Source organism: Spermophilus citellus (assembly GCF_964194105.1).
Source record: "Spermophilus citellus genome assembly, chromosome: 2".
Lineage (NCBI taxonomy): Eukaryota > Metazoa > Chordata > Mammalia > Rodentia > Sciuridae > Spermophilus > Spermophilus citellus.
This window is the reverse complement of record NC_138183.1, coordinates 7719492-8820245: the sequence shown is the minus strand read 5'-3', so window position 1 is coordinate 8820245 and position 1100754 is coordinate 7719492. Positions and strand designations below refer to the sequence as shown.

The 1100754-nt window shown below is 49.0% G+C and overlaps 24 protein-coding genes, 5 long non-coding RNA genes and 2 pseudogenes across 88 annotated transcripts; 13 read left to right on the top strand and 18 right to left on the bottom strand.

The window, feature by feature from the left end:
* The first annotated feature begins 89145 nt into the window (after nucleotides 1–89145).
* On the top strand, nucleotides 89146–110450 carry ZBTB43 (zinc finger and BTB domain containing 43). Of its 2 annotated transcripts, XM_081281026.1 has the most exons (3): nucleotides 89146–89286; nucleotides 93071–93193; nucleotides 105212–110450. In XM_081281026.1, exon 3 carries the CDS (start codon nucleotides 105235–105237, stop codon nucleotides 106636–106638), a length of 1404 nt encoding a protein of 467 aa, XP_081137152.1. In that variant the 5' UTR covers nucleotides 89146–89286; nucleotides 93071–93193; nucleotides 105212–105234; the 3' UTR covers nucleotides 106639–110450. The 2 variants fall into 2 exon arrangements, with proteins under 2 accessions (XP_081137152.1, XP_081137153.1); XM_081281027.1 differs by lacking the exon at nucleotides 93071–93193 and having other exon boundaries at nucleotides 89163–89286.
* An 18391-nt stretch (nucleotides 110451–128841) lies between these two features.
* ZBTB34 (zinc finger and BTB domain containing 34) lies at nucleotides 128842–206228 on the top strand. Of its 12 annotated transcripts, XM_081281968.1 has the most exons (5): nucleotides 129047–129063; nucleotides 131858–131978; nucleotides 146586–146707; nucleotides 147277–147344; nucleotides 147446–152672. In XM_081281968.1, the coding sequence occupies exon 5, from the start codon at nucleotides 147456–147458 to the stop codon at nucleotides 148968–148970; it is 1515 nt and encodes a 504-aa protein (XP_081138094.1). In that variant the 5' UTR covers nucleotides 129047–129063; nucleotides 131858–131978; nucleotides 146586–146707; nucleotides 147277–147344; nucleotides 147446–147455; the 3' UTR covers nucleotides 148971–152672. The 12 variants fall into 12 exon arrangements, with proteins under 12 accessions (XP_081138090.1, XP_081138092.1, XP_081138095.1 ...); XM_081281969.1 differs by lacking the exon at nucleotides 131858–131978 and having other exon boundaries at nucleotides 128953–129063; XM_081281971.1 differs by lacking the exon at nucleotides 147277–147344.
* RALGPS1 (Ral GEF with PH domain and SH3 binding motif 1) lies at nucleotides 148848–420729 on the top strand. Of its 6 annotated transcripts, none has more exons than XM_081281957.1 (21): nucleotides 170279–170381; nucleotides 183111–183241; nucleotides 206210–206331; nucleotides 208879–208986; nucleotides 221051–221101; nucleotides 260191–260274; nucleotides 271248–271337; nucleotides 273926–274018; nucleotides 288617–288743; nucleotides 377224–377361; nucleotides 378816–378909; nucleotides 382482–382549; nucleotides 392349–392475; nucleotides 393603–393757; nucleotides 395985–396036; nucleotides 405838–405921; nucleotides 407147–407252; nucleotides 409056–409148; nucleotides 409292–409397; nucleotides 410286–410377; nucleotides 415004–420729. In XM_081281957.1, exons 3-21 carry the CDS (start codon nucleotides 206275–206277, stop codon nucleotides 415031–415033), a joined length of 1755 nt encoding a protein of 584 aa, XP_081138083.1. In that variant the 5' UTR covers nucleotides 170279–170381; nucleotides 183111–183241; nucleotides 206210–206274; the 3' UTR covers nucleotides 415034–420729. The 6 variants fall into 6 exon arrangements, with proteins under 6 accessions (XP_081138084.1, XP_081138085.1, XP_081138081.1 ...); XM_081281956.1 differs by having other exon boundaries at nucleotides 170304–170409; XM_081281958.1 differs by lacking the exons at nucleotides 170279–170381; nucleotides 183111–183241 and adding an exon at nucleotides 148848–148974.
* On the bottom strand, nucleotides 304366–338597 carry ANGPTL2 (angiopoietin like 2). Of its 2 annotated transcripts, none has more exons than XM_081281974.1 (5): nucleotides 338348–338597; nucleotides 324080–324945; nucleotides 310919–311112; nucleotides 308300–308570; nucleotides 304366–306036 (listed from the first exon to the last, which is right to left on the bottom strand). In XM_081281974.1, exons 2-5 carry the CDS (start codon nucleotides 324894–324896, stop codon nucleotides 305837–305839), a joined length of 1482 nt encoding a protein of 493 aa, XP_081138100.1. In that variant the 5' UTR covers nucleotides 324897–324945; nucleotides 338348–338597; the 3' UTR covers nucleotides 304366–305836. The 2 variants fall into 2 exon arrangements, with proteins under 2 accessions (XP_081138100.1, XP_081138099.1); XM_081281973.1 differs by having other exon boundaries at nucleotides 338119–338596.
* Nucleotides 308578–309938, bottom strand: LOC308634362 (transmembrane protein 126A-like; annotated as a pseudogene). Its single transcript has 2 exons — nucleotides 309858–309938; nucleotides 308578–309738 (listed from the first exon to the last, which is right to left on the bottom strand). The product of its transcript is annotated as a transmembrane protein 126A-like (transcript).
* LOC308642734 lies at nucleotides 360171–364456 on the bottom strand. The gene is made up of 3 exons (XR_014020627.1): nucleotides 364141–364456; nucleotides 363062–363145; nucleotides 360171–360929 (listed from the first exon to the last, which is right to left on the bottom strand). It is a non-coding gene; the product is annotated as an uncharacterized lncRNA (long non-coding RNA).
* An 84-nt stretch (nucleotides 420730–420813) lies between the features above and the next one.
* GARNL3 (GTPase activating Rap/RanGAP domain like 3) lies at nucleotides 420814–568998 on the top strand. 4 transcript variants are annotated; one of them, XM_081281951.1, is made up of 30 exons: nucleotides 420814–420961; nucleotides 434218–434388; nucleotides 453335–453404; nucleotides 480486–480560; nucleotides 493399–493498; nucleotides 495159–495277; nucleotides 498008–498072; nucleotides 501101–501164; nucleotides 505100–505126; nucleotides 510012–510087; nucleotides 510739–510837; nucleotides 513083–513186; nucleotides 518974–519082; nucleotides 521269–521314; nucleotides 521914–522020; nucleotides 528136–528251; nucleotides 529987–530091; nucleotides 531243–531317; nucleotides 534252–534363; nucleotides 538900–538998; nucleotides 539327–539443; nucleotides 540034–540209; nucleotides 542002–542160; nucleotides 547677–547743; nucleotides 558646–558753; nucleotides 560058–560176; nucleotides 561975–562113; nucleotides 563030–563245; nucleotides 564789–564915; nucleotides 567329–568997. In XM_081281951.1, exons 2-30 carry the CDS (start codon nucleotides 434246–434248, stop codon nucleotides 567510–567512), a joined length of 3123 nt encoding a protein of 1040 aa, XP_081138077.1. In that variant the 5' UTR covers nucleotides 420814–420961; nucleotides 434218–434245; the 3' UTR covers nucleotides 567513–568997. The 4 variants fall into 4 exon arrangements, with proteins under 4 accessions (XP_081138077.1, XP_081138079.1, XP_081138076.1 ...); XM_081281953.1 differs by lacking the exon at nucleotides 420814–420961 and adding an exon at nucleotides 421502–421803 and having other exon boundaries at nucleotides 434191–434388; nucleotides 567329–568998; XM_081281952.1 differs by lacking the exon at nucleotides 420814–420961 and adding an exon at nucleotides 421670–421803 and having other exon boundaries at nucleotides 567329–568998.
* On the bottom strand, nucleotides 434265–436481 carry LOC308642733. Its single transcript, XR_014020626.1, has 3 exons — nucleotides 436048–436481; nucleotides 435438–435690; nucleotides 434265–434386 (listed from the first exon to the last, which is right to left on the bottom strand). It is a non-coding gene; the product is annotated as an uncharacterized lncRNA (long non-coding RNA).
* Nucleotides 568999–570830: 1832 nt separating the features above from the next.
* SLC2A8 (solute carrier family 2 member 8) lies at nucleotides 570831–581742 on the top strand. Of its 21 annotated transcripts, none has more exons than XR_014020493.1 (11): nucleotides 570831–570995; nucleotides 571068–571230; nucleotides 571456–571662; nucleotides 572855–572954; nucleotides 575666–575865; nucleotides 576675–576821; nucleotides 576976–577084; nucleotides 577755–577928; nucleotides 578689–578766; nucleotides 580003–580152; nucleotides 580264–581113. XR_014020493.1 is itself a non-coding variant. In XM_081280839.1 (11 exons), the coding sequence occupies exons 1-10, from the start codon at nucleotides 570940–570942 to the stop codon at nucleotides 580138–580140; spliced, it is 1440 nt and encodes a 479-aa protein (XP_081136965.1). In that variant the 5' UTR covers nucleotides 570832–570939; the 3' UTR covers nucleotides 580141–580152; nucleotides 580264–581110. The 21 variants fall into 21 exon arrangements, 17 of the variants coding, with proteins under 17 accessions (XP_081136973.1, XP_081136972.1, XP_081136969.1 ...); XM_081280839.1 differs by having other exon boundaries at nucleotides 570832–570995; nucleotides 578621–578766; nucleotides 580264–581110; XM_081280847.1 differs by lacking the exons at nucleotides 580003–580152; nucleotides 580264–581113 and adding an exon at nucleotides 581159–581742.
* A 2570-nt stretch (nucleotides 581743–584312) lies between these two features.
* Nucleotides 584313–591475, top strand: LOC308642180. The gene is made up of 4 exons (XR_014020497.1): nucleotides 584313–584657; nucleotides 586879–586967; nucleotides 590109–590206; nucleotides 591177–591475. It is a non-coding gene; the product is annotated as an uncharacterized lncRNA (long non-coding RNA).
* Nucleotides 591476–593384: 1909 nt separating this feature from the next.
* Nucleotides 593385–597072, bottom strand: RPL12 (ribosomal protein L12). Its single transcript, XM_081280853.1, has 7 exons — nucleotides 596924–597072; nucleotides 596456–596529; nucleotides 595406–595504; nucleotides 594950–595031; nucleotides 594359–594445; nucleotides 593625–593737; nucleotides 593385–593466 (listed from the first exon to the last, which is right to left on the bottom strand). Exons 1-7 carry the CDS (start codon nucleotides 596958–596960, stop codon nucleotides 593461–593463), a joined length of 498 nt encoding a protein of 165 aa, XP_081136979.1. The 5' UTR covers nucleotides 596961–597072; the 3' UTR covers nucleotides 593385–593460.
* A 19-nt stretch (nucleotides 597073–597091) lies between these two features.
* LRSAM1 (leucine rich repeat and sterile alpha motif containing 1) lies at nucleotides 597092–649893 on the top strand. 5 transcript variants are annotated; one of them, XM_081280830.1, is made up of 26 exons: nucleotides 597113–597194; nucleotides 597571–597709; nucleotides 599277–599405; nucleotides 599746–599802; nucleotides 600330–600374; nucleotides 601348–601425; nucleotides 603497–603565; nucleotides 605663–605747; nucleotides 606596–606717; nucleotides 609719–609809; nucleotides 611573–611703; nucleotides 613022–613051; nucleotides 613412–613534; nucleotides 613851–613990; nucleotides 614847–614891; nucleotides 617815–617885; nucleotides 621345–621444; nucleotides 622752–622839; nucleotides 623691–623765; nucleotides 625155–625235; nucleotides 626601–626696; nucleotides 645275–645373; nucleotides 646084–646215; nucleotides 647217–647298; nucleotides 647945–648090; nucleotides 648210–648287. In XM_081280830.1, the coding sequence occupies exons 3-26, from the start codon at nucleotides 599334–599336 to the stop codon at nucleotides 648243–648245; spliced, it is 2094 nt and encodes a 697-aa protein (XP_081136956.1). In that variant the 5' UTR covers nucleotides 597113–597194; nucleotides 597571–597709; nucleotides 599277–599333; the 3' UTR covers nucleotides 648246–648287. The 5 variants fall into 5 exon arrangements, with proteins under 5 accessions (XP_081136954.1, XP_081136956.1, XP_081136953.1 ...); XM_081280827.1 differs by lacking the exon at nucleotides 648210–648287 and adding an exon at nucleotides 649220–649893 and having other exon boundaries at nucleotides 597115–597194; nucleotides 599302–599405; XM_081280826.1 differs by lacking the exon at nucleotides 648210–648287 and adding an exon at nucleotides 649220–649893 and having other exon boundaries at nucleotides 597115–597194.
* Nucleotides 607724–608340, bottom strand: LOC308631430 (large ribosomal subunit protein eL18-like; annotated as a pseudogene). Its single transcript has one exon. The product of its transcript is annotated as a large ribosomal subunit protein eL18-like (transcript).
* A 3225-nt stretch (nucleotides 649894–653118) lies between the features above and the next one.
* On the bottom strand, nucleotides 653119–701531 carry NIBAN2 (niban apoptosis regulator 2). The gene is made up of 14 exons (XM_081280825.1): nucleotides 701341–701531; nucleotides 670578–670708; nucleotides 666998–667126; nucleotides 665247–665352; nucleotides 663925–664092; nucleotides 659406–659521; nucleotides 658656–658760; nucleotides 658423–658585; nucleotides 657084–657271; nucleotides 656244–656399; nucleotides 655774–655890; nucleotides 655557–655664; nucleotides 655372–655483; nucleotides 653119–655047 (listed from the first exon to the last, which is right to left on the bottom strand). Exons 1-14 carry the CDS (start codon nucleotides 701393–701395, stop codon nucleotides 654452–654454), a joined length of 2250 nt encoding a protein of 749 aa, XP_081136951.1. The 5' UTR covers nucleotides 701396–701531; the 3' UTR covers nucleotides 653119–654451.
* A 31705-nt stretch (nucleotides 701532–733236) lies between these two features.
* STXBP1 (syntaxin binding protein 1) lies at nucleotides 733237–800523 on the top strand. 2 transcript variants are annotated; one of them, XM_081260902.1, is made up of 19 exons: nucleotides 733237–733442; nucleotides 762522–762571; nucleotides 765651–765732; nucleotides 770951–771027; nucleotides 771817–771895; nucleotides 773197–773300; nucleotides 775203–775351; nucleotides 777232–777316; nucleotides 778387–778517; nucleotides 779993–780100; nucleotides 781599–781659; nucleotides 783657–783722; nucleotides 784404–784484; nucleotides 786896–787034; nucleotides 787627–787736; nucleotides 788239–788340; nucleotides 790145–790230; nucleotides 791689–791843; nucleotides 793535–793785. In XM_081260902.1, the coding sequence occupies exons 1-19, from the start codon at nucleotides 733406–733408 to the stop codon at nucleotides 793642–793644; spliced, it is 1812 nt and encodes a 603-aa protein (XP_081117028.1). In that variant the 5' UTR covers nucleotides 733237–733405; the 3' UTR covers nucleotides 793645–793785. The 2 variants fall into 2 exon arrangements, with proteins under 2 accessions (XP_081117028.1, XP_081117027.1); XM_081260901.1 differs by lacking the exon at nucleotides 793535–793785 and adding an exon at nucleotides 799136–800523 and having other exon boundaries at nucleotides 733243–733442.
* On the bottom strand, nucleotides 800208–807294 carry LOC308630638. The gene is made up of 3 exons (XR_014017978.1): nucleotides 807257–807294; nucleotides 803482–803690; nucleotides 800208–802922 (listed from the first exon to the last, which is right to left on the bottom strand). It is a non-coding gene; the product is annotated as an uncharacterized lncRNA (long non-coding RNA).
* A 6290-nt stretch (nucleotides 807295–813584) lies between these two features.
* CFAP157 (cilia and flagella associated protein 157) lies at nucleotides 813585–822987 on the top strand (the record flags this gene model as incomplete). The annotated part of the gene is made up of 9 exons (XM_081279259.1): nucleotides 813585–816906; nucleotides 818785–819056; nucleotides 819689–819842; nucleotides 820256–820523; nucleotides 820780–820910; nucleotides 821141–821291; nucleotides 821873–822039; nucleotides 822416–822602; nucleotides 822901–822987. The coding sequence occupies exons 1-9, from the start codon at nucleotides 816737–816739 to the stop codon at nucleotides 822985–822987; spliced, it is 1587 nt and encodes a 528-aa protein (XP_081135385.1). The 5' UTR covers nucleotides 813585–816736.
* PTRH1 (peptidyl-tRNA hydrolase 1 homolog) lies at nucleotides 822868–824707 on the bottom strand. Its single transcript, XM_081279257.1, has 5 exons — nucleotides 824534–824707; nucleotides 823991–824210; nucleotides 823675–823774; nucleotides 823456–823501; nucleotides 822868–823354 (listed from the first exon to the last, which is right to left on the bottom strand). Exons 1-5 carry the CDS (start codon nucleotides 824690–824692, stop codon nucleotides 823172–823174), a joined length of 708 nt encoding a protein of 235 aa, XP_081135383.1. The 5' UTR covers nucleotides 824693–824707; the 3' UTR covers nucleotides 822868–823171.
* A 151-nt stretch (nucleotides 824708–824858) lies between these two features.
* Nucleotides 824859–838365, top strand: TTC16 (tetratricopeptide repeat domain 16). The gene is made up of 14 exons (XM_081279252.1): nucleotides 824859–825108; nucleotides 825763–825935; nucleotides 826228–826318; nucleotides 826520–826663; nucleotides 827509–827609; nucleotides 827699–827828; nucleotides 830187–830401; nucleotides 830960–831204; nucleotides 831498–831639; nucleotides 834024–834189; nucleotides 834716–834858; nucleotides 835017–835197; nucleotides 836532–836616; nucleotides 837505–838365. Exons 1-14 carry the CDS (start codon nucleotides 825091–825093, stop codon nucleotides 838281–838283), a joined length of 2613 nt encoding a protein of 870 aa, XP_081135378.1. The 5' UTR covers nucleotides 824859–825090; the 3' UTR covers nucleotides 838284–838365.
* A 45-nt stretch (nucleotides 838366–838410) lies between these two features.
* TOR2A (torsin family 2 member A) lies at nucleotides 838411–842462 on the bottom strand. Of its 4 annotated transcripts, none has more exons than XM_081279256.1 (5): nucleotides 842219–842462; nucleotides 841392–841657; nucleotides 840125–840300; nucleotides 839357–839488; nucleotides 838411–839115 (listed from the first exon to the last, which is right to left on the bottom strand). In XM_081279256.1, exons 1-5 carry the CDS (start codon nucleotides 842367–842369, stop codon nucleotides 838860–838862), a joined length of 981 nt encoding a protein of 326 aa, XP_081135382.1. In that variant the 5' UTR covers nucleotides 842370–842462; the 3' UTR covers nucleotides 838411–838859. The 4 variants fall into 4 exon arrangements, with proteins under 4 accessions (XP_081135382.1, XP_081135379.1, XP_081135381.1 ...); XM_081279253.1 differs by having other exon boundaries at nucleotides 838418–839115; nucleotides 839361–839488; nucleotides 842219–842461; XM_081279255.1 differs by lacking the exon at nucleotides 841392–841657 and having other exon boundaries at nucleotides 838418–839115; nucleotides 839361–839488; nucleotides 842219–842345.
* Nucleotides 842463–844208: 1746 nt separating this feature from the next.
* Nucleotides 844209–873312, bottom strand: SH2D3C (SH2 domain containing 3C). 3 transcript variants are annotated; one of them, XM_081280070.1, is made up of 12 exons: nucleotides 873208–873312; nucleotides 871091–871568; nucleotides 861226–861265; nucleotides 854188–854316; nucleotides 852749–853197; nucleotides 851092–851216; nucleotides 849266–849801; nucleotides 848370–848485; nucleotides 847670–847841; nucleotides 846585–846696; nucleotides 846031–846237; nucleotides 844209–844807 (listed from the first exon to the last, which is right to left on the bottom strand). In XM_081280070.1, exons 1-12 carry the CDS (start codon nucleotides 873242–873244, stop codon nucleotides 844632–844634), a joined length of 2577 nt encoding a protein of 858 aa, XP_081136196.1. In that variant the 5' UTR covers nucleotides 873245–873312; the 3' UTR covers nucleotides 844209–844631. The 3 variants fall into 3 exon arrangements, with proteins under 3 accessions (XP_081136196.1, XP_081136197.1, XP_081136198.1); XM_081280071.1 differs by lacking the exons at nucleotides 871091–871568; nucleotides 873208–873312 and adding an exon at nucleotides 869358–869482; XM_081280072.1 differs by lacking the exons at nucleotides 861226–861265; nucleotides 871091–871568; nucleotides 873208–873312 and adding an exon at nucleotides 858172–858977.
* A 5816-nt stretch (nucleotides 873313–879128) lies between these two features.
* Nucleotides 879129–883829, top strand: CDK9 (cyclin dependent kinase 9). Its single transcript, XM_081278562.1, has 7 exons — nucleotides 879129–880197; nucleotides 880660–880741; nucleotides 881362–881452; nucleotides 881760–881926; nucleotides 882023–882194; nucleotides 882349–882497; nucleotides 882924–883829. Exons 1-7 carry the CDS (start codon nucleotides 879764–879766, stop codon nucleotides 883287–883289), a joined length of 1461 nt encoding a protein of 486 aa, XP_081134688.1. The 5' UTR covers nucleotides 879129–879763; the 3' UTR covers nucleotides 883290–883829.
* A 2954-nt stretch (nucleotides 883830–886783) lies between these two features.
* FPGS (folylpolyglutamate synthase) lies at nucleotides 886784–903240 on the top strand. Of its 4 annotated transcripts, none has more exons than XM_081278960.1 (15): nucleotides 886784–887086; nucleotides 896227–896325; nucleotides 896424–896477; nucleotides 896561–896625; nucleotides 898027–898141; nucleotides 898247–898324; nucleotides 898453–898514; nucleotides 898614–898716; nucleotides 899023–899100; nucleotides 899354–899501; nucleotides 899593–899682; nucleotides 900377–900527; nucleotides 900634–900709; nucleotides 901424–901490; nucleotides 901969–903240. In XM_081278960.1, the coding sequence occupies exons 1-15, from the start codon at nucleotides 886964–886966 to the stop codon at nucleotides 902376–902378; spliced, it is 1719 nt and encodes a 572-aa protein (XP_081135086.1). In that variant the 5' UTR covers nucleotides 886784–886963; the 3' UTR covers nucleotides 902379–903240. The 4 variants fall into 4 exon arrangements, with proteins under 4 accessions (XP_081135086.1, XP_081135084.1, XP_081135085.1 ...); XM_081278958.1 differs by having other exon boundaries at nucleotides 886785–887086; nucleotides 896197–896325; XM_081278959.1 differs by lacking the exon at nucleotides 886784–887086 and adding an exon at nucleotides 894216–895054.
* Nucleotides 903241–903387: 147 nt separating this feature from the next.
* On the bottom strand, nucleotides 903388–935047 carry ENG (endoglin). Of its 2 annotated transcripts, XM_081278955.1 has the most exons (16): nucleotides 934648–935047; nucleotides 925922–926073; nucleotides 916641–916781; nucleotides 914244–914409; nucleotides 913713–913757; nucleotides 913400–913565; nucleotides 913055–913181; nucleotides 912504–912678; nucleotides 911611–911753; nucleotides 907650–907787; nucleotides 907420–907458; nucleotides 906901–907017; nucleotides 906304–906555; nucleotides 905371–905425; nucleotides 904324–904425; nucleotides 903388–904194 (listed from the first exon to the last, which is right to left on the bottom strand). In XM_081278955.1, exons 1-16 carry the CDS (start codon nucleotides 934712–934714, stop codon nucleotides 904070–904072), a joined length of 2010 nt encoding a protein of 669 aa, XP_081135081.1. In that variant the 5' UTR covers nucleotides 934715–935047; the 3' UTR covers nucleotides 903388–904069. The 2 variants fall into 2 exon arrangements, with proteins under 2 accessions (XP_081135081.1, XP_081135082.1); XM_081278956.1 differs by lacking the exon at nucleotides 913713–913757 and having other exon boundaries at nucleotides 934648–935009.
* Nucleotides 935048–935206: 159 nt separating this feature from the next.
* LOC308640933 lies at nucleotides 935207–941308 on the top strand. Of its 2 annotated transcripts, none has more exons than XR_014020386.1 (4): nucleotides 935207–936915; nucleotides 937020–938429; nucleotides 938676–938996; nucleotides 940511–941308. It is a non-coding gene; the product is annotated as an uncharacterized lncRNA (long non-coding RNA). The 2 variants fall into 2 exon arrangements; XR_014020387.1 differs by having other exon boundaries at nucleotides 938637–938996.
* Nucleotides 941309–942669: 1361 nt separating this feature from the next.
* On the bottom strand, nucleotides 942670–952441 carry AK1 (adenylate kinase 1). The gene is made up of 7 exons (XM_081279258.1): nucleotides 952364–952441; nucleotides 949910–949948; nucleotides 948543–948578; nucleotides 948190–948353; nucleotides 947483–947599; nucleotides 943869–944060; nucleotides 942670–943759 (listed from the first exon to the last, which is right to left on the bottom strand). The coding sequence occupies exons 2-7, from the start codon at nucleotides 949914–949916 to the stop codon at nucleotides 943691–943693; spliced, it is 585 nt and encodes a 194-aa protein (XP_081135384.1). The 5' UTR covers nucleotides 949917–949948; nucleotides 952364–952441; the 3' UTR covers nucleotides 942670–943690.
* A 13425-nt stretch (nucleotides 952442–965866) lies between these two features.
* Nucleotides 965867–977290, bottom strand: ST6GALNAC6 (ST6 N-acetylgalactosaminide alpha-2,6-sialyltransferase 6). Its single transcript, XM_081281519.1, is given in 7 exon segments — nucleotides 965867–966072; nucleotides 966656–966763; nucleotides 970545–970951; nucleotides 973133–973312; nucleotides 975731–975821; nucleotides 977198–977209; nucleotides 977211–977290. Coding segments are annotated over 7 exon segments (1053 nt in total). The 5' UTR covers nucleotides 977276–977290; the 3' UTR covers nucleotides 965867–965882.
* A 7222-nt stretch (nucleotides 977291–984512) lies between these two features.
* ST6GALNAC4 (ST6 N-acetylgalactosaminide alpha-2,6-sialyltransferase 4) lies at nucleotides 984513–993915 on the bottom strand. Its single transcript, XM_081281520.1, has 6 exons — nucleotides 993757–993915; nucleotides 993256–993342; nucleotides 991623–991811; nucleotides 987218–987630; nucleotides 986179–986286; nucleotides 984513–985196 (listed from the first exon to the last, which is right to left on the bottom strand). The coding sequence occupies exons 2-6, from the start codon at nucleotides 993265–993267 to the stop codon at nucleotides 985007–985009; spliced, it is 912 nt and encodes a 303-aa protein (XP_081137646.1). The 5' UTR covers nucleotides 993268–993342; nucleotides 993757–993915; the 3' UTR covers nucleotides 984513–985006.
* A 2866-nt stretch (nucleotides 993916–996781) lies between these two features.
* Nucleotides 996782–1005369, bottom strand: PIP5KL1 (phosphatidylinositol-4-phosphate 5-kinase like 1; the record flags this gene model as incomplete). The annotated part of the gene is given in 11 exon segments (XM_081281250.1): nucleotides 996782–997767; nucleotides 1000421–1000574; nucleotides 1000840–1000952; nucleotides 1001686–1001741; nucleotides 1001829–1001863; nucleotides 1002197–1002321; nucleotides 1002578–1002732; nucleotides 1002950–1003000; nucleotides 1004182–1004385; nucleotides 1005165–1005228; nucleotides 1005230–1005369. Coding segments are annotated over 11 exon segments (1365 nt in total). The 3' UTR covers nucleotides 996782–997499.
* Nucleotides 1005370–1008267: 2898 nt separating this feature from the next.
* Nucleotides 1008268–1010985, bottom strand: DPM2 (dolichyl-phosphate mannosyltransferase subunit 2, regulatory). 2 transcript variants are annotated; one of them, XM_081278591.1, is made up of 4 exons: nucleotides 1010908–1010985; nucleotides 1010456–1010617; nucleotides 1009638–1009740; nucleotides 1008268–1008928 (listed from the first exon to the last, which is right to left on the bottom strand). In XM_081278591.1, exons 1-4 carry the CDS (start codon nucleotides 1010908–1010910, stop codon nucleotides 1008870–1008872), a joined length of 327 nt encoding a protein of 108 aa, XP_081134717.1. In that variant the 5' UTR covers nucleotides 1010911–1010985; the 3' UTR covers nucleotides 1008268–1008869. The 2 variants fall into 2 exon arrangements, with proteins under 2 accessions (XP_081134717.1, XP_081134718.1); XM_081278592.1 differs by having other exon boundaries at nucleotides 1010528–1010617.
* Nucleotides 1010986–1012869: 1884 nt separating this feature from the next.
* Nucleotides 1012870–1045801, bottom strand: EEIG1 (estrogen-induced osteoclastogenesis regulator 1). Its single transcript, XM_081280874.1, has 11 exons — nucleotides 1044780–1045801; nucleotides 1024566–1024686; nucleotides 1024311–1024340; nucleotides 1022071–1022187; nucleotides 1020220–1020266; nucleotides 1019919–1020076; nucleotides 1017908–1018012; nucleotides 1017621–1017816; nucleotides 1017062–1017183; nucleotides 1016899–1016968; nucleotides 1012870–1015489 (listed from the first exon to the last, which is right to left on the bottom strand). The coding sequence occupies exons 1-11, from the start codon at nucleotides 1044923–1044925 to the stop codon at nucleotides 1015444–1015446; spliced, it is 1158 nt and encodes a 385-aa protein (XP_081137000.1). The 5' UTR covers nucleotides 1044926–1045801; the 3' UTR covers nucleotides 1012870–1015443.
* Nucleotides 1045802–1100754: the final 54953 nt, after the last annotated feature.

Genomic DNA, 1100754 nt, shown 5'->3' with positions numbered 1-1100754 from the left:
TGAGAACTAACCAGGGTCATTCCAGGATTATATCAATGCCTTCCAAGGATAGTGCCCTCCATGACCTAAATCATTCCTATTAGGCCCCTCCTCTTAAAGGTGCCATCACCTTCCAACAGTGTCACCTTAAGGACCAAACATAAACCTTTGGGGGACATGCTCAAACCATATCCAAAGATTAGCAAACCCCCACCATTTTTCAACAACACCCCACTTTTTAGGGGTTGTGGAAATTTTACCTGTCACCCAAATTTTGAGTTGGTACGGAAGAGTCAGCATGGTTTGGGGCATTTTCTCTGTGGACTGTGCCCAAGCAGACGTCGTCAGGGGTTTCCTAAGAACAAAGGAAAAGATGCTTGATGATGGAAAATACATTGTCAATACAGCACACAATGCATATCATCACTGCAAAAAAATCTCTGCCATCTCAGCTCTGGTGGCCATGAACACCTGCCGGGTGGGGTCCCTCTGGTCCCACACACACGGAGGAGAAACCCCTCTGCCTACCCACAGCTGGAACTGGGTGGCCGTGCCACAGGACAGATAGGCAAGAGGGTTTTCACATGCAACGGAGTTTAATTGGAAAGGGGAATCACTGGTGCTCAATTACTCACAAGCAAATAATCTGGTTCTGCCCATCCCAAAAGTAGCAAAAACCTGGGATCATGGCTCTGCAAAAACTTAGCAAGTCTCAAGTGTACCAGAAGGCAGCTCACCGCATCCATCTTTTTGCTGATTTAAAATTCCAGCACCTAGTAATAATAATAGCGACGACCACACACTAATAGTTGCTATGTGTTGAGTACTTATTTGGGCTGGTGATTTCAGGCATGGTCTCATTTAATTTTTACTCAAGGCAGTAGTAGCATTGTCCCCGTCACATAGACGAAGACACGGACGTTCTGACGGGTGAAGGAGCTTGTTCAAGGCCACAGAACTAGTGAGTGGCAGTTCCCGAGAGCAGGTTAACATGTGAACAAGCAACTCTGCCTAGAAGGAAAGCCGGGAAAAGACCCAAATTTTCTTCAACTCTGCCCTTCTGAGAGGCGGAGCAGGCTTCAACACCCAGGCTCCAAGCCAAGGAGTGCCTTGGAGGGGCCTTAGGGACAGGGGAGGAGATTTCTTCCTGGAGGAACCAGCGCAAGCACTCAGCACAGGGCTGAGAAGTGTGGCCCGACCTAAGCTGCTCCCTGGCACAGGCCAGTGATTTGGTTCAGACATGACAAGAGAAGCCAGGAGAAGGAGGTGGATGGCCAGAGAGACGCCCTCCTTGTCCTGGCCCAGCCCAGCCTCCCATAGGCACAATCCATACCCCCTTGCTGTGCTGTTCAGAGGGGAGAGGCAGCACTCAGAGAGGTGGGGACTTGCTGGGGTCACACTGCCAGCAGCCCAAGATGGAGAGATGCTTTTTATGGTTGGAAGGAAAAGGGACACTGTCACAGATGAAAGCCCCCTTCTCCAGGAAAGGGCATTGGGTACATCCAATCCTAGAAAGCTGGGTGACATCAGGCAGGTGGGAGAGGAGGCAGGATGCAGTGGGCCTTACCCATGAGAAGCAGGATCAGCCACAGGCAGAACTGGGGCTGGGGGTGGGACAGGGCCAGACTGGGACCCCTGGGAGCCTGGCCACATTCCATGGCCCTTTCCATATTACTGAAGAAGGAGGGAGCTCCTCACAGTCGGGGGGTGGGGGTGCTGCTCAGGCAGGGGCTTGGCCAGCACCACCCCCTCCAGCAGGGCTGTCTGTGCTGAGCAGGAAAAACAGCAAGACAAAATATGTTTTTTTTTAAATATATTTTTTAGTTGTAGATGGACACAATACCTTTATTTTACTTATCTATTTTTATGTGGTTTGACCCAGTGCCTCACACATCATAGGCAGGCACTCTACCACTGAGCCACTACCCCAGCCCAACAAGACAAAATATCGAGAGTTGCTTTTCCTGGGTGTTTGCTTTACAGAGCTGGCTGCTGTGTCGTTTGGTACAACAAGGTTTTTTATTGCTTTCTCCTTCTCAGGGAATGCATAGTTCTTTATTAAATGACATCCCTTTTCTGCTGTTTGGCCTTGAATTCCACTTTGACCATAATTTGGGTGCTCCCACATCTTTTTTTTTTTCACTTTAATCAACTAATCTTCATCTTTGTCCAGATTTTTATTTCACAATCTTCTTTGTCCTCTTTAGCTGTTTCTTTTTTGTTGTTGTTTTTAGGCATATATAAATGGAGTCCATTTATAATTTTTATCATATTTGGTACATACTTAAAATGCACAACTGGTGTGAATTATGAAGCATAATAAAATAAACATCTAGGAACTCACCAACCTTACACACTAGAATATTGCCAAAACCATTGAGCCTTCTTGTGGAATCCACCCCTCACATCTCCTTGCCCTGTCCCCTAAGATAATCACTATCTTTTTTTGTTGTTGTTGATGTTGTTTGTGGTACTAGAGATTAAATCCAGGAATGCTCTACCACTGAGTGCACCCCCAGTATTTTTTGTTTGTTTGTTTTGTAATTCAAGACAGGACCTCACTAAGTTGCTGAGGTTGCCCTCAAATTTGTGATCCTCTTGCCTCAGCCTCCCAAGTTGCTGGGATTACAAGGCATGTGCCACTGCACCTGGTGATAATCAATATCTTTATCATCATCTTGATTTTAAAAAATGAACTCCTGATTCCCTAAAACTCTATACTGTTCAGTTTTGCTTGTTTTTGAGTTTTATACAAGTGAGGTCATACTATGTGCAGTCTTCTGCCAGTTCTTTTTCTTTTTCTTTTTTTTAAACTCAAGATTACTTCCAACGTACACCCACATAGTTGCATTAGTCATTATTCACTAGGTTGTATAATATTCCACTAATTTACGTATTTTGCCAATGCAGCTCTCTGGTTCTTTCTGGCTCTCCACTAGAGTGGACTGGCTACTGTGCACACATGCCAGAATATTTCCAACACCTAACCTGATTCAGTGGCCAGGGTGTACACAGGGTCAACACTGTACTTACAGAAACCAGTGTTTTCCAAAGTGTTTTTCCTAATTTATGTTCTACCAGCAATTAGTAAGCATTCTCATCTTCACCCAGCCTTGATGACCCTTCTCAATTTTGATCTTCCTGATGTCATCCTCATCTGCTGCTCCCTCACGGACTTTGAGCAGCTCTTCATTTGCATATTCTCTATGTTGTGTTTTTTTTTTCAATGAAAAACCTATTTATGTCTTTTATTCAATTTTCCTTGAGTTATCTCTTTTTCTCATTTACTACTAGGAGGTTTTGGGGTTTTTTATTATTCTGAATACAAACCCTTTGCACTTTATATACGTTACAAATAGTTCCAGCTGCAGTGTGGGGGACGTCCCCTCCCCCCTCTTTTTGTGGCCTCTGGAGGAATACAAGTTTTCTATTTTAATGGAGCCTAAGTTAGCAGTACTTTTCTTTTTTTTTTTTTTTAAGTTGTCAATGGACCTTCATTTTATTTATTTATATGTGGTGCTGAGAACCAAACCTAGTGCCTTACACATGCTAGACATGTGCTTTGCCACTGAGCCCCAGCCCAGCCCCTAGCATTATTTTTTATGGCTGGTGCTTTTAATTTTTGTCTTATTTTTTTTTCTAAAAGAGAGAGAGAGAGAGAGAGAGAGAGAGAGAGAGAGAATTTTTTAATATTTACTTTTTAGTTTTCAGTGGACACAACATCTTTGTTTGTATGTGGTGCTGAGGATCCAACCTGGGCCACACGCATGCCAGGCGAGCGCATTACCGCTTGAGCCACATCCCCAGCCCCCTAATTTTTGTCTTATTTACAGAAATCTTCCCTGAGTCAGTAAGACAGTCTGTTATATTTTCTTCTTAAATTCTAAGTTTTTGACTTTCACTTTACATGTTTATTCTTTTTAATATTTATTTTTTAGTTGTAGTTGAACACAATACCTTATTTTACTTATTTCTACGTGGTGCTGAGGATCCAACCCAGGGCCTCGCACATGCAAGGCCAGCGCTCTACCACTGGGCCACAACCGCAGCCCTCACTTTACATGTTTAATCCATCAAGAATTGATTTCTGAGGGACAGGGAAAGTAAGGACCCGATTTCACATTTTTCCAAGTGTGTAATTAATCACCCCTGCACTCACAGTGAATTTTAAGATCATCTTCAGTTATCTGAAGTGCCAATTCCATCCTATGTCAGGACGCTTCCATGCCTGTGTTTATTACTGTCATGTGGGTCTATTGCCAACCCTGAGCCAACACCACAACTTTTTATATACTAACACTTTATAATGTCCTGACTGCATTTGGGGCAGTTTCTTCCATCTTTCAAGATATGTTATTTCATATAACTACAAATATATATATATATAACTATATATAACTATGTAAACATGTATATGTGTGTGTGTGTGTGTGTGTTTTACACACACACATATATTTCCATGCAGGTTTTTTAGTCAGTTTTAAAGTACCTTTAAAAATTCTGTTGGAGGGCTGGGGATGTGGCTCAAGCGGTAGCCCACTCGCCTGGCATGTGTGCGGCGCTGGGTTCAATCCTTAACACCACATAAAAATAAAATAAAGATGTTGTGTCCACTGAAAACTCGAAGTAAATAAATAAATAAATATTTTAAAAACTCTCTCTCTCTTTAAAAAAAAAGAAAAAGAAAAATTCTGTTGGGGTTTTGGTTAGAATTACAATCACTCTTTAGATAATTTAGGGAGAGCTGATAAGATTGCAGTTAATGACTCTTTCCTTGCTTGAGTAGTTTCCTTGCTGTGTAGTTAAGTCTTTCTTCACATTTTTCAATATAGTTGTACCATTTTCCATATCAGGTCTTGCGCCTCTTTTATTAGACTTGTTTTTAGACTGCTTTCTTTCTGTAGCTGTTCTAAATATTGTCTTTTTCTGAGTTGTTTACTTTTATAAGTGAATGTGGAGAAAAGCAATTTAATTTTGAATATTGATCTTATATCCTGCCGCCTTGTAAACTAATTCTAATCATCTATATTATTTGATTAGATTGTTTTGAATTTGTATATGTGTATAAATGTAATAACTATATCATCTGGAAGCAGTGATAGTTTTGTTTCTTTCTAATCATTTTACTTTTTTTTTTTTTTTTTTTTTTTGTCTTAAACATCCTAGCTAGAACTTTCAATAAAATGTTGATTAGGAGGCTGAAACTGGAGATCTTCATCTTGTTCTGTTAAGGAAAATGCTTTTTTTTTTTTTTTTTTTTAACCCTTTACTACTAAGTATGATTTTGCTAAATTTTGCAAGTTAAGAAAATTTCCTTATATTTCTAGTAAGATAAGATTTTTTTTTTCCTGGTACTGGATTGGATCCAGAGGCACTTTACCACTGAGCCACACCCCAAGCCCTTTTTATATTTTTTATTTTGAGACAGAGTCTAGCTAAGTTGCCTAGGCTAACCTCGAAATTGTGATCCTCCTGTCTCAGGAATCCAAGCAGCTGAGATTACAAGTGTGTGCCACCACACACATTAAGAATTTTAATTTTGAAAGGATATTGATTTTTTTTTCTTTTTGGTACTGGGAATTGAACCTAAGGTTGCTCTACTGCTGAGCTACATCTCTAGTCCTTTTGTAAATTTTATTTTGACTCAGGAGCTCCTAAATTCCTTAGGCAGGGCTTGAACTTGAAAACTTCATGCTACAGCCTCCCACAGGGGCAAATGATATTGATTTTTAGCAAATGCTTTTTTCTGCATAGATTTTTCTCCTTTAATCTGTTAATGTTACTGTGTGTGTGTGTGTGTGTGTGTGTGTGTGTGTGTGTGTGTGTGTGTATATATATATATATATATATATATAGGCACTTTACATTTATTTTTTACATGATTATAATTATCTATTATAACATTATTTATTATTATTAACAACCTTTATTGACATATGTCAAATGCTAAACACTCATGTATAAACATATTTTTAAAAATACTTTTTCAGTTTTCCACTTTTATTTTTTTCCTGCTTTGCTGGGGATAGAGCCTCACATATGCTAAGCAAGCACTCTACCACTGAGCGACACCCCTAACCCTACTATTTGTTCTTGATTTTTTTTCTAAGCACATGACTGAGGTTGTCCTGGTGTGAATAATAAGGTTACGTGGTTCTCAAAATGAGCTGTAGAGTGTCCCCTCTTTCCTATTCCCTGGATGGGTTGGAATAAATTTTAATATCTGTTCTCTGAAAGTTTGAACTAATCTGGGCTTGGTGTTTTTTTATGAGGAAATATTTTAATAACCACTTCAGTTATGTTTAGCAGTTAAGAGACAACTCAGGATTTTTATTTTTTCTTGAGTCAGATTTTCCCCCTTTTGCATTTTTTATTTATTTTTATTTTTTCTTTTGAGTCAGCTTTAAAGAGTTATATGTTTCAAGGAATGTGTCCATTTTGCCTGTTTTTAAATATGTTAATGCAAATCTATAGAGGATATTCTCTTTTTTATCTTTATACTCTTCTATAGCAATTTTATTTTCCCATTCCTTTTTTCTTTAAATATTTTTTGTTATAGATGGACCCAATACCCTATTTATTTATTTGTTTGTTTGTTTGTTTTAACATGGTGCTGAGGATCAAACCTAGGCAAGGGCTCTACCACCGAACCACAACCCCAGCCCCTTTCCCATTCTTAATATCAATCATTTATGCCTTGTATCTGTTGAGTCTTTATAAGTTTAGCCATATATTAATCTATTTTATTTTATCTTCATTACTGTATATTGAACTCAGGGGCGCTCTACCACTGAGCTACATCCTCAGTCCTTTTTATTAATCTCTAAAATTGTGAGGCTTTTATATGCCACCTAACTTTGTGCTTTTTTATTTTTCATTGATCTTTCATTCATCTTTATCATGGTTCTTGTTTCTTCTTTTACATTTTTTTGAAGTTGAAGGTTTTCCCTTTTCATCCCTTTTCTGTTCCTCTACAGAATCATCAGTGGCACACTCCTTTGCTGTTCTTCTAACAATTACTCTGGAAACCTTACCTTGGGAATTTTAAGGAGTCTAAAATTCCTGAAGAGCGCAAAGACCTTCAGCCACATTAACTACAATCACCCTTCCGACTTGCATATAATTGACATCCAGTATTTGAATTCTTCCCTTTTGCCAACATTATTATTATTATAGTACAAACATTACTATTACTATTGATATAATTTTACTTTTTTTTTTAACCTGCACACCAACTCCTTTCATCACCGTTTCTTCTTACATATCAGCATTATCTTGGGGGCATTTTCCTTTACTTTTACAGTGATATATTCCCTCAGATTGGATCCCTGCAAAGATGACTTTATTTTATTTTCATTCTTAAATGATAGCTATACTGAGTATACAAATCTAGGTTGATAATTATCTTGTCTCATTATTTGATATTGATCATTATTGTATATAATTTAGTCATTTAAAATAATTAAATTATTTATTTTAATAACTTAAAATGATATTTTCCCATTTCTTAGGGATTTCTATTGTAGCTATTGGTAAGTCTGTAGTCACTCTCAATGGCTACAAAAGAATTTGTTTCTTTTCTCTGTTGCTGTTAAGTGCTCTTGATTTTTGGTCTTCTGTAAATCTATTACAATGTATCTATGTGTGAATTCAAGTCTCTTCTAAGCTGTGAAAAGTTCTCAGCCAAACTCCCTTCAAATATCAGCTCCCCCTTGCTGTCTCTGTTCTTTATGGGTCTGGGTATATAATTAACTTTCTCAAGGCTTCCGCTTTCTTAATCTCCACCCATGTATTACATCTCCTTTCCTTGTTTTGTACCTTGGGTACCTTCTGCAGATCTGTTTTCTAATTCATGAATGTCTCTTCAGTTGCATACATTCTGCTATTTAATCCATCTGATGAGATTCTTATGCTGTCAGTTATAATGTTCATTTGCATGAGTTCTTCTTGGTTTATTTTCAAATCTTCCTGGTCATTCTTGAATGTTCTTATTCTACATTCATTCATTTATGAGTATGATTCCAATTTGCATTTCTTCAAATCTTTTCTACATGATTATTTTTATATTTTGTATTTGGAAATTCCAGTTGCTGAAGTAGTGTTTTTTGCTGACTCTCATTCATCTTGATTTGTTTCCCTGTAGTCTGGTGATCACTGATTGTGAGCTCATATTTTGTTAAAGTTAATCCACGAGAATCCTGGAGACCTAAATTGGAGGTACCTTCCTGAGTGCATTTGCATTTGCTCCTGCCAGGATTCAGGGTCTGCTATTAGCTGGGACTACTTTAACCATCTTCAAGAGACTGGCTCAATGTGAGAGACTCCAGTTCAATACTCTTTTCTTGCCTCTGGCTTAGACTCACCTTGCCTTTCACAGTGTTTCTTGCAACATTTAGCCAGACTTTCCTGTTTACCTGTTAGTCACCACTCCATGCTTAAGCTATCTTGCCATGGTTTTTTTTTTTTTTGGCAGAAGGCATTTAGTCCTTCGAGTTTTTCCTTACTTTCTAGCAAGCCCAACAACACGTGAAGAATAATGGTTTGTTTTGCTTTGCTTTTATAATTCATGCAGCATCTAGTTGACTTTTTTTTTTTTAATCAGTTGTAGATGGACACAAGACCTTTGCTTATTTATTTTTATGTGGTACTGAGGATTGAACCGAGTGCCTCACATGTACTAAGCAAGCGCTTCACCACTGAGCTACAACCCCAGCTCCATTTAGTTGATTTTAATGAGATCACTTTCCCTAATCTTGCCAAAAGTGGGAAATCCCATAGTGCTTTTATTATCCCCACTCCACAGAAGAGTAAACTGAGGCTGGGGAATTAAATGTCTTGCTTGAGACTACACAGCCAACCAGTGGCAGAGTCAGGACTAGAACCCATGCTCTCTGACTTCAGAGCCCAAGTATTTAACCAGAGGTTTGCTGCACACAAAGGAGAAGTGTGTTTGGGGGTGTTATGGTTTGGATATGAGCTGTCTCCTGAAAAGTTTAAGGATAATGCAGGAATGTTCAGAGGTGAAATGATTCGTCTATGAGAGCTGTAACCTAATCAGTGGATTATCCATCTGATGGATTAATAATCTGAATGGGTTACTGGGTGGCAGCTATAGGCAGGTGGCGCATGACTGGAGGAAGAAGGTCATGAGGGGCCTTGCTTTGGGAATTACATGCTGTCCCTGGCTGCCGGGAACTGAGCAGTTTCCCCCTGTCATTCCTTCAGCCATGATGTTCTGCCTCAACTCGGGTCCACAGCAAGGAATCGGCTGATCCTGGACTGAACCTCTGAAACCCTGAGCCCAGAATAAACTTTCCAAGTTGTTCTTGTCAGGTATCTTGGTTGCAGTAACAAAGAGCTGACTAACACAGGAGGGTTGCACTCTTAGCCAGTGCTCTAGGACACAAGCTCCTGCTGGGGAAGGAAGGAGGTGACAGTCTGACCCAGAGCAATGCATTCAGCACTAGCTCAGCAGACTGACTGCAGCACACAGCCCACTCCTCCCATCCTGGGAAGGAGCCAGCAGGCGCTTCTTGCACTCTGGTTTCCATGACAACCAGGCGCCCTGGGCCAGGAGATGCAAAAGCCACAAGCAGTGAGTGGAACATTCCTGAATTCTGATCCGCATTACAGGTGGGTCTTCTGCAGCCTTAGGACAGTGCAAGGGGGGCTCAGAGGAAAGAGAATGTCTGTGCGAGAATAACATTCAAGCTGGCCACAATGCCACCATTGGCCCCTTTCTCCTCATCCACACCTCAGTTATGATGGCTGCAGGTCCCAGGTCCAGGCAAGTCCAGAACTAGGCTGGGTGGGCCTGATGCTGGGTCCGACACAAAACTACATTTCTCTGTTTCATTCAACAACAGTTCCTTCACATCTCCTCCAGCCAGGTCCCAAGGACCCTGTGCATAATGAGTAGATAAGGCCCCCACCCTCAGGAACCTCTCTCTCTGGTGCTGGTCTATAACTAAGCCACATCCCTAACCCTTTTATTATTATTATTATTACTACTACTACTACTACTACTACTACTACTTTAACCTTGAGACAGGGTCTCCCTAAGTTGCCCAGGCTAGCCTTGAACTTGTGATCCTCCTGCCTCAGCCTCCAGAATAGATGGGATGAGCAAGATTATCTTTAACAGCCAATTTCACCAAGGGACAAAGAGGGTACAGAGGCCATGAGAGCACAGTTGAGTGAATGCCCCCAACAAGACTTGCAGCAGAGGGATATTTGAGCTGGGCCTGGAAGGGCAATGAGGACTTAGCCTAGAGAAGGGAGGGAAGAGCTTTCCAGACAGGGGAACCACAGTGTGGTAGGCTCAGAGGCATGAAAGCTCATTCCCTGTAGAAAAATGAGGTGAGGAAAGCAGGAAAGGTGGCCAAAGAAGGAAGGCTCCTCAGAGGTCAAAGGGCCTTTGAACAAGCAGCTGTGAATTTGGGCTTTATCCTGCAAATGGTGGGCTCTGGTGACTGCATGAAGGTACAACAAGGCCCTGTTGTCCTCAGCAAGGAGCCTGTTTTAATAATACAGAGGAGAGACCATAGGAACCAGAAGACAATGACTATGGTGGCAGGGAACAGAGAGAAGGGGACAGATTTAAGGGGTGTTTAGAAGGGCAGATGGACAGGACTTGGGGAGAAACTGCCTATGAGAAGCATGTGAGCATGGACCAGGGCGGGAACCAAGGAGCAGGGCAGTCAGAACAGCCCTCACCAGGCCAAGTGGATGTGACCAGTTTTCCTCATAAGACATCAGTGGTTGAGCTCCCCCAAGTGTGATATCCAGGACATTTCTTTTCCTGGTCAATAGAGAAAAAGAATGCTCCAGAGCCTTCTTCAGCCCTGAGGCTTCTAGCAGTCTGCAAGGCTTGGCCTCTGCCCCACACCCTGAACTGCACCCACCCCAGAGTCCCACAGCTTCTGCAGGGAGCATCCGAGGTGGCTAGTGTCTCCCACTGCTGAGTCGCTGAGTCACTGCCCCTTGTCCCCCAGGCCAGTGGAGCCACACTTCTGTCCTTCCTTGTTCAGGTTTCATGCACGTCACAAAGTCATGTGTGTGGCTCTGGGGTTCTGCAGATTGGGGCTGCATTAATGGGAAGGGAATTGTAGTGGAATTGAGTTGGTGACTGGAAATCTAAGAATGGTGGCTCTGGAGTCAGAGGTGTGTTCAAATCCTGACCCTACCCTGACTGGCTGCAGGCCTTGGGCTGTATGAGAGGTACTCAAGCGGGTACTCCGAGTCCTCTGCTCACACCGCCTCCCCCCACCCCTCCCTCGAGCCCTCGGTTCACACACCTTTCTCCCTCAGCCCTCTCCTTCCCCCCTCCAGGCCACACTCCTTTCCTGCCCACACCCAAGTCAGGTTCCCCAGATCTGCAGATTGATACTGCGAAGGAGTCACTGCAGGCTCCTGAGGAAATAGAGGCCTCCCCACTCCCTTCCCTTCTTCTCCAGCCCCCAACCTGGTCTCCAGGCAGGTGCCAGTTTGAGCAGCGGCAACCGGAGACGATGCCTGGCCGGCTGAGTACACTTGACCCTGACTCTGGGGAAGCCTGGGGAGTGTCACCTGGGGATCCGAGGCCGGTCTCCATTTCTGTCCCTCTTACTCCCTCTTCCACAACCCCTCTCCCACCCCACTCCCCAAACTCCCTGGGGGGGGGGGCAGGAGGAGGGAGGTGTGGCCGGGGGAGGAGGGTAAGGGGCGGGGCCCAGACCCCGGGACCCCTCCAGCAAGGGCCAGGAACCCGCAGGTCAGAGGCTTGGCGCCCCGCGGAGTCCGGGCGCCCCGGGCCTGACCCACGCCCTGCCTGGCGGGGCCACCCTCGACCCGGGAGGCTCCCAGACCCCGCACCCGCTTCCTCCCCGGGGCGGGGCCGGCGGCCACGGGCCAAGCGCCGTAAAATTTAAAGAGGTGAGAGAGACACTTCGCAGAAACCTCAGCAGCGCGGGGAAATGAAATAAGGCCTCCCCCCGGGGCGCTCCCCCGCCCGCGCCGCCCGGCCCCGGGGCGCCCGGAGGGTCCAGGTGCCGGCCCCGCGCTCCACACCCTCCCTGGGCGGGGGAAACACGCTGCCCTCGCGCTGTCCCCAGCCCGGGAGAGCGAGGTCCACGCGGGGACGAGGACCCCGGCCAGCCGCCAGGGCCCCCGCGGGCAGAAGCTGGGCCTCTCCCCCTCCAGGGCCGGGAGTGTCCCCTCCCCCACGTGGAAAACGGGCCCAGAAATCGCCCCCAACTTGTCCCCATGCCTTTCTCGAGTGTCCGCTGGTGGGTCTGGTTCCTGCCGCCCCGCCCTCCTCGCGCCGTCTGTGAGCCCCCCTCCCCGCCCCGTCTGTCCCCCCGTGATGGATGGAGCCTTCAGGGAACCGGCGCGGGCGGGCTCGGCTCGGGCGGAAATGAAGAGGATAAGATCTGCGAGCCGAGCCGCCGCGACACCGTGATATCCGCCGGCTCGCCGCGCTCCGGGTGATGGATGGGGCGGAGCTCCCCCCGCGGGCACCGACGGGCGGACGGAGGGGGCTCCGCCCCCACCCCGGACCCGCCCCCGCGCGCGTACAGACACATACACACACACAGTCACACACACACTCACACACACACACACACACACACACACACACTCACACACACTCACACGTCCTGCGGCGCCCCTCCCAGAAACTCCGCACTGCGGCCACACGCGAGGCATTCTGACTCTCTCTCTCTCTCTCTCTCTCTCTCTCTCTCTCTCTCTCTCTCTCTCATACACACACACACACACACACACACACACACACACAGAGTTCCCTGGCTGTGCCCCTCACGCACTTACGAAACTGAAACTGTCCCTCTTCCCTAATACAGCGGCTTCACACCTCCTAGCACCCTAGCACTTGCAGGACCGAGGCTCTGTTCTTAGGCAAATCACCTTTACCCATTTGCCCAAAACACTGCCTCCTCCCTGCCATGGACACACATCCAGGCAGGCTGGTCACTTTCCCCCAAAAAAGTGCTCTTGAACCTTCTGGATCATGCAAGAGGAGACTGTGACCCCTGTGAAGCTCAGTCCCGGGCAGGGGTCTTGGTACAGGGGTTGGACAATAGCTGCCAGATGTGTTCATCATCTTATTGGTCCATTAAACAGGTCTGTCTTGGCATGGACTGGGGCAGCTGCGAGGCCAGTAAGGTCTAAACAGTCCTTACCATCAGTGTTACCATGGTTACCATCTGAGCACTATCACTCAGCAACATCACTGTTACTATGGTTACAGGCACCACATCCCTCTTTACTGCACTGCTACCATTTGATTCCCATCACCGTTACCATTCATTCATTCACTCTGGGTGTGCACTCATCCCCTCAATTTATTCATCAGCTAGGGATTCAGAGAGGAGTGAGTTGGGAACCTGTGGGAACACATAGCTGATGGGGGGAACCAGAGAGGTAAGCAACCAACAGTACCATACATTTTGCAGAGCCGCATGGATTTGGTAGAAAGCAGGGCAGGGAGGGCAACAGTAAGAAAAAAGGCAGGAAGCCATCACCAGCATCTTCATCACCATGCAGAGCTCTGGGTGCTTGGAGAAATGTACAATCTCCCTGTGTCACAGGCAGGCAGGAAGGGGGACCAGTTGGGGCTATACCCTAAGGAGGTATTTAATGACCCAAGCAAGGTTTGCCCGTGGCATATGATTAAGAGCAGTGCTCTGGGAATCTGACAGACCTGGGTTTGAATCCTGACTCTGCCACCCCTGCCCCCAGTTTAGGACTTTGAGCACACCATTTCTTCACAGTTGTCCTTAGAAATGAAATTGACCAAATTATATTGTCCTATTATGTTCACCTACAAATGTGTGACAACAAATGCCACTATTGTGTATAATTACAATGCACCAATAAAAAAGACTTTAAGAAAAAGTGCTCTGGAAGTCATTGTTTTTCTTTTTGTTATTTTGCTCCCACGGGAAAGAACTTTGGAGACTCACCAACCTTAATTCTTTTGGCCTCTAGGGGAGCTCACATTCCTCTCTTCCCTAACCTACCTCCTAACACACCCCCAGGAGGAACCAAGATTGATTAGAATACTTTTGATCCTCCCTAGGCTGAATCCTTGGGTGTGGAACCCGCGGTCACTGAGGGCCAACGGTACTCTTGTGTGTGCATATTTATATGAATGAATCATTATCAACTTGTTTTCACTCCATGTTATTTTCTCAGATTTGTCCATGTTGATACATGTAGCTCTGTTTCACTGATTTTATAATAAATAGCCCTCTGTATGAAAATACCACAATCTCTTCACGTACTCCACTACTGAAGGCATACAGACTATTCTGATTTTGTTTCAATTACAAACGATTCTGCAATGAACACCCTTGTACATGTCTCTTTGTAATAGTAAAATATTTCTGGTGCATATATTAAAAAGAGAAATCGCTGTGTCCAGGAATGTGTACACTGCCAAATTTTAGTACTTCTAAACTGCTCTCCAGAGATTTTTAAGCTAATCTAGCAGCAGTGTTCCAGAATCTTCCTTCTCACATCTTGCTACGACTTGATACTGCTGGACTTTAAAATTTCTGCACATTCAAAGGATGTGACAGGGTATGGTTTGTTAATCTTTTTTTTTTCTTTTTTCAATTATTAGTGAAATAGAGTATCTTTTTATGGGAAATTTCCCATTTCCTCCTTTGTATGTTAACTATTTGTATCCTTTGTCCATGTTTCTACCTGTTTGTCTTTATCTTAATGGATTGAAAAAGTTCCTTGTGTAATCTGAATATTAACCTTTTATAGTTTTTAGTTTGGAAATATTTTTTCCCACTTTGTGAACAGTAATTTCACAGTTTAAAATTTGAAACAGTGTTATTTTCAAATTTTAGTTTACTTTCAATTGACAAATAATAATTGTATATGTTATGAATTTATGAGCTACAGCGTGATGTTTTATTGTAGGTTTACATTGTGGAATGATTAAATCAAGCTAATTAACACATCTATCACCTTGCATACCTTTTTTTTTGTAGTGAGAGAACTTACACAATTTCTTTTTCAATAATTTGGATAAAAACTTTTTAAATTAAGCACAGGGATAGAAAAAACAACAGAGCAGAGAGGAAAGTCAGATTGATCTGTCTTCACGGTTGGGTTGGTGCTTTCCTTCCTCTTTCTTTCTGTCTGTCTTCTCCCCTGCTTTTCCTTCTTTTACTTTTTAGTTTCTTTTTTCTTCTTTCCTTTCTCTCTCCCCCTCCCTCCCTCTCACTCCCTCTGCACTCCCCACCCTCTCCCATGCTTAAGGAATCTTTCCCTAGACTAGGTGTGGAGGCTCACACCTGTAATCCCAGCAATTTGGGAGGCTGAGCCAGGAGGATAAAAAGTTCAAAGTCAGCCTAAGCAATGTGGCAAGCCCTAAGCAACATCGAGACCCTATTTCAAAATAAAAAATAAAAAGGGGCTGGGATGTGACTGTGTGGTTAAGTGCCTCTGAGTTCAATCCCTGGTCCAAGAAAGAGAGAGGGAAAATAAAGGAAGGAAGGAAGGACTCTTTCCCTATCCAAGAACATGAGATAGTCCTTTAATACCCTCTTCTAATTATTTTAAAGTTTTGTTTTGTTTTGTTTTTTGTTTTTTACATTTGGGCTTTGAATCACCTAGAATTTATTTTTGCCTATGGCCTTCCATACATTATTTATTATTTTATATTGGTTTTCATATTGGTAGCCCATGGTCCCAGCTCCACTGATTATGAAGTCAACGTGTCATATACAGACTTTCCATAATGGGTATCTCGGTTTCTGGGCTCTGCTTTGTGTTCTGTGGATCTGAGACCTGTTTGTTTATCCCTGTTCTGATGATCATATCTGTAAAAGAGATCTTGACCCATGGCCGGCCCGGCACGTGACAGAGACCAGCTTGCTCTTCACCACAGTTGTTTCCTCCTGCTTCTGGAACACAGCTAGGCTCTGACTCCCCTGTGAGTTGGTGTGGCCACATAAGTGAGTTCTGGCCAAGGATGGCAATGAAGCCAAGTGTTTCTTCTAGGCACTGCTTACAAAACCTCCCACCATGACCCTTCATTCTCTTTGCCCTCTCATCATCTTGCTAAAAACCAGCATGGTGACCTGGAAAGGTAGGAACCCAAACTGTAAGAAACTTGGGTCTCTGAATTGTTCCTTAAAGGACAGCTGACCACTATCAGAGAAATCCATTTTTTTTTTTTTTAGATTTTACACCAGCCAGAAATAAACTTTTATCCTATTTGACCCTTAAACATTTGGGGTTGGTTTGTTTCAGTAACTAGTGTTATCCTCATACCCTCGTGATATTGTTGATCAGATGTTATTAGATATTATTTGATCAGATTTTATTAAACCAACAAAACTTTCTAATTTATCTTACACATAGCTCTTATGTCTCTTCTGTTACATTGGTTTTACTGTCACAGTGAATTAAATAGTTTCCTTTTTGAATTCTATGTTCTAATTAGTTGCTGCTATTGTATAGGGATCTCACTGGTTTTATAATATTTATCTTGTATCTGGTGACCTCGCTAAATTCCCCTCTTAGTCCTACCAATGTATATTTTGGGGGGGTTTTCAATGTAGAAAATCGTGTCAAAGACGCCTCCATTGTTAATCCATCTGCCTGGAACTCGTTTACCCAAGACACGTGTGGCTCCCTCCTCCATGACCTTAGGCCCAGGTCTTCCCTGGCCTCCTCTGTAAGGATGCCCACGCCCAGGGCTCTTCTCCCCTTGCCCTTCACCATTCTTCTTCTAAGAACTGACGTAAGTTATAGGTCGGTTTTCCTCTGCCTCCTCTGCTAGAATGTAAGCTCCAGAAAAAAAAAAAAAAATCCCTTTGACTTTGTGCTGAAAAGAACTAGGCAGAAGGAGATGGGAAAGAATAACTTTGACATTATTTGTTTTTTAAAAAAATTGTATATTGATTTAAGCATCATGAGAAACAGAAATAAGTGAAACAACAGATAATGTCCATGTTGTTTCTTTCCTGTCCCTTTCCACTTATTTCTTTTCAGCACAAAATCAAAGGGAGTGCTTCTAATATTTTACCATCATAACCCTTAAAGTAGGTTTTGGGGTGTTCACTGTATCAGGTAAAAAAGTTTCCTTAAATGTAAGTTTTTTCCATGAATATAATTTTTCCACAGGCATGGGGTTTTCTGAGAGTTTAAATATTTTATTATCATTTCAAGCAGTTTTTCTCCATTTTTTGAGATTAAGAACTATTTTTTTGTTTTCATCTGTTAAATATGGTGAATTGTTCAATGGATTTACTAATATTAAAGCAGCATTATGTTCCTGGGATAAACTTAATTTAATCTCAGTGTATTTTTAGCATAAAGTTTAAGATTCCTTTTGCCAAAATTTTAAAAGGAATTTTTTCATCTATGTTGTGAGACTGGCTATCATTTTTTGCTTTTCACACTGTTTTTTTTTTTTTTTTTTTTTTTTTTTCAAATCTGGTTGCAGTGTTATCTTGGCCACAGAAAAGATGATAGAGGTGGGGATTCATTCCAGTTCTACTCATGAAACAGTTCTCAATAAGACAGGAGTTATCTATTTCCTGGAATTTTAGAATCACACATATAAAAAAAAATCCAAGTTCTGATGTTTAATTGTGGCTAAATTCTTAAGTGGTTATAGGTCTATTTAAATTTTCTAATTTTTTTCTGAAGCTAATATTGATCATTCTTTAGATTTCTAGAAGAGGTGTCTTCTTCATGAGACTTTATAAATGTATGGGCACAGTAGCAAAGTGTCCCCAAATGACTCTTTTCATCTCTATTATCTCTGAATTTTTTGTCCTCCTTTAAAATTTTCTTCTTTCCTTCATTGCTCTTGCTTGAGTTTGTCTCTTTTATTAGTCTTTCCAAATAATTGAATTTTGATGTTGTTGATAATTTCTGTTCTTTGTTTTTCTGATTTTTCTGTCCTCTTGATTGAAAATTTGGTTCAATTATTTTTATCATTTGTGGTTTTTTGTTTTGTTTTGTTTTTGGTACCAGGGATTGAACCCAGAGGCACTCAACCACTGAGTCACATCCCCAGCTCTTTTTAAAAAATATTTTATTTAGAGACAGGGTCTCACTAAGTTGCTTAGGGCCTCGATAAATTGCTGAGGCTGGCTTTGAACTTGTGATCCTCCTACCTCAGCCTCCCAAACTGTTGGGATTATAGGCATGCATCACAGCACCTGGCTCATTTAGTTTTTTTTTTTTTTAATAAAGGTATTTTAAGGCTATAATATTATAAAGTACATTTTGGTGGAAACACACAAATTTTGGTATGTAGAACTTAAATTGTTCTTTGTGGTGAATATTCCTCATTGCTATTATAATCATTTCCTTAACCCATTAGTTATTTACAGATGTTTCCCCACTCTGTCTTTTATTATTAAATCTTAATTTCATGAAGTCTTCATGATAGTGCATCTTGTTTATTTGTGGGTTTTTTTTTTGTTGTGTTGTTGTTGTTTTGTTTTGTTTTGTTTTGTTTTTTGGTACTGGGAATTAAACACAGGGGCAGTCAACCACTGAGTCACATTCCCAGCCCTTTTTATTTTTATTTTTGAGACAAGGTCTTGCTTAGTTGGTCAGGACCCCAATAAGTTGCTGAGGCTGGCCTTGAACTTGTAATCCTCCTGCCTCAGCCTCCCAAGTTGCTGTATAATAGACATGTGCCACTATACCTAGCTTGTTTACTTTTTGAGTCTTCTTTCGTGTGTTAGAATGGGTTGATGTTTAGACATTCCACACCTGCACGAAGAGAATGTATATTATCTTTTGGTTTCATTCAGAATTTTACATGAGTTCTTTATATTAGCTTGTTTGTTTGTTTAAGACAGGGTCTTGCTAAATTGCTGAGGATGGCCTTGAACTTGTGGTACTCCTGTCTCAGCCTCCTGAGTTGGATTAAGGCGGGCACTACTAAGCCTAGCTGTAATTAGCTTGTTAATTCTGTTGTTTAGACTCCCATCTTCTTTATTCTTACTGGTTTATTTATTTTTTATTCCATTGCTTCTGAATGTGTTAAAGTCTTCCAGTTGAATCAAAGATTTGTTAATTTTTGCTTAATTCATGCTAGGCTACCCCGTGTAGGATTGAATGTTCCTAGGAAGTTCTTTTCATGGTTCCTTGTCACACACTTTTCTTACTGTTGCTCTTTCCCCTGCAGTTAGTTTAGCTAACATTGCTGCCCGGGTTCTCTTTAGGTTAATATCTCTTTATTACTGAATGTCTCTTCCCATCCATTTGCCATGGCCCATGTCATTTTTTAAATTGTGTCTTTGAAAAGAGCATTTATAGCTAAATTTTAAAACCAATCTGAACATCTTTTAATAAGTGAATTTAGTTTGTTTACATTTAGTGTAACTATTATTTTATTTGTAACTAACTTTTTATTTTGTGTTTATGTGGGTGTTTAACTTTTTCTTTGTTACTTCTTTCTTTCTTTTTTACCTTCCATAAAATCAATCATTTTTCCTTTTTTCTCATATCATATATACCTATTTATATTATTTGGGTAGTTATTCTTAAAGTTTAACATAATCAATGCAACAAAGTTGAGTTAATGCCTCTAACATTTTTCATAATAACATTAATCAAAGATATATAGCTCACACGTCATCCTCATCACCCCCATTTTTATTGTCTAACACTTAGTGTCACCTTACTTTTGACTCTTCCATTAGTTAGCCAGTTATGTTTTTTGTAGCTAAGGCTTACAATATTTCATCACATCTAAGATGTCGTCAATGGTAAGGAACACTATTATCTTATGCCCCTCTAAGAAATAAAAAGGGTGACGTCAGCAAAAATGACAGCGTAAGGACGTTGGGAATATTCCTTCCTCCATAAAAGCAATGAAAACAACTAGCAAAAAATTGTCAGAAACAACTTTTTCAGAACTCTGGAAATTAACCAAGGGCTTGCAGCGACCTGGACAGTGTTTATTATAAAAGATTTTTTTAAAAAAAAGATTTCTCTAGCTGAATCTCAGTAAGAACAGCAAGCTTTATTGCCTTTTAACCTTCCCCGTTCCCATCTGCCCCTCCCAGCTCTGCAGTAGCATTTTACTGCGATTACAGTGAAAAACAGCAGCCTGGTAGCCATTAGAAGGGGCAGAATGGGTTGGAGCATCTTCAAAGCCTCCTTCCCAGAAAATAGTCATTATTTGACCTATTAGGTGGTTCCATAGAAGCTCCCATTTATTTGACCCAACTCAGCTCACCCCGTTCAAATAATCTTTCTCCAGGGACTCATGCCAAAAAAAAAAAAAAAAAAAAAAATAGAGGCAATTGTTGAACACTAAGTGCCCGAGGCTGCAATAACAGGACAAAAAGTAGCTGACCAAAAAGCTTAAAAGGAAAATATGGGGGAATGGAATGACTATAGGGGGTTTTGGAAAAGCTCTGACATATCCCAGGAAATCAAGAAGGCCACACACGTTTATAGGACTGTGCACATGCTCAGGAAAGATGTGAGGACTTAAGCTCTCGCCTCTGACTGAAGGTAAGGGGGAGTTGTATACTGCCCATTGGATATGAAGGCATGCCCCAGCACAAGCTTGCACATACACACACACACTCTCTCTCTCTGAAAAGGACTTACAGACTTAATGGTTCCAGGCATCTAGGGGAATATTTGTCCAATTATTAGCTGACCACTAACCAGAGACGTCAGTGGCCACACATGAGAAAGAATATAGACTTTTCAGAAGTAGTTCAAAAACGCACTAAGTAAACAGCAAAAAAATAATTGTGACAACAAACTCAGGAGAAAGAGGAATTGGATTTCCTGAGCTGCCACATTAAATTATTCAAATTGTCCGATTCTCAACCCAAAAATGAGACATGCAAAGAAACAAGAAAATATGGCCCACAAACAGGAAAAAAGCAGTCGATTGAAACTGTTCTTATGAAAATCCAGATGTTGTACTTATGAGAAAAAGACTCTGCATCAGCTATTTCAAGTATGTTCAAAGAACTGAAAGAAACCACATCTAAAAAAACTAAAGGGCAGTATGAGAATAATCTCAAATACAAAGTATCAATAAAGAGATAGAAGTTATAGAAAATAGCCAAATGGAAGTTTTGGAGTCCAAAAATTAAAATAACTGAAGTGAAACATTCACTATGGGGACTCAACAGCGGATCTGAACAAGTGGAAGAAGAAATAAGCAAACCTGAGGATAGACCAGCTGAGACTCTCCAGTGTGGGAAATCAAATGCAAAGAGAATGAAGAAATATAGATAGAAATATAGAGAGCTCTGAGACATCACAAATATACGAATGTGTGAAGTGAGTGTTCTAGGAGAGAGAAAGAGGAAAGAAGAATATTTGAAGAGGGAATGGCCTGAAACTACCCAAATTTTATAACACTAATGTACACCTCTCAGAAATTCAAGGATCTCCAAGTCAGGTAAAATCAAAGAGATCCACACCCAGACACAGCATAAACTGCTGAAAGACAAAGACCAGGAAAGGGCCGTGGAAACACCAGAAGTAAAAGTAAAATGGCTCATCACACACAAGGGATCCTCAATCAGATCAATAGCTGATTTCTTACCAGAATCCAAGGAGGCCAGATAACAGTGAGATGGCATACCCAAGTACTGAACGGAAAAAAAAAGAACCCAAGTCAAACAAGACCTATGTATCTAGCAAACCTGTCCTTCAAAAATGAAGGAGAAATCAAGACATTCCCACATAAGGAAACTGAAAAAATTCATCAGTATCAGATCCGCCCTTCCCTACAAGAAGCGATTAAAAGGGTTTTCCAATGTAAGGACTTGGACAAGATGATGCCAAACAGTATACAACGTATACAAAGAAATAATGATCAGTGGTAAAGGTAACAATATAGACAACTATAAAAAGGAGTATAAACATATTTTTGTCTGTACCTTTTTCTCCTATATGATTTATAGGAAAAAATACACCCGAACAGATCAGTAATTATAAGGTTATGTATTTATACGTTCAGTGAGTGTATAAAGATGCAATTTCTATGATAATAATCTGAAAGAAGGGAGTGGGAACAGAACTATGTAGGATGAAAATGTTCTACTACTATAGTTAAATTGTTATTGAAATAAACTAGATTATTATAAATCATTAACTGTAATCCTTCATGCAACCACTAAGAAAATAACTCAAATAAGTAAATAAAAGACATGACAAAGGAATGAAAATAGTACACAAAAGTAGACAATAATACATGAAGAAATGGGTCATAGGACATATAGAAAACAAGCAGCAAAATTGTAGACGAAAATACTACCTTATTGGTAACTACATTAAATGTAAGTGGATAGAACACTTCAATAAAAATACAGAGATTGGGAGAATGGGTTAAAAAAAGCAATCTAGGGCTGGGGATGTGGCTCAAGCTGTAGTGTGCTCGCCTTGCATGCATGCCGCCCAGGTTCAATCCTCAGCACCACATACAAAGATGTTGTGTCCGCCAAAAAAACTAAAAAAGAAATAAATATTTAAAAATTCTCTCTCTCTCTCTCTCTCTCTCTCTCTCTTTAAAAAAAAAAAAAAGCAATCTAACCAACGTACTATCTCTTATACTTCAGATTTAAACATACAAGTAGGTTGAAAGTAAAAGAATAGAAACAGATACACTATATTAACAGTCAACAAAAGAGATCTGAGTAGTTATCCAATTGGACAAAAGAGACTTTTAGATAAAAAGTGTTATTAGAGACAAAGAAGGCCATTTTATAATAATAAAAGGAGCAATTCTTAAAGGAAAATGACAATTATAAATATATATGAACTTAATAACAGAATCCCAAAATAACGAAACAAAAACTGACAGAATTGAAAGGAGAAATAGACAATCTAATATTCATGCTTGAAGACTTTAAGTCCCCAAATTTAATAATGATTAGAGCATACACACAGAACATTACAAAGAAATATAAGACTTGAAAAATTCATTTAGTAAATAGACCTAACAGACACCAATAGAATGCTTTTGTTCAACAATAGCAGAATACACACTCTTGCCAAGTGCACATGAAATATTCTCCAGGGTAGACCATTTGTTAGGCCACCAAACAAGTCCCAACAAATTAAAAATATTGGAATCAAAGTGTCTTTTCTAACCACAATGGAATGAAATTCAAAGGGGCTAAGGATATTGCTTAGTGGTAGAGCACCTGCCTAGCATGTGTTAGACCCCGGGCAAAATTCACAAATATGTGGAGATTTGACAAATGATCCTATGGGTCAAAGAAGAAATCACAAGGAAAATTAGAAAATACTTTGAGATGGATTAAAATGAAAATACAGCATACTAAACGTACCTAAAACATTGCTAAGAAGGAAATGCATTATTGTCAATGCCCATATTAAAATAGAAAGATATCAGATCAGTAACCTAAACTTTGATCTTAAGAAACTAGAAAAAGGAGAAAAATTAAAAGAAAGCAGAAAGAAAAAATAATAAATATTAAAATGAAAATAAATGTACTAGAGAATAAAAACAGTAGATAAAATGCAAACGAAAATTGATTCTTTGAAAAGATTGATAACATTGACAAGCCTTTAGCATTGTTCAAAAAAAAAAAAAAGAGAGAGAGAGAAAAGACTCAAATTACTAAAAATCAGAAATGAAAGAGAATACTACCAACATTCCAGAAATGAAAAGGTTTATAGGGGAATACTATGAACAAATTAAATAAGCTATATAAAATGGATAAATTCCTAGAAAGACACAAACCACCGAAAGCAATTAAAGATTGAATTAGCCGAGGCTGGTGGCACACGCCTATAATTCCTGCAGCTCAGGAGGCTGAGGCAGGAAGACAGCAACTTCAAAGTCAGCCTCAGCAACTTATGGAGGCCCTAAACAACTTATTGAGAATTTGTCTCAAAATTAAAAAATATATTTACAACGGGCTAGGGATGTGGCTTAGCAATAAAGAGCCTCTGGATTCAGTTCCTGGCACAAAAAAAAAAAAAAATTGAATTAACTGAATAGACTTATAATAATGAAAGAAGTCAAATCAGTAATTTAAAAATTTCCACAAAGAAAATGCTAGGACCAGATGGCTTTACTGCTGAATCCTACCAGATGTTTAAAGAAGAATTCACACAAATCCTTCCAAGAAATAGAAGAGAAAAATCCAGGCATTCTATAAAGCCAGCAATGAATGTCCTGATATCAAGTAATTTGTTAGTAAGAAAACTACTCATAGAAGTTCTTACAAAATACTAGCAAATCAACAACATTTAAAAAGAATACCATACCAGGACTGGGGATGTGGCTCAAGCGGTAGCGCGCTCGCCTGGCATGTGTGTGGCCAGGGTTCGATCCTCAGCACCACATACAAACAAAGAAGTTGTGTCCGCCGAGAACTAAAAAATAAATATTAAAAATTCTCTCTCTCTCTCTCTCTCTCTCTCTCTCTCTCTCTCTCTCTCTCTTTAAAAAAAAAAAAGCATACTATACCATGACCAAATGGGATTTATCAGGAATACAAGATTGGTTTAATCTATCTACATAATATATCGTATTCATAGAATAAAGGACAAAAGCCACATGATCTGTAAGTACATAAAAGCATTTGCCAAGAAAGAATAAGGTTGAGAGATTCTGATGCAATGCTTTTATTTAAAATAGATTTTTATAGTTTTTTTTTTTAACCAGTGTGTTGTGACTGTACATAATGGTGAGATTCACTGTGGTAGTTCACATATGCACCTAGTAAGATTAGGTCAGATTAATTCCACTGTTCTTCCCTTACTGGGTCCCTTCTCTCTCTCCCTCAGTCCCCTTCATATTCACATACATATTCCACTGATAGTACTGAAAGTTTTTTAAAAACACCTATCAAAGGACTTTTTTTTCTGATATAGATGTATATCCTATATTACTCTTAGAAAAATATAAAAGGAAAATACAAGCAAAATTAATTAATTAATGTGCTTCTAAAACTTCTTCATATTCAGTAGAACTCTTCTAAAGAATTGGTCAAAATATTCATATCAAAGTATGAAAGAAACTCAAAATCACCACAGCTCTCATTTCTGCCGTGGGTATCATTGGTTGTGGTCAGTAAGTTTATTCTTCCACCACATATGAAATATTCCTTTGTTCTCAGCAAGGACTCAAATGGTCGTGTGTCTCCTTGCTTGGTGGGATGACCCAAGCCTTCATTTCTCAAGCGTCTGTCTATGCCATGAGCAGGATTGCCTATTGCATTAGTCTGTTTTTCACCACCATAACAAAATACCTAACATGGGCTACTTAGGAAGAAGAGGTTTATTTAACGCACATTCAGAGGTTCAAGGGCATGGTGCTGGCATTGGCTTGCTTCTGGTGAGGACCCTCTCTCTCAACTGTGACATATTATGGCAGAGACATAACATGCACCGCACACAAAACTTACATAGCCAAACAGGAGTCCAGAGAGGGGCCATGGTCCCACCATCCCTTCTGAGGGCACATCCCCATAGATTTAAGGACCTGCTGCTAGACTTCACAAAGGTTTCACCCACTATCATTACCCCTCCAATCATGGTGGACCCTCGGGGAACACAACTCAACCACATTCAAATCATAGAACCTGCATCGGGTTATTGTAATTCTTCATTAACCTTTATTTCAGGACATGAAAAATCCCCCAGAAAACTTCATGTGTTTCAGATTATTCCTCCCTGCCCCCATTATATAAGTCCACATTCCGATCAATCCCAGGATCAGTCCATCAACCACTATGGTAAATCCTTCATTGCCTCTTGGCTCATTGGCATGAGGACCTCAGTGTGGCCAGGTGGCTGACTCAGCTTCCAGCTTAATGGGAACACAAGTGTGCCCACAAGAGGGAGCATTCCTCCCTTTGGAACCAAGGTCTCTATACCAGTATAGTCCAAAGCGTCAGGGGTAGAAGCAAAAATTCTGTTAGTGAACCATTGATGTAATAGTGATCCCCACCTTTTGATTCCAGGACCTCAAATCCTGCTTATGGAATAAATCACACTACACATTGGCCACAGTGATTCAGAACACATACTGTATCCTGGAGGACCTCTGCCTTAGCCCCACCTCCAGCATCATAATCAAGTCTTCAAAAGGCCTTTTCATTGTTTTATCAGGCCAGTGGCTACAAGGTAATGGGGAAATAAGGAGTGGATTCCATGAGCCATAATCCTTTTCCCACACTTATTCTCTTGCTGCAAAATGAGTTCTCTGGCCAGAAATGACGCTGTATGGAATATCACGGCTGCGGATGAGGCTGTGGATGGTGACTGTGAAGGGGCACAATACTCAGAGAAAGCCACTCCACAACAGAGTATGAGCCTGTTCAGTGAGAACAGAGTACGCCCCATCTGTGTTGGAGGTGGTCCAGTCTAACCACACGCCACCCCATGGCTGGCTCTTCCCGGAAGAATGGTTCCCCCCAGGGCTCCGTGTTGCTCTCTGCTGTTGGCAGGTTGGACACTCAGCAGTAATCACAGCCAAATCAGTTTTCCTGAGTGGAAGGAAGTCCACGAGGCTGAGAGTGCCCATGCATAACCTCCAGTTTCGCCTGCAGGGCCTCTTCATTCATGATCCCATTGAGGAAGGACCACCAGTGATCCCATTAGTTGGCTGGCATCCAGAGAACTGGTCACCTTGTCACCTGAATATTAAAACCCTTCTCTGCTAAGATTGCCCTTTGAAGAGCTTTTTCATGGGACACAAATATCTTCATACTATGTTACAATTTGAAATGTATTCACATAACTTTTCCCCAGATCTCTTTGTCACCCGTTTCTCAATCTTGTTCTTTGCAGGCCCCTAACCATCCAACCAAACCATCAGTTACTTCCTGCAACTAATTTTTACTAGACCTGTGGTAGTGACCAGTCAATCAACCACTATGAGTGGCTGATCGTCATCTTTCTTTCCAGGCAAAGTGAACGATGAGGTGCATGGCTCGGTTGCCCACTGGGAGGATCCCCTCCCCCACTGCTTTTCAGAACCACCCCAAAGTGAGGCTTCAGTACTACAGCAGGCCACCTACAGGCGGTTCCAGAATGCAGAACCGTTTATTTTCCAATCTAAATAGTTCCGTTCTTAGTTAACTGGTCACTGGACCAACTGTAACTGGTCCTTATGGTTGAAGATTGAAAGCAAGAGGCAAAGCCGCCCAAGTAGGAGCCACTTGCTCATCCAACTTACATGTCCTTCTAGACCCACTCAATAATCACTTCCATTTGATGACGGAGCCACGTGATATGACGATGTGAATAACCACAGAGTTGTTTGGGGGCCCGTGGAGCCCAGAGTAAGACTGACACATGTCAAAACCCAATTAATTACCTAGTTACCCACAATCCTTTTCTCTAATTGGTGGATCACAGTGTCATTTTGGGTCCCTAAGCCCCCTCACCCCCCCCCAATCTATCTATTTTCTTTCCCAAATGCACAGTCACCCTGGTAAATGGCTGTAGGTCCCTTTAGGAGAGATCAGGACAAAGGTTAGACAATACCTTTGTTGGCAGTGTAGCATTCCTTTCTCAAGAGCCTTCCCATCATTCAAAAGGTTCTGGGTCTCTGAATTGACCCAGGTTGAAACTAGTTTGGAGCATATGGCTCTCTGTTGTGTTGGTTCAGGTCTGACTTTGGTTCGACAGGCCCAGCTTTTTTCCTTAAATAAATCAAGGAAGCCCTTAGCAGACTGCCCATCTGTTTCAGTCCTAAGAACACCACAGTCAACGAGCCCATGCTAAAGCATTCTCCAGGGCAGACCATTCTGCATGCTGCTTTGGCTTCCATTATGTAAGCATACCTACCTTGCTTCTTTCTGCTAATTACTATTATTTGGTCCCTGTTACCCCCAGGATCCTATTATCCCCACCAAATTCAGAAAGTGCGACTTTATGACATAATTTCCCACTGTAGTTCCTCTTTTGCAACAAATGGACACTATGAAGTTCTTCAGAGTTTCTGGGACTCCCTTCATCAGCGTAGTCTTTGTTCTCTTTCTTATTTATTTATTTATTTTTATTTATTATTTTTTATGTTTTGGTACTAGGGATTGAACTCCGGGGCACTCAACCACTGGGCCACATTCCCACCCCTATTTTGTATTTGATTAAAGACAGGCTGTCACTGAGTTGCTTAGTGCTGTGCTGCGGCTGAGGCTGGCTTTAAACTTGCAATCCTCCCATCTCAGCCTCCCAAGCAACTGGGTTATTTATTTAGTTTTAGATGGGATCTTGCTATGTTGCCCAAGCTGGCCTCAAATTCCTGTGTGCAAGCCATCTTCCTGCCCCAGGCTTCTGAGTATCTGGGATAACAAGTGCATGTTACCAGACCTGGTTTACCAATGTATTTCTTAAAGCCTTGGTGAGCATGTCCTCTAGGCCCTCCTTGAGGACACAGAGAGAAGGTGGGTAAGCAGGTCTTAAAATAATAATCCATTCCAGCATTCTGATTTCCCTAAGTACTTGGATACCTCTCTCTATCATATACTGAGAAAGTTATGAAACTTCAACCTTACTCAATAAGGGCCATACTGAATATTGAGTGGGCCAGCCACTCAAACAATTGCAGTAACCCTAGAATCTTTATCTATACATGCCTGTCAACAAATTCAGCCAGCTTCAACATCATATCCATTCCATCATGATCTGACACCATTAAGGTCCATTCCTATGTTGATATAAGTTGGAGATGCCTTGCCTTTCTCTCTCTCTCCCTCTCTCTCTTTCTCCCTCTCTCTTTACAATCAAAATAAGGCATACTTTGAACAAGATCACCAAAGCTTGCTGGTTCTTGGATCTGGTTATAAATCTAGAAGCAACAAGAGGTATGAGGGTTAAGTCTGAAGAAGACCACCATTCCCTGGAAGGATATTGCCTCAGTAGAGGCCCCCACAAACTCTCCAGGCAAGAAGTGAGTAATCCCAGAATGAGAGGAAGGAATGCATCTCTAGGCACAAATGTTGATGGAATTGGAGATTCAAGGTTCTCATCTTAATGAAAATCTGCCCAGATGTACCTGTTCCAAGTTTTAGAGTCCCACTCCTTCTCAATAAATGCCATTTGACTTTAACATAAGACCCTCCAGGGTTGTGAATTCAGTTGGCATTGTAATTTAGCTGCCTGCAAGATCCGATTTTGGTTTGGTTTTCAGAACTCTCAACTGGCAGCTCCAGGAGTTGAGGTTTTTTTCCAGAGCATTCATAAATACTTCCAGGTTCTTTACCCGTTTCTTGAGCTGAGAATTTAATGCCTTGAACTTGTTATATTCTTCTCCAAAATTTCCAGCACACTAAAGAGCAACCAACCAACTAAGGAGCAACCAACCAACTCTATGGCACTAGCTAACTGTTCAACCAAACTCTTGCCATCTATGGCCTTGACCATGGGGATTTAAAGGTTATCATTTAAGTAGCTCTTCACCAGCACAGGTCAGGCACCAGCAGTGTCCCCTTTATTACTGAAAACAGCATCCTTAATGCCTGTAAGTCTACTAAGGTAGGAGAACTATGCCAAATTCTCATCCTTAAGACTCTTTTCCCCTGGAAGCAGCACCAGGACCAGTACCTGTATCCTTTAGTGTTCTGTCAGGAAAGCAAAGCCACTGCATGTGCTATAGGTTATGGGTTTATTACAGGAAGTAGGCCTGACACATGGTGGGTGAAGGTAGGGGAGAAAAGATCTGGAGGGGAATTGGAGGGTCTGAGGTAAAGTCACTAAGCAATCCTCCTGAGGCTCTATGACTTGAGTAGAGCCAAGCACTTGGAGCCACTGAAGTGGGACTGCAAAGGGGGGCTTGTAGAATAGTTCACGGGACGCTGCTGCCTCTTGGTAGTTATCTCCTCTGTGACTCCATGGCTAAGCATCTCATGCTGGGCCTGGGCTGCTCCTGGTGAACAGGAAGATGAGCAGGTCGTGGAGCAGAGAAGAAGGCAGACAGACTGGAACCCACTCAGCCCCTCAGCATCATGACCATACGTGACCAGAAAGACCATCAGAGAATAATCTCAACTCTACTCTTCTACCTCCCATCTCCTGGTTCCTGATTCCTTTTTGGATCAAGTCCGCCCTGGAAGGAATCCTGGGAGTGGCAGCATACAGATTAACAAGCTAACAATAGAATTTAGCAGCCTGGAATATAATGGCTCTACAGCTCATAAATTTACAAGTTATAATTTCAGATATGGATTGAGATCAATCTGCTCCCTGAAGGCTCCAAACAGCTTGGAGAGAATCTGATCAGCTCAATTTGAGTCCTGTGTTCAGACATGGTTCAATCATCGATGCTCAAGGGACTCGAGTCAGGTAGTAAAATGTGCCCCCAGGAGCCCTCTCCTGGGAATCAGAGACAATTCTCAGAGAAGGGAGCTGGCTCTGAGCCCTCAGTTGGTGCTGTGTGAAATTGAGAACCTTGGAGAACTGCTTGTCACTAATGAGAAGTAGCCTGTTCGTAAGGGAGTAGAGGCAGGGTCCACACAAGGAGCTCACACTCATTCTTCGGTGCCAGAATAGCAGGAAGCAAGGGAAAATGGAAACCCTCGTCATTTAATCCATGGATTTTTACCCATGTGCCAGCCACTGCATTAGATTTTGGAACTAATACAACGTTAGCTGTTGTAGAATTTGCAAATGAGAAGGCTTTAAATAGTTGGAGCCTGGCACCCAAAGAAAGAAGGGATCCAAAAAAAACATGGAGCCTGATAGTGCCTGGGAGATAGGTCCCCTCCACATACTTGTCACTGAAACCACCCTGTCCATTCAGATTTCTTAAACAATGTTCACCGCACACTAGGAGATTCTTCTGTGTCCTTTCAGTTGATGTTGGTTAAGTGTGGTCACCAAAAGGGACAGAAGGGAGAGGCTCACGCAAGCAAAGTTTATTTTTCTCCTGTGGAAGACAGAGTCACTGTACCCCAAGATGGCACCAAGAGGCCCCTGGGAAAGGGCCAGAGTATAAAGAGCCCAAGAAAAAGCACTGGGGATTGTCACTAGGTCATGGTGACAGGGCAGGAAGGGGAACTTGTGGCAGGGCCCCACCTTAACACATGGGCATACCTGGTCACCTGGCAGGATGCTCACAATCTGTTTGTGGGGACATGGAAACAATCAGGTGGAAAAAATAAGAAGTTTAAGAAATTCATGATACAGAGATGGAGAAAGAGCTAGGGGACATGCAGGAGAGGGGGACACATGGAGCGCACACCAGGGGTCCAGCTCAGCAGAACACTCCAGGGTCTCTCTCCCTGTCTCTCCCTCCTCTCCTTTCTTTCTGCCTTCTCTTCCTTCCCACTCCCTGCTCCCTTCTCCTGGGGAGATGAGGAAGCTGGAGCAGTCTGAGGCTCAGTGGTTAGCTGTTATATATTACTGGTCACATATTTTACACTCGGCAGCATGAAAAAAGGGCATAAAATTGCAATTAAATGTCTGAACTGTTGCTATTTTGGAAATTAAAACAGCCTACATTATCCTCCGTGCAACTCCGCTTACTGACTCAGGGCTGAGAAGCAGTTATTCCCACCACTTTAACCGACTTCTTTCCCATAAAAACCCGTTGTTAATGGGTCCCCAGGGACCTCTGAAAATAACAAGATCTGTAATAAAGAAATTAATAACATGCAGAGCAGGCCACAGCTAAAAAGCTTTTTAGAATACATTAATGGTTCTGTTCTGAATGAGGGATATTTGCACCCACATCCCTCCCTCCTGTGCTTGATGGCTGCTTGGTGCCAGGGTGGGAGAGGATGAGTGGGCTTCTTGGCTGCAGTAGCAGCAGGGGGTCTTCCCTGTGATGGGGCTGTCAGCCACCCCCTGGGTGTCGCCCCCCAGGAGGTGTCAGGCTCCCTGCGGACCACCGAGCCCAGCAGCCCCAGCCCTGCCCCTCTCTGCTTCCTGTGTCTCCCTCTTGCCTCTTCCCTGTTCTCTGCTGTCCCCCCTCCTGTCTCAGGCCACTCTCTGTTCCATTCTGGTTCCATTCCTCTGCGGTCTCTGTGCCTTTCTCCTTTGCTTGCTCTGGGCCTCTATACCGCTCTCTGCAGCTGCCTCCGTGTTTCTGGGCCGCCCTGGTTCATCTTTCTCTTTCATCAGTTCTCTGTGTTCCGTCTCTCCATTCCACACTCTGCCCCTTCCTCTGTTTCTCTTTATCTCCACCTAAGGGCTTTCCTGTGGCTCTCTACATTTCTGCTCTCCGTCCATATCTGCACATGCATGTCAGTCATGGCTGCTTAACCTTCTGAGAAAGGCCTTGACATTGTGTGGACTTCCCCAGACCCAGGCCCCTGTGACTTCACTGGGAGATATAATCTTACGGGGCCACTGTTTTATATGTGGTCTATTGTTGGATCAAAATATCAGTATATGTTACATGCCTGTGTACGTGTACGTATGCATGTGTATATAAGTTTACACATGTGTATATCACATACATAAGTGTGTATATATATTATACATATAATCTACACATTATACATATATATGGTCTTTTATCTAACTCTTTCTCTGTCACCCCCCTACATCTTGGTTTCCACTCCTACTTTCTCTGTCCCTGTCTGTCCCTGGTCTTTCTGCCTCCCTCTCCCATGCCCCCAGACCTCTATCTCACAATCCCCCCCCCACACATTCTCTGTATGGATTCAAAGTTCCTTGTCCTTTTATGCCTCCAAGTCAAAGTTGGGATTTTTCTGCACTTGATTTGGAAAATAAGTGGCCACTAAGAAAAGTAGCTGCCTAGAAAGCGTCAAGAGTTCCCCCTGAAGTCCTGTGTTCCCTCTCCACATGGGGCCAGGAAGGCCTCTGGGGACACATGATGAGCGGTGGCGGGGAGTGAGGGTCATTCTCCACATCTTGCCCTCCACTAGTGTTGAGGACAGGCTTTGGAATTAGACCACCTTCCAATTCCATGCCCTTACCCATTTCTGCAATCTACACATTATGGCTGTGGAACTTGGAGTAGATCATTAAAACTCTCCAGGTGCCAGTTTTCCTATAAGTAAAACGGGGGAGGTAATTAATTTTTGCACATTTTAGCAATCGAACACGGATACAATGAATGAAAAACAGAAATAAGATGGCAGATGGGCTGGGGATGTGGCTCAAGCGGTAGCGCGCTCGCCTGGCATGCGTGCGGCCCAGGTTTGATCCTCAGCACCACATACAAACAAAGATGTTGTGTCCGCCGAAAACTAAAAATAATATTAAAAAAAAAAAAAGATGGCAGAGACATTTTACAAGTAATGTTTCAACTCTTCCCATCCAGAGATGGAGCCTATTTCTCCACCCTTTTAATCTGGCCTGGCCTGAGACAGGCTGTGACCAATGGGACACAGCAGGGTGTCACTTCTGAGCTTGACCTTCCCCCCAGGGACTCCTGCCATAGCCATAAAAACAAGCCTGCCTGACCTGCTGGAGGATGAGAGGCTAGTGAGCAGAGACCCCCTGTCCCAGCTGAACCACACCAGGCCAGCCGGCCCCCAGCCAGGGAGGCAGCAACCGCAAACAGTAACCCAGGCCAACCCGGGTCAGCAGAACCACCCCACTGGGCCCAGTCTAAATTGACCTGTGGAATCATGAGCCAAAAACAACTGCTGTTTTCAATTTTTTTCTTTTTTTTTTTTTTTTTTTAAGAAAATAAACTTGCTTTTTAATGGAGATCGGGAGGGAGAGTGTCTGGGTAGGAATGGGATGAGGGTGTCAGAAGTGCAGGCCCTTGTGGACTAATTCCATGTGGGCCTGCTGAACCTGGCTCTGTGGCACCTTCGCAGTGGTGAAAAGTTCCCATGCCATAACCACAGTCCCCAGAACATAGCAGTCAGTGGACACCAGCAAGTAGATGGGCAGTGACCACAGGACCCCCTGGCATGTCAAGGACAGCTCCAGGCCCAGAGCTCCCACAGTCAGGACCACCCAGATGGAGCCCAGGAGAGCCAGTGCCCTGAGTCTCTGCACTAATTTTACCATGTTCACTTTCCGCAGCATCTTGTTCTCCCATTTTAATTTTTTTTTAAATTTGTTGATGGACCTTTATTTTATTTATTTGTATGTGGTGCTGAGAATTGAACCCAGTACCTCACACATGCAAGGCAAATGCTCTACCACTGAGCCACAACTCCAGCCCCCATTTTAATTTTTTAAAACTATCTTAAGCCATTTTTAAGTGTCCAGTTCAATAGTGTGACGTGGATTTACATTGTTGTTGTGCCCCAAATCTCCAGAACCTTTTCATCTTGCAAATGTAAAATTCTGTACCCATTAAGCAAGTCCCCATGTCTCCTCTCCAGCTCCCAGAAACCACCATTCTACTTTCTCTGTATAAACTAGACTCCTGTAGATCCCTCACAGTATTTGTCTTTTGTGATGGCTGATTGCACTTAGCACGTCCTCAAGGCTCAACCATGGTTTTTAATTTTTGTTTGGCAAGCATTCTACACTGAGCTACACCCCAGCTCTTTTTATTAACTTGGCATCCTCCTGCCTCAGTCTCCAAAGTAGCTGGAATTACAGGCCTGCACCTACCCCTGTGGTTCCTCTGCATATTGATGTTGTTTTGAGTCACTAAATTCAGGGGTACTTTGTTACTCAGCAAAAGATGACTGCTAAATGTGTCTTCCTCATTATTCTCCCGCAGACACATTTATTTTCTTTTTTTTCTGATGATGACTGATCAATTTTTTTTCTCTGTCCTCTAGAAGTTTGAAAGTCATACATTCTATATATGCTCTTTTAATGGTTATCATTAAGGGTATTTTTTGCCCTTAGATTTTTGGTATCCATTATTAAATGAAGCTTAAATAAAAAGGTAATAAGAATTTATGTGATCCACCTAAAAAAATAATTTGACATTTTTTGTTTCTTTTTTGCAGACATACACACACACACACACACACACACACACACACACTTTCAGGTTCAAACTGTGGTTTTAGCTTATTTAAATACTTTTAAAAAACTACCACTAGTTGTTAAGTGTTACCACTATGCATTACCCTTTCCTTGCTTATGTAGCCCACTACTTCCTAGTGGCTTCATTATTCTTCGTTCTAGAATTCATCTTTTATCAGCTCTGAGCCACCTTGTGAGCGGCACACTTTCTACTTTCTTGGATGTCAGCTATGCCTTCAGATGACCTTGAAGTTTGAAGGATGCTATAGAAGCCCAGATTCAAAGTTGTTTCCCATCAGCACATAAAGAAATGATCCTACTTTTTTCTTGCATCCAATGCAGATGATGAGAAGTCCGAAGCCCACTAGAGTCTCCTTTCTTTGTAGGGATTTTCTTTCTTTGGGTGGAGGGGTCACTTTTATGGTTTCTACTTACTCCAGTAGATAGAAGTTTGCATTGTTAAATCTAGCCTCTTAATATCTGCACTTTGCTCTCATACTTTTCCTCTCTTTTTCTTTTTGTGCTATGTTCTGGAAAACTCCTGCAGCTGGATTTCCAGCTCCTTCATTTATGCGTTAGCAAAGGAATGCTCAGGACACACTTTCTCCTGCCCTTCCAGGTCTGCATTTTTTCCTGATTAATTTACGTGTAACTGTGGTACAATAATATACCATTTTAGCCATGTAACCATCTTAACCATGTTCGAGTGTACATGCCAGTGGCATTCAGGACATTCACAATGTCATGCTGTCATCATCACCATCTGCTTCCAAGACTCCTTTTATCTTGCAAAACTGAAACTTGGTCCCCATCAAACACAAACTCCCCATTGCCCCTGCAGGCAGCCCCCATTCTACGTTCTCCGCGAATCAGACTCATCTAAGTACCTACGGATGGCATGTAAGGGTCACCGTATAGGTTTTCTCCTTTTGTGTCTGGCTTATTTCGCTCACATGTCCTCAGAGTTCATGTGTGCTGTAGCTTGTGCCAGAATTTCCTTTCTTCTTGAGACGAAGATTCCACTGCAGGTGCACACCACGATGTGTCCATCCATTCATCTGTTGATGGACTCTGGTGACCTCCACCTTTTGGCTCCTGTGAAGATGCTGCCTGAGGGTGGGTGTACTGATATCTGTCTTGAGTCCTGTTTTCAACTCATTTAGTCTACACTTGGGAGTGGAGTTGCAGAATTGTATAGTAATTCCATTCTTATTTTTCTTCTGAATATCTACGCCATTTTCCACAGCAGCCATACCATTTTACAGTCCCATGAACCATAACCTGGTGCACTGTCAACGGACTCAACACACTTACAAATGCTTACCAGGAAAGAGTGTATGTGTATTTTACCATAATTTATCCACGTACTGATCAACACTTGTTATGTTCTGTGTATACACACATACGAACATGCTGATTAAGTATGTGGACATACGTGTGTGTGTGTGCATAATTTTTTGTGAACTGGGGATTGAATCCAGAGTTGCTCCTTCATTGAGCTATATCCCCCCTTTATTGTGTGTGACAGTCTGCTAAGTTGTCCAGGCTGGCTTTAAACTTGCAATCCTCTTGCCTCAGTTTCTCAAGGAGCTGGGATTACAGACATGCGGCACCACACCCTATTTATTTTATTAATATATATTTATATACATATATATATATATATATATTAGTTATAGATGGACACAATACCTTTATTTTATTTATTTAGTTTTATGTGGTGCTGAGGACCAAACCCAGTGCCTCACACATGCTAGGCAAGCGCTCTACCACTGAGCCACAACCCTAACCCGCCCCCTACTATTTATTTTTGATAGTGGCCACCCTAATGGGTGTGAGGTGGCAGGTCTGGATTTTTATTGGGATGGGCACCCAGCCATCCCCACTGAGGGGTGAGGCTGGGTGTCGACAGAGCTGTGATGAGCTTCCAAGATCCTCCCCGGGACCAACGAACTCATTTGGCCGCCAGCAGTGTAGCCTGTTGGCAGCTCACATCTAAACCCCTCCCTCCCCAGGAATTGTCCTTGGCCAAAGGGTCTGGCTTCCTTGTGATGCTCCTTCCCTGCACTGGCACACCTCCAATGTCTGAGCCTCCTTGTCTCAACTCAGAAGCACAGGAGGGGCCGTCCCAGCCCCACAGCCACGTGGCAGCTCACCTTCACCCTCCCCATTGGCTCCCTCACTGCAGTTCTTGGGACCAGGAAGGACTGGATACAGGCTTGTATCTCTGTCCCCTGGGAAAGAAGTTTGAGAACCACCCCACTGAACACTGGGGCAGTTATCAGGAGACCGCCAGGGGGTGGTCAGGTGCAGAAGCATCTGGTTGCCCAGCCTCATGCCCTGGGCTGGAGGCTCTGTGTTGAGATCAGCCCAGCCTCAACCAGCACCCATCCCACCATGTCCCCAGGATACAGATGGCTCTGGCACTGGAAGGAGCTGACTCCTGTCAACACTTCACTGAGGACTTTCACCTTGACCACCAGGAGCCTCAAGGGATGAAGGGTTCTCACACAGACACTGACCGCAGGTGTCTGTGGATGGCCCGTTTCACACCGCATCCCTTGGAGCTTCTGGTTCCCACCTGGGCAACTCCTACTGGTCCTTCTTGGTCTAGCCCAAGTGACTCCCTTCAGGAAGCCTTTCCTGACAACCCTCACCACTCCACACAGGTGGAAGGACAGTCAGCAGCCCCTAAATTCCCTCCAGGCGGGTATGTGTCACCTCAACTAGACTAGGTGCCTCTTGAGGGCAGAGTTTGGGTTAGATTCTCCTTGGTGCCCCTCGAGCACCTGGCCCAGAGCAGGCATCATGATTGTGACTACAAGGGACGGGCTGGCTGGGCCCTGGGAACACCAGGGGACCTGTCTGCTCTTGTTCCAGTTATGCCAAGACTTCTCAGAAGCGTTGGTTCTGTCGCAGGTGGGACTGTTCCACTGCCCGAGCCCTGGGGGCCTGCGTCTGTCTGGGCATGTAGATCCCCAGCCAAGAAGGAAGTATCCCGGAGAGCTGGGATGAGGGGGAGGCAAGCGAGCTTGCAGGGTACGCGGTGCACGGAGGGGCCCATGCAGGCACCCACCTGCCTTGCTCACCCCCCAGAGCGGCCCTCTTGCATTCCCCCACCCCAAGAACCTCACTTGCCTCTCCCTGGTCCCAGCTTTCCCTGGAATAATAGCAGTGTTGCAGCCACCCCTGACATATGGGAAGCAGGCACAGTGTGCAGGTGTCTGAGCCAGTCACTTGACAGACATTAAGTCACTTAATGTGCTCAACACCCTTAGAGATGGGAACCTCAACATCTTTATTTTATAAATGAGAACACAGGTGAGTGACTACCACACCACACACAGCTTTGCCCACAGCCGGGCTTGGCACTGTGCTATCCTGACACTTCCCTCCACAGAGCTGTGTCAGTTTCCCCCAACACCCCAGACTCTTCCCACCTCGGGGCCTTTGCACATGCTGTGCCAGGCACCAAGTAAACGTCCAGTGTCATATTTCCCAGAATCTTCCCAGGAGCCTGGGTTCTCCCTATTTTACAGGTGAAGAAACTGAACCAGGGAAAGGGATGGAGGCTGACCTGTGGCCACCCAGTGTGCCAGCAGCAGAACTGGCAAAGGTTCTCCTCTCCTGCCTCCCCCCTGCACTCCTCTAGGAGACCTTCCACCAACCCTCACCTCATCAGGTATTTATGGTTTTGCCCATAAAAGGACAAGCCATCCCGATAAGATAGAAACATTTTATGGGGCAACAAAAATATAGATAAAATTTTATAGTGCAAATCAGGGGGAGGAAAGTATTAAGTTCCACAAACACCTTTAAATTTTAAACAGCCCCCATTGCAGGGTCCCTGGAGCCAAACTTAAATAATGGATCAGAAAAGGGATAAATCTCCTCAGTCCCCTGTGTGATGGTGGGAGAGACCTGATCGACAAGCAGACAGGGAGGGGGAGGGCCGTGGCGGCCGGTGCAGCACTGGGCCCTGGCGGCCGCAGTGCGGGCACACAGCCTCATCTTTATTGTACTTATAAAATATACATGGCCCTTTATTGAATTGCCTGCTGTCGAAATCTGCAAGAACGTTATTGCCTTTTACTGTCCTGGAGAGAAGCAGAGCAGCAACATCTGTGTAATTTCATAAGATGCAGGAGCCATAAATCTGATTGTGCCGGATATAAGATCGATCGTAAAAAGTCACGCATTGAACAGAGATCGGGGATGCCGGGAAGCGGCAGAGGCAGGAGCAGCTTGGGGGGTGCTGCTCTGCACCCCGCAGGAGTGGTGATAGCTGGGGCCCTGGCCAGCAGGTGCTGTGGACCAGCAGGGTCCTCCCTGAGGTCAGAGCCTCAGACAGGCCCTGGTGCTAAGGGGAGGTCAAAACCTTCTCCCTGTGCATGGGAGACCCACCTACCCAGGAGAAGTAAGAGCTGGAAGGGACCCATGTTTCACTGTCCTTGGTTCATAGAAGGGACAGAAGACCTAGACACACAGGGGCATATTCACTCCCTCACTATGAGGGACGCACCCAGGGACGCCAAGTTACAGTAGACAGACGTTTCCACCACCCACGATGACCCAGGTGCCTGATTCTTCCCTCCTATCAAAACCTGCCTTGTGTTTTCATAAAAGCTCAGCTATCTTGGATAGAGAGACAGACATAGATACAGAGATACAGAGACTGATAGAGGGGATGGAGAGAATAAAACTTTCCCTCCCCACTTAGAACTAATGAGGAACAAAGCAGAGACAGACAGGGCACAGGATCTGTGCGAGGAGCCATCAAGGGGAATTGGAGGGCGCGGCACAGTGGCTTCCTCGGATTCCTCCTGAACTGAATTTGTCCCTTCCACTTGCAGGCTGTCCCCTGCAGGGCAAGAGCCTCCCAGGGAAGCCTCAGATCCCCTGTCAGGAGCAGGCCAGCAGGCACCATCCCTGGAGCCGTCCCGGGGTCAGGACAGCCCAAAAGGGTCTGGGAATAGAAGGCTGGGTTCCCCCCAAGTGCACCAAGCTGAGCCTCACCTCATAATCCATGTATAATCTGATCACATAACCCATGAGGGGCAGAGACAGGCAGAACTATTCCTCATGGAAATACACATCCACATAATAACAAAGGTATGTCCACCCCTGGCATCTCCCCTGAGGTGAAGTCCCAAGAAACTCATCAGGAAAGTGTCACTAGATGGGAAAAGGTCATACAGGACTGCCATGCTCTCTGAATGCCTGTGAGTTACTCTGAGCCATAGCTGCTCTTGCCCCTCTAGTTGTGTGAGAAGAGGCAAATTTTTAAAGGGCAAGAAAATGATGCAGAGATAGAAATGGATTGATCCCAAAGAGATGATCATGCAACGGCACTGAATTAGTTACTGCTGCTGTGTAACAAATTGTCCCAAAACAGAGAGGTTTGAGATAAGAACATTTGCTATCCCACATTTTCTTGGAGGTTTGGGTCTTACAAGTTGTGGTTTAGCTGGGTCCTCAGCTTCAGGTTCTCTCAGAGGCTGCAGTCAAGGTCTAAACTGAGGCTGGAATCATCTCAGAGGTCAACTGGGAGAGGATCTGCTTCCAAGCTCCTGCATGTGGCTGCTGGCAGGATTCTGTTGCTGCAGTGTCTGCTGGGGACACTTTGGTTCCACCTCATAGGACCCTCTCTGACATGGCAGCTTGCTTCATCAAAGTGTGCAAGCTGAGAAGACAGAGAGAGAATGCTAGCAGTTCAAATATGGAAGACTTTTGCCACCTAATCCCAGAAGTAACACCTCATAACTTTGCCATATTTTATTCCTTAGAAGCAAGTCAAACCCAGGGGGAGGCAAATACACAGGCCATGAATAACAGGGGGCTGAGAACATTGGGCACTATGTGAGAAATTACCTAGCACAAGCACTCTTTCTGGAAGGTTCTCTTCCCCAGCCACAAATTGAACCCAGAAGGATCTCTGAGGTTTGTGGTACAAGGGAGATCACAGTCAGAAGGCAAGACTAGTTAGTACAACTACAGCCACTATGACCAGGAACAAAAGGAGGTGGCCCTGGATTCAAGAGTGGAATTCATTACACTGAAGCCTGAGACTTACTCCTCAGAGTACATGGTGTAGTAGGATGGTTCTGCTACTAAACCATGGCCAATCTCACCTTCCCTTGCCACCTTCCACTATAGGCCAGAAAGTGCTTACCCTTTTCCCCAGCCTCTTTGCAACTGAGATAGTCACATGACCCACTTCTGACAATGTAATGTAAGAAATAGCTGGTGCCATCTATCTCCCCTCCTTCCTGCCTGGGACCCAGACACGTTAACCAGAGTGGTGGCAGCCACCTTGTGACCATCAGTTGACAGCCACAAAGACCAGGACTGCCTGCTAAGAATTAGAAAGAACTTGAAGACATCAAGGAGTGGTCAGCCACCATAAGCAGATACCTTCCTCCAGGCTTTTTACATGAAAAAATCAACTCCTACTTGTCTCAGTCAATTTTGCTGTTTTTTTGTTACCAACACAACCAAACACATGGTCTAACTGGCTGCTAGTGGTAACCAATAGGAAGAAGTGCAACTTTGAAAATGGATCTCCCCCTCTGCAATGCATTAATTGGTATACAGATTTCATAGGGCAGAGAGAGATGAAAAAGGATTGAACAGGAATGCTGTCTAATTTGGCAAGAGTGTGGGCAAATGATCAGTCTTATATACTACTGACAGAAGTATAAATTGGTTAGTCTTATTAGAGAATAATTTGGTTACACTTTTTTTTTTCAGGGCTGGGGTTATACCCAGGGCCTCATACTTGCCAGGCCAGTTCTCTACAACTGAGCTACACCCTGGCCTTTAGCTATATTCGTTATACTATAAAATACATAGTCTTTGGCTTAGAAACCTTGTTCCTATAAATCTATTTCAAAGTAATAGTCATGTACCTGTGTAACATGATAAGCATAAGAATTTTCATTATATCATCACTTCTAATAGCAAGTATTGGAAGTAACCTATATTTCCACGGACAGGCACACTTTTATAAGTTATGGTTGAATCCTATGTCACCCACTAAGGATGGTAGCATTGGCTACATGTGGCTACAGAGTACTGGACATGTGACTAGTCCAACTCAAGATCTGGTACAAGTGGGGCTGGGGATGTGGCTCAAGCGGTAGCACGCTTGCCTGGCATGCGTGCGGCCCAGGTTCGATCCTCAGCACCACATACAAACAAAGATGTTGTGTCCGCCGAAAACTAAAAAATATTTTTAAAAAATTCTCTTTCTCTATTTAAAAAAAAAAAAGATCTGGTATAAGTGTAAAATACACACTGGATTTGAAAGATTTACTATTTAAAAAGAAATATCTCAATAATTTTATATTATTTGTGTGTTGACATTATAACATATTAGACATATTGGGTGAAGTAATACATTAGTAAAATGAATTCCACTTGTTTGATTATATTTGTTTTTCATTGGGGCTACTAGAAAATTAAAATTAAAGTATGGTTCACACTCTAATTCCTGTTGGACAATGCTGTTTAAACAAAGAGAATCCTACACAACCTTTTAAGTAGTGAGGTAGATATGAGTGCACATTTGGAAATGTGCCCGCCATATGTTATTAAATTAATAAAGATTTTTGTAGAAGTAGAAAATTAGGATGATCCTAATTTTGTAAAAGAAAAAAAGCATTGCGTGTGTGGACAGACATACTAAGCCACTAACTTGTAGCGAGCTTTGGGAATCGCTTTTCATTTCTTATGCTTCTTTATTATTTAATTTCGCTGCACCAAGCACAAATTCCTTCTGCAACTTAAATATTTCTTAATGGGAAAGAGAGAGGTCAAGCAGCAGCAAGACAGCAGCTGTCACACTGTCACACGTTGGCCATGGAAACTTACACTTCAGAAGTGTAAATACAAGTGCAAATACAGAGAGGCCATTCAGAGAGGAAAAGCCAAGTGAGGCAGCCAGCCAGGGTCCCACGCCACCGCATTGCATCCTGGATGCACCTGCCCACTGTTTGTCACGCCTGCACTAATCCCTGACCCCTAGGCACCAAGGCCACTATGGAGTCCTCTGGAGCAAGGGGCCCAAGAGGCGAGTCCTATGTGCTGCAGTTTGGTCACTTTGTATGAAGGAAAGACTCATTTACAAAAAAGGGAAGCTCACATCCAACCAGCTTGAGAGAGAAGGGGGTCGGCATTGTCATGGGGTCTTCACTGTCTGGCAGTCTCTAGAGTTTCAAGATTAGGCAAGGGGGCTCCGGTCGTAGCTCAGTGGTAGAGCACTTGCCTATGTGCAAGTGTAGGCACTGGGTTCGATCCTCAGAACCACATAAAAATAAAGATGTTGTGTCCACCGAAAACTAAAAACTAAGTATCAAAAAATTCTCTCCCTCTCTTTAAATAAATAAATAAATAAATAAATAAACAAAGTTATTGTGTCCATCTACAACTAAAAAAAAAAAAAAGAAAGAAAATAGGCAAGGGCTTAACAAGAGCCGAATAGTGGGTTTATATCTTCCTGGTCTCTTGCACAGCCACAGGCCCTTGGTCAAATTGCTCAACCTGCATGTGCCTCAGTTTTATCTATAATATGGGGATAATATGAGCTTCTACCTCATAGATTTCCTGTGAAGAGGAATAAACTAAAATATTTAATATGCCTAGAATAATGTCTGGTGCACAGTGAGCAGCCCACAAGTGCATTTTTGTTCTTCACATATTTAGTGATTGCTATAGTTTGGGTCTTAAATGTCCCCATGTGTTAAAGGTTTGGTGCCCAGCGTGGTGCTACTGAAAGGTTGTTGACACCTGAAAAGGTGGGCTCTAGTGAGAGGACTTTAGGTCACTGGGAGCATGTCCCAGAAGGGGATGGGGAAAACCTGGCTCCCTCCTTACTCTCTTTTTGCTTCCTGGTGATGGGGCCAGTAGTTTTGCTCCGCCACGTGCTCCTGCCATGCTGCCTCACCACAGGCCCCAAACAATAGGGCCAACTGATCATGAACTGGAACCTCCAAAACTGTGAGCCAAAATAAACCTTTTCTCTTTATAAGTTGATTATCTTAGGTATTCGTTATAGGAATGGAAAGCTGACTAACAGAGACTAACATATCAATCTTAAAAGAACAAAAAGTTCCCCAGACATTTGATATCTTTATGCAACTATTTGATCAAAAATTTGTAGATGTAATCAAGTTCTTTTAAACACCGATTATATCATTAATTATATATTTTCACAGACTAAAACCACTTAAACACTGGTGACACATTTTTCCCAACCCCCTTCACATCTAGATTAATTCATTCACCTGATATTCAATTAATAGCTTCAAACATCTTCAAAATCGATGGATTCATCAGAGTGATCACCTGCTGCACCTGCAGCTAGGGAGGCTTCCACAGAAGTTCCTTATCAGAAGGTAGATCTGGTAAGTTCCTCTGGGTAAGGTGGATCTGTATGCATTTCTCCATTATTTCTGTCTTAGTTACCCCTTGCATCATCATGACCACAAGACCTGACGAGAACAATTTAGAGGAGGAGAGGTGTATTTGGTGCTCATAATTTCAGAGTTCTTAGCCCCATGCTCTGGGCCCAGGTTGAGGCAGTCCATGATGAGGGAAAAGCGCTGCAGAGAGAAACTGCTGTCTTCATGGCAGCAAGGAAGGAAGGAGAGAGAGAAGAAGAAGAAGAAGAGAGAAGAGGAAGGGGGAGCAGGAAGAACAACCCCTCCAGGACAGGCCCCCTGGTGACCCACCTCCTCTAACCACATCCCACCTTTCTACATTCCCACCCAATCAGTCATTCTAACTAGGGTGGACGGATCAGGTTACAGCTTCTATAACCCAGTGATTTCACCTCTGAATAGTCCTGCATGAACAACTGCTGGGGGCCACCAGACAGCCAAACTGTAACAATTTCCATACTTGTGTTTTAGCTTCCTGAGGTTACAGTGACCCTGCCAGATCTAAAAGAGAAAGTACATAGCCAAAGTTGTGGTGGCAGGGTGCGGGAGCGGTCATGCCTCCTAAACTGACACCTGACCAAGCATTGTGATGGGGACGGCCCCTCGTCAGGTGAGAGTTCCCGAGGGGCTCACCGAGACTTCCCAAGCCCATCTAGTCTTGCAACCTGGCACCTCCTCACCTTCTCATGATCCACCGTCACCGTGGTGTGGCCCAGGTAACCGCCACCTGAGAGTTCTTTAGTAAGCACGGCTTCCTGGAGCCTCCCTCGTCAGGTACAGGGCAGCAAGGTCTCAGGTAAGTGAGACCACTGGGCTGGGCAGGGATGCAACATGCTTTGTCTCAGTGTCGTTGTTCTCGCTCCCGTCCGTTCATTCTTGAATTTTCACAGGGTCAAGTTCAAGAACCCCACTCATGCATTAAGGTGGAATTGCCAGAGCAGAGGAAAACTTGCTGGACCACACGCCCCCAGGACCTTGTCAAGAAGTCTGTGACACATTTGCCATGTTCCTAGATATGCAGCAAGACCCATCATGACACCTCGCAGGCCTCTCCCTGACCCCACCAGGGGAAGCAAGGCGATGTCGACTGGCTGTCTGCCTGGTCTCCCCATCCACCTTGTCCAGAAGCTGCCTGGCACTCCTCCCGCTGCATTCCAGACCTTCAGGAGTCCTCCATTCGCACTCCAGGCCCAGGGTGGCGGTGAGAGAGAGAGGGAAGGGGAGCAAGTAAGTTTTTATTCCTGTCCTGCCATGGAGGGACATGGTGCTCTCCAGGCTTGACAGCAGGGTGAAGTTAAGTTTCCTTCTTGGGTCTTGCACAGACGTTTAGTCACAGTGTCCTCTCCCCCTCGCTCCCCTTGACCCTGGCAAATGCCCCTTGTGCCAGGTGCTAGCACACTCCCTCCTCAGCTCTGGGCAACTGCATTTGGCTTGACTCCGCTGGGGTGTCAGGCCCCACCCACTGAGAGCTGAAGACAAGCCCACATTGGTCCACAGGAAGCACCTATGTAGCCTCAGCCAGGACACAGCTCGGAGTGGAAGCCACTGTCACATGGACACCTCTCCTTTGATTCCAGCAGCCAGACTTCCGGGGTAGGGATCAGATCCAACTCCCTCCTTTGGGGGCCACATGGCCAGCTCTCCAATTGGTTCCACTGAGGCTCCTCTGACTAGGCTTAAGGGCTGGGGCAGGCACCTTCTGCCTATCCCCTGGGGACTGGGAGTACCCAGCACACCAACAGCTCTCTCCAAAAGACAGGCCACAGATCCTTTAGCAGCCGCCATCCCGCCCCCCTCATAGCCTGGGTGTGGAGAGGGTGGGAGGGGCGTCTGATCAGCTTTCCAGAACCAGCTTTCTTCAGGGTATAGTTGGTCTCCCGATTCCCACGGAGAAAAAGTTGTTATTCAAAGAAGAATCAAGTCAAGATAAAGACTTTTGTAAAGTGTGATCTTCAAGAAACATGGGTAAGAAATCGAACCCCTTAAGCTTATAGCTCATTCTAACCAAAGGCTGACAATGTGGGTTGTAACATTTTAAGTGATCTTTCAAAAAGAATCCTTGAAATATGAGGCATACAGTAAAAATAAAATTATTAATAATGCATAATTTACCTTATACGCTCATTTAATGTTTTTGAGGTGTACATGTAAGGAAAGAAACACTAACATGTTCTAATGGTCAAAACCTGTTTGGAGAGCAGGATGGAGGTGATAGACGCCATTTAATTTTTGATGTTGTTAGAAACATAATTTTAAATATGTTTGTTGGATTTTTATATTAAACATATGACTAGAAAAGCATATATAATTATACAAAAAAAGGAAAAGGAAAAAGATTAAGGCAGGAGAGCAGAAAAGGAAATGATAGGAAAATGAAAGAAACAGAAAACATCACACAAGATGCTAAAAGTGAGACCAAGATGCTCAGACTGAATAAAAAAGAAAAACCTAGTCCTAGCTCTCTCTTCCAATTTCAGTCGTCTACTGTTGAGTAGCAAACCAACCCAACACTCAGTGACTTAAAACGACAATGAGTTGTTATTTCTCACACTACTGTGGGCCTGGGATAGTAGCAGGGCCTGGCTGGGGTGTTCTGCTTCATGGGCAGAGGCTGGGTCACTCAGGTGCGTTGTGAGGAGGCTGGGCTGGGCACAATTCTGTCTCAACTGTGCCCCATTACTTAATATTCAAGCATGAGCTTCCTTCAAGTACAGCAGCTGGTGTTTCCAAATGCAAGCGGAAGTCACCTTGCCTCTTGGAGTCTAGGTCTGGATCGGATATAACGTCCCTTCCTCTGCTTTCTATTGGTCAAAGCAAGACACAAGGCCATCTCTATTGGAGGACAGAATAGACCTGACCTCCTGATAGGTGGAGCCAAAGCAGGAAAATGATTTATGGCAGTCAGCTTAGGCCATCTTTTTGGAGACTACCTCAATTATGCTTTACAAGAGATTCAGCTAAAGTTGGATAATTATGAAAGATCTAAAATAGACCTTTATATTCCTGGAAATTGCAAAGAGAAGAAGGATATGTCAAGAGAAAAAGAATAAATAGAATTTTAAAAAAGAACAAACAGAACTGCGGGCTATTTTTTTTTTAATGATTATGTACTGTTAAAGATGTACTTTCATTACGAAAATGTGGTAATATCCATTTGTTCAACATTTACCTGGATAATTTTGTTTGATATCATAGCAATTATGTGAAGTAAGTGCTATTCTATGTCCCATTTCACAGTTGAAGAAGCTGAGACTTAGAAATATTAAGTAATTAGTTGGTTTGGTAAGGGGAAGAACTAAGATTTGAACCCTGGTATGGTAACACCAGAGTTAGTGTTCTCAGTCACCAAGTGAGGGGTTCATCATGAATCTGACTCAGACACACAGACAGATACACTGAAAAAAATATATAAAGCAAAAGCCTTAATGCAAGAATTTTATGAAACCACAACTAAAATGGGAGATTTTAAAACACATGTCTCAGAATGTAACAGATCAAATATTTTAAAAATCAAATAGACTATCTAAATAACAAAATCAACAAGATTGTTGTAATATATCTAGGTGGAATTTGAACAGGGAATACTCTTGTTTTCCTCAAATGCTCACTGAACAAATAGACGAATTGATTAAGTAATGAGTCTCAAAATAAACCTCAATAAATTCCAAACACTAGAAACTACAGAGGCAATTTCAACAAATCAATAAGAAAAAGACAAATGACCAGATAGAAAAATGGGCAAAGGATAGAAAGGGACTATTTACAAATGAGGATATATAAATGGCCAAAAGTATATAAAAAGATGCTCCAACCTCACTAGCCAACATGGAACCTGAAATCAAATCAATAAGATAGTATTTCTTTTCACCTAACAGATTGTAAGAAAACAAAAAGTTGGATATCAGTTGTTGGTAAAGGTAGAGAGAAGGTTTTTTATTTTTAATAGTGCTTGTGTAATATAGATTGGCATGGCCATCTTAAAGAACAATTTGGCAGTATCAATTAACAGCATAAACATACGTGACTATGTCAAACAGCAATTCCATTGGCAAAATTCAGCCTGAGCTTCCAGTGTTAGCCAAGAAAAGAACCAGTATAGATTCTCTCTCACTGACTACAACTTCAAGGTCTGGACAAAATGCAAACTGTAACTGCTTGAGGAACCCAGAAAATGGGAGTGGGGGGAGGGGTCGGGCTGTGGGGATGTGAAGGACAGCAGAATGAGACAGACATTATTACCCTATATACATATGTGTCTGATGACACTACTGGAGTGACTCTGCACCATGTACAGCCAGAGAAAGGAGAAGTTGTGCTCCATTTGTATACCATGTCAAAATGCATTCTACTGTAAAAGAAAGAAAGAAAATAAATAGTAGGTGGATTGGTGAAGGGGCCAAAACTTGAAGAAAGGCCCTTATGGGATGAGATTGCCAAGTTCATATCACCCAGCGATGACCTGTGTAGCAGGTGCAGAAAGCAAAACCTCCAAGAAAAACCCAGTTTTCTGGACAAAGCCTGGAAGGGGTCTCTGTGAGTCAGAGACAATGGGGTCTCTTTTTCTTTATTGATCTGTCCTGTGAGTGATCCTGTCAAAAAGCTTCACTGTGGAAATAGGATAGTGGCATAGATACCTAAAATACAAGAGGAAAACCCATCTTTCTTGCCAGATGAATTAAGAAAAAGGGATATGGAGAAGAAATTCCCTATTCTGTCTCTTAGCATTGCTCTGAGAGTGGCCCAAGTCATGTGAAGCTGATCAACAGCACAGGTGTTAAAATCCTACAGGAAACTCCACCTAGTAGCCAGCCGACTGGTCTAAACACACCAATAGGAAGACAATGTTGTCAGATTGAGCTGAACACACACACACGTATGTGCACAAGGGTGTGTCTACACACACACACACACACACACACACACAAGATCTGACTTGCTGTCTACTTGAAAGTCACCATAATATAATTACAAAGTTAAAATGATAGGAAAGCATATATCTGTAAATATTGAACAAAAGATAGCCAGAATAGTTATATTAATATCAGACAGAGTCGACTTCAGAACAAGAAACATTTCCATAGACAAAGAGAGATTATGTAATAATAAATAATTCACCAAGAAGATATAAAAACCCTAAATGTGTATGTATTTAACAATGAGCTTCAAGATGCATGAAGCAAACACTGATAGAACCAAAATGAAAAAGAGAGAAATTCACTGCTATAATTGGTGAGTCAAACACTCTTCTTTCAGTAAGCAATTGAAAAATAAACAAAAATTAGCAAAGGTAAAGAAGATTCAAGCATCACTATCAACCATGGGACCAGCCTGACAGTCCCTGTAACAAGATCAGATACACTTCTTTCAAGTGTGCACGGAACCCTCACCAAGATAAACCATATTTTGGATCATAGAACAAACCTTCAAATTTTTAGAGGAAGAGAGATATTCAATGTTCTCTACTCATAACATAATTAAGGCAAAACCCAATAAGAAGAAGATATTATTATTTTTTTTTTAGAAGATATTATTTATTTAAGCAATTCATTTATTTTTTGGTGGTACTGGGGATTTAACACGGGGGTGCTCCACCACTGAGCCCCATCCCTAGTCCTTTTTTTTTTTTTAATTGTAGATGGACACAATACTTTTGTTCATTTAGTTTTATGTGGTGCTGAGGATGGAACACAGTGCCTCACACGTGCAAGGCAAGCGCTCTACCGCTGAGCCCCAGCCCCAGCCCCTCCCTAGTCCTTTTATGTTTTATCTTAAGTCTCTCTAAATTGCTGAGTCTGGCTTCAAACTTGCAATCCTTTTTTCTCTGTCTCTTGAGCAGCAGGGATTACAGGCATGCACCATCACACCCAGCTGGAAGATACCTTTTAAAACCACCCAACGTTTTGAAATTAAGCAGTACAATTCTAAATAACCCATGGCTCAAAGAGGATGTCTCAAGAGAAACTTAGAGAATATTTTGAGCTTAATGAAAATACTACATAGAACATTTTGTGGGAGAAAGGGGCTGAGGGACAGGAAAGGGGAGTTGCTGTGCAATGAGAGTTTCGATCCTGCAAGATGATAAAGTTCTAGCCGGTTGTGGTGGCGCAGGCCTGTAATCCCAGCAGCTCAGAAGGCTAGGGCAGGAGGATCAAAAGTTCAAAGCCAGAATCAGCAAAAGAGAGTTGCTGAGCAATCAATGAGACCCTGTCTCTAAATGAAATACCAAAAGGGGTGAGAATGTCACTCAGTGGTTGAGCACCGCTGAGTTTAATCCCCAGTACCAAAATATGATAAAGTTCTGGAGAGATGCTATGTAACAGTGGTTAACAAGACTGTGTTTACACTTGCACACGTTAATAGCATAGATTTCATATTGTGTTTTATGATAATAGAAAATTATGGAATGCAGCTAACACATTGCCAAGAGGGAAATTCATAGTATAAGAGTTTATATTTTAAAAAAAGAAGGAGGTTATCAAATGAGATACATAAGCTTCCAGTTTAAGAAATTAAATAAAACAAAACCCAAAACAACAGAAGGAACACATAATTAATATAAGTATTAATTAATAAAAGAAAGAACAGAAAAATATTAGAGATGAGCAAATCAAAATCTTGTTCTTTGAAAAGATTAATAATTGCTAGTCATCTCACTTTATAACCTTAAATGCTTTTACTAATAAACAAGAAAATTTACAAATAAATGAGCCAAACAATTATCTCAAAGAGTTAGAAAAAGACAAAGTAGAAAGAAAGAATTAATAAATAAAAAAGCAGATACTGCCTAGGCTTCAAGGCCAACTCCACCACTTAGCTTTTCTGCAAGGAATTTACTAATTTTGTGATTTAGCTTCTGCAAGGAATTTACTAATTTTGTGATTTAGCTTCTGTATCTGTAACATGAAATATTAATAGTCCCTAATTCATAAAGTTGTTAAAAAATGAAATGAGGGGCTGGGGATGTGGCTCAAGCGGTAGCGCGCTCACCTGGCATGCGTGCGGCCCGGGTTCGATCCTCAGCACCACATACCAACAAAGATGTTGTGTCCGCCGAGAACTAAAAAATAAATATTAAAAATTCTCTCTCTCTCTCTCACTCTCTCTCCTCTATCACTCTCTCTTTAAAAAAAAAATGAAATGAGTTAATATAGCTTAGAACAGTGCTTGTCTTAGAGTAAGCACTTATAAATGTTTGTTATTATATTTCCCTACCACAGCTACTACTATTACATTTCTGGCAAGTCTGATGAAGAAAACAAAAAACTAATAATAATAAATATACAAATACATCAGATCCAGAAAGAGAGAGAGAAAGAGAGAGAGAAATATCATATACAGAGGTTTGGGTTATAATCCTGAAAGACACAGTCCCAAACTCCATAATTCCAAATGTTGAATCATCAAAGATCAAGATTCCTAAATCAAAAAATCCCAAAAGATAAAAGACTCCAAAATATAATCCTTCAAAAATAATTTTTAAATTGTTCAGAAGATATTTATTTAAAAATTTAAAAGAGGATTTATTTGATAACAGAACAAAACACTTCATAGGCCACTTTGTACAATAAAGTAGGTAATAATAACACACAGTTTTGCAAGCATAAACCCTCAGGTAGACTAACAGCAGTTACATTATACAGCAGTTATAACAAAGACAACACATTCATAATAAATGGATCAAAAAGTGAAATGCAGGGGCTGGGGTCATGGCTCAGCGGTAGAGCACTCACCTAGCATGGTGAGGCCCTGGGTTTGACCCTCAGCACCACATAAAAATAAATAAATAAAATAAAGGTATGGTGTCCATCTGCAACTAAAAAAAAAGTGAAATGCATAAATTCATTTCACTGTAGTTGATAATGTGTCCTCCTGGGCATCTGAAATGCCATGATGGACAACCTAAGTCTTTTCTTTTTAATGTATATAAATATATATATATATATTATATACACACACACACACACATACAGAGCGTGTGGTGTGTGTGTGTGTGTGTGTGTGTGTTTAGTTGCAGATGGACACGATGCCTTCATTTTATTTATTTATTTATTTTTATGTGGTGCTGGGGATTGAACCCAGTGCCTCACATGTGTTAGGCAAATGCTCTACCATTGAGCTACAACCCCAGCCCCAACCTAAATCTTTTGACAAGATGGATCAAAAAAAAAAAAAAAAAAAACCACGAGAGGTCTCCACTGCAAATGTAATTGTCCAAAGAACTGAGATCTTGAGAAATCTTATCTTTTACAAATGCAGTTCTACAAACAGGACATCTCTTCATAATGAGGGGATTTCAACATTTCTTGTTTCGGTTTTGTGGTGTTAGAGATAGAACCCAGGCCCTCAGAATGCTAGGCAAGCACTCTACCACACAGTCAGAGGAGGTTTCAATGCTGTACACACACACACACACACACTCACACACACACACACACACACACACACACACACACACACACTGTACAATGTCAATGTTGTAATAATGCACTTCCACGGAGTTGAATTTGCAAAAAAACTGAATAACGAGAATTAGAACTCTCTGAAAGTTTTTACATAGTTTAGATCTCCATTATTAAGAATGAAGTGAAGATAAATACATAGCACAGTGGATTGTAAAAATTAATGCTCACAAGTTATAATAGAGAGGGAAAATAAAGACAACAACTGAAAAGCCAGAGGACCTGAAGCCCGGAGGCTGACAACCTGGAGTTCTGATGTCCAAGGCAACAGAAGAAAACTGTACAGTTCCCAGAGACCAAATCAGCTTCTCTGTTTGTTCCCTTGGGTCCCCAGCTGATGCACACTTGATCTCTGGAAACACTCCCACAGATGCATTCAAAACCATGCTTGACCAGGTTTCTGGGTATCTTTTCCACCCACCACAAGGCAACTATCCTGCAAACAATCAAAGAGCTTTAATTCCCTCCACAGAATTTGGCACCTACCTTAGTTCTGTAGACTTCCTCTTTCAATGGGTATTGTGGTTTTCAGGATTTTGACTTCCAGATTTTCAGCCCTCAGGGTTTCAACATTCTGCATTTTAATCTTGGGATTTTAAATTGGAAAGACAGGGATCTTAGACCACAGTTATGATTATTTGGATTTCAGCATAGAGAATTATGGTATTCATGATTGCATCTTTCAGGATTATAATTGGTACCAGAAATATGGAGAAGATTTTTAAAATACATTATGAATATTATGTATCACTTAATGCTAATAAATCTGAACTTCTCTAAGTAACAATGATAATTATTTTAGGAAAACCTAAATTAGTGAAGAAGCAGAAAAGATGAATAATGTAACAAATAAGTTTATGATACTTGTCAAAGGCTCGGGGACCTGATGGTTTTACAGATGAAATAGTGAATGGTGTCAGAACAGATATTGCCTAAATTCTTTAAAAATTGTCAAAGCACTAAAATTTACAGAAAACCTCCAATTCATTTTATGAATCTTGTGTGGTCCCAAAGCAAATAAAACATAAGAAAAAGGAAACTGTTGAAAAATCTCATTTATACTCAAAAATTCTAAATGATATATTAGAAAAAAGAGCAACACACCATTGCTGGATCTATTTCTGGAAGCAAAGAGCAAAGTAGGTTAAACTCAGGACTATAGATTTTAGAGGCAAACTGCCAGGTGTCGAATCTGGCTTCATCACATACTAGGTACTGGCTGGGTCCCCTGGGTAAGTGATGTAAGCTCTCTGTGGTTATTTTCCAGTTGAAGAAATGGAAATAATATCTGATTCAGAGGGATGGAAGAATTAGATGAAAATAATTCATTTAAAGGATGTAGCCAAGTATTCAGTACATAGTAAGCACTCGATAATGGTTAGGTATCAATATTTAATATGAAAATAATTTAAAAACCGCTAGGTAATATGGTTGGAAACCGTCTTGAGTTCTGCACAGCCAAGTTCTCAAAACACAGCCCGATCGGTGCCTTAATTTCTGAGTGGCAGATGGAGAGAACGTGAGAGGAGGTCAAGGCAGGGAAGACTCAGACTCAGTGAGCAGGAGGGAGAGCTGACTCCCTGTGTTTCTAGGGTCCTTCCAATCTAACCTTCTGAGCTTTGTTTGACAAAACAAGCACGAGATAACCTAGGGCATCCCTGGAATTGCTGCTCCTCTCCTGGAAGTCTTAGCCAGCCAAGGCCCAAAATTGTCTCCATGGATATTTATGTTATAGCAGCAAACACACATCAGGGGACAGAAAACTGCAGCCAAAGCAGTTAAATGTCACAGCCAGACACTAGGAGCACCTGGCCTGCTAGCTGCTCAGTCTTAGGCAATTGGTCCATGAACATCATGGGCATGCAGTCTTGTAGGGTGTTTTGAACCATATTTAATGCACTGTGGCAGAGTTTCACCCATTAAAGAGGAAAATGACCATTTGATCAAATTCACTTCCATTTCTAATTTTAAAAAGACAAACACGCGCGCGCGCGCACACACACACACACACACACACACACACACAAAATCAGGCATGCCATGCCTTTAGTCCCAGCTACCTGGGAGGCTGAGACAGGAGGATCTCTTGAGCCCAGGAGGTCAGGGCTGTCCTGCACTATGCAGACCAGGTGTCTACTCTAAGTTCCATGAGTGTGATTTTACTTATGAATAGTCACTGTACTCCAGCTGGGGTAATATAGGTGACCCTGTATCTTAAAAGAGAGAGAGAGAGAAAGAGAGAGAGAGAGAGAGAGAAATATAATTTCAAGGGCTGTAGATATAGCTCAGTGGGTAGAGTGCTTGCCTCACATGCACAAGGCCCTGGGTTCAATCCCCAGCACAAAAAAAAAAAAAAAAAAAAAAACTTTCCTAAGGGCTGAGATTGTGGCTCAGTAGAGCACTCGCCTAGCACGGGCAGGACCCAGGTTCGATTCTCAGCACTACATAAAAATAAAGGCATTGTGTTGTGTCCTTCTACACCTTAAAAAAAATTAAAAAAATAAATATAATTTCAAAAGTTACAAAGAAACTCTCAGTAAACTAGGAATTGCAGAAAACAGTCTTACCGTGATGAAAATATTTGTTCATTTGTGCAACAATTCTGTATCTAGAATTATAGCCAATGTCATACAGTGCAAATTCTTAGTGCAGTAATTTATTACTACACTGTGGACCACACCTCCATTCAGGGGACGTTAAATAGTAAGGCATGAAACAAATAGGTCAGTGGTCAAGTAAGCTTAAGACACATTACGTAGTATCCCTCCCTCTTGGACATCCACCGGGCAAATTAACCTCAGATTTTCTGATTACAGCTGAGGTCAAGAAACAAGTTTGAAAACTGGGTTGTGGCTCAGTGGTAGGGCACTTGTCTGGCATGTGTGAGGCACTGGGTTTGATTCTCAGCACCACATATAAATAAATAAATAAAATAGAGGTCCAGCGACAACTAATATATATATATATATATATATATATATATATATATATATATATATATATATATATATATATATGTTTGTCTTTGTGACCCAGCATATCCTAAAATTATTTGGATCCAGACTTTTTTTTATCAATAAAAAAATTATTAACAGTATCTGTGAAGACTTCACAGATGTTATTCTGGAAATACCATTATAGTATTTTTATTCAAGGTAGAAACATTTCAGGGGTCGCTGCTATCACAACAATTAGTTGCCTTAACATCAGTCAAGAAGATAACAAAAAAGAAAAGAAGGTATATGGATCATTGAGGCAAGAATAAAAATACATTATTTGCTGATAATAAGTGTGTTCACCCTGCAAAATCAAGAGAATAAACTGAAAAACTACAAGAACTCATCAGAGCATTGACTAAAGAGTCTGGTGCGAGGTGATAAATAGATCCCGATCAATGCCTGTCCTGCACAACCAGCAGAAACTAGTTGGAAAGCATCAGGGGACCAAAAAATGTGCTTAGCAGAATATGTGCAAAGATATATGTTGAAAGTGGAGGAAGGACATTAAAAAGGGATTTGAATCAATGGAGGAATGGGTCCTGTTCTTGGACAGTATTGTAAAAATGTCAATTCTTCCTCAAGTAATCTATAAATTTAAAGTGTAATTTCAATGAAAATCGTCACAGGAATTTTTTATCTTCAGAAATTGATTCTATCGTTCATCTGGTAGAGAAACTGCATAGAATGGTCAAGAAATTTGGGAAATAAAAGGAAATAATTGGGGGTGGGGGCGGGGGCTCAGTGGTAGCACACTTGCCCGGCATGTGTGAAGCACTGGGTTTGATTCTCAGCACCCCATAGAAATACATACATAAAATAAAGGTCTATCAACAACTAAAAAAATATTTAAAAAGGAAACAATTGGTCATTTGCCTTACACAGATTATATATTACAAAGCTAAGATGTTGATAGACAATTTGGAAAATAGAGCTTTTTAAAAAAGACACAGAGATAAAATAGCACGTTTTATTGTTTTTGGTCTTTGTAGAGGCTTTAGAAGCTGCAGAGAGCAGAAACTTATTCATATTAGTGTAAATCAAAATAGGGAATTATTGGAAGAATGCTAGATTCTCATACAGATCCAGATAAGGGGAGCAAACAGAGCTTATACGGCAGGAGTAGGACTCTGCCAGGGGTCAGCCACAAGAGGTGTGTGCTCTATGTGATCCACCTCCTTCGGTGCAGCCCCTGCACCCACAAACTCTCCTCCCATCTTCCTTTCACTTCAGATCTCAAGCTGCTGACTTAGTTGTCTCCAGACCAGATGGCTCACCCCTGAGCCCACCTGAGATGGCCTGGAGTTCAGGAACTTTCTCCTGGTGGGGAAGGAAGGTTCCGGAGGAGCGGCCTGAAGGTGCCCCAGCACTGCAGAAGGTGCCTCCTGGGCACCTCCTGTTTGCTTCCAAGACTCTTCCAACTCCACTTGAAAAAACTGAACACAGGGTCTCTGCCACTAACCCAGTCCTTCTCCAGGGGTTTTCTATTTCAGAAAATACCACCATATACTAGGGTCAAGCCAAGTGGGAATCCAGAGGTCCCCAGGTCCCCTGGCTCTCCCCTATCCCATTGTCCCCCTGGCACAATGTCCCGTTGATTTATCTCCTGAAGATTTCTAGAATCTGCCAGTTTTGTCCATCTCTACAGCCATCACCCTGGTGTAAGGAACTGTCCTACTTCACATGGACCCCTCGGCAGACACTCGTGCCTCTTGCCAACATTCACCCCATTACAGCAGTGAGCTGAACTCACCCTTCAGAGCTCAACCTGCTTCCCCAGGGAGTCTCCCCCGATGGGACCTGGTCCACCACCTGCCGCTGGCTTAGACTATTACCTCTCTGTCCTGTGCAGCACTTATCACAAGGCTAAATGCATCACTGATTACATAGCCACTTTAAGGCAAGTTGATTGAGATAACATTTGCATAAATTAACATTCACTGGAGCTGGGGATGTGGTAGCCCAGGCCACAGGAAGGGATGACCTTCAAGTGGTAGCGTGCTCGCCTGGCATGGGTGAGGCACTGGTTCAATTCTCAGCACCACATAGAAACAAAATAAAGATATTGTGTTCACCTAAAACTAAAAAATAAATATAAAAAATTAATATTCTTTCAGAGTAGATGTGTGAGGTTTGGCAGAGTTGGAGAACCACCACGACAATCAGGATATAGAATATCTGCCCCCTTAGAGGTCTTGGTGATTCCGAGAGTTCCTCTTCTCTGGCTCGCCCCTGGGAACAACTAGCTGATTGCTGGAATCATAGTTTGCCTTTCACAGGATGTTGCAGAAATGGGATCTATGGTATGCAGCCTTTTGGGTCTGGCTTTGGTCACTTAGTCATTGTGTAATAATTTAATGTATATCTTCCTTGTAAGAAGAAAGCTCTACAAGCTAAGGGGCTATGTCCCCTATTGTCACCCTACTGTCCTAATATGGAGTTTCTCAACCTTCTTTTTCACTATTGATCCATTGAGGAGAGCATTTTTGTTAATTTTTTTTCAGTTGTAGATGGACATGATATCTTTTTATTTATTTATTTATTTATTTTTAATGCGGTGCTGAGGATCGAACCCAGGGCCTCATGCATACGAGGCAAGTGCTCTACCACTGAGCCACAACCTCAGCTCCGAGGAGAACATTTTAATTGAATTGAAATTCTCCCTGATGAGAGAAATTAAATACTAAGTAATACATTTTTGTATAGAAGAGTTGAGCTTTGGAGGGTGTCTCAGGCTGCTGTAACAAATTACCATAGATGAAAACAATAAGCGATTGTATGTCAGAGTTATGGAGGCTGGGAAGCCTAAGACCACGGTGAGAGCGTGACTCCTGGTATACAGATGGCCCTGTTAGTACTGGGTCCACACATGGCAGAGAGAGAGATCCAATGTCTCCTCCTCTTTTAATCCCATCCCAAGGACGCCACCTTCTTGACCTAGTCTATTCCTAAGTACCTTCCCCAAGCCCCACTCCAAACACCACCACCCTGGAGCTGGAATTTCAACATGTGGGCTTTAGGGGATACCACCATTCAGTCCATAACAAAGGGCCACAAGACACTTTAATAATCATTTTCTCCCTGCCAAGAATGAAGTTTTACTTCTTGGGGGTGAGATGACTCCCCCTGAGCTTGCATGACTTAGAACATACTAGTTGTCGCGAGCAGCTCCCGAAGCTGGAGCGGGCCTTGGTCTCGGAGGTCAACCGCGGGCGGGTCCCCGGCCGTGTCCTACCCGGACCAGAATCCCCGGCGACATGAACACACCACACCGACTCACGGAGATGTCTTTCCAATGCTTCGTTTATTCTCACAGCAGTCCTCACACAGCAGCAGCGGAGCAGAGACCGGACGGACCAATCAGGCGGCTGGTGTCAGTGCCTGACCTGAGAGGTGCTGCCTGTCCTCCGTGCCTTATATTTATACTAAGCCTAACTTATTTACGTCTTATTGGGGTTTTTCCCTTACATCATTTGTTTTTCACTACCTTATCCATACCTAACACACTTCGCACTCATCACTATCTTATCTATACCTAACACACTGCACACTTGTAGCACAACATCAAAACATGTTTACCTAAAGTTAATATTCACTCCATACAATACCTAATACTTATTTAACTACTATTCACTCCATACACTAGTCATTCAAGAAACATTTGCAAATTAATAAGAATACTTACAGATATCATCACGGGGTGGCACTTCCCAAGACAGCCAGCTCATCACATGAGAAGACACTGCTGGGTTTCAAACAGGGCTAAGAGTGACGGCAACCCCCTTGTGAACACACTTCCCACTTCTCTTAAAACCCCACCAGTGAGGGGCTTCAGAAGTACACCACACATCCACATCCTCAGGACAGAGCCGAACTTGTGCTTTTGAAAGTCCACTCTGGCTTCAGGGAAGGAGATGGGCAGAAGAAGCCAGGTGAAAGGAGAGGGAGCAGATGGAACGTGCCATTGTAGGCGCCGGTGGAAATGACCGTGGTTTGCATTCAGTGGCAGTGGGGGTGGAGGCCAATAGAAGTTCTTGAGAATTACTTAGAAAATAGAAATAGCTTGGTGGTGAGTTAGCTGTGGGCTGTGGACTGGCATTGGACCGTTGAGGCTGATGTGGCTTTGGGTCATTCAGGGCAGTGTCTAGATGGCTACTGGATTTACAGGTGAGATGTTCAAGAAGTCTGGGGGGTTAGAAGGAAGGATCTGGGAAGAGCTGGGGAAGAGGGTAGCCCAGGCCACAGGAAGGGGTGACCTCATCAGAGGGTGGAGCTTGAGAAGATGCTGCAGGGAAGACCCCCGGAGGGCAGCCTCCCCCGGGGTGAGGCCCAGCGGGAGGAAGATGCACCGCAGGGAAATTAGCCATCACCCAGCACTAACTCTTAGTCGGTGGCCAGCTGTTTATTATAATGGTTGGCACTTTGTTTCTTTGGTTTTTGTGCTAATCTAAACAATGCTGTCATTTCTTCATGCAGAAACCTTTTTCTGTGGGTAGGATTATTTTCTCAGGATAGATTCTTAGAGGTAGAATAACTAGGTCAAAGGATAACGTTTTTTGATTTTTTATGGCTTTTGCCACATTGCCTTCCAAAAGGTTATCAATGTGCCCTCCTGTCACCAAAGTTTGAGGGCCGGCAGTGTTTAGCTATTTTTTTCTCCCTGGCTAATTTGATAGAGAGGAAATGAAAGGAGGAAGGGAGAGAGGCAGAGAGGGCTGAAGGAGGAGAAGAAAAAGGCAGATGGAATCCACGAGATTTGGTGTCTGATCACATATGGAGAGTGACAGAGATGAAGAAGTCAAGGATGAGCCTTAGGTTGTCCACTTGGGCCTCCAGGTGGATGCTGGGTGAAGGAGAAGCCCTGGCCCGGAGGCCATGAGTGTGGCTCTGTTCTCTACGTTTGAGGAGCCCGAGGCACCCAGGACATCAGCTACCAGGGGGTTAACTGCATTTACAGTCTGAAGCTCTGGGTCCTGGGTGCCAAAGGGAAGACTGCAGCAGTTCCTGACCCTGCAGCACAGCCACAGCGCAGCTCAAAGGACACATTTCTGGGGACCCAGGATCCTGCACCCCACTCTCTTAGCTCACCCAGGCTTTTGGCTGTAGCCGAGGTGCTCAGTTCTATAAAAGCACTGACAGCATCCCTCCAGTGCCCTCCACAGGTCTTTCCCTTCTCCAACGCCACAGCCTTAGCCACGTGCTCAGCTAAACTCAGGTGCTATCTGGAAGTGCAGGGAGCCCCTCACCGTCATTCTCCACACAGTGGAGATAGGCGCCTCTAGACCAGTGCTGCCCCCATCCTGATTTTTTTTTTCTTTTTTTGGTACCAGGGATTGAACTCAGGGGCACTCGACCACTGAGCCACATCCCCAGTCCTATTTTGTATTTTATTTATAGACAGGATCTCACTGAGTTGCTTAGCCCCTCACCTTTGTTGAGGCTGGCTTTGAACTCAAAATCCTCCTGTCTCAGCCTCCCACGCCACTGGGATTACAGGCCTGCGCCACTGCACCTGGCACTGCCCCTATCGTGACAAGACAGCTCCCTGCAGAATTCTGTACCTTCAGAGGCCCAGAGGACCATGTATCCTTACACCAACTTTTCCTCAGTCCCTTCCTCATCCTCTTGGCCCCCTCACTTGGCTTCCTGGAATCATATTCCTTAAAAAAAAAAAAAAAACTACCTACACCCAAGTCCTTGCTTCAGGCCATGGGGCAGGATGCTAGAGGACCAGCTTGACTAACCCTTCTCCCTGTCCCATTGCAGAAAACTGGATGCAACCTATGGCCCGTGTATCCCCACCCCCAACAGCCCCTCCTTTCCATACCTGGAAACAGATGTGATCCTGGGCTGGGCAGCTCTTCCTTCCTCTGGCAGGACCAGCTCTTTTGGAGGGATGAACAGCTGGAAAACCACTCAGCTTGCTAGTAAGGAGAACCACTCCAGATGCCCTTGCACCCTGATATGATCATGAATGAGGTGCCTACCTCTATGTCTTTCCTGTGTGGACACAGAGGGCCATCAGAGAGTTCAGTGGAGCAGCCGTGGTTCTCCTGTCTCGGATGATGGCACCTTATGAGGTCAAGGAGATTCATATCGTTCATTTACTCATCCCTCCATCCAATCATTCACTCAACTGCTATTTAACAAGCATGGACTGTGCCAGGTCACGTGCAAGGCTCCATCCCAGTAGCCAGCATATATGCTGTCTTGCCCAAACTCATGACCTGATCAAGTCCAAGAGCACTCACCCCCACTCTGCGCTTGGCCTCCATGCTGTCTTTGGACTTCCACGATTAGATATATATTGGGGTGTCTTCTTCCAAATTCTCATAATCCTTTCTTGGACACCAACAAAGGGGACCATGCTTATGGCAATAGGCCTCCTTCCTGGGGAGAGGTGAACTGGGATTACAAAACTGGACACCGGGACACTGGTTAGTGGAGTGGGGTGCTGGGTGGCAGGGAGCATCACTCCAGGTGGGGTGATCATTTCCCACCACATGCAGAATGTGGCAAAGAAAGCCAGTTTCAGAGGGAGAAGAGAGGAGACCACTTTTCCGCCCTGGCTCCAGACCTTTCCAAGTCCTCCCAGTCCATGTGCCTGTATCCTCCTAGGGATGTCCCCATTGTCCCCAGCAGGTTTGTGTTGATTTCACTTTACTTATAAGCTACCTTCTCTCCCTCGTCTTCTTGATGGCCCCCATAATGGATCCCTGATCACCTGGGGGTCAGTGATCAGAAAGCAGAGACCGGAGGGCAGAGGACTGATTGCCCACTGTCCTTGGTGCTAGGAGGAACACCCCATGGTTGGGCTCTCAGGGCTCTCGCCCTCTGACCTTGATGCCAAGGCCCGCCTCCCCCAACTCTTGTAAGGAGGCTGCATCAGGCCTGAAGCCCCACAGCTCACCAAAAAGAAAAGAAGGCAGGAAGTGAGGGTGGGAAGCAGGAGGATCCCCTTAACAGGCTGGCCAAGGTTGACAGGCACCCAGTGGATCTGGACCCTAAGCCATCTCCTCAGACTCCAGGTTTGCTCGAAATGGTCTCCTGGAGTGTGTTTGGTCTCCCTCCTCGAGGTCTTCACTGGTGTCCCTGCCAGTGATGGTGGTCCCTGCCTTCTTCCGTAAGCTCTCTATTGCCCCAGAGCTGGTGAGCTTGCCTACCCCTGGAGGGCACTCCATCCTCCTCCCACGTCCTCCTCCCACCCCCACCTCACAGGCTGAGGCCTCTGGACCTGGACCAACTGCAACAGCGCCACCTCCAGACCACCTCAGAGAAGCATATTTTCTGAACCTTGCGAGCACCTGATTACCTTGTGGGGGGGCTGGTGGGGTTGGGCAACTGGCCTCCCCTCTCCCAGCCCCTCTGTAAAATGGGGTTGGTAAAACCTCCAGGGGCAGCTGTGAGATCACACATACACCTGGAACGCGTCTGGCACCAAGCAATAACCCAATCTGTTTGAGTCTGGATGACGTACTTGTTGGCCTGGCTTGGAAAATTCCCGAACATCCAACCATTTCTGTGTTTTATGAAAATCTCACAGAAGTCTCGGCCTCTTTCTTTCCCTTTTTGCTTTGGATCTCGGATGCACAGCATTAAATAGACGGCCACCTTCCGTTGAGCTCACTGTTGTTCTGGGGGCACGCGGGGCCTCTGGCCTCCCCCTTTTCTTTGTCGATTTCATCCCCTTCTCCAGTCTCCCCCTCCCTTCCCCTTTCCCCACAAGCCAACAATCTTCCACAAGTGAACAATCCTATGATGTCAGTGTGTGTGAGTGTGTGTGTGTGTCCATGAAAACACACACTGCAGCATATATAAGTAGCATTTCCAGACATCTTATTTGTCAATAGGTTTTGCTGTCTTTTTTTTTTTTTTTTTTTTTTTTTTGGTACTAGGGATTGAACCCAGGGGTCCTTAATCACTGAGCCACATCCCCAGCCCTTTTTTATTTTTATTTTTTTTCGGGGGGGGGGGGAGGTACCGGGGATTGAACTCAGGGGCACTCATCTACTGAGCCACATCCCTAGCCCTTTCATTTATTTTATTTAGAGACAGAGTCTGAGTTGCTTAGTGCCTCACTGCTGCTGAGGCTGGCTTTGAATTCCCAATCCTCCTGCTTCAGCCTCCAGAGCCGCTGGGATTACAGGCATGCGCCATCACGCCCGGCTCCATTTTTATTTTTTATTTATTTAATTTGCTTAGGATCTCACTAAGTTGCTGAGGCTGGCAATCCTCCTGCCTCAGCCTCTCAAGCCCCTGGGATTACAGGCGTGGGCCACCATGCCCAGCTTACTATCTTTTTTCATTCCATTGAACTGCTGCATGGTGATTCATTCTTTGAATATGCCACAAATGACTTACCCGTTCCTTCATGAGGGCATTTTGTTATTTCCCTCAGCTAGTGCATACTTGAAGAAACCTCCTTGAGCCTGTCCATCTGCACACCTGTGGGAGAGATGCTCCAGGGTATGTCCCCAGAATTGCTGCAGTGTGGGGTACACGCTCTCAAATGTGGCTCAGTTCATTTTTCTGCTAAGACCAGGGTTCCTGTGTCCCTGAGTCCTCACGAGCACACACCCATCTGATGGCTATAAAATGGAGCTCATTGTCCCCTCTCTCTCCTTTCTATCTTAGCTGTCCCTCCTGGATGTGCTGCAGAAGGAATTGATGGAGCCTCTCACATGCCAGGTGCGGTTTGTCATCTTTTAAGACAAGTGGCTTTAGCTGCCCCACACCCCATGGCTCGCCACCACCCTTCTCTATGCTTTGTTAGGGAGGCCATACAAGACACTGACCCAGCCACCGGGGCAAGGGCTGGGACATGAGCCTGCAGACAAGCCAGATCCAAGATGCTCCAAGAATTCTAACCATTTTAAGATGCCAATCAGAAATGTGGGGCAGATGACAGTGGTGCAGGTGACTTAGTCCAAGCTGCTGTGTTGAGCCCCCATTAGTCATTCATTTTCTCCGTTGTCTCTGAGGCAGGAGGGTTCCTGCAGTAGGGTCTGGACTGGGTGGCAACATTCCCTTCAAGTTCACATTTTTGCAAATCCATGAAGTGGTTTTGTATTCAGGCTTTCAGAGTCTTGAGCTCTGGAATCAGAATGTGCTGGGTCCACGTTCCAACTTAGCCACTTCAAAGGGCTATTGTAAACGACAAAGACACAGTACATGTGAAGGGCTTAGTAGGGTTCCAGACACATGCTAAACCTCAAAAATGGTGATATATTATTATTAACAACCCATAACCACAGGAAATACATTCTCCATTTTATGAATAATAAAAATGACGCCCAGAGAGGCTGAGGAACTTGTAGGAACGCAGAATTCAAACTCAGCGCCATCTGTCTGGTGTGTCATGGTCCCTCCCCCATTTCCATCTTCTTGGGCTGCCTGACTTCATTGACTCCCGTCCTCTGCCAGGACCTGAGCTGGTTCAACACTAGATATCTGATGGGGTCACCAGGTCCTGAAGTCCTCCCCAAGTTGGGAGAACAGGTGCCACTGGACTGTCCTGGCAGGAGTCCCTCAGGGGGTGGGAGACCCAGGGCAGGCCCAGGCCAGGCTACAGGAGGCTCCCAGGTGTTGGGGAAGGCGGCTGCCTGGCCATTCTCCAAGCACATTCAGAGCCAACCCAAGGGAAACCCCAATTCTGTCAGTGCCGGCCTGCCTGGGGCACAAGCAATGGAGACATTAAATATTAAACATGTCGGCTGCCTTCCAAGCCTGGTAATTAAAACTCTTATTTCATATTTTACACAGGATGGACGGGGAGGTCACAGGCTGCTCTAGGAGGTTTCACGGTTCCTTGTTCACAGATGAAGTGGCTCTTCTGAGGAAAGCCTCCCTCTCACTTGGGACTCTCTTGCCCTACTTATAAAGTGATTTCCTGGGAGGGAGGGCAGGGAGTGGAGGTCGGGAGGTCTCCAGGGAGCAGAGCCACATTCTGGGATCCCAGCAGGCTCTTGGGCTTTCTTTCTTCTTCTCCAAAATGGCTCAGTGTCCCCAGGAGGCTGCGGAGGGCCCAGCCTTAGCCTCCGCCCCGCGGCAACAGCATCCCCGGAGCTGGAGTCAGCCCTGCAAAGCCAGACAGCGAAGGAGCGCCAAGACCCCGCGCGGGAAGGGCCGGAGGGAGGGGCCTCTTCCCTTAGCCTCCGGCGCCATCTGCTGGCAGAATGCTGAACTGCAGCTCGCCCAAAGGCCAGCAAGAGACAAAATTTGCGTTCAGGGTAAGAGTGGAGAGGAGGAGGATCAGGGAAAAACAGGGCTGATGCTTCCAGAGGCATTTTTAAAACACGATATTTGGGTGTTTAACTGATCCCTTAGTCCTTTCGTGGTGTCAAGGGAGAAATTCATCCTGGGTTTCTTAGGGACCCAAACCAGAGTGGTAATGAGTGGTGATCGCAGCAGGCTGGCTGGCCTTGAGGGTGGGCTGTCCATGGTGATGGACTAATGCTCCAGTGAGTGTTCACTGCATGGAGCCCTGGCCTACATGACTGACATTCATTATCTTGCCAAGCATGCCCTCACGATGGTGGTCATGCCTATTTTACAGATGAAAACACTCAAGCTAAGAGAAAACCTTAACCAGGTAACTTCCTTGATCCCCACCCCCCACAGTCAGCCCTCTGTAGGGCCTCTCCATTCCTCCTGGGATGCACCCAGACACCCTTGTCCTTGTCCCATGGTTGTACCCCTCAGCCCTCGGCACACTCACCTTTGCCAGGACTTTGGTGCACCCTGCTTGTCCTTCACACTATTCCTCGTAGCTAATCTGGTTTTAAGACATGAAACAGATCCCCCCACCCAGCTGTAAACCTTTGATGGCACCCAGTGTTCTTTAAATGAACCCCAAGCTCCTTGCCATGTTCCAGAAGGCCCTGTGTGGTCACGTGAGGCTGGGTCTCACCAGGGTTGCCTGGTGTCCTTCCCCCTCTCTCCCTCCTTGTGCTTGAGCCCACACGGGCCTCACTGTTCTTCAAATACACCAAGTTTTTTCTGACCTCAGCCTCTTTGCCGGGGCTGTTCACTTCTCTAGTAGAGGATTGCGTGCCATGGAAACAGGCTCTCCTTGACACCCTCTCTAAAGGCCACCTGCCCTGTCATTTTCTACCCCAGCCTCTGGTTTTGCTTTCTTCACAGAACACATTGCCACTTGCCACAGCTATTTTTATTTTCCCATCAACTTGTTTGCGTTGTCTCCCCAACTAGAGCGTAAATTCTGAGGAGCAGCAAACACGTCCCTTTAGTTGGCCAGCACACAGGGCCTGGCGCGTAGTAGGTACAAAAGTGTCTGTGGAATGAATGAAAAGTCACTGTGCTAGGGCAAGGGCAAGGTGCCCCAGAAACATAGGAGGGCCACCAACCCCAGACAGAGGGGGACAGAGCTGTGTTCCCAAGGAGACCTAGAAGATAAACAGAAGCAGCCCAGATGAGAAAGAGGTGGTGGGAGGAGCAGGCTAGGAAAGGGGGCTTCAGGAGAATCGGGCAGGAGATTGTGGCCACCTTCCAGAAACTGAAATTGGAAATAAAACCCGTTCAAGGGGGAGAGGAGGGAGAACGTGGAGGACCTACGTCAAGGCTGGGGCAGAGGGTCCAGAGCTACTGGATTTGGACCTTTGGCATTGAGAGGTGAGAGGTACGGAGGAAGGTGCAGATTTGTGTTGCATGCACAAGGCCCTGGGTTCCATCCCCATCACTGCGAATAAGAATAAGAATAAATAAAGCCAAATATTCCTCAATTGTACTGTGAAGCATGCCGGGAAGGCTGAAGGCAGGGAGACCAGTTAGACCATCTCATCAGGTGAGATGGAGGCAGGTACGTTGCACTCGAGGCCAGAGGAGGCAGGAGTGGAGACAGGGGAAGGCCTTGGGAGATAGAAACTGGGCGGAGAGTCTAGCAGCCTTGGGAGCAGATTAGATAGGGAGTCTCGAAGGACAGAGTATTCAGTGACACATTTCTGCCAAACTGGGGAGACATATGGATTCGACATTTGTTGATGTGCGGGGAGAGAAAATAAATGTCTCAGCTATAACCTTTATGTTGCAAATCACAGAAAACTCAACTCAAATTGGCCATTAATGGCAAGTTCTGAGGTAGAGTGTTTGGGGAATCTGTTTTTCTTAGAAGTCAATCATATCATCAGGGACCCTGCTTCGTTTTGATGTTTTGTTATTGTTCTTTTGATTCTTCCTTCCACCATGTTAGTGTCTTCCTGAAGCAGCTCGCTTTGTTATGTCAAAATGGCTGCAGCAGCTCCGGCTTTACCTCTGCACCTACCCAACCCACAAGAAAAAGAGCAACAGAGGTCCCCCCAGAAGAATAGTCTTTCTCTAAAATCCTAGCAGATTCCTCTTGTCTCATTGGTCTAAATCAAACAGACCTTTTGTGCCTGTGTCTGTACCAGGAACTGCAGCCCGGGGATGGCATGGCTTCAGTGCTGGAGATTGCTTACTTGAGCTAATCACTGTGGCTGTGTTTTCTCTGAGTGGGTCAGACCAGCTTTTCCACCTTGGCTGCACATGAGTCTTTGGGGTGAGGCCCAGGCCTGGTCATTTGAAGGGTGATCCTAATGCGACAGACGAGGTTGAAACCCACTGAGTTCTCAAACCAGGACCTGTTCCTCAAGCTCAGAGAGGTGTCAACCCCAGCCTCTCCAAATGCATGCAATGGGGTGGGGGGTGCAGGGAGGTTGAAAAGGAACCACTGCGTCCAGCCCACCTTGACCACGTTGGATTTGAGCTGCCTGTGGGCACAGACTCAGGGCTGGTTTGCTTAGCTCCTCAACCAGCAGAGGAGCAGTGTGACTCATTAGCACTTTGCATATTCTTCTCTGGCTGCAATCTTATAACTTAATTGATGCTGTCTTTATGCCCCACCCACCTGCCATCACAGTGAATTTTTCCATGTGACTGCTGGTAGCAGAGAACAATTTTGGGTGAATGGCTGTTTGGGGATCAAGGCGTCACTGAGCCCTGAGCACTGAATTCCCCTGGGGCCCGTTAGTCTCACAGCCAGTCAGGGTGCACACTCCCAAGATAGACACCCCTGGGGTGACATCCTCCCACATCCACCACAAGTTCTTCCATTTTATCCTGTATCCCTTTGTTCCTTTATGAACGAACATCCCTAAAATCCCGGAGCAGAACACAGCAGTTGATTGTACCACTCACCTGTCCCCAGGGCAGCTGGGTGGACTGATGGGGGCTGGGCTCAGTGGGGCCGCTCTGCTCCATGTGTCCGCCACCCTCCCTGGGACAGCATGCACGGTGGCCAAGCACAGGCTGAGGGAAACACGGGCCCCTTCTACCCTTCCTGACTGGCCAGGCCACCAGGAGGACGCATGGCAGACGGCACAGATAGGAGGGAAGCAGAGAACTGGAGCAAGGAAAGCACAGTTTTGTTCATTGTGAAGAATGGAGTGTGACCCAGAAAGAGACCTGTGAGGAGCCGCGTCCTGTCCCCCGAAAGCCTCCCCTGAGGGGCTGCACTTTCCTTGTGGGGATGCTGGCTAAATGGCAGACCTCATGGAAAAGAAACAGGAGGGCAGAGCGCTCGCCTAGCACATGGGAGGCACCGGGTTCGAACCTCAGCACCACATGAAAATAAATCAATAAAACATTCAAAGTACGGGTGTGAATATACTGTACTGGTGTGAATATACTTTGTATACAACCAGAGGAATGAATATTGTGTTCTATATGGGTAATAAGAATTGTAATGCATTCTGCTCTCATGCATAAATAAAAAATAAAATAAATAAATAAAACAAAGGTCTTATGTCCACCCACAACCAAAAAAGGAAAGAAACAGGAGAGGATGAGTAGAGCTAAACAACAGGCAAGAGAGGGGAGGGAGGAGGGGAGGGGAGGGGAGGGGGGAGAGGAAGGGAGGAGAGGGGAGGGGAGGGGAGGGGAGGGGAGGGGAGGGGGAAGGGGAGGGGGGAGAGGAGGGGAGGGGAGGGGGAGGGAAGGGGAGGGGAGGGGAGGGGGAGGGGAGGGGAGGGGAGGGGGAGGGGAGGGGAGGGGAGGGGGAGGGGAGGGGAGGGGAGGGGGAGGGGAGGGGAGGGGAGGGGGAGGGGAGGGGAGGGGGGAGAGGAGGGGAGGGGAGGGGAGGGGGGAGAGGAGGGGAGGGGAGGGGAGGGGGGAGAGGAGGGGAGGGGAGGGGGGAGGGGAGGGGAGGGGAGGGGGAGAGGAGGGGGAGGGGAGGGGAGGGGGAGGGGAGGGGGAGAGGAGGGGGAGGGGAGGGGAGGGGGAGAGGAGGGGAGGGGAGGGGGAGGGGAGGGGAGGGGAGGGGAGGGGGAGAGGAGGGGAGGGGAGGGGAGGGGAGGGGAGGGGAGGGGGAGAGGAGGGGAGGGGAGGGGAGGGGAGGGGAGGGGGGAGAGGAGGGGGGAGGGGAGGGGGGAGAAATGAAGGGCTGGGCAAGGAGAAAGAGAGCCCCCGGACTCCAGGCATCCAGGCAGCACCGTGGCCCTATCCCAGCCCTTCTGAAGCCCAGCCAGGTTCCTGGCCTGGGTTCCTTTAATACGCCCTTGGAGGAGTCAGGGCTGGGAGATTTGACACAGACTGTTAATATATTTTGTATTTTATTTTTAACTTCAAGCACTTGCTTTAATACCAACATACTTTTTTTTTTAACTACTTTGGCCAACAAAAGCTGAGACACTCAAGAACAGGTAGCAGGTGTCAAGACCTACTTATTGCCAAGCAATGGGATTCCTGATAGTATGGTATCAGCCCAAGAATAGGCACAGAGACCAATGGAAGGGAACAGAGATGAGAAATAGCCCCTCACATGTGCAGACCCTTGACAGAGGTGGCCACAGAGAGTAGGGAAAGGAGAGTCCTTGTGTGAGCTCACCAAACAAGCACCTCACTAAACAAGCACCTCACCAAACAAGTACCTCACCAAACAAGCACCTCACCAAACAAGTACCTCACTAAACAAGTACCTCACTAAACAAGTACCTCACTAAACAAGCACCTCACTAAACAAGTACCTCACTAAACAAGCACCTCACTAAACAAGTACCTCACTGAACAAGCACCTCACTGAACAAGCACCTCACTAAACAAGCACCTCACTAAACAAGTACCTCACTAAACAAGTACCTCACTAAACAAGCACCTCACTAAACAAGTACCTCACTAAACAAGCACCTCACTAAACAAGTTCCTGAGACAACCAACTGATAAGGGGATGGTTTTGGTACTTGGTCCTGAAGGTTCCAGTCCATGACCGCATGGCCTGTTGCTCTGGGCCTGTGTAGAGGCAGCACATCATGGCAGGAGCCCCAGCAGAGCAAACTGCTCCCCATGCCAGGGAGCGGAACAGGAACGGGGGTTGGGACCACAGTCCCCTCAGGGCACACACCCAGATGACCTAAGACTTCTACTAGCCCCTCCTCTCCCCACTGCCTTGCACAGTGGACCAAACCTGTAACACGTGGGCCCTTGGGGGACATTCAAGATCCAAATATATGTCCTTAATAAGTAATTTGGGAACAATTGATTATCCATAGGGAAGAAATCAAATAGATCTGTACTTTCATCACACGCAACAATACAATTTGCGTGCAGGTCTCAAGGAGGGTCTGGAGTAGGAACCCAAGGGCTATGATGGACCAGGCGGGCTGCTCTGCCCACGCCCTCTCCTCCTCCTCCTGTTCACAGTGTGTTTCAGGCACTGGATTAGGACTTCCGTGCATTCTCATTGAGTCTCTACAGCATCTCTCCTGGGCTGCTGTGATCATCCCATTTTAGAGCTGAGGAAACTAAGAGTAAGTCATTGGCATAAGAATATCTAAATCACAGGGGCAGGATTGGGATTCCAACCCAAGTGGAGCAGTTCCTGAGCCCTCTTCGTTACAGCACCCCTGCTGGTAACAAGGAGAAGTTCAAAAAGAAGGGAGCCTGGTGTGGGGGAAGGACTGGGCATGAATGGAGAGGTGTGGTGTGTGTATGGGGATAGGTAGATAGAACCAGACCTTTGAGGGTCTAGGATGCCAATCAAGGAGTTTGCCCCTCCTCCTCCAGGTAAGAGAGCGTGGGCGGGTTGGGAAACCAGAGTCATGCTTGCTTCTGTATGGCACGTCCCCCTGTCCCCACCCAGGCTTGCTGCAGAGGCACACCACCAAGACCCCAGGTCAGGGGACTGTTCAGATGCAAGCCGCTCCCTTCCGGCCTTGCTCTTTACCTGTGAGGCCTCAGGGGCGGCCCTGGTGCTCCTTCCCTGTCCAGGCCTTGTCAGACTCTGGCTTCACTGGATGCCACGTCAGGGTGAAGAAGCAGCAGGCTGGCTAGCCACGCCGATTGGAATGTTCTGGTGACATAAACACAGAAATATACCTGAACTGGCTCAAAACCTAGAGTGGAAATCGTACGTTTCAAAAACACAGAATCAGAAATGCCACCAGGGCCCAGCAAAAAAATAGAATCAGGAAAGAAAGTCAAGTGGAACAGCGGGGTGGGGGACTCCTCTTCTTCCTGCACCCCCCCACTTCTTAGTCTGAGTCCATCTTCATGCTTCTCTATCATTCCCACAGCCTCTGCCTCTCCAGCCACTCCTGTGCCATGATTCCCACATCTCTGGCTCCAGCTCTGTCTGCTCCCTGAACCCAGGATCTCATTCCCAACCAACTCCCAGACACTGCCATTTGGATATCCCACAAACATCTCAAACTCAGCATGTCCCAAATTAAATCCATCACCTGCCCTGAACCTGGTTTCCTCACCCTGTGTTCCCACACCATGAATGTCACCATCACCCAGTTCACCCAGTTGCCAATGCCCAAAATCAGAGTCACCCTAGACTCCTCCGGCTCCCTCACTGCCACATTTGAGTCACCAGGTCTTGGTAATTCTTTCTCTTAAGGAGCCCTCAGATCTGTTCCCTTTCTGGAAATCTCCATGGCTACTACCTTAACATCTCTCACATGGAGAGCGGTTGTAGCCTCCTTAGAGGACTCTCCCCCTTCAGTCTAAAAACAAAATAGGTGAGTCACTCCTCTGTTTAAAATCTTCATTTACTGGCAAAAGGATGGACATATAATTCGATGGAACAAATTGAGAGTCCAGAAATAAACCCATACATTATGGTCAAATGATTCGGTGGGAGAAACTTCAGCCTTCTCAACAAATGATTCTAAATCAACTGGATATCCAAATGCAAAAACTGGATCCCTACCTCTTACCACATGCAAATATTAACTCAAATGGATCTTTGATGTAAGAGCTCAAACTATAAAACTCTTAGAAGAAAACATAGGTGTAAATGTTTGCAACCTTGGCTTGCCATAGTTTCTTAAGTATGACACCAAAGCACAAGCAACCAAAGGGGGAAAAAAAAGAATTTCATCAAAGTTTTAAAATTTTCTGCTTCAGCCAGGGGCAGTGGTGCACATGGGTAGTTCCAGCTCCTTGGGAGGCTAAGGCAGGAGGATCTCTTGAGCCCAGGAGTTTGGGGCCAACCTGGGCAACATAGATTCCATCTCTTTTTAAAAAATTGTGTTCCCTGGGGCTGGAGATGTGGCTCAGCGGTAGCGCGCTCACCTGGCATGCGTGCGGCCCGGGTTCGATCCTCAGCACCACATACAAACAAAGATGTTGTGTCCACCGATGACTAAAAAATAAAGTATTTTTTAAAAAAATTGTGTTCCCCATCAATGTGTACAACTATAATGCATCAATAAAAAATAAGTGGAAGAAAAAATAATTGTGTTTCAAAGGACACTACCAAGAAAATGAAAATATTTACAATTCATACTTATAATAAGGATCTGTTTTCCAGAATATATGAAGAATTATTACAACTCACCAATAAAAAGGCAAATAAACCAATTTAAAAACAGCCAAAGGATTAGGCTGGGGTGATGTTCACTGATAGAGAATTAGCATTCTTTAGACCCCAGGTGAGATCCACAGCACCACCACCAAAAAAAAAAAAAAAAAAAGAGAGAGAGAGAGAGAGAGAATCTGAATAGATATTTCTTCAAGGAAGATAAACAAGTGGCCAATACACACATGAAAAGATGCTCAGTATCATTAGTCACAGGGAAAAGCAAATCAAAACCACAATGAAACTTTAATTGGGCAAAGGGGAGGGATGGGTGGGGAGGTTGTATGGGGGCAGGAAAGATGGTGGAATGAGATGGACATCATTACCCTATGATGACACTACATCGTGTACAACCATAGAAATGAAAAGTTGTGCTGTAGTTGTGTACAGTGAATCAAAATGCATTCTGCTGTGGCTTGGGGTGGCGCGCTTGCCTGGCATGCGTAGGGTGCTGGGTTTGATCCTCAGCACCACATAAAAAAATAAAATAAAGATGTTGTGTCCACCAAAAACTAAAAAATAAATATTTAAAAAATGCATTCTGCTGTCATATATACCTAATTTAAATAAATTAATAAATAAAAACCACAATGAGACACTTTATACCTACGAGGGTGGCTACAATAAAAGAGACAGCAGCAGAGCTCGGGAGGATGTGGAGAAGTTGGAATCCCCACACATTGCTGGTAGAAATGTGAAGTGGTGGGACCACTGTGGAAAACAGTGTGGCAGTTTCTCAAAAAGTCAAGCACAGGGCTGGGGCTGGGGCTCAGAGTAGAGTGCTTGCCCGGCATGCATGATTCCCTGGGGTCAATCCCTAGCATCAACATTTAAAACAATAAAAAAAATTAAAGGTTGTTTAAATATGTTAAAAAATATGTTCTTAGGGCTGGGTTTGTGGCTCAGCAGTAGAGCACTCGCTTAGCATGTGCAAGGCCCTGGGTTTCATCCTCAGCACCACGTAAAAATAAATAAATAAAATAAAGGTATAAAAAATGTTATTTTTTTTTAAAGTCAAACATAGAGTTGCCTATGGTCTAGCAATTTCACATCCAAGAGATTTGAAGATATATGATGTCCACCCAAAGGTGTGCACGTGGATATTCATTATCAGCATTAGCCATAGTAACTCAAAAGGGAAAGCACCCCAAATGTCCAGAATATTATTCAGCCCTAAAAAGTAAGTACTGCCACATTTCCCTAGGAAAAGAGTCACACAGCGGCCACTTGTGTTTGATTCCATTTACATGAAGTTCCAGAATAGCTAAGTGCTAAGAGACACAAGGCAGATCAGTGGTTTCCAGGGCCATGGGGGAGGGAGGAACGGGGAGTGACTGCTAATGAATGCAGGATTTCTTGGGACTGACTATAAAAGTGTCCTGGAATTAGATAGTAGTGATAGTCGCGCAACTTTATGAATAGGTTGAATTGTAAATTTTAAAAGGGTGATGCTTATGGTGTGAAGTTATAGCTGTCTTAAAAAACAATAATAAAAACAAACCTTGGCAGCTCCACATGGCCCCAAGGACCTTTCATGATCTAGCCCCTGCCTGGCCTTCCAGCCCTGTCTCTTTCCATTGATCACTTTGCCGAGAGCAGCAGGGCCACAATAAATAAATAAATATATAAATATATATATATATATATATATATATATATATATATATATATATATATATATATTTTTTTTTTTTTTTTTTTTTTTTAAGGATTTAACATTGGAATTTGACTTTAGTTCCTGGGAGCTGAATAAGCGGTTTTTCTGGTGGTTGTCCTGGTGTCAAATGCATGGCCTGCAACAGCGTCTGCTGCTTCATCTCGCCTTCCTACCTTCATGCAAATTTCCCTTGAAGCCAACCCAGCCCCAGAACTGCACAGGGAAGGGCATTCTGGGAAATGTAGTTCTAGCTTAGTTAAAGTGCACAGTACAAAGACTCCATCAGCTCTTCTCACCCCTGTCTGGAACATAGGCCCTATTATCATCCAATCATACCTACTCATCTTTCGAATTTAGCCACCTGCAGGAAACCTCTCTGATCCTTCCTCCAGACTTGGACAGGCCTCCTCTGACCTCCCACTGCCCTACTTTATACAGTCTGCCACCTACAGTTGGGGAGATTGTACACAACTCTGAGGGCACAGTTCACTTAGCCATCATGGACCTGTATCTTTGCATGACTTTTCCCATGATGGCCGTAAAGAGACTGGAGCCATGAGGCATCTTTTTCTAACACAGGTGTTCATAGGCTGTTGTGGGCAGACTGTACTTACCTCAGGGGATGGAAGCTATTTCACTTCCTAGACTGTGAGCCCCACCTGCAAGGGATCACAGCAGAACAACTCGACTGGGATTTCCGGCATTTAAAACAGGGCCTGGCACCCAGCAGACACTCAATGTTTGTAAAAATGAGAATAAACAAATATCTGGGGGGCTGAAATGAGAGCGGCAGAAGAGAGTGCAAAAGGATGGGTAGGCTCAGGAACTGGGCTAGAGGCAAACAGCAGATAGAGCACAGCAGGGTGGATCAGAATATGGATTCAGGAGCCAGGCTCCCATCTCCATCACTTACTAGCTGTGTGACCTACACTAAGTTATGCACCTCTCTGTGCCTCAATTTGCTCACCTGAAACTGAGCACCTCCCTCAAGGGGTTGTAGGATAATTCATTGGGCTAATGTTTGTAGAACACTTGGATAAAAGTATACAAATGTTTGTTAAGCAAATAAATATATACATATATATACACACACAATAAATAAATGAAATTAACGAAAGATGAAGCATTTTGTTTCTCTCTCAAAGCCAGGGTAAAAGGCAGCTCCCCTCTAAGGAAGTTGCTGCTGGAGCTCCCCATTTCAGCAGCTGGAAGGCAGTGTAGTGCTTCTGCTCTGAGAATACATAGGTTTAAGAGCATGAAGACAAATGCCCTGGCGGTAAGAACATTTAGACTAGAGGGTATTGCATTAGCATACTGTTAGTTAAGGAATTATAGCTCTTAGGATACCAGCTTCGGCACAATAAAATGATTTTTAAAACAACATTTTAAGAACCTGATTAAAACATAATGCTCTGTTTAGTTACTGCCACAAAATGTTTCGTTTGCAAATTACAGCCCAGCGGATTTAATTTACTTTCTGCTGACACCCATATTAGACGTGATGGACCAGGCCGGCGCAGCAGGCTGCAGGCTCCAGAGCAGTGGAGTGGGACGTGAGCTCATGGGCTCCACCATTGGACTGTTTGGGAGGCAGTGTGATGACCCCAACTGTGTGCTACCCCTGCAGGGCACACCCCGAGGGTCTCATGAATGGCCTACACACATGGTCCTTCTTGCCCCCTAGGGTTTGGGGCTGGCAGGACATTGGGCTGAGAGCAGAGACTGAAAATTGGTGACCAGTGGCTGTCGTGAGCGGTGCTTTAATAATTACTCGGAGGAGGATTGTCTTTGAATGCAAACATATATTCATTCAATCATATCAATCGTCAAAGTTAACTCAGCTCACACTAATTAAACACATCACAACAATCCCCGGACAACCACGAGTTCCAAGTACCTCCGATGCTACGCAACTTCTCTTAGCTGAAGATCGAACGTTGTTGTCATTGTTATTGTTGTTGTTGTGCAGTGGTTCTCCCCAGCCGATGATTGGACACCAGGGAATGGTGGAATCGATCCAGTGATGGCGAGCAAGGCGGCCAGTCTCACTGACGTCCTAGGAGCGAAGCTCTCTGATGTGGCAGGACAGTGGTTTAAATACAGTTCCAGGTTGGTGCCCATTGGTCCCGTCCTTGGGTGCTGTTCTGTTGCCCTCAGGCGTTGTTCCATCTGTCTCTAAATCATGGTCCTTGTCAGTCACATCCAGCTATTGCTAAGCATACCTGTGGCCAAGTTCAGCTCTCATTGTTGGCCTGGCTCTCACCCTGACTTCTGAAACTGATCTGAGCTAACCTTGGACAACTGGAGCTCTCGCTTGAAAATCTGATGTTTTGTCACTCTGGAAAAAATGGGAAGAACTGGCAATGTTGGACAGTCATTGTCATGGCAACAAAAGGCTAGGATTTGAGAGGCTATGTGCCTTCTGTTTGTCACAGTCCCTACTATTCCCTACTGTGCACCTCACATGAAGGAGCATGAGATGACTGGGATCCTGTTTTTTCTCGTGTGAGCTATTTTTTCTTGGGTAGAGAAGCATTCTCCCACTCATTCTGGGTTCCAGCAGGAACAGATGGCTTTTATGCTGGGCAACTGAGGAGAATTTACTGGGATTATCTATACGGTACGGCCAGGATCTAGGGAATGAAAGATACAGTCCCCTGGGCTACTGAGGGGGAGCTATTGCCACTGTGAATCTGAAGGGATATGGGCAGGAGGCCTGCAGAGAGGGGGCTGCTGACCTGGCTGAGGCTGGGTCACTCCATGGGAAGGAAGCCCTCAAAATAGTTATTCAAAAGCATTCTCCCCCACTCCCTCCAGTCTTCTCTGTGGCTCCCAGGAGCTACACCGTTGGAAGCCGGCAGACAAGGGAGTCCATGCAGATCAGCCTCTACCCGGCACTGTCAGGAATGGGGAGGCAGGAAGAATCTGAAGGAAGGGCCAGTGGAAGAGAGCCAGCATGTCCCATGTCCTTCAAAATTGTCAAGACTACCCCCCCACACACACACACATGCACACACGCAGAAGCAAATGTTTAAGGACAAACAGGGGGCAGTTCTGTGTGGAAGTGAAGGCCACGCTTTCTTGTACACTAAATGTGCAAAGGTGCGCTCCTCCCTTCTCATCCATCACCTTCCAGGCCCCCCAGATATCTGACTTTGCCTCCAGGACTCTGGGAGTGCCATCCTCTTCTCCCTCCACCTCCAACCTTCACACCCTACCTCAATCTTGGCTTTATGTCCATGTGAGAAAGGAGATTCCCACGGGTTCTACAAGGAGGAAATGGCATCAGAGAACCCTTTGGTCCTCTCCACCCCTGGTCTGTATGGGGAGGCAGAGGACAGGTCATGCTCAGTTGCTGGCCTTCCCCTGGATCTGCCTTTGGAATCTCATCACTGTGCTGCTCCTGCTGCCCTGCCGCGGCTCAGCAAGGCAGAACAGCCCTGGAAAATTGGGTTCCAGGAGGGAGGTTCAAGCTGCTTTCTTCAATTCAGACTTATCATGTCTTAAACTGAAGCTAGTGTCCCTTTATGATCTCAGTCCCTTCTGCCTCATGTTGAATGTGTGGTTTTGTTTTTTAAAGCCCACCATGGAGACCCAGCCTGGATTTAAAGAGTCCCTCACTTTATGAGATTTGTAGGGAGGCAGGTCCCACCTCCCACTCTAGAAACCCAAAGGGCTAGTTAGTTGCTTTCCCAGCCTCCCTCACAGCTGGGAAGCAGGCACTGGCCCCAGCATCACCAGCCAGGGGACTCTGACTTGACCACTGGCCCAGGGAGGCAGTGTGGCAGCGGCAGCAAGATCTGCCTCCAAAGTAGCAGGGCAGCAACAGTACAGGCAGGGGAGTCCAGTCAGCAGTGACAACGATGGTGGCTATGGTTGTGACTATGGTGGTGGTGGCAGCAACCTGGCCACTCTAGTTCAATGGCCCAATCACAGTGTGGTTTGGCTACATAGTCAAGGAGCTTAATTTTCCAGCGCTCCCAGGGACAATGTGAGCCTTTCAGTGCATTCTTTCTCTGTTTAAATCCATTCCTGTTCCATGCGACTTAGAACTTCTACGATACCTGTGCACAGCCATTGCAACAGCCGGGACCCTGGAGGAAAGAGTGGGTTAGTGGCAGCCACCTGCAGCCTGTGTACCCATTAAAACTATCCTGAGTGCTGGCTGGGGGTGGGGCACCTTCTTGTAATCCCAGTGACTTGGGAGGCTGAGGGAGGAGGATCACAAGGTCAAGGCCAGCCTCTGCAACTGAGCCAGACCCTGTCTCAAAAAATACAAAGAGCTGGGTGTCCAGATGGCGTTGCACATCTGTCCCAGAACACACCATAGTGGCAGGAAAATGGGAAATGTGGATCAGTTTTATCTAACCAAGGCCCTCCCCAGAGCTGAACCCCTCTCACCTCACAGAGAGAAGGGAGCAGGTGGCAAAATCACCCCTAAAAATAAGCTCCCTCTGAGTGGGAAGAGGGGGACGATGCTGGGCACTCAGGAGACTCCCATTATCTGGGTGTGTCTCAGCTCTGCTCCTGCCCAGCTGGGTGAAGCTGGGCCAGTCCCTGTCCTCCTGGTGCACAGTGCCCACATCAGGACAAGGGTGGAGAGGGCCCGTGCTGGAGCCCTTCTATCCCGGCCACTCTACAGGTTGTGGGTCTCTGAGGCATTTCAGCACCACCTGGAGACAGTGAGTGTGGTGTGACCGATTCACGTGTTGGAGTCCTGACCCGCTGTGCCTCAGAAAGTATTGGGAATAGGGCCTTGAAGAGGTGGTTAGGTTAAAATGAGGCCACTTGTGTGGGCCCCAATCCAATCTGACTGATGTCGTTATAAGGAGACAAAAACATCCAGAGAGATACTGGGGGTGTCCGTAGTAGGACATCTGCAAACCCAGGAAAGAGACCTTGGGAGAAATCAAAGCTACCACATCCCGATTTTAGGCTTTCAATTTTCAAAACTGTGAGAGAATGAATGTCTGTTGTTTCCTTTTATTTACTCCTTCCTTCCCTCTTCTCTCCTTCCCTCTCTCTCCTCCTCTCTCCAGGCTCTGGCTCCATGGCCCAGGCTGGCCTGAACTTGAGATCCTCCTGCCAGTCTCCTGGTAGATGCTATTACAGTTGTGTGCCACAGCCCCAGGCAAATGTCTGTTCAAGCCACCAGTCTCTGGTATTTTTGTGATGGCAGCCCTAGAAAATTGGCACAGTGGCTATGAACTTGGAAGTAGCAAGTCACTCCATGAAGTGGGAGGGTGAATCAGTCAGAGGGTGAATCAGTCAGAGTTCCGATCCCTGCCTGGCACTCACCAGGTCCATGACCCTGGGCAACTCACTTCAGTTCTCTGAGCCCAGTAGCAAAGTGGGAGGAGCACCTTTTACAAAAGCAGTTGAACTTACAACAGTCTCAGTTCTCCATTTGCAGACAGGGTGACCATGGGGAGTGTGATGAAGAGGTGTCAGAGAGAACAGGGCGCAGCAGGGTTAGGCCTTGGGCTCCAGGTGAGTAGTCAGAGGGTGGTGGCTCCTCACTGGCCAGAGGCAGTCACCTCCTCTCAGCCCACACATCCGGCTCCAGACTCTGCCCTCTATACCTAGGCTCAGAAAGTTTTATGAACTCCCTCTCCCAGATGACCAGATCTGGTTTATGCATCTTCTGGGACCCCCAACACCTCACCTGTGATGAGCATACAGAAGGACCTTCTGCATGGACTTGTAAATTCCAAGCACTTAGCTGGATGTGTCCACACAGTAAGTGCTCAGAGTAGTGTGAAGATTACCGTGATAGGGTAGGCTCAGACCCTGCAGGGTGAAGATGACGCTGAGCTTGTCTGAGTTACAGCCATACTGTTTCCTAAACGCACCCCACACACCCACCCACACAAACCCCCCTCCAGCTCACTCCTGATAGCTGGACCAGCCACCTCACTGGTCTCTGGGCACCCAGGTTCACTTCCCTCCATCCCAAACTCCACGGGGCAGCCAGCAAGGTCTTTCCAAACAGTCCTGAACATAATCCCAGCAGAAACTCCCTCCCTCACTACAGGTTCTCCTGTCCTCAGAGTCAATGCAAGCTCCTCCCATGGCTTAGCAAGCAGGCCTGCAAGAGTCAGACCCCTGCTGCCCCTGCAGCCTCTTGGCTGCCCCTCCTGACTTCAAGTACCGCAGTCCCACCACACTGAACTATTTTCAGTTCCTTAAACATATGGAACTGCATGTTTTATTCTCTCTACCAGGAAAGTGCTTGTCCCTCCTCTTCACTTGGATAGCTCAGCCTTTAGACTTCCGGTTGGATGTTACTTATTCTGGAAAGCCTCTGAGTCCATGGTGGGCTCACAGCTCCAGCACTGGATTGGAATTGCCCTTGTCCTCACCTGTCTCCCTGCTGCATCCAGAATTCTGGTGAGGAAAGGAATTGTGACAGAATTCTTGGGCCTGGCACAGAGTGCAGGATACCAGGGCGGGGCCTGGCTGAACATTTACTAATTGTATTAGTTTTCTATTGCTGCTGTAACAACCTACCACACATTAACAGCTTAAACCACACAACCTGGTTAATTTACAGTTCTGTAGAGCCATCCTGTAGAGGGGGTAGGAGTCAGAAGTCTGACATGAATCCCACCCATTCTGGAGGCTCGAGTGGAGGCTGTTTCCTTGCCTATTCAGATCACTGGCAGAATTCAATTCCTCAACACTTGTGGGACTGACAGTTTTCTTTTGGGAAGTCAGCTGAGGGCTATTCCTGCAAGAAATAGCCCCTGTGACTGACTTCCTCCATCTTCAAAGCCAGCAATAAGAGGTCAAGTCCCCTTAACACTTCAAATTTCTCCTCCTCCTACCATCTCATCTCTCAGAGTCAGGCAGGAAAGTTTTGTTTTTGTTTTCCTTTTAAGGACTCATGTGATTAAACTGGGTCCACCTAGATAATCCAGGATAAACTCCCATCTCCAGGTCCGTGAACTTAATCACATCTACACAAATCTCTCTCTCTCTCTCTCTCTCTCTCTCTGTAAGATAACATTTGTAGAGGTTCCAGAGATTAGCTCTTTAAGGATCTATTATTCTGCTTACCATACTGAATGAAAACTATTGAAAAATCAGCAGGATGGAGAAAAGGCCTGGATGAGGGCAGGACACCACAGCTGGAGTCTTGGGGCCTGGTTCAGTGTCTGCTGCCCAGTTAACAGGAACAGGGATGAGCTGAGGTAGTGGTCAACAGGGAGGTGTGGAATCCAGGGGAGTAGGAGGGAGCTGGAAAGGAGAGACTTCTCCACAAAGGGTTAGGGTCAGATTAGAAGTCTTTGGGGCTAGTGACGATGCGGGGTTATAACCCAGATGTCAGACAGAGTCCTGGTCCCTTCTAATACAAATATGATCAGCCCAAACCACCATCCCTTTTCCTATGGAGAGCTCCATGTTTTTCCAAGGTGCCTGCAAGTATAGCCAGGGTAGACTTGTCACTAGCCACTCCTGAATCTGAATGACAGCTTGTGCTAAACTTTTTCAATTTCTGTCCCTTGAACCTCATTGTCCCCAAAGGAACTTGACTCTTGCTTTGATGTACACACACACACACACACACACACACACACACACACACACACACCATTCCTGCAGGGCCTTTGTGGGTCAGAAAGCCTTTACTGAAAGTCTGAGATGACAAAGGGGGTCTCATGTGAAACACCTTTTTTCTTAAATGACCATTCATGAGCAGGCTTCCCTCCCTCACCAGGTTTTTCCCTCTGATTGCACTTGAGGTTCCCTCATCTCCCCACCTAGCTGCTGGCACTCTTTCACCCTTCCTCTCCCCCACCCCCTTTCTAGATGCCTCTCCCAATTCTCATCCCAATATTCAGAGTAAAGGTGATAGACTGAATTTTTGACCCTAATTCTCCACCCTCCTCTGTGTCCTTTCCCATGTGATTTTGTAGTTCCCCTCCCAAGTGGAGGACTGTGCTTTCCTGCCCATCAGCCTGGGTTCAGCCACAGGACTCATTATGGTCACTGGGATGTTAACTGAAATGACATAAGCCAAAACACAAGATATGCTTGCATAGTGGGGCTTGATCTCTTACCTCTGTACTCCCTGAAATAAAATTCTCCTGGGTAGTTGTTGTTCCATTAACCGAGGCCCCAGAATGAAGACACATGGGGCAGATCTGAGCCCCACCTGCACAGCGGAGCCCACCCCCTGGACCCACAGCTGGAAGCAGAGCAGTCAAATTGAGCTCAGGTTAAATCAGCAAATCCTTGCTGACCTGCAGGCACACGAGTAAGAATGAATAAATTTCTTAAGCCACTGAGTTTTAGGGATTTTTTTTTTTTTTTTTTTTTTTTTTTTTTGCAGGCTATTAGAGTAGTTGATGCTGGAAAGGGTGCGGCTGCCATAACAAAACCTTAAATATGGTTTTGGGACCAGGTTTGGTCCCACTGGGTCTGGGACCAGGCAATCAGGAGCAAGGAAATATTTACAGGAAGGAGGCTGGAGAACAGTGAGGAAAACACGGGAAAGGCAGCCTGTGTTAAGTAGTGTAAAACATTTAATAAAACTGCTGAGGGCGAAGATCCAAATGGCAGAAATTTTAATGAACTTTTGTTAGAGTTGAGAGAAGACATCTAGAAGCAGAATGTCAAAAGTAGGACTTTTGGATACTCTCACCCGCAGCCGGCGTGTGTAGTGAGCTGGCTGCGAGATACGACGAAAATCACACGAAACAAATAATTTTGAAAAGCGAAAGCGGGACGGCTCAGGGACCTTAAGGGTCGCTGCTTCCACACTGGAAGGATCGAGAGTGAGCCAGCGTTTTTTACTTATATATGGGGGATACACAAAGGCTTTTCCATAGAATATTCTTCACCAAATAAGGCGGGGGGGGGGGGCTGTCCAGCACAACTCCAGAGCTACAGAGCAGCCTCTATAGCCAAGCGAAGACTGAGGTCATGTGCTTTGCATAATAAGCCACAAAATGACTTGCAATGCCGGACCAAAATCTCCTTGGCTTCAAGGCCAAGTAGAAGCTATGCAAATAGCTCAGAGGAGGCACCCCACAGGATACTAGATAAATTTTTAAAGTTATTACTACAAGAAAGACATGCTCTGAAAAAACCTGAGCAGTTTTGCAAGCAATAGCTAGAAAGAATAGTCTAGAAATTGCTAGGTTGAAAAATAGAAGTTTAGGGCTGGGGATGTGGCTCAAGCCTTAGCGCGCTCGCCTGGGATGCGTGCGGCCCGGGTTCGATCCTCAGCACCACATACCAACAAAGATGTTGTGTTCGCCGAGAACTAAAAAATAAATATTAAAAAAAAATTTCTCTCTCTCTCTCTCTCTCTCTCTCTCCTCTCTCACTCTCTCTTTAAAAAAAAAAGTATTTAAAAAAAAAAGAAAAATAGAAGTTTATAATCTTCAGCCTCCCTAATCAGTAAAATGCTTAAATTAAAATATGATTTGCAAGCAAAAACCTAATTAAGGGTATAGGTCCTTTGAACTGACAAAAGGGTTTCTAGAAAGATTAGGGTGTGTTCCTACACAATCCTGTTGAATCTGTACACAGACGTGTCAAAAGGAATTATGAGTGCGGCTTTTGTCATATGGCATTGACTGGAATAAAATACACAGAAAATTCACAATGTTTTCAAAAGCTATTTATTAGCAAAAGTACCTCCAGCCTGCATTAAAAGAAGCAGAGATTTCCCCAACTTTCTGTGGGAATGTATGAAGCTGAGAAAGCTTATCAGCCAGCCACTAATATGTGTATACTCTTCAAATGCTTTTAAGGCACTCTTCAGAATTAACCAAGGGAGTTGTTGGAAAGGAAGAATTTCCAAAGGGCAGAACCAAGACCTGTAGAGAATGAACTGAGAAAACCATTCCCAGAAGAAATCAAGGGCCTGATCTAGAAACATAACTAAATCCCAGGGGAGGGAGATCTTACAATGTTTGCCCAATGGGGCTTCAGAATTGCTATGGGCCAGTGACATCCTCCTTCTCAAATGACAGTGCTTATTGCAGTTACCTTATTCCTGTTCCAAAATAGTATGCTGGGTGTGGGGGTGAGGAGGCAGATAACTGTGTCTTTTTAATTCATAGGTCTTGGAATCCAGAGGAACCACATCCAGGCCTGATGTAGATCATGAGACCTTGGACTTTGAGCCTTATAAGGCTTTGAGTCTGGATGAGACTTTGGAGGATTTGGGGATTGGGGGTGAATGTGCTTTGCATGTGGGAGGAAACCACATAGCTGTTAAGAAGGCAGACTTTGGTCAATTCACTTATTGTTTTCAACCCTTCACTCCTCCCTGTGTCCCAAGCCTATTGGCATGACTTGTAGTTTATTCCTCCAGAAGCAGAATACACTTCCCTGCCCCTTGACTTAGGCCTTATTGCATTAGCTAACAGAACATTAACAAATAAGACTCGAGAGAAGGCTTAAGATGCTGGACCCCTGACATCATCACAAGATGAGCTCCTCCTGGGTAGCTGCTGTCCCTTTAACTTCAGCCTGTCTGAGTAAATATCTGTGGAGCAGATCCATTCCCCAAAAGAAAGAAACCAAGCTGGGATAGAGACACAGTTCAAAACACAAAAGAATTAATGATGATGTTTTAATCCACCAGGCTGGGTGTTTATTATTCACAGTAGCTAACTAATACACTTACCATTTGCCTCTGTGGTCCCTACCCTCCAAAGACTCTAGGCTAATACTTGCACATTAAAAGCACATTGAGGGATGGGTTGTGGCTCAATGGTAGAGCGCTTGCCTAGCATGTGTGAGGCACTGGGTTTGACCCTCAGCACTGCATAAAAATAAACAAACAAATAAAGGTATTGTGTCCATCTAAAAAAAAAAGAACCTTAAAAAAAAAAAAAACCCACATTGAGATTTTTAGCTAAACAGAATTGTCTTCCTAAGACTACTTCCTCCCACAATTCTATGTTCCTAACAAGATGGTTGGGTTTTAAATGACAATTTTTAATTTTCTGTTTGATTGGTTTATCAGTTGGAAATATGTTTGGCTATAAGAGAAAATCCCCAAAACAGTGACTTAGGTGAATAATGGGTTTGTTCCTTTTACAGATGAGTGGATAGATGAAAGATAGTTTTAGATAGATATAATAACTTAAATGAATAAAGGATTTATTTGATGGGTGAATAAATGCATATACAGAGAAAGATAGAAAATGTTTTATGTGGCTATATACATATATGTGTATATATATATATATATATGTATGTATGTTTATATACATATGAATATATTATATATATATGAATATACATACATGTATTTTCAATCTTGCCAGAGGTCTCAGTTTGCTTAGTGTTTTCAAAAAACTTTTGGGTGGGGTTGTAGCTCAGTGGCAGAGCACTTGCCTAGCACATATGAGGCAATGGGTTCAATCCTCAGCAGCACATACAAATAAATAAATAAAATAAAGACACTGCGTCCATCTACAGCTAAAAATATTTTTTAAAAAAACTCTGAGCTTTATTGATCTTTCTTATTGCATCTCTGTTTTCTAATATATGATCTTAGCTTTTTCTATGTCCTTCTTTCTACCTTCCTTAATTTTCTTTCCTTTTTTTTTTTTTAACTTTTAGGTAATGAACACATTAATGGTATCCTCTACTACTGAGCCACAGCCCTATCCTCTCCCTCTTTGTTTTTTTTTTTTTTTTTATTGTTGGTTGTTCAAAACATTACATAGTTCTTAATATACCATATTTCACAGATTGATTCAAGTGGGTTATGAACTCCCATTTTTACCCCGTATACAGATTGCTGTGTCACATCAGTTACATTTCCATTGATTTACAAATTGCCTTTCTAGTGACTGATGTATTCTGCTGTCTATCCCATTCTCCACTATCCCCCCTCCCCTCCCCTCCCCTCCCCACCCCTTCTCTCTCTCCACCCCCTCCTCTTTGTTTTTTAAAACATGCTTTTTCTATGTTCTGGTTATAAAACATCCAAGGTAGTTGTGGATTTGCTTCTGCTGCTTCTCTTCTTATTTCCTAATGGATTTTGTGGTGAAGTACCATAGACACTATCTACTCAGGTCAATTTTAAATAAGAATGTTTAGCTTGTAAGGTTTGGGACCATGAAAACTGCCTGTATGAAAGCTGGACTTTGGCCATGAATTCTCTTGAGAAATGTTGTTTCCAGTGCCAAAGCACAGAAAGACAACCATTCTTACTGTCCACCTCTGCATGGCATATTTTTACATTCTAGTTTCCCCTTTTCCTGAGGTAAATATCTTCTCGGGTCCCAATGTGAAGCTATAATTTGGTTCTTACCCTGCTTGGACCCAGGTAAATACCTTATAGTTGGTAGAAGCATTAGCGTTTACTTATCTTCAGAGATGATTTTCAAAATATTTGTCAGATAGCATAAACACAAACCAATCAGAACAGATGCAGACTGTATCCTTGTATAACTTCTGAACATTGATTCGAACTTAGTAGGTTTGTGTTACTGTTTTTTTCCTGATTTTCTTGATGATTTTCCTGAAAGGTTATCTTCTTTTAACTTTAAATAATTTGCTGCAATAATATTAGGAGACAGAGTTCACAACATTTCTTGGAATAAGTCTAAGCAAGTTTGTTTGGCTGACGAAACAAAGCATCTGATAGTGAGCATAATGTTAAGCATAGTAGCTTAATGTCATATGAATCCTAGTCTCTCTCAATCTTCTTGCTTTGCTAGCCTTACTATTTGCCACTTCACAGACACATGATGGTGGCTGAACTTCCAAATTTCAGGCCTGCCTAGAGGCAGAAAGAAAACTGGCAAAGCACTTTAAAAATGACACTCAACTATGGGCTGGGGGTGTGGCTCAAGCGGTAGCGCGCTCGCCTGGCATGCGTGTGGCCCAGGTTCGATCCTCAGCACCACATACCAACAAAGATGTTGTGTCCGCCGAGAACTAAAAAATAAATATTAAAAAATTCTTTAAAAAAATGACACTCAACTAGAAGTCTTAGTGGACTCTGTAAATAGTACTGTTCCAGAATTCCCACTGGATGACTTCTTGATCACTTATTATTGGGAAGAAGTTGGTCACAAGACCATGCCTAGCTTAATTACTGGCTGAGAGTAAGATTACCAGGATGGTGGTGGGAGTGTGCCTCAGTTGGGTAAAAAAAGGGGTTGGAACATACAACCTTGAACCAGAATCCTTTTAAACAAGTCCTTCTGCACCCATCCCCATTTCTGTACTTCAATATATTTTTTTCTTTGGCTGTTTTCTAGAATTTCCGTGTAGACTTTAGAAAGTCCCAATCTCCTCTCTGAACACCCTTCAGTTCTAGAGTCCAAGAAGCAGCAAGACAGGAACACACCTGGGTAACTGGACACTTTAAGCTAAGACAGAAACAATATCAAACAAGTACGTCTGATCCAACAAGAGAATTCATCCTAAATTCAGAAGCCACCGAATTCATGCAGCTGCCTGGATTTCAGGTTAGAATGAATTAACACTTATACGAAGTGGGGCCTGGGTCTCTAAACAGACCAAAAGGTATGTGGCGGCTCGGGTTTGTTGAGGGTGGCAGAACTAGAAGCCACAGGAAAGGTTCTGCGACGCCGCTGCCCAGCACAGTACCAGCCACAGAGGGGGAACACTGGTCCCTTCAATGAGTATTTACTGAGCATCTACGATATACCAAACAGCGGATCGGGCGTTGTTGGAGGCTGACACGGATTTTGACATGTCTGCTGGATGACCTGAAATAGGTCAAGGTTTTAAAAGGGTTTGGAACCCAGAATCGTTGCTCCAGTTTCCACCAGTAGACTCACTCCCTAAATCCTACTGAGCACCGCACAGGCGCAGACACCTCGGCGTGCGCTCCTGACGCCCCGCCCCGAGCGGGATGCCGCATGCGCCCACGCTCTCTCGCTGACGCACCCCAGGAAGCACTGGCGGTTTCGGGGGCGGGGCCGAGAAGCGTTTCCGGGGGCGGGAGGAGCAGGCTGAGGCTGTCGCGGAGGGCGACAGCTTGAAGAGGCCTGGCGCTGGCGGTTGAGAGGGTGCCTCGGGCGGGGGACGTGAGGCGCGGAGCCCGTGGCAGGTATGGCGGCGTCGGAACTACCGAAGGCGAGGACGAGAGGAGGAAGAGCCGGGGGAGGGTTGAGGACTTCGCAGGCCCTGGCGCGCGCGCCGCCGTCCCCTTCGGGCCCATGCCGTCGACCGGAATGCTGAAGCCGCGCGGGCGGTTGGAGTCCCAGCGCCCCACGTCCGACTCCCGGGGTCTCTGGCCCTCCTGGCGCGCAGACAGCGACACCGAGATCCCCCCAACCCCGGGCAGCTTCTCTCCAAGGTCACCCCGCGGCAGCGGAGCTCGGCGGGCCCGGGCGCTTAGAGATCCCGCCCCCGTCCGTCCGTTGGCCTCTCGGGGCGCGGGTGGGCGCGGCTTGGCGGCCTGGGGTTCAAGCCACCCAGGCCAGGCCTGGCGAGTCGAGGCTAGAGAAGGGGCTGTGCCAGGACTTCTCTGATCTCCGTTTCCCTCTGTTTCACCCCTGTGGCTGTCTCTATCACCTGTTGTCACCTGGCCTTTTTGTGTCTTGTCGTGGCCCCTGTCAACCTGGTGTTTCTCCCCACCTTGTCTCTTTGAGCTGTCTCTGTGTGTCCGGACCCTGTCTTTATTTTTGTCTTCTTGCTTCTCTGTTTCTTGACCCTGTCTCTGCCACTCAGCTCTTCCTCTCATTCTCGGCTTGGATGTCATTCTGACCTTTTTGGCCATCTGTTTGTTTCTAACTTTCTGCTGATTTTGTGTCTTTCTCTCTCGTTTCTGATTCTCCCTACTGGGTTTGTCCAGGCGGGGCGGGGCAGGCCTGCCCAGATCTCTGAGCCATGAAGGTGACTCATGACCCCGTGAAACTCCCTGCACTGGTGACATTCTCAGTGACTCGACCGCAGTCTGGTCTTAGCTCTGACAGGTGCCACCCACCCTAAACAAGTGTCAGGGTGCGGGAGCACCTGGTGGACAGACAGGAGACCCAACTCAGGACCAAAGCAGCTTGATGAATCTTTTTGCCTTTTATTGCCTACGGTTTTTCCAGGCGTGCACAGCGCCCTACATCCCTTTGCTTTATCCACCTACCCCCATGCCCTCGAGGGCTCTTTGGAGCCTACTCCTTGAGTTAGAACTGGTCAACAAGTCCGTTCTACAAGCTGAGGAAGGGTCAGGTTGAGATCTTCTGCCTTTGGGGATCTCTGAAGGGTAGAAAGATTTCTAGGAGAGCTATGTGCGTAGCTCAGAGATTGTGCCACTGCCCAGTTAAATAAGGAGAAACCTGTTAATTAGGGATCATTCGCTGTTTTACCAAAGTACCATTGGAGGAATGCACCAGATACAAGGACAAATATTGTTTGAGACTTCTGAAATGATCTAAAATAGGCAAATTCATAAAGATAGGAAGTAGGCTGTGCTGTAGTCAAAGTATTGTTCAATGGATACAAAGTTTTTGGGATGATAAAAAAGTTCTGGAAATGAATTGTGCTCATGGTTGAGCAGCATTGTGAAGATTCTTAATGCCACTGAACTGTACACTTACAGGTTTAAATGGTTTTATGTTATTTATATTTTACACAATAAACACACAAAAAGTACTCACTGGAGTCTCCTGAAACCAGTATGCTCTTTTTAAATATATTTTAAAAATTTGTTGGGAACATTAGTGGAACCTGTTTATTGAGGCCTACTCTTCACAGCAGTGGGTTAACCTGAGGGCCTTTGAAAAAGAGTTTGGTTTAAATCTTCAAGATTTCTGTTTGCAGCAGATTCCTATCCTGGCTCTGCTCCTTCCACCTTCTTCAGAATCAGTGCAGAAATCTGCCTAAGGAGGAAACTTTTAAGAAAAGATTTTACTTTTTATATGAAGAAAACTTGTAAGGTTGGAAAAAATAGCCCTTTTGTTACCATAATACAAAATTATGTGCTATTTCTTATGGGAGATGCCTTTGTTTTTGTGTTTTGTTCTTTAAGCTTTCAGTTTGACTTTAGGGTAGTTTATCAAACTTTCTAATAAGATAACAGCTGAATTAGTATCATATTTCATTGAATCTTAAATGCCATCAATTGTTTTATGTATCACCAAGGAGAGAAAAATACTACCAGTTAAATTACAGTTAAGCTGTAACAAAACTCTTTGCTATCTTTTTGGACTATTTTATTCTTATTGGAAACATTTTGACTTTTTTAGACTTTAAAAAAGCTATGTCAATACATTTTTCTAATGCATGTATTAAAGGGGAAAATATGTAAAAATAAGTTGCTCATTAAATAAATAAGTGCTCATTAAACTTAACATTCTAACCCCAGCTTTTCTGAATGCTTTTCAGTCTAGAGGTATATCCATAGTTTTTCCACATGGTATCATCCTTTGTGCCATCAGAAACACTCTAGCATTATCTAAAGCAGTGACAACTATTAAAACTGCCATTTGGTGATCACATCCTGATTTCAAACATTTTAAAATATGAAAAAGGGTGTTTCTTAAAATCAGTTGACTCAGTGCTCTATATTCATTTTTCATGAACTTTTCTTTTTCACCTTATTTGCAAATAGAATTTTGTCTTATTCATAATTACTGAGAAAAAACTTTTATATCTTGATATGTAGTTAATAATTTTATTGAAATGAGTACTTCTATTGAATATCTTACCCTGAATTCTCTTGCATATGAAGGTATTGTTAAAAATATCTCCTTGTAGGGTGGTACAGGCCTGTAATCCCAGCTATTCTGAAGGCAGATGCAGGAGACAGGAGGATCACAAGTTCCAGGCCAGCCTGGGTACCTTAGTAAGACCTTGTCTCAAAATAAAACATAGAATGGGTTGGGGATGTAGCTTAGTGGTAGAGCATCCTCTGGGTTTTATCCCCAGTATCACCAAAAATAAAAAACAAAACATAAAAACCCTTGATTTGATTGAAGTATAATGGAAAAATGACATAACTGGAGGTTTAGCCTGTAGAACAATATCTTCTCTTTTGAATTTCAAAGTTTACCTTAAGGGAATGTTTTGCCTTAGAAGTTTTAAGACATTCAGCTGTGATTTAAAATTGAAGGGAGTCATAAATCAAATTTCATATAAAGTAGGTGGCTTGTTCTTTTAAGAATCAAAATTGAGGGACTGGGGTTATGGCTCAGCCATAGAGCACTCGCCTAGCATGTGCGAGGCCCTGGGTTCGATCCTCAGCACCATATAAAAATAAAAAATAAAGATACTGTGTCCAACTACAATTAAAAATATATTTTAAAAAAGAACTATTGTAAAAAAATCAAAATTGAGTTTATTAAGTTCTTTCAAGTTTTCCAATTAGAAAAAGATACAAGAATGCTTATTGACAATGGTCAGGAGACCAAAAGTACTCCTCTAAAGGATACTTATTATTTTAGAATATTTTCTTGAACCCAGAGCCTGGTATATGCCACTAAGCTGCATCACTTCCCCCAAAAAATATTTTAATTCTGCAAAACTATAGGCATTGACCATTGCTGGTGTCCTACTTTTAACAAAGATGCCATAGTAATGTAAAATATTAACATTAAAGGAAATTAGGCAAGGAATAGATAGAAACTCTGCATTATTTTTGCAAGACAATATCTCAAATCAAAGACTGTAATGTGAGACTATAGCAAGACTCTCTCAAAGAAGGTAAATAAAATCAAATAAAAAATACAAATGAAGAAGCTAAGAAGTTTCAGAATGAAAGTTCATCCAACCAAAAACACCAGTCTTTATTAGTTTTCTTTCTGCTACTCACAGAAGTAGTGTTTACTAGGGAGGCACATGTACAGAGTTGGTGGCACCAACATCTCTTACATTTTCAACATAATTTTTCCTTTCAGAAGTCGATGTGATTTAATTTGAAGCAAAACCGAGAAATGAATGTTTCTTCCTCATTCATTCATACTGTTTTTTGATGGCCATGGCATAAGGAACTTTATCCCAGGAATACAGCTTTACATTAGGTAAGCTATAAAGTTGCCTTTGATACAAATTTTAAAACCATTTACTGTAATTGTTTCTCTTTTCAGCAAAAATAATGATGTAGTTTGTCAAGATTCTTAATGACTTTAGACCAGATGATTCTTCTCTTCTGAAGAGGAGATGTTGCACACTTAAAAGGCCAATCACTGCCATACTTTGCACTGATAGAGCATTTAATTTTGGGGAAATTTTTTAAATTTTAATCGGAGATTATTAGATTTGGTTACACTTCTGTTTGAATCTTCACGTGCCTCTTATAAGAAGGGTAACCAGGGACAGTCTTTTAATCTGAACTCTGTTTACTTCTCTTTAAATTGAGTATGATGGTAGAACAGAGGTGTTCAAGACCCAAGTTTACATAGTGTGCTTCGTAGATTGTAAAGCATTTGGCTAATGTAAAGAATTTTGGTAGGCATGGGGTGTTGGTATTTTTGTACATTTGTGCCAGACTTTAAATTTACTAAAGCAACATTTACTGTGTTTAAATGTGCTTTCTATAGCAAGCATGCAAATTACCATATGCTCTGATTAAAGAAATCTCTGAAGGGCTTCAAGACAAGTAGCTGGTGGGCCTGGCTTTCCTGTTATATTGCCATATCTGTGCTTTTCGAATGTTTAGTTCTTTTTTAAATGGTGCATAAAACTCGATATACACCTCCTCAGCCGAATAATAAATAGTGACTACTATTAAATTCATAGGAGTTGGAATGGATCTTGAAGGTCTTCTAGTTCAGGGATTCTTCAGTATTATTGCCCTTTATCTTCTGCTTTTAAAAAGCCAGATGGCTATCATGAAGGGTGGAGAGAATGAACTGAGACTGGTATATTTGTTTTAGAAAAACTTGCTGTTGGATTTTTTTTTTAATTATGCGCAAGGTAAAATAAATTGCTAATATCTAATTAAGTCTGAGGCTAATGAAGTCTCTGGAATGTATGAATATATTATTTATAACCTAAATTATAGATTGTTTAGGCTATACATGAAAATGGTATTCACTGTTACCTTCCGTACCATTCCACCTCTCAGACTATACTGGGTCTGAACAAGTACTGTAAATTTACTAGATATGTGACTGTGTTAGTCAGCTTTGCATCGCTGTGAATAAAATACCTGACAAGAACAACTTAAAAGAATAAAAGTTTATTTTAGGCTCACTCTTTCACTGGCTAACTCCATTGCTTTATGTCTGAGGTGAGGCAGAACATCATGGAAGAAGGGCATGGGGTGGGGGAGCTGCTTAGCTCATAGCAACCAGGACTGGGAAGTGGGGTTCAGGGACAGATACAGTCCAAGGCGGGTCACCAGTGACCTACCTCCTCCAGCCATACCTCACCTGTCTATAGTTACCACCCAGTAATCCATTTATATTATTAATCCATTAAGTGGATTAATTCACTGATAAGGCTATGACTCTTTACCTTCGAACATTCCTGCATTGCCTAACACTTGAGCTTTCTAGGGACATTGAAGATCCAAACCATACAATGACCTTAGGCAAATAAAATGGGCCTCTTGGTCTCTATTCCCTATTCTGTATAATAAATATTAAAAGGACCTAACAAATGGACAAGTGCTTTGCCTAGACATTGTCCTATATACAGTCAGCCTTCTGTATCTGTGAGTTTTACATCCATGGTTTCAATTCACCACAGATTGAAAATATTCAGAAAAAAATTGCAGCCATACTAAACAAGCATAGACTTTTCTTCCTTGTTATTTCCTAAACAATGCAGTTTAAAAACCATTGAGCTAACATTTACATTGTATTCAGTATTATAAATAATCTAAAGATGATCCAAAGTATTCTTGAGGACATGTATAAGTTACATGCAAATATTATGATGCCATTTTATATGAGGAACTGAAGCATCCACAGATTTTGAATTTTGAGGGGGTTCTGGAACAATCCCTTTCAGATAATGGGGGCAACTGTGTGTGTGTGTGTGTGTGTGTGTGTGTGCATATGCACTTTAATTAGCCTCTCCATCAGACTTCCTTTTGCTTTAGTCCATCATCTGATTAACCTTCTTGAACCATGTTTTATAGCATGTCACTCTGAACTTCTCAGTGCTCCCCCAGTGCCCACATTTAATGCTCAAACTCAGCCTTCAACAGGGTAATCCCATTCATCTTTTCTTCCAACCACTCACTACCACTTGTAAAAGAAAGTACAGGTAATGATCTGTTCGTTGCCAGGGTTGGTCTTAACCGGAAGAAAGCCAAGGAGATCTCTTGAAATTGCTTTATTTTTCTTTTTTAATATATTTTAGTTGTCAGTGGATCTTTTTATTTATTTATATGTGGTGCTTCCCCGGCAAGCGCTGTACCACTGAGCCACAACTCCAGGCCTCTTGAAATTACCTTTAAAAAATATATATATATATATTTTTTAGTTAAAAAAAATATATATATATATATTTAGTTGTAGTTGGACACAATACCTTTATTTCACTTTTTTTTTTTTTTTTAATATGGTGCTAAGGATCGAACCCAGGGTCTCGCACGTGTGAGGCGAGCACTCTACCGCTGAGCCACAACCCCAGCCCCTGAAATTACTTTTTGATGGCAATTTTACCATAATGTAAGATCTTACACTCCATGTAATGGGACCAGTAGCTCAGTTTCTTCAGTGTACCATACTCAGTGCACTATAGCCATGAGGATTAAAGCAAATAAATCAGAATGCCATATAACTTACCATTTACTTTCTATGTTAATAAATGGGACTAGCTTGTAGTTTTTTTAATATTTATTTTTTAGATGTAGATGGGCACAACACAATGCCTTTATTTATTTATTTTTTTTATGTGGTGCTGAGGATGGAACCTGGGTCCTGCCCGTGGGAGGGGAGCGCTCTACCGCTGAGCCACAATCCCAGCCCTGGCTTGTAGTTTTTTCCTCTGTTGTCTAGTTTTGATACTAGGATTTCATATAACATTTATTAGCAGATTTTCTCCTGCCTTTATTTTCTTGCCTCTTTCCTCCCCACTACTTTTAACATTTCTAGTTTTATTACATTGTGTAATCACATGTAATCAAATGTGCCCTGTGTATTTTTGTTTGGGGCAGAAATTTATTGACGTTCTCTGTGACCTGTATAAATTTCTTCTTTATCCTCTTTTTTCATATCATTCCACTATTTTGTTTCATCTTCCTTATACTTCAAAGAGACTGTGTTTTCTTAAAGCTGATGGAAAACATCAATTTAAGAAGTGTATTTTTGCCTATTCCTTGTCGTTTTCTTTTTTGATATTGTAGAATCTATTTGCAGACCCTTGTTGGTTGTATTCTTTTTATTCTTGAGGGAAGCATTCTGTTCAGGACTGAAATTTTACTCCTCTGTGAATTGTTTTGTGTCCCTCATTGCACACTAAATGTTGTTAGAACCAACTTTTAATTAGTTCATAAGCTGGATGTAGGGCTGAGCCATGTTGACAGCAGGGTTTAGTTTGAGTGGAATAGCTGGGGATGGGGGTTAGGCTTCAGGCACTCTCCAGAGGGCTTGGGTTCTGTGTACTTTCTTTTGAACTGGTGAAATTGTGATACTAGGATAGGAGCCTCAGTTGTCTCTTAGGCCCTGCTGATAAATGATGGATGGTCATTTGAATGACTAAGCCCCAACCCTCTGATTAAGATATTTTCTTGCTGAGGCAATGTGCAACCTATGAGATCCTAATATCACCACTTTTGAATGTTGTCAATCTGTAGCACCTGCCTATCCCATGGCCCACCCTACCCTGGCTTAAAAGCTCTGGGCTCTCCAAATAAAGGGGTGTTCTAATCCTCCCTGAGAATTACTGTTACTATACCAGGATTGCCTGGAGCAGGAAGTGAAGTTGCAATGTCTCCCTTCAATCTGGATCCATATCCACTGTATCTTTAATTTCTTAAAGATTGTGCCATGTAGATAACACTGTTCCCTAAGTTTTAGAAATCAGTTGAATTTTTCCATATTTCTGTAAGGTTGTGGTAGATGAGAAGAATTATATGCCTGTCTTCAAGTTGTCTTTTTACTCTGATGACACCAAAATGTATAATAATGGGACATATGCCAGGTACCCTCTGAATTCCTTGTGGATTTGTGATTCTCTCTCTTTTTTTTTTTTTAATTATTTTTATTTATTTTTTTATTATTTATTTTTTTTTAGTTTTCGGCGGACACAACATCTTTGTTGGTATGTGGTGCTGAGGATCGAACCCGGGCCGCACGCATGCCAGGCAAGCGCGCTACCGCTTGAGCCACATCCCCAGCCCCTGTGATTCTCTTATGGTACTTTCATCAGGCTTTGCCTTGCATAAAATGTTGTATAAATGTGTTTTATCTGCTCTACCAGATTTAAACTCTCCAAGGACAACAGTATTTCCCCATAATTCCTTGTGTGTTTTACGGGGTATTTTTAGTGAGTTAATCTTCTAACCAATTGAAACAGCAACTGTACTCAATATAGTTACAGTTGCTTGTGAGTGTGTAAATATTACTAGACAGCAGGAAAACCTATAAGAGAATTTTAGATTTTTATATGTTACTAATGTCAGAGAATGTGGAGAAATGTTACATTTACCCAAATTTAAGGGCAAAGTTCAGATACTTAGTAAACTTCAAGGATCATTACCACCTTGACACAGTTAAAAAATATGTTTTAACCTTTTTTTTTTTTTTTTTTTTTTTGTTAATGCTATGGATTAAACCCAGGACTTTGTGCATGCTGGGTAAGCACTCTACCACTGAGCTACATCCTCAACCCCATGTTAACCATTTTTTAGTGTACAATTCAGTGGTGCTAATTACAATCAGTGTTGTGCAACCAACCCTACTATTTTGAAAATTATTTTATCACCCATTAGAAATAACTCCTCATTTCCTAGTCCCCCTTGTAATCTTATCTTTTTTTATTTTGAAGTTGTAGATGGACCTTTATTTATTTATTTATTAGTTTTAGGTAGGCACAATATCTTTATTTTATTTTTACGTGGTGCTGAGAATCGAACCAGTGCCTCACACATGCCAGGCAAGTGCTCTGCCACTGAGCCACAACCCAACCCACCATATTTATCTTTATTAATCTGCCTATTTTAAATATTTCACATTTGGGGCTGGGGATGTGGCTCAAGTGGTAGCGCGCTCGCCTGGCATGCGTGCGGCCCGGGTTCAATCCTCAGCACCACATACAAAGATGTTGTGTCCGCCGAGAACTAAAAAATAAATGTTAAAAATTCTCTCTCTCTCTCTCTCTCTCCTCTCTCACTCTCTCTTTAAAAAAAAAAAAAATATTTCACATTTGTCCTTTTGTGTCTGGCTTTCAGTGAGCATGTTTTCAGTGTTCATGTTGTAGAACATCAGAATTTCATTTCTCTCTGGGACTGAATAATATTTCATTATTTAGAGATACCACATTTTGCTTATCCATTCATCTGTTGGTGAATACTTGGGTTTTTTCCACCTTTTGGCAATGTAGTGAATAGTGCTGCTGTGAACATTTGCATATGAGTATCTGAATCCCTGTAGTTTGGGGTATATACCTAGCTGTAGACTTGTGAAGCATATGGTAATTCTATGTATAACTTTTTGAGAAACTGCCAAACTTTTCCAAAGTGGCTGTACTGTTTTACATTTCCATCAGCAGTATGTGGACATTTGTCAGCACCTTTGTGCTTGTCAGCACAAAGGACTTGTCAGGACCTTTTCTTTTTTGTTTGTTTTTTATTATAGCTATCCTAGTAGGAGTGAAGTGGTTTCTCATTCTGGTTTTGCCTAATGGCTAATGTGACATCTTAAGCTTATTGACCATTTGTCTGTATTCTTTAGATAATATCCATTCATGTTCTTGAAACACTTTTTAATTGGTTTGTCATTTAATTATTGAGTTGTAGGATGAATTCCTTATATGTTCTGGGTGCTAGGTTAGACTCTTGTCATATATATGATTGTAAATGTTTTCTCCCATCCCATGGTTGTCTTCATTCTTGATGCATCTTTTTTTTTTTTTAACTTTTGGGGACCAAACTGAGGGACTCATGATGAGCTGTACCCCATCCCTTGATAGTATCATTTGATGCCCCCAAATTTTTAATTTTGATGAAGTCTACTTTATTTAAATTTTGCCCATATTAAGAGTTAATAGTGGGCTGGGGATGTGGCTCAAGTGGTAGCGCGCTCAGGCTGGGGATGTGGCTCAAGCGGGAGCGCGCTCGCCTGGCATGCGTGCGGCCCGGGTTCGATCCTCAGCACCACATACCAACAAAGATGTTGTGTCTGCCGAGAACTAAGAAATAAATATTAAAAATTCTCTCTCTCTCTCCCCTCTCTCACTCTCTCTAAAAAAAAAAAAAAAAAGTGGTAGCGCGCTTGCCTGGCATGCGTGCGGCCCGGGTTCGGTCCTCAGCACCACATACAAAAAAACGAAGATGTTGTGTCTGTCAAGAACTAAAAAATAAATATTAAAAAAAAATTCTCTTTCTCTCTCTCTTTCTCTAAAAAAAAAAGAAAGAAAGAAAAAGAGTTAATAGTTCACCTCTTAAATATATATATAAGCCTTTGATCCTTTATTTTTATAAATGGCATAATGTAAGGGTCCAGCCTTTGAGGTCCTTTTGCATGTGGGTATATAGAGTCCTCAGCACTGTTTGTTCAAAAAATTGCTCTTTCCCCTTTGAATGTCCTTAGCACCCTTATCACAGTTCAAATTGGCCATAGATGTGAAGGTTTATTTCTGGGTTTCGATTCTATTCCATTGTTCTCTATGCTCATCTTTTGCCCATACCACACTATTTTGATTACTATAGCTTTGTAGTAAATTCTGAAATTGGACTTCCAACTTTGTTCTCCTGGTCCCCCTCTCCACACATCGTTTTGCTATTCTGAATTTCTTGAAATTCTATATGAGTTTTAGGATAAAATTTTTCCATTTCTGCCAGAAATACCTCTGGGTTTTTAATAGGACTTGCATGGAATCTTGTGTTAGTCAGCTTTTTATCACTGTGACCAAAATACCTGACAAGAACAACTTAGAGGAGGAAAGATTTATTTTGGTTCACAGTTTCAGAGTTTTCAGCTCATTGTCAGCTGGCTGTAAGGCAGAAGCATCCTGATAGAAGGGCATGGTGGAGGAAGCCTGGTCAGCTCATGGCAGCAGGGAAGTGGGGATGGAGATAAATCCTTCTAGGGCACACTTCCTCTAGCTAGTTTCCCCCTTCTCAGTAGTTCATTCTGCTATCAATAAATTAATCCATTAAATGAGCCCTCATGATCCAGTCATTGCCTAAAAGCACCATTTCTGAATCTTGATGCTTTGGGGACCATGGTTCCAATACATAAGCTTTTGAGGGATATTCCAGATCCAAACAGTAACAAATCCATGTATCATTTTGGATAATACTATTATCTTAACAATATTAAATCTTCTAGCCCACAAACAGGAGATGTCTTTTTATTTATTTTCTGATTCTTTAATTCTTACACAAGATTTGGTAGTTTTTAGTATAAAAGTTTTGTTTTTATCTTCTTGGTAAATTCCCAAGTATTTTATTCTTTTTGATATTATTGTAAATGGAATTATTTTTCTTAGTTGTCTTTTTGGGTCCTTCATTGTTAGTGTATAGAAACTCTACTGATTTTTCTGTGTTGATGGTGTATTCTGCTATTTTGCTGAGTTCATTCTAACAATTATATGTGAAATCTTAAGGGTTTCTATAAACAATGTGAGCTTTGAACATAGATAATTTTTGCTTCTTCCTTTCCAATTTAAATGTCTTTATTCCTTGCTTAATTGCTTTGGCTAGAACTTCCAATACTGTGTTGAATAGAAGTGGTAAAAGCAGGCATTTTTGTCTTATTCCTGATTTTGGAGGAAAAGCTTTTTTCTCTCACTGTTGAATATGTTGTTATCTGTGGGATTTTCATATTGAGACAGTTTTTGTTATATTGAGACAGTTTTCTTCTATAGGGCTGTCAGTTTCTTGACTGTTTTTATCATGACAGGGTGTTAAATTTTGTCAAATATTCTGTATCAATTGAGATGATCATGTGGAACTTCCCCCCCCCTTTTTTTCTGTTAATGTGATATATTAATTAGTTTCCTATGTTGAACCATCCTCATATTCCAAGAATGTTTTAGTCAGCTTTTTCACTGCTGTGAGTGAAAGACCTGACCAGCGCATTTGTAGAGGAGGAAAAGTTTATTTGGTTTTAGAGACTAGTCCATAGAAAGCTGGTTCCATCTCTTAAGGGTCGAGGTGAGGCAGAACATAAGTCATGGTAGAAGAGAGTGGCAGAGGGAAGCAGCTCACATGATGATCTGGAAACAGAAAGAGAGATCTCCACTTGCCAGATACAAATATACACCCCAATGCCCATCTGCCTTTATAGTTACCACTCAGTTAATCCCATCAGATGATTATTTTACTGATTGGGTTAAGGCTGTCACAACGATCATTTCCCCTCTGAACCCTTTCACATTGTCTCACTTGTGAGCTTTTTGGGAGACACCTCACATGCAAACCATAGCAAAGAATAAAACCCACTTGATCATGGTGATTGATCCTTATAATATGGTTCAGATTTTGATTGGCAGTATCTGGATAGGATTCAAAAATGGATAAAATTGAAGGGAGAATTATAGTTTTACAATAATAAGTGGAAACATCAATATCTAACTTTTAACAATGAGTAGAAAAAATACCAATATCCCTTACGAACATTGTTAAAAGTGGGCGCTGGGGCTGGGGCTGGGGCTCAGTAGTAGTGCAGTTGCCTGGCATTTGTGAGGTACTGGGTTCGATTCTCAGCACTGCATGTAAATAAATAAAATAAAGGTCTGTCAACACTAAAAAAAAATCTTTTTTTTTTTTAAGTGGGCATTAAAGTCTCCACTTATAAAATTATGTTTCTCCCTTCAATTCTATCCATTTCTGCCTTTTATGATTTTGGAGTCCTGTATATATGATTATAATTGTAGAATACCTTCTTGATGGATGACATCTTTTTAATGTATGAGGTCCTTTTGTCTTTTGTAACCTTTTGACTTAAAAACCTGATGATTCTGATAATACAGCCATCCTAAGTCTCCTTTTGCTACTCTTTACATGGAATTTCTTTGTTTATCCTTTTACTTTCAACTTTTTGTATTTTCATATCTAAAATGAGTCTAAAGTGTCATGTAAAAAAGTCATATGTTTAAATTTATTCTTCCACTCTCTTGAGATTAACCCATTTACATTTAAAGTGATTGCTGATAAGGATTTATTTCTATCTTTTAGCTGCCTCATTTCCTCTATTACTGTCTCTCCCCCACTTTAATATTTATGGTTTTTTTCCTTTTTTTTGTAATATACCATATTATTTTTATTTTGTGACATGCTTTTTCAATTAGTTAGTTTCTTAGTTACTTTGAGGTTTACAATGACCATTTTAAACTTATAACAACCTAACTCAAGTAATATCAAATATTTTCAACATATGTACTCTGCTCCTGTTTATCTCCTATCCTCTGCCTACATTTTGTTATTGTCACATATTGCATTTTTATATATTATGTGCCTGTTAACATAGTTTTATAATTATTGGTTTGTGCATTTTTCTTTTAAATCATGTTTAAAGAGAAATTATGAACCAAAAGTACAATAATAGTGGCTTTTATATTTACTTAAGTAGTTACTTGTCTTTGCCAGTATTGTTGTTTCATGTGGCTTCAATTTTCAGTCTAGGAGTCTTATGTTTCAGCCTAAAGGACCCCTGTTAGCATTTCTCATAAGGCAGGTCTACTGGTAATGAATTCCCTTAGTTTCTATTTACCTGGAAATGCCTTTCTCCTTTTTTTTTTGGTACCAGGGATTGAACCTAGGGGCACTTAACCACTAAGCCACATCCCCAGTCCTTTTTATGTTTTTATTTTGAGACGGTCTCACTAAATTGCCTAAGGCCTCGCTAAGTTGCTGAGGCTGGCTTTGAACTCACAGTCCTCCTGTCTGAGTCTCCATAGTCGCTCCCCATTACAGGTATGTGCCACTGTGCCTGTTCTAGTATTTTAAAGATGTCATCCCACTACCTTCTGACTTCCTAGCAGTCCAAGATCAAGGTGCTGATTTGTTTGGTTTCCCCTGCAGCCTCTTCCTTGCCTTGTAGATGGCCACCTTCTCACCTGGGCCTCACATGGTCTTTTCTTTAAATGTGTACATCCATGATGGCTCTTTTTGTGTCCAAATCTCGTCTTCTTAAAAGGACACTAGTCATGTTGTGGTAGAGCCACCAAAATGGCCTTATTTTAACTTAATCACTTTTTTAAAGGTATTTCCAATTAGAGTCACTCTGAAGTACTGGGTAGTAGGGGTTCAACATATGAATTGGCGGGGGAGGATACAATTCAGCTCACAACACAGCTATTGTACTTTCCTGCTCCACAATTGATATGTGGTTCCTTTTTATAATTTTTATTGCCTTATTGATGTTTTTCTCCTGATTTCCTTTAGTTCTTTATTCATAGATTTATTTAGTCCTTTGGGCATATTTAAAACAATTGATTGAACATCTGTGACTAGTAATTATGTCTTGGTTTATTTTCTGTTACTATAGCAAAATACCCAAGACCAGGTAATTTATAAAGAGTAGAAATTTATTTGGCCCATAGTTCTGGAGGCTGGGAAGTCCAAGAGCATGATGCTGGCATCTGTTTGGCATCCGGTGAGGGCCTTCCTTCTGCGTCATAACATGAGATGGGAAACCACATGGCAAGACAGAGACCGCAAATATGCTAGCTCAGATCTTTCTTAATCTTCTTATGAAGCATTAACACCGTGCTAATTACCTCCCAAAGGCCCCACCTCCAGATACCTTTCGCATATTAATTTGGGGATGAAGTTTACAGCACATGAACTCTTGGGGGACACTAGAAACCATAGTAAAAGTCAGTGTCTCAGTTTCCTCAGCATGGTTTATTTTTTCCTGTGAATGTGCCATATATTCCTTTTACTATGCATGCTTTGTGACTTTTTGTGGCGATCTGGCATTTTGAGTATTGTTGTAGCTCGAAATCAGATTCTCCTCCTCCTTAGGGACTTTTTTTGTTATTGTTGCTACTTGTTGAATCTGCAGTTGTCTGGAACTTTCCCAAGTATTTTGCAAAGTCTGTATTCCTTGTTGCATGCAGTCACTGAAGCTTCCATTCTGCTATATATGCAATCAGCCTGTGACCTGCTAGAGATTTCCTGAAGTGTGTGTGTGTGTGTGTGTCTGTCTGTCTGTCTCTCTCTCTCTCTCTCTCTCTCTCTGGGTCCAGGTCCATCTGTTCTTAAATCTTATGATAGATGCCAGTGGGAAGTCACTCTGAGGTACTGGGTAATAGGGCTAGGTCACTGTATCATGAGGAGGTCAAAACAATCCTGTGCAGGTCTGCCGGGCTAGCCAGAGTACCCAGCCCCACTTGGTTGGAGGACAGGCTCCATACTGTGCAACCTGGCATCAGCCCACTGCTCTAGGAATGCAGGTCTCTTTGCCACCAGGTGTGGCAGGGCTGAGGAATGGTGGGTGCACACACTGCTTTCTTCTGAGTTCAGCAGTCTTTCTCTTTGTCCAGCATTCTCTTCATTGCTGTGTCTGATCACTTTCAGAGTTCTGAAATAGTGATCCCAATCATCATTTTCCAGCTTCTCTATTATGTTGGTGGAAGAGCTTCCTACTCAATTTTCCATAACCTCATTTATGGCATTTATTTCTGTAGAACTCTCTTTAAAGTCTTGTTGTTTAGAATTCCACAATAGATACTTGAACTTTTTGAGGAAAAGATGAATTATTCAATAAATGGTGTTAGGAAAATAGGCTAGTTATTTGGAAGGAAAAGGGCTAGGTTCCAGCTTTACTTTTCATAACAAAGTAAACTATGTATTAAAGGTTTAAATGCCTTTTTAAATGTTTGGAACTTTGTTTAGTTTTCTTAGGTACGGAGAAGGGTATAGAATAAGTGTCTCTTTTGGCTGGAATTAGTACTAACTTTTCTTTCTCTTATAGTACTAAACAAGATTTGTGATGAAATGGAGCCTGGAACAAACTCTTTTCGAGTCGAGTTTCCTGATTTTTCTAGCACCATTCTGCAGAAACTGAACCAGCAGCGCCAGCAAGGACAATTATGTGACGTCTCCATTGTTGTTCAAGGCCACATTTTCCGGGCACACAAAGCTGTTCTTGCTGCCAGTTCACCCTACTTTTGTGACCAAGTACTTCTGAAAAACAGCAGGAGAATTGTTTTGCCTGATGTGATGAACCCAAGAGTGTTTGAGAACATTCTCCTCTCTAGTTATACAGGACGCCTAGTAATGCCTGCTCCAGAAATCGTTAGTTACTTAACAGCAGCCAGCTTCCTCCAGATGTGGCATGTGGTGGACAAATGCACTGAGGTTTTAGAGGGAAACCCTACAGTCCTTTGTCAGAAGCTAAATCATGGCAGTGACCACCAGTCTCCAAGCAGCAGTAGTTACAATGGCCTGGTAGAGAGCTTTGAGTTGGGTTCTGGGAGCCACACTGATTTCCCCAAAGCCCAAGAACTGAGAGATGGTGAGAATGAAGAGGAGAGCACCAAAGATGAGCTGTCGTCTCAGCTCACGGAACATGAATACCTGCCCAGCAACTCGTCGACGGAGCATGACCGGCTGAGTACTGAAATGGCAAGCCAGGATGGGGAGGAGGGAGCCAGTGACAGTGCTGAGTTCCACTACACCCGGCCCATGTATAGCAAGCCTAGCATAATGGCTCACAAACGCTGGATCCACGTGAAGCCTGAGCGCTTGGAGCAGGCTTGCGAGGGCATGGATGTGCACGCAGCCTACGATGAGCACCAGGTCACCGAGTCCATCAACACCATGCAGACAGAGCACTCGGTGCAGCCTTCGGGTGTGGAGGAGGACTTTCCCATTGGGGAGAAGAAGGTGGAAGCAGAGTTTGACGAACAGGCTGATGAAAGTAACTACGATGAGCAGGTGGATTTCTATGGCTCTTCCATGGAAGAATTTTCTGGAGAGAGGTCAGATGGGAATCTCATTGGGCACAGACAGGAGGCTGCCCTTGCAGCAGGCTATAGTGAGAATATTGAAATGGTGACAGGGATTAAAGAAGAAGCTTCCCACTTAGGATTTTCAGCCACTGACAAGCTGTATCCTTGTCAGTGTGGGAAAAGTTTCACTCACAAGAGTCAGAGAGATCGACACATGAGCATGCACCTCGGTCTTCGGCCTTATGGTTGTGGTGTCTGTGGTAAGAAATTCAAAATGAAGCACCATCTCGTGGGCCACATGAAAATTCATACAGGCATTAAGCCGTATGAGTGTAATATCTGTGCAAAGAGATTTATGTGGAGGGACAGTTTCCACAGGCATGTGACTTCTTGTACCAAGTCCTACGAAGCTGCAAAGGCTGAGCAGAATACAACTGAGGCTAACTAAAAATAGGATCTGGCCCTTGAGTGGCATGCACAAAAATAAACTATGGTAATTAATGCAAATCTGGGCACAGATGATGCGTGCTACTTGCTATTATGAGAGAGGCTTAAAAAAAAAAAAGGAAGATATTTCTGAAAGACCAGCTCTAAGTAGGCCAATTAAAAAATCTAATTCTTCAACTTTGTATGTTTCAGTCTTGGCCTGAAATGGGCGATGGGGATAAGTTAACCCACTGCCCAGCTGGCAAGGGAAACCTTCAAGCCAGTTGTGTTTGAAGCAGGTGGACTTGGTAATAGAGACACCTGTACTTGGAACTGGACTCCAGCCTACCAGTTCCATTGCAGTGGCAGCAGTTTTTGATCATTCATTATTACAAGGTCATGTTGAAATTTTATTTTGCTTTAACTATAGATACTTAGGAAATGTTTGTTTTGGTAGCTGCTTCACTGAATGAAATGCTACTTATGTAAAAGCTACAAATAATGTGATTCCTAGTATGAGAAACTGATTAACAGAGCTCTCTTTGGTTTCATTCTTTCTAAAGAGTATTTTAACTAAAACTATGGAGATCCTGAGAGGATAACACTCTAAAACAAACATTCTGAAACAACTTATGGTACAAGCTTCAGTTTCTGTAAGATGCGACTGTCACAATGTTTCAAACTCTTAATAAGGCACAGTTTTGTATTTTAATACTAATTTTGAGTTTGAATTGTTCTAATTGTAATTCTTTTGGGTGCCAGAGATAGGTGTTTCTAATTGGTTTGCTGCCCCAAATCCTGTTTTTTAAATGTAGCATCCAGGCAGTGAAATCTACTCCGGTTAAGTGACATCTAGCCTGCTGTGACTCTGACCTCTGTGCCAGGTAGTACCCCAGTTGTTGCTCCATCTTAGATTATGGTGCTTCCCAGCAAGAGCAGCCGGTGACCGTAGGTCACAGGAAGGAGGAACAGAAGTCTTGGCTGAGTTACCTGTGAGCTCTAGGAGTTAACAGTGCTGCATGGCACTCCTATTGTCAGAGCGACAGTAGAGGAGAAGCAGAATCTTACGAGTGAAAGGTTAAACATGAGGGAAAAACACTGCACATGAGGAGTCTTGAATATACACTGGTGGAAGAGGGGGATACTCTCTTAGAAGGCTACCCAGAGCTAATGCTGCCAGTTTCTTTTGAGTGCAGCAATGTGTGTCAAGAGAGGGAAGGAGTCCTAATTTTAGCCAAATATTCTACAGGTTCATTCTTCCAGGTTGCAGATGAGTGCATAAATTGACAAGTCCACACAGCTATATCCAGCAACAAACAAGCAGCTATTCTGAGACCTTTTCTGCCAGCTGGTCAGATGTTTTAGGTTCAAAAGAAGGTGTATACTCAGAATGCTCCTAAGCTGTGTAATGTACCTGAGGTTATTATCAGGGTAGGACAGGGTGCTACTATTATGTCATCTTTCCATAAACTTAACTGGTCTCTTATTTCTAAGTAGAATTTTTCTTTCTTAAAATAAAAATAATTTTTCTTGGATTTGGGTGAATTTTGTTTAAAAAGTTTGGTTTTGATCTAACATGGTAGACATCGCTGGCAATGGCCTCTGATCCTCAAGCTCCTAACACAAAGATGTTTACTTGTTGAGCATTGTCTAGAAAGGTTACAAAACAGGGATCTATTCACTAACACTGTATCATTCTCGATATATAAAAAGCACTTTGTATTTAAAATTTTATTATAAATATAAATATATATTGTTTTTTAACCTAGAAACTAGATATTACCTCTTGGTTGTTTGCCACCTTAATATCATCTTCTCTTAGTGTTGAAACTGCCAGTTAGCAGGCCTTTTTCTGTGTACTGATGGAATTGTGAGGATGTGACTGAACAATCAAGTTCAGTTGCTCCTTCTCTTTTTCTCATGTTAGAGGCCAGTGAGTTTTATATGATCCTAGCCTTTATGTGTGAGGAGAAATTGTTTTATTGCTCCTACTAATATCCATACTGAGTCAGTGAAGCCATTCCGTTCTGCCGAAAGCTTGATCACCACTCCTGTGGTATTAGCAAGACATTTTCTCCCCTTTGAGAAAGTTTGGTGTGCATTTCCCATTAAACATTATATTGAACTGAGTATTAGCACATTTGGAGAGAAGGGTCTGAGATGTAAAACTGAAATATTCTGGGAAAATAATGACCCTTCAGTTCTGCTGAATCAGCACCCTCATCTTGAGTTGTGACAAAGAGCTTTTGTTCAGCCAGGAGTGTGGCCAGTCCCTGGGTGGCAGTTTGGAAGCAGACAATTGTGCTGTGACTTAATGTGTTTGAAGAGAGGAGTATCTTACTGAAATCCTTATATGTACATCAGCTGCTAAATGTAGAACTTAAATAAGGTCCTCACATCTGCTATTTAAAGTTTCTTGTGGTAGTTCAGGTTTTGGTAAAAATGGGGGTTGCTTATGGGTCAGCCAGGCCCTGTGAGTTGCTGGGTGTCAGCCTTAGCCTGGATATGGAATTGCAGTATTGGTGGACTCTGCTTTGCAGGATTAGGAGGTCATCCTGCACTCCTGCCTCCCCACCCTCAGTTTCTCCTTCAGCCCAGACACAGCTTTAGGAAATCCTTATCCTTCCAAATGTGTTTGGATAGTAACATTTTCCAAACAGTCTTTCAGGGATCATTCAATGGCCTATAACCAAGGTATTTGTCCCCTATTTTGAGTCTTAACTGTGGTTTTTCTCTCATCCCAGTGGGAAAGGGCTTCAAGGCACCACCAGTGGCATTTAATATTCTGCAAAGACTAGGCCTTTCGCTCTAGACAAGACACATCATAGTAATCTACTTGGTAAAGCAGATATCTAGCTATGGAAGGACTGCAGTGACTCAGATGCCAGGGCTTGCCCCCAGCCTCTCCTGAGCCTCATACCATTGAGTCCCATTTCTAGATCTTGCCTTCCCCAGTCTCTTTCGGCCCTTGTTTTAAAAGTCTACCCCAAAGGGTCCCCTTTATTCTACTGGGCATTTGTTGAACTACACTGACCTAGGCAGGCTGCTAACTATTGGGAAAGCCTTGTGGCTCCTTCCCACAGAGACTGGCACACCCTGAGCTGCTGCAGAAGGGAAGTTGGGGCAAGGTTATGCTTTCCTGAGAAGGGTGTGCTGCAGCCTCAGGTAGGGGTGGGGAAGGCAACTTCAGTAAATCCACTCATTTTTGTTCCTGTAAACTCTCTGATACTTTAGGAGTGCCAGAAACCAAGGGATGTGTTACGCCAGCCCCCTTCTGTGCCACTGACTTTTGTGATTTAGGTTGCTTTCATGAGTAACTAACTTTGTTCAGTGAAACCAGGGTTTGTTGTTTTTGTTTTTTTCCTTTGCTACTTACATATTTAAAGGTACAAGTTTCTTATTTCAGATCTCTACTGATTGTGCCCTATGGGAAGATGCTGGAACACATTTTGGAAATGTGACTTTTTTTTTTTTTTTTTTTTTTTTTTTTGCTTGAAGCCTGTGTCATGTCAGTTGCTGCTGCCTTTTTTCCTTTTATGAGGTTCCCAATGTTTCTTCCAGAAAATTTATTTATGCAAGTCAGGTGACTCGTAGGCCACAAAACCATTTAATGATAAGCAGATTATCATTAGGTGCATATCTTATTGGTATTTGTGAAATGTTATGCCTGTGTTGCAAAAGTTGAATAGTTTTGTCTTTATATAATTGCTGTCTTTGGTGCACAGCATGGTTTTTCTTAATTGAATGTTACTGTTTAATATTTCTTCTTATAGAAGAGACCATGCCCTTTTGTATGACATGTTTTAATAAATGTTATCTGTCAATTTTGTAAAAGCTTTGTTTTTCACTCTGAGTGGATGACCATATCTTGTTTTCATTCTGGCTTTGACCACCTAAGAATAAAGTTGTATTATGGCTTTTTGATAAGTAAATACCATAATGTCTGTCACTTGGGCAGTGAGTAACTGCTTACTGTGCCAGGCATTTATGATGATCATCTCACTTTAAGGCTTCTCACTTTAAGGCTTGGCTCCCTGCCAGCCTTATCACGCATTTAGGCATGCAGGATAGTCTCTGAGTACTCCCTGGGCCCTCTCCTCACCCTGTACCTGCCCTGAAAGTCAGCCTCTATGGACCTGTCCTGGCTGCTGATCAGGATCACCACAGATGCTGGGAGGAACTCGGAGGATAAGGGAAATCTCTAGGGCCTCCTCCTGCCAGGTGTGGGTTGGCTGTGGCTGGGCTTCTCTGCCAAGGGCTACCCAGCTCCAGTCAGGTGACTTCTGAGACTTGGTAATCACACCCTCCTCTTTGCCTCCCAGCCCAGGATTAGTCTTAGCTCCCTGCTTTTTTCAGCCTCAGGTGCTTCACTGTCCTTGAGTGGTTTTGGCCAGAACTCCAGCTGATAGCTTAGGTGTCCTCATTCACAGATAGCCAGCTTTGATGCAGAGAAGGTAGGTATTAACTAAAAGTCACAGAATGATATGAATAGGGCCAGGATTCAAGAGCAGGCCCTTGTGGCTGCCACACATGCGGTGGTTTTTTTCCACTGTTCTGTAGTGTCCCTGTACATTTCACTTGAATCCCTGTGTCATCTCACTTTGCCCTTCTCCATCCTTTCCCCTCAAAAACCCCAGCCCTCTAGAGGCAGCAACAGTGCTCTTAGAGGCTGCGAGCACCGAGGGCCCCACGTATTTCCTAACAACAGCTCATTACCAGAGACACTGCTTGTTTTAGACCAAACTTAACCATCCTCCCACACAAACCTTCTGTTACCACTGTTTGTTGTGAGGTTCCCCCTCCCTGTTGCTGATTTTTAAGCCAACTCCAGATTGCCTCAGCTAGCCGTCCTCTATATGGGGGAGAAGTCACCCCAAAGGACCATGCTAGCCTTTATTTGAGGCGAGTCCTGTTTATCCTGACCAAGAGCAAGCAGCTCAGCCCCTGCAGAATGGTGACCTTTCTCTGACACTCTTTCCCACCCCCTGGTTGCCACTAGTCTGGGGAATCCCACCTAGGGATCAGGAATCCCAGAACACTCACCTCCCTTGGGGTGGAGGCCATTGGGGCTAGAGATGAGCAGCATGTGAGGAGAAAGGAGAAGATGGAGTGGCTCATTTGTATTTGGGAACAGAAGGCGGTGGGATGTGAGGGGTGTTACCCATATGGAGCTTATAGCACCTGTGCAGTTAATTTAGATTTCCTCCTAGTCAGCTCAGGGACCACTTCTTCCCAGCAAACCACTGAGGATTCCTTGACAGTCCTCATTCCTGGGAATCCAGGGGGCACTGCCCTAGAATTTGCCTACAATCAGTGGACCTGGGAGCAAATCAGCAGCTGGAAATGAGGTAAGCTCACACTTGCTGTAATAGGCAATTATTATTTGGTGGATGATCTAAATATGTTTTTTCTCAGTGTAGATAAGGGAAAGATAAGAACTCTGCTCTTTTATCTTTCTGTGGTGGAAGGTTTGCCTAGCATGTGGGAGGTCCTCAGTTCAGTCAGTGCAAAAAGAAAGAAAATGCTCTGTTTAAAGTTCAGTGAATGAAGATGGGCACTTAAGGAGAAACCACAAAGGCAGGTGGGGGTGGGGAAAGAAGTCTCTTGGTCTTTTTCTGAACTGGTTTGACTAGTATGAATCAAAACTGAACAGTTTGATTTTAAAATCTTGTACCAATTTTGATTTCTCTTGAGCAGATAAACCAGTTCATCCTTGCAAGTAGCTGGGTGATCAGTTATAGGGGAGTTACAGTTGTCCTTTAAGGAGGCATGTGGGCTCCATAAAAAAAGATAATTCATAAGCAATGTTGTAGGTAAATACATGTTATTAAAAAAACAGTGGATTTTTACTTAGACTCTTGTGATTATGAGTTCTATTTTTTTCTTTCTCATATTCCAAAATAAGAAACCAGTACTAAAGCCATTAAATGTATTTATAACTTAATTAAGATACTAGTTACTCCCCAGAGTATACTGGTCTGCCTAATATAACAGCTAACCTTGATGAATGGAAGCTAAAGGTTGCCTCTAGAACTGCTCTTGTTAATTTGGGACAGTAATGCTGTGATAAAATCTCTCATATTAGGGGTCTCTGAAAAGATTCTCAACTCCAGTCATGATGGATGGGTGCCAACACTATAAGCACTGCTGCAATTCCTATAGGATTTGGCTTAGTTAGAAATTGTAGGCTTTAAAATGACAGCAAAGTGACCTTGAGTCAGACTAGAAAGAATTAATTTTTGCCTCATTTATATAGCATGTCAAAATGTGAAGTATCTTTTTGTCTAGTCACACTATGAAAACTGCAAAAGAATTTTTCTTAGAATTTTTTAGACTGTAGCTCTGGATGTTCACTGGGCCTGGAATACCCACTCAACCTGCTGAACACTGTACATACTTCTGTAGGTATAAGAAGAATGGGTTGCAGGTAAGTGGGCTCCGGAGGAAGGCCCTTGCCTGCTTAACTGTGTTAAACACTCACCTGAAATGAGCTCATTTATAGTAACCATGAGGTAGAACTTCCTTCGAGGACACTTTATGTAGCAGAAAATGATGACAACTTCTATTCTGTTGGGGAGGGCTTTTCTCCCTTAAAAAGCCCCCCTCTAAGCCCTCCTCATGGGCCAGCAGGGGTGTCTGTATCTGGGGTGAGCTTTGACAACTGTCCTGTACCTGCAGAGCACTGGGCCCAGCTCCTGACTCTGGGCATTGTGGGCCTAGGCTGGATTATCCTGGTGCCTGTAGGTATGGGGGACCACTGGTTCTCCTCAGGTTGTTGAATGAACTCTGCTGCCTGAGGAGAAAGAGTTCAGGCATCAGCAGCTTACCCTACTTGAATTCCTTGAATTCTCTGAGTTCAGGAAACATAGAAATTAACTCCAGAAGTGGAGAGCCTTGTGATTTTCAGACAGGTGGAGAGGTTTTATCAAGGCCTGCTCCATGGAATGGGCAAGGACAAAGAGTTGGACTGCAGCCCCTTTCCACCACAGCAGCTTTAATTTCATAGCCTTCAGTCCACCAGCAGCTTGCTAGAGATAACCCTTACCCAGGGCCTGCTATTTTCCACACTGTTCTTAACACCTTCCGTGGATTGGCCACCCTCATATTAACCCTGCCAGTATAGGGGCCAGTGCCATCCCTGAAAGCAGGACACTGACTTGCAGAAATGGTAAGAAACTCGCTCCAGAGTGGCAGAGCCAGATTCAAAACCAGGCAGACCAAGTCCTGGGCTCCACTGGGTTCCATGTGCTCTGCTGTCATCCTATGACAGCCATCCAAGGGCTCAGAATGTCCATGGTAAACCCCACTACCCTTTGCTGCCTCAGAGAAATAAGAGTTACAAATGTCACAGGCTTACCTGCCCACTGCCCTCTAGGAGATTGTGAATATTGGCACTGGCCGGACCTGCTTATCTTTGGGTCCCACACACCACACAGGCCCACCTTGTTCCCATCAGCTTCTGGGGCAGCCACTCCTTCATAGCAGCCTCCATTCCACACCAAACTAGTTGCCCAAGGTGTCTTCCTTCTAAGCAGATGTGACTGTAACTTCCCCTGCAAGGTCCACCTGACTGAACTCCTCAACTTAGTGTCCAAGGCCCTTCCAGATCTAATGATGGCCTACTTTCTGTCCTCATATGTTGCTTCCCAGTGGGGCCTGGCTGGTTCCTTAGGATTCTCTGGTCCTTGCATGGATGATTTTCACTACCTTGAGTATTCATCCTGCTCTTTTCCAACCACCTCTCCCTAATCTTTTTCTTCCTGAAAGGCAGACTCCTTTCCGTTAAGGCTCTGCAAAAATAATATTAGCAACTCCTTTCCCTGAGTGTCCCCCAAATTCACACTGCATTTTATTTTGAACTTAGCTCTGTAAAATTGTAATTTTATGTATCCCATCTATTCTTTACCCTCCCACACCCAAGTCTCCTGCTGGACAGCAAGATACTCAGGCAGGAACTGTGTCTCGATCACCTCTAAATGGCTGCCCTGGCACAGTCCTGATCCATCGAATTTTTTATGATAAAATAAAGCAAATGCACTGTTGAGTAGTTATCCACCAGTTACCACTGTGGAGCTTTTGCTTCACAAACCTTTTTTAGGGGTGGGCACACTGGCTCATAGCTATAATCCCAGTAGCTCCTGAGGCCGAAGCAGGAGAATTGCAAGTTCAAAGCCAGCCTCAGCAACTTTGTGAGGCCCTAAGAAACTTAGTGAAACCCTGTCTCAATATAAAAAATAAAGAAGGGGGCTGTAGCTGTAGCTCAGTGGTAGAGTGCTTGCCTAGCGTGTGTGAGGCATTGGGTTCGATTTTTAGCACTACATATAAATAAAGATCCATCAACAACTAAAAAAAATATTTAAAAATAAAAGTAAGGGCTAGGGATGTACCTCAGTGGTCAAGCAACCATGGGTTCAATCCCTAGTACAAAACAGTTTTCATAGGGGCGGGGGATGTGGCTCAGTGGCAGAGCACTTGCCAAGCACACAAGGCCTTGGGTTCCATCCCAGCACTACAAAACAAAAAGCTTTCTTAAGGAAGTGTAAGCATTCAACAATCTTATGAAGTTGCCAAAATTTCCTGTTAGCTAAGAATCCTGAGATAAGTATGGGTTCTCTTTTCAACCCAAATGAAAGATTTTATATCTGAGCAGGTACTTAGCTAAAATACCAGGCACTAATTATTTAAGCAAAGCCAGGCAGAAGAGGGCAGTCGGAGTTATCAAGGGTTTCTGGTACAGAGCAGTCAGCATGAGAAGTCAGTGGGTGTTAGTGGAATAACTCAGAGTTGACCACTTGTTTTGGAATTAAAACAAACAGAATCACCACACTCCTTATTAAATATACCAGCCCGATAATTACAAAAAGTGACTAATTTTGTTGTTAATTTCTGCCGAGAAGCTGGTTCTAGAAGGGCATACTTTCAGTGTAATGTTAGCATTATCTAAAGCAGGTGGCTACATGTTATTTGGTGCTTCATCTAATACTAAAATAAGTGGCAATTGAATAAGAACTAAAAGTTGCTTTTGAACAACTTTCAAATTGTGATTGTGCCAATCTAAGCTTTAAGTAATGGTAGAGTATTACAATCAGAAAACAGAATCTGAGCCAGACAACATGGGGGATTATATGAAATAAAAACTGTTTTGTGGGACTGGGCTCTGAAGAGGCGTGGCATGAGACTCTCTTGACTGCAGCAGTGAGGTGTATAACTCACACAAAGAGCTCTGCCCTGAAGGTAGTGTGTAGGACCTCAGAAGCACCTCCGGGCCATTGTTTCCAAGTTCTTTAAGTAAAAGGATCCTTTTTATTATTATTATTATTACTATTTTTAGTTGTAGATGGACACATAGATTGTTTTATTTATTTATTTTTAATGTGGTGTTGAGGAGCAAACCCAGTGCCTCACACATATGAGGCAAGCACTGAACCACTGAGCTACAGTCCCAGGATCATTTTTAATATTAGAATATTTTGCAGAGCCTCCTACTTTCACATAATAGGTTGCTCAATAAAACTTTGAAATCATAAAAACACTCATGAGGGCTAGGGCTGTAACTCAGAGGCAGAGCACTTGCCTAGTGTGCATGAGGCACGGGGTTTGACCTTCAGCACCACATAAAAATAAACAAAATAAAGGCATTCAGTCCATCTACAATTATAAAAATTTTTTTAAAAACACTCATGAATCCAGTAATGCTAAAATGCATTTATATTTGTTCTTCAAAAAGTATACAAAAGTATACAATTAAGGAGCTGGGGCTGTAGCTCAGTGACAGAGCATGAGACACTGGGTTCGATCCTTAGCACCACATAAAAATAAAACAAATAAAATAAAGGCATTCTGACCATCTATAATTTTTTTTTTTAATTTTAAGTATACAATTGAGTCTAAGGCAGAAAATTTGAGGCCAACCTTAGCAGCTTAGTGAGACCCTGTCTCAAAAATAAAACAGGTTAGGAATATAACTCAGTGGTAGAATTCCCCTGTGTTCAATCCCAAGTACTGAGAGAAGAAAAAAACAACAACATATAATTCATGTTTTTCAATCAACTAGGTAAATTAGCACAAATATAGGAGCCCTCAAAGTAGTTTTATATTCTTTAGTTCATTCATTCATTCCTTTATTTACCTATATATATTTATTTGATTGAGATGGGGGTCTCACTATGTTGCTTAGGCTGGCCCTGAGCTCCTGACTCAAGTGCTCCTCCTACCTCAGCCTCCCAAGTAACTGAGACTACAAGCATGTGCCACCATGCCCTGCCCACCAAATACTTATTAACCACCAGCTTTGGCCCTGGGCTGGGCCTGTGGATGGTGATTCCCTGTCTTCAGGGGTTGTGAAAATCCCTCCAATGGACAAAGAAACAGATATTTTCTCATAGGTTCTTTGCTGCTACATCACATAGTTAGCTAAACCTATGAATCCAGACCCATAAATTAGATTTAACCATCAACTTCAAGAGAACAATTTTCAAACAGAGCTAATCTTGGACGCTAGCTGGGACATCAGAGCTGTGGGTGAGACCTGAGTCACTGAGCTTAACAGACCTAGATAGACCCTAGTTATGGCTTCTTCCTGGAATAGCTGTGGAGCTGCCCTCAATTTTCTGTTAACTCATCCCTTACTTCCTCATTATCTTCCCTGTCCTTAAAGATTCCTGTTTCTGCCTCCCAGGATTTTCCCATTTCTCTATTTGAGCAGAACCATTTTCTTAGATTCCATCTACCATAGTTCATCATGTTGATTCACAGAATACAGAAGCTACAGAATAAATCAGTACTAGCTTCCCACAGAGTGCTCTGTCCAGGAAGCAGAGGCATGCTCCCCCATCTTCACCCCCCCCCCAAAAAAAAAAAACACAAAAGAGCCTAATACTATGTCCTATTCCAGGCACTGAGGATATATCAGTAAATAAAATGGATTTTTAAAATTCCTACCCTCCTGGAGTTCACATTCTAGAGACATATAAGACTGATAGCTCTCTAATGCTAAGAAGAAAGGGCCACAGACACGCAGGAGCAGGATGATTAGGAGCATTCAGGAGGAGTGAGTGGATTCTGACCAGTGGAAAAGTGGACTGGAGTGAAGAAGAGGCCACCCTGCCCAGAGGGGAAAGTGTAAAGAGAGCCACAGAGGAGCAGGAGCCTGCTATAGTAGGTATGGGAATCCAGGAGGAGGGGGAGCCGGTGGTTACCATGGTAATGGATATCAACTACTGAGCATTCACTTGTGCCGGGCTCTGTGCTCTGCTCTTTATGTGTGATATCTCATTAGATCTTCCCTACAACCCAGCTTGAAAGGTAAAGGGAAGCTGAGGCTCAGAGAGTTTAAATAAGTGGAGGGCTAGAATTCTAACTAACTAGGTCATCTGACTCTGGTGCCCAAGCTCACAGTGATTGCACCATGTTGCTGCACGAGGTCATGGCATTCTGCAGATCTCAGGCTGAGGAGCGTGGATTTGATTTAGTAGGTGATGATCAGAGCTGTCAGGAAGATGAATCCAACGGGATGACGTGACGTAGGACATGGTGTTTGTGCTGCATTCCCTGCATGGGTTGAGTGACTAATAATAGGCTTGCCACTGTGGTCTCCTGGGTGTGGAGCAGTGCCTGGAGGGTGGAGCCACCAGGAGCCCAGGTAGGTCAAGTTTGAAGTCAGTGATGAAACGGGGCAAGCCCAACTCCTGCGGCCTAATGGGGGCCTGTTAACCTAGAGCTGTCTGAGAACAGAGGCGCCTTTAAACTTGACTTATTTCCATGGGATTTTTGCCTCTGACACTGGACATAACCCTCCAATTAGGAATTCCTTTAATACAATTTAAAAATTTCCAGTGTCCCCAGAATGGGCAACACTCACCCCCTTCTCTCTGTGGTGGTCTTGAGGGGAAGGGTGGATAGCAGAGAATCTTATGACCCCTTCGCCTCCCACACACTGCTTTAAGCCTGATGCTAGCCTTGAGGGTGGCCGTCGGCAGCCTGGCCTGCTCTCCCTGCTCTCCTCCACCCTACATTTGCCCGTCTGCCTCACTTTCCCCTCTAGTCTCCTGGAGAAACCTCCAAGGAATTACCAGTTCCTACCAAAGATCCAAGCTCTCCAGACTGTGTTCCTAGACTTCTTTTCTGGATGATTCCTCCCCTGTTTCTCCATCCTACCTACTAAACTCTTCTGCCAAATCCCATCTTCCTTGGACTTTCCCTTAACTTCCTGGTATCCATAGCATTGCTAATGCTCTTCCCTCTGCTGGGGACGCCCACTTCATCCTCTCCTCCTGCCAGAATCCTACCCACTAGTCAAGGCTATTTCTAAGGCCACCTCCTCTAAGAAACAGTCACTCTTTTCCAGCCCAGTAGCATCTGTCCCTCCTTAGAATCCTCATGAAGTTCAGGGTGGGTCCTCATGCAGGCCTCATTTATATGCACATTTCTAGCTTTGTGAGGACCAGTAGGGTGCAAAGACCTGCTTATTTCTGTGTTCCCAGAGCCTGCTCCCACCTGGCACCTAATAAACATTTGTTCAGTTGAAGTCAGAACAGTCTCCTACTGTCTGGAGGCAGACATGGGTGTGGCACCTGCAAGGTGAAAGACTAGGAAGACCAAAATACTTACCCAGATATGAACATCAAATGTTTCTGGTAAGAGTTAGAAATGTATGAAACTGTACTGTTGCCGGTTGTGTTCCCTCTTACAGAGTCAATCAATCATCTCTCAAATACAGATTTTTCATTGCCAGCCTCTCCCAAGCCAGGAACTGCTTAAGAAATGGCAGAGTAATGAAGGTTGGCTTTGTCACATTCCAGTTTCTCCCCTCATTAGAACTGAAATGTGCTGACCCACTGAGGAGCCCCTGCCACTCCTCCACACCCGTGAGCAGCTGTCACAGCTAGTGAGCAGTGCCCGGGATCAGGAATTGAGCTCTGGTGTCAAACCAGAGTGGTCGCCCCCACAGTCAAGCTACTCCTGCAGGCCCCTCCACCCTCTGTGAACAGAGGAATTCAGGTTGTCTTTTCTTTTTAGACTTAGAGAAATGACTAGCTTGTCTGACTTTAAAAACACAGGCTTTGGGCTGGGGATGTGGCTCAGGTGGTGGCGCGCTTGCCTGGCATGCGTGCGGCCCGGGTTTGATCCTCGGCACCACATACAAACAGAGATGTTGTGTCCGCCAAAAACTGAAAAATAAATATTAAAAAATTCTCTCTCTCTCTCTCTCTTTAAAAAAAAAAAAAACACAGGCTTTTCCTTGTTCTTTGAATAATCTTATCAGAGTTGCAAACCACCCCTTTCAAAGTCTGGGCCCCAAAGAACCCCCCTGCCTTTTTTTTTTTTCATGGTACTGTGGATGAAACTTAGGCCCTAAAGTGCTAAGCAGGCACTTTACCACTGAGCTACATCCTCAGCCTTCATTTGTCTTTAGATGGTTCCCAAAATTGCAATTCAATCTCTATTAGAACAGAAAAGAAAGTTGACTTGTCATTTTACAGAAAGCCTGGAGGACAGCTTGTCCTGTGATCAGAATGGCACTTGTTGGGTGGAAGGGCAGCCTCCAAATGTGAGGTTGGGAGCCCCTCCCCAAATATGGCCTCAATCTGCTCCAGGCAAAGTGGCTACATGCTAGTAAAGACTTTGGCCAGAAACAGCTGCACTGTCTAGCAGCTACTGACCCTTGGCCTCCCTCTGAGGGGATGACATAGGACTTGTACAGACAGGGGTCCAAGGAAGAGATTCTGGGTAAGAGTCCCTCCCTCCATTTGCTAGGGAAGTTAAGTTTTCTCATGGGAGAATTTATGGCCCTGTGGACACAGGAAAGCTGGATTGGAGTGCTCCTCTTTTCATTACTCTGAGTTCGTTTAAACATAAAGAAGCTTACACCAAAGCTTGCTTTATCATTGTGTGGTTCACTCCTGGACCTCAGGATTTCCTGCCAGCACACATACCATAGAGTCCAAATCATACATGTACAGCTCAATGAATTTTCACAAAATGAACATGTCACCATACCCAGATCAAAAACACATGGTTTTCTCCGGGCTGGGATGATGGCTCAGCAGTAGAGCACTTGCCTAGCACATGTGAGGCCCTGGGTTTGATCCTCAGCACCCCATAAAAATAAATAAATAAAGATATTGTGTCCAACTGCAACTTTTTAGTTTAATAAAAATATTTTTTAAAAAAACATGGTTCTCGCAGGGCATGATGCTGTACACTTGTAATCCCAGCAGCTTGGGAGGCTGAGAGAGGAGAATCACGAGTTCAAAGCCAGACTCAGCAATGGCGAGATGCTAAGCAACTCAGTGAGACCCTGTCTCTAAATAAAATACAAAATAGGGCTGGGGATGTGGCTCAGTGGTCAAGTGCTCCTGAGTTTAATCCCTGATGCCAAAAATAAAACAAAACAAAACATGGTTCTCTGAGTTCCCCTCATTCCTCTTGCCAAGGGAAACCTACCCTGACCAGTGGGATCATAGGTTAGTTTTGCTATCTTGAAACTCCACATCGTGGAATTGCATAGCAAATACTCTTTTGCCTCTGACTTCTTTCGCTCAATGTTGTTTCTGAGATTCAGCCTCATCGCTCGTGGTGGTAGTCCCAACCTTTGTTTTAATTCATTGCTCTTTGTTTTTTGTTGCTTTTTTTTCTTTTCATGGTACTGTGGATGAAACTTAGGCCCTAAAGTGCTAAGCAGGCACTTTACCACTGAGCTACATCCCCAGCCTTCATTTGTCTTTAGATGGTTCCCAAAATTGCAATTCAAGCTCTATTAGAGTACCATACCCCACAGGGGACAGTGTTAACTGTGATTGAGATTGTCATACCCAATCCTCATCCTGCTAAAAACAGCATTCCCATCTATAGGAGGTGACACCAGCAAGCTAAAATTTTGGAAAAATTCAGGGGCCAAACAATGTAGCTTCACTCTGTTGAGCAAAGAAAGGGCCACACTCACACTTTGGCCTCCAAGTCTTTCTTCTGAGTTTCCTGATTGAGAGGAGTTAGGTTAGGCCCTTTAGAAGGTGCTTTAGAATTCAAAAAGGACTTTCTGCTGAGGAAATTTAACAGACCAAGAGACCCACAGGCTGAAAGGGATAGCTGTCCAATGGGTATGTCCAATGTCCTGGAGCATATTATTAGTACAACATTGCTAGGGTTGTGGTATGGTGGTGGAGCACTTGCCTAGCACACATGAGGCACTGGATTCTATCCCCGGCGCCACATAAAAAAATAATCAAAGTTATTGTGTCCATTTACAACTAAAACATTAAAAAAAAGAAAAAAAAGATTGTTGGAGAAGAGGCAACTGCAGGTGACTGTGGTGACTTTGAGAAGGTGTTGGAGTGAGGACCAAGGAGGGCAGACATGGAGGGCTGATCTGCCTTTAGCAGGATGCTGGAGTGCTGCCCACTCAGGAGGGCTCTGAATTGGTGTCCTCCTGTTTTAAGCCATCTCATCTCAGGGGGAGGGGAACCTGACCTCTTTTTGTCCCTCCATTGTTCCTTGGTTTAAAACATTTATTGAGCATTTGCCTTATGCCTGGCCTGGTACTGGATATAGGGACCTTAGTGGGAAACAATCCACAGTCCCTGTCTTCAAGTCACAGGAAGCTTCTGACAACAGGAAATGCTGGTGTCTTTTAAGAACTGAGAGAACAAGACAAGGTCCCATTTTTCAGCTACTTATGCCTAACGGATGAGTCAGCAGATGTCCCCATTTGGTGTGAGAGTTTCCAGGTAAGTTGGACATGATAAAGAGACTTATCTTAGCAAACCCCAACGTGGACATAGGAACTACTGTCCATTGCATGTTGATCATACACCAGGCACTTTGTGAAGCACTGTAGAGTCACCATCTCATTGTACTACCCCCAGCAACTCTGTGATCAGAGTAATTGTTACCTCTGATTACACATGAGGAAACAGATATTCAGAGAAGCCAAGCATCTTATCTTTGTTCACTGAGTTTTGACCATGGAAACTGGGTTCTTAACTGCATGCTTAACCAGAAGTTGAGCCAACCCTAATAAGACTTCCACCCAAAAGGATGGGCATGTTACCCACTTATCCAAATCTGTGGGTACTGGAGGTGAGTATTAAGGAGAGTCTTTCATTATACATTGTCAGCAAAGCCAGGTTTCCATGCTGCGGAAAAAAAAAGTTACTTCGATTCTAGCCAAGAGAAGAGCTGGAGGCAGAGACACTGAGATTCTCTGTACAAGGCATCCCCAAGATGAATTGCATGAACTGACTCACTGGGCTTTGAGCACCAAGGTTTCTGGAAGTTCCAAAAGGCTACTTAGTCTGGTGTGTGTGGGGGGGGTGTCTTTCAAACCAGGGCATTAAAAATAAAGAAAAAGCCAAGGTAACCCAGCCTTCTCTAGTCTTGACTGACAAGGCAGCCCTCTCTTTGAACAGAGACTGTTCTTCAGGCGACAAGGTGGGAGGGAGAAAAGGAGGGGGCAGATCAGTTGAAGAGTTTTCTCATTAAGTGGCCAGAGGCAAAGATTCCACAGAGCTAAGCTCCATGATGAAAGGGGAGCAGAGACTGACAGCCTGTCAGGGATGGAGGAGGGGAGGCCTGGAGGAGGACTGGGGGGGGGGATAAACCAGAGCACACCCCACACTGTGCTGCCCCTGCATCTCTGCCATCCGTTCAGTCCCACATAAGCTAACAGTTCCTATCAACTCAGAACCACCTCTGTTTTCTCATGGATCCTCACAATAACCATCTGGGCCGGTACCATTACCATGCCCACTTAATAGATGAGAAAATGGCGGTTCAGAGAGTGAACAACTTGCCCAGGGTCCCAAGGTTTTTATGATGTTCACCCAGTCTTGGGAATACCATAAAGACCAGTGCCCAGCAATTGTGGAAGCACTGAATTGGAAAACAAAGTGCTGGGCCAGGGATAGTGGACAGGACGACAGAGCTGAGACCAGGAGACAGAAGAAACATAGGAGGTGGTGAGGGGCAGATCCCCAAGAAGCCCTGGAGAAGAGAACCCCTTAGAGCAGGGCAGGTACTCAGGGCTCCCTAGCTCAATATCTGGAGAGGAAGATTGTCAGAAGCCCTGCTCGCCGGCATCCATGAGCATCCTCTCATTTGACATAGAGGGGGAAGATTAGAACTACAGTAGGTATTCAGAGTAGTCATTGGGGATGCATTTTCTTCTTCCTTTCCCTTCTTCCTGTTTATTTTTCCATAGCCCTTCTCACCATCTACTATGTCACAATGTTGACAGTTTATTTTTCTCTTTTCCATGAAAGCACAGTGACATATATACTCCTTAAGAGCATGACTTTTGTTTTTATTGTCCACTTCTAAATCCTCAACACCCAGAGCAATGTTTGTTACTTACTACACATTTAATAAATATCTGTCAAATGAATAAATATGCAATAGTAGTTTTCACGACTCCCGGGCACTACATAGCTCCTGTGCCAACTGATTCTGCTTGCAGCGTGCTGACCTCGTCTCTCCTGTTAGGACTCCCCCAGTTACTATTTCTGCTATTAAAGTGAGGATGAGCGGGGACCCTAGGAGGCAGGATCAATATCAGATGCAGAATGCCCTGTTCATGCTCAGCCATGAAGAAAGGCAAGACTCAAAAAAGCAGAGGTCTTGGTGGCAGTGAACAAATATAGATATTGGTAAAGACTCATTTTACCTTATTAAAGTTGATTAAAAGAAAAACAAAAAATATGGACCCTCCCCCCTCCTCTCCAATTCCTGGGATTCTATTCCTGAAGGGCTCTTCTCCATTCTGATTCTGCTGTAAGCAGAAAAGGAATTAAAAAAACTAGCAGAAAGGGCGGGGCGGGGTGGGGGGGGGAAGAGGGAGAAAAATTAAAGAGAGGCCAGCTCTCCAGATCCTCATATTTGAAATTGTCAGTGAGGCCTTTAAGCAATCAGATGCCATGACTTTTAACTGGCTTTCAACTCTGAAGAAAGCCCTGAAGTCGCCTCTAAGGTCAATGGAACTATTTGCTCTAGGGGAATTTACTTGGGGTGGGGGGGTGGGGAGGTTCCATCTTCCTGGGAATCTTTCAAAAAGCCTTGGTCATCAAAGTCATCCTGCAAAGCCCTCTGACTTCTGAGCGAAGGCAAGCAGTGTTTCTGGTCTGAAGTTTGATGGACAGGATGTTGGCTTTACATTAAACACATGTGGCGGCACGAATGCTCTTCACGTGCAGCTTGCTCACTTCATTGAAATCCAGGGTGTGCCCAGCGGGTTTCTGCCTGCTTGTAACATTCAGAGCACAGCCACCTTTTTTAAACAGGCTAGATCTGGGCAGATGTCTTTGCTTTCCTGACTGCCGGTGAGAAAACACAATGTGACTACAGCAGCCCACCTTAAGATACTGCAGAAGAGAAGGCCATTGATTCTGAGACAGACTTGATTTTATGACCATGTTCAGGGCAAAAAAAAAGACCAAATTTAATTTGTTTTTTTAAAAATTTTTTTAGTCGTAGATGGACACAATACCTTTATTTTATTTATTTTTATGTGGTGCTGAGAATTGAGCCTCGTGCCTCACTCATGCTTAGCAAGTGCTTTACCACTGAACCACAACCCCAGCCCCTTAATATATGCTTTGATGGTGAAATGTCCCTGGGTTCCAGAAATATTTAAATTTTAATAAAGAATGGTTTCTTTATTGAAGAAATTCAGTGACACTAGTCCCCATTTTAAGAAAAAGTTAAAAAGATGAAGTAATTCACCCAAAGTAACTCCAAAGACTTTTAAAGACTCCTCCTTCATCCTTCACACTATTACTCCCACCATTTTAAATTTTTATTATTTATTTAAATTAGATATATATGACAGCAGAATGCATTTTGATTCATTGGCAGCACAACTTTTCCTCTCTCTGGTTGTACATGATGTAGTGTCACACCATATGTGCAGTCATACATGTACCTAGGGTAACAATGTCCATCTCATTCCACATGCACACTCACTACCTCCTTTTTTTTTTTTTTTTTTTTAACAATGCTGAGGCTTGAACCCAGCACCTCACACATGCTAAGCAAGTGCTCTGAGTTTCATCCCTGGTCCTTTTTTTTTTTCATTTTAAGACAGGGTTTCCCCAAGTTTGCTAGACTGGTTTTGAACTTGGGATCCTCCTGCCTCATCGTCCTAAATCACTGGGATTACAGGCATTGCCACTGTGCCCAGCATCTCAGTTCTCTTAATCAGCACACAGCACTACAACCACCATAGGTACCTACCAGAGTATGTGTGAGTGCCAATGTCTTCGCTGGGCACAAGATCACGAGCCACCACACACCTTGTAGATTCAAACAGCAATTCTTTACTCCTGAACTCACACCGGCCTCTACACACACGTTCTGGGGAAAATCCCAGTTCTTCACCTATTCCACGAGGCTTTTTTCCAAAATCCCATTTGAATCTCATGAGAACTCAACGGGAACAAGCAGCAGGAACACCCTAATCCCAGCAGCAACAATCTTCAACCTCCAACTTCCCTAAAACCCCTATTGTCTTAAACGGGGAACGCCTTAAAACCAAATTATCTTAAACCCGGATACTTCCTAAAACCTGGATCCACCCTGGTCATTGAGCAGGGTCACCTTTCTCAAACACACATGCAAGCAAGGTCACAGCAAATTTCCAAGGCAAGTCCATTTAACATGGGGTACGCTGGCAAGGAAATATCGATGCGTCATTCCTACTTGGCAATGGCCCTCAGCATGTGAGTGTGGCTTTAGAATTTGCAGTCAATGACTCTTGAGGAAAAGTCAAGGCCAGTCCTGCATAAATTTGTGTGCCCAACCTCCAGAAGCAAAGTCACCCTTTTAGACCAGGGAGGTGTGTCCTCTGCAGGAACTGAATAGAGAGACCCATGAGATTTTCTGAAAAACCTTATTTTTCAGGTGAATATGCCCTATAAAAATGGAAAGGATTTCTCTTCTTGCCTATCATCCTTAGGAATCTGGTAAAGATAGAGGCTGCTGGTACCAAGAAACCATTTACACTGATGGAGAGACCCATCTAAGGCATGATGCAGCTAAATGGGGCTTTTCAATCTTGTCATTCATTCATTCATTTATTATTTCATTCAGCAAATGGATAGTGCTGCCCATTTAGTACCAGGTTCTCTGCAGGATACAGAGAAAATGGATCAATAAAACAGTCTATTCCCTCAGGAACATAGACTCAGAAGCAAAAACAGGTAGTTCTTCATTGTTTATTCAACAAATATTGAAGTACTAAGTGCTGGAGAAATAGCAGGGAAAAAGTCAAATTCTTACCCTTACAGAATTTACAGACTAGTGATGAGGGATACAAATGCTAAGCACACAACTGTACAAATAATTAATCAATTACCACTGTGATTACCACAAAGGAGAAGTTCAGAGTTAACAGGAGAGCCAATTACAAGGGGCAGTGTCAGAGAACCAGCAGGAAAACAGGAGAGAGCAGACCAGGAAGAAATTTACAGTGGGGAAGGACATCTGGGACCAGTAGGTGTCAGCAGGGATCAGGTCAGAGGGAGGAGGGACCCATCTGGAAGCCAAAGGGATCTCCAAGAGGGCTCTTCCTGGACCAGGAAAATGTTCCCCCATCTTGTACAGAGGAGGCTGGTGGAAGGAACCCTCACCCACTGGGATATTATAGAGGCCAGTGGAAGGCTTGGATGGTTTAGAGAGGCAGGCTCCCCCTGCTGGCCCAGTACTACTCAGGTAGGAGGCAGGTGGAGGGAGCACACCAGTATGTCTTGGTGAAGGGCAAGAATGAAGAGACCCCTACCATTTTATGCAATTTTTGTTTAAGGGATACTCATGAGTTATGTGTGTCCTGTAAAGACTCCAATACAGACAGTAGGTTTAGCCAAACCCTCAGGTTTGTAAGGTGAGCCAAAGCCAAGCAGTAGCTGTAGTGGTAAATGGCCAACAACTTTTAGGTGCCTGGCAGAACAGTCAAATACTTAGGAACACTCTGGTCTTTATGGTCCTTGACGACATGCAAATACTGAATCATGGCCAAGAGTACCCCATCTCTTACCAACACATTTAGCAAAAATGAGTTAAAGTGATGAGGCCAGGACTGGTCTGTAGGGAAACAGGAACTCACTCAGTGATGTGGGTATGTGAATCAGCCCAATGGGTCCTGGAAACCTGGTCAGACCAGATGATGCATGTCCTGTGCCCCATGTCCACTGATCTCACACATGGGGCCAGATCTCAAGATTCTCAGGAATAGCAATTAGTGAGCAAGTCTGTCTGTCTGTCTGCCCCAGGTGCCTACCTCAAAATCTGTTTGAAATGTTCTGTTGCCATAAGAAAGTCTGGAGCTAGAGAAAAAGGAGCTGAATACATGTCTGCCATTACTAATTGTATGACTTCAGATAAGTCACTCAATCTCTGTGCCTCAGTTCCCTCCTGAATAAAGCAGACACGATAGATTGCTACCTCCTGGGGTTGTGCATTAAAGAAGGCTGTATCTTGAGTGTCTATACACGGTGTCCGGTACAGTGTTTGACCAAGGGTGGCTGTCGTTTTGGGGAGATGACCCCCTACTCACCCTGGAGAGAGTTGCTTGTAAAGCATTAGGTAGCATCAGAAAGTCTCACTTTTTGATCTTGCAGAGAAGCTGGTATCTCTGACTCTTAGAGTTTATTTTTATTACAAAGTCAGAAAAAAGAAGATCTCTGCCACAAACGCTGAGGAGTCCACCCAAACGCAAAAGGAAGCTCTTCAAAGGGTGCTAAATTCGTCTGAAACTGAGAGAAAAATGCCAGGTGAGGTTCCCACTCCCGCTCCGGAAGTGTGAAGACTGGGGTGTCTTTAAGGTCTGGAAATGGACATTCTTTGGGGCTTGTTTGGTGACCGGCGTTTTATAACCCCCAGTTGCGAGCTGTCTGTTTTGAGAGACAGAAAACCTGCCCGGGGTGACAAGTGACCACTGCACCTTACTGCCTTCAGCTGCCGGTCCCGCGCGGCTCGGGCAGCGGGCAGGTGCCCGAGGCGCTACAGTGGGAGGGGCAGCCCCAGCGCTGGCGGGCCAAGGGTCTGGGAGCCCCAGGAGCGCCCCGCGGCTGAGCCCTCCTCTCGCCGGCAGAGGGCGCCGAAGAGAGGGCGGGCGGAAGGCCACAGTCCGCGGAGCCGGTGCCCCTCCCGAAGCCGGGACTCCGAGGTCGAGGCCAGGGCTGCCTCCTCTTGTCCGCCCGCCAGCCGGCGGCGACAGCTAGGGGCAAGGGCCTGGCGAGATCCCGGACCCCGGCGGTACCGAGAGGCCCAGCCGCCGCACCGCTAGCCCAGGGCACGCCAGCCCGGAAGCGCGGGCGCTGAGTGGGCGGGGCCGGGAAGCGCTTCCGGGGGCGGGGGGCGCGGGCAGGGGCGGCAGCCGGAGCGGCGGGGACGGGCCTGGCGCCGGCGGCGGCGGAGGGGGCGCCGCGGGCGGGCGATGTGAGCGCGGCGCTCAGGGCAGGTGAGGCGCTCCGGCCGGGGGCGGCGGGCGGTGGGCGAGGCGCGGGCGGGGCCGGCAGGACGGGGGTCAGCCCCTGGGCCGCTGTCCGGCTCCCCCTGGGCGCGGCGGGGCGGGCGTCTCCGCGCCTGGTCAGTCCCGCGGGTGGGCGGGCGGCGCTGGCGGGAGCCGAGGCCGGGCGGGGTCGGAGGCCCGGGCACCTGCTTGGGCCAGGCGCGCGCCCCAAGGGGCAGCCATGCTCGGCCCCGGAGCCCGGGCGCCGCTGACCGGGCGGAGGGTCGCGAAGGAGGCTCTCCTGGGCTGCTCAGCCTCCGCCCCAGGCGTCTCGGGATCCCCGCTTCCGGGCACGTCGCCCCCGGGTTTGCTCCCTGTTGTGCCGGGGGCGGGGGTCTGGGTGTTTGAGGCCCCTGGAGAGCCTGGCCGGCCGGGGGTCGCCCCGGGAGGGGCTGCCAAGAGGCGGCTGCCTCACGCCACTGCTTTTCTCCAGGTAAACAGGCGGCGGCGGGTTGTGCTTGGCCCCGGAGGTCTCCGTGGTCACTCTCGGCGCTCAGTTGGTCTTGCCATTCCGAGGGCGGACCGGCCCGGGGGCTGTAAACAGTGTCCTTCGAGGCCAAGTGGCCATGCTGTAGGGCGGCACTAGTCAGGGAGTCTTGTGTTAAGGCTTTCAGGAAGCCTTTTCCACGCTGGGCCTCAGTTTCCCCACGTGAGAACGGAGGGTTCGGATTATAAAGACCGTTCCAGCGCTGCTACGCTGTGTAAGCCTGGAATTGGAAGGGCTGTCCCTGGTTGAAGACACTGGGCAGCTTCACTGAAGACTTTTTTCCCCTCAAATGTGCACTTTTAGCCACTTAATTCACTTTTGTTTCACACAGGTTTAAAATGACTACAAGCAGCGTTTTCCAACCTCACTTTATCATCTTTCATCCCTTGCTATTCACCCTAGTTTTAGTGAATCGCATTCCTCAGAGCTTTTGCATGCAAACATTTTGTTTATATTTGCCCATTTTTCTTTGTTCCCTAGTCCAGGCCCTCTTTGCTTCACATCTGGATTATTGCAACAGTTTCTTAGCTGGTCGCTGACTCCAGAGGTTTCCCCTCCCCCATCCTTCCTTTATGCTAACGCCGAACTTACTATAGGAAGTCAAAAAATAGTTGAGCGCCTTCTTGCTTATTAAATGCCAAGATGCTGTTCCATGTGGTGGGGGAAAGTAATTGAAGGCACACTTAGTCTCCAAATAGCTTTACATTAGGTGCCAAGACATTACCTGTGAAAAGGTAATTTTGATTAGACAACGCTGTGTACAGTAGAATTAAGAAGGCAAGATGGAGGTCACTGTAGGCACAGTGGTCAGGGAGGGCTTAGTGAGGGGGCGGGATTTGAGCTGGGTGTTAAAGGATGAGTAGGCTTCAGATAGGAAAAGAGGAGTCAGGCCCAGTGATCCTGTGGAGTTAGTGACTAGACCAGTCTCCTGGCAGAAAAGGGCTCATGTAGGAGAGGGGTAGGAGGAAAGATTGGTTGGGGCTGGTTCCAGAAAGAACTTGAACAGTAGGCCAAAGTTGAAACTATTCTAAAGACACTGTTGCGCGACAGGAGACAAGGGGTGGTTCGTGAGCTAGAACCGGAAGGGAGAGGCTGGAGGCCAGGGGATCAGCTAGGAGGCATTGGTAGTTATACCACTATTCAAAGCTGATTGGTGTCCAGCCATTGCGTGCCCTATCTGCCCAGGGCTATCCTTGATTTAGTCCCACCTCATCCACCTGAACCTTATTCCCTGCTTCTTCTCCAAGTCTGGCCCCAGCAGAAGCCAAGTCATGACTGCCTCTTGGGCTTTGCCCCTGTTGTTCCCCTCCTCTGTGCACATTCTCCATTTCACTTCCTTCAAGTCCCTGCTGAAGACATACTTCCTTCAGAGCATGTTCCCTGACTGCCCTACCCCCATGCCTTTGTGGCACTCAGATCCAGCACTTGTTCCTTAGTTATTGAACTTGTTCTTGTCCCAAATGGAGTGGGAGATTTTTTAAGGGCACTGAGTTTTTACTACTTCTCTCAGAGCCCTTCTAGTACCTGATGTTGGAGCTGTATTTTTTTTTTTAATAGGTATTCAGATACTTTCTGATTTTTGTTGGTAAACAATTTTTTAACATATATTTTAGGGAGAAGCTCTTTTAGTTATTAGTGTTATCTATCATGTTTAACTGATGTTTAATGCCAGTCAAGGTGGATGTTTTCAGCTTTCATTCTTGGGGTACAGAAATCTTACAAACATTAAAATGTTTATTCCTGATCACAGGAAAAGAAAGATGTCATAATTCTTCAGTCAGAAGATGTGGGGAAAGATTATCAGCTTTGGAATCACACCTTGGTTTGAATCCCAGCAAGGCTACTTACTAGCTATGTGAACTTGAGCAATTTATCAGATGTCTCTGAGCTTTCATTTTTTATTTGTAGTATGTAGGATGATAAAGACCCTTTCATAGGATTTCATATGAATTTTTAAATGAAATGAAATACAAACAAGGTAGTAAAATTTGTATTATCTAGTAACTGCTTAATACATTGTCATTGGGTATGGTTTTATCGGGGGGGGGGGGTGATCATAGGCTGTATCCCCTGAGTTACAGATTTCAGCATGGCTCTGTATCTGCCTTGCAGTTGAAGCGCTTGTCAAAAATGTCAGTATCATAAATCTAGAAGCCATAGTTATATTTTATTCTCATTAATTTTCATGTTGCTTTACTTTAAACTCTGCTTAATGTTTTTCAAACTTCTTAATCCTGTCCATTTAATGTTTTGTAGCTGACAAACTGCTGAATTTAGCTTAGTGAAGGTCATCAACTGAACGCAGTTAAGTTTCTAATGGTTATTTTCTGGTTGATGTTGATGGCATGGAAAACCTCATGGAAGAATGCAATTCCAGGTGAGCTTTTCTAATCCTTTTGTCATAAGAGGCAGAGCATAATGTATTTTCCAGGTCCAGTGCCCCGATAATGCACCCTTAATATTTTTATGTTGAGTTCCTTTTACCTGAAACAAAGCTGTTCAATTTGTGATTAGAATTTGAAACATCTAGCAGGGCATGGTGGCACACACCTGCGGTCCCAGATACTTGGGAGGCTAAGGTAGGAGGATTGCTTGAACCCAGGAGTTCAAGGCCAGCCTGGGCAACCTTGTGAGACCCCATAACAAAAAGAAAAATAATTTGGAATATCTTTTTGCCTTCTTCACTGACAGTAAAAAGAATGAACATTTCATAGAGAAATGGCAGCAAACCATTTGAAGTATAATATATTGTGACCTTGTAATTATTACCGTGTCAGACTTAGCCTGACTTTATCCATGTAGTACATCCTTAAATGAGAATTCTCTTTCTGCTTGAAGTTGATCATTAAGAATTCTGCATCAGTAAAAACCCTGCTTTTTTGTGTTTGTGTGATGCTGGGGATTGAACCCAGGGCCAGTTTACCACTGAGCTATCTCCAGCCCTTTTTATTTTTTATAACCCTTTTGTTTATTTTTTTGAGACAGAGTCTTGTGAAGTCACCCAGGCTATCCTCAAGTTTTCAATCCTACTGTCTTAGCCTCTGGAGCTGCTGAGATTACAGGCTTTCATCAACACGCCCAGCTTAAAGTCTTAGAGGAGGTAGGAGTTCTGACTCTTGAGAATGACAAATCTAGGTTCAAGTCCTGGCTGAGCCAGTAATTAGCTGAGTGAACTAGGGAAAGTTTCTTCATCTCTCAGTTTGTTTCTTCATCTGTAAAAGGGGAATACTTATAACAATTGTCTCATTGTTGTCAGGAAGATTTAGTGATCAAGTAAAGAGCTTACTTAGAGCACTGTACACAGTAGGAGCTGAATAACTCAGTCCTTACCATTGCAAGTAAAGAGGTCATTCCTCTCCTGCTTGGAAAGCTCTGAAGCAGCTTCTGATGTTTTGCATTGACTAAGACAAATCGCACCCTCTCAGAATTAGTGTATCTGAGCAGACCTGGAGAATGTTAACGCCTTTGTAGGAAATGTAACAGTTTGGATAAAAATGTTCTTTCAGGCTTACATGAATTAATGCAGTAAGAACTCTAAACTTGTTTTCCTTTAAATTAGGATGAGTGCTTCATGAATATCCATCACAGAATGCCATTTTCTTTATTTTTTATTTTTTCTTGCGTTGAGTTTCAGTAGCACCAGAATGTTTCGTGCAGCCCTGGTGCTATTCGGCTGTTGCTGCTTTCCAAAGGATTAGATTGTAGCTCATGACAGCTCAATTTTAGTTTTGATCTAGACCCGGGCAGAAATATCTAGAAAAGTTATTTTTATATAGTTGTTACTGCTGTTACCATGCCTTTCATCTCCCTGCTTCAATCTGTGGTCTTTTTTAAAGACTTTGTATGAGTGAAAATTAGGGATCTTCAGTGTCTGATGGAGAAAGCTTAGTTTGAGCTGTGTCTCAGGTGTCAGCAAGTGACTGACTGAAGCCAGCAGGTGCATCTGGGTTTGAAATCATGAGCATCTTGACTGAGAATAATGGGTACCTCCTGGCGCCTTAAACAACTTCCAAATTTGTAACCGTACTTTCCTTTCTTGAAAGTGTAACTGGATATTTTTAAAAGAAGTGTAGCATCTTGTGAAACAAATTATAGCGTTTTCAGGTTAGGTGGGAATAAACCACCTTGCTAGATTTTGCCTTTTCTTAGACATGGTCCTATACCTCAGGGTCTTCAGCAGGAAAGGCTGAGAGCCAATAATACAGCTAAGATGGTACTACGTGGATCCTGAGTCTCTAGCTTGGTTTAGGTTACATCAGCTGACCCATGATAAAAACCCCTCTGTCTCTGTTCTCAGAGCTGTCAGAGTGGGAAAGCTCTGTGGCTTTTGAAACTCACAACACCAGCACACATCCAGTCCCTTAGTCTGTACTCTTTTGCTTTAATTCTGGTTGTCATGGGGAAATGATTCCAAGGATTTACCCAAGAATTTCATGAGGGTGTCATGCCCAGGTGACATTTAAGAGTCCTGTCTTGTCTGTAAGTTTTCTGTAGCATGGGTAAGCAGTGTGACAAGATGTTCCTAGTTTTTATTGTCTAGTTTCCTCACTAGCAGAATATATGATGCAGAGTTACCACCACCACCAGGATTGAACCCAGGGGTGCTTGACCACTGAGCTACATCCCTAGCCCTTTTTTTTTTTTTTTGGAGATAGGTTCTTGCTAATTGCTTAGGGCCTCACTAAGTTGCTGGGGCTGGCTTTGAACTTGTGATCCTACTGCCTTAGCCTTCCAGGCTGCTGGGATTACAAGCCTGTGCATTCACGTCCAGCTGATAGTTTTACTTTTGATACTAGTCAGTGGAAATGCTGTTTCAGGAGAGAGCTAAGTATGAATGGTACATTTTTTCATCAGATACTGTGTTAGAATACCACACCTTTTTCTGTTCCCAGTTCTCTTCTATGTTCCCTCCCTGAGGAACATCATCTTTCACCACCATTCTCAGTACAGTTTTTGGTCACTTCCCAATCAGTATCTGTTTCTCTCCTGCCCCACCTTTCCTACTCCTTAGTAGGCAGCCTCAACTCAGCTTGTCCTGGCTGAGCTCCTTGCCTCCGCAAAGTGGATGTCATACCTGTCTCCAAAGTCCTGTTAAATCCTCTGGACTCTCGTTCACAGTGGCTGCCTTGAGAATCCCACCTGCATTCTCTATCCAGGTGCTCAAGGGCCTCCACCCTATGGCAGTCCTTTGTCACATCCCTTCTTGTACCACTCATGCAGCTCATTGCACCTCAGACCCCATCCGCTTGCATTCTGCTCCTGCCACTTCTGTCTGGAGTGTTGGATCTGTTCCTTTTGAAATGCAAGGCCCTGTTTTAAAATATCTTGCCTAAGAAGATTTCTATTGATTTTTAAAAAATCTTTTTGGTCAGAAGTAATCAGTCCTATCATTGTTCCTCATAGTTCTTTATTTCTGTCTCTATAATTGTTAGTTTTATATAAAAATTATCCATTTGTAGCCCATCTTTCTTTAGATTTTTTAGTTTAAAAAACTATTTTTAGGCGAAAAGCCTATGTCTTTTATAAAATTTAATGAGACTAATACAACTATGTGATTTAAAAAATCAGAAGTTTTAAAATGAAGTATGTTTCCCTTCCTAAGGTAACCAGTGTTAATATATTATGTGATTCCTTCTAGAACAGATTCAGTAGCACATACATTTGACCCTTGAGTAACACCTTTTTGAACTGCATGGGTTCACTCATTCATGGAACGTTTTTAATTTTTTTTTTTATATTTTAATAATTTGAAAAACCTCACAAAGCATGTAGCCTAGAAATGAGAAAAAGATGTCATGAATGTGTAAATATGTAGATACTAGTCTTTATTTTATTGTTCTCTGCCATAAAATACCCACAAATGTATTACAAAAAGTTAATATGGGGCTGGGGTTGTGGCTCAGCAGTAGAGCGCTCACGTAGCATGAGGAGGGCCTTGGGTTTGATCCTCAGCACCACATAAAAATAAAATAAATAAAAGAAGATTGTGTCCAACCACAACTAAAAAATATTAAAAAAATTAATGTATAAAAACTTAAAACAGCTGGTTGTGGTGGTGCAGCCCTGTAATACCAGCAGCTCCAGAGGATGAGGCAGGAAGATCTTGAATTCAAAGTCAGCCTCCGCAAAAGCAAGGCACTAAGCAATTCAGTGAGACCCTATCTCTAAATAAAATACAAAATAGGAATGGGGATATGACTCAGTGGTTGAGTGCCCCTGAGTTTGATCCCTGGTACCCCACCCCCCAAAAAAAAACCCTTAAAACAAACACAGACCACATGGTACCATTTGCATTTGAGATAAATCTAAACAAACATAAAGATGCAATACTAAGTCATAACTGCATAAAATTAATAGTAGTATGTACTGTACAGCTACCTCCTGTTGCTATTGCAGTGAGCTCAAGTGTTAGGAGTATTCACCTAAAATAATTGTGTAATACTAATCCTTCCACATCACTCCAGTAAGTTGCATGTAGTGATAAAAAGTGTTCTCTTGAGGTTCTTGTGTGCTTTTTACTATATATAATGCATATAGCATACAAAACATGTTAATCTACTTGTTTGTTATGGGTAAGCTTCCTATCAATAACAGGCTATTAATTGTAAAGCTTTGGGGAAGTCAAAAGTTATATATATACAAAACACTGCACCTGGCTATCTGTTCTTTTTAATGAACATTGTAGTTTTGTTTTTGAGACAGGGCCCACTGTGTTGGCCAGCCAGTCGTCAAACTCCTGGGTTCGTGTTCCTCCTGCAGGAATGTATGACCCCATCCAATTTGCTTTTTTCTTTCTTTCTTTCTTTTTTTTTTTTTTTATTGGTTCAAAACATTACAAAGCTCTTGACATATCATATTTCATACATTAGATTCAAGTGGGTTATGAACTCCCATTTTTACCCCAAATACAGATTGCAGAATCACATCAGTTACACATCCACATTTTTACATAATGCCATATTAGTAACTGTTGTATTCTGCTACCTTTCCTATCCTCAACTATCCCCCCCTCCCCTCCCCTCCCATCTTCTCTCTCTACCCCATCTACTGTAATTCATTTATTTTCTTTCTTTTAAAAAGCTAGTCTCCTTTTGATGGTGGTCCTTTTTTTTTCTTCCTATAACAAAGAAAAATCCTTAGTTGGACATCCTTGTTATAAATCCACATTATATATATACATTTATATATATAATGTGGATTTATATATATAAATGAATATTTACGGGTTTTATATGTAAGTAAATCTATCTATCTATTGATGGTACTGAGTGGCGCACACAGGTACTTTCATTGAGCTACATCCCCAGTCCCTTTTGTGTTTTATTTTGAGATAGGGTCTCCCTAAATTGCCCAGGTTGGCTTCAAACTCCTGGGCTCAAGCAATACTCTGCTTCTGTCTCCTTAATAACTGGGATTATAGGTGTGCACCACCCACCTAGTTTGTGAGTATGATGTATTTAAAGGCTCAATTCTTAGCTGTCATTTGGGGACCAACAGGTAAATGCCCTTTATGTGTTGAGAGATATTACCCAGTTATCTCTCAGGATTACATTTGCCAGCTCTTTTAAAATGTCCACAAGTCTGATGAGTTAAAAGTTGTATTTCATGGGCTGGAGTATAGGTCAGTGGTAGAGCGCTTGACTAGAGGCTCTGGGTTTAATCTCCAGAACTTTAAAAAAGAAAAAAAAAAAGGTCTTTTTTCTTTTTGGAATTCAAATATCTTTAATCATGAGTAAAGTTAAAACATCTCTTCATGGTCTTTTTTTGTTTTTTCTGGTTTTTGTTTGTTTTGTTGAACTGTGTATCCTTTCTTCAGTAGGTTTTCTGTGTTCACCCAGTTTGATTTATAAATTAAAGAATTTGGGCAGTAGCCCTCTGTTAAACATGCATGCATTTTTCCTCTAGTATGTCGTTCATCTTGTGGTGTTTTTGGAAAGGGAGGTATGTTTTTGTCATGCTTTTATGTTGTCTTTGCCTTTGTGGCTTCTGGAACTTATGTTATGCTTAGAAAGGCCTTTATGTCAAGATAAACAAATTAACCCATGTTTTATTTATTTTTTGGTGATATGCAAATATTTTCAAAATAGTGGTATAAGAATATAATGAATAATATAATTGTATTAATAGGACCCTCCATACATTCCCTGGTACTATTTAGGGCCTTGGTAAACTAATGCAACAGCTCTGAAAACTCAGGGTGCTGTGTTTCTGTTAATTGGACTTTTTAGTTTATGTTACCCTATGGAGTCATCATATATAAGGGCGGTTGTTGCCTTTTTTTGCTCAAACTCAGTGGGAGGAACTGGGTGATGGAAGAGCAGGGGCTCTCATCACTGATGTCCAGACTTGAGCAGTTTCTGTTAGATTATGGTTGACTAGATTATAGTTTGCAAAATGCCTTTCTGTTCCAGAACTCCTTTAGGCAAAATGTACTTTCTTCCTAGAGAGCTTTGGAGCCTGCATTAGAGGTGTCATTTCCTTGTTTGTCCTGTTTCAGAACAGCGTCTTGTCCTCATTCATGGGCATGGTGAAGTCGTTTGTAGTTAATTTTTGAGTGGGATCTTGCAAAGATCTCAAGCAGCTTTACTTACTAAGCCTGTTGCCATATGGTCTTGCATCAGCCCTTGTTCTCTTTTCCTTCACCTTTTTCAGGTCTGTGGGAGGAATGTCTGGCCTGGCTCAGGTGGTTATTGACAGACCAGTCCCACTCTCCCTGTGGCTGTGCCCACAGTGCCTCAGTATATGAGTGGCCTCTCTCTTGCTGGAGCCCATTCTGTCTTAACTCCACCCAGTGTGTGTCACTTTACTTCTAAAGCTGTCCACCTTCCCCTGGACTCACCTTGGTGATTTAGCTTCCCCACCTGCTGTCCTCTGGTGCCATCAGACTTGGCTTCCTTACTACTTGCTCACTCGTGGGTAGTCCCCTCAGTTTGCTCTTGTTTTTGGAACACAGGCCCATTGCTTCTTTGAATTCTTTTGAACTTGGACTGAATGAACCCTGTGTCTTCTTGGAAGCATCTGCTCTTTGGGACTTCCACCTTTAAACACCAAAGGACCAGTCACTTGAGCCTAGTTCTGTGATTTCTAATTAATTGAGACTTTAACATGTGAAGATGGTTTTTGTTTAAAGCAGGTAAAATGAGCCAGGATTAAGGGGCTCTGAGGGAGAAATAGGGATCAAAGCTGTGAATATGGATGGCATAATGCACTTTTAGCTGGAGGAGGACTAGAGTTTTCTGCTCACAGTCCTTACTTCTACAGGTGATTTTGATCTAAAAAGAGGATGCTGAAATTGCTTTTTCATAGAGATGTGCATTTGTAATTTTGGTGGATATTACTAAAATGCCTTCATTTGCTGTTCTTCCTTCTGGGCAGCAGTCGGAACAGTCATGGGAAAATTGGCCTTAGAGTCTGTTTCCTCATCTTTAAAATGGTTTAATAGGGCTGCTTCATGGGGGATGGTAAAGGTTCAGTGAGCATGGTAAGTCTTTCAGTCATGCCTATATGCATCAAGCATTTGGTACCTGGTGGTTACTGGTGGTTACTGACATGTCAAGATGTTCATTTAGGAGTCTTGACATGGACATCTGTCCAAAGAGTTGGGCTCTGTAGCCCAAGGCTGGCCACTTGTTTACGGGCCCTTGCAGCCAAAGATCTTCTAGTGTTGGAAGCTGGAAAAGGACTTTTCCAGGAAAAGGAGGAAGGTTAAGGTATGTGATTGGAGGTAGCAGTCATCTCCTTTTTTTTAGTTTCTGAGACTGGTATAGGGGTTTGATATGTGTGGAAGCAGAATATTGGACTGCCCATGTTAGAGGATCCTTCCCAAAACCCACCCACAAGACCAGGGAGAGCCTCAAATGGCCACGGCAGTAGCTGTGTGAGAGGTGGAAGCTGTTTCCACAGTTTGACTTCATACTCTTTCTTTATAAGACAGTAAGAATTCTGGCTGGAGGTGTGACTCAATGGTAGAATCCTGGGTTTGATTCTGAGCACTACCAAAAGAAAAAAAAAAAGGAAGGAAGGAAAAGAAAAATAAATAATTCTAAAGTAAAAATTTGAAAAAGCAGAAAGATGGTCTCTTCATTGGTTGTATGAGCAGAAGAGACCTCTGAAGCTGAGGAGCCAGTAGACCCCTTCAACTAAGTCCTCTCCATGTGGTGTTTTTTGAAAGAAGTGTTTCTGGTTTTTATCAAAAGTATAGTTTTTACAAACAAAACCAAAATAAATATTGTTAAAATAAGTATTAATAGTACTACAGAAAAATGTTCATTTTATATGTGCCTGTTTTTTAAATTAAAGTGCAAAAATGTTTTTACCTAATATGAGGGAAAGCCCTATGATTAATATGCTAAATTAAAGAAGACTGATTCTGATGTTTTTAGTGAGCAGAATAATCAAATTCATTATTGTTTTCTGAAGAAGCTGCAAACTTAATCTAAATGAAAAACTCATATAAATCACTACTCTGCATTATCAAAAATGAATTCCATTCCCATATCTCTTTGAGTTGGGAGAAACCTGCATTAAGCCTGGATCAAACTACAAGACTGGGACTCATTCATCTTTGAATTCCCTGTGGTTTTGTATAAGTAGGAGATTGATATTGAATGAATATTTCCTATAAAAGGAAGAAAAAATAATTTAAATCCCCAGTTATTATGCCATTTAGTGACTACAATTAAATCTCATATTTGCAGCACATATGACAAAAGGCTAATTTCCTTAATTTGCAAAGAACTCTGACAGTTCAATAAAAAAGGCAAATATGGGGCAGGGGCTGTAGCTCAGTTGTAGAGTGCCTGCCTCGTATATGTGAGGAACTGGGTTCGATCCTAAGCACCACATAAAAATAAATAAAGATATTATGTATATCTACAACTAAAAAAAAAAATTAAAAAGAAAAAGGCAGATGTGGGCAAAGATAAGAATAGGCAATTCAAAGACAGAAGTTAGGTTGCCATTAAACATGAGAAAAGATATCATATGCACATCAAAATGATGAGGTACCATTTTTCTCCTGTCAGTTCAGCAAAAGTTAAAATTTAATACCAATTGCTGGCACTTGTAGGGGGGTAAGACTCTTCCCCATGTTTTTGGTGAAAGGCTAGTTGCTTCCACCTTATATAGAGGATAATTTGGCACTATTGAAATGAAAACCTCATGATTCCTCTGAGAAGTTAGAAAAGAAAGCCACAATGTATGTGGCATGTATGTTGCTGTTCTGGCTTTGAATTGGCTATTTAAGTTGCTTCCTGTTTTGATATAAGATGGTTAAAAACACTGATACAACCATCCATGGAATGCTGTGAAGTTGGAAAAAGTGGGGTCATTGGGTATATGCTGCTAAGGAAAGACTTTAAGGTATATTAAATATGTTTCTTAAGATCAGGGTACAAAACAGTTTAGGCCAATACAATACCTGTTTAAATTTCTCTGAAAGAGCACCCCAAAACTACCAGTGATTGTCTGTGGGAAAAGGGGTTGAGATTGAGGAAAGTTTGGCAGTTTTTGTACTTTTTTCCACTATAATCTGAAATTCTACTATGTGCATATTTTAAAAAGATAATTAAAAATTGAGCTAACATAGGTATAGGCCCTCTGGCATTCTATGTAGGGAAGAAATCAAGAACTGCCAGAAGCCATTGAGTAACCTCTTGGAGGATCATATTTGAACTTGAAGTCCCTTTTACAAAAGGTCTGACCTCTTCTATCTCAGGACTACCAACCAGGCCTAATAAGTCCAGTCATGGGGTATAGAACTTGTGATGAATTATGCTATTTGCTCTCTGTAGCCTGGTAATGTGCCTAGAACTCAGATTAACTATAAATTCACTTTTTTCCAGTCTTTTAGAAGCTGCTTACTCATGAGTGTTGCTTGTTAGCAGCTCCAGGGAGGAACTTTGAATCTCATTGTCACTGCCGAAGGAAGCATTGGTATAAGGGAGAGGAGAGCAAAGTGCTTCGTTTCTCATTTCGCAGAAAAATGGAATCCCTCTTGGGTGTTAATCAGGGTGTTTCATTTTTCCCCTTAGTGATTTTATCATTCTCTACTTCTGAGAAGATAAAAAGCTCACACAGGAGAGGAGGCCTCATTGTGAACGTGTTCTTGGTTTTTCATTCTGCTTCAGAAATGCTTTTTTATTGTCCTTTTCCCCTGGTTTTCGTCTGCCCCCCACCCCCTTTTGCCCCTTCATTCCACAAGTTGCTATTTACACACTTGGTATCATGAAAATGCTATAAGGTTAAGTAATATTTGACCTCTCGTCAGGTGCCAGCTGGGTTGCATTTTTGTAAGTTGTGCCAATTTGAGAAAGTATTGTCTCATCTTAATTTTTTTGTTTACAAATGAAATGATTAAGCATTTTTTCTCTGTTTAAAAGGCAAGGATATTTTCATTTCTTTTTTAAAGCATCTGTTAATACTCTTTGCTGATTTTTCAATTATTATATATGACTTTCATTGATTTATGAATCTTGTATTCTCTGCCATATATGTTGGAAAATATTTTTCATAATTTTTTTTTCTTTTGGTCAAAAGGTATTTTTTTTAGGTATATAAAAAACTTACTTCCATAGTTAAACCTACATATCTATCTTCCAGTGCTTAGAACTGTCTTTTCCTAGAGATTATTTCAGGGTATGCTATAAGAAATCTGATTCTGTTATTGTTTGTTCATATTCCCTAAGCAGCATCTATTTTAATCATTATTCTTTTTTTTTTCACTGATTTGAAATGGCTCATGAGGCTGATTTCTACCTGCCTGCCCTGACAGCATGATGTGGGCTCTGCCCTTCCCTTCAGCCCTGTCCTGCTCTGGTATGAGGCTCCCAGCGATCCTTCCTTCCCAGCCCAGGCTCTTTATCTCTTTATACATGTGATTTCTTCTGCCTAGACAGTTTCCTTGCAGCACCCCCACACCCTCACAGAGCTCACTAACCTTTGCTCATCCTTTTGGTCTCATTTAAAATAGTATTTGTGGGCTGAGTTTGTGGTTCAGTGGAAGAGCACTCACCTGGCACATGTGGGCACTGGGTTCAATCCTCAGCACCACATAAAAATAAATAAATAAAAATAAAGGTATTGTGTCTCTCTGCAACTAAAAAATATATTAAAGAATAAAATAAAATAGCATTTGTTCAAGTGGCCTTCTCTGACCAGTCCCCCATTATAAAAGATCTCATAGTTTGTATCACAGTTTATGATGAGAGGATTATAACGCACCTGGTGGTTAGTGCCTGGCACATAAAAGGTACTTAATATCTATTTTATTTACCAAATTAACTTGAATCTAATTTTACATTGGCTATATTTTTCTTTTCTAAAATTTCTTTAGCATTTATTCTAGATCTGTGCTGTCCAATTTGGTAGCCACTAGCCACACATGCACTTGAAATGCAACTATTAGGGCTAGGGATGTAGTACAGTGGTAGAATACTTACCATGTGTAAGGCCCTGGGTTCAATCCCCAGTCCTGCCAGAACAAAAAACAAAGCAATAACAAAACCAACCCCTGAAATGCAACTAGTCCACACATGTTGTATATAAAATACACATCAGATTTCAAAGACTTAATATGGAAAAAGGAATTTAATTCCTTTTAAAAACGTCTCATAGCTTTCTAAACTGTTGTTGATTATGTGGTGCCATGTTTTAGATACATTGGGTTAAATATATTGTGAAAATTTGTTTTAGTTTTTTATTTTAAAGAATATAATTTACTAACACCAGGCACTATGCTACATGTCTGTAATCACAGCAACTTGGGTGGCTGAGGCAGGAGGATTGCAAGTCTGAGGCCAGCCTAGGCAGTGTAGTAAGGCGCTCAGTAACTTAATGAGACTCTCTCAAAATAAAAAAGGCTGGGGATGTAGCTCAGTGGTAAAGCATTCCTGCGTTCAACCCCCAGTACCAAAAAAAAAAAAAAAAAAAAGTACTGGATGGCTTGGGTTGCAATACAGTGATAAGGCACTTGTCCAGCATGCATAAGACCCTGGGTTTCGTCCTTGGAGCTGCAAAGAAAAAGAAAAGCAACTAGAAAACACTAAGTTACACATGTGTTTTATTTTTCATTGTTCTAGCATGTTTGAGATCCTGGGTTTAATTCCCAGCATGGGGTCGGGGGATGAACTGAAATCATTTTGTCAAATTTCTAAGAAAATATTCCATTGAGTCGCATTACATTTACAAATTAATTTTAGATAAAGGTGTCCACCTCTATAATATTGAATCTTCCTTCAGAAGCATCTCTTCATTTATGCATTTGTATTTTGTCCTTGTATTAAGGTAGTATTGTATTTTCTTTTTGTTGGCCCTACTGAAACCAGAATTTTGAGTGAGACTAGATTCCCTGTTTGGTCAATTTCCTCTGGGTTTTTGTCCTACAAATTTTGAAGAAGGGAAAAGCAGGCAGAGCAGGATTTATTTAAGGGAGAAGAGATAGAACCCCTGCCATGCGGGAGGGGGCCTCATAGCAGGAAAAAAAAAAATTGGTGTGCCAGCTTAGGAGTTTATATATGGTTCTGGGATGAGCATGGAACAAAATCTATATAAAACAGGCGTTGAAAAAGTATCAAGGGGCTAGGACTGTAGCTTAGTGGCAGAACGCTTGCCTAGCATGTGTGAGGCACTGAGTTCTATCCTTAGCACCACATAAATATAAACAAAATAAAGGCCTGCTGTTCATCTACAAATACAATAAAAATTTTTTTAAAAAGTATCAGGACTGGGGCTGGGGATGTGGCTCAAGCGGTAGCGCGCTCGCCTGGTATGCGTGCGGCCCAGGTTCGATCCTCAGCACCACATACAAACAAAGATGTTGTGTCTGCCAAAAAATAAATAAATATTTAAAAAAAAAAAAAGTATCAGGACTGTCATTTGGACTATCATCACCCCCACCTACCTTTCTATAACTTAAGTCTGAGTTTACCCCCCATTTTTCATTTTCCACCTCAGGCCCAAAGGAATTGGCTGGAGGTGTGCCCACAGGTTGTGTCTTTAACATTTGAAATAGGCCTTGGTGGTGCTCATTAACATGTCTATTGGTTAGCCTATGTGGTTGAATGGGACCAATTATCCTGACTGCCTGGTCATTTTACTATCTATTTTATTTATCCTCATTCACTATTTATTTATCCTCATCCTCACCCAAGTATTGTATAGTTTCTGTTGCTATGTTGCTGTCTGTAACTTGTTATCTTACACGGTTTTTTTTTAAATGTGCAGTTATTTTTGAGACCCTCCACTTCTTAAATCCTAACTCTAATATATATTGCAGATGATTTGTTTGTATTTCCTATGTAAATAGTCATAACTGTGTGTAACAGTAATTTGTCTCTTTCTCTCTTTTTTTTTAATGGCTATATGCCTTAATTTCCCCTTGTTGTGTTGCTTTGACTGGAAGTTCCAGAACAATCTAAGAGTAGTGATGGTAAAAATGTTGTCTGTCTTCCAGTTCCTGATGGGAGTGCCTTACTAAAGTGTTTACCAGAATATGCTCCAGGGAGCATTAATTCTTTGGAATATTAATGTGTGTACCTTGAGAAAAGAGTTCCAATTAAATGAGTTTGCAAACTGCTGAGTTAAACAGAATGCTCCTCTGCAGGACTTTTCAGATGGGTTATTATGCTAATGTGTTTTTGATCCCTAGGAGATAAGGAAGGATCTGGGGCTGGCTAATTCATGGGCTTGTGTTCTACCAAGCTTGTTTTGGGACATGCAGACATAATGTTTCCTTTTTAAGGATGCTGCTGTCATTGACATGCAGTAGATACTGTTTATTATATCAAGAAAGTATTGTTTGCTGACTAGTTTATTGAATATTCCTTCCTTACTCTGAGGTGTTCAACTTCCTCAACTGCATTTTTGGTATAGTATTGATTTAGTCATATGTATTTTTTCCCCTTTGACCTTCTTATTTTATAGATTATATTTGTATATTTCCTAATATGTGGCTACTCCTACTTTTGGGAAGCAGCTGTTCTTGGTTATAATATATTCTTTTAATGCTTTGTATTTCCATTAGAACTTTAAAATCTCTACTTAGACAAAGTAGACAGTGTTCTTTGTGCTATTTGTCATCTTCTGGTATCAGATTTGTGCCAGATGAACTGAAATGCTTTAAATGTTTCTACATGTGTCTGGAACAGTGAGAACGGCCTGAAGATCATTTGTGCCTTGGCACTTCTGTTTCTTTTTTATTTAGTTCTGCCAATTTATGTTATCCTAAAAATATGTCCATTCCATACAGATTTCAAATTGATTTCAGTCGTAAGTCTAGGATAAATAAAGGCACAGTATTCCTGTTTGACTAAAATGTTTTAACTCAGATTTTGACATGATTTTTTAAAAAAATTCTAAAGTGATACAGTTCTACTAACTGATCCTTTCCTGCAAGTCTTGCATTTGGTTGCACATTGTCTTGTCTTGAAATTGTTAAATTTTTTTTCTGTGATTATGTTATTATTCTGTATTTTCTTGCTTTCTTTGAGCTTAATTTGTTATTTATTTACTAACCTCCTGAGTTGAGTAGTTTCACTTATTTTTAATACTCATTCTTTAATGGTAAAAAGTTTGAAGGCTTTGACTTCTCTTATTGCCTTTCTTGTTGTTGGTTATATTTTCTAAGCCTCCAGCATTTCATTATGAAAAATTTCAAATATTCATAAAAGTTGAGAGAATTCTATAGCAAACACCTGGATACCTGCCATCCGGACCTTGCCATTGTTAGCATTTTATCATGTTTGCTTTATTACATACCTGTCCATCTAATTTTTTGGAGAAACATTCCCAAGTAAGTTGAAGACCTATGTAAATGTCACTCAGACCCTTCTTTACTGCTGATTTTGTTTGTATTCTCATTTTATAAATACTTGTATTCCATTCTGATTTTTCACTGATTCAATACCTATTAAGGAGGGCTTTAAATTTTTATTGATTGGATCTTAAAAACTAAAATATAATTGTTAGATCTCATCTTGTGTTTTAGTCAGAAAATGTAGCCTGGCCTCTCTGTACTTCATCAGTTTTGAGCAAGCTGGTACTGCAGATTCCAGACAAGAGGGAAGCAGAACTGTCCCAGGTGCGCCAGCACTGTGAGCTCTAGTGGAGGTGAGGCACTTTTGATGTGTCCATCACTCTTCTTGCTCCTACTCCTAAAAATAACTTTACTGGAAGGGACTGAGCTTTGCTGTGTCACAGAAAAGTGTGCAGAGCAGAAGGTGGAAAAGTGCAAATCATGACAGTACTGACAAGGGACCTGCTTCACTCATGATGCCCAGTGTGCTGTTAACTTGAAAAATACCAGTTAGAAATACACAGATAAGGGCTGGGGATGTGGCTCAAGTGGTAGCGTGCTCGCCTAGCATGCGTGAGGCACTGGATTCAATTCTCAGCACCACATGAAAATAAAATAAGGATATTGTGTCCACTAAAAAAAAAAAAAAAAAAAAAAAACACACAGATGAGTCAGGTCATCCTTTAGGTGAATTTCAGTAATTTTTAGAGTCTTTCAAATCCTCAAAAGTAAGTGAAACAGGAAAATATTTTTTCTGAAAGTATACTAGTTTCTCAGTTGGAGCAGAAATAGCCCTATTATGTCTAGTGTTTTATTTTTGATCAAGGGAATGTTGGATGGTAATGATACTGAGCTAATTAATCCTGTGGTTATTTGGCTTTAGGTAAATTAACTGAAACCTGAAAGACTAAAAAAAAGCAAGAGGAAGAATGTTGAGGCAGACCTTAGGAGGTACGATAGCTGCAGTGTTTAGATGTTGTCAGCTTGTGTTTATTTCACTTGTGCTTGGTGAGCAGCCATTGGTGAATTATGAAATCTCTCTTTTTCCACAGATTGCGCTTCATGTCGGTAGAAATGGACAGCAGCAGTTTTATTCAGTTTGATGTGCCCGAGTACAGCAGCACCGTTCTGAGCCAGCTAAATGAACTCCGCCTGCAAGGGAAACTATGTGACATCATTGTCCATATTCAGGGTCAGCCATTCCGAGCCCATAAAGCAGTTCTTGCTGCCAGTTCTCCATATTTCCGGGACCATTCAGCATTAAGTACCATGAGTGGCTTGTCAATATCAGTGATTAAAAACCCCAACGTGTTTGAACAGTTGCTTTCCTTTTGTTACACTGGAAGAATGTCCTTGCAGCTGAAGGATGTTGTCAGTTTTCTGACAGCAGCTAGCTTTCTTCAGATGCAGTGTGTCATTGACAAGTGCACGCAGATCCTAGAGAGCATCCATTCAAAAATAAGTGTTGGAGATGTCGACTCTGTCACTGTTGGTGCTGAGGAAAATCCCGAGAGCCGTAATGGAGTGAAAGACGGCAGCTTCTTCACCAACCCTGTTGAGATCTCCCCTCCATACTGCCCTCAGGTACGGCAGCCCGCTGTGAGCAGTGATCTCCGGATGGAGACGACTCCCAGCAAAGCTTTGCGCAGCCGCTTACAGGAGGAGGGGCATTCAGACAGGGGGAGCAGTGGGAGTGTGTCTGAGTATGAGATTCAGATCGAGGGGGACCACGAGCAAGGGGACCTCTTGGTGAGGGAAAGCCAGATCACTGAGGTTAAAGTGAAGATGGAAAAGTCCGACCGACCCAGCTGTTCTGACAGCTCCTCCCTAGGTGATGACGGGTACCACACCGAAATGGTTGATGGGGAACAAGTTGTGGCAGTGAATGTGGGCTCCTATGGCTCTGTGCTCCAGCATGCGTATTCCTATTCCCAAGCAGCCTCACAGCCAACCAGTGTTTCAGAAGCTTTTGGAAGTTTGAGTAATTCTAGCCCATCCAGGTCCATGCTGAGCTGTTTCCGAGGAGGGCGTGCTCGCCAGAAGCGGGCTCTGTCCGTCCACCTGCACAGTGACCTGCAGGGCATGGTACAGGGATCTGACAGTGAAGCTGTGATGAGCAACCCTGGGTATGAGAGCAGTCCCCGGGAGAGGAGTGCAAGAGGTCACTGGTACCCATATAATGAGAGGTTGATCTGTATTTACTGTGGGAAGTCCTTCAACCAGAAAGGAAGCCTTGACAGGCACATGCGCCTCCATATGGGAATCACCCCATTTGTATGCAAGTTCTGTGGGAAGAAGTACACACGGAAGGACCAACTGGAGTACCACATCCGGGGCCACACTGATGATAAACCATTCCGCTGTGAGATCTGTGGGAAGTGCTTTCCATTCCAAGGTACCCTCAACCAGCACCTAAGGAAAAACCACCCAGGCGTTGCTGAAGTCAGGAGTCGTCTAGAGTCCCCTGAGAGAACAGATGTGTATGTAGAACAGAAACTAGAAAATGATGCATCAGCCTCAGAGATGGCCCTAGATTCCCGGATGGAAATTCATACAGTGTCAGATGCTCCTGATTAAGATGGTAAAGAAGTACACCCAAACAAAGCACATTAATCAATGCATATTTGTGATTTGCTTTGTTGTAATCTTTGGTTTTCCCAACCATCTGGAAATCTCTTGGTCTCTTGGCAGTTTTTCTAAAGTTTCTGGATGGAACACTTCATTGTGTTTATCCTTTCCCGCCCTCTCTCCCCCAAGGAGCTCAAAGCATGAAGGGCAACATATCCAGGGAAAACATGGGCTGACAGTATTCCTCTTTGGCTGAACTCTTAATCCAAAATCCTCCAGTGAGTTAGCTATGCCAACTAGTTGACCTGCCATTCTCTGCCAAGAGGCATACTCTCTCTCTCATTGTGGGCACTGGCACCAGTGCATTTCCACGGAGGGACTAGGATGCCGTCAGCTGATACAAATGGGTAACCTTTTCTAATTTAAACTTACTTTAGGGGGTAGTTAGACAATTTATATATATATATAATAAAATGATTATTATATATATAGTATATATACATTCTCAAATTTGAGTTTATTCTGGTTGAGGTGAATGTAAGAGGAATATATAATTTAATACAATGTGAACAGAGCTTTTGACTCTGTCTCATCCCTACCTAATATGTTACTTTTGCCCCTTTGTTTTCCTTACAGAAGAATGTTAATAGGTTTTCATATATATTAATCATTGTGTCCAAAAGCAAGCAAAGCAAATCACAGTGTTCACAGCTCTGCTTCATAACAAGTACATAAACCAAATGCCATAAAATTTCTTCAACTCTAGTTGGGAACCCTTTGGAATTTTTGTTCGTTGTCTGGCAGGAAAGCTGGACGACCTGTGGTGCTGACCTTTTTACATAGTATAGTGTTATATTAGCCAACCCCAAAGGAGCAGTGGTTTTCAAGGTTTTTACCGGCCTACAAATCTACCTTCATTCCGTACTGTAGATACATACATACCAGGTAACTAAATCGAATCACTCTCTACCATGAGTTAGTCCTCGCACTAAAGGAAAGGGATTTGTAGTTTTGTCTACAAAATTCTCCAAGCAGTGTTGTGGTGTTTTTGTTTTCTTCCTCCTTTTTCTTTCCCTTTTCAAACAGCCAGTTCAGGTGCACAGCAACTTTTTCTACGTGCAGTTCCCTGGGAAACTGCAGAACTTGGAATTTGTACTTTTTGTAAAGCTATACTCTATGGGAATTGCAAGCAATATATCTATCTTAGTATTGTGTGTGCTAACGAGAGCCTCGGTGGCTCCCCCACTCTCAGTGTTTCCTGCTTAAAGAAACCAACAGTTAAAAGCCCTCTGAGATACTCAGTGTGTCACCAAATTTGTGTGTGTATCACCATATTTTTGGTCACGTGGTGCTATTTTTGTTAAGTATCTTTTAGGTCAGTATAGTTGTAGAAAATGTGAAATTTAATGGTAGTTGTGAATTACAATTATTTTCCTCTCTTTGGTTCATAGCTTGAAGAGAGACCTCAAAAGCATGTACGTGCTGGCAAACACATTACTGTATACCTGATCCTGTTTGAATAATGTTCTATTGGTAGGAAAAGTCTTCACTATTGTGTTCACATATACAAACAGGCTTTACAAGATCGCTTTGGTGCTGTAGACTCCAGCAGCGGGCAATCCTGGAAGCAGCTTGGTGGTGAGTCTTGCTGCAGGCTGCCCTTGGGATGTCAGCACTGCAGCCTCTGTCTGTGGACCTGGACTCTTGAGTCCACACTCAGCGCATCTCCACAGGGGAACAGTGCTGCCATCTAAGAGAAGAATAGAAACAAAAGACAGCCTCTGAGGCTGTGCATTAAGGAATGCAGAAATGGACGTTTGCTGGTGTTCCATGCTTTTTTGGCTCTTAAAATACCAACGTAGATTTGGGGAATTATTTTGGTTTGGGTTTTTTGTTTTTAAGAAAAAAAAGTCATTCAAACCCTTTGTGTGTAATAGCCCGTGGGTGGTGGCTGTGCAGTAGCACCTCTTTAGCACACAGGACCTGTTCACGTGTGAACTGCTACGCTACACATCAGTGTTAACTCCGAGTAGATTACACTCTAATTCTGCTGCTCCTGAGGAGCAGCTCTTGCTAAATCGGGTATATAGTATGCCTTTTTCCTCGTCAAACTGCCTAAGTGGGGGTTTGTTCTCTCCTTGAAGCACTTGTACAACTCCTGATAAAGCCGCGTGCCTCACGGGGAGGCTGGACCCCAAGTGTTTACCCACTTAAATGTGTTCTGGGGTTTCAGGTAAATGTTTGTTGATTTTTTTTTTCTTTAACATGAATAAGTTTGATTTTGATTTTTTTTTTTTTAAAGAATTGAATGCAAAAAAATTGTTGTATTACAAATTAAGTTTGTGACAAGAAAGACCCAAATCCAAGGACATGAGAGGTCAAGCTCAGGGAAGGAACCTCCTTTTCACTCAGGCTTGGGGCCTTCTGCAAGGCCTCTAGAGCTTTCTGCAGCATATGAGACAAGTTGGGAGGGAGAACACTTGGGGCAAACACCTTTAGTGTCCTGGTTCTTGTCATCATGTCCGTCTTAACCTTATTTACATGAAGTTCTTGTAATTGTAAATTTGTTTAACTGGTTTGAGTTTACCAAAGAGTGACTTATCCAAAATTGTCTTTGACAAAAATATACATTGCTTTGATTGTACAGTTCAGGTTCAAACATTGTCACGGGACTGTTAAGGGGCAGAAAATTGATTGAGTTTCTCTCTAATAATCATGATTCCATATTTTGCAAGTTCCACTTGCTCCCATTCCTGTTGCTAACACTTTACTCTTTCCACTGCTAGCAGTGTTAAGAATGAATTCTCAAGCCATAACACAGTACTGTAAAGTTCCGCAGGGCTTCGAGGGAGGCAGCACGTAGGCCAGCACACAGCTGAGTAGCCTTCCTGAGCATTCGCACTGTCATGCCTTCCAGTGTGCATGACTGGTGAGAGGGTCACTCCACTCAGATGGGGGCAGCAGCAGTTAATTGTGCCTTGCCATATGAGGATGTGCCAGGAGGATTAACATGACCCCAGAACAGAAACATTCCCTCCCTGAAGTTCACGTCTCCACAGACGAAGTACGCTGTGTAACTCCTTAGAGCAACTCTTTTTGGAAAGCAAAGTCCCTATTTCTGTACAGTTTTAGGTTAGGTGTTTTCATTTATATCAAATGCAGAAATCAATTAAGATAAAGTGATATGTGAAAAAAATCTTTTGCAGTAAAGTATATCCTGAATCCATAAGGCTTGTTCATAATTGAGTCTCTTCCTGAGCTACCTTCTCAGCAGTAGACAATGTGAAGACAGTGACAGCGTCCTTTCTATCAATGTTTAACCTGTTACTACAAACTGTGAAGACAAAGAATTTTATACTTGTACTAATGTTTGTGGTTTTAAACAGTTTTTTCATTCTAATCAGTTCTCTACCCTCTAATTTCTACTAAAGCTGTAAATACATTTAGAAATTATATTTGTAAATACAGTATATGAAGACAAGTTAACTTTTTGGTTAGTGGAAAGCCTCCCACCCAGTTGGCACTGCCTTAGCAGTTGTCTGATTTTTTTGTGTGTTGTTTTTAGGTTTGTTCCCCCCCCCCTTTTTTTCTTTTTTTAAACAGCAGAAAGGATACTGTCAGTTCACTGTTAAGCAGAATATACTGTAGAACTAAATTGATAATTTTTAAATCTTTCAGAGCATATATCTCTTCTGATGAAAGCAGTTATAACCAACTCTGTTTTTCCCTTAGCCCAGACCATAGCCTGCATGTTTTTATGTGTGGTTTTGTTTTTATTTTTTGTTTTTACAGCCTAGACTCTAGGAAGAATTTGCAGGAACACAAAACAAGGGCTGGGGGGAATCATCTATGTGAATGAGCTTTACTTTAAAGAGATTGATGTGTTTTATTTTAACAACTTTTCTGTTTGTTACTGTGATTTTTTTGTTGTTGTCGTCGTCATCGTCGTTATTGTTAAATTCTATAATGGTTTCCTGTGAAGCCTCCACTGAAAGGGACTCAAATATGCAACACCTAAACTATTTTCCAAGGGCACATGCCCCTTGAATGGTGCTTCTAGACTGGTCAGGGTTATTTATTAAATTTTATATATGAAAGTATTGGGGAATTATGTAAATTCTTTATATGAAACTATCTAGTTCATAAATCATAGATTTCATATTACTCAGTGCAACTGAACTGAACGTTCAGAAGAGTCATTCACATTGTTCCAAATTTGTAACGGTTATCATGTCACATGCATCTTTTTCAGTAAGTGCCAGAGTGTGTCCGCTGTTTCTGCCTTGACTTCTCAGCCCAGAAGAGAACCTGTTTTCTCTGGTTCCCTCTCTGGATGTGGCACAGACAGGGCTATTGTAAATCTTGATCAAGTCCCGGAGTCAGCCTTGCTTGGCACTCCGAGTAGCCGATTCAGTAAACAGACCTCTTGCTGCCCCTCAGTGACAAGTATGCTGTGAATTCAACCTTTGGACTTGTGGCCTAAGCCTCTGGTTGCTGCCCTGACTAGAGTAAGAGGTAAACTTACCTGGTTTGTTTGAGAATGACCATTTTCCTAATGTGAAAACCATCTCTCTCACCACTTTTATTAGTAGGGCTAACATTGTTTTCCGTTATAAATGGTTGAGCAATTTGAATGACTTAACACAGTGTCATTATCTTGCAATATAAACTGGTAACCTCACAACTCCACACTTCATCACCATATGAAGTAAATGAAGCTAGCTAAGCGGATGCTGTATCAACTAGTAACTTGCCATTAAGGATTATTTTATAGCATGGATTTAAGACTATTTATTCAAATGATATTTTACTCTGTATTCATTTTGTTTTAGATTTGTGACATGAATATTTCAGTGCTGCTTAATTTTGTTCTGAATTCTCGTTTCTTGCTTGTAAATGGCTTTTTTATGGTATAAAGTCAATGGAAATTGCTGTTTGTAAATAAAAATGCTGCTAGAGCAACTGTGCTGTGTTTGCCCTCTGTTTTCGCCTGCCCTGGCCTCAGAGTTTCCCTGGCCCTGACAAACATCTGCTGTCTCATAGTTTCTGTAACCACTGTTTTCAAAAGGCAAAGGTTTCATAAGAAGCTCTTGTGCCACAATTGTGCAGAGAAGAGATAGGAGCAGGTGTGTTTCTGACCTTTCTTTTGTGTGGCTAAGACTGGATTAGCAGGGGTGAACCCTGCTGTCCCCACCTGCCTGCAGAAGTACCCATTTGGTTTCTTGAAAGTGCCTCACCTGGTCCTGCACAGAGCTCGAAGCTGTACGGGCTGTCTCTTCTGCCTCCTCTGTCTTCTCCCACTTGGCCAAGTCAACTCCTCCGGGTTCCAGTTCTGCTTCCCTACAAGGGCCCTTTACAAAGGTCTTGTTGAGCTGGGTTCCTGCCCATGGAGCACTTAGTACCATTTGTAATTGGATGTTCATTAGTGGGATTATTCAGCTCATCTTTACCCCACCAGTCTGGCAGCCCTCTGCTGCAGGGATCCTAAACTCATTCTCACTTGTGTGCCCTTGGCACAGGCCCTGACACCACTGCAGGTGCTTGGCAAGTGTTCTTTGAGTGAATGGGCAGTTGCACATCTTCAGGAGGGTCAAGCAGGGCAGCAGGGCTGGTACAGGGTGGGATTCGGTTTGGCTTCTGTGGAGCTGGCTTGCTCCTTATACTCATGAGTAAGGGCTGCTGTATAGCAAGTTCTCTGCCTTCTCTCCCGGGTTTTTCTATGGTTAGGTGATGGCGAGATAATATGAAAGGTCCATGCTGAAGCCAGCTTCACTTGCTATTGGGGGCCTAGGACTCCTGAGGAACAAAAGGGGAGGATGAAGAAAGTGCATCCACAGGCCCGACGGGAGGCCTGCCTTCTAGCCCTGCTTTTGCCTTACCAGGACCTCAAGCAACCTCTTTGACCCCAGTTTGACTCTTAGGGCTCAGACATGTTGTGAGGCAGTGGCTCCTGATAGTGTGCCTATTCCCATGGGGCTAGAAAAGTAGCCCAACCTTCCCTCCACAGGATTAGAGGAATATCCAAGAGGATGTGGTCCTGGTGGTGGGAGCACCCATGGGAGCAGATAGACCAAGTCAGAGCACATATATAGATCTTCCTGGGCTGCATTCCTGGCAAAGGCCATTGGCCTTTCATTTTTCCTGAAGTCAGACTTATCCTCACTTTCGTTTCATCCAGTTGCAATTCAGGTGTTGACTGTGCCCTGCAGGCTTCGGGGATGTTCATGATGCCCTTTCAAATGTTAAAGTACCAGCCCCAATTTTGCCTGCTGGTCTTCATCTATTTCCTGGACCATTTCCTTGAATGCTTCTCAGACCTCAGGGACATATTTGAACATCTGTTGTGATGTTTGGGTTTTTGCAGTAGGTCTAGTTTGCATGCCTTTTGTCAGCAGAGAGGGCTCAAAACATCAGAACACACACATGCACACATGCAGTGGCAGAAGAGGCCACTGTGAGGGAAGAGATTAGACAGCTAGTTGACCTGGGGTGTATGTGGAAGCCCCGTGGTGTGCTTGCTCTGCCGTGCTTATCAAGGTGTATGATAAAGCTCTTCCTCCCCCTTGCTTGGTTCAGAATACCGATGATGTAAAGGGAGGAGATCTGTGTGTGTCACAAGGGGTTGTAATGTGGACTCCCCCGGGACCACCTTCCAGAGTCTGAGAGAACAGTGCCTGCTGTCCACTCAGGGCAGGTGAATTGGTTCCCAGACCCTTGTCTCTGAAACAGCTTGCTCACTGGGGCTCCTTTTATTCTGCCTCAACCCTAAGGATAGCCTAACTTGGCTATTGTGGTGATGTCTGGGGTGGGGTCTGGAAGGCTGCAGAGTCACTATAGTGACATTACCCCAGAAGCAGCTGTCCAGATAGTGTCATTGGATGTGCTGCTGTGACAGCCTTGCTTTGCAGGACAGATGAGCCCACCTCAGCCTTGCTGTGAGGCAGTGAGGACCTAGCACTTCTCCCTTGTGGGTTCTGCCCTGGGGACATTTGTCCTTGATGGGCTCTCCTGGGCCCCACTGTGACCGCATGGCCAAAGCTTCCCTTGAATCCTGTGGGCATATTCAGATACTATGTGCACAGGCACACACGCACAATTCTTTTAAATGAACAGATAAAAAGGTCATTTTGAACTGTCCCCTTCCCCCAGAGTGTCAGATATGGAACGGAGAGATCTGCGCCCTTCCATAATGGTGGGAAGAGACCTCACAGGGACCTGCCAATGCTGGGACTCATACACTGGTCTACATCCATCTTCTGCAGTTTCTGCTTATGGAAACTGCTGCCTCCCAAGGGACTTGGAAATTTGACAGCTTTTGATGATACAAAGTCCTTGTCCTGAGTCCCAAATCTGCTTCTCTGGTGCTTCCGCCCTTAGCCACATTATGTTTAAACATTCTGTGACAACATTCCCATCTCTGTCTAACCCTCTCTCTGGGTTGCTCCAGGCTACATGTGACTCTGGGCTATTGTCTTTTCTTTATAGAGTCTAGGGCCAAAAGGACATATTTCTCCTTTACATCACCCACACCTTCTCCATTTTGGGGTTTTAATCAATATGATTCTGGGACTTGTTTCTGATAGTTTTGTTGGAACTGAAGTGGTAGAGCCCAATACTTGGAGGAACACTTCTTTGGCAACCTGATCTTTTCTGTGACTGTTTAACCAGCCTGTCACTGCCAGACAGTCTATTCACCACACACCTGGGTCCCTTGAGCTATCTTTGGGGATTTTCTAAATGATTTTTCTTTTTTTCATCTTCAGCCCCTTCTCTCTTTCCCCTTACTTCTCTAAATATCTGTGTGAAAATTGAAAGCCAGCCATTGCCTTGACTTTGGGAGATCTGGGCTCTGAGCCTGGACTCCGAGCCTGGACTCCAGCATCTGACTTTCTAGAGCCTCCTCCTTCCCCTTTGATGGCTGATTCTTCTTGCTCTCCGTGGTGCCTTGGCTGGCCCTGTCTTGCCTGTGCTGTCTCTGCACAGGAAGGCTCTTGCCAGTGGCTGGTTTTATTCACTTTCTCTTTGCCCTTTCATCACACGGCCTCTCCATTCCTCCTTGCCTGCTGCACCCCCTGACCACGCAGGTGGTGAAATAGGAATGCTGTTAAGTTTCAGTAACTGAACTATCTCCACTGCATTTCCCCCTGTCCCCAGAATGGGCTTCCTGCTACCAAGTTCTGTTGAAAGGCCCCACTTCCGACTGTGGTCAGGGGTGCCCAGCTGCAGGCCCTGTGACACTGGGAACTTCCACATTGGAGGTAAGGCCTGTGCCTCTTGCCCACGATTGCACTTAAAAACAGTTCCCAGTGATGTGCCAGGGACTATCTGGATGCATTTGTCCAACCTGCATGGAAAGGGTTGGTGGTCCCCTTGCAGGAGGCTCTATGTGGATTGGTCAGCCACATGGAGCTTGCTATATTCTTACCGGGGGTCCTAAGATGGCTGGCTACACCCTCAGGTCCTGGAGGGCAGAATCCCGGTCCTGGAGGGCAGAATCCCGGTGAAGCCTGGGACACATCCTGTAAGTAGAGGCTCAGTCTTACTGCTAAAATTATCTGGGGCTACTTTTGAGGTCCCTTGAGAACCTGTATCCTGCTGGAGGGAGGAGGGACCAGAAGTGACCTAGTCTAAGAAGCCCAGCTAGGTGAAGAGGGAGCAGGACCATGAAGCAAAATTCAGGTGACTTACTTAAGTAGTAAATTATAGAAAAATGAAACAATGAGCATACTAGTTTTAAAAAAATGGACATGAAGACTTAATTGACATTTTTGTTTATAGCAAAGATTTTTGATGAGACTAAAACTCTAAGGGAAAAAATAGATTTCACTATATACAATGTAAAATGTTTAGTAAAAGAAGACAACAAAGCCATAAAAAATGGAAAACTGCAAGTTGAGAAATAAAAACACTGTAATAAGTAGAACAAGAATTTTTAACATTAATAAGAAAAAATGAATAATCCAATTTAAGAAGGGGAGAGAACATAAACAATCCACAAAAGAAATACTTAGGGCTAATAAATACATAGTTAAGATATTTTACCTCACTAAAAAGCAATTGAAGTGATAATGAGAGACCATTTTTCTACAGTGCCAGTGTTGTTGATGTTGGGGGGAAGTGGGACATTCTTACCCTACTGTTGGAAACAGAGCCAGATGTTGAGGTATGCTGTATTTTAGTGTAGGCTAAGAAATTTGGGTTTCACTTTGTGGCCATGGGGAGGCAGCAGAACTCAAATCACATTTAAAAGGCTTTTCCTAGAGAACATTGTTGCAGAGAGGGAGGTTTATATCAAGGAAGGTCAGCAAGCTGGGAATCCAGGGTGCATTGCCTTGGGACTTTGCTAGATCTGGGGCCAGCCCTCAGGCTCGTAGACTTGGAAAGCCATTTGTGGCACCCAGGGAAAGTAAACTCCCAGTCACCAAGTGTAAAGTCACCAAGACGTAACATTAGTATGTTATCATGCTAAATTTTATTATGAAATATAAGCGGTTGCTAAAATGTAACATGTTTAACTCATTAATTTTAAGCTAGTAGTACTACCAGTGATGATTGACTCTTATTAAACATCTAATAGGTGCTAGACAATATCCTAAGTACTTTTCATTCATTACTTCCTGGAATCCTCAAAAGGATTCTGTGAGGTGTTGCTGTGGTTTACATGTTGAATGTTCCCCAAGCCCGTGTGAAAGCCTTGGTGCCAGGGTGGTGGGATGGGGAGATGGAGCCTACCCGGAGGTCCTTAGAACATTGGGGTGTGCCCTCAAAAGGGACTGGAGATATGACTGTTTTGCTCCTACATGTGGTGTATCTACCTCACCAGAGGTCAAACCACTTGGACTTGTACCTCCAAAACTGTGAGCTAAATAAACTTCTCTTTATAAAGTTAACAGCCTAAATATTTTTTTTCCTTCTTTTTTTTTTTTTTCTGAGCTATATCCCCAGCCCTCAAATAGTTTTTTTGTAGCTACACAAAGCTGAGCAATAATGAGGTACTACTATTACCTCCCTCTGTTTTACAGGAAACAGATTTCAGAGATGAAATAAATTGATCAAAGTCATACCACTTCAGAGTGATGTGAGATGGAGTGTGACTTCAGAGCTTGCCATACTTTAGATAGTGAATGTCAATTATGCAAATTTGTGCACGGGGGACACAGTGGTGAGCAAAGGTGACACAGCCCAGGCCGGCGGGAAGCTTAGAGTTCAGCAGTGGAGAAACGGCCATCACATGGTGACATAGTCTATAATCCTAACACAGTGAAGGAAAGGTAAAAGGGAGCTATGAGAACTTATGGCAGTGAAACCTGACCTCAGGGTGGGGGGAAGCGCTGGAGGAAGTGACACTTGAGAGAAGCCTGTGTTAACTAGGTAAGCAGGGAGTAGGGATGAATAGCAATTCAGGCAGAAGCATGGGCGTGTGCAAAGGTCCCAAGGCTGGAGGATTCTCAGCATGTATGGACAGCTGAAAAAGGCCAAGGTGTCTGAAGCACTGGCCTAAGATGGGGCATGTAGAAGGCACAGTCCTGCTCTTAAGCTCTGCATTTCCAGTAAGGTCCTCAGTGACCAAGCAACCCGCCTTCAAGTGAATGTAATAGATCTATCTCTTCTTTAGACTGTTAACCTTTTCTTTTTCAGTCAAGTTTTCTTGGGCTGAGAGTCAACCTGTCTTTAAGGTATCATTACATGTCTTAGTTCTGATTTCCTCCACTTGGATTTAAAGTTGAAGTTTCAGAGGATCGTCTCATCTCCCTTGGAGTCAGTGTTTCCAGAAGGTGCCTCATTGATAATACGGGGCTTTGTGCCGTGCAGGCACTGAGACACAGAAAGGAGATCTTTATTGTCTCTGACCCTGCACAGCTCACAGACTTATGTGTAACTGAGATAAAATAATAACTGCTAGGTGCTTACCTGGATGTATGGCTTTGTCAGAACTCATCAAACTGAATATTTAAAATGGGCACGTTTTCTTTTATGTGAAATATACCCTAATATGTTTGATCTCAGGAGAAAAACAGGCCAATATGCAAAACACAGAGATAGGTGTTTAATACATTTTTCCCAATATTAACCTGGGTCCTCCTCCAAACTTCCAGATTCTGATTATTCCAAAGACTACCTTTTTTTTTCTCCCCATCCCAAGGGACAGTTATTTACACTCATAGTTTAGTGGTTCTTTCTTCTCTAACCTCCAATACATATTTAACTCATTTCCTAAGTTAAATTCTCTCTGCCTAAACAAGTAGTGTGGTTTCTGTCTTCTGGCCTGGACTCTGACTGGTTTCTCAAAGCTGGGATTCTGGAGGATCTGATCATGTTCCTGATCCTGAGTACAGTGCTGACCCACTTCCAATGGGAAATGGTAGATTGGGAACCCCCAGCCTCCAGCTGCATTGCTATTGATTAAATGCTCATTCCAAGTTAGTTTTGATGAAATATCTATTAAAGCACCGTCTTAAGAGACCACATGGCCACTGGCTTGACTATTGAGGTAGGAATAATCACTTCAGGGACTGAGACGGCGATGGCTTTTCCTGATTGTGTGAAGCACTTACAAAAAGAAACTGCTGACCCCTCAAGCCATGGTCAGAGAATAAAGAGCTTTTATGAATCCCTTCTTTCTTGAGGTGTAGAGTGTTCAAAGCAATTTCCAAGTTTTATTTGGGAATTGCTTAGCATTGCCAGGGGAATACCTGTGCCATAATCAACCATGGGCTTATCGAAGAGGTGAGGCAAGGGGCTGGGGTTATAGCTCAGTGGCAGAGCACTTGCCTTGCACTTATGAGGTACTGGGTTCGATCCTTAGCACTACATAAAAATAAATAAGTGAAATAAATACAGATTAAAAAAAAAAAGAGGTGAGGCGAGGGCAGGTTTATAAAGGCAAAAATGGGGATGGTAACAATCTCTGGCCACAGTGGTTAACAACAAGGGTGACGTCAAGGGTCGTACAGTTGCTGGGCTGATGTCCTTGCAGAGTACTTTTTGTATACGGTTGTGGTGGCCTCTGTGCCAAGCTTGTGGTTCTGGCAGAGCCTTTGTGAGTTACTCACAAATGATCATGCACAAGAACCCCTCTTTCCTAGCCTCCTGGCTTTATTTATTAAATTTTTGTTAAGGTCAACATAAGTGACTCCATTTTGATTTTGACCACTTTCACAGGGGTTAACCTCAGTGAAAATCAGACCCAAATTTAATTTTGGGTTTGCAGAATTGTTAGTTGAGTTCCAAGACTTGCTATGTTTCTCATGAAAACAGGGCACTGATTCAGAAAAAAATGGAACCGAGAATCCTTGAGGGAGCATCAAAGTAGATTCAGAAATCTGAGAATCTTGAGCCCTGAAGAGCCTCTGATCCTTACTTCCCTTCCATGGAAGGAAGAAGCTTGTCCTTCCATATCTAAAGGAAAAAGCATTTCCTTGTTGAAGACTAGCAATAATATCACCTGGGACAGTTCCCTTTTAAGAGGATGACTATTCTCTTCGAGACCCACTCCAACCACCACTTAATCATTCCCCAAATTAATCATCTCTAGAATTACATCTAGAGTCAGGCTTCAGCATACTTCAGAATACAAAGCATGGTCTGGAGGGAAGTGGTTTATACTGTAAGACGATTCCCAGATTTTGTAATTTGTATCAAAAAGCCTGGGGAATGTGTTTGGCAATGGTGAGACCCAGGAGGACAGAATGCCACACTGGACAGGACTGAATCTACTGATTTACCAGTAAGTCTGGATGTATTGAGTTGGTTCATGAAGCTAGAAGGGGCACTGTGTACTTGGTGGTTTGACTAAAACATGGGTTTAGTGAAGATAATGGGATGTCAGAATGGCCACCGTGGGCAGGCAGCAAGGACAGAGTGGTAATCAGAATGTTGTGACTGATATGGAACTTGGAAGTAGTTAATTGATCATGGTATTCCTCGGCATGAAATAAGCAGGCTGCTAAAAAACATTGCCTGACTCACTATAATAGGAACTATTTCTGGTGCCCAGAAACTCAACTTGAGTCTCCACAATGGAAAGTCACAGCTTTTGGGGGGCATGCTGGGGGTGGAACTCAGGGCTTTGCACATGCTAAACAGTGCTCTGCCTATCATAGATATACCCCCCCAAAGCTATAACTTTTCACCCAGTTCCAGACCCAAGCCAGTTCATAGCCCTTAACCTCCACGGTGGAGGAGAGGTCAGGTTTCCTCAAGAAAGGGTTCTGCTGCATTGGCACAAGACATTACTGTGAGTCTCCTCTGCCAGCCTTCTTCAAGGGACTTGCTCCAGAATTTGCTGAAGTAAGTGGCTGTGCATTTTGAGAACTCTTAGATACTGGCTCCATCTTCCTATGTTTGTGCTGCTATAATGAAATGGTATATACCTGGTTGGTTTATAAACAACCAAAATTTATTTATTACAGTTCTGGAGGTTAGGAAGGCCGAGGTGCTGGCACTGGTGCTGGTGAAGTCCCGGCTTCCTCATTCAGCCATCTTTTCACTGTAGCCCCACAAATGGAAGGAGCAAGGAATCTCTCAGGGGTCTCTCATATAAGGGTGCTGATCCCTTTTATGTGTGATCTGCCCTTATGACTTGATTACCTTCCACAGGTGGCCCAATCCTCAAATGCCATCACCTTGGGGGTTAGGATTTCCACGTATGAATTGGGGCGACAAGAACATTTGGTCCATTGAAGACTCTAAATAGATGCTGGTTCCTGGAGACATAAAATACCACTGTGGCCCACCAAGGGCCTAGGGTGAGCAGGTGGGGGGAAAAATGGAATTTTGGCCAAAGTCTTTGTCACTGTGGGCCCAGTAGCTTCATAGACCTACTTTATTGCCATTTCCCTAACTTTCCTCAAATGGGCTCTCTAACTTGTGGGGAGAAGATTTTATGATAGGCAGAGCCAAGGGGAAGCCCCTGGAATTCCTCTCCCTTACGAGGTTACTCAACCAAAAGAAATACTTTGTCCTGGGGGAAATGCAGAAGAGAGTGCCAAGAAAGATTTGAAGTTTACCAGGGTGGTGATTCCCATCTCATCCCTCCTTAATTTTCCTGCTGGCCTGTGCAGACGGCACAGTCTTGAAGAATATCTGTGGTTTGGATATACTGTGGTCTATTTCTACTCACAAGGCTGCTGACACCATATGTGGGATTTATTATTGATGGTTATTAACAATTCTTCAACTCTGGGTATACCAATGAGGTATCCAACAGTTTGGTTCAGTTCTGATACTACCTACCTGGAGTTAGACTAGACCCTGCAGGTCAAGGGCTCAGTCCCACAAGACTACACCCCTTCAGATGCCTCTTGTACTTTTTGTCAACCAGCTATAAACCAGGTGTTCCCAAGACCCTCTTCTCATATTTGATAATTTTCTGGAATACAAGGTGGCACTTTGCTTACTATCACTGTTTTTTTTTTAAATATTTATTTTTTTTAGTTGGACACAATACCTTTATTCCATTCATTTATTTTTATGTGGTGCTGAGGATCAAACCCAGGGCCCTGCGCATGCTAGGTGAGCGCTCTACCTACTGAGCCACAATCCCAGCCCCATTTTTTTTTTTAATTTAATTAATGCTATAACTCAAGAACAGCCACATGTGAAAGATGCATAGGGGAAGGGGTAAAGAGTTGCCCTGCGGCCTCTGGGCTTGGCACTCTTCTAACACTACAATGTATTCGGCCTGGACACTTTTTGAACCCCATAGTTTATGGGATTTTTCTTGAGGTGTCCTTATGTAAGAACATTGCCCATGGGTGACCGAACTCAATCTCTAGCCTCTCTCCCCTCCCTGGAGGTTTGGTGTTGGCTTAGAGTTCCAAGTCTCTAAACAACACATGGTTGTTTCCTCGGTAAACATCCCCCTTGCTGAAGCTATCTAGGGGCCTATCAAGATCCAACTCCATGGCTTAAACCCAGGCCTGGCTTAAAGGGGTATAATCTGAACAATAAATGGCGTTCCTCTCACCCCTGTCACTTGGGAAATGACAAGAATTTTAAGAGCTCTGTACCAGGATTCAGGGATGAAGATCATATATATGTACTTATAAAAATTTTATCACAGAATGGTTACTCCAATTGCAACTACTGTTCCAGGTCTGGAATCTCTACTGAGGAAAATCAACACAGTCCTTGACATCTGGTATGAAGACACGGATTTAGAAAAACAATCTTTTTTTCCTCTGCAAAATTGGAGGGGCCACCAGAAGTAATTTGCTTTAACCTAACACAGTGGTGGACCATATATCTTTTTGGTATTGTCTCGGGCTTTCTCAGATCCTTTTGCCTGTCTAATAATCTAATCCCTAGAGATCTTGACTGTCTTGAAATTGCATATAGCATCACACTGGCCCACTCTGTTGACAAATCATGTGCACTGGTGTTAGGCATACTAGATAAAATAAGGCCAAGGCCAATGCCTAGCTGATGATTAGTAAGGTTATAATGAGCCATTTTAATTAATCAATTTATTTATTTATGTTGCGCTGGGGATTGAACCCAGGGCCTTGTGCATATGAGACAAGCACTCTACCAACTGAGCTGTATCTCCAGCCATATAATGAGTCATTTTTAGATTACTACTTAGCCAAAGAAGAGTAGCCAAAGATGCTTCCCCAACCCCATGATCCTTCTCTCACATATCAGTAACAACCATATCAAAACAAAAGAGGCCGAAGATTGCTGTGAGACTCCCTGTTTCTAAGAAGGTGATGTTAGATTGCAGCTAAGCAGTTTGTACGACAGATTTGGTAGTTCTGTTCTGGGGGGTTGACCTAGAAATACTCATACCTCATCAGAGCCTGGTAGGTGATCAGTTGTCTTGTGACAACTCTCAGGGGAGAGAGAGAGAGGTGAGTGGGAGATGGTTTCAAGGCAGCTCCACAAACTTCTCATCGTCTTGTGCTCCAGGAGGATTACAAGGCATTCTTCCAAGCCTCAGAGAAGCTGCCACTCAAGTGCTTGCTTCACGGACTGTGTGGATGCATGCAGGTCACCAGGGTGCCCTGGAGGAGCCATTCCTCTACAGACTGTTTAGCAGGAAGTAGCCCTGGGCATTGTGGTGCACACCTGTAACCCCAGCTGCTTGGGAGGCTGAAGCAGGAGGATCACAAGTTGAAGCTAGCCTCATCAATTTAGCAAGATCTTGCCTCTAGGGAAAAAAAATGGTCTGGGGACATGGCTCAGTGGGTAAGTACCCCTGGGTTCAATCCCCTGTACCAACACCCACCCCCTGCAAAAACAGGAAGTAGCAAGTACTTCACATGCCTTATAAATATGCACCAGTTAGGGAGTTGCAGTCCCCGTGATTCAGGACCCACCACCTCATTGAAGTTTCTGAGGGTCTAGAGGTCTTGGAGAATGTTGGGATTTCCTTCCAATGTGAAATAGAAATGTTTCAACTTACACAGCTTATCATTAAAAAGGGATACAATGCTTGGTGAGCCCTTATAAATTTGGGAGGCATTGTATATTATATTCAAGAAGGCCCCCTGACCCACTGACCAGGGAACCTGTGGAATGGTGGTTTTGAATAGGACCTAAAGCAAGAGGGTCTGAAGGTACTCTGCCACTTGGGCCTTTTGACCTAGCAGATTCTATGACATTCTGAATGCATGTGGCTAATGGAGACTTTGTGCTCTATGGAGACTTTGCTGAGCCCCAGTAAAAGAATCATAATACAGACCTTTGCAAAGCCATACCTTCTGTAGATGTTTCTCCTTTGGGGAGACAGCTCGTATCTTACTGCTGAGCCCTTGTTGAAACTGAATATTTAGGTCTGGGGTTGTGGCTCAGCGGTAGAGTGCTTGCCTAGCACACGCAAGGCGCTGGGTTCGATCCTCAGCATCACATAAAAAAATAAATAAAATAAAGGCATGTGTCCAACAACAACTAAAGAAATATTAAAAAAAGAAACTGAATTTTAACACTGAACCCATTGAATGACCATGTGACTGAGTTGCTCATCACAAACTGAGTATTATTTGATCCATGAAGCCATAAGGCTGGGCATGGGCAGTAGCGATCCATCATCAAGTGGAAATGGTATAATATGAAGAATGAGCTCAAGAATGTCCAGAGGTTCAGATGCTTGAATAATTGACTCAAATGCCCATAACACTCCTGTTGTATTGCCTCCTCTACTATAATCCAAATTTAGGTCCAGAATTGAACTGCTAAAAAGTTATAGCTCCATTCAAGAGTGTCTCTGAAAGACGATATAAAGAGAAATCTTCCCAGTGGGCTAAACATATGATTGTCCACTTTGTGTAGACTAAGAGATGGTCAGAGTGCAGATACACATAGATTCATTGGCAGTGGTTAGTGATTTGGCTGGATGTCATGGGTTTGGGAAGAAAAGAATTAGAAGATGGTTGGTCATAGGTGGGCTTTGGGAAGAGATATGTAAATGTACTTCTCATTATGCTCACAGGATGTGAAGATACTATAAGTTATCTATTGCTATGTTCCAAACTCCCCCAAACTTACTGGTTTAAAACAATAGCTGTTTCATTTTCTTATGACTCTGTGGATCAGCAATTTGGGTTTGTCTCAGCTGATTGGTCCTTTTTTGGGCTTTCCTGGAGTCAGTCACCTAGATGCAGTCATCCAGTGGTTAATCATCTAGTCCTAGATGGTGGTCTCATGTCTGGCAGCTGATGCCATGTGTCTCTCGCAGGCTGGTTTGGGCTTCTTCACAAGGAATTAGAAGAATTCCATGAGGGCAAATGCAGAGCTGTAGGGCTTCTTAAGGACTGGGCTCAGACATCCCATACTGTTACCTCCACTGCATTGTGCTCATCAAGTAAGACACAAGGCCAGCCTGAACTGCATGGCTGTGAGACAGATTCCACCTATTGGTGGGAGGAGCAGTTATTCCTAGTTTCCTATTTTTCTTTCTTCCTTTTTTTTTTTTTTCTTGGAGGCAGGGTGGGGGACTAGGGATTTAACCCAGGGGTGCTTAACCACTGAGCTACATCCCCCGTCTTTTTTTATTTTATTTTTATTTTTGAGATAGGGTCTCACAAAGTTGCTTAGGGCCTTGCTAAGTTGCTGAGGCTGGCTTTGAACTTGTGATTCTCCTGGTTCAGCCTCTCACCCCACAAGGATTACAGGCATGTACCATCACACCTGGCAAGTTTCCCATTTCTTTTGGTGCTCCCAGAACCAGCCAGACTCAGCATCTCCTCTCAGAGGTACCAGCACTAGCCAGGAAGTGCCCCTTCTCAAAGGCCTGAGTCCTACTTGACTGGAAACTTAAACTTCTAAGTTCTCACAGCCTAGCATCTTTCCTTTATGCCTTTGGCCCTAGGAAAATGTTTCCTTCAGTTATTGCACATTTTCACAGGTAATAAGGTCCCTATGACACATGTGAAATCGAATCATAGCATTTGGTGGTAGATTCTGTGACAAGGATCCTCTGTTACCTCCTGTAACAAGGATCATCTTTATGTCCATCTCTGATTGACTAAAGATGGATATTGTAGAGGCTGGGGTATGATCCACTGATACGGTGTGTGCTTAGCATGTGTGAGGCCCCAGGTTAAATCCTTAGCACCAACAAAGAAACAAAAAGCATATGTACATTGCCAAGCTTAGGGCATAATTAGCATTTTCTTTTAAAGCCATCAAATGATTTTACCTGTTGCACTGTATTATCTGGAACAGTTAATATTATTTCCCCTTTCTACTTTCCCATATATTGTGTGATTCAGAAGCTTGGGAACTACATTTCCCAGCAACCCTTTGCTGGAAGGGTTACTAGTGAAAAATACAGTTGTTTATCACTATTTGTAGTAATTTTGTCATATAAAATTTGTGAATGCTAATTGGGAAAATACTAAACTATTGCTCTTAGAGGAAATATAGAAGTTGAGTTCCTGGGAGCCTCTGATCATAACATTTTTATCAACCAGTCAACATTACTGTATGATCTTATTTTATCTAAGTTTTAGTAAGATAACTTACTAAATACATGTTGTTGATTTACTAACATCAAACTTAACTGATAGCACTGTGTGTAATATGCACCCAAATGGAGTTTTATCTAACATGTATTTTCTCAGTAAGGCACATCACAGCTTGCTTGTGCCTAGGAACCCTAAACAGCATTTCAGCACTATGCCTGGGGACTACTTTACACAGTGAAATCACCAAAAAAAAAAAAAAAAAAAAAAAAAAAAAGCAACACAAAAATCAGTACTGAATTAGAAAAATGTACTTGTTTATAGTATGAGAGCTGAAACAAAAGGCAGAATGTCACTTTATTCGATCTCAGCTGGAAATCTGCACTTTGACTCAAATTTTTCATCTTCTATACATGACCATGGAACATGGAAGAGTTGTAATTATTTATTTTGGGGTTACAAATGAATTCTTCTAAGTAGGCTAATTCACAGATATGGATTTGGAATCTGTGATTAGTGAGAATCACCTGTATGTCCATTTCAGGGTGTTTACTTCTACCATCTGCCAGGTAGAGGAAGGATTTATGATACAGAATTTCTAGTTCACTGAGAATTGGGCACTCTTTTTGCCACCCCAGTCCCCGAGGCCCTGACTACCGTGTTAAATCTCAAATCTCAAGATTTCTTACTTACTTAGTCTTATATTCCAGCTTCCTTGATCCAACATGCTGAAAATCCAATCCCAGCGTATTCTCTTGTGTTGAGCTGGTACACATTGGGTAATTCTCACATTTTGGGTATACATGTTTTCCCCTCATTGGCCCAGGATATCCTCCATCAGGTTATTCTGGAATTTAGCCCTGGCTACCACCTACGCTGCTAGGAGAACAGGTGAGGGCAGCAATGGTGGAGGCCTCTGTTTCCTGAGGGAAGGAGCTTCTGTAGCACCTTCCAGCACATTGATAGCTCATAATAGATGCCATTTAGTGAGCATGTATTGCAGACTTTGTGCTAAACATCTTTGCTTCCCCAAAGTCACACAGGTAAATACAATAGCTAATGTTTTCTGAGTTCCTGTTAGGTGCCAGGCCTTCTTCCATATATCATTTAGTTTCATCCTCTCAACAACTTGTCTGAAAAGGGTGCTATCTTCATTACATTCATAAAGAAATGGAGACACAGAAAGGTTGAGTACCTTGCCCACTGATGGCAGAACCAGGGTTTGATCCCTGGCAATGTGTCTCTCCAACTTTTGCACTGAACTCCCACCTTGTATATTTCTGAATACAAAGGCTCTGAGCAGAACCTTTGCCTGTTTAGCCTCTAGTTCTCTTTGAGTAAAAGACTTAAGAATATTCTTTGATGATCACTGTTAATACAATAGCAGAAATTTCCCTCAAAGACACTTCCAAGACTTAGAAATGGTTTAATTTCTATTGACTCTATTTTTCTTGCTTTTTTCCCCCTTCTATAAGCTTTGGGAAACACAGTAACCAAATCTTTCTATATGCTTTCTATTTGTTATTGCAAAATTAATTTGAAAATCGTGAAAATGATGTTCTATTTGTCTACGCACCCAAGAAGCATTCGGAGTAGGAAAGAGTATTCTATGTCCTTTCTGTGGGGGCACAGAACGATTTTGCTGTGGTTCTAGACTCCCAGGTCTTCACAGACCTGGCTTTGACTGTCTTTGTAACTTATTATTACTGTAACTTTAAGCAAATGACAACCTCTGGGCTCACCTATCTTATCGTACCTGGCACAGACTAAAGACCTGGAGGCAGGATCCAGGCTCATTCCCCAGGTGTGCCCTTGAGTGGTCTTGGGCAATACCCTTCACCAGGTTGGGTCTAACTTCGTCCAATTGTGAAATAATTGGTCTGGACCTGAGAATCTCCGAGGTGTCTTGTGGCTCAGACGTTCTGTGCTCGGTGCCTACCTCAGTCTTAAAGAATGGGCACTAAGGTGGTGCTCCACTCACGAATTATGTTTTTGTCCAAAATGATAAATCTTAGGTAGGGATTTAAGGGGGGAATTGGTGAGGCCCGGAAGGATGTGTGGGACATGAGATGCACGGCTATTTCTAGGGAGAGAATGGGCGTGGCGGGGCACCGAGCCCGTGACGAGGGCAGCGGAGCATCCCTGCAGGCTGAGCCGGCGTCTACCAGCGCGCAAAGGCCCAGGCAGGAGAGGATCGCAGCTGCAGCGGCTGCGCACTGAAGCGACCAGCCGGTCAATTTGCGTGTCTCCGCCCCTGCGACGAGCTGGTTGGGGGTGCTGGTCTGGCGCTGCGTGCCGATTGGCTGTGTTGCCCGCCGCTCAAGCCCGGGAGCGGACGGTTCCTACTGCGGCTGGGCACCGGCTTGGCTCTCGCGTCGGCCCGCGCTCCAGCTGCGCCCGGCCCGGCCCCGGCCCGGCTCAGCCCGGCCCCAGCCTCCGAGCGAAGGCGCTGCTGCCGCTGGGCCGCTCCCAGGGCCATGAGGAGGCGGCGGCAGCCACTGCGGCCCGAGTCAAGGTGACCGGCCGGGACTGCGGCGGCGGGGGTGAGAGGAGCGGGGCGGGGCGGGGCCCTGAGGGCCGGGCGCAAGGGAGCTGCAGGTGCGGGGGGCGGGACCCGAGGGCCGGTGTCCGGGAGGGAGGAGCCTGGGCCCGGGAGGCGGGGCCGGGGACCCGGCTTTGTTGGCGGGTTTTGGGTGTAGGCACCCGGTCAGGGGCCTTAGGTGCCTTGGTCCCTGGGAGCATGAAGGATTGGGGGTGTGGGGGTGGCGGTGAGGCAAGGGCTCAGGTGTGGAGAGCGGGGCTGGAGAAGGCAGTCGTGTGGGGCGAGGGTCCGCAGGTGCGGGGGGCGGGGCCAGGAGCATCGCTGTGTTTGATAGCGGGAAGGGTCTGCGAGGTGAGGCCAAAACGGCGGGCGAGCCGGGGCCAGGGGAAATCATGGGTGCAAGGGGTGGGACTAGGGACACCTGCAGAGGCGGGGGGGGGCGGGGCCCCGAGTGGTTGCAGGTCCGGAAGCAGGTCCACAGGTGAGGAACGGGCCAAGGGTGAGTGGTCCTCTTCATTGCCCGGGGTTTGGGTGCCAGCAGGAGCTCGGCGGATTTTAGAGGCATCCAGGGTTGCCGCTGGAACGGGCGTTTAGGCCTGCCTGTGCCTCTGCTGAGCCTGACTTGGATCCCAGCTGCCCTGGTTACTAGGCCGGCTGCTTCCCGAGTGCCACGCCACGTCCTAAGTGGGGCGCGCTGTTTTTCACCCCTGGGGGTTTTCCCTATTGCTTTTGAGCGGACAGAATTAGATTGGAGGGTGGTTGGCTTTCAATGGATGATTGGTTGTTGGAAAATGTGTGCTTGAAGTGTATAGTTAGTGTGAAGCTTGGGAGCCTCCTGGATTGTTGGCTCCTTGGACCAGATGCTGCTGCAAATCTTCACAGTACTAGTCTCAAAAAGATTTTTGAAATGGCAGCCTGGTGAGGGGAAAGAGCAGGTATGACAATTCGGAAACTTTTCTGGGAGTCTTTTACCTTTTTAAGCTTTGTTTCCTTCCTTACAAAATGAGCATCTTTATACCTGCCTGTCAGCCTCCTAAGAGCTTTGTGAGCAAATCCTTGGGTAAAGTTGAGTCAAATCCTTGGGTATAGTTGGGCAGTTTGGTTTGGGAACTGATGAGTCTCAAGAAGAGGGGATAACTTTTCAAGAGGCCATATCAGGCCGCTTTCTTGTTAAAATTTGGAATGAGGTTTGTGCTGGGGAGTTCCCCAAAGACTAGTGGTGTCTTGGATCAAGACTGCTTCTTTCTGTGGGCCTTTGTGGGAGCTGCTGCAACACAGTGAGCAATGGCAAATGGAAAGCAGAGGAACATTTTGTTGTTTGCTGACCTTTAGACCCCAGTCCCAGTGAGGACTCTGAGCTGGTACAGGTGGTTTATGTTGAAGCCCTGAGGAATTATCCTTCCTGCATCTAAGTAAGAGCCTTGAATTTCCTATTCAAGAAGGCAGACATCAAAAAGAAGGGCATGGCAGTTTCCTGTTCCCAGGTGTAACCTTTCAATGCCTGTGTCTCTATTCATTAGCAGTTGGTCAATCTGACCTGCATAGCCTCTGCCCTATTCTGTGTAGTCAGAAGTGAAGGTGGCAGAATCTTCTTTGCTGGCCTATACTTTTCCTTACTGCAGAAGCTATGAGACTTTTGGGATCAAACACCATGATGCGGGACTCCCTCAGTACCACTGGTGTGGTAGTGACCTAGTAGCATCTTAGGAAGGGCATCTCAGGGACAGGCCTTCACTGGGGCCAGTGCTTGTGTGGTATGCTAGAGGGTCTAGAAGCAGCATGTGTGAGTTGTCCCACTTTGTCCTGGCAGAAACTGTGTTAATGTCTCTCAAGACTGCTGTCCCCTGGTGACTACCATGCCCTCTGAGTTAAAAAGAAAGCCCAAATTTGGTGACAGACAAGAACTAGAACACATGTTGGATTATGATTGGCTTTTAAAAAATATATTTATTTTTTAGTTGTAGGTAGACACAATAACCTTTATTTTTACGTGGTGCTGAGGATCGAACCCAGTGCCTTACGCATGCTAGGCGAGCGCTCTACAGCTGAGCCCCAGCCCCAATGATTGGCTTTTTTATTTGTTATTATATGAGTGACAGTATTCAAAGTCAAGAGGAAAAACTTCATTATTGGAAAAGTGTTGCACCCAAGGCTCTCTGTGATATATACCCAGTCTTCCTTATAAATGGGATTTCCTTTACAGTATGGAAGGAGAGAACTCCTACTTGGTAGTCAGACAGGCCTGGTTTGAAGTCTCCTATTGCTGCCTCCTGCTATGTGACCCTAGACTAGCTTCTTAGCTTCTCAGAACTTTGGTTTTCTTCTTTCTAAAACAAGGATTACCATGGCCACCTTGAGAGGTTGTTGTGAAGAATAAATAAGACACGATATTTGAAAGCACATTCTGTATTTGGCACTCAATGTTAGGGCTCTTTTCTTTCCCTGCCTTTGTCCCTAACTTGCCCATCTTTCAAAACAAGCTGCTTAGAACAGCAAGTAGCATGTAAGAAGAGCAGGGATTCTGAGGCCTTTGCTTTGTGTGCAGTCTCAAGTAAGTCTCTTTCCCACTGCAGACCTCAGTTTTCTTTTTCTTTTCTTTTTTCCTTTTTTGGCACCAAGGATTGAGCCCCAGGGTGCTTAAGCACTGAGTCACACTCCCAGGCCCCTCTTTAAAATAATATTTTATTTAGAGACAGGGTCTCACTGAGTTGCTTAGGGCCTTGCTAAGGTTGTTGAGGCTGGTTTTGAACTTGTAATCATCCTGCTGGGATATAAGCGTGCACCACTGTGCCTAGCATACCTGTTTTCTTAACTGGGTAAAAGTGGTCAACTGTGTGATCCCCTGGAGTCCTAACTCTGGATTCTGATTAACATGCTGTTATATGTTCCTGAAAAGTAGGAGGGTGAAAGCTAATGACCTGTTATTTAGTTCTTTTAAAAATGCTTGTCTAGGATCTTGTCTGTCACATAGTAGCTGCTCATTAAATACTTGTCAAAGGAACAAATGAAGGGCTTTACCTCGGAAGAAGACCTGGCAAATTGTCCCTGTTGCTGTGTGTCCTTTGTATCTGTATCTTTAATGTGCATTTTACTTACTGGACAAAAATATTGTCACAACATTAGTGGAATTAGTGAGCCTCGATATGAAATACAAAAATTGTTTCACAGCCTTATTTCATTACACATTTAACTCATCCAGGTTTGTTCACAAACATGAATTTTCTTTCTTTTTTTTTTTTAAAGAGAGCGTGAGAGAGGAGAGAGAGGAGAGAGAGAGAGAATTTTTAATATTTATTTTTTAGTTCTCGGCGGACACAACATCTTTGTTGGTATGTGGTGCTGAGGATCGAACCCGGGCTGCACGCATGCCAGGCGAGCGCGCTACCGCTTGAGCCACATCCCCAGCCCCACAAACATGAATTTTCATGGTTGCAGTTGTGTGTATGAGTATTGGGGGAAAGTCTGGCAATAAACGATTTCTTTAAATAATGTTTTTATTTTTTTTAAGAAGTAGAAAAATTCCACATGGATTAAAAAAAAAAAGACAAGTAGGGGAATCATTTGTAAAATAAGACTCTTTCTTGCCTCAAACTATCATTTTCAAGTCTTTCCCCTTAGAGGCCACTATTATCACCAGTTTCTTGTTTGTTTATATGTTTTTTCCTCTTACACAAAGAGTAGCATTCTACACATACTCTTTGCTCCTTCAGTTATGTACTTGATTTATTTTGGAAAATGTTCTAGTATTGAAAGATGCCTTATTGGTACATTTAGTTCATCTTTAATAAATGCTTTTGACTGATATTGTAAACATAATTTTATATATCCACTTCCCCCTCCACTCATATATCTTCTCAGTATTGGTTAGAAGTCATTGTTTAGAAGATTTAACAAGAGCCATTCCTTGCTCTTCTCTGGTAAAGAAATGACTTTGGTTCCAGTGAACAGTAGGTTAAAGGGCAGTCCATGTATCTGGATGCAAGGCAGAGAACTGAAAGAGAAAGAAAAGGAAAGGGGATGTTTGCTGGACATTGAACATTGATTTTTCCATTCAGCTCATGATTTACAGTCCAACTCTGTTGCTTATTGGCTATATGACTTGGGACAATTTATCTAATCTCTTGGCATCTCAGTTTCCTTTTCTGTAAAATGGATACTGATGATGGGATCTGTCTTTGTGGGTTTCTGTGGAGGAGAAGGGATAGTGCATGCAAGGCACATGTCACAGGTGTTCAGGAAGGGCGAGCTACTGTGTTATTAATAATCTACAGTGGCTGTGGAGAATGTCTGTAGTTTCTGCCTTTAAGATGCTACTTGCTGTGAGTGGAGACAGATACTCAAGAGTTGCAGAATAGTGTGCTGGCCGGATGGTGGGAGGTGAGTAGGGTGTGAGGTCACAGAGGCAGGGACAGTTACTTCTCCCTGTATCATGGAAATGCCTCCACAGCTCCAATTTCCCCTCCTTTGTGAAATCTACCCAGTTCTTCCAGATATTTGTTACCCCTCCCCGCTGCCCTGTGCTCCTTCCACTGTCACTATGAGCACACCTGGATCTGGCTATGTACCGTGTTATTGCATGTGGAGCTTTATGCCTTTGTCTCCTCCAGCTTTCTTTGCAGCTGGGCCTCGAGGGATGTGCACAGGGTAAGCTCCTGGAGGACACTGATGGACATCTGCTCACATGAGTCATGCTATACACATTGCACACTCTTATTTATAAGCCAGCAGGACTTTGGTGAAACCCAGTCTCTGGATTCTGTTCCTTCCCTCCCCAGATATCTGAGTGCTGACTCTGAGACAGAATGTGCTGTGCTTTCTGGAGCTGTAGGCTTTGAGCAAGGCTGGTGACACTTGTGGAGTCTTGAGCATGGGAGAGGAAAGGAACATTTCTTCCAGATGCTGTAGGTCAGGATAGGGATGGAGGAGAATAACAGGTCTAATGGTGGGCTGCTTTTGCTTGTTGAGTTCACCTTTCTTCCTCAGCCCTCCCTTGGGCTGGGGTCTGGATGTGTTACTGCAGGTGCCAAGTAGGTGGTCTGTGCATTTTGACCAGGAAAGGGTTGGTTGAATTGGCTGCTGTGAGGGGCATTGCTCATGAACACACTCTCTTGACTGTCATTGTTTCTGTACCTCAAGTTAGAGGTACACTAACTTCACTTTCTGCAGGTGGGTGTTCACCTATCAGCCCTGCTGGGGTTCAGCTTTGAGCTATCCTTGTCCTAGATGTTGGACATATGGAGATGAAGGAGCTTTGCCCTGCCTTTTGGGAGCTCATGTCACAGAAGAGTCACACATGAAAGGTGACCAGGGGTACCTCAAATGAAGTTGCCAAGCAGATTTAGGCTCTAGAGCAGGCAGATCTGAGTTCAAATTTCAGTTCTTCCACAACCTGTGTGACTTTGGGCAGGTGTATTTCCTGCTTTGTAAAATGAGGGTAGCAGTATTCCCTACCTTGGGGTTGGTGAAGAATTGGTCAAATAATGTAGTGGGATATTTGGCTGGTGCCTGACAGGAACCTCATGCTTAGAGTACTCACTGGGAGCATCAAGAAATCTCTCTCAGGTTGTTCCTCTGGATGCTAGTGTCGTGGTTATGGTACTAGTTAGATGGACATGGCATCTGAGAAGCCATCTGGAAGTTATAATGCCCTGGGATGCTCCTTCCAGGATGCTTGGGATGCTCCTCCCAGGCTTGCGATTGTCTATGGGTATTTTCACCCTCTTTTTGCTCCAACTCCTCTCAAAGGAGGGGTCAGCACACCATCACTGTGGGTACCTTCTCTTGTCTGAGCTCTGTACTAGTCTATTCCTTGACCTTTCCCCAGGGTTGGCACACATGGGCTTGTCTCACCTGTCCTTCCCCAGGAGGGCAGAGACTGTGAAGACTCATAGCAGCAAATCGCTCCACTGCTTTTCCTCAGAGCTTTTGAATGTACTGTGCTCCCAGTGGGGGATTTAGCTCCTGAGTATCTGAGAGGAGGATGGCACTGCCTAAAGCTAGAATGCAACACTCACAAGCCTTGTGGCCTTGAGCAAGTAACCCCATCTGCATTTCCTCATCCATACAAAAGCTATGATAGCATCTGCCTCTGGATGATTCTTTTTTTTTTTTTTTTTTTTCCTTTGGCACTGGGGATTGAACTCAGGGGCACTCAACCACTGAGCCACATCCCTAGCCTTTTTTGTATTGTATTTAGAGACAGGGTCTTGCTGAGTTGCTTAGGGCCTCCCTAAGTTGCCAAGGCTGGCTTTGAACACATGATCCTCCTGCCTCAGCTTCCTGAGTCTCTGGGATTACAGGCAAGCACCACCGCACCTGGCTTTGGCATGTTTCTTAAGGGGTACAGGCAGATGTTGTGGAACAGCACATGGCAGAGGGCGTGCACATTGCAAGCACCAGTGAATACAAGATAGAATGATATGATGTTCTCTCTTCACCCAGGATCACAGGCGTTTCAAGATGCTTTTTTTGGGATATTGATTTATTGCTAATGGAAGTTATATGAGTGATTGCACAAGGAATGTGTTAAAACTCAGATGAGCTTGGTGATGGGGTCAGCTGGTGGAGCTCATTCTGTGGCTGGCATTGCAGGAGCAAGCCTCGACTTCCAGCAGGGCATTAACTCCAGTGAGGGAGCACATGGAGTCACCTAGGACTAGGCCTCTGTCTCGGACCTGCCAGGGTTCTGGACTGGCCTCCTAGGTTCTTCCATTTTTTTGTGAATCCATATACATAAAGGTCTTTCATAGGAACGAATGCAAACACAGTTCTTTTTTTTTTTTTTTTTAAAGAGAGAGTGAGAGAGGAGAGAGAGAGAGAGAGAGAGAGAGAATTTTTTTTTAATATTTATTTTTTAGTTCTCGGCGGACACAACATCTTTGTTGGTATGTGGTGCTGAGGATCGAACCCGGGCCGCACGCGTGCCAGGCGAGCGCGCTACCTCTTGAGCCACATCCCCAGCCCGCAAACACAGTTCTTTTCTTCTTTAGGATTTAAATATTTTTATTGTAATGTTTAAGATTAGGACAATTGAGTAATAAGAAAATTTAAATGTTTGGCCTTGATTTTCTTTGAAAATTATCTTACTGGAGAAACAGGAAATAATATTGAGAGTCTTTAAGTCCATGTTTTTTTTTGTTTTTTTTTTTTAAGAGAGAGAGAGAGAATCTTTTTCAATATTTAGTTTTTAGTTTTCGGTGGACACAACATCTTTATTTTATTTTTATGTGGTGCTGAGGATCCAACCCAGCGCCCCGCGCATGCCAGGCGAGCGCGCTACCGCTTGGGCCATGTCCCTAGCCCCAGTCCATGTTTATTGAACACAATAATTCTCATGTCTTGTACAAGTCTGGTAACTAGGGCAAGGGAAATCTGTGCTCTCAGTACTCCTGGTAATGAAGTATTTATGGAAAAAAAGTTTTTTTGTGGCAATAAAATCTCTTATGTGGAATTAGTGACTCTCACTGGTTTTAAATATTTCTTACTTTGTGTCCTAACTCTGTAGTGGCTTTTTCTTCTCTAGGCCCCTACACTTGGTTGTGAACCAAGTGTATTTATAGGTTGTTCCTACCACCACCTTTGGGGTCCCACTGTGCTCTGTCCTGCCATGGTATGTCGTGGTTACACTGTGTGATCACTGATGACTTTCTTGTGATACTTCTCCCTCCAGCAAGAATGATGATTATGTCATTCCCCTTATTTAAAACCCTTAGTGGCATCTTCTTTTAGAGAAAAGACCAAATAAGCATGCCTGTAAGGTATTTAAGATACCCTCTTTTTTTTTTTTTGTTTGTTTGTACTGGGGATTGAACCCAAGGGCACTTTACTACTGAGATATATCCAAATTCTTTTTATTATTTAATTTTTAATTTTGAGGCAGGGTGTTACTAAGTTTCTGAGGCTGGCCTCAAACTTTGAATCCTCCTGCCTCAGCTTCTTGAGTCACTGGGATTACAGGTGTGTGCCACCACACCTAGCTTGTTGGGAAACTTTTTGATGATAAGGTTAGAGTTTATTTGCTAATTGATGTGCAGCATTCTGCTGCAGGGTGTTTTACGGAGCTTATTTCTGTAATTTATCTCTGGGCACCTTTGCATTGGGGACCTGTGGCCTTTGTGCTTATCAGATATAGTGTCAGTCTGAAGGTTAGAGATCTTTGAGTCCAGACTTTCCAGGTGAGGGTGGAGACCTTACCAGTTTTTCATGCCCAGCTGTACTGCTTCACCAACCTGCAGGCCTGTGGACTTGCACATATCCATTTGCATAAGGTAGTCTTAACAGCTGGCTGTGGGTCATGTACTGTTTCTAACAAACTGTGTCTATGGTGAAGCATTTATCTCAAATGAAAACTCTGCTTCAAGGTGGTCAACTGCACGGGAGCAGGGACTAATCCCTGACTTAGTGTTCAGCTCCACTGTCCAATCTGATGATGGTGGCTATCTAAGAAAAGACAGTGTCTCAGTGGTCTCTTAGCATCACCATGTTCTTAGGGAGCTTCTTAGGACTGGAAAATTCTTGGAACCTAGTTTTATCACCATGGCCAGTAAGACCTATGGAATGGAGAAGAGCAAATCTGGTATCGCAGACCAATGGATGATCAATGGAGCCAGAATGCCAGGGATATGAATTTGCTGGGTGACATCTGCTTTCTAAGTGAACAGGAATAGCCCCAGTGTGTTTGCAACCTTTTTTCAGTAGAAAAGCCTTGGATTTAAGATGCGAGATTGAGTTGTGAGGGTTAAGTCAGAGTAAAGGGAAATGATACAGCAACTGAAGGCAGACTCATTCCTCATTCCTCCCTGTCCTGCTAACCTGCTTGCCTGCCTGTCCATCCATCCATCCATCCATCCATCCATCCAACTATCCACCTATCCAGTTCTTGTTCTGGCCTGTGGGGTGGCAGAGAGTCCCCTGATGAATGTGGGGCCACAGTGTGAAAAACAAAGCCTGGCTATCTCTTGGCTTGAAGTATAGTAGCAAAGGAATCACATTACTGCTAATGGCTACAGGAGGAGTACAAGACACCAGGAAACCAAACATTGAATGGTTTTTCCTGTGAGGAGGTCAGAGGCAGCTTCTCAGAGGAAGGAGGCTTCAAGCTGCCACCTGAAGGCCAGCCTGGAGCTAGTCAGGTGCAGAGATGCCAGCTACACCTGCATGGTCCCATTGAAGGACAGGGCATGGTGAATCTAGGAAGTACCATGACACCTGTGTAGCTACAGCCCTGAGGGCAAGGAGGGATGAGTGTTCCTGGTCCAGACATGGCGTTGCTTTTGTGAACTATGTTGATCCCTGACTAAGCTGTGTTGTAGTTGCTGGCTCTTCTTTTTTAGGATCTCCCAGCTGTCACCTAAAGCACCTATTGCTGAGACATTACCTGCCATGTTTTCCAGATAGCAGCTGGCCTTATTTCTGTTGCTCTGAGGATTGGTTGGCTTCTTTGCTTCTTGAGGGGATGGAAGAATACCTTGATCTCATTAGCAGTTTTAAATAATTAAGTAGGTATGTATTGCACATGTAATTGGGCTTGATACTGCAGCCCTGCCTTAGGCATCCCACAGACTTGACAGACAGGAGAAAATAAGTGAGGGCCATGTGGTGTTGGGCTGGTGGTGGTGTTGAAATGGGAGCCCATGGAACTTTATAAGACTCTGGATCTTAAAGGAAATTTTCAGCTTTCCAGGTGCATTAGGGACAGGCAGGGGAAGTATCATGTAGTGGCAGAGAAGGCAGAGCAAGCGTGGTGCATAGGCTGTGGCGGGGTGTGTTGCTGGAGTGTGAGGTTTTGAGTGGAGAAGGTGGGAGGAGAGGCTGGAGGAGGTGTGGTTGGTAGGGTGCTTTAGGTCTGTTTGCAGGGGCCTCACAGGCAGTCCTTAGGAGTTTGGATGTCATCCTGTGGTCAGTGAATAATTGGTCAAGAGAAACACCATCACTAATCCTGGTGGCAAAATTTTTCCTGGTGGGGAAAAATTCGTGGGAGGAGGCTGGAGATAGGAGTCTGGGTGGGAGATGGTAGGTCCTGAATCTGGCCATCGTGGGCAGTAGAGGTCAGAAAGACTGGTTCCAAGGAAGAACGGTAGCAGTCTCTGGTTTGATGTAGTACATGGTAAGGAAAGTGAATTTGGTTTGGCCATTTAGTTTAGGATACCTTGAGACAGCTCAGTAGGGCTGTCCATTGGTGAGTGGCCTGTCATCTGGCACTCAGAGAAAAGGTCTCAGCTGGAACAGTGGCTTTCACTGGAGCATCCGCATCCTTTGTGGGTTGGCCATCTGCTTGATTGATATTCTTCACAGGTGATTCAGATACTTACTGGGCTGGGGAGGAGACTTGGGTTGTCCTTGCTTAGGAATGTTGTGTGGTGGCAGAGGGTCCTATGTGTACTGCTGCAGAATGCCAGTAGGAGGGACACTGTGGACATGGAGGAAGGGCCAAGGGAAGTGGCGTAGGCACCAGTTTCCACCTCCCTCCCTGCATGGCCCTGCCTGTCCCGGTCCCTATTGCTGGACACTCTTGTTTTTGCCAGTGTCAGAACCAGTTTTATGCACTGTCTCATCAGTCAGTCAGTCAGTCAGTTAGTTTCTGGCTTTTTCCAGAGAAGTTACCTTCACTACCGTGTGCAAAAGACTCAGAGAGATTCTTTGCTGTGTCCAGTTTCTCAGCAAATTTTCTCAAGCAATTTACTGGTACCTGCTACTGCTGCTCCTTTGGCATGAAATCTGTGGCTCCTGAGGAGGAAAGTTGCCCCACCACCAGCGGTCTAACATCCAGGTTCAGGATGGATCTGCAGTCCCATGGGAGGGGTGCATGTCCAGACCCTAGGAAAGGCAGCTGGTCAGAACAGTTGAAGGAAGTCCTGGGAAATTGGACTAATGTGGCCCAGGGTAAGGAGCCCTGTGACTTGAGGTGCATCCTTAGCCCCTTCTGTATTCCTAGCTTGGTAGCAAAGAGAAGCCTGCTGTAGAACTGTAGAATTTCCAGAACTTATGAGTGGGGTCTCAGGGTTATAGTACATGAGAGCTACCCAGACGGCTGGTGGGGGCTGAGGGTAAATCTAGGTATCAGACTGAGATCAGGACACAGAATCTGGTGAAGGATCTAATCTGGGACAGCCAGTGGGAAACTGATCTGTGATGATGTGTCTTTTGTTGCTCTGACCCAGAGACCCCAGCATTGGCAGAGGCACTGACCCTGGTGCTGAAAGCCACAGCTGGGGAGTAGTGAGACAGGATCAAGGACAGCCCAGGGAAGTGGCTGTGTTGGTACCAGAGCCAACCACACTTGCATGAAGACTTTTGCCTCTCAGGAAAGGAAAAAGAAGAGTGTAATGTTGGTTGAAAAACCCAAGCGCTTCTGCAAAGAGAAGGCAAGAGCCGGGTAGGAAGTGTAGAGGTGCCAGAGACCTGGGCAGGAGCGAGTCTTCCACCTGGAGGTTGGCAGGGTTAAATAGACAATACGAACGGAGGGCTTGCCACAGCATGTGGCCTGCAGCAGGCACTTAACCAGTTTTATTTCTGGAGCTGTGGAGAGACAGGCCTACAGACAGCATGGTCAGTTGTCAGTTTTTCTGCTTGGTTTTCAGTGTTTTGATGGAAGGTCCTGGAGTGGATAAGGCTCTGGGGAGGCTGAAAGGGAGTAAGGGCTCATGGTTGCTTGTGTGTAGCTTTTGTCTTCTCATACACATCTTACATCCAAGACGTCTCTGCTAGCTGTTGTTAAGTTATTTATAATTCTTATCTCTTCCTGTGTATAATCAAATGAAGGCTATTTCTTGAGCTTCATATTTATGAGTGACTCACTTTGGAATAAAGGGCAGAGAATCTTTCTTAAGAAAGAGGGGGGCTGGGGATGTGGCTCAAGCGGTAGCGTGCTCACCTGGCATGCGTGCGGCCCGGGTTCGATCCTCAGCACCACATACCAACAAAGATGTTGTGTCCGCCAAAAAATAAAAATAAAAATAAATATATTTAAAAAAAAAAAAAGAAAGAGGGTATTGGGGCTGGGGATGTGGCTCAAGCGGTAGCAGGCTCGCCTGGCATGCTTGCGGCCCCAGTTCGATCCTCAGCACCACATACAAAGAAAGATGTTGTGTACACCAAAAACTAAAATAAATAAATAAATATAATTAAAAAAAAAAGAAAGGGGGTATTAAAAAAAAAAAAACCCAAACCAAACCAAACCAAAGCAAAACAAAACAAAAAAAACCAGGGTATTGGGTTGGGGATGTGGCTCAAGTGGTAGCGCGCTCGCCTGGCATGCGTGAGGCACTGGGTTTGATCCTCAGCACCACATAAAAATAAAATAAAGATATTGTGTCCACCTAAAGCTAAAAAATAAATATTTAAAAAAAGAAACAGGGTATTAATTGTTTATACATGACTTTACTCAAGTCCTGCTAATTGTTTGCAAACTAATGAAAGTTTATATGATGTGTAAAATTATCATAATAATGTAGAGCTAAAGAACATTTAAAGGTTAGCTTAACTTCTGGTTTTGTAGAAGAGGCAACTGAGGCAAGAGAAGTCAAGAACTTTGCTCAAGAGTGGTCACAGGTGAGTGGTGGACATGGTGCTAGACCTTAGCCCCCAGCACTATCCAGGAACCTTTGAATCCATTAGGGCAGATAGAGAGGGGAGCAGAGAGAATCCACCTGCCCTGTTTTGGAACATATCAGGCTGGAACATAATCATCTGTCCTCATTCCAGAAGGAACAAAGAGAAAGACCAGCGCCAAAGGGGAGACTGCAAAGATCCAGCCTAGAGAGGAAGATAAACAGGCAGGCGAGGAATAGAGGAGGAGCGTGCTTTTGGAAGAACGTTTGTCTAGGTTAACTGAGGTGGGTTTCAAATGTCTTCTACTTTCTCCTCTCAGAGGAGTTACAGATACTATGAAAGATGAAACAATAAACTGGGATGAGAAAGGGGATGGGCAACCCAAAGAACATTAGACAGTAAGTCATGTAATGCCAACACTGAAAGTGGGCAGTGGTGTGGAAAATCACCGGACCAGGAGGAGGGCAAATTGTCCCATCTGGGCAGGTGCAGGAGAGAAGCAGAGGAGGTGCTAGAGTGGCCCGTGGGGGGGACTCTAGAGCTCTTGAGGTAGAGACCAGGATAATGGAATAGAAGGGAATCCTTTGTCTTCCTGAACTGGAGAAGGATCCGAACCTGAGAATTATGAGGGCTTCTCATGAACCAGGCAAAATTACCAAAATAGCCAACACTTAACATGTTAAGATACCATTAACATCCAGGCAGAAGAATCCTTTCAAATAAAGAAAACTGGGCTGGGCTCAGATTTATCCACAGACTAGGTGCCAGAGGGCATGGAGCAATGCCCATGGAGTTCTGAGGGAAAAGGGTTTTGACTCAGGAATTTTATGCCCAGCATATATAAGGTGATGGGGCCTTACTGCTAGGTCTTAGTTCACATTAATGGTAACAAATTCACCTCAGTTATGCAAGGACATATTGTATGAGACGCTTTTGCTATACCCACGCACCATCTAAGGGGAGAACTGCTTGAAGATATGCTCTAGCCACTGAGCTGTCACTCACAGTGAAGGGCTTGTGGCTGGATAAGTCAGAGTGTGAAATGATTGGCAGTGAGAGTGGAACCATTCCAGTGTGAACTTATTTCTAAACAATTGTGAATATGATTATAAAATGAAACATATAATAAATGATTATCAAATGAAAATATAGCATCACATCATATTTCATAGTAAAACCAAGAATAAAATTTCAAGGGTTCATGTGTATGAACATGCTGTGCACCCCAAAGAGCTGTACAAATGTGAGGATGAAGTTGAAAGCTATCTTCGGACCCTCCTGTGTGTCCAGATGTGTGTCTTGTAGGTAACACAATGCTGTGCAGGTATGTAGTTGACTTGGGCCTTTCGTGGATGTTCCTCAGGGTACTACCTTTTCAGACTTTCCTGAAAAGGTTTTCTCAGCATCTGCATTCTTAGAGGTCACACATTGCTGGTAGAAATGTAAAATGGTGCAGAGTTCTTTGGCAAACAATTCAGCAATTCCTCAAAAAGTGAAACGTCTAGTTACCACATGACTTTGCCATTGTGCTCCCAGATGTCTACTCAAAAGACATATGGCCATATGAAGACCTATGCATGCTTGTTCCCAACAACATGACTCAAAATAGAAAACAACTAAGTGTCTACCATTTGATGAATGGATAAATAACATGTCCAGTGTATGAGCCCCTAGAGCTCTGTATTACTATTCAGCTAGAAAGTTGTCATGAGGGATGTATTAGATGAACTTGAAACATTCCAAGTGAAAGAAGCCATACATAAAAGTCCACATGCTGCATGAGCCCATTTGTATGAAATATCTAGAAGAGGCCAATCCAGAGAGACGAGAAATAGACCAGAGGCTGCCAGGTTTGGGGAGGGGAGCTGGGGAGTGTCTGCTCATGGGTTGGGTGTAGGATTCTTCTGGGGGTGGTGAAAATGTTATGGAATTAGATAATGGTGATGGTTGCACAACTTGGTGGGTATGCTAAAAAACACTGAGTTCTATAGTTTAAAAGGGTGACAATTAGGGAAAATAAATTATATCTCAATTTTTAAAAATAGCCTTTTCTTATTATTAAGTGTTAATTGTGGAAAAATAACAATAAAGATAAGCAGAAAACAAAGGGACAGTTATCACTCCATTGTTAATACTTGGGGAATATGTGGCCTGATGTTTGTCTGGGTGTGTCTCAAAGTTGGATTGATGGACTAATTTTATTTTGTCTTTTCTATCGTGATTGGTGTATTGGGATTAGCACAGTCCACAGCCTGTTCTTTTTCTTAGTTCTTTCATGTTCCTCTTTGTTAGGGTGTTAATGCTGGGAACTATATTTGGGCACAAGAGGGAATAGTACCAGATTTTGAGTCCGAAGACCTGGGTTTCTGCTGTGCCTTACCTCAGGTCTGGGAGCTTGAGAGGAGTGCTCAGTCTCTCATAATTCTCAGTCTCTCTCACCTCATGTGTGAAAGGGGCTCATGCTTACACTATGATGGCTTTCATTCCAGAGTGGGTACAAGGGTGGGAAAGAGAGACGTTATCATCTGATGGTGAGGTGTAGAGCAAACAGAACTTCCACACCCTGCTGGTGGGAATGTAATTTGGCTCATCCACTTTGGAAGACAGTTTGGCATCGTCTGGCCAAGTGTCAGTCCAGCTGTGGGACTGACATGGAAGCGCACAAGGATTTGTGCATTTGTAATATCCAACCTGGAAGCAATCCCAGTGTCTGTCAGTAGTAAGATGGAAAGGCATGAGGTAACTCCCAGTGGAATAATGTGGACTAACTTCCCAATGTTCATTCAGACACAAGGGTATAGATATACAAGTCCATTTATATAAAGTCTAAAACCTGATGAAACTAATGTGTATTGGTAGTATGGGTGACCCTTGGGGCCCTAGTGGACTTGTGGCTAGTGACCTTGCTCCACCCGGGTGCTGGTTACAGGGTGTGCTCACTGCGAGAGCATGTGTTCCATATTGCTAATCCTTATCTGTATGTGCGTTGTACAAGTTTATATGAACACTAGAAAGAGAAGAGTATAAATTCTCCTGCTTTCACTAAAAATTTCAATGAGAATCAAATATTTTTATTTTTCTGATGAATAAAATGATTGCTCTAACATAATTTGTTTTGTCTCTTTGCTTGAAGTTTGTATTTTACAGTGTATGCATGTTGGTACCTTACAGCATGTGTTTAATCTGCAATAAAACATAACATGTGCAGTTGCTCTATCCTTTTTTAAACTTCTGCTGAAGAAGGATTGTGAAGTTGAGTGGGCCATGGCTAGAGGTCTTTGCAGAGTGGGCAGAGGCCTGGCTGTGGGGCATGGCCAGCTGATAGGCTGCATGTGGTTCAGCTGAGTCCACATCAGGAGTGGTTTCCTTGCTGCCGGAGTGCAAGTGTGGGATCAGGGATGGTGGAGGGTGAGCTGGAGGGGGCCCTGGGGCCAGGCCTCAGAGTGTCTTGGAGCCTGGGGTGGGGTTCTGGGGGGAGGTGTCAGAGGAATGGAGAAGAGGAAGCTTGGCGAGAGGTGGAAGAGCAGGGACAGCTGGCAGGGCATCTGGGCAGAAGAAAGGAGCCGGCAGTGGAAAGCCATGGAGCTGTGTAGGAGGACAGGAATGATGAGGTCAGTCTCAGGGTAGAGAGATGAGTCTCCAGGACCAGGGGCTGGTGAACTGTGTTGAGAGCTGCCTCAGAGTAGGAAAGTCCTAGGCCACCAGCCTCAGCAAGGAGTCCTGGGGACAGGGGTGGGGGGGGATCAGTGGTAACCCAGGAGTCAGATGGGGGTTGCTGAAGGCAGGTGGGAGGAAGTTAGTGTTGTGCCTACCAGCAGAAAGCAACTGGAGCCCAGGGGCCTCAGCCGTTGAGAAGGTTGGGGAGAACTGGAGATGCATTAGGCAGAGCGAAGGAGCAGGGCAGTGGAGGAGCTAGAGAGTGTAGAGAAGGAGTTGGCTGGCTGGCTGGCAACTGGGAATGGGCCCCGGACCCTGGCCCTGGGTCACAGGCAGATTTCTTTCTCAGAGATGAGAGGGGAGGACAAGGTTAAAGGAGGAAGCTGAAGTTGGCTCTCTGCAGTGAAGGAGGTCATGAGGCTGCGCAGCTGGGAGTGGGCAGGTGCAGAGTGAGTGTGGCTATGTGGGCAGAGGGGTGCTTTGTGTGGCCACCATGGAGGACAGAAAGTGAACCAATGGCAAGCTGAGCCTGCGGTGCTTGTGCACCAGTGCTTGGCTGCAGTGTGGCAGGGCTGCTGACTGCTGCCTGTACCTGGAACACACCAGGCACTGCCCCCTTTTTAGACGGCAATGTGCTGCAAGGGCAGGACGTGACTGGGCACTCATGAGTCTTTTTCATGCTGGGTAGTGCCCAGAGCCTTAGCTCTGTTTTTGGCCTACTAGAAAGCATTTTCACATGGAGATGGTGTTTTTCTTTGGGGTTGATTCCCCATGCAAACCATCTATCCAGAGCATGGTAGGAAAGAACACCAGTGGCCAGTGAGGAGGAATTCCTGTAATTTTAGGGCATGCTTTGCTATCTGATAGGCTAATGATAATATCAGAGATGAACCTAGAAAAAGCATTTGACATTTCGAAGAGCAGGTGGAAATCAGAGCCTGTAGACTGTAGTTGGTCTGACCTGGCTGAAGTTTGAAGAGCAAATCTTAGCCATGTGGAACATCAATGTAAGTTGGATTATCTCCCCTGCTTTTATGACTGCCACTCTTTGGAAAGAAACGTGTTGGGATGGTAGATGCTGGTGGGTTGATTATAAAGCCCAGCAGGTGAAGTTCTGGTGAGTCTTGTCACTGGCTGCGCTGACATGTGCCCTTTTGAGTAGGTGTCCATGCTGTGTGGGCAGCCGCAGGTGCACCCTGGGTACAGGTGAGTTGAAGTAGCTACAGTCAGAGGAAATCTCCTGCAGATGAAACTGAGGGGCTGAGGGGCTGCATAGGGATTTGGGACACCGGGCATCCTCAGGGAGCACCTGTGGGGGTGGGAGTTGCTGTGGTTTGTGGTTTGGGCGAGTGTCCAAAGGTCCATGTGTTAAAGGCTTGGTCTCCATGGTGGGGCTGTTGGGATATAGTGGAACCTTTACAGGCAGGATCTAGTGGAAGGTCATTGGGTGCTGCCCTTGAAGGGAATAGTGGGACCCTGGTCTTTCTCTTCTCTTTTGTTCTGCTTCCTGGCTCATGAGATGAGCAATTTGTTCTGCTGTGTGGTCCCACTATGATGTGTCACCCTTGCCAGAGGCTCAAAGTGATGGGCTACCTGATCTTGGACTGGAAGCCCTGGAACCATAAGCCCCAAATAAACTTTTCCTCTTTCTAAGTTCATTGCCTCAGGTATTTCTTTGAGGTGAGGGAGATCCTGTTCTTGCCTCGCTGGGCTCGCCAGATGGATGGGCTTTTTCTCTTGGTTCTCATACTAGTTCTTCCCTTTCTTCCCTTCTGCCTCCCTGTGCATACCACTTGTGACCACCCTGTTGTGCTGTCCCCTTTTGCTCCTGATCCCCCAGCAGCTGGGGTTACTTGTATAACCTCCTCTCTCCCCACTTCAGTTGGGCGCCTGTACCAACCCACAAGGCCCCTCCTGTCTTTCCAATTGTGCTGCTTTCCTTCCTGTGAGCTGTGCTGGCCCTCGATTGGAAAGGGCCAGCTCACTGTGTGGGTTATGCGTGGCCCTGGGATGATGGGGCAGAGACTTGCAAAGATGAATAAGATGAGTCACTGTCTTCAAGGGACTATAGTCTACTGGTCACCTCCTCAGCCCCTGCCATTCTCTCTCCCTGGGATTCTGCCCACCCCAGCTCATTGGAGTTCTCCTTTCCTAAACCCTGTAAAGCTTATTTTATCTCCTTTATGGCCCTGGCCATGTTCTGCCTTGCATTGTGCTTTTTATTTATTTATTTTTATCTGTCCTGTACCCCTTGCCTTATCTCCTATATTTTAAGCTCTTCTAAGGCAGGGCTGTGTCATGCCCAATGTTGTACAAATAGTAGGTGCTTAATAAAGTTATGAGACTAAAACTAACATGGAATCTGTTATCACTCCCAGAATGCACCCCCTTTTCAGCCATGGCCCTCAGGACTTAACATCACAAAGGAATGTGGGAAGAGGCAATGTTCGCCAAGAAGAATCCTAGGAGATTCTGTTCAGGTAAAAGTAGTCACCAAAAATGTAAAAAGCTGGAATATTAGAATATTTTCCAGATTCTTCTGGTATCCTCATTCTGCTGTCAATTCATATCACAAAAGAGGCAGAAGGCAGAAGTTTCTGGTGCATGATTAACTACAAGTAATTCCTATAGCGCTTGAAGAAGTTAGTTTCCTAGAATTTGCTCTCAGTGGGGTTGGTTCTCCTAAGGAGGATGCTGGAAAGAATATATGAGAAAACAGACTCAGATGAGCCATTTCTCTGGTTACACTGCAGGTAAGTGGCAGAGTGGGATTTGATCCCAGGTTAGTCTGATTTTAGCAGCATGTGGGCCCCAGGCTTGCTGCTGCCACACAGCCTCAGCAGGCAACCTGTGATGAACATGTTGTGACACCCTGCACCTAGAAACAGACAGAAAAGCCACCACATACTTAAGGGGCTTGGCTGGGGTAGAGGGATGGAGGACTGCTTTATTCTTGGAGCAGAGGATCCTTTCAGTAGAAGGAGTGGAGAGGATGTGCTCAAATTTTAAAAGAGATAGGATCCAAATGTCCTGGAGGCCTTCTGGAACTAAAATATGCCTTTTGAAATAAAAAAAATCAATGTGAGGACTGATCCTAGTAGTTTGGAAGACTAAAGGAAGAAATATATCACTATCTAGAGCAATAATAGAAAGAACTACAGGCAGTGAACTAAAATGTGAGGGGCGGGCTGTGGTTGTGTGCTCGCCTAGCATGTGTGAGGCACTGGGTTCATTCTCAACACCACATATAAATAAACAAAGGTCCATCAACATCTAAAAAAAATTATATGTTTGTGTATGTGTGTGTGTGTATACTTTTAAAATGTGAGAGGTTTGGAGGCCTTGTCCGAAGAGGCATATGAGTGGCAGGAGTTGCAGAAGGAAGAGGAAGAGGATAGGGAAGGAGTAGAAAAAACATGAAGAGAAGTTGGTCTGTGCTGAAGACAGACTTGCTCTTTAGATGAGGTGGATCCATTTAGCACACATTAAGACTCACATGTACATGTTTTCTTTGACAAATTCCTAAACTCCAAAGAAAAAAAGAGAAAAAAATAAAAAAAAAATTATAGGAGGAAAGAATAGTTTTTATTTTTTCTTCGTTTGTTTTTTTAGCAAAGGAAAGAGGATTAGGTTCTCATTGGGCTCCCATGTGCAGCCCTGGAACTGGGAAGATGGGGAATTGGTACTACTAGATTATGAAAGTGAAGGGGCCCAGAGTCCTCTATATGCACAGCACAGATGTCACATAGATGTCCTTGTGAAATGAAACCATTTTAAAACACATGAGGACATGAGGACACAAAATGAACCTGAGGAAAATACCCAAAGAAGTTCTCCAACTAAGATACAGTTGAGGCAGAGCAGAGGCACTGGGATGGGATGGGGAGAGTGTAGGAAGGGAGGAGCACAGGCCTCAGTGTAGGCAATTTGATCTCAGCACAGATTGCAGCACCATCTGGAATTTTTATTTGTGTAATTATTAAGAATTTCACACAGCTGTAATCCCAGTGACTTGGAGGCTGAGACAGGAGAATTCCAAGTTCGAGGCTAGCCTCAGCAACTTAGGCCCTGTCTCACTAAAATATAAAAAGGGCTGGGGATGGAGCTCAGTGCTAAAGCATCCCTGGTTACTTAGGTATATTAAAAAAAAAAAAAAAAAAAGACCTACCACGAAGGAATCACAATAGTAGGCTGAAGTAAAAATTCTAAACCACCTCTGCAAAATTTAAGGCTTTGGGAGGAAGGATGGGAGAGTGGGCAAATAGAACATGGAGATATAATTATTTATTGTTACAGAAAGAGGGATAGAGTTTGACTGGAGAATTTTGGGATTGGAAGTAGTATTAGGACTAGATTTGATTGCATATAAGATATTACCCTGTATATCAGTGACTTAAACATTAAATTTTCATCAGCTGCTGCCCTGCACAGAGAGCTGTCTCATTGCCCTCTCAGCTGCTCTGTGGGGCCGGCTTGGTGCTGTGCAGAAGTTCCATGCTCTGCCCCTGAGGACATGGCCCTGGCATCTGGTTACATGTATTTTGTTAGGCAGAGAGGCTTGGGGATTGTTTTGGCTGCACAGAGTGCTTCTCTGGGGTGGGTGGAAGGGGAGGCCCTGGAAAAGTTTGGTTTATGCTTTTATTTGCACACCCCTATTGGGTTTGGCTAAAGCAACAAGGATATGTTGCTTTTGTAATTTAACAAGAAATCGAATAAAGCATCATTTAAAATAATTAAAAATCAAGAAATAGCCTAGATGAGTCAGGGCACCTTCCTTTCTCTATTTCTTTTAAGATTGTGTTTATGAATATCACTATTTAAACTTGAGTTTCACTTTTTGTAAGATGAAGGCTTGGGCCATCATTAGACACCTCTCATTTTTGAACACCCCATTTTTGCACCCAGGCCTGGGCTCTGGTCCTGCTTACCAAGAGGGAGGTTCTGGCCCCATGGGAGGCTTAGTGGCAGGTGTAGGAATTGGGCAGTGGGCTTGATCAGAACAGGGGTTGGGTGCTGTGGAAGCCACGAGCATCTGATGCTGCCTGAGTGACCCTCTTTCTGGACATCTTGGAGCATGTGGCCATGCTTTGATGTGGTTTAGGGGGGAGTATAACAGATCACAACACACCCTATTGTGCTGTGAAGAAGTCTGGATAATCTGACAGACTGGAGGAGAATACACACAGGGTGTCATGGAAGGTTCCCACAGGAAGGGACATTTAAAATGAGCCAGGAGTAGAAGAGAGTGGTGAGGGGGAACAAGCCCCTGTTTTCCTGGTGGTGGGAGAAGCAAGCTGGGTGTGGCATAGAGGGTACCTGTGGGCCCTTACCTGCCAGAGTCTGTACGTGTTTCCTTCTTGACTGGGCTATGTGATAGTGGAGCCACTTGTAAGGGCTGGACAGGGGACACAGTCCCAGCACAGAAGAACCTCATAGACTCTGTGATTCTCAGTGGGTGAGTGCTCTAAGCCCCCTGCTTCCTCAGTGACCTTGTCTGCTGGCTCTCCTATGAGGGCCACAACCCTGACTTCTTAGAATCTGAGGATAGGACATGATATTCATTCATCTGGGCCCATTGCTCCTGGAAGTGTTGCCAGAAGCCTCTGGCTGGGTGTGTTTGAGGTTGATCTCTAGGGAGCCTGGGGAGGCTCCCAAGCTGGAAAGATTGTTGACAAGTGTTGCCCACTTTAGCTGAGGCCCCTCTTAGTGGCAGCTTCCACCTGGGCCCCACCCTGACCATTCCAGAGTGTTGCTGCCTCCCCAGGTGTCAGCTCCATGTTGTGCGATGCTTCTCTGACTCTCCTTTTGGTCTTTTGGTACTGTCATTGTGCCTTTGTTGGCAAGAGAACCAGGTGGGTGGGTTGCTGTTGGGGCGGCGTAGGCATCCTAGTATCACTTTGACCTTCTGTTTTTCTTTCCAACTTGAGGAGTAGTTCTTTTATTTTAATCAAGAATAACTGATTATGCTGTGTACCTGTGATCCCCTATAGAGCTCATGGCCAAGCAGGAGGCACCCAGAGCAGGGGCACCCAGCCAGACTGGACCTGAAGGACAGAGGGGAGGGGACCGTATTCCAGGTAGAGGCCTTGGATTGATCAGGGTCATTTGCTGCTCACTCATGCAGTCACCTCTGGGCTTTGGCCCTGGTTCAGTGGTTGGTCCAGGAACTGAGTGATTAGCCACGAAGAGAAAGGAGGTGACCACCCATTCCAGCCAGTCTCCTGGGGTCTCTCCCGTAGGCACTCCCAATGGGGCTGACCCCTCCTTCCAAGCACCCAGTATGCTGAGGTCTGTCACCCTTCTTCATGAATCTCCCAAGAAGCCTGAGACATGTGTGCAAATGACCTGGGTTATGGATCTGTGCTACCCAGCCCAGTTCTCACTCCATGCTCTCCAGTAACAGGGCATGCTCAGCTATCCCGCCTTTCCACTGCACAGTTAAAATAAAGGAACGAAACATTATAACCTGTGATTGAAAACTCAAGCCAACTGAGTCAACTCCACCAACTGAATCAAATCCCTGCTATCCGGCACATCAAATTGTGCTTGTGGTTCCCCACTTCCTTTTCTGTTCCTGACAATACAGGCAGAAGTGTTTTTGTACTGTTGTATGCACTCTTGTCTCTGCTTCCTTGTGGTTGTGAGAGCGATCAGGTAAGCAATTGACCACCAGGTGGCGCTGCAGCATCAGACACAAGACCTGGCTGCCAGGCCTGGGAGCAGTCAAATCCTTAATCCCTACCGGGAGCCATCCTTGAAGTTCCCGTCTGTGGAAGCCTATTTTTGGTCTCCCTAAATGCTGTGTTCCTCATTAACATTTTCCATACTTATTTTTTTAAAAGTCAGAAAATATATCTAAGTGTAGCAAAGGTAGAAAGTAAAAGTGCTGTTATAAGTGAAGCCTTTAAGAGACAATGATATTAACAATTTATCTTTTAATTAAAGTGTATTTTTTTATATTTTTATGTCCTGTGTTCATGTGTGTGTAACTATCCTAAAACGTGTTCAAGTGTTGCTTACTCACTGAGGACTTCTCATACCGCTTTGTCCCAGGACCCTCTCCTGCCAGACTCTGCCCATCAGCTTTCTCTGCCTTTAATTTTTCTTTATCAAATATTGCCCGCTGGCATGCCATGTGTTTTACAAAATGATTGATTTATTGTCTATTTCCCTCAGTAGAATGTGCTAGTGGGGTTTCTGGCTTTTTCTGTACTGTTCTGTCCCTAGCACCCAGGACAGAGCCTAATATATACTGGATTCCGGTAAGTATTTGTTAGGGGTGGCGCCTGAGCTTGCGGACCTCTTTCTGCCCATAGGTACAGGGCATATATATATATATATACTCAGGACTCTGCCCAAGTCCCCACTAAACCTCAGCCCCAATCTGCTGCCTTTATCTTTTGCCCTCCCCTTTCCTGCTGTGGAAGACATCAGGTCTTGTTTCCCAGCTAGTGGCTGCAGGTAAGGATGCTTCTCCTCGTCTTCCTCTCTCCTGCATCCTTCAACCCATGCTCAGTGTCCCAGTGCGGGAGTGCACTCTGGCAGCCTGCAGGGAACACATTCAGGGTCCCTTTGCTTTCTTGCCTTTCTATAGGCAACAGAACCTTCCTGGAACTCGCCCATGTTCCCTGTATGCTGGTTCCTTGCAGTGCGGAGGCTCCAGCCTGGCACTTAACAGCCTTTCCTGTCGAGCTTCATAGCACTCTGAGCAGGTGCTGCCTTGGCTTCTCTCTCACTGAGGAGAGGGCACAGACTTAGGGAGGATGACTCTCTGCCCCAGCAATAAGCATCACTGTGCCAGAGCTCCTGGGGAATTGTACATTAGGATGTTAATTTGTCATCTGTCATGTGACACCACAAACACCCTTTACCAAGTTTGTTGATTTTATTTCATCTCTTTCATATTTTTTCTTATGCAGAAATTTTAATTTTCCACACATTTCAATTTGGCAATAGGACTGGGGTGCGACTCAGTGGCAGAGCACTCACCTAGCTAGCTCAGTGAGGCCCTGTCTGTCCCAGCCTGCAAAACAAAAAACAAACAAGACCAAATCAGTGTCCTGGTAGTTTCCTTGGCTTTCTGTCTTTTGTATCCTCTCAGAGAGGACATCTTCACTCCCAGATTATAAAAACATGTTGATCTGTTTCTCCTGTAGTGTTTTTTCTTTCGTCTGTTTAAATCTTTAATCCACCAAAAGTTTATTCTTAGCATATGATATTGGATAGGATTTTAAACAAAATTCCTCCTCTCCCCAAGTGAATGTGGTATTATTCCATCAGCGTTCATCCAGTGATCTATCCCCATGCACATCGGAAGTGCATGTCCCTCATACATGGGTGAACGTTTTCTGCTCTGGGTTCTGTCCTGCTGACCTGCTCATTGTTTTTGTGCCATTTATTGACTGTGGCTTCCTGAAAGGATGAGGCCCTTCTCATTAAACTTTTTTTCTTTCCCCTGAAAATTTTAAGCTATTTTAAAATTATTTTTCCAGGTGAAAATTTGAATCAATCTGTTGAGTTTCAAAATGAATCCCCTAAGATTTGGAGAAAACCTGCATTTATTTTACTTATAGATTAATTGAGGAGATTTGATGGATTTACAATATTGTATCCTTATTCAGGAAAAGGAAAGGTCTTTCCTTTAAGTCTTTTTGTTTTTAAAGTAAGATTTTAGAATTTCTTTCAAATGATTTTTATACATTTCTTTAAAAATTTTCCTTAGGCATTTTCTCTTGTGAGCTGGCTCTTGTGCCACTCTGTTTTCTAGTCAATTATTATCCACCCAGAGGAAATTATTGCTTTTATGACCTGATAGCCAACACTCAGTCTTCCTCTCAGTTACATTTGCTTTAAATCTAGAAATTCTGCATTTTTCCTGGTTTGACTCATGCTTTCCCATATTTCAATGTTAAAACAGATTTTTTTCCTGTTATTTTTTGATCATCTTGAACTGTGATCATTTCAACAAGTTTTGGAGGGGGAAGGCAGTGTGGACATACTGCATTATCTTGAAGCCAGAGTCTTTCTGGAGTTTGATATGAAAGAGTCATCAGCCCCCACATACTTTTGGCACTTCCACCCTACCCCTCACCCCTGTGGTGCCCCCTGTGGAATGTGGGTGATGCTTGAAGACACCCTGGATCCAGGTGGGCCCCCGGTCCATCCTCTGTCCTCTGGGTGTGCTTTCTCCTGCTGCTGCCAGACTGTCTGCAGTCCCCCTGCTCCTGGAGACCTCACCTGCCTTACCACCCATGCCAGAGTTCCCCTGTGTGTGGGGCTTGGGTTGGTTAGGGCTGGGCTCCCTGTGGAAACAAAGGTCTCCACCCCCGGGCAGCCTGTGGGCTTCCCCTCTGCAGGCCTCTCCGCTGCCATCCCCCTCGACCCAGAGGGGAGCAGCTAGCACAGCCCCTCCTCGCCACTTTCCTTGCCCAGGCGTGCCCTTTTTCTTTTGCATTTCTAGTATTTTGCCCTCTGTTCACTTCTTGTTTTGATTCTGAACATATACTCAGGACTCTGCCCAAGTCCCCGCTAAAACCTCAGCCCCAATCTGCTGCCTTTATCTTTTGCCCTCCCCTTTCCTGCTGTGGAAGACATCAGGTCTTGTTTCCCAGCTAGTGGCTGCAGGTAAGGATGCTTCTCCTCGTCTTCCTCTCTCCTGCATCCTTGTTTTGGAAGGGAGGGACCTTTGGTTTCCAGAGAGGTTTGTAGGACCATGCTGGGGGGATGAGGAAGCACTGGTTGGCCTTTCCCAGAGGGCCTAAAATAAAATTCTACTCCAAAGTCAGGACCTCCTCCTGCTCTTTGGGGAAGTACATATTCCTCATTCACATTCATCCCATCATCTCAACTTCATATCAATTTCCTGTGGCCTTATGCCAGGAGAGCATTGTCCTGGCCCACCCTTGCCCCCAGGAGGGTGACGGTGCTAGTGGAGGCTATTAACAGAGATACTCTGGAGTTTGCATCTTGAACGTCTCCCAAAGGCCCATATTTTAAGGGCTCCGTCCCCAGGATGGTGCTCTGGGGAGGTGGTAGAACCTTTGAGAGGTGGGGCTCGAGGGCTTTCGGTCATTGGAGATGTACCCTGGAAGTGTGTGTGGAAGTCAGCCTTCTTCTCTTCCTCTCTTTGCTTCCTGGCTATGAGGTGAGTGGTTTTGTTCCACCATGTGCTCCTGCCATGACATTCTGCCTCACCACAGGTCCCAAGCAGTGGGGCCAGCCAGTCATGGACTAGAACCTCCGTGAGCCAAACAGAACTTTTGTCTTTGTAAAGCTCATTGTCTCAGTATTTGCTACAGTGTCAGAAAGCTGACACAATACCTTAATTGAATGCTTGCTATGTGTCAGGTGCTGTGCCAGCTACTTCTGTATACATAATCCAAGAATCTTTCCAAGAAGGTTAGCCAGGTCCAACAGCTTGCTAAGGGCACAGAGTAATGACAGGTGAGCATTCCATCCTGATTTATCTGTTCCCTAAGTCTCAGAGAGGTTCCTGGCTCCTTTCACTGCTCTAGAGATTGCTCTGTAGCTGTTTTGGGACTAGTGTCTACCAAGCCTGTGACTGCTGGTTGTAAACTCCTGGGGATGGAGGGTGTTAAGCTACAAGTTATAAGTCCTCTCAAATTCAGGTGTGCTTGGAGCAGTGTTTGTAGACTGAAGAGCAGGTGCTGTAAAATGCCCCGCTGTGTTTGATATGGATGTAGGTACTGCTCTGATTGTTAAACCACTGACTCATTTAAAAGTATTGTGATATTTTATTTTTATTATTATTTTTGTCATACTGGGGATTGAACACAGGTTCTCACATATGCTAGGCAAGTGCTCTGCCACTGACCTACATCCCTACCCTTTTAATTTTGTTTGAAAACAAGGTCTTGCTAAGTTGCCAGGCTGGTGTAGAACTTGGAATCCTCCTGCCTCAGCCTTCCAAGCAGCTGGGATTACAGGTGTATAACAGCTTGCCAGACTTGTTGGTGATTTTATAATAGTTTCTATTATCATGGGTATTTTCTTAACAGATGTCAAGAAGAGAACTAAAGGTTTTTAGTATTGAAAAAGAAAGGTTTCTGTGATGCATTTATATCTGTATGAATCTATGTCTCCATGTAGCTACAGGTCTGTGTAGCTATGTGCATTATGATGCTGCCCTATTCTCTGTGCACTGTGTGACCTCAGGGACAGGAACTACAGACTGTGAAGAGAGGGACTTTCCTTTTTTCTTTTATAACTTTCAGTTCAGTTTATATACTTCTACTAAGCACATGTATTTTATTTTAAAGCTTCAGAAAATCCCCCTACTTTGAAAGATTGGGCAGCTTGGGATGGACTTCGGGTTCCCTGCGGGAGAGGATGGGCCTTCTCCACTGGTGCCTCCCTGACTCAGCACAGGAGCTCCTTCGCCCTGGGGAGCGCCTGCCGTGGGAGACACGGATTGGTGCCTGCCTGTGCTGTGCCTACTGCAGCTACCTAGGCACGGGTGCTTCCTTCCCCACGAAGCTGCTGGCCCTGGCTTCCCTCTGCACCCAGGCTCTCGGGTTTATCCCACTTTCACCATTTCTGCTGTTGGCCCAGGTGCTGTTGGCTCCTCTCCTGGTGGAGGCTCAGCTACAGGCGACATTTTGGTCACAGCAGTAGCTCCTCAGCCCATTGTCTGTCCCCCAGGAGGAGCCAGAGGTGGAGTGCTGCACATCTGGAGGGGGTTAGAAAGGAGCCTGTGAGTGCCAACTGAGTGACGGCATTTCAAGCCCAGTGTGTGTCTGCATGGCCAGGGTCTGCCTTCGAGAGCCGCCAGCTGCTGCTGCTTGCCAGGAAGAGTTCTGTTGAGCCTGGAGAGGGTCCGAGGAGGGAGATGACAGCGCTTCTAGCCCCACAGGAGCGCCTTTCCTCACTCTTGGCAGGTGGTCACTGGTGGGAGAGTGCCTGGGCTCTGTTCAGGAGCATGTGCACACGCAGGCCCACAAGGTGGATGAACCATTGTGCGGGTCAGGTCGTGAGCAGAAGCCTGCTTAGCTTCCTTCCCATTTGTCCTTGTCACAGCGCCTGTGCATGACAGGAGGGAGGAGTGTGCAGCCGCCTCTGGGCAGCACCACCCACCTGTGGAAGCGGCTCTAGACCATGTTTGGGATCCATTTTCATACTTGTCTGAGGCATTTGGAAGAAATCACTCTTTTGTAATTGGACAGGCCTGGAAGTGTGTATTTTCTTTGAAATAACCTCCCCGGGCTTAGGAAAAAGTGATCCTTCTGCCCTCTCAGCAGGGTCTGCCCTGACTGTCTCAGGCCATTTCCTTAGTTTCTCGAACCTGAAAGGTTGAAGGGGCTCTCAGAAAGCTTGGAAGGAGACCAGAGGTGCATCTGGGATTTTCCTCTCCCTCGCCGGGAGCCCACACACACAAGGCCAGATTCTGTCATGAATAGAAAAGAGACGTGGGATTGTTCTGTGGTTCTGATGCAGCTGCCACGTTCTTAAGAAGTTACATCATGAGAACGGCGTTTTCTCCTGCCGTGTTTTGTTTTCCAGGGAGGCATTGGCAGAGAGAGAGAGAGAGAGAGAGAGAGAGAGAGAGAGAGAGAGTGTGTGTGTGTGTGTGTGTGTGTGTGTTGAGAGGCAGATGGAGGTGGAGGAATGGGATTTTGGTATGGTGCAGACTCATTTGCCCAAACCCAGAACACTGGCGCACTCCCTGTGGCGCCCACCTTCCTGACTAGCAGGGGCACAGGGGTGCAGTTGCAGAAGGATGGGTGGCCATGCTACAGTTATCACTCCCTGAGCCTTGGTTTCCTCATCTGTAACATGGATTTTAATAAACAAATAGATCCTTAATAAAACACATAAATCCTCTAGCCACAGCCTGGCACAAAGCTAGTTTCCAATACATTGTGGTGGTGACAGTGGGTGACCAGGCAGCTCTGAGCTCCTTGAGGCCCAGGGCTGGTCTGACTCCCTTGCAAAGAGCAGGGATTGGGAGAAACTTGGCAGAGTTTGCTGAAGGGATGAGGGAGTGAGCGGGAGCCGGTGCTGCTGTTGAGTGCTAGGGCTCCCATGTGGCCTCCTGGGGCCCTCCCTGCCTCCGTTGTTGTGTGTATCTGCAGCGTCTGTGCTGTTCTGTGATGACATGGGCCAGGGGGAAGGGGTGAAGGGCTGCTACTGCTTGTGCTGTGGGCACCCTGGCACCCCATGTGTCCCCCAGGTCCTGTGCCTCCACATGCTCGGTGCTCACCCTGCCCCCGACTTGAAACATTCCCACTCATGCTTAAGACCCAAGGCAGCTACTTTGACCCCTGAAGGCCATAGTCACCCCCTTAAGGTTTGTGCTCCAGTAAACCTGCCCTGGGGGTGTCTCCTTATTTCCTTCCACGCCCCCAGGGCTCTGAGGACAAGGCTTTGTCCTTGACCAGTGTCTTAGTGGATGGTTGCTGCAAGAGCAAGGGAATGAGCCTCTGAGCAGCCACCTGCCCATTCCTGACAGCCCCAGACTGAGATGCCATCCTTGGCTCCTTTCCTCTCCTCTGTGCATCCGTCCGCAGGCCTATGTGTTTACCTCCCAAACACCTCACACACCCATCCCTCCTCCCTGCAGCTGGCAGCCCAAACCACTGCCATCTCTTACCTCCTAAATGGCTCTACTATTTCCATTTTTGGCCTCTCAGGGGTATTCTCCACACAGCAGCCACAGTGATCTTCAAACTCAGTGCAGGTCGGATCATGCCACTCCCTGATCCAAACCCTTGTATGCACAAGGGTTCCTAGTGCTCTCCTCACGTGGCTGACAAGGCTCTTCTTGTTGTGCCTTAGCCTGACTGTCCACTCTTTTAGCCAAAAGTCATGGCCTTTGGCCTTCATCATAGATCTGCCAAGCTCAAGTTTACCTCAGGGCCTTTGCACTTGCTGTGCTCTCTACAGCAAATATTCCTGCGGATTTCCATGGCTGCCTCTTCCAACTATCACAGCTGGGGTTGGAGCTCAGTGGTGGGGCACTTGCCTAGTTTATGTGAAGCTCTGGGTTCTATCCCCAGTCCTCAAAACAACAATAATAAAACCAAACCCCAAACATCACATTCTCAGAGTCCTTCCTTGACCATCCTGGAAAATGTCTTCCTCCCTACTTTACTTCATGGCATTTGTCAGTATCTGAAGCTTCCTTCTCTGTGGTGTGAGCATTCTAGTGAAGTGCTGTGGGGACGGGGGCCTTATGTGCCTGCTCACTTCGGGTCTCTAGTACCTGAAACAGGGTTGATTGGTTTGTTTTTGACTGGGGCATCTATGAATTTGGATGGGAAAAATGACATCTTTATTTTTACTAACTTCTAACTGAAATTTAGCATTTCTTTCATTTATTAATACAGACAGACAACAATACTAACAACTGGCACTTTGTTACCAATAGATATCACAGATGCCCACTTTATAATTGTGGGCATCTTAGAGTATCTATGCTCCTAACTATTTTTAAATTAATGTAGCTATTAGATTCACTGATAGATCTTATTACTTAACACAATAATAAAGAAATACATACACATATAATCTCTTACATAAAAATACATATTACTACATTATGAATTGTTTTAAAAATAATAACTGCATCTTAATTGGTTTCCTGTGTAATTTTATTTATGTATTAAAAATCATTTCTGTGACAAGAGGCCCCAAAGGATCCATGGCACAAAACAGTTACAAGCTGTTGAGTGTAGTGGTGCATGCCTGTAATCTCAGCTACTTGGGAGGCTAAGGTAATAGAATCACAAGTTCAAGGCCAACCCCAGGCCAAAAAGCGGGATCTTGTCTTAAAAAAAAAAAAAAAAAGCTCAATGAATGAATGGTGTGTCTCTTTCCCATTTGCATTTTCAGTGTTAGGTTTCTGGTGGATTGATGTTTAGGAACTAGCCTTCAACAAGGTCTTTTGGAAACTACTTTGACCATGTGGCCGTGAAAGCAGCTTTATGACAGAGTCCTGGCCATTCTCTCCCCCTCTTCTTTGTGCATCTGCTTCCTCCCTGCATACACACCACTGACCAGACTGTCCCTTCACAGGGCCACCCTCTGCTCCTGAGGGCACAGTGCCCCCACCTGGTTGACGAGCAGAGACTGGTGTCTCGGGGTCCTGAGTTCCCGGGAGAGTAGGTGGCCACCTGGGTACAGTTGCTGTGGCCTGGGCGGCACAGTCTTCAGGGCCCTCTCCTGGGGTGGAGGAGCAATTCTCAGGGTAGTTTCTGGCCAGGCTGAGCCCCGATGGGAGTCTACTCCCTGATATAGGAGTCGTGGCTTAGCAGGCTCCAGGATGGAAGTTGGATGGTTGGGGGTTCTCTGGCCTGGCAGGGATGCTCTGCTCTGCTTGGTCCTGTTATTTCTTAGCATGTGAAATATCGCTTGTCTGAGAGTTACTGCCCATAAATTTGGCTGTTTTTGTCAGTGGCGAGACATGCAGGAGTCAGATCGGAAACAAGCGCTCTGTCTTTCCAGCTCAGGCCTTCCATAGAAAGCATAACGGGTCACATACTGCTGCTGCCACACTTCATCTCGAGGTGGATGGGGGCCACAGGGTCGGGGAGCCCTGAACTCCAACTCTAGGGCTTGGCTTTCTGAACTTGGAGCCCAGAGCCCTCTATTGGGAATCCGCCTTCTAGCAATGAGAGCTAGAAGTGCTGTTGTTCTTTCTTGAACATTTATAGCTTATTTTTTTTTTTTTTGTTTTAGGAAAAGAGAAAGGAATAAGTGAATAGAAGCTTTTAGGGTAAGGCTAATGTGGACAGTAACTAGCAGCCTAAACGAGTGCTTGTCCCTCGCTGGCCTGGCAGAGCCTTCCTTGTGCTGCCATGGCTAGTCCCCACCTGGGCTTTGCAGAAGGCGGTGTCAGGGATGGTCAGAGCCCAGGCCCCGGTGTTCACTGATGAGGGTTTGAACTCCTTGGTCCGGTCCCTAACTAGCAGTAGGTCACGCTTCTTCTCTGTGCCTGTTTCTCATTGGGATTCAAGAAGTCTGGGACTGTTGTGAAGATTAAATAAGCTAAAAATGTGATATCCAGCCACTGCCTCTCCCACACCATGCGCTCTCAGTGCTATGCTGGCCCCTAACTGGAGAAGTGGCTGGGGCTGTTGGCATCCTTCAGATGGGACGCAGGGAGCCTATGGCCAGTGCAGGCAGAAGGCCTGAATAGCCGTGGCATCTGTGTGGAAGACTGTGTGACACAGGACAAGTAGGGAGAGGAGGCCTTTGGTTTGACCAGGCTGAGCAGTCGGAGATCCTCTTGGGGAGACCCGCAGAGTGCCAGGCACATCCGACAAGAGCAAAGCCCACTTCAGCCTTGAAATGAGCAGGGGGGATCCACTCAGAGGATGGGCCAGTTGGCCGTCCCCCACTCGGCCTCCCATGGTTACTTACTGTGATCCTGTCTGAACCAAGCTGGGCAGGTTCCATCCCCACAGGCTTGTCTGTTTTGGCCTTGAATGGTCTGCTGGGGTTGTTGCCAGACCCCCAGCCAGATGTCCACCTGTTCCAGTCGGTTAGTCTTGTTGAGATAGCCCAAGGGCCTGGTCCAGCCTGGCACCCCTGAGCTGGCATTTCTTTTCATCGTGGTTTTTGGATTTTGCATTCCGATGCCTGACTTTCTCAAGGGTTTCTAGTGGACTGTCTTATCTACCCAGGTCCAGGAGGCCTTTCCCTGGCTCTGGGGCTGCTCCTCTCAGTTCCATCTCCTTGGCAAGGAAATTCCTCAAAGTTTAATATTTCCCTTTTTGTTATCATGTACTAATACAACATATTTTTAGTGCTTTAGTATTTATTTGCTCATTTCAAGAAATGTTACGTGTGCGGGTTGGAATCACCATTATGAAACAGTTCAGCGTGATTCTTTATTGTGCTGCTATTTATATGTTATAGAACCGCATTTCTGGAGCTGTGTACCTGTCACCACCATCTGGTTTTAGAACATTTCCATCACCTCCAAAAATGCTCTTGTGTCCCTGTGTAGCACCCCCACCTCAGCCCCACCGATGGCATGTTGGCTCTATAAACTTGCCTTTTTTAGACATTTCCTAAGATGGAATCATACAATGCATTCTTTTGCATCTGACTTCTTTTACTTAGTGTAGTGCTTCTGAGGTTTAATCGTGTTATAGCTTGTATTAGTATTTCATTTCTTTTTATAGCTAGTAGTACTACATCGGGTGGATGTCTTACCATGCTTATGCATTTGCCAGCTGATGGACATCTGAATTGCTTCCAGCTTTTGAATGCTCCTATAAACATTCACATACGTGCCTTTGTGTGGATGTCTTCATCTTTTTTTAGATAGATCCTTAGGAATACAATGGTTGGGTTGTGTGATAAGTTTTGGTTTAACTTTAAGGAGCTGCTAATTTTCCCAAGTGGTTATACCATTTTGCTGTCCCACCAGCTATGCACAGGGGTTCCACTGCTCCACACCATGGAGCACTTGCTATGGGCCATTCGTGTTCCTCCTTTGAATTCTAGCTACCCTAGGGCATGAGGTGGGGTGTTAGTGTTCTGATTTGCACTTCCCTGAGAGCATTTCCCTTGTATGCTGGTGACATATTTTCTTTTGAGAAATTTCAACTTGAATATTTTATGCACCGCTTTCTAAGCCTATACCAGCTGTGGGATTTGTGGTCCTTGATGACAGGGAACACGCTTTTCCTGGGACAAAAATGATTAAGAAATGAGCCTTCTCAGCTCATCTTCTTTCCTTGGTCACGAAAACGGAATTTGGTCTCTCTGGCTCAGTGTTTCCTCTTTACCTGTCTGGTTCTTTTTGTCTGTATTTCCTTTTTTAAAAATTCTGCCTACTTTTTAAGCTGTCTTTATTTGTTGATGGACCTTTGTTTATTTAATGTATGTGGTGCTGGAAATTGAATCCTGTGCCTCACACATGCTAGGCAAGTGCTCTACCACTGAGCCTCAACCCCAGTCCCTGTTTTTCCTTTTTTTAAATGAAAATTATCAGGCACTAGGAAAGATTGAGAGACCAGGACAGTGGACTCCCGTGTGCCCTCTGCTCTGGATCCTGCATCTGTAAACATGCTACCTTTTTTTGCTTCATCTCTGCTCATGTGAGTTTTGCCCATTTGAAAGCAAGTCACAAACTCACTTTGCCTCTAAATTCTGCCTGGGCAATGTCTGCAGATCAGGACCTCTTCCCACTTAGTCAGTGCACACCTTCTCCTGCCTAGGACATTGGGGTACTCAGTGATGTCATCCAGGACCACATTCAGTGGTGTTTATAGGGCAGACTAGGGAAGTCAGAGAAGGTAGAGGGCTCACAGGATGGAGCTGAGCAGCTAGCTAGCAGGATGAGAGATGTGTCACTGGCATGTTGAGGACGTGCAAAGAGGAGCTTAGTCGTCTGATGTCCCTTCTGTTCACTGGACTCTGTGACAGATTTCTGCTCTGTGATGGGGCCCATGACAGAGCCACGGGGGAACAGTTGAGTCAAGGGTGGACTGGCACTTTTCATCTTTCCTGGTGTCCTTTGGGTTAGGTCTTGCCTTCTAGGACTAAGTTCTTCATGGCACCGTAGATGCTACATGTCCCAGGTCAAGTTCATCTCCTTCCCCCAAGTCCATCACGTCACCTCTGTTCTTCCATGATGAGGGACACAGCATCCTTCTGGCATCTCAAGCCAGAAGCCATCCATTTGGTGTCCAGCTCTCCCTCACCTCAGTTTCTGTGGAATCTCTGTCCTCCGTTTTTCTCTCCTGTCTTCATTGCTGCCACCTTAGCTCAGAGGACTCCCCTCATCTCTTACCTGGATAGTTGCAGGTGGCTTTTGACTGGTGTTCCCCTACCTATCCACCCTACACTCTTGGCCACTTTCCTGCTAAGAAAAGTGTTGGCAGCTACTCTATGCTCTGGGATGTGGTGGATGCTTCCGAAGGTGTGCAAACATGGTGTGGGAGCAGCCCATTCTGTTGGGTGGTCTCTGCATGATAATCAGAGGTGACCTAGGAGCAGGTCATGAGTGATGACATGATGGTGGGATGGCATGAGCAAAGAACATGAGTGTGACGAGTGGAGCCACCTCAGGATTGGGGGAGGGATGAGATGGTGGATGTCAAGTGCTTGGCGCATGATGAATCCCGCTGTCTCCCAGGGAGTTATTGAGGAAGTGGTGTGGTGCCTGGGGTGCATAGTAGGATCAGTTTGTCTTCACTCCATCTTTGTCTTAAGACAAAGTCCACAAACTCCATCTACCTGCAAGGGTCACATATACACTGAAATGATTGCACAGGTCAGGTGGGACCAAAAGCTCTGATGCATGGGGCAGCCTCTGCTCAGCTCAGCTGATGGTCACTGTGCAGAGACGTGGGCCCAGTGCTGTCAGGAAAGTCAGAGATCCAGAATTCTATGTGAAATCTTCCAGTTTTTAGATGTTGGTAATTAATTTAAAGACTAATAAAACTCTGCATAAGCCAGCCCAACCGACGACCTTTGTGGGCCATATTTGGTGCCAAGGCCACCAGCTGACCTTTCTTTAAGGTATCCTCCTAGGGGTTCTGCTGAAGTCTGGCACAGCTCTTCCCTGGGGGAGGTTCAGTTGGTTTCAAAACCTGATTTTCATGAGCCCCTCTGCCTTGCAGGACTCCTCCAGGCAGGTTATGTCACCGGCAGAGGCTGCCCTGAAGCTCCCTGCGGCCTGGAGACTATGTACAAGAAGAATGGTCTGATGGCTAGCGTGTTGGTCACCTCCGCCACTCCACAGGTATAGAAGCTGCAACGATTTGGGACAGTGGGTGGGAGGGGCCTTCCAGCTGACCCAGGCCCCAGCTGAGCCAGGGCAGCAAGGCCACAGACCCCCATGAATGCTACCATTCTTAGCACTCGCAAGGCCCCTGGCCATGCCAGGCGTGAGATTTGGGAGGCAGTCAGCTCTGAGGATCAATGTGTTTCTGAAGTCGTTCTCTTCAAAGGAAAACAAATACCTGCCCAGTCCAGCCATAGCAAGTGCCACATTCCATTTTGGTGGCAAAAAGGGATCAGACCTTTCCCAGGAAAAGCCGCTGCTGATTATAAATAAGTCGCACATTCCGGAATGAAGTCAGACAGAAATAATTCCAACTGGCCCGTGTTCTTGTTTGCCTTGCTCTGTAGGAAATGGCTCTAAGGGTTGGTGGTCTGAGAGTGGCCTGGGCCAGGCCCCTGCATGGGGTGTGGGAGTTTGCTTTCCATGCTCAGTAATGGAACAGACTTGCAGGAGAAGTGGGTGTCACCTGAGGCCCTCTTTGCTGACTGCATAATGCCTGGTCCCTCTGATATACTGGCAAGGCAGTATTGGGGTCCTGAGCTCACCACAAGTGGGGCTTTTGAAGTGATCCTGGTGACCAGCCAGAAAGTCATGGGAACTAGTTCATTTCTTATAAATCTTTCAAAAAATTCCTTATTTTGATTTCTAATCTTGAAATCAAGCTTCAGATTCCTCACAAGGGCCTGTATAGTTTAAATTAAGTTGCCATAGCTTCACCATCATCATCATCACCAAGGAAAATGTTTGGGGCAACTTTTGATTAAACAAGTCCCCGTGAATGCGTGTGTGTGTTTGGAGCAGGTACGGTGGAGTATTATAGGAAGGTTATAAAAACTGAAATCCCAGGAAAGGACTCTGATAACTGGAGGAATTAGACTTCTGTTTCCAACTGTAATAATAGAGTAAAACTTCTCTGATCTGTGTGTATACTTGTGGGCATATACATGATATGTGTATGTACTATATTTTGTTGGCCCCCGTGTATCCATGAGATCAACCAACTATAGATTGAAAATGTTCTAGAAAAATTGTTCTGAACATAACTTTTTTCTTGTCATTATTCCCTAACAATACAGTGTAACAACTATTTACATTGTATTAGGTATTGTATCTAGAAATGATTCAGAGTATACAAGAGCATATACATATGTTATTGGCAAATTCTAAGCCATTTATGTAAGGGACTTGAGCAACTGCAGATTTGGGCATCCTTGAGAGGTCCTGAACCAATCCCCCATGGATACAGAGGGAAGGCTGCATGTGTGTAGGTGTGTAACCAGCACTTGGTAAGTATTTGGTAATGTTCCTTGAATGAATTAGCATGTATAATTGAAGTGCTCAATAAATCTTGGTGACGGGATGGCACAGTTATACCCATACACACCCATAATTTAGCTTTTACTCTATTCCAGGCAGTTTTTTAAATGTGGTACACAGGGGTTCTCTCACTTAACCCTCACAGTGACCCCCACAGGTATGTATTGATATTCCAGTTTATAGATGAGGAACTAAAGGCACAGAGAGGTGAACATGCTGGCTTTGGATCTCATAGCTGGCCAGCTGGGTGGGGTCTAAGCCAGCCTATTGTGTCTCTTGAGTTTGTCCCCCTAACCATGACACTGTACTGTCCCAGAGGAAATCAGCCCTGTCAAGCCTGATGGAGGTGGGTACTCAGTACCTCCCTGGAAGGTGGGTACTGAGTGCAGAATGACTCATAGAGACGAAGCTCTGTAGGTTGATTTTGATGTGGTTGATTTTCTTACAGGGATCATATAGCCAGGTGCCGACAGGTCCAGCTCTGAAACTCGTATACACCCAATACTGGGAGGTAATAAGAACAGCTTCCATTTTTGGAAACCTCCTATGTCTAGGTCTTTTGCTAAATGTTTTACATGTCTTATTTAATTCCCTTCTCCTTACGAATTAGGCATAATTATTATTCTTAGATAACAGATAAGCAAATCAGTGCTTAGAGAAGAATGTCACCTCACACAGACAGAAACTGGGATGGCTGGGGTAGAGATGAAGTTCTATCAGCCATTCTGCACTCGGGAACCCAGGATCTGACCTGCTAGGCAAGCCCTCTGTCTCTGAGCCCGCCCCCAGCCCTGTGCCGTAGCTTTTTACTTACTTACTTTTTTTTTTTAACACTGGACAGAGCAGTTGAGGGTGGCCATTGAAAGCGCGTGTTTTGGTGTCATGGAAAACTAGGTTCACATTCTGACTTCCAGTTTCACAGCTGAGGTACCCTGGAGAAGTAACTCTGCCTCTGCTTCCTTATCTGTAAAATGGGAATAATAATGGTGTGTATGCATGGGGGCTCATGAGAATTAAATAAGATCCTGTGTGTGAAGTGCTTATCACAGTGCCTGGACAAGAGTGACGTGCTGGCCACAGAAGCCTTTTCATTGTGTGATCTGTCCTCCTCTGACCTCCCTGTGGGGCAGTTGGGGCAGTGATTCCAGGGCAGACCCTCAGCCTGTGCGCTCTCCACTTTCTTCACAGGGCAGCAGCAGCTCAGACTCTCTGGAGGGCCAGAGCTGCGACTATGCCAGCAAGAGCTATGACGCCGTTGTCTTCGATGTCTTGAAAGTGACTCCTGAGGAGTTTGCCGTAAGTGATACAGTGACACAGTGATAGGGTGCTAGAGGGCATCATGGCTCTGGGCTTCCTTCCCAGGTTGGGGCACCCTGTACATCTACCAGGAGGGGAGTGTTGGATAAAGGACGCTATGTCCTTTATGAAATGCCCATTGGAAAGGAGGCGGTGGGTCTGGCTGTTACCATCATGGAAGGCGCACACGGTATACACAACGAGGAGGCAAAGGACGCAGGTCCAGCACAGTCCTGGAGAATGGGCTGCTTCTAGACAGCATTCTCAGCACACGTGCACACGCACACACAAGCATACATATGTAGTGTGTGTGTACACACACCCATAATGGGATAAGTTCTAAATTTGATATATACTCGTAAATAATCAGATCTACAGAGCCAAACATATTTACTATACTGTTTGGCTGTACATTCCAATATTTGGAATTTAATTTTTCTTCTTTTATCTGTTTGCACATGCTACATTTTTATAATAGTCATTTTCTGCAATGATAGACAACATTATTTGTGTAATTTTTAAAAATTATAAATTTAAGAAGGGGGATTTCACAAAAATAAAAGGAAGATCAATAGAGTAGAGGAAGAAAATCAAGAGAAAGGAGGAGGGGGCCATGAGAAAGTACCAGGAATGAAATGTACCAGATTATGCTGTGTCCAGGTACAGATATACCACAAATAACCCCCCACATATATGTAATTCTAATGGGCTAATTAATAATAATAGGAGGAAGATCAGTAGATTAGAGCAAGTGATAAAGAGAAGAAGGAGTGGAGGGAAAGGGGTGGGCTGGGCAATGAGATTGGTTAAGCTGTGTGCATATGCAAATATGGCATAAAGAATTCACTATTATGTATAATATAATACACCAATAAAATTTAAAAATAAAATAAAAATCATAAATTCAAAAAATTGTTCTTTCTCCAGCTACTGCTGATCTGACAGAGAGACTTCCCCTTGGGTGGAGCAGAGGTGGCTCCATGTTTTGCTGTGACTTGGTTTCCTCCTTTGACTTTGTGGATAGAGGGGGAATATTGCCTCTGGGATGGCCTCAAGCCTGATTCTGAGCTCTTTCCAAGGGCTGTATTTCTCTTTAGATCCATGGAAGGCTGTGCTGGGCCTTGTGCACACTTGCTCTCCAGTGTGTCTAGGGATCCATTGAAAACCCGCTTCGATTTCTACAGTGGCTCCTCCCTCCCACTCCAGTGAGGGTGCCTCCTGAGGCCACTGCCTGGGGGTCTGGCCATGGTCCCTCCTGCATACTGACTGCCTTCTCTAGCCTCCCCAGAGCCTCTGCCTGGCTCTTCCTTCAGTCCAGCAGCCTACTCAGTCTCCATTCAAACGTCAGTCCTCCCTTTCCCTGGTATAGGCAGTGTCCTCCACCATTCTCCCCTTAGCGGCCAGCTCTGTTTTTCTTCAGCATTCCTATTACACATTAATGTTGGAACCTAACATTACATTATAGAACACTATTTTTTTTTATTGCATGTCTTCTCCACTGGAATATAAGCTCCCTAAGGTCAAGAACTGACTTGTTCATTGATTTTTCCCAGTGCCCAAAATGTACTTAGCTCATAGTAGGTGCTCAGTATTTGTTAATTCTCACAACAGCCTATTGGGGCATATCCTCAGTTCCTGATTGTCTGAAAGAGAAACTGAGGACCATATGGTTGATTTTCTTACATGGATCATATAGCCAGGTGCCGACAGATCCAGCTCTGAAACCAATACTAGGAGGTAATAAGAACAACTTCCATTTTTAGATACGTCCTATGTCTAGATCTTATGCTTAATGTTTTACATGTCTTATTTAATCCCCTTCTCCTTATTTTTTTTTAAGAGAGAGAGAGAGAGAGAGAGAATTTTTTTAATATTTATTTTTTAGTTTTCGGCGGACACAACATCTTTGTTTGTATGTGGTGCTGAGGATCGAACCCGGGCCGCACGCATGCCAGGCGAGCGCGCTACCGCTTGAGCCACATCCCCAGCCCTCCCTTCTCCTTATGAATTAGGCATAATTATTATTCTTAGATAACAGATAAGCAAATCAGTGCTTAGAAAAGAGCGTCACCTCACACAGACAGAAAGTGGCATGGCTGGGATTTGAAACTGGAGCTGACACACTGCTCAAGAGACATGTAGTCCATGTCTCAGATGCAAGCTTATATTTTCTAGTAGCCTCTTTAAAAAAAAGTTGAAGTTACAAAAATAAAAGTGCATTTGTGTCTAAGAAACCTCAAAAAGTAACTGCCACATTTTTGAATATCACGTGACACTAACCTAAAAGAACTATGAGAAGTTAGAAAAGGTACCCTGAACATGTTTCTCTCCAAAGGTTCAAAAAACTTATTTTACATAAAAATATTCAAAAGAAATTTATTGTTGTCAAATCTCACTAAAAATTATAATGAGAAAGAAAGAGAATACCCGCAGGCAATGAAAGTTTGGCGGAGATGTGCACCATAAAACAAATAAAACCTGAAGCTGACTATTTCAAAATGACCTAAGAGCTGGGCATAGTGGCAAAGGCTTATAATGCCAGCAGTTCAGTAGGCTGAGGCAGGAGGAAATTGAGTTCAAAGATAGCCTCAGCGAAAGCAAGGTGCTAAGCAACTCATGAGACCCTGTCTCTAAGTAAAACATAAAATAGGGCTGGGGATGCGGCTCGGTTCTCCAGTGTCCCTGAGTTCTATCCCCAGTACCAAAAAAAAAAAAAAAAAAAAAGTGATCAACATACTTTGAAAATAGAAGAATCTTAGAAATGAAGTAATGGAACTTAGGGAAAAAAGAGAAAATAAAAGAAAAATTCCTTTGGAAACAAAAAATTGAGCTGGAAGGAACACAGGAATAGATAAACATAGCAGAAGATGCTGTAAGAGAGAGAACTTTCATATAAAAATAAATGAAAGAGTTCTTAAGACTTGGAGGCAAAGTGACAGTGTATTAGTCAAAAATCTCCAACATATAGATAGTGGAATCCTCGAAAGGGAATAAAAAGGCAAGGGAACTGAACAATATTTATATTTATGAAAAGTTTATGAAAAATAAAATTCAAGGCTACATATTGAAAGAACTCAGTGTGAAACCATGAACCCTGAATGACCATGACTACAGACATTCTTGATAAACTACTGGATTAAAAAAAAAACACAACTTTTTTCTGTAGTTGTACACGGATAGCATGTCTTTATTTTATTTATTTCTTTTTATGTGGTGCTAAGGATCAAAGCCAGTGCCTCATACATGCCAGACAAGCACTCAGCCACTGAGCTACAGCCCCAGCCCAAACTACTGGATTTTTAAAGGGAAAGGAAAAATCCTTTGCATATCTTGGAAAAAATGGCAAATAACTTATTAGGGAAAGATTAGATCACCACCAACCAGTCTTTTAGAAAGAAGCATCTTTTTTTTTTTCCTAATGCCAGAGAAAAATGGAATAGGATAATTGAGTAAGTCAAGGAAAGAAGGAAAAAGTAAGTTGAAAAATTTTATCAAAAAAATTTTATCAAACTGACTGTAGAGTGTCAAGGACACAGATACCCTGTTATGAACCAGCAGGTCCTCAGAGGATATTGCCCCCGGGCTCTTCCTGAGGAATCTGCTGGACAAGCTCAGAGAATGAGAACAATTAGAAGCATCATGAGAGGGACTGGTGGAGTACAGTGAGCATGCCTGTTACTCATAGAACTGAGATTAGGTGCGGATTCAAACACAGAAGGAGGAGCTTACAATGGCTATGCCCTGACAGTACACAGACTGCTGTTCTTATAGTGTTTATAGTGTATGGGGAGAGAATGGAGAGAATATATGCAAAAAATGTCATAAGTATTCTCAGCTTGTATGTAGGTGGTGGTAGCATTAGTATTGTTATTCTGAGAATAGACTGCTGTATATATAACATAGGATAAAGTAAATTAGTAATTATGGGATACTGTAATCCTAGTCTACTTGTGGTACTTGAGACATGGATTTTTGGTATAGAAGAAGGAAGATATGAATGCAATACACAATAGGCTAAGTAAGTTTTTTTTAAAAGGTATCCTGAACTTGAATTGGAAATATTAGGTATGAATTCCAGACTGTGGACTTAAAATATCATTTTTCACTAAAAGATCCCTGGACTTCTGGAGGGCTAGCTAATTCCAAGTCTGGGATAAGAGAAGATGATCTGGGTACATCTTCCAGTTCTAAAGAGGAAGCTGTCAAGGACAGCCAGCTAGAAGCTCCTACTGTCCAGTGAGGGGACAATTTGACCTTCAAAAGAATAATAATCTCAATTGATTGAAATCCATCAAACAATGGGTCACCACTATGTGATGATAGGAGACCAATTTATTACCTTAAACCCTGATACATGTGAGAAAACAATCACGCATTTGAGTTTCCTTTTGCTTTTGAGCGATGCTGGATAACCTAATAATAGATGAGGGAAAGTGTGTCTTCATTAGATTAGTTCAGTTAATGAATGGAAAAGACATGATAGAATTGGAATGCCATCATTTTGTAAACCCAGTGAATGAATAGATTCAAGCAGTGAGCATCAACAACCATTGACATCACAACATTATGTGCCTGCTGAAAAGCAAAGCACCCACCTCTAGTCTTGCCAGAGGGACAGAATCTGTGTCTGAAGGAGCCTGTGGGTCCAGCTGTTGATTGAAAATACCAAGGATGGAAAAACATGGCGACCAGCCCTGTGAGTATGGGGAGGAATATAGAGGAATGGAGAAGGTACTTGTAGATTAAAGGAGATGTAAAAACACACACCCCAAAGTTTTTAAAGAGTAAAGTAGAGTGCACTGTGATACTAGGTGTACAAGCTTTGGGGATGAAATTATGAAGAGACTTGAGGAGTGTCAGGAGAGTGGGGAGGAGGGAACCTGTGACTGGGACAAAGCTTATGGGGAGCTTCCAGGATGGTAAAATGTAGATACTATAAAAGTTACCATCTTAACAGTTGTCACCTGTGCATTTCATCCAGTACATTCACATTGTTGTGCAGCCAAACTCCAGAACTGTTTTCATCTTGCAGAACTGCAACTCTGTATCCCCAATTCCTCCTCCCACAGCCTGTGGCAGCCACCATTCTTTTTGTCTGTATGAATTTTGACTACTTGAGGTCCCTCAGATAAGTGAAATCATAGCATTTGTCCTTTTGCGCCTGGCTTATTTAACTCAGCATAATGTCTTCAAGGTTCATCCATGTGTCAGAGTGTCCTTCCTTTTTAAGGCTGCATAGTATTCCATTGTTTGTATTCCATTGTGTTTCTCCTTTCATCATTAATTTTGTGAGGTTATTTCTTGACCTGGGTTGTGGCTAAAAGGTATTCCTTTTTTTTTTCTTTTGGTACTGGGGAACTGGGGGACACTCCAGCACTGAGCCACATCCCCAGCCTATTTTGTATTTTATTTAGAGACAGGGTTTCACTGAGTTGCTTAGTGCCTCACAGTAGCTGAGGCTGGCTTTGAACTTGTGATCCTCGTCCTGTCTCAGCTCCCTGAGCCACTGGGATTACAGGCGTGAGCATTTTTAAAATATTCTTTTAGTCATTGGTAGACCTTTATTTCATTTATTTATTTAGATGTGGTGCTGAGAATTGAACTCAGTGCCTCACACATGCCAGGCAAGTGCTCTACCATTGAGCCTCAGCCCCGTACCTGGCTAAGGTATTCTAATAAGTCGTAAAACTTTGTGTTTGTTGATGTGATTGTCTATAAATGTGTATTGTTTTATAATAAAAGGGTTAAAATAATTTCAAAGTCCTCATTTTTTTTTTTTTTACCCAGGGTTGCTCTGCTGCTTACCTCAGTCCTCCTACTTCCCCATTGGCTGAAGTCAGAGCAGAAAGCTGCATTGGACTTATCTTTTTCATTAATAAATTGGGGACATACTTCCAGATCAATATGTGCAGATTTCTTTACTATATTTTTATTTTAAATTTATTTTATTTTTTTGGTACTGGGATTGAACCGAGGAACACTTCCCACTAAGCCACATTCCCAGCTGTTTTTATTTTTATTTTTTAACACTTAGTGAGTTTCTTAGGGCCTCACTAAGTTGCTGAGGCTGGCTTTGAACTTGCAGTCCTCCTCCCTCAGCCTCTGGAGTCACTGGGATTACAGGCCTGCACCTCCAGGCTTGGCATCACTTTTCTAAAAGCTGCATAATAATAGTTCAGTGTCTGATGCACCATACTTTTTAAAAAAATTTTTTTAATTTTTAATTTTTTTTTTAACCACTAAATCCCTTTTGATGGCCTTTCAGGTTGTTTCCAGATTTTTGGTATTATAGCTAATTGTACAGTAAGCATCTGTGTTTCTGTCTGTGTCTGTCTTGTATCATATCAGCTAGCTGTACACATGAAGTCTCCTTATATGCCAGTGTTTCTCTATGTATCAGTAAGTTTAATCAATAGTTTGCTAATTTTACTCTTTGAGATAATACCTAAATACACTGTATGCCCCAGGATTGAGGGAAAAAATTGTTATAAAATAGAATTGGGATAATTAGCAACTTTGGTTGTAAACTGTGCATTAGACAATATTGTTGTATCAGTGATAGGTTTCCTAAAGGTAATAATTTTGCTCTACATCTAACAATAAGAAAGAGAATGATCTTGTTATTAGGAAATATACGTTGGAATACTCAGGGGTAAAGAATCACAACTCTGCATTGTACTCTCAAATAATTCATGAAAATATGGATATAGGGGCTGGGGCTGGGGCTCAGTGGTAGAGCACTTGCCTGGCATGTGTAAGGCACTGGGTTCAATTCTCAGCACAACATCTAAATAAATAAATGAAATAAAGGTCTATCAATGACTAAAAAAATTTTTAAAAATGCATTTATCTGATTATGAATAGAATGATAAAGCAAATGGGATGCAATGTTAATGATCTGGTGACTTAATGATTAGTAAAGCTAGGTGAAGTATTTTGAGAATTCATCCTACTTATTTGCAGATTTGACATTTTAAAAAATAAGATGTTATGGTGCTGGAGTCATAGAGCACTTGCCTAGCATGTGTAAGGCACTGGGTTCGATTCTTTTTTTTTTTTTAATTTTTTTTTTAAAGAGAGAGGGAGAGAGAGAGAGAGAGAGAGAGAGAGAGAGAGAGAGAGAGAGAGAGAGAGAGAAAATTTTTTAATATTTATTTTTTAGTTCTCGGCGGACACAACATCTTTGTTTTTTTTTGTATGTGGTGCTGAGGATCGAACCCGGGCCGCACGCATGCCAGGCGAGCGCGCTACCGCTTGAGCCACATCCCCAGCCCTGGGTTCGATTCTTAGCACCACATATAAATAAATAAAGATTCATTGAAAACTAAAAAAAAAAAATTAAAAAACATTTTAGTGAGTTACTGCTGGATTATTTTTCAAAAAGAAATAAAACAGTTCAGAGACACCCATGGTGTCTTCCTGTGTAATCTGCATTTCAATTCTAAAATTCTGACTACCATTCTAGGCTCATTAGACATGTGCTTCCCAAGGCTCTGGGAGTGTGTGTATCTAGAATACTTCTTCTGGGCTGATCCCGGTTTGCTGTGTGAACTGTCTTGGTCATGTTTTGGTGGAATGAACCAAAGGCAAATGTTAGGGCATCTTCCACTATGAAATACACCACTGATTTGTCAGCAGCTGTCTCTGTTGAATTGGGGTCTTGGGAGACCCTTACGCTAAGGCTGTGGTAGGGAGAGGATGTAGTCATCCTGTCAGAAGAAGAAACATTGCATTTAACTTAGGCAAGAAGGGCTTTTCTTTTTGGCTGCTCAAAAAGATCCCAGTTTTCATTAGGAGGCCACATTGCCAGTGCTCCAGTAGTCTCTCAGACCGTAGGATTCATCTATACAGAAAGGTTTTATAATGTGTGGAGATGGGCCATGTCTCTTGAAAGCCTGGGTTCTTAGGGTGGTGGCCCAGGAGAAGGGACTAGGATGGAGAAGGCATTGCCATGTGACCCATTGGCCTGGACACCTGTATTAAGGCTTTTTGTTCCTCAAATAAGGAGCAGCCTCGAAGAGCCCTGTTGATGAGTCTCCCCCTGTGGGACACTTGCTGTGTGGAAATGCATGCAGGAGTCTCCTTGTCTGAGGTTCTGCTGACGCTGGGACACCCTCTGGGGATGCCCTTTGTTTCCTGGAATCCAGGCATCTCTCCTGGGCACCAGGGCTGGGGAGAGGGTCCCAGTGGCCCCAAGAGTCGCCGTGGAGTATGACAGGCCCTTCTTCAGTGCTCAGGCCCTCCATGCTCACCCTTTCTTTTGGCAGCTGGCTTTCTTGGCCCATCCAGGCCTCTGGGGAAGATGCTCCTCAGGAGCCTTTCCCACATGACCTTGGCCTGGTAGGAGGGTGGCATGAAGCTTGTGATCTGGTGACTTACCTGAATCTTTTGTGTTGATACACTCTCAGCCTGGTACTATATCAGCTTTGGTCAGGGTTGAGAGGATAGAAATGGGAGAGACTCTCCCCCAAATCCTCACTGTGTGGCTGGGATCAGCCAGTCTATTTTTAGTCTGCTGACCTCTGTCATTGTGAGTTTTTAATAGAACACCTGAACATTTCTGACTTATGGTCTGAGTAGACATCAGAATATTTGAAACCATCCAAAAAATATGAAACATCAGATCGCTATTTTAATAAATCATTTAGAAATTGAGTAGCAAATTCTAGAACTGATGGAAGGATGGAAAGGAAGTTTTCTCATTTTCACATTAGCAGACTTTTGGTTCTTTTCCTAAATAACATTGCAAACATCCTGCTGGCTCTCCTGGAGAGGGAGTTAACTTGAACTGCAGGAGAGAGTTCCAAGGCCCTCCGAGCTTTCAGCTCAAATCTCCTGTTTTCACAAGCCCTTTCTGTTCCCCAGTGTGGCAGAATTAATTCAAATATGAGGAGCACTTGGCTAACAATCCCGATGGGTCTGGCAGAAGCAATGCTAGTCTGTTTATGCTGCCCAGGACATAGCTTTGGGCCCCAGAGCTCTGGGCCAGGCATGGGCTTATGGGCCTTCAGAGTGCACTTGCCACTCAACACCAGATCATGAGGCCTGGAGCCCTGGTGTGTGGTGTCAGATGCCCCCTTGCCATGGAGGGGACCCAGAGGTGGAAGAGCTTGGTTCCCCCAAGTACTTCCTTATCCCTGGTGTCACCTACTGTCTGTCTGCCAAGCTTCCCTTGGTGGCAGCATTTCACCCCCGTGCCCTTGAGGAGCACTGTCCCCTGGGAGGGGGCAAAGAGGCTCTTCACTGATGCCACCTGCTCCTTTCCCCTCCCTCTCAGCTCTGAGAATGGAATGCTTTGGCCTGTATCTTGGGATTCACAAGAACCCAGTCACCTTGGCCCACCTTTGAGTTGTGCCAAGAGCTGGCTGCAGTTCTGCACTAAGCCCTGGATTATGGTCACAGGTGACACACTGTATATATTGCCATTTTCCTCCAATGTATTCTTGACATGAGGCTTTTTGCTGGCTCATCATAACAGCCTCTTTTAATTTTCTCTAAAGCAACCTCAGTGCCCGGATATTCAGCCCATTCAATGGTCCCTTGTTTCCTAGATCCTGCACTGGTCAGGAACCATAAATCCATGGTCAATACACAGGCCCATCTATGTGACTACCCTTTTGCTAATCTCTCTCTCACACACATATTTTTATTGACCATCTGCCAGGAGCTAGGCTCTCTACACCTCTTATCTTGAATTTTTACCAAGATCTCAAAGATAGAGACTATTGTTACCATTTTCTAGATGTGGCACTTGAGACTGGGAGAAGTTAAGACATGTCAGAATATTGCTGTTAAACAACGCATACGGAGCCCTATAGGTTCCAGATCCTGAGTGTGTTCCACAGCACCATCATCCCAGAGGGCCTTGTATCCAGTGGACAGTGCATCGTCTTGCATTCATAGGCATCCAAAGGCCCTTGGCTCTCATTTTTCTGGCCTTTCACAGAGGCTTCTGCCAAATGACACCTGCCATCCCATGTGACGTGTGGAGGTAGGTTATGTGATGAAGACTCAGTCCATGTCTCAGCCTGAAGAATCGTCAGCAGAGGTGCCTTCCCCCTCTGACCCCAGAAGAACATCTAATTTTGGGCCTAGCCTTTCAACCTCAGGGGTGTGTGTTTCTGTATTGATGGCCTCAGTGCCCTTGAGGTGGCTGTGGTGAAGCACCAACTCTTTCTTTTCCAATCTGTTGAGGACTGTTACTTAACAAAACAAAACAAAACAAAAAATAGAAATGTCGCCACCATGCCAAATTGCTATAAAAGTTTCCCTGCTTGCTCTCAGCTACTGTACTGATCTCACTGTAGGTTGGTGCAATAAATGGTTGTGGCCCCAGACTGGCCTCTGGATGCATCTTGAATAGTACTCTACCATGTAATTTAGGGGAGGCATAGGCTTCAGAAGAGAAATGTCATTTCTATAAGCCACAATTTTAAAGTAAACTTAAATTTAGAGTAATAGATAGTGTCTCTGTTCAACATTATAATTTTTAATATTATATCTACTTTTTAAAATTACAAGAGCAACTCATGCTGAGAGCAAAAATCTACATGGTACAAAAATTTTCAAGCTAAAAATATTATCCTTACTCTCAGCTCCACCCTCCAAATAACTATTATCAATTCTTAAGTTTGAATGCTCATCTCATATTCAAGGAAGAAGGGTGTGGATCAAGATTTATGAAGAGGGAAAAGGGTGGGAGAGGCATTTCAGAAATTCACCCCTATCTCTCACCAGTTATAAAAATCAAACTCAAAATGGATTAAAGACTTAAGTGTAAGACCTGATACTGAAACCATGAGAAGAAAACTCAGGGGAAATGTTTCAGGACATTGGAATGGGCAAGGATTCTTTTGGACAAGACCCCCAAAAGCACAGAAATGAAAGCAAAAATAGACAAATGGGACTATATCAAACTAAAAGTTTCTACACAGCAAGAATGATCATAAGAATGAAGAGACAACCATAGAATGAGAGAAAATATTTGTAAACTGCATCTGACAATGGGCTAATATCCAGAATATATAATGCACTTATTAGTACAGCTATCATGGAAAACAGCATGGAGAGTCCTCAAAAATGAGATACAGAACTGCCCTAGGATCCGGCAGTCCCCACTACTGGGTATAGATCCGGAGGACATAAAGTCAGCCTGTGGAAGAGACATTCACATGCCCAAGTTCACTATATCTCTGGTCACAACAGCCAGGAAGGGGAAATACCTAGGTACCCATCAACTGATGAACAGATGAGGAAAATGTGATACCTACACACAATTACTACACAACCGTAAAAAAGAAGGAACTCCTATCATTTGCCACAACACAGATGGAACTGGAGATTACTATGTTAGGAGAAATAAGCCAGAGCCAGGTGTGGATGCACGCCTGGAATCCCAGTGACTCAGAAGGCTGAGTCAGGAGGATCACAAGTTCAAGAACAGCCTCAGCAACTTAGTGAGATCCTGTCTCAAAATAAAAAGTTAAAAAGTGGGCAGGGGATGTAGCTCAGTAGTAGAGTACCCCTAGATTCAATCGACAGACTGGGCAAAAAGAAAAAAAAAACAAACCCAGAAACACAAATACCACCGAGGCCCTGTGAGTGGGCAGAGGGATGGGGAAAAGCTGATCAGGGGCTACTAAGTCACTGTTAGAATGAAGATGTTCTGGCCTGCTATTGCACAGTGGGGTGACTATGTAATAACTGTGTACTGTATATATCAGCTAAAAAAAGGGGTTTCAATTTTTTTTCCACCATAAAGTAATGACAAATGAGAAGATAAGTGTGTTTAACCTGGATTAAACATTACACAGTGTATAGATGTATTGAATTTTTGTATGGTGCCCCATCAATATGTAAAATTTTAATGTTTTATGTGTTAGTTAAAATTAATTTAAAAAAGAAAATCATCCTTCTTTTTTTACTTTCTTTCTTTCACAGGGAAAGTACAACTTTAATGAATGTGTGTGTCTCTGTAGATCTAAAGCAACATGACAGCCAGGAAGGGGAAATACCAGTATTTTGACATCCAGTATTTTCTAACATGGATTCTCTTTTCTTGCAGAGCCAGATCACACTAATGGACATCCCTGTGTTTAAAGCCATCCAGCCGGAGGTCTGTACTGCATCCTATGTTCTCTCCCAGTGCTGTGGCTGGGAAGGGAGGGTCTGGTTAGCTTAGGATACTCAGTCCCCGGCTTCACTCTTGAAGTCTCTGGATACATGTTATCTATTTAAACTGCTTCCTGTTCTTGCTGGTGCTGTTCTCTGAGCCAGGTGTTTGGGTTCTACAGAGAATGCCACCTGTCTGGCCTGTTCTGGGCCTGCATGGATACACCCCTTCTTTCCCAGGCTGCTGCTGCTAAAGATGTCCACTGTCAATAAGGGCCTGGAAAGAATGTTTTCTAGAAAACTTTCATTTACTGATCCTAGATGCTAGTGATTGCTTTGTTTCTAAAACCAGTTGCCACAGCAGAGCAAATACATATTTACATTAAAAGCAAATGTCTAGTTTTAGAAACAATAAAAGGAAAAGAGTTGATTTTGATCTTTAAGAACAAACATACTTGGAAATGTCTGGCTATTGGTAATGAGGCTCTAGTTATTTCATTTAGGTTTGTTTTTTTTTTTTTTTTTTTTTTGGTGTGTGTGTGTGTGTGGCAAGTAATAGGTATCCATTTCCAAGTAGTTACGTAGACAAAAGAGAAATTTATTCCAACAATACCGTGGCACTTCACAGAATCATCTGTGGTCACAGAGTTCAGGTAGCAGACCACAGACCACAGCTCTTCCCCAGTTCAGGCAGCCTGGCGAGTCCCCATGACATGGACAGTCCCTGCTTCCCTTGTCTTCTCTCTTGCCCTCTCCTCTCTGTACACAAGGCCCAACTTGACCTCTCCAAAGTGCCCATGTTTACATAATCCCTATTTAAGCTGACGTCTGAGACTGAGGCCAGCAACTCTATTCAGCCCTGTTTCATCATGTGTCTAGTGCTGGTATAGTCACCTGATGACAGCAGGACATGATCAAGACCAGCAAACATGCTGATGAACCCAGGTCCAGGAGTGAGGTGCAGATTCAGAGAAGGGGGTGTGGTGGGGAGATAGGTCAATAGTTGCTGTGGCTATGGTGTGCATCCCAGAGCACTCTTACCACTGCAGTCCAGTGACTGCTAAGACTTCTAGAAGGACTCTATACCCCAATACCAAGCCAGAGCACCCAGGCCCTCCAAGAGCTGGCACCACTCACTGCAAATCAGGAGGCACCAGCCCTGCTGGCTGCACTTGTCTTGGACGTGAAGATGTGGCACTGACGTTGTGTGCCATGTTCTTGGGGTTTGGGGAGCAGAGCTATGTGTGCTGAACTGGCTGCTTTGGTTGTTTCCTGCTTTTGCAACATGGAGTGATTCATTCTTTCTACAGCAGCTCACTACCTCTTGGAGCCTTTGGATGAAGTAGTTGTGTGGTAGTTACCTTACTCTCAGTGGAAGTTATTTCTGATCACATTCTCTACTGAGCTTCAGTCTGTAACAGTTTAGGCATTTGGGGCTTTGTTCTTTGTCCTGAATGTCAAGGGCAGCATCCAGCCTCCTGGGAGACTGACTCCTCTGTCCAGACTGACTGTAAGGGGGAAGCAGGCGGCTGGGGTAAGGGATTCTTCCTCTTCAGAGGCACAGCCAGGGACAGACCATAGCTCTTCCCCAGTGTGGCACGTCTTGTTTAAAGTTATGAAAAGATATTAAACTGGAGTTGTTTTGCCTTCAAGAGTTTAGTTTGGAAGGGGTTCTCAGTCAGGACTGCTCCTCAGAATCACCTGGGCAGCACTTGAAATGTAAGGTACCCAGATCTCATCCCAGACATGGAATCTGGATCTATGAATTGGGGTCTGGAACCCAGTCAGCCCTACTTTATAAAGATTTTCCAGGTGATTCTGATGCAGAGTAAGGATTCAGAACTAATTACTTTGAGGTATCTGGAGAAACTCCAGATTTGAATACCTTAAAACAGGTTAGCTAAAATGAAAGAATTTGTTCCATTGTTAAAAGAATGACCCTTGGAGCTTCCCCAGCTGTTCTTTTTTTTTTTTTTTTTTTTGCTGCTGTTATTATTATTAGCAGACTGAAAACTAGAATTTTTCCTCTTGGGGATATTGCCATATTGTGGCTGGACCACCCCAGAGTGGGAAGGACATGAATAAGGGGCAGTTGTAAGTTTGATGTAGGCAAGACTTCCCAGGAGGTAGAGGCCAGCATCTGAGGGTGTATATTTGGAGTGACCTGGGCTCTCAAGAGATCAAGAGACCTGTAGACAGGGGCCTTTTAACCCCGGTTATGCCTCAGAATCAGGGTATATCTGTAAAAGCACACGTGCCTGCGCACATACACACACCCACCCACACACCCCTCTCAGATGCCTTTACCATAAATAAATAAATAAATAAATAAATAAATAAATCTGGCTTTATAGATTTAGATTTGGGGCTGGGTATCTGTTTTTGAACAACTCACCAGTGATGCACAAAAATGAGAATCAGGCATGTAGGTGATTTTAAGATTGATAGCTATTTGCTTTGTGAAATCCTGACTTCTTAAAGATTTATCCTGCCTATTTGTTGGCTAAGACTTCTCTCAGATCAACCCCACATAGATTATAAGAGTAATATGGGCCATGGACTGTATTGCCAGGACTTGACCTAATCTTGTCTGAGCCCAGAACCTAATAGTACAGGGCTGTGACTCTCACCTCTTGGTTTGAATTCAGCCATCATACCAGGACTCCTTTGTCCAGGAAATATAGTTTATGAGCCCTTCCTAGGTCTATAAGATCCTTCCTAAATGGGGGTATTAATGCTGGCTGTGTTTAGAGGTGGTGATGTGGATGTTTGGGGTTCCCTGGAAGGCTTCAGCCCCTCCTCCTAGTGGGTCATTTTGCTGGCCAACTTCAGGCCTCTGCTTCCTCCATCCTCCCCCTTGGGGAGTTGTTGTCATGAGGGATATGATTACTGCTTCTGGAGATGTGAGAGGCTTTGAGCAGACTGTGCAGAGCTACAGTGACACCTGGATTTTTGGGGAAGGCACTGGGGATGGACCTGGAGCAAAGGTGTTTTGTGTTGTGGGTTAGCATGCACAGAGCTGTGTCAAGGAGACCTGCAGTGAAGGGGGAGGTGGGAGAACCTTGAGTGTGACAAGAAATCCCCCAGCCCTGGGAGGCCTTGAATCTTGGTGCTTCCAGGAAAGTGTCTCCCTGTGGTGGAGTGCTGGGCAGAGTCCTTGCCCACTCACCATCCCTTTCTGTCTCAGGTTGATCGGCCAGTCCTCCGTATCTGAATACCCCATGGCTCATTGCCTGAGCACAGGTTTGGAAATGGGTGGGTGCTGATGTGGAGTCTGTTCTTGGGAGGCCTGGGCTGTGTGCAGGCTCTAGACCAGGCACCTTGGATGCAGGGTTGCTTTTGATCCTCACAACCACTTTACGATGCCCATGCTATTGCAGTCTTCATCTTTTACATGAGAGAATGGAAGTATGTACTAGAACCTGCTCCGTGCTTATCATATGAACCTCCCATCGCTGTGTAACAAATCACCCCCAAGCTGAGCACCTTAAAACAATATGTATTTATCATGTCTCAGTTCTGTGTGTGAAGAACCCAGGAGTGGCCTGGCTGGGTAGTCCTGGCTCAGGGCCCCCAGGAGTTGTAGTCAAGATGTCTCCTGGGACTGTAGTCAGCCAAGGGATCAGCTGGGGCTGGTGATCTGCTTCTGTGGTGGTGACCACACAATGCCTGGCAATCTAGTCCTGGCTGTTGGAAGGAGGCCTCAGTTCTTTGCCATGTAGGTCTTCCATAGAGCCTCTTGAGTGTCCTCCTGGCATACCAACTGACTTTCCCTAGAGTATGAGATCTAAGACAGCAAGGCAGAAGCCACCCTGTCATTCCCATAGCACCCTGTTGGTTTCACAGAGCATCCCTATCCAGTGAGGGAAGGGATACTCAAGGGCAGAACACTGGGGAGTGGGATTCACTGTGTGTGGAGGGGGCATCATGGAGATGCCCAACACAGGCACCCAGGTCAAAGGGTCAAATTCAGGTGGTCAGTCTTATTCTAGAACTTCAGTAATGAGCTATGGGACCACTGGTAAATATGTCACCTTTCTGAGTTTCAGTCCTCACCCATAGAATGGAGATGGCAAATGTCTCCCTTGTATAGTTATTTGGAGAATTAAATGAGAAATGCATGTAAAGCACATAGCCCAGAGCCCAGGGCCCAGTAAACTTTAACCATGGCCACTTCTGGATGTGTGGTGAGTGCCAGTTGTGCTAACTGCAGACTTCACCAGTGTCGCCTTATCCACTCCTGAACTTACCCTAGAATTTGCATGGTAAGTTCATTTACAGATGGAGCAGGTTAGGCACAGGGAGAGGATGTAAGTGTTGAGAGGCTTATCCCGTGAGGAAGTGAGTGCAGTGAGGCTTAAATCCTGGCAGCAGGACACAGCACTTAAGCTATTGTTATTGCTTATTGCTATTTCTGTTGTTGCTGCTGTGACTACTACTGTCACCCACCAGAACACCTTTGTGTCAGTCTCTGGCTTTCTCTAGGACAAATGCCTCCTTACTTCAGCCCCGACCCTGCCACTGTTCCATCTTTTTGCCTCTTCAGTGGTGATGGTGTCTGTTTGGGGTAAGCGGTCTCTCAATCATCATGAACTTGTGGATTCTTACCCATCCTGTATATTTAAATCTTTTTAGTTACCCCCATTTTTTTAATGAATAAGTTGCCCTGTCTTTGACCAAAGGGATCCTTTTGATGTTGGCTCCTGAATCCTTTTAAATCTTGTTGGTTTGTGATAGCTTCATTGCTTTCTGGCTCAATAAGACTCCCAGGGTCATGTTGTGTATTTCCTGCTGTGGATCTGGGGTCAGGCCTTCCTTTGGGGGTGTGGGTTTCTTTTGTTTTGAGTAATTCATAGAAACTACAATCTGGGTGAGCTGCTAAGGCTACTGAGTTGCCATTACTTTTGGGTATTTTTGGTGGGCAGAACTAGGAAATAATTATTTTTTAAAAGGAAAAAAGCCATGACTCCATAGTTAGCGTAGATGGTAATAATTCTCTAGAATTCTTCCCTCCCTCCTCGTCCTTGTCACTGCTTCACTGAGGATGGCATATATTTCCTCACCCTATTGACTTTGGGCTTGGCTCTGTTGCCTGGTTTTGCAGTGGTGACAGTGTGCAGAGGCTGAGCTGAGGTGGTAAGAGGCGTGGCAAGCCTTTGCTAGGCCTCTCAGAACACCCACTCTCCACAATGTGCCAGGAGCTATTGCTTGCAAGGCCACTACAGATGACCTGAACTGAACCCAAAGCCTGTATTCCACACTACCCCAGCCAAGCCCAAGCGAACTCCACAGAGATCAACAGAGCTGCGTCACTCTACAGACCTGAGAACATGAATAATGTTGCTTTTGTAGGCTTCTGGGATCTGAGGATTGTTACACCACATTATCTTATAGAAAGCCGACTAATACAATATGGATCTTTCCAATTATGATCTAACCTTACAGCATTGTTACCTTAATTCTCTTGACTTTTATATATTTTATTTTACAGTGACAATTTTTGTTTCTAATAATATTAAATAGTTACTTTTTTGCATTATCCCATTATATATGTATATATCCATAGACATACAGAGGTATATATTTTATATGTATTTAAATGTATACATACAGATATATGTATCTCTCTCTCTCTATATATCTATCTCTATAAAACAATAATATCAGTATTACTACTAACTGGTAGGCTTGTGGTTAAAGGTGATCATTTCTCTGTAGTTCCCTCTATAGTTAGTTCCTTTCTTTCTGTCTTTTCTCCCTCCCACCACTTACATACCCAGGTGGGTCTTTCTCTTTGACTTCCCTGCAAAGGTCTCTGGAGGCCCCAGGTAGAGAAGGAAGGTCATGCTCACCCTCTGCATCTCCAGAGGTCCCCATGCTGTAATGAAGAAAATACTCAGTGACTATCTGTTGAATGAGTAGAAAAGAAAGGAATGGCTGAAGAGAGGAGAAGTGCCATAACACTCTGTGGCTGGGTTGAGACCCATTGCCAAGGGTATGCCAGCCAAGAGAGCATCATCACAGGATGCTGTTTCCCCCAAACAGGGCTCTTCCTGGTGAGCTCAGTCTTTTAAAGACAGATTTTCAAATGTTGTTGATCAAATGTTGTGGCTTGTTGTGACTTGCGCTCATTTCTTTGAGGGAGGGACCACAGGAGCCTCATCCCAGGGCTCAGAGGAAACCATACAGACAGTGAGTTACAGACTGGCAGAGTGTAAGGAAAATGGAAGTCACAAATATGGAATCATCATGGCCCTGTTCCCCAATGACTCCAACAAGTGACCAATTCTATCAAGAGTTGGCAAGTTGAATGCAGGTCTAGCTGTGTAGCATAATAGCTCGCAGCTGTGTTTAGCTCACATGTGGTGGCCTTGGACCCCACTGCCACTGTAGCAGACTGGGTTGCAGGGCCTGGACCGATCCATGGCTACCAGGGCTCAGAGCAGGGCTGTTCTATAATGCAGGTTCTGCCTGAGGGGTCCTGGGGGCAGCAGCCTCCTAAGAGGGTATATTTTCAGGGTGTTTTTTTATCCCCATCACCATCCTCACTAAACCTGACTGTCATTATACCCACTTTTCAGCCTGTTGAAGGCCCAACAGTTTCTCAGAGGCCAGTCTAAATGTCATTAGTTTCAACCATATGTCATTTGTTTTGTCCTTAGTTTCGATATGGAGCAGCATCAAGGGGAAACTGCTGTTCTTAGAACATGCTAGAAATGGACAAGGTCTATGCTCTTCTTATCCCAGAGTCCCATCAAAACTGAGCTTCTGCTCACTAATCCTGAACAGTGTACTGAAGTGTAAGGGTTCTGGTCTGCTGGGTCTGAATACCAGTGTTGCCCACCCTGCTTCAGAGACTTTGGGCAAGTTATTTATTCTCTTTATGTTTCAATTTTCTTATGTGTAAAATGAGAAAATCATAGTTTTTAACCTTACAACAGGTATGCAAGAATGTAGAACAATACCTGTATGCAAATTCCTGATAAGTCATGGCTGCTGTTTTTACCTGCTCAGAGTTTGAGTACTGTGCATCTTGGACGTGAAGTCTCTGTACCATAGGACATTCAGCTAGATCTGTGCAGCAGCTAATGCCCTGGGGAGGTGATACTCGAGAAGCAAAGTGGTTGTGAGCTCTGCATTTGGAATCCTTCAGACCCAGGTGCACATTGGGTCCCCCAGATGGCCATCAGGCTGAGGCCTAGAGCAGACTGGTACCATAGTCCCAGATGACCCTTGCCCATTGACCAGGGGCTTGCTGTGCCTTGGAGTTGGGATGCTGTCCCTGGCCTTGAAGTTGAAAGGGATCATATCTCACTGGTGATTTAGGGAAAGTGTGGGAATTGGGAAGGGAATTTCAGGCAGAAAGAACAGCTCATCAAAGAGGCAGATCATATATTCAGCAAAATTGAATACTACTTTTGTTGTCTGGAGTTCTGGGGTGAAGAAAATGGAAATGGGCTTTTCCCCGTTCTGTGCTCTTCCAGGGCTTTGCTGTCAGGCTACTAGCTTGTGCCAAGAGCTTACCAGAAGTTAGTGTGCCATTCCCTTGCTTACAGCTAGGGCATGCAGTGTCCAGTGGGCCCAGGTGTGATGGAAATGAGCTGCCTGGGTACCTGATTCAGCGAGGTGGAAAGCTTCTCTGAGTGCCTGTGTTTTTCCAGTCTTCTTGCCTCCCCTGCCAGCACTGCTCCATCTGCACCTCCGATTTCCCAGTAGTCAGACATACCTTTACATTAGTCTATTGCACCAAGACTGGAGACAAGGACGAAGGGGATCTTGGCACCATCCAGAGAGAGTGAGGCAGACATGCAAATGAACAGTAGACAAGAAGCAGACAGGGCCACAGAGCACCAAAGCGGAGGTGCAGGAGGCAACACATGTGTCCCAGAGGAGGGGAGGTGGGAACCAGGGAACCAGGAGAACATGGCCGCTAAGCATTGTGAAGCAGAAAGGTTCAGGTGCACATGGTGTCTGAAGGGCAGTGAAGCTGGTTATGATTGGGGGAGTGTATCTAGTGTCCCCTGCAAGGCCAGGGCCTTGACTCAGGGGATGGGTGCCCAGGACACAGAAGGACAGATGGCAAGGGCAGCAGCAAAGGAGGTGGCAAGAGAAGAGCATTGAGGCAGAGCTGCAGACCCAGCAGCTCATGTGGGACTTGGTATCTTCCAGGGGCAGGGACAGCCATGAGGGCCAGGCTGGGCAAGGAGAGCATGAGGCTGGGGGATTTTTTTTTTTTTTTTTTTTTTTTACCAGGAATTGAATCCAGGGCACTTAACCACAGAGCCACATCCCCAGCCATAGATATATTATTTTGAGACAGGGTCTTGCTAAGTTGCTAAGGCTGGCTTTGAACTTTATCCTCCTGCCTCATCCTCCAGAACTGTTGGGATTACAGGCATGATCACCACACCTGGCTGTCACTGAGGGATTTTGGAAGAAGAATGACATGGAGAGATTTGTATTTTAGAACATTCCCTTGGAGACAGAATTAACCACTGCAGTCAGGGAAGCTGGTTGGGGCTTTTGCAGGGGCCTAGATGAGTTAGGTGGAGGAGGCTGCAGGGTGGCAGTGGGCAGAGGGGGAAGGGCTAATGTTGGACTGGTTATGAGACTGCTCACAGGGCCAAGAAGAGATGAAAGGCTGTGGATGTAGAGGAAGAGAAGTGGGTTGTGCATCTGAGGAGCAGAAGAAAGAACAGGGTAGAAGGAGGCTGTGCATGAGGACCTAGACGGAGGAGGAGGCCGAGGAGCACAGTTCGCAGAAGTTTATGGAAGCTGGTCAGAATTTGCAGCCTGGAAGACTCAGGAAGGACTGAGGGCCAGTCCAAAAGAGTGTGAGCCCAGGTTTGGGTGGAACTGGGGTGCGGGCAGCTAGGAAGTCATGGAGAAGGATTTCAGAGTTCAGGGTCTTCAAGGTAGGAGAGCTTTGGTGATTGCTTCTGGGGGCAACGGCCTTTGGAGAGCTCATGAAGGGAAGAGATGAGGCCTGACAGGATCAGGGGTGAGAGGGTACACCACCCCTGTACTGAAGCTCCTGAGATGAGGGGAGGGTGAGGGCTGTGAGCCAGTACTAAGGGAGAGAGCCGCAGTGGTGTGAAGGAAGTCAGAGTCAGGAAGTAGCTTGGCTGCCCAGAAGAGAGGCTGGGGCTGGCCTCTGAGCTTTGTGAGATGGGAATCACAGTGTCACTGGTGCCTGCCACTGGCTCCAGGCACTGGCTAGGTGCTCAGCATTAGGCCACATAAGGCACTGTGGCCCTGAAGGGAACCTGCTCAGAGGGCTTTTAAGGAAGAGTCAGATCCAGCTCGAGTAGGAGCTAAGGGCAGCATAAGCAGAAATGTCTGGGGCAAAGGGGTGTTGTATGGATGGAGGCGTATCCATGCTAGCACTTATCTGGATTACTTGGTATCTGCTTCCCTGCTTTGGCCTGGAGATGCAGAGCGAGACCTGACCAGCATGTCGGGCACTTTCTGATGTGTAGATGGGCTGGCAGAAGGGGAGGAGGGCTCCCTGCACAGGCCAGGCTTTCCTCTGGGCCCGTGGCGGCTGTGGTTCAGGGAAACACTGCTGTGAGCTCAGGAAACTGACCCTCTGGCCTTTTGTCTGGATGCACTGGCTGCTGTGAAGAAGCGGGCATTCCAGAAAGCCGAGGTCAGTGTTGGATGTCGGACAGACTCTGTGAGTCCTTACTGCTCCTTGGAAGCACAGTGCTTGGCCCTAGGAGGGAGCACGGCCAATAGCAGTCTTTGTGGGAGGAGATCGCTTTCACTGACATCATTAAACCCCTCTCTCAGGTCACACTCTGGACAGTTTTCTGAGTGTTTCCCTCCACTGCCCCCCATCTGAGCCACTGCCATCTCTCCTCTAATGATGACAGTGACCTGTTCACATCTCCCCAGGGTCGACACTTTCCCCCAGCCTCTTCTTTGGAGCCAGACACATTTTTCTGAAGCTGACATCTGACCAGTCCCTGCTCTGCTCAGAGCCCTCCATGGCTTCCTGCTGCCCCTAGGAGGCAACCTGCCTCTTCACCAGCCTGTGGGGCTCTGAGGTGGGCCAGTGAGACTGGACACCCGCTGTCCAGTCCACTGCCTGTATATGACCTGGTGCTTCCCACCATCCTGGCTCCCCACAGGCCATGTTCTCTGCCTGGAGTGTCCTGTTCTGTGTCAGCAGGTGGTGTTCAGGTAGAACCCAAGGGTGGTACAGCCTCCCCTCGTCCATTAGAGGTAGCATTTCTCACCTTTGACTGGAAATATTGCTTTGGAGCTGTTAGCTGTTTAGTCTGTCTTCCTCCTAGACTATAAACTCCAGGGGCACAGGACACACCAGTGATCCCATCTCCTGGGACCCAGCATAGTGCTGATGTTGTTTTTTATCTGTCATACATTTAGGATTAGTAGTAATGGTAGTAATAATGAAGCCCCCATGAACTATCTAGTCTTCTGTGCTGTACTGCCTTCCTTTGCTAAAAGAAACAAACAAAAAACCCAGAATTAAGTAATAGGGCAGTCCAGGTGTCCTCCATTTGGGGCTAAGGCATGGAATGGCCCCCAGCACAAGACTCCTCAGTGCTGACGTCAGCCCCGGAAGCCTGAGCAGCTGTCTCTCTCATCTGTTGTTGGTCTGAGTACACATTTGTTATTGCTCTTTGTTTCCTAGTAATTGCTGTCTCTGTTGTAATGATTTCTTGTCATACTAGAAACATAGTGGAAGAGGGCTTCTCCCCAACTCCATGAATGCTGGAGGTGGGGCAAAGGTTGAGTCTCTCTGTGGGCCCTAGAAGACCTGTCTACAGGATGAGGAGAGTCTACAGGGTCAGGAGTTGGGTTTGGCTTCCGTTGCAGGCCAGCATCATGTTGGATCCAGTGAAGCCAACACTTTGCAACTTTAAGACTCATTTTTTTCTCCCTTCTTGAACATGGATATGACATTAGTGCTGGTTAGGAACCAAATTTCCTTTTAAGTGAATTAATAACACAAAACAGCTTTGGTGAACAGCTGTTTTCATCCATGGGGACTTGGCGCCAGATTGTGATTTTGTCTGCAAGGGAAAGAGGGTTTGTTTGGACTTTGGTGGCAGGAGCAACAGCATGATTTCAGGAAGTTTGGTATGTGGGGGAGGATCCCAAGCTCTGGAGCAGGATCTGCACTGGAAACCTGACTCTGCTGCTTGCTAGCTATGGTTCAAAGGCATTTCCTTCACCTTTCAGTGTCTCTATTATCTGTAAGACAGAAGTGAGACCTCTCTTATACTGTCATAGGATAGTTAAAGGAGATTGCACAGGTGGAGGGCCAGTATGGTTCTGGCACAAGGCAGACACCCACAAATATTTCTTCATTTTTAAAAGAAGATAGGGATATAACAAGGAGAAGATCAGTAAGGACTGCTAATAAGTCAAGCTTAGAAGCCTGAGCTTCTAAGCTTCGAAATGGCCAGAGCCCATTAGTATGTGCAACTCCCATGTGTTGGACCTTTTCTGTCACTGCTGTGTCCCCTACTCCAAGCACGGTGTCTGGTATATTATGTGATCAATACTTGTCAACACTTGCTGGATGGATGAGAAGCAGGTAAAAAAGATTTTCTACTTTTGTGACCTAAAGCTTAAGAGCCTGGGCTCTGGATGAGATGGTCACACCATCTCATGTCTGCAAAGCAGAGATGATGAGAGTCATGACGACAACGTGAGTTTGTTTTCAGCTTTATTGAGCTAATAATTGACATATAATAAGCCATGAATACTAAAGTCAACAATTGATGAATTTTGGTATATGTATATATTTGGGAAATCATCACCACACTGATGATAAACATTCCCATCATCCCCAAAGTTTCCTCATGCCCTTTTGCAATCTTTTCCTCCTCTTCCTCTCCCCCCATTTTCTTCTTGAAATCAGGTAGAGTATATCCTTAAAATTTTCTCCATTTTAAAAATTTGGCTATACTAATCCTTTTCATTTCTGTGTGAAGTTTAGAATAGCCTATTAAGTTTTAGAGGAAAAGTCTGCTGAGATTTTAATTGTGACTGTATTGAACTGATAGATCAATCTGAACATCTAAGCAATATGGAATCAACTGAACTTTACACATACTATGTATCTGCATGTATTTTGGACTCATGAACACAATATATCTATATTAGATCTTCTCTAATTTATTTCAGTAATGTTATATAGTTTTCAGTATATAGGTCTTAACACCTTTTTTTTTTGTAGTTGTAGATGGACAGAATATCTTTATTTTATTTGTTTATTTTTATGTGGTGCTGAGGATCGAACCCAGTGCCTCACGCATGCTAGGCAAACAAACGCTCTGCTACTGAGCTACAGCCCCAGCCTTTTTTTGTCAGATTTATTCCTAAGTATTCTATTTTCTATGCTATTGTGTTGTCTTATTTTAAATAAATTTTAAAGTTATCTCAAATTTTATTTTAAATTTAAGTCCTAATTGCTCATTTCTAGTTTGTAGAAATATGATTGATTTTTGTAACCTGCCCTTATATCCTGCAGCTTTGCTAAACTCACTTATTAGTTCAATAGTTTTTTTTTTTTTTTTTGGGAGGGGAGAGGGGGAATAGATTACCTAAGATTTTTCTTAACAGATGATATCTCTATGAATAGTAACTATCATTTCTTTCTTTCTGAAATGAATGTTTTTATCTCTTTTTTTGTCGTATTACACTGACTATAGCCTCTAGTACAAAGTTGAGTAGAAGTGACATGAGAGCAGATGTCTTTGTTTTTGATTTTAAAGGAAGAATCTTTCACCATTAAGCATTATGGTAGCTGTTAGCTGTAGGCATTTCATAGATGCCTTTTATTAAGTTGAGGATATTTCCTTGTATTTCTAATTTTCTGGGATTTTTATCTGGGGTGGATATTGGGTTTTATCAAATGTATTTATACATCTATTGAGATGATCAGGTTGTTTTCTTTAGTCTCTTACTATGGAAGATTACATTGATGGATTTAAAAAAATATATTAAACCAACCTTGCATTTCTATGTACATCTCATTTTGTTATGATATAGACTCCTTTTTGTATATTGTTGAATTTGATTTGCTAAAATTTTGGTTAGAATTTTTGTATTTATGTTCATGATAAGGAATATTGGTCTTTTTTTCTTTTATTACATTTTTATTTGTTCTTTTTTGATATACATGACAGCAGAGTATATTTTGACATATTAACATACACAGAGTGCATTTTCTTTTCTTTTAATATCTTTATCTGGTTTTAGTATCAATGTAAAGTGGAATTCATAAAATGAGTTGAGAAGCAGTCTTTCTTTTTTAGTTTTCCATATAGAATTTTAGTTTTTTATGTAGAATTAGTGTGATTTCTTTCTTAAATATTTTCTGGATTTCACAAGTTAGAACTACCAGAACATGGATTTTTCTTTGTGGAAAGTTTATTATTATTTTTTCTTTTAAGTAGGCTTTATATTTAAGAATAATTTTGGGTTCATAGCAAAATTGAGTGCAAAGAGTTCCCCTATATTCCTTGCAACCTCCCCCAGAGCATTTCCTCCTATCAACTTCCTCACCCTAGCATTATGTTTGCTACAATCAATTAATTGATACTTACATGAGGGTTTACTCTTGGTGCTGTACTTTCTATTGATTTCGACAAGAGTGTGTCATGTATGGACCATTATAGTGTCCTACAGAATAGTTTGACTTTCTTAAAATTCCTCGGCTCCACCTTTCCTTTCCTCTCCCCAAATCCCTGGCAACCACTGATTATTTTATTGTCTCATAGTTTTGCCTGTTCCCAGGATATCATAAGGTTTGGAATCATACCTTTTGTGGCCTTTTTATACTGGTTTCTTTTTTTAATAATATGCATTTAAGTTTCCTCTGTGTCTTTTTGTGGTATGATACTTACTTCCTTTTAGTGCTGAATAATAATATTCCATTGTCAAGATATACCGTGGTTTATGTGTTCATTCACCAAGGGACATCTTGGATGCTGTCAAGTTTGGGTAATTATGAATAAGAATTTTAGAAATCTCCATGTGCAGGTTTTTATGTACACATAAGTTTTGGGGTGAATCCCAAGGAGGATAATAGCTGTCCCACTGTGGAAAGTCAACTTCTCTGGATTATCTTTTTTTTTTTTTTTAGTGATATAAAAAGGTTATTATATATTTCAATTATTTCTCTAAAAGAGAAATCGCTGTTCAGGTCATCTGGTTTTTAGGGAGCTTTTGTTGTGTTTTTCAGCTTTAATAGATGATGCCAAACTGTTTCCAAAGTGGTCATACCATTCACATCCCCTTCAGCAGAGCGCGAGTGCTGGTTGCTCCTAGTCTTTGCCATCCCTTGAGAGTGGAGGGCTCACCCACTGAGCTCTCCTATCCTCAGCGCCTGGGGTGCTCAAATCCTGGCTGCTTTGGTTGCTGTCTGCTATCTTTAAATGGCTACATTTTTGTTGCTATTGAAGTTACTTTCTCCAAATTTTATAGTTATTCTAATCCCAGTTACTTTGTCCTAGAATTAAAAGCTTCTTTCTTTATTTTGAAATTTATCTTCTGGTAAAGAAATTATTTTCCTCAAGTTACATTGAAGTATCATTCTACTCCAGAAGAGTACAGGATGGTCTGAGGTTCACACATGTCTGGGTGGTGACATTTTCATTGTCCTCTCCTGTGATGTCAGCCATGATAGTGGCTAGAACAGTTCCTTTTGGGAGGGTTTGTGAAAGGACATCTTACTATGACAATGCTCATGTGTTGTGCTTACATCCCTGCCGGCTGTAAGTCAGCTTCTGTAACCAGACATTGAGGCTGCAATGATGGAATTTCTATCAATGACTGTATGGCACTTGCAAAGAGGAGAGAGCACCTACGTCTCAAAGATTCATAGAGGAAAGGAGGCCTGATTCATGAGAAGAAGGCTTGACTTGGAAAGGCTGGGAATTTTCTAAAACTGATCTACCTCAAGCTAGAAGCCTGCTTTAGAAAACCCTTCAAAAGTGCTTATTGTATTTCCAAGGGAAGAAGTCGCTCTGATAGGTGAGAGCTTGGAGAAGCCGCAAAACTGGACTGACTGGGCTGAGTGGTGTCTTGGCACAGAAAAAGGAGCTGGAAGCAGTCCCTGTATCAAATGAAGTCATTTCTAGAATAGCTTGCCTATCTCTGGTATTCTGAGGCAGGTCATGGGAAGAATTGGCAACAGTGCCATTTCCCTGGAAGCTCATTACACGAACTGCTAATTGATAGTCTTGGTGCATACAGCTTCTGCTGGTATCTACTGCCTGCATTTTGTCAATGTCTAGGAAGAATTGTTATGTTGCAGACCCCTTTGCAAAATTTCAAAGTCTTCAAAATGGCCAACAGTTTCTGTGCCAAATGAAATTTCTACTGAAAGAAATGTTGAGGCTCTTGGTAGAGAGGAAGCATCGCTTTGTCTGGAAACACATCTGGAACTGCAGCTTTGGTGAACAAGAAGGCCCACCTGCCACCATGGCTGGGCCTCAGGTGCCAGCATGCACTGATGGCAGGACTTCGGACTCTAGACGGCCTGCTTAGAAGTCCACAGCCTCGCCAGAGCTGGGCCCTGACTGCCACCTCCCAGGCTTTGTTAGGAAATGGAGCAGAACAGAGAACTGCCTCAGCTGCTTTAGAGAGGGCTTCACTGGCTCTCCAAAGAACAAGCCTTGAAGTACTTGACTGAACTTCAGACTGAAGTCCTACTTTTTTTTCTTTGAAAGGAAAGGAAAACCCACAAAATAGAGAAAGAGGAATTCATTCATGGCTTGGCTTACCTACCAGCTATTTTTGGCCAAGTGAGTGAGGTAAACCTTTCAATTCACTATTATAGACATTGCTGGAAAATGGGCACTTGGGGCCATGCTGTCCTCTGGAAGAGGAGACTGGGTGGGGGGGACAAGTCTGCTGACTTTCTCTTTCTGGAAGGTTTGTGCTGCTTGGGAGTGGCAGAGTCCTGCTTCTGTGGCCACAGAAATCTGCCAAGATCCAGAAGCACATTCCTCTTTTGAAGGCTGCTTCTGCTGCATGAGATGTGCAGAGGGAGCAGATCCCCAGCCCTTCCTTGGGGACAGGCCACTGGGAAGGAGACCTTGATGCTGCTCTCCTCAGGGACTTGAGAATAAAGAAAATGATGTGGTACTGCTTTAGCCTGACACTCTCAGGGCAGGATGCTCTTCCCTGGCCTCCACCCTCACTGGCTCTGGCCATGGGTTCAGGAGTATTGGCTTGGTAGGCCACTGCCTTCCTTTGGACTCAGGGTTTCAACCATTTGTTGGGATCTAAAGAAAAACATCAGGTTAACTGAATGTCAGGGTGTTGGTGTCAAATGTGTTGTGTCAAGGAGTGTCTCACCCTTCCAACTTTATATTCAATAATAAAAATCACTGTCACTGTGTTGAGTGTTCACTCGATGACAGGCCCTATTCTAATAACTTCACATGATTCAGTCTGTTGAATATTTATAACATCCATAGAAGGTAGGCAATTTTGTTACACTCATTTTGAATGAGAAGACTGAGGCCCAAAGAAGTTAACCATACTACCTGTGGTCATCGGGCTGGTCAGTGGGGGTCAGATACAAAGCTAGATGGCCTAGCTCCAGAGTCCACATTTCACCCCTGCAATTTTCTGTCACACCAGATTGCATTATGCTCCACATTATAGTTCTCATGTTGATCTTATTGTTACAGATGTCTTTTGATTCTTTTTAGGAAATTTATACTAATATTTGTGCATGGAAGAAAAAGGGAGGGGGGCAAAATAATTTCTGAAAAGGGTTTTCATTTATTTTTCACAGTATACATATATTTTTATTTGTTCTTTTTAAATATATATGACAGTAGACTGTATTTTGACATATACACACTTGGAATATAACTAATTCTAATTAGGATACTATTCTTGTGGTGGAGTTTCACTGGTGATGAGGGTTTCTGTTTAAATTTAACATTAAGATAAATTATGGGGCTGGGGATGTGGCTCAAGCGGTAGCGCGCTCCCCTGGCATGCGTGCGGCCCGGGTTTGATCCTCAGCACCACATACAAAAAAGATGTTGTGTCCGCCGAAAAAACTAAAAAATAAATAGTAAAAAAAGATAAATTACGTACAAAATTTTATGTGCCTTTGTTAGTCATATTTTATACATAGTTCTCATTAGATCCTGTTATGGTTGGATGTGGGGTGCCCCCCAAAAGCTCATGTGTGAAACAATGCAAGATTTTGAGGAGAAATTATTGGGTTATGAGAGTCTTAACACAATCAGTGAATTAATCCCCTGATGGTATTATTGAATGATAACTGAAGGCATCAAGGGTGTGGCTGGAGGAGGGGGGTCCCTGGGGGTGTGCCTCTGGGGAATATATTTCGTATCTGGCAGGTAGAGTCTCTCTCTGCTTTCTGATCATCTTGTGAGCTGCTCTCCTCTAAGATACTCTTCCACCATGTTGTTCTGCCTCACCTCAAGTCCCAAGGAATGGATCTGGCTGTCTAGGGACTCAGACCTCTGAAACTGTGAGCCCTCAAATAAACTTTCCTCCTCTATAATTGTTCTGGTCAAGTCTTTTAGTCACAGCAGTGAAAAAGCTGACGGAAACAGATCCCAAAGACTCCTGAGACCACATCCAGTGTGTCTGTGGCATGATGCCAGACACATAGTATTTGTTCTGTAAATTTTCTTTTTTTTTTTAAAAAAAATATTTATTTAGTTGTAGATGAACACATAGTATCTTTATTTATTTTCACGTGGTGCTGAGGGTTGAACCCAGTGCCTCACACATACGAGGCAAGCACTTTACCACTGAGCTACAGCCTCAGCCCCTGTTCTGTAAATTTTCATTGACTCACTGAATAAAAAGCTGGTGTACTTAAAGAGTTAAACCTCTACTATCTGGAAAACTTCCTTTTTCAAAACATTTTGACTCCTGCCAGTTGATACAGGATGACACTCAGCAGTTGGTTATTCTGCGGCCTCTATGGCCCGTGCTTATTTGGAAGCTGGGCAGCAGAGGTGGACAAGTAGACTGTGAAGTCCTGTCCCTGCACATTGCTCATGGTCTCTGGGTGAGGACACAGGATTCAACAGCAGTCCCAAGAAGGAAGGTGAGGGTGGTGATGAGAATTCCACCTGCTGTGGAATAACGTAAAGGGAGCATCCCACCTCTCCTGGGGTGGTGGTGGGGGTTCAGGAGTGCTTGTCTGAACAGTGGGGGCCAAGACTTGACGACGGGGTGGTACTGACAGGTGAATGGGAAGAGGTGGGTGTTTCAGGCAGAGGGGCAGCATGTACCAAGGCCTGAGGTGAGAGTGAGCAAAACTAGGAGGAGGATGAGCCTAGAGAAAGCATCTCAGTGTGGCTGGATCATATCTCACTGAGCTGGAAGCCAGTCAGGAGTGGAGCTGAGACTTGTGTGCCAGGTGGTTTGGTCCTGAACCTGACAGTGTGCAGAGACTGAAGGGTTTTAGATGTTGGGGGTAAGAGACAGAGAGGAGGTTGTCCTTGCTTACAAGGCTTGCTCAGGCTTGTCTGTGCAGACTGGCCCATGGGCTTGGCAAGTCAGAGGCAGCCTGATCTAGGTCAAAGATGATGTGGTGATCTATGCAAGGACAAGACTGTGGGACAGGGTGACCCACATAGGTGCAGGGCACCCTGGGTGCTAGGTTGATTCTGGGAGAGACTGAAGAGTCAAGAATATCCCAAAGTTTCTGGCCTGGGCAGTGGGGTGACTGGTCAAGAAAAGCTGCTGCTGATGTGAGGGCAGGGCAGGGTGCATGCAGAGCTGGGTTTTGCACTCGCTGACCTTGAGTTACCTGTTGGACACGTGCACAAGATATCCAGCATCAGGAGCATGGCTCTCCATATAGAGTAGAATGGATTGGACTGTTCTGTGGGACTACTCTGCATGCTTTCCTACAGAACTCTGGGGTTTTAGAAGTGGCCGTCCCTGGCCCTGAGAAGGGACCTTGGGAGCCAACTTACCACTGAAGCCTTGGAAGTGGCCCAGGTATCTCTGAGAATTGGGACCTAGTGAGACCTGGGAAGGAAAAACCTGGGCAGGAGCAGCCTGAGGAGGTGCTGGAGATAACCAGCTGGCATGGAGTGAAGGTGCATGTCTTGGCTAGGTCCCCCGATTCCCAGAACTTCTAGAAATGAAGGAGGCGAACCAGGGCACTACTGTTTTCTCTTTGGGGACACTGTGTGACACCTTGGTTAATAGCATGCATTATGATTCAGACAGAGCTGGGTTTGAAATTCTGCTCCACCACAAACTCGGGGTCTCAATCTGGGTAGGCTGTGTGACACCTGTAATCTTTGTTAGCTCATCTATAAGATGGTGATGATAAGAGTGACTACTTCTTAGGAATGTGAGAGGATTCCTGTGACAATGAATTTAAATTCTTACCTCACACTCCAGCCCAGACCTAATCACTCATGTTCCTTCCTTTCTCCTCTCTTCTTCCCTTAAGTGTTATGGTTACTGTCACCCAGATATCTCTCTGAGATGTATGGAGACAGCTGTAAATCCCAAGCCTACTGAGTTGGAAGGCTAGAGCTTGCTGTCTAGGTCCCAGCAAGTTCCTGGAGACTTGCTACTATCACATAGACCATTTCTGCACAGTGATGCAGAGACACCTGGAAGCTCATCCCCAGGAAATCTGCCATGAAAGCACTGGGGAGCCCCACAGACATCATGAAAGGGAAATGTGGAGCCATAATAATAGCTTCAGTAGACACCGTAGGCATCACTGTTTCTGAAACACCCACCACATGCCATATCATTGTGGCCCCTTAGCCTGTCCCAGCTTCTTCCAGCTTCCCCTCTTCTCCTTCATCCTGGATTTCCCTGAGACCACCCATTTCCTTCACCATGCACAGCAGCACAGGTTCCCCAGCACCCACTGCCCAACCTGCAACCTCAAATCCCTCAGGGGAGACAGTAGGACAGAGCACCTCCCAGCTAACAGGACTACCCTTCATTGAAGATTGTGGGTATAAATAGCCCCCTTCTAGAGGATGAGTTTATTATTTTTATTATTAATGGTCATAAATGCTTTGGATTGTTTCTTTGATCTAGGTCCTTGGAAAAGACCTCAGCTGGTGAGACCTACTGAAGGGGTTGTGAACACAGATTTTGGGTTATGACATAGAAATCTGGGCCTTGCCACCTGCTACTCTATGGCCTTGGGCAGTTTGCTTCACTTCTCTGAGTCCCTGAGCCTAAGCATCCAGATCTGTTTTCCTCTTTTTTAAAGCTACTGTCATCCACTTTACAACCTGGAAAAAAAGTCCCTTGTGTAGCTGTGGGATGGGATACTGGTTTCCTCTGCCCTTTCTACCTCCCTGGAGGTTGTCTCGCAGCCCTGGGTTTGTTGAATCCCTCTGCAGGGAAGCAGGAAGCAAAGCTGCACACCAGGAATATTGATGGATTCTAGAATCCCTCAGAGGCAGAAGCCATGTCCCTGGGCTATGGTCCTGGTTTCCGCTCTCCGTCTTCCAAGGAGAGATTCCTGGACCCCATTTGCTTTGTTTCCCTGAGAGAGGAGTTTCCCAAGGCCTGCCCTTCCCTCACCCTTTCCTCCACTGAGGCCTCTCAGGCTGAAGGCCTGAATATAGAGCAGCTGGAGTCGGTGAGGCAGGATGGTTTTAGTTTCAAGGAATGCAAACAGCCCAAGCCAGCTTGGCCCAAAGGGGAGTCTGCTGTTGGCCTCGTGGGGTGTCTCGTGGAAGCTGGAGGTGGGCAGATGCTGGAAGCAGGGCTTGGGTGCCTGGCCAGACTCTGGTCCTTCATCTCCCTCTGCTCTCTCCTTCCTCATCCCTTTTTCTCCTGCATTTCCTGGCTTCCTCTGACCCGCTGGTTTGCAAGGGGGCAGAAGAGAGCTGCCCTAGAGTCCCCTCATCTCCCCTCTACCTGGACTTCAAATTCTCATACACAGAACAGTTGACCCCTGGTGGGGGTCAGGCTTGTGTCATTCAGAATGGCTTCCTGTATACCACCTTGGGAGAGTGTCAAAGTGAGTCTCATGTCCCAGAGGAGGAAAGGCTCAAGAGCCTGGCCACACTGCACTCCCCAGGGCCAGTACTAGGAGCTAGCATTCTTCAACATGGCACTTACCTGATGGGGACCTCTGGCTTTGAGAGCCCCATCTACTCTCGTCAGTCCTTTCACATTCCTGTTGTGCAGGCTGCTGCGTGGAGGCTGGGAAGGTGGCAGCTGGGCTGGTGGCCAGGAGCCTGCAGAGTTGTGGGTTCAAGAGTGAGGGCCCCGGGCTGGGGATGTGGCTCAAGCGGTAGCGCGCTCTTTCGATCCTCAGCACCACATACTAACAAAGAAGTTGTGTCTGCTGAGAACTAAAAAATAAATATTAAAAAAAATTCTCTCTCTCTCTCTCTCTCTCTCTCTCTCTCTCTCTCTCTCTCTCTCTTTCTCTCTCTCTCTCTCCCCTCTCTCACTCTCTCTTTAAAAAAAAAAAAAAGAGTGAGGGCCCCCCAGGTTAACTGGGATGACTAAAGCTATTAACCTTGGTTTTACATGTCTTGGTCAGCCTTGGGGACACGTGGCTGTTAGGAGGTGAGCTTTTCCTAGCTCCTCTGTAGAGGCCCATTCTGCGTTTCTGTAGCTCTTCCTGGGGCTCCGACATACTGGCTCCTGTGGGATGAAAGTCGGCCTTTGGTGGGTCCCAGGGAGCCTGTGGCCAGTCTGGCTCATCTGGGTTCTGCGGAGGCTCCCAGACCTCCTCAGAGGTGGAAGGAGGCCCAGAGCCACCATGGTCACTTCCTCCTAGGTGGTCATGGCAGCAGGGCCAGGACAGGGTGCTGCCTTGGCTTGTCAGTGAGGGGTCTGCCTTGGTGGCTCAGGATGTGTCTCAGTGTAGACTGGGGGTACCCTTCCTCTGGGTGAATTAAACAAATTGTATGTCTAATTAGAAAAATTGCATTTTAAGCCCTTTGTTTATATCTGGCTGATATGTAAAAGACCATTTGGGTACCTTCTGTCAGTTTGTAATTGTGCTCAGTTGAGAGAGTTAAGTTCACTCTCTCTTTCACCCCAAGGTGTTTAAAAAATAAATACTTTGAACAGGCTTTTGCAATGCCAAGATCTAGGCTGAATGTCAGAGGATACAAATGGGTTTGTATGTAATGGGAAGGTTAACAGGCTGCCCCTGTCCCCTAGCCTCCCTCTTGCAGAGTGGTCCTGGCAAAGCCCGCCTGCCTATAAATACTTGGGGTGGCCTCATTGGCATGTCAGCATGGGGCATGAAGAAGCCAGGTGATTTTATGATCCATAAAAGCAAGCACCAGACATGCTCCCAAATTCATTAGTGTTTACCTGTCATTACAAATAGCCTGTGTTGTTTACTTTCTGACTAGACAGGCTGCCGGCAGGGCCCAACTGCAAGGTGGGGAGGGTGCCGAAGTCCTGACCCTCCTGGGACGTGAAAGTTTAAAGCAAAGCTTCCGTTTACGGCTGGAGTAGAGATATTGAAGGTTTGAATCTTTAAACTCAGACTGGTTTTTTCTTCAGTGGAAAATATGGGTTCCTGGATAAATCTCACCATAAAATGAGCTGTGATCTCTTATTTGTTTTTTCCCTTCTGCATTATAGATAAACTTTTTGGAGGGGGAATCTCAGGACGTCATGCCCAGATTCTTCCCTGTACAGTAGAGTTTGCCCCGTCTGTCCCTGAGCCTGTCCTGCTTACGAGAGCAGCCCCATTTCTCTACCCTCTCTCTCCTCTGAGGCCCAGGGCACGCAGGCCCAGGCTCTCGCCGCCACCCCGCACCCCCCATTTTCCATTTCAGGCCCCCCCCCCCCCCCCCCCCCCCCCCGGTGTCCTGTCAGGTGACCGAGGCAGTGAGAACCTCCATGCTAGTTGCTCCTCTGAAATGGAGGTGGTCAGAGCAGGGCGGAGCAATTTTGGCTACAAACATGCTGAAGTCGGGATTCAAAACAGCCAAGTCTGAGTGGCGTCTGGAGGAAGCCATCAAGCTTAGGGCTAGATGTCTGAGGTCTCAGATCAGAGTTAGAGATCTGAGTGTAATTAGAGGAGAAGTCCTCTGCACAATCTTCGCATGGTTTCTTGGGCACCACTGGGGCCTGCTTGGGGTGGTGGGTCCCACGCCTGTAACACAGTCAACACATATTGGTCAGCCACACACCATATGCAAGGCTCACTGCCTGGTGTTTCAGGGAACTCAAGAATAAATGAGGAACCCCTGTTCTAGTAGGAAAGGTAAGATGTTTACCTAACTGATTACAAGGGGATGTGTGGGCAGAGAGGCCATAGTTCTAGTAGGGGCAACAGACAGAGCATCCTGGTGGGGGTCCCATTTGTTCACGGCCTAGAGCACTGGTGTAATTTGGACCAGATGGAAAGGAAGAGCATTCCAGGTAGAGGGAGTAGCTTGAACACAGGTGAGGCCACGTGGAAGGAAGTGGCCTTGTTGGAGGACCAGTGAGCAGGCGAGTGCGGCCAGAGCAAAGGGTAGGTGAAGGCACATGGACAATAAGACTGGGGCTAGGGTGGGCCACAGTGGAGCCTGGGATGCTGTGTTGAGTGAGCCATTGGGTCCTTGGGAGCTGTGCTTCCTTCAAGGAGCTGGGCAGGCAGCAAAGACCTGCAGGCCCCACTACCCCAGCGTGCCCCAGAGCAAACCTGTGGTGCTTCCTAAGAATTCTGCCAGCTCTGTCCCTGCCATGGCAGTCTGTCCACCCTGTCAGGTCAGAATCATGGCGTCTGTCTTCTCCCACACTGTCTGCACCCAGGCTGTCCCCAGCCCATGTCCAGTGCTGCTTCCCAGTGCAGACTGCCCTCCTTCCTCCCTCCAGCTTTGGCACTTCCCTCTCAGTGGGTGTTTCCTCACACGTCTGTTCCCTAACACCCCCCACTCCCATCCTGTGGTTTAAAAGTGTCTGTCCACATCACTGAGCCTGCTCAAAATTTCCAGTTGCTTCCCTTTGGGATCAGCCCCAAGTCTCTAAGATGTGCAGGTCTCCGAGAGCTGGTCCTGTCCTCCTGACCCTCCTCTGTGCCCTCCCCATGCACTTGTCTGCATCTCCTCCACTGGTCTCCTTCCAGCTTGATCCCTTCAGGCCTGCACACTTGCTGTCCTCTGCCTGACATGCTTGCCTCCTCCCACCCCACCCTTTCAGTTTCTGATCATGCTCTCAACTTATCCCATGTTTAGGAACGTACTCATAGCCATTGGCCTGGTCTCCCCACTGGAAGGGAAGACTCACTCCTTCATTGCCCCACCCCTCTTGCCACGCAGACGGGTTGGGGGTAGAGCAGAGAGCAGGCTGGGCCTGAGGCTGGGAAGGAAGCCATGGGTTCCCTGCTTACAGTGGTCTCACAGCATGGGAGGCTGGCAGCTCTAGTGTCTGACAGGTTTCTACACACTTTTAAATACGTGTCCCTTTAGAGATGAGGCATCTGAAAGGCTGGCTTTCCCTTTTAGCCTTTCAGGAGAGGAGTGTGGCTCTTTTCCCAAGAGCCATCTTCATAGTCCACTCACACACCAGCCTCAGTGGCCCCCACCGGGGCATGTCAGAGCAGCCCAGTGTTCCCGTGAGACTGGGATTCGTCAGTCCCCATCATTTCTGGGATTCGTCAAGTTTTCCATTGTTTCCAGAAGTCCTTTTCCGTCCAGGGACTTCAAGCTGTTTGTGATCAAAAAGCAGGTTACTTGGGGCTGGGAATGTGGCTCAAGCGGTAGCACGCTCACCTGGCATGCATGGGGCGCTGGGTTCGATCCTCAGCACCACATAAAAATAAAATAAAGATGTTGTATCCACTGAAAACTTAAAAATAAATATTAAAAAAAATTCTTTCTCTCTTAAAAAAAAAGCAGATTACTGCATGGGGCAGAGGTTCTGTGGATGTGACGTGCTGAGTGAAGTTGTGACCTTGATGAATGAGGTCTCATCCTGTGGCCCCTCCTGCCTATGCCACTTGTAGGAATGTTGATTTCTACAGCCCCTCTTCCCTTCCACTCCCCGGTCCTCTTGTCTAGTTACTGTACTGCACCCCTCAGTCTCCCTCAGGAACCCTTTGTACTCAAAGGTCAGGCTCTGGTGTTTGCCATTGACTACCTTGACGACCAACACCAGTTAGCTCATCTCTATGAACCTTGATCCTGTCACCTGTGAAATGGAATAGTAAAATCTACATCCTCCTTTTCCTTCTCCTCATGCCTGTCTCCTCTGGCTTCTCTCTTTGGAATCTGAGTTTGCCCTGGTCATCTGTCTCAATGCCCTGACTGCTGCTTCTGGTCTTCAGCCTCCTCAGATGTCTTCTCCAGGTCCCCCTATGCCCAGGAGCCCCAGGCCTATTTGAATCTCTGACCAGGCCTCTCCATGCTCCACAGAACACTTGAGAGGAGCTGCCGCTGTGGCTCAGGCCCCTTTCTGTTCTCTGCGCTCAGAGAAGGCAGTTGCTTTGCGAAAGGCTGGGCCACCTGTCATCTCTGACATAATTCAGGGCCCACAGAGCTGAGTTGTTGGCTGTAGTGATGTGGAGTGGTAGCTGTTGGCTTGAGATAAACATCATTAAGCTTCTAAGAAATTCTTTTTTACTTCTTAAAATTGCACATGAACATTGCATTTTGCTAATTAACTTTGCAATGTTTATTGAGAGAATCAGATCACTTTTTCTTTAAATTATCCATGTGTTTCTTTGATTGTTAACATTAGCTGGATCCTGTATTTCTTAGATAAAATCGGTAGGCTTGGAGATTCTCCCTATTGATTTTCATGCTCTGGTATAAATTTTTGGCATAAGGGTTTTGCATTCATTAAATGACTCAGATAACTCCCTGGTAAAATTCTGTGGCTCTGAAAACTTTGGGTTCATTCTTTCTTTCTTTCTTTTTCAAATATACTTTTAGTTGTAGGTGGACACAATACCTTTATTTTATTTTTATGTGGTGCTGAGGATCGAACCCAGTGCCTCACGCATGCCAGGCGAGTGCTCTACCCCTTGAGCCACAATCCCAACCCCTGGTTCATTCTTTCTATTGCTTTTTAACATTTTCGTCAGTGCAGAAAAGTTTCAGTTGGTCCAGTGCAGAATTGATCTGAGCCTACATCTTTCTTAGAAGCATGTGCTTCCAGAAATTTCATTTCGTACTTCCATGATATTCAGGGTGTCCCTGTAGTATGTGAAGATCAAGATTAAGAAGAGTCGTCTGAACCATGATTACCAGACTTAAATTACAGTGAAAACAGAAGCAAATAAAATTTTGCAAAACTCCAAAGTAGCAAATTAAGAGACAAGCTAAAATGTTCTCCTAAAACTCGAGAGTAAAGACAAAAGGAGATGAATAGGAGGAATTGTTTCTAGGTGTCCTGCAGGTATCAGGAATTTTGAAAAGGAAGGATGGACAGATGTGAGAAAAAATGTTTGTACTATATTAAGGACAAAAGTAGATTATAAAATCCCAGATGTGGTGTGAATTCAATTTAGAGAGAGCTGGTAAACACACACGATGGCACATGAATGCACACTCCAGCCTGGAGGTGGAGGTGCTGTGGCCGAGGATCCTGGCTTTACCCACCCACAGACTTGGTTCAATCCTGGCTCTTGCATTGGCCGCAATCTGCTTTCCTGGAGGTAAGCTTCTGGGGCAGCAGTGGTACCTGTCTCATAGGGCTGTTTTGAGAATCCAGTGAGTGTGGATAACTGGGAATGAAATGGTCAGTGCTGTGCCTAGCACTTAGGGAGCACTCAATGTGTTAGTCACTCTTGTTATTGTCATTAGTTTAAATCAAAATGCAGATTACGGAGGGATTGCTCTCTTGGGCTGGGGGTGTTGAGGCCCAGGTTCATCTCCCTGGGGTTAAGCTATCAGGTGATTTAATTTCCTTCATTGAGCATTCTATATTTTTCTGGTTTTCTATATAAACAAGTACTAGGTCCCTAATTAAAAACAAACAAAATAAAGTTTTTCCTCCCTCCCTTTCCTTCCTCCCTTCTTCCCTCCCTCTCTTTCTTCCTTCTTTCAAGAGAATGTCTAAATGATTGGGGGGAATTTCCCAATACTTCGAAGGAGCAAGGGAGTTGAGTGCAGTCCCAGGTAGAAAGTAGCAGTGGATGTGTGGCCCCACACTTCGGCTTGTTAATCTAGTGGGGCTGAGCTGCTGGCCTTGGCTCTCTGCTGCTAATTGGGGCCTTTTCCCTCTCACATGGATGGAGACTGTTCGCAGGGTCGCAGTTGGCTGCTGCCCTGTGTCGACAGCTGGTTCTGATTGTGCAGAGTTGCACAGGACGAGGGCTGGAACGGGAATGTTTTGGGAAATTTGCATCATCTTCATAACCCTAAATCTAGTACATGTTTTCTAAGCAGATGGAGGTTTGAGGACTTGATGAAACAGTAGTGGCTGTAAATGAGTTGCTATTCTATAGAAAGGAACAAGACTGAAAACCAGAAAGAGGAATTGCTTCTGCTCATTCACTGATCCTCCAGCTTGTGCATACATCCTGACTTTGCCCCCACTAGATCTCCCCGCCCTTGTGGTTTGTCTGGCCAGGGGTCCTGAGGCCATTTCTCCCTGGGACCTGCCTCCTCCCTTTCTCCACACTCACAGCCTCCTGCAGGTATTTGTTTCAGAGTTACTAAGGGATTGCTCTCTTGGGCTGGGGGTGTTGAGGCCCAGGATCATCCCCTGCACTGCAGGGAGCAGTCAAGCAAGCAAGCAAGCTGGCTGTCACATGAGAACATGGGAGCACCCCACACAGTTATCAAAGTGGCTGCTGGGACAGTGGAAGAGTACTTGTGGTTTGGGGCCACTGCTGCTCTTGCTCGTGTCATGAGCACTGTGTGCCTGGGGAGCTCCTTCTGCTATTCCTCCACTGCTTTCCCTTGGGCCTCAAAACAAAACAACAAACCCCATGCTTACCTGCTCCTGTCCTGCCCAGCACCCCTTCTCCCACTCTCTCCAGCCTGTGTGCTTTTTCCCCATTGGCTACCTGACTTTTCTCAGCTTCAAGGGGGCACGCTGACCTGGGCCTCACACATGTACTTTCTGTTGCCTGGGAGTCTCTTCCTCCACACAGCTGCAGAGAGTGCCCCTCACCTCTTCACCCCAGGTCAGTTTGCCAGACAGACCCTTGAGACAACCTCTGAATGTCCCCTGCCTTCACCCTGATCAAGTCTGTTTGAATAATTTATCATTATTTGACAAACTCCTCTCCCCAGCCTGTAGAAGGTGAGTGTATGAATGTGAGAGCATCTTTGTTGTGCTCATTGCTGTTATTTCCTAAGATCCACTTGAACTTGGGAAACCAGGTGAATGCAGAAGTGCTCCGCAAGCCATCAGTCACTGCTGCTCCTTCTTCCCCTCTTCCCTCCTCCCTCCTCCCTCATCCTTCCTTCTCACCCTTTCTTTTCCACCACCACCACTACCATCATCATCGCCCAGGAAAGAGCCAGAGACACAGCCCACTGATGGCCACGCAGGAGGTGTAGAGCTAGAACAGTCTTGGGATGTCAGCCTTAGGGAACAGGCAGGAAAGTGCATTTGTCCTTCTCTGCCTTCCTGTCTGCTGCCCCCTGAGCAGACTCCAAGCTCCTCAAGGTCTGGGACCTCGCCGGTGCAGGGCCTGGCACGTGGCTGGCCCCCTTCTTCCTCCCTTTCATTCTTCCTCCCTCCTTGCCTCCTTCCCCTTCTCTTCAGTCCTCTTCCCTTTCCTTCTGTGTTTCACAGCAGTTACTTTTGTTCCAGGAAGGGTTAGTGCCGCTCCCGGCAGTCACCCACCTCCAGGGAGCCTTCCTGAACCCTCAGCCAGCCCTGCCTTCTGTGCACACCATGGGTCCTGAGTGCCCTTGTCCCATCCTAGTGACTCTCTCTGGAGGACTCATGATTCCTCCACTGAAAGGTATAGAGCATCTAGTGGTCATGTGAGAATGGACTATATTTATAACCGTTGACAATGACAGATCATAAGCAGGTTATGATTTTATAAAAATTTTGTATATTTGGAATATTTACTAACTGTTAAAACTTAATTTGGAAGGCTTATTATGTGTAATATGTTATCTACTAAAAGTTTTTTCAAAGCAGTCCTGCACATGATAATCAAATAGTAGAGTGTGTAGATTTTTTTTTAAAGCCTCCATCCCTCGCCCTGGCCCTTCCCAGAGGCAACCTCTTTAAAGGGTTTTCCTCCAGGTTATTTGGGATTCTGTTTGGTGCTCTGAAACCTCTCTTCCTGCAGTCTCTAGGCTGCTTGCTCCCTGTGTTTCCCTCCCCTCTTTAAGTCCCTTGCCTTAGCTGCACGTCCCCATTGTCAAGCTAGTGAACTGCACATTCTGACATTCCCCAGAGCAACCACAGATTCCTTAGGTGGACCTAAAAGTGGAAAGCCAACCAACAGCACTCGTTGTCTTTATGGCTGTGTAGGTCCTACTCAGTGACAAGCCAAGTTGTGTGCCAGGGCTGTATTTCATTCTCTAAGGACCCTGGGCCATGCTAGGGACCAGGCCTCCCGTTCAGCACTGTACTGTATTCTCTTTGATCCATCAGTTGCTTGAAACAGAGTATATTACACACATATATGTATGTAATATGTAAATGTAGATGAGTATTAAAATACATAATATTTAGCATATTATGCTACTTGGATTTATATAAAGTATGTGTTTAAATAAATATGTAGTATTTAAATACATTCAAAATTTAAATAGACACAAGCAGAAATTCTTGTTTTTTGGCATTCTTGGAGATTATTATCACCTTTTCTCTCTCGCCTTTCCTCTTCACTGAGTCCTCAAGCTTTCCCAAGCTTTCTATCGTAATTTCATTTCCGACATATCTTTAATGGCTGCTGCTTTCTCCAGAGTCTTACTCCAGGAACCTTGTCCTTCCCCAGGTTGACTAGTAGTTCTTAGGTCTTTTTGCATAGTTGTCAGCATGGGACTCACCTTGCAAATTCCTTTTCTTTTAAAGTCATGTTTATTGAGGTTTAATTATATCAGGTAGGAATCAGACTTTTTAGTGAACAGTTTGGTGGGTTTTGAAGAACGTGTGCTCTCCCGCAGTCACCACTGTCCAGATGAGAGCTTGTTGTTACTCCCACAGTTTTCTCTTGCCCTTTGAGATTGGTTTACCTCTGACCCTGTCTTTGGCAGCCATTAATCTAATTTTTGTTCCTGTAGTTTTTACCTTTTTGAGAATGTTGTGTAAATGAAATCATACAACACTTCAGTGTCTGGTTTCTTTCCTTTGGCAGAAAGTGAAGCATCTTTTTTAGCACGTGCAATACTAATTCCATTTTTCATGGCCGAGTAGTACTCAGCTGTGTGGGTGTGCCGTAGTTCCCCTATTCCCTCACCAACTGATGGACATCTGGGTTGTTTCCAATTTGGGAAATAGAAATAAAGCTGCCATAAACAAGCACACACAGTTTTATATGGACATAGGTTTGCATTGTGTGAACATCTACCAGTGGGATCGCTAGGTCCCAGGGTAGGTGTGTGCTTAACTTATAAGAGACAGCCACACTGCTTTTCCAGATGGCAGTGCCAGTTTGCATGCCCAGGGTGACAGATGAGAGGTCAGCTGTGCTGCATCCTTTGCAGCCTTGGCAGGTCAGCTGGTGTCTTTTCTAGGTTGTGGCAATAGGTGTGGGTGGCATCTTGCAGCTTTGACTTGCTTTTTCCTGGGGCTAATGCTGCTAACATCATTCCATGGCTTACTCGCCCTCTGCATTCTCTTTCATAAAGGATCTGAACAAAGCTTTTGTCCACGTTTTCAAAAAAAAACAAAACCCCCGAAACTGGGCTGTTTGTTTTCCTATCATTGAGTTATAGCTGTTCTTTATATATTTTATATATATATATATATATATATCTTTTTTTTGCATTACAATTCTTAATACACTTTTATACCACAATTTATCATATCTCTGTTTGTATATAAGATACTTTGACACCAAATTCACATCTTCATACATGTATTTCATATCTTTTTATTAGATATGTGCTTTGCAAAATTTTTTTTTAGTCCATCACTTCTCATTTTCTCATAGTAACAAAGTGCAATAGAAATTGTGTGTGTGTGTCAGATGCCATAGTGCATGCCTGTAACCCCAGCAGCTCAGGAGGCTGAGCAGGAGTATCACAAGTTCAAAACCAACCTCAGCAATTTAGCAAGGCCCTAAGCAACTTAGTGAGACCCCCATCTCAAGATAAAAACTCAGCTGGGGGGCTGGGATTAGTGGCTCAGCAGTAGAGCGCTCGCCTAGCACGGGTAGGACCCGGGTTCGATCCTCAGCACCACATAAAAATAAAGGCATTATGTTGTGTCCATCTACACCTAAAAAATAAATATTAAAAATAAAATTAAAAAAATATCAGCTGGGGATGTGGCTCAGTGGTTGAACACCTCTGTGTTTAAATACCTGATACCAAAAAAAGAAGAGTATGTATGTGTTTTAGTGTTTTCATTTTTTAATTATTTTTTCTTTCTAAGCTTAATTTTTCTGTTATCTGGGTCTTTCCTCTCATTGTGCTGTTAAACTCATTCCCGGCAGCTTGTCATTGTTCGTGATCTGACCCTCCTGGCCTTCCTCTTGAGTGACTGAGGTAGGACACAGCAATATGCCCACACTGTGGGACAGGCTTACAGGGTACAGCCCTTCTAATGCCAATAGGAGGGGAGCCTGCAGTTCCCTCACCTTGGTTTCTCCTGGGGGTGGGCAGGCTGACCTCGCTGGCTTTTGGCCCCTGCCCTCTGCTTCTCTGAGTGCCCTGGGCAGCTGACTTCACCACCTCTATATCTCCCTCATGACTTTTTCCAGCTTGAGACTTTCTGCTTCCAGTTAGTCAGAAACCAGGCTGATCCCCAGAACAGTATTGAAATCTCATTGGAGGGTAACATCCCTCTGCTGCTATTCTCATTGCTATTTTGGATTTGTTTTCATTTGTGGACTTTGTCAGAGGGCTCTCAGGAGTGACCTTAGGAAATGTGTAGATCATGTGTCATTTGAACTTGTCACCTATTTTGAACTTAATACAGCAGTGGTTTGGGTTTATCACAGGATAGATGATGGGCAGAAGCCATTTCTCCCTCTTGAAACCTGTTTTTATTCACAGGCTAACTACATTTGCTCTCTCACATTTTTGATTTATGTTCTCATTGAGGGTGGATAGCATAACAGGATATTTAATTGTGCTGACAGTGAAATACATACTAATAAAAGCACTCATGTTTTGTTAATAATTATTAGGATCTGCTAGAACTTCAGATTTTACCCACAGGACAGCCAGTGGCCTTGGATGTCCCCCAGTGGATGGGGCTGCTGAAAAGGGCCAGACAAGTGTTCCTCCCAAGTAGCGCATCCATAAACTGGCACATTTATTGTCTGAAAGGACCCAGGAAGCCCCTTTATTTCCTGTAGCTGTTTGGCGGCCAAGCTTGGATTCTGGAATCAGACCAGGGTTTGGATCTCAGTTCCAGCAGCTCTAGCTGTGTGTCCTTAGAAACAAGTGACAAGTCTCTCTGAGCTCAGAGCCTCATCCATCAGATGGCAGTAGTACTGGTGTGTTGTTGTTTGTGTGTAGACTCAGTGGTAATGGCTCCGTACTTACCTGGAGTCCGTGGGCTGCTTGGCATTGCTGTGTATCGACTGTGTTTTCCCCGAGTCTCTGCTCTGGGGAGGCTCCCGGGAGCTTGGTGGGCATCTTTTCTCTGAATCCTACCATCCTTTTGTCTTCTGTTCCTGCCTGTGCAGCCAGAGGCATCATACCCTTTTCTGACCTGGTGGGACCCCTCAGAAGCCCTTGTCTGGCCCTTGTGCCACCCAGCTCTCCTCTGGGGTGGCACTGGTTAGAGCCCAAATGGCGACCACAGCTTTGTCCTGGCTTGGGTGAAGATGGCTCCCACCATCCCTACTGTCAGTGGCCTCTGTGGCCTGGAAAAATCGAATCATTTGCTTGTTCCTTATTATTTTGTTTGGAAATGGGAGAACTACCACCAGGGTTTGTGAGGATGAACCTACATGATGTGTGAGAAGTGTCTCCTGCAGTTCCTGGCATATAGTAGGTGCTCATATCTCACACGTGCGGCCACTGGCTGGCTTGGGCCCTCACCCCAGGCTTTGGAGCCTGGTGCCTTCTCCTACCTCCAGGCTCTCCTGGCCTGGATTTTTGGCCCTGCTCCCACCTGCTAAGTGATGCCTTTTCCCGTGAGCACTATTTTATTAACAAGCACATTAAAAGTGCTTATGAGGTGTCAGCCATTGTTGTGGGCACTTTACAAATGTCAGCTCATCTAACCCTTTTGAATCCCTAGGCGGCAGCACTGCTATCAGTGCCACTTTTTCACAGGAGCAAACTCATGGCCCCAGGTCACCCAGCCATGGTATTATGGTTTAGCTATGAGGTGTCCCCCAAAAGCTCACATGGGGGACAGTGCAAGAGCTTTCAGAGGTGAGTGATTAGATTATGAGAGTCGTAACCTGATCCGTGCATTAATCTACCAATATGTGTTAACTGATGGTAACTATAGGCAGTTGGGTCGCGACTGGAGGAGGTGGTCACTGGGGGCGTGCCTTTGGGTTTATATTTTATCCCTGGTGAGCAGAGCTCTCTGTTTCCTGACTGCCGTGTCCTGAGCTGCTTTCCTCTGCCACACCCTTCTGTCATGATGTTCTGCCTCACCTTGGGCACAGAGCAATGGAGTCCCCATCTCTGGACCGAGACCTCTGAAACCATGAGCATCAAATAAACTTTTACTTGTCTAAAATTGTTCTTGTCAGATCTTTTGGTCACAGCAGCAAAAAAACTGACTGAACCCAGGAGTTTGTCCCAGGTCTGACTGACTCCTCAGCCATGCTCGCCGGGTTCTTTCTGTGACCTTGGTGCCCTTAGTGCTCCCTCCTGAGCCCAGAGCCAGCCTCTGCCAGGGCCCAGCGGGAGGCTTCCTCAGCAGCTCATGCTCCTCCCTCTCTTCCACAGCAGGGGGTGTGGGCAACAGGTCGCTGTGCTATGATGACTGCCTTGGGATAAGGCCTGCACATCCCTGAGGGACACATCAGCCCCTGAAGCTTTCCTGACCTGAGCCTGTTGTGAGCCCTGTCCCCAGAGGCTGGCCTGCTTCTCGGTCAGACACCCCCGGTTGGCTCTGTCCCCCACTGCCTCAGTGGCCACCTTGTCCTGGGTGTTTTTAGAGCTCCTTTGACTGTCATCGTCCCACCAGTTCTTCTGAAGATTGTTCATAAGTTGATCTTACGTTTTTGTTTTTCCCCTGCCAGAGGGTGGGAAGGAAGAGGAAGGGAAAAGTTGCTGTGAGGCACAATGGTGACGTGGTGTCATTGGCTGGTGCCAGCTGGTGGTGGTCAGAGGTCTGATTTAGAGACTCTTCTTGAATGTGATGCGGTTTCCGTGTGGACACGGTCAACGAATGTGCTTTGGAGAAGCTGTGGTCAGAATTAAGCCCACATTGGAGGGACCCTGGGCTGGTGCCAGCTTCCTATGGATGTGCCACCACTCCCCAGGCCACCTCTTCCAGGGATGACCTCACTGGCTTCAGACACCGTCAGGGTCAGGCCCTCCTCAGCCACATCAAGGCTTCTGACTCCCTGACCACTAAGCAGAGAGGTGACACTCCTTCTTGGAGGGAGCTGACTGCTGGTGGGCAAGCCTCCTGTCCCATGGCTGGAGAAGCTTTGCAGGATCAGCAGAGACCAGTGTTGATGCCTGTTGTCACCTAGGAATGAGCACGGGTGGGGCTATTAAGATGGGGCTATTTTTGTGCCAGTTAGGGATTTTTCCTTCTTGACTTCTGATATGCGTTTGCCTTTGAATGTTTATATGAATCTCATGTTTGAGTTTTTATTTAAGGCAACTGCATTGATAACCTTTTGTTCTGAGCCTGCTAGTTTTGCAGTGTGGGGTGCTGCAGTGTGGGGTGCTGCGGTGTGGCCAGCAGGTAGCTGGGTAGCCTAGCCTGGCACTCAGGGTGGCAACCTGGGGTACAGAGACACATGGCTGAAGCCAGGGTATTTCTGTGACCTTCAGGGTGAAATGTAGACAGTGAGCCTGGACAGACCCAGGTGGGGGCTTGAAGTAGGAAGATGAGCAGAAGAACATGGGGTGCAAGGGCAGGGCCAGCACCCGGCAGAGGGCACAGAGGGGCTAGAGGGGCCTGAGTAGGGGCTGTGGTTTTCCAGTCAGGAAGTTGTCCTCGGTTAAGAGCACATTCAGATGAGCAGGGGTAGAGAGGTGGGTGGGAGAGGGAAGAGGGTGTGAGGAATTTTCCCCTGGAGGAGAAGAGCGAGCAGGAGCTGGAGGAGAGAGGCGCCTGGGAGGCTGTTTTCCTGTGGCTTCTGGGAGAAGCTGATGATCACTAAGATGCCCGTGGGAAGGGGGCGCTGGAGAGGAGGAGGTCAAAGACATGGACAGGGCCTCTGGGATGGGGGAGGGGTGGGTCCTAGGAGGGAAGCCAGAGTGAGGCTGGGAAAATCGTTAAGTTTAGTAGCAGGAAATTTTCTTCTCATAGATTCTGTTTTCCCTGGTGAACCTGGGGAACATTGTGTGATGGAGGAGAGATCTCAGAAGCCTGGCAGCCAGGGCCCAGAACTCTGAGGCAGGGCAGCCCAGGTGGGTGGGACTGTGCCCCCAGGAAGGAAAGTGCTTGGGCCTGGGGCAGCTCCTGCTCACCAGGATGCAGAGCCCAGGGCCTTCCCAGCCTCAGCTCACCATAGGTACCATTAGTTCCATAGCATGAACCTTTTTTAGGCATTAGTGACTGGAAGAGTTTTGTTCTATTACTTCACATTTTCCAGACCCACTTCACACAGATGGAATCTCTTGTAATCCTATAAGGCCAAACACAGAGAGGAATAGTGCCAACAAGTTTGGGCCAGAACTTGTGTTAGTGCAGATAGAATGGTCTCATTTCTTCGGACATCTTGATCAGTCTTTCTGCACTGCGTTTGGGAGGTTTCAACATGGAGGACCACTCAGACCTCATTCATTCAACCAACACTGTGTGAGCGTCCATGGCCAGCCTGGCTCTATGCCCACCTGCCACCACCTTCCTCAGCCACTACAGTCCTGGGGTTAAGCATCCTCATTTCATCAATGATGAAAGTGAAGCCCAGGAAACAAGCAGCGGGGCTGGGATCCAGAACAGGGCCTTTGAGCCCCGAGACCTTTGCCCCAGTACCTCTCAGCACAATGCTTCATGCTGCTGAGGTTTTAATTGTAGATGTCTCCAGTCTTTAGAGCACCAGGCTCCTCAGGGAATCCTTGGAAAATGGCCATGTTTGAATCAGGGTCTTAGAAATTCCAAATCATTAAACTCCGGTGGATAAAGTTCCTGCTTGGCTCCTGCCTGTGTGACAAAGGCAGAGAAATAATAATAGATCTTGTTAATAAAGACAGTGGTGCTTGTGGGCTGGGCGAAGGCTGAACGCTGCCCTTGCTGTTTTGTGGCAGTGTGCCCTGCGAAGGGGAGGCGACCTTTATATTTAGTTAGCATAGTTCATCCTTTCCAGCATTGGCTTTGGAATCCATAGGTGAGAACATGAAAGTTCTAAGAAAATAAGCATCATGCTCCTGGGGTATGCACAGCAAGAATCTGACTTGGGTCTAACTGGTCGACAGGTGTCTTTCTAAGTTGTCATGGTACAGAAATAAGTTCACAGACTCTGAATTAAGTGTGTACACACACACACACGCACGCACACACATGCACGCACAACTTCTGCTGTTTATTAAAATTTTCGGGAAAATATGGAGGGCCACTCTCAGTCAGAAATTGGGCAACAACCACACCACAGACTTGAACCCCGTGTAGGGAGCTGGGTTTTATATTTGATGAGCATGACCCATACTTTCCAGCACTGGCTTTGGAATCCACAGGAGAGAGAGGCCTGTGTCCTGATAAACTAAATGAGTGTGAACATGTACCTGAAAACAATTCAGGTGTGTTTAATGGTGTGGGTAAATGCAACAGAGGCAGGTCAAATACACAGTTCAGAACAAGGAAATAACAGAGGTAAATCGTACATCTCCAAGAGACAGACATCTGATTTTGAGAAGTGGACTCACGGTGTACATGAAGTCTGAGCCCTTTTCCCCCATTTGTTAAAATGAATGTGGTAAGAATCACGTGGAAAACATAGGTGATGTGCCTGGTCCAGCACCTGCCACATAGGGGATTCTTGCTAAGCGGTAGCATAGTTAATATCATTGTCATTACTCTTACCTGGGGTCTAGCCTGGGAGGGGGCAGTGTGAGGACTTGACAGGGTCTGGGTTGGTCGTGTTCTCTTGTGGGGGTTTCTGTGAAGGCCATGATACATGCGAGGCAGCCGTGAGGAGGTGTGTGATAGCTCCTCCTGGTTGGTTCCCATGTGTTCCCGTGCCTGGCTTGTCCATCTTGTTGCCAGAGCTGCCCAGTGACTCTGGCCAGTTTCCACAGGCTCCTATCTGTGGCTTACCTGTGGGCCCTGAGATATGTTTGATGAGCACCACACCTCAGGCATAATTGCCCAGCCGATGGTTTTCTTTATGGCCATTCCCATTACTGCCCTGACTTCCTGATCTGCCTCTGTCCCAGCTGGTGGATAACTGACTCTCACTAAAAATCTTTAGAAAGTTCCAGCTGTGCAGCTGGAAAAAACAAGATACTAATAATATTGAGCCTATTATGAATTAACAGGAAGTCTTAGAACTCAGGATAGAGAATTCTAGCATCTACATTTCTTCTGTTTTCTGGCAGGCACAAGTTGGGAATGGTCTTTGGATAGTGGCTTTACCTTGGTGCTTTTTAAAGCCCCCATTAGATTACTTCTTTTATCTCCAGGTAGGAACCAGCCTTACTGATAGATAAAATGTAGCTAATCTATTTCTTCAAATCATGTGCCAAACCTGCTGGAAAAGCAGAAACAAGGCCCCTGAACAAGACACTAAAGGGAACCTTCCCCTCTGTCCCTTTGGTCATATACAATGGGAGGGGCCAACTTCAGGAAGGAAGCCCCTATAGTCCTGGAAGCTCTTCTGGTGGTGCTGGGCCTGGACTAGGATTTCTCCTGACTCAGGATTGGAGGCTGTCATGTGGTCAATGAAATCTGTGAGCCCTCAGCTGGATTTCAGTTTTAAGTCACCTGGGGCTCTGGGTTCACTCTACATCAGGAGGAGTCCTGCTAGTTAAAATGTTTGTGTCCCCACTAAAAAAGGACTTTTGGCCCCAGAGAAGCCACATATGAGAGAAAACATTCAACTCTTGGCTTCTTCATCTGGCGTGTTTCACTTAGCCTGATGCTCTGCAGTTCCATCCATTTACCAGCAAATGACATAATTTTATCCTTCTTTATGGCTGAGTAATACTCCACTGTGTATATATACCACATTTTCTTTATCCATTCATCCTTTGAGGGGCATCTAGGCTGGTTCCATACCTTGGCTATTGTGAACTGTGTTGCTATAAATTTTAGAATGCAAGTATCAGAGGAACTGCAAAATGAAATTGACTAAATTATGTTCTATGCATGTATGAATACATCACAATGAATCCTACTTTTTAAAATATTTGTTTTTTAGTTATAGATGGACACAATATTTTATTTTTATGTGGTGTTGAGGATCGAACCCAGTGCCTCATGCGTGCTAGGTGAACACTCTACATCTGAGCCACAACCTGAGCCCTCCTACTTTTTATATATAACATACCAATTTTTAAAAAGTAAATAAATATAAGGAAGACCAGTAGTCTAGAGGAAGGAGACCACATGAGGAGAGGGAAAGGTGGGTACTAGGGAATGAAATGAAGCAACTATGTTATTTGCATGTATGAATATGTCACAGTGAACCCCACTATTATGCATAACTACAATGCACTACTAAAAACATAAAAAGAGAATATTTTGATGTAGAAATCTTGGGAAATGTGGCCAAAGTTATGGGAGGAAAGTATTCTGCATCTCCTCCTCACCTTTGGCAGCACCTGCAGACACCTTCTCCCACAGATCCCGCCTTCCTCCCCGACCTGGTGAAGGTGAGAGTAGCCAGGTCTTCAGCTCCCCGCTCCGTCTCACTTGATGTGGTGGGTTTTGCATCCCAAGTAGAATCCCTGTTGAAATGGACTCTCTGCTTTCTAGGAACTAGCCAGCTGTGGATGGAGTAAGAAGGAGAAACACAGTCTGGCCCCCAACGTCGTGGCCTTCACCCGGAGGTTTAACCAGGTAAGCAACCGCCCTTGTGTGTGCCTGTCCAGAGGCAGTCTGTTGTCCCTAAATGCTGCAGCCCCACCAGAGTTCACTTTGAGGCACCTTGCCCCAGGTCCAAACCCTTCCTCCAGGCCCCTGTGTTCACCCACTCTCGCGCCATTACAACCCAGTTCATAATGTGGATAGAACTGAACATGTCTTTCCTGTGTCTGTGTCATGCCAGGGGCTTCAATTCCATATAAGCTAAGGTTCTAGCACCCTGTTGTGCTCTGAGAGGTCAGGTATCGGGATCCAGCCTCTGCCACCCTCCAGCCTTGCTTCCTATTCCTCCCTCTTCAGGCTTCACCATGCTGGCCTGTGTCTCTTGCTCGATGCATCGTGTCTCTGTCCTGTAGGGGCCCTATGTGTTCTGCTGTCAGCCCAGAGCTCCTCCTTCATGTTTAACTCTCAGATCTTAGCCTGTCCCCTGGGTCCCCAGCCTGTCAGAGGTCTCCCGATCATCCATTCCCTCATGGCACCATGTCCTTCTCTGTGTGGTGCTTTACCCATCTGTCTCTGCTTCCTTGCCAGTCTGTGAGTTTCATAGGACAGGTACCATGCACGTCTTACTCATCACTATGCCCACCTGCCGCCTGCTACCTTGCCCAGTGTCGGGCAGAAAGGTACTAGACCTTCAGTAGGACCAGTGAATGAGGTGCTCAGGAAACAGTTTGGAGTTGGACTTCTTTGAATCCAGATTAACTGGCCCCATACTATTCCAAACTGACATGATGGAGCACAATTTTTGCTCTGGTTGTGATGACTCCAGTTGCATAAACCAAACCCCCAAATGATGCTGTTGGCAATTTTTTCTTCTTCTGTTTTGTTTTTCTGGTTTCAAATGAGGACAGTGGCCCAGAGGTTGCATAATGTGCATGATTGGTCCTCTGGGTGCTGGGGCCTATGTTCCCTTGAGGCCATGGCTCCAGCTGGGCCTTCCCTCTTGGAAATGCCTGGTCCTGTGCATCACTGCTATTCAGCTTTTCCATCCCTCTCCAGCCTCAGCACCCATGTGAGCATAGTGGGAGCCTCACAGAGACACCAGCTTATTGGCTGAAGATCAGGTCTAGAGTGGACCGAGGTATTCCTTGGTGAGATATGATTAAGAGCTAAGAAAGGCCTAGATGCGGCTGGGCTAGAAGCTGCACATCATTTGTTTTGAAAAATCAAGTTCCAAACCTTTTGCTTCTTTTCTCTTTCATTTGAAAATCTTTTTCTTTTCAACTGAGCTTAGTCTTAAGAAAACAGATGTGCATAAACTATCAGTGGATTCATAGTTTTCCCAACAAAACAACTTGACTGGGAGCCAACTCAGTCCCCTCCTCTGACCAGCCATGGAGCTCCTGTAGGAGAGGCTGTTGGGGCTCTGATGCAATCTGCTTTGCAGGCAGATGCCAGGCCAGCTTGGCAAAGGCCATGCAGCTTGTTCTGTGAACAAATTGCATTATGTCCAGCTCAGGCTGAGTGGTGAAATGAGCCAGAAGTGAAGTTGCATTTTCTCAAGCAGAATGCTCCAGGAAATGGACTTCCTGATGGCCCTTTGGCCGTTCCTGGACATAGCCCTGGTAGTTCTAGTTTGAACATTGCCCAGAGGCCAGGACGGTCAGCCACTGGGGTGGCTTTCTTCGAGATGAACTCATTGGTGTCCCTTCCTGGTGGGCCTTTCCATGTGAGGACAGGACTCCAGTAAAAGGAAGCAGGTCACTGCCCCTGCAGAGCCTCAGTTTCCAAATCTGTAACTGAGAATGACATCCTCTGCTTGCATAGTTGTTATCAAGATGAAATGAAATGGTGGATGAAGAGCTTTTAGCATAGTGTGTGGCACCAAGAGGATGTCCATATGTTTAGGAGGGAAGACAAGGAAAATGTGCAGATCAGCTGATGGGAAGGAGGTTGCCAGGGATTGAGGCTCCTTGTGGCCAGGCCAGAAACCCAGTGGCCAGTGTCCTGATCTGCTTGCCAGCAGGGCCCGAGTCCCTAGGGATTTCTTCATAGAACAGCTGCATGGAAGAGCTCAGCCAGGTTCTTTGGGGTCTTGACCTCAAGGAGTTCTCCTTATAGCAGAGACATTCTCCATCTTTTTTGGGTCATGGATTCTTGTGAGAATCTGATGATATCACATAAGAACTTTTCCCCAGAAACTGTGGACACATACATTTGCATGTAATTTTAGGGAGTTGATTGCTGCACTAAAATGAATGCAGGGTCACTTTAGGGTCTCAGAGAATGAAACAGATCTGACCTGGGTTGGCGTCTTAGCCCCACAACTCATTAGTTGTACAGTGTGGGCTAGCTTTTGGCCTCTGTGAGCTCATCTTCCTCAGGAAGCATTTTGACTGTTTTTTGAAGATTAAATGAGAATCATGGGAGTAAAGGGTCTAGCCCCATGCTTGTCACACAGGAAACAATTAACATGAAGGGTTGTGGGAGCTCTGAGCCAAAAGAAAGGTTAAGGCCAGACTAGAGGCTGGGGCATAGGTGTAGGCGTGAGGGCAGGGACGGTGTCTAGGGGATGCTGAAAGTTTTGGAAATGATGAAGAGGAAATTGGGAGTAACAGAGGCCCAAGTGTGAATGTGAGGACTGCTGGTGTTTGTGGATGGGCAGAGGACAGGGGGCAGCACAGGCAGCTGAGAAAGGGTGGCCAAGAGCAGGAGGAACACCCAGGAAAGGTAGTGGAATCATTTTGAGAGAGAGAGAGAGTGCTGCAGCATGGGCCACGTAAGTCAGCTGGAGAAGAGGCCTTGAAACCTGGCATCGAGACCCTGCTGGTGACATCAGGCAGACAGTTTTGTCAGAATCGTAGCAGGCTGAGTAGGAGGAGATGGCGACAGCGGAGAGAGAGCAGGTGCGGGTGATCCCAGCAACTGTGACTCCAAAGACGGAGATGAGGAGGAGATGGCAGGAGGGGTCAAACAGGCCCAGGGAGATGGTCCTCTGTTTCTTCTTCTAAGTGGGCAGTCTTGAGGAGGTTCCTGTTTTGAATGGAAGAATCCAGGAAACAAGGAAAAGTTAAAGATGAGAAGGAATCCTTGATGAAGTATTTCCCAGAGAGGGTGGGAGAGGCTGAGGCTGGGGCTCTTGGGATGAGAGGTGCCCCCAAAAGGCAAGATACAGTTGTCAGCCCACCTGTAGATGTGACACAAGGAGGCCCTGTGGCCTCTTTTCTTCAGGAAAACAGGAGGCAAAGGGGGAAGCAGAGGGTGGGAAAGTGGAAAACCCACTCCATGGTGAAGGAGGAAGAGCTGATATGGAAAGGCTCTAGGGCACCGATGGTGGCACAGTAAAAATTTTGACTTTTACAGTGTCCCTGGGGCAGTAGGCAGGTAGTCATATCTAGTTAACCTGCACAGCCTGAGAGTGGGAGCACAGGAGGCATGCTGGGATCCATGGTGGGATTCGTGGTGGGATCCATCTGTGCATGCACACACAGGCCAGCAGCCTGAGTTTCTGGAAGGACCAAGGCAAAAGAGAACTTCAAGTACTGGCAAAGGAGGGAGTGGAGTAACAACTGATAGGGGATGGGTCTGCCTAGAGGAAAAGGATGCCAAGAAAGAGGGCTGCCAGGGATTCCAGGGGATGCTGAGAGGGAGGGTCTGGCACAGTGGGGTCAAGGAGAAGGGTTGTGGCCAAGACTGGAGTGTAGTTTTCTGCTGTCGAGCCATCCCTGGTAATCAGGAAGGAGGTGGTGATGGAAGTGGTGGGAGCGATGGATGCTGCAGTTGAAGTGGTCAAGAGGCATGAGGCTGTAGTTCATGGTGATGTACAAGTTGCCTGAGGAAGAAGGTGGGATTTGTGGTGGAGAGAAAGAAGTGACCCAGATCCTGATCTGCTTGTTTATCTCTATTGGTTTATCTTTTCCAGACAGTCTAAAAAGGAAGACAGAAAGAAAAAGGAAGAATACATATGTAGCCTGTTTAGACAGCTTTTTTCACTCTGTAATAGACTCATCTCTATATATGACTTGATAACTCATTTCAGTTTTTTACATGAACACTATGTCACTGTATGGATTCCCCATGATCAGCTTACCCATTGATCAACATTGAAGGACATCTCAGTTTCTTCCAGTTTTTGACAATTTGAATAAGTTGCTGTGAACATTTTCATGCTTGTATGTGTGCTATGTAAGTTTTAAAATCGTCTGGGTAAATACTTAGGGGTGCAATCTGGACCAAATCTGCCCCCTCACAACAACATGTGAGAGTTTGCCTTGCTCCAGATCCCTGCCAACCGTTGCATTGTCAGCTCTTTTGCATTGAGAAGTTCTCATAGGTGTAAGTAATCCTGTTCTGGTCTGCTTTATGTCCAGTTTGGGGTGCTTCACATGGGGTGCCGATGTCACACAGGAGCTTGTAAGTATCACAGTGACCAGAAGGGTGAGGGGATCAGGAGAAGGTCTAAGGAGTGAGAAAGCTCAGGGAGGAGTCAGCGAGGTTTGTAAGTAACTATGAGGTTCTTACTGGGTGGCTGGATCAGCCCAGAGGGCCTGATGGTTAAATACAGGGGCCAGAAGTAGGAGGCAGTTTGGCTCTTTCCTAACTGTGGAGGCTCAAGCAGAAGCCAGCAAGGGCTTTATCATGGTTAGTGTAGAACTGCATCCAGTGGTGTGGCAGAGAAAAGACAGAACTTCTAAGATCCCTTCTAACTCTTGGTTTCTTTAAAAAAAAAAAAAATCATGAATGGACTTATGAGAAATTTGTGGCAAAAGTAGATTTCTCATAAGAAAAGATAATATTTTTTTTCTTAAACCTAGATATTTTTTTTTCCTTTTGCCACATGGTTTGATTGTTTTTATTTGTGGTTGATTAACTAAATCAAGTTCTTTGTGTTCCTATGTATTTGGTTTGTTCATCTATAATACCTCTTTGGGTCTCCCAAGGGATGTCTAAGTCCCAAGCAGTTGAACTCTATAGCAATATCACCGAAGCAACTGTCATTATAGTAATAATTTGTGTGTATTGAAAGGTTATTCACACTATGACAAAATGGGATATATTCCATGTATACACAACTGGTTCAAATATTTGAAAATCAATTAATGTAATGTATTATTGATCTAAAAAAGAAAAATAATTGACCTGAAAAAAACATTTGACAAAGTCCAACTTTTGTTCACGATTTAAAAAAATCAGCATATTAGGAGTAGAAGGCTATTTCATTAACTTGATAAAGAACATTTATATAAATCTTTTAGTCAAAATTATTTTTAAAGGTCACTTTCCTCCAAGGATTGGGAACAAGACAAGGGTGTGCTTTCTTGCCATTCTATTCAACATTGTATTAGAGGTCCTGGTTAGTGCAATTAGACAAGAAAAATATATAAATAACAGACAAAAATTGGAAAGAAGGAAACCAAACTATCTTTATTCATAGCTGACATGACTGTCTATATGAAAAATTCCAAATAAGTCTATTTAATGCCCTCCACCCCAGAATTAAAAAGCAAGTACAACAAGGTTGCAAGACACAAGGTCAGTATGCTTTCCTATATACCAGTAATGAAGAATTGGAATTTGAAATTTAAAAAAAAAATACCATTTGTAATAGCACCAAAAACAAAACAAAACTTAGGTATTTATGTAACAAAATATGTACAGGTTTATATGTGGAAAACTATAAAACACTGATGAAAGAAGTCAAATTAGATTTAAATAAATGGAAAAATATTCTATCATCATGGGTCAAAAGACATTATTGTTAAGATGTCACTTCTTTCCTACTTGATATGTAGATTCAATGTAATTCCAATAAGAATCCTACAAAACTATTTTTAAAATAGTAACAAACTTATTCTAAAGATGGTATGGAAAAGCTAAAGACCTAGAATACACAACATAGTGCTAAAAACGAACAAAGTTAGGGGACTCAGTATTGGCAAAAGAACAGGCATCTAGGTCAGTGGAACAGAATATCGACTCTAGAAGGAGCCCCTCACAAATAGAGTCAGCTCATTTTTCATAAAGGTATAAAGGCATCCACTAGAGAAAGGATAATTTTTCAATAAATAGTGCTGGAACAGCAGACATGTGTATGTGTGTAAATGCATCTAGACACAGACCTAAGCCCTTTCATAAAAACTCAAAAGCAACCTTAGGACTAAATGTGAAACTCAAAACTCTAAAACTTACAGGGGAAAACAGAAGAAAAAAATCTGAATGACCTTGGGTTTGATGATGAAACCAAAAGCACAATCCATGAAATAAAAAATTGATTGGAACTTTATTAAGTTAATAAGATTTTTCATTCTTCAAAAGACATGGTTAAGAGAATTAAGAGACAAACCAGGCACTGAGAGAAAATGTTTTTCAAATATATATCTGATAAAGGACTTGTGTACAAATCATATTCTGAAAGCTCAACAGTAAAAAAAAAAAAAATGGCCCAATTAAAAACAGGCAAAAGAACTCAACAGATACCTCACCAAAGGAGATATCCAGATGCTAAATAAACTTATGAAAAGATGCTCAGTATTATTTATCATTAGAGAAAAGCAAAATCCTACACACCTATTAGAATGCCTCAAACACAGAAAAGCTGACAGTGCCAACTGTTGGCCAGGATCTGGAGCAGCACGAACTCCTGTGTGTGGGCGGTGGGAATGCAATGAGGCAGATGTGTCCAACAATTGCACTCCTGGGTATTTACCCAGATGATTTGAAAGCTTACACACACATACGTACACATATGCACATGGATGCACATAAGCACAGAAACATTTACAGCAGTTTCATTCAAGTTTTTAAAAACTGGAAGCAATGGAGATGTCCTTCAGTAGATGAATGGGTAAGATAAACTGGAATAAGTTATCAAGTCATGTAAAAATACATATGGAATCCCAGCGACTCAGGAGGCTGAGGCAGGAGGATTGAGAGTTCAAAGCCTACCTCAGCAACTTAGCAAAATCCTATGCAACTTAGTAAGACCCTGTCTCAAAATAAAAGATAAAAAGGGCTGGGGATGTTGCTCAGTGGTTAAGTGCCTGTGGGTTCAATTCTGGCACCAAATAAATAAATAGATAACTAAAAAAAGAGAGATGAGGGGCTGGAGTTGTGTCTCAGTGGTAGAGCACATGCCTTGCACTTGTGAGGCACTAGGTTCGATCCTCAGCACCACGTAAAAATAAATCAAGGTATTGTGTCCATCTACAACCAAAAAATATTTTAAAAATTAAAATAAAAAATAGAGATGAATCTTAAATGAAAAAAGCCAATCTGGAAATGTTTCACATCAGAAACCTACATTCTCTTCTAGACTCGTGGATTCTGGAGCCTGCACCCACTGGGGCTTCAGGCAGCTCTGTTGAATCAAACTGTTGACCTGGATCTTCCCCTGCAAACTATGTGCTGCAGATCCAAAGTTAGCTGTGCCACCTCCCATAATTAGGCTAGAAAAATGTGTGGGGTTTTGGCATATAGGAATCTATTAAATTATACATATAAAGTATCGTACTTGAGATTATGTGGCATAGAAGAGCATACATAGTCACATACAAGGTTATGGGCTGAGTGCTTGCTATCCAGAAACACTTTCTTCCATAACTGGCTAGTAAACATTTGAATCTGAACTTAATTTTGACAAATCCATGGAAAAAATGATTCTATGGAAACCCAGGCGTGTCCTGGAGGCAACCACAGATCGTTATACCAAGAAAACATTTCTATAATACTCCTGCTTAATATAAAAGGCAAGTTGGTGATTCTGGGTTTTTCTTTCCTTGTTTTCTTTTGGAAAAGTAACAGTATTTCTGTTACAAGACTGTACTGTACAGTAGTGGGCTTACTTTGTTAACTCTGGGTCATCCTTCATTTTTTTTTTTTTCCTTATAAAATGGAGGGTTTCAGGGCTGGGTTTGTAGCCCAGTGGTGGAATGCTTGCCTACATGTGTGAGGCAATGGGTTCGATTCTTAGCACCGCATATAAATAAATAAAGGTCTATCGACAACTAAAAAATATTTTTTTAAAATGGAGGGTTTCAGACTCCTTGCCTTCCTTCTCATGCCACTCGATCCCCATCCTTTGGCCCACCTTTCTTTTCTTTTTATTGGTTGTTCACAACATTACAAAGCTCTTGACATATCATATTTCAAACATTAGAATCAAGTGGGTTATGAACTCCCATTTTTACCCCAAATACAGATTGCAGAATCACATCGGTTACACATCCACATTTTTACATACTGCCATATTAGTGACTGTTGTATTCTGCTACCTTTCCTATCCTCTACTATCCCCCCTCCCCTCCCCTCCCATCTTTTCTCTCTACCCCATCTACTGTAATTCATTTCCCTCCATGTTTGTTATCCCATTCCCCTCACAACCTCTTATATGTAATTTTGTATAACAATGAGGGTCTCCCTCCATTTCCATGCAATTTCCCTTTTTTTCTCCCTTTCCCTCCCACCTCATGTCTCTGTTTAATGTTAATCTTTTCTTCCTGCTCTTCCTCCCTGCTCTGTTCTTAGTTGCTCTCATTATATCAAAGAAGACATTTGGTATTTGTTTTTTTTTTTTTATAATATTTTATTGTTGGTTGTTCAAAACATTACATAGTTCTTAATATACCATATTTCACAGATTGATTCAAGTGGGTTATGAACTCCCATTTTTACCCCGTATACAGATTGCTGTGTCACATCAGTTACATTTCCATTGATTTATAAATTGCCTTTCTAGTGACTGATGTATTCTGCTGTCTATCCCATTCTCCACTATCCCCCCTCCCCTCCCCTCCCCTCCCCTCCCCTTCTCTCTCTCTGGTATTTGTTTTTTAGGGATTGGCTAGCTTCACTGAGCATAATCTGCTCTAGTGCCATCCATTTCCCTGCAAATTCCGTGATTTTGTCATTTTTTAGTGCTGCGTAATACTCCATGGTGTATAGATGCCACATTTTTTTTTATCCATTCATCTATTGAAGGGCATCTGGGTTGATTCCACAGTCTAGCAATTGTGAATTGTGCTGCTATGAACATCGATGTGGCAGTATCCCTGTAGTGTGCTCTTTTAAGGTCTTCAGGGAATAGTCCGAGAAGGGCAATAGCTGGGTCAAATGGTGGTTCCATTCCCAGCTTTCCCAGGAATCTCCATACTGCTTTCCAAATTGGCCGCACCAATTTGCAGTCCCACCAGCAGTGTACAAGAGTACCCTTTTCCCCACATCCTCGCCAGCACTCATTGTTGTTTGACTTCATCATGGCTGCCAATCTTACTGGGGTGAGGTGGTATCTTAGGGTGGTTTTGATTTGCATTTCCTTGACTGCTAGAGATGGTGAGCATTTTTTCATGTACTTGTTGATTGATTGTATGTCCTCCTCTGTGAAGTGTTTGTTCATGTCCTTGGCCCATTTGTTGATTGGGTTATTTGTTATCTTATTGTCTAATTTTTTGAGTTCTTTGTATACTCTGGATATTAGAGCTCTATCTGAAGTGTGAGGAGTAAAAATTTGTTCCCAGGATGTAGGCTCCCTATTTACCTCTCTTATTGTTTCTCTTGCTGAGAAAAAACTTTTCAGTTTAAGAAAGTCCCATTTGTTGATTCTTGTTATTAACTCTTGTGCTATGGGTGTCCTATTAAGGAATTTTGAGCCCGACCCCACAATATGTAGATCGGAGCCAACTTTTTCTTCTATCAGACGGAGAGTCTCTGATTTGGTATCTAGCTCCTTGATCCACTTTGAGTTGACTTTTGTGCATGGCGAGAGGAGGGGATTCAGTTTCATTTTGTTGCATATGGATTTCCAGTTTTCCCAACACCATTTGTTGAAGATGCTATCCTTCCTCCATTGCATGTTTTTAGCTCCTTTATCAAATATAAGATAGTTGTAGCTTTGTGGATTAGTCTCTGTGTCCTCTATTCTGTACCATTGGTCCACCCGCCTGTTGTGGTACCAGTACCATGCTGTTTTTATTACTATTGCTCTGTAATATAGTTTGAAATCTGGTATCGCTATACCGCCTGATTCACACTTCCTGCTTAGAATTGTTTTTGCTATTCTGGGTCTTTTATTTTTCCATATGAATTTCATGATTGCTTTATCTATTTCTACAAGAAATGCCATTGTGGCCCACCTTTCTTAGCACTCTGGGTGTTCATGTTTGCATCACACGTTGTGCGATAGTGAAACACCCTGAAACACAAGCCAGAAGGCCAGCCAGTTCCCAGCATTCCTTGGCTGACCCTTTCCTCTGTTTCCTTGAGGTGCTGTGAGTCAGCCCTACACTGATAGATGACTTTCTTGTTCCCACCAGACCCAGGGATTTGGGGCTGTGGCTGGATGTGAGAGGTCAAGCATGAATGAGGTTCTGAACCACAGCTTCTGACATGCCCTTTAGGCACAGGCTGTCTCCAGGAAGCCATAGCTGCAACCTGCACTGCTCAGAATTTGGAAAGACTTTTTGTATCATTTATTCTTGGACAACCTTTCTTAGAAAATTAAGTTTGTGGCAGTTGCACACATTTTCAGTGAATCCTCCTTGTCTTGGGCCTACTTAGTGGATGTACTGTCAGTGCACACAGGCTGACCATGTGTCTGTCTGTCCAACTGTCCTCCCATCATCCACGGTCATCCTGCATCTAGATCCTTCTAAGCAGGTGTCCAGGCCAATTCATTTCTCAGTTCCCTGCAGCACCTGCAGAGACACTGGTATGTCATGGAGGCCAGTACTCCCCTGGGTGTACACAGACACGCCTGCTTCTCCCAGCACTGCTGTATGTGCGGAGAGTGGGTGCTGAGAACATGGGTCCCATCCAGGATCGGGTGCCACAAGGGGCCCTTCACCTCATATGACCCTGGGCCATGCTCTCCCAGCTTCCCAGTCTCATGGATATCTCACAGCAGTAGTGGGCAAGGGTGATGGGTGTCTGGCATTTAACAACTTCTCTGGTTGTGTGTGTGTGTGTGTGTGTGTGTGTGTGTATGTATGTATGTATGTATGTATTTGATTCTACAGGTCAGTTTTTGGGTTGTTCGAGAAATTCTAACAGCACAGACTTTAAAAATAAGGGCAGAAATCCTCAGCCATTTTGTGAAAATAGCCAAGGTAAGCTGTTTTATTATTATTTTCTCCCTCCCCTCTCCTTGTTTTTGTCTCAAAAATGTGCACACAGGCTGACCATGTGTCTGTCTGTCCAACTGTATTTGGGAAGTGCTTTTCTGTGGGCCTGCAGGACAGGGTTGAAATGGTGGGTGGGGACTGTGGCCTGAGTTCCCCAGGTAGGGCCACCTCTGAGATCCACCCTGCTGCCTATGCCCTGGTACCTGCATGTGCATCAGCAGCATGCTTCTCCATCTCATGATGTTGGCAGCCAGCCATTCTCCTTACTGGGCTTGCACTCTTTTCCCAAGGTCCTGTGGTGCCCCCTGGACTCTGTTCATTCTTCCATCGGATTTGGAATTGCTGGGTCTGAATGATTTTAGGTAGCATCAGTGCCGGTGATCTACTCACATCCTGCACAGTTATGTCACTAGTCAGCAGAGTCTGCTCCACCCCATCCTGAACTCAGGCCTGGGCCAGATGACCCTGTGCCCTTCATTTCCACCTCCAGTGCCCCGCTTGGTATAGTCCACCCTGCCTGCTCATCTGGCCCCAACTTCCCCTCTTCTTCCTCCATCTGTTCCAGCCCCAGCTGGGCCATCCTGGTGCTTTCCCAGGCTGCTCTCAGGCCAGGAGTGTCTCCGCACGCCCAGCTCCCTGTCCTGTGCCTGCTGCAGTGGGCTCACCCCTTGCTCTGTGCATGCGTGTGTCCTCTTCCCACCCAGGCCCTCCTGAGCAGGCCGCAAAGCAACTGCATTCAGCTGATTGCATTCAGGGCTCACATTAGTACCACCCAATTTGCAGAGGAAGAAGACTTGGAGAGCAATGTCCATGCCCAGGCCCCACAGAGAGTCAGCAGCAGAGTAGGAATAAAAGCCACATCTCTGCCTTCGGGGGAGCTGCATTGCTGCCCTTCAGGGGAAGGTTAAGTGCATCAGTCTATAAAGATGTTGGGAGCAATGGTCACCAAATGTCCCATTCATTCTCCTGAAGTACTTGGGACTGTCACTGGGTTTAATAATACTTATTGCTGTCAGTCAGTGCTATGATGGGCAGAAGAAAAGATATCTGGCTGTAGTTCTAATCCCTCCTGGGGCTTACAGTTTGGAAATGAGTTTATGGCCCCCATCTAAGGAGTCCCAAATGATCTGTCATTAACCTCCACCCTTTTCCTTACTGTAGATTGTCATACTGGCCCCACATGCTGGGTATGTCCTTGGGCAAGCCCCTTCCCTTCTTTGGGCCTTGGTTTTCTCATCTATAAATTAGAAGAGGTAGGTTAGATAAACTCCCAGATGCCTTTGGCACTGAGAGGAAATTCAGTGATAGGCACGGCAATTCAGATACTAGAATGCAGTTCAGTTCACTCGGGGAATCTGTTCTCACACAGGAAACAACTAGAAATTGTTACAAGATGTGTGAACTGAAGTATTAATCTGTGTGGTCAGACAAAACTTTCCAAGTAAGAATAGAGCTATGAGGCCCAGACACAAGGGCTTTTCGTTTATTTATTCATTTTACCTGTTATGTGCTGGGTGCTGAACTAGGTACAGGGACATGATATCTCAGGGAGCACACTGTTCAGGGTGAGAGAGAGGCAAATAAAAAGCAAGTACAATCTAGAATATGAAGAATACAAAGAGTGTGGGAACACAGATGGAGTTCCCACCACCATAAATTTGGGAATGTGGTCTGGAAAACCATATTAGAGGAAGTGGTATCTGAGCCAGGAATTACCCAAGATGAGGAATGAGCAAAGGGAAGATGCGTCTTCCAGATAGAAAAGACTGAGACCATCTCACACCACCCAGCCAAGGCTGCACCGTCTCATGCAGAGGATTGGGTAACTTGTCGAAGGAAATGCAGAGTGGGAGCTGGGATTGGAACCAGGCCTGCAGGTCCCGTAGAACCTACTCGCTAGCCCAAGCTTCACTGTCTCCCAAGAATGAAAAGTGGAACCTTGTCCTGTGAGCCCGTATCCCTCAGCATAAAACCAAGAACAGAGCCATTACATTTTTCTGCATTTACTCTCTATTCTGTCTCCTTCTGTTGCCCTTCCTGGTAAGGAACTTGTCTGAGTCTGAATTGACTCCAAATGTTCTCACTAATTTGGGGTCTGGTTCAAGGGAGCATGGTGAATAGCCTGCCTTCCCAGCTGAGAGGGATTACGCAGATGGCTAACATCTTCCCTCAGCCATTTCTCATCTGGGCGTTAAGGTAATGGCAGAAGAACCGCTGATACTGTTGGCACGGCCAGGATTTTAGCTTACAGAAGCCTGTTGGGACAGATTCATCTAAAAATAGACCATAAAGAGATTATCAAATCTTATCCTGAGCCACATTTCTGTCCAGCAACCAGACGAGTCAGCTTATGAAATTTTGCAAGCCTTTTAGATGCAGACTCACCTTTTGACAATTTGAGAGCAAAAGCATATGGTTCCTATGAACTTCCTAGAACTATATTTTCTACATGAGATATTTTTAAGTGTAATTGAATTTCATGAATATGACAACATTTGGTAACACTTGGCATGTTCCTGTTCTGTTGTTTATAGCAGCAAAATAATGTATTCCATATCTTTTTTCCCCCCCAGAAACTTCTAGAACTCAACAACCTTCATTCTCTCATGTCTGTGGTGTCAGCATTACAAAGCGCTCCCATCTTCAGGCTGACAAAAACCTGGGCTGTAAGTTAATCTCCCTAAGTCTATCCCTTTGATTTCAGCTGTCGTTTTGTTGGTGAAGATTTGTGTTGCTTAAGCCCCTGGCTTTCTCTGTCCATCTGCACTTTGCCAAGGACAGAGTTATTGTGAATGCATGGAACATCCTCTGGGCATCCTCGTGGCTCAGTGACCCCAGCCCCATTTTGGTCCAAGGGAGTAGTGGTGACCATGCTGATGTGGTTGGGGCTGGCAACCCCTAAAGTGGCTCTTCCTGGGCGCTGTTCTGTGATGGCTGGGTCAGCATGTGACTCTTGCCCTCCACTTGGCCAGTATTTGTCTCTGGCAGACTCCACACTGCCCTTGGGAAGCTCTTTGGACTGATGGTTTGCAGCTGCCCTGGGTCACTGGCCATATAGCTCAGAGTTTCTCGGGAGAAACCTGTGACCCTCATGTAGGAAAAAATAACTTTTTGCTTGCCGTTTTTTTTCATCTCTGAGGCCATGGATAATTTCAGCTCAGAGGTGGAGTCTGATAGTTATATAATTGAGTCTGTAGGAAAGTTTTTCTGCCGTAAAAATACTTTAAAAATATCTCAGTCCTCTTTATTCTCCTTTGCTTGGCACAGCGCCTGACATGGGGAAAGTAATTGCTATTTCCATAGCTCATTAGCATTCACCTCCTGGCCCGCCTGGTCCAGGTCTCTCGCAGCCACAAAGCCCAAGCCTTTCAAGACCTGTTTATGTCCCACAGAACTGATGGAAACTGTATGGAATTGTCAGATGTGCTTCTACAACTCATTTCCGACCTTCCTTCTGCCAATCTATGGGGCTAGGCTCTGTTTCCTACTTGGCTGGTTTAGGGGCCTTTAAAATACTTAAGGATTATGTTGGAGGTGACCAGAAATAAGCCTTGTTTCTTTAAATTTCAGCTTTCCATAGATCTAGTCCTAGCAGAGTAGGGCAAAAAGCATTAGCCTCGAGTCTAAAAACGAGGTCTGTGTTCAGGCACCATTCGAGGCCTGGCTCCTGTGGGCTCTTTTTCCCATCTCTACTTGGGAAACTTGGTTTAGGTTAGTGGTTTTCTGTCAGTGCTTTGTGGAGCCCTAGGGGTCCTCAGAATTGCCATGAGTGCCATCAGGGGCTCAGGGGGAGGAGAAAGGGTGCCAAGCAGGCAGCTCGGGTGCTGTTTCCACTAGAGCCCTGTTTGTGTTTTTTATATATTGGGCTCCTGGATGAATTGCAACTGAGCAATGGCTTTGGAGGTCAAAAGCAAGTTTGGAAGCCACTGTTCTCTGCAGCAGCTGCCAACCCTGTGACTCCAAGTCCATCTGAGCAGTGAGGCTTTTTTTTTTTTTTTTAAAGTTGCTTCAAGATTCTTCTTCAAAGTATGTCATCTTCTACACTTACTGTTATTGTTTCTTGGACTCCTAAGGGCTATGCAAGGACCCAGAGGGCTGAGTTTTGAATCTTCTCATGTGTAGAGTCCCAACTGTCAGCAATACTGTAAATGGGACCCCTACAAACTAGTCAGCGAGGGCAGAGTGAGTGAATCAGCACCAGTGACCAGGGCTGGCTAAAGTCCCTGCACAAAGATGTGACCTACTCAGGGACAGGCAGGACCCATCAATGAAGCTGTGGATCATATTCTCCAAAGGGTGTCTACTGCCAGGACTGTGGGGCAGCATCAGGTCAGAAGGACGCCTAGGGCTGCTCTGTTTAGCCTCACGAGCACTGCTCAGGGTGCCTGTGTCTTCACAGCTGTTGATGGGTCTTTGAGGCAATGAAAATAGACCTCCCATTGTTCCTTCAGAGTCCTAGAATGCAATACCCACCCAGGACCCCCTGAAGCAGGGCCCTTCACCTGGCTCCCCTCCAGGCCTCATGGGCCAGCCACTCTTCCTCACAGATTTGGCAGAATAAAAACACGTGGCAGCCACTGCCCTACATGCTCTAACTTATTTTAACTCCTTTATTCTCAACAGCTACCCGTGGAGACAGGTACAGCTTTATTCTCATTCACAAGGAGGAAATAGAAGCACAGTGAGGTGGAGCAATTTCTTCAGAGCCCCACAACCAAGTGGCAGAGCTGGGATCAAAGCTTTGCAGTCTGGTTCCAGAGTCCTTGCACACAACCACCAAAATCCACTGATCTGAGCAAGCACAATTCCAACCTATCACTCTAAATAAAAGCAGGAATTTTATTTATATATATATATATTTATTTATATATGTTTATAAATATATATATATATATATATATATATATATATATATATATATATATAAACTTTTATTTTATTTACTTATATGTGGTACTGAGAATCGAACCCATGCCTCACACGTGCCGGCAAGTGCCATAGCCTCAGCCCCCAAGAGTAGGAACTTTTTAAATTTTTAAAAAAATATTTATTTTTTAGCTGTAGTTGGACACAATATCTTTATTTTATTTATTTATTTTTATATGATGCTGAGGATCTAACCCAGAGCTTCACACATGCTAGGTGAGTGCTCTACCGCCCAGCCACAATTCCAGCCCTTTAAATTTTTAATTTAAAAAATTTTCTCCTCTGTCAGAAATCCTGTATTAGGAACTTTGGAGATGAGTAGACTGTCAGCACTCCCCAGGCCATCAGGCTTCTGTCTTTGCTGTGGCTGCTGCTTGCTGGTATCTGGCCACTGCATTGCAGCAGAAAGGGAAGTCAGAAGAGGGCTTGTGGGGTCAGGGGGGACATGCAGCTGGAGAGCTGCAGGCAGACCTTGAAGGCTTCCTTATCAAGGGCTTTTTTGGTTTATCAAGTTACTCCTTGGTTTATCCAAGCTATGGCTTCTGTTGCTGTTTACTCCTTACTCCCCTGGGATTGACTGTTGATGCTGTCACCTCTGGATTTAGCTGGCAGAACCAGGGAGATGCCTGGGATCTGAGGTCACCTTCACCAAGGAACAGGGAAGTCAGGACAACACATCCTGACTTTTTCTGAGAAATCTTCCCATTGTTTCCCAAGGACAGGGAGCTGGGCTGCTTCCCTAGTTACAGAGGCCGCTTAACCAGGGCAGAAGGTGGGAGAATGCAGCATTCTAGGAAATAAGAGTGGTAACTGGAAAGCCTGGGGTCAGGGAGAGGGGAGAGGCAAGGCAGACTGTATAGATTACAGCCTGAGGGTTTTTATGTCATTCACTGTAGCCTTTTTTTAGGTTGACTCCCCTCTTCCATCCACCTGTCCTGTTAATCCAGGGATAGCATTTGACACAGAACATTTGGGAAACAAGAGACCAAACTCATCTTACCACTCTCAAATTGTCCCCAGCCCAGTGAAGTGGACAGCTCCCTGGTCTGTATTCTGGTGTACTGCCACGTGGCAGCATCCAGGTGGAGCATGTGTCTGTCTGCTCCATGGTTCTGTCTAAAGCCTGCCTCCTCCCTTGACTGCAGTCTTCTGTGATGATGTCTGATTTTTCTCTGTATTTCTGCCTGCCTACATGTGTTGTTTTAACTGTATGTCCCCCCACCTTCTCCAAAGAGCTGTTTCCTTTCTTACCTTGTCCCTTGAACTGGGACTGGTAAGACCTCAGGGGCCTGCAGATCAGGGAGGAGCAGGAAGCTCTGGAGGGATGAGCTATAACAACCCAAAAGCCAGTGCTTTTATAGTCCTCATTTTACCAAGGAGGAAAACGAGTTCCCAGAGATGGAGTGATCTGTCTATGATCCCAGAGCTAATGAATGCCAACGCTATGGGATATAGCCCTGCTAGACCCCACAGCCTGCATGTCCCCTGTGGGGGTGGCTTGTGATGGTGGGAAGTGTAAGGCAGTCAGGTTGGGCACTGGTAGGGATAAGCAGTCCCACACACTGCTTGGGAAGTAGCACTGGAGAAAAGAGCCTGGCACCTTGAGCTTTCTTAGCTGTCCCTGGGAGTTGCATTGAAATCCTAAGCATCTGGGGGACCTGGATGGAAGGTGGTTACAGGTGTGAGAGTTGGCCTGGCACTTTGCTGCTTCTTGAATGGCCTCTAGTGAGGAGTCAGTTGGTCATCATCTAAGACAAGGCAGCCTATTGGCCTGTGCATGGCTGGCCTCTGAGTGCCAACAGCTGGGCGAGCTAGACAGGACAGAGACTGACACTGAGCATAGATCTGTAAGCAATAGGACCTAATAAATGCATGACGGATATACAAACAGGAAGGGAGTCATAGCTAGCCTGGAAAAATGCAGGCAGGGAATGGTATATCCAAGCACTGGGGCTGCTTTGGAATATTGGCCGCCTCAAAGCCATGAAGTCTAAGCAAGAAGTTGCATCAGCCAGTTCTGATTTCCTGAGTACACATCACCTTGTGGCTGTTATTCATTCTGCAAATTAAATATTTATCAAATGCTGCCTCCATGCCAGGCCCTGAGCCTATGGCCAAGGCCTTACCCTCATGGGCTTTTACATAATTCAGGGAGAATAAACACATGTCTAGTCCAGCTGGCACAAGAAGTGATCAATAGGTGTTGGTTGAATCTGTGAAGGTAGCGAACAAGGAACGATGAAACAGGAATAAAAGCAATGCAGAGACTAAATGGGGAGGGGGTGTAGCTCAGTGGTTGGGCCCTTGCCTAACATGCATGGGGCCCTGGGTTCCATCCCCAGCACTGGAGGAGAAAAAAAGGTAAGTGTTGGTATGAGACTAAACAGGATGGCATGATGGAGAAGGACTAGATGTCAGCTTTAGCATGGGCATTCAGGGGAGGCCTCTCTGAGGTGAGATCCCATACCTCAAGGCCCGAAGGGCAAAAAGGAAGCAACCATAACAGGATGAGGGAGTGAGCCTTCCAGGCAGAGGGGCAGCCGGTGCAGAGGCCCACCATGGGAATGAGCTTGGAGTGATGGAGGAACCTGCAGGCCAGTGTTCCTGGGTCTCACTGTGCCAGGAGGAGGCTGACGTGTGGGGCTGGTAGCCCTGGAGGAGTCAGATTCTGTTTCAAGGGCACCAAGGGCTTTAAGCACACAGACATGAGCTAGTTTTACAGTGGCTCTAGGTTTTTGTTTTTAATCACTGTTGCTACTTCGTGGAAGATAGATTGGGAGATAGGGGACTAGGAGTGAAAACCAGAGGCCTTGTCTGGAGGTAAGGGCTTAGTCCAGGAACCAGGTAACCTTGACCGGGACAGGAGCAGTAGTAGGTGCAGAGAGAAATAGACTGGTACAGGATGCGTTCTAAGGAGAAGGTTCCAGGAGGTGCCATGGTGGAGACATTGAGATGAGGAGACGAAAGGAAGGAGGGGCAGTTCCTATACCTGGATGAGCAGCTGGCCAGTGACCACTTATTTCTGAGTGACCACTGGGCAGAGAATTCCTGGCATGTGGGAAGTCTTAGCCACGTGTTTCATGGGCCACACACACTGTGCACACATGTAAACACCTGCTTTGGCTGCTTGTGCTTGTGTGCAGAGTGATTCACTGTTTCCTACTGAGTTGCCCCAGAGAGTTCAACTCATTTGCAGCAGCAAAGTGAAAATTGAAAAAAAAGTCCTTGACATGGAAGAAATCAGCACTGATGGTCAAGAGGCCTGGTCTTGGGTGGTGGCCTAGGAGGGGAACATCTTGGGAGCAAGGCTCACTCTCAGCATCCTGGAGCACTACAGGTCAGAGGGTAGTTCCTTCCACCAATAGAATGCAGGGCACATGAAATTATCCTGGGCAGGCATTCACACTTTTTTGGATCTCAGCATCTTTCATTCAGGAGGTGCCTCTGCTCCCTGTGTGGGTGGCAGCACCTGGCAGCTGCTCTCTGACACAGCTGAAGTGGGAAGACTGAGTCATGGGCATCTCTGAGCATTGACCCAGGGTGCGGGCAGAGCCAGGTGTGGAGATGAGGAGACAGCAGGCAGAGGAAGCCATTGTTAGCAGCCTGCAGGTATTCCTCAGGACCTCCCTGGGGACTGCTTCTCAGAGGTTCCGCATCATTACTCTGCTGACGATTGACTCTCATCTGCCTTGACATTGCCACAGGGCTGGACAGTGGTCTTTTCCTTCTTCCTGGGAAGTCCCTCTGCCTCAGCTTAATTGTCTTCTGCTGTTCTGATAGCTGCTCCTCCTGTGCTCATGGATGTGAAAGTTCAGCAAGGCCCTGACCTCAGTCTCCCTTCCCCACTCCATTTCCCTTCCCATGGTGAGCTCACCATTGTGGGGATAGATGGCAGTCTATGCTGGGTTCACAAAATCTGACTATTCCAATAACTTAAGAAAACAACAAAGAAAGCTCACAAACACAGAGAAGTACCTTTTCAATAATCCGTGACTGCTCTCTAACATTCAGGATCTGTGGAAAGAGAGAGCGCCGCTGGAATTCTTTATTCTTATATAGGGGACATACAAGGGGAGGTTCCATGAAACATTCTATCCCAAAAAGGGCAAAGGGGTAGGATTACAAGAGAACAGGTGAATGTAACTCAACCCCTGTGGGTGATGTCTACACCTGGAGCCACGCCTCATTATCCAAGCTGGGGTAGCAGCCAAGTGACTATGACCTGGCACTGCTGTGCCAGACTGAAGGCAATAATTGGTCAGAACCCTGTACATCAGGACTTAAAGGTGTCTGCATCCAGGGCAGCTCCCGACAGGGAGCTTCAGATGCCACCTGTCTGCCCTCATGGTGGCTGGCTCTGTGGTCCTAGCTCCAGCCTCTCTCCTGAGCCCAAGATCCACACTCCAGCTCCTGCTCCCCCACACCCTCTGCTTGCATGTTTCTTTGACACCTCACACTTGGCATGTCTGAAATCGAACTCTGGCTTCCGGGAACATGATAGAGTGCCAGAACACACTCTTCTCAGACTATATTTTGAACTTTCAGGCAATACGGTAGACAGAGCTGATAAGGAACAAGCCCTTCATTCCCTATCTTGTGTCCCAGCACATGGACACTATAAACACTGAAAAAAATATAACCAAGTTTAAAAACCAACAAGCAAAGCTACAGTAAAAGCCATTAAAAACCAACAAGCAAAGCTACAGTAAAAGCTAAGAAAGAAAAGTCACCATGTGCTAAAAATAAAGAATGCTCTCAGAGTTGGAACAGTGAGCAGAGCTAAGAGGAACCACTGTGGACAGGCCTTTGCAGCTAGGGCCTGGGATTTAATGCCTACTCAATGGGGAGAGTTGGTTTCAGGCCCCTCACATACAGTAGGGTTGAAATGAAGCTGCCCACAGCAATCAGAGAACCTTCAGATGCCACCCATTAGACACGAGGTACAGCCCAGGGGAGTGCTAAGGAGAATCAGTGGGAAGAGTGACTTAGGAGAAATTGTCACCCCAGCTTGTACCTCATGAGGCTGTGGGGTCTGAACACACAGGATCTGCACTGGTGTAGCCATGAGGAAGCAAAGAAGGGCCTAGAATTTGAGCATGTGAGCTCTTACATCAGACGCCTGGGTCCAGCCCTGGTCCTGCCTCTTATGATATATAAAAAACCATTTGGAACCATGCCTGGTACATAGAAAGGGCGAGATGAGTATTAGCTGATGTTATTATTGCTCCTATAATTTTCAGCTCTTCTTGACTTTTCTCAAATGGACTGTGAGACAGGCCCTTTTATCTGTGACCTGAACTATCATCTTCAGCTCTGGGCCGTTTGTTTCTGGTCTTACTCTCTAATTCACCCTCACAACTCTATTTGAGTGATCACCCTTAAAGAGCACTGGAGCTTTCACATCATGGTTAAAGAGAGGTGTTAGTGTTCTCCTCTCCTGCCCTGCTACTCCCATCTTGCTAATCAGAGGTGCCCCATGCCTCCTGATCCCCCATAGCAGGGTGCTCTAGTACGACCACCTGACACCAATCTCTCTCTTCAGTCTTCCATTTCAGATTTCATTTTCCCACCTCCAGCATTTTGATGATGATTTTATTAGCCAGTTTTTAACCATATAATTTGTACTGTAACCCCATATTTTAGTGAGCAAAGGGAAGATATTGAATTTGAACAGGAGACCGTTGGTTATGTCCTGATGGGTGATCTGTGCATGTGGCACTTGGTGAAAGTTCATGAGTACTGAGTGTCTTACTGAGCTCCAAGCATAAGAGAGGCATTTTGGGAAAGGCAGAAAATGCCAAAAAGGTTTCATACCTACTTCACACCTACTTCCTGATCCTAAAAAACAAACCATAAACCTTTCAGTTGTGGCCAACTGAGCATCTGCTCCCACCAGCAACAGCATTCAGAGCCCCCAGTCATGTGCGCAAGAGTTGGCCAGAGGAATTTCCTGTTAAAACATGGCCACAATCAACTCATTCTTCCCCTTTGATTAGTATTCACTGTTCATGCTTCTCAGCTTGTGATTGGCATGCTGTTTGCAAGTTGAGCTGAAGTATCTGGAAAAGTAGAATAAGCAGTCAACATAGTGGTCACATGACTGGGCACTACATGGCTGGGTCAATGCCAGATTTTGCCAAAAGGCAAGTTTCCATCCCTCCCCTACCTTTCCATTCTCATGCACAGCAACATAGCAACACAGCAACACTCGGCTACATTTTAGTCAAACTGCTGTTTCCCTTCCTGCATGGAGGGCTCTTACCCCCAGGGTTCTTCTCCGGCCTTCTCTAGCCTCTAGCCCTTCTTCAGTCCTATTCATGCTTATCAAAATCCTTCAAGACTCATTTTCAGCACTCCCTCTTCCTAGAGTCCCCTTTTCCCATGACAGAGTTAGTTCCCAATCTCTAGAGCCCTCTGCTAGTGTTCTGGCCCTTCCTTGCCTTAGCTTGCCCTTTTCATCATCCAGCCAGATTGAACAAATGTAATGCAGATTTGGTGCCCAACTCTCCACCCACCAGCTCTAGACCCCCAATGGGACCTTGACAAATATATACTAGGGGATCAGTCTCACCCTCCCAGCTGTACTCTCAGGTCTTATTGGAATATCTCCTGGGATTGCTATGTGGAATTTTTAACAATTAACAAAAATTATTGGGAATATATGATGAAAATTGTCCCATGAGATTATACATTATGTATGTGGGTATATGTGTATGTAATTGGTACATGTGTATATCAGTGTACATCTGTTCAAGGATAAGTTTTTAAAAGGTAAAATCATGATTCATACAATACAAAATGAATATCTGTCAAAGATTTTATTTATGTTATTAGTTAGAGAATTAGTAAGATATTTGCAAATATATCAAAAGAGAACCCAGACTATCATACTTTTATATTCAAGTAAGAAATGCTACAATAATGGGTTGGGGCTGTAGCTCAGTAGTACATCACTTGCCTCGCATGTGTGAGGCACTGGGTTTGATCCTCAACACCCCCCAAAAATAAATAAAGATACTGTATGTTCATCTACAACTAAAAAAAAAAATTAAAAACAAGAACTGCTACAATAATTTTAAAAATGGAACCATTTACATTATTGTATTTTATGCAAGTTAATATATGTCTATACAGGGTTTAAAATTGTCTAGGCAAAGACAAATATAAGCAGCCAGGATAACACCAAATTCTAAAGTTATAATTTTCTCTTATGTATAATAGTCTACTGTTGCATCTGATAGTTTAATCAGATATGGGACTTTGTAGCTTTTTATTTTTGCTTTTTTGTGGGGAATACCAGGGATCGAACTCACCCCAGCCCTATTTTGTATTTTATTTAGAGACAGGGTTTCACAGAGTTGCTTAGTGCCTCACTTTTGCTGAGGCTGGCTTTGAACTCATGAGCTGCTGAGATTACAGGCATGTGCCATCATGCCCAGTTTGTACCTTTTTTTTTTCTTCCCTAAAATTCCTTTATTTGAAGAGGTTTTTTTTAAAAAAAGGTCTTTAAAAAATGTTCCAGTTTCATCCCCTGTAGATTCCATACTTAGTCTGCTGAGTCCATCGGTCCATAGATTATCGACAGCACTAAAAATTCTTTCCATCCTCACAGTAGACGCTGGAATTAAAAAAGAATTCTGAGCCCATTTTAACATATTTGGGGCAATAGGCTCTTTGCTGAAAAATATTTCTGTGTGTCAAGAAATGTTATTCTCTCAAGGCAAAGGAACAAGATACTGTGTTCTCATAAAGCAAATTTGGAGGAACATCTTCCCCTTCTATGGACAACTTCCAGATTTGAGCTACTTTACCAGAAAGGGCTGTGGGGTGTGTTTCCTGAATAGTCAGATGACAAGCACCACACACAACGAGCGTGTTTCTAAAAGCAAGTATTTCACCAAGATTTGTGATCTTCTGGCTTTTGACCTTGTGGTTTATGAGTCCCATTTATCCCTTGGAATGCCTACTTGGAACCATGAAAATGATTTACAATCCATATGCAGGGGCTTCATTTTTACCCTGTAATTTTTACTTCATATATATAGTTAGAGCCCCTTTTCAGTCCTCATGTATGTTTTTGCTTTCTGCCTTTTTTGTAGATGTGTTACCTGTTTCATTAATATTTGATGAAATAAGCTCTTAGGTTTTAGGTATCATTTCTCTAGGTTCAATGTTTAGCTTTGACAAATGTATACTAGGGGATCAGTTTTCTGATTTTCTCAATCTGATTCTCCTATCTTCCTCCTCTTTTCCTAGGCTCTTGAGCTGAACGTTTAGTTCATCTTACTTGCTTAATTATAAAAGAGTTTAAAACTCAGAAATTTTCCTCTTGATACAATTTTGGCCTTATCACATAGCTCCACATAGTGTTTTCATTGTAGTTTCTAAATAGTCCATAATCTTGGCTCTTATTACCTCTTTTACCTAAGAAATTTCCAAGAACTAGACTTCTAAGTTATCATTATTATCTTCCTCATTGATTTTTTCATTCAAAAAATATTTTAGCAGTGCTTCCTCCTTATCAGGAGCCACACCAAATGCAGAGGATAGTGGAGCAAGTGTAACCAGCACACTCACTGGCCTCATGGGACTTGTCACTTGCTGAGGAAATCATAAATGTAACCACACAATTAATTAAAACTGCAATAAACATGGACAAAGATCTCAGGGTGTCCAAGACTCCTAACTCTACTAGGAGGAAAGTTGCCTATTACATCCAGTGAACTTTTTCTTCATTTTACTTCCCTGCCTCTCTTCCTGAACATGAATGGTTTTAGTATCCGTTTGACTCTAGGCAAGCAAGTAATTTATTTTCTTGTATGTAGTTCTGATGGTTCTTTCCTGAGGCTTCCCATAAACTCTAAAATGTAAAGGACTCTCAATTCATATGAGGTTGTAGTTTGTGGTTCTACTTGCAATAAAAGTTTAAAACACGTGTAAGTAAATGCTGTTTTCTTCTGAATCAACAAATCCTGTATTTAAGAAAAACCTAAATCTTAAGCGAGTTTTTATCAACATAATATACATGCATTAATTTTAAACATCAGTACTGAAAGGCTCAGTGAAACAGCCAGCCAGCCCCCTCCCTGCTCTCTGCACACCCGCTCGGCTCCCCGGAGGCAGCCACTTCCAGTTATTTAGCGGTTTCTTCTGGTAGTTTGTGCCACAAAAATGTACATCCTTCCCATGTGCATTTGCTACAAATTCTTGAGCCATGCGCTCTGGACAGTATCTGGTGACTTCTTCATAGGATTTATAGATGCTGGTTTAGTTCTCCAAACCACCTTCCTTCATTCTTTAAAAACAATCTCCATCATTGTGGTTAAAACTCTAGTTAACTCATTTTGTTAAAGGAATATTCAGTGTCTTAATGATTAGGAATGAGTGAGTATGTTTCACTGTGTACTCAAGTAATAAATTATGAATAACATGTCCTTTCTTAAATATTTTCATTTCCCTGGATATTCTAATTTCCTTTTAAAAAATCATCTTACCATATCTCCCATCTACTTACTAAAGATATACACAAACACGCAATCTTAAAAATATTTTACTTATTTTTATTTTATTTGTTATTTATCTTCCCCTCCCCCCACATGTGCTCTCATATCAGGTTTTCCAGAGAAAACCTGAGGGTGTCTTCTCCAGGGCTGCTGCAATGGGGACCAGTTGCTCCTAAGGCCTGCTGCTCATCCAGCATCCCAGAACCTCTTCACCACTCTTGGACTGAGTCCTGTGTCTCCTGTATCCCATGTCTTCCTTTTCCTGGTTTACGCCTTCATCTCACTAGAGGACATTCTTGGGCAGCTTTCATACACTTCATGGCAAATACTCAAGTCTGAGTTTTTTGGTGGGTATTCTAGCAACCTATATAGTGCTCCTTGAGAAATCATTGCTGCCCTGAATCTCATTGGTAGGCACTGACTGGAGCAGATAAGTGAGGCTAACCAGATCTAGGCCTTCTGAATGCATCTGTGGGATGATGGGAGGAGGACACACAGAAGACAGGCCTGCTTCCTCTGAGGTGCTATGGGTATGGGTACTGGGGAGGCTGGTAGGTAGCTGAATATGACAGTCATCCAGCTGGGACCAGAGAACCAGCGGTGTGGATGCTGGAAGCCTGTGTATCTCACCTGCATTTGTGTGAGCACAGAATCAGGGTTTGTCTGACTATGGATGAATACGGATGATGCCAAATAAGTCAGTGGGGTTCTAGATTCCATTAATAAAATAAATAAATAAGTAAAAGACCTCCTGAACAAGGGAGGTGAGAGGCCTCCTGAACTTCACCGGGAGCAGTTCACACTAGGTTTGTGGTTTTGCTTTGGATATATGTTGTTCATTTGGCAAACTTTTTATCCAGATTGTTCATGTTAAATGCTGCCTCCTTTCACAGTTCTCTTTGACACTTCCCTTGCCCAAATTCATTTATTATTTGCTGAGTCTTTAGTCTCTATTTACTCACTTCCATGTTGTTGTTGTTGTTGTTTAAAATGTCTCACTTCTCTGTTGAGTCAAGTTTCCTAACAATTCTTGGACAAGCCACTTAATCCTTGTGATAATGAACCTGAACCAGAAGCGATTGTCTTGGCTCCCTCTTTGTCTCTGAGCTGTGTAAAGCTCAGATGAGTTGTATATTATATGCTTTAGAAACAGCAAATGGGGTGGTGTTATTTCCTGTCCATTTTTTTTTTTTTTTTTTAAAGAGAGAGTGAGAGAGTGAGAGAGGAGAGAGAGAGAGAGAGAATTTTTAATATTTTATTTTTTAGTTCTCGGCGGACACAACATCTTTGTTGGTATGTGGTGCTGAGGATCGAACCCGGGCCGCACGCATGCCAGGCGAGCGCGCTACCGCTTGAGCCACATCCCCAGCCCTCCTGTCCATTTTTTACTATAATAAATAACAGCCTAAAATTAACAAGCCAGTTAGGCAGCCGTTTTTCCTAGCATCTGTGCCGTGTCCCCACCCTGATGTGTCCTGAATTTCTCAGTGGGAGGAAAAAAGCTTGCTTCTCAATCTCTAATTTCTTTAGTACTTGAAAGGCAGCTTATTCTGCCTTTCCTCTGTGAAGTCCATAGGCTTTCTGCATCATGTGCAGTGGGCTATCCCATGGCTACACTCTCTGTGGCTCCAGCTGCTGAGGATGGAGGAATTGGGCAGGGCCTGCTCAGAACAGCCTTGGGCTCCCTGATGCACCAGTCCTAGCCTAGGAGCTGCACTGCTTCCCCTGGTGCTGGGCAGTCACAGTTCTACTTCTCTCTGCTGCATTGTGAGGCTTTTGAACACTGGCCTACTTCAGTCTGATGGTCATGGTGGGTGTATTGGTTCAGGTCGTTGTACCAAGTTTGGCCAAGGATGCACCAAGCCTGGGGTCTGCTTCATTTACACTCCTGTGTTTATCAATTGACCTCCAATTCCAGAAGCTCTGGGTCCTGGCAGATAGACTTGAGGGATCTCCCAGGATCAGCTATGCTTTGCCAAAGCCAGCCCTCCCTAAGTAGCCCTGCCCCAGCACTAGACTCTCAGCATAGGCTGCTTTCCTCAAAGCCTTTGTATTTGAAGAGGCTTGTTGCCATTTCCTGGCACTGGCCCTTGACTTGGGCCACTCAGGAACCACAACGGGAGACCTTAGCACCAAATCTTGAATACCAGGAGTTTATGTCTCTACTCCTTTCCAAAAAGCACTAGCTTTACAGAGCAGAGGTCTTAGTCACCAAGGAGATTGCTTCCCTAATCTTTGGCTGTGGGTAACTGCTCATCTTGTGTTGCATAATGAGGTCACCCCTTAGATGACTGCTTATAGAAAAGAAGTTTGTCTTCTTTTGATCAAATCACCATGCCCAGTGTAAATATGACAGAGGCAGATGCTGGGGACTGTGGAGGAGACAGCCTGAGTTGGAGCACTGCCCTGGCTGTGTTCTTGTGGCTTGTGCATGGAATCATGTGCAAGTTCAGTTCATGGGGCTTTGTGCTGTTTGAGATGTGGAGGGAGAGTACATAGCTGTGAAATAACTCTTCTGGTAAACTTGAGCAGTTTGCTTCACTCTCTGAGCCCCTTTCTGGTGCAGGGTCTATCATGTAGAGCAGTGGACTAGGTGGATTTAGAAGGTATCTTTCAAGTGTGAGATTCTGGGAAGACAGGAAGACTGTGGCTGTGAGAGTTTCTACCTCTGTGTGAAATGTCATTTTAATCTTTAGCTGTGCCCAGGTTTGGCACCTGACAGCCATACTCTTTAGGATGTGTCCTTTTTGTTCTTTGTGACAGCTGTCCTCTCCCTTCAGTTTCTTCTGGCTTCTTTTCTCTCTCTCATCCTCTATAATTTCTTCTCATTTCCAGCTTTTGAATCGAAAAGACAAGACTACCTTTGAGAAATTGGACTATCTGATGTCTAAAGAAGATAATTACAAGCGGACACGGGAATATATCCGAAGCCTAAAGATGGTGCCCAGTATTCCCTATCTAGGTAGGAGTCTGAATTGGCTTATTATTATTTTTTTAAGAAACATGCTCAGTGCCAAATAAGATATTTTTATAGTTTCTAGTTGAAAAATTTCCAGGAAATAGCAGGGAGCATGGATAAAGAGGCAATTGGTTGGCTCCTTGGGTTGGAACAGGCTGTTGATACTTCCAGGGATGGGAACCTTGATGAGGGGAGAAAAGAGGGAATTTCTGCTTTTTATATGTGTGATCTTTGAACCCCAGGCTCCTAGGCTGCAGCCCAGACATCTATAGTGATGGTAGTAGAACTCTTACTGGTTCATCTACGTTGCTCCCAGACTTGAGAGCAAACCCTCTGTTCCGGTTCTCTGTTCTTAATTCTCTATTTCTTAAGAGTTGTACAAACAAATTTATAGCAACAATTATTTATTTTTCTGGTTAGAAAATAATACGTGTTTACTATAAGGAATTAGGAAGAGAAGAAAGTTAATATTCTTTAACTCACCTAGAGAGACTTTGCTCCTTTTCTAATCATTCCTTTGGGCATTTACAAAATCAGTAGGGTTATTATCTACATTTCAATACTTTGGCTTAGCCTCATCAGATGGATTTGTCAAACTTGAATATACTGCTGGTATTAACCATGTAAGTTATTTCTACATTTTCCATGAATACCTTATTGCAAAAACTTGCTATATATAGTTATGATTATTACTTTGTGATAAATTCCCAGAAGTGTGATTACTAGGTCAAAACTTATGCAAAAATTTATGCCTTTGGGGGCTGGGGCTATAGTTCAGCGGTATAGTGCTTGCTTAGCGCTTATGAGGCCCTGGGTTTGATCCTCAGCACCACATACAAATGAATAAATAGAATACAGGTATTTAAAAAAAGGCATGCCTTTTCAAAATGCTCTCCAGACAGCTTGTATCAGTTTAAACTTTTTTTTTTTTTTTTTTGAACTGGGGATTAAACTCAGGGGCACGCAACCACTGAACCACATCCCCAATCCTATTTTGTATTTTGTTTAGAGCCAGAGTCTCACTGAGTTGCTCAGTACCTTATTGTTGCTGAGGCTGGCTTTGAACTCCTGATCCTCCTGCCTCATCCTCCCTAGCTACTGGGATTATAGGCGTGCGCCACCACGCCCAGCTACACTTTTATTAGAAGAGGGTGAAATTGCTTTTCTCCCACATGTACAAATACTGTATGCTTTCTTTTAGTTATAAATGGACACAATGTCTTTACTTTATTTACTTATTTTTATGAGGTGCTAAGGATTGAACCTAGTGCCTTACACATGCTAGGCAAGCACTCTACCACTGAGCCACAACCTTAGCCTCTCCTTCCTTTTTTTTTTTTTTTTTTTTTAATCTTTGCCAATTTGATAGGCAAAAAAAAAAATGCTTCTGCTAGTTTGGGCTTCAGTTTTGTGCTAATTTTTTAATTTTTTTGGTTTTATGATGTAAAATAGTTTTTAATAATAAGGAAAAACTAAGATTTCATAGAAGTGACTCCTAATATTTGTAGGGATCTAGTACAATTTTTCTTTAATCTTTGGCATGATATATCTCTTCCATAAGCATTTTTTATTTACATTTTCTAATTCTTTTAAATCCAACTTGGAAATTTTGTTTTTTAATAAGAGATTGTCTATTTGATTCCAGCTTTCAAAATTATTAGCATAGGGTTTTTACCCATTTAATTATTTTACCATAATGCACTATATAGTATATTTTTTATAAATTTGAACTTCTTGGCATTTTATATGATTTTATATATATATATGTGTGTGTGTGTGTTCCTAATAGTTTAGATTTTTGTTTTCTCTTTCTTTTTAAAAATTTGTCTTGCCAAAGGTTTATCCATTGTTCTTTCCAAAGAATTAGATTTTGGATGTGTTTATCAGTCACACTGCCTTTCTGCTTTTTAGTTTACCATATTTTTTTCTATGAAGTGTTTTTTCTCTCCACATTTTAGCACCTTTGAAATTAGGATGTACCTTTCAATTAATGATAAAGCATTTTAACATTGTCTAATTGGCAGCAATTTTTTGAGTGATACATAAAAAAGAATCACACATAATTCTTGAGTAATGGAAACAGTTAAGGTTATAAATTATCCTCCAAGTGCTGTTTTTGCTACATAGTACATGTTTTGATACAAATGTTCTATAATTGTAGTTTAAATTTATGTTCTAGTATTACTTGGTGATTTTTAAAAATTTTCAAGGGCTTGTATTTTTCCCTAATAGACTTATTAAAATATAATTAATATATAATCCATTTAAAGAGTGCAATTTAGCAGTTTTTAGTATATCCACAGAGTTGTACAACCATTACCACCACCAGTTTTGAAGCATTTTTATGAACCCCAAAAGAAATTTTTTATCATTGTAGACACTGATTTTCCCTCTCTCTAGCCACACCCCCAAACTTAGCCCTAAGTTACCACTAATCTACTTTCTGTCTTCATAGATTTTCCTGTTATAAAAATTTTATATAAACTATATCATAGAAATTATCTGAAATAAATGAATTTCTTTTCTTATCATCATGTTTTAAAAATTCATCCATGTTGGAGTATGAAGTATGATCAGTACTTCATTCCTTCTTATTGCCAAATAATATTACATTGTATAGATACACTACATTTTGTTTACTCATTCATTCAATTCATTGCGAGTTGTTTTAACTTTTGGGGTATTATGATAACATTTCTTTGAATGACTGGGTTTTTTAAAAAATTGGTCTTTCATCTTTTTAGAATATGACCTATGTGATTTCTAGGTTTTTAAAAAATTTTTGAGATTTTTCTTGTGGGTTAATACATGATCAGTATTCATGGGTTCTGGGAAAGAAGGTATAATCTTTCAAAATTCTCTTAAGTTGCCTTATAATATTCAAATTATAAATTTTTGAAAAGTTGGTCTATCAAGAACAGAAATATAAGTTAGAGTCCCCTTGTGTTTCTAGTAGTTTCTGCCATATATGTTTATTATATAAACATTTATAATAGTTGTAAGTTCATTGCAAAGTGTCCTATACAAAATAATCTTGGTTCCATTTTTTTACTTGCTTTTGCTTCTTTGATATTAGTTGGGTCACACTTAATTTATATCTTATTTTTATTGCATTTATGTTATAAATCTTTGTCTATATTTTAGATTTTAATTTTAAGCTGCCCTGTTCTAGATGTGATCAAATAACATTTAGTTGGACCCAATATGAGAGACCTTGTTTATTGGTAGGGCCATGTAAGTCTTTCACATTTGTTTAGTCTTATGTCATGTAATTGAAATGAATTTCATTTTGTGTTTCCTTCCTCTTTTCACGTTTTCTCACTCTCTTGTTGTACCCTTCTCCCAGTTTGCAGTAAACTGTAGTTGTCTTTCTACTTGATGGCTGGCAAATCCCCTCTTGGGTTCACAATGGAGGGCATGTTAATGTGCATAGTTCCAAGTCCATTTCCACTTTGCCCGAGGCTCTCAGTTGAGGGATGGGATTGATGGAACAAGGGTGAGGGCAGCCTAGTACCATGTGTGGCACAACTAGTGGATGAAGTCCAGCATGGTTAGGATGGCCTCTGTAACAGGGGTGATCAGGAGATCTGCTGTTTATTGCCTACCTTTCTGTGTGCATCACCTCCCTGAATGCTCACAATAGCCCAGGCCTAGGGTCACATTACTGGAAAGTTCAAAGCCAGGAAGGGGCCTAGCAGTGCTGGCTATGAGCCTGGGCACTCGACACTGCCCTTTCCCGACTTCTCACCTCCACTGTTCAGGTCAGTATTTTCCTACCCCTCCCTTGCAGTTGTCACCTACATGTCCTCTGTCATATGTGACTATAATGACACTGGCACTATAGGAAATGGATGAATTGCCGCCATTCTTTCTTGTTGTTGCATCACCAGTCAGGCTGTCTTAGGCTTTCAGTGTCATTGGCTAGCCTAAGCTGGCCTTTGGGCCCCTTGCCACTTAGAGCGTCTGGACGAGGCAGCATCCTTGCCCTCCATCACCTCATTTCAGCTGCCTTGTTCCTGGCAGGCGCTTCCTATTGGCTCCTGGAGGCCTCCTTTCTCCTGCACGGCCTTCCTGCTCTGGCATTGATAGTGCAGTGAACTGCCCTGCTCCTGTCCCCGGTCTTGTGATGATCATTCCTCACAGTGCAGCAGAATGACCCTGATATATATAGGTCAGAGGGAGGAACAGGAGGCACCTGGACTCCAGTGGCTTTCTATTCTCAGGACAGCGCATGAGGGTTTACCTTGGGAGCTCCACAATTTGAAAAGTAAACATGAAGAAAGGTCTCATTCTGAGGCTCAGTGGGGCCACTGTCCTGAGGGCAGCTGGGGTCTCCACTTGCTCATCTGAATGCCATGGACAGACCCTGCCCAAACCTAGGTTGTGGTTTCTTTCAATACTGGATTCCTCTTGAAAACCCAACCTTCATGGGGATGGATTTGTTTATCTAAAAAGTGATGGTTACATAATTCCTGGAAAGTACAAAATAGGAAAAAATGTCTGCAACCATTTGTTTTTCCCTGGCAAATCCTCCCTGTAGGTCTTTCCTGGGGAGGGAGGGAGCTGCTCTGGGAGGAGCGTAGGCTCCTCTCTGATGTTTCCAGCTGCTCTGTTGCTTCCCCTGCCTGAGACCTTGCTCCCGCCTCAGTGGCTATTTGCCTCTAATAGCAAATGTGGGTTTTATTTTTGTGATGATTCTCTTAACTCTCTGTGGAAGGTTCTGTGCTAACTGGGTTTCTGTGACTCTTTACTCTTGTGTCATCCACGAGAGATGCCCTCACGTAATATCAGCCACTGTTGCCAATCTGCGTGGGCATGTAGTCCAACCTTTAGTGAACTTTAGAGCCAGTTGGCTGCACTTTGGTGTCCTGGGTTCCTTGTGAAACATAATTTAAAAAACACAGAGGGGAAAATTTATTACATTTAAGAAATAAGACTGTCTTTGAATCATCTAGTTTCTTCCAACTTACTTCAGAGTGTGAAAATAGTATTGGGAGATACAGTCAACATTTTGCAGCTAATTTTGTGTGATAGCAACTCCCATAAACACCCAATTCCGATGAAATGATAACAAAAGCAGACAGAGGTTTGAAGAATGATTACACCACCTATTTCTAAATAGCTGCATTGATTTAGGGGGTGTTTGGTTTTCACTACTTATTACTCCTTCCAGGAAATAACTAAATAAAATTAGGAATGTGATGGATTTGAAATGCTTTAGAGCTGATTTAAAAGTATTGTAGCAGTGTGGAAAATTGTGATCTCTCAAGAAACAAAAAATCAGGCATCATGACAATTTTGAATAATAAGAGAAAACTTAGACATTCTTGGTAAACCTATCCAGACCTCTAATATGTGAAGGAAATTTTGAGATCCTAAGTTATTTCTTCAAATAAACAAACCCTTCATTTTTTTTTAAAGTAAGCCTCTATTTTCAAATATAAATTCTGAAGTTTAAAACAAAGGCAAGTTGTTGGTGAGTGTAAAACACTCTGGGCTAATCAGCCAGACACCTCAAATAGTTTTCAAAAAGAAGAAACAGGAAGGATGTGACTGTACTTTGTGTACAACCAGAGATATGTGCTCTATATGTATAATATGAGTAATGCATCCTGTTGTCATATATTACAAATTAAAATTTAAAAAAAGAAAGAATAGTGAATTCAGGATATTTCATGCTGATAATGCATTTTTGGTCAGACCTGTGGACTCTGAAAGCAGCACGACAAGTCCATCATTGAGATCCTACTGGGTAGAGTTGGGATATTACAGAGGACCTAATCCCATCAAACCACCCGTATTAAACAGCGTTTGCATATTATACAGTAAATTTCCATTTGATTGAAATCATTCATAATTAGGAACTATTTATTCTAGATATAGAACCTTCAAATAATTGGGAACAGATAATAACTGAGCTATTTCACCAGCCTGTTTGTGCCCCGTACTCTAATTATATTTGTACTATATTATAATGAAGTGATCTAATTAAATAATCTATAAACTGACAAAAAATAAAGTGCTACACTGGATGGCAGAAAAAAAAAAAGAAGTGGTGTTTGATCAAAAGAAAGTATATGCTCTGATGCCCCAGAGACCCCCAGAATAACAGGCAGCATGTGGTAGGTCCCACCACAAGGTGGGTGTGCCCTGCCACTGGGGTTCAGCAGGGACTTGTGTGGATCAACCACATGCCACCTCTGCCCTTGCAAAGCTCCCCATCCAGCCTTGAGCACTAGCCATGAGGAAGAAACTGGAAATGAGTTGAACACTCTAAAGGGAATGGCAAAGGAGCAAAGAAAAGGGCACCCTTCCTGGTCTGGGTTACCAGGAAGGGGTTTCTGGAGGGAAGGGGAGCTCTAAAGGTTGTACACCCTGGGTTCAGAGGTGAGGAGCTAAAATCCCCCTCAAAGACAACAACTTGCCCTGAAGTAGGAAAAACATATTAAAAAAACTGTCTGGAGAGCCAAGAATGAGGAGGAGGGGGAGGGGGAGGAGGGTGTCACAAGAAGTGGCCAGAGTGGAAGGGAGGGGCCAGATTGCTGGAGGGCCTGGACACTGGGAGTGGGCAGCTCTGGCTCTGACCTGACCCACCAACCGAGAGCAGTAGGGAACTGTGAAAGAATTTTACATAAGGGTACAGCTGGGCTGGATTTGCGTTTAGCATGCATCGTCTTGGCTGCAGTGCAGAAAGTGGTTTCTAGGAGGGGTGGCTAGAGGAGGGATAGTTAGGGGATCATGGATAGGCCTGTGATGAATCACTGTAGTTCAGAAAAAGTGAAGGCCCAGGGAAAGGCCTTTACAAATAGTTCATTTTAGAGCAAAGCTTTGGAAAGACCTAAGACAGTTTTTGGTGAGCACAGCCCTTATACCTGATGGAGACACTGAGCACGTCCCGGCCCATGGGCTTTGAGGATCACCATGTGCATTGAGCCTTGGACACCCTTAAAGTAGAGGGGAGAGAGCAAGCGCCGGAGGGATGGAGCAGTCAGGCCCAGTCTGCAGAGTTGCTGATGACTGAGACATGCTGTTGCCTCTTTGCTGTGGCAACCACCCCCAGACCAAATCCAACAGCGCCCACATCAGGGTTAGCAATAGTGTCATCTGGCTGGCCCCAAGTGGGCCAGCATTTAGGGTAGTCCTTTCCTTTTTCCAAAACTAAAATACTTCCACGTGCAGGAAATCTGGCCTTTTCTCAGTTCCCCACCCCAAGCGTTTCCAAGGACTCCCAGGAGCACTCATTTGTTCCTCAGCACCTTTTGGTTGTGGCTCCTTGCCTCTGCTCACTGCCTGGCCTCACTCCTCTGACCCCTCCCACTGGTCGGCTCTCCCTTCCAAGCCAGGCTCTCTGGCTGACCTGGTAAAGAGCCAGGTTTCTTCCTCAGCTGGGGCAGCAAGGTGGAGGGCTGGATATGGAGACCGCAGTGCCACAAAGAAAAATCTAAACTTGGACTCTGATATGTCTGTCTGCAGAGCAATGGCCAGGCCCTTTTCTCCTCTCTTCCTGATGGCCATGTGCTGCAAATAGCTGAAATCCTACCCTCCCTCCCTGGCCCAGGACAGTCTTTGATCAGGGTTTCCCTTCCCTCAGTCACGATATTCAACCTTTTCTCACGCCTAGTGAGCAGAGAAGAGTCCCAGGCTCAAACTTGTTTCTTAGTCAATAGAATGATCTCAAAAATGTCCTATCCCCAATCAAAATGCAGGAAACATTTCCATTATTTTATAGAGTGGTTAATTGCATATTGTTCCAAATCTCTCCCTTCCCTAAGGGAAAAGATCATTTTTACTTTTGCAATCTCAAGATTTGTTACCTTAAAATCCACATTTCTCTGGGGCTTCATAATCTTCCTCAGTCCTTTCAGAAGCTAGCTAGATTATTTAAAATCCTCATTTTATGAATAAAAAACCTTAACCTATGACTTACCCAACATCATAGGCCAGGCAGATACCAGTTAACTTGAGACTTCATGCCCATGGCTGGATTCCACCCAGCCTTAACTAGTGCATCCTCCAGTCAACATCTGATTCCATAGAGATGTTGGAGGAAAACAGGAAGGTCAGGAAAGGAGCCCTGGGGCCGGCTGGCTTCCTGCATGCCTTGCTGGCCAAAGCTGGAATGTCTTGTCCATTTCTGTCTTCTGGGGCCAGGGGAAGACCTACTTCACCCTTTTTCTGGTTTGGGTTTTGTCTGACACCCCAATAGGAGGTAAGAGTATAAACCCATTGTGTGCAAGAGAAAAGTGTGGCTCTGTAGCAAGAGCCTGTGTTCTCACCAGGACACCTGTTCTTCTCTGGCTTCCTTAACTCTTTGGATCTCTGGTTAGAAACTAACTACTAGTAATTACAACAACTCATGTTTATTCTTTCACACTTTATGTGTGTTGTCTCATGTAATCCTCCCCACACTCCTTCCTCTGAAGGAAGCACTATTTTTAACTTATGTCATAGCAGTGAAGTATAAATAAGAGTCAGATTAAAGTGACTCATTTTGGAGATGGAATTATAAAAGAAATGTCCTTTTTATGTTGAGTACTTGCTCTTTCTTACTGTCTTGGGTCATTCATCCTGGGGGAATCCAGCTATGATGTGCTTGGCAATGCCATGGAGAGACCCATGTGGCAGGGATCGAGGGCTGCCAACAACCATGGAGGGAGTTTGGAAGACGGTCCTACCTTAAAGTTGAGCCTTCAGATAAAACCAAGGCCCCAGGTAGCAGCTTGACTGAGCCTCATGGGCAGCCTTGAGCTAGAGACACTACCTAAAATATGCCCAAGTTCCTGATCCATAGAACCTACAAGATAATGAATACTCATTGCAACCTGCCAAGGTTTGGGGCATTTGTTGCATAGCAACACATACATAACTAGGATGTTACATGACCTTATCACTACCCCACATTGGCTATTCCTTGTTGCCCAGTCTGTTGCCCAATCTTGTACTACACTCCACATGCAGGAGACTGACCCTAGGGGAGCAGGAAGTTCTAGGCCCCTCCCAAAAGTTAATTTTGAGGGAGGAAAATGCAATAGGTGGAGAAGGTGGCTGCCAGTTTGGGAAATGACAAGTTCTCACAGCTTTGTAAGGAAGAAGGTGCCTGGGGAGACTAGTCGGGGACTGGAAGTTTCCCCACAGAAAGGATGTGGTTGCAGACGAAGTGTACGCTGGACTCTGGACTGCCGTGTGTGCAGGCCAGCGGAGGCCCTGGATGCCTGTCTGGGGGAAATTAAGGCGTTTTCGTTCCTTACAGTCACCCAGAAGAAATGTGCCCGTGAATGGCATTGGTCTCCCATACATTCTTTTCAAGACTTTTAAAAATTACAAAAGTAACACATTGCTCGCTGTAAAGATCATTCACACTAAAAAGAAGTCTATAAAGTGAAAAGTGAAAATCACATTCTTCCTCTTCTCCTGCCCAGAGGCACCACTGCTAGCAGCTGGTGCGTGGGCCCTTCCAGACGTGCCAGTTCACAGCCACGAGCAGCTGTGCCGTGGAGGGTGCATAAGGTACTGTACTTTCTACCCAGAGTTGGAATGAATGTTTGATATATAGTGTTTTGTTCCTTACTTTTTTTCCCACTTAAAATGTCAGATCCTGCTCAGTGGCAGCCAGTATAGAGCCTCCTCTCGTTCTTTTCAGTGGCTCCTTGGCACCTGTAGATGTGTGGGTGTGTCCTGGTCTGGCGAGCCATACCCCTCTGATGATCATTGAGGTGGTTTCTGCTTTTTCCCACTTATAGATAGCACAGTGGGGAATATCCTTCTACCTGTCTGTATATTTACTGGTCTGAAACATGGAATGCTAGATGTGGAACCACTAGGGCAAATACTGTCACAGCCTTTTGGTAGCCACCGCTGGGATGAACTCTAAAAAGGCTGCCGTTGTTCTTCCACCCGTTCCATGGGCATGCCTGCTTTCTGACTCTTCCTAAGCTGAAATGACAGGTGAAGATGGCATCTTTTTAAATACACACTTCTCTGTCAATTCTCTTGGGTTAGGCAGCCAGGCTTCAGGTCTTCTACACTAATCAGCTGTCCTCTGCTTCCTCAATATCTGGCCCTGATTCTGGTTCCCTACATAGCCCTGCACTGCCCTGACCCATGAGGAAGTGCTGCCTGGCTTTGGGTTCCTGTGGAGAGGAGGCCGACCTAAATCTAGGCCCAACACACTTGCCTAGGTCTGGTCAGTAATTCCTGGCTTCAAAGTGACTGTGAGCTTCTTCTAATCCTCTCCCCTCATTGAAATAGCCAGGGGATAGGCCTCTGCCATCACATGGTTTCAAAAGGGAATTCTAATTCCATTTCCTCCACAGGAGCTGCCTTTTCAGGCTCTGGGCCACTCCCATATCTGCTAAGGCTCAGGACAGCTATAGGCAAGGATCCCTCTCCTCAGATGTCTCTGAGCTTCAGGATGCACTTCAGCAAGGGAAAGGGAGAACCCTCTAACCCTCCCATGGAGTCGTACTCATCATGACCATCAGCCAGCAGGGCATGGGACAGCCAGATGGCCACCCACCCAGGAGGGGCCACATGTGGAAGTGCTTTGGGAGGCTGTGCAGACAGGAAAATAATCTGTGTCTGGTTCCCACATGTGTGTTGAGCTGGCCCACGATGCCCCAAGTAGGGAGAGACAAGATGCTTGAATGTCGGGATGGTTGGCATCAAGGCTTGTGTCCATAAGGGGTAGAATCCCAGGTCAGTACTGGTACCAGCCTGACTCTGGAATCTGAGAAAGACCAAGGTTAGCAAGCCACATACCTGAGGGTACACAGATAGGAGATAAGCCACCATACCCAGGATCCAGCTACCAGACAACATAGACCAAGGCTCAGGCCAGGAAGAACTGGTATATGAGGTGATACCAGACTAGCCACAGAGAAACACTTTGAGCATTAAAGGCTGGGGTTGTTGAATCTGCAGGTTGTAGGACAAGTGGCTTTCTGTCCCATAGGAGGGAGAGGAGAAAGGCAGGTCCAGTGGCTTTAGCTGTTGGAAGGCCCAAGAAGCTATGAGATATTCTTCATCACTGCCTCTATTATTCTGTGCCCATTGCTCTGAAGTAAATTGGGCAAATAGCCATGGACTGGCTTCCTGACATCTAGGGACCTGCTGTCCCCTAGCTGCTTTTGCATAGGCAGGCAGGCTGGCCACTCTTGTGGGAAGGAGCTCAGGACCACCATGATTCTCAGATGCATTCCTGAGCCATGGCTAGTAGAAATGGAGCAGTGGTATCACTTCCTCCTAGAGTGCAGTGGTAGATGCCATGAAGGCAGCTCAGGAACCAGACCCATGGTGCTGACGTTCCCAGGTTCTCAGGCTGCACCTTCTTGGGCAGGTTGTTTACATCACAGAGCTTCAGTTTTCTATGTTGAAGAGAGGGTAATTATAAAACCCATCTTAAAGGGCTGTAAGAATTTAGAAACCTGCATGCTCCCTGGAACATGGAAAGTAGCCCATAATGATAGATGGTATCAGTGTTGCCCAGAGCAAAATGTGGCCAGGAAGGCCCCAGCAGTGGGGAGCTTATTGCTTCTCTTATCCAGAGATTGTTGAGAAATCCAGTGTCCCCAGGAAGGGCAGGAGGAGCCCCATCAGGGCATAGCCAGGGATCATGTTTAGTGACCCAGCTGGGCCTGGAAGGGTTAGGTGTGCTTTTTAGGAAAGGACAGTGGGCAGGTAGGGAGAGCCTGGGAAACAGGACCCCTTCACATGAGTAATGGGATGGAATCCATCTAGTTGGCAAAGTATGCATGGTCTCTAGAGAGGATAGGAGCCAATGACAGTTGGAGTATAGTCTAAACCCCTTTTTGAATAGAGATCCATCCCATGACCCCCACCCTTGGGAACCTGGGACTTCCTTGTCTCCTGCACAGCATTGTGCCCCAGCAGCAGCTTTCATTCCACCCAGCCCAGCTCTGAGCCAGGGCCCTGGCTGGCCAATCAGATTCTTCATCCAGGAGTTGGCATGGGAATGTAGAGATGCTGGCACTCAGACTTGGGGGACGTGTGAACTCAGGAAAGCCAGGTGGGGCTGTTGCTGGGACAGAGAGTGAGGGTACTCTGGACGGGTGCACAGTGAGAAACCAAGAAAGAAATCCTGCAGGAAGGGGAGAGGAGCGGGGCGGGGAAGGGTGCCGCCTTCTTTCCTGAAGGGTTTCCAGGCAGTTTCTGGTCCTGGCCCTCGGGAGGCCCAGCTGCATCCCGGCCCGTGGACTCAGGGAGATACCTCGTGTCCTTATATAACCAGCTTATTAAATGAGCTGGACTCAGTCAGGTGGAAGAAGAAACCAACCTTATTTTTTCTGCTGTGTCCTTTCAAGCGTCTCAGTAAACTAATTCTTTTCCCAGCAAAGCTGAGAACTCAGCAGGCCCCTTGGTCTTCTTGGTGTCAGGCTTGACAAAGCCCAGTTCCTTCTGACAATGCTGTCATTCCAGATAGTCCTGTGTAGCACTTATGAGTCTGGACTCCTAAAGCCAACCAGTTGGAGCTGGGGAGAGCACAGGTCAGCTTCTTCGCTGAATTCTGGCCAGCCCCGCTGCCTCCTCCACTTGCCCACAGAGATTTCTGGCCCTTGGAATTGGAGCAGGGGCCAGAAGAGGCGACAGGAAAGAGCCCATGTTCCGTGGCTGCTCGGTTCTCCTCCAGAGTTGTACCTGCCTGTCCCTGGCACGCAGCCTGAACTCCGTCTCTTCTTTTCTGCTACCTAGCCTCTCTCTGGGCACCTCACCTGCTCCTGGTAGGGTAATGCTGCTCCTCCAGCTCAGCTGATGCTCACTGCTGCTTCCCTTGTTCAGTACTTGCTGCCCTGCCCCCACCCCTGTCATCCAGGTAGCCTGCTGTCTGGGAGCTTCCAGAATCTTACACTCCTCACTGCTCTGCTGGCTTGCGCCTCACCAGCTCTGGGAGTGGTTCCTTGTCATCCCTCTCACATGGTTTGGGGTAAGGAAGACATCTCCTCTTCCTGTGTGGCAGAGGACATATCATAGGGACACATCATTCTCCCCCACCCCGTGATCTTTTCCTTGCACTTCTTAGAATTCAGGTGGGCAACACTAAGCTGCAGCCTGAGGTTGTTCCTTTGTGGTGATGATCTTGCACCTTGCAAGCTCTGGAATATGAGATCCTGGCAACTATTATTTTGTCCTTAGTCTTGGGACTGCCAGGTAAAACTGAGGCAGAGGGAGTGCCTTTTTACATCTTTGTACTCAAAATGTGCCCTTTTTATTTAATCTAGTTGCCTGGGTTTCTTTAACAGATTTCAATAAGACTGAAGCAGGTGAGGTGGTCCTGGAATTCAGGGAGGACCCCTTGGACTCCTGAGTGTCTGGGCTCTAGGCATGGAGGACTCCCATTGTCATTGCTTCCAGTCCTTTGAAGGTTTCTCTTCCAATCTTGCTCACACTGGTAAAATTTGGAGAAGGGGGTTCTGTTCAGTGGCACCTGCTTGGGGACCATTACTGGTCAAAGTATTGGCCAAGACTGGGATGTGGGGGTTTGGCTGGCACTGGAGGAAGTCTGGGTTTTATTGATATCCATCTAGGTCTACAGAGGTGCCAACCATGGAGTACTTCTGTGATTATAGGCCTGACAAGTTTGCTGGCTGGAAGGCAGAGGAGCACTGCTGATCTGACTTGGGCAGACCTCCAGATGCTAACTGGCTGTCTGCTAGTGAGAATAGCTCAAGGTCCCCAACCTCCGGGTCCCTGAGCCCAACTCCCTTTCCCGTGATCTTTCTCCAGGTGCTACCCAGTGAACTGACCTCCTCCCTTTCATTTTTACTCTGGGGAAAGCAGGCTGTACATCTTTGAGGACCTTACTCCTCTGCTCCATATAGCCAGGGTATGGTTTGGATAATACCCAGATTTGGGTGCCAGGATAGGGCTTGGTGGGGAGTAGGAGTTGGTATTATGGTCTGCTTTTATTTGGATCCCAGGTAGCTCGGATAAAGGACTTCTTCATATTGACTAGCTTGACTTTCTAGAACTTTCTGCTTTGGGGTTTGGATATGATGCCAGTGAGCAGTAAGGGTGTACCTCATTTTCCTTTGCCTAAGTTTCCTATATCTCCCAACTCTGCTCCAGATGTTGAGGAGGTGTGGCTGTGATCTGGGCCAAGGTAGCATTCCCCTGTGACCAAGCAACTGACTGAGAGGTAGGAGGAGGGCTAAGAACTTGTCCTCAGTGCCAACACCTAGTCCTTTCTGGATTAACTCCTGGTGGCACATTCTTGATTTCAAGCCTCAGCTTCAAGCCTCCTGCTCTTCAGTGAGATGGGAATAATAATCCTTCCTTCACAGAGTTGTATGAAGGTGAAATAAAAAATAGAAGTCCATTTTTAAGCATGTAATAAGCTTTACAAACATCAAGTCTTGGGACTGGGGGTATAGCTCAGTGGCAGAGCACCTACCTAGCATTGCAAGGCCCTGGGTTCCATCCTTAGCACCAAACACACAAAGTCTCCTTAACTACACCCAACTCCAGAAGGCTTTCCCACAGTTGTATTCTTGATGATTTAGAAGAACTGCTGGGGCTGGGGATGTGGCTCAAGCGGTAGCGCGCTCGCCTGGCATGCGTGCGGCCCGGGTTCGATCCTCAGCACCACATACAAACAAAGATGTTGTGTCCGCCAAAAACTAAAAAATAAATATTAAAATTCTCTCTCTCTCTCTCTCTCTCTCTCTCTCTCTCTCTCTCTCCCTCTCACTCTATCTTAAAAAAAAAAGAAGAACTGCTGGGTCTAAGGACCTAAATGCATTTTAAACTTTGATATCACCAGCTTACTCTTGAAAAAATAGTCAGTTTATACTTCAGTCCTGTCTTTGCCAGTCTGAGAGGCAACACATGATGGCTAACCCTTCCCTCAGTGCAACCCCTTAGTTCTCCCTGCAGTTGACATCTTCTCGTGTTTACTGGCCATTTGCAACTTCTAAGGTTGTTCACATACTTGGCCAAGTTTTCTATCACAGTATTTGTATCTTTCTTAATTTGAAAGCTTGGAATATGTCATAGTATTAATTCTGGATTTGCTATTTACATGCAAATATTTTTTTTCTTATGATATTTGCATCCCAATCTTGGTAGTGTTTTATTTTGCTTTGCTTTTTTGGAAGACAGAAAAAAAATTTCAAGTCATATCCCTTGGTCTCTTCCTTTATAGCTTCAAGGTTTCCTATCATGTATAGACCTGCCTTCCCAAGTCACAGATCTGTTGTAGTAGGAGACAGTTCTGGTGCCTAGTGGGGGGTGTGGCTTGGGAGGAGGGAGATAGAGGCTCCTGGTGGGGCACCCACTGCAGTGGTGGGGGGAGAGGAGGCCAGAGGATGTGGTGGGGAGGAAGGCTTGGCCTGGGGGAGCATGTCTCAGAGATTGCCTGCCCGGCTGTGAGGTGCTCTTAGGACACCCACTGGAAGTATTCAGAATGTAACTAGAAGCGCAGAGCTGGGCTCCAGAGAGCCACCCTGGCTGAGGTGCTGGCACAGGGATCAGGAGGGGGCAGGCAGGAACCAGATAGGGAGAGTGCCATAGGCATGGATTGGGCATGTGCCCTAGATGCCAAATCTTAAAGGGCCCAATGTGAGAGGCCCCGGGAAAGCAGTCTAAAACAGTAACACACAGGGTAGATGCATCATGTAGCACTGATGGCTTTTATTGCAGATTTGTGTCATTACAAGGATAATCTGGGAATATATTAAAAAACCCTCCCTTTTATATACACAAAACATGCTACATGGTACACTTGTGAGAACTGCTGAGGTAATAGGCACGCACTCAGACGTGGACAGTACCAAAAGCCCCACATCTCGCATGCCTGACCCATGTGCCCACCGGGGAGGGTCTCACCTTCCTGACTCATCTCTTGCCCCTGGCTTGGCAGTCGTCCCGGTAGTACTGAGACTGGCAGGATTCAGGAAGCCGCCATGCTGCAGCGCACCAACCAAGGAATCTGGTGGCCCCTGTCCTCCAGAGAAGCGTAGTTGGGGGATGAGGTGCAGACTCTGGTCCACCTGAGCATGGGATCTCCAGTCTGTAGCCATCTGGGGGCCCCAGCACATTAGTGATGACGTCTCTTCAGCTGAGTGTCTCTGGCAAGGTAGGCTACTATTGGGTGAAGGTGAAAATGACATGGAGGCTAAAGTATGAGCGGAAGATACAGAACTGAATACACAATCTACATGGCCGCCAGTGCAGCTTTGGGCCTGGCCTTCCCTTCCCTGGCCAGAACCTGTGCCCAGACTGTTCCTACTCAGAGGTGGCGGACTCTTGCCTGGAAGGATAGGTCTTGTGGTAGAAAAGGATGGGCAATGGGTAAAGAGAAAGGGCGCCTTGAATGTGTAGGTAGCAGGGGACTGACACAGAGGGCGCTGGGTGAGTGAATAACTGGGTGGAAGGTGGTAACAATCCTGAGAACAGAGAAAACATTAAAAACAGAAATGATTTTTGAAATTTGAGTGGGTGCCCAAGGGGGTTCTTAAGAGAGGGAGCCAGGAACCCCTATGTGAGAGATGAGCCTTGTGGACATTCTTGGAAGAATCCAGGTGCGCCAACACCGAGGATTAGTCTTTGAATCGGGGCTACACAGCCTGTGATCTGCCCTTAGGCTCCAGAAACACAGCATCAAGGAAATGTTTTCCTTCAAAGAGCAAAGTTGGGGATGACTTTAATGTCTGAGAGTTGGAGTGCATTTCGGTGTATATATAGCAAACCCATATGTATATCTAGACATATCACATGTGATAGTATGTAATGCATATACATGTGGCATACACTTAAGTGCATGGAGAGGCTCATGCACATGTATATCATGAAGGTATTTTGCAATGGTGTTTTATTGTAGGGATAATTTATTTAAAGAAAGAGTTGTCTGCAGTCCTGTCCTAGAAACATGAGGGGCTGTCTGATTTGAAGGAAAGTAGAGGAGGGACAGAGAACACAGTACCAGTTCAGTTTCATTATCTGACACAGTGACTTCAAAAAACAGAATCCAGCTCTCAGTCCTTGCAGCCCAGGATGAGCTGGTGAGTAGTTGCTCATTGTGCTGGGGCTGCATGCTGGGCAGGCTCCTGCTGATGGCCACGGGAGATCCAGAGGGGAGTGGCTTAGTGGAAGGTGTTGGGGTTGGGCCGGATCATCATCACCACTTTCTTGAGTGAGTAGGAGCCTCCTCGGAACTCAGCCCAGTAGACTCCATCCTGGTAGCGGCTCCGGTAATGGCCCCCACGGTACCAGACCCCGTTGAGGTTGGAGTGGGCACAGGCATTATACCACCAGCCTCCCTTTTGGTAGTGGGCACAGTTTCCTGCAGGAGAGAAGGGTGCAAGGAGGTCCCTGGAAGCAAGCTTTGTGCCCTGTCCCTGGTGTGCTCAGGTCTCCCGCAAGATCCTCTCTAGGAGGCCTTCAGAGTAAGACTGCTGGAGAGATGAGCCTTCTGTGGCAGAGGTCAAAGGCCAGATTTGGAGCCAGTTGGACTTTATAACTCATGGGCTGTGAGATCACAGACCAATGGCTTCCCTCCCTTCCTGCATCATCCTCATCTCCTAGAGGATGGTAAAAATTCCACTACCCCCACCTCAGGTCTGGAGAAAGTGAAAGTGACCTGGGGGATGAGCAGGGAGCTTCTTAGGATTTTAAGAGTGGAAAGTGTTGTATTAAGTCTTTATAGAATGACAAAGTAAGTGTTAAAGATGAAATGCCCCTTTTTTCTTCCCTAGCCTGTATTCCATCCAAATAACTTCTTGTGTTATTTCATAAAAGAAGGATATTCCATAAAACTCTTGGCATATCACATCATGCTGAATTTTGCTGCCAAGGACAAGCAGTTCAGAACAATAAGAAGCGTGGGCAAAGTGTGAGTGGGTACGCAGGGGCACAGTGCCCACAGGGCGGGAAGGACCAGAGGAGCCACTGTCACTGGGGCTGCTCAATTGGGGGGACTGGACCTGGGAAGGGACTCCTTCCTCTAAGAGGAGCTTTCCTGCCAGGCTTGGGGTTGGAGGGCCTGATGGAGGGGCAGCCCTGCTCCAGTGGAAATGTTGGGACAGAATGAGACGGTCACAGCAGCCTGAGGCAGAAAGCTGGAGGAGAGCATCAGCCCCAGGCACCCCAGATTTCCCAGAGCTGTTCTGGGGCCTCAGCTCAAGGCTACACGGACCAAATGGCAGTGCTACATTTGGGGAGTAAGGAGACCCGTGGCATACCATGGTCTGCTTCCCATTCACCAGGGTGCCCCTTCTGCTCTGGCCTTACATATTCCAAGGGTAAGGAGCCCTCACATAGTTCTCACTGCTCCCCAATGTCACCCCAAAGAAGTCTACAGCAGACCCTATCCTGGTGCTGAGGGTCATCCTCCTGCCCTGCTCTTTCAGAAGCCTTGGCACAGCAAGGGCCTGCTTCTCTACCAGGGTCAGTACAGTACCAGTGTAGTGCGAGGACAGGTGGGTCGCGTCTCTCCTGTTCCCCAATGTCAGGACACCTGTCTGCTAGAGCGTGGCTGCCTGGGGTCCTGGAGTGAAGCTCCTTCACCACAGTGCATAGGTATTAGGGCATGCCTAAAGCACAGGCCATTCCTGGGACAGTCCCCAGAGGCTGCTGAGTACAAAGGTGGGAAGACTTGCTTTCAGACCAGGACTGAAAGGAAGACCAGGCAGGAGGAGCCAGGCTCACCCAGGAAAGCAGACTCAGCCTCAGCCCAGAGGTGGTGCTAGCTACAGGGGTCACCAACCTACAGATTGATTTTGGGGCCTTGGGAGGCATCAACTGTGGGGAAGTGTGATGTCAGCACTCATGGCAGGACTGTATCTGCGTATCTTATTATTTCCTGTGTTCTCCCTTGTTTTGTTTTGTTTTTATAACATTTTTTCAGTTGTAGATGGACACAGTACCTTGATTTATTTATATGTGGTGCTGAGGATCGAACCCAGTGCCTCCTTCACATGTACAAGGCAACGCTTTACCACTGAGCCACAACCCCAGCCCCCTCCCTTGTTTTTTTTATCTAATTAAAACTTAATATAAGTCCTGGGTTTGAGGTACATGACCTTGAACAAATCACTTCATGTATCCTATCTGGTTTCCTCTCCACATTGCATTAACATTACATGTTAGACACAGTAATGGCCAAGAGCCCGCTAGCATCAATGCTAACTCAAGCCCCTGCTGTGTGCTGAGTCCTATCAGGTACCTTCTCTCTAACCTTCTCCCTGCCCTGCAAGGTAGGTATTGTCCTTACTTATAGATGTGGAAACCAAGGCCCAGGGAGATTGTGCAGTGTGCTGAGGAGGTAGGGACAGCATTGGAACCCAGGGCGTGTCTGCCTCAGACAGGTGAGGAGGGCACAGCCTGGCATGGGAGAGTGTCCATCTCTTCGCCTTTCCCTTTTGGTAAGTGCCACTGTAACCCAGCTTTGCAGAGAGAATCTGAGGGCAGTTGGTAAAGGAAGGGATATTCAAGAGGTGGGAACAGGGTGAGAGACTCCTTGTTCCCAAGCCCTCGGGTTGTGGCCTCTGGCTTTGGTTGACCTCTTTTCCCTGCCCTGCTCCTGGGTTTGACTCCACTTTTCCTACCTGTGTAGACGTCATGATCTCTGTCCAGGGTGGTAAACTGCTTGCCATTGTGCCAGGTGAAGGAGTCACCCGCATTGCCATGGTAGCGCCCCAGCCGCAGCTTATAATACTCGCTCTCTGGCTCCAGGCGGAAGCTGGCATATTCTGCAAAGACCTTGCGGCCGGACCAGTCCTCCATGGTCACCAGCAGTTTGTAGTTGCCTTGGTTTGTCAGCCAGTAAATGTTCTCCAGGCCCAGCCAGTACTCTCCATCAATGTTCCCAAACCCTTGCTGGGGAAGATAAGGGAGAGCATGAGTTTGGAGCTTGTAGTGTCCTTACCAGCGGCCAGACCCTCAGCCTGGGTAGAGCAGCCCAGGAAACAAATGGAGCCAGAGACAGGCCTGGGCTCCAATCCCGGCTCCTCTACATGGTGGCTGTGTGACTTGAGAGTCACTTCACCTTTCTGAACCTCAGTTGTGCATCAAACATGTGGAGAGGGGTCATGTGGAGAGCAGACCATGCCCCCTCTGGGCCAGGTATCATGGGAGTCCTGGGTTCCTCACCTTCACTTGAGGATGCTATTGCCTTCCCCACATGCTGCTGCAGGATCACAGACAATGTGGTCAATTGAGAACCTGGCACACAGTAGGCATGTGGCCGGCATTCGTGGACAGAGTCCTCACCTCCCTGCTGTGGGTGCGTGTAACACATAAGCCCTAGCACACCAGACAGGTGTGAGTTGTGAGGGACATGTCACATCCACCCGGGATCCCTTCGAGATTGAAAACCTACTAGGTTTTAGCAATTTTTTTTTAATCTTTAAAATTTTATTTTTGTTTATACATTTGCTTCAAATCAGTGAATTTCTAGGCCAGGCTCAGGTAACTGAAGGGCTTTTATAAGTACTTTATATTGTCTAGACCCAAAGTATGCTATAAACATAGTCTGAAGTAAAATGGGAAATAACATTTTTGAAAAGATAAGCTTAGAAATTCTAGTCCAGTAAGTGAAGGTGTTTCCTTTCTCTGGCAGCAGGGCTGATTGTACCTGGCTGCTAGGCCACCAGTTACAGGTATATCTAAGAAAACAGGGTATAGACCTCCTAAAACAAAATCAACCGGTCCACCCTGTATCACAGTACAGGTTTCACAGTTCAAATCACCTGTACTCAGAGGTATGCTTACAAAACCTTTGAAAGATACATTCACTGTCAAAATGGGAGCACTGCCATTGGTAAGCCAGCAGCTATTTGGACCTGTGTTACATGCAAGATGCACCGAAAAAGATTGCCGTTAGGCCCCAGAGAGCAGCATTAAGTTCAATATTTGTAGATGCTTGTTCAAGTAGATTCCTTTCTGCTTCTGGTAGTTGTTCAATTTTTCTGGCTCTGACATCAAAAATTGAGTTTTTCTTGATAATATCATGTGGTTTATGGTTTTCTGTCTTGACCCTGTTGCTCTCCTCCCAACAGCCAATGCCTCACCTGTTCTTCCTTTAACACGGGGGGGGGGGGGGGGGGGGGGGCTTAAGCTACAAACTTTACTTGGCTCATCCCGCCACCGCCATCTTTAGCTGACCTTACTGTTGTTTTTGACAGGTAGTTTTAAGGTCATCAGCTGCATGTTGGCCACCAAAGTCTTGTAAGCAGATGGGTTCATTGGCAGTAACCATTTCTAGGGTTTGGTGAGCACTTACAGCACGTGTGCGCTGTCACAAGAACTTCACCAGGTTACTTTATTAACCCCCGTGCCGACCCTAAGAACAAGGCGCTATCATTATCCTCCCTAGATGGTCCAGCCAGGACGAGCAGGAAGGACACAGTCCTTCCACAGGAGAGGAGGAAGTGTGGAGGAGAGACTCCAGGAGCCTCGAAGCTGGGATATGGAGGAGAAGCAGAAATACAGGCTGGCCAGGAGGTGGTCCAGGGAGCCAAGACAGAGAGAGACCCAAGAAGGGGGTGTGGCAGAGCCACATGTAGAGGCATTATGGCCAAGGGAGTCATGGCTTTGGTTTCAGAGGGCTAAGCTGCAGTCACTGCTTTGCATGTCACAGCTATGTAGCTGTGAGCAAGGAACTCTCCCTTGTCACCTATGACCGGGTCAACAGCAGTGTCCTCCTCAAGTGCTGGAGGTTAAACCAGGTCACGTACAAGATCCCTGTGGGTACTCCCATGGCCCGAGCCATTTAGGCTGTCCTCAGTACCAGAAGAAGGAGAGTGGGGTGCAGCCTTGCTTTCTACAATGATGAGCACTGCAGTGCCCTACAAATTGAGATGGGCCCTGCAGTTAGGACTCCAGTAGTAGCAGAATTCTCTCCAGGAGCCCTTTGGGATCTCCCAGGGCTGAAAGCCTCAGGCCTTACCCCTTCTGGGCACCAAGAATAAGTCATACCCATGGAAACCCAAGCTGGAAGCAAGAGTCTGCCACACCCAGGCTGGAGCAAGCAGTCCCTCTGCCCTGTGGTGTTTTGGTGGTCCAAACTCTAAACTGCTGTCCTGTGACAGGTGCTAGCAGTAGGCAGAGTAGGAGCCTATCCTTACCGCCCTGGTGTTTGCAAAAATGGCCCTGTCCTCATTCTGATTGCCTTGGGGTGGGCCAGTCACCTGTGGGCAGTGCAAACAGGCCCCACTGGGTCTCACCTTATATGTATCCCAGTTCCTGAAGAAGTTGACGGAGCCATCCAGGCGCCTCTGGATGACAGTCCAGCCCCCGGGGTCATGTCTCTGGTCACACCACACCTGCATGAGGCGGTTGGTGTTCTCAGGCTTTACCAGGTAGATGGAGCTGGTGTCATGGCCATCCTCCAGGGCCTGCAGGCAGTCTCTCCATGGGCCTAGGGACACAGATGTGCACATGTCACATGCTGCCTGCCACAAGGCCACAGCCCCAGATGTACCCTAGATAGGCACATCCTCTGGCAGGGCTCCAACAGGAAGCCACAGGCGTGTAGTTTGAGGGAACTGGTTTTTGTCTTGCACGTTTGAGTAATAATGTGGTATAAAAGTAAGGACTTCAAGCCCATCTTCTGCCCTCACTGGCTCCTACTGTGACCTCCCAGCACGCTTCCTCACGTCTCCCCACCCTTGATTTCCTTTATTTGTAGAATGGACATCATATTTACATCCTTCAGGGTTGTCAGGATTTCAGAGATTATTTGTTTCCTTTGTTCTAAGGTTGGTCACTTCAGCAACAAGAAGGTACTAACTTGAGTCACTAAGGTCCAGACAAGCTGGGGTCCTCCTTATTCATCTCATGGAACATTAGGAGGTCTTCCAGGTCTTTCAGCCACATAGTTCAAAATACATAAAATCACCACACATTGGTTCAGGCTCTTTAAAATACTTCTCAGACTGAGAATGGTTAAGATCAAAAGGGCTTAGAAATTTTCATCTTGCTCTATTAGTGTGTATGTTTATTCAACAGCTATTAACTGTGGCCCAGCCCCCACAGGGCTGCAGAAGCCCAGGAGAGCATGGCTGCTTTGGCAGACGTGAGGAGGAACTGGCCTTGCCTGCCTCCTCTCACTCCACTTCCTGAGGAATCCTGTCTTTCCCCCTCCTTGGGGTCGGGGCACACTCAGCTTTGCCTGTGAAGCCCCAACTTCTCAGCTTTAGTCCTGGCTGATGCTTGGCTTAGCTAGCCCACACATGATGGATGGTCAGATGGGTGAGGTTTGGGTTTGTCCTTGTTGGACATCTCAGCGGGCTCTTCCAGAGAATCCATCTTAGAGCCGCCTTGCTCTGGGCACCTAGGGCGGCCTGGGTGCTGACAATCATTGCAGGCCTCCTCCTTGAGAGTGCTTCTCACCCTTTTACCCAGCCTTCTCCCATATGAGGCCCGGGACCGGCCCCCATGCATCCCACCCCAGCACAAGGCATGGCACCAGTGGCTGTGTCCTCCCTTCCTGCCCTTGGCCCTCTTCAATATCCATCCTGGGGAAGGGAGGCCAGACCTCCAGGAAGAACATTCAGGAAGGAGAAAAAGGTTTTGGTTGTGTTTGGTCCATGCTCCAGAGACCAAGGCAGAGAATAGGAGTCTGTCCCTAACAGCTAGAGCAGAGCGCCAGTGGGCGTGGGAGGCCACCCAGCTCCTCGCCAGGTCAGCCATGCTGGAGGGGCGGTTGATGCTCATGCTGGAGATGGAAGATCCCCAGGGCCTGCAAAATAACATCACTTAACCAAGCCACGGGCCTCTCCTGCAGAGCCACTGGGCTCGTGGGCTCTCATGCAGTAGAGAGGCTGTCCTTGAAGGGGTTACCACGTAGGGAGCCTTTGGAGGCCAGTGAGAGGTAGCAGGTGAGTCCTGTGGCCCAAGCCTATGTTCCTTCATGGCTTCAGCTTTACCTTTGGCATTCCTACAAAGGGTTCCTTTTAAAAAGAAAGTATTTTTAAATGTTTTGGGGTCTCCAATCCCTTTAGGAATTTGGGGAAAGTTCTAGACTCTAGAAAAATGCACAGACTCACATAATTTTGTATAGTTTCCAGAACAGAAGGTAAATGGACCCTCAAGCCCTAGGTTATGACCGAGAGCTCTAAAAGAGTCTTGTCTGGAATAGTAATAATAGCAATGAATAATAACAGTAGATAACACATGTGCTGGGCTCAGGGCAAGCCCTGTCTGGATGTTCCCTCTACCCACACTCCAGTGAGGTGGCAGCAGGCTCCTCATTTTACAGATGAAGAAAGCAGAGCCCCTGAGACATTAAGGGACCCCCAGGTGACAAAGCCAGTAAGGTGCAGGGTGAGTCTTTGTCTTCAGATGGTCTGGGTGGTCCAGAGTCCTGACTCCAAAGCAATCTTGTTTTCCCCCAACCAGAGTGAATTTGAGGGTTGGGGGCCCAGGCTACATTCTCTGTCCTAAGGACTACTTTTTAAAAATTTTTATTTTTTTAACCTGGTAGTCATCCAGGTCAAAAAAAATAATAATAAAAACAGTTCTTCTTTAGTAAGGTGTTAAACCCCTTTTTAAAAAGTCTGCTTTGGGTTTTTTTTTTTTTTCCTATTGACTTCTTAATATCCTTTACACACTTTTCAACTATTTTAAGTATCTTATGATGGAGAAGTTTCATCTTTTGTTTTTCTTTTTTTAGGCAAATCTAGTAATTTTCTAATTTATGTCCTTCTAGAGTCATGGGGCAGGTATAAATCAGGAAGCATTTTGCATTTCATGCTGTTAGATAAGACTCTCTTATATCCCTGCAGCCTGTTCTTTGATACTCAGGCCTGTTGGCTTTCAGCAAGAACTGTGCCCCCTGTGCACATGCATGAATATACCACTGTAGTTCTCACCATCACATACATCCACAAGATGCTAATTAAAAAAATACACACACTCTATAATATAGCAGAAAGATCAGTAGAGCAAAGGCAAGGGAACAGCGGCCAGAGGTGGGGGGAGTACCAGGAACTGAAATAAAGCAAATTATATTCCATGCTTTTATAATTATGTTAAAATGAATCCTAATGTTATAAATAACTGAAAAGAAGCAATAAAATAAAAAACTGAAGCCCCAAACAGTTCTTCGAAAACCTCCACCAAATCTCACACATCCATATGCATTCCTTTCCTTACATTGGAGACACTGTGGCAAATGTAAAAAATGCAAACAATGAGGGAAAATTTGTTCAAAAAATAGGTTGCATTGAAAAACTGGCAGCAATGAAATAATGGCCAAGCCCAAGCCTCCTGATTTGATGGGCAACCTACAGCTGCAGCAGGGGAGTGATGCAATGGCACACCTGTCATGTGCAGTGTGTCCAGAATTCTGCAACTGTAACATAAATAACACAAGGCCAATATGCAGGTTGTTACACATAATGCCTCCAGGAGCTAGGGGAGGCCCATGGTTGAGCAAGTGTGGCGCTGAAGAAGGGACTCCCAACTTGGAGTCACGAGCCACTGGCTCAGATCTTGGTGGCTTCACCTACTCACAATATGACTTGGGCAGTTTCCTCACTGAGCTTCAAGTTCTCTTGTATAATGGGGAAGGAGCACTGGCTATCCTAAGGGTCTCACCAACGTGGAGCAGCCAAGAGGCCAGCCTGAGCCAGTGCTCAGCACAGTCTCTTTCCTCCTGTTATAGGTGAAAGCTGACATGGTGGAAGTTGTTCATACCCTTTCCTCTGTCTCTGTTGTCTCTTCCTCTCCCTCCCCACCCACTTCACACACACATACACACAAACATAAACATCACTGTATATTTTGAATTTCCAAGTCTAAATATAAAGCTATTTGCTAATAGATATTTTTCACAGGCATAGTTTAAAAGTCAGAGTTTCAGCGGAAAAGGCCACAAAGATGTATTGAAATAAAGAATGGAAATCTTTTTTGTCAAGGAAGCTAAATTTTTGACGTGCAGTGGGCGAAACCCTCCCTCCAGAACAGTTCGAGCGCCAGGCACTATTTGACTTGGCTCCCCTTCTGAGAGGGCGGCTCTGTCCAGAGAACCAGGCCAATACTAACTCGGCAGCACCTAGGCCCAGAGCAGTGTACGTGCCCCAACCTCACCTCTATAAAGACCACATTTACACCACAGCTGGAATGTTCCACGTGAAGGGCCATGCGGCTGCCATGGCTGAGCCGAGCCAGTGTGGTTCCCTAGAGGGGTGGCAAGGGCACAGGAAGGACACAGGACCTGGGGCCAGGAAGAGAAGGAATGCTGGCACATCCCTCCTGCAGAGATATAGGTGTTGGGCTCTCGAACCCCAGTGTCAGCCCTGGTAACTGCCAAGCCCCTCTTTGCTTCCCCTCCTCTGGTGTTCTGGATAGAGGCATCAAGACACCAGCCGCCCAGGAAACCAGACTTCACTGATGGCCAATGCAGTGTTCACCACCTCCAGTCAGGGCCTTTCTGGTAAAGGCAAGTTAGAGCCAGAAGCCAGGCCAGGCCATCGTGTAACTTCCTCTTCTCTTTGCTTTCTGTGGTCTGGGCTGGACCTGTGTCAGGCCAGCTCACCCACCTAGGCCCCAGCATTGAAATGGGTTCACGAACTGCAGCAGCTTTCAATGAGGGCTCCCCACACCATGAATATATGAGCAGAGCTACTGCAGTTCCCCCTGAGGAGCAGCAAGAGGGGCAGAGGCCCTCTGGGTCATGAGCTGGGCTGGCCAGCAGTTGACCGACTTTTCATTTCCTAAGCCCAGCCCCAAACCTAAGAACCCAACCACCTTTGGCCATGTAGAGGACCCTGGAGCCTGTGCTGACATCATGGGGAGCTGCTCCCATGAATGCGTTAGTCCCTAAACCCCTGGGGAGAGGCTTCTGTGATATCACCAAGTCACCTGCTTTTGCATGAGAACTGTATGTGGGTTTTCAATCATTCTTACTGATGGCCTTTCTCCAAAAAGTCATTTTTCTGTTCCCGGAAACATATTCCTAATCGAAGTGACTAGTTGTTAAAACTGGATCTAGAGTTTCCTGTTCACATTTATCCATCCTGAGTGCCAGGGCACATGGGCTGTTAGGTGTGAGTCCCACCCTAGCCAGGAGCAGAATTCCTGAGAGTCCCACCAGGGCAGGACAGGCACTGGGCAGGGTCTGTGATGACCAGTCTATCTGTCGTTGCTCAAGACTCATTTATCCAGAAGCTTGGTGGAATAATAGTTTGATGATGACCATATATGTTCTACGTCAGCCACTAATTTTTACTGAACCAGAGTCCAAAACAATTACCTGAATACAGGAATAGCTTATGCCAAAGGCCTCTGGTTCTTATAGAGCCTCAGCATTTACATCATGAATGCCATTTCCAGTCATTCCAGGGAAAGGGTCCAAGTGCTCTGCCCGCTCTTGAGGCTGCTTTAGTCCTCAGGTGGTGGGCACAGTGCCTTTCCAGGAGTTTATGAAAATGTTTGAGGCCTTAAAACATACTTATTGGCTGTCAAATATGAAAAGAAAACTACAAAATTGAAATTTATTGGTATATAATTAAATTTCTACGAAGTGTAACATCTTGTCAAGTTCATTAATTGTTAAATTTAACTTTCATAAAAATGTTATTACTTTTGAAAACAATTTGTAGGTTAATTTTTTTCTCATTTCCCATGAATTTCTGAACATGCCTGCTGTTTGCTGAGAAATCAGAGTTAACCATAAATTAATTGAGTTACTCTTAGCCAAATAATTTCAAAAGCAAAATTATTCAAATACTTTCAAGATTGTTACAGTAAAAATTATATTAGATACGTGAGATGGCCAGGTGGGTGTGGCTTCAATGCACTTGATATAGTCTGGGGCCTTCCAAGAGCTCTTAGGGCCCATGAAGGGTTTAAGGGGGTTCTGTTTGTATTGGTTTGACCTCAAGATAAACAGGCGTCACAATATTGCTTTCCAAAGTACACTAAGAAGCATGTGCCCACTCTTAGGTTTCTGGTGGTACAGGTGGGCAGGAAGAGAAACAGGGACTTAAAACAAAGAAGAAAAGAGGTTAGACCGGGAGGGGCTATGGAGGTCTCACTGGGGGTAGAGGTGCACAGCTTGCTGGGGACTGGTGAGAGGGGAGCCCTGGGGCTCCCTAAGGGATGCCGTTACAGGTGCCCGAGACTGGATGTGGCTATGGGTGATGCACAGAGCCCCCTGCCCCACCCCTAGGACACTTTGAGGATGACCAGGGCTCTCAGTTCAAAGCGGGAACATCTTGGGAGGACTTATCAGACCCAGAATTGCAACCAACCCACAGATGCTAGACAGTGCTCCTCAGTCCTGTGGTTGGCCAACCTGTTAACCTTTTCCAAGGAAGGCGACCAGCTTCCTTGACTTCTTAAAGAACCAAGATTGACTTTATCCATCACCTTTTCATCTTCCAGACACTTAAAACCCCTCTTCATACTCTGTTCTGTCATTTTACTGGGGCTCAACCACAAGCCACTTGGTATATAATTAGGCAGTACGTCCTTTTTCTCTTTCACAAAATAGGGCACTTGCCCAGCACCAAGCCTGGTCTCCATAAACTCCTGACAGTTGCTGGCAGAGACTCTGTGAGCATATCTGCAAGGCCCTGCTACCCTCATTGCCTCCTCCAGGAATCCTTTCCCATCCCCACAGGAGGTACTGAATCCTGCTTGGATGCCCAAAATGCCTTATGTTTATCTCTAGGAATTTAGTAGAGATGATGACTACCATATGTGGCGAGCCTTCACCTGCTAGGCACCCATGTTTTGTTCTATCCTCCTGAGGCCCTGCAGTGAGGAGGTCACATGCTTGGGCCCGAGAAGTGCAGGGACTGGAATTGGAGCTCAGGTCTGCCTTCCAGGCCCAGATTACTCCTGTGTACTGTGCTGCAATTACCACACTGTGTTAGCCTTGGGTGAAGGGGGCTCCTGTCTCCCCATTAGGCTGTGGGCTTTTCTGGGGTGGACACTTGGTCAGGTCAGGGAGCCCTCATCCATCTTTCCGGGCTGCATCTTCTCACCAGTCCAATCCACAGTCTCTTTCTCACCCTCCTTCTGTCCTTTCCAGCTTGAGAACCATCTGGAAGTGGGCCCCACAGCAGCTGATCATCAGCATCCCAACCAAACCCTGGCAAAGGACTTCTGTTCTGTGGGGGAGACTGGACTGTCTGTAGCAGGAAGTTGGTACATGGTATCTGGGGCCAGATGGTCACCCTTTCTGTTCTTTTAGAAATTACTCTAGAAATACCATACTAAGATACTTAATTTTAACATTTAGGGGAAAATAATTTAAATATATTTGTCATTTAAACTAAAATTCTCTTCTTACAAACTTGTTCTCTGCATGTATAGTAATTTTAACTTAAATTATTGTATTTTTTTTAAAAAATCTATTAAGTGAAATTCGTTTATTCACTTAAAAAGAGAGGGGTGGAGGCTGGGGATATAGCTCAGTTGGTAGAGTGCCTGCCTCACTTGCACAAGACCCTGGGTTCTAATCCCCAGCACCAAACACACACAAAAAGGGTAACCTACAACTACTTCATCAGCTGATCTTGAGATACTAAGCAAAGTATCTTCAGCTTAGTGTCAACTACTCTTCTCCAGATTCATCCCAGGGAAGGCTGAGGCTGAGGCTGAGGCAGGGGACTGGGGAGAGACCATCTCCAGCATCCCACAAGTAGGTTCCTGTGACTGCAGACCTCGTTGATGTGTGTAGAAGTCACTGAAGGTGCACATCATTACTTTCACAATAGTAAATTCAACCAGTGATATTTTAGACACTCAGAAATGTGATGCTAACTTAATTCTGCTTTCTTTGTCTTTAAAAAAAAATGTTGGCGGCCTCTCAGGGTTATGATACAGTCTGCTATGTAAGCTTGCCATGACAACCCATCAGTGTGAGTAGCAAGCTGGCCACAGATGCCCGATCTCCAGGATTTTCTAGATTACTTCCATTTTGCCAAATGCCAAACTGTTAGGATTTCCAAGTCATGAGATGCCAAATCCCCATGCTTCTAACAGTAACAAGTTGATAGTTTATCTCCTGTGGCTGCAAATACCACAGCGTTTAGCCCAATGTCATCCTTGGAAAACAGCCTGAGGCCTGGAGGAATAGCTTTCCATCACACTCAAAAGCTCTTTGTGATCAGTTCCCCCAAGCCACCAGAGGAGTGGGGAGGGAAGAGGAGGATGGCTCTGGAACCCTCTTCCTCCTGTGGTTTTTGTTGAGCAAGAAGCTAGCAAAGAATGAACGCACTTTGAAGCATCACTGCATTATGTAGTTTGCAATGAACTGGGAATCTTATTATGTTTAATAAAACACTTTAGAAAAAGCATCATCTTAAAACCCTTCTTCTTTAGGTTTCTGGTGGTACAGGTGGGCAGGAAGAGAAATAAAGATTTAAAACAAAGAAGAAAAGAGGTTAGACAGGGAGGGGCTATGGAGGTCTCACTGGGGGTAGAGGTGCACAGCTTACTAGGGGCTGGTGAGAGGGGAGTACAGTGGGAACAGCACAGGCTCAAGATAGGAGACCTGTGTGGCTTTCCCCTCGGCCTCTGCAACCTTGAAGGCTAAATTGAAATCAAGTATAGCCACAGTCACCCCTACTTGACATCAGCACTGCACCTCAGGCCTCTCCAGCTCACTGTGGTACTCAGGCCAGGGAGCTCAGGCTGCGAAGCTGACCTGTCTGCCTACAGGGCCAGCACCTCTTCCCTCTGGACTGATGCTTGCTTGACTTCCAGAAAGAATGGAAGCCACTGTGCCGTATACCTCCTTCTCTGTTACAAAACATTCCAACATGCTAAGGAACCATGATGTAATGGGCATATTTCCTACCATAAAGGGTGAGTGGAGATAAAATACAGGGAAGAAATCTGCCTAGCTTTGAGCCTTGGTAGCGCCACTTGCTAGCTATGTCATCTTAGCTAAGTTGCTTGAACTCTCTAAACACTCTTGTTCAAGTTGTCCATGTCCCCCCAGCCCTAGATGCCTGTGATGAGAGAGGGATGATCTCCACATGTGCCCTGTGCTGTCTGTGAAGCAGTGTGATCTGCAGGAAAGACTACAGTGACTGATTCTATTCTTGAGAACTAAGATTTAAAGATGCCAGGACTTCAAGCTTGGCTCTACATTGAAAGACAGATATCCACTGAAATGTGGAGTAGAATGAACCCCTCAGGTGTGTCCAGATTTGATAGTTAAATGAGATTGGTCTGCAGCCTCCACTGGCTCATTTCCCAGGAGCCAGGGCTGTGTGGCTCTTTCCATGGCTGCACTCCCCTGTTTCTGTGGACTGGGGGAGGGGTGGTCCTAGTGGTCTCACTGGGCAGCTTCTGGGCTGTCAGCACCGTGAGTGTTCCAACAACACATCTACTAGCTCTTTTGAGAGCTGTTTTTCAAGGGGCTGCCCTGGAACCCAGTACCATGAAACAGTGACAGAGGTCAGGTAGGTCCCCAGTGGCTGGGCCATGGCAAGTGTTGTAGAGCAATTATTCACACTGGTGCCCCTCCAGCTTCTCAGAGTCCCAGAGTCATTAGGACAGACCTGATTTGAGCTTTGCTGAGCTACTTACTATCTGTGTCATCTTGACTAAGTTTCTTGACTTCTCTGAACCTCAGTGTCCTGGAAGTTACAAGTCCAGGGACCAATCTCAGCTCTACATGGACAAGTTTTGTGATAGGAAGGTGGTGCTGGGGAATCCGAGGGACCCTGATGGTTCTGCTACTTTATAATTTTATGGCTCCTCCTTTATCCACTGAGAAACCAACTGAGCTGCTGTGTCCTCTGTCTCAGGAGAGAAAAATGGCAAAAGTGCCCACTCCTGCTAGTTTTTAAAAATTCATTTCCAACAGGGACTCACTGTGCTGTGGCAGCACTAACTGTCCTTCCCTGTCAGCCTCTGGGGTAAGTCCAGAGTCCACCCTCCCCTTTCTTTTGCTTGTTAGGGAATGATCCCTGCAGCTGTCCCCTTTAACAGCAGCAGCAGGAGCATAGGGAGAGGTCTCCAGGCCTCATCACAAGTTTCATCCCAACCAAATGCCCCAGGTAGGTCTGGCCAGCCCTGAGGGAGACAGGACAGAGTCCAGGTTAGGAGCCAGGGAAGCCAGAAACTGCTTGGGCTTTTCACCCTGGCTCTCAGCAGGCCCCCTGGCCTGGTGCCAGCCTGCTACTATCTCAGTGTGGCCAGGAACAGGCCAGTGAATGCAGCTTCAGATAAGGAGCCAGGGCTGCCTCAGTCCCCTAGAGAAGGGCGTGTTGTGGGCTCAGTGCCCCAAACAATGGGGTAAAGAGCAGTGGCTCTGGGGTTGCTGGGTGAAAGCTCTGGAGGCTGCAGAGGCCTGGGTACAAAGGTATCTAATTGCAAAGGTGTTTCTGGCTGAGTTATGTCGCTGGGAATAAAGGCTCTGTTGGGAGAGAGCACAGAGAGGGTTTTGTCTTCAGGGACTAGAACCTGCCCAAGCTCAGATAAGAACCCTCTGCCGATTGGCTAGGCAGATGCGCGGTAGAAGGAAACCATCTGCTTCCCCCTCGCAGTTTGGTGTCTGCTTGTGTGGGAGCTCAGTGGTAAGATGGGCCACAAGAAATTTGCTACTAAGGATCATGCACCAACATTTGGGGAGGCTTTGCTTAAATAAATAAATAAGTAATAAATGTGCCCTCAGCCATCTCCATAATGGGATGAGATCACACTGCCATGCCATCCCACACCAGGTGCTTCTTCAAGTGGGACAGAAAGGGTGCAGTGAGGGTAGGAGCCTTGGATCCACAGCAGCCCACATCCTCCCTTACCTGTGCTTCAGATCATGCTGGAATATGAAGCAGCAGGAGGTTGGGATCCTTTGGGAGGCCAGGAGCAGGGCCGTGTCCCTGGGTCTTTGCACCCCATCTCTCTCTCAGGGACCCACCAGTAACTAGGTTTCCCAACTCCCAGGTCTGCCTCTTGAACTCTTACAAATCCTTCAAAATGCAGCACAGAGGTCCCATCTCTGTGCAGTCTTCCCCTCTCCTCAGGGCACACTCAGTCATGCTACCTTTGTGTCCCTAGTGCCTCGTACTCCCCCTTTGAGGGGCTCTTAGCACTCCGGGGTCAGTTCCCCCAGCTGGAGTTGGCTCACTGCATCACTGCTTTTAAGTTCTCTGTTATGCTGGCCCCATAAATTCTCACAATGATCTGGAAATTTTTGCCTCACCAGATGCTCCCCCCCGCAGAGAAATCCTTTGTTATAACTGAAGTGCTGCTTTTAGGGAATAGAAATGATGAGCACTGGATAGATCCAAGATGCAGTCATGCACTGCCACCTCCCCAGACTGAGTTCCTGTGAGCAGGGACATTTCTCACTGGTTCCCCGAGCCTCGTGCCATGAAGAGCAGGAAGCCAGACTCAGCACTGTGGCAGCACCGAAGAAGCACAGCATTCCCTGCTGGCTGTGCTGAGTGTCCACCACGTGACCCAGTGGTTATGGCACCTGTCACATTTTACAGAGAGAAATCTGAGGCTCGGAAGAGTTAAATAATTTTCTCATGAGCAGACAGCTAACAAGGGGTGGAGCCTGGGTGCAAACTCAGATCTTTATTCTTTCACTCTGAATCTACCAGCTTAGTTCAAGCCTAGGAATGTCCAAAATTGTTGAACTAGAAACTAGAGATGTTTAGGCAAGTGGAGACCTTCTGGATAGTCACTGAGGCCAGCCTGACTCATGTCAGGTTTATGATCACATTCAGCTGAGCTTCATTTGGTGCCCAAATGGCACATTTCACCTTCTAGGTATTCTAGTAAAGACCTATTAACACACCCTACCCTCTCTTTTGGAGCTTCTGATGTAAAACAGGCATGTGTACAGATAGATCAGTCATCAGCCTTGGAATGCCAGAGTTCAAGAGGGATTGTTTGTTTTAGTCTCCTGGTTTTAAGATGAAGACACTCAGCAGTTTTTGGCTGGAGGTGCAGATCAGTGGTAGAGCACTTGCCTAGCATGCACAAGGCCTTGGGATCAATCCCCAGCACCACAGAGAACAAACAGAAAAATAAGCACAGGTTTTATAGTGTTTGATTTTATAGAACTGTCATTTGAGGATAGATTAAAATAGAATCTATCAGAAGCTTTAGGTGAGGCAGCTGAGGTTGAGAGGGACAAAGTGACTTGTCCTAGAACTAGTCAGTAGAGGAAGCAGGATTCTAAACCAGGTCAGTTCTCTCCAAGGCACCTGTTCTTAACCCCCATGCCCAGTCCAGTCTGTCCTACGAGATGTTATGACAGATCCTCTGCCCTGTGCCTAGCTGCCCTCTATCCCTACTGACCTGCAAACAGCAAGCTCTGTCCTGCCCACTGGCCATCCTCGGGCATGCAGGTTCAGCTCCTCAGATATATGAAGAGAATGCTTTCCCAGTTCTGATGATTACTTTTAAAAATATGAAATAGGGTATTTTCAGTAAAAATACTTCCCTGCTTATACAACAAAGCAGTACCCAAAGTACTGCCATGGAGCAGTATGTGGTTTGCTCTTGTGGAGATGACTCTGCCTCTCACGGCAGCCCACTGGGAGTGCTGCTGCCTCCTGGGTAAATGGGAGGCCAAGCTCTGGCAGGAGGGGTTTCTGGCCCACTCCACCCAGACTGAGGATTCTCAGAGTCCTTTCACACAGAAGAGTCAGCTTAAGAGTTAAAGTGAAGAGGCCTGAACTCAAATGCAGCCTGCCCTCCTCAGCCTGTGGGCAAGGTACTTAACAGGAGTGCTCCCAAGGACCTGCAAGACATATCAGATAATGCGCTTGAAGGCATCCAGCGCCCATGTCTTGGTTAAATTTCCCAAACCCACCAGAGACCCCATTTCCTCTCCATCACAGTGTTCTGAGAATTACCGTATTTTGGGGTAAAATGTATATTTAAAAGTATATGGAAGCCTCATTGAAAATTCCAGGCCCAGCAGACTGTAGGAAACTCAGGGATTTGAGAAGCGCACTTTCCCAATCCCCAGCCTTGCAGGGTGTTAACCTACCTTTACTGTAATGATGCTCTTTCCCTTGGCCTGCTGTTCTGGGATGACATTTAGAAAGTGCCAGCTCTGGGCCCCGCCTATCCCTAAGCCTGCAGGAGAGACATCCCAGCTGCCAACACAGAGCATCTCCTACAGAGCCTGGGGAGTATAAGCCTCCCTTCTCTTCTCTCAGAAGCCAGGGGGTGTCTGCCCCATTTCCTGGTTCTACCTTTAGACATCCATCAAAGCAATGTAGTTCCCCTTACCCCGCTGGCTCCAGTGGCCTGCCCAAGGGATTGCCAGAGAATTGTGCAAGTCTTTGGCCTGATCTCAACTGGCTGTGCCTCTTCCCCCACTTGTGGTCACAGCCAAGGGAAGCCTGGTACCGGGCTCTGAGGCCCACGTGGGATGGGATCCCAGAAAGACTTACCTGACGGCTTGTCAGTGGAGGATGGAAGGCTGGTGAGGGCAGGCATGGTGGGCAGAGGTGGTGGCAGCACCTTCAGGTTCTGGTCACTCTGGATCTCGTTGGTAGAGATCTGGTTGATGATACGGTTGTAGGTGGGTGGCTGGTAGACCCGGGGTGGGGTGGCAGGGGGTGGCTGGGGTACAGGCCTGGCTGCGGGCACCCTCTGGCAATGCTCCTCAAGCTGAGCAATGACCTCTGACTGGTTGTGGGCCAGTGTGGCCAGGTGCTGGTACTTGTGCTCCAGGTCCTTATACTTGCTGGCCAGCTGCAGCATGTCAGCCGTCTGGTTCAGGATCCTGTTCTCCAGCTGGGAGAGCTCCAGTGCGTTGTCCCGCTTGCGGATGATCTCATGCAGGAGCTGCATGTAGAGCTGCGTGACACGTGAGTTCATGTTGCGGCTTTCCTTGCGCAGCAGCTTCACCTCGCTCACGATGCCGCCGTCTACCTCCACCAGCTGCTGCAGGGTCTCAATCTGCCGCTTCTGCTTGAGCAACTCGCTGTTGAGCAGCTCCAGCTCCTGCTTGTGCACACGGTTCTCCAGGAGCACCTCTGGCTCCTTGGAGTTGACGCAGATGGCACCTGTGACCCGCTGCTGGGGAACGATGAAGGTGTAGGTGCACTTGTCCTGGGATTCACCCGCCCGCTTGTACCTGTTGAGGTAAATGAACTCTCTCTGTGAGCCCTCCTCTGTGCCCTCGAAACCATCCTCGGGGCCTGCAGCAACTCCCAGGGTGGCCAGCAGTCCCAGCCACCAGCACGTGATGCACAGTGGCCTCATGGTCCTTGCAATGTGGTGGTTATTCTTTGTGAATGGATTCTATGAAACCCTGAAAGTAAACAGAGGGGAGAATCAGTGACAGTTCGATTCCTGCCAGTAACCAGTGCCATCAGGGTCCTAGCCTTCTTGCCAGGTGGAGCATTTCCCAAATACAGTTTTGGAAGGCCACATTCTATTCTCATGGAGTCGGGGGGAGGGGGGGCAGGGGAGCCATTCTGGAAGTGATAAGAGACAGCAGGCCCAGGAAGGTAGAGAGGAAAAGGAGGACCTGGACATTTGGATGTCAGGGTCCTGATCCTGCCACTCCTGGAGCGTGAGAGCCACCTCCAGGGAAGCTTGAAGTGGGAAAGAGGAGGCACAGTCTGTCTTGCAATCCTCTGACTGTCATATCGCCTCATCCTGAGCCTTCCGCTGAAGCTCCTGTTACAGGTGTGATCTGTCACACTGCTAAATAGTCTCCTCTTCTGCACCTGAGGTCCATGAGGGCAGATACTATGTCTGACTCAACTTTGTTTCCCTAGACCATGGCACTGAGCAGGCTTTCAGCCTGTTAAATGAATGAATTACTAGACATAGTATGGAATGTGTTGGGCTTGTAGTGGACAGTGTCAGTAGAAGGATGTGTCCGGTCACATGGCTCTGGTCTGTGCGTTAGCTAGGCTACAGAGTCCCAAACAGGAACAAACAACTGAGCTCTTCTAAATCCAAATATTTGTAACAGCCAGTGACTGCACAGTCCCGATCATTGTAACATGATTATATCAAATGGGAGCACAGAACAGACACATGTCTCCAGATTTGCTTCAGTTCTGTTCTTGGACCATTCATCCTGACATCCACTGAACATTACAGTATACTGAGCAGCGTGCCAGCCAGCCCCTGCCCTCACGGGGGCCTCCACAACATCAGAGTTTTCAGGCACTGGGAGCAGAAGCATCATGTGCTGTGAAAGGCCACAAGGGGTACTGACCTCGTTGGAGGGGTCAGGAACACTTCCCTGAGAAAGTGACCTTCACAATGACCCTCTAGGGATGAGCAGCAGTTGGCAGGCCAAGGAGAGGGGAGGATGTGCACTGGTCCCTCCTCTGGCCCCTGGGGGCATTGCTCCAGCTGCCTCCCCTGTCATCTCATTCTTCCTTCACTCCTGCTGCTGCTGCTTCAACTTGCAGAAGATCCTCTCCTGACCTCCCAGCCCCTCTACAGATACTGTTTTATTCTTCTGCTCCCCTTTTTTTTGGCAAAGCTCTCCAAAGACCTTCCTGTACTCAGGGTTCTTGAAAGCTCTCCCTGTTCCCTCTTGAACCCACCCGTCAGCCCTGCCCCTCTCCAGCACCCCGGGTACTCTAGCAGGTCACCAGTGCCCCAACCTGCTGGGTGGAGTGGCCCATTCTGGTTCTCACTGGTATTTGCTGCCAGCCCTGTGGGCAGAATTGGCAGCTCCCCTTTTGGGTTTCCTTTTGGAGCCGCCTATCTTTCTGGCTCCCCAACTGCCCTTGTTTGGCTTCTTCAGGCCTGTCCTCTTCATGTCAGGGGCCAGGAGCTCTGTCCCAGACTCTTTTTACCTTGGAAATCTCCTCTAGGTGCGGTTACCTTCCAGCGTGCTCACACCTGTGTGTGTGTCTCCAGCTGGGCTCTGCCCTGGGCTCCAGACCTTGCCCTGCTGCCCTTTGATAGTTTTCTCTGACTGTCTACTCAGCATCTCAAGACTCCGCATATCCTCTTTCTTCCCGTCTCTCCCCCCAGCTACTTCTTCCTGTTGTTCCTCTGTGAGTAAATGGTAACTGCATTCTAGTGCTCAGGCCAAAAACCCGACGTTGTCCTCGAGTCCCTTCTATCTTTTATTCCCCGCATCTACTTTACCACCAAATGCTGATGGCAATATCCTAGGAACACTCCAGAATGCTACTGCTTCTCCCCACTCCTGTCCCTGCCCTGCTGCAGCCTCCTCCACCTGGATTATTGCAGTGGTCCAAGAGCTCCTCTAAATCCAAGTGTTCGCAACAGCCAGTGACTGTTCCCCTGCCCCTGCCCACCCTAAAGTCTGTCCTCAACCCAGCAGCCAGAGGCTCCTTTCACAAAAGTCAGATCAGCTCGCTCTTCTACTCCGACCCCTGGGATGGCTCCCCATGTTGAAGTGAAGCTGACGACTCTGAGGTCCTCCCTGACCTGGCCCCAGGTCTCGTCTCTGACCCTGGTGCTCCTTATCACCTGCTCCAGCCCCTGGCCCATCCTGCAGCTCACCAAGCACACCTCTGACTGGGGCCTGTATCTGCCATTTCCTCCCCAGAGCACCTCTGCCCCCTTCTTCACTACTCCACCTCACAGCCTGCAGATCTTCGCTGAAATACCACTTTTCTCAGGAGACCCTGCCTACTTATTTAAGATGGTGACCTCTCCACCCTCCCCCTCCACAGTCCTTATCTTAACAGACATATGCTGCCCCCACCTCGACCCCTTGAACGTGAGCCCCATGAAGGCAGGACAGGTTAGTTTTGTTCACTGCTCTGTTAGCACGTGGCCTGGAATATAAATATTTGTTGACAGAGTGAAAAAAAAATACACACCCCAAACAGGTGCTGTGTGGTAGGAGTGCTGTGGAGAGGGATCTGAGGAGGTGAGGCACCCTGACAAGGGACTGCCTGAGGGAGCCAGAGCTGCCCAGGGGAGGTATCTGGGCACCCAGAACATCCGTTTACTGAGTGCGCCTGGTATGACCCCGGGCTACTTTTTTGATTCACCCAGTGTCCTTCAATGGTAAACTTGCTATTTCCATTTTACAGAGGAGGAAACTGAGAGGAGACCCAGAGGCTAAGTGACTTGTCCAAGATCACAAAACTGGAAGTTGGCACAACCAGGACTCAGTCCTGGTCTGATGGACACAAACCTACAAACTCTTATAACTGTGCGGAAATGGGCTTAACCTGATGGTTAGTAGTAAAACAGACATTAGCGTGACCACTTTCCAGTTTCACATTCTTCTGTGCTAAAATACTAGCCATGCCACAGGACCAAAAATTGTGTCCCACCTAGGACTCCCTGGGGTTTCTCGATCTTGTGCCAGCCAGCAGGCAGGTACAGAGCAGACCCTGTGCCTGAGGGCCATGCCAAGCAATATCCCACTGAACGCCAAAGCCCATTCATGGTCCCTACCAACAGGCGGGCTCAGGCCTCTCTGGCCAGATGGAAAGAGGTGTCTGAGAGCTTCTGGTTTGGGTTCTGCTGGGAGGTGGGACTGCAGTGACGTCAGTGGAAACGGCTGGTTTGCAAGTGTTTGCCTGGTTTCCATGTGCCTTGGCCACTCCCTCCCATACTGGTGGCCATGCCTGCCCAGAACAATGGGGAAGAGCCACCCCCAGGCTAGGGCAGGCCTGCTGTACCTTGTAGGCTGCTCACCTGCTGTGGCTGGTGACAAACACCTCTGTGCTGCTTTGCCAGGGCCAAGATACTGCTAAAGGCCCAGGGAGGCAACCTGGCTCCAGGAAAGGCTTGAATTCCAAACTTTCCCAAGGCCTCAGACCCAGAGGGCTGCACTGTCTGAGTTCAGTGCCTTCCCAAGTGTGGACTCTTGTATCCCTCCTGGGAAAGATCTTGCACTTGGGCCTGAAATCTGAAGGCTGAGCCTCTTCTCTGAAATGCAGCAATCCCACCCATGTTGCACACCGGGTGAGAAAAGTGGAAGCACTTCAGAAACTAGAGATTGGAACAACATGATAGCAACACTGTGACTAGAATTAGAATGACAGTAACAATATTAACAGCAAAATGTGCCACTGTCTTGGACCCTTACAGTCACCCCCTGAGGAGATTCTGACAGGGAACAGCGAGACATGAGCAGGGGGAACTCAAAGTTAAGGAAACAGTTTTATTAACTGAGTCCACTGTGCTGACCCCCACATGCTTTGTTTTTTTTTTTTTTTTTTTTAAAAAAAAAACAACAATGTACCTGCAGCCTCGATTAAATAGAGCATATATTACATTGCTCAGCAAACAATCTGTTATCTGCAGGAGAAAGGCAGGCCAAAAAGCTGATAAGAACAAAGTTACCCTGAGGTGTGTGGGGGGGTGGGGTGGAGAGGGTGGACTTCTGTGACCCTTACACAGACCAGATCATGGAAATCAGGGAGATAAGTATAATTCCCCAGGTTCCAATTAGAACCAGTCAGCATGAGCCAAAGTGACCTAGAGTTGTCATGGCAGTGGTGACTTGAAAGTCTGATTTCATCCTGCTGTTGGTCAAAAGTTAAGAGATGGATCTGGGTGGGACTTTCTGGAAACTTCCGGGGACTCCCAATAAAACTGGAGTGCATTAGGAGCTCACTGTCCTTCTGAGAGGACCCACTCTCTCCTGTGAGAGTGTTGCTTTTTCCCTTTTCCTATCCCTTCAGTAACCTCATGCCTGTTATTCTGAGTGACATGTCTGAAATCTTTCTGGCATGATTGCAAGAATTGGGGTTTGAAGCAGAGATCTCAGTTACTGCCTCAGTTTTGTGGCAGGTCTCTGCCCTGTAACAGTACCACTGTTACCACACTTCACAGAGGAGGTTCTCAATCCCGGTCCAAGCCACCTTGCCCAGAAGCAGTCCACTACCTGAAAGTGCCTTAGCTGCCTGCTCCACTGTAGGGTGGCAAGGCCAGGGCCAGGGTGCCCTCGTAGACTGTGATGTCTCAAAAGAGCCTTTCTTGCAATGATCAGGTTAAAAGTCAACCAAACTTGACAGCCCACACTTGCACATGGCTTCGGGTCTTCAAGGCCCTTTGTGGAAACATTGTCCCCTTCAATCATTCCAACATTCAGATCTAGTTATTAGCATTATGTCCATTTTAAGGTGAGGAAACAAAAGCTCACAAAAGTGCCAGGTGACTGGCTTGAGAACACATTGCTGGTAGTGGGACCAGTCTTGAAGCTGTTCGATAGATTTGGGGTCTTACTGTCTCATCTCTTTGGGGCCTGGACTTAATGGGGTGACTTGGAGCAGATTGACTTACAGAAAGGTCGGGAAGGGACTGGGCACTGTGCCCGGGGCCTGACATATGTTGTCCCGAGTAACCCAGTGGGGTTGTTATTTTGTTATTCCCCACATTTGATCAATGGAGATGCTGAAGCCCAGACAGGCAAAGGGACTTGCCCTACAACACGTGGCAGGTAAGGGCCCAAGCTGAGCAGCTGGAGCACAGTCCCCTCATACCCAGAGCCATGGCCTGCACTGCCCTTGGCCTCTGAGGCATTTATTTTCCTTAAAGATTCCAACCCCCAAGCCTTTTGCTAGTTTGGCAGTTCTGAATGGGCAGTAATGAGTGTGTTTACTTTTGCTCTCTTGATATTTATTCAACTAATTGCATCCCAAGAGAAGTAACCCCCCACCCCCCAGCATTCCAACCGTCTTAGGCCTGGAGAAGAGCTCAGTTCCTATCAAGGCCGAGCTCCTCAGTTTCTTCCTATGACCAACAAAGAAAAGCAAATCCAACTGTTTTCTTTGGCTTCAAAATTAAAGTAAAAATGGCTCTTGGAATTGCTTTTCCACATTGTGTTGTGAGGAGTTTCCACCGTGCAGGGTTTCCCTCCCCACAGTGAGGCTGGTGACCATGCCCCGTGACAGCCTGTGCACAGAGGGAGAGAGAGTCCCCAGGGCTCGGTCCTACCCAGCCTCCCTCGGGGGGGCTGCTTCTGAGTGTCCCTGCTTGGCTTGTGTGGCAGGGCCACACACTGTGCGTTCACATCCCTCTCACCACCATAGCCCTGCAGCCTAGGCTATGGGCCACTTTGTGGGAAGAAGTGACATTTTGGTACAATGGAGTTGTGTCCTGCCCTGTGGCAGAAGGTGCTGGCCTGAGGTCTACTTATGAGTTCTCATGCCAAAGGTTAGGAATGAGAAAAGTTCAAATTATAAAAATGATAACCATAGCCAATGGCCAGCAATTATATGCATCATCTCAGTTCTCCCAACAACACTGGGAGGAGGCCCTGGCCATCAGCATAGTGGCCATGGTTGTACACTCTTAAACTTGAAGGGGAACAACATACATTTGTGGTCTTGTGCATGAGTATCACAGCTATTTTCTAGTCTCCACAAAGATGCTGTTAAGGCTGGCAGCAGGGCTGACAGCCATCCCATTTGCCGGTAAGGGAATTAGAGAGATTCAAAGACTGTGAATCATTTGCACGAATCACAGTATTACTAAATAGCAGAGCTGGCAACAGAATCCCAGAATATACCCCCAAGCACACCTGCTATGAAAGTGCCAAAGTAACAGGAAACCCAATAGAAAATATTCTCTGACCTTCCAGGCAGGAGGACAGGAGCACTCTTGGGGTCCCCAGGATTTCAGACTGCAGGGAAACCTCCAAATTAAGCCTAACTCTCAGGAGCTGCTTCTTCATTAGGCCAGGTGTGGTCCTGCCTGGAGAATGCATAGACACCCCCTTCCCAGGCAGCACCACCCCCTTTGTCCCTGAGCAAGGGCTGAGAACAAGTCCAGGCTAGAGGTGTCCCAGCCCCATAGAAGGACCAAGAAGCAGGCCTCTGCCAAAGCAGCGAGCGCATCTGGAATTACCACCTGGCTCACGTGTGCCCACCAGCTCCAGGTATCCGGTTCTAGCAAGCTAGAAACTCAAGCTGTGCTCAAGTGAGTCTGACGGACAAGAATGTGAGTCAGGATCATTGGACCAACATCAGGACAGAAGAGAAACAGTGGAAACTTCAGCGCTGACAAATGGTTGTTGCTGCAAGGGCCTGGCATGCTCGCAGAGTGAACCTAAGCTGTCTGCTGACCCAGGGTGCAAGAGGGAGTCAGATGAAGAAAAAGTCCCAAGAGGGCCCAGCTGACCACGCTATTGGGAATAGTGGCTGGCATTTGTTGTAAACTGATGTGCCCCTCTGTACTCTGTCTCATTGGCTCTCACCCTTAATCTGAGGGCCATACCTACTGCTTGCCCTCCGACCCTGGGACCTGTTGTCCTGTGTGATTATTCATAGCACCCTGTTTCATTCTCAAATGAAGCACCACGCTTCATTTGACCCCTTACCCAGAAGAGTCTTGTCAGCACGAGGCAGTACAGGAAACCCAGGTTTGGGAAGGTGAGGTTGCTGCTGACACTTGGAGTAAATGTCAGGCCTGGGATTCCACTGACACTGCCAGCCCCAGGCCCTCACGCCCACCAAGGCTGCCTCTCCAACCAGAGTGAATAAAAGGTGCCTGTTTGTTTGTTTGTCCAATGGCCAGGAGGAGATTACTTCATACTCTTGCCTGGATGAGTAGAAATGGCATTCGGATCAGCACAGGTGGGGTTTTGTTGGATGTTAGAAAGAGCTTCTTGATCTTACAAGTGGTGAGACCCCAGAATGGGCATCTAGGATGAGCAGTGGCAGCCTCACCTTGGAAAACCTGGAAAAGGGACTGTGCATCATTTGTCCTCCATGATTCACCCCCAGCCTGGAGGCCAGGGAGGGAATAACCAGATCTTCAACTGCCGTGCCTCCCAGCCTGGGACCCTGTGAATCATCTGCCGCCAGAAGGCTGTGTAGGCTTCCAGGGAGGCTACAGCCAGTTCCTAAGCCCTACCAGCTCAGCTCTCACAAGACCTGCAAATGCACCATTTGTCTCCTGTCCAGCCTTCCATCACCCATCCATTTAGCCTTCCTAGCCAGCCCGCCATTATAGACTGCAGCAACCTGGATCCAGCCCTGTCACAGGAGATAGGAACACAGGAGTAAGCCAGATAGCCCAGGATCAGAAACCCTCCAGATGTGCTTAGAGGAGTAATAGGGGGTGGGGACAGTTTTGCCTGATGCCCTGGGCTCTTGTGCTCCTGGCACGGGTGAGCTGCTGTCTCTAGGGAAGGACTGAGCGCATGGAGGCGGGATGTGGTCACACTGTGAGATCATAGGGCAGGAGGGGATGTGGTTAGGCTGGTTGCCTTTGCCAGGGGGCCAAGGATACTGCTGTTATTTTTTGGGAACCATTTTGAGATTCCCCTAAAGTCCACGCACTGAACCCTCTGTGCCAAGAGCCATGGCCAGCAGAGCCGAGGCAGGGAGTCTGCAGAAGCCATTTAAGAGTCCTGGCTGCTACATTTCCGGTAATGCCTATGTGCTCTGGAGCCCTGGAACTGGGGGAGCCTCAGACAAGAGGGAGAAGTCAGGGCTGGATAGCACTACCCCAGGGTGGCTTCTTGGGGAATCCAGGCTTTGCCTGCAGCTGCTTTTCTGGGTACCAGGGCCACCAGGGCCACCTTGGCCTGTCAGAATGGATTTGTTCCTTGAGCACTGGAGCGAGCTCTTTTTGGGTCTATTTCATTGATCCCTCTGCAAGGCAGGGGCTGTGGTTATCCCCATTTCACAGATGAGCACACAGAGGCAAGGTTCACGGTCACTTGCCCAGGACCACAGAGCTGCCAAGGGGTGGAGCTGGGCTTGGAGTCAGCTTTTTGCCCACACAGTTCTAGCTGGCTCCCTGCCTTTGGGCGCTCTCTCCATGGCTGTCCACACTGCCTGCACATTCAGGGCCACCTTTCCAAAACTCAATGAGGGTCGCTTCAGCATCCTACTTCCAAACAGAGCCCAGCTGCCAGCTCCTGGCCTTAGCATGTGCCCTGCTTTCTGCCTTAAGCACTTCACCCACTGCTTCACCTGATGCGGGCCTGTCTTCCTTTCAGGTGACCTCACGAGGCCATTTCTCTGTGAAGACATCCATTTGAAGTGAGGTCACCACCTTCCTCCAGTTTGCAAAAGTGGCCCTGGCCTCCTCCAATCCAGTATACAGGTCACAGAATGCACCCATCTGGCCACCTGTGAACTTCTTAAAATCATGGTGAGCTTGGATGCAGACTCAGAGGTATATTACCTTCTGAATGCCCAGTGCACAGGATGGCACCCAGGCCACTGAATAGGAATTCTAGGATTTCATTCATTCCGAGTATTTCCCCGGCCAGCTTCTATACCATGGGCTATAGATACAGCAGGAAAAAGGCAGGAGAGGTCCCTGCCCTCAAGGGGCCCACAGCCTCAAGCATTCCTAAAGAAGATGATAACACCCAGATAGGTCGGCTCAGGGGCCCATGATCCACTTAGGCTGGGGCCTCAGGGAAGGAGAGGTACCCCAGAAAAGACACTGGCTGGACATTAGGGAGGCCTGTTGTACAGCTGGGTGGAAGGCTTGTTTGCTTGAGACCTGGGTCTGGGGTTTGCTCCGTGGTTCCACTGGTTGTCTGTTATACAGATCTCCTCTCTGCCTGGCTCAGGGGCGGTTTCGTAAGTTCGGCAATAGTTAAGGCAGATAGGACCTTCCCTGGGGGAGGGTGGATTGGGACCACCTGAGGTGGGGCTTTGGGCATTCCAGAGCCAGACATGTTCTTGGGCATCTCTGGCAGAAAAGAGGATTGATCTGGGCTTTTCTGTGGTAGTCTTGGCTTGCTTGTGGGAGGACCGGGCAGCAGAGGGGGCTGAGGCTCTGGGCCTGCTGGCCCCAGGACAGGCTGATGTCGCCAGAGAAAGGACCTGACACAATAGCTGGATTGTCAGAGGCTGGCTCCCCCACCCAACATTTTAACATTCCTGTGATCAGAATGTGTCTCACAATTGATATGTACATGGAACAGGACACTGTAGAATTATAACCGCCACCCTCCCCCCCAAAGCTGTTATTAAAGCAGTCCTAAGATTCAGTCCACGTGAGGGAATATAGTTTTGTCATAGAAACTGCCCCCAAATGAGGTTTCTGGCGTGACCTATCTATCACCACAAACTTCAAGCTGCCCACAGCTGAATAACCCTTCTATTTGGGGTGTTTTATATAAATACACTGGAAAAAAATGCGCTATTCAGTGAATTGATTCTTTCTGGGGCTTTCTGCCGCATGATTGTGCAGGATGGTAGTGGGCTGGGCTGGGATGAGCACAGATTGGGTTTGCATCTTTGCCCTTTGGCCCACTGGTGAGACCATGAGAGAGGCACGGTGCTCCTGAGCCTCAATTTCTGCTTCTGTAAAATGGGGCAGCACCACCCACCTTGAGAACCCTCTGAGCCCCATGGGCCCCCTCTTTAGGACTCTTACACCACTGTGTGTTGGTATAAATATTTACTGTCTACCTGCCTCATCTTGCTGGGCTCTGGGCTCCACACAGCAGGGCCGCACCCCCATCTGTCTGTTGTCAATTGAGAACATTCCAGATTAAATGGGTTGTGATTCAGAGAGAGGCCAGAGGCTGAATGTACCTGCCTTGGGTGGGGCTTCTGTCTGTTGTTTGTTCTATTGTAGCTACCAGATGCCATCTCTCAGATGTCAGCTCAGGGATTGCTCAAGTGTGGCCCAGTACAAACAGTGAGGATCTGAGCACAGAATCTGCAGTCCTAAGGGAGTCTGCAAAGGAGGATGCAGAAGATGCTCTGTGGTACCTCAGTCAAGTAGATGAACATTTCTCTGAGGCCCCACCCCCACGTGCTAGAGCTGAGTTCTGATGGGAGCCAGTGCCATGGCTCACCCAGGCATGCAGGTGTTTAATATCCCAGATCCACCGTGTACTGGCCGTGGTACAGCAGGGGTGGTGTGCAGCTGCTGGTACGTGATACCAGGAAGAGACGTAACACTCCTGCTCCGCTGCCTCCAAGGTGGGCTTCTGTGGATAGCAAGCCATGTGATGAGGCCGGATGAGCGTGAGGCTCTCAGAGTGGGTAGTGCAGCATTCCATAGGACAGTAAAAGCAGACTTGGCTGCTGGGGGCATGGGACAGGGACCCAGCGACAGTATCAGGACAAAAGAAGTTGAAGAACCTTACTCAAGACAGTGGCATGTGGAGGAAGAAGACATGGGCTTTGTAGACTGACAGTCCTGGATCCAGGTCCCACAGAAATCAATTAAGTGTGTAACCTTGGGCAAATTAACCTCTCTGAGCCTTAGTTTTCTCATCCATAAAATAGGATGCTAACCTTAGAACCTGCCGCTGAGGGTTGTGGTGATAATGAAGTGGGACAAAATGTGCTCCTCACTTAGCCCAGTGGGAGCTTTTCTTAACCATGATGGGCTCCTTCCTCCACCCATGAGCTTGCAGCAGTGCCGTGTGGAGCCCTCTGGACCATGTGCTTTACATGTTTGTGTCTCTTCCACTGAGACCCGTTAACCAGGCCATGAAGTTAATCAGAGCCTCTGCTCAGCCTGAGCTGTCCAGAGAAGACCATGAGCCACCACGCCAGGCCTCCCAGCTGCAGCAGGGAAAATGTGGCTTCAGCAGCCACAGAGGCCTGTGCTAGAGAAGCACATATTTCACAGCAGCTTTCAAAATGCCTCCGAGAGCTCAGGGAGCCTATTGGGGCTAGAGGACAGAAGGTGCTCTCCTGGAATTAAATGCACCAGTGTTCTGTGGCACAAGATTCACCACCGTGGCCAGCCTTGCTGGTGGCCACTCCGTGCCTCTTCCTCTGTGACTCTAGGACAGTCCTGGCCTCTGGTCCTCCTGCATCATTGAGGAAGTTTTATTTTCTCTGAGATTCTAGCAGGGATGCAAAAGAGCAGAGCAGTGGTGCCCATGGACAGGTGGGAAAGGTGGGGTGCTCTGCCTATGAGGTTCACATGCTTGGATCCATGTGTCTGCACAACTCCTTGGTGTGGACTTCCAGAATGCAGACATGCTGCAGGTGACTCCAGACATAAAGCCCCTTGGGCTCCTGGAAGGTCCCCATGTGGGTAGTAGTGGCTGCAGCACTGGCTCTGCCTTCTGGGATTTCCTAAAAACTTTAGCAGGGAAGTAATTTGAGTCCCTGCTGTCCCCTCTGTGCAATTCTGATTATCATGGCTCATGATAACCAGTGACTGATGTTTTCTAAGGATTTTGCCACACACCAGGTCACATGTGCTCCTGGAGAGCAGGGGAATGTAGCTCAGTGCATCTGGAGTTACATCACCGGACTCGAGTCCCGGGGCTGGCACTGACTAGCCCCATAGCCTTGCACTCCACCCCCACCTCAGTTTCCTCACCTATAAGATGGGGATATGTGATCGTGTCTGCACTGTAGGGAGATTGTAAGGATTCTGTGCATTGGGAAGCACTTGGCTCAGCTGCTGCTGAGACGGGCATTGTTATGCTCACATTTCACAGAAAACTGAGATTTAGAAAGGCTAACCATTCTGCCAGAGCCACTTGGCTAGTAAGTAGAAGAGCCTGGACTTGAAGCCAGCTCAAGAGCTCTACCCTACTCTGCCTGCACTTGGAAAATCCACGTGGGGAGCATTTGGCCGACCTAGGAAGTGGCGCTCTCAACTTTCCTCAGAGCTCTGGTGAAAAGAGATCCTTTTCTGAGTAACCAAACTGGCCTCTGGGAGCTCTCATAATCCCACAGCAGAGGCAACAGCTGACCCATGACACACATATCACAGAGGGAGAAGGGAAGGATCAGTGAAGAATTTCTGTTTGGAAATGTTATCTAATGCTGAGAACTTTCAAGGGACTTGGTATGTGACGCCTGCAATGTCCCCCTGCTGAGCTGCCAGGGAAGCCCATCGTCCCCTATTTCTTGGCTGCATTCAGCAAGTTCAAGACCTGGGGGACACTGGGTGCTTGGAGGGGTCTGATGTCCTAGGGCATGGAGGGAAGATCAGGGCAGCACTTTGCCCCAGTCCCAGTGGCAGAAACCCATGGGTGACAGGCATCCCATCCAGCACAGGACACTTCTGCTGCTGTCCTCACCAGTTGGATGGATGTGAGCAGGCTGCTGGGCTCCAGGGAACTTTCTAAGCAAGGCCCTGGTCTACCTCTGGACTGCATTTGCTTTTGCTTCTGCCTTGGCATATTCTCTAGCCTGGGTGTGCAGGAGCCCAAAGCCTAAGGACGCCTCGCCAAGTCCCGCTACCCTGCTGTCTGCAGCTGTCTGTGCACTGCCCCCTCAGGCACACACCTACCCGCACAGCACATATCCCGGCTGTGGCCCCATCCCAGGAGCCGCCTGCTCTCACCCCACAGGCCCTTTGTCTGAAGGAGGAGAGTGGGGCTCACTGATGAAGCCCTCAACGTCCTGACCTGTGATCTTGCACCCCAAGCACCACCCCTGCCCATGTCCACAGTCCTGCCCAGGCAGATGCCTGGTTGGCTCCAAGTAAAAGAAGGGAGTGATCCCTGTTGGGTCCAGCTGCACACACTCCCTGGTGGAAGGGTCAGGGTCTGAGCCCCCAGCCCCGGGGCCAGCTGCTGCCTTGCTGCCCCTTGCTGCCACAGACCTGGCAGCTGGCCCCTTACCTCTTCCCTCCTGTGTGGCTCCTGGGGCCGCTCCTCACATGCTGCACTGTGGCGTCAGCGGGGCAGCTTGTCCATGGCCTCCAGGAGAGGTCCCAAGTCAGGCCGAGCTGGCGGCCCGGCAGCCCTGCTCACTGGCCTCTGTTGGCTCTGACTTGCAGCCGGCTCCAACGGGGATGGGGCGGGGGCTAGCGGGGTGCCCCAGGGCTGATCACAACCTGCTTTCCCTCACCGCGGGGCAGGCGGCCACCTTGGTGCCATGCTCTGCAGGTCTGGCCTTGGGCAGTGCCGCTCAGGGCTTGGGGTCCATCCTCAGGCCGACTGCAGCAGCCTCATTTGAACTCCCAACTCCTTTGTGGAGGCTTTACATGCCGCTGGAGGAAATTGTGAGCACAGCCTGACCCTGGTTGGCTGCAGGCACTTCTCTCCACCCACCAGTGCAAGAGGATCCCCCAGGCCCCAGAAAGGCTCCGGGCCTCCCCTCAGCCCAGACAGGGGCGGGCCGCCCGGTGATGTCACACTAGCTCTGGCCCCAGCTGGTCCAGCCCCTCCCTGCCCGCCCACTTTGGCGGCCTCAGCGGCCCCCTCCTTCCTCCACACGGGCTGGCGGGCCAGCTCTGCTCCCTGGCCCGCTGCTCCCCAGAGCCAGGCAGCTCCGGGGGCGTCCTGCAGAGGCAGAGCGCTTCCCAGTTGACTCAGGTAATGGGCTCAGATCGCTGCCCTGCAAGCCCAGGGAGCAGCCCTCCCTGACAACTCCCGCCCCATGCACTGCCTACAGAGCCCCAGTCCAGGGCGCCGCCCAGCTCTGTAGCCTCCCTTTGTCAGCTCCCATTTTGGAGGCCTCGCTTGAACTGCTCTCCAAACCCTGGGGAAGGGAGCCCAAGGCCATCCCTATAGAAGCCACCACTGTGTCCCTGCTTCTGGAGGTTAGCAGGAGGCAGCAACTTAGGACCACCCACTAGGGGTGGGGCCAGAGAAGAACTCACTTTCCACCTGAGTCACCTTTCCAATGTCCCTTACCTGCAGCAGTAAATTAGGCAGATACCTCTAGTAATCTATCTCCCAGGGCTGAGGCAAGCGTTCCAAAGGATGGGCCAGCCAGATCTTGCACTCTGAGCCTCTCTGTGTCCCTGTCTGGCCTCAGTGTTATCAGCTGTGACTAGTGGGACTCTTCTAGGAAGAACTGTTGGAGTCCCACTTGAGATCTCGGAGCAGAATCTGCCACCTTAGGTGGAATCTGAACATTCATAGGATCAGAGCAGGAGAGAGTAGATGGCACCTGACCCCATGAATCAAGCATCCTCCAGACCTGATGCCCTGTCAGGCTGGTCAGTGGGGAGGCAGGGTCAGAGGAAGGAGGGCCAGGCCTGCTGCTATGTGCCCTGTCCAAGAGGGAGAGGAAGGCAAACCCCCGAGACACCCGAGAGTGTAGTTCACCCTTTGTTTGGACTGCAGGGTGGGCAGTGTTGGCAGTGGCTCTTTTTTCCTCCTTAAAGTTTTAGTGATGGTGGTGGTGAAAACTTCAGTGGAACTCTCCCCACCTCAAGGCACCCTGGATTGTGTTCCTGGCCCCTGGGCAGAAGGGCCACTGAGGCCCATTTAGGACTTCCACTCACCTCTGCAGGGATGCAACTTTCCTTCTTAGCCTCTCCCCAGCCTCTGAAGCTGTCCCCCTTTTCCATCTGTCAGTCCCTTCCCTTCTTAGAAGAGAACCCCATCTTTGCAGGCCACCACGTTAGAGAGCTAGATTAGACTGTTGGTCAGAAATACTCCCTTGCTCTGCTGTGGGGTGAAAATGCCAGCCCACTCTGGATTCCCCAGAGGGCCTGGAGAGCTCCTGAGGGGCCATGGGGAGCATGGTGGGCTGGGGCTTGAGGTCAGCAGACGTACATGGGAAGGAGCTGAGTTCTCCTCAAGCTGTGCCCTTGGCAGGATAAGGGACCCATATTCTGCAGCCCAAGATAAACACTGAAAGTTTGGTGTGTCTGTCTTTCCCTCTTTCACCCTCTCTTTCTTCCCTCCCAGTTCTCCCAGGAAGAGTTTGTTGGGAACCTGCTCTTGACCAAGGTCCCTGTCCTCTGAACAGCAGTCAGGCTGGGAGGCAGACTCTGTGCACAGAGGTGCCGGGCACTGAGGGCAGATCTCACCAGTAGACCTGGCTGAGCCTGAGTGGGGCAATCAGGGCTCTATGAGGAAGTGATGCTCAGAACTAGCAGGTGACCTGGTGGAGAAAGAAGGGTCTGGGCAGAGAGGATGTGTAAAGAGCCTATGGCAGATTGCTTCTTCAGAGGCAGCCCAACATCATCTCCCAGGACCCAAGGAGACTCAACACTCTGAGCCTCTCTGTGGCCCTGTCTAGCCTCAGTGTTATCAGCTGTGACTAGTGGAACTCTGGTGTCCATGCACCACCTCCTTGAATCTGAGTATCTTTGTGAACTTGTCCCAGCATAACACAGTGGGAGTGACTCTACCTGGCTTGCAAGGCCAAATGAGAGAGGAGCCTGAGCTTTACAGAAGCCACTGTGCAGAGGCCATGTACTTGATAGGCAGCTCCAGGCATGTGAAGAAAGAAGCTTCCAGTTGATTCCAGCCCCTGGCCATGGGGCCACCCCAGCTATGGAGTCTTCATTCTTGGGCTTCGACATCAGGAAGCAGAACTGAGCCATTCCCGCCTTCCAGATCCCTGTTCCTGGCCCACAGAGCCCATGGCTGTGAGGCAGGGTGGCTCCAGCTTGCTGGGTCTGGGTAAGTCTCCCACCACAGCAGGAACTGGAGCAGATACCCAGGCTGCAGAGAGTTGAGACCCTAAGAGACAGGTGGGACTTAATCCCAGGAAGCCACCAAAAGGTTTTGAGCAAGACAGTGTCAAGGCTGCTTGTATTTGTAAAAGGCCACATTAGTTGTTGAGTGGAGACTGGACTGATGGGAGCCATAGACTATAGCCATCGAGAGCTGGTGGCAGTGGTTGTGGCCATCCTGGCAGGAGGTGATTGAAGGCTGATTGTCCCACTCTGCCCCAGTCCCTTCCTTGATCACTACAGTAATTCTCTTTTCCCAATTTGAAGTCCCTAGGATCCCATTAAGTGAGGGGGGAGCATCAGGTTGGCCTTCCCCTGCCCGTCTTTGCACAACCTCTGCCCTTTTGGTGGTTCAAGGCAGCCAGGGGTCCTGCTGGGGAGCTTGAGCTCTGGAGCCTATTCCAGTTCTGCCACTCATAGCTCTGAGCTTCACTTTCCTCATCATAACATGTGGATAATACAAGGATCTGCTTCACAGAGCTGTTGTAAAGATTAAATGAGAGATGACACAATAGTGTCACACACTCTGGCTGATGCATAGCTCAGTGACTTCCTTTAATAATTCTTTATTGCTTCCTTCACTGTGAGTACCTCAAGGACAGGAACAAGTGCAGACCACACAGGACTCTCCTGTTGTACAACCCAGGGTGGGGGACAGAACTAAGGACCAGCCGACTGGGGAGGGTGAAAAGCTGTGACCTGAGTCTGGCAGATCTGGGCACAGATCCTGACCCTCCTACTACTCTGGGCAACTTTCTTATTCTCTCTGAAACTTTGTTTCTTTGTTTCTAAAGTGGAGCTGACAATACTTACTGCTCAGGTGAATGTGAGAATTGAATAAGATAAGGCTCGATGACACTGCACCTGGACTCCAGCATCTGCTAGAGCCCAGGAAGCACGGGCTGCCATCCCCTTCTCCCTGCCCTCCCATGTCACCCATCATCTCTATCAAACTTCTGCTTGACTCACGGAGCTCAGAATCCCTCACCTCCTCCAGGTGGAGGATTCTCTTGGATAGAAACATCATGTGACAAAAACATCGAGGAGAAAGGACTCTTCATTTTCCTTGTAGTTTTCATCAAGATGAAAAACGTGATGTTTATATGGTGGAGAATACGGAGACTCTTCATGTATGTGCCACAATTTGTACAAATGCTTTCATGTCTTATCACCTTTCTGACCGCAACAAATCAAGTCATCTACTAAGGTACTGTGTATGTGGCAGGGGTGTGTGGGGTCCACGCTTGGCGTGTGATGGAGGGAGGGAGGCTTGGAACTCTGACTTGCTATCTTGCAACCTCAGATTCCTACCCAGTTTTAAATTTCCAAATGTGAACCCAGCCCCCTGAACACATTTTAAATATTTCTATTATCTTCTGGCCTGTGTTGCTTCTGATAAGTCATCTGCCTTCCTTTGTGTTGTTCCTGTAAACATAAAGGGTCTTTTGGCTTCTTTCAAGATTTCCCCCCTAATCTTTGATTTTTTAGCAGTTTGACTATGATGTGACTAAGTATGATTTTCTTCATATTTATTCTATATGGGGTTCAATGAGCTTCTTGAAACAATGGATTGGGTGGTTTTTTGTTTTGTTGTTTTTGTTTGGTTTTAGTTTTGGTTTTGGTACCAGGGGTTGAACCCAGGGGCAATCAACCACTGAGCCATATCCTCAGCCCTTTTTTATATTTTGTTTAGTGACAGGATCTCACTGAGTTGCTTAGGGCTTCACTAAATTGCTGAGGCTGGCTTTGAATTTGTAATCCCCCTGCCTCAGCCTCCTGAGTTTCTGGGATTACAGGCATGTGTCACCATGCCTAGCTGATTTTTTTTCCCCCACTAAATCTGAGGATGTCAGGGAAATTCAGGGTCATTATTCCTTAAATATTTTTTATGCTTCAGCTCCCCACTCGTTCTTGAACTCTGTTTACATACTTGTCATTCCACAGGTCACTGAAACTGCATCTATTTATTTATACCCATTCTTTTCTTGTGGTTCAATTTGGGTCATTTCAGTTACCTGTCCCCAAGTTTTCCAACCCTTTCTTGTATAGTATCTAATCTATTAATTTCATCCAAAGCATTTTCTATCAGGTACTGCAGTTTTTGATTCTAGGATTTCCATTTGAATGATTTTTATAGTTCCCATTTCTCTTTCACTCTTCCCTATCTGCTCACTAATTATGTCCTTCATTTTTCCTAAAATCCAATGCATATTTATAATGACATTTTAAAGTCCTTATCTACTAATTCCAGCATTTAGGTGTGGGGCATAAGTTCAACTTTATTGACTGGTGTTTTTTTTTTTTTTTATTCTCTTGATTGTGTGTCACATTCTCCTTTCCTCATGTAACTATAATTTTTTATTGTATAGTAGACACTAGATATGCAGTACATCAAAGAGACTCTGTATCTGATTTTCTTCCTCTGTTGTGTTTTTCTAGCAGGGAGTGAAGCTGCTTGGTGTGTGGAGGCTTGGTTTTTAAGCTTTGTTTGGGTAGTTTCATTTTGGTTTTGTCCACAGCCTGAGGGCATACCTTTCACCTTGGGCTTACTTGTAAGACATGGCATTTCTGGAACCAAATAAAAAGCCTCACATATTTGCTGAGCTCCTTTAACGTGGCAGGACTTGAACTCCAAACTCTGTCTTCCAGGACATTGTTGGAATCTCTTCCTCCCCACTACTGCTTTGGTCCTTAGAGTCTGTCCACATGTGTACAATTTCGGTGCTAGCTAAAACTTTGAGGGGAATCTGTGTAGTAATTGGGAGGTGTCCCCTTCTGTAGCGCTCTCCTTTCTGGTATCTTTCCCTTTCTGGGATTTTTGAAGTCTGTTCTCTTTGTCCTCTTCCCAGACAGTGACTGCTGCTCTCTACTTCAGTTCTGCTCTCCTGTGCATCTCCATGTCCCAGAAGTGCCCTGCATTGCTTCCCCTTTTTCGAGGACCTGTTCCCTCCAGCATCTCTGATTTTGGTTCTTCTCTGATGCTTCTGAGACTTGTTTTCTTTGAGTTGTCCAGAGTATCAGATTGCTACTGGTCAGGGGTTAGGTCAGTCGAGCCCGCTTCTTCATGTCAGGACCTGGGACTTCCCACATCCCAGGTAAATTTGTCTTCTCACCCAGCCCTGTTCTGCTGCTGGTGGTGGCACTGTAAGCTAGTCAGATGGCTGCTGGCTCCTCATCCAGGATCTGCCCTCTCTGCTCTTGGTCATATTCTGTTGGGAAATATCAGCCCAAGAGGCCCCAGGTTGCTTCTTTTCAAGTACCCACCTGGTCATTAGAAGATGAAAGAGTTGTGCTGTCCTCACACACCTTGTTAGAGCATCCAGCTCTACTTTTAATAGATATCAGTTTATTTCTTCCTCTTGTTATAGTTTAGATCTTAAATATCCTCCCAAGGCACATGTGCTGAAGGCCTGGGGTGCTGCTTTCAGAAGTGTACCCTTGAGGTGGAGCCTATGGAATGAAGTTAGGTCATTGGTGGCATGCCCTCAAAGGGACCCAGCCTTTCCTCTTCTTCTCCTTTTTCTTCCTGTCCACCATGAGATGAACAAACCTCCTCTGCCGCATGTTCCCACCATGTGTGCTTCACCACAGGCACAAAGCAACAGGGCCAAGAAACCATGAACTGAAACCTCTGAAGCTATGAGCCAAAATAAATCTTTATTCCTTATAAGTGGATTACCTCAGGTATTTTGTCACAGTGCTGGAAAACTGACTAACACATCTCTCAGGACTCTGTGAGGGAGTGTTAGGATTCTATTCTAGCAAGAGACTGAGGTTTAGCAAATTGAAGCTGCTGGCACTGAGCCACACAGGTAGGAAGTGAGGGGACTGAAATTAAACCCTACATCAAGCTAGGAGGAACGCAGTTGTCCTGAAAACAAGTTGTATTTCTTCAATTCTAACATACTTTTTCTTGTGTTCAGAACATGATGCATCTTCCAGTTGATGGCATGTCATAGTCTAGTTTACAGCCCTTTTTTTCTCTGATAGAATATGACGCATTTTACAGTTGAGGACTTATTTGTCAGATTTGAAGAAGTGTGACTGTTTTAGTCATCAAAGCTCCAGTTAAGTTGGCCCATGGTAGAGGAAAAAAAAGGCAATTCCTCCCTCCCTGGTCAGCTGGTCTTGGAAAGGCCTGGGGGAGTGTCCAAGCATCAGGAAGCCTGCACACTGCCAAAGGCATCCATCCACCAGATGTAACAAAACAGCCGCCTCTGAGCTGAGAGTCAGCCAGCTGGACCCTCCTGTCCTGGAGGCGTGTGTCAGGTCCTGTGACTTGCTGCTCCTTGCTGGGCAGGGGCTGCATGTTCTGTCACCCTGGTGGGAAGTTAGGAGACTTGTGTCTGTGTGAAGTCTCCAAGGCAGTGCTACTGTCTGGTGTCACAAAGGATATCCAGGCACCATAGAAAGTTCTTTGAGGAGTCTGTCTGATAAATGCTTGCTAGATAAGCCGATCCAAATGTCAGAACAGGGCGCATGCTCAGGTTCAAAGCAGCTCTGAGAGCCAGTTGTTAGCTCACATATGATCCATTTCACTCTTGATTTCTCCATCCACGTGTCAGGGAACAGTCGGGCCAGCACCTCTCCTCAAGTGTGGACATCACCTGAAAAACCCGTTTGTTAGTCAACAAATATTATTAAGCCCCATCTGAACACCAGGTCAATTTTCCCAAAACCAATTTGCTGAGATTTCAGTCAACTGGTTTTCATGATACCTCAGAATAAGATTTTAAGGAATGCTCATTTTGCCTTGGCCTAATGCTCCTCTACTGCAGCTGAGCTGGGGCCCATCCCAAGAGGGGAGACTGAAGACCATGGAGAGTAGAGACTCCATTGTAGTTGGCTGGTTTTCTTTGTTTCTTCATAACAAAAATTTCACAGAAGTTTTCTAAAATATCCCCATCTAATATAAAATTTTTAAAATACTCTCATTACTGAAACCTGGTCTAGATCAGGCAGGACCTTTGTCCCAGATAGCCCCACTGTTCTGAACACTGCTGCATCAGAGTAAAACCTTCAAGACATGAGCCTTTGGGAAACCATTCAAATCCAAACCCTAACAGATTGCAACCCCCCTACACAGATACCTGCTAAAAGCCTCATGGCAGAAAGCAGCCAAGCTGTTTCTGACCTTGTTGACCTTTCTGGGACCCAAGGAGGCAGCTAAGCAGATAAACGAGGGCTTCTGGCAAAAGCCTGATAAAGTGAAGTTCTAGGAATGAGAGCAGGGGGCGGTCACCAGACAGAGGTGCTGGTGCCAGCCAATGACTGCTGCAGGGAGCTCTGACTGCAGGTCTGATGTAGGGGTCTCCAGGGACTACACACAGGGCCTGCAAGGAGTAAGGGCACTGGTGTAGGAGGCTTGCCTCAGGGCCACCAGCCTCCGGACTACTCCTTGCCCACCCTCCTCCCTCCCTGGCAGGGCCAGATAAGTCCTAGCTCTGAGGCCTGAAGCCCTGAAGGGCAGGGATGGGCTTTCCCTCTGCGGGTGTTCTCCACCTGCTGCCCAGATTGCTCTTTGGTGCCCTGAGGTCAGCCCATGAGGACTGCTCAGTGGGCTTCCTTGCTTGGGTTAGGGCTGCCTGGTGCAGGCACCAGTGGGAAACAAGAGGGTGGGAAGAGAGCAGGTCTCTCCTTGCAGAGCAACCCTGTCTTTGTGTTATAGGATCTGCCAGTGACGGCTGCCAGTTCCACTTCCACCACTTACTAACTATGTGACTTCTGAATTCTCCAGTCTCCATTTCCTCACTGTTCCCTTCCTAGGATGTCGGGGAGGAATAAGTGAGTCGGTGTGAGTGCTAATGTCCAGTGTAGCATCTGGGATAGAGTTGGTACTCAGCACATGCTCTCTTCCTTTGGTGGTCTGGAGCCCTGTTATTTCGGGTCCTCTGAAAATCAGTCACTTTGCCTCTCTCTCTTGAGAACTTTCCTTTAGCTTCCTCTTGGGTTTGTCATATCTGTCACTCTCCCAGCACCACTACCTCTAGCCTCGCTACTGATAGTCCTTCAATCCCTTCATCTGCAGCCGGTGTAGGAAACCTGCTTAACCAAAGAAAGGGACCTTTTAACACGTTGGAATGTAGGCTGTAGAAAGACGTGCAGACACCCCCCAAAAAATAGCTCTTAACATTTTCTGAGTACTTATTGATCCCTAACCTCATATAAGGCGGGTTCTGTTTTTATTTCCCAGTGTTTTAGTCAACATTTTTATTGATGTGATGAAAAGACCTGATAAGAGCAATGCAGAGGAGAAGTTTATTGGGGGCTCACGGTTTCAAAGGTCTACATCCATAGATGGCTGACCCATTGCTCTGGGCCCAAGGTGAGGCAGAACATCATGGTGCAAAGGACATGGAGGAGGAAAGCAGCTCAGGACATGGCAATCAAGAAATGGGGAGAGAGAGACCGAGAGCGAGCGAGTACACATGCCAGCTCCACTCACCAGGGACAAAATGTAAACCCCAAAGCCATGCTCCCAGTGACCTACTTACTTCAGCCACACCCTACCTGCCTACGGTTACCACCAATTAATCCATCAGTGGACTAATTCACTGGTTAAATGACAACTCTCATATTCTAATAATTTTATCTGTGGATGATCTTGGATTGTCTCACACATGAGTTTTGGGGGAATGGATAATATCTAAATAACACCCAATTTCTGGATGCAGAAACTGAGGCTTACGTTAATTGTCCAGGGTTACATGCTGGGTCATTGGTAAGGTGGGCACTCTGGCTCACAGGGAGTGTCATCTCAGCCTCTAGGTATTCTTCCTCTGTGATAAATAAAAGGCAGCTCCCCAGATCCCAGGAAGCAAGTCATTCAGATAATCCACTAATTGGCTGGAAAACTACAAGGTTTTCTCTATAAATATGCAATGTTTTAAAGTTTGTATCTGTTCTTGTTCAGCCTTTTACACAGAGCCACAGGGACACACAGATGCACATTTGCACTGGCCTCAGTGAACCCTGGCTGCTCACGCTGTCGTCGCTGTCGGCCTCTCCTGGGTGACTCAGGCCTGCACAACAGACTGACTTCACTGAGGGTTGCAGGGTGGGGGAGGGGCGCTGCTTGCAGGAGCCCCATAAACCCCAGGCAGCTGTGTTCCTTGTTGCTTTTCCAACTCTTCCTAGCGGACACCTTCCCCTCCCAGCCTCTCCTCCTTCTCCCTCTCATTTGCTGCTTCTCACCAGCCAACGTCCAGGGAGTCTGATCATTATTTGTAAATAGCACTAACCTAGCCTAAAAGGCTCCCCTGTGAATGAAGTGCCTGAGCTCTATCGCCCAAGGCCTTGGGGCCTACCATCCCTCTGCTCTTACATGACAGCTGCAGGCCCACACTCGCTGGCCTGGCCCAGTGGGAGGCCTCCATGTGGATTCTCATGAGCCTCAAGACAGCACTGCCCAGGAAAGGTCCTCACCACCACCTTCCATCTTGATGACGACATGGCTCTGCTCAGCCAGGAACCACAAAGCCAGGGCTTGGATCTGAGGCTGTTTGGACCCAAAGTCCATACCCCTGACAGACTTCCCAGCAGTGTGAGGTAGGGCAGCCCAGGGACACTTTTGACTCTTATTTCTTCATCTGTACCAGAGTACTGTTTATGCCCAGGGCTAGAGCCTAGGTTGAGAGGCTGTGTGCCTGAAACATGGTTGGTGCTCGGTAGATGTTGGGTCTCTTGTGTGCAACACTTCAGCCCAGCCCGGGGCAGTGGTCTCAAGCTTTGGTGGCTTCAGAATTAAGTTGGGGTCTGGTGAAAAACTCAGTTTTCTATGTCCCACCCTCAGATTAGCTAGGTCTGGGGTGGGGCTCACAAATTTGCATTGTGTTCTAACAAGTTCACACAAGGACCCTTGAGTCTGGCTTGACCCCAAAATAACCACAACTGCTTCTGATAACTGTCTTGTGTGAAGATGCTGGCTCTGTGGCAGGCAGGCAGGCAGGCAGGCGTGGTTTGGCTTTTTCTGGCCATTTCCTGGGAGTTGGCCACTTTGCCCTCGCTCTCGCCTGTGTGGCACTGGCCCTGGGAAATTGCAGCGTTTAAGCTATGTGAAATCTGGACAGGAACCAGGACTCACTTGGCCGATTTCATCTCATCTCTGGTACAGAATGGGAAAGAAAAGGATCATAAAAAAGATAATGGCTTTGAGAAGTAACTACCAAAGAAACAGCGGAACACCTGGGAGCTCTGTTCAGATTAGGCATGCTTTTGCTTGGCAGTTGGAATTTTAGGTTTCCAGGAAGCAATAGGTCTTCTTTCCTCCCCAGCAATCTGGGTGGGTGCTCTGGGGGCTCCAGTGCACAGCCCAGAGTCTGACACATGTGGGTGGGATGGCAAGTAGATGAGGGGTCTGGTGGCACAGTGGAGGGGTGCTGCAGAGGATACCAGGACTGTGTCTGGGCCTGCTCTTCCCAGCCCAAAGGCCCTGAGAATAGAGCCTAAACATGGGCCCTCTTTCCTCCTTCCCAAATCAGGGATAAAAATAGCACCTGTATTCTGTAGGTTGGCATGGGAGTTAAATGACATAAGATGTCCAAAGTGCCTGCCTGCAGGAAGTACTTTATTTTTTCTTCATTGTCATGATCATCATCATTGTCATCCTGCCAATCAGCCTTGTATGGAGTGTGGGTTCTGGAACCAGACTTCTGGTTTAAATCATGGCTCCACCACAGACACCCTGTGTTCTTATTCACATCACTTCTTGGTGTTCCAGTGTCCTCCTCTGTAAAGCAGGGGTAAGAAGCACCAGCCTCCCGGTGTTCTTGTGACTCTTCCGGACATGCGTGAATCAGGTGCTTTGCTGCTGTCTGGCCCATAGTCAGCTCTGACTCCATCCCTTGAGCTTCTGCAGAGGGGTGGGAAGGAGCCTGTGGAGAGAGCAGCCAAGCCCCAGGGGAGCAGGAGACCATCCTCCTCCCATACCCCACCCTCGGCCCCACCCCAGGGGAGAGAAGGGCAGTTGGCAAGGCCCATCCAGCATGCAGGGCCGGACTGGGCTTCTGCTGCTGGAAGCCCTCCTCCTGGCAGCCCGTGCAGGAGCAGCCCTGTCTTCAGTCTTCAGCCGGAGCTGCACGCTCAGCTGGTTCTGATTACTCTCACGAGCTCAACAGCGTGCTGAGGTGGCGTCCTCCTTCCCAGATCTGCATTCTCCTGCAGACGTCACCCTGTTTCCACTACCTGCCAGGCTGGGCTGCATCGGGTGGGGTAGTCTCTCTTGCCTTTCCTCTTCCCCCAGGCTCACTGTGGACAGCATGGGCATTGGACCTCCTGCCCAGATTGTCAGAGAAGCATCTGACACCTCGATTTCCACGCCGCCGGGACCCTCCTCTTCCCCCTTTAACAGAGCCCAGACCGTCCCTGGTTTCTGTGTGTGCAGAACATTTGGTAAACAGAATGTTTGAGCCGTGACTTGCTGGAAGGGGTGAATCCCAGCTGACACCCAGACACTCAGCCTATTTTGGGCCTAGTCTCTCTCCTACTGAGGTCTGCGGTCAGAGTGTTCATCTGGGGGCTCCCCAACACCCACTACAGGGGTCAGAGAGATCACTGGGCCAGTCACGTTCCTTTACCACCTGAATGTTGGCCCAACCCAGCCTCCTGCCCCTGCCCTCAGCTACACAGCTCGTGCCTGGGATCCACTTAGTAAATGCTCTTGTCCCACCCACCCCCCATTCCCCCTCCCCCCTTGAATGCTGTGATTCAGCACACACAGAGAGGAGCTTCATTTAAGAAAGAAAGTATTCACAGCTGCCATCCAGCTCCGCCATGCTGGAGACAGCTGCTGGCTCCTGCTAGCAGCCAGAGCCCCACAGGACAGGGCTGCCCACCTCACCCTCCACACACAGGGGTCTCTCCTTTTTAATTTTTTTTTCCCAAGACCAACCATCTTATGGTTGTTAGACTAAATGCAACTTCAATTTGTATTCAGAACACCTCATTACTGATAAGTACCAGATAAATAGAACCTGGAATTAAAAGACACCCATTCAACGAAACATGTGTTCTGGTCCTGCTGAGCACCTGGCACTGTGCTAGGCTCCTCAGCAGAGCTGGGAGAAGCCTGAAGAACACAGGCTAGTGACCTGGACTCTTACCCCTTCATTACCTTTTCTTAGATCTGGGTTTTGAAAATGTAAGTAAGCGATAATAGCAGCCATGTCTACTGTGACATTTATGGACGTGCCAAGCTACATAGGAGGTGACATTCTATAAACTTATTTCTTCCTTAAGGTCTTATGATGATTATCATCTCCACTGTGTAGAAAATTGAGCCCTAAGAATGTCAAAGGTTTTGCCCAAGCCACAGAGCAGGGTCTCACTCCCAGTATAGACTCAGATCCTCATTGCTTCATTGTTAGAACATATGCTCTCTCTGCAGAACCTGCCACTTTTATTAAGTAAAAATAAATGTCTTACTCCTTTACTCCTAACCAACTGAGACTAACCATACGACGTTCATTAGAACAAATGGAGATGCTCTCCCTGCCTAATCCTTATGCCAGCTCCTTTCCTGCCCCTCATGCCTCCTGAGTCTGAGGTGGGCAGCCACCATGGGAAGGAGGGGGTTCTGGACTTGCAGCTAAGGGTAGTACTGAGATGAGACAGTTGCTCCTCCTGCAGGGGACATTGGGCATGTGATGAACTATAGGCCCTTGGCCCACAGGGAGCCTGGGAGAACCTCCCAGAACTGGGAGTAGAGGGGATATGTCCTTTCAGATCCCTTCCTCTGTTGGGGGAATAGGAGGAGGTGATTGACATGTTGGTGCATACTGAACACAGAAACTGGTGCCTGCGAATGGTGTAGAGAATTCTAAAGTAGAAGCCTCTGGAGTTATGAGGACCTGGGCAGCAGGAAGGAGGTGCGCTCCGCCCTCCCTTGCCAGTTCTCTGTGGCCCTGGCCAGAGTCAAGAACCACTCAGAAGCTGTCAAGGTTCTATGTGAAGGGGTGCTACAGTTGGCAGAGGGCAAAATCAGGGACATGTGCCCCAAGTGTCAGAGAAAGGAGACCTGGCTGCCCTTCACAATGGCGGGACCAGGACAAAGCTGAACACAAGAGACCCAGATCACCAGCTTGATGGGGCCACCTGCATCAGAGGAACCTGATCACAAGCCCTCCCTGCCTAATAGGCACCCGTGAGTCTGAAGGGGTTTGAGAGAAACCGCTCCCCTTACCTCCCAACCCCAAGAGCCATAAATAGCTTATGGGTCAGGGAGGGGACAAAGGAGAACAGGGATGGATTTTGAATCAAGTTTTGAAATGAAACTATTCTAATAATGAAGTGACCACAAAGTTCTAGAATCTGACTCAGGTTTTTTAAAATATTTATTTAGTTGTAGATGAACACACAGTATCTTTATGTATTTTTATATGTTGTTGAGGATTGAACCAAGTGCCTCACACATGCAAGGCAAGCACTTTACCACTGAGCTACAGCCTCAGCCACTGACTCAGGTTTTGTTTAGGAACCTGCTGCCTATACTTGGAAAGGGGAGTCAATTCTGCACAATTGGGAAGCAGGTGTTGGAGAGAATAAAGCACTTCTTTTTTATATCCCCAGTGGATTCAGACCTCCATAAATCAGTAGTGACCTAGATCATCACATGAGAAACCCAGTTTGGGAGTCCCTGGTCTGGCCATCTGAATTTCCCACAGAGGCCCAGGGTTGCCCAAGGAGCCCCTGCCCACTGTGTGGGAGAGATGGCAGAGACACCCCCTGAGCACCACTGGCTGCTTCCCACCAGGGAGGCCCATGGTATCAGAGGGGACTTGTGTGAGAATGGCTAAGAAGAAAGCAGGAGCTGGGAACCTAGTGGGCATTTCTGAGTCCCTGCCCTCTTCCAGGCACCTGCTAGAGGCCTTCACAGGCTTCCTCTCTCCTTGCTCCCAAAGCTGCAGGGATGGAGTTCTAGTCCCAGCTCACTGCTGTGTGCCTTGGGGGAGCACTCCAACCTCTCTGAGCATCAGTGTTCTGCAGTAAGCGAAGCAGTCCCTGAGAGTGGAGTTGTGCCCTGGGTGTGAAATATTACACTCAGACAGCCCCCATCGGGCCCCACCACTTGAGCCTCCCCTGTCCTCTCCTCACTAGAATCACAGGAGACTGGTGTAGCCCTGCTGTTCTGGGTGAGGCACCTTCATCTTGGTGACTGAGGGTCCGGGTCTTAGATGAAGGGCACTGTGGTCTGCCTTATTCCAAACCCACACTGTCCTGCAACTGCGGACACGAGTCACTCACCACCACTGCTGCCTCTTCCTTATCACCCTCCAGGAGGCGAAAAGGCCATGACTTTAGAAATGGAAGCCCAGAGACTCCAAAGAGAAGGGACAGCCTCCATGGCTGGCTGTGGAAGCAGATGGTCACCAGCATGACCCATGGGCACAAGGCCAGGTGTTTGGTTTGGTTTGGTTTTGAGAGGGGGGTTCTCGCTCTGTTGCTTAGGCTTGGTTTGAGCCCATAATCTGATGCCCACATTAGGCCAATGGATTTGTTTTGTCTTTCTGAAGCCAGGGAAGAGAGGCTCTCTTGCTCTTCCTTACAGAGCTGCTGGGAAGTGGCCCTGCTGCCAGTGGCTGACCTGGGTTACATGGGGAGTATGAGCGAATGAGGAGGAAGCTGCCCTGAGAGGAGCAGTGGTAAAGGTGGAGAGTGGTTGTGTTTAGAACCAAAAGGATTCCATATTAAACATCTGCCTTCCTCCTTTCTTTTACTGATAAAACATTCTTGAGAGCCTTTGGACTGGACTCCAGGGAGTTGGCAGAGAGCAGCAGGCTTGTGTGGACCGACCCAGTGGTCTCAGGTTCCACTGTGGGCAGGTATGGAGTGGGCGGCAGGTAGAAGTGAAGGGTTGGACAGATGTGGATGTGAACCCCACTCTGCCGCTTCCATTAGACTTCGTTCCTCTGAGTCCAAGTTTCCCAACTATGAATGGCACTCACCTAAGAGTTCAGGAGACAAGCGTGTCCAGGGCACAGGCTGCCCTAAGGGAATGGCAACCATGAATGTCTTTATGGTTAGACTCCTTTAGTTACATGGTGACCAGTTGTCACAAAGGAGAGGCCGAGGTACCATGAAAGCCTCCAGTTGAAGCACCGATGGTGGTGTCAAGTTGACATGAGGGCTCTGCACAAGTTTGACACAAGGCCTGAAGAATGAGGAGGCCTTGCCCGGGCAGTGGGTATGGCTGGAACATCGAACGTGAGCTCGCTCCATGCCTATACTTCACATGGCATAACATGCCAATCTCCAGAATCGAGGTGTTCTTGAATATCAGAACTGGAACTTCCAACCCCCTCGTTTGCTGATAAGGAAACCAAGAAGCAAAGAACAGTGATTGGTCCATAGTCACGTTGCTGGCGGGGCAGACCCAAAACCGACTCAGCTCTGCAAGTGCTTATGAACGCCCCTGGCCATCCAGCTGTCAGAGAGAAGGAGAAGTACACCCAGGGAGCCAGGAGTGTGGCAGCCAGTAACCACAGTGCCAGTGCAAGAGGCAGGCACCCAAATGCTCCTGAGCACAGAGTTGCTCCAGGGAGTAGGCAGCAGATGAGCTCATGAGGCACTGCACAAATCTGCTGATTGTGGAAGAATCCTGGAAAAGAAGCCCCTGGAAAAGAAGAGCCCCTGTGCCCTGCAGAGCAGCAGGGTCTGGTGGTAGTCAGCCATTGAAGGACAGTCTGGGTCTACATCCTGCAAATTCCTGCCTGGCTGTGACCTTGAGCATCTCAGCATGTTAGTGTCCACGTGCTGAAGTGCTTTCCTCAGAGGGTTGTGTGAGGACTCAGCCCAACATGACACGTCTGCTAGGAGCTCAGTCAATGTGGTTATTCGCACTAGCTTGTCACTAACATGCTTGGGCTGTCAATACTGCTTGGTAGGTAGCCCTTTCATTGTCTGTCTTAACTCAGGCGAATCTGAATTCTTCACATCCTTGTTTTGGTCCCAGCAGACACAGGGATCTCTGTTGGGTTCACAGATCCCACAGGGTCCCTCTGTCGCTCCCTATAATTTGCTGCTGGGGCTTGGGCCCTGCGTCTCTGTGTGGTGCCCTTACAAGGGATGGAAGATGATCCTCCCCTGAGCGACAAGGCCAGACCTCATGGCCAACAGCACGTTGTCTGGACTTGCCCTGCCTCTGAGGAAGGTTTGGCCATAGGTGGGTGGGTCATGCTGTCCTCTGCTGACATGAGCCAGGCCTGGCCAGACAAGAGTTGACAAGCTATCCCATGTCCCCAGTCCCAGGACTGCGGCACAGCCCGTGGCTAAAAGAATTTGCCAAACTGCCATCCCTGGGCCATTCTGATGAGTGAGGCCTTGGAAAGTTGTCACTGCTGTGGCTGAGGTCAGTTCTCCCATGCCATGCCACCCAGGCTCCTCTTCTCTGGAGGGGATCTACAATCAGCAGTTGCATAAATGTTCCTGAACCAGGCCTGCTGCATGCCTAGCTATGCTGCTGTGGGTGCCCAGATGAACAGGACCAGTCAGAGAGACTTATCAGGAGATGAGTGCCAAAGGGCCAGAGACATGTCCCAGCACTTCTGGAATCTGCCCTGGAACACACATGCCTAGCAGATGTTCTGGACATGGGTGTTGACAGAGCAAGGACAGGGTGGAGGGAAAGCAGGACCTCTTCCCCAGGGACCTGGGGAGTGGAGGCTCAGGATCCAGATCCATCAGGCCCAATCAGCACCTCCAGGTATGTGGCTCCGGTCACCTCCTGTGCCTTGGCCTCCACCTAGGTAGAACAGCTGCTAGGAGTCAGTGAGACAGCACAGCGTGTTCCCAGGTGTTTGTGGCCATCTTCACCATTTAAATTTCTTCCTCAATATTTTCCTTTAAATCTTTCTTATTCATAGATTTCAAGGGTTTGATGAGCTATTAGTTTTCTAATGCATATTAAAATAGATACAAGTCTCCATCCCTCTGCCACCACCTTTCTCTTGTGCAATGTGTCCGCACTTTGGGGAACTTTCTCCATGGTTGGCACACAGCAAGCAGTTGAGCTCTTGTACGTTATTATTGTTGCCATCATCATGACAGTGAGTCTGTAGGACTCATTCCTGGCCAGCTCCTCCTCTCTACCCATGAGGGCCGGTCCTTGGCACCTGGAAGGCAGTGGAGCAGCTCAGTCCCTGACTGACGGGCTCAGATGTTCAGGCTGTGGCTGTCCATTCCCAAATCCTGGACAGCACATCTGCCAGGCCAGAGCCCCTGTCCACTTCCTTGGGCCTTCACAAAACCTAAAAGAAACCTGGGTGCCTGTTTCTGTTGGGACCCTTTCCACTTCTGCTGAAGGGCAAATCCCCTGGAGTCTTTCACCAACAGAACATTCCATGGGGCCCACAAAAGTCGCAAGCTTGAGTTCTCTGTCCTCATTTTTCCTGTCCGAATTTGCAGATGACTGCAGGTCTGCCTCCTGAATCCCACTCCCACGGGCACCCTGAAGCCCTGGTTCCTCCCCTTCACCAGGAATAGGCAGCAGAACTTGTCTCGCATCCACCAGTGGGTGTTGGCCTGGGTAGATTCATGTGTTTATAAGAGGGACATACCTAAATCCTGAGATTGGTTGTTTGTCAACAATAGGGTTATAGACAGCTATTCTTCTCATTATACTTTTCTGTATTTTCTAGAATGAACACAAATTCCCTTTTTCATTAGAAAAAAAAATGTTCTCTTAAATCTTAAAAAAAAAATCTACAAATGGGGCTGGGGTTGTGGTTCAGTGGTAGTGTGCTTGCCTAGCATGTGTGAAGCACTACATAAGAAATCAATAAAATAAAGGTCCATCAACAACTAATAAAAATACTTTTTAAAAAATCTACAGAGGGCTGGGGATATGGCTCAAGCGGTAGCGCGCTCGCCTGGCATGCGTGCGACCCGGGTTCGATCCTCAGCACCACATACCAACAAAAGATGTTGTGTCCGCCGAGAACTAAAAAATAAATATTAAAAATTCTCTCTCCTCTCTCTCTCTCTCTCTCTCTCTCTCCCCCCTCTCTCACTCTCTCTAAAAAAAAAAAAAAAAAAAATCTACAGAGACATTAAAGCTACATGCACAAGCATGGGGCCAGCTGAGAAGCTCCTGTAGAGGAGTCAGGAGTGCTGGGGTGAGGGGGGAGACAGGCTGGCCTGGTCCTGAAGAGAAAGGAAAATGGGTGTGGATAGATGGGGGCAGGGCCAGGAGCCCAGGATGTTAGTTTGGGAGGCCGGGTGCCTGTGGGGACTGTCAGCAGGGAGGAGTGGGAGGCTGCTGTGTAGGAAAGCAGCCCCCAAGGGAGTGGGGGCCGTCTGGGTTCTGCACCGTGGTGGCAGCCTGTGTGGCAGCTGTGGAACACCCGCTGGTGGATGCAGGACAAGTTCTGCTGGCTATTCCTGGTGAAGGGGAGGGACCAGGGCTTCAGGGTGCCCGTGGGAGTGGGATTCAGGAGGCAGACCTGCAGTCATCTGCAAATTCGGACAGGAAAAATGAGGACAGAGGAGAACTCAAGCTTGCGACTTTTGTTCCAGATGAAATTCCTCACTTACTCAACCTTCAGATTGTTTTTCAGTGGTGAAGATCCTCCAGGCTGCAGCCACACAGAGCTGCCTCCCTCCCTCACTGTCACCTCCCTCACTCACAAGCCACCCTTGGGGGTGTCTAGCTCCATCATGTCAATGCCGGCCACAGCCTGCCCACAGCCAGAGAATCAAATGTGATCTCAGGCCAGGGCCTCCAGATCTGGGGTTTCACGGGCAAGTGAAACTTCTAAACAAAAACTTTAGAGACTCTCATGGACTTCCAGAATTTTTTTTTAATGTTGAATTTAGGAAAAAATGCTATCAACATCATTTCCTGGAGTAAGGAACATTTGACACCAATAATGTAAGCAGGACCTAATCTCAGAATAAAGAATATTTTTTCCCAAGTAAGGACAATTGTTTGCCTTTTGCTGACACATTTTTAAAAGTATTTATTTATATATATATATAATATATATATATATATATATATATATATATATATAATATATATATATATATATATATATATATATATATATATATATATATTTTAAAGGCTTTGAATATGGAAAACTGCAACGTAAAATTTTATTGTGTGTTTACCTTGTATGTAGTTGAACCTTTGATCTGAGTTTGTCACTTGGGTATGTATCTCACAGCCACTCTAGTGCATGATATTTGTCACACTTGTGAAAATCCAGCCTCTTCCAGGTCTGTGGATAAAAATGGGAGCAGACTCTCAAACACCTGGGATTTGCTTCAGACAGCCTTCGGAGCAAAGGCCGCACCCTGCCCATTGCCCCACTGCTGGGAAGTCAGTTGGGGAGTCAGGCTAGCAGGGCCAGGGTGCTCCCACCCTGCTGCAGCAAATGCTTGGCTCTAAGCACGGAGCCTACTCTCCTCACCTGCAGCGAGTTGCCTCTAAGGGAGGGCCTATCAGTTGTCCTGACAGACCAGCCCCATATTCAGGTGTGTCGGAAGCCCCTGTCTCAGGCTCAGATTGCGGGAGCAGAGCCTAGGAAAAGGCTGCTGACTGCAGTGTGCTCCTCAGCCAGTGCCCCTCAACACTGCAGGGGGTCTGTCAGACCAGGCTCAGCAGCCCCACCTCACTGCTTAGGTGACAGGGCCTTCAGAGTCAGTGGGAGGGTGGCATGTCTGGAGAGAGGCAGGAGCTGGAGGCTAGCAGAGGAGTTCCATACCCAGGGGACCAGGTGGGTCAGCTGTCAGCTCCTTCAGTGAACCCTGCGAGACTCTGTGGCTCAGAGGTCTGGCACTTGCTGCTAACCTGGAGCATCATGGTGAGCCAACTCAGGAACCAAGAAGAGGGACAGGCAGTTCCCTGGCATTTGAGGAAGAAACCACTGTTCTTCAGAGTTTGTCGACTCTTTGTTAAATTAATATGTGTGTGTGTGTGTGTGTGTGTGTGTGTTGCTACTCTGATTAAGATTTAGGCTTAAATCTGGAGGTACATATCAATGATTAAAAGAAAGTTCTACCTTAGTTAAAGATTAATATTCTCTTTTAAACTCCACAAGTAACAGTATGTGTAACATATAAAACTTTTAAAAACACTTAAAATCCTACGACTTTAGTACTTCATGTTCCCATATTTTTGTCATGTAGTTTATTTCAGTTTTCTTCACTGTTTTCCTTTTGTTGACATCGCATGTTTTTGGTTTGTGTTGATTATATTTTTGTTGTTCCCTGCACTTAATGCATTTGTGCATACACAGTTTTCACTTCCTTTAGAATTATTTCCTCAGAATAAGTTCTTAGGAGTGGGATTACCTAGTCAAAGCATACCAATATTTTTCTGGTTTTGAAATCCCTGTAACTTTCCCCAAATTTTTTACCACCGTAATCTGCTACTGGCTGTATATGGGCTTCCCTTATCTACAGCCCTGCTAGGTTTCTGCATTGGGCTTATTTTTAGTTTAATGGTGTAATGGATTTTAGACGCTGGATTGTGTTTGTTCATTTACATTGATCCATCCGCTCTGTTTCTTTGCTCAGAGCTCCTGCACTTTTTTCCATCACCCTTGTGCCATGATTTGATTGATGGCTGCTCCCAGACACAACACCTTGATGAATGAGTGATTACTTGAGCTGGAGAGTCTTCCTTTTTTGTGTGGGAATTACCACAGTGCATTTTAAAGGAAAGAGTTCAGAGATGTTTGAACTATAAATAGATTTGGTGGCCCCTCTTATTTGGTCAAGGTGGTTCCAGAAATGAATGCAGACTTTGCCACTGGGAGTATGTTTATGTCGCATTTGAATTCTAGAAGGCATCAGAGCTAATGTTATCCCAGGATGTATAATTTAAGCCAGAGATGAAAAGATTCCCCACCCAAAACAACCCTCTTCTTTCTAGGCACCCCATAATTATCAAGACAGAGGTCTCCACACAGGGCCAGGACTTGCAACTGGAGAAAGTCTAGAGGAAGTTGGAAGACAAGCCCCTTGGCTTCTGCCTTGCTCTTTCCTCCCAGGCACCTGGAGAGCCAGCTTCAGGAGCACCAAGGGTGCGTTGGGCTGCAGGAAGGGCCACCTGAGACCAGCCCCAGATACCTCTGCTCTGAAGTATCTCTACTGGGGCAGAAGCCCTGGGCCCTTGGCCTCATTCTTTACTCACCACTTTCTTCCTCTTCTCTGTGCCTCATGTTGCTGTGACTGCAACTTATCCCTCAGGCCCAACACCCCAGCTGCCTCTTGTGCCCCTCTAGCAGTGCTTTTGCCCTGTCAGGAAACCCCTGACCCAACCCAGCCCTGGCTCCAAGGCCCCTCCCCCAGCAGGAGCCCATGCAGACAGTTAACTCAGAAGTACATGGAACCACACGCACTGTTTTGGACCTTGTGATTTTAAATGGCATTGTAGCTAACCTTGTTTTTTTATTTTTATTTTAAGTTGCTGAGAGTCTCACTAAATTCTGTGGCTGGCCTTGAACCTGCTAGTGATCAACACATCAAATCCATTATTTCACTCAAAAAAACTAAATAAAAAACAATGTTTCCACTGAGCGTGATAGCACACATCTATAATCACAGATTCTGGGGAAACTTAGGCAGAAGGGTCTCTAGTTCAAGGCCAGCCTGGATAACTTTTGAAATCCTGTCTCAAAATAAAAAATAATTAAAGGGCTGGGGACATAGCTCAGTGGTAGGGCACTTGCCTAACAAGAGCAAGGCCCTGAGTTCCATTTCTAGTACTAAAAAGTAAAATGTTGACTCAAGAATCCAAGCCTTTGTCTGTAATCAAAGACCGATGTTTAAATGAGAACTCGTACACATATGTCCACAGCAGCACTATTCACAGTAACCAAAAGATGGAAACAACCCGAATGTCTTCCAGTTGATGAACAGAAAAGCAAAGAGGGCAGGCACATGGGCACAGGGAGCCCTTGAGGCCTTGAGGAGGAGAGAAGCGTTGACCCATGCTAGGACACCACATGTGATATCTTGGAAACATCACAGCAAGGGGAAGAAGCCAGGCCCCAAGGCCCCTACTGGAGGAGTCTGTCGATACACAATGTCCAGTGTCAGTAAATCCACAGGGACAGAAAGCAGGCTAGTGGTTTCTAGGCTGGACAGTGGGGGGCAGGGGGGCCTGCTTGATGGATGCAGCATTTCCTCCTAGGGTGGGGACGAGGTCCTGGAGCAAGGGAGAAATGTTGCTTGCCCAATATGGTGAAAGCACTATATGTCGCCATGGTGAGTTTTAGGGTCTGTGTGTTTTGCCACCATACAAAAACACAATAATGGGCTGGAGCTGTGGCTCAGTGGTAGAACACTTGCCTGGCATGTGCCTGGGTTTTATCCCCAGCACCACAAATCAATCATTCAATCAATCAACAAAATAAAACATCCATTGACAACTAAATATTTTTAAAAAATACAATAATAAACGTGCTGTGCTGGCTGAGGTGTCAGTTAAGTGAAAACAGCATTACAGCAAATAGAGCAAAATAGGAAAGAGAGCTGCTGCGCCCTGGGCTCCAGGGGGTTCTGCTGCATTCTTGAAATCTGCTCTGCTCAAGGGAGGACCTGCTCCGCCTTCAGAGTCTACATAGAAGAATAGCTGCTCTGCACCTGGCACCTGTCCGCATGATCTCACTGAGGCCTCCCAGTGGTCTTCCACAGGGTGTGCCCTTGTGTGCCCCATTTGACAGACCACAGCACTGATCAGTGGCAGTGCCAGGGGGCCACACCTACCCACCAGGCCTTGTGATAACCTGTGTCTTTCACCCAGGTTTCCTCCAGGGCCTTCTTTTGGGTTGTCTTGTAGTGGTGACGCCCGCTATCCTCAGTCTTTTACAATGGAACAGTTACTTTCCTGAACTCATTTATCTTCTTTCAAAGGCCTTAGAGTCCCTTCTCTTGATGCCTGCCTTCCAGAGCAAGGGGACCCCAAGAGACCAGGCTCTCCAGCTCCTTGACTGAGGCCAGAGGGCTGCATAGGGTGACGGCAGCCCTTTTGCTCTCAGGCAGTCTTCTGCTTCTGCCTTTGCCCTGCAGCTGCTCTGACTAGAGATGGAGCTTGGGAGTTGGGTCTGAATGCTGATGCTGTCATAGGCTAATAGTTCCCATTTAATGAGATTTGGGGCCTAGACCTGCCACTTGCCAGGTATGTGGCTTTAGTCAAGTTACCCAATGTCTCTGACCCTTAGTTTCCTCATCTAGAACATATATATGTGATGGCATTTATTTAAATGGAGGACTGAACTCCCCTTTCAATGTTCTTATTGCAGTTTTAATTACATAACTATTGGTGCCATTATCTATTTACAAAAGGAGGGGCTGTATTGGTCTTATTTCCTGTGATGTTCCTGACCTGGGGACCATAGTGGGCCTTGGAGACCTATTTGTTAAATAAAAGGATGAGCTAAGGACTCAGAAGGCTTTGGCACAATGTTTGGCAAACAGGAAATGCTATGGAGGTTAGTTATCATTAGTGGTGTTATAGATGTCATTGTTACTGATGTATTTAAAACACCATAAAATAACTCTGGATCTCAAAACAGCCTTATAAGTTTGGAATTATGCTCATCTTGAAGAAAATGGAAATGGAGGCTCAGATGAATTAACTTGCCCCAGCCCCTTAGAACTGCAGCAGACCCCCAACCTTCCAGTCCCTAATAGGCACAGAATCCTGAGCCCTTCCCACTAAGCAGGAGTGGTGTCACTGGTGATAGGAAATTCCTGTGTCTTAGGGACAGAGCACCTTTTGTGGGAAGCGGTGCGGTCTTGTGCATTGGTTGTACGAGGAGTTTCCGTTGCCCAGAAAACTAGCGGAACTCCCAGGCTGCCACCCACTCCCAGTTGTGACCTACCAATCTGGGACACCCCGGCATGCCCCGAAGGATACCTCCCTGCAACGTATGGGACTTCTACAAAAGGACACAGACATTGCTGCAGTGCTTAAACGGCGTCCAGCCCACGAGGGCAGCACATCTGGTGGTCCTCACTATTGTATCTGGAGCTTGGCACTGAGCTTGGCAGAGAGGGCTCAGTGCCTGTTTGGTGAATGAGCCAACTGCTGTGTGCCAGGCACTGGGTTGGCTTGCTTTGATTATCTCATTTAATGCTAAGAATGATGTGTAAGACGGGAGCAAATGAAGAGCTGAGGCTGCGAGGGCAAGCTTGCTTACCCAGGGCCAGCCAGCCTAGTGGGCATTTGAATCCATGTCCCTCTGCTCCCTGGAACAGGCACCTGGCCATCAGTGCTCTTCTTCCTGAAATAAGAGAACTCTGAGCTCTGGCCATGGCCAAGGCTGGGAGGGTAGGCAGGGCAGGAGTAGGCTGTCTTCAAGGTGTCACAGCCTTGTTCAGCCTTGCTGTGGACAGAACAGGAGGTGGGGCTAGAGGAGGGAGGGGACAGTGGGGAAGAGTGTAAGCCGGGAGCCAGATGCCATTTTCTACTAATGCCCTAACTATTCTCATCTGTCTTTGGGCTAGGGATGTCCATGCCTCGCTTCGGTCCATCTCACTTCACCAGAGGGAGTCCCCCTCATTACTGCTCTTTACTCATGAAGCCCAAACCAAGGGTCAGAGGAGCAGTGAACTGTCCTCAGGCCACAGAGAACAATTCAATGGCAGGGTTGGCTCTCCCCCGAGACTGCCTGGCTCCAGGGCCCCCACCCTTCCCAGGCTGGCCTCCACAGGGCTACTTGATCCCTCAGCAGCTGCTGCTGTTCCTAAGCATGGCAGGCCTCCTGCTTCCAAGCCAGCCAGCCCATCCACTGGGCAACATACTGTCACCGTGGTCTCCAGTGTTGGTGCTGAGAGGTCTCTAAGGGCTATGCTGTGAGGTCCATGTTGGGGGCTTCAACACAGTCACTAAAGGAAGCCTTTGGCTCTGGAGACCTAAGCCCAGCAACATGGTGGAGTTTGGGCTCAGGAACCAGTGGCAGTGAGGTTTGGTGGCTATAAATCAGCTTTCTGAGCTCCTGATAATCCTCTTGGAACTAAGTCCCAAAGATGTTTTAGCCCAGAGATGTTTCCAGTCCCCAGATGGACCTCTGCAAGGTTTGTGACTCCACCCTCCAGAGCCAGACTAAGGGTCTAAAAAGGCAGGGACCATATGACCCATGTCTTGGACACAAAACAGAGACATTCATGGCCAAATAGCAGAACCCCAGGAGGCCATGCGGCCCCTATGGGAAGATAGAAGAGCAGGGGTGTGGCCAGACCTGGGCTCTTCCAACTGACCAAGGGAAAGTCACCCTACCTTTCTGAGTCTGTTTCCACAGGGATCATGGGTAATGATGCTTTCCTCAGTGTCCTGTGGGTAGATGAGCTGAGGAAATGGATCCAGAGGCCCAGGATCTGGTTCAGGGTCAGTCCACCAATGGCAGCACCTCTGCTCAGCAGACTCCGCACACCCATGTGCTGTCGGGTAGGGCAGGACAAGGAAGGGCAAGGTGGGCCACTGCGTCAGAGCCGACTTCAGAGTCAGACCTGGGACGCAGAGTCTCAGCTCTGCCACCACTCACTGGGTGACAAGTAACTCAGGGTCTCTGAGCTTCCCTTTGCTCTATGGTAAAATGACGACTTCATGAAACTGTAGCTCTTTTAGCCCAGGGCTTAGTGGAACTTGTCACTGTCCCTAGCATTTGCTGGCCTCCAGTTCCCATTCTCCCACCCCCTGCCTGGAGGCAGCTGTTTTGAGCCTCCTTTGAGCCCTGACTCTCCTGGGTTCCTGTCTATGAACTCTGGGTCACAGGATCCAGGGGCTGTCTGGGAAGTTGAGCAAGGCCTAGGAGAGGTCTCAGTCCAGCACGCGCTGTAGCCCAGGAAGGGGACATTTGGAAATCACTCTTCCTGTACCACAGCCCTGGGATGGACTTCCCACTTGAGCTGAGATGGGCTTTTCAGCCTCCCAGTGGACCTCCTTCTGGGTGGCCCCAGGTAGTCTCACTGCCACCACACATCTGTGTCTTATTTAGTGTGAACCAAGGAAAGTAGGCATCAGAGGCCCCTCCACAGACAGACACAGGCTCCTGCTTGCTTGCTTGGTGTGCTCATGCCTAGGAGTTGGCACAGAGCACCATTGCCCCGTCCTGAACTGGCCTTGGCAGAAACATCCCTCTCGGAGCTGTGACAGCTGCATTCTCCTCAAAGCCCACTGGCATTATCCAGATCAGACGCAACGGTAAAAGAACACCCAAGCAATTGCTTTCTGACCCAGCTGCATGGGCGGCCTCTGCAGAAGGGGTTCTGGCCTTCACAGACTGCTGATGAAGGAGTGGGGCTCCTGGGGGTGTGATCTCTTAAGAGTGAACTCAGAAGTTGACGTCTTCTGCTCCCTTGGTCTGCAACAGTGAAACAACCCCATAGATTTATATGGAAAAAATGAGCATTGACCACATTTTATGGTATCCAAAATCATATAGCGTCTCTTTGGGTCTTTATACCTAAGTACTATAATTACTAAGGGAAAATATTTTTCTTCCAAAAAAAAAAAAAAATCCAAGAAACTGACATATCACCAGATGCCTGCTGGCAAGAATAAACAGTTCTTCCCGCCTTCAAGAAGCCCCTCCCCATTACAGAAGGTGGCGGGCAGGCCAGCTTACCACACAGCATCACAGAGGTTCAGCCGGAACAGAGGAAAGGGACTCCCAAAGCTTGCTTGAAGGGCCAGGGGTCATTTTTATAGAGCTTTGCTTTTTGTTTTTTATCCAGAACTTCACAATGTTTTGGGGGGGGATTTTTTTTTTTTTTTTAATTCAAGCATTTAGCCAGGGTGTGTCTAGGGATGGATCTCTTTCCTAGAGCCTGGTGAACTCTTCTGGAGAAAACACCCTTCTCTGGGTTAGGTCTCTTTTGAGGGGCCCCAGATCTCCTCATATTCTTTCTTCCCTTGTGCTTTTTCTTGACCTTAGAGAGAGGTTGCCAAGCTGGCCCTCCATATTCATGATGTGAGTTTCCACGGTACCCAGTTGGCCACTTATGGCCTCTGTGGTCAGGTTTCTAATTTGGTGGGGGGTTTTTTGGTTTCTTTTTTTTTGTTGTTGTTATTTATTTATTTATTTATTTTTTGCAGTACTGGTGATGGAACCCAGGGCCTTGCACACACTAGACAGCGTCCTACTCCTGAGCTGCACCCCTAGCCCGAATTCTTGGAGCTTTAAGTCTTTTATTCTCATCACCTCATCCTCTTGCAGTGCCCCCTCTGCCAGTTATCTTCTATCCTTGAAGCTTTGTCTTCTTGTGCCATGTTCCAAAGAGAAATGGTCTTACACTGTCTCCCAGACCTTGGAATGGACAGTTCAGGGGAGGTGGCCGTCATGCCTCTGCCACCTCCTGCACACTGCACAGCCTCATGATTTGCTGGTGTTTTTTCAAGTGTCCCTTTGGGTTTTCTTTCTACTGGACATACCCTTGAACATGGTGAAATCAACTCCACTTTGGGGTTTATCAGCAGGCAGGCCTTTGGCCTTCCCTCTGAGCATACTCCGATTCTTTTTTGGAAGGAGCAATCTGCAAATGGATGATAAGAGGGAACAAAAAAGGGTGGGTCAGAATATTCCAGAACCCCAGATGAGCAGTGTGCTATGGTTGGCCCAAGCTCTCTAGTGTTCATAACCCTGGACCTCTGAGTCTGGGGACAGCCCCTGGGAAGTACACACTGTCTCAGTTTCAAGAGACAGGGTCTAGATGTGCTCAACTTCTGTCCTGTACATCTCCCTATCTTATGTTAAACTTCCTCCCAGATTCTAGCAATAGGCTGTCCCTCTTAGTCTTAGTAAGGGAGTTTCCATCTTATTTCTGCCTATAAGAATCTTAGTGATAGGTCGGGGAGGTTCTGTGAAGAGCTGTCTGTCTCTTCTGAAATGCTGCCAGACCCTACTAAAGTTTGTTTCTTTGAATGGCTTTTTTGAGCATCCACTCTATCCAGATCCCACACCAGCCCCTCATACGTACACTGTCTTCCTGAGTCTCCAGCAGCCCTGTGAGTTAGAGGACTCAGCTCTGCTTCAAGCTGGAGAAAGCAAGTTTCAGGGAGCTGGATGGCTCCCCCAGCTCACTCTGAATAATAACAGCCAATGCCAGGACTTGAATGCAAGTTCCTCTGTTCCCTTGTGGCTTTCCTCCATGCTGTGTAGAACTCTGATTATTGGGTTTAACAGCAGGTGCCAGACACCTGGGCTGAAATCCCTCACATACAGTGACCTGGGGCACTGGAATTGAGCAGAGGCCACCAATGCCAAGATCATAACTAACCCATTTCTATCTCAACTGAGGGTAATTCCTAGAGTTTAAAAAAAAAAATTATTTTTTAGTTGTAGGTAGACACAATACCTTTATTTTATTTTTATGTGGTGCTGAGGATTGAACCCAGTGCCTCACGCAGACTAGGAGAGTGCTCTTCCTCTGATCCACAACCCCTGCCCCAATTCCTAGAGTTTTTGTTTTAGTAGTTTCATGCCCTTAATTATCTGTGTAATTAGTGCCAGGCTGTGTGCCTCGTGGGGTCAGGGAACATGCCTCTCTAGTTCTCCTCTACCCCTGAATCTAGGGTGGAGGGGATACTCCACAAATATTTGTAGCACTGATGTCCTTTATCAGTGATGGTTGATATCACTGAGTAGACTGTCCCTGTGTCCTTGTGGCATCCTCTTCCCAGAGAGTCCCACCATCTTCTCTCAGGCTCCTGGTCTCTTCTAATTGACCAGCAGAATTGCTTCTCTGCCAGTTAGACCTCTCCTTTCCCTACAAAGCATCCTCTGATGGTGTAACCAGGAGTGTCCTAATGAGGGCAGCACTGACCCCAAGGCCTGCTGGGAGCACAGTGAGCTGTGGAGGAGAGGGAAAGCCAGAAAGGAGTAAAACTGGTGCTGGAGACCAGGCCAGAGTAGACAGATAGCTCTCAAGGAGCTGACCAGGAGCCCCGGACCCAGGAGGTCAAGTTTCTTGGATTTTTTTTTTCCAAGTGAATTGAGTCTGGTGAGTAGGAGAGAGGCACACAAGGAGGGAAGATGAGGCTGGGCCCTCCAGTCCGAAGCAGGACCCAGCCAGGCTCTCCTCTAGCCACCCATGCCCACTAACCTGGGCCGATGCAGCCAGCCACTGCACTGGCTACTTTCAGTTTCCTCTGCTGGTGGGGCTGAGAGGCTGCTTTGCCCACCTTGGCCCTGACATCAGAAGCATTGGAAAGGTGGGGCTGCCCAGGGCCAGTTGGATCTGGCTGGGCTGAGAGCCTTGTGTCCACAGTGTCCTGGAGAAGAGTCCACAGAGATGGCTCCACTATGAAGTTTTTTAGAGGAGCCCCAGCCACTGAAAGTGGGTTTCCTAGGACTGCCCTGTGGGGATTCACATCCTCTTGCTCTCAGGAAAGGCAGGAAGGATCAAAACCCCTGAGCCTAAAGCCACAAATAGGTGAGTTACAACACCTTCTCTCCAGGGGGCCCAAGGAGCCTTTCAGTTTTCAAGTTAGCAAAATCAGGGAAGAATTTACTCTAAGAAAGTGAAAATCAGCTTGGTTCTAGCCAACCCTCCTAAAATCTGTTGCTTGTTTCCAGAGAATAGAGGGATTGGTGGCTGAGGTTCAGAATGTGGTATTTTGTTACACAGTTTCCACTGAGTCCTGAATGAAGCGGGGTTTTGCGTTTGCCCTGTTATTATTTCGGTATCTGTGAAGACTAGGTACAGCGTGGCCACAGACATAGGAGCGCATTAGTGGAAGTGGAAAATACCTTGGCGACTAAGGCGGCTGTCTGTGAGCTCATTCTCTGGCTGGGATCCTGGTGGCCTGAGACGTTCAGGGAGCCTTTCTGTGCACAGTAGCAGGTCCCGGAGCCAGCACTGGAAAGACAAGCTTGGGAGTGTTTTCCTTGGCACGTGGGCAGCCTCGGTTCTACCCAATATAGAGGCAGGTTTCCGAGGCTTTCACTGGGGGAATCATTTTGCATTTCCTCTTGGTGACGTTAGCACCTCTGGAAGCCCTTCAGAGCACTCAGAGAAATAAGGGTATTTAGCTTGGAGATAGCAGAACTCAGGGCTGGCCCTAACAGGGTGGCAGTACAGTGGGTGTCCAACAGCCATGGCCACTCGCTTCCACTGAACAGTGGAATTTCAGAGGCCAGATGCAAGTGAGTTGTGTGTGTTTGTGTGTGTGTGTGTGTGTGTGTGTGTGTGTGTGTGAGAGAGAGAGAGAGAGAGAGAGAGAGAGAGAGAGAGAGAGAGAGAGAGAATGGATGCGACTTTGGCTGTAGTCAGCTCTACTAACAGCACTTGGCCCCCAGGAGTGTGATCAAGACTGTGACAGAAGAAAGGGCAGCCAGCCAACAGCCAGCAGGCAGGAGGAGGCCCAGAGGGCCAGGGGTGTGGTGCTTTAATGAATATTACTTGTTAATATTTGCCAATTTGTATAAGCATTGCTGTATAATAAGTTTCTAGGAGTGAAATTGCTGAGTGCTAGAAAATATATATTTGAAATTTTGGTAGATATGGCTAATTATCTCCTAAAAGTTTCTATCAGTTTCTACTACACTCTCATCCATCCTAAGTATTATCAGTCTTTTTTATTTTTGTCAGTATAAGTGGCAAAAATAATTTTGTTTTTTAATATGTACTTCTTTGATTACTAGTGAGCCTTGAGCATCTTTCATGTCCTTATTTTTTTGGTACTAGAGGTGGAACCCAGGGGTGCTTAACAACTCAGCGACATTCCCAGCCCTTTTTATTTTATTTTTTTATTTTGAGACAGGGTTTCACTAAGTTTCTTAGGGCCTCACTAAGTTGCTTAGGCTGGCTTTGAAGTCCCAATCTCCTGCCTTAGCTTCCAGGGCTACTGGAATTACAGGTGTACGCCACTGTGCCCAGCTAAATTTCACATCTTTATTCATCATTTATCTCTTCCACATGAGCATGTGGCTCATTCTCTATAACATTGGCCTTCATTGTAGGAGCCCTTTATATATCAGCTGTCCTATAACTTGCAAGTATCTTAATGCTCTAACATTTGCCACCTCTGTCGGGTTTTGCTAAGCTAGAGTCAAAAAGACCTGCAACTATTCCCTTCTATGGTACGAAACATTTTAAATAACATTCAGATTTTCTTTAAAGGTTTTATGAACGAGTTTCTAGGTATTGTAGTTTGAATTATAGTGTCTTTCTAAATATTAATATTTTTAGGTAAAATATTAGCAAATTTTTAGTTTAATAAAAATATTAATATTAGCAGAAGTTTTTGCCTCTTCTTGAGACAATTTGGGAAAAAAGTAGATTTTCCTAATAAGCAACCATTTAATCTAGATTTCCAACTTTGTTACCATAAAATTACAATTATTTTAACATCTCCTTCATGCATGTAGTCTTAGCCCCTTCTCACCACTAACATTGTACATCTGTGTTTTCTTTCTTTTTTTCCTCTCTGTCATTCATACCAAAAGATTCTCTATTTCTTCAGTTCTTTTTCAAAGAACCAGCTTTCAGATTTTTTTTTTATTACTTTGCTGGACTTTTGGTTTTTTAAATTCATTATTTCTGCTTTTATATTTTAATTGTGTTCTTCTTGCTTTTTGCTGTGTTTTATTCTTTCTCTGTATAAAAATCCTAATTCTCTATGATAAATACTAAGACCATGCATTTTTTTCTTTCTAAAGTATGGACTTTTCTCTGAGTATAGTTATAAGGTTTTGATTACATAATGTGTGGATAGTTAGTGATTTTAATTCCTTCTTTCATCTCTGAGTTATTTGGTAAAGGTTTTTCTTTACCAAATGCTTTTTATTTTTTTTTTTTAGAAGTTGTTTTTACCCCTGGGGAAAAGGAAGGAGTGAATTCTCCAGACCCACCAAAACCACATGGATCATGAGTGTGGAAGGTGGGATTCCCCCCAATAGAAAATATAGGGCTGTTTCCAGAAGAATTAGGAAGTGGATATTGGGCAGACAAAAGTGTCTGTTTTTTTTTTTTTTCTCTTGCCAGTAAAGTTGTTGAAGGTTTAAATGAGATGGTACATGTAGCACAGGGTCTATCACAAAACAAGGCCAATAACAGTCACCAGACCAATGCCCTCTCTTCATCCCCTTTCTTTCTGCTGATTAGGACCCCACCACATGCCATGCCATCCCTAGCTCTCCAGGGACCCTTGCAATACACTTGCAGTAGGTTACCTCCTTGCACCTTTACATTGCCAGGTAATCCTCGGGGCGCCCAGGGATCTTGGCCATGTCCTCATTTCACCTTGGGGAACCTGGAGGAGACTTGGCTCCTCTGGACCCCAGGATTCTATCCAGGCTGCAGGACTTTGTCCATGTGACTTTGTGATTCATGAGCCACAACACCAAGACATAAATGAAGCCATGTGCTCCTGCAGAAAACACGGCTTCTCACCACCTGACACGTGACTGCTTGGCTGGGCCTTCCCCTTCCCTGCAGACCTGGAAGCATATGTCTCCATGACAGCGAGCAGCCCACAGACTGCCCATAGGAATTGTTCTTTAAATGAGGATCTATTCTGAAGCCCCTGTTTTGCAGGCTTGATATTAATTAGCAGGCACTAATTAATACACACAGTCTTCTGCATCTTCTCAGGGAGCCAGAGCTATCTTCAGAAAATGGAATTGCTTTGTGCTCTCTTGGAAAAAAAACAAACAAACGCAAACCCTAATGAGCAGCTGCTGTTATTTCATTTGGAACTTATGGGGACAGTTAATGTGATCGAATCACACAGTGTAGTCCTGGGTGCCAGCACTCCTCATTTCTGAAGTCTGAGAGTGGGCTTTGCAAGGCAGAGTGGGAGAATATGGGAAAAAGTCTTTCATCTCAAACTTTGAAAAGGAGAGAGAGAAAATAGAACGCTTGAGATGGAAATGTGGCACATTTTTATACCACAAAGATTTTTTTCCCTCAACACAGCAGAATTTCCCTTATTGAAAAGAAAGCCGTGTGAGAAAAACCAAAACCAGACTTGGGCTGGAAGCGAGACGGGGCGGCGATGGGAGAACAAGGGCGCAGTGAGTCCCCGGGCCTGCGGGGAGCCCTGGGCTAGCCGCGGGCTTTGGCTCAGGGAAGCTCAAGTGCCTGGCCTTGCAGAGGGCTCCGCGCCACTGAACATGGGTGTCCCTCAGACTCAGAGCAGGGGTCTGTTCAGGAGAGCGTGTCCTTTGTTCTTGCGAGCTCCCTCCTTGGGACTGGGGCATCTTGGGCATGCCTCTGGAGGGAGCCCGGATTCAGGTCAGGAAGCAGGGGTGGCCACCCACCCCTCATGCTGAGGCCAGCCCAGCCTCGGTGAGGGCTCCACCACACAGCCAGCCAGGCTGCCGGCTCCAGGCCCTGGGGGTCCTTGCCCCGCCACAGCAGTCTGGCTGGCACTCATGTGGCAGCCATGGCAGTGTCACCAGGCCCTGTGTGGGGCACAGAGGAGCAGCAGAGCAGACGTGTGGTCTGGGGAGTTGCCCCCTCAAGGGAGGGCTGGTCTGCGGGTGGCATGGCATGGGGCTGGAGCCAGCTGCCACAGTGTCCTCAACAGGCAGGCCACAGCAGTGTTCCTCATGCCTCCAGCTCTGTGGCTAGGACCCTGCCAGCCCCAAGCCCCTAGCACTGATCTCGGTCCCAAGTCTTTGAAGTCAGATAGGCCTGACTCATACTTGCAAGCTGTTTGATCTTGGCCTAGTCACTTTTCTTCCTAAATCTCAGTTTCCTAACCTGTAAAATGGGAGAATGAGGGTACCTGCTTGTCAAGATTGCTGCAAAAGTGCATGAGATATTAGCACACATTCTCCCAGTAGCAGACAGTGGCTGGGACTATTACAGCTCCTTCTTCTGAAGTGTCCACACCTCCCCTTCCAGCCCAGTCCCTGGTATCACTCAACCCTACAGCAGCCAAAGTCAGTGGCTGGTCCTGTTGCTGCGCATCTTCATGGGCCAACAACACAGTGTTGTCCGCTTCATTAACTGTCTAAATAGGAATAAGGGCTGTAATGTCCAGCTGTGCTATCCCCTCCAGATGGAAGCTCCCAGCATGGTCCAGCTTGGAGTGGCCTTGTGTAACTAGCTTATGGCAAATGCAGCTGGGTGCTTCTCTCTCTTGAATATCCACTGCTGATCCCAGTGGGACCTCACAAGGGAGCCAGGTCAGGGTCAGCTTAACTTCTTGGCCACTTCAATGGTCCAGGCCCTAGGCCAGGAGACTCCATTCACTCACAGTTATTATCCACTTTCATTGTCAAGGAAACTGAGGTCCCAGGAGATGAAAAGCCTCACCTGAGGCCACCCTCACTCTGGTAGGTAGCAGAAGCAAGGCTCCAAGTCTGCCTCTGCCCCCCCCCCCCTCACAACTGCCTACAATGCTACAGATCTGGCAGAGCCCCCAAGTCTGGGTGGGCCACTGATAATGGGACCTGGGACAGATATGCTCCAATGGGCATGATGGAGGTAGGGAATAAGAGGTGGTTGGTGTAGCAAGGAGAGGTAGCCACAGTCTCCTCATGAGCCTTCCTGGAAGAGTGTAGTCCCCCCAGCTTCAGCTATGTCGCCATCTGGCTAGGCACTGGAGGATCTGGCTGAAGGGAAAGAAGGACTGGTAATACAGCAGCCTGGACAGACTTTTGTGCAAATCCTGCCTGTGCAACTCCCCCACTGTGTGACCTCAGGCCAGCAATGCAGCCTCTCTCAGCTCAGTTCCTTCCTCTGTACCACAGGGGTAAGACCTCCTGCAACAGTATTGTTCTTACAGATCAGTAACCTGTCCAAAGCTCTTAGTTTAGGACCTGGGGTGGCATAATAAGTGCTCAGTAAACATCAGTGGTCATCATGGCCACGTGACTCTCGGTGTCTCTTCAGCTACAGAACAACATGTGCTTCCTACAGTTATTGTCTGTGATGAATAAAATATGCCTTTGTTCCGGCATTCCCTTCTTCAGCTGGTGTTTACCACGCAGCTCCTCCAGACACCGGGGACTGAGCCCTTAGAACAGGACACACCGCCCGTTCTCAGGGTTTAGGCTGGTGGGGAGTCAGGCCTTAAGTACATGGGTGACACAATCACGTCTCCAGCTGGGGCTGTGGCGAGCACTAACAGAGGAATCAACCCAGCACCTGGCACAGTGCCAGCTGGAGGTGGTTATTCTTATGATTTCCTATGCTTAGGGTGTATAAATATTTCCTAATATGGACTACTATGCCACAGAAAAGGGTTCCCTGAAAACTTTGTTAGCTACAGAAAATCTGCTCCTGTAGCCGCTGTGGCTGTAGAAGACTGTCTAGCGGAGGGTCTGTTCATGCATGACCAGGGGTAGGTTTCCCCAAGTCACTGGAGCCAGGAGCCTCCTTGGCGGGGGTCACCCCATCCTCAGCACACTGTGGCCTGAGGAGCAGGCAGGTGCTAGAGTGTGCGTGCTTCCTGGCGGGGATCCGTGAACACGCTACTCTCAGGCAGTAGTGAGCCCCCACTCCTCAGGGTGCAAGGAGAGGCTGGGGCTGGACCTGCAGCCAGACAGACCTGGGGCAAATCCCAGCCCTCTTGCTCCTTAATCCCTGAGATTTAGTTATCTCCTCCTTCTTCCCAGAGTTGATGCAACAAAGAGGGGTCAGTTCGGTCTTGCCGTAGACCCCAGAAGCAGAAGGCCCCCTTTGCCCTTATCCTGCTCTGGGCTGAGATTTGCCCAGCCCCTCTGAGTCAGCCAGGCTGACATCTGTGTGCTGTGTCTGCAGTCACACTGCCTCGTGGCCCACATCCCTCCACCCCCTGCTCAACTCTGGGGGTTGCTTTCTGTTGTGGTTGAAGCAATAATGGGATTTTCAGGATTGCCGTTGCTGAGTCCTTGGGGAGGTAACTGAGTTACATTTTAAAGAGGAGAGAGGAAAAACAAAGTTAAGAGAAAGAATAAAACCATGGGTTCAAACCTACCAGACTTAGAGCTTCTGTTCAAGGGAAATTATTTCTAATTAGTAAAATATTGGAAGCATGGTACCACCAGAAAGAAAGGAAGTGGAAATGACTCCTATGAGAAGTACTAGCATATGTTTCTATGATTTAATGGTTTCCCATAACAATGTGTAACTATTTTAAAAGCAGACGAGTGAGTCATGGTATTCAGTACCAGTGGTCCACTATGGCAGCAGGAAGCGTGCACTCCAGAGGAGGCAGGCTTGGGTTCGACTCCCATCTCCAGCATTTACCAGCTTGTGACCTCAAGCAAGTTACACATCCTCTCTGAGTTTCCTTTTTTTCCCTCTATAAAATGGGTTGTTGGAGGGATAAATAAGATAATGAAGGTATAATTCCTGGTTCAGTACTCTCCATCTATGCAAAATTCTAAAGTATGAGGTTAATTTCTGTGTTTGTAACAATACTTAGTCATTTAATAATAAACTTCTAAGGCTATAAAATTTTCTCATATTACCATATTGGCCAGAACCATACTTTTTTGATATGTAGTGTTCCTGTTATCATCTTCAAACAGATTTTTTTATTTTAGATTTTTTTGTTTTTTCTTTGACCTAGGAGTTACTTATGAATATGTATATGTGTGTGTGTTTTCAAATGGTTAGAATTTTTTAGGATTTAAATCATAGATATATTATAGTAAGGTCAAAGCATGTGAATAATATGGTATTTACTTTTTAGAACTTACAGAACTTTTCTTTTAGTTTTTTATTAGATTTTATTTATTCTAACTTGTTATATATATTGGTAGAATGCAGTTCATTTCGTATTACACACATAGAGCATAATTTTTCAAGTCACTGGTTGTATATAAAGTATTTTCACACCATTCCTGTCTTCATACATGTACGTAGGGTAATGATGTCTGACTCATTCCACCGTCTTTCCTACCTCCATGCCCCCTCCTTTGCCTTTGCCCTATCTAAAGTTCCTTCATTCCTCCCATACAAAAATTTATTTATACTAGGTTATAAAGAACTTTTCTACTTACAAAAATTTGTAAGTAGTCTATTGGTATCTGAAAAGAACTATGTTTTCGTTTATGTAAAACCAAGCTGTGGGGCTGGAGTTGTATTTAGCTCAGGGGCAGAGCACTTGCCTAGCACTTGTGAGGCACTGGGTTGGATCCTCAGCACCATATAAAAATAAATAAAGCAAAAGCATTGTGTCCATGTACAACTAAAAGAAGGAGGAGGAGGAGGAGGAGGAGGAGGAGGAGGAGGAGACCAAAAAACCAAGCTTGCTAATGTTGTTACTATACCACTATTATATATATATATATATATATTCTCTCTCTCTCTCTCTCTCTCTCTCTCTCTCTCTCTCTCTCTCACTGGCAACTTGACCTGAATTCCCCCAGCTCATTACTGGCCTGTTATGACAATGTTTTTATATCATACCTTATTTTAAGCATTCTCAGGAGAATTCTCTGTCTAGTCTTAGTTCTGTATACTGAAAACTTTTCCATTTTTAATCTCTTCTTTTGTTCTCTAGTTAATTTATGATTGTATATGTGCATGCATGCATACTATTTGGACAGAGACAAATAAACACACACTTAAGTGAATAAATGAAGAGAATTTAACATGTTAGTCTTTTTTATTGCTTTGAAAAAATACCTGAGATAAACAACTTAAAGAAGAGAGGAATTATTTTGGCTCCTGGTTTCTGAGGTTTCAGTCCACGGTTGGCTGGCTCCATTGTTTCTGGGCTGTGGTGAGGCAGAGTGTCATGGCAGAAGGGAGTAGAGGAGCATAGCTACTCACCTCATGGTGACTGGGAGGTACAGTGAGTGAGAGAGAGCAAGGAATGGGGGAGACAAGATACAGTCCCCAAGGTCATGCCTCCAAGGACCCACCCCTGCCAACTAGGTTCCACCTCCTAGTCTCCACCACCACTCCTAGTCTCCATTTAGCCATGAATCCCCCAGTGGACTAATCCATTCTTAAGGTTAGAGCCCTCATGATCCAGTCACTTCCCTAAATCTCTGAAGCTTTCCATACATGAGCCTTTGGAAAATATTCCAGATCCAAACTATAACAGCTCAAACAGATGTCCTGCTCAACATGACAGTTTAGACCTGTTAAATAAACTTTAGTGGTTGGTGAAAAACTAAAGTATTCATCTCTTTCATGTCCTGTTATTTTCCATTTGTATTCTAAGTAAAAAGCTTTATTGTGGGAAAAAGTATGAACAAGAAATGTTAAACTCTGCCAGCATTCATTTTGAATGTTGCTCAGATGTTCAATTTACAGTCTGCATGAAAAATGAAGAGTCAGGATTGGAATTGCAGTCAAAACGGGTCTCCATGAGCCACCCTTTCTACCATCTTGCAGAACAGGGCTATTTTGTGCTCTTTTGCTCTGATCAGTAGTAAACTCCGACCACAGTTAATGTCTTCTTTAATTTTAGGAATCTATCTTCTGGATTTAATCTACATCGATTCTGCATATCCTGCCTCAGGCAGCATCATGGAAAATGAACAAAGATCTAATCAGATGAACAATATTCTCCGAATAATTGCTGATTTACAAGTTTCCTGCAGCTATGGTTAGTAACCTTGTTTCTTGAGATTTTAAGATCTTGCATCATTGAAATTTGGGTCCAACATCAAATTTCTTCTAGAACACTTCAGAAACCAGGTAGTCCAACAAAGCTCTTCATTTTAATATCTCAAGCTTCAAATATGTGCTAGATCCTTTCCACATCAGTTTGGTCTTCAAAGGCCACCATCCAGGTCAGCCTTCCTCTGACAGGTACCTGTGTTCTCAGTGCAGGGGCCTCCCTTGTCCCAGAGCCTCCAGTCACCATGATGAGCAGAGCAGTCACAGACATAGGCTTCAGGTCAGACAGACTCAGTTGAAGTCTCAGAGCTACCTCTTGAAAAGTCACTTTCTCCTCTATAAGGTTTGTTCATGCATGAAGCTGGGGCCATGACGTGAGCGGTGCCCTGGGCACAGCCCTCATGTTTCAGCAGAGCTCGGGAGTGCTCTCACCTTTCACTATTAGCCTCACTTGCCACTGCATCAGCTCTTAAAGCAGGTGTCCTTACTTGCGTTTCACAGACGAGAACATGGAGACTTTAGAGAAGCAAAATGACCTTCAGAATCTGGCAGCCAAGGGGCCAAGCCTCCAAGGGCTCCCTCAGTACCTGGATGCCTGTCCAGGAAAAAGAGGGTCCTCCCTACCCATCCTCTTCAAAGCCTCCTCCACTCCTGCCAATTAAAGTTTCTGTCCCACCCCATGGTCCCCTCAGGAGGAGTGCAGTGACTGTGAAGTCTACAGAGAGTGGCTGGCAGCAATCACCCAAGAAGGAGAGGTAGTGTCGTATGGCACGGCTTCCGCTAACCTGGGTCCACCATGGCTCTGTTGCGTCTCAGTTGCCCAGGTTCTTCCTCCATGCCTCCTATGTGAGGCTGAGTGAAGGTTAAGATAGCTGACTCCTGTGAGTCACCTGGAGCCCAGTCCAGCTCAGACAGGTGCTCAGGCACAGGGCTCCTGCTTTTCTTCCCAGCATGCAGCAGCTAAAGCCACGGGCCATGGTCTGGGTTGGGTTTGTGCACCCAAATCAGTGGTTCCTGCATTCCTGCCACACAGACAGTAGGCAGGCATGGGAGGTTTGCCTGATTCCTCCAGTGGACATATGTTTAGGGCACAGACAGCTGTTTCTAGTCTGTTCTAGAGGTCAGCACACCTTCTCTTCCCAACTCTAAGCTCTAAGTGGAGAGGCTTCAGATTCTCCTTCCTGGCCAGAGAACTGTGGTGGCCTTGGAGTATGGCGTCTGTGGCCCACACATTTAGGGGTCACTCCTCAAGGGCCTAACCTAGGTCTGACCACCCCTTTGTGCCCAGCACAGGGTCTGACCCTGAGGCAGGTCAGCACTGCTGGCAGAGGGAATGGACCTCAGTATCCAAGGAGCATCTAATTTGTACTTTCTGTGCTTTTCCTTTGGGACTGGAGGTGGGAGAGACTGAGGCCTCTGGGTTTTGTCTGCGTTTTGCAGATCACCTCACAACCCTGCCCCATGTGCAGAAGTACCTGAAGTCAGTGCGCTACATTGAAGAGCTCCAGAAGTTCGTGGAAGATGACAACTATAAGTGAGTCCCCACCCACTCCTGAGTCAGGCCTACCAGCTGTGTTGTCCCTAGCACTCAGGTCCCTGGGGGTGATCTAGCCCTTGTTGGGACCAGTGAGTAACAGGGCCCCCATGCCCCAGCACCCACAGCACTGCATGCCCTCCAGAAACCAGGTAAACAGCAGCACTGTCTGCACAGCCCTGGTGCCTCAGGCCCCAAGGTCCGAGCCATTGTTTTCCCTTCTGAGTGTGGTTTTCCTACGTGGCCCAGGGGGCAAGCGAGTGAACCCCCAGCACCATCTCTTGGCAGCCCCTGTGGATAGACCCACTTGTCAGAAAGACCACTGAAGACCCTGTGGCTTGTCATGGCTCACCCTGCTCTGGTCCTCAGTTCTTTCTTCACTGGAGACATCTGGGAGTATATCCAGTGTTTCTGTCTGGAGGGAGAAGGCAGGAGGACTTTTGGTATCAACTCTGCCATATTGGTTGGGCATCCTCTTGGCTCATTTTGAGTTTCAGGTCACCTGTGAGTCTCAGTTCTTTTTCATGTAACCTGATATCAAGGCCAGTCTCAGCCATCCTGCAGTTGATCATTTGCTACCTAAATGTCAACTTTACAGGTTTTCTTTTAAATCTTATCCTACTGGTTGCTCCCAGTATACCATGATTCCTTTGAATCTTGTTATCTAGTATGGATTTTCTCTCTCTCTCTCTCTCTCTCTCTCTCTCTCACTCTCTCTCTCTCTTGCAGTTTTATGTCTACAAATTTGGTCTTCCTTATTACTTGGTATTCATCTAAGCCAATGAAAACTGTGGAGAACTGTGGCCACTGAGTCCCACACTGGGATCTGGGAACGGCTGGTCAGCAGCGCCCCACTGGCCAGCTCTGCCGTAGCAGCTTGCTGTCCTGGCTATAAATCAGAGCTGCCCTAAACACTTTCTAACCATCCAGATGTCTCGGGTGGGGCCTGGAGATCTGTCTTCTTTCAGAGTTCCCTCTGTGGTTCTAAGATCCTAGACGTAATATATTAGTTGTTATTATAAAATAATTTGTCAAAATTTTAAATAATGTGAAATTGTAATTTATTACATAATAGCAACAAGAACAGATGAAGCCAGAGATTACCATTAAAACTGCAGTTCATCACACAAGTTGTTTTATTCACAAAGCATTTGCTGTTCCTGAAAAGAGTGCCCTGCAGCCGAGACTATTCCTGCTTAGGTTCTGGGTAATATTTTCCATTCATGCGCCAGACTTTCAATTTAAAGAGACAGTAGTTTTTCATTAACAGTGATATTCTTTAAAGAGAAAAATGGTCTATAAATATTTGTGACCATGACACAATCCCTGGAAAGTCTGAAGATTGTTAGCGATTACGCCTTCTTTTCTGAAGGTCAAAGAGCACCCTCAGCACTTGATGCTAAAGGACAGTCACCCCTTTGTTGTGGCCAAAATGGGCAAGCCCAGCAGGGAAGGCTACATTTTGGCCCCAATCAGCCACCACTGGGGCTCCTTTCCCAGGGAGGTCCTGGCTCTGAGTAGCAAGAGGACGCAGGGCCTGTGGTTCTGCTCGGGGCATCCTCTCCATGGCCAGCTCGCACCTGGAGACTGGCTTCTCACCCTCACGTGGGACACTGGTGACACTGCTTGCCTAACACACTTCCCGTCTGAGGTATTGCACCAAGAGGCCCAGTTAGTGCTTTGGCCTTTTATTATTATTATTATTATTACCCAAATTCCTGCCACGTAGAAAGCACACCCATTAGAATTAAGTAAACATCATTTTGGACATTTTTCTATGTGTGGAAAATTTACATGTACATGAAGCATGGACCAATGGATGGATGCAATGATGGAATTTATTAAAATAGGATTATACCACCCTTGCTATTTTTTAATTCAAGTATTTTAGTTTAATTCAACAAGAACAAAGAACTGAAATAAAAGGCAAGAATCTCTGCTCTCTAAATAATATTTCTTTTACAAGGGATATTATTTTCCAAATGAGCCTCCTAAGATTCTTAAGAGGGATCAGGAAAAACATGAAGAGGCCTGAGTCAGTGAGTTTCCTTGTATCTAGGTTTCTACTGTGTCCGGTATCAGTTGGCTCCAGTTTTGAAAGCTGAAACTATGAGCACTACCCCCTCCTTCACCTCCACCACCTTCCAGATTTTTGTTAGTTGTGTTATTATTGGACAACATAGTTCAAGTTTTTAACATAAACATCATGTTCAGGAATCACAATTCCTACTGTTTCATGTTTTTAAGTGGATTCAGTTCTTACCACCTGTTGTTCCCCCACAGCATCTCAGTTCCTGGAGTCTTTATTTTCAAAACGCTCCCTTACATAGCTGAATTTCATCAGGAAGCAGGCCCCTCCCCGCCCTCATGGGTCCTGCACTCCCTGAGTTCTCCAAGGAAATGTCTGCGTGGGCTGGGGCTCTGCTCTCCCCCAGGCCTGTAGACCCTGTGCATTGCCTCCTGGCTTTGGGTGGTGCTGTAGAGAAGTCTCAAGTAAGTCTGATGTTTTGTCTGCCTGGTGGTGAAGAGCTCTGTGAAGTTCCAAAGCCCTATAGGGTACAGCCTCAGAGCCACGCAGGGTTTCTCTGCTCTGATGGACTTCCTCATCTGTGCCGTTTCCTGGCTTCTGTCGTTCAGGGTGCCATGTGTTGCGTGTTCTCTGCCCTCCTCATCCTGAGCTCCTCTCTAAGGCTGCGAGCTCCTCCCCAGTGCTCAGTGTCCCCAGGTGATCTGTTTCCACTGAGGTGTTGGGCCGGCACGTTCTCATTCCAATCTTCCATTTTGTCCTCTCAGTCCACAGTCCCCTGTTCCATCTTGTTCCTTTGTTTCATCCTCTCATTTTTCAGATTTTGTTGTGTTCAGCCATCTTTTTAGTAAGTCTTCCCCCCATTGAGAGCGCCTGAGGGGATTTCCTGTGGTGCCGGGTCAGGCCCAGGCAGAGCTGTCTCCCTTTCTCTTTCCTTCTTTGTGAAAGGAGGTCTGCAGGCTGCCAGGCCATTTCTTTTCTTCTTGCTTCCATTCAGGAGGCTGTCTGGGTGTTCCATCCTCTGCTACAGCAGGGGGCACATGGCCTTCCTCCTGTGTGCAGAGAGGGGCTGGTTCCCCTCCTTCTGGCTGGGAGGCCCAGGGGTCCCAGATCTCCCCAACTCTGTAGCCTGGGGGAGCTGGAGCCCCAGCTCTCTGGAGACAGGAAGCCTGCAGTCAGTTTGGTAGTGGGCTCAGGGTTTCCTTCACCTCATTGGGGGCTGTCTCCATCCACTCCAGAAAGAGCTACCCCAGGTTGCCAGTTGTGACCCACAGAGCCTTCATGTGTGTCAGAGCATCCCTGCTCTGCTCTGCACTGCTGGCCCTGCAAATTTGGGAAAGGAAGCTACTTAGTCCCACTGCCCCCAGTGTCCTCATTTATAAAATGTATGCAGCTGTGATCGGGAGCAGATCTCACAGTGCTCCTGGGTCCTGTGGCTAGTTGGCCCTTCACAGACATCCCATATCCCAACCCCAAATGCACACTTGCTCTGTTCTCCCTCGGATATGCCAGGGCCTGTCTGATTTTGTGAAAATCTTTGTTTCAGACTGTCACTCAGAATTGAACCAGGAAGCAGCTCTCCAAGACTAGTTTCATCCAAGGAAGATCTTGCAGGTATCGTAGCCACCTCAGGTGGGACCAGAGCCCTCATGGACTAAAGGTGGCTGCTGGGTTGGCCTTTACCTGTGGAGCCAAAGGGCACAGCTGAGTTTGGAGTGTGGCAGACTCAACTCCCCACTCGGTCTCCCATGCCAACCTGCCAGGCTCCTGATCACATGGGACCCCTGAGGGACACCCCTGTGCAGAGGCTCCCTGGAGGACCCCGGGAGTGAACAGCCCCAAGAAAGGGAAAAACAGAGCCCCAAGTTGGAAGTGTGCATGAGGAACAGAAAAATCCAGGATCTTCTCCAGGCCACCTAGACCTTTACCGTTGGGGCATGTGGGCCGGGGGGTGGGTTATGTGCCCCTCAGGGGTGCCCTGGATGCCTAGGGTTTGGGTGTCACCATGTCCAGGTGGCTCATCCTCCTGGGAGCATTGAATTTTTTCCCCTGTTAGGGAGCGCGCACATGCGTGCACACATGTTCCTAGTGATGAGCTCCCAGGCTCTGCATCAAGTCCCAGCCCCACCCTTCCCAGCTTGACATGTGGCTTCTCTGGTCTTCAGTGATCTCCCCCACAGAGTGGCGCTAAGATGGCACACTCTTGTAGAGCTGTCGTAATTCCTGATAAGTCAGGCCCGTAAAGTACTCTGCCTGGGTGTTGGTGGCTTCACTGTCATTTTCATCATGTTACCTTTTAGTCACAGTCCAGCCAGCTCTCAGTGACCAGGGCTGATCTCCAGCAGCACTTCTCCTAGTTTGATCTCTGGATCACACTAACCTGTGATTTAGACCACTGCAGTTTTACATACGTGACTTCACCCCTCTGGGTTTCAATTCCTTACTTATAAAATGGGATAGTAAAACCATCATCCCAGGAATGTTAGAATGTCAGACCAGGACCATGTTTGGAAGGCATCCAGTGTAGTTTCTCCCATGTCAGAGCCATGGGGTGGCAGGGCTGGGCAGTACTGCAGCCTTCTGCAAGCCCCACCCTGCAAGGCCTCTGCCCTGTCCCTGGGCTGCATTCCCAGCTCCCTGTCTCCCGGCCTCTCTGAACTCCATCCTGCCAGCTGGACCATACCCTAGCACCCTGGTCCTCTGATAACTTGGCAGAGGGCAATATGGTTGCTCCTCAGAGCTTGCGAGATGCTCTTGTCTACACCTCAAGGTACTTAAGTCACTGTTGGCCATGGCTTGATTTTCATGGAGCTCATGGGGCTTCCTTGAGCCCACCATTAAAACATCTTCCAAGCTCACTGCCTTCCCATGACAAATGGCCCCTGGCAAATGTGTCTAAGGGAAAGCTCTTAGGGCTGGTCTGGTCTCCACCTGCTCCCTGTTCTAGAATACTCCCCCAGACAACTTTGTCCTGTGAGATGCTCTGTAACCCACACTCCATCTGTAAAGTAGGCCTGACATACTTGTCCCTCATGGGGCTGTCATGGGGACTTTCTGAGGTGATGTGTGTGAAGCATTGCGGAGCCTGACACACCAGACCCACAGGTGCAGCTTTGTCATTGGTGCTGTGGTTGTCAACACCAAGATTCTGCCTGTCACTGAATCAGCCTTCAGCTTTTAGCTAATTGGCACTGCCTCAGGGAGGCCTCCCCAGCTTCCACCCCAACCAGGTCAGGTGCCATCTCACAAGGGCCAGCAAGCTGTGGGCCAAAGCTGGCTCACCCTGATTTTTGCATAGGAGGATGCACAGCCACACCCACCCCCAGACAGATTGCCTGTCTGCTTTCAATGGCAGAGATGAGTGGGTGGACAGAGCCCCTGTGACCTACAAAGCCTAGAATCCTTATGACTGGCCCCCAGCCCCATGCTGCACCCTCCTGCCAGCACTCTACCTCTCCTGCACTATATGTCCTTCCAGTCATCCCTGGGCTCCTTTGTCCCATGTCTATTTTTCCCACCAGACTAAAAGCCCCCTGAAAGAGGGCCCAGTGTAGAACTCCACCAGCCCAGCACAGAGGGACCCTGGGTAAATGCCTTAGTCACCTGCCTTACCCCTCAGCCCAGCCCTGGAGCTCCTGGCACCCAGTCTTGGTGGCAGCTCCAGCATGGGCTGACCACTGATTTTGCATAGCCTTCCAGGGAAGTGCTGATGCTGGCAAGTTTCTACTCAGTGCAGGGAGCCAGCACACAGGAGTGTTTTCCACCCGTCTTCCAAATCCCTGGCTTCAGCCCTGGAAGCAGTATGTGAAGGTTTGCATTGATCACCAGAGGGCTGGGGAGTGTCTGAAGGCTGAAGAACGCTCAGTGGCCCAAACTTCCCCCTCGCCACCTCAAAGGACAGAGAGGGGTGTGCTGCTATAGCCAGGGCCAGATAGGGGTCCCCCAGAGGCAAGGACCAGAAAGGCAGCTCCAGGGAGGCCTCTCTGGGTCTGGCAGTTAGACTGAGCCGCGTGGCAGGAGCCCGACCAGACTCAGGAACTGGAATGTGCCTCATGCAGTCCCAGGAATGGGAGGAACGTAGCCTCCCTTCGTTACTCAGGAGGGGGGTTAGGCTCCACTGGGGCTCTTTCCAGCAGTCAGACATCCCCACACCTGCCTAGGAAAGGCCCCCAGATGTTCTTGTGCAGTCATTCAGACATGCTATAGGCCAATTGCCCAGCAAGAGCAAGGCAAGACCCTGACCCCTAACACTCACATGTGGTGGGGAAGATAGGCAGCAAAATCAAGGGCAAGAACTGGCAGGTTCGTAATCAAAAGAAGGCCAGTGTGAGCAGGCCAAGATGGCCAGCAGCGGGATGGGGCACGCTCTAATCCTTCTCTAGCCAGCTCCTCTGCCTCGGGGCCTGGGAGGCCTTGACCCAGGCATTGATAGCAGCCACGGTCCGCAGCCTCTCCAGGAGCTTAATTATAATCAAAAGTGGTCTCTAAGCTGCAGCCTTCCTTTGGCTCCTTGGATGGCCCCTAGACCCCAGAGAGGGCTGTCCCCGACTTTCCACCCCTGGGGAATGGCCATGCACTTCCAACAAATAGGCTGTGAGAAAGGAGATGAAGAAACCTCGGTTTCCAGGTCTGTGGAGGAAAAAACGCCAGGAATGCCACATCTTCCAACCCCTGCTCCCCCTCATGTAATGTTTGGCTTACATAAATGAACTACTACTTTCCTAGAGAGAAAAACTCACGCAGAACACTCACCCTAAGAGAGAACAAGGCACATTTCATGGTTTTGGAACTGATTAGGACATTTTCAGATTGGCCCCACCTCTGCATGGCTTTCCCAAAGGACACTTGTCCTCGGACTAGAGTCCAGGGTAGCCTTGGCCTCCACAGTCTGCACCTGCACTTCAGGACTGCTCTCTGATGCACCTTTCTGTCTCCTGGTTTTATCACCTGGTACTAAGCCCTGTACTAGGGCCAGCCAGACGGAGGTTCAGAGCTTAACTCAAGCACCTGGGGACTGTAGGACCCTGGCAGTTGGCTTAATCTCTCCAAGCCTTGGTTTTCCTGGGAACAGGAATGCTTCACACCACAGTCTCTCACCACAGGGTCACTAGGGGAGTCTCTGAGGAGGTGCTGGGAAGCCCACGCATGGCGCTTGCACACTCTGCCTCACGGGAGTGCTCTCAGCCCTCCCAGGTAGGCTCCAATGAAGACCTGCCAGCACTGCACAGGGGCCCATGGCCCTCACCCAGCTCCTACTCAGGTACTTATCAGCCGTGTCCCCCAGAAGCCAGGGTCACAAAACAAACATTTTATGACAAATACACATCCATGGTTCAGAAAGTCAGACTGGGGTTGAAGACACCTGGAGATATCATGACTCAGATGCCTGGTGCTTGCTGGGCTGGGGCTGCAGCCACTCCATAGCAGCTGGGCTTCCTCACAGTATGGCAGCCTCTAAGTCATCAGACTCCAAGGCTGGGGCCAGCTGGCTGTCCCCAGAATGAATGTCCTAGGAGGGCATGAAGGAAGCTTGCATGGCAGGGTCTTCATGACCCAGCCTCACTCTGTGAATCAGAGCAGCCACAAGGCCTGCTCAGGCCTAAGGAGAGCGGAGGGAGACCCTACCACTCAGGCAGCAGTAATGGACTATGTGGACAGCACCCCAGCTAATTCACAGGAGGAAAACGGAGCTACTGCCCCATCCCTGTCCTCCCAATCACTGCCATGTGCCCACTCAGTGCCCCTGACACCTCCCTGTGATGTGGGCCATCCTGTAGGTGAGGATGCCAGGGGCTCACCCAGCCTCACATGTCAAAGAAGTGGCAGAGCCGATTGCTGAGCCTAGGAGCCTGGATAGGTGTGTCACTTGTATCTAACGTGGGAAAAGCAGGGTGTGAGTGAGGGCCCCGGAGCACTCAGGGCTCTGTCCCTGTTGCCCATTGCACCTGTGCAGTACAAAAAAAAAAAAAAGCACCTGCCCAGGAAACTGCCTGGCACATCCCTGCATCTCCTGTAGGCACTTGGAGCCAGCCACTGTGTCCACTGGTCCTCAGATACTAGAATCAGAACTCTATACCTGACTGGCACTAAATCTCTTTTCCCTGCCCTGACTGGGGTTCTTCAGGCCTGGGTGCTTGTGGCAAGAGAGCAGCAGTGTGGCTTCCTTTCCCTGTGTTCCTCTACTTGCTGACCATAGCCTAGGATGGGACACAGTCAGAGCAGTGGATGCTGTTGCTGTAGGGTGCTGTGACTTCCAGGTAGTGGTCAGTGCACCTGTCCCTCTCCTGGGAACTGGCACAGTGTTCTAGAGACTCTACCTTTCCTGACCAAGAGACATGCATATCCTTTCCAGGGACCCCTGCAGCCACTTCTGTGTCCCCTCCGAGTAGATCCCCACCATCACTTCTTACTTGCCCTCGATGTCATGCCAACTCTCCTCACAGGGCCCCCTGGTACACGGGAGGCCTACCCTCCCAGACTGACCTGAGCACACAGCTAGCCCTCCTGTGGCCACTGCTGTCCGCTGGCTGTGGCCATATTGGCATCCTCAGGCCTGATAAGGCACTGGGAGCCCCCTAGGTCTCCCACCAGGAGGAGACATTTTGGGTTCCAAGTGGTCTGTTGGCAACCCCAAGTTTTGCTTGATGAGGAAGAGAGCAGCCCAGGGATGGGGAAGGGCCTGCCTCTCTCCAGAGGCTCCTCCCTCTGGAAACCTTTTCTGTCTTCAGAATGGCAGAGGGCTTCCACACAAGGAGCTCACGGGCTGGGAGTTGGTCATGTCAACGTCAAGAAGAAGGACCAAGCCAGGCGCAGTGGCACATGCCTATAATCCCAGCGGTTAGGGAGATTGAGGCAGGAGAATCGTGAGTTCAAAGCCAGCCTCAGCAACCATGAGGTGCTAAGCAATTCAGTGTGACCCTGCCTCTAAATAAAATCCAAAATAGGGCTGGAGATGTGGCTCAGTGGTCGAGTGCCCCTGAGTTCAATCCCCAGCACCAAAAAAAAAAAAAAAAAAAAAAAAACAGAGGGGCCAAGACTCAAGCCCACTTTGCCTAGTCTCACTGTCCTGCTAGGGGCTCACAGGTACCAGGCTCCCTTGGCTCCCTGTGGCCTGGGAGTCTGCACCTTCTGTCTGTGCAGAGAGCAGGCCATAATCTAAGCCCAGTCGAGGGGTGATTGGATGCTGTTTTCAAGAGGAAATGAAGTGGCCTTCTGTGTGGTGTATAAGCTTGATCTTGGCTTGCAGCAAGGACCTGTGAGAGCTGCATGTTTGAGAAACACAAAATGTATGTGGAAGTAAATGTGTGTGATCAGTTCCCAGACCTTTCCATGAAACCCACTCAGAGACTTACTTTCTTTTTTTTTTTTTTTTGGTTAATATTTATTTTTTAGTTGTAGATGAGCACAATACCTGTATTTTATTTATTTTTAATGTGGTGCTGAGGATCAAACCCAGGGTCTTGCATGTGCTAGGCGAGTGCTCTACCACTGAGCTACAGCCCCAGACCACCCACTCAGAGACTTTCTGTGTAAGGGGTCCACAGGGCTCCAGCAGACCCAGAAGGGCCCAAGTCCTCAGTCTGGGAACAGGACTATCTACTCAGGCAAGCAGGAAACAGAGGACACTGAGCCTTCACTTGGGCAGAAGTCCGCCCTGCACACCAGAAGCCAGGACGGTGCTGGCAGGAGCTCCCAATGGCACATGGTCGTTCCTCCTCCAGTGAGGAAAGACCCGCTTTGGAAGAGCCTCCCATTCAGATGGGTCACTCAGGCGGGACTGGAACCCAAGTCTTGTGACTCCAAGTTAAGTAGTTTCCCCTCTGTCACAGCTGCCTCCCATTAATTCCCCATGTGCAAGACTTGGAAGGCGCCCCTCAAGCAGACTGGAATAGGACAGCGCTGGCCCAGGGCAGCACTCGGAGGCAGCCTGAAATCCGTGGGAAAGAGCTTCCCCAGCCCAGAGCAGGCCCTCCTCAGCAGCCATGTGAGGCCAGCCAATGGCCTCCAGACACCAGCCCCACACGGCCTGCTCACTATCCCTCAAACCTCCCCCTGAGTGCAGGGCACCACTCCAGGAGGGTAACTCTGGGTTCCCTCCCTCTACATCTCTACCTGGCCACCTCCTGGATACCTCTCAGCCACACCTCTCCACCCCACCTGCAGCCTCAAGTTGGCCACATCCAGTTGCTCTCCAGCCAGCAGGGGCTTCCTAGGGTGGGAGTCTGAGGGCGCCAGAGCACCTTCCCCTGGGGAATCTCCAGGCTCCTTGGAGCCTGCCGTCACCTGAGTCTGCACACGCAGCTCCTTCTGCCTCCGTCGCTGCTCACGCTGGAGCTCTTCTTGCAACAGCTGGGATGTTAGATTTTCCAGGATTCTCTGGTCCTCCCTCTGGGTTCTCAAATGCAGCAGCCAGAGCTCTCCCACTCGCCAGCTGCTCAACTGGGCAGGTTATTGAACCCTCTGACCCTCAGATTCCACGTTGTCAAATTGAGATAACAATAGTACCTGCATGACAGTGTTGTTGCAATAAATAGATGCTGTGAACCAAGCATTTATCTTGGGTTCGGGAACCTCAGGGGTGCTCAATAAATGTTAGCATTTAGCACCATCGCCATCATGGTGGCGGTGTTTCACTCCTGGTACAGATGATGCTCCTGCTACACTGATTATTCTCATTCTCCTGTCAAAGCAGGAGTCTCTCCTGGGTTCAGTTACCTCTCCCACACTTGACTCCCAATCCCATAAAAGCAGAACATCATCTTTCTAATCCATTTTGTAGCTCTGATGCTTGGCCCAGAGGCAGCCCCTAGGTCAGGGAGCAGTAAACATCTATGGGAGCAGAAGGCAGGTTACTGTGTGGTTGACCCCTCCCGGGGAGGCTGCAGGCACAGGATCACCATTCCTGTTTTGTAGATGTAGCCTGAGGGCTCAGAGGGGTGAGGTGACTTGCCCAAGACCCTTGCTCAGCCTGAAGTGCAGATACAGGTGGGAGTCCAGGCTTGGCCACCTCCGGATCTCAAGTCCTTTGTCATCAGTGTTCATTATCCTTTACCCCAACCACTCCAAGGCCATTATTAGAAGGCCCTGTGGTTTTTTCTCTTCTAATCAATGAGTGGTCTTTTGGACAGTGTTTTGGTTTCTTGAGAGAAATGTAATGAAAACCAGATCTTTTTCTTCAACACTTAATATCTCGTTCCCCACAGAGACTGTCAGTTCTCATATGTTCCAATAAAACTGCTAAAGAAACAGCCACTTAAAGAGCTTTAAAGATTATTCATGGAAAAATTATGCTGAGGAAAAATAGAGCAATCCTCTGAGATAGTCAAGCCACATGGTCAGTTTTTCCAGCCATCCGTGCCATATCAGGCCAGGCAGTGGGGACTGCACTCTGCTATGAAGTACAGAACCCCAGCTCATTATCACCACCCCCATCCTGCCCCTTCCCCTGCCCGAGGACAGGGCAAACAAACTTGCCAGCTGCCCAGCTCTACAACAGCACCAGAAGTCAAGTGTCCCTGGCACTGTCACGTGGGGGCCACCCCAGGCTTGGTGGGGCAGGAACGTGAGGCCTTTCGGTAGCAGAGGGTGTCACTTACTGGCAGAGAGCCCCCCCATCTGGGTCCCAGCTGAATGGAAATTCTTCTGGTTCCATGTCAGACTCAGGCTATTGGTCAACAATGCAGGGGGCGGGGGAGTGGCCGCAACCCAATGCTGGGAGAGCAGATCAGCTCTGACACTGGCCCAGGAGGCTACGGGCTCTTCCGCTGGGGCCCCCGCCCACCCTCCCCAGCTGGTTGAGGGGCATCTGAGGCCAGGCATGCCTCCCAAGACTCCATAGCAGAAAGGGGAGGGGGCACATCCGGGCCTAGTCCTGGACGGAGGGTAGAGAGTTGAGTAGAAGAGACGGAAGCAGGTCCAGAGTTCTGGAGAGCTCAAAGTGGGAAGCCAGCCAGCAAGCAGGAACTACATGCAGAGGTTATTGTGGTTCTGTTGTTACACAGATTCTGTGGTCCATCAGATTCTGTTCTCAAGATGCCACCTGAAGCAGGAATTGGTACATCAGACAGCCAATGGGGCTGCCCAGTCAGTGGGGTCCTGTGCACAGCAGGACCCAGTGAGAAGGAGCCAGGCAAGAGTGGGCAGGCCTTGGGCAGTCAGCGGAGGCTGCAGCACCCTCCAGCCTGTGGCCCTGGTGTGCCTCTGATCTTCCCTCTAAAGTGGTGATGACAAAAGAACCTACTTCAGAGAAGTCAGCCAGTCTGCGAGCCAGGACATGGACAATGCCAGCTCATTATTGCACAGTGGGCACCAGGCCCTCCCCCTTCCTTCCTAAGGAGAAGAGTCACCTGCTCCCCAGATCCCTCATACGGTCTCTCCCTGTGTTCTGTCCAGTGAGCCTCACGCCTGGGTTCAGTCCTGCCTCCAGCAGGTGGCAGCGCTGGAAGCCCCACCTTCTGGTCTGCTCAGTGTGCCCACCTGCAGCATGGCAGACTGGCACCCAGCACTGCACCAGGCTACAGTGCCAAATCAGTTAGCATCGTTATCATTTCTGCTCCATTCCAGGGCCGCTAAGCTTCCACTTAAACCTCAGAGGGAGGAGCAGTGCAGCCTGACCTTTAGAAACCACTTTTGTGCACCAGGGTGGGAGCTGTGTGACTCAGGCAGTGGGACTATAATCCTCACACGGCTGCTGATAAACAAGGCAGTTCCACCCTCTGGATTCTTCTCCAGCAATACTGCAAAAGCAAAACACAGCAGGATGGTTTTCATTCTTCTTCCTCTTTGGAGTAATTGCACGAGTTGTTTCCCCCACACAGAGCCTGCCTGGGTCCCAGCATTTAAAGCAGAGGGTCCTCCTCAGGGGTGCCTCGGGGCCAACTGCAGAGCTTATGCAGAACACAAGGCCCTCAGGGACAGCCCACACTCTCCAGGTGGTTCTGACACATCCCCTGCTTAAGAAGGAAAGCCTTAAAGATCCATCCTACCAGCTGGATCCCCTTGCCAATAAAATGCACAGAAGCTTAGATGTAGTCTCAGTCCCCGCAACTGACAGGCCTTCCCTAGACCCCTCTGGCTCTGCAAAGTCAAGGCCAAGAACCTTTGCTTTAGGGTCGTGCTCCCCTAGTTCCATTTTTATGGATTGGTCTCTCAGATGCCACCTGGAAGCAGGAATTGAGACATCAGATATCCAGTGGGCCCTGTGCCCAGGGGGACCCAGGCCATCCTGGCAGTGGGTTATCAGCCTTGGGAGTCAATGACATTGGGAGGGAAAAGTCAGCATCTGACCAGTAAGAGCTATAAGGCCCAAGTGCATGTGGACAGCCAGGCCAGGGCCTCACCCCAAACCTGGGTTTCCCATCCCTGAGCCACCACCCCACCCACTCCCATTGCCCTCCCTCTGCTCTGTTCACAGGCCCCTCTGCAGGCTCCAGTTCGGCGAGGTTCCGCCGGAGGCCCACCTGTCCTGATGCGTCTGTGGCCGGCAGCCTGCCCACGCCACCAGTCCCCAGACACAGGAAGAGCCACAGCCTGGGCAACAAGTGGGTGACTGCATAGCCCTCCCCCAGCCTTCAGACTGGCCTGCATTGGCAGGCATGGCTGCAGGAATGCTGGGAGAGCCCTGCCCGATGGGCCTCTCCCCACCCCATCCTGGGGGTTTTGGGTCTGTGGCCAGCCCACTCTCCTGAGGTTGGTGTGGATTCAGAAAGAGCCCCTGGTGGCACAGTCCGTGTGCCATTCACAGGGGTCCCAGACTCTGGGCTAATGGAGAAAGGACAGAGGAGCAATGGTGGGATTCCAGAGAACATGCCCGAAGTCATCAACTCACTTAGGCCGACACCAGCGACTGTCCCCAGAGCAGTTTTCTGTCCTCATAGCGTCTTCTTCACTGTCCTATGAGGCCGACAGCTGGGGGACGTGTAGGTCCTCAGCATGACTGGGAACAGTCATGCCTGTGTCCCCTGGGCATTGGGCACAGACTCCTGGTCAGATGGGTCCATCCTTCCCTCCCTCCCTCTCTCCTGCCTGCTTTCTTCCCGTCTCCTCCTTCCCACCCGCCCACCTTCTGTCCTCCCTACATTCCTTCCTTCTACCACTAAGGCTCCGTCCCAGCCCAGCCTGGAGGAGCTCCGCGGCTGAGGGAAGAGAGGGTCGCTCTCTGGGTACCTGGCGTTTCCTTCCCCTCCATAGATGCTCTGCCACACACCTGTGAGGCCGAGGTCACTGAGAGCCACGCAGGCCTCTGCTATTATTATGCATGCTGTAAGAATAAGTCCAGTGAGGGTCACAAGGTGATGTCCCTTGCAATGGTGAGGAAGTGTTGGAGCCAGGACCGGGCCAGGTGCTGGTGACTCCAGATCAGCCATGCTGGCCATGCCCACTGCGCCTTCCTCGAGCGGCCTCATCGCTCACAAGCCTCATCTTCATCCTGAGAGACAGGCAGGGCAAGCAGTGTTAGTCGCCGTAGATGGATGGAGAAACTGAGGCTCTGGAAAAGGATGTGACTTGCCCAAGTTCATGCCATGAGAGGGCAGGGCCGGACTGTCCGCAGCTCTGGGCAGAGCCTATTCCTGCGGCTGCACTCTGGACTCCCGCCCCCAGAGCAGGTGCAGCCACCATTACCCTGCAGATAAGGAGCTTTGCCTTCTTTCTTCCTTTCCATTTCCAGTATGATGTGTCAGTTGAGTGTAGTTGAGAGTAAAAGTGCGACATTTCCATCGGAGAAAGCCAGGCACCTTCTGGACGACAGTGTCCTAGAGTCCCGCAGCCCCCGCAAGGGCCTCACCCTCACCTCCTCCGCCGTCACCAATGGACTCTCCCTAGGTAAGCGCTCCAGCCTGCACACCACAGGCAGGGGGCCACAGGCCCGGCGTGTGCTCTGTGTCTGTCTCTGTCACTGTGCCACGCCCAGTAGCACCTTGCTCCAGGGAACCCAATGCCCCTCACCCTTTCAGAGGTGGCTCCCTGCAGAAATCCCCTGGAGCCAGGAAGCCTCCACTTCCTAGCCTCCAGGGCTTCAGGAAGAGCCCCAATGTCCTCCTGCTGTTAGTAGCCCTGAGTGTGGTGGGCAGGTGGAAGAAGCAGCTGAGCACACGCTTGAGTCCTTGTCAACGCCCAAAGCCTGGCTGCTGCTGCTGTAGCACTTGTGTCCCAGGCAGAGCTACAGTCGGGACACTGCAGGGCAAAGCAAAGCAAGCTGCTTGGGGTGGCAGCTGGATGGGCCACTGGGTTGTCAGTTGGGTACTTCTCTTTATGCTGAGAAACCAAATGAAGGAGGACAAAAATGTGGTCTTCGGGGATGAGATTGCACCACTGAGCATCAGCCAGAGATGGTGCTCATATCAATGGAGGGGATAGAAATCGTACTGCTGAGGCTGGGGCAGGGGACACAGAAGTAGGGCTGAGGCCAGCCTTGAGCTCTAGTCACAGAGCCATCCTCCTGGTGCCCAGGTTAGCTGAAGGCAAGGTGGACGCCCCTTGTCATTACTGCCAGCAGACCAGTGCCCTCTCCAATGGCCCTTGCCTTTCAGTGTGCCTGTGCTTGCCTGTGCTTCTGTGGCCGGTGTATCTGTGTGTCTGTCTGCTTCCCTTATCAGGGAGTTCTCTCAGGTCTGGTGGGACAGAGAGTTGATCTGGCAAAGACTATAGGATAGTGGGCCAGGAGCAAGGAAACCAGGCAACAGGAAACCCAGGCAGGACTCTCGCATCCCGCGAACTCGGGAATAAGGGCAGTCTCAGGTTGCGGCCGTGTCAGTCCAGGGGGCAGCTGCTTCCCATCCCCAGAAGTCTGTGACAAGCAGACTTCTGTGTCTGCCTCTTGTCATTGGAGGAGATCGTCCTGTTTGGAAACCGGCAGGGATGGAGGAGAGCTCGGGACAGTGCATCCCCGCTCACAGGTGTGCCTTGGAAGAAGGTTTCTGGCCATGTGCCAGGAAAGACCAGTTAAACAAGGCGAGCAGGCTCTTCCAGGGACCTTACTGTGCTCATCAGCATTGTGACCCCTCACAGGGACCCCTCAGAGCCTATGGGTTCCCAGACTCCACTCACGGACCCCTTTTCCTTGAAGTGTGTGGCAGGAGAGGGGTTCTGAAGAGCACGCTCTGGCAAATGCGGGCCCAAGAGTATTCAGCTGGGCTCAGAACAGCTGTTTAATATCCAGGAAACTGTCGGAGTGGTGCCTGAGCAAGGCCTGCTCTTCCTGAGGCAGAAGATGAGTGAGGTGCTGTGCTGTCCAGCGTCCAGGGGGAGATCACGAGGTTGTTTGGTTCTGGCTCCTCAAGTCAGGGAACTCAAAATGTTTTTTTGTTTGGGGCTGAAAGTCCCTGAGTAAGTGGCCACGTGTGCACGTGCCCTGCTTAGAGCAGGCTTGTCCATCTTTCCACCCTCCACATGAGAGCCAAGGACTCTTCCTTGCTCCTTCCGGCTGCTTGGCTAGGTGCTCTTTCAGGCAAAGAGCTCGACCCTCAGAGCATCTGAAGTCTGAGAAAGTACAGAGCATGATGTGTGGATGCTTGAGTGACAGGAAAAAATCTCTCCTTGGAGAGGCTCCCGTGGTCTGTACAGAAGCAGGGTGTCCCAGTCAGACCCAGGTCCAGGCCCACAGGGAGGACAAGCATGGTACAGGGGCACAGTCCAGACCTTGTCTCTCTCTCCGTGGCCAGGGGTCAGCAGGGGCACTCCCTCAAGACTTCAGGCCAATGTGAGTCAGCCACACTGACTAGCATCTAGTTCAGCCCTGACCTTGCAGGTAGAAGTGCTCACATGGCCTCTGTGAGGTAAGGGTGTGCCAGCCCTGCGTCCCCTGAACCAGTAGGGAGGCCTGAGGGCAGGCAGTGAGAAGGCAGTGGATGCCCCGCCTGGGGAACAGTGGGACAGGATGGTTCTTTCAGCCCTCCCAGATCAGAGCCAAAAATAGCAACAAAAACTCACATCAGGTTGTTGCCCACAGACTGGAAGCCATGGCGAGCTCAGGGGCCTGTGCCCAGTGACCTGGGAGACAGCCCCCTCTCTGCGAGGCCACTGCACTCACTCATCTGTGTTCCTTTTCCAGGCAGTAGTGAGAGCTCAGAGTTTAGTGAAGAGATGTCTTCAGGGCTGGAAAGGTGAGTGTGGCCTCAGCACAGCCTCCCTCCTATCCCACCTCAGGCCCCAGGGAGCTGGAGACAGGCTCTGGCAGGGACAGCCCTGCCCCACTGCTGTGCCTGTGCTGGGTGGCCTGTGGCTCATCAGCTGGAATGAGCAGGAGTGTGTGGAGGTCCTGACCCACGCACGCTGTGTAGCTCCACTCCTCCTCTGGTCCTGGAGTCAGCCCAGGAGCACTTCTTCCAGCCCAGCCACAGGAGACCCACAGCAGACCAGGTCTGCGATGTGAGCTCTTGAAACTGGAAGCTGGAGAATTGATTAGTCTTGAGATGGGCTCGTGGCTCCGCCTGGTGGACTCTAAGAGTATTGCACCCACACGTCCTCGGACCCTGGGCCTGGCATTTACTGAATACCACCCTACTGGGCACTGGTGACAGTGAAGAGGCCACCCCTGCCACACACCCTCTTGGCTCCCTTGGCACATGGTTTGGCTTCCTGTGCAGAGCCTGTCTGCCGGGGTGTCCAGCCTCCCACTCAGGAGATCACCCACATGATCCACACACCCAGGCTTCCTGGGCCAGCACAGGGCTCTGGGACCACTAGGAAGCTGTTAATGGGTGTCTGCAGGGCTGCTGAAGGTGAAAGTCACCTTGATGACACAAGGTCTGAGGACAGGCAGGAGGAAATCCAGTGATGAAGAATGTCCCAGAGAGGTAGGCCTTCACTGTCCTTCAGGGTGGGTCCCCCGCCAGCATCCAGGGGCTTTGCCACAGAGTTCTCCCTGGTGTCCTCACATCTGCACACACAGTCACACTCCCACCCGCATCTGCACACCCTGCCCATCCTCACAGCTCAGACACTTGTCCATGTGCACTCACGTGTACATGCACAAACACATGCACACTCACACACTTCCACGTGTATGTGGGCAGCTGCACCACACACACATATGTGAGTGCACACAACTTACACACACACCGCTTCCGATGCTGAAGCTTCTGTTGCCTGAGCCCCCATGATCATAAAGTGACCAGAGGGAAGGTCGCTCCCATCTAGCTGTTCCTCCAGGCAGAGGGGCTGTCATGGTCAGGAGCTGTGCTTGGCACTCCCCAGGTGCCGCCACCTCTGGGCCTGTATGTGGACTCACGTAGCCTCAGTGCTCCCCACAGCAGCATGTGTGCTGTCCTCATTTTGTATGGGGCATGCAGAGAGATGAGGTGACATGCCCGCTTCACACTCATCTGATAATGGCAGAGATGACCCTTCTCCATACCCTCCTGCTATCGAGGACCCCCTCTTCATTGCCCCACCACCTAGCCTGAAGACTGGCAGTGACAGCTATAGGGACTGGCCCAATGTCACCAGTGTGTCTGTGAGCCCCAACATGGGGGCAGGGAGAGGGAGCGAGGAGGCCATGCACGCTCAGAGGCTCTCTCTCTGCCTTCCCCGCAGGGCTCCTGGAGGGACATTTGCTCTGTTCCCATTTGGGGAGCTCAGGCAACCCACCCTGGCCACTGGAAAGGAGAGCCTGGGGCCAAGAGGCATATTCCAGAACAGTCAGACTCAGTCAGAAACTCCTGGTGATACCTTGAAAAACAGGATGACACACAAGCCAGCATCTCCCCTTGACACAGGCCAATGGGAGGACAGCAAATAGGAAACTGGCACAGGGCCAAGGTCCAGCATAGCACCACAGAGACCTCCCAGTTCCTTCCTTCATTCCTTCACTGGCTCATTCCTCCATCCACTCATTTATTCATTTAGTAGCTGTTTAGGCAACGACTCCCTGCCAGAACCCTCAATGGTTGCTGACGGTGGGCCACCCTGAGGGGTGTTGAGCAGACACAGAGCTGCTAGGAGGGAAGAAGGTGCAGGTCCTGGCCGGGGGCTGAGCGCTATGGGCTGCAGCATCTTACAGCGTCTCAGTCACTATCCATCGAATATCCATAGCAGGTGCATTTGGGGTGGTATCTCCTCTGAGCACTGGCTCCCAGCTGGTGTATCCACACAGATACCCATCCCTGCCTCCAGGGCCCTCAAACTGCCCTGCAGGGAGGGTGACCTGTTTCTCATTGTCTTGTGACCTAGCTCTTGGCCAAACCCTCCTGGCTGTGGGGAACAGGAGTCCACTTGCTTCAGGAGATGCCAGTGGAGTTATGATGTCCCAGCCTCATGCAAGCTTGATGATTCAGGTGCCAGCTGTTCCCACTCTCCAGCCCTGGTGGCCAGGCCACCAGTCCCTATTTCTACCCTGTACCATCCTCTGCTCCTGCTTCCTTGAGAGCACCTGGGCTCCAGGGGAAGAGTTTCCTCTCACAGCTTGAACATCCTTGTTCCGTGTTGCTGTTCCCTCACAGTCGTGTGTCACCACCTGGGTCCCTTTACTGCTTATCTTCAGGCAGCCAGTGCTTAGCCTGGGTCCTCCCTCCATTCCCAGTTTTCCCCAGGCCACAAGTTCCTCCTCTTTAAAGAGGAGTTGACCTCTGGGTGTCCACTCTGGCCCACTCAGAATAACAAGGTGAGAGAGAGGAAGGGGTCTGGCTAGGTCAAGGGAGCAGCATTTTGACCTGTCTCTCTGAAGTTCAGGAACCATGACATTCAGTTGACCAGCTCCCAAGTCCCCCAGCACCCCAGGCCTGGTGATAGACTTGGCCTGGTCTATGAAGAGAAATGGAGCCAGGTACCAAGTAAAAGGCAAAGAGGCCCCAAGCCAGAGACCCCCTACCACACACAGCTTCAAAAGTACATCCAAATCACCATTAATGCCACCATAAACAGGTGAGCAGGAGAATTCCTATTGTCTGCCAAAAGGGAGATCATTTGACGTGGTCTTGTGAATTTACCTTCCTCAAGTCTACACACATGGATGTTGTCAGTGAAGGGTTCAGAGGTGGTCCTCGGTATCAGTCAGAGGCCAGGCCACACCTTGCTGTGTTCCTGAAATGTCCGGCTTCAAGAACTCCCACACTGTGCCTGGGGAACCATGGACCACTGTAGAGGCACTGCACCTGCTCTTGCTGGGACTGTGGAGTAAGGAGACAGGGAGTGAAAGACACCCTCCTCTGTGCTCCCCACCCTGTGTCCCCTCATCCATGTCAGCCCTAGCAAAGTCAAGGGCCTGTGGGGCTGGGGAGGAGCAGTAGGCTAGGGGTCAGTTGGTCATCCCTCAGTCCCTGGTTGCCCCAAAGGCCTGACCCTATCCTCAGGGCCCAGAAGGACTGCCAGGTGGTGTTCCTGAGCCATGGTCTTTGTCACTAGGGAGCAGGGCAAGGGTGGGCCGCTTTTCTCTGTGACTATACCAGTCGGCCCTGATCCATGGGGGCCACAGGTAGAATGAGAGCCCCGCAGCCCACGGAGTGGGGAGGTGTTCTTGAAAGACATTTTCAACCTGGGCCTAATGAGCTGGAGAGTGGGGGCCAGGGACTCACACTGGGCTGGTCTCCAGCCACCTTCAGGCTCAGGGAAGTGAAGAAGGGAAAGGGCCGAAAGTCAGGCGGGCAGTGGGGCAGGCGCTGTGTGTCTGACTGGAGAGGGAGGTGTTGGCACTAAGGTGAGAGCAAGAATATTGTCCCCATGGTCAGCTTATCCTAAAAGAGGTTTGTTTTTAAAAAGGAACAAAATGAATCATGCACACACATGGGTGTGTGCAAACATGCACCATCTCATTCATCTTAATTGTCTCTGGGTTGTAGGTTATTGAGAGACTTTTGTCCCTTGTCTCACCTGCATATTCTCCAGATTTTCCACAATGGCCAAATCTTTCTTTTCTACTCAGAAAAATAATTAGCACTTAGCTTTTTAAAGACATCATCAGAGATGATTTCTGACCAGTTTTAAGAAACAAAATATGAAGGTGTGTCCCTGAGTTCACCACAAAGACCTCGGCAACCGTTTCCTGAGACCCAAGGGGGTGAAGGGGCTTCTCATGTGGGAGATGAGCCATGATAGGGTAAAGGGAGAACCAGGAGAGAAGAAGTGCCCTCAGAGACCCAGCTACCAGAGGAAGCCCCTCTAGGGGGACAGGGAAGAGGGCAGGAGTGGGCAGCACTCAGCTTCTCTGAAGCAGAGGGTCCTCTTCCCTCCCAGCAGGGGTGGGGATATGCAGGGAGGGAGTCTGGGCTCATGGAGCCTTAAAGAAGCCATGTGCCAGGGGCCACTGTGGCACTGGGGCCATCCAGTGGGGCCGGTGTCCGGGGGAACCTGCACTGGTTGCAGGTTTAGGGTGACTTCTGGAGGATGTGATGGGCTTAACAGAGGCCTAAGGGCGTTTGGTGAAGACGACCTTGGTGAGCCCTCAAGGGGTCCTGGGGCCTGAGGAGGTTGTGAGCTCTGAGGAGGCCACTAGAGGTCTCATGCAGGACGGGTGGTCTCTGTGACATGTCTTGCTCTCTAGAGTCCCTAATGTATATTGATTTTTATATTTTATTTAGAGACAGGGCCTGAGGTCAGGGCCACCTATGCTCTCCGTCTCCCGGGGACCCCCTGGCCTCTAAGCCTCAGTTCCTTGGCTGTGTGCTGGGAACTGCAGAGGAAGCCTGGCACGCTGTGGGGGTGCTCTATGGCAGAAATGAAAGGGGACTTTCCAGAGCTTCCCCCAAATAGGTGCCTTCTGCCGGCAAGCATGCCACCCAGGCCAAGGCTGGGCAGAATCTCCCCCAGTGGCATCTCAGTCAAGGTGGGTGGGCAGACTGGAATGAAGTCAAGTTTTCACCAGCCCTTGTTGGTCTTCAGGGTGGTGCTGCCTCGTGGGGAGGGCCCTGTAAAGGGCGCTGCAAGCAGTTGACCCTGGCATTGCTAGGGGTAGCGAGGAGGGTGAGAGATGCTCTGTGTGAGGTTTCCTGATGAGCTTAGCTCACAGAATTGCCTGCCACCCTTAGGGAGACACATGGAGAGTGGACTCATGGAGGGCTGCAACAGGTCACCATACCTGCTACCCCACAGTTTTTTGTTTGGATTGATTTGGTTTGGTATCAGGGTTTGAACCCAGGGGCACTCAACCACTGAGCCACATCCCCAGCCCTTTTTATATTTTATTTAGAGACAAGATCTCACTGAGTTGCTTAGGGCCTTGCTAAGTTGCTATGTTGCTGAGGCTGGCTTTGAACTCTTGATCCTCCTGCCTCAGCCTCATGAGCCACAGAGATTACAGGCATGCGCCACCATCCCTGGCTACCCCACACAGTTTTAAAAATATATATTTCCTTTCTTGGGGTCAGAGGACTCTGGACAATGCCCTGGTTTTTCCAGGACACAGGTGCCTCTGCAGATCAATACTTTGCAGTATTTCAGAATAATTAGGCCAAGATCTGGAATGAGGGGTCCCCTCAGCTGCCACGTAGCTGTGTGAGTGGCCATGCTCAAGTGACTCACAATGACCTCATGCCCTCTGCCCCCACACCTGTGCCCAAGGCCTGGGATCCCAGCTCTCATTGCTGCCAGCCCTTCCCAAGGTCCAGTTTCCCTGGGTTCATCCTTGGACTTTGGATCAGGCTACTCTGCCCAGCCCCTGGCGTGGCAGCCCTGTTGGGTGACTTGCCAAATTCTTGACTGGTTTCCCCCCAAAGGTGCCATCTCTTGCTTCACCCCTTTAGCTCCCAATCCTAGAGCCTGGCAAGTTAGGCTCCTCTGAGAGAGGAGTGGCAGGAGTTGCTGATCCCCTGGTTCCAAAGGCTTACACTTGACTCTGTCCTTGCCTAGGGCAGTCAAGGCTGGGCCAGGCCAGGCCTGCCGCTGCTTCACAGAAGCTGAGAAAACTCTGCCCATGGCTTCTCTGTCTAGCACCACAACTCCTGCATAGCTGGTACCTAGAAGGTGAACAGGACTGTCCTGCCTGTGTCTGTCCTCCCCTCTGCCTGTCTGCTCTAGTCCCCCCGGCCCTGCACACCAGATTTCTGGACTTCTCGCTGCACAGAGGGGAGGATGGATGCTCACAGCTCCCAGGTTATGTGTGGTAGCTTCACCCAGCCATTGAACCTGATGCCCAGCCTCTCTGATCTAGTTCCTAACAGCCAGCAGAGAAAAATCTGGCTTGGATTTGCCTGTTGTTCTGTCCTTTCAGCTATCCAGGGAGTGGAGACATGTAGTCAGTGTGGTTCCTAGGGAACTACCCAGTGAATAGGGACATCTCCCAGAGAAGGAAGGACAGGTGGCTCACAGAGAGCAAGTGTCCTTCAAAAAGTGCTGCAAAAAGGGCTGTCCCAGGGCCCAGCAGAGTTCAGGGTAGCACTTCCTGCCTACCAGTGAGGGAGACCATTAGACAGTAGCCCGGATAAGCCATGCCTGATGGGCCTGGCCTCCAGTCTAGGGTTTGCCTGTGAGGTCAACATGGTTGATGAGCAGTGCACCTGGGCCCTGCTGGGGGTGTACCACTCTGGTGCACTCCTCCCCAGGTTCTATGCACTTGAGATGGGGTGGGGAGCCTACCTCTGCTAAGACCAAGATTCCTGAGGCCTCAAAGTGGCTTGATCCAAGGCTCCTCTCGACTCCTCTGCTCCCTAGACTGGCAGCAAGGGCTCAGGCTTTAACCCTCGTGATAACTACAGCCTAATCATTACTTAGAAAACAATGCCTTAGCCAGTCTGAGTGCCCCAGCTGCTGCCACCTCAACAGCCTGCCCATGCTTCCTCTTCTTTGTGTTGTGACCTTGGGCAAGTGGCTCCTCCTCTCAGAGCCTCAGATTCCTTATCTGTGAGGCAGGGATCCCAGTGCCCACCTCACAGCATTGTAGGAGCGTGGGATAAGGAACAAATACTGCTGAGCATGTCTCCTGGACCCACCATTCCATTGCTGTCACCACCACCACCATCATCACCAGCATGACATTATCGTCGTTTTTCCAGCCCTGTGGGACGAAGGAGTTCCCCTGGTTCCAGCCTGCATCTTCCCCAGAGAAAACCTCCCATGCACCCCTCAGTTGCCTGCTTGTACCCCTCACCCTCAGCTCTGTTCTGGAGAGCAGACAGTCCAACTGGCCTTCTGAGGACACATTGTGTTGAGCTACATGTCCCAAGAATGATGGTAGGAAAGGTGCCTGTGGCTCTGGAGTGGGAGCCCCCGTGGGAAATCCCATGATTTCTGTGGTTTACCAGATACCACTGCCCCCTCATCCTGCAGCTCTGCCCTGAACACCCACATAACAAGTCTTTTCAGAGCAGGGAGGGGGTCAGGCCGTCTGGCTCCTGTGACTGAGGCTCCTGGCTGTGAGGTGCCAGCCTACCAGGCCAGCTGGAATGCTGCCTCCTACAGCTTGCAGGGACAGAAGGTTGGCCACCATCCCTCAGAGCTGGCCCTGGAAAAAGGTCACCATCCTGCTGCCCTTCCAGACCTGGTGTGGCCATCCCCAGCTCCAGGGAAAGCAGAACGTGGCTTCCACAGTCGAGAGCAGTGAGATCGGCTCAGGCAGACCTCACCCACATGTCAAGACGGCCTTCTCTGAGCACTCATTTTCCCACATCTGATAACAGGCCAGCAGGGTGGGACAGGGCTGGCTTCTCCTTGAGCCTCAGTGTCCTCATCAAAAACAGGCATGAGAACTGTGTCCCTCTGCAGGGTCGGGTGATTCCTGGTGGAAGCCCTTAATTAGAAGTAAGCAGCTGGCAGCCAAAGCCCCAGGAGAATACTCATCCTGGAAGCCCAGGGACAGGGGCCCTGGCAGGTGCCCCAGCCCAGGAGATCCTCAAGCCTAAGAACTTGGTGGCCACACAGCCTCACAGACGCTGACACACTTCAATCACAGTGCAAGTCACAAGGGAGACCACAGTGACGTGCCCATGAACAGAATGCCAAGAAGGCCCGCCATGGACATGGCCCACATAGGCTCTACCATGGCCCCTCTGCCTCTCCCTGCACCTGAATGGCTCTGGCAGATCTGGGTTCACATCCTGGCTGATGAGGCTTGTGCCACCATCTGGTAGCTTCACATTGCTGAGCCTCATTGGGGGAATAATGGTGCTTAAACGAAGCTTCCAGGAGTGAGCATGAAGACCTGGCCCAGGTTAGCACCACCCCCTGGTGACTCCTATCCTGCCATGCCCTGCATGCTGGACTCCCCACTCCCGAGGGCCTGAGGAAGGACTGCTCATAGGGCCAGGTGGCTGCAAGATGCCGATCTCAGCCTGTCCATCAGCAAAGGCCATCGGTGGAAGACACAGCCACGGGCTGCCTCACAGAAGCAGGAAGAGCGACAGCAGGAAGGTGGCAGGACTGCCTGCCCTGAGAATCAGCTGGTGGCTGTGGACAGTCCTATTGTCACTCACTGTCCTAGAGCATGAGAAGTGGGCAGACAGAAGGGCCAAAGGACCAGCTCTGGGAAGGCAGCGCCATCCCCGACTCCAGACAGGCTGCAGCTCTGAGTGGGAGCCCAGATCTGAGGAAGAGACTTCCCTGGCAGCTGACACACCCACAAAGGACAACACTGTACGAATGTTCGTCGTCATACCCTAATCAAAACACATTCAGGGTGATGGTTGGGGAGGAGAGTGGCCCCGCGGCCCACCTGTTGCTGTCCCTAAGCAGCACCCTGTGGCACAGGCTTGAGACCTGTTGTGCAGCTGCTGCACTCAGCTGTGAGTCTATGCTTCCTCTGTTAGCAGACAAGAGTTGGCCACAGGTCCTCTGCAGGATCTCACGCACACACCGTTCCAACCCTCCACCAGGGGAAGAGACAGGTGCAGTTCAGCCTGAGGGCTGGGGTTGGGCATCCCAGGCCTCTCATTTGTGCCACAGCTCATGGTAGGGCAGGGTCAGCCTGGGACCATCAAGAGACCCATTGCATGGAAGACCTGGAGGCCCAAGCACAAGCTGTGGCATGTCATCGCCTGAAGAGGAGGGGTGATGGTCAAAGCGGGGAGCAGCCGTCCCACACGGCCAGCAGACTTCTATCAGCCCTGAACTTGGGACCTGAAGAGTGGACCTGATGGCTATTAGAAACTATTTGTCCTCAGCTAGAGAGTGAGGCCCTAGGCTCAGTGATGGCATTATGTACCCACAGCAGGCAGAGAGGGTGTCCAACACAATCCGCGGGTGCTAGTGTCATGGGGCCAGTACCTAGGCTGGCATGGACAACGGGGAACATTTGCAAAAGAAGCAGGGACCCTGTCTGACTTTATACAGGAAGCTACATTTTCATCTGGCCCATGGGCAAAGAAAGGGCTGGAGTACCCTGCAGGGGAGAGGAGGAGGCTGGCACAGCAAGTGGATTCGGGGAATGAGTCTCTAAAATAGAAAAGGATACAGAAGTAGGAAGGCGAGGCTGCTCATCTCCCCTGGAAAGGTTCAGGGTGAGGGAAATGCCAGCAGGAGGCCCTGGAGAGATCCTGGCTCACAGGCTCCGAATGCTGATCAGGTCACCCAACCAGTCTGCAGGGACAGGGACGGCTGGACCAGCAGAGGAGGCCATCCAGAGGAGAGGACTTAGCAAACAGCAGGATCCAGCTATGTCCTGGAGAATGGGGATGCTGCATGTGCCCCAGGCCCAACATGCAAGGCTGCCCACAGTTCTGTGCTGGCATGCATTTGACGTGGACCTACCATGGACTGCATGGGCCACCTAGCGTCCTATATTAAACATGACAGCCTCACACTGGGGTAACTGGGAAAGGGGAACATTAATAAAAAGTTAATGAAATAATCACCTGAGGCTTAGGGACGTTCCTGGACAGAGGCCCTGAGGGGTGAGTGTTCACTGACCTGGAGTGGGCAGGTGGGATGTGCTTGCAGCCTGAGTGAGGAGCCTGGGGAGGAGGCTGACCCACATAATCTGAGGTACTCATAAGTCTAGTCTTTCCAGGCCATCACTAAAATTCACCCCTTTTCCTCCGAAGCAGGGGACGTCTCTATGCCACGCTGGGGCCCAACTGGAGGGTTCCAGTTCGTAATTCTCCCAGAACCCGGAGCTGCGTGTACAGGTATTCATTTATTCATTTTTTCATTTACTCAACAAATATCTAGGGTGCAAACCTCTGTGCTGAGGCTGCTGAGGAGGTAGATGCCTCCACGATGCTCCACCGGGCACACTGATGATCCCAGAGGAGGTGCTGGGGCTCCAGGGGAGAGGGGTGGGGATCTGGATTGGGAAAATGATAGGAATTGGTCAAATAACGGAAGGGGACACAGGTGATGAGTGTGCTCCCAGCCAGAGAGAGCCTGGGGTGTGGCTGTGAGACCAGGAGGGCTGGTGACCTGAGTGGAGGAAAGGCTGCGTTATCCAAGGGGGCACAGGTGAGGCTGGGGAGTGGGAGGAGCTTCATCCAGCATGGGCAAAGGTGGTGACCTGCCCCTTGAAAGCAGCAGGAGGCATCAGATATAGGAGGGGTCTGGTGTGGAGAGGAGGCAGAGCAGGGAAAGCCCCTGGACAGTGGTCCAGAGGAAGATGCAAATGGCCTGGGGTGGGCAGGGGACAGCTGGGGAGGGTGGGGGGTGGGGCAGCGAGACTTATTTAGGACCTGGGATCAATAGATGCTTGGAATTGATTAGGTTGTAGAGCACAAGAGGAGACACACCCCAGGTTTCTGGCTGGAGCAGCAAGTAGGCTGGGGGAAGGCACAGGAGAGCGAGGTGCCCCTGGGATGTCCAGTGAGCAGAAGCACGCAGATCTGGAGTGCAGGACAAGGCTGGGCTGACCATGCCCTCCCATGTCATCACCCATGTGTGGTGCCTGATCCACAGCAAGCCTGGAAGAAAAGGGCCAGGGGCCTGGGATGTGGGGACCCGCTCCCTTCTTGCCACTGCAACCCACCACTCCCATATCCTCCAGTGCTCCTGAAGCACAGAGAGGAGGGGCTGCCAGAGCTGGAGCTGCAAGGCCCCTCGTTCCTTGGGTAGAGGAAGCACATGGGCGGGAGAGCCCCAGAGCAACCAGGAGGAAGGCGTGACAGAGGTGTCCTCTGGATAGGGTGGGCTGCTGCTGGGGCTGGGTTATGCAACACCTAGTGACCAAGTCTCGAACTCTGCAGCCTGCATGGGCCCCTTCTGCTCCCTGTGCCTTCCCTTCCCCAGCTTGAGCCAGCACTAGTGAGCCCTCTGGTGTTTGGGAACATCATGGGCTCACCCTTGGGCTCCAAGGGGCCCCCGTGAGTGAAGGTGCCTGGGCTCATCTGTTTGGGCCAAGTCTGAATGGTGGTCTCCCCTCAGCCCTACCAGCCCATGTACCTGTACCCTGGGGAGCTCAGCAGCTGTGCCCACCATGGAGGGTCCCCTGAGGAGGAAGACCCTGCTCAAGGAAGGACGGAAGCCCGCAGTAAGTCAGGAGCACATCTGCTGGCAGCAGTGTGGATAGCAGTGAGCAGTTTGAGTCTAGGAACTGCCAACCAGGCTTCCGCTCTGGCCAGGTCACCAAGTGGGCAAGGATCTGAGTTTCCACATCTGTAACCTGGACCAGATTGTGCCCCTTCCTGGAGGCCATGTGTGGCACAGCGTCTGTGCGCAGAGCGCATGGGTGAGCTGGGGCTGTGGTAAAGGGCTGGAGGGCAAGTGGGAGCCTGGAGACCCAGGAGGCTGAGTGGCCCAGAGCACATCAGCTGCTGTGTGGCATCCTCATATGCAGAGTCCCTTCCTCCCTGACAGCATCCTAAGTTAATGGAGGAAAGCACAGGGCATCAGGAGGCCTTTGGCCCCCACCATCTCCTGTGCTGGACCCAGAGGTCATGGTCTCCATGACCCCACATGGAAGAACATCAGCCCCTTGTGTGACAAGTTGCTGACAAGCCCGTCAGGAGCTGCAGGTCCAGGCAGCACATGCTCTGCCCTTCCTGTCCTGCTCTGGCCTTGTCCACTGCCAGAGTCATCTGGACTTGCCCCCTCCTACTGCCATCCACTGTGCAGCTATTAGGCCCACCTGCCCCCTCCAGGTACCTATGGAGCCCCTGCCTTGAGTTGCCAGTTGCCTTGTGAGTGAGGAGGAGAGTCTCTGCTCCAGCTCTGGCCACACTGATCATTTAGACCTACAGTGTCACAATACCTCCTGCAGCATGGGGACTTCAGTCTGTCCTAATGTATAAACCTGCCCACTTCTCTCCTGACCAAGAATGCAGGCCTCAGTCATTACCAGGCAGGAACCAGACAGTATCCTTGAAGCATCAGTGTCCCTAATGCTGGATGACACCTCAGTGAATGATGGAGTCAGTTCAGTGGGACATGACCAGGATTTTTGAGTAGAAAAGAATAAAATAGAAAAAAAAATCTCAGAGTTCCTCATATGTAGTGGAGATCGGCACTGTTTCTTGAACTCTTTACATGTGTGTTGTCTGTGTGCCGGGCCCCTCTGGTGTCAGTGAAGAGTCTGAGAACCACTGCTTTCCCTTGATGATGATGCAGTGCCACCCAGCAGGGAGGGGCCTGAGCACAGTGGTGCAGAGCAGCTGGCTCCTTCTTCCTTCCAGGGTGGGGGATTTGCTTTACCTTTTCAGAACCAAAAGCCCCCACTGGAGTGGTTTTTCCTAAACCGAGGAGCAGAGTCCCTGAGCAGGGAACCACACCTCTAGCTGGTGACAGAAGCCGGCCCACGCCAGGGCCCTGCAGGTTTTCTGCTTCCAGGCATCAGTCTCCTCCAAAGCTGTTCACTACAGATGTTATGCTTCTTCTAGTCACTGCTTGGCATGGCTGTATTTTATTTTAAATATTTATTTTTTAGTTGTAGCTGGGCACAACACTTTTATTTCACTTGTTTATTTTTGTATGTGGTGCTGAGGATCAAACCCAGGGTCTCGCATGTGTGAGGCAAGCGCTCTATCGCTGAGCCACAACCCCAGCCCCATGGCTTTATTTTAAACATGCTTTTTTCCAGGACCCTCTGAGTTCAGGTCAATGGAACATGTAGGAATTAGGCCCTGAGTTCAGCTTCCCTCCCACCCTGCCCTCAACAAGGTGGAGGGCCACATGAGGGAATGAGAGAGGGGCCCCTCCTCTTTTCCTGGGTGGAGGTGGCATTGCCAGGGGTATGGCAGGGGGCAGTGAAGAGAGAAACCTGTACTGGCATTGATGTGGTGACCAGGCCACTCTGTCCCCACCGTGTGTCATCCCTCTGCCTCCCCTTCCTCTGTAGCTGTCCTCATGGACCAGATACTGGGTCATACTCTCAGGATCCACCCTCCTGTACTATGGAGCCAAGTCCTTGCGGGGCACAGACAGAAAACACGTAAGTCAGGTGGAGAGGACACCCACACCGGGACTTCACTGGACTTCATCCAGTGGGGGGCACTTCTGTGAGCTTCAGGGGTGGGTGGGAGGGAAGCTGGCCTGGCACAGGTAGGCCTCCCGGCTCTCTGTTGCTCCCCTCAGTATAAATCCACACCTAGCAAGAAGGTCTCCATCGTGGGCTGGATGGTACAACTGCCCGATGACCCGGAGCACCCGGACATCTTCCAGCTGAATAACCCTGACAAAGGTAGGCAGCAGGCTACCGGCACCGCACCTCCCCCATTTCCACTTCTGCCAAAGGTGCATCTCAGCACATTAGGACCTTTGAGGCTGCGGTTTCTATTTGTGTGAGGTTTGGTGTCACCCACAAGTCCCCTCATTAGTCCACAAAACTTCTTAGACCACAGCTGGTGTGTCCTTTGAGCAGTAGCTGCAGGAATCAGTTTCGTGATTTTGCCTCAGGCTACTGAGGCCCCTCACTCCTGGAGCTGGAGCCTCAGTGTCTTGGAATAAATAGCAATGTGGGGTGAGGCAGGGCTGTGGAGCTGGGAAGGTCTTGGGTTTGGGGCATTTCAGGAACCCCTGACTTAACTATAACCACAAGATTCCAGCTGTCCAGGTCCAAGGCCAACTCAGAAAAGAATTCTGCAACTCCCAAAAACTCTAGTCCCTGTGGTTTTTTTCTAAGAGGAATCGAGGATATTTTCATATCATGTCTCATTTGTACATATCTCAAAATATCACTTCTGTTCATCTTTGAAACACAGCAGTGTCAGACCTGCCACTAGATCTATTATTAGTGCATCAGTATAGCAGAATGTATAGATGATGTCACTCAGCTTGTTTGGGGGTTTGGTTTGATAACTGCTAATGATTTTTTTGGTATTATACTTTGGACATTTAAAATGATTATTCTGAGAAGGGGCACACAGGCTTCACCGGACAGCCAAACATGGCCAAGAGCCTATTCCAAAAACACAGACCAAAGGAACATGGGAGGCTGCCTCCCCTACCAGCTCCGGCTTACCCAGGGCGCCCCTACTTCAGTCACTCAGGCACCTGTTTTCCTTTACATGGTCACAGGCGACCATCCCATGTGTCCCTCTTCTCAACCAGTGCTTTCTCTGCCCATCAGGCAATGTTTACAAGTTTCAGACGGGCTCCCGATTCCACGCAATACTGTGGCACAAGCATTTGGATGACGCGTGTAAGAGCAACAGGCCTCAGGTAAAGTCCCCTGAGTACCCTTCCACCCTGGGCACTCAGCCCTTTAGATAATGGGGCTCCCTTCTTCCCTCAGAGCCCATCAGCTCTGCTCCTGGGCACCCTCCCTGGGTCAGCATTTTCCCTTGGGGCAAGGCACCCCTTCTTAGCTTAGAACAAAGCCCAGTTCCAGATCAGAACATTGAATCTGGTTCCTGTGTCTTTCCCACTAAAGGAAACACCACAGAAATACCCACTGGGGGAAGATGAGGTGTCAGGTGTGATATCAGTCAAGGAATCAAGTTCCTGCATCATCAGGAACTTTACTTTGGTCATCCCCCAAAAGTAAACTTTTTGGGAATACTCAAAACTGATGAGAATAACAGTAATGGCTAAGTTGCTAAGGGCCAGCCATGTGCCAGGCAAGGGTGCTGATGAATGGGGACTCCAGCTCCCCCAGGGGACTGTATTGATGTGGGCTCCCTCTGCCCCCACCACCGCCCCCTCTCCTCACCACCTGTTACACAGATGCTTCATATGCAGGAGTTGGCTGGTCCTCCCACGTCCCTGAGAGGTAGCTTCTCTTACTGCCTCTATTTAACACTGAGGATCCTGATGCTTATAAAGTAGCAGACACACTGGTTGGGGTGGTGCAGGCCTGTGATCCTAGTGACTCAGGCTGAGTAGGAGAATTGCAAGTTCAAGGCCAGTCCAGGCAACTTAGCAAGGCCCTGTCTCAAAATAAAAATAAAAGGACTGAGGATGTAGGGCCTGGGTTGTGGTTCAGTGGTAGAGTGCTTGCCTAGCATGTGCGAGGCACTGGGTTCGATCCTCAGCACCACATAAAACTAAAATATTGTGTCCACCTAAGACTGAAAAATAAATCTTAAAAAAAAAGGACTGAGGATGTAGCTCAGTGGTAAAGCACCCTTGGGTTCTATCCCCAGAACCAAAAAAAAGGGACCAAAGGAAGGAAGGGAGGGAGGGAGAGAGGAAGGGGTGGACACTTGTTCAAGGGCTTATAGTTAGTGAGCCATGGGGCTGGGATCTGGCCCACAGTGCCTGCCTCTGGATTCTGACCGTGTTGGCCTGGGCTTTCCCGCCTCCACTTCCCTGGGCGTACCTGCAACTGCCTAAGGGGCCTGGGGGCACAGCCAGCCAGCCAGTTGGGCCTGGGTCAAATGTGGCTGCCTCCAGCCTCCACACCAGATGGGGGTGCATCAGTGCTTCTATCCCTAAGCACCCATGTCAGGAGGGACTTGGGGACATGGGATCCCTCCCTTCAGTCTCTCTGGGAGAGAGCATAGGGTGTGGAATAGCTAGTGGTAGCCTCCAGGAGGAAAGCTGCTGGTGGCTGGAAGCAGATGAGAAGCTGGCAGCAGCCCTGCAGGTCTGAGGGGTCCTCAGCAAAGGCAAGCTCACACCAGACACTTGGGTCTGGGGGGACAGGGACACAGCACAGTCACAGACTTCTCAGCTCTTCAGAGTATCTCTTATAAACAGATGGAGGTCTCTAGGGGCAAGTCCTTGGACTCTGCCCTCAGCTTGGTCCCATTGAGGAATTTCATCTGTAATGTAGATGAGGACACACAAGAGAAGCTGATTGAGATTATCTGTGTAAAGAGACTGGAAAGCAGAACTAGTGGAATGTCCTCAATAAATGGAAGCAACAGGACAAGACTAACTGAAGGATAAGCTTGAGGCAGCACAGAGGCCCCCAAAAAACTGCACTGGAGTCCCTTGACTCACCTATGGGACTGCTAGGGATATGCTCGCCCATTTCCTTAAAGATACATATTAAAGAATGTTCACTGTAGCATTATTCTTTATAAAAACAACAATAACAACAAACAAAACACCTGGAACCCTCCGTGACCCACAGCAGATCCCTATTGCGCAACCCTAGGTATAAGCAATATAGGAAAGAGCAGGAGCACTGGAAGGCTTAGTCTTATTTGTACCAAAGTATGTATGCATCCAAGCTACTCAGGAGGCTAAGGCAGGCAAATCACAAGTTCATGGTCACCCTGTAGGGGGAGAGGGCTGTGGGTAGAGCACTTGCCTAGCTGGCACAAGGCCCTAGGTTTAATACCCAGCCCAAAAAGAAAAAAAAAACTGTATGTATGTTTGTATGTGCATGTAGAATTTCTACATTGATAGAGAAGAGACTAGCATTCTGAAGTTTCTAGAGTGTTTACTTCTCCCCCTCCCAATACTGGGGTTGAACCCAGGGACTTGGACATGCTAGGCGAGTACTCTACCACTGGGCTACATCCCCAGCCCAGTTTGTATATATTTAGTATATTTAATTAACATGATTGCCCATCTGCACAACCGGAAGACCAGTGGTTTGGGTCCACAGTAGTTTCAAGGCAATTCAAAGGGGATAAGCTGATAAGGTTAAAATGAAGGGGCTGCCATCTCAAGCTGCATAAAGAAAGGAAGAGCTGGACCTGGAGCCACCTTGACCTCCTCCACACAGGTTATCCCAGGTGGCTCAGCACCACTAAGAACATACAGCACACTGATGCTCACCTACCACACACAGGTGGCCCTGTGATTTGTGCACAGAGGCCAGGTGGCTCCAGGTCCAACAGGAACTGACAGCCCTGCAGTGGGCTGCCTAGGAGGGTGTGGGGGAAGAGGCAGGGCCCTGGTCTCATGGAGGCACAGCAAGGAGAGCCCTGGGCAAGGACCCTTTGTCCCTCTGTAGGGAGCAGTCAGCAGGTGGCAGCAGCTGCTCAGCAGGCAGTGGGGGTTTAGGAAAAAAACATGGGGCAGAGTGAGCATTTGGTGAGATTGCTCATGCTGGCAAACAGTGCACTGTGGCAAGCTTCTGCCACTTTGAAGTACTTTTGTCCAATATTCAGACCTTTTTTTTTCCTATTTTGTTTCCTTTTTATTTCTAATTTACTTCCCATCAAGTAGTTCCATAGTACTGTATGGAATAATAAGAGGTTAGCAACAACCTAAATACTCAACATCAGGGGATTATTTAAATGAGTCACCGGTGTGTCCCTGCAAAAGAATGGAGGGAAGGTGTGAAAGGGCTGCACAGAGATGCAGCTGTCCACGTGGAATCTCAGCCACTAGACTGTGTTTCTATTTTGCACTTCTCAAAATTGTTTTACTGACACTGAATCCACTTAAACCTTATTTATAACATATGTGTAAGATACAAGCAACAGCAGAATGAACACCCACATATCCACCTCCCAGCCAAAATGCAGAGCCCTCCAGGCCTAGGAGCCCTCCCTCCCGCATGTGCCTCTTCCTGATTCTCTCTTTTCACCCTCACCCCATAGCCATGCTCCTGATGTGTGTGTTACTTACTTTTATTACTTTATTTTCATTTACTGTGGTAGGGAGAGCAAGCCAGGGCGTGCATGCATGCTAGGCAAGTGCTCTACCACTGAGCTACACCTCCAGCCCTAATTTTAGAACACACATTTGATTTTTTTTCTTGTATTGTCTGGGTACATTTGTAAAGCATCTTTGTGACTAGAACCAGAACTATACATTTCCTTCTGTGACTTGTTCTTCCACTACACGTTCCTAAGATTCATCAGTGTTGACGTGTGTAGCTGTCATTCATTTATTTGTGCTGATTTTTCTATCAGTTCTGCTGTCAGTCATCACAGAAATGACTTCCAGCCTTTTGTTCCTATGAGAATGCTGCTGCAAACATTTTTGTAACTGTCTCCTGGTATATGGGAATGCTTTTTTTTTTCCTAATTCATCATTTTGACCAATTGTTACTGACATGTGCTTGTTTTGTTTGTTTATTAATTGGTACTGGGGATTGAACCCAAGGATTCTTTACCCCTGAGCCACATCCCCAGTCCTTTATTTTTTTAAATTTCAAGACAGGTTCTCACTAAATTGCTTAGGGCTGCTCTAAGCTGCTGAGGCTGATCTCAACTTTGGGATCCTCCTGCCTCAGCCTCCAGTGTTGCTGGGATTACAGGTGTGGGCTACTGCTATATATATATATATATATTTCTAATAAAATCTCTTGGAACCCAAAGCAATGCCAGAGAAGAAAGTCCAAGTCTGGGGATCTGGAGACAGCTTTGGGGACAGTGGCAACATTCTGAACTTGAGGTCAGTGGTCCTCCCAGTAAAGGGGGCTAAGATCTTGTCCTGGACATAGCTATGGAGAGGTATTGGGTTCTCAGTATCCGCACGCTTTGTCAGTCTCCTGTGCTTCTACTTGTCATCCCCTAATGACCTACCCTCTGCTGCTTGTCCCCTCTAAAGGCATACACTCTGTTCCTTCAGGGTTTGACTTCCTCACCCTAAACACAGTTTTATTTCGAACATAGGATAATGGCTGAGAGCATGGGCTTAGGGTCTGAGCCCTGCTTCTTACTTGCTGTGGACTTAAACCCTCTAAGCCTAAGTTTCTTGTCTTCATTATGGGGGTGTTTCCGGCACCTACCTAATAGGATTGCTATAAGGACTTGAGCACATGATGCATACGAAGCATTCAGAGCAGTACCCAGCACATGGGATTGTGACACGTAGCAGCTGTTATTATTGCCATGCCCCCACCCACCTGACCTGTGCATTAACAGACTTCCCCTAGAGACCACCTCTGTCTCTTCGAAGGGTTAAAACTTTGACAAGAAGCTGAGCTTTCTCTTCTAGGTACCTGCAAACCTTATGTCATTTGAATAAGTCTCTGCAGGACTTGGCGTGACTACAAAGGCTTCTGGGAGCCCAGACTGGGCCTGGTGGACAAGAGCAACCCTGGGCACAGGCTGTGAGCCAGGGCGCTGGGAGCCTCACAGCCAGACTCACGGGATGCACACAGCCTTCAGCCTCACAGTCGCAGAGGGCTCCCCAAGTGCTGGATCCACCTGTCAATCCCCAGTGACTCTCATGACTCTCATCCCGCAGCACCACCTCACAGGGCGGTTGTTGGACCCCAGACTGCACACCCCGAGTCCCCTTTCTGGGCCTTTGTTGTCCACCAGCTGCTTCTGCAACAGAGTGCATTTGGCCCACGTTGGGTTCTCCTGCTTTCTGCTGACACAGTGGACGGCATTAACCTGCGAAAGGGCCAGAGAGCAGGACAGGCTGCGGGACAGGCTCGTTACACCCCAAGTGCACGGGGCTGCTCACCCCCAGGGCTGCCTCAGATTTTGTACAATCCCCGAAGCGTCCTCTGCGTATGTGTGCCGTCCATGTGTGCGTGCGAGTGAGTGTGAACTCTTCAAGAAACATGCATTTTGGCACAGGACTTGTGACATCACACACTTCATTCGCTTTGAGGGCCTGCTTTCACCTTCAGTCATAGCCTTGTCCACCGAGAAAGGTCGGGTGGGAGCGCCAGTGTTAAGGCTCCCTCACATTCTCTCACTGTAAACAAACAATGCCTTAAACCGTGTCTTGCTTTCTGTTCTTATGGGTGCTATTCATCTGGAAGGCCTGCTTCCTGGGCTCTGGGGCTCTGCCAGGCCTTGTTGCTGTCAGCCCTTCCGAGCAGGAACCGGCTCAGGACGGTGGACTGGACCGCTGGCCTGCTTGCTTCCTTTCATGCCCTCTCCTGGCAGGGCCTGGGGCCCTTTCATCTCCCCCCCGCTCCCGCCACGCCTGCATGGGAAGTTGTGGCATGTTCTCCTGGTGTCCTCGGAGGCCGCCGTGCTCACAGTGATCGGCTGCCCAGAGGCCCCTTCACGCCAACCTCCCCCACAGGGCAGGCTGTGCTCGCTGCCATTGCCATCGCACCCTTTGGCCTCCACTGCCAGGGAAGACCCACTAGGATTGCTGATCATGCTGGAAGATGAGTGACACTGAGGCCTTAAGCTCCCCCAGTCTTGCCCCTAAATGCAGTCACCAGCAAGTTCTCCATCATCCAAGTCCAAGGGCACAATTGTGGATGACCATCTGAGAGCTCTGGGGAGCAAATGGTCCAGCCTCTGCATTTGGCTAAGAGTGCTTTCCATGAACAACAGCCTTGATCTGTCACACTCTGTCATAATTTAAAGTGATTTTTATTTTGCACAAATATATTTTTATTCTACATTAATTGTGCTTTATCATCATAGCCTGTCTCTGTCTCCCTTTCTCTCCTTTAACTTGAATATCTGTATCCTGAGAGGGAAACCCTTAAATGATTTTCTGAAAGAGACTGAATTTCTGGGTCCATTGCTATCATGGTATCAGAACTCACACCAACAAGGCATCAAACTGCCCTGAAGAGTTTCCTGGCAAGAAGCTTCACAACACCTTAATCAGTACACTATAATAGGTCACCACTATAAGATCCACCAACAGACCCACCACAGTACTTTGATCAAATGGTGACGACTCTGAAAATCCGAATGTGTCGCTGAGGGAGTGTTGTCATCAGGGTGATACATTGTGCTGGAGCCTGACTGTGCTCAGAAACTCAGCTTCCTTTGGAGCAGAGACTGGATACTTTCATGCCAAAAGAAACTCCCAATGGTAATGTTGATGCCATCAAATCTCGGTGCCCGCCCGTACCCCAGGTCTGAGTGTGTGCACCTAGACTCTTCAAGTTGGTATCTGAAGGCTGAGTAACAAGGCCAGACACTGCAGTCACTTCCAACCAGAACCATGCAGTGGTCATGCTTTGACCTACATCCAATCTGATCTCACCTGTTAACTTCTAAAAAGTCTTCAGCTTGGATAGAAGTGCAAGACTGGAACACTGGCTACTTATTTTCCTTGTTTCTCCACTCTTCACACTACACTGGCTTTTCACATATGAAATACAACAGATGCCAAATTCCCAGAATTTCAGGCTCAACTAAATCAAATAGTTTTCTGTCCTTTACAGATGCTTCTTCTCCTTCACAGATGTTTGCTTCTGAGCCTAATTTGAAAGAGCACAATCACAATTCTTTTCAAAGCACTTAATCTGTTCACTAGTTGAGACTGATCCCACATCACCTCTCAGAAACATTTCTTTCCTTGGACTCTTGAAGAATCAGTTTGGACTGACTGGCAAAAGCCAATCTTATTGGCAAAAGCCTGGTAGGACTGGTAAGAGCCCTGAACACATCAGAAGAGTCCTGGAGATGTAGTTGAAAGATACTCAATTCTCCAAGCAGGGACTCAGGCCAAGTATGTGAGTTCAGTGCTGATTGTCTTCCCAATGCTAGCTTGTCCCACAAACCAGGCACAAACCACGGAGGGTGGGGGTCCTTGGGTGGATTCTCGCCCTAGAGGGAAGTGTTTCTGGTTTTTGCTCCTCGACTGTCCATTGTGCACAAATACTTGTGAACCCACTGAAGGTCTTATGTCCTGCATGCATATACTGTAATTTTTTTTTTAGGCAAACAAAATCGTGGCCAAAATGAAAGGTGTAGAATGCTGTCTACAAACTGGAGTAGGTAGCTGGTAGCATTGTGATGTCCTAAGAACAATCCATGCAGCTCACCCCACATACTTTCTAACCCTCAGTTGAACATGTTCTGTATGTAACTCAAGGTCAGCTGAGTGCATTCTGGCAACTGGAATGCTTTGTGGAGGAGGGTTTGGTGGAAAGCCGTAGAAACATTTTCTGAATATACCCAGGGTGAATGCAGCATTCCCTCCCCTGACTGTTCAGCATCCTGTCAGAGGCGCTGAGAAGCTGAATACTTGAAGGAATCCTTGAGGAACTCAAGGATTGCCAACTGATTTCTAAAGTATTTCTTTTCCTTACCGAGACAGCCAGTGTTTCTACCTTTACCTTACTCCCCGTCCCAAGCCCAGAAAGGTGTATCTTTAAGGTCACCATATTTCAGGTAGAATATGGTCTGTGAAAATGGGGAGCCGTTTGCAAGCCAAGCTTGCTTTATTCCTGGGTGGGTCCAGAGTGCTACACCCACATTGCTGATGCTCACAATTACAGGTGAACATCACCAAAACACAATTTTACTTCTTTTTTGTGACCCCGTATATTACTGTAATCAACCCTATGTCATTATTGAAATATTGGGTGATTTCATGTTTTAAAAACAAAAAGAAACTGTAAGAGTCCCTTTGAAATACAGTTTCTCTGCATAAAACCCCCATTCTTTCATTCATTCATTCATATCTCTAGTGAGTGTCTCCCATGCACGAGGTTCTATCCAGGGTATAAATGGCTGAAAACGAGACAGATTGGATCTGCCTTCGTGGGGTTGACCACTCAACGAACAAATGATCCCCACCTCATGCACCTCCTTGGGCAAGAACCCACCTCTCCCCAGCCCTGGGCACAATCTTCATGCACAGATTCTTCCAGAAACACTTCAAAAGTCCCCACAGACTGACCAGTCTTACTCTGTGAGTTCTGTCACAATGAGGACTAGCTGGAGTGTGCACTAGAGGCCACATAGTTCAGAACAGTTAGGCACAGAGCTGTGGCTGAGCATACAGAGGACTCCAAAGGTAGAATGAGAGAGTAAGGTCAGAACCTCCACTGAGTTTATGTGATAGGCTTTTGTCTTTAACTTTAGTGTTAAATTCAAGTACAGTATGAGCAAGAGCTGCATTTTCTTGGCCGTGGAGAACTTGTCCATGGACATTGATCCACCTCATAGCCCTCTGCTGCACAAGTGTGTTTACCCCTCGGGCAGCCCCCAAATCCCCTCACAGCAGCACAGAAGATCCATCGGTTCATTTTATAACCATGAGTCTATCCATTTCTGAATGACTGTGACCATTCAGTAATGAAATAATAGAAATTGATTTATTAGTATAGTATAATCTTTAATAAATTTCGTGCCAAAATGCATGGTTTTCCACTTAGCATTCAAAATGTTGCGTAGAAAGTAGTTTTCGATTTCTTATGTATTCTTCTAAGTGGGTTGAAAATCAGTTTCTACATTTTTGTTCATTTCTTGTTAAATCTGTTGCATTCTCCCAGGCTGTCTTTTTTTCCAGCAGACCCCTGCATGCAGCTGTGTAAGGACTTTCTCTAATACTTGTGAATTGTCTCATCTGCAATAACCACTGAACATCAGCCCTCCATGGGATTCTTTAGATTTTTGGTGAAGTATTTTGTTACCTCAGTCTTGTATCAAGTTGCTGTATTTTTCAGCTTGTTACATTGATAATACTTGTTTCACTAATTAAATACTTTAATGTACAGACATCTTTGTTTACTTTGAAATTAAATGTGTTTTCCAATGAATATTGTTCAATTTATTAAAATCACACGCATTCATTCACATGGCAGTTACTGTGCCAGGTAGAACATGGAGGAGGTATGGGGCACTCAGAGCTCAGCTAAGAGTAACTAGAACATACATAGCATATAGGAGCAGTACTCTCAGAAAGGGACAGGGGCAGTGCTGCGGGGGCACTCAGGAGAGGAAGGCAAGAGAGCTGGAGACACCTTAGAGGGCAAAGGGCATTTGAAAATTCAGTTCAGAGACCACAGAAAACTTGGAGGCCAAGGTGGGGGCAGGGCTAAGAAATGAGAAGCAGGGTGAAGGGAGAGGGGAAGCGCCCAGGTCTCACTGTGTAAAGAATTAGGGGAGCTATGCGTCTAAGTCCCAAAAGATATTTTAGAAGTTCTTGATGCTAGGCAAAAGTAAACAACAACAAAACCGAAACCAAAATCCACTCTCGCTTGCTTAAAAGAAAAAGGACTGTTTTAAAGGGCTGTCTTGTCCCTGGGGCAAGGACCAAGGGAATCTCAAGAGGGGCTGGAAGGAGAAATGGAAAGTTCTTGCTATCTCTCTCCCTCTCTCATGGGAGTCTTCTCTCCAGGCATCTCCTTCCTTCTCCTTCCAGACTGGCTTCTCTGCTTGAATGTGCAGCATCAAGGGAGGCCAGGCCGGAGGAAAAGCGACTGAAAGTCATTGGGAGAGTGCTCCAGGGAGTGCCACGATCCACGCTGATTATGGGATCCCCTGGCTCTGCCTGCCTGGTCAGTGCCTACCAACGCTGCAGTTCTCTAAGCAAAGGTCCTCGGCCTCTGTTCTACCAAGCTAGTTCCAGGCCAGCACGATCACACCTCCGTAACTGCGACGAGGCTTCGCTTGCTGAAGTAGCCATAGTCTACTTCCTCTTCATGATCTAGATGACCCAGTGATCCCCAGTTTTACCCATACGGGTCCCCGTTCTCAGCCAGCGTTCAAGGGCTCTGAAACGATGCGTCTAATTTTGGGAGGAAGTGAGCACAGTTGTCACAAAGTTGGAAAGTGATGAAATCAAAACTTGAGCCCACGATGGCTAGTCTGCAAAGCTCCTGCCCCTCAGCCTGAGTCAGGCGCCACAAACAGCCCCCAGGAGAGACGCCACCTTCGCTAGTCGATCCGCAGCTAGCGCATGCTTCACGGAGGAACGCCGGTTTAGCCAGAAGGGCGGTCCCGCGCAGGCAGGTGCTTCCAGAGGTGAGAGGCGGCGTGGAAGAGGCCGGGCAGGCCCGGGTCGGGTCCGTGGGACTGGAGGAACTGGGCAGAGGAGGGGCGGGGCTCCAGCAGTGCGGTCATGCCTGTGGGCGGGACACGGGGAAGGGCGGCCCCGAAAGGGGGCGGTGCTACGACGGAAAGGGCCAGGAGATGCTGAGGCGAGGAGGGGCCGGGCGGCTACGCTGAGGGAGCAGAGCTGCGGTGTGAGGGCCCGTGCGGCGCGACCGCGCGAGCGCTCAGTAGCTGAGGGGTAGGTGGGCAGGGCTGAGTCAGTGCTGAAGGGCAAGGAGCAGGAGGGCCAGCGCGGTGGGTGGGACAGGGTGAGGAAGGGAAGGCGTTTCGGGACTGTAGTCTCCACAGAGGTGCATGCGAAAGGCTGCCTTGAGGCCCCCGGCGTGGCTTGAGCGGGAGGGGCGTGACTGGAGCTTGGGGCGGAGCCGGGGCGGGACCTGTGATGGACCGCAAAAGCCCGGGGCCGACTACGCAGAAGTTCGGGGCGGGGAGGGGGCGTGGCCTGGGCCCTGCTGAGGGGCCGGTTGGGCTGGGTATGAGGCGGGGTCTGGGCGTGGGAGGGGCGGAGCTTGAGCCCGGCTTGGGGCTTGCATCCTGCTGGGCTGACTCTTGGCGAGGCCGGGGCGGGCCTGGGCCTGGCTTGGGGGGACTGAAGGCTGACTGGGTTTGATGTGGGGCGGGGCTTGGGTGGATCAGGGGTGGAGCCTGGGGCCAGCTGGGCTTGGATTCCGGGCTGAGTTGGGGTCCGACAGAGGAGCTTGGGAGCTGACTGGGGTTCGGGGCGGAGCCTGGGCCCGGTAGAGGGGTGCTGGGGCTGACTGGCTGGGGTTCGGGGCGGGGCAAGGGCGGGGCCTGGGCCTGGCTGAGGGATGCGGGGCGGGGCGTGGGGATGCGGGGCGGGGCATGGGCTGCGGCGCGCTAGCCGAGCGTCCGGCCGAGGCCCGAGCCCACCCGAGTGCGCCCGAGCCTGCGGCCCCCGCCCGGGGCGATGGAGCCGGAGCCCGGCGGGGCAGCCGCTGCGCTCCTGCGGCAGAAGAGGGCGGCGCTGCGGCGCAGGGGGTGCAGCTTCGAGAGCCCCAGGTACCATGGCCTGGGAGGGGTGCGTCCGGGAGGGGCAGCAGCGGGAAGCCGGCCACGTGAAGGGTGGCGATGCGAGGGGGACCGAGCCTGGAGGGACCGCGTTGTGGGAGGGGGTCGGTGTGGTTCCGGGAGGAAAGGCCGGGGTGCCTGAGGGGGTCACCTGGCGGGAGGGCCGGGGCCAGTGTCCGGGGAGCAGCTGCCTCCTGCGCCGCGAAGCCTCCGCCCTGTGGCAGGCTGGCACACCGCGGCCCTCACAGGTCTCAGGCCGGGGAGAACGTGCCCTGCCGCTTCTAGATGCTCAAGGACGTGGTCGGGAAAGAGCTCCTAAGTCTAAAGGAAGGGGTTCCTTCTCTTGGAATGGCTCGCCCTCTGCCACCCATCCTCGCGCCCCAGGTGCCTGCACACCTGCTGCTGCCGGCCCCGCCTATCTCTGCCCCCCCCCCCCACGAAGTCCTTCCTCTACTCGGGTCGCCTGCGCCCCTCCAGGCCTCCACCCGCCTTACCAGGGGTGCTCTCCCAAAAGGCCAGGGCCGCCCTGCGTGCGACAGGGCCTCCGGACACACCCTCCCCGCAGCGGCTAGTGCCCCTCCCTCCACCTTGCTAGACTCCTGTCTCTAGCATTTCTGTAAATTGGAGTGGGTTCTCCTGCTTCTAGGTCACTCAGGTCTCCTGTATTTTTTAAGAATCGATCTCCTCCTGGAGGACTCCGGTGTCCCCCCAACCAGATTTCTGTCATTATTCTCACACTTCTTAAACTCACAGCCCACCTAGCCTCTGGAGAGATTTCCTAAGACTGAGTGTCCTGCCCTGTGCTGCCTGCCGCTCAGAGGCGCTCTCCATAGCCCTGGCATGGGTGGGAACTAACAGGTGGGGACCAAGAGAAGCCCAAGGATGGGGCCCTCCCGCCCCCACTGAGGCAGAAAACAGGGTTCCCTTGCTAGGATACAGAGCAAACCAAACAGGATCCTTAATATAGGTGGAAGGGCCTTGATTGGGACCTTCTCCGTCCTCAGTCTTTGGCATACCTCTCCTACCCGCGGTGCTCCCACAGTTCTGATGAGACTGTAAGCGTGGTGAGGGCAGGGACCATAGCTGTCCTGGGCTCTGCTCAGTCCTGGCCCACTGCGGCCTTTACTGTGTGAGGAATGAACAAATGCTGTTGGGCTAGGGGTTTCCCCTTGTGCTGGCTGTTTGTCATCAGTACCTTTACTACTTTCATGCTCCTCACCCTGCATGCACAAGTATCCTTCCCTATTTGTATAGCACCTACTCCTCCTGTCTTCCCTGAACCCCTGACCCAGCTCTGTGCTGTGTCCACCAAGTGCCTTCCTGCGTGTCTGCATTCCCAGGTTGGTTGTGTATAGGGATCTCCCCTGCTGGATTGGGAGAGCCACACAGAGATGGTATCTGTCCTCAAGAAGCTCCAGCTCACCCTTGTGGCTGGAGCACAAAGGATAAAAAAAAGTCCTGAGACTGCATGTTTAGGGCAGTGCTGTCCTGTGAAACTTTCTGTAGTGAAGGAAATATTCCATAACCTGCCTCATCCCAGAGGGGATGCCTTAGCACCTGTGACTATAAAGCACTTATAATGTGGCCAGTTCAACTAAGGAAGTGAATTTTTAATTTTATTCAATTCTCCACATAAGTAATCACCTAGGACTAATGTTCTTCATAGTGAATAATGCCAATTGAGCAAATTTGTCTCTTCCTCTGAAATCCCACTTGTACCAGCTTCTCTTTTATGTTCATGGCCTTAGGCCTGAAAGATTCAATAACGTCCTGGACTCTAGAGTGTTATCTTATGAGCCTCAAGATAATAAGATTATCATTTTATTATAAAAATAATTTGTGTTTATGAGAGGAAGTTTAAAAAATCAAGAAAGATATGAAATGGACAATTAACTTTTTATTGACCTATAATCCTACTAGTATCATCTGGACCTTTTCTTCCATATGAACACAGATATTTATATTAACATTCTGCTTTTTCACTTAATATATTGTAAGGATTTTCTCACATCCTTAAACATTTTTTTAAGAAAACTGCTTTAAATTGCTGTATGACATTCTTTATCATAGAGATTGTTACAATCATTTAAACAATTCTTTATTATTTAGACATGTTCATTTCCAGTTTTTTACTCTTCCTAAAGTCAGTAAATCCATGTGCATTAGTCTATGTGTGGAGAGGTAATTTTTTTTTTCTGTAAGTATAGAAGTGGTGGTGATTCCTGGATCAAATAAATTGATTTTTTTTTTTTTTTTGTACTGGGGATTGAACTCTGGGGCAGGGTTCAGGGGATCTGTGTTTGAGAACCCAAGCTCTTCAGTCTGGTGTATGGTTCTCAAACATAACATACTTGGGAGGAGGGTTTCTTAAAACAGCTTCCTGGGCCTCACTCCCCACACCCACCCATGATTCTTATCACAAGGTCAGGGTAGTTTTAAGGTACTTCAGTTTCTAACAAGCTCACCAGTAATGCCAGTACTGCTGGCCCAGGGACATAACTCTGAAAAGCAGGCCTCCAGATTAATACAGGAATCTTTTGCAACAACCCTTGTAGCTGATCATGCAGGTTGTGTGTACCCCAAGGTCAGGGAACCCGCTGCTTTATAAGGCAGGTGGGGTTTGGGTATTTTTTAGTTCTAGTCTTGATAGACTACCTTAAATGATTCAATTATGATCACTAAGTTTAGCTACTGTGGGTGCAGAGCCCTGCCATGGACAGAATATTCTGAATTACAAGTGGAAAACACATCTTCTACTTTCCCAAATATTGCTGTGTGTGATGGCTTCCTTATTAGTAATGCATAGAACCCACGCCTTGGGGGAGCAGATTCAATGCCAGACGAATGCTTTCTTGTTCCTGAATGTTGCTTTCCAGGCCCAGATTAGTCTGAAAAGAGCAGTCATCCTCTCTGCACATGGTGCTTCCTCTTCCTCCTCCTCCTCCTCATGCTTCCGACTCCCCAGTTTTGGTGATAGTGGTTTTTTTCCCGAAGTCTTTCTGCTTTTCAGGTAGTTTCATAAACAAGTATTTTAACATGAGCTCTTTTACAGTCTTCGTTCCTCTATATTCTGTTGTTACTCTTTGTGTTTGCGACAGGCCTTTAAGTATTTAATCATAAATAAATCTGCTGCTGTCAGTTTTCTTTTGGAGCAACAGCAGTCTTCCTGGGAAAGACTCTGAAAAGCTGTCTTGCAGTGGGGCTGACATAATGGGCTCCTAAGGCCAACAGGAGAAAATTAATTTTCATATTATGTCTGTTCTCCTAAGGGCAGGGGAAAAACAACATTTATTATTCACCCAGATTTTAAATTAATGCAAACCAGCTTCCTTTTTTGGAGGAAGACAATAGTCAAATTAGCTTTACTGTAGAAGGTTAATATGAGAAATTATGTTTGGTCATCTGGTTTACAGAGTTGAAGATCTAAAGAGAGATGAATTCTGACAGACAACACCACAGGAAAATTATGAGATTTGGCCTCTATAGGGAGACTCATTGCTGGTTTCCTGGAGGGGGTGGTGGGGTAAAGGAGCACGCAGAGATCTGGGGACGCAGAGAAGGCAGAGATGTGGAGAACCAGCAGCGCACCCGGTTTCTAAGCTGGGTCCCTGGAGGACAGGAAGCAAATTGGTGTTGGCATTAAAGTGTGACTGCCCCAAGAGATTAAGTCTGTTCACTGTAGAATTGCTTGTTGTCCTTGGCCATTTGGTCTGCTATAATCAACAGACATCTCCTTCTCATAGTTCCAGAAGATGGAAAGTCCCCAAGATAAAGGCCCCAGCAGATCTAATATTTGTTGAGGGCCTATTCCTCATAGACAGTGCCTCTAGAGGTGTCCTCACATGGCAGAAGAGCAAATGGGGCTAATAAACTACTTTGGGCCTCTTTATAGTGGCACTAGTCCTGTCTGAGGGTGGTGTCCTCATAACCTAATCACCCTCTCTGAAGCCCCACCTCTTAATACTATTAGATTTGGATTTAAGTTTTAACATATGAATTTGGGGAGCCACAAACATTCAGACCATAGCACTTGAAAGATTTTTTTTTTAAAGTCTAGTGCTCTCATCAGTGACAAGAGTTGACGTCAGTCTGTATTTTCTGACTTAGAAAGCTAGCTAGGGATACAGATATGTCAGTGAAAAGAAGCAGCCCACTTCTGATAATAGCAAATGTGTAAAATTACATATGTAATTAAAAATTTTCTAGTGGCCATATTTAAAAAGTAAAAAGCAAAATTAATTTGAATATTTTATTTAACCAAATATATCCCAAATAGTATCATTTCAACATCTAATCAATATTAGAAAGTATTAAGATGGTTTACTTTTTTCAGAAATGTCTTTAAAAACCCATGAGTTTGACACGGCACATCCCAGTTCAGACTCATCATGTGGAAAGTGCTCGGAGCATCAGGTAGCTGCTGGTGCCTTAATGGACGGTGCAGACAGGGATCCTCAGCTAGAAAATATTTGAAGGAATACATCAAGCTTTTTGTTTTATTTTGATTTTTAATGTGACTATGAGTCACAGTGAAATAAGATTTTTAAAAGTATGAAATAAAGGGATTTTGGAGACTTAAGGAGAAGGGAATCAAAGAAGTTTTAGTAGGAAGGATAACCAAGATGGTGAACTTGGATTAATTGTTCTTATAAGTCCCAAATGAAACTTAGACTTTGAGACTTGCATGTGAAACTGTTGTGTCATGGATACATGATGTGGTTGGATAGTTTTCTATTTTAAGAAAATAAGATTAGCATAAATAGTGTTTTTTTTTTTTTTTTTAAAGGAGGGGGATGATTTTTTGTGTGTCAAACATTGCCATTTGGCTAAAGTGAAAAACTAAGAACTGACACTAGGTTTAAGCATCCCATGGGTCATTGGTGGCCTTGGACCAGTCTTTTCAGGAAAAGAGGATGAAAATTACACTGGACCTGCTCTAAGAGATCATGACAGGTGACCAATTGGAAATAGCAAATATAGTCAGCACTTTGCAAGGGTAGAGGGAAGACGAGGAGAGGAGTTAATTGTTTATTTTGGTGTGGGGTTTCTTTGCTTTTGCTTTATAAAGATCATTATAAAAATGATTCAGTAAAAGGAAAGGATTTCAGTATAGGGAAGGGGTGTTTTATTTGAAAAACAAAATTCACAGAGGATATGATAGCAGCCTTCCCACATTTGAAGGATGTCATATGAAAGGGATTGGGCCCACTGGGTGTGTGGCCCTGGGCTAGACTTGAAATCACTGCACGCATGAGGTGTGATGAGACAAATTGGGTTCAGCACATGAAAGTCATTCCTGCAATGGGTGCTATCCCAAGGAAGGCTTTAGGATGCAGTTAAATTTTCATTAGTGGAGATGCATCTGTGAGTTAGGCTAGTATTTCTCAACTATTTTATGTTTTCAGCACACTTTTGGGTATAACAATTTTGGTAGCTTATTTGAAAAAACTCAAAGCAATGTTAGCCAGTCAGCAGCAGTGAAAATGGATCATGCTCCCATGTGACAGTGACCTCAGAAGTACCCTCTGTTTTGTGCTGCCCTCTTGGTTGCCCATTAGTGCCTCTTTGTTGCTTGAGCAGAAGTGCATAGTGTTTTGAGTAAGGTTTCTTCTATGCTGGAAAGGCAACAGTCCTGTTTTCCAGTAAAAATTCACAGTCCCTTTTTGTTGCTCACTGGTTATACCATTGCTCCTACTGGAAGAAATTCGTGTCCTGCTTTCACTCTGCACAGGGTCATATCAGTTGTTTTTTTTAGGCTCACAATTCAATCTGACGCTATAAAGGGCATATCAGTGATAATCTAAGGCAACAGAATCCACTCTCCCCAGCAAGCACAAAGGGATTTAATACTGATACAGGGAGTTAAGTGCTTACAGAGTCATTGGAAGAACCAGAGAGGCAACTAGTTTGAGCCCCTAAGAATAGCTCTGAGCTCCCACAATGCTCAGATTTGCCATGCTCAAGAAAGAAAGCTGCCACTTCCCAACAAGAAGCTAGTCAGGGCCAGGAATGGAGCTCAGTGGTGGAGCACTTGCCTGGCACAGCAAGTCCTTAAGTTCAGTCCTCATTACTGCAAAAGACCAAAACAAAACCAAGCTGATGAATCAAGAGACCAGAGGCTGCTGCCACCTCCACCACTAACTCCAGAACCCCACTGTCAACTGGGCCTGCCTCCCCAAAGCTGCCACTGCTACTTTAGACAGCTGCAGACTCAAGAAGCTGCTGACCCCAGAACCACAAAATCCTGTCACCATCTGCAAAAGCAAAATGTTGCCTGGCTCCTTTCCAAACCACAGATGTGTGAGGACCTCTAATTCATGGGATCCACATCCATTGGGAACTCTAGCTTCAGAGGAGTCAAGGGCAACTTAGTTTTGGCTTTCCAACTTGCACTGTGCAAGGGGGGTGAGGGGGGCATGGAGCAAGTCACCCACAGTATCGCCACAAGCAGCATGTCTCTTCAGTCATAGTGAAAGCAGCTTGGTCACATGGATGGGAAACTTGGTGGCACACTAGTCTAGGTGTCTCTGTGCCCTGGGGTGCCACTGCACAGCTGGCGCCCATTCTTGGGATCCATCTTATTGGGCAAAGAGGTAAAAAAGGGCACTTCAGCTTCAGATGGAGGGCTGAGGTGGACTTCCCAGCCATAACTGCCAGTGACCTATAGCACAAATGGAAGTGAGGACATAAGCTCCTGCCTTGCATTTTATGACCAGAGAGAAGCACTGCCAGCCAAGAAGTATTTCCTAGCATCCACTCTGTACCTGGAGCCTGGGTTAATGTTTTGCAGGTAGTTGTCTGCACCCGTGTGCCTGGCATAGTCCTCACAAAGCAGCAACCCGTTGGAGATGAGAGAAGCAGGGAGAGGTCTGACCCAAGCTGCCAGTGACGTCACTCAGGGAGGGCACATTGCACCTGTTCTTCCTATTCCAAGGGAGTAGTTTCCCAGTGGCTTTCATAAATTTCAATGAGTTATTTACTCATCAAACAAATATTCACAGAACACCTCTGTGTGCTTGGTGCTGGGGAGACCAGGTGAACAAGGCAGATGAGGTTCCTGCCCTTGTGGACTAGCATTCTAGTGGAGAGCAGTGGACCATACACCAAGAGACAAGTGCATAATCAGGACAGCTTCAGACAGCGGTGAGTGCCAGGGAGTAGGATGCTACAGGATAAGGAGTGACCCGAATGTGGGGGGCAGAATGTGTGCCAGGCCGAGTCAAAGACAGGCAGCTACTGATGTACAATGAGGTTAAGGTTGTTGCCAGCAAATAGGAGGAGGAATGTGCAAGATCAGGATGCTGGCAGGTGGGTGTGGCTCCGAGAAGTTCCTCCCAGTCCATAGGGAAAATGGCAACTTCAGTGCTCAGGACAGTGAGCCATCTGTCAATCCAAGGAACCTCGTATGCCTTTTGTTGTGCCTGGAGAGCTGCCTGTTACCACAGAGCCTCCTTTAGTGCTGCAGCTCTGTTCTTCCATGGTCTCTTCCCACACCTTGTGGGCTTTGCAGGCCTGACCAGGTGCCACAGCTGCAGCCCTGTCTGGGGCTCCCAGATGAGTTCTCAGTGGACTGCCGTTGCTTCCTCATGGTGCTCGGCAGAGGCTACCTGTGAAACAGGCCATGCTTCTCTTCACTCCATCACTTCAGACCCTTAATCCTGAAACGTGAGGCACACAGGGCCTTGGGGAGCCGTGGAAGAGAAAATGGTCAATTCTGCTCCTCAGAGCTTGGTCAGTCCACAGGAACCCCATGCACAGAAACATTGCTCACAGGGTACCTTCAGGACCATTCTTCCCTAAAGGACACCTTAGTTCTGTTCATTTACAGACGGAGGCAGCTCTGTCTAGGTCTGTGTTTACCTGTTTGCTAGTGATGGGCAGGCCCACCTCAGCCCGCTCCTCTGACCTGATGTGTCCTCTCCCGGCCTGGGCTGGAGCTCTCGTCTCTAGGAGCAGGAAGGATCTGGACGCTGTGGGAATAGGCCCTCTGTTTTCACTGACTCCCATATTTCCCTGGTCCACTGAAGCCCTGGTTGCTGTGATGCTCTGCCCCTGTAGTAGGGCTTGCCTTGGTGTCCAGCTTTCCCCCCAATTCAGGGCAGCATGCCCACTCCAGAGAGGGTCTGAGTCCGTATGATCTCCCATGACCCATGACCCTTCTTTTGGTAGATTAATGTGTGCTTTTGCTTAACACCTTCCCAGAGGTTCAAGTAGTTCAGAAATAAGATAACCTTCTTTTCAGCTTTCTTCAGATTGGGCCGCTGCTTCTTAGAAAGCTGGGGCAGTGAAAAGAAAAAGAAGAAGCCTGCCCAGTGTTCACCCCTCCAAGTAGGTTGTGTCAGGGTCAGACCCTCAGGACATTCTTGCCCATTTCCCTCCCACTACATAACGTGCGGAGCCCCAGGGCTCTTTTGACATGTGCACATAGCTGTGCAGCAGATACCCTGGCCTTTCTCTTCTTTCAGTAACTGTCCTTCTTTCTATTGAGCTGTTGTTGGCTTTTATTTCCATGAGCTCCAAAAAGTTTTGCAAATGACCACTTTCTCTGCCAACTCTCCAAGAAGTTCTTCAACTGTTGAAAGACAATAAAGATAAAATGTGTCAGAAGATTAAAGGAAACATACACTTTTTTAAATTAGAAAATTAAAACAAGAAAAGATAAGAGGCGAAAAGATAAATGAATTATAGTTAACAGTGGGGAGACAGAAATGTAGGTGAAGAATTGAAGTGTGGAGAACTCTTACGAGTAAAGTTATGGTCAAAAGATAAAATTAAGGAGTGGGAAAGGTTTGAAAGAGCTAGTATTTAAGATTTTTAACAAAGTCATAAAGATTCAAGAAAAATAGCATGTTAAACTCAGTATTTTAAGATTAAAAATCTAAACAAATGTAAACAATGTGTAAGGTTATCTTGCTCTTGTTGGGGATGTACTTGTATGCATTTTGGAAAGATGTCTAAGAACTAAGGTTTAGGCAGAAAAGAAAGCCACAGAACATTGGATGGTCCAAGCATATATATTACATAGAGAGGAGTGATAGAAAACCAAAATAACCAGAGGAAAAAGGGAGTGGAGTTTGGGGTTGTCACCAATACATAGGTCTCCTCAGGTCCCTTTACCTCTCCTGTGCTCAGAGGTAAAGGAACTTTGTGCACCTCCAGCACCCATAGGCAGCTCTTCTTAAGTGCCTTCCCTTGAACTCCTGCAGCTGCCTTGCATACCTGTGCAGAGAGCCCCAAGTGCCTGGTGCTACTCTCACCCTACCCCAAGGCCCTCAGCCAATGAAAGACTGCAGGAATGTGATTGTCCAGCTCCTCCTTACAGGAGGGGACAACTCTGAGACATCACTTACCTCCTCTAGCAGCACTGTCAAAATATAAAGTGAGAATTTTATATTTTCAACTAGCCACGTTCAAATGAATTCTAATAATTTATCTTATTATCATTCAATATGTAATCAGTGTAAAAAATAATCGAGACGTTTGACATTATTTTTTATTTGTACCAAGTCTTCCAGAGCCAGTGTGTGTCACACTTACGCAGCTCACTTCAGACTGCTCATGTTGGAGTTGCTCTGAAGTTATGTGGTGAGTGGCCACTGAGCTGAGCTGAGCAGCACAGCCTCCTTCAAATTGAAGCTGTCCCTTCAAAGAACTCTGCCAGAATCGGAAGCCTTACTTGGCCCCTTCCCGTTCCCTAGCCTGCTTCCTTCACTTACTTTGGGGGTTTTGAGAATACTTTTTCAATTTCTTTTTTGCATACAAGTATTATCTTTGTACTGAAAAGAAATTTTAAGAGTTTAGAAAACAAAATGTCTCTCTCATCCCAGATCCCACAATGGGGATTAAATCTATTTGTTATTTTAGTGCCAAGGCAGCAGTAAACTCCTGTGCCACTGAGGCTTAGAGTCGTGGGGCGCCTTTGCATAAAGAACAACTGATTGCACAATAGAATGGCTACTTGGCTTTTGTCACAGGTTGAAAGCCTGAGACTTTGATGTCTGCTGCAATGGTAAGGGACCGAAGGTAAGATTTTCTAGAAGTCTGGGTCAGGTGTGCAGCATTTGGCTTCTCGGGGCCAGGAAAGGCAGTGGGGAGAGTGGAGTCATCACTGAGGAACACCAGGGGACCTAGCAAGAGAAGGTCCTGAATCCTTCCTCATGAGACATACATAGGTCACTAGAGTAACATCTGCTTTTTCAAGATGCCTGCAGCCTTGGGTCTGGGTGACACTGGCAGAACAGTTTCGAGTGATCAGTGCCTATCTCTTGATACCCAGCAGTGTGGAGTCACTTCCCTTGGCATCCAGCCCTGGGCAGGTGGCAGTGCCCTGTGTAGATCCTTCCTCAGATAATACTGCTCTGGACCACTAGGCCTCTGACTTCTGCCTTAACATTATGAAGAGCACCTCTTGACCAAATGTCATCTAAGATTGCTTTTTTAAAAAAAAAAAAATATTTTAGTTGGACACAATATCTTTATTTTATTTATCTTTATGCAGTGCTAAGGATCAAACCCAGGGCCTCGCATGTGCTAGGCAAGCACTCTACCACTGAGCCATAATCCCAGCCCCTAAGATTGCTTTTTACTTTTCCATTTCCAAGTAGCTGGATTTCGTGGCTCCTTTGTCTGTCACTTGAGGTAGAGGTGAGTGAAGATGCTGCCAGATGGCTCAGAACACCACTCCAGTCAAGAGGAGTAGGGATGCCTGTGTTTCCTACACACCACCCGCTCTATGTTAGAACTGCCTTTCCCACCTTCCTCCATGTGCCACCAGAGAAAGGGCAGGCACATCTCAGAGTACATTTCTCAGGTTATCCCATGAGCAACCTATTTGTTAATTCCACAGCATTGACTCTTTACATACTAGATGTAATTACTCTTAAAATATGTGATTTTTTTTCCTTTTTGGCTCCAGTGTTGCCAGTCTAAGCCTTTATATGATTGTTCTTGGACATTTTAAACTGGAAATTTGATAAACCAAGTAGTACTGGAACTATCCCAGTGATGGTCGAGAGACCCACATTGTTCTCTTAAAGCATCTTAGACATAACTTCCTGTACTAAACCAATATTGCCTTTTTTTTCTAAATAAGTTTGTGATTGTTTAAATACTCACTCTGAACTATATTAGTCCACTTTTCTTTTTTTTTTAAAGAGAGAGAGAGAATTTTTTTTAATATTTATTTTTTAGTTTTCGGTGGACACAACATCTTTGTTTGTATGTGGTGCTGAGTGAGGATGGAATCCGGGCCGCATGCATGCCAGGCAAGCACGCTAGCGCTTGAGCCACATCCCCAGCCCCCAAGTCCACTTTTCCTTACTATAACAAAATACCTGAGACTGGGTAACTGTATAAAAGAAGAGGATTTCTGCCACGCGACCAGTGCTGGCTTCATGAAAGAAGGTTCGGATCATAAGTAATTGCCAAGGAGTTTTAAATTAAAGAGACAAGACTCTCATTACCTTTAATACCAGCTCCGAGATGGCTTCTCCTAGCTCCCACCTCCAGCCACCTAATGCAGTGGCGAGGTTTACAGAAGAGACTAGCGAGAAAGAGAGAACACGCCAGGGAGTGGGCTTTTATTGGGGAACAAAAAATTCCAGGGAAAATCCCACCCAATGAAGGTTAAGAGGGGCAGCATCCCAAGGTCAGGGGCGACAACTGGGTCTTCAGGGCAGTGGCCAGGCACGCCTCTGCACGGACAAGCCCTCGGACCTGGGAAAGGGTGGGGAAGGCTCTAACACAGCTGTGTCTAAGCGCCTCTCACCCAGCCAGGGAGGTAACTCAAATCACGTGCGAGGATGGCCTCCCACAAGGATTATTTTGGTTTATAGTTCTTCTCAAAGGGTGAGGACCATTTCTGATGATGGCCAACTTGTTGGGATTGTCCCAAGGTGGCACAAGATGTCACATGGCAAAAGATAGGGAGTGTACATGTGTGTCTGTGCCTCCTCTGGTCTTTCTGTCTTTTTACAAAGCCATCAGGATTCAATCATGGGGGCCCCTCCTAGATGACCCTTTCTAATCCTAATCACCTCCAAAGGCCCCACCCCTAAAATAGCAGAATAAGTCTCCATCCTCTGATTCCTCACAGTGGGGACTCAATTTCAACACATGAACCCTTGGAGGACATAGAATGTCAAAACCAGAGCAAGATTCTGCTGACTTGACATTGTAGGCAACATAACTTATTGTTCAGGGATGAGATAAGATTTGGACTGTTCTGGGCAGCACCCCTAGCCCCAGGGTCCCTGAGCACCACTCTGCTGTAAGGTCCTGGGCATGCTTGGCATCCCCTGCTCCTGGCTTATGAACAGCTGTCCTGGGAGGAAGAAGACAGGGCAGGCTTTGGTGGGCCTGTGTTCTTGTGTTTCTCAGAGCCTTTCCCAACTTCTTCTGCTTCAGCACAGCAACGCAGTCTCCCGGCCCACTGATGGAGCCGCTGACCAAGGGGTCATGTGGGAGTCAGATGGCACAGACCCTCCTCTGGAAAGCAAAGTCGTCTCTCTCCTTTGGCATCCAGTCTCTTCAGACATGGCCAACGAAAGACCCTGAGCTAGAGTCCCAGGTCAACCTGTAAGTAAGTAAAAAAAGCAGGTCTCAGTTTGGGGCCACACTCGTTTTAACATGAAATCCTTTAGTGCATAGGAGGAATATCTGTCAGGGGAGAGTGGGAAGGAAAGGGGTGTGGGTGTGATCTTGGAGACTGTATTTCTATTTTCCTTTTTTGGGTACTGGGGATTGAACTTTGGGTCACTCGACCACTGAGCCACATCCCTAGCCCTATTTTGTATTTTATTTAGAGATAGGGTCTCACTGAGTTGCTTAGTGCCTCACAGTTGCTGAGACTGGCTTTGAACTTGCGGTCCTCCTGCCTCAGCCTCCCAAGCCCCTGGGATTACAGGCTTACGCCACTGAGCCTGGCATTGCATTTCTATTTTTGATGATGTCTTATTTATCTATTTATTTAACAATATTCATTGAACACCTCTAGCAAGCCCCATACCAATAGAATATGGAAGAAAAGAATTCTAATATAATACAGAAAAAATATAAGAATAACTGTATAAATGATATGTTAAGTCCATTAGGGTGGTACTGTGTTTTCCTGTATATTCCTGAACCACAACAGGCCTTTGCTAGAATATGTGATATTTGTTGGATGAATGAATAAGTACATGGATATAGAAAATCCTATAGGACAGAAGTGTTTAGATCTCCAGGGAAATCAAAGGCAACTAGCTAGCATATATGATTGATTTCAAAACAAAGGAAATGCTTCATCTATTCAATGCAACAAATATTTATCTATGCCTACTGTGTCCAGTGCTTTTGTGAAATCAATTCCTGGCTGGGGATATGGATCAAAATCACCTGTGAGGCCTGGGGATGTGTAGAGCACTTGCCTAGCTCCTGTTAGGCACTGTGTTTGATCCTCAGCACCACTTAAAAATAAACAAACAAACAAAAAAAGGTATTGTATCCATCTACAACTAAAAATATTTTTTTTTTAAAAATCACCTTTGGAACCTAAGAAACAACTCTGGCCTGAGGCCCACCCCCAGGGGTTCTGATTCAATGGATCTGGAGTGGGGGGAAGAGGACCTGTTCCCCAAGGAGCTCACAGAGTTCATCCAGAGAGATGGACAAGTAACCCCCATGGTGCTAGAAAAGAAGCACCTATAAAAACGCTGATGGAAGAAGTAGGCTCCTGAGAAGGGGCAGCAGCTGAGCTCGGCCTTGAGGTCAAGCCCAGCCCAGGTCGGGCAGGAGATGAGGGAAAAGGCCACTGTGAACTGAGGAAAGCCCCGTGGAACCTTCATCCTTGAGAGCTGTTGATAGACGTTCTCCCAGCCATTCTCAGCACATAGCAATCACCTAGGGAGAATAATGAACAGAAGTCTGCACTGTACCTCCAAAATTTTGAAGTATAGGATGGAACACAAGCACCATTATTTTTAAAAAGCTCCCCAAGTGGTTCTCATCTGTGACAAAAGTTGAGAAAGGCTGCGTTAAAACGTGACTCTCCGTAATTAAATACAAAATAATAACGAAGCCCTTAAATGCCTAGCAAAGGGATCTGAATTTCTATTGAGGCAATGGGAGCCGCAGAGGGCTTTGACGATCTTAGAGCTAATGCCCTCTGAAACGTAAAAGGTCCACTTAGGGTAGGTCGATTCGCGATCGTGAGTCTCGTGGCTTTTCAAAGCCACTCCCCTGCCGCCCATAAATTACCTCTTAGGTGAAGTGAGAACAGACTTTCCCGGTGATTTGAAACAGAACTCTAGGAGGTCAGTTAATGTTCAATTAAGGAGCAAAATGCGCCTGCCAAAGGGCTGAGCCAGAGGAGAGGAAATCCAGGCAGGGCGTGGGCTCCCACCCGCGGGGCGGCGAGAACGCCGACCTTCCTGCCTTCCGTACTCATTGGAGGCAGGGGTTTGGGTGCCGAGCATTCGCGGGTTACCCGAGACCTTCCGCCTGAACTCGGCGGGGGCTAGTCCTCACTGCGGGCCAGCCAGCTTGGCCTCCTTCGTAGATTGGGAGACTGCGAGCCCCACCGTGCACCGCGCGGGTGACGTGTGAGGGGCGGGCAGCACTCCAGGAGTCCTGGGCGGGTCCCTGGTGATTGGCGGCCTCAGGGCTGACTTGGCTGCGGGCGGAGCGGGGGCACTGCCTGTGTCCCTGCGGGAGCCTGTGGAGCCCGAGGAGGTGTGTGCTTTTGCTCTTTAAGCTCACCTGGCGGCACGTGAGAATGGGCCTGTTGGACCAGGCTGGGGGCACAGGCTGGAATTTGCCGGAGCCAACGTTGAGTTCTTTGGAAAACAAGCTAGAAAGGTGTTTCTTTAAGAATCTCTCATTCATTAAGTTACCCATTCAACAAATATTTATCTATCGCCCATGTACAGGCATTTCCCCAAACATCCTAAATGCGTTTTCTCCTTTAGTCTTCACAAATGAAAAAAAAAAAAAAAAAAAAAAACAAACCAATGAGGCTGCTACTGTTATCCCCGCTGTACACTTGAGAAAGCTGAGGCAGAAAGGTTAAGAGAGTTGTCCAAGACACACAGCAGGGATTCGAACCTAGGTTTGTCTAGCTCCAGTGCCCATCTCTCAACCCCAGAACACTCAGGTGTGCAATCAAGGTGTTTATGGAATGTCACTGGCCACAGGAGGGCATTTTGGTACTGTCAAGTGAAGAATCTTATAGTCCAGTGCTGTACAACAATGAAACTGACCAAGCCAGATCTGGGCCTTGTGCCAGGTGCTGGGGATGCAAAGGGGACTTATAAAAGTGTTGTTAGCTGGGACACTCCAAAATTTCTCAGTGGAAAGAGCACTTGAAGTTGGGGAACTACCAGGTAGAGGTGTGGGGAGACCTTGAAGAAATCTGATTTGGCTGATGCTTCTTGGGGAGTGGTGGGCAGTGAGCTTTGGTGGTTGGGTACAGCCATGTCATTGCGGGAATGGGAACCCCTGGCCTTGACACTCTAGGCAGGGCATTGCACAATTAGAATTGCATATTGGAAAGAAAATAGTGTCAGGGGACAGCTAAATTGCATTTAGATGAGTCTGTTGGCAGTGGGGACCAATTAGAGTAGGAGACGAAAGTTCTTGTTGGGGCAGAAGGGATAGGCTGGGCTTAGGAATATTTCAGAGGAAGATTAGAATGGACTTGATAAACCTGTGTCTTGACATAAAGTAACATCTCTGCTTTAAAGGAAATGAGAATAATGTTTATTCTGAGCCAAATGTGAGTGACCATGGCCTAGGAACATGGATTTGAGTTATTCTGAATGACATGTTCCACTGTGGAAGAGGTTGCATGAACTTTTTATAGCAAGAACAAATGTAAGTCATAAATCAATGTGTTTACCATTTACACTGGTAGGAGCATCGGGTAGGAGAGCTGCAACGTGGCAAGGCATTCTTCTCTGTGGGTTTCAGATATTAGAGCTTCTCCCACCCCCTATCCTGAGTACTGGGGATTATATCCAGGGGCACTCTATCACTGAGCTACATCCTCAGCCCTTTTTATTTTTTTTATTTTGAGAAAGGGTCTTGCTAAATTGTTAAGGCCTCACCAAATTGCTGAGTCTATTCTTGAATTTTTAATCCTCCTGCCTCAGCCTTCTGAGTCATGGGATAGGTGTGTGCCACCACACCTGGCTATTTTATAGCATTTTTAGCTTTAGGGTTAGAGAAGGCTAGAGGTCTGCTAAGCTTAGCTATGCATTCTGAGAAGCTAATCTACTAGTCATAAGAATGTTGGGTCAGATAAAAAGTTAGATAAATGGCCATTAAAGGGCCTAAATGTATAAATGCTACCAAGTCAGATTGTTTTTCTCTTGCTACCTGCACCTCCAACCTTGCAGCCTGCCTATCTCTCTACCTGTTGACTCCTTGACTCCTGCTGTCCATTTTCTACCATGTCACAGGCCATGTCATATGCCACAGGCATCCTGGGTGTATCTTGCCAGCTTTGTGACTTGAGGGACATCTTCCCCATCCAGGAAAAGGAGCTGAGGAAGGCCTTGAGTTGTCCATCCTGGCTTGTGGATCTCTGTCTGCTTCTTCTGGGATGTGTCCTTTATTCAGGCAGATGTGTTAGTTCTTATTGCAATGGTGAGCTACAGTAGCCATGCAAAAGAAAAGGAGTGGTCAGGAGGCAGGAGAACAGGGCTCTAGTGGGTTGTGAAAGCCAGTGGAGGAGTGTCAAGGAGAAGGGGAGCAGTCTGTGGCCAGTCACAAAAATAACTTCAGAAATTTTGTCAAAAAATGGATCATGGAACCTGTTTAATTAGAGTCCCTAGTGGTGGGACTCAGGAATCTGGCTGATGGTGTCGAATGCAGCAGAAAGAAAGGTCAGGGACCAGAACTAAAAGCTGACTATAAGCTTGCTGATCAGGAAGCCTGGGGAACTCTGAGACCCAGTGGCATGGGGCAGGCTGAGTGCAAGACCCTGAGGCATTTCTCACCTTTCCTAATGTGTAAACTTGGCTCTGGGCTATCAGTGACCACTTGCAAGAAAAAATTTCTAGTATTGTAGCAAAGTAAACATATCAGAAAGATGGTCATTCAGGGCCATCTGCCTTAAAAAGATGTCAGCCAGGAGAGGAAAGGACAGAAAAAAGTTTGAAAATGTTTTAATCACTTCGGAATAATCTTCTAATTCTTGTTTACATCAGCCTTTCTTATGTTCAATTACAACATGTACAATAAAGTTAGATTTCTTAAAAATCCTATAATTCAGACTCAATTCCTGTCACTAAGCTGAATTAGTAATAGTTTATTTTTTTTATCTTTGAGGAAAATAGTCAAGCATTCAAAAGAGTTTGTCAGAGAGCATAAGATTAGGCAATTTTTTATTTAAACCTTTTTTTTCAAAAATACCCTTCAGAAACTTCGAAAGATCTCATTTGTTCCTAGTTGAAGAGCCACTTTGTTTTAAAGCAGAGTGATGGAAAGTAAGCTTTTTGGCTTACTGTTAGAGGAATTCTATCCTGCTAATCTTGTGTTACCATGAAGAAATTTCTCCACTTTTCTGGGGCAGGGGCAAAGTGGTTGGGTAGCTAACCTGTCCCCTCCCCACTTCCTCTCTCCCTCTTGGGATCTGCTTGCCCATGGAGCTGGTGCCTCATCTCACCTCCTATTTCCATTTGGAAAATACACCTGAGTCTTCTAGAAGCTGGTGTAGAGGCCTGTCTGTCTCTGTCTCCTGCCAGAGCTTGTCAGTCATGAGACAGCAATTCCCCTGGCCACCATCTGGGCAGCCGTCTGCCCCTCTACAGATCCAACTCTCCCACAAGAGGGTTGCTCCAGGTCTGAACATGGAGGACACAGTAGGAAGCCCATTTGGCTGTAGGACTGGCCTCTTTTGCCAAAGAAACACTGATGGTAAGGAAGTTCATGTTTTTATTCCCATTTGTTTGATTCCTGTCGCTAATTCTCTACTGATTCCAAACACAGAGGAGAGAGGGATTGATTTTTAGTAAGCTCCCAAAGCTTCAACAGTTGTGAGGTAGGCGGGGATATTGTGCGGTGGGTCTGCTTCTTTATTCCCTTGTTCTTCCCCATCTGAATGGAGTCCCCGGCTTGTGGAAAGTACACACCAAGTATTTATTAAGTGTGAGTTAAGAGTAATAAAGCAGAGATGCCAGTGGAATGCTAAAGCAGACACAGTGGAGATAGAAAGGGGACAAGGAGCAAGAAACTGAAAGACGTCACAGGATTCTATAAACATGGTCATATGCAAAAGTGCATGCTCAGGGTCATGCATTGCAGCAGTATTAGTAATGGCAAATATCAGAAACCATTAACTGGGGAGTTGGTTCAATACAACATGATATAGCTATTCAGTGGAATACTACACAGCCATGAGAAAGAATACAGGAGCTTTTTTGGTACAGATTTGGAAAAATCACCAAGATATGTCAAGTGGGAAAAAAAAGAACAAGATCAAGGAGGAGGATTGTACATGCAATTAACATTCATTATCCATGGGGGATTGGTTTCACACCCCTGCAGGTACCCAGACCTGTGGGTTATGTGAGACAGTGTGGTTCACTACATTGCCCTTCCATATGCTTCACATCACCTTGATTTTACTTATAGTATCAGTCAATACTGTGTAAATGGTTATTTAGGGAATAATAATAAGAAAAAAGAGTCCTTATGTGTACAGTACTGATGCAATTTTTTCCAGATATTTTTGATTTGTGGTTGGTTGAATCTGCAGATGTGGAGCCTGTGGATACGGAGGGCTGACGGTAATACACTCCCATTTGTGTAAGCAGAGGGGAACATGTATTGCCCTTTCCTTGTAAGTGCACACATCACCTCTGGAAGATACACAGGAGCGGTCCAAGTTGCCTGTGTGGGGCAGGAGGGGGGCAGGTTTTCCCCTTGAGGTGAGGTCTGTGTGCTCTGAGTTTTAAAGCAAGCAAGTGTGTTGTTCCTTTGAAGAATGAAACACAGGTACACAGATACAGTCACACAATTTTCCAAAGGGATATGGTGGCCGGGAGCTATCGCAGGGCTTGGTGACTGATTAGCTGTTGATTTGAGAGAACACTGGAATGTTCCCAAATGGCTGGGAGGAGTCAGGAGGAAATCCGGTTTGGGCTGTGTTGGGTGGGTGGGGGGGCTTCTGGGGCATCTGTGGACTGTGTCCAGAAGCCAGATGTCTGAGCTTGCAGGTGGGGAGAAGGATCCAGTTGGGTGTTTGACTGGGAGCGTGATTAGCATTGAGGTGCTATTAGAAGGCCCAGGAGCAATGAGGCCCCAGGAAGGGAGGTGGCCTGAGTTGGAGAGGAAGGTAGATGGTAATCATTCAAGATAACATGGAGTTAAAGATGCTGCTGATAGACTGAGGCACACGAAAAGGACCCATTTGTTGTGGCTCCATGTGACCTAAAATCAGGAAGGAAGATGGCCTCGCTCTCTGCAAGGACATGCTGGCCCCTTTCTGGACTCACTGTTGAGCTCCGGGTCCCCTGCAGGAATAACAAAGCAATCAATTTTCCCCAAGGAAGTTATGCCATTACTAAGAACTGTGTTCCTTTGACTATTCTAGTCTTCAGTTCTCTCAAATTTTATATTCCTCAGGGACCAGCAACCCATTTTTGGTGCTCACCTCAACTCAAAGTACAGTACAGACACCAGAAGGACACACTATAAATAGTGATTAGGGAGTATCATGCCTTCTGATCAGTACTTTCAAGAGGCAAAGAGCCATAGTTTGGGTGGCCCTGCCCTAAATTCACCTTAGCCAGCACTCATCTTATAAATCCCATTTTGGCCTCAGAAACAGGCTGGCTGTTCTTGTGTCATCTCCTATGATAGTTAAAGTTCTTAGTTAAGGGCTTTTGCCTCCCGGGGCTCTGGGCATTTGGTGTATCTGTCTCCCTTCTCTTGCCATCTCTTGCTTTCACAGTTTCATTTTCTTAGGAGACTATTTCAGAGTCTGAGCAGCTTAGAGATTAAACATTTTAGATCTTTCAGAAATGTAGTTTGACCTTGAAAGCACAAGTAAACTGCTTTTCTTCTACTCTGGGGTCTGAATGTGCCTGGAGGAAAACAGCAGAGATAAGCTTGGCTCTAACTTGGTCCACAAAATTAAAATATGACACAGAAGTCATTTAAAATGTAGCCCAGGGCCTTGCCCCTGTTCTGGGTCACCTCAAGGCAAAATTCATGTCAACTCCATGTGACCTAAAATAAAAAGCATTTACTTTTATGTTCAAGACTACATTTTTTACATATTGCTATTGGCTATAAAAGGTCAGAATAGGCCACCCCACAATATACCTTGGCATGAAGGTTATTTGGGGCTGAAGACAGTTGAGAAAAAGCGGACATGGGAAGCTCCCTTCCCTCCCCATGTGTACTCCCAGAAGCAGGGCACCATTTCTCTCACCTGCACCATAAGAAGAACTCTTCTCACCAAACCCAGAGAAGCCACCAGATGAGTCCGCAGAGACAAACCCCATGACATAGCCCTTGTCTGGCCATCGTTCCCCCATATTCACCTTCCCATGGTTTTCTACCCCTAGAAGCCCCACGGTTTATCACCTTTTGTTAAAGTGGTGGATAAGTCCCCAAGTCTACCTGTGTCTTTGGGTTTTCATTTCTTTTCTGTGGAGCGCCCTTGTACACCAAGTTAAAAATAGGATTTGTCTGCCTTCTGTCCTGTTGATCTGTCTCTGTCAGTTTAATTTTCAGGCTTCAGGTACAGAAAATAGAGAACAGGTTTTCTTCCCTGATAAGCTATATTCCCAAAGGGAGAAAATTTTAGACTAGAGCAAATTCTAGTTTTCCACAAAGAAAGTTTTTTCTTCTCTGTGTCATTGATGCTCAGGTACACATATTCCTAAAAAGAGGTGCAAATGTACATCCTCCACTTATTTAATATTATCAGTATTTATTGAGTTAATTCATATCATGCCCTTTTGTTGGCACTGAGACCCATTAAGAAGAAGCTTTTTGCCAATGATCAGAGAATGAGTTACTAATAGTTTAGACAGAATTATGTAAATATCAGAAAACATTTATACATATATAATTTCTCTAAACATATAGATATTAATTTACTAAAGTTTTGGGTTAGAGTTCCATATTTTCTTTGTATGACTTTTTAAAATTTTCTTTTGTTGAACTGTAATTTATATGAAAAAATATTGGGATCTTAAGTATACAAGTTGGATGAGTTTTGATAGTTGTAGTTGATTGACTTTTTATGTAATATCACTCATCCCACTTACTTGACTTACCTATTTATTGAAAAACACCAACCTCTGGACATAGGAAATGCCACTTCATTTCGAGCTGGCAGCTCATGAGCCGAGTTATAAAATGCCCATGGCATTTTCCTTGTTTATTCATATTGCTGGCATTGTATTAACCTCTGAAATGAAATTTTTGAGATTAACCTGAAGCAATATTTACAATATTTTTATGTCTCACTCAAAAACAAATTTCGTGAACGTAATGCATCTCACTTCAGCTACCAATGGGATCATGATCCCAGGGATTGTCTAACCCTAGGGAAAGAGATGAAGTGGTCAGCGTGTTTGCTGTGACCCTACTTTACACACTTACGCAGGAGAGCTGGCCTTAACCTTTCAGGTCACTCCCAGTCTCCTACTAAAGACAGAAAACCTAGAGAAAATGGTGGCTGTCACACATTTGAAGGACTTTCCTGCAGACGCGATCTTAATACTATTTGCTAGCTGGCTTCCCTTCACTCGTTCATTCATTCTTTCACTTATCCATCAGTCAACTAAACCCTTCCAAGAGCTAACTTTGTGCAGGCCTTATGTGAGGTGCTAAGGATTCAGCCAGCGAACCTACCATTGTGAGCTCTTCTGATCGGGAGGCAGATGTTGACCAAATATCCTCTTCGTAATCCCTAGTCTAGGGGAAAGCTGCCAGGAAGAAGTTTGGAGAGGACATGCAGGGTCCAAGGCAAAAAGAAGTTCAGCAAGTGGAAGTAAAAGGAAGGAAGGCAGCGAGCGAGGCTGGAGGGCTGGGAGCAGGAGTAGAGCCAGACTAGACAGGTGGCCGGGGGTGTGTGAGCGACGGTGAGGAAGTTAAGGAAAAATGAAAGGGTGTAGATGGAGGACCAGCTGGTGGAAATTAAGCTGTGATGGATTTCAACTCAATATAGAAATACAAACTGTTTAGCAGGAAGAAGAGAGAACCTTGGGGCATGGAGTGTTTCATATCACTAGTAGCGGGTAAGGGGAGACTGGAGAGGATGCCCTAGCACAGATAATAAGTTGGACACCAGATGGTCCTAAGTCTGTGGCCCTGAATGTCTCAGAAGTCTCTTCCCACTAGTCAAGGAGGCAGAGATGAGATGATTTCCTGGGATTTTGTAGGAAATGCCTTTCATTGGCATCTCGTGGGTGAGAAATGAATCTATTTGCGTTTCTCAGACTGGCTGTAAGAGAATCGCTGATGTAATGAATTTTGGCTAAAAATACAGGTATATAGATCCCACTCCTAAAGATGCAGATAAAAAAGGTCTGCAGTAGGAACTGGGAATTTACATATTTAGATTAAAAAAATTATAAAGCAAACTTTAAAAACTTTTGCAGGAAACAAGAAAGAAAATCTTTATGACATCATAGTGGTAAAAGATTTCTTAAAGGCAGATAAAGAAAGATCATAAAGGAAAAGATTGAAAATATTATACTAGAATTTTAGAACTTCTGTATGATTACATAGACAATAAAAGAAAAACAACTTACTGAAAGGGGATGTTTGAGATTTCTTAGCAAAAAAAAAAAAAAAGGTTGGTATTTAGAATATATAAATCCTACAAATCAGGAAAAGACCAAGAAAAACTAAAAAGGAGTGGGCACAGGATTTGGAATAGGCAGACCATGGAACAGGTAGTCCAAATAGTCAATAAGCATAAAAGAAATATCCCTTGGGCTACCAGGGGAATGCAAATTAAAACCAGACCTCAGTGAGATACCATTGTGTATCCTTCACACTGGCAAAATCTAATGTCTTACAACACCCAGTGCTGGCCAGGATGTGGAGCAAGTAGAGCTCATAAACTGTTCACAGGATGTGAATTGGAAAGGAAATGTTTCACTAGGGAGAAAAAATAATAATGCACACACGACCCTGCAGTCCACTCCTGGGGATATAATCTAAGGATGTGACTGCACCTGTATTCAAGGGGACATGTAAAATGATGTTTATTACAGTATTGTTTAAAAATTGAAAACAATAAAAATGTCTGGTAATAGTATGGACAAACATTGGGATATTGATACAGCAGGACACTGTAAGTGAATGAATTAGAGCCACAGGTAAACCCATGCACAACTCTCAAAAGCACAGTGTTTAACCAAAGAAAGTAGTTGCAAGAAGATATATATGGTATGGCATTCTTTTGTATAAAAATTTAAAACATGCTACATTGTATAATGTATTGTTTATGAATAAGTACATAAATATAAATATAAAAATGTAAAAAAAGCTAGGCATGGTGCATACCTGCAATGCCAGCTACTCAGGAGACTGAGGCAGGAGGATCCCAAGTTTGAGGCCAGCCTGAGCATCTTAAAAACACCCTGTCTCAAGATAAAAAAAAAAAAATAGAAATATTTGTGGATGTACAAATATGGTATTTTTATGGTATTTTCTTTATGGTATTTCTTTGTGGTTCAATCCCCAGTATGACAAAAAACAGAATAAAATAAAATAAAATTAGCAGGATGTACAAGCCCAGTTAACAACTATGTCAGGAGAGGGAGAGATCAAACAGGTCAGGGATAGGTACATAGGAATTCAAGTGTATCTGTACTGTTCATTACATAATTCTTTATTATTATTTATCTTGAAGTATTTCATAGTAAAACCAATAAGAGGAAAAAATCCAGATGATTCTGATAGAGAGCTAGGTTTGAGAACCAAGGTCTAGAACACGGCATCTCATGTTTCAGTGTTGGATGCGTCCCTGGAAGGTCTGTTAGAATGCTGATTCTGTTTCAGTGGATCTGGAGTGGAACCTGAGATCCTGCATTTCTAACAAGTTCAGGTGCAAGGAGCACACTGAGTAGCAAGGGTCAAAATGACCTTGGTGCTTCCTATAGTTCTGGCCACCTACAAACTGTATGTAAGTATGCTCTGGGTAGCGCGTCTCCCTTTAAGGTCTGGGTGCACATCCAAGCAGGTCTATGACTCCTAGGAGGGAGACTTTGAAAAACTAAGGAAGACAGATCTTGGAGGGATTTCCCCACAGAAGTAGATCTGCAGTGGTTAAAGGAGGTGCACAGCAACATATGTTGTCTGCTGAGTCTTTTTCCTTACATTGAGTTTCTGTTTAACATTTTTTGGTCATGCATTCATAGATGCCCAGGGAGCAGTGCTTCCCAAAGCAAATTCTACCTGAGCTTGAAAACCTAGCAATCTTAAGCTTACAAAAACGGAGAAGCCAGCAGATCCTCTGGAGAGGCAGGAGGGAGGGAGCAGGTGTGTGGACATTCCACTTTGCAGGAATCACTCACTGTATAGATACATCTCTCAGGTGTCCAGGTGGTGGGTCTTGAGCTGACAAGAATGTGGCAGCTCCCAGGCTTTGTGTACACTGGAGACCATCTTACCAGCTTCCTATAGACAGGTGTGCTTTACATGCTCAGTATTTTTGTTCCTGGGAAGTTCTGTGGACTTTGGATTTATCTCTTCCACTGCACCATAAGCTCTCTGAGAGCTGAGACCATGCATCACAGATTTAGCACCTGGCACAGTACCTGGTACCTTGTAGGTGCTGAGTAACTGTCTCTGAATGAGTAAAAGAACTTCAACTCTAGATTCTCCACAACCTCTCCAATATTTGGTGTGGTTGCCACTTTTTATTTCAGAAATATAACTTTGAAGGCATTGGTAGAGATCATTAGTGAGGGGAATCTTGCAGTGAATTACCATAAAACCATCAATACTAGAGAATCAGATAAATTCTAGAGCACACATGTCTTTGCCAGAAACTTAGTGGACACATAAATATTGTAGAAGGAATTCATTCCAGAATGTTAAACAAAAGAGGATTTAAATGGCTGGGCGTGATGGCACATGCCTATAATCCTAGTTACTCAGAAGGCTGAGGCAGGAGGATCACAAGTTTTAGGTCAGCCTGGGCAACTTATTAAGACCCTGCCTCAAAATCAAAAATTTAAAGGACTAGGGATGTAGCTCAGTGATAAAGTGTCCTTGGGTTCAGCCTCTAGAGAAAGTTTGTAATGAGAGAGTTAATTGAACAGCATGACATCAAATGTGTCTGAAGGTGCAGCAGGGAATATACAACCGGAGGTCGGGAGGCAGGGAGGTAGAAGAAGCAGAGATACACCTTCAGGTAGAGCAAAGGGGAGTAGAGCTAAGCATTTATTCATGATGAGTTTATTCAACAGATAGTTATTGATGATCTACTACAACAGGCACTCTGTAAGATGCATTGGGTGTGGTGATGGCCAAGATATGTGAAGTTTCTGACAATTAGAATAATTAGCATTTATTTAATAACTACTTAATATGCCACACATTGTGCTAAACACCTTATGATGTCTTTTAATTGCTTCACAGAGACAGATACTATTTTAATCCCATATTACTGATGAGGAAACAGGATCAGAGTGGGTAAGTAGTTGACTGGGGTCACAGAGCTAGCAAATGGTGGGACCGAAATTCAGGTCTAGGACCACCTTATGGCTGATTCATCTTGCTAAGGGAGGGTACACTTAAGATCCTAGTACAAGGACTGTACCCCCAGATACAGTAGGAGAACAGGGAGCCATCTGGGGAGTTCTAAGAATCAAGGGGCTCTGATTTCCCGGACCCCTTCATTCCAGACCTCTTCCTCATACTTCACTGCCTTCAGAAAAGGACAGAATTCCTCCATTTCATCATTAGAAATTAATGTGTAATTGCATCTCTGCTTTTCTGTCACTTGACATATCTTCACAAAACGAGACAACTGGGTCCTAACATGCCATCAGCTATTCGAAACCTGTGTTAGGATACCCTGAGCTCCCTCCAAGCCCAAATCTGAAATCCAGCAGTTAAACGCTTCTCTGGCCTTCTTTAGGGGAATCCCTTCCATCTGTCTCTTGCTCTCAGCTTGGGTGGAAGAGGGGGAAGGTCCCTCCTGGAGATCCTGACATTGAAGTGGCTGTTGATAGGCTTCAAAAAATTGCCTATTGATTTTCACAGATTCTCTCTGCTACCCAAGAGGCGTCCCCATTGTCACTGTTGGCTTTAACCCTTCCACTGGGGCTGGGAAATATTGAAGCCCGTTGTGAGGGTCAGCACTGATCTCTGGGCCAGTTGAGTGAGGGCCTGTGTCATGAGTTGGGCTTTCCCTTTGGGGGTTGCCCGGCTCCCTTTTTTCTCTTGTTCAGTTTTGCCAGCTCTTGCCTTTTCAAAGGGCATTATCCTGCTTTCCAGGAACCTGACTTACATAACTGGAATTTGGGTAGCCTCCGTGTAGAGCTGGAAGTCTTTTCTCCCTCCCAGGCCATATGTAGAAACTGAACATGGAGGTCCTCCACTCTGTTCATGCTTGCAAAGTGTGATCCAGCACCCTCACACATTCATTTGCTGAAACAGAAGGGTTTCTATTTCAAGCTGGGCCACACTGCATGTGGGGAATTGGAAGCCCCGCAGTTCTCGGCGGCACCTGCCTGGTTCTGGTGGCATCCTCCAGCCAGGTTTCATGTGTTTTCCCCATCATTGCAGCAGTGGGCCTCAGGTATTTTCCAGATGAAGTCACCCTGTGAGGCCAGCAATTTTAGGAAGGAGAGTGGTGCTGAGCTGGGGTGTTCCCCTCAGCCTGTCCTGGGAAGGCTGGTGCTTGACCCAGGTCCTCCTTACTGCTGCAGGAGGGAAAAAGGACATTTTACTTAAAACGGTTAAAAAGTTCGTACCCAGGGATAGGCAAGTGCTCAGAAGTAGAGCACTTGCCTAGCACGTAGGAGGCCCTCAGTTCCATCCCCAGCACTGCAAAAAGAAAAGAATAAAAAAGTTGATAATCATTTATGCTAAGCTTTTCTTCCTAGGTCTCTCTCTAAAAGCCTAAGAGGAACTTATATTAATAATAAGAGCATGGGCTGGGGATGTGGCTCAAGCGGTAGCGCGCTCGCCTGGCATGCGTGCGGCCCGGGTTCGATCCTCAGCACCACATACCAACAAAGATGTTGTGTCCGCCGAGAACTAAAAAATAAATATTAAAAATTCTCTCTCTCTCTCTCTCTCTCTCTCTCTCTCCTCTCTCACTCTCTCTTTAAAAAAAAAAAATAAGAGCAATAATAATAGATAACATTGAGAGTAGTTTCCATGCAGTAGACATCATGGTTAGTGCTTTGTCTGCTTAGAACCCTGTCAAGTAGGTGCTGCTTTCAGCCCAGTTTAGAGATGAGGTGACTGATGCCCAGAGAGGCTAAGAACCCAGGTCTGCAACAGAGCAATGCTCGGAAGGACCACACTACACCTCGTCATTGATGGAAACCTTGACCTAGGCCTTGATCTTCTTTATAAAAGTGCTGTAGAACCATTTGCAGGTTTCCTGGGGATTCCAGTGGTGTCTGGAAGAGCAGTATTTTTCAAAGCATTGTCTGTGGGTGACCTGCAGTAGAAGTCTTTTGGTTGCTTGTTAGGATCTCAGACATACCGAACACAACCTCTGTGAATCTGCACTTGTACAAAGCTCCCTTAAGGAGTCTGATGGATTTTAAAATCTAGAAGCACCTGAACCCAGCTATAGGGATTCATGGACTACTTGAAGGGATGACTATTTCCCCCCCTATAAGGGGCCAGTTAGTAAATAGCTTGGGCTTTGTGAGTCCTAGTTTCTGTTGGAACTACTCAAGTCCTCTGTCATTCTGCAGAAGCACTATAGATAATCCATAACCGGTAGGCATGGCTGGGTTCCAGTCATACTTTGCTTTCAAAAACAGGCAGGGGCTGGGTTGGTCCACAGTTTGCCAATCTCTGATACAGAGTTCTTGTGGCCTACCAGCCCTCTGACACCCGCCTTTTGTGGAAGTTATTCTAATACTAGTTTCCAGTACCTATGGAGAGCTATATTGATGGAGATAAAATTACCTGTTTTAATAGATAAGCCCTGGCTCTTAATGATTGAAAACAGTATGAGTTGGTCCTTACCATCAGCACAGCCCAGCAAGGGAATTCCCAGTTAGAATCTTCTATGTTGCCATTTGAGACCAAGGCTCCTTCCATGTTATGGTTTAATCCCTCACAGTCCTCATCCTCCCCATTCAGCTAGCAAATAAAGAAAGAGACCATGGGTTATTCATGAGAAATGGTCACAGGCTAGATCTGGAAGAGGCACCTCTCATGCCTACCTGCATTTCACTTGACTCTTATTTGGAGTCCAGAGACAGAGTGATTTGTCAAGTCCTTGAGGCCCCTTTTCTATTCCCTTTTTCTATTTTTTTTCTATTCCCTTCTATCTTCACTTGAAACCCATCTAGTTCTTTCCAGAGCTGGTCTCTTTCTTATAAAAACCCTTGCTAAGGTCAGCCAGTAGGAGCTGGCACTGATTTCACTCTGATTCTGTCTGACCCTTTCCCAGGAGCTGCAGCCTCAGAAAGTACATGGTCTACCTTCTGAATTACTGTGGATATGAGTGTTACCAAATATTTTGTGACTATATAATACACATTGCCACTTTGGGGACCTCTGAGATCAGTTTTCTCACTGGCTACTGTCTGCTACCAGGTCTATATCTCGGCTGTTATGTTGTTGCTGCAGGGCACCCTCACGAGATGCTGTTTAGTTCAGTCAACACAGTGGCTTTAGTAGGCAAACCCAAATCCTACCTGACTGGTACAGCTAAATGTTTGTTTCTTGCTCACATCATATTCCAATTTGGATACTCTTTGGTATGGCTTTTCATGTGGGCATTCAAAGACATGGGTTTTTTCCACCCTAAAGCTCTGCCCTCCTGCAGGTCCTTCTGGTGGCCACCAGGGAGGACAGCATGCCTTCCAGGAAGGGATGTGCCTGGAAGTGGTTCACCCACTTCTGCCCATACTTTTGGCCAGAGCTGTCACATGGTCACATATACTGTAACAAAGGCCAGCAAATGTAGTCCAGCAACAAGCCCAAGAGAAACAGGTTTTGGTGTACATATAATAATGGCTGCCTCGTGGGCCAAGACTGGCTGGATGGAGGGAATAAAGACCAGTGGCCATCAGGGAGGATGGCAACAGGCAGCCTTCCTCCCTGCCTACAAGGGATGCCTTTAGGCACTAGCTACCGAGACCCTGAAGTTATGGGCCCTGACAGGATGCCTCCACTAAGGCAGCAAGCATTTACTGCTTGTCTGCCCACTCTGTGTCAGGCAGAGGGCCAGTCCTGGGACTGAGAGGAGAACAGAGCTCCTCTGGAGCCCAGGGTTATCCCCTCCACTTGGAACCCTGGTGCTTTATGCCTGGGAAGGGGGCACTTCTGACAACTGCTTTTGAGTGCCTCCTGCAACCTGAGAAATGCACCCCATAGAGTCCAGCCTGGCCCCTACCACAAGGAAGCTCTCTCTCTCTCTCTCTCTCTCTCTCTCTCTTTCTCTCTCTCTCTCTCTGCAGTGTATTGGATGAAATGTAATTAGCGGTAGGGGTGGGGGGCAGCAGATAGCAGCAGTCTCTTTGTAGCTCCCTTAGTTTTTTTCAGAGGGCAGTGTTTTCCCCTATGAGTGTCTAAGGGAGGTGGTTGCTCCAGGGATATAAGGTTGCCGTCTTTCTTGTGTTTGTTTCTAACTGTTGGCACGCATCTTAGAACCCCCTCAGTGGCACTGAGAGCAACCCGGGAGGGGCTGGCATCCTTGCTCTTTTCGTGTTATGGGCCATTTGCATTAGAACTGCTGCTGATGCTGGTTTCATTGTGGGCCTGGCTGGCACTGCAGCGGTGGGTTGAGATTGGCATCTGCTTTGTGCCCCATGTCGGTCTGTGCATGGATGCTCCTCTCAAGAGCCCCCATCTTTTAGTAACTAACCTCAGGCTGCTGGGGTAGGACCTTGGAACCTGGAGGGTGGTGTCTCTAGGAGGGTTTGCAGGATGGGTTGAGAGAGTGTAGACAAGATTTAACAGACAGGAACACACCACAGGGGAAAGTTTTAAAATTCTCCTTCAGAGATTTTTTGCGGGGGAAGAAAATGATGTCACTAGAAGCAGGAAGGTAGCTGGGGCAGCATCTGGGACCCCTCCCACACTGCCTTCCTTGATCTGTTATACATTTTCAGCTAAGGGAGTGAGGACGACAAAAGGTTAAATTCCTCATATAAGATTAATTCAGCCGTCTCTGTGAAATGGTGGAGGCAGAATACCATTAGACTCTCTAATCTCATTCCTCTCATGCTGTCTTCCTTGGAGCCTATCAAACAGTGTCCTGGCAGAGAGTCAGTTCTGTGGATGCTAAACATCAGAGCTGGTGTCTTTCCGAATTTACCAAGAGGGCTGTAATTTAGAAAATGTAGCCTCCTTGTAAGGAAGGATGAAAAGGTACCGAGTGCACCTTTCTTTGCACGTTACATTCCAAAGGTTTTGAACATATTAAACCTGTGATTCCTCTGTTGTTTTATTTTCTGTTTTATTAGAGTTGTTTGCATGACGTATTAGAACCAAACTTATTAAAACTGTTTTGTATTTTATGGATCTCTGTTGCATTCATGAGTACTGCTTGGGGTCCTAAAGGTACTAACTAGCCAATAAGGTATGTGCCTTTTGAAGGAATAACTATGCTTTCGAGATGTAAACGCAGGAACAATTTTGTCTTTGTTTTAATTGCTCTTCAACAACACCTGTGAGTTTTCTTATCTGATTTAAGCCTGACTTTGTGGGGAGGGGGAGAGGAAGTGGGATGTATTAGCTGCTGCTGGGTAAAAAAATCGAAGAGGCTCAGATGTTCAGTTTTCAGATTTTCTGTTAGTCTTGGTCTTTTTTCATATTGCCACATAAAAGTCTTAAATTAAAGTGGAGGGAGGGGGCGCTGGGGAGTAGGGCCTACTGGGATTTGGGAGTTTTTGTCTCCTGCTTAAAATATAGCATTAAATGATGCTGGTTATTTTTATGTTGCATATTTGGGACAAAGAGACTTAAGCAAAAGATAATTGCAAGATCTGGTTCAGCAGCTTTGTCCCTTGCCTCAAGTTACTGCAGGGCTTCTATCCCCTTTGGTAATAGAGAAATGAAATTATAAACCACCAGTAGCCTTGGAAATTTCAATCGATTCCAAATGACTAAATATTTAATTCAATCATTGCCTATACTTCCAGGGATGACTCGGGCATTTTTCTTTTTACTGAGGGCTCCATGAAACCCGGGCTCTGCAATGGCTGCTGGGGACCGTATCTGTCGCACGGAGGCTCCCCTGCAGTGAGGAGCCAGGGCGCTGCAAGCCCGTTCCATAGCAGCCCTTTTTGCAAATGGTAGTTGATTTCTGCAGAAGGTTTGTGGCCAGATCGCTATGTATAATACTGATGAAGCATTTTTGTTCCAGCTCTGTCTCGGAAGACCTAGGCTGTAGACGTGGGGATTTCAGTAGGAAACATTATGGATCTGTGGAGCTGGTAAGTCGATGCTGCCTGTTCAGTGGTGATCCATTGATGTAGATTTAGAGACGATTGCCAGCCAAACTCATCGAATCTTTTGCTATATATTTATTGTTAGACCATGTGAGTACAGGGTAAGGACTGGATTGGAATAAATATCTAAAGAAAGGCTATGATAATTTGATCATCTTTATTTTTATTGTTATGTACTTTTAACCTCATGTCTTCAGTTTGTTAAATATATGTTGTGGCTTGATATTCTCCTGTTAATGGTGTATGGATTTAATAAAAATAATTTGTGAATTAATAAAGGTAGCATTTCATTTTTATATTACCTTGTTTCTAAAAGTTTAAAGAGCTGGTTTTCAAGGTTTATTATTGAAATACTTATTCTGATTTTCAGCACCTTTGCTTTCTGGGTATGTGACAGGAGTTGGAATATTTATTCGATCTTCTCTCCTGTTACCAGCATACTAGTTGAACTAGATGAATGACTATAATAGATGAAAGATACCCACCTTTTCCTAATGAGAGACATTGGAGTTTCTGGTATGATTTTTATAAAGAATATGTTTTCATCTAAAAGAGGTACAGTGTAAGCATGTTTACCTTTTTTTAAAGACAGAATTATAATTTTTTCCTCAATTGCATAGAGTTTTGAACAAATTTTAGGAAAATGTACTCATAAAATTCTACTTATTATTGTTTAATTTCTGTTAAGAACATTAAATCTACTGTTTCCATCTAGTTATAAAAAATGAGTTGCTATATCCATTAGTATAGGACCTGATTATCCCGTTAACATAAGCTGCCTTTTTACAGGGTTTGAGTAGTAGAGAAATTTATACCAGATTTGTGCACCAGCAGCATTCTACTTGAATTCAAGCTTATGTTATGGACTTGACTGTATACCTGGCGCAGGGCTGAGGACTCTTGAAAATATAAAATAAATAAAAGATTCCATTCTTGTTCTTCAGGAGCTTACTGTCTTCCAGCTGGGCAGAGAAGATACATAAAATATCTAAAGAATGAATTTAGCCACTTAAAAGACACATTGATTGACTCAATCAGTGCCTGTTCTGTCACTCACTGGTGACACCATGCCAACTTAGACCTCTGCCTCACCTTACGGAGCTGTGTGCTGTGTGCTGTGACTCGGAGTGGGAATTGGTAAATGTAGCAGGACACAGAGAGAGCATGGTGGGGGACGAGAGAAGGGAGGGAACCGTTCTGCCAGGAATCTCAGGGAAGTGACATGGAAGGCCTCGTGGAGAGCTGTGGGCTGTGGGCGGGTGGCAGAGAATAGACAGGAGATGTGGGCAAGCAGCATGATTCTTGGCAATGATGTGTTCCAAGGGCAGTGAGCAGATGATTCTGCCTAGCAGAGAGTGTGAGGCAGCAGAGCTGAGCGGATACAAGGCAAACAGGCTTTGGAACCAGGCAGGCCTGGGTCCACCCGCCAGCCCTACCATACCTATATCACCAGCCCATTGCTTTACTTCTCTGAACCTTAGTGGTGCAAAGAACCTGTGCTCTGAAGTCATTCTTGAACCATGATTTGCTAGTGATGTGATCTTGAACTTCTTTTGGCTTCCATTTTCCATACAATAGGGACGTTGGCCTTGTGAGGCTGTCATGAGGATTAAATGAGATGATACAATAAAGCACTTAACACCTGGGTACAGTGCATGTTAGCTGGCTGCAGCAGTAAAGATGAAATTCAGCAGCAGGAGTGCAGCTGTCAGTGAAGACCTGCACTTGGTTGAGTAGCTTGGAGCTCTTGTGAACAGTGAGAGTGGTGCTTGGGAAAACATGGGAAGAAAAGCGGACCCTCCAGACCTGTGGAAGTCATAGAACCTCAGAATGGTACTTGACAGCAGTGGCTCTCCAACTGGAGCAGACATGGGAATCACCTGGAAGGCTTATCAGAACAGATCACTGGGACCAGCCCAGAGTTTCAAATTTAATCTGAGTTTCTTACAAATTCCCAGATTGATGTAATGTTGCTGGTCCAGGCAACACACTTGAAGAACCCCTGCCTTATAGAATCCCAGACAAGGCATCTATCTGTTAGCCCTGGCCAAAAAATCTTCATTCATTTTGGAGCCGTGTGTGTGTGTGTGTGTGTGTGTGTGTGTGTGTGTTCATAGTTCACTTTTAAAAATCTTATAAGACAAACTTTAAATATATTTTTAAATCCTGTAAACAGTCTCACTGCCTTGTAGCAACTGTTTTCATCTCCTTTCGGTACCTCATAATCTTTATAGCTACAAAATTCATTTTTAGATGACTGTAATGAAATTGCATGTTTGCTTTTGCTTTCCTCTCTTTTCAGTTAACTATGTTTTGTAAATGTCTCCTTCTAAAGAGTTGCCATCTCAATCTGAGCATGATAGCCCAATTTGGTGATAAATGGCTATCTGTGAAAGTGTCCCTTTTTTTATAAAATCAGGTTGTTTCTAGTTTCCCATGTTAGAAGTAACGTATGCACTGGTGGTTGGAATGAGTGAGAAAAAGGAAACGAGCAGAGCTCCAGCTTTGCTATCTAAGACTCTCTTGAAATTCTGACATTGTGTTTTGAAAGGAAGGCAATATTTTCTCTCACCTCTGGATAATAGAGTACAGTTTTCCCTTGATGTCTGCAGGGGGTTTGTTGCAGGACTCCCACTGGGTGCTAAAATGAGAGGGAAATCCCTTATATCAGATGGTATATTTGCACATGACCTACACACTTCTTCCATGTGTTTCACATCTTCCCTGGATTGCTTATAATGCCTAGTAAGACACAATGTCAGGTAACTAATTCTGTACTCTCTGGGTTCTTAGGCAATGACAAGAAGAAGCAGTCTCTACATCTTCAGCACAGATGCAGTTTTTTTCAAAATATTTTTGATACATTGTTGACTGAATCCCTGGATGTATAACCCATGGATATGGAGGGTGACTGTATTATGAAATTAAAAACCATTATGTGTTCTATATACATAAGAAAGTGGGTTTAACTTTTCTTTACCTGGTATGATGGAAACCATTGGGAATCCAATAAATGTTGAACATGCTGGAACTCACATTTTATGGAAAGTATTCAGGATTATATAAAATGGAAATGTCAGCAGAGACTTTGACTTTGAACAAATTAGGTATAAGTCTTTGTGAAAAGCTAAGCGTGGCCATTCAAAGCAGTAATAGGGGAAAATTAGGGACTTAAATTCCTATGGTGGCTATTGATATGAATTTGGTAAGTGAGAGCCTGGAATCCTAGATCTCTGTAAACTCATGGGAGAGATTCTTAACCTTCATTGGATAAATATCTTTCTTTTAAATATTTTTTTTAGTTGTAGATGGACACAATACCTTTATTTTATTTATTTATTTTTACGTGGTGCTGAGGATCAAACCCAGTGTCTCACCCATGCCAGGCAAGGACTCTACTGCTGAGCCACCCCTAGCCCCTTTTGAAGATCTACATGTGCAGACACCATGCGAGGATCTGAGGGGCAGGGGATGCCATGTCTCCTGCTTTCTTGGAGCCGTAGTCCTGTTCAGAAACCAGCTACCTGAGCTTGGCGTCCCAGGCAACGTCTTTCCTGGCTCTCAGCTACACTCCCAGCCTTCATCAGGCTCCTCTCCCTTCAAGGAGCCCAGAGGCGGTCAGTCTAGCTGAGCATAAAGTAATTCACTGAAAAGACATGGATGAGTCTCCCAGGAATGAAGTGCAGAGCTGGCCCCCCTTTGGCCGCCCAGCAGCTGTTCTGTCTGTTCCTCTCTGGCCGGTATGATTTCTCATCTTTACCTTGCTCTGTGTCTCACCATTCTTCTCTCCACACATAGCTTCCCCTGACTGCACATCACCTCTCTCTGGTCCCTTTTTGCCAGCAGCCAGACGGGTGGGTGTATTCTTTCATTTTTATTGTGCTAAAGTATGTACAACATAAAATTTACCATTTTAACCACTTTTAAGAATATAATTCAGGGGCAATATGATGTATAATATTATGCAACCATCACTGCTAATTGCTCTCAGAACATTTTCCATAATCCCAAATTAAAACTCTGTACCCATTAAGCACTACTCCCCACCCCTCCTCTCCCCAGCTCTTCGTAGACTCAACTCTACTCTCTATGTCTGGGCATTTGCCTCTTCTAGGTACCCCATATAAGTGGAATCATATGAAATTTCTCCTTTTGTGTCTGAGATAGTTCACTCAGCATACAGTTTTCAAGGTTCATTCCTGTTATGGCATCTATCAGAGTTTCTTTTCCTTTCTATGGACAAGTAGTATTCCATGTATATCCATATGTATTACATTTCATTTATTTCTTCTGTTGATGGACTTGGTTGTTTTTACCTTTTAGCTATTAATCATACATGCTCTGAACACTGGTGTACAATATCTGTTGGGGTCCCTGCTTCCAATTCTTTGGAATATATTAACTAGGAGTCGAGTTTGCCAGATCACATGGTAATTCCATGTTTACCTTTTTGAGAAAGTCCAACCTAGTCTTCACAGTGGCTGGACCACTTTCTATTTCTACTAGTAGTACCCAAGGGTTCCAGTTTCTCCACATTCTTGCCAAAACCTGTTATTTTTCTTTTTATATGCAATAGTATCCTAAGGAGCATGAAGTGATATTTCACTGTGATTTTCAATTTTTTTTTGTTTTAATTAGTTATACATGACAGTAGAATGTATTTTTGAACTTTGATATATCATATATAGGTGGAGTATACTTTCTCATTTTTCTGATTGTACATGTTGTAGAATCACATCAGTCCTGCAGTCATATATGTACATAAGGTAATCACTGTGATTTTGATTTGTTTTCTCTAATGCTATAAGTCATTTATATATCTTCTTTGGAGAAATGGTTGTTCAAGTCTTTGCTCATTTTTTAAATTGGCTTCTTTGGGTTTTTTTGCTATTGAGTTGTATGAGTTCTTTATATATTCAGGATATTAATTCCATATCAGATATAAGAATGGGATATCTCTGATTTATCATTTTACTTTTTGGGTAATGCTTTTTGATGTACAAAAGTTCTTTTGAAAAGTTTTGATAAATCTAATGTATCTATAATTTTTTCTCTTGTTGCCTGTGCTTTTGATGTTACATCCAAAAACTCATTGTCAGATCCACTATTCTGCAGATTTCCCCCTACATTTTTCTTAAAATTTTTATAGTTTGAGCTTTTATATTTGTCTTTGATTCATTTTAATTTCCATATATATGTGAGTTGAGAGTCCAACTTCATTCTCTTGAGTGTGGATGATCAGCTTTCCTAGCCCCATTTTCTTTTTTATATGAGTAAATGTTTATTTGGTGGATCTGTAAATAGAGGGAGGGTCAGGAGACTCATATTCTGCTATATTTTCAACATCATCTCACCGTAACATCTGCATTTTATTGTGGTGCTGAAGTTTGAACCCAGTTCCTTGTAAATTCTGTGCACATACTCTTCCAGGGGATTGTGCCTCTAGCCCAAACATCTAATTTTAGATTGTATTGTATTATCCATTTATATATAGTATTTTTTTCATGTGATAGATTTAGATAGGCCATTCTATTGCTCTTTTTTTTTTTTTTTGTGGTGTTGGGGATTGAACCCAGGGCTATTTCTTCCACCCTCTCTTAGTCTTTTCTTAATTTTTATTTGTTCTTTTTAGTTATACATGACAGTAGAATGTATTTTGACATAGTGTATATAATTGGAGTATTACTTTCCATTCTGTGGTTGTACATGGTGTGGAGTTTCACTGTGGCATATTCATATGTGAACATAGGAAAGTGACGTCTGATTCATTCCACTGTCTTTCCTATCCCCACCTCCGCTCCCTTCCCTTCATTCTCCTTTGTCTAATCCAATGAACCTCTATTCTGCCCCGCCCCCAGACACACACCTCTTTCCCAGCATCATTTATTGAAGACTGTCTTTCCCCACAGAATGATCTTGGCACCCCTCTGAAAAATCAACTGACCCTATACACAAGGGTTAATTTTCTGGCTTTCTTTTCTCTCTCATCGGTCAATATGTCTGTCTTATGAAAATGATGTTTGTAAATATTGAGAGCACAATGCCTTTTCTTTCTTGAACCCCTTCATTGGTTGATGGTTACGCTTCAAATCTGGACGCTTACCGTGCCCTGCAAGACGCCCCACTCTGCCTTTCTCTTCCTTCTCTCACTCACTCACTGTGCTTCAATTTCTGTCCTCATTGGTCCCTAGAATGCACTGAATTCTTCCCTGTCCCAGGACTCTGCCGTTGCTAATTCTCCCTGGAATGGGCTTCCCCAGAGCTTCCTATGGCTGATTTCAGCCTAAATGCCCCCTTCTCAGAGCAGCCCCTGCCTCTTCCACAGTGTCCCTGCTGTGCTGTCCTCTAACTCAGCACCCTGTATACTCTCTGAACATTGCTTACCACAGTCTCTATGTGTTTCATTTATTTATTTATTTACTACTCTCTCCATTCAAGGTGAAGATGGGATCCATGTCTGACTTGTTCACTGTTTATTTCTAGAATCTGGCACATGCTAAATTCTCATAAAATTTTATTACTAAATTGATTTCCAGACCCCCAGTCTCCAACATTTACATTTTCCATTGTAGTCTATTTAACATTTCAAGTAGAATATTATGGATTGTTTCCTCTTTTTACAGGTATATATCACTGATTCAAACAGTGGTGCTCAGGGTAGAGGGGTCTGTGCATGATCTTCTAGAACTGTCTACTCAACAGAATTTGTAGATAGGGCACATTTTCTCTGAAAACGATGTAGACACATCAGTTTTAAACACAGGAGCTGGGCTGAAACCTCAAAATGTATCTCATGTGGTAGATTATTTACAAGCACCTGGTGAACATTTCTCCCTCTGCTGGTGTACTCTTTTCCCTGACATTTGACTAATCCCATAAATAAGGATATGGATTATGAGCTCCCTGAGAAATAGAAATCATGGCTGTTTGCTTGCCATGGTATCCCTAGTACCAAGCACAAGGCTTAGCATTACTTAGTGAGTATTGATTAGATGAATGAATGATCCAGGTGAAATTAGAGAATAACCTGACCCATGAAAAATTAATAAAGGAAAGGAAAACAGCCTCTTTGACACCTACCCCTGCTGCCAATGCAGTTAGACTCATTAGGTGTGGTGTATTCCGCCTAAAACACACACCATCTTTCTTCCTGATAAATTACAAGTCTGGTCTCCGTGGCAGCATCCCGCAAGGCACAGGCATTGCACCACCACCGTTCTTCATCACTTTATATCGAAATTGGTCAGGAAAAGCACAAAATTGTTTGTAGCTTTTATTGATCTGTTCTCGGCCTTCGACTTGATGGAGCAGAAACTGAGTGGCATAAATGATGAATGGTCTGGGCAAAATATAGACCTCTCCCCTCCTGTCCCATCAGGCTGCTTATTCTCATGCACCCCTATCTTTTAGTCCTTCTGGGAGGTCACCATCTGCAGGTAATTTGGGATCAGGATAAAACAAGGGGGAATATTGTCCATTCCTCCCTAAACTTGTTCTTAATGACTTGGACCCACATTTGGATGAGGTACAAGCATGCTCCCCTGCCACAGAGGAAACAAACCTATGAAAGGGGTGGGATTTAGTTCTTAGGAACTCAGAGTGGCCTCAAAGGACATCTGGCTTTTGTGCTATCTAATAACTATCAAAGGAATGGTTGACAATGAACATGCCTGGCATCTGCAGATTTTAATGTTTGAAGTTTTGACTCTTTGAGGGCTCTCAAAGTTTTATATGTAGTAATTTATATTTTTGCTCAAGCACAAATTTGAATTATGCCTGAGGGATGGTGTCCAGAAAGAGGATAGTTTGCTAATGAGTAACTTAGCTGCCGGTCAGGCATCCCTGACCCAGCACAGTCTTATTCTCTCTTCAGAGTCCAGTAGGCTTTTTGTTCACATGGGCATTAACAGGAGAAATCATATTCTATGTGGCATCACCAAAGTGAGAGATTAGTGAAGGTGCCAGCGTATCTCCCTCTGGGACACCAACACCTCAAGGACTACAGCCATCCCAGTGTTGGCAGATGCTCTCTGGTATAACAGGCTCGAGCCTGCGTCTCACACAGCAGGTCAGCTCCCTCTGGTACCTTGAGACATGTTTATCTGGGCACACTCACTAGCAGTTCTGTGTGGTCCAGAACTCTGATGATACTTCTTGATGTTTTTACTGACTGTAGGTGATTGGTCTTGCTGACTTTGAAGCTTTGCCAGGCTACAATTATTGCAACCATTTTCTGTGGGTAGAATTTGAAGATCTTAATCATATACGTATTTATGCATTAGAATGGAGCCATAAATCTTCTATTATGGTTATTAATTTGTTGTCATTATTATTAGTTTGAGCACTTATTCAGTGCTTGCCATGATCCAGTTGCTATGCTGAATCCTTGAGATGCATTTACTCATTTAATCCTCAGTAACAACCATCAGAGGAGAGTATTATTTGATTAGGCCTCACACGGCAGCTGCTCAGAAGACACTTGTGGACATTGAATGGATTCCCATTTACTGATGATCTCAGAAAAGTCCCGTAGCTAGCAAGTGCCAGAAGTGACATTTAACCCCCCTCCACCTAATCTTTTAGGGTACAATCTCATATTCTTATGGTCTGGCTGCTTACAGAGTGTTTTCTAAGGAAATTAGGTTGATCGTTGAGTAAACACAGCTGCTCTTAATCAACAGCACAGAGCACCCTGCTTTAGCTTTTAATTCAAATGTATCATTTCAAACTGTTTCTGTCAAATCTTAACAAAAGCTTGGTTTTAAGAAGCTGTTCATAAAGAGTTATCCAAAGAGATGGCCATGCCTCAAATGGTTTGAATTTAATACCTGGATCAAGCCCAACCCAAGACAGCTACACACACTTGGCCTGCCTTTCCTGCTCTCTCGCAGACTTGCATTTCTTGATTTGTGCCTTGGCTTTGTGCCTTTCATCTGCTTTGATGGACAGAGTGGAGAACAGCCTGACGGGTCTCGATGGTGTATGTCTTGGAGGATGCTGCTGAGGAGCTCTCTAAGCCTGTCACACAGTGTCTCCTTTAAGAGGACCTAGGAGAAAAACTTTTCTTAGGATGGAAAAGTACCTACCATGCTTCTTCTGGGAAGCTTGTGGTCAGCCTTATGAGCAGAGAGGATCCTGTAAATGGAAGGGATTTTTCCTTTTTGCAGTGGCTTCTAGGAATCTCAGGACCCTGCTTATTTCCTTGCCTCTGGTAACCTTGAGAGGCTTTATAACATGGCTGCTCATCTTTTTCTCTTGTTTTCAGTTTGTTTATCCACATCTGATACACCCTTGTTCAGAGTGTGCTGTTATCTAATTTTATCCTTTGAGTAAGGTATCATTCACTAAGCTGCTTTCAATCCTGTTTTGAACATAAGATAGAGCATAAACACAAGGTATTTCTACATCCAGCCTTAACAGCATAATCCTTCAGTCTGCCATTGACGTGCTCAGTTTTAGGGAATGGTTCGGACAGTTGTCTCTTCCCTACCCCCCTTTTTTCTACAGTGTGATTTTATGACCTAATTTCCTAGGATCAACAAAATGCAGGCAGAATTAGCACCACCTGACCAGCCATTTAGTGACCATCTTGAGCACTGAGCCATGTGTTAATAACATGGATAGCTGAGGCACAGACCCGTACCAAATGGCCTAGCTAAACACACACCATACATGAATACCAGAACCTCCAGTCCTTCCCAGGAAGAGCCACCTCCATGATATCTGTCACCAGCATGGTCTCCGTTCTCAAAACAAGAGTTTCCAGTGCCCCCCTCCCTGCCTCCTGTGGGTCAGGGTGTCTCTTGCTCTCCTCAGAGGTCACATAGTTCTTTGCCTCCTATATGTCCAGGTCTTTCCTCCTCAAGTCCATGTGTTCTGTGTCTCTGTACTACTTCTTGCTTCTGCTAGTATCCTGGGGTCTTTGTTCTTTGACTCCAGTGGCCTTCACCTGGTCACATGTGGTACCCTGCTATACTATGAAAGTATTTTCAAATTGTTTACAGAGTGTTTTCTAAGGAAATCAGGTTGATCCTTGAGTAAACACGGCTACTCTTAATCAACAGCATGATAGCTAACAGGCCCCTGCCCTCATAACCAGAGATGCAAACTGTGAAGCACATTGTTTACTTGGCTAATTCTTCACCACAGGAGAGAGAGAGACCAGTTTCCTCCTTGGTTGTGATCTCTTGTGCACTCCATGGCAAAATTTTCCTGAGCATCTCCGACATGCAGTCTCTTCCGGTGCCCCACTTATCTTCCTGTACCACAATGTCCCCTGCCCACCACCATGCCCCTCATATACCTGCTTCGACTTTCATACCAGTAAGACAGGCTCAGCAATATTTCTCATTGGTTGTAGAAAAAATATCATCGACTTGATCAAAACGTGGAATGTTCTATGCCTTTGATGTTGCTCTGATGAGTAGAAAGTATTCTCAGTTTTCTGAAAGCTGCCTTTAGAAAGGGCCCGTTTTCTTCTGAATTTAGGCAAGTCTTCCCATCTCAGCTGAGGCATTGGGCACACAGAGTTTGAAAACTGCTCTTGTCCTTCTTTTGGTGTCGTCAAAGATGGAAAGGAATTTATCTTTTAGCCAACCTTTCACCACACAGGCTCTGAACATGAAGAGCTCTTTTGTCTGGCCTGCAGAAATGTAGCCCCTTTCACTTACTAACTGCTCCAGGCAGGCAGCTTGAGAAACTTTCCCCCGGGGCTGTGGATCCAAGAGCACTGAAGTTTCTCTTGGTGCCTTTAAACTGAGACCCTTTCCTTTAGGCTCTCACCTGTTTCCGGCAAAGCCATGCCTTTGCCAATGCACGGCTACCCCACGGTTGGAGCACCTTCTTCGCCTTCTGTCTTGGAGAGAGGAATATCTATAATGTGTATGCTTTTTTTTTCCCCATTGAGGGAAAATCATGAAAAAAATCCAGTTTCTCCTGTTGCATGTGCTTTATCAAAAAGGGCTCAGGTTTCTCATCCCTCTGTTACTGCTGAGCCATGAGTAATATTTTTTTTAATTACTTTACTGGTTTAATTAAAGCGGTTACCCTGGGCAAAAGATGCTGTGCTTTGGGGCCCAGCTTCTTAACTGGCCTATTGCAGTTGCTGCTGTGCTGCAGGCTCAACCTGGGTTTGCTCCACCCACGCGAGAGCGTGCTGACTGCATTGGGAGTATGTTCCAGCATCCTGCACCTTCTCTTTTTGATCCCTCCTGATTTTCTCCTCCTGATGCTTCCCCTTCTTGCACTCCACAGAAACTGCTCTTGCCAAGGTCACCAAAAACCAAATTCAACTGGCGTTTCTCCACCTCATGGGACCACGCTTTCCCCTGCCTGAACTCTCTCCTTCCTTGGTGTCTCCCTGCTTCTCCTTCTCAGCGTTTCCTAGGGATTCCTTTTCTGCCTGGCCTTTCATGCGGATGTTCCTCCACGTCTGTCCCAGGTGTTGTTCTCACTCTGCTTGCTTCTGGGTGACATTCCCTAGTCCCACGCTTCAGTGTAGATTGGTGACTCCCAGATCCACATATTGAGTCCAGATTTCTATCCTTGGATCCATTGCCCAGATGCCCCCTGGACATCATTACTGGTTGGCCCAGTGGCAACCAAACCTCAATGTGTCCCAAACTGAACTTACTGTCATCCCTCTTGCCCCATGCCAGACCACCAAATAGATGGCACTACCTTCTGTTGTGTTGCTAATTCCAGAAACAGGAAACCAGCCATGGCCCACCCATCTCCTGCCAAACCCTCTTGGGACGGTACTCCAAATAGACTCCATGGCCAGGTTGCTCTTCATCCACACCAGTGTGCATGGCCGGTGGAAGTCTTTTGAATGCCTTCGATGTGTAAACTAATTTGAATTTTACTACAGAGAGGTGTATGTACCATTATTGCCCCATTTTACAGCTGAGGTGACTGAGTTGCAGAAAGGCTGATTACCTCATCCAGCGCCACACAACTGCCCCCACATACACCCTTTATCCACAGTAGATTGTGCCTTTGCTATAAGTGACCCTCAAATTCCATTGTGCCTACAAATTCCTTGAGTGGCTTGTTTAAAATTCACATCCTGATCAGCACATCTGGAGTGGGCTGAGCGGCATGCATCTTCCATTTTGAAAGTAACTTTCATTTCCTTATGTGTTTCTTACCTCTCTCTTCTTGTCTGTTTCACTTCCAGGTTGCCTGGTTCACTTCCAGGTATTCCTTTTTCTGGGTGACTTTTGTGTCATTTCCATTTCCTGTGAGCTTCTGGGACTTTTCCTGACTCTATGACTTCTCAAAGAAATGTAAACGAGTGTGCTGTTACCTAGTGTGTCCACGTTCTTAGCTGTCATTCGCCGCAGTCCGGGAGCTTTGCCTTCCTTGATGCTGTAAGAGGACCTTCATCCTGGACAGCCCTGGCAGGGTCATCTTTATGCTTTCCAACAAGTAACGGCAGCATCACCCTCAGCATCTCTCCTCTGCTTAGGGAACCGACTAGGTGCTCTTTAGCCTAGGATTTCAGAATTTCCATGGTCTCGCTCCAACCTGTCGTCGAGCCTTAGCTCACGTGGCCCAGGATCCATCCAACAGGCCATTATCTGCCGTGACGCTGGCCTCTGAGGCTGCCTCACACCTTCTGTCCTTCTAGAACGCCCTGCTGGACCTGCCCCTGCCAAGGCCCTGCTCTTCCCGGCCGCCTTTCCTGGCCTCCCTGTGGCAAATCACCTTTCCCTCTCCAGAGCCCTGCAGTTCTCGAATTCCTCCAGCACCCATCGTATTTCACACTGTAATAATTTGTGGGCCTTCCTTACCTGTCCTAGTACAGGGTCAGGATTCTTTTTCACTGAATTCCCCGGCAGCACCAAGTTCACTGCTGGGTGTCCACATATGAGCTACACAATCAGTTTTGCTAGAAATGTGGTTTCTGATAAATTATTTTTCCTACTTTTTTATATTGCTTTTCATCCTTTGTATATGTGCATTCTGACTTACCCCTATTATTGAACATTTAAAATGTACTAAAAAGCACAGAGAGAATAATTAAATTCATCCGTAATCTTGCCTCCTATGGATAATCACTATGAAGATTTAGGTATGTCCCTTCAGTAATTAAATTTATATATAAAACGGACTTATATGTTTTACATATTATTATTTTACTGTGCTTCTTTACTTAAAAACAAAGTATCATCTTTTGAAGGCATAGATACTCTTCCACAAACAACTTGGTCTCCCTCCATCCAAATCTCATATTTCTTATTTACGTCTGACTACATCGGCTGTGACCTCCCCAATACAAGTGAATGGCAGTGGTTCTAAGTAAGTGTGCTTGTCCTGCAGGTTCAGGTTAGTGTGCTAGGGGACATAACGGTACTTTCTTTAATCCTTACATATCTGGAAATGACTGAGTTACCGTTTCCATGAGAACAACTTGATTTTAAGATTTCTGAGTCAACTGCCTTATTCTCTTAGAACTTCACAAATATTGATGTTATTGTATTCATTTCCTGAACTGCTATCATAGATTTCCACAAATCAAGCAGCTTAAGACAATAGAAATTTATTCCCTCAAGGTTCTAGAGGCTGAAGTCCAAAACCAAGGTTCTACAGGGCCATGCTCCTTCCGAAAGCTCTGGGTAGGAGTTCTTCCCTGCCTCTTGCAGCGTCTGGGGTTGCCTACCCTTCCAGACCCCCTTCAGCTTGCAGCTGCATTCCACTGTCTCTGTGTCCTCACGTGGCCTTCTCCCTGCACCACTGAATCTGAACCTCCTTCTCCTCTTCCCTTGTAAAGTCAGAGTTGTGGAGTTAGGTCCCATAGGAATTCAGTAGGACCTCATTTCAACAAATTTTATCTGCAAAAAAGACCCCATTTGCAAATAGGGTCATGTTCTGAGGTTCAGGGTGGACCTGAATGGGGTAGAGCAGTGCTATTTAACCCAGTATGATTACTTAAGAGGAGTAGTTCCAATTTATTTTCTTTCTTCCTTAGTAACCTTTCCTACCTGAATTTTTTTCAAAATTTTGTTCTTTTTTCTTTTATTAAAAAAATTCCCATAATTTCTCTGCACATTTCTGTTTTGATTAATTTTGCCTGAAACATGTATCTTTGTGCTTTTTAGACCCAGGTCTTTAGTCAGGGATGAATATTTTCTTCTACTATATCTTTAATTATTGCTCCCCCCCCACCTTGAAACAATAAAAATCTTTTTCCTCATTCCTCCATAACTGTCTTTTTTTCTCCTTATTTTTGTTGGTTTTTTTTTTAATTTTTATTTTGGTTCATTTTCATTCTGTGTTTAGCATCTAAAATGTTTTTAAAAATGCTGTTGTACTTATGCTTTTCTTTTCTCATAGATGATAGTCTTGCTGTGTTGCCCAGGATGATCCTCCAGCCCCAACCTCAAGTAGCTGGGATTCCAGGTGGGCATCCCCCACCCACAGCTCAGTGTTTCAGTTGTCTAAGGTTAACACTTGTTTCCCTCTCCAGTGAAGATTTTCATCCTCCATTTGTGTTTTTTGGGCCTGTTTTATCTCAACATGTGTAGAACCTTTACATACTATTACAAAGAGATTATTTTTTTTTCCATTTCCTTGAGGGCAGCAATTGCTTCTCTAAATTTTATTTTGAGTTTGTAGTAAAGACTGATTCAAAGGCCAGGTACAGTGGCACACACCTTTAATTTCAGCGATCCAGGAGGCTGAGGTGGGAGGATCTTAAGTTTGAGGCCAGCCTCAGCAAGTTAATGAGATCCTACCTCCAAATAAAAATTTTTAAAGGGCTGGGGATGTATTAAAGTTCAATTCCCCAGCACTGGGGGGGGGAGATTAAAGCTATACTTCCTTTTTTAATTTTCAGGATCGTATGTAGTGATTTTCCAGAGCTCCTATATTGAAGGGGGTTTTTATCCCCCTTCTTACAAAATCTACAAACAAAAACAAAAAGCTATTCAGACTTTATTTCTTCAGCATTCAGAGTGTATCACTGGCCCTCTGCTGTCATTGTCCTTTGAGGACTGTAGCTTCTCTGAGCTCAACAGCTGCATGGCCGGTGATTGTGCAAAGCTTCCTGATCGATTTCCAGCGTCCAGTTGGTGTTTATGTTGTAAAGCTCTGCCGGCGTGAGATAGAATGTTCTCCTGTGCTTGGCTCTTTGCTGATCTGAACCAGTGGCTCCAGAATTTACATACAGCGGGAGATCAGGGCTACAAGAAGTCTGTTTGGAAGAGGAATATTGAAGTAATGTTTGCTTAGCTCTTTACATAAGCTTGAGAAAATGTCAGCTCTCTAGATCAAAGAACAAGATGCAGATTATACGCCTCTCCCTTTGGTGAGGCCAACAGCTTGGCATGTAGGCAAAACTGTTCTCCCAAGCCCTCTGCCCCAGGACTCTACCTGTCTCTCTCCCTATCTGTGGCACTTGGCTTATAAACGTTGCATTTTCTACAATAGAATCTTTTTTCTTTCCCACTTATTTTCTTTCTTTTTTTTTTTTTAATTTGACAGTAGGCTCTGTTTATTAACTGACCAGATTACAAAAATACCACAGTAGACACCTTAGTTCATCCTTCTAATAAATGCCTGCTGATCTGGTCTCTCTCTTGCCACCATCCCTACTTTATAAAACGGGTGGTCTTGCCAAGCATATTAGTGCCCACATATAAGCCCAGGCCCATAAGAGGCTGAGTCAATTTAAGTTAACCAGGAGATCCTTCTGACTCAGCTGGGACACCTTTCAGATCTGGGGCCCCCTACCACTGACACCTCTGATCCTGATGACAGACACTAATTTGAATTCTGCACATACGTAGAGTTTCCTGCTTTTCTTGCCATGGCCATTCAAACATTCATTCTGCACACCTACCTGTATTCCTATGATACTGTTTAGTTTCTCCACAGATAAGCTTCCTCCTAGCCTTTCAAAACATCTTTGGCCAAACTTCTTTCTCAGGCACTTGATCTTGGGCTCTGTGAAATTCCTTTGCTTTTTCTTCAAGACTGCTGGCTTGGATGCTTCCATGGTTCTAACTGGGAAAGAGTCCTCCCCACTTCCTGCCCGTTGTTTTCTTGAAGGGAAGAAGAGGTGCTGGCGTGGGTGGGATACCTCAAAATGCAGTTGCTCTTCATATAAACCCAGTATCTCTGACCCAAAATGCGATAGTGGAGGGAAGAATTAACCAGATTGGTTCTATTGGAAGCAACAAAGCCAGTCACCAAATGCATCTCTCGGTTCCTCCCCATTGGTCATGGAGAAGCAGAGAGTGTTCTGATATTTCACCGTAGGATGAAAGGTGGCCTTCACTCATGAGTTGCATCTTCTGCGTTGGATCTCCACAGGTGTTTCCTGCTAGCCAGATAAATTTGAATTTGGAAACTGAGGCAAGTTCATTTGAGATGGAGAGTTTGTTGACAGTGCCCATCCTGACCTACCTCACAAATGGTGGCATGCTGCGCAGCAAGGCCATCTGTCAGGAGAGAGGGTGTTCTAGAGAGGTGACTAGTGATTGATGGGGTGGACTTGTGATGGGAAAGGAAGCAGGAATGAATGGAAGCCCTGGCCCGTGGCCCAGAGGAGCTAGCCTAAGTTGAGTGGGATGAGTTGGCTGCAGGCCTGCTCCTGTGGAAATGTGTTTCTGTGAACACAGGAAGAGGGGTGAGAGTGTGTGGGGGGTGACTAGGTGGTCATGACTCTGAGGGCCTGATGAGGGGTCAGCAGTAGGCAAGGCCTGTGCATAAGTTAGACCAGCATTAACTTCATTAACCCCAAGTCTGGAGGCCATGAACCAAAAGACCAGAGTGCGTTAGCCAGGCACTGTGCCAGTGTGGGGGGAGGGCGTTGCTGGAGTCTTAGGATGGGTGGCAAAGCTCTGGAGCCAGGCAAGGTCGTTAAGTGGGAGAAGGCAGAAGGGCGAGCTCAGGCCATTGGCTGGCAAAATCATCATGATGGATGTGGATCTCGCTGAGGATGGTGGCCAGGATGAGGATGATAAGCAAGGCCTGAGCCCAGGGCCAAGTTCTCACTGCTTCTCTTCCAGTCACTATCTGTCCTCCTGGATGATGTTCCTCCAGGCATCATGGTGCTCAGCACTCAGCTGCTCAGCTTCCCAAATCTTTTTCCTGTCCCTGGCACAGGCAGAAGGTGAAGAGTGGGAAGAAAAGTACACATACCTCTGTCCCTGAACCTGGCTCCCCCATCCCTCCCTCTAGCAGTGAACTGAAAGACAGAGATAGGAGGGGGGAAGCTGGTGGGGAGCACCACTCAGCATGAGGACACAGCAGCGCCCACCAGCGAGGGGACAATGCCTTCTGCCTATAGTTATTTTTATGCATACATTTAAATGTTCTTCCTTTCTGAACAGTTCTTTCTAAGTCAGGGGTGAGTATATGTGTGTGTGTATGTGTATGAGAGACAGACAGACAGGCAGATTTGTATGTACAGGGTCAAGTGGTCTGCTTTCTTGACAAGTATTTGCTGTTTTAAAAAGCCTGCTATGTTGGAAATCATTTCTCAAAGGTCCTGTACCAGAATAAATTGTGTTATAGCAATGCAGCCTTCCACCGCTGCCTCAGGCAGAGCGGGTCTTTCCAGCCTCTGACTTCCCCCAGCACCCTGCTCGCTTCTGTTGTTATGGCATTTAACCAGGTTGCATTGTGATTTATCTGTTTATACGTATAGTCTTTCTCTCCCATTAGGATTTGTGGTCCTCCAGGGCAGGGATCGTATTGCATTTATCTTTATTAGTCCAGCAGTTCAAACAGGCCCTGAAAAATAAGTTCTCAGTAATATTTACTAGATGGATCAATGTTTAAACAGATCTTCCAAGAGTTTAAATCCAGCATTAAGGCAGTTTAATCACTAACCCTCTAATTAGTGATTTAATACTAATCAGCATTTTATATTAATCAGTGTCATATTATTATAATAACATATGTTATAGCATAATATTTATTGAGCACCTGATACGTTGGATGCTACTCTGGGATTATTATATATATTACATTATCAAATTCTCTCTGTGAACCTAGAAGTGGATATAGTCATTATCCCCATATTAGAGATAAGGAAACTAAAATGTAACAAGGAAAGATCAAGTGACTTTTCCAGTAAGCTAATAAATGTAAAACTGAGATTTGAACCCAGTCAGTTGAGTCCTAAACTCCGCACTTACTATCACTCATTTTAAAGAAAGGAGATCTAGAGGAAAATACAAAATATTATTTTTAAAGATGCCCTTTACATAATCTTTCTAAGATATTCTTTACCAAGTAAAAATATTGTTCTGTGGTTTATACACTTGAATGCCACTTACACAGTGCATGCTAAACAGAAATCACAGTAATCCCAGACAGATTTAGGATGGGAACAAATGTCAACCCAGGAGACAAAGTAGTAAAGTAGAGGGGAAAGAGATTTTTGTTTTTGAGAAAGTATGTACTCATGTTAATTTAAGAAAGATTCTCATTTAATTGTTTTAAATAGGAAACAAATGATATTTTTATTTAGTGATGAGTTAATTACATTTTTTGCTTCTTGTTTTCTATTTTCTTTTTTAATATTTATTTTTTTTAGTTGTACACAATATCTTTATTTTATTTATTTATTTATTTTTAATGTGGTGCTGAGGATCGAACCCAGGGCTTCATACTTGCTAGGCAAGTGCTCTATGCTGAGCCACAACCCCAGCCCCTCTTGTTTCCTATTTTCTATTAAATTTCTTTCTTTCTTTCTTTCTTTTTTTCTTTTTTTTTTTTTTAGTTGTCAATGGATCTTTATTTATCTGTGGTGCTGAGAATCAAACCCAGTGCCTCACACGTGCCAGGCAAGCTCTTTACTACTGAGCCACAACCACAGCCCATAAATTTCTTAAATTCTACAAATGGATATTATTGCTTAGATATTAATTTTTTCCTGAAATAAAACATCTAATACATTGAACACTGTTCATTGTTGTGTGAGTCAGTTACAGTGTGGCTGAGATTAGGCAGAGCCCACTCAGAGCATTGACTCACACAGATAACTACTATTTAGTGTATTTAACAAATCAGATGAGAAACCGGTTTGATCTCAGAGTTGCACGAAGGCCCAGCATGGTCAGTCCTGTTCAGTGTAGCTTTCTGCAATTGCAAAAATGTTTATAGCTGCACTGTCCAGTGCAGTAGCCATGTGTAGTTGTCAAGCACCTGAAGTGGAGCTAGTGCAGTTGAGGGATAGGTTTTTTGTTTTTTTTTTTAACTTTAGTTAAGTGAAAATAAATTTAAACAGAGCAAGAATTCTAAAGGAATTGCCAACTGACCATATAATTGGTCATTTCCTTTTTCTGTCTACTAGATATCATCCTTGGGATCTTATCATTTGGTGTCTGACCCAATCAGAGCTGTGGGACCAAATAAATTAAACATTCTGCCTTCTTTCCTTAGCATTGCTGATGTTCAATATATGTCAACTCCCTTTTGCTGACTTTCTCCACCAAAATATGCAAAAGATCTGCCAGTTCTCTATGGAAACATCTGTGGCCACCGTGGGGTGGGGGCATGTAGAAGACGGGACCCTTCACCTCTTCAGAAGACCCCCAGGCCATGGTGCCTTTGTGGGCAGTGTTCTGCTATCTTGGGTTTTTAATAGTGATAGACAGGCAGATTCAAGTTTCTTCCCTTTTTAAAATATTTTTTACTTTGTGTGTTTTCTTAGTTGTTCACTCATTGAAGTTTTCATGGTATTCTCATAGTTTCACATTGCATTCTCTTGATCTTTTAAAAAAATTTCTCTCTACTTTATCATCGTATTTGATTTTCTTTCTTTTTTTATTGGTTGTTCACAACATTACAAAGCTCTTGACATATCATATTTCATACATTAGATTGAAGTGGGTTATGAACCCCCAATTTTACCCCAAATGCAGATTACAGAATCACGTCGGTTACTCATCCACAATTTTACATAATGCCCTATTAGTAATTGTTGTATTCTGCTACCTTTCCTATCCCCTACTATCCCCCCTCCCCTCCCCTCCCATCTTCTCTCTCTACCCCATCTACTGTAATTCATTTCTCTCCTTGTTTATTTTCCCATTCCCCTCACAACCTCTTATATGTAATTTTGTATAGCAATGAGGGTCTCCCTTCATTTCCATGCAATTTCCCTTTTCTCTCCCTTTCCGTATTTGATTTTCTTCCTTTTCACTGCGCACATTCGTCCCTGGCTCCCATGTGTCTACCGATTCCTCTGCCCTCCTCGTTCTGCGCTGCCCTCTTCAGTCTTTGGCTGATTCCTGTCCCTGCTGGTCCTGGGTTTATTTGATGGTTATTCTTCATATCTTCTAGAGATTACTATTTAGTTCCTTATTGTTATCCTTTTTTATTTATTTAGTAATGAAAGCATTTAAGAATCTGAATTTTCCCATTAGAGAACATCTAGGGCTTTGTATGCTGTGGTGCATCCTGTCCCTGTTGTTGGGCGGGTTTGACTATTCGTAGTCAGCCCAAGTTTTTTCAGGTGTATATTTTGAATTCCCAATTGTTTGATCCTTTTGAATTGATTTCTCACTTGCATTATACTAAAACATGATCTGTACAGTTTTACAGGGTTTTTTTTTTTTTTGGTCTTAAGGAATTTATACAATTTTTGTGGTTTTTGTTCAATGTTAATTTTAATATTAATTTTATTATTAAAATTTAATAAATGTTTTAATTGTGTATTCTATGTACCTTGCTAAGTTCAACATATGGCTATTAAATAATGCTTATTAATTTTATTATTTGACTCTTCTATAAATCCTTACTAGTTTTTGCCTTGATCTGTCGGAGAAACATACTAAAATTTGCCACCATAATTTGTGTGTGTGTGTGTGGCACTGAGGATTGAACTCAAGGTCTTACACATGCTAGGTAAGTGCTTTAGTGTTGAGCTGAACTCCTGGCCCCCCTATAATTATTATTTATTAACTCCTATTTATAATAGTTTTATTGTATAATTATATATTATTATTCATTATATAAATATTTATAATTGTCCGTTTGGGGGGGTAATTCTATTTTTCCCTAAACAATAATATTTTAATTTTTTTCATTTGATGCCTCTTTTTCTTAAGTTTTACTTTATGATTTTATTCTTCCTTCACTGTTTTTTTCTGTTGTTCCAATTTACCAATAATTTCTTTTATGCAGCACGAGGGATCAAACCCAGGGCCTTGTGCATACTAACTAAGTAAGTGCTCAACCACTAAGCTACATCCCCAGCCCCAAGTACATAATTCTTGAAACATCAGAAGAATAGAGAAACCAGGTGTGGCAGTGTGCACCTATAAACCCTGCAATTGGGGAAACTAAGGCAGGAGGCTTGCAAATTTGAGGCTGACGTGGGTAATAGTAAGACTCTGTCTCACAATAAAAAATAAAAAGAGCTGAAACATACTTTAGTGGTAGAGCACCCTTGGGTTCAATCCCTAGTACCACCACCACCAAAAGAAAGAGAGAGAGAGAGAGAGAGAGAGAATATTCTCCCTGATAACAAGCATTCAGTGGGTGCCTCATTTTATACAACTGTTCTCTCTCTCTTTTTGTGTTGACATATGTGTGTTTTTGGTTTCATCTTGTTTTATTTTGTGGTGGTACTGGGCAAATGTTCTACCACTGAAGTGCATCCCTAGCCCCTAAAATATTTTTAATTTTACCTTTGTTTTTCATGATTGTTTTATTGTATATAATAGATGGCTTTTGCAACTAGTTGAATTTCATTTATGTTCCTAATTCTTGAGTCTTTTTTTCTTTCCACAGGGGAATGTAACCTATTCATATTTATTAAGATGTGGGTGCCATTCTCTTTGTTGACCTCTTGGTTGTTCCGTGCTCCCCTTTAGCTACCTCCTCATTTCACTCTCCTCCTGGCTGCATCCTTCAGGAATACAGATCTGGATTGATCAGATTAAAAAACATCTTGCATGGGGCTGGGGATATAGCTCAATGGTAGAGGCTTGCCTAGCACGTGCGAGGTCCTGGGTTCATTCCTAGCACTGCAAAAAGTGTTTATTTTATTTTTTAAAAAATTGTATTTAGAGGGCTGGGGTTGTGGCTCAGCAGTGGAGCACTCACCTAGCAAGTGCGGGGCCCTAGGTTCAATCCTCAGCACCACATAAAAATAAATAAATAAAGATATAGTGTCCAACCACAACTAAAAAATAAATATTTTTAAAATCGTACTTAGAGTGGAAAATTTGTTTGTGCAAAACCCCTATGTTCAATCCCCCCCCAAAAAAAAAAATCGTCATGAACCACTGAACTCCTGAAGAGGCAGTGTAGTGTTTAAGGACAGAGCACTTATTTGAAAAAATCTCTTCTCTGGACACTTCTCCTGGAAGATTAACCAAGGGCCCCATGTGCTCTCAGGTGAGAGGAGACCTGACCCTTGCTGCTGGCTCCGGAGTGGTCAGATGGCAGACTGTTTGCTCTCTGCCCTCTTCCCCTGTCATTCAGGCCCAACTGTGTTCAACACAGGAGGCTTCTCGGGCTTCGGCCTCACTCGATAGCAGATGCCATGCTGGAGGAGCAGGTGGGTCTGAGGGGTGACTTGGTTCCTTCTGGGCTCTGCCCACAGACCACCTCCATGACATGGGTCATTCTTCATGCATCCCCCAGGCATGTCTCTGGTTTTTATCATCATTTTCCTCTATTTGTGTCAAATTGATAATCTAGTTATTTTCTTCTTAGCATCAGTGTTTTGGTTCATGGTGGCCACTGCTGTTCAAAATCCAGGAATCAATGCACTTCATCTGTAAGCTAATTACAGATTATTTTCATACATGGAGTTCACCCCAAAATTTTTGCAATAACTAGAGACTTTCTAAAATGTGCTTGTGCTTTAGGTAGTAAATCTGTTTTATAGAACATTTGCTTTGATACTTCAGGTCAGTTTCCACCTTTTGAATTATGAGCTTGTCATAAGACCAGTGATTTTTTTTCCTCCCTCATGAGGGTAATAGTTGGCTTGGAACATCGCAGTGCAGTGGAAAGCAGCACGTTGATTTATTTTTCACATCCAGCCAGGTACTGGAAGTGGGAGGTGGCTGTGCTCCCAAACTCAGGCTCGAGATGAGCCACTGTCTTCCTGTGGGTTTCAATGTGAGCTTTCAGGACCCCTCTGGTTATGGGGGTTCTAGCCAGTGGGAGAGAAAGGGTGCGGGGGAGATATTGCCTCTCTCCTGGAAGGCCTGTGCCTATAATATAAATGCCACCCAGGACTTTGGCCCACCTACAAATGGAGAGAACTGTCAGATGGCCACCTCAGGGGACTGAGGTCCAGCCTTGTGTCCAGGTACATTTCTGTCACTGGAGGACAATGTGAGTGGCATTGTCCACTCACATTGATGGCAGCTGGAACCTTAACTATACAGGGTGAGCTGCACTGTGGTATTGGACATTTAAATGGTTCCAGTAGAAACTGACTTTTCTGAGTCAAATCTTTCAGCAAAGGGAAGAGTGTAGACTTTGTGTGGTCTTGGTGGCCAGATCAGAGGTCTGTGAGGAGTGACTGAAAGAGAACCGGCTGACACAGTTCCTGGCTACAGCCTCTCTTCCGTTACAGGGGTTTTCCTGCGTGTTAGTGTGGTTTGTTTTTGTCCCTTAGTTTGCTGGCTCGGTCTCCTCCTGCCTCAGCTGGTGTGCCAGTCTTCATCAGGCACCAGCCGCCACAGCTGCCCGAGCCAGCTGTAGGGTGGGGTCGGGTGGGGCATGCTGGGACTGCCACTCTGTGTCAGCCCAGTGACTGGCAGGCCTTCCACCCTCAGGGGCCACCCTACACTCGCCAGCCTGTGCACAGGGTGTGAGTGTGAACCCACAGGATTTGATGAATTTGCCACCAGGTTGACTTCCTTTGCCATGGTGATTCCCGAGCTATGTGGCCCTTCTGTCACTTTGTCTTTCCCACATGATGAACCTGGTGGATTTCTGTGACATTTCTCACACAAAAGTAACAAATCCTCTCTGGTTTCGCAGGTTTGCCCCTGTTTTTATATTTCTTTTGTCGCTTTCAGTAGGATTTCAGCCTTCATTTAGTTGTGTATTTCTTGTTCATAAATGCTTGATGAGTGTCTGCACTATGGCAGGTGGTATGCTTAGCTCTGGGGATACCGGCTGTCCTCATGCAGCTCTGGGGGGCAGAGGGAGTGTTGGAGGAGAGCTGATGATGGACCAAGTGATCATTTGAGGAAGGGAAAACATCACTCCCCGGGGTACTTGGAAATTTACAGGGCATCCTTTCCCTGGGCAGTGAGGTCAGTGAAGGATCTTGGAGTAGTGGGGACTTGGCAGGTCTGAAGGATGAGCTGGCTTCACTGGGGGAACTGGGAGTGGGGGAGGTGGGCCACAGGGTCTCTGTACTTTGGTGCACCACACGCACACGCACACGCCCTCTGGTGGGAAGAAAGGGTGCTGCAGGGAAGCGGATTGTAGGCACAGATGAGCGAGCAGTTTGCCAAAACCACCCAGCATGGTGCGGTGTTATGAGGACTTGTGGCTGAGGAGCAGTGGTGGAGGTGTCTGGACCAGTAGAGGTGGTCACAGTCATCCAGGTGAGAGATGATGGTGACTCATTTGCAGACTGTGAAAGAGAGATGGGGAACTCATGCTCCTAAGTTCACAGGGAGCCAAATTCCTTCTATCCATCAAATCATCAATTGTGTTCTTCCTTTCTTTCTGACTTCTTAAGCAAGGCGAACCATATGCTTCTTACTCTAACATCAGCAAAGGAAAAGGCAGGGTTGCCTGTGCCTGACAGGGTCTGGAACATAACGGCAGACTTTTAATTTGTATTGGTTTAAGAGTGAATGAGTGGATTGGTGAAAGATGGTCGCTCTTCTCCCCAGTCCTAGATGGAACAAGCTATCATCAAGGCTTTATCTACCCACCTCTATTTTAGGCATAACAAGGAGAGTACACTCCTCCCATATGCTTGTGAGATGTTACTAGCTAATTATAGCACTCTTTTCTTGCTAAGTCCAGATATGATCGCAGAATGGCTCTCCCAGAGCCCTTGAGGCAGTCTACGCCAGTGACACCCAGCTTGGATCCTATTTGCTGCTCCTTCTGCTTTAACAGTGAGTGCACACCTACAGCAAGGATGACGCTGGTGCCGAGTCCTCTACACTACCTTGTGGAAATGACGATGACCCTCAGAGACCCAAATCAATCTTGCTCTTGTACTTTAGAATTGGCCTCTGTAAAGTCAGAGAACAGTCCACAAGCTCAGCCTCACTTGACACCAAGTGCAGAGTTTGGGCCCAAGGACCACCCTCAGTTTCAATCATTGACTAGAAGGACTCAGAACTCACCAAAAGCTGTTCAGCTCACTTACGTTCAAGTGGCAGCCAAAGGATACAGACGAGAATCAGACAGGGCAGAGTCCAGGAGGGTCCAGAAGCAGAGCTTCCAGCTGGAGACTTGGGCAGCAACAACCCCTGCTGGCAACGATGTGTGGCAGTGCACTTGGAGAACTCACTGAGCCGCGGGATGCAGAGTCCTCAGTGGGCCTGACCATGAGGATATGGCTGACCACTGTGTGGCTGTCCTTAGCCTCCAGCCCCTCCATGGGAGACCTGTACTATGTGAACGGGAGCCCTCACCATATTCCACAATGTTACTTACTATCCAGTGTGGCTCAAGGCCCCTATGTGAAGAGACACAGGAAATTCCTCAGGCTTAGAAGGTATATCCCAGGATAAGGCAAACCCTCAGTTTATCAGCAGTATAGGATCTGCTACCAGCAATAGCCAGGCATATACATAGAAATCTTTTTATTTGTTTTTAGGAATTGCTTTACAGATTAAAGATTAGGTATGAAAACTGGGCCTCCTGGACCTTTCAAGTAAGGTCTGGTTAGATGAGGATTACGCATCCACTGTCTGGCTGCCTTTGCTCACTCCCAGCTCTGTCTGGGCAGCTATCTGGGAGCTATTGATTTACCCTTCTCTGCCTCGATTTCCTTGCTCATAAATGAAATTAATAAGAGTTTCAGCCTTGTGTTATTTTAAGAATTAAGTAAGATAATACATATTAAGGGCAAAAGAATAGATGGCACATATAAGTACTCAATAAACACTCAATACTATTTTTATGTTTATCTTGAGAAAAATGTGCCAATCTTTCTCAAATAATTTTCCTTGGGAAAATTTGTGGGGAGGTTCTCTGAAGTTTTTCTCTTACTTTCACATCTCCATGTCTTGTAAATACTAGTGAAAGTAATAGATAGCAAATCTCTCCTAAGATCGTGTTTCTGTTTCACTGGGTGAGCCTGAGATGGAATTGTAGGATGCTCCCCTCCCACCCACAGCAAGCATATTCTAATAAGTCTGGGGTGTGGAAGTTGTTGGCAGATCTTCGCTGAAAATTACAGGTAGATTTAAAAGGTTAAAAGAAGAGAGATCATTTTTCCAAGTCACTCTGAGAAATCTAGGAGAGCATCTCGGGGAGCAGTCTGAGGACTGTGGTGCCACGTGTGCTCTCCTCCCCCCTCGCCTCCTCCTAGCACCCAGCCCTTGAAGACCATCCGTCTGCAAGTGCCCTCTTGCCATTACTCAGACAGTCTGCCCACCTGGAAGGCATGTGTTGGCCTTTTGGAAACTCTTTAAAACTGAACGAGGCACAAGAGCTTCCTCTGATACTAGTGGATCCTTGCGTTCCTGCCAGCCACTAATTGTTCTTCCGGCTGCCCTGGGAAGGCAGTTGAACTTGATGCTTGGCTTTGAGTTTTGCCATCTGTGAGCCGCTGCTTGTCCACATTTGATGTGTATGAAAGATTATTTTTCCACAGACCATTGCTTTAATGTTTTTCAGTTTTGGAAAATGTTCTGATTTGGATTTGATGCTCTCATTTTTTACTCTTGCAGCCCATGTGGTCCTGACTCTTGGACTCCTAAGATCGAGGGACTGATGCTCTGAGGACTCAACTGATAGGACTTAAAAGGAGCCCTTAGCTTCAAGGCAGGGCCAGTCAGCTCATGTTTGATTTGGCTTGAGTATAGCAGGAAGCCATTTGGACAGAAGGGGCATTGCAAATGGTGGCCCAGCTACTGACTGAATGCTCTTTTTTTCCCCTAGCTTATTTCCAGTGATGCTGATGGAGCTATCCAGAGGGCAGGCAGATTCAGAGTGGAAAATGGCTCTTCAGATGAGGTAAGAATATTCCTCAGTTCCTGTTCTGGCACCAAGCACACAATTGTGATGCCTGTGCGACAGCAGTGGACAGTTTGTGATGGTCACAAACGACTCACCTGAATGGAGCTCTGGAAGGGGTAAACAGAGCCTTCCAGAGCTTTGCATGGAGTAGATGTGGAGGGGCACTGCTATTACCCTGGCATGGAATGTGCTAGTAATTGGGTGACACATATCTTTTAAAAGTTCTGTCATAAAACCAGGTGGACACATGCCATTGTTCCATCAGAGTGGTAAAAAATAATCCACAGCATCTTTTTTGGATCCAAGCTCCGACCATTTGCCAGGCTGGTCAGCCCTGCATTGCCACACGAACAGATCCATTTCCAGGAGAAAGGTGCAAAAGCTGTGTTGACTACAAATGTTACCTTTATTCAGAGAAGCTGTGGGGAAAGGAGGGTACTGCTGCCCACCACTCCCTGGGCCCATGCCCTCCTTCTGAGCTCTGATGGTCTTCCTTGCTGCCAGGCACAGGGATCACTTTGCTTTTTTTTTTTTTAAGACCTGCATAGCTTGCTCTGTCCCTTGGAATCTTCCCCTGAAATTGCAGAGTACAGTGGAAGCTCCTGATTCTTTTTCATCTCTGAGCCTGTTTTCAAGGTAGCTAATCAGTGCATTAGCACCCCAGCTTTAGAATCAGACAAGCCTGGGTTCAAGTTCCAGCTCCCCGCTCTAGTTGTATGACCTGGGTGAGGAGCCCAGCCTTGCTGAGCTCAGTTCATCATCTGTGAATCAGAAACTGTCTTGAGAGTCTTGAGTGAGCTCAGTGAGGTGAGCTGGAAAGCTCTCAGCCCTGCACCTGGCATACAGTAGGGGTTCGCTCCTGTGATCATGGTTGTTGTCGCTCCCTGATCGCTGCCATATTGCCAGTGCTGCTCGCCCAACCACTTCCCAAAGCAAATTCTTGGTGAAAGACTATGGGCTGAACTTGAAAGGCCCTAGCATCCAGGAAGTCAATGTTCATCTTCACCTTTGGCCCTGGCTTAGCATACCCATTCACCCAGGTATGGTGCCCTCACTATTGCTGTGTCAGGCAAAAGGAGGCATCGCTGTCCTCGGCCAAGCCCCTGAACAGGTGCCCACAGACTTCTTACCAGAATGATGTCAGGAAGATGGCCTCTGAAGCTTTGAAATGCCCCCCCCCCAAGTGGCTTGTGATGACACAAAACACGAAGCCTCGCATGTCCCAGGTGCAAAGCCCAGAGCATAAGCAGCAAGTCCCTCTTTCAGTGCTCAGAAAACCAGTGACCACCATGCTACGTTTCTGCTCTGAGAACCAACACACTGGAGACCCCAGAGACTACTGTGCCTCAGGACATGCTTCTGCCACCAAAAGCTTTTAGAATTCAGCCCAGCCCAAAATGAGCAAACTGCCTTGGACTATACCCACCAAACACAGCTCTGGCCCCTGCTGGGACTTGTGTCTGGAGGAAACCCACGCCTCCAGGAAAGACATAAATGGGGTCTTCATGTGGTCCTGAAATCACTATGAACTTTGGCCATCAAACACTGCTCACCAGGCCGAGTCACCTACTCTGACGTACACCTGGGGACAGGTTCTGGCTCCTAGCCATGGATGGGAAATCACCTGTGGCAGGTCATGGGCAGGACTGACTCTGGAGTCAGATGCCTGGGCTCAAGTCATGGCTCTACAGCTCACCAGCAGCATGACCTTGGGTAGGTCCTTTGACTACTGGAACCATTGGTGGATCTGTTGACTTAACAGATCACTGTGGTCTGCTGCATATGAAACACAATCCCATCAGATTGCTTCTCTGGAAGATAATACCAAGATCAAGTAGTGTTTTAGATTTTGTTTCCACCAAAGCTACTGAGCATGAGTTCTCAGTTGGAGTACCTAGGCTTTGTTTTATGTTGATGATCCTCAGTTATAAGCTTTTGACAAGTGTCCAACTCAATGTCCCACCCAATGAAAGACCCCAGAGGCACATAACACTCAGAGGAAGATAATCAGCCTTGCTCTGAGTTAATTAGAGCAGTTAGTGCAATAGAGGACTCAATACAGAAATTTAAAATTTTCTGAACCCATGAAAAAACAAATTACAAAGTATTTCATTATTGGGTTACTTGTGCTTTCATTTTTGGATTATAAGGGTCTTTTATATAGGGTGCACACTAGACCTTATGAGATACATGATTTGTAAAAACTTTTTCCCATTCTGTTTTTTTTTTTTTTTCCTGCTTTCTTGATTGTGTCCTTTGAATCACAGAGTTCTTAACTTGACAGTACACAGTTTGTTATTGTTTCTTTGGTTGCTTTGCTTTCAGTGTGTAAGAATCCACTGGCTACATCAAGGTTGCATGGTCACCTCCTATAGTTTGCTGTTTCCTTAAGATAATGTTGAATTTGCCTTTTATTTCTCTGGATGGCGAGCAGAGGTTTCTGTGACTTGCCGTCTGTTGTGTCTGAGTGTGCCTGGCCACCTGGTTCTGTGCTGTCTGGTCTTGAAATTTATCCTGAGGACACTGGAGGCCCTCAGCACATTGCCTTTGGCACAGAGGATTTTGGTTTGCTTTTGCAAGGTATCTTTAAATTCAGTCCCTGGGTTGAGGCCTTTAAACATCCAGGGGACAGACCAGAACTGCAGGTTCATGTGAAGGCCATGGGTGGCCACACAGCCCTCCCCACTGGCTTGCTTGGCCAGTGTTTCCATAGCCCTCCTCAGGTTCCCTGATTTGCTAAAATGACTCAGGAGCTCAGGAAAGCAGTTTACTCTTGTCACTGGATTATTATAAAGGACGTATCTCAGGAACATCCCACTGGGATGGCACATAGAATAAGTGTGGGGCAGGGTGCCTGGCAAGGAGCTGCCGCACCCCCTTCAGGTGCCCTCCTCTCAGCACATGACTGTCCAACAACAGGAAGCTCTGTGGAACCCCGGTGTGGGGGGCTTATGGCCGTGTCACAGGCACGATTGATGGACTGATTGGCCATTCATCAATGATTCTCTCTCCAGCCCTCTGATGTAAGTTCCAAGCTTTTAATCAAGGTTTAGTCTTTCCAACAACTGGCCACCAACAGTCACCTCCTTAGAACAAAAGGCCCGCCTGTTACCCTTCTCACTCAGGGAATTCCAAGGATTTTAGGAGCTCAATGTCAGGAACCAGGGTCAAAGGCCAAATATCTGTCTCCCATTATTCTACATCCCCAGAGTAGATAATTCTATTGTTCAGAATTGCTAATTGCTATAAAATTCTTTTCACTGAACAGAGCACATCTATTTTTTCTGCTTTGTTCTCCACAGCCCCATAGGGTAAGGCTGAGCCCTCTTCACCATGATGGGTCTTCCGTATTCAGAGATATCTGTTGTGTTCCTTATTAGATGGACCCAGTGCCTCCATTATCCTCCTTTCTGTTCCTTGGATACATGGGAGGCCACTAATGAGCATCTTATTTTTAATTTTATTAGTTTCTTAACATATTTATAAGTCATCATGCATATTGACCCTTCTCGTTTAGTCTACCTCCTCACTATTAATTTCTCATTCCTACTTCTATAATTTTAGTAATAATATTGAAAACTACCAAATGTACTTACTATGTGTCAGAATTTTTAATTGGCAAATTTATTTACTTTTGATTGACACATAATCATTGAACATAGTTATGGGGTACAGTGTGAAGTTTCAGTGTGCAATGATCAAATCAATGTAATAACATCTCTAGCCAATGAGCCTTAAGTGCTCAGAAGGGAACACAGGGCTCTGGATGTGCTCTATAAGGCCACAGAGGAAGCTGGGCTTTCTCCTTCCTTACTGTAGACACTCCATCTACTTTTTTGAAGCCCCTAAACCCACTATGACCTGACAGTATGGCGTCCCCCACCCCTGCCTATTTCATGTGTGCTGGGGTTTAGCAGTGAGGCAGTGTGGGGTTACAGGGATGACTTTGGAGTCACACAGACCTAGCTTCCCATCTCAGCTCCAATGCTTACTGGTCTGCAGCTCGGTGTCTCTGAGCCTCAGCTCCTGATGGGTAGAGAGGGAGATGCAGCCCACTTCACAGCACCTGGCCTCCCCGCCCTCCACTGGAGTACTTCATATTTTGCACCTAAGGGTAGGATTTTACATTATCTTCACTGAATTTAATCTCATTAGAGAGTCCCATGATTGTTAATTATCAAGAATTTTTGTGACATCTTGATTTTGTCACCTGTCCTATTAGCTGAAACACTGAGCAGCTTTATATTTCCTTCAGATATTCTTGTCTTGCCATCTGTGTGCTCATTCAGATTATTAATTAAAATGTGCATGACCCCCCCCCCAGGTGGGTCTAGCACTAGGGAGCTCCCACACTGCTCACTTGTATGTACCAATTAGTAGATAGTGGAGCAGAGGGGACAGTCTCTCGGCTCTTTACAACAATGGCCGTTAGCATGGGGATGGTTCTCTTATACACTGTTGAGGGATGTAGAAATTAGTTTAATCTTTGGGGAGGGCAATTAGCAATAACTACAAATGTGTATACCATTTGGCCTCAGTTCTGCTAAGATGTGTACTGCAGCAATATTTAAAATAGTGGGAAAAAAACTGGAAACAACTTCGATTTCCATGAATAGAGGAATGATTAATATAAATTATGGTACAATTATGACTGTATAATTGAAATACTGGAATGATTAGTCTCAACTATTGGAAAGATGAAGTAGAACTGGGTGTGGTGATGCATGTCTATAATCCCAGAGGCTTGGGAGGCTGAGGCAGGAGGATCAGAAGTTCAAGGCCAAACTCAGCAATTTAGGCCCTAAGCAACTTAGTAAGACTCTGTCTAAAAATTCTAACAAAATATTTTTAAAATGACTGGGGATGTGGCTTAGTGGTTAATTGCCCCTGGGTTCAATACTTGGTCAAAAAAAAAATGAAATAGAGGTATATTCACTACCATAGAGAAACATCACAGCAGAGTGTTAGACAGAAGAGCAAATTCTAGAATTATTTGTATAATATCCATTTTCCTTCTGTAAAAAAAAAAGATAAATATGCTTGTCAATATGTAAGAAAATTTCCAAAAGGATACTTGAGAATGTAACCATAATTGCTTCTGGAGAATGAGCCTGAGAGTTCAGGACAACAGCTGGAGGCTTAGCTTCCCTCCTTGGACTCTTCCATGTTCTTCACAGGTTTTATAAGTCTATAGTCAACCCAAATTATTAAAAAGAATAAGTCAGATCTGTATATATTAAACAAATTAGCTCTTTATGTCCTGACATAGGACTATTCCCAAGATGCTGTTGTACTTGTTGAGACAGTGTCTCACTGTTGCCAGGCTGGTCTTGAACTGGTAGGCTCACGCAATCCTCCTGCCTTAACCTCTTAAATAGCTGGGACTACAGGCGCGTGCCACCATGCCCTGCTCCAAGATGTTTTCTTTAGTGAAAAACCAAGCTTCAGTGTAATATCTGCACTATTGTCCCATTTATGAAAACAAATCATGTATATGTGTGTATGCACATGTATGTGTCTGATGTGTGTGTGTGTGTGTGTGTGTGTGTGTAAAGTAAACACATCTTTGAAAATGCATTAAGAAGATCTGGCACTATCCAAAATCAATCTGATAGTATGGTTATTTTAGGGAAAAGAAGTGGAATGGAACATAGAAGATGGGGAGAAAAATGGATTTTAATTTTTGTTAATTTTACTTTTTTACAAGCAGCTTCTACCCCTGATTACAATTGTAATTTTAAAAAATTTAGGTTTTTTAAATATATTTATTTGTTTTTAGTTGTATACAGTACCTTTATTTTGTTTATTTGTTTTTATGTGATTCTAAGGATCGAACCCAGGGCCTCGCACATGCTAGGCAAGCGCTCTACTGCTGAGCCACAACCCCAGCCCCCCAAAATTTAGTTTTTTTTAAAAAAAATCTATCTTCCATCCTGCCAGGGTTCTCTCAGCAATTTAATTGAGGAACTAAAAGCCAAGCTATTCAAGGCTTTCACTTTTTTATTGAGCTCACTGTGAAAGAGATGATGAAAAATCATAAGCATTATGTGAAATTTGGGGACTCATTTGTTGCAGGTTTGTATTGTGTTGATTCTCTGCTTGAAGCCAAATATTTAAGAACATTCAAATAAAATCAGTGTTTCGGGGTGTGGGTTGTGGCTCAGTGGTAGAGTGCTTGCTTAGCATGGGTGAGGGAGTTCAATTCTCAGCACTGCATATAAATAAATTAATAAAATAAAAGTCTATCAACATCTAAAAAATTTTTTAAAAAATCAGTGTTTCATATATAGATTTTGTTGAATTCTTAAAATATCCTGGCCAGTTTCAGGCCCCCTCCTTCACATTCCACAAGTATAAATGGGTTAAAAAAAAAAAAAGAGTGAAGGCAATAAGAAGCTTTGGTGGGCTTTGGAATTCAAAGCAGAGAAGAGGAGGTTTTCTGAGCCTTTGAACTCTCTGGACAGCTGGCCTGTCCAGGCACTTCTGCAGCACAGAACAGCATGAGCCCATTAACCTACTGAGACCTTTAGCAAACGTCTACGTGGGTGTAAAGTAAACACGGGAAGTTGCAGAGCTAAATAGTTCAGTTATCTAGAAAATGCTCACATCACAATATTTCCTCCTAACTTTCTTGTGAGCAGCAAATAACACATTCCTGTTTCATTGACACCTTAAATTGCTATAGACAAAGTTTCGGTATTCCTGACCTCCTTTGTAAAATCAGGCATATGTAAAATAATTAGAATTTATTGAGAATTAAAACCACAGTTAGGTGCTGCTGCACTCTTCCAGAAGTGCTGAAGTGAAGACCTGAAATGCTGAGCATCTGGTCAGGGGCTATGGAGCAGCTGGAACCCACACATGGCAAGTAGGAGTGTGAAGTGGTGACTCCTCTTTGGAAATCTGTCTGGCAGCACCTATTAAAACTGAACGTGTGCATCTTCTGTGTCCCAGGACAGAAATACACAGAACGTTCACAGTGACTTTATTCTTAATAAAATCACAAACAGTCCCAATGTCCACCAGCTGGAGAATGAACCTGAGCTGTTACCACCCATGGACCACACAGTGTGAACAAGAAAGAACGGCTGCAGCCAGGGAAAGGAGAACATCACAGACAGAATGTCACAGGACTGGAAACCTGGAGAACACAGGAAGTGATTTCATTTTTATGATGTTCCAGAGCAGATAAAGCCTGTGGAGACAGATGGCAGCTAGTGGTTGCCTTTGAGGATGTGGCTGGGTAATGACGGGAGACTCCAGGACACTGAGAACACTTCCGGTCGTGATCAGACAGTGGTTACATGTAAAAAGCTGTACACTTGCATGTCCCATTAGGGCCACTATGTCATCCCAAGCAGGCGCTTGTTTTCAGAGATGTTCTCCTGGGTCCTGGGCAGGGGGTTGTGGCTCTGGCCCTGTTGCTTCTTGTGTGCATTCTTGTCTTCATATCCTGTCATGTGTGCTTTTCACCAGGGCCAGGAGGTGCTTGCTACTGAGACTCACAACTTTTTGGGTGTTGGGTCCCCCATTTCAGTTAAATATTCAGTGAAGATGAAAGTTAAATAGGTAACTTTTAAATCATTTTTTTTTTAAAAAAGGCCTATAATTAACAGCTTGTACCTGACTTATGAGATGAGCCACTGCCCAGTCCCATTGTCCTTCCCTCCAGATGCTGGCTGCATCTTGCCTCTCCTGGGTTAGTCCATTCCACAGTGGCCACCAGCAGCCTCTAGAGAAGGTCAGGCAGAGGCACGTGCTTCAAAGGTCCTAGGTGTGCATTTTCTGTTCCTTCAATCCTTCTCAGCAGTCTGCTGAAATCTGTAGATCCCTTCTCAGAATAATATTTTTAAAGGCATATAAAATAAGAGGATTGGGGCAGAGGCTGTTGCTCAGTGGTAGAGCACCTGACTTGCTCGTGTGAAGCACTGGGTTTGATCCTCAGCACCACATAAAAATAAACAAATAAAGATATCATATTTATCTACAACTAAAAAAATATTTTTAAAAAGCCACAGAGGATTACAAAGGAAATGGTTGATCAATAATCAAGTTATCAGAATTTTTTTTTTCATATTGCTGGGGAATCAAACCTAGAGTCTCGTGTATGCTAAGCAGGTGTTGTGCCACCAAGCTATATCCCCAGCCCCAGGAGGATTTTCTAAACCTAATTCATGATATATGTGTTTTTTGCTTATATTAAATAACCAATCCAGAAGTAGATTCTGTAACTACTATAATTTTAAATGGTGGAAGAACATAAACAGTGTTTCTAGATAGCTGCAATCACTATAATGAGTTTTATCAAGTTTTTAAAAGTATCTGGTTGTGTGTGTGTGTGTGTGTGTGTGTGAGAGAGAGAGAGAGAGAGAGAGAGAGAGAGAGAGAGAGAGAAAGAGAGAGAGAGAGAGAGAGAGAGAGAGAGGGTTACCAGGACTGTTCACTCTACTGTAGTTTATTTTATATGCTCGTACTTGAATGAAACACTAAATTCTGGAAGTTAGGGAAAATACAGATGTATTTGTTTTGCCCCATCTGAGTACTTTCCCCCTTTTCAGCCTCAATTCTTTCAGAACCCCTGGCATAGAGCATTGGTTCTGAAAATTTCATGTCATCAACATCACCCGGTTGCTTGTTAAAATGCAGATCTTGGATTGCAGTGTAGTGCTTGTCTAGTTTGCATGAGATCATAGGTTTGATCTCCAGCACCACAAAAACAAAACAAAAAAGGTACCCAGAGAGATCCGGAGGAGGAGTTCTACAGTGAACTCAGGAGTGCACATTCCAACAAATCTGAGAAGTGCTGAGCTGTCATCTGGTGCCGCTGTCTCAAAGAACCCTCTCTGAGTTGTGCAAATCTTGGAGGCTCCAGGAGTTAGCTGTGCTGGGGACATGAGAGAGTCTCCTCTTCAGGCTCTAGGAAGCTTTCTAGGTTCCAGGGCTCAAGGCCATGATGCCAACTATTGAGGGGTCTGACTGGCTGAGGCCAGATTCCTAGGCTTCACCCTGCTCTGGTCCACTGATGCCCAAGGTTGGTTGACAGGCCCTAGGTGGAGGCGGCACTCTGCCTGGTGTCAGGTAGAGACCTCTGTGGAGCAGGAGCACTGCCAGGGCTCCTGGTTAGGAAATAAAGGGCTGTTGCTAGTGAACCTATGAGGAGCAGATTCCAACAATACGCCCTCTTAAGTCTCACCACAAGGTCAAAGCCAAGAGGGACACCCTGATCAGGTGATCAGAATTAACTTCACCAACAAGGAGCACAGGGCATCTTGGGCGAGTGTCTCCATAAGCTGAGAAGGACCAGCCTCACTCATGGTGCTCCCACAGGTGTGCAGACCCCGAGTCTAAGTGCGGGGAAATGTCAGGCAGACTCCAAATGCGGAGGGCTTTATTTAAAAGAACAGGAAAAAGGGTGCTGCAGTCTTCAAAAATGTCACTGTCATAAAAGAGAGTGTATGGAAAAGTTGCAGATGAAGGGAAGCTAGAGGCATGACGACAAATTGATCCGCACTAAAGAAGGACAAAGCTTCAAACAGCACTGTTGAGCCACTTGATGAAATGGGAATATAGAAAATAAAAGTGATGCACCAATGTTAAACGTACAGACACTGGCAAAGCCACGCTGTGGTTATGTAAGATGTCCCTTTGCTTGAGAAGTACACACTGAAGTGTTGAGGGGTAAAGGGCTATTCTTTTTTTTTTTTAATTACTTTATTTATTTAATTTGTTTTCATGGCGCTGAGAATCGAAACCAGAACCCAATGCCTCACACGTGCTAGGCAAGCGCTCTATCACTGAGCCAGAACCCCAGCTCCCAAGGGCTATTTTTTATGCATCTGAGTCTTGAATGGTTCAGGAAAAAATGTGTGTGTGTGTGTGTGTGTGTGTGTGTGTGTGTGTGTATGTGTGTGTGTGTGTGTAGGTGAGAGAACAAATGGCGGGTGAGACGTTTTCACAGGTGAGCCTGGTAAAGGGGATGCTCTCTGCTTTCTCATTCTCACAGCTCTCTTCACTGTTCTTATTCTTGCCACTCTTATATAAGTTTAAAATTTTTTTCCAAATAAAGATTTATACATATTTAGCTGCAGCTGTTTTTCAAAATTCAAGATAATCCAATAAAAGCATAATAATATTAAGAAACTTTAACCTACAGTTTTATTCCCTGATAAATTAAAAAGGCAGAACACACACACACACACACAAAAAGACACAGAAAATGATGTAATGGCTAAAATTAAAGAGAGAAAACACCTCTGAAATGGGAACTGGCTTCAGTTCCAGCTCTGCTACTGATTATCTCTGCATCCGTAAGCAACATTCATTAACTTACTAAGTCTCGATTTCCTCATCAGAAAGAATGGGGTTAAAGTAGACTGTGTCTCATCAAATTGATGGTGGCAGTTCTGGAAATAATGCATAGCCTGATACTTGGCATTTAGAGCTCTTAGCAAATGTTAGTTTTTCCAGAGCTATGGTGAAGGCAGGAAGTTTCTCGATTCAGTTCGTAACCCCGAGAATGTGACAGCAACACACACACCAAAGAAGCTTCAATCCATCTCATTAACAACTATGATGCATAAATCATTTTTTAAATCCAGCTTTCCATTAAAAGAATAATACCCCATGACCCAGTAGGGTGCATTCCAGAAGTCTAAGAATTCTTCAACACCAGAAGAACTGTTGCTATATATAACACATTACATCACTATGATTTTCCTCCATGTAACTATTCTCTCAATAGTGGCAAAAAAGAAGAAAAAGCTCTTAGTAACATTTAATATTCATTCCAGAGAAAAACCTCTTTGAAAATTCAGAGTTGAAGAAAAGTTTCTCAAAATTATTGAAAAAAAAAAACTGATCGCAAACATCTAGCAAATCACCAGAGGCAAAATCAAGAAGTACTTTCTAGTAGCCTGCCTCCTACACAAGGCACAAAATAGATGTCCATGGAGCTTTGGTAGAGTAACTGCCAATCATTCAGAAAAATGTGTGTCTAACATAACCCCTTCCCAGTCCAGGCAAGACTCAGGCATTCACCATAAAAGTATTTATTACCTTATGAAGGTTGGGAGTGATAGTGTTCAAAAAATTAGAATTAGGTTAATTGATAAACTATTAGGAAAAAATTGATCTTTACTTCATAGCAAACATCAAAAATGCTCAACAGATTAAAGAGTGAAATGTAAAAATGAAGCCACAGAACATTTAGAATTTAAAGGTAAATAGTTTCATTAATAATGGTATGGAGGGCTGGGGATGTGGCTCAAGCGGTAGCGCGCTCGCCTGGCACGCGTGCGGCCCGGGTTTGATCCTCAGCACCACATACAAACAAAGATGTTGTGTCTGCCGAAAACTAAAAAATAAATATTAAAAAAAAATTCTCTCTCTCTCTCTCTCTCTCTCTCTCTCTCTCTCTCTCTCTCTCTTCTCTCTTAAAAAAATAATAATAATGGTATGGAGGGGCTGGGACTCAGTGGTGGAGTGTTTGCCTACCCTGTGTAAGCCACTGGGTTCCATTCTTAGCACCACATATAAACAAAAAAAGGTTCATCAACAACTAAAAATATGTGAACAACCAATAAAAAAATGTTTATTTTAAAAAAAAACAACAACTAAAAATATATTTTTAAAAATGATGGTATGGAGAAACCTTTTTATGTAATGATACTAAAGACAGGGCCAGGAGGGGAACAATCTGAGAAATTTAAAACATCCCTCTGTGTCCAAAATTATCATAAGCAAAGTTAAAAATTAAACTAATTAGAAAAGAAATGATTTGCATTTTATTTCAAAGTTTTCACAAATAAATATGAAAAAATAATATACAACGATTAGAAAATGGACAAAGGACATAAGCAGGTAACCCACAAAAGAATTGTAAATAATTAATAAAAGTATAAAGGAAATGTTCAATTCCGTTGGTGAACAAAGAAACCCAAACAACGTTGAGATGACATTTTTGCCATTAAATCATGAAGAGGAAACATCAAGGGCATGGGAAGGGGCAACCTCCATCAGGCCTGGGGGAGCTCTGATCGTGGCACCATGTCACAGATCCCTGGCGATGTGCCTACTCCTTGGCAGAGCAGTTTGGCTTCCAAGAATTTATCCTCCAGGGATAACCTGCCACATTGGCATGCGAGCCGGGGATTAGGTGTTCAGCACAACTTTATTTACAGTGGTCAGATATTGTTAAATAGTCATATTGTGTCCACAGGGTGGACTGCCACCTGAGCCAAAAAGATTAACATTGTAGAAATATATTTATTGACGTGGATAAGAGCTAAGGCAAGCCAGAGGCTGTATGTTCAGTACAATTCATTTTGGTAAGAAGAATGCATATGAGTATGCATAGAAAAAATACCCAAATATTAATAATGATTATCTTCAGATAAAGTTACTTGTTATGTTCATCCATATTTTCCACATCAGTTGGGTGATTTTTATAATATATCTTAAGAATTTTACATAGTTGTGGGCTTGAGGTCAGAGGCTGAGATGTGTTGGAGGTGAAATGTGCCTGTGTCAGGTAGCGAACAGCTGGCACTCTGGGGAACACCAACCCCCAAATGTTGTGAAACCTCTGACAGAGCTACCTTATACTCCTGTCAGTTCCCGCCTCACTTGGTTCTCTCTCATGCACCGGAGGGCCTCTGGAACACTTCCATGAAGTAGACTCAGACCAAGTGTCTTTTCTAATGAGAACATGAGGTTAGAGCCCCTGGGTGTTGCTTTGAACAATGGTTTTTTTCTGGTTCTTTGGCTTCTGGTTCATTTCCAGCTTATTCGCTTTCTAAGTAAGGCTCTTAATGGCACAAACTTTGTTCCATTACAGAATGCGACTGCTCTGCCAGGTACTTGGCGAAGAACAGACGTGCACTTAGAGAACCCGGAATACCACACCAGATGGTATTTCAAGTATTTTTTAGGACAAGGTAATTATGCCATTATAGTGGTTGGGAAGAAAAGATACTCAAAATGAAAATGAGTGCTAGTGTAATTTCTGGTGCTATATATGAGTGAAACTAGGCAATTTAGGGACACTAAGGTCAGGGCATCTCACTTCACTGTCAGTAGTAAGCTTTGTAGATTAAAAGATGCTATTTGGAGTCGCAGCCCTAGGAATTTTTCTTTCCTCTTTTTTTTTTTTTTTGATTGTGATTTGTTTTGTCATTCAGATTTTTTTCCAAGTTGTTTTGTCCCTGGGGAGTTAAAGGGGATTATAGAATCTGAATGAGGGCTTTGAGAGACTAGAATTTTCAGGTGGAAAAACAAATTTAGTGAGCTTTGAACATAGGCAGTGAGGCAGAGAACTGGTTCCCCGAGCTTCTGGGCCAATGTGGAGCAAGAGGGGCATTAGACAGCAGGTGCGGGTGCCATTCAGTGTGAGTAGCCTGCTATTGCCAGGCAGCCTGCAGAGCAGTGGGGACAGAGTGCAGAGGCAGCGTGGTCCCTGCCCTCAGGCACCCACACAACGGGTTTGCATCTATTAACAGAGGATCTTACAGGAGCTACTCTCCACTTCCTGTGAGTCCGCTTCCCTATTTTTAAAGTAGGTGTTAGTCCCTACCTAGAAGGTTTGAAAAGAAAAAATAGCACTAAACCCAGTGCCTGGCACATCCCAAGAGCTCAGTCACTAAGAGCTTTCCAACATCATACTTCTAGAACAAAGGGCTCAAGTGAAAATACACAAAAAGATGGAAAACAGGAGTGTGTTAGTGACAGAAGACACTGGCAATGGAAGAATAAACTAGTTGCAGGATCCTAAATGAGTTTGAGAATTTGCTTCTTAAGCTAATGCATATTTGATCTTTGAGCTGTGAAATGAGAGCAATCAGACCTTAGTGATGTCTTTAGAAACCTGATGCACTAACCTCTAAGAAGTTTGTGTATTTGGACAGCAGAATTTCTTCAAGTTGGTGGGGGAATATAGAAGCTTTTATAGAGACAGAAATCAGCAGGAAGGTTGTCGCCTTCCCCAGTGCAAACCCAGCACAGTGATGATTTGACAGAAAATGGTGCCATGAGTTTGGTGCCATCAGCTTCCAGTAACAGAAAGCCTGCCCTAAACTGGCTTAAACGAGAAGGTATAGAATGAGAAATCCAGAAGGAGGATAGGCTCTGAAGTGGGTGATTCGAAGGCTCAGTGATGTCAAGGACCCGGGCTCTTTCCCCTTTTCTGCTTCTGCATCCTTAGTGTGGCAACTTGGCCCTCCGCAGGATCACAAGGTGGTTTCAGTAGTAATTCGATCATCACATCTAGACAGCTGTCCAAAAGAAGGTTTTTGAGTCAGAAGGCTTTCTAGAAGTCTCTTATCAGATTTCTCCTTCTTTCTCATTGGCCAGCATTGGGTCACATGTTCACTCCTGAGCCAGTCACTGGCAAGGGAAAGGGGAATTTGATTCAGGATTGATTCCTGAACCAGTCACAGGCATGATTATCAGGTAGTGAACAGGTTCTGTCCCATGTTGGGCTTGGGATTATCATTCCCTGAGCTCATGTGTAGGAAAGTCTGGACACCACCACAGGGTCCCCTCCTCTCTGCCTAGAAGAAGGAGGTGCGCTCTTGGATTCTAAACCTGTTTCTTCTCCAGTCCACCAGAATTACATCGGAAATGACGCAGAGAAGAGCCCTTTCTTCTTGTCAGTGACCCTTTCTGACCAGAACAATCAGCGTGTCCCTCAATACCGTGCAATTCTTTGGAGGAAAACAGTAAGTACCTGACTCGCACACAGATCATTCCCAGTCCAGGGTTTCGCAAGCCTCATTGTCCAGGTGGCTCAGGTAAGCCTTTTCCTACGAGGTTCTTTCAGTTTGGGGTATTTCAGGATTACACCATTCTGAGTTTAACAGTAACCTTTCCCTTATTTATAAACCACTAATCAGACACAGTCACTTGCCTCCGTCTTGGCCTCTGGGAATACAGAACTATATTTTATGAAGTATATCAGTTCATTCACCTTAGCCACTTTTAATACTGAAAGCAGCGAACTGGCCCACCTTCAGCTAAAGGAGAAAGATGTCCTGGAAAAATTCCACAGCGTTTACCTGGGTACAGCCCTGTGGTGCTCCTGCCCCGGGGGACATTCGGCCAACCACCACATCAGCTCCACTTCTAGAATCTTTTTTAGGTTTAGCCCTTTCGTCAGTCTAGCAGTTTAGAAAAACTGCTCTAGACTTAACTGGACAGGCAGCCGCTGCCTGTGGTAGTTTCCAAACACCCAGCTGGGGAGTGAGCTGAAAGGAAACCCTTCAATTTGCAGGTGCAACTCTTCATTGAGCTCAGGAGAGTTTCTTATGTCATGTTCATGATGGCTGCTTTTTTTCCTGTCTCCTGAATTACCCTTCTAGTAATCCTTATATTTGACCTGTCTTTCATTCATTCTTTTCATTTTTTTCTTGGTATTTTTCCCTTTCCTTCTTGAAGAATTTTTCAAAGACAACATATGGTATGTTGGAAACAGTATGCGCCTGCACACACACACACACACACACACACATACACACACACACAGAGCAATAAATCAGTAACTTCAAAAGGCCCAGAAGAATGTCCAGGGGTCACCACACAGTTTTGTGGCTAGGAGCTTTTTATAGCGATTAAAGACAGGAGTAGTAATAGTAATCAAATCTAACATTTATCAAGCACATGCCAGGCACTATACTAAGTCCTCCAAGTACATTATCTCAATAGATGCTCTCGAAGTCAGGGAGGTTAAATGACATGGCTGAGACCACATGCTGGTAGCAGACCAGGCAGAAACCAGCAGAGCCAAGCTGTCACCATTGCACATAATTAATTCTATGTGTAAATCTTTGATTCCTACTGTCTCGCCCACTAGACCGAGTTCATGGAAGTCAGGAAGATGTCTTCTCTGTCCTCATTATCCCACTACCTAGCTCTGTGCTTAGCACATAGGCAGGGCCCTAGTAATAAGTTGTTGAGTAAATTAATAAATGACATCCAGTCTAGCTTAATCCCTGAGCCACATATGCCGCCTTTACCTTATATAAACTTTTATGGTACATTCAGAATTTTTTCTTTTTGAAGCAGATTTAGGGTGAAAATCTATTTGGTGTGAAGTCTTATGAAATTATTTCCTACAGAGAAATGTTGGCATGTCCCCCTTACTGTGCCAACTGGGTTGGGTCCTGTCATTAGTACTCTGCAACAGTTGGAGGTGACCACGTTGGGGCACTGCATGCCAGTTTTTCTCAAGTGCCTGCACCTTAGTGAGAAGTAACAGTGTCTTCATCCAGAGCAATGGGCAGGAGGTTTTCTGGCCAACTTTGTACTTACTTACTTATTTACTTATATGTATTTTTTATTTTATGGCTGCTACTTACAACCTTCCGGTTTCATCTGGTTTCAGTGTTCTCTTTTGAATAACTCTTTCTCTTTTGGGCAAATAAGGAAAAATTCTTCCCATAAGAAGAACCTCTGAAGATTCAGATGATTTCTGTTTCAAGAAGTCTTTGAAGCCAGATATGGTCACACATCCCAACTCAGGAGGCTGAGACAGGAGGATAGCAAATTGGAGGCCAGCCTCAGCAACTTAGTAGGACTCTGTCTCAAAAGTAAAAAGAGGAGGGGATGTAGCTCAGTGGCAGAGTATTTGCCTAGCATGTGCAAGGCCTTGGGTTCCATCCCCAGGCGCCCCCCCCAAAAAAATCTTTGAGTTGGAGACCTTGTATGTGGGTCTTGTTGTCAAGTGGAGACTGTTTTCTTTTTATGATCTTGGAGGCTTATCCAATTCTCAGCTCAGAGACCAAATAAACCCTCTTCTCCTCTGGTTCAGATGGTGTTTTAGGTAGCTTTGTGTTACTATAACAAAATACCTGAGGCAATCAACTTTAAAATAGGTTTTGGCTCACAATTTTGGAGGTTTCAGTTCATGGTCAGTTGGCTCCATTGCTTCTGGGCCTATGGTTCACATCATGGCAGGAGTAGGTAGATGGAGGAAGCTGCTCACCTCATGGCAGCTGGGAACCTCTGGAGAAAGAGAGACCAACATCCCACAGTCCACTTCAGAAGCTCAGCCCAGTGTCCTAACTTCCTTCTCTGGTCCCACCTCTTAAAGTTTCCACCCCCTGCCAATAGCACAACAGGCCGGTGACCGAGCCTTTAAACACACAGTCTTTAGGGGACACTTAGCCCAACCATGGCAGATGGCTCAGCTCCCCTCCACAATGCCAAGATGCTGAGGATCCCTGTGTGGAAAGTCGTGCTCAAATCCATGAGTGTGCAGGGGCAGTGGGACAGTGGAAGATGCCAGCGGCCAGAGCAAGGTTCGTTCCAGCATAGAACACGTTCATTTCTGAACATGGCCCTGAAGGAGCCCAAGAAAGGCCAGACACGGCTTCTTTCCAGTGCCCAGGCAGGGCTCTCTCAGAGATGGGAGTCACCGCAGTCCTCACTGATTCCGCGTTTTCACTTCCCAGGGTACGCAGAAAATATGCCTTCCCTACAGCCCCACGAAAACTCTGTCTGTGAAGTCCATCTTAAGGTGAGTACGGATGAGCTGAAACCCACACCACAGGTTTTCCCTGGAATGCACTGTGTAGCGTCCCCTGTCCCCAACGAGGCCTTCACAGCAGCCCCACAGGGCAGGTGCCCTCGCCCCCATCCTATAGAGGAGGAAACGGAGGCTCCTGAGAGAAGGCCCAGCTTGAAACTCACATGGGGTGGAGCCGGGCACAGCCCAGGCCCGGCAGCTCCAGCACCACTCAGGCCTCGCCAGCGCATTCGTTGCCTGATGCTTTTCTGTGCATTCACTCGGACACTTTAGTCTTAGAAAGAAAATCAAGAAATATTTTTCCTTTCATTTTTCTACTTTGAAATAGAAACCGAGATGTCAGCAAAAACTGCTCTGAGGAGAATGTGCTTATTCTTCACCAAACAGAAAGTGAAATGATTGGAACATCTGGCCGCTCCCTGCCCAGCTGCCTCTCCATGCCCCCACCTTCCCACCCCCTCCATATCTTTCCCATGCTTGGGTGGCAGCCCCCCAGGGGAATGCCACCGTGCTGATGGAGCTGTCCCTTTTTCCCTAGCTAGGATGTTACATCCTAGTGACCTGCTCCTTTGTTGGCACTGTGCTAAATGCTTTCAGGTGTTCTCTTGGTAAACCTGTCACTAGGTCCAGGAAGTACATCTGTGGTTGTCTTCATCTGCTTATCAGGGACTGGAGCTTCAGAGAGGTGAGGGGATTGGCAAAGATCTCACAGCTGGTAAACTGCCAGGCTGGGATTTAAACCTAGTCCATGTGACCCCAGGACTTGGGCGAGGGATGACGCAGATCCCAGGGCCTGTTGATTTCCTCTGTTCACCCGCAGCTAGGTGGTGGTGGGAGATGGTTTTCAGGATCCTCAGGTAGCACATCATAGCTCCAAGTCTGACTGACCAGGATGTCTCTTGGAGTGAGAGACTTGACTCCATCAGTTAAGGGTTAAGATTTACAGTAAAATTTCCATGTCCCATCTTCAAACTTGATTTGATCTTCAGATTGCAGGCCTTCTCTTGTCTGCTCTAAGCATTCTGATTTTCTTCTGGAGCAGTCTGAAGCCTGAGTTAAAGAAGCATCAACAGAGAGGTTACATTTTTTGTTGAGCATGGAACTATCTTGTTGCTTCTATGGATCTATAAATTTTAACTTGCTACCAAGAGTAATACTTTGAATTATATTGACTTAAGATTTATTTTTTTAACACAATTTTTAAAAATATCTTTATTTCACTTATTTACTTTTATGTGGTGCTGAGGATCGAACCCAGGGCCTCGTGCGTGCAAGGCGAGTGCTCTACTGCTGAGCCTCAACCCCAGCCCTGGCTTAAGATTTCTATGAATCTTTTTTTGTTGTTGATGTTCTCTAGAAGTTACTCTGGCTCCTACTTCCTTGTTTAAAGACAGGGCAGTTAATTCAGCTAGAATTGATTTAGTTAGAATTTCACTTAGTTATGTGAGCAGCACCCTCCCTACTCAGTACACCACTCACAGACAGAACAAGTTGCAGCAAGGTTTTAAAGACAGGGAAGACTAAAACTTCCACAGTCGCCATCAACAGAAGTAGACTTATCTTCTTTTGTTACAAACATGAACTCGAGAACTTAAAAGGAAATTAAAATGTTAAAAGTCAAGATTGCAATTAATCACAGAGTCTATATTAAAGCAGGAACGGAAACTTTATTCACCAGCTGGGGGTCCAAGGGGCAGGCTGCAAGTCTACACCCTTCGACCCCCTCCTGGGGTTTGAAAACACCTTTTACAATCCAAAACCATATTAATCATAAGTGGTTATTGCTGTGATTCAAAACCATAAGCAAACACCATGATATCTAAAATCATAAGCAGGAGGGGGAATGGGTCAAAACGTCCCTAATTGAGTACAAGTTAAAGAACAGTTACTAATGTCTGGACAAATCGATCTCTGACAGGGTACATTGTCCAAGAAAAATGGGAACCAAAGAGAGAACAATTTTACATTGTATGAGAATTGCTACTTTGCTTTGCCAAACATGCTATGCTAAGCAACTGTTGATGGGTACAGAGGCAGGGCTTCCCCATGGGAGAAGCAGCTTTTACATGACATGAAGTTTCAGGGTAAGATGGAGTCTGTTTGGTCATTGCCCATGTAACCTGGCCCAGAACAAAAATATAAATACTACAGAGTCAGATTAAGCCTGGGTTCAAGTCCTCAATCTGCTCCTTAATGGCTTTGTTATCCTGTTGTCTTCTGAGCCTCGATTTCTTTACCTTTAAAATGGGGACAAGGAGGCATGGCTCAGTGGGAGAGCACTTGCCTGCCATGCACAAGGCTATCCTAGCAACAAGCACACACAGCTAAAGTGGACAAAACAGTACCCACCTTCTGGGGACTAAATGGGGTGTGGGCGCCAGTGTGGAAAGTCCTTTTCACATATTAGTTCTTACTTTTACCTGTGACTCGTGAATATGGGCATCCTAGGTGGAAGGGGCCTTAGAGATTACCTAGTTCACCCTCCCTGTTTGACCTCTAGTGGAACTTAGCTTTGAGAAAATTCATGTTTTTTGTCCTAAGTAAGACATTAAAAAGTACTCTTAAGGATATTTTGCTTTGTGTGGTAGAGCAGTCACCAAAGGAAGAAAAAAAGTCAGTTGATCTTATTTACATTTCATCATTTTTCTAGTACATGAAAAGAAGAATCTAGTAAACTAAAATAAGAATTTTTATTCTTAAAAATAAGAATTTATAAGAATTTTTTAAAAGATTGCCTAAAATAGATGTTCCTGATTCCTCCCCACTCTTACTATATGAGTATCACTCAGGGACAGTATGTAGGTAAAGTAGAATGTGGTGTTTGGTGACTTTCACATATTTGTTCATTGATCATTTATTTGTTAATTGGTGTCTCCTGTGTGCCAGGCCCTTCAGAGAAGCCAGCCGTGCTGTTCTAGAATCTAGAAGATGTTATCTAACTTCTCTGGAGAGCTGAGATTCATTCCACATTGCTTAAGTCTTCACCTCACTGTGGCTCACTCTGTCTATTCTATTTCAGTGCCATGAATCTGGACAAATTTGAGAAAGGCCCTAGAGAAATTTTTCTTCCTGAGATACAAAAGGTAATGAAAAATTTTGTTCTTCATAATTGTATAGAACCAATAACCATGTTAGGATGGGCCTGACAGGGCTGTGATGCCTAGGCTGGGGTTCAGGGTGAATCACCTGTGTACTTTTAAAACATCCTCGCGGGAGAACCTCATGTCTGAGATTCTGCAGGTTTGGGGAAGAGCCTGAGAATCTGTTTCTCAGATGTTCCTTGAGTGGTGCTGACACCTAGCCACGACCGAGTACCTCTGAGCTGTGGTCCTCAGCCCATGAACCAGTAAAGTGTGTGTTCAGAAAGGTCTTAAAAGTCAGCCTCTTCCTGAATGATACAGAATCATGTGGAATGTGAAAGATATTTTTAAAAATTAATAAAACAAGGCTGGGACTGTGGCTTAGTGGTAGAGCACTTGCCTAGCATGTGTGAGGCACTGGGTTGCATCCTCAGTACCACATAAAAATAAATGAATAAGTAAAGATTGTGTCCATCTATAACTAATTTTTTTTTAATTAAAAAACACAAAATGACCATGTGCTCTTACTCATTCAGAACTGTGCTGAGTATCAGAGGATTCAGAGTCCCCAGAAAGCTATCCTGTTCTCTTAGGGACCTTTAAAGGGGGAATAAAAGTTCAGTCATAATCTAGATAAGATTCATGTGAAAATACAGCCACACTTCTGTCTCGCAGCTGTAAATCATCTTAGCTTTGAAAACTTCCCCACTCACCACTGATCCCTGCCAGAGCCTCTGGTGTTGCTGTCCACCTATCAACCAGTAGCTACTTTTTTAGAAGTTCTGAAAAAAGTTCTCTTCACAATTTTAGGAATAAGAATATTTTAAAATCTTGAATTGTGTTAGTGGGACCTTAGCAAAGCAGGAACACATGGCAGGAGTGCCTGCTTCTGAAGAAATGTCATCTGAAATAAGGTGCACTGCCATCACCAGCAGCGCACCAATCATATGGCAAAGTGGAGATTAAAGAGACTGTAAGCGCAGGGGCTGGGTGACAAGGGAAAAAGCTGAGAGGCAGTTTTGAGTTCTGTTCAGGGGGCGACAGGGAGCCAGTGGGGTCTGAGGGTGATGAGGGCTGTGCTTTGTGTGTTTGGGGAAATAAGCCAGAGCGAGAGGCCTGGTGGGAGCAGAGTACCCTGGCGTGCATTCCTGAGCTAAGGCATGGTTAGCCTTGAGGATAAGGTCGTTGGCTCTCAGCCTTGCTTACCTCAAATATTCATAAGATATGAATTTTCATATCTTTTATTTTGATTTAATGTTTAAAATAGTATTTGTACCCTGCCCCAGCCCTAGAAGAAAACTCAGACAAAAATAGGTGCATTGGGTTAAACTAAGCAATTTTAAGCCATGACATGCTTTAAAGTGACTATAGCACATTTGAATTGCAAATATGTCATTACCCTTGTGCCTTTGTCACTTCATTATACAGAGTCTTAACCCTTCCTTCTTCAAGGGGGGGGGGGGATGTGATCCCGCCACCATCCCTGCCCCCAGATGGCCCCAAAACCCCCAGAGCCAGCTGTGGTGCTTTGGCTCTCAGACTGCCCTGCTCGGCCCTCCCCATCTGCTTTCTCTCTTCTTCAGAGTAAAAGGGGACAAGAAGAAAGGTCTAGAGCCATCTGCCCACCTCTGTCATCCCTTGCCCCATACTTTCGTGCTGTCCCCACTGTGTGTGACTTTCCTGTAGAAGGAGTCCTTCACGAGCCTCCGCTGTCCCGCTTTCCAGTGCTGGGCGTACTTGGCAGGGCTGAGGCTCAGCTCTGCACCAGGCTGTTCCAGCTGCAGCCTCTCAGCAGATTCCCACAGGAGCCCATGAGCAACAGGCTTTGGGATACAGGGAAAGAGTTCTGAACAGTCACAGGCCGCAGAGGGTGAATGGGAACCCAACCAACTGCACAGGGGGCATCTCCCACGAAGAGAGAGGGCAGCGGTGCTACTTACAATGGCTGCTAGACTGTTGTGACATTTTTCTCCACCAAAATCTTTCCAGGACAGTGTGTTATTAAGCCAGCTCCCAGTGGATGGAGAAACCTGGGTGCCTCTGCTTCTTCTGCTTCTGTCCGACAGCTTTCTTTCCAGCTGGTTGTGGTGTGACTCTCCTAGATGAGCAGGAGTTTTATAAAATCTGTAAGGCTAAATTGAGCTTTTAAAGCATTCTTAGGTTTTTTTTAACATTTTTTTTAAGGTGTAGATGGACACAATACAATGCCTTTATTTTTATGTGGTGTTGAAGATCGAACCCAGGTCCCGCCTATGCTAGGCAAGCGATCTACCACTGAGCCACAATCCCAGTCCACATTTCTAGGTTTTAAAAAAGTATATATAAAATCACTCTCTACCAAGTCAGTCAGTCATATATGTATAAAAAAATCAGTGTCATCCCCAGACTAATGATTAGAATCATACATCCATCAAAAATACCACAGTCAGACTCTGTTAAGAAACACTCCCAATAGACCAGATTATACTTCCAGGCTAAAATTACCAACTGGGCAACAGCAAAAGGAGGACCTAACTGATGCTCACAATTTTAGGAACAAGAATATTTTAAAATCTTGAATCGTGTTAAGTAAACTTTAGCAAAGCAGGAACAAATGGCAGGAGTGCCTGCTTCTGAAGAAATGTCATCTGAAATAAGGAAACTTTAAGATAAATGTAACCTGGCAGCCTGTGACACCTCCCCACCCCCATCCCCGTAGTAGCTGAGTGTGGAGACCCTCTCCCTAGAGCTCAGCAGGATTCCTGCTTAAAGCTGATCTCTGCAGCCTGGCTGCCAAGGACAGCCCCCGTTACCAGGCCAGAGACTGGTGGCAAAACACCCAGTCCTGACACTTGCTGGGATCTTGGCAATTGGGAAGCCCGGGTCATGAGCGCCTCCTTGTCTTACTCCCCACATCAGTTAAGAGAAGGCCCCAGATCCAGCTCTTACTGGCAGGCCTCGTGACCTTAACTCAGACCCTTCCCTGGGATTCTGGAACAGCTGAACTGCTCACAGGGTACTTGAGAAGATCTAAAGAAACTGTGGGAAGAGAACTTTGCAATGAAATGCATGATGACATGCAAATATAAAGATGTCCCAATGAGAAAAAATACATAATAACTTTATTTTTTCCCAAAACTTAGAAGTAACCAAAATCACAGAATTCTGAATGAAAAAGGCCTCCTGTTAAATAAAATGGGGATTTGTGTGCCTTGCAGAGTTCTTTCAGAGTTGCCAGGTCTCCAGTGAACACAGCTCCTCCCTTCAGCCTCCTCCACTGCCACCCTGGCTCTCTCCCTCCTGTCCTCCCTACAGCAGCAATGGCTCACCAATGGCCCCCACCTCCACTCACCCACTGATCCCTGCCAGAGCCTCTGGTGTTGCTGTCCACTTACCAACCAGTATCTACTTTTTTAAAAGTTCTGAAAAAAGTTCTCCCATGTAATTAGTCTACAAATTTATATATGGAGTGACTGAAAATAATAAGGAAAGAAATCGGAGGCTGATTATATCTATGCTGCATACCAGGCTTTCCACACATAGCAACCTGTGCAGAGTTAAGACGGTGTTATCCTTGGGCAGTGGGTGAGGAAACAGAGACCCTAATGGGCTAAATATCTTGTGCCCAAACACACTAAAGTACATGACGGAGCAAGGATCCAAAGCTAGGATTCTTCAGGGTCGCTGTTCCACGCCTCTCATAGGAGAGGGTCTTAGGAGACGACCTGACCTAGGGTCAGGCAAGTTACAGGGGACAAACCCAAGATTCTTGGCTCCTGCCTTTGGTCATAGTTTTGTTTTATTTTGTTTCCCCCCCAAAAAAGATCCATAAACAAATTTTTATTTTCAAAATGTTTTAATGCAAAACTGTGAGTTAACTGAAATTCGGCTTCCACAGAAAGCCAAAATCAAATGAGACCCTACACATGCACGTAACTTTTGAAACCTTTACTTGACAGGACTTGCTGGTTCTTGAAGAACAAGAGGTGAGTGTTTTTATGGAGCCTTTGTTTGGCCATTTCTGCTTCCTGTGAGTCAGTGTGACACCCTTCTGGGTGATTCTGCGTGGGTCTACAGTGTGGGTCCTTCCCACAGGAAGACTGGACTGAGGGGTTTGGTCAAGGCATACTTCAGAATTTTCTATGCTGCTAGCTATAAAGATATAAAAGCAATCAAACTACTTAGTCTGCTTGTGATCAAGGTAAGTAATGAGGCTTTAATTTCTATTACATTAAAAGAGGATGTTTGTACATTAGTTATTAAGCAGATTCTAAATATACAAGATCCTTGACTTATTTGCATGTTTTTGTGTCCTATTGCCCCATTGTTTAAAAATACGTTGGAGGCTGGGGTTGTGGCTCAGTGGTAGAGCACTTGCCTACCACTGATTTGATTTGATTCTCAGCACCGCATATAAATAAATGAATAAAATAAAGGTCCATAAACAACTAAAAATATTAAAAGAATACTTTGGGTTTTCTAAGCACATATCTAATAGAAGGAGATGTCCAAAATATTATCAAAAGGCAGCTGAGTAAATAAATGATGGTTTAGGAATATTGTGCTCCTCCATGAATGGTAATTCATCTGTCCAGTTGCTCAGACAAATTTTGATGAAATCTTTAATAACTATCTTTCTCTTTACACCCCATATCTAATCCATCAGCACATCCTGTTGATACTTCTTCATAAATATCCCCAAAACAAACACCTCTCAGTTGCCTCCACCACAACCACGCTAGTGCACTGCCACCATCCCAATCTTCTCTGGCCTGAACTATGAAGGCCGGATCTCTGCTTCTCAATGTCATTTCCATTCTAAGGGAATACTTACCTGAAGCAGCAAGAGTGCCCTGTTATGGTGATTTGGAGAGATTTGAGCAATGGTTGGTGTCTTGTCTGAGCTTCTTGGAGAGCTGTGTGACCCAGGCATTCTGATTTAATCCTATGGCTTCTCAGCTAAGATCAGTTGGTATCTTTTAATCCCAATTCTAGCCTATTCTAGTGGTAAGCTGTAAAGATGGGCAGGAAAAAAGTTAGTAAATAGCACCTATGATGTTCCTGAAAGGTTAGCTATTTGATAAAGGGATGTCAGTGTCCCAAAACCCATGTTTTATTCGGCACCCCCAGGAGAAAACAAGGCATCTTGTCCTGTAATACACACTGGGATAGCAAGAGAACTGTAGGGACAAGTGGAATCCTAGAAATATAGAGCATGTCCAGACAGGAGAAACAAGGTGTGGAGTTTTGAATAAGGCCATCCTTTCTCAAATCCAAAAGATTGTTCTGGGATCATTGGGACTTTCATTTCTCCTCATACTTCACTTCTTGCAGAAGAAATATAATTCCTAACATACTATTAATTCCAAAGCATGGGAAGTTCTGTTTCATGAAGTTTAAAGCTTAAACTTTTTAAAAAGTTCCATACAAGTAGAAATGAAAAATGTGACCTTGTCTCTGTGTCTGAGCAGGACTTATGTGCTAAGCAAATGAGTGCTCCCAGATTCCCTCTAGCAGTCACCTCTCTCTGGAGCCCAGGTCTGCTCTTGGGACCTTGAAAGCTGCCTCCATCCTTCAAGATCTAGTGCTCCAAATGGCAGCCAGCCTCTCGATGCACTAAGGGTGTTCTGTTGAGTGGCTCATTCTGATAGGATCTGATAGGAGCTGGGGTGTAGCTCTGGGAAAGGGTGTGTTTGGCATGTTTGAGGACCTGGGTTCAGTCCCCAGCACCAGAAAACAACAACAACTGGAAAAGATCCACTGGTCAGTTCAGCCCAGATCAAACACACTCCTCAAATATGAGAAGTCACTATATTGAGGGATGCCCTGATTTCTGGAAATAGATGAGAGTTCCATGTTAGTCATGGACATCATTTGGGAAATTCTAAAAACCAAAGTATCTAAAAGAACCTATAAGAAAGTTTAAGAATTTAACAGGGCCTTGCATCTGAAGGCGATTTGAAGCAGGAGGTTCCATATAATTTATCTTTTAAACTGGTACCCTCTTTGGGCTAGGGATATAGCTCAGTTGGTGGAGTGCTTGCATTGCATACACAAGGCGCTGGGTTCAATCCCCAGCACCACAAAAAAATAAAAATAAAATAAAATAAAAAACAAACAAATAAACTGGTACCCTCTTGAGAGTAATACCAGGACAACAGGCAAATCAGATTCAAGCCAGGGCTGTCTTGGAAAATTTGGTTGCATAATCTCTCTGCCTATAAGTGATCTTGAAGATCCTGTGCCTTCAGATGCACAAACATCCCCATCCTGCACCCTCTGTGCCCTACAGACTTTGTACTTATGCAATCTGACCCTGACACCATGTGATGAAGACTTAAAAAGGCCCTGCAACACCAGTCTTTCTGGGGTCTCCACCTAAGCAAGAGGGGTCATCAGCAAAGAGAATTGGTAGCATGGCCAGCCTCAGAACAGCCCCATAAAGCTTTGAAAACCACAGCTCAGCTTGTAGCTCTCAGCTTTGCTCAACTCATAATCGTCTTGAGAAGACAGTGGCATGACATTGGCAAGAGCTGTGGTCAGAAGTCAGGAGGCCCCCTACTGTTCACTTAGTACCTAGTCTCTGCTTCCCTGGACTTCCCTGTCCTGTCTGTAAGTGAAGGGGTGGCCTCCAGGGACTACAGGTCCCTTCTGATCCTAACAAGCTGTTAGTTCATGGCCCATAGCTCTGATCATTGACCTGATCCTTTTCCCCTGGTTTTTTTGGCTGCCAGTTTGGCTGGACCCAATCCTGGGCTTTTGGCAGCCTGTTGTTGTTCCTGAAGTCCAGTGACTCTCACAGCAGGCTCCCTGGACAGCAGCACTAGCACCTCCTGAAAACCTGGTAAATGCAGACTTTGGGGCCCTATCTCAACCTGCTGACTTAGAACTCAGGGGTGGGACCAGCAATCTTTATTCTAGCAAGCCCTCCAGGGCATCCTATGCCTGCTCAACTTAGAGAGCCGCTGCTTCAGTCCCTGCATAGTTATTTCCACAGGGGCCATCTGTTAGAATCCAAATTGCTACAGATGCTTTTTGAGGGACTCCCAAGAATGGAAGAGTTACAGCATCTTACGAGGGATGGCTGTCATCACTTCTAAAATAGATGAAGGAAAAGCGGCAAACTGTAGAAACCCAAAGTGAGCAGAGCTCCCTGACAGAATTCTAAGAAACTGACCAAAACTGGCTTGTGAGGAAGAGATGATCACCCGGAGGCAGCTGGTGAAAATGAGTGATTTCTGACCAGGTTTGTCTCTTCTCATTTATTACACACACATTCACATGAATTCACCTCCAAGTCCTGGCACCTGTGGTCAGCCCTGCAGATACAGTGGAAAGTAAAATGTATGTGATCCCTCCTGCAGGGATTTGGGCTCTGGTGGTGGAAAGAAACGAGTGTTCAGGTTCCTTAGAAGAGCTACAGAGTGAAGGGTGCCCTGGTGGGGATGAGTGGGGTGTGCGGCTCTGTCCCAAGAGTGAAGGGGTGGCCTCCAGGGAGATTTGTCCCAGGAGATTTCTCTGAAAATTGCTGCTTGAGCCAAGACCTGCATAATTGGGAACAAGCTGCCATCCCAGGGGCTGGGGAAGAGCTCAGGTGAAGGGGTTGGCCAGAGCATCCTCCTTCTTCCTGCCTCTGTGTAGAAAACCACTGTCACTGGTGGGTGTGAATCTGACTTGCGGGCATGTTAGGACAGAAAAATGTTGAGAAGCATAACCTCAGACTCCAAGATTTTCAGATTCTTAATGCTCCCAGATTCCATTGTCCTAAATCCCGCTCCTGCCTTGACCTTCCACCTCTGACCCATTGGGCAGGGCTCTGCAACTTTGTTCCTTGTCTGTCCCTTGATTGACCACCAAGAACTCCCCACTCAGTGGTGGGTCACACAACTGTGCAGGGAACTGATTCGCTTCCAACAGTGGGATTTTTTTTTTAAATTATGAAACACTTCAGGAATGCAAGAGTGAAGAGAATCATGTTATGAATATCAGTAAACTCATTGCCCAGCTTTAGGGAAAAAACAAAACAGAGTTGAAACCCTGTTTCTCACTCTCTGACCCCTTTCCCCTGTCTTCCTCACTTCCAATAGAAGCTGCTCTTTCGTTTGGTATTTGTCATGTCCACAGGATCCAATTTTATTAACTTGCTGTTTGAGGTCGAGGACGGCAGACTGCACATTGGACTAGCGACTGCTTGCTTGGCTTTTTTTTTTTTTCCTTGCACATCTGTTTTGTGACTTGTTCAGATTAAATATCTTTAGGAATTGGGGAAAATGAGCTTTTAGTATAAATTGCCCACCATTCTGTTTCTAAAAGAGTCCACAAGACATTAGCCTAAGATTGTTATGTTCGGCTTTGAATGACAATGAGCTCTCCTTTGCTGACTAGGATCTGGACTGTTGCGGGTGGGTGGATTAGAAGATGGTGCCAGCCCCATGAGTTGCTGTGGCCATTTATCTGGAGCTCTGTGTTGCCCCAAAATGGACCTGGCATCCTGCAGGTGCCACTAGTAATGAGATTGCCAATGAGTTAGCACACATAGAAGCATATGGTCTCATCTTTAAATTTTTTTTTTTTAGAGAATTTTTTTAATGTTTATTTTAGTTCTCGGCAGACACAACATCTTTGTATGTGGTGCTGAGGATCAAACCCGGGCCGCACGCATGCCAGGCGAGCGCGCTACCGCTTGAGCCACATCCCCACCCATCTTTAAATTTTAAAAACCTATGAAAATAATGTAATTATTGTCATTCACATTGTCAAAATTCGAATGGGAGGAAGGGATCTCCAAGTGTCCAGCCTGGTGACATCTTAGGACTGTGCACACTCTGATGGTAAAATTAACTTCCACATCTTTTGTTTTCTTATTGTCAGGGCTCTGTGAATTTCAAGTTTGGGGTTCTTTTTGCCAAAGACGGGCAGCTCACTGATGACGAGATGTTCAGCAATGGTATGTGAACACCACCCCCCTCTGCATACAGGAAACCCATCCTGCCTTGGTGCATTTTTGACAGTTGAAACTGAACTCATTGGAGTCTTTAATCCAAGAAGACAGATTTTTTTTAAATTTCAGGGTAAATTTTGTAGGGCAGTTGTTGCCCAGTTTCATTCATTTGGCAAATATTTACAGGTCACCTGATTTCTACCAATCCCTGCTCTGGGCACCAGAGATACAGTCTAAGTGGGAAAGCACATGGATTTGGAGAATTTGATTCTGCAGCGAAAAACTTTCCTGTGACTTTTATGCGGGGAGAGTTATACAATGGTGTCTTCTTCCTGAGATTAATCATTTTTCGTGTGAAATACCTGTTAGTTATTGGTGGAAGCACTACTAATGTTTTCATTAGTAGTGCAATTCTAAACATGGTGATCCTATGATGATCTGGCAGTGGTAAGGTTGTTCATCTGGTTCTTTCCTGGTAATTTCCTTTCCTCTGATTCCTGGGATTATGAAACTTCCTCACAGACCAGGAAGAGGAAAGGTGGCTTCATGCTGCGCACCTCAGCAGTGCCTCAGAACCTTCAAGTGATGTCAGTGGTAGTTAGAAAACAAAGGCTTGGTTGCACCCCTGTTCTGTTCATACTTTGCCTCTTCCTGCAGAAATTGGAAGTGAAGCTTTTCAAAAATTTTTAAATCTCCTGGGTGACACAATCACTCTCAAGGGCTGGACAGGCTACCGTGGCGGTCTGGACACCAAAAGTAAGCTTGCCTCTTGATTTATCTTGTTGTAGCTGGTAGAATTTTATTAATCAATTTGATCTATGTTTGAACTTATACCCAAGATGAGGGAAGGGATGGACCAGAGACAAAGGACAGGAGTCGAGCATCACCTCCAGTCTGACAAGGGTCACTGGACACATTCAGTGCCTCCATTGAGCTTTGCAAGACTAGTCAGCCTCACAGCCTCTAGGAGGTGGCAGTAGTCATGATCCGCCCATAAATACAGTTATACACCACATCATGACATGTCCATCAATGATGGACCACCTCTGTGACAGTGATCCCACAAGATCACATCACCTAGTGACACTGAAAACATCTCAGTTCGTGTCAGTATGCTCCAAGAGGTTCACACAAGGATGAAATCAGCTAAGGACACCTTCTCAAAATGTGTCCCCATCATTAAGTGATGCCTATCTGTACTTACTATTGAGCACCATCTGTGTACCAGGACTGTAGTACATATGTAGATAAACCAAAATGGGCCCTGCCTTTCTAGGAGCCTAGAGTTCACTGAACACACGGCCAGTAAACAGCTAACAATCAAATAGCTTAGTACTAAGTACTTACAGCAGTTAAGGAGCAGAATGCTGCTGGGACACTTTGCCAAATCTGGGGGCTTGGGAGAGGCTTCTCTAGGGAAGTGATGTTTGCAGTGAGAGGCAGGGATGACAAGTGGCAGCAGCTGGAGTGTCTTAAGGAGAGAAGAGCACTCCCAGCAGGGGAATATCAGTGAAGTCCTCGAGACTGGAAAGCATGTGACTTCTCCTAGAAACTAAGAGAAAACATTTATAACTGGAGCGAGCAGACGGGCCAGGAAGGATGCCCTGTGGACTGGAGAAGGGAGCAGCATGACCCTGCAGGAAGTCTGTGGTCCCCTGGGCAGGGGTCTGAATGGAGCAGGAGGAGGGGCCAGTGGAGAGGTGGTTGCCACAGTCCAAACAGGAGGTGGTGGCCACCGTGGCTGGGGGGCAGCAGACTGGCAGGGAGAAGAGTGCACTAACCGGAGAGCCCTTTCCAAGGCAGAGGGGGTAGGACTGAAATGTGGGAGGTGAAAGGAAGAAAGGACCCCCCCACAGCATCTGGGCTTCTGGCCTGGGGACGTTGGCCGTGGTGGCGCCTGGGATTATGAAACTTCCTGGGAGCATCTGAGAGTGGGATCTGGGGGTGGGGCCTAAGAGAGGGTGGTAGATAAGATCCAAGTTTAGATCTTATGTCTAGGTAGCACTTCTGTCATTTTCCTGTGCATCTCCTGTGCCGCTGTTTGATCTTCACAATCAGGCCTTTAGAACAGTCAGGCAGGTGGTAAGAGGCTTCTTTGGCCTAAATGTGACAGGCTTCAAATCTGGATGCCCCGGCCCTCAGGGAGCCCCGTCTTCCCACCAGCCCCCGTTGGCATCATCTCAGATTCTGAGTCCGAGAGCAGGGTGTGTGAGGACTGTGCTGGAAGTAGGCCAACTGACAGGGCCGGCGGGAGGCCATGGCCCCAGCCTCCCCAGAACAAACTCTGTGTGCACACGGTGAATTCCCAAGTGTCCGTAAGCTCATCATCCCAGGACCAAACACAGCCTCCCTACTCTGGAGCAGACTACCGTCCCCGGGGCCCCCGAGACAGCCAGGCACTCTGTGGAACACTTTGTGGATATAATCTTTTTCAGTCTTCCCAGCATCCCCCATTTTCAAATTAAGAAACTGAGACCCAGAGAACAGTGAGATGACTTGTCAAAAGAACTATAGCTTAAAATAAATTAAGAAAATGCCATAAAACAAAACCTTAAACTTTGGGGGAAAAATAATATAGCTAATGAGTTTGAACCCAAGTCTGCCTAACTCCAAAGCCCCTGCTTTCAACCACTGCACAATTCTGCCAGATATATCACTTGCTTTTGTCTCGTGGACATGATAATTGTGTCGTCTTGTGTTGATTTCATCCTGTACGCCTCAGCAACTGGAAGGCAGGGAATCGTAGCAAACTTTGCTTTTTAGCCCAGACTTCTCCTGATATCCTCCATTCTGAGGCAAGACATGAATTAGCAAGTGAGCTCAGAGAGAGAGGAGGTCTTTTCATGTGGGTAGAAGCTTTGCTTCCACTCAAGTGGATAATCCAGAATGACTTTTCAGAGTGTCTTCACTGTATCCTTACTCCTCGATCTGCAGATAAAAGCTATTTCCCTATGGCCTCAGAAGGTTCTGCATCCAATAAATGCACACTTGTATTTTGCAGATGACACCACAGGGATACACTCAGTTTATACTGTGTACCAAGGGCACGAGATCATGTTCCATGTTTCCACCATGCTGCCATATTCCAAAGAGAACAAACAGCAGGTATGTGTGAACACGGGCTCTTTGAGAACACCAGCCATCAGTGACCTGAATGTGGAGAGAGCACCATACTGCTTTCACAGAATTGAGACTGTACGTTACTATAGTAGAATATCGCTACCAATTTAGGGATGCTTTTTACAGTCTGTACTCTTAAAACTTTCAACAAGACTTTGGAAGCTCTATTCTCACTGATGCTATATCACCATAAAGAAATAAAGGGACATGGGTAATAAAGTGCATGAGTGTGTGAACGTGTAGATGTGTTTGCATGTGTGAATATAGTTTCATAGACTCATATTAGTCTGTATTGTGCTGCTATAATGAAATGCTCCAGTCTGGGTACTTTGTAAAGAAAAGGGGTTTATTTATCTTACAGTTGTATAGATTCAAGAGCATGCCACTGGCATCTGTTCAGCTCTAGTGAGGGACTCATGGCAGATGATATCATAGTAGCTGTCATGTATATGGAAGAAATCACACAGCAAGACAGGAAACAAGAGAGATTCAGGGAGGTACCAGACTTGTTATAACAACCCACTCTTGCAAGACCCACAAGAGAAAGAATGGACTCCCATGAGAAAAGTGTCAGTCCTCAGTAAAAAAGGGACAGACATCATTACCCTATATACATGTATGGTTACACTAGTGGAGTGACTTTGAACCATGGACAGCCAGAGGAATGAGAAGTTGTGCTCCATTTGTGTACTCTATGTCAAAAAGTATTCTATTGTAAAATAAATAAATAATTTAAAAAAAAAAGCATAAGAAAGCAAACATTAAAAAAATATATGTCAGTTCCACCTAAAGACCTCATCACCTCCCACAAGGCCCATCTCTCAAGGGTCTCGTCACCTTTTGACACCACACTGGGGGCCAAGCTCCCAGCACATGAGCCTCCGGGGGACATGCTCACACCACAGCAAGACACCCCAGAGACTGATTTGCGTAGGTGTTGCCTTGCCTCAGTGTACCTTCGGTCATTTCAGAATGAGACTCCAGGACATAAAACAGTGGATCCTATGCGGTAGCTGGCAAGTGCTGTTTTCCGGGCCGCGGCAGGTTAACCCTGAGCGTCTGCATGGGCAGCACCATGCTGGGAAATTCCCTGTACACTTCTTGCCCACCCCAGAGGTTGGCTATTTTCGGGGGAAATTCTCCAGTTCAGACATGACAGAGGCTGGGGGTTGGGGTTCCATGTAACTTTTTAGGAGATTGTTTCATGCCTTTCCATGTTGAAGGCATCAGTATGAGGCAGCATCACTGATACGCATGGACGGTTGTTCAGATTTGTGAGAAATAGGAACCTAGAGAGGTGTTAGGGCTGGGAAGCCTGACCCGCTGAGCAGGATGCCCTGGACTCCAGGGCTGCGCCCTGGGCGCTCTGCACACCTGCTCTGTTCTCTTCCTCCTTTTTCATGGCAGCAATAGTGGAATCATTCTCAGCTCCTCTCTTTTGTCTCATCCCACGTTTGATTTGGCAGGAAATCCTACTTGTTCTACCTTTAAGACTCACCTAACTGTGGCCGCTCGGCACACTGGTCTCCGTCACCGTCACCTCTCAAATGGACCATGCTGTAGCCTCCCTGTCTCTCCTTTGTCCCCTGAAGCCAGCATCTCAGTCCAGCAGCCAGAGTGAGCCTTAAAATGTAGGTCAGGTCATTTCCCAAACCACATGGCTGCCACTCCACCAGGGAAAGCCTCTGTGACCCTGTTCCTTCTCTCATTTTCCCCTTGTTTCCTGCATCCCATCACATGGGCTTTCTCCCTCTTCCTCTCCCAGGAGAACCTGGCCTGCTCGGGGTCTTCGCCTTGCTTTCCAGGCCACTGAGCTCTCTCCCAGCCCTCCAGCAGGCCTCCTCGTGCCTCCTTGGACCTGCTCAAATGTACTCCAAAACTAACCTCAGGCACTCTTTTTTGTTGTTGTTTTTAAAATATTTTTAGTTGTAGATGGACACAGTACCTTTATTTTATTTATTTAACTCATATACCATGCAGTTCACCCTTTAGAGCACACAGCTCTGTAGACTCTAGTGTGTTCGCAGGGTTATCCAGCAGTCAGTGTAGAGCATTTCCATAACTGGAAGAGAAGCCCTCTCCCCTCAGCTCTCCTCTCCCACTCTACCTTGGTAACCGTGAACTTCCTCTCTATCTCTGTATTTGCCTGTTCTGGACTCTTCCTATAAATGAAAATACATGGTAGCATTTATTAAAATCCCTTTTTAATTGCTAAATAATTCTCTATAGTATGGCTTTATATCACATTTTGTTCATTCAGCAGTTAATGAATTAATAATGACTTTTTAAAAACACTTTTAGTTGTAGATGGACACAATATCTTTATTTTACTTATTTATTTTTATGTGGTGCTGGGAATATAACCTAGTGCTTCATGCATGCTAAACAAGCACTCTACCACTGAGCCACAACCCCAGCTTTAATGATTAATATTTATTGTGGTAAAATATGCATAATGTAAAGTTTGCCGTTATAACCACTGTTCTGTGTGCAGTTCAGTGGCATTGAGGACTTTCACATCAGTAGGCAACTGTCACCACCATCTATCTCCAGAACTTTTTATTTTCTCAGACTGAAACCCTGTACCCATTAAACAATGGCTCTGCTTTTTCCCCTCCCCTAGCTTCGGATGGCCACCATTCTACTTCCTGTCTCCCAGCTACTTGAGGTTCCTCATATTTTTTAAAAAATATTTTTATTAGTTATTAATGGACCTTTATTTATTCGTTTGTTTATGTGTGGTGCTGAGAATCGAACCCAGTGCCTCACACATGTTAGGCAAGCACTCTACCACAAAGCCACAACCCCAGCCCCAAGGTTCCTCATATTAATGGAATAATAATTTTGTCCATTTGCATCAGCTTCTTCACTTAACATAATGTACTCTGGGTTCATCCATGTTGAAGCATACGTCAGGATTCCCTATATTTTCAAGGCTGAATAATATTCCGTTGTGTGTATGCACCACATTTTCTTTATCCATTTATCTGCTGACACTATGTTCTTTTGCACTTTTGGCTCTGATGAATAATGCCTCTATGAATATGGATATACAAACACCCAATTGAACCCTGCTTTTAATTCTTGAGGTATATATTCAAAAGGGGAACTGCGGGATCATATGGTAAATCTATGTTTTGGGGGAGCGCCCATGCCCTTTTCCACAGTGATTGCCCCTTTTACATTCCTGTCAGCCCCACACAAGCTTGCAGTTCCTCCTCACCTTTGTTATTTCAGGTGCCACAGAGTGGGCATGAAGTGAGGTCTCATTTTGGCTTATACTTCCTTAATGATTCATGATGTTGACCACCTTTTCATGTGCTTGTTATCCACATATAAATTTTCTTTGGAGAAATATCTAAGTTGTTTGTCTCTTTTTAATTGGATTTTTTGCTGTTGTCATTGAGTAGCAGGAGTTTTCTAATATAAATTCTGGATATTAACCCTTATCATATATCTGATTTGCAATTACTTTCTCCCGTTCTCCACTGGGCTGCCTTTGCACTCTGTTGACAGTGTCCTTTGGTTTACAGAAGTTTCCAATATTGATGTGTTCTGATTTATCTATCTTCTTCTTTTTTCCCCCAGTACTAGATGTCAAAATCAGGGCATTTTGTGCACGCTACACAAGAGATCAACTACTGAGCTACATCCCCAGACACTATCTTTTTTTTTTTTCCTGTGCTTTTAGTGTCATACCTAAGAAATCATTGCCAACAATAATGACTTTTCTTTCTTTCTTTCTTTTTTTTTTTTTTTTTTTTTTTTTTTTGGTACTAGATACCAGCAGTGCTCTACCACTGAGCCACATAACCAGCCTTTTTTTTTTTTTTTTTTGAGGCAGGGCCTCATTAAGTTGCTAAGGTTGCCCTTGAACTTGCAATGCTCCTGCCTCAGCCTCCTGAGTCACTGGATGTGTGCCACTGCACCCAGCTAATAATTACTTTTTGCACTGAATTAAATTGAAATTTGGAGATGCTCTCTAAACCTTAATTTCCCCATAATATCCTGTAAGAATCAGCAGGGGCCCTCTTTTCCAGGAGCTTGCAGTACAGAGAAGATTCCGGGAAGCCTGGGCAAACATTACTGTGCAAAATAGAAAGTCATAAGCCCCAAGGAAGGGCATCAGGAAAGTTCTACAGACACCAGGGGACAAAGAAGGCAACATCTAACGGAAACAGGGAGGCTTCCTGGGCAAAGTGTAATTTGTCTGGGCTTAGATAATGAGGTTTATGTGGGCTTGGTACTGAATGGGAGAGCAATTGCTTGGCTTGCATGAGGCCCTCTGTTTGATCCCCAATACTGGAAAAAAATAAAAAAGAAAAGAAATAAGAGACAAGGCAAAATAAACTGGGTAAGCCAAGGCCCTGTTGTATTTATTTTTTTGCCACAAAACAAACCACTCCTAAACTTACCAGCTGGAGAAAACTGGTTCACAACCTCTCATGGTCCTGCATGTTGACAGCTCAGCCAGCAGGTTTTTCCGCTGCTGTCTCAGGGAGCCTCCTCAGAGAGTCCCCTGGCAGCTGAGCTGGAGTTATTTGGAGGCTGGATGGGAATGCTAGGAATCTGTCCTTGCTCCCATCCTTGAAGTCTCAGGGCCTCTCAGGGGCCTCTGCATGGCCTCTTGGGGGACGCTCTCCTGTCTGCAGCAGAGCTCACTACTGACAGGTGGCACAGCCCTCCTGGCCCCCTGCACAAGTTCCATGTTCCAACAGGAGGCAGCAGAAACTATGGTGCCCTTTTTTTTTTTTTTTCACTCAGAGTTCAACCCCGGGACACTGTACCCCTGAGCTGCATCCCCAGCCCTTTTTGTTTTACATCTTGAGACAGGTTCTCACCAAGTTGCCCAGGCTGGCCTTGAATTTGCAATCCTCCTACCTCAGACTCCCAAGTTGCTGAGGTTACAGACTCTCCTTTTGGAGTCTGGACTGGGCACCAGTTTAGGGTTACATTTGTGACAGTTTATTCATTGCTGCACTATGCAGCCAGTCATATTCAAGGTGAACCACCTCTTGGTAAGGGGCATGAGAAAGAATGAGTTTCCATCTGTAGTCCCCCATAACCCAGAACTGAGGACACATGGGATCCAGAGGAACAGGGAGGCATTGTGATTGACCAAACAGGCAAAGGCTAGGGCACAGGTGAGCAGTAGCCTCTGTTGGGGTGAATGCAGCAGTATTGGTGACAGCTGCACTCACTCATTCGTGCACTGTGACAGCTTTTGCCACAGGAGCTGCCTGGCTGTGAAAGGACCACATGGTCCTTGAAGCTGAAAACATTAAATTCTGACCCTTTACAGAAAAAAATCTTGTCAGCCATGGGTCTAGGAGATCATTCTGGATAGGTCAAATTTGGTAGGCCATTGTTCTCACCAAGTGTGTACTTCAGAATTAGCTAAGGAGGACTGGAGATATAGGGAGAAAGAAAAACTAGCTAAGGCATTTATAATATAAATGTTTGAGCTCCTCCCCTGGGGATTCTGATGCACCCCCTTGTTCAGTGCCCAGCTCAAGAGATGAATAAAGATAAACCTAATAGGGCAGAAGAGTGAGGAGAGAGTGGAGGCCAGGAGGCTGGTGAGGAGGCTTTTGTAGACAAGAGGAAGTACAGGCCTGAGTCAGGAGATGGGCAGAGAAATGGGAGGCAGCAGTCAAGGTCAGCTGAGGGTCAGGCTCTGCTGGCTGCTGTAGATTGTTATACAACATCCTGTTTTTCAGCTCTGCCATATTTGAGCAGCTTTCTCAGTGATGTTGTTTGTGCTCACTGCAGGTGGAAAGGAAACGCCACATTGGAAACGATATTGTCACCATCGTGTTCCAGGAGGGAGAGGAATCTTCTGCCGCCTTCAAGCCTTCCATGATCCGCTCTCACTTTACACGTATCCTGGGCCTGTTGACTGCTCTGGTTTAGCAGTCTCACTGGAAGTTATTGACCTATGCACAAATGTTATCACTCACATGATTTTTATTGTTTTGAGGGGGTTATTTTTGGGGACTGGAGATTAAACCCAGGGGTGCTTAGCCACAAAGCCACATCCCCAGTCCTTTTTTGTTTTTGTTTTTGTGGTGCTGGAGATTGAACCCAGGCCCTTGTGCATGCGAGGCAAGCACTCTACCAACTGACCTATATCCCCAGCTCCCCATTCCTTTTTTATTTTTTATTTTGAGACGGGGTCTCACTAAGTTGCTTAGGGCCTCACTAAGTTGCAGAGACTGGCTTTGAACTTGTGATCCTTCTGCCTCAGCCTCCTGAGCTGCTTGGATTTCAGGCATGCGCCATTGCACCTGGCAGTGACATGTTTTCATTGCTATGGTCTGAGACTCCCAGTTTTGGGTTTTTTTTTTCCAAGGTTTTGCATTTTTGCCTCTTCCTTTGCCCCCACTAAATTTATGGATAGATTAGCTCTCAGAGAATTCTTGAATTCTGAGGGAAACTTCCTGCACCCATCAGTAATAAATGAATTAGAAGAATGATAGGTAATGAATTTTTCTTTAGGTATCTGAGTAATTTTTCTTTAGGTATCAAAATTTGTAAGTTAAAAAAAAAAAGCCAAAATCATTGTGCCTGGTTGATTCTGAGTTTGACCATAGCTGCCACATTACCACCTCTTAAAATCTGAGAAGTGAGTTGATAATATTTTAATTTGCTTCCCCTAATTACTGTTCATCTCATAGTGCTGGCAGATTCCTGTGATGAGACTGACGTCCCCTGCAGTGTCTGAGCCCAGCTTGGCCAGACAGCAGGGAGCATGGACTCAGCCATTCCAGATGATAACTAATCATGGCCCACTTGCTCTGGGCCACAGGCTGTGACAGTGAAACCCACAGGTTGTAAGTAAAGGGCAACCAACAGGCATTTCCATGATAAATGCTATCTAGTTTTTCATGTTCCCTGAAGACTCCAGTAGAAATGTCTGGAGACAGGCACTTTGGGACTCAGACATCTCTATGCTTTGCCTTATCCCTTAGAACCTGAAATATAGCACATTAGTAAGTGTTTAAAGTTGAAGTCTCCAGACTTCTCCTAAGAAGGAAGAGAGGAAAACAGGTATTTGCCTCCACCTGCACTATGGATTTCCCCCATCCTCATCCCTGCTTGCTAAAACTGTCTCCCCTGACCACTGAACTAGGACTCATATCACCTCCTTCCTGCATCAAGTCCCTGGACATAGCAGAAAACTTCCCAGGTGCACCCCAGGATAGGGAGTGAGGTGGCTTTAAGTGGCCAAATCAATTTTTTTTTACTCTCCCTTCTTTGTAAGTTTTAGATTTAGGGCTTAGCAGGTTCATTTCTGGAAAGGACAGCAGGAGTTGTTAATGCAAATTCTATTCCACCCAGCCAGGGAAGGGAAATGCCAAGGACCTGGTGGCTTTGTGGCCAGCTAGGAGAGGGAAGCTAATGGAGCATGGATAGAGGAGGCCACTAGAAGTGGTTGTGCTATTTTGATTTTTCAAAAGAGCTCCATGGAGAGCTCTTTTGAAAATTCACACACTGTACAATTCACCCTCTTCTTTTTTTCTCAGTGCTGGGGATGGAACCAGTACTCCAGCGCAGAGCTCCACCCCCAGCAGTTGTGCTATTCTGGGGTTGGCAGGCTCCAGCTCAAGCTCGGGAGACTCTGCTTAGAAGCTGTCACCAGCCACATTGGCTTGTTCTATCTTGTTTTGTCTACCAAAGCCAAGAGAGAGAGGGAAGGTGTATAGTGGAAACATTTAAATTGCTTTTCCTCTCGAACATGTGAGATGAAATATATGACTAATTTCATGTTGGGGTCTTGTTTGCTCTCTCTGCTTGGTTGGCTGTTTCATTTCATATCTTTATTTACATTGCTCTCCTGTCAGCTTTGGAGACGCAGCTCTTTCCCAGTGGAGGTACACACAGATGCTCGGGCCAGGCAGGGGGCTCTCCTGTAAAGAAGCCACAGCTGTGTCCTAACCCGAGGACCTTAGGAACCCTAACCACAGAAGGGCTGGGCAAGAGCCTTTTGCACAAGGACTTTCCACAGCACAAGCTGTCAACTGCGAGCGTCAGGGTTGTTGATTATTTCCTTGACCATCCCCACAGATATCTTTGCCTTAGTGAGGTATGACCAACAAAATGACAATTACAGGTAGGTGACAGCCTCATCTCACTTCTTGCTCTGATTATCTGTCTACATGTTAATTTGACATTGATTGATACTCTTGATGTGCATATTTCTTTTTGAGCCTCTTTTAGAGGCTCCTGTCTCCTTCCTTTACCCTTCTGTGCTCAAAAATTAACAGTTAAAAGTTATCATGTTGTGAAAAGAGTATGAACTTCGACCAAATAGATTTAGTTTTGAATCTCAGCCTTGTCACTTGTTAACTCTGAGGCTTTGTGAAAGGGTTGATTTCATCAGAGCCTCAGTCCTCTGTAGAATGAAGGGAACCACCCCAGGCAGCCAAGGGAGAATCGGACTCAGGGCTGCGTATTGGAAGGCCAGCTGTGCCACCTGTAAGCTGCGGGCACACAGAGGTGACCACTGCCATTATTCCTGGGGAGTCTGACCTTATCTGTAGCTGATGAGTTAGACCACAGAGGATGCAGGAAGTCTTGGCCATGGCCCTGAAAACAACTCAGCTGGAAAGGAGGGCAGGGCCATGGCCGAGGCTGCTGGACACAGTGAAGGGCAAAATAGTGGTGATCTTTGAAGAAAAACCAACTAATTCTGGAATGTTTTCTGTGTAGGCTGAAAATATTTTCAGAAGAAAGTGTACCACTCTTTGGCCCACCCTTGCCATCTCCACCGGTGTTTACAGATCACCAGGAATTCAGGAACTTTTTGCTAGTGAAACGTAAGTTTCTCTTTTGAAATGTTTATGCAATTTGTTCTACATCAGAATCTCTCTCTTCAAATCCTCCCAGGATGCTGCAAAGAAACCTCCTGTTGAAGTATTCCGGGCTCTGGGCTCTGTTCATTCTTCCACAGCACACATCTGGTTTCTGGCAGTGTTGTATAGGTTTCCTCCTGGATCCTCATATACAGCCACCCCCCGCCCGCATGCCTTGTGGTTTGACCACCCTTGCCCCACACAACACCAGGGGCCTCCAATTAACCTGTCCACCTGGGGTCCTGGTGCAGCCCCTGGAGCCTCTGCTCTGTGTCTGTGCCTTTGTCACAGTGGGATGGAGGGGAGGGGGGAGGAGGCTGTGATTACATTAGGGGTAGGGGGTGAGACAGACAAGTGGGTTGTGAGGGGGTGTGCAGCTCTGCCCGCCCCAAGCCTCACCAGCCCACGTGCATGTGTCTTGGCTCCACTGATGATACCCCAGGGCCTCACTGTGATTCCCCATCCTCTAGACTGCAGAGCTCTGCCACGCAAATACTCACACCCAGCGTGTCCCTTGGTCACCCTCTCTGGAAGGCCTGGGAGGACTGTCTCTGGTGATCAGAAACAAGTCTCTTGGCTTACTCATGCACCCTCTTCATGGAAGTGCAGCTTGCAAGCCCCAGGGCCCTGGCAGTACCACTCAGTCTGTGCCCTGTGAAGAGGCCACTTCTAGCCTTCTGCCAGGCACGCTGGGCACTGCAGCTGCTCTGCTGGCTGCCTCTCATCCCTGCCCACCTACAAACATGGTCTGCCTAATTCTGTCACTATTGCTATGTAGATGGGAGCATTTGGAAAAGCTCCTGAGCCCTCTTCTGTGTCCATCTCACTGGCCCCAAGGAGCAATATTGAGTTCAAGGTCTCAGAGTCCTTCATGGACACTGCTTCTCCTCTTCCTGCCTTAATCCTCCTACACAATTAACCAAAAATGATCCCACAGGCCAGGGCCAGGGCCAGACATAAGTTGTCCCTCCTTTGACTTCCTGTCTCCCCAGTTCGTTCTTCTTGGCCTTGCACAGGAATCTTCCCTCAGTAGCCACCAGAAGCTCCCTGGTCTGCACATGTAGCTGGCACTTGAAAGAATGAGTGTCACTTAACTCCAGGCACCAGAAACATCCCCGTCTTAGCCAATAATTGATAACCACTCTACCTTCCAGAATCCCTCCAGCCCCTTGCAGAGATCCTCTCATGATTTCCAGCCTCTCCCCTGGTGAATAAGAGACGTAAGGCACATGTTGGCCAGGCTCCTTCATGGTCCCAGCTGGCCCCAGAATTGTTATTGCCCATTCTTTAGCCTGCTCCAGGGTCTAAGGGCAATAACTCCCCCTCATTGGAAACAACAACAACAAAAAAAACCCTACTGTAGACCACTTGAAAAAGATGATGGTCCTATCTCTTCCTTTCCGGTGTCCGTGCCCCTTCTTTGAATGCTGGAACAGGGGTCATAAACTCAAATGCCTAGAGAGGCGGGGAGGGAAATGAATGAGGGAGGGGTAGAGCAGAGGACAGTGAGGAGCATTGGGAGCTGCTGTAGACTGGAGAAACGCCCCCTGCTCCAGCCAGCTGCTGCCTTTCAGGAGCATGAGCCCGTGTTACCAGATATTCTGAGTTTTCAAAACAAACCAAACATCTGAAATTCTGCCTGATTTAAACTGTGGGTCCATATGGTTCAAAGCCCAAGGATCAGATGAGAGCAAGAAACAGCCAGCAACAGGGAGCAGGCGTTGCAGCACCAAGCCCTAGGGCCCTGGAGCCTAGGCACGGGAGGTAAGCACTCTGGCAGGGTATCTGCAGAGGGCTGAGGCCACCAGGGCTTGTGGTGCTTTAACACTAGATTAGTTAGAAGGTCGCTTAGCAACACTGGAACCCAACTCATAAGTAGAATCCTGCCATTTTTTTCTTTTTTTTTAAATTTATTCAATTTGTTATACATGATGGAAGAACGCAATTCATTTCATATTACACATATAGAGCACAATTTTCTAAGACACTGATTATACATAAAGTATTTTCACACCATTCGTATCTTATACACATACTTAGGGTAATGATGTCTACTCATTCCACCATCATTCCTACCCTCTTGCCTTCTCCTTTCCCCTCCCTCCCCTTTGCCCTATCTAAAGTTCCTCCATTCCTCCCATGCTCCCCCACCATCGCCATTATGAGTCAGCATCCTCATATCAAAGAAAACATTTGGCCTTTAGTTTTTTGGGATTGGCTTGCTTCACTTAGCATTATATTCTCCAGCTTCATCATTTACCTGCAAATGCCATGATTCTATTCTCTTTTAATGCTGAGTAATGTTCCATTGTGTACATATACCAAAGTTTCCCTATCCTTTCATCTACTGAAGGGCTTCTAGGTTGGTTCCATAATTTAGCTATTGTGAATTGTACTGCTATAAACATTTATATGGCTGTGTCCTGTAGTATGCTGTTTTTAAGTCATTTGGGTATAAACTGAGGAGTGGGATAGCTGGGTCAAATGGTGGCTCCATTCCCAGTTTTCCAAGGAATCTCTATACTGCTTTCCAGATTGCTGCACCAATTTGCAGTCCCACCAGCAATGTATGAGTGTGCCTTTTTCCCCATATCCTCGCCAACACTTATTATTGTTTGTATTCTTGATAGCTGCCATTCTGACTGGAGTGAGATGAAATCTTAGAGTAGTTTTTATTTGTATTTCTCTAATTGCTAGAGATGTTGAACATTTTTCATGTTTGTTGATTGGTTCTATGTCAGCTTCCGAAAAGTATCTGTTCAGTTCCTTGGCCCATTATTGATTGGGTTATTTGTTTTTGTTTCTGTATTAAGGTTTTGAGTGCTTTATATACCCTAGAGATTAGTGCTCTATGTCTGACGTGCTTGTGGTAAAGATCGGCTCCCATTCTATAGGCTCTCTATTCACTTCAATGATTGTTTCTTTTGCTGAAAAGAAGCTTTTTAGTTTGAATCCATCCCACTTACTGATTCTTGGTTTTAGTTCCTGCACTACAGGAGTTTTATTAAGAAAGTTGAGGCCTAAATCCGACATGATGGAAATTTGGGCCTACTTTTTCTTTCATTAGGAGCAAAGTCTCTGGTTTAATTCCTAGGTCCTTGATCCACTTTGAGTTGAGTTTTGTGCATGGTAAGAGATAAAGGTTTAATTTCATTTTTTTTTAAGTATTTATTTATTTATTTTAGTTTTTCGGCGGACACAACATCTTTGTTTGTATGTGGTGCTGAGGATCGAACCCGGGCTGCACGCATGCAAGGCGAGCGCGCTACCGATTGAGCCACATCCCAGCCCCCGAATTTCATTTTGTTACATGTGGATTTCCAGTTTTCCCAGCTCCATTCGTTGAAGCGTCTATCTTTTCTCCAATGTAGGTTTTTGGCGCCCTTGTCTAATATAAGATAACTGAAGTTGTTTGGATTAGACTTTGTGTCCTCTATTCTGTATCATTGGTCTATAGGTCTATTTTGGTGCTGATACCATGCTATTTTTGTTACTATTGCTCTGTAATATAGTTTTAGGTCTGGAATAGTAATGCCATTAGCTTCACTCTTCTTGCTAAGGATTGCTTTGGCTACTATGGGTCTCTTATTTTTCCAGACGAATTTCATGATTGCTTTTTCTATTTCTATAAGGAATGCCATTTGGGATTTTGATTGGAATTGCATTGAATCTGTATGGTGCTTTTTTTTTTTTTAGTTATACATGGGCACAATATCTTTATTTTGTTTATTTATTTTTATGTGGTGCTGAGGATCAAACCCAGGGTCTCACACGTGCAAGGCGAGCACTCTACCACTGAGTCACAACCCCAGCCCCCTGAATAGTGCTTTTGGAAGTATGGTCATTTTGACAATATTAATCCTGCCTATTAAGAACAAGGTAGACCTTTCCATCTTAAGGTCTTCTTTAATTTCTTTCTTTAGCATGTTATAGTTTTCATTGTAGAGGTCCTTCACCTCTTTCATTAAATTTATTCCCAAGTATTTTTTTGAGGCTATTATAAATGGGGTGATTTTCCAAGTTTCACTTTCAGCAGATTGGTCACTGATGTACAGAAATGCCTTTGACTTACGGATGTTGATTTTATATCCAGCTACTTTGCTGAATTCATGTATTAGTTCTAGGACACTTCTAGTGGAATGTTTTGATCTTCTAGTTATAGAACCATATCATCTGCAAATAGTGATAATTTGAGTTTTTCTTTTCCTATCCATATCCCTTTAATTTCTTTCATCTGTCTGATTGCTCTGGCTAGAGTTTCAAGAACTATGTTAAATAGAAGTGGTGACAGAGGGCATCCCTGAATCCAGCCATTTAAATAGAGCCAATCAGCAGTGACTCATTGGCTCCTCAGAGACTTGGAGGGAAATGAAATGAGAGGTTCCACAGATCTGACATTAAACATATGGAAGGTAGATAGGAAGAGAACAAAGAAGCTGTAGGTGGTGGAGAGGGCACATTGCAGGGACAGAGCCTGGGGCCAGGAATACCAGGAGGACTCAGTGAACTAACCAAATAGGAGAAGCCCTAGAATCAGAAGGCACTTTGAATTCTAAAGAGGATTTAGCAAGAGGAAGGAAGTAGGCCAGGTAGAAAAATGCCTGTGTAATGGGAAGTGGAATTTCAACAAAAATCCTGGTTTTTCTCTTAATCTATTAAAACAAATCATGGATTTTTCTAATGTAATAGGAAGGAAAAAAAATCCCCAGTCACCTAATTAGTGAAAATAATAGCTACACATGTAATTTAAATTTCTTAAGGGATATGTTGCCTGGTACAGTGGCATACTCCTATAATACCAGTGGCTCAGGAGGCTGAGGCAGGAGGATCACAAGTTCAAAGCTAGCTTCAGCAACTCAGTGAGACCCTAAGCAATTTAGTGAGACCCTGTCTCAAATTAAATAAATATAAAAAGGGTTGGAGATGTGGCTCATGGATAAGTGCCCTTGGGTTCAATCCCTGGTGAGAAAGAGAGAGAGAGAGAGAGAGAGAGAGAGAGAGATTGATTCTTGCCCCACATAAGCTCAGTTTGTCCCCAGCATACAGATCCTATATAGGTGTCCCCAGAGTTCCATTTTTCAATCTATAAGCACTGACCTTCCTTTGACCCTCCTGTATGAGACAACTAATAGTTAGTATTTATTCAGTTTAATTTGCCTAAACCTGTACTAACTCTTTATATGTGTTATTTCTTTTAAATGGCAACAACCCATAAAAATATGTCTATACTTATTGTATTAGGTATTTTATATATATATATATATCTCCATATCCCAAGAAGCTCAAAATTTTGCTTAAGAATATACAGCCAGGCTGGGTATAGTGGTGCACACCTGTGATCCCAGCTGTTCGGGAGGCTGAGGCAGGAGGATAGTAAATTCAAAGCCAGCCTGGAAAATTTAGCGAGACCCTGTCTTAAAATAAAATTTTAAAGAGGGCTGGGAATGCAACTAAGTGATAAAGTGATTTCCTAGCATGCACAGGGCTGTGGGTTTAGTCCCCAGTACTAGAAAAGAGAGAGAGAATGCACAGCTAGTAGCAGAGCCAGGACCCATACCCAAAACTGCCTTGACTTCAGACTCCTGAACTCATACTTCCTGTTCTGTGCTCTAATACATGACTGCACTTTCTACTTTATTGGCTTTTAGTGTCTGTAATTCACTAAAACCCTACTTCTTTCCAGAAGAAACTTCCATTAGGCTAAGAATCCCAGTATTCTGTTGAGACAATTGTTATATATTTGCTGCATTTTGTTGGAATGACATCTGGTGATTTGGCCCCTTGTGTTGGATGGGTGGGTAGATGCATGGTGGGTTGATGGGTATTTGGTTAAAAAGGTATTTAGGTAAAAGCTTGAAGTCCTACAAGAAAGCCAAGCTTGACATGCCTATGGACTCTGCATGTCTTGGCACAGAGACATTTAGAGGGTTTTTAGCATTCTTCCATGAAGGGACAGTCACATTGATGGTAATACCAGTACTGGGAAGGTAGGTGGTATTCACTGTGAAGGGTCTTCTTGAGAATAACGTTCTTCAGTGGCTACTGATGTTTGCAATCCCCTTTTTACTCTTTGTCATAGTAATTAACGGCGAAAAAGCCACCTTGGAAACCCCAACCTTTGCCCAGAAACGTCGGCGCACTCTGGACATGTTGATTCGATCTTTACACCAGGACCTGATGCCAGATTTGCATAAGGTACTTGGCCCGAGGTCTTCCTTCCCTCCTGTGGGGTGTGAGCTGAGATCATAGTCCTAGCAGTGTGGCCCTGGTTAAAGCACAGGTGTCGCCTTGATCCTGTCCGAAGCCACTGCAGCTGACACAACAAGTGGGGTGTCGAGTGCCCACATGAGAAGGCATTTTCACAAAGCTGAGGCCTGTGGAACTCAGAGTGCAAGCAGGGGTGGTTGTGAATGTCAGTCAGCAACATCTGGGGCACTGGAGAGTGCTTTTTGGAGTGCTGTCCTTGGTAAACTGCTCAGTGTTTTTCTATGCCATGCAGCCGACAATTGGGCAAAAATGGGGATGGAAGGGAGAAATGGAGTACTTTTCTAAGATTTCTTGGCTTGCTCCATAATCAGCACTGAAACTAGCATTTTCATTTCCTGAAAAACCCCCTTAGTGCCAGATATTTCCTAGCCCATGGTATGTCCACACTGATGAGATCCAGCCCTTCCTCAGGGGCACGTGTGAGCTCACCAGGGTCAGAGACTCATTAGTGCAGAATAACATCATCACTGTTTAAAACATTTCCCTATTTAATAAGAAAACACAGGACAAGTAGGGGAATTCCCTTAGAATCTGTGTGTTCATTCGTGAACTCCTATAGAAATAATTATTCCTGATGATGTAGGTAAAATAAAGGTGTCTGGCTCTCACCCAGTTGAAGTGTAGGATATCAGAAGGAACTGATGTGACCACTCTCCTTTTACAGTACCCTTGCCATCTTCTTGGCTGGTACTCTGTAACAGTTCTCAGGGAGTCGGCCTGGCTGAAACCAGGACCCTGAAGGGCTGGCTTGATAATCTATCAATTCCTTTCCCTCCTAAGGACAAGGAAGGTACCAATGAGTAACGATGCCCCTCAGGTCTCAGCTGAGGTATTGCCACCTTGGCAGGCATCCCCAACCTTCCAGTAGAAGCCAGTCCCCTTAGCCAGTCCTATAAAATGTTCTGTGTCCCAGAGATTTACCTTGCATAGCAGTGGTCACCTGTGCTAACCATGTCATTAGCTACTAGCTTTCACCCCTACTCGCCTCTGTGCTCCACAAGGACAGAGACAGTGTCTGCCACATCCTTCAAGTCTGACAGAGGCGTAGGCATTCAGTCAGTGCTTGCTGAGTGGGTGAGGGTACCCAGTTCTCTCACCATGGTCTAGAGGGGACTGTAGCATTGGCCTAGTATGCACCAGGAGCTGTGCTAAGCACCTTACATGTACCATCTCATTTAATCCTCATAACACACCTGGGAGACAGGTGTCAACAACACAGACTCAAGACTGACCACTTGCCCTACATGCCCATGGGGCCTCGGAGGTGTAGTTCCAGGGTAGTGTCCTGTAGAATTCAGTGTTGAGTTCCTGAGGCACCACTCTATAGAACAGCATCCTGGAGCTGTGCAGCGTGTGGCCCAAGTCACACTGTTAATAAGTCAGTGAGCAAGGGGCCTCTGGTTTGCCTGGTCTCAAAGGCCACATCTTCAGCCATTATGCAGTGGGGGCTCCTAACTGTGGACACTTCATCCGCAAGTCTGATACAGACCTGGCACACAGGTGCTCCATAATTGCTTATTGAATGAATACATAAATACAGAGGATAGAAATAGAACCATCTGGACAACAGGTCTGTGCATTAAGAGAAGCCAGAGGGTGGGACTTGACCACTGCTTGTGGAATTCACAGCTTATTTTGTTTGTTTGTTTGTTTGTTTTTCCAGAACATGCTTAACAGACGGTCTTTCAGTGATGTCTTACCCGAATCGCCCAAGTCAGCCCGGAAGAAAGAGGAGGCCCGCCAGGCAGAGTTTGTCAGAATAGGGCAGGTGGGTTTTACTCTGAGACCTCTTCTGCAAGACATCCAAAGCAGACGCCCACGTGCAGAAGCATTTATGTTGCCTGCCATCGCCACAGCTCTGTGATCTCTCTTAGGATTGCCATGGGAGCCATGAGTGAGATTTTTGAGTGCACAGCTATAGTTCCCTGTAGGTATCAGTGAGGGGACAGCACTCCTTTCAAGGGAGCAGGGACCACTTGCCTGCCTCCTAGGAATTTTCTGAAGAGTAGGGAGCCAATTTGAAAAAAGTACCTTGACCCACCCATGGCAAGAGGAAGCACAGAGTGGCAGTTCTGCTCACAGGAAGCCTGAATGTCCACTCTGTTTCCATGAAGCCACTGTCACGCTGTCCCGTGTCCCAGGCCTTGGAGAAACTCATGCTGCCTCTGCCTCAGTCCCATGTGATACTAGCGCTCTTCAGCTCCAAGCTTCCTCCCAGATCCCCCATCCCAGCAGGGAAACAGGGGCAGGGGGACTGCCAGCTAAGATAAGGTTTGACAGGCAGTAGGGCACAAGCCGAGGGGGTGGGGGTGAAGGAAACCCACAGTCAAGGATCTTGGAGGACAGATCACCTTTTCCAAGACAGGTGCATCAGTCCTTGTTTAAAGATGCCTGCCTCTCCTTCAGGAATTCTGAGCCATCAGGTTTGAAAAGGGACCTGGGAGTCTGTGTTTTCAATGCTCACAGTTTAGAAAGCACAGGGGGTTTTGGGGGGTTTTGTGTGTGTGTGTTGTGTCCTGGGGATTGAACCCAAGAGCACTTAACCACTGAGCCACATCCCCTGCCCTTTTTTATTTTGAGACAGGACCTTACTAAGTTGCTGAGGCTGGCTTTGAACTTGCAGTCCTCCTGCCTCAACCTCCAGAGCTGCTGGGATTACAGGCATGCGCTATCAAGCCTGGCTCAGAAATCACAGTTCTTAGAGATGAACAAACTGAAATGATCTGGGCCAGGTCATTGTGACCGGGACTTCACCTTGTCCCACTAGCTTCATTCTTTATCATCAGGGATGAGTCAGTAGATGAACCTGTAGTCACTCCCACTTATTAAAATATCACATTATTTTCAAATCTCAATTATTTATCCTGCTTTTCTTTTGCTGCCTGATAACAAACTTAAAAGAGATCTCTGTCCCATAAGGCTCTAAAACTGAAGTCCATTGTGAGAGGGGATGCCCCATCAAGCTTGGCCACTTCAGGGATCTGTAAAAAAGAGGTGAGTTGCTGATACTTTCAACTTAAACTGTGAATTTTCTTTGTCCTCATTAAAGTTATTGAGACTCTTGGGAAAAGGCCTTGGGGTGGAAGAAAGAAGAGCTCTGCTCCTACCCAGTCCCAGAGAAAGCCCAGATCATTCAGGCAGCACCTCTGGGTTTCCACCGTGGACTCTTGCAGTCAGCCAGGCCAGTCCTGCAGTGCTCCTCCAGCTTGTTGTGCATGTGTGACACCTGGCCATCCCAACCAACTGCAGGTCCTGATGCAGTAGGCCTGGAGTGGGCCAAGAGTGGACATCTCTTATGAGCACAGCCCCCTCTAAACAGAAAGGCCCTGGAGTGGGGTTTCCCCAGTGCTGGTGTGTGTGTATGAATCACCCCCAGTTCCTGACCCATTAGGTCTGGGAGAGGCCAAAGGGTTACATTTCTAACTAGTTCCCAGGGTATGGTGAGGCTGCTACGCAGAGGAGACAGGTGGAAACCCCTGTTTAATCTATGGTTCACCAGCCAGAAACCCCTGTGGTCTATTGACTTTCTATTTTCACTTTCCCTGGGGAAAAACTAAGTGATAAAAATAGAACAGGAAAAAAGAAAAACAAATTGCAGTGTTGGATTACCACATCCATGCTTTTGTACTGTAAAACAATACGCTAGGTTCTTAATTACACTCTGAATAAGTAAGTTAGTTAAATGGAACAGTGTCACATGGTACATCACTAGAGAAGCATTCGTTATAAAAGCAAAAGAATTAAGGAGATATTTATGTAGGTGATAAAGACACAGATGATCTGAGCCTGTATACTTTAAAGTTTGCTTTAGAAAAATGATAAGCTCAAATGCAGTGGATGCCCAAAAACCACCAACAACTTCAGACAATATACATGGCAAAGCATTCTTTCCCAAGGAGCAGAAATTTCCACTGTCTCTTTCTGTATAGAATAGAACAGTGTTTTCAAGCACTTTGTAAATACCAAATTACAGGAAAATTCAATAACATACTTAAGGAGTTCTTAGATATAGGACTGGGATTGTGGCTCAGTGGTAGAGTGCTCACATTGCATGTGTGAGGCACTGGGTTCAATTCTCAACATCACATATAAATAAATGAATAAAATAAAGATTCATCAACAACTAAAATATTTTTTTAAAAAAAGGTCTGTTGTCCCATAACTTGTTCACTAGTGAACAACAAAGAGCAACCTCCTTGTTGCGGTTGGCTTATAACCTGCCACGGGCCATCTTGGAGAAGCACTGCTCTAGAGGACCCCACTAACTTTGTCACTTGGCACTGCAGAAGCCACAGTCCCTCGTGCTGTTCCATAGAGCCATCTGTTTCCAAATAAATGGGCTTTGTCAATGTCCTGGGCATCCACTGTTTCGTGATCTGTGTTGGTATTCTCAGAGGAGCCCCCCAGAAGTCCTGCACTTGGGCCACATTCCCACTCCACAAAATCTGCACAAGCCTCTCGCCTGGGAGAAGGGGTCTGGGGCATGGGCAAACACTGCCCATACTCGATCAGAGCCTCTGTGTGGCTGAATCTGAGTCAATAACTGACACTCCATGCCTTGAGAGTCATTCCTGAGATCTCCTGGTCACTGGCACTCTGAGAACACATGCTCACCATGGACACCCACATACACTGAAATGTCAGTGGCACATTCAGAACATTTTAGATGCAAGTTCTGGGGTTTTACAGATCTCCTTCAGTCCCCATGGATCCTCTAGGGTCCCGGATCCTAGGGTGAAAACCCCTTTCTCCTTGAGTATCCCCAACTTGTGTCCTTTGGTCCGAAAACAAAGACTTGGTTGTTCTTTCTCAGTGTTATCTCATGCACTGGTTTCTGTGTCTGTCTCCTGGATGACATTTGTATTGGCTTTGCTTTTTCATGTCCTCTTGCTACAAGTGTCAAGCTCAGAATTGCCAGAACTCCTCTTGGGGAAATGCCACTTCAATTAGTGATATGCTCTTGTGTAGCCCTTCTTCAGGTTATAAAATGTTTTCACATTCTTTAGGCAATCTTTTTGGAACAGTGCAGGTCTATCTTAGCAGTTAGGATATTCTTTTTCAATGCTGTGGGTTTCCTAAAGGGGAAGCATGTTTTTCTCTTCTGAGCTAGAAATAAGACACAATGTCCACCCTCAGTGCCCAGGACTCTAAAGGTGGTCCAGAGAGCCTTTCTTCTACTCTCAGGGTGCGAGCATGGCTTCACTGGGTACTTACAGGCACAACTATGTGTGCACACACAGGTGGACCACACCGGGCCCTTATGTCTAACTGAGAATAATAACTCCTTATGCCTAAAATGAAAATAAAACTAAGATTCAAAGAAGAATTCATGTAGTTTGAACAGGTCACATGGGGGAACAGGAGTCATTTTGTTGGCAACAGATTATTATTATATTTTTCTTTAAGATTCTGTAGCCTTATTGATCAATAAGCATTTTCATATTAAGATAATATCAATTCTTGCATTATGCATGATTGAATGATTTTACTGAATCAGCAACACAGGAATCACAATTTTGAAGTTATGTGGTACCTGCTTTTATGATGAACTAATGTTAATCTCTTTAAAAAAAAAGAAAGAAAAAGAAAAAAGTGCCAATTGGCCCAACCTCCAGGTGTTAAAGAAAACCATTTACTGAGATATTACCAATGTTTTAATTGTCCCAGAAATGTCATTATCACACGGACAGGTCATGGCGCCAGAAATGTGGATTCACTGCTTTCCCACTGCATATGGATTTGAAAGGAGATCTTCCTCCTGAGGAAGATGACTGAGTCCAGACCCCAGAGCAACCAGGGTTTGGCATGACCACTCCCATGGCGCATCTGTGTTGCTGTTTCAGGCGTCTGCTCTCTGTCCTTTCCACCTGGGGGCTGCCATGTATTTTCCTGGTGCACTCATTTTCCGATGCTTGTGTTGCCTCGCAGCCTTGGGAGCCCCAGTGTTTCTGCAGTAATTTCCCTCACGAAGCTGTGTGCGCAGATCCCTGGGGCCAGGCCTTGCTGGTTTCCACTGACGCTGGCGTCTTGCTAGTGGATGGTTAGTGAGTAGCTGCTTCTACAAATGTCTTTATTTGTGGGACTTCTAAGTACTTCTAAGATGGGTGACTCCCAATCAACTCTCTTTAGCCCATTGAATGCATGGTCCACCGGGGTGTTAGCAAAGTCTGATTTCCTTATAAAACTAATACCTTGTTTTCAAGGCAAGCAGAGGGTGTATATCCTGAACCAGGCATGCTGGAGGGTGAGTGAGCCTTAGGTTCCTTCCCACATCTCTCATTAGTCCATGGATATTAAATGTAAGAATCTCCGATACAGCCAATACTTATCCTGGTCCCAGCATTTTATCTTAAATCAGAAAATATAGAGCCACTCTCTCAGGAAATTATTCTTGCAAAGCCTTTTTTTTAAAGTTTCTAATTCAAAAAGTACTTGGTGTCCAAAAGAAATGGTAAGATTCTTATATAAACCATTTTTGATGGATAGAGAAACAAATATTTTGACAGGGAGGCAGATTTCAACTCAATAGAAAATCAAACTGGGAAGAGAGCACCCTGAAACAGACCAGCCACCTGGAGCTTGCCCTGGGTTAGGGTGCTGGGGAGCAGGAGGGGAGATTTCTGACAGAGGGGGATGTGGACTCTAGGACAGTGTGGCCCCTTCCAACAACAGGCCTGTTTCGATTATTCCAGACTCCTAATGAATGACAAAAAGAGCTAAACTCTGGCAACAGGTCACCTCCTGGGGCTTCAGTGACAGCCATAGACACAGAGACAGCACCTCAGACTGCACAGAAGCTACTGTCGAATCTCAGGTTACCATTTTATGAGAACCTGAAAGCCACCACTATGTGATTCACGTGATGGCCTAAGAGCACAGCATCCTGCTGTCCTTTGGCAGGACCTTTACTCCCTCCTTCAGACCCTTGCTCAGCACATGAAGTACCTGCTCTGTGCCGGCCCCTGCTGGAGCACAGCTAGAGAGAGGCAGTGCTTACGGGGCTTCCTGTCCTGATACTTCCGCTGTGTGTCTTGATCGTGTGCCCGTAATCTAATCATATCTACAACAGATTTAATAAAAGGCAGCTCATTTTAAATTCATCTATTCAGATTTTAAATCCTTAATTTAGAAACTTTGTGATCTTGGAGAGAATCCAGGGCTGGGGCTAGGGAGTGCTTGCCTAACACAAGCAGGGCCCTGGGTATGATCCCTAGCACTAAAAAAAAAAAAAAAGGAAAAAAAGTAAGAAAAAGGAAATTAACCTCTCTGAGCCTTGAGTTTCTCTAAGTGGGGGGTAGTTTTTTTAAAGAGGCTGAAAAATTGTTTATAATAATGAAAACTGATGACATTCTTTGGGGATGATGATTATAACTGCAAGGAGAGGATTGTAAGGGCTGTAGGTTAAACCTTTGTTAAGTGTTTAAAGTGTATCAGGCACACGTTAGTAGCAATTTACTAAATGACAGCTGTAACCTTTATTATGTTCTTAGGAATTTGCTTAAAGTTAACAAAATCCTTAGATTTTGCCAAAAGTACAACTAAAATTTTTTTATTTAAAAAAAATGGCCTTAAAGGCTCATTTCAGTCTGTTTTGTAGATGAAGAAATGAGACTTGTCTAAGATCACACAGCTGGCTGGTGGGTGCCACATCTGGAACCAGGACTCAAATGTGATCCTAATCCAGTGTTCTTTCCACTAACTGCATTCCATTAATACTAAATTAAACACCACTGATGTTTTCATCTCTACCTTGACACAGATTTCCGAAAACATAGTCCTGGTCAAATAAGTATTAAAACTTTTGTGATTAGGGACTGGGATTATGGCTCAGCGATAGCGCACTCGCCTAGCACAGTAGGGACATGGGTTTGATCCTCAGTACCACATAAAAGTAAAGGCATTGTGTTGTGTCCATCTACACCTAAAAAATAAATATTTTTTTAAAAAACTTTGTGATTAAAAGAGCATTAGGTCCTCTGTTTGCCTTTTTGGGAATGAAACACATATTTCACTATGAATATTGATAAGGCTTACCTAAATCAGAAGAAATTCTATTTTTTAGAAATGTAAAATCCAAATTGAGATTACCAAAACCCTTTCTGAAATTTTCATAGCTATGGATTTAAAATTTGACAGTGGTATCAGGCATAATGACTATTGTGATTTTCTAGGAAATTCTATTCTTCCAAACCTGGAAGAAGTCGTTCATCTTCGTCTGGTGGTGGCTGTAAACATCCACCACCAGCTTAGATTTATTACACAGATCATGTTTCTCAAGTCCTGATTATGCAGTAGTTCTTCCCTGTTTGTTTTTGCTAAAAAGGAGAATAACCCTGAGGCTTGCTGAGTACTCCTTATTGTGCCATAATTCTCCAATTTCTTTGTTTATCTTCTTCGGTCTACACTTAATCATATTATGAGTCATCTCTGAGTGAATCTGTCCATTTCGTTTCAGTCTGAGTTCCACTATATCCCATTAGCATTTGCTTAATTTCATTAGAGTTACCCCTTGAGAGTATGCTCCTGTCAAGGTCATAGTTAAAAATTAAGGTCCCTTGCACTCTAGTATAGCAAAACCTATTTTGAAAGGACCTGAGTACTGACTAAATATGCTATTGCCATGCATTTGGGTTTTACAGTAATAGAAAAGCTGACTCTGAAAGATTGTTTCTTCATACAGAGATTACAGGAAGGAAAAAATTATCTGGCAGCCATTAAACCCACCTGTTCCTTTCTTCTGTCCTCACTGCTCTGCCTTCCTGTGCTGTGTATAAACCTGTTCAGCTCTCTGAGAATGGTTGATGGGAAATAAATGCTCACCTGCTCTGTGTGCAGCTTGGCATGCAGCGGGCAGTGGACCTGTTTTCAATGTAAAATGAAGTTCTGTCATCACTCATGGCTCCACATGTTAAAGAGTGGACACATTCTCAACATCTCTGAGCCTCAGGTTCCTCATTTGTTAAATGCGAATTTTACAAGTCCACACCTAATGAGGTCATGGGAACATTTCAATTAAATAACAGACAAAACTCCAAGCATGAGGGTCTAGCAAGTAGTAAGCACTTAGAATGTGTGATCTGCCCTTGCTGATGCTGCAGTTATCCCGCAAAATGAAATAATTCTAGTTATTTAGCCAAATATGGTGATAGCTTCTTTAGTGATCATCTCATGTTCTGAGTAATTAAGTGTGACCGGTAGCACTACAAAGACCCTAAGAATCGATTCCTTTTTGTGGAGGCCTGGCATAGAGGAGGAAGGAAAGTGGCTGCTGAGCTGTCATAAAATTTACATCTACCCCAGGAATTAAAGAGGAACTGGAGGAAAGCCCTGTGTGATTGAGGGGAACTAGAGACGGGCCATATGCCTAATATGAGTTTAGCAGCCTCTATGCTGTGACAAATCAGAACCTCCCAGGCCTGCAGAAGCAGAAGACCCCCTCCATACTACCTAATACCTGGGGTGGTTATCAGTCCTGCTTCTTCTTTCATCTCATTCAGGGAAGGATGACTCCCAGCTACACTTGGATTTCTGAAAGAGGCAAGATCCTTAGGGCCCCTTGCACCTAAATTATAATGAAGCAAACCAACCCAAACCCACAGCAGAGCCCTTAAAGAAAAATACAGATGAAGAACGAGCTGGGCACCTCTGCCTAAAATGACTACACTCTGCCTGTTCACCTCTGCTTGGCACTCTGGCTTATGGAACTCCCTAAGTCATTCTTTAGTCCCCTGTGTACTAGGGTCCCCCAGAGACAAAGTAATTATTAGCCATTAAGTTCCCAGTAAGTAACCTTAAAAACAAATCCTGTGAGTAATTGCAACATTTTTAATCCAGTTAGACCTTTAATCTTTCTGAGCATTTACACTTATATTAGTTTTTCCTATTATTTGCACAACTTAATTGATATTTTTCTATTATTTTATTTGTTTCTAAAAAGGAGATTTCAGTTTTCTGTATAGAAAAATATTGAAAATTTATAAGCAAACTACTGTTGATGCAGACCCGTGGCATGCTAGGATAGGGTGGATATATCTGTATCCATTTTAAATACAAAAAGGAAAATTTAATTTTGCTTTCTTGAGAAATATACAAAATGATCTGAGATATGATGTACTTTCAAATGGTACATGAAAATAAGAAAACATTTAAGAGAAATGGATGTTTTTATTCCTTTTCTTTTTTTTTTTTTTCTTTTTTTACTTAGAGTGTTCAGTCCTTTGGTACAACTCCAATACAATGGGATTGAGAGATGTTGATTTTTCTTTGATGATCACTGAGGAAAAGAATATAGTTTTCAAGTCCTTGCTGCTATGCCCTGTAGAGTTCTGGATGCCTTGGGGAAGGGCTTATCATTGCTTCTACCTGAGCTGAGAACACAGTGCTCAGGGTTCACCTGCCCTACGGACTTTGTGAGAGCTCTAGAAGCCTGCTCCTGCTTACCGAGAAAGAACCAGGCCCCTTCCCCAGCAGGCACTTGTCATGGGTTGCAAAGCACAGGACAGTTGCAGGGGCTGGTAACCAGGTTGTGGGATTGGATAACCAGTTGCAGGAGCCAGTAACCAGCTTTCTCTTCCAGATGACCTTCCATCCGTGCCTGTGTTTGACAGAACTCTGCCAGTGAAGCAGATGCATGTGCTGGAGACTCTGGATCTTCTGGTTCTCAGAGCAGACAAAGGTGGTACCACCTCGGTGGCATGCTCTGGGAGGGAGGAAACAGGTGGCCTTCTTCAGCCTACACCAAGGGTGACTGGGGTTTGACTGCATAGGCTGGGCCCCAGTTTCTTTCCCAGTGTCAGTACTGGGGCCTTTTGGTGGCCCATTTATTCAGGGTGAGGCAGAGCAGTGGAGGAAAGAGGGGCGCATCCATGATACATGAGTAAGGGTGGCATGGGGTGTATTGAATTTCAGAACACCTCCTGCCCTGTTCCCTGCTGTCCAACCTTGGAACTCCTCCAGGTCCTGTTATCTGACCATCTAATCTGCCCTCCTCCCATTGTCACCAGGGAAAGATGCCCGCCTCTTTGTCTTCAGGCTGAGCGCTGTGCAGAAGGGCCTCGAAGGCAGGCAGACTGGGAGGGGCCGCTCTGACTGCAGAGAGAACAAGCTGGAGAAAACCAAAGGTGACTCGGATCTTCCTGTTGGCTGTTTCTGTTCAATTCATTTATTTATCTTAGACTACCCAAGTTTTACTTAAAGTAAAATCAGTAGGAATTTGGTTTTTATTGGTTTGTTTTTTTACTTGCAAACACTATAAAGATAGAATTAGGTTTCCTTAAGAAGCTTGAAACCAACAATAAAAATTAAAATTTAAAAAAAAAAAGAAGCTTGAAAGATAGAAAAGCATACTGAGGACTAGGAGAAATCCGAGGCACTGCATTACAGGTCTTGGAGGTGAGTCAACCTCCATTATCAAATTTGGTAGTAAAGATGTTTTTAGACTTTGGTTCCTGGAGCTCAGATCACCTTCCATCTAAGTCCTGTCCTGTAATAGGTAGGAGCCATGTCCACACACTGAAGGAATATAACTCTCTTAATTCTATCTCATTTGCATGTCAGGTCTCCATTTTGCCTGGTGTCAGAAACATTCTTAGTTCATTTCCTGAGTTATGCTACTTCCCAGGGTTCTTAGGAACCACTTCCAAATTGTCAAGGCCTGGGAACTTTCAAACCCTTTTGTCGTGTGTTGCGTATCATCCATTTTTCTTCCCAGGCTGCCACCTATATGCCATAAATACTCACCATAGCAGAGAACTGAGGATCGTAGTTGCAATTCGGAATAAACTGCTTCTGATCACAAGGAAACACAACAAGCCAAGTGCGGTGACTGGTGTCTCATTGTTATCTCCCCTGTCGGAGTCACCTGTTGAAGAATTCCAGTACATCAGGGTAGGTTTTCTCTTCCCATGGCTTCTCTCAGGACCAGGGTGTCATGAGATCACTCCCTCCTTCCAGCCATGAGACTGTTCAGTGACCAGCTAGGGAGCCCTCATCTCTGGCACCCTCATTTACCCCACAAGTCAAAGGTAAAAGCTTATTCATTGCAGCAAACCCAGGGGGGGACCATGCTAGGCACCAAGAAGATGCAGCTGTGACCCAAGCAAAGCCTTTGTGCTCATTGGCATAGCTTTTTAAAGAATCTGTGATGGCTTGATACTAAGAATAAAAATAAAGTCAGGTAGGGGGGCAGAGGCTGATGAAGCAGGGAATTGGGATCACTATTTTAGATGAACCAATAAGCCCTCCCTGAAAAGGTCACCTCCAAGTAGAGACCCACAATAGGTGTGGAGTGAACCATGAGGATACCTGGGGAAAGGGTATTCTAGGCAGGAGGCTGTAAACCAAGGGCCCTGAGGCCTATGAAAGGCCTACTCCAGAGACGTGGGTGGCTGGAACTGAGGGGCCATGGCAGGCAGCAGACTCTCTAGCACCCTGAGGCCCTTTATAAGGCTATTGGTTTGGGCTCTTGAGTGGGATGGGAAGCTCCTGGAGGTTTGAAGCAGAGATGTGGCATGTTTTTAAAAGATGGTTCTGGCAGAGTTGTACATTCCTGTAATCCCAGCAACTCAGGAGGCTGAGGCAAGAGGATTGCAAGTTTGAGGCCAGCCTCAGAAACTTAGTGAGACCCTATCTCAAAAAAAATAAAAAGGACTGGCAGGGCATGTAGTTCAGTAGTAAAGTGCCCCTGGGTTCAATCCCCAGTACCACTCCCTCCCAAAAAAAGGGAAATAAAGAAAAGAAACAATGATGGTCTGGTCACCAGGTAGAGGAGAGCACAGGGGCCAAGAGTGGAGACCCATGTAGGCACAAGACAGCAGTGGTTTTGGTGGCTGGAGAGGTGGGAAGAAGCTCTGGGAAGAGCCACCTTGCTCACCCTTGTCAGAGGTATGTTGGTAGATTTTGAGGTGCAGCCTTGGGAGAGACACCCCTGAAGGTGAAGTCCCTTCCCTCAGCTTCCTGTCTCATATCTTTTCACAAGTACAGCACATTAAGCTATGAAATAGGACAACATTGGACATTAAAGCTGAGTGTTTCTATAGGTGAGCTGAGAAATTATTTTTGCCTTGATTTAGGCCTGGATTATAATATCAGTTTCTGCTGTTATTCAGTTGAGAGGGACAGAACAGCATGACACTTAAAACAAATTAAAATCTTGGTCCAACTAGGTGTCAACCTTCTTCAGCCAACCTAGTTGGCTGTTTTAATGAATGTTTACGTATATAGTGTGACTGAAGTCAGATTTCCCAAGTTCAAATCCTGGCTCTGTCTACCATGTATGAACTCTGACTGTGGGCCAGTTGCTTGACTTCTGAGCCTCAGTTTCCTAATCTGTAACTAGAACACCACCATACCTACTACAAGGGCTCGTTACAAAGATTCAATGAAACTGCGCCTGGCATGTGTTACTTGCAATTATTATTGCAATCCCAGAACAGACTTCATGAAGGCTAAAACCCACCGTACCTTAGGATCCAATTTGTAATAGAGGTCTCAAGGACAGATTATGGGAGGCAGTAGTGTGGTAAGACCCCTGGCTCCTTCTCCCCACCCTGACCCTGCCTTCCTACAGCACAGGCCTCTGCAGGGACCTCTTCTGGAAGGAGACAGCAGGGGGTGGAGGCTGACATGAAGGTGGCTGCTCCTGTCCTAACCTGTCTCCTACTCATCATCACCCACACAGGAGATCTGTCTGTCCGACTCCCCTGCAGTGATGACCTTGGTGGACGGGCCAACAGAAGAAAGCGACAACCTCATCTGCGTGGCTTACCGACACCAGTTTGATGTGGTGAACGAGAGCACAGGGGAGGCCTTCAGGCTGCACCATGTGGAGGCCAGCAGGGTAAGGCGATGGTTGCAGGGACAGTGGGAACCAGGAGAGATGCTGTGACTCCGATTTCTTTCTGATTGCATACCGTGTATCTGTATTTTGTAACATGCTATTTAGGCTGAACTACATGAAGTTGCCATCTTTGTAGATCAGAAAGATTCATCTAGTAACAACCATCCTGTTGCCCTGCTTAGCTTTTCCAGATCTCAGCCACCCAGATCAAGCCTCTGTATATTTCCAAATAAATGACAGGGAGAATCAAAAAGCAGAATATAACTAACAAAATAAATGAGAATAGTAGATTGCTAATGCATCCAGGGAAGGCCTTTGGAAATCAAGCTTGCTCTCTGTGGCCCTGCAGATTCACAGCTTGGGGACTAGGTGGCTATGATGGTCATAGCACCCTTCTCCAGCCCCTTAGGGGCCCAGAAGAAAGAAAGATGGGGCAGAACCCCATTAGGAGAGTGAGAGCAGGTCAGCACTGGGGATTCACATCCCTGACCCAGGATGCAGGGAGAACAAGGATTTCTGTTTTGAGGCAATCTAGGGCCACCAAAATTGTTCTGTAGCTTTAATGATGACTGTGTGAGGTCTCTATTGCACAGAGGTGAGCACTCACCACCCTGAGGCCTGGAACCTGTGCACTGGGGATGGCTTCACATGACCTTAGCATGTCACAGAGCTCCTCAGGCTGTTAACCACTGTGAGGTTGGGGACAGCCTGATAGATGGAGCTGCTTGAAGCTCACATGGTCCACTGTGAACCAGCATCCTGCTTAGTTACGAAGGACAAGCAGAATGGGGGCATTACCCCAGAGAAAATAGAGTTCCTCAGGAGGGCTTCCAAGCCCACAGGCTGACCCCAGTCCTGTTTCACTGAATCAGACCATAGAACTCCTTCCAATTGGGCTTTATAAATAGTACTGGTATGTGTTCTATCTAAATATTCATTAAAATTTCTAATTACTGGGCTGGGGTTGTGGCTCAGTGGTGGAGCACTTGCCTCGCCTACATGGGGCACTGGGTTCGATCCCCAGCACCACATAAATAAATGAAATAAAGGTATTAGGTCCATCGATAACTAAAAATTTTTAAAAGATGTTAAAAAATTGCTAAATTACTATTTTAAAAAAACTTAGGACCTAATTAGAGCAAGGTTTTAAGAGAACAGAAAAATTGGAAGTAGAAAGATCTAGATCTAATTAGGAAGTCTTTCTGTCTCCAGCTGTGTTCCATCGCAAAGGAGTCTGGCATTTCTCCTCTCTGTGTTGGTGCTTCCTAGACTGACTGCAGTTGGAGTCCTTGGAGGAGCTTTAAAAGCCGTGATGCTCATATCCCTCCCTAGAGATCTCACTGGTCTGAGAGGTGACAGGGGCTGGGGGAATCTTAAAGGTGATTTTAATGTTCAGCCAAGTGTGGAGCCAGTGGTGTGCTCGTCATCCTTCTCCACCCTGGTGGCAATTGGGAACTTTAAAAAGCTCATTGTTCTGACCCCAGGCAGGACAATCAAATCAGAATTTACTTGGGAACCAAGATTTTTTAATTTCCCCAGGGCGCGGGAGAAGGATTCTATTCTGCCGCTCTGCCTCTCCACCCCAGCAGTAGCCAGAACCTGTGTCACTGGAAACTTGGGCCAGCAGTAGCCTGGGCCTCTCTCAGGGGCCTGTGACCTCCACCAGCCCACTTAGTTCTCAAAGAAAGCCTAATCGGTCCTTTGAAATTCTTGCCACATTCTTGCTTTTCAGAACTCTATCTGACCCACAAAAAGAGGCAAAAAGATCATGGTCTTCAGGTCTATGTTCAGTCTGTCTTGTCCCTGACAACCAGTCTCCCAGGACTTGACCTGCCTTTTCTTTTTCCTTTCTTTCTTTCTTTATTTTATTTTATTTTATTTATTTGTTTGTTTGTTTGTTTGTTTTGGTACCAAGGATTGAACTCAGGGACACATGACCACTGAGTCACATCCTCAACCCTATTTTGTATTTTATTTATAGACAGGGTCTCACTGAGATGCTTAGCACCTCACTTTTACTGAGGTTGGCTTTGAACTCGCAATCCTCCTATCTCAGCCTCCTGAGCAGCTGGGATTACAGATGTGCATCACCATGCCCAGTTTGACAAGACTTTTCTAGTGGACAAGTACTCATCTTATTTCAGAGACACTTCCTGGCATGTTCTGGTTTAAAACAAATCACACTCTAGTGGTTGATAATTGTGCCATTTAATGATTATTCATCAGGGTTAGTATAGAGAAAAATCATTTTATTAAATTCTTTCACGTGACAGTTATTGTGTGCATATATACCCTGATCACTCACTAGAGTGCTTCTGAATTCTTTTCTTTTGATTCATAAAGGCCCAGGAAAAATTGGGTTTGAATCAGTTTTCCTTGATGACCTCCACATTTTGTTTTTATGACAGTAGTAGAAAATAATTCTAAAATTCTCTTTTCTTCAATGTGCTTTTTAAAAAGCAAAAAAAAAAAAAAAAAAAAAAAAGTTAAGGAAAAAAGAAAAACAGCCCTTCTCTGGGTCCTGACTGGGAGATGGTCAGTGTGCACAGTCTTCCAGCAGCACACGGGCATCTGTGGAGCCCTCGCTAAGCAGGCATGTGCCAAGGTGTACACAGTTATGCCTCTTTGCAAGGAACTTGCTGTCTAATTGGGGCGCTAGGTCCTAGAGAGTGGAAAAGGTGGTGAGCAGCATGGTTGTGAAAGTTAGTGAGAAGCAGACCCATCAGGAACAGACTGGCCTTTACCAAGAGGTTCTTATCCTCCACAACAATGCAGAGAGCCAGTGCAGAGTCGTGGGGATTCAGCTCATGAAGTGGCACTCGCTGGTGCCAGCTCTGCAGTGTGCCAGTACTGATCAGAGTGGCCTAGTTTCCTACCCCTTTCTTCCCCTCTTCCCAGCCACCACTTGATTCCCATTTCAGGATTCACTCCACCTCAGGTTCTGAGACAATCCCAGTTTGAGAGAAGGCAGGTCTAAGCACTAAACAGCATCCTGAAAGCCAAGTGCCAGTACCAGTAGGTGCCTGTACCAGTAGGCCTACAGTGACCTACTGCCCCAGCTCTAGCAGCCAACCTTGGCCTCATTCCCAAAACCAGGGTATACTCTGGAAGGAACTGCAGTCCTGGGAACTGGACCTAGGGTTCCAGTTGAAACTGGGCCCATATCCTATCTTCAGCCACCCAGAGCCCAGTGGTTCTCAGCTGGGCTAACTTAGAACCCCATGGGAGGGTTGACCACTGAGCCAGTAGAAGCTGCCTCTACCAACTTGGACAAGGGGCAGCAGGGCCAGACTCTACTTCCTGCAAGTCTGTGTTTGAGATTTTTACAACCACCATGTTACTTTTCTTTTTAATATTTATTTTTTAGTTGCAGTTAGACATAATACCTCATTTTATTTATTTATTTTTATGTGGTGCTGAGGATCAAACCCAGAGCCTCGCATGTGCTAGGCGAGGGCTCTACCACTGAGCCACAACCTTAACCCACCATGTTACTTTTAAGATTTTAAAATGCCAAGAAAACAATCTACTTCTTTTTTTATTTTTTTTATTTTTTATTTTTTTAAAGAGAGAGGTGAGAGAGAGAGAGAGAGAGAGAGAGAGAGAGAGAGAATTTTTAATATTTATTTATTTTTTTAGTTTTCGGCTGACACAACATATTTGGTTTTTTTTGTATGTGGTGCTGAGGATCGAACCCGGGCCGCACGCATGCCAGGCGAGCGCGCTACCACTTGAGCCACATCCCCAGCCCCTACTTCTTTTTTTAAAAGAGGAATTTTTTTAACCTTCATTTTATTTTTATGTGGTGCCAAGGATCAAACCCAGTGCCTCACGCATGCTAGGCGAGCATTCTACCGCTGAGCCACAACCCTAGCCCCTATAATCTATTATTTTTTTTGAATTTTTTTAAATTTATTTTTTAGTTGCAGTTGAACACAATGCCTTTATTTTATTTATTTTTATGTGGTGCTGAGGATTGAACCCAGGGCCTCGCACATGCTAGGCAAGCGCTCTACCACTGAGCCACAACCCCAGCCCAAGATCTATTATTTTTAATCAATTAAAAATTCAACGCTGTGGCCTACCCCAGACCTCCTCCATAGGGGTCTCTAGGAGCAAGAACCCAGAAATATAGGTTTTAAAGCACCACAGTTGAGTCTGGTATCCTCACCTGGTTAGGAAAACAGTGCTGGGGAGTGACACCTCCCAGGCCCACTCCTAGGATGCAGACAGGTATATGTGTCAAAGCATGAAAGGGGTCTCATTGTAGTGAATGCTAGTGAAGGTCTGATCAGAGTGGCAATACCCAAGGGGAACATGGTCAAGTCCAAGTCATGGTCTTCTGTCCCTGAACTCCCCTGGGGTTGGAGCCCACCTGCCCTACCACCTGAATCTGGTCATCTGTCAGCAGTCCTGCAACCCCTTGCTGGACTTGCTTGAGGCCAGCTTCCCCCCCTCACCCCCAGGTCCCCTGCTTAGGGCACGGACCTTGGTCTAGAAGGCTTCCTGCATATCCCCCCCTGCTGACACAGCCTCCCACCCCACCCACCCCAAACAACTCACAGGCTCTATCACCCAACCAGAGGCTGTCTAGGTCTCTGTGCCCCTGCGGTTAGGTTTTCCATAATTACAATAATCACGCCACCACTGAATGAGTGCTTCTCCATACCAAGCCCCATTTTATAGCATGTCATGGCATTATGTCTTAGAATCCTGAAAGGGAAACAGAGGTTCAAGTTACATAGCTATTAAGTGGCAGAGGCAGGATTGAAGCCAATCTGCCTGACTCCAAAGACCATGCCCTTGAACCCAGCATGCTTTTGTCTCCACAGTCAGCACAAAGTGAGGGGCAGGGACCCAGATCTGGCAATGTAGCACACAGCCCCTTCCCTCAGAAAGCTCAGTCTGGCTGAGCAGACACATTCCTGCAGCACAGCCTCGAGCTGAGGGAGTAATAAAACTGCCCACCACCCACTGGGACACTCAGGGGTCCTAGAGGACCCAACGACTGTGCCCTCACAGAGTGCGCTCACTGGAACAGGCTCCATAAGGCTCCACTGAGCGTCTATAAGTACCAGGCCTTGTGCACAATGCCTGCACAAGTTGCCTCACAGGCCCCTCAATGGGAGTCTGTGGCATTTTCCAGCTGAGGTCTTAACCACCTCCCTGAGCCTCACTTTTGTCATCTGTAAAATGGGAGTAGTGCCATCCACTTTCCAGGGCTGGTGTGAGTGTGAAATGAATTCCCAGGCAGAAATGCTGGTAAGCAGGGCTTTCCTGAGGGCATGAGAAGGCAGCGAGGACTTCCTGGGGTGAGGGGGAAGTGGCACCTTTCCTGTATTTCATGCCTCCAGTGAACATATCCAGGTGGTGCTCTGGGCACTGCTGAGCCAAAAGATAGCACAGCACCCTAGTGTCAGAGGGCCAAGGGTGCCACCAGACACCTGCAGCTTGAGAAAGTCTTTTCCAAGTGTCATTGTCCCACCCACCACTACCGCTGCCCATTGTCATTGCAGGTTAATTTTGTTGCAGCTATTGATGTGTACGAAGACGGAGAGGCCGGCCTGCTCCTGTGCTACAACTGTAAGTCGAGGCTGTGTTCTTATTCGCATTTGCCCTGATGGGCAACTGAAAGGGACATGTCCTTAGATTTGCCTGATGAATTATCCTGGGTTCAAACTGCACTCTAAAAAGCAGCTAAAAAACATGTCCCTCCCTGGATCTCTGCTGTGCCTCAGACCTCTCAGAGATGCTGTCTCCAAGATGTGCATCAGTCAGGGGCCCTTGCTGTGTGCCACGGGCTGTGCTTAGTGCATAGTGGTCATTGTCTCATTTAATGCTCACTGCAGACACCTGCAGCAGATGTGCTACCTCTTTCAAGGTCATACAACCTCAAAGCATCAACCTCGAAACACTTGGGACCCTCTTGATTTCAGAGTCCCAAATTTTAACCACTGTTACTGTAGGTTGAGAATCCCTCATCTGAAATTCTTGGGTCCAGAAGTGTTTCAGTTTCAGATCTCTAGGATTTCAGAGTATTTGCACATACACGATGACATATATTGAGTCTGGGACTTACATCTAAACACAGAATTCATTTATGTTTCATATATAATCTATGTAATTTTATTCACTATTTTTCATGCATGTCCATGTTGACTGTGACCCATCACGTGAGGTCAGGTGTGGAATTTTCCACTTGTTGATGCTCAAAAAGTTTTAGGTTTGGGGCCATTTTGGATATCTGATTTGGCAGTTTGGGCTGCTGTATCCTGCTTTTGTGTTTCTTGGATGTTAATGAAGTCAGCATCTGCCTGGGCCAGCCACAGCTGGCTTAGTTTGGGTTAGGTGGCAGAGTGGATTTTGGAACCAAAGGTATGAGGTAATGTGTTTGAGAATTTTCAGCATTTCAAAAGGTAATATTGCACTTTAATAAGAAGGGTTTTTATACTAAAAAAAAAAAAAAAAAAAAAGAATTCTCTGTGTAAGTTTGCCCAGTCTTAACTAAAACATATTTTCCAGCCTAAACTTGTATCATTTTAGTATAGTGATGCTGGTTATAGCTCATGAATCAGATACTTTAATAAATTAATTTGTAATGAACAAATATGAAAAAAATCAATTAAGCAAAGAAATTTGGAAATGTTTTCAAAATTCAAGATTTATGGGGCATAAGTTAGAGGAAGGTAGTTGCAAGGCAGGAAGCGCTTTACAGTCAGTCAATCACTTGGGACATATTTTATCCACAGGTTTTAACTTAAAATTTTCTCAAAAAATGGGTCTTTAAAGTGTGGTCTTTTGATTTTGAAAAATATATGGGGAAAGAAACTGTAACAAAAAAAGCTAAAAATAAAAAATAAATGAAACAAAACCATTTTTTTAATTAAAAAGAAAAACATAACAATGATATAAAAATGGTTGTGGTGGTTGTTTTGTTTCATTTTCAAAAGGACAGGGGAAGCTTAGGAGAAAGAGAAGCAGAGTGGGTTTTAGGATACAAGATTAACCCAAGCAGAAAGCTCGGCACCAATGCAAGTGGCGTCCCCTCTGCCACTGAGAAGCTCGACCGAGCAGTCTGTGCCCACTCAGTGGCTTCCATGCCACATGTGATGGGAGTGGCCCCTTGGTCTCCTGGAGCCCTTCCCTGGCTGCATGATGTCCCTCTCCAGCCTCTGGTGTCATCTAAGGTCCGGGTGGGTGTGTGTCTTTTCACAGACCCCATATCAGAAGGTAGCATCTGTGTGCTCCCAGACCCCATAGGAGCCCAGGCTTTGGCAGTGCCAGGGCTTCCAAAGTCATGCCCTTTTCTTTGGACCAGGAGTCTGGCGTTCCTTTTTTATCTCCCTTTCTCCCAGAAGGTTGCAGGTACCTGGTGAACAGCCCCAGAGAACCCAAGTGCTCTCCCTGTGGTTGCTAGGTGGCCCTGTCACTCCTTCCCACGACAGCCCTCACTTGGGTTTGTCCACATTCTTGTCTTGGTCACAGACACTTGTGCAGTGAAGGCCCTTCTCAGTAAGGCCCTTCTCAGCAAGGTGCTGAAGAAAGATTGACTCCCCCAAAATTTGAAGCTGATTTTTATCATTTCAGTTTCTTTTTATTAAAAAAAAAGTAAAATTTATAATACCTTTTATAAACCCAGAGTTTTATATAGAAGAAATCATTACCTCACATATGTTAATGATGACAATATTTTGTAACAGATTGTGACTTCCAGTTATATGTTATTTGAGAAAAATATATTCACAAGATGAACTTGGGAAGGGAGTATAAATAGTTCAACATGTCCATGATGTTCTTATTTTCTCCTAATTATCTCTCTGTTGAATACCAGAGTAAGAAAAAAGAAAGAAAAGAACACTTTATTGTGACCTTTAATCTCAGTAATACATTGCAGTGCTCAGAGGGAACTCATGTGTTTGCTGATGATGTTTTAAAGATGATCACACAGAGGGCACTAGAAGAGCTCACGTAAGCACAACCTCTTGATGTGACTGGTTTAAACGTCAGGAAGTCTTTCGTGTGAGCAGCATTGAGAAGGCAAAGCCTGCTTCTTGGCATATTTTGAGGATGAAGTAGGATTGTGCTGTAAAGCCTATAACATCTCCTGGCACAGCTAGGTTTCTTTTTCTTCTTTTTATTCCAGAGTCATCAAAGTATTGATTCAGAATCCAATTTATTCATTCATTTATTTGGGGGACCAAGTACCCAGAATTGAACCCAGAGGTGCTTTACCCTGAGCCACATCCCCAGACCTTTTACTATTTTTATTTTTACAGAGTTCACTAAGTTGCTGAGGCTTGCCTCAAACTTGCAATCCTCCTGCCTCAGCCTCCCAAATCACTGGGATTTCAGGCATGTGCAGAACCACACCCAGCAGATCCCAGTTTTTTAATCCTCATAGGGTATCAACATGGAGAAAGGACTTTTCTTCAAAGAATTTTATTTTAAAATTAGAAACAGTGCTTGTCAGCCTTGTTCTCCATCAGCTAGCGAGAGAAGGTTATAAGCTCTGAGCTTTTTCCTGTGCAGTGAGATTCTTAAAACATCCCTCCACCAGTGCCGCACATCAGGCTGCCCTCGGTAACCTCAGTGAAGGAAGTCTTAGGCCTTTGTGCTGCCTTTGTGCCCAAGACTGGGTAATTTATAAAGAACCAAGATTTATTTCTCATAGTTCCGGAGGCTGGGAAGTCAAGACCAAGGTATGGGCATCTGAGGGGCCTTCTTGTGTCTCCAAACACTGGAAGAAAAAAGATCCAAAAAGGGGCAAGCTCTCCTCACGTGACAGAAGAGCAGAAAAAAAGAAAACATACTTCTGAAGCCTTGTTATAGCAGCCCTGACCACCCCACAGCGCCTCAGGACCCAGGTGCCTCTCCTCAGGCCCTCCTTCAGCACTACTGCACTGGCAGTCAGGTTTCACGTGAACTTTGGGGACACATTCAAACCTGAGCTGGAGGGGATTATGCTCAACAGATGAGAGGTGACAATGGCCTGGACCAGAATGAGAGCATCAGATGTGCCAAGAAGCAGTCAGACTCATGATGTGTTTAAATCTCAAAACCAAGATCTCGTGTAGTCCCCAAATCCACAACCCCCTCTGGCTGCAGGTTCTCAGCAGCAAGCACCAGCCTTCCATGACAACAATGTTTTGTTTGTTTGTTTGTTTGGGTACCAGGAATTGAACCCGGGGCACTTAACCACTGAGCCACATCCCCAGCCCTTTTTTATTTTATTTAGATACAGGATCTCATTGAGGTACTTAGGATCTCACTAAGTTGCTGAGGCTGGCTTTGAACTTGCCAACCTCCTGGCTTTGGGATTTCAAGCATGCACCACTGTGCCTGGCAACAGTATGTTTTTGTGAAACTTTCTTGTTTATACTACTCTTTTAAATTAAACGTAATTTTTTTTTAAAGGAAGAGTTGGGGGTGTGGCTCAATGGTAGAGCACATGATCAGCATGTGCAAGTCACTGGATTTGATCCTCAGCTCCCCCCAAAATGAGGAAGAACCAGGAAAATTTGCTGACACATGAAATGTAGGATGTGAGAGAAAGATAACAAAAAAAGAAACCTGTGGTTTTTTGGCATGGAACATGGAGAATATCATTTCCTGACATGAAAGAAGCTTTGAGAAGACCAAGTTTGCCAAGTATGGTGGTGCACACCTGTAATCCCAGTGATACCGGAGGCTGAGGAAGGAGCGTCGCAAGATCAAGGCCAGTCTGGGCAACTGAGTAAGGCCCTGTCTCAAAATAAAAATTAAAAAGGTCTGGGGATGTAGGTCAGTGGTAAAGTGATCCTGGTTCACTCCCCAGTGCCACAAAAGAAAATGAAGGATGCCATCTGCTGTGCCACATGGCTGGCAGACCAGATGTGACAGATCTGCACTGGACAGTTTGACAGGCATCAGAAACTTTGAGAAGAGGGGCTCTTTGGAAGCCACAGGACAAAAGCCTGATTGCAGAGGCATAAAACAATGGCCAAAGGGAAGACAAAGATTCCCTGAAGTAGTAAAGAATTTTCCTTTAAGTGAAAAAGAGAAAAGGAAGGGGCAAAAGTTGGACCCCTCTTGGTCATAAGGACCTTGTTAACAAACACCTGATTGTAAGGCTGCTTAGAAGCGCCGAAAGAGAAGGAACAGTGGCCACACGGATCAGCTACACCGTGACCATTGAGCGCTGAGTCCACTGGCAGGGCAGAGTCCTGAGGGGAGTCTTCTCAGAAGACTTTGATGTCACGGGAAGCAAGGTCTTTAGCTGAGAACGAGGATCCTTTTTCTTCCCTAACTCTAGTTAATTTCCCCTTTCTTAATAACTCATTCTGTCAGATAAACTGTTGTGAGACAGTAGACAGTGTTTTTCAAGGCACAGTGGTGACGTCAAAGGAGTCCAACAGATTGTACAGGGTAACGGAGGGGTGCTCATTTCTGGTGCTTAAGTGGAACCTCTCTATTGCTGCCACCGCCTTTGCTCCACGGTATTGTCCTTGATGGGCCATCCTGGCTCTCACCTCTCCCGTCTTGCTGAGGCAGGTGACACCAGGAGTTTCAAAAAGACCAATGACGCTGTACAGGATTCCATGTAATAAGATGTCACGGGAAGGTGTTGCCCAGAGAGATGAGCGTGAGAAGTCAGGCTACGCAAGAAGAGAAGGGACAGTCCCTGCCACTGAACACCAGTGCCCATAACGCCCATGTCACAGGGCGGGCACAGGGCTGGTATCCCCGAACTGAACCAAACTGTGCCCAGTGGTATCCCACAGCCATAACAGAAAGACACCTAAGGACACGCTTCTGTCCCCACCTTTCGGACACTGCGGCCTGCTCCCCTTTCAGATCCTTCTCCCTGGTTTCTGTCCCCTCTTGTTTTCCTCCTTCTTCTCCGGCTGTTTGTTCCTTGGTCTCTTCCTCCAGCCACCACTGAAACCTCGTCTGGCCAAAGGCCTGGTTCCTTGCCCTGGAGGTTCATCCTCCCACTGGTACCTCAAAGCCAGGCCTAGTCTAGGGCTCCAGCTTCGTCTCACTCCTCACCAAGTGGCCAACCTCGGCAGCCCAGAGGCACCTCAGGCTCACCTTATCCAACCTGAACTCCAGAGCCTCCTCCCAGGAGCCCCTCCTCATAGCCCCTGCCCTAGCAAAGGCCATAGCATCTACCTGTTGCCCAGGCCATTGACCCCCAGGTACCTCCCTGCCACCAGACTCCCAGCTGTCTCCCCACAGAGCTCTGATTAATCACAAATGTCCCATCATCTTTGTTGCTGTTGGACCAGTCCTCCTTACCTGGGTCACTGTATGAGGCAGGTAATTTTTTCTTTTAATGCTGGGGATCTCACCCCGGCCTTGCATATGACATGCAAGTGCCCTACTGCTGAGCTGCTCCCCGGCCCAAGGAGCATAACCTAACTGGACTCTGGCTGTGCCTTACAGCAGCCTACCTGCCTCTCTACTCTCCACTGCTGAGAGTTATTTTCCTAAAACCCTAATCCAGCCATCTCACCTTTCCTGGCTGTGAACCCCTCTCCCAAGCTGGCCTCTGCCTGCTTCCGTGCCTGGCCTGTCTCCTGCCTCTCCTTATACACACAGTATCCTCCAGGTCCACTTCCTCTCATCTCTTTCCTTGGAAACTGGTAGTCTGCTCCCTTTTCCTAGAAGCCCGACTCTTGTCCTCCAGCACTTGGAGCATGCTCTGATCCGCCCATGTGGGGTATGTGCCATACCTGGGCTTCCTCTGCCCCCTGCCTCCTGCTGAGAGAGCATGTGCCCTGTGCTCTGCGGCTCTCTGCCTGTCTTCCTATCCATGGTCTAGCAGGGGCAGGACCCTGTCTGATTCACCTTCAGAACCTCAGCCCTGGGCACAGTCTGCCTTGCATAGGTCAATGCTTGGTAAATGTATCCTGACTGAAAAGAAGATGACTGATTTCCAACAGACTCGTATGCAAGAGTAACACTGGCTGGGCACATGTGGGAAGCCCCTGATGGAGCTGGCCAGGCTGTATCACTGTGCCGGGTGACAAGAACAGCTAATGCTTGCCTAAAATGCACGAGGCCTTGAACTCCATCCCCAGCATCACAGGAGAAGAAGAAGGAGGAAGAGAAAGAAAGAAAGCAGCTAATTAGTCTCATTCTCGGAAGAAGCTGAGGGTCAAGGAATATATTCACCATCTATTTACCTGCCAGTTGGGTCCTGTTGATTCAGGTAAATTTTATGTAGAACATAAAATGCTACTAAAGAAAAGGTGTGATAAGGCTTCATTCAATTTTTTCAATGTCATAATTTTCAGTTTTATAACATTTCAAATGTTATTATCAAATGAGTAACAATCACATTTCATTATAGTAATGATTTTATATACATATGTATACATATATATATTATAGTATCACATATAATTATATAAAGATAAATTAACTGATAGAACATAATAGAGAATGTAGAAATAGACCTATACATATTTGGTTTGTTGATTTTTTATAAATATTTATTTTTTAGTTATAGGTGGACACAATATCTTTATTTTATTTTTCATGTGGTACTGAGGATCAAGCCCAGCGCCTCTCGCATTCTAGGTGAGTGCTTTACCTCTGAGCCACAACCCCAGCCCAGTTAATTGATTTTTGACAAAGATGTAAAGACAGTTCAAAGGAGAAATGAGTCTTTTCAGCAAATTATGGTGATGGAATAACTGAATAGCCATATGAAAAAGAGACAAAATAAAACTTGATCCGTGGGCTGGGATTATGGCCCAGTGGCAGAGTGCTTGCCTCACATGTATGATGCACTGGATTCGATCCTCAGTATCACATAAAAATAAGTAAAATAAAGGTATTGTACCCATCTACAACTAAAAAAATTTTTTTTTAAAACTTGATCTGTACCTCACATAAGATAAAATTTCATTAAAATGGATCATAAGTAACTGTAAAACCTAGACCAGAAAACTTTTAAAAGAAGGCTAAAAAGAAGATTTTTAAAAATATGTTTTAGTTGTTAGACTTTTATTTTATTTATTTGTATGTGGTGTGAGAATCGAACCCAGTGCCTCACCCATATGAGGCAAGCACTCTTCCACTGAGCTATAACTTCAGCCCTGAGAGAGAAGATATTTTATGACCTTAAATTGGCAAAAATTTTCTTAGATTATAGCACCAAAAGCACAAGCACATAAAGGAAAAAATAAACTTCATCAAAACTAAAAGTGTCTTCAAAAGACACAATTAAGAGAATGAAAAAAAAAAAAAACAAGGCTCAGAGAAAATATTTGCAAATCTGGTAAAGAGCGGAATCCAGGAAATGTAAGGAACTCTCGAGACAATGATAAGAAAATAACCCAATTATGGGCTGGGGTTGTGGCTCAACGGTAGAACATTCACCTAGCATGTGTGAGGCTCTGGGTTCGATCCTCAGCACCACATATAAATAAATAAATATATCATGTCCATCTACAACTAAACACAAATTTTAAAAAAAAGAAAGAAAATAACCCAATTAAAAAGAGAGCAGAGAGGCTGGGGTTGTGGCTCAGCAATAGAGCACTTGCCTAGCACATGCAAAATGCTGGGTTTGATCCTCAGCACCATATAAAAAATAAATAAAATAAAGGTATTGTGTCCAACTACAACTAAAAAAAATATATATATATATATTAAAAAAAAGAGAGAGCGGGGGCTGGGGTTATGGCTCAGAGGGAGAGCACTTGCCTACCATGCATGAGGCACTGGGTTCGATCCTCAGCACCACATAAAAATAAAATAAAGATATTGTGTCCACCTGTAACTAAAAAATAAATATTTTTTAAAAAAGAGCAAAACATTCCATTAGACATTTCATCAAAGAATACAATGGATCGTAAATGCCTTAGTCCACTTTGTGCTGCTATAACAGAATACTTCACACCAGGTAATTTATGAACAGTAGAAGTTTGTCTGTCTTGTGGTTCTGGAGACTGAAAAGGCCAAGATCAAGGAACCAGATCTAGTCAAGGTCTTCTTACTGCTGTATCATTTCATGGCTACCACTGAGCCACAACCCCAGCCCCTGTTTTTTTTTTTTTTAATTTTTTATATGTATATTTTAGTTGTTGATGGACCTTTATTTTATTCATTTATTTATATGTGGTGCTGAGAATTGAACCAGCACCTCACACATGCTGGGCAAGTACTCTACCACTGAGCCACAACCCCAGCCCTAATCCTTAAAAATAAGAAAGGAGCTGGATGCACACACCTATAATCCCAGCAACTCGGGAGGCTGAGACAGGAGGATTGAAAGTTCAAAGCCAGCCTTAGCAACAGCGAGACACTAAGCAGCTTAGTGAGACCTTGTCTCTAAATAAAACACAAAGTAAGGCTGGGGATGTGGCTCAGTGATGGAGTGCCCCTGAATTCAATCCCCAGTACCAAAAAAAAAATAAAAATAAACAAGAAAGTAGCTGGGCTCAGTGGTGCCCACCTCTAATCCCAGCAGCTTGGGAGGCTGAGGCAGGAAGATCGCAAGTTCAAAGCCAGCCTCAGCAACTTAGCAAAGCCCTAAGCAACTTAGCAAGATCCTGTCTCTAAATAAAAAATAAAAAGGGATGGGATGTGGCTCAGTGGTTAAGTGCCCCTGTGTTCAATCCCCAGTACCAAAAGAAAAAAAAATGTGCCTCACTGAAAATTTTAATATGCATACTGTCCTGGGCAGTGATTTGGCCTTGAGATGGGCAGGGAAAGGCAGTCAGCAGGTGGTCCAGCCTTTTGGGGAAAAAATTGGCAGGATATGATTTTAAATTGACCCAACATTGACTCACAGGCAATTATTTTAAAAAGCAATTAATGAACTGTGAAGGAGGAATGCTTGATCATCTGTTACAACATCTTCTGAAAAGCAAAAATCTGGAAACAAGGGAACAAGATATATTTTGTCATGTTCCAATACTGAAATGCCATACAGTGATTTAAACATGTTCTAGAAGAACACATAGAATATACAAAAAAGTGAAAAAAAGGAAATTACTTTTTCAAGTTCAGTTCTGTCTCTTCTTAGAACATTTCTCTATTTTTTTTATTCCTTCATAAAAATTTTTGGAGGAGAAATATGAAAATGTCATCAGTCCTTCTCTCTGGCTTTATGTTTTTCTTGGTTTCTTGAATTTTTCACAACAAAACACAAAAATATAGTAAAGCCCATAAATATGTGAGCTGTCGATGTAAATAGAGTGTTTAATAGTCACATTCTGAATAAAATTATGTGACTCACCTATAATCCAGCACATTTCACTCCAGTGTGTGTCCACCAGAGAAGTGAAGCCACACAGACTCATCCTGGGATGTCCACAGCAGCAAGCAGTGGGAACAACCAGAGGCCCACAAAATGTGTGTGTCCACAAGGAAAAATATTACTTCTCCATTAAAAAAAAAAAATCACTGAAACCTTGGTGGACCTTAAAACATTGTGCTCAGTGAAGAAACAGACACATCAGGCCACAAACTATATGATGCTATTTAAATAAAATGTCCAGGAAAGACAAATTCAGAGACAGGAAGTAGATTAACGGTATCGAGGGCCTGGGTAGGATGGGAGTGACTATTTAGTGGGCATGGGTCTTTTTAGGTGATAAAATGTTCTAAAATTAGGTTTGGATACTGATGTACAATTCTGTAAATATATTAAAATTTGCAGAATCGTACACTTTTAAGTGGATGAATATTATGGTTTAAAATAGAGCTTTTTAAAACTAATATTACAATAAAATTGTAAGGCTAACCATGATGACTTCTGTACAAAAGGGGCCTACCGGACTTCGTCACTCTGATGGTATCTGAGCCACGTGGACTTGGGTTCAGAGTGTGGAACAGTGTAACTGAACTCACCAGACCTTAATGTAGTGCTGGCTCTGGTTAACAGGGGGATGCGCACAGGTAGCTTCAGGTTCTCATGGAGAAACAGCACAGGGCGTATGCAGTTCCCCGACACTTGTCCTGAGTGAGGCTCCAGTGGGACCCACCCTGCCAGCGGACTCCCTCCACCGGAAGACTGCCAATCAGAGCCCTTCTGGATCTCTCACACATGGGGGAGGGGACCTTAGGGCAAAGGCAGGAAGCACACCCCCTGCAGCCACAGGCCTGGGTCTGGACCCTGCCCCTGGCAGTACCTACGAGGCCAGAGGAGCTACTTCCCTCTCCTCCCCTCAGTCTTCTCTTCTGTGAAATAAGCATAATAACAGTACTTTCTTTGTATAGGAAGTGCTTCAGAAAGTCGAACCAATTAAATGGGATGGTGTTGTTAAAGCTCAGCTCCTGGCACGCAGTAGACTCCACAAATGGCAGCTGTTAGTATCTGCAGTCCTAACATTACTCTGGCTCGGGCTGCCTCTGGCCCTTGGCATCTAGCATCAGAACAGTGTTGCCCCTGGGTATTTATAAAGAACTAGCTGAGAGGATGCCATTCTGGTTGTTTCTCTAGTTGTAATGTGGTCTCTCACAAAACGAGTGCTGTTGTTTTCATTGCAGACAGTTGCATCTATAAAAAGGTTTGTCCATTTAATGGCGGCTCTTTTTTGGTTCAACCTTCTGCGTCAGATTTCCAGTTCTGTTGGAACCAGGCTCCGTATGCGATTGGTAAGAAGACCCATCATGACACTTTCCCATTGACCGCTGTGTCTGAACTTCTACACTGCCCTGAAGTGTATGCGTGTGAGGAGCTCTCGGGGGCTTTTCTTTTAAAGTACTCCTGCTCTGTGCCCCTTTGGGGCTCTTGTCTTCCACTCCTGGCTCTTCCCAGTGCTTGAGCACATGTGCATTCAAGAGCAACTAAATATCATTTTCAGTGCCTGCTCATCATTTCTGGGCCTCACTTTCTTCTTTCTAAAACTCAAGCACAAGGTCTCCAGCCTCAGCATGCTGAGTGACTTCTGGGCAGCCCAGTGCTTTCCAGGCCATTTTCACATATCTTGAAGCCTAAAAGTCTAGAATCACAGAGATGCAGGTACATTACCTGCCACTAAAATGCTGCTCTGTGTCTGTGGCTCACGACCTACAGCTGGGCATTGCCTTTGAGAGTCAAAGCAGAGCCAGGAATTTTCCAGTTATGCTGTTTTCCTCACAGTGAAATCGTCTGCTAATAGATCCACATTGTAGTGTTTTAACAGATGAGCAGAGGAAGCAAGGCAAGGCCTGGGTGACTTGCCAGGCTTTTACAGATGAGATGGGAGAGTGCCAGATGACTTCCAGGGGCTGAGCCACTAGAGGTCACTTGAGAGGTCAAAGCCAGAGGCATGGTGGATAGACTGAGTGCAGAACGGAAGGGCCAGAGTAAAGGACCACAAGAGCACGACGGGGACCAGGCAAAGGGACACAGGTGCCTTCACAGGGCACTCAGGGAAGTCTGTGTCATAACGACCATTGCAAGGAAAAGGGCTGACATTTGCCAACGAGCAAACCCCTGGAGCCCAAGGGACACTGTGAGGGACAATGAAGGGACAAGATGCAGCCACTGCCCAGGCCCACAGCCAGAAGAACGGGGAGAAGTGACCAAGTGTGGGGATACGGGCTGGGCTTGAAGAAACTGTACAGGAACGAGTTTCCAGGCAGGATGGCATGTGCCAAAGGAGGGGTGTGTGGAGCTGCAGTCTGGGTGATAAGGAGGCAGATCCTGAGGGCTCTGGCAGGTGAGCTGCCAGAAGGTGGGTTGATGGCAAGAAGTGCGGACAGCGCTCACCTGGGTGACAGTCAAGGGGAGAAGGTCTTGGGAGCAAAGGCCATCTAAGCACAGGGGGCCGTGGCCCTGTGAAGGAAGAAGAGAAGCAGCCAGGGCCGTGAGAGACGGATGTTTCTGAAGCAGTGAGGATGACTGTGTGACGGACGGTCATGGCCGTCCGCAGCCACCTGGCCAGCAGTGGGTGCTGACTGCTGTTACCTTGCAGTTTGCGCCTTCCCGTACCTCCTGGCCTTCACGCCCGACTCCATGGAGATCCGCCTGGTGGTGAACGGGAACTTGGTCCACACGGCCGTGGTGCCGCAGCTGCAGCTTGTGGCCTCCAGGGTGAGGAGAACTGGGGTTTTATTTCCATGGGAGGGGCCTAGGGAGCCCCAGCACTGTGGGATTTCAGGTGAGCACAGAAACTGCCTCTCACCAAGTTGGGTGGTTGGTGACAATGCTACTGTGTGTCACCATTCCAGGAATGAGAAGAAAAAGCAACAAGACCGAGGGGTGGGCTCATGTGTGTGGCCTCCTCAGCCTTCATAGTGCTTCTCAGTTGTGTGGACACAACCACTGTGTGGCGATGGCAGTTGGGGACACCCAGCTGAAAAAAGAAATCCATTCGTGTCACTGCTGCCCTGAAGGACCATTCAAGTCTAGAAAAGTAGGAGCTTGAAGTAGCCTTTGACCACTTTCCAGCCTCAACTAAAGTTTGTGTCTGTGTAATGTGGCTCATTGACTAATCCATGTCCCATAACACAAAGACTGAGCACAGCACAGGGACACAGGTGACATCACAAGTGCCTGCCATCACTGGCACATTGGGCTGGGGCCCTGGGGCACGTGGTCCTAAGGGTCCTGACATTGCACACACTTGGGTGGAGGGCAGCTGCTTCCTACTTGATGTGGCAAGGTCTTCCCAGTAGCAGTGCAGGTGCCGGGCATCAAGTTTAACTCCCATCATGTGGGGAAATGTGTGTGTGTGTGTTGTGGGTGTGAGCATTAGCTGATTGTGTTACTGATATAAAAAAGCTCTCAATTTACAAACAATAGTAAAATATACAATGTTCTTTATCATAAAACCCATAGCCAGTTGGTTCTTATTAACACATTTAATTTTTGCTGAGCTCTTATATCCATAGCCAGCCAACAGCTATAAGGAAACTATGATTTTATGGTTATAGTTATTTCTCAGCCCACTTCTTTCTCCAATAAGTTTATTGTCCGTAAATCTGATATGTGGCCTACTGTTCACCTTTCTCACCTGGAAACAAACCGTAGTCATTAAACCAGAACTTCTTCTGGCCCTAGCTCTAGACTCAACACACTGTTAGTTTGATCTTCATGTCCACATTGCCTTGGTGGAGACAGTCAACACAACCACAAATCAAGCTCTGGTTTTTAGCCTTGCCAATTGCTTTGGTATAAATAGTCCCACTGTAGTTGGTTTCCAGCTTACTGTGCAGCATCACTGAAAGTGGGGTAGGAAGAGCTGGCAGTGGCCACCACTGGACATCATTTCCACTGTACACATCATGTTGATGTCAATAACCACAAGAGCACAGATAATAGTACATGTCTTCCAATAATTAGAAAAGATTGTATTCTTATATTGAGCACAATTTAACATTTAATATGGCTGTGTTTAAGAGTTGGCCTGCAGAATTCCTGAAAGTTGGCTGTCATGAGTCATATCCAACATACTACTGCTGTTGTCACCAAAGCCAGCACATAGGGTGCTGGAATGTTTGCCAATGTTTGAGTGAACATCCACCTCCACTCTGCAGAATGGACTGGCAGAACCTCAGATCCCTTCCAGCTGAAACCCTGGGTGCCTGAGATTCCCACGAGGGAAATGTGTGTGGCATCTGTGTTTGCACAAGTGTGAGGGCTGTTTTCTGCTATAGATCAACACATAGATACAGGAAGTGGAGAGACCCAATCCTCAGGGAAGTCTAATGCTGTGCCAGGCACTTTGGAGGCCCCCACTGGCCGTCCTGTACCAGGCTGCACACCCTAAGCATGTCAGGATGTCATAGCCAAGCTGGGGACCAAATGGGGTTTGGCAGTGATGGCGGAGGGCCAGTAGGTGTGGGGCTGGAAATCCAAGCAGCTCAATAACCCTTTCTCTTCTTTTCAGTCAGATATATACTTCACAGCAGCAGCGACTGTGCCCGAGGTCTCATCTGGAGGCAGTTCCAAGGGAGCCAGTGCCCACAGTTCTCCTCAGACACCCCCAGGCCGAGACACTGCAGTATTTCCTTCTTCCCTGGGGGAAGGTGAAGCCCCATCTTTACTGTCTTACAAATAGCTGTTTTTAATCCATTCTGATTTCTCTAGTTCATTGTCAAATATCTACAGGTGACTACTGTCTAAAGAAGTTACTCTCCTCGCCAGGCATGCCTGTCATCCCTGCAACTAGGGAGGCTAAGGAGGAGGATGGCAAGTTTAAGACCAGTCTGAGCAACTTAACAACACCCTGTCTGAAATAAAAAAATAAAAGGGCTGGGATATAGCTCAACATTGGAGCACCCTAGATTCAACCTTGAATACAGGTGGAGGGGGAGCCACTATTTAAAGCCACTTAAAGAATCTTGCAATGTGAATGTATTGGTTGTGTTCTTAAGAAACTTTGTGCTTTTAAAAAGAAAAAGGTCCCATTATGAAAAAAATTGTTTCAGTAGGGAAAAGGGAATTTAGGGCTAGAGAGTTTCTGACTTGCAATAAGCTATTCTCTCTCCTTCAGGGATATTAACGGTCATGGGGTTTGTAGCTAGAAGTACCTAGTCATAAAGACTCAGCATCATTCAGCACACCCACTGGGAACCCTGGCGGCCCGCAGTGGTTTCTGCATGGCAGTGAACACAGTACCTTGTAACTTCTTGCCACATGAGTGGTGCTTATCATTTGTTAAGATAAAGCATGGGGCCCCCAGGCAAGGCAGCTCTTTGCCTTTCTTGTCTTGCTTTTCTCCTGGCCAAGCATAACTATAACAAGTGCATTTTATCTAATCTAAATACATGAAGAGGAAGTCCTTAGAAGACACAAAGCCACCGGAGCCACTGCTTGTGACATGGAAGATCAGCATGTGACAAAACCTTTCTTCATGCTAACTATATTGAGGAACAGAAAATTATTCTCTTGTAAATAGTAGCAACCTAAAGTTCTTATGTTGTTTTCTAAATCATATTTCAGGTGAAATTCAGTCAAAAAATCTGTACAGGATTCCACTTAGAAACCTAGTCGGCAGAAGCATCGAGCGACCTCTGAAATCACCCTTAGTCTCCAAGGTCATCACCCCGCCCACTTCCATCAGCCTTGGCATCGCTGCCATTCCTGTCACTCATTCCTTGTCCCTGTCACGCATGGAGATTAAAGAAATAGCAAGCAGGACCCGCAGGGAACTGCTAGGTAATGGCTTTCAATATTTGTGTTTTCACCGTTGACAAATAGACTAGCTAGTTTTACCTTTGGATATTAAGCATCCTCAAAAACTATGACTTAAAAAAAAACTTTCCCTTTAAGAAGGGATTTATAAATAAATTATAGTCCAGGGAATACCATATTGTTTTCCCAACAAAAGTGATGCTGTTGATCTGTATTTATTGGTGGAGTACACTGCCCAAGCCTTGCTAAGGAGGAACAGGCAGTTTATAAAACACTGTGTCTAGAGGAGTTCAACTTTTTAAATAAAAGTATCTATATATGTTTAGTAGTCTAGAAAAGCATCTATCAGGAGTTGTGGCCCACAGTTCTCAGACTCCACTTTATATTGGTACATCCAGAAGTGGAAATTTACCACATTTTTACACACACACCTCACTTCCCTTATCATTTCTCCCAGCCCAGTGGCCAAAGGGGCAGGACTAAGAGCAAATCCAGATGCAGGGCATTTGTCATGCCCTCTTCTCCCAGCATGCACAGAGGCCCAACCAGAAAAACGTGAGGCCCCTTGGTCATTGTCAAAAGGCTGGAAGCTTCTTATTCAGATTTGCAGAAACAAAAAATGGAAAAATTGGGCTGGGGATGTGGCTCAAGCGGTAGCGCGCTCGCCTGGCATGCGCGCGGCCCGGGTTCGATCCTCAGCACCACATACCAACAAAGATGTTGTGTCCGCCGAAAACTAAAAAATAATTTTTTTTTTTTTTAGAGAGAGAGAGAGAGAATTTTTTAATATTTATTTTTTAGTTTTCTGCGGATATAACATCTTTGTTGGTATGTGGTGCTGAGGATCGAACCCGGGCCGCACGCACGCCAGGCGAGCACGCTACCGCTTGAGCCACATCCCCAGCCCAAAAAAATAAATATTAAAAAATTTTTAAAAAATGGAAAAATTGAAGCATCATGTTAAACCAGTAAGAACTGGTTTGAACACTAGAATTGGGATCAACATGGCATAAAAATTACAAGGACAGTTGGCTTTGGTGTGTTCCTCCCTACAGTAGTGTTTTCTGAATAACTGGAGAAGTATTTCAGGCCACTTGACAGGGTGGTTTTTACAGTTGGAGTTGGTAAAATATGTGTATTGCTATTTTAACCCACTCTTTCATCTGAAAGCCTCATCTGCTGGCCACTGTTGTACAAACCACCAAGCCTTTCAGAAACTGAAACTTGATGAGTCAGAGAAAGACAAATCACTCGCATTAAGACTGGAGGGACTTTATCTCCTTTCTTAGGCTCTTCTGAGTCTCTTTGGGGACTTTTGTTTGATTGGTTAGTTGGTTGGGTTTTGTTTTGGTTTTGGTTTGGTTTTTTGCAGTGCATATATATTTTATAGTCAAAAGGGGAAAAACCCCTTTACCAACAAGGAAGCTGAGTTTATATATATCCTATCATCTTTCTTCCTGACTCTATCTCAATAACACACCAATACTCATCCAAGAACAAAAAGAGTGTTTCCTATCTCCATGGCAGCTGCGTGGTAATGACCCTAGGATTCTCCTCTGTAATCCAGGCCTCTCAGATGAAAGTGGACCCAGGGCAGAAGGAGCACCAAGGGCCAAATCAAAACCCCGGAAACGGTTAGAAGAGAACCAAGGAGGCCCCAAGCCTGGGACAGTGAGATCGACTAGCAGTGAAAGGTAAAGAGGGGACCAGCCCTTGCCCAGAGCAGTGGCCCTATGTACCACAGCAGTGCCCAGGAGGCCTTTTGGCCAGCATGACACAGGATCAGCATCTGGTTCCTCTCTGAGACCCTCAAAGAGCAGAACCTGCCAGGACAGGGCTCAACAAACAAGCAACCTTATTAGCAATCAAACAAATGCTCACTGAAATATATCAAGAGGGCCTAGGGTGTGGCTCAGTGGTAGAGTACTTGCCTAGCATGTGGGAAGCCCTGGTTCCCATCACCAGCACCCCAAAAATTAAAAAAATAAAAATGTATTGAGACTTTTTTCACCCATCAGATGGATAGAAATTTGTAGCAACAGAACTGCTTACTAAGAGTTCCAGGTCTGAGAATGTAGCTCAGTAGTAAATCACCCACCTACTGTTGTGGGGCAGGTCGCTCAGAAAATACACCAAGTCACAATTTTGTCCAAATTGAAGAGTCTTTATTTAGCTGGCCAGCTGATGACTGTTCCCCACAGGACCCATAACTGTCTCTGTAAGAAACAGCCCCGAGCCTGAGCATTTTAGAATATTTAAAGGAAAAAAACAACATCTGGGTTGATGTAGCTGCAAGCAAGCAGGTACAGAAGCTGAATTGGGCAATTAACGAGACAGTGCAATGGGTACACTGGTATTTCCCACAGACTTTCCAGGTTGGCATAATAGCAAGCAATCAGAAGGGAAGTGGGTCAAAATGACCTTAGTTTAGTACAAGTTAGAGAATGGCTACTAACATCTAGACAATCAATCTCTGACAAGGTGCATTGCCCAAGAAAAATGGAAAGGAAGGAGAACTATTTTACATTGTATAAGAATTGCTATTTTGTGTTGCCAAGTTATGCTATGTAACTATTAATGGTTACAGAGGAAGGGCTTTCACATGGGAAAAGCATTTCTTACATGATATGAAGTCTCAGGGTAAAATGGAGTCTGTTTGGTCATTGCCCATGACACTAGTATGTGTGAGCCCCTGGGTTCTATCCCCAGCCATACACAAACACTATCAATACTAACTACTGGGCATGTAAACAGGGAGGGCCCTTCTGAATGGCGGTTCAGCATCACATGTAATATTTGTTGGGTCACACAGGTTTGTCCCGTAAGCTCTACTGTTGTCCTTCAGGCAGCATCATGGCTCCTGTGTGTGCAGGGTAATGGAGCTGTGTCCAGCTTTGCTTGTTCACCCACCCAACACTCATTCTTGGAGAACCCAGCACTGAACAGGGGTGGAGATATGGAAATGACCCAGCCCCAATCTGGGCCTTCAGGGGGCTCACGGGCCAGTGGCGAAGATCAAGAGCCCCACAGTCACTGCTTCCAAGGTGACAAGTGACACGGGCAGGAGCATATCAAGCATGGATCCTAGGGCAAGTGTGTATGAGCCTGACAGAGGAGAGGCAGCCCTCACTAGTGCTTTAATCCAACACTCAGTGACAAGGCCTCTGCCCCAGGGACTTTGCCCCAGAGAAGTCAACAGTAAACAAATAAGCAAATCATCTCAAATAACGACAAATGCTATAAAGAGATTTTAAATAATATAAGTATTGGGTGGCAAATAGAAGGTCAACTTCTTTTCTAATTTTTTTTCTTTTTAGTTGTATATAGACTTTTATTTCTTTTTATGCGGTGCTGAGGATCAAACCCAGTGCCTCACATGTGCTAGGCAGACACTCCACCACTGAGCCTCAGCCCCAGCCCCTAGAAGGTCAACTTTGACAGGGGGTCAAGGAAGATTTTGGAGGAAATGTCATGGTGCTAGGCTTGGAATGAATGATAAGGAACTAGGGGAACAGTTCCTGTGACTGCAGGGACTTGGGGCAAAGAACCCTGAAGCATGCACAGTGTGGCCAGAGACAGATGGAAAAAATGGACAGGCTGAACATAGAGAACAGGCAGGGGCCGTATGAGGCTGAGCAGGCAGAGCAGGCCCAGGAGCGTTTGTTGAGTCATGCCCTCCTTGAGACACAGAACCAGTTTGGGTCAAATTATTTAAGCAGCTATCAAGAGAGGGTCCTGAGGAGCTGGAGAAAGCAGAGGAAACTGGTTGGCTGGAGACTGGAGCAGCCCAGGCCCTGTACCTCTGCTATGGGTGGAATTTCAGCTTATCCTCAGGCCATTGGAGGATTTGAGGCAGAGTGACATTATCCAGATGTTCACTTCAGAGAGGTGAATGAATAATGCTTCAGCAACAATTCTGTGTCACACCCTGGTCTTTAGTCCTCACAAGCCCCAGAGCTGGGCTATCTGATTCCAAGGCTTGAATTGGGGAGGGGACCCCTGTACTTCCACACCTTTCCCATTGGGATGGGGACAGGGCAGACACTCCAATGAGCCCAGTTCCCTGGTGTTCCCATTGAGTCCTTGACAGTGACTTTTCTTTTCCAGGATCCCATCAGGCTCCTTGGAAAGTCCTTCTACTTCTGAAGTCAATCCCGAGGCGTGTTACCACTCCACAAGCTCTGACCAGGACCCAGTGGCAGAGAGGGAGGGCAGCCCCGTCTTGGTCTGGGGCAGCAGCCCCTTTCAGCTCACAGCTTCCTCAGATGAAGACATTATTGACTTGAAGTAAACAGTCCAAGTCTTGTTGCCATCCTTAGTTTTCTTATGGAGGTTTATACTCTTTAAACAGTTCTAACATCATTTCTCAACAAAATGTGGCTCCAGCCTGTCAGCGATCTATTGGACCAAACTTTCTGCACACTCGGCCAGTTGGGTCACTCTCCAATGTCCGGTGCCATCTTTCTTGACCTTTGTTTCTTTCCGTTCAGGAACCATCAGTTCCTTGTAATAAAGGTGGTAGATTTCATTGAAGTTTTAGATTGAAACTTTGAATAAATCAAAAATGTTCATTCTTATTTACTGCAACTTCTCTTATATTTTATATACTTAGATGGAAAATTATTTTTTCAGTATAGTTTTGATTTATGTCACACAATGTGTTTCTTTTATAAAGAGTAGCCATTGCTTTTTAACTTTATTATAAATAAGTTTTCTTTCTGCACTGTTGGCCCACTGCTTGAGTTCACTGTGATTGGAACCAGCTGTGTTCCTGCCTATAGACTTGAGAAGAGCTGCATGGTTGGATCTCAGAAGCTCCTTCTTCCTCCTTGTGTCTCTTGATAAATAATAAGGCATAGGAACTTGTCAAAGTCTTAAGATTATTCTGTCTGATTTTGTTACTGAGATATAACCAGGTTCTCCCTTGTGATCAAACGAATCCTCAAATTCCCTCCTCTTGTGGGTTTGTCTTGCTCTTTCACATGAACCAAATCATTATCCTTCAGAGGAAGGATACCATGCATCTGCCTTCCAGCTCCTTCCTCAGAGTGAGCCGGAAAAATTGTGGATTGGGCCTAGTGCAAATGAAGTAGGAAATATCAGCCTCAAGTCAGAAGAGAAAGATGGGGAAACTCCAGTTTCATTGATGTTTCCTGTAAAAATTTTAAGCTTTGTGAAGAAGGAAATTTACCTTTGGCTTTGGGTAGCTCAATCCATTTTATTGTATGTCTTCTTGCCTCCATCACCCATGGGAAAAAATTTAATAATTTGCTCTAAATTATTTGTCCCCACGAAAGCAGCTTTGATGAGTCCTACAAGTGTTCTTTTTAAGTGCAAAGGACTGTTGGACAGAACCTCGACCTGACAGATTTTATAGACATTTGGATCTTCTCTCATCATGGGACTGCGGGAAGACTCCCTTCTCTGACTTTTGCACAAACAGTTCAGCACAACACACCCAGGTTGAAAGAGTATGGTTCCTCTTGGCAAGACAGGAAATTCAATCTCCAGCACCGAAAGAAAAGAAAGAGTAATAGTGGTTTTTAGGTGTACTCAGGTGGGGCTTCTTATAACTAGACATGTCTCCTCCTACCCTTTGCAGCATTTAGCATTCCCATTCTTTGTATTTTGTTGCGCCTTTTCATTCATGGATGGGTATAAGAGGAGCCAGGGGGATACAAAATCAATTATATGCTATAGTTTGACACCACCAACAATTTTGTGAATTAGGGTCATTATTCCTGCTTATCAAATAAAGAAATTGAGGTTCAGGAAGAGGCAATGATTTGAATCTGCAAGTTATCTGATCCCAGAGCCCTTGCTCTCACCTCTGCCTTGGGTCAGCTGGAACTGGCTGGTGTTTTTCTTGTTAATTAGTAAGCTTCAAGAGCTTGTATCTGTGTTTTCTGTCATTTTTTTAAAGTTTCTTACATTAAAGCCACCTATGATTTGATAAGAGTCAGATCTGAGGAGTACAGAGAGGACAAGAGGTTGACCCTACTCATCAGGCTGATAGTGCTTTATTTACCTAAAGGGGGTAAAAATAACAACAACAAAAAATGAAAAGTGGGTGAGAGCCTGTTATGGCAACAATGTCTGCACACACATGGGGAGGAAGACTACCAGCCAAAGGAACAGGTGTATGGGGGTCTATGACTCACAGGCTGTCTGGTGCAAGCTGGGCTCCCAGCAGCATCCTGTCTACATAAGCCTCTCTGCTACTGCCCTGTGTTACAAAGTAAAGGGTCTGTGGCCCTCACCCACTTTGCAAACATGGGATGACCACTGTCAAAAGGAACTCATATCTTTTGGGAAATAAATGAGCAGGTGATTACAAAGTAGTTATAAATGCTGCAATCAAGAATTTACAACCCGGGCATGAGATGCTGTGGAAGTTCAGAGGGGCAGTTGCCTATCTTTAGATATAGTGTTGTAATCAAGACTGAAAAATGTTGGTTGCTAGTACAATCAGGTGACTGCAGTGAGTCCAACCACTATCATAAGCATACAGGCCAGCATATGCTGGCATATGTTTAGTCTTTCATATAGTTGTGACCCTGCTCACAACTCTCCTGGAGATTAATTAGCATCCCTAACTCTTAGAGATGAGGATACAGAGACCCAGGGAGGGATCTCTTGCTCCCAAAGCCCTAATTCTTTTCAGAATTACACCAGTACCCCACTGCAGCTGCCTGCACCCAGTGTGTAGGATATGAATTGAGTACAGATGGCAATTGAATACAGAGCCTCACCACCCTCACTGACAGCGATGGCATGATGGGTGCACACGTGGACAAGTTGGTTACTAGAATCCGCAGGGGACTCAAAAATGGGAGGTAGTTAAGATGAAGATTCAAGAGTCAGTGAGGTAAGGGAGAGTAGAGTTCACCATTTAAACCTAGCTCAATCACACATACAGGAATGGGGACCCCCCCCCCCCTGCCTAACACATCCTCAGCAGGAGACCCTACCGGCTTTGTATCCGCTGCACGGGGTGGAGATGGGTTACCGCGCCCAGGACTAGCTACGCCTCAGCCCCTAGTACCCCAGCAGAAGCGCCGGGCCAGTCTCGGCCCTTAGTCAATGGGGCAGAGTTGGGTCAGGCGACTCCAGCCCAGGTCCAGGGCAAAGGTTAACACTAAGCAGGTACTGCAGACCTGACCTTGGAAGACAGTCACAGCTGCCTGGAGCTGGGGTTTCAAATTTGGGCCCCGTCTGTGTGCTCCGCCTATGTCCCTCTCCTACTTGAAAATCACTGAGAGGCGGCTTCGGGCAAAAGCGGGAGGAAAAAAAAGAAAGAAAGAAAAGAAATCCTCGCCCTCCACCCTCATTGGCCAACTTTTTTCTGAGGTAGCTTTTTTTTTTATGGTCCCACCTCCAGACTCGCACCACACTCCAATTGGACGGTTGTGCACTCGGCGGACGCAAACTCCGCCCTCCACCTCTACTTAAGTCAGTCCTCCCGAGGGGCGGCTCTAGGGCGCTTGGCCCGCCCACCCTGTGCTTCCAGTGGTCGACTCTGACCTGAGGGGCGGGTGCTAGCGCAGATGCTAACCCCGCTTTTGCGTTTCCATTGGCTAATACTGGTTCAGATTCCGCCTCAGCACCGCCCGCCGTCGCCCATTGGCCCGCTCTGACGGGAGAAGTCTGAGGCCGCACTCGCGGGTCCCGTGGCGGTTCGGGCGTCAAGGCCAGCTGGGCAAGCGTTGGTCGCCGACATGACGCCTGAGAACTCGGAAGAGTCCCATCCGCTCCTGAGGCCGCCGGGCGGCGGGTGAGCGGCAGGGGACGTGGCCTTGCCCTCCCACTCTGCCGGCTCCTCTCACCCTTCGCCCTGTCTCCGTAGCTCTCCCTGCGGCCGCCGCGTCTTCCTCGCCGCCTTCGCCGCTGCCCTGGGCCCCCTCAGCTTCGGCTTCGCGCTCGGCTACAGCTCCCCGGCCATCCCGAGCCTGAGGCGCTCCGTGCCCCCGGCCCCGCACCTCGACGACAGGACCGCCTCCTGGTTCGGGGTGAGGCCGGGGCTCACGCCAGCCCACCTGGGACCCCCGCGTCCACCCGCTCCCCTTCCCCTCCGCCGCATGCATCTTGTCGGCCCTACCCAGAGTCTCCCGGTCCCCGACCACCAGCCCGGGACCCCAACTGCCTTTCTTCTGAGGCTGCAGGGCGTGGGGCGGAGGGCGAGCGTGGACTGCCGTCCCTGGCCCCTCCTCAGCCCGCGGTCGCCTCGCCCCCAGGCCATCGTGACCCTGGGCGCCGCGGCGGGGGGCGTCCTGGGCGGCTGGCTCGTGGACCGCGCCGGGCGCAAACTCAGCCTCCTGTTCTGCACGGTGCCCTTTGTGGCCGGCTTTGCCGTCATCACTGCGGCCCAGGACGTGTGGATGCTGCTCGGGGGCCGCCTCCTCACGGGCCTGGCCTGCGGCGTCGCCTCACTAGTGGCCCCGGTGAGTGTCTTCCTGGATGGGGTCCCAAGCCCCGGTGCCTACAGGTATTACCTCCCCAACCTTCACCACGCCCTGGGAAGGAGGGCCCCCGCCAGATGAAACTGCCTCAGAAAGGCGAAGTCCTCTGCCCAGGGGGGCCCCGGCTAGTCAGCTGGATGGATTGCTGGAACCCAGGGACCCAGTTGTGCCTCTTTTGCCCCCCACCTCATAACAAGGTGGTACCTGTGGATGGTCAACAGAGCCCCAGGTTAAGGCTAAATTCCCCCTACAGGTTTGTTCCTGGAACAAAGGCTGCTGGTTTCTACGTTCCCTTGTCTTCTCACAGGTCTCCTTCCCCAGCCTCTCTCACCCTCCCCTGACCCAGAGCTGCTCACTTTGCACCCCTGACACCTGGGTCACTTACCTGGGCAAAGCATCTCTCTGGGCCTCTTTCCTTCCCTATAGTGGGGTTCATGGCATTACTCATGAGGTGGCTGTAAGGATTGGGCAAACTGCACCTGAAGCCCCTGGCCATGGCATGATCCTGTAGGGACATGGACTCTGGTGTGATTGCTGGGTGACCAGTGGACTGCTGCTGGCCAAGGCTTGGATAACCACTCATTCATCCCTCACCCTGCTGGAAGTTGAAAGAAGCTTCTCAGGGCTCTCCCTGGTCATACCCATATGCCTCTCATTTCACCCACCTGCTAGCAGGCGGTCAGGAGCTAGGGAGGAAGTGAATATGGTTTTTGGTTTTCATTTTTACTGGGCAAAAAACAGCTGTCTTAGTTATGGGCATAAGGCATGGGATAACTTAGAAGTGTGGGCTGCGCCTTGGTGGCCCCTGCGCCTAAAAGGAGAGAGCATCTTGTAGCAGTTGAGTTGGGGAATTGATGTACTTAATGGCAAAAGGCCCCTTCAGCTGTCAAGAGCACCTGGAGCTGGTTAGCAAGGCAGAAGCTTGGGTCCCACCAGACCAACTGCCTCAAAGTCTGCATTTTATAATGGGTATTTGTGCACATTAAGTGAACATTTGGGAAGCTCTGTGCCTATACCTCTCCCTCATCTTCAGAAGAGCACTGGGCCTTGGTTTCCTGGGCAGGGCTCTGCTGACCTAGAGCAATGCAGAGTCTCCTCAGCTTTTAGTGACAGAGGACTTTCAGTTTTAAGAACACTTGGACCTTGAGTAAAGTCTTGTCTTAATCATTGGCAGATTTATATCTCTGAAATTTCCTACCCAGCGGTCCGGGGACTGCTTGGCTCCTGTGTGCAGCTGATGGTCGTCATAGGCATCCTCTTGGCCTACCTGGCAGGTAGTTTGCATGATCTGTTTTGATTCCTGTTAATGGCTATGTGGCCATTTTACAAATGTGGAAACTGAGGTTCATGGTGGGCAGGGGTTGCCTGGGGTCACACAGCCAATGGCCAAGATGCCAGGTTCCAGTCTTACCCCTTGGGACCTTGGGATATGTAGGTCTTATGACTAAGTTCAGTGGAGGCTCTGGCTCGTTTTAGAGAAGGTGGTGTTCTCATCTTCTCAAAAGCCTACTTTGGTGGTCTGAGTAGGGTTAGGCACAAACCAGAGGATTCCAGGGGTGGGAGGGGCACTGCAACAATTTTCATGGTGAGTCTCCGTCAGCATATCAATGTCAGCAAAGTGCAGTATTAGGAAGGCTGGTCCTCAGTACCCCAGGGGCCACAGCTGTGCTAGCCTGAGAAAGGTTCAGGAAGATACATGGCCTCATTAGAAACAGGGTAGAAAGAAGGAAGTCTTCAAACTGAACAGTCCTAGATATTGGATGATCTTTGCCACCTGCTGTGTGACCTTGACCAAGTCTCATTGCCCCTAGGAGCCTCAGTTTCCCTGTCTTTAAATGGATATAACCCCACCTAGTCTATTAGATGACACACGAAAATTACCTGGCAGCAGGTCCCAAATGAGAATAGTAGAGGGATGGCTTAAGAACCATGAGGTCCTTGAGGGTCCATGCGGGTCCTTGAGGGTCCATGCGGGTCCTTGAGGGCCTGATGGGCCTGAGGGATGCACCATCTGGGTCTTGAGAATAGATGACAGATATGTCTTTGCTCTTTCATTTTTAACCCAATGACCACCCTGACTAATTCAGAATCCTGCCAGCAGTCTGGTTGCCTTGGGAGCCCTAAAACAAGCCAGAGCCTCTACTGTGCATAGACACTGACATTCCTAGTTTGGGGGGACAGATCCTCTGTGTCCATCTGCCCACGGCATTACCTCTGGTTCATCTTCATCTGGACTTACTGCTGCTTCTGCTTTTCATTGATCATTTTCTGTGAGTTTTGATTTACTGGTGTGAGTTAATCATTAACCACAAAGTGTCATGGGGACAATAATGCCTCAATAACTAGACTTTGTGGAACCTCTATAATTTATCTGCACCTTATTGCTAAAGCAAATACATATGTATGCCCCACCCCCACCCCCTGCATGCAGAAGAAAGGTGTTTCATGCCATCACTGCTTTGAACTTAAGAAAAATTAAAAATTAGACAATACCCTAAATTCATTTCTGGCCCCTTTATCAGAGAACCCTTGGGCTTTGTTTAAATGTCGATAAATCTGCATTTATACTGTTCTTCCTATAACCCATCTACTTCAAGGAATCAAAATCCTACCACCTCTTTAGTTGTGCTCATACTTTGATAACTCATTCAATTGATTCACCGCTCAAGAAGTACCAGAAGGGAGAGAGCCTGCTCAGTGAAAAGTCTCCCCATTGTGTCCTGGTTCCTCCCTGCAGAAGCCAGTATGGCGTGTTTCTTGGTGACCTCCAGAGATTGTGTGTGTTTATGAGAAATGTGCACATTTATTCTCCCACCCCCTTGACACTAATGGTGCTGTGTCATACCGAGGCCATAAAGAACCAGCACCTCATTCTGTTTTGTGGCTACAGTCATGCATCACTTAACAGAGACTTAAAAACTGCATTGTTAGGCTGTATTGTCTCTGTGTAAACATACTAGAGTGTATTCCCACAATCCTAGATGGTCTTGGCCAATCACTGGGTATGGCCTCTTGACACAGTCCAAAGGTATGGTAAGCACAGGATGTATGAGGCTGCTGCCCTATAATAGCACTCTGTTCTACAGCAAGAATTTTTTTAGTGGCGTGGCTGGGGGAGGTGATATACCAGGGATTGAACTCGGGGGCACTTGACTGAGACACATCCTCAGCCCTATTTTGTATTTTATTTAGAGACAGTGTCTCACTGAGTTGCTTAGCACCTTGCTTTTGCTGAGGCTGGCTTTGAACTCGCGATCCTTCTGTCTCAGCCTCCCGAGCCACTGGAATTACAGGCATGTGCCACCGTGCCCAGCAAGATTTTTTTTTTTTAAGTAGGAGTATACTCTAAAATTTTCAAAGTATAGTGTGACAAATCATAAACCCAAACCAACCATTTCTTATCAAGTATTGTGTAGTGTGCATAACTGTATGTACTGTACCTTTGTACAGCTGACAATGCAGTGTTTACAGCAGCATCACCACAGACGTGACCATAGGATATTCCCATGACTGCATCACTAGGCAACAGGAAGTTTTCAGCTCCATTATAATCTATGGGACCACCTCATACATGCAGTCTGTCATTCACCAAACATCATGATATAGCGTGGGACTATTTCACTGAGGAGATGTAGAATGTACATATCAATGACCTACCACCATTGCCCCAAATGCCATAGCTAGCCCATGATGTTTGCATTTATGAACAACAAGAATAGCAATATCGGGCTGAGACTGTAGCTCAGTGGTAGAGCGCTTGCGGAGCATGCATGAGGCACTGGGTTTGATCCTCGGCACCACATAAAAATAAACAAAGGCATTCTACCTATCTACAACTACCAAAAAAAAAAAAAAAAGAATGGCAATATCAGTAATGAACATGACCCACAGAGTAGCAAGATTCCCACTTTATAGCTGAGTATCAGGTTGGCAAGTGGGGGATGCAGGTTGCCTTGCTCTGGCTCTGATGTCTGCACCCCACCAGGCCGAGTCCTGGAGTGGCGCTGGCTGGCTGTGCTGGGCTGCGTGCCCCCCTCTTTTATGCTGCTGCTTATGTGCTGCATGCCAGAGACCCCACGCTTTCTCCTGACTCAGCACAAGCGCCAGGAGGCCATGGCTGCCCTGCAGTTCCTGTGGGGCTCCGAACAGGGCTGGGAAGAGCCCTCTGTGGAGTCTGAGCACCAGGTGAGTGGCTGGAAGGTGGGTTTAGGGAAACAGACTGTACCAAAGGCCACACACCTACAAGGGGTGCCTGTCTGCCCTTAGTGAGGACCAGTGCTGTTCTTTCTTTGGGTAGGCCCGCACCCCACTTAGCTGGGCCCTAACCTTAGGTCACTGGAGATTCCTCTTGTATGTGTGTGTTTGCTGGCCTTGTGCATGGAAAGCAAGCACTGTACCATTGAGGAACTACATTCCCAGCCCCTGAATCCCAGCTGGATTCTTAGCGTCCCAAGAAGAAAAAGGCCAGAGGAAATTACAGATGCAGAATTGAGGACTTGGATTTAACCAGGGAGTTGTAGGGTGGGGGAGAAGATTAAGAGTCTGGGCTTTAGCGTCAGATAGACTCTGCCACTTCTGGGTTGTGACTTTCCCGTCTGAGACTTGATTTCTTCATCTGTAAAATGGGTGTCTTGGGACAGTGCCTCATTGTGCTGAGGATTCCGTGCAACGGGCCATGGGAGGTGCTCAGCCAGGGCCAGGCCCAAGGTGAGCACTGGGTACTTTGAAGGTGGTTGGGACTCAAGAAACTAGTGTTCTTTGCCCAAGTACCAGAATCTCTTTGTGACTCCTCCAACCATTCAGGAAGAGCTGTGGGAGGTAAGGACCATTTCATTTCACAAATGCGGGGGCTTGTCTCTGCACCTGCCCTGAGGCCCCAGATGAGGCAGGAAAGGAAGCTGAGGCTCACTCCTCTCCAGCAAGCCTTAGGATGGTAGGTTCCAGGAGGACCCTTGGGACAGGGTGGAGGAGCACTGGTGGCTCCTGTCCTCAAGCAGGTTTTTCAGCTGGCCCTCCTGAGACACCCTGGCATCTACAAGCCCTTCCTCATTGGCATTTCACTGATGGCCTTCCAGCAGCTGTCAGGGATCAACGCCGTCATGTTCTATGCAGAGACCATTTTTGAGGAGGCCAAGTTCAAGGTAAGAAGCCTCTGCCCGACCTACTTTATCCAGATGCCACATGGATGGGGCTGCCTCCTCAAGTCCAGGGCCTCATCACCTGGCATAGGACTGCAGAGGGAGGTACCCATCTCTGGCTGGCACACTGTCCAGCCTCGTCCTCCATCCCCTCCAGGACAGCAGTCTGGCCTCAGTCATCATGGGCACCATCCAGGTGCTGTTCACAGCCGTGGCAGCCCTCATCATGGACAGAGCTGGGCGGAGACTACTCCTGGCCTTGTCAGGTGAGGACTTTGCTCTGTGTATACAGGGTGCCCTGGCCAGGATCCCTTCACCATTGCTGGAAAGCCCTTGCCCTGGCCAACAGGTCTGAATGCCACTGAGCATTGATGAAGAGAGACTGTGACAGACCAGGCTGTGATTTGGCAGCTCTTCACTGAGCTACAGGTTCTTTGACAAATCTACAAAAAGACACCATCATGGTCCCAGCTCACACTGGAGAAACTGAGGGCTGAGAGGTCAGAATGACCCAGAAGCTGTGGTCCTTTTGGGCAAGTGACTTTCCCTCTCTGAGCCTCTGTGAAATGTGGGTAATGGCATTGCCTCCCTCAAGGCTCCTGGGCAGATCAGAGAAAATCTACATGTGTGAGGACCTGAGCGCAAGCCTACCCGTGGACACTTGGTGTCCACTGGCCATTGCAAAGATCACTGTTTGGGTGGTATTAAAATGCCGCCATCATTACTGTTGCTGCTTTCACAGGCCAGAGAGTGTCTGCTTAGGAACCTCTCAGAATTTACTGAGGTCCAGGGTCTAAGGCAGGGTGGCAGGGTGCTATCCAGTCAGTGCTTCTGGAGCCAAGGTGCCCGAGTGCCCAGCTGGCTGCTCTGAGGAAATAGGTCTGCCTTCTCGCCATTTTCCCGAGTACCTTGCCTGTTCCTGCCTTCTGCCTGCAGGTATGGTCATGGTGTTCAGCACAAGTGCCTTTGGCACCTACTTCAAGCTGACCCAGGATGGCTCCAACAACTCCTCACACATGGACCTCCTGGTGCCTGTGTCTGCAGAGCCTGTTGATACCAATGTGGGGTTGGCCTGGTTGGCCGTGGGCAGCATGTGTCTATTCATCGCTGGTGAGAGGGGCCCCGTGGGAGGCTGGGTGAGGGCCACTGTCCCCATGCCTGTGCTGCCAGGTTCCTACAGCTGCCAGCAAGTCCAGTCTTACCTAGCCTTACCTCTCTGTCTGAAGCTCTGACCATGTGCCAGGCATTGAACTAAGCCCTCTGTGTCCCTTTCACTTAATCCCCATAACAACCCTGTGAGTAGGCCCCATCTCTGTCCCATCTTATTTCTTTTTTAAAAAAAAAAATATTTATTTTTTAGTTGCAGGTGGACACAATATATTTATTTTATTTTTATGTGGTGCCTAGGATCGAACCCAGGGCCTCACACATGCTAGACGAGCACTCTACCTCAGAGCCACAACCCCAGCCCCCATCTTATTTCTTTTAATTTTTTTTTTAGTTGTAGTTGGACATAATACCTTTATTTTATTTATTTATTTTTATGTGGTGCTGAGTATCAAACCCAGTGCCTTGCATGTTCTAGGCGAGTGCTCTACCACTGAGCAACAACCCCAGCCCCTCTCTGTCCCATCTTATAGATACCAGGCCTCATGCCTAAGAAAGGAAGTAACTGGCCCAAGACCTCACAGCAGGAAGGCAGAGAGCTAGAGGACCCAGGATTCCAGGACCCTTCATTCCCACAGGTTGGGAGGCTGGGGCTCCTTGACTCTGTGGGCTCTGATGCTATCTTGCTCCCACAGGCTTTGCAATAGGCTGGGGGCCCATCCCCTGGCTCCTCATGTCTGAGATCTTTCCTCTGCATGTTAAGGGCGTGGCCACTGGAGTTTGTGTCCTCACCAACTGGCTTATGGCCTTTCTGGTGACAAAAGAGTTCAACAACCTCATGGTGAGTGCAGGCCTAGGCCTCCCCTTCATGCAATTTGTTGCAAAAGACTCAGGGTCAGTGGCCTCATGTGCAGGCTGAGGCCTCCCTGTACCTGGGACACCAGCAGTCTTAGCCAGGGGTGCAGTGGAGACGGATGGACTGGCAGTCAAGGAACCCAGGGTATGATCCAGAAGTCTCCAGTCTGCCTTGGCAGAAGGACAGTTCATGAACATTGGGAACAGAGGCCAAGAACTCATGATCTGTGTAGAAAGAGTTCCAGGCCTGGGCTCCAGTACCACCCTGGCCAAGTCCATGCTGTTACCTCTGAACCATCTTCCTTGGCTGAAAATACCTTCCTCTTAAAGTTGATGGGAGAATTGATTCAATTCAACATTTTTCCTCTTCCTTGTAGACTGACAGATGTGCCCCGCAGTTCCCCAGCCAACAGAGAGACTCTGGAGCAAATAATCAAGTCATTTGTTCAGTCATTCATTCTCTCCAGGTCCCCTGACATGTACCATGTCCCAGCCTTTTGAAGGCACCAGAAACAACAATGGCTGAAAAGGACAGGTCCCTTTTTATGGCATGGCCAGGAAGGTGATGGGTGGTGATGGAAAGCCAGACTGGGGCGTAGGGAGGCAAGTCGGTGACAGGCGTGGACACTCAAGGTAGCCTGGAGTCTTCACCAAGCCTGGGTTCATTCAGGCAGGGCTGCCCTAGGAAGCACATTAGGAAGGCCATGGCAGAGGCCTGGGGTGGGACTTACTCACTGGATGTTCAAGAGGATGGACAGAAAAGGAGGGGGAGAGAGAGAAGCCAGGAAGGAAGTGATAAAGGATATAATAATGACTCAAATGTGTCTGCTGTCTAAGAGACCAAGAGAAGGGTCTTGAGGAGGAGGAGGGGTTTCCAAGTGCCAGAGGATAAGGAGCTGAGAAAGGAAGAGACTCTGGTCTGGCACTGAAAGGTCACAGACTCTGACCAAAGAGACCCTTGTCACTTAAGAGGTGATTTCTGGCTTCTTTCTTGGGCCCATACCTCCCTCCATGCCAATGGGCCCTCTATGTCCCCAGTGTTCCTGGGGCCATGCTCTCTCATTCCCACTGCACCATGAAAAGAGAGCTCACTGGGGCCAGGAGACACATAGGCAGGGCATCAGTAGGCAGGCCTTGGGGCAGGATAGTGTCCAGACTGCAGGGAGGGAGTGAGATCCTAATTTACGGCCACGTGCACCTGTGGCCCTTCCTTTTTCTACAGGAAGTCCTCAGGCCATACGGAGCCTTCTGGCTTGCCTCTGCCTTCTGCATCTTCAGTGTCCTTTTCACTTTGTTTTGGGTCCCTGAAACCAAAGGAAAGACTTTGGAACAAATCACAGCTCATTTTGAGGGGCGATGACAGCCCCTTTCTGTGAGTGGTGGCCCCTCCTAGCTGGGCTGGCTTTGGGCTTTAGAGGGAGTGGAGCAGCCTGTGACTCTAAGCTGGACCTCAGCCTGAGCCTGGAACCCCTGACTGTCCCAGGCCCAGGGAAGCTGGCACCCAGGACCAGAGCCCCTGGAGCCTGGGTTTCCAGGGCCCTCCTTCCCATCCAGTTCTCATGGCCCAGCTCCCCAGGCTGGGAGGTTCGCCAGCCTCTGGGTCCAGTTTCTGCTGCTGCTCTGTGGGCTCAGGAACATCTGAGGAGGTCTTCAGGCCTGTGGTCAGCCCTTCATACACAAGTCTCCATGGTACTAAAGCAGCAAGAGAAGAGGAGGGCCCTCTCAGCTTCTGTTTTCCGTGGAAGATGCTTTTGGAGGTTGGGTCCAAGCATCTGCTTGCTCTTCTCACTGAGCTGCATTATCAGGAAGGACTGTCTGCCAAATAAAAATTTGACACAAATCAGGTCATGACCTCTGCATGAGCCCAGTTTGATGAGGGCTGCCATTACTTACATAAACCAAGCCCTCGGACCTGCCCAAAACATCCTGTGTATTCACCTGTTTGGGTCAGCCACCCAGACTCTTGTCACTTAAGAGGTGATTTCTGGCTTCTTTCTTGGGCACAGTGTCTTTGGTCATTAGCCATCAAATCCTGTTGAATTTGAAAAAAAGTTCTCCTTGACTTTAATGGACCCAAAAATCTTGTTACAAGTGACTTGTATTATTCATTGTCTAAGTAATGCATGTTTATTGCAGGAAACATATTTACTTAATATAAATTATTTTATAGTAGTTAACCATCTGCTAGGTATTGTTCTAAGCATTTTACAAATATTAACTTATTTATTTAGATAAATAAAATATTCACAGTTGCCCCTTTCCAAAGATAACCTGTTAAGATTTTAGTTCACATCTTGAAAACTCTCTCCTGGTACTCATGCTCTCTGTTGTCACTAAACCATTCTTTTCATTGCACCACTTCTCTGTCTACCTTCCAGGTGCCATGGCTCAAGCATGTGTAAGCCTGGGCATCTCCCAGTAAGTCCTGTAATAAGCCAGAGGACAGAAGCCTTTTCGAGGGGAATAGAAGGTCATTGTGTGCAGGCAGAAGGGTGGAAGGGCAAGACTCCAGGGTCAGTTTCCAGAAGATGCCAAGGCAGTGACTCTATTTTCAGTGATGTGTGTGAAGCAAGGCATAAGAACATGGATTTCTGTCTGCTGTGGCAAGATCCAAAAACCCCTGGAGCCTTTCAGAAGGAGTCGCACATGTGGGCAAGAACACCTTCTGCACCAACACCTACTGTCTACATTTGCATTCCCAATACCTACAGTGGTTAGTTGGGCTACAACTAGATTGATTGTTCTCTGAATCTCAGGGCAGTAACAGTAGTACAGGTTGAGAACTAGCCCATGATGTTTGCATTTATGAACAACAAGAATAGCAATATCGGGCTGAAACTGTAGCTCAGTGGTAGAGCTACTGAGATCTGAAATCCAAGACTTTGGAGACGCCAACATGACACAGACATCATGGCACACACCTATAATCCCAGTTACTCAGGAGACAGAGGCAAGAGGATTTCAAGTTCTAGGCAAGCCTGGGCAACTTAGACCCTGTCTCAAAGTAGAAATAAAAAGGGCTGGGGGTGTAGCTGTAGGGAAGGGAGGAGCTGCATGTAAGGCCAATGTGAGATCCCCAGAGTGCCTCATAAAGGGACATTTGAAATCTTTACGCACTTTTTTCTCATATTCTATTTCCTACCCTGCCTTCTCAGCAACTCCTACCCACACCACCAGCATCCACTTATAGGTGCCAATGACTTGTGGGCCCACATGCTCTTTTGTAACCTTCCCATCAGAATATGAGTTAGGAGACCAAGAGCCAGACCCAGCAGTCAGTCCTGTATGGTTCCCTTAGGAGCCCAGGCCAGCACCATCAGAAACAGGACCACAGAGGAGAGGACTGATGGACATCCTGGGGCCAAGTATAGCAGAAACTGATTTACCCAGCCCAGGGTAGAAATATGCACTGTCTACCAATGCCCATTACCCATTACTGCCTCTCCACTCCCATCCCCAGAATAACTCCCAGGTAAATCCTGGCTTCTACCAAAATGGAGGGTTGGAGTGCCCACCACCCCTCAGTGACCATGGGAGGAATTGCATCATCTAGAGCATGAAACTCTCCACCTTTCAGTGGCCATGGGTAGGATTACAAGACAATGGCAGGAAATCTGTAGACTAGCAACCATTATGGAATTAGCACCTATTGTATCTTGTGGCCACTGGATGAGGTTTGATGCTGTCTTCACTGTGGCCTGAACAAAGACACAGCCTCCAGTTCCTACCAGGGCAGAGGCTACAGCTCCAAAGCTCATCTTGCCTTCTGAACAAAGCAAGAAGCGGGTGAGGCAGGCCCGGGCACAGATTATGGCTCTCAGACTGTTTCCAAACATGTTCCTCAGATACCCACAGAAGGCCTCGGGGAAGGGAAACCATCTCACCCTGAAGGATGCTTGAGAAGGGCTTAGGTCATCCTACACCTGAGTCTTCCTCAGCTAAGGGAGGAACTCAGTAGGGTCTGGTCTGACATCGTCTGCTGCAGCTATCACACTGCCTCAAGCGTGCATACATGCTGTCCATATATGGGCATTAGGATTCTATCAGTATGTCAAAGGCCCACTATTAAAAGGCTTTCACTGGGAGATGGAGATGCCTCCCCTGACACCAGATGAAATGACCAAGACCTTTATTGGTCTTTAGGGAGCAACTTTGGGAGAAATGGGCCTAGGGGGGCTGGGGATGTGGCTCAAGCAGTAGTGCGCTCGCCTGGCATGCGTGCGGCCCAGGTTCGATCCTCAGCACCACATACAAACAAAGATGTTGTGTTCGCCGAAAACTAAAAAAAATATTAAAAAAAAAAAAAAAAGAAATGGGCCTAGGGAAGGTCCAATGACACAGGAAAGGTGTTGGTTTACACAGATGATGGTTCTATGCCTGGAGAATTTGCAGAGGCTTCAAAGGAAAGGTTGTGAGCCATGCCTCAACCGTAGAGGAGCAGGCCAGTACAGACCAGAAGGCAACAGAAGTGCCCAGGAAAGGGAATGCCAGGTAGAGAGGCATGACATGGCAGGCTGTGTGTTGTTTCTGCCCAACTTGACCCTCTTTTTTCCACTGTCCTTTATGGCTTCTCCTGGATTGGCTAGGCTGATACACAGCTGAGATGGCTCCACAAATAGCAGACTAGTTGAGAAAACATGAGGATCCCAGCCATTGGTGGGACTTTGGTTACAGCAAAATAATGACAATCCCAAAGATGTCCATGTCCTAGACCCTGAACCTATAAATCGGTTATGTTGCAAAAAAGGAATTTGAAGTTGCAGATGAAATTAAGGTCGCCAACCAGCTGATCTTAAAATTCTCCTCAGCTAGGGTCGGAGCATGCACAAAGATTTAATCCCCAGCCTCAGGGGAAAAAAAATTATACTGTGTGGACACAGTATAACCAGGATGGTCCTTTAAAGCGGAAGCGGGTGACAAAAGGGAGGACCAGAGGTTGCTGACTTTGAAAAAGAGTCCTCAGGACGTCCACACTTGCTTCTGCTTTCCAGTAATCCATTCCCTTCTTCTTAAAGGCAAAAGGATTAAGACCGAGTTGGTCATCGGAAAAATCGTTTGACAAATCCCCAACGGGCTTAGGAGGACACTCCATCCGGGCGCTGGGAAAGTCCTGACGGGGCAGACTATTCGGGAATCTCCTGAAACAGGGCCGACCAAACACTAGCGAATGTGCCTGAAATGACAAGACGTTCCCGCTCGCGGACAGATTCCTATATTTGCAGGGTTCCCGGACACCGCCCCATGGGGGGGTTGCCCTGTTCAGACTGAAGGGCCCTTTCCTTGACCCTTCTCGTACACTTAAAGTGTACGGCTTAAGGCGGCCATGAAGGTGGCTGGAGATGGGCCCAGAGCGGACGTACCACCACCACCAAGGGCACGGCGCCCTGCTCCAGCGAACGTCTGCGTCTGCGCTACACCGCCGTTCCCAGAATCCTCGACAGCCAACCCGCTTCCTGTCCCAGAGTCCCCTTAAACGGGATGCCCGTGCATGAGGGATGTGCAACATAAAAGCATTCTGGGTGATGGATTCTGGGAGCAAGGACAGGCGGAAGACGGTCTGGGAAGGAGACAGTGCGGGTCACATATTTGGCGTCTGGGGAGAGGAAAGGTTTGGCCAGGAATAGCGCCTGACGGAGACTTCTGGGAAATGGAGTCCGGTGGCGGGGTGGGAAGCATATCGCATGACCCGAAGCGCTGCTGGTCAGGCTTGTCGCCATGGAGCGCTAGCGTCTGCAGCGCTGGTGTCCAGGGTTCCTGAGCTCGGACGGGTAGCCGGTTGCAGGTTGCTTGTTGTTTTCTCACGTGCAGTGACGCTGACACCAGGGAATTGCTGGCAGCCGGTGGCGCGAGGTGGGACCAGTATGCTGGAGGAAGGAGGTGAGGGGGAGTGGTGGAGGGACGATTTGCAGATCCAGCCTCCTGTTCCAGTTTGCCCACTAATACTGCTTTGTGGCCAGACCAGACCCTGGTTGTCTTTTCCACTAAGGGTTGGAGACTTGTCCTTTTCTTAGTCAAATAAGTTCGAGGATCACTGTCCTGGCTGATCGCTTGAGTGTCTACCTATTACCAATGCCAGGGAAAAGTGGGTTCCTGGGAAGGAAAATGAGACATACCCAGGTGGTTTCTTGGGGTTTTGATGTCATATCTAAGAAATCATTGCCTTTTCTGAGGTCAGAAAGATTTAATTCTTGTTTTCTTCTAGGAGTTTTAGCTCCTTAGGTCTTTGATATATTTTGAGTTATTTTTGTATACGATGTGAGGTAAGACTCCAAATTCGTTCTTTTGCATCCTCCAGCCTCAACCTCCTGAGTAGCTGGATTACAGGTGTGCTTCGCCATGCCCACTAAGGGTTTTTTTTTTTTTTTTAAATGACTATTCTTTCTCTATTTAATTTCTTGTTATCCTTGCCAAAAAGTAGTTGCCCATAAACATGAATTTATTTCTGGACTTTCAAGTCTATTCCAGTGATCTGAATATCAGTCCTATGCCACTACACAGTTTTGATAACTGTTGTTTGAAGCAAGTTGAGAAGTATGAATCGTCTAACTTTATCCCCCCACTCCTCTTTGTCCTTTGCATTTCCATGTGCATTCTAAGGTCAACTTGTTAATTTCTGTTAAAAGTGCCAGCTGGAATTTTGATAGTAATTGCATTGACTCTGTTGATAATTTGGGGATTATTGCCATCTCAACAATATACTGTTTTCCAATACATGAATATAGGATTTTTTCCATTTATTTAGGTCTTCTATAATTTCAACATGTTTTATAGTTTTCAGTGCATAAATCTTGTACTTCATTTGTTAAATTCATTCCCAGGTACTTTATTTTTTTGATGATATTATAAATGAAATTGTTTTGGTTTCATTGCTAGTTTGTAGACATGTAAACTGATTTTGTGTATTCATCATGCTGCTTGCAGTCTCACTAAATTTGTTTAATAGCTATAATTATTCATGTGTCAAGATTTTCTGTATACAAAATCATGTCATCTGCGAATAGAGAGTTTTTACTTCTTCCTTCCAATCCTGACATCTTTCATTTTCTTGCTTAAGTGCCTTGGCTAGAACCTACATTGAACAAAAATGGTGAGAGCAGACATCTTATTTATTATTTGCAGTGCTAGGGATTGAACCCTGGGCCTTGTGCATGTGAGGCAAGCACTCTACCAACTGAGCTATATCTCCAGCTCCTTTATTTCTTATCTTAAGGGGGGAAAAGTTTCCATCTCTCACCATTAAGTATGAGGTTAATGGTACATTTCATCATCAAATTAAGGAAGTTCTCTTCTATTTAAGTTTTTAGGTGAACACAATATCTTTACATTTATGTGGTGGTGAGGATCGAACCCAGTGCATCGTGCATGCTAAGCGACCACTCTACCACTGAGCCACAACCCCAACCTTCTGTTAAGTGTTTTTTTTTAATCATGAAAGGATAAGGATGATAATGATTTGGAATGTTAGGGATCAAACTCAGGGATTAGTGCATGCTAGTCAGGCACTCTACTACTGAGCTACAGCCCCAGCCCTACTATTTGATTTTTTAAAGTGGCTTTTTCTGTGTCCAATGAGATGATCCATGTTAGGTGTTTTTTTTTTTTTTTTTTCCTTTGCTCTATCTATATGATGTGTGGATTGTTTTTTGTATGTTGAATTAACCTTACATTCCAGGAACAGACCCCATTAGTCATTCGTTACCTCTTCTTTTAAGCAAAAGGTAATATTTATAAACTGCATACTTAGCTGGTAGGCATCATGCCAACTGCTTAACTGTGTATTTAATTCTCAAAAACTTTATAATATCATCTCCATTTTACAGATGAGAGAAATGAGACTTATATCTTAAGTGATTTGCACTCCTCTGCTGGTGAGTGGTGAATCTTAGTTAAGAATCTATTACAGTCTAATACCTCCCAACATCTGTTGGCATTGATGGAGTTAGGTAGGAACAGGAAAATTCCCGTCCCACTGCAGATCTATAGATTCATCTCAGGCACCCTGGTACCAGCTCTGGCTTTCCAATCCCCTCTTTAAAGGAGAATTGGTAACTTCATAATATGCAAACTTTGTCTCCTTGATTTCATTCTCTTCCTCTAGCACCACCTTTTCCAAATGCTGCACTTCCCTCAGAGGAAAGAGCAGGAGAGAACAGAATGGCTGTTGGTCTCTTCGCAGCTGGGCCCCAGGTAAGTTGGGAATTGAGAGGCAGCCCTTTTTTCCTTAACATTCTTGGTGAAATTGGCTTGGGTTTTTGTTTTATTTTTCATCCTCTAATTACAAAAGTAATTCACTGAAGAAAATTTGGATAATACAGAAAACACAAAAAAACTAAAAAATATGTTTACTTCTACACAGAAACAGCAGTGACAATTTGATTTGTGGCCTGCCTCTCATTCTTCCTTTTTCTATATTTTCCCAAATTAGGTGGGTTCAATCCCTGGTTTAAATATATATGAATATTAATTTCTTCTGCTTTCTTCAGATTTTACAATTCACTTTAATTTCTTGAATTGAAACCTTACTCCATTTTCTTCCTTACTCATTTACATTGAAAAATTTGGGCTAAAACCTGGGCATGGTGATGCACATCTATAATTCCAGCTGACTCAGGTCAGGAGGCCAAGGCAGGAAGATTTTAAGGTCAAGGCCAGACTCAGCAATGTTAACAAAATCATCCCAAAATAATAAAAAGGGCTAATGATGTACCTCAGTGGTAGAGTGTCCTGGGGTTCATTTCCCAGAACCAGAAAAGGAAAGAAAAAAAGTTTTAGACTGTGGGTTGTTTTTTTAGTATTCCAAAACTATTACTTTGATATTTGCCCATTCACAGCTGAGCTGGTCTGCTTCATGAGGATGGATATCATGAATTGTCAACACAAAATGCCACTGTAGTCTGATTGCAGGGTATGGGGTTTGATAGCTCTATCTGCTCAGCCTTATTAAATCACTCAGCTCTGATTTTGTTGTATATACTTCATTTTGGATTAACTGAAACATTTTAATATCTTAAAGCTGTTATATATTTTAAATTTCTTCTTGTACTTTGTATAATTTTTCTTCTTATATAGTATGTACAATGTGGCTCCTGGCATTTATATATTTATATATATTATTTATCTTTATGTGGTGTTGAGGATCGAACCCGGGGCCTCACACATGCCAGGCAAGTGCTCTACTGCTGAGCCACAACCCAGCCCTAGATTTTACTTTCTTGATTATTAAAGTGGCCCTAATAGTCTAAATATGTCATAGTCTTTAAGAATAACTCTCTTCATTCCATTTAACTCATTTCTGCGTAGGATGGATTGGAAAGGCAGGTAAAACTGGAGGTCAGGAGACTAGCGATAATCTGGAAAATGATGCTGGCTTACAAGGCAGTGACAGTGAGATGGAAGGATGGCCAGGTTTCTGGCATGACCAGACAATGAAAGAAGGTCCCATCCCCAAACTGAGAATAGACAAGGAAAAGTAGTTAAAGGTGTGAGATTCCTGTGCAACCTGGCCAGGATAGTTGCTGCCTGTTTTCCTATGGGACAAAACACCTGCACCTAGATATCTTGCAGCCACCTTAAATCCTGTGGGCCCTGAACAAACTAATTAATTTGCTCACAAGCTACTTTGGTCCGTGTTTCTTCTCTTTCTGGTTTCTCAATATCTTTGACTTCTCCTAGATCTTCTCCCACACCATTTCTGGCCACGCATCTAGTCCCTCTATTTGAGCAGAACCCCCTCTCAACTTGATGTTGACAGCTGTAGTTCCTAACCTCTCATTTCCATCTTAAGGTGCATCTTGACTTCTACTGGCTCCCTATTGACTATAGGATAAAACTGCCATGTCTATCAGGTCATTTCAAACTTTTAATTTAGCCCCCCCCCCCCCACCACCACCTTTGCTTCTCAACACACAAGGACCTTCTCAGCACGGGGCCTTTGCTCCTGGTGCTCCCCCTGCCCTGACTAGCCTTCTCTTAGCCCAGCTTGATGTGGCCTTCTATAGATCTCCCTGATTGTCTTTCATCTCCTCTTCTCTTTTCTTATCCTGATGGAATTGAACTTGGGTGGGAGAGGCAAACATGCTACCTGAGCTACATCACCAGCCCTAATCACTCCGTCTCTTTGACATATCTTCACATTTGACCACATAGAAGCCTGGCTCTCCTACTTGCTGGGTGATATCTGAAATCACAGGAATGTTTTTGTTCAAAGTTCTGAGATTCAGCTCTCATTTCCTTGATAATTTGCACCTGATTATTCACTATAATGAATGCACATTTTACTTTCTGTATTGCCTCTTCCTGACACCTGTATTTTTGTGTGTAATTTCTAATACACACACTTTCTAACTTTTCATATATAAAAAAATCTATCAAGATGATAATTTGTATGGAGACAGTGGGGTTTTTGTTTTGTGTGCCAGAAGCCATTACAGTGTTAGGCAGATGATAGGTACACTTTCAGACTCTTCCAGCCTCCATGCCCGCCCCCCTTACCGTCTTGTTGCCTCCACTCAAGATCCAAAGGCCACCAGTAAGAAGGAATTTGCTTTTTGTTTCAGGATCCACAGCTCTAGTAGTGTTTTACCAGGAGGGATGGAGACACACATTCCCTGCTGGGAACAGGTTCAGGGGGGAAAGGGAAACCAGCAAAGTCCAGAAACCTGGTCCTGCTGGCCAAAGAAACCACTTCTTTTGAGAGAGAATCAGCTCAATTTTTTTAATAGTACCAGGGATTGAACCTGGGGGCACTTAACCACTGAGCTGCATGCCCAGCCTTGTTGCTCTGTTGTACATGGACACAATACTTGTATTTTGTTTAGTTGTGTGTGGTGCTAAGGATTAAACCCAAAGCCTCACACATGCTAGGCAAGAGTTCTACCACTGAGCTACAACCCCAGCCAACCCGCCCCCACAGCCTTTTAAAATATTTTATTTAGAGACAAGAGTCTTGAACTTAAAATCCTCCTGCCTCAGCCTCCTGAGCCACTGGGATTATAGGTACGCACTGTTCTGGAAAGTTGTGGCAGCATTTTTCTTCTCAGAGGCCTGTAGGCCCATCTGATCTGTGTTCAGTCTGTGCCCATCTTCCAGATAGGGTGTTTGATGGATTTAGCTCCCTTTAATTCCTGATGGAAATGCTTTACTAAGACCCAGGCACCACATCTTACTGACGTATCTCCTAGTGCCTGTACTGTGGAGCCAATGTTCAACGTATATATTGGTGTGACGAAATGAACCACCTAAGTAGCCTGTGTCTTCTCCCTGGAATTCTGGGTGACTATACTTAGTACAATCAAAATCTTCGTGTTTGGGTTTTCCTCCCTTGACTAGGACTTCCAGTTTTCCAACCTGGCATGAACTCCCAGTTAGAACAAAGGGAAAGCCCGTGGGAGTGCTGAAGGGAGAAGACCTAAGAAGCACCTGTCCAGGTAAGTGAGCAAACACCAACCAGTTAAGTCTTAAGAGCCAGAGGACCTCAGAAACATACATTAATATGTCAGTCCTGCAAAGTATTATGCCCATTTCGCAGATGAGCATTAAGATAGGTTAACTCTCTGGAAGGGTACACCTCCTTGTTGCTGGGGAACAGAAGTCATCTTTGTTGGCCTGGCATGGTGCATCTTGAGGTACACCTTCAACCACTGTGGTACATGAGACAGCCCATTGTGCTGCACCTTTACCAACCTTCTAGCATTAACCATCTTTAGAAATCCAGCAGACTTAGTAAGGTAAAAAGAAATCATCTTACTCAGCATTGGTCATCAGTTTTTTAAAGTAAATTAAGTCTAGTAAGCAGATTTGTGGCTCAGTGGTAGAGCACTTGCCTAGCATGTGGAGACACTGGGTTCAATCCTTAGCACCACATAAAAATAAAGGTCTAACAAAACTAATAAAAATATTTTTAAAAAAAGAATTTTGAGAACCAGAAGATCGCATGAGACAGCCAGAGGAGCCTCAGAAATGGGAGACACACATATGTGGGGCAGGAGTGGGGGTCCACTTTTGCCCTTTGGCAGTTTAGGAAGTAAAACATACTGGGCAAAAAGAAGGGTCTGAGGAACTATTTATGCAATAGCCTGGCCAGACTCCGTCAGCCTATTGGATTTGTTCCACTAAAATACAGGATACCTGCTTTTCTAATTTCTGGGAAACTGTCCCTGAACTGCCAGGGCAAGCCCTTTCTGAAGAGTCATGCCAAGGCATATGTGAGCAGAGGAAGAGCTTCAGTCTAAGACCAGTCCTGTCTCCACAACAGTTCCTGCAGGAGTGAGGCCTTGCGAACCTGAAACCTGTTCTAAGAGCTTTCAGAATTCAGAAAAAATTCAACCTCAGAGAGTAAAGCCATTCACATGTCATGAGTGTGGCAAAGCCTTCAGCTACTGTTCTTCCCTTTCTCAGCATCAGAAGAGCCACACTGGGGAGAAGCCCTATGAGTGCAGTGAGTGTGGGAAGGCCTTCAGCCAGAGCTCCTCGCTTATTCAGCACCAGAGGATTCACAGTGGAGAGAGACCCTACAAATGCACTGAATGTGGGCAAGCCTTCAGCCAGAATGCAAACCTCACCAAACACCAGCACACTCACACAGGAGATAAGCCCTACAAGTGTAGTGAGTGTGAGAAAGCCTTCAGCAACTGTTCAGCCCTTGTTCAGCATCAGCGAATCCACACTGGAGAGAAACCCTACGAATGCAGTGACTGTGGAAAGGCCTTCCGCCACAGTGCAAACCTCACCAATCACCAGAGGACTCACTGGGGAGAGGCCCTATGAGTGCAGTGAGTGTGGAAAGGCCTTCAGCTACTGTGCAGCTTTTATTCAGCACCAGAGGATTCACACAGGGGAGAAGCCTTACAAGTGTGCTGCATGTGGGAAGTCCTTCAGCCAGAGTGTAAACCTCACCAACCACCAGAGGATTCACACTGGAGAGAAACCCTACAAGTGCAGTGAGTGCGGAAAGGCCTTTAGCCAAAGTACAAATCTTATAATCCACCAGAAGACCCACACTGGAGAGAAACCATATAAATGCAATCAGTGTGGGAAACTCTTCAGTGAGAGCTCAGCCCTTATTCGACATCACATAATTCACACCGGAGAAAAACCGTATGAGTGTAGTAAGTGTGGAAAAGCATTTAACCAGAGTTCATCCCTTAGTCAACATCAGAGAATTCACAGTGGTGTAAAGCCCTATGAATGCAGTGTGTGCAGGAAGGCCTTCAGGTGTAGCTCAGCTTTTGTCAGACACCAGAGACTCCATGTTGCAGAGTAACCGGGAGCAATGGTCAAGGGAACCCCAGATGCTCCAACTCAGCATCCAAGTCAGGTGCATAGGTGAGCTCAGATAAATACTGTCAATTAAAGCATCTGGAGACATCGTGCACTTTAATCTGTAGCCCGGAGATACATACAGAAACACCCTGAATATTCAATTCTTCCGTGTTGTAAGTAAAAGCTTAAGCTCAAGAGCTTGCTAACATTTTCAGTCTTTAGTAAGCATCAAGAATCTAAAGCACTCACAGCCTGGTGGCACTTGCCTATAATCCCAGTAGCTCAGGAGGATCCTGAGGTTAAAGCCAACCTCAGCAACAGTGAGGCACTCAACAACTCGGCCAGACCCTATATCAAAATATAAATAGGGCTTAGTATGTGGCTCACTGGTTGAGTACACTTGAGTTCATTTCCCAGTACCCAAAATAAAACACCCATTAGTCCAAATTCTTTCAGGCAATTTGGCAAAATGAACAAATCACTGAAAAACTTGTTTTCTTCTATCAAAGTCAGTATTTTTGGCAATGCTCATTTCTTCTGGAAATAGAATGGTTGCAAAAGACCCAAGAAGTAGTGGCCAGATACCAAGACCTATCCAGTTTAGGGTAACAAATGTGGATGAGGAAAGGGATTCTAGAGTTAACCATCCAGTACCAGACAGGGAGAATTACTTCCTAATGCTGAAAGATAGGCCCAGAATCCACCTATGAATGGTTGCAGAGCTTGTCACTGGGGTAGAGGAAGCAGCCATGATATCCTTCTGGTGAACTCCCACACATAAAGGCATATCCCACTCTATGGGGACCAGAACAGGAAGGGGCCAATCAAGGATCTGAGCAACACTCATCTGGAGGTCAATCATGAGCTGCAATAAGGCTCATTATTGACAGAAATGTTCCCTTTAGGAGATGCAGACTTTCATACAAATTTTTCTCCCTTGCACTCTGACTTGGGTCCTAACAACCTTGACAATGTCATCCTCAGACCCCAACTATTCTGCGCTTGGTTTTTGATGAGCCAAGCATGACTTCTCATTACCAGCCTGCTGTCAGACTGCACAACTCAGGGGCTTCAGCTTGTTTCTCAGGGGGCATGGTACACATGTGCTGCCTTCTAGGCCATTAGAATGCTACTTTCCCTCAAAGTCCAGGCAGTCCTTTCCACTGGAGGCAGTTATCCAAGATAGGGTAAAATGACCCATAGAGAAAAATCAAGTCCTGGGAGCAATTATTTCCAATCCTCATTTGTTGGTGCCTAGAAAAAGCTGCCTAGCTGCAGTTTGTCCCAGTGTCAAGTGTTAAAGGTTAAGGGGATGATAGGCGCTCATTCAAGGATGCAGCCCACTGGTTGTCAGATGATCCTTTATTAAAATATTCTCCCATGTACTTAACTGTGGAAAAGAAATTTTCCCATGTACTTCTTAACTCTGTGGGAAAGAAAATAGTAGCTCTATTAGTCAAAGGGGAGTTAGAAGACCCTCCCTTAGCCCTATACTAATACCTTCACGAACACATTAGCCGCTCCCCCTCCAGCTTTCACCCCTCTATTATAACCAAGTGAAACGGATGCAGAAATAACACTTACAGCTGGACACTCCACTGCACCACTATTGATGTCATCTATGATGTCATGAGGGTGGCGGCCATCAACATTACAACCCACAGACTGGGCAGTCCCCAGAATCTCCTTAATGGTTCCTACAATTAGGAAAAATGTGTTTGGCTATGTGTATAACTCAGTAGTAGAGATCTTGCCTAGAACGCAGGAGGCCCTGTGTTCAATCCCCACTACAGCAAAACAGGAAAACCCCAACCCATTTGTATAGTACAAGACTTGGAACTTCATAAACCTTAAATATAGTCTCTACTGGATCTCTAAATGCTCAGCTCAGGACCTAAGCAGTTCTCTCATCCCCAGAAAACACCATACCCCAACCTTGAAACTCATCAACTTCAGTAGCCCTTATGTACAACACCTATAACACCTTAATCAGTACTCATTTGGGCTGCCCATATACTAAAATTTGAACAGAGATTAATTAGCACAGCCTTTTCACAAAAATGACATGCAGATGTGTGAAGCATTCCAAATTTAAGGGAGAGGAATGCAGTGTTCACCTGTTGCTCAACAGACTTCCTTCAATACACAAAACCTTAAATTGAGCAAAGCTATCATTAAATAATATTTGTTGTAAATTTTTATAGGTGTCCTAAATGCAGGATGGCAGAACATGAGTTAAGTGCCCTCAAAGTGGCAAGAATGCTAATCACTCACTGAAAACATTCAAATTTATGAGATACATGTTGTCTTGCTCTTACCAGAAAGTTCTCTAGCTAAAGATCGGTGACGCATCTGTCGGGCAATGTTGACAATTTCATCAAAAGTGATATTTCCACTGTGTTTAACTGCAGGAAGGAAAAAAAAAAAGCTTTGTCACAGTCTGAGGCCAAAGGGGACTGCATGTCCTCCTCCACTATTTGCAGGCTGTTCCCATGCTTTCGGCACAGAGTCATCCACATGAAGAATAACCCTGTTTCCTTGGCTGGGGTTTACTGTCAGCTCACCACTGGACTGCACCAGCCCACAAACTGGTCAGGTGTAGTGGCAGGTGGCTAAAGACAAAACCAAGTCTTCACCAATCTGCCATGGGCAGACTTCCTGTTAAGGGATTAAAAGCATAGCTAAAATCATTGGTTAAGTGTCCAGTGCATCAGCCAGCCACATGTTCTCAGCTGCCTAAACTCAAGGGACCTTCCCCACTGGGGAAAGCAAATCTAGTACTTTTTGGTACTGCCTGGCTCTCACAATGCTGACCAAATCATCAATCCCCACGCCAACCCTGGTTTCATTAAAGAAAAAACATTATGTATATAACATAAAAACTGCAAACTAATGTACAGCCAACTTACTGTTTTTCTGTTTCTTTCTGTCTCTTGGTGGCTCCTTGAGGGCTTTTATGATCAGGGCAGAGGCAGAAGGTACCACTTCAATCTGCAGAAGAGATTCTTGATGTAAACAAACCCTACCCCACCTCCAAAGAGTACTACCACTGTATGACAACCAACATTGCCCTCAAGAGACCATGGGCCAGATACTAGGTTCCTGTACATATGTAAGTTATACATGTGTGTATTATTCATATGTATTAAAACACATTCCTGTGTAGGAAATGTTATGTGATTTACCCAGTGTCACATGGGTTGAATCTGGGCCCAAAGTCTTTCTTTGCCTTATTGTCCATGCTTGACAAAGTCTTCCCACAAGGACCAAATTGTTTAGTTCACCAATGGTGAAACCCTCCTATCCAGGATTCTGGGGGGTTGTTACCTCTACCCTCCTTCAAACCAAGCACAAGAAGTAAATACCTGGGCTTGTCTGTTCTGAATAGTCAGTTTCACTGTAATCCTCAGACCCTTCCAATCACCAGTTGCTTTGGCAATGTCATCACCAACCTTTTTGGGAGACTGTAGAAATAAAAGTATATAATCAAACTGCTCAAAGCTGAACCACAGCCCTAAAACCTGCCCAGTACTACTCACCTACCAACACCAAAGTTTCCACATCTAGGGACCCATTTTCTTTTTGGTACTGGGGATTTAAACCTGGGGCGCTTTACTGTCAATTATGCCCCCCAGTCCTTTTTGAGACAGGGACTCGCTAAATTGCTGAGGCTGGTCTCAAACTTGAGATCCTCCTGCCTCAGGCTCCAGAGTAGCTTGTGATTACAGGCCTGTGCCATCATGGCTGCCTACCTAAGTAGCTTTAATTAATATTAGGTTCCAATGCCTGGCCATGATGAGGGCGAGGATCACTGAATTCGCTACTTAGTTGGCCTAACTAAATGGGATGGTTGTCCCATAAGTGCCGGCTGAGCAAAGAGCCAAGAAAGTTTAGCAAGACACTAGTTAAAATGAAGGGGGAAAAGTGTTTGGTGCAAGGGATCTGAGAAATACAGATCTAATAATATTCAGAGATAGGTCAATTCAATACCAGCAAAGTATAAAAGGGGGGGGGCGGCGGCGGGCGGGGTACAGCTCAATTGGGAGAGTGCTTGCCTTACATGCATAAGACCTGAGTTCAATCCCCAGCACCACACACAAAAAAATAGGTACATTAAGTCATGGTAACAAGGTTGAGTTGGAAATACAGCCCACTGTGTTCATCAAGACCACCCACACAATACTTACGTTCCCCTAACTACACTGCCCTATGTCACTAAGCCCTGGCTCCTAGGTCCCATCCCTCACAAACACCAAAGGCAGCAGCTGAGACACGTGGAATGTCACAATTTCAAGGTAAGGATCCCATTTTTTACACATGACCTTTCTACAGTAGCTAGTTCCAGTTCAACAGTTCAGGTCTAGTCCTGTTTGCACAAACCAGGGCCTGCTCTGTCCCTCGCGGGGATGACTTACCAGACCCAGGGGGCCGATCTTGGGGGCCAGGGCAGACGTAGCGCCGACCTCGCCGCCGGTGCATCTCAAGTACACTGGGAGAAAGAAGAATTAGCGCCTCTGTGGAGCGGGCCCGAGGAAGAGCCCTCACCCTGTCTTTGCTGGCAGCACCACGATCCTGAGCGCGGGCAAGACAGGCACCCCTCCTCCCTCGGACGTGGACAGCGCCAAGCCCCCTCCGCTGACGCTACCGGCGGGGGCAGACCGCCCGGGGCCAGCCTTACCCTAAGATATGCGGGCTGCAAGGCCGCCAAAGGTCGTCCGCTCCTCCCTCCCCATCTACACGTGGGGAAGCTGAGGCCCAGACCGGGAGAGAGACCCGTCAGGGCCGCACAGCGCCAGAAGGCCCGAGAGAAAGGCACGCGGCGCGCAGGGCAGAGGGGAGAAGGGAGGCGCCTTCGCAGCCCCGGCCGCAGCTAGGGCACGCACCGACTTTGATTTCATTGGGGTCGAACTTGGGCGGCATGGTGGAGGCGGCTGGTGTCGGATGAACCCGGATTCGGGACGACCGAAGAAAGTTGCACCTTAACCTCCTCCGAGCCGAAAGGCCGGAAACGCTGCTGCCACGCCGGATATAGGCAGGAAAACGCGGCTCTCGCGAGAACTTACGGCTCCGCCCAGTCTCTGAGTGACGCCCTTGCCGCCTTGTTGCTTGTGGGCAGGTGCCTAAGACTGACGGCTGGAGGGCCGGGTACCCGCGGTGAGCTGGGCTAGGGATTCGGAAAGGGGGTTCGGGCCACTTAGCCCAGGGTGTCAGAGAAGAGAGGGCTGTTCCTGAGATCTTGGGTCCTGCCGCTCCCATGTTTCCCTGTCATGAGGGTCACTCCTGGGTCCCTGTCACCCAATCTCAGAGTCCCGCCTCTCCCGTGAGGTGTCCTCACCCCCATTCCCGGACCCCAGTACCACGGCGATCCCAGACCCTTTCTAGCCCCTTCATAGTGTTTGCATTTTAGTAATCCAATCTATTCGGGTCTAAATCCAGTCTGACTCTTTCTGAGACTCTGCGGTTCCCAGAGTCTCAGACTTCGTCATCCTAGTCTGCATGACTTTCTGAGGTTCTGAGTTTCGGTCCCCAGTTCCTGTGTTTGCAGAAGACCACCAGCTCCGTGCTGGGTGGTCTGCAACCCCGCGTCCATGACCAGGCCTTTTGAGTGATCCGCCTGCCTTCGGGTCCTCCCAAGGGACCTTTGGGGATTTCTCCATCCACAAAGCCAGGTTAGCCAGTCCCAGTCCAGCCAGGGAAGGATGGGTGTGGTTCTCCCCATCTGGACCGGACTTCGGGGAGGATAGACATCAGAAGCAGATTGAAAGGAGCTGATTTGGGATGGATTGGGGAGCCATATGGCATTGGGAAGGAGGTCAGGAGGGCTGGACATCCTCTAGAGGGTGAGGGGTAGCCGGTCATCAGGGAGCAAAAGAGTAAGTGCTGGTCATTTGGGAGGATTGGAGAAGGGCTGTTTTTAGATCATTTCTCATTTTTACAGGCAGGTGGGTGACAAGAGGGCTCTGAGCTGGCTCTGCAGGCCTGGCAGAGCCACTTCTGACAGCCCACGCCCAGGGATGGAATCCACCCTCTGAGGACTGGTTGTGTCTTCTTTGGTTGCACTGTTTCCCTTCTTCCTAGCTCTTGTAGTAGTCCCTTATTCAGTGTCACCCATACAGTGCTTTGTAGAGTCCACTTAGGGAGCGATTATACTGCCGGGTACTGTGCTGTGGGCATCACATACATTAATCATTGGGTCCTCACAGCCCCCCCCCCCATGTTAATAACATTATTACTCACACTTTACACATGAGGACACTGAGACTCCGAGAGGTGAACCAAATTGACACACTTGGTGGGTGGTTTGATCTTGGACTCAAACCCAGTAATATTTCATCTCAAAGGCCATGATGTGAACCATCCAGTTCCCTGGGCGATTGTTTCCTAGGCCTTGCTGTCACTTATCCAACATTGATGATCGCAGATAGGAGCAGGTTTCAAGGCTGGGTTTGCTGCAGTCAGGCTGAATAACCAGATCACTGCACTTAGTGAGCATTGGTTTCCACACCATAAACAGTGCTGGGATGAGAATCAAATAGAACAACTGTCACAACCATGAAGGTGGTAAGGTGCATGAGGATTGTTGGATTTTTTTTTTTTTGGTGTTTTTTTTTTTTTAACTTTTTGTTACTGAGAGGATTGAACCCTAGAGGTGGTCTACCACTGAGTTACATTCCCAGCCCTTTTTAGTTTTTATTTTGAGACAGAGTCTTGCTGAGTTGTCCAAGCTGGCCTTGAACTTGCAATTCTCCTACCTCAGACTCCTGAGTTGCTGGGAATATAGGTGTGTGCCACCATGCCCAGCTCTGAGGATTGCTTTTTAACTTTTACTTAACTCACAGATCTCTTTGGTGATGATGTAGTTGAGCTCCCCAAGTCATGGCTGATTTAGTTGGGTGTTGCTGATGCTACTCTGAGGCCTAGAGGAACCTGAGGAAACTCCCCTAAGGCAGAGGGGAGAGGGGATCCAGAATGGAGAAGGACCAACATCTCACAGTGGGTCAGTGGCAAACGGAGGCCTGAACCCAGGTGACCTGGCCTGCCTTTGTGCTCTTTTCACCCCATCCTGCTCCTTATTTTTTCATCCAAAGTATTGAGCTGTACTGTGTAGGCTCAGAGTACTGATGACTAAGGGAGACACAGCCCTCCCTGCCTAGAGCTTACAGTCCAGCAGCCAACTGCAAGCTCTGTTACTATGCCGCCTGGCCTGAGAGTCAGGGGCTATAACGAATTCCCCAGGCCCTGACTTGTCTTCTACGACCAGTGTCCTAAAGATTTCCCTGGGAAAAAGGAAAGATGCCACTCTTCTTCCGGAAGCGGAAACCCAGCGAGGAAGCGAGGAAACGCCTAGAGTACCAGATGTGCCTGGTGAGGGAAAGCGGGTTTCCTCCAACTCCTTCTCAGCTCCTCCTCTGCCCAGTGGAACAGGGCTCTGTCTGCCCCAAGCCACCTCCCATCTTCCCTACCAACCCCTGCACTTCCCCTTGGACTGAGCATACTCATTCCTTGTTGACTTCTCTTCCCTGCTGGACCTCAAACTCTGGGGAAGCAGAGATCACACACAGGATGGACTGGTGGAATCAGACTGTGCTGTGTCCCTTGCAGCTCCTTAATTCTATGTTTCTTTGCCTGATTTGTCCATTCCATAAGAGTGTTTTGTTTGCATGCTTTTTAAAAAACTCTTTTAAAAATTATTTTTTTTTCTTAGGCCAAAGAAGCTGGGGCAGATGACATTCTTGACATCTCTAAATGTGAGCTCTCAGAGGTAAACTGAGGGTAGTGTAAGGGATGTGGATTTGATTTATCCTGTGTTCTTTTATTGCATGTTCCCCAGGAAATACAGATTTGGAAGAGGGCTTAAAAACAAAAACAAAACAAACAAACAAACAAAAACAGAAGTACTAGTCAAGAGATCTTTCCTTAGATTCTATTCTTGTCCAAAAGAATTGAGATGATCCTTTGGACATAACAGTCAAGAACTCTAGTTAGAAAATGTACCCACAGAGTTCTCAAATGTTGGAAAAGTCAGGATTCTTCAAAAAAAAAAGACAGGGTTCCTGATGGGAACTGGATGGGCAAGATAGGACAAGGCCCCTCCTGCCCACTGATTGGGAGAGGACTGACCTCGTCCCCAGCATTCTTCTTCCCCAGCCCTCCCCTGGTGGACTGCTCTTCTCAGCAGATTTTGTCTTGCTCCCCTCTGCCTGCCTCTCCCTCAAGTCAATGCCCTACAGAGAACAAATGAAAACTTGGCAGAAGGGGAGGCTCTTACTCTTCTTTATCTTGTCTTAGATCCCATTTGGGGCTTTTGCAACATGCAAAGTTCTACAGAAGAAGGTGAGCTGATTCTTTATTTTCAGAGAATTGCTTACTACATGTTTGCTTGTCTGAAAGCATGTGGGATTTTAGGTGCTATCTTCCTCACCCAGACAGGTGCCGAAGATACCTTCTCTCAGGCTCTCACCCTGTTGGTCACAGTTAGGACAGCAGGCTTTGGGGTTGGATAGCCCTGGGGGTCTCGTGGCTCTGCCTTCACTAGCTCTATGACTTTTGTAACTTCCTTAAACTCTTACATCTCAACTTCTTCATCTGTGAAATGAGGGTATTCGTAGTTCTACTCTCCCAGAGATATTGTAAGAACTGAAGGAATAGTAGGTAGAGGGATATAATTCCTGTCACATACTAAACACTTATTAACCCCAGTGATAATAACAACAGAAACTGCACCCATTTTGCTCTGGCCATACAAGGGAGTTTAGGAGGGGAATGAATGATTTTTCAGAAGTGCAGTGCAGCTTTAGCAAATTTGGGTGCAGGGGGCACATCTCTAAGTGATGTATCTAAATGAACTAAGTAAAAAGTGCTCCCGCCCAAGAGCGTCATGAGCTCCTTGCCCCTGGAAGTATTCAACCAGAAGTCAACGCCCGACACAAATAGCAACATATGACAGGCCACACACTCACTGGGTGCCCATCCTGGGCTGAGGACTTTTTATCATCACAGCAGCCCTCCGAGGAAAGTACTTTATTATTCTCTGTTTTCCAGGAAGACACTGAAGCTGAGAAAGGTTAAAATCAGGACAGCTGATCCCTTCTCAGAATTAGATCTCTAAATTCCAGATCTTAACTCCATATGATTCCACATTCAGAAGTCCCATGACACTAACAGCATCCCCATTGCATGTCTGGGCAAGTAGAGATACCCAGGGGACAGCAGGGCTTCTGGGCATCTTGTGCCACACTCCACTTGCCTTTGGCTTTCCCCTGCTGCTCTTTCCTGCCTGACTCTTCCTCCACTCTTTGCCTCACAGGTGTTGATTGTGCACACGAACCACCTCACTTCTCTGCTTCCCAAATCCTGCAGCCTCCTGAGCCTCGCAACCATCAAGGTACTGGGGCCCCCTCCAGTGTCATAGACTCTATATTGTGTTCCAGGTAGCAGTTGGATTTCTGTTAAAGGTTATGCTATATATTTTTGTTGCTATTGTTGTTTTGGTGGTACTGGGGATTGAACCCCCAGGGGCACTCTACCACTGAGCTACATCCCCAGCCCTTTTTATTTTGAGACAGGGTCTTGCTAAGTTGCTGAGGCTGTTCTTGAACTTGCAATCCTCTTGCCTCTGGCTCCTGAGTCACTGGGATTACAGGCATGCACCACCACCCCTGGCTCCAGATGGTCCTAATATAATAAATGGTCAATCTGGGATTTGATCAGCCTGCTTTACTGGGCACTTCTGTGCACTGTCCAGGGGGTAGAGTGACAAAGATAGTCAAACTAGGTGATTTACATGCTAAGTAAAAAACTAAATCCTAGATTTGTTGCAAGTAAAATAGCAGACAGTGTGGACACAGATGGCCTCAAATAAGACGGAGGGACATCCAGGGTATTGTATGATCAACATGTGAAAATCCCTCCTAACTGTGGGCCCCTCCCGGACAGGGGCTGGGGTGTCATCACAGCATATGCAAGATATCACCCAGGATTGTTCTGCATGAATGTGAACTTGTGAGAGTTAGTGTACACACTGAGAGAAAAGACTGGCATCTCAGACATCAAGTGTTCTTCACGGTCAACTCTGGGTTGCAGATTGGGGATAGTTTTTATACTTCTTTTTTATCTTGATCCAGCATGTTTTGTTTTTTTTTTTGTTGTTGTTGTTGTTGTTGTGCAGATTGGGGATAGTTTTTACACTTCTTTTTTATCTTGATCCAGCATGTTTTGTTGTTGTTGTTGTTGTTGTTTGTGTGTGTGTGTGTGTGTGTGTGTGTTTTATGGAGCTGGGGATTAAACCCAAGGCCAAGCATGTGCTCTACTGCTCAGCTTCTTCCCCAGATGATGAATTATTTTGTATTCAGAAAAAAAAGAGAACATTTAATCCTGGTGATTAAATGTGATTCCAGCAACTCAGGAGGTTGAGGCAGGAAGATCGAAAGTTCAAGACCAGTTTGGGCAAATTAGTAAGCCCCTGTCTCAAAATAAAAAGTAAAAAGGGAGGGCTGGGGTTGTGGCTCAATGGTAGAGCACTTGCCTGGCATGTGTGAGGCATTGGGTTCAATTCTCAGCACCACATATAAATAAATGAATGAAATAAATATTTAAAAAAATAAGTAAAAAGGGATTGGGATGTAGCTCAGTGATAGTGTGCCCCTAAATTCAATCCCCAGGAATTAGTAGGCCAGGCACAGAGGCACATGCCTGTAATCCTAGCAACTCAAGAGATTCAGGCAGAAGGATCACAAGTTTAAGGCCAGCCTAGGCACTTTAGCAAGACCTTCTCTCAAAAATAAAATAAAGGACTGGGGATATAGCTCAGTGGGTGGAGTGCTTGCTTCCCATGCACAAGACCTTGAGTTCAATCCCCACGAAAACAAAGAATAACAAAAATAAAATAAAAAGGGCTGGGGATGCAGTTCCAAGGTAGAGCACTCCTGAGTTCAATCCCCAGTACTTAAAAAAATTAGCAAATAGCAGTTAAGCAAAGAAAAGTTGGAGCAAGGGATGTCATTTGTGGTAGAGGGCTTGCCTAACATACCCAGGCCCAGGGTTCAAGCCCCAGCACCACAAAAATAAAGAAAGAAAAGGGAAGAAAACATACAGTTTTGCACTCTGGAGAACGATTATCACTATTTTATTGCATATTTGGTAGGGTTTTTTCCTGTGGGAATATTTTTGATGCTATGGAATGTTTTTACTTTTTAGCCTATAGATACACATACTGTTTTATATCATATTTTTGGCTTATCAATAAAAATTAAAACTTGATAAATAAAAGAAGGAAATGGCATAATCATTTGAAAAAGGGAATGAGATAGTATTGCTGGATGTTGAGTGGGGCAGAGAGGGTCAGGTGCTGGTGGCTGCAACACCAGAGGCTTGAGTGGCCCCTGTCATCTAGCTGCTCTGAGCCTGGAATCCTGGGGCTTTCTCAGTGGGTGTCTGAGAGGTGTCTTCCTCTTCAGGTTCTGGATCTCCACAACAATCAGCTGGCAGCCCTTCCTGAGGACATAGGGCAGCTGGGAGCCCTGCAGGTAAGACTGTGGGAAACAGAAACCCACTTCCCATGGTGGAATGTTCTGGGTGTGCTCTTGCCAATAGAAGCAGGCTGCACTTGGTCCTGGTGCCACCCTTGCTGTCTGGGCTGTGGCTATTTTTGACACCTGCTTTTTGGGACTTCATCTTGAGCTTCCACATCTTTTCAGAAAAAAAAGCACAGTCTACATCTGAAGAGCAATGGCTGCGCACTCTTAACTCACGTCCCACCGCTGCCTTGGCAGTAGCAGCCCTGCACTGATCGAGCACTCACTCTGTGCCAGTGCTGAGATAACTCCGCCCCCTGGCATTACCTGCCAGTGTTAGTGTTGCCCCTGCTCTACAGAGGAAGAAGTGGCTTCCATTGCACTGAGGCTGAAAATCTCTCTTTACCTCACCAGAAGATCCCAAATAGGCTGGAAGTGCAGTTCAGTGGTAGAGCTCCTGCTTAGCAGGTGCAAGGCCCTGGTTTCCATCTCCAGCACTGCAGAAAGAAGACCCATGCTATGGGACCCAGCTGTCCTTCTAGTCTCCTCTCCTTCTCTTCCTCCCTTTGCTTGCTGAAATCACCTCCTAATACCCTCTATTCTCTGTCCCCACCCCAGCAGGACCTCTCCTTCTGCTGAAGTGGTCCTTCCTGGGGCTGTCCGTGGGGCCTTCCTTCACCTATTAGCCCAAATGTCCCTGAATCCTCCCCAGCCTCCTAAGTGCATCCCCTCAGTCCTCTCTGTTCCCACCCTACTTATCTCCCCAAGGGCACTCTATAATTGCAGTCTCTAATCATAATTATGTATTCAGGTCTCACCTGTGGAATGTGATTTCTCTGAATGCTGCCCCTTTGCCTAGCTCACTGCCTGGCACATGGAAAACACCAAGGAACGGTTTCAATGAACAACCCCAACATGTGGGTGATGTCATCGCATTTTACATAAAAGAAAACAGAGGTCCAGAGAGATGACTGTGTCTGTAACTTGCCCAAGGTCACATAGAAAACATGTGGCAGAGCAGTAGTGATTGTCCCTACTTTGATCCACAGTATGTACTTGGCATAGGATCTTAAGGGACCTGCATTCCTTTTTTTTTTTTTCTTTAATTGGAGGTTGAACCTGGGGTGCTGCACCACTAAGCTACATCTTCAGCCTTTTTTATTTTTTACCTTGAGGCATGGTCTTACTAAGTTGCCAAGCCAGCCTGGAACTTGAAATCCTCTTGCCTCAGCCTCCTGAGGTGTTGGGATTGTAGGTGCCACCATGCCCAGTGGGACTTTTTTTTTTTTAAGGGGGGGGGAAGGGAGAGGATTTTTTAATATTTATTTTTTAGTTTTTGGCGGACACAATATCTTTGTTTGTATGTGGTGCTGAGGATCGAACCCGGGCCACACGCATGCCAGGTGAGCGCACTACCGCTTGAGCCACATCCCCAGCCCAACTTTTTTTTTTTAATATGTATGTTTTTGTAGAATTATGCATTTTCTGTCTTGTAACTTTTGGGTACCTGACTATAAAATGCAGACCTCCTTTAATTCATCAAATATTTATCTACCACGATCTTTTAAATGGCTACTTAGCTTTCCATTGCATAATTTTTAATGACTTCATAGTGTGGCATCCTGTTGGCCTCCTGACCTTGCCTCACAGGATCCTGGCGGGAGCAGGCTTTGGAAAAATCCATTAAGCCCAGCTCTAACCTCAGCACCACCAGTTCTGGCCTTGAGACCTCAGCCGACCACATCACGGTTTGTGGCTCAGTTTCCTTTCCTCAACACTGTGCTGCCTCACCCAGCCCAACTCTGATAGCCCTCCTTCCTGCCCCCTGCTTGGGCATTTTTGGTTAATACAAATGATGGAGCCTCAGCCGGGAGCAGGTTTTGGTCTTGGCCTTTCCTTCTGGGGCACCTGACTTCACCACTCTGAGCTTGGTTTTCCCATCTCTCTAATGGGATCGTAACAATCCACACCTTCCTCACTGGACAGGCAGAAGCAGGTCAAGGAAGGTGTTTACAGTGCCCAGAGGACACCTGGCCTAACGCAGGGGTGAGGGGACAGAGGTAGTCACTGTGTGTGTGACTTCTCATGTTATTTCTTTCTCTTTCTTAGGTATTAAATGTGGAAAGGAATCAATTGACTTATCTCCCACGCTCCATTGGGAACCTGATCCAGCTCCAGACCCTCAATGTGAAAGGTAGGGGACCAGGAAGGCTTGTCTATGTGACCCCCGGTCAGCTGTGGGTCAGCCCAGTCAGAATCCACAGGGGGCTCTGCCTGGAGCCACTGAACATGAAGATGACACTTAACCTGGACTGAGCTCCTGCTAGGTCTGTGTGTCCTATAGTAACCAGAGAGAAGGTGTCTGGAGGGTTCCCGTGACTCCTCAGAGTCAGCCAGTGGTGACAGCTACACTGAGACTTGGTCCTTCGTGTGTATAATGAGGAGTGGTGGGAAGAGAGAGGACTGCCTGGCTGAGGGTGATGGAGGCGCCATGACAGTGGTTCTGAGTGGCGTGTCACACCCACTGAATAGTGTGGTCTCCTGACGTTCCCTGAGGAGTCAGAGGGCAGCAGAGTTGACCGCAGCCTACAGATGAGGAAAGTGCCACTCAGAGAACAGTGATGTGCCCAAGAGCACCCAGTGAGGTGACAGTGAGCCAAGACTCTGATGCAGTCTAGCTCCAGCCCTGCCCCACCCCAGCTCCTCCACTTCCTCCGCAGCAGTCTGCACAGAAGCCTCAGCCTATCTAACGGTGGTGTCTGACAGCGATTGAAGATAATGGCGCCCCAGCTGTTGATCACTAACCATGGGACAGGCACTGGGCCCAGGACCTCACAGGCTTCATCTCATTGAATCCCTCTGGACTCCTGCAAGGCTAGATAGTGTCCTTGTCCCTGTCTCACAGATGAGGCCCGGAGAGGTAGTTAGTTGTCCACTGAGCTAGTCAGTGGTGGCAGAACCTCTCCATCCCTACCCCCACTGAGACCTGCAGTGTCAGGCAGGACTTTGGGGTGCTGAGCTCTGCCACTGGGGTCTCTCTAGACAACAAGCTGAAGGAGCTGCCGGACACCGTGGGGGAGCTTCGGAGCCTGCGTACTCTTGACATCAGTGAAAACGAGATTCAGAGATTGCCACAGATGCTGGCTCATGTCCGAACCCTGGAGGTAAGTGGGGAGCCATTCTCACGTGGGGTCCCCTTGGCATGCCCCATTCTGCCTGCCCCCATTCCCAAGGGTCTGTTCTGGTCACAAGGTGCCTGGTCCCAGAGGCCCCCGGCCATGGTCCTTAGGAGCTTACAGAGCCAGTGATATGTGGGCATTTGTAACAGTGTGACTTTTGCTACCATCATGGAGGCAGGAAAGCAGTCTAGAGTAGAGAAGAGGGAACGCTGAACCTGGAGGGGCTACACTTTAGGAAATCCATGGCATTCAAACTAGACCTTGGAGAGGAATGAGATTTTGTGATGTAGATGTGGACAACAGGAGCATTTGGCAGAGGGGCAGGGCAGGAGAGGCAAGAGGTGGGAAGCACAGGATACGGAACAGAGGAGGGGCCAAGTGGTTGGGAGTTGCTGGACCTGGGACCCCAGTCATCAGGAAGCTGGGAGGGAAGGCAGGGGCTGCAGGGGTGGGTTGGGGTCTGGGCTAAGCATGGCTGGGCAGAAACCAAACCTCATTGGAATGTCAGGTGGCAGGGGAAGGCAGGGGCCTCCTGGGACCCCGAGTGAGTCAGCTCAGGCTGGCATGACAAAGAACCATGGACTGGGAGCTGAAATGAAGAAATCTGTGTTCTCCCCATCCAGAGGCTACAAGCCCAAGGGCAGTGTTGACAGGGCTGGCTCCCCCTCAGCCTCTCCTCCTGGCTTGTCTGGAGCCTCTCCTTCCCGTGACTTCATGTCACCTTCCTTCTGTGCCTGTCTGTATCCAAATTTCCTCTAGTCATGTTGGATCAGGGTCCAGCCTTTCTCCAGAGCCACATTCTGAGGTACAGGGGTAGGGACCTCAACTGGCATACATGTGAGTTGGGGGACATAGTTCAGCCCACAACAGACACCAACTTAAGGAGCCCACTCCGAAGGTGAGCTCTTGTGGTCTGACAAGATGGCTCCATTCACCTGGAGCTTTCTAGAGCTAGTCACTTGACCTGTGTTAGCTCTGAATCCTCACAGAATTTTTTTTTCCAAATTTAAAGCTTCTTTATTAACAATAAATCCAGGGTTAGTTTTTGTAGCCTCGGCTGGCCCTCCGGCCTCTGGCACGCTCGAATTTCCTGCCCTTGGAGCGGACATAGGGTTTGGTGTGGCTGTGTGGGGTCCCAGGAGCCTTTCCAAAATGCCTGTACACCTCTTGGCCCTTGCGAGGACCAGAGAGCAGGACTGTGCCACGGCCCTTGGGGGAGTCCAGGGCCAGTTGGTCAAAGGTGAGGATCTTGCCCCCAGCCTTAAGGATGCGGCTGCAGGCTCAGCTGCTCACGCGCAGTGTGCACACCTTCAGTTTGGGCACCTCCTGAACACGAACGTCATCTGTTATGGTCCTCTCGACCACAGCTGTTTTGTTTTCTCGGCCAGGAAGCCGAGATGATCTCTCCGGATCATCCGGGAGAGGGAGAGAGGGGTCTATTGGTGCGACTCATGAACAATTTCTTCAGTACAACTCGGTTGAAGGTAGAATTAGTTCGTCTAGCCAGAAACAATACAGCTTGACCAACAGCCTTAGGTAGATGTCCTGGCTCTTGGGCTTCTTGCGTCGAACCTTTCGGTCCTTGTTGTGGTATATGTCGACTCCCATGATCGTGCCTAGAGCTCGGCCTAGTCCGGAAAGGGCTCACAGAATTTTTTTGAAGCAAATACTGTTATGGCACCTTGAAGATGAAGAAGCTGGGGCATGTACAGAGGTAGTCACTGTGTGTGTGACTTGCCCTGGAGTCTCGCAGTTAGCCATGGCAAGGTGGAACATAGGCTGCCTGAATCTGATGCCTGTGTTCCTCACCTTCATGCAGCTCTGTGTGTGGGTGACCAATCCACTCAGTGAGGACAGTCATGCTGAGCATCCCAGAGTCCCCTGATTCTGTCAGTCAGTCACCTCCCTGAAGCCAAACTGTCCGTTGTGGGGGGCAGGTAGCTCAGAGGGTGCAAAAGGAAGTGGCCCCCCTGGGTAGCTGGTGTCCTCACTGGTGGCTGGATTTGGAAAGCACAGGGTGCTCAGGGCAGGAGAGCACAGATTGTTCTCTGTGCTGTCCACGAGAACATTCTTCAAGGGTGGGGGTGTCGGTGTCTGTGCTGTCTCATCAGGCAGGCCACCGGTGGCTCTCGAGCACGTGCAGTGTAGCCAGTGTGCCCAAGGAACTAAATGATTTTATTGAACTTTAGTTAATTTATGATTAAATAGCCACTGCAGTAGACAACACAGTGCAGAGCATGTGTTCCCCGGGGATATCCTCAGACCTGTGGGGAGCTCTCTGGGCCTGGGGTGCGGCTCAGGGTGGAGCACTGCAGAAGCAGCTCTAGGAGGAGGGCCCCGTGGGCCCAATCCTTTAAAAAGAAGCTTTGGAGCTTTTCATTTTAAAAGTCATGTATATATTGTTAATATATATATAAATATATATTAATAATAAATATTTAAAAGATTTCACAACTAGGCATGGTGGCACACGCCTGTAATCCCAGTGGCTGAGGCAGGGGATTGCAAGTTCAAAGCACACCTCAGCAATTTAGTGAGGTCCTGAGCAACCTAGCAAGACCCTGACTCAAAATAAAAAATAAAAAGGGCTGAGGATGTGGCTCAGTGCTTAACACCCCTGGGTTCAATCCCTGGTACCAATTAAAAAAAAGGATTTCACATAGGCAGTATCCCATAATACCCCTGTTAGAGGAAACCACTTTGAGTTTGAGACAGACCCTCCACCCATGGCTTCTATCCCATACTAATGTCAGAGGTATAGTATAATTTTTAACAGAGTTGGAATCGCATTCTTGCCCATCCTATAATTCCTTTGGTCACTCACTTATGTATTTGTCCCTAAGAGAGCAAGAGAGCTTGCTGTGTGCCAGCACCACCCAGGTGTTGGAAGGGCTCCTGGCACACCTAGGCAGAGGGGGCAGGTGGCTTCCACTCCTGCTGGGTGGCAGGTGAGGCACACAGTAAGGACAGGCCCCTGTGTCTGCAGACGCTGAGTCTCGACGCTTCGTCCATGATCCACCCCCCACCGGAGGTGTGTGGTGCCGGCACCACCGCCATTCAGCAGTTCCTCTGCAAAGGTAAATTCAGGCTATCTGTCACCAGCAGCCACCCTGCACCAGCCCCGGGGTGGGGGATGGTGTCACTCTCCCTGCCTGCTCGGAGCTCAGGGTCTGTGATCACGGGCTGGCTTAGGAGGGAGCTCAGGGGTGCCCCTGGGTTGGGTTGGGACTAGTGAGGGGCCTGGCAGAGGAGGAGCCTGTGGAAGGCTCTTGAGGGGTGGGCGGAGGGCCTGAGGTGTGAGGAGGCCTGTGGGGCTGGAGCGGGGGAGCCCAGGGAGGAGAGGTGGGGAGGGGATGGAGGGGCCTGGCCAGTGTCCAAAGGAGACTGGATTTCACAAGGTCAGATTCGCTTTTTACAAAGATCACTCAGGCTACAGTGAGAAGGGATTAGAGGGGGCAAGAATGAATGGGGGACCAGTGAGGAGGCCACGGAGGTCATCCAGGGGAGAGAGGGTGGTGGGCTAGACTTGGTGGAAGGACAGGGCCGCAGAAGGAGCTAAACCTTGGAACGCCTGCGCTCCCAAGGTGGTGGTCCCCCGTTGGCCCTGTCACTGTGGGCCTTTCAGAGCACAGCTGAGACTCGCGCATGGGTCGTCCGACATCTGATGAAGGTGCCCTTGCGGAGCAGTGGGATTGGATGGTCTTTTTAATACCTGAGTGACTCTGGAACAGTGTGGGGACAGTGAACCCTGGGCTGGGCACAGCTCAGTGGTGAGGGCCTTGCCCGGCAGGTGAGCCCTGGGTTTCATCCCCAGCTCACAAAGAAAGAAGGAAAGAAAGAGAGGAAGAGGGAAAGAGAAAGGAAGAAGGGAAGGAAAAGCAAAGCCTGCTAATCAGGTGGATGAACAGCAGAGCTCATTGTTATTTTCATGTCACTTCCTTGGTTATTTGAATATTTGTATGTCTGCCTATTTTGGTATTTCTTGTCAACTACCTATTTGTGTCCTTCCAAGGGAGGGGATAATTCTGATTACACCAAAATGTGAAATTTGCTTTTCTCAAGCCGAGCACAATGGCACAGCCCTGTAATCCCAGCAACCTGGAAGGCTGAGGCAGTAGAATTGTAAGGTGAAGGCCAGCCCCAGCAAGACCCTGACTCAAATAAAAGTAATAAAAAAAGGCTGGAGGTATAGCTCAGTGGTCGAACTCCTCTGAGTTCAAGCCCTAATACTGCAACATAAATAAATAAAAAATAAAAACAATTTTTTTCTATTTTTTTGGTCTCAGATGGACACCAGCATCCAAGTTAAAAAGACCAGGTGTTGCAACCAGAATAGGTGCAATATATATTATAGACCCGTAATACGTAAAGAGCTCCTGGAAATCAGCAAGAAAAAGGCAAGCAATACAATGGAAAATGAGTATAGGATATGACCCCTTTCACATTATACAGAAGGAAGCTATCTATACAGGAGGGCCAGAGAAGGAAGGAGACTTGCCCAAGATCTTGCACACACAGGAAGTTATTAGTAAAGCTGGATTCTGGACCCAGTTTCTCTGCTTCTCTTGGGCTTTTCTACCACTTTGTTCTCACTTGGATGGAGAGGCAGATGACTTGCCCATTTACTCACTCAGCTGACACTAAGCACTTGCCCCATCCCAGGCCTGGAGGCTAGGACTAGTGGACAAGGTAGGGGGACCCCATCCAGGGAGAACGAGAGCAGTTTGGACTGAGCCTGGCAGTGTGGGCTGTGGGGGAGGAAGGAGAGAGGAGGGGAGCAAGGGATTTGGGAACAGACAACTTCAGGTCCCCCTGCCAGCTTGTGTCCCATCTCTTGCAGAGTCGGGGCTGGAATATTATCCCCCTTCTCAGTATCTGCTGCCAGTTCTGGAGCAAGATGGAGCTGAGAACTCCCGGGACAGTCCTGATGGGCCCCCAGACCGGTTCTCAAGGGAGGAGGTCAAGTGGCAGGTAAGGCAGGCCTGTCTGGTGGTGCTCACTGCCATGTGCCTGTGTTGGGGCTGCTAGGATGAGGGGATGATCAGAGCTGAAGCCCCCAGATTCCTCCATTAAACTAGAGCTTCCCTCCATTCAGACCAGCCTTTTTTTTTACAAGGCCTGTGATGGGCTTACCAACCATCAGCTGCTCAGGGATCTCTGTGTTTCCTGAACAAACCACACTCCTCCCTCCATCAGGGCCTTGAGCAAGTGGTTCCCTCTGTCTGGAATTCTCCCCACTCACCAGTTTATTGAGTCCTCTGAGAAGCACCAGCCCAAGTCAGTGTCCTGTTCTGTGTTCTCAAAGCACCCTGTGCATTTCCTTGGCAGCATTTAACACCGTGCTGAATTTAATGAAAGGGGTAAATAATTTTTCTACTGTCTTATCTGTCCTTGGGATGGGATCATGTCTGGATTGCTCCTTGTTGTCTTTCAACAAATTCTTCCTGACCACATACCACATGCCCCCCACCATGCCCTAGGTGTAGTGAAGGAGGCTGATGGGCACATAGGCCAGTACCAGTGACAGGTGGCCCTGCAGGATGCTCAGTAAGGACTTGCACTGCAGCCCGGGGGCACCTGCTCCTGGAGCAGCAGAAACTGTCTCCACCGTCGGCTTCCACAGCCCGGGCTCACAGACAGTTTTCTCTGCTGGCAGTGGTGGAGGACAGCACTGCAGGGAAGGGGAGCACAGCTGCCAGGGTTTGGCTTCACAGCTTCCAGTGATGCTTTGGTTGATTTCTGGTTGCCAGATGCCACCCTTCCCTGTCTCCGCTGCTGATGTAAATGCATTTGCAATTTTATATTTTTCGGACAGTTCAATGAAAGTTGGAGAGGGAAGAGATGACCATCTAGGAAACTTGTGCTAATCTGTACTTTGAGAAAGTATTTACAATATACATCCCATGCTCCAGGGCTCACTGATGTGGTCACCTGTTGGTGGACGCTGGTGTGGTTTAGTTTTCACTCTTCAACGATCCTGTAGGAACCTGTACATGCTCCTTCTGCATTTGCAAGTGCTTAGGTGGCCAGACAGGAGCTCTAGGTGCCACACACAGCCACGGGAAGTGTGTACCTTGTTTCATGGTCTTCTTTTGGAGCACCAGGCCTGCTCAGCGCTGCCTGCCCAGAGCTGTCTTGGCACCTCCCGGGCAGCCCCCCACCCATTCTGATGCAGCAGTCAGGTAGGCCAGGGTCCGCATGAGGCCAGGCCACCAGGGAGATTCTGGTACATGTGCTATTGAACACCCTAGCTGGGCCCTTCTCCTGACCTCTGTCTCTTCTCCCCCAGAACAGGTTCTCTGACTATGAGAAGAGGAAGGTAAGAAGATGCCTCTTTTCCTCGTCTCTGATGTGTTCACTAAAAATCTCAACTCCTGAGATATTTGAAGAAAGAGCTTATTCCTGGCTCTGATTCAAGGCTGAAGATGTGCTCTCCTCTCACGTGCATTGTCTCACTGCGTCCTCGTGCCTCCTCCAGTGGTGGCAGAGTATCCACTTGACAGATGAGACAGAAGCTCAGAGTGGGAAGCCAGACAGGTTCTAGACCACCAGGCCCTAGTGGACAGCTGGGTTGCTCAGCACTGACCTACAGCCCATGCTACTTAGCGCTGCCCCTGCTGCTGTGTCCTGGTGCCCACGGAGCCCATGCTGGCAGTCACCAGCATCTTTACTCCTGCAGGAACAGAAGATGCTGGAGAAGCTGGAATTTGAGCGGCGCCTGGACCTCGGACAGCGAGAGCATGCCCAGTTGCTTCAGCAGAGCAGCTGTCAGAAGGACGAGATCCTCCAGACAGTCAAGGAGGTGTGAGCAGCCCAGGCATCAGACTGTTGTCCCCAGCCAGTGGCCTTCTGACACAGGCCAAGGCCCCCCTGAGGTGGGAGGGCAGGGCGATTAGGCTCTCACATCTGCCCCGGTACCTGAAAGAGAAGGCCCTGACCCATCACCCAGGCCTCCTCAGGCACAAATGGGCACTCTAAGGTCCAGCAAGAGGGGAACCCCAAGTTCACACAGAGTAGACAGGCACGGTGGGGCAGGAAACCCAGTCTCCTAGCTCCAGTCAGAGCTGTTCCATGGCACATCAGGGTTTCACTCAGGACCTCTGCCTCCCGCCCCACAGGAGCAGTCTCGGCTGGAGCAGGGCCTGAGTGAGCGCCAGCGCTACCTGGACGCAGATCGGCAGCGTCTGCAGGAGCAGCTAAAGCAGACAGAGCAGAGCATCGCAAGTCGCATCCAGAAACTCCTGCAGGAGAACCAGAGGTCAGTCCTGGCCCTGCCTCTGGCCCGGAGCCCTTCTCCGCAGGATGCCCTTCGAGGTCCCAGAATGGAGGTCCAGTCCTCCCCACGGTCTGCACTCCTACCCACGTGCTCCTGCTAGGGGCTTCAATCCCCATCAACACACAGAAAAAGGAACCTTACCAAACACGTCGAGGTCTGAGTCCTTGTCATGGGACTTACACTGACTGGACCTATGGCCGTGGCAAGTGTTTCCCTGCTGGCCCCAGGTTTCCCCTCTGTAAAATGAGTGGCTCTTAGCAAGGTAGTCGAGATCTCGCCTGCTCCAGGATTTTGAGTTCCAAGGAGCCTTTTGCCTGAGGGCTTCACCCTGTAGTGAGATTTAGCTGAACAAATTCTGTCCTAGGTAGGAGCTCCTAAGAGCAGGTCTCGGTGGGGCTGGGGAGAAGGGGGACAGGTAGAGATTTCAAGAAGCTTGAGAATGTCTAGTTAGAGGGGAGATTGCAGGAAGAGTCCAGAAGCAGGCTTTCGCCTGTTTCCTGTCCCTCCAGGCTTCCTCTTCCTCATCCGGCTGCGCCTGGTGCTCCCTCACCTGTCAGTTACCAAGCACCTGAGTCCAGAAAGTGACCGCTTTGGGGAGCTCACTTCATGCTTATTTTCTCATTTACTTTTTACAAACATCCCAGGAAGTTTTTCACCTGTTTTCACAAGTGAGGACATCTGGGGCCTGGAGTGGCTTTACTGGCCTGGACACAGAGCTCCCAGGTGGCAGGGCTCAGAGGCAGGCACTGAGGCCCCTAGCATGGCCCGTGCAGTGAGGTGGGGCAGGGCTGCGGGAAAGGGCTGGTGACTGCAGGGACCGCTCTGGTTTTCTTCACAGGCAAAAGAAAAGTGCGGAGATCTTAAAGTCTCTGGAAAACGAAAGGTAAGCGTCCTTCCAGGGAGTGGAGCTCTGGGGAGGAATGTCTTTGTGAATCTCCAGGAGATTGTCCCAGAAAGTTTTCTTAAAGCTATAAAGAGATTCAGCTTGTTAGGATCAAATTAAGAAGAATTGCCATGCCAGGAGTGGCAGGACCCACCTGCAGTTCCAGCAATTGGGAGGCTGAGGCAGGAGGATCACAAGTCCAAGGCCAGCCTTGGCAACTTAGTGAGACCCGGTCTCAAAATAAAAAGGCCTAGAAATGTGACTCAGTGGTAGAGTGCTTGCCTCACATGTGCAAAGCTCTGGGTTCAATCCATAGTACTGTCAAAGTAAATAACTAGATCAAAAAATAAATTATCTGGGCTGGGGATGTGGCTCAAGCGGTAGCGCGCTCGCCTGGCATGCGTGCGGCCCGGGTTCGATCCTCAGCACCACATACCAACAAAGATGTTGTGTCCGCCAAGAACTAAAAAATAAATATTAAAAAAATTCTCTCTCTCTCTCTCTCTCTCTCTCTCTCTCTCTCTCTCTCTCTCCTCTCTCACTCTCTCTTTAAAAAAAAATAAAATAAAATAAATTATCACTACTTTCAAGTTCTTTAAAAAATTTAGAGACATGAATAGGATGGATACATAATGAATATTTCCAATATAAAAAAAAAGAACAAATCTACATTTATGGAAAGAAAAAGAAATAAAATACGTTTGTCCCTTTGTATCTGAGGGGGATTGGTTCCAGGACCATCTGCAGATACCAAAGCCCACTGATGCTCAAAGTCCCTTATGTAAAATGGCAAAGTATATGCATATAACCTACACACCTCCTCCTGTACACTTTATATTTATATAACTTATAATGTCTAATACAATGTCAATGCTGTTTAAATAGCTCTTATACTCTATTATTTAGGAAATAATGACAAGGAAAAATATGTACCTGTTCAGTATAGAGGCAGGTTTTTTTCAAACATTGTTGATCCACAGTAAATTGAATCCACAGATGTGGAACCCATGTATATGGAGGGCCAATTGTGTTCTTCACTAGGGAGAACAGTCATGTTGCTAAGTAGAAAAGTGGGAGGCTGTATTTAAAGAGGAATATACCAGTTATCATTTTAAAAAGACACTCTGACCAAGAGTGATTGTACATGCCTATAATCCCAGTGAGCTGGGAGGCTGAGAAAGGAGGATCACAAGTTCAAGGCTCACCTCAGCAAGTTAGCATGGTCCTAAGCAACTTAGCAAGACCTTGTCTCAAAATAAAAATAAAGTGGGCTGGGGATGTGGTAGAGCACCTCTTGGTTCAATTCCTAGAACCAAAAAAAAAAAAAGACACTCTGCACATATCTGTGTGCAGAAAGCATGTGGACCCATTCCCATGGTTACTACTTAATTTTTTTTGAGTCATGGGACTTACATATAGTGGCCTTCATTTTCTTCTCTGTGTTTTCTGAGTCGACTGTATTGGGGCACACCACTTTTGTAATTAGAAAAGATGATCGAGAGGAAGGACCAACTCCATCCTCCACCCCTCCCTGAGATGTCAATTCTGATCCCTCCTGGTTCTCTCGGGTCCTGCAATAGCAGCGAGGACTCTGAGCTGTCCTTGGAGGAGCCCTATCTCGCCCAGTCAGTCCAGACTTCTAGGCCCCCACTGCCTGGAAAGGCCTTCTGCAGGGTGCTTCCTGGGGCTACAGTAGCCACCTCCATGCTGCCAACCTCAGCTGGGGCTGGGGAGCTGGGCCGGTCCAAGCCAAGCAGTGTTGTGGCCAGTGGCATCATCTATTTGGCCCACACTGACCAAGAACCCCTGGTTCTGGGTGGGGCCGGGCCCAGAGTACAGCCCTCTACCAGATGCCACCTTCTCTTGAGCTGTCTATGGCCCTGGACAGCAGACAGAGCTGCTCAACCTATCCATGCCCTTGCAACTAAGTCCCAGCAGCAGGGAACAGGAAAGGATATTGATTTTTCCAAGCCACTCCTGCTAGTTGGGCATATGAAAAAGCACAGCAGGCATGTGTGCATGCATGTCACCTTGTTCATTTTCACTTGCTATATCATGGATGAATTTCCATGTCAAATCTGGTAATTTGTAATTGCTGAAGAATGTTCTATTGTGTGATTAAATCATAATTTATTTAATTAGCCCTCTGCCCACAAACCTTTGAGTTGCTTCCAGTTTTTTATAATTTCAAAAATTATGATGGTGAACAGACTCTCAGTGTACCCTTAGGTATTTATGTGACTTTTTTTTTTCTTTTGTTCTAGAGATTGAACCCAGAGCTTTGCATGATCTAGGCGATCACTCTATCACTGAGCTAGTGCCCCAGAACTTTTATTTTATTTTGAGACAGGCTCTCACTAAATCACCCAGGCTGGCCTTGAACTTGTGATCCTCCTACTCAGGCTTCCAAGTAGTTGGGATTATAGACAGGCACCATGGCACCAAGCTTTATATGATCATCTTTTTAGTGAAATCTGCAAATAACATTTAGATGGGTGCCAGCACACCTTCCCAAACATGTAGCCGGTTTGTGCTCTGAGCAGTGCACAGACGTGCCCATTTCTCCACCATCGTTGCCTGCAGCAGCAGCTCCTGGTTTTCTTAATCTCAACCAACCTGACAGGTGAATAGGTCTGACCTTCTTTGCCAGTGATGTTAAGCGTCTTCCCATGTTTGCTGGTTACTTGTAGTGAAGCACTGGCCCATTTTTCTAAGGGGATGTTCACCCTTTTACACAGGTGCTCTAGCTACAGGGCTGGAGTTAACAGGCCCCACAGGAGGAGGTGGTGATGTGGGCATTCAGGGAGCTCATCTGGGTTGGCTCTTCAGGGCAGGCTTCCTGGAGGAGGTGGTGCTCTTCTGGTGGGGTTCCCTGTTGGAAAAGTTGTTTGCCAAGTGAATGGATGGCTTTTTTTCCCCCTAGAATAAGAATGGAACAGTTGATGTCCATAACTCAGGAGGAGACAGAGAACCTGCGACAACGTGAGATCGCTGGTGAGTTCCGAGATGGGGAAGGTGAGGGCCCTAGAGAAGAGCATTTGGCCACCTGGGCCAGTGGATGGGCAGCCCTCTATGGCAGTCATGTGTGGAGAGCACTGAGTGTCAGCCCTCAAGAAAGGCAGGCAAGTCCAGCTCATGGAGATGGGGCTATGGGGCCAGGCTAGGCTTGGATTCAGAGTCTCAGCTTGGATAGCAGCTGTGACCTTGGGGGCATTACTGGTCCCTAACTTTTCTAAGCTTCAATTTTATTATCTATAATATGGGAAAATGCTATGACCTGGCAATCTCATAGGGTCATTAGGAGAGCCAGATGGGATCACACCTGGACCAAATGAGCCTTCCATAGGGCTGGCTTCCCTGTTTTTGAGAATCAGGGAACTGGGCTGGCCCCTCTGGAGTTCCTGGGTGCTGTGCCCTTTCCCATCATTCCTCAGGAATGGTCCTGGGCTCCACGTGGTACACGCTAATGAAGGGACCCCACCATGGCCCTGAGGACTTGTAGACGTGGGCTAAGGACAGCCAAGGAGGTGTTGCCTGTCCTTTGTTAAAATAAGAACTGATTCTATTGGGTGTCCCCGCCTCTGCAGCCTTTGTCAGGAGGCAGGCTTCCCGTGCACACTTGGTCAAGGCTGTCTGTGGGCTGGGCTCTGAGGCAAGCCCGTGGCATGCCTGTCGTCCCCCCACCACCTGTCAGGTCATTAGCATCTTGGTGTTAAAGGTCACTCCGTATCCACCATTTGTAAAAACAAAAATGTGGGGAAATTTCCAGAAGGATCTTCATCTAATTAACTGCACAGGGATGGGAACGTGTCTAGAGACTTTCGTTTTCCCCTATTCAAGCTTCCCTATTACTTAACTTTTTTAAAAAATGAGCATGTTTTATTTTTGGTTTTGTTTTATGCCTCATACTTGGCCTTGCATATGCTGTTAGGCCCCAACCCCTTATTATTTTTATAACTAAAAAAAAACTCAGTAAAAACAGCAAAAAGGCCCAGCAGAGTGATACTCACCTGTCATCCTAGTGACTCTGGAGGCTACAATAGGAGGACTACAAGTTGGAGGCCAGCCTAGGCAATTTGGCCACCCTCAGCAACAAAAGGGAGACCCCTCTCAAAAAATCAGAAGGTTGGGGCTGGGATTATGGCTCAGTGGTAGAGCACTCAACTTGCATGTGTGAAGCACTGGGTTCGATCCCCAGCACCACATATAAATAAATAAATAAAGGTATTGTGTCCATCTACAACTAAAAAAAATTTTTTTAAAAATCAGAAGATCTAGGGATGTGGCTCAGTGGTGAAGCAGCAGAAAAATAGCAAAAAGTTCTGGAAAGGTAGCACTTGAGTCAAGGGCACATGGTTTCAGGAGTCCCAAATATATTGTTCATGCCTTAAGATTGTACTTCTAAGATTACTTAGAGGATAATTAAATAATCAGATGTTCACAAAGATGTTTGAGCAAGAATATTTATTGAAGGATCATTTAATATTTTTTTTTAAAAAAAAGCACAAATGCATCCAAATAAAGAATTACCTAAATAAACTTTGGTGACCTACGTACGAGAGTCCTCTGCAGTCATGAGCATCACATCTAATTGACACAGGCAGATATTAATTAAAAAAATGAGAAGTGCTGTGTTTAATGTGATTCTCTTTCGATTCTTTCTATTATGGTAAAACGCTCTTCACATAACTTCACCATTTAACCACTGAAATGTGCAGTTCGGTGGCATTGATGTTCCCATCCTCTCCTCCGAGCCTCTCCAGTACGATTCCATCTTCCCCAAATGAAAATCTGTCCCATTTCGCGCTCACTCCCCATCCCGCTCCTCCAGCCCCCCATAAACACCCACCCTATTTCCTGGCGTCCGTCCGTCCGTTTGCCTCCTCTGGGGACTGGTGCAGTGCAACCCTTCGGTATTGTCCTCTTGTCTTTGCACTAACCATGAGGTCCTGAGGCGCATCACGCAGCAGCAGCTGTCAGAGTCGTCTTTGTTTTAAGGGTGGATGACACCCCACAGCATGCACGGGCCACACTGTTGGTGCATTTGTCCCTCTGTGAGCATGTGGGTTGGCCACTGTACAGATACCTCTTCACTTGAGTCCCAGCTTTTTTTTTTTTTAATGTTTTTTTTTAACTTGGTTATAGACCTTTATTTATTTATTTATATGTGGTGCTGAGGATCGAACCCAGTGCCTCACATGCCAGGCGAGCGCGCTACCGCTGAGCCATAGTCCCAGCCCCCCAGCTTTTAATTATTATATTTCTCCCCCTCCACCCACAGAGAGAAAGGGAGTTGGCCGGGGAAGGAGAAAGAGAGGGAGAGGGCTCTTTTATTTTATTATTCTGATACCAGGGATTAAACCTAAGGGCAAACCACTGAGCCACATCCCCAGCCTTTTTTATGTTCTATTTAGAGACAGGGTCTCACTGAGTTGCTTAGGGCCTGCTAAGTTACTGGGGCTGGCTTTGAACTTGTAATTCTCCTGTTTCAACCTCCTATTTTAATTTTTTAAATGCAAAAATATGCATTAAAAATCTGTTGGCACCAACCACGATAGCATACACCTGACATCTCAGCAACTCTGGAGGTTGAGGCAGGAGGATCACAAGTTCAAGACCAGGCTCTGTAACTTAGCAAAGCCCTGTCTCAAGATAAAAAATAAAAAGGGCTGGGTGTATAGCTCAGTGGTAAAGTGCTCCTAAGTTCTAACCCCAGTACCCCTCCAAATAAATCTACTGGAAGAATACATATCAAAATGTAGTGTTTCTTGGTGACAAGGTTATAGAAGGTTTGTGTGTGTGTGTTGGTGTTTTATGGTTGGTCCATCTTCCAAGCTCAGGTTACTCTTTTTTTTTTTTTTTCAAACAGCCCTTTTAATTTCATTTTATTTTGAGACAGGGTCTCACTAAATTGCTGAGGCTTGTCTCGAACTTATGATCCTCCTGTCACCCTTCCCAGTCTACACCATCATATATCTGGTTTGTGTTAGTTTTATAGTTAAAAAGAGAAGTTGGGCATGGTGGTGCACACCTGTAATTCTGCCTTGGGAGGCTGAGGCAGAAGGATCACAAGTTCAAAGCCAGCCTCAGCAACTTAGTGAGGCCCTAAGCAACTTACTGAAACCCTGTCTCTAAGTAACAATATAAAAGGGCCAGGATGGACTCAATGTTTAAGCAGTCCTGGGTTCCATTCCCAGCCATAAATAAATAAATAAATAGAAAGAAACTTCTTTTCTTGAGGGTACTGGGGATGGACCAGGGTCTCAGGCATGCTAGGCAAATGCTCTACCACAGAGCTACACCTCCTGCCCTGAGAGAGACCATTTTTATAGTGACTATCAGGCACATCAGTAGGTGGTGCCTCGAGTCCTGTCCTCTTGCAGCTTCATTCCTACCGGGGTCCCCAAGGGTAGCTACCCTCCCTCAGCACACCCCTTACCCCTCTGTCCGCAGCCGCCATGCAGCAGATGCTGACTGAGAGCTGTAAGAACCGGCTCATCCAGATGGCCTACGAGTCTCAGAGGCAGAGCCTGGTCCAGCAGGCCTGTTCCAGGTAAGGGGAGGAAGAGCATTCCCAGGCCAGGGCCTCGGGGGAGCTGGCGCAGGGCCCAGGACTCAGCAGAGAGCTGGGCACTGGATCCCCTGCCCTGGGCTGCCCCAGCTTTGGCCATGCTGTCCAGCACAAGTGGTGACCGGCCTTCCTGACTTTTATAGCTGGACCCCATGATTCAGGGTTGGGCGGTGATGCAATAATAACAGTCACACCCATTTCTTATGCACTGTCCCTGTGCCAAGCCAGAGGCTCGATGACTGATGGCATTAGCTTATCTGTGAGGGACTGTATTTTTATTAGTCCCATTTTACAGTCAAAGCTCAGGTTCCAAGAGACTAATGCAGGGAACAAGCCAGCAGGTGGCAGGCCAGGACTGGAGGCTGGCAGCAGGCAGCACGTGCTCTGGACTGGGCTGGCCTCGTCCAGTTCCTAGGGCTCATGAAGCCGGGATGTGCTGGAGGGGGAGAGTGATGGGGCTGTTTGTGTTGCTGGTCCCTCTGGGTCTGGGTCACCAAGCTCACCATAGCCCTGTGGGCTTGTCAAAGGTTCCAAAGGTGCCCGGGTGAGAAGAGCTCAGAGGGTGCTCGGCAGCCCCTGCTGCCCTGACTCACTCACCACCCTCCCCGGCCTTGTCTGTGCCAACCATCCCTGTGTCCCTGCAGATGCAGGAACCTCCCTCCTTTCTGGATGTGTGACATGGTTCGGGAGTACAAGATTCCTACCTGAGGAGTCTTGGTCCCTTCCTGAAAATTTCTCATCAGAAATTCCTAGTAGCTACTCGCAGATTGGTTAGAGGATTTGATGAGCATACAGTCCCCCACTTCAGGGTCTAATCAATAACTCAAAACCAAGACTGCATGGAGGCCAGGGCGTATGTGCGGTTGCAGGTTTTGTGCCAGAATCACCAGCCATGTTCCGGGGAGCTGAGAGCAGATGGCCAGGGCAACAGTGTCCAGGAAGGATGCTTTCCCTGTGGAGTGGCCTGCTGGGAGGTTGGAAGCTCTCTACCTGTAGGAGTGGTTGGGCAGAGCCCAGGTGTCCATTGCAGGGGCATCATGGAGGGGACTGCATGACTGGAGGGGTGAGAGGACCTGGGAGATTCTCTGCCAGCTCCTGGCTCCAGCACCTCCCTTCTGGGACCATGCAGTTTGGACAAACTGTGTGCCCAGCCAGGGGCATGGCCCCAGCAGGGTACTCCATGGGTATTGGTCGGTGAATGAATGGTATCTCATCTCCTCCAAGGTGTGTGCACATAATAGGTACTCAGGAAATGTTCAGAGTTAACAAATGTGCTGTCTTTCTGGCAGCATGGCCGAAATGGATGAGCGGTTCCAGCAGATCCTGTCATGGCAGCAGATGGATCAGAACAAAGCCATCAGCCAGATCCTGCAGGAGGTGAGCCCTGGCTTGGGGCATGAGGGCAGAGGTGACAGGAGTGCCCAGGTCCCCTAAGCCGGACAGTGTGTAAGACAGGAGACTCTGTGACCTTGGAGATGTCCAGAGGGGCAGGGAGAGGCCTCTGGAACATGGTCTTCTGGTCACCAAATCTAAAGAAGCACCCCTCCCCGGGGCACCTCCCCGTCCTCCCCCATCCTGTATACGGGGCTCATCCTAAGGCCTCACAGGGTGAGAGGTAATGGTGTCCATGGAGCCCTCAGGACAGCGTGGTGAGACCCGCCCCCTTCACACTCCCAGCTACTTCGTCCCCCTCCTTAGCTGGGCCCAGAGCAGACGGAGCACCACCCACCACCTGCCCTGCGGTCTGCAGCATTTCCCTGTAGCCCGCGCTCTCCCCGCCCGGCCTGGCCAGGCCACCTTCCCTTCCCCCTTTCTCTCTAACCCAGTCTCTTCGTTTTCCTAATAGCGTGACCTGATGTTTGTGAGACAGGGCTGAGGAGGGTCTTGTTCCCAGGGCAGACATCTGCCTCTGGTTAAGGAGGGGCTCAGGAGCTCAGTAGACTTGGCTCGTCCCCACGGCCCGGCCGCAGAGGCTCGCAGGCCAGCCACTGCTGTAGAAATCGGTGCAAGGTGCAGGAAGAGCGCGGAGCAGGGTACCAGCCCATGGGAAGCCCTTAACGTTAGGATTTTAAAAACTTGGATGAAAAGGTGAATGTGTATTTCAGTCTCTCCCTGAGAAACGTAGAAATCATGTGCCCAGGAACTGTATGCAGATTTACTCCCCGGACGGCCCTGGGAGAGCAGCGCCACCGCTGTGCTGAGCAGCCCGAGTGCCATCTGTTTTGCAGAGTGCCATGCAGAAGGCTGCTTTTGAGGCCCTCCAGGTGAAGAAGGACCTGATGCACCGGCAGATCAGGAACCAGGTGAGTGCTGGGGGGCGCTCCATCCTAGACCTGCCCTCAGCTTTCAGAGCCACCTGGAGGCTGCTGAGCAGGGCTGCAGGTCACAGGACGAGGTGTGAGGCCCCCACTTGCGGGCTCACAAGAGGCCTGTGCCTGGGGCCCTCCTCTTCCTTGCAGACCTGCCAACGCAGGCAGACTGACAGCAGCTCAGGGCTCCCCTAGGAAGACTGGATTTCCCAGCCTGGGGATTCGGTGGGTCACCAGGAGCCTCGAGCTGGGGAGAGGCCTGGGCCTGGCAGGAGGGGACTATGCTCCCACCCAGGCTCTGCTCTGCTCTGCAGAGTGGCCCTGGGCAAACCCAGGGCTGTGGCTCTGTGGCACGCTCTGGAATGGGGCTGGGCTGGAGGAGGAGCTTGCAGGCCATGGGACGCTCATCACATCCTGTTCAGCACACTCGAACCTCACCTTTCTGCATGGTTTATTTTTCTTTCTATTTCTTTCCTCTTTGGCCAAAACCAACCTAACCTTTTAAATTTCCCTATTTAATTTCAACCCCACATTGCCGGAAATGAAGCTCATTCCTCTGACCAGGGGTTAGTGGGGTCAGAGGGTCATAGGCACAGGGTAAAGCCACTACTGTGGGACCTGACCCCAGACGTGCTCAGTGTAGGTGGGTGGTTGTGATCACCCAGGCCAGCTCTTCAGCTTGGAGCAGGCATCCCAGGGAAAGTGCTCTCACTTATCTGCTTTGTTCCTTGGGCAAGTTATGTAACCTTCTGAGCCTCAATTTTTTCTTGTCTGTAAAATGGAGACATAATATATCCAAACAAGCAGAGAACAACTAATTAAATGATGCAGAGAGGGACAGGGATGTGGCTCAGTGGGAGAGGGCTTGCCTCACCGGTATTGGGCCCTGGGTTCTATCCCCAGCTCCGCAAAAAGAAAAAAGAAAATGAATGATGCAGATAAAGCACAGCAGGCTTGCACTCAGTGGATGCTCCATGGTCAGCTGCCAACGTTAGCTCTTCCTTCCCTTCTGAGGCCCTCTGCCATGGGGAGGAAGCAAGAAAGTCTGCTCAGGGGACTGTGTGTCTGTTCCTACTCTCCCCGGCTCTGAAGGAAGCCCTTCTTTATCCCACACTTCTTTACTGGGTGTCGGCTCTGCAGTAGGCCTTGTGCTGGACTCCTGGACTCAGCATGTCCATGTAACAAGGCAGCAGAGCTGTGGCAAGCGGATCCTCTTTGCCCTCCGTGCTGTTGGTGAGATTCCAAGGCCCTTAGGTCCCCCTCTTCAGAGCCCCCAGCCTCCCCTAGAAGGGTTTCTGACGCCCCAACTGGCCATCAGAGGTCGGCAACGCAAAATAGAACCACGGTTAACGCAAATAAAACCCCGTCTCGTCTTCTGTCTAGATTAGGTTAATAGAAACTGAGTTATTGCAGCTGACACAGCTGGAGTTAAAGAGGAAATCCCTGGACACAGAGGCACTGCAGGTACGTAGGGCTTCCTGCCTGCCACCCTCCCTCCCCAGCCCAGCCAGGCTCCCAGCGCTCCCTCCCGGCCAGCCCGTGGCCACTGCTCATCAGCACAGGGGAGTGGGACCAAGCCCCAGCCCCAAGAGGTCCAGCTCGAGCCAGGCCAGTGGGGCTGGTGCTAGGCAGGAGGGTCAGAGGAAGGAGGGCTTCATCGCCGCCGCTCTGCGTGTCCTTTGCTGGGAGAGGGTGTGTCCTTAAGCCATGCTTCTGGGCCACTGGTCCCACTCCCTGGGCCTCTGCAGAAGGGACTTTTTGGTGTCCCAAGGATGTCTGGAGAAGATGACCAGCTATTTCTGTGCCATTGTCTGTAGGCAGCATCTGTGTGTGCCAACCTAGGTGTCCTGTCACAGAGGTGAGAGGGCAGCAGGGGGTGGCGGACAGCAGTCTGGACTGGACAGCTGGGACCTGCCGTGTGGCTTGGCATGTGGAGAGGAGGGCTGTGTTTTCCCCTCTCTGGACCCCAGACTCCCCAGGTGCTCACTAAGGGGCTGGAGGGGTGGCCTGTGAGGATATGTGCCCATGCCGGCTCCCAGACAGAGCCTGCGTCTGTCATGGTCCCCGTCGTACTCAGTGGAGGGCTCACAGTGAGGATGCTGGGACCTGGAGTCCTGCCCTCAGCCCTGTCCAGAGGTACAGTGTGACCTTGGGCACGTCACTGCCCACCCTGGGCCGCCCTTTCTACCCACCCCAAGGTGGAAGCAATCACTCAGGGCCAGTGTGTGTCACTGGCCATCAGAGAAGGGTGAGGCAGAGCAGGCCCTTTGTGAGCTTCAGAGACGAGGGGCTGGGGTAACTCAGAAACTGTCACCACTATGCTTGGCGGTGCCCTTGTCCCTGCTGGAGGGGCCCCCACTGCCAGGGCTCCCCTGGGGCTCCCAGGGGTAAGAGGATGAGTGGCAGGGACACGACACGGGCTCCGGTTTGCATGTGCCTCCACGTGGCAGCCTTCCTCACGTGGCAGCCTTCCTCACGTGGCGCTCCCCGCCCGCCCTCCCCGCCCCGCTTCTGCCCGTCCCGCTTCTGCCCGTGCTCTGTGGTCAGCGAGGCGGGTGGCCCGTCATTTTTTGTTGGCTGTTTCTTCCCACTCATCGCCATCAGTCACTGGGGTCCCATGCTTGGCTTAAGCTCAGGAAGGGAGACGGGGGCTTGGGAGGAAGGGGACTGGGACACAGGGCAGAGGGGCCTCTTGGCTGTGTCCCCAACTCGCCGAGGGGCATCGGGCAGAGCCTCAAACTGAGCTGAGAACGAGTGACAGCAGTGCAGCGCACCCGGCCCTGGCGCTGGGCGCTCGTCGGGCAGCTCAGGGGCCGACTTGTGTTGCAGGAAGTGGTCTCGGGGCAGCGCCGGGCACTCAGCTCCCTGCTGCAGCAGCTGCTCAAAGAGAAGAAGCAACGGGAGGAAGAGCTCCGCGAGATCCTGGTATGTGCTTGGCCTCGTCCAGCAGGTGCCCTCTCCCACCCACGGTGCCCTCCCACCCACGGTGCCCTCCCACACACTGTCTCCTCCCACACACTGTGTCCTCTCCCACACACGGTGTCCTCTCCCACACACGGTGTCCTCTCCCACACACTGTGTCCTCCCACACACAGTGTCCTCCCACACACACTGTGTCCTCTCCCACACACTGTGTCCTCTCCCACACACGGTGTCCTCCCACACACGGTGTCCTCCCACACACTGTGTCCTCTCCCACACACTGTGTCCTCCCACACACGGTGTCCTCTCCCACACACTGTGTCCTCCCACACACACGGTGTCCTCTCCCACACACTGTGTCCTCTCCCACACACTGTGTCCTCTCCCACACACGGTGTCCTCCCACACACGGTGTCCTCTCCCACACACTGTGTCCTCTCCCACACACTGTGTCCTCCCACACACTGTGTCCTCCCACACACTGTGTCCTCCCACACACACGGTGTCCTCTCCCACACACACTGTGTCCTCTCCCACACACTGTGTCCTCCCCCACACACACTGTGTCCTCTCCCACACACACTGTGTGCTCCCCCACACACGGTGTCCTCTCCCACACACACTGTGTCCTCTCCCACACACTGTGTCTTCCCCCACACACTGTGTCTTCCCCCACACACTGTGTCCTCTCCCACACACAGTGTCCTCTCCCACACACACTGTGTCCTCTCCCACACACTGTGTCTTCCCCCACACACTGTGTCTTCCCCCACACACTGTGTCCTCTCCCACACACAGTGTCCTCTCCCACACACACTGTGTCCTCCCACACACTGTGTCCTCTCCCACACACACTGTGTCCTCCCACACACTGTGTCCTCTCCCACACACACTGTGTCCTCTCCCACACACACTGTGTCCTCTCCCACACACTGTGTCCTCTCCCACACACGGTGTCCTCTCCCACACACACTGTGTCCTCTCCCACACACACTGTGTCCTCTCCCACACACTGTGTCCTCTCCCACACACACTGTGTCCTCTCCCACACACACTGTGTCCTCTCCCACACACTGTGTCCTCCCACACACACTGTGTCCTCCCACACACGGTGTCCTCTCCCACACACGGTGTCCTCTCCCACACACAGTGTCCTCCCACACACTGTGTCCTCTCCCACACACACTGTGTCCTCCCACACACACTGTGTCCTCCCACACACGGTGTCCTCCCACACACGGTGTCCTCTCCCACACACTATGTCCTCCCACACACGGTGTCCTCTCCCACACACACTGTGTCCTCCCCCACACACTGTGTCCTCCCACACACGGTGCCCTCTCCCACACACTGTGTCCTCCCACACACAGTGTCCTCCCACACACTGTGTCCTCCCACACACTGTGTCCTCTCCCACACACACTGTGTCCTCCCACACACGGTGCCCTCTCCCACACACTGTGTCCTCCCACACACACTGTGTCCTCCCCCACACACGGTGTCCTCCCACACACGGTGTCCTCTCCCACACTGTGTCCTCTCCCACACACTGTGTCCTCCCACACACAGTGTCCTCCCACACACAGTGTCCTCTCCCACACAGTGTCCTCTCCCACACACACTGTGTCCTCTCCCACACGCTGTGTCCTCTCGCACACACACTGTGTCCTCTCCCACACACACGGTGTCCTCTCCCACACACACGGTGTCCTCTCCCACACACTGTGTCCTCTCCCACACACTGTGTCCTCCCACACACACGGTGTCCTCTCCCACACACACGGTGTCCTCCCCCACACACGGTGTCCTCTCCCACACACTGTCTCCTCTCCCACACACTGTGTCCTCTCCCACACACGGTGTCCTCCCACACACTGTGTCCTCTCCCACACACACTGTGTCCTCTCCCACACACACTGTGTGCTCCCACACACTGTGTCCTCCCACACACTGTGTCCTCCCACACACACGGTGTCCTCTCCCACACACACTGTGTCCTCTCCCACACACTGTGTCCTCCCCCACACACACTGTGTCCTCTCCCACACACACTGTGTGCTCCCCCACACACGGTGTCCTCTCCCACACACTGTGTCCTCTCCCACACACTGTGTCCTCCCCCACACACTGTGTCCTCCCACACACGGTGTCCTCTCCCACACACGGTGTCCTCTCCCACACACAGTGTCCTCCCACACACTGTGTCCTCTCCCACACACACTGTGTCCTCCCACACACGGTGTCCTCCCACACACGGTGTCCTCTCCCACACACACTGTGTCCTCCCCCACACACGGTGCCCTCTCCCACACACAGTGTCCTCCCACACACAGTGTCCTCCCACACACTGTGTCCTCCCACACACTGTGTCCTCTCCCACACACACTGTGTCCTCCCACACACGGTGCCCTCTCCCACACACTGTGTCTTCCCCCACACACTGTGTCCTCTCCCACACACACTGTGTCCTCCCACACACGGTGCCCTCTCCCACACACTGTGTCTTCCCCCACACACTGTGTCCTCTCCCACACACACTGTGTCCTCTCCCACACACACTGTGTCCTCCCACACACGGTGCCCTCTCCCACACACTGTGTCCTCCCACACACAGTGTCCTCCCACACACTGTGTCCTCCCACACACTGTGTCCTCCCCCACACACACTGTGTCCTCTCCCACACACACTGTGTGCTCCCCCACACACGGTGTCCTCTCCCACACACTGTCTCCTCTCCCACACACTGTGTCCTCCCACACACTGTGTCCTCTCCCACACACTGTGTCCTCCCCCACACACTGTGTCCTCCCACACACGGTGTCCTCTCCCACACACGGTGTCCTCTCCCACACACAGTGTCCTCCCACACACTGTGTCCTCTCCCACACACACTGTGTCCTCCCACACACACTGTGTCCTCCCACACACGGTGTCCTCTCCCACACACTGTGTCCTCCCACACACGGTGTCCTCTCCCACACACACTGTGTCCTCCCCCACACACTGTGTCCTCCCACACACGGTATCCTCTCCCACACACTGTGTCCTCTCCCACACACGGTGTCCTCCCACACACGGTGTCCTCTCCCACACACACTGTGTCCTCCCCCACACACTGTGTCCTCCCACACACGGTGTCCTCCCACACACACTGTGTCCTCCCACACACGGTGTCCTCCCACACACGGTGTCCTCCCCCACACACGGTGTCCTCCCACACACGGTGTCCTCTCCCACACACGGTGTCCTCCCACACACTGTGTCCTCTCCCACACACACTGTGTCCTCTCCCACACACACTGTGTGCTCCCACACACTGTGTCCTCCCACACACTGTGTCCTCCCACACACACGGTGTCCTCTCCCACACACACTGTGTCCTCTCCCACACACTGTGTCCTCCCCCACACACACTGTGTCCTCTCCCACACACACTGTGTGCTCCCCCACACACGGTGTCCTCTCCCACACACTGTGTCCTCTCCCACACACTGTGTCCTCCCCCACACACTGTGTCCTCCCACACACGGTGTCCTCTCCCACACACGGTGTCCTCTCCCACACACAGTGTCCTCCCACACACTGTGTCCTCTCCCACACACACTGTGTCCTCCCACACACGGTGTCCTCTCCCACACACACTGTGTCCTCCCCCACACACGGTGCCCTCTCCCACACACTGTGTCCTCCCACACACAGTGTCCTCCCACACACTGTGTCCTCCCACACACTGTGTCCTCTCCCACACACACTGTGTCCTCCCACACACGGTGCCCTCTCCCACACACTGTGTCTTCCCCCACACACTGTGTCCTCTCCCACACACACTGTGTCCTCCCACACACGGTGCCCTCTCCCACACACTGTGTCTTCCCCCACACACTGTGTCCTCTCCCACACACACTGTGTCCTCTCCCACACACACTGTGTCCTCCCACACACGGTGCCCTCTCCCACACACTGTGTCCTCCCACACACAGTGTCCTCCCACACACTGTGTCCTCCCACACACTGTGTCCTCTCCCACACACACTGTGTCCTCCCACACACGGTGCCCTCTCCCACACACTGTGTCTTCCCCCACACACTGTGTCCTCTCCCACACACACGGTGTCCTCTCCCACACACACTGTGTCCTCTCCCACACACTGTGTCTTCCCCCACACACTGTGTCTTCCCCCACACACTGTGTCCTCTCCCACACACAGTGTCCTCTCCCACACACACTGTGTCCTCCCACACACTGTGTCCTCTCCCACACACACTGTGTCCTCCCACACACTGTGTCCTCTCCCACACACACTGTGTCCTCTCCCACACACACTGTGTCCTCTCCCACACACTGTGTCCTCTCCCACACACGGTGTCCTCTCCCACACACACTGTGTCCTCTCCCACACACACTGTGTCCTCTCCCACACACTGTGTCCTCTCCCACACACACTGTGTCCTCTCCCACACACACTGTGTCCTCTCCCACACACTGTGTCCTCCCACACACACTGTGTCCTCCCACACACGGTGTCCTCTCCCACACACGGTGTCCTCTCCCACACACAGTGTCCTCCCACACACTGTGTCCTCTCCCACACACACTGTGTCCTCCCACACACACTGTGTCCTCCCACACACGGTGTCCTCCCACACACGGTGTCCTCTCCCACACACTGTGTCCTCCCACACACGGTGTCCTCCCACACACGGTGTCCTCTCCCACACACTGTGTCCTCCCACACACGGTGTCCTCTCCCACACACTGTGTCCTCCCACACACGGTGTCCTCTCCCACACACACTGTGTCCTCCCCCACACACTGTGTCCTCCCACACACGGTGTCCTCTCCCACACACTGTGTCCTCTCCCACACACGGTGTCCTCCCACACACGGTGTCCTCTCCCACACACTGTGTCCTCCCACACACGGTGTCCTCTCCCACACACACTGTGTCCTCCCCCACACACTGTGTCCTCCCACACACGGTGCCCTCTCCCACACACTGTGTCCTCCCACACACAGTGTCCTCCCACACACTGTGTCCTCCCACACACTGTGTCCTCTCCCACACACACTGTGTCCTCCCACACACGGTGCCCTCTCCCACACACTGTGTCCTCCCACACACACTGTGTCCTCCCCCACACACGGTGTCCTCCCACACACGGTGTCCTCTCCCACACTGTGTCCTCTCCCACACACTGTGTCCTCCCACACACAGTGTCCTCCCACACACAGTGTCCTCTCCCACACAGTGTCCTCTCCCACACACACTGTGTCCTCTCCCACACGCTGTGTCCTCTCGCACACACACTGTGTCCTCTCCCACACACACGGTGTCCTCTCCCACACACACGGTGTCCTCTCCCACACACTGTGTCCTCTCCCACACACTGTGTCCTCCCACACACACGGTGTCCTCTCCCACACACACGGTGTCCTCCCCCACACACGGTGTCCTCTCCCACACACTGTCTCCTCTCCCACACACTGTGTCCTCTCCCACACACGGTGTCCTCCCACACACTGTGTCCTCCCACACACTGTGTCCTCTCCCACACACGGTGTCCTCCCACACACTGTGTCCTCTCCCACACACACTGTGTCCTCTCCCACACACACTGTGTGCTCCCACACACTGTGTCCTCCCACACACTGTGTCCTCCCACACACACGGTGTCCTCTCCCACACACACTGTGTCCTCTCCCACACACTGTGTCCTCCCCCACACACACTGTGTCCTCTCCCACACACACTGTGTGCTCCCCCACACACGGTGTCCTCTCCCACACACTGTCTCCTCTCCCACACACTGTGTCCTCCCACACACTGTGTCCTCTCCCACACACTGTGTCCTCCCCCACACACTGTGTCCTCCCACACACGGTGTCCTCTCCCACACACGGTGTCCTCTCCCACACACAGTGTCCTCCCACACACTGTGTCCTCTCCCACACACACTGTGTCCTCCCACACACACTGTGTCCTCCCACACACGGTGTCCTCTCCCACACACTGTGTCCTCCCACACACGGTGTCCTCTCCCACACACACTGTGTCCTCCCCCACACACTGTGTCCTCCCACACACGGTATCCTCTCCCACACACTGTGTCCTCTCCCACACACGGTGTCCTCCCACACACGGTGTCCTCTCCCACACACACTGTGTCCTCCCCCACACACTGTGTCCTCCCACACACGGTGTCCTCCCACACACACTGTGTCCTCCCACACACGGTGTCCTCCCACACACGGTGTCCTCCCCCACACACGGTGTCCTCCCACACACGGTGTCCTCTCCCACACACGGTGTCCTCCCACACACTGTGTCCTCTCCCACACACACTGTGTCCTCTCCCACACACACTGTGTGCTCCCACACACTGTGTCCTCCCACACACTGTGTCCTCCCACACACACGGTGTCCTCTCCCACACACACTGTGTCCTCTCCCACACACTGTGTCCTCCCCCACACACACTGTGTCCTCTCCCACACACACTGTGTGCTCCCCCACACACGGTGTCCTCTCCCACACACTGTGTCCTCTCCCACACACTGTGTCCTCCCCCACACACTGTGTCCTCCCACACACGGTGTCCTCTCCCACACACGGTGTCCTCTCCCACACACAGTGTCCTCCCACACACTGTGTCCTCTCCCACACACACTGTGTCCTCCCACACACGGTGTCCTCTCCCACACACACTGTGTCCTCCCCCACACACGGTGCCCTCTCCCACACACTGTGTCCTCCCACACACAGTGTCCTCCCACACACTGTGTCCTCCCACACACTGTGTCCTCTCCCACACACACTGTGTCCTCCCACACACGGTGCCCTCTCCCACACACTGTGTCTTCCCCCACACACTGTGTCCTCTCCCACACACACTGTGTCCTCCCACACACGGTGCCCTCTCCCACACACTGTGTCTTCCCCCACACACTGTGTCCTCTCCCACACACACTGTGTCCTCCCACACACGGTGCCCTCTCCCACACACTGTGTCCTCCCACACACAGTGTCCTCCCACACACTGTGTCCTCCCACACACTGTGTCCTCTCCCACACACACTGTGTCCTCCCACACACGGTGCCCTCTCCCACACACTGTGTCTTCCCCCACACACTGTGTCCTCTCCCACACACACGGTGTCCTCTCCCACACACACTGTGTCCTCTCCCACACACTGTGTCTTCCCCCACACACTGTGTCTTCCCCCACACACTGTGTCCTCTCCCACACACAGTGTCCTCTCCCACACACACTGTGTCCTCCCACACACTGTGTCCTCTCCCACACACACTGTGTCCTCCCACACACTGTGTCCTCTCCCACACACACTGTGTCCTCTCCCACACACACTGTGTCCTCTCCCACACACTGTGTCCTCTCCCACACACGGTGTCCTCTCCCACACACACTGTGTCCTCTCCCACACACACTGTGTCCTCTCCCACACACTGTGTCCTCTCCCACACACACTGTGTCCTCTCCCACACACACTGTGTCCTCTCCCACACACTGTGTCCTCCCACACACACTGTGTCCTCCCACACACGGTGTCCTCTCCCACACACGGTGTCCTCTCCCACACACAGTGTCCTCCCACACACTGTGTCCTCTCCCACACACACTGTGTCCTCCCACACACACTGTGTCCTCCCACACACGGTGTCCTCCCACACACGGTGTCCTCTCCCACACACTGTGTCCTCCCACACACGGTGTCCTCCCACACACGGTGTCCTCCCCCACACACTGTGTCCTCCCACACACGGTGTCCTCTCCCACACACTGTGTCCTCTCCCACACACGGTGTCCTCCCACACACGGTGTCCTCTCCCACACACTGTGTCCTCCCACACACGGTGTCCTCTCCCACACACACTGTGTCCTCCCCCACACACTGTGTCCTCCCACACACGGTGCCCTCTCCCACACACTGTGTCCTCCCACACACAGTGTCCTCCCACACACTGTGTCCTCCCACACACTGTGTCCTCTCCCACACACACTGTGTCCTCCCACACACGGTGCCCTCTCCCACACACTGTGTCCTCCCACACACACTGTGTCCTCCCCCACACACGGTGTCCTCCCACACACGGTGTCCTCTCCCACACTGTGTCCTCTCCCACACACTGTGTCCTCCCACACACAGTGTCCTCCCACACACAGTGTCCTCTCCCACACAGTGTCCTCTCCCACACACACTGTGTCCTCTCCCACACGCTGTGTCCTCTCGCACACACACTGTGTCCTCTCCCACACACACGGTGTCCTCTCCCACACACACGGTGTCCTCCCCCACACACTGTGTCCTCCCACACACGGTGTCCTCCCACACACGGTGTCCTCCCCCACACACGGTGTCCTCCCACACACGGTGTCCTCTCCCACACACGGTGTCCTCCCACACACTGTGTCCTCTCCCACACACACTGTGTCCTCCCCCACACACTGTGTCCTCCCACACACGGTGCCCTCTCCCACACACTGTGTCCTCCCACACACGGTGCCCTCTCCCACACACTGTGTCTTCCCCCACACACTGTGTCCTCCCACACACGGTGCCCTCTCCCACACACTGTGTCTTCCCCCACACACTGTGTCTTCCCCCACACACTGTGTCCTCTCCCACACACAGTGTCCTCTCCCACACACACTGTGTCCTCCCACACACTGTGTCCTCTCCCACACACACTGTGTCCTCCCACACACTGTGTCCTCTCCCACACACACTGTGTCCTCTCCCACACACACTGTGTCCTCTCCCACACACTGTGTCCTCTCCCACACACTGTGTCCTCCCACACACGGTGTCCTCCCACACACGGTGTCCTCCCACACACGGTGTCCTCCCCCACACACGGTGTCCTCCCACACACGGTGTCCTCTCCCACACACGGTGTCCTCCCACACACTGTGTCCTCTCCCACACACACTGTGTCCTCCCCCACACACTGTGTCCTCTCCCACACACAGTGTCCTCTCCCACACACACTGTGTCCTCCCACACACTGTGTCCTCTCCCACACAAACTGTGTCCTCCCACACACTGTGTCCTCTCCCACACACACTGTGTCCTCTCCCACACACACTGTGTCCTCTCCCACACACTGTGTCCTCTCCCACACACGGTGTCCTCTCCCACACACACTGTGTCCTCTCCCACACACACTGTGTCCTCTCCCACACACTGTGTCCTCTCCCACACACACTGTGTCCTCTCCCACACACACTGTGTCCTCTCCCACACACTGTGTCCTCCCACACACGGTGTCCTCTCCCACACACGGTGCCCTCTCCCACACACGGTGCCCTCTCCCACACACGGTGTCCTCCCACACACGGTGTCCTCCCCCACACACGGTGTCCTCCCACACACGGTGTCCTCTCCCACACACGGTGTCCTCCCACACACTGTGTCCTCTCCCACACACACTGTGTCCTCCCCCACACACTGTGTCCTCTCCCACACACAGTGTCCTCTCCCACACACACTGTGTCCTCCCACACACTGTGTCCTCTCCCACACAAACTGTGTCCTCCCACACACTGTGTCCTCTCCCACACACACTGTGTCCTCTCCCACACACACTGTGTCCTCTCCCACACACTGTGTCCTCTCCCACACACGGTGTCCTCTCCCACACACACTGTGTCCTCTCCCACACACACTGTGTCCTCTCCCACACACTGTGTCCTCTCCCACACACACTGTGTCCTCTCCCACACACACTGTGTCCTCTCCCACACACACTGTGTCCTCTCCCACACACACTGTGTCCTCTCCCACACACTGTGTCCTCCCACACACGGTGTCCTCTCCCACACACGGTGCCCTCTCCCACACACGGTGCCCTCTCCCACACACTGTGTCCTCCCACACACAGTGTCCTCCCACACACTGTGTCCTCCCACACACTGTGTCCTCTCCCACACACACTGTGTCCTCCCACACACGGTGCCCTCTCCCACACACTGTGTCCTCCCACACACACTGTGTCCTCCCCCACACACGGTGTCCTCCCACACACGGTGTCCTCTCCCACACTGTGTCCTCTCCCACACACTGTGTCCTCCCACACACAGTGTCCTCCCACACACAGTGTCCTCTCCCACACAGTGTCCTCTCCCACACACACTGTGTCCTCTCCCACACGCTGTGTCCTCTCGCACACACACTGTGTCCTCTCGCACACATACACTGTCCTCTCCCACACACACGGTGTCCTCTCCCACACACTGTGTCCTCTCCCACACACTGTGTCCTCCCACACACACGGTGTCCTCTCCCACACACACGGTGTCCTCTCCCACACACACGGTGTCCTCTCCCACACACACGGTGTCCTCCCCCACACACGGTGTCCTCTCCCACACACTGTCTCCTCTCCCACACACACGGTGTCCTCCCCCACACACGGTGTCCTCCCACACACGGTGTCCTCTCCCACACACGGTGTCCTCTCCCCCACACTGTGTCCTCCCACACACACTGTGTCCTCTCCCACACACTGTGTCCTCCCACACACTGTGTCCTCTTTCACACACGGTGTCCTCCCCCACACACTGTGTCCTCCCACACACGGTGTCCTCTCCCACACACTGTGTCCTCCCACACACAGTGTCCTCCCACACACTGTGTCCTCCCACACACTGTGTCCTCCCACACACTGTGTCCTCCCACACACACGGTGTCCTCTCCCACACACACTGTGTCCTCCCCCACACACTGTGTCCTCCCACACACGGTGTCCTCCCACACACACTGTGTCCTCCCCCACACACGGTGTCCTCCCACACACGGTGTCCTCTCCCACACACGGTGTCCTCTCCCCCACACTGTGTCCTCCCACACACACTGTGTCCTCTCCCACACACTGTGTCCTCCCACACACTGTGTCCTCTTTCACACACGGTGTCCTCTCCCACACACTGTGTCCTCTCCCACACACAGTGTCCTCCCACACACTGTGTCCTCCCACACACTGTGTCCTCCCACACACTGTGTCCTCCCACACACACGGTGTCCTCTCCCACACACACTGTGTCCTCTCCCACACACTGTGTCCTCCCCCACACACGGTGTCCTCTCCCACACACACTGTGTCCTCCCCCACACACTGTGTCCTCCCACACACGGTGTCCTCCCACACACACTGTGTCCTCTCCCACACACTGTGTCCTCCCACACACGGTGTCCTCTCCCACACACGGTGTCCTCCCACACACTGTGTCCTCCCACACACACTGTGTCCTCCCACACACGGTGTCCTCTCCCACACACGGTGTCCTCTCCCACACACAGTGTCCTCCCACACACTGTGTCCTCTCCCACACACACTGTGTCCTCCCACACACACTGTGTCCTCCCACACACGGTGTCCTCCCACACACGGTGTCCTCTCCCACACACTGTGTCCTCCCACACACGGTGTCCTCCCACACACGGTGTCCTCTCCCACACACTGTGTCCTCCCACACACGGTGTCCTCTCCCACACACTGTGTCCTCCCACACACGGTGTCCTCTCCCACACACACTGTGTCCTCCCCCACACACTGTGTCCTCCCACACACGGTGTCCTCTCCCACACACTGTGTCCTCTCCCACACACGGTGTCCTCCCACACACGGTGTCCTCTCCCACACACTGTGTCCTCCCACACACGGTGTCCTCTCCCACACACACTGTGTCCTCCCCCACACACTGTGTCCTCCCACACACGGTGCCCTCTCCCACACACTGTGTCCTCCCACACACAGTGTCCTCCCACACACTGTGTCCTCCCACACACTGTGTCCTCTCCCACACACACTGTGTCCTCCCACACACGGTGCCCTCTCCCACACACTGTGTCCTCCCACACACACTGTGTCCTCCCCCACACACGGTGTCCTCCCACACACGGTGTCCTCTCCCACACTGTGTCCTCTCCCACACACTGTGTCCTCCCACACACAGTGTCCTCCCACACACAGTGTCCTCTCCCACACAGTGTCCTCTCCCACACACACTGTGTCCTCTCCCACACGCTGTGTCCTCTCGCACACACACTGTGTCCTCTCCCACACACACGGTGTCCTCTCCCACACACACGGTGTCCTCCCCCACACACTGTGTCCTCCCACACACGGTGTCCTCCCACACACGGTGTCCTCCCCCACACACGGTGTCCTCCCACACACGGTGTCCTCTCCCACACACGGTGTCCTCCCACACACTGTGTCCTCTCCCACACACACTGTGTCCTCCCCCACACACTGTGTCCTCCCACACACGGTGCCCTCTCCCACACACTGTGTCCTCCCACACACGGTGCCCTCTCCCACACACTGTGTCCTCTCCCACACACTGTGTCTTCCCCCACACACTGTGTCTTCCCCCACACACTGTGTCCTCTCCCACACACAGTGTCCTCTCCCACACACTGTGTCCTCTCCCACACACACTGTGTCCTCCCACACACTGTGTCCTCTCCCACACACACTGTGTCCTCCCACACACTGTGTCCTCTCCCACACACACTGTGTCCTCTCCCACACACACTGTGTCCTCTCCCACACACTGTGTCCTCTCCCACACACTGTGTCCTCCCACACACGGTGTCCTCCCACACACGGTGTCCTCCCACACACGGTGTCCTCCCCCACACACGGTGTCCTCCCACACACGGTGTCCTCTCCCACACACGGTGTCCTCCCACACACTGTGTCCTCTCCCACACACACTGTGTCCTCCCCCACACACTGTGTCCTCTCCCACACACAGTGTCCTCTCCCACACACACTGTGTCCTCCCACACACTGTGTCCTCTCCCACACAAACTGTGTCCTCCCACACACTGTGTCCTCTCCCACACACACTGTGTCCTCTCCCACACACACTGTGTCCTCTCCCACACACTGTGTCCTCTCCCACACACGGTGTCCTCTCCCACACACACTGTGTCCTCTCCCACACACACTGTGTCCTCTCCCACACACTGTGTCCTCTCCCACACACACTGTGTCCTCTCCCACACACACTGTGTCCTCTCCCACACACTGTGTCCTCCCACACACGGTGTCCTCTCCCACACACGGTGCCCTCTCCCACACACGGTGCCCTCTCCCACACACGGTGTCCTCCCACACACGGTGTCCTCCCCCACACACGGTGTCCTCCCACACACGGTGTCCTCTCCCACACACGGTGTCCTCCCACACACTGTGTCCTCTCCCACACACACTGTGTCCTCCCCCACACACTGTGTCCTCTCCCACACACAGTGTCCTCTCCCACACACACTGTGTCCTCCCACACACTGTGTCCTCTCCCACACAAACTGTGTCCTCCCACACACTGTGTCCTCTCCCACACACACTGTGTCCTCTCCCACACACACTGTGTCCTCTCCCACACACTGTGTCCTCTCCCACACACGGTGTCCTCTCCCACACACACTGTGTCCTCTCCCACACACACTGTGTCCTCTCCCACACACTGTGTCCTCTCCCACACACACTGTGTCCTCTCCCACACACACTGTGTCCTCTCCCACACACTGTGTCCTCCCACACACGGTGTCCTCTCCCACACACGGTGCCCTCTCCCACACACGGTGCCCTCTCCCACACACTGTGTCCTCCCACACACAGTGTCCTCCCACACACTGTGTCCTCCCACACACTGTGTCCTCTCCCACACACACTGTGTCCTCCCACACACGGTGCCCTCTCCCACACACTGTGTCCTCCCACACACACTGTGTCCTCCCCCACACACGGTGTCCTCCCACACACGGTGTCCTCTCCCACACTGTGTCCTCTCCCACACACTGTGTCCTCCCACACACAGTGTCCTCCCACACACAGTGTCCTCTCCCACACAGTGTCCTCTCCCACACACACTGTGTCCTCTCCCACACGCTGTGTCCTCTCGCACACACACTGTGTCCTCTCGCACACATACACTGTCCTCTCCCACACACACGGTGTCCTCTCCCACACACTGTGTCCTCTCCCACACACTGTGTCCTCCCACACACACGGTGTCCTCTCCCACACACACGGTGTCCTCTCCCACACACACGGTGTCCTCTCCCACACACACGGTGTCCTCCCCCACACACGGTGTCCTCTCCCACACACTGTCTCCTCTCCCACACACACGGTGTCCTCCCCCACACACGGTGTCCTCCCACACACGGTGTCCTCTCCCACACACGGTGTCCTCTCCCCCACACTGTGTCCTCCCACACACACTGTGTCCTCTCCCACACACTGTGTCCTCCCACACACTGTGTCCTCTTTCACACACGGTGTCCTCCCCCACACACTGTGTCCTCCCACACACGGTGTCCTCTCCCACACACTGTGTCCTCCCACACACAGTGTCCTCCCACACACTGTGTCCTCCCACACACTGTGTCCTCCCACACACTGTGTCCTCCCACACACACGGTGTCCTCTCCCACACACACTGTGTCCTCCCCCACACACTGTGTCCTCCCACACACGGTGTCCTCCCACACACACTGTGTCCTCCCCCACACACGGTGTCCTCCCACACACGGTGTCCTCTCCCACACACGGTGTCCTCTCCCCCACACTGTGTCCTCCCACACACACTGTGTCCTCTCCCACACACTGTGTCCTCCCACACACTGTGTCCTCTTTCACACACGGTGTCCTCTCCCACACACTGTGTCCTCTCCCACACACAGTGTCCTCCCACACACTGTGTCCTCCCACACACTGTGTCCTCCCACACACTGTGTCCTCCCACACACACGGTGTCCTCTCCCACACACACTGTGTCCTCTCCCACACACTGTGTCCTCCCCCACACACGGTGTCCTCTCCCACACACACTGTGTCCTCCCCCACACACTGTGTCCTCCCACACACGGTGTCCTCCCACACACACTGTGTCCTCTCCCACACACTGTGTCCTCCCACACACGGTGTCCTCTCCCACACACGGTGTCCTCCCACACACGGTGTCCTCCCACACACGGTGTCCTCCCACACACTGTGTCCTCCCACACACTGTGTCCTCTCCCACCCACGGTGTCCTCCCACACACTGTGTCCTCTCCCACACACACTGTGTCCTCCCACACACTGTGTCCTCCCACACACGGTGTCCTCTCCCACACACGGTGTCCTCCCACACACGGTGTCCTCTCCCACACACTGTGTCCTCCCACACACTGTGTCCTCTCCCACACACTGTGTCTTCCCCCACACACGGTGTCTTCCCCCACACACGGTGTCCTCCCACACACGGTGTCCTCCCACACACGGTGTCCTCCCACACACTGTGTCCTCTCCCACACACTGTGTCCTCTCCCACACACTGTGTCCTCCCACACACGGTGTCCTCCCCCACACACGGTGTCCTCCCCCACACACGGTGTCCTCTCCCACACACGGTGTCCTCCCACACACGGTGTCCTCCCACACACACAGTGTCCTCTCCCACCCACGGTGTCCTCCCACACACGGTGTCCTCCCACACACGGTGTCCTCCCACACACGGTGCCCTCTCCCACCCACGGTGTCCTCCCACACACGGTGTCCTCCCACACACGGTGCCCTCTCCCACCCACGGTGTCCTCCCACACACGGTGTCCTCCCACACACGGTGTCCTCTCCCACCCACGGTGTCCTCTCCCACACACTGTGTCCTCCCCCACACACGGTGTCCTCCCCCACACACGGTGCCCTCTCCCACCCACGGTGTCCTCCCACACACGGTGTCCTCCCACACACTGTGTCCTCTCCCACACTCGGTGTCCTCCCACACACGGTTCCCTCCCACACACGGTGTTCTCCCACACACGGTGTCCTCTCCCACACACTGTGTCCTCTCCCACACACACTGTGTCCCCTCCCACACACTGTGTCCTCTCCCACACACGGTGTCCTCTCCCACACACTGTGTCCTCCCCCACACACGGTGTCCTTCCCCACACACGGTGTCCTCTCCCACACAGTGTCCTCTCCCACCCACGGTGTCCTCCCACACACGGTTCCCTCCCACACACGGTGTTCTCCCACACACGGTGTCCTCTCCCACCCACGGTGTCCTCCCACACACGGTGTCCTCCCACACACTGTGTCCTCTCCCACACTCGGTGTCCTCCCACACACTGTGTCCTCCCACACACGGTGTCCTCTCCCACACACTGTGTCCTCCCACACACGGTGCCCTCTCCCACACACTGTGTCCTCTCCCACCCACGGTGTCCTCCCACACACTGTGTCCTCTCCCACCCACGGTGTCCTCCCCCACACACGGCTGTCCTCCCCCACACGCGAGCTGCGTCTCTAAACACTCTCATTGCTGGGGTAAAGGTGCCCGTAGAAGGAAGGCGGGAAGGACAGAGGAGCAGCCTTCTGGTGCCTGGATGTGGACTCCTGCTCCTGACACACATTTCTAGGGGCCCACGTTGGGGCCGCGTGTACCTGAGTCCCAGCTCCTTGGGAGGCTGAGATGAGAGGCTCGCTTGAACCTAGGAGCTGACCGGTCTGGGCTGTGTAGAGACCCCTTCTCAAAATGACCAGCCGGGGCTGGGGTGGGGGTTCCGCGGCAAGGCCCTGGGTTCGATCCTCAGCACCACATAGAAATAAATAAGTGAAGGTATCGTGTCCAAGTACAACTAAAAATATAAAAAACAAAATACCCAGCCTGCCTTCACGTCATTCAAGTGACCCACTGAGTTCCTGTTTGCGGCTGCACTGGGACAAGCTGTCATTTGATCAGGCTTCTATTAACCAGTTTTTTAGTCTTTGTCAACAATGGTCTCTGAGTGTCTTTATAGCTAAGGACTTTTTTCTAAAGTAACATCTTTATATGTATTTTTTTTTACTTGTAATAACTTTATTTTATTTATTTTTATGTGGTGCTGAGGACCAAACCCAGTGCCTCATGCAGGCTAAGCGAGTGCTCTGCCATCAAGCCCCAGCCCCAGCCCTGTAGCTAAGGCTTTGGGGACAGCATGAGGATGGCCTCCAGGAGAGGACACCCCACATCCAGGGCGGGTGGCTGAATAAGCTTTGGGCAGGAGGCCAGACCCTCTGCGCAGATGGCTTTGATTCTGAGGCCTGTCGGGGTGGCGGAGCCCACAGTGGCTATCTCCTGCAGACCCCGTGGGCACCCTGGCAGTAAGGACAGAAGCCAGGCCCACCAGCTGGGACTGAAAAAGACCCAGTTTTGCCGAGTCACTGTGAACGCACCAAGCTCCATTCTGGGCCCCGCCTGTGCAGATCGGGAAGAGTGAGACCATCTCCTTCCAGAGCCCAGCAAAAGCCCAGGTGGCATGTTTGTGCCAATCAGACGCAGGCTGCTCCTCGTGAGGCCTCACCACCACCGCCCACACCGTGTGCATGTGTGACAGGTGGCCCGGCAGCGTGCAGTGCCAGCCATATGCTGTGCCCTGGTGCTTCTCTTCTCGTAGCCCTGGGGCCTCCCCAGGGAGGGGGCAGCACTACCCAGCAGAGCACTCAGGGCCACAGGTGTAGGACGGAGGTACGCCCTCAGCCAGGGAGGGCCTGGGACAGCTTGGCAAGGCCCAGGAAGGCCTGCCGGGGACATGAGGCCCAAGTGTGTGGGGAGAGGCCCGTGTGGAGCCGCTCCCGAGGGTGGCTGCAGCCTCCAAGCCCTGAGCGCAGGGGATCCCTGTCCCGCGGGGCTTCAGCTTCCTCCCTGTGAGGTAGAATCTTCCAGCGCACAGTGCTCTAGAAAGGCCACGGCTGGGGCTGTCCCTGTGGAGGGCATTGGTGTGACTCACTGCTCCGTCCCCTCACCTAGAGCAGCGCTGGCCCAGAACAGCACTGATGATGGTTATCAAAGGCACCGTGAGGGCACCGTCCCGGCACGTTCCTGAGTCTTCAGACTTGCCCCACGGCGAAGCCTCCCCAGAAACCGGAGTGTCCTAAGGAGCCTGCACCTGGCCTGGTGCCCGGGCAGTCTGAGCTCTCTGGGGACAGAGAGGGCTGCATAGGCCTGCTCTCCCACCAGCAGATAAGAGGGCATCTCTCCAGAGGCAGTGGCAGAGTGTGGGACCAGGTGGCAGGGGGCTCAGGCGCAGGTGTGTGGCATCAAGCATCTGTCACCTTCCTTCTCCAGAATCATCCCTGGCCACAGCTGGGAAAGGCAAGGCTTCCAGCCTTCTTGGTTTCAGTGGGTTAATGGTGGGACAAGTGATGGGACAGCCCTTTGTGTGAACTACCAGGTGCCACCATCTGCCCAGAGGAACGCAGTTCACAACTGTCATTGTCATTACACTTTGTTTTTTTCTTCTTCTTCTTCTTCCTCCTCACCTCCACCCCCACCCCTGCTCCTTCTTTTTCCAGTACTGGGAATTGAGCCCAGGGGTGCTCTACCACTGAGCCACATCCCAGCCCTTTTTGTATTTTGAGATGGGGTCTCCTTAAGTTGCCCAGACTGGCCTCAAACTTGTGATCCTCCTGTCTTGGCCTCCCAGGTTGCTGAGATTACAGACAGGGACCACGACGCCTGGCAGTGTTAGTTTTTATTTCTGGTTTGTAACTAACATTGACTGTTTCCATTCTTGGCAGACGGAGTTAGAAGCCAAAAGTGAGACCAAGCAGGAAAATTACTGGCTCATCCAGTATCAGCGACTTCTGAACCAGAAGCCCTTGTCCTTGAAGCTGCAGGTAAGAACACCGCTGCCCTCTGGGTTGCGGGCCAGCAGGGGCCCTCCCAGAGGAGCCGCAGAGCCGCAGCCCTGCCCTGCGGCTGGTCACTCCAGTTTAATTCAGTTCATTTTTCTGCTGACCCTCGTGTGCCAGGACCTTTTAGAAACAGAAATGAGAGTGAGAGTCCGTTCACTCTGGAGAGGGAGAAAACAGGGTGCCCGTCACCGTCCTGCAGGCAGAGACCACGAGCCCCGCAGGGGCAGGACAGACCGAGGTCTCTCCCTCCTCTCTCCTCTCCCTCCTCTCTCTCACGCGCACAGGCGCACACACACTTTTTCATATTTATTTTTTAGTTGTAGTTGGACACAATACCTTTATTTACTTATTTTTATGTGGTGCTGAGGATCGAACCAGGTCCTCGCACATGCTAGGTGAGCGCTCCACTGCTGAGCCCCAGCCCCGCACACTTTTAAAATACAGAATAAAATACATGATAAAAGCCCAGTACCCACGGGTTTGGCAGCTGGGACGGACAGCTCTCCCGCCCACGCGCAGAGCCGCCCCATCACCCCAGGCTCCGTGGTGTCCCGTGTGCGGTGAACCCTGGTGTATTTTAACAGTTCCACTGCGGTGGACATTCAAGTCGCTCACCACCTCAAGTTGACAGATGGAATAGCTCTCCCTCTCTCCACGTGGGCACCCTGGCCTTGCTCGGGTGTGTCCTGCAGGAGGAAGGCATGGAGCGCCAGCTGGTGGCCCTGCTGGTGCAGCTCTCTGCCGAGCACTACCTGCCCATCTTCGCCCACCACCGCATCTCACTGGACATGCTGAGCCGCATGAGCCCTGGGGACCTGGCCAAGGTGGGTGCAGCGGCCCCTGAGGAGGTCAGAGGCAAGGGCTGATTGCTTTTCATTCAGTGTGGTAGGGCCAGTCATGCTTAAAGGGCCCAGGGCTTCCTTGTGTCCAGATGACCTCATGCCTACCCCATCTGTCCCCAGCCGCCCATGTGTGCTCTGCAATGCCAACCCATGTCCTTGGGGGTGGTCTGGTCCAGCCCTTACCCTGCCCCTTGGCTTCACAGCCATGGCCACAGCACTGCCTGAGCCCCAGCCAAGTTCTGGGTGTGAGTCAAGCTCTGTATGTCCAGTTAGCCCACGTGCTGCCTAAAATAGAATGACCCAATGGCTGCTGCCGCCTTCCTAGTGGACGCTTGCATTTCCCAGGCAAGGCTCCGATAGTCTGCAGACCCGAACTTGATGACTCGCTCTCCCGGCAGCCCCTGAGACAGGTGCTGTCATCCTTGGCAACTTCAGATGGGGAAACTGAGCCCCCTGAGCAAGCTTAGGGCTTGACCTCAGGTGGTCTGGCCCCGAGTCCCTGCTCTCTTCTACTCTGTGTCCTGTCTTTCCTGCAGACAGAGGACGAGATGGCACTGAAGAGTCCTGGGCCATGCCACTTGGGCTCTGGGAGCCCAGGGACTGTGTGGCCAGGCACAGCTGCCTCTCTGCAGCTTGGCTCAACTGTGGCTTCTCTCCCTGTCACCTGGTTATGCAAGTGACATCGTTGGTGTAATCCCTAGCACTGGATAGTATTTGATGAGCTGTAGCTGTTACTAGTCTTGGTGTCCTTTGGGGCCTCAGTTTCTCCCCCTGCCACACTGATCAGTGCCCCTAGACCTGAGCCAGTCGCCTTCACAGTTGTCTGGGCACTGCCTGATGCTGACCCCGAGCCTGGTCTGCCACATTCCAACCAAAGGTACCAGAGGCTCCCTGTGGGCCGGGGCCTCGCGGGCCGCTCCACCCAGCAGAGCAGGCTCCTGCTCAGCCCCAGTCACAGTCTGCTCTTTTCTGAACTGCCGCAGATTGGCGTCTCAGAAGCTGGCCTGCAGCATGAGATCCTACAGAGAGTCCAGGAGCTGCTGGCCAAGGCCAGGATGCAGCCAGGTACTGACCCCAGGGCCTTCTCCAGGGCTTCTCCTAACAGCCCCAACCGTATGCGTGGCTGGCTGATTGGCCCTGGCAGGGGCTGGCTCAGGGCAGAGTGGGCAGCTGGAAGCTCTGCTGGTTCGAGGGTGGGGGAAAGAGCAGAGAAGCAGCTTTGGGGGCCTCTCGTCTGCTTCCTGCTCCTCCCGTCTCCTGATGGGCAGCAGCCCATGCTGTCTCCTGGGCAGCCTGGTAGTTCAAAGCTCAGCCCCTAACCAAGGGCCTCTGTTCTGCGCTCCACCACAAGGTGGCTCTGTGGCTCCCAGCAAGCGGTGTTCCCTCTGAGCCTCAGATTTCTCATCTCTGCTGCAGAGTGGCTGAGTTAGGATGAGTGGCTAAGTTAAGCACGGTGGCCATGCCTGGTAGCGTCATGTGGTAGCTAGGCAGAAACTCACTTCTGTTTCACAGATAGGGAAACAGGGGATGAGGCTCAGAGAGGAGGAATAAGAGGGTATGGTGGGGAGCCCATCCCCAGCTCAGAGATCACAACAGCCCCATCCTCGCCCCAGGTCACACACTTGTGGGCAGCCAGGGCCAGAGGCACCCCTAGGGGTTGGGAGCACCTGGGATGACCCCCTGGCTCAGCCTGTCCCTCTGGTCTCCCCAGAGCTGGAACCACCCAAGGAAGAGGTCCTTGGGGCCCTGGAGTCCCCCACACACCCCCAGGAGCCTCCTGAGCCAGTGAGACCATCAGCGCCCCCTGCTGAGCTGCAGCCGCAGGCCTCCGAGTGTGTTGTGTGCCTGGAACGCGAGGTGAGTCTGGGGCCACCAGGCAGGGCCACCAGGGTGCCGGACCCACCTAGCCGCCCACTGCCCCATGCCCACAGCCGTCCTCCTCCACCCCTCCAGACCTGTGCGTCATTTCCCAACAGTTTCCTGTGGTTACAGAAGTATACTGTATTCATTAGACATTTTGGAAACTAAAAGGAAACAAAAATGACCCATGGTCCCGTGACCAAAATATGAGTAATGCTAACATTATTTTCTGAACATTTTTTTTTTCATAAGAAGGTGTTTTCCTCCAACTTAATAAGTATATTAGGGAATTCTCTCAGGTCATGAAATATCAACAACAGGATTTTCCCTGCCAAGTCTCTTTAAAAATCACCTTTTAAAAATTGTTGCAGAATTAACACTTTCTTCAGAAATTAAACAAGTGTATAAACTATCAATTCTCACTTGCCGCCACCAGGGGATGCTGCTTATAAAAGCAGCTGTGTTAGCAGTGTGACAGTCCCCTGGTCATTAATGTAGCCAGGGAGTGGCATGGTGCAAATGGACCACTGCTCTCTGGCCCAGTTCAACATTGCAGATGGCAGACGGCTGTGAAGGCTTTGGAGCACAGCCGTGGCCATCTCCTAAGGGTGTGTTCTGAGCAAGAAATGCTAGGGCAGAGCCTGAGAAAGGCACAGCACTCTTGCTCACGGACCAGAGCCCGGCTGGGCAAGCACACGCACCGTGAGGACTGCACACATGGGCGGGAGCTCAGTGGTGGGACAGGCTGGGCTCCCTCCCACCACTGAAAAGAACCGCCAGGAACCTCAGTGCCCAGGAGCGGGGGCTGGTTAAGCAAACCATGGTCCTGCAGAGGGCCCCACACAGCTGCCACACGACAGAGGCCAAGAAACTTTATTTAAGGAAGGGGTGGGGGTGGGTTCTGGGCTTTCACTTGTTATTTACAAAACGTAGAGAAGTAGACACAAAACTGCAAACATAACAACTAGGTTTTTGTGACCTGTGGCACTTATCTGTATGATATTTGAATAGCTTATGGTGACCATGGCACCAGATATTTAAGGTTAGGTCCCAGGGGCTGGGACTCAGTGGCGTCCATCCCAGAGAACCCAGCAGGGCCCCACCCACACGGCCGCTCTTCCCTCAGGCCCAGATGGTCTTCCTCACCTGTGGCCACGTCTGCTGCTGCCAGCAGTGCTGCCAGCCGCTGCGCACCTGCCCGCTGTGCCGCCAGGAGATTGCCCAGCGCCTCCGGATCTACCACAGCAGCTGAGGGGCCCTCGGCACCGCCTCCGCCACCACAGGCCCAGGGTGCCCTTCACCCCTGCGCCACCCACGCTAGGGTGAGCCCCCTCCTGGACTTCTCCCCACCACCTGTGAGCCCCCAGCCGTGAGCCCCCTGCGGGTCGGGCCAGGTGGAGGCACTCCCAACCCGTGGCAGAGCTAGTCCAAACGCTGAAGAGAGGGCATGCATAGCTCTACTGGAGACCAGCCCTGGTGGCACGGGGACAGGGTCCAGGGAGTGGACAGGTGGCTGTGCCACCACCTGGCCTGGGGAATGAGCACCCTGGCCAAGTTGAAAATCTCCACCTCTCGGCCATCCGCCTGTGGGATTGCCATTCTCACCTGTGGGACGTGCCACCTGGCCTGGCCTGGAGTGGGGATGTCCTGGGGAGGGGTGAGCTGTGCAGGCCTGTGTCGAGGGCCTCCCCTCTGCTGCTCCCTGTGCATGCCCCACCCACGCTGCACATCTGTAGCTCCTCACCCCGCGCAGCTCCACCCAAAGCAGGAACATCAATAAACCTATCGGTGAGCTCCTGGCCCATGTCATCCGTGGACCTCCTGGGAGCCCAGAAGGGAGGGGACTGGGTCAGGAGAAGAGCAGCTCAACCAGGGAACGAGTCCAGGAGTGGGTGCACCTCAGCTGAAAGGAAAGGGAGAAGGGCACTGCTGTGGGGGGGGGAGCCAGAGCCGGGACAGCAGCACCACCTCTCCATGATCGGGAACGCTCAGTGGGTGGGTCGTGTTGGGGTAACGCGCATTGGTGTTACCCCAGACAAGGGAGCAGAGGCTGAGGGGTGATGCTGGACATGTGACTGGGAAGTGGAGCTGGGTTTGAGCACAGACGTCCTGACTCCCAAACCTGCACCATTGTGCTGATGGATCGTGGAAACCCGAGAGCCATGTGCCTTTGGACCCAAGGCAGAGGTGCACCTTTATTATGTGTTACCTGGCAGATTTTTTGAGCCAAGGGCCTCCCTTGCTTTGAGCTGCTCAGGGCACCTGGGCCTCACCCAGCGACTGGCCAGCTTCAGGCCTGCTTCTTCCGCTGCATCCAGTGTGGACGGTGCCGGGCACTGCCGGCTTCAGCTGGTGGCCACCAGGGGGCGCTGAGTGCTCGCCTGAGGTACAGCACCGGAGAGGGCTGGGGAGGAGCCCCGCACCTCCTGGCCTCGGTTTCTCTGCCTCACCGGGACCATCCGTCCTGCAGTGCTGGACAGGACAGAATAAACGACTTCACCATGGGAGTCCTGCTCTCCAAGGACTCTGAGAGCTGGGTGCCTCTTCCCTGTCTTCTCCTGGGGACTTCTGGGGACGCCCCTCCCCCCCAGGCTCCTGGCTTCAGCTTGGTCCAGAGGAGACCGAGACCGAGGCCGGAGGCCCGAGGCAGAGGCAGCCGCCCACTTTCTGGAGACATGGCTTTTTTTCCTTTGCAGTACGGGCCTGAGCCCAGGGCTCTACCACTGAGCTACCCCCCCAGCCCTTCTTCTCTTTTTTGTTGAGGCAAGGTCTAAGTTGCCCAGAGGAGCCTCAGACTTGTAACCTGGAGGACGTGTTTGTGGCTCCCTAATCTTCACAAGGGCCAGAGAACAGGTGTTCTGTCCCTCTTCTGGCCGAGGAGCTTGAGCTCAGTTAGAAACTTGCAAGGACACCAGTGACACACAGCTGAGCCCTGGCCTTTGACCCAGCCCTAGTGACTGAGAGAGGGTGGGACCTAAGCCCCAGGCCACCAGGCCAGGCTGACCAGGGAGCCAACATCCCCCATGGCACCCATCGGGACATGGTTTTGGTCTTTTACTTTTTCTGTTCTTTTTAGTTACATATGACCGTGATGTGTCTTGTCACCTATTGCACACCCATGGAGCTCAACTTCCCTTTCTTGTGTCTGTACATGGTGAGGCGTTACGCTGGTCGTGTATCAATATAGGGACGAAGGAAAGTGACGGCAGATTCATTCTACTGTCTTTCCCATTCCCATCTCCTCTCCCTCCTCCCACTCCCCCATCCAATCTGGTGAACCTCCATTCCCCCCACCCCACAACTGTGGTTCAGCATCTGCATGTCAGAGAGAACATTTGGCCTTTGGTTTTGGGGGATTGGCATGATAGTCTCCAATTCCATCCATTTACTGGCAAATGCCATAATCTCACCCTTCTTTATGGCTGAGTAGTATTCCTTTGTGTATATGTACCACATGTTCTTTATCCATTGATCTGTTGAAGGGCACCTAGGTTGGTTTCATAACTTAGCTATTGTGAACTGAGCTGCTGTAGACATTGATGTGGCCATATCACTACAGTAGGCTGATTTTAAGTCTTTTGGGTAAATGCAGAAGAGTGGTATAATTGGGTCAAGTGGTGGTTCCGTTCCAAGTTTTCTGAGGACTCTCCATGCTCTTTCTAGAGTGGCGGCACCAGCTTGCAGTCCCCCTGGCAGTGTACGGGTGTGCCTTATCCCCACTTCCTCGCAACGCTAATTGTGACTTGTATGCTTGATGATTGCCATTGTGACTGGAGCGTGATGAAATGTCAGTGTAGTTTTAATTTGCATTTCTGTAATTGCTAGTGATGTTGAACATTTTTCATATATTTGTTGACCGATCGTATTTCTTCTTCTGTGTAGTGTCTGTGCAGTTCCTTTGTTGATCAGGATTGTTTGTGGAGTTTTTTGGAGTTAAGTTTTTTGAGTCTTTTTTAAATTATTTTTTAGTTGTAGTTGGACACAACACCCTCATTTCACTCATTTATTTTATGTGGTGCTGAGGATCGACCCCAGGGTCCCACACATGCGAGGTGAGCGCTCTACCGCCGAGCCACAGCCTCAAGTTCTTCATACATCCTGGGGACTGACGCTGTCGGAGGTGCGGGTGGCAGGATTGTCTGCCCTTCTGTAGGCTCTCTTCATGTTCTTGTTTCCTTTGCTGTGAAGAAACGCTCGTTTGATACCATCCCATTTATTGAGTCTGATTTGACTTCTGGCACTGGAGGAATTTGGTTCCTACGCTAACATGACGACGAGTGGCTTTTCCTCCTGGTAGGACAGGGACTGATGCTGGTCGCCTGCAATGAGGGTGGGGTCCAGTCTCACCTTGTGCCTGTGGATTTCCAGATTCCCAGCACGTCTGTGGAAGAGGCTCTTTTCTCCACTGCACGTTTCTGGCGCCTTTGCCAAAGGGGCATGCTTTACCCACAGAGGAAGCACCCCACCCTGCCGGCTGCAGAGGGCTGGGTGTCCCTGTGAGCGTCATCTCAGCTAGGGTGCCCCACCCCTTTGGGCCTAGAGCTGCCCTGAGTCTCCTGGCCCCCGATGTGAAGTCCACAGCCTACAGAAGTGTTCCTCAAACACTGGCACGTGGTCAGGTCTGGAAGAGGTGGTGTGGCCGTTTGTGTCCAGCATGAGCCTGGGCCAGTCCCTAGGGTGGACACCCCAGGCCCTGACTGGCCTCAACACATCTGCCATCCCTCTGGGCCTTACTGTCACCCAGGTCTGGCTGAGGAAGCCACCTGAGTTGCCATGAGGACAGTCCCCTAGGATAGGAGCTCCATGAGCTGGACAGGTGTTCTCTCTGAGCCTCAGTTTCCTCCTCTATCAATGGGAGGCTACTGGAACACAGACCAGAGACCTGCTGGTACTTGGTGAAGTGACGAGCCCAGAAGCCAAGACATAGAGCCCCAGCCCCAGCCCCAGCCCCAAGGAGACTCCTAGACACAGGCCCTGGAGCCAGGTCCCCCCTCCCACGCCCCACACCAGCAACACACAGGGAAGTGGCTTTAAATAAAGTGTTTATTGATTAGCGAAGCTTAAAACAGTTTGCATAGGATCTTTGATACCATATCTGGGAACAATGATCGAAACCCTGAAGGCACTAGGAGAGATGGGAAGAGGTTAGTGACGTGACCAAGATTAGAGCTGGGGACTGGGGGTCCCTGAGCACCTGTGAGCGCCATCCTGGGGGTCTAAGGTCCCTGCCCTGGGAAGTACGTCCAGGGCTTGGAGGCTGCAGGGCTGGGACACACGACCACCCAGGGACACGGCAGAGATAGTTCCTGCCCAACCCACCCTCCCCTCACAGTGACAGGGGAGACCCTGGGGACGGACTTGCCCCTCACACCAGGAATAGATGGAAGGGACAAGGGCTAAGCCCACAGTGATTCACAGGGACACTGCGGGAGAGGCCTGGAGATGAGGATGAGGCCGAGCTCAGACGACTCCAGATCCTGGGGGTTCTCGGGAGCCCTCCCTCTGTTCCGGGGAGCCCCTTCCAGCTCCGGTGGGCACAATCCAGCCCCTGAGCCCTGTCTCTGAGTGAGTGGGGACACCGGGGAGCAGGAAGGAGCCGGGCTAGCCTGGGAGACATGGGGAGCTAGAGCCCCCCACTCTGGCTCCAGCAGCCCTCACTTTGCCATCTCGGCTTCTTGCTCAGGTGACTGTAAACTCTTCCAGAGGCCACCTACTTCCTCCCCTCGGGACACTTCCCCTCCACAGACCAGCACATTCTAGGCCTTTCTCCTCCATCCCAGGCCCCTAGCCCCTCTCCCCTGAGAAGCCCGACACCTCCCCCTCCTCCAGCACCCCGCCTGCTCAGGCCTGAAGAGCCCCCTCTGCCTCCCTCAGTGCAGCCGGTGCCAGGTCTGCATCCACCCTGGGACTAGCCTCTGGGGCCCGGCAGGGAGGCTGAGGAGGGGACAGGACAAGAGGCAGGGCCTCAGTGCTCCGCCTCCCCCCGCCACCCAGTGCCACAGGCCAGGTGCCATGCGGGGCCATTCACCAGCTTCCCAGGCTCCGTGGCGCAGCACCCGACACTCAGTCTCCCTCTCCCGAGGAGGACGGCAAGAGCAGGAGGGCGGGCGGAGGGGCTCCCAGAGTGTCCAGTCCCCAGCATAGAAGAAATCCTCGAAACCAGAACTTGCATCTGAGATCAGCCCACAGGGAGAAGGCAGGGAGAAGGGACTGAACCCAGAAAAGTGACTCAGGTGGGCCCCACCCCACGGTGCCACGCCACCTGCCCCGCCTCCACCACAGGGCACAGATGGGGTGCCCTCCCCAGCGCCTCAGAGGGAGGGGCCGGGTGCCGTGTCCAGCAGAAGGGGCAACCAGCCTAGAACTCCGTCTGCATCCCCAGACCGTCCTCGGTGGTGGTGTGGATGCGGGGGCAGCCGCTGGGGCTGGACACCTGCTCCCCTGTTTCCTGGTCACTGGGCTTGGGGGGCTCAAGGTCCACAGCCTTTCCAGGTGGGAGATGCTGAGCAGGTGAGGCGGGTGGCGAGGAGGCCCTGGGAGCCGCCGTGGGCTGGGGACTCTCCTGGGCAGGGTCTCCATTGAGCAGGGAACTTTCTGGTGGAGGGCTCTCAGCTCGCAGATCCTGGGACAGCAGGCTACGGACCTCGGTGACACTGTCCGGGGACGCAGGTGACGGCGGCTCAGAGCCAGCCTGGAAAGGCAGCCCTGTGTCCTCGTCCTGGACCACGGACATCACCTGCTTGGCACGCCGTCGCTTTTCCGAGAGGGTGGCTGCTTCCGGGGAGCCAGGGCTGCAGCTGCCCTGGCCCCTGTCATCACCACTGTCGCCGTACTCCTCCCCCCAGTCGATGGGCACGCCCTCGGCCAGCAGGTGCAGGTTGGGGTCACTGTTGTGCATGACCATGCTGTCCCGGTACAGGTTGTGCTTCCGCTGCACCGCGGCCTCCTTCACAGCTAGGGGACACAAGGGGAGCGACAGACGCTCAGCACAGGGACCCGTGCCCACAGGGGACCGGCTTCAGCCTCTGTCAGGGTCTGTGACTGGGATGTGACTCAGTCCAGGCCTCACTGGTGGCTGAAGTAGCAGAGCTGGGACACTGGCTGGCAACCACCAGGTCCCTCCCCTGACCCTCCCAGCAGAGCCGAGGTCCAGAGGGGACATGTGAGGCCCAGAGAGCAAGCGTACCCTCCTGGAGCCACACAGCTACCAGTGGGCCGGCCTACCCATGGCGGGGGCTCAAGCCTTTCCCTGCACCTAGTGTCACAGCCTGGGCTCACCCTGCAGGATGTCCTTCACCACCGTCTGCAGCACCACCTCCTCGTACGTGTTCTCCACCAGGATGAACCTGGCAAAGTCCTCGAAGATCAGCTCCTGGAAGCGAGGCAGCTCCTGCGGGCGGGTGGGCAGAGACGGGTCAGGACGGCCAAGGGGCGAGGGGCGGGCGAGGCTGGGCGGGACTCACCGACTTGCAGGTGGGTGCCAGCTTCTTGAGCAGGAAGGGGATGGTGACCTGCAGCAGCGCCTCCCGGAAGAACCTCTTCCGCACCGAGCTGCTGTCGTAGTCGTATTTCTGCAGGGAGGAGTGGGGGGGGGGGCTCTGGGTGGGAGGCTCCGCCAGCTGGTGGGGGCAGTCCCCCGTGCGGCCATCAGGGTGCCCCCCAGGGCAGCAGCGCGCTCACCTTCAGCACGCGCTCCAGGATCCGCTGGATGGACTTGCACAGCTCCTCCTTGGTGGGCCCCTTCCCCAGCTCCTGGTGCAGGAGGGTCTCGAAGGTGTACACCGCGTTGTCCATTTGCTGCGGGCACACCAGAGTGACCTCAGCCCCTTCCTGAGGCGCTGGTTCCTCAGCCAGCCCCCGCCCGGGCCTGCCAGCTCTGGGCCTGCCCAAGCGTTCACTGGGACTGTCCTGCCCCTGCCACAGAGACGGGCCCTGGGGCCAGTCCTGCCCTGAGAGCAGGAAGCAGGGGGAGGGAGGGGAGCGAGGAGGGAGGGCTGCCCCGAGGAAGGGGAGCCAGCTGACTGGCGCTGAGGCACAGGCACAGGAGGACACTCTGACCGAGAGGAGAGGCGGAGGGAGCCGCGGAGAGCAGGGCCCGGGGGCAGTGGGCAGGGTGCAGGCCAGGCTGGGGGCAGCAGCCGGGGGCCCACCTCTCGCATGTGGATCTGGGCTCTCTGCTTGAACACGGAGGTGCTGGACACGTCGAAACGCTGCTGCAGCCCGTCCAACCGCAGCGGCTCCATCTTCTCGTAGCAGCTCTGCATCTTCAGAGGGTGGTAGGCCAGCTGGGACAGCTTCTCCATGTACTGCAGGGAGGCGGGGATGTGTGGACACGGGGACATGTGGACATGGGGCCAGGCGGCCAGGAACAGCCTCCTGGGGGTGCCAACCCAGCGCCCAGGACACGAAGGAGGAGCTGAAGGCCAGGAGGCAGGGCCTAGCGCGCGGAGCTGCCAGCCCGCTCACCCCTTCTGGGTGACCCTCGGCGGTCGCTCACCCTTTCTGAGCCTCAGGGTCTTCAGCTCCAAAATTGAGAAGGGCTTTCTACCAGCTAAGGTCCTTTCTGGTTCTCAAATCCTGATCATGATCCCCGGGCTCCCGCGTTTGGGATGTGGAGGATGCGGCCGCACCTCCGGGGGCGTGGACTCCAGCAGCCAGACACCCAGGGAGATGCCCGCCCAGACCAGAGCCCTGGGGCCGGCCGAGGTGGCCGGTGCGCGGAGGTGAGGATCTGGCTCTGTCGTGGCTCACACCTGGAGCTGCAGGGCCTTCCCGCCTTCCGGGCTTCCGCCGCATCCTGCTTTAGGAGCTGCCGGCAGGGGTCAGTGTCCCTCTCTCCTCTAACTGCTGGCCCCCACCAGGACCTGTGACAACTGTGTCCTGGTGGCCCGCCCCTGGTCTCCAGCGGCTCGGTGTCTAGAGACTGAGCCCGAGAGGAGGGCAGCCCGCGCCGGGCCACATGGCCGGCCCCTGGGAGAGCCAGGCCTCACCTCGCCCAGCTTGTCGATGCCGCCCTCGTTGATGACGTTCAGGTTCATGTCGGTGACCTCCTTGAAGAAGACGTCGCGCACCTCAGTGAAGCCCTGGCTGGTGGGCACCATTAGGGCCTCCAGGATGGACGGGATGTAGGGCTGGACATGGTTCCGGACACACACCTCGGCCTTGGGGAGGATGAAGGCTGCGGGCACGGGGAGCTGGTCAGCGGAGGCTCCCGCCCTGGGGACAATCAAGCACCTCCAGCTGTCCCCGAACCTGGAAGCCAGGGGCGTTCTCTTTACAGAAAACCACTAGTGGCGGCCACAAGCTCGAGGGCTCCAGAGAAGGAGCTGATAAGGAAAAAGGCCACGCAGTGAGGACAGGAGGACAGGAGGCCTCGGGGATGAGAGCCGGCAGCGCTGACCGGGCCCCGGGGCTGGTCTTCGCCTACGGCAGCAGAGGGGAAGGGCCATCTTGGGGGATCTGGTGACTCTAGAAAAACAGAACAAGTGCTTCTGGGCACACATACTACCCGGAGGGGCCCAGAGCAGCGTGGCCCTGTGCAAAGTCGACACCAGAATTTGGGAAGCATCCAGGTTTATCAGAAAGAGAGAAAGACGGCAACCTGCCCCGGGCAGCGCGGCCTGGCCCTGGGGCGAGGGCTCTCTAGGGCGCTCTGACCCAGCGTCTTCACCCAGGGGGACTTGGTACCACCCCCCGCTGGCTAATGTCAACTCTGGGTGTCTCATCCAGCTCCCCGTGAATGCAGCTGGGGAGGGTGACCTGCAGGGAACTGACAGCGCTCAGTGGACCTGCTGGGGACAGACAGGAACAGACTCCCACCTGGGGACAGAGAGGAGCTTGAACTGCCCTGGAGAGTAAATGTCCCAGAGGCGAAGCCACGCCGGCTGAGGGGCCAGGACAGAAACCCGGGTCAGCCAGGGTGACGAAGGCTGCACGAAAATCCCAACCTTTGCCAGGCACGTGGCGCATGCCTGGACCCCAGCAGCTCAGGAGGCTAGGCCCTGAGGGCTCTGGACGGCCCTAGGGTCTCAGAGACCCTGTTTCTAAATAAAATGCAAAAAAGGGCCAGGGACGTGGCTCAGTGGCTAAGCAGCCCTGGGCTCAATCCTGGTACCAAAAAAAACAATAAAAAAACAAAAAACTCTCGGCCTTCAGGACCTGGGTTCACAGAAATAACTGCCCCAAATGACAACTTGGAGGGACTGGAAGGGCCACAGACGATCCACGAGCCACGCAAGGCTCATGCAGCAGGAAGGAAGCCGTGGTCAGTGGGGGAGGCCCGAGGTCAAGCACCTTCGGGCTGTGGCCGCGGCACGGCCAGCTGCCCACCTCGGATCTTGCTGGCCAGGTGCTCCTTGGAGGTGATAATCTGGTCCATGTCGGTGCGGATGACGGCCTCCATGGCCGGCCGGGCCAGCTGCAGCTTGGACAGCACGCCCTGGAAGCGCGCCTCCGCCTGCTCATACACCATGCGGTACACAGCGTCGGAGATCTGTGGCACAGGGGGCGTCAGCGCCGGCCAGCTGTTGTCCCCACCCCGCCTCTGGGTTCCGGCCACCCACCTGGATCCACTGCCGCTGCCGCTCCTGGGGCTTTCCCCTCAGCCGGGGGGAGAGCTCTGCCTTCAGCTCGGGGCCCAGCTCCTCCATTACCAGGTTGCTCAGGATCTGGGACCAAGAGGCAGAAGGCGGGGCAGGGCTGGAGCACTCAGCCACAGCTTCCTCTAGGCCACTCCAGCCCCTGCCTCTGGCTTGGCTTTGCTCCATGCCACCAACTGCCCTCGCTCCTGAGCATCGTCCCCACTGGTTGGACCTGTCTGCAGGGTGCCCTGCAGGGTCCTCAGGATCAGGGGTCCCACCTCCGGGCCTTTGCACATGCTGCTCTCCACCTTGAATACTGCTCTCCCTTCCTGTTTTGCCTGAACATGCAAGTGTGTGCGTGGGTGTGTGGAATGCCAGTTTCTCCCGAGGGCTGGGGCTGCATCCTTCCTGCTCACAGCTGCACCCCAACACCAGGTCCACGGAGGTGATCAGTAGATAACAAGTATCACAGCCAGGCGCGGTGGCGGACACCTGTAATCCCAGCTATTTGGGAGGCTGAGGCAGGAGAATCTCGAGTTCAAAGCCAGCCAGGGCAACTTGTGAGAACTTGTCTCAAAAAAATAAAACAAGAATACCCCCACTTCACCGGCCCCCACTTGTCCAACTCTGAGCTGCGTCTCTTTCCAAACCTACAGTCCCCAGAGCCCCCCTCTCTGCTTCAGCCCCACCCTCCTGGCCCCAGGGTGACTTCCACAGGCCCTCTGTCCTCACCTGCACCTCGTTCCCACACAGCATCTCCCAGGTGCCATACAGCTCCTTCGACTGGCGGTACATGCGGATGGCATCCGTGAATGCAGGGCCCTCCACCTTGGAGCCCTCCGGGATCCCTGCCCAGAGAGGAGGACAGAGGTCACCAGTGGTCTCCACCAGAACCAGCTGACTGACCAGACCCCCCCCAACATAGCACGCGTGTCATGAGGGACACGTGACACCCTGGCAGCAGCTGTCGTGACAGGACAAGCAGCCCAGTGGTGCCCCTGCACCCTCATCCCCAAGGCCCCGGACCTGGGCACTGCCACTAGGTCTATATCACAGAAAAAGTCGGGCTGGCTCCGAGGTCACGCCACCGGCTCAGCATCACCAGGACAGGAGAGGCAGGACCAGGAGCCACCCTCTCCCAGGGGAGCCACCCAGAGCGGCTCCAGGGTCTGTGGCCGCGTGCCCTTGTCCCTCCCCTGCGGCTGGACGGGGTCTGCATGCTTCCCCGCGGCCCTGGATAGTGGACAGTTCCAGCTGGGCAGGCCACACAACCCGTCCCAAATACTCGACCCTGCGGCCCAACATGAGGGCGGCCACCGACGACCCCTAAAGGAAGGAGAGCAGCCGGGCCAACAGCTGACAGACAGACAGACAAGTGGCTGGCTGAGGCTCGCTCTAGGTCACCCAACCCAGAGGGGCCTCGGTTTCCTCTTCTGAACAATGGGAACGATGACCCTGACCTGGCCTCACATACCCACTGGGGACTCCCTGGGTCAGTGTGGGGACAGGCTCAAGCTGTGAGAGCCGAGGGGGCCGGTCGGGGCCTCCACAGGACACCGCTGTCTGTGGGGAAGCCTGGCAGCAGGAAGTTACAAAATCTGACCGAGGATGAACGTGGTTAGAACGCACAGAGCCACGCAGGGCGGTCTCCCCTGGCCACATGCCTTTGACCACAATGTCCCCAGAGCCCAGAGAAGGGGAAAAGGCAGCCTATGGCTCAGAACCCAGTGCCCACAGCAGTGACTACAGGGTTAGTCACCCCCGCAGAGAAAAAGCCCCGCTCTGCTGTGGGGAGGACCCCTGCTCTGCCCACACCTCGGGACCAGCCTCGGGACCCAGGGGTGCAGCTGGACGAAGCTGGGCACCGGGAAACCCAGGCCCAGCCCCTCCCCGCCGAGCAGAAGGGACCCCCATCAGGAGGGCATGCTGGGAGCAGGAAGGTTGTTCCAGCTGACCCCTAGGGGTAGGGCCTGCACCCTAGAGACTGGCTTTGCCTGGAAAACGGGGCAGTGCAGAGCAGCCTCTCCACATGAGGTCCTGCTGGGTGGCTTCCCAGGGGGGAAAGGGTGAGGAGGGGCAGGGAGCAGGAGGGAGGCTGGGTGAGGCCCTCAGGCCCTGGCCACCAAACAGGAGCCGCTGACTCTGGGCACTCCCTCTGTTCCACACAGCCCGCACCTGAGTTTGACAAGCTTGGGGGTCACCTCTCCTGGGCTCTTCCTGTGTGTCCCCCAAACAAGATCACATGTTAAAGCCCAAGCCCTCAGGGCCTCAGAGCCCTGTGTTGGACACAGGACCCTACAGAGATGCTAAATTGGAGGATTAGGGTGAGACCCCACCCAAAGGCTGATCCTAAAAAAGGGGAAGTTTCTTAAAATAAGAAAACCATGGCTTGGCACAGTGGTGTGTGCCTGTCACCGTCCCAGCTACTTGGGAGACTGAGGTAGGAAAATCACATGAGCCCAGGAGCTTAGGGCCAGCCTCAGCAACTTGGTGAGACCCTGTCTCAAAATAAACTAAAAAGGGGTGGGGGCGTAGCTCAGTGGCAGAGCGCTCGCCTGGCACATGCCAAGCCCCGGAACCCAGCAGAAATACACGGAAAAAAAAAAAAATGTGCCCAGAGGGACAACTCCGCTGACACCCTGACCCAGATGTTCGGCTTCCAGAGCTGGGAGAAAATGGCATTTCCATGCCAGCCCCGTCTTGGCCATTTGGTTATGGCAACCCTGGGAAAGTAAGAGACCAGGCCTGGGGGGACGCCAGCACACCAGCTCATTAACCCTCAAAACCAGTGGGACGCTGTCCTCACCCAGAGGGAAGACACCAAGACTGCCTCAGGCACACAGGGAACAGGCCGGGGCCACAACCCCCTGGAGAGGGCGGAACCAGAAGCCTCTGGAGAAGGGAAACTGCATTCCTCAGCCCTGGGCAGCAGGAGGAGCAGGAGGGAGACCTCAGACAGGAAGAGGCCTGACCTCTGCACTCGGGGCTCACACAGGACTCCACAGCCATGCCCCAGCGCCTCCTGCCACCCCCCCCACCCCCACCCCCGCTGCTCCAGGAATGCAGGATGTGAGGGGGGCCCTAGGACGAGCTGGCGGCCACCCAGCTTGGCCTACTTCCCCACCCACCCCCCACTTCCTGGCAGCCCCAGGAGCCAGCAGTTCCAGACTCCACAAATTCCAGGCCCAGCCTTCACGAGGGAAGAAGCAGAGAACTTTCTCACAGTCCTCAGGGTAGAGCAAAGAACCGTGTCTGGAACCTGCCTTGCAGCTCTCACCCTGGGGTGAGGGGGCCAGCCCAGCCAGGCCACCCTTCCTCAGGCTGCCCCTCCTTCCCTGGCCCTCCTCCTGCCCAAGGCATGCCAGGCCCACCGGGCTCTGCAGCTGAGTGCTCCCTGCCAGAACCAGCTCACCCACTCTCCTCTGAGCCTTATCACCTCTACTGTACACCTGGGGACTGAATGGTGGCTCTCCCCCCATGTTGAGTCCCTACCCCTTCCACCACGTGGCCTGGGGTCACCCACCCAAAGAGACTAGGTCAGCCAACAGCCCTGGAGAGGACAGCGCTGGCCCAGGGCTGGGGGAGGGGGAGGCTGTCCCAGGCCAGGCAGCCAGAGTCTGGGCCAGAGCCATGGCCCCAGGGACCTGGGAACAGGAGGCCCTTTGTGGCAGCAGGGCAGGGCCCAGCCCAGGTGGCAGGAGTTGGCCTGGCTGCATCCAGGCGGGGCAGAGGCGGTTCTGAAGGGGGCGGGTGTGCTGGGTTCCACCCAGGGGCCCACACAGTCCCTTCCCAGGGCACAGAGCTGTGCCCAGGGCAGGGGAAGCGCAGCATTCTCCTTCTGCTCTCCTGGGGCAAGATCACCAGGAAGAAGTTCAGGGTCCAGGACAGGGTTCCTCCCACAGAGGCACTTGGCCCCCCACCCCACCATGAGAGACAATCCTAGACTTTCTTGGTACTGGGGAACCTTTTTGATTTAATTCCTTTGAGCCCTATAAGGCCAGCCAGGAGCAGTGGTAGAGGCCTATAATCCCAGCCACTCAGGAGGCTGAAGCAGGAGGGTGGCAAGTTGCCCAAGGCCAGGCTGGGCAACTTAGGGAGACCCTGTCTCAAAATAAAAGATATAGGGGCTGGGATTGTGGCTCAGCGGTAGAGCGCTTGCCTAGCACGGGCAGGACCCGGGTTCGATCCTCAGCACCACATAAAAACAAAGGCAATGTGTTATGTAAAAAAATAAATAAATAAAAGATATAAAGGACTAGGACTCAGTAAAGTGCCCCTCAATTCAATCCCTGGTACTAACACACACACACACACACACACACACACACTCACACAAGAGCCCTACAAGGCCCTTCCAGACTTGAACCCAGAGCACCTACTTCAGTCCACTTCAGGCTCCCCCAGGTTCAGGGCCTGGGAGTTCCTCCTCTGTTCAGCTCCTGCTCTGTCTCCCTCCGTGCTGCCCCTCCAACCCTGTGACCATTCAGTCTCAGCTGTCATTGCCATGATGGAGGCTGCCCTGACTGACACCCCCCAAGTCTCAGGGCCAGCACCTCCCCCAATCCATGCACAAGGCTCCCTGGTGGCTCCCCCCACCCCCAGCACCCAACACAGCTGACTCATCACCCTGGTGGCTCATCTGTTTAACATCTGTCTCCCCCTCCAGACAGTCAGCAGGAACACGACACCAGGCAACATGCCTCGCTCCCTTGCTGCATCCTCAGAGTAGACACAAGTGTCAATAAATGAGCTGGAAGGGTTCCCACACAAGTTTACAGACAGGGAGGAAGTGGTGTGCCCGGATCACCTTGCCTGTTGGTGGTCAGGAGGGAGATGATGTAATAAGAAAAATCTTAACCAAGCAGGGTGGACTCTCACTGTGAATCCCTACAAACCCCCTAAGACACATGAGGGATTATCACTTCCATTTTATAGAGGATCCAAGACGGAAGTCATTTGCCTAAGGTCATATTGCTAGAAAGTGGTAGAATCAGGATGTGATTTTGTGATCCAGGGTCTGAGGACTCAGCAATCACACCTGTATGAACAATCTCCTAATTTTTTTTCATGTCCCCCACATGAGGGAACAACACAGAAGTGTTTTCATCAAGGAAGATGAAGAGCAATAATCAAAACATTTTCTTACAATCCCAGAAGGAAAATTGGGATGGCACATAGAGCTGGGATGCCACACCACACTCAGCCACCAGGTGTCGCCACTCAGTACATAAACAAGCACTGCCCATCTCACCATTGTTGCAGTGCCGGACACAGTCCTGCATCACAGCCTGCCACTTGTCCTGCTCAGCTTCTGTCATCATGCAGAAGTAGTAGTGACGTGCATAAGGATGCCAGAGGATGAGTGGGAACTGTGTGGGACACTTGAGGATGGGGGCATTGCCCGATTTCGAAGTGGTGCCTGTGGAGACAGAACCTGCTAAGCAGATGCCCTCTGCAGTTTCCCAGGGTCACAGGACAGCAGGTCAGTGGGGAGGCAGCAGCCCTCTTTCTGTCCTCCACAGCCCAGCTAAATGAATCAGGGTAGTGGAGGTAAACTGCATCTGCCTCCCTCTTGGGTAAGGTTCTAAATTCTGTGTGAACAGGTCAGAGCCCTCAGGTTCAAGGCTAAGCATTATCTTCTTGGATTTCCCTTCAAATTTCAGCTACAGAGGCCAAGGTGTAGTTTAAATGTCCCAGTGGGAGGGAGGCCGCAGGGCGGGGAACAGAATAAATAAAAAGGAATTCTTCTCTTCTGATCCATGTGGATATTTGAGATCCAGGAGATCACTGGCCCTGGGCTGTGACCCGCCCCTGTGGTTAATATGACAATAACAGTTCTGTGGCCCTGGCTCTGGGTGGGCCTGGGCCTGGTATACACAGCACTGCTCAGGGTGCCACACCCTAAGATCCGTCCTCTCAGCACCATATTTCACAGATGTTGAGGGAGCTGACGGTTGGAGTCGGGAGGTGGCCGCCTGTGCCGATCCAGCCAGCAGCCAGTGTCAGGCCTGGTGTCCAGGAACTAGACTCCTGCCAAGCCTCAACCACCATGGGGGCACTAGTCCCAAATCCCAGCTGGGGGCACAATGTGTCCTCCAGCCCCTTGGTGCCTGGGAAGGTCTGAACAGCAGGTGATGTTCACATGAGCCTTCATGGACTCCCTGGCACAGCGCCCCTCACAAACAGCACTGATGTGACAGTTTACAAGGCAGGGTCGCACTCGTCTTCTCCCTGGAGACTCTCAAGGACTCAAGAGGTCCTTGGGAAGGGCAGAGAGTAAGACCCCCACTCCTCAACTGTGAAGTACAGGGATCAGGCATGGCAGGACTCAGGTGAGGGCCCACAATGGTCCAGGTCCATCCCCCAGTGTGGCCTCAGGGAACACCTCTCAGGCCTACCAGGCTTCTCCTTTGTAGGCTCCGCTGTGCTTGGCCTCTGAGGGCAGCTCTAGGCCCAACTGGCCTCTCTGAAAATGTGGAGCCTGGAGTAAGCGTCTCAGGGCCACCCCCTCCCCGGCCAACTCCTGAAGTCTGTGCAGGGCAGCGTGGCTGGGGTTTGGAGGGGCCTATTTACCTGGTAATGAGTTGCCAACAAGCTCTAGGTACTGGTCCACGGAGGTGAGGATTTTGTAGCCTGCACTGTTGATGATAGCTCGGGGTGGGACCTGCCGCTCATAGGCCTGGGGAGAAAACAAGAGATATGGTCCCTGAGTGTTAAGGGTGTGTGGCCAAGCCCAAATCCCATCTCCAACTCTGGCTCCAAGGCCCTACTCAGTGTTGCCTGCCCCAGGCAGGGAGGAGGAGAAGTAAGACCAGAAGTGGGGAGAGAGGGATGAGAAGAGTGTGACCACCCTGGTGACTAGAGACAGCTGGAATGGCAACCACAGCCTAGCACCAGGCTCCTACCTCAGAGCTGGAGGAGGATGGGGTGACAGAGTCCACACAAATTGTTGAGCAAGCGCCTGGCCCTAGACCAGGGCTCAGTGAGCTTTGCCGAGGTGGTAGCTACTATCGTTACTACTGCCACTGCCTCTTCCCTTACCAATAGCTCCACTAGCTGTCTGTTACATACTGGGCAGTGTCCCAGGGGCAGTGCACGCTTCATTTCACAGAAATGCTCACAATCCAATAGGTGGATTCCTCACAAATTACCACAGGCAGGAAGTGGCAGATATGAGCAAGGGTTACCGGCCTCTAAAACCTGGGATCTTTGAGCATTCCCATGAACTGTCTCCCTCCACCCACAACTTCCTGGGTTCTAAGCACCACACAGGTCTCTTTGGAGGAGAAATGGGTCAGGACACAGCTTTCCTCATCCAGTAGGGGGGAAATTTTGATGTAGTAGCTCATACAGCTGGGCTGCTGGGCTGCTCCCTGCCACTAGGTGGCACTATTCAAAATACTTCCTGAGAGCAGCTCAGAACCTTCATGGCAGTGATGGGCAGCCTGGTCCCAGATCTTCAACACCACCCTAAAACTTGTTAGAAAAGCAGTTTTTAGACTCTACCTCAGACCTGAATCAAACTCTGGGGGTAGGCCTAGTAACCTTTTTAAACAAGCCCTCAAGTTGATTCCAATGCATGGCAACGCTCGAGAACCACTAACCTGGGACTCAAGCTGCTCCTGTTTACATTACTTGAAAATGGACCTGCCCTGAGTCAGGAAAGCGGGCCAATCCCTTAGGCTACTCGGGAGAAATACTTGGTGGATGAAATCAGGCCTATGGCTCAACCCGTTGGGGCTTCCCCGAGGACCCAAAGCAGATAAGGCAAGATCAGCTCCCACTCCTCTCCGACATTTCCTAGCACAGCAGGGCAGCGGGAGTCATGGAGGGAGAAGAGGTGCCTTGCCCAGAGGGCAGCCAGGCAGGGGGCAAGGAAAACAGCTTCCAGGGGTGTTGAAGAGCAAGAATGGAGGTAGCCAGGGGAAGGCAGGAACCCAGCCAGGAGGGAAGCCAAGGTGGGCGGAGGGCCGGGCACAGGCCTTGGCAAAGGGGGGATCAGGAATGTGAGGAGGAGGCTCCTGTCAGCTTTATGAGCTGGGCACCTGGACACAGAATGAAATGCCACTCAGAGAAGGAACGCAGGGGAGCAAAAGGGGCTGAGGTGCAGCTCGGTGGTAGAGCGCTTGCCTAGCATATCCAAGGCCCTGGGTTCCATCCCCAGTAACGGGGGGGGGGGGGGGGGGCACTAAACCAGGGGAAAAAGAGGTTGGAAGAGGAGGGAAGGCACCAAGATCTTGCTTTGGCCTAGACCACAGTGTGGGAAGATGGCAGGGGTGAGGGCCGGGGGCCTGGGGGCCGGGGGCCTGGGGGCCGCGCCTCACCACTTTGTTCTCGTACAGCACCAGCCCATAGTTGTGGGGCACCAGGCTGAAGCGGTTCCGCCACTTCTTGTTGTCCTCCTGATACTGGAAGAGGTTCCCCGAGAAGATGATGCGCTCCTCCAGTGGCACCTGTAGGCAGGAAGGGGCAGGGAGTGAGACCCTGGGCCTGCAAGGGAATGGGGTCTCCTTGGCTCTCATGCCTTGAGGGCACCCTCTGCTCCCACCCAGCCTTACCCAGGCCTCTTGGGGGACCTGCGTCTCACCCACTTGGCAGAAGAGCAAGGCTTAGGGAAGTGAAGGGGCTCTTCTGGGGGCCAGGCAGGGCAGTGGCGGCACAGGGACTCGGACCCAGGGCAGACACAGCCAACAGGGACTGGGTCTGAGAAGCAGGCTGCCTGCCCCAGCCACCCACCACTGCCACCTTGGCGCAGGGCAGTCACCCAGCTGGAAGGGACATGTCTACAAGCGAGAACCTCAAAGGCCCCAGTGTCCAAGCAAGTTTCTGCAGACTCTGGGCCTCGGTTCCCCTCAGAACTGCAGAACCTTGAACAAGGTGTATCCAGAGAGCCTCCCCAGTTCTGAAGCTGACCAACAGCTCCCCTGAATGTGGGTGGGAATAGAGGGGATCTCAGTCTGGGTGTGTTCGGTGTGTGCTCTTGGGGCTGGGGATTGAACCCAGGGGTGGTCTACTACTGAGCTACATCTCCAGCCACTCTCCCTTTTTTTTTTCTTTTTTTTTGAGAGAGGGTCTCACTAAGTTGCTGGTCTCGAACTTTCTATCCTCCTGCCTCCTGAGTCACTGGGATTACAGGCATGGGCCACAGCACCAGGCTGCACATGCTTAATGTTTGGCCAGTGACCTGTGTGGCCTGCAGACATGCCCAGACCTCCTGCAAAGCCTCCCTTTCCTCATCTGTAACATGAGGACAGTGGCACCTGGCAGCCACTATCAGGAGGAGTCAGGGTCCGTGTGACGGTCTCCCAGTTCCATGGACTGACTTGGGGGTGGGAACTTGGCTCTCTGAAGAGGGTCCTTGGAACAGGGGCGGGAACCCAAGCTGAAGCTATGGCCATCCAAGCACCCACTTCCTGAACAGACAAGTACCAGGAAGCTTCTAGAAAAGAGCCAAGAAGCCATGATGGAACAAGGGGGACTCAGGGTGGTCTAGTGCTGTTTCTCAGTAAATTCTGCTTGTTCTGTGACACATGCAGTTCCCTCTGTAAGAAAAACAACCATCGAAGCCCCTGCAGCGGAAGTGCAGGCCCTGCCTCCTGCCCCCGGGCCCTGCATGCTCCTTCTCCCCAGCTCCTCTGGAAGGACACTCCTGGAAAGGAAGGCCATTGTGCTCCAACAATAGGAGCCGCCAGGCTTCCTACCCTGGCTGAAAATATTTACAGGAAAAAAAATTTAAAAACTGCCCCCCTGCCGCCCCCCACCCCGTGGGCTGGCCCGAGTCAGAGCTCAGAGCAGCCGTCTATATTTAGACCACTGGAACCAGCCCTCCCACCGTCTTTTCCAGAAAAAGCAGCCAGAGTTGTCCTACCACCCTGGAAGACCCCTGCCTGCCCAGCTCGGCCAGGCCTCTTTGGTCTGTGAGCCCCCAGACCTAGGACGGGGTGGTCCCAGCTGTGCAGAGGCAGCTGGGCCAGGAGTCAGACTGGGCACCCACTGCCACGCCCACCCCAGAGCCTGGGCCACACACAATGGCTGCCTGGCTGCGGGTGTGGGTTTTATTTTGAAGACTTTCAAATGGCAAAGCTGTGTTTGGAGGGGAGGCCTGTGGGAAGGGGGACGGAACCAACAACCCAGGCAAGACTCTGCAAAGCTTCAGAGAGCCAGGGCTCCCGCCCCGCCCGGTCACCCATCGGAGAAGCTGGGCACATATCCCCTTGGAGCCCTGTGGGGGGACTGAATGAACTGTGTCCAGCACAGAATAACCACTGTCTTCATTTTTTCTTATTGCTGCTTTAGTTATTATTACTATTCTCATTTTTTTTTAATTTAAGTTGTAGATGGATGCAATACCTTTATTTTATTTATTTATTTATTTATTTTTGTGGTGCTGAGCATCCAACCCAGTGCCCCATGCGTGCTAGGCAAGCGCTCTGCCACTGAGCCCCAGCCGCAGCCCTTCATTTAATTTTTAATCATCACTGATTGTTTCTAATAAAAACGATCACTGTTATTATTCTGATTACTAATACTATTTTTTCTGGGCTGGAGGTAGAGTGCTTGCCTGAGGCCAGGGGTTCAATCCCAGCACCACAAAAACAAAACAAAAAAGAACAGTATTTCTTATTGTGATTAGGACTTCACATTGTGATGGGTTGGTGCCTGACAAAACAGACTCCCCACTTGGGGCTGGCCTCAGTCACTGTTTCCCTGCAGTGAGCACCCCTGTGAATGTGAAAGGCAGGATATGCATCACTGAGGATGGCCCCCACTTTTCTTGCGTTACTAGAACCTGGGCTGCCTGTGACCTTTCATTCTAGAAGGGGGAACGGCTCTGGCCCTGCTGACTTAGGCTGGACTCCAGGTCTCCTTTCCTGCCACACAGGTGCCACCTGCCAGACACCCAAGCCAGGCCACATCTGGACACCTCTGCTCCCTGCTGTCATGGGGTCCTAAAGTTGCCATGATACAAGGGGAAGAGACAGCCTTTTCTGGGTCCAAAAGCAAGGCACATGATGCTCTGGGGGACCCCAACACACTCCTGCCCTTTCTGTCCACTGCCCACTGGGCATGAGTAGAAAGGGCCTGTGCCAGGAGTCTGAAGCAGGCTCTGAGCCTGCCTCCCTTCCTGGGGAGTCATCCTGAGCACTGAGGGCTCAGGAGCCACCTGGCTGACCTGGTGGGCACCTCACTTCCATGGCATCAGCTTAGCCAATCCAATCTCCCAGAGGGAAGCCAGTGGTTGCCCTGCAGCATCAACCAGAGGTTAAGTAGTTACTACAGAGCCACGCCACTCCCTGCTCGTCACCCTCCCTGTGCCACCAGCCTGGCCAATCAGGGGGCAAAGAGTAGAGGTCACTGAAAGGGACTGATCCCATCCCTGGGACATGCAATGCCATCAAATAGGACTTCCTGGGTTGACAGAGGGATCCCTACACCATCCCCAAGGGAGTGACAGCTGGCTTCTCTCCCAAGTGTCAGCAGCTTCCAGCCGGGAACCCAGATCCCGACCCACATCCTGAATCCCTTCCCCACTCCAGGCTCTAGCCCCTCACCAGGGAGGTCAGAGTCCATTCCCCAGAGGCTTTGGGTGCCTCCGCCAACCCACACTGACCCCCAGGATGGAGCCGGGCAGCTTCTAATCTGACAGATATTTCCTGGGAAAATGCAATCCTGCTGCTGATGGGTACAATCACGAGGCTGATGACAATGATGGCACCAGCCAACACTCCCGAGCACCTTCCCTGCTGCAGCCACAGCTGCCCTGGGAAGAGGTGTCTCATCCCCCGGATAGAGCGGTAAACGGAGGCTCGTCGAGGGCAGCTGGCCTTGGATCTGCTACCAAGAGTCGGGCCCAGCTCCCACCATGAAGGGCGTGGGCAGCCGGAGACCCTCCGCGCCTCTCACCTTGCGCCAGAGCAGCTGTGCCTGCGGCAGCCCAGTGCCCTCGATCTCGTGGCGCATGCTGTTGAAGAGCGCCACGCCATACTGGTCCTCATAGAAATGCAGGAACTCCGTCAGGATCCTCCCGGTTTTCTCTGAAGGAGAGGAACAAACAGGCGTGAGCTGCTGTGGGAACCCACCCCCAAGCTCCTGCAGGCCTCGCTCCTTCTGAGGGCATCCCGGCCAACCGCATGCTGGCTGCGCAAGGCGGCCGCCAGGGGGAAGGGAGAACCTTATGGAACAGAATATGGGGAGTGGCACAGGCCCCTGAAAAGACGCCCGGCTTCACCAGAGACCAAATGCCAACCAAGCAAAACTACAAGGTCCCGTCAGACCAGCAGGGAAGCCCAGAAGCTGGAGAGCGGCTGGTGGCCCTGTGTGCAATGTGGAGGGTGCTGCGCCCTCTGCGTCCCTCGCTTACGCCTGAGGGGCAGTCCAGAGGCACCTGCCCTGAGGCAGGGCAGAAGCCAGAGGAGTGCAGCAAGCAGAGCGTCCACACAGGGCCAAGAGGCGGAGCAGATCTACATGGAGACCACAGACTGGGGTCGGGGAAGGCGGCACAGGCTGCCGAGAAGAGAAGGCAAGTCACAGAATCACACGTTGAATGGTGTCTCGTTAAAAAGGAGTCCAGGGCAGGAGGATCTCAAGTGTGAGGCCAGCCTCAGCAATTTAGTGAGACCCTGTCTCAAAAAATAAAAAGGGATGGGGGTGTAGCTCAGTGATACAGCATCCCTAGGTTTAGTCCTGAGAACTCGTGGGGGGAAGGATCACTCTGGGTGCAGGAGGTGGGAGGTTGTCATTTTCTCCCTTATTTACTTTTAACAGCATTTGAATTATTTTATAATCATGATTCCTTTAAAAATAGAAAATAAACACTAAAACAGTCTTCCACGGAGCGGTCTTTCTGCTTTTGCTGGCCATTTGCTTCTCTCTTCTGCTGAAGCAGTTCAGGCAGAGGGTGGGTCCTGGGACCTCCACCGTGGGCCTGGCTCTCAGAGCCCTGCTCTCGGCCCAGCAGGGCGTCCCCCCTCCAGATGCGGAGACTGAGGCCCAGGCAGGGCTGCGCGCGCCGAGGGGAGGGTTCCTGGCCCCAGAAGCCGCGGCCCGAGTCCGACCTTCCACGCAACTCCCCTCCCAGGCCTCAGTTTCCCCTCCACACCGGGAGCGCTGGACTCGGGGATAGACAGGCCCTGTTACCTCTGATGGACTTGGATTCCACGCTCCAAAGACCTGCTCCTTTCTCAAAGGAGAAGGAGCTGGCAGGACCCTGCCTGTCATGAGGCCAGTCACCTGGCTAGGTCAGCATTTCACTTAATCCCCAGGCTGTGAGGAAGGCCCTGTAACCTCTTTACAGAGGAGTCTGGGACCCAAAGAGGCAAAGTTGCTGGCACAGGTCAGACAGCCAGGGGTGAGGGGCCAGGATGCAGTTTGGGGACCCATCAGGGGCTGAGGCCAGGGAGGAGGGAGGGCTCAGGGTCTCTGGCTTTCTGAAGTACGCCTCGCCCAGCAGCTCTCCTCAGCATGGAGCAGTCAGCCCGCCACCCCTCCTGGACCCCGCCTGCCTGCGCACCCCATTGATGGGAGGAGGCCGGAGGGGGAACAAATGAGGAATTTGCTTTGATGCCTATTTTTCAAAAACCATAAACAATCAGAACCTCTCGGAGGCCATGGAATTGTTCTGGAAGAAGATGAAGCGGGGGAGGGACAGGAGAAAATGAATCGAGGTGGTGAAGAGACCAGCATGGACCCTCACGGTCACCATCCCCTGCAGCTGCCCCTGAGTGTCAACCCTGGGAACAAGCAGGTTCTAGACACATGATCCCAAAGGAACACGAGGACCCTGGGGAGCCAGCGCCATCACTGTCCCCATTAAGAGGTGAGAGGCTCCTGGACCCAGTGGTCTCCACCTGGGCTCTTCTGACCCCCAGAATCCTTGGGCCTATGGATCTCAAGGGCCCTTGGCCATGGCCCTGGGAGGCCCAGCCTGGCCCTGGGGCATCCACCCCCAGACAGGACTTCAATTCCTGAATGTCTGGAATCTGGGCCTCAACCTCAGGCCAGGAGGAAGCTGGAGAGGACTGGCTCAGGTCTGCCCAGCTACAATGGCTCCCAGCCGCAGGCTGCAGGATCCAAGGCGGGAGCAGCTCCGTTCATAAGGCCTGGACAGTGGAGGGACATGCGGACAAGTGCGCCAGGAGCAGGCCCAGCTCATCGAGGGGCGTCCAAGGCCCGGGTCAGGCAGGGCCATGGGGCAGAGAGGACGCCCAGGAGCCCGGAGGAAGTAAGAACCGGGAAGATGCTGTGGCCAGCGCCCACAGGGAGGGAGCCAGAGGCCGAGTGGAGGCTGAGCTTTGGGTCCCTGGGTCGGGCTGGTACTGCCAACAGGCGTAAAAGCACCTGGCAGAGGGGCCGGACAGGGCGGGAGGGCCAAGGGCAAAATCCATTCTCAATCCACCAGGCTGGGCGCCCAAGAGATGAGGGCCAGGTCCAGAGCAGGCAGCGTGGGAGAGGGAGAGGCCTGGGCAGAGCGGGAGGCGGAGCGATGGGCTGTACCCCAAAGGAAATGCAGCAGCCATGACCCCACCCCCAGCTGCCACCACAGGCGTTTCTTGCTCCCCAAACTCAGGCGCTGGGTAGCGCCGGATCCAAATTCAGATAAACCCACAACCTGAAATTCCAGAACCAAACAAGTGGGACAGTGGGGTTCCCCACGCCCAGCACTCCTGGAACTCGGGGCCCCTGGGTGGGGTGGAGGGGCGCCTGCCGGGGAAGGGTGAGGGCTGGAAGTGCCAGGTGAGGGTGGTGGCAGCATCCGCCAGGGATTCCAGGCAGAGAGGACGGAGGCCCAGCTGTGCCTGGGAACTTGGTATGCTCCGCATAAGCCTGGCAGCCCAGGGGCAGCTGGGAGGGAAGATGGCAGAGAACAGGGCCACGGGCTGGCTTCTTGGCACAGGCAGTCCTGAGCACATTCTTGAGAGATGTCCTCAGCCGGCTGGGAAGGAACTGCCACGTGCCTGGTACAAAGGAAGAGCCACAGAAACACGAGACGAAACATAGGGGTGCTCTGGGGGCCACCGGAACCCACAAGGCCAGCAGCACTCAGGGAAAGGACCCGGGTGGGCACCGTAGCCCTGGGGCATCAGGGAGGCCGAGCCGAACCACGTCCCCTGCCTGCCCAGCTCTCCGCCAAGACCCATCCAACCCCCTCACCTTGGGGTTCCTCGTCGGCCTGCCCTGTGAGCACTGCTCAGGACCCACTTCTCCCTGTCTTGCCACTCTGCAGCAGCCATCTCCAGGCAGCTGTCAGCCGAACATCCCACCCGCTGTCCCCATGTGGGTGTCCATGGGTGAGACAGTCCAGGAACCTGGGGCACCTTCTCTCCTCCACACCTGCTCACCGCTCTTCCTGTTCCCTCCCAGAGGAGACCCCACACAGCAGGGACTTGGGAAGACACCGGACAGCTTCGGGGACCAAGGCTCACCACCTTGAGGGGGCTTGACATCCAGAGGTCACACAGCAGATGGAGGCAACTGCAGCTCCAGCCGCTCGGCTGACCCCTCGTCCTGGTCCAGCCATTGCCCACAGGGCCCCACAGCGCGTCCCCACCCCAGAGGGAGCGAGGAAAGAAGCCGTGGCTCCCCTGAAGAGTAGGGCCCACCTCGTGGTCCTGGCCCAGGACCTGGGAGGCCACCGCTAAAGGACATGACACAATGACGCGGTGCTACAGAGGTACTGGGGTGGGGCAGCCTGCTTGTGCGCCAGCCCCACCCGCCCTCCTGCCAAATGCTCTCATCCTCCCTCCGCCATGACTCAGCCCAGGTACTGCTGCATGAGAAGCCGCGGTGGGGTTGGGGGACGGGCACAGTGGGCAGAGCCTTCCTCCAGCCTCCTGGTGAAGGCCAAAAGCCAGACCTGCAAGCTCCCAGCTCTCTCAGAGCCTCAAGTTCCTCATCTGTGAAATGGGCATCCCAGAACCCATTCCCTCTGCTCTGCAGAATGCAGACGGCCGGTGATAGTCTCTGCCCGGGGCCGCCCCAAATCCTGAACGCTATTGCCAATCCCTAATAGCGCTCAGCTCGCAGTAACAGTGGTTAGAGACTGTCTGGCATTTTTATTAGCAAGTGTAACTTTTATTGTTTAAGAAAAAAAAAAAAAGATTTTTTTTTCCCTAAAAGAACCAAGACAAATAATGACAATGATGGGCGGCGGGTCTTCAAAAGTCAAGAGATCAGACCAAGGGAGCGCCCACAGCAGAGGCGGGGTGGAGAAGCAGGCAGGCAGGGCCTCGTGTGTGTGTGTGTGTGTGTGTGTGTGTGTGTGTGTGTGTGTGTCCCCTCCTCCGCCCCCAGGAACCCAGGTCCCCTGACTATGCTTAACCTCTGCCAGTGCCCAGAGCCATTAACCGTGCCTCTCTGGGTCCCTCGCCAGCAACACCCCCAGCATTAGCAGGGAAGCTTGCCCACTCAGGGCAGGGCCCACCCATTCTCTGCCCCAACACACAGATTCTTCCAGTGGCCCCCACCGGAACACAGGTCAGTGAAAACCCTGCTTCACGGAGCGTCCACCTGGGCTTGGGGAGTCTCCCAGCTCACGAGTGGGCATTTCATATTGTCAGTCAACACAACCGCCTGCACCCGTGTGGGTTGCTCCACCTGCCTCTGGTCCTGGGTCCCTTGTTAGCCTGAAAGGACAGCTGGTGAACTCTGGGGGCAGAGCTGAGTGCCACCAACCTCAGGACACCACTGCCCATCTGAACTTCTGTCTCCAGTCTCGATGTCACAGCTAACAGGGTTGAGGGCTGGGTAGACAGCTCTGAAAAAGACACTTCCTGGGACATGGGGCCAGGGCAAAGCACCCGCACCCTCACCCTGTCGCAGGGCTTGGTTTGCAGCCAGGAGTAGAATCTTCCAGCAGGCTGGTGCACACTGGGTGCTCTGGGGACCTTACCGTGACTGGACCCATCTCTCCAAGGACACCCTCTGGTGCTGTGGAGGGTAACCCTGAGGGCCCCTCTCCAGCCAGCCCTACTAACTGGCCCCAGAACTCCCAGGGCTCACCGTGCCTGCCTACCCACTAAGGACGGACCCCACTTAACACTCACAGTATTATTATCTCCATTCTACTGGGTTTTGTTTTTTTTTTTTTTTTTGATACCGGGGATTGAACCCAGGGGCACGTGACCACTGAGCCACATCCCCAGCTCTATTTGTATTTTATTTAGAGACAGGGTCTTGCTGGGTTGCTTAGTGTCTCACTGTTGCTGAGGCTGGCTTTGAACTTGTGGTCCTCCTGTCTCAGCTCCCAAGCCGCTGGGATCACAGGTGCACACCACTGCTCCCCGCTCCATTTTACATTTTGCACCGCTCAGAAGGGAACAGAAGTGGGTTTCAAACCTTGGCTTAGTGCGTTCCCAGATTCCCCCATCCCACAAAGCCTCCCCACCCCAGTGTCCCCTCATGTGGCATTGCTACAATTTCCAAGGTAGGGCTTCATCTTCTCTTCTTGCTGGGTCCTTGTCCAGTCCCAAGGAGAGGCAAAGCAGGCATTATCATCCCCATTTCATAGGGGAAACTGAGGCTCAGAGAGCCGAGGTCACTTTCCCAAGGTCACACCGGGGCAGGCACAGAGTCGGAGCAGAAACGCAGGCCTTCAACCTCCACTTGCTCCCATCTTGCCAGAGCAGCAGGGAATCTGCCCACCCACTGGGTCCTCTCGGGCCTCCAGGTCCTAACTCTAAAACGGGTGGGTGGGTCTCTGTCGCCTCAGCTGACCTAAAATCTTAACAACAATCTAATCAGCGCTGCCCTGGCCTCAGGAGCTGACCACGATGCTGGCCTCAGCACCTCCTCGGAGTGGCTGGTGACTCAGTCTGACCAGGGCTAACCGCAGCCACCTCATGCTGGACAGAAGGGCTGCGGGACGGGGGGTGATGGGGCACCATCTCCACAGGGGCATGCAGGCTCTGGTTGGAGTCCCAACTGTCACCTACCAGCTGTGTGGCCTCAGCCAAAGCACTTCCCCCTCTCTGAGCCAGTGTCCCCCTCTGCAAACTGGAGGTAGCAGGACCTGCCTCCCAGGGTTCTGAGAAGATGATGCCTGACTAGAAGGAGGCACAGCATGGGGGCTCCTAGAAAGTGCCTCTGATCCCAGGTCCTCCAGCCCAGGGAGAGGCCCCTGAAACCGAGGCTGAGCCACCCCCAACCTGGCTCAGCCCCACGCCCAGCAGCCAAGCACCCGGAAGAACACTCATCTCTGGTTCTCCAATCTGACAATGTTAAGGATCATGCTACTTCCTGTGGTGATAGCGGGGACTGAGCAGGAACTGGGGAGGCCCCCGGGCAGCCTGAAGTTCCCTGGAGCCTGGGGAGCTGGGGACAGGGAGCTGGGGACAGGGTGCTGGGCCCACTGTGCAGATGGGAAAAATGAGGCTCATACAGAAGACTTGCTGAGCTGAGTCTGGGAAGGAGTGCAGAGTCCCTGGGGAGCGTCCCTAGATAGCTATGTCCCCAAGGGTCTAGGACACTAGGTGAAGGAGCGCCTGCTCTGTCCTCTCATGGCCTCCCCGGGCCAGTGCATGGCACAGCTTGTTCCACCTGGATCATCATCCCCCAAATCCAACCCGACCCTGGGACAGGCAGGAGCAGGACCAGGAGTGTTTCTGACAAGGAGACCGTGGAGCCCGGGGAGCCCTCCCATCTCCTACTGAGCCACAGCAGAAGCCAAATCTGAACCCAGCTCCCAGCCCCAGAGCCAGAGCCTGAGTCCCCACTCCACCCTGATGGCTGGGCATAGGGACAAGGAAGACCATCTCCAGCCCAATCATATCCAGCCTCATGTCAACCATGGGCTTCCCATCAGCCCCAGCCCTGGTTTGGCCCTAGCTCAGTGCACCAGGCCAGGCCCATCCCTGAAGTCACCCAGTCCCTCCAGTGGGCTCAGGGACACACCTCACCCATAAGGCCCAGCCCCAGTTTCAGGGTTTCAGAGCTGAGAGGTTTGTCGACTGAAACCAGGCAGGTAACAGTAGCCTGGAGGGTAGGGCAGACTCAGAACCTGCCTGCCTGGTTCCTGGAGCAGGTCCAGGGTGGGGAGGTTGGGGAGGCAGCCAGGGGCACTGACCCCACCCACCCCACACCCAGGGGACAGCAGAGGTGGAGTGGGGGCAGGGGCTCAGTTTGTCATCACATCAGGATGTCACGAAGTTGTCCAAAGGACCACCCTGAGCCAGGTGTGGTAAACACCTGTGATCCAGCAACTCAGCAGGCTGAAGCAGGAGGATCACAAGTTTCAGCCAGCCTGGGCAACTTAGTGAGACCCTGTCTGAAAATTAAAAAATAAAAAGGGCCGGGGATGTGGCTCAGGGGGTAGTGCGCCCCTGGGTTCAACCTCTGTAGGACCAAAGACAAAACAGGGCCACCGTTGCCTGGGACAGCAAGGGAACCTCAAGTCTAGAGAGGTGGTGACACTCTCCCAGGGTCTCAGAGCACACTGTGACAGAGCTGGGCTGGCAGGCCAGGTCCCCACGCCACGCCCAGGCCCTTCCACCTGACCACCGACTCTATCAGCTGACAGCAGCCCCATGGTGCCCGCTGCACAATTCTTCCACTTTACGGAGGAGCACGCTAAGGCTCAGAGAGGCTAAGTGACTTCCCCAGCAACACTCAGCCCAGAGCAGTCGGAATCTAACATAGAACCAAAGTTTGGGCAAATCCACCTCCCACCCACCACCAGACTGCCAGCCCTGGACACAGAACCTCCCCACAGCTCTGGCCCTGTGGGTGGCCTCTCTCAGAAAGGCTGACACAGGGCCCCACTTGGGACCTGTAATCAGGTGGGAGGCCGGGAGGAGGGGTAATGACAGGCTCCATCAGCCAGCAGGAGACGGGGCAGGCAGGGGCCCATGAGAGCCTGAGCTAGCAGCCAGGACCCTGCAGAGCCCAGCCAGCCAGGTGGGCAGGGGAGCCAAGGCCCCCAGCCAGTGCACTTTGTTCAGAAGGGGACAATGCCAGGAAGGGTGAGGGACTGCAGCAGGCCAGTCTGTAAGCTGCCCTGGAGGAAGGGCACCCAACACCTGTCCAGCAATGGCAGGTCCTTGGACCCCACTTCTGGGCCCCCAAGGAACAAGACCTGCTGGGTTCCTGCCCTAGCCACCCTCTGCTCCCCAGTGCGAGGCCACCAAGGTGAGCCGTGCCTCCTCACGGACCAGGGCCCAGTCAAAAGGCTGGCACAGTTCAGCCCAGCCTGCGCCCCCGGCCGGCCACTCCTATCTCAGGCCCCATCCTGGTCCCTGGTTCTTCCCACACACGGCAGCAGAGGGGAGGAAGCCTGACCACTTGGAACCTTCCATGGCTCCCACTGCCTTTGGGAAAAAGCTAATCTAATCTGGCCCAGGGCCTGAGGGTCTGGGGCCTTGCACAGGCTGCTCCCGGGTCTGTGGAGCTCACTCCCAGCTCTACCTGCACCAGTCCCTTGCCCAGAAAGACCCCAAGTTGGGCAGGTGTCCTCCACCTACTCTAGAGCCCCGGGGCCTGCTGCTGGGTGAGGCCTGTTCCTGTGTGACCCCAGCAGGCAGCACACACTGCACCTGCAACAGGGCCTCTGCAGAAGGGAACCCAGGTCCTGGGCAGGGACAGCAACCCTGAGCCAGAGCCACCCCAAAGGGAGCCAGCCCCCCTGAGCAAAAGGCTCCAGAGGTGCCCGAGACGCTCACCCCAGGAAGGAGGCTAGCCCAGCCCGGGGCCTTGGCCAGTCCTGGGGTGAGGGAGCAGCACAGCACTGTCCTTTCCTGGGAAGGTGACTGCAGCCTCAGCTGTCCTGAAGGGACCCTCTGCTGGGTCGCCCCTTCCCCGACACCAGCTTTTAATGAGAAAAACCCTCTTCCCACAAACACAGCAACCACAGCACAACCAGGCCGGGTAAGGATAGTCATGGGCCATGTGTGCACGTGTGCGGGCAGCTACTGCATGCTGGGGACTTCGTGTGTCCAGAGGTCATGCCCGACTCTCAAAACCGCCAATGAGCTGGGCCTGTGCCTGTAATCCCAGGGGCTCCAGAGGCCGAGGCGGGAGGATTACAAGTTCGAGGCCAGCCTTGGCAACTTAGTGAGGCCCTAAGCAACTTAGCAAGACTCTGTCTCAAAAATAAAAAGATCTGGGGATGTGCCTCCATGGTGAAGCACGCCTGGGCTCAACCCCTGGGGAAAAAAAGTCCAGAGAAGGGCAGTCAGGAAAGGAAGGCCTGGGCAGCTGAGCAGCTCCGCTGGGCCACGGCAGGTGACGGGCCATGCTAGCCAGAGACCCCATGCTTACAAGTGGCTAGAACTGTGTGGACTGCACCGCCTGACGTGGGCCCTGACTGAGCCCAGGACTGACTGAGAAGTGCCCGTGAGGAAGCACAGTGTAAGGCCAGGGACGCGGCCACGGTTGGCCAGCTTCACTAGGGCTCCACCCCAGGCAAGCTGACCTAGACTCTAAGGCCGTGGAAACATCTAGAAGACCACGAGATGCGCTTCTTAAAGGATCCCGCAGGACCTGAAGGCCCAAGGACCATGTTTACTCACTCATGGCAGGGCCCAGGGGGCTGCAAACAGGGTTCACCGAATTGAATCTGAGATGCAGGATCTGAGTGGGGCCCCTTTCCCTCTCCTCCCAGGGCCATGGCCGTGTCCTAGTTTCCTACCTACAGCAGCTGGGTGTTCCTGCTCCCTGCTTTCCTGGCGCCGGCGAGGACACCCCTCCCTCATTCCCAGGTCCCAAATCCCAGTCAGACTTCAAGCCCCTGCTCGCACATCGCCTCCTCCTCCGGAGGTTCATCATTTCCCCATTTGCATATAATTTTAATACTAATAACTGCAACAGGAGTCAATGCATGTCACAGCCCAGGGCCAGCACCGAGGAAGCTCCTAGTACTTGTTAACCTACTGCCAACGTCATTTCACGGAGCCCCCACCCAGACAAATGATTAAACCCATTCTAGTAATGAGGAATCTGAGGCTCAGAGAGGGTAAGTGACTTACCCAGCATCACGCAGGGAAAAACAACACTGGGATGCGAACTCCAGTCAGCTTTGGTTCCCTGCTCTCTCTCAGCACTAGAACTGTGTCCCAAGGGAGAAGCAGCTCAGAAATAAGAGTTGACTCTGTTAGGTCATTCTTCTTTTGACTGGCAGCTCCCCAGGTCAGAGTGGTGGCTTATTCACAACTCTCCAGAACCTTGCATGACACAGGCCTTGGGAGAGGAGGCAAATATGTTCCAGGGATGAGTGTAAATCAAGGAGCAAACCCTGAGCTCAGAATAGATTCTCTGGGCCTTAGTTTCCTCATCTGTACCCATGGCTGGGTACAGTGGTGAACACTTGTAATCCCACCTACTCAGGAGGCTGAGGTAGGAGGATCACAAATTCAAGGCTAGACTCAGCAACTTAGTGAAACTCTCAAAGTGAAAATGGTGAAGATGTAGCTCAGTGATAGAGTTCTTCCTAGCATGGACAAGGCCCTGGGTTCCAACCCAGAACTGCAATATTAATAACAACAGTTCATAAAAATAAAATAGATGTAATATCATATTCCCCCTACCTCACACAGTGGCTGAGGGACCCCAGAAGAGGTTGGCTTTTGTTCACAGTAGTCAAAGGGCCGAGTGGGCCATGGAGAGGCACAGAGTCACTATTTTAACCCCTGGCACTGGTCAAATCTTCCTGGTACAACCCCTCAATAATGAGTTGGCCACATACCCCGATGGCAGGTGCTGGGCCTGGAGACAGAGGGCCCCCTGAGATCAAGCCTACCATGCTTCAGACAGGGGATCTGAGGCTGGGAACTGGGGAAGCAGCCATCCAGGGTCCCATCACCCTAGGGGGGCTGCCTTCCCTGAGACTAATAGGGGAAAGGGGTTGTGGGACGTTCGCACCCAGAGGGAAACCGGGTCTGCTCTTGGGGTCTCGACTGGACTGTCTTCTCAGTGCCTGCCCCTCCTCCCGGCCAATTCTTTCTCCTCCACAGGCTTAAAAGCCCCCTTCTCAGGCCGTCCCCACAGACAGTCTCCGTGATCACAGCCCCTGGCCTTCTTTGGCGCTTGGCTGAAATTCACGCGTGGCTTGTGAATGGCTCCTTCAGCCCCAGCTCCCCACAGACGCAACCAGGGCTCCCAAGCACCCAGCCCCTGCTCTGCCCAAGTGGGTGCTCCAGACAGGTGCTGAGCCAGCAACCCCCAGGGGAAGGTCATCCAGCTTCAGGTGCCAATGTGGCTGCCTAGGAGGCCACCGCGGCCTGGGAAGGGGTCTGAGGGCTGAGACGGGCTGGGTCTCCTCATCCCAAAGGCAGAGTGGGGCAGGGGGCGCGGCCGGGGGTCAGCGGGATTCTCACAAAGCTGCCTTCAAAATTCTTCTCAGCTGGCAAATATTTACCAGGGCTCAGCAGGTCTCTGCGGAAGGGGAGCTTGGAGACAGGAGGGCCTGAGGGGTGGAGAGGGCGGGCTGAGAAGCCCAGGAAAAAGCTCAGAGAAGAGGGCTGCCCCAGACCCGCCTGCCAGGACTGCCCTTTACACCTCGGGCCTCAGTGGGAGGCAGAGTCCCATCCTGACACAAACAGCAGCAAACAAAGGCCCTCTCATCCCCTCCAGCCCCCTCCGCCTGCCCAAGCAGCCCTGAGCCCTCAGCCTCCAGCTGGCCGCGTGTCCCGGAACCCAGGACACAGCATCCCTTCACTTTGGGGAGGGCAGGAAGGGGTGCCAAACCCCCAGCATCTCACGCAGAGCAGGACAGGCCCACCCTAGGCCTGCCCCGGGGCTGGCTCTGGGCCCACACTCAGAGAGCTCTGAGCTGCAAGTCCCGGGAGCAGGCTCCCAGAGCTGCCATCCACTCCAGGCCCACCATGGCCAAGGCCCACCAGAGGCAGCCTGTGGATGCCAGGGCTGCAAGGTGTCCCAGGAGACCCAACCATGTGTGACATCCCTCCTGCTCACTGCTCAGCCCCACACATGCCCAGCCTGGCAGCCAGACGGACATGGGGACACATGTGGCTTTGTGGCCTCGCTTCTCTGAGCCTTGATTCTCTGCGCACTGGGGATAATGACACCATCGTGGACATCAGGACTGGACGTCCTCGTGGGGCACAGAGCAGGCAGCTGACCCACTACAGTAGCGCACACACCACCCCCATTCTGTCCGCACTGGTCCTCCAGTCCCGCTAATCTGTGCGCCTACGCATGGTGCTGGGATTGAAGCCCGGGTCTTGCGCACGCGAGGCTAGCAGTCTGTCACTGAGGTGCCCCAGGCCCCAGATCTTCTCCTCAGCTGCGTCCTCCACCTCTGCTACTTTGTCATCTCCCTCATCCCCACAAGTGCCTGAGCCCTCCTAACCAGGGACCTGGCCACTTGTCACACTGGCCCCAGCTCAGACCAGAGCACCAAGGCTGGAGCAGGGGCCAAGGGCACTCTGCCACAGCACATGGACACTGGAGGTGCCCACTGCTGGAGCTCCCACTACCGACTTGCACTCTGCGCCTGCCCTGGAGTCAGGCCTAGAGATGCCCAGGCGGAGCTCAGAACACCCTTCACCCAGGATGCTTCCCGGAGCGGCCTGAGAGCCACACCACCACCAGTCCCACTGCATCAGACAGGCCACTGCCACCAAGAGGCAGGGGCACAGGACAGAACCAGCCCACCATCTACATCCTCCATGGGCCAGCTTAGGACAGACCAAAATGGCGGCAGGGCCAAGGCCTCTTTCTCCTGGTGCCAGGAGAGGTTCTGTGTTGTCCTGGTTCATTCGCTCAGCAACCATGGGAACTGGGCACTCAGGAGAGGAGGGCAGACCCCCTCTTGGGGGGGGACCTTCCAGACAGTGGGGCCACCTGAGAACCACAGAGATGCCACCAGGGGAGGAGGAGGCTGTGCGGAGAGGTGCCGTGCGGACCAGAAGCCGCATGTGAGAGGGCAGCTGCTGCTCTGAAAACACGGACGGAACCTCCCAGGCCCAGGGCAGTCCACGGGACAGTGAGGTCAAGGTTCTGAAATAGACCTCCGCGCAAACGCTGGCAGGAGACTTGGAGCATGTGGCTTCCTTCTCCTAGGGGAAAAAAAGGCGTCCCCACCCTGCCGGGTTGTTACGGGGATTCAAGGACCCGAATCGTCCAGGAGGCCCAGCAGCGAACGAGGGCTTGTGTGAACAGGGACAAGGGCTGCGGCTGAAGAGTGTCCCCCATCCGGTCTGCGTGGTGGTGGCCAGGAGATGAGTGCTAGGAGTGGCACCGTCACAGTGCTGGTGGCCATCTTCTGTGCTGTGCTTCCTGCTGTGAAATGGGGACCAGCAAAGGGCAACTGCTCAGCGGGGACCAGCCCCTCTGCAGAGCAGCCTAGGGACGGGGTGACACGGCCGGGTCCGTCTATCTGGGCCTTTCCTTTCAGAGGTTGATCAGAAAGGGGAAGTGGAGGGGGAAACCTCAGTGAAGGCTCCCGAGAGCAAACCCAGAACCCACAGGCAGCGAGCCTTGGCCGACCACAGCCTGAACCCAGGCCCAGGTGGAGGGGCCTGCCCGTCCTCCTCCCCTCAGCATCTCCAGAGAAGCTGGTTTGCCACCCCAGAGATGGCACCAGCAGGGAAATCAAGGCCTCTGAGTCCTAGTTCAGCTGTCACCAATTCACGTGTGGCCCTGGACAAGCCTTTGTCTCCCCAGGCTCCTGCTTCCCAAAGCTGCCTTCCAGCTCCCTGGGGGGCTGTGGCAGGAGACTCTCTCAAGCTCAGGAGTTCAAGGTTGGCCTCAGTAACTTAGTGAGACCCCATCTAAAAATAATAATAATAATTAAGAAAAAAGAAAGGAAGGAAGGAAGGAAGGAAGGAAGGAAGGAAGGAAGGAAGGAAGGAAGGAAATACGTCTAAGGCTTCAATGTTAAGTTTCAGGCTCGCACAGAAGGCCGCGAAGCCAAGAGGGCTGGACCAGGTAAGGGATGCGACTGGAAAGGAGAGAGGACTTGCTGCCCAGCTCCAACCAGAGCTGGCTCATTCCCGGGAAGACACGCCGGGGAAGCCCAGCTGCAGCCCTGCCCTGGCCACACTGCAGTCCGTTTGCAAGTGACCCACAGAAGACAAAATATCATCCAGGGAGGGCTCTCTCACTGTCTCAGCTGCCCAGGACAGTGACGCCAGAGGCAAGGGAACCTATCACAGGAGGTGTGCAAGCAGAGGCTGGAGAGGATCCTGCCCCGGAGGGAGGTCAGCAGTGAAAACACGCATTTCAGCATTTCAGGACCAGACAGAGCCAGCCCGACCACGGCTTACAATCTTCCCCAATCTCAGTTTCTTTAGCCACAAAATGGGTGTGAAAATAGCACCCACAGTGGGGTCTTGCAAAAACCAAACCAGATGATGCAGGAGGAGGGCCTGGCACCCTGCCCGACAGATGCCTGATAAATGCCATGGCTATTCCAATAAAGACCAGGAACTAATATGTGCCAGTTACTGTGGCCCAACCCAAAGGGAAAGCTAAAGAGTGACACACAGCCCCATTTCACCAGCCAAGGGCCCTCTAATGCCAAGGTCCTTTCACTGAGTCCAAGGCAGGTTTCTTCCCAAGCTCCTTCAGGGCCCAAGAGTCCTCCCTGCCCACCCCACCCCCTACCACCACCCCACCAAGTCAGGGAGGGAGAGACAGGGAAAGGGAGGAGGGAGATGAGCCAATATGAAAATTCCCTTGTGGGCCCGCAGCCGGGGCAGCAGGAAACCCAACCGCAGGCTTCGATGAGAGGGACCCTTGGCACGGAGATGTGTACTCACACAGAAGATGGAAAGTTTATTCAATGGCAAGACTCCTTGGCCTGCCACTCTGGGCTGGGCCAGCGGTGACACAGGCCCTGTACCATCCTTAGGTCACTCCAGCTCTGGGTCTCCCAGAGCTCGAGAGGAGCCGGGAGAGAAGGGAGGACAGATCCCCAGGGGTCCTGCTAGCCTCCGGCCAGCTGTTCCAGGCACCTGCATGACCCCCCGCTGGTCTTCACAGGAGACCCTGCTCAGCCAACAGGCTCCAAGTTTCTGCGTCTGCTTCCTGTGGGAGGGGGATGGGCTCAGAGTCTCCCTGTCACTGGGCAGTGAAATGGGTGGTGATGCAGGGCTCTGGATGACCTGGGGCCGGCCCTCTGCCCTTCTTGGCTACCCTCTTTTCTATCCAGTGAAGGGGATGGACACCATAGAACTAGACCTTCTGGGCCCTGACACCCTCTAACCATGACATAAGACAATGTCCCTTCCTACCATGGTGGCAAGACCAGGGAGCTCCATTGTTGAGCCTTGATCAAACTGATCCTGAGTTCTACATGTCGGCCTAGGATGTGGCAAGGCACCATACTTGACTGTCACCAGCCCTCTATGTAGGTCAGAAGTCCGTTAGTCATTAGCACAACTTGGCTTTAAGCAATTCAATGAGACCCTGTCTCTAAATAATAATTTAAAAAACTACAACTTGGTTTTAATGATTCATTTGTGCAGGGCTCTGTGGCGCACACCTGTAATCCCAGTGACTTGGGAGGCTGAACAATTGCACATTCAAGGACTACCTCAGCAACTCAGCAAGGCTCCAAGCAACTTAGCGAGACCCTGTCTCAAAAAATAAGAAGGGCTGGGGAGGTGGCTCAGTGGTTAAGTGCCCCTGGATTCCATCCATGGTACCAAAAATCATAACAATAATTCATTTGTGTCCACTTTGCCCATGAGGACAGGGATCCTTGCTGATGTCTCCTTCATGACATATTCCCAGCACCTGGCACGTAACTATTTGTCCTCTGACTGTGTGGTCACACTAGGTGTTGTAAAACAGGAGGCGCCTGCCATTTCCCAGAAGGTCAACTCCAGTGGGGACAGACCTGCCCAACCCCGGGGGCAGGGTTAACTCAGGGCTTCCCAGTCCCTGTACTGCCCAACAGGCAGGGCTCTTCCTGCCCAGGATGAGGTCTGAGCTGGCCAGGCCACCCAAGGTCTCACATCAGCTTCAGAAAAGGTCACCACCTGCCGTGTCTGCTCAGGCCATCACCTAAGCTCAGATTCTCAGCTTCCTCTTCCTGCTAGATTGTGTCAGGTGACCCTGCACCTGCAGAGAGACTGGGAAACTGGAGCAGGGCCACTCCCACACAGCAGCCTCCTGTCCCCTCCGGGCTGGGCAAGTCAAAAAGCCTGGGTCTGTGGAGGCTCACCTGGGCCAGCACATCACTCTGCTTCTATAGCCCTAGGGGAAGGGAAGCCAGGACCCCCACCCTTCAAAGGGACAAATATCCCTTTGAAAAAAACTACCAAGCATCATGCATGTGGGAGATACTGCCGCCATGGCGAGAATCACATGCCGATTTCGGGCAATTTTTGTTTCCCCAGTACCCAAGATCTCTGCTTGGGACCCTCGCAGAGGTCCTCTGCCTGAACCGCATCCTCCTCGTCCTCTACGGTCTCAGCCTAAAGGGCCTTCAGATCCAGGTTAGCATAGCTCCAGGGCTCCTCAAGACCCCCTCAGTCCCCAACTCTAGGGGTGTTCCATGCCAGCTATGTCTTCCCCAGAGAGAAGTCCTCGGGAGAGTGAGCGTCAATGGCCACCTCCTCATCCAGCCTCCTAGTTCTGGCACATGACTGACACTGAGCAGGCACTTGAACGACTGATTAATCGAGGCATTAATTCCCATGGACTGAAGCTGCAACCCAGCATTATTTACAACAAAACTCTGAAACAACCGAGAGCAGCAGTGCACGCCTGTAATCCCAGCAGCTCGGGAGGCTGAGGCAGGAGGATTGCAAGTTCAAAGCCAGCCTCAGCAATGGCAAAGTACTAAGCAACTCAGTAAGACCCTGTCTCTAAATAAAATATAAAATCGGGCTGGGGATGTGGCCCAGTGGCTGAGTATGCCTGAGTTCAATCCCTAGTGCCAAAAAAAAAAAAAAAAACCAAACCTGAAACAATCCTCCTGCCTGACAGTATGGGGTTTGGCTGAGCAAGTTAGACATAGAGCCAGGCACTGGGGCAACCCCTGTGATCCCAGTTCCAGGCTAGCCTCAGCAACTTAGCAAGACTCTGTCTCAAAAAAAAAAAAAAAAAAGAAAAGAAAAGAAAAAAGAAAAACTAAAAGGGCTGGGGATGTGGCTCAGTGGTAGAGCATCCTTGGGTTTGAAACCAGTGCTACAAAATAAATAAATACAATAGCATACTGGGGCATAATGGAATATTCTGTAGCCACTCAACAAGCTACAGGGGGACTTGTATCCTCACAGCTCACTCTTAAGGCAGAACAGATTATGCGTCAAGAAAATGCCTGAAAATCATGATTTCTGGGTGATAAGTTTATTGGACATTTTCATTTTCTTCCAACTATTTACCTGGATTTTCTAAAAAAAAAATTGGCCAGTAGAGATTGTTTCTGTAATAACAAAAACAAGAAGAAAGGGGGAAGCTCAAAGTTGAAAGGTCAAGCTGCCAGGGCTGCGAGGGCCTGACCTTTGGTGGGTGCTGGCAGGTGGGAGCCATGGCAGGTATATGAGGAAGGTCAGAGCTCACTGTCAAGAGCTCACTGTCATGATCTAATACCATGTTGTCACTTGAACCCACCCTTCCAGAGGCTCTCCAAGAGGGAAGCCCTGAGTGCTAGTGACAGGACCCCTGCGGGTGTTGGCTCTGAGCCAGGCACTGGGAAGTGCCCACTAAACGTGTCTTATTATTCTCCCCCATGGCAGCCAGGAAAGGTCCCTGCCAGAATCCAGGCAGCAAGTGCGTGAGAAGGGCTCCCCACTGGGACGCCTTGCCCGGCACTGCACGCTGCACCCCCATCTCACGGATGGGCAGCTCCTCCCATCACTGGCCAGTTACCCACCTCTGGTGGCCAAAATCTCTTGTCCTTTGAGACTCATCTCTAACATTCCCCTTCTAGAATCTTCCCTGCCCTCTCCTCTTTCCCTGCCCTGAGCTTACAACCCTGAGGGTCTCGTCAGGCTGGCCTGACTCAGATCCTGGAACCAGAAAACTTGAATTGTTTCCCAAAATATAGTCAATAAGGCGTCAGTGTTGTTTTTAATTTTTTTAATTTAATATATTCAAAAATAAAAATAAAAAGGAGAGTGATAACGAAGAAAATTTCTTAAATAATCCATTATCCTGCTATGCCCAAATAATCATTTTGGTTAAACTCCTTTTTTTTTTTTTCCCTGTGTCTTTACAGACACATACATTTTCAGACAGAGGAAACTGCATCTTCCCTTTCAATGGCTACACACCGGGCTGGGGACATAGCTCAGTGGCTGAGCACTTGCCCAGCACACGGAAGGCCCTGGCTGGGTTCCAGCCTCAGCACGAAGATACGCTGTTTCCCACTTCCCTCTGAATTCACCAAAGCCAGGAATGTAATTATTTGATTGCATATCAATAGGGTAAATTCCCTAAGTACAGTGGCCAGGAGGGTTTCGCCCAGGTATCAGGGCCCATTTCTGCTAACAGAAGTGGGGTTGAGGAGGGGAGGGACCATCTCCTCAGACCACCAGTTCCTGCCTAGCCTTTAGAAGGACCCACTGTAGCCCGCACAGTGGCTCACGCCTATGATCCCTGCAACTTGGAGGCTGAGACAAGAGGACTGCAAGTTTGAGGTCAGCCTCAGCAGCTTAGCAAGACCCTGTCTCAAATTAAGTAGAAGGAAGAGGACCCAAGGCATCAGCCACAGCAGCTCTGTATTCCAGAGTTCTGTCTAGGGACGCACAACAGACCTGGCTGTGCACTGCAGTAGAGTAAACCCAGACAACGGCTGGCCTACCCTGGAGCCCTGTGTGGGAGCAGCAGCACAGCCCCTGTCACAGCACCTCGGAGAGGGTGACAAAGAGCCCACACCCTAACAATCCCAGCAGAATCCAGGCCAGAAGAGCCTCTTCTGCAACAGGGAACAAATAACGGGCATTGCTGGGAAGGTCCCCTGGGACTGTGAACTCTCTAGAAAGGTGTCATGTCTTCATCGCAATCTGCCCTCCCATAATTAAGTCGTTCGTGACTGGCTGGTGACTACTGGACTCTCCCCATGCTGGGCCAGGGATGCTACTCGGGCAGGGCCCAACCAAACTTGGTTTGCCCCTGTGCCTGACACCTATGAGTCAACAGGAGTGCCAGGACCAGGGCCCAGGGTCCTTTCCCCTGCCTGTTACAAGAGGGCCTCAACCACGAACAGAGGGGTCCAATGCCCCAGGGAGAGTCAGCTGGCCTTCGCCCTGGCCTCCCCCTCTGGGCTCAAGGAGGAGAACAAAGGGCTCAAAGCCAGCGAGTCACGTTGTGTGAGGAAGGAAGCCCTGTGTGGCTGCGCGGCTGGGCCCTGCGGTCTCAGACCCAGCGAGACCCACACCGCTCCTCCCGATGGGCAGAGGGGAAGTCTGAGCTCCTATGCCTGCCCCAGTGCTCGGTCACCATGACCCCCACACAAACTGCACCTACCGGGGAGCTGGGGGGACACAGGGACCTGCTGTAGCGTTTATTCATTCATTCACTGCTAGGAATTAAAACAACTCACACTAATAAACGTTTGGAACAGTCCTCTACTGTGGCGCGTTTACTATGCTCCAAGCGCATCATGTAGTAACCTTTACAACCAGGGAAGTGTCATTATCATTCCCATTTTATAGCTCATGAAACTAAGGCACGAGGAGCTACAGTAACCGCCTAGAGGCACTTGGCCAGTCGCCCAGCGAGCTCCCACTGTCCTGGGACCCAGCCCTCAGGTGCTCAGATGGTTCACTCTGACTAGTGAGGTCCCTTCACTACCAGCAGGTCTCACCAACTCCTCCATTGAACCACTAGGGAAACTGAGGCCCAGAGTGGGGACAGGGGTCCCCCCAAGACTGCACAGGCCTGAGACCAGGTGGTCTCCCATCCACAGAGCTGGACTCTAGACCCATCCAGGAGACTGCAGGAAGTGGGAGGGAGGGTGGGGGCTTGGTCCCTAATTGCACAGGAAGTCGGCTGGGCCCTACTCAGGCTTGAGGGATCCAGGCCAGGAGAGCTGCCCAGCCCCCAGGCTGCAGGCAGAACCCAGAGCAGCTTCTCTCAGATTGCACCACAATCTCAACAGGAAAACAGGAAAGCCGAGACAGCACAGCTCGGTCCAGCCTGAATTGGGGGTTTAGCCTTCCAGGCCCGGGCAGACTATAGGGTCACTGAGAAAGCAACCCCTTTGCTCCAAGGAGGGGCGCCTGCCTCTGGCCAAAAAGAAATGAAGATCTTCTGAGATCCCAGCTGGCCTCAGGTCGGGGCAAGAGAAAGGCCTTGCTTATTCACCCCCACTTTGAAATGGGGAAACTGAGACCTAGAGGGGAGCCGCACCTTGACCAAAGTTACCCAATGAGCTGCAACTGTCCCAAGCTGAGCCCAGAGGGCTGTCCCAGTGGTCAGCCTGCGGGGTGGGGCCCATTCCCAGAAGGGAAGGCCTGCCATCTCCCCCTCCCCTTTTCCTGGCAGCCTTAAATATGGGAGTGGGGGTGGAGAGGAGAGGCTCTGGCTATTTTTAACCAGACACAGCACCTCGCTGTCTGCTGTGGACAGGCCTGGGCTGTGTCCTCACACACAGGGCTGGTGTCCTGGGCTGTGTCCTCACACACAGGGCTGGTGTCCTGGGCTGTGTCCTCACACACAGGGCTGCTTCTCTCACCGAGGGCTTGTTTGTTTACTCGGTTTTCAAAATTATAACCTTGGCAGCCCCTCCCAGCCCAGCCAGGCCTCCTGACCCTGCCTTTGTTGTCTGGGCTGGTCCATCGGGGCCTCGTGCTGGGGTGGGGAGTCCTGGTCCCCTGCAGTATCTAAGGTCCTGGGCCTGCCCTTTCCTTTCTCTGGCCTCTGCTGACCAATAATGACATACAGGCGGGGCTGCTTAGAGGACTTCAAAGGGGCCTTCCTGGCTGAGGAGGGGTCTGAGCCAGAGAAAGAAACTCAGCCACTGCCAATCAGCTGCCCCAAGCTCAAGGCCAGGGCCTGCGGCAGTCTTCTGCGAGCCCCTGTCATGCAAGTCACGCTCCCACGGCCCAGCAGGGCCCACCCTCCCCAAGCCTAAGCTCTGTTCTCTTTTCACCCCTTCACCTTCCAAAGAACACTATCCTCACCAAAAAAAAGGGTGGGGGGCAAAACTGAAACGTAACTGTCAGCGGGCTCCCCTCCACCATGTCTGCATCACCCTTGAAACCCCTGCAGTCCAGGGCCAATGCCACATGGCTCCCCAAGAACACAGCTAAAGCACAACTGCCATTTATAGAGGCCAGGAACTATGTATGGCATCTTCCAGAACCTTCCAACGACTCAGGCAGGGACACCAGTCCCATCTTACTTCTGACAACAGGGGCTCTGAGGAGAAGAGCAACTGGCCCAAGGCCACACATGTCCCCTGCAGGAACCCTGTGGCCACCCAGCTAGGGCCAGGCACTCTCTTGAGCAGGGCTGAGTGCAGAAACCCAACCCAGGCTCGTCAGTGTCTCTGTAACACAAAGCACAGCTCACCCGGCTGGATGGAACTTTCTCGGCCAGCACTAGTTCCATGCAAGCAGGGCTCAGGTCACTGCTTCATCCCCAGGGCACAATCCTGCCTTCAGAACGAGTTCCTCCTTCGACAGCAAGGCCACCTCACGCAACAGACATCTGTCCTACCTGCTCTGTGCCTTCGACTCAGCCCTAGGCCTGTGGGAAGGCAAAGTGAGGAGGAGGGGCAGATGGGCAGAGGACTTGCCACAAGGTTACCGGGCATCAACTTGGGGCACCTGCTTCCCAGTCAGCACCACTCAAAGGGCTCCTGGTAGGTGAGGAAGAAAATTGGGATTTGCATTTTACAAATCACAATTCCTTCTTCCTCTGCCTCCTGGATGCCGGGGTATCGATGGGTCCCCCTCTTGCAGGTGGACCCTGCACCCAGCGCTCTGCTCCAGGCCCTACATGGTTGAAGGGGAGTAATAAGGGACTGAACCCAGTGCAACTACCACTGAGCTACATCTCCAGCCCTATTTATTTATTTATTTATTTGTTTATTGATTCTGGGGGTTGAAACCAGGAGCAATTGACCACTGAGCCACATCCCCAGCCCTATTTTGGATTTTATTTAGAGACAGGGTCTCACTGAGTTGCTAAGTGCCTCGCTAAGTTGCTGAGGCTGGCTTTGAATTTGTAATCCTCCTGCCCCAGCCTCCAGAGTCACTGGAATGACAGGTGTGCACCACCACACCCAGCTTCCTTTTTATTTTGAGACAGGGTATCGCTAAATTGCTGAACCTGTCCTCCAACTTGTGATCATTCTGTCTCAGCCACACCCTACACTTCTGATGTCCCCCAGAGGCGGGGCTCCCTCAATCAGTGTCCTACTGCGGACCTCTACACCACATTAATAACACCAGGAGCCGGTGTTTCCTGAAAAATCAAAGAGCTCAGCCACATCGTTTCACTGACCCTTCACAATGACCTAGCAGGACGAAGCTACTCTTATGCCTTTTACAGATGAGGAGCCTGAGGCCTGGAGAAAAGAGGGCATCTCCAGATCACAGGGTAATGGAGGCAGGAGTTCAAAACCAGGTTCTCAGATGCCAGCCCTCTTTCTCCTCCGCCCTTGGAAGGGAAGAAGGTTCTCAATCTCTGGCTGTCCAGGAAGACAGGATGCCTTCTCCCCTCACTGCAGGGGCAGAAACCAAGGCTTTGGGACCTGTCATCCCAGTGACTCCAGAGGCAGAGGCAGGAGGATCACAAGACTTTCATGGCCAGTCCGGGAAACTTAGTAAGACCCTTTCTCAAAAAGCAAAAAGGGCTAGGGGTGTGGTTCAGTGGTAAAGTACCCCTGGATTCAATCCCCTGCACTGAAAAATAACCCCGAATCCTGCAGGACCTGCCAGCCCTGCAGAGGATCCGTCAACCCTGTGGGCCAAAATTAACGGACATCAGACAACCCCCACGCTCAAGTCACGGTCAGAGGCCTGGTCACTCCATGCCCCATACATACAGGCCGCCTGACTCTGCCCCACCCCCACCTGCATGGCCCAGGCCTCCTCTCACCACTGGGGTCATCCCAGGGGAGGAGGAGCTGATCACACCCCCCCCCTTGTACCACTTCCGCCTGAAGCACTGGGGTGGGGGGGGGGCAGGACCCAGACACAGCCCTCTCCTGTCTAAGGCCAGCGCCAGGGCTCCCTCCACATCCCCATCCCTCTATCCTGGCAGGCGGGCCCACCCGCACCCACAGGGCCAGTCCCCTCTTAAACCTCGTCCTTTGAGAACAGTCCAGTCAGCCAGGAAGCACCACCCAGGGAGGAATCTGTGTGCCAGTGTCCCCAGCACAGGCCTGGCACAGGAAGGGCTCCGTAACATTTGGTTTTCAGTGCTGAGGATCCAACGTGGGCCTTGCCAATGCTGCACAAGTGCTCTGTCCTTCCCTGGGCTCCCAGGGCTCCCTCCCAGGGCTCCCGGCTACTCCTGAGTGGATGAAAGACCAACCACGCGCATCGATCGGGGCCAGAGCCCGTCACCCCCGAAGGCCTCACAGGCCTGCGCCCCTATTTCCACACAAGAACCCACCTACCTGCTCCTGGTCTCAGACAGCACCTTGAGACCCCTCGGAAAGGGTTTCAGAGGCAGAGAATTCTCAAGAGCAGAGGTTGGTCTTGAGGTCACAGATGAGGATAAAAGTCACAGAGAGGCATAAGCACTGGTCCAGTGTCACACAGCAAAGGGTCAATGGGACCAGGCTCAAGGTATATGGGTCTAATTCTGGACACGTGGCCAAGTTAGGGGTGTAGGGCTGTGCACTCCTACTTGTCTTTTCACCCTTTTCCTTCGTGACCTGCCCAGTGCCAGTGGATGAGGCTCTTGAACAGCTGTCTCGCTGTGTGACCTCAGCCATCTCTCGGCCCTGCAGGTACATGCTGAAAACAGGTGCTCAGGACCATAAGCAGGTGGTCCTCCAGTTGGGGCCTACCCACATTCCAAGGTGCAAGACAGGTGCTGGGCATGCCTGAGGGCTCAGGACAGACCTGGCGTATTTGCCTGGGTATCAAGTTTGCTCAGTAACAATCACAAAAACTGTCACTCATGGTATTTTTACCACCCACTACCGGCCCTGTGCTGCCTGTCCAGGGGCTGTCACACTTGATCCTTACACCCTCAGAAGATGGAACTGTCATCGTCTTTTACAGGGGAACCTGAAGCTCACAGAGGATCTGATCTGCCCCCAAACGTCAGTCCATCTGGTGGGAGAGCCAGGCTAGAGTCCGAGCCACCTGGCTGCGGAGCCTTGCCCCAGAGCTCCCATCCACTGTGTGGCCAGGCAGTCCCTTCAGCTCTATGAGCCTGGGCAGCACATCTCCAAAAGGGGACTAGACCCAGGGGGTGGAGTAGGTTCCCTCACAGGCGGGCACTTCCTGTTCTTCCAGTTTTAAAATCTGTGCGATCTTCTGTGCAGCTTCCCCGTGACTCAGGCCCCAAGACTCTACCAGGAGAGGAGCAGGCTCTGCCTCACCCTAGAGGGTTTTAAACCCAGGCCTCTGCCCTCCTCCCTGCCCAAGCCCAGCTGCAGAAAACCCCTCTTCCTCAGGCAGGGAAGTGGACGGGGTGGGGCAGGGGAAGGAAAACCAGCTCAGGAATTTCTGCGGCCACAGGGATGATGCTTCATCCTGCTGCGAAGAGACCAAGCTGAATGAGTCACGGGCTCTGACTGCGGGGAGAAGGGGGGCGAACTGAAGGAAAACAGGACCCGGCAAATAGACTGTGCACCTCACGCTGAGTAATACCGGGTGGGATGTGTTCACGCACCTACGGGAGCCTCTGACACACAACAACGCTCTGCTCCCACTCGGTTCCTACTCAGCCCTTCCTCCTCCTCCCTCCCTAGGCCACATCTGCTCTCTTAGGGGCCTTTTCCACATTGACCCCCACCTGATCCATTTGGGTACCAGGAGCTATAGGCCACAGTGGTGCATGGCTTCAGTGCCTTAGGCCTGAAACACCCTCCCTAGTCCTGGCCTGCCACGGACATGAGAATTCAATGAGACAATCCAGGCACAGAGTAAGTGCTCAGTTAAAGGAAAGTTAGTATTATCTTATGAGTAAGGAAAATATCGATTCATGGTGACATCCCAATCCTAACTGCTAAATGTGAGATTTATTTTTGAGCTGGTAAAAGGTTGCCCCTAAGGTTGCCACCTGCCTGCTTTGTGGGATGCCTGGAAGTCCCGATCTGCCTACCCCCTATACACTAAAAAAGTGGATCAGGAGGCTGGGGATGTAGTTTAGCAGTAGAGCACTTGTCTATCATGTGCTAGGTCCTGAGTTCCACCCCCAGCACCACACACACACACACAAAGACAGCTAGTCTAGGTTATCACTCAGAGCCTGACGACTGCCCCTCCCCACTCCATCAACCACCACCCTCAGACAGGAAATGCATCAGTCCCCGCGTGCCACAGGCCAGGGAAGCAGCTACTGGACATGGGTCCACGTCCCCAGCTCATGGCAGCTGCTTTAAGCCACTAGCTCTAAAAGGACGCTCAGAGGTGTCCAGGGCTCCCTCAAAATGTCCAGAGGGGTGGACACAGGGGAGGCAGAGTGGGTCTTCACCATGTCCTTCTGCAGCAGGGAGGATGGCCAGCACCACAAAGCAGACAAACACCGAGACTCCGCCTGCCCCAGAAACCAACATGGAAGAGAACCAATAACCAGCATTTGGGGAAAAGCTAAGAAAATGCCTGTCTATCCTGAGATGAAATAAGATCCAGCATCCAGAGTGTTTCCAGGGAGGCTCGAAGGACCTGGGAGAGATGTTTATTACAAATCGTTTAGAAAAGAAGCAAGATCCAGCCTTGAGTCACAGTCTCAGCAACATATAAAATAAACTCAGGAGGGAAATACTACAAGAGGGGAGAGGCGGCAGGGCGGGGTGAGCGGCTCCTCTCCTCTCTCCCGCAGCAGGGAGGGCAGCCAGCCACGTTTGAGTTGAGAAAGGTCTCTTTTGGCATCCTGTGTGGGAAGGCCTGGGGCTGAGGCGGGAGGCCCCCAGGAGGTCAGAGCTCAGGCCAGGGCAGTAGGAGAGGAACAGAGTAGAGGACTTCAGGAGACTGGATGAGGGTCAAAGCCAACAAAAGGGCTTATGTAAGACTGGGCCCCAGGGAGCCAGGTCCCCAGACACTTCACTCCAGGGGCTGACCCAGACCTTGGCAGGGGGCAGCCTGGGCACTGCTTCCCCTCCAGGCCTCTCTGCAAAGCCCAGGAAGCCCCACACCAGGGCAGGGGTGGCCCTGAAAGCAGAACAGCATCCCTTTTCTTCTGGCAACTGTAGCCACTCCCACATGTGGAGAAGGAGATTTTTTAAAATCAATTTGGAAAAAGTCATTATTTGTTTTACTCAATAAATAAACAGGATACCTTTTTCCTCTTATCCAGTGGTCAAAAGGGGCTGGAGATCTAGTTCAGTGGCAGAGCACTTGCCTGGCCATGGGTTCCATCAAGTGACAATACTGAGGTTTGTCTGGCAAGAGGGTCTTCCCCACCTTTTCAAAGGCTCTGTGTCAATATATCAAAATGTTTCCCGGGAGTTCCATTTTGAGGCATGATACCAGCTTCTTGTGCAGGATATTTACAAAGAGGCTCAAGCCACACCCTGCGCATATTAGCAAAGGACGACCCAACGCCAATTACCAGGGGCTGGCTACATAAACCACCCCGGCACACGGACCCACCACTGAAGAAAGGGGCAGGCTTGTGTATCCCACGTGGGAAGATGTCCACAATTTACCCAGTGGAAAAAAGTCAAACCACAGAAACACAGAATAGAATCTCCTTTGTAAACAAGGCTCTGTGAATGAGTGCACACCGGGAAAGGTATGTTTGGAATCGGTGACAAGCCAAACAAATCATTTCTTCCCAGGGAAGGATGCATGAGAAGGAAGATGGAGGAGCTCCCATTTAGGGGTTTTTGTTTTTGTTTTTTGGTACTGGGAATTGAACCCAGAGGCACCTAACCACTGAGCCACATCCCCAGCCTTTTTTAATATTTAATTTAGAGTCAGGGTCTTGCTCAGTTACTAAGGGCCTTGCTAAATTGCTGAGGTTGGCTTTTGAACTCAATCCTCCTGCCTCAGCCTCCTGACCACTGGGATTACCGTGGAGCTGGATCCCCAACCACCACGCCCGGTGAAGCGCTCCTATTCCACCTTCCCAGCCTCCGTTGCTGCATGCATTACTTTTGCAATAAGACAAAGGTTGCCTGGAGTCTGGAGGACTGTGGGGAAAGGACGGAGACTGCCCCTGGGTGCAGAGCTTGTTTTATGGGTGTTGAAAATGTTCTAAAATTGAGTGTGGCGACGGTTGCACAATCATCAATATACTAAAAACCACTGAATTGTACAGTTTCAGTGGGTGGATTGCACACTATGTGAATTATGTCTCAATAAAGCTGCTATTAAAAAAGAAAAGACCTAGCCAGGGGAAAGGTGAGACCTGCAGAGAGGCGGACCACAGAAGCACAGGTGCTAGGAATGCCCACCCTCTCAGGGATAAACCTTGCAAACCTTACAGAGTATGTGGGGTGGGCTGAGTCCTCCGGGTTGTCCCAGACACAGAAAGGGATTCCCCCAACCCAGATAATGCCAGGTGTCCTACTAGGGACACAGTCCCCAACCCTCACCCAGTCACCTGTGGCATCTTACTTTATGTAGCTCAAGTCATTTGCATAGAATCCCTCAGACAGCTCGGGACCCCCCATAAAAGGGCCCAAAGGGAAAGAGTAGGCTGTCCTAATCCAGCCACCTGTATAAGTTCTAGCTCGTGCCACTCATCATATGCCTTAGCATCTGGACCAGCTCCAAAGAGCCCACATCACTCACACTTTTTGCCAAGGCTGAAGGAACATAGCAGTCAAGGCTTCCAAAAACCCAGGCGGATTCTCAAATCCAGGGATCTGCCCACCTGACTCTAGGAATTGAATGAACAAACCTCTGAGAAACCACAGCTACGACACTAGCCCCTTGCCCTGCTCCCTGAGAACCCACTTACACAAAGTAAAATGCAAGTTCAAAGACAGTAGCAACTGTTTGCTGAGAGATTCCTAAGCCCCCAGCACTAGGCTGAGCTTCTTACCTGCTTTATCACATTAAGTCCTCCCAGGTGTGCCTAGCAGGTAGCTACTATTATTGTTCCCATTTTATAGATAAGAAAACTGAGACTGAGATGCTGGCCCAAGGTCAGGCCAACTAAGGCTTGGTGAAGTCTATATTGGGGCCTTGAGCTGGCTGAGTCTGGAGATTTCTTGAGAAAATTTGAAATGGTTAGGCCCTAGAGCTGAATGGAACTTTGGTCTTCGGTGGCACACAGCTCTGGAAACCAAGGCCCAGATGCCTGAGGGCTCCCAGGCCAGGACTCTTACTCAGGCCTGAGGGCTCCCAGGCCAGGACTCTTCCCTCTCCCTTACTAGGTAGGAGGTAACCATCCTGGGACAGCTCCAGGGCTGCTGGTGCAGGAACAAGCCCCTGCCTGCCAGAGGCTTTGAAATCTCAGGATGAAAGGTGCAAAAACAGCAGGGTGGGCAGGGGCAGGCCTGACCTCTGCCAGGACTTGCAGGCTGGCATTCACCTGCACCTGCTCGGGGCAGGCGTAAGGCGGCAGGCCAAGCCACAGCTACCCAACAGGCCTGGGAGCTCAGGGCACTGTGGGAAGGCATGTTCCCAGAGGTGACATTTCTACAGGGGCCGTCCCAGGTAGGGAGGGATCCGGAGTTCTAATTGTCTGCTCTGGAAGTACCCACTGCTCTGTTAGCTGGTCGAGGCGGGTGCACAGATGGCTGGAGGTGGCAAAGGTTGGCCTCATTCCTCTCCAGTAGATTTCCAGGGCAGCTGTTTCCTCTGGCTCCCCTCCCAGCAGTCCCCTCCCCACCCCTGAACTTCAGGAGCCCCCTCAGGTGAGCCTGTCCGGAATCCGAGGCATGTGAAGAGTGTTATTAATAGCACTCAAGTGTTGGGAAGAGAGGCTGCAAACCTTATCCTCTCCAGCCTGGTAACAAACCCAGCCTTCTCCAGCAGCAGACACTTCACCTTCTGTGGCTGTCTCCACCCTGTAAGTGGCCAGGGGGACAGGGGGTGGCCTGGCAGCTCTCAGCCCAGGAGCTGGGAAGATGGGAGAGCTGAGCTGGGCTTGGAGAGAGGAAAAAAGCCCGCCAAAGAGCAGCACACCCCACCCAAGCCTGGTGAGGGGCCCCAACAGGAGGTCCTGAATGGAGGGACTGTTACTGAGCCCCAGGAGGTTGCCACCAACAGGAAAGCTCCGCCCAGGCCCTTCCTCCTTCCAGAGTCCAGGCCTCCTCCTGCAAGAGGCTTCCAGGACTTAACCCCCCCCACTGGTCGGAGGCTAAAGGGTCTGATTCATTTTATATCATCCCTGCCCCTGTGCCCAGCCCGGGCCTGGCACAAAAGAGAGTTCAGGCCACCAGCCAAAGGCTACAGTCCCTGGCAGGGCTCCTCCAGCACCTCCCTTGTGCCCAACCAGGGTGGGGACCTAGGGACTTGAGGTTAAGGAACACCTGGTCCTTACTCTTAAGGCGTCCTTGCTATCTAGAGAGGACAGAGAACATAGCTGAGAAACTCTACAGGGCATCCAGATAAATATACACAGACAGGGAACGCGGGGTCCACCAGACAGGCCAGCAACGGAGGCAAGAGAAACTCTCCTCTCTGTATGACCTGCCACCCAACTCACCTGTCACCCCAGTATCAGTGCCTCCTCTATGCCAGGCCATGTGCCAAGCAAGCTACATGAACTGGCTTATTTAGGTCTCTCAGCAGCCCATCATAAGGGTGTTACTGATCCCATTTCAAAGAGGTAAAAGCCAAGGTGCCAGGACATTAAGAAACTCGTCCAAGATGGAATGCCTGGGAAACAAGCGCTGGACTCCACCAGGGGCGGCCTCTCTGCATCAGAAGGGCAGCCAGAGCAGGGGTTCTCAGTCAGCCTGACAGTCTCACCCCATCTCCCATTCTCCAGGAGGAGCCCAGAACCCTGGGGCTTCCCCATGAGCTTTCTGGGCAGCTCCTTTCTGAGAAGGGGCCACAGAGCAGTGACAGGCTGAAAGCAGGACTGGCTGAAGGAAGGGGTTGCAGACTGGACCTGAAAGGACTGGCTCTGGCCTTGACCAGCCCATCCGGGCTGCTGCTGCCAGCAGAGCACCCTACAGAGTCTGAGTCAAAGGACAGAGACCCCACCCCCTCCAGCGAATCCCCACTAGTCCCACTGTCCGGATCTGTCCTGGGCCCTAGAGGGCCCTTCCCCTGGAAGCTTTAGCCACGTGTACTGGGGCTGGGGCCAGGGCGAGCTGGGGCCAGGGCAGCTACGGAAAAGGGTCAGGACGATCTGGCTGTGTGGGGCAAATTCCAGACAGGGTACAGGGTGGGCTTGGAACGCTGCTGGGCAGGGTGCGGGGACAGGATGCGACCCCTTCGATGCTCGATCTGGGGTAATGGGTGGGGGATCCTCAAAGCGGGCCCCACGGGAGTTACGGTAGTGAAGGCGGGGTCCTAGTCTCCTTAAGATGGAGAAGAGCTTAGAAGGGGACGAGAAGGGGTGCCCAGTCTCGGAGGGAACAAGACGAAGGACACGGTCCGCACCAGCTCCTGCCTGGCCTCAGGCCTGACTCTCGCAGGACCCTCCCGGGCCAGGACGGCGGGGCCCGGTGGGGGCGTGGCCCGGGGGCTCCCGGCGGAACCCCCCGCGCACGCTGCGCTTTCCTCACCTGCGATGTGCTGGCGCCGGGCGTCGTCCAGGTGCGTGGACAGCACGTCCCCCATGGCGAGGAGGAACCGCGGCCCGATCCGGCCGCCGCCAGTCGCTGCCCGCGCTGCTCAGACTGACGCCGCTGGCGCCATGGAGCCCGGTCCGCCCCGCCCCGCTCCCGCGCTCCGCTGAGCCGCCGCCCCGGCCACGGCCTCGGCTCCAGCTCCAGCCGCGTCGGCCCACCCGCCGCGGCCGCCTCGGCCTCCAGCCCCGCCCCCTGCCCCCCCGCGCCTGGCCCCGCCCCCGCCCCCGCCGCGGCAGGCGGGGCACCAGGCTGGGGACGCCGGGACCGCGGGAGACCCAGACAAAGACGATCCCTGAAAAGGACACCCCGGAGAGACCAGCAGAGCGCGCCCCGCACGGGACAGAAGCGAAGAAATGGGCTGGTGGGGGAATCTGAAAGAACGGGGTGCCGGGGGCTGCAGCCGGGATCTCTCCCCTCCCCTCCTCGCGCTGCTGGATGGGCACGCCTGGGCCTACGTGCCGGAATTCGGCTTTTGCGCCGCTGCACTGCTGCTGCGGCCCCCTGTCCCTCCAGCAGCCACTCGCTTTCAAAGTTCCCTGGCCTTGACCCGACCTACCCCAGAAGGTGTGCCTGCCTGTCTTGCACAATAGCTAAGGACGGAAATGGGGCGGGGGACGCGGAGGGCTGGGACCCAAAGGCACCAGGAAGCCAGTGCCAGGAGAGGATTCTTCCAATCCAGCATATGGACATTTCATTTAAGAGGCAGTTTGTGGGACAGGACAGATTAGAAATGGAAAAAGTAATAGCACTTTACAGTTTGCAAAAGACTGTGGGAATGAAAAGCCAGGAGCTGGCATGGACTTTGGATCTTCGACTGTGGGGCTGGGCATGGGTGGGTCACTAGTAACTAAGGAATGCGTTTCAGTTTCAGGACTGCCCAAGGACATGGAGGAGTAGACTGGGGTGACAGAGGCCTGCCTTGGCTGCTGATGCTCAGGTCTGCCCTGTGTCCTTGTCAAGGGCCATCAAGTTGCTACTTGCTTATCCCCAGTGACTGAGCACTCACCCCTTCTCTGTGCATTTCCACCCTGTCGTTGGACAGCTCCTACAGTCATTTTGGCATAAGGCAACAAATGATAACAGTGAACACTACTGGCACCAGTCCACACTGTGGACCCATTCATGCATCCAGTCACCAGTCATTCAGCAGGTAGAGGATAAACATCCATGTGCCATCCCCTCTGCAAGATGCTGGAAATGAAAAGGTGAGAAAGCCCAAGCTGCCCTACCCTCTGTGACCCTGGACAAGTGGCACTACCTATTTGAGCCTCACTTTCCTCCTCTGTCAACTAGGATTAAGGAGGCATGGTTGGAAAATTAAATGAGATAACACAGTGCCTCGTGTTATCTCATTTAACACGTGTTATCTGGGCATGGTGCCTGGCATATGGCTGGTCATCTCTCAATAAACAGAACTGTCATTCTACTATTCCTCACGGTCCCTGCCCTCAAGAACGTAGAGAAACTTGAGGAAGGAGCAGAACATTCTGTTTTGAGGACAGTCACAGAGGGTAGTACCAGAGCTAAAAGTTGAAAAAACAAGAATTGTGGCAGCAGATACCAGGAAACAGTATTCCAGAGAGAGGGGATGCACGACTGGCCTCTGAAGAGCAGCAGAGAGTCATCAGGTGGAACTGAAATCACACTGGCAGGGATTACCAGTTCCCTCCTACAGAGGTGGCCCCGAGAAGAAGAGTGACTTGCCAAAGGCGAACAGTAAGGCCAGGGCAAAATCTGGCCAGTGGCCAGGTCTCGTGATGCCCTGTCTCATGTTCTCTAACAACCAGAAGCAAGTGATGTTAGGAACCTCATTTCATTTTTCCTGCAGCCCCAACTACAGGGACTAGAGGACTTCTCTGCTCAGGGAGGAGACAGCTGGAGCTGGCTGGCACCTGGACACCCCAGTGCATCTCCTCAGCCAGGCCCCAGTTGGGAAAGAGGCAGGGCCACAAGCAGTCTTTCCCCAGCCTTCCCTGTGTAGCCAGGGCTGTGATCCTGGAGCACCCACAAACCTCCCGGCATGCCAGGCTCCCAGCCCAGAGACCTGCCCTCTTGACTGAAGTGACATGTTGTGCGGAAGGGACCCTGGCACCCGGCCCAAACCTCCCCTCTATTACCTGCTGGATGGTGGAAGGAGCTGGATGGTCACATGTCACCTAACCTCTCTAAGCAATCATGGTGTCAAAAGTGGAAAGGCATTGTAAACTGTGGAGTGTTGTGCATGCATGTGAGTAGCTCCCACCAAACCCTAGAGCCAGTTCCGGCAAGTGGAGAAATGGTGAGAAATGGTGGTAGCAGGGTTCAAGCTAATGCCTAGAAAAAGGAACTCTTGATCTAGTCTGCTAGGAGTAATAGGAGTACATATTTGTCAAAACTTACCAAACTGTATACTTCAGATGGATGCATTTTATTGTATGTCAATTATGCTTTGAGAAATTTTAAATGAAAAAAAAAGCAAAGCAAAACAAAACAAATATATGGAGCCCTGGGTGTCAGATGCTATTCTGAGTGTTGGGGATCCATCAGCATGATGGTCAGATAGTCAAGGTCCCTGTGGCGGGGGTTGTGGCTCAGAGGTGCTTACCTGGCACATGTGAGGCACTGGATTCGATTCTCATAACCACATAAAAAGATAAATAAATAAAATAAAGATATTGTGTCCATCTACAACTAAAAAATATTTTTTAAAATTTAAAAAAAAAATGATATTCAAGGTCCCTGCCCTCGTTACATTCTCATGCTGGGGAGAAAGACAACATACATAAAACGGCTTCAGTTAAGACAAATATTAAGATGGAATAAGGTGACAGACATGGGGGGATGCCACCTAAGAAGGTGGTCTAGGAAGGCCTCTTGGAGGAATTGTCACCTGGAAACCTGATTGGTGAGAAGGAGCCTGCTCCGTGCAGCTTCAAGAAAAATGGTGCAGGGCTGGGGATGTGGCTCAAGCAGTAGCGCGCTCACCTGGCATGCGTGCGGCCCGGGTTCGATCCTCAGCACCACATACAAACAAAGATGTTGTGCCTGCCGAAAACTAAAAAATAAATATTAAAAAAAAAAAGAAAGAAAAACGGTGCAGCATATGTCACACACAAGGTGCTGTGCCAATGGTCTTCCCTATTACCCACAGTCCTCCCAAACTTCTGGGTCAAGAATGATTGCGCCCATTTTACATTTTACAGCTGAAAAAACTTGAGGAGTTTTCTTTTGCTGGCCTTGTGCATGCTAGGCCAGCACTCTACTACTGAGCTATATTCCCAGCCCTAAACTTGAGAATATTTCAGAAATGACATTTCATTGTATGTATGCAGCAATCCTTAGTTAAATTCTGGAATAAGCCAAATATTGTGCACACCCATGATCACAGCAACTCAGGAGACTAAGGTATTAGGAGGATCCCAAGTTCAAACCCAGCCTTAGCAACTTAGCAAGGCTAAGCAACTTAGTGAGATCCTGTCTCAAAATAGAAAACAAGTAAAAAAATAAAAAGGTTTGGGGATGTGGATCAGTGGTTAAGCACCCCTGGGTTCAATTCCCGGTGATAGGGGGAAAAAAAGATGAGTCCTTGTGGGACCCTGGCCAACGTGACTGTTCCAAGACCTTCCCCAGGGAAGGGAAGGGGAGGGGTTAGATGGGAAGGCAAGTTGAACACTGGAAAGGGACATTTTCTACTTTATTCTGGGAAGAGTTGTAAAGTCCTAAGAGTTCTCAACTTCCAACTGCATGTTAGTGTCCTCAGGTAGGGGAGGGATGAAGGGGTTTTGTTTGTTTTTTGTTGTACTGGGGACTGAACCCAGGGCTAGTATGTGCTGGCTAGCACTCTACCATGAGCCACACCCTGAACTATCTTTAATTATTTTGAGAGAGGGTCTCACTAAATTGCCCAAGCTGGCCTTGAGCTTGTGATCCTCCTACCCCAGACTCATGGGCAGCTGAGATTACAGGTGTATGTCACTATGAAGTTTTTTTGCTGGGTTTTTTTTTTTATTTTTATTTTTTTCAAGGCTGGGATCAAACTTAGTATCTTAAGCATGCTCTGCAAGTGCTCCAGCGCTGAGCTACACCCCAGTCCTGCTATTTTTTTTTTTAAAGAAAGAAAAATTAATATAGTTGTCAGCATTATGAAGGATTCCAGGAAGTTAGCAGAGGATTTCTCAACTCTAAAGATTTGGAAACCCCTGCCTTTATGTGTGAGGACATTTTGATGTTCACCTTTTGGTTTCAAGTAAATTGAACTGTTTCTTCACACATTATCATTTGTGGGTTTGTTTTTTATGGGTAAGGTAATGAGTATTGAACTCAAGCACACTGTACCTCGGAGCCACATCCCCAGCCCTGTTATTTTTTATTTTGAGACAGGATCTTAGTAAATTGCCAAGGCTGGCCTCAAACTTGCAATCCTCCTGCCTTAGCCTCCCCAGTCACTGAGGTCACAGGTGTGCTGAGCTGTAAGAACTCTTTTTCTTTCTTTCTTTCTTTCTTTTTGGTACCGGAGATTGAACCCAGGGGTAGTTAACCACTGAGCCACATCCCCAGCCCTTTTTTTATATTTTTTTATTTAGTTAGAGACAGGATCTTATTGAGTTGCTTAGGGCCTCACTAAGTTACTGAGCCTGGCTTTGAACTTGCAATCCTTTAGAGTCACTGGGGTTACACTGTACCCAGCTGGAAGAACTCTTTCTATAGCAAGATTTTCTTGATGCTTTGGGATAAGGGTGGGGAGGTCTCTGCTCTTTCCAGGACTCTGAATGCTGATTACCCACCAGGCTCTCCTGACCCTTCTTATGGCCCACACCAGGGATGTGGACAGAAGAGTAGGAATGGTCCCAATCTAGGACAGGAAGGGGAGATTGGGTCCCTTCCTGAACAGAGAATGCCACCTACATCCCCTGACTAATCAGTCCTTTGTCAGGAAGTGGCTTCTGCCAAGCTGCCTTGCTGCAGGGCTGCCCCACCCCGCTCCACCCTAAAGCACTTTTGGAAACTAGGACCCAAAGGTGAAGAATAATAATACTTCACTTTGAAAGGGAGGGTCTAGAGGGCTGGAGCCAGAACCTGGCCCGAGTCCCAGAGAAGGGAAGGCATTGCCCAGAGCTTTCAGTGGAGGCTCAGGCAATGCCCCTTCCTGGTCTTGGAGGAAGAAGGAGCACTCTCCCTCCCAGTTGGCTCTGAGCCCCAGCTCTGTTCACCCCACAAACCCGTCAGACCTGAAATAGACCAGGAGAAAAAACAAACAAACACCTCCAGTGAACAGCAGGGAGTGTGAATGACCAGGATTTTGTTTTGGAGGAATATCGTGTGTCCGCCTCTGCTTACCCAGTTGGCATGGCCTGTTGAGCCGAAGGGACCCTGACACCCGGCCCAGACCTCCCCTCTGTTACCTGCTGAATGGTGGAAGGAGCTGCAGCCCTCAGCCTCTGCCACCTGTCCCCTGACCTCCCTTCTTGCTTCTTCGGTGGTGAGGCTGCCACTTCCCCCCAGTTCCACCACCATCCATGCCAAGACCCAGGCACCACGACACCTGCCCTTAGCAACTGCCTGGTCCTTTGGTGGCCTCCCTGCCTCCAGCCTCCCATTTATTCCCCCTGGACACGGCCAGGTCATTTCCCCATCTTAAGCCTTTTGTAGCTCCCACTGTCCGAGACAAAGTCAGACTCCTGAACGTGGCATTTTGAGGGTACTGCCAGCCTCCTCTTTGTCCCTCTTCCTCTCACCCTTCTTCAGCTACCCCAAACTTTCACCTCCTCAAACTAGCCATGCTCCATCCTACCACAGGGTTTATGAAATAGTGATTCCCTTTCTCCCATCTTGCCTCTCGAGGACCGTTCACCCTTTAGATCTCTAGGCTCTCCCCTCCTAGGAGAGCCTTTCTGCTCCAACCCCTAGTTAAGCCAGGCCCCCATTAGGATTCCCCCAGCGCCCTGTGTGCTCCTCCTCCATTGCAGTCAGCACACTCAATTATTTTACTTTGCATATGATTATCTGTGTAAGCTGGTCTTCCTCTCTGAGGACCAGGCCTGCCTTCTTTCAACATGACATCCCTGATGGCAGTGTAACAGGAGCTTGGCTGAGCAGCATAGGGGACACACCATGGTTTGTATATGATCACACTGCCACAGCCAAGCCCGCCTGCCTGGGCAGCAAAGTCCTTTCTACAGCAGCTCTGCCAGGCCCGTCCTCTGCTTGCAGACCTCCCAGAGTGGGCGCCCGCCACCCTCCCAGGTCTTGATTCTGTGTTAGACCCAAAGGCACTGATGCCAGGTCAGCGGTGCTGCAGCAGGCAGGCAGCAAGTGAGACTGCAGCAGGACCACAAGGGTGACAGGAGCTCTCGCTTTCGCACAGCGTACAGCTGCACACTTCTGGGCAGTCCTCTGTCTCTTCGGTCTTCACCACTGCTCAGCCAAGATGACTTCCGGGACATGCATCAAATCGCTGGGGTTCCAGGTGTGTGCCACCAGGCCTGCATTCATCTGCTAATTTTTAATGTTTTTTTGTACCAAGGATGGGACCCGAGGCTGCGTGCTACCATTGTGCTCCATTCAAGGGCCACAGGCTTTTTTTTTTTTTTTTTTTTTTTTGAGACAGGGTCTCATAAGTTGCCCAGGCTGACCTCAAACTTGCAATCCTCCTGCCTTGCTCTCTCCAAGTCGCTAGAATAAAGGGGTGCACTAAAACACTTGGTTCATCTACTATTTATTTATTTATTTATTTTGCTGTTGGTACCTGTGATTGAAACCAGGAGCATTTAATCGCATCCCCAGCCCTATTTCATATTTCATTTAAAGATAGGTTTTGCTGAGTTGCCTTGGGCCTCACTAAATTGCTGAGGCTGGCTTTGAACTCGTGATCCTCCTGCCTCAGCCTCCCAAGCCACTGGGATTACAGATTAGAGGCTCATCTACTAGTTCTTAGTGGCAGTGTACCATCCCATTGTGTGGGCTCCGTTACACTATTCTCCTGGGTGTAGTCCTGTGGTAGTGCTAGCCTAGCATGCCAAGGCCCTGGGTTGGATCCCCAGAAATGAAAACAACAACCACCTCTTCTAGGACTGGACGCTTGCTTTCATAATTATTTTCTGGGGACATATTTCTAGAACTGAAATCACTGGGCTCACCCTTCTTTTGAGATTCAGATATTTGGAGACAAGTTGCCCGCTGAAGTGCCCTGCTGAAGAGGGTCAGCATTTCCCAGGACTTCACTGTGTGCCTGTCCTATGTCCCTTGTCAAGAATCCCTTGTGGGGCTGGGGATGTGGCTCAAGCGGTAGCGTGCTCACCTGGCATGCATGCGGCCTGGGTTCGATCCTCAGCACCACATACCAACAAAGATGTTGTGTCCGCCGAGAACTAAAATACATAAATAAATAAATTCTCTCTCTCTCTCTCTCTCTCTCTCTCTCTCTCTCTCCCCCTTTCCTCTCTCTTAAAAAAAAAAAAAAAGAATCCCTTGTGTCCTGGTGACTTGTGCACAAGTCTTACGACCCCTCCCACCCCCTCCTCCAGAGTGAGCCTCCAAGGATCAACCAGGCTCCTGACTCCCTGCAAGGCCTGGAGATCTGGGCACTGAGCAGCCACTGGAGAGTCCCTCCCTGTTCCTGGGGCTAGTAGGGAAGGGGTGCCAGCCCCCAGCCCGACCACTCCTCACACTAGCCTTGGTTTCCTGCTGGGCTGCAGCTGCCCCTCACCAGCCGGTGACTCAGAGCCTTCCAGGATGGCAGCACTGCAGGCCGGGCCCGCCCTCCCAGTGACTAAGCTTGTGGTGAGCTGGGCCCACTCAGGGCGGGTCCCCTCCGCCCCAGCCTGGCCCTCCTTCCTTTCCCCCTCAGGTCTTACTGATTTCTCTCCTCTGGGCTTTTTGGAGAGAATGAGGATAATCTTGGATTCCAAAAATATTTCCCAAATTCCAAGTGTGTCAGGGGGACTGAGACGGTCTCCACCTTCCTCAGGCCACAGTCTGGCAGACAGATGCCATTGTTTGGTGAGAAACAAAGAGAAGGTCAAAAAGGAAGGTGGGTGGAGTGGGGGAGAAAGATGTGGTGCTTTGGGGTGGGTGCTGGCCCCTGTGCCTTAAGGACTGGCTAGGGACCCCAGAGCAGGGCGCTGGACAGGACTGGGATGCCCTATCCCTTGTGACACCTCCATGAGAACTGGGAAAGTCAGTGACAGTAGGCTGGGGCAAGAGTCTGCAGAGAGGGGGCAGGGTGGACCTCCTCTGGGAGGCATGGGGGTGTGTACACTGCAGAGGTGTAATTGAAACACTGTGTCTGTTCTGTGTGGCCATAGGGAGGGGATGCCACTGATATTTAGTGTCTGAAGATCAGCAGATTCTGAGCTTTTTCATTCTTTCTGTGTGTGTGTGTGTGGGGGGATACTGGGAAGGAACCCCAGGGCACTCTACCACTGAGCCACATCTCCTGCCCTTTTTAATTTTATTTTGAGACAAGCTCTGGCTAAGCTGCCCAGGCTGGCCTGGAACTTGCCATCCTCCTCTTCAGCCTCTAGAGTAGCTGAGAGGACAGGCATGTGCCACTGAGTGGGACTAGGGATACCAAGCCTTCTACTAAGGGGACCAGGGCTGCCTAGGGACAAATACCTGTCTCTGCCCCCAAATCCAGGGCTGAGCCCTGTCTGATGCCCAGTCACACTGGAGAGAGGGTAGTAGGGACTGTGACCTTGTGAAAATCTTTGTAAGTTCTAAGTGGTTTGAAGATATGCTGTCTCACTAGACTGAAACTTCCCTGGCCGGGGAATGCGTCTTCGAGTCTTCATTGATTACATAGTGACAAGGACAGAACCACATGGCTATGACACCCAGCAGCCTCTGTGTGCTGGGTACATGTTCTCGGCATTACAGTCCCGTGAGGATTTTGCAGATGAGGAGGCTGAAGTTGGCAGAGGGGAGATGGGGTGCAAAGGTGGGAAGCAGGGGAGCCAGTTTTCCAACCTGGTGCCTTTGCTCCCCAGCACTTCAGGCCCCTGCTAGTAGGACAACACCTGGTGCATCTGACAGGTGGGAAAAAAGCCACACAGATGTCTTAACTGCAGAACCAGGCCGACCAAGGGCCACTTAATCAAGATTCTTCCCCCTGCTGGATACTGTGGCGGTGGCAGGGTGGTGGTGGCGCACACCTGTAATCCCAGCTACCTGGGAGGCTGGGGCAGGAGGATCAAAAGTTCAAAGACCAGTTCAGCAATTTAGTAAGGCCTAGTCTCAAAATAAAATATAAGGGGCTAGGGATACAACTCAGTTGGTAGAGTGTTTTCCTCTCATGCACAGGCTCTGCGTTCCATCCCCAGCACCACACAAAAAATAAAATTAATTAATTAATTAATTAATTAAATAATAAAATAAAAAAAGGGCTGAGGGGCTGGGTGCGTTGGCACACACCTGTAATCCCAGCAGCTCAGGAGGCAGAGGCAGGAGGATCTTGAGTTCAAAGCCGGCCTCAGCAATTTAGCAAGGCCCTAAGCAGCTCAGTGAGACCTTGTTTCTAATAAAATACAAAATGGGGCTGGGGATGTGGCTCAGTGGTAAGGCACCCATGGGGTTCAGCTCCCAGTACTGGAGAAGAAAAAGAAGAAGGAGGGGGAGGAGGAGGAGAAGGACTTTGCCCCCTGCACACCATTCACCTGTGCAGCGCCTTCTCTCCAGTGTCTCCTGCTCTACAGGACACAGAGGTGATACCTTTACTAACAGTTACTACCACTCCTGCTCCCTCCAGGTGTCTTTCTGTGCCTTCAGAGAGCCCCAGGGAGGAGAAATGCTTCCTCTCTGCCCACCCAGGAGAGGGGCTGGGACCCTCAGCAGGCCCAGTCAGTAGCATGTGTATTCTCCAGGCTGCCCCTGGTCGCAGGGTCCAGGCTGGCTCTGACCACCCTGGGCCTCCGTTTTTGTAAATGGAGCCAATAATCCCCATCAGACTGGTTGTTGGGGACAATGGGATCATCTATGTACAGCCCACCTGTCCAGAAGGGTAACTGCTCTTGTGAGTACTATGGGGACCCCGAGGGGAAGATAGGTGGGTCTGGACTGGATTCTCTGTGTAGTTTTTTTATCTAGCTGGAGATCAACTCCCTCTGCCACTGAACTGTACCCTAGCCCCGCTGAATTCTTTTTTTTTTTTAATTTTAAAAAAGTTTTTTAGTTATAGGTGGACACAATATATTTATTTATTTATTTATTTGGACACAATACATTTATTTTATTTATTTATATGTGGTGCTGAAGGTCGAACCCAGGGCCTCACACATGCAAGGCAAGCATTTACTGCTGAGCCCCAGCCCCAGCCCCACAATATCTTTATTTTATTTTTATGTGGTGCTGAAGATCAAACCCAGTGCCTCACACATGTAGGCGAGCACTCTACCTCTGAGCCACAACCCCAGCCCCAGCCCCGTTGAATTCTAATTCTGATGATAGACCGGGGTAGAAGCTCCAGTCCAGGGTCCTGGGATACCCCAGCCTGTGTCCTTTGAGCTGGGCCATCGGGGCCAGGAAAGAGACTGCCTCCCAAGTGCCCCAGCTGGGCTCAGAGCAGCTGATCCCTGGGAACTCTCTGGGGGTGCTCCAAGTTAGCAGGAACAAACCCTGGGGGCCTGGGTGAGGCTAGAAGAGCTGGCACCTGGATGTGGTCTCTACTCCTCCCCTTTTTCCTTTGTTGGAGTTTAATTTACATGTAACAACTAAGTTGTGGGTTGTTTTGGGTTTTTGCAGTACTGAGGATAGAACATTGGATGCTCTACCACTGAGCTACATCCTCAACTCTTTTTTTTCCATTTTTTAAATTTGAGACAAGGTCTTGCTGAATTGTACAAACTTTCCATCCTCCTGCCTAAGCCTCCTGAAGTAGCCAGGCTTTCAGGCGTGCAGCACTACACTAGGCCTGAGTTTTTGTTTTATTTTATTTTATTTAGTATTGAGGGCAGAACCCAGAGGTGCTGTACCACTGAGCCACAACCCCAGGCTTTTATTTATTTATTTATTTATTGAGACAAGGTGTTACTAAGTAGCTGAGGCTTTCCCTAAATTACTAAGGCTGGCCTCAATTTTCTATCCTCCTGCCTCAGCCTCCCACATCACTGGGATTACAGGCATGAGCCACCACACCCAGGCTGAGTGAATTTTAAAAATATGTTTCTGAGGCTGAGACTGTAATTCAGTGGTAGAGCACTTGCCTAGCATGTGCAGGGGCCTGGGTTCCGTCCCCAGCACCACAATAATAAATAGATAAACACAATATGTTTTAAAGGTTTTATGGAGGGCTGGGGATGTGGCTCAAGCAGTAGCTCGCTCGCCTGGCATGCATGTGGCCCGGGTTCGATCCTCAGCACCACATACAAACAAAGATGTTGTGTCCGCCGAAAACTAAAAAATAAATATTAAAATTCTCTCTCTCTCTCAAAAAAAAAAGAATTTTTGAAAAAAATAAAATTAAATTAAAAAAAAGGTTTTATGGAAATATAATTGATGGATAATAAACTGTACATATTTAAAGTACAGAATTTGATGGTTTGGGACATATATTTTTATTTATTTTTTTTAAGAGAGAGTGAGAGAGGAGAGAGAGTGAGAGAGAGAGAGAATTTTTAATATTTATTTTTAGTTCTCGGCGGACACAACATCTTTGTTGGTATGTGGTGCTGAGGATTGAACCCGGGCCGCACGCATGCCAGGAGAGCGCGCTACCACTTGAGCCACATCCCCAGCCCCGGGCATATATTTTTAATTTAAAAAAATTTTTAGTTATAGGTGGACACAATATCTTTATTTATTTATTTATTTATTTGGACACAATACCTTTATTTATTTACTTATATGTGTAAAACCATCACCACAGTCAACATCAAGGGTATACCCATTACTCAAAAAAGCTCCCTCTTGCCCTTGGTGACCCTCCCTCCCTCTACTTCCTCCACAGCTCCCCAGGCAACAGTTGACCTGATTTTCATCTTTTTAGATCAGCTGGCATTTTCCAAGATTGTATATTAATGGAATCACACAGCACTACTCTTTTGGTACCAGGGATTGAACCTGGGGTGCTTAACCACTGAGCCACATCCCTAACCCTTTGTATTTTATTTAGAGCCAGGGTCTCCTTGAGTTACTTAGGGCCTTACTAAGTTGCTGAGGCTGGCTTTGAACTCACAATCCTTCTGCCTCAGCCTCCTGAACTGCTGGGATTACAGGTGTGCACCACCGTGCCTGGCAGCACTACTCTTTTTTATCTACTGCTGCCCGCCCCCCACCCTTTACTCAGTATCACTACTTTGAGATTCATCCATATTATTATATTAATAGTTCATTCTGCTTTATTGCTGGGCTGTCCCGTACTGTAGAGATAGATCACAGTTTTTCCATCGGCTTATTGATGGATATTTGAGCTGTTTCCTGTTGGGGCTGTTAAAAATAAAGCCAAGTGGCCCATGCTGTAATCCCAGTGATTCAGGAAGCTGAGGTAGGAGGATGGCAAGTTGGAGGGCAGCTTGGGCAACTTAGCAAGATCCTGTCTCAAAATGAACAGTAGAAAGGGGCTGAGGAAGTCGCTGAGTGGCAGAGCAGCCCTGGCTCCATCCTGGGTACCGTGGGGGCTGTTGTGGGCATTGTGCTAGGGCAGTGGTCTTTCATCTGCATGTAGATACTTGTCACCATCACCCGGGCACAGATACGACATTTCCACACCTCAAAAAGTCCTCTTGTACTGGTCCATTTTGCTTTAAAGATAACTGCTATTTGACTTTCATCACAATGAACTGTTTTTGTTTGTCCTAGAACTTCATATAAATTGAATTAAATAGCAATGCAATTGATTTTCTTTGGTGTCTGGTGTCTGGCTTCTTTTGCAAAACACTAGGTTTCTGATATAAATCCATGTGGCTGCCTGTGTGGGTAGCTCACTCTTATTTTATTTTTTATGTTTGGTATGGGGATTGAACCCAGGGGCCCTTTACCACTTAGCTACATACCTAGTACTTTTTACTTTTTACTTTGAGACAGGGTCTCAGTCAACTGGCTTTGAATTTATGATCCTTCTATCCCAAACTCCTGAGTTGCTTAGATTACAGGCATGTGCCACTGTGCTTGGCTAGTTATTCCTTTTTATTGCTGTGTAATACTCCACTGGCTAGATAAAGTGCTTGTCCATTCTGTGGGTAGACATTTGGGCTGCTTCCAGTTTGGGGCTCATAAATAATGAGGCTGCTAACATTTGTGTTAAGTTTTTTTTGGACACATTTCTTTATTAGCCCTGGGTAAATAGCTAGGAGTGGAATTTCTGGTTCAGAAGGGATGTGTTCTTGTTACTAGAAACTGTCAAGCATTTTTACAGAATGTCTTTGTTCTTTTACACCCTCACCAACAATGTATAAGAGTTCCGGTTGTTCCACATTCTGCGGACACTTGGTATTGCCAGGCCTTTTAATCCTAGTTTTCCTGCTGGTGAGCCCTTGTATCTCCTGGTGGTTGTTTTTCATTTCCTTTGTGACTGATGACTAATACTTTGAGTTGAACATTCTTTTGTATGCTTATTGAATTTTATTTTTCATTTAAATGTTACATTATTTATTTAAAACCATGCTAGCCAGCTGTGGTGGTGCACACTGGTAGTCCTAGCTACTTGAAAGGCTGAGGTGGGAGGATTCCATGAGCCCAGAACTTCAAGACCAGTCTGGACAACGTCAAGATCCCATCTCAAAAAAGAAGAAGGAGGAGAAGGAAGAGAAAAATATATTTAATATGAGACATCTAACTACAGAAGTATAAGAACTACAACATGAAAACTTTTACCTTATTTCTTCAATTTCACTCTCTGGTCTTAACTAACAGTAATTTAGTTATTACAGCCTTCTTTTTCTTTTATTTTTTTGTGTGCAGTACTAAGGATTAAACCCTGGGGCGCTTTACCACCAAACCACATCCCAAGCCCTTTTTATTTTATTTTGAGGTAGGATCTTGCTAAATTGCTGAGGCGGGCCTCAAGCTTGCAGTCCTCCTGCCTCTGTGTCCTGGTAGTTGAGATTGCAGGTGTGCACTACCACACCTGGCTACATTCTTATTTTTCTATGCTTACATAAACAAATATAATTACATACACACACACACAAATTCAGTTTACTTTTTTTTTTTTTCAGTGTTAGGAATAGAGCCCAGCACTTTTTGCATGCTAGGCAATTGCTCCAACCCTCAAATTACATTTTTAATCACACACACATAAATCTCTTGTTTTTATTAAGCATATACTATATGTAGATTTCAGGTTAAGGGATTGACAAGCATCAGACCACTAAAACTGCCCAATAATTCTAATAGTGTGTGCATGGCAACCTTGAGGCCATGGATTCAATCCACCATCACCAAACAAAACAAAACAAAGCAAAACAAAAAACTGAAATACCTGGATGAGGAGATTGGGGCCCAGAGACGTTAACACTGTTGCTGAGCTTTCATAGCTCATAAGTGGCAATGCCCATACTTAAACTCTGGTCTCTCTCTCTCTCTCTCTCTCTCTCTTTTTTTTTTGGTACTGGGGATTGAACCCAGGAGTGCTTAACCACTAAGCCACATCCCCAAACCTTTTTTTTTTAATTTTTTTTTTTTATTTTGAGACAGGGTCTCACTAAGTTGCTTAAGTCCTTGCTAAATTGCTGAGGCTGACCTTGAACTTATGATCCTCCTGCCCCAGCCTCCTGAGTCACTGAGATTATAAGCATGTGCCACTGTAGCTGGCAATCCCTGCTCTCTCTGACTTCAAAACTCCAGGTTGGACTGAGATGCCGTCCTTTTACATTCACTCAATCTTTCATTCATTTAACAAATATTCTTTGAGGCCAAGTGAGGCCCAGCCCTGCCTTTCAGAGCCACAGCTGAGCTGAAGCACCAGCCGGATACATGGACTACTATGATCTAGGAAGAGAGGGGCATGATGGGAGAAGGAGGGGGACTGGGTGTGACCCAAGGCTTAGGTCAGGCAAGGGTCCTGGAGGAAACAATCTCTGAGGAATGTATAGAATGCCCAACAGAAAAGAATGTCAGGTTGAAGCAACAGTATGGGGGACATGGGCAGTGCGTGCTCTCCAGGAGTCCCATCCCTTCCCTGAGCAGGGCTGGGGTTGAGTTGAGGCAGGTGGGGAGGACAGTGTCCACAGCAAGTTCTTGGAATCATCTTATGGAGCCCAGTTCCTTCCTGACCAGAAAGGGGAACCAGGGATGGGCTAGAGTCACAAGGGCTTGGGGATGGAAATTCCTTCCCTTCCTCTCCCATAAATGCTTCTACGAGGGGCACAGAGTCTTGGCTCCGAGAACACCTGAACACCTGGCTTCACCTATGAATCCAGAGGGCTGCTCTCTGGACCTGCTGGGATTGGGCTCCACCCAGCACCTGCACCATGATTCAGTCAGGAAGGGACCCACTGCCCCCTGGTGGTAGCCCAAGCACAGCCACAGAGGGAATTCAACTCGAAGGTGAAATGGGGCTGGGAACAGGGGTCCAGAGGTCCCACTTATCTCAGAACCCCCAACTCAGTTTCCAGCACTACCAATCACCCAGTTGTTCAACATGAACTCACCCTGAGCCCCTTCCTCCCTCAAGGACTCCTGTGTGCCCCATCTCTGCCCTTCTCATCCTGGGTCATTGTCCCTTTCTCCTGGCTCCCTTCTCTGAGGTCTGTCTTGACCATGGCTCTAGTCTCTACACCAAGGCAATGGTTATGTTTTAGCATTTCTTTTTTTAAATTGTTTTTTAGTTGTTGATGGACCTTTATTTTTTATTTATATGCAGTGCTGAGAATCAAACCCAGTGCCTCACACATGCTAGGCAAGCGCTGTACTACTGAGCCCCAGCCCCAGTCCCAACATTTTATTTCTATTTCAATAAAAGTTACATATAGCAAGTGCACAGTTGGGTACTTTTTTTTTTTTTTGCCATGTTGGGGATTGAACCTGGGCACATGCTACTCAAGCACCTTGCCACGGAGCTACATACCCAAACCTTTCTACTCTTCATTTTGAGACAGGGTATTAATAAGTTGCCAAGGCTGGCCTTGAATTTGGGATCCCCTGCCCCAATCTCCTGGGTAGCTGGGATTACAGGTGTGCACTTGATAATTTATTATTCACGGTTCAGATGTAGATGAAGCAACAGGTATGGATGGGAACTGGAACGTTCTCTCTAGTCCCTTTCCCGTCCATGATCCCAGCTGCAGTCCCGCCCATGCCCATTTAAAGCTCTTATAACTTTTCTTTTTTCTTTTCCAATGCTGGGGATGGAACCCAGGCCTTTTCAGTACTGGGGATTGAATCCAGGGCCTTAGCACATGCTAGGCAAGCACTCTACCACCAAGCCACATCCCCAGTCTGAACCCAGGCCTTTGTGTATGCTAGGCAATACCCTACCACTGACCTGCACTGCCTTCCCCTGCCTGGAACTATTTTTCTGGGGGTGGGGTGGGGTACTGGGGATTGAACTCAGGGGCATCCCACCACTGAGTCACATCCCAGCCCTATTTTGTATTTTATTTAGAGACAGGGTCTCACTGAGTTGCTTAGTACCTTGCTTTTGCTGAGGCTGGCTTTGAACTCCTGATCCTCCTGCCTCAGCCTCCCAAGCTGCTGGAATTACAGGCATGCACCACCGTGCCCAGCTCCCCTTTGTTGATCTTAAAAAAAAAAGTAAAAGTAAGCTTATATTACGAGAATGAATTGGGAATCTCTATATGTTCCTATGATCTAGAATAGTTTATGTTAATAATCAGAACAATCAGATCTTCAAAGGCTAGATGAAACCAAGTTAAAAACTTAGTAAATCCATCTGGGCCTGATGCCTTTTCCAACTCTCCAAATTTTATTAAAAAGTTCAAACTACAGTAAAGCTGAGCACTCTTCACCTGGAGCCACCAATTCCTAACAGTTGCCATGTCTGCTTCCTCTTCCTCACAGACACATGTTCCACTTTGTGCTGTATCAACTTGGCTCAGCTGGAACTGACTTTCCTTGAATTCTCTCCCTGTGGGATTCTGAATTGGGTTGGTCACAAAATTAGTTTGTACCAGATTTGGAAAAAGAAGCAACTTCTCTTTTTCTTCTTCTTCTTTTTTCTTTTTCTTTTTTTTTTTTTTTTTTTTTTTGGTGCTGGGGATGGAACCCAGGGCCTGGAGCTTGCCTGGTGTGCTCCACCCCTGAGCTGCATCCCCAGCGCCATGGTGCAGCTGCACTGCCTGTGCTGCACTTTGGTGGAAGGCTGCAGGCTCTGTTGCCGCTGGCCATGGTTGTTGTTCATCTGCTAATTTGCCTGGGCTTTGTTGGGTTTGGGCAGCACCTGGGCCTGCAGCTTCTCCAGTTCCCATTGTGTCTTTTCCTTCAGCTTCTTTGAGTTGTGGGCCAGGTCTGTGCACCACTCGAGGAAAGGACCCTGGTTCTCCGGCAGATCACCTATCTCCTCAATATTGAAAAGGGTGGGCGACAGACTGAGGCCCCTGTGTGTTCTGCCCTTGCTCTCCCTGACTTGGCAAGCCTCTCTCCTTTCCAGCTACTAACAAGTTATAGAACCTCACACAGCTGGCTCCTCCATGGTGGCCCACATTGCAGAGGCCTAGTTCCTATACCAGTCACCCAGAGTGACCCTTCCTCTCTAGGTCAAACCCTAACTGATACACATGTATGTGCACACGTACACACAGACACACATTAAAATTTTTTGCTCAATTCCAAGTACTGCTGGGGAGAAGAAAAAATACTTTTTCTCAATTGTCGAAAGGTAAAATGCAGCTAGGCATGGAGGCATACACAAGTGATCTCAGCTACTGGGGAGGCTGAGGCAGGAGGATGGCACATTTGAGGCTAATCTCAGCAATTTAAGGAGATCCCGCCTTAAAATAAAAAATAGAAAGGGCTGGGGAATGTAGCTCAGTGGTAGAGTGCCTCCAGGTTCAATTTCCAGTACTACAATAAGTCAATAAATAAATGAAAACAAATAAATAAAGGGAAGATAAAATGCAAATATCCAACCTTCACTCTTAACTATATTTTAAAAAATACATCTTCTGCCAGGATGGTGCACTCTTAATCCCACAACTCAGGAGACTGAGGCAGGAAGGCAGAATTCCAGGGCAGCCTGGACAATTTAGTGAGGCTGGGGATGAAGGTTAGTGATAGAGCACCCCTGAGCTCAATCTCTGGTATCACAAAAAAGGAGAAAAAAAAGTGTGTGTGTGTGTGTGTCCTAATACTTAGCATATCTTACATAAGCCCAATTCTATTATCTCACTTAGGAGGCACTGGATACGAAATTATCCAGCACACCATCTGTATTCAGATTTCTATAACTGCCCCCAAAATGTCCTTTAAGCTTAGTTTTATTAAATTGTATAATCTAATTAGGAATCTGACAGTGAATTTAGTTGTTACAGCTCCTTACTTTTAATTGTGTCTCTGTGCACATGTGTGTGGTATTAGGGATTACACCCAGGGGTGTTCTAATGCTGAGCTACATTCCCCAATCCTTTTTTTTTTTTTTAAATTAATTTATTTATTTTTAAGTATTTTATTTTTTAGTTGTAGTTGGACTCAATACCTTTATTTTATTTATTTATCTTTATGTGATACTGAGGATTGAACCCAGGGCCTCGCATGTGCTAGGCAAGCACTCTACCGCTAAGCTACAACTCCAGCCTTAAATTTATTTTTATGTTTTAGTTGTAGATGGACACAATACCTTTTATTTATTTATTTTTATTCAGTGCTGAGGATCCAACGGGTCCCAGGCGAGCGCTCTACCACTGAGCTATGCCCTTAGCCCTGACCCCCCCCCTTTTTTATACTGGGGATTGGACCCAGGGGTGCTCTACCACTGAGCCACCTACCCAGCCCTTTTTATTTTTTATTTTGAAACAGGGTCTTGCTAAGTTGCTCATGGCCTTGCTAAGTTGCTAAGGCTGACCTTGATCCTCCTGCCTCAGCCTCCAAAATTGCTGGGATTACAGGTATGCGCCACCATGCCCAGATCCTTAATTTGTAAATCTAGAACAATTCTTTTGCTTTTTTCCTTTCGTGACTTGTCGTGAAAAAATTTTTTTCTTTTCGTGAATTTTTTTTTCTCTAAATTCCAAGGCAATTGGAGAATGTCCCATCATGTTGCTTTGTCTGTATTCAGACTGAACTTTTAGGGCTGTAACATTAAACAGGTGATATTGGGTGTTTCCTGTTCCTGCCACATCCTTTTAGGAAGCACTTAATGTTAGTTTGTCCACTAACAACCTGGAGAGTGCAATCTCTTTAATTACCTTTATTGCTAAATATTTTTGATACTGGGGATTGACCCCAGGGGCACTATAACCCTGAGCTATGTCCCAAGTCCTTTTTTGTTTTTTTTGTTTTTTTTTTATTTTTTAATATTTATTTTTTAGTTCTCGACGGACACAACATCTTTGTTGGTATGTGGTGCTGAGGATCGAACCCGGGCCGCACGCATGCCAGACGGGCGCGCTACTGCTTGAGCCACATTCCCAGCCCCCAAGTCCTTTTTAGTGTTTATTTTGAGACAGGGTCTGGCTAAGGTTGTCCAGGCTGGTCTCCAGATTTTGATCCTCCTACCTTACTTAGCCTCTTGTGTAGCTGGTATTATAGGCATGTGCCATCAGTCTGACTACCATAATAGTTTTTATTTTGTTTTATCTTGTTTATTTATTTAGTACTGGGAATTGAACCCAGGGGTTCTGTACCACTGAGACACATCCCAGACCATTTTTTTAATTAAAAAAATGGGGGTACTGGGATTGAACCCAGGGGTTTTGCCATAAAGCTATATCCCCAGCCATTTTAAATTTTATATATTTTGATGGAGGGTCTTGCTGAGTTGCTTGGGGCCTCATTAAGTTGCTGAGGCTGGCCTCAAACTTGGTTTCCTCCTGCCTCAACCTCCCAAGCCACTGGGATTACAGGTGTGCACCACCATGCCCAGCTTGACTTCTTCTTTTTTTTTTTTTGTAATGCCTGGGATTGAAGGGGTCTCCATGCAGACTAGGTAAGTGCTCTACCACTGAGCTATATCCCCAGTCTTTTTTTTTCAGTTTAGATGGACACAATACTTTATTTTGGGGGTACCAGGCATTGAACTCAGGGGCACTAGACCTCTGAGTCACATCCCCAGCTCTATTTTGCATTTTATTTAGAAACAGGGTCTCACTGAGTTGCTTAGCGCCTCACAGTTGCTGAGGCTGGCTTTGAACTCAAGATTCTCCTGTCTCAGTTTCCCAAGCTGCTGGGATTACAGGCATGCGCCACTGTGCCCAGCTCCCAGTCCTTAATTGAGATATTTTTTTTTAGCAAAGTTGTATTGTTGCTGCTGAGTTAGGTGGCTCAAACTTGTAGTCCCAGCTACTCAGGAGGCTGAGGGAGGAAGGGCTCAGAAAAGAGCACTTGAACACAAGCCAATTTGGAGACCAGCCTGGGCAACGGGGAGCAGAGTGAGACCCCACCTTAATAAAAAAGAAAAAAAAGTGAGCTGGGCAAGTGAGGTGGCACTTGCCTATAATCCCAGCAACTCCTGAGGCTGAGGCAGAAGGATCATAAGTTCAAAGCCATCCTCAACAATTATCAAGAATACAAGCAATAATAAGTGTTGGTGAGGATGTGGGGAAAAAGGTACACTCATACATTGCTGGTGGCACTGCAAATTGGTGCAACCACTATGGAAAGCAATATGGAGATTCCTTAGAAAACTTGGAATGGAACCACCATTTGACCCAGCTATCCTGAAGGACCTCAGCCTATACCCGAAGGACCAAAAATCAGCATACTGTAGTGATGAAGCCTTATCAATGTCCATAGCAGATCAATTCACAATAGCTAAACTGTGAAACCAAACTAGATGCCCTTCAACAGATGAATGGATAAAGAAACTGTGGTATACATACACAATGGAATGTTACTCAGCATTAAAGAGAATAAAATTATGGCACTTGCAGGTAAATGGATGGAGTTGGAGAATATCATACTAAGTAAAGTAAGCCAATCCCCAAAACCAAAGGCCAAATGTTCTCTGATAAGTGGATGCTGATCCATAATGGGGGGAGGTGGAAGGCATAGGAAGAATGGAGGAACTTTGATTGGGCAAAGGAGAGGGAGAGGGGGAGAAGCGGGATAGGGGCAGGAAAGATGGTGGAATGAGATGAATGGCATTACCCTAGGTACATGTATGACTGCACATATGGTGCAACTCTACATCGTGTACAACCAGGTGGAAAGTTGTGCTCCATTTGTGTACAATGAATCAAAATTCATTCTGTTGGGGCTGAGGATATAGCTCAGTCAGTAGTGTTTGCCTTGCAGGCATAAGGCCCTAGGTTCAATCCACAGCACCGCACACAGACACACACACACACACACACACACACACACACACACAAATGCATTTTGCTGTCATGTATAACCAATTAGAAAAACAACAAACAAGCCAGCAACTTAGTGAGGTCCTCAGCAACTTAGTGAGACCCTGTCTCAAAATTTAAAGAATTAAAAAAAATGTTTAGTTGTAGTTGGACACAATATCTTTATTTATTTTTATGTGGTGCTGAGGATCGAACCCAGTTCTTCACACATGCGAGGTGGGTGCTCTATCACTGAGCTATGGCCCCAGCGCCCATAAAGAATTTTTTTAAAATATTTTTTTAGATGTTGATGGACCTTTATTTTATTGATTTATTCATATGCAGTACTGAGAATCAAACCCAGGGCCTCACACACATGCTAGGCAATTGGTTTACCACTGAACCAAAACTCCAGCCTCCAAATTTAAAGAATTTTAAAAAGGGTTGGGATATAGATCAATGGTTAAATGTCCCTGGGTCCAATCCCTGGTACACACACACACAAAAAAAAAAGGTGTTCTGTACTATTATTGGTTATTTGTTGTATAATGAAGAGTGGAGGGGAAAAAATACTCAGAAAGAACCTGAGTTAGGCAGCTTTTTGTCACAGTGACCAAACACCTGACATAACATTTTGAAAGGAAAGATTTAGTCTGGCTCACATTTCAGAGGTTCCAGGCCATGGTCTGCTGGCTCAAGACAGAAACATCCATGGTGGACGGGTGTGACAGAGGAAAGCTGGTCAGCTCATAGCAAGCTGGAAAGAGGAGGGAGGGAAGGGGAGGGCAGCAAGAGAGCATGAGGCACAGGGAAGGGTCTGGGGACACATCCCCAGTGACCCACTCCTTCAACTAGGCCCTGACACCTATAGTTTCCTCCGCCTCACAATATGCCACCAAAGAGAACCTCTCAGTGGATTAACCCACTGACCAAGTCAGAGCCCTCATGGTCCAACCAATTCCCCAAATCCTACCTCTAAACAGTGCTGGGCAACACCCCAGATCCACTGCTCACTGTAGTCCACCTTTCTAGGCTTTTCCTGCTCTAGCGAAAAGGGAAAACCCAGGGATTAGGAGTGGAGATGCAGGTAGTGACAGCAGAGGGCTTGATCCTGCTTCTCAAAGAATCTTAGTGCAATTGGCCCAGCAGTGGGGGAATGGAGGATCACATGCCTGGGAGATTCATCTTCAGAGTAAAAGAAATCTGGTTCCCAAAGACAGTACAGAAAAGAAACTCCAGGGGAGGAAAGGGTGCCAACGCCCTTCTCCCCACCTCCCCGCCAGGGTCTCCTCAGCAGGAAGACTGGGTGCCTGGGGTATGTTTGTAGCTTTTTGGTGAACGGGAGCACAGAATAGCTTATGATCTAAAACAGCACTGTGCTGTTGCCACGGAGGTCCCAGGGTGGGATGTCACCAACAGATGTCTTCAGATTGTTGGAGATTCATTCAAGGAAACAATTGCTATTTTCGTTTTGTGTATTAAACATTTGCTGGAACAGCTCCTCCTGTATCCAGGAGGAAACATGTTCAAGAGGGGCTTCTGTCACAGTCTGGAAGGAAGGGAGGTTTAAGAGGGAGCCCCAGCAAAGAGTTCCCTTTCATGAGCTCTAGAGTATAAGTAGTGCTAAGTAATTACTTTACTTCACCATGATGTCTTCTGGATCTAATGACAGGTGAGTGAGACCTGAGTTACCAACATCAGGCCAGGGACCTCTGCTCATGCCAGGACCGGGATACCTCCAGGGTGGGAAAGAGTGGGGCCAGCTCCCTGGCAGGTTCCTCCTTGTCCACCTGCTTTCTGACTCAGGAAAGAGCTGGAGACACCCAGTGTATTTGGGACAGAGACCAGGGCTCGGGGATATGTAGATCAGAAATGGGAAATCTGAAGCTCAGAGGGAAAAGGCACTGGCCGAAGTCACCAATAAGGCAGCAGCCCGAGCCAGAGTGCTGGGCTACAGCTCCCATGCTCTGGGTCTGTGAGCAGCCAGGGAAGGCTCTGGGCCCTGATTCTGTAGGGTGAGGGAAGGCTGCTGTTGTCAGGGAGGGAGGTTTGGGGGAAACAGAGGAGGGAAGACAGCAGACAAGAGGAGGCAGGGAGGAGGAGCTCAGAGAAGAGCAGGAAGCTTGGAGACCAGAAAGACAACGTGTTTAATGTGGGTTTTTCTCAGACTCCTGGGAGCTTTTCAGGACAAGGGTGGTACTGGGTTTGGGGAGTGGGTGGGGGGCGGGTGACAATCACACCCTGGGCACCCTCTCATGAGCTCTAGAGTATAAGTAGTGCTAGATAATTACTTTATTCACCATGATGTCTTCTGGATCTAATGACAGGCCATCCAACCTCCCACCACCCACTGAGCCAGAGTAGAACAGGTTATTTATTTATTTATAGTTTATTTTATACCATTGAACCCAGAGGCACTTAACCACTTAGCCACATCCTCAATCCTTTTTATTTTGACAGAGTCTCACTAAGTTGTCCAGGCTGGCCCTGAAATTGCAATCCTGCTGCCTCAGACCCAAGCCGCTGGGATTTACAGAAGTACAGCACAGTGCCCTGTTGGATCCAGGTTTTGTGATGTCTGAAACTTCAGAAATTTGAGGGCTCTCTTTATCTTTTATTTATTTTTTGTAGTGCTGGGGATCTAACCCAGGGCTTCATGCATGCTAAGCAAGCACTCTGCCACTGAGCTACCTTCTCAGTTCTAAACTTATTATAATTCCTCTGCTACTGTTTTAGTGCATAACCAGATCTATTTATCTAAAAACAAAAACATGCTGGGCATGATGGCACATGCCTATAATCCCAGCAGCTCAGAAGGCTGAGGCAGGAGGATTCAAAGCCAGGACTCAGCAATTTAGTGAGGCCCTGAGCAACTTAGCAAGACCGTCTCTAGATAAAATATAGAAAGGGCTGGGGATGCGGCTCAGAGGTTAAGTGCCCCTGGGTTCAATCTCTGGCAAATAAATAAATAAATAAAACTGTGAAGCCAAAAAAGAATAGTAACTGTTCTTGGGGAGGATCACGTGGGAATGTGCTTTATTACTTTTCTGGAATCTTCTGTTGATTGTTGCTCAGGCTGGCCTCAAACTTCCTTTTGTTTTGTGTCTTTGGTACTAGGGATTGAACCCAGGGGCACTTCACCACTGAGTTACACCTTCGGACCTTTTTTTGTTTTGGTGGTGGTGAGGATTCAACTTAGGGCCTTATGCATGCGAGGCAAGTGCTCTACCAACTGAGCTACATACCAAGCTTCCCCCAGCCCTTTTTATTTTTTATTTTGAGGTAAGGTCTTCCTAAGTTGCTGAGGATCTCATTCAATTGCTGAGCCTGGACTCTAATTTGTGATCCTTCTGTCTCTGCCTCCCAAGTTGCTGGATAGAATTGTAGGCATGCACCACTTAGCCAGGCTGTTGTTTGTTATGTGGTTCTGGGCATCAAACCCATGACCTTGGCATACTAGGAAGTTCTCTACCTCGACTCACCCTTAATCCCCATGCTTTTTTGTTTACATTGATATATGAGTTATTTGCCACTTTCACATCAATTGCCCAAAATCCACCTTTACAAAGTTACAATGCCAGAGAAATAAATGTAGTAAGCTGGGTGCAGTTACAAGTGCCTGCAGTTCCAGCTACCCGGGAGGCTGAGGCAGGAGGCCCTCTTGAGTCCAAGAGCCTGGGAAACACAGGCTTTCAAAAGAAAAAAAAGAGGGGGCGGGCAGGAGTGGAGGATAGCAAGTTCAAAGCCAGCCTTAGCAACGGTGAGGTGCTAAGCAACTCGGTGAGACCCCTGTCTAAATAAAATTCAAAATAGGGCTGGGGATGTGGCTTAGTGGCTGAGTGCCCCTGAGTTAAATATCTGGTACCCAAAAAAAAAAAAAAAAAAAAAAAAAAGAAAGAAAGAAAAAAAAGAAATGTGGTAAAGTCTAATGTTGAACTACTTCTAGATGGTAGTTTTCAGTGTCTGAAACACAATAAGTATCATAGTGTTTCCCTCCAAATATTAAAAGGTTTCACCATGCCCTTATTGGTTTGATGTGGTAACCTAGGGTGCCCTGGCACACAGAATGAGAACCATGGGTCCATGCTCTTTTCATTATTTAATTTAACTTCCTCTCTCCTCTCAGTGTTCAGAATCAACTTGAATGTCAAAAACCACAAATTCAACACAGTTGAACAAATCCATTTCTTGGGCTGGGGTTGTAGTTCAGTGCTAGAGCACTTGCCTGGCACATGTGAGGCACTGGGTTCAATGCTCAGCACCACATAAAAATAAATAAAAATAAAGGTATTGTGTCCAACTACAACTAAAAAATATTTATTTTTTAATTTTTAGGTGGATACAATATCTTTATTTTATGTGGTGCTGAGGATTGAACCCAGTGCCTCACAGGTGCTAGGTGAGCACTCTACCACTTAAGCCACAACTCCAGCCCCTAAAAAATATTTTTTAAGAAACCATTTCTCCACTTAGAATGAAAACTCTTTCCTCTGAGAACTGACAACAGTTTAATTTATGTAAAAGGCACGATTGTCCTCTTACATCTGAGATGTAAAACTGCCATATTTATTTATTTTTCTAAGCCAGATGAAACCAGCTTTAAGCCTTCCCTGGTGGAGGTCACTGAGACTTCCGGTATCTGTTTTTGTTGTTGTTTGTTGGTTTGGTGACTCCTCCTTGTTCCTGGGCTTGTCCTAGGACCACAGGGCTCTCACAGTCCAGGCAGAGCCTCCCACTACAATGCTCCCCAATCTAGGGAGAGCAGCTTTTCTATCCCTTGCCTCAGGGCCAGGCTGCAGGGACAGAAAATTCTGTGGCTCTTGCCACAAAGGGAAGGTTCTGGTATTTGGAGCCTAGATACCCTCCCAACCCCTCTCCAAAGCCCTGCCCACCAGGAGCATCAGTGCTTTTCTGGAAAAATCACTGCTCCCCAATTTTACCTTTTTTGGGGGGGCTGGGGTAACCCAAACTTTCTTTGTCAAGAAACATTCCAGTTCCCCAGAGTTCTTAGGCAGGTAGTCTGGGAAACTAATGTGGCCCTCAAACGTGTTTTGTTTGGCCAGAGTAGAGTTATTAATATGTTTAGTTTGGGGTATCAGGGATTGAACCCAGGGCTTATACATGGTAAGTGCATGCTCTACTACTGAGCTACATCCCCAGCGCCTTATTGACATTAAAAAACAAAAACAAACAAACAAAAAAAAATTTCAACACTTAAAAATGGAGAGATTTCATATAATTCCTACAATCTAGACTCCGGGGCTCACTGCCTGGAAATGACAGGCAGGATCTGAGTGAGCAATACTCCCTGAGGGCAAGGCATGTGCTCTACAGTTGGCCACTTCTGTGGTGTCACTCATGTCTGCATGGCCCTTGCAATCTTTGACCTTGAGACCCTGGTCTAGGCATTTTTAAAAGAAAGCCTTTTGGAGGGCTGGGACTGTAGCTCAATGGTAGAGCGCTTGCCTAGCATGCATGAGGCACTGGGTTCGATCCTCAGCACCACATAAAAATAAATAAATAAAATAAAGGCATTCTGTCCATCTACAACTACAAATAAAAAAAAAAAAAAATTGCATCCTGACCTCGACCCCAAACACACACACACACATACACACACATACACAGTTAACTTGAGTGAAAGGATGTCCCAAACTCAAGCAGTGCCCGCCCAGCGGGTCTTTGCAGGTGTGTGTGTTGGGGGTGGTGATGAGAGCGGTGGAGACATCACATTTTCATCCCCTGCCAATGTATCCAGCAGAGAAGAAGAAAAACAGAGGTAGGACATTGACTGAACTTTCCACAACTCAAGCATTTCTCATACATATTTAGCAAACAGAACTCATACATATTTTGCACCAATTTCTGCCTCAAGATGCGTCATTCCTTAACAATGATATTAATAGGTAACATTCTGCTGAATTCACACCAGGTTCCCAGTATTGGGTAAAGTACTTTATAAATATTGTTAGAATTCTTTCGTAACTGCTTCTAAAAGAGTGTAGGGGATCTATAATGGCTCCGAGGTCAGGAAGAGGGGGTGGGAGATGAGCATGGGAAAATAAGGCTGATGATGTAGCTTAAAAGCACAAGGGCGGAAGACTGGGGATGTGGCTCTGCTGTAAAAAGCTTTCCTTCCCAGGGTCCTGGGTTCAATCCCTAGCACTGGGGGCCGTCGTTGGAAGCAGAAGGGAGGAAAGTGGGAGAAGTGGCTGAAACTCTGTACTCTCCAAGGCACCCAGCATGTGCGGGGGCCCAAGCATTCAGGTAGGTGGCTCAGTAGGCCTGGCGAAGGCAGCCGCAACCAGATCCTCTTTTTTTTTCTGGTTCGAGACTATTTCTTGTTCTTCTGCATCCTCAGTCTCGGTTCTTCTGGACAGATCCCTCTCAAGTTGTCCTTTCCCCTAGTATCTACCCGCATCCATCTGCTCACCAGGAAGACTCCCGCCGTCACGTGACCGGCGCCCAGATCTCAGGATTCTTCCCCCGCCCCCCAGCTGCTGGCGCGCACCCAGCTCTGCAGAGGCCGGCCGCGCATGCGCAGGTAGGTACACCTGCGCGCCAGTGACAAGGTTTCGGGCGAGCCCTGCACCCTGCGCCTACAGCAACGCCAGGTCCGGGTCCTGGGCTGCAGTGGTAGATAGTGACTTCGTCTGGGTTCAAAATCCCACGGGTTAGGCTTCCCGTTGATGCACCCCCAACAAGTTGTCCATACATCCAAACGTCTCCTTAGGTCAGGTTCCTGAGGCTGTTCCTGGGCGCTGAGGTATTCCTCCTGAGCATCAGGAAGTCAGAGTGCTTGTCCAGTCATGCGGCTGCGCTTAAAGCCGTGTGACTGGGCAGGTGACTTGACCTGCCTGAGCCCCGGGAAAATGATAATAATAGCACCGACCTCGTTGGCCTGAAGTGAAAATTCCAGAGAACTCTGCATGGTGCTGTGCATGCATCGAACTCAGTAAATGCAAAACAAGAATATAGAACAAAGGGTAGCACTGTGTGGGGCTGTGCGGGGCGGGGGGGGGGGTGGAGAGGGGAGGGGCGTTGGCCCTTTAATGCTGATAATCTCTCTGGCTCCTTAGAGCCATCCTGCAACAGAGGTCTGCAAGTTTTATTGTTCCTATGGGGAAACCAAGGCTCAGAGGTATCAAGAAGTCTAGAACGAGATCTTGGATTCCACATGCAGTGTGATTCCAATTCGACACTGCAAAGTCAGGGGTTCCTGGGCGAGTTCACAGTCTGTCACCCACTCACTTCTTGAAACATCCTATTTAAAATAACATCTGTTTTGATGCTATTTTATTTTGGATATTCCCAGTGAACATCTCAGGTACACATCAGGAGACTTTTTTTTTTTTTTAACTATTCCTTTTCTTGTCCTTCCTTCTGCAGAAAATTATCTGTTATATTTTTTTTTTGAATTTTTAATATTTATTTTATTTTTTAATTCTCGGCGGACACAACATCTTTGTTGGTATGTGGTGCTGAGGATCGAACCCGGGCCGCACGCATGCCAGGCAAGCGCGCTACCGCTTGAGCCACATCCCCAGCCCTATCTGTTATATTTTATTTGCTGTGACCTTTGAGGAGGCCTCCAGGGCACAGAACCTAGGCGCTCAGAGCCCTGGATTCCTGAAGCCAGGTTCACCCCTGGGGGCTCTCCCTCCCACCTTGCCCTTCAGGCTTTCTCCCTCTAGACACACTGACCCCCCCTCTGTTCCTGGAAGGACCAAACTTCTTTCTGTCACTGGGTCTTTGCACTACTGTATGTTTTCTAGAACACTCTCATCTCCTCCTGCTGCCTTTACCTAGCTCAGGAAACCTGCTCTGACTGCAATCCAGCCAGTTCACGGGGTCAGATACCTTCTCACTCACTATCATGGACCCCTCTTCTGCTTCAGCACTTTCCAGAAGGGTAACTTGGTGCTGAACAGGACTCCTTGACTGCCATCTATCTCCTCAACCAGAATACCAGCTCCTTGGGGAAGCTATACCTGATCTATAGCACATGGCCTGGACCTTGGTGGCACTCAGTAAATGCTTGTTGACTCACTGACCAAATAAGTGACAAGAGGAGCCCTTGCCATGACTACTTTAAAAATTCTACTAAAGAATTTTCCAGTATCTAATTTGTATTTTCATGACAGATACAGAACTGTGGAGTCTCATCAGGTGCAGTGGCACATACTTGTAATCTCAGCAACTCAGCAGACTGAGACAGGTGGATCACAAGTTCGAGACCAGACTCAGCAGTTTATCGAGGGCCTAGCAAGACTCTGTCTCAAAATGAAAAAATAAATAAAAAGGGCTGGGGATGTAGCGTAGTGGTAAAGTACCTCTGGTTTCAATCCCCAGCATCAAAAAACAAAACTAAACTAAGGAAAAAAAAAGTGTAGAGTCTTTGTTGACATGTGCCAGCTGGATAAAGAAGGAGCATGTGGCATCACAAGAGCATCATAGATCCCCTCATAAATTATCTCCTCCTCCTTCCAAATGTACCCAAAGGCTATTAATGTTCTGTGGGTAAAAGCAGCACTTTGTCTCTAGGTGAAGCCAAGTCAAGGTTCTGTAGGGGTAGACTGGAGTAGAGATGAAAAGATTGTCAAATTGTCTTGCCATAGGGCTGGTGGTTGACTAGGACATGTGGCTTCTTTAGTGTGTGTGGGGGGGAGAGGTACTAGAGATTGAACCCAGGGGCTTGTGGATGCTAGTCAAGTGCTCTATCACTGAAGTACCTGCCCAACCCTTTTCAAAGTTTATTTTGAGACAGGTCTCACTAAGTTGTCCAGGTTGGTTTGAAAGTTTCAATCATCCTGCCTCAAGCCTCCCAAGTAGCTGGGATTTCGAGCTCTTCTCCAGTTTTTACATTTCTTAATAATATGAAGAAAAGAATCTAGCTTTTATAAAAAATTATTTAATGATGAATTTTACTACTACTAGCTTTTCTGTCCTTTGTGATGTTTAATTGATTCAACTTGGTTTTTATTTGAAGTCAGAAGTGAGCCAAGTTCCTTTTCTTTCCTTCAGTGCCAGGGATCAAACTCTGAGCTTTGTGCATGCTCTCTAGGCAAGCACTCTAGCACTGGGTTACACCCCCAATCCTTGTTTGTACTTCAAAAGCAATATTTCCCATCAACAAAGAAAGTCGAGTAAAAACTGACCTAGGACCCATTTTGGTAAATGTGGACTCCAGGGAGGAGATACTAAGTCCAGAGTTGATCCCATAGCACATCCCTAACAGATTTGGGACTTGAAACTTCTAGACTCCACACTAAGATCAGAATCTGCCGTGTTGTTGTGCATGGTTGTAGGTCTAGTGCCCAGAATAGCAGTTTACACACATTAATGAGAGAACTATAAATATTTGTTAATGGATGATACACAATCTGACATGAAGTCATAATGCTGCTTCCAGTATCTGAGCTTGTTTTGTTTTTTTTTTTTTTTCATCTGAAAGTGGAGATTAAAAACAATGCCTAGTCGGGCATGAAGGCACACACCTGTAATCTAAGCAGTTCAGGAGGCTGAGGCAGGAGAATCCAAAGTTCCAGGACAGCCTCAGCAATTTAGTGAGATTGTCTCTCTAAACCAATAAACCAATACTGGGGATGTAGCTCAGTGGTAAAGTGCCCCTGGATTCAATTTTCAGTACCAAAAAAAAAAAATTAATAATAATGTTATAAAACAATACTAAGAGAGACCCTCATTGCTATACAAAATTACATATAAGAGGTTGTGAGGGGAATGGGAAAATAAACAAGGAGAGAAATGAATTACAGTAGATGGGGTAGAGAGAGAAGATGGGAGGGGAGGGGAGGGGGGATAGTAGGGGATAGGAAAGGTAGCAGAATACAACAATTACTAATAGGGCATTATGTAAAATTGTGGATGTGTAACCGACGTGATTCTGCAATCTGCATTTGGGGTAAAATTGGGGGTTCATAACCCACTTGAATCTAATGTATGAAATATGGTATGTCAAGAGCTTTGTAATGTTGTGAACAACCAATTAAAATAAATAAATAAATAAATAAAATAATACTAAGAAATTATTGTTAAGGGAGAGAGAGGGCACTCACGTACCCAAGGTTATGTCATGGCTGGACAGCGTACTATAATAATAGGTCTTATCTCGGAATTCGTTCTGTGGGCAGGGGAAAAAGGATGACTCTCAAAAGGAGTAAAGATAGAACCATAAAGGGATTTTTGAAATATACCTGTGTCCAGATTTCGAGCGCAGAGGTTGTAGAGGAGACTTTAGGACCCCGCACTCGACGCGCGCGGCACGTGAGGTGAGGGGGAGGTCGCGTCTCCCGCACCAGCCAGGGGCTGCCTCGCGCCCCGCCGCATCCCGGAGGGCGGGGCCAAGCGCCCGGGTTGCAGTGCGATTGGCGGAGGCGCGTGGGTGACGCTATCGGCTGGCGCGAGGCCCCGCCCTGATTGGCCCCGCCCCCCGCGCGCTCCGGCGGCTCGGCAGCCTCGCTCTGGCTCGCGCCGCGCCCCCGCGCCGAGTCCGCGCGTCAGTCGGTCCCCAGCGCGGCAGCGGGGCGGCGGGCTGCAGCCTTCGGAGTGCGCCGGTCGAGGAGACCGCGGTATCTGCGGGCGTCGTGTAAGGAGGCTTGAAGCCCAGAGAATCGCGCAGCGCCATGGCCCCCATTGGTCTCAAAGCTGTGGTCGGAGAGAGTAAGTGGAGTCAGGGTCCTTCCCGCAGGTGGGGGTTGCGGCTGCCTGGAGGAGCCCCGCGGTACCTGACGGCAGCGCCCTGGCCTCCGCGCCTGGACGCTGGCCCACCCTTCTGGGGGCTCCAGGCCCGCAGGGTCCCGTTATTTTGGTGCCGCCCTCCCGGGAGGGAAGTCCTTCCCGGCCTCCTGTGGCCCGGCCTCGCTCTCCCCTTCCCGCTTGTGGTCCCTGTTCCTGCCGCTCCCCTCTGCACCCCAGCTCCTTCTCCTTTATCGCCATCCGCCTTCACCTGCACCACTCACTCCATCCCTCACCTCTCCTCTCCCCCACTTCTTTCCCCTTCACCCACACCTCTCCTTCATCAACATCCCGCTGTCCTTTTTACCTCTGTCCCCTCGCCCCCATTTCTCCATCTCTCTTCCCCCCTCGTCCCATCCTCCATTCCCGCTTCACCCCCGGACCCATCCCTCCCCCTTCACTCCGCCTTTATCCCAGCCAGCCCATGGCCCTCCTCTGCAGCATCACCCCTGCATCCCGATTCTTCGTCACTCTCATTGCCTTTCCTCCATTCCCCCTCTCCCCTTCCTTGCCTTTATTCCTCGAGCTCCCCGATTCCGCTGCTTTTTCTGTCTCCCGTCCCTCTCTCTTTCCCACCCTCCCTCGAGAATCGTGAGGAGAGAAATCCCGGCCTGTGTCCTCCTCTCCTCCCTCCCCCCTCCCGGGAGCCGAGCCGCGGTCCCCGGCTGCGGAGACCCACCTGGGAGCGGCTCGGCGCGCGCCGCCCGGGCCACTCCTGCCAGCTGGGGAGGAGACGCCTGTTTTCCAAAGGCTCTGCTCTGCTGGGCTGAGCCGCCTCACTCCTCCTCCGCATCCCCGGGCTGGGCTTCCAAGGGCGGGGTCTCGCCTGGGTCGTGAACCCTCTTCCATCACTCGGGAGAGAGGAGAGCTTCTGTGGACCGCGGGAGGATGGCCCTACCCAGCGCCGCAGTCTGCAGTCTCCCTCTTTGCAGGACTCAGCCTGGCTTGGCTGACCGTCTTAGGCAGCTCAGACATTGCTGCAGGGAGGAAATGGTTGTTTATGGGTTTGGATGAAAGGCCCAGCATGAATGGATTTAAAAAAATGGGTGGTGGTGAGCGTCGGCTGCAGCGGAGTGAGGGCTGATGGGGAATATTTGGAAAACGGCGTTCTCTGTGCTAAATAAGATCAGTGATTATGTGTAGAAAAATAGCGCCTCTTCCATATTTTGGCGTTTCTTTATGACAAAAAAAAAAAAAAACGTGTGAGGACTGCTGTAGCTTTTGCTTACTCTTGAGTTAAGGGAAAATTAAAACTGGGCTTTTCTCTGTAGGAGAGGATAAAAAAGGAAAAAGAATAAAAATGGTGGAAATTTACAGTTTCCTTTCCAGTGATTCTCTCGTATTACGGTGCTCGCAGTCTTGCTCCGTGTCTGCTCTCCAGAGCTTTCGCTGTTGTCGAGTTCTTTTGGGGCTTCATAACTGTTTTTCCCTTTCCTTATTCTTTTCATCAGAATATGGGAAATATTCCTATTGAGGAGTCTTGTTGAATGACCTTACCTGACCTATTACATCAGAAGAATATTGTTATAAAAACTGAATTCCAAAGGAACACTTGTTAAAAGATGCTTACAGTAACATCCGAATTATCCAGGCTGTAAAGATTCTGATACTCGTGCATCTGTTTTCTGAGGAGAATCAGTGTTTAAGACTGGAAGAATCCACAGGAATCCCCTTATATCAACATCCTTATTTTACCCATGGGAAAGAAATGGAGATTTGCAGTAGTTAATGACTTGCTAAAGTCAGTGTTAATTAATTTTTTAAAACCTGGTGTTCATTTCTTTGCAACCTTGGTAAAAAAAAAAAAAAAACAAAACTTTATTATTCTATACATACCATTTCCTTCCAATATCCTTTTAAAGCGTTAAAAAGTAGGGATGACTGGAATATTACATGCTACATTGTTTCAAATGTTATATTTGAATACTTCACTTAGAAGATAAAATTCCTAACTGTTGTAGAAATCAAGTTTGTGCATCCTTTTGTTAGGACCCTTGTTTTTCCAGGTGGCTCCCTAGTTCCCCTCCCTTGTTTTCTGAGAAGCAAGCATAAAGGTAAATAAAAGCAAAATGAATCAATATGCAATATGGCTAAAATTTATTACTGAAATAAAGCAAAATCACAGTGTAAAAAATGAAAGGAAACCGGTTTTACCTAAAGCGGTGAATGTGGGAACAAGGTTCTATTGCTATAATGATTGAGTTAGGCATATATTCTAGAAAAATATATTATTGCAATCTTTTGTCACTGATACAGGTTAATTCTTTCTCCTAATTTGAAGATGGGTTTTTTAGCTTTGCCTTTTTCTCTAAAAAAATAAAGTAAAATAAAGGTGTTTTCTAACCTCTGTGTGCCAGTTTAGATGTCACCTCCACACCCTGGTCTTCCCAATCTAAACTAACATCCTTAATCACTATTTATCTTTTTCTTTTCTTTTTTGCTATTTGGGGTTTGAACCCAGAGCCTTGTGCTTGCTAAGCAAGCACCCTACCTTTGGACTACCTCTCTAACCCTATTTATGACATTTTTTCCATGATAAATTAAAATGTTTATTTATTTTTATAGCAATTGAAATGATTTGTTCTTTTTTTTTTTTTTTTTGTGATGGGGAACAGTGGCAGAGAGGGTGATTGTTTCATGCACTTGAATGTTACTTCTGCCAGAGCAGGGTCTTTATTTTATGTGTTTGGGTGCCAAGAACAGCAGCATACTGGGGACATATAGCAACAAATATTAATTTGTTGAATGAATGTTACTTAGAATATGAAGGAAAGCAAAATAAATATATTTTTCGCAATGCTGGCAATTGAACTCAGGGCTGCGTGCACAGTAGGCTCATGCTGTATAACTGAGCCACTTTTCTAGTTCCCTGTTTTCCCTTCTGGGTTGAGCTTTATTGAGTAGCCAGTAACTACAGCTACAAAAAAAAAAAAAGTGGAGGAGATGCCAGGTGCAGTGGTAATTCCAACTGCTGAGGAGACTGAGGCAGGAGAATCACAAGTTACTAACCTCAGTAACTTGGTGAGGCCCTAAGCAACTTAGACCTTGTCTCAAAATAAAAATGGTTGGGATTATAGCTCAGTGATAGCTGAGGAGATAGGTTGCCTTTACTTTAGTTATTCATTCAACAGACATTTATTCAGAGCTTACAAAGAGCTGTGGAGGCGCCTGGGCTGTAGCTCAGTGGCAGAGCACTTACCTCGCATGTATAAGGCACTGGGTTCAATCCTTAGTACCACATAAAAATAAACAAATAAAATGGAGGCATTCTGTCCATCTACAACTTCAAAAAAAAGAACCATGGGGATTATAAAGCCAAATAAAACATGGGACCACTCTTATGTTGTTCTGGGAAGTTTTTCCTGTTACTATCCTAACACAGTTTCTTGTTGTTCTTGTTGTTTGTACTGGAGATTGATCTCTGGGACTCCCTCTATTGAGCTATATTCCCAGCCCTTTTTACTTTATTTTGAGACAGGGTCTCACTAAGTGGCTGATGTTGGCCTTGAACTTACGATCCTACTGTCTCCGCCTTCTGGGTAGCTGGATTACAGGCTTGCACACCACTGCACCTAACTCCCAACACACTTAAGCATGCTCACTATGGTATACTTATGGTCTTGCCCATCTAGATTATGAGAGAGAGAGAGAGAGAGAGAGAGAGAGAGAGAGAGAGAGAGAGAGAGATGCTGTGCTAGGGATTGAGCTCAGGGCCTAATGCATGTTAGGCAAGTACTTTACCACTGTGCTATATCCGTAGCCTGACTCTACTCAATTTTTTACTTTTTTATTCTAGTTTTTTTTCCCTCCATAAAGTTTTTTCCCTATGCTTTGCCAAAAAAATTGTAAGAAAAAGGAGAATTCCACTTTTTTGGTGGCATCTATGTATGTTAATATATGATATTTCATGTAAATCCATGTTGTAGTCTAGAGTTCTCACCTATCCGCTGAAGTTTAGTGTTACAAAGACTCAAGAATTCTCAGATGTACTATATTTCTTGTTATTTCCTACCTGTTACCAATTTCTTCACATGTACTTTTTTTTTGTGTGTGTGATACTGGGGACTAAACCCAGGGGTACTTTACATCTCCAGTTCTTTTTATTTTTTATTTTGAGACAGGGTCTCCCCAAGTTGCTGATGCTAACTTCAAACTTGCAATCCTTCTGCTAGAATGACAGGCTTTCATCATCACATCTGACAAAATTCATCCTTTTAAGTGAATAGTTTTTTCAAATTTCGGCTGTCACACCCAATCTTGTGGCCACCACCAAAATCAGAATAAAGAGCAGCACCCCACCCTCTCCAGATTCCCTCCTGGTATCTGTTTGCTGTCGGTCTTTCCTGCCAGCCCTTGGCAACCATTGAACTGCTTCTGTCTCTATAGTTTTGCTTTTTCCAGAAGCCAGGTCAGTGGAATCATATGGCATGTAGCTTTTAAAAGATGACTCCTTTTGCTTAGCACGCTGCATTTGGGATGCATTCACATCTGCGTCTCTGCCATCTGTTTTTGTTGCTGACTACTGTCCTATGGTAGGGTCACTGCAGTTTGCTTATCCATCTTCCAACTGAAGGACATCTGAGTTATTTCCAGTTATGGGCAGTTAGGAATAAAGCATAAAACATTCAGACACAGACTTTTGTGTGAACATATCATATTGCTATAAAAATGCCTGGGATTAATGGGTCATATGATAAGTTATATTTAACTTTATATAAAAATGCCAGTTTTTATTTTCTTTTTTGGTACTGGGGATTGAACCCAGGAGCACTCTACTACTGGGCTATATCTCAGCCTTTTTAATTTTTTAATTTTTTATTTTGAGACAGGGTCTTTCTAGGTTGCAGAGATTGTCCTTGAACTTGCACCCCTCCTGCCTCAGCCTCTTAAGTTGCTGGGATTTGAGAAATGTCTTTCTTTACCTGGCCCTGTTACCGAACTTTGAGAAGGCTTCAAATATTTATCAGAAATGGAATTCAAAAATATTTCACACAGTCTGTAGCTTGTCTTTTCATTCTCAATATTGTTTCAAAGCAGAAGTTCTTAATTTTGGTGAAGTACAGTTTATCACCTTTTTTATCTTTGTTTTTGGTATCCTATCTGAAAAACCTCTCTAACCCAAATTCACAAAAATTTTCCCATTTCTTCTAGAAGTTATATGTTTTTAGGTTACGCATTTAGTTTTTGACTCATTTTGAGCTAATTTTTGCATATTATGTGAGATATGATCAAGGATTCTTTTCCTTTGTGTTAGAGTGTCTAGTTCTAACACCACTTATAATAAAGACTATTTTTTATTATATGAGTTGTTTTTTTTTTTTTTTTTTTTTTTTTTTGGTATGGGAGATTGAACTCAGGGATGCTTTACCACTGAGATAAGTTCCCAGCCCTTTTTATTTTTAAGACATAGGTCTTATTAAATTGCTTAGGGGTTCAGTAATTTGCTGAGGCTGGCCTTGAACTTGTCACCCATATCCAGCTACATTGAGTTGCCTTCATATCAGCTGACCATATGTCAGTAGGTCTATTTCTGGACTCTGTACTGATTCATTGATTTGTACATATGCCTTCACTCACATCCAATCTGTCTTAATTATTTAGGTTTAATATTAAACCTAAATAGAAATTAGATATTGTGATTCCCAAAATTATTCTTTTCATAATTGTTTTGGTTCATTTGCTTATCTATATTAATTTAAGAATCAGCTTGTGGGCTGGGGTGGTAGCTCAGTGGAAGAGCACTTGCCTAGCATGTGTGAGGCACTGAGTTCAATTCATAGCACCACATACAAATAAACAAAATAAAGGTACATCAACAACTAAAAGTTATTAAAAAAAAAAGAATCAGCTTGTTAATATCTATTAAAAAATCCTTCTGGAATTTTAATATTTTCTTTTAAGGTACTGGGGATTTAACCTAGGGACACTTTAGTATTGAGCCACATCCTCACCACACTCCCTTTTTAAAAATTTTGAGACAGGGTCTCACTAAGTTGCTTAGGGCCTCGATTGCTAAGTTGCTGAGGCTCGCTTGAACTTGTGATCCTCCTGCCTCAGGCTTCTGAATCACTAGGATTATAGGTGTGTACTACTATACACGGCTTACTTTTAATATTTTAGTTTCTTTGCTGTATTGCAATGTAAATACCATAATTCTTAGCTTCATAAATAAGGGAACAACTCTATGATAAAGAGAATTTCACAGTTTGTTCAGATCTCAGTTTACAAGTTCAATTTATATGAATGAACTGTATTTTTTTTTTTTTTTTTGTACCAGGGATTGAACTCAGGGGCACTCAACCACTGAGCCACATCCCCAGCCCTACTTTTTGTATTTTATTTAGAGGCAGGGTCTCACTGAGTTGCTTAGCGCCTTGCTTTTTGCTGAGGCTGGCTTTGAACTCAAGGTCCTCCTGTCTCAGCCTCCAGAGCCGCTGGGATTACAAGCTGTACCACCGTGCCTGGCTGAATAAACTGTATTCTATTTTTCTAATATTTATTTTCTAGTTTTAGGTGGGCACAATATCTTTATTTTATATTTATGTAGTGCTGAGGATCGAACCCAGTGCTTCATGCATGCTAGGTGAGCACGCTACCACTAAGCCACAACCCCAGCCCTAAGCTGTATTCTTTATTAAATTTTTTTTATAGTTGTAGACAGACAGCATGCCTTTATTTTTTATTTGTTTATTTTCTTATGTGGTACTAAGGATCAAACCCAGTGCCTCAAACGTGCAAGTGCTCTGCCACTGAGCTACAGTCCCAGCCCTTAACTGTATTCTTATATATTAACAATGAATAATTAGAAGGTGATATTTAAAATAGTACCATTTACAGAGTTGAGATATAGCCCAGTGGTGGAGCACTTGCTTAGCATGTGCAAGGCTTTAGGTTTGATCCCCAGCAACGGGGGTGGGGTGGGGTGGGGGGAGTATCATCTACAATAGAACCAAAACAAACAAATGAACATCCTTAGATATAAATCTAATAATGTTTCAGACCTGTATGTTGAAAACTAAAAACCCTGATAAAAGAGGTAAAAGAAGCATAAATAATTGAGAAATAGACCATCATGGATTAAAAGAATGTTACATCTATTTTTACTTTATTTCTTCTTTATCTAATTCTTTTGTGGTGCTGAGGGTTGAACCCACAGCTACATCCCTAGCCCTCATTAAGAATTTTAAATATCACCTTTGCCTGTACCTATTCTACCTTCCTATAGTTCCTAGGAAAATTATTATTTTTCCCCTCCAAAACCACACCTAGGATAGTTTACTAAGATAAGTAAATAGTATTATATTCCTGAGTTTCTTTTTAAAAATTTACCTTGTTTCGTGTGTGATAACATGGACTTTGGAATCAGAAAGATATCAGTTATTTGTATCATTTTGGGCAAGTTAACTGAACTCACTCATTTGTAAAATTAAGATAATTGTGTTTAGTTTGCAAGACGCTTGTGAACATTAGAGACAATGTATATAAATTTTTAGTATACACAGTAGGGTTTTTTGTTTTTGTTTTTGTTTTTTGTTTTTTTAAATTTGATACCAAGGATTGAACCCAGTGGCATTTAACCACTGAGCCACATCTCCACCACTCCCTCCACCTTCAACACCTTTCTTTCTTTTTTTTCTTATTTATTTTTATGTGGTGCTGAGGATTGAACCCAGTGCCTTATACATGCTGGGCAAGCGCTCTACTACTGAGCCATAACCCTAGCCCTCTCCAGCCTTTTTTATATTTTATTTAGAGACAGGGTCTTGCTAAGTTGCTGAGGCTGGCTTTGAACTTGCATCCTCCTGCCTCCACCTCCCGAGTTGCTCCTGCCAGTGCACCTGCCAGTAGGTGTTTATTTAAAATGGGTCCTTTCTCCCTGTGTTATTATAAACATTAAACCAGCTAACATATCCACAGCTCTTATGCAATGTTTGGCATATATTGAACACTATTGTAAATATTAATTATTAAAATCATTGTAATAATTGAGTGTAACCTTGAGGAATCACCCTGAACTCTTTGGACCTCTGTCTCCTCTCCTCAATGTAAAATAAGGCTGATGATCATTTATCATGGGATTGTTGTGAGCATTAAATGCACTGCCCTGGGCACCTGTGATTGACAGATTTAATTTTATTGTTACAGTTTCATTTTAAGCAAACCAGTAGTTTGTACATTCAGATTTGAAGTTCAGACCAATTGATCATAATCTTTAGCTCAGCTAATATTGACACCACCTTGTAGAGGGCCTGAATTGGCTTGAAAGTGAAGAGGAAAGTGGGAAGGGTGGATGAACAGGAGGGGAGAACATAACTGCACAGGAACAGTTCTGTTAATTTGGTTGGCAGCAGTTCTTTAGCCCAGGAGCCACTTGTTTTGAATGTTTCCTTGTGCTCTGGGCATTGGTGCCTTCCTCCCTCCAGTGTTTACAGAGGGAATCCAGGGGCCTAGCAAAGAGCTCAGCCTTTTGGAGCCAGGGAACCCTGGGTTTGAATTGTAGCCTTACCACTAATGTGTATTCTAAGTGACTTAATCTCTCTGCGCCTCAGTTTCTTCATTGATAAAGTAGGGATAATTAGGTCCACTTAGGACCTAAGCATTAGGAATGATGTCTTAAGGGAACGGTGCCTGCTGCGGAGCTCCTGGTGTGCCCCGGCAGGAGCCAGAGGTGCAGCCTATGCTTGTGCTCTTGCTTGCTTTCCTTATCTTTCTATCCTGGGGATTGAATCCAGGGCTGCTCTATCATTAAGCTACATACCCAGGCCTTTTTATTTTTTATTCTGAGTCAGGTTTTTTTTTTTTTTTTTTTTTTTAAGTGCCCAGACTAGCCTTGAACTTGCAATCCTCTTGCCTCAGTCTCCCAAATTGCTGGGATTATAGGCATGAGCCACCTCTCCCAGCTGTTTTTTTCCTTTTTTTTTTTTTAAAGAGAGAGTGAGAGACAGTGAGAGAGAGGGAGAGAGAGAGATAATTTTAATATTTTTTTTTTTTAGTATTTGGCAGACACAACATCTTTGTTTGTATGTGGTGCTGAGGATCGAACCCGGGCCGCACGCATGCCAGACGAGCGCGCTACCGCTTGAGCCACATCCCCAGCCCTCCTTTTTTTGTTAATATTAAATTTTAGGTGTATACAGTATCCTTATTTTACATTTATGTGGTGCTGAGGATCGAACCCAGTGCCTTGTGCATGCTAGGTGAGCGCTGTACCACTGAGCCGCAACCCCAGCCCTGTTTTTTTCTTAATAAATATTTTTTTAAAAATTTGTTTCTCAAAGTTATAAAAGTAGAGCTCATTGTAAATTAAAAGTCATACAATCAAGTATTATAGAGGTGTGGACAATGACTAACGTCCCCTAATGTCCACTGCTGTTTTCCTCTGCCTTTCTTGCTTCCTCCCAGCCCTGGTGTAGGAGCTCTTGTTCCTGTTCTGGGGTGGCAGCTCCCAGAATGGCCTCTGGTACTTACACACTTGTGTAATCCCCTCCCACGAAGTGATGATATGTCATTTCTAAACCAGGCTGTAAAGACACAGCCATTCTTACGCATCTTTGCCACTTTGCTTGCTCTGAGGAGTGGGTGCCTCCTGTGAGCAGCCTGTGGCAAGCTCATGTGGCAAGGAATTGAGGTCAGCAAGACAACAGGCTCCAACAACAGGAGTGAGCCTGGAAATGGATTCTTCAGCCCCCTTGAGATACCTGCAACTGGTGGATAACTGGACAGCGGTGACCTCACTTGAGACCCTGAGCAGGACCACCCAGTCACGCTGCTTAGGACTCCTGGCCCTCAGAATCTTTGGTCTTGGGAGAATTTGTTATATAGCAATAGATAACTAACATGTCCTTCGTCTATTTTTCTACTTGGTGGGTTTGGTTTTTTTTTATTTTATTTTATTAGTTGTTGATGGACCTTTATTTATTTATATGTGGTGCTGAGAATCGAACCAGTGCCTCACACATGGTAGGCAAGCGCTCTACCACTGAGCCACAACCCCAGCCCCTCTATTTGGTGTTTTTAAAAAATGGATTCAAAGACCTTAACAGGTAGATAGGTAGGAAGGTGGGTCTTAGTTTTAGGTAGATTATTTTAATTTTTTTAGAGATACTGGGGATTGATCTCAGGGGTGCTCTCATCCCTGAGCCACATGTCTAGCCCTTTTTATTTTTAATTTTGAGACGGGGTCTTGCTAAGTTGCCTAGGCTGGCCTCCAACTTGTGATCTCCTGTTTCAACTTCCCCAGACACAGGGATTGCTGGCGTGCACCACCACGCCAGTGACCTATTGGTATGTGTTGCATATATTTTTCAAGTTTGTCTTTAAATTTGGTTTTTGTTGTTTTTACTGAGTAGAAGTAGTTGTGTCTGTCAGCCTTTCCCTTAATGTTTTCTAATGATGTTTGGAAAGCTCTCACCCAGGAATATAAGGAGAAGTGTCAATGTTATCTTGTTACCTTTATCATTTTGTTTGATTCCTGTGGAATTTATTCTGTGAGAAGTATAGAAATAAACTTATTTTTCCCACTAAAATCAGCCAGTTATCAAAATATCATATGGTGGCTTTTCTTCCTTTGCTCATTGATTTAAAATGACACCTTTATCATAGGAAATGGAAATTTTCTCCTAGAATTTCCTAACTTCTTTACCATGCTGAATTGTCACTTGTCATTATCTGATATTTTATAGGTACTGCTTTATTTGTTTATTTTCTTGTCCACCAGCTAATGTAAGCTCCATGAGGCCACAACCTTAGTTTTGGTCGCTGTTCTGTTCAGGTGTTTCCTGTACTAGACCACCACTGGTACATAGTAGGCACTCAGTAAGTATTTGGAATGAACAACTGAATACACTTTCTTTCTCAAATCTTCTTCACATTTTCCACCCACCCCTACTGGGGTTTGAACCTGGGAGTGCTTTACCACTGAGCCACATCTCCAGCCCTTTTTATTCTTTATGTTGAGATAAGGTCTCGCTAAGTTCTTTAGAGCCTCACTAAGTGGCTGAGGCTGGCTTCAAATTTGTGCTCTTCCTGCCTTAGCTTCCCATGCTGCTGGGATTACAGGTGTGCACCACTGCACCCAGCTGGATGTCACTCTTGCAGTAGGATGACTAGTAGTCTAAATTGGAACAGAATTCCCCCCAGAGGTGGGTTAGGGCTCAAGTATCATCCCCATGTCACATCAGATGTGACAGTGCGTGCACATGCCCCTGGGTCCAGCAAGAGCTTAGTGAGTGTACACTGAAAGTTTTCCCAACACTTTCTGAGCACACAGCGCTTGAGACAAAAGGTGTTTGGCAGCTATTGAAGTAATTTTTATTCGGTGGTGGTTCTAAATTTTGTAGTCCTTTCTTGTAACTCAGCAGCCATAAATTTTGCACTGTAGTCCTGTGCTTGCCCTGGAAGTGCTTGGGGAATCCCCCCTTGGCCCTCCCCTTCATCGCCTCCTGTGCAGGGCATTGGTAACCTTAAGGGGAAGTGTCCAAGATCCCACTTTCATTTCAGCAAATGTGAGTTTTACTTTCTTTCTGTGCCTTTTTTTTTTTTTTTTAATTAGGGGGGAAAAGATCCTTAAATAAGCAGGGAACATTATTGGACAGTGGGAAAAGTTTTGGATTTGAAGTCAGAACACCCAGGGACAGTTGGTTCTTACTTTTGGAGGCTGGGTGACCTGGTCTTGTTATCCACCTCTTTTTAAATTGGAAATTCTAGTCCAAGTATCACAGAATTATTTTAAGTCATATTCAAAACATTGCTTGGAAAACAATAAGGAGCCAACATAAGGGGTTATTATTGTACAGATGTAGTTACAGAGATCAGCTTCTCTGCTCAGGGTATTAAATAAACCATAGAAGAGTCAAGAAAAGGGATCACTTGCACTTTTGAAAGGAGTGTGTCTAATCATTAGACAACCGCCGTCTGCCCCCACTCTGGTGAATCTTTTTTTGTTGTTTGTAAGCTTAGCACGAAGCAGTGTGCTAAGATAGACACTGGTCTGCCGCACCCCGATGTACACCTCTGGTCTCTGTGGGTAGAGTAACTACCTACAGCTTATTTTTAAATTTTTATTTATTTTTATTTTTTTTTTAAGAGGAGAGAGAGAGAGAGAGAGAATTTTTAAATATTTATTATTTTTTAGTTCTCGGCGGACACAACATCCTTGTTGGTATGTGGTGCCGAGGATCGAACCGGGGCCGCACCCATGCCAGGCGAGCGCGCTACCGCTTGAGCCACATCCCCAGCCCCTACCTACAGCTTAAATTGCTCAAATCACTCCTTTCTGTTTCTTGAATGCCACTGATATTTGGCTTTAAATAACAACTAATGAATTTGATTTAAGAGCTGACCTTGTAGTAAGTAAATGAGATATTAAGTATTTGCCAAACATACTAGAAAAAGCTCTTTTATTCTTGGGAAGAAAAAAATGTAGAGAAAGATGGAGAAAATTTTTAAAGAAATAAAAAAGAATTTTTAAAAACCCTTGGAGCCTAGCTGCTAAGGTACAGATTCAGAGAACTTTAGTACCATGGAGCATGGTTAGTTTCCACCCCAGCAGGCCTTGGAGGGACCCTGGAACAGGGGTTTTCTTTCATTCAACCACTGTGTAGGTTATGGTAGGTCAGCAGACCTGGTCCAGATGGGCAGGGGTAACACGGTGGGAACCTGTCCTGGCTGCCCTGCCTTGATAGGGCACTACAGGTGATGTTGGGGTCTCTAGGAAGTTAGGGAGGCCTAGAGGGTGCGAAGTTCCTTCTGGCTGGGGTTGGGAAGGGAGCTGGCAGAGAGAAACTGGAAAGCTGCTTTCCTTTTCTCTTTTTCTTTTTTTTGGTACAAGGGATAGAACCCAGGAGCATTTAAACTGAGCCGCATCTGGCTCGGTCATTTTAAAAATATTTTATTTAGAGACAGGGTCTTGTTAAGTTGCTTAGGGCCTCACTAAGTTGCTGAGGCTGGCTTTGAACTTGTGATCTTCCTGCCTCAGCCTCCTGAGCTACTGAGATTATAGGCCACTAGCCCTAGGGTCTTTCATCTTTGGTCAGGAGCCAGAGGATCCACTGAGGGTATGAAGTCTGGGAGAGACGGGGTTAGAGTTCAGTTTAACCAGCTCCCTGGTTGTTGTGTGGAGATTGGACAGGAGGCATGAGCTAGGCAGTTTTGGGGGGTCCAGGCTGGGTTAATGGTGGCCAGGATGCTGACCTGTGTCAGGGACTGAGCACCAGCACACAGGACAGGGAGAAGGAGGTAGGCTGGAAGAAGTCTTAGGGTGTTGGAAGGTCATGGTGATTGGATATGAAAGATGAGGGGAGGGGTGGGAAAAAAAAACTGGGAAAGAATCCCAGTTTTCTGGCTTAGGCAGCCAATCTGAAGGTCATGCCATTCACTGGGGGATGAAGGGCAGGAAAAGAAACAGGACTGGAGGGAGATCAGCTTCTATAGGCCTCTGAACTGTCTGTGGGGAAATGCTAAGAGGGCCGGGCAGAGGAGTCATCTGACCCTGAAGTGGGGGTAAGTCAGTCAAGGGGAGGGTGGAGAGTGAAGAGAAAAGAGAGTGATACTGACATTGACCAGATGGGCCCAGCAGGAGCAGCCAGCAGACTTGGGAATATGGGCAGGAAGGTGGATCTAACTGGGTAATGTCTGTGATTTTGTGACTCACAGCCCCTCTGATTGACTCAGGGACCTTGGTCTTGCAGAGTCTTCAGCTCAGGATGACTGAGCTTTCCAGGTCGAGAGGCCAGGCAGCTGAAAATGTTTCAGGAGTTTTCCTCTCCTAGGATTGAACCCAAAGCCTTGTGTATACAGGCAAGTGTTCTACTAACTGAGCCACCTCCCCAGCCCACTTCCTTGTGTCTTATTAAAGTAACCCAGGGATGCTTTACCACTGAGCTACATCCCCAGCCCTTTTTATTTTTATTAAAAAAAATATTTTTTTTTGCACCAAAGGTTAAACCAGGGATGCTTAACCACTGAGCCATATCCCTAGCCCTTTTAAAATTTTTTTATTTTGAGACAAGTTCTTGCTAAGTTGCTTAGGGCCTCACTAAGTTGCTGAGGCCGGTCTAAACTTGCAATCCTCCTGCCTCAGCCTCCCCACTCTCTGGGATTACAGGCATGTGCCACTATGCCTTGACTGCTCCTGATCATTTGGAGAAGGAAATGCAGAAATGTCATAGTTGGTCATAATGCAGAACTATGAGGATTTGGGTTTTATGCTGTGTTCAGATGGTATCAAATTGTGGAAACTTAGCTTTGGAAGGAATCTTATAAGCCTGCAGTCTGGACTCTCAGAGCAGGAAGACAAGCTGTGGCAGATTTTTTCCTTCTCTGTGACTCTTGGGGACAGACAGCATTATTCTCATGTTTCACACAAGCATAGATTCACAAGGACAAGTTTAAGCCACAAGAAGAATTGCAATAATGGGACACAAAATCTGCTTCTACTGTGCTTAGATGCACCTAGGATTTTCTAGTTGATTCTAATCCAGCTGCAGATTTGATCCTCATGAACTTCTTTGAATGACAGTAGGAACAAAGCTGCTATAGTTTGGCAGCCCAGGAGGCAAGAAGGAAGAATTTGTAGGTTGGGAGTAACCTAGTGAAGCTAGGCTTGTTGATATCTTTGCTCAGTTTCTTTTGAGCTTTGGTATGGTCTGGGCAGCACTCTGGTCTTGGATATATCCATGTTGCTGGTGCTAGTTGCTAGGGATTTGAGGAAGATAAAACATGGGAGTTGAATAAGAGGTTCTTTCCACACTGCATGTTGGTTATGGATTTTAGCAATAGACTACCATGAGGCACAGCATTTTAAAATTCCTCAGCCTGCAGACTTATCATGCTTGAGGAAGTTGTGCTGCTTCAGAATTTTCAGAGGAGGCAACCCTGTGGCTCTGTGTTTTCCAGTTAGCTTTCTCTTAAAGAATTTTAGGATGGATTACCTACTGGAAAAGTTTTTGTGTTTGTTTTTGTACCAGAGATTGAACCCAGGGGTGCTTAATCACTGAGCCAAATCCCCAGCCTGTTTATTTTTTATTTTGAGACAGGGTCTCCTTATGTTGCTTAGGGCCTTGCTAAGTTGCTGAGGCTGGCTTTGAACTTGTGATCCTCCTGCCTCAGCCTCCTGAGCTGCTGGGATTACAGGCAATGCCACCATGCCTGGCTGGGAAAGCATCTTAAATGACTTCCCTAATAATTTCCTCCCATAGTTTTCTCTTTATAGAATTCCTATCCCTGGGCTGGGGATGTGGCTCAAGCGGTAGCGCGCTTGCCTGGCATGCATGCGGCCCAGGTTCGATCCTCAGCACCACATACAAACAAAGATGTGTCCGCCGAAAAAAAACTAAAAAAAAATAAAAAAAAAATAGAATTCCTATCCCTCAGATGCTGGACCTCATGGACTGGTCTTCTAATTTTTAAATCTTTTATCTGTCTGAATTTTTGCTGTGTTTTATAGTAGAGTTCCTCAACATTACTTTACTGTTTATCTATCATTTTTCATCTCAGTTCTCATGGTCTTTAAAAATTCCCAGTAGTTTTTTTGTTTTGTTTTGTTTTTATGGGGTGTATCTGGAATTGAACTTGGGGACACTCGACCACTGAGCCACATCCCCAGCCCTATTTTGTATTTTATCTAGAAACAGGGCCTCTCTGAGTTGTTCAGCACCTTGCTAAGTCAGTTACCACACATCTGTTGTGGAAAACAAGACCACAGACTCAGAATCTAAAAATAAGACTTGATCATTTATAAGAACGCATTCCAGGAAGGAAGGCAGGGAGTGGCCACCAGCCTAAGGCAGAAGACCACCACACCCTAGGTTCCTAATGCTCCAGATGAGCGGCTCAGCAGCCCAGACCACTGAGAGAGGGAGAGAGAGGAAACAGTCTCTGAGCCCGCTAGGGATGACTGGGCAGCAAACAAAAGCCTGACCAAAGAGAGACAGAGGTTAAAAACAAATATCTGGGATACCCCAGATCCGGGAGTTTCATACTAGCTAGCTCCTCAGCTTACTCCGAAGCAGGGGATCAAATGGAGCTGGAGGCTGCTGCTTATAACTGGGCTCGTCATACCCTCCTGGACCCCAGTGTACTCCCTCAACAGGGCCATGGCCTTTAGCTCAGTGACACAGAGCAGAGAGCTGAATTCCCTGTCAGTCTCTGCCACCTACCTGTCCCCCAGCTGCGGGCAGGCAGCAAGTACTATCTGGGCACAGAGCCTTTGCCTATGTTCTGGCAGAATATTCAAACACGCTCAGGTGCACAGGGAAGGGCGTTAAAGAACTGCCCCACCTAGGTGATTTTAAGCAGAAGAGACAGAGGAAAATCTACATGGGAGATTTGTAAAACTTCTACAGGGAAAAAAGCATTGCAAAGGCTCAGGGGAAGAATTAACTCTGGAAGATGACCCCTAAGAGCAGACAGTCTGAGCACTCTCAAACAGAAGTCAGGAACCAAGAGCCCCAATGAGGAAATGTGCAGTGACAGAATGAGGTGGCAGTAGGCTTGCTGGGCCAAGGAGGTAGATCACAGGAAATAACAGTGCTGCAGAACCAAGAAACCTGTATTAAATCATAAGCAGCAGAATGGTTCTCTATCACGTCACCCGCCTGCACATTCAACAATGAGTGTCCACTCAGGCCTTTCTCTTTGTATCCTCGGCATTTTTCTAGCTCCACCTTCTTCCTGTTTGATCCTGGGGCCAAACCCCAGCCCCAGCAGGATGTTTTCTTTTCCTGGTATCTTTTATTGTAACCAGTTCTGTGGATTTGGAAGAGGAAATAGCCTCTTAGGGGAACTTCCTGCCTTCTGGAAGCTTCATTGAGTCTCTTACGTTATTTTGACACCTATCAAATGGCTGTATTGAAGTTTCCAGAGGGGGCTTGAACTTGGGCCTTGTCATGCTACATGGGACTGAACATTTTCTAATAGCTCAGATCCATAGACCTAAAGCACTTTAAATGTTAGAGCAGAATAGGTTGGTTTGGTTAGAATCCTGGTCTTGAAAATAAGACGATTCCCATAACCACGGTCATGGACAAGTCTCTTATCTCTTATCTCTCTTGGGCTCAGTTTCCTTCCAACTAGATTGGGGTCTCTCAGCTGTGGCATTATTTATTTGGGGCCTGATGAACCTGTAGGATGTTTAGCAGCATCCTGGACTCTGCCTATTAGATGCTGTAGGCATTTTCACTCCCTGTTAAAAACCAGCAGGCTCCCTCATCTGCTGGGTTTCTGGGATTACATGAAGCACTTCATTTTTTTCCTCCATCTTCAAAGTGCATTTTCCTTAACCCTTTGGTCCTGGGGAAACTTCATTCAAGATAATTTGGAGCCATTAGATGTGACATCTACCAATTTTAGACACCTGCCTTACCTTGGGTTCCTGCCACTCTCAAGATGCCTGTACACCAGGTTCTGCAGCTCAGAAGGGAATTGCTGCAGCCCTAGAGCCTGCTCGAAGGAGTGTGGGCTGTTTGCCAGTAAACCTACAGGCTGTTAGGTGGGACCTCAGCAGATGCTGTCAGCTGCTGTTGGTAATATAAAGGGCAGTGTCTTTCTTTTTTTCTCTCATTTTTTGGATACTGGGGTTTGAACCTAGAAGTGCTCTACTACTGAACTACATCCCCAGCCTTTTTAGATTTTGAGACAGAGTTTAGCTAAGTTGCTTAGGGTCTTGTTAAGTTGCCCAGGCTGGCCTTGAACTTGTGATCTCCTGCCTCACCCTCCTAAGCTGCTGGGATTACAGGTGTGTGCTACCAGGCCTGGCTGTTTTCCTTTTTTTTTTTTTTTTTTTTTTTTGTGTGTGTGTGTGTGTGTACTGGGATTGAACCAATAACCTCATGCATGCTATACACATCCTATTACTGAGCTACTCCCCAGCCCTAGTAACAGCTCTTCTTTAGAACTAAGAGAGCAGACCGGTGCCTCTAAAGGATGTGAGGAATTCCTGTTTCCCATCTCCATTGTACCCAGTTTTAGATTTCCTTTTTACTAATCAAAGTTTCAAGGTTCATGAGGCTTTGCTTAGCGATTTTCTAGCTTCTTAACCTTTTTCTCAACCTTATGAAAAGGGAAAAGAAGATAAAAGATGAGGATCTCCTTTGGAAGAGAGAGTGAGGTCATTTCTGTAACTCTATCCGGCATCTTTGTGGGTCTGAGGTTAGGATCTTTTTTCTTGGAAGTCAGGCATTTACCATCATGCACTCTTCTCATGTTGGCAGTGGCCCAATTTTTGGATGTCATAACCTTGAACATTTGAATCTTACGCAATCTCTGGGTGTGCTTCCCAGGGCAGCGGAATCAAGCCATTGTGAACCATCTCTGTATGTTTTAAAGCTTACGACGTTGTCCAGTCATCAGGCCCTCTCCTTTTCTCCCCACTCTTCACCATCCAAAAATCAAACTAAAGTTTCTCAGACTATAACTGGGCTAAGCAGTGTTCACTTAGCAGTTCCAGGATGGTACTCTGTTCTTGCCCTGTGGCTGACAATTTGTGGTCTATATTTTGGTCTCTCTTACATTTGCAAAACATGATTTAGATACAAATAGTAAATTATAGTCTTAGATAACTGATATTTTATAGGGATAAGCCTGGATACCTGTCTTAAGATGAATAGTTTCATATTAAGCTAAACTGCTTTTTATGTGATTTTTTTAAAAAAGCATTGGCTTTAATACCTTTACTTATTCTTTTTTATGCAGTGCTGAGGATCCAACCCAGTGCCTCACTCATGCCAGGCAACCAACTGCTCTACCACTGAGCTACAGCTCCAAACCTGTTATGTGATTTTGAAGTTTTCATCTAAAAGTTTATAATTTTAGAAATTGTTTTTCTAAACAGTTCTATGGATATAATTCACATTCCATGACATTCACCCATTTGATGTGTACAGCTTAATGGCTTTAGGATATTCATGCAATGGTAGGTCCATCGTCATCACAATAAATTTTTAGAATACTTTTGTTACTCTAAGAAAGAATATTTCTTGGATGTCACCCCTAATCCTCCCAACCCCAGCCTAGATTACTACTAATCCACTTCCTAGCTCTATGGATTTGCCTATTTTGCATATTTCATATAAATGAAATCATATCCTATGAAATTCTTTGTGACTAACTTCTTTGACTTAGCAAGTGTTAAAGGTTTATCCATGTTGTAACATGTACTTCATTCCTTTTTACGACTGCATAGTATTCCCTCATATGGATATACTATATTTATTTATCCACTCATCAGTTGATGGACAGTTGGGTTGTTCCTATTTTTGTTTTTTTGGCCACTATGTATACAGCTACTGTGTACTTTCAAGTATCTTTGTGTAGATGTATCTTTTAATTTCCTTTGGATATTATAACTAGGAATTGCTGAATCAGGTGGTAACTATGTTTAGCCATCTGAGGAACTGCCAGACTGTTTTCCATAGCAGCTGTACCCTTTTACATCTCTGCCATCAGTGCCTGAGCATCCTAATAATTTTTTTGTGTGTGTGATGTCTTGTTTCCCCTACCTGGGCTGTAAGTTCTTTGAGGTAAATAAATTGATTTATATAGTTTTTAACCTTGCATGTGCATTTTTTTGCAATTGCTAGACACCTCACTTCCCTGGGCCTTAGTGTCTACTGAGCAGAATGAGGGTGGTTGTTATGTGCAGTCTCCGAAGATCACTGTGAGCTTCAAAGAATATGATATTTAAGAAAGCGTATAAGGAGGGTGGGCTGCTCAGTGGGGCTGTTCAGTGGTGGAGCACTTGCCTGGGCACATGTGAGGCACTGGGTTCGATCCTCAGCACCACATAAAAATAAATAAATATATATATATTTTAAAAAGCATATGAGAAAATTTCTCCCATCCAGTAAACCTTCAGTAAATGTTAGATGTTACTATTATTATGAGTGATTTTTATTCTTATTGACACTGAATTATCGATTGAATTTTTTTTAAAATATGAACTTTGAAAAGCATTTTGAATGATTGTGATATCTTAATCAGATAGTGGTTAAAAAAATAGTATGTAGGGGCTGAAGGTGTAGATCAGTGTAAGATCATATGCTAAGCATGCATGAGGACCTGAGTTTGTTCCCCTGCACCAAAACCAAACAAAAGCAAAACAGAGCCATAAAACAAACAAAACAAAACAAAACAAAACCCTACCAAATTAGTATGGAGAATTTCTAAGTGGCAGACATTTTCTCTCTGAGGTCTGTGTCTGTCAATACCTTCACACAGCCCCACACTGCATTGCAGTGAGGGAGAGTTTGTCCTAGTCCATCTGGTTTATGAACTTGTACTGGCCAGATTAGCCACACGTGCCTGTTGTGTTCCTCAAACATAGAGGTGTCTCTCCCCAGCTGTCCCTGTGGAAGTCCTCTGAGGCCTTTTTGGAGCAGCTCTCCTTGAACTGCAGGCTCTTGGAGGGCAGGTGTGTGGGTGCTATGGAAGGGCCTGGGTGAATCACCACCCTGTGCCTTGGGCAGATCTGCTCCTTTCGTGCTCTGGAAGCTCTGCGCAGCCAGCCCCCAGAGCGACCATCCATTCTGCAGGCATTTGCCAGGTCAGCATTGTAGGTGGGACGCCAGAGATGGGGTGGGCCCAGGGCGCTGGGAGGGCAGGGGGAGCGAATGGGCTCAGTGTTCTAGGAGCAGAACGCAGCCAGTGGCCAGTGGGAGCCTTCAGGGGTACTTACTGCTTTCCAGACTGGTGGAGACCCCGGGCCATCTGTTTGCTCCACCCACCTACCCACGGGACTCCCCTTCTCTCTCTATTCCTGACTGAATCAGAATCCTGGATCTCAGTTGGAGACTGTGTACCTGCCTTTCCTATTCCTGGAAAACTCTATCCCCCCAGATCCTCAAGGGTTGGTTGTCACCTCCTTGTCACCTCCTCAGAGGACCTTCTCCCAAACCTCCATCCCACTCTAGTGGTTAAACCTTTTAATTCCCTTGAGCACTGATCACTCTCTGAGGTGATTTTTATTTATACCTTTGTGATTGTGGACTGTCCCTCCCCTTCATGCTCAAGTAGTGAGCGCCTCAAGATGGGCATTTTGTTGAGCTTGTCCACCGTGGGCTTTCTGATGTCAGGAAGAGTGTCTGGCACACTGGAGGTGTTCAGTAACTACTGTCGAGTGGATGAAAAAAGCTGTATGCAGAGGACTGGGGGGTAGCTCAGAGGTGGAGCGCTTGCCTGGCAAGCACAAGGCCCTGGGTGGGACCCCTAGGCCCACACCCCCACACATAAATATTGCATGCAGAGAAACAAACTGGAAAATAGGAGACATATATTACAAACTCCATGGAGAAGGAATAAGAAGTTGGAACTCACTGGATCCTTTCTTAGAAGGTCAAAGCAGCAGCAGCCATCTTTTACAGATAGGATAACAGTGTTTTATGTATATTATATACATTACATATATATGTAAATGCATAGATATGTAATTTAGTTTGGTACCCAGGATTAAAGCCAGGGGTGCTTTACCACTGAGCCACACCCTTAGCCCCTTTTTCATTTTTGTTTTGAGTCAGTCTCACTAAGTTGTGAGGCTGGCCTTAAACCTATGACTTTCTTGCCTCAGTCTCCCGAGTTGCTGGGATTACAGGAGTGAGCTGCTGTGCCTGGCCATTCTTTTTTTTTTTTTTTTTTTTTAAGAAAGAGAGAGAGAGAGAGAGAGAGAGAGAGAGAGAGAGAGAGAGAGAGAGAAAGGGAGAAAAATTTTTTTAATATTTATTTTTTAGTTTTTTCGGCGGACACAACATCTTTGTTGGTATGTGGTGCTGAGGATCGAACCCGGGCCGCATGCATGCCAGGCGAGCGCGCTACCGCTTGAGCCACATCCCCAGCCCTGGCCATTCTTATTTTGTGTTCTTAAGTGAATTTTTAGAGCAGTATTAAATAATGTAACCCTATGTGTATTACAGAGGTGACATTAAAGATCTTTTACTTTCCATGGGCTTCTTCTGTGGTTCAACTGAACACTTCCTTCCACATAGCCAGGGGTTCCTCTGTCCCCTTGGAATGGGAATGAGGGTCCTCATTTTCCATTTTATTTTTACATTTAGGATTTATATACATTGGTGCTAAAATGCCATCATTCTAAAATGTATTCACCTGTTTATTACAGATCACAGAAGTTTAAACTTTTTATTAAATATTCATTGTTTGCTATCAAAATGTTTTTGCGATTATTTTAAAACTGTATTTTTTAGGGCTGGGTAGCGCGCTCACCTGGCATGCGTGTGGCCCGGGTTTGATCCTCAACACCACATACAAACAAAGATGTTATGTCCGCCAAAAACTAAAAAATAAATATTAAAATTTCTCTCTCTCTCTGTCTCTAAAAAAAAAAAACACACAACTATTTTATTTATTTATTTTGTACCAGGGATTGAACCCAGGGACACTTAACCACTGAGCTACATCACCATATCTTTTTATTTTTTAATTTTGAGACAGAGTCTTGCCAAGTTGCAAGACTTGGCCTCGCCAAGTTGCTGAGGCTGCCTTTGAACTTGAAATCCCCCTGCCTTAACCTGTTGGGCTGCTGGGATTACAGGTATGCACCACCACACCTGGCAAAACTGTATTTATAATCTTCTTTTAAGAAAATTTTTGTTATATTTAAAATATTGATTGGTGGAAGTAATGTTTCATAATTTTCTTATTTCTTTGTATGAATAATATGCTTTGATGGTGGCATCACAACAGACACCTAGTGCCATCTTAGGCATTTTATCTCACATAATCTTTGTAATAGGCCATTAAAGTATTATAACTTAAGTTTTGCAAATGGAAAACTTAAGCTTAAAGGGTTTTATATTTGCCCAGGGCTGGGGATATAGCTCAATGGCAGAGTGCTTGGTCACATGCCCCACACTGAAGAAAAAGAAAAAAATAGTAAAAACTTGCCCAAGGATACACAGTCAGCAAATGCCTAAACCTGAATTTTTAATCCTGTTTGTCCAGATCATTTTTTATTAATCTCGGTGGGGGGTGTGGTAACTTTGCCTGGGGAGCCCCCTTGCACCCTCACCCTACTGGGTTCATTCAAGAGAGCATCCTGCAGAACTCCCATCATCTCAGCAGGAACCTCGCTGCCCTTTGGTGGTAAGAGATAAAGGGAGTTGTGGCCTAGGGTTGAACTGCCTTACTTCCTTCAGCAAAAGGAGACTCCCACCCCTACCCCTCGCCCAGGGCATATGGTCTGGCCAGTAGGACCCTCCGGGGCTTCAGAGTCCAGAATATTTGTCTTGTCCTTTTTTTTTTTTTTTTTTTTTTTTTTGGTACAGGGGATTGAACTCAGGGGCACTCAACCACTGAACCACATCCCCAGCCCCAATTTTGTATTTTATTTAGAGACAGGGCTTCACTGAGTTGCTTAGTACCTCACTTTTGTGAGACTGGCTTCGAACTTTCAATCCTCCTGCCTCAGGCTCCCGAGCTGCTGGGATTGCAGCCACTGAGTCTGGGTGTCCTTGGCTTTGATGACTTGAACTGTGCTGTTCCTAAGCTTCTAGTTCATCTACTTTCAGTCCTGCTGTTTCAGGTGTTTTGGCATGCCCTGGGCTCAAGGCATTTGGCATGCGGCCCAGTGCTGGGTGGTTGTATTGAGTCCATAAGGGTGTGGTTTTTGGGGTGCCACAGGCCTCGAGTGGACCCTGCAGTGATCCTAGATCCTGCCTTGGGGACTCCAGTTGTGATATTGGGTGCATCTGAAGATGTCTTAGGTAACCTCAGACCACCCCGCTGTGTCTCAGGACTGGGGAGGGGTGTGCTGAGTTCAGAATCACAGAACCTGGAGGATGTGGTAGAGAAGGACTTACTTTCCTTCCCTCTTGGCCAAGAAGGAAGCAGGGTCCAACAGGGTCTTGGACTTCCTTATTATGGAGAGATGGAAGCTGCCCCTGAATCTTCAAACACATATGTGTCAACCAGGTGGGTGGGAGAGGAGGCTATAGAGGCACATGGCTTGGTGTGCAGAAATTGGGCCTCTTGTCTGGAGCAGCTCCAGAAAGCTCTGTTGTTTTTCTTCACATAAAGAGGATGTAGGAAGGAGAGGGAGTGTGATGGCCAGGGATTATATGGGAGAAGGTAGCTCAGGCAACTTGATTCTTAATGCTAAAATGGTCTCTAATCCTTGTTTCCTTTTTGGTATCGGATTAAAAAAAATGTAGGGCAGGGTTAGAATTGGCTGTTAATAATACCCAGGACAAATATATACTCTTAGAATTTTGGAAAGGAAATAACTTTGTAGGAAGAATTACAGCTGCAGCAGTTATTTATGTCTTTTGATACTTGTGGTACTTGGTTTGATTTTCTGATTATATCTCTGCCTTCCCCAATCAGAAGATGTCTTGAGCAAAATATTTTTCCAGTGCATTTAATTTTTAGTGTATACACACACACACACACACCCTCAGTAATAAAATAAGTTCAAATAAAGTCAGACAGAGAAGACTAATGATATAGCTCAGGGGTAGAGCACTTGCCTAGCATGTGCAAGGTCCTGAATTCAATTCCTAATACCACAAAAAGCAAATTAAAAACCAAGAACTATGCCATTTCTGCTTTCATAGTAGCAGAAATTAAAACAGACAAACCTCAAGGAATTATTGTATGGGTTAGTAGTTAACCTGGAGAATCATACAGTACTGGTGAGAGTGTGTTATGTTTTTGGAAAATAATGTGGCAGTGTTTATCAGAAGCCCAGAACATTTAGACTTTTCATGCATTTATTCCATGCACAGAAAGCTCTCCTGACAGATCTGTGCAAAGAAGAACCCTGGGGACAAAGATGTTCACTGACACATTATCCAGAGCTTTTTTTGTATGCAGAAAGCTTGGGATATTGGAAGGTACAAATTGGCAACTGAAGATTAATTATAATATTACTTCACTGCCGGGCGCAGTGGCACACACCTGTAATCCCAGCAGCTTGGGAGGCTGAGGCAGTAGGATCGTGAGTTCAAAGCCAGCCTCAACATAAGCCAGGCACTAAGCAACTCAGTGAGATCCTGTCTCTAAATAAAATGCAAAATAGGGCTGGGGATGTGGCTCAGTGGTCGAGTCCCAAGTACCAAAACAAAACAAAACATTGTGGTATAAGTTTTCTAATTGTCCTATGTATGTCTGCTTTTTTTTTTTTTGGTTGTAGTTGGACACAGTACCTTTATTTTATTTTTTTTTTACATAGACCCAATATCTTTATTTTGTTTATTTTTATGTGGTGCTGAGGATCGAACCCAGGGTCTTTCACGTGCGAGGCGAGCGCTCTACCACTGAGCCACAACCCCAGCCCACCCTTTATTTTATTTATTTATTTTTATGTGGTGCTGACGATTGAACCCAGGGTCTCGCATGTGCTAAGCGAGCGCTCTACCACTGAGCCACAACCCCAGCCCCCACGCCATCGCTCCCCGCCCCCTGTGTCTGCTTTTTTTTTTTTTTTTTAAGAGAGAGGAGAGAGAGAGAGAGAGAATTTTTTTAATATTTATTTTTTTTTTAGTTCTCGGCGGACACAACATCTTTGTTGGTATGTGGTGCTGAGGATCGAACCCGGGCCGCACGCATGCCAGGCGAGCGCGCTACCGCTTGAGCCACATCCCCAGCCCGCCCCCTGTGTCTGCTTTTAAAGGAAATAGTTGGAGCCTGATTTCCCTCCTGTAGCCATAGAGTTTGCACATTTTCTCCCTCTGTTGTTCTTACCCAAGAAAACCCTAACCTTAACGGAAATGAAGTGCCTGTTCCTTTTTGATATGGACAGTTAGGCATTGTTGGGGAGGAAAAAGCAAACCTGCATAATTAAACTGACTGGTTTCACTTTAAATCATAATTACAAACCTGAAATTATTCCTTAGAACTGTCCAGAAATGCCTAGCACATGCAAGGCCCTGAGTTCAATCCCCAGTAAATAAATAAATACATAATCAAAAGAACTGTCCAGAAATGCTAGAACATAGTGAATTCACTGTCTCTGTCTCTGGGAAGATATTTGGTACCTTCTTTCTTTGGCAGTACTGGAGATTGACAGGGCCTTGTGCATGTTAGGCAAGCGCTTTACCACTGAGCTGGATTCCCAGCCCAGAACTTTCTTTCTTCAAATCTTCTATACGACCCCCTACCTTAGCTGATAACTTCATCTCCAGTGAGGAAAACCCCTCATGATGCTGCTGTACCTCTTATCTGAGCCCATCTGCAGGCCCCCGCCTCCCACCAGTGTGGGTGTCACATGGTCCCCTGCCTCCTACCAAGGTCTCTTCTATTTCAGATTCAACCTCTTCTTCCTCTTGGGGACCTCAGTCTTTCTTTCTATCCTCTTTTTTGGTTTATTGCTAGTTTCATAAAAAATACTCTAATCTCGCGACTTTTTAAATATTTATTTTTAGTTATAACAATATTTTTATTTTATTTTTATGTGGTGCTGAGGATCCAACCCAGTGCCTCATGCGTGGTAGGCGAGCGCTCTACCTCTGAGCCACAACTCCAGTCCTCTAATCTCACAACTTTAAAAACAAGACCCTACCTTGCTTTTACATTTCTGCATATCTTATTAGTTTTCCTAATTAGTTGTTCTCTGCAACCTTTTAGCAAAACTTGCAGAGATGGCCTGTCTTCTTTCTCCTCCCCGCTTTAGTCTGCATCCTCCTCTTTGTCTCACTGAAAGGCTCATCAAGGACAAGATCGTGTTTTCACCCTCATCTTATTGATCCTATCAGAGCAAGGGGTTTTCTCCAACCTTACCTCCTGTCCTGTTTGGTGATTATTCCCCAGTTTTTAAAGTCACTCTTCCAAGCCTCAGAAATACCTACAACTGCCTACCCAACATCTTCTCTTGATATCTCTTAGCCGTCCTGGTCTAAAAACAACCAAAATAGAACTCTGGGTATCTCCTCCTTTCCGTCTCTCCACATGTCTCTCCATTGGTTTCCTAAGCCCCACATCTCGGAGCCACCCTTGTTTCTCTCTGCCCTTCCTCCAGGGCACCAGCAGCCCTGCTGGCTTCACCTCTGATGTCAGCATCACATCCACCCCCCCCCCACCCCTGTCCACTGCCCAGTCACACCTGCCCCGCCTGCCTCAAGCCTCCCTCCTGCTTCTGTTCTCATCTCCCTTCCTCCCGGCTTCCCCTCACCCTTCAGATGAAGTCAGGCCCGAGGCCCTGTCTGACCTGGCCTCCCTCAGCCAAAAAATGCCAATTTCAGTTCCAAGAAAATATCCAGCGCTTTTCCCTTTTCCCCCTTCAAGCCTTTGCGCTTGGTGCTTCTTTCCCCAGCTCTCTCTGGTCAGGCCCGGCTTCCTCAGAGTGGCTGCTCTCCTGTCCAGAGCTGTCCTGCCTGTGCTTATTCACTCTCCAGAGCTCCGACTGCTGCCTTGTTGCAGTGCTGCTTCTCCACAGCATGGCGGCCCTGGGAGCTGAGCCCACCTTAATCACTCCTTCCTAGTACAGTGAGCGGCAAACAGTGGTTATGCAACAGGGGTTTGGGGAATGAGAGTGGATGCAGGAATGTGTGTTTTCCCTTTGGTATTTCTAATGGACACATAGGATTCCATTGCACAAATGTAACTTGATTCACTCAACCACTGCTCTACTATTGGATATATTTGTTTCCGATTTTTTCACTACAGAAATATGAGACATAATTTAAAACACTACTGGGAATATTGACTAAACCATGGACTATTATGCAGGAACCGTTTTTATTAATGCAAAAAAAATGACTATGTGAAGTGAAAAAAACACAATACAAAATTATATATACAACAGGATCTTAAAAGCACACAGAAAAACCTAATCAGAAATAAGCTAAAATGTTAATTAATCATTTCAAATTGGCAGGATTACAGATGATTTTTATTTATTATTATTTTTAAGTAAATAATGCATGGTATTTTCTTCTTTATAATTTTCTGTGTTTTTCAAGTTTACTGCAGTGAGTATGTGGGTGTTAGCTTGTTACTCAGGGGTGCCGTACCACTGAGCTACATCCTTAGTCCTTTTATATTTTATTTTGTTTTTTATTTTGAGACATGCTCTCACTAAATTGCTGAGTCTGGCCTCAAACTTGTGATCCTCCTGCCTTAGCCTTCAGAGTCACTGGGATACAGGTGTACCCACTGTGCCCGGCTTCCTTTTCCATTCTCTTCACTTAAGAGTGGATTTGCCAGATGCTACATGATTCAGGACAGATTGATTGCAAATGCATCTAGGAGAATCCAGCTGTCTCCTGTGGAGCCAGACATTAAGGAGGCCTGCAAAAATGCAAAACACTGCTAATCTCCATAAGATTTCTTTCTTTGTGTGAGTATATGTGTTACTGAGGATTGAACCCAAGGACACTCTACCACTAAGCTGCATTTCCAGACCTCTTTCTTTTTTTCTTTTTTCTTTTTTTTTTTCTTTTTTTTTTTTTTTTTGAGATAGGGTCTTGCTAAGTTGCTGAGGGTCTTGTTAAATTGCTGAAGATATCCTTGAATTTGGGATCCTCTGGGATTAGCCTCCCAAATCACTGGGATTACAGGCATGTGCCACTGCACTCAGCTATCCCTAAGATTTCTTATTGTGGAAAATATTATTACTATTCATTAAAATGTTATTTGTTAAACATACAATGGGTTTACTATTGTTTTAAATGAATCAGTATTTTTGAACTTTTTCGGTTTAAGTCTTCATATGGCAAATGCCAATAGATATCTACTCACATAAACAGACACTGTCTGGGGGCCTCAGTTTCTAAAAGTATAAAGAAGTCCTGGGCCAGAAAGTTTGAGAACCACTGAATTAAGAGAACTCTCTTTATGGTGGGTGGATTGACTCAGTCGACAGATTGGTGCAATCATAGGATTTGAGAACAAAGCCTAAGAGCAAATAACCTAGTCTAATAGGCAAGTGTGGAAGCAAAGTGACAATGACTTCTCTCTCTCTCTCCTCTCTCTCTCTCTCTCTCTCTCTCTCTCTCTCTCTCTCTCTCTCTCTCCCCCTCTCTCTCCCTCCCTCCCTTCCTCCTTCCCTCCCTCCCTCCTTAGAGATCATGCATGATGTGATAAAGAAGGTGAAGAAGAAGGGGGAGTGGAAGGTAAGTAAAACAGCCCTAAAAGTGAATTCATAAGGGAAAAATAAGAAGGGTAGTAGAGCTGGAGGGAAGGTTTTGACAGGAATGGGGGCTCTTATTGTCACCAGAGGTGCAAAAAGCTCCTGGATTGGAGAAGGTGACCTGCTCTGCCTTCCATTTTATAGGATCTTGGTTCAGAATCTATTGGTTGTAAAGCTTATTGTAAAGATCACCTAGTCAGTGCTGGGCATGGTGGCACACGCCTATAATTCCAGTGACTCAGGAGGCTGAGGCAGAAGCATCACAAGTTCAAGGTCAGCCTGGGCAGCTTAGTGAGATTCTGTCTCAAAATAAAAATAATAATAATAAAAATAAAAAGGGGGCTGGGGATGTGACTCAGTGGTGGAGTACCCCTGGCTTTGATCCCCAGCAGCGCAAAAAAGAAAAAGATCACCTGGCCGGGCAGTGAGCAGTGGAACTCTTTTATCAAACAAAATCTCAACTGGAACCTGTTAGATAAAATGGAAGGTGCATTTGTTCCGTGTTCTATGGGAGAGGAGAAAGAGACTCTTCTTACTCATTTGGTGGCTATAAAGCATCTCCAGGAGCCCACACAACAGGTAGAGAAGCCCCCGTCTAGTCTGCTCTTTCCCTTCGAGCTGTAACTACATAAGACAAAAGAGGTAAAATGAATCATAAAGCAGCGAGCACAGGACTAGAAACCATAACACACATGGGAGCAAGCACTGAAGCCAACGAGACTGCAAATGGCCTGGGTTCCTGGAATGGCTGTGCTGTCTTCTGTGCATGTTGCCAGCATTGTATTATCTTTATTTTTATTAATTTATTTATTTTGTAGTGCTGGGGATTTAACCTAGAGCCTTGTGCAAGCTAGAAGAGCACTATACTACTGAGCTACATCCCCAGCCCTTTTTAAGTTGTATTTTGAAACAGGGTTTCACTGAATTGTTCAGGCTGGGGAAAAATTTGACATCCTCCTGCCTCAGCCTCCCAAGTAGCTGGTTTCATAGGTGTGCGCCACCACACCCAGCACATTGTCAGCATTGTAAATGTTGCTTAGTCGTCTGGAGCTGGTCCTCATGCTGGCCAGGAGAGTGTGCCATTTTACTTGATCTTCCCCATGTGGTTTACACTGGCTATTCTGCCCTCAAGTTGCCAATGGTCAAGAGCCCATACGTGTTCAGGTTCACTAGACCTGGGAAAAACAGAGCCACTTGGTACAGGAAATTCTGAAGCCCACTCTGGCCTCGTGTTATTCTGCTTTAGTGAACACATCTGTTCTCACCACCCAGAGGGGAGGCCAGCTGGAGGGACTCTGTATGCACATCTCTTTCTCTTACCTTCCCACCAGAAATGGATTTGTAGACATGGGGGGTTTAAGCTTTTCTTAAGGAAGAAAATGAAACTAAGTGGCCCTTGTACTGCAGGAGAGAGCTCTTGGGTCCACACATCTGCCCTGATGTGCCTGGCTTTCATTGCTTCCTTCTCAGCTGACATCATTAAGGAGAAGATAAATTGCCTTGTTTTAACTTATGGCTTCCTCTATCCACTGTGGCCTGAACGGGGATGAGAAGGGTCAGCTGAGCGTTGCAGGGTAAAGCACAGAGCAGGATGGGAGTGCTGTTCCTGTTCTTCCAGTCTAGACAGAGTCCTTATGTGCCATGCCATACGTGTGGACTCTAGGATCTCTCTCTCTTAAGAATAGGCTAAGGGGCTGGGGATGTGGCTCAAGCGGTAGCGCGCTCGCTTGGCATGCGTGCGACCTGGGTTCGATCCGCCGAGAACTAAAAAATAAATATTAAAAATTCTCTCTCTCTCTCTCTCTCTCCTCTCTCACTCTCTCTTTAAAAAAAAAAAAAAAAAAAAAAAGAATAGGCTAAGGCGGGAGTGGTAGCACACACCTGTAATCCCAGTAGCTCAGGAGGATGAGGCAGGAGGATCACAAGTTCAAAGCCAGCCTCAGCAATGGCGAGGCACTAAGCAACTCATTGAGACCCTGTCTCTAAATAAAATACAAAATAAGGCTGGGGATGTGGCTCAGTAGTTGAGTGCCCCTGACTTTTCAGTCCCGAGTCCTCCCGGAAAATAAATAAATAAATAAATAGAATAGAATAGAATAGAATAGAATAGGCTCTGGCCAGGTGTGGTGGCACATGCCTATAATCCTCGCAACTTGGGAGGCTGAGGCAGGAGGATTGCATGTTTGAGTCCAGCCTCAATAATTTAGCGAAATCCAGACTTGAAATAAAAAATAAAGGGCTGGGGCTGTAGCTCTGTGGCAGAGCATTTGCCTAGCATGTGTGAGGCACTGGGTTCCATTCTTAGTACCACATAAAAAAATAAATAAAAGTATGCTGTCCGTCTACAAATATATAAATTTTTTTTTAAAGCTTGAGTTTAAACAAAAAAATAAAGAAAGAAAAGAAAAGAAATAAAAAGGGCTGGAGATGTGGCTCAATGGTAAGTGGCCCTGGGTTCAATCCCTGGTACCCCTTTCCTACAAACAAAGAATAAGCTGTGCCCTGAAAAATACTCACTAATATGATTATCTCTGAGTGTTAGCACTACAAATGATAACCCCCAACACTTTTCTTTTTTCTTTTTTGTATTTTTTTTTACAAGTACTTATTTTCTACTACTTTTTTTCTTTTCCAGTGCTGGGGATTGAACCCAGGGCCTTGTGCTTGCTAGGCAAGCACTCTACCTATGAGCTACATACCCAGCCTTTTTATTTATTTTATTTCTTATTATGGGACAGGGTCTTGCTAAGTTGCCCAAGCTGGCCTCAAACTTGTGATCTGCCTGGCTCTGTCTCCTGGGTAGCTGGAATTATAGGCCTGCACCACCATACCTAGCTGGAAAGGAAACTACTTTTTAAAAGTTTTTGAAATTAAGTCAAGTTAGTGAGAGCAGACGCTGACTCCTGGAAGGTCAGGTTTGGATGTGGGACTCTGCAGACTTGTGGTCCACAGGAAATGTGGCTCCTCCCACATTCCGTACTCCAGGTGCTCTCTGTGAAGCCTGATGTAGCAAGCTGGCGAGACTCCTGGCAGACACCACAAGCTATTCTCTTTTCTTCCAGGTGCTGGTGGTGGACCAGCTAAGCATGAGGATGCTCTCCTCCTGTTGCAAGATGACGGACATCATGACTGAAGGGATAACAAGTGAGCACAGCGCTGTTTCTCGCTTGAGTTGCACTTGACCTGCTGTCTCTCACTTGAGTTGCACTTGACCTCTGCCTTCCCTGGGGCGTACTTTACTCCTTCCTACTCGATATTCTTTTTTGTTTTGTTTTGTTTTAATTAGTTATACATGACAGTAGAATGCATTTATGCACTTTGATATATCATACATAGATGGGATCTAATTTCTCATTTTTCTGAGTGTACATGTTGTAGAATCACATTGGTCTTGCAGTCACATATATACATACAGTGATAATGTCTGTTCCATTCTACTATCCTTCCTATCTCCCTTCCCTTCCCTCCCTTCACTTCCCTCTAAGGTAACTCTATTCTTCTCTAGTGCCACACACCCCTTATTGTGAATTAGCATCCACATATCAGAGAAAACTTTGACCTTTGGTTTTTTTGAGATTGGCTTATTTCGCTTAGCATGATATTCTCCAACTCCATCTATTTACTGGCATATGCCATAGTTTTTTTCTTCTTTAAAGCTGAGTAATACTCCATTGAATATATATACCACATTTTCTTTATCATTCATCTATTGAAGGACACTTAAGTTGGTTCCATAGTTTAGCTATTGTGAATTGAGTTGCTATAAACATTAATGTGGCTGCATTACTGTAGTATGCTGATTTTAAGTCCTTTGGGTATAAATAAACCAAGGACCTACTCCCTATTCTTGTTTGACCTTTGGTGCTTCCAACAACCTGTGTGGCAAGACTGTAAGGCCCCAAGAGTGACCCACAGCTGCCTCTTTATCACTGACTGCCTAGCACTAATGCAGTTTTAGATGCTCATTAAGTATCAGTTAAAGGAATGCCCAAAGAAAGGTTAGATCAAGAAGAAAGATTAGAATGGACACTTAACAAAGGAAGAAATCCACTCAGCCAATAAATACATGAAAAGTGCCCACCTCCTCTAATGATCAGGGAGATGCCACTCAAACCAGAGTGGGATACCACATAGGCTCACCAAATTAGAATACTTAAGCTCTGATAATGTCCAGTGACAGTGAAGAGGTAAGACAATGGGAACTCTTGAATGATGGGATGTCCATTGGTCTAGCTACCTTGACAAACCCTTGACCATGCTCAGTAAAGGTGAAGGGGTGTGGTCCTGTGAGCCAGCAAGCCCAAGGGGTGAGTGCCCAGGACACACGCATAGGAGCACTCACAGGAGCCCCAAATGGATGCAGCCAAAATGTCCTTTGAAAGTAAAGTGGCTAAATGTGCAAGGCCCTGGATTTGGACCCCAGCACCACAAGAAGAAAAAAAAAGCAGAATGGTTAAATAAGTTGAGGTGGAGTGTAGTCACACAGCAGAACAGCGCACAGCAATGAAAACAGACCGACTCTGCTCCATGGCGTGAGTGAATCTGATAAACAGCATGGAGCAAAGGAAGCAAGATACAGAGGAGTGCTCACCCAGCATTGTCCTGTATGTAAAGTTCAAGACAGGACAGTGCTAAGTGCAGAGTGCTGTGCTGTGCTGGAACGCAAACGGACGTGGTAAAGGACAGCGCTCCCATGCCAGTGAGGATGGTGGCTCTCTTTGGAGGGAAGGGAGGGGGCGTGGGGAGAGGGCACTTCTGCCACACTGGCAAGGTTCTTTTAATTGGGGCAGTGTGTATATAGACATTCGCATTACAGTTATTCCTTGTTTATGTTTAATTCATTCTTAGAGTGTTATAATTTCACAATAAATAGGTTTTTAAAATTTTATTATTGGTGTATTATAGTTATAATAATGGGATTTGTTATGCTATATTCATATATGCACATAACATAATTTTTTCCAATAAATAGTTTTTTTGGTTTATTTGTTTTGTGGGACTGGGGATTAGACTCAGAAGGTTCTACCGCTGAGCTACTTACCCAGTCCTTTTTAATTTTGGAGACAGGGTCTTGCTAAGTTGTTAAGATTATCCTTGAATTTGCAATTCTTCTGTCTCAGCCTGCCAAGTTGCTGAGATTACAAGTTTGTGCCACTGTGCCTAGCCAAATAAATAGATTTTTTTTTTTAATTGTATCATCTACCTGGGCATGGTGGCACACACCTATAATCCCAGTGACTTGGGAGGCTGAGGCAGGAGGATCATGAGTCCAGAGCCAGCCTCAGCAACTTAGCAAGGCCCTGTCTCTAAATAAAAGGGCTGAGGATGTGACTCAGTGGCTAAGTACCCCTGGGTTCAATCCCTGGTAGAAGGAGGAAAAAAAAAAAAAGTCCCATGACCTGCCTAGGGTCACTAGCCAGAGTCATACCTGAGAGCAAGGACACAGACCTTCTGGCTCCTGTTCCAGAGCTCTTGTTCACATTTGTGCAGCTCTACTCTTCCCCAGGGCTCCTTTCAAGAAGCATTGTGTTTTAATCTTTCAAACAGCATTGATTGAGCAGTCTCTTGGGCTGCAGCTGTAGCTCCGTGGTAGAGCACAGAGTGAGCATGCCCGCAGCCTTGTGTACAGTCTGCAACACCATAACCAATCAGTCGATGAAATTCCTGAAAGGAAAAGCAACCTCTTTCAAGGTATTATTCCAAGCTAGAATGTCAATATCAGTGGTACGACTGTTGCAACGTGTCTCCTGATTTTTTCCCTTGGAGGCAGGCACCTTTGTGTGATGTGTAGCACACAGACCATTGGAGGTCTTAAAATTATCACCATACCCCAGTTAAAGGAAGAAAAGTAGGAGGGTTGAGTTTTGCATTAAACTAGTTGAATTTAATTATTTCCTTTTAAGGTCTGTTCTTTATTCTAAGATTATGTCAGGTTTTTTGTTTGTTTGTTTTGGTTTTTCGAGATGGGGTCTTGCCAAGCTGCCCACGCTGGAAATAACTGAGATTATAGGCATTTGTCATCAAGCCCAAGCCAAGTCTTATCTTCCCTATTTATGATGTTAAAATGTCCTTAATTTGTGCCGGGCATGATAGCAGAGGCCTGTAATCCCAATACCTCTGGAGGCTGAGACAGGAGAATTGCAATTTTAAGACCAGCCTTGACAATTTAGCAAGGCCCTAAGCAACTCAGTGAGACCCTATCAAAAAAACAAAAGGCTGGAACAAAAAAGTTCTTAATTTGTGAAATTATGGTAATAATGTCTTGTGGTTTCCCTGTTGATGGGGGAACACATGCTTTAAAACAATATATATACACACACACACACACACACATATATTTAGTTAGTTAGTTGTCAACAGACCTTTATTTTATTTATTTATATGAGGTGCTGAGAATCGAACCCAGTGCCTTGCACATTCTCTAGACAGGTACTCTTAACACTGAACCACCACCCCATCCCCCCCGGAGCACATGCTTTTTATAGTATTTTTATGTCATCTGGGGACCATGTCCATGTTAAGACCAGGCATGCCTTGATTTTGAGCTTACAAAGTTATTTTCCTCAATAAATTTTTAAAACTATTTATTCTCTCAGTTGGCCATGGTGGCATGTACCTGTAGTCCCAGCTACTCAAGAGGTTGAGGCAGGAGGACCACTTGACCCCAGGGGCTTGAGACCAGCCTGGGCAACATAGTGAGACCCCATCTCACACAAACAAACTCCAACCAAACACCCCTACTTTTTCCTCTGTCATAAGAAAGGCCCAGCTCACCAAGACGCTCAGCAGAGAAGAGCACATCCTGCCCCCCCACCTCCATGCCCCAGGCCTGTCATCCGGGGGCTGCTGGCTGCTGCCTTACTCTTTCTTCCGGTTATTTACTTTTTTTTTTTTAGTTGTAGTTAGACACAATACCTTTATTTTATTTATTTTTATGTGGTGCTGAGGATTGAACCCACCGTCATGCACGTGCTAAGTGAGCGCTCTGCTGCTGAGCCACAACCCCAGCCCTATTTACTTTTTTTTTAAACATACATATTCCTAAATAAATGTTTATGCTATTATCTCTGGATTTGTCAATGTTGATGTTGTCTGTTGACTTCCTGTGGTAGATGACAACTCACCTCCCCTACCGTATGCAGCTTTCCCCTACCCCCAAAGGTGGGTCTCAAACAGTATCCTTACTTAGCAAAATTCAAAAGTTCATAACCCTGTGTTGAGACTCCAAACATTTTTGGAGGAAGTCTTAGTAGCCTGTGAAATTTAATACTCTACAACTACAGGCAAAGTAAATGTTTGGGTGATTGATTTTTTATTTTTTGGTACCAGGGATTGAACCCAGGGGTGCTTAATCACTGAGTCACATCTCCAGCCGTCTTTTGTATTTTATTTAGAGACAGTGTTTCAATAAGTTGCTTAGAGTCTTGCTAAGTTGCTGCTGCTGGCTTTGAACTCGTGATCTGCTTGCCTTAGCCTCCTGAGCCGCTGGGATTACAGGCGTGGGCCACTGTGCCTGGCTAGGGAATTAATTTTAACATGATGTGAAAGTCTTTGTAAATGCCACAAGGTATACTTCTGAAATGATGCCTTTTTTCACTTAAATCATCTGCATGAAGAACAACAGCCACACAGCTGTACTGTTCTCTCCATGCCAGAGGATGTCACAGCATAGGTAAACTCCCCCTAAGCTATATCAGGTGACAGATGAGGCGAAGATGCCCCCAAAGTAGCTGAAATGACCATAAAGGAAACAAGGAAATCAAAACCCAGCAGCTGGCTTTAACAAACACGAGTGTCTGGTTCTGAACTGTTGAGTGCTGTGCGGAGGATGTATTTGGAGGGCTTTATCCGATGTGCAGAGGAGGATGACAAGGCTGTCCAATTACTGACAAACCCAGCAGGGAGATTCTAAAGGAATAGCGATTATTTAGGACAGATGAGAAAAAAACTGAAGAAGCAAAGAACTGTTCTCAACAGATGAGTGGCCTTTTCCATTTCCCTCACAACAGATCAAGGAATTGAACTGAAATGCAGAGTGGGAGGTATGTAGTGTGGCACGATTTCAGGCTTTCTAACATCTTAGGCATAGTGAACCGGTGGAACGCACTCCCAAGAAATGGGGTGACTTTAAGGAAGGGGTGAACGATTCTTTTTCTTTCCCCTTACTCTAGATTTTCTTTTCTTTTCTTGATTTGGCGGTGCTGGGGATGGAACCCAAGGGCCTCACAAATGCTAGGCAAGCGCCCTGCCATTGAGCCCCACCCACCCTACTATAGACTTTGACTGTGTCAGTCTATATTGCTTCTAGTTTCATGACCGCCAGTCGTGTTTCCGTATTCACCTGGGCTGTTTTGTTGCCTAGTTGTGGAAGACATTAACAAGCGCAGAGAACCACTCCCCAGCCTGGAGGCTGTGTACCTCATCACCCCGTCTGAGAAGGTGAGTCTTCCACCAGAGGAATGCTGGGCTCGGGATCTCTGTGGCACAGAGCGTCTGACATTTCTAGGTTAAGCACGCATTTAACACACTGCTCTGTTTAAGCATGCAATCCATCAAGGGGGCGGGGAGGGTGTGTTTGTACAAAGAGAAGTGAAGAGTTTGTTAAACCTTTTGAAATATGGCAGTTATGCAGCAAGCTGAAGCTGGCATTCCAGGCCCTGCCTGGGTCGTTCATGTCCCCGGCACTCCCTCTTCAGGCAGGCATGCTCCCGCCAGACTTGGGAGTTCATGTTTTCAGGGTTATTTCATCAATACCCAGTTAGTGTTCAGATTTACCTGTCTCATAAGTGTTCAAATCAGCATCCAAATAAGGTCCACCTCCTTGCTTTTGGTTGATAATTGTCTTGGGTCTCTTGATCTATATATAAAAAAATTTCCCTCCAGTTTTCACTTTTGAAAACTGACTCACCTGTGAGTCTGCAGGTGCAGCTGTTTGTGTCCTCCAAGGGTCCTCACCAGTTTTGTGAGTCTCTTCTCAGGAATCCATGTTATGTGACACTGCCACTCATTCTGGACTGAGCTAAACTCTGAAATAATCCTAATTTTAAATCCTCAAAATCTGGCTGTGGCTGAATGTGAGTGTTAGAATCATATGCCCAAACCCACCCCCCCCCCCCCCGCTATTTTGTGCAAGTAGCTTGAAGCCAGCTTGAATTGAGCTCAGTTCAGATATTGGTCCCACTTGCTTCTAGAATTGGATTTAGTGCCCTCTTTTGTTCCTGTCCACAGTCTGTCCACTGTCTCATCAGTGACTTTAAGGACCCACCAACTGCTAAGTACCGGGCTGCACATGTCTTCTTCACTGACTGTAAGTACCCCGCGGGCTGCCCCCGCTGCACAGGGGAGCTCATTTGGCTGAACCCAGTCAGGTCAGGCCAATAGGTTTTAGGAATGTTTTTGTTTTGTTTTCTTTGAGGTACTGAGGATGGAACCCAGGGTGTTCTACCCATTGACCAGTATCCCCAGCCCTTTTTATTTATTTATTTTTTTTTTATTTTGAGGCAGGGTCTCACTAAATTGCTCAGGGCCTCAGTAAGTTGCTGAGGCTGGCTTTGAACTTGCTATCCTCCTGCCTCAGCCTCCTGAGCTGCTGGGATTACAGGCATGTGCCACTGTGCCTGGCTGTAGGGAAGAAATTAATTGTTGCTGTGGTTTTCTCAACCTTTCATTTTCTCTTCAGATAATAAATTGCAAAGTAACAAAAATAAACACACACAAATACACACCTGTTAGATCCTGCATTTCCTCCTTCGGGAAATAGCTCACTCAGAACCTCCTCCAAGTACAAAGGGCTTGGAGCCTCGAATTTTCCTGATGCTATCCTTGGCATTTCAGCCACAGCCTTGTAGGTAGCACTGTATCCTGCAGTAAATTTCCATTAGTTTTTCAACCACAGAGAGATTCTGATTGAGTGGTCTTATATTAGATAGAATCTACCTCATTGCTCTAAAGTTGGCTTTCTTATTTTGTGCTGGTTTGGACATAGATCCCACTGGAGAAGCTATGAGAGAAGAGTGGAACAGTATAAAACAGCAAGACCTCACCTGCTCTTCTCTCTAAGGAGACCCCCTAAAATCACCTCCGAGAAAATGGAAAAGTTATAGCAAGAAATGACCTTATATATAGTACTTGAATATCATTAGCAAAGGGAGCAAGGAAATGGCATTAATAATATTAAGCCAATGACGTGTTTCTGGGCACAGGAAGCCTTAGTTAGGCCTGGGAAACACACAGACGTCATGGTTCCCTCCCATCTGCCGACTTCTCAGCAGTCCTGAGGGCGATGCCTGTATCATGTTTCCCACAAATTTTCTTTTTTTTTCTTATTTTGTTTATCATAAATAGGTTAGATGTGAGGTGCTTATTTACATTAAAGACCTTTCCTTCTCCCTTCTTAATCACTTCTGGTTTCTTTCCTTGGGATCAGAAAGCAGTTTTTGTTAGCTCTTCCTGTCTCCACCCTAGAGGTATGGAATATTTTAGGATGGCATGAACTTTCTAGTTGCCTTTTAAAAACCTGAATAAAATGAAGCATCTATTGAACGCATTCAGCTGTTAAATGAACCAGCCACTGCCCAGGAAACCCGACTGTCCCTGTCATTCCTGCAGCTTGCCCAGATGCCCTGTTTAACGAGCTGGTAAAATCTCGAGCAGCCAAAGTCATCAAAACGCTGACGGAAATCAACATTGCGTTTCTCCCATATGAATCCCAGGTGAGGCTGAGCAGAAAATCTGTTTGCTGATTATTCTATCTGGAGCTCTGGGAGGGCAGGCAGTGTGATGGAGTGGGGGAGGGTTGGCCTCGTGTTCAGGTGGCCTCGTGACTGTTTATTTAATGGAAGCGGTTTTCCACAGGCTGCCACTTCTGGCTTCTTGTCAGCCTCAAGCCTTTCTTTGTGTGCATTTCCTCCTTGCCCAGTGGTCACTCATCTTGGCTGACTCCTTAAATAACCACAAGTAGCCAGTCCTAAAAGAACCTAGCAGGAGGGGGGCAGATCAGAGGATCCCATCTGCTGCAGAGGCTGTATTGGAGATAGCATCACCTGGTCACGTGCAAGAACAGATGGTGACCTGAGTAACTGTTAACCCTTCACTCACCAAAGGCCACAGCAGCAAACTTCTCCTCTTGGAAGAAAACAAAGTTGTTAAACCAGTAAAGCTGAAGCTGGTTGTGAAAGAACATATCTTCTTAAAATGTCTTGTAGCAGACAAAGAACCAAAACCAACAGACCTTTATGTTGTTATGGCGACAGGAGATGATTATAGCATATTGGATCTTTATACAGCAGCTTCCAGAACAAGAGAGTGACCTGATTTTAGAAAAGGAGAAATGGAAAAGACAGCACAAACATTTAGAGCTGGTCTTAGTCCCTTCTCACTTGGCTTGAAGCCTGTTTCCTGCTTCAGAGCAGCAATTTTTGTTCCCTGCATGAGTCCTGTCACCACCTAGACTGGACAAAGTCCAGCTTCAGCCTGTCCAACAATATTACATTTCAGAAGCTTTAAGAAAGTAATAGACCTTTTTAAAAATAACTCTCCAAAGAAGATCAAGATAGTTTAAATAAATGAAGATTTGTGAGAATAATGATAGCTATTAGGCTCAGTAGTATTAGAAATGAATTTCAAACTCCTGGGACCCTTTAAAAAAATAAAAGGAATCAGGCACAATGGTGCATGCCTGTAATCCCAGCTACTCAGGAGGCTGAGGCAAGAGGATCATAAGTTCAAGTCCAATCTCAAATAAAAAAATAAAAAGGGTTGGGGATATAGCTCAGTGATAGAGCACCCCTGGGTTCAATCTGTGGTACAAACATAAATAAATAAATAAAAATAAAACATTTTACTGAGGACAGGATATTATTATACTTACCAAAAACATCATTCATTCGCTCACAGTCTCAGCACAATTTCTAGCTTGTGATTTATTTGTTAAAACCAAATGCAGGGCTGGGGCTGGGGCTTGGGCTCAGTGGTAGAGCACTTGCCTAGTACGTGTAAGGTACTGGGTTCAGTTCTCAGCAATACATATAAATAAATGAATACGACAACTAATATATATATGTGTGTGTGAGTGTGTATTTAAAAAAAAAAACTAAAAGAATTTTTAAAACTCCAAATCCACAATGGCCTTTGAGATCTTATAGCCCTCTCTTCTGTTCTCCTGGCTTGTCATTGTTCAGACACATTAGGTGCACCTCTGCCCCAGGTCTGGGGTACCACCCATTCCTGCCCCTGGGAAGTCTCCTGCTGGTGATGAACACCCCACTTCCTCAAGCCTTGAGTCAGCTGTTCCTTCTCCATGAGTCCACGTGTCCTCCCCGTCCGGGGCATTCCTTCCCAGCTGTCTTATTTTCTCATGCATTTATCAGCTTCTCGATACCGTGCAGTTTCCTTCTCATTCTGCTTAATATCTGCTCCCCCCGACACCCCTGCTAGATTTAAAACTCCTTGAGGACAAGGATATTGTGGTCGCTAGTAGCTCCCAAATGTTTAGTGTGGTGCCTAGCACTGGAGCAAATGAAAACATGTCCTGCAAATTCACCGCCAGTGTGGCGGGACTCCTGCGGCTCGCCCTTCCAGACACACATGCCAAGTGCATTGTTTTCTCCTCCCAGGTATATTCCTTGGACTCTGCTGACTCTTTCCAAAGCTTCTATAGTCCCCACAAAGCTCAGATGAAGAATCCTATACTAGAGCGCCTGGCAGAGCAGATCGCAACCCTGTGTGCCACCTTGAAGGAGTACCCAGCTGTGCGGTATCGGGGGTAAGGCACACCTGACTGCTGGGCAGGCATCCTGCACGGCTGCGAGGCTCGCCCCCGAGTCTTCCTCTGGTCTCATGTTTCCTCTAGCAGTTGTCTCAGAAGGTCAAGTTTAAGCATCTCCCTCTTAAGATCATTCTTCTAAAGGTTTTATCTTTTGAATTGTATTCTGAAATATAATGCATACAGAAAAGAGCACAGTACGTACATATATTTAGCTGTCAAATAACTAAAGTGTAAGCTCTGTGCGCCTGCAGCCTGGGTTTCCCAGTTTTCAATTTCTTTCTAGGCTCTAAAAACCAATATTATGTTTGTAGAGGTATTTGAGAGTAAGATGCAATACTGAGAAAATAATTCTCCTAAGGACACTCTTCTCAGATTTTATGAGGTCATTCATTCATCCACTTACTTGCTTTGTGCTGAAGATTCAGCCACAGCCCTAGAACCCTGGGTAGGTAAGGTGAGTACAGGTGTGCACTCCTGCACCTAGCCCCGTGAGGCCAGCACCTGAGCACAGCGCCCGCCAGGTGCTCAGGACCTTTCTGGCCAACCACAGGCTAGAGGTGATGTATGTGCGCATCTTGAAGGACAGGTTCAGATCTCACACGGATGGAGAGAGGGCGATTGGTTCTTGCCATTGGCATAAGCAGAAGCTTGGAGTTGGGAAGGCAAAGGCCGGCATGGGGAGGCTTGCAGGTCCACCTGGTGCATATGTAGAGTACACATATAGAGGAAGCCATTTCTGGAGGCCTGAAAGCCCAGGTTTGGGACTGTGTCCTTCAGTGGCTTCCCTGGGATGTCTGGGGATTGGGACAGGGAGCAGTCGCAGTGCTTTGGAAGCCTGATAGCAGGGCTGAGGGGCAGACGGGTGCAGAGAAGCCAGGAGAGCAGAGCAGGGCCACTGCAGGAGGAGTGAAGGGCCTGGAGTGAGGAGTGGAAGGGAGGAGGCTGAGGATGGGACCCCAGGCAGTGGGGCCTGCAACTCAGAGGCTGCAAGCAGCATAGGCGTGGGGCCGCGGCCCAACAGAGCTCGGGGGCTGAGGCTCAGATGTGCGCCTGACCTTTTTGTTTCATCCTCGGCGGGTACAGGTGGCCATGGACAGCACCTCGTGGCTGCTCCAGCGCCTGGATTCCCATCTTTGGGGGCCTACACTGCAGAGCCTGCCTCAGCACTCTCTCCTGGGTGGGGAACAGGGCCACCATGGTCCTGAGGTTGGCAAAGGTGACATCAGCCAACTCCCTACAAAGCCAGGGGGAGCCCAGAGAGTGCTTCACGCTCAACCAGGCAGAAAGGTCTGAGCCCAGGCACTGCTGTCACCCTGGTTGTGTGAACATACATGCCACTTACCAGCCAAACCAAACAAGACCCAGTGGAGTTTGAATCAAGAGAAGTGAGAGTCATGCAGGTCAGGCCCAGACGTCCTGATCACGGGAGGGGGAGTGGCCGGGCCCGTCTGGAAGTGTAGCTGTTTACCTGGGCTTCTGCTCCATCTAGACAGTTTTTAAAAAAAGAAGAAATAAGGGCTGGGCTGGGGCTCAGTGGCAGAGCGCTTGCCTAGCATGTGTGAGGCACTGGGTTCGATTCTCAACACCATGAATCAATAAATAAAATAAAGGTCCATTGACGACTAAAAGAAAAATTTAAAAAAAAAAAGAAGAAGAAATAAGGAAATCACTTTTTTTTTGTTCAGGTACCGAAGCAAGCATTTTACTTTTCCTTTTTATATACTTGTAGTATCTGCATGTATTCTTATCGTAAAAACCCAGCACTGACCATGCTCACGCATTTCCTACCCTCCCTGTGCCATCCTGCATCCTTCCTGGGCCACGAGTGCCTCACCTAGTGCCCAGGTGGTTCACCTCTGCTCCTCCTCTTTTGTCAGGGAGTACAAGGACAACGCCTTGCTGGCTCAACTAATCCAGGACAAACTCGACGCCTATAAAGCTGATGATCCAACCATGGGGGAAGTAAGTCTGGGCCTGGGCCAGGAGGTTATCTTACAAAGTGACCACAGTGTTTATGTGAAAGTCCAAGGGATGATGCAGTACTCTTGCTCACAGACATGTGAGGGCTGCTCTTTCTGTGTGTCGGCCTTTAGTGACATGTCCAAAGCCCTTGGGAGCCCAGGTATGTTCTACATAGCCAGGATGACCAACTTGCTCCTTTTTTTTTTTTTTTTTTTTTTTTTTTTTGAGAGAGAGGAGAGAGAGAGAGAGGGAGAATTTTTAATATTTATTTTTTAGTTCTCGGCGGACACAACATCTTTGTTGGTATGTGGTGCTGAGGATCGAACCCGGGTCGCACGCATGCCAGGCGAGCGTGCTACCGCTTGAGCCACATCCCCAGCCCCCCAACTTGCTTCTGTTCACCAGGACTTTTGCAGTTTCAACACTGAATGTCCTCATCTGGAGATCCCCTAGTAGTAGTACAGTAACAAAGGCAAAAAGTTGATATTGGTACAATCTTCTGAACCCATTCAGATTTCACTAGCTTTTGCATGTGCTCTGTGTGTGCACAGCCCTGATACAGTTTAACACACGCACAGATGTGTGTCACAACCACTGCAGTCAAGATGCAGAGCTGGGGACCCGGAACATAGCCCAGTGTACAGCACAAGCTTAGGACCCTGAGGGCCCTTCCTGCCCCGCCCTTCCCACCCCACACAAAACAACATGCAGAGCTGTTCATCACTACTTTGTATCTAAAACAGAAAGTCCTGGGTTCAGGGAACTGCTTAGTCCCAGCTGGATGCTTGATCACCCATTGTAGCTGAACCTGGAGAGTGCTCTCCTCCACAAACTCACTTCTGCCTCCAGCCAGGTTCTGATCTGCTTCCCAGGCTCTCACCGTGGAATAGAAATATTGGAGTGTGCCTGGAGTGTTGGTGTTCTGCCAAGCAGCAAGCAGACTGGTGCTGTTTTAGTAGGGCTGCTTCTTGGAGTTCTTCCTGCTGCACCCTTGACAAGCTGGGCTCTGCTAATTGGGGAAGTTCTAGCTGTCTGAGTGGCCCTTGAAACATCTCCTTATTTGCCCCCAGGGTCCTGACAAGGCACGCTCCCAGCTGCTGATCCTGGATCGGGGCTTTGACCCTAGCTCCCCTGTGCTTCATGAGTTGACTTTTCAGGCCATGAGTTACGACCTGCTGCCTATTGAAAATGACGTTTACAAGTAAGTAGAGTGTTACAGACTCTAGAGTGACCACAACTTTGCACGTGAACTAGGAATACCTCTAACTTAAGAAAAAAAAAATGTTTTTAAGCCTAGGAAAAGCAGGTGCATTGATCCAGTCTTTCTAATAGGCCTATAAGTTTTTGTGTGGTTTCCCAGATCCACGGGGCATTTCTAGGCAGAATGCATGCCCCTTCTGGGCAGCCCGGAAGCTTCAGATCTGTAGTTCACATCACGTCACCTCAGATCAGAGCCTGCTCAGATGTGGTAGTAGGTTGATTGGTGTGTGTGTATGTGTGTGTGTGTGTGTGTGTGTGTGTGTGTGTGTTACTTAGAATTGAAACTTTAATTACAGATCATAAGATATGATGATGATAAAATATATCAACAGGAGTTTCTTACTGACTTTTCTAGTAATGGACCTGTTTTCTTCATTATAAAAATATTTCTCGTACTAGCTATGATCAGACTCAGTTTCTTCCTTTTTTTTTTTTTTTTTTTTTTTTGGTACTGCGGACTGAACCCAGGGGTGCTCTACCAAGCTATATCCCCAGCCCTTTTTAAATTTTATTTTGAGACAGTGTCTCCCTAAGTTACTGATGCTGGCCTCAAACTTGTGATCCTCCTGCCACAGTCACCTGAGTTGCTGGGGTTATAGGTGTGGGCCACCGTACTCTGCTGAAACTCAATTTCTAAAAACTAATTTTTGTTTTTATGTAAACAGATTATTATCTTTATGTCATTTTTTTTAACATTGATCCTAAAAATGGTGGTTTCAAAATGAAGGTTCTAAAATATGAGTAACTCTCAGCTCTTCCTTTAGTACCTGTAACTCTTGCTTCTTCCAGCTGTTCACTATCGTGCATGTAACAGAATGTCAAGGGCCTGTTGAAGACAGCTAGATACCATTTAGGGATAGCATCCTAGCCATCTTAGAGAGGCACAAATAGGAGCTTGGCCTGTCCCCTCTGGGTGACTCTTGTGTCAACATATAGCTGGGTGTGGAGATGCACAACTGTGATCCCAGCAACTTGGGAGGCTGAGGCAGGAGGATCATAAGTTTGAAGACAACCTGGGCAACTTAGCAAGACCCTGTCTCGAAATAAAAATTTTAAAAAGGGCTGGGGTGCAGTTCAGTGGGAGAGCACCCCTGGGTTCAATTTCCAGTACTGCAAATAAATAAAATGAGTAAATAAATAAGCCCACGTAGAATCTGTCTTCACACCCTGACCAGGTGGCTCTGGGGGAGCTCATATCAGCCAACCTCGGCAAGGTAATATAAACTTTGAGTGAGGAGTCTCTTGCTGCTTGAGGAATTGCAACTCATGTTGGTGCTACGCAGCTGACCTGTCTGGCCATCAGATGGTCAGCGTGTTATGAGTCATTTGTCTGATTACCTGGAAGCTGTTGTCATTGCAGAGTGGTCGGGTGAGTGTTCTGGGGACAGCAACCCACCCGAGTCCTGTCTCCTGTAGGTACGAGACCAGTGGCATTGGGGAGGCACGGGTAAAGGAAGTGCTCCTGGACGAGGACGACGACCTGTGGATAGCGCTTCGCCACAAGCACATCGCAGAGGTGTCCCAGTAAGAGCCCCTCTACCCTCCTCCTGGCCAGTGCTCCTTCCTGCCACTATGGGTGATGCACACGCTCTGGGCAACTCAGGGGAGTGAATTCCTTGCCTTGGCAAAGTTGCCAATATCCTAACCAAGAATGGCAAATTCCTTCTGTTCTCTGAGCCTGAGCTCCTCCAGTTTCACAAAGTTAGAAAATCCGCTGTGAATGAGGGTTGCCTTTAGGATTCTTGGAAAGCATTTGTGGCTCTCTCAGAAAAATGCTTTATAGACATTTCAAGCTCCTTCACTTGTTGAAAGCTCCAGGCACCCCCACTGTGCGGGCTTCCTGTTGCTCACCTGCCAGAGCTCATGTCTACCTACTGAACCATACCTTGCTCTGAAGACGTTTCCGAATGCTTGAGTATTTAAACATTGTTATGAGACCTTTAAACCATTAGCTAGCAGTGCTGCTTTTCTAGAAAGACCCATTCTGCTATGGAGAGTTGGTATCCTCAGGAGATTCAGAATGAGGAAGGACATTTTGGATAGTTAGTTCAATTGTTTACAGAAACAATCTCCCAATCTTTTTGGTTTGTTTTTTCTTTCTTTCTTTTTTATTTCCCCCTATGGTGCTGAGGATTGAACCCCTGGCCTTAAGGCATGGGAGGCAAGCACTCCACCCCCAGCTGCATTGCTACATCCCTGGCCCTTCCCTGACCTTCTTGACCACTCTACCTTAAAAATTACTAATGTACATTTTCAGTAATTAAACTTGTCTATGAGTTAGTCATTTACTTTATTGCACTAATATATGCATTTTGCAACATACATATAAGTTAGTGTGTTTTTTCAAACAAAATGTGTACATTTCATTTTGTATGTTCAAACACATTTGAAAAGAATGAGGTAAAATAAAGAGGAATAGATGTTTTAATGCCTTCTTCTCTCACTTTTGTTTTGGGGGGTGAGGGGGACTAAAGCAGGGCCTCACACATGCTAGACAGGTGCTCTCTCACTGAGCTGCATCTCCAAAAATAAGTAAATAAACTTATTCATAAATTTATTTTTTAGTTTTGGTACTGGAAATTGAACCCAGGGGCGCTTAACCACTGAGCCACATCTTGAGCCCCTTTTTTGTATTTTATTTAGAGACAGGGTCTTGCTAAATTGCTGAGGCTGGCTTTGAACTTGTGATCCTCCTGCCTCAGCCCCTAGAGTCTCTGGGGTCGCAGTCATGTGCCACTGTGCCCAGCCAGTCCTTTCATTTCTATGGGTCAGATTCTCACTAAGTTGCCTAGACTGGCCTCAAATTTGAGGTCCTCCTGCCTTGGCCTCCAAGTCGCTAGGATTACAGGCAGCACCACCATCCTGACTTTTGATGTTTTCTTCTCTTTGCCCTTTGACCCAGCTGGGGCACCCCTGGCAGCTAAGTCACTGCATAGCCGTGAAAGGAGGCTGGTGCTGACTGCTGTGCCCTGTGCAGAGCCCTTGGTGTTGCTGAGACTTAGCTGCCTCCTTCTGTTTCCAGGGAAGTCACCCGGTCTCTGAAAGACTTTTCTTCTAGCAAGAGAATGAATACTGGAGAAAAGGTAAACTCCTGCCATGCCCAGTGCCCTGTCGATCAGTTTTCTTTCTGGGAGCTGGGGAGAGGCCTCTGTGTGTGATTAGGGAGTTAGCGAGGTGGTATTTTTCTCTCTTTCAATGTCATTCTGTCTTTTTTTTTTTTTTTTTGAATTTTTTAATATTTATTTTTTAGTTTTCGGTGGACACAACATCTTTGTTTGTATTTGGTGCTGAGGATTGAACCCGGGGCCGCACGCATGCCAGGCGAGCGCCCTACCGCTTGAGCCACATCCCCACCCTGTCATTCTGTCTTGTTATTGCATTTGAGATTCATATCTGGAGCTCCCATCTTCTGATGTTTAGAGAGAGCTGGGTTTTGTTATTTAGTGGATTAATATTTACTGGTTGGGGGCTGGGGATGTGGCTCAAGCGGTAGTGTGTTCACCTGGCATGCGCGCGGCGCTGGGTTCGATCCTCAGCACCACATACAAATAAAGATATTGTGTGTGTGTGTCTCTCTCTCTCTCTCTCTCTCTCTCTCTCTCTCTCTCTCTCTTTCTCTCTTTAAAAAAAAATATTTACTGGTTGGGATCATGGTTCATTTTCAGCTAGAAGAACAGTAAGACTTTGTTTAGCTCGTGGTGGAATTAGAATTCGTAACCCAACTTATGAGGCCTCTCCTTACCCTGATGTCAGAGGTGGCCTTCCCATCTTAGGCAGAGGACGGGGACTTACTTACTGAAGTTCAGCTCTGGTTGTGTTACTTTCTTCCTTAAAACCATTCAGTGCCTTTCAGTTCCCCCCTCTCCTGCCTTCTGGCTCCCACCTCCCCTTATTTCAGCCATTCCAGGGCTCTGGAGCCTTAGGCCTTACCTAGTTCTTGGGCTTAGACGTGGTTTCCTCAGGGAACCTCTGGGCCTCTCTAAACCAGCCAGGTGTGTGTCTGACGGCCCATATCACCTGCTGGATCCAGTCAACAGCTTGACCCACTCTGCCCACCGCTCGCTTGTCTGGCTCCTCTGCTGGATGTTGAGATCCAAGAGACAGAACCGCCCCCACCCCCACCCCCCACCCTTGTGTCTCCTCACCTAGTGGTGTCTGGTGTGCGGCAGTTCAGTCAGGTTTCATTGGATAAATGAGTGAGGTCACCACAGCTAGGGAAAGTAAACAGACCCATTTTACTTAAAGCATCCAGCCCTCTGTAACTTCCGTATTTTCTACCTGTCTGCACAGCTGCACCCTCTTCTAGGTGCAGGGGTGAAGCGCAAACTTGATGCCAAGACTGCTTGAGCTGAGTCTGCAGAAAAGCAGTATATGGAAGAAGAAAATATTTTTTCTTGGCAAGAATTACACTCTCAATGACTTTATGGTGGGCAGTCAGTAATTGGGGTTGAACCCGGGGTGCACTACCACTGAGCCACATTTCCAGTCCTTTGTATTTTTTTATTTTGAGACAGAGTCTTGCTGAGTTGCCCAGGCTGACCTGGAACTTATGGTCTTCCTGCCTCAGCCTCCCAAGTCAGCTTTTTCTTTTAAAGACAGGTTTACCCTCTGTGGCCTAGGCTGGTCCTCCTGCATCAGCCGATTCCTGCCAAATAATCAGTGTTAGAAGTGTGCACCACCGGACCAGGCTTCTCAGCTTTCTAGTCCAACAAACATAGAATACAACATGACACCTGGCAGAAGCCAGGCACAGTGGCACACATCGAGGTCCCAGCTATTTGGAAAGCTGAAGTAGGAGGATTACAAGCTTGAGGCCAGCTTGGGCAACTTGGACCTCATCTCAGAAAAAGGAAAGAAAAAAAGAAGTCATAACATATCCACTAGACTTTCAGGGTTAGCTGCCCACCTATAAGATGGTCATGACGTTTGTATCCAACACACTTGACCTTGTGTTCCACAGATTCCCTTTGAGAGTCACTGAGCAAGTACATGGGTAGTCTAGGGTGGCTGCTGTCCTGTCCCATGCCCACTTAGCTCAGGGCCACTGGAGTGACTCTGTGTGCTTTCTGTTCCCTCACAGACCACCATGCGGGACCTGTCCCAGATGCTGAAGAAGATGCCCCAATATCAGAAAGAACTCAGCAAGGTATGTGGCTGCGAGGACCTCTCAGAGCCCGCTCTTCTCCCTGAGTCATCAAAATCCAGATTTCTAGTCCTCTTCAGTTTCCATTAGAAAAAGAAAGGAAGAAGGAAGGCAGGCTGGGGTTCACCTCCTGTCCCTTTCCTTTCTCTGTGTCTTCCTCTCCTTCATTCTCCCTGTCTCCTGCTGTTGGTGGGGGGGCCTCGGCTCCTCACCATACCAGCCTGTCCTTGTGCTGGTGTCCTCATGAGACAGCTATCCACTCCCCAGAGCAAGTGATCCAAGAGGACCAGAGGATGTGAGAAGGCCTTCCGGCCCTGACCTTGAGCATCACACGTCACCACTTCCTGCACTGTTTGCTGGGAGCTGGTCATTAAACCCAACCCGCAATCAAGGAGGAGGGAATTGGGCTCCCTCTGGGGGTGTCAAGGTTCTGCACACCACTACCCTCTCAGAGGGTTTCCCTTCTACTTTTCGTCTTTCTTAGAATGTGGCTCGACCCTCTCTCCTGAAATGTGACACTCTACACATGATGTTTGTGTGCTTGCTTGTGCACAGTGTATCTCCTTTGTCAGTCTGGACGCTCCTTAGCACCTAGCCCAGTGTTCGGGACACTTACGTGCTCAGGGGATAGAGTGTGCATCAGGGATTAATTCCTTGGTCACCAATCTCCCTGCTTCCTCCTAGTACTCCACCCACCTGCACCTTGCCGAGGACTGCATGAAGCACTACCAAGGCACCGTGGACAAGCTCTGCCGAGTAGAGCAGGTAGGCTCTCTCCTTCCCTCTGCATGGCAGACTTGTGTGCCCTTCACCCAGCTGACGTGTTGACATTGGCCTTGAACCTCCTGCAGAATCCTAGGCAATAGAGCTGGGAGAGCCTGCGGTCTGCCGTTGGCTCTGGAGCTGTGCCGTCCGCCTCGGGTAGGAGTGCTGGTCTGGGGTGCCGTGCGTGTGGATTTCACATGCCTGGCTCTCTCCAGAGCCTCTTTGCCCTGGATGGCTCTAGAGAGACCTATGGAGTTCCGAGCCTTACGTCAGCAGCGCTGCTGAATTTTGTTCTGAATGTGTTTTCCTCCTTCTGTGACCGGACCAGCTTTGGAGACCTTGAGACCAAGAGACGGCAGTGCAGCCGCTGGCCGGGACCTCCCCAAAGCCTGGCAGATCACACTTAGCCTGGAAGCTGGGACTTTGGGACTTGAGTCCTGCCTCTGTCACTGGTTTATTTGTTTGTCCTGTTTCTCTCTGCTTTATTTTCTTCATTGCATGAGGGATATCACAGTGCTGACACATTTTTTAAGAGAATTATACGGAGGACTCCCTAAACCTGGCACTCCATCCGTCAAGTGTGACATTGCTAAATTGCGTGTCCACAGTGCTTTGCGTGTGGAGCTAGGAATGAACCCGGGGCCCTGCATGCTAAGCTCACTGTACCACTGAGCTATACCCCCAGCCCCTGTGTGTCAACTTCTAAGGGAATAGAGGGGACATTCAAAGATCTGAAGCCTCAGCCAAAAGTCTCTCAATATAGAAAAATACCAGCTCAGGTTCTCGGGGTGAAGCTTAGATTTAGATCCTCTGGCTGATGTCACAGGTTCAGCTCAAGTTTGTAAGCCCCGTCCTATGTCAGTGGCTGTTTTACAAGAGGAAGCAGCCCTCCTGAAATCCATCGTCAGTTTCTCAGGGGATCTCAGGAAACACATGTCTTCTCCAAAAGAGTTTGACCATCCAAAAAGTAGGTTGTACCCAGGTCAGTTAAAGTGCAGTTTGGGATTAATTTTTTGTTAAATTTTTTGAGATGTATTCAAAAGTATCGTTGGACTATTTCATTTTGCTGGGCTGACAGAGGGTACTAGAGGTGGGTCCTGCTGAGCAGGTATCTGTTGAGACTGGTGGTAGGACTGAGGTGAGGGGTGTCCTGCCTCCCTCAGACCCAGAAAGAGACTGAATTTGAGATTATCATTTGTATGGGCTCCTGGGATCTTGAGAGGAGGGAGGGAGCCTTCCAGCAGCCTCCTAAGAGTTACAAAGGTCTCTAAGGACTAGAGCAGATGGCTATCGGTGCAGTCTGGGAGCTAAGTGCTGCTCTCTGGACAGTGTCTCGCCTGAGGTGTGGGGTGCAATAGACTGTGCTCACGGATCTTTTTATCTGAATGGTTTTTTTGGTTTTTGGTACCCAGGATTGAAACCAGAGTCACTTGACCACTGAGCCACATCCCTTCCCTCTTTTGTATTTTATATGGAGACAGGGTCACTGAGTTGCTTAGTGTCTCACTAAATTGCTGAGGCTGACTTTGAACTGGTGATCCTCCTGCCTCAGCCTCCCAAGTCACTCGATTATAGGCATATCCACCGTGCCCTGCTTCATCTGTAGCTCTTTGTCAGCCCTCCTTTCCTCCTTCCTCTTCCTGAGTGGATCTGCAGGTTGGGGAGCCCCTCTTTCTCCCCACATTCTTGCAAAAAATGGTAGGAAGATTAAAAACAGAGGTTAAGCCAGGCACAGTGGCACACACCTATAATCCCAGCAGTTTGGGAGGCTGAGGCAGGAGGATGATGAGTCCAAAGCCAGCCTCAGCAAACTTATGGAGGTGCTAAGCAACTCAGTGGGACCCTGTCTCTAAATAAAATAGAAAATAGGGCAGGGGATGTGGCTCAGTGGCCAAGTGCCCCTGAGTTCAATCCCCATACCAAATAAATAAATAATAAAAAAAAAAAAAAAAACAGGTTAAAACCTCAGAGTAGTTAAAACTCAAAAAGCATATTCTCGTGTGCTGGGGAGTAGAGTGGGAAGATGTAGCCCGCAGTCATCTCCAGATGCTGAGATCTCCTGGGCAGGGAGCATGTTCCTTTAGTCCGTCCCCCTCAGCAGGGCTTATGCCTCGTGTGCACGAGGTCTGACACTCACCTGCAGGGGACAGCCTACCTTTACACAGGTGGCAAATCACCAGGGTTTCTAATTTTGGAAAGAGAAGCTCTGCGCTCTCTGGTGCACTCACCGAGGCTGTTGAAGACAGTGCTGATGACACTACATCTAACAGCTACTCGCTTAGAGAGGAGCCTGTGTGCCACCTGCCCAACCATGCCACAGAGCTCGGCGTTCATGGCTGTGAACTTTCTGTGAACTGCCATCGATCCAAACTGTCACCAGAAACACGGTCAGCATGGTGTGTTTCCTACAGGACCTGGCGATGGGCACAGATGCTGAGGGGGAGAAGATCAAGGACCCCATGAGAGCCATCGTCCCCATTCTGTTGGATGCGAACGTCAGCACTTACGACAAAATCCGCATCATCCTCCTCTACATCTTTCTGAAGAACGGTAGGCAGGATGGGCTGCAGAGGGGCACAGGCTGGAAGAGGGGACACGAGGTGGAGAAGTGGTTTAGAAGACGTGGGAGGGAAGGAAAATAAGATCTTCGTGTCTGGGAATGTGATGGAGTCCAACCAGTGGCACCCAGGGGCTGAGTTTCCCGGCGACCCTGAGTACTAGGTAGATCAGGATGGGGAGCGGGGAGGAGAGGCTCTCGTTAGCTGCATCCCATTTGCAGTCTCTGATTTTAGAGAACTGATTCGTACCCGTGTCATAGTTGCCCAGAAGTGTCCACTGTGCAACAGATGGGTATAGACGCCTGTCCAGTTCGACTTGGATGCAGGACAAGGGCAGGTAGGGATGAAAGCCAGGAGAGGGAGAGACAAACGGCCAGGACAGTGCTGAGGCCATCACTCAGGACAGGGCACCGCTGCCACTACTAGCTCCAGGGGAGTTGGGACACTTATTTTGCCCTCATCTTAGAGTCTCACTGATGTGGTGGGCAGATCCCTTTCTGTTCAGAGACGGAAGCCGATGGCTCTGCTTTGGAGCCTAGTGATGGGCAGGATGGGTGCGGTGACCAGGTGTCTTGTGCTCCCAGGCATCACTGAGGAAAACCTGAACAAACTGATCCAGCACGCCCAGATCCCCCCAGAGGACAGTGAGATCATCACCAACATGGCCCATCTGGGTGTGCCCATCGTCACGGATGTAAGGGCCGGCTGGCAGTCGGGGCGGGGGGGCTGTCATGTCTGCTCTTTCACTAGCCAACCAGCAGCACCTCCTGACCCCGGTGCACCTCACACTCAGAGGACAGGCAGTCAGGGAGTGGGGGGGAAAGGACATGTCGAAAGAGTGAAGGTGACTCACAAGTCCCACCTGTGCCGGTGACGGGGAGTGCAGAGCTGTCAAACCCAGCGGGTGTTTTCTCCTCTAATAGAGAGCAGGCGGGCTTTTTAACCACCTGGATTTTTTTTTTTTAATGACATATATTTGACCCACATTTGCTATTTTTCATGACTTCAAAGAACCAAATTTGTTCCAGGTTCCTGAAAGGGGTCCATCTTGGGCTATTTTGGGGGAAACTTGGCCCTTATAAGTCCTTGTCAATGCTACTCTAAAGGAGGAACTTGGGAGAGGTTCCAGGGCTAGTGGAGGTCAGCGAGGCCCAGTGGCTCCTGCCTCAGTCTCATCTTGTATGTGCTTGGTTCAGTCCACGCTGCGCCGCAGGAGCAAGCCGGAGCGGAAGGAGCGCATCAGTGAGCAGACTTACCAGCTCTCGAGGTGGACCCCGATTATTAAGGACATCATGGAGGTCAGTGACTGGTAGGGATGTGGGGAGGGACATCCAGGGCTAGGGCTCTTCAATGGATGGTCCAGGTGCTTCCAGCATCCCCTGCTCTCAGTTCAGTGACACCCCATGGTTTTCCCCTGAGGATGAAACTCCAGGCCTCCAGAGCCATCAGCCCCCTGGTCTTCTTTGTTCTGAGGGATCATGAAGAACTAGGAGACTGCCAGATGTAGACCCCAAAGAGCCACTCGCCTACTGTTCCTGTCTTTGAGGTCTAAGCCTCCTTGCTCTGGAGGCCCCTTGGTGGTGTGTGTCCGAAGCAGCCAGGCCCATCCTGTTATACTAGTTACTTGGGAAGACTGAGGCAAGAGGATTGTAAGTTTGAGGCCAGCCTCAATAATTAGTGAGGCCTTAAGCAACTTAGCAAGATCCTGTCCCAAAATAAAAAATAAAAAGAACTAGGGACATTGCTCTAGTAAAGCACCCCTGGGTTAATCCTCAGTACAAAAACCAAACCAAACAAAAACAAAGCAAGTAGACCCATCATAGCACCTCACAGGTCAGATGAGGGCCGTGCACACGCTCTAGTGAGGACGTGCTGTGCCACACCTTGTGCCTCAGTGGGGAAGGGCCTGCCTGCCTCTTGTCCTGCCACTCTCCTCCTGGGCCCTCTGTTCTCACTGCCTCGCCTGGACTGCTCTGGCCCTTCCTGTCCACAACCTGAGTCCTGCCGTCCTTTAAAACTCCATGCGGTCTCACAGTGTCCAAATCCCGTCCCTCCCGTCTGGCCACCCAGCACCACCCCAAGGCCTGTGATCCTACTACGGTTTGTGTGCGGGCTGCTGCTTACAGGCATGTGCTGCTCGGAGTTTGGGGTCATCTTATACCATGACCCTGTCACCTGGACTGCCCCGTCCTCTGCACGGAGCTAGGGCTGCGAGCTAGGGCCGTGGGGGCGGCGTCACTCCCTCCTCTCAGTCGGGCAGGAGGAAAGCCTGCGCTGGCCCTGCAGAGCCGCATGACTTCCGTCCTCGACAGGCAGCTAAACCAGGGCCCTGAGAGCAAGGGACTCGCCAGGATCCCTTGGCCCATCTCCCTGCAGCCAGGTTCCTGCTGAAGGATGCCTTAGAGGTCATCTGCAGGCACCATAGCAACGGGGCCGCCATCATGTGCAGCTAGAACACACCAATAAAACACGGAGAAAATGAGTGTATTTAAATAGAGTGAGTCAGGGTCCTATTTTAAAACCCTCAAACAAAAGGCTGGGTGGACAAGAAACATTCAGAAGCAATTACCCCCTCCTCCTGGGAGCGGATCAACCCGCCTGTCTCTCCCGCCTGTCTCTCCCGCCTTTGCGCCCCTTTCTTCCCTCCTCCCTGGTCCCCTAGGGAGACATGAGGTGGCGGTAGGAGGAGTGTGGATTCCCGGGCAGCTGGAGGGTGGATGGAACCACCTACCAGACAGTGCTGAGAAGAGGAGAGGCCCTGTGGGTCCAGCCCCGCCAGCCTGGTGGCCAGTGCCAGGGATTTAGTGGACACCAGGCCTGTATATAGCTTCCAGCAGATTGTAAAAGGGAATAAACTAGAAAGAAATAAGAAAAAGGAATGCTTTTTTGTTTTTCACACTTAAAGAGAAGGGCTACAGCTATGTCCTATGTCGGCGTCACAGCTGGCTGTGGAGCCGGTGCCCTGAGGAGCCCTGTGTGGCTCTGGGGACTGCAGCGGGGGGAGGGGGGCCGTGGCTCTGCCGCTCACTCCTCAGCCGGTGGTGGTTCCCTCAGCCCTGGCAAGCACAGGGAAGGCCTGACCTCTGCCTTTCTTCTCCCCAGGACACAATCGAGGACAAACTTGACACCAAGCACTACCCGTACATCTCCACCCGCTCCTCTGCCTCCTTCAGCACCACCGCTGTCAGGTGCGTGGACACGGGGAAGGCGGGGGAGACGCCTGGTCGCAGTGAGATGGTAGGACCCAAGAGGGCCCTCCCTCCGCTGTGCCCTCACCACAGCCTGGCTCCGCCTGGCTTCCCACTCCTCACAGGCTCATCCTCCACTGCTCCTTGCCCACTCCACATGGCCATGCAGCCTCCTTGCTCGTCCCTGAACCAGCTGGGCCTGTTTCTGCCTCAGGACCTTTGCCCATGCTTTTTTCTTTGCCTGAAATTATATGTCTCCACAAGTTGGCTCTTGTCTTCTTCAGGTCAGCCATCAAGAGTCGCCTCCCTGGCCTTCCCTAACCTCCCTGTTTAAAGTCAGTAGACAGGTTCATGGCAGTCCTGCCCCTGACAGCCCAGGTGTGGAAACAGCCCACCTACTGTCGATGGCTCCACAGAACGTGGGGTGTCCACGCAGAGGCTCCTGAGAACAGTCTGGGCCGAGCACATGAGCTGTGGCAGCACTGTTAGTGGCTCCAGAAAGGGCATCTGACGCTGGGGACTGCGGTTTCCCAGGGCAGATGCTCTTAGTCCCTCTGTCCTCTCATGCTCGTCCCGCTGTCTTCTCTCCCGCCTCTCCTCTGTCTTCATTTTTACCCCTTCCCAGGACCTGGGTGGCATCTGTGGCATTGGCATCCCCTCTGATGGCAAGCAGTGCTGGGGCCAGGCTGCTTGGGAGCCGCGGGGTGTCAGATTGCCAGGGAGGGAGGCGGAGAGTTTTAGGTTGGCCGGAACAGAGCCCCGGGGCCTTCCTGCCTGGGCAGGGCCTGCAGTGCCTCCCGAGCCTGGCTAGGTCCCAGCAGGCTCCGCCCTTCCTTTCACTTTTCCTGTTTTCTTGTCCTAGCAGCCGCCACTTCCACCTGCTTCCCAGGTCCCTGTGCAGGGACAGGCCTGTCAAAGGTCTGCAAGGCTCTGGCTCCCCCTCCCCCATGCAGCCTAGACAGGCTCTGGGCCTCCCAGTACCTGACCCCATGACACTGAGCTCTGTCACTTCACCATTCAGACCTGCTGCTCTCCCCCACCCACCCTGTTAAACTGTGGCCCCAGGGTGGGCACGGACGGCCTCTTTCTGGGAGAACCAATCCTCATGAGCTCTGGGCAGAAGGTGTTTTCCCAGGAGATCCGTGTGACAGTGTGGAGACAGACCTCAGACACTGTTATTGCTGCTCGGTGCCCTCAGTGTCCCAGGCACACTCGATCTGGAGCAGACGTTGTGCTTGTGAAGCTGCTAAACTTGAGCTGAGCTGAACCTCCAGCTGCGCACGTGTCTGAGAGTGACAGTGTCACCACAGAGACGCTAGTAATGATCTTTGTGCAGCCAATGGCTCAGAGATTGCGCTGCAGCCCAGAAAGCAACAATTCTCAGATGCCTGCTCTGTGTTGGGCACGGCACCGGCACTGGTGTGCAGACACTCACCTCGCCCCTCTCCTCTCCCTCAGCGCCCGCTACGGGCACTGGCACAAGAACAAGGCCCCAGGGGAGTACCGCAGCGGGCCCCGCCTTATCATTTTCATCCTGGGGGGCGTGAGCCTGAACGAGATGCGCTGTGCTTACGAGGTGACCCAGGCCAACGGCAAGTGGGAAGTGCTGATAGGTGAGTAGCGCATGGGCTCCGGAGCAAGCAGCTGCCTCATCGCACTGTGACCCATCCCACGCTTTGGTGTCGCACCCTGTCTTAGGTTCCGCACTGCCCCAGCAAGACGTAGTCCTAGGTAACCGTTTGGGTGGCAGAAATTGAGGGGCTAACTGTCCCTTCCTCACATCTGCGTGGTGAGGTGGAAAGTGCCTGATCGGAGAGTCCAGCAGACTCAGGCCCAAATGCGCTCTGCCACTGCCAAGCGGGGTCGCCTGCAGCAAGTGTCGTGCCCTCTCCAAGCCTCCATCTGCTATGCAACCACACAGGGCTCAGCACCCACACTTGCAGCCTCCAGCTGGGCCCAAGATGGGAGTGGCAGTGTCCTAGCGTCAGGCCTCTTGGCCTGGACGCCACGGAGGAGGTGGGAATTACCGCCTTCCTCCCCTACTTCAGTGGGGAATGATGGACGTTGCGGGAATATACCACCTAGAACCCCGTCCTGATCTCTGGGTTCTGTTGAGGGCTCCTCTGTCTGGCTCCTCCTGGGTTCTCGCTGCCGCAGCCTTTCCAGGGTCTCATGCTGGTTTCTAGGAGAGGAAGCAGCTGCTCCAGCAGCCTCCTCCTTCCCCTCCAGGAGCCGCTGCAGTTTCTAGGGCTGGTGGGGGAAGCGTGAGCTGGGAGAAATCTTGCTTTCTCCAGTCGCCCTCCTTGTGTCCCTTCTTGCCCTTAACACAATGGACTTGCCCCTGCCCAGGTGTCCCTCTTGCCACTGATTGGCAAGAGGCAACCACATGCACAGGCCTGGCCAAGCCCCATCCTCAGCGGGAACACGCCCGTGCTGAGCAAGGCCTGAAGTCAGAGACCTGGACCCTTAGGAAGGGGTGTGCTGTGCTCCCAGTGGGGACTTAGGCTCTCCAGGGCCTGAGGGCTGCCTCGCGGGCCACTTACATGTGAACTGCAGCAGGGGAGACCCTGAACTGCCCCAGAGGGAAGGCCTCTCTGACTTCTGCCCATAGGTGCCCACTACCGGTCATAACCCCAGGCTCAGTTAGTATCTCAGTAACAGGTATCAGTTTTATTTCTCCAATGTGGAGCAGCCGGGTCACAGTGCCCCCAAAGCCATCCAAGAGAGCAGGCTCCATAGACCAGTCCGTGTGACTGCTTCCGGGTTCCTTAAGATGGACCAGATGGGGTCCACCACCTTCTCACTACCACGACCCTCCCAGCTCCCTGGGCTTCCCTGTCTGGCCACCAGGCCTCCCTGTAATTATTTCTTTTTTTGTGGTGCAGGCCCCTGATCAGCTCTTTGTCCCCTGCTTGCCTGTGTTGCATGAATGTGTGGATAATCCTGAGCTCAAACACAGCTTTTCTGGACAGACGCTGTCACGGCCAGGCTTTGGGTGTGATCTTCCCCTTCCCCTTTGCACCTGCTTTGAGTTTCCCTGAGGGGAGGGGGAGCCTGGGGCTAGGATGTCGCCCATGCAGGTTCATGGAGGCCTTGTGCAGACAGCCTATGTCCGCTGTGTGGCCTCAGCTGCTTCCTGCACGCCAGCCATCTTGCCTCTGTGTGCGCGTGTGCATGCACGTGTGCGCAAGCTGTGCATCTTGCTTCCTCACGCCTCATTGGCTGCGTACAGTGTAGGCCTAAGTTGGCATGCTCCTGTGACGTACCTTGTTCAAGCAGTCAGCTGGCCTCTGTTCTCCCGCAGGTTCTACTCACATTCTTACTCCCACCAAATTTCTCATGGACCTGAGACACCCCGACTTCAGGGAGTCCTCTAGGGTATCTTTTGAGGATCAGGCTCCAACAATGGAGTGAGAGCCAAAGAAACAAAGTAAAAGCAGCTTATTACAGAAAGAAACTCTTCCACTCTGAAGGGTTTTCTTTGATTATTCCGTCACTCTTTTTCTTTGTTTTTTTTTCCCCCTTTTTAGTTTCTTATTTCTTTGATTTTCTTTTAACAAGAAAATGCTTGCAGTTCTTAACGCCGATTGAAAATGTGTTCAGTGTGCCTGGCACCCTGCCCTGAAGCCCTTGGGGCTCCGACCTGCCAGCTCACTCATGCCCTGGGTGACACGCTGCCAGCTGGACAGCTGCAGGCCACTGGGTGTAAATCAAAGTGACAGTGACTGCAGGAAAGTCCTCAGAGAGGGAGCTGGAAGCAGAGGGGCACTTGAGGCATGCCAAGCCTGCCGCCAGGAGTGGCCCTGTGGGCACCATCGGGGAATGTAGGCATCCTGGTGGTGACTTGGCTTGGGAGGGTGAGAGTGCGGACCTGAGGCAGGGGCCATGTCCAGCAGGCAGATCTCCCGGGAGACCCAGGGGCACCTGCTGGTGAGGAAGCCTTGGCTGGAAGCGTTAGAATAGACTCTGGACGTGCCAGTACCGTAGGACGGGTACTTCCCAAGGAACAAGAACTAACTATTGGTTGGTCATGAGCTGCTGCACGTGCACGCCAGTCCCCAGTGGGAAAGACTTCCGTCTCACGTTCCTCTGCTGAAATGGAACTTTATAGCCAATTGCTAAGAAAGTGCTTTTATTTTAATTCCCCTGTGGATCTTTGGAGAGTCAAATAATTATACCCTCTCTTCTCTGATGTGTCTTGGTAAGGTCTGGAGCCTTTTTGGAGAAATTCACTCTTGACGCTCTGTGGGGCTTTAAAGAACACCATCATTCTGGGTGTGATGGCGCATGCCCATAATCTCTGCGATTAGGGAGGCTGAGGCAGGATGACTGCCAGTTCAAGGAACTTAGCAAGATCCTGTCTCAAAATAAAAAGGGCTGGGGGTGTAGCTCATGGGTAGAGGACCCCTGGGTTCAATATCAAGTACTGCAAAAAACGAAGAGAGAGAGAGAGAAATTTTTGACATTGTCCTCATTCCTTCTACTTTCCACCCTCCACTGTTAGGAAACTCCGATAATGTGTTTAGGTGGCAGTGGCAGACTGATCACAAGCCCTCTGTCCCAGCATTAGTGTTGCATCCTTGCTGATGCTCAGAGATAGACCACCTTTTGTGTCCCTGACTTTGATACTCCACTGACCATGGGCTCTGAAAACACCCTTTGCCCTGAGCCAAGTCATGGCCCCGTGAGTCAGGGGACAGAGTCCTGTAAGCAGTGGAGAGTGACCTGAGCTGAGAGCCAGAAGTGGACTCCAGCTCTGCTCCTCCATGAGTACCTGTGTGACAGAGGTGGTCACCCCCGTTCCCAGGCCCCTGTATATGAGCACAAAGGGGAATGAACTGCAGCATCCCAGGCTCCTTTAGGCTCTGGCGGTGGTAATTCAGTCAGTGCTCTTTCTTGTGAGTGTCAGGAGAATGGCCCTTCAGAACCTTGGCTTGGTGACATCAGAAGATGCTCACTTACGTAAAGAAAATGGAGCTCCATCTGGAAGGGAGGAAGAGAGGCCACCACTTATCTCCTCCTCTTCCCTCTCCTTGGCAGAGGCTGGCACGCTCCAGGGAGCCAAAAGCTGAGTGCAGCAGCTAGTAGCCAGGTCAGGGAGCTGGTGACAGCCCTGGCCTTGGCCCCCATCCTTCCTGGGCTCACCTTCCTCTAGACAGCAAGGCCAATGGGGGGAAGTAGGGATAAAAGCAATTGTTAGAAAGGAAGAGAGGGAGGGAGGGAGGGAGGGAGGGAGCAGAGAGAATATTCCCTAGAAGCAGCTCGATGATTGTTAGATCAGGCGCCCGGCCTGTGTGCAGGTGGCAAGCAGGTGTGTGACATTTGCTGCAAGATATATTTGAAGACTTCCAGAAGGACACACAAATGTTTGACAGCAGAACACTTGTAGGACCTAAAAGAATCGCACCACACCTCTCTCTAGCTCCTGAAGAAGCAGCCTTTCCTTTGCAGAAGCTTTCCTTGACATTCCATCACGACCCCAGAGAGGGCCAGCTGCCGTCAGCACAGAGCAGGTGTAGACAGACTCTAGTTATATATTCTTGGCTTTTGAAATAGTTTGCCAGACAGTTTGGGGTTTTACAGAGCTCAGCTAAGGAGTGGTGAGGCTCCAGGCAAGGCGCTCACCTTCAATCCCAGTGACTCAGGAGGCTGAGACAGGATTGAAAGTTCCTGGGCAAGTTAGCAAAACCCTCAGCAAGTCAGTGAGACCCTGACTCAAAACAAGAACAAATGCAAAGGGCTGGGGAGGCGGCTCAGTAGAAGACACCACTGGGTTCAATCCCCGTTCCCGCAAAAAAAAAAAAAAAAAAAAAAGCAGCAAAACACAGAGCCTAGTACCAGCAAGTCAGAGGTCAGGGAGCAGGTAGTCTGACCTGCCCTCCTGCTGTCCTGCAGACAACGCAGCCTCCAGTGAGCTTGAGTTCGCTCCTCCATATCAGTTTTGTGTTGGTCTGTCTTTTAAGAGGGATGAGTTTCCGCCTGCCCAGCACTGAGATGCCCCCAGCAGGCATTGTGCACGGTGACAGTACCTCACTCTGTCCTCTCTCCTGTCACTGAAGCACCTTCCCCAGGTCTGGATCACAGGGAGCCAGTGTGGACGGCAGAAGTGCAGGTCCACCGAGTCTCCTCGCGGTCGCCCAGTCACGCCTCTAAGCTGTCCACAAATGACATCTCTTGATTAGTTCCATCTCTTTAGTTAATTTAGGCTAAAATACCACTCCTGAGGGGACGTGCAGGAGGCTGTGAGAAGCAAATGGGAGAGCTCCCGGGCTGGGCTGGACCCCTTGGCTTGCACGTACTGCTTGTGGTTTTATGTTGAATCCTTTGTTTCTCTAGGTTGGGGACAGGTGACAGCAGGGCTCAGGTCTGGACCTGGTTCAGAGCCCAGCTGCTGTTGAGCATCACTCGCACGTCCCCTCCCCTCCCAGGAGCCCCAGGGCGCCCAGAGTCAAAAGACCAGAGGCCCTGCCATGCTACCAGGCCACCTTCAGACCTTCTTCTTGCCACATATGTTTGAAAGTGTGGGCTGGTCACCACCCCAGCCCTGGAACCTCAGCTCACCTGCTTGCCCTTAAATGTGCCCATCCTCAGGCGCCTTCCTGGGTATTCCAAGTCAGTAGATCTGTTCCAGGCCGATGCAGGGACAGCCAGACCAGCTAGTCTGAGAACTCTTGGTGTCAGACCCCATCCGTGTGGAGGGAAAGACCTTCTCCTGTCACAGCTTGCCGTGTCTGGCCTGTGGCTTTGGAATGTGGGGATAACATTTGATTAGGCCTCCGCTGGGCTTAGGAAACCACTGCTCAGGTTTCACAGTCATCCTGTGACATGGAACAGAAGGGACCCTCAGAGCAGTGAACCCACCTGCTACTGTCTTCTGGAGAGCTGTGTGGTCAGCCACCAATGGGTTCAAATTGAGAATATTTGAACATGTGACTTAGGGACCCCAGTTGTTGGTAGCATTCATGGTGGACATTGTTAGAACCATGCAGAGCCCTGCGCATCAGGCTTTGGCTTCCAGGTGATTTGGATTAATGCCAACCAGCCTGGTCCCTTTAAAGAGACCAGTAAGTGAAGGCTCAGGAATGGGCCTCTTGCTAGGACCTTAGTGGCCTCATGGGCTGTCCCCAAGGCTAAGTCCTAGAGTTGTTCTTCAGTCAAGACTGGGAATGCGCAGTGATCAGATAATGTCAGAAAATTCTACAGCAGGAGTCCCTGCTCAATCCTAATCTGTTTGTAAACCAGTGGGGAGCACTTTCGGATCGGCATCTGATCAAAGGAACCCCTTTGGATTTGTCCTTGAAATCGAGTCTGCCTTCTTGTTTCCTGGAACCCTTTTAGATGGCTGGGGAGCGGGGCGTTGGGGACAGTGTTCTCTGGCAGGTGCATGCAGGAAACCCTAGCGCCTCCCGTGCTGCATCCAGTCCGGCTTTCACATCCAGATACGCCGGCCGGCCGCGGGGAGCTGGGATCTGGAGGCCCTCGTTCTGGCAACTGTTTCTGCTTCAGAATTGGAGACAAGCCTCAAAACATTTCTGTCCTTTCTCCCTTTTGCCTTTGAGCTCCTTTAGGACTAGTAAAAGATTCCTAAGCGCCCCACAGTGAATGTGGGGAGGGGTGCTGTAGAAACATCCAGGGTGTCACTGCTCGAGGAGCCTCAGGCCTGCAGATAGATAGCAGTTAGCCAGAGAGCGCAGGGGCCAGGGCAGGCTGTGTGCTCAGGGCATCACGCTCTGCATCCCTGGGAAGTAACCGAGGACAGGCTCCTTACCCACAGCAGCGAGTGGGGCCTGGGGCCTGGACCTCAGAGAGCAGGATGTTGAAAATTTCTCTCACACCAGAGAGAGTGTTGCAAGTTTCCTGCTGCTCTAGACCCACCAGGGAAGCCCCCAGCTCCCACAGCTTCAGGTCAGCGCAGCAGCAGTGGTAAGCGGCATCCTAGTGGAGGCACAGCCAGAAGCCAGTCCACTGCGTTCTTTTGCCTGCCCTTGAAATGGAAATCTGGCTCCTGTGTTTCCGCTCCTCCTCTCCCATGAGGCCCTCCCTTGCCCAGGTCTCCAGGGAGGCACATTTTCAAGTACGGACCTCTTTTGTTTAGTTCTTTCCCACCAGGATCTTTCTTTGAAGTCTACTGCTGCATGCGGCAGGTCTCATGCTCACACGTCACCCAGTCACTTCCGTTCTGTTTGATCAAGTCCATGGCCAAACCACACGATCCATGCATCATTTTTTACTGCACTTATTAGATCTCTTTCTCTCCTTATGAAAAAGGGCTTCATTTTTTATTTATTTAATTTTTTATTTATTTTTTTTACTTTTGCACTAGAAATATATCTAATTTCATTAGCTTAAACTTTTGCAAGCATTTCTAATCTCTTACAATGCGCGGTCTCTGCAAGGTAAGGCCTCAGGTCCCCGCCCTTTCCCTCACACCTGAGGTCCCACCCGCGGCAGGCAGCGCCAATCAGCTGGCTCCGAGGTCAGTGCACCCCACCCATGTCCTTGCAACCACGCACACACAGACCCCTGCCAACCCCAGCCATTCTCAACTTTTTCCCGTGGCCAAGTCATTTGGAGTTTCTCTCCCTGGCCTCACCTTGAGATTGAGAAATGCCGCCACCCTGTCACCAGACAGTTGGTGCTGGCTCTGAGGAGAGGTGGCTCGTTCCCTGCTACAGCCTGGGACCTGCTGAGCCAGATGATGCATTTTGTTTCGCCACAGCCCTCGCTGTCTCCCTGGCCTCCTGTGACAGGGGCCTAGACGTCCAGCCCCAGCCCCCTCCCGGCTTCCATGGACCTAGACCAGGGTGGGGGAGGCGCATGGGTACAGATCTGGGCGTGGAGAAGGGCAGGAGAGGAGGATGGGGAGCTAGAGTGGGTGAGCTCACTGTCTTCTCTGCCTCCCCAGGATCCACGCACATTCTCACCCCACAGAAACTGCTGGACACGCTGAAGAAACTGAATAAAACAGAAGAAGAAATAAGCAGTTAAACAATAAGCCGCCCCTCCAAGCCGCGCCCTCCCACTGCTCTGAGCCCCTAGCGCAGGCCGGTGTCTCTGCTGCCTCCCCGCCCTGCACGCCCTGGCCGGCCCGCACTGCTCGTGTTTAATGATGCCCTCCTCCAGTGTGAACCGAGAATAATGCATTGTGTTTTTTAAAAAGATATATATGTATCCTACAAGAAGTTCCTGTGCAAGCTGCAGAAATTTTGGAATTCTTGAGAATGAATGGACTCCTCCCCCTCATTTATGATCCTGTGACCTTGTACATAGCCACCTTCGTCGCGTGCAAACTGCTCGAGTACGGAAAGGTAGAAGTTTGGGTCTTTTAAAAATGTGTATTGGGTTTTTCCTGTTCTTGCTGGGAATCACAGAGCTGTCTGTGTCCTTCAGGTATTTCACACTGAGGATTAATCTGTTACCTCCTCTCCTGTTCCTACCCCTTGGTGTCTGCTCACATCCAGATAAGCTGGGAAGTGACAATCAGGGGACAGACACCTCACAAGGCTGAGATGGAACTGGCTCTTTGCTTTCCCTCCCAGCTTGTGCCCAGAGATGCAGCTGTGGCTGGGGCTGGAGAGTGTCCACGAGGCCAGGCTGGGTGTCCCCTGGTGTCTTCCACAGTGTGGCCCTGCTTCCCCAGGCCTGTGGCCACACTGTGTGACCCTGAGAAAGGTCCTTCCCAGCCTAGGTCACTATGCACAAGACAATGAAAAGCAGACTCCTCCCCAGACGGAGAAGCAGTTAGGGTTGACCCACTGACCAGGTCCCTTGCCTGGGGCATCACCCCTCACAGCTCCTGTTCCCCAGAAGGACCAGCCTGGGTCGAGTTCAAGGTCAGGACTGGACTGGAACAGGTGGTTCCTGACAGCCGTGGAGAAGGGCCCGTCGGGCTGATGCTGACGCTGTCCGCACTCCACACGAAGCCTTGTCAGGTTGTCCTCAGTTTAAGATACTTTGTGGTACTTTATTTTGTGTGGTGTGCAGTCATACGTCATCGTGGTTGTGAGAGGCCCATCGTCTTTCTCCTGTGCAGTCGGTGTCGCTGTGAAGCAGAGGGGAAGAGCAGGTGCTGGAGGTGCGCCCGTCCCCAGGTCTCGGCAGCTCCCGTCTCAGGAGCGAGCACACGTCGTTCTGCTGCTGTTGTCGTGAAATATAATGACAGTGGAAGTCACAAAAAATGTCCCCTGCCCCGGCCCTCGCCGCCCTTGCCTCCCGCAGACTGTGTGTATATTACTGTGTCTCGTGACGTCCTTGCAAACGTGATGTGCGCTTGCCCCGCCCGCCCGCCCGCCCGCCTTCCTTGGAGAACAGTCCTGGACGCACTGTCACTGTGGTGTCCTCTCCTGCTGGCTCTGGAATCTCCTGTGCACTCTACTTAGCTCCCAGGTCTCCTGTCGCCTTCTCCCCTTGAGATCCTGCCTCCTTAGGACAGAACCCTAGGACCTGTGCTGGTTGGTTTCTTACGGTCCCCGCTTGTTTTGTCCCCTCCCTCTGACCAAGCAACGCTCACGCTTTAGAACCTTGTTTGTCAAACATGTTGGTTTTCCTTTCTCTGTTATTTATATAAAAAATAATTTATCAAAAGGATATTTTAAAAAAAAAGCTAGTCTGTCTTGAAACTTGTTTACCTTGAAATTATCAGAATCTCAGTGTTTGAAAGTATTGAAGCACAAACATGTATCCTCCGTACCGTTCTGTACTGAAGCACTTGAGTCTAATAAATAAAGAATCAGCGCCCACTGCTGCTGTCCAGGGCCCCGGGCTGCTTTTACTTTGGGGAGTAGAAGGAGAAAGGCTGCACGATGGTCATGCAGAGGAGGCCACCACCCAATGTTGTGGCTCGAAGCCTTCCAGATCCAGGTCACTGCTGCCTGCATTAGGTCTGTAGCCGTCTCAGGTTCTGGGACAATCCACGGAGCTGCCTCGGCACTGCCTAGAAATGAGGCAGTCCTTCCCTGTCCCACCCTCTGCAGACGCCTCTGCTCAGACACTACAGGGATCAGATGCCACTCCAGCATGGTGCCCGTGTATTCAGGGCATCCCTTCACCAGTGTCACTGTCCCCCGCTCCTAGCCCATGGTGTGATGACCTGCTTCCAGGTTGGAATCTGGTGCAAGTCTGGCAGGTCTTAAAACTTGCTTGGGACCCCCCCCCAGGGAGACCTCAGTGAGGTTGGTCCAGCTTGTAACTAGACCCTGAAACCAGAGTCAGGGTCACACAGGGAATCTGCTGGAATGCCTGGCACAAGGCAGTGGAGCCTTTTGAACTAGCTTGTGTTTCCACGTTTTTGTCCTTGGGGCCTCTGAAATCCTGTTCTGCTGTGGTTTGGGTAGAGTTTGAGCTGGTGCCAAGGGTTCACGTGTTGGGACCTTGGTCCTCAGTGTGTCGGTGCTGGGAGGCTGGAGCTGGGTGGGGGGCTGGGAGCTAGTGAGAAATAACTAGGCAGTGAAAGGGTGCTGCCCTGGGAAGGAATTAGTGGGGTTCTTATTCCCCTCCTAGGACTTTGGCTTCCTGTCTTGCCATGAGATCACTCACTCAAGTGTTCCACCATGATGCTATTAGCCATGAGGTCCTGACCAGAGCTGATCCTAGGCCAGTGCCATGCCCTCGAGTCTCCAAAATGGTAGCTAAATAAACCCATTTTCTTCGTATATTACCCAGCCTCAGATATTTCATTATAGGAACAGAATATGGACAAAGGCACCTTCATAACATGGAGAAATTTAACAACTCAAGGCTGATTGCTAGAATCTGTACTGCCATATCCCTGGTGAGACCTGCCTTGTAAGGAAGTGACGATGACAACAACTGTTTATCAACCATACCAGGCCACTCACAAACTTTGCCCTTAGATGGGTCCTCGCCCAGTTTACAAATAAGAAGCTGAGGCCCAGAGAGGTGCAGAAACTCACACACTCTCCTGGGGGGATCTGATACCCTTTGTCAGTCATTTCTTCACCAGGAACAAAAACGCCATAGAATAAGATCCAAGATTGGAGTTTTTAAATTCTAAATTGTTCTAAAACTAAGTTCACATTAAAGCAAAGTAGATCCTGTTTGCTTTTTCTCCCCAGGGCTGTCTGTTCCTGCAGCCCAGGGGACAGCTCTCTAGTCTCTGATTTCTTTCTGACATCCTTCTGTCCTGGCTTTCCATCACTTCTGTCTCTCCCTCCTCCCTCACTGCCAACCAAGAGCAGATGAGAGTGGCACCTTGCACTCGGGCCAAGGTCCTATTCTCTGTTTAGAGCAGCCCAGAGGAAGCCAGTGGCTCTTCCCCAGGGGTCTCCAGTGGTGCTCTGTCCTGAGGGGAAGGGTCTGAACCAACTGAAGCTTATTCAAAGCACTGATCTCTAGCCGCATGGTTCCAATGCCAAGATGGGCCCCTGCGCTGCAGCTGTCACCTTGCCCTTCCAGAGGCCCAGGTCCATGCCAGAGACTTCAGCAGAGCCAGCTGAGGGGCCTGTACATGCCCTTCAGTGTCACACTGGGCATTTGTTCCTGGAGAGGCAGAGTGGCCAGGGGAATCAACCTCAGCGACAGGCAGCCCCGGGCGGAATCCACCCTTGGCCTCTTTCCATGTGAACTCGATGAGGGACTTTGCTCCCTCCTAATGATGCCCATGGAGGAGTGCGGCTGGCCTGGTGCATCATACCCAGTAAGTGCTCAGTCATCAGTGAGGATGAAGATGAGGCCTGGGGAGAAAGAGTGCACACGCTCATAAATTGAAAAGGGGCCAAATGTCCACTGACTAGAGATGGACACGTCATACACTCACCCAGGGAATACTTAAAGGCAGTTAAAAATGCATGGCCTCCAGCGGCTGACACCAACACGAGTAACTCTCAGGAGCTTGCAGGAGCTTGCTGTTGAGTGAAGAGCTGGAGCCTCACAAAAAGCACCGTAGGGGGCTGGGGTGCAGCTCAGTGGCAGAGCGCCTGCTCGTGTGCATAAGGCCGGAGTTCCATCCCCAGCACCACACCCCCAAAAAAAGGCACTTAGCGCTGGGTTGGTGGAGCAGGTGCTAACGTGTCACGTGTCACTTAGGGTCGCATGGGTTGTAAATGTGTAAGAATATGCAGAAGTGTGGTAAGTACCCAAGTCTGAGTAGTGCTGCCCCTGGGGACAGGACGTTGCTACCGTGCCACCTCCTACCCTCAACCAAGACGAACCAGGGGCTCAACAGGGCTTCCTTGAGCCAAAAGAAAACAGAGATGCTAATTCTAACAATGGCTAAAGACACTGAGCACTCACGTGTCAGGCCCGGCAGGCTTTCCAAGTGCCTCGCTGTCCTTATCAGCCCTCCTCCACAGGGGGACACAAGTGTGCAGAGAGACCAAGTAACTTGGCCAAGGTCCCCACTCCATGCCCAGTCTGACTGCAGGGCCACGTTCTGCTCTCGCAGGTAGACACTGTCAGCAGAGGTCGATGGTGGGATTCTGCAGAATGCGGGTCTGCAGGGGCTGGAACAAGTAAGTGACTTCAGGATGGTGACGGTTTTTCACAGAGAAGCCAAAGAAGAGAGAAGGAGAAAAATTGGTTCTCCTGAGCCAGTGAGTTACCCTTCCCTGTTCCTCCTGATTGCCAGAATATGTGCATGTCCATGTTTGTGTGTGCATATCTATGAGTATGCATATATATATATATATATATATATATATATTCATGTACCTATGACTAGATATATAAAGAACTCCTACAACCCAACAACAAAAAATGACCTGATTAGAAAGTAGGCAAAGGACTTGAATAGACACTTCTCCAAGGAAGATATGCAAGTGGCCAATAAGCACATGAAACAATGTTCTCTTATTCGGGAACTGCAGACCAAAAAATATAACAAGTGTTGGTGTGGATGTGGAACAACTGGAACTCTTGTGCATTGTTGGTGGGAATTTAAAATTGTGCAGCTGCCATGGAAAACAGTGTGGAATTTCCTCAAAAGATTAAAAAACAGCCAAGTGTGGTGGTACACACCTGTAATCCCAGCAAACAGGGAGGCTGAGGCAGGAGGATTGCAATTTCAAGGCCAATCTGGGCAACTTAGACCCTATCTCAAATATTACATATAAAGGGCTGGGGATGCAGTTCAGTGGCAGAGCGACCCTGGGTTCACTCCTAGTACCAAAAAGGAAAATTAAAAACAGAGGGCTGGGGTTGTGGCTCAGTGATAGAGCACTTACCTGGCACATGTGAGGCACTGGGTTTGATTCTCAGCACCACATATAAATAAACTTCCATCAACAACGAAAAAAATATTTTAAAAAAATTAAAAATGGTGGGGGCTGTGGCTCAGTGATAGAGCACTTGCCTGGCATGTGTGAGGCACTGGGTTCAATTCTCAGCACCGCACATAAATACAATAAAATAAAGGTCTATCAACAACTAAAAAATAAAATAGAATAATTAAAAATAGAACTGCCACATGATCCAGTAATTCTTCTTTCCAAAGAGTTGAAATAAGGGATTGAAGAGATATTGGTACAACTCTGTTCATTATTTACAGTAACCAAAAAACAAAAGCAGCCCAAGTGTCTAACAATGGATAAATAGTTAAACAAAGCACAGAAGAATATTATTTAGCCTTGAAAAGGAAGGAAATTCTGATGCATGCTACAACATGGAGGAACCCGGAAAACATTATGCTAAGCCAGTCGTCACAAAACATAAGCACTGTGAGAGTCCTCTTATATAAGGAACCCTGACTAGTCAAACACATAAAGACAGAAAGAATGGTGGCTTCTAAGGCCTGGGGAGGGGGGATGTGGAGAGTCACTGGGTTTTGTTTTGTTGGTGCTGATGATCAAACCCAGGGCCTTGTGTGTGCCAGGCAAGTGCTCTGCCACTGAGCCCCATCACCAGTCAGGAATTAGTGCTTAATGGGGGAGTTCTGTTTGAAGACTGAGTCCTGGGGATGGACAGTGGTGACAGAAGGACGACATGGTGCATGTGATTCATGCCGCAGAGCTGGATGCTTTAAAAATGGTGAAGATAGTAAATTTTGCGTTTTTTTTTATCACAATTAAAATAGAAATAAAATTTTAACAAGCTCTATGTTCAGAAGCGGTTTTCCAGTGAGCTGATGCTCATTTTGCAAGCCAAGGGCCACTGAGCCTGGTGCTGAAAGGGTCTTGGAGCCTGAGCAGTGGGCGGGGCGGGGGGGGCTGGCTACAGGAAGGAAGGAGGCTGCCCTGCACACCAGCCACCTCGCCAGGCTCCCAAGGACTGGTTATCCATGGGCATTGTCCCCCTGATCTGATTCAGAGCTGAAGGAACAGTACCAGGTAGCCCTGGGTGTGGGAGGTCTCTCCGCGTGCCGGGTGAGGCACTGTGACTGCACATTTCCATGTGGACAGCCCCAAGGACACAGACTGAGAACACTTCTTCACACTGAGCATGCCACTGCAAGGATGGTGAGTAAGGAGCTTGTTTGAGTGACTTGTCTTCAGGGTCGTGGGTGACCTCTCTCTCCAGAGTCCAAATATGCTTTTATTAAGCTGGAATCCAAGACCACACCAAATCCTGAAACAAAACTGAAGAAACTCTTTTCAAAGCTGAAATCCATCCGAGTGGATGCAGATGAGGTGATGGTAGAGGTGGCCACTGCCCTTCACTGCCTCCCTGTTTGCTCAGGGATGCCCTGGACTTGCTTTGATCACAGTGGCAAGTTTGTGCCGGTCCCACATCTAGACCTATACAGGCCTTGTGACTTCTGCTCTGGTGCTCTTGTGACTGCTTCTGAGACTCCATGGGAGCAAGCCGAGCAAGCTTGGTGATGAGACACAGTCCCACCATTGTCCCAACAGCAACCTGCATTAGACAGAGGACCAGCTGGCCCATGACCCACCCACAGCTGACTGCAGGTGCCTGGGTGAGCCCAGCTGAGATCAGAGCAGCCGGGACCACACCAAAAGAACCCCCAGGGAATCATCTAAATGGCTGTCTTCCTAGGCCACTGAATTTTGGGGTGGTTTGTTATGCAACAAAGGTAAATGATGTGAAGTAGTTTCACTGGGCTTTTTGCCCCAGCTCCTCATACTGGGGAGTGAGCCTAAGGGTGCTCTATTACTAAGTTACATCCCCAGCCCTTTTAACAATTTTTATTTATTATTTATTTATGTATTTATTATTTGGGCGAGGGGGGGTTACCAGGGCACTCAACCACTGAGCCACATCCCCAGCCATATTTTGTATTTTATTTAAAGACAGGGTCTCACTGAGTTGCTTAGGGCCTCACTGAGTTGCTAAGGCTGGCTTTGAACTTGCAATCTTCCTGTCTCAGCCTCCTGAGCCACTGGGATTACAGGTGTGCACCACCATGCCCAGCTATTTTGTAAATATATATATAATTTTTAGTTGTAGATGAACACAATACCTTTATTTTCTTTGTTTATTTGTTTACATGGTGCTGAGGATCAAACCCAATGCCTCACATGTGCTAGACAAGTTCTCTTCCACTGAGCCACAACCACAGCCCCTAATTTTTTTCATTTTGAGACAGAGTCTAGCTAAATTATACAGGCTGCCTCAAACCTGCAATCCTCCTGTCTTGGCCTCCCAAGTAGCTGGGATTACAAGTCTGTGCCACTGTGCCAGTTCTGATACAAGATTTTAACTTGGCCTCCATAGTCAAACATTTTACCTTCTGGCTTTTAAGTATGTGATATACTTAACCAACCCAGTGCGTGACAGGGCAGAGTATATTTCAGTAAGGAACTCAGCTGTCAAGGACATGTTTATTGGGGCTGGGGTTGTGCCTCAGTGGCAGAGCACTTGCCTAGCATGTGTGAGCCACTGAGTTTGATCCTCAGCGCCACATAAAACTAAATAAATAATTAAGGTACATCAAAAACTAAAAAATATTTTTTTTAAAAAAAGAGGACATGGGCTGGGGTTGTGGCTCAGCGGTAGAGCACTTGCTTCCCACGTGGGAGACCCTGGGTTCCATCCTCAGCACCACATACAAAAATAAACAAGTGAAATAAAGGTGTTGGGGCTGGGGATGTGGCTCAAGCGGTAGCGCACTCGCCTGGCATGGTGGGTTCGATCCTCAGCACCACATACAAACAAAGATGTTGTGTCTGCCGAAAATTAAAAAATAAATATTTAAAAAATTATTAAAAAAAGAAATAAAGGTGTTGTGTCCAACTACAACTAAAAAATAAATATAAAGATTTTTTTAAAAAGAGGACATGTTTGCTTGTAATATCAACAATTCTTGGGATGGGAGTGTAACTCAGTGGTAGAGCACTTGTCCACCACACATGAGGCCCTGAACTTGACCCCAGCATCACAATAAAAATAAAAATAAAACCTCTCTGACACACATGCCTTTTCCCAAGTTAAAAGGTTCCACTTTGAGACAGTAGAATGAGACAGACATTATTACCCTACGTGCATGTCTGATTGCACTACTGGAGTGACTACACCATGTACAGCCAGCACAAGGAGAAGTTGTGTCCCATTTGTGTACAATGGGTCAAAATGCATTCTACTGTCATGTATACTTAATTAGAACAAATTTAAAAATAAAAAAAAGAAGTTTCCACTTTGGTAGAAACAGAGTAAAAATAAGACCTGACCTGCTACTCAAGTCCCTGATCCAGATGAACACCGTGTCCTCGGTGGCTGCAAACAATCCCGCCCCGTTGGCCATGGGAGACTATTCTAATTTAGTTTTACGTGTATTTTTTTACTTAAAACTTTTTGATAAGCCTTTTTAAAATTTACACAGAGCTGTGGGCTGTGTGTGCTCGCAACCCGCTACGCGTTTAGTAGACTCCAATTACCATCAAAGTAGGCACACTCGGACCCGCTTCCCTGCTGTTACAGACTGGCGCTCTCAGCCCAGCCACCTCCCCGCGACGTGCCTCCTCCATCCAGTCCTCATCTCAGGCCCCAGGCCGGTGATGGTTTGGGCACGGACATGGTCAGTTCCCCAGAGCAAGGGGCTTCCGGAAGGGCTTCTAGAAGGGGATCCTTGCTGAAAACAAGAGACCCCGAAAGCACAAGGGAAATGCTCCTTTGCCTTCTGCCGGGCACAGGCCAGTCTCCCTGCGACGCTCCGCGCTGGGCATCTCCTGGGTTCCCGGGAGAGCCGACGCGATCCGACAGAGGGACGCTTCAGGTGCAGCACTGACCACCCCGGGGCTGTCCCTGCTCCCAGCGACGGCCTCCCACAGGACCGACTTATTGGTGTCTCACTGAAGCCAAAACGTCAGAGAAACGCTCCGCGAATGGGCACGGCCGCTCCCCGCGGAAGGCGGCGCCGGACAGCGCAAGGAGCTGCCGCCAGAGCTCCCTCTGCCCCGCCGGCCCACCGCCTCTCGGCCACAGTGGAGCTGACGCTGAAGGCCTGGGCGGCTAGCGTGTCGCCGGGCCCCACGGGCTGCGCTTTCGCACTGCGGCTGGAAAGTGTGACCAAGGAGGCCGCCTCTCCACGTACCTGAGCCTCCACCGTGGGAATTCAGGGAGCTTTCAGCCAGGGGGCGGGGCTTGCAGGACACGGGCTCCCTGATAGGCTTGCCGCGGTCGGGCCTCGGGGATTGGCAGGCTTCTAAAGCCCGACTCATGCAGGGATTGGTTGCCTCTGGATTGAAGGTGGGGTTACTGGAGTAAAACAACTGCTGATTGGCTGGGTGTCTTTCCAAGCCGGTGTTACTGAAGTGGTCAATCGTTCCTTGGTAACCAGGGTTTACAACTGGTTCTGCTGGTTGGTTACCTAGTATCAAGACCACAGAACGGCACTTTTCCCAGTGTTGACTGCATAATGGTTACCAGCCCGGCTTTAGAGTTGGGCCTGGATTTGACTCCCGACTTCCCTGTGAGACTTGGCGGAGTTACCCTCAATTTTCACATTGATATAATAGGAATAATATAAGTGTCTCCTATATGGGCCTTCTGTAAGGATTAAATATGATCATCTGTGCACAGCCCTTAGGACAATGCTTAGTACATAGTAAAAGTTGCAGTTGCCACTCCAGGGTGGCCATGCTAACCTTCTAATAAATTACCCCTCCACCCACGCCCATCTTTCACCTTATACCACTGGGTAGATCTTTCAAATACAATTTGGAACTTGTGTTCCTATTGCTGATTGTATAATAAGCATGCTCCTCACTGGTCCAGGAGGCTTATGTAGTCTGCCCCCGTTGTCCCTCTGACTTTCCTGTTGCCCCTCTGACCTTCCTGTTGCCTGCTTTCTCCTTCTCTCTAGCTGCAGCCTCTCTGGGCATCATCAAGCCTGAAATGGTTTGCCCTGCCTAGGGCCTTTGCACTCCCTTCCTTCCTCCCTCCAGCACCCGCTTACTGAGTAACATCTGCCTCTCCCAGCTTAGTGCCTCCATGATGGAAGCTCTTCTGAGCCCCTCCTTGTGCTTGGTAGCTCTTTGTGTCTTCTCTTTCCTGCAGCAAAACTCAGTATTCCTGTTATGTGTGCACATCAGATTAACACCTGCCAACACACAAAAGGCCAATCAATAATGGCAAAGTACAGGGGTCTATAAACTGAATTAAAAGGTGATGATCAAATGAGTGAAGGAAAGCACTGGAGAGCTGGATGCTTTACAGCCAGACAGGCTCCTGCTGAGAAGCAAGCCTATGCTCCTGAGCTCAAGCTGTCCTCCTGTCTCAGCCTCCTGAGTAGCTGAGACTACTGGGTGGGTGCTCTACCTCGCACATGCTTTGTTTTTTTTTTTTTGTTTGTTTGTTTGTTTGTTTGTTTTTTCTGCAAATTTAACCCAGGAGTGATTTACCTCTAAGCCCTTTTACATTTTTTTTTTTTTTTTGAGACAGGGTCTCACTTAGTTGCTTAGGACCTTGCTAAATTGCTGAGGCTGGTTGGCCTCAAACTTGTGATCCTCCTGCTCAGCCTCCAGAGTCTCTGGGATTACAGGTACACACCACCCTGCTTGGCTTGTCATTTTTATTGTAGCCATTCTAGTGGGAGTAAAGGGGTATCTCACTGAGGTTTTGATTTGCATTTCCTTAATGACTAATGGTGTTGAGCTTTTTTTTTTTCACCTTATAGTGCCCTTTGAGGAACAAAAGTTTTTACTTTTTATAAAGTCCAATTTATTTATTTAATTTTAATTTTTTTTGTTTGAGCTTCTGGTGTCATATTTAGGAAATCACTAACCACAGGTCATGAAGATTTACTCCCATGCTTTCTTCTAAGATTTATAGTTTTATCTCATACATCTAAGTTGGTGATGCATTCTGAGTTACTTTTGTGTGTGGTGTTAGGGGTCCAATTTTATTCTTCTGTGTTTGATATCAGTTGTCCCAGCACTGTTCGTTTTTCCCCTCATTAAATTGTCTTGGCACCCTTGTTGGAAATCAGTTGATCCTAATTGTCTGGGTTTATTTCTGTACTGTCAATTCTAGTACAACGATTTACATGTCTGACCTTCTATCAGTACCATAGTACACACTGTCTGTTACCGTAGCTTTATAGTGAGCTTTGTTGTGTTGTTGTTATTTTGCAGTACTGGGGGTTGAACCAGGGGTGCTCCACCACTGAGCTATACCCCCAGCCCTTTAAATTTTTTATTTTGAGACAGAGTTTCACTAAGTTGCTGAGGTTGGCCTGGAACTTGCCATTCTCCTGTCTCCACCTCCCAAGTAACAGGGATTACAGTGGCATGTCACCAAGCCAGCTAAGATCTCCATTGGTTTTAACAATGCCCTTGGACGAGGCGTTTGTAAAGCTCTGATCCAAATACAGCCCATCCCCCTGGGCAGAGATGTGCAGCTCCTGGTTCTCACCGCTGCCTCCCTCCAGGCGAACCCCATGCCCCACTGCATCCAAAACAGGGGGTGGACCTGCTTTCCCTAGCATGATGCCTGCTCTAGATGTGGGCACTAGGGGATGACAGCCCTTGGTCTCAGCATGTCCCTCCTGGGCTGGAGCCTGGCCCTGTGGCCTAGCTGGGGTGGGGCCATCAGGGTCAAGGTGTTCCCAACCTGCCCCACTTGGGTAGAGCAGCTGCCCTCCACGGGGCCTGTGCAGGGAATTCCTCTCTGTTCTACCTGTTTGCAATGGAGATTCTGCCGCACAGGGCTGGGGCAGTGTGGAAGGCCAGTGGCCTCCACATCCAGGTGAAGGTGCAGACCAGTCTAGGAGCCAGGAGGGAGCCTGTGTCATCTGGCAGCATCTGCACAGAGTAGAGCAGCCCAAAGGAAACATTCCTAGTGCAGAACTGGGGTAAAGGGGGGATGCGTGGATTTTTTTAATGACACCAAGTCCGTATCACTTCTTACACCAGTTCTGCAATTCCCTGACTCCAGCCAAATGTCCAACAGCTTGATTCAGTTCTGGCTCCAACCCCCCAGCATTTATGCAGACCCCATGGGTCAAGGGCTCACTTCCACAAACTGCCCCCACTTCATACACCAGCCACCCTGGGTACCCAGGTTACCCTTACTTCTGCCAGGCCGCCAACGAATTCAGGGGCTCCCATGACCCCCTCCTCTTTCAGAATTCACTAGAACAGTTTACAGAACTTAGGCGAATGCTTCACCCGCCATCCGGGGTCTGTCATAAAGGACATAGCCCAGGAAGAGACTGGCATGAGAACAGCACTGTGTACAGTGGAGAGAGGGGCACAAGGGCCTCCTGCCCTCTCCAGCCACCCATCCCAACACCACACGGTGTTCAGCAACCCAGAAGCTCCCCCAGCCCTGCATTGAGGGGTTTCTGTGGCAGTCTCACTGCACAGCCATGATTAACCAAATCACTGGTCCCTGTGACGGAGCTCCATCTCCAGCCCCTCTCCCCACCTTGGAGGTTGGGAGGGAGAGATGAAGGGCCCAACCCTCTGACCCTGTGCTGGGGCATCTAGATGGCTCCCCATCCCAGAAGTCCCCCTCCACCATGAGCCACCTCATTAGCATAAACTCAGGCATGGCTAATAGGGATTGGTTCTGAGCAATCCAGGCCACTACCACTCAGGAAATACTGAGGGTTTAGGAGCTTCATGCTGGGAACCAGGGACAGAGACCAAATATATACTGTGGGCCTCCCTATGATGGGTTCTGTGTCCTGGATTCCACCAATTTGAAAACACCCAGCGGGGGGGACTGCACCTGTCCTCATGCACAGACTTTGTTATTATTCCCTGGACACCATAGTGTGGCAGCTGTTTCATAGCATTTACTGGGTATTAGGTAGGATAAGTCATTTAGAGAAGACTCAAGGGATAGGGGAGGATTGTATAGTTCTGTACAAACACTACACCATTTATAGAGACTTCATCCATGGATTTTGGTATCATGGGGGTCCTGGAAGTAAGCCCACCCTTCAGATACTAAGGGATCACTGTTTTTTGTTTTTTTTAATGTGCCACTTCAGGTAAGAGAGTGGATTATTACTCAGTACCACGGGCATATTCTTGTAAAAAGTGGTAGATTTTCTCAAATGAATATCTCTCCATTTACTATATGCCCTTAAAATACTTTCTAGAGACTTTTTTATTGTCCTGATTCTGGAGATTGAACCCCAGGGCCTTGCTCACGCTATGCAAGTTCTCAAATGCTGAGCTGTACCCCCAGCATACCCTCTTTTGAGGCAGGGTCTCAAACTTGGGAACCTCCTGCCTCAGCCTCCCAAGTAGCCTGGACTACGGGTGTGTGCCACCCCACACGGCTGGAGAGTTTCAGTGATTGTTTCTTTTGGGAAAAAAAAAATAATCTTCACCCTTGAAATTGTTTTGCTGGGGAGAGTCCATCAAACCTGCACCCATGGTTCCCACCCCTGGATACTCAATATCCCATTCAGTTAAGGGCACACCCCAGCCCGCAGTGTGCCAGCCTGCCTCCTGGAACGCAGTCAAGAATGGGACAGGCGGCCACAGCTTACGTGGTGGGGTTGCCAGCCGGGTACCGCGCACGCGCGCACACACATACCCCCTAGAGGTTGTGTTGAGGTAGACAGGGAATAAGAAGGAGACAGAGAGGAGACAAAAGAAAGGACAAGGAAATAAATTCGTAATCCAGAAGCTCCACAGACTTTTCCAGGCTGGTCTCGACTCTCAGCATATCATTCCTGAGAAATCTGTAAGTCCCTGCATGTTTAACCCCAGCAGAGAGATCTGATATTTTGGGAAACCTATAATTTAGGGGACTCTCCAGTGTTACTGGATCAGATGATGAAAGCCTTGTCAGCCCAGGAGTCTGCGAATGACCAGACACCAGGAGCTGTCTGGAGACGGCTGGACTGACACTGTCCCTGCACACAGCACCCCTCACCAAGTTTCCTTTAAAGAGCTAGGACCCAAAATGCATCTCTCTCTTGAGTTGCCCACCTTCTCGCTTGATTGTGTATCTACTTTCTTAAATAACCCTCTGTCTGACTGGCTGAAATTCTTTTGGGTCACATAGCTAAGAACCCGGCTGGTCCTGAATCAAGTTCCCCCTTCTCTCTGGGAATTCCTCAGGCCCTTCCTTGGAGACACCTCTTCTCCTGTGACAGTGTTACCATGTCACCTGCTCCAGAGGTGGACAAAACATCAGCGCCTGCTCAGTAATGCCCAGCCTCCTAAGTGTCCTTGCATCCAGATCCTCCCAGAGATGGCAGCACCCCAGGCCACCTCTGCCACCTTGGGCTGATGCCACAGTCTGCTGGGCTGGGTGCACCACAGGACTCCACAGGCCCAGCTGATGGGGGGCTGCTGCTTTGTGGTTCAGCAGCTCCAGCAGCTCTGGGCTCTCAGAATCAGTCCCGAGGGAGACACAGAAGGAGCCAGAGAGGCAGCAATGTGAAGGCCTGCCTGGAGTGGGTGATGGCTTGTGGCCTGGGACAGGGAGCTTTGGGGAAGCTCCCAAGGCAAGCCCAGGAAGCAGCAGCCTCACCTGCAGAGTCCCCTTCTGGGCTCTCCCACCTGGAAGGCTGGTCTAGAAGCCCAGCTGGTCACTCTTGCAATGTGACTATAGTTATAGGATAGGCAGGCCCTGCCTGCCCCCAACCCCAGCGACCCACACTGACAAAGGAGGGGAAGGCAGTTCTCAAAGCTGACACCCTCCATGGCCTCCAGGCTGCCTGGGGGATTGCTGGCCCCCACCACTGGGAATTCACCCCTTGTGATGAGCCTCAGGAAAAAGAGGAAGGAAAGGAGGGGAACAGAGGGAGGGCAGACAGAGCGCCAAGAACCCCCACTGGCCAGGCTTCTGCAGGGGGAGCTGCTTGGGTCCGGAAGAGGGCCACGTCTGGGTGGGAGAGCATTGCTTTGGGCAGTCTACTGACTATTGCATGTGTGCAAATGGGGAGGCCCCACAGAAGTGTGGGTCCTCTTCCCTCTGCCAGGCCGTGTTGCCCTCCCAGGGCTGTCCCCGCTTGCAGGGAACAGACACTAGGCTGAAGTACCGGAGGACTGGACATTCCAGAGGCTGCCCACAGAGCAGCCTGGAGCTTGGCAGGCTGGCCCTGCTAATGGCAGTGCTGGCGGCTACTACTCAGTTCCTCCGCTACCTGGTGCCACATCCTGTGCCATGGACTTTCCACACAAGGTCTTGCTCAGTCTACAGCATAGTCTCCCCACTGTACAGCTCAGATTTCAGGCCCAAGGTCGTACCAGGTGTGAAAAACAGTACCCAAGCTTGAGCCCCAAAGTCTCCTCACTCCTACCCTCACCCCAAGGATCCCGCTGCTTACAAGATCTAGCTGCTCAGACCACCACAGTTGCAGAACTACTGGACTTTCCCTGTCCACTATAGATGGAGCCATGGCCATCTCTCACTGGGTACCAAACCCTGGCAGAACAGAATTAGGAGCTGCTTTTGCTAAAATCACTTGACTCTTCACTTGGGTTGTCAGATGACCAATGGGTAATGAATGACAGGATAAAACTTGGCATATCTGCCTTCAGCTTGTGTCTGTCACTTCCATTACCTCAAACTTTGGGTCAGGTACCAGCTCAGCTCCGCACGCATGCCAATCACTCAGGAAGGGGAATATGAGGTTCATGGGCCCTAAATTGACCTAACCTATCTTGTCTTCCTTTAAGACTGAGGACAGCGTAACAAGAGATATTTTCAAGCTTTGCAGGGACAGTCAACTGCCAGCTTTTACAGTGTCCTGTTCCAGACCCCCTGGAGTGGCACCTGGACGTCTCCAGAGATTGCCCAATACCTGCAGTCACTTTGGATTTCAGAAACAGCAGAACCTTGCAGACATTTCACCCTGTGAGATTCCCTGCTAAATGGGAGCAGATGCCCTTTGCCCCTGCCCCACCACCAGTGGAGCAATAGCCTCCTGGGAAGCAGATTGCCCCCTCAGGTGATTAGGACTTCCTGAAGCACCATGCAGAACTGAGACAATGACCAAGGTGGCCCTAGCTACACAACCTCCAGCCATGTACACACCACCCTCGCCTTTCTTCTCCTTTTCTGTAAAACCCCGAGGTTTCCGGTTTCCGTCAGTCCCTCAAGGACAGATCTGCAGTCCCCGTCCCTCTGAATCTGTTCTCCCCAGCACATCCACGCTGACTAAGTTCCTTTCCTGCCCTTTGCCACTGCTTGTCACTTTGCTGGGCATATTGGGACAGTGGCCACACCTGTTCTGTTGGGACCTTTGTAGCTGGAACCTTTGCCTGTAAGACAACACTGAGACAACAGGGATGGCCTGGCCACTGTCAGGGAGTGCCTGGCTGTGGGGACAGGCAAGCAAGCAGGCATGACTGGCTGAGATCAATGCTGGGCAGAAAGGGGCCAGAGCCTGTTTGGGGCACACACAGCTGCCAGCCAGGGCAGCCGCCAGCTAGACACCTTCTGTGCCCTCCTTCAGCATGCTAGTTCCCCTCCCCAGGCGCTGTCGTCCCCTATGATTCACCACCCAGGCCAAAGCTATAAAATGGGCCTGTGTGTCTGGGGTCAGCATTGGACAAATGGACCATCTCCACTAAGCACTGTAGAAATGAAACCAGCCTCCACAAAAGGATGTCCCAAGGTTCCAGCGAGGAGCTTCCAATGTGAAATGCCCTTTCTTACCAGACTGCATTGCTCTCTCCACTCGGTTAAGCCAATAGAAAGACTGTGGTGTCGCTGCACCAACAAGAAGTTCTCAGGGACCTGGGGGGGAGGCACTGTCTGGGCTGGGAGCCAGGTGACTGGCTCCTTCTAGTCTGGGGGGGGCTACAAGATGTCCCACCCCTCTCTGGTCCTCCATCTTCTGATTGACTCAGAGGGGTAGGTTGGTGGTGTCTAGGGCCCTGACCACTCTAATTTCCCACATCACTTATTTCCAACTGGGGGAAGGAAAGGTCTTCCCAGAAGCCAAAAATGTACCCCAGAGCCTGTCATCCTGATCTGTCATTGCCTGGGGTACCCCAGGCTAGGACCCCAGTCATGCTGTCTGCCTTGGAGGGGAGGCTGGACACAGGCACCCAGCAAGGAAAAGGGCAGGGGCCCTTTAAGCCCAGCCTCACTTAGTCAGGCTGTTGCTATGTATGGGCCTAACTTCCTTAGCAACCACTAGGCCTCTTAGTGTGGCTTTTGAACAGGGTTGCCTTTAGCCATGGCTTCCAAAAAGAAGGCAATTTTTGGAGGCAAGGATTCTGATGTCAAGAAGAAGAAGGGCAAGAAGGATACCACGGTGACCATCAAAATCGTGGAAGGGCCCTTGGCAGAGGAGATGCGGGAGTTCTACCTTAACCAGATCCGAGACCTGGAGGACAGGCTGGCCCGGTAGGTGGGTGGGTGGTTGGCAGGGATGCTGGCGCTGCTGGGTCAGAAGCCCCCCTAAGCTTGGCTAGGGGGCCTAGCTCTGTGTTCTGGACTCCATGGCATGTACAGACCCCACCTCCCCCAGGCCTGATTCCTAATAGCCAACATTGGGAAACATCAGAATTTTGAGAAGAGGAGGTAGCTCAATGACAGAGCATGTGCCTAACATGCTATGCCTGGGATTCAACCCCCAGTACTGCAAAAAAAAAAAAAAAAAAAAAAAAAAAGGAGTAAATGGACCCCCCTCCCCTGCCCCATCTCAGTTCCCAGAGTCCCAGGACCACAAGGCTGACTCGGAGCTGCACCCCAGACCAGCCCATTCCCTCCTGCCTTTCTCCAGCCCCACGGGATCTTGCGCTTTGTAAAGGGGTGGAGTTTAATGAGCAGGCTGAACTGGAATGACAGGTGGGTGGGCCAGTCCCTTTCCTCCCATCTCCTGAAGTGGTATCCTCTACCCAGCTGCCAAGTCCCAGTGTTTCTCCCTGCTGTCAGTCTGTCGCCCCAAATGTAAACAAGGAGCGTTGAGTCCCCTCCACAACTGTGACAGTGGATCTGAGGGCCAGTTTTGTGTGTGCTGAGGATGGTGGGAAGGGATCCTCTAACCCTGCATTCAGAGATGGTTGATTTCCCCATCACCTTTCTTATTTCAAATCGAGCTTCCTCCAGTTATGAGGCACCAGCCCCAGCCTCAGGGTGACATTTACAGACAAGCAGGCAGTGGCTGTTCCCTAGAGTGATGCTGCAGATAATCACATCTCACGCAGGGCCCTGTGCTGGCATCACCGCGCCTTCACGACCTGAGAGAGGCCCTGTTGCACTCCTACTGCATGCACTGGGGGACTGAGGCTCAGAGAAGGGGAAGCCACCCCCAGGAAAAAGAGGCACCAGGATGACAGCCCTGGTCTGACTCCCCCACACCAGGCTGCTTCCTCACTCCACAAAGGAGCCATCTGCTCGCTCCTCCCACAGTAGCCATTCAAAGGATGCTGGTTCGATAAGTTACAACTCCCCAAGTAAGGTCAATTATTCCACTTGAAACTAGTAATCAGTCTTAACAGCTACAAACTTCCCTCGAGCTGAGACACCAGACAGGATGTATCAGGAAAATGCATTTATCAGACAGTTATTGGGTGCTCACTATTTTCCAGTCTCTGACAATACAGAGGTGGATGAGGTCAAGGGTCTGCCAAGTGGAGGAGAAGGGCATGTCATTAGATCTTGACCACCGAGGTCCCAACCTACAGGAGGGCACCGAAGACAGGACCATGTGGCTCAGAGCCAAGAAGGCTCCACCAACACTGGGGCTTACTTGGTGAACACAGGTAGACAGCTGGTAGAGCATGGGTTTTTAACTGTGGGTGTGTTGAGGAGCTGCAGAGCTGGCTGACACAGCAGGAGGCATTGCACCCAAGAGCCTCAATTTTCAGGTTAGACTGGGGTTCAAGTTTGGTTTTGCCAACTAGGAGCTGCTCGATCCTCTGAGCTCTATACATTGGGTGTCATCGTCACAACACCTATGTCCTTATAAGCTGTTGGGAAGACTCAGTATTAGTCCACAAATGCACACCTACTAAGTGCCAGGCACAAATGTTGAGGACACAGCCATGAGCAAAGTAATGGCTCAGCCCTCTAGGGCTCACGTCCTAGTGATGTACCTGATACAACACGCCAAGGCCTGATGGCCAACACAGGGGCTTGGTGGGAGATGGGGATGGACTCAGACCATGAGGAACTTCAAGGGCCCCTTTCCTGGAGGGTACTTGGGAGAGTGGACCCGGCTGCCCTGGGGGTCTGGCTTGGCTGGCCAGACCCTGAACCTCTGCCCTCCTCTGGCCCCAGGTACCAGAGGAAGTGGGATGAGCTGGCTGCGCAGGAGAAGCTGTTCCACCAGGAGTTTGAACAACTGGCTAATAACAAGAAGGAGATTGTGGCCTTCCTCAAGCGCACGCTCAACCAGCGTGTGGATGAGATCACAGACCTCAACGAGCAGCTGCAGAGCCTGCAGCTCACAAAGGAGATGGAGAAGGACGCCTTTGAGGCCCAGCTGGCCCAGGTGCGCCATGAGTTCCAGGAAACCAAGGACCAGCTCACCACAGAGAACATCATTCTTGGTGAGGAGGGGACTGGCTAGAGCCTGCAGCATGTACCACAGGTGCAGGGAATATACTGCCGGGTCCCAGCTCTGCCACTGACAGTATGTGTGGCCTGCGACAAGCACTTCTCTGTGACCCTGTTTTCTCACCTGGGAAATGGGAATAACATGGCTACCTTGAGTTAACAGCAGATGTGTGCAACTTTACACGCAGTGTCTCCCTCAAAGGTCCCTATAAGTCCTATGAAGCTGGAAGTACTATCCTCCCCCTTCCCGTTTGTAGATAAGGAAGCATCTAAAAAGGGGGAGGGTCTTGCAAGACCACCCAGCTGGCAGGGGGTGTTATGAGGTTCAAATGACAGCGTAAGTGCTGGGCCTGGAAAAGGTGCTCAATTCAGCTGCTGCTGTCACCACTGCTCTCATGAAGGGAGTACAGGACAGGACCAAGGGAGCCTTTCTGGAACCTGAACAAGATCACTGGGGGAGGGGGGCATCCCAGAGATGGGCGAGACTGGGCATGTGTGTGCAGGGCCGGGGGGCCGCCCTGCTGACGCAGGACAGAGGGGCACGGACAGGACGGTGGAGCCCCGAGGGGCGTCACTCAAGGTCGTCCAAGGCAGCCCCTCATAGACCCATTTCCTTGGTGGGCAGTGGGGAAGCTGGCAGCCCTGGAGGAGTTCCGGCTGCAGAAAGAGGAGCTCATGGAGAAGTTCATGTCACTGGAGGACCAGCTGCTGAGGCAGGAGATGGAACACAAGGACCATGTGTACAACCTGGAAAAGAAGTCGGTGCTGGACAAGGACAGGTGAGTAGGCTGGGCACTCCCCTGGGGCCACAGATCCCAGTCTTCAGGCCCCAGCTTCTAATTGGGGAGACTGGACTAGGCCAGTGACTCCCCAGCCTCTGCTTCCCAGAACTCTGGCTGGACCTATGAAGGGGTGAGAAAGTAAGATCCCAGCTCTAGTCCTCAGGCTGGACTGGAGAAGTCCTGGATTTCCTTTTACCACTTCTTGTGATTCAAGTTATATTTATTTAATAGGTAATAATTAATACACTGCAAAGGTTCAAATTCCAGAATCCCAGAGGGTCGATGAGAAAAGCCTCCTGCCCAGGCCCAGAGGGGTTTAATGGCCCTGGGTGCTCTGGAGACCCCTGCAGAGGAGGGGGAGCACAGGGCCTGCATCCATCTACCCGACCCTCCACTCCCACATCAACCAGGCTGAGGAAAGAGATCATCCAACGCGTGAACCTGGTGGCCACTGAATTCCGCAAAGTGGCCACCAACCAGATGTGGGAGACCACACAGCGGGCCATCAGGGAGAACAGCACTGTGACCCTGAAGCTGGCCAAGGTGTCCCAGCAAAGCATGCAGCTGCTGCAGGAGAATGAGCAGCTCAAGGGCAGCCAGTGCGAGCTGCACAAGCAGCTGGAGATGATGGAGAACATACAGAAGGCCATGGCCAGGAGCAGCAGAGGCCACCAGAAGGTGAGCCTGCATTTGGCACATGAAGCCCTTGGGTGCCCACAGCCTGGAGGGGCGGGCCCAGTCTGGAGCCAAGTGATAAAGGAGAGCAGCACATTGAGGGGACGTGGCATCCTTGGGGGGGTCCCAGCTCCTTTCAGAAGTGGTGCTGGCCTCTCTGTATAGGGGGGAAAGCCTTGGCTGTGCCTAGAACTGGGGGTACAGAGTGAGCTGGAGTCCTGTGGTGGGTCTGGGAGTGGCCACCTTCCCACTCTTACAGATCATCCTTCTGCTGACTGAGAAGTGCCGTGAGCATCAGCAGGGTACCACCGAGGCCAAGCGGCTGGGTCTCCTGCTGCACGAACTGAAGCAGAGCTTCCTGCAGCTGCAGGTGGACAACCAGACCCTGAGGTGTGCCTACCATGGAGGGTTGGGAGCAGGTGGGCACCAGGATCGGCCCATCCGGTTTAGCCACGTGGCCAGGCCCACAACTTCCCCTCTCTATAGGGGCCTCAAGGTTTTGTCTGTCAGACAGCTGAGGCCTGGGTGTGGATGGGCTAAAAAGAATTTGCAGGGCCCAGGTGGTGCCAGTCACAACCCAGGAATGGGATAAGCTGCTGGCTCATCTCACCCTGGACCAGGGACCAGAGAGACCAGCTGATACAGCAGCTGGGGCAGCAGCAGGCGGAGGTACAGCAGCTGCAGCAGGAGCTGACTGAGGAGCAGAAGTTTCGGGAAACCTTGGAGATGAGCCTGGTCCGGGCCACCATTTTCCTACAGGACATTCTGCAGGTACAACAAAGTAGGAGGCAGCAGGAAGGAGTGGAAGGACAGTTTTCAGAGTATGGCCACCTGGAAGAGGCCAGGCTGGGGCCAAGCTGAGAGGCCTGTTTTCCCTGAGAGACTCCTGGCCAGTCTGTTCTTTTCTGATTCTATAGATTTCAAAAATCCCTTTGAGTGTTGGCACACACCTGTAATACCAGCAATGTGGGAGGCTGAGGCAGGAGGATCACAAGTTCAAAGCCAGCCTCAGCAATTTAGAGAGACCCTCAGCAACTTAGTGAGACTGTGTCTCAAAATAAAAAGGGCTGGGGATGTAGCTCAGTGATAAAGCAACCCTAGGTTAAATCCTCAGTGCGCGTGCACACACACGCACACACACACACACACAAAATCCCTTTGAGACCTCACAAGAACTAAATGTCGTCTTTAAGGTTCTGGGAAACCTCAGGCCTCAGTGTTCCCAATTGGAGAATGGGTATCCCATTTCAGTGAGGGGACAATAAGAAAATAGGCACTGGATTTGGAGTATCCCCAGAGGAAGGTGGGACTTGGAACCACTGTGGGCCTGACCCTGCCCCCACCTCTGGCAGATGCAATCAGAGGAAAAGGATGGCTACTTTGACGTGGTGTTCCAGCTCCAGCACAAGGAGATGCTGAAGCAACTGCTGGCCCTGCTCAGCTCTGCCATGGTCCTGAGACCCCAGAGAGCTGCGTGTCCTGTCCAGGAGCCCCAGCCCGGTGGCCCATCCAAGGAAAGGTGAGCAGGTAGCCCTTGTGAGCTCAAAAGCAGCAGCCATTGCCAGGTATGGTGACACACTCCTGTAATCCCAGCAACCCAGGAGACCGAGGCAGGAGGATCACAAGTTCGAGGTCAGCCTCAGCAACTTAGTGAAGCCTAAGCAATTTAGAGAGATCCTGGCTCAAAACAAAAAATAAAAAGGGCTGGAGATGTTGCTCATGGGTAATGCTCCTGGGTTCAATTCCCAGTAACAACAACAAAATAAAAAAGAGGCAGCCATAGGACCCATCTGGAGGATATCCTCAGCTGGCCTGGCCCAGGGGCCTGGTTCTCCAAGGAGCCAAAGGTCTTCTCTTGTGAAGTGGAGGTAATGACCCCAAGTCCCTTCCCACAGGCAGCCCAGCAGCCAGCCACCCAAGGCGGCATCTCTGCTGCAGCAGCTGCATGGCATCAGACCCTACCAGCCAGGAGATCTAGGACTGGTGCCTCGCCGGGTCCACATCCCACCCAACCCCCAGGACCTCAGACAGCTCTCATACGTCACCCGCATGAAGCCCTCCCGGGCACACAGTGTCTCTGAGGTGAGGGTGCCAGAGCCCCAAGGACAGTAAGGTGGCAGCCAGCCCTGGGTGTACATTGTGGCTCTGTCAGACTGCACCCATGTGACCTTAGGGATGTGACTGGACCTCTCTCAGCCTCCCCTTATGTAAAATGGGTTGAAGAAAGGTGTGGCAGGGCCTTAGTGGGCGAAGGCATGCACACTCAACCCTGGGAAGGGGGCTGCTTGCTACTCCTGTGGTCCCCACCCCATTGGAGAGGGATGGATGGGATTTGCCTGAGAATGTCTCAAATTCCAAGCCAGCATCTTTAATCTTACAGACCCACACCTCTGGCTCTCTAAAAAAACTCCAAAAGTTTAGTCTTCCTGACGTTTTCCTGCATCCCAAGTGGCACGCGGAGAAATGACCAAACCCCTATCCTGGAAATGGACTGTTCCAGACAGCCACAGTCCCCATCTTAAGTCTGCAAGTGGCCTGGGACAGCCCAGAGAAGAGTTATATAAAAAGTGGACATCACAGGTGGGCATGGCAGTTCTGTGGCACAGCTGGTTTGTGGGCAGCAATCAGGCAGGCAGCTGTGTCCATTGGTGTCAGGGGCCTGGTGAGGCACCCTGGCTTCGTGCACGGATGTGGTCCAAGAGCAGGTCAGCAGCACGATCTAGTAACGGGGGCAGCAACTCCTGCTCCTCTGGGGAGAAGCAGCCCAGGACGTGGGCCTTTACTGCACTAGGGTGTGTTGGGCGCCCAATGCCCACCCGTAGCCTTGGCATTGCCTGTGGGGGAAAGAGGTGGGCCAGAGAGCTTTAGTGATGTATGTTGGGCATACCCCACTGGGACACCCCTCACCCAGTGTAGGACAAAAGGGCAGACTCACACTGGAGTTGAGGCAGCTAATGCAGGAACGGACTCCATTGTGGCCCCTTCAAGGGATATGAGACAGCAGTTAGTGCTTCTTTGGGTCAGCACCCTTTCACCCCACGCCCAGGATGGGTTCACAGTGACTCATTCCTGGGGGACTGGGACAGAAGCCCTTCTCCACCCCAACTGGGAGGTCAGCATCCCTACCCTAACCCTGAGCATCTTGGGGCCTCACCTGGCACTGCCCCCCAACTTCAGAGCCAGTTTCCCCAGGGGCTTGTCCAGTTCATCATGTACCAGGTAGACCTCTTCCGCAGTCAGCCCAAACAGCTCAGCTGGGCACAGGGAAACAGTGGTCCTGTTTACTGCCTATCTGCACAGGGGTGTGTTACGCAGGCTCTCATAAGGAGGGGCCAAAAGAGAACCCCACTTCAAAGGGAAAGAAACCGAGGCTCCCAAAGTACCCAAGTCATGCAGCAATTGGAGCTCAACAGGTACTTTCCACAACCTGTGTCCTCAGGGCCGGCCCATCCATGGGGACCTCAACTCACCTGCCTGGGCCACGCTGCGCCCATTGGCATTCATGAGCCGCCTCGGCCGGAGCAGGACCAGCTGGGCATCCCCGAGGGGGGCCAGGGCGAGGTCAGCAGTGCAGCGCTGGTCGCGCGCCCAGCTTTCTGCCACTCCCAGCCGTCGAGCCAGCTGCCCCAGCACCGCCATGCCCACACTGTGCCTCATACCAGGCAGTCCGTGGTTCCCCAGGCCAGCCACCTGCGAGCAGCACCAGGGAAACTGAGGCCAGCAACTCTCACCACCCCTGACAGCACAGCATCCCCTGGGACCCAGAGCAGAGGACGGAAATGAAGAGCAGGGCCCGAATGAGGACGAGGCGCCAAAAAAGGGCCCAGGAACCCCTGGGGGTTCCAGAAGGCCGGGCAGGCAGCGCGTCTTGGTGCCGGCACCGAGCTCCTGAAAGGCTGGAGCCCGTGGAGAAAAGGGTCCATTTTCTAGATAAGAAAACTTTACCGGGGAGACAATGGCAGGGCTGGAGCCAGGGCCCCGATCCTCTGCGTCGCCGCTCACACCCCACTCACCAGCCACCGCTTCCCGGGGGGCCGAGGCTCCAAGACACGCCGGCTCATGGCCCGCCCCCGCCACAGCCCCCAGCGCGAAAGGCCGGACGCCGACATGCTGTCTCCATTCAGGGCCCGGGCCCCGCCCTGCGACGTCAGCCAGCCTGCGGCCAATCGCATCGCCCCCTGCGCTGGGGCGTCCATTCCGGGCGGGGCCTTGCAGCCTCTCGGGGGCGGAAGAGCTGGGCGGCGGCGCGTCGGGTCGCCCCCGCGCGTTCCGCGGCTCTGCGTCAGCGTGGCCCTGTGGGGTTCTTGTGACACCCTCGGAACCCTCTCAGTCATCGGCCTGGGAGGCGGGAGCCTTGTTATGCCCTCGCGGTGGCCCTGCCTCGCTGCAGAAGCCTGGCGACTTTCTTCCTTGCCGTCGGCCTCAGCCTCCTCCGTTAAATTTTCTAGCAGCCCTCAGGTCGCGGGGGCGTGGCCAAGGGGCGGAGCCTCCGGGCGTCCTGGAGCTGGTGCCTAGCAACGCCAGAGGTCCCGGCCGCGAGGGGAGTTGGTGCCCTCCTTCAAGCGGCCTCATGGAAGACGCTGGCGAGGTGCGGGCTGGGGGAGAAGCTAAAGCCAAGGCAGAGGACAGGGTAGGGACACCAGGGCTGAGTTCCCAGGAGAGGCTTAAAGTACGGCCGAGGCAGGGCCAGTAGTGCAACTCAGAGAGACCCTGGCCTCTGTGCTAAGAACAGAGAGCTCCGGACTTGTGGGCAGAGCTGGCGTCCACGCCAAGACGTCATTGGCCCAGACCGTGGGACGAGAGAAGAGGAGCCATCTGACCGATTTTGAGGCAGTGGAACAGACAGGGCTTGAGAGCTGTTGGGTCATGGGTCTCCAGCTTGGGTGGCTGGTGGAGAAAGCCTAGCACAGAAATCAGTGAGGTGTTCAGCGTGACCTGCTGGCCCTGAGGGTCCCATAGGACATCCAAGGAGCTGAGGACCCCTATGGCCTGGGACTTGGGGCAGGATCAGAGCTGGGGACATTAGAGCTGTGAGTACTGAGAACAGGAGGTAAGAGCTGGGAAGGCCCAGAGGATGGTGTGGGCATGAGGACCCAGATCCCACACATTGCCATAAGAGAGGGACAGAGGCAGGAATATCCCTAAGGGTCAGGGGACCACTAGCCCTCTTTCCACTCTCCTCTGCCTGGTAAGTGGGGGTCCTCTCTGAGGCCTGCTCCAGCCTGCTGTCCCTTGGTTCTAGGATGCTCTGGCAATTGACCAGGTCCCCTCAGAGGACATCCCAAAGCCACGGGTTATTCCAGTTTCAAAGGGAACCCTGAAGCGCATCTTTGGGACCAGCCAAGTATTCCTGGATTTGGATGATATAAAACCAAAGGTCATAAAGTTAACGGTGCCTCTCAAAGTCAGAGAGTAGTGAGTGACTATTTTATCTCAGGTTCCTGCCCCAAACCCCCAACCATTAACATGCTGTGCAACCTTGAGCCTGTTACTGTCTCTCTCTGAGCCTCAGTGAACTCCACTCTGTAATGAGGCCCTTCTACTTCAGTGAATAAAAGGCTGATGGCTTCAGAAATGCCAGAGTGCCCTCCCTAGTACCATCTACCCCTCCTGCCTCTCCACCTGATTCTCCTTCCACCCAGCCATATGCCTGGGGCTGCTCCAAAGTCAGGGCCAGCCCCATACCTATACTTCCCTGCCACTGCAGCTACCAGCGAGCCCATCAGTGCCTGGAGCAAGAGGACTGGGAGATGGCTGTGCTATACTTCTCCCGTGCCCTTCACCTGGATCCCCATGTGGTGAGAGGAGGGCCTCCGTGGGCACCAGCAACCTCAGGCACACACTTCCCCTTCACTGTCACCCCTGCTAGGTCCCTTCTTTCAAGACCACCAAGTACCTGCTGGTAACTGGGTGTCATGCCCGAGGGAGGCAGAGTCCACTCCCTACCCTTAGGGGCAGATGGTGGGGCTAGAACACAGCCTGAACCTCCTCACCTTCAGGTGGACTTCTATGCCTGGAGGGCTGAGGCCTTCATCCAGCTGTGTGACTTCTCCTCGGCAGCCCAGAACCTTCGAAGGGCATATTCCTTCCAGCCAGAGAACCCCAAGTACCTGGAGCGGCTTGCTTTTGTGCTCTACATTCAGGTGCTCCACCTCACAGCCCGGCTGCCTCGCTCCCTCTGGCTGTGAGGGGCTTTCCTTGCTCCTGCGACCAGTTCTGTCTCCTTGGGGATTCCTTGTCCCTGTGTCTGTGTCGCCACCCATTGTTTCTCTCACCTTCCAAGGCAGCTTGCTGCCAGGCGTGGGGGGCTTTGCAGCATCGTCCAGCGAACTTCCTGAAATGATGACAACAGTCTGCTCTGCACCATCCAATATGGCAGCCACCAGCCACCTAGAAACGTTAAGCTCTTGAAATATGACGACTATGACGGAGAAACTGAATTTTAAATTTTATTTGGGCTGGGGTGTAGCTTAATGGTAGATTACTTGCTTAGCATGCATAAGGCACTGGATTCCAGCCCCCACATTGCAAAAAACGTATACAGATAAATTTAATTTATACAGCCACATACAGCTGGTGGCTGTTGTAGTGTTAGCACAGATCTAGGGTGGAAGGCTCTAAGCACTGGAAGATGGTAGGGACTTCATTTGCAACTCAAAATTCAAAACAAAGTCAATAGTAAACTATAAAACAACAAAATCCTGTTTTTTTCCATTTTGACAACTTTTCTGTCTTTTGAAAGGCCCCAAATTACTACCAGCTGTGTAGTAATCACTGTTTCTTGCTCTGTCCCCAACTCTGCATCTCTGTGTGTGTGTGTGTGTGTGTGTGTGTGTGTGTGTGTCTGTCTGTCTCTTAAAGTTTCCCAAATCTAAAAAGCTTTGTCTTATCTCTTGTTTCTCCCCTTTTGCCCCAATTTTGCTCCTGCCAACTGGTGGGTGCTGCTGGGTCAGAGTTGCAAGCAGCATTGACTGACCCCTGTCCCCAGGGCCAGTGCTTATATGAGCAATGCGATTACCTGGACGCCCTGAACATCTTCTCTCAAGGCTCTACGCTCCAGCCCGACAAACCCTGCTTCCGCTACCGATGGTGAGTGCCAGCTGTGAACTGCCTCCCTCCCAGAAGCCCCTTGTGCCCTCCCCCTGAAACAGCAAGCACCTCTTGCCCTCCACCCTTAGCATAGCCTGCCTCATGGCCCTCAAACGGCATCAAGACTGCCTCTCACTCATCACCAAGGAGGTGAAGCAGGGCACCACCAATGCCGACATCTACATCCTCCGGGCCAGGCTTTACAACTTCTTCCAGAAGGTAGAGCACGCGGGCAGGGCAGGTGCCCCACTTTCAACCTGCAGCGTGCCCCAAGGTTACAGAAGGAGGGTAGGCTGTCGGCCAGGTCACAGGTCCTTCCCCACAGTGCACTGCGGCATTGCCCTCCCTGGCAGAGGGCCTGACGAGTGCTGCCCACTTAGCTGCCTAGTTGGAAAGTTCTCCATCATCGCTTAGCCCTGGCTCTGTGCCAGGACAGTGTCAGGTTCTGTGGTGACCACAAGGTGAGAGACCTATATCGTTGCTGTCCTTCTGGAACTCCCAGCCCAGGGGGGACATCCCTGAGCAGATGATCACATAGGATTTATTTATTTATTTATTTATTTTAGTTTTAGGTGGACACGATATCTTTATTTTACATTTATGTGGTGCTGAGGGCAAACCCAGTGCCTTGTGCATGCTAGGCGAGCGCTCTGCCACTGAGCCACAACCCAGCCCCACAGGAATGATTTGACCAGGAGGGTGAGAGTGCCCTGCTGCAGGCCCCTCAGACAAGGCAGCACTGCTTCTTCCTTCTTCCTGCCCCTGCTGCTCCCCTTTTCCTTTCCTTCTTCCCTTTGCCTCACTGAACATGTACTAAGCACTCTTCCTCCCAGCACCCCACAGGCTGGGCTGGATGGGGACTGAGTACAGAAAAAGGCCAGGGAAATAGGGCTCAGGAAGCGGGTAGAGAGGTGTGCTGGACAGGAAGGAGGGCACTACAGGTATGAGAGGGCACTGGGGTCTCCAGGTCTTCCTGAGAGCAGCAGGAGCCTCAAAGGGGTACTCCCGGGGCAGTGGACTTGAGCAAGACCCTCTTGCTGCTGCGGGGAGTGTTAGGTTGGAAGAGATGGCCCTGGGGGACAGGCAGGAACCTGGGAGAGGCTGGGCAACACAAGAGGAGCAGGGAGGGCTGTGGGAGTGGGGTCAAGGCAGGTCCACAGTGCTTCGGAAGCCACCACTAGATCCAGTTAGGTGGTGCACACCTGTAATCCCAGCAGCTCTGGAGGCTAAAGCAGGAGCATCCCAATTTTGAGACCAACCTCGGCAACTTTTTGGGACCCTGTCTCAAAGAAAAATAGGGCTGGGGATGCAGCTCAGTGGCAGAGCTCTTGCTTAGCAAGGCCCTGGGTTCAATCCCAGCATCAAAAAAAAAAAAAAAAGAAGAAGAAGAAGAAGAAAGAAAAGAAAAGAAAAAAAGAAAGAAAGAAAAGGGACGGGGCATCACTGGGGCAGTCTCAGGGTAAGGGCGGGCTCTAGAAGTTTCCAGATTCTGCTTTGCCTGGGTGATGAAAACAAGGCAAGGAAGGACAGGTGGCAGCAGCAGAAGGGTGGAGGTGTCCTGGGTGGCTGATGACTGAGCCTGCAATTCTGGAGGGAGTGTTGGAAGGAATGTGGTGAGGCATCAGGTGACTTCTCCAATGTCCCACAGGTGACTCAGGGGGAGTCTCCTCCAAAGGTGTGAGACTAGCCGTTATTGCCAAATGTTGGCTGTTGTGGGTTCAGCCCCTCCTGTGGCCTGGGCCTGCTCATAGGCCTGTTCTAAACATTACCCATTGAAATATGATATGTCAAGAGCTTTGTAATGTTGTGAACAACCAATAAAAAAAAATTAAAAAATTTAAAAAAAATTTAAAAAAAAAATAATAAAATAAATATTACCCATGTTTATCCTGAAGGCTGCAGTCACCTTTGAGGAAGGTAGGTGAAGCAGCAGCCCGGGGGTGACTTTCCAGGGTCACAAAGCCAGTCAGCCGTGTTGTCCTGGGCCCAGGTCTGCCTGCTCAAAGCCCAGGTCCTGGCTTCAGTCGTTCGCCCATCCTCACTCACACTTGCTACCCACACTCTTGCCCTGTTCGCCCTCCAGCCAGCTACCCAGCCTCGGCTGCCTGCTAGAATTGTTTGTCGACTGACTGACTGACTGACTAATCTGCACACCCAGTAGAAGGTATTTGCCTCGGGGTGTTTTCCACTCATACCCAGACCTGAATCTGTTCTTGGTCAGAGGTTTCATGGGCTTAAAGGTCAGGGAGCCTGCGAGGGAGTGCAGGGGAGGATAAGAAGGACAAGGCAGTCTCCTCAGGAGGATGCTCACTCCCCTCAGTCTCAGAGGAGGCTCACAGGAGACAACAAATGCTGAGGCTGACCTGCCTCACATGGGGTCACACCTCGAGGGGGGTCAGTAAGGATGAGGCCTAGGAGGAGCTTTTCACAAATTAAACAATAACATGGGGGACACCAGGGAGGGATGACAGGATGCCAGTTTGTCACCTGGTCGTTTGTCCCCCCCTCCCTTCCACTGGGCAGGAAAGGGCTCCACTTAGCCACCCAGTGCCCCTGATGCCACCCCACCCCTGGCAGCCCAGGCTCTGCTATCAGGACCTTCGCAGCGCCTTGCTGCTGGATCCCAAGAACCTGCAGGCCAAGCTGCTGCTTCAGATGATGGTGGACCAGGCCCAGCAAGCCCGCCAGGACGCCGGCATCCTGGCAGTGCAGGGCCTGCTGCGGCTCGCGCTGCAGTGCATCGACTGCGCCATCGAGAACAACCCTCTGGACCCCAGCCTCTTCCTCTTCCGGTACTGGGGGAGGGGTTCTAGGCCTGCCTCCCATAGACCTGCTACATGGTCTCAGTTTCCCCATTGGCCCTCTGACAGTTTTCCCTGCTTCCTGCTGGGGTCACTGCCCCTGGAGGGTCAGACAGCACCTTCCCAGTTACCCTGGAATCCTCCAGCCCCAGGCCTGCTGATTGGTTCCCACTGGGTGGGTCATGCTGCTCGGGGTCGCACATGATTCAGGGCCAGTTAACCTCTGCGTTCGAGCTTGGGTTTCCTCACCTGAAGATTGGTGTAAAACGTGTCACCTTCATATAGAGGCAGGTAGACACCTGGCCTCCTGAAATAAAGAGAAGCTATTTTTGAGAAATAAAACATTACCAGTGATGGGCAGGTCATCAGAGTAGCAATCGGGGGGCAGGTCCACGGGACAAACCTAGAACCTGAGCTAGGGTCCCGCCACCTTCACAGGTCATGGGTCAGCAGGCCCAGGGAGAGCAGTGGTTTGCCAGACCACATGCTGGTCAGGGGGGTTTATTGTCCCTCATGGCCCTTCCTGTCACCGCCACACCCTCCCCCCAGAGGCACCATATACCGCAGGCTCCTGGAGTTTGACAGGGCCGTGGAGGACTTGCTGAAGGCACTGGACATGCTGTCTGATGACCAGGATAAAATGGTGCAGCAGGCACAGCGCCAGCTGCTGCTGACCTACAACGACTTCGCGGTGCACTGCTACAAGCAGGGCGCCTACCAGGAGGGCGTGCTGCTGCTCAACAAGGCGCTCCGAGATGAGCAGCAGGAGAAGGGCCTCTACATCAATCGCGGCGGTGAGTGGCCCCGCGCCATCCCTAAGGTGGGTTGGTGTGGGGGTGGGGGGACAGAAGGAAGCATTTGATAGCCCCAGTGTCCTGGGGACACACTTTGGGAAATGTCGCCCTAGACAACTGTCTACTCCAGTTCTCAGATCAGGCAGGTGGGAGAAGATGCCCGGGTGCAAAGAAGACAGAGGTTCTGTGCTGTCAGCCACCAGTTTTGCCTCCCTGGGGAGGGGGGCGGAGCAGCTGGGTGGGCACCCCTGGGCAGGGGGGTGGCTCACTCAGCTCCCACCCTCGGACTCTAGATTGCTTCTTCCAGCTGGGCAACCTGGCCTTTGCAGAGGCAGACTACAAGCAGGCGCTGGCCCTGAGCCCACAGGACGAGGGTGCCAACATGCGCATGGGCATGCTGCAGGAGAAGATGGGCTTCTGCGAAGAGAAGAGAAGGTGCCAGTCGGATCCAAGGGGGGCGGGCGTGCATGTGGACCAGCCTGTAGGAAGCCACCTGCTGGGACTGCTTCTCTCCTAAATGTCAATTTTAGTTTTCAAGTCCCGGCGAGAAATACTTTTATTTTCTTCCTGATTATTGTCGTAATGACGCTTTCATGGAAAATTTAAATAGTAACATATAAATTGAAATGTGAGTTATCATCCCCACCTCCCTCCAGCTCTGCTCCCTGCTAAGGTGAATAACGACCCTTCCAGACTTTTCCCCAGGCATGTGCTAACAGTTAGTGGATTTTCTGAAATGGAAACATGTGAAACCCCTTTGTTTTTTTCTTTTTCTTTTTGTAGTTCTGGGGGTCGCCCAGGGCCACTGTGTAGGCCAGCGCTCTCCCAGGAGCCTCGTCCCCAGCCCACACTGTCTGTCCTTTGACTTTCTGTAGTGTCACTTCCTTCTCTTCCATTGTTTGCATAGTACCCCTGCTGGGGAGGTGGATAGCCGGCTTCAGAAAAACCCCTGCTGACATGCACTCAGGCTTTCAGGTTTTAATTAGAAATAGTCCTGCAGTGAGCAAGCAGGACATAGGTTCTCATGCTAGTAAAAGCTGTAGTCTGGTTTACTGGAAATTAAGTTATTGGGTAAAGAATGTAAACATTTAAAGTTGTTTTTTGTTTTTGTTTTGTTTTTTAGGGAGCACCAGGGATTGAACTCAGGGGCACTCAACCACTGAGCCACATCCCCAGCCCTACTTTGTAATTTATTTAGAGACAGGTTCTCACTGAGTTGCTTAGTGCCTCACTGTTGCTGAAGCTGGCTTTGAACTCGCGGGTCTTCCTGCCTCAGCCTTCCAAGCTGCTGGGATTACAGGCGTGCACCCACAGTTGTTTTTTGTTTTTTGTTTTTTTTTTATATATATATATATTTCTTTTTTTTCTTTTTTTTTTCAACGTTTATTTTTCAGTTCTCGGCAGACACAACATCTTTGTTGGTATGTGGTGCTGAGGATTGAACCCGGGCTGCACGCATGCCAGGCGAGCGCGCTACCGCCTGAGCCACATCCCCAGCCCCTGTTTTTTTTTTTTTTTTTAATGTGTATCTTTTTAGTTGTGGATGGACACAATACCTACATTTATTTATTTATTTATTTGCTTATTTATTTATATATGGTGCTGAGGATTGAACCTGGTGCCTTACACATGCTAGGCAAGCATTCTACCACTGAGCTACAGCCCCAGCCCATTTTATTTTATTTATTTATTTTTTTTGAGAGAGAGAATTTTTAATATTTATTTTTTCTTAGTTCTCGGCGGACACAACATCTTTGTTTGTATGTGGTGCTGAGGATCGAACCCGGGCCGCACGCACGCCAGGCGAGCGCGCTACCGCTTGAGCCACATCCCCAGCCCCCCCAGCCCATCTTTAAAGTTTTGATAGATATTATGATATTGTTCTCCAAAAACAGTGAACCAACAAAAACTTCCCTCAGGAAAAGAGTACCTTGATTTCCCCTCACCTCCCTGGCATAGGGTATTAAAATTATTCTTCAATTCTGCTAATCCTAGGCAAAAAAGAAAAAGAAAGAAAAGAACGAAAAACTCTCTGAAAGATTATTTACTTTGCATGTTTAAATACTTTATTTATTATTGCAGGCCAGTCTCTTTCTCGGCCATTATAGCTTATCAAAAGCTTTTACCCATTTTGCTATTAAATTGCTTATTTAAGGGGCTAGGGCTGGGGCTCAGGGGTAGAGCACTTGCCTTGCACGTGTGAGGCCCTGGGTTCGATCCTCAGCACCACATAAAAATAAACAAAATAAAGGTATTGTGTCCATCTACAACTAAAAAAAAATGTTTAAATTGCTTATTTAGCAAAATTTTTTACTATTACAGTTCTTTGAAGGCTAAGAGAATCAGCTTATTGCCTGCTGTCTGGAAAAATAATTTGTCCTATATATTGCTTTTTTTCCCCCCAGGGTCTGGGTATTGATGAGACCCGGTCCTAGAACATGCCAGGCAGACACTCTATCACTGAGCTATGCCCCAGACTTTATATATTGCTTTTTGTTGTGGCACTTTTGCTACTCAGTAATATGGAATTAAATCATAATCAAATTAATTTTTTTTTAATTTCAGCTGCTGGGTTTATGATAGTCTCAGGAAGTACCTTCCTATGCCAGGATCATAAAAATATTCATTTACCCTGGAGTTTCATACCCACATCTAAGTGTTGGGCCCACCAGAGGTGTGGCTGGCAGGAGGAAGAGAGGGCACAGTGGGGGAGCAGAACTCCTAGATTTCCCCAGGAATCTAGGATGGTGGCCCAGGAGCCACCATCTCCCCTCAGAAGGTGATATTCATGGCAGTTCGGGGCCCACTGCATCCTGCAGGCAGTTCCAGAAGGCAGAGAACCACTTCTCAGCGGCCATTCAGCACAACCCCTGTAAGGCCCAGTACTATGTGTACAGGGCCAAGAGTCGACAGCTCCTGCAGGACATCTTTGGGGCCCGTCAGGATGTTGCCACTGCCCTGCTCCTGAATCCCAAGCAACCAAAGGTGGGCTCTTGTTGGGTGAGGAGGGTGGGTGGGCTCCGGAGTCAGCACCCTGGTTGCCCTGAAGGTCCTCCTGTCCCTGAATGAAACCTGCACGGCTGGCCATGAGCAGGTAACGCTGGAGCACTCCTAAGAGTGGCTGTGTTCTGACCACTCCGACCCTACCACTCGCTCCAGGCCTCTGCCTCCCTCCAAGCCAGAGAGTTACCGTCACCCCCATCTACAGATGCAGACCCCAAGGCTCAGAGAAGGCTCCCTTGCCCCAGTCCTGCAGCTCAGAGGACAGACCACCTCTGCTGTTTCGCTCCAGAAGCCCCAGCTGGCTCACCATCAGGGCTCCCTATGGGGGTGGTCCCTTCCTCACGTCTCCTGTCCTTCTGAGTAAAAGGGTCCCGCCCTTTAGAGACAATTCGTGAAACCCCTCTTTAGTCCTGAGAAGGGCCAGGTACGACTTTGCAAGGCAGGGCAGCATTGGCCTTCTGCCACCTGCCCTGGCCCACACCTGGCTCTGGTCACCCCTTTCCCGCAGCTTCTCCCACTGATTACCAGCCTCTTCCCGGGCATGTCAGTGGAGGAAGTGCTTCAAAGCCAGGTGGCCCAACTGGCCAGGCTGCAGCTGATGCAGATGGGGAAGAGTGGCCCTCAGGCCAGCAACCTGGAGGGCGTTGCGGGGTAAGCTTCCAGGGCAGGGGCCAGGAGCTGAGACTGGGGACTGACTGGGGCTCAGGTTCCTCTGCCCCGCCACCTCCTAGGGTCTCCACACTAGTCTTTGGGGATGGCAGGTGGAGTCTGAGAGGCTGACCCAGGACCCTGGGGCCATGGCTTGGCAGGATGCTGAGGGAGCGGGAACTGGAGCGCGAGAAGGCCAAGGCCCTGCTGCTCTCTTGGAAGTGGGACCAGCCTTTGTTTGAGAGCTCCAAAGAGCCAGAGCCCACCCCCCAGGCACTGCAGGTAGAGCCAGCAGAGGCCCCATCTGCCAAGGAGGAGGAGGAAGCAAAGGAGAAGAAAGAGGTGAGCAGGCCCTTCACCAGGGCCTGGGGCCCTGGGGTCTGGGGCTGAGGCTGGCTTCTCTGAGATGGGATTGGCACCAGCAAGGACTGTCCCTGCAGGGAGGCTGGTAAAGAGGCCGGCCTCAGAGACACGTCTCACACACCTGGCCTGCACACACCCCACAGGTCCTGGGGGTGCCCTGGCCACTTGTGCCAGACTTTTCCTATTTTTAAATTGTTTCTGAAAACATTTTGTTGAATGCAATGTAAACAGAGAAGTGTGAAAATCATAGGTGAACAGTTGGATAAATTTTCAAAACTAAATACACCATGACACCATTTCCTAGCTCAACACAGATCACATTCCCCAGTGCCACTTTGTGCCATATCCTAAGCGCCCTTGCAACTCAGCACAACCCCCCAGGTTGCCTTGATTCTTAACACCATAGGGAGTCTCCCCTTATCTTTGTGTAAGTGGACAAATAGCTGCCCTCCCTCTCCAGCTCCTTCCCCAGACGCTGGACAAGAGCCAGCCTGTGCCTGTGATCATCCCAAAACTTCTTCCTCTAGTCAACTGCCGACAGACATCAAGTTTATGTCCAAAGGCAACCTACCCCTGGCCCTGCTGGCACTCCCTTTTTCTAGTTTGCATTAGAACAAAGGCAGAATACAAAGCTCTTGTCTGCAGAACCCCTGCCAGGTCACTGTGGGCTCCCTCCCTCAGGAAGAGGCTGAGCTGAATCTGGTAGAGCTCAGAGCCCAGGGCCTATGGGATGGACACCTGCTCCGCCGTCCTCACCACCTGCGGGTGTGACCTCAGGTAGAAGCGGCCAGCAGCCAAGGGTCTGAGGGAGGTGTCCAGCAGGGCTGGAGTCAAACCCAGCTTCTCTCCTCCTCAGCTGAGTGGCTGGGCAGGTTACTTGGATGCTAGGAGCCTTGGTCTGTGAGATGGTCATAGCAGGGGACCTGTCCTCCTCTGGATGTGCCAGGTGGTCCAGACGTGCCTAAAGCATGAACAGCTCCTCGGCTGTCGCTGCTGCCTCCCAGCACACAGCACTTTACAGTTACAGAGGCCTATCTCCCACTTGAACTAACGTGTTCGTTTTGCAGAGAAAATGGAGGCCAGCAGCCCCTCGCAGGCCTCCTTTCCTGGATGGCCACTCCCCTTCCTGCAGTCTCAGCCTGTGTTCCCACCCTGCCCCACCCGGGTGTCTGCGGTATCTGGGAGGCGCTCTAAGCTTGGGAGAACAATCCCCAGGGCCTGCTGGCCTTCCAGAGGGGTAGGCCCTCCAGAGGGGTGGCCGCTGGCCCAAGGGCTTCCCAATCTGCAACTGCCCAGCCTGTTTTTTGCCATAGGACACCCAGGAGCTTGCCTCTCACAAGGTGACATCCCTGTCAGAAGGCTACCTCGACCAGACCTCCTCAGGTTCCATCTTCCGCTGTAAGTCCCTGGGCTCCTGCTAGGCCCAGGAGAGCAAAACAGCAGTGAGGTTAAAGGTCAGGGTGAGAAGGGATGTGAACCTGGGCCTGCTGTTGACCTTGGGCAGGGGACTCTACAGTGGGCGTAGAAGTCCCAACCTCATGGAGGGCGTGTGAGGACTCAGTGGGACAGTGTCCAGCACAGAGCAGGGACACTGGTCTCTCCATCAGGCTCTTTATGTTGCTGCTACTCCTGCCTCATCCCCTCTCAGGCCTGTCCTTTTCTCTTTCCCCCTCGGCCTGGGACTGAACCCTGTTCATGTCCAAGGGGCTTCGACCCGCAATTCTGCTGGGCACCAGCCTGGAAGGGACAAAAGGGAAAATCTCTCAGAAGGCTGCTCCAGAGCCCCTCGGCAGGAGAATGGCAGTGCTGTCTCCTTCCTGTCACTCGGGGCAATCCCCAAACCTCACCGGGTGCCCTGGCCCCGGCCTATGCCTGGCAGCAATAACAGGGATGAAGGGCACAGTCCTTTCCCTGGGCAGTGAGCCCAAGTCAACAGGTGGACACAGCCAGAAGGGAGTCAAGCAGGCCTGAGCACAGGTGGCCCTTAGAGGCCAAGACCTCAATGAAGGGAGCACAGCATTGGGCGCTGGGAGGAGCGAGCAGGCAAGGGCCCTGCTGGAGCAGAGGGGTCCAGGGATGGGCAGGGGCTCAAGTGGCTCATGTCACAGCCTGGCCCGCCTCAGAGCTAGGGTTGTGAGGAGGCCAGGCTGGTATGAGTGGGCAAAACTGCGGCTTTGGATGTACAAAGCCACTGGGATTCTGGTAGGGGTCGCCTGGAAGCCCCTTTTTCCTCGACTGTCCAGGGAGGGTAAGGCAGGCCTGATGGATACTCTTGGCACTCCCCAGACAGGGTCAAGTCCACCTCAGACTCCACCATGTCCACCATCTGCCGGGGATACAGGAGCAGCCCCACCACCACCGTCACACCCTCTGTCTCCTCACCACAGAAAACCCCATCCTCAGACACTGAGGTCAACGAGGACCACCTGAGCCCTGACCACAGGAAGACCCAAGCTTCCCCAGAGAGAAGGCAGAGGCCCAGCAAGGCTGAGGCCACCCAGGACCAGATCCAGAGCTCCAGCAAGACCCTAGCTGCCCAAAGTCAAAGGTGCTTCTCCAGAAAGATAGTAGCTATCCCAGAACAGAGCCAGAAGGCTGGCAGGACAGAGGCCACCCAGGGCCCAAAGCAGAGGCCCAAGACCAAGGGTACCCGGAGGCCAAGGCAGAGACTCAGAAGGACCAAGGCTGCCCGAGACCTGAGCTGGAGACCAGGCAGGGATGATGTCCCCCAGGACCAGAGCTGGGGACTGATCCGAAATTCCAGCAAGATCCAGGTTTCCCAGGATGTCAGCAAAACCATGGTCACCCAGGACCAGAGCGGGACACCTAGTAAGACAGAGGCTGCCCTGAGCGCAACTCAGAGCACCGGCTCCAGCTCCAGCAAGACTTACATTACCATGGCATCAAGCACAAGGCCCAGCAAGGCCAGTTCTACCCCCAGCCCCAGCCAGGGTCCCAGCCAGGGTCCCAGCCAGGGTCCCAGCCAGGGTCCCAGCCAGGGCCCCAGTGAGACCGAAGCTGCTGAGGTCACGGTCATTGTGCTGCTTCCTGAGGAAGCTCAGTGAAACCCTTGCTTCTTGCTGGAGCAGGGACGATTCTGCCCCCACAGGCACCCAAGGCTGAGTCCTTCCAAAGCAAAAGGAACCTCGACCAGTGTTCCTCTAGTCCATGGCTACGTTTATTATACTTGTTCTCTTCTTTTAAAAAATTAAAAACGTGTAAATCCAGGCCCAGGTGGCATCTTGAGTCCCTCAACTCATGAAAACTGTTAAGTCCCAGCCTGAGCTGTGATACTGGGATCACAGACTGTAGAGTGAGGTGGGGTACAGTGCCAGGGCCAGGGGTGTGGGTAACAGACCCAGAAAGGACGACAGCCATGAACCTTGATCCCTGAGTTACATTCACTTTAAGAAGGGCTCAGGCTGCAGGAGAAAGTCAGGGCTCAGTGAGGTTCCAGGGTGACCGTGAGCAGAGGCCAGGACGCCTCCAACCAGTTCTGAAGCCAGGCCTTTCCCGGCGTCTGTCCTTGGCCTGGCCAATACCCCTCTTCATCTTGACTGCGTGCTCTGGGGCCCACTCTCCAGTAGTCTCTGGACAAGGGTCCCTCCGGCCTTTCCTGCATGGTTGGCCAGGCAAGGATGTCATTCTGGGGTCAGAGGAAGAAGGCGATTCGAGAGGCCACTGTTTTGCAGCCATTGGACGAGAAGAGCTGCTCGTCCTCGGGGAAGTAGGTCGTGCTGTCCAACACGGCCTGCACCACCTCGTCCCGGGGCTCCAGGCCCAGCTGGGCCAGCTCGTTGAGCACACAGTGCCGCACGTGGTGCCGCTGAAGCGGGAGGAAGGGCACCACGGCGTCCAGCAGGCGCTCCTCCACGATGCCCGAGTGCCAGAAACCATCTGCAGGAAGGACACGTGCTACCTAAGAGGGAAGCAAGCCCCTGGGCAGAGGAGGGGTGTGCTGGGCCCTCTCCTTTTAGCCCCCTTCCAGACGCAGGCTCCGAGGGGTTGTGACCCATTCAGGTGCTGAAGCCTCTGCTGGGTCAGTGGCAGAACTTGAGACCCCAGGGAACCCAGCCCTCCCTGGCAGTCAGCCCACTGTGGCTGCGGGTGAAGCCACATGGGGCAGGGCCCGAGTAACTCACGGTGTGGGTTGTCCAGCACAGCTCGGGAGACGGCTGGCTCCAGCTCCTGCAGGCTGATCTCCTCTCGGTCCCTGCGGCTGCGCCATGCCTCCAAGGCCACCTGGTTGATCTGTTCACCACCAGTGTTACTAAAATCATGGAGGACCCAGGCAGAGGCTCAGCCAGGGACCAGAGCCGGAGTGGGCCCTCACTTCCCTGGTGCCACCTAACAGGACCAGGGATCAGCCGATGGAGACACTGCTCTCCCCAGCTCTCCTCTCCAGTGCGGCCATGCCATACGTGCGTGCGTGTGCCATGCAACTTAGTTTACAGAACTCTGTGTCCTTAACTGACTCCCCTTCTGCAGCCTCCGGTAGGCCAAGGGGCCACCGACATGGGGACATGAGGACCGCTCAGAGAGGAGGTGGGGTCTCAGGGAAGTAACACAGTTTTGCCTGAGTTAATGGCCAGGACCTGAGCGAGAATTAGAGGATGAAAACTCCAGTCCCATTTGTCCTCCTGTCCAAAAACGAGGGACAAGTGGACATAGCAGGGTCTCCTCAAAGAAGGGATGAAGATACAAAGACAGAAGCTGGAATAGCTTTGGGAATGTAAAAGGGGTCGTCAGCCACCTTAGATGATGTGTCACCAGCAAGAGTGAGGGGCTTTGGGACAGCCTGACTGGACCCTGGAAACAGTGTCCCCCTGGGAGCACAGGCCAAGAGCAGGCAGCTGGACATGGGACAAGTGTCTTCCTGCTGTGCCCATTACAAAACCAGCCCTACCTGATGAAGATGAAGATAGCTTTTCGATAGTTGGTTCCATATACAACCCAGGAGGGGCCCAGGAAAGGCCGCAGGACCTCCATCAGGCCTGGGGGCAGCTTGTCCATCTCATCAAAGAGGAAGAGGGAGCGGCCGCAGGCAGTCAAGTTCCCCTGGACCCAGTTCTTAAGATCCTTCTACGGGGAAAAGAGGAGTTCCAGAGAGCTTCAACCCCAAACTTCTTACCAAACCAAGAACGAAACCCCTCCCCGGGAGATATGGTCTCCCAAAGAGCACAAAACCATTCTTTTTTTTTTTTTTTTTTTTAAAGATAGAGTGAGAGAGGAGAGAGAGAGAGAGAGAGAGAGAGAGAGAATTTTTTAATATTTATTTTTTAGTTATCGGCGGACACAACATCTTTGTTTGTATGTGGTGCTGAGGATCGAACCCGGGCCGCACGCATGCCAGGCGAGCGCGCTACCGCTTGAGCCACATCCCCAGCCCAACAAAACCATTCTTAAGACTAATGGTAAAAAGAGAGCCCAGAGAGGGGCACAGACTTGCCTAAGGTCACATAGCATATGTCAGTAGAACAGGGACTCAACCCAAGCCCCTGCCTCCCTGTTGAGGGCTCCTTCCATGACATCTACTCTTTTTTTTAAAAATTATTTTGTAGTTATAAATGGACAGAGTGCCTTTATTTTGATAATTTTTATGTGGTGCTGAGGATCGAACGAACCCAGTGCCTCACTCATGCTAGGCAAGCACTCTGCCACTAAGCCCCAGCCCAGCCCACATCTACTCTTTTCTATACCAGGAGAAGCTCCTTCCCACTCCCTGAACCTGAATTTTGCTCCCAAAGTGTTGGCATCCGAGAGAGATGGACTTGGAAGGTGCCTTGCAATCAACAACAGTGGTCAGAGCCAGCGTTTACCTAGTGCTTCCTCTGAGCCACAAATTGGGGCTCAGTGCTTTACAGGGAGACGATAATGCAGACTGTCTGGCAAACACAGGTGCTCAATAAGTGATACCTGCAATTGTATAATGCTGTCCCGTTCACAGCAACTGGCTGGTAGGTACCATTACTGTTTCCCAGCCAATAAAAGAACTCCCTGCCAGGCAGAATGGCACAGTCTCACGCTCTATTCAGGATGGGTTCTGAGGGCTGAAGATCCAGCTGGCTGTGTGACCTAGGACAAGTGACTCCACTTACTGGGCTAGGACTCATTCCTCAGGGTCTGTCACCCCATGTGCAGGCCAATGGTGGTCCAAGACACATTCAGCCTACCTTGTAGCGATCGATGTTGCTGGGGTGCGGGAAGTGGATGATGGGGGAAAAGTGGTGCACGTGCGGGCTGCGAAGGCCACCCTGGAAGAGGTAGTGAGCCAAGAGAGAGCTGACATAGGACTTGCCAGTGCCTGTCCAGCCATGCAGGGAGAGAACCAGCGGTTTGGTGGGGCTGGGATCGTGCACAAAGGCCTTCAGGGACTTCACCACCAATGCCTTGGCCAGATGCTGCCCGGCCAAGTGCTGGGCCAGGTCACACTCCAGACCTAGGGTCACAGGACAGTGTCAGAACCAAGGTAGAATTTCAGGGTGGAAATCATGTCTGGGACTTGGTCTAGGGAACCCTGTGTTTGGCATGCTTGTCCCAAAGTGTGGACAGGGAATAGGGCCCTTGCGGCTGTCTGCACCGGCCACCTATCAGCCTGGCTTATCTCGGCAGCGCCCCCACCAGGCGGTTCTCCAGATTGCGCCAGCCCTAAACGAGCGGGAGCTGCCAACCCATTATGCCCAAGCCCCTGCCAATCTCCAATACAGGCTTCTCCCTGGACTGCAAGTCCACTCCATGCAGGCCTAATATGTCCCCGCAGGGGCCTTCCTGGCAACAGGCTCGCTCTCTTCATCTCGCAAACCCTCTGGGACTCTAACGGGCACCAATAACCTACGCTTCAGGTCCGTGCCACAGGCGCTTAAGTCCCCTCGGAGCCGGCCCCACTTCGGCCCTGGCCGTCCGCAGGTCTGCGGGTTCCCGCCTCGGGTTCACGGATGCCCGGCCCTGAGGCAAGCTCCCTATCCACCCGCTCCTCGCTCCGGGCTCCCTGTCCCCTCACCGGGCAAGTCGGGCCGGAAGTCGCATTCGCAGAAGGAGCCTAGGTTGCAGCGCAGCGAAGCTAGGTCCCAGGAGGCAGTCGCGGCTGAGAGCAGCCCTAGCAGCCGGAGGAGCGAGCCCAAGAGCGGGCAGCCGCGCGTGGCGGCAGCCATCCGGGAGCGGCCCAAGCTCAGTCAGGGGCTGCCAACCACTCGACGTACGAACTACAGCTCCCGGCGTGCACTGCTCCGCCGCAGCCACGCCCATGGCCTACAACTCCCAGCTCCCCTCCCGCGCGTCTCAAAGGCCCGCCCCGTCGTCGCGCAGCAGGACTCCAGGGTGCCTCCAGGGGGAGCCCGCGAACCGTCCAGTCCGGGTCAGCGGGCCGCGTTTCCATGGCCACGGTAACTAGGGGACCATCACGGTAGCTCAGAAAGGGATAAATAAAGGATTATGACCACAAAAGGTAACGTAACAACTATAACAAAAACTTGTGCGGAACCTTACAGCTTGAAAAGCGCCTCTTCCACCCTCTTCTTTTATATGACAAAAGAGGGTTCACTAATAATAGCTTTTGGTGAGCAACACTATGTGCCATTAGCTTCAGGTGCCATACACATGCTATAATATAATAGTATCTGCTATACATGGAAATGGTGATGTTTCTCTTTTAATTTTTTTTTAGTTGTTGATGGACCTTTATTTTTTATTTATTTATTTGTATCCAATGCTGAGAATCCAACCCAGTGCCAATGCCTCACATGTAGTAGGCAAGCACTCTACCACCTAGCCACAACCTCAACATGGAAATGGTGATATTTCAATGAGGTGCAGGAAAATAGTGTTTTGACTCAGAAAGTAATTGATAAATGATCACTGACAATCCATTATGTATGAAACATAACTGTCCCTTACCTAGCTTCCACTACATACCAAATGCTTACCATCAATCCTAGCAGATGGGTTCTGTGATTGTCCTTGTTTTATTTTGAGGAGGAATTTGGGACCCAAGAGGTTAAACTTCTTATCCAAGTTGCCCCTGCTAATGAACAACAGAACTCAACCACCTCCAGCTTCAGCCAAAGATGCTTTGTACCATGTCATGTGCTACCAGGTCCGATTGGTCAAATAATTCAGAGGCGAAGGAACCCAGACATCTCAAATTCGGTGAACAAGCTCCTGGGAACCCCAGGTTGGCTTGGGATCCTGTTGATCTACATTTCTTACCTTTACCTCTCCCACCTACTGGAGTGAAAGAACTGAGAGCTGTCTTTGTGGTCTAGTTTGAAGGTCCCTGCCCTACCCAGCTTAACATACACAACCCCCCCCCCCCCACACACACACACACGACTTCAGGGCCACATCTCAAACCTGAAATTATTACTTCCCTCTATTGAGAAAGAACCCTGGGTCAGGGGAGCCAGTTTGTAGCCTTCCTCGTTCTGTTGCTGGGACCCAGGGAAAGTCCTTTCTCTCTCCATATCTGTTTCACAGAAGGGAGTTGAAGTCCTAGATTTCTGAAAACCCTTCTACTCCAAACATCTTAGGTCCTCATGTTTGTGATAATCATTGCTGTGGCTTCCTGAGGCAGGGCATGGGACAGAAGGAAGTTATACCTGTATGTCTCCCACTAGGTTGGAATTATCACCCCCACTGGTCATCAGCTCCTGGAGAGCAGGGTTTGAATTTAGTATTTGCTTGTATTCTGGCTCTTGGAACAAACTGGAATGTTCCAAGTGCTAAATAAGTTTTTGTTTTTGTTTTTTTTTTTTCAACCCAGGGGTGCTCTACTACTGAGGCTCCAGCCCTTTTAATTTTTATTTGGAAATAGGTCTTGCTGAGTTGCTGAAGCTGGCCTCAAACTCATGATCCTCCTGCCTCAGCCTCCTGAGTGGCCGGGATTATAAGATGTGTGTCATCATGCCCAGCAAGCAATTGTTAAATGAAGTTCTCTACCTTTCACCTGAGAAAAAGTTGTTCTTTCCACCCCCAGCCCTTCTGAGAGACAGAAGAAAGAGTCATAAAAGTTTATTATATGAAAGAAAGAACATGGTTTCTGTACATCTATTTACAGAACAGACAGACTTATTTACAGTAAGATGGAGGCCTTGGTGCCAGTGGAGGCAGATACCCAGGGGAGAGGGAGGAGGCATGAGGGGCCTCCCATGGCTCAAAAACAGGGAACCTGGGCAAGAAGGGGGACAGCAGAAGCTGGTAGGAGGAGCAAGGTCCCTGTCCTTCCTGAAGGGAGACTGGTAAGTACGTGACTGGAAGGTGGAACCCAGAGTCCAGGCAGGACCCTGGAGTTGCAATGGAGATCCTGGAGTTGAACCCAGAACATTTTGGGTTGATCACAGTGTCCCTGGGGTGCTCTGGGGAAAGGTCTCTGCCCTCTTTGCTGCCCACAGCTGCAGAGGGGAAAGTTCCTGCGGGGGTCACAGCTCACTGGAGCGGACAGCAGGCTCCAGCTTGTGTGACAGGGCAGTGAGAACCTTGTCGAACTTCTCATAGCGCCGGGCTTGGCTGCTGCTGGCCCCTTGGCTGCCCCAGAGGAGGCGCATCTGGAACTCAGTGCTGAACACCTCCAGGAGCTCTGGCCGGGCCTGGAATCCTGCAGGGCAGGGGCACAGGGTCAGGGACCACCATCTGGTTGGAAGGAGGCTGGGGCTCCCATTCAGAGTCCCCACATTCTTCAGGGTCCCATTTGAGGCAACCTCTCCACAGCCCACCAGGGAGCCAACAAAGTCTGTTAATGAACGTAACCATGCATGGCAGTGTCTGGTCTTTCTCCTACTATTTTCTAGACAAGCAATTTTTTTTTTTTCATTACCAGGGATCAAGCCCAAGGCTTCATACATGCTAGGCAAATACTCTATCACTGAGCTGAATCCCCAGTCCTTAGAAGACGAAATATTAATGTTTAATTCTTTGGAAGTTTTTTGAGATCTTGTATGATCATTTTCTCTTTTCTTTTTTTTCCCATAAGTTCCTTTTTTTTAAGAAACATATGCGTTTTACAAGTAAATATAAAATACATATCTTTTTATTCCTTCTTGGGGAAAAAAAAGGCAAGTAAGTCAGAAAAACCTATCAGAATATTCACAGCGTTTACCCTGGGTAATTGTGGGTAAATTTTTTGTTGAGAGCCACAGTTTAGTTGGAATGATGCCTGGCATTTTGCTAGAGGGAATGGTTGAAAGGTGACCCTGCTCTGGGATTAGGGCGGATCCTGCTGGGATTAGGGCAGATCCTGCTGCCTCGGGCACTTGCTACTTTGGAGTTCCCATTGAGTTCTCCTGGGGTTCCGGGAGAATTGGCACGCAGAGTGGAGCCCGGTGGAGGGAGTGTGTTCCCAGAAAATGTGTGGAGTGCCGGTGAGAGTTCAGGAATAAAGAGTTGCTATTTGAACCTACAAGGCTTTTTGGCGGCTCGGTTATTTGTGCCCAGCCAGACTGCAGCAGTTTTTAAATCTTATTTTTGCTCAGCTGTAATTTCTAATTTATCTCCAGTGAATTTCTGCAACTTAATACCAAAGGCAGTAACAGACACTGCCACTTTCATGTGAGGGTGTTACAAACTGAGCTCCCTGAAGTGTGGTGGCTGTCTCTACCCCAGGTACCAGGCTGGGCACCTCTTTCTTTCACATTTCAAAGACGAGAACACTGAGGCTCAGCCAAGCTAAGGACCACAGCCAAGGTGCACCCAGTGATTGCCTGTTGAACTACTGAGTGAAGAAGGTGATAAGATGAGGAGCCGGGGAGCTGGGGCAGAACAGAGGGACAAGCACCGAGTGGATGCTGGGAGGAGGGGAGCCCGGGCATCGACCACACTCACCCTGCAGCTTGACCTCGGCATTGGTGTGGTAGAGCCCTCCGTGGTGTGCCACTGTGCGGGCGGCCTCCAGGTGGGCCAGCACCACCTCCACGCCATGCTCCGTGCTGCCCCAGGGCTCAGGACCCTCAGCAGGGGCCGAATCACACTCCAGCAGAGTGATGAGTGGCAGCACATGGGGAAACGTGGTGTTGCTCAGCGGAGGGCCTTCTGCAGGGGACAGAGAGAGCAGGCACTCAGGGACCCTGGAGGTCCCACATCCACTGATTCCCCAGAGCTGAGGGGCGAGAGGAGAGGGGCCTGCCTAAGGTCCCAGAGAGTTCCCGGGGATCCAGACTCCTGGGACAAACCCTTCCTTTTAGATTCCCCTGGGTGCACCCACAGCAGCGATGACGCATTCCCAAGTGCTGAGCCTAGACCTGGACGTGGCTAATGAGGTTGCCAGGTGCAAAAAGTAAGCTCACCAAGCTCTCCTTATCATCCACACTGGGAGAGTCTATGGCAGCCCAGAGAGGACCGGAACCTGTCCAAGGTCACACAGCAAGGCAGGGAGGTACCTTTGCCCTCATTGAGGCTCTTGAGAAAAGGCTTGAGTTTCTTCTCATACAGGATGGCACCCTCTGTGTGTCGTTGCCGCAGGGTTACCCATGTCTGTTCCAGCCGGGAAATCTGGGGAGATCAGACTGTGAGAAGTTGCCCAAGGAAGTGGCCTCCAGTGGATGCTGGCCACAGGCCACCCTGCTGAGTGGACACACAGATGTGGGATAACAAGAGCTATTCTGGCCACCATTGGTGGGCCAAGGACAGTGTAAGCTGCCTTTCGTGTCATGATGCTGCCAACACAACCCATTTTACAGCTGAAGGGACTAAATCTCAGGTGGGAATGACTTGCCCAAGATTATTCTGAAAATAAGTGGCAGAGCTGAGACGTGAACCTGAGACTCTGCCCCCGAGCCCCTGTTGTTCCTATTTATTAGGCACAGGAGAGGCAGTGTGGCATAATGGTTGCACTGGAAATCAGTTCAAATCCTAAACCTTTGGACCTGTGTGACCACAGGCAAGTACTGCTCTCAGTTGCTCCGTCTGTAACAAGAGGGGACAACAGAGGCATCCACCTCATGAGAGTCTTTTCAGGAATCAATGCTGGTAAACAGTGTAGCACCAGCCCAGGGCACAGGTGAGTGTCCGTTCAATGATACTGTGTCATGTTTCTCTCTCTGGCAATACTGGGGGTTGACCTCCGAGTGCTCCACCTCTCGGCTTCACTCCCAGACTTTTCCAAATTTCATTTCATCTGGAGACAGGGTCTCAGTAAGTTGCTGAGGCTGGCTTTGAACTTGCAATCCTCCTGCCTCAGCCTCCCCGTTGGCTGGGATTACAGGTCTGTGCCACCTCACTGGCCTTTGTGTTTTCTTTAAATGCATCAAATACTCCTCATTCATCCTACAAGTGGGGAAACTGAGACCCAGGGAAGGGAAAAGAACGTGTCCTTGGCCAGCCCTTGGGGAACTGTGTTCTCCTGGTTACTCTTTCCCAGCCATGCCTAGGAACTCACAAAGCTCTTCCCATTTCCATCCCCGAGAAACCGCCCAGGGCGCTTCCAGTCTACAGGGTGTCCAGCTCTAGGCGGGCCCCTCAGTACCTGGGCCATGTCCAGGGCGCCCATGACCGCGGCGAAGCTGAACATGTTGCCCATAGTCCCCCTCAGCTCGGCCGCCAGCTGGATGGTCTTGTGCAGCAGAGCTGCTCGCTCCTCCGCCGAGCCGGTGCAGCCCAGGATGTCCACCGCCAGCATGATGGACATGGTGTGGAACCTGTCAGAGCGGCCGGGTCAGAGGGAGCGGGGGCCAAGTCCGCGGGGAGGGGCCCTTGCCACTGTCCATCACCGGCGATGGGCAGAGTCAGAGTGAGAAGTTATAACGGATCCCTGAGGTTAGAGGGCGCGGCCAGCTGAGGGGGGGAAATCAAGGCTCAGTGCTTCTGATTGGTCGGCATGCTCCGGGGGCGGGACCAGGGCGCCTGGGGCGGGGCTTGAGGGAGCGGAGTGGGTCGCGCACGCTGTTTTAAGAATCCGCCGTGAGAGCGGGGCCGAGGCTGTGGACCAGGGGCTGCAGCCGGATAATCCAGAGATAGCGGGCGGGCGCAGTCTTTGGGGAGCCAGGATGGCTTTGAGCTGGATATCAAGAGTTGCGATTGGCCAATGGGTGGGAGGCGTGGCCGGAATCCCGGGGAGCGGGCGGACAGGCTAAGGAGCCCCACGGCTTCAGCCAAGCCCGAGCAGGTAGCCCGAGCAGGTAGCCCGGGGGTCCCCCGCGAGTCCCGGGGCGCGGCGCCTGCCTTACCTTTCCAACAGGTCTAGTCGTAGCTGACGGCCATGGGGGAGGGTGAGCAGTTCCATGCCCCAGCGGACTCCCATTAGGGTCTGCATCTCCTTGGTAACACCCAGTACCCTAGCAACCTGCAAGGACGCCCAGAGGTCTGATTAATTTCCTGTCAGGGCTGGCCCAGGCCATCTGGGAGTCAGAGAGTTCCTTCTAAGAGGCCTAGCTAGGAAGCCGGTTTGAATCCCAGCTCCACCGCTGACCCTCTACAGGAGCACGGAATTCCATCTTCCTGAGCCTCGTTTCCCCATCTGCGAAATGGGGGGAAGGGGGCAATGTCCAGGGGTTCCCCGCGTGTTGAATATGCAGTTAAGTTTAAGAACCAGAGTGCCCTATTCCAGATGGCAAACCTGAGGCCCAGGGAGGGAATGGGCTTGCCCAAGGCCACACATTGGGCCTAGAACCTTCCTCTTTCCTGCCCAGCGCTCTCCATGGAGCAACATCTCTGCCTTGTCTCTCTTCTCTTCTCCCTGGCTCGGAGACCAGCGTGAACAACCCGCTCCCCTGGACGCAGAGCTAGAAATTGGGCACAAAGAGAACTGGAGTCCTTGGGTGGTCAAAGAAATACTAAAAAGCGAAGACCCAGGTGTTGGTGATTTATGGGAATGTTTTTCCTTATTTATCCACGAGGGAGCACGGAGGCGGGGAGTCAGACGTTTCGTCCCTGGACACCGCGGAAGGGCCCGGGGTGCCTCACAGAGCCGGCCCCAGTGCATTTCAGCACTGCCTGGCTCAATGCCAAACCCACACCTGGAGGAAAACGGAATTGGGGAACCAGGCCCCTCACCACCCTGACTCCTGCCCCAAAGCCAAGGATAAAGCTGCTGTCCCCACTCCAGTCCACACCCAGCACCTACCAGGCAGTCAACCTTGGTGACATGTCGGGCCAGTGTCCGGGCATCCACCTCGGCCAGCAGCTCCTTGACCTTTCGCAGAAGGCCCACCTCCAGTGGCCGGTTATCTTTGGGGATCAGTAGTGATTGGAAGGTGGCTGGGTTGAAGGAAGAGGTGGCTTCTACAATGGGGGCTGTGAAGGACTTGCCCCGGTCCCCTTCGGGGACCCCGTTTTCTGACAGTTCCTTTAGTCTTTCTCCATAGCTCCTGGGCTGCCGGTTGGTGGCTTCTACTGCTGCCCACTCTCGGCTGCCCCGGATGGGAGGCTGGAGTTGGCAGTAGTGTCCGGAGTCTGGGTCACTGTAGCTGCTGAGTGATGGGGACGGGGAGGCCTTGGAGAGGGTGTGGGAGGGGCTCGAATGAGGACCCTTGTCCGACTCTCCGGGAGGCTTTGAGGCACTTCCGGAACACAGCTGGGGCTCGCTGGAGCGGCGGGCCACAGGGGAGGCAGGCAGTGCGGTGGCAGAGGGGGCTGCAGGGGTGGCATGGACGCGGGTTACTGCAGAGAGCAAGAGAGAGGACTAGTCACCACAGCTCCCCACAAAGCGGGGTTCCTCATCCCTGCTCCCTAAAGAACAGGCTCCATCCTCCACGTGGGAGGGACACCCCCCTTCCCTACCAGGATGGAGACCAGGCCTAGCAAACTCAGGCAAATGGTCAGGACCACAGGCGACCCCACGCCCCTACCCTGCAGCTGTCACAGCCTCGGAAAACCACAAAACTACTTGGAGGGGAAGCTCAGGCTCTCTGGAGTTGATTGTGCCAGTGGAGTTAGTTCTGGATGAATGAGCAGTAATAATTTACTAGGGACATGCTGTGTGCCCAGAACTGGCAAAATGCTGGAGATACACAGGTCAACAGCAGTGAAAGCATCACCAAACATCAGAAGTGAGGAGCTGGGGGCAGTGGCACATGCCTGTAATCCCAGCAGCTTGGGAGGCTGAGGCAGGAGGATCACAAGTTCAAAGCCAGCCTCAGCAACTTAGTGAGGCACTAAGCAACTCAGTGACCCGGTCTCTAAATAAAAATTTTTAAAGAGGAAATGCGGCTTAGTGGTCAAGCACCCCTCGGTTCAATCCCTTGTATTAAAAAAAAAATCAGAGGTAAGGTCTGGGGGAGTGGCTCAGGGTGCAGCACTTGCCTGATGTTCATGAAGCCCTGGGTTCTATCCCCAGAACCCCAGCAAAAATGAAATAAAAGAAAAACCGAAACCACAGGTGATACATACTGAGAGCTCTTACTGCCTATGCAATCCTTCTTTGCACATTAATCTATTTTACCCTCTCAATGTTCCATGAAGTAAATACTTTTATGATCCTTACTCTGCAGATGAGAAAGCTAAGGCTCAGAGAGGTTAAGTGACCTGCTCAAGGTTACCCAGCCAGCAAGTGATAGGAGCTCAGATTTCAATCTCGACCTCTAGGCCACTTGACTGTGCCACCTTGTATAAATGATTTATGTCATCAAACATTTCTGGTAAGGAATTTGAACTTGGAGGTATTGCTTGGAAGGCAAGTTTGTGGTTCTGACAAAGTTGATGGCCTGTATTTTAGGCAGGATTTATGGTGAGCTCCCCTGAGTTCAATCCCTAGTCCCTGGGGCGGGGGTTTGGAGGGGAAGTATTGAGTAAAGAAGCCACAGAAATATGTTAGGATCAAGAGTTCCACCAGGAGGCTTGAGGGCAAATTCTTGCAAGACATTGCTCTCTGAGAAGAGCAGCAACAGCAGAACACACGAGAAACAAAGACCAAGGACAGACCCCCGCGCCCCCCACCGATGCTGGCCATACCAGTGCTGTAGGCAGGGGAGCTGGGACTCTCTGAGATGGGGGACAAGGGCGAGTGCAGGTCTGGGATCTGGTCCATGCTGAGGGCACAGCTGCGGATAGAGTCCCGAGGGGGGGGCAGCGATGAGCTGTGGACAGACAGTTCTGTGAGCAGGAGCCCAGAGGGCAGGGCCTCACTGGCTCCTGGGACCCTGTCTTTGCCCCCTGAACCTCACAGGAAAAACAAGTTTTGGGATTATGGAGTTCAGTCTCTCAATGGACAGGCACCAAAACTATAAAGCCAGGAGGAAGGGCTGCACTGGGCTGGGGTGGCACCGCAGGTCACAGGGTCCATCCTACCCAGTCAGCACAGCACGGGCTCCCCTTCCCCATGTCCCCCACAGGAGTCTGCTGTCCTTTTCCATCCCTGCCGAGCACTCCCCTCTCTCAAATCCAAGACCAACTTAAGAGGACAAGATCTGGGGGACCCCAGCAAAGCTAAGGCTCCTCAGGCTCTCTGTGTCTTTCTTATCCCTAGAGGAAGAAGGGGAAGGGACAGCTAGGCCACAACCCTGCTAACCCACAAGTACCTTTGAACAAATCAGACATTTTCCCAGCAGACAAACCCCTCACCTGTGCCCTCACCATCATAAGCGGAAGGCAGTGTGGATTTTTTGTCCTCCACTGTTATGGGTGGAACGGGGGTGTAAAAAACTGTGCAGTCCACAACCTGCACAAATGTTTCCTTTCCTGGGAACCTTACCCAGAGAACCTTGGAGAACTGTCTGGGGAGAAGAAGTAGCAGGAAGGGGCCTGAGGGGCCCAGGTCTGCCAACCTGGCTCCTCCTTACTACTCCCACGCTTTGCTCTGGATGCCTTGGGCACACATGGCCTGTGGATCCTGGCACCATTATGTTCACTGGTTCCAAACCACAGACCAGCTGCCTGTTCCCGGAAGGGTTGCCATGTATCCATTCCTAGGCTGGCAGTGCCCAACCCAGGCCCAGGGAGATGGGCCACGAGGGCCTAGCCCAGAGCACAAACCTCTTTGCAAAGAGCCAGGAAAGCCACAGAAATTAGCAGACTTTGAAGTGAACAAATTTGAATCTAGGTTTGAATCTTGATCCTACCACACCCCAGCAAGGGCCTGCCCTGCTCTAAACCCATCTCCTCATCTACAAAGCAGGGGTTAGAAGACCCAGGGGAGACGAGGTTGACAGGACCACCTGGTCAGCCCTCAGCCCGGGTCAGGCACCCTAGGGCCTCAGGCAAAATTAGCTGCTATGGTTTTTCCTGGGCTCCCGGGCCTGGTCTTACCCAGCCAAAGGGGCAACCAGGTGTCATTAAAATGTCACTGAGAATATTCTGGTTCCTGTGCAGGGATTTCCACACTGCAAAGCCAGGGGGCGCTATTTGAGTGTGGGCCCTTTACAGGTAGATGCACGGAGGTAAGAGAGGAAGGATGGGCCCAGGACACCCGCCAACAAGCGGCAGAGCTGGAACTGGGATCTGGGTCTTTGTCCTGGAGACCCTCTGTTCCCTCCACCGCCCTCCACTGAGGCTCCAGGAGACATCTCGCCCAGCTCCGCATGGCTGGGCCTCCCCTTCCCCACCAAGCTCGCTCCGTACACCCCCATTTGACAGCCGGCAGAATGAGGCCTGGTGCGGGGTCCTGGCTGACCTGTTGGAGCAGCCATCGCTGCGGGTGACCTTGTCGGCGGTGAGCCCGTCTGTCATGGTGACGCTGCGCCGCTTCATGTGGCTGCCCTTGGAGCCTGAGGGGCTGGCTGGGCTGGCAGCCTTGCCCGGGCCCAGGCCGTAGCTGGCCTCGAGGTAGCGCAGCGGGAAGGTGCGGTTGACCGGGCAGTAGATGATGGCCCCGCTCTGCTCCGACACGGCCTTGCGGCTGCCCACGTGGTAGCGCACGAGGGCGGGCACGTGATCGAAGCTCTCCTGCTCGAAGAGGTACTGGATGTGCGTGTAGCTCTCGCCCGCCTTCACCACCACCTTGTTGATCTTGAAGTGCAGCGCCTGGTTGCGCCAGCGGCACGTGAGCACGTAGTCGCCCAGGCTGGTGAGCGAGTCCCGGATGAGGAAGTCACCGTTGCGCTGCACCAGGGTCTCGGAGACCTGCGGGGGGCACCGGTAGGCTGGAGTGTGGTGGGGATGGAAGAGGGCCAGACCCAGGGCCAGGGACACAGTGACTCAGGACTGGGGGGACACCAAAGCTGACCCAGACTACAGAGACATCTGAATCTGAAGCTTGGGACCAAGGAGACAGCGACCCAGATGCAGACAGGCCTCCTCAGGCAAACGTGTGAGCCAGGCAGAGAAGCAGCGTGAGGGTGCAGAACCAGAATGAGTCAGGCCCTGTGTGCCTGGAGGATGAGGACTGAAGCCACTCTACCTAAGGGGAACCCTGAGAAGGGGCAGGCCTGGGACCCAGGTCTCAGGCCAAGGCAGCCCCAGCACCTCCAGACCCTGGGTCTCTGTGACTTCTATTCCAGGGTGTGTCATGGCTGCCCACTCCCAAGCCTCTGTGCCCCAGATCCAGGGTCACCACCTCTTTTCTCGGAAACACTGGTGCCCAGGACAGGGCCTGGCAGAGTTGGTTCTTGGCTAAGACTCATAATGTGAGTGAAAGAAGCAATAGGTGACGTGTCAGCCCCAATCTGTGACTTATAAAGTCACCTCAGCCTGGAAACTCCACTTGGTCAAAACCAAATAGCCCAGAGATGGATGCTCACTAACCAACACACAAGAGGCTGATACACAGGCCAATAGCAATGAAAGAAATAAAAATAAAGCCAAATTCATTGAGCTCACTGGTGTCAGACATTACTTAATTTTCACAGAGGCTCTTTAAGGTAGATACTATTATTGTCCTTCATTTTACACATGGGGACCTCGAGGCTCAGAGAGGTGAAGCAACTCTTTCAACATCACACATTAAATGGCAGAGCTGGACCTCATCCCAATCCACTCAGATTGAGCCTGTCAAGCATCAGGTCAGGGGCTCTGGTGGCCAGAGCTGGATTTTGGACTCGCGGAGCACTGGCGGAGGGATCCAGGGCGGATACCCCAGCCCAGGGCTCATACCCCAGCCCAGGGCTCTCTCACCTCTCGTGGGATGCGGCCATGGTACCAGGCGTGGCTTCGGAGGTCTGTACTGCTGAGTTTGAGTTCTTCCTCCAACTCCTTGTGCAGTTTCTCTGGGGAGGAGTCCAGGATGTACTTTTCCTTGGAGAACTAGATGGAAGACGGCAGTAGTTGGCATCCAATTCAAAGCCCCCTCTTCCCTTCCTCCCAACCACACCCTGCCCAGGGGAACTTCTTCTATCCAGGAATGCTGGGAACAATAAGGCCTAGGTGTGAAAAGGGCCCTTACACATGGGTCCCTATCCCAGCTCGAGTAAAGAAATCCCAACTAATTCCTCTAAGCCATGCCCACAACATTCCAGGCCCTGTGCCATGTGCCAGGGGTGGGGATAAAAAAATCCAAGCCCTGTCCTCAAGAAGCCCCTCGGCTTGTCAGGCATGGTGGTGCACGCCTGTAATCTCAGCAGCTCAGGAGGCGGAAGCAGGAGGATCGCAAGTTTGAGGCCAGCCTCAACAACTTAGCAAGGCGCTAAGCAACTTAGTGAGACCCTGTCTCAAAAAAATAGAAATGTCTGCATATGTGCTCAGTGGTTAAGCACCCCTGGGTTCAATCCCCAATTAAAAAAAAAAAAACAGGTGGGGAGGAAGGAAGAAAGAAAGAAAAAAAAAAAGAAAAAAGAAACTCCTAGGCCAAGAGGCAAGAGGCAAAAGCAGCCTTGGAGCGGGCGCAGTCAGCACCACAGTGCTGGACAGCGGCAAAGGGCCGGGCTTTTCTAAGGGAGATCCCACACGGCGAGGTGCCCAGGAGGCGCCTGCCTGGGCCGCCTTCCTGGGGGAGAGGGCAACCAGGAAGGCTCCTCGTGCGCCAGGAGCACCACACACTTCCCGAGGTAAGGGGAAGGAAGGGAGGGAAGGTTCCTACAGGTGGATCTGGAAGGTCAGGCCGTAGGTCTCCCAGGCAAAGGCATGGGGACAAAAGCAGAGCTTGGGGACAGATCCATTCTGGGATGGAGAACCATACAGCACAGAAGGCGGGGAAGGCAGCCACAAACAGGGGCAGAGGACCCCACAACAGGCTTTGCATTCCCTGAGGCCCATCCCCCTTGTAATCTCAACCAGCCCTTGCCCGGGAGGAAACTGCAGGCCAACAGGGACGCCCAAGGCCGCCTACTGGAGCCAGTGCCCAGGCCCTGCCCTCACACCTGCCCTAGTGGGAGATTCCTGGTTTCCCGGTTGCTGTGACCCGAGGTTAGGTATTACCCAATCCCAGGAGCCCTAAAGCCCAGGGGAAGGGAGCCCTGCCACCAGGTGCACCCACCACAGAGCCCAGCCCAACCCTGGCTGTGCCATGGAGGTACCTGGGCCTCAACTTTTTCTTCAGTAAAATGGGTACAATGACAGAACCTGCTTCACCCCATGGCCAGGATAAACGGAGACACACCACAGAGCACTGTGGCTAGCACAAAGGCGTCCCAGTCACTGGGAGGACCTGAGACATCCCTCCTCTCCCCTCCCTCAGCCCCAGGCCCCAAAGAAGGCTGCTCCAGCACAGACAGATCCCAGAGCTGGCCAGCAGGGGACAGGTAAGACAGGGCAGCAAAGGTGAGTGTCTCCCCAGGACACCCTGCTCTCCAGAGTCCTGCAGTCCACCTCTGGCCTCCTCAGCCCCTCAATAGATCTCAGATTCTCATGCGGCAGCACCATATCTACCCCTCAGCTCCCACACTGGCTGGCTTTCCCTGACCCACGCTGCTCCCTGGACGGCATGATCCCAGCTCCAGAGTTATCTAGAACCTCCCACCCCACGAATTCAACAGTGACTCATCCTGCACTCTGGTCCTGAGCCGGGCTAAGGCCCCAAGAGGACCAGGATGGCCCTCTGCCCTGGGGGAGCCCATGCAGATCAATCCCAGGTTCTCTGAATGTTTGGAGATGCCCAAAAGTTGGGGGCAGAATCAGGGATCCCTTCCCTGACAAGATGAGGGGCCTGAAGAGGCCGGAGGGGCAGAGTAAAGAGGGGGGAGGGAGGGGGCAGACAGGAGCTGTGGGAGGGGGCGGCCAGGCAGCGCCTGCAGGCAGAGCCAGGAGCTGAAGGTGGGCATGAGAGGAAGAGAAGCTTCCATGGGCTGCGAGTGGCAGGGCGGTCGTGGAGGGCAGCGAGGCTGACCTGGGGAGCTGGGGCTATGCACAGACCACAGCAGAGCCCCAGAAGGAAGGGCTGGGGCAGGGCCAGTCTGCTCCTGGGGCTCAGCCTATGCAGTGGCATAGGGCAGGGTGTGTGGTGGGGAGAGGGCAGTGGATGGGGCGTGGGAAAGAGGCTGGGGTGGGAACAAACTCCAGGTGGAGATCCTGGGAGGATGATGGGACACTTTGAGGTGGGCAGGGCCAAGGTAGGAGTAGTTTGGCAGTGGGCCCATGAGAAATTGAGCTTCGAGAAGCTGCAGGGCTCCGGGGACAGAGGTGGGAACGAGTGGTTTGTACAGGTGCAAGGGGCAGGTGGGGCCTAAGGATGGAAGGTCAGCACATGCTCTGTCCATAGTGGAAACCCGTACCCCACAATGGCAGGGAGGCCCAAGGCTGAGGTGAGATTGGGCCTTCTCATCTACCCCACACTTCCTCAAGGGTCCTGGGTTCCTAGGGGTCCCCCGTGTCTTTCCTCACACCATACTAGACCCTGGGAGGGAAAGGGGGGGATGCAGAGCAGAAGGGAACCATTCCCCGGCCTTCTGAGGGTCTTTCCCCTTGACAGAGTGTGCACTTGGTACTCCCCCCAGTTCCTTGGCTGGAGCTAGAGAGGCATGGGGTGAAGAGGGGGAGGCAGCTATGTGCTAAAGACCTGGCCCCAAGACTCTGCCACTGTGTGACCTTGAGCCAGTCACTTCCCCTCTCTGTGCTTGCATAGCCTCTGTCTGGTCTGTAAAAGGGCTCTGGGAGACTTCCAGCCCTAATCAATGGCTAGAGAGAATTTGGGAGGGAATCAACTTGGTCCTCCTACACTCCTGAGAGTGGGAAGCTTAGGGTCCCTGTATTCTTCTCACCCTCAACCTGGGGGTCCCCAGCTCCCAAGAGTTGAGGGGGGGTTGGGGTGCGAATGCAGCATCCCTGAGCTCGGTGCACTGCTATTGGCCAGAGATGATCTCACCGCCTCCCGGCCTGCGCGCACCTGATTGGCCAGTGCCTGGATGCTGCGCTCCTGCCGGCGGGGCCGTCATTCAGGCGGGCTCCGAGCGTGTGTGAGCCTGGGGGAGCGCAGGGGTGACGCGCCCGGCTGCTCCCAGGGGGCCCGAGAGGCAGGAGCGCGGAGACCCCCAGTCAGGGTCTTAACCCCTTCCCACCAGCCCGGGCCCACCAACCCCGCTCTAGCTCTCTTAGGTGTCCCAACCTCAGGCAAAGCCATCCCCAGATGATGCTCCGCAGAGAGGCGGGGTCCGGGTCCTCCCCTCCACCCCCTTCCGTTTAACCCTCTCTCCGCCACTGCGCGTCCTGCGCTGCCCGGCCAGCTGGGCTGGGAGACCCGCATCCCGAGCACGCCCGAACCCACCTCAAGGCAGGAAGGTGGCGGCTGCTCTGGCCACAGCCGTGGCACCCGCAGAATCCCCCAGCATCCTGCCCCTCAGCAGCCTTCAGACCCCAGCCCGGAGCCCCCGGTACAATAGGAAGCCAGGTTGCCCGGGTCACCCGCAGGGGGACCGGCAGGGCTGGAGGACCCGTAGGGCGCCGGGGACCCCACCTCCCGGAGCCGGTGCCCCAGCTCCACGCTACTGCTCCTGCGGGGGAGGCAGGACCGGACGCGCACCCCGCAGCCCCGAGTCTCCGAGCGGTCGCTGGACCCTCGCCCCGTGGAGCGTCTGGGTGCCGGGAGGTGAGGCTGGGCGACCCGCCCCCTCCCTCTGCCCACCGCCCCCTCGGCTGCGACTTGCCCGGCTGCGGCTCTGGGCTCCCGGTCGGGCCGAGCAGCCGGGGGTCCCAGCCCCGGAGCTGGCAGGGGCCGAGCAGCCCCCTCACCTGCACCTGCACGAAGGAGCCGCGGTAGAAGCAGCAGGCGGCGGCGGACAGGGCGCTCCACAGGCTGCACCGCTCGGTCATGGTGCGGCCGGGCGCCGGGGCCGCGGACCGTGCAGGGGGCGGCGGCCGGCGGGGCAGGGGCGCAAGAACCGACCGGGCTGGGCACCGGCTGCGCGTGCCTCTCGGCGGCGCGATTACCTCATCGCCTAGTCGGGGGAGGAGCGGGGAGGCGGGGCGGGGAGACCCCACCCTCCCGCCGGCCCGGAGGGGAGGGGGCCATTGTTCCTCCCTCCGCCCGCCCCCCGCGCCCAGCCCCTCGCCCCCCGCGCTCCAGTCCCGCGTGCCCCAGCCGCTCCCAGCCCGAAGAGCCGCGCCAGCACCTGCCAAGGGGGACTTCACGGCGGGCAGCGAGATGGAGTGGGGACTCCTGGGCCGGCGATCGGGGGTTCCTTCCTACCCATCTCGCTGCACCTCTCCGTGACCAGGAGCGACCGGGAGCGGGCAGGGACTTTGAATGAAATCATATCGAGAGCTGGAAAAATCCCTGCATGTGTTTGACCAAATCCTTTGTGGCCTCGGAAGTCTCGAGAGCAGGGTTTCTCAGCTCTGATTTGGAATCGCAGGAGGCTAGACCGACTCTGGAGGTGCACAGAGCTAGGAAAGCTCAGGAGTTAGAGGGTCACTCTGGGTTCAACTCGCTTCTCCTCTAACTCTCGGGCCGCCACCCTCCAGTCTCTTCTCTGGGAGCCCCAATCTGCTCCTGCGGAGAATGCCTCTGGCGAACAGCTGATACCCGTGCGCCTGTTCCGACTTCACAGAACTTTTTAAGTGATGGCTGAGCCGATGCATGGTGAATTGTCAGGCACACAGTAAGTGCTCAGTTAGTGCACGCTATTTTTTCAAGCTTAAGTGCCCCAAAATCTAGACTTTTTGTCCTTGGATCATGGTCTCTCTAATGAAAAGAGAGCCCTTGGTGATGCATCAGTCAGGCCTGGTGTCCAAATCTTTTGGACAGGCTGTGTGACCTCAGGCAAGTGAGTTCACCTCTCAGGATCCTGGTAGTTTATTTTCTGAAAATACACCTGAAACTCTGAGCATGGAGCACAGAACTTTACAGCCTTGAAATTTTTGAATAATCACTTTAGAATCAAAGGATTCATGTCAAGGTTTGGGAACTTTGGTGAAATTTCTGAAAGCTGATGCACCCAAGATGAGGCCCTTGGGCAAGGAATAGAGTTGGGAGACTATTGCTCCCAACCTCAAAGGAGGCTTGGAAAATAAAACCAACCTCCCTTTGACTTTAGCTCCTGGGGGATTGTTCAACCAATTCCATGAACAGGTGTCATTTCATTTATGATGTTTTTTAAAAATCTACATTTTAAACTCCCCAAACTTAAGGAAAAATATAGAGCCAACATGCTCACAGGGATCTCACTGCCTTGCCAGGCAGCTGGAACTTGTGGGTGCTGAACATGTCCCCTGTGTGTCCCACCTGTGGGCTTTGGTCCTCCCATGGCCCCTCCCCTGTGGTATAAGCAACTGGAAGAGGAGGCGGGCGGGCGGGCATCCTGGCTCACCCCACTGGCCTCGACCTGGCCTGCCTGGGCCACCGCCAGCCCTTCTCCACCCATCTCTCTCTCTCACCTTCCATTCAGGCCCCTGTGCAGCTGCAGGGGCCTGGCCTCATGCTCCTCCCCCAGAAAGTCTTCCTGCCCCCCAGCTCCCCCGCGGTGGAAAGTCATCCCTCCCTTGGAGCAGACTCCTTGCTTCCTGCGGGAGCTGCAGGTGGTGGAGGCACAGCCGAGTCCTTCCTCCTCCACTCAGCATCTGCTCAGGGCGATGCGTGGCCTGCCCTGGGCTCAGGTCCCCACTGGTGGGCATGGGCTCACTGGGCCCACACCAACACCAGGTTGGAGACACCACTGTTACCCCATTTCACATGAGCCAACACTGAGGCTCAGACGGTGACGTGCACAGCCAACGTGGCAGATCTGGGATGAAAACTTGGATCTGGTGGATTGCAAAGCACAAGCCCAAACCACTGTCCTTCTGTCCTGTCAGCACCTGGACGGGGAGCCTGTGAAGGCAGGGCCTGGAGCTCCTCCTCGCCCTGGCAGGATGCTCAGGACTCAGCCTGGGGCCTGTCTGGGGTGGGTGCTGTGTAGCGGAGGGTTGTGTTGTCTACGCATCAAGTCGGGTGCAATCCCACCTCCATCCTGTACCAACTGTGTGACTGTGGGCAAGTCACAGTACTACTCTGTTTCCCAGCTGCACAGGGTGCATGAAGGCCTTCCCTGCCCTCTGAGGAGGGGAGACCTCAAGGACTTCGACCAGGAAAGAACGCCTCTCCCCTGGTGCCCAGAGCAGCACAGGGCCTGCACACAGTAGGCCCTCAAATGTTATTTTGGTACCCAGGGATTTAACCCAGGGGTGCTTTACCACTAAACCACATCCCCAGTCCTTTTCACTTTTTTATTTTGAGACAGGGTCTCGCTAAATTGCTGAGGCTGTCCTCAAACTTGTGATCCTCCTGCCTTAGCCTCCCAAGTCCTGGGATTACAGGTGTGTGCCACCAAGCCCGGCTCAAATGCTGTTTAGCATCACTATTGCTATCATTATTTCAAAACAGCATTTTCAACATTCCCGAGTGCCCAGGATAAGCGAAGCTCTTGATGGATGTGCGCAGTGCCCACTGTCTGTGATGAAGGTCCCGGTTGTCCCTCCCGCTGCCCCTCCCAGAACGGGCACACAGCAGATGCTCAAAGACTGGGTGCCTTCAGGGTGCACGAGACACCCGTGGGGCCCTGACCATCTGGCAGGCAGGCTGGGTCTAGTGGTCACAACATCTGGATGCTGTGTCAGGGGCCAGCAAGAGAACCATGGCGACCCAGGAAGAGGCTGCCGAGAGCGGGCCCACACCCAAGCACTGCGTCTCCCTGACGGCTCCTCCTCCTGGGAACAGGCCGGGAGGTCTGGCTCCTCGCAGGGCCACCCTGGTGGAACCAGCTCTGAGCCCTCCAGGGTCCCCTGACCACCCCGCTCAGGTCCTCCTACCTTCACGTAGTCCCCACCAGTCTCCAGCTCTGCAGCGGCCCTGGAAAGAGAGAAGAGCGGTGAGTGCCCCCAGCCCAGCTTGGCCCCCAGTCACCAGCCTCTGCCCACCTGCCCGGGCCAGCACATGGTCCTCAGGGGCCCAGGGGTGCATCCTGAAGGCAGCAGGCCCTGCAGCTGATGGCACTTGATGAAACCCAAGTCCCTGGCTGCTCCTCCACCCTCCCGCTGTGAAGCCCAGAATAACACCCTCAGCCTCTCTGAGCCTGGTTTCCAATCCATAAATCAGTAGTAATGACAGCCCTCACCTAATGAGGGACTTGGGGAATAATGCCTGCCACCTTCTTAGCAGAGTTTGGGTGACTTCCTGAGTCGCTGTCCTCACCTGGCTCTGGACACCTCACTGTCCTGGTTTTCTTCCCGCTCCCTGCCTCCTCCTGACACCCCACTGCCACCCAGTACCCCTGACTCTGCACACTGGAGGGCCCCAGTGCACAACGACCCAAGTGGTGGTCTGGCACAATGCAGAGCCACTGCTGGGGATGACGGCAGGTGCAGGGAGTCCCTCCACCTTCAGAGGGCACCGCGGGCCTGGAGGAGCTGCAGGGCTGATTCCAGATGTCCCTCCTGTGAGGACAGCCCTGGTCCTGGCCTTGACCATGCCCCGGGCACCGGGGCTGCCCCTTCCACAGCCACAGGCCCTAGTCGTCTCCTGGGCTCCTGCTGCCGTCTGAGGCATCTCCCAGTTTCACCTACAGGCAGCGCTGCTGTCCCTGTGGGTCCTGGGCCTCGGCTGCCACCGGCCGGTCTCGGTGATGTCAGTTAGTCTTTCCGCTGGCCATCTGGGCCTCGCCCGGCCGCGCCCAACCACCAGGCACGCAGCGGCCTCCCTTCCTAATGGATCCCGCCGCTTCTCCCCGCCCCTCTGCTGCCCTGGCCATCCTGGGCTCTCCCTTGGAGCTGTGGGCGGCCCTCCTGCTGGCCCCCTGTGTCCACTGTCATAGTCCCAGTCAGCTTCTGATCCATGGCCAGTAGGCACCAAAGCAGGCCTGGGTCTCACCCTTGGGGGCTCCCAGCTCGCTCTCTCTCTCTTTCTCTCTCTCTCTCTCTCTCTCTCTCTGTCTCTCCAAGTTGGGGTCACTGCCAAGGTGGCCTTCAACTCCAGGGCTCCAGCCATCCTCCTGCCTTGGCCCCTCCTCACAGGTGCGAGGAGGCGTGCCCAGCTAAACTTCCTTGAATTCACTTATTTAGTGGTGCTGGGGATGGAACCCAGGGCTTCCTGCGTCCTGGGCAAGTGCTCTGCCACTAAGCCACACCCAGCCCTCGCTCTTGAAGAACAAAATTGACCCTCCCTTCCCTGAACACATAATTCGTTATTCAGATTGGAACTTCTCTCTCCCTGGGACAGGAGGGGGCTACCTTTATTATAGGTAAATAGGCATAAACTGGGTCAGCTGTTGCCACTCTACAAGGCCATGTGGGGTCTGGTGGTACCCGACTGCCTCTCTTGCCAACCCTCCAACATGTCTCCCTCCATCATTCTGTCCCTCGGTCTGCCTCTCATTCTGCCCCAGCTGCATTGATCTCCTTGGTAACTCATTCCTGCCACAGGGCCTTTGCACCTGCTCAAATGCTCTACTTAGAGTGCTCTTCCTCCAGATCTTCATGTGGCTCCCACTGCCCCCACTTTACTCAGGGTTTCACTTAAAGTCACCTTCTCAGAGTACCCGTCCCCAACCATCCCCCCTGGAAGAGCCCCTCGCCCTTCACTCAGCCTCTACCCTGCTTTACCTTCCTTAATTTTTTCAACTCCTTCCTGAAATGACCACTCTGCATTTATTTGTTGATGGAAATTATGGGTTGTGTTGATTTTGTCCCATTTGCCGTTGAGCCCGAGTCCCCAACATGATGCCTGGCATACAGTAGGAGATGAGAAGGTGTTGCTTAAATTAATGCAGGAGCAGCAGACAGCCCCTGCCCGCCAGGACGGTCAGTCTTCCCATCAGGCTGGGCCCTGCTTCTCTGGCCAGGAAGGGTCTCCTCCACCATCTGCATGGTGTGGAGGGAGGGTGGGACCGTGGGAATGTCTGATGTTCCAGACAAGAGAGAGCTGAGCTAAGAAAATCCCAGGGTCCCTCCAGCTCTGCGACTAGGGCTTCCCTTTGAGCCCCTATTCCCTGTCTTGGCATTCTGGGCTTCCTTATTACTAACTTTCCCTCCTCGAAAGTCCTTCCTGACAGATAACCATTGTCCTTCAAGCTGTAGGCTTCTGTCTGTCCAGCTGCAGTGGGAGTGAGGTGAAGCAGGGACCTCCCACACCCTCCACCCACTCTTCCCGGGTGAGGTGTCCCATCCCGACGCTTCCGGCCATTCAGGCCCGGAAATCCTCCCACTGCGGGGAACAAATTGGCCAGGACACTGGGATCAACCCAGCGCTTCCTCCGGCTTCCTGTCCACTTCCCCTCGAGCTCTGGAGCTGAAGCAGGCCTTGGGGATGGGTGCCCCAGGGGTCGGCCTGGGTGGAGCCCATGAGGGGGGCCAAGGAAAAGTCCCAGGGTGGGAGACGGAGTTCTGAGGTCCCACTGAAGCCTGCTCACCTCACCCTGCCACTCGGCCACACTCCAGGATCCCCAGGACACGGCGTGACCATGTCCACTGACCATCTGCCACCATCCCTGGCCTGCACCAGCACCACTGATCTCCCGCCTCCCTCTGGGGCCCTATGACTGTCCCACCACAGCGTCCTGTTAAAATGCGATCCTATAATCCCAGCAACTTGGGAGGCTAAGACAGGAGGATGAAAATTCCAAGGCCAGCCTGGGCGATTTAGCAAGAGCCTGATCCAAAATAAAAAATGGCTGGGATGCGGCTCAGTGGTACCCCTGGGCTCAACCCCCAGGACTAGGGGGTGGTGTCAGCTCACACTTGCCGCTGCCCCTCCCCCAAGCCCAAGTTCAAGCCCAGCTTCTCGCTGAGCTCCGCCCCCACCATCGCCCACCCCTCAGAGGCTTTGCACTTTCTGTTCCCTCTGCTAGAACACTTTTCCTTACAGACCCTCCCAGCCTTCCACCCACCTTCAGGTCTTCTTTTTAGGGTCTTGCTAAAAAGTCCCCTCCTCGGTGACGCCTTCCTGCCTGGCCATGTCACCAGAAAATAGGACCCTCCTAAAGTCCAGCCTGCACCCCTGCTTAATTCTGCCATTTCCTTGGCCTTCACCGGCTCCTGTGCATTTCAGCTCCCCTATCGACTGTTCCACCATGGCCACACCCACTCCACTAGGCACTAGGCAGGGGTCGGCTTCTCTCCTAGAAGAGTGGGGGAACCCCACTTTTTTAGCAGACATCAAATTTTTTCTTTCCTTTTTTTTTTTTTTTTGGTGCTGGGGATGGCACCCAGGCCAGTGCTGTACCACGGAGCCACACGATACTTTCCTAAGTGAATGAATGTCACAGCAGCCCTCTGCATCTCTAGTCCTCCTGGCTTGGCCTCTGTAGGTATCCCTCCTCTCTGCCCTTATCCTTCCTTGTATTCTGGGCTCCTCAAACTTCTCCAACGAGTTCCACCCGCTGCAGCCTCAGGGCCTTTGCACATGATTGCCTCTGCCTGGGCCATCTTCTGTTCCTTATGACCACGGTGATTCCTACTTAGCCTTCAGACCTCAGTTTGCTTGGGGATATCTAGAATCCTGTCCTTCTCACCACAGTGACAAAATCCAGATATCAAAACATCCATTTGTAAAAACTCTACTCCAATAATTAACTAATTAATTTCTTATTATATGACTTAAAAGATGCTTCCCTCTGATCTTAGTGGTGAAATCAATTAAATAATAGTGACAACTGAGCTGAAACTGGCCCATTAATCGGCGGCATTAATTATTTAATAACCAGCCCCTTTAGCTGCCTGTATTAACGGATTGTTCTGATAACTGATACCACTTGTTGCATACATTAGCTTAATTAATTGCATTAATGAGCAGTAATTGGAGCCCATTATCCTTTAGTTCCCAGTGCATGCGTAAATCTGAACTTCACCCTCAGGACCTCCATTCCGGGAGGGGCGGGAGACACTGGCCTCCAGCTCCACCCTGGCCCTCCAAGCGGTGGCCTCATCCCGGCATCCCTGGGACCTCAGGGCCTGGCCACACCCCACGGTGGAGTCTTCCCCCTTCTGCCCACCCCTTGTCCCTGTCTCCCTGTAGCTGGAGCCCAACGCCCTCATCTGTGGAGTGGGCACACAGTAACCATCTCCCTCGGGCTCACAGGAGATGGAAGGCGCAGGCCTCCCTGGTCCACCTGGGGCCCTCCTGTGCCAGTCCTGGGGGACTGCAGCGTCCTTCCCTCTGGCCCTCACTCATGGTGGCAGACAAGCAACAGCACCTTGGTGCTGAGGGGCCAAGGACAAAGAGAGCAGGTGGAAAGCCCCATTGCTGTGGGACACCGGCCACAGGGCCTTGCGCCCTGCTGGAAGGACCTGTTAGCCCAGCCCTGCGCACCGGGCAGGGAGCTAGCCGGGCAGGGAACTAGCCGGGCAGGGTGGGCCGTTCTCCTAGAGCTTTGATTCCCTGGTGGCACTGCGCCCTGAGCTGCGAGACTCAGAGGGACTGCCCACCGTGATGAGCGCCAGCTGAACTCCGTGCTCTCAAGCCCCACCTTCCAACAGAGAAAGAACACTGAAGCCGGAGGGTGGCCCCGGGGACATGGCTGGTCAGACTAGCACCTGCCGGCCCCAGGCTGGGGCTCCGTGCTGCGCCCTAGCAGGGGGGCTCCCCGAGAAACTAGGAGCTGCCCCGGGTGGAAACGGGGAGAAGCAGAGAGGAGGGGGCAAAGAAACAGAGTATTTCAGACCCACTGGAGCCCAGAACCCATGTCAGGAAGAGGGGATGGGGGGAGTGGGCGGGAGGCCCCCTGGGGCTCTAGAGAAGGCCTTCAGCTGGGGGTGGTACTGTGACCCCAGCAAGTCCCCTCCCTGGCCTCAGTTTCCCCTTCTATAGCAGCAGATCCCATTGGCACTCTCCCTGCCATTACAGGCCTCAATCCTGAGGAGCAGGTGCTGCTCTTGGGCCCAGTCTACAGACGGGGAAGCTGAGGCTCAGAGAGGAAAGGGATTTGCTCGGTCGGATACAGACAGCCCCTTGGTGTCTGAGCTGCCGAGATTCTGACCCCGTCCTCCCCAGTCACCCCACACAGGCCCAGCAGCCTGTGAACACGGTCCCCTGAGGTTTGGGATGTGGCTGCAGCTGGGGGTGGTGGAGCTGTGGGGGGAACAGCCCATCCTTCCGAGCAGGCCCAGTTCCCACAGACCAAGGCGTCCGGGGGTCTCGGGGACTGTGAGAAAGTTCCACAGGAAATGAGAGCCAGGAGCAGCTGGGGCCCTTCAGAAGACAAGGACCAGCCGCCTGGAGCCCAAGGAGGCTGCACAGGCTGGGCCAGCAGGACCCCTCCCCCGGTGGGTAATCGCTACCAGATGCCCGGCAGCTGACGTCACTCTGCAAGGCTGAGAGGGTCGCGGGACTCTGGGGAGAGTTGGGAATTCTTGGACCAGGATCAACATTCCGAAAGGAAATGGGGAGGGGCGGGTCCCAGCCCGTTCTTCGTGCCTGGCACCAGAGGGGGGCAAGGGGCAATGCGAGGTGCCCCACTCTCCTTCAGGGTGCCACCTTGTCCCAGTCTCAATTTCTTTCCAAACAGCCCCCTTGAGAGTGGAGGTTGGGGACCTGGGTCTTGGGGGTGGGAATCAAAGGACATTTGAGTGAAGCACAAGACAGGCAGGACTGCAATCAGATCCCTGTGGGGAGAGAGAGGTCCTCTTCAAACAGGAGCCAGGGGCTGGGGGTGTGGCTCAGTGGTAGAGCACTTGCCTAGCAACACACACACACCCACCCACAACAACAACAATAAACAAACACACTAAACACAAGGGGGCCCTCCCCTGATCAAGGCCAGACAGCGTCCATCTTGCTGAGGCAAAGCCAGGTCCTTGCTGGGGCCTCCCGGGCCCTATATTATTTAAACCCATTTTCTCTGATCTCTCTTCCCACCTCCCCATCTGTCCCATCCTGCTCTGCTCCAGCCATTCTGGTCTCTGCTGTTCCTCAAGTAGGCTTCCACCTCAGGACTTTTGCACATGCTGGTCCCTCATCTCCTTTGTTCAAGCATCACTTTCTCACTGAGACTTTTTTTTCCTGACTAACCTTCCTGTATAGCCACCACCAGTTACTTCCCCCAAGACTAATTTCTTTACCTGATTTTAAATTTTCCTGATAGCTCTTTTCTCCTCTAGTTGCCCTTATACCTCATCCGTCTCCCCACCCTGGAATGAGGACCCAATGAGGGTGGATTCTGTCTGCTGTGCTCACTGCTGTCTCTCCAGAGCTAGGACAAGTCTGGGGCATAGTAAATACTAAAATGTATGCAGTAAATATTAAGACGAACGAAATGCCAACTCCGCTGAGGGAATGATCTCCAGCATTTATTAACCTCTTTGGTGTCATCATTTGTAAGGTGACTCTGGGTGCCTTTCCAGGGCATTGTGGAAAGTCATTTGAAATAATGGTAGAAGAAGCTTGGAGAGGACTGGGCTGGAGCTCAGCGGTAGAGCACTCACCTAGCACAGTTGACGCACTAGGTTCCATCCTCAGCGCCACATAAAAATAAATAAATAAAGTATAAATAAATAAATAAAATAAAGTAAAGGTATCTACAACTAAAAATATTAAAAAAAAAAAAAAAGAAAAAGAAAAGGCTCTGAGAGTTTTACTTGCAGGAGTGAAAATGTGGCTGAGCCAATAAGCTTGTGGGCTTAGCAGGGGGTCAGGCCTGGGAGCAAATCCAGGCTCCTGTGTTCAAGCAGAATCCCTTCTGCTCTCTAGCCTCAATCTCCCCACCCGCAAGATGGAGCAATAGAAGTATCCACTTTCAGGGACCCCTTGGGTGCTTGCCTCCTGTAAGCAGGATGGTGATCAACTCTGGTAGGACCCTGGCCTGACAATTCCTTGCATTGCCCCTTGCCCCCCTCTGGTAGAGGCAATTGAGGACCCCTTCCCCTCTCCAGGCCTCGCTTCCTCTGCTGTAGCATGGGCTGAAGGAGGGTGCCAGGCTCTCCTGGGCTGTTCGGGGAGCGGAGGGCCCCTCCTCCCCTCTTCCTCCACATCCCTCATGATCTCAGCAGGGAACAGGGCACCAGGAAACTCCTGCTGCCTCACCTCTTCCCCTTCCTTCCTCCAGCCCCAGGTGCACCCTGTCTCCCAGGGGGTGGGGGAGGGATAGTCTCCCCAACTCAAGGAGCAGCCATTGGAATGACTCCCTGGGAGGTCCAGGAAGGGGCACCCCATCTTGCTCACTGCCAATTCTCAAATGCCCTCCTCCTCACGCTGTGTGGACCCTCAGAGACCATCTCAGGCCCATGTGGGCTACTGGGCAGCGGGAGGCCTAGGGCAGGGCAATCCAAGGACCCACAGGGAAGGCTGCTCTCCCGACTCCCTGGCACAGGGCTAAGGTTTGGGGACTCTTAGAGAAATGCTCCAACCATCCCTGGTGGGCAGGTGGGACACTAAGTCCCAGAGCACCAGGAAGGAGCTCAATCTGGCCTGCCAACCCCTACCCCAGGACACTTTGGGAGATGGGGGACAAAGTCTCTCCACTTCTTTGGTCAACTCCAGGCCTGATGCCAGAGGCACCTCCAGGATCAGCCGGCCTCTGCCCACAGGGGAGAGAGGTGTGGGCTGGCCTGGGACTTGGCGCTCTCCGTTTCTCCAGACCCTTGTCAGAGCTCTGGCTGGGCCAGGGGAACGTTCCCAGTAGTTAGGGGCACGCGCCCAGAGGTGTGGTCAAACCTGGTGCTGAATCCCACCAGCTGAGAAGCTGACAAGCAAAGCTTTCTGTCCTCATCTACTAAGTGGGGATGACAAGAGTCTCTCTCTCTCTGCTGGGACTGTCGTGGGGACAAGACGGGTGGATGCTCGGCCGGCGAGGAGGCAGGGCAGGGGACAGAGTCACACCCAAAGGAAGCTGGCTTAGAAAAGTTCTAGATGTAAACCCACAGCCGGTTTGTCTGCCGCCTCCGGAACGCAGATCTCCCCCTCAGACCACTCCGGTCCCGCGCTGGTCCTCCCCGAACCCAGCTCGGTCACTCACCTTCGGGGCCCCAGCGCGGGGCACCTTCTGCCCACTGCGGTCATGTTTGCCCACGGTGGCAGCCTAGAGCCCGGGCACGCCCTCAGTCCGGGGGCTCCCTCCTTTCACTGGCCGCGGAACTGAGGAGCCGAACGCGGGACTTTGGGGGCGGGGCCTGACCTACAGATCCCGCCCCCGTCACGCCCCTCCTCTGCTCTTTCCCACTCCAGGGATAACGCCTCCCCATTGGTCCCGCCCCTCTGCTCCCTTGCTCCTCCCCGTGCCCGTCCGTCAAGGTCCAGGGCCGGGAAGGCCACGCCTCCCGGAGCCCGCCCGCTCCAAGGCCCGCCTCCCCCGCTGATCGCCTCGCAGTCTGGAAAAGCCACGCCCATGGACACGCCCTCCGCCCCGCCTCGCCCCGCCCCACCCCGCTCCCGCGAACCAGTCAGCGTCCCGGGTGCGAGGGGCGAGGCTCCCGGCGGAGTCTCAGACTGGGGGGTGCCGGAGAACGCCCCGGGACCTATCCATTCTCTTCCACCCCTGAATGGAGCCGAGTTTAGGAGGCAGCCAGGGTTAGTGGAAAGGCATTAGTTTTATTAATTGTAAATAGCATTCCCACTTAGGGAGTGTTTGCAGTGAGCCAGGAACTGTGTTAAGATTTTTCAGGTGTTAGTTTTGAGTCCTCACCACAACCCTACAAGGTGGGTGCTATTGTTGTGCCATGGATCAGATGATAAAACGAGGCTCAGGGGAACAGACTTTCCAAAGTCAGGCAGCCTAACAGGCAGACATGGATTCACTCTGCAGTTTTACAAGGTCCTGCTCCTACTGAATGGGGGTCTGGACTCAATGACAGCTCAGCACACAAAGACTGCGCTTAGTGTCCCTGGGAAAAGCCATCAAAAAAAAAAAAAAAAAAAGGTCCCAGGGGAAATAAAAAAAAAAAAAAAGGTCCTGGACCCAGCCCTGGAGTTGGCCAGCTGGCTTTTTTTCTCTTTATTTCCAAAAGCACAGCTCACTGGTGTGACTTGGGAAAAGACTGAAAAGCTAGCGACTCCTTTGGCTGGAGTCAGGGATCTCCGGGGTCTGAAGCGCATGGTGTTTTGAAGGTGCTGGGTACAATGAGGTGGAGGAGCATGCAGCCCCTGGAGGCAGGCAAATCCCAGCTCCACAGACCTTGGCTGAGTCTCACTTTCCCAATCTGTACATGGGGCTAATAATAGAATACAGAGTTTTCAGTGTGATAAATGCTTATGAAATAGGAGCTATTATCATATTATTGCTATTTCCGTTTTTGCATGAACTCAGCTTCCCTATAACCAAGTTAAGTTGACAAATGGTTTTCTAGACCCAGTGGAGAAATGTCATCATCTAGCAGATCTGAGTGATTCATGCGAGGGGTCCAGGGCAAGGATCCAGGATCTTGTGCCCTCCCTGCTGGAGGCTATCAAGGGCTTTGGAGTCAAGTTCACATCCTAGTTTTGCAACTTGAGAGATGCCTGACCACAGCATATGACTTCTGCTTCCTGAATCTCAGTTTCCTCATCTGTCATGTGTAAACAGTATCTCCTGGTGAGTTTTCTTTTGAGAATCACAGGTGAAGGGTTCAGCACAGTGCTGGGTCTATACTAAGCACTTGGTTAATGTGCAGTTTTTCTTTTTAGCACAGATGTTTGTGCAGGGAGGCATATCGGTAGGAAGCTGGAGACACCATCCCTGCAAGTCCACCCTCCCCTGCCCTGGTGGGTACCTACCCTTCTGGGTGCACATCCCTGGGAGCTCTCTCCTCTTCTATGTCTGCTATCGGGTCCTCAGGCTTTCTTGTAGGGTCTTCCTCCACTGCTGAAAGGTCGGGTCCCACTGTCGAGGTGCCCTCCAGGGGGGCATCAGCACCCCCTATCACCTCCTTGGGTGCTTCCAAGCCTGGCAGGTCAGGCAGACCTCGAGGTACCAGGTGGGACTGAGGACCCACCTCCTGGGCCTTCTGCACAATCTTTTGGTTCCGAGTCCTCTTGATGCCAGGACGAGGCATGGTGCCCATGTGGCTATACATGTCACTGGAGCGGGCATAAGCTGGAGGGCTCTTGGGAACTGTCACCATGTCATCCTGGGTGGCTTCAAAGGTGTCAGACTCCAAGTGGGACTGGGCACTGATGGGGGTTGAAGACCGTCTCAAAGTGAAGGACCGAGGGAGGTTGGAGAGACTCCCAAAGCCCTTGAACTTGAAGAACTCTGGCAAGGAAGAAGGGGAGGAAAGGGAATTAATGGCAATGCCAACGGGAACATCATAACAATAAAAGTACCCAGCGAGGGTCCCAGAGAGTTGGGGGCTTCATTGACACCCCCTCTCATCATTCTTACACTCCCAGAAGTGGGAGACCACGGCAGCTTGGAGTCAGAGCCCTGGACTTGAATCTCTGTCGTTTTGTATTCTGGCTGTGTGACCTTAGGCAATCACTTGTTCTCTCTGATCCCCTTCCTTCACATCAAAAATAGGAATTATAGTATCTACCTTCTATGGTGACACAATGACAGTGAATTCTGTATTTGTGTGTGTGATTGTGTGATTGTGTGTGTGTGTGTGTGTGTGTGTGTGTGTGTTAGATCAGGGAAGGGAGTGTCCAAGCCAGTCTGTGCTCATGAGGTGAGGGTGAAGGGAAGAGGGGGCGGTCACGAGCGTGAGGGTCCCCTTGTCTGTGGTTTTCTCCTTCCTGTCGGCTGAGCCCATGTTCCTGACTCCGGCGACAGTGCTCGGGTGATACCATCTCCCCATTTCCGCAGGGGTACACAAGCATGTGAGGCCGCTCTTTCCTCCCTGGGCTGTGGGACTGTCCCTCCTCACAGCCACCACTTGACTTCCTTAAGGCCTCAGATGAGCAAAAAGGAAAAGCGCTGGCATTTTCCACTTTCTAGGCATCCTCCACGCCTCAGATCCTCACACCCGCACTGGAAAATAGGTAGGATGCCCCCATTTGACAATGATGGAAACTGAGGCCCAGAGAGGGGAACGGACTTGCCCACAGTCACACAGCAAGGCCCAAGGCTCTGCACTTTGGGCGTGAAAGCTCCGGGGCTTTCTTTCCAGCCTTGCCCACCCCACCTGGTCTCAGCCCACCAGACAGCTCTGCCGTGCCACTGAGGCTGCGCCACTGGCTTTGCCACTGGGCACTAGGGATCTGGAGGGATGGTAGTGGGGGCAGGGAGGAAAACTGAGGCCTGAGTCCAGGACTGGGCTGAGCCTTGCTGGATAGCCAGTGAGGTCCCAGTCAGTCTCTGGCCTCAGTGTTTCCATCTGTGGAATGCAGCCACACCGTCCCTCCCCTCCCCTGCTGCTGTCAGGTCAAAGGAGACAGGGGACAGGAGAGGTCTGCTGGACCTGAAGGCCATCCACCTAGGGAAAGAGACAGAGCAATGGTGGGTGTACCCCTCCCAGCCTGGTTCTAGTAGCTTCCAGCCTCCTGGCTGGTGGGACCTGGGACAGTGCCCCATGGCACCCCCACCTGCCCCTCCAAGCCCAGTAACTCCCAAGAGATCTTCCTGAGAGCCAGTGAGAAGCCCGGGGTCGGGGATGGGTGTGTGAAGGTCCCGGCCAGGCAGGGAGGTCAGAGAGCCCCGGAGATGAGCAGAGCAGGGACTGGGAGTCGGGGTAGGGGACACAAAGACCGAGAGAAAGAAGGGAGCAGAGATGGGCACCAAACCAGCTAGAGAGAGCCTGCACCGGAGCTGGCGGGAGCGGCGGGGATCCCTCTGGAGGCAGACAGATGGACACAGAGGAAACCGAAGGAGGCCGTGCTGCGGGGCAGATGTGAGGGAGGCCGGGGCGGAGGGAGGCCGGGGCGGACGGTCAGAGGACCGAGGACAGCGCACTCACTGAACTTCTTGCTGGTCTTCTTGGGTCCCTCCGTCATCTTGGCGAGCTGCGAGGAGCCAGGGCAGCCGGGGTGCCTCCCCCACCACCCCTTCCCCTTTCTCTGGCCCTCTGGCTGCTTCCTCTGTGTATTTTTAAACCACTGAAACTCCCACAGCCCCACCCTCCCACCCTCTCCGCAGGGGGCGGGGGCTGGGGCCTCCCCGGTCAGATCCCAGCCCCTGAGGGCCGCCTCCTCGCCTCCTTGCTCCGCTCCGCAGCAGGGCAGGGGCAGCTGCAAGCCCAAGGGGCCTGGAAGGTCTGGGGAACAAGCCACAGGCTCTGGGAATGTAGCCCACTGGGCTGAGGGCCACTGGGGACCTGGCATCCACTGTCAGGGGGTCTGGCCCACAGGCGGGATGGCAAGGGGACAGGGCTATGCAGGATATTCTAAACCCCGGTGCCGGGGAGACAGCCTGGCAGCGACAGACAGGAGACTGCTGTAGCCTGGGTAGTGCCCTGGGCCACCAGGTCCCAGTTCAAGTCTTGGCTGGCCACTCTGTCACCATGTGATCTTCGGCTCACCTCCCTGAGTCGGTTTCCCCTTTGTGAGCAGGGAGGGCCTGCAGTGCCCACTACATAGGGTGCCCTGTGGTAAGCAGAGTCTGGCATAGGATCAGCTCCTGCCATGGTCACTTATTTCCAGTCTAGTACACACGGTGACTTGGTGTACCATACCCATTGGACAAAGATGGAGAAACTGAGGCACAGAGAGGGAGAGGGATTTCCCTAGGACACACAGCAGGTTGGTGGCACAGGCTGAGTTATGCTTTGCCCTTCAGATTCCTTAACCATGGGATGGTAATTTTTTACTCTACAAACTTCCTCTGTGTGTGTGTGTGCAGAACAGAGATGAGGAAATGCAATCTCCCTCATACAGGGTGTCCAGACACCTGTAGAGGCTGTGAGCAGATGCTGGGGTTGGGGTGCTACAAAATCAGCAGCTGCAAACTCAGCTCCGTGTGCTAAGTCAGTTCCACCTCTGAAGCCTCAGTCACCAAATCTCTAGAATGGGGACAGTGCAAGGTATGCAGTCAGCCTGCAGAGGCTTGAAATTCTTTTTTATTTTTCCTTTTAATGCTGGGAATGGAACCCAGGGCCCCAAGCATGCCAGGCAAACGCTCTACCACTGAGCGACAACCCTGCCCAGGTTCAGTATTTTTATCCTAGCCCCCAAGCTGGCCACTGCAGTTGTGAGAGGGAACTAAGGTCACTTGGGGCTCCTCCTACGTCCTCCATAAAAATCATGCCCCGCCCCCAAATCAAGTCACCTGGAATTGGAAGCTGCTCATCATCCAGCTGTAGAGTCTGAGGTGCCAAGTTCCGTGCCTGCGGGGGCTCCCCAACCCCCTGGTAGCTGGAAAAAAGTCCTTGGTGGGGGAAGGGTCTAGGGACTTCTCATGCGGTGAAGAGGACCCCAAGGACCTGAGAAGAAAAGGGACACAGCCCTTGAGACCATAGCAGCAAGGTCCTGCTCACAGATAGGCCTGGACAGACCAGTGATCAAAAGTTCAAGTGAGCTGGGCACAGTGGGGCCTGCCTGTAATCCCAGCGGCTCAGGAGGCTGAGGCAGGAGGATCGCGAGTTCAAAGCCAGCCTCAGCAAAAGTGAGGTGCTAAGCAACTCAGTGAGAGCCTGTCTCTAAATAAAATACAAAATAGGGCTGGGGATGTGGCTCAGTGGTTGAGCGCCCCTGGGTTCAATCCCCAGTAGCAAAAAGAAAAAAAAAAGTTCAGGTGAAAGAATGAGGTTTTTGAGCCAAGGACTTGGGGGAGAAGGGGCAACAACTCCAACCCTTGCTTCTGAGCACTGAGAACTCTCCAGACATGGAGCTGGAACCTCCACACCATCCACACAACAGACCTGGGAGACAAACTCTGGCCCTGCCCCTGTTTCACAGATGAGGAAACCAAGACTAAGGAGCAGAATCCTGACAGACAACCAGGTGCCCAACTCTCACGCGGCTGCCCCTTCCCATCTCTGGGTTGCCGTCAGAGGGGCCTAAAGCCTGGTGGGGAGCTTCTTGGTGGAGGCAGAGGGTAGGTCACTGGCTTCTCCCAGGGATAGTTCCAGTGTGACTTGGGCTAACTGCTGAGCTGTGGCACCAGCCAGTGCTGGCTTCCTGACCTGCTGTGTGTCATACACAAGAGACTTTGCCTTTCTGGGTCTCAGTTTCCTCACCTGTGAAATGGGATGATCCAACAGCACCAGTAGGTGGGAGAAGTCCCTGGCCAGCACACTGTGAGTCTCAGCGACTGGAGGGTGGGTGCCCAAGCCTCACGGAGGTAGGCCTGGCAGACACTGGTGAGCGGACACATGGTGTGAGACCTGGGAGTTGTGGCCACCGAGAGGCTGTTGCTGTGGTAGAGGCGCTTTGTCAGCAAGAGGGCCAGGCCCGCCGTTGGCTGGGGCGCCAGGGCAGTTGCCGGCATCCCCGGGAGAATGAATGGGGCTCAGTGTGGTGGCTCCGCTGAGCTCAGAGCCCCCTTTGTGCTGCCTCAAGTGGCCGTTGGGAGTGCAGCCAGTGACCTGCTGGCGGGTGGCTGTCCCCCAGGCCCTCCTCAGCCTGCACTGGAGGCCAGCCAGGCTGCCGCCCTGCTGCGGCCCTGGACTCCGAGGAGTTCCCTCCCTCCAGGCTCTGCCTCTGGGACCCTGCCCCCAGGACACCCTGCTTCCCTGCCCTGGCACGGGCGGCTGCCTCCTGGAGTCCCTCTAGGGCCAGCTTGAGCCAGGGGCTCCCAGGAACCCTGCTCTGGTTTCGGTTCCCACCTCCCAGCCCCTCATCCCCAACCTGTGACTCAAGCAGGGACAATGTGGGGGCCTTCTGGAGGGGAAGGAGAAGACAAGCCCAGGGAGGGGGCAGGTGCTGTCAGGGATGGAGACCTAAGTAACAGGCATCAGCCAGGGCTGGAGTGGCGGCTCAGTGGTGGGGCGCTTGCCTAGCCTGTGTGAGGCCCTGGGTTCGATCCTCAGCACCGCATATAAATAAATCAATAAAGATCCATTGACAATTAAATTATTTTATTTTATTTTATTTTTTAAATTATTTTTATTTTTTTTAATATTTATTTTTTAGTTTTCGGCGGACACAACATCTTTGTTGGTATGTGGTGCTGAGGTTCGAACCCAGACCGCACGCATGCCAGGCGAGCACGCTACCGCTTGAGTCACATCCCCAGCCCAATTAAATAATTTTAAAAAAAGGCATTAGCCAACCTGAGTCCTCACCTGCATGACCTTGGGCAAATCAGGTCACCTGAGCGTCTTTTTTTTCCCTTCAACAAAATGAGGCAAATACAGCATCTCTCACATGATTCATGGCAGTGAAATAAAATGTTAATACTGGGGGCACCACTTGCACCTCACTCACTCGTGTCTTTATTTGCATATTCCAAACAGACTTCAAGCCTCCCCATCCACGTGGCCCTCTTCCTCGGGCCTCTCCTGTAAGTGCTCAGTGGAGGCTTTTCCCTGGTTTGAGTTGGTTGCCTGGTATTGGGGGCAGTGCAGGACGATGGCGAATGACCCTGGACTTTGAGAGCAAAGAGAAGCAGCTTTGAATCCCAGCTTCAGAGCTTCCTGGCTGGGTGGCCTTGGCCAGGCCACTTCACAGCTCAAAGCCTGTTTCCTCTTCTGTCATTTGTGCCCAACCATAGCAACCTCCTAAGAGGGATGTTGTCAAGTGTCAGGGCCAGACCCAGTGAAGCTCGTGGGAGCAAAAGAGCCATGGCTGGAAGGGCCATGGGTGTCACACGGCCATTCTCTGTCCTGTGTCCCCCATGCATTGACTCTACCACATGCCAAGCCTCCACCCCACGAGCCTGCCTTCCTCGTCCCCTCCACCTCCTCACTCCTTCCTGGCTGGGAGAGAAAAAGAGAGGACCCAAACCAGAGTCAAAAACTCTCAGTGGCTCCCTTTCCTGCCCTGTGCCTCAGTTTCCTTGTTAGATGGCGGCAGGACCGGAGGCTCTTGAGGTCTGTTCAGCCAGTCAGTCAACAAACATTTACTGAGGACCAGCCTCATATGGGGCCTTGCTGTTCAGCCAGCCCACTAGAAGCAGGCAAAATTCCCCTCCAACCAGCAAAGCAGAAGCCCAGGAGGCTGGGAAGTCGCTCATGACCTCTTGGTCCCCCAGGGTTTGCCAGCCTTGGTGATGGGAGGCTCTAGGCCCCGGCAGCTGGGCGGCCTTCCAGCCTGCTCCTGACCCCTTCTGCCTGCCTCCCCTAGCAGCTGCCTGAGGCCCTGAGGGGAAGTGACTGACAGATGTCAGGGTTCAGGTCAGGGATGCTAGGGTGGAGGTGACAACATCACCGGAAACCTTGCTAGGGCTTCTGCTTACAGGATGTGACTTGGCAGGGGGGCTTGTGGAAAACAGGCACCGGGCCCTAGTCTGAAAGTACGATAGTGGAAGCCACATGAGCCCAGGACAAGTCCCCCAATGCTATTGTCCCCTTCCACATCTTACATGGGCACCCATGTCCTGAGGCTCCGCCCTGGCTCCACCCCTAGCTCAGATGGGTGGGACCCTGATATGGGGAATGTGTGGGGTTTGTGCCAGACTGACCTGGTTCAAATGCCAGTATGGCCACTGTGATGTCAGCTCTGAGGCTCAGGGTCCTTAATGTGCACAGTGGAGGTGAGAGCGGGGCCTGCCTCACACAGGTCAGGGACAACTGAGATAATTCCCACAGAGCATTAAGTGTAGAGCGTGGACCATTTACTTTCCCTCAACAAATTGTAGTTACAGCAATTATTATTTTCTCCCTCCCTACCCCTGATTTAGCCAATCGTCTGCCTGCTTCTAATAAGTAATATACTTGTAAAGTGTGGCCCCACTGCCCCAAATCCTCCACACTGCCCAGCTTCTTGGTCTAATCCTCAAGACTCTCCTTGGCAGAGGGATAGGTCACCTTTCCCCAGAACAGGACCTCGTGGGACATCAGGGTCATCTCCTCCTGCGAGGAGGCTTTAAGGTCAAGCCGCAGGGATAAGAGCTTGGAGCAATGGGGAGGGCTTCATGGAGGAAGGCAGGTAGCAGGTGGGGGGAGATCCAGGGAGCACTGTCCTGAAGGCAGGTGGGCTTGGGAAGCTGGGAAACAGTAGGGAGACTGTGGAGCTGGAGCCTGCCAAAGTGAATTGGAAAGAGCAAGGGTCACACTCAGGATTTTCCTAAAGACAGTAGAAGATTTCAGAAAGATTTGGCCCTAGCTGTGCAAGGATCAGACGGAATGGCTAGACTGGAGGGCCAGGACTCAGGCTCCCTCCACAATAGGCTGGAGAGAAGGAACAGATTGAAGGGATGAGGCAGAGGAGGCAGAAAGGACAGCTTCGCTGGGCTGCTCTGTGGGGAAGAGCTGAAGGAAGGATCAGGGGGCTCCTGGAGCCAGGAAGATTCTGAAGAAGGGACAGGAGGACCGACGCAGAGTAAGCGGTGGACATGGTGCTTGCAGAAGGACAGTATGCCTCCAACAACCCCACTGCTGTCCTCTGGTCAGACTATAAATAGGGTGGGTGATGAGAGTCTTGTTCATATATTAGACCAGCTTCATCACTGTGACCTTGGGCAAATGACCTTCCCTTTCTGAGCCTCAATGTCCTCTTCTGTAAAACGGGTTGGCGGTCCCAACTGGATTCAGGATTCTGCAGGAACGCTGAGCACACAGGGAGTGCTGCACCTGTTAGCCGTTTTCGCGATTACTGACTCGTGCTATACCAGCTCTGGCGCAGTTGGGCGGAGGCGGGGTTCTCATGGGTCCCGTCCCTGCCTCCCAGAGAACCGAGGGTCCAGGGTTAGAAGGCCCTGGTGTTGCTCGCTCGCTGCCTCCAGTGTCGCAGCGCCCCCTGGTGGCCATCGGTTGCCATGTCAACGGCGGGTGGCGGGGGCCGGTGGAGGCGGCGGCTGGGGCCGTTCTCTCCTCCCAGGGCCGGAGGCCGCTCCCTCTGCGCCTCTTGCCTTCGCCTCTGGGGGGACATACCCAGCCAGGAAGGAAGGGGCTCCGCGCAGCAGCGGGCCTGTGGGGGTAAACTGAGGCACGCGGCAGGGCGCCCCACAACCAGGTGTCGAGCGCGGGGCCCCACCTCCGAAGGCGGAGGAGGGGCCGCGGGCGGTGACGCGCCGAGGGCGGCCGGCGGGCAGCGAGCGGGCGGGCGGGCGGCAGGAGCTGCGGCGGCGGCAGGTGCGGCCGCGGAGGGTGGGAGGGAGGCGGGAGGGGGGCGGGCAGAGGGGGAGGGGAGGGCGAGGTCGGGGCGCCTCCCCCTTTATAACGCGCCCCCTCCTGGGCTCTCCGGCCGCCTCCTCGTCCGCGCTTCGCGTATCGCTCCCTCGCCCGGCCGCCCCGGGCCCGGGCCCGGCCAGGGAGCCCCCCAGGCTGCGGCTCGGGGGCCACCCCCCCTCGTCCGCCGCCCCGCGCAGCTCCGCGGAGGCGGCGCCGTCGGAGGAGGAGGAGCAGGGCACTGCGGCTGGCCCCAGATCGGGCGCCAGAGCGGCAGCAGCTTCGGCAGCAAGCGCGGCCCGGGCCGATGCAGCGGGACGCACCGCCCAGAGCCCCAGCCCCAGCGCCCCGGCTCCCCGGGCCCCCGATCGGGGCCGCCGCCAGTAGTGGCGGCGGCGGCGGAGGCGGGGGCAGCGGCGGTGGCGGAGGCGCCTCTGCAGCTCCGGCTCCCCCTGGCCTCCCGGGAACTACAAGTCCCAGGGGGCCTGGCGGCGGGCGGCGGCCGGAAGAGGCGGGGTCGGCACCGCGAGGCCGGAAGTGGCCGTGGAGGCGGAAGTGGCGCGGCCGCGGCGGGGCCTGGAGCGCGGCGGCTGGACCTGGAGCGGCGGCGGCTGCGGCTGGGGGCGGTGGCGGCGCTCTGGAGGCGGCCATGGCAAAGCAGTACGACTCGGTGGAATGCCCCTTTTGCGATGAAGTGACTAAATATGAGAAGCTTGCGAAGATCGGCCAAGGCACCTTTGGGTAAGGCTGGGCCTGGAGGGGCCGGAAGCCCTAAACCTGCACCTATGGGGGTCCTACTTCGGGGCCCCAGGACCCGGCACGAGGAGGTAGGGAAGCCGCGGAATCCTGGGGCTGTTCCTTGGTTGCGCTAGGCCGCGCCGCAGCCCACCCCGACCCGACGGAGTTGGCTGGCGGGGAGGAGCCAGAGGCCGGGGGTTGGGGGCGGGGAGGGGTTGCAAAGGGGCGCCCTAGAGGGGAGCGGGATCTCTCCGAGAGATGCATCGGTGAAAGAAGGGCTCGAGGGAAGGGCGCAGAGGCTCAGGGAGAGACCAAAGGTACCGAGTGGTGGAGTAGCCGCGTGCCAGCCCAGCCCCGCCCCGCCAGGGAGTTTCATCTTTCCTGCAGCCCCTCCTCTCGTAGGGGAGGGGCGGGCCCCGCAGAATCGCCTGATGAGCTCTCTTGGGTCTCCCTCCCCGCCTGCAGGGAGGTGTTCAAGGCCAAGCACCGCAAGACCGGCAAGAAGGTGGCTCTGAAGAAAGTGCTGATGGAGAACGAGAAGGAGGGGGTGAGTAAGGGTCTGGTGAGCAGGCCTGCCAGCTGCCAGACCACTGGGTTGGGTATCCATCCTAGTGCTTCCAGGAGACTCGGTTTATACCTAGTAGTTTTGGAAATGTCCATATTGCAGGGAATTTGGCCTCTCACCGAATTAAATTCAAATGTTCTGAAGCATTTGATGTTTCAATTTTAAGCAAATACGGTTGGGGCCAAGAGGGGGAGCTCATGCTTGCGTGGTGTGTATGTCGGTTTTGTAAGTTAGGAAGCCTTGAAACATCTTTTCCTTGGCGTTTAATATTGTTTGATGTAAAAGGAAAATACAAGTACAGCTTCTTAGATACCTACTTTTTAGAAAGAAATGTTATAGTCTTAACGACAAGTGTAGAGCTAAAGTTTGAAGGTTGAAACCATGGACATTTAGTGACTGTAAAGCGTCAGTTTGTTGCCTTGAATTGTCTCCTCGTGTGCATAGTGTTGTTATACCTGTTTTACATATCAGATATCTGAGACAACTGATTTCAGAACACATAGTGTTATTCCCAGCCTGTGTCCCTTAGTGTAGACCTTGAGGCCAGTTCTTTTGGTCTGTAGCACTCGCTCTTGACCACTTCCTCCTCTTCTCCTACCCAGTTCCCCATCACAGCCTTACGGGAGATCAAGATTCTTCAACTTTTAAAACATGAGAATGTGGTCAACTTGATTGAGATTTGTCGAACCAAAGGTAAGTTGTTTGGAGATTGTGAGAAAATGAGGCTTCAACTTCTAGGGCTTTGGGCCTAAACTAGGTTCAGACATATCGTGCTTTGTTCTCTGGTCCTCTTTCATTGGAGTGATGCTTCCCCAGGGCCTGCCACAGCACCCAAACAGAGAAGGCACACAGAAAGTGTCTGACCAGCGAAGGAGCATGTTAATGAGTGCTTCAGAGGGCATGGGTGCCTGTGGGTTGGAAGGGGTGGGACCTGGTGGCAGGAGAGTGAGTTGGGTACAGATTTTTTACTTTTTTTTCCTTCCTGCCCTTTCTGCCTCAGCATCCCCCTATAACCGCTGCAAGGGCAGTATATACCTGGTGTTCGACTTCTGTGAGCATGACCTTGCTGGGTTGCTAAGCAACGTCCTAGTCAAGTTTACACTATCAGAGATCAAGAGGGTGATGCAGATGCTGCTCAATGGCCTCTACTATATCCACAGGAACAAGGTGGGCACCAGAGGTGGGAGGAGAGACCCAGGCATAAGCTGACCACGTTGCTGTGTGGGTGTGACTGAAGGACCTTCACTTTCATCCTCCTTCCAGATCCTGCACAGGGATATGAAAGCTGCCAATGTGCTCATTACCCGAGATGGGGTCCTGAAGCTGGCAGACTTTGGGTTGGCTCGGGCTTTCAGTCTGGCCAAGAACAGCCAGCCGAACCGCTATACCAACCGTGTGGTGACGCTCTGGTACCGGCCTCCGGAGCTGTTGCTCGGTGAGGATTCCCGAGCGGGCAGGGGGGCAGGGGCCGGGCACCTACCCGGCACAGCCCCTTACTGCCAGGGCTTCTTGAGCCACCGGCCCTGGGGCATCGAGTCTCAGGAGGCCCTTGGGCTCAACGGGCCCTCCTGGTACGCTCTTCTTCCCAGGGGAGCGGGACTACGGCCCGCCCATTGACCTGTGGGGTGCTGGGTGCATCATGGCAGAGATGTGGACCCGCAGCCCTATCATGCAGGGCAACACGGAGCAGCACCAGCTTGCCCTCATCAGCCAGCTCTGTGGTTCCATCACCCCTGAGGTTTGTGGCTAAGCTGAATGGGCCCCTGGTACCTGTGGGGTGGGGAGATCCAGGTCTCTTTGGCAGAGGAACTGGGGAGTGGGATCAGGAAAGCTCTTCTCTGGAGAGTGGCTGGTGGAGGGCTGGGGCCTGCTCTGCAGAGTCTTCCTCTGCCAAGGCGTTTGAGTTAGTGCTGGGTTTTTATTTTTGTTTTGTTTTCTCTGAAAAACAGAAGTATGCCCATGTTAGGGTTGACACAGGTATTCCAGATGACTTGTGCCAAAGGGCCAGGCCCTTGGTGTGTGCCACATCCTTGGTGGCACTGCTGCCTTCATCTTGGAGGGCTCCAGTTCTCCCTCAAAGGTTATCTGGGAGTGTCTGGGTTGTTTTGCCCCCGAACCCTGCCCCTGACCCCACTCTGTCCTTTCTCAACTCCTGCCCCCCCAGGTGTGGCCAAATGTAGACAAATATGAGCTGTTTGAGAAGCTGGAGCTGGTCAAGGGCCAGAAGCGGAAGGTGAAGGACAGGCTGAAGGCCTACGTCCGGGACCCCTATGCGCTGGACCTCATCGATAAGCTGCTGGTGCTGGATCCCGCACAGCGCATCGACAGCGACGACGCCCTCAACCACGACTTCTTCTGGTCTGACCCCATGCCCTCAGACCTCAAGGGCATGCTGTCCACCCACCTGACGTCTATGTTTGAATACCTGGCACCACCACGCCGGAAGGGCAGCCAGATCACCCAGCAGTCCACTAATCAGAGCCGCAATCCCGCCACCACCAACCAGACGGAGTTTGAGCGCGTCTTCTGAGGGCGGGGCCGCTGTTTTCTTTTTTCTCTGCTTTATGACTCGCGTGGTGGAGATGATGGGCATTTGAGGTTTTTTCTCTAGCGCACATTTTATTTAGTCTCCACCCTGGGTACTGGGAACAACCAGCGAGTGGACTGGAGGGCTTGTTGCCAAAGGGCAAGGCGGGCACAGGGGCTGCCTGATTGCCTTGCCCTGTTCTGGATTTCTGGATGGTGCTGGGAGGGTCTCCCATGTACCCCAGGACAGGAAGTGGGGCCAGTGAGCCTCGAATGGTGACTTTCTAAGAGCTCCCAGCATGGTGGGAGGAGGGGACAGTCTCTCACATCCCCAGCCCTCCTCTTGGGATGAGAAACTGGCGAGGGGAATGGAGCTGCCTCGGGAACAGGCTGCTCTTGGCCTGGCCCTCAGGGCACTGAGGGCAGCAAAAACTCTTGGTTTCTTCAGTAGGAGAATTTTATCGTGTTTCTTTGTTGAGTTGTTCAGAGACATTCCTGGATGCAGGCCGATCAGTTACAATTAAAAGTTGACCCTTCTTTTTTTTTCCAGTAAGTGATGTGTGTTTTCTGCATTCAGACCCATGGCTGGCCCAGCGGTTAGGGTTTGATTTGTCAAGTTGAAAGTCTTGACTCTCTTCTTTGTCCCTGTTCATGTTTCCTCATATAGTCACGGAGGACTTGGGCCTTGCCATTTCCTTCCTGGGTGCCTCCTAGACTGTGTAGTCAGGCACCTAAGGGCATGCACTGTGGGCCCCCTGCTCCTCTGCTGGGTGCTGGAGGAAGGAGCCCTGCTGTGGGGAGCGGTGAGGGTCTCCTGGGAGCCACATCTGCAGTGGTGATCAGAGACCCATCTGTGGCAGGTGACGGGTACGTTCAGACTGACCCAGGAACACAGGGCTGCAGGAGGATCTGGAACGACCATTAGGTCTGTAACTTGCAGAGGTTCTTTGTGCTGCTGGGTGAAGGAGGGCTCAGAGAGAGTGACCCGGGGTGAAAGGATCACAGTCACGGGCCATGGGGAGGTGGCAGTCACATGAATCTGGATGGTGGGGTGGACAGGAGGGAAAAAATAAGTTCATGTGAACATGAGGATGTGAGGGCTGGGCTGGGGTCCTTTGAGGAGCTGCAGGTACCAGCAGGCTCCTGTAAGTTTTCTTAAAACTGCTGTAACAAATACCATGAACACACTAGCTTAAAGGAACAAGCTCATCCTGTTGATTCTGGAGGCTAGATGCCCAAAAGCCATGTGTTTGCAGGTTTGTTCCTTTGGGAGACTCTTTGAGGCCCCCAGCCTCTGGTGGCTGCCACAGTCCTTAGTGCATTCTGGCTTTTTTGTTTGTTATTTTTGGTACCTGGGATGGAATCCAGGTTGCTTTGCCACTGAGCTACATCCCCAACCCTTTTTATGTTTTATATTTTGTGAGAGGGTCTTGCTGAATTGTTGAGACTGCCTTGAACTTGAGATCCTCCTGCCTCAGCCTCCTGGAATGGTGTACCACTGTGCCTGGTACTCGGGCTTTTAAATGTATTGTTCTAACCTTTTCCTCATCTTCATATGAATATGGCATTTTCTTCCTTCTTTCTGTCTCTCTTGAGGACCTTAGTCATCAGATTTAGGACCCACATTGATAATGGTGTGACCTTACTTCAATTTTATCTACAAAAACTTTTTTTTTTTAACAAAAATCCTCTTAATGGCTGTTGACCTGTTTTGGATTTTAGATAACAGAAAAAGGGCTGGCCCAATTCAAAATGTTTTCTATAAAGGATAAAAGTCTTCTTTAAAAGCCCCCACACACCCCCTTTGTTGTGCTGGGGATGGAACTTGGGGCCGCTCAGCTAGGCAAGTGCTCCACCACTGAGTTACACCCCTAGTCCCAGGGTTCAGGTTGACCCAGCAATTCCCCCTGGAGAGGTCCGTTTCTTCAGGCCATTGCACAGTGCTGCTCTGTCGTCTCCACTCTCTCTACCACACTAGAGTTGACATCCTTCATCAAGGTCCTTCCAAGGACCAGACGCTTCCAAACTTGATAACTGCCAAGAACAAAGCAGTTCCCACTTGTGGAACTCGCATTCTTACGGGTCCAGACTAGTCTGATGGAGTAAATTCTGTGCAGAACAAAATAGTGGAGGAGGAGGAGGGAAAAGGATTGGGGCAACGGTCAGAGCAACATGGGAGCAGAAATCCCAAGGGAACTGGGGGGTTGGGTGATAGAGTTGCAGGAGCTACGAAGTCTTCAGAGACCTGTGGGGACAGGTGGTTCTGCCCTCCGGCGTCTGTTAGTGTTTTCACTCTGGCAATAAACCGCATTTTTAAACAGTAGGCCCTGGGCCCTGGAGCTGCTGGCTCCAAGTTCTCTCCCAGTCCTTCTCCCCAGGGTCCACCTCTTAATGGCTGGGAGGAGCTGGGGCTGCTGGAGCCCAGACACTGGTTTGGCATATGACATGGGTGCTGCCCCCATCTGTGGAAGGAGATGTGTGACTCAGAATACAAGTGTGCCCTCCACGGGCCTCCTGGGGCTATTCCAGCACACAGCCGCTCTCCTGCATCTTGCTGGGAGGTGGCTGGCTGTGAAGGCTTTTTGCCAGCTCATTTGCAGGTGCTCTTTATTTTTTGCTTAAGGATAATAAAATGTTATTTTTAAAATTTTAATTTTTTTAGTTATACATGACTGTGGAGTGTGTTTTGACATTGGAGTATAACTTCCGATTCTTGTGGTTGTACAGGGAGTGGAGTTACAGTGGTCACATATTCATATATGAACACAGGAAAGTGACCTCCGATTCATTCTGCTATCTTTCCCATTCCTATCCCCCTCCCTTCCTCCAACTCCGCCCTCCAATCCAGTGAACCTCCCCCACACACACACACATCTGCTGATTGTGAGTCACCATCTGCATATCAGAGACGCCTTTGGTTTTGGGGGATTGGATTATTTCACTTAGCACCATAGTCTCCAGTTCCATCCATTTATCAGCAAATGCCGTAATTTCATTCTTCTTACTGGCTGAGTTATATTCCATTGTGGACAAGTATCACTTGCAGGTGCTCTTAATGTCGCCATGCCCTGCATTCTGGGACTGAGTTTTGTGTTCTGGCTTTTTTGGACCAACATGGTGAAAGAAGGACTCCTCCAGTTGACTTGGTCTGTTAAGTCAGGGGCACCCTGTATCCTTGCTGGACCTGTGTCCCATCCTAGCCTGGCAGGGCCAGAGCAAAATGGGCCCTCACAAAGAGGAGGTGAGCTGTGACGAGGAAGAGAGGCGGGTCAGAGCCCAGCTCCACGCCAAGGTCTGGAGGTCTCCCAGATAGACCAACCTTCCCGCCCTCATCTCTCCCCAACCCACCTCCCCTCCTCCTGCTGCACACCTTTAACCTCTGCCCAGTTATTATTTAACTGAGATTCTGCAGTCAGGAAAACAGCCAGTCCCGGCTGGGATGTCCCTGGGCTGATTCCAGGATGAGGGCAGGAACCCCTCCCTGCAGGCTGGAAAGGCCAGAACTTCTGTCCCAGGCCCATCAGGACAGGGGAGGCCTTGGGAGTCTCCCAGCTTGCCTTCCCCTCTCTGGCTTAGCTGGGCTCACAGTCCCTGCTGCCGCCCTTCGGAGGTGGCCTGGCAGAGGGGTTTATACCTGCGAGTACCCCCCACTCTGGGAGGAGAGCAGGAAACCAAGGGATGACAGGTGCCAGGTTTCTGCCTGTGTCTTGGCCGATGGCTGAGAAGTTCTGGTGGGAAGTGAGCATGGAGTGGCAGAGCTCATCTGGAGGTCCTTCAGCAGTCAAAACTGCCTCCTTCCAGGTAGGCGAGCAGTGACCTGGCAAGGCGCCTCCCCTTGCTGGCGTGCCTCCCGTGGACGGTGGGTGTAAATATCGCTCAGGGGTTCAACGACTGCAGGCCCAGGGGGGGCCTGGGCTGGAAAGTGGGGACAGCTAAAATGTGCTTGGGGAAACTTGAGGGAGAGGTTTCCGGAGAGTGGGGCCATTATTTCCTGTGCTTTTTGACAGGAGGTCAGGACTCGGCCATTTGGAGATTACTGGACTTTGCTGGGCCCAAGGGCACAGCCCTGGCGCTGTTCTCTGGGCTCTGTGCTTCCTCATCCAGCCTCAGTGCAGTCCTTGGAGGTGGGGATGGCTTGACACATGGGGGTCTGGGGCTCTGAGACGAGGCGCCTGGGATGGGAGCTGGACAGCCACCTTTGGGCTTTCTGCTCAGCTCGGGCAGAGACCGACTGGGCTGGCAGCTCAGGCTGGGCTTCAGGGGCCCCCGAGGGGAGGTCAGAATTCATATCCTGACACCAGACAGCTCACCCAGCCTCTTTCTCCTGGGTAGGAGGGGACCGTGAGAGAGCACCTGTCTCCTCTCAGGGCTGCAACCCCAAGTGAAGCTCTGGCTGTGAACTGCAGTGTTGGGGCTCACCCAGCATCCCCCAAAGGGGTAGTGGAGGAGGGGCAGCCCCAGATGGCCAGGGTTTGGGAGTGGAGCCATTTGAGGCCATCCATACCTCCTCACTGTAGAGCCCCAGAGAGGTGAACTGACACCCAGGGACACATGATGGATCATTCTTGGCACTAGGGCTCTGCCTCCCTCAGCCAGGGAGGGAGAACTGAGGATGCACCCCGGGGGCTTCTCACCAGCCATGGGGTCTCCCTCAAGTAAAAGCCAGCTCAAGACCCTGTTGACCAGGTGACCCTAGTCACCTTCCAAGGCACAGGCCAGATGGGAGCAAGGACCAGGATTGACGTGGGGGTGGAGCTTGGCGCCTGATGTTAGATTCTCTAAGTGACTAAGCCACTCTTGCTATTAGGCCCTTTTTGTCTGCCTTGAGAAATGGATCTCAGAATACACCCTTCCCTTGAGGGACAGCATGAGGATTAAATGAATTGATGGGTTTGACAGTCTCAGCCCAGTGCAATCCAGAGAGAACTCAAAAACAGTAGCCAGGGAGGGGCTGGGGTGGTGGCTCAGTGGTGGGTGGCTTGCCTCACCTGCGTGAGGCACTGGGTTCAATCCTCAGCACCACATAAATAAATAAATAAATAAATAAATAAATAAATAAATAAATAAATAAATAAATAAATGTATTGTGTCCATCTACAACTAAAAAAGAAATCTTAAAAAAAAAATAAATAACAGTAGCCAGGGAGCCCCAGCTTGATTAGAGGACTGGGATCAGGGCCCACCCAAATCAACCAGAGCTGGATTTAAGCTGAATCTTTGCTCTGCCACTTGCCAGCTGTGACCTTAGCAGGTGATTCCTCTCTGGTTTTGTTTCCTCACCTATAAAATGGGGGAGTTGTGCTAAGGTTTAGCACTTGGCATGGAGGAGACCTGAGAGTTGTTTTTTTTTTTTTTTTTTTTTTTTTGGTACTTGGACAAAGGGAGCACAAAAAAAAATAGTCATCTCTAGTCTTACTACCCAGAGCTAATCACTGTAATCTTTTAGAGAATACTTCCCAGCTGTTTCCTAAATTATAATTATTTTAAAGAGTAATATCCATACTAGTCATCACTAGACTTGCTCTATGAACAATGTTTTGTTTTGTTGTTGTTGGGGATTGAACCCAATGCCTTGCATATGCTAGACACGTGCTCTACCATTGAACTATGTTCCCAGGCTCCAGCATTTTTAAATCATAATTCATAACACTTTTCATTGTTTTTTTTTCTTTTTTTTTTTTTTTTTTTTGCATTATGGGAAGTAAGTCCAGGGGGCGCTTGACCACTGAGCTAACTCCCCAGCCTTTTTTTAAATATTATTTTTTTGTTGTAGTTTGATACAATATTTATTTATTTTTATGTGGTGCTGAGGATCAAACCCAGCACCTCGAATGTGCTAGGTGAGTGCTATACTGCTGAGCCACAACCCCAGCCACCACCCCCACCCTTTTTTTTTTTTTTTTTTTTTTTTAGGCAGGGTCTAGCTAAATTGCCCAGCCTGATCCCAAATTGCTGGAATTACAGGCATGCTCATAACATTCTTTTTTTTTTTTTTTTTTGATGGACCTTTATTTCATTTATTTGTATGTGGTGCTGAGAATCGAATCTAGTGCCTCACGCATGCTAGGCAAGCGATAACACTCTTTTAAAATTTATTTAGAAATGGCAATACCACCACAAAGTTCAAAATCCAAAAGTTACAAAGAAGCCAGGCATGTGGCACGTGTCTATAATCTAGTCTACCTAGTCTAGGCTGAGGCAATGGATTGCAAGTTCAAGGCCACCCTGGGTAGTTTAGTGAGATCCTGTCTCAAAAATGAACTGGGGCACAGTGCAGTGGCACAGTGGCACATGCCTGTAATCCCAGAGGCTTGGGAGGCTGAGGCAGGAGGATCAAAAGTTCAAAGCCAGCCTCAGCAATTCAGCAAGACCCTGTCTCTAAATAAAAAATAAAAAGGGCTGGGGATGTGGCCGAGTAGTTAAGCATCCCTGGTTCAGTCCCTGGTACCACCCCTCCTTACCATTCCATTGGTAAGCACAGTCTGTGTCAATAGGATGTGAGGAAACTGCTGGCTTGTACCCTGCCAGAGGGGCACCCACTCTCGAGAGGATAATGTGGCACTGTGTATAGAAATGTCAAGTACAATAACCTTTGACCCAGCTTCTTGGAACTCATCCTTTGGCTGCAAGAAACAGTGAGGGTAAAGTTATGTGCTGAACCCTTGATGGCAAAACATTGAAAATAACCTGAGCATCCACTCATGGGGGACCAGCTGGACATGCAATAGTATTTCCACACCATGGAGAACTGGCGGCTTCAGAAACACAAATCAGTCAGCGAGGTAGCTCTTGTATACTAACACAGTTCAGAATGAGATCCTGCCAGGTGTGGTGATGTGTGCCTCTAATCCCAGCAGCGCAGGAGGCTGAGGCAGACGTTAGCCTTAGCAACACAAGGCACTAAGCAACTCAGTCAACTCAGTGAGACCCTGTCTCTAAATGAAATGTGACTCAGTGGTTGAGTGCCCCTGAGTTCAACCCCTTGTACCCTAACTACCAAAAACAACAACAAAAAAATGAGGTCCTGGATAAGGGTTGTAGAGGGCTAGGGATGTAGCTCAGCAAGAGAGCACTTGCCTAGCATGATCCCAGCACCATGAAAGGAAGGGGAAAAAGGGGTTATGGGCCGAGCATAGTAGCCCACACTTGTATTCCCAGCAGATCAGGAGGATTGCAAGTTCAAGGCCAGCCTCAGCAATTTTGCAAGGCCCTAAGGAATTTATGAGACTCTGTGTCAAACTAAAAAATAAAAATGGGCTGGGGGGCTGGACTGTGGCTCAGTGGTAGAGCACTTGCCTGGCATGTGTGAGGCACTGGGTTCAATTCTCAGCACCAAATATAAATAAAGATCCATCAACAACTAAAATGGGCTGGGGATGTAGCTCAGTAATTAAGTTCCCCAGGTTCAATTCCTGATACCAAAAAAAAAAGGGGGGGGTTATGGAATATGTACAGTGCAGACTCACCTATACATAGCCTGATGCTATATATGAGCATAAAAGGAAAATTAACATATATTTTAATTGCTTGTAAATGCATAAAATATCTCTGGAAAGATCACAAGACTGATAACATTGATTGCTTTTGGGGAAGGAATCAGGATGCGAGCACTTGGGCTCCTGGGGAGGAGGTGTTTTTCTTGTGTACACCTTTCTGGAACTTTGTTTGATATGATGTGTTATACTGCAAAAATATTAGAACTGAAATACAAAATAAAAAGTTTTAATAAGGAAAAGAATAGAAATCCATTATACCCCACTTCTCACCCTTAAATTTTGACACTTGAATGTTTCTCAGCATTGCTGGGCAAGTGGTGCACACCTATAATCCCAGCAATTTGGGAGGCTGAGGTAGGAGGATCACAAGTTTGAGGCCAGCCCGGGCAACTTATCGAGACAGTGTCTCAAAATTAAAACCCAAGGTTCAATCCCCAGTACAGCACAAACAAAATTCCAAGCATCACTCTGAAACTCATTCTCAGAAACTATGGGATACAGGGGTTCACAGGACAGGCGATCTACCTGCCCAAGGCCTTGGCCTTCACTTATAATTTCCCTGAAAAACTGGGATGATCAGTTTGGATCTCCAGAATTTTCAGTGCTGTTTCTTGTCCCCTATGTCTACTTGTTTCCAAGCAGGGCTGAGATCTGTAGCTCAAGGAGTCAAATCATTGGCTCTGTAAATTCACCTGCTCTAGAGAAGCCCTGATCCAGACTTTGCTCAAGGCAGAGGGAAAAGAAATTAAACATCAGAGTTGGGAATGTAGAGAGGGTATGATGGTGTGCACCTGTAATCTCAGTGACTTGGGAGGCTGAGGTAGGAGGATTGCAAGTTGGAGATTAGCCTCAGTGATTTACAGAGACCCTGTATCAAAATAAAAAAAAAAAAAAAGTGGGCTGGGGTTGTAGTTCAGTGGTAAAATGCTTGCCTAAACACATAGGCACTGGATTTGATACTCAGCATCACATTAAAATAAATAAATAAAATAAAGGTATAGTGTCCATTTACAACTAAAAAAATTTTTTTTTAATTTTTTAAAGGGCTGAGGATGTGGCTCAGTGGTAGAGCACCGCTGTGTTCAATCCCTAAAAAAAAAAAAAAAAAAAAAAAAAAAAAAAAAAAAAAAAGAAAGAAAGAAAGAAAAGGAAAAGGAAAGGAATGCTGACAAGGGGGACCTTCTACCTTGCCACAGAAGAGGACATCTGTTCCTAGCATCTCATTCTTGGAGGAATGGTCTAAAGGTTCAATGTCACCTCCTTCAGACTTTGTAGTTCTACAAAAAATACTTGCCCTACCGAGGACAGAACTGACACTAATATCTGTGATTTTACTTACTTATTCATTTAATTTTTGCTGTACTAAGGATTGAACCCAGCACCTTGCACATGTTAGACAAGTGCTCTATCACTGAGCTACAATCAGAACCCTTATATATTCTGTTTGTTTGTTTGTTTTGAGATAGGATCTCGATATGTTGCTTGAGACTGACCTTGACTTGCTATTCTTTTGCCTCAAAATCCCTGGGATTGCTGGGATTACAGGTGTTCTTTACTATGTTGGATCCAGTAAATGTTTTTATAATTGACAGATGTTGGAAAAAAGGGCCAGGGGCTGTGGCTCAGTGGTAAAGCACTTGCCTGGCATGTGTGAGGCATTGGTTTCAATTCTCAGCATCGCATATAAATAAATAACATAAAGGTCCATCAACAACTAAAAAAAAAAATAAAATTAAAAAGATAAAAAGGAAAAAGGGCCAAAGATGAATGAGGCCATTTACTGAAATAGACACATCAAAAGATGCTCAAATTCACTACAGCCAGGGAAATACAGAGAAACCATGAGGTTGGACTCTCCACCCAGTGGCCTGGGATCCTCCTCACACACAGCTGGTGGGATGCAGGTTCCTACATTGGGGGAAAGCAATACAAACATCCTGGACCCAACACTCCCATTCCATGCAATCTGACTCTTAGAAAAAAAAGTGTCTGGATGCAGATGCCTAGTCATAGCTTCAAAGCCCCACCACAGAGGGAATGCTCTTCTCAGCCAAGTTGGGGGTGCTCCTAGGAAGGCCAGACAGCCATTAAAGACACTGAACTTGCAGTGTCCCCAGAGAGGCAGAGGAGAGAGGTATAGAGACTGAGAATAATTTCTGGTCCTTGGAAGCCTGGGGCCAGAATTCAAATCTTGATTTTGTCACTTAAGCAAGTGACTATACTTCTTTTTTTTTTTTAATTTTATTTTTTATTGATTGTTCACACCATTACAAAGCTCTTGACATATCATATTTCATACATTAGATTGAAGTGGGTTATGAACCCCCAATTTTACCCCAAATGCAGATTGCAGAGTGACTATACTTCTTGTGCCTCTGTTTCCTCACCTGTGTAGCAAGGATGATGAAGATGCTAGGATTTGTGTTATTGGGTTGATCTGAGGATGGAATGAGCAATTGGGTCCATGGTGTTTAGAGCACGTTCTGGTCCAATACATGTCTAGAAGATTCCCTATAAGATTATTGTTGAGGGCTGGGGATGTGGCTCAGGCGGTAGCGCGCTCGCCTGGCATGCGTGCGGCCCGGGTTCGATCCTCAGCACCATATACCAACAAAGATGTTGTGTCCGCCGAGAACTAAAAAAGAATAAATAAATAAATATTAAAATTCTCTCTCACACTCTCTCTCCTCTCTCACACTCTCTCTCCTCTCTCACTCTCTCTTAAAAAAAACACATAAAAAAAGATTATTGTTGAATAAGAAAATTAAGAGGAATCAAAATATTGCATCAAGGTCCTAAAAATATCTAGTGTGTTTGTGATTTCAAGAGCATAGAAAATTGTGGGATGCACATGCTTGGCTGTCAGTTGGGATTACTCAAGAAGGAAGTGTTTGTTTGGGGGACAGATAAGCAAAAGAAAAGCGCTTAAAGCTTCTTATTATGTTTATACAACTACTAAATAATATGCATGTATATGTATAAAGTTTCAATGATTAAACAAGAAGGAAACTAAGATAGGAAAGCACCTCTCTCCACAGAGACCTGGGGGTGCCAGCAGTGTGCCAAGAGCAGAAGTCCGGCTAATGATGGACTCTTCCCCAACATCACTTGCTTATTTCAAAGCAGTTTCTGATAAATATTTACCCCAATGCAGGAAAGGGGGAGAGAGGACAGCGGTACCGAGATCCCATCAGTAATTTGAAGGATGGCCTTTTATCCAGGGATTTTCCCTAGTGCAGCACCCCCTCTCCCTTTCTGAGCCTCAGCTGTCATTAAGGATCTCACGATGACACTTTTTCATGCTAGCACAAATGGGGAGCCTCCTCATTACTGCTTAACCCCCTCCCCCATGCCCCTCAAATCCATTCTCCATACAATAACACAGCCCCAGGGCGCTTCCCAAGTACAAATCCGATCATGTCCTTCCTCCACAAAACCATTTTAATGCCATCAAATTTAATCCAAATTCTTTATGGCGCTGAGACTCCGCAGTAAATCCGGCGTCCCGGTACTGGGAGCAGCCAGGTGAAAGCGCCCAGTTTTCTCTTTGATCTTTGCTTTTCATACACGGCTCCCCTCTTTGCCTGGAAGTCTCTCCCCCCACCCCATAGGCTTCAGCTGGGACGTCGCTTCCTCCAGGAAGCCTTCCCAAGCCCCTCAGGGTCGGTTAGGGGCTCCGAGAGGGTAGAAGCCCGGGCTTTGACTGTCACATTCCCGAGGCCAGAGGTCGCATCCCCGGTGCCTGCCCCGAGTCGGGGCTTTTCGGGATCGGAATTCGGTGACCTCCACAAGGTGTCCGCCAGCTCTGTCACTCGATCCGGGCCGGGAGCAGAGGCTGAGGGCGCTGACAGGGACTGGCTATTTTGGGACGTGCGGCAGGGTCCTACGGAGGGTGGTGACTAAAGGAGTGCATATCCCTTTAAACGAAAGGCCACGAGGGGAGCGCGCCTCGGAAGCACTCGGAGCTGCCGGGCGCTCGGGGTCCTGCCCCCCCCACCAGGACGGCTCAGGGGAAGGCGCCGATTCCTATTGGTGCAGAGGAGGTCTTGGGCGGCGCTGATTGGCCGAGGGCAGGGGCGCGTCAGGGCGGGGCGGGCGTTTCCCGCCCGGCCTAACTCTCCCGCGCACCGGGACTATGTGGTGGGCGCGGAGCCACCTGCGCGCGGCTCTGTCCCTGGCAGCTGTGCCTGCGCGTGGTGCAACGCCCGAGGGCGCGGCGCCTCGGGAGTTGAGCGCGCGGCCTGCGCCGCAGGAGCCCGGCATGGAGTATCAGGTATCTGGGGGGCCGGCGGGGGGCGGGGGCGCAGTGACACGTGGGCCGGACTCCGCCAGCTTTGGGGAAACCGGCAGCTTAGGACGGGGGACTCCGGGGGCGGGGACAGGGAACAGGAAGTTGGGCTCCGGATTTGGGAATTCTTAGGCTGTTAGTGTCCCCCAGTAGAGAGGGAAGGGACGTTGGTGATAAGATCAAGAGATCCAGAGGCACGATTGGTCTCAGGAATAACAGCACCCCCCCCCCAGTCTGCGCCATCAGTGCTGGGGGCGCTGGGGGACGGAATTCGGGAGTATGGGGGCGCTGTCTCCCGGATTCAGAAAATTAGGGACCCGAGGGCCTGGAATGGTGGGGCGAGCAGGAATCAGGGGCCGTGGAGGGCCCAAGAATCAGGAACACAGAAAACATATGCGGGTGCTGTGCCAGGACCTGGTGACCAGAGACCAGAACCTGAGGCCAGGCAGGCTGGTGGCACTGGTTTGAGGGGAATGGGGCCTCCATCCTACCCACGAAGCCTCGAGGGCAAGAGTCACGGATCTGAGGCCTGAGGGGAAATAAACAGTACTCCTACTCCCCATGCCCTGTGGCTTCTCCAGATGTGGAATCTACCTGGCCCTTCTGATGGAAGACCCTGCTCTTCTCCACCTGGTTGCTTCAGGCAGCTGTGCTCTGGGTCAGAATGTGGAACCCCAGAGTCCTCAGGATTAGATGTAGAATCTAACTCCTCCAGGAGTTCCAGAATTCTAAGATCCTAGCATGTGGTTCTGGCCTGAGCCAGAACCAGGAGCCAGTATGGTGGTGGAGGGAATGAGGGCCAAGCCTCATAAGGGCCAAGTATGAGGGTGAAGACCCAGTGGATAAGGTCCTGGGAGCCAGAGCAGGAAGCACAGCTGGTTCCGTTAGTCTTGCCGCCCTCTCTGCCTGGCACTCCCTGGGTGGGGTTGAACTGCTGCAAGCTCCCATCTTTGCCAGAGTTGGAAAGATGCCACTGCTCTCTCCCCATTGCTTAACCTATAGGCTGGGGCAGAAGGGCTGTCTTGGTAGGCCTAGTACCCTGGCTTGGTCACTGGTATGCTGGGTGCCTGTGTCCCTAAGAACCCTTAGTGAACCTTAATCTGCTACCTGGGGACTGTGGTTACCAGGATGCCGTGCGCATGCTCAACACCCTGCAGACCAATGCCAGCTACCTGGAGCAGGTGAAGCGTGAACGGGGTGATCCACAGACACAGCTGGAAGCCATGGAGGTGTACCTGGCACGGAGTGGGTTGCAGGTAATGAAGGAAAAGCCTGTGACTACTCTTGACACCCCCACCCCCAGTCTGCCTGAGAATGCCGTGGCTGAGGTGGGGACCTCATCTCTCTGTTCCAGGTGGAGGACTTGGACCAACTGAATATCATACATGTCACTGGGACCAAGGGGAAGGTGAGGGGCAGGACCCATGGGTCAATGTCCACTTGGTAGGCTGGTGGAGTAGGGCCTGTCCACGTAACACCTTTTCTTTCCAGGGCTCCACCTGTGCCTTCACTGAACATATCCTCCGGAATTATGGCCTGAAGACAGGATTCTTTAGGTACTGAGTTGGGAGGGTTGTGTCTCCTAGCTCTCTGGGGGCTGTGGAACCAGAGTGAGGTCAGCTGCAAGGCCCCGGATTCAATCCCCAATGCCACAGTGAGGGAGGGTCGGGGCGGAAAGGAAAAAAAGAAATGGAGAGAAGGGCTCAGTATGAGAGGGTATTTGGCGATTCAAATCCAGCCACATCATTTAGTGATGTGCTGAGAAGTGTCATTAGGCAGTTTTGTTGCACAAACATCACGGATAGACTTATGTTAGTCAGTGTTCCATCAGAATGACCAAAATACCTGACAAGAACAACTGAGAGAAGGAAAAGTTTATTTTCACTCAAGGTTTAGTTCACAGTCATCTAACTTCATTGCTCTGGGCCTGAGCGAGGGAGAACATCATGGTAGAAGGGCGAGGTGTAGGAAAGCTGTCAGCTCTTGGAAGCCAGGAAGCTGAGAGAGAGAAAGAGCAGGCACACCCCTTGATATACTTCTTCCAACTAGGTCCTGCCTTCCAGTAGTCCATTCACCTATCAGTGGATTAATCCAGTAAATGGATTAATCTTCTGATGAGGTCAGAGCCCTCATGATTTTATCATTACCTAAAAGCCCTGCTTCTGAACCTTTCTGTTCTGGGCACTATGCTTTCAACACCTTAGCTTTTGGGGGGATACTCCAGAGCCAAGCCAAACAATACTTATACAACTAAGATGTGATATCACTACGTGATGTAATCTTACAGGATTATGTGTTCCATCCGTTGGCCGAAATGTTGTTATGTGACACTTACATATAAGGCAATGATCTGTCTTCTAAAATAATATTTTTGGGTAGAAGCCTTAACTGTTGGCTTGGGTCCATGTGTCTTTGTGGCCACCCAGAGATGTGGCATAAACACAAAAGAATGGGCCTTGTCCTTGAGGGCAGAAAAATAGACATGTGTTAGCAGAGTGACTGATTGGTGTGTGATGGGGAGAGCAGGGGATTTTTGGAGCCCTCAGAACAGGCTAGACCATGATGAGAGTGAGGGGCCTTTCCCTCCCGCTGAAGGGGGTGTCTTACTTGAGACCTGTGATGTAGGGTGGGCCAGGTCATGATGCGGGGAGTGCAGTGCAAGGGCCTGGAGATAGAAAGGGGAGGATGGGGGCTGGAGGGACTAAAAACAGCCCAGAGGGAGTGGGGCACAGGGAGAAGCCCAGGGGCAGGGAGAGGTGAGGCCTAGGGACCAGGACATCAGCCTGAGAGGATGTGCGAGGAGCTGGGTCTCTCTTGAGGGCATCAGGAGCATTGGGAGGATATTCAGCAGGGGAGTGACTTGGTCAGATGTGTCTTTCCAAAGACAAGTTTGACTGCAGGGCAGGGGAAGGCCCTGGGGCTTGGAAAGGGAGTCCCGATGACCCGTCTCCCGGCAGCTCTCCCCACCTGGTGCAGGTGCGTGAGCGGATCCGCATCAACGGGCAGCCCATCAGCCCTGAGCTCTTCACCAAGCACTTCTGGCGCCTCTATCACCAGCTGGAGAAGACCAAGGTGCCCATGCCAGGGTGGGGTAGGGGGTGCTGCACATTCTAAGACCCCATCATCCCAGAGCAGGGGCTGTGGGGGCCCGGACCCTAATGCGTTTCTGTGCCACAGGATGGCAGCTGTGTCTCCATGCCCGCCTACTTCCGCTTCCTCACACTCATGGCCTTCCACGTCTTTCTCCAAGAGAAGGTGTGTGCTCACTCCCAGAACACTGGATCTGAGGCACTGGGGACAGGACCTCAGTAGGCTGGGACTCCTGGTTCTAGATGACATCGGTGTACCTGCTACTCCTGCCATTGCCATCTGGTTTTCTGCAGGTGGACCTGGCAGTGGTGGAGGTGGGCATCGGCGGGGCTTACGACTGCACCAACATCATCAGGTGAAGGCAGCGCCTATGGACTGGAATGGGTCTAGGAACCAGGCCTTCTGCTGCCCAGTGGCTCAGGGTGGGGCGTCCTGACCTTTTTGTCTTCTGCAGGAAACCTGTGGTGTGTGGAGTGTCCTCTCTCGGCATCGACCACACCAGCCTTCTGGGGGACACAGTGGAGAAGATTGCATGGCAGAAAGGGGGCATATTTAAGGTGATCAGGCAGGCTGGGGGCAGGGAAGTACATGGGGGCCTGGCCCTGGCCCCAGGTTTAGAGGAGTGGGGCTGGGACAGGCCTTTGTGTCCTGACTCAGGACAAGGTCCTGGCCATGAGCAGGGTCTGGGTTCTTGTCCTGCCTTCACAGTGTGGAGCAGGTTGTGCCCTTCTCTGGCCTCAGTCTCCCCATTGAAACACAAGGGACGAGAGGCTGAGTGGTGGTTCAGACCCAGATCTGTGGGGCCCAGAGAGGGAAGGGTGGAGGACCCCGGCCGCCCATCTCACTCTTCCTGGCCCACGCAGCATGGCGTCCCTGCCTTCACCGTGCTCCAGCCAGAGGGTCCCCTGGCTGTGCTGAGGGATCGAGCCCAGCAGATCTCAGTGAGTGGGACTGGATGGGGCGGTGGTGGGTGGGGAGGGTCTGGGCTGGCTGGAGAGGCACTTTCTCCTGGGGACCTCAGCGTGCTTGTCCCTGCAGTGCGGGAGCTGCCCAGCCCTGCAGCTGCTGTCCCCTGGAACATCTCTGGGTTCTGGAGCAGGGCCCCATGGGCTCTGATAGATGGGCGTGGGAGGGCTTTCTGCTCAAGGTGGCGGTGGCAGCTCTGCTGACCGCCTGCCGCCCATCTCCCTGCAGTGTCCTCTTTACCTGTGCCCTCCACTGGAAGCCCTGGAGGAAGGGGGGCAGCCACTGACCCTGGGCTTGGAGGGAGAGCACCAGCGGTCCAACGCGGCCTTGGCTTTGCAGCTGGCGCACTGCTGGCTGCAGTGGCGGGACCACCAGGGTGAGTGGCCTGGCGAGTGGGCAGGTGGGGGGCAGTCATGGGAGCCTGCCTCTGAGGGTCCTGAGCATGGTGGGCCTCACACACTCCACAGACGTCGGGAAGCTGAAGGTGTCCAGGCCAAGTGTGCCATGGCCGCTGCCCCTGGCACCCGTGTTCCAGCCCACATCCCACATGCGGCACGGTGAGTCGGACCTTCCTGCCCAGCCAGGACCACCACGCGTCTTTGTGCCCCTTCAGATGTTTCTTTTGGCTTCCTGTTTGGGAGGTCACTTTGAGAGGGTGCCTAAGGGTCTGTATCTCCCTGACCTTGAGTTCACGAATCTGTCTGAGCCCCAGTTTCCCATCTGCCAAATGACGATGACAGGACCCACAGCCGGGCCTGTTGTGAGGATTTGCTGAGGTGACATCAGTAAGGTGCTGAGCCCAGGGCCTGGAAGATGTGGGAGAAGTGCCCAGCCAGTGGTAGCTACTGCCCCTGTCATTGTCATCATCAGGCCATCTGCTTCTTGTCTTCCCAGAAGCCCTCAATGCATAGGTTTCAACATACCCACTGTGCCCGGCTGGCTGTCAGGGGTTAGTGACAGTGCTGGAACAGATCTCGGATCACAGCCTAGCCCCGCCCTGGCACTGAGAGCTCAGGGCTCTCCAGCTGTCAGGTGGAGCTAGTGTATGATGGCAGCCCCTTCTCAGGGTGGCCTGGAAGGTTCCACCAGGTGAGGCAGGCTAAGCCTCAAACCCAACAACTAGCACCCGTAAGAAGCTCTTGGGTTGATGCCCCTTAGCATTGGCAGCCTGTAGGGACAGTGTGCTTGGAGTTTGCGCAGAGCTGAGGACTAGGGTGGGAGAGGATCCCAAGCACTGCCTGCCTCTACCAGGGCTTCGGGACACTGAGTGGCCAGGCCGGACGCAAGTGCTGCGGCGGGGGCCCCTCACCTGGTACCTGGACGGGGCGCACACCACCAGCAGTGTGCAGGCCTGCGTGCGTTGGTTTCGCCAGGCCCTGCAGCGCAGTGAGAGGCCCAGCTGGTGAGGACGGCAGGGGCGGGCCCTTGGGCAGGGCTGGGGCCGGACCACAAAGAAGGGACTGGAGGTGCTGTTCTGACCTTGGTCTGGTTCCTTTCCCCTGGTGCAGTGGGCCTGAGGTGCGGGTCTTGCTCTTCAACTCCACTGGCGACAGGGACCCCGCAGCCCTACTGAAGCTGCTGCAGGTGAGGGGCCAGGTGGGGGGTGGCCAGCAGCCCAGCAGCCCTGGTTCTCGCTGTGGGAACCTGGATCTCCTCAGCTCCGTTCGCTTTCCCCTGAATTGTACTGAGGGTCAAGTGCAAACACGAGGCACTCTGGGGAGTCGGACTTGGCCAGGGTTCGGGGAGGGCCACATGGTGGTTAAAGGTGCACGCTCTGCACTCACATGCCATGCCCTGTTAGTCACTGGCATGTGACCCTGGACAAGAAGTGGCATTTTCCTGAGCCTCAACATGCCTCTCCATGAAATCGGGTTGCCACTAAGATACCGCCTGTGTTTGGGGACCCCAGCCTATCAGGGCTGAAGTGGCTCTTAGGGGTCATCTCCCATTTCACAGACCCAGGAGCTGGGGCTGTTCATGTCCAGAACCTTGTCTATTTGTGTAAGCTCTTTCCTCTGGATTTGGGGCCTGCTCCCTAGCTGGGCGACCTTAAGCAAGTTTCTGCCCAATCCTCCCTCCCCCATCTGCGCAGTAGGTGGTACCCTTGTCACCAACCCAGAGGCCAGACAGGTACCTGGAAGCAGAGGCGAGTGGGCTGGTGCCATGGCTGGGCTTCTGCACTGTCAGTCTAGTTCAGGGAGGGGCAGTGCCTTGAGAGAGCTTGGGTGGCATGTGGAGGTCAGGGTGGGTGATGTCCCCTCAGGAGTGTGACACCATGTCTTTCCCTTGGTCTTCAAGCCCTGCCAGTTTGACTATGCTGTCTTCTGCCCCAACCTGACCGAGGTGGCATCCACAGACAATGCAGGTGAGAGGGGAAAGATGTGGTCCCCGAGGGTGGGCGGGGGTTAGGGGCATCATGTTTTTAAATAGTTTGAAATACTGTTGTAAAAAATGCAGATCCCAGGCCCTGCGTCAAGCTGGGGAGAGTTCTGGAATCTGTATTTTTTAACCAGGCCTCCCGGACATCCATTGCCTAGGAGGGTGGTGAGGCCCCGGGAGAGACTGAGTGAGGAGGGTGGTGAGGCCCGCCCTGGGAGAGACTGAGCTTAGTGGGCGGGAGCCTCTGGCTGGCTCCCAGGCCTCAGGCAAGTTGTTGAAATGGCCCGAGACTCCGCCCCCTCACGTGTCTGCTGTGGGGGCCACCAGCAGAGTCTGTTGATGTGACGTACTGAGCCTGATGCTAAACTGAGGTGCACACCGCATACCTGCCTCTTTCTTCTGTCTCATTCCCCACTCCCCGTCCCTGTCCCCTTCACTGATATGCCTGACTCTGTACCCCACAGACCAGCAGAACTTCACGGTGACATTGGACCAGGTGCTGCTCCGCTGCCTCCAACACCAGCAGCACTGGAGCTGCCTGGATGAGGAGCAGGCCCGCCGGGACCTCTGGCGGCCCTCCAGCCTGGAGCCTGGCGGCCTGGCACCCCTGCGGCTGGCCCCACGCGGCCCGCGGCCCTGCAGCTCCAGCTCCCTGGTCTTCAGCTGCATCTCCCATGCCTTGCAGTGGATCAGCCAAGACCGGGACCCCGTCTTCCAGCCACCCAGCCTCCCGAGGGGCCTCCTTGCCCACCCCACGGCAAGCAACGGGGCCAGTGTGCTCCGTGAGGCTACTGCGATCCACGTGCTGGTCACGGGCAGCCTGCACCTTGTGGGAGGTGTCCTGAAGCTGCTGGAGCCCTCCTTGTCCCAGTAGCCAAGGTGGTGGGGTTGGGGGTGGGAGCCTCCCATACCTGCCCCAGCTTAGCACCATGAACTTACACCAGGTGCCTTTTGATTTCTGCTTTCCTGATTCGGAGACTAACCCAGGCTGTGGGTGTTGGAGTGGGAATGTCCTGTCCCTGGGGTCCTGTACCTTGCTTGCAGCCAGGACAGCAGGGCTTCCAGGGCCCCAACGGTTGTAGGAGGCCTGCAGCTCAGCCCATTTCCCTGCCACCCCACCTGCCTCCTGGCTCAGACTCAGCTCATGGAGTGAGTTGCCTGGCCATGCTTAGGGTTCTGCTTGGGGCTGGGCACTATCTTTCCTTCTCCCAGGGCCTCTGGAGAAGGAGAGAACCCCTGCCTTGGGCACCCTGGGAAAGAGCATGGCTGGAGTGAATTAAACCCTGTCAATTTTTTTTAATGGAAAAACCTTGTTCCTTCATCAGATGCCAGGGGTGTGGGGCTATAGCTGCTGTAGGAACCAGATTGTGTAGAGGGAGCCCAGGGTCAGTGGCCTAAGTTCTCTGCGTCTGAGCCTCAGGTGGCCTGTCTGTGAGAAGCCTGGACTGACATTCATGGGCCACATGCCAGGTACTGCTTTGTAGCCCTTGCGAAGACCATGTGAACTAGGAGGCGTACTCGGTTTGTTGATGAGGGACTGGCTGGCTCCAAGAAGCTATGGGAGCTGCCCACAGTCACACAGCCAGTAAGCAGCAGATCCAGGGTTAGAGCCCAGAGTTGTCGGGGGCTTGTGTCCTGAACCCAGAGCAAGTGGCATGGCACCTCCTGGTGTTTGGTCTCTTGAAGCCTCGATCCCAAGGCTGTGCCACCAAATGAGTGGCAGAGGGGACTTTCAATCAAACCCGCTGTGCCCTGGCCACCTGCTACTGCTCAAGATGCCACATTTGCCACCATGCCATCCTAATCCTAGTGGGCAGCACTACTCTACGCTGCCCCCCCTCATTGTTCCAGAGGCCCCTCCCCTTTGCCCAGCCCAGCCCAGCACGGGTTTCAGGTCTGATTTATTGATGGTGAATATACAGGGGTGAGCCCAGGACAAGCAGCCTGGCCACTCTCCACCTGCTGCCTGTCCAGTGGCCGGGAGGGGGTCACCATGTGGCAGTGGTCGGGGGAGCTAGGCTCCCTCACCCCACTATTCTTGCTGCCCTCTGGACTCTCAGACCGGGCGCCTCTTGGCTTCTGTTTCCCCCACCAAAGTTGTACCAGTTCAGGTGTGGAGGCCACGGGCACCAGGTCAAGGGGGCCTTGGGCTGGACCCCTTTTCCTTCCCCTGGCGGAGGTGCTGTTGGCCTGGGCGGCTGGGCCCCGGCACAGTTCGCCAGCGCAGCATCCAGGTTAAATGGCTGGGACTGGAGTTTCTGTCAGCAGTGTGGACGTACGAGGCAGTCCTCTCGTCCTCTGTGGTCCTGGGCAGCTGTGTCGCAGAGCCCCTGGGTTTGGAGGTTCTGTGGAATGGGGTGGGGGGACCCCATGGTGTTCCAAGTCGGTGCCCCCGCTGGCAGCAGGCCCCTGAGAGGAGGGCGGGCAGGGCCGGTGCAGAGAGCATGCTCCGTCCTCAGTTGAGTGGAGGCACTGGGGTCCTGGGGAGAGGTGGTGGCCAGTGGTTCCCAGCTGGTGGCTGCTCAGTCTGTCCGGCAGGGGGCGCCCAGGGTTCCGGGCTGGGGGCTACGCCATGCTGCTGGTGGAGCAGGGGGTGCTCTGGGTGCTCCCGATGCTGTGGTTGGTGCTGCTGCTCTCAGAGGAGGCCGGGGCAGCCACCGCCACCACGGGCTCCCGCTTGCTGGGGGGACCTGGGGGCGGGGCAGGGGCGGAGGTCAGGGCCCCGGCCAGGGCTCCCCACTCCCTCTGAGGCTTTGCCGGGCTGCCCCAGGTGGTGGTGGGGGCCCTGGGTGCTCCCTGCGGGGGCCTGGGATACTCACGCGTGTGCGAGTAGATGTACCAGAGCGCCGCGGTGAGCAGGGCCCCGATGAGGAAGGCGCCAAAGGTGATGCCCAGCACGGTGGACAGGACCAGGCCTTTGCCTAAAGGACCAAAGCAGTGGTCAGCCCAACCCCACCCTGTTGCGCTGGCCAGGAGCAGGGGTTTGGGTGCTAGTTCTGGCTCTGCCACTGACCCTGACCTCTTCATTCAGCAGATGGGCTGGCCACACCCATTCCCAGCACTAAGCTCTGACCCTCCACCCAGAGGGCGCAGCCAGCCAGGCCTACTGGGCCATGCCTCAGCCTCCGAAGCCTGGCAGAGGCATTACTGGGGAGTAAGGATGGTACAGTCATCAAAGAATGAGAAGGGCCTCGGGCTCCAGAGCCTGTCCAGCCCTACAGAGTGACCTTTCTTCAGCCTCTGCCCCTCTCTGAGCCCTATGCCAGCTAGGAACAGGCCAGAGCACCTCCCAGGGCACTTCAGCTCTGTAGGAGTTGTCCCAAGCCTCAGTCCTTCCACCCTCTTGTCTCTTGTAACCACAGGCCAGGCAGCCTCCCCTCGAGCCTCTGACTTTCCATCTGTGCAGGGGAGCATTTGCCCTGCTTTTTTGGTCCTGGCTGTGGGCTGGGGGACCACCCTTCCTGGATGACAGGTGCCTGCCACCTCTGGGGGAGCTAGTGAAGAAACTGGAGGGCACTGGACTGAAGAGGTGTCTCCCACACTGGGAGCCTCAAGGAAGCAAGAAGGCCAGTACCCCTCACAGTGCCTCATGTTCCATCCAGCAGGCCCCGCCCCTCAGCAAGGTTAGCCAGTGACCAAGGGGGTGGAGAAGAGCCCTGGGCAGGAGCCAGAGGCCTGCAGTGTTGTTCCACAGGGTGGTCACAGCAGAGGCTCCGTCAAGATGCAGCCTACAGTGTGATATTCCGGCCACTGGGACTCTGGGGACTCTGCCCCTTTCCGGGGCTTCTTACCTGAGATCCTTCAGCTGTCCCCTGATTCCCACTCAGCTAACCGAGCAAACCCCAGAGAGACCCAGGGGAACTCACCAGGCGGGCCAGGGCTGACGATGCTCAGGCGCATGGAGACAGTCTTGTGGACTTCCTGAGGGGGAGGGGAGAGAGGAGTGTGGCGCAGGCTTTGGGAGGCAGCGTCCTTCTCTCCCTGGCTCTGCGCCCCTGGCTGTCACAGCCCAGCCTAAAGCCCTGACTGTGAGTCCTGCCTCCACCACGGTCCAGCTGGGAGCTGGCGGGCGAGCCTGGGGATCCGCTGGGGGATGGCATCAAGCCACAGTCCTGCCAGGGACTTTCCTATGAGTCCCTGCAGCCCCTGACGCCTGTGGGCACCGTGGGGCGCCCGTTACCCTTGCACACACCTCGATGAGCCAGGCGATGAGCAGCTCGGAGGCCCAGGCTTGCTGGCCAGAGGGAAAGGCCCACTTAGGGGCAGCCCCAAAGACCCCCCAGCCTCATACAACCAGGGCAGTTTTTGATAGTGAGGAACTTTGCACGTAAAGAGCTGGGGTGACCCTGAAAATGTGTCCAGCACTGAGTGCCTGAGAGCAAAGATTCACTGGACCATGAAGCGTTGGCACCAGCAAAGGCAGAAAGTGAGGATTTTGTGTCCTCCTTTCCTAGGGCCCCGTCCATTGGGATCACTTTGGTGATCATACCACATGGGTGGGTAGATAGCTGGGGGAAGGACAGGTGTCTGGGTGGGACAGTGGGATTATTGATGAATGGACCTGCGGACAGAAGGAAAATGGACAGATGGAAGCTGGAGCTGCAGATTCTGCCCAAGACAAAGCGATCCCACCAGAAGGCTGTAGGTGGCAGCAAGTGCCCCCAGAGCCCGGCTGTCAGACCACAAGCATGACTCTGGCTCTGCCCCTCACTAGGTGGTCCCACATCCCCCTGTACGGCCACATCCCTGCCAGAGCTGGAAGCCACTGTTGAAGCCGGCCTGGACCAGGCTCCACTCACCTGGGACCAGGTCCTGGGACGCAGGGCCACAGTGCAACTGAGGGTGCCAGCTGTGGGTGTGGGCACCATGTAGACACGGAGGAGGAAGCTGAAGCGTAGGTCACCCTCAGGGCTGGGGGACAGCATGCTCACACAGCTGCCCTTGGCTGCCCGGCCCTGGATGAGTTCCACGGTGTCTGCCTCAGGCCCCAAGTCTAGGTGGCAGCTGTCAAGCTGAAGCACGACCTCAGGGATCAATGGGGACATGCCCACCTGCATAGAGAGGTGGGGGGAAGGGTGTGGGCAGCTCTTCTTGACCCTCCACCTCTGTTCTTTGGAAATAGCCAGAAGGCAGAGTTCCCACCCCTGATTCCTCACAGTAGGACAGACAGGGTCTGCCTGGAGCAAATAGAAGGGTGACATCCAATCAGTGACTGAGAACAATACCATCCCTATCTGTCCCTCCCGAGCCCTCAGGCCAGCTCCCTCCTGAGCCCTCAGGCCAGCTCCCTCCTCTGGAAGTTTAATTCTGGTCTTTTCTGTAGCAATGTTGGAAAGAAAGGCATGGAAGTCCTAGGAATCCGGAGGACTTGGGGAGTAACTGGGCCCACCTAATACCTGCACAAAGCCCTGCTGCCCCAGCTCGATGGTGCTGGAGGCCTGGAGGAAGTGTGGGCTGAGGTAGAGGCCCAGCCGGAAGGAGAGGCCATCTGTGTTGATGCACTGCACCTTTTTCTGTGGGAGCACAGGAGGGAGACTTGGTCAGGTGGGTGGCACCACCAGGAAGGAGGGGTGGGCTGGCAGCAGTCCTCTTGTGGCCTCCTTACCAGCTTCTTTCATACTGGGGACTGAACCCAGGGCCACTCCACCACTGAGTCACATCCCCAGCCCTTTTTTATGTTTTATTTTGAGACAGGATCTCCTTAAGTTGAATGATTTGCCCACAGCCACACAGCCAGGGCGTGCTAGGACCCTCCGACCTGAGAGGCTGACGGCATAACCCACACAGCATCTCCCGTGTACAGAAGGGGAGACTGAGGCACACTGGAAACACCTGGGTTGACAAGATCATGGCCCCAGCCCCCAGCACCAGACCCTCCCTCGACCAGGTGGCAGCATAGTGACCATCCATCTTACCCGAAGTGGTGATAAGCCGGATAGGAAATTGACCACCACCTGCAGAGTCAGAGCAAGGAGCTATTTAGAACCGGAAAGGACCCAGAGGGTCTCCCACACGACACACCCATCTTATGGATGTGGCCAAACTGCACCTGTGCCACCGAGTGCCAGACCTTGTTCCCCCAAACACCCCTCAGCCTGGAGCACTGGGGGACAGTTGCAGGGACACCTTTCTGGCCCCGTCCTACCTCATTGCTGATCACGTGTGTGGTCACCTCCATGCCACAGCTGGAGTAGGTGCTGCGCAAGACGAGCTGATCAGCGCTGTCCTCAGCCTTGCAGCTGGGGTCCCAGAAGGTCAGGCCTGTGATGGTGCACCTGAGAGCCTGGGCCAGGGAGGGTGGCACTGTCAGGAGGCCCAGGCTGACTGCCAGCACCAAGGACTGCTCATGGCTCAGCAGTCCCAATCCCCAGGCCCTCTGCTCCTCTCCCCTCTGTGCGACCTCATCATCCTGAACCATTTAAGACAAAACTTTTCTTGAACTTTTTTTTTTTTTAAGAGAGAGTGAGAGAGGAGAGAGAGAGAGAGAGAGAATTTTTTAATATTTATTTTTTAGTTCTCGGTGGACACAACATCTTTGTTGGTATGTGGTGCTGAGGATCGAACCCGGGCCGCACGCATGCCAGGCGAGCACGCTACCGCTTGAGCCACATCCCCAGCCCCATTGAACTTCTTTCTTTTTGGACTCCACCTTGTACTAAGCAATAATATCTGTGACTTCAAGAGTCTGATTTCCTTCATTAATATTTTTATTTTAATGTAAGTTTTAAACTAAAACCGTTCATTAGGGGTCCACGTATAATCATCGCTCACACCCCGGGGCATGCAGACCCTAGCGGCAGAATGCACCTTCAGATCTGGGGTGTGCAAACTTTTCCTATAAAGGACCTGACAGTAAATATCTCAGGGGGGGGCATATGGTCTTTGTTGTAATCGCCCAGCTTTTTTTTAATCACCCAGCTTTGTTCTCATAGCCTGAGAGTAGCTGTAAATGACTGACTGTGTCTGTGTTCCAATAAAACCTTGTTTACACAATCAACAGGCCAGAGTTTGCCAACCCATCTAGGAAGTATCAAACGCTAGAATTTCTGTCACCCTCATAGGATCAGAGATTCTCAGAGTCTCAGAGTTGAGTGGGCAGCTGAGTCCAGCTAACCCACAAACCTACATCCACTCCTCAAGGACTGCCTCTGATTGCTTCTGAGTCCCAGCTCCCTGGGGCCACCTTAGCCTCCCAGGTGAGATGGCTCTCAGGGAAGTTTCAGCATCACATGGGCCTGAAATCAAACCTTCATGGGCCACATTCCCAAGTCAATGAGAAGGCAGTGGGCTCTGGGTTTAGGATGAATCTGTTTAGACCCTTCCACAGGTGTTTCACCTCTATGGCCTTAAAGAAAATGTGCATATTTGTGTGTGTGTGTGTGTGTGTGTGTGAGAGAGAGAGAGAGAGAGAGAGAGAGAGAGAGAGATAGATATTAGGGATTGAAACTAAGGGCTCGTGCATGCTAACTAAGCTCATGCTCTACCACTGAGCTATATCCCCAGCTTTTGATTTTATTTTGAGACAGGGTCTCATTAAGTTGTCCAGATTCATCTTGAACTTGAGATCCTCCTACCTCAGCCTCCTAACTGGCTAGGATTACAGGTGTGTGCCACTGTCCCTGCCCAATTTTTTAAAAATGTCCAAAAAGTTAAATAGCATTGCAATGGGGGCTGGGGGTGTAGCTGAGTGGTGGAGCGCGTGCTGAGTACATGTCAGACCCTGAGTTCCATCCCTAGCACTGAAAGCAAAACAGAATAAAAAGCCCCACTAGCCAAAATATAAAGAATATTTACAAATCAGAAGAAAGGGTTAAGACAGCTGGGCTTGGGGCTGTATGCCTTTTTTTTTTTTTAAAGAGAGAGAATTTTTAATATTTATTTTTTACTTTTCGGCGGACACAGCATCTTTGTTTGTATGTGGTGCTGAGGATCAAACCCGGGCCACAAGCATGCCAGGAGAGCACGCTATCGCTTGAGCCACATCCCCAGCCCGGTTGTATGCCCTTGATCCCAGTGACTAAGGAGCCTGATGGAAGGAAGATCAAGTTCAAGGCAGCCTGGGCAATTTAACAAGATCCTCAGCAACGTAGTGAGACCCTGTCTCAAAATAAAAAATAAAAAGGACTGAGGATGTGACTCAGTGGTGAAGTGCCCCTGGGTTCAAACGCCAGTACCCAGAAATAAAGAGACAGAGCTTCGCCCCCTCTCACTTCTAACCAAAGAATTATAAATTAAAAAAGAATGGAACACCATGTTCCACCTCCCACACTGGCAAAGGTCTTCTTTGTTTTTGTTTTTAATTACAGTCTAGAGAAAGAGAGATGTGGTCAAAGTACTCTCATAAACCAGCAGTGAAAATTCAAATCCTCTTTGGCAAAGCCAGTTGGCAACATGTATCAAAACTTCATAGATTTTGGGCTGGGGCTGTAGCTCAGTGGTAGAGCACTTGCCTCACAAGTGTGAGGCACTGGGTTCGATCCTAGCACCACATAAAAACAAATAAAGGCATTGAGTCCATATACAACTAAAAAATAATAATAATAAAATAAAATTTAAAAAAATAATAAAAAAAACACTTCATAGACTTTGAATCAGAAATCCTACCCATGTGGAAATCTATCCTTAAAAAACAAAAAAACAGGGCTGGGGATGTGGCTCAAGCGGTAGCGCGCTCGCCTGGCATGCGTGTGGCCCGGGTTCGATCCTCAGCACCACATACAAACAAAGATGTTGTGTCCACCGAGAACTAAAAAATAAATATTAAAAATTCTCTCTCTCTCTCTCTCTCTCTCTCTCTCTCTCTTTAAAAACAAAACAAAACAAAACAATAAACAAGGCACTGTGGTGCAGGCCTGTAATCCTAGCATCTTGGGAGGCTGAGTCAGGAGGATTACAAGTTTGAGGTCAGCTGAGCAATTTAGTGAGATCCTGTCTCAAAATTTAAAAAGTTAAAAAGAGCCCAGGATGTAGCCCAGTGGTAGGCACCCCTGGGTTCAATCCCTGGTACCTAAACAAAAGAAAAAAGAGAAGTTCTATGCAAAATGATATTTTCTGCATATTTATAATATAGAATTGGAAACAAATGTTTAACAAAGGAGGAGGAATTCATTATGACATGTCCATATAATAAAATAATATATGCTTGGTAATAATATAATTAGGCACAGGTGTCAAAGTTTCAAAAGTAGGTTAAGTGAATAGGAGAAAAAAGCATCGATTATGATTACACTCATGAAAGAAACACAGAGAAATCACACCAGACAGCAACCCAACCGAAATGTCAACAGTCACTGTCTTTAGGAGATAAGATCAAGATTGTTTTCTTTTATAAGTTTTGTTTATTTTTTTGTTTGCTTGTTTGTGCTGGGGATTGAACCCAGGGCCTTGTGCATGAAAGGCAAGCACTCTACCAACTGAGCTATATCCCCAGCCCCTTGTTCAGTTTTAAAGCTTTTTTTGTTTTGCTTTTGTTTGGGGGATTGAACCTAGGGCCTCATGTATGCTGGGCAAGCACTCTACCACTGAGCCATGTGCATTATTATTATTATTATTATTATTATTTTGTATCAGCGATTGAACTCAGGGGCACTGAACCATTGAGCCACATTCCCCAGCCCTTTTTTGTATTTTATTTAGGGTCTCACTGAGTTGTTTAGGGCCTCGAAATTTAGCTGAGGCTGGCTTTGAACTCACGACTCTCCTGCCTCAGCTTCCAGAGCCGCTGGGATTACAGGTGTGGCCACTGCACCTGGCACATGCATTATTTTTATTGTAAATATTCCTTTGTCAGTATGGCAGAGACCACATTGTGCCTGCTAAGTGTTATTATGTTAAGTGACCTCCCAGCTCAGCCAACTGTGGGATTAATGACCACCTGGTGTTATTTGCTGAGCTCTCTGTGCCACTCCTGACTGTTTTCCGAGTTTGGCCTCACTGAATTCTTGCCATGAGGTAGGTACCATTACCAATCACACTTTAAAGTGGGAATACAGGCTTGTAGAAAGAGGTGACTTGTCCCCCCCCCCCCCCCGCCTGGGTGGGGCCCCAAGATTCTGCGGCCAGGGAGGGACTAGCTGTTAGAGGGCAGGCGGGCTGGATTCTCTCACCTCCACCAGATCTTTCTTCAGTATCAGAGTCATGACATCATGGGTGCACTTGGGCTGGATCAGGGACATGAGTAGCTCTGGGCTGCAGCTCTCCTTGGGAGGGGTGGTTGGGACCGGTGCAGGTGAGGTCTGTAGTCCACCGCCTGGGGGGCAGCAGGTGGTGGGCAAAGCAGGCAGTCACCGACTGTGGGAAACCAGCCTCGCAAGTGACTGAGTTAACTCCCCTGCTGGGCTCTGTGGGGTCAGGCACCCATGCTGCTAGACAGCCCCGCTCTTCTAGGGTGCTCTTCTAGGGTTCGCCTGACTGTGTCTTTGTGGATGGGGGTGCCTTCCTACAGCCCCATGGGTGGAGCTATGCTCACCTGTTCCTTTGTAATATAACCCCTTGCCCTGTTTGGGATAGAATGTTCCATGGAAGTGCCTTGTGTGTGTCCCCTTCTCTTACTGTGCCCTTGGGTGTGGCCTACCCAGGTGTCAGTCACCTGCTGACAGTGGACATCATAAAGATAGACTCAGCCCCCTGAAACCTGACCCCTGGCCTTATTTGAATAGCTTCTCCTCAATAAAAGGGGTCAGCGGGTGCTCTCGCTCTCTCTCTTCCTGTGGACCCTTAAGGTCAGAGGAGCCGTCACAGCGACCCCAAAGAAAAAGGTATTTGTGTCTCTTTGTGGTTATTTCGTGCAGCCCAGTCAGCCCAGTTCAACTGGAGTGACCCCTGAGCCTTTTAGTCGAGAGAACAGAAACCGACCACTGGCACTATGCGCTTGGGAGGCCAGCTATTCATTGTCCCCATGCTGCAGATGAGGACAATGAGGCCCAGAGAGGTCGGTGCAACTTGGCCAAACTTCCAGGACAAGTGATCCAAGGCTGGCAGGGGAAAGGGGCTGGCTCACCACAGCTGGGGTCCCGCAGCAAGACAGCGCTGGCCAAAGGGATCTCCACGAAGGAGGCCACGACGCTGGCGTTGAGCGTCCGGGCCTCTCCCAGCAGGCCTTGGGGTGTATCTGGGAGCACAAAGCCACGGATGTTCTTCTCTGGAAAGATCTTGAAGGAGTACTCGCCAGTGGTCTACAGGCCAGGAGAGAGCAGAGCGGGGAGTCAGGGTGCAGTCGGGCCGGTGGCAGGCCAGGGACCCGCAGGCCAGGCAGGGTGATGCCAGGCCTCCGTCCTGCTCTTCCTGGTCCCCTGTTTGCTTTGCCTGGCCACCTTCCCCTGTCTACTGTCTCCTGTGTCCTTGAACTCAGCTCAGGGTTCACCTCTCCAGGAAGCCCTGGACCCTGTGCTCTGGGTTAGAGGGCTGCCTAGAGCATCAGGGAAGGCTGACAGGAGGAGGTGACCTCTGGGTGAAGATCTGAAGGAAGGACAGGTGGTGGACACAGGCAGAGCCCTGGGAGCAGAACCATCCTGCCTGAAGCCCCGTGGCGAGAAGGCGGGTGAGACTTACCCAGATCTGCATGTTGTGGTTGGCGTCGATGAGCCAGGACACGTCAGGTGGGCCCTGCAGGATGAGGATGGCGTCGGGATCCCTGGAGGTGCAGCTCAGTTCTACCTTCACTGTCACGGTCCGGGGCCTGTGGCGAGACCGACAGGTCCGCGCGGGTGGAACACGGGGAACGCGGGGTCTGCCGGCGACCGCGGGCTGGGACTGGGACTGGGCCTTGGCGTCCAGGGGGCAGCAGCTGCGCTCTTCCCTGGCCCGGTGGGGGATGATGGGACTGGGTGGGTCGGGTGGGCTCTGGGCCCCACGAGGGGCGCCTGGGCGGGTCTGGCACGGGGCGGGCACCCTTACCCGGCTCCAGCACCGGGCAGCACCCTCACGATGTGTGCCTCCTTGTGGCCGGCCACGCCCTCAAGGCGGCAGCCCCGGACCGGAGCTGGGGCCCGCGGCTGCCATTCGAGGGTGCGGCCCATGTCCCGGCTGGCTTCCAGCAAACAGAAGGATGGTGACTTCAGGGCTGCAGAGACAAACGCACCTCAGTCCCCTCCGGGGCAACCAGGGCTCCACCTTCACCCAGCGCCAAGGCAGAGATGGGCCGGCAGCATGGAGCCTCAAGGGTGGGGCCTGGGAGGACCCAGGTCCAAACCTCGAGGCCACCACTTACCTTCTGAACCACCCTGTGCAAGTCCCAGGGCCTCTGTTTCTTCATCTGTCAATACAGGGTTAATACAAGGAATGAGTCCATGGCCTGGCCACCACCCCGTGCATCCTTCCCCTCTCGTCTTTCCTATAGCTCCTACCAAAACCTAATATTATAGAATTTATCTCTTTACATGTTTATTGTCATCTCCTTCATCAGAGTGGCAGCTCCAGGAGAGGGGAGTCTGTCCCCACAGAGCATCCGAGTGCCTAGCAAACTTGGCACACAGTAGATGCACAATGAACAACGTGAAAGTGCTGGGGGATTGGGGGCTTAAAAAAAAAAAAAGGAAAACCTGTCATTTCCCATAGTTCAGTCTGATACTTGGTGAAGGAGGAATCACTGTCCCCAAAGGGCACTGCCTTGCTGTGTGTGGCCCAGGGCAAATCATATCCCGCTCAGGATCTTTCGCGCCTTAGTCTGAGGAATGGATCAGAGATGCTCAGATTCCTCCAGAGCTGGACGGAGCCCAGAGCGGCTGCAAGGGAAGCTGACCTTGGCCCAGCCGCAGCAGGACACTGCTGGGGTCCTCCAGCGCCGCAGCTGAGGTGATGGGGCCCTTTGTAGCCGCCCAGTCAAGGATCTGGCTCTTGGCGGTAAAGGATGGCAGCTCTGTGTGGTTGGCTCCCCAGAGCTCTTGGCAGATGACCAGTTTGGGGTTCTGGGGAGACAGAGAGTGCTCAGTCCTTTCTGTCCTGTGCAGGAAGTTAGGGAATAATTTGGGGAGTCTGCCCTTTGGTTGAGAAGAGTCCAGGGCCGAAAGTGTGGAAGCTGGTGGATCTGCAGTCATCCCAGAGCCCCCAAGGGCTCCCCGACCCCTGCCAATCTGATCTGTCTTCCACACCTGGGGACCGTAAGGACACATATCCTTCTTCATCCACCTGTCCAAACATGGCCCCGCTGGGGTTCTACCCATTGAACCCACATGAAATGACATCTGGCTACCTTCTGTCCTCCTCTACACTCTGGCCCATCCCTGCACAGGGCTCCACATGCAGGAGGCACCAAAAAATATTTGTCTGAGTTGGTGCTGGACTCGGGGCTCAGCGTCGGGGGGCCTGCCATACCAGCTTCACCATGCCACCCGGCTCCCTGAACACGGGAAGGCAGGAAGGAAGGGAGAACAGGAATGGATGAAGAAATGAAAGAATGAAGGAGACGGGGTGGTCCTGCTTTGGGGGACCTCATCATTTGGAAACTAGATATGCATCAAGTCACTGGAAGCAAAAGAAGCCAGAGGATGTCATTTAATAAGGAACAGAGGAGCGAGATGGGTCCCCTGGTTGGAAGGACTGGGAATCTAGGAAGCTCCCACACCTCCCCATCTTCCTGCCAGTGCGCCGGGGGAGGAGCTGGTGGGCTGGGCAAGGAAACTAGGGGGGATTCAGAGGAAGCTGTTGGGGCCACTGGTTCAGAGTTCCTTTGTATTCCATCTCCAAGGCCAAGGCCTTGAGCTGAAGCAGCAGCAGCAGCAGCAGCAGCAGGGCTTCACGTTAGATATTAAGGAGGACTGCCTGTCAGTGACAGTAGGTAAGACACCATAGAATGATCCCTCTAGAATAGAGCCCACAACCCTCTCTGCAGAAATTAACTAGGGGGCAAAGTGATCCATGGGTGAGGACCACAGGTCCCTTGGTGGGAAAGACTGGGACTGGATGGTGGTTTAAAAATGGGGGCCGGCTAGGGTCGTCAGTAAAATGGGACTTCAGCAGGGATCCAGGGCTTAACGTTGTCAGTGTCAGCCTGGCACGGGGTCTGACGCTCAGGCCCGCCCAGCTCCCGGGAAGGCTCCCGGGCTCGCAGGTAAACTCAGCCCCCGAGGCTGCAGCCACCTTCAGCAGGGACCATGGTCCTGCAGGCGCAGCCTCCACCCCAGAAGAGCGGGGAGAGGGAGGAGGAGGAGCCACGGCAAGCCCTGCCCTGATCGGCCTCGGTTTCCCTCTGGACTAACTTGGGGCGGCCCAGCTCTTCCCTGCCCACTGCCCTTGCCCTGGGCCCTGGAAGCTGGCCGTGACTTTCTCCCTCCTCCAGGGGCTTTCCATGCTGGCTTCGCTGCATCCAGATTCTTCCCCGGCCGCCCATCTCCGACTTCTGCCCTCTGCCTGTCTCTAGCCCGGCCCGGGGCCAGTCCTGCCCCCACCCCAGTCTCTCTGGTGTCCCTCCCCCGCCCCGCTGGCCGCCCTTCAGTGTCTGTTTCTTTCTGTGCCTCCCGTGTCCTCTCTGCTGCCTCCTGGCCTGCTCTGCTCTCTCCTCTGCTTTCTCATCTGCAAGACAGCTGCTCACATCTGGGGCCACTTCCCAGGGCCCTCCCTGTGTTGGAGGCCCTGCTGACCGGCCGCAGGCTCCCCGCAGTGGGACAAAGCCCGTGGGTCCTTTCTCTTCGTGGATGTGTCTAACACTTAAGAGTTGAGCTTTTAAAACATAATTTTTTTTTTTTCTCCAACGTGAGCCCTGTCAATTAGGGCCACTTCTCTCAAATTCGGCAAAGTATAAAGAACCAAATCAGAGTCTCTCCTGATCCCATGTCCCTTTCCTAACCACTGTTAACACATTGTTAGGTTTCCTTGTGACCCTTTTCCTCTGTACTTAAATATTTTCAAATATCTTCTAACTTTATCAAAGACAATGAAAATGCTATTTGATGGGATACCATTGGGCCAAACTGTTCCACTGAACAGATGGGCACGCTGAGGACCACCGCTGGCCAGGTTGTACATCAGCCTGACTCCCACTCTTGGTCTGGGTTCTTTTATCTCAGGTCTTGCCACCCTCTGGTGTCTCTTGGTCAGGGCCCATCAGTCACCTGGCAGGGCCCTGGTGAGTTAAGCAAGGCTGTAGGGGCAAGAGACCCTGGCCAGGGCCTTGGCCTGGGTTTGGGGGTGATGCACTCACGTAGGCCAAGTGGAGTGGGATTCCCAGAGCCTGGAGCTGCAGCAAGACGCTCTTGTTCGCCACGAGAACCAGAAGCACTTCCCGATGCCGAGTGCCATTTTGCTGGGAGGCCTGGAGGGTCAGCTCCAATTTTGCCAACTCCTGGGAGGGGACAGGGAGACACACAGACCAGTCAGACTTGCACAGCCGGGGCCACTCAGCTAAGCAGTGAAGGCTTCCACTCCACTCTCCCCACTCAGTTTGGTTTCTCTAGGTTACCTGTGAGTAGAGTCAGGCCCCCCAGGATGTGCCAGAAAATATATCAAATGAATGAATGGAATTAGTCCCAGCAAATCCCAAAGCAGAGAAAAAAATTGGGATGAGCCCAAACTTCTCAATAGTCAATCAAGATTTATGACTTCCATTGATTACCTGCTGTGTCCGGGCCTGTGGGCCCTGTGTGCATAGTTAGTGACTGCTCCCCCATTGTCCCCTCTCCCTCTATGGTCGACCCTGGTGCAGAGATTCTGCTTTCAGCCCACAGTTGCTCTCCTAAGAGCTGGGGTGCAGCTCAGTGGTAGAGCATGTGCTTAGCATGCAGATCCCAGCCAAGGAACCCAACCAGTGCATGGGAGACCCACCCTCCATTCCTTGGGAGACACTCCAGAACCAAATGTGTTTCGAATTCCCCTTTTAGTTTGCAGTATTCCTCTTATCTCACTTTTTTAAAGTGCTAAGATGCCAGTCTCTATAATACCATTATTTTAATATAAAAATGTGAAGTGGAATTCATTTTATTTCTGACTGCATTTTTAGGTGTTTTTTTCTTTTTTGTTTTTGTTTTTTTATGCTGGGGCTAGAACCCAGGGCCTCGTGTATGCTAAGCATAGGTTTTACCGCTGAGCTACACCCCCAGCCTGCAGAAAAGTTTTAACTGGTGGGGGGCTGGAGGTGTGGCTCAATGGTACAGTGCTTGCTTAGCATGTGTGAGGCCCTGGGTTTGATCCCCAGCTACAAGAGCAAAAAACAAAAGATGTTTTTAAATTGATGTAATTATGTTTTCATGACAGCAACAGTAAAATCCACATTTACACATGGCTTTCTATGTGCCAGGACTATTCTAAGTATTTTCCATTAACTCATTTAATTCCTGAAACAACCCTTTATTATTCTCAATTGCAGATGAGGAAACTGAGGCCCAGAGGCGCAGTCATTTGCCCATGATTGCACAGCAAATAAGCTGGGGCTGGGATTCGGACCCAGGCAGGCCTCTGCTCTGAACTCCTGCCATATTTTTCTACATCTTATGACCAAGAAGTAAAAGATGACAGTGATCCACAGGGCATAACTTCTGTGGAGAGTGACCTCCGCTCTGCCCCGTGGCTTTCTGAACAGGCAGGGTGTGAATGGAGCAAGAATGAAGAGACAGCTCAGGACCCCAGAGCCCCACGACGCTCCAGGACAAAGACAGACGCGGAAGCACTTTCCTGTGCTTCCAGAGCCAGCAGCTCCCAGGCAAAAGCTTGTGGCCAAGAGCTGACCCCCAAAGTCTCCTCCCTCCATCAGAAGGGACAAGCGATTTCAAGATGGAGACACCATGGAAAGTGTGGGGATTCACATCAGATTGCGTTTCCCCAGCGGACGCCACCGAGCCAGAGACAGCAGGTCAGACCCTGGAAAAATCTGCTCAGAAATATTTCCGTTACTCAATAATAACACTGTAATCACCCTTTGTGTTCAAGTTCACTCTTTAAAACAAACAAAAAAGAGAGCAAACACTGTGACTTCATCTTCAGTGTTCCACAAATCAGCTCTGTCCCTTTGGAGGGCTCTTTAGGCAATTATTCTTCAATAGTGATTCTCATGCTGGTTTACAGTAGGAGAAGAGGCTTCACGTGTATGTGTGCATCGGTTCGCATCTCGTTTTCTAATGGGTTTATAATACCATTTCAAAGCATCTGTTTCATCAGTTTTTTAAAATATTGTGCATTCTAAACACTTGAATAACTAATTGCTGGATTTAAGGCCATCTTTTATGAAATGCAAAATATCTGTCAGAACCAGCATTTGGCTCCAGGGCTGTGATCGCTGCTTAGACCTGACCAAAGGGAAGTGCAAGCCACCTCGCTGGTATGGAGACCAGGCCTGGTGTTCTGTCCTATGTCCTGTGAAACCATCAACTATGGGCACACAACTGTGCCTATCCACAAACCACTCAGGTTCTTCTCTGAATGGGTGAATTTTACCTCAATAAAGTTGTTACGAAAAACAACCAAGTGCTAGTGATTTCCCGGGGTTCGACCCCGCCCGGTCTGCCCCTGCGCTGAGCACGTGGCAGCGCTTCTGATCAAAGCAGGAGCAGGTGTCCTCCCATCTCACAGATGGGGAAATAGAGGCTCAGGAGGAAGCTGCAGAGGCAACTGCAGGCAAAGCCGAACCCCAGGCCCGTCAGCCTGGGTCCGAATGGAGGCCCAGGCCCTGGACCGTGCCCTTCTCTCAAATACACCTCAGTGACACTTGTTGTCTCCACCCTGAGAGAACTTCAAGGGGTACTTATGGCAGAGAGGTGGGCCCCATGACTTGGCAGATTGCAGCCAGGGAACACCAGTGGATGGGGAAAGCCGTCCCCTGTCCCTTGGTGGACACCCGCGAGCTGTGGGAGCAGGCTCCTGTGTGAGGGGACCATCTGCTACCGCGACACCGCCGGTGCCTCCGTGCCTCAGTTTCCTTGCCTGTGAAGTGGGAATAGGGCTGGAAAGCAGAAGCAGGCGGGGCTCTGCTGAAAGGAAGTGAAGAAAGGGCGATGGAGGTCAGGGCCCGGTCAGCTGGGGGTCAGAGGGCTAGGAGGCTAGAGCTTTGTGACATTTGTCACATACTCAGTTCTTCTCCCAGGGCTCCTAAGCCAAACCCACCACTGCCTTGTCACCAAGACTTTCCTGTTCAGTTGGGGGACAGGGAGGCTGAGGTCAAAAGCGGGGGTCAGTCTCCTGCCGGGATCACACATGAGTGGTTTGGATACTGGGGGAGGCTGGAAAGTGGGGCTCTTGGAGTCCCAGAGCTCCCAGGCCTCACTGAGGGCCAACTGGTTACCAGAAGACCCAGTCGGGTTTCCATAGCAAACATTTCCATCCCCAAAGCTTGACTCACCGACAGCCACTCGCACGCACCCGATTTCCCTTCTCTCTGCCCCCAGAGGCAAAGAGAGGGGCCCGCCTGCCCCTGCCCCAGGCTCCCAGTCTTCTAGGTGAGATCCTGGGACTCCAGGGCCCAGGCATGGCGGGCAGGCCAGCCAGCCCCTTGCCCCCAGCCCTGCAGGCTGGGCCTGCCCGACCCTTCCCTGAACTTGTGGGCAGGAGGTGAGTTGCTATTTTTGTGCCCACAGATGCCATTGTGGGGCCAGCGGCTGGAGGTGGGACGGGGGATTTCAGAGAGGAGGCCCTGAGCGCTAGTAGCCACTTATAGAAAGCCGCTTCCAGCAATTCTTCTAGGAGTGGAGTCTCGGGGCTGCCCGCAGCCCCCACCCTCAGGGCCAGCCGGAGGCGGTCACATTGGAGCCAGCCGTCCCTCCGTCCACCCAGCAGACTCAGACAGTGCATACAGGAAGGGTGGCCGGGGAAAGGGGTCAGAGCCAGACAGACCCGAATTCAAATATGTGTACTCAGTCATTAGCCTGTGACCCTGGACAGTCCTCCTGGGCCTCAGTTTCATGATATGGAAAATGGGCTGACAATTTGCCCCCCTCACAGACTCACAAGGATGCTGTGTGACTCTGCCTCAGAGTGGGCTGTCCAGTGCCCAGCTAGGCGTGGCTGGCCCTCTGTGGATGTGGGTCTTGCATCTACAAATTTGAACAACCACAGATAATTTTTTTTTTAAGGAGACAGGGTCTTCCTATTTCCCCAGACTGGCCCTGAACTCCTGGGCTCAAGTGATCTTTCTGCTTAGCTGGGACTTCCAGGAATGTGCCACCAAACAGCTCCAAAATATGTATGTGTGTGTGTGTATGTATGTATGTATGTGTGTGTGTGTATATATATATAATTTAAATTGTGTCTGTGCTGGACATTTATGAGCTTTCTTTCTCTCACTCTCTCTCTCTCCCCCTTTTTTTAAATTTTTTTGGTACGAGAGGGGGTGCTTTGTCACTGAGCCACATCCCCAGTCTTTTTATTTTTTATTTTGAGACAGGGTCTCGCTAAGGTGCTGAGGCTGACTTTGAAATTGTGATCCTCCATCCTCAGCCTCCTGAGACGCTGGGATGACAGGCATGTGCTGGGTGCCTGGCAGGGCTTTTCTTTCTGTTACTATCTGTGTGTCCCTGGCATTGTGGCAGGTTTTATAATAATCTGGAGACACTTCAAAGTGGAGCAGAGCATTGCTCAGGTATGTGCAAGACCACACCACTCCACCCAGGGCCTTGAGCATCTCTGGATTCTGGTATCATCGGAGGGGATCCTGGAACCCATCCCCCCAGGGACACCGACGGATGGCAGCACATGGGCACTCGCCCAGGGCAGTGCCACAGCTTTGGATGTCAGACCTGGGCAGCAGGTAGTGGGAGCTGTGACACGCCACAGGGAGGTGTCTGCTCCCATCTGCCCGGGGGAGTCAGGCTCAGTGCTATTCAGGAACTGGGTGTCTCCTGCATTCCCACCGGCCTCCTGGGGGTCCCTCAGCACTTAGCATTTGGGAGTCCTGGTCTCCAGCCAGGTGGCCACAGAGTGGGCTTCCAGAATCCCTGGAGAGATATGTTCTCCCCACCCCCACAGTGGGGCCTCTGCTCCCTCCAGCCCTTCTGGGGGTCAGCTGGGGCTCTCCTTGCCTCCCCTGACTCTCTTTCCTGCCAGAGAGGCCGGCTAGGGGGCTTCTGCTCCCCCCAATGGGGATGGGAGATGGTACAGCAGAGAACAAAGTTAACCCCTGAACAACCAATGACCCAGGCACTCAAGTGGCAGATGACAGATGCTTATGCTCATATATCTTCTCCTCCTCCTTTCTTTCCTCCCTCCCTCCCTCCCTTCCATTATCCACACATCATCCAGCAGATATCTAACCCCAGGCTGACTTGGAACTGGCCACCGGGGACACTGTGAGAGACAAGCACAGTCCCTGCTCAGCACATCTGACCCCTGCCCACCCAGGCCCCTGGGTCAAGCCCACCTCTCACATTTGAAAATCCTGGAACAAGAATATGATGGCAGCTGCCGGCCCCAGCCCCGCTCCTGTCTCTGCACTCTCCTTCTGACAGCACAGCAAGGACGCTCAGGTGTCCACATGTGAACAGCCCCCCATATGCCCAAACTCTGCCATCCTACCCCCAATAGCCAACACCACCACCCTTCAGGCCTAGGGAAGCTGCCCCTCCCAGAAAAAGGACAAGAAAGAGCCACACCAGATGTGAAGGCCATGCCCATAATCCCAGCAACTCAGGAGGCTGAAATGGGAGGATTGCAAGTTCAAGGCCAGCCTCAGCAATTTAGCAAGACCCTGTCTCAAAATTAAAAAACAAAAAGGGCTGGGGATGTGGCTCAGTGGTGGAGCACCCTGAGTTCAATCCCCAGAACCCCCGGCCAGAAAAAAACCCATGCAGCCCTAGGATAAGGGCTATGTCACTGGGTAAGGAATTCAGGGACCCTCGTATCCAGAGCAGAAGCTAGAGAGGAGGGTGAGGTGCAGGTGGGCACACCCCTTTGTCCACACAGTCTCCCTACCCTGGAGGAGGGATCAACTGGAAGATGGCCATCGAGAGGTCTCTCATTCTGGGGCCCAGGGTGGGGGCCCCTTGTCCCGGCCTGGGGGCTGCACTACCTTCCATAGCCCCTTCCCAGGATGATCTGGGGAACCTGGGGTCCCTACTGGATCACCTTCTCTGGCCCCCCTGGCCACGCTGAGTCAGTTCCCAGTCCTGGCCCTCTTCTGCCTAGGCGTGGGTGGGGTGTCTTTGACTCGCCCGCCCCGTTTGCCGGGAGTGGGGTGAATCAGCGGCCGACCCGGCTCTGCCCCGGCCTGGCTGCTGGGGCTCGGTGAGGAAGACGCGGATCAGCGCAGCGGGTCTGACGGGAATTGCTGAGACACCAGGCTGGCTTCCTGTCTCCCGGGTCAGGATGTGATCCGGGCCCCCTCCCGGAATCCAGGCTCCGGCCTGCCCTTCAGGGACCAAGCAGATAAAGCCCCTGTCCAGCAGCCCCCGGGTGCGTCTGCAGACCACCCCGACGCACACGCACACACGCACACATGCACACACACTGGGCCTCGCGCTGCCTGGGGCTCTCCGTGGCCCCTGCTCAGACGAGGGCCTCCCACCCACAGGAAGTCTGAGGGTTTTGAGGCCACGCAGAGATGGTCGGGAAGCCGCTTTCTGTGCCAGGATTGACGAAGGCGGTAGTAGGTCAGGAGGGATCTGGCTGGCTGTTGAGCCAGCGCCACCCCACAGAGCCACCAGCCCAAGTCTCTGGCCTCAGGGTCTTGACCTCACCAAGTGCCTAGCCTCTAAAAGCCTTTTCCCTAATGCCCCTCTCTTCATGTTCAGTGTTTGTCCCTGTCCCCTGAAGTCACCCACAGGCCCCTGCCCCCCTGCTCCCTTGCCAGTCCCATCACTCAATTCCAGGGCTGCCAATGTCTACCTCCCCGCCCATGAGTGGCATGGGGCAGGAAGGGCCTGGCTCTCCTCTCTCTCTGTATCCTCAGTGCCCAACACAGGGCGGGCCACAGAGCAGGCATCTGGTGAGAGCTGGTGGAGGGGCCCGTGGAGCTGTGGACCCACTGCTGGGGGCTGCCTGGGGAGGAAGGTGCCTTGGAAGCCACAGCTTCCTCAGCGCAGGACTTGGAAGGATCGTGGAACAAGGAGCTTGGTATAGAGGCCCAGCTCCATGGGGCTGGACTACAGTTAGCCTCTCTGAAAATGGATTCCTGGCCTCTGCCTCTTCTCCCTGCAGGGGTGTTAACGGGGAAGACACGGACCCTAGAGAGAAGCAATGATACTAACAACAACCGTGACTGCATGCCACACACAGGCTCTGGGCAGGCCCTGGGCTCTTTTTTGAGACAGAGTCTCACTAAATTGCCCAGGCTGGCCTCAAACTAGTCATCCTCCTGCCTCAGCCTCCCGAGTCACTGGGATCATAGGCAGGCACCACTGCATCTGGCTGTGCTCAGTATTTTGCCTGCACGATCCCCCGAGATTCTCAGAGCAACCTTGTGAGGTAGGGGCCATCATCATCTCCAGCTTCTCATGGAAAGACCCAGGTCGGGTAGGTGGCTCAAAGCGACGGGCCCAAAAGAGGTCAGCCAAAGTTCTACTGGGGACCATCTGGCTCCAGAAACAGAGTTCTTATTGTTGTTGTTGCTTTGTTTTGTTTTGAGATGGTGACTGGATAAGTTGCCTCGATCTTCTGAGCTCAAAAGATCCTCCTGTCTCAGCCTCCAGAATAGCTGGGACGACAAGGGCATGCTCGCCAGCAGCCCAGCTAGGACCTGTGCTCCTGGCCCTGCCCCGGGCTCACACTTGAGCAGATGCCAGGCTGGGGTCAGGTTCTGCAGCTCTGTGATTCTTGGTGAGACCCTCAAGACAAGAAGGGTGTGTGGGGGTCCGCCCCTTGCACTCCAAGTACACTGCAAGGTGTGACCAGTGACAGATCCAGGGCTGGGTGTGGTTCTCCTGGGCCCCTGCACTCTCCACCACCTCCTCAGATGCTTATGCCTTGGAGCGCAGGAGCTCAGAGCCTGGCTCCGAGAAATAAGCCAGGCTGAGGTCCCTGGAAGAGGCGGGGATGACAGGGGGATTCTCTGTCACCAACTCTAGGATCCTTGAATTGAGTTACGGTGGCATACTGCCACACTCGTAAAAACCCTCCATTGACTGTCTCTGCCCATAGACAAAGACCAAGCTCCTTAATAGTGACAGATCTTTTCCGCCCCGTGCCCTCCTCTGCGGTGAACGGCAAGCTCCTGCCACGCGCTGAGCCCGCCGACAGGCGGTCCCCGGGGTCTCTCCTCTGCTTTCCCCACTCGGCCACACTCAGTCAACTCCTGGCCCTTCTTCCTGTTGCTCCTCCAGAAAGCCCTGCCTGACCTGGGCTCCTGGGAGGGTGCCAGTCTTCCGGGCCCTGGCTGGCTGGCTCCCATACACCTGGACACCTGGCTGGGCCCTGCTCTGACCTGTAGCCTTGCTCTGACTGTGGACCTCAGTTGACGATCCCAGTCACCCATAAGAGGTGCGGGGACCTAAACATCAGAGCAAACGAAGTGAGTTCACAGAAGGCAATCTTCCATATCATTACCAAATTTGGAAAAAAAAATTACAATGCCTATGAAAAAACCACATAAAATATGTTTGGTGCTATCTGTGGCTTGGGGGTTATCAAAGCCCACAGTCCTCACGGCAGGCAAGGCGGTGGGGAGCAGGGCCCCCCGATATTGGTGGTCTGGGCACCTTCTTATCACCACACAAATGCAAGGCAACTCAACAGTTTTGGGGCAGGTTGGCCACTTGTTTACCCTGAGCCAATGCTGCAAATTGCTATTAGGACCTAAGGCCACGTGGGCCAGGTGTGGCCTTCGGCCCAGGCAGGCCCAAGTTGGCTGACCTCTGAGGAGCCAGGTGACAGCTTGGCTCTGGATCCCCTGGGGATTCGGGGTGAACTCTGGCCTTGGGCCTGTTTCTTTACGTCACAAAACTAGCCTCAGTGCCTTCCTCTGGGAAGCGGGGATGAGAGTGGGCCCTGGCAGATGGCCCTGGAGAGGCTTCTGCGTGGACCGTGCTTAGCCCCTGGCAGACATCGGCCCCAGCGTGGCCCCAACGTGGCCCCAGCGTGGAGTAAGGAGTGACAAGTGTGTTCGTGTCATTAATAAGAGGCTCGGACAAACCCAAGGTGGGCTTCAGGGGGCTCTCCCGGTGGGGTTTGTCTTGAGGTTGGACTCGCTGGCTTTGGATCTTGGACACTGCCCAGTGGGGTCACAGACATTGGATGGGGGACAGCCCAGGGAGGAATATTGGAATTCAGCTAAAAGAAACCCTGTTTCAAGGTCCACGCTGCCTAGAGTGGTGTGAAGTCCCCCGAGAAGCCGTCAAATCCCTTCGCTGGAGACGCAGGAGCCCCGCTCAGCCCCCTGGCTCTTCTCCCCAGCCCCCCCACCTAGGTCTTATGGTTCTCTCCAAAGACTGCCCCTGCCACCAGAAATGCCACCTCTTGGGTCCCCAGAGAGGACTTGACCACTATCCCAGGGGCGACCCCAGGAAGACCCTCATCCGAGGGCCCTAGAGCTCTCTCTGGGCCCCTCCTGACCCTGCCAGGGGCACTCACATTTGGGAACTCCAGGAAGAGGACGTGGACTTCAAGAAGAGCGTTGGGATTCTGTGCCACGCAGCCCTCAGACACCTGGCTGGTGGTGTATGTCACCTCTCCCCTCTGGGGGTCCACAGGCTGTAGGTCACAGTGGACACTTTCCGCAAGACCTGTTGGAGAAGCAGAGGGGAAAGACGGATAGATAAGAAGCAGGCCAGGAGGCTGGGTGCGGCTCTGGGCAGAGTGCTTGACTAGCACGTGGGGAGCCTGGGTCCCAGCCCGGCACTGCCGCAGCTAACAAAGAAACAACGTGCCCGGGGACAGGCGCCCACTCAGGGCTCCACCACGTCTTCACAGCCACCCTACGAGATAGGTATCAATGCGGCCATTCTGCAGATGAAAAACTGAGGCTCAGAGAGGAAAAGTCTCTTGCCTGAGGTCACAGTGCTACTAGGCCGAAGGTCACAGATCAAAGACAAGCTGCCAGTTAAACTGTGAATTTTAGATAAACAGTGAACAATTTTTAAACTACAAGTATATCCCAAGATATTGCATGGGCTATACTTACACTAGAGGAACTTACATGGTTTATCTGAAACTCAAATGTAACTGCACATCCCATAGTTCCACCTGCTGCAACTGACACCCCGGTGCCTGGCAGGGTCCCGAGAACAGGCCTCGAGGCCCTTCAACCTGAAGAAGGCGGAGCCGAGACAGGGGACACAGCTGTCCCTCTCGTGCTCAAGGCGGCCCAGGGGGACCGGTTCTGAAGAGGCTGAGAGTTTCCTGGCCCCGGGACAGGGCGAGCCTTGAGGGCAGCCCAGGGGGAAGGAGGCCCCAGAGCAGGCCTCGGAGGCCGCGGCCGGAAACCGAGGTCCTGAGGGAAAGCGATGGAATTTCACCCTGACGGCAGAGGAGGAAGAGGAAGGGCCCTACACCTCGTCCTGAGGAATGTGCTGGGCGGGGGGCTGGAGGAGGGAAGGAGGACAGGGAAGGGGAGACTGTTTGGAAGTTTGTGTCTCCATCTTGTCGCGCTCACTTCCTGTTTTCTTGGAGATCAAAGATGGGCGCGGAGGGACTGGCCTCACGTCCAGCCGACGCCAGCTCGGAGGGGGGGCAGGCAGGCTTCTCCTGGACCCCGCCGTCTGCAGCCTGACCTGGCCTCCTTCCCCACCTTTCCCGGCTTTCCACAGCCCAGGGGAGGGAAGATGGCCGCCCGGCCATGGACTGGTCTTGCTGCTCAGTCCTGCGAGATGGTTCTGGACGAGGACCTTGGCCACGGTGGGGACCCAAACTTTACGAGGCCTCCTCTAGCCCCATCCTGATGTGCCAGGACTGCAGAGGGTCTGGGCAATATGGCATTTTTGCTCCAAGCAAGGTCCTTGGAGTTAGGGTGACCTGGGTTGGAACCCAGGCTTATGAGCTAGGTGGCTTTGCTGAACGACTTTCACCACTCAAGAGCTTCAGTTTCCTGATCTGTAAAATGACAATAAGAACAGAACCCAGGCCAGGTGAGGTGGCACGCGCCTGTGATCCCAGTGACTGAGACAAGAGGATCACAAGTTCAAGGTCAGCCTCAGCTACTGAATTGCCCTAAGCAATTTAACAAGATCCTGTTTTAAAATGAAAAAAGAAAGAGGACTGGATATGGCTCAGTGGTTAAGCGCCCCGGGTTCAATCCCGGGGACCAAAAAAAAAAAAGAAGAAAAAAAAGACTAGAACCCAATAACACACAGAGGTTGTTGGGAGCCTTCATGGGGCTGGGCATACGGTCACTCTTTTTATTACAATTATTTTATTGGCTGCAGTCACTATACAAGATCTGACTCTCTTAATGGGGGGTGAAGTGGTGGGACGGGGCAACCTCCAGGTGAGGGTCCTGTGGGAGGGACGTCACTGGGGTCTCCTTCAACCCGATAGCTTCAGGGCTGGCACCCTCTCCTGCCGTCTCCACTCCTGACCCTCTAACCCCCAAGGCTTGAACCTTGTTCCTTAGTCCAAACCAGGTTGTACAGATGGGGAGACTGAGGCCCAGCGAAGCAGGAGACACCAGATAAACAGCCTGTGGCTGACCAGCTGGACCTGGAACCCCTCCCCAGGGGGCCTGGGGTCTGGCCTGCAGAGCAGCGCTGTGCCTCCCTCCTTCCCTTCCGACTCTCCCTGCCCCCTCCCCAGACTTCCAGGAACCCTAGTTCCTCCCGGATTGCCGGGGCCGCCTGGGGCCACCTCCTCCATGCCGTCAGCCACCGGGAGAGGCCACAGGCCTGGCCATTATGTAATGATCAGATAACGGGCCAGGCTGGGAGATCAGATAAGAGGTCCATTTATTTTGGGGCCTTTTCGAATCCTGGCCACCCCCACCCCACAGACGGAGAATGGGGAGACAGGAGGGAGTGTGACGCCTGGGCCTGTCTCCTGGAGCCCGAGGCGGGCCCAGACGCCTGAAAACAATCCCCTGGCACCAAGGGAACACCAGGGCCTCCTGGGACCCAGTCGGAGGAGGCGCCGCCGCTGGGGGCCTGGGTGACCCGGCCTCCCAAGCGAGACCCTGGAGCCACCTCCCCACACTCTCCCCTCCTCTGGCCTCCCTACCCCTGAGCGTACAGCCACCTCTGGGGCTTTGCCAACCTCTCTTGGAAGCCACAGAGGATTGGGGGCAAGAAAAGCAGCTCTGGATGGAGATGGATGGCCTGGGTCAAATCCCAGCTCGGCCTCCGAATTCAGAGGCTGGCCGCCTGGGCAGAAGCCAGTCTGAGAGCCAGGGATGTGGCTCAAGCGGTAGCGCGCTCGCCTGGCATGCATGCGGCCCGGGTTCGATCCTCAGCACCACATACAAACAGAGATGTTGTGTCCGCCGAAAACTAAAAAATAAATAAATAAATATTTTTTTTTAAAAAAAAAAGCCAGTCTGAGTCTCCTCCTGAGCATACCAGAGACTGCATAGTGCCCGGGCCTCAGTTTCCCCATTTGCAGACACAATCATTATGGCAGAGGCTTCCAAAATGCTTCCTGGGAACCGGGCATGGTGGTCCACATCTGTCACCCCAGAGGCTGGGGAGGCTGAGGCAGGAGGATCACAAGTTCAATTCAACCTCAGCAACTTAGCAAGGCCCCTAAGCAACTTAGCAAAACCCTGTCTCAAATTAAAATATAAAAATATTAAAAAAGGGCTGAGGATGTGGCTGAGTGCTCCTGGGAGTCCCCCTGGGGGGCTGCCTTGAGGCTCCACCTGAGTTAGTTCTCTGCTCTTCGCAGAGGCCTCTAGAGACTGGAGGAAAGTGAAGAGTGGAGAGGTCGAAGAGTTTGCCCAGGCTATCAGCTCCTAGGTGGCAGAGCCTGGACTCGAGCCCTGACAGCCAAGCTAGCACCCAGCACACACCTCATGCCTGTGTGTCACTGGATGCAGTCACCTGAGTGGCCATAGGTGCTCAGGACACCACTGCTGTGAAGGCTCACTCACGATACAAGGGCAGATCACTTTTGTTCCTAATTTTTTTTTTTTTTTTTTGGTGGGGAGGAAGGTGAGTGCCAGGGATTGAACCCAGAGGCACTTAACCATTGAGCCACATTCCCAGCCCTTTTTATTTTTTAATTTGAGACAGGGCCTAGCTAAATTGCTTCTGGCCTGGCTAAGCTGTGGTCCTCCTGCCTCAGCCTCCCGTGCCACAGGGATGACAGGCATGTGCCAGCACATCTGGCTCAGGGCAGATAGCTTTTAACAAGGTTCTTCTTTGCAGAGAAATCTGTCCCCTCTTCAGTTCCCCGCCACCCTTTACTCCTTTCAGGGTGCCTTGCAACCTCACAGATATCTCAGCCACGAGTGAGGCCTCCACTCCCCTCTACTCCCGTCTCTCCCACAGTTTCCCAACACCTGTAGGGTCAAGTTCACGTCTGGCAACCCAAAGTAGGGAGTTGGGAAGACCAGGGATCTGGGGCTGGGGCTGGGGCTCAGCGGCAGAGAGCTTGCCTTACTTGCGTGAGGCCCTGGGTTCGATCCTCAGCACCACAAAAAATAAATTAATTAAGTAAAGATATCGAGTCCAACGACAACCAGAACCTCTGATCCTGAATCCGCCACCTTCCAGCTGCCTTTCCACTCCTCAGTGATGCTACCTGGACAATATGGTGACAACAAGCTTGACACCTTCCCCAAGGAAGCGGTGAGCATGTCCCTAAGGTGACAGACACACAATGCCACATTGACTCCTGATGAACGGAGGGCACTCAGGGCCTGGCAACTGCCATCACAATTAGGCAAACACAGTCAGTGGGGACACAGGCTTTCCCTCCACACACGGCTTCCTCCTCGTTCTCAACATGGCCTTTCTCCGACTAATAATCATCCTGGGGCTGGCCCCTGGCCAACTTCTATTCATCTTCAAAACCCTGTGGTGAGAGTCTCACTGGAACGACCCCCCGTCCTTGCGCCCTTCCAGAACCACACGCACCCAGGTGTTGTTCTGACCGTCTGTGCGTCTGCACTCCCAGTGAGCTTTTCCAGGAGGGACAAGTGCCACCCACGCTGTGTCCAGGTCACTGGAGCCCAGGCTCAGGCGGGCTGCGCTCACGTGGGGAACGGGTTGGTGGGGCCTGCCTCTCACTTGCTGGAGGACTGGCAGCAAGTCCCTTCGCCGTACTAGGACTCAGTCCCCCTGTGGTCCAGGGCAGGGAGAAGAAGGAAGGAACAGGACCCGCTCCAAGCTGCCCTGGGCTCCGTGCTCCAAGGTTCCTTCTGGGGATGAGGCAGAAGAGAGGGCAGGGTGCTGAGGGGCCACTGAGGGTTGAGGCAGGGCCCCAGGGTTGTGCCCGAGGTGGGAGGGCCATCCTGGGGACAGGAGCAGGGGTGGGGTGACCATTGGGCCACAGGAAGCTCGTGGATGGGCTCCCTTGAGGCAGTGCGGTGCAGTGGTTAGGCCCAGGGCTCACGCCCCAGCTGCTCCTTTCTGGTGACCTCCTCTCCCTGCCTGGTCCATCTCCTCTGGGTGCTCAGGGCTCAGGGCGCAGAGGCTGCCTGACAGTGCATACATATGGCCAGAGCCGCGCAGGCGTACAGTAAGCCCGGCCTGAGTGTCAGCAGTGTATCTCGTCACCCCACCCCGCCCAGGGGTCGAAGCCGGCCCAGCCCTGGATGTGGGTCCCCCTCAGTCTGTAGAACTGGTGCCCCGAAGCCTGGGGGTGCCCAGGGCCAGGGCGACCAGCTCTCCCAGTCCTCAGAGCCCCGACGCCAGAGGTGAGGGGCAGAAGCTGGGCTCTGGAGCAGGCCGCTGGGGCCGGGACCTGGAGCTGTCACTCATAGAGAAACTCCATGTCCTTCTCTGAGGTCACAGGAGAGTTAGTCGTCCCCCTCTCACCTAGATCCACCAAAAATGGAGTGAAGGGACCAGGCCTGTCTTCCAAGGGCCCAGGGAAGACTCACAGGCGACCCGGAGCCAGTCCCTCTGTCCCTCAGCGGGAGGCGCGGGACAGTCTTCGTGGTCACATGGCTACCTGCCAGGCCGCACCCCCAGCGCACACTGCTCCTCTCCATCCTCTCCCCTGGCAAGTGCGGACCTGCCCCAGAGTCCAGCTGGAAGAAGAGCGTGTCTGTCCTGTGTCACCATTTGCTCTGCCACAAGTCCCAGACCCTGCCAGGTGGCCGGCACATGGAGGCCCCGAGGCACAGCTCTGCCCCGTCCTCGGGCAAACCCTCCACACGCTGCTTCAGAAACACTGCTCCATCCAGCCACCCAGCTCGGCCCGGCCCCGCACCCGCTCCTGGGACCCCATCCAAGGGAAATAACCCAAAACACAGGAAAAGTGCAGGAACCCAAACGTGCCTCGGTGGTATTCATAACTAAAACGAAGGGAAAACACCTAAATTCGTCATCAATGAGGGAGTCACCGGGCAAACGATGGCACGTGGGAGGGACAGAATATTCTAGAACTGCAATAGGGATGCGTATGGAGCCCACTGGGCAACATGGAAACCTCTGGGGACACAAGAAGGGTACACAAGACCCCCAAATATTAGTCCGCCTGGATTAAAATTATCTTAAAAATCTCAACAGACGGGGTGGGGGATGTGGCTCAAGTGGTATCACGCTCGCCTGGCGTGCGCGAGGCACTGGGTTTGATTCTCAGCACCACATACAAATAAAATGGAGATATTGTGTCCACCTTAAAAAATGAAAATTAAAAATAAATATTAAAAAAAAAATCTCAATAGAGAGCAGTCAGCAACTCACCAATCTCTCCCCGTGCCTGGGAGTTTGAGGTGATTGGTTTCTTTCTTGCCTATTTTCTTTTCTCTTGACTTTTCTTCCATTTTTTTCCTTCTTTATTGTGGGCTGGGGTGGACCCAGGGCCCCACACCGCCAGGCAAGTGCTTGACCACTGGGCTACCCTCCCAGCTCTCCACCCCCCCCCCCCGTCTCCTTTCTTCGAGGGGCAGACTGAAGCAAACAGAAGGTTAAAGGCTCTTTAAACATCTCTACATGCTTGTTCTTAAAAAATAAAAATCAACATGACAGAAAAATGTGTCTGAGGAAGTCCCCCACGCTGCAGAATAGTCACATGGGTGGACCTCCTTCCAGAACTTTCCCTAGGCATTATTACCCTTCTGTTGTAGAGGAATGGAATTGCTGAGGGGCTCCTAGCAGCCTGTTCCAAACACTTATCTACCCGGCCCCAGCCGCAGATGCCTAGATCCGCCGACCCATCATGTCCCACCGCTTCATGATTTATTGAACAGGGCCCTGTTGACGGACATTGAGGTGGCGTCCAGTGTCCAGTGGTTGGAGCATACAAAGATTTACCGACTCGTATCGGAGCTTGCCTTCATCCCCTCCATCTGAATGACAGTGCCTGCGTTGCCCCTCTGCGGCTGGAGATCTGGGTCTGCCCTGGCCCAGGCCCACATCTGCCCTCCGTGGTGGGTCCCAGCGGCCCAGACTGCGAGTGAGCCAGACTGGATGCTCGTGACACCCGTAAGCCCAGGGGTCCTGACCCTGCTCCTCCCGGGAGCAGGTGGATACCGTTCCCATTTTGCAAAATGGTAGTTACACGTGACTGTTATTAAAACTTCAATTATACAAACTTATAATTCAGGAAATTGTATATTTTGCAAAAGGTGATAAATATCAAAATTCCCTCCTAGTTATTTTACTCTGCTTATTTATTCCTATGGCCCTGAGGTCATTTGCACTTAGAGTCTGTGGGCAAGTCCCAGGTCATGGCGCCCCTGAGCTCTGCCACCCCTCTCTGACAGGCGAGATGAGGTTGGAGTCAGCCCCAAGGGCGTGTGCACACCCCGAGGGGACGGACAGGTGCCGCAGACCAGGTCTCTCCCACCCACCTCCATTGCTGACCCTCTGCCCTGCGTCACTGCCTTTGATCCCATAAAACCAGGCCTGAGCAGCGCGGGGCTTCTTCTAAGCAGGAAGAGGAAGAGCGCTGCAGGCACATCCTGGAGCTCAGGTGGGCCTCTGTCTCAGCTCTGCGGACTTGGCAGGTCAATGCCTCCATTTTCTCTTCTACGAAATGCGGTGACAATGGCAACCATCTTGCAGGGCCATGGGGACCCTTATCAAGTGGGGTTCCCCTATCATACATGGTTGGGAGCAAATGTTCTGGGTAGCCACAGGCCTGGAGTCAAATCCCTGCCAAGTCACTTAGTGTCTCTGAGACTCCATTTCTAGTCTATCAGTGAGGTCGCAAGAGCTCGACTCTTAGGGACTTTAGAATCCTGGGTTGGGCTGGGATGTGGCTCAGCGTGCAGCTCCTGCAGCATGTGTGAGGCCTGGGCTCCACCACCAGGACCACGAAAATAATGAATTAACAAAATAAAATTTTGGGGGGTGAAGGAAGTGGGGAGGGGGTGTCTGAAACTGCCTCTGCCCCCCACCCCTTCTCCCATTCTCGGTTCCCTGCTGGCCTCCCCCGCCCCCGAGACCTGTGAGGAAGTCCCTGGATGGTGCACAGGTGGGTGAGGGGGCCCGGGTGAGGGGTAGCTGAGGGGCAGGACAAAGCAGGGGTCTACAGAGTGGGGCACGGGCTGGGGGTCAGCAACTCCTCAGGACCTCTCCTCTGGTCAGTTTTGAAGGCCACATAGGTCATGACCCTTTGAGAAAACCCCAGGCCAAGGAGCCCCAGAAGAGCCCTGGCCTGGGTCTGCACCCTCTTGGGGAGCAGGAGAGGGAGATGGGAGAGCAGTCTTGGCCTGGGCACCCTAAAGACCCGGGACGGTAGAGGAATTTACAGCTAGTAACCAACAACAGCAGTGACGATAACAGTCACCTCCGGCAAGCATGAGCTCACCCCGGAGGGGAACTTTGTTAGCCACCCACACTTCACTCAGAGGCCCAAAGGTGGACCCCCAAATCACATTCAAGGAAGTAACAAGGTGAGGTTTGAACGCAGAGCCCGAGATGGTTCCCACACATTCCTTAGATGGGAAGCTCAAGGCCCAGAGAGGGTTGGGAACCCTCCTGGGCTGCACAGCATTCTGGAACCTGGACTTCCAGGGCAGAGCTGGACACAGCAGGGGGACAGAACCCAGGGATCAAGGTCAAGATAGATAACTTGCCCTACTTTGTCCAAAACATTAATGCTGAAAGTCCCTCCCCCCGAGAAACCCCTTAGTCTCAGCAAACTGGACTTGTTGGTCCCCCTCTCCCAAAACCACCAGCTGAGCATGTGTGGGAGGCCGGGACACCTGGGGCTGGGCCTGGGGCTGAGCCTCCCCACCCAGGTCCTTGGGCACTTACTTGTGGGGCCGAAACTGCAGGCGGCCAGCAGCAGGGCAGTGACCAGGGGGAGCGTTCCGCGGTCCATGCTGTCCACCCGGGAGTCTGTGCGCTGGGCCTTATCCAGTGTCCAGGGGCAGGGCTGCAGGTGGGCGCCGGGGCCGGCGTGGGCTCGCACGGGGACCCGAGGGGAGCAGGCGGCCGGAGCAACGACGTCCCTGCTCCAGCCTTCTGGGTGGTGGCCAAGGGGCAGGAGAAGTGGACAAGAGAATTAAAACTGGGCCGGGGCTCCTGGCCGACGGGTGGCGGGGAGAGGGCGCCGGGCTCGCGTGGACAGCAGCAGGCCTGGCCGGGGACGCGGCGCCGATGGAAGCTGGGGTCTGACCCTCGCTGTGCGGAGCTGCGGCTCATCCAGCCCGGCCCAGGGAGGCAGGAAATGCGCTTCCTTAGAGAAGGGGCCGGGCCAGGCGGCCTGCCAGGCGGGTAGAGGAAGTGCCACAGGCTTTGTCGCTGGGTGGGGGGCCCTGGGGTGGGAGAGGCGGTGTGGGGGAGGGCCCAGCTCCAGGCTCATCTCCCCACACACCCCAGATGCACTCTGTGGGGGTCGTCTGGCCACCCCACAAGTGAACGGTCACCCCACAGCCCCAGAGGTGCGCTCTCAGGGGCCAGGCCTGGGCTGAAGCCACCCATGGGCACTCGCAACCCACAGGCTGGGTGTTCCCATTTTGCAGATCAGAAACCCGAGGAGAGGAGAGAGCTACTGGGGGAGCGTGGTGCAGCTGGGGATCCCACAGGTCTTGGGCACCAAAGCCAGTCTGCGAAATGCACTGGGCTGCTGCCCCTTGTTCAGGGCCTGAGATGGGGAAGGAATGTTCCACACTGTCACAGCAGATCAGCTGGGGCTTGGGGTCTCTGGGCCCAGAGAGAACACAGGACCTGCCCGGGCCACACATTTTGTGTCTAACCACCCATGTCTGCCCCATGGGCAAAAGACAGGCCCAAACCAAGGAGACACCAACTTTCAGGACATTTCTGAAGTCCGCTGGCCCAGGAGTCAAACCTGCTCTGAGCTGGGAGTGCTGGGCCCTCGACCCCCAGCCTCCTGGTGCCACCTTCTCCCGGCTGTGGGGAGGTCTCCAGGGTCAGGGCACGAAGGTGCGGAGCCCTAGGCTGGTATGCAGGAGGTGCTCATGCACTGTGCTCCCGGAACCGGGGTATGATTCCAGATCTGCCCCACGTTCACTCTGCAAATCGTCAGAACCTACTATATGTCTGCCATGTGCCAATCACTGCCCAGGAGAGCCAGAGAGGGAAGCCTGAGCTGCCCCGGAGGCTGGCATGTAGGCCCGCCCTTTGAGGGCACTGGGTGAGTTGGCCAGAAAAGAGGGGCAAGGAGGGTGTATCAGCCTGGGGGACCAGCCTGGGTAGAGGACAGAGGCAGGAAGTTGTCAGACTACTGTGGGCCAGGCAGGGGTGTGGTGGGGACAGGGAGACTCTGACTCTGCTCTGGAAGGGCCTTGGATGTCTGGACTCTATCCTGAGGGAACGCTGGGAGTCACGGAGTGTTCTTGAGCTGAAGCATGCTGGCCGAGCTGGGCTCTGGGTGCAGGACCACAGTGAGAGGAAGCCAGGGTCATCATCCCTCTATGCCCGCCCTCGTCACAGACGGAGAAATGAAGGCCCGGGAGGGAGAAGGCCGGAGCCCTGGGAGCCACTGGGGAAGGGGTCGGCCTGGGCCCTTCCCCCGCTTGCTGGCCTGCTCCAGTGACCAGAGCAGGCCGGGAGCTGGTCTCTGAGGGAGATGACAGGGCAGGAAGGCCGGGTGTGGCTGCCCGGGTGGGTCGGGAGGGTTGCTCTCCCAGCCAGCTCCCTGCAGCATGAGCTTGGGGGTCAAGGGTCCCCTCCTGGCAGGCAGGCCACGTGGGTGGCGGCAGCTCCCTGCCTTTGGCCGCCCCGTGGAGGCAGAGCAGGGGCACCTCGAGGCAGACGCTGCTTAGTGAGGAAGGACGGGGCTGGAGGTTCCCCAGGCCGCGACGGGGTCTGTGCCCCAGGGACAGTTAACCCAGGCCCTGGGGCTGAGCGCTAGGTGCCCGGCCCGCCCTAGGCGTTCACCTTATCAGCCCCGAGTCCTCCCAGCCACCGTCGGGTGCAGTGGGCCCTCCTTCCACAGAAGAGGAACTTGGGGATCCCTGAGACTTAAGTGAACCCTGGCTGGGACCTGGAGACCCCAGGGCCGCCCGGCGCCAGGCTGGCCGCCTTCCCCGCCGCCTCCGCCTGAGCCTGTTTGGAGTGAGTGCAGGGGCTGGGGTATCACAGGGTGGGGACATCGCTGTCTAGGTGGGGTGTGGGGCAGTACCAGGGACCCCTCAAACCTCCTCCTTCTTTGCACACAGTCCACCTCACCAGGCTCTACACAGCACCCAGAGGACTGCACAGAAAGCAGGAGAGATTCGGGGTAGACACCAGAGGAAACTGGCAGAAAACCAAGGGGAGAAATCCAGTAGGCCCCAAAGGGCCTGAGCCCTGACCAGGGGAAGAGATCGGGAGCCCCAAAAGCTGGACGGCTGGCCAAGGAGGGCAGGTCACCTCTAGCTCCTGAGCGCCCCAGCCTGGGTGGGGTCCAGCCACAGGTGTCTGCCTTCCACTGAAGTCCCAGGAGGGCAGGGACTTTGGTGTCCTCTCCACCGCTGCGTCCCCTCACAGAGCCCAGGGCCTTCTGCCCATGAGATATATTTGTGGGAAGCGTGAGGTCCCTGGAAGCTGGGCAGGGGTGAGGGTCGGGAAACGGAGGCAGGGAGAGCGGCCTGGCTCCTGGCAGGAGAGGCCTGACCGGGGCCAGCTGTTCTACCCCAGAGAACTCAGTGCTCAGGTGGCCTGTGGCCAGGGCCACCTCGGGCTACCGTCCTCCATTTTTCCCCACAGGCACTCTCCATCCTGGGGACACCCACCTTCCCACCCACCCCACCCCGACGGCCGGAGAGAAGAGCGGAAGGGCCCCCATCCTCAGGCCCTGCCTGCAGGGTCCCAGCAGATCCCTGGCCCCCGATGGCCTGGGCTGGCCCTCTCGGGGTAATCAGCTCCTCTCCTCGCCCTTCAGGCTGATGGTGGCCCTGCCCCAGGCCACTGCCAGCCCGGGGTCCACACAGTCCCTTGTGGTCCCGACAGCCTGCCCACACCTGTGGGAAGAGCCCCCTCCCCAGACCCCCCGGGGGTGTGCCATCTGTTTCCTGCTGGGGCTCTGTACAGATGTCTTCAGGTGCCGCCCATCCACACGCCAGGGGACACATGGCCACCGGCCAGGCCTGCGCCTGGGCCCCACCGTGGGCAGATGCTCACATGCTGCTCCTTCCTCCTCCCGGCCGGCTGGGAGGCCTGGGCCACAGGAAGGGATGCAGCACGTCTACCCTGGCCCCTGGCCACCGAAGGAATTCCAGGCGGCCCCCAGGGACCCCCGGGCGGCTGTCCGGCTCCAGCACGGGCCTGGAGCCAGGGGCTGTTGACAACAGCAGGGCCAGATCCACACGGGCAGAGGGGAGAGAGAGGTGGACGGGGGTCTGGATACCCGGCGCTGCCCTGCACTGGCCGGGGCCCGGCAAGACCTTTCTAGTTTCTGGGCCTCAGTTTCTTCTTCTGCACAATGGGAGGGAGGGCAGCCTCCTGGCCTGGAGGAGTGCAGATGGCCAAACAAGAACAGGAACCACTCCACCACGTGTCTGCTGTCCCTGTGCCAAGTGCCACTTGACAGCCACCCCAGTGGGCCAGGACCGTCATGTCCCCACCTCACAGTGGAGGGACAGTCTCAGGTGTGCAAGGCCGTGGGCTGAGGAGAGGGAGAGGGAGAAACTAACGCAGGCCCCAGCTTTTCTTCCCTTGACTTCTAGAACATTCTGTCCCGCTTTCCCTCCCACCTCCCTGCTCACCTTATCTCTGTCTTCACCGGCTCTTCCTCACCCGCCCCAGATGGCCCCTGAGCCCCTTCCCTTCTCTGTTGACTCTCACTCCCAAATCAGGTTTTCTCAGACCTTTAGGACCCTGACGTCATGTTCCAGCACGAGACAAATAATCCTGGGCTCGGGCTGATAACGGGAGGACGTGTGACCTGTCTGGACCTTTGGGACTCCCGTGCCATCGCCCGGCCCGCCAGCCCCTCTGCAGGCTCCTGCACCCACCAGCGGGTCTTGGCTGTAAGCTCTGGCTGTAAGCTCCGCAGTGGTGGCGGGTGGCCCGCAGCCCGGTCGCAGGCGTCTTCCAGATCTCGGTTCAGGGCAGACCCTCAGGCCCTGCGTCAGACCCGCATTTTCTCAAGGTCCCCAGGGGATTCCTGTTCCTGCTGACGTTTGGGATGTGCTATTTCTGGTGACCTCAGCCAGGTAAACAGCCTCACATCCCATCTGTCATACCTGGCTGGTCGCCTCCGACCTCACGCGCCCACCTCTGGGCTCCGTCCCTCTCTGTGGTGTGCTCACTTGGGTCTCCTCCTCTTGCCTGGGCCCCCTTCACTGGAATCAACTCTGACTCCGTCCCCCACCCCCACCCCCGTCCCCTGCAGGTGCTCCCTCAAGTTCCCAGGTTTCCAGGTTTGCAGACCCTGGTGGCTTCTTGTCCCCCATGGCCACTGTCCTCTGGGAATATTGTCATCATCTCCTTACCAAGCTCTGCCTGCCCCTTCCCTTGCCCCGACATTTCTCCATTCTGCTGAGGGAACCTGTTCCAGCCAAGTCAGGTTCCACCCCACTCTGCCCAGTTGCCCTCCACTGGCAACTCACTCAGAGTAAAAGCCAGAGTGAGTTCTCAAATGGCCAATGAGCTCCTCTGCCCCTCTTCAAATTCACCTGCTCTTCTCCCCCTGGCTCACCCCACTCCAGCCACCCTGGTCCATGGCTGTTCCCTGGAGATGCCAAGCATTTGCCCACCTCAGGGCCTTTGCATGTGCTGCTTTACTCCCTGAACACTCTGTAGCTGTGGGGCTTGCTCCCTCACCCTTTAAGTCTCTGATCAAACATCTCAAGGTCAGAGAGACCTTCCCAGACCATTTAAAATGGCCTCTCCTCCTGCTAGCAGCTCTGGGTGGCGTATCACCAGCTGACATGCAGACGTTCTGTGTGTCTCCTCTTCTACACCAGAAGGGTCATAAAGGAAGGATCCCTCACTTGGAGAAGTACCTGGCCCTTGGCAGGTGTTCAGTAGATGCTTGTGGAATAAATGATGCTGGCTGACAGCCCAGGTTTCCTAGGTGATGACCCTGAGTTCCCGGGGCATGGGAGGTGGCATTCTGGGCCCAGGCACGGGGTCTCTGGAGAAGGGGAGTGTCTCTCCAAGAATCCAGGCTGATCCCAGGGGTCCCCCTGTATGCTGCTCTGTGCTGGAAGAGCAGAGCCCCCCAAGTAGTCTTCCCCAAGGAAGAGGCCTAGGGACCTGCTGCCTCCAAGCCCTGGGCACTGGTGGCCCTCCTGATGACACCGGCCCCATCTAGGAGGCAGAGGGTCCACTGGGCCAGGGTTCCAGAACCACTGAGTTGTAAGGGCTCTGAGTTCATGGAAAGGGAAATTGAGGCTCGAGAGGGGCTGACACTGGGTAAGTCACGGGGCCACCCAGGTAGGACACCTGGCCCCCAGGAAGGAAGCCAGAGCCAGAGAGGCAAGCACGGGTCCAGCCCGCTGTGTGACCTGGGCAAGCCATTCAACCTCTCTGAGCCCCCTTCCCCAGAGAGGAAGCCTGTGCTCACAGGCCGCGCAAGTCCAGTCGGGCTCCCGGCCCCCACCCTTCCAGAGCCCCCCCAGTGTGGAGCCGCCAGGCCTTCCTGTTTACTCGAGGCCCCTCTTGCGGCTGGGAGGCGACAGCCTTGGCCTCCTCTGCTCCCAGCTTCCTTCCTCTCCCACTTCAGTGCCTCCGGCCGCGGCCCTTGGGACCCCAGAGGCCAAGACATGGAGGTGCAGTCCGGGGGGCATCTAAGGCCACCACCTCAGCAAGCCCTGCCCAGGAGCACGCCCTCGCTGAGACCCCCGTCATAGAGGCATCAATTCCTCCCCTTCTTAGAATGTCCCCGCACCTTGGAACAAGCCACGCCAGAAGTGTCCCTCGAAACCACAAGAGTGACTTCATTAAGGGCCTCTGGACCCATACCTGCCACGCCCACCTCAGTCTGTGGGGACGCACTGCTGACCCCAGGAAGGACCCTCCTCCTGCTTCCCTGGGCCCTTCTTGTCCTTCCTCGCCGACTCTGTCTTCCTGAGCCCCCGCAGAGCAGCTACTGTGGCCTGAGGACCCGTGGCTGGGCGCCACCATCCCACCCAGACCTGCCCAGTCAGCCCCTGCGCCTGAGGCTGAAGTTCAAGGCCAGTCTCAGCAAGTCGGGGAGATCCTATCTCCAAGTGAAAGCTAAAAGGGGCTGGGGATGTGGCCGTGGTGCAGCCCCCCCCCCCCCTCCAGCCCCCAGCGCAGCCGGAACAGCTCCCGGGGAGACCGCAGGAGCCGCCCACCAGCCTCCCGCCTGCTTCAAACCCCCAGTCCCCCTTGTCCCTTAGGCTTAACCTGAACCTGCGCAGCCTCTCCAACTCCCGCCCGTTCCCAAGGAGCAAGTTAAAGGGCCCCAGGAGGGAGCCGGAAAAGGACTTGTCATAAGGCAACTGGTCCCTTCCCTGCTGTCCCAGATTAAAGGAGAGGGACGCCATTTGAAAGGCTGAGGCAGAGGCAGGAGGGTCTCCCTTCAAGGCCCCAGAGCTCCAGCTCAAGGGATGCCGTGCTGCTGGGTCCCTCTGACCTCTGGTCTGGTTGAGTCGCAGCAGGGGATCCTGTGCCCGTGGGTTTCCCCTGCTCTGGGAACTGCATGGGAGCAGCCTGGGGGCTTATGAGCCTCTGTGACCAGCATGGTAGGTGCTCCAGAATGTTTGCCGGCTGAGGGATACGCACGCCCCGGGCTCTCACGGGGGTCCAGTGGGGGTGAGGACGGGGTTGGGGGGGTGAGGTGACTGCGGTTTTAACTGTAGACTGAAGTTTTCAGCAAAGAGAAGATCTGGATTCATATCTAGGAGAGGACTGATAGACAGATGACAGATAATTAGAGGATGATTCAGCCCCGCCAGCACAGGTTCTTTGTCCATGGACTCAACCAACTGGGAATGGAAAGCATTTGGGAAAAAAAATTAGATCCTTGCTAAACATGGACAGACAGACTTCTTTTCCTCCGTCCTTCATCCGGACACAACGCAGTTCAGCCGTTGATGAGGCCCTTGCGCTGTCTTGGGTGTTACGAGTCATCTAGAGGCAACACGGGAGGCTGAGGCAGGAGGATCAAAAGTTCAAGGCCAGCCTCAGCAACTTATCAAGGGCCTCAGCAACTTAGGGAGACCCCGTCTCTAAATAAAAAACAAAAGGGGGCTGGGGTGTGGCTCGGTGGCAGAGCGCTTGCCTTGCATGTGTGAGGCACTGGGTTCGATCCTCAGCACCACGTTAAAATAAAGGTATTGAATGTATCTACAACTAAAAAAATTATTTAAAAAAGAAAAAAAAAAAGGGGCTGGGGATGTGGCTCAGTGGTTAAGCGCACCTGGGTTCAATCTCCAGTACCAAAAAGTGAACAAATAGAATGAAGTCCACCAGAGGATGTGCGTTGGCTCTGTGTGAGCACCACCCCGTTCCATGGAGGGGACCTGAGTGCGGTGGACCTCGGTGCCCACCCCCTTCGGGTACCGAGGACCCTGTGGTGGTTTAAGTGAGTGAAGAGATCGTGGGGTGCCTGCTGGATCACTTGGGCCAGGTCAGCTCTTCATAAACTAGGCCTTGCTTGTGCTGACAAAGTCAGGGCGAAGACACAAGGTGGTGGTGGGACCCCCCCCCCCGGGGGCTCTCGGGCTGTCCCCCCCCCCCCCGCACTGACCTCACACGACACTGGTTCCCAAGAGGAGTGTGTGCCCTCGGCGGGACAGACTGCGAGCAGCCGGAGGTCGCGAGTGACCTGTGTCCTAGGCTGGCCGTTCCACGGCGGCCTTCCCCCGAAGCCTGCCCCATCAGGAGCGCCACCGTGTCCTGTCAACACACTCAGTCTTTGTAACTTAAATATGTTTATTTTAAAGGAAAGTTTAAATAACCAATGTCAGGGAGAAGCGGGGCCAGTTGCATACATACAGGGACACAACTGAGCACAATCAGCCCGAGGGGTGTCCTCCAGGCCAGAGTGGCCATCCGTTCCCTGGGCTTCCGAGCAGCCCGGGGGGCGGGGACAGGTGTTGCAGACAGGTAAGCACCAGACTGAGCCTTTCTCGCTGATGAGGCCAAAGGAGGAGCGGACGGGGAAGAAAGCTGGTTCTCAGGGGACCCGGCTGTCCCCAGCCTGGCTTGGGCCTGCGCCCTTCAAGCCAGGCTGCTCTGGCTCCGGCTGCAGAGTCTGGTCACTGTCACCCCCTCACTGACCTTGCGGGGCAGGGGGAGGCACAACCTCCTTTACATTCAGAAATGGCTCAAGCAGAGCGGCTGGTGCTGGGCAGGGGACCTGACCCCGGCTCCCTCCCTGGCCCTCGGAGCTTCAGGACCCAGGAGGCCTGGGCACGGTCCCACCGTCCACAGCCTCTCGGCTTGCTGCAGCCCGGCCCCGGCCCCGGCCCCGGCCCCGGCCCCGGCCGAGGCCTGCACAGAAAACACTCAGAGAGAGGCAGGGGCAGGGCGAGGACACACAGAGGAGGCCAGGCCAGAACCGAGACCCCGAGAGCAAGGTCCCCAGCCTCTCCACTGCCTGGTGCAGCCTGGGCTGGGCACACCCCGCCTGGGGCAGGGCCCTGGGCCTCCCGCCAGGGCTGGAGGAGGAGGACGGGGGCAAAAGGGGAGCCAGAGGCTCAGCAGGAGAGGGAAGGCCAGGGGCGGGAGGCTCGAGGCCAGGCGGGCGACGAAGCAACTCCAACTGGAAGCAAAGAAAGAGGAATAAAACCCAGACGCCCAGGGAGTTCCTTTAGTGCTCAGCTGTCCATGGACGGGATCCAGGGTTCCCACGTCTGGCAGCCGAGCAGGGCGAGGCCCAGGCTGAACCACGGCCTCCAGTCGCGGGAGGCTCCGGGCTGGGGAGGCCGTGGGGCTACTTCAGGGTGTCCAGGTGGGAGCAGATCTGGGAGAAGACGCTGTCCACGGAGCCCTCAGCATTGACCTGCGGGGAGACGGCCTTGAGGGAGACAGCAGAGGCCGGCCACGTGGCCACGAGGCCAGCAGGCTGGGTGGAGAGGCGGGGACGACGGCGCAGGCCATTCCTGCCCCACCTTGCGGACGATGCCTCGCTTCTCATAGAGGGCGATGACAGGCTCGGTGGCCTTGTAGTAGGTCTCCAGCCGCTTCTTGATGGTCTCCTTGTTGTCGTCCACACGCCCGCTGGTCTCCCCGCGCTTCAGGAGCCTCTGGGTCATGGTCTCGGGGCCTGCGTCCACATACAGCAGCAGCGTGGGCTGTCCGATCTGCAAGCGGGGCACCACGTCACAGGGACCCTGCTCCTGCCACCTAGGGCCAGCTCCCCCTCCCCACTGCCCCACCTTTGAGGCCTCACACACAAAACCTTCAGTCCCCAAAGCAGCCTGGGGGACCTTTCCTGAAACCAAGCTTCCCGGCCACTCCCTTACTCAAACCTCTTCCATGGCTCCCCAGCGCCCTCAGGACAAAGCCCAAAGTCCTCTTCTTACCAAACCCAGAGGGCCTGCGGGGTCACGCCCTGCCCTCCCTGCCCTCCCTGCTCTGTCTGCACAGTCCTCACTAATCACCCCTCGAGTGCACCCAGTGCCCCAGTCCCCGGGACATGGCCCTCTTATTTTGTCCTCTGGTCATTTATCCAGTGCCCCTCTCCCCATGAGGCTGGAGTCCCCGGGAGCAGGGAGGTGTCTGATCCCACCCTCTGGCTGGATAAGGGCTCGATAGGGGAGCAAAGGGATAAGGAGGGGGAGGGCAGCGGGGTCCCCAGCCTCTGAGCACACCACTGGCACAGAGATAAGTTGTCACCATGGGGATGACCTGGCGGGGCAGGAAGGAGTAAGGCCTTGCAGTTCTGCCCCTCCACAGGTCCCCTGCCCGGGTGGCCTCCACACTGAAGTCAGAAGTGGCAGCCTCTCGCTGGGCGCAGTGGTGCACGCAGCAGCTCAGGAGGCTGAGGCCGGAGGACAGCGAGTTCAAAGCCAGCCTCAGCAATTTAGCAAGACCCAAAGCAACTCAGGGAGAGCCTGAGGTGTGTGGGGTGTGGCTCAGGGTCGAGTGCCCTGAGTTCAATCCCTGGTACCGCCCCCCCCAAAAAAAAAGAAAAAAAAGAAAAGAAATGGCGGCCCCTCCCTCCCTGACCATGATTCCTCAGAGTAGTGATCCTGCCTCCCAGTCACCACGATGTCCCCAGGCCTGGCAGGGGAAGCCTGGGATGCCCTGAGGGAGGAAGGAGACGGGTCTCCCAGCAGACCACCCAGCAGACCTACAGTGGTCTGCTGGGGTATCCAAGAGGGGCTTCGTGATTACGAAACCTCTGGGCTGGGTCAGGACGTCCCCCCTTCTAGTTTCTCTGCCCCCATCACAAGTGACACTGTCTTGGCAAGTCTGACCTTCAGTATCAGACTGACTGGATGTCCCCCAGGCTCCCCTCCGCCCAGCTGTGTGCCCTGGGGGGGCCGCTTGCCCTCTCTGAGCCTCACTTTCCTGGCAGTCACACCCCTCTGTCTCCTGGGGTTGAGGGTTGGCAGCTTCAGCTCAGCTGCCCTTGCCCTCTGCACCCCGGCCTGGGACAACCCACAGCTTCTACCTTACAGAAGACCACGAATGGCCCAAAGCTGAGCCCAGCCCAGGCCACGCCCGCCCGCCATCCATCACTGCTGAGCTCCTGGGGGCCCAGGCTCTGTCTCTGGCTTCCCGAGCCCACAGGGCCACACGGCAGTCTTGATATGACCTGGACAGAGGCAGCGCATCCCTGAGGGCAGTGAGGCCCCTGGGCAGGGTGTCCCGCTGGGAGGCCTGTCTCCCCTCCAGGACAGTGGCGTTCAGCTAGGGGAGTGGGTGCTGGGCCACTGCCCAACCCCAGGAAAGCCCTGGGCTCTGGGGCCCCCCAGTAAGCAAGCCTCAGGGCCTACCCTTCCTCCCTCCGCGGAGCCTGGCACCCCCTGCTGTCCAGAGCTGAGAATAGCAGCTGCCCAGATTCCTGGAGGCCACCACAGGGCCTGTCACTCTCAGGAGTGTCCACAGCAGGGAGAGGACTTTGATTAACCCATTTTCTCTCCTTTCCTTTTCCTTTGATACTGGGGTTGAATCCAGGGCACTTTGCCACTGAGCTTCATCCCCAGCCCTTTTATAATTTGAGACTGGGTATCACTAAATTGCTGGGGCTAGCTTGGAACTGGCAATCCTCCTGCCTTAGCCTCCCAAGTGGCTGGGATTAGAAGTGTGAACCACCATGCCTGGTGTCATTAACCCCATTCTCCACATGTGGCCCTGAGAGTCACAGGTGACCTCACACAGCTGATGTATGTGGCCAAGACAGGATGTCCCTCAGGGTTGCCTGCCATCTGACCATCCCAACCCAAAGGAAGCCCAACCAACCCCAATTTCACAGATAGGGAAACTGAGGCCAGGGGCACAGGCATTTTCTTTCTTTCTTCCTTTTTGGTACAGGGATTGAACCCAGGGGCACTTAATCACTGGGCCACAGCCCCAGACTTTTTTTTTTTTTTTTTTTGAGACAGTCTCACTAAGTTGCTTAGGACCTCACTAAGTTGCTGATCCTCCTGCCTCAGTCTCCTGAACTGCTGGGATTACAGGCATGCACCACACAGCCAGCTCATCCCCTGACCTTTTTATTTTGAGACAGAGTCTTGCTAATTGCCAGGGTCTTGCTAAATTGCTGAGGCTAGCCTCCAACTTGCGATCCTCCTCCCTCAGCCTTCTTAGTTTCTCGGACTCAGGCATGTGCCGTTGTGCCTAGCCAGGGCAGACGTTTTCTTGAGGTCTTGCGACACTTAGAAATCAAGAAATACAGTCTCCTGCCCTAGATGAGGCCCACAGAGATGGGGAGTGGGCTGGGGGTCTGGTCCTGTCCCACCCACTGGGACCCCCAGTTCTCCTTACTCTTGCTATCTCCCCTCCTAGGTACTTGCAGCCCCATGTGCTTCCGTGTGGCCCTGAACAAGTCTAAATAGAGTGCTCACGTGTGTGTCCCTCTGCTAACATGTGCACTCCGCCAACACCTGTGTGCACCATGGGCCTTGTCTTATGTGTGAGGCTACATGTGCACACCTGTGGCCTCGTGTGCGTGTGTGCATCATGGTGTGCTGCTCCTGTGTGCCTGTGTTCATGTGGGTGCTTGTGTGAGTGTCCCCCACGCACGGGACCTCTGCTGGGAAGCTCAGAGCTGTCACGCCCAAGGCCTCCCTTTCCAGTAGGGTTCCCCGCGGCCCCTGAAAGGGGACCGATGCCCCTTCCTGGCATGTGAGGCTGTAGCTGAGGGCGATGGTCCTCTTCTGCGTCAGCCATGCTCGCCCGGCCCCAGGGTCCTGTCCTCCCGCACGGCCTTGCCTGTCTAGCTCTGCGGTGAGGTCCCTGCCCCTCAGACTGTGTTTACGGGGTGCCAAGCCCCACACTGCCACCATACTAATCCTCATGCTTCCCCCCAAGGCGGCTGTAACTTGTCCCCCCACTTTGCAGAGGGGGAAACTGAGGTTCAGAGAGGTGAAATGACTGGCCCAAGGTCTCCAGCAGCTGAGCTGGGACCTGAGCTCAGGTCCGTGGACTCCCAGCCGGGCACCTCCCCTTCTTCTACACCTTTCCTCCGAGATTTCCAGAAAGCCTTCCTGGCCTCACCCCAGCAGCCCCCTCCCACCCATGTAGCACGGCTCCCGAGGCCAACCGTGAGCCTTACCCGCCGCTCAAACTCTTCTCCCTGCTGTACCTCCCTGGGGTAGCCGTCGATCAGAAAGCCTTTGGAAGAATCGACTTTGGCCAGCATGGCGTCTCGGAGCATGTCCAACACGGTCTCCTGAGGGCACAACATGGGAGGAAGTGAGCTGAGCCTGCCTCCCCATCCTCTCCCCGGCCCTCCCTCCCTCCAGCAGGGCCCAGCAAGCCTTCCCGACTGGGAGGACTTGGCCTGTCCTGGCTCCCCCAAGCCCCTCCCAGCCAGGTCCTGCCCTGGGCCCCGGACAGATCAGACCTTCCCTGCCCTCGGAAGCCCTTGGTCTGGGCACTGAGGACGACACAGTTGGCTTGTGGCCCCACTATGTAAGGCTGTGGGCAGAGAAGGGGCAGCTCAGGCAGCCTGGAACCAGGGGTCCTGGCTCAGGTCTGGAGAGCCAGAGGTCAGAAAGTTGAGCGAGAAAGAATGTTCCAGGCAGGAAGGAGTGTGGCTCCTTGAGGGGACAGAAATGTCAAGGTAGCCTGGGGACGGGGAGAGCAGGCAGGGCAGGTCCTGCAGGGTCTTAGAGCTTCTGGGAGGAACTGTCTGCAGAGGGCAATGGGGACTCAGGGCCAGGCAGGGTCGAGGTCAACCTTGTCTGTGTCACAGCTTCTCTGGCTGCCATGCATGCAAGGCCACCATCCTCCCCAGCCCGAACCCAAGAGCCCACTCACCAGTGGCACCAGCTGCCCCTTCTCCATGATTTCTGAGAGCATCTTGCCCCTGGCGGAGCCCGAGCTGACTTCAGCCCGCAGAAGATCCCCCGTGGAGAGGTGGGTGTAGCCATATTTCTGCACAATCTTCTCACACTGGGTGCCCTTCCCTGAGCCAGGCCCCCCTGCAAGCACTCATCTATTCAGAAACCCTAAGAAATGGGGCCCTGGGAGGGACAGGGGCTCTTGGACTCCCCCAGCAAGGGAGAGGCCCAGAGTACACTTGCAGGCCCAGGACCCTCCAGAGCCCGCACTGACCCTCCCTGGCTGCCCTGTCACCTGGCTGCCCTGTCACGCGCCTGCCTGCAACTCACCCACCACGAAGATGATCTTGGTTTTCTTCAGCTTCTCTGTGGAGAGACGGAGGAGCAGAGCTCAGTCCCTGGCAAAAGCACCTTTGCAACCCCAAAGAAGAGACTTTAGAAGGAGCCCGGGTGGTGGGAGTGAAAGCCGGGCCTGGGAGGGGTCAGGGCAGAGGGACCAGGCAGGGGGCCTGCAGAGACCTCTCAGCCTGGCCACCTCCCAGGGTGCCTCACTGTGGGGGGCTGCACTACAGGGGCTGTCATCTGTGGCCTTCTCATTTTCCTTGCTCCTGGGGTTCCCAGATGAGCAGCAGGCCATGATCCCCTTCCGCGGTGTCCCCTATCCATTCCCTCCTAGGCCTGGCCCAGCCCATGGCCCGCCTGCCCTGGCAGCACTGAAGTGCGGTTGGCAACCACAACATATGTCGCCATGGAGACGGTTGCCAGGGAGGAGGGCTGCAGTGGCCGAGGAGCTGCTGCCCAGCCGGGGAGGGGAGTTCCAAGGCCTGTGGCCGCCCGCTGAGCCTGGGAATGGAGGCCTGGCGGGCAGCGGCCGGCTGGGGCTCTCTCCTGGACTCCCTGGCTCCTTGGGGACACAGAGGATCAGCAGGTCCCGCTCTGTGGTGGGTGTGACCTCAGGAAAGAAGTGCCCGCCCGAGCTGGCCCTCTATCCCTGGCAGTCTCCAGGGCCTTCCCCACCACGAGCTGGGCCCTGGGGGAGCTGACAGAAGGACTTGGTGAAGGGCACCGGCCTGGAGGAGGCTGCAGCCCAGTGGCGGCTGGCGTTCGGAGCCAGGGGAGGAGGGGATTGCCGGGCTTGCCCAGCTCCTTTAAGGGCCGCCCAGGCCAAGGCCCAGTGCCAGGGACTGCACGGGTGGTGCTGCCAGAGCCAAGGCAGCCACCTGGGCCGTCTGCCCGTCCGTGTCTCCCTCGAGGTCCCAACGCGCAGGAGCCAGGAGGGCCCAGAACCTCCTCACGGCCCACTCCTCCGGTGACAGGGAAGTGGAGTCCCAGAGAGGGACAGGAACTGCCTGGCCCTGGCGAGGCCTGGCATGGGGCACACCTCTCCACAGGGCGGGCCCCCTCCCCGGCACCAGCCTCTCCAGAAAGAGGCAGGGACTCAGCTCTATAAATACCAGCGTAGGAGGGGAGCTCTGGGCCCCGAAGCCTCAAGGAGGGCTGTGGCTTCTAAAATTAATCTTGGAGCTGTCACGTTCTGGGAGAGGCCAGAGGAGGACGCTGGAGGGTCCCAGACAGGCCGCCTCTGGCAGCCCCAGAGCTGCCTCCCACTGCCCCCCAGAATGTCTCCGTGAGCACACCCCCTGAACAGATGGGCACACTGAGGCCCAGGCAGGGGCAGAGCTGGGGGAGCTGCATACCTTCCATCCTGCCGACGTCCCAGGAGCCGGGTCAGCGCTCTGCAAGACAAGGCACCGGTGGGGGTGAGGGGTGTCCTCCCACCTGACTCAGCTCCCCCAGCCACACCCTGCGGCTGCCAGGCCCCAACACGCCCCACTGGAAAGCAGAGGGGCTGGGGCAGGGAAGGCCCAGGAGGCGGTGACGTGGAGAAAGTCACTCTCCTCCCTGGCTTCCGCCGCCTCACCTCTCCCAGGAGGGCAGAAGGCCCCTCCTGTCTCCCGGGTGCTCTGGAGGACAAGGGTGGCAGCTGTGCCGAGGGGTGGGGCGGCTGTGGAGCTGCCCATGAACGAAGGCAGGGCCAGCATCTGCCCAGCACCTTGGCGACATCCCCAGGCCCCATCCCCAGGCCCCGGAGGTGGAGGGCAGGCTGGAGCTCTGGGCAGCTCTGGAAGGGACGGTCTGCACGGAGGGCCCACTCCAGGACACAGGTGCTACAGGTGGGGAAGCTGCAGGAGCTGGGGGACACAGCCCTTTCCAGTTTTCACAGAGAGGTGGTTCCCCCGCTCCGGCCCCTATGCAGAACCCCTAGCGCTGCCCTCCCCCTGGGGGGCTCTGCCTCACCGGTCCTGCCTGCCCTCCCTCCGGCCTCCCCACCTCCCATCTCAGAACCTGCAAGCCCCCCTCCGCCAGCCACCCACCACCCCAGGGTCCCCAGCGGCCTTCTTAGCAACCACTCTTCCCCTCCCTCCCCTCCCCCACTGACCTCTGCGCCCCCACGGGCCCTCACTCTTGACCCCTGCCTGAGCAGTCAGCCCCAGAGCCCCCACCCAGCTCTGGGCGGGATGGCCAGAGGCCTCTGTCAGCGTGCACACTCCTGCTGACAACCTTCAATAAAGCCTGGGCCCCTCAACACAGCTGGCAGGGACCCAGAGATCTGGCCCTTGTCACCCTCTGCAGCTCTGCCAAACACTGGAGCTGCCCGCTGCTCCCTCATCCCCCACCGTGGCCATGTCCCCCTCTAGGCCCTCGTGCGTGTCCTGCCCAGTGCTAGGAGGCCTTCCCCTCCACGATGCAATGGTCTAGACCTCAGCCAGGTGTCACCTCCTCCAGGAAGCCTTCCTGGACTGCACTTGCACCCCCATACAGTAGGCGCCCACTCTGGACTTTCTGCAGAGCAACCAGTACTTTTTTTCTTTTTCTCTCCTTCTCCTTCCTTTTTTTCTTTTCCTTTTTGTACTGGGGATTGGTCCCAGGGGTGCACTATCACTGAGCTACAGCCCTAGACCTTTTTACTTTTTATTTTGAGGCAGTTGGAGAGGCTGGCCTTGAACTTACGATCCTCCTGCCTCTGCCTCCCTAGTCCCTGGGTTCACAGGCGTGTGCCACCTTGCCTGGCCAGGACTGCATTTTCTGCTGTTTGGGGCCTGGCACCTAGACCCAGCAATGGGACCTTCAGCAAGTTTGCTGACAGTCACCCTGCTCCAGGACATGAGTTATAGTGGCTTGTCCTGCTGAGTGTGCTTAAGGAGCTGCCCAGGGGAGGAGGAGTGTCCCCAGGGTGGGGACAGCCACAGGGAAGACCTGAGACAGCCCGCACCACCCCACCCCTTCCTGGTAACCTAAGCCCCTCTGTCCTTCGGGCATCTGCCTCTTCCTTGGTCCAAAATAACTTGGGTGGTAGGAGGCCTCTTGGAGGCCAGGGGTCCAGGGTGGAGTTGGGTTACGGGCTAAGCACCCAGGCCTTATAAGGCCCCCAGCTCAGGGTCCCAGCACCCCTAGGAAGACTGGTCTGCTAGGTGGCCTGAGAGGCCAAGGCCCAGAGGGACAGTGACTTAAACCCAATCACAGGTGAGACTGGGGAAGGCCTGGGTCTCCCAGCTTCTGACTCAAGAGTCACTTCCCAGTGATGGGCAGGAAGTTAGGGTTCAAATCCCAACCCCATCACCAGCCGAGTGACCTTGGAAGCCAGTGTCCCCTCTCTGGCCTGTCTGGCTGCTGCAGAGTCCTGGGGGGGGGGGGTGCAAGGATGAAAAGGGCTGCAGCGAGACCCCCGGGGATGTGGGGATCCCTCCAGGCCCCCACTGAGCAAGAGGCTGGGGCAGGAGCCAAGCATCCAGGGGCTTCCTGGTCCTCCCAGCACTTGAAGTGACACTCAGAGCTCTTCCTAGCACACAGGCCCCTGCAGGTCCTCCAGGACAGGGGGGGCAGCTGGAGCATGCCAAGGGCAGGGACAAGAAACGCCAGGAAAAAGGGATCTGGGGGGCTGGGACAGGCTGCCCCCCTCCATACACACACAAAGGCACACACAGTGTGGCACAAGACCCAGCGCCTGGGGAACAAGGATAAGCAGAGCACACAGATCATGACCACGGATACACACAGAGCCCCAGGGTGGCCCGCCACACACCCTCCCCAGGCGGGTCCCGGCCCGCGGAGGCGCCCCTCCCCCATCCCACGGAAGGTCCTGCACTGACCTGTGGCGGAGGGAGGGTGCAGTGGGCGTCGGCGTGTGTGCCCTGCCGGTCCTGCTGGCCGCGGCAAAGGCGACTATTTATAAGGCTGTCAGCGCGCAGCATGCCGGGAGCCAGCGCTTGGCGATGGCAGGGAGGGAGAGACGGAGGGAGGGAGAGGAGGGAGGGGGACTGGACCCAGTGGAGCCCTGTTGGGAAGCCTGGGCAAGGCTGGTGCCCAGGGCTGCCCCTGCGCGCCCTGCCCAGCACTGGACAGTGTGCCAAGGGTTTCCCATTCCTGTCACCTCTGCTGTATCCCAATCACTGTCCCCCTGGGAAAACTGAGACCCAAGGAATGAGGCGCTCTGTACAATACCCCACACAGCACTGGCGGCAGAAGGGCCAGGCCAGGCAGGGAGCATACGGGGGCGCTGGGATCCAGCCCTTGCTCAGACCCTGCCCAGAACCTGGGGACGGCTCCCCTGTTGGGAGGGGACCTGCAAATTCCTCTGAGATTGAAACTCCCTCCGGGGACCCCAAAGACCTAGTGGTGGGGTAAATTATAAATCAGCCTGTACCAACAGGGGTGCTGGGCAGCTCCACCAGAGTGAGCTGGGTGGGGAACCCTGGGACAGATGGGGTTCTGACAGTACTGATAAAAGACCCGGGCAGAGCAGCAGACTCCAACCCTGTGGGAATCCTTAAACTCAGGGGACCAATGTGATGCTGGCTTGTTCAAGAGTCTGCTGAAGTTCCTGTTAGAAAGCCATGTGTTTACCCAGAGGCTCGCAGGGTGACTGACTGGCACCTAGTGTAGGTGCTCAGTAGTGTAGGAAGGGACTGGAGCCCAAGGCTACCAACTCAAAACTCACACCTTCAACCACGGAGACCTTGAATGCAGCAGCCTTAAACGGCAGGGTGGACTGAAGTTGGGATTTGTCTTGTAGGTACTAGGGGGCCACGGAAGGTGTTTGAGTAAGACAGAGTGTAGGGCTGGGGTTGTGGCTCAGTGGTAGAACACTCGCCTAGCACATGCGAGGCCCTGGGTTCGATCCTCAGCATCACATAAAAATAAATAAAATGAAGGCATGTGACCATTTACAGCTAAAAAAAAAAAAAAGGAGAGTGAGTAAACAGGAGGATGAGAACACCCTAGGTGGTGGCACCTTAACAACCACCGCAGCCTGGGTCTAGTCCCAGCTCTGCCACCTGTGACGGCCAGCAAGTCCTCACTTTTGAAGCCTTAGTTTCCTCATCTGTGGGAGGGCAGATGCTGGGAGTCAATCTATATAGGAGGATTTGGGGGGTGCTCTGAAAGCCCTGACGGCCACTCACATTGGCACAGCCTTTGGCAATGCAAGTTGATTATGCAAATCAAAACTTCCACAGTGCTCTTCCGCTTTTAGAAATCCATTTCAAGGAATCCAACCAACGTGGGCCCAAAATTCACACGGGAAGGTTTTCTAGTGCCAGCAGGGACTGGCTGGGACGGTGGCAGAGCCAGGGCGGGTGGGGAGGTGGTGACTCTGGTAGGGTCAGCAAGAGAAAGGCAGCCAGATGGTTCTTGGCGGCTCATGGGGTAGAAGGCCCTGGACATGCCAAGCCTTAGAAACAGACTAAACCTGCATCTGCCATCTCATCCCAGCTGCATCCAAACTGCTCTAAACATTCAGCTACGTGTAAAATCCATTCCCAGATTTTTTTTTTTAACCTTTGCAAAATTAAAATAGTGTTGTCTCACTACCAAAGCAAGAGCATCTGAGAGCTGGTGAAGCAAAGCGGTGAGGGAGAGTGTGGGCCTGTGACCCCTGGTTGAAGATGAGACTTTCACTTCTTATTAAAAGGCTCCCCCAAGCCCCATGAGGTGGCCCACACCTGTGATCCCAGCAGCTTGGGAGGCTGAGGCAGGAGGATCTCAAGTTCAAAGCCACCTCAGCAATGGCAGGGCGCTAATCAACTCAGTGAGACCCGGTCTCTAAATAAAAATACAAAATAGGGCTGGGGATGTGGCTCAGTGGTCGAGTGCCCCTGAGTTCAATCCCTAGTACCCACCCCCAAAAAAGGCTCCCCCAAGTTTTTTTTTATATTCTCTACAACAAGCATGATTCCTTTATGTGCCAGGCAACTTTAACATGGATGAACCTTGAAGATAGCAGGCTAAATAAAATCAGTCTATCATGCCGCAGTCTTGGCTGGGCACAGAATCACGAGCCACCACACAGCTTTGTAGATTCAAACAGCAATTCTTTATTCCCGAACTCACACCGGCCTCCACACACGTTCTGGGGCAATCCCAGTTCTGCTGCCACCCAATTCACCTACTCCACGAGGCTGTTTCCCAAAATGCCCTCTGAATCTCACGAGAGTTCAACAGGAGCTTAGGCAGCAGGAACGCCCTAATTCCAGCAGCAATAATCCTCAACATCGAACTTCCCTAAAATCCAAGGTCTTAAACTGGGAACGCCTTAAACCGGGAACGCCCTAAACCCAAGGATTGGGATACTTCCTCAAACTGCAGGATACACCCTAATCCTGGATCCACCCTCGTCCTTGGGCAGGGTCACCTAACATGCAATGTCAACAGCGAAATTAACATGGGGTACGCTGGCAAGGAAATTTCCTACTTGGTAATGGCCCTCAGCATCTCCCCCCTTCTGATTAATTAAACAACAAGCAATGTGGCTTAAGGACCGTGCCTGGTAGGTTGTCCAATTCAACATATGGTTCTTACCCGTCATGGGAAAACTGACCTTTAGGCGTCAGCCTCCTGTCTTAGGTTGAATCCACTGCAATCAGATCAACCCGTCACTGACTACCGGTCCAGCATTCAGCCAAGCTTGTGGAAAGGCCTATGCACCAGTGGGGGGGTGAGGTTTCTTGCCTCACCTCTGTTGGCCCCCAAATATCCTTGGTGCCAGTGGGGGGGTGAGGTTCTTGCCTCACCTCTGTTGGCCCCCAAATTTTAGACCATCACTAGTAGAAGGGAGGAGGATACAGAAATGCCGACACCAAGCCAATTGACGGCTCCTTTGGAAAAATTGCGTCACTGGTGACACCATCAGCAAAGATATGCCAGCATTACCACAATTAACATGGGGTGCGCTGGCAAGGAAATTGCATCACTGGTGACACCATCAGCAAAGATATGCCAGCAGTACCACAATTCGCTGCATCAGATGATATTTCACAATGCATGCAACTGATATATAGTCCAGGCAAGTTCTGCAGGCAGTTCAAATCGGAGGAGTCTATCAATATGTCCATTTCCTCCCAAAGTAAATCGAGTCCTTGATTGAGCATAACTTGTTGAGTTATATTCATTGATGCATCAGTTTATACAGTTACTGTGATGGCTATCATAGAAGCTGTAGTTTGGTTTTATCTTAGTCTTCACCGGCACTGGGATGGAGATGGGAATTCTGGCAATGATGCTAAAGAGACATTATCCTGAACAGAATTATTAAATATAATGAAAAGGAAAGGTGAAAGTAAACTAACAGATCTGTTAACCTCCTTAAAAAACAATCCTTAACAGCTGTTTACCTAATTTAAATTAGTAAGCAAACAGATCTGTTAACCACCTTTAAAAACAATCCTTAACAGCTGTTTACCTAATTAAAATTAAAGCATTTAAATCACGTGAATAAAAAAAAAAATTCGGATCCATTTTTTCATGAGCGCTCCTTATATATGAAATATGGACATACACACATACAGACATACAACACAAAACAGAAATGTGCACACATAACATACAACACATAAGACAATAAAGGCCTTGTAGTTTTACCTAGGTGAAATCTCCATTGCAATGTTTAAAAACTCCACAGTCAAAAAATAAAACACAGTCAAAAAATAAAACTGATCAGAAAAACATTAACCTAGGTTTGTATGAGCTCAAAAATAAAATAGAACTTTACGATGTGGGAAAAATGCAATAATAAAATAGATATTGAAAAAAGCACCATGGTTAATCACTGTCGCAGATGTAAGAATAGCCAAACTGGAGCTCTGGATATCAGCTGTTATGGATTTGAGTCAAATCATCTTCTTTTTCTGTAGAAATTGCTTTAGTTAATCTCTCTGGAATCCAAATCGGCTGCTGTTCTCCCTGCGGAAAAACACAGACGGAACCCCGATTCCAGACAATAACTGGATCAGGACCTTTCCATTGTCCTGTTAGAACATCTTTCCAAAGTACCTTAGGCTTATGTACATTTTTCGGATACATATGTCTTTCCGCAGCACTAAGTCCTGATGAATCCAAATTTAAAAAGTTTAGAGTAAAAAGGGTTATTTTAAGTTTATCTTTGGGGGATATATACCCCTTACCAATTCCCTCTTTTTGCTTTAATAGGTACGTTTTAATAGTTTGATGAGCTCTTTCAACTATGCCTTGTCCCTGTGGATTGTATGGGATTCCTGTTATATGAGTAATACCGAATGATGAGCAAAATTGTTTAAAAGAGGCAGATGTATAACCAGGACCGTTATCAGTTTTTAACTGTTTAGGAACACCCACAGTGGCAAAATTTTGTAAGCAATGAGCTATAACATCTTTAGTTTTTTCTCCGGCATGAAGGGAGCCCATCAAAAATCCAGAAGAAGTATCAACTGTAACATGTAAATATTTTAATTTTCCAAATTCTGGCAAGTGTGTGACGTCCATCTGCCAAATATGGTTAGGTATCAGTCCTCTAGGATTGACTCCAAGATTAACTTGTGGTAGAAAGGTCACACAATTTTGACATTGTTTTATTATATGCCTGGCTTGTTCCTTAGTTATTTTAAAACGCTTTTGTAAAGTATTAGCATTGACATGAAACCTTTTATGAAAATTTGTAGCTTCTTCTAATGTAGAGAAAATATGTACGTCATGTGTAGTTTTATCTGCTAAATCATTGCCCAAACTAAGGGCTCCAGGCAATCCTGTATGTGCCCTAATATGTCCTATAAAGAATGGATCTTTTCTGTCCCATATTAGACTTTGTATAGTGGAAAACAAAGAAAAAACAGTAGAGGAAGGGGAAATCCTACCAGCATCTTCAAGGGAATTAATAGCATTAACTATATATTGACTATCAGAAAATAAATTAAATACAGAATCTTTGAACATCACAAAAGCTTGTAAAACTGCATTAAGCTCTACCTTTTGAGCTGATTGTTTGGGTACTAAAAATGTAAAAGTTTGATCAGGGGTAACTACAGCTGCTGTACCATTATTAGACCCATCAGTGAATATATTTGGAGCATTCATGATAGGTGTTTTCCTTGTCATTTTAGGAAAAATTACAGGGTGCTTAGACCAAAAAGACAACAAAGGATTCGATGGCAAATGATTATCAAATGAAACATTAGATTTACACATGATTATTGCCCAAGTATTTAGCTCATTAGCTAACTCATCAATTTGATCCATAGTATATGGAGTAATAATTTTATTGGGAGAAATTCCAAACACTCCTTTTGCTGCTCTTATTCCTTTGAGTATTAATTGTCCTACAGCCTCAGGATACCTAGTAAGAATAGTGTTAGGAGAATAAGATAAATGTATCCACAATAATGGACCTTCTTGCCAAAATACTCCTGTAGGAATATTTTTTGTTGGTAGTACAATAAATAATAAAGGCAAACTTATATCAATTCTATCTAAATGCATATTTTCCATATAAGTTTCAATAATTTTTAATGCCTTTCTAGCTTTAGGAGTTAACATTCGGGGTGAATTAGGATCTGATGGACCCTTTAGAATATCAAATAAAGGTCCCAACTCTCCTGTTGGTATGCCTAGATAAGGCCTTATCCAATTTATGTCTCCCAATAACTTTTGAAAATCGTTGAGTGATTTGAGTTGATCTACTCGTATTTGAATTTTCGGTGGACGGACCATGGTTGAGGATAATAGAACTCCTAAATAATTAATTGGAAAATTTAATTGTACTTTATCTATTCCTATCTCTAGATTATAATTTTTTAATAAGTTCGTAAGTGTGGCATAACATTCCAGCAATATGTTTTTATCTTTATGTGCTAATAATACATCATCCATATAGTGAAATATTTTTAGTTCAGGATTTTGATTTCTAAGTGGCTGGATTGCTTTATTTACATAGATTTGACACATAGTTGGACTGTTAGCCATACCTTGAGGGAGTACTTTCCACTCATATCTCTCATCAGGACCTTCATGATTTAATGCAGGGATAGTAAATGCAAAACGTGGACTATCCTCGGGATGAATTGGAATAGAAAAAAAACAATCTTTAATATCTATAGATAAAACATGCCACGTTTTTGGTAAAGCAGACAATTGAGGAATCCCTGATTGAGCAGGTCCCATAATAACCATCTCATTATTAATGGCTCTTAAATCTTGCAATAATCTCCATTTACCCGATTTCTTTTTGATGACAAAAATGGGAGTATTATGGGGAGATACGGAAGGTTGTAAATGTCCTTCCGCTAATTGTTGTTTGACCAGATCATGGGCTACTTGTATCTTTTCTTTAGTCAAGGGCCACTGAGGAACCCACACTGGTCTTTCTGATTTCCAAGTAATTTTGATTGTCTCAGTGGCCCTTTCTGAAAATCCAACCCATGTCTGTCTGTTCCTTGATCTAATTGAATTGGTGCTGCTAAACCTTGTTCCTGTTTTCCTAATCTTTTTTCTTTCTTAACACCTTGTCTAGCCCTAGTAGTGTGCGCATTAGAATTGATGTTATTTGTTAACATCAAACCTAGTTGATCCAGGACATCTCGTCCCCATAGATTAATAGGAAGGTGATCCAAAACATATGGTTGTATAGTTCCTTCACATCCTTCAGGATCCTTCCAATCTAATACCATAGAACTTCTATGGGGATTAGTAGCCACTCCTAGGCCTCGAAGCGTTTGAGTGGCTTGTTGTAATGGCCAATGTTTTGGCCATTCTCGACGAGATATAATGCTAAGGTCAGCACCTGTGTCCAGTAGCCCATTAAACTCGTGCCCTTGAATATTTAGTTTTAGCATCGGGCGAGAATCTAAATTTAAAGACAACATAGCCCAGTCTACCCCTGTGGAGCCTAATCCCTTAGAACCTCTTTCTACATTATGACTAGAGAACTTATTATGTAGGCTGGGTATTATTAACAACTGTGCTATTCTATCTCCAGGTGAAATTACTGATATACCTCCTGGAGAACTAGCTATAATTTTTATTTCACCTACATAATCGGGATCAATTACCCCAGGACTTATCATAAGTCCTTTTAATGTAGATGAACTACGTCCCAATAATAAGCCTACTGTTCCTTGGGGAAGAGGTCCTTTTACTCCTGTGGGAATGATTTGAACTCCCATCTCTGGAGTTAATACTGCTCTGGCAGAGGCGCAGATGTCCAACCCTGCGCTCCCTCGGGTTTGTCTGATGAGGGATTTAATGGACAATGTGTCCTGGGCACCACCCTGATGGTGTTGCTGGGTTCCTCCACTGCCCCGTATATTTGTGGTTTTGGGCCCCGGAGCATTGGGCCCCTCACTCCGTTTTTTGGCAATGAAGCCTGATGCCTTTCTCCACGATATTGTGGGTAAATACCTGATCCTTGTCTGTTTTTTGATAACGGAGTACCTTCTATGGTGGTTTGAGAACGGCATTCATTAGCCCAATGTCTCCCTCTACGGCATCGTGGGCAAATACCCGGTATTCTATTCCTTTGATTTCTAGTTTTGTTAAAACCTCCTCTTATAGGGCAACTCCTTTTAAAATGTCCTGTTTGTTCGCAATTATAGCATGTTTCTGGCCTGGCATCTAAAGCCTGTTGTACTGCAGCTGCCAAGACTTGCCCTTGTTCATTAATATCTCTACATAGTTTAATATATGTATTTAAGTCTTCGTGTCTCCATGGTCTAATAACCTCTCTGCAGCAACGATTCGCTTGGTCATAAGCAAGTTGTTTTATTAATGGCATTGCTTGATCTGTATCCCCAAAAATTTTGGCGGCTGTTTGAATAAGCCTATCTACAAAGTCAGCGTAAGGTTCATTAGGTCTCTGTATTACCTTAGATAGCTGACCTTGTGAATCTCCATGTCCTTGTAAAGTTTTCCATGCCCTAACTGCGTCTACAGCAATTTGTGCATATACAGCAGGATCATATTCAATTTGTTGCCGTTGACCCTCATAAGGTCCTTTTCCTAAAAGCATTTCTAGATTTCTTTGAGGGTAACCGGCTGCTGCATTTCGCCTAGCTGTCTCCGTGCAAAATTCCTCATTGGCAACTTTCCATAACAAATATTGTCCTCCATTTAGCACAGATTTACACATGCTAGCCCAATCTGCTGGCGTCATGTCCAAGTTAATAATGGATTCGACCATGCTTACCGTGAAGGGAGCTTGGGGACCGTAGGTTGTTACAGCCTCCTTTAACTGCTTCACTGTTTTAAAATCTAAAGCACGGTTAATTCGCTGCCCTCCTACCTGTTCAAGTACAGGGCATGCTAATCTTTGAGGTCCTGTCTCAGGATCCCACTTATCAACTACGGGGTTTGAGGGCCACTCAGCTGTTTCCATCGGTGGGGCTGTTGGTTGAATTACGCCCTCTGGTAATAAAACGGAGTTAGTAACAGCCTCTTGTTGTGGCCTTTTTCCTAATAACCCCTTTTCCTTTAAATTTTCTTCCTCTGTCTGACTAGCTCGAGAGACCTTCTCTTTTGCTTGATCTAAAATGTCTTTCTCCATGGTCTGAATCTCTAACACTTTGCTTAACACCTTTTCGGTTTCTTTTTTACTAATTTCTAATCTTCTATAAGAATAACGCAACCCAATAAGATAACACAGAACAAAACCGAAACTGAATGAAACAAAAACTGAATAAAAATTCGCTGTATCAATTTTCTCTTTCTCTGGGCTGACAAACTTCAAACCTTCAGCCATCCATTTTTCCCAGTTTGCCTGAGAAATTTCTAGGGACAGGCAGCTTGAAACAAAAACGAAATAAATCAAAACAAGAACACATTGTTTTTTAAAATAGTCACCCATTCTCTCGCCTTCCCTCAGGGGCGAGGAATTTCACTTACCTCCAAGTTTCAGACGTTCCGCGTACGGGCCACCAAATGCCGCAGTCTTGGCTGGGCACAGAATCACGAGCCACCACACAGCTTTGTAGATTCAAACAGCAATTCTTTATTCCCGAACTCACACCGGCCTCCACACACGTTCTGGGGCAATCCCAGTTCTCCTGCCACCCAATTCACCTACTCCACGAGGCTATTTCCCAAAATGCCCTCTGAATCTCACGAGAGTTCAACAGGAGCTTAGGCAGCAGGAACGCCCTAATTCCAGCAGCAATAATCCTCAACATCGAACTTCCCTAAAATCCAAGGTCTTAAACTGGGAACGCCTTAAACCGGGAACGCCCTAAACCCAAGGATTGGGATACTTCCTCAAACTGCAGGATACACCCTAATCCTGGATCCACCCTCGTCCTTGGGCAGGGTCACCTAACATGCAATGTCAACAGCGAAATTAACATGGGGTACGCTGGCAAGGAAATTTCCTACTTGGTAATGGCCCTCAGCACTATCACAAAAAGACGATTCCACTTCTATGAAGTTCCCAAAGTAGTCAAACTCATGGGATCAGAAAGAAGAATGGTAGTTGCCAGGGGTTTTGGGGAACAGGAAAGGATTATTTTGAGACAGGGTCTTGCTTAGTGGCTGAGGCTGGCCTCAAACTTTCAATCCTCCTGCCTCAGCCTCCTGAGCTGCAGGGATGACAGGCATGCACCACCTGCACCAGTTCTACAACATTTTAAAATAAAATAAATATTTTTTAAATTAAAAAAAATAAAGTATTTGCTTTAATTATTTGTATATGACCTGGTGATTTTCCACTACTGTTGGGATATTAGAGTTTCAAAATTTAATTTCCCAGCTACACCCTAAAAAAAGAAAAACAGGGAAGAAAGGGAGAAGAAAAAAAATGCATAGAGGAAAAATCTGGAAGATTAGACTCAAGACTTTTTCCTTTCTTTTTTATATAGCGCTGGGGAGGGAATCCAGGGCTTCCTGCATGAAGTGCTTTACCACTGAACTAAGCCCCAGCCCTTCTCTAATTTTTATTTTGAGGGAGGCAGCCTCTTGCTAAGATGCCGTAGCTGGCCTCAAACTTGCCATCCTCCTGCCTCAGCCTCCTGAGTCGCTGGGACTACAGGCCAGCCCCATGCCTACGCCTGGTTCAACCTGGACTTTCAACAGGGAACACAAGTGACAATACCCTATTTTCTACCTTATATCATGTGTTCAGTTTAAATTATTTTATTAAAAAAACCCTCAAATGTATGATATGTCAAGATCATTGTACTGTCTGTCATGTGTAACTAAGCAAAACAAATTAAAAAAAACTAAAAAAAATAAGCAAATAAAAAGGAAATCAGTTTTTAAAACATTTTTAAAATACTTTAAGGAAAGAATTCCAAGTACTTTGATTAAAGAAAACAAGCCCTGGGCAGGGGAAGTGACGCTGGGGCCACCTGGCTCTGAGGTTCACAGCTGGATCCTGCCCCGTGGGCCCCACTGGTGGCCTTCCCCAGGAAACAGCTGCATAGAAACTTAGAAGGAACAGCGCCCTCTGGGTTTGCAGCTGGTGGGGGTCACAGTGAGACCCCTCCTCAGAGGAAGGGTGGGGTGGTGCCCTCTTCAAGAGATGAGGAAGCAGGGGGCCCTCAGGGACCACCGGGAGGGGTGGGGGCAGAGGTGGGCTCAGGAGGCTACGAATGTGGGGTGGGGGGGTGGGGGGGTGGGGAGTTTGGTCCTGACCAGTGACGATTTCAGGCGCAGAGGACTGGGCCATGAGAGGGGCTTCCAGAGCTGACCTTGGCGATGAGCACCACCCTGGGGGGTTGAGAGCTGGGCTGGACTATGCCCGGCCTCTTGGGCCTCCAGCCCTCAGCGTCCTCCACCAAAGTCCCACCTCCTGATGCTCAACTGAACCTTCCCAGGTCCATAGCCGGCAAGTGACCCCTCTTGACACCTGTGTACCTCCTCTTTATGCCTACCAGTGGGCAGGCAGGAGAGCCACGGCCTTCTGAAACCTCTTTCCCAGAAGTCTTTGCATAGAGTTAGAAATGTGCAATGATAGGTCTCAACGCCCCACGTCATGTCATTGCGAGGAGTGCTTGGCTTGCAGGACCCTGCCACAGTCATCACTGGGCCTGGTCAGACCCTGGGCCCTGTCACCTCCCCGCCTCCTGTGGTCCCACTGGGCTTCTCAGACAAGGGTTAAAGCTCGGCCACCCTCAGGCTATTCCTGGCCTTCTGCCATCTGGCTCCAAGAGCCTGTCTCTCCCGGCCTTGCCCACGGCTGCCACCTCCCTGCTACAGAGCAAGGTTGTGGGTCCCACCACCCGAACTTCAGTTCAGGCCATTCCTCCTACCCACTGTCCCTCCCTCTTCAATCCCAGCTAACAGTGGCACGGCCACCTATGGAGCGTGTGAAATGAGAGGCAGATGGGCCCTCCCAGCGCCCCCATGGCTCACCATCCTGGCTGGCCCAGTGCCTGGCTCCCTCCCGGGGGAGAGCTCTCTTCCCTGACCCCAGCAGCCCCTGGCAGGTCTCGGCAGGCTGCATGCCCTTGTCTCACAGTCACCCTTTGTTAGGCCGCACTCCCCAGGGCATCTCAGGTGTCTAAACAGGTTGTAATCTCTGGAGTCAGGGGCCCTTCTCCCAGCCCACCTGGAAGAGCCCTTTTGCTGAGGCTGCCGGAAACTCAAGCCCTCAGCTCACCACACCCTGCCAGGCAGCAGCCGCTGAACTCCCTCCTGTGGGGCAGGCAGGGAATTTCTCTACCCTCCAGGTCCCAAACCCTGGAGCTGACCTCTGGCCCCACTGGCCTGCAGCTCCCTCTGGCTCAGAGTTCCCTCCTGGGTCCTCTGCCTCCCTGACTGTCCCTCCCTTCCTCTGCACCTGCCTCCTGGGGCTGCCTGTCTCTGCCCTCCGCAGGGACTCTTCCCTCCCTTCCTCAGAACCTGAGGCCCTAGAGGGCAGTGTCAGAGGTTCTGGTCGTCAGAGGTTCTGGTCGTCAGAGGTGATGTGACTTGTCCAAAGTCATTCAGGGCAAGGTGGGGCCCAGGAAAGCAGGTGGGCTTAGTTCCACACCTGTCCCCAGAGCCGTCAGATCCGGACCCAAGACTCACCAGTCAGCTGGAAAGCTGCGGTCCCCTCCTCTAAGAGCTCCGGCCCAGAGGCTGTGGGCCAAGTCTTCAGGACACCCCTCACACGCCACTGGGACAGAGAGCTGAGCTCTATCCCGGAGACACAGGACACAGGGCTGGAGCTTAGGTGTTTATTCCTTTACAAATCATTACAAAACCAGGCCTGGGGCTGGCACCGCCCCCCTCACCCCTGTGTGCAATGGCCGGCAGCTGGCCTCCAGGCGCCCCCAGCTCCACAGCCTCTTCCTGGAAGTCCTTCCCCTCCGGGCTCTGGAAGAGCAGGGAGCCCCCGCCAGCACCCGCTTCATAAAGTGAGGAGCTAGCCCCAGCTGGGACGGCTCCTGGCTCCCCCAGCCACCCAGGCCCGGCCTGGGGGAGACCGCGGGAAGCCCCTGGCATCTCCAAACAAAGGCCGCATGAGCCCCGTGTGGCTGGGATCCCCCTTTCGCAGCCCCGAAGGCTCCTCTGACAGGTGGAGACCTCTCCCCTGAGAGGGTAGGAAAGGAAGCCTGGCCCAAAAGAGCCAAGCCACGGCAGGGACCACTGGGGTGAGTCCCACTCTCACCACAGTCCCCCCCCCCCCCCCGGGGAAGTTGGTGCAAAAATACCCTAAAGTTTTCCAGGAGGAGGTGGGGAAAGCCGCTCCTGCCCCCTGGCCCCGGCCCCCCAGTGAGGGACAGCAGCTGGGGGACCCCGTCTCCTGAGAACAGGGTAGCAGCGGGGGAGGTGGGAGGGTCTCAGGTCCCATATGAGAACCTGGATGGGGAGAGGTGCCCGGAGAGTGGGGGGGCTTGTCCAAGGCCACTCAGGGAAAGCGTGGCCTGGACACCAGCCTCCCACCTCACGGGCCTCCCAATAACTTCCATAAACCCACAAATTCGCTGACCCAGCCTCCAGACAGTTCCCACCCCCACACGATCTCCCTTCCTGATGCTGAGAACTGAGGGGGCAACGGTAAGTTCACAGCTCCTTGGGACAGGACCCCAACGTCCCAGAAGGGAGTGATCTGGGGCCCATTCCTGGGGCTCTGAACCAAGGCCTCATGGGAAAGGACAAGTCCTTAGCCTCAGATTGACTCAGAAAAACCCCTAGACCCTGATTGACGGCGCTCAGACCCTGACTGGACAAGACAGATTCCCCTGACAGCCTGATAAATCACAAAGAATCCCAAATCCCTGATTGGCCGAGATGCCCCAGGACCTCTGACTGGCCGGAGGGTTCACCCTCATCAAGGCCCTGATTGGCCAGAAGACACTCCAGCAGCCTTGGCCGGTCAGCAGATGGCCCACGGTAGAGTGGCTGGGCCCAGACCCACTTCTCCTGAGCCCCTTGGGTGGCCCACAGACGGGTGGCCTAGGTCCAGGAGGGGTGGGAGAAGGTGATGCCGTACAGCTGGGCCCAGGACGAGAAGACCCTCTTCTCCGTGATGAAGCGGTGGTGGTTCCCCTTGCGGCTGTGCTCATTCTGGATGTAGGTGACACATTCGTCGGGCCCCTTGGGCTCGTAGTAGTGGTAGGGCATGCGCTGCAGGCGGGGCCGCTGGCTGGGGCACAGCAAACAGGGGCATCAGGGCAGGCTGGGCCCCTCTCCTGCCAGGACCTCAGTAGGGCAGACCCCTGCCATCCCAGGCCTTAGTTTCCCTGTCTATAGTTTCCCTATCAGTGAGCATCTCTGTCCGCTGCCCTGATGCAGCGAACCTCTCCCTTTCTTCTGGGGGTGGCAGTGGTGGAAGCCGGGGGCTCTGGAGTCCGGCCCACCCCTCACTGTTTGCAAGACCTTAGGCACCTCACAAAACACCCCCTTCAGCTTTCCTCTTGGTGAAATGGGGAAATCGACAATCCCTGTCCCTTAGGGTCCCTTAGCTGGGAAGAAGAAGCAAGATCGTAAGGGATGCACGTGTGGCGTGCGATCGGCACGTGGTGCAGTACGGCTGACAGCTGGCGGGCTTCTTATACAGTAATCACTACTGTTAAATACCAACTGGCTGAGCGTGGGGTGGGGGCCCAGGTGGCTCCAGGGAGCCCAGGTTCTGCAGCACAGCCCAAATGCTACATAACTGAGGCCCCCAGCTCCAGCCTGCGGCCAGTGCCTGGGTGCACTGGGTGGGCACTGGCCGGGAGGCTCACCTGCAGTAGTCAGGGGGGACCATGCCATAGACGTGCACGTGGTCACACAGTTCCACCGCAATCACCATGGTAAACCAGCCTGTGCTCAGCCACGAATGGGACTTTTCCCTGGGGACAGAGAGGGGTCACCATCAGGGACACAAAGGCAGGGGTGGGGAACAGGCAGGGTCCAACCACAAGGTTTCCCAGAAGCTCTTCCCACCCACCCACTGGGGCCCTACCCCCACTTGTGCACCCTGGACCCCTGTCCAGCCCTGCTGTGGGAGCAGGCTCCTCTGAGGGAAAGGGCGGGAGCAGAGCATGCTGGGAATGAACCCCGGGAGGCTGACCACAGTGGGCAGGCTGGGAGGGATCATGACCACAGAGCATGCCAAAAGCAGCTGCGCCTGCACCAGGAACAAACTCCTAAGGGGAAAGTAATCAGAGAAGGTCTGCCAGAGCAGCCACAGCTCAGGATAAGCCACAGAAAGCAAGGCCTGGGGCTGTGCTTCCCCCTGAAGAGGCCGTGAGCCACATGCGGTGACTGATCTCTTGATGTGTAGTGGACAGGTGTTGTGAGCATGAGATACACAGTGATTTCTTGGAGAGTATAAAAAAAGAACTAGATATGTCACTGATAATTTTTTTATATTGATTTTATGTTGAACTGAAAATATCTGGCATGTATTTGGGGGAAGGTGGTTCTTTGAAAAGACTTATTAAAAAATAAAACAAAAAAACACTGGCAGAGCTGAGGTACAGTGGTGCCTGCCTGTAATCCCAGTGACTCTGGAGGCTGAGGCAGGAAGATCACCAGTTCGAGGTCAGCCCCAGCAACTCAGCGAGACCCTAAGCAAGTTAGAGAGACCCTGTCTCAAAAAATAAAAAAGGTTAGGGATGTGGCTCAGTGGTAAAGTGCCTCTGGGTCAACCCCCAGTACCATAAAAACAAAAACAAAATTTCTAGTGAGACATTAAAAACATAATAAGAAAATTCCACAAACAACTACATATATAAATTTGACAACTTAGATGAAATGGGCCAGTTCCTGAAAACCCACAAACTTCTCAAGATGAAATACACAATCTGCATAACTTGTAACTACCTAAAAAAAAAATCAAATGCAAAGTTAAAAACTTCTGGGACCTGGGGTGTAGCTCAGTGTGTACAACATGTGCTTGGCAGGCCTGAGGCCCTAGGTTTAACCCCAGCACCAGAAACCAAAAACGAAACAAAACTCCTCAAAAAGAATACTACAGACCCAGAGTTTCACTGGCAAACCCTAATGTTTAAAAAGAAACAGAACCAATTTTATACAGTTTCTTCTAGAAAACAGAAAGGGAACATTTCCTGGTTCACTTTTTGAGGCCAGCTTGACCCTGATACCCAAACCAGGCAAAGACAGTACCAAAAAACCTACAAGGGCTGGGTACATGTGATTTAGAGGTAGAGTGCTTGCCCAGCATGTGCCAGGCCCTGGCTTTGATCCCCAGCACTGCAAAAATCAATCAATCAAACAAAGAACACAACAACAAACCCAACAAAAAAACCCTGAAAAGCCTACAGACCAATCTCTCTCATGAACACAAACAAAAATCTCAACAAAATATTAGCAAATCACAACCAGAAATATATAAAAAGGAAAGTATACCACAACCAAGTGGGGTTTATTCCAGAAATGCAAGGCTGATTCAACAGCCATGCCCAGTGGCACACACCTTCGATCCCAGCGACTCAAGAGGCTGAGGCAGAAGAATCACAAGTTCAAAGCCAGCTTCAGTAAGTTACCGAGGCCCTAAGCAACTTAGCAAAACCTTGTCTCAAAATTAAACAAACAAGTAAACAAACAAAACAGAAAAAGAGCTGGGGATGTGGCTCAATGGTTAAGCACTCCTGGGTTCAATCCCTGGTACAAAAAAACAAAACAAAACAAAAACAAGCAATATTATCTACTTATTAATAGTCTTAAAACTATGTGACTATATCAATTGCTACCAAAAAATAAAATAAAATTTAATACCCAGTAATGGTAGAATATTCTCAGTAAACTAGTAAAAGAAATTCCCTGGGCCGGGGTTGTGGCTCAGGGGTAGAGCACTTTCCTAGCATGTGTGAGGCACTGGGTTCGATCCCTGGCACCTCATACAAATAAAAACAAAATAATGGAAGACTGAATGCTTACTTTCCCTCTAACAAAGACCAAAGCAAGGAGTCCGCTCTTATCAATTTCAACACAATTAACATTGTATTGATAATCCTAACCAGTGCAATAAGGCAAGAAAAAAGAAATAAGAAGCCAGGCATGGTGGCACACACCTGTGATCCCAGGGGCTTGTGAGGCTGAGGCAGGAGGATCATGAGTTCAAAACCAGCCTCAGCAACTTGGCAAGGCATTAAGCAATTTAGCGAGATCCTATCTCTAAATAAAATATAAAAAGGGCTGGGGATGTGGCTCAGTGATTAAGTACTCCGTATCCAATCCCTAATACCAAAAAAGAAAAGAAATAAGAGGATAAGAGACATAGATTGGAAATGAAAAAACAAAATTATTCTTAATTGCATACATGATTATCTGCATAGAAAAATCTTAAAGAATCTACAAATATCTTCTAGAACCAAGCAACACAAAAATCAATCATTGGGGCTGGGGTTGTGGCTCAGCAATAGAGCGCTTGCCTAGCGTGTGTAAGGCCCTTGGTCTGATCCTCAGAACCAGATAAAAGTAAATAAATAAAGCAAAAAAGGAAAAAAAAAAAAAAACAAATAAATAAAGGTATTGTGTCTATCTGCAACTAAAACAAATTAAAAAAAATATCAATCAGAAGGCTGGGGTTGTAGCTCAGTGGTAGAGCACTTGCCTTGCATATGTGAGGCCCTGGGTTCAATCCTCAACACCACATAAAAATAAATAAATAAAGGTATTAAAAAAAAACTGTGAGAAATTATTTTAAAAAATAAATTGATAAAAATAATTATAAATAAATAAAGATATTGTATCTATCTTTAAAAAATCTTTAAAAAAATCAATCATATTTCAGCTGAACACAGTAATATAACTTATAATCCCAGCAACTCAGGAGGCTGAGGCAGGAGGATTGAAAGTTTGCAGCCAGCCTTAGCAACTTTGCAAGACCCTGTCTCAAAAAACTGAAATAAAACAACACTAAAAAAGGACTGGTGGAGTAGCTCAGTGGTAGCGTTCCCATGGGTTCAACCCCCAGTACTGCAAAATGAAAATTTCAAAAGGGCTGGGGATGTAACTAGGTGGCACTTGAGTTTGTATGGGGACCTGATCTATCCCTCCATGGCATGGGGGGAGAGATCAATCATGTCTATATATTATCCATGAACAATTGGAAACAGATTTTTTTTTTTTAAAAAAATACAATAGCTCCAAAAATGGTTAAATGTTTAGATATAAATCCAACAGAATATGCCCAGGAGCTATGTTTTACACACTGAGTTAAATGGAATACATTAAAGTTAAATGTACCTTTCTTTTTCCCTTTAACGTGACTGCTGTGAGGTTTAAATTCCGCATGTGGCTCACGTGATATCTACACTGAAGGGTGCTGATCTAAGTTTTCTGGGAAATTAACCAGAGAAGAGCATGCTGGGGACCGTCACTGAGGATCAAGCACGTGGGAGGGCATGCGGGGAGTGGTCAGGCCGGCCCTTGGGCACGGTGCCGGAGCTCTCCTGGGAAGAACTAGAGGCAGCCACGGGAACATGCTGGAGGTGACCACGTTGAGAACTGAGAGGTGATGGGGACTCTCCGAGGAGACCTGACCAGAGGGTGGCCAGAAGGGACCATGGCTTCAGAGCAGTGCAGGCAGGAGCCTGGGGCCTCTGGGAGGAACATGCTGAGGAGCACAGGGCTGGCCAGAGGGGGCGGGTGGGAGGCTGGTACCTGTCCTTGCCCGTCTCACCCCGGAAGAGGTCGTCGAACTGCTGCATGCGGGCGGGAGAGACGGCATAGGCCTCCATGGCGGGGAAGGCCAGGCCTGCCCGCTGGATGACGCGCACGAGGCTGCCCTGGGGCTTCTGCATCTTGCTCGGAGGGCCCCAGAAGATGAACACAGTTTCGGGGGTCCGGTTGACAAACTCCTGGGGCCTCCGCAGCACACGGAACACGCTGGAATGGGCCACCACGCGGAAGGTGGTCTTGTTGCCCACATCGGCCGAGTAGCCCGTGGTGGGCGCGTCGTTCATGCGGATGGTGCACTCCGCCCGCTCAATTTCGGGGCCCAGTTTGGTGCCCAGCAGGTGGCTGGAGCTGGTGACAATCACACACTGGTGGCACCGGGAGGGCAGTGTCTGGGGGGCAAGGAAAGTCAACAGTATCACAGCCACTCAGGGCTGGGCCCGGTGCCCTGCACAGGCCTCAGGAACCAGGAGTCACTGTGCCTGTTTCAAAAACAGGGAAACTGAAGCCATCCTCTCCACATCCAGCAAGTATCTACACAAGCGAGCTAATAGCCAAACTCTGGGGACAGAGCAATGAGCAGGACACAGGGCTCCTACCCTCCAGAGCTCAGTCAGGGAGGCAGACAGTGAATGTAAAACATGCTAGGAAAAAAGTAAAATGGGCAGGTGATCAGAAGCCACTGGAACAGAGGCTTCTTTAGAAAGGTCCTCCAGGGAGGCCTCTCAGAGCTGAGACCCCAAGGATGAGAAGCAGCCACCTGGGGAAGAGTATTCAAGGCCGGAGGAGCAGCAGCAGGCAGGCAGGTGACGGGCTGGGCAGAGCTAACAAGTGGGGACAACAGACCCTCTCTGTTGTCCTGGCCTAGAAGTGCAGGACCTGGATTTGAACGAGATCTATGTGACAGATCTACAGCCTCAGCTCCCAGAAAAGGACATCTCCACACCACCCACAAACAAGCCCTTGACTCCAAGATCCAGCACCTGCCCCATGGGCCTCCAAGGACGGTTTCCCAACTTCCCAGCGCTCATTTCCTGGCTTTCCCTATCCGGCTGGAAGCAGCTGCAAGGCTCAGCCTCCACACATCACCCCACCCACGCTGTGCCACTGTCTCCCAGTTCCATCTTTTCCCTTCCTCTTTCAGGGGTCCTTAGGGTAGAAAAAGACTCAGTGAGGTGTTAATCTGTCTCTAAACACCTGCTAATGGGCTCTAGGGTGTGTCTAGAGCTGGGGTTCCCCCCACCAGCATGCAAAGGAGAAAATTAAGGCAGCCAGTTAAAATTAAGAAAGAAGAGAGGTACTAAAGGGTGAACCCCAGAAATACAAGGTTTTTTTTTTTTTGGTACCAGGAATTGAACCCAGAGGCGCTTAACCTCTTAACCACATCCTCAGCCCTTTTTTGTATTTTAGTTAGAGACAAGGTCCCGCTGAGTCTTTAGAGCCTTGTTGAGCTGTTGAGACTGGCTTTGAACTCATGATCCTCCTGCCTCAGCCTCCTGAGCCATTGGGACTGCAGGTGTGCACCACTGTGCCTGGCTACAAGTTGAACTTCATCACTACCTAGAAGTACCCAGGAATGACTTGATTGGCAAACAAGCCAGGGACTCAGAAGTGACATCAAATCCTAACCACTAGACCACCAGGGGGGCCGGGAATGACATTTGGCCTTTCTACACAGCTGCAGTTCAGCAGGGATTGGGGAAAAACTTTGGCTCGTCCCTTCCCATGCTGTGTGGCCTAGGAAAAGCAACTTTACTTCTCTGAGCCTGGGTTACCCCATCTCTTTTTCCCCAGACCCCAGTGCTGGGGATTGAACCCAAAGGCACTCTAACACTAAGTACACGCCTAGCCTTTTTAGTTTTCATTCTGAGACAGGGTGTTTCTCAGTTGCTGAGGCTGGCTTCAATTTTGTGATCCTCCTGCCTCAGTCTCTCAGATGCTGGGATTACAGGCATTCGCCACTGCACCTAGAATCCTATCTCTTCAAGAGATGATAATGCTGACCCCACAGTTTGCCTGTGGAGCACTGAGGATCACAGGGCCTGGCACATAGCAGAATTTGATAAGGGACAGCCACCATCCTTGCCGCATTTGTGTGGCGCAGCACCCCTGCTGCCAAGCCCATGTGGACTCCCCAGAGGGACTCAGGAGATGGTGGAATCTTACTACTAAAGGCCCTGGAGGCTGGAGATGTGGCTCAAGCGGTAGCGCGCTCGCCTGGCATGCGTGCGGCCCGGGTTCGATCCTCAGCACCACATACCAACAAGGATGTTGTGTCCGCCGAGAACTAAAAAATAAATATTGAAAATTCTCTCTCTCTCCTCTCAAACAAACAAATAAATAAATAAAGGCCCTGGAGAGCAACTGAGGCCCAGAGAGGTGCTGATCCAAGGTCCCAAAGCAGCCAGGGTTAAAGTCACTGGAGGCCAGGGCCTCGGCTTCCAAGGCTCATCCTTTCCTTCAGGAGGGAAGAGAATGGGGGAAGATGGGGGGAAGACGTGGCAGAAGACGAGGGAGCAGTGCTGGTGGGCTGGGGGGATCAGCCACCACGCAGCTCCAGGGGGCCGCTCTACCTTGTTGCCGAGAATAGGGATGTAGCCGTGGGTGAGGCTCCACTTTTTGAGGTTGATGGGCCGGCGCGTGCGGCCCCGCAGGGACCCGTAATGGAAGACCTCATTGGCACTGTTGGAGCTGTAGAGGATGAGGATGGTGATGAGGGCAAAGAGGATCAGGAACACCGCTGACCGCTGCTCCTGGAGAGGGGAAAGGCCAGTGAGGCCCAGGTGCCCCCCCCCCCGCTCAGCACCCGCCTCCTCGCTGCCCCCCTTGTCCGGCTCACTCTTGCTCACTGTTCCAGACCACCCTGGGCACTTCCTCCTCCAGCCCCGAGTCCCCCTCTGACAGCACAGACCATTCAAACCGCAACTGCTCACTCAGACCAGGAGCTCTAAGGACTCAGTCTGGTCGGCCTTACGCCCCCGATTCCAGGATGGAGCTCAAGCACAGGTTTGCTGGGCTGGAAGTGGGTGTCAGGATTCCCTCCCCAGGCAGATAAAAAGATGCCTAGGGACGGTGGCCATCCATGCAGGAGGGTCCAGCTTCCCCAAACAGTAACTCCCTAAGGTATGGAAACAGGCACGCCCCCACGCATCTGCAACCACCTGTGGGTTGCAAGTGTAGTGAGGCCTACACTGGCTGTATCTGTCCCAGCATGGACAGGATTTGTCCCCTTGTCACTATTCCCTATGTGATACAGCACGACAACTATTTACATAAAGTGTGTGTATTGTAAGTAACCTAGAGATGAATTAAAAAGTACATGGGAGTCGGGGGTGTGGCTCAGTGGTAGAGCACTTGCCTCGCACGTGTGAGGCCCTGGGTTCAATCCTCAGCACCACATTATAAATAAATAAATAAGTAAAGGTACTGTGTCCATTTACAACTAAAAATATTTTTTTAAAAAAAGTATATGGGAGGGGGTGGGGGTATGTCTCAGTGGTAGAGCACTTGCTTGGCATGTGCAAGGCCCTAGGTTCAATCCCCAGCCTTGCCAAAAAATAAAAAATTAAGTCTACAGGAGGATGCATGTGTGTAGATTATATGCAAATACTAAAAATTTTATATAATGGAATTGAACAGCCTTGGATTTCAGTATCTCCAGGGGATTCGGGAATGAGTCTCCTAGGAATACCAAGGGACAATGGAACTTCCTCTCACTTCTAAGCTCATCTGTTTTGCCTGCTCTAGGAAAATGGATCTGGACCCTTTAAATAGTTTCCCTGGCCAGGCAGCAGTGTATTGTGTTTTGTCAGTAGAGGGCGCTGGAGAGATGCTACCGGAGGAGAGGCTTTGGGGTTTGGTTCTGGTGGGCTTTCTGGGGAGCTCCTGCAGTGCCCACTGCTTCCCCAACACAGGCATCTTCTCCAGCGCCCAGAGACTGCAGGGCTTGCGGCATGGGCAGGCACCTGTTGTCAGGACCTCGGCTTTGGCTCTTGCGGTGATCCGCACCCAACTGCCCCAGCACCCAGAGACCAGCAGCTTCCCCTCCCGGACAGTTCTGTATGGCCCCAATGGGCTGCAGCTGTGCCCTTTCCAGACAGGTCTGGGTCTCAGTCCTTGGGAGCCGGCACTCCTTATATCTGCTGCTCCTTGACTTTATGTCCTGACAAACCATTACAAACTGAAAATATTGTAAGTGGAAAATGCAGTGATACATTATAACTACTCCACCAAACATCCTAGCTTAGCAGCACAGTGTCCTATAGCGTGGATCTTGTGATCACAGGGTGACTAGGAACTGTGGCTCACTGTCATTGGCCAGCATCATGGGAAAGTAGTACTCTGAATATTGCCAGCCAGGAAAAAGAGCAAAATTCAAAACTTGAAGTATGGGTTCTACTGAATGCATGTAGCTTTTGCACCATCAAAACTCAAAAATCCTTTCAAACCATTCTAAATCCCAGGCTGGGAACCATCTGTATTCCTTTAAGTTCCAAACCCCTGTTACTCCAGTGCCCTGTTATTATTCATAATTCTTTGCATGAAACGTCCTCTGTTCAAAGTACAGCCTCTTCCTTCTGGGCTCAGACTAATCTGACCACCCCACCCCACCCTGTCTCCAAACCTCACACTCTGCCAAGGCTGTAAGATCCAAGAGAAGGGGTGTGCAGGCCAGGCATATAGTAAGTGCTCAGAAACATGAATGAATGAATGAGGAGGAGTCCTGACACATTGTGTCATCTGTGACTATGAACACTGTTCTCCCCATCACCCTGCCTCCTGCCCAGCACTCTGGTCACCTCATGCCAGTCCTTCACCACAGATAGACCAATCAAGCCTGGCAAGACAAGGGAACCCAGGCCCAGAGACAGGCAGGAGTTTGCCCAAAGCCACACAGCAGATCGATGTCTGAAGCAGGGCTCTGCACCCTAGCCTCCCAAGCATCAGCCACTCCTCAGCAGGGAAGAGTCATGGTGGAGGCCAGAGACAAGTCTAAAGAAGCCCATTCCATAGAGGACAGTGAGAAGCTCAAATGGGGATAAGACATGAAGGGGCCTGGACTTGGGGTGGAGCTCAGCGGTAGAGCCCTTGCCTAGCATGTGTGAGGACCTGGGTTCCAGCCTCAGCATGGCGGTGGGAGGGGGGATGGATTATGAATGATGGGGACTTACTTTGTTGCTACTCATCTCTTTCCGGCGTCTGCTGAGGGGTAGGGGCCAGCGTCCTGCAGGTGGCCCAGGGGGCAGGGATGTGGGGTCACACCTGCAAGCCACCAGAAAGGGTTATGGCTTGGGCACCCTCCCTGGGTCCAGCTGGTCAAGGCCTCCCTCCTCCACCTCCTCAGCTCTCCTACTTGCTCAGAACTTAAGCTCAGGGCACTGTCCACTTCACAGATGAAGACGCAGAGGCCCAGTCAGGGGAGGAATCTGCCCACGTCATACAGCCAGGAGGCGGCAAAGCCCTGCCTCTCTCCCTGCCCACTCTCTTCCCTGGGCAACGACTGCTCCCCACCCCTGGAAATACTACACTCCCTGTAGTCCCCCAAATTCCTCTCCTTGTGTCCCTTCCAGGTTGCCCCTGTCTAGAACACCCTCCCTCCTGCACCTTCTTCCATACATTCTCCAAGCCTGTGGTGGACCGAGAACTTCCCTGGGTCCTGGTCGCCCCCAGGTAGAGCGCTAGCTCCCTGGTGGCGCACCCCACGCAGGTCCTCGCTGACATTCTCCCTGTGCAGGACTGCCCAATGAATCCACTTATTAGCAAGTAAGATTCTGGGGTTGAGGGTGCAGCAGAGCCCGCGAGGTTTGGTCCTGGCTCTGCAGGCCGCCAGGGCTCACACTCCCAACCCCATCACCAAATGGCTGCATCAAGCTGTAGACAGCCTCCCTTCCTGCCTCAGCTAAGGAGCACCAGTCCAGCTGTGTCCTCACCCCCAACCCTGCCCTTCCGCCTCCCCAGGACGCAGCCCTTCTCCAGACTTGAATTTCCCCACCTGTAAACAGGCAGCAAGCACTTGCGTCCAGTCCAGCCCGCCTCCAACAGATACAGGCCAGAGGCAGAAAGGGAGGGTGTGCGAGGGAAAGTGGGGCCTCAGGGGGATGCCCAGCTCGGTCCACTCCTCCAGGGTCTCCTGCTCCTGCCACTGTCTCCGCCCCCTGACCTAGCTGCCGTTTACTCCCGCACTGTCACCAGGAATAGCTGGAGAACCTCAGGCCAGAGCTATACACACCTCGCTCCTGATTGGTCAAGCTCGGACCCCGCCCACCACAAAACCCCGCCCCCTTGCTGGCACCCTCCCTTCCCTCACCAGGCCTCAGGTTTCTCGGGGGCCGGCCCCTCACGGCCAGCCTGGGAGACCCCGGACTCCCATCTGCGCCCGCGGTACAGATCGGGAAACTGAGGCTCGCCTCCAAGGATGAACGGCTTGTCCTCGCACACAGACTGGGGGGCAAAGGAGGGGAATCCAGAGTCCCAGGGTGGCCCCATCAGCCCTGTCGCCTCGGGTACTCAAGGGGCTCACAGGTGCAGCCGCCCTTGGTCCACCCCCATCTGGGGTGGGGTGCTAGACCCCCATCTTACACCCTTTCCTGCGGTAGCCTAGTGCACTCCAGGCCTCAGCCCACCTCGCACTTCCCCACCTTTGCCTGAGCAGTGCCCTCAGCCAGGACCATGGTCCCCTGGTCAGCCCCGTCACAATCCTGTTCTGAGAAGGCCATGGTCAGTACAGTGCGTCGGGTGCCAATGAGAATCTGGTTTCCACCACTTACTGGCTGGGGGGCCTCGAGCAAGCCATGTGACCTCTCTGAGCCTCAGTTTCCTCATCTGTGAAATGGGAATAATAACAGTAGGTAACTCTTTGGGTTGTCGCAAGATGCAAGCAGGTGTGACAAGGCGCACACAGAGCTTGACAGTGCTCCATCAATGCAAGCAGCGGTTAGTTTGGGGGTTCTCGATGTCCACGGCCTGCCTTTCCACAAGTTTGCCAGCAAAACACCCTCCCCCTCTGACCCCAACCCACGACTTGGCACGTATCTCGGAGCCTCGCTAAGCACCGCCCACCCACAGAATGCTCCCGGCAACAGGGCAGGGCCGAAGCCATGATTCCCCACTTCACAGATGGGGAGACTGAGGCTTCCAGGGGCAGAGTCCTCGCAGGCCCCAGAGCTGGCGTAGAGTCTCATTTACAGCTTGTTTTCGGGGCCGAGCCTGAGGGGTGTCCCCGAAGGACCCCTGAGGCTGCAAGGGACCAGGGGCCGCCGCGTGCGCCCAGCACCCGGCTCGGCACCAGGGAGCAGGCCAGACCGGAGAGGCTCGCTCGGGTGGGGGCGAGGGCCGAGGGCCGAGGGCCGAGTCCCGAGCCGGGGTGGGCGCCACGCCCTGCCCTCGGCGCGGGGGGCTCTGCTCGCGGGGTCGGGGCCCCAGCGAGCCGCGTGGGCGCAGCCCCGGGAGGGGGAGGGGAGGCCCCGGCTGCGCGGCGCCGGGTCCCGAGGGCTCAGCCCCGCGCCCGCCCGCCCGCGCCCCGGGGTCGGCGCCCGGCCCCGCAGCAGGGCAGAGCGGCCGGCGCGGGAGCCGGCAGCCCGCAGCGCCCTCGGGCGCGCGCCCTGGGGTCTCCGGGCGCCGACACCCGGGTGCGGGTCTAGGGCGCCCCGCGGCCGCCCAGCGTCCCCCGTGCGGCGCCCCGCTCCGCCCCCGCGGCGCCTGCTCACCTCCGCCCGGGAGCGCCCGCCCCCGCGGCCCCCGAGCCCCTCACATGGCGCCGGGAGCCGAGAGCCGGGGTCCGCGCTGCTCCGGCCGCCCAGGCCCCGCCGCAGCCCCCGCCCGCCCGGTCCTAGCGCCGCCGCGCACCGCCGGGGCCCAGGCCTGGGAGTGGGCGGAGCCTCGGGCCGCGAGTGGCCCCGCCCCACGGCGGCGCCGGAGGGGAAGGGTGAGAGGGGGCAGACCCGGGTCTGCGGCCACGTGAGCGCCTCAGTCGCACGCTTGGACAGCCCGTAGTGACCAGGGCACTAACAAACACCTTCCGGAGCCCTGTAGTGTAAACCGGGAGCACTTCTCTCCTAACCAGCACCAGCACCCCGACGGGGAAACTGAGTCTCGGAGCACACTGGGCATAGACTCGAGTTTCTCCCTGGGCTCTGCCACCTCGGGCCTCCAGCTCCCTTCCCTGAGATTTGAATCCAGTAGCACTCAGCGAACTCGGGGTGCACGCTGGAATTCAACTGCTGCTGTCTATTAGCGTTGCAGCATTGATACATTTCCCCTCCGTCCTTGCCTCCCGAAAACAAGGAGAATAAGGATAAAATGTTACTTCTTATAGTTGCTTGGGTATTCATTACATCAGGTTATGGGACAGTAAAAAACAAAACTTAAGTAGCCATTGTAGGGGACTAGCTAAATAAACAGGCACACCCTTCCCAAGTGCACTAGGAGGCTGTTAAAAACGAAGTGTGCTGCCAGGAAAGGATGGCCACGACGTTTACAGGATACTTAAATGAAGAAAGCTAGTTTCAAGAGCTGCATCTTGTATAATTACTTGGAAAAACAAAGTAAAAATTTCCAGTCCACACCTAGATATATGTACCCTGGAGAAGAAATTCCTGCAAATATTCCCAACAAAGTCCATAGAAGCACTGCTTGTAAGAATACAGAAGTAGAAATAGCTCAAATATCCACCCACAGGAGGCCGGAAATGTTTTTACATTCACACTAGGGAACATTATATAGCAGGGGAAATGAATGAGTTACAGTTACAGATGAATCTTAGAGACAGGAGGAGTGAAAAGATTAATGTGGGAAGAGGAATATAACTACAGTATTGTTCAGGCCTCAAGTGGGCAGCAGCCCACCTCTTAGTAGCCAGAGACAAGAGAGCTTTTGCCTATCACAGTGATTCAACTTTTAAAACACAAAAGTCAAAAACAGTTCTAGAGCCAGGTGGGGTGGCAAGAGCTTGGGTTCCCAGTGACTCTGGAGTCTGAGGCAGGGGGATTATGAATTTGAGGCCAGCCTGGGTAATTTGGCAAAACCCTGTCTTTCAAATAGGAAGGGCTAGGTTTGGGACATAGCTCAGTTGGTAGAGTGCTTGCCTCACATGCACAAAGCCCTGGGTTCAATCCCCGGCATCACCAAAACAAAACAAAAAAGAAGAAGAAGAAGTGCTATAGCTGGGCACTGTGATGAACACCTGTAATCCCAGCAGCTCTGGAGCCTGAGGCAGGAGGATCAAGAATTCAGTCAGTCTCAGCAATTTATCAAGGCCATAAGCAACTCAGTGAGACCTTATCTCTAAATTAAATACAAAATGATTGGGGATGTGACTCTGATTTAGTGCCCCTGACTTCAATCTCCAGTATTTAAAAAAAAAAAAAAAAAAAAGGAAGAGATGGTGATGTAAGTTCAGTGGTAGAACGCACAAATTCAATCCCAGTACAAAAAAAAAAAAAAAAAAAAAGAAAAGCAGAGGATTGAGCCCAGAACCTCTCTACCACTGAGCTACAACCCCAGCCTGCTGAGACAGGATCTAAATTGCCCAGGTTGACCTTGACCTTGAACTTGTGATCCTCTTGCCTCAGCTTCCAGAGTTGCTGTGATTTCAGTCCTGCACCACATTCCCTGCTAAAACTGTATCTTTCTTTGTGTGTGTGTGTGTGTGTGTGCGCGCGCGCGCTGAGGGTTGAACCCATAAAACTGTATATTTCTAAAACTGAACTACATATGTAGGATTCTTTTCTCCTTTTCCTTCCTTCCTGTTTTCAGATAATAATAATAATAATAAATGACCCATATACGATGTTTGGGAAGGGTCCACACAGACTACAGAGTGGAGGTGTGTCCAGAGGGGAATATGCTATCTTCACTTTAGCTTCATAAATGTCTAGGTTGTTTGCACTGGTAAGTTTATGACACCTTGTTTTAAATTAAAAGTCAGTTGGAGGGCTGGGGATGTGGCTCAAGCGGTAGCGCGCTTGCCTGGCATGCGTGCGGCCCGGGTTCGATCCTCAGCACCACATACCAACAAAGATGTTGTGTCCGCCGAGAACTAAAAAATAAATATTAAAAATTCTCTCTCTCTAAAAAAAAAAAAAAAAAAAAAAGTCAGTTGGAGCTGGAGGGGGGAATATTCAGCCTCCAAGCTGTAAAAGCACCGCCTTGGAAGCGACTTGGGAGGCTCAGGAATTGGGTGGTCTGACGGTAGACCCGAGCTTCCTGCTCCCCTGGTGCCCACCTCCTTGCTCCCTGAGCCACAGTCCCTTCCCCACCCGTCCCTCTCAGGCTGCATGACTCCACCCTGCCAGCCAGAACGGAAGCCACAAAGCAGGGCCCGGCAGTCAGGCAAGAGAAGCCTGGTGAATTTGCTGGGTTTCCTAGCCCAGGGCCACTCCGCAGGTCAACGGCTGGACCACAGGTGGAAGCCTGCAGTCCCCCGCCTTGTCCCTAACCCAGGCTGGGACCCTCGGAATAGAAGGGGTGCTTCAGCTCAGCCCTAGGACGAAATTCGGACCTGGAGCTCCCCCATGAGGCCTGCTGTGTCCTGGGCCCAGGGTTATTTCAGGAGGCTGTGCTTCAGGGCCGGCTTCCTTCCTTGGCCCCCACAAGAACCACCACCTCAATAATAAGGATAAGGAGGATGGGAAAAGGAGCCCTCCTGCTGGTTGGCTGCCCACTCTGCTAAGCCCTGTGCGAACACACCTCACGAAATCCCTAAATAAACTATGACATGGGCACTGCTGTTCCTTCCACTCTCCAGAGAAAAGAGGTTCCAGATCCTGCTGGGCTTCATCTAGGCCTGTCTAATACCCGCACAATTGTTCTGCACCCAAGCCCGGGAGACCCGGGACCCCCACACCAGGGCCTCCTAGATGGGTGTCTTGAACAGTCCTGGGGTCCTCCCTGGCCTGCCCAGAGCAGCTCCTCTCTCCAGTTCCTACCCTATTCTCTGAAGGAGCTGGCCTTGGGAGCAACCCTTCCTGCCCCAGAAATGGGGGAGGGGGTCCTAACACATCCACTTCCTGCCTCTTAGCAAAGTTTTGGTTTTCTTTTTGCAGTGCTGGGGGCGGAGCCAGGGCCTTGTGCATGCTAGACATATGCTCGGGCAGTGAGCTGCATCCCCAGCCCCTCTTAACGAACTGTGCCCTTGAGATTTTTCCCTTCCATGATATTCTGGAAAGAGTCCTAAGAAATCTCCTCACTTGCCACCCCAGTTTCCAGTTTCCAAAAACCAAAACTAAGATCCAGAGAGCATACAGGACTTTTTCAAGATTCCCCAGCAGGACCTGCACAGAGGTCTTCGGGAGCCAGGACTGGGGATTCCCTTGGCAGAGGAGCCCACAGGAGGGGCCCCTGGACATGAGGTCTGAGAGAACAGTTGGCAGGTGGGCACCTGGACCCAGGGCTGCACCGTAAGCAAGTGCTCCCAAAACCTGGCACAGTGGCCTGGGACGGGGAAGTACCTGGTTCTTCCCAGACATGGCCTGCTGTGGTCAGACAGGCCCAGAAGACCCCGGACACCAGTGCCCACTGGTACACAGAAGGCCTGGTCTCTCTCACACACCTGGGCAGACAAGCTGGAGCAGGAGCTCCCGGCCTGGCCCCAGGCCTCTTAGGAAGCCTCAGGCTGTGAGGCTCTCCAGGCTCAAGACCAGGTTCAGGTGCAAGTCGACAGGTCCCAAGTCTGCTGAGGGGCAAAGGATCTAAGGTGTGGACAGAAACAGAGGTCCAAAATAGGGACTCGTGCCTAGGTGTCCCCCTACTCCTTAGGGATGTGGGGCGGCTCCTGCCCCCACCCTCGCCACTTACCTTCCAGCAGCCGCAGGGTCTGCAGTGATGAAGGAAGGGGCTCCTCAGTTTCATTTTCAGAGAGCCTTCAGCAGACCCCAGACAGAGGCCAGACCTGTCGGGGGCCATCCTCACATGCCCAAAGGAAGTGGTTCTCGCTCTCTCCTACCAGAGTGCCACCCCAGGAAGACACTATTTGAACCAACCCCACAGTAAACACCCCACCCAGGGGAAGGGCCAGGACACAGGAGCCTGTGTGCTCTAGGTCAGCATATCCTGGGAGCATGGAGGTGGAAAAGGAGGCAGTCACCCAGAGAGTGAGAGAACACTGAGTTCCATTCCCATCAGAACCAGCGGCAGCCTGGGCCTTAGGCACCTAGGATGAGGCCATGAGCAGGAAGACCATTCATGGGGTAGAATTGCTGCTGTCCCTCTGTCACCACCAAGGCAGGTCAAAGCCAGCTGAGGGAGGACAACCCCATTTAAATGACAGCTCCCAGCCAGGCACGATGGTGCATGCCTGTAATCCCAGTGACTCAGGAGGCTGAGGCAGGAGGATCACAAGTTTGAGGCCAGCCTTAGCAACTCAGCAAGACCCTGTCTGAAAATTTAAAAAAAAAAAAAATTTACTAAAAAGGACTAGGAATATGGCTCAGTGAGTGGTAAAGTGCCCTGGGTTCAATCACCAGTACCAAAACAAGAGTCCTGCATATCAAGTACTATGTTCTAAGCCCCAGGGGCCGGGGTAGGAGTACAGCTCAATGGGAAAGTGCTTGCCTAACATGCACAAGGCCCTGGGTTTAGTCCTCCGGCCCCCAAACAACCCACAAACAATAAGCCCCAGGGGCAGTTCAATGTCTGAGCTCTACAATCTGGTGAGATTAGGTATTTTAATACCTTTTATAGATGATGAAACGGGCCCCAGCAGGAAATGGAGGGAGAATGGAGGGCCTGGAAATCCCCACAGCCCCACCTCCCGCCCTCACCTCTGCCCTGCACCTGCTTGGGGACCTCCACCTTCCAGGCCAGGGGATATGGTTATGTTACCAGCCTGTTCCCAGCTCAGGGCCCCCTTCCTCTTCCCACCCATGTGAGGCCTTCTGGGCTTGCCTGGCACTGGGGGTGTGGGGGAGAGGGTGCCAAGGTTGTGGGGCCCCGAGCCAGGCCTCCAGCGTCTCCCAAGAAGGCAGGGGTGGGGGGAGATGCATGGGGTCACCTTCAGCTCTTGGCATGACTGGGGGTATCATTTGTGGGTTCCAGTGCAAAATGAAGATATAAGGCCCCTTGGGTAAAAAATTACCAAGAATTTCAAGTTGGCAACAGGGATTAAGCTAGGCTAAGTATGGGCTCTGGGTGACTATGCGGGTCCCATCTAAGAGGGGCCTGATCCCTGGATCTGAGAGCTAACCCCAGGGCTCCATCCTTTAGTTTCCTGGTCTCCCTATGATGTAAGGGGCAGGCCAAGCCCTTGGGGGCTCCTCCCAGCCCCTGGTACAGGCCATGGCCTTGGGCCTAGCTCTCAGGCCTGACTGCATCTTGGCCCAGCCATCCCCTGGCTGTCTGGCTTCAGCCAAGTGGCGGCCTCATCTGTGAAGCAGGTAAAACCCAGCCACCTCCAGGAGTGGCTTCAGACCCCCCGCCGACGGCTGGTTGGGGGTGGGTCTGCTGTTCCCACTTCACAGCTTCAGAAAATGAAGCTCAAGGGCAGAAAGGCCCCAACCTCAGGCCAGGCCCAGCCTCACTTCTGGGCAGCTCCCCACTGCTGCCTGCTTTTCTGTTCCACAAAGGGACAAGACTAGACTTGATAGGAATTTAAGCGGCAAAATCGCCGGAATTTGACCCACGGGCCAGGAAGGCAACACAGGGTGGAGGCACTTCCTTCCCATCTCGGGTCCTCCCTGGCCCTGGCTTTGCCCCTGCAGAGCAGGGGTCCCAAAGAGGCCTCTGACTTGGAGCCAGTTTCCCGGGCCAACATAGTCATGGGGCCAGACACTGAGGAGACCTGGCCGGTGGGACAGGAGCAGGACTGGCACTGCTAGCAGACACACACAGGCAGCCCAGCTAGCTGCAAGCCTAGGAGGGCCACAGACAGGAGCAGCCCCCAAGGGCACAGCTTAGGGGATTTCATCAGGGAGAGAAGCCCCAGACCCCACCCCAGACACATCAGCACAAGAGACAGGGTCCAGAAAACACGTTTACCCGTACGCTCCAGAGAGGCCCTGGCAAGCACTGCCCAAAGGCCCCTGCACCAAGAAACCCCAGGCTGCTGGCTGCCTCAATAGGGCCACCAGCCCAAGAATGTGGCACCATAGGCAGCTGGGGTGGGTAAAGGAAGGACCAGGACTGGCATAAGGTCATGATGCTGGTGAGTGAGGGGGCCACTGGCCCCAGGGCAAAGGACACTTGAGAGACCTGGTGGTGGGATGAACCCCAAAATGAAGACGTGGATTCCTCAGGAATGGGGGTGGGAGAGAAAGCTCCTCCCCTTCCCCCTCAAGTTATGAGATAAGAGATGGCTCCAAGTATCCCCAGGCCGGGGTAGGAAGGATCCCTAGGTGCTCTGGTATGTGGCAGGAGGCAAAAGTCATAAATCACATGTTCTTGATGGAGTGTGGTGGCCTGGGATGGGACGCAGGCCTACGGAGGCATGACAGCCAGCCGGCCGGCACCGGGGACTACTGGGGCTGCCAGGACGGGTGGGCAAACACAATGGGCCTCTTCTTGGCCCAGCGAGAGAACACGGCCTTCTCGGTGATGAAGCGGTGGGCACTCCGGGGCGCCTGCTCGTGCGCCAGGTACATCTGACACTCGTCCAGCCGGCCCTTCTCGAAGTAGTGGTAAGGCACCGAGGGGTGGCTCTTCTCCCTGTGGGGTGGGGAAGGAGGCCCGTGTGGGACAGGCATGGGGCACCAGAACTGCCTGCCTCCCGTGACCACTCCTCCCTAGGTGTTGTGGGCCCACGGAGACCCATGCCTGGTCCCAGGGGAGCCCACCCCAGATAGGGGAGGAGCAGGGCAGCTCATGGAACCCAAAGGCCAGGATTCAAAGCCCCAGGATGCCTCTCACAAGCTGAGCGACTCTGGGTCACAAATACACCTTGTGAATCTCAACAGCCCATCTGCAAAATGGAGATGGTGACACCCATCTTCCAGGACAAGGGTGCCGATCTAAGGATGAAGACAGCAAAGCGCTCTGCTGGTGCTGGGCTCACAGGGAGGGCCAGAGGCGCAGTGCGGCCAGCCCCGCACACCCACCTACCCAGGGGCACCGTGCAGGCCAGCAGTCGGGCCAGGGCCTTGGCAGGGGCACTTGGTCTTCTGTCGTTCCCTCCTCATGCTCAACAAACGAATCCCAAAGAGAACAGAGGGAGAATACCCTTCCTGAGCTCATCAGTGATGGTGACATTGAAATAGAGTAATGTAACAGTGCTATCCAACACTACTATAATCTGCGTCAGAACTTAATATTATGATGTTGAAACTATCAAGAGTAGAAACTTGCCTGTGACATATGGCTGATACACATTATATAACATATATACTATTATACTGTTTGTGGTGGGGCTGGGGTTTGAACCCAGGGTATCACCCATGCTCAGCAAGGGTTCCACCTCTATTTTCTCAATTTTATACCTGAATAGGTGGAAGCTCTGGGAGAGGCGGAACAGCCGGAGGCTACACTGGTAGCTGGGATCAGTGTCCACCCTGTCCAGAGGCTGCCCTGAGGCCCGAGGCCCTGGGGTGTCTGTGCCTTGGACACCCATTATGAAGCCCCCACAGCTCCTAGGCCTTCTACAGGGGCCCAGAGTCCTCCCTGCTCCCTTCCCACCCAGGCCAGCTGCTCTGACCTGCAGTAGCTGTCGCTGACCATCCCGTAGACCACGATCTCCTCACACAGCTCCAGGGCCAGGATCATGGTGAACCAGCCGGTGCTGAGAAAGGAGCCAGACTGCCTCCTGGGGAGGCGGGAGCACTGTCAGCGGGCCCCTCCGACACCCATACACTCAGAGCGGCAGCACTGTTACCCTCCCAGACAAGGGCCACGCACCTCGACCTCTAGAGAGGCCCAGGAAAGGGCAGAGCCAGCCTGAGGCCAGCAGTGGGCAGGGGACAAGGCTGAACAAACCCAGGTCTGTTCAACCTCACCACCCAAGCTGGGCCTGAGCAAACCCAGGTTGATGGTCCTCTCATCTAGAGGATCAGGCTGGGGAGACAGCAGAGGGCAGCAGAGCATGGTGGGAGAAACAGAGCATTGGAGGAGAAACAGTCCATACAGACTTATGCTGCCCGTGATGCAAATGAGAGAAATGAGAGCTGAGGACAGGTGGCGGCAAGGACTGAATTCACTGGGGGTGGGGGGTGGGGGGAGGAGACCAGCAAGGGGCCACTGCAAAGGCAGGAAAGGATGGAGGCCTGGGTCAAGGTCATACCTAAGGGCGTGGGAGGAGATTAAAGAGCCAAATATAGTGGCAGGGGGCAGTATGAGGTGACTCAGAGGCAAAGCCCAAGTTTCTAGCTGAACCACTGGAGGCCGACAGCTCCATTTCCTAAGCTGAGCCGGTGGAGTCACAAGGGCTCTTCTGGGTGATGGACAAAATGAGATTTTGGATGCGGAGTGCTTAGCCAGGTGCATGAAGATGGCTTATATTACTGTAATTGGTATATTTATTATCTGGAAGGAAGCTCAAAGACCAACTGATACCTCAGAACATCCCCTCCAGAGGGCAGCAGCACCCCCTAACATCTCTCCAGCCAAATGTCTCCATCACTGGCTTCTCGATCTGGATGAACATTTGATGACTGACAGCTCCTGCACCTCCAGCCCCCCATCAGAGGGCAGGACTAGACTACCCCCGACAGGCAAGAGGAAGGCAGGCCCAGGCTCACCTGTTCTTGCCGGTCTCATCTTGAAAGATCTGGTCGCAGTACGCCATCATGCGCTCAGTGAAGGTGTATATCTGCAGGCCTGGGTACATCCTGGTGAGCTGCAGCAGTGTGCGGTAGGTGCGGCCCCCCAGGGCCCGGTCCATGTGCTTGCCTTGGCCCCAGACCACATACAGAGTGTCGCGGGCCTGCTGGAAATAGTGCGAGTAGTTGCGCAACAGCAGCGGCACGCTCGTGTGCGAGATCACGCGCAGGGTGCTGCGCCGGCCCACGTCCACTTCAAAGCCCGTGGTGGGCGCCTGGTTCATGCGCAGTACACACTCGGCCCCGTCGATCTGGGTGCCCAAGCCCGAGCCGAGCATCTGGCCGGAGCTGGACACCACCGCACAGCTGCGGCAAGGCTCATGGATGAGTGGCTGCAGGTGGAGGTAAAGAAAAATAGGGAGGTTCAGACACCGGGCTTCCTGCACCTGCTACTCCCCCAGCCTGAGGACTGATCTAAACCCCTCTGGCAGGCTGGGCAAATGAAGTGACTTTCCCAGGGTCACACTGACAGCAAGTGACTGAGCTAAGATTCCACATTCAGAGTCCCAGGATCAGCCATATCTGTCTCTGTTGCTGTTCTTAATGTCCTCAAGTCCATACATCAGAAGTGTCTTATTAGGATTACAGGAGCAAATATTTATAGAGCAATAGAACAGTCTCTGGCGCACACTGGATGTCATAAAGTGTTAAGTAAACATGAACCTCAGTTCTTCAGAATCACTCTTGGGTCCTCCTCCCCTGCCTGAGTCGACCCACAAGGTATGCAGTTTATAAGTAAAAGAAGTCTTCAATGCCCACCAGCTCTGGGAATCCTGGTTCCACCCCTTCCTGGCTGTGGGGCCTCAGGCAAGCCTCTGGCCTCAATTTCCTCATCTCTAAAATGGGGATGAAAACACCTAATTGACCCTCTTAAGAACAGGACTGGAAAATGCCTGGAGGAAACAAGCTGGGAATGCGGATGAAGGAAGAAGTAAGGACAGCTGCCTGGTGTGGGAGTGGGGAGTGGGAGTGGGGACGGATGCCGCAGGGTGAAAATATTTTGTAATGTGTAAATCCCTGCCCCAAACTCATGGAGGGTATTATATTTTTGCATGTGAAAGCCAATGATCCTCTGTCAAACTTTTGGAAATCAAGGTGGGGGTGTAGCTCAGTGGTAAAAGACCTGCCAGGTGTGCAAGAAAAGACTTACGAAAAGCAGCCCAGAGAGGGCTACAAAAGGGCTTGTGAGGGGCTGAGGTTGTGGCTTAGTGGTAGTGCGCTCACCTGGCACACGTGAGGCACTGGGTTCACCTCAGCATCACATAAAAATAAAATAAAGATACAATTAAAAAATAAATATTGTGAGAGTGAGAGAGCTAAGTATTATGGCGTCTGTCATCCCAGTGACTAGGGAGGCTGAGACAGGAGGATTGCAAATTCAAGGCCTGCCTCTGCAATTTAGAGAGGCCCTCAGCAATTTAGCAAGATCCTGTCTCAAAATAAAAAAATAAAGGACTGGGGATGTAGTTCAGTGTAGTACACCCCTGGTTCAATCCCAGCACCTCAAAAAAAGGAGGTGCTGGGGAGATGACAGAAAATTTCTATGTCACTATGGTTGTTACTACATTCCTTTATACATTTGGCAAAACTTATTGAATTTTACACTTTAAAACTGGTTAATTTTGTTGTATGAGATTACATATCTCAATAAAGTTGATAAATAATTTTTTTTTAGTGATTTGCACTAGACCCGAGTCACAACTTGGCCACAAGCCTGGAGATATTCATGGGGGTCAAGGGACAGGTCTCCCAGAAAAGGGCCTGCGCTTCCCCAGTTCCTCCATGCCTTTCTGGGGGGACCTGGGTTTAAAAAGCCATATAAAGGACATGGGAACATTAATTCCAGTCAATAAAAGACACACTGTTGAATCCTGCTTGGGGAAATTTTATATTTGACGAGGTATTGATTTGAAGACCTGTAGGCCCATTTTCTGTAACACAATGATAAAGGACATGGTTTTCTGACTCTTCCCTCAGTGTGGGCTTGTCCTGACTGTCCTGATTTTAGGGCATTCTTCCTCAAAGGGTCTTTAAAATTTTTTAAACTTCTAACATATAAAAAAATGCCCTTTTCCTGGGCACAGTGGCGCACACCTGTCATCCCAGCAGCCTGGGAGGCTGAGACAGGATTGTTCAAAGCCATCCTCAGCAAAACCAAGGCACTAAGCAGCTCAGTGAGACCCTGTCTTTAAATAAAATACAAAATAGGGCTGGGCATGTGGCTCAGTGGTGGAGTGCCCCTGAGTTCAATCCCTGGTAACCTGCCACCCCCACCCCCCAAACAGCCCTTTTGACATTCAAAATCTGGACTTCCCATTTCTCTTAAGAAAAACAGAGAGCTGGATGCAGTGGTGCATGCCTGTAATCCCAGCAACTCAGGAGGCTGAGGCACGAGGATCATAAATTCCCATCCAGCCTGGGAAACTTATCGAGGCCTAAAGTGATTTGGGAGACACTGTCTCAAAATAAAAAATAAGCCAGGTGTGGTGGCCCATGCCTATAATCCCAACAGCTCGGGAGGCTGAAGCAGTAGACCCTAAGCAACTTAGTGAGACCCTCTCTCTGAATAAAAAAATAAAAAGGGCTGGGAACGTGGCTCAGTGGTAAGGCACCCCTGGGTTCAATCCCTAGCAGCAACCCCCAATCCCACCCCGAACACAAAGAAGGAGATGAAAGAGAGAATCTGGCTTCCCTGGGTCAAATCCCCGTGAGGGTTTAAATGTCTGAAATGACTTTGGCCGCCATGATGGTAAATGGGACAGCATCTACCCAGCCTACCCCAGCATTTATCTCACCTGGCTACTCCTGGGGAACCCAAGACCTTGTACCTACCAGTTACCTTGTTTCTTCAACAACAACAACAAAATACTTGGGATTGAATCAGGGGTGCTTAACCACTGAGCCACATGCCCAGCCCTCTTTTATTTAGAGACAGGGTCTCACTGAGTTGCTTAGGGATTAGGGCCTTGCTAAGTTGCTGAGGCTGGCTTTGAACTCTTGATGCTCCTACTCTCGATCCTCCTGCCTCAGCCTCCCGAACCACTGGGATTATAGGCGTGTGCCACTGTGCCCAGCATCAATATATATATATATATATATATATATATATATATATATATATATATTTAGAGAGAGTGAGAGAGGAGAGAGAGAGAGAGAGAGAGAGAGAGAGAGAGAGAGAGAGAGAAATTTTTTTTTAATATTTATTTTTTAGTTCTCGGCGGACACAACATCTTTGTTGGTATGTGGTGCTGAGGATCGAACCCGGGCCGCACGCACACCAGGCGAGCGCGCTACCGCTTGAGCCACATCCCCAGCCCTCAAATATTTTTTTAAAATGCCTTTTCTTGTCCTTTCCTTTTTTGCAGCAGCGGGCTGTATCCCGGGATCCTGAATATCCCAGGCGGTGCTCTCCTGTGGAGCCACGCCCTCAGCCCTCCTCAGATATTTACCTGGACCTGTTCCGTACACTGGGCATCATCCTGCTGGATCTCACAGCATCCCCACAAAGGTAGGAAGTGTCACCATCATCTTTTACAGGTGAGGGTGCTACTGAGACTCAGAGGGATGGGGACCTGAAACACAGCTCCAAGCCAGGGTTCCTGAGCATACTCTCCCCAACACACCAAGAGCCACCAGACACAGAACCGGGGCTTTCCGTACCACAAATCAGCACAGGATACCTTTGGGCAGGATGAGAAACCTACCGCATGGGGCCTCTGAAATCAGGGCAAGGCGTGTGAAATGCCCTGAATCTTGCCAAACAGAGCAAGCGTGGGGAGGTGGGCACCACAGGCAGGGGCCACATTGCCTTGTCACCCCGGAGCCCAGGGTCCCTGTCCCCCCAGAGAGGGAACCCTGGGGTTGGACCTATCTTTACCTGTGTCATCTCTATCCTCAGCCACCATCGGCATCAGGCTAGACACACTGCACGGGCCAAGTACATGCTTGTTGAGTGGCAAGTGTGCAGACAGATATATTGAAGGTGTGCAGACTGCACGTACCACAGCATGCAAGGCCCATGTCTGGCTCCCCTACCGGACTGCAGCACCAGCGGACAGCCACCCTATCGGATGTGACTTTTCATCCCAGCATCCAGCTGGGAGCAGCCGGGCAATATGTGCTTACTAAAGCCCATTTCCTCTTGGAACTTGGGGCTCAGAGGGTGAAGTGGCTGGCCAAGAGCACACGGTTGGTGAGCAGAAGAGCCAAGCTCAGGGTCCAGGCTTGCCTGGCACAAGCCTGGCTCTCCCTGTTCCCAGAGTTGGGGGCACCCTGGCAGCCTCAGCCAGACCTGCCCCACCACGTTGCCTGCCTGACTCACCTTCCCATCTGGCACGCTGCTATAGCCACTGAAGTGCAGGGGCCCCGGCACCGTGGGCCTGGAGCTCAGAGGTGGGAGGTGGTCCTCCAGGCAGGTCGTCAGGCAGAGGGGCAGGCAGGCCCAGCAGCACAAGAGGACGTAGACAGCAGAGAAGACCAAGGAGCATAGGATGATGAGCAGAAGGCGATCCTGGGGAGACAGTGGTCATGGGGAATGGGGGGGGGACTTGGGCCTCCCAGATCTAAACCCCACTTCAACAGCCCCGAGAATTCCCAGTCTCTATGAACCAGGCCTTCCTCAGAGGTGCCAGGTTCTGGGCACATGAAGCCATGGAAATAACTTTAGCATCCTATTCTTAGATTAGGAAACCAATTTGGGTTGAAGATAGAACTCAAGTTCAAGGCCACACAGCAAAGAGGCAGCAGAGTGCAGGTGGGGGGCACTTCACGTTTCAACCTGATGCTTGGGTGCACTGTGCAGCCTTGGGTATGAGTCTCCATCCCTCTAGCCCAGGGTGGCCTTCATGGCTCCATGCCATCCCCACCCCCATCCAACTCAGGGGGCAACCCCCTAGCTGATGATCAGGCTGGGGATCAGTAGTCCAGGTGGCAGAGGGGGACTTCAGAGAAACACTACTCAAGAAATGCTTTCAGTACTTGGAGAGCTGCTGCCCGGACACTCCACCCCTAGAAACCCAGTGCCAGAGGCTATTTGAACCAGGAAGTCCTTCCAGCCCTCTAATCTAGCCTGGTCTGGGGCCAGCCCTGTTGGCCCACTCAGTGAAAGCCCCCTTGAAGCCTTCCAGGAGCTGCTGCCTGGTGGGGGACAGGATCCTCCAACTGCCATTGTGTGCTGGCCCATCCTGGTCAACATGTGTCTCTCAGGCTCTCATTTTCCAGGCCCTATGCCACCCCTCACAAAGCAGCTGCTGGTTCTCTCTGGAAAGCAGAGTGGGAAAGCAGCCCCTGTCAGCCCCCAGGCACATCCTGCCAGAGGTCTACCCTTTCTTTTCTGCCCAAAGTCACATCAGTTTCTAAAAATAAATCTCCTCTGCGGCCAGCTGTTCAGGGGATTGGGTTTAGTCTGTGAGGGTTCAGGCTCTGCCGAGCACCTGGTCCCCTGTTCACAAGGGACCAAAGACCCAGAGACCTTGACTCACTCAGTTTGGCAACTGACCTTAACATCCCCATCACTCAGGTCTCTCCCCACAACCAGGTACCCTCATTAAAGAGAGGGCAGCAGACCTGAACTTTCCCACACTAGCTCACTCGTGGGTGGACCCCATGTGGGTGACCATGTAGTACAATTACCTCCATTTTATGGGTGAGGAGAGCAAGATACTGAAACCAAAAAGGGGATATCATTTTCCTGGATCACACCATCTCCAAGAGCAGAGCTGGGCTCTGAGGCCAGTCATCCTTCTCCTCTGCTCAGGAACAGTGTGGTCAGAGTCACCACCAGGGTCTGGGGTGTGGCTTAGTGGTGGAGGCTTAGTCCTTGGTGTGCCCAAGACCCTGGTCCAATCCTGAGCACCTTCTCCAAAAGTGACCATCATTCTTGGCATGGGAAAGCTGCTGAGGCTACTCTGTGGCAAGGTACCTCAAGTCCCCAGGAGCCCTTCCAAGCCACTTACCCGAGCCTTCATACTGTCACTGGCTGTCAGCAGTCGGGAGGCTGCTGTCTCCAGGGCTTGGGCTGGAAAGGGGTGTGAGCCCGGCACCTGCCAAGACCCAGAAACTCAGAACAGGGAAGGGATAGTGGACAGGGTCGCGAGAAACTGAGGCAGAAGAGGGTCCAGGCTGGGGTCAAGGCAAATGGAGTTGAGGTATCAAATGCCTTAAAATCTCAAAAATGGGACCTCAGCGTCCCACCCTAAAGGAGCTAGAATCCGAGACCTTCGAGAGTCCTCCCACCAAGCCAATCCCGAGTGTGCAGATGAGGAAGGAGAGGCAGCGAGGAGATGCTCCCGACTCAAGGTCACCCATCAGGTCCGAGGTACCTGGAGTCAGGAGCTGGAATTCCTGCCCATCCATCCTACCTCCCTACCCGGGGACGATGGAGAGGCCTGGGACCGGCACGACTGGGACTTCCACCCCTCAAGATTCCCCGCCCCCTCCCCCGGCCGAGCGCTAACCGGGCGGGCAGTTTAGGGCGCTCCGGAGGCTCCCGGTTCGGTGCTCGCAGATCCATGTCCCGCGGGCCGGGCCGGCCGGGCTGGAAGCCGGGGCCCCAGGCGGAGGCGGCGCTGCGGCCGCAGCTCGTGGAGGCTGGGAGCCCAACCAGAGCGGCCGGGGCGGAGGCGGGGCCTGCGGGGACGGGGCGGAGACTGCGCGCCCGGGGCGGGGTCTAAGAGCGCGCCCGGCGCGACCTGGGGCGGGGCCAGCGGCGCGGGCGGGGTGTGCGTGGCGACCCACACGGCCTCCGGGTGAGGGCGGGGCCCCCGCGTCGCGGCTTTTATCTGGATTTCTGCTTCTGTCCCTTTCGTCCTCCCGCATTCTCTCCGGTCCCTTGCCCGGGCGCTGGACAGAGGAACGAGACCCGGAGGGTGTCGGAGCCACGGTGCGGTGGCGGCCTGGCGGTTCAGACTTGAGTTTCCGCCGCTGGGGGTGGGGGCCAAGGAAATTAATCAGGGCTGCGGTCAGGGAGCCTGCCTTTCAAGTTGGTAATGTTGCCAGTAAAATGTAAGAAGCCCAGTTAAATTGGAATTTAGTTAAACAACGAAGAAGCGAATTTTTTTAAATATAATTGATCGTGACCCGGTGTCCCTCACCTGAGCCTGTGTAAAGTAGAAATGTGAGACCGAATGAGCCAGGATTGGAACTGCGGGAGGCTTCCCTCCAGAGCAGGTCTCCAGAGAGGCACCTCCCAGAGCTCTTTTCCCTAGTTCCTGTGAGTCCCATTAATTCAGTCTCATCTGAACTGTGTCCTATTTGAAGGCTCAGATGGCATCCCATAAGGATCTCAAATGCAGATGACTTCAGGGGCCCCGACTGAAGGGGCAGGTATGGGGCCAAGGGGGCGGGGTAGGCCTCCTGCAAAGTGGAACACACAGGTCCCAAGATCTTTTTTTCTTAAAAGTTGCATTTGGGCAAAATGGATAGAGTGCTTACCTAGCATGCACAGGGCCCTGGGTTCCATCCCAGCAGGCAGAAAACAGACAACAATAAAAAAACCATCTCACCTAACCATCCCAGCCAAGCCCACCTACCTGCTTTGGGGCACTAGCCTGGGAACCAGCCTGGTTTCCTCTCTGGACCCCATTTTAGAGTCCATTTTCCATTTTCTCAGAGGCTTGGGGTTGGGCAGGATGCCAGAGGGTCCATCCCCAGCACAGCAACCTTCCATGTCTACCCTGCTCCAGGTGCAAGGCCAATCCCCCCCTCCCCCCCACAGGCTCCCAAGCCTTTCCCCATTTTGTTCAGGGGCAGGGAGAGTGACTCAAGTGGTGCTGATCCTGGAAGTTCCCTTTGAGCACAAGCCCTCCTTTTTCCGCCCAGCAGAGCTTGGCCCCTCAGTAACACAGTAGGTCCCCAAAGTCAGAGCCCTTGTGCCTTCCAAATCCTAGTCCTTCCAGTTTCTCTGAACACAGACCCAACCCCAAGGGCCTAAAGGTGAAAAGTTCCCTGTGGATTCATTCATCACGCACAATGACTGGTGAAGCAATGATTCCTTCCTCGGGAGATTTGATAGGGCAACAGACACAATGACATGCCCAAATTGCCCAAGCTCCCAGGGTAGATAAGGATCCTAAGTCCATAGTGGAACTGAGATCAGGAAATTTGACAGCCCCAGATGAAACTCTTCAGTTGGGTTTTGGAAGCATCAACCATCCTTACTCCAGACTATAAGCCCTGTACCATGTTAAGGCCTGACTGCCTTTCAGTCACTCTCCTTCCACTCTGGCCATCCTCTGACACACCAGTCACATCGAGCTTCTTCCTATCTCAGGACCTTTGTACTCATGGCATCTTCTACCTGGACTTCTTATCACATGGCTGGTTGACTTTTTTCGTAATACTTGTCACACTCTGAAATTTCTCTGTGTATTAATCGGTTTCTTTATTTATGGCCCCTGTGCCCACTAGATTCTCCTCTCTGACCTGTCATGTTCTCAGGGACATCTCCAGCTCCGCACAGTGTCTGGCACATACTAGGAGCACCTAAATGTCTGTTAAATGAACAAAAGAGGCCAGGAGTCATGGTCCCATGAGAACCTGGACAATTCACTCCCCCACCCCTGCAGCTGAGTGCCCTGCCAAGACACACTGCAGGGCTGGCCATCACTCTGCAGGACAACAGGGCTCTGTGCTCTTGGTCAGCCCTGTCGGATCCAGACCCGAGGAAATGTGGCAGCTGACCCCAGTTCCTGCCAACACCCGGCTCCCCTAAGCTTCCCTGACCCATCACCTCGTCTGATAAGGAGAACTTAACAGCTCTGCAGCCCAACTTCCTGCTGGGCAGGAGTAAGGAATTCCATGGTTCATGGCAGCTCAGAGAGGTTGAGTCATGACCCAAGGCCACCCAGACAATAGCAGTGATGTCAATATCTTAAAAGTAAATATCCCTGGAACTCATGCTCCCACCATCCATCTTGGCTGCATCCAACAGGGCATTGGAATGAAAATACTGGTGTCACTGAGTGACCTTCCGCAGCCTCCCCTAGGGGTCTCACCCACACTCCCCCCACTGTCCCATTTAGCCCCCAGGCATTTTCTTTCTGTCATGCTGGGCTTCTCCCATCCCAGGGCCTTTTGTGTTCTTGGCTGGAACCCTCACCCCCGCCCTGGGAGTCCTCTGACTCTTCTGGTCTCTGTTAAGTCTCCTCCCACTGGAGACTCCCGGCTGCAGCTCCAGGGCCCCTGTGCTTCTCCATGGGGCTTTGTCACACCAGATTGCTTTTGTCACCCAGACTCTGAGTTCCATGAAGTCATCTTGCTCCATCCCCGGGTTTCCGTTGCTCAGCAGAGAGCCTATCCATATGGCAGATGCTCAATAAATATTTAATGAATTAATGAGGTCTCTTCATCCTTTCCAACTTCACACATTAAACCACTGAGGCACAGAGAGGTTTAGCACCTTGCTCTGGTCACACAGCCTAGAGCAGCTGAAGGAAAGGCCCGCTTGGGCCTGGTTGGATGGACTGGGGTCAGAGGCCAGGCTGGAGTTTCCTGGAGGAGGGAGAGGAGGTGATATGGGGCTAGGCACAGATCCTAGTAGTATCTGTGCAGTCCAGACCTTTGTTCTGACAACTGACGCTTGCCTCCATTTCACAGATGAGAAAAATGACTCTCAGAGGAGGGCAGAGCTCACTGGAGATAAATGGTGCACTTTTAAAATGTATCCCAGAGCTCCAAGAAGCTCCCTCCCCCGACCTTCTCCCACCTCCAAGGGAGTAAGGCCTGGGTACTCAGGGCTGAACTGGCCACTTACCCCTTCAGGCCTCTGGGCCTCTGTTTCCCCACATGGATGACGAGGGGAAGGGCGTTCAGCCTCCCCCCTTCCCCGGAGCATGAGGATAGGGCCCGGGAGCCGGTGCCCAAGAATACAGGCTCCCTGGTCCAAAAGGCATGGTGGAGTCCTGGTTCCAGCATTTATTGCTGAATAATCTTGCTCAGTGCCTTCACCCCTGAGCCTCCATTTCATGGTCTGTAAAGAGAGAATAGTGGCATTTTTTGAGGATTAAACGGACTGATTATAGGGAAATCCTCGACGCGACACGGGGCCCAGCACCACCAGCAAAAGGAGCAGAGCTGGTTGGTGGATGCTGCCCTCTGATGGCCATCCGGAGGAACAGCAGGCGGGCTGCCCGGGCCGGCGGGAACCAGCGTTCCTGGTGTGCGCCCATTTCCCGAAAAGGAGAATGAGGCCAGGTGCTGGTCACTCGGTGTGCTCCTCTACCCACTGGCAGAGGCGACGGGCGTAGCGAGCCGGGCTGACGGTAGAGAAGGTCCGGCCCGGGTAGCGCAGCGTCTTCCACAGGTGCTCCAGCCGCTTGCGAAGCCCGTAGACGGTGGCCAGATCCACTAGGCCCAGGAAATAGCGCTGCTCGGGCCCGTCCAGGATGTGGAGGGCGTTGGGGGCGTCTGGCAGCAGCCGGCGGTTCTGCGCCTCCGGCTCCTCCGGGCCCTGTGCCCCTTGCACAGACCTGGGGTGGGCCAACAGCAGAGTGAGGCTGCCTCCTCCTCCAGGGAGCCCCGGCGCCCCAGCCCCGCTCCCTCCGGCCGCGCCTGGGCCTGTGGCGTCGGGTCAGCTGAGGCCGAGGGAAGGGCAGCCTGCGCCCCCGAGCTCCCTGCAGGGCACAGCACTGGCCACACGTGCCCGGAGCACCCGAAATGCAGCCGGCCCCGGTGGAGACGAGGGTTTCGTGGAAATCATGTACTGAATTGCAGAGACGGTATGAAAAGATTTTTATGTTGATCAGATGAAATTGATCAAATTTGGGATGTACTGAGTAAATTATATTGTTAAAATTAACTTCATCTGCCGGAAGCGGTGGTGCACACCTGTCATCCCAGCGTCTCGGGAGGCTGAGGGATCGGAAATTCAAAGCCAGCCTCAGCAAAAGCGAGGCGCTAAGCCACTCGGTGAGACCCTGTCTTTAAGTAAAGGGTTGGGGGTGTGGCTCAGTGGTCAAGTGCCCCTGAGTTTAATCCCCTGTACCAAAAAATAAAATAATAATAATAATAAAGTTCAGGTGCTTTCATTATTTTTGTCTTGGGTAGTGCCAGTCTAGAGCATTTGGGTCACACAGATGCTGGCTCTGGGCTTATGAGCCATGTGACTTTGGGTAAATCCCTTATTTGGGTATTGCCTAAACTGTTGGGTCATCTAACCCGGGAAGTCTCAGGGCCACAGCTGAAACTTTTCAAACAAAGTACAACAACCCCAGTTTGCAAATGATGTGTGTATGAATTTGCCTCAAAACATATTGCAAATCAGAAGATGTATTTGGAGAGACTACCAGTCCCAGCAGAAGCAGGTTTATTTCCCTAACTTTGTCCTGTGGGGGTCGATGAGGGGCTTTATTCCTGTCCTATCAGGGCTTGGGGGAAAAAAATGCCAAAGGAGATAAACCCTGCCAGAGCACCAATCAATCAGGACCAGGGGTTTGAGAGTCCAGGCGAGGTGTACCTGGGGGTGTGGGGCGGTGTGTTTGTTTTCTGAGTGGGGGTGGGAACTGGGGGTGGTGGTGAGAACCAGCATAAAAAAAATTTTCTATGTAACAATAACCTCAATAACCTTTCTTTCTTTCTTTTTAGTGGTAGATGGACAAAATACTTTTATTTTATTTTTTTATGAGGTGCTAAGGATCAAACCCGGGGCCTCACATGTGCTAGACAAGTGCTGTACCCCTGAGCCACATCCCCAGCCCAATAACCAACCAACCAACCTTCCTTCCTTCCTTCTTTCTTTCTTTCTTTTGGTACTGGGCATTGAACCCAGGGGTGCTTAACCACTGAGTCACACCCCCAGCCTCCCCCCCCCCTTTTTTTTTTAATCTAGAGACAGGGTCTCACTAAGTTGCTTAGGTCTTTGCTAAGTTGCTGAGGCTGGCACTGAACTCGCCCTCCTCCTGCCTCAACCTCCCGAGCCACTGTGCACCACCACACCCAGCTGTAACAATAACCTTTCTAAGCAAACCAGGACTTGCTGGCTGAATGCCAGCAGTGGCCTAAGCATCAGCTGCATGTAGAGGGCAAGGAAGGAGCCCACCTGAGCTAGACAGAGAAGGCTCTGTGGCCACAGCAAGCACCATCTAATAAGGTGGGCCCAGCTGCCTGGGGAGCATCACCCTGGGTTCTGCCTATCCCCACCATTCCGAGGTCTTTTTCTAAGGGGCAGGAATGGAGGCTGGAGGAGAGAACCTTGTCTTTCACTTCCCTAGTTCACCCACCAGATCGATGGCTTCGAGTCTTCAAGTGCCTGTTTTAACTCCATGTCATTCCATTCAAGCACAGTGGGGCGGGCTGGGGAGAACGACTATCTAATAACTAACCACGAGCCCACAGGTCCTCAGGAGTCATCCCACAGTCTGGCTTCCCTCTTTCAGCCTCTGTCTTCACATCTCTACAATGAGAGCCCAGTCTCAGTGAGGCTCCTGGTTAATATGCAAGGAGTGACAATTATTACTATAAAGGGGGGGTGCACAATGATGGTGCCATTGGTGAAGCCCTCAGGGCTGTGGAAAGGGGATGCCTGGGTTAGAGGGTAGGATGCTTCTTTTCTTCCTTCCTTCCTTCCTTTCAGTACAGGGGATTGAACCTGGGCCTTGCACATTCTAGTCAAGTGCTCTACCACTGAACCATATTTCTAACCCTTTTTTAAAATTTTGAGATAGTCTTACTAAGTTGCTGAGACTGGCCTCGAGCTAGGGAATCCTCCTACCTCAGCCTCCTGAGCAGCTGGGAGTATAGGCGCATGCCACCATACCCGGTGGCAAGGACTCTTTCTGTGGCTGAAATTAAACAGATGTGTCCCCTGGTCTGAAACCTTCAGTGATTCCACATCCCCTGCTGGAAAATGGGCAGACTCTTCAAATCAGTACTGAGTCCCTTGACCAACCGGACCTCATCAGTTATGTCCCTGGCTGTGGTCCACCTGTGCCCCTTGCCCCTACCAGCCTGGCTTCTCTAGCCCCTGCCTTCCATGCACATGCTCACACATACACACACTCACCTGCACACTCGCAGACCCTGCACCTCCCAGTGTCTGAGTCTGTGCCCTGCACACCCAGCGTTCCCACACCTTGCCGTCTGTCTTTCCCACCCTTCTTCTTGCTGTTGCCCTGTGGGGCTCACCTGGCCATGCGGAAGATGAGGCAGCTGCCCTGGCCCCTCTCGTCCTCATGGAGACACTGGAGGGCCATCAGCAGGCTATAATCCAGCACATTGAGCTCCCGGAGGAAGGTGGTGTCCAGTTCCATCTGGCGGAGAAGCCAGCTCCGTTGGGGCCCTGAGGAGCATCAGTAACCCCCTGAGCTCTCAGCATAGGCTAGCCACAGGAAGGCAGGTGTCATTACAGTCCCCAATTCACAAATGGGGAAACTCATCTATCATTTTCCTCGGCCACCTAGCTTTGCAAGTTGTGAAGCCAGGATTTGAAACCTGTTCTACTTGACCCCAGAATCTAGGCTCTTAAGGATTCAGGCAGAGGGCAGTGCAGGGACATCCATCTGCAATTCACCCTGGCAGAGTCGGTGACCACACCCATGGCTCACCCAGGTTGATGGTCTTGCCCTGAAAGTTGAGGTCCTTCAGCACTAGGACAAGGGGACTGCCCTCAGGGGCCGGCTCCACCCAGCGGCTCACCTCGCAGCCCTTGATATCATACCTGAAGGTGGGGAGACAGGTTCAGCTTTGCATAGACAAGACACACAACAACTCTACAAGTTAATAATTAGAAGACTTTCTACTGGGTGACTGTTGGTGTAGACACCAAACTCCTTATATACAGCATCTCTAAAACTCAGAACAACCCCAGTCTGCTAGTGGCCCCATGCTAGAAATGAAGAGACTGGGGTCTAGAGAGTTCCTCTGACTTCTCTGAGCCACACAGTAAGTAAAGACCAGAACAGGGATTCACACTCAAGCCTCTGGAAGCCCAGCCCTGATGTAGCTCATCTTGTAGCTGCTTCTTGACACCTGGTCAAACCAAGAGTGTCCCAGAAGCAGGGACATCACCAGGAGGGCAGGGGAAAGTCGATGGCTGTGGGGAACCTTCGGGCAGAGTCACAGGGGGGCTGTATGTAACTGGGCTGGGTTTGGATCCCTGCTCCTCTTATTCATGGTATGACCTTGGCCTTCCTCAGTTCCTCAGCTATAAAATGACAATGGCAACACCTATCCCTCCACCTCCTTCTGGGAGTAAAGAAGATAATGAACGCAAGAGCTCAATACAGTGCCCAGAGCATACTGAGTGCGCAGGAGATGCAGGTGGCTGGTGTCACTGTCTCTGACCCACCGGGTCTTTGGAATGTCCCTTCTTCCTCGGCCTCGGTGAGTATGCTTTAGGTGACGCACTCCAGGTGGCATCGTGGCCCTGTGCCTACTCCCGGCCAACTCACCTCTCGGAGATGCGGCCGGCGGGGTAGAAGACGCTCTGCATGATGATGAAGTATTTCTGGGGACAGGCGTGAGGAGTGAGGGGAGCCAGGACCTCACCTTCCAGCCGCCCTCCGCCCAGCCACCTTGTCTCGGCCTCACCCACCTTCTTTCCCTGGGCCACCCTCAGGCTGTGGACTCCTGGAAGGGGAGAGGGCGCAACGTGAGGCCCCCAAGTTCCACACCCTGGGTCCAACCAGCCTCCATGCCAGCTCCAGGCCTCGTCCTCAAAATTCGCAGCACCTTGAGCCCGTCCCTCCAGGCCCCGCCCCCAGACCCCTTCTCTGATTCGAGCGGGTGTCCCCACCCCAGACAAAGCTCCAGCGACGCCCCTACAGGCACGGTTCCGGCACCCACTGACTGTCCAATCCCAAATCTATGCCCTGGGCCCCCGCCCCAGACCCTGGCCCCGCCCACAGACCCCAGCACCCACTGGAAATTTTGCCCTCTGAGGCCCGCCCCCAGCCCGCGCACCCAGCAACCGGGCTAGCAGCGAGTGCGGGTGCCGCTGTAGGTGCTGCACGTAGCGGGGCAGGTGGGCGAGCAGCACCCTCACCTCCCGGCGCCGCTGGGTCTTCAGAAAGAAGCGCTGGTCGTGGCTGCGGGGTGGGGAGGGGGTGTCTCTGTCTAACCTGGCTGAAGAGTCTCCCACCCGGCCTCCTGCATGAGGCTCCTCCTCCCGGTCTGGTCCTGTGGCCTCCCCGCCCACCCTGGCCCTCAGTCTTTCCTCCCCACATTAGACCTCCCCCTGGCCCTGATCCTCCCTGAGCTTGACCGCTGTTTCTCTCCCCAGTGGACTCTCCCCCTGCCCGGGGTGCCACCTCCACCCCGCTCCCACCCCTGCAGCAAGCTCACGACAGGAAGAAGCTGGCCTTGCTCTTAGAGGTGCTGAGAAACTGCAGGTAGGGGCCGCCGGGGCCCAGCGCAGCCTGATAGTCCTCTTCGGCTAGACCAAGGGAGCGCCGCAGCCGGGCGAAGGCTGGGCCAGCGAGGGTGCCCAGCTCGAAGCCCTGGGAGGGGAGCAGGGTGGAGTGGGAGTTGTGCGGGGAGGGGGGGAGTGTCACGCAGAAAGAGTAGCTTCCAGGGAATCTCCGCTGGTCCAATTGTCCCTGCAAGGCCCCTGGAACCAGCCATCACTCCCACTGCACAGATGGGGAAACAGGAGGAGCCAGCGCAAAGACCAGGCAGGACAGGCCCTCTCCTGCACAGAAGTCTTGGGCTTCCTACCTCATGAACCTGGGTCAGGACCTCAGAAAAATCCTCCTGGGAGGGCAGCCCCTGCAGGGAGCAATAGAGGGTGTCAGGGAAGGTCAAGGCAAAGTCCCCCACTGCCTTCCCCAGGAGCTCAAGTGTCCTATACCTGGCCTTGCCCCCTGATCTCAATTTGATTTCTTCAGCAAACAGGGACTTGAAGTGTCCCTGTGTGTGACTGAATTGGACAGATGGACTGCCAGCACTCCCAGGACTGGAGGAAGGGCCTCTGTAACCCGAGGCAGGGTATGTCTAGTCCACTGCTGAGTCCTCAGCACAGGCTCTGAGTCAAGCATGGCACATCACTCAGACACAAGTGTTAGCCAAGTGAAGTCAGATTTCATCCGTTCAGAGAGATGGACCTGCCTGATACATCCTGGAAGGGGCAGGATCACAAAAGGCTTCCTGGAGGCTTCCTGACCCTAAGCTGAAATATGAAGGGTAGTGGAGAGGGTGCTCATGGCAATGTCAACATTGTGGAGCAGTGTGCAAGGGAGCAGGTGCACTCAGTAGCCAGTAAGGCAGAGATGGAATGAGGATGAGGTTGGACAGTTGACCCTTATAGACAGCAGGGTCTTGAGCCATGCCGAGTATTGGAGCCCTGTGGAAGATTTTCATCTGGTGTAGAATTCAGATTGGGTTTAGACTCACTGGGGACTCTCCCTTAACCCCAGGTCTCTGTACCAGGCCTTGGCCATGTGATATGGCCAAACTGTGCACATGTGCACACACACAAACAACATACATGCTCACCCAGGCCTGCCCAGCTGCTGAGCTTGCAGCTGGGTGACCCTTTCTGCTGAGCCAGCATGGCCCCAGCATAAGCTCCAGGGAGGATGGGCTGGGCTGGCAGGGTGGGGGTGGGATCCCTTCTCAGCTGTACACCCTGACAGGGAAGGGATGACCTCAGAAACCAGAATATAAATCCCTCCATCCATTATGCAGATGGGGGCACTGGGGCCTAGAGAAAGGTTGAGGCCCACTTAGAGTCTCACAGCAATCACTTCAGTCAAGGGGTCCCTACACCCCCAAGAACCTAGGATTTCCACCACCTCAGGATGTTCTTCTCTCCCTCCAGCAGGCACAAACCTGTCCCTTCCTCTGCTTAGCCCTCTCTAATCCTCAGTTCAGCAGAATTAGCAAGACAGGCCATCATCCAGATCTTGCCCTTACTGTTGTGGGGTGCATGAGACCGCCTGGCCATTTACCATGAGTGGGTGGTCTACAGAGACCTGGGTGGCTGCCCAGAGCCCTGCTTGCATCATACATGTCAACCCATGCAGCTCATGCCCTGGGCTGATCTCAAACAGACCCAGGCGTGATTGCTTGTCTCGAATGCGCCAGAGGATGCCACGCCGGCTGGAGCTTGATGTGGCTGCTCTGCGTCCAGCCTCTGGGGAGGGGGCCAGGACCTGGTGAGAAGAGGCAGAGGAAGCAAAGGGCAGGTGAAGTCATCTCAGAGGGGAAAGACCCAGGTTTAAGTCCCACTTCCACTACTGTGAGTCTTCCTCTCGTCTTTCTCTGCCTCAGTCTCCTCAACTGTAAAATAGAGATAATGCTGTGCCCATCTCACCAGGTGTTGGCCCTCAGCATCCAAAGAGAGCAATGGTTATCATAGGCAGAGCATGCGTTCTGCCGTCAAACCAAGCTGAAGCTGACATCCTTTCATCAGTCGCCCTGGGTAAACCCCTGCCTCACTTTCCACCTGCAACACCAGAACTATAGTAACTCCTCCGCGGCAGGTATCAGCTGCGTTACTGTTGAGTTTGAGCTCAAGCACAGGAAGCCTTGACAGCAGGAGCTGTGATGCCGGTGATTCAGTCACATATCTGCGCATGTATGCTGAGCTCCTCCAGGCCAGCGTGGAGGGTCAGCACGATGCTGAGATCAATACCAGTTGGCCCAACATGTGTCCAGCACCGGCTGAGCTGGACCTCCTAACAGCCCTATGAAGGAGGAGCTTTTGTCATCATCCCCATTTTCCTGATAAGGAAACTGAGGAAGACCTGGGGAATACCCGCCAGATCACCCTCCTTCTTCATACCTGTACCTCATGTGGGGCGTGTCCTGGCCCTCACCCAGGGTAGAGCCCCTCCTTGACTGGATGGGGGCGTGTCCGCGTTTTTGGCTGAGGGGAGGCCCAACCCCTGCCCACCAACCGTTCCCTGTCTTTTCTCAGGTCCGCACCTACCTCGCGAGGCCCGGGGCTTGGTGCGGCCATCGCCCCCACAGCAGCTTCCCGGGCTTTGGCCGCATCCCTGTCGCCCCGCTGCAGGATCCAGGCTCCGCCCCTGCCTCAAGGCTGACCAATCGCGCGGCACCGGCCTCGGCTGTGTCCAATCGGAGCGGGGGGCGCTGGCGATCGCCTGCAGGTCCCGCCTCCGAGGCTGCAGCATCTTTCAGACCGCGGTCCAGGAGGGGCGGGGCCGCGGGGCGCTAGCTAGGGTCCTGGTGAGCCAAGACCTCCACATTCCCTCCTGGGGTCTGGGATGCGGCTCTCCCGGGCCCATGGTATGGGGGCGGGTAACCTCAATCCTGCCCCGCCCACTCACTCAGTTGTGAAATTCGCATCAGTTGTCTTTGAAGAGATGAAACTAAGATCCAGAGAAAAAAAGTGACTACCTCCAGGTCACACAGGAAGTCAGAGCATCCATTCACTCATCGCATATATTTGGAACACCCACTTGGGGCCGGGAACAGGGCTAGGCCCCGGAAATTTGGTGGCAAGCAAGTGGGTAGAATACAGCCGCTAGTGTGATCTTTTAAAAGCATAAATCCGATGATGTCACTCTCATGCTTAAAGCCACAATGGAACAACATTCAAACTCCTTGCTATCACCCCAGGCCTGTCTGTCTGCCCCAATCTAGACCCAACCTTAACTATCCTCCCTCTCCACCCGCCTCAGCCAGCCTCCTGGGTCCCTGCTGTTCCCTCACCAAACTCTTAGCTGGAGGCTCTTTGTTCCTCTGCTTAAAGTCCTTTCCCCGAGACTTTCACTTGCCTTGGTCCCTCTTGTTCCCTTGCAGGACTCAGCACCCCTCCCCACACTCTTGAGCATGTCACCTTTATTTTCTTCATTCCCCTTCACACTGTGAGATTGCCTGGGTCATTTCTTGTCTTATTACATTGGCCCCCTAGAGAATGAGTGCCACCCATGCAGGAACCACATGGGCCTCATTTCCTGGTGAGTGTCAACAGAAACTGGTGCTTGATGAGTATATATTGGATTCTTGTGAGTAGGAGTTGCAAAGGGCCTTGATGAGTCCCAGGAAGTGAAAGACCAGAGTGATTGAAGTGATTAGAGAACATCATTAGGCATGTAGGGGCTTACTGGTGTGGTGGTTGACAGTGGTCTTGAGGAACCCGGAGAAGCATTATAAGTAAAGGCGAATGTGAGAAAGATGCTCAGATAAGCATTTTTTTTTTTTTTTTTGTGGGATTGGGGATAGAACTGAGGGCCTTGTATATGTTAGGCAAGCATGCTACCATTGAGCTACATCCCCAATCCCCCAGACAAGCATTTTATTTTTTTAGTTGTAGATGAACACAATACCTTTATTTATTTGTATGTGGTACTGAGGATCTAACCCAGTGCCTTACATATGCTAGGCAAGCGCTCTACCACTGAGCCACAGCCCCAGCCCCAGATAAGCATTTTTGAAAGGACACTGGTACTATGTACAAATGCTCAATAAAAAAAAATGTGGAGAGAGGAAGCAGGAAAGGACACTGGTTATTGTGCACAATCACATTGGAATGCAGGAGAGGGCAGTGAGGAAGCCTTCCCTGGTTTTGGCAGAGGATGGTATCTTGGCACCAGAAATATGGCTGGCTGGGGTGAGATTAGGGGAGGGAAAACTGGCAGAGGCTGGGGTTATGTGGATGCGGAGTTGGGAAGGAAAGCCAGGGATGGGGACATAGAAAATCAGTCATGAGAGGGACAGGACTTGAAGGAAGCCAGATTTGGGGGAAGTGAGAATTCAGCTCATGATAGATGAATCTGGGGTCCTAACACAACCTCCAGCAGACAGCTAGGGACTAATGCATCAAGGCTGAAAGGAGAGCCAGGCTGAAGGCACCCCCTACTCACACGGGTCCAATGTATACTCATCAAGCACAAGCTTCTGCTGGGCACTGACTGGGAAATGAGGCCTGCATGGTTCCTGCATGGGTGGCACGCCCACTCTAGGGGGCAATGTAATAAGCCAATAAGCGAACCAGGCAATCTCAGTGTGAAGGGCGATGAAGGAAATAAGGTGATATGCTCAAGAGTGTGGGGAGGGGCACTGAGAGTCTGCAAGGTGACAAGAAGAAAGGTGATGTCACCCAGGGAGGGTATGGGGAGAGAAGGCCTGCAACCCGACCCTGAAGAGCCCAGCATCTCATGGCAGAATAGAGGAGTACGAGGGCCAGAGACACATCAAGCAGAACAGTCATCACAGACTGAAAGATGTCACAAGCTTAATGGAGCAGAAGTGTCCTTTGAATTTAAAGAGCAGACATCACTGATAGCTTTGGTGGGTACAGTCTTCCTGGAGTGATGGGGAGAGACTGAGTACAGCATGAGGTGTGGGGGGGACCTGAAGGGAATCATTGGGCTGATGGAGAGTCCTGTAAGCGGGAGCCTGGAGCATGGCAGGACATACTGGGAGGAGCTGCTTACACAGTTCCCAGAAGAGAGGGGACCATCAACGACAGGACACCTCTACTAGAGACAGGATCCAAAGCCCACCGGGCAGCTCTGCGTGGCCTGGAGGATAGAGAGGGTGGAGCAGCTGAGGATGGGCCACTGTGTCTGCAGCTGGTCCCCTTTTCTCTGTGACAAGTGAGCACCCAAGGTTTGAGGGATGGAGGTTTTCCCTAAGTGCATCAGGGAGAGAGCTGAGGCTCAGAGGGGCTGGTGGGACAGATGGCCAGGCTGTCTCCTCTGCCATCTCATTCAACAGAACACCCAGTGAAAGCAGCCTGCCACAGCCACACTGACTTGAGCTATTGGACGCAGGAGATGGACCACAGACTGGGGCACTTAGGGGAGTGACCCAAGGGTCCTAAAATATTAGACCATATTAAATTAAAGTATTAGAGGGGCATGCCTTTGCCTACTTCCCAGCTGTGAACTCTAGCAGTCAGAACTACATCTGTCCCAGTTCCTGCTTTAGCCCATAATCAGCACAGGGACAGTGCAGAGCAGGCACAGCACAAACCCGGGTCTCCTGATTAGAGACCAATGTAGGACCAGCTCCAAGCCCCTCCATCCCCGCTCCCCTGTTCAAGGAAGACAGAGAGACAAACATACCATCAACATTTATTGTTGAGTTCTCCCAAACAGGCCACTCTGGGCCAGGAGCCTGCTCGTCAGTCCTAGGTAAACATGGCCTGGGGACCTGGGGTGGCTGCCTTAATGTGTCCCAGTGCCCTGGGGTCTTCAGGCTTTCCCCAGGGCTTTCCAGGTCCAGATGTCCTTGTGGGGTCTGGGCTGTATCCGACTCAGAAGCTGCCTTTGGGGAACAGCAATGCTCAGGGGACACAGGGAGAGGCCATGTGCTTCCTCACATCCTGCTAAGTCCCACGTCATCAGCATGTCACTGGAGGGAAACTGAGCAAGGAGGTGGAACCCAGAGGGAAAAGGGATAGTCTGAGAGAGAGGCGGGCAGGCCCTGAGACGGAAGGGAATGAAAGGGAGGCTTCCAGGTCTTTCTCCCTCCTCCTGGCTTCTGGAAGAGTGAGCAGGAGAGGCTTGGTCTGCCTGAGCAGCTCCATCCCTAAGAGGGCTGCATGGCAGCCAGGCTGGAGGGGCTGCCTCGCCTGGACTGTCCTTCAGGCTCTGACCTTGGTCCCTGCTCTGGAGGGGATGGACGGAGAGAAGATGCCGGCAGCCTCCTCTCTGTTGGGCCTTCACTGAGCCTTCTTGGTCACCCTCTGGTTCTTCAGCATAATATAGGTGATGAATAATCCTGGAATGTACGGACCAGAGAGACTAGCTGATACCATGCTGGTGGTGCTGGGAGGCCAGGGCAGGGTGAAATGACCACATGGAGAGTCATCTCCCTGCCCAACCACCCCCAAGCCAGCTGCTCATGTTCCTTCCCGTTCATCAAACCACAAATCCACTCATCCATTCAACAGTCACGGTGAGTGCCCGCCACAGGCAAGATGCTAGCTCCATTTAGTGCTTTAGATTCTATGGCCAACGAGGTCCATGTGTTACTCCCCTATTCATGCCCCTGCTACCTGCCCACCACCCACCGGCTCATTAATCCTATTGTCCAGTCATCTGTTGATTGACTCTAAAGCACCAACTCAGTGTCACAGCCTGTGCTGGTGCTGAAGACACAGTTCCTTTCCCAAGGAAGCCATGAGAGGTAAAGAGATGCAGGATCTATGATCCAGGGCAACAAGAGGGTGGGAAGTGACTGAGGTGTGAGCCAAGTGATGATGGCGGGGGGGGGGGGGGGAGACAAGCCCTTAGTCCCAAGAGCCTGAGGCATTGGGAAGACCAGAGAAGTTACTGACTTGTGGCCTAGAAACCTCAGGGAAAGTAGGGGTCCAGAAGCCTCAAGAAGATGTACAATAATAATAGCCAAAGTGTGAAAGCATGCCAAGGGTAGGAGAGGGTGGTGGCAAAGGGTGACATCCTTCCCAGGATTGGGGCTGATGACTTACCCACAAACAGGAGCAGCAAGAGACCCGCGGCCAGGGGGATGGCAACAGCATACGCTCGAGGGAGGAAGAACTTGTGGATGACATGCTCATTGTCGATGAATGGCTGGCATGAGGGGCAGAGCTCTGATGAGCACTGCTCACCCTGCCCAGCCCCCAAGCCCAAACATCCCGTCTCCTCCAAAGGACTGACTCCATTCAGAGCATTGAGACAGCATTTGCTTTTCTTTAAGATGATAGCATTTTGGGTGTTGCCGTTTCCTTCCTCTGATCATTTAAAAGTTGTTTGCTGAGCACTTGCTCAGTGCCTGCGCTAGGTTAGTGCTGGGGAGCCAGCAGTGAACAGAAGACAAAGGACCTGCCCTAAGAGAGTCTAGCTACGGGCCTCACCAGAAATTCCCAGTCTGGGTTCCCAGGTCATTTTTTACTAATATTTTTTCTCTACAGGATATCAAGTTATGAGTTTGTCTTCCAAACACACTGCACTTATTAAGCAGATTTTTCCATATGAAAACAAAACAAAACCCCCCTAAAGTCCTCATAAAACCCATGGTTTCTCAATATACTCAGGAGCCAGCCGGCTAAAGGAAGTGCAGAACCCCCCTCAAAAGCAAAGCAAACCCGGGTCAGGGCTTCCCAATGTTGCGCAACCTTCCAAGTGTAGCCAGGCAAACTTGGGCCAGACCTTTCTCTCTGGGCCTCAGCTTCATCATCTACAAAATGCAGACCCCACTAGCACCTTCTTAGTGCTTTCTGGAGACTTCATGACATAAGGCAAGTAAAGCACCCCGCATAGTGCCTGGCACGTAGCAGCTGCTCACATGGTGTAAGGGGTCGACTTCAAGATCCAGGGATGGGGGAAGGTGAGCCGAGGGCGGAGGAGGCAGACATACCAAGAGGATCACCCAGGCGGTATAGTAGGTGAAGATGATCAGGCTAACAGCAACAAGACCGAGTCCCACCACCTGGTCTGTCCCTGTGGCCTGGAGAAAAGGGAGGGCTCAGAAGACGAAGCGACTATCCATTTAGGTGCACTACTGGAAGAGGCATCGCGGCCAATTTACACTCTAAACTTCTCATTCACTCAACAGCTGTACAGAGTGGCGGATTCTGCATCATCTCCAGGCGCTCCCGCCGGGCTTCAGCATTTTCACCCGTACACGGGCCAGGAGAGAGCAATCCGGCTCCGAGTGCCCAAGCCTCCGCTCCCGAGCACCCCCCAGTCCCACCCCCAGACGCCTCCGACCCCACAGGCACCCGGCCTCAGCCTCACCATTTCCCCCCAGCTCCGCCACTTGAGCAGTGAACCACATCCAATTCCGGATCCGGGACCTTCCGGCCCTGGGCCACGGAGCACGCTGGGAGTCGTAGTCCATAGCACGGCCCAGGCCCATATCACCCGCGACCGGCAGCCGCCCCCGCCCTTTGCATGTCGGGAAATGTAGTTGTTCAGGAGGATTGTAAAGCGGGTTGCTTCCTGAATCTCCCTAGGGAGTGGAACCGAGCCGGGAACTCCGACTGCGTTGGTGGCCACACTCCTCTCAGACCCGCTCCTCCAAAAAGTCCATCTCTAAACATCCCATAGGCCCAAAGCCAGAGCTAGAAGGGGTTTCGGGTGTGAAGTCCCGTCTTCCAAAGATAATAATCGCAGTGGGTGATGAATCCGACGTTGGAACCTGGGACCCCACTCCCTGGTTCCGAGGCCCTAATTTGTCTGCTTAGGGAAGGAGTGCAAAGCGTGTTCACTGAGGAGGACTTTTTTGTTTCTTTTTTTTTTTTTTTTTTTCCGTGTGGGAACTGAATTTAGGGTCGTTCTCCCACTGAGCTACATCCCCAGCACTTTTTATTTCTAGAGAGAGGGTCCCACTGAATTGCCAATGCTGACCTCAAACTAGCAATCCTCTTGCCTTGGTCTCCCGAGTGTCTGGGATTTCGATTTCAGTTGCAGAGGGGGACACCCAACCCACTATGGCCTGGCTTTCCTGGCCATCCAGGTGACTCCTCCTTTCATCAACTGCACCTACGGCCCAGGGTGTCACAGGTTTCTGACAGTCCCTGTGGGCAGGTCTATCCTGTCTTGGAGGTGCTTTCCTGAGAACAAGGGGAGATTGGGCCAGATCATCTTTGATGCTTTCAGTGCCTAAGGTGGCTGCTTCTCACCCATCAGGTCTCACCAGATGCCACACTGTCCACAGGAAGCTGCTTTTTCTAGCTGGAAATAAGGGCTCCTCTGTGCCCCCACATGTGTTTCTGTCACATTGCTGTATTTGAATTAGCTGATTTGCTCCATGGCCTGGGCCTGCTTACCTGTGAACTCACTGAAGGTAGGGTCTGTGGTCATGACTGTATCCCCAGCACCCAGAATGGGGCTTGGCACAGAGTGGGAGATGTGAGTGACTCATCCAGCTTCTGCTCTCTACTTGGAGCTTGGGCGATAGATGAGGTGGGAATCTGGCATAGCTCACTCTCTGGGGACAGAATGTCTTCTTGGGTCCTTTAGGTCTGTCACTGTCTTTAGGGGCCCCTGAGACAACGTTCCCCTCCCAAGGGTTGCATAGGGGAAGGAACTGATAATCGCCCTCTGGGGCTTAAAGGGGCCATGATTGGGGTCAGCCCTGAGGAGTGGAGATAATGATGTTTTGGGACAGTTAGTGGCTGCCTTCCTTTGGCCTGGCCCAAACCTCTAGGCTTCCTGCCACCTCTAAGCTCATTTAAGGCATGGGGTGACTTCACCCTTTCCCAGAGTTTGCTAACCCACTGGGCTCCTCTGTGGCTTGGGGACCCAGGAACAGGGTGAGGGGCCTGGAGACAAGGCCTTTCAGGGGCTTTAGAAAGGCTGGAAAGAGATGGCCACCTCCTGTGGCTTGGGTTGTACATTCACATTTTCATTCATCTGCATTTGCAACTGAGGAACCGGGTAATTATTTGCCCTCAGGCAGACTCCTTTGAGGCCACCTGACCTGCAGAGCCTGGTCAGAACCCACTGGCTCAGATGTCAGAGCTTTCACTAGGTGTGAGCATGGCAACTGCCCCCCTGGGCCTGCTTCCTCCCCAGGAATCTGTAGTAATAAGGAAGTGACAACTGTGATTGCAGTCAGGTCTTGGAGAACCTGGTCATCTAGGCCTTCCCCACCCATGGACTGTCACCTTAACACACCCAGCTTCCTTCTGATGTTGTCTTTGACCCCAAAGTCAAAATGGCAAATAGCAAGGTAAAAAACAAAACAGCAAAATAAACAAAAAATGCAATATTTAATCCCCACCCCCCAAACCAAGACACTGACACTAGGCTGAGTTCCCCTTACAATGTTATTTTCTATGACAGAAGCTGGGATAGAGATACACACAGCCCACAGGATGGAGAGCAGTGGTGGCAACATTCTGTTAGAAAGGAGGATTAAAAACAAGAAACAAACAAACAAAAAAACCAACCCATGGTGCCCTCCTCCATCTCCTCCCTAGAGACAGGAAGACAGGGACATTCTCCATCCTGGCAGATCATTTGTGGGGTGACTAGAAAATAAAGAACCTTAAAAATATTGTAGACCTTTATTTTCTTTAAATCTCCTGGTAAAAACGTTAAACTGTCTTTCAAGAAGATTCCAGACTGGCATTGCACAGACCAATTCCTTTCCAAAAATATCTCTAATATATTCTCTCTGTATATATAGAATTTGAAGTGCAGGCACTGAAGGTGCCTGGTAGAATTCACTGAGCTTGAAGGAACCTGAGGGCTGAAGCAATGGCTCTCTCGTGGGGAGGAGGCCGGAGCTCCAGGCCTCTGGCTCTAGCCAGCCTTCATTTGGTTAGGGTTAAATTCTCAGATCTGTTACCCTGACCTGGGGCTGACCTGGGAGGAGGTGGCAGGCTGTCTTCCTTTGAGGGGACCATCCAGCTCAAACCTTAGCTTGTATGGGGCTGGAGCGCCTGGTTTGGGGGAGTCTTCCCCCACAGCATCAAAGCTGCTTTGTGCCGAGAGCCCCAGAACCTTGAATCAGACCCCAATAAGACCCTGACTGCACTTCCTTGGGCTGGGTGAGGTCACAGGCTTCCCCATCTTCTAGGGGTCACCTCATCTGAGACAGTGCAGCCAGCTTCCTTTTAAAGTGCCAGGTCTCTGCCAGGTAGAAAAGATTCTCCAAGCTGACCAGAGCCTTCTCCAGCCAGAGCCCATGCTGTCACCCTGACAGGCACCTTCTGACATTCACTTTCTAAAGAGTTATTAGGTGATTGAGACAATGACAACAAAAACCCCAGAAATGCTCTGGTCCCAATGCCAGGGAGTTCCAAACCCCAACTTTTGCCAGCTGGGGACTGGGTGAGGAACCCTCCCACCTGGGGAGGACACCTACACCCTACCCAGAGAGAACCAGAGCCCTGGCTTTGGTCCCACCTGGTTCCACAGTCCTGCTGGGACCCAGCCAGCAGGTGGGGGCAGAGAACAGAGGCACCTCCCCTCACTAGAGGAGGAAGAAACATCGAACTGAGAACTAAAATAAAGAGAAAAAAAAAAAAGAAAAAGGAAGGGAAGAAGAAAAAAAAAAAAAAACCTATAGGGCTAACTAAACACCAGCCCGCTGGGTTTATACAAAATAAGAGAGACTCGGGGGCAGGGAAGTCTGTCCAGGGCCTGGCAGGCGGCCAGAGCCCTCCTTCAAGCCAGTACAAGGACCACAGGCAAAAGTGCTGAGAGCAGGGGCTTGGGCAAGGGCAGGGCGGGGGCAGGGCCAGTCTGCTCCCCACTGGGAAAGCAGGCCCCTGAGGGACCCAACCTCTTCTGAACCTGGAGGTGGGGGTGCTTACAGAGGAGGGTGGGGACCTGTCTGGCAGGGAGCCAGCTCCAGCCAGAGCCCACTCACCTCTCCAGCAGGGCCACAGCCTGGGCCAGCTGACCTGAGCGCAGAGCTGGGGACTGTGCTTGCCCAGCCCTTCCCGCAGGAAAGCCAGCTGCTCAGGATCCAGCCCTGGGCAGAGGGTACCATAAGCTCAGGCCTTTCTCCGCACAGGTCTTAGGCCTGAGCTGGGCTAGAGAGAGCAGAGGCAGAGCCCCGTTCCAGCTGGGCTGCTTGACCCCGGGCCTCTGGCTGCACAGCAGCAGCACCCAGGAGTCCTCGGGAAGGTGGCACGGGGAAGGGGAAGAGTGGCCTGATGGGACCGTGCTGGGGACGAGCATGTGCAAAGTGCAGGCTGCCAGGGCAGCAGAACATCACTGGGGAGGGCGAGTTCTCATCTGGAATGCGGGTGGGGTCTGAGGTCTTAGCTCCCAGGAAGAGGCCGCCAGCGGTTCCCCCAGGACACAGGGAAGGGACAGCTGAAGTACTAAGCAGCGGGTCACAGGTGGCAGGATTCTGGGGGTGGTCTGGTCCCCTGAGGACATGGAGGCAATGGAGCAAGGCCTTGTTGGGGCCTGGCTGAAGCTGATGTGAGTCACAGGGGGTGAAGCCCCTTGGCCACAGCAGTTCCACATGTTGAGAAGCTGCTGCGCATCCTTGGCTGGGGGCCAGGTCAGTCTCTGGCAGGAACAGTCTTGGCCATCTCTTGTCTTCCTCTGCAGCATGGGCCCGCCTGTCCTGCCCTCTAGTGGTTCAGAGAATATTCACAGTGGTGCCCAGGCCTTCATAGGCTAGGAGGCTCCCCTCGTGGATGGGAGGACAATGGAATTATGCTTGGGGGCAGGTGTGGGCTAGAGTACATGGATGAGGCACAGAGGAGATGCGGTGTGGATCCGAAGGGAAAGGTTCCTCGTGGAATGCTGTGGGTCTGGATAACCGAGATGGCAGGACCATTCTCCAGCTGGCTCACCTGCTCCTCAATGGCTTTCAATCACCACTGGCTCAAAGACCCCAGAGGAGACCCTGCAGAGAACAGAGATCGGCATGTCCCCTTGATGCTGCAGTTATAAGCACTTCCCTGGGCCAGGTCCTGGGGCTGCTTCAGAAGCAGGCAGTCCTGAGCTATAGAGGGGCTGAAACTGAAGCTCAGAAATGTGGTCACTTGCCCAGGGTGACAGAGATGCTAAGTATCAGAGTCTGCAGGGGCCAGAGAGCTGGCACAAGACTCTCTAGGACACCAGTCACTCGTGCTCCCAGTGTGCTGCCCCCATCCTCACAGTCACCCTGGCTTATTTGAAAGATGATGAAACAAGGCTCAGAGGTTCGTGAGGTTTGCCTAGAAGGCCATGGAGGGAGCCTGGCCAGCCTTTCTCCCTACTGTGGCCAGAACCACCAGTGAAGTAAGTCATGGACGTTTGGGACACAGCATGCCACCTGCCATTATCTCCCCCCAGACACGTTTCCTCAATTTCAGAGAGGGCTACGGAGGGGTGTTTACAAACTTCCAAGGAAGCCCCCAGTTTTCTTGCCCACTCCACCCAGGGCAACTCAAGAGGACTGTTGGGAGATGGTGACTGTAATTCCAAGCTTATGCCAGCAGGGGTCAGCAGAGCAGCACAACATGGCAGGTTCTGGGCCCTGGGCTGTCTAGTTAAGTCTCTTCTGCTCTGGACCCAGATATTAACTGGGCACTCTTCCACTGAACACAGAAAAATTTTCAGCACAACCCTACATGCAGGAAGCGTGGTGAGCAGGTGTAAGCCAGGCACATGCTCTGAGCCGAAGCCTTGAGGAGCACTCCACCACTGAAGGGTTCCTGCACAAGTCTGACCCCTCCCTCTCTCCTCTCAACGTCACTGCTGCTCATGGCTGTATCCCTGGCACCTGGCTAAGTGCCTGATATGTAGCTGGTGCTTTAAAGAGTCATTGGGGATGGGGTTGTGGCTCAGTGGTAGAGCACTTGCCTAGCATGTGTGACACACTGGGTTCGATCCTTAGCTTTGCATAAAAATAAATAAATAAATAAATAAATAAATGTCTATCAATAACTTAAAAAAATGTTAAAAAAGAGTCATCAATGTTATAAAGAGTCATCGCCAACATTATTTTATGGGTTCCCAGATCTAGCAGGAAGGGGAAGAAAAGTAGGGTCCAAAATAAACATGCATTAAGCCTCTGCTGTGTGCTAAGCCCTGTGCTAGACCCTTTCTCAGTGGCCCCCATTGTGAGAGTGTCCTTCAGGGTTCCACCAGAGGTGAGAGTTTGTCTACATCACCTGGTAGATGGGCAAACAGGCTCAGGAATATGACTGGCCCAGGGTCACACTGTGGTGACAAGGTGGCATTTAAAACCAGGTCAGGGGGCTGCAGACTGCTCTCACCACCTTGACCCATAGCCGCTGGGCAACCCTTCCCCTGTCCCTTTGTCCCTACCTGTTGGCCAGCTGGATGCCACTCAGAGTGGTGGAGCCATCGCGGCTCACGAACAGCCGGAGGTTGCTGTCTGTGGGGACAAGGAGGATGGAGGTTGAGTAGGGGTGGGGACACTCCCAGAGCAGGCGCCATCACCCCAGCTCACTCATGTGGGCAAGCTCACCCTCAGTGTTGCTGCCATCCGTGAAGTCTTGGCTCTGCATGATCTTCTCCACGATGGCGTCTGCGTCAATCCGTGTATCGTCCACCCATGTCGGGTGACTTTCCACTGAGTCCTTCTTCCGCCTGGGTGGGGGATGGACAGAGACACATCAGTCAGAGCGGCAACAAGACACTTGGAATGTTCCAGCTGCATTCCATGTTGCATTTCATTTAACCCTCACACCAACCTAGGGCTGCTTTGACAAAGAGGACATTGGCCTACTCCAGGCCTCAGAACGTGTATTTGGAAGATCTAAGGCTCAACTCAGGGAGCACAGAGTCTCCTGGCCCACTGACCATGCTCCTGACCAAGTCATAGAATCATAAACAACATTAACTACACACATGCGGCTTGCAGGCCTGGGGCTATGTCCCTTATAACCATCAGCAGTTGACTGTCACCACCCAACCCTCTGAAGTGGGGACCCTGATGGTCCTGTGTAGCAGGTGAAGAAGTAAGAGCTGGAGGGGGGCACTGGGAGGGGTCTGTCCTTCCAGGAGCACTGAGCAGTGGGACTCACCGAAATGAGCGGTCTGACAGATGCAGGGGCCGGGGAGGCCTTGGTGGCTTCTCAGGTGGCCGGTGCTCCCGCTCACCACCCTCAGCGCCCTCCACAGCTATGCTGAGGCCCCCAGAGGCACTACTGCTGGTAGATGTGTTTCGGCGGTGGGTCAAGTCCGAGAGGCTGGAGGAGCAGGAGTGCTCTGTGCTATAGCCTGGGAGGTAGGAGGACAGCCACGGAGAGGGTCATTAGGAGGAATCTGGGGATGTGGGAAGACATGGGAGCGAGGCCAGGCCACCACTCACCGGAGATCTTGGACTGCTGGCTGGCATAGCTGGAGTTACGGGAATGGCCAGAGTGGAACACTTCCTCGGGGCTGGACAGGTTCTGGTCTGGCTCCTCTGGGAGCCCTGGAAGGAAAGCAGGGTTACCCAGAGGTGCCCCCCTCATCATCCACGCACTCAGCCTTCCACAGGGGCGCCCTATCTCCACATAACAGACCGAGAAACTAAGATCTAGTAGGTGTGGCAACAACCTACAGTCACCATCTGAACCCAGGTCCCTTCATTCCACAGACAGCTTTTGGGGACCTCCTAGGACTGGACACCTGCTACTGGCCAGCAAGGAGGAAGGCTGCCGAACAAAAATTGAGCCACAGGGGCTGGAGATACAGCTCAGTTGGTAGAGGGCTTGCCTCGCATGCACAAGGCCCTGGGTTCAATCACCGGCACCACAAAAAAAAAAAAAAAAGCAAAAACTGAGCCGCAATTACTCCTATCTGCAGTGAGTGATCCGGGCCCTGGCCAGGCTGGAAGGGGAAAGCTTCCCTGGGAAGATGGCCTAAATGCCAAGACCTCTGGATCACACACACAAGGAGGCAGCCATACAGGGCATCAGGGACAGGGTCTTCCAGAGAGGAGACACAGACAAAGGCCTTGAGGCTGCGGTATGGGAGGAGACCTAGTCAGGTGAAGGAGAGCAGGGTGGGGCAGGGGAGCAGGCCAGGCCCCAAAGGACAGCTCAGTGTCTCTATCCCAGTGCACTTCAGAACGCACTCCCCAGCAGAGACACAGGGAAGGGGCTTCTGCTGGGCTTTGAGTGCCGCCCACCAGCCTCCCTGCCAACACACAGGACTCACCCACTCCCTGCTCCAGAAACAAGCACCCCCAGGCCATGGGCTGGACTCTAAGCCTGTCAATGTGCCCCCTAAAGCCAGGGGTCTCTTTAAATCTCAATAGGTTCTCTGCATTCCGTAGGGGACCAGCTGCAGGGACAAGTGGGGACTCAAAGTCCACCCAGCCCAGGAGAGGTGCCTCTCCCACCCTGCACGAGGACATCTGTGTTGGGGTGGTCAGGATCCCAGGCAGCTGTCTCCTCTGGGAACCCCCTGCCCGGTGCTGGAGAGAGCGTGGTGCCCGCAGCTCTTCCTGATGCAACCTCCAGGCCACGGCAGGCAAGAACCCAGCTCTGCTCTGGGTCTCTCTTGCTGCATTGGCAAGAAAACAGGGCCCTTGAGGTCAGAGGGTCCCTCACGCGTTTAGGCTCTGGGGGCAGAACCACCCAAGAAGCATCTGCTGAGCTACCTGAGGCCTACCTCCTCTCTAACTACTCTTGTGGGAATGTAGTGACTATTAGCAATCCCACTTTTTATTTATTTATTTAGGAAATGCAAACTTTAATATACACATACCACATTATAGATAAATACATAGCAACATGGATGACACTCACAAACATTAAAATGAATTACAATAACTAAGTCACTAAGTCTTTTTTTTTTTCATTTTTAAATTTTGAGACAGGGTCTCACTTAGTAGCTGAGGTTGGCCTCAAACTTATTTTATTTATTTTTTTTAGCAATCCAATTTTTTAGAGGACACTGGTCCTGAAGAGGTGTGATGGTCAGTCAAGTTCACCTAGCAAGGGGGAGGGCAAGAGCACATTCATCTGCCTGGCAAACCGTGTCCCACACCCAAGGTCACAGTGCAGATGCCACCTCCTCAGGGAGGCCTTCGCTGGGCACTCAGATCCCACCTGCTGGGCTTGTCCCCCCGGTTCAGCACATCTGCAGGTGGACATGCCTGGGATTTATTATGGTTTGGTAAATGCCCATTTTCCCTCTGAAACTGGAGGGCCCTCTAGTGGTGCAGGCCCCAGCACTGTGGCCAACGCAGTCGGTGCTTAGACCGTCTGTGGAAGCAGGGCAGACACACACCGTCCACCACAACCTTTTCCAGTGCTGTCTCCCCCAGGGCGCTGCTGAGGTAAAAGCCTGGGTCCTGGGTAGGGGAGGGGTGGGAGGTGGGGAAACGGTACCTGAACCCAGGATGGTGGGTCGGGCCTTGGAGGGCCGGGACCCTGTCAGGGAGTTGGTGCTGCTGCCGCCACCGCTGCTGGTCCCGCCACCTTTACACGTCAGCTGCAGGGAGGAGTCCTGGCCCGGGATGGAGATGGACTTGGCAGTGGAGGGTGGCCTTGGAAGGACAGATAGGTATGACCAGGGTGCCCCCTCTCAGGATTAGATGGAGACAGGAGCCTCAGGGCCTGGAGGAGGGAAGAGTCCCCGTCCCCTCATCCCCTGAGCTCCCACCCCTCCTACAGCCAGGCCAGCACTCACGTCTTGAAGCAGGGGTCTCCAGAGAGCAGGAACATACCAATGGTGACCTATGGGAAGAGGGGAGGGGTCAGCCGTGCTGCCCAGCAGCCTCCTGCACGGCTGGGGCTACGGCGAAGCACCTGCCCACACCGAGCACCCGTTTCCTGCGTGGAGGCCGCAGTGGATCCTGAGGCCTGCCTGGCGGGTGGGGAGATGCCGCGAGATGGGTCCGCTCGGCTGGGCACTGCAGGGAGTGTGTAAGTCGGTTCCTCTTATCTTAAATTATGACTAGCTATTGTGTACAGGGACTACTGTGTCACAACAAATCCCTCCACTGACTACACCATAATGCATCAATAAAAATGAAAATTAAATTATGACCAGACACGGAGCTCCTCCAGGGCTAGGCCACATTCACACCCATCTGCAGTGCCCAGCTGTGTGAGGGACAGCCCACCACGACAGGAGTGGGAAGAGGTCTCACAGAGCCCCTCATGGGTCTGGGGGATGCTCACAGGGTCCACCAGGCAGGCGGCAGCTGGGACAGTCCAATGAATGTAAAGCATGAAGCCAGTTAGGAACTGAATATCCACTTGGGTAAAGACAGGCAATGGCCTTTTCAATTCTTATCTTGAGACAGGGTCTCACTAAGTTGCTGGTGCTGGCATTGAACTTGTGATCCCGTCTCAACCTCCACATCACTGGGATGACAGGCATATACCAGCACACCTGGCTTGGGCTTAGTGTTTTTATGGGTTGTTCGCTCAGTCACCATAGTGGCCTATAAAGCAGGCGAAAGCCCCGAGTTTAAAAAAAAAAAAAAAGACTGGGGGAAGTGACTGCCTAAGACCTTGCAGATGGGATGTCGGGGAGATGTCCTTGAATCCCAGGCCACTTGACCCCAGGCTCCCTTGACCTGTTCTGGCTGAGGGTGCACAGGCTTACTACTGGGGAGGTTGAAAGGCCTGGCCCCAGTACAGCCAGCCTGGACTTCTCCTGGTACCTCTGGAACCCTGCCACCATCTCATGCCCAGTTGTGCACAGGGCGCAGCTGGCTCCTCCTGGGTCAGCTCTTGGGGTGGGGTTATGATGAGCCTGTCTTCTCAACCAGGTAGAAAGGTGTGGAGAGGGAGGAAGAGGTGTGCTGGTAGTGGCCATCCAGACATCTCTCTTCCCAAGAGGCCAAAGAGGCAGCTGCCCAAAGGGTGGGAGCTGTCCTGGCCACTGGAGACCTGTACACGGCCAGCAGTCGGAGCAGGCTTCCCGGGTGCACATGGATCAGGACACGGATTCTACCCCCCCACACACTCCAACAGGAGCCAGGCTGCCTCAGTCAGGCAGGGCAAATTGGGGTGTGTGGGTGTGTGTGTTTTGCTGATGGAAACTAGTGCCTCATGTTTTCGCAGGCTAGGCAAATGCTCTCCCACCAAGCCCCCCTCAGACCTCAGGCAATGTTTTGGGGGTCAAGTACCAGATCTCCTGTGAGGGGGCAAATGATGGAACTTATATTTCGACTCCCCTCCTCCTGCACACACCTGGGGCTTCAACCAGCTACCGTCTGGTAGTGAGGTAGGAGGCGGCAAGCACTCAGCACAAGGCTGACTTGGTGAACATGCTTGCCAAACCCTCAGGCTGCTGGGTCCATCCACCCACCACAGATGGCAAAGATGAGGTCCTGATCCCAGGGCCCACATAATGCCCCAATCCCTGGGCTAGGGGTTAAGCCCAGGGCCTCATGCATGCCAGGCAGGAACCAGGCAACTGAGCTGCACCCAGCCCCAAGAACCTGTATTTTAATAACCCTCTGGAGGATTCTGCTGGGAGTCAGGTCCATCCTGGGAGGGATGTGAGAGGCAGCAGGGTCCCTGGTACCTTGAGGATGGAGTTGTCCTGGCGGGTGTTCTTGGTGTCATATCCCTCCAGCAGGCAGCAGCGCACTGTGGAGCCTGAGCCCGCAAACTCAGCTAGGTTCAGGTCGGCGAAGCCCAGCTGCGAGGGGAAGAGAAGCGTGTGGGAGGCTGCAGAGTGTGGGCACAGGCAGCAGACCTCCGCAAGGGTTAACTTGCAGAGGTGGAGGAGGGGAGGGCAGGCACAGTCCCGGGGCCACCCCATGGCCCTCAGAAACTGTTGCGTAACTGGCACCCAGGCACTGGACCCTGGGTCGGCAGCACCGACGTGGCAAAGCCAGGAGCTCACATCCCGGAGTGGCACAAAGCACCCTTTGTGCCGCGTCCCAGTGTGCACTGAGGCCAGCACGCCTAAGATGAAAGGACATTGTTGTCTGTGACACAGACACATTGTTCCCTGGGAAACAAGGCTGTGCTGTCGAGAGCTGCCAGGAGAGCGGGAGCGGGAGGAGGGGAGGCCCGTGGGAACTCGGCAGGGGGGTGAAGGGGCACCCCACGAGGGGGCCTGGAACAGAGGAAGGGACCCTCTGTGGAGTGGGCAGGATCCCCAGGGAAATGGGGCAGGTGGGCAGAGTCCAGGGTCAGATGGGGGCTGCTCAACGCCGAGTGGAAGTGAGGAGCAGGGATGGGAAGAGAGTGAAGGAAACCCGGAAGCTCAGGAGGCTATGAGCTAGACACGAGCCTCATCTGGTGACTGTGGGGGAAACTGAGGCTGAAGTGCAGGGTGCAGGGCTTGGGGACATCAGGGACAACCTAGCCTATTGGGGACATTTACTGGATACCAGCTACATAGAAGTGTCTACTGCAGTGTCTGGAGGCACAGGCTCCAGAATCAGGTCACTGGAGCCAGCTCTGCCACTGGCTCACAGAGGGACCCCTATTTTAAAGATAAAGAGACTAAATTCAGGGACAAAAGTGACTTCATCAGGGACACACGGCATGACTGGCAGGGACAGTACAGGAGCTAGGCCTGATCAGCAACACTGCTCTAAGCTCTGTGTCGTCCCCAGTGACTGGTGCACTGCTGAGTGGTGGGGACACCCTACTGCAAAAGGAGGGGCAGTTTCTGCCGAGCTGAGATCCCATCAGCACCCCTCAATATGTTCCTGGTTGTTTGCTGGTGGCTTCTTTCCTAGGTGGGTAGCTGTCCTCACCCAAATAAATCGGTAGGGGAGAAATGTCCACTCTAACAGCTCCTTCCACAGCTGGTTCCAGCCACCCTGTCCTCTGTGCCAGGGAAGCCCACAGGGTTTGGAGCTCTGCGGGTGGAGAACCGGGTGGCTCAGCTTCCACAGGCTTCATGCAGGGGGAGAGGCGAGGCAAAAGTGCGTCCCCTCCTGCCTGATGACAGAGCCCAGGCTGCTGCTGCTGAGCTGGCCACCTAAGAGCCACAGAGGGTAAGCTGAGAGCTGCCTACCCGGGAGGGTGGGCAGGAAGTTCCCACAGAAAGGGCTGAGGGCAGAGCAGGCTTATTCAGAGCCAGCCGTCTTCTCCCACTTTCCCAGCAGAAAGGCCTTCACTACGCAGGGCTGAGCTGTGCACCGTCTGTGAGAGCCCAAAACAACACAGATGCCAGGACTGAGCCTGGCTCAGTCAGCTGTGGCCAGCCCTGCAAAGGGAGCTGCTGCCACTAGAAAGCACAGAAATCTGCGATGACAAGGATGCACTGCAAGTAAAAACCCCAAGCTATAGGGTTCGTGTATTTATAAAGTCATATTGCTTTCAGGCACATGAATACATGTAGAGACACTCATTTTATAGTTCTCTAAATAAAATGTGTGTTTTTACTTATTCAATATGTAAAATACTTCTTTCATATTTTTCCTCAAAAGGTCTGAGAGTATAGGTCCGTGCTAGAAAGCACTTGCTTAGCAAGCATGAGGCCCCAGGTTCCACCCCCAGCACCACAAAAACAGAAAAGAAAAAGGTCAGAAAGATCCTAACCACCCCCAGTGGTGAGGTGGAGAAGGAAAGAGGAGGGGGATCATTCTATGAACCTGCAAGTTGTTTGCACCCCTAGGTATAATCCCCAGTACCCTCCCCCCCCCACACACACGCATAAAAAAAAAAAACTCCATTTCATGTAGGGCTGAGTGTCTCCTGTTTGGAGCAGAGAGAGGGCTAGAAATCCTTCTGGAAATTTCTCGTAGGCCCATCCAGTGCTACCCCAGCCCATCCCACCACCCTTCACACAGTTCCTCTTACCTTAGAATAAGCCTTCCCACCTTTCAGCTCCTACACAGGGAGGGAGACACAAGCAACAGGGTGAACGGAACTCTAGGCACCTCACAGGTCTCCCCAGATCCCCCCAAATTTGTGTGCCAGGGAGGAAGAGGGCAAGGCAGGTCCCCACATTTTCCCCTTGAGGGGGTGTCAGGGAGGGGCCTAAAGCCACCAGAGAAGTCACCCCCACCTGCGGCCCTGGGTTCCCAGGCCCAGGGCCCCGGAGCCCAGCCTCACCTTGCGCACAGACACACGGAACACGCAAGGGTCCAGCAGGCCCGTGGCTGGGTTGGCGCTCATCTTACACACGAAGGTGAACCTCTTCCGCCAGCGCACGCAGTTCTCCTGTACCTCCTCCCTGCAGACCAGGCCAGACAGTGAGTGTGAGACAGCTGGGCAGGGTCCACACTAGGGGGCCTATACCAGCAGAGGGAGAGAACCCTGACTTCCCACTTCGTATCACAAGTATCACAAGTGACGGTATTTTCATAAGAATTGCCAGGCTCCTGCTGGCCACCTCCCGTGGCCCACATCAGACTTCCAGGCTTCCGCCAGGGGAACACCCCAGGTGAACTGGCCCTCAGCCTGGTCCTGCCAGACTCCAGCCCCTCTTCACCACTGGTAACAGCAGCAGCAACATCCAACAGCTACCCCTGTGGGCCGCTGCTCATGTGGCGTGCCTGGCACTGTCCAGAAAACTGAGAAGCTGTGGCCGCGGGCGGGGGCTCAGCTGAGTGGCAGAGCTCCTGCCTAGCACAGGTGAGGCCCTGGGTTCGAGCATTAACGTCACATCAAAATAAAACAGAGGCAGGCTGCTCATCTACAACTGCAAAACAAAAAGGCCACGGTCACTGTGCCTGCCTGGAGTGCAGACAGGTGATCGTGCCCAACTCTCCTGACCACTATCAGCCAATTCCAGGACCCAGGTGCCCCAGAGCTGTGACCCCCTCCAGAGGCCCAGCGCCGGCAAGAGCAGAGCAGAACGGAACACAAGCCGCCCAGCTCTAGGCCCCCGGCTTCCCGGAACTGACTGGGGTTTGGCCGTCCCCCGAGTCCCTCCTAGACCCAGGAGCACAGCCACACAGGCAGACCCAGCACCCTTTACTGGGGAATCAGAGCGATGGGAGCCGCTGAGCCGAGCTGGGCCAGCTGCTGTGGGGGCAGCAGGAGCCCGTGAGCCTGCCTGGCCTCATCCCATCCACCCGGCAGAACCTGTGCTCAGGAAAGGGTGGCTGTGGAAGGGTGGGGGCGGGGTGAGAGACCATATCAGCTCATCCTACCTAACCGGATGGCCAAGCAGACAGCTGAGGAAGTGACCTCTCTGCACCCTGGGTGACCCGAGGAGCTCAGGTTAGCCACCTGATGGGGCCTGAGGGTGGAGAGTCAGCACAGCAGAGAAGCACCCTCTGAGCCCCCGAGCTTGCTCTGAGGGCACTAAGGCCCCCACCCAAGATCACAGCCCCGAGACCGACAGGCAGAGGGGCAGGGCTAGAACCAGGACTTGGCTCATAGGCCCAGAGCCCAGGAGAGCCAGGTGGGCAGGCCCCACAGGCTCATGGGGCCCACAGTACCCTGCTATGTCCCTGAGACACCCAGCCATGTCCATCTGGAAACTGGCTCATAATTCCTCAAAAGGTTGAACACAGAGTCACCAAATGATCCAACAATTCCACTCCTCGGTATACAGCAACAGAAATGAAACCCATGTCCACAAAGACTTGTACATCAGTGGCCAAAGCAGCCAAAAAGGGAAAGCAATCCAGATGGCCATCAGTGGGCGAACAGATAAATAACTCGTGGTCCAGTCACATGATGGAATATTAGTGGGCAATAAAGAGAAATGAAGCACGTCACATGCTACACCGCTGTTACCCTTGGAAACATCAACAGTGAATGGCTGGAGCAGACACAGGGGCAGCAGCACAAGGTCTCATTTCTGTGAGATGCCTAGAGGGTAAATCTATGGCAGAGAGGAAACTGGGGGTTGCCAGGGCTGGGAGAGTTGGGGAGATGAGTGACAGTTAACGGACATAGGGTTTCTTGACGGAGTGACGAAAAGGTTCTGTGAATGACATAGTGATGACGGCATAACCTATGAATGTTAAAAACCACTGAAAGTGCAGACAGGTGATCGTGCCCAACTCTCCTGACCACTATCAGCCGATTCCAGGACCCAGGTGCCCCAGAGCTGTGACCCCCTCCAGAGGCCCAGCGCCGGCAAGAGCAGAGCAGAACGGATTCAGCTCAGTTGGTAGAGTGCTTGCCTCGCATGCACAAGGCCCTGGGTTCAGTCCCCAGAAGCATAAAAAAACAAAACAAAACAAAACACATACGCATACCTGTAATCCAGAGACTCAGGAGGCTGAGGCAAGAGGATCACAAGCCTCAGCAATTTAGTGAGGCCCTAAATAAAAAATAAAAAGGGCTGGGGATGTGGCTCAGTGGTTAAGCACCCCTGGGCTCAATCCCTAGTGCCAAAAAAACAAAAACAAAAACACCACTGGACTGCAGGCTGGGAATGGCATGCCTGAGGCCCCGGGTTCACCCCAGCCCCCGAAACAAAATCAAAAACCCCCACTGGGTTATGCGCTTTAAATGGGTGAATTGTATGGTGTGTGGATTGTCTCTCAATAGAACTGTTCCCCTACCCCTAAAAATATATATGGTAGGTCAGGTAGAGACAGGGAGGAGAGTACAGGGAAGGTGGGTGCTGGGCAGAAGTTCAAGGCAGTGGCTGCTACTTCAGGTGGGTGGCTGGTGATGGCCTTTATGACAGTGACGTTGGAGCAAGGCTCACAGTGAGGGAGGGCGTGAGTGTGAACAGCAAGTACAAAGGCCCTGAGGTAGAAACAAGCACAGAAGCAGGTAGCTAGAGAGAGGCCAGCAGGGAGACGGGTAAGGGAGAATGGGGTGAGGTCCTACTGGACCTCCAGGGTCACAGTGAGGATGCTGGATCTCATTGGAAGTGACTACTTGCCCCATGGACTATGGCTTAGGCTGAGGCTGAGAGCAGACACAGAAGGGAGGCAGAGGAGCAAAGACAGAACAGAGCCGAAGAAGCCGAGCTCAAGCCTGAAGAGAGGGAGGCAGGCGTGGCCAGCTCAGGCAGACCTCAGGCCTCACCCACCCTGCGGGCAGTGCTGGAGGCTGTTCAAACAGCCAGGGGAGGTGAGGTAGTGCTCAGACTGTCATGGGAACACCCGGTCAGGAGGCCCCAGGCCCATGTGTGGTTCCTGTCAGCCCTGCCAGGTCAGGCCTGGGAAAGCCACAGGGAGACCTTCCAGGCTCAGGTGACAGGCGTGTTCCCTCCTTCTGCAGGAAGGTGAGCCTGGGTAGGGCCACAGGATTAGTGTGGGGCCTCTGTCCTGTTCCCGCAGGACTCTAAACAATGGCCTATTAGATGCCACCATTCCCACGGCAGCCTCACCCTGGCCCACCCCGGGGTCACAGCAAGGTAAGATAAATACCACAGAGGCGGCCCCTTCCTGGAGGCCTACTGTGCCGCCCCCCACTCCAACGACAGGTGACTCTTCCTGGCCCAAGTTTCACATGAGGAAAGGGAGGCGCCAATGCTCCGCAGCCCACCCCAAATCCCAGAGCTGTGGGCAACAGAGCCATCTGGACCCCAGCCCATCTTTGCCCAGGGCCTGGGTCACAGCCCTAAAGCCACAGCTGCCACCAGGACAGCACAGGCTCCCCATCAGACCCAGTGGCCACAGATGGAGGGTTCACGTTCACATCTGAGGAAAAAGCCAAATGTGCAACAGGGGACTGACCACTCAACGGGGTCAAGTGAGCAAGTGCCAGAAAGAAGGGGGAGGAGGGTGGTGGTCTGCTCACCAACAGGGAAGGACAGCCATCGCAGTTCAAACAAAATGCAGAAGCGTCCCACATTTTTTAAGTGACATGTACAAATGTCCATGTGCACAGAGAAAAGTGGAGATGTCCACATGGCACTGCATAGACTCGGCCTGCCTGGAACACTGTTGGCCAGGCACAGTGGCACCCAACATGTGTCCCCAGTGACGGGTGTGTGTGTGTGTGTGTGTGTGTGTGTGTGTGTGTGCACGCGCGCGCGCGCAGTGAGCTCACTAGCTTGGAAAGAGCGAAGGTGTGAAATAAAAAGCAAATGAGGAGCTGTGGAGAAAACTCAGTAATAAGATGGTTATTAGGAAAAACAAGCCAGTGTGCATCCCCCTGCCTACCCTACTAATGGGGCTCAGAAATGCAAATTTTTTTCTTTTTTCTTTTTTTTGGGGGGCAGGGTGGGGATGGGGTGGGGAGATGGATGGGCTCAGAGATTGAACCCAGGGACACTTAACTGCTGAGCCATATCCCCAGCCCTTTTTATTTTGAGACAGGGTCTCATTAAGTTGCTTAAGGCCTTGCTAAGTTGCTGAGGTTGGCCTTGAACTTGCAATCCTCCTGCCTTAGCCTCCTGGGTGGCTGGAATTACAGGTGTGTGCCACACGTCCAGCCAGAAATGCAATTTTAAAATGACAAAATCTCAGGTTGCACAAGGCCCTGGATTCAATCCTAGTACTAAATAAATGAGTAAAATAAAATGACAAAACCAAAGCCCAGAGGAAGAGATCATTTCAGCCCAGGGAGGCCCAGAACCCTGGACTCCTGGCTCCCCAGACGTAGCTTATTGACACTGGTATAAGGGAACAAAGGACAGAAGGAAGGCGGCAGCTCATCAGGTCTGTGGTGCAGGTGAGGGATGCCACCTTCGTTTGGTCAAGAGTTGTGCCCAGTTAATTGAATTTAAATTGAAAAAGGAGACGATGGGATGAGGGTAGGAAGGCAGGGTATAAGCAAAGCGTGAAGAACCAGCGGCCTGAGTCCTGGGCCACCCCCTGCCGAGGCACTGCCAGTTGGCCCCACCAGTCAGGGTTTAGGGCGTGCTTCCCAGTTCCCACAGCTGGGGACAGGTAATTAGAGAGACTGGTTTCTTTTTTAGCTATAAGACACACAATTAGACATGCAAATCCCAGCAAGACAGGGCGAGCCCTCCCTCGGCCGCAGCCTCTGTGACCGTGGCAGAGGCAGAACCCAGCTATTTCTGAGCTGCTCTGAAACAGAGTGGAGCCCCCCACCAGCGGACATCCTCAGAACCTCCCCACTCTCCTGGAACCTGGACCCAGCTGCTAAGCTGGCTCTCCGTGACACACCCATAGAAACCTGCTGTGGATGCTCATTGAGGGTGTAGGGCATGATGTGGGCACACCTCCTGGAGAGCCCGGGTCAAGTGGGGAGGCAGCTGCTACAGTCTCTGACAGAGGACAGAGAACACCAGCAGAGCAGGAATGGGGCTGCTCCGGTGGCAGTGATGTCAAGTGATGTCCAGGGACCTTAAGTCTGAGGGGGCTGGATGAAGATCTGGGAGAAAGATGTTCCAGCTAGCAGGAAGAGGACAGGAAAGATCCAGAAGGAAGGAGGTGGCTCTCAGCAGAGCTGAGAGAAGGCCAAGAACAGGACCAGACTGCCTGGAAGGTCTAGGGAAGCCCCATCTCTGTGAGCCTCGAGTTGTCTGTGAAGGGTGGTCTCCCTGCACTACATGGGGCCCTTGGGTGACTCCACAGTGTCACGTCCAGGCTCCTTTCTACAAGGCTTGCCCAAGATACAAAGAATTCTGCCCAAACAGTATCTTTGTGGCCACATCTTCAAAGCATCCTCCTTACTGGGTATCAGGAGACCAGGGAGGGTCGTGGGCCACCATCAGGGCCCCATGCAGATAGGGACCGCATCTCCTGTCTTTATTGCAACTGCTTCTCTCCCCAGAACCCAGGAGAGAGTAAAGCCAGAGCTGTGTGCTCTCCCTGGGCAGGGCCTGCTCGGAGCACGCTCCCCTCGGCCTCCCCTCAGCCACCAACACTGAAGCATCCTGTGCTTGAGCTCCTTCTTCATTTATCACATGACCAATGGATACCTGCAGTCCTGTTAAGATGTGCCACTATTGTTCCCATTTTACTGATGAAAAGGCTGAGGTCCAAAGGGGAGGGGAGGTCCAAGGTTACACACCAGGGCTGGATGCCGCCTAAAGCAGCCCACCCTCAGACTCCCAAACTCCTCCTTTCCATTTCCCCGAGTCAACTGCTCTCGACAGCAGGAGAGTTAAGTGGATGTCCGGAGGAGGGGGATGCAGGCCCCAGGCTCCCAGCAACCAAAGGCTATGAAGAGGTCTCAGAAGCTGTGAAGGGGGGCAGGTCAGACTGCAGTGAGTTACCAGCCTCAGCTTCTCAAATGGTGAAATTTGGGCCTCCTAGTAGGGGCCACCTTGGATTTAAGGCTCCATGGTTTGCCAAGGTCAGCTCTCTGCCACGTCCTCAGCAGCTGTAGCACCAGTAAGTACAACAAGACTCCAGAGCCTTGGCCCTGTGTGGGTGTCCACCATGCGGGTAACAAGGGGTCAATGCCATGGGAGCTACTTCCTGGGCACAGACTGCCAGGCACCAATGGGCCCATGAGGCCTCTTCTTTGAGTTAGAGCTTAAGTGCAGTGGTGACTGGTGGTCACAGAAGGAGCAGAAAGCCCAGCAGAGGGAACCCCAGGGACTAGTGGGGAGCCCAGCCCTCATGGTGGAGCTACGGTGGAGGACCACCCTACCACTGCCTAGCACTTCACCTCTCCAGCTGCAGCACCGTCAGCCCAGCACTCTCACCACCAGTGTGCTTGGCATGGGGCCCTGCCTGGCAAGAGCACGTGCTCAACCTCGCAAGCAAGAGTGGAGTGGGGCCAGCAGGGTGGCCCCTGCTGACTCCTGGGGCCAGCAGGGTGGCCCCTCAGGCTCAGGGAGCATGAACAGCTAGCTTCTCACAGATGAAGACTCCCAGCAGGCCCGGTCCCAACGGTAGACTCTGGGACAGAGCTCCTCTTTGAGGAGCTGCCCTGTGCATTGTGGGATGTTTAGTAGCACCTGCCTGTGGCACAGCTCCACGTATGACCAGGAACGTCTCCAGACACTGCCAAATCACCCCCGGTTGAGGATTGCTGCTATAGGCCTTGGAAGACACTTCAAACAAGCCCTCAGGTGATTCTGGTGGGGGACCTGGCAGCCATGAGACCTGTGAGAGCACCAGGGACTGCCCAGTCCCAGCTGTGCTCCTGGGTCCCTAGGAAGGCTGGTCCCATTAATAATAATGGTAATAAGGGTCACCTAGCAAGCTCCATCGTATGAGTCCCTCCTCTGCCATGCAGCCACCCATCCTGGGCCCTGCCTACTCCCAGCAAGTAGATCCTGGAGTTGGCCGAGTTCCTGGAGGAGCAAGCGGCTGCAGTGACGGACGCAAGCCAGGTCCTGGCTGAGGAAAGTAGCCCAGGCCGGGCAGCGAGAGTCCAAAAGTAAACTATTTAAATCCACAACATGTGCCAGTGCTTCCCCAAGGAGAAGAGCACAGCCGCCTGGGGAGGAGCCCACCCGGAGGACCAGCCAAGGCGTCCATCCAGAGGCTGCAGGGCGGAAGAGCCAACGTGGCAGCCCAGCAGCTCTGGCCTTTGCCAGGAGTTCAGGGCCACGTGCATGGGAAGCAGCTTGTTAAAAGTTCTGGCCCAGCCAGCCCCTCCTCCCGCAGTGAGACAGCAAGAAGTTCCTAGAAGCCAAACCCCTTGGGGCCTGATGCTGGAGTGCTCAAAGGAGCCCTCTGGAGCCCCACGCTGCCTTCATCACTCCTTAACAATGGCTGAGGGATTGACAGATGGGCAGGGAGTGGAAGCTGGCAGCAGCAAGTGACCAAACAAGCGGAATGGACAGCACACTGAGGCTTTGCAAACCCCAAGACAGACGAGGGGTGAGAGATGAGTCAGCCACTCAGGCTTGCAGGGGGTGGGATGAACAGGGTTAAAAGTAAGGATTCTGGAGTCAGACCACCTGGGCTTGAATCCTGATGCTCTCCAGCCAAATAACCTTGAGAATGGTCTTCAAATAGCCAGCACAGGCAGGTGCCAGCAACCCTGCTTTACAAACACAGGCAAGCAGCCTCCATGCTCTGTCTTCTGCCCCAAGAGTCCTTTTTATTTTTTATTTTGAGACAGGATCTTGCTAAGTTGCTTAAGACCTCACTAAATTTTTGAAGCTGGCCTCGAATTCGTGATCCTCTTCCCAGGTTACTGGGGATTACAGGTGTGTGCCCCCACACCTGGCCGACTAGCGCTGTTGTCCAGGCTCCAATCTGTGAATGTGATTCTCAACTGATGCCAGGGGTTGCTCCTCTTTCAAGAGCAACCCACAAGGGACAGCAAGTGAAGGGTCCCAAAGTAAAATGCTAGGTTGGGGTGTGGCTCAGTGGTAAAGCATCTGCCTGACAGGCACAAGGCCCTAGGTTCAATCTTCAGCACAGAAAAAAGAAAAAAAAAAAAGTAAACAGCTGGCTTTGACCTGAGCAAAGGTACCCACCACCACCAGTGTGGCCCAGCCTGGCTCCTGATTCCTGGGCATTTTCCTGTGTGCTGGGTGCTTCTCAAGCATTGACTTCCTGCTTCTACTTCACAGATGAGGACATCAACAGGGAGTGCAGGCACTTGCCACAGATCACACTGAGGTGACAGGTGGTCTGCACTCCCAGTCCCCTTGCTGCAGGATCCCTGAGAAATCTGCCGAGAATGGAGCCATTCTCAGGAAACTGTCTTACAGCAGCATGAGTTATCTGTCACACTGGCCTCTGCAAACAGGCTCATGCCAAGTGAGAGATGTTCACTGGGTCAGAATGCAGGGTTGGTGGGATATGACCTGGACCAAACCCAGCAAGACCCACTGGTGCTGGGGAACAAGTGAGGTCGTTCCAGGTTGCAGGGAGATGTGAGGAAATGCTCCCCATAGGCTGGTTTAGCAAAGTGCCCAAGATCAGCTTCCCATTGCTGGGCACTTGCTACAAGTCAGGCACTAAACCAAGAGCGTGCCATGCTTGACCTCCCCAAATCCACAGCCCATCGCTCTCATGTCACAGGCTAGAAATCTGAGGTCACAGGTGGTGAAGTCACCTATGTAAGGTCTCCTGGATGGTAGAGTCTGTGATCTGAACCCATCTGTCTGATCCTAGACCCCCATGGACCTCCAGGACTGAACGAGGCCAGAGGCCCCAGGAATTCAAGTGAAGACACAACAACCATCACACTGGTCTGGGTAGCGACCTCCCCTCCAGGACCCTCGACTGCAGCACAGAGAGCTACAGTGCTGAACCTGGTAGTCGACTGCCCTTCCTCAGCCTGTCAGATGCTCAGCAGGCCCACCACAGAGGCATGGGAAGACAGAGACACTGGGGTCCAAGATCAGGCTTTGCCACCCAGTGGACACTTGACCTCTCTGGGCCTCTTTCATCACCCTGTCCCTGTCTTGTGGAGTTGTTACCAAGCACAGAGTGTGACCTGTTATGGTTTAGATGTGAGGTATGCCCCAAAAGTTCATGTGTGGGACAATGCAAGAAAATTTAGAGGTGAAAAGATAGGGTTAGGAGAGCCAGAACCTAATCCATGCATTAATCCCCGATAGAGTTCAACAGAGTTCGACTGGATGGTAACTGTAGGCAGGGAGGCTGGGGCTGGGGGAGGTGAGTCCCTAGGGGCATTCCTTTGGGGTTTATATTTTGTCCTGGTGAAGACAAAATATAAACTCTGCTTCCTGGTGCCATGTTCCTAGTTGCTTTCCTCTGCCAAACCCTTCTGCGTTGATGCTCTGCCTTACCTTGGGCCCAAAAGAATGGATTCAGCCGTCTATGAACTGGGACCTCTGAAACAGAAGTGCTAAATAAACTTTTTCTCCTTTGGGGCAGGGCCTAGCCCTTCAGCAGTAACCACAGAAAGGGATGTGGAGCTCCAGGCAGCACGCAGAGCCCCTGAGCCAGTCCCCTTCCCTGCCCCAGGACCAGTGATCTGGTCGTCTCCCCAGGCCTCCAACCAAGCTGGCTGGGCAGGTGGTCCAGGCACATGCAGGCGCTCCTGGCTGACTCACCCTTGGGTGGTGTTTGATTCACCAGAGGAGACAGGGGGAGAGAGAGAAGGGAGGATTCCCATTCCCGGGCCTGGTTCCCTGAAGGACTGGACTCGGGTCCTGAGGGTACCTCTGTCCTCTGCACCCCATCCTGCAACCTGGCCCATTCTGAGGGCACCCCCTCTACATGTGAGCTTCCTCTTCTGGGCCTGAGTCAGAAAATGGTGAGAGCAGAGCCAGTCCCCCAGAGCAAAGGTCCCAGAGGCAGGGCCCCTGCTGTGTTCAACTACCTCCCCTGTCCCAACACCAGTTCCCTGCACACAGTAGGTACCCAGGAATATCTGCTGGCCACATAAGAGCCTCCCCAGGTTGCTCCACAGGGCTGTCCAACACCTTCCTGCGCCACTCCCAGGCAGCAGCTTTCCAGCTGGGCTCTCCCCACCTCTCTGCAGAGTCAAGAATCATCTCCATCGTTGGTTCTGCCACCAGGTGTTCCCACTGATCCACAACCTCCCTGTGGCTCCTGAGATTTCTCGGGTGACCATGAAACAAGTAGGGACTGCTTTTCTTCACAGTCTGACACCAACTCAGACCTGTTTTTCCAGTCTTTCTTAGCAGCTCCCAGGGATTCTAACCACAGGACAAAAGGCTCAGGGTCAGGCAGGACCACAAGGGCCTTACTCACCATTTTCCACCTTCTCCGTGGACACCTGATTCTCTGAAAATGGCCAGTCCCTGCCTCTGTTATTCACTCCACATCCATTTAGAGAGCACTTACTACAAACCGAGTTGGACACTGGGGACTCCTTTGAATAGGCCAGGTCTTAGGCTTGCCTGCAGCCATGCTGGACATCTGGGTCCAGCTGTAACATGTGACCCTCTTTAGCCAATTCAACCCCCTTAGGAACTGCTGCAGTCCAATGCCACTTTTCTCTGGCTCTCAGAGCGAGCACATCAAAGGACAACCCCAAAGCAGAGTGGTGATGTCCCCCTCCCCTGTTCTGCTCAGAGGTCTCTGAGATGGATGTGTCTAATGGTCTCCTCTGTGCATGGGCCCCAGAAAGGGACCATGCATTTTGGCCAGGCAGTGGCCCAGCTCTAATCACAATTGTGAAGACAGAAGAGAAACTCAAGGAGAAAGGGAGAAACGTAGGCCTTTCTTTTCTGCTCCCAGCCCTGGGCCCCCTCTGTCCATTGCCCTGGATTGATACCAACCACCACCAAACCTTTATCAAACACAGGGTCTATAATGGGCACATAACAGGCATCACCCATTTCATCCAGGCACCACAGAGGAGCTTACTATCCATTTCACAGATGAGGAAAGTACGGCTGAGAGACCCAGCAGCCTGGCAACCTTAGGAGCCTACCAAGCTTCAGAACTGCCCCGTAAGCCCTGCTGGGGTTTGCAAGAGACAGAAGAAAAACTCCCAGCCAGAGAGGACTGCCGGCAGCTGCGGGACGAGGTACTGTCTTATAAACCAGAGTGATGCTCACGGGTCAGGACGGTGCAGGCTGGCCTGCTCAACATCCCGAGGACCTCCTCCAGGCTTCCTGATGCCCAAAAGGGTGCCTCATTTTTGTCTAGAGGTGCGGGGCATCTGGAGACTTGTTTCTGGCACAGAAAAGTGCAGCTCAGGGTACATATTCATGGAACTAGCCTCCAGAAGCAGAATAGGGTAGGCCCAGAAGCCCCTTCCAGACGTAACCCTCACCCAACCTGCACTGGACACTTCCAAACGTTATACAAATGTCATCACACCACCTGTCTCAGCCTTCTTCTTATTATTATTATTGTAGTTGTAGATACATACAATATCTTTATTTTATTTATTTATCTTTATGTGGTGCTGAGGATCGCCCCCAGGGCTTCACCCGCGCTCTGCCCCAGCCCCAGCCCCAGCCCCACCCCGCCTTCTTGTTCTACAGTGTCTGTGCGCTGGTCCTCAGGGGCAGCAGTGGCAGAGGGTGCCTTGAGTTCTGCTTTCAGTCACTCCATGATGACTGGGTGGGGATCGTCTCAGCTGACACTCACCTGCCCTTCTGCGACCTACAGCCCCAGCAGGCCACCTTATACTGTCCTTGGTGGTTCTAAAATACAAACTTTACTCTGATTCCACCTGTTCCGAGCTCCCACCCCTCAGATGGAACCCCTCTCCAGGCCCTTGCCTATTCCAAGCCCACTCCCAGGCCACCGGCTCTTCATCTGGGGCTGTCCTCTAACCCCACCCATCCCCTGGACCCAGGTCAACATCTTTCCTTGGGACTGTCACTGGAACTCTAACTAGATTCATGTGCCTCCCCTACAGAAGGGATCCTGGAGGGGGCTGCAACTGCAGGGCCCAGCCAGGGCCCCAGCCACAGAAGATGCCCAGGAAATGATCACAGAGCAACTAGGGGGAGACTACGCAGAGCACAAACCACAGGTGTGCTGCCCCCACATGTCTGCAGAGAGTCTGGTTCTCAGAGAGGAAGTGGTGAGACGCAAGGGTGCTTTGCAGGTGGAGAGGACCCAGCTGGGCACCCCCAGCCCAGGCTCTGCAGCCCCTCTCGGCAGGTTTGGTCTGTTTTTACCTTACAGAGGCCTGGCCATGTGCTAAGCACAAACACCCTGATCTCAGGGAGCCCTCCTGCCCCCAGGCGAGCACCCCCATGTGGAGGAAGAAGCTGAGGCTTCAGGGCAAAGCCCCTGGCCGTGGTCTGAGAGTGACCCAGCATTGCCAAGGTACAACTGTGGCACCAGGCCCCTTCCCCCATCCCCAGCCTGCTGTGAACATCACTGTCACTGCAGGACAGTCCACCCACCTCCCACCAGCAAGGCCCTCAGCTGCCTAACAGTCAAAGCCTCTGAGCCCATGGTGGCACCCAGCTGCCTGGTGCGTGGGTGAAAGCTGCTCCTGACACAGACTGATACCTCCAGCACAGGCTAGGGGAAGGGAGGGGCTGGGCTCAGCGGCTGGCAGTAGCTGCCACACAGTCCATACCAGCACCCTCACTGGTTCAGAGCCAAGGGAGCAAAGTCCCTGCCTGGCTGCAGGGCACAGTGGTACAGGGTGCAGTGACTCATGCCTGTAATTCCAGCAACTTGGGAGGCTGAGGCAGAAGGATCACAAGTTTGAGTACAGCCTTGGCAACTTAGTGAGACCCTGTCTCAAAAATAAATAAAAAGAGGGCCGGGGTGTACCTCAGTAGCATGACCCTATGTTCAATCCCCAGAACGAGGGGGAAAAAATAAAACAGTCCCAGCCCAAGGCAGCACCAGCCCACAGCAGCAGGCCCCAGAACTGAGGTGCAGGGAAGGCCACTACTGCCCAGGAAGGACCCACAGCCTGGGGAGGAAGCCAGACACATGGATGAGGACCAGTGCCCTGAGATGAGGGCCTACAGGGGTGACAAGACCAAAAAGGCAAGGGAAGGCTTCCCAGAGGAGGTAGCTCTTGGGCTACGCAGGAGTCGGAAGGGAGAACAGAGGACGAGGCAGATGCAGGACAAAGACAGAGAAACCAGAAGGGCAAGGGGTGAGTTAGGGCCAGGAGGCCCGGGGCTCTCTCACCTATGCCCCTGTCCACCAGCAGGCTGACAGCCAGGGCCCTCCACCACTTGTCTCCTGCCTCCCAGAGCAGTCCCTGAGCTAGCCGTGCAGAGGCACTGCACATGGGGCAGATCCAAGCTAACGAGGCAAGAAAGCATGCAGTCCCTAGCCTGAGCTCAGACACCAGGCTCATTCCTTGCCTACTCACACCCCTGCAGGGGGCAGAGATTTGGCCCTGAGCAGGAAGTGCCCTTTCCTGGCAGCACCCCATCATCCTGGCCCACAGCAGAATACCAGCTACCACAGGGGCAAGTGGGGCACATCATTTGGCACAGCTGGGACTCAGCCCAGAGACAGGAGGGCAGACCTTAGCATACATTGTGTCCACCATGGGCAGCGGCCAAACTGGACGCCTGACAGGTGTTATCTCACCACATCCTCCCCGGAACTCTGCAAGGCAGACTCTGTGCTTCAAGAGAGGGTCACAGAGGAGGCTGGGATCTAAAGTCCCTTGCCCAAGGTCACAGGCAGTGAATGGCAGGTCAAGGGGAGAGGAGGGCAAGACAAAAACCCAATAGGCAGAGAGAATCTCTTATCAGAGCTCCTTCCTCCAACCACTGAACCAAGCTGGCTGGGCTGGGGATGAGGACTGTCCACTGCCAGTCAGCAGCTGGGCAGAGTGGGAATGTGGGCAGTTTGGGGCCTACATTTGAGAGTTCTTCCCAGCCCTGGGTGTCTGCAACCTTAACCCTACGAAGTCACCAGGGCCAGGAACAAGCTGGGCAGCGTCAGCCAACCAAACAGCAACCTACCTCTGGAGCATGAGGACAGGTCTGGTGTCCCCCCAATCCCAAGCACTTGCCAGGAGAGGTGGATAATGAGCAGCCAACCCCCTCCCCACCCACACTAGCTCTAGGTCTTGTCTTTTCTTTTTAATTAATTATTTGTTCTAATTGTCTAGGTCTTTTCTAAGCAAATCTGGCGGCTCTCCCCTGCTCCAACCTTCCCATGGCTGCATGGTGAGAGGAGGACAGATGTAAACTGTCGCCACAGTACTACTGCCAGGTCTCCACTCCACCAGAGTCCACAGGCTCCTAAGGTCTGTACACAGACTTGCCAGCAGCTATCCCAGTACCCATATGCAGGGCTCCTTGAAAGCAAGTTAGGACTCCCAGGTACTAAGAGGGTTCAAAGTCACTCCGGGCCTCCGGCCACCCCCATGCACGCAGTATGGTTGCTGCTAAGAACCCCAGGCCAGAGCATCTCCCAGAATGGAGCTTCAAGCAAGGAACAGGACTTAGAGAGCAGCTTTGGCTCCATGGAGCCTGGTGACCTGGGTCAGGGCTGCTGCCAGGCTGGCACCTGCTAACAATGTGGCCAGCTGGCATCAAAAGTCAGGTCCAAGGAGCAGACATTAAGGCCAGGCAGAGACTGGGCAGCTTCAGGTCTCACCTTGGCCACCAGCAGCCTGACGTGACCTTAAAGGGAGCTGGCAATTGACCTGGTGCCATGACTTTGCTGACCCTTCTGGCCTCTGTGGCCTACTAGCTTGGCCCTGACCACTTCCCCGCCAGAAGGACTTCTCTCCATAGGCCTCTCTGTCCCCATGCCTGCATACAGAAGGCTTCCACAGGGGCCCCAGGGACTAGGCTGGTCCAGGTAAAACAAGGGACGAAGATCACACCAGGAACCCAAGGGTGTACTGGTGGGGTCAGAGGAACCCTGGGCAGGAAGCCCATGTGAGGAGGCAGCTGCAAATTCCCTTAAGCCAAACAGCCAGGCAGCACTGCTGTCAGATCTCCCAACTTGAAAGAAACTGAAAGTCAGGATTTTTATGTGATCAACAACTCCTGGAGCACTGCATGGCTCCACAGAATCCCGGCTACGTGTGCCCCTGTGCATACTCTGAATGACCATCTTCTAGCACCTTCCACGCACTAGGCATGGTGCCGGGCCACTAGGGTGAAGAACCCCCTCCCCACTCTGCCTGCTACCCCCACCCAAGGCTGGACCAGCACTCCACCTCTCTCTCCAAGCCCCCTTCCATCATCCACCTGGCAGCTAAGAGCTACCATCCTAGTGGGCAAAGCAGGCCACACTGCTCACCTGCCCCTCAGAGGACTCCCAAAGCCAGCAGCCTGGATCCTTTCCATCACTTACTCTAACCCTTTCCTTCCCTCCCTGTACCCCAACCCACGAAAGTGCCCTGCCTGATCCTCTCAAGAGGCAGTGCCTTGGGCCAGGGCCCTCCAGTCCACAGTCTTCCCACTTCTTCCAGGCCATGCCACGCAGCCTTGGGGGCTCCCATGCAGCACTCCCTCCTTGAGGAAATCCTCCCTATGGCACTGATGAGCCCTGTCATGAGACAGTGAGCTATGTGAGGGCCAGGACCATGCCAACCTGGATGGGCGCTCACTCGACACCTGATAATAAGTGGACAGATGCCTGGACAGAAACGCCTCCCCAGCTGGTCTGCCAGGGGTTAATGGGATCCAAGAGGAGACTCCCCACATCTGTTAGGCTACAGAGTTCCCATGATGCCCGCCAGGCACACTGGCCCCACCCACTGGGAGTTCACAGGAACAGGGCGGTCTGGTCCTGCTCATCTCTGGAAGCCCAGGACCAATGGTGAATACTGGGTCAAAGTGGAATGGAGGCTGCAGCTGTAGCTCAGTGGTAGAGCACTTGCCTAGCACACGTGAGACACTGGGTTCGATCCTCAGCACCACATTAAAAATAAATAAATAAAATAAAGGTCTTAAAAAATAAAGGTATTGTGTTCATCTACACCTAAAAAACATAAATAAAAATATACATATTTTTTAAAAAGTGGAATCAGCTCCAGCTGGGGCTGTAGCTCAGTGGCACAGTGCTTGCCTAGCATGTGTGAGACTGGGTTCGATCTTCAGCACCACATAAAAAAATAAATAAATAAAATAAGGGCATGTTGTCCATCTACAACTATAAAACTTTAAAAAAAAAAATGTAGAATGGAACCTGTCTGCTGGCCCCTCCTCCCTTCCCAGAGTCTGAGCCTCCACAGCCCAGGGCTTTGTCCCTGCTCTCCTCAGCCCCTCGGGACAGATCTGAGAATCCTTCTCCATCCTGCCTTCCCAGAGCTCCACACCAAGATATCCCTAAGAGCAGACTGGAACAGTGGTAGCCTCAAGTGGCATTCTGCAGCTTTTTTCAAGGAGAGTGGGCAAGGCCAGTGGGCTCTGGCCAAGTGTATGGCATATGTGAGGAAAGACCAAGCCTGCCTGGCCTCCCCAGGGCTGGGCCTAAACACAGGACCTCCGTCTGCAGAGCTGACCTGTCCAAGGCCTTTCTCCAGGGCCTCCCATCCCAGTGGGCACAAAGCCATGCCCACAATAGGCAGGCAGGGCTTGTGTTTTGAGGGGTACTGAGGCACAGGGGACAGAAGTCAGGGCCAGGCCAGTCTCCTCACATTTGCTCTTCCTATTAAGTGACCCTGACAAGTCACTGCTCTGCCCTAGACCTCAGTTTCCCCACCCACTGGCTAAACAATGCACTCCCTTCCTCTGGCACTGCCAGCCATGTGCATGGGGCAAGCTAAAGGACCCATGCCAGCTGGGAGCAGAACCCTCTCAGAATGTTTGAGATTCTTCCACCTCGGGACAGGTTGGCCACTTTCTGACTCAGACTTGGCTGGGACCTCTGCATCCCTCTGGGGCCCCGCTCGCTGCACCCCAGAAAAGCCTCCCAGACATACTTGGATCCCTCCATCTGGGAGGTGTTCAGGCTGGAACCCATTATGCCCCAGTTCTAGCCTCTTCCTGCTCCCAAATCCAGTGACCCCAGTCCCACCCCTGCCTCAGGGTCCTGAGAACTCTTCATTTTGTGCCTCCCATGATCTAGTTCAGTTCCTCTACACTACCCAGATCTGGACTTTCCTGTACCACCTTATCTATTGAAAAAAGCCTTCTTTAAAGGTCTGGAATGTCACATGGGTCTCTAGCTGCTCCTCACCTACTGCCACCATAGCAGGACAGGGTTTTGGAGCCAGACCTGCTGAAATTCAAGTCCTATCTCAGCTGGTCTCCAGCTGAGTGACAGAGGCCTAGTCCTTTCAACTCTCCTGACCCGGGCACCCTCATCCATAGTAAGGACAGTGCCCTCAGCTGACAAGGTAGTTATGGGGATTCAACTAACTGTGCGTTTGAGGAGCTCCTTGACATGCAGCATACGCACAGGCAAAAGGACTTTAACCATGATAAAAGAATTTCCCAACTGCCATTTCCCACCTGGTGACTTCTATCTGATCTCAGTGCCTCTCCAGATGGCAAAGGATTAATGGGGATACCACTTGCAAAATACTCAGCACAGGGCCTGGCACACTGCACAGGGCTCCCAATGTGGTGGCTGTGAGGATTACTGTTCACAGGAGGTGTCGGAATGATAAGGCTGGGGAATGGCCCAGCCCCAGCGTACCACCTGCTCTACCTGTTCAAATTGGGTCAGGCAGCGCAGAGTTCCCAGCTGTTGCCATGGCACCCAACACAGAGGGAAACATTCTGGCTAGGAGGGCGGGTGCTGCAGGGTGGGGCCTCAGGCAGTTCACTGTGACAGAGCCCATGCTGCCAACACTGGCTCTGAGCCATCTCAAAGGTCCCTGGGGTTGGGGGGAATGCACTACTGGATCTGGGCCCAGGATCTAACCAGGTCCAATCACCCCAGTCCTTACCCCAACTTGTAAACAATGGGGCCCTGGTGGTTTGGAGGAGTGGCCTGTGAGGCAGGGCTTCTGGGCTAGAGACCAGGTTGGATGGGGTGTGGGTGGAAGGAGGAGGAACCCAGAAGCCCCCATCTCTTGGGCAAAAGCCCAGCCAAAGCCAAAGTGGTTCTAAACTGGGTTCTGGTTCCAATATCATTGCTCTCTCCAGTCACACCTGCCCAGCAGCAAACAGGAACCCAGCACCTTGTGGGCCTCAATGTCAGCTCCTCCCCACTCAGATTTCATCCAGGATGAGGGCTGGGAAAAGCTGTTTGGTCTCTACTGGGTTCAGGGAATCTGAGGCCCCTTGCCAGAAGAGAAGGGAAAACAGAGGTGAAATCCAGACCATGTGGGCTAAGACCTGGAACTTTCCATACTTCCTGGATGAGGAGGCAGGCTTAGCACACAACAGAAAGGCTGACGGGTAGAGTGAGACTGGCTACAGGGCCTGGGAGGCCAGGCAAGACCTCAGGCTGGGGCTCATTATGAGTTCCTCCCTGGGATTCAAGATACTGTCCCCATCCTGGCTCACAGTAGGCACTCTGCTGATTCCATGGGGATGTCCCCCTAAGACCTGGGCTGTTGTACCCCTCTGCTGCATCAATCTTCCAGACCAGACACAGTACATACATAATCTATCCCCCTTATAACCCATTTTACAAAAAAGGAAACTGAGGCTCTGAGGCACAACAGGGTAATGGTTAAAAGCAATCCTGAGTTTGAATCTACGTTCCATTTTATTAACTCAGGCAAATCATTCACTCTGTGCCTCAGTTTTCTCCTCAGTAAAATGGGGATGATAATCCTGTGGGGCCAATGATAATCCTATGCCCTGGCCTCTACCTCTGCTCCATGACAAGGTATTGACAGGTGCTAGCAAAACAAGGAGCTCAGCAACAACAATTGCTGGCTCTTGTGATCTGAAAGGTTGGGTAACTCACCCAAGGTCACCCAGCCAATAAATAGCCAACTCCAGGCCCTAGCTCTGAGCACAGCCCTCTGAAACCAGGAGGCACTGTGTGGGGTGGCTGCGGGATCACAGGCTTCCCAGGCAACCAAGGATTGCTGCCACCCCCACCACAAGGGACAGCCCTTGTTCAAATTCCTCAGATAAGTAGATCCCAGAACAGGGAGCTAGTGCACAGAAGAGGTACCCCACTCTGTGTGGACCAGAGATTCCAAAATCTGGTTAGGCCTGCAGCTCCCCTCTTCTTCCCCACCTCCAGATTCATCCAACAGGTCTCCAAACAGGCCAAGTCCAGTTGACACTGCTTCCTGCAAGTTCCCTGGAAAGCCACTTACTTCCTCCTTCTAGGCCTCAGTTTCTCCATTTGTAACACACATCTCCATTTCTGAATAGTGAGGCAGCTGCAGCTAACAGGCTCACAAGGCCTGAAGAGCAAAGGGCAGACAGGGTGGGGGGAGCAAGTGTCCCAGGCCATGGGCCAGGCCCTGCATCCCATTCTATCTACTCTGGATGAGACCTATATCAGGCCCAATTTCCTAGATGAAAAGGGAGCCCAGAAACTGCCAGGATTCAAATCCCCATCTTTAGAACTCCAAGGATCTCTCTGGACAGGCCAGAACTGTGAGACCCCAGGTGGTCCCAGTCAGCAAGTAACAGCTTGGGAGTTCCGTGACATTCAGCAATAAGCTGGGCAGCTAGACCTGACAGGCTGGGGATCAAACCATTCTCTTGGTTCGCCCCTTCTTTCACACTGGGCAGCAGCCTCCTGACAAGAGCCTTTGCAATGCAAAGTAGCCCAGCTCAAGCCAGAGGAGGACAGTCACTCAGAGGAGGCTGGACTGGCCAAAATCCAGCCACCACCCTCCAGCCAAACTGAGGGGTGCCTGCAACCCGGCCTTCCCAGCCACAGTGGAAAGCCAGAGAACCTGTGGCTGGCTGGGTCTCTAAATCATATGACAGCCCCACTGGCCAGTTGGACTGCAAGGTAGCCTGGAACACCCCTTCCCTACCCACTCCTTCAAGGCCCAAATCCTACTGGGCTCTATATGCAAGTCTGCAGAATGGGCCTACAGGGCTGCATGCAGGGCCTGAAAAAACAGAACCCCAGGTGTCTGGCTGGTCACCTGCAGACTGGTGACTGTCACTCTACCAACTTACTTAGGCCAGGTTCTGCCAGTGCAAACCTGCCCCAAACACCTAATGCCCCAGGGGGGCTTCCACACTTGCCAAATGACTAGATCCCTGCCAGCACCACCCCCATCCCCTGCAGGCACAAACGCCCTAGCTCCTACCTTGACGACAAGCTGACAAAATCCCCGCCATCCAGCAGCCGGACCTTGCAGAAGAGGACTCCGTTCACGAACGGGACGGCCGTCAGCTCCTCCAGGGTGAAAGTGGTTTGGAATTTGAATTTCTTCTTCTTCATCAAGAAAGCCATGGGCGAGTTCCCTGAGTCTAAGGCCCCGAAGGCCAAATAAAAGGGAAGGGGTAGAAATCCCCAGGATTCCCTTCCTTACAACACCCCCTCCTCCAAAACCCCAGAGCCGGATCCCGCCCAGATGGTGGCGGAGGCGGCCGAGCGATCAGGGATCTGAGTCCGGAGCCCTAGGTCGGAGTGACCAGTCCAGTTCGCGGGCGGGCCGGCTTCACCCTCGGGCAACCGGGTTTCGGAGGGGCCCGGGGCGGCCGGGGGCTTCACCAGCATGTAAACAGCAGGGCATGGCCCAGGAGGCAGGCGCTAGTGTGGCGGGCGGCGCGCGAGCGGCGGCGCGGACCTGCAGCATCCCGAGCCGCGGGCCTCGGGCCTCCGGGAGCTGACGCCGCGGGCCGGGCGGGCCGGTGAGACTAGGGGTGGCGGGCGGCCCCGGCCCCGGCCCCGCCCCCGCCCCGCTGGCGACAGGGGAGGTGCCCTCGCTGCGCACACGCCCCCGCACCTGGTGCCAGGCGGCCCGCGCAGGTGAGGCCAGGGGTGGTGGCGGAGGGCACCCACAGCACTGCCGGGACTCTGGCAGCCTCTCCGGGAGGCGGGCAGGGACGCTGCGGTAGGGAACGTCCGCCCGCGGGCCTCCTCCGGGCGAGCACCGGGCAGCCAGGGGCGCCGCCTCCTCCTAGGTCCTGGGACCCGCCCCGCGGGTCCCGGCAAAACCGAGGCGCCCTCCGGCCCGGCCGGTGGCTTCGCCTCGCCCGCCGCCTCTGCTCGGCACCTGGCGAGCAGCAGTGCCGCCGCCTGCGCCCCCGACGAGGCCGCCTGAGCCCGACGCTGCACCCAGCCGCGCCAAGCCGCTCCGAGACTGCCGAGGCCCTGCTCGGCCGCCCGCCGAGTGGCCGCCGCGCGCTGCAGGCGGGGCGTCGGCGGCCCAGCCCGCCCGCGATTGGCGGCCCGGCGGGGCGAGCGGGGAACACCATTGGTGCACGGTGGTGTAGGGCGGGACTCGTGGGAGGCAGAGCCGCCCCTATTGGTGCGCCTTGCGGCCGGGCCCGCCTCCTCGGGCAGGGCGGAGCGGAGAGGCAGTCAGAGGGGCCCAGGCCAGGCAGTGGGAGGTCGCGGGGCGGGGAGCAGCGGCTAGCAGGGCAGAGAGGAGAGCGGGAGCAGAAGAAAAGAAGAAACAATGACGAGGAGAAACAGTCTGAAAACTGTGAATGGCACGGCCTTCCAAGGTCCTGCCAGATTTTAGTTCATTGAGCACTAAAGTAGGCTCTGAAGAGAGCGAGTCCCATTTCTCAGAAAACTGACACGCAGAGAGGTGGCCCTAGAAGCTGGTTTCTTACCCTCCGAATCTGCGAAGTGTCTGCAAAGGCTTCGCCTGCCGTGAAGGTGACTTGAAGCAGTTCATCAAGCAGCCTTGTGACCCAGCTTATCTCATTCCTTGATGTTATCTAAGTCTTTTGTTGTCCTCTGGTTTCTTAAATAGTGTCACTGGCTAGATTAACTGTTCTGGGGATGGAGCAACTTCAGAAACTTCCGTTTCCCAAGGCCCTCGGTATTTTGTAACTCATTCTTCCAGTTCCCAAATGTTTAGGGGCACTACTCTGAGCAGGGACCCAATGGGGAGCCTGGTGGTCTCGCCCTCACTGACCCCTCCAAGCTTAAGACCTGTGGAAAAGCAGACCTGGATATAAGCAGTAACAAATGTGGTGAATAAGAACTGTAGTAGGAGACATAGAGGGAGCTGGAGATCTCAAAGGAGGCACCTGGCATGCGGGGATGGAAGGAGACTCAGAGAGAAGGGTTCCTGCAGAAAGCAACCGAAGCCATCCTCAGGATGCATGCATTGGGTGGGACAGGATGCAAGCAGAAATCCACCAGAGGCCTGGCATACTGCATGGTGCTCACAGGAAGTTACCAGTACCTCTTTGGCTGCATTGTGGTGATTTGAGGGGCAAGCGATGAGGCTAAAAAAGGCCTGTAGCAGCCTGATCTGCCAGTCTAGTAGACCAGTGTAAGAAGGAAACCACCAACATGTTTTGACCTGTAGGACTTGCTTTTTCTGGTAAGAAGCTTGCTCTGGCTTCAGGTGATGTGGAAGGGAGAAGATGGAAAACAGGTGGGTGAGGGGTCTGTTGTGATCAGAGCAAGAGGCGCTGGCTGCAGGACTTCAGCATGGAGAAATGAGAGGAGGATTCTGAGACATGGGCAGATTGGGCAGGACTGGAGCATGTGTTATGTCTAGACGTGTGAATGAGGACTCCCATCTCTGGTTTCTTCCTGCTTCCCAGTGACACTGGTGGGCCATCCATGCTTCTCTCATTGGTCCCATAATTTAGATATAACAGCCAAATTGGAGAAAAATTATAATAGTAGATCCCCATGCTTCTTTGTATCCTTTTTACAGGCAGGGAAGTAGAGTCATAGAGGATTTAAATCCCTTGACCTGAGTGCTGAGTGCTACACTGTGCTGTCCACAAGCACAGGGGGTGTGTTCTCATTAATCCTGCCTGGGCCTGGCTACCTGAACCCAGGAGGTAATTTCAGAGGGAGCCAGTCAAGGATATCCCAAGGCCTGGGTGACTCCTCAGCTGTGACCGAGAATAACCTCAGCCTCAGTCCTCTCCGACAGGAAGTAGGGTGGAGGCTGCCAGGCTTAGCTCCATTTATCTCTCTGCAGCCTGAAGGCTGGGAACCCAGGAAGTTTCCCTTCCCTCATTTCCCCAATGGTGTCTGGGCAAAGCAGAGATCATGGTACCAACACAGGATGCTAAATTTCGGGTGAAACAAGCCCAAGTTAGAATCCTGGCTCTGGTGTATATTGGCAGTGTAGGCTCAGTTTGGAACACTGAGGCTCTGGTACTGCCAGTGGGGAGGGATTTCAGTATGACATGGCTAAGATCACTTGTCCTGAAACCAGCAGAACTGAGTTCGAAATCCAGTTGGCATGCTATTGACCACTTATGTCACACAAACTTTGGGTATGATTTTATAGGCATAGAAGGGAATCTTCCATTTCTGATCCACGGTTTTTTCACCTTGCAAAATGTGAATAAAAATATCAACCTTTCTAGAATGTTGCAAGGACACCTTGAGGGTGTGTCTACAAAAGGCTCAGTCCTGGAAGGACAAGGGCATCTGAGCATGGTCGGTGGGGAGCTCCAGCCCAGCACTCCCACAATTCTCCAGTCCCCCAAATTCCCAGGTATGGCCTATCCTTCTTCCCTGAGGTCCTGATCAGACACATAAGCAACCCAACACCAAGCAAGACCTGAAGCAAGTTGTCTGGAGAAGAAAGTCCAGGAAATGTGAAAGAATGCCTGGGTCTAGGGTCCTGATTCAGAAGGCACGCTCAAGGAAGGCCTCCTGGAGGAGTCCTCTCAGCCCAGTAAATAATAAGGGCCACCACACACAAAAAGCTCTGGGGGAAAAAGGCATGAGTTGGGGTGTTTAGGAGACTGTGAGAAATGGCGTGAGTAGAGGGGGCAGAGAGGGTTGCAGGCAGGCAGGGCCCTGGTCACATGGGCCCTTGAGGGCCTAAGAAGAGTTTAGATTTTATTTTATTTTAAGTCCAAAGGAACACATCAGAAGATGTTGGCAGGGAAGTGGCAAGATCCAACATATAAGCCCAGTGGGTCTGGAGGCTGAGGCAGGAGGACCACAAGTTCAAAGCCAGCCTCAACAACTTAGCAAGGCCCTAAGCAACTTAGAAAGACACTATCTCAAAAACAAAACAACAACAAAAAAGGCTCAGTGCTTAAGTGCCCCTGGGTTCAATCCCCAGTACAAAAAAAAAAAAAAAAAAATCCAAAATATGCTGTTAGAAGTTCCTGTAGCTGAGCTGCTGTGTGGAACATGCCTTGGTTGCCAGGGGGCAGACACAGAAGCAAGCAGACGGGTGAGGAGGATGTTTCAAACAGTCCTTCTAGAGACAGTGGTGGGGGCTGGGGATGTGGCTCAAGCGGTAGCGCGCTCGCCTGGCATGCGTGCGGCCCGGGTTCGATCCTCAGCACCACATACCAACAAAGATGTTGTGTCCGCCGAAAACTAAAAAATAAATAAATATTAAAAAAAAGAGTGGTGGCTCAGACCATGGCAGGGAAAGAGAAAGGGGGCACATTTCACAGGAAGCACTGAGAGAAGGTGCTGAGCCATGAGAAAAGTTAGTCATGATTGAGACAGCAGCAACCAGCAAAGGCTTAGAGCAGCAAAGGCTTAGAGCCTCTTGAATATCCCCAGTTTTGAATTTGATCGGGTGCCGCAGTGTTCTTGAAGTTGAGAGGTAAGTGAACTTAAGCACTGGATTAGGTGTGGGAAAGAAAAGAGGAAGGAAGGAATTTACTGTGACCACAGCCTGCAGAACAGCTGGGAAAAGTGGGAGTGCCTCAGAGAATCCTTACCCTCACTTGGCCCCGGACAAACCCTATGAGGCCATTCACTTAGCTCTTTCTCCCACTCCAACAGGAGCCGCACAAGGCCAGACACCTTGCCATGGAGTCCCCTGGTCCAGTTCAAGGCCTGTCATATATGCTTCGTTTACTGGAGGCCAAAGGAACGCATGTGTGCCTAGATGGACACGTGTATACATGGCGGATGCATGTGTGTACATATGTATTAATTTACATATGGTAAAACGTCCCTGGGTTCCATCCCCAGCACTGCAAAAATAAAAATAAAAATTCAACATATGTAGTCCCAGCTATGTGGGAGGCTGAGGCAGGACAATCTCTTGAGACAGGAATTTGAGGCCAGCCAAAGCAACATAATAAAACCCTGTCTCAAAAACAATTTTGATGTTAAAAGAAAAAAAAAGATATATTTTTAAGTTTTGATGTGCACAATTCCTTTTAACATAAATTACCCAAGTGTAATACTTTCACGTGCATGCAAAGATACATGTCTATACATGCGCCGTTGTACACTCTAGGAAACTGTTGGGAACAGGTAATGTCTAGTGGTAGCAAAGGGAGGTCTTGAGGGCAAGGACTGCTTTGTTCCCTGCTCCATCCTGGGCAACCAGAACAGCACCTGGTGCACAAGAGTGCTCATAAAGTGTCCTGTGACAGGCAGTGTCATCAAGAGGAGTCTGTGTAGCTGTCAGTAGGGGGCTGAAGAGATATGGGCTGAGGGGGGAGGTGGTCACCCTCCTGCACAGAGCGAGTCACAGAGCATAATTAACGGCCAAGCTTATTTTTGTGAAGAAAAATGTCCATGTTTACCCATATATAAAAAAGAATCTTGAGGGGCCGGGGCTGTGGCTCAGCAGAAGCGTACTTGCCAAGCATGTGTGAGGCACTGGGTTTGAGTCTCAACACCGCATATAAATTTTAAAAAAAAAAGTCTATCAATAACTAAAAAACTATAATAAAAAAAAAAAGACTCTTGAGCCCACTGCAATAGCACATGCCTCTAGTCACAGAGACTTGATGCAAAGGCAGGAGGGTCACAAGTTCAAAGCCAGCTTCAGCAACTTAGCAAGACCTGGTCTCTGAATAAAACAAAAAAGGGACTGGGGATCTGACTCAGTGGGTAAGCACTGAGTTAAATCCCTGGTGCCAAAAATGTAAAATAAATACAAACATCAAGGGCTGGAGTTGTGGCTCAGCGGTAGAGCACTCACCTAGCACTTTCGAGGCCCTGGGTTTGATCCTCAGCACCACATAAAAATAAATAAATAAATAAAGGTATTGTGTCCATCTTCAACTAAAAAATAAATACATATGTAAATAAAAAGGACTAGAAATGTAGAGAGTGGTAAAGTGCCCCTAGGTTCAATACTCAGTTTAAAAAAAAAAAAGAAGAAGAAAGAAGAGAATTTTGAAGGTGCACCCAAAACTGTGATTACCAGAGGCTTGAGGTCTAGAAGAAAATGTTTACTTTGTTTGAACAAATATTCTGGCTTTAGGGCCTAGGGGTGTATCTCAGTGATAGAGCACTTGCCTAGTGTGTGCAAACCCTAGGTTTGACCTCGTAGCACCACACGCACATCATTAAGTAATTTTTAAAAATATTACTGGTAATAGGATGAATTCATTTTATAATTGAACAATATGTAATTATAAGCATATTATCAACAACAACTCTTCCACGCTTCTCTGTCATTCTCTGGATAAAACCCAAGATTCTTAACCTGGCCTCTGGCCTCTCTGGAAGGAGCTGAGCAGCCCCTCCCTGCCTGCCTCCCTCAGGCCCCTGCAGCCCTGCTGCCTGAAGGTCCAGTCTCACCCCCCTTCTCCCAGCAACACTTACTAAATGTCTGGCTCTGGGTCAAGCACTCCCACCCCATCCTGCCCGTCAGGCAAACGCCACTTCATATTCATTTTACCTGCATTCACGTACAGAGAAAATGAGGGTTCGGCCTCCTGTTTTCTGCCTCCCAGGGTTCAGGACAATACCTGGTACACAGGTGGCATTCATTGGAAGACAGGGAAGGGAGGGCAGGAGTGGGGAAGGGGGGCAGGGGTGGGGAAGGGGGGCAGGAAGGAAAGAAAGAATAAAAAAGAAACAGAGAAAGGGGAAACTGAGGTAGGGAGGGAAATGTCACTTGCCCAGATCACCCTGAGGGCAGCTACGCAGCTGGCCTGAGCTCTCAGTCACATGACACACAGCACAGCCTGCTTCATACAGCCTGGTCACGCCAAGACGCCTTCCCGGCCCCACGGGCCAAGAGCAGTCAGTGCTGATTCACCAGTGACCAGACTCCAGTCATTTGCAGAATGGGAACGGCAGCCCAGCCAGCCAAGCAGCTGACCGAGGGCATATTGATTTGTGCTGGACTCCTCACTACCCTTCAAGCTAGTCACACGAGAAGATAAAAGCTCCAAAGAACTCACCCCCAGCAATCTGTCCTGCTTAAGCCTCCCACAGCCAAGTCCACAAGTCTCCCTGTTGACCAGCCAGCTCTGCCCTTTCAGCCCAGCCTGACCATCACTCACAGAGACCAGTCATGGTTCACAGCACGAGATCTGGAATCAGGCAGCCCTGGGTTCCAGCCCAGGGATTACTGAGTCAGAGGGTATTTGCATATTTACCCTTGAGAGATACTGCCAACCTGCTTTTCAAAAAGGTTGGACACATTTATATTTCCAAAAACAAAATAAGAAAGTGTCCATTCCTCCACTTTTACTAACCCTCTGAACAAAGTAAAAGCTTTCCTGTGTACTTCATGTCTTATATTAGCATTTTAATACCTTTATTTTATTTATTTATTTTTATATGGTGTTGAGGATTGAACCCAGTGCCTCACACATACCACTGAGCCACAACCCCAGCCCCTAGAATTTTTTTTTTTTTTTTTACTTTTAGCTATTTGAATTCTTCTTAAATCATCCATAGCCTTTGTTTGTTTTTAAATTAGGGTAGCAATGATTTGTTATTTATTTGTAGTAGCTTATTACATATTGCAGCTACCAACTTTACATATGTTAAAATGTTGCTTCCACTTAATTATCTTTAGACTATATATCAAGTCAGTTTGCCTCACAGAAGTGCCTTCCCAAGCCCCAGTTAAGAGATAGGAGTTGATCTACTTCAATGGAGAAAGTACTGGATAGGGAGTCAGGAGGTCAGATTTTGACTTCTACATTTGTCCCTGATTCACCATGTGACTTCCAACCAGTCTTTGCTCTCTTTTTCCCTATTGGTTAATTAGGAGCATTGAATTAAATGGTCTCTGAGGACCTGTCTACTTCCATGGTCTAGACCCTCATATACAATAGAACTTTCTGAAAGGATTGAAATGTTCCATATCTGTATGGTTCAATATGGTAATCACTAGCCAAATGTGGCTCCTGAGCACTTGAAATATGGTAGTAGAGTGAGTAACTGAGTTTTCAATTTCATTGGATTCAAATTTAAAATTTAAATAGCTCCACGTGGCTGATGACAGGATATATTGGACATGGCAGATATAGAGGGTCTACGCTTCTGATGGAGCTACAACCCAAAGCAGGGATTGGAGAATTCCTGTGTGACTTGGCCAGCTCCCTCCACCTCTGTAAGCCTCAGTTTCCTCACCTGTTCGTTGGTGTCTGCAGCAATCCCTTGCCTCCTGGGATTGTTGGACAGAAGCCTGTGTGTGGTGTTGTAAGGGTCCAGCGGAGCGTCGGAGAAAGAGACCACACAAGAGACTGGCTTCATGCAATGGCAAGGGGGATTTATTGGGGATCCATTCCAGCGCGCTGGGGCTCCGTGCTCACTCAAGAAGGGAGAGCAGCCCAGAGCCCAGAGCAGAGGTCAAGCAGAGCTTAAGTACACTTTTTGGAGAGGGCGGTGGGCTTTGCATACATCAGAACAAATCATCATGAGGCGCGGGAAAATTGAACAACAACTCTGAGACAGGATTAGTCCATTCATTGGTGGGAACAGTTTGGGCAGGGGTGATTGGTCACTTCTAAACGGGGTACACATTTAAACTGATTGGTTCTGGGGCCTATATGCTCACGTGCCGTGCTACCTGGAGCCCTTAGCTATTAAACAACCAGGGAATCAATGGAGATATTTACTGGGCAGTTCCCGCATTGTCCTAACAACTTTACAGAGATTACAGGTTCCGGGGATAGCAGAAGAATTGTAACAATAGACTTTTACCTTTTAGCCCAGGCCTTGTAATCTAGAAGCTTTACAATGCCCTAGTCTTTTACACTTTAACTCAGACTTTTGCAGCTTAGAATCAGCTTAGAAATTTTACCTTTACAGTGTGTGTGTGTGCGCGCACACGCCAGGGATTGAACTCAGGGGCATTTATCCACTGAACCACATCCCTAGTCATTTTATTTATTTATTATTTTGAGACCAGTTCGTGTAAGTTGCTAAGGGTCTCACTAAGTTGCTGAGACTCACTTGGAACTTTCGATCCTCCTGCCTCAGCCTCCCGAGTCACTGGGATAACAGGTGTGTGCCACCACGCCCAGCTGTTAGATCTGATGAATGAGTGTGTGAAGGTTGAGGCCTGACATTGAAAAATCAGGCCTGATTCACAGACTAAAACATGAGATTGTATATTCGCCAATTTATATTATGTCCAGAAACCCATGGGTAGCCTTCCCAATGCCACTCATCTCCCCTTTCCACTCAGAGTCCAGGTTTACCTTTTGCCGCAGTCTGGCTGGGCACAAAATGACAAGCCACCACACACCTTGTAGATTCAAACAGCAACTCTTTATTCCCGAACTCACACCGGCCTCTACACACACGTTCTGGGGAAATTCACGTTCTGGGCAAAATCCATGCTTCCACCAGGCTCTAATCAGCAGGAATACGCCCTATTCCCGGCAGGGTACACCTTAAAGCTGGAACCGCCCTAAACCCAAGGAGCGGGATACTCCCTAAAACCAGCAGGATACACCCTAAACCTGGATCCGCCCTAATCCAGTAGGATCCTCCCTAAACCCAGATCCACCCTGGTCCTTGAGCAGGGTCACCTTTCTCAAACATACAGGCAATGTCACTGCAAATGTCCAAGGCAAGTCCATTTCCACGAGTCCTTCCTCTAAGTAACATGGGGTATGCTGGCAAGGAAATTGTCATACCTACTTGGCTAATGGCTCTCAGCAACCTTTTTTTTTTTTTTTTTTTTTGGTACTGGGGATTGAACCCACAGACACTTTGCTAATGAGTTATATCCCCAGCTTTTCTGATTTTGAGACACGGCCTCCCTAAATGGCTGAGGCTGGCCCACAACTTGCGATCCTCCTGCCTCGGCCTCCTGAGTTGCTGGGATTACAGGCATGCGCCAGCTTTACCTTCTTAAACCAGTATTCTGGTTCCAGCAGGTCTTCAGCTGAGGTCTATCACTGACAGGGCAAAGTCCCACCTCTTCAGCTGTGTTCCCAGTCACTGAGAACTGTCCCTGCCTTTACATGACAAGCTGCCAACCGGCCCAGGAGCCTCCCTGTCCTCAACCAGTCTGTCTCCTACCCCACTTTCCAAGGTCTGCCAAGTCCTTTGTGCATTCAGTTTTCATTCACAGGTGTTTATCCCACCATCTGCTGTGGGACTGGGGCTGCAGAGAGGGGCTGCTGAGGTGGCCCAAGTGAAGGCTGCTGTAACACACCTCGTTGCGGGTGGGGCAGGGAGCAGTTCTGGGAACAGTGGGAATGAGAGGGGGCCTGACCTGGTGTGGGTGGTGCGGACACACTCATGAGGAGGTTGCATGCGAGCCCAAGCAGGACAGATGGGAAGAAGTCAGACAGGGGAGAAGAGGAGTTTGTAGAGAGGACCCTCTGACCCTCTGACTGGCCCCAGCAGGAGAGAATGTGGGAGCCCAGAGTTCGTGAGGCTAGAAAGGAAAGAAGCCAGGCCCAACACCCCCAGAGGGCCTTAGAGGCGGTATTAGTGATGTTGTATTGTATCCTAAAGGTAATGGGGAGCCATGGAAGGTTTTAGGGAGAGAACAATGGGGTTGGTTCAGCTCAGCTCCCCGCATGGCCCTTGCTTCCCCATAAGATTCAGGAATTTCCAAAATACATGTATGAAGATGTGAATCTAAAAAATAATTAATTAATTTTAAAAAAAAAAGATTCCGGAATTTCACCTCCTCTCCTTTCCTTCTCCACCTGCTGTGTTCATGAACACTCGCTTCCCTAGGCCTGCCTTCTGCCTAAAAGGTGACCTGGGTTCAGATCCTAGGCCTAACATTCCGTGGCCCTTGCTTCCAGGAAGTCATTAGCCTCTTTCACCGTCAGTGTCCTCACCTGTAAAACGGAGGTAATGACACCTTCTTTGCACAGTTACATAAGTCAGGAGGGAAAAGTGCATGGCCCAGAGCCGCTTAGGAGTCCCGCTGAATCCCTTCTGTGCAGGGTCAAACCAAAGCCACCCAAGGGCTGGCGGGGCTTCCCAAAGGGCCGGCTTCTGAGAAGTGTCTGTTGGGCCCAGCCGGCCCCAAAAGGCATGGAGGGCAGGGCCGGCTGGGGCCTTTCCTGGGCAGCCTGACTGCGAGGCCACCGGAAGGAGACCCCTAAGCCTGGACTTGGTCTTCTGGACCCTCCTACAGGCCCACCCGGCAGGCCAGGAGTCTGCCCCGCAGGGCACAGCGCTTACATAACCTGGCAGGTGTCCAACACCTTTCACCCAGAGATCAAGGCTGTGTTTCCTGCCAAGAGGTGTTCCCGGGTCACCTCCCTGTCCTGGCAGATACCTGCATGCACAGAGCCCTTTAGTCTTTGCTGAGCTCTGCTTATTTGCTGAATTCTTAGTCACAGTCACAGCTAGTGATGGCTATTGTTTTTAAATGTCAAAGACATGGGTGGTGGCATTTCGTGGTGAAGCATGAGGGACCGTGGGAGCAGTCAGGGAGAGAGGAGAAGGGGTCAGCAGAGACTGGAGATCCACCAGAGTGCGAGTGCCAACCTCCTCTACCTGTTAGCTCCGGGACTTGGGACCCGTTGCTTAGAGTCTCTCAGCCTGTTTTGATATCTGCAGAGTGGTTTAGTGGCCACACTAGCCTTGTGAAATTATTTTGAGGATTTGATGAGGCTCAGAAGTCATTGATATAATATATGACATAAAATGTGTATTTTATGTAATGTGTATAAAGGGCTTCGTGCATTTCCTGGCAATAAGAAGTGCTCATCAAATGTTGGCTATGAACAGCTCACACTGCTCTGGAGGCTGCCTTTGCTACTCAGACTCCCTTTCCAGCACAAGTAGGGAACTTAACCTGCTGAGGTTTTCTCACAACCCAGTCTCCTGATGGGGGTGCTGGGGTGGGCGTCTTCCTCTAAACAGTTACAATAGCTCCTGGGCTAGTCATGGGGCTGGGAGCTCAGAGCCTGGATTTTCAACTCCTATTTGACCCTGCAGGCCTCCTACCCCCCTGGCCTCAGTCTCCCCCTGTGGAACCACAGACGAGAGCCAAGCTTTGGTGCTTGCAAAGGGGCTGCCCTCTGACTGTGTCTCAGACCTGGAGACCCCAGACCCTGTGCCTGACCAAAAACTTCCTTCCTTCTTCGACAGACTCGATTGCCCAGAATGCCAGTTGCCTTGCTTGCTGGCTGTGGGACCTTGGGCAAGTTACTTGACCTCTTTACGCATCCATTTCCAGAACCCCAAAAAGGTGAATCATCATGTTACCCATTTTGTGGGGTGTTTGTGAGTAGTGAACAAGATTTGTAAAGTGGTCAGAGCAGCGCTACTGGACTAACCTCAAAATGGAGTGCCCAGTGCATGCCAGCACTGCTGAGGGCCCGGGAGAGCAGGGTGAGCCACAGGCTCACTAGTGAGGCTGGAAGCCAACACCTGGGGCTGCAGTGTTGTGGACTGTCCTGCTGGGGCCGAGGTGGGGGCTGCTCTCTTCATCCAAACAGGTACAATAGCTCCCAGGCCTGGGCCTGCCCTGGGAGCCATCCCTGGGCTGTGTCCCCGACTGTAACAGCAGCCTCACTGTCCCCACCTCACAGATAAGGGAACAAAAGCCCAGCCAGGTGTGGTCCACCCCAGCCCAGCACCTGCCCTTCACAGGGGCCAGCGCAGGGCTGTTGAATGAATGAGCAGACCACACACAGCCCTTTACAGAGGGCAAGGAGCTTGACTGTCCTGGCTCAGCAGAAACATCCCAAGGCTGTACTGTTGCCACTGTCCCCTCCTCTTCCTCCCGGCCACTGTCAACAGAGCAAGCGCTTCATTGAATGCTCAGTCAACACAGCAGGCATTGGTCTCGGGATTTTATGCAAAAAATATCTTTCAAAATATCCTCACAGTGGGTTCCCTTTCACAGGTTCCCTTTCACTCAGGCACAGAGAGGCAAAGTCATGTCCTGCGTCACGGGTAACTGGTGGAGGTGACTTCAAATCCAGAGAATTTGGCTCCTGAGCCTGAACACTTTCTTTGTTTTTATTTTTATTTATTTATTTTTGGTACCAGGGATTGAACCCAGGAGTGCTAAACCACTGAGCCACATCCCCAGCCCCTTTTTATTTTTTTATTTTGAGACAGGGTCTTGCTAAGTTGCTTAGGGCCTTGCTAAATTGCTGAGATTGGCTTTGAACTAGAGATCTTTGTGCCTCAGCCTCTGAAACTGCTGGGGTTACAGATGTGCACCACTGCGTCTGGCCTGAGCCTGATCTCCACAGCGCTATGGAGACAGTCTTCTCCTCCCCTCCCTCTTCTTTCCCTCCTCCTCTCCCACACCCACTCCTCCCCCTCTTCTTCCTCTCTCTTCCTCTACCCCCCCTCCCTGCTGGGGTTGGAATCCCCAGGACCTTGCACATGTTAAGCAAGCCTTCCCACTGAGCTTCACCCCAGCCCTCAAATCACTGCTTTTCTAATTTGAAAAAAGCACAAACTCCCCAGTGGAATGAAACTGGAAATCAATAGCAAAAGAGAAACTGGAAATTCTATACATACATGAGATTAAGCAACATACTCTTTAACCACCAAGGGATCCAAGAAGAAATCACAAGGGAAACCAGGAAATATCTTGAAAACACAATGTGCCAAAACTTGTGGGATGCAGCTAAAGCAATACTAAGAGGGACATTTATAGTAGTAAGCAAGTTAAAAAGAAAAAAGATCTCACATCCAAAGTAGCTCAGGTCTGTTATTATAAACTTCAAGCATTGCACAATGTTATGCTGTAGAAAGTGAAAGTTTGAAAGTGGAAGTCAGTCAGGGGCTGTATCTCAGTGACAGAACTCATGCTGGAGGCCCTGAGTCCAATCCCCAGCACCAGGGGGAAAAAAAATGAAAGTCCCCTGTCCCCTGGAATACAGTCCTACCGCCCCACAGACAACCCCTGTTAACAGTAGAGTGTAGGGCTGGGGATGTGGCTCAAGCGGTAGCGCGCTCGCCTGGCATGCGTGCGGCCCAGGTTCGATCCTCAGCACCACATACCAACAAAGATGTTGTGTCCGCCGAGAACTAAAAAATAAATATTAAAAATTCTCTCTCTCTCTCTCTCTCTCTCTCTCTCTCTCTGTCTCTCTCTCTCTCCTCTCTGACTCTCTCTTTAAAAAAAAAAAAAGTATAGTGTAGACACTTTGAGAAAGTTTTTTGAAAGCTTGCAGTAATATTTTTTCATCCAAACTTTTCATTCTTGTAAAATATGAATAACATACGATTCATGTCTTAGCCCTTTTAAGTACACAGTTCAGGAGCTGAGGGTGTAGCTCAGTGGTAGAACACTCTCCTAGTATGTGCAGGGCCGTGGATTCGCCCCCCAGTTACCCCAAAGAAAGATGCTAAGCATAGAGTTCAGTGGTATTAAATACATTCACATGTGCAAGTGTTGTCATCTAGAACTCTTTTTGTTCTATAAAAGCAAAACTTCATGCTAACTAAACAGTAACTCCTCGTCCTTTTCCCTACTCTGCCAACACCATTCTGCTTTCTGTCTCCATGACGCTGACTGTTCTGAGTAGCTTGAGTAAGTCGAGTCATACAGACTTTTTTTAAACTGGCTTCTTCTTTTTTTCTTGTTATCAGGGATTGAACTCAGGGACACTCAACCACATCCCCAACCTTATTTTGTATTTTATTTAGAGACAGGGTCTCACTGAGTTGCTTAGCGCCTTGCTGTTGCTGAGCGCCATCCTCCTGTCTCAGGCTCCAGAGCTGCTAGGATTACCAGCGTGCACCACCGCACCCAGCATGTCTTCAAGTTTCATAGATGTAGCATCTGTCGCAATTTTCTGCCTTTCTAAGGCTGGATGATCTTCTATTGTTTGTACACACCATGTTGTACTTATCCATTCATCCACTGATGGACACTTGGGTTGCTTCCATATTGTAGCTACTGGGGACAATGCTGCTATGAACTTAAATACACAAATACCTCTTTGAGATCCAACTTTAATTCTTTTGGATATATACCCAGAAGTGGAGTTGCTGGGTTACATGTCAATGCTACTGAGCATTGAATCCAGGGCTTCACATGCTAAGCAAATGCTCTACCATTGAGCCACAGCTCCTGCCTTTTTTTTTTTTCTTTTCCCAGTGTTGGGGATTGAAGTCAGGGGTGCTTTACCACTGAGCTACATCCCAAGCCCTTTTTATTTTTTAATTTTTAGACAGGGCATTGCTAAATTGCTTAGGCTGGTCTTGAACTTGGGATCCTTCACTCTAAGCCTCCTGAGTTGCTGGGATTACAGGCATGTGCCACCAAATCTGGCCAACTTTACCTTCTTAAACCAGGATTCTGGGTCCAGCCTGTCTTCAGCTGAGGTCTATCACTGACAGGGCAAAGTCCCACCTCTCCAGCTGTGTTCCCAGCCACTGAGAACTGTCCTTGCCTTTACGTTACAAGCTGCCAGTCAGCCCAGGAGCCTCCCTGTCTTCAACCAGTCTGTCTCCTACCCACTTTCCAAGGTCTGCCAAGTCCTTCATTCATTCAGTTTTCATTCACAGGCTTCAATTTCCATAAAGTCCAACTTGTCTATTTTTTTTTTTTTTTTTTGGTGACTTATGGCTTTGGAGTCATATCTAAGAAACCAAATCCAATGTCATGAAGATTTTGCCCTATGTTTTCTTTTATTTTATAAATTGAGGTGAGATATATATATAGACATAGATATAGATATAGATATAGATATATAGATATATAGATATATATCTTTGATCCATTTTGAATTAATTTTTTGGAGATAGCGTTAGATAAGGATTCAAATTCATTCTTTTGCAGCACCAATTATTAAAAGACTTTTCCTCAATGAATGATCTTGACAATGTTGTCAAAACTCATTTGACCATATATATATATATATATATATATATATATATGGTTTATTTGTAGCTTCTCCATGCTATTCCAGTGGCCTACATCTCTGTCTTTAGGCTAGTACCATACTGTTTTGATTACTGTAGCTTTATAGTAAGTTTTGAAACTGGGACATGTGAGTCATCCAGCTTTGTTCTCTTTCAAGATCCCCCCCACCCCTATTTGGGGGTCCCTTGAGATTCCATGTGGGTTTTAGGATGGATTTTTCTATTTCTGCAAAAAAAGCCATTGGGATTTTGAAGGGGATTGCACTGGAGCTGCAGAATGCTCAGGTGTTATGGACACCTTCACGATATTAAGTCTTTCAATCCATGAACATGGGATATGTTTCCATTTATTTATGTCTTCTTTTATTTCTTTCTGCACTAGTTTTTTGTTTGTTTGTTTTACAAAAGTTTATTCTTAAATTTACAACAGACTCCAAGACAACACTCCATTCTAGCCATAGATACATAGCAAAAGATGAGATAGCAGGGATCCTGATGTTTAAATAGGAATGGAATCCATGGTCACCATCATCTCAGGAACAAGGAACAGCTTCCTCTTTGCCAGATTTCTTGATTTCATCTGTAGCCAGGAGCCCCTTCCCCAGGGACCCCTTTAGCTCCTCAGGTTTCTTCTTCCCTCTTTGAAAACCTTCTCTTCCTCATCCATCTCTTCGGCCTGCTTTTTAGGCTGTTTCGGGGGCTGCTTCTTGCCACCTTTGAGCTGGACCCGGCGCCCCTTCCCCGACCTTGCTCCTAAGCTGGAAACTCAGCACTGTTGGATAGTTTTCACTGTTTTCTTTTACCACATGGTAAAGTTAATTCCTAAGCATTTTTTTGTTCTTCTTGATGCTAATGTAAATGGATTTCTTCCTGTAATTTCCAATTCAAATTGTTCATCCTTACTGTATAGCAGTGCAATTGACTTGTTATTTTTTTAAAAGCAAAAATGAGATAACATAATACACACTATTTACCTGCTAGTGACTCAAAAGGCTGCTCCTTGAGGGGACAGTCTCTTCAGGGCTGCACAGCCGTCCAGGGTGAGGTGATCCATGCTGGATTCAGCCAGTTCCATCAGGATATGTTTGGGGTGTTGGCAATTTTTGACTATTTCAAGCCACACTGCTATGGGCATCCTGGTACATGCCCCCTGGGTGCCAGTGCAAAGATGTGGGTAATTTCCCAGTAGAACCTCTGGACCAAAGGGCAAGAACGTTTCAAGGTTCCCTCTAGGAGGGCCAAGCCAGCTTTGCCCAGAGGACAGAAGAGGCCAGTTCCCCTCCCCTGACTACCACACTTGCCACCATCTCTGCTCAGCAGGTTGAAGTGAGCCGTGTCGTGCTGTCCTGCCAACCTGGGAGACCGGTCCAAGGGTGACGGTGCTGCTGCTACAAATCGACTGTTCTTGAAGCACTTGTCAAAAACCCTGGCATTTGCTCATTTAGGGAAGCCAGGAATGTCCCAAATGAGCCATTGGAAAGAAGCCAGAATGGCTCTTCAAGAACCACCAGGGCCTGAGGGGCCTCTGATTAGCATCTCCACACAGGCAGGAGCAGCTGGGCAGGCTGAACTCCCTCCGAGCCAGCCAGCGGCCTTTTCCCTGAATCATCATGACTCTTGCAAACAGGGCGCTGCAGTGATTAACATCCTTCCCGGACACTTGGTGGCAAATGTCTCCGCGACACATCCACAGATCGGTCCTGCTGCCACCCAGAAGAAGGCTGCAGACATTCCACTGTGATTGCTGCTGGAGAGGTGGAGCAGGGTCACAGAGAGAGCAGCCAGCTACCTGGGGATCAGCGCAGAGTCCTTATCACGCCCCGTCACCACTGCTCAGGTCACCTTTGGCAAAGCACTCACCCAACCTGAGGAGCACTGTGCGTGCTGTGCCCTCTCACCTGGGCACCTCCAGACTGCCTGGCCCCTCCTTAGCATTCTTTAGACCTTAGTGCCGTGTCATTTCTGCAGGGCCCTCCCTGACCCCTCCAGGGAGGGATGGTCCCTTTCTAAACATTCTTAGAGTACCAAGCCTGCAGCACTTAAAACAATAACAGCTCCCCACAGGGGTCATGGCTATTTCTGCCAAACTCCCCCCAGGCTGTGAGGTCCATCCGTAGGACCCATGTCTTGGTCTGCATTCCAGCACCTGGAATGGTGTCACACACGTACCTGGGGGATAGTGCAGCCCAGTGGATATAAGCAGGACACTGGAGCCAGGCTACCTGGGTTTGAATCCTGCAGGTTACTAGGACAAGCTACTGGATCTCTTTGCACCTTAATTTCTCATCTATAAAATGGGAATAATAGTAACTACCTGATACTATGGATGTCAAGAGGGTTATATAAGTGGATATGTGAAGGTGCTTGGATCAGGTGCCTGTCTGTAGAAGGTTCTGAATCAGTCAGCATTAAGGGCCAGAGGTTAGCCAGGCTCCCAGGTTCCACCTGCAGCAGGTACTAGGGGCTGCCTGTCCAGTGTCCTTTTGCATGGGACTTGCTTAGCATGTTGAAAGCAGTCAGTGGGGATTCCACCTCTTGGGTCCCCTTCTTCCTCCGGGAGAAGTCTTTTCTGCTGTCCTTTAATAAACTTCTAATTTCTACTCTGAAAAAAAAAAAAAAAAAAAAGAAAGAAAGCAGTCAGTGTCCCAGTTGTGGGCCAGTGGCTCTGGTGATGGTGATGACAAGCCCCTCAACTGCAGCTCTGTTCATATTTTTCTAACCCAGCTGCCTGCTTCATGCGCATCTTTCTACCGCTGCTCTTGCTCACAAGAACCTGGCTTCCCTGCACCACCAAGTTCAGATTCCTCAGAGGACTTTTTTGCCATCACCGTGATGATGAGCTTTTCTGACCTGGGACAGGTTTCCCAGCAAGACCATTTGCCAAGGATTTGCAACCGCACAGAACACCGTGGGGGAACTACTCCGTGGAAGCGGGCTGGGACCAGGCTGCCTTTCTATGCTCAGACCCCTCAGAACAACCGCCACATAAGGAGCCACCATGTCTCTGGGGCTGTATCACTCAAACAGATTTTCTGTTTGCAGAGGTGCTGGATAGTCTTTGGGGAGCCATGCAGCCAGTAGCTGGCCCTTCTCTGAGAACTCCTTAGAAGGCATCTTAGTGTGCTTGATTCCCCCCTATTGGCTGACTGGGTACCACCTGACCCAAGATGAGCCAATCAGATTCTACCCTGGGAATTTGGAGTCAGAGCTAGCCTATCAGCACGTGAGCAGTGCTCCACAGGGTAGCTACCCGCTTGGAGAAGCAGGGAATGAAGCAGATAGATGGTCCTTGACGCCAACAATTCTAGAGGGTCCCACTGGTTTTCCGGGTCTCTGTTTTGGTCCTGGGGAGCTGGGTTAGACCACCTGCCCTCAGTTTTCACCAGTCACAGCTTTCTCCATGTAATAGATCCCACACCCTTAAAGCTAAGTGCGAGTGCGCTCCCTACTCTCTTCCGAACTGTGCGTGCAGCTCCCGGCCAAGCCAGCCCTGCCCCTGCAGAGGAAACGCGGTGGCCCTGCAACGGCCAGCACAGCGGCACCAGTGGGTGATTTACTATGTAGCTGAAGCTGACCCTGGGCCTTCCAGGAAGCATCTGCGTGGCTGCTCCCGTCACTGCCCTGGGGGCCGCTCAGCTCCTGGGAAGAGCTCTGCGGTCCTGCACAGGAAGCGCTGAGTCTGTGTCATCTCCCATCTCCGGCTGGAGGGAGGCGGCCGCTGGAGAGGAGCCTCTATGAGGTCAGCAGAGGCCAGGCTCTGCTGAGAGCCCTTGTTTTGTTTTCCTCTTGCAAAATGGAAATTGCTTTATTTATTATAAATATCAATGCAGACTGCAATTTTTAAAAAAGCATTACGCAAATGCAGGAAAGTACAAAGAAAAAAAAACCTACTTCACCTCTGATCCCACCACCTAGAAAACGCACAAACAATTTCTTTTTTCCAGAAAGGAAATCACACTGTATATACTGTTGGAATCCGATTTGATTTTTTTTTTTTTAATTTAGCAATGTATCCATAGGGCATCTTTTCTGAAAATAACTTTCTGGAAGTACAGTTGACATGGAATAAACTGCACATGGATGTAAGGTTCAACATGTATGTACCTCAAACTCATGGCCACAAGCAAGATACAGAATAGAGCCATCAGCCCTAGAGTCTCCTTGTGCCCTTTGGTAATCCCTCCTGTGCTGTCCCCACAACAGCAAGCCCTGATCCTCTTTTTTTGTTTTTTTTTTTTTTAAGAGAGAGTGAGAGAGGGGGAGGGGGAGAGGGGGAGAGAGAGAGAGAGAAAGAGAGAGAGAATTTTTAATATTTATTTTTTAGTTCTCAGCGGACACAACATCTTTGTTGGTATGTGGTGCTGAGGATCGAACCCGGGCGGCACACATGCCATGCGAGCTCGCTACCGCTTGTGCCACATCCCCAGCCCCCCCGATCCTCTTTTTGTTATTAATTTGAATTGCCTAGAATTTTATATAAATGGATTCATATATATTTTTGTATGACTTCTTGCACTTAGGATAATATTTTGAGATTTGGCTCCTTATTGTATGTATTGACAGTTGGTCTTTTTTTTGTGTGTGTGGAACTGGAGATTGATCCCAGGGTGTTCTACCACTGAGCACGTTTCCAGCCCTTTGTGGGTTTTGTTTTGCTAAATTTTATTTTATACACTTGCTAAATTGCTGAGGCTGGCCTCCAGCTTGGATCCTCCTTCCTCTGCTTCCTTGAGTAGCTGGGATTATAGGTGTGTATCATCACACGACTGGTTGGTGTTTGTCCCTTTCTGATACTGAGTTGTATTCCATTGTGTGGACGGACCACAGTTCACCCTCTCACCTGTTGGTGGACATCAGGGTTCTTCCAGGTTGGAGCTATTACACATAAAACTGCTATAAACATTTACATACAAGTGTCTGTGTGGATCTACATTGTAATTTCTCCTGGGTAAATATTGCAGAGTAGAACATAGGAAGCACATGTTCAGTGTTTGCATGAAACTGTTTTCTAAAGTGGCTTTATCATTTTACATTCCCTGCCAGCAGCATACACAAGCTCTAATGGCCATGTCCTTGCCCACAGTTGATATGGTAGGTATTTTTTTTTTTCAACGATTCTAGTAGGCATGCAGTGGTTTCTCATTGTGGCTTTATTTTGACTTCTATGATGACTAATGGAATAGGGAGCATCTTTTCATGTGTTTATTTAAGGTCTATCTTGGTAAATTAATAAAAGGGTTTTTTGTTTGTTTGTTTTGGTGCTGAGGATCAAACCCAGGGCTTTGTATATGATAGACAAGTGCTCTACCAAAGAGCTGCACCCCCAGTCTACATGATCTTTTTTTTTTTTTTTTTTTTTTAAACACAGGGTCTAGGGGCTGGGGATGTGGCTCAAGCGGTAGCGTGCTCGCCTGGCGTGCGTGCAGCCCGGGTTTGATCCTCAGCACCACATACAAACAAGGATGTTGTGTCCGCCGAGAACTAAAAAATAAATATTAAAAAAAAAATTCTCTCTCTCTCTCAAAAAAAAAAAAAAAAAAACAGGGTCTAGCTAAATTGCCCAGACTGGCTTTGAACTTTCTCTCCTCCTGGCTCAGCTTCCTGCATTAGCTGGGATTATAGGCGGGCACCACCACAACCAGATACATTGTTTTTTTTTTTTTTTTTTTTTTTTGTACCAGAGATTAAACTCAGGGGCACTCGACCACTGAGCCACATCCCCAGCCCTATATTGCATTTTATTTAGAGACAGGGTCTCACTGAGTTGCTTAGCACCTTGCTGTTGCTGAGGCTGGCTTTGAATTTGTGATCCTCCTGCCTCAGTCTCCTGAGCCTTTAGGATTACAAGCATGTGCCAGCATAAATGGCCACATTATCACTTTTTTAATACTTGTTTTTTAGTAATATGTGGACACAATAACCTTTATTTTGTTTTTATGTGGTGCTGAGGATCAAACCCAGGTCCCACCCATGCTAGGCAAGTGCTCTACCTCTGAGTTACAACCCCAGCCCCTACATTATCATTTTTTTTAAAAGAGAGAGAATTTTAATATTTTATTTTTTAGTGGACACAACATCTTTGTTTGTATGTGGTGCTGAGGATTGAACCCGTGCCACACGCATGCCATGCGAGCGCGCTACCACTTGAGCCACATCCCCAGCCCACATTATCATTTTTAATGACTACATAATACTACCACTTTGGATGCATCATTTGACTTAATCAGGGCCTTATTGATGGACACTTGGGTGGCTGTGCTACTGTGCTGCTTGGCGCAGTGCTGAGTTACACAGCCTCATCTGCACGTTTCTGCACACTTGGCTATTTCCTTCCTGTGGCCTCCGTGGTAAGCGGCAGGCATATTTTGAAGGCTTGTGAAACACATTGACAAATATCTCCCCTGGAACCTTGAGCCCGTTCATTACAGCCCCTTTGGCAGCACATAGGAAATAGTTCCTGCTTCTAATTCAGACAGAAACCTCCAGAGCCATGATTTGCAGGGTTTGAGGAAGTCTTTCAAGTGTGACCCCATGACTTTTGGCAGGAAGCCAGAAACAAGGGCGGATTAGCTACAGGACTCACTTGGAGTGGCCTTGGGATGGGCTGTGGGAGATGAGGCTATTTCAGGGCTGGGAACAAAGGGGAGGAGCTGGGATCAGGCCTTGGGGTAAGCCCAGCAATGTCCAGTCCTCATCCTGTATCCCCAACTCAGCCACTTGATTTTCCTAATCATGGTTTTCTCAGATGTGGAGTAGAACAAATAAGACCAACCCCCAAGGATGTGGAAGTCCTTTATAAACTCACAAACACGCCACAAAGGTGTGTTTTGTTTCCTCTTCCGAAGCGTGGACAGGACACACTTCCTCCTGGTTGCCTTCTGGAAAGCACCTGTCTAAGAAGGATGCTGAAGGAAGGGCTAGCTCTGGACAAGGAGCCGGTAGGCTTTGAAGAATCATGGCCTCCCCGCCAAGATGGTCCCCTCCTAATCCTGCGGTCTTGTCTGCATATATCAGGTTCCATGATGTACCAGTCAGCTTCGTGTTACTGCAATGAAATAGCTACAGCAACTAGCTTATAAAGATAAAAGGTTTACCAGACACAGTGGTGCAGGCCCATAATCCCAGCTACTACTCAGGCTGATATATGAGGATTGCAAGTTTGAGGCCAGACTCAACAAATTAGACCCTGTCTGAAAATAAAAAATAAAAAAGGCTAGCGAAGTAGCTCAGTGGGAAAGCACCCCTGGGTTCAAGTCTCACTTCTGCAAAGCAAAAAAAAAAAAAAAAAAAGAAGAAGAAGAAGAAGAAGAGAAAGAAGAAAGGTTTATTTAGCTCACAGTTTTGGAAGTTCAAGGCTTGGAGTCTGCATCAGTTCAGTTCTCACAAGGGAGGCAAATCATGGTAGGAACACACAGAGAAGGAAAATGATTCTCTCTCTCTCTCTCTCTCTCTCTCTCTCTCTCTCTCACACACACACACATCTTTTTTTTTTTTTTTTTCCTTCAGTACTAGGGATTATACCCAGGGATTGAACTCAGGGGCACTCAACCACTGAGCCACATCCTCAGGCCTATTTTGCATTTTATTTAGAGACAGGGTCTCACTGAGTTGCTTAATGCATTTTAGTCTATCGCTGAGCCCCAGCCCCAGCCCTTTTTATTCTTTAGTTTGAAACAAGTTCACACTAGTTTGCCCAGGCTGGCCTCGAACTTGTGATCCTCTTGTCTCAGCCTCCCAGGTGGCTGGGATTGTGGGTGTGCACCCCTCCACGCCTAGTAAAAATGATCATATTTCCAACCAGAACAGAGAGAGGAGAGGACCGGCAGGGTCTGTGTTAGTCAGCTTTTTGTTGCTGAAAATACCTGGCAAGAATGACTTAGAGGAGGGACAGCTGAGGTTAGGTTCATGGTTTCAGAGGCTCAGTCCCTGGTCAGCCACCCAGCTGTTCTGTGCCCAGGATGAGGTGGGAATCATGGCAGAAGGGCGTGGTGGAGAAAAGCTGCTCAGCTCCCCGGGAATCGGTAAGAGAGGAGCGGGCAGGGTGGAGCTAAGGGCGCCCTGGCAGCTTACTTCTTCTAGCCACGTCACCCCTGCTCACAGTTGCCAACCAGTAGCCCATTCATTAATCCCATTCAATGGATTAATCCAGTGATGAGGTTTCAGCTTTCATAATCTAATCATTTCATCTCTAAACATTCCTGTGTTGCCTAACCCCTGGGCTTCTCGGGGGACATTAAAGATTCAAACCATGATGGGGTCCCAGAATCCCCTTCAATAGTACATTCCCAGTGACCAAAGGACCTCCGATGAGGCCCCACTTCCCAAAGATTCTGCCGCCTCCCATTAGTGCCACCCTGTAAACCAACCATTCCATATGGACCGTTGGGGGACATTTGAATTATGTCAAGCCATAGCCCATAGCAGAGGGGAATTAAGCTAGCAGATGGAATTCAGGTTGCTCATCGGCCAGCCTCAAAATAGTGACATTATCCTGGATTATCTGTCTATGTCCAATGTGAACATGAAGATCTTTCAGTGTGAAAGGGGAAGATAGAAGGAACAGAGATATGGCAGCATGAGGACTCGACCCTCTGTTGTTGGCTTTGATAATAGAAGAAGGAGCTGGTTGCAGTGGCGCACGCCTGTAATCCCAGCAACTCGGGAGGCTGAGGCAGGAGGATCGAAAGTTCAAACTGAGCCTCAGCAATTTAGTGAGACCTTACGCAACTCAGTGAGACCCTGTCTAGAAATAAAATATTAACAAAGGGCTGGGAATGTGGCTCAATGGTTAAGCACCCCTGGATTCAATGCCCCGCACCAAAAAAAAAAAGAGAGGTAGGGGCCATGAACCAAGGAATGCGGGCAGACTCTAGGATGCAGAAGAGGCAAGAAGAGGATTCTCCCCCAGCGTCTCCAGAAGAAAGCAGCCCTGCCGGCACAGACTGTAGCCCAGCAAGACCCATTTCAGACTTCTAGCTTCCAAACTATAAGATAATACCCTGGGGTTGTTTTAAGCTATGGAGCTTGTGGTCACTTGTTACCATGGTGATGGGAAACTGGTGCAGGAGTGCTTGGTGCCACCATGGGCTGCAGGAACAACTGGGGAGGGATTGGAGCATGCTGCAGTTTGGCTGCTGAATGTCCCCCAAACCCCTGTGTTAAAGGCTTGGTCCCTGGGGGGGTGCTACTGGGCAGTGGTGGACACTTCAGGAGGTGGGGTCTTGTGAGAGATCTTTGGGTCATTGGGCAAATGCCCTCAGAAGGCATTGTAGGACCTGAGTCCTACCAGGAGTGCACTCACCTGCTTCCTGGAGGGATATGTGACCACTCACTCTGACACATCCTCCTGCCACTGCCTTCCAGAACCTTTGCCAGAGGCCCAAACCAATGAGGTGGCTCAATCTTGGACTAGAACCTCCCGAGATGACCCAAATATTTTTTTCCTTTTTTATATGTCATTTTTAAAATTTGTTTTAATTAGTCACCCATGACAGTACAATGATCTTGACATATCTACATTTGAATCAGATGGGGTATAATTTCTCATTTTAATATTTTTTCTTTATCAAATTAGCTGCTTCAAGTATTTTGCTATAGTAACTCGTAGCTGATTAACACAGTGCCTCTGCTGCCAGCATCCCAGCTGAGGGAATGGAACCAGCAGACATGGGGCGACAGGCTTCCTTGTGTCCTCTGGGAACACTGAACAGTGCTGTTGGCTTCGATGTGGACTCATGGCAGGAAGAGAGACAGCTTACCCAGCAGGGGCTCGGATGCTGCAGGGGGCAACCACCGAGGGTTCCAGCGAGGGCTTCAGGCAGGCAGAAGGCTGAGGAGAGCTTGGTCTGAGCAGCGAGGAAGGGTTGAGAGGCCTGGAGTCGAGTCCAGCACTGCCTCTCTGGGCTACCCTTGAGTGCAAGTTGCCGATTTGTGCAGATTTGCACTCTGTTTCCTTGAAATGTGGAGGTCACCTATGGCTCCTCCTCAGCCGAGGAACACAGCTGGCCCAGTCTCCTCAGGACCCTTTAGGGATCGGTGGAAATTCTCTGACCTGACACCTAGAAAGTGAAGACGACAGTAATGACAACAACAGTGACATCCACTGTGGCGCGTCCTGGGTTAAGAACGTCCCATGATGCTTCTCATTCCATCTTGCATCCATCAATGGCTCCCTAGTGCTCTTGGTTAAAGGTCACTGTCTCCACTGCGGCCCACAAGGCCCTGCATGGCATTGTCCTACTGACCTCTCAGGCCCCCTTTCAGACCTCTTTCCCCTTCACACTATGTCCCCACAATGAACACACCCTGCCTCTCTACCCCAGGGCGTTTGTACCATCCATTCCACTTACCAGGAATGCACTCACCCTGCCCTCCAGCTGTGTAACCCCTCCGTCCTCTGCTCCCAGCTCAGTGGCCATCTGGTCACCCACCCTCCAGCTAACTCAGGTTCCCGTGTACTTGTCCTGGATTTAGGAGGCCACAGCCCCGATGTACAGAAGAACGTAGAGATCCACCCATGTATAGTTACCAGATTGGTCCTGCCTCTCCTGCCAGGTTGTGGGGCCAAGAAGTTAGGATGGTCAATATGGGCTGAAGGAATAAATAAGGAAATAAATAAATAACTGTCTATTTACGAAGGAAGAGCTCACAGAGCGCCAGGCGTTGGTATGGTTTCAAGGGCAGGAGCAGGGCTCGGAGGATCAGAGGTTTGCCTCCAGGTGAACGTGGAGGGCTCCCTCCTGCAGGGGGCGAGGCCTGGGCCAGCGCCCACCAGAGCACAGGGTCACTGTGAGCAGGGTCAGGGCTGGAGGAACTTGGGCCTGTCCAGGAGGCAGGTCTGCTGGGCCAGCGCCTTTGGAGGATGTGCTGAGCACAGCTGCCCGGCAAAGGGGAAGGAACCGGCGCAGGGTGGGGGGCTGTGCCTGGGGCCCCCAGATCTGCCCCAGCCTGGCCTTCACCCGGCCCAGCCTGTGCAGGCTCGGGACCCGTTTCTCACGCTCTCTCTTGGGCCAATACTGCTATTTAACTTTTCAAGGTGGGCCACACCAGGCGTGGACAAGGGGTGGTGGCCAGGCCCCCTTGCCCACCATTTTGCAGGGTGATTTGGCAATAGGTGTGAGAACTCCAAGCTCATGGCCTGGACCCAGCAACCTGCTTCTGGGGCTTTATCTTAGAGAAACGCCAGCGTCAGCCGCCCGTGATGCCTGCACCAGGGGGAATCCACAGGAGCCCTGAAGATCCTCGAGAAGACCTGAAAGCCACTGGGCGTCCATCAGTAGAAAAGGATAAGTAGATCGTGCTTCACTGACCCCATGGAAGACTGGGTAGTAGTTCAGAGGACAAGCTCATCTGGATGAACTGACACAGGGTGTTTGTGACATCTGTAGGTACTGATAACAATAAATTGCAGGGCTGGGGATGTGGCTCAAGCGGTAGCGCGCTTGCCTGGCATGTGTGCAGCCCGGGTTCGATCCTCAGCACCACATACCAACAAAGATGTTGTGTCCGCCAAATACTAAAAAAAAATAAACATTAAAATTCTCTCAAATAAAAAAAATTGCAGAACTATGACGATGTTGCTTTTTTCTTTTTCCTGGTGCTGGGGATTGAACCCACAGGTGCTTTGCCACTGAGCTATATCTCCAGCCCTTTTTATTTTTTTTATTTTGAGACAGGCTCTTGCTAAGCTGAGGGCCTTGCTAAGTTGCTGAGGCTGGCCTTGAAATTTCCATCCTCGTGTCCCAGCCTCCGGTGCCTCTGGGACGACAGGCAGTGCCACCATGAAGGGACAGAACGGTTTCAGTGATCAACAGCTGAATAGCCAACTCCAAAACTGGCCATTTCTTTTACTCCGAGTGGCATGGACAAGGGCCACTCGCATGGTCGTGTTCGTCTGGGGCTAGAAATTTGAGAATGCCTCTTCTCCTTCAAGGCCTGTCCCCACAGAGCTTCTTACAACACGGTGACTTGATCCCAGGAGTGAGTGTGTCAGGAGGACAAGCCTCCAAGTGCAAGCCTCATCAAGACTCTGCCCGCGTGGCGCTTACTAGTGTCCCCTGGCCAAGCCTCGTCACGCCCCATTCCACAGGGCTGGGGGTGAGCTCCACAAATAAACACATGCCAGTCCACACCAACATCAGCCAACAAGAGAGAAGGAATAAATGGGAAGAAAGAAGCAAACTGCTCAAATAATTTAGGATACTCTTCCCAAGAAGCAGAGTTTTAAGTCCCCACCAGTTGAGTGAGGGCTTGACTTGGTGACTCACTTCCAAAGTGGGTAGAAAAGGGGAAAAGAAGGTTGGGGACATAGCTCAATAATAGAGTGCATGTGAGGGTCCCTGGCCTGGGTCCCCAGCACCACAAGAAAAAAAAAAAAATTAAAAAGAAAACAGCTGGGCACAGTATCCCAGAAGCTTGGGAGGCTGAGGCAGGAGGATCTTGAGTTCAAAGCCAGCCTCAGCAAAAGCAAGACGCTAAGCAACTCCATGAGGCCCTGTCTCTAAATAAAATAAAAAATAGGGCTGGGGATGTGGCTCAGTGGTCAAGTGCCCCTGAGTTCAATCCCCGGTACCTCCCAACCCCCCCAAAAAAAAGGAAGGAAAGAAAACAAAATGAAAAATAGTAACTTCATCCCCCGGGGAAGGCCATGGCCACAAGCACTGTGTCCTGGGAAGTGTGTGCCTATGGATACAGTGTGACAAGGAGGTGTTTCACTCTCCTCTGCGCACGTCTTTCTCCAAATCCTTCGCCCAAATCAATCACAAGAAAACCAAAGTCAAACGCAGATGGAGGCCGTTCTGCACAGTACCTGACCAGCAACCCTCCAAACTCAGCCGTGACGCAGGGCAGACCGAGAAATCGTCACGGACTAGAGGACTGCAAGGAGGTGGGACGACACCAGGTGGTCATGCAATTGGATCTTGGAATAGAAAAGGGACCTTCGTGTAAAAACAAGTGAAATCTGGGAAAAGGCTGGGGTCGAGCTGGTGGTCACACCCGACGCCGTGTCCTTGGCCACGTGGCCCACAGTTGAAAGAAAGAATAAAAAGTTTATTAAGAAAAAAGGGGCCGAGAGGCTGGGGTTGTGGCTCGGCAGTAGAGCGCTCGCCTAGCAAGTGCGAGGCACTGAGTTCGATCCTCAGCACCACATAAAAATAAATAAAATAAAGGTGTTGTGTCCAACTACAACTAAAAAAAAAAAAAGAAAAAAGGGACCTAATAACAGTTGCAGACACCTTTAATCCCAGCGTCTCGGGGAACTGAGATGGGAGAATGGCAAGTCCAAGGCCAGCCTGGGCAATTTAGTGAGATCCTGCCTCAAAATAGAAATTAAAAGTAAAAAGGGCTGCAGATGTAGCTCAGCAGTAGAGCACCCTGGGTTCAACTCCCAGGACCAGAAAAGGGATGGGACCTCACCTCTGAGGTTAGATTACACAGGGACTCTGGGCTTTCCTCTTGCTGTCTTGCTTATGGCCCTGATGAAGTTGCCTGCCGTGTTGCAAGATGTCCATGTGGCACAAACGGAGAGAGGCCCCGGCCACCAGCCATCAGGAAGCCAAACCCTGTAGTCCACCGGGCTGAGGACCAGAATTCGGCCAGCAACCCGGCGGGCAAGCCTGGAAGCAATCTTCCCCACTGAGCGGGGAGACAGGCCTCCAGCCCCTGCTCATAACTTGATTGTGAGACCTTGAGCCAAAGGACCCACCCAGGTTGCGCCTGGATTCCTGATCCACAGCGACTGGGACGTAAATGTTTGTTGTTTTAAGCTGCTAAATTTTGGGGCATGGTATGTGAGGCAACAATAGATAAGTAATAGAGTTCCCTTCTTTGGGGGTACTTTCTCATGGCTCTGGGAACCCCGACACAGTTTGATTCGGCTCAGATACAGCAGAGGCACTAAACACAGGCCCCGGGCTCTGCATACTGGCCTCCCCTTGGTCCAGTGTGGAGGCTGGTAATTTTTCTAAGATTGTTGAAATAAAAATTCAAAACTTGAATTCTCAGAAGAGAATTCAGGGACCGCAGTTTTAAAATGCCACACCATGGGCTGGGAATGTGGCTCAAGCTGTAGCGCGCTCGCCTCGCATGCGTGCGGCCCGGGTTCGATCCTCAGCACCACATACCAACAAAGATGTTGTGTCCGCCGAGAACTAAAAAATAAATATTAAAAATTCTCTCTCTCTCTCTCTCTCTCTCCTCTCTCACTCTCTCACTCTCTCTAAAAAAATAAAAATAAAAAAAATAAAATGCCACACCTTCTAAGTGCTCCAATGGCACCTCATTCAAGGCCCTCAGGCTGTGACCCTCTTGCTCTCCTTCCCTCCTTTTCCTGTTTCCCTCACCCCCTGTTCCCCTGTGCCTGTGTGTGCGCGCGCACATGCGTGCATGTTAAACCCAGGGGCGTTCACTGGGCTACGTTGCCAACCCTTATAATTTTTTAGGCAGTGTGTCTATGAGTTGCTGAGGCTGGCCTCAAACTTATGATCCTCCTGCCTCAGCCCCTCTTCCTGGGAGCTGTATGGCCTCAGGGTGAGTGAGGCCTTCTGAATCTCAGCCTCAGCATAGGGTCTCCTAGAGAATCTGCGGACAAGCCCTGCACACAGCACCTGGTGGGTCCACAGGGAGCAGCGGCCTTCGTGCCTCAGCCTTGGAGAATCTGGTGCGGCCGGCTCGCAGGCCAGGATGTCAGGGCAGTTGGCCAACTGTTCCTGGGCCTCTGGGACCACAGGCCCATCCCAAGCTACAGGTCCTGCCCTTGGGAAGCCGGAGGCAGGAGGGGCGCCGGGTCAGAAGACTGTGTTCCGGACTGCACCAGGCAGGCTGGGCCTCCCTCTGAGGAGAGTCAACGGCTTCTAGAATGTGCTCCATCAGCACTTCCTTCCTCTGGGTGGCCAGTGGCCTCTGCTCTGGGGCAGCAGGGGGGCCTTGCCCTAAGATTCCTAAGGCTGCCCTCTCAGAGCAGCAATGGCTGCGGACAAGAAGTGAGTCCACCTGGGCCCAAGGGATGGGGAGCAGGAGTCACGAGGAGGGGGACCGAGTTCTGGCGAGATGGAAGGCGGCAGCAGGGACCCGGCATCGCTTAGAGCTGAGAGTCCTCCACTGCTGTGCTCCCCTCTCGCTCCCCCGTCTGCCAGAGGGGCGCCCAGGGCCGCCGGGAAGCCCCCACAAAGCCCAGGGCCTCCTCGGTTAAGTACGCAGGGCTCAGGGGCATTGCCATTACACTTCCCCCTCAACCGGCCACGTTTGTTTACAGTTATTTTTCTTTTGATATAAAATTTACATACAAAGAAATGCATCAATGTTAAGTGGACATTTATTTATCTATGGGCTAATGCCAATTTCTATGTAATGCAAACACCCACCCCTACGAGAACATGGCTGCCACTTGGAAGATGGCCTGATCTCCCAGGCAATCCTTGCTTTTTTCTTGTGTCAAGATTTCATAGAAAAGGGACTGACCAGCACGCGCGCTCTCCTTCCTCCTGGTGCCCGTCTTGAGGCTCACCCTCCTTGCAGTGTCCGTGGTGATCCGTCCCTGTTTCTGCTGGTCGTGTTCCATTATCTGAACACACCACGTTTGCTCGCCCATCCTGTTGCTGGACAGCTGGGCCATTTCCAGGTTTTGTCTGCCATAAATACAGCTGCCACAACCAGGCGCAGTGGCGCACGCTTGCAATCCCCGCGGCTTGGGAGGCTCAGACAGGAGGATCGTTAGTTCAAAGCCAGCCTCAGCAATGGTGAGGTGCTAAGCAAATACAAAACAGGGCTGGGATGTGGCTCAGTGGCAGAGGTTCCCCCCACGAGTTCAATCCCCGGTACTCAGAATACATAAAGAAAGCTGCTAGGAATATTCTTGGTCACGTCTTTCTGTGAACACTGCTCTGTAGCTTTTGGGTGAAAACCCAGGAGCAGAATGGCTGGTGTGCAGGGCCCACATCCTTGCCGACACTTGGCATTGCTGACCCTTGGCATTCTCTGTCTTTTTGATCTGAACCCTGTCGGGGATCGCGTGGAATGCCTCATCTTGACTTCCATTTGTACTTTTCTGATGAACAATGATGGACACTTTCTGCAAATCCTATAGCTTCTCCTTTGAAGTGTCTGTTCAAATCCACTGCCCATTCTTTATTGGGTTCTGTTATTATTGAGTATTAGGAGTTATTTGTATCTCTTGTATCAATACTATGTCAAGTAACGTCCTTTTTAAAGATTTTCTCCCTGTCTGTGACTGACCTGGTCCTTGTAATTTTTATGGGCATCAGGGATTGAACTCAGGGGCACTCGACCACTGAGCCACATCCCAGCCCTATTTTGCATTTTATTTAGAGTCAGGGTTTCACTGAGTTGCTTAGCGCCTTGCTTTTGCTGAGGCTGGCTTGAATTCGTGATCCTTTTGCCTCAGCCTCCTTTTGTGTACACCACCAAGCCCAGCTAAAACTTACATATTAAATAAGAAAAAGATCTAGGGCTGAGGCTGTAGCTCGGTGGCAGAGCACTTGCCTAGCATGCATGAGACCCTGGATTCCAGTCCCTGTAACCTCTAAAAATAAATAAGAAAGTTAAAGTTAAAAAATGCAAGAACTGGGGCTGGGGATGTGGCTCAAGCGGTAGCGTGCTCACCTGGCATGCATGCGGCCTGGGTTCGATCCTCAGCACCACTTACAAATAAAGATGTTGTGTCCGCCGAAAACTAAAAATAAATAAATAAATAAATAAATAAATAAATAAATACATATATTTAAAAAAGATTCTTAAAAATGCAAGAACTGTTGGCATATGAGATCGACACTTGAAGGAACGTGATCACTGAGCTGAGGAGTGTGGAGGATTGAATCTGGGAAACGGAGCTCAAATTTTAGAGGGTTTCCTATGAATCCTGTCACATACACTATCCCATTTAAACGTCTCACCCGTTTCCATGAAGTAGATCATAGTCCAAAACTCAGAGCTCTGAGTGTCACTTTTTCCGTTTTAGTTTTTTTTTTTTTTTAAAGAGAGAGTGAGAGAGGAGAGAGAGAGAGAATTTTTAATATTTATTTTTTAGTTCTCCGTGGACACAACATCTTTGTTGGTATGTGGTGCTGAGGATCGAACCCGGGCCGCATGCATGCCAGGCGAGCGCGCTACCGCTTGAGCCACATCCCCAGCCCCCAGTTTTAGTTTTGTTCTGGTTTGCTTTGCTGAGACTGGATCTCTCTACTACCCAGGTCGGCCTCAAACTCCCGGGCTCTGGTGATCTTCCCCCTGCAGCCTCCCGTGTAGCTGGGACTGCAGCGCGGGCCACCGTGACGGCTTCTGAGAGTCAACACATTGTCCAGTCTGACCTGGCTGCGAGCTGAGCACTCGGCTCCCAGAAGGCCCTCCTGCCTGACTCCGCTCACCCACCTTTTCCTCTAGTGTAACCCACCTTTTTCCGTCTAGTGGGGCAGGAGCGCAGCTGACCCCTGGAGGCCCACTGGGGAGCGCAGGCTTCTAAACCGATCAGGGAGCTCTGAGTCCTTGTTTGTTTTGCGCAAGGAGCCCCCGAGGGTCCCACACTGGCTGGTGGCTGCTGGAGCTGGGTCACTGGCCTTTTCCTGCCTTGAGACTCCAACCCCTAGGTCAGGAGCCCCTTGGCCACTCCTAGGTCAGGAGCCCCTGGGATCGCGATTCACACCATCAGCTGCGCTGGGGCTCAAAGGGGAACTCACCTCAGGCTTTCCTGGGTCGCCAGACTTCCTTTCTTTTCCTTCTTCCTTGCTTGGTTTGTTGTTGTTTTGTTTTTGTTCTTTGGTACCAAGGATTGAACCCAAGAGCGCTTAAGCTCTGAGCCACATCCCCAGCCCTTTTTATTTTTTGAGACAGGTTCTCGATAAGTTGTGTAGGGCCTCACTAAGTTGCTGAGGCTGGCTTTGAACTTGTGATCCTCCTGCCTCAGCCTCCGGAGATTACAGGTGTGCGCTCCGGCACCCAGCCACTGCCTTGTTTTTAACGCTGGTGTGGCATTCCGTGGTCCATCTATACTAAATGTCTTCAGTGAGTCTTGTATTAGTTATTTACTGACACAAAACAAGTAACCCCCAAATTTAGCAGCTAATCATCACAAACATTCCTTGTCTGGGTTTCTCTGGGCCATGGGCTGGGGCCTCAGGCCTCCCGTGGGAATCTCTGACTGTTCCTCCTCTGATAGTTCCAGGCCTCCGTTCCTTGCTATCCACGTGTCCACGGGCTGTGACAGCTGCCTCCACCAGAGGAGTCCAGAGAAAGCACAGATGGAGCTGCCCTCTCCTATGACCTAATCTCAGAAGTGGCGGCCTCCAGCGGCCGACCACTGGCCCCCAGACTAGCTCTGCTGAATGTGGAGGGGGCTCACCAAGCCACAACACCAGGAGCCAGAGCCACCAGGCTGCAGGAGACCCTCGACCCGACCGCAGACACTCACGATGGAACCGGAGCCCCCTTTCTGCACCCCTAACCCTGCGGAAGTGGGTGCCCCTGCTGGCTCCCTGGGCTCGCCCCGGGGAGGGCTTTGCTCCTGGGTAAACTCCCGGGCAATGGGCAATGCACAGGCCTCTTTGCGCCTTCTCCCCACACCCTGGGAAGGGATGCCCCAGGGTTGCTACCTCCCTGTGACAGGTGGAAGGTTGGGAGTCCAGGGCCGCGGGGCCCCTGGGGGACGCGGGACCAGCCATCTTGGTGTGAGTTTTCCAAAAGGACTTTTTCAATGGGAGAAGAGGGTCGAAGCTGAGGACTAAAGATGACCCTGAACGCTGGACCTGCTTCAGGAAAATGGAGGTGAGGCGGAGCATCGCCCAGGCACACAGATGAGGAAACTGAGGCTCAGAGAGGGTGGAGACTCGGCTCAGGCTGCACAGCTGGTCAGTGACAGAACTGGAGTGACAGCCGTGTCCCGACTCCCAGGCCCTCCTTCCAGATTCCCACCAGGTGCCAGCCAGGCGTGGGACACCACCGGTCACCCCAAGAGCTCTGAGGCAAGCTTCATTCTTCCTCCCTTCCAACAGCAGAGGAAAGCAAGCCACCAAGGCCCTAGGTGGGCAACACCGCAGATGCCACACGGGGGTGTGTGCATGGCCACGTGCAGGCTAGGGGCTGCCCAGGGCTCTGAGATGGGGCACAGGAGAAAGGAAGGAAAGAGGAGGCAGGGCCTCGCGGGAGACATCATCTCCAGATTCCCCGTTATCACAAATTCTTATCGTTGAGGCAGAGCCAAAATCAGGATGTGGGTTTCCCTTTAAGGGGCTGGTGCCCCAATCTGATGCCTATGATCAGACTCCTGTGAACACCATGGGATGTGCTGTCCACAGTCAGGCTGTGTGACTGCAGGTGCATGGCCTGACCTCTCTGGGCTTCTGAATAGACCCTACTGCACAGGTTGGGCTGGTGAAAGGGTGTCCACTAAATGGTTGACAAGCGTTCTTTCCAGTGTCGGTGGTGGGCACAGTTCTTTACCAAAAGAGGAGGCAGCTCTAACAGAGTGGCCAACCTTACCCTTTTCCTCCGTCCTTGGCTGGCATCCAGCGCCAGCACACCACTGTGCAGGGGATCCCCCTCCCTGAGGCCAGCTGGGCCTGGCCACTGACCAGGGCAGGTACAACAGCAGCCCTTGACAGGTCTGAGCCCCTGTGGGGGACCTCTGCTTCCCTTCACTGGGCCCCCCTTCCCCCCAGCGCCCAGTTCCCTGGGCTCTGCCTGGGCCCTGAGAGTGCCATCTGCATTTAGGAATGGCAGTCCAGGTGAGTGCAGGGATGCGGGTAAAGAAAGGAGAGTCCAGGGGGCTGGGGATGTGGCTCAAGCGGTAGCGCGCTCGCCTGGCATGCGTGCGGCCCGGGTTCGATCCTCAGCACCACATACCAACAAAGATGTTGTGTCCGCCGAGAACTAAAAATAAATAAATAAATATTAAAAATTTTCTCTCTCTTAAAAAAAAAAAAAAAGAAAAAAAGAAAGGAGAGTCCAGGCCCAGGGAAGGACACTGGGCAAAGCGATGAGGACCCCCGTGCGGACCCACTCAGCTCTAGTATGGCTCCGTGACCTTGAGCAAGCCCCAGCTTCTTGCAACCAGAGGGAGCGCGCATGGCGGTCTTCCAAACTAGTCAAAGCAGCCTTCACTCTCGCAAGTGGATCCTGACCTGTCACTCACCAGCTGGGTGGCACGCAGGAAGTTACTTAACCTCTCTGAGTCCATTTCCTCAAATCAAAAACTGAACAAGTGGTTGACGGGACTGAATGGAGAGGGGACGGTGCTTGATTCCCGGGAGCTCGGGGCACAGGGCTCTGCCGAGGAGCTCATTTTTTCCCCTTTAATTTTTTATTTTATCAAATAAAAAACTCACGTGCCACCTGGAGGAAACGCTGTCAGGGATGCACCAATTATAGAAAGATGCGCCCTGCTGTCGCAGCGCGGCGGGTGACTCAGGGCGCAGCAGAGGTGGCGCCGCGGTTTCCGGCCGCGCCCTCGCCCCGCCCGCACCGACCCCTCCCCGCACCTCGGGCGGCCTGTCGCCTGCGCCTGGGCATCTCAGGTTCCTGGGCGTCGGCTCCCCCGGCCACCTTCCCACCCTCCCACCTCCCACCTCCCCACTCATTGTTTGGCCTGTCCGCCGCGCGCCCTGTGACCTGCTGGGACCAGGACCAAGGACTGGCCTCCCCGCCTCAGAGCCTCCTGCGTCCTCTCCTCCACCAGCCTCCGTGGAGGGAACCGAGCGGCTTGGGGTTAAATCCTTAGCTCCCTTCGGACTCGAATACTTCGTTTTCTTTCTCTCTTTCTCCTGAGGTGGAACCCTCCTCTGGCCCAGCTTCTCAGGCGACTGGGACTACGGGCGCCGACCCGCTACATAGCGGGTGCGCTTCTGGTTTGGGAGGTCCCAAGCCTCAGGAGCTACTCCCCAGCCCTGTTCACGTCTTCTTCTTTCAATATTTATCTTTTAGTTGTAGGTGGACACATGTCTTTATTCTACTTTATGTGCTGCTGAGGATCGAACCCAGGGCCTCACCTGGGCTAGGTGCTGCTCTACCTCTGAGCCCCAGCCCCAGGCCCCCTGTACACTTCTTTTTTAACATTTATTCCTCGTTGTTGGACACAATATCTTTATTTTATTTACTTATTTTTATGTGGTGTTGAGGATCGAACCCAGGGCCCTGCACCTGCGAGGTGAGTGCTCTACCACTGAGCCCCAGCCCCAGCCCATGTACACGTCTGTACATAAGTATTTTATACCTGGATTTTTGAAACACATTCTGCAAACTGGGCATGGTGAGGCACACCTGTAATCCCAGCAAGTAGGGAGGCTGAGGCAGGAGGATTCCAAGGTCAGCCTCAGCAATTCATCAGGGCCCTCAACGACTTTGCAAGACTCTGTCTCAAATTAAGACAATCACACCTGGGGGTGCAGCTCAGCAGTAGAGTGCCCTGGGTTCAATCCCTACTGCAAAAAGAAAGAAAAAGAAAATTTAGAATCATGATTTCTGATTTTAAATTTTCTTTTTCTTCCCAGGCTGGCCTTGAAGTTGGGATCCTCCTGACTCAGCTCCTACCCACTTCCATTAAGTCACTGGGATTATAGGCATGAGCCACTCACCCAGTTGCCTTTTAAAAATTTCTGTAGTTGGCACAGATGTTCACACATATTTGTGGGGCGTTGTATCAATGTGTAATGACCACATCAGGGTTTGGGAAACTTCAGGCTCTTTTCTAGTTTGTTTGTTTGTTTGTTTGTTTGAAGTTGTTGATGGACCTTCATTTTGTTTGTTCATTTATACTCAGTGCTGAGAATCAGACCAGTGCCTGGCGTGTGCCAGGCAAGCACTCCACCACTCTACTGGAGCCCCGCCCCCGCCCTGGAGTTATTCTGAAATACCTCACAATCTGTTGACTAGTTAAAGTGCTAGGAAGATCCTGCCACAGCTGCCTCGGACGGTTTCCTCCCCCCCCTCCCATTTCCTCCCCCCAGGTCTCTGCTGACCCTTATTCTCCTCTTCTATGAGATCAACATTTTTAGCATCCATTTAAAAATGGATGAGAATGTGCAGTATTTGCCTTTCTTGACTTTTCTTGTGTAAATATTACTGACAGCTAAGCTTTACATTTCCTCTTTTTTTTTTTTTTTTTCTTCTTGTACCAGAGATAGAACCTGGGGCTCTCTGCCACTGAGCTACATCTCCAGCCCTGTTGTATTTTTTAAGGCAAGGTCTTGCTGAATTGCTGAAGGCCTCAAAGTTGCTGAGGTTGGCCTCAAACTTGCCATCCTCCTGCCTCAGCCTCCCCAGTTGCTGGGATTACAGACAAGGGCCATGGTGCCCTAGTGTAGGTTTACTATTATAAGAACTGCAAAGTTGGGGCTGGGGATGTGGCTCAAGCGGTAGCGCGCTCGCCTGGCATGCGTGCGGCCCAGGTTCGATCCTCAGCACCACATACAAACAAAGATGTTGTGACCGCCAAAAACTGAAAAATAAATATCAAAAGCTCTCTCTCTCTCTCTCTCTCTCCTCTCTCTTTTTAAAAAAAAAAAGAACTGCAAAGTTGTTTTGTAAAGTAGTTATTCTGTTTTATTTTCCTACTGGCACTAGGTAAATTTGTTTCTCTGCAGCGATCAACACTTGGAATTGTCTTTCATTTCAACTCTCCTAGCGCCCAGTATCCGAGTCACCTTGTGGTTTTAAGGTGTCCTTCCCTTATGGCTGAAGACATTGAGCATCTTTTTTTTTTATGTGGTCATTGGCTATTCAAATATCTTCTTTTGTGAAGTAAGCCCTCCAATATTTTGCCCATTTTCAATTAAATTTTTTTTATTTATATTGTTTTACTGAAGAGGCACAAAAACACTTTTATTCAAAGAGAGTAGAATCTGATTTAATCAGTACATACCGAGGTTCTATTGGTGCCACATTCAGTGAGAGCAGATGAATAAATGGGAGCAAAGTCCACTCAGCACCCTCCAGAGAGTCGTCAAAATATTTGCAGTAGGGGCTGGGGTTGTGGCTCAGCGGGTAGAGCGCTCCCCTAGCACGGGTGAAGCCCTGGGTTCGGTCCTCAGCACCACATAAAAATAAATAAATAAAACAGAGGTTTCGGGTCCATCTGCAACTGAAATTATTTAAAAAAAATATTTGCAATAAACGCTCACGGGATTTTCTAGAGACTTCCACACATGGTGGTGGGTGAACAAGTTAATCCTCCCTAGAAAGGGTGGAGGATGGGAAAGGGGGAGATGTTTACAAAGCAGCCAGGGAAGAGGCCTGTTCCCAGACCTTTCTGAATCCACTCTCAGGTCTGGGTGCCGCCCTTCAGCAAGGTCAGTGGAAAACGACACAGAGAAAACCAGTATCCCAAGCAGGGAACTGAACAGGAAATCGCAGCTCTTGAATGTGTTTGGAGAGAAGACAGATGAAGTGGGCAAGGACTGGGCTTTGGGGTTTTGTTTTTTTAAAAAATACATATCTTTGCTGGGTGTGGTGGCAAAGATATAAAATACAAAAAAAAAAAAAAAAATGTGTGTGTGTGTGAGTGTATGAAATATTGCCAGGCATGATGGCAGGAGCCTGTAGTCCCAGCAATTGGGAGCCTTAGGCAGGAGGATCTCAAGTTCAAGGCCAGCCTCAGCAACTCAAGGAGACCCTGTCTCTAAAAAAAATATGAAAAATGGCTGGGGATGTGGCTCAGTGGTTAAACGCCCCTGGGTTTAACCCCCAGGACCCCAAAAAAGTTCTCTATCTCTGTATTTCTTGATATTTCCCCTATAGTGTTCGCACAGGAGCTCCTTTAGAGAAACCAGAAAGGCCCCGTCGCTGCCCCTGATTGAAGTTGAGACCTACGGACACACAGCTCTTTTTATTCCATTTTATCCGCTTCTCATTTGATATCTGAGCTCCCACATTCTCCTGATCTCGCCTCACGCATCACAGGTGGCCAGATCAGTTTGACATCATCAAGCACTTTCCTACCACTGGCGGGAGGGAGGAATCGGAGACCAGTGTCCCTGTGTCCAGAGGGGCAGCGTTACTGTTCAAGATCCAGGCATGCGGCAGCCCCAGGCTGCATGGACGCACATGCTTAGTGCCCCTCCCCTGGGCATGGTCCCTGTGGTTAGTGATCCAGAAAAGGCCTCTGCTCACAGGTGTTGCCAAGCAACACCTGCCTCTGCCCCCCCCCCACATTTCTCCTTCTTCTTCTTTATACTGGGGGTTGGACCCAGGGGTGCTCTATCATTGACCTACACCTACAGCCCTTTTATGCTTTATTTTGAGATAGAATCTTGCTAAGTTGCTGAAGCTAGCCTTGAACTTGGGATCCTCCTGCCTCAGCCTCCCGAGTGGCTGGGATCACAGGTGCACGCCTCCACACCCAACTCCTCCACTCTGCTTTTCCACCCACTTTTCCACCTGTGTATGTGTCAGGACCATATCAACAACTTATAAAGCCCAGCTTTCCTAGGACTGGATTCTGCACCCCATTTTCTCAGACCAAGTCACCAGTTTCAGGTTCCATTGCTCCGGGCCAAAGATGAGACAGGAGCCCATGGTGGAAGGGTGTGGTGGAGGGAAGAAGACCAGCTCATGACAGCCAGAGAGCAGAGAGTTTTTATCCACTTTTGAATGGAGCTATTTGTCGGAATTGAAGAAGTTGTCATGTATTCTGGAGAAAGTCCTTTGTCAGAGGTGAGTGTTGCTAATATCGTCCTGCTGGTCTGCTGGTCTGTGACTCGCCTGTTCATCTTCTTAACAATGACTTTGAATCCCCCCCCCCCCCCCCAGTGCTGAGAATGGAACCCAGGCCTCGCCAGGCTGGGTCAACACTCCACCCCTGAGCCACACCTTCAGCAGCCAAGTCTTAAATTTTGATAATTCCATTTTGTTCGTAAATTGTATGTGCTTTGTGTCTTCTTCTTAAAAAATCAATCGCTTTTTAAAAAAAATCTCACAGGGCGGAACTGGGGCTATGGCCCAGCGGTAGTGTACTTGCCTGGCATGTGTGAGGCACTGGGTTCAATTCTCAGCACCACATATAAATAAAATAAAGGTCTATCAACAACTAAAAAAATATTAAAAAAAAAATCTCACAGGGCTCAGTGGCATACACCTATAATCCCAGCAACTCTGGAGGCTGAGGCAGGAGGATCACAAGTTCAAGGCAGCCTCTGCAATCTCCAAATAAGAAATAAAAAGGGCTGGGACTGTAGCTCAGTGGTAGAGCATCCCTGGGTTCAATCCCCAGCAATGCAAAAACAAAAACAAAAATAAATAAAATTAATTTTAAAAAACCCCCACTCCTTACTATAGTGCCAGTAGGAAGACAAGTCAAACACATCTGGTCGCCCCTCATCTTTCTTTTTTTAAATACCTTTATTTTGTTTATTTATTTTTATGTGGTGCTGAGGATCGAACCCAGGGCCTCACACATGCCGGGACAGTGCTCTAGCCTGAGCCCCAGCCCCAGCCCCTCGCCCCTACTCTTAACAAGCAGCTTCTCCTGGCCCTTTCTTCAGGGAGAACCACCTCCCACTCTGTCTCCCGTGGGCTCCCTCCGCATGGGCGCTTTTGCCTTCCCGCGTGGCTCTAGGAAGTCACAGCTGCACAGGGAAGCTCACCTCATCCTCCTGGGCCCCCTTTCCCCTTCCATAGAGTGAGAGAAACATGGTGACCTCAGGGTTGGGACAAGGTCACACAGGGAGAAGGCTGTCACAGGGCTCCTGTCTGCCTTCTGAGTCATTATTGCCAGGGCTCAGGTTGGACAGGAGACCGAGGCCCCCAAGTGGACACAGGCCCAGAATCACAGCTGGTCCAGGTCAGTGGGACCCCAACTCTGGTTCTCTCTGCACACAGAGCAGCCCCTGGGCTAGATGGATGGGTACCCAGCCTCTCTCTGGGGGACTCTCCTGCCCTCCCTCCAGCCTGGCGCTCTCAAGGGCTGTGCCCAGACCGCGCCTCACTGTGGTTATCTAGCGCCACCTGCAGGACATGTTGAGCAGGACCCGCCACACATCTGTGGCTCTAGATCCTAGAAATTGCTGATCATCTGGGAGGGTGCCCACAGAGGGAGACTGCTGCCTGCCCAGGCCACAGCTCTGTGCCCCACTTGGGTCTCTCCCTAGACTCACACCACAGCCCATGAAGGCAGGAAGTACATTACAGTATTGAATCAGATCTAACACCCCCTCTTGTGAAGGACACATATTTTTCACTTCTGCACTGAAGATTAAACCCAGGGGCCCTTTACCCCTGAGCCACATCCCCAACTCTTTTTATTTTTATTATTTTGATACAGCGTCTCTCTAAATCACTGAGGCTTGCCAGGTGCAGTGGCCCATGCCTGTAATCCCAGCAGCTTGGGAGGCTGAAGCAGGAGTATCTCAAGATCAAGGCCAGCCTCAGCAATTTATCAAGACCTGTCTCAAAATTAAAAATAAAGGGCTGGGGATGTGGCTCAAGCGGTAGCACGATCACCTGGCGTGCGTGCGGCCTGGGTTCGATCCTCAGCACCACATACAAAGATGTTGTGTCCGCCGATAACTGAAAAATAAATATTAAAATTCTCTCTCTCTCCTCTCTCTCTCCCTCTCTCACTCTCTCTTTAAAAAAAAAAATTAAAAATAAAGAGGGCTGGGGGTGTTGCTCAGTGGTTAGATACCCATCGGTTCAATCCCCAATATCAAAATAAATAAATAAAGTAAATAAATTGCCCAGGCTGGCCTCCAACTTGTGATCCTCCTGCCTCAGCCTCCCCAGTTGCTGAGGTATGTGCCACTGCACCCAACGAGGATGCAACATTTTTGTGCCACTAAGAAAATAAGGGGGAAAACCCTACCAATTAAAATAAGACACCATCCCCAAGTACATGGGCATCTTCATTGTACACTGGATCCTCCACAGGCTGGTAAATATAGTTGCTCTTATGTGCAGAACTGACCAATGGAGCGAAAGAAACGTCACATACAAAAATAGATAATTACCATGCCAAGTCGCAGAAAGGGTTGGAGCCAGAAGTGGTACTCAGATCTGACTGGTTCCAGCAACCAGGCTTTCAGTCCCTGCTGGGGGCAGAGAGAAGTCACTCTGATCATCTCTAGCACCTTCCTGGTTGAGGACACAGGGGATCAGGAAGGACAAGGGTTTTGGCCTAAGTGGCACGTGAGGACAGGGTCTGACCTAGAACTCAGGTCTCCAGGCTCCAGTTCCCTGCTCACACGCAGCCCCAGCAGGCCTGGCCAGGCCTTGGCCAAGGCCCCATCTTCCTGAGTCCTAGGAAAACCACTGGTGCGTGGAGAGCAAAGGACTGTCCCTTCTAGTTCCCAGGAAGCTGTGTCAGCCTCAGTCCCCAGAGGGTACTGGTGGTGGCTGGTTGAAGCCTGTACTTCAGCGCTCTCCACAGCCAGGTGGACTCAGAGTGGACCTGAACTCCTGGCCAGAAGGCGGGACCTGCACTGTGCTCACCCTGCTGGGGACAGTCGAATTCCAGCCCCCACTGGCCTCCAGTCCAGCGGGGCTTCCCACCTATGCTGGACAGCAAAAGGACTCTGGGCCACATCAGAGCCTGATTCCAAGATCCAAAGGACAGTCAGTCAAGTATGCCTGCAGCCCCCTCCCCTGGGGACAGCCCCAGGACCAAAGACCCGGGAACAGAGGGCACACTGCTTTTTTTGTTGGGATGGAACCCAAGCCTCGCACGTGCCAGGGAAGTGCTCTCCGCTGAACCACCGCCTGGTCCTTACTGCTCCTGCTTATTTATTTATTTTCAGAAAGAATTTCTAGAACTGAACTTGCTGAGTCACAGGAACCTGCATGTAGGTTTTTTTTTTTTTTTTTTTTTTCCTTTTTCTTTTAAGACCTACCAGCACAGATTCCTCCTGGGATTTTGTACCCATTTCCTCTTTTTCTATAGGGCATGAGGAGAGTCCCCCCCCCCCCATCCTCTGTCACCAATAATGCCAGTGGGTACTCTATTTTATCTGTGCCAGTCTGGTAGGCCAGCCCTTCTCTTGGCTGTTTGAATGAGCACATTGGTCACTGAAGAGAGTCCTCAAATTCAACACGCAGAGATCTGGGGGAGAGCATTTACCGTGCTCTCTGCATGTATCTGCAGGGGAGTTGTGTCCAGATGTGAAAAGAATTCTAACAGTTAAGAAGACAATTTCAGCCTGGTGGTGGCATACACCTGTGGTCCCAGCAGTTTGGGAGGCTGAGGCAGGAGGATTACAAACTTGAAGCCTGACTCAGAAATTGAGCAAGGTCTTAGGCAACTTAGTGAGACCCTGTTTCAAGAAAGAAAGAAAAAAAAAAGGCTGAGAATGTGGCTCAGTGGTAAAGTGCCCCTGAGTTCGATCCCCAATACTGGGAGGCAAGGAAAGGAGAAGGAAAATAAGATTCCCATTAGTGTTTGGGAACTGCAAATTAAAACAGCATTCCTGATAGAGGATGTAAATTAGTACAAACATTTTGGTAGCCACCCACCCCCCCTCATACTGGGGATTAAACCCAGGGTCTCACAAATGCTGTGTAAGTGCTCTACCACTGAGCTACACCCCCAGCCTTTTTTTTTTTTAAATAAATTTTGCTTTGAGACAGGGCCTAACTAAATTGCTGAGGCTGGCTGGCCCTGACCTTTCCATCCTTCAGCCTCAGCCTCCAGAATCACCAGGATTACAGGTGTGCACCACCTCCCCTGACCCTTTCATAATTCTTTTTTTTTTTTTAAAGAGAGAGTGAGAGAGAGAGAGATTTTTTTTTAATATTTATTTTTTAAGTGGCACGGGAGGACAGGGTCTGACCTAGAACCTTTGTTTGTATGTGGTGCGAGGATCGCACCCGGGCCGCACGCATGCCAGGCGAGCGCGCTACCGCTGGAGCCACATCCCCAGCCCCATAATTCTTTACCAACATCTCCATGGCAGTCGTCAATTGTCAGGGGTCTTGGAGGTTTGTCCCTTAGCATGCAGATGAGATTATAATGAAGACAGAGGTTGCTGGGGGTCAGGCTGCCAGCTACCTTAGAGCCAACAGGAACTTCTGGTCTGTGGGCATCCAGTGCTCAAAGATAAACAAGATTAGGGTGGGGCTGAAATTCAGCCAGGCACCCTGGGCAGTCCAAGATTAGGGCAGAGTCAGTTTCACAGCTGTACATACATCCTCATCAAATTGTTAAATATGGGGGGTTTATTATGTGTCAATTATACTTTGATAAAATTATTTTTTAAAAAAGACAGATACCTGAGCCCAACCAGACCTGTTCAATGATGCCTGCTTCCATGTGTGGGCCAAGGAATCCGCCTTTTAAACAATTTTCTTGTCATTTCAATGCACACCAAAAACCAGGCATGATGGTGCACGCCTGTAATCCCAGCAGCCCCGGAGGCTGAGGCAGGAGGATTGCAAGTTCAAAGCCAGCCTCAGCAATTTAGCAAGGCCCTAAACAACTTTGTGAGACCCTGTCTCAAAAAAAAAAAAAAAAAAAAAAAAAAAAGAAAGAAAGAAAAAAAGGGGGCTGGGGTTGTGGCTCGGTAGTAAGCACACATGGTGGGTACAATCTCCAGGACCACCCGCCCCCCCAAAAAAAATTGCCCAGATGGGCAGAATCACGTGGTTCCTATTCTGGTCGGGAAGACCGGAAGGAGAGGGGAGCAAAGTGCGCAGAATTTCATCAGAAGCGCAGGGAGCCTGGTTAAACTTCAACCTAGTTTCCAACTGCAACCTGATCCCTGAGGAGGGAGCAGGAGGACCACCACATCATGGATTCTGAGAAACAGCAGGGCTGGGCACATACTCCCGCAGGGTTTTGTCCTGGAATCTGAATCGCAGACCCTTAGGGTGGAAAAAGCCCAGAACTTTTGGCTGCTGGAAACAGTCTCCGGCTCTGAATTTTTTTTTTTCTATTTTTTATTTTGAGACAGGGTCTCCCTAAGTTGCCCAGACAGGCCTCGAGCTTGCCATCCTCCTGCCTCAGCCTCCCGAGGCACAAGGATTACAGGCGTGCGCCACCCGCTCCTCTTTAACGCAGTTTTGGTGTCGTGCCCAGGTCATCTGCGTTCCAGATGTTCCTGTTTCAGATCAGGACAGCCGGGGTGTTCTTTGATGTCTTGCTTTATTCTCTCCAGGCAAGGCTGATTTTATTATTTGGGGAGCCAAGCAAAACAGAAACTGTGAGAAACAGACCTGTTAGCGCTGGGAGCGACCTCACCCATTCAGCAGCTCAGGTCTACAAGTCGCCTCCTACAGGCCTAATGGACATCTGCTTATTTCATTTTATTTTTGCTGTACTGGAGATTGAACCCAGGGGCACTTAACCACCAAGCTGCACCCCAGCCCTTTTTTTTTTTTTTTGATCCGGATCTTGCTATGTTGTCCAGACTGGTCTCCAAAAGGAGATCCTCCTGTCTCAGCCTCCCAAGCGGCTGAGGTCACTGGCGTGGCGGCCACCATGCCCAGCTTGGGAAAGGCGATTGGAGGCAGGAAAGTGACCGAATGGTGGTCTGCGTGCTCCTAGTTAAACATCGAGCCCTCATGCTCAGAAAGGCAGAGTTAGCCTTCTGAGCACCGAGTTTTGGTTCCCTGAGGTCACAGGTCACCCATCAGACACCTGTGCAGGCCCAAGTGAAAGGACAGGGGTTTTGTTAGGGGAAAGCTAGGGTCTCTGAAGGGTCTGAGGAGTTCCCAGGGAGGACTGGGCTCAAGATGAGTGAGTAGGCCCTTGGCTTAGCACCTGCCAGTCAAAGGCAAAGAGGCTGTTTTAGGAAAGTCGGTGCACATTCAAGGGAGACTGTGGGCATCTAGAGAGTGAGAGATGCAGTTTCGGGATTCCTGGATTTTCTTTTAAAGGAAACTTCATAAGAGGGGTATGAAAAGGTCTCTAGGAAAGATACAATTCTTTTAAAATTATTTTTATTTTAGTTGTAGTTGGACACAATACCTTTATTTTTATTTATTTATTTGTGGTGCTGAGCATTGAACCCAGGGCCTTAACAAGTGCCAGGCAAGCATTCTATCATTGAGCCCCAGCCCCAGCCTAAAAAATAGTTTTTAAAAGAGTCTCTGGTGGTCTGATGAGTTTCTGGATCCTTAAGCTCACGTGGTTTTCGTTGTCTGATTGGTGGGTAGCACTGGAAAGTCCTCTAAATTATAGGTTTGTTAAAATGTCATATCTTTTACTTAATCTGCATAGGTATACTTACCGATTTCCCAGGAACTTGGGAGTAATAGGCCTGGGAAAGAGACTGGCAGGAGTGGCAGGCTTGGAAGAGAATGCGGAACTTCCGAATTAAGATCTTATTTCCTTGTCCTTCTTTTACATCTGCTTTCCACCTGCTTTTTATTTATTCAATCCTAACTCAGTTTCAGCTGGTTTGAGATGGACAAAAGCGGCCTTCAACTTCCTGAAAACCACTTAGTTGTTACCATGGTGACCACATATCAGCTGTGTTACTTACTGGTAGCAAAGCTAACAGGAATATACTGAATATCAGTGATAAGAGCAAGTACCCCTGTAATCCTAGTGGCTTGGGAGGCTGAGGCAGGAGGATGGCGAGTTCAAAGCCAGCCTCAGCAACTTAATGAGGCTCTAAGCAACTTAGTGAGGTCCTGTCTCAAAATAAAAAATAAAAAGGGCTGGGGATGTGGCTCAGTGGTTAGGTACCCCTGGGTTCAATCCCTGGCACCCAAGGGGGGAAAATCAAGAAGCTGAAAGCAAGTGAAGCAGGGCTTATTGGGTTTCCCTTGGTTCAGACGTGTTATCCCTTACAGAGCTAAGCTCTGTCCTCCTGCATAGACAGAGTGGGGAAAGGTGTTTCCCAAAACAAAGCCAGAGAGCCAAAGCCAGGAGGAATCGTGGGTACTGAGCATCGCTGAAAGGCCAAAAGTTCTCTCCATCTTTTCTGGGTGTTTTTTTTTTGTTTTGTTTTGTTTTGTTTGTTTTAGTGCTAAGAGTTGAATTCAGGGGTGCTCTACCACTGAGCTACCTCCCCAGCCCTTCATACTTTTTATTAATTTAGGAAAATAGATACAGTAGATAGATACACCTTCAAGGGAGAATGTGGGCCATCTTGAGAGCGAGCAATGCAGATTGGGGGTTCCTGGCTCTTCTTTCATAGGAAACTCGGAAAGGAGTGGGTATGGGAAGTTGTGGCTGAGGCAGGAGGATCACCAATTTGAGGCTAGCCTCAGAATTTCATGAGATCCTGCCTCAAAAATAAAAAATATGAGGGCTAGGATTGTGGCTCAGTAGTAGAGCACTTGCCTAGCACGTGTGAGGCACTGGGTTTGATCCTTAGCACCACATAAGAATAATAAATAAAATAAAGGTATTGTGTCCATCTACAACTAAAAAAAAATAAATAAGAAAAGGATTGGGGTTGTGGTTCAGTGGGGAAACATCTCTAGGTTCAATCCCCAGTACTAATAAATAAATAAATAAAAAGTAAAAAGGAGCTGGCATATAGCTCAGTGGTAGAGCAGCCCGGGTTCAATCCCCAACACTGACACAAACAAAACAAGACCAAAAACAGTGAGAAAAGATGGGGAGTCTTTGGGCCTGAGCACCTATCTAACAGGACCCTATTGGAGGCCTGCGTTGGCCTCAACCTCAGTGGGGTCCCCTGGAGCAGACAGACCCCTTAGTACTTAATTCCCCACAGTTGGCTGGCATGTGAGAATCATGGCCAAAGTGTATCACATGACTCAGCCGAGAGCAAAGTCAGATCCAGCCTCGGTCCTCAAGGTGTCAGGAGGTGTCCCCACTAGGGCCAGGACCGCCACGCCCTGGAAGGAGGGGGAGAGTGAGGTGCTCCAGGAAAAGGGCCTGCACCCTGGCCTCCAGCCGGTCAAACTCTTCAGCTGCCTTCTTCTCCCTCGGAGGGGACTGCAAAGTGGGCCCCAAGGGGTTAAGTGTGGAACTTACAAGGACTTCCTGGGGTTGGATCCTGCTGGGGAGGGTTTTCAGGAGGTGGAGAAATACTTAGTAGTCAATATGTTTAAACTGGGAGAGTTCACAGTAAAGCCTGGGATTCTAGCTTCGTTTGTAAAGGGAAAGACGGGGCTGCCTCGTCCCTGACCTGGAGGTGCCTGGAATGAGGTTCAGTCTCCTCCACGGGCCTCCTAGGGGCAGGCAGGGTCTCCTTTTCTGAGCCAAGTCATGCTATCTGAGTTGCTGTAGGAGCAGGAAGATCAGAAGAGGACCTGGGATGAGCAGAGTCCTTGGGAAGGGCTCTGTGAGGGGTGACCAGAGGGCCTCCTTCCTGCGCTCCACTTCTCCACATCCTGTGCCTGAGCCTGGTGAGGGTTCTGGAATCTCACCTACTTCCTCCACGGATCTCAGGGAATCCTCAGCAGCCCTGGGGACTGCTCAGGACGGGAACTTCCAGAACAGCAGGAGGCGGAACTGCTCAAGGTCAGGCCAAGGCACCCAGGTGGGGCTGGGCCACTCCTGTCACAGGTCCAGAGTCCAGGTTGCAGCTCCGGAAGGCTGATTCACACTCACGCTCTGGCTCCCGTGAGAGGCTGACTCACCAAGGGAGGTTTCATTGCCAGCTCTGCCATTTAGGAATATGTGCCATCAGGCCAGGTGTGGTGGCACACACCTGTAATCCCAGTGACTTCTGAGCCTGAGGCAGGAAGATGGCAAGTTCCAGGCCAGCCTCAGTGACTTAGCAAGACCTTCAGCAACTTAGAGAGATCCTGTCTCAAAATAAAAAATAAAAAGGGTTGGGGAGGTGGCTCAGCGCCCCTGGGTTCAAACCCCAGTCCCCAAAACAAAACAAAGCAAATATGTGCCATTGGGTGAGGCCTGGCTTTAGTCTCTTCATCTTTCAAGTGGGAGGAAACACTGGCCATCTTACGGGAATGCCGGCTGGGCTCAGATCAACTGTGCTATGCACTTGAACAGTCACTAAGAATAAGACAGAAGCCACAGTGGTAGGATGTGACTTGGGGCCATTTGGCAAGGACCAGACACATTTCTGATTGTCACAACTGGAGTGGGGAGTTCTATGGGCATCCAGGGGGTGGATACCAAGGATGCTGGCGAACATCCTCTGGGACAGCCCCACAGCAAAGGGTCACCCCAAATGTTCATCATGCCACAGCCCAGAGTCCCTCTTGCAATTAAACATCCAATCCATGCGCGTGGGTGCGAGTGTTGGGCGATAAACACGGGTGTGACTCAAGAAGGCTCCCTGGAGGAGGGGGCCAAATGGGGTGCCAAGGGTGAGAGGAGAGAGGAAGGCGGGGGAAGGGAGGTGTGTGAGTGCGAGGAACCCCGAGGGCAAAGCCTTAGAGGCTAGAAAGGGAGCCTGGCTCTTTGAAAGAAGCCAGCTTTCAGTGTGGCTGGAGCTCAGGGCAGGGGGTGGGAGGCAGAGGCGGATCAGAAAGCTGGAGGTAATACTGAGGGCCCTGCGCTGGAGTCCCTGTAGGGCTGGAGCAGGGAGCAGGCTGGTAGTTGGGGTTTGGTTGGGTTTAGTTTGGTACTGGGGGTGCTCTGCCACTGAGCTACATCGCCAGCCCTCCTCACATGCCCCCCACCTTTTTTTTTTTTTTGTACCAGGGATTGAACTCAGGGACCCGACCACTGAGCCACATCCCCAGCAACTTAGTGAGACCCTGTCTCAAGATAAAAAATAAAAAGGGTTGGGGAGGTGGCTCAACACCCTGGGTTCAGACCCCAGTACCTCAACTAGCCCTATTTTGTGTTTTATTTAGAGACAGGGGCTCACTGAGTCAGGGCCTTGTTTTTGCTGAGGCTGGCTTTGAATTTGCCATCCTCCTGCCTCAGCCTCTGGAGCTGCTGGGGTTATAGGTGTGCACCGCTGCACCCAGCTCTCTTCACCCCTTTTAAATTGAGACAGAGTCTCTCTACATTGCCAAGGCTGGCCTCGATCTTTCAATCTCCCCACCTCAGCCTTCTGAGTCACTGAAACTAGAGGTCTGCACCACCACCCTGGCTTGGTCAGACTGGCTTCTGAAGAACCTCCCTGAGAGGCCTGGAGTAGGGGGACACGTGAGGAGGTTTTTGTGGCTGAGGAGGGTGAGAGAGAACATGGGATTGGAGGGGGGAAGGAGAGCAGGGAGTTGAGGGATGGCAGGTCTTTTTTGTTTGTTTCTGTTGGTACGGGGGGATTGAACCCATGAGTGCTATACCATTGAGCCGTATCCCCAGCCCTTTTTTAGTTTTTAGACAGGGTCTCAATAAGTTGCTTAGGGCCTCGCTAAATTGTGGAGGCTGGCCTTGAACTCACCACCCTCCTGCCTCAGCCTCCGAAGTCTGGGATTACAGTGGTGCAACTTGGCACAGGGCTGTCCGAGGTCTTACCAACTGTTGGATGTGAAAAGTGAGGCTGTGGGAGGGATCAAGGATGTTACCCACGTGTCCAGCTTGGGGCTGAGGGTGCCATTCCCAGAGCTGGGCCACAGCAGGGTGGACAATGTCCCTAGAGCCAAAGAGCTCCTGATAAGGAAATCAGAAAATGAGCAATGCCCTGCAGGAGGAGAGGTAGGGAGATGTGTTCAGGGAGCCATGGGAGCTGGCGGCAGGAGGAGCCCGCGTGGGCTGCAGATGGACTGGGAAGGCCCCTTATGGAAGTGAGACTATGCAGAAACTGGCTAGGGAAAGAGGTGGGACAGAGAAGGTGACAGTCTTGGGGTGACAGAACCAGCATCTTCTGTAACAGTTGTCCTTGCTGCTCTAAAACAGACATCTTTTCTCTACTTCCCAATCTCTCCTCCCTGATCTTATCTCTCTAGTCTCAGAAAACAAGATTCCTTTTGGATTATCTCTGTTCTCCAAGCCTAGTGGTGCACGCCTGTAATCCCAGTGGTTTGGGAGGCAGAGGCAGGAGGATCGGAGTTCACAGCCAGCCTCAGCAAGTTAGCAAGGCCCTAAGCAACTCAGTGAGACTCTGTCTCAAAATAAAATATAAAAAAGGGTTGGGAATGTGGCTCAGTGGTTAAGTGACCCTGGGATCAATCCCTGATACCAACAATAACAACAATAACAAGAACAAAAAAAACATTCTCCTCCCCTTGATGGGGAGAATCATAGCCTCTGGGACAGGAATCCTCTGTGATACTCCTCTGCTAGCAAAGCAATAAAACTTCTTTTCCCTTTTTTCTCACAACTGTATCCTCAGTTGGATTGGCACTGGGGACAAGGAACAAACTTTCAGTAACAGGCCTCTGTCACGGGATGGTCCTTTCAAGACCCACCTCTCCGTCTGCAAACATCTATACCAAGTTTATTTTATCATCTCCAAAGAAAAGAGTGGTGTGTGAATCTGCCTATTCCTCCCAGAGGCGACTCCTGGCCACACTGTGAGGCCCTCAACCAATTGTCTAGAACTTTCCCGAGAATCAGGAAGTCTTTTCAGGGAGATTTCCAGGCAAAACACTTGTGTGAACCATCTTGGAGCTGGATCCCCTCACCCCAGTGGGGCTGCCTCAGATGAAAGTGACAAGCAGTTTCCTCTGGGCCCTGCTCCAATTGCAAAACCAGGAGCAAAGATGATCATGGTTGTAAGCCCCTGAGTTTCAGGGTGGTTTGTTATAAGCGAAAGACCACCGGAAGCCAGGCAGTGTAGCACATACCTGTAACCCCAGCAACTCTGTAATCCTAGCCATTTAGGAGGCTGAGGAGGAGGACTGCAAATTCAAAGTCAGCCTGGGCTGGGCAATTTAATGAGACCCTGTAACAACAACAACAACAACAAAAAGACAACCTAAACAAGCACCTACTGTGTGCCAGGCACTGTGTGAAGCCATCTATGAACATCAGCTTGCTAATGCGCACATCTGCCTTACTAGAGAAAGATTTTCAGAGGCCAAGGCTCGGGGAATTAAACAATCCTACCCCAGGGCACAACCACAGTAAAGGACAGGCTGAAATTACAGACCAGCTCCTGGCCACAAACCCACACATGTCCCACTCCTGTCTATACCCAAAGGACTTACAATCAGCATATTATAGTGACACAGCCACATCAGTGTTTATAGCAGCTTAATTCACAATAGCTAAACTGTAGGGGCTGGGGATGTGGCTCAAGTGGTAGCGCGCTCGCCTGGCATGCGTGCAGCCCAGGGTTCGATCCTCAGCACCACATACCAACAAAGATATTGTGTCCGCCGAGAACTAAAAAAATAAATATTAAAAAAAATTCTCAAAAAACAAACAAACAACAACAACAAAAAAAAAAACAATAGCTAAACTGTAGAACCAAACTTGATGCCCTTCAATAGATGAATGGATAAAGAAACTGTGGTATATATACACAATGGAATATTTCTCAGCATTAAAGGAGAATAAAATTATGGTATTTGCAGGTAAACAGATGGAACTGGAGAACATCATGCTAAGTGAAGCAAGCCAATCCCAAAAAACTAAAGGCCGAGTGTTCTGATAAGTCGATGCTGATCCATAATGGGGGGAGGGGGCATGGGGGCAGGTAAGATGGTGGAATGAGACAGACATCATTACCCTAGGTACGTGTATGATTGCATAAATGGTGCGACTCTGCATTGTGTACAATCAGAGAAATTAAAAGTTGTGCTCCATTTGTGTACCACAAAATGAAATGCATTCTGCTGTCACATATAACTAATTAGAATACAATAAAAACCCACAAGTGATCATTCAGGTTGAACATAATTACAAAGGCTTTGTCTGGCAGGCTCCCTCCTTCCCCACCAGTCTAGGTGTACAGCCAGGGATGCAGCAAGGAGTCGGCCCCCCAGACAGCCATGATGGGTGCCTACCTGCAGTCCCAGCCCAGGTGCTTCCACCCAGAGGCCTCTTTACTGGGGACCCTCAAAGGAAGCCTTCCTCAGATGCCTGGCAGGAGTCGGGGATCCTGGAGACACTTTATCTGGGAGGAGCTGGGGGAATCTGAGGCTTTATTCTCAGTGCTTTTCCACTCCTGGTTTTTACCCCTCTTGTCTCCCCTGACACCCCGCCCCCTCCTCCAAGTCCATAAAGCCTTAAGAGCCTTCTTCCTGAGGGTTGATGGCTTCCCCATCTGCAATACATCTGACCTTCCCCTGGCCCCATGGGATATAATTGGAACATTGGGGGGCGGGGCTGGCATTTTCTCTTCTGGATTCTACTATCATAGTAGTGATCACTGGCTTGATTTACTTTCATTTTGGCTTGTTGTCCTAATGCACTGCTGGGACATTGGTGGCTCAGCAATCCAGCTCAGCTCAGCTCAGCCCTAGGCAGCTGTGCCACCTGCCTCTCTCAGGGTACCTGCAGCCAGAGCCTCCTGGAACCCCTCTCCCCGCTGCACTAGCCATGGCTCCCTGCCCCCACCAACCTGCCTCCAGCCCTCCACTCTCTGTTCCCTGTGCTCTGGCCAACCTCTAGTGCCAGGATCACATCTTTGCCATCTGGCTCAAACCACAAAAGCTCCCATTGTGATATCAAAAGACTCAATAGTTACCACTTTGGAGTATCAGACACTGTAACTACGATGTCAGCAACCAGTATTTATTGATGTGCTATGTCCCAGCCACATGCTAAATGATTACATTCTCTCATGAAAGGAGTTTACACATGCAATGCTTAGGACAGTGTCTATATTGTAAGCACTCACTAAACTGGAATCATCATTCCTAGCTCATCCTGAGAACACCCCTGTCAAATACTGTTTGTCATCCCTGGTTTTGGGATTAAGGAAACTATGACCCACAAAGGTTTGAAACACTGTGAATAGTGGTGGGACTGGATCTCAAGCCCAAACCTGTCAGTTCAGGTACTTTCTACATAGCACTAGAACTTGTTGGGCCAACCCTATTTGAGAAAGTGCAGCTGGGTAAAATGCAGTTTACAAAGCAAACCTTTTTGAAAGGCTTCTGTCAAAGTGGTATAAAAAGTAAAAGGTGGGGCTGGGGATTTAGCTTAGTGGCAGAGTGCTTCCTAGCATGCACTAAACCCTGGGTTCAATCCTCAGTACTAGGGGGGAAAAAAGGTGTAGCCTAATGGAGCCAGGAAAGTAAGGGAGGAAAATTGCAAGTTCAAGGCCAGCCTCAGCAACTTAGGAAAGACCTTGTCTCAAAATAAAAAAATAAAGAGGCCTGGGTATATAGCTCATTGGTAGGGCTCCCTGGGTTTGATCCCTAGTACTATTAAAAATAAAAAAGGTGGGGGATGTGGCTCAAGCGGTAGCGCGCTTGCCTGGCATGCGTGCGGCCCGGGTTCGATCCTCAGCACCACATACCAACAAAGATGTTGTGTCTGCCGAGAACTAAAAAATAAATATTAAAAAATTCTCTCTCTCTCTCTCTCTCCTCTCTCACTCTCTCTTAAAAAAAAAAAAGGTGAAAGATTTCAGTGCTTGAAGTAGTAGACTCTAGTGGCTTAGAGGATTGTCACATAAAATTCCATGATTTAGGAAGGACCCCAATAAATCACTTTGGTTTTGTTTTGTTTGGGGTGCTGGGGATGGAACCTACGGCCCCGCACATGTTGGCAAACGCTCTACTACTGAGCTATACCCCAGCCCAAATCACCCCAGTCCGAAGTGACAGTTCCCTCCCAACTCCAACATGGTATGGGGTTCAATGTTGTTAAATCATTCTCTGTTTCCCCTTAAATATGAGTAAATCCAAAGGCTATGCTGAGCAAGAGGGGCCTCATTTGACAGAAATTCCCAAGTCAAGCTCAAATCATCTCCAGGTGAAGTCAAATCTCATTGGCAACAAGGCCTGGGTAGTTAAAAGTTAACAGCAGCTAAGAGCATGGACCATGCTAGGGAACCAGATAGTTCTGTGGCTTTGGGCACATCATTTGATTCTCTGATCCTTAGTGTTCCATCTGCAAACTAAGGACCATATTCACAGTTAGCTGCTTTCTGGAGCTGCTAGAAGGAGTCAATGACATAATGCTTTTAAGGCCTGGACAAGCAGAGGTCCAGCCATTGTTGGTTTTTATTATTACTAAACACTGGTTAGAATAACTATGTCCAGCAAGGCTGAGATCACTCCAGAATGATCAATAATAAATAAGGTTGATCTTATTTAAATGAGTCTTTCTGCTTCCCAGGGCTTCTCACCTGGGCAGCAGCCAGTCCTGAGAACCCGCCCACCGGGCAGGATCTGCATTCCAATCCTCAGCTTTCTGGAAGCCTCAGAATCACTCAACCTGCTTGCACTGTGTAGTGTCAAGAGCTCAGCAGCCA

What these genes read in the sequence shown, in the direction of transcription:
- STXBP1 (XM_081260902.1), top strand. Translation starts at nt 733,406, where the DNA reads ATGGCCCCCATTGGTCTCAAAGCTGTGGTCGGAGAGA. An exon ending in GAATGAATACTGGAGAAAAG is followed by an intron (nt 781,660 to 783,656) that starts GTAAACTCCTGC and finishes GTTCCCTCACAG; the next exon opens with ACCACCATGCGGGACCTGTC. An exon ending in CAAGTGGGAAGTGCTGATAG is followed by an intron (nt 791,844 to 793,534) that starts GTGAGTAGCGCA and finishes GTTCTCCCGCAG; the next exon opens with GTTCTACTCACATTCTTACT.
- SLC2A8 (XM_081280840.1), top strand. Translation starts at nt 570,940, where the DNA reads ATGACGCCTGAGAACTCGGAAGAGTCCCATCCGCTCCTGAGGCCGCCG. An exon ending in CCTCTTGGCCTACCTGGCAG is followed by an intron (nt 572,955 to 575,665) that starts GTAGTTTGCATG and finishes GCACCCCACCAG; the next exon opens with GCCGAGTCCTGGAGTGGCGC. An exon ending in TTGAGGAGGCCAAGTTCAAG is followed by an intron (nt 576,822 to 576,975) that starts GTAAGAAGCCTC and finishes CATCCCCTCCAG; the next exon opens with GACAGCAGTCTGGCCTCAGT.
- ZBTB34 (XM_081281966.1), top strand. Translation starts at nt 131,947, where the DNA reads ATGGAAAACCTCATGGAAGAATGCAATTCCAG. An exon ending in ATGGAAGAATGCAATTCCAG is followed by an intron (nt 131,979 to 147,445) that starts GTGAGCTTTTCT and finishes CTTTTTCCACAG; the next exon opens with ATTGCGCTTCATGTCGGTAG.
- NIBAN2 (XM_081280825.1), bottom strand. Translation starts at nt 701,395, where the DNA reads ATGGGGGACGTGCTGTCCACGCACCTGGACGACGCCCGGCGCCAGCAC. An exon ending in TGTGTGGGAACGAGGTGCAG is followed by an intron (nt 658,761 to 659,405) that starts GTGAGGACAGAG and finishes TCTTGGTCCCAG; the next exon opens with ATCCTGAGCAACCTGGTAAT. An exon ending in GGTGAAGGACATCCTGCAGG is followed by an intron (nt 655,048 to 655,371) that starts GTGAGCCCAGGC and finishes TGTGTCCCCTAG; the next exon opens with CTGTGAAGGAGGCCGCGGTG.
- ST6GALNAC4 (XM_081281520.1), bottom strand. An exon ending in GCAGCGTGCCAGATGGGAAG is followed by an intron (nt 987,631 to 991,622) that starts GTGAGTCAGGCA and finishes CTCCACCTGCAG; the next exon opens with CCACTCATCCATGAGCCTTG. An exon ending in GTCAGCGACAGCTACTGCAG is followed by an intron (nt 985,197 to 986,178) that starts GTCAGAGCAGCT and finishes CCCACCCCACAG; the next exon opens with GGAGAAGAGCCACCCCTCGG.
- TTC16 (XM_081279252.1), top strand. An exon ending in TGAATCCCAAGCAACCAAAG is followed by an intron (nt 834,190 to 834,715) that starts GTGGGCTCTTGT and finishes CCTTTCCCGCAG; the next exon opens with CTTCTCCCACTGATTACCAG. An exon ending in AAGCAAAGGAGAAGAAAGAG is followed by an intron (nt 835,198 to 836,531) that starts GTGAGCAGGCCC and finishes TTTTTGCCATAG; the next exon opens with GACACCCAGGAGCTTGCCTC.
- TOR2A (XM_081279256.1), bottom strand. Translation starts at nt 842,369, where the DNA reads ATGGCTGCCGCCACGCGCGGCTGCCCGCTCTTGGGCTCGCTCCTCCGG. An exon ending in CTTCCGGCCCGACTTGCCCG is followed by an intron (nt 841,658 to 842,218) that starts GTGAGGGGACAG and finishes CTGTGACCCTAG; the next exon opens with GTCTGGAGTGTGACCTGGCC. An exon ending in GCAACATCGATCGCTACAAG is followed by an intron (nt 840,301 to 841,391) that starts GTAGGCTGAATG and finishes TTTTCCCCGTAG; the next exon opens with AAGGATCTTAAGAACTGGGT.
- DPM2 (XM_081278591.1), bottom strand. An exon ending in AAGTCGACCCCTTACACCAT is followed by an intron (nt 1,009,741 to 1,010,455) that starts GTGAGCAGCTGC and finishes CCCTCATGCCAG; the next exon opens with CCATTCATCGACAATGAGCA. An exon ending in CTTGCTGCTCCTGTTTGTGG is followed by an intron (nt 1,008,929 to 1,009,637) that starts GTAAGTCATCAG and finishes CGTACATTCCAG; the next exon opens with GATTATTCATCACCTATATT.
- AK1 (XM_081279258.1), bottom strand. An exon ending in AGGGGCAGCTGGTGCCACTG is followed by an intron (nt 947,600 to 948,189) that starts GTGAGTGGGCTC and finishes TTGTGCCCTCAG; the next exon opens with GAGACCGTGTTGGACATGCT. An exon ending in GAGAAGAGTTTGAGCGGCGG is followed by an intron (nt 944,061 to 947,482) that starts GTAAGGCTCACG and finishes CCCCGCTTGCAG; the next exon opens with ATCGGACAGCCCACGCTGCT.
- RPL12 (XM_081280853.1), bottom strand. Translation starts at nt 596,960, where the DNA reads ATGCCGCCCAAGTTCGACCCCAATGAAATCAAAGTCG. An exon ending in CCCCAATGAAATCAAAGTCG is followed by an intron (nt 596,530 to 596,923) that starts GTGCGTGCCCTA and finishes TCTTTCTCCCAG; the next exon opens with TGTACTTGAGATGCACCGGC. An exon ending in CAGAAAGAAACAGAAAAACA is followed by an intron (nt 594,446 to 594,949) that starts GTAAGTTGGCTG and finishes TCCTTCCTGCAG; the next exon opens with TTAAACACAGTGGAAATATC.
- ENG (XM_081278955.1), bottom strand. Translation starts at nt 934,714, where the DNA reads ATGGACCGCGGAACGCTCCCCCTGGTCACTGCCCTGCTGCTGGCCGCC. An exon ending in CCTGCTGCGGCTGGGCCAAG is followed by an intron (nt 913,758 to 914,243) that starts GTCAGCTTCCCT and finishes CTGTATTGACAG; the next exon opens with ATGAAGAAACAGAGGCCCTG. An exon ending in GTCCCAGGACCTGGTCCCAG is followed by an intron (nt 905,426 to 906,303) that starts GTGAGTGGAGCC and finishes CCTCCCCCTCAG; the next exon opens with GAAGTCCACAAGACTGTCTC.
- CDK9 (XM_081278562.1), top strand. Translation starts at nt 879,764, where the DNA reads ATGCAGCGGGACGCACCGCCCAGAGCCCCAGCCCCAGCGCCCCGGCTC. An exon ending in ACTATATCCACAGGAACAAG is followed by an intron (nt 881,927 to 882,022) that starts GTGGGCACCAGA and finishes TCCTCCTTCCAG; the next exon opens with ATCCTGCACAGGGATATGAA. An exon ending in GCCTCCGGAGCTGTTGCTCG is followed by an intron (nt 882,195 to 882,348) that starts GTGAGGATTCCC and finishes TCTTCTTCCCAG; the next exon opens with GGGAGCGGGACTACGGCCCG.
- RALGPS1 (XM_081281958.1), top strand. Translation starts at nt 206,275, where the DNA reads ATGTACAAGAAGAATGGTCTGATGGCTAGCGTGTTGGTCACCTCCGCC. An exon ending in TTAAAGCCATCCAGCCGGAG is followed by an intron (nt 221,102 to 260,190) that starts GTCTGTACTGCA and finishes TCTGCTTTCTAG; the next exon opens with GAACTAGCCAGCTGTGGATG. An exon ending in ACCCGGAGCTGCGTGTACAG is followed by an intron (nt 405,922 to 407,146) that starts GTATTCATTTAT and finishes GTCTCCCCTCAG; the next exon opens with CCCTACCAGCCCATGTACCT.
- ZBTB43 (XM_081281026.1), top strand. Translation starts at nt 105,235, where the DNA reads ATGGAGCCTGGAACAAACTCTTTTCGAGTCGAGTTTCCTGATTTTTCT.
- EEIG1 (XM_081280874.1), bottom strand. Translation starts at nt 1,044,925, where the DNA reads ATGGCTTTCTTGATGAAGAAGAAGAAATTCAAATTCCAAACCACTTTC. An exon ending in TCCGTGTGTCTGTGCGCAAG is followed by an intron (nt 1,024,341 to 1,024,565) that starts GTGAGGCTGGGC and finishes CTCCCTGTGTAG; the next exon opens with GAGCTGAAAGGTGGGAAGGC. An exon ending in GGATGGCAGCAACACTGAGG is followed by an intron (nt 1,016,969 to 1,017,061) that starts GTGAGCTTGCCC and finishes TTGTCCCCACAG; the next exon opens with ACAGCAACCTCCGGCTGTTC.
- LRSAM1 (XM_081280828.1), top strand. Translation starts at nt 599,334, where the DNA reads ATGCCACTCTTCTTCCGGAAGCGGAAACCCAGCGAGGAAGCGAGGAAA. An exon ending in GTCCAGCAGGCCTGTTCCAG is followed by an intron (nt 621,445 to 622,751) that starts GTAAGGGGAGGA and finishes TCTTTCTGGCAG; the next exon opens with CATGGCCGAAATGGATGAGC. An exon ending in TGGACACAGAGGCACTGCAG is followed by an intron (nt 625,236 to 626,600) that starts GTACGTAGGGCT and finishes CTTGTGTTGCAG; the next exon opens with GAAGTGGTCTCGGGGCAGCG.
- PTRH1 (XM_081279257.1), bottom strand. Translation starts at nt 824,692, where the DNA reads ATGCGATTGGCCGCAGGCTGGCTGACGTCGCAGGGCGGGGCCCGGGCC. An exon ending in CCCCCGGGAAGCGGTGGCTG is followed by an intron (nt 824,211 to 824,533) that starts GTGAGTGGGGTG and finishes TGCTGCTCGCAG; the next exon opens with GTGGCTGGCCTGGGGAACCA. An exon ending in TTAGCTGCCTCAACTCCAGT is followed by an intron (nt 823,355 to 823,455) that starts GTGAGTCTGCCC and finishes TTTCCCCCACAG; the next exon opens with GCAATGCCAAGGCTACGGGT.
- GARNL3 (XM_081281953.1), top strand. Translation starts at nt 421,712, where the DNA reads ATGGAGCCGGAGCCCGGCGGGGCAGCCGCTGCGCTCCTGCGGCAGAAG. An exon ending in CAAGTATTTTTTAGGACAAG is followed by an intron (nt 493,499 to 495,158) that starts GTAATTATGCCA and finishes TTTCTTCTCCAG; the next exon opens with TCCACCAGAATTACATCGGA. An exon ending in CCAGGCTCCGTATGCGATTG is followed by an intron (nt 558,754 to 560,057) that starts GTAAGAAGACCC and finishes GTTACCTTGCAG; the next exon opens with TTTGCGCCTTCCCGTACCTC.
- FPGS (XM_081278957.1), top strand. Translation starts at nt 894,917, where the DNA reads ATGTGGTGGGCGCGGAGCCACCTGCGCGCGGCTCTGTCCCTGGCAGCT. An exon ending in TGGCACGGAGTGGGTTGCAG is followed by an intron (nt 896,326 to 896,423) that starts GTAATGAAGGAA and finishes TCTCTGTTCCAG; the next exon opens with GTGGAGGACTTGGACCAACT. An exon ending in CCCTACTGAAGCTGCTGCAG is followed by an intron (nt 900,710 to 901,423) that starts GTGAGGGGCCAG and finishes TTGGTCTTCAAG; the next exon opens with CCCTGCCAGTTTGACTATGC.
- SH2D3C (XM_081280070.1), bottom strand. Translation starts at nt 873,244, where the DNA reads ATGACGGAGGGACCCAAGAAGACCAGCAAGAAGTTCA. An exon ending in CTCCCCTGCCTACAGCACTG is followed by an intron (nt 849,802 to 851,091) that starts GTATGGCCAGCA and finishes TGCTCTCTGCAG; the next exon opens with TAACCCGCGTCCATGCCACC. An exon ending in GAGCCTCAATGAGGGCAAAG is followed by an intron (nt 846,238 to 846,584) that starts GTACCTCCCTGC and finishes TGTCCCCTGCAG; the next exon opens with AAGGCCCTCCGCTGAGCAAC.
- ANGPTL2 (XM_081281974.1), bottom strand. Translation starts at nt 324,896, where the DNA reads ATGAGGCCACTGTGCATCACGTGCTGGTGGCTGGGACTGCTGGCCACC. An exon ending in CTCCACTGACAAGCCGTCAG is followed by an intron (nt 311,113 to 324,079) that starts GTAAGTCTTTCT and finishes CTGTGTCCCTAG; the next exon opens with GCCCATGGAGAGACTGCCTG. An exon ending in AGATCATGACGTCTACACAG is followed by an intron (nt 306,037 to 308,299) that starts GTAGGAAAAGTG and finishes TCTCTCCTGCAG; the next exon opens with GAAACTGTGCCCACTACCAA.